This window comes from Bufo gargarizans, chromosome 1 (assembly GCF_014858855.1).
Source record: "Bufo gargarizans isolate SCDJY-AF-19 chromosome 1, ASM1485885v1, whole genome shotgun sequence".
NCBI lineage: Eukaryota > Metazoa > Chordata > Amphibia > Anura > Bufonidae > Bufo > Bufo gargarizans.
In genome coordinates this window covers 213,186,842-214,340,274 of record NC_058080.1, presented here as the reverse complement: position 1 = coordinate 214,340,274, position 1,153,433 = coordinate 213,186,842, and the positions used below count along the sequence as shown (strand labels likewise).

Sequence of the window (1,153,433 nt, the reverse complement as noted above, 5' to 3'; positions counted from 1 at the left end):
TCAGCTGATTCCACATAGATGTCTACAGAACCTGTTCTATTAAATGTTTAAACAAGTAGAGCCCCCCTGACAGAATAGCGAGGATGTCAGCAGTAAGTTTGTGTTGACTTTATTGATAATTGTGCCCTTCCTCTGATCCGTCAGAACAATAACCCACAAAAAATGGATCCTGTCTGTGGTGCATCCGCCTCTACTTGGTCAGCATTTGGTCAGTAATCCTTCAGTATTGCTAATGCCTCCAAAAAAACAGGAGTGGATCCAAAACAGAGATGACACTTGAACGGAATATTTGCAAGTCTTCTGTGTTTTGTACCCACTCCTGTTTTTGAAATACCGGAACGAAGTTTAAGAGTCGGTCCGGGTTTTGGCAGCACCTGGCTGTCCTTAACCAGCTCCGGACCGCCATACGCAGGATTGCGTCCTGCCGGCGGTCCTGCTCTTCTGGGTGGACGCATATACGCGACCTCCCGCGAGAGCCGAGATTTCCTGTGAACGCGCGCACGCAGGCGCGCGCGCTCACAGGAACGGAAGGTAAGAGAGTGGATCTCCAGCCTGCCAGCGGCGATCGTTCGCTGGCAGGCTGGAGATGTTTTTTTTTAAACCCCTAACAGTTATATTAGACGCTGTTTTTATAACAGCATCTAATATACCTGCTACCTGGTCCTCTGGTGGTCCCTTTTGTTTGGATCGACCACCAGAGGACACAGGTAGCTCAGTAAAGTAACACAAAACACTACACTACACCCCCCCGTCACTTATTAACCCTTTATGAACCACTGATCACCCCATACAGACTCCCTGATCACCCCCCTGTCATTGATCACCCCCCTGTCATTGATCACCCCCCTGTCAGGCTCCGTTCAGACGTCCGTATGCGTTTTGCGGATCCGATCCATGTATCCGTATATCTGTAAAAATCATACGGACGTCTGAATGGAGCCTTACAGGGGGGTGATCAATGACAAGGGGGTGATCACGCATATAGACTTCCTGATCATTTCCCTGTCATTGATCACCCCCCTGTCATTGATCACCCCCGTGATCACCCCCTTGTCATTGATCACCCCCCTGTAAGGCTCCATTCAGACGTCCGTATGATTTTTACGGATCCACGGATACATGGATCGGATCCGCAAAACACATACGGACGTCTGAATGGAGCCTTACAGGGGGGTGATCAATGACAAGGGGGTGATCATGCATATAGACTTCCTGATCACTTCCGTGTCATTGATCACCCCCCTGTCATTGATCACCCCCTGTAAGGCTCCATTCAGACGTCCGTATGATTTTTACGGATCCACGGATACATGGATCGGATCCGCAAAACACATATGGTCGTCTGAATGGAGCCTTACAGGGGGGTGATCAATGACAAGGGGGTGATCACGCATATAGACTTCCTGATCACTTCCCTGTCATTGATCACCCCCCTGTCATTGATCACCCCCCTGTAAGGCTCCATTCAGACGTCCGTATGCGTTTTGCGGATCCGATCCATGTATCCGTATATCTGTAAAAATCATACGGACGTCTGAATGGAGCCTTACAGGGGGGTGATCAATGACAGGGGAGTGATCAGGAAGTCTATATGGGTGATCACCCCCTTGTCATTGATCACCCACCTGTAAGGCTCCATTCAGACGTCCGTATGTGTTTTGCGGATCCGATCCGTGGATCCGTAAAAATCACATGGACGTCTAAATGGAGCCTTTCAGAGGGGTGATCAATGACAGAGGGGTGATCAGTGACAGGGGGGTGATCACCCCATATACACTCCCTGATCACCCCCCTGTCATTGATCACCCCCCTGTCATTGATCACCCCCCTGTAAGGCTCCATTCAGACATTTTTCTGGCCCAAGTTAGCGGAAATATTTTTTGTTTGTTTTTTTCTTACAAAGTCTCATATTCCACTAACTTGTGTCCAAAAAATAAAATCTCACATGAACTCACCATACCCCTCACGGAATCCAAATGCGTAACATTTTTTAGACATTTATATTCCAGACTTCTTCTCACGCTTTAGGGCCCCTAAAAAGCCAGGGCAGTATAAATACCCCACATGTGACCCTATTTCGGAAAGAAGACACCCCAAGGTATTCCGTGAGGGGCATATTGAGTCCATGAAAGATTGAATTTTTTGTCCCAAGTTAGCGGAAAGTGAGACTTTGAGAAAGAACAAAAAAAAAATCAATTTCCGCTAACTTATGCAACAAAAAAAAAATTTCTATGAACTCGCCATGCCCCTCATTGAATACCTTGGGGTGTCTTCTTTCCAAAGTGGGGTCACATGTGGGGTATTTATACTTCCCTGGCTTTTTAGGGGCCCTAAAGCGCGAGAAGAAGTCTGGGATCCAAATGTCTAAAAATGCCCTCCTAAAAATAATTTGGGCTGCTTTGCGCATCTAGGCTGCAAAAAAGTGTCACACATCTGGTATCGCCGTACTCAGGAGAAGTTGGGGAATGTGTTTTGGGGTGTCATTTTACATATACCCATGCTGGGTGAGAAAAATATCTTGGTCAAATGCCAACTTTGTATAAAAAAATTGGAAAAGTTGTCTTTTGCCAAGATATTTCTCTCACCCAGCATGGTTATATGTAAAATGACACCCCAAAACACATTCCCCAACTTCTCCTGAGTACGGCGATACCAGATGTGTGACACTTTTTTGCAGCCTAGGTGGGCAAAGGGACCCACATTCCAAAGTGCACCTTTCGGATTTCACCGGTCATTTTTTACAGATTTTGATTGCAAAGTACTTCTCACACATATGGGCCCCTAAATTGCCAGGGCAGTATAACTACGCCACAAGTGACCCCATTTTGGAAGGAAGATACCCCAAAGTATTCCGTAAGGGGCATGGCGAGTTCCTAGAATTTTTAATTTTTTGTCGCAAGTTAGTGGAATATGAGACTTTGTAAGGAAAAAAAATAAAATAAAAATCTACATTTTCCGCTAACTTGTGACAAAAAATAAAAAGTTCTATGAACTCACTATGCCCATCAGCGAATACCTTAGGGTGTCTACTTTCCGAAATGGGGTTATTTGTGGGGGTTTTCTACTGTTTGGGCATTGTAGAACCTCAGGAAACATGACAGGTGCTCAGAAAGTCAGAGCTGCTTCAAAAAGCGGAAATTCAAATTTTTGTACCATAGTGTGTAAACACTAACTTTTACCCAAACAATTTTTTTTTTGCCAAAACATTTTTTTTTTTTTATCAAAGACATGTAGAACTATAAATTTGGTGAAAAATTTATATATGGATGTCGTTTTTTTTGCATAATTTTACAGCTGAAAGTGAAAAATTTCATTTCTTTGCAAAAAAATCGTTACATTTTGATTAATAACAAAAAAAAGTAAAAATGTCAGCAGCAATAAAATACCACCAAATGAAAGCTCTATTAGTGAGAAGAAAAGGAGGTAAAATTCATTGGGGTGGTAAGTTGCATGACCGAGCGATAAACGGTGAAAGTAGTGTAGTGCAGAAGTGTAAAAAGTGGCCTGGTCATTAAGGGGGTTTTAGCTAGCGGGGTTGAAGTGGTTAAATAGGCAGCTGGGCTCAGCAGAGATGTCTCTGTTTCTTTAGATCTGAGGCTTTGTGCCGTACTGGAGGCCTGAGAGCCACATGCTGGGGAAACATGCCCCCTAAAGCCTGCTGTGGACTACTGGAGGCAGAATGGCCAGCAAGGTGGCTTGTGTTATATGAACTTTCCATTGTGTGTGAATTAACACCAAGACTGCAAAGTTCCGCACTGTTTTGTGCAATTGCCTCAAGTGTAAATAAACACTGAAGTTTTGAGTTAGGAATTTTGCCTCTGTACTGCGCCCGCTTACCATGTTTACCAGAGCGAAACCCCACAATATTTTTACACAAAAGGCTTTTCAGATAAGTACAACTATGAAAGGCAACTATAATTGTATTACTATGTAGATGATACCGTCGGCACTGCTGTAGGTGTGGGATTTAATTTGGTGCTGCACTGATCGATTGTGAGTAATGCTGGTGCTCAGCATGAAATATTTTGATTTCAATTTACCACTGTCATGAAGTACAGTATGTGGCGAGAAAACAATCTCGGAATGGCTTGAATAAGTAAAAGCGTTTTAGTCAGATTTGCAAAAATCAGTCTGATCCTTAAGGTGAAAAATGGCCCAGTCCTTTAAGAGGTTAAAGCCCTTTTTGCGTGTATTAGTGGAAAAAGGAAAAATATATTTTGCCGCTCAGCGGTGCAGTGAGATATTTTACAGCCCACTTTGCCGTGTATTAGTGGCGAAATACAAATAAATTTGTCGTTCATAGTTGTACTTATCTGTTGAAAAACCTTTTGTGTAAAAATAATTAGGGCCTAATTGCCGTTCAGCGGTCGAGTGAGATATTTTATAGCCCAGTTTACTGTGTATTACTGGCCAAATACAAATATATTCACCGTTCATAGTTGTACTTATCTGTTGAAAAGCCTTTTGTGCAAAAATGTAAAAATTGCCATTCAGCAGTACAGTGAGATATTTTACACTTTGCCGTGTATTAGTGACAAAATACAAATATATTTGCAACAAAGGAGAGAAAAAATAATAATGCGGCACTCACCAAAAAATACTCTTTGCAGCTTTATTCACATAAAAAGGTCAGCGTCATGTGGGCCAAGCACAGCTAGGAGACAACAGCCGTTTTGCGCTTGTTGCACTTTTTCAAGCTATCAGTGACTGAATCTGTGTGGTTCAAAAATAGTCCCACTCCTTCGTCACTGATTAAATGAATGACACAGGTATGAAGACCAATCAGAAGACAAGGCAAACAAAAAAACACACACACATAAACTACTAATACTATTAAAGCACTGCTAGATAGTTATTATCATTTAACCCCAGAGGGCCCATGGCTCCACTTTTTATAATCCAGGTTGCTTCTTTCTGGAGTAAAATATGACCTCTATCACCTCTAAGAGGCTGGACAACTTCAATCTCTGCACATTTTAACGCTACTATTACCTCCATGTATTTCATGGATGTGATCAATCAATCTAGTAGCCCCAATTCTTGTCACTATAGATCTCCTGTATTCTCTGAATCTGATATACAAGCATCTAATGGTGTCTCCTAAAAATGATCTAAATATTGCCAAATCTTCTTTCATCCTGAGCCCCCTTTAGAAGAAGGATTAGGAGAGGACGCCTGTCCAGGAACAAAACCAAAGGGGCGAATATAAGCGGAAACAAGTCACATGGAGATGAAAATTCCAAATCCAGCTGAGAATCTAGAAGCCAGGTGCAATGTGAAATTAATCTGACACAAGTAAAATTGAATAGTGACTGCCTTTCTGTTTTATCTAAGGGGCTAAATTATGGTCTGGTAAATAGTTTTGATGAAGTATCAGTTGAGGTCGATTTATTTAAATTTATTAGAAAACTGAATCTGTTTAGGCATTGTCAGGGTTTCAAAAGTAGTAACAAATCTGTATTAGAGGTGAGAAACCATGTACGGTAGGACCAATAGGTTTTAGACTTAATAAAGAGTACTACCCTATGGATAAACAGATTGTTGACACTCTATTGGAGCTGCTGGGGTGTGAACTGCAACAACCAGAGTAGGATAATAATGACCAATTTTTTTCCAAAGGTGTCGGCTCCACTTTCTCCCCACCCTTGCCGGCTGGCGGTAGTCTGGATTTATTCCAAAAACAAGCATTAAAAGAAGCTAAGGCTTTGGTATATCCTTCTAAAAAAGGGAATTTAAATGCTAAAGAAAAAAGAGCCCTACAGTGGCTTAGTAAGCAGAGTGACCTGACTGTCAAACCGGCTGCCAAGAGTAGGAACATCTTGGTTATGTACACTACTTCATATGTGAAAGAAGCAGAAAGCCAATTGAAAAATGTAAATGTACATGCGCCCCTAAAAATGGATCCCACATATGCATATCAGAAACAATGAAGGTCCCTATTGTGGAAATATGTTGATAAGGGAGTTCTCTCCACAGCTACCGCAGAGAGGCTGTTCCCTCCATTTACTGTTAAACCTGTGTTTAAGTCAGTGGTGGACCCACCTGGGCTCCCCATCATCACAGGAATTGGCTCAGTTACTGAACCTCTTTCCCAATATATTGATTGGCTTTTATGCCCATTATTGAAAGGAGATCCCTCATTTTGGAGGGACACTGGTGACTTTTTGGATGCAATAAAAGAACTAGAATGGCAGGATGGTTTTGCATTAGCATCCATCGATGTCGAACGTTTATATACTAGAATACCGCAGGAGTTGGTGGTACAGTGTGTCCGTGAAATTTTGGAATGAAATAATAAATCAGAGATTTTTGTGGAACTGGTTCATACAATGCTCAGGGACAGCGATGGGGGCCCCAGTGGCTTGCACTTTTGCTAATCTCTTCCTCTCGGTTTTTGAAGATAAATACATATTTACAGTTGATAACTCATTTGTATGTTACATCAAGACTTTTTTTCGATTCATTGATGATGTGTTCATCATATGGATGGGGACCGACGTGCAGTTTGATGAATTGTGGAGTACCTTAACACAAAAAAACAGATGAATATGAAATTCACAAGTAAGATTAATTGTGAGGATTTAGAATTTTTGGACATTAAAGTGGAAATCAAAGGTGGCATCATTCACACGAATATATATATATATATATATATATATATATATATATAGAAAACCGGCCTTCACAAATTTACTACTGCACTACGATTCCTTCCATCCACCTTATGTAAAGTCATCTGTACCATACGGCCAAGTCATCTGTACCATATGAGCAATACTAAAAAAAAGTATCTCTTGCAATGTTGCTATCCAAACAAGGTAATTGATAGAGCATATATAAATGCATCCAGTCCCCAAGAGGTTAATCCTAAGTCTGAAGCTAATAAGGATAGAGCAGTGTTCACATTTGACTATTCCCCTATTGCTGTCGCCATCAGGAGTGCTATTCTTAACAATTGCCAAATTTTAGCATAGGATAATGTCTTGAAAGAATAAACACAATGTACTCCTATTGTCAGCTTTAGGAGAAGCAAAACAATTAAGGATGTCATTTTGAGGAGTAATTTCCAAAAACCAGAATGAAATTGGTTAGAAAAATGCCCCCTAAAAGGTAACTTTGTATGCGGTCACTGCTCCATGTGTAAATACATGCATAGAAAGAGATTTTTCAAGTTAGGAGATACTGAGTGTGTGGTCAATCAATTTATCTCTTGCAAAACACAATTTGCAAAAGTAAAGGAATACCATATAGTTTTTGGAAGGCAGATTTTGATGGACAGTTTTTTGGACGCCATTTCCCATTTGAAGCCCTCCTGATGTACCCCTAGAGTAGAAACTCCAAAAAAGTGACCCCATTTTAGAAACTACACCCCTCAAGGTATTAAAAACTGATTTTACAAACTTTGTTAAACCTTTAGGTGTTTCACAAGAATTAATGAAAATTGGAGATGAAATTTCAGAATTTCACTTTTTGGGCAGATCATTTTTATAATTTTTTTCCGCTAACAAAGCAAGGGTTGACAGCCAAACAAAACTCAATATTTATTGCCCTGATTCTGTAGTTTACAGAAACACCATATATGTGATCATAAACTGCTGTACGGGCACACGGCAGGGCGCAGAAGGAAAGGAACACCATATGGTTTTTGAAGTTCAGAATTCACTGGGATAATTTTAACTTGCCATGTCACATTTGAAGACCCCCTGGTGCTCACCTAGAGTAGAAACTCCAAAAAAGTAACCCCATTTTGGAAACTATGGGATAAGGTGGCAGTTTTGTTGGTACTATTTTAGGGTACAGATGATTTTTGGTTGCTCTATATTACAATTTTGTGAAGCAAGGTAACAAAAACTAGCTGTTTTTGCCCAGTTTTTATTTTTTGTTAATTACAACGCTCATCTGACAGGTTAGATCAGGAGCTATTTTTATACAGCATGTTGTTACGGACGCGGCAATACAAAATATGACTTTTTTTGGTTGTTTGTTTCAGCTTTACATAATAAAGCATTTTGAAAAAAATTATTTTTTTAGTGTCTCATATTCTGAAAGCCATAGTTTTCAAAAATTTTTGGGTGACGGTCTTATGTAGGGGCTCATTTTTTTTCGGCATGATTAGTACTATTGTGGGGTGCATATGACTTTTTGATCGCTTGTCATTACACTTTTGTGATGTAAGATGACAAAAAAGGTTGTTACGGACGTGGCAATACCTATAAATAAATGACCTGCTCTCCATAATGACCTGCTCTCTAAAAATATCACAGGAACTAACCCCTCAGGTGAACACCGTAAAACATAAAAAATAAAAACGATGTCAACAAAGCAATTTTTTGTCACCTTACATCACAAAAAGTGTAATACCAAGCGATCAAAAAGTCATAAGCTCCCAACAATAGTACCAATAAAACCGTCATCTCATACCGAAAAAAAGAGCCCCTACAAGACAGTCGCCCAAAAAATAAAAAAAACTATTGCTTTCAGAATATGGAGACACTAAAAAATATTTTTTTTTCAAAAATTCTAAAATTTCATCTCCATTTGCCATGAACTGTTGAGGAACACCTAAAGGGTTAATAATGTTTGTAAAATCAGTTTTTAATATCTTGAGGGGTGTAGTTTCTTAGATGGGGTCACTTTTATGGAGTCTCTACAGTAGGGGTGCAAAAAAAGGCCATCAAAATCTGCTTCCAGAAACCATACGGCGTTCCTTTCCTTCTGCGCCCTGCCGTTTGGTCATACAGCACTTTACGACCACATATGGGGTGTTTCTGTAAACTGCAGAATCAGGGTAATAAATATTAAGTTTTGTTTGGCTGTTAACCCCTGCTTTGTTACTGGAAAAAAACTGATTAAAATGGAAAATTTTCAAAAAAATAGCTGTTTTGGCACTTTTTTTTTTATTTTTTTTTACAGTGTTCATCTGAGGGGTTAGGTCATGTGGTATTTTTATAGAGAAGATTATTACAGACCCGGCGATACCGAATATCTCTACTTTTTTAAATTTAATTAGGCTTTATCCTTTCATCGTCAGTTTTCTTTTAGATTTTAGCCAATTATCTTAGGTAGAGGCTCATTTTTTGCGGGATGAGGATGGTTTTATTGGCACTATTTTGGGGGGCATATCACTTTTTGATCACTTGCTATTACACTATTTGTGATGTAAGTTGACAAAAAAAATACCTATTTTTTTGACCGTGTTCATCTGAGGGGTTAGGTCATGGGTAGAGTTGAGCGAACACCTGGATGTTCGGGTTCGAGAAGTTCGGCCGAACATCCCGGAAATGTTCGGGTTCGGGATCCGAACCCGATCCGAACTTCGTCCCGAACCCGAACCCCATTGAAGTCAATGGGGACCCGAACTTTTCGGCACTAAAACGGCTGTAAAACAGCCCAGGAAAGGGCTAGAGGGCTGCAAAAGGCAGCAACATGTAGGTAAATCCCCTGCAAACAAATGTGGATAGGGAAATTAATTAAAATAAAAATTAAATAAATAAAAATTAACCAAAATCAATTGGAGAGAGGTTCCATAGCAGAGAATCTGGCTTCCCGTCACCCACCACTGGAACAGTCCATTCTCAGATATTTAGGCCCCGGCACCCAGGCAGAGGAGAGAGGTCCCGTAACAGAGAATCTGTCTTCATGTCAGCAGAGAATTAGTCTGCATGTCATAGCAGAGAATGAGGCTTCACGTCAGCCACCACTGCAACAGTCCATTGGCATATATTTAGGCCTAGCACACAGGCAGAGGAGAGAGGTCCCGTAACAGAGAATCTGGCTTCATGTCAGCAGAGAATCAGTCTGCATGTCATAGCAGAGAATGAGGCTTCACGTCAGCCACCACTGCAACAGTCCATTGGCATATATTTAGGCCCAGCACACACACAGGCAGAGGAGAGAGGTCCCGTAACAGAGAATCTGTCTTCATGTCAGCAGAGAATTAGTCTGCATGTCATAGCAGAGAATGAGGCTTCACGTCACCCACCACTGCAACAGTCCATTGGCATATATTTAGGCCTAGCACACAGGCAGAGCAGAGAGGTCCCGTAACAGACAATCTGGCTTCATGACAGCAGAGAATCAGTCTGCATGTCATAGCAGAGAATGAGGCTTCACGTCACCCACCACTGCAACAGTCCATTGGCATATATTTAGGCCTAGCACACAGGCAGAGGAGAGAGGTCCCGTAACAGAGAATCTGTCTTCATGTCAGCAGAGAATCAGTCTGCATGTCATAGCAGAGAATGAGGCTTCACGTCAGCCACCACTGCAACAGTCCATTGGCATATATTTAGGCCCAGCACCCAGGCAGAGGAGGGAGGTCCCGTAACAGAGAATCTGTCTTCATGTCAGCAGAGAATTAGTCTGCATGTCATAGCAGAGAATGAGGCTTCACGTCAGCCACCACTGCAACAGTCCATTGGCATATATTTAGGCCCAGCACACACACAGGCAGAGGAGAGAGGTCCCGTAACAGAGAATCTGGCTTCATGTCAGCAGAGAATCAGTCTGCATGTCATAGCAGAGAATGAGGCTTCACGTCAGCCACCACTGCAACAGTCCATTGGCATATATTTAGGCCCAGCACACACACAGGCAGAGGAGAGAGGTCCCGTAACAGAGAATCTGGCTTCATGTCAGCAGAGAATCAGTCTGCATGTCATAGCAGAGAATGAGGCTTCACGTCAGCCACCACTGCAACAGTCCATTGGCATATATTTAGGCCCAGCACCCAGGCAGAGGAGGGAGGTCCCGTAACAGAGAATCTGTCTTCATGTCAGCAGAGAATTAGTCTGCATGTCATAGCAGAGAATGAGGCTTCACGTCAGCCACCACTGCAACAGTCCATTGGCATATATTTAGGCCCAGCACACACACAGGCAGAGGAGAGAGGTCCCGTAACAGAGAATCTGGCTTCATGTCAGCAGAGAATCAGTCTGCATGTCATAGCAGAGAATGAGGCTTCACGTCAGCCACCACTGCAACAGTCCATTGGCATATATTTAGGCCCAGCACACACACAGGCAGAGGAGAGAGGTCCCGTAACAGAGAATCTGGCTTCATGTCAGCAGAGAATCAGTCTGCATGTCATAGCAGAGAATGAGGCTTCACGTCAGCCACCACTGCAACAGTCCATTGGCATATATTTAGGCCCAGCACACACACAGGCAGAGGAGAGAGGTCCCGTAACAGAGAATCTGGCTTCATGTCAGCAGAGAATCAGTCTGCATGTCATAGCAGAGAATGAGGCTTCACGTCAGCCACCACTGCAACAGTCCATTGGCATATATTTAGGCCCAGCACACACACAGGCAGAGGAGAGAGGTCCCGTAACAGAGAATCTGTCTTCATGTCAGCAGAGAATTAGTCTGCATGTCATAGCAGAGAATGAGGCTTCACGTCACCCACCACTGCAACAGTCCATTGGCATATATTTAGGCCTAGCACACAGGCAGAGCAGAGAGGTCCCGTAACAGACAATCTGGCTTCATGACAGCAGAGAATCAGTCTGCATGTCATAGCAGAGAATGAGGCTTCACGTCACCCACCACTGCAACAGTCCATTGGCATATATTTAGGCCTAGCACACAGGCAGAGCAGAGAGGTCCCGTAACAGACAATCTGGCTTCATGTCAGCAGAGAATCAGTCTGCATGTCATAGCAGAGAATGAGGCTTCACGTCACCCACCACTGCAACAGTCCATTGGCATATATTTAGGCCTAGCACACAGGCAGAGCAGAGAGGTCCCGTAACAGACAATCTGGCTTCATGTCAGCAGAGAATCAGTCTGCATGTCATAGCAGAGAATGAGGCTTCACGTCACCCACCACTGCAACAGTCCATTGGCATATATTTAGGCCTAGCACACAGGCAGAGCAGAGAGGTCCCGTAACAGACAATCTGGCTTCATGTCAGCAGAGAATCAGTCTGCATGTCATAGCAGAGAATGAGGCTTCACGTCACCCACCACTGCAACAGTCCATTGGCATATATTTAGGCCTAGCACACAGGCAGAGCAGAGAGGTCCCGTAACAGACGATCTGGCTTCATGTCAGCAGAGAATCAGTCTGCATGTCATAGCAGAGAATCAGGCTTCACGTCAGCCACCACTGCAACAGTCCATTGTCATAAATTTAGGCCCAGCACCCAGGCAGAGGAGAGAGGTCCCGTAACAGACAATCTGGCTTCATGTCAGCAGAGAATTAGTCTGCATGTCATAGCAGAGAATCAGGCTTCATGTCAGCCACCACTGCAACAGTCCATTGGCATATATTTAGGCCTAGCACACAGGCAGAGGAGAGGTTCATTCAACTTTGGGTAGCATCGCAATATAATGGTAAAATGAAAATAAAAATAGGATTGAATGAGGAAGTGCCCTGGAGTCCAATAATATATGGTTATGGGGAGGTAGTTAATGTCTAATCTGGACAAGGGACGGACAGGTCCTGTGGGATCCATGCCTGGTTCATTTTTATGAACGTCAGCTTGTCCACATTGGCTGTAGACAGGCGGCTGCGTTTGTCTGTAATGACGCCCCCTGCCGTGCTGAATACACGTTCAGACAAAACGCTGGCTGCCGGGCAGGCCAGCACCTCCAAGGCATAAAAGGCTAGCTCTGGCCACGTGGACAATTTAGAGACCCAGAAGTTGAATGGGGCCGAACCATCAGTCAGTACGTGGAGGGGTGTGCACACGTACTGTTCCACCATGTTAGTGAAATGTTGCCTCCTGCTAACACGTTGCGTATCAGGTGGTGGTGCAGTTAGCTGTGGCGTGTTGACAAAAGTTTTCCACATCTCTGCCATGCTAACCCTGCCCTCAGAGGAGCTGGCCGTGACACAGCTGCCTTGGCGACCTCTTGCTCCTCCTCTGCCTTGGCCTTGGGCTTCCACTTGTTCCCCTGTGACATTTGGGAATGCTCTCAGTAGCGCGTCTACCAACGTGCGCTTGTACTCGCGCATCTTCCTATCACGCTCCAGTGCAGGAAGTAAGGTGGGCACATTGTCTTTGTAGCGTGGATCCAGCAGGGTGGCAACCCAGTAGTCCGCACAGGTTAAAATGTGGGCAACTCTGCTGTCGTTGCGCAGGCACTGCAGCATGTAGTCGCTCATGTGTGCCAGGCTGCCCAGGGGTAAGGACAAGCTGTCCTCTGTGGGAGGCGTATCGTCATCGTCCTGCCTTTCCCCCCAGCCACGCACCAGTGATGGACCCGAGCTGCGTTGGGTGCCACCCCGCTGTGACCATGCTTCATCCTCATCCTCCTCCACCTCCTCCTCATCCTCGTCCTCCTCGTCCTCCAGTAGTGGGCCCTGGCTGGCCACATTTGTACCTGGCCTCTGCTGTTGCAAAAAACCTCCCTCTGAGTCACTTCGAAGAGACTGGCCTGAAAGTGCTAAAAATGACCCCTCTTCCTCATCCTCCTCCTCCTCCTCCTGGGCCACCTCCTGTTCCATCATCGCCCTAAGTGTTTTCTCAAGGAGACATAGAAGTGGTATTGTAACGCTGATAACGGTGTCATCGCCACTGGCCATGTTGGTGGAGTACTCGAAACAGCGCAACAGGGCACACAGGTCTCGCATGGAGGCCCAGTCATTGGTGGTGAAGTGGTGCTGTTCTGTAGTGCGACTGACCCGTGCGTGCTGCAGCTGAAACTCCACTATGGCCTGCTGCTGCTCGCACAGTCTGTCCAGCATGTGCAAGGTGGAGTTCCACCTGGTGGGCACGTCGCATATGAGGCGGTGAGCGGGAAGGCCGAAGTTACGCTGTAGCGCAGACAGGCGAGCAGCGGCAGGATGTGAACGCCGGAAGCGCGAACAGACGGCCCGCACTTTATGCAGCAGCTCTGACATGTCGGGGTAGTTGTGAATGAACTTCTGCACCACCAAATTCAGCACATGCGCCAAGCAAGGGATGTGCGTCAAATTGGCTAGTCCCAGAGCTGCAACGAGATTTCGCCCATTATCACACACCACCAGGCCGGGCTTGAGGCTCACCGGCAGCAACCACTCGTCGGTCTGTTGTTCAATACCCCGCCACAACTCCTGTGCGGTGTGGGGCCTGTCCCCCAAACATATGAGTTTCAGAATGGCCTGCTGACGTTTACCCCGGGCTGTGCTGAAGTTGGTGGTGAAGGTGTGTGGCTGACTGGATGAGCAGGTGGAAGAAGAGGAGGAGGAAGCCGAGAAGGAGGAGGTGGCAACAGGAGGCAAAGAATGTTGCCCTGCGATCCTTGGCGGCGGCAGGACGTGCGCCAAACAGCTCTCCGCCTGGGGCCCAGCTGCCACTACATTTACCCAGTGTGCAGTTAGGGAGATATAGCGTCCCTGGCCGTGCTTACTGGTCCACGTATCTGTGGTTAGGTGGACCTTGCTACAGATGGCGTTGCGCAGTGCACACTTGATTTTATCGGATACTTGGTTGTGCAGGGAAGGCACGGCTCTCTTGGAGAAGTAGTGCCGGCTGGGAACAACATACTGTGGGACAGCAAGCGACATGAGCTGTTTGAAGCTGTCTGTGTCCACCAGCCTAAATGACAGCATTTCATAGGCCAGTAGTTTAGAAATGCTGGCATTCAGGGCCAGGGATCGAGGGTGGCTAGGTGGGAATTTACGCTTTCTATCAAATGTTTGTGAGATGGAGAGCTGAACGCTGGCGTGTGACATGGTTGAGACGCTTGGTGACGGAGGTGGTGGTGGTGGTGTTGGTGGTACATCCCCTGTTTGCTGGGCGGCAGGTGCCAACGTTCCTCCAGAGGCGGAGGAAGAGGCCGAGGCGGCAGCAGCAGAATAGGCCGAGGCGGCAGCAGCAGAAGAGGTAGCAGGGGGAGCCTGAGTGACTTCCTTGGTTTTAAGGTGTTTACTCCACTGCAGTTCATGCTTTGCATGCAGGTGCCTGGTCATGCAGGTTGTGCTCAGGTTCAGAACGTTAATGCCTCGCTTCAGGCTCTGATGGCACAGCGTGCAAACCACTCGGGTCTTGTCGTCAGCACATTGTTTGAAGAAGTGCCATGCCAGGGAACTCCTTGAAGCTGCCTTTGGGGTGCTCGGTCCCAGATGGCGGCGGTCAGTAGCAGGCGGAGTCTCTTGGCGGCGGGTGTTCTGCTTTTGCCCACTGCTCCCTCTTTTGCTACGCTGTTGGCTCGGTCTCACCACTGCCTCTTCCTCCGAACTGTGAAAGTCAGTGGCACGACCTTCATTCCATGTGGGGTCTAGGACCTCATCGTCCCCTGCATCGTCTTCCACCCAGTCTTGATCCCTGACCTCCTGTTCAGTCTGCACACTGCAGAAAGACGCAGCAGTTGGCACCTGTGTTTCGTCATCATCAGAGACATGCTGAGGTGGTATTCCCATGTCCTCATCATCAGGAAACATAAGTGGTTGTGCGTCAGTGCATTCTATGTCTTTCACCGCTGGGGAAGGGCTAGGTGGATGCCCTTGGGAAACCCTGCCAGCGGAGTCTTCAAACAGCATAAGAGACTGCTGCATAACTTGAGGCTGAGACAGTTTCCCTGGTATGCATGGGGGTGATGTGACAGACTGATGGGGTTGGTTTTCAGGCGCCATCTGTGCGCTTTCTGCAGAAGACTGGGTGGGAGATAATGTGAACGTGCTGGATCCACTGTCGGCCACCCAATTGACTAATGCCTGTACCTGCTCAGGCCTTACCATCCTTAGAACGGCATTGGGCCCCACCATATATCGCTGTAAATTCTGGCGGCTACTGGGACCTGAGGTAGTTGGTACACTAGGACGTGTGGATGTGGCAGAACGGCCACGTCCTCTCCCAGCACCAGAGGGTCCACTAACACCACCACGACCATGTCCACGTCCGCGTCCCTTACTAGATGTTTTTCTCATTGTTATGGTTCACCACAACAACAAATATATTATTTGGCCCAATGTATTGTATTCAAATTCAGCGGGATATAAATTTGAGGCCTAGTATTTAGGCGCTGGGTGACCGGTATGGATTTAGTGACAGAATTAGACTTGGAAATGCACAGAAGCGTGTGTGTGAAGTTATTCTGAATGACCCAATGTGCACCTTGAATATTATATACCCTTTTTGGGATAGATTTCAAATAGCTCTGATATAGCAGGAACCACTAAATTATGAAATTGCTAAATTGGGAATTGTACTTCAACCCAGAACAAAAAATGTGCTTTGACGGGCACTAAATAACTTTCCCAGCTACAACAGTACAGCGGTAACGAGAGATTTAGAGGGATTTAAATTTGAGGCCTAGTATTTAGGCGCTGGGTGACAGGTATGGGTTTAGTGACAGAATTAGACTTGGAAATACACAGTAGCGGGTGTGTGTGAAGTTATTCTGAATGACCCAATGTGCACCTTCAATATTATATACCCTTTTTGGGATAGATTTCAAATAGCTCTGATATAGCAGGAACCACTAAATTATGAAATTGCTAAATTGGGAATTGTACTTCAACCCAGAACAAAAAATGTGCTTTGACGGACACTAAATATCTTGCCCAGCAACAACAGTACAGTGGTGGGTAACGAGAGATTTAGAGGGATTTAAATTTGAGGCCTAGTATTTAGGCGCTGGGTCACCGGTATGGATTTAGTGACAGAATTAGACTTGGAAATGCACAGAAGCGTGTGTGTGAAGTTATTCTGAATGACCCTATGTGCACCTTCAATATTATATACCCTTTTAGGGATAGATTTCAAATAGCTCTGATATAGCAGAAACCACTAAATTATGAAATTGCTAAATTGGGAATTGTACTTCAACCCAGAACAAAAAATGTGCTTTGACGGACACTAAATATCTTGCCCAGCAACAACAGTACAGCGGTGGGTAACGAGAGATTTAGAGGGATTTAAATTTGAGGCCTAGTATTTAGGCGCTGGGTGACAGGTATGGGTTTAGTGACAGAATTAGACTTGGAAATACACAGTAGCGGGTGTGTGTGAAGTTATTCTGAATGACCCAATGTGCACCTTCAATATTATATACCCTTTTTGGGATAGATTTCAAATAGCTCTGATATAGCAGGAACCACTAAATTATGAAATTGCTAAATTGGGAATTGTACTTCAACCCAGAACAAAAAATGTGCTTTGACGGACACTAAATATCTTGCCCAGCAACAACAGTACAGCGGTGGGTAACGAGAGATTTAGAGGGATTTAAATTTGAGGCCTAGTATTTAGGCGCTGGGTCACCGGTATGGATTTAGTGACAGAATTAGACTTGGAAATGCACAGAAGCGTGTGTGTGAAGTTATTCTGAATGACCCTATGTGCACCTTCAATATTATATACCCTTTTAGGGATAGATTTCAAATAGCTCTGATATAGCAGAAACCACTAAATTATGAAATTGCTAAATTGGGAATTGTACTTCAACCCAGAACAAAAAATGTGCTTTGACGGACACTAAATATCTTGCCCAGCAACAACAGTACAGCGGTGGGTAACGAGAGATTTAGAGGGATTTAAATTTGAGGCCTAGTATTTAGGCGCTGGGTCACCGGTATGGATTTAGTGACAGAATTAGACTTGGAAATGCACAGAAGCGTGTGTGTGAAGTTATTCTGAATGACCCTATGTGCACCTTCAATATTATATACCCTTTTAGGGATAGATTTCAAATAGCTCTGATATAGCAGAAACCACTAAATTATGAAATTGCTAAATTGGGAATTGTACTTCAACCCAGAACAAAAAATGTGCTTTGACGGACACTAAATATCTTGCCCAGCAACAACAGTACAGTGGTGGGTAACGAGAGATTTAGAGGGATTTAAATTTGAGGCCTAGTATTTAGGCGCTGGGTCACCGGTATGGATTTAGTGACAGAATTAGACTTGGAAATGCACAGAAGCGTGTGTGTGAAGTTATTCTGAATGACCCTATGTGCACCTTGAATATTATATACCCTTTTAGGGATAGATTTCAAATAGCTCTGATATAGCAGAAACCACTAAATTATGAAATTGCTAAATTGGGAATTGTACTTCAACCCAGAACAAAAAATGTGCTTTGACGGACACTAAATATCTTGCCCAGCAACAACAGTACAGCGGTGGGTAACGAGAGATTTAGAGGGATTTAAATTTGAGGCCTAGTATTTAGGCGCTGGGTGACAGGTATGGGTTTAGTGACAGAATTAGACTTGGAAATACACAGTAGCGGGTGTGTGTGAAGTTATTCTGAATGACCCAATGTGCACCTTCAATATTATATACCCTTTTTGGGATAGATTTCAAATAGCTCTGATATAGCAGGAACCACTAAATTATGAAATTGCTAAATTGGGAATTGTATTTCAACCCAGAACAAGAAATGTGCTTGAACGGACACTAAATAACTCGCCCAGCTACAGCACTAGGGACAGATTTAGCTGGATATAAATTTGAGGCCTAGTATTTAGGCGCTGGGTGACCGGTATGGATTTAGTGACAGAATTAGACTGGGATATGGCCAAAAAATTAACAGACTATTGCTGGTTAAATGCACTTGGTGTGACAGCTTCACCCTGATGTAGGCTTTAGCCAAAAAACAACCACACCATTGAGGGTTAAATGCACTTGGTGACAGGCGCAGCTTGCCCCTGATTTTGTATATGGCCAAAAAATGAACAGACTATTGCTGGTTAAATGCACTTGGTGTGACAGCTTCACCCTGATGTAGGCTTTAGCCAAAAAACAACCACACCATTGAGGGTTAAATGCACTTGGTGACAGGCGCAGCTTGCCCCTGATTTTGTATATGGCCAAAAAATGAACAGACTATTGCTGGTTAAATGCACTTGGTGTGACAGCTTCACCCTGATGTAGGCTTTAGCCAAAAAACAACCACACCATTGAGGGTTAAATGCACTTGGTGACAGGCGCAGCTTGCCCCTGATTTTGTATATGGCCAAAAAATGAACAGACTATTGCTGGTTAAATGCACTTGGTGTGACAGCTTCACCCTGATGTAGGCTTTAGCCAAAAAACAACCACACCATTGAGGGTTAAATGCACTTGGTCGCAGCTTGTGCTGGCGCACCACAAGACACAAAATGGCCGCCGATCACCCCAGAAAAATGAGACTGACAAACGGTCTGTGCAGCCTAAAAACAGTGAGCAATTGAGGATCAGCAGCTCAATGATCCACAGCTGCAGATCGATCAGTTAATCAAGTCCTTTGGAGGAGTTAATCTGCCTAATCTCGCCCTACTGTCGCAGCCGCAACCTCTCCCTACGCTAATCAGAGCAGAGTGACGGGCGGCGCTATGTGACTCCAGCTTAAATAGAGGCTGGGTCACATGGTGCTCTGGCCAATCACAGCCATGCCAATAGTAGGCATGGCTGTGATGGCCTCTTGGGGCAAGTAGTATGACGCTTGTTGATTGGCTGCTTTGCAGCCTTTCAAAAAGCGCCAAGAAAGCGTCACAAAAGCGCGAAGAAAGCGACGAACACCGAACCCGAACCCGGACTTCTACGAAAATGTCCGGGTTCGGGTCCGTGTCACGGACACCCCAAAATTCGGTACGAACCCGAACTATACAGTTCGAGTTCGCTCATCCCTAGTCATGGGGTATTTTTATAGAGCAGATTCTTACGGACATGGCAATATCAAATATGTCTATTTTTTTTGTTTTAGTTTTACAAAATAATATTTTTGAAAAAAAAATATTTGTTTTAGTGTTTTAAGTCTGAGAACCATAGTTTTTTTCCCGATTGTCAGTGGCTAAATGGAATTAAAATTGGGGAAGGGGATTATAAATTTAGTAGTGACACACTCTGCACCTTTTTGGGGTCCGTTCCTACTTTCCAGTATAGGGGAACACACCTGGAAAGTGTTGGCCAGGGACGATCTAGTTCCCGAGGTACTCTGGCCTGCTCTTTCCTGGTCAGAAAAGATCAGGGCCTTGAGGACTGCATCATAGAACTGGAGGAATTTCCCCGTGTTGCCAGTGGTCCGGGACAGCACAAAAGAGTTGTTCAAGGCAACCTGTACCAAGTAGACCGCAACGGTTTTGTGCATGGCATTATATGGCTTGAGGACTTGATCAGAGAGATCAACTCCTCCCATATACCGATTGTAGTTGACGATACAATCGGGCATGAGAACCGTTGCCGCGGTGCCTCACACAGGGACAGGGGTGATGCCATTACCGTGAATTTGAACAGTACAAGGACATTCCTCTTGTCCTTATATCTGACCAGCAACAGGTTTCCACTGGTAAGAGCACGGGTATCACCCCTGGGGATAGGTACCAGGAGAGGGTGGGTAAGGAGGAAGCGTTGATTTTTCTGCATAGTCCGACAAGCGGACGTGGATCTGGCGGCGAGGGACTGGAACAAGGGAATGCTAGTATAATAGTTATCCACGTACAGGTGGTAATCCTTATCTAGCAGTGGGTGCATAAGGTCCCACACAAGTTTCCCGCTAACAACCAGAGTGGGAGCACATTCTGGAGGTTGAATACAGGAATCTCGCCTCTCGTACACACAAAACTTGTAAGTGTACCCTGAGGTACTCTCACAAAGTTTGTACAGCTTCACGCCATACCTCGCCCGCTTAGAGGGAACATACTGGTGGAAAATTAGTCTCCCCTTGAAAGCAATGAGAGACTCATCAACCGCAAATTCCCTTCCAGGTGCATAGGCCTCCAAAAATTTGGCCCCAAAGTGATCGATGACTGGACAGATTTTGTACAGGCAGTCATAGGCAGGATCACCTTGGTGGGACATGCTGCATTATCTGCATAATGCAGGCATTTCCGGATGGCCTTAAACCGGTTACGTTTTATGGCCGTACTGTAAAGTGGGATCTGGTAGAGGATGTCCCCACTCCAGTAATGCCTGACACCGTTTTTTTTACTAGGCCCATGTGCAGCAAAACGTCCTCATCTCAACTGCACTGACCGGAGTCCAGCCACCGGCCCTGGCCAAAAAGGAGCCCGGGTGTTTAGCAATGAACTGTTGGGCGAAAACGTTAATTTGCTCCACGTTCGTTTGTACCTCAGGGTACACTTACAAAGTGGTCACTGAAAAAAATACTGAAATAGTCATATTCAGTGAAGCCCACTGTGGGAATCTGGATTCCTGATTGGCCAACAAAATCAGGAATCACAGGCTCAAAATGCTCTGCGGTACACCATGCAGGTTCACCGGTATGGGGCTCCAGTGGACTTAACTGGTGGGCCGGAAAACTAGTACGAGCCCCAGAGCTGCTTATACTAGTGTGGGCCACAGGGTCCCTGGCATGGCGGTCCACTTGCTCTGCCTGGAGGCGTCTACGCCACCTTGGGGGCTCATCATCATCGCTAGATGATGAGAAGGACGCGGATGACAAAAGGAAAGTGGGGTCATCCTCGTCCTCACTGGGACTCTCGGAGCTGTGCGTATGCCTCCTCGGCCGAGAACATCCGTCGGGCCGTACCGGTATGTCATGTGTCCTTAAGTACCGGGACATCATGACGTACTGGTACGTCATGTGTCCCCAACAGGTTAAGTTTTATACACTAATATAATTTTTGGGAAAAAACTAAGCTTTTTTTAGTGTCTCCATATTCTGAGAGCCATAGTTTTTTTTGGGGGTGATTGTCTTAGGTAGGTTATAATTTTTGCGGGATGAGATGACTGTTACAATTTTGGGGTGCGTATGACTTTTTGATCGCTTGCTATTACACGTTTTCTGATGTAAGGTGACACATTTTTTTTCTTTTACGGTGTTCATCTGAGGGGTTAGGTCATGTGGTATTTTTACAGAGCAGGTTGTCAGGGACGTGGCGATACCCAATATGTATACTTTTTTTCATTTTTTTTTTTTTTACATTTAACACAATAAAACCATTTGTTAACCAAAGAAAATCAGTTAGATTGGTACTATTTTGGGGGCCATAAGCCTTTTTGATCGCTTGGTGTTGAACTTTTAGTGATGTGAGGTGGCAAAAATGGCTTTTTTTTTTACCGTTTTTATTTTTATTTTGTTATGGTGTCTATTGGATGGGGTGGATCATGTGATATATTTATAGATCCGGCAATACCTAATATGTGTTTTTTTTTTTTTTCCTATTTTTTTTAATTTTAATTATAAAATCAGGGGAAAGTGGCGTGTTTTTTTTTTTTTTTTTTTGTTTTTTAATTAAAACTGGGACTTCAACTTTTAGGTCTGATCCCCTCTGCAATGCATTACAATACGTCTGCATTGTAATGCATTGCTTGTTAATGGATTACACTAAGTAATACACTAACAGGTTGCCTAGGAGACCCAGCCTGAGGCTGGATCTCCTGGGCACCCGTAGAAGGTAGATCCCCATGCCATGCAAGGCATTGGGCAGCCTCTGCATGGCATCGGGCTGTCTTTTCACACATCGGGTCCCACACCAAAGCAGCGCGGAGACCGGATGCACTCCTTCACCTGCCGCAAACCACTTCTATGTCGCGGTCTGACCGCAGCATAGAAGGGGTTAATTCACCAGCATTGCTGTAAACAGCGATGTCAGCGGATATACCAGGGACCCGGCTATCAGGGACTGCCAGACCCCTGCAGTGATCAGGTGGGCGCAACTCTTGCACCCACCCGATCAGCCCGCTGTGCATGTACGCCGGAATGCGTTGTGGCATGGCTTCCCCTGCCGTACATGCACGGCATTTTGAGTTAAGGGGTTAAAACAGATAACTATATTACTAGGCGGCAAATATATTTTTCCTTTTTCCACTAATACATGCAAAAAAGGGCTTTAAAACAGATAATAGCACCGTTAGGCGGCAAAGATATTTTTCTTTTTCCACTAATACACGCAAAAAGATCTTTAAAACAGATAACTGCACCGCTAGGCGGCAAAGATATTTTTTCCTTTTTACACTAATACAAGCAAAAAAGGGATTTAGAACATATAACTGCACCTCTGAGCGGCAAATATATTTTACTTTTGTTACTAATACACAAAAAAAAACTACTATCATTTTTGCACTTTACCACACAATGCTAATAAGCCCTTTTTCCCACTAATAAAAGACCAAAAAATGCTTTAGAACATATAACTGCACCACACTAGGGCAAATAAAACATATAAATATTTCCTTGTAATATACCCTGTTAATGGCTGTATCAAACAGCACTTGCACTCTAATAAGGATTGTTTTCCTGAATTACATTGCTGTATAACGGCAATTTGTATCGCCAGTAGTGTTGATCGTGAATATTCTAATTGTGAATTTATATCACGAATATTGGCATTTTGAGAATTCACTAAAAACTAGAATATAGTTCTATATATTCGTAATCGTGAATATTCTAGTTTTTTTCTTCTTTTATCAGTACTACTGCTTCTTGCTTGTGGGCCAATGAGAAGGCTGCAATGTCTTTGTCTGAGCTTAGCAACATCACTAGCAACCAATAGGAAAGTTGCCTACCCCTTTACTATATTAGAAACTCCCCAGCAGCCATTGTCTGCTGTTTTTTGCAGGTATGAGAGAGAGAGAGCAGTGACATTGCTGTACTCTGTGCTTTGCAGACTCATCTGGATACTTATTTAATTACATTACATAGTTAGTTAGATCATATATATAATACAGATAGTTAGTGGGAGATAGTCAGTGTAGGTTAGATAGTGATATAGTGTAGCTATTTCCTGTGCAGGGTGTTAGTTAGTGTGATAGGAATTACTGTTTCTCTGCTGTCCATACATACATGCTACAGATATAGTGCTATGCTGCTCATATTATCCAAACTGCTGAATATGTTTAAGGCAATAATATAACCTGTCTCTGTAATATAACATAATGGCCAGCGATGAAGGATCATGTGACACAACATGTTACACAGAATCCTCTATTTAGTACAATACACATACACTATTTTTCAAGACATCCAGGACATAGAAACATAGAAACATAGAAACATAGAATGTGTCGGCAGATAAGAACCATTTGGCCCATCTAGTCTGCCCAATATATCTGAATCCTATGAATAGCCCCGGCCCTATCTTATATGAAGGATGGCCTTATGCCTATCCCATGCATGCTTAAACTCCTTCACTGTATTTGCAGCTACCACTTCTGCAGGAAGGCTATTCCATGCATCCACTACCCTCTCAGTAAAGTAATACTTCCTTATATTACTTTTAAACCTTTGCCCCTCTAATTTAAAACTGTGTCCTCTTGTGGTAGTTTTTCTTCTTTTAAATATGCTCTCCTCCTTTACCGAGTTGATTCCCTTTATGTATTTAAAAGTTTCTATCATATCCCCTCGGTCTCTTCTTTCTTCCAAGCTATACATATTAAGGTCTTTAACCTTTCCTGGTAAGTTTTATCCTGCAATCCATGTACTAGTTTAGTAGCTCTTCTCTGAACTCTCTCTAGAGTATCTATATCCTTCTGGAGATATGGCCTCCAGTACTGCGCACAATACTCCAAGTGAGGTCTCACTAGTGATCTGTACAGCGGCATAAGCACTTCACTCTTTCTACTGCTTATACCTCTCCCTATACATCCAAGCATTCTGCTTGCATTTCGTGCTGCTTTATTACATTGTCTTCCCACCTTTAAGTCTTCTGAAATAATTACTCCTAAATCCCTTTCCTCAGATACTGAGGTCAGGACTGTGTCGAATATTCTATATTCTGCCCTTGGGTTTTTACGCCCCAGGTGCATTATCTTGCACTTATCCACATTAAATTTCAGTTGCCAGAGTTCTGACCATTCTTCTAGTTTTCCTAAGTCCTTTTCCATTTGGCGTTTCCCTCCAGGAACATCAACCCTGTTACATATCTTTGTGTCATCAGCAAAAAGACAAACCTTACCATCGAGGCCTTTTGCAATGTCACTTATGAAGATATTAAACAAAATTGGTCCCAGTACAGATCCCTGTGGAATCCCACTGGTAACATGACCTTGTTTTGAATGTTCTCCATTGACTACAACCCTCTGTTGTCTGTCACTCAGCCACTGCCTAATCCACTCAACAATATGGGAGTCCATGCTCAATGACTGCAGTTTATTGATAAGTCTTCTATGTGGGACAGTGTCAAAAGCCTTACTAAAATCTAGATATGCGATGTCTACTGCACCTCCACCGTCTATTATTTTAGTCACCCAGTCAAAAAAATCTATAAGATTTGTTTGACATGATCTCCCTGAAGTAAACCCATGCTGTTTTTCATCTTGCAATCCATGGGATTTTAGATGTTCCACAATCCTATCCTTTAATAGGGTTTCCATTAATTTGCCTACTATTGATGTCAGACTCACTGGTCTATAGTTGCTCGATTCCTCCCTACTACCTTTCTTGTGAATGGGCACGACATTTGCCAATTTCCAATCTTCCGGGACGACTCCTGTTACTAACGATTGGTTAAATAAATCTGTTAACGGTTTTGCCAGCTCACCACTAAGCTCTTTTAATAATTTTGGGTGTATCTCATCAGGCCCCTGTGACTTATTTGTCTTCACTTTAGACAGCAAACTTAGAACATCTTCCTCTGTAAAGACACATGCATCAAACGATTTAATAGTCATCCTTTCTAGTGGAGGTCCTTCTCCTTCTTTTTCTTTTGTAAAAACTGAACAGAAGTATTCATTAAGGCAGTCGGCTAGCCCTTTATTCTCTTCTACATACCTTCCGTCCTTTATTTTTAATTTAGTTATTCCTTGTTTTAATTTCCTTTTTTCATTTATATATCTGAAGAATGTCTTATCCCCTTTTTTCATAGACTGAGCTAGTTTTTCTTCTGCCTGCGCTTTAGAAGTTCTTATAACTTGCTTGGCCTCTTTCTGCCTAATCTTGTAGATTTCCTTATCTTCATTGCTCTGGGTTTTTTTATAATTACAAAATGCTAGCTTTTTATTTTTAACGATTTGGGCCACTTCTGCCGAGTACCACAGTGGTCTCTTCCTTTTTTTGCTTTTACTGACAAGTCTAATGCAATTTTCTGTTGCCTTCAATAATGCACCTTTTAAGTAGTCCCATTTCTCCTGGACTCCATGTAATTTGTTCCAGTCTGATAAGGACTCATTTTTGACTAATTTCATTTTTGAAAAGTCATGTTTTTCTAAAATCTAAAACTTTTGTTTTTGTGTGGTGGGACTCTTTCACAGTTCTTATATTAAACCACACTGACTGGTGATCACTAGATCCCAAGGTTTCGCCTACAATGACATCATATACCGAATCCCCATTTGTGAATATCAAATCCAAAATGGCCTCCCTCCGGGTTGGCTCCTCAACCATTTGTTGTAGGGATAACCCCAGTAGGGAATTTAGAATATCTGTACTCCTGGTAGAACTTGCTATTTTGGTTTTCCAGTTTATATCTGGAAGATTGAAATCTCCCATAATGATAACTTCTCCCTTCATTGTCATTTTAGCTATTTCTTCAACTAGTAGATCATCTAGTTCTTTAACTTGATCAGGTGGTCTATATATCACACCTACACGAGTTACTGCATGATTAGCAAACTGCAACGTAACCCAAACTGACTCTATGTTGGCCTCACCAACGTGTAGATAAAAGCTTGGTAGAGAAAGGAAAAAAATACTCCTATAAGTGTTATGCAAGTCTCAGATGTCCAGAAACTAGAGTATGTAAAGTGTTTGCCAGTGGAGGATGATAACTGCTGGTTGCCTCAAAAGCTGTCCATTTCATGACAGGATTAGTGGTGCTGTTGAGGAGAAGGCTTTACTAGCAAGGAGGCATGGTGTCGCACAGTGATAAAAGGGATTGTAAGAGTAATTTGTATATATTCATTTATCCCACACATTTGTAAAGGTTAGACATTAAAGGGGTTGTCCGGGTTCAGAGCTGAACCCGGAGATACCGATAATTTCACCCAGGCAGCCCCCTGACTTGAGCAATAGAGCAGTTCATGCTCCGATGCTCTCCTTTACCCTGCGCTAAATCGCGCAGGGCAAGAGCTCTTTTGTTTACAATCACACACTGCTGGGCGGAAGCTTCCGCCCGGCAGTGTGTTCGCTGACGTCACCTGCACTGATGGGCGTGCTTTAGCGCTGCCCTAGCCATTTTACTGGCTAGAGCAGCACTAAAGCCCGCCCATCAGTGCCGGTGACATCCCCGGCTTCCTAGCAGCCCCATGGAGAGCACGTTACGTCACTGAATTTCCCAAAAATGCCTTTGCTCTGCGCGATTTAGCGCAGGGCAAAGGAGAGCACCAGAGCATGAACTGCTCCAATGCTCAAGTCAGGGGGGCTGCCTGGGTGAAAATGGAGGTATGTTGTCTGGGTTCAGCTCTGAACCCAGACAACCACTTTAAGCGGCCAACCTTTTTAGGCATGATATCAGGAACAGGTTTTTTTATGCAGTTTTTGAACCCAAAGCACGTGAGTAGGTTCCAAAAGATGACTCATGGTAAGGTCTTGTCAAGATCTCTGCGCCATATTAGTGGTGCCAAAAAAACAATGTAATAAAGTACGGACGGCACTCCTCGTTCCAGAGGTCCCGGTGCTCGAGTCAGGGAAAGACAGCCCACTTGATTCGTAGAAAAGACCGGCACTCGGGTATAGTTGAAGAAACTGCTTTATTCAAGCATCAAAGGGTCAAAGCAGAGAACAAATAAGCGACACGTGTTTCGGCTCTATGAGCCTTTGTCAAGCATAATACATCATTGTAAACTGGAGATTTAAATAGTGCGCCGCACCTGACGCAAAAAACGTGGTGAGGTCATATTACCATGACTACCATTATCAACAAATCATTCTATGCAGGAATTCTTGTCATTGCTGCACATGGATCAGATTAAAGATTGATTACAATGTCATAACATAGTTGCAAAGAATTACCACATAAATAAATACTTTGTATATATAACTGTAGCCCCTTTATATGGGCATTATATATTAATGACAAAATCAAATATATCGATCCAATGGAATATCGATCCAATGGAATATATATTTCCATTGGATCGATATATTTGATTTTGTCATTAATATATAATGCCCATATAAAGGGGCTACAGTTATATATACAAAGTATTTATTTATGTGGTAATTCTTTGCAACTATGTTATGACATTGTAATCAATCTTTAATCTGATCCATGTGCAGCAATGACAAGAATTCCTGCATAGAATGATTTGTTGATAATGGTAGTCATGGTAATATGACCTCACCACGTTTTTTGCGTCAGGTGCGGCGCACTATTTAAATCTCCAGTTTACAATGATGTATTATGCTTGACAAAGGCTCATAGAGCCGAAACACGTGTCGCTTATTTGTTCTCTGCTTTGACCCTTTGATGCTTGAATAAAGCAGTTTCTTCAACTATACCCGAGTGCCGGTCTTTTCTACGAATAAAGTGGTGCCAAAAAGATGCATGCTTTTGTGCAAGTCCCGCTTTATGAAGAAATTTTGCTTTTATGAACCACTTGCAAACTTTGGAAAGAAAATGAGGAAGGGAGAGGGCCAATGCGGTCCAACATATTTATATTCACTTATGACAGTTTTTTTTTGCCACAAGTAAATGAAGAATAACTTCTAGCTGGTGTAGATTTCACATTCTGGTGTGGCCCTGCCAATATGCTCTAAAATTATTAAAAGGTGTGCCTCTTAATAAATTTTGCAAAACTCACTTCACAGCAACCTAGATCAAGACAAGAGTTAGAAATGCCAGTATGACCCAGGGGTGCATTGTTATTAGGCAATGTGAGGTGGTGGCCTCTATCAGCATTATTCTAGGAAAGCAGGGTGACATTAATTTAGCATCTAGCTCTGCATTCCTGCACAGCCCTGCCGACATCTTTGTGTGTATTTGGGGATTACATTGCGCAGATCAACAAACCATGAAGGACCTTTGCAGTATATTTATGGTAGACTAAAGGACCCTTGATGATGTCATGTCACAAGATCGCAGGTCCTTTAGCCTCCAAAAGATGCCAGAGGAGAAGGAGGAAAATTGAGAATCTGCAGTCTTTAAGTAAATAATTACGGTATCTGTACATGTGTGTATGCGTTTATCTGTGTGAGTGTGTGTGTATCTGTGTCAGCATCTGCTTATTCTGCACGTAGGCGATAGCAACAGTGTCCAAAATATCTGGATATGAGTAGTAGTGTATAAATAAAGAATAAGAGCTACACTACTGCTATCTACTATATATATATATATATATATATATAATGTATAGTGTAACAGCAAAGGGAATTATATGGGAAGGCAGGTATTTTCCTCCCAGTGTGTGCTGCTGGACTGATTAGGGGTCAAACACCAGACTGGGTCTCATGCTGCCTTTAAAAAGTCAGCTGGGTTCAGTAGAAAGGATCTCTGTATTGGGATCTGAGGCTTGTGCCGGGCTTGGAGGGATGAGACCTGTGTGAGGGGAAACAGGCCCCCTAAAGCCTGATCCTGGACTCTTTAAAGACAGAACTGCAAGCAGGGTGTGAACTAACACCAAAACCACAAGGTGATTTTTTGTGTTAAATGTGACTTTTTGTTTATGAACTTGCCAAGAGTGTGAATAAACACTGAACTGTTTAATTTAACCCCTTAAGGACCTTCACTGTACATGTATGGTGCAGATGTCCATGACTTAAGGACCAGCACCTCAAATGTACAGCGCTGTGATCGGGCAGGTGCAGGAGATGCACCCGCCCGATCCTCAGCAGGGGTCTGGCAGTGACTGATAGTGTCATGATCAGTGTGGGGGAAAAACTCCACACTAAACATAGGAGGGAAGGGGAAAAGTAACTGGGCATTGAAACTAGGGAAGGAACAGGTCACCTACTAAACAACCCTAATCCGTGCCCTTACTACCTATCAATATGAATAGACCTTGAAGGTAGGAATATTCATATGCTTTATACCTAGGCCCTTATATCCCTATAAGGCCCTGGAATGAGGTTAGGACCAGAGACAACCCATTCCTCCCCAGATGGATGAATGAAAGTCTCTGTCTCTGGCCCAGATACAAACAACAGGGAATATAACAAGCACAAAACAATAAGAAAAGACAAGACTTACCTGAAAGTAGGAAACTGGCAACTCTAGAAGCACCACAGAGTACAACCGACCAGCTAGTTAGAAGGCAGGAAGAAAATCTATAAACCGCACCTCCAAGAGTGAGAAGCGGCTACTTATGGGAAAAGTAAATAACCAATAACCCCTTGCTTCAGGTGTGCCATTGACCAAATCACAAACACAATAATATCCACAGTGAACTTGTCAATTTAACCCACGAGTTGCCAGTCTCTCCGATCTCCTGGTACCTGCCACGGGAACATCTGTGACAGATAGCCGGACCTCTGCTGCATGCGCCAGTATCGGTGAAATCACCCATGTTGGCGCATTAAACCTTGATATGCCACAGTCAGCGCTGACCACGGCACATGCGATGTGTGGAGGGAGGGAGAGAGCATCCATCAGGTCCCTGCGCTGCTGTGACAGGGACCCGATGGCAGGAAAGGCAGTACGATGCCTTCCTTAGGCATTATGGCTGCCTTCCGTGACAGCCTGTGAGATCCAGCCCCCTGGATCTCACAGGCAAACAGGCTGTAAGTGTATTGCAGCCAATGCATCACAATACAGAAGTTTTTATAATAGCAATTTGCATATACTCCAGAATGTTATGAAGAGTGATCAGATGAATTGCATAGTCCTTCTTTGCCATGAAAATGAACTTAATCCCAAAAAAAACTTTCCACTGCATTTCATTGCTGTCATTAAAGGACCTGCTGAGATCATTTCAGTAATCGTCTTGTTAACTCAGGTGAGAATGTTGACAAGCACAAGGCTGGAGATCATTATGTCAGGCTGATTGGGTTAAAATGGCAGACTTGACCTGTTAAAAGGAGGGTGATGCTTGAAATCATTGTTCTTCCATTGTTAACCATGGTGACCTGCAAAAAAACGCGTGCAGCCATAATTGCGTTGCATAAAAATGGCTTTACAGGCAAGGATATTGTGGCTACTAAGATTGCACCTCAATCAACAATTTATAGGATCATCAAGAACTTCAAGGAAAGAGGTTCAATTCTTGTTAAGAAGGCTTCAGGGCGTCCAAGAAAGTCCAGCAAACGCCAGGATCGTCTCCTAAAGAGGATTCAGCTGCGGGATCGGAGTGCCACCAGTGCAGAGCTTGCTCAGGAATGGCTGCAGGCAGGTGTGAGCGCATCTGCACGCACACTGAGGCGAAGACTTTTGGAAGATGGCCTGGTGTCAAGAAGGGCAGCAAAGAAGCCACTTCTCTCCAAAAAAAACATCAGGAACAGATTGATCTTCTGCAGAAAATATGGTGAATGGACTGCTGAGGACTGGGACAAAGTCATATTCTCCGATGTAGCCTCTTTCCGATTGTTTGGGGCATCAGGAAAAAGGCTTGTCCGGAGAAGAAAAGGTGAGCGCTACCATCAGTCCTGTGTCATGCCAACAGTAAAGCATCCTGAGACCATTCATGTGTGGGATTTCTTCTCATCCAAGGGAGTGGGCTCACTCACAATTTTGCCCAAAAACACAGCCATGAAAAAAGAATGGTACCAAAACACCCTCCAACAGCAACTTATTCCAACAATCCAACAACAGTTTGTTGAAGAACAGTGCATTTTCCAGCACGATGGAGCACCGTGCCATAAAGCAAAAGTGATAACTAAGTAGCTCGGGGACCAAAACGTTGACATTTTGGGTCCATGGCCTGGAAACTTCCCAGATCTTATTCCCATTAAGAACTTGTGGTCAATCCTCAAGAGGCGGGTGGATAAACAAAAAACAACTAATTCTGACAAACTCCAAGAAGTGATTATGAAAGAATGGGTTGCTATCAGTCAGGAATTGGCCCAGAAGTTGATTGAGAGCATGCCCAGTCGAATTGCAGATGTAAGACAAGTCAGACCTGGACATTTAACCCTTACTAGTGATGATGCTAGTGGCTTATGCAATAGTGCCACCTATGTATGAATCGGTAACAATAGTTAACCGACAATGATTATTTTTAACACTGGAAGGCTCTTCTACTAATAGGGGCACTCTTGGGAAGCATTATCACGGTTGGGGACACTGCAGGCAGCAGTATTACTAATGGCATTCTTGGGAAGCATTATCACTGTTGGGTCCAGTAGGGGGCAGTATTACTAATGAGGGCATACAAGAAGGGAATTACCGTTGGTGGGACTATTAGGAGAGCTATTACTCAGGATAGTATTTGGGGGTATTGGGGAGCACAGCGAGCAGCAGGATAACACTGTGGGGACTCCAGGTTGGGGGATGATGATATAAATGTGAGGAACTTGAGATGACTGTGTGTCACACTCTGCAGAGACAAGGCACAGCTGAAAGAGGTCTGGACCGAGTGGAGAAGATGATGACAGGGAAGATCTACATCGGAGGAGAGGTCACCTGGGAGGCACTGGATGTGACAGGTATGTTCTGCGGTATAGCAAGTACAGCAAAATGCGGTGTGTGAGGGGGGGGGGGGGTCGATTTATAGAACTGGGTCATATGTATTGGCGCTTGGGCCCCGGATATTTTGAGACCCTAGCAAGGCCCCTGGATTAAGTGCACCGATGCCCAACCACTTATGTTTCAAGATAAGTACAGTGGGATGCGAAAGTTTGGGCAACCTTGTTAATCATCGTTATTTTCCTGTATAAATCATTGGTTGTTACAATAAAAAAATGTCAGTTAAATATATCATATAGGAGACACACACAGTGATATTTGAGAAGTGAAATAAGGTTTATTGGATTTGCAGAAAGTGTGCTAAATTGTGTCGGATCGGGGGAGTCAGTTTGTGTCCAGGTTCTGGCGCGCCTTTTGCTCCCAGTTGGGGATTCATCTCTCTTTCTCCTCGGCCTACCACCCTCAGTCCAATGGGGCCGCAGAACGATCCAATCAGGCCTTGGAGCAATTCCTTCGTTGCTATGTCTCCGATCACCAAGACAATTGGGTTGACCTCCTGCCTTGGGCTGAGTTTGCCAGGAACACGGCGGTGAACTCTTCCTCTGGGACGTCTCCCTTCATGGCCAATTATGGGTTCCAACCTGCCGTGTTACCGGAGGTATTCTCTCCCCAGGATATTCCGGCTGTGGAGGATCACCTTTCTGTCCTACGTGCTTCTTGGGTACAGATCCAGAGGTCCCTTGAGGTCTCTGCGCAGCGCCAGAGATTCCAGGCTGATCGCAGACGAGCGCCCGCTCCTTCCTACCAGGTCGGAGACCGCGTATGGTTGTCCACCCGCAACCTCAACCTTCGAGTGCCCACTCCCAAGCTGGCGCCTCGCTTTGTTGGTCCCTTCCGAGTGCTTCGCAGGGTAAACCCGGTAGCCTATGCCCTTGCGCTTCCTCCTGGCATGCGGATCTCCAACGTGTTTCATGTCTCCCTGTTGAAGCCATTGGTGTGTAATCGTTTCACTTCCTCGGTTCCTCGGCCCCGTCCGGTCCAAGTGGGCAATCGTGAGGAATATGAGGTGAGCAATATCCTGGACTCACGCCTGGTCCGCGGTCGGTTGCAGTTTTTGGTCCATTGGCGTGGTTATGGTCCAGAGGAGCGTTCCTGGGTTCCCTCCGCAGATGTCCATGCTCCTGCTTTGCTCCGAGCCTTCCACGCACGCTTCCCTCAGAAACCGTTCCTTACTCCGCGGAGGAGGGGCCCTTGAGGGGGAGGTACTGTCATGGTCTTACCTTCTTGCTGTTCTCCTTCGTTTGACATGTGCTGGCGGCCATCTTGGTTTCTGGGTTTCTTGTAGCCTCCCACCCTGCGGCTTCTCCTTCCCACTGGGAGGAGCTGGATGCCTAGCTCATATATATAGGAGGTCTGTGGCTTCAGTTCCTTGCTTGGTCCTCCTGTGTTCACATGCTTCTAAGACTGCTGCTGCTTCTGGTTCCTGATCCTGGCCTTGTCTGACTACCCCGCTGGTTCCTGATCCTGGCTTCGTCTGACTACCCTGCTGGTTCCTGATCCAGGCTTCGTCTGACTACCCTTCTGGTTCCTGACCTCTGGCTACGCAAGACCCTGCTTCGGTTTAGCCATCCGTTTGGACTTTTGCTTACAGCTTGATTCTCAATAAAGCCTTCTTATTTCCACTTATCTCTTGTTGTACGTCTGGTTCATGGTTCCATGACAGAAGCATGTGAACACAGGAGGACCAAGCAAGGAACTGAAGCCACAGACCTCCTATATATATGAGCTAGGCATCCAGCTCCTCCCAGTGGGAAGGAGAAGCCGCAGGGTGGGAGGCTACAAGAAACCCAGAAACCAAGATGGCCGCCAGCACATGTCAAACGAAGGAGAACAGCAAGAAGGTAAGACCATGACATCTAGCCCTTTCCATTACTTTTTTTTACAGCCATTTTAGTGCTCAAAAGTTCGGGTCCTCATTGACTTCAATGGGGTTCAAGTTCAGGTCAAGTTCGAGTACCGAACTCAAACTTTTTTGTGAAGCGCTCAACTCTACCATTTAGCCTAATCAGGCGTGAGTGTGAGAAGGGAGGACATAGTATAAGATTAACTGGGCAGGGTGAGAGATTGGGAGGCGGAGCAGGAGGGGGATGCTATTGTTGAGGGAACGGAAAGTAGAGTAAATTCCTTTGGTCAACCCAGATATCATGATCTTGGGCACAGTCAGGCCCCATAGGCTAGCAAGTTGTTGGTCACCTAGTGCAGCCGGCTCAATATCCACTCCCACTCCCAGCCATGATGGAATGTTCATAGGATCTATGTGACGCAGTGGCCAAATAGAAGGTAAATCCTCTAGTGTTTTAATGGTGCATCGTTTGCCCTCTATGGAGAACCGTAATCCAAAAGGAAAGAGCCAGCGGTACATAATCTTCTGGGACCTCAGGTGGTCACAGATAGGTTTCAGTAGGCGCCGTTTTGCTAGCGTGGAGGGGGTGAGATCTTGATATAATACTTTAGGATGACCATCATAGTTCATCTCCCCATGCTCTTTTCCTCTTTTTAAAATTGCTGCAGTATCTACAGAGCTGAGGAGCCCACAGACAACATCCCTCGGCAGCTTTCCTTCTTTCAGTGATGGTCTCAGGGACCGGTGTACCCATTCTATAACAATAGATCTTGCCCTGTCCTCACCTAGAATATCTCCAAACATCTGTGTTATGGCCTCCCTCAGCTCCTCATGAATCACAGTTTCTGATAAGCTCTTAACTCGGACATTCTGGCGGCGGCTCCTATTTTCCTGATTCCTCAATCAGCATAAATGCTGTGGAGATAGCAGCATTCTGGTTAGCGATGTTAGCCGCTATGGCATCACTATCCGCCACTTGCATGGCTTGATTAGTTCCTAACACTTTCACTCTATGGCCAATTTGCCGTACATTGGTCTTTTATATCTGCTAATTCCCTCATGACAGGGGCCAGGGCCACAGCCAAGGCTTTTTTGAAGTATTTCATGGAGAAGGATAAGTTGCCGTCTGAGTTTACTTCATCTTCTAGGTCCATGGAGCTCTCCACGTCTGAGTCTGCATGTGTGTCGGTTCAATTTCAGATTGATTCTTCTTGGACCTGCCTGGTTCCAGGTGGTCCCTGATCCGATCCATGATGATTTCAACCATAGTGGCGTTCTTTAGGCTGCAGGATTAGGCTGGATGCTGGCCTGTGTGACGGGAGCTAAAGCTCAGGTGGCCATCTTGCTGCTCAGTTAGGCTCCGCCCCAAAATGCTCCTATTTCTGTGTCTCTGTTGGTAGGGAAGGATAGTCGCCAAATTAGGGGGGAGTGAGACCCCTAGTGTCCATAACTTTACAGCTTTTTTCCAGGTGGATGCTAAAATATTTATTAAATGAAATTATTTAGCAATGTGCTAGTTACACCATTCTCTATTAAGTGAAACATAATTGTGTGAAAGTACAGTGAATCTTTAAGCTCTGTGTAGCCATACACTTATGTTGCAGTCTTGGACTGTGTTGTGGCCTCTGGCATATGTGGTTGCTTATGTGAGACACCTAGAAGTATTAAATTAAAAACCCATTTACCCAAGGGTGCTGCCACACAGTGCAGTTGTGATGCAGCTAAAAAGTGCGTGCAGTTGACCTCATGCAGTTACTGCATCAACAAACACAGTTACAGAGTTTAGCACCTAATTGTTCGGCATAGGAGAAATCATTAAAGAAATTTATTAATTATAGATGGCTAAATTCACAGGATAGGTCCTCAATATCTTATTGGTGGGGGTCTGACTCCTGGCACCCCTGCCGATCAGCTCTTTGAAGAGGAGGTGGCTCTATTGCAAGCGCTACTTCTTCCTCAAGATTACACTGCACTTTCTCTCATAAGTCAAGATTCCATGCAGTGTAATCTTGAAGAGAAAGCAGTGTTTGCAGATCACCACGTCCTCTACAAACAGCTTATTGATGGGGATGCAAGGAGTCGGACCCCTACTGATCAGATATTGATGACCTATCGTATCAGTATGTACTAGCTGCACAGCCCCTTAAACTGCATTGTGAATGAATGTTTGTTGATGAAGTGACTGTGTCACAGCTACATCCTAACTGTGCTGTGTGGCAGCACCCTTAATCAAATGTAGGATATTTTTTTTTTTTTTTAAGGAATCTGTCACCAGTTTTTTTCTGCCCTAAGAGCAGTATAAAATGGTGACAGATTCACTTTTTTTAGTTGACCCAGCCATTTTACAAAATCTTGTAATGAACAACTCCAGGGATGGAACTGTTCAATACACGGTGTGAGATGATGAGCCCAAATATTCATTTGCCCTTCTCAATTCCAATACTTATTATAGGCTCATGCGCATGACTATGTATAGTCTTAAAAACCGGGCCGGGTGTTGGATGCATCTCCCCCACTGAACTGAACTCACTGATGTTTTGCCCCCCCTAAATCCAGGGGATCACTGGCCATAGACCCTCCAGAGAAATTAATTCTGCCCTTAGGGCTGTAAAAATGTGTGACATTTCTCTCAAGTAATATTACCCTTTCAGTGTATCATCCACAGTATTATGTACCTACAGACAGAGACTGTAGCAAACTCCAGCTTCTGCTAGGACCTCTGGGAAACAGATAGTGCAGGACTGCACTCACACAGCAACAAATCCTAAAAACATGCACCCGAAACACGTCAGAGAGAGGCCTGGTTTGTACCCACCGTTTTGAAACAGATTTTTAATGGAGAAAAAAATAAAACTGAATGGATTTTACCAACACCGGTAGCTGGAAATCGTTTACATTTGTTACAGACAGAGACAGGTACAAAAAAAATGGGAACGTGACCCTGGTAGGTGATCTTTACCTGCTCTGTCTCTACCTACTGTTCCACTTCCCTGTCTTCTTCCATCCCTCAGGGCCGGTGTTAGGGGGGACAAACTGGGCAATTGCCCAGGGCCCCGATCCTGTAAGGAGTCCCCTGCTTCAGTGCTGCTGAACGTCAGGGCAGACTTCAGGACTCTGCAGTGTTACTTACTCCACAGTGTTACTGTTCCCGACTTAGGAGTCCCTGATCTGCCTCCATTTATGACCACTAAGCTATATATTTCAATGTTAAACTGTTGCAGAAAAACCTCATAGTAGTTTCTTATGAATTATGTATTCACATACAGCAGAAGTATAATTTCATATTTTTTTTGTAATTGCAAAATAAATGGATGACACAAAATAAATATGTAATTACTAAAATATATATATATATATATATATATATATATATATATATATATATATATGATACTTCTGATATATATGAATGCATAATACATGGGAAACTACTACTGAGGTTTTTGGCAATAGTATATTTTCCACAGTTTAATATAGAGCTCCATAGCTCAGTGGTTAAGGTTCTTGCCTTTAATGTAGATGGTTGTGAGTTGAAATTGCAGCAGAATTTTTTTTTAAATATAGGCTAAATAAAAGTTAAATCCACAGGATGTCCCCAAAAGTGAAAATTTTTACTTTATTGAAAAAAAAATGGAGCATAACATAAAATATGATCAAACAACACCTGTATTAATCCACACCAACTTTTTTAACTTGTGTAAACTTGGGCAGTATTTTTTTATTGGGAAAGGTGGCAACCCTTACAGCAGCCACGCTCAGGACCTCTATAGGCCCGCTCACTGCAGCAAGCCCAGCCTCAGTCAGTGCTATAAACCTCAGGACTTACTTTGGAAAAAAAAATAAAAAATCTTTTCATCACCATATTCTGACCCCCATAACTTTTTCATAGTCATGTCTATGGAGATGTGTGGGGTTAATTTTTTTGTGGGACAATCTGTTGTTTTTTAACAATACCCTTTTGGGGTATGTATGACTTTGATCACTTTTTATTCAATTTCCTTGGGAGATAAAGTGATGAAAAAACATTGAATCAACCTTTTTTTATTTCACTTTATTCACCATATTGGCTAACGTTTTAAAAATATTTTAATAGTGCGGGGGTTTATGAATGCAGCGATGCCCATGATGTTATTATTATTTTATTATTTTGGGGAAAGGGGTGTGATTTGAATTTTTATATATTTTTTTATATTTTCAAAACTTTTACTTTACTTTTTGTTAGGTCCCCAAATGAACTACAAGTGTGATATACTAATAATGAGCCTGGAAGCCTAATTCAGGCTGCGGCTCATTTTTAGAACACTGTACTTTCCCCGATCTCCGCCAGGTTTCAACTCTCTCAGATGCCGTGGTGACATTTGACGACAGCAATTGAGAGTGGCTAAATTTCCAGGTCAGCATTACCACAGATTGTGGACAGTAGCTGCGAGTGCCTGCTGTATGAAACAGCAGGCACCAGGTTGCTATGGTGCCTGCTCTGCTCCAGAGCAGGCACCATCTTTAAAGACCCGACATGCGCCGTACACTTATGACCAAATGTGTATAGGACAGAGCTTTCTTTCTGCATGGACTCTGGAGCTTGCGGAGGTACTTTAACAGAGAGGGGTTGTAGATGCCTACAAGCGGCCAGGTGAGGGAGGGTCTAGTGGTGTGCTGTGCAGTCCTGAGGTACCTGCTGTATGACAACCCGCTCTATTGCTGTAGCTTTTTGTGAGGGAGTGGGCATGTGGCACATTTTGGGGTCATGAAGGTGCAGATCTGTGAGAGGAGCTTTAGGGGTTTAAATCTGTGAGGGAGAGCCGGAATCGACAGAATGTAACTGTGTTGTTAGGTTAGTACATTATTCCAAGATATGAGGCCCTACTTTTGATTCTGCCCAGGGCCACATTTTGTCTAAAATCGGCCTTGCCATTCCTCCTCCAACTGTATTTTTTTTAATTGGTGGCAATGCTCAATGTCTCTCCAGCAGCAACTAATTATTCTGTGAGCTAAAAGCTCAATGAGTAGGGATGAGCGAACTCGAACTGTATAGTTCGGGTTCGTACCGAATTTTGGGGTGTCCGTGACACGGACCCGAACCCGGACATTTTCGTAAAAGTCCGGGTTCGGGTTCGGTGTTCGTCGCTTTCTTCGCGCTTTTGTGACGCTTTCTTGGCGCTTTTTGAAAGGCTGCAAAGCAGCCAATCAACAAGCGTCATACTACTTGCCCCAAGAGGCCATCACAGCCATGCCTACTATTGGCATGGCTGTGATTGGCCAGAGCACCATGTGACCCAGCCTCTATTTAAGCTGGAGTCACATAGCGCCGCCCGTCACTCTGCTCTGATTAGCGTAGGGAGAGGTTGCGGCTGCGACAGTAGGGCGAGATTAGGCAGATTAACTCCTCCAAAGGACTTGATTAACTGATCGATCTGCAGCTGTGGATCATTGAGCTGCTGATCCTCAATTGCTCACTGTTTTTAGGCTGCACAGACCGTTTGTCAGTCTCATTTTTCTGGGGTGATCGGCGGCCATTTTGTGTCTTGTGGTGCGCCAGCACAAGCTGCGACCAAGTGCATTTAACCCTCAATGGTGTGGTTGTTTTTTGGCTAAAGCCTACATCAGGGTGAAGCTGTCACACCAAGTGCATTTAACCAGCAATAGTCTGTTCATTTTTTGGCCATATACAAAATCAGGGGCAAGCTGCGCCTGTCACCAAGTGCATTTAACCCTCAATGGTGTGGTTGTTTTTTGGCTAAAGCCTACATCAGGGTGAAGCTGTCACACCAAGTGCATTTAACCAGCAATAGTCTGTTCATTTTTTGGCCATATCCCAGTCTAATTCTGTCACTAAATCCATACCGGTCACCCAGCGCCTAAATACTAGGCCTCAAATTTATATCCAGCTAAATCTGTCCCTAGTGCTGTAGCTGGGCGAGTTATTTAGTGTCCGTTCAAGCACATTTCTTGTTCTGGGTTGAAATACAATTCCCAATTTAGCAATTTCATAATTTAGTGGTTCCTGCTATATCAGAGCTCTTTGAAATCTATCCCAAAAAGGGTATATAATATTGAAGGTGCACATAGGGTCATTCAGAGTAACTTCACACACACCCGCTACTGTGTATTTCCAAGTCTAATTCTGTCACTAAATCCATACCGGTGACCCAGCGCCTAAATACTAGGCCTCAAATTTAATTCCCTCTAAATCTCTCGTTACCCACCGCTGTACTGTTGTTGCTGGGCAAGATATTTAGTGTCCGTCAAAGCACATTTTTTGTTCTGGGTTGAAGTACAATTCCCAATTTAGCAATTTCATAATTTAGTGGTTTCTGCTATATCAGAGCTATTTGAAATCTATCCCAAAAAGGGTATATAATATTGAAGGTGCACATAGGGTCATTCAGAATAACTTCACACACACCCGCTACTGTGTATTTCCAAGTCTAATTCTGTCACTAAACCCATACCTGTCACCCAGCGCCTAAATACTAGGCCTCAAATTTAAATCCCTCTAAATCTCTCGTTACCGTTGTCCTGTTGTAGCTGGGAAAGTTATTTAGTGCCCGTCAAAGCACATTTTTTGTTCTGGGTTGAAGTACAATTCCCAATTTAGCAATTTCATAATTTAGTGGTTCCTGCTATATCAGAGCTATTTGAAATCTATCCCAAAAAGGGTATATAATATTGAAGGTGCACATAGGGTCATTCAGAATAACTTCACACACACCCGCTACTGTGTATTTCCAAGTCTAATTCTGTCACTAAATCCATACCGGTGACCCAGCGCCTAAATACTAGGCCTCAAATTTAATTCCCTCTAAATCTCTCGTTACCCACCGCTGTACTGTTGTTGCTGGGCAAGATATTTAGTGTCCGTCAAAGCACATTTTTTGTTCTGGGTTGAAGTACAATTCCCAATTTAGCAATTTCATAATTTAGTGGTTTCTGCTATATCAGAGCTATTTGAAATCTATCCCTAAAAGGGTATATAATATTGAAGGTGCACATAGGGTCATTCAGAATAACTTCACACACACCCGCTACTGTGTATTTCCAAGTCTAATTCTGTCACTAAACCCATACCTGTCACCCAGCGCCTAAATACTAGGCCTCAAATTTATATCCAGCTAAATCTGTCCCTAGTGCTGTAGCTGGGCGAGTTATTTAGTGTCCGTTCAAGCACATTTCTTGTTCTGGGTTGAAATACAATTCCCAATTTAGCAATTTCATAATTTAGTGGTTCCTGCTATATCAGAGCTCTTTGAAATCTATCCCAAAAAGGGTATATAATATTGAAGGTGCACATAGGGTCATTCAGAGTAACTTCACACACACCCGCTACTGTGTATTTCCAAGTCTAATTCTGTCACTAAATCCATACCGGTGACCCAGCGCCTAAATACTAGGCCTCAAATTTAATTCCCTCTAAATCTCTCGTTACCCACCGCTGTACTGTTGTTGCTGGGCAAGATATTTAGTGTCCGTCAAAGCACATTTTTTGTTCTGGGTTGAAGTACAATTCCCAATTTAGCAATTTCATAATTTAGTGGTTTCTGCTATATCAGAGCTATTTGAAATCTATCCCAAAAAGGGTATATAATATTGAAGGTGCACATAGGGTCATTCAGAATAACTTCACACACACCCGCTACTGTGTATTTCCAAGTCTAATTCTGTCACTAAACCCATACCTGTCACCCAGCGCCTAAATACTAGGCCTCAAATTTAAATCCCTCTAAATCTCTCGTTACCGTTGTCCTGTTGTAGCTGGGAAAGTTATTTAGTGCCCGTCAAAGCACATTTTTTGTTCTGGGTTGAAGTACAATTCCCAATTTAGCAATTTCATAATTTAGTGGTTCCTGCTATATCAGAGCTATTTGAAATCTATCCCAAAAAGGGTATATAATATTGAAGGTGCACATAGGGTCATTCAGAATAACTTCACACACACCCGCTACTGTGTATTTCCAAGTCTAATTCTGTCACTAAATCCATACCGGTGACCCAGCGCCTAAATACTAGGCCTCAAATTTAATTCCCTCTAAATCTCTCGTTACCCACCGGTGTACTGTTGTTGCTGGGCAAGATATTTAGTGTCCGTCAAAGCACATTTTTTGTTCTGGGTTGAAGTACAATTCCCAATTTAGCAATTTCATAATTTAGTGGTTTCTGCTATATCAGAGCTATTTGAAATCTATCCCTAAAAGGGTATATAATATTGAAGGTGCACATAGGGTCATTCAGAATAACTTCACACACACCCGCTACTGTGTATTTCCAAGTCTAATTCTGTCACTAAACCCATACCTGTCACCCAGCGCCTAAATACTAGGCCTCAAATTTATATCCAGCTAAATCTGTCCCTAGTGCTGTAGCTGGGCGAGTTATTTAGTGTCCGTTCAAGCACATTTCTTGTTCTGGGTTGAAATACAATTCCCAATTTAGCAATTTCATAATTTAGTGGTTCCTGCTATATCAGAGCTCTTTGAAATCTATCCCAAAAAGGGTATATAATATTGAAGGTGCACATAGGGTCATTCAGAGTAACTTCACACACACCCGCTACTGTGTATTTCCAAGTCTAATTCTGTCACTAAATCCATACCGGTGACCCAGCGCCTAAATACTAGGCCTCAAATTTAATTCCCTCTAAATCTCTCGTTACCCACCGCTGTACTGTTGTTGCTGGGCAAGATATTTAGTGTCCGTCAAAGCACATTTTTTGTTCTGGGTTGAAGTACAATTCCCAATTTAGCAATTTCATAATTTAGTGGTTTCTGCTATATCAGAGCTATTTGAAATCTATCCCAAAAAGGGTATATAATATTGAAGGTGCACATAGGGTCATTCAGAATAACTTCACACACACCCGCTACTGTGTATTTCCAAGTCTAATTCTGTCACTAAACCCATACCTGTCACCCAGCGCCTAAATACTAGGCCTCAAATTTAAATCCCTCTAAATCTCTCGTTACCGTTGTCCTGTTGTAGCTGGGAAAGTTATTTAGTGCCCGTCAAAGCACATTTTTTGTTCTGGGTTGAAGTACAATTCCCAATTTAGCAATTTCATAATTTAGTGGTTCCTGCTATATCAGAGCTATTTGAAATCTATCCCAAAAAGGGTATATAATATTGAAGGTGCACATAGGGTCATTCAGAATAACTTCACACACACCCGCTACTGTGTATTTCCAAGTCTAATTCTGTCACTAAATCCATACCGGTGACCCAGCGCCTAAATACTAGGCCTCAAATTTAATTCCCTCTAAATCTCTCGTTACCCACCGGTGTACTGTTGTTGCTGGGCAAGATATTTAGTGTCCGTCAAAGCACATTTTTTGTTCTGGGTTGAAGTACAATTCCCAATTTAGCAATTTCATAATTTAGTGGTTTCTGCTATATCAGAGCTATTTGAAATCTATCCCTAAAAGGGTATATAATATTGAAGGTGCACATAGGGTCATTCAGAATAACTTCACACACACCCGCTACTGTGTATTTCCAAGTCTAATTCTGTCACTAAACCCATACCTGTCACCCAGCGCCTAAATACTAGGCCTCAAATTTAAATCCCTCTAAATCTCTCGTTACCGTTGTCCTGTTGTAGCTGGGAAAGTTATTTAGTGCCCGTCAAAGCACATTTTTTGTTCTGGGTTGAAGTACAATTCCCAATTTAGCAATTTCATAATTTAGTGGTTCCTGCTATATCAGAGCTATTTGAAATCTATCCCAAAAAGGGTATATAATATTGAAGGTGCACATTGGGTCATTCAGAATAACTTCACACACACGCTTCTGTGCATTTCCAAGTCTAATTCTGTCACTAAATCCATACCGGTGACCCAGCGCCTAAATACTAGGCCTCAAATTTAATTCCCTCTAAATCTCTCGTTACCCACCGCTGTACTGTTGTTGCTGGGCAAGATATTTAGTGTCCGTCAAAGCACATTTTTTGTTCTGGGTTGAAGTACAATTCCCAATTTAGCAATTTCATAATTTAGTGGTTTCTGCTATATCAGAGCTATTTGAAATCTATCCCTAAAAGGGTATATAATATTGAAGGTGCACATAGGGTCATTCAGAATAACTTCACACACACCCGCTACTGTGTATTTCCAAGTCTAATTCTGTCACTAAATCCATACCGGTGACCCAGCGCCTAAATACTAGGCCTCAAATTTAATTCCCTCTAAATCTCTCGTTACCCACCGTTGTACTGTTGTTGCTGGGCAAGATATTTAGTGTCCGTCAAAGCACATTTTTTGTTCTGGGTTGAAGTACAATTCCCAATTTAGCAATTTCATAATTTAGTGGTTTCTGCTATATCAGAGCTATTTGAAATCTATCCCTAAAAGGGTATATAATATTCAAGGTGCACATTGGGTCATTCAGAATAACTTCACACACACACGCTTCTGTGCATTTCCAAGTCTAATTCTGTCACTAAATCCATACCGGTCACCCAGCGCCTAAATACTAGGCCTCAAATTTATATCCCGCTGAATTTGAATACAATACATTGGGCCAAATAATATATTTGTTGTTGTGGTGAACCATAACAATGAGAAAAACATCTAGTAAGGGACGCGGACGTGGACATGGTCGTGGTGGTGTTAGTGGACCCTCTGGTGCTGGGAGAGGACGTGGCCGTTCTGCCACATCCACACGTCCTAGTGTACCAACTACCTCAGGTCCCAGTAGCCGCCAGAATTTACAGCGATATATGGTGGGGCCCAATGCCGTTCTAAGGATGGTAAGGCCTGAGCAGGTACAGGCATTAGTCAATTGGGTGGCCGACAGTGGATCCAGCACGTTCACATTATCTCCCACCCAGTCTTCTGCAGAAAGCGCACAGATGGCGCCTGAAAACCAACCCCATCAGTCTGTCACATCACCCCCATGCATACCAGGGAAACTGTCTCAGCCTCAAGTTATGCAGCAGTCTCTTATGCTGTTTGAAGACTCCGCTGGCAGGGTTTCCCAAGGGCATCCACCTAGCCCTTCCCCAGCGGTGAAAGACATAGAATGCACTGACGCACAACCACTTATGTTTCCTGATGATGAGGACATGGGAATACCACCTCAGCATGTCTCTGATGATGACGAAACACAGGTGCCAACTGCTGCGTCTTTCTGCAGTGTGCAGACTGAACAGGAGGTCAGGGATCAAGACTGGGTGGAAGACGATGCAGGGGACGATGAGGTCCTAGACCCCACATGGAATGAAGGTCGTGCCACTGACTTTCACAGTTCGGAGGAAGAGGCAGTGGTGAGACCGAGCCAACAGCGTAGCAAAAGAGGGAGCAGTGGGCAAAAGCAGAACACCCGCCGCCAAGAGACTCCGCCTGCTACTGACCGCCGCCATCTGGGACCGAGCACCCCAAAGGCAGCTTCAAGGAGTTCCCTGGCATGGCACTTCTTCAAACAATGTGCTGACGACAAGACCCGAGTGGTTTGCACGCTGTGCCATCAGAGCCTGAAGCGAGGCATTAACGTTCTGAACCTGAGCACAACCTGCATGACCAGGCACCTGCATGCAAAGCATGAACTGCAGTGGAGTAAACACCTTAAAACCAAGGAAGTCACTCAGGCTCCCCCTGCTACCTCTTCTGCTGCTGCCGCCTCGGCCTATTCTGCTGCTGCCGCCTCGGCCTCTTCCTCCGCCTCTGGAGGAACGTTGGCACCTGCCGCCCAGCAAACAGGGGATGTACCACCAACACCACCACCACCACCTCCGTCACCAAGCGTCTCAACCATGTCACACGCCAGCGTTCAGCTCTCCATCTCACAAACATTTGATAGAAAGCGTAAATTCCCACCTAGCCACCCTCGATCCCTGGCCCTGAATGCCAGCATTTCTAAACTACTGGCCTATGAAATGCTGTCATTTAGGCTGGTGGACACAGACAGCTTCAAACAGCTCATGTCGCTTGCTGTCCCACAGTATGTTGTTCCCAGCCGGCACTACTTCTCCAAGAGAGCCGTGCCTTCCCTGCACAACCAAGTATCCGATAAAATCAAGTGTGCACTGCGCAACGCCATCTGTAGCAAGGTCCACCTAACCACAGATACGTGGACCAGTAAGCACGGCCAGGGACGCTATATCTCCCTAACTGCACACTGGGTAAATGTAGTGGCAGCTGGGCCCCAGGCGGAGAGCTGTTTGGCGCACGTCCTTCCGCCGCCAAGGATCGCAGGGCAACATTCTTTGCCTCCTGTTGCCACCTCCTCCTTCTCGGCTTCCTCCTCCTCTTCTTCCACCTGCTCATCCAGTCAGCCACACACCTTCACCACCAACTTCAGCACAGCCCGGGGTAAACGTCAGCAGGCCATTCTGAAACTCATATGTTTGGGGGACAGGCCCCACACCGCACAGGAGTTGTGGCGGGGTATAGAACAACAGACCGACGAGTGGTTGCTGCCGGTGAGCCTCAAGCCCGGCCTGGTGGTGTGTGATAATGGGCGAAATCTCGTTGCAGCTCTGGGACTAGCCAATTTGACGCACATCCCTTGCTTGGCGCATGTGCTGAATTTGGTGGTGCAGAAGTTCATTCACAACTACCCCGACATGTCAGAGCTGCTGCATAAAGTGCGGGCCGTCTGTTCGCGCTTCCGGCGTTCACATCCTGCTGCTGCTCGCCTGTCTGCGCTACAGCGTAACTTCGGCCTTCCCGCTCACCGCCTCATATGCGACGTGCCCACCAGGTGGAACTCCACCTTGCACATGCTGGACAGACTGTGCGAGCAGCAGCAGGCCATAGTGGAGTTTCAGCTGCAGCACGCACGGGTCAGTCGCACTACAGAACAGCACCACTTCACCACCAATGACTGGGCCTCCATGCGAGACCTGTGTGCCCTGTTGCGCTGTTTCGAGTACTCCACCAACATGGCCAGTGGCGATGACACCGTTATCAGCGTTACAATACCACTTCTATGTCTCCTTGAGAAAACACTTAGGGCGATGATGGAAGAGGAGGTGGCCCAGGAGGAGGAGGAGGAGGAGGAGGAAGAGGGGTCATTTTTAGCACTTTCAGGCCAGTCTCTTCGAAGTGACTCAGAGGGAGGTTTTTGGCAACAGCAGAGGCCAGGTACAAATGTGGCCAGCCAGGGCCCACTACTGGAGGACGAGGAGGACGAGGATGAGGAGGAGGTGGAGGAGGATGAGGATGAAGCATGGTCACAGCGGGGTGGCACCCAACGCAGCTCGGGTCCATCACTGGTGCGTGGCTGGGGGGAAAGGCAGGACGATGACGATACGCCTCCCACAGAGGACAGCTTGTCCTTATCCCTGGGCAGCCTGGCACACATGAGCGACTACATGCTGCAGTGCCTGCGCAACGACAGCAGAGTTGCCCACATTTTAACCTGTGCGGACTACTGGGTTGCCACCCTGCTGGATCCACGCTACAAAGACAATGTGCCCACCTTACTTCCTGCACTGGAGCGTGATAGGAAGATGCGCGAGTACAAGCGCACGTTGGTAGACACGCTACTGAGAGCATTCCCAAATGTCACAGGGGAACAAGTGGAAGCCCAAGGCCAAGGCAGAGGAGGAGCAAGAGGTCGCCAAGGCAGCTGTGTCACGGCCAGCTCCTCTGAGGGCAGGGTTAGCATGGCAGAGATGTGGAAAACTTTTGTCAACACGCCACAGCTAACTGCACCACCACCTGATACGCAACGTGTTAGCAGGAGGCAACATTTCACTAACATGGTGGAACAGTACGTGTGCACACCCCTCCACGTACTGACTGATGGTTCGGCCCCATTCAACTTCTGGGTCTCTAAATTGTCCACGTGGCCAGAGCTAGCCTTTTATGCCTTGGAGGTGCTGGCCTGCCCGGCAGCCAGCGTTTTGTCTGAACGTGTATTCAGCACGGCAGGGGGCGTCATTACAGACAAACGCAGCCGCCTGTCTACAGCCAATGTGGACAAGCTGACGTTCATAAAAATGAACCAGGCATGGATCCCACAGGACCTGTCCGTCCCTTGTCCAGATTAGACATTAACTACCTCCCCATAACCATATATTATTGGACTCCAGGGCACTTCCTCATTCAATCCTATTTTTATTTTCATTTTACCATTATATTGCGAGGCTACCCAAAGTTGAATGAACCTCTCCTCTGCCTGTGTGCTAGGCCTAAATATATGCCAATGGACTGTTGCAGTGGTGGGTGACGTGAAGCCTCATTCTCTGCTATGACATGCAGACTGATTCTCTGCTGACATGAAGCCAGATCCTCTGTTACGGGAGCTCTCTCCTCTGCCTGGGTGCTGGGCCTAAATTTATGACAATTGACTGTTGCAGTGGTGGGTGACGTGAAGCCTGATTCTCTGCTATGATATGAAGACTGATTCTCTGCTGACATGAAGCCAGATTGTCTGTTACGGGACCTTTCTCCTCTGCCTGGGTTCTGGGCCTAAATTTATGAAAATTGACTGTTGCAGTGGTGGGTGACGTGAAGCCTGATTCTCTGCTATGATATGAAGACTGATTCTCTGCTGACATGAAGCCAGATTGTCTGTTACGGGACCTTTCTCCTCTGCCTGGGTTCTGGGCCTAAATTTATGAAAATTGACTCTTACAGTGGTGGGTGACGTGAAGCCTGATTCTCTGCTATGATATGAAGACTGATTCTCTGCTGACATGAAGCCAGATTCTCTGTTACGGGACCTCTCTCCTCTGCCTGGGTGCTGGGCCTAAATTTATGACAATGGACTGTTGCAGTGGTGGCTGACGTGAAGCCTGATTCTCTGCTATGACATGCAGACTGATTCTCTGCTGTCATGAAGCCAGATTGTCTGTTACGGGACCTCTCTGCTCTGCCTGTGTGCTAGGCCTAAATATATGCCAATGGACTGTTGCAGTGGTGGGTGACGTGAAGCCTCATTCTCTGCTATGACATGCAGACTGATTCTCTGCTGACATGAAGCCAGATTGTCTGTTACGGGACCTCTCTGCTCTGCCTGTGTGCTAGGCCTAAATATATGCCAATGGACTGTTGCAGTGGTGGGTGACGTGAAGCCTCATTCTCTGCTATGACATGCAGACTGATTCTCTGCTGACATGAAGCCAGATTGTCTGTTACGGGACCTCTCTGCTCTGCCTGTGTGCTAGGCCTAAATATATGCCAATGGACTGTTGCAGTGGTGGGTGACGTGAAGCCTCATTCTCTGCTATGACATGCAGACTGATTCTCTGCTGACATGAAGCCAGATTGTCTGTTACGGGACCTCTCTGCTCTGCCTGTGTGCTAGGCCTAAATATATGCCAATGGACTGTTGCAGTGGTGGGTGACGTGAAGCCTCATTCTCTGCTATGACATGCAGACTGATTCTCTGCTGACATGAAGCCAGATTGTCTGTTACGGGACCTCTCTGCTCTGCCTGTGTGCTAGGCCTAAATATATGCCAATGGACTGTTGCAGTGGTGGGTGACGTGAAGCCTCATTCTCTGCTATGACATGCAGACTGATTCTCTGCTGACATGAAGCCAGATCCTCTGTTACGGGAGCTCTCTCCTCTGCCTGGGTGCTGGGCCTAAATTTATGACAATTGACTGTTGCAGTGGTGGGTGACGTGAAGCCTGATTCTCTGCTATGATATGAAGACTGATTCTCTGCTGACATGAAGCCAGATTGTCTGTTACGGGACCTTTCTCCTCTGCCTGGGTTCTGGGCCTAAATTTATGAAAATTGACTCTTACAGTGGTGGGTGACGTGAAGCCTGATTCTCTGCTATGATATGAAGACTGATTCTCTGCTGACATGAAGCCAGATTCTCTGTTACGGGACCTCTCTCCTCTGCCTGGGTGCTGGGTAGTGTTGAGCGCGAATATTCGAAAAGCAAATTTTTTTCGCGAATATCGCAACTTCGCGATTTCGCGAATATTTCGAATATAGTGCTATATATTCGTAAAAACGAATATTCGTTTTTTGTTTCCCCCCCCCCCCCCACAAAATTACAGTACACATATAATTGATTGTTTCCCAAAGGTCCAACAGCTCAGATCTTACTCACATTGCCTAGAAAGTGATTGAGGCGCGAATCTTCGTAAGGCGATTTTATTAGCGCACATGCGAATATCGGCACGTCCCAGAACAGAGGCAAAGGGCTTTGCATTCATACATTAGTGAATTGAGTTGCGAATCTTCGTAAGGCGATTTTATTAGCGCACATGCGAATATCTACACTTGTCCCAGAACAGAGGCAAAGGGCTTTGCATTCATACATTAGTGATTGAATTGAGCTGCGAATCTTCGTAAGGCGATTTTATTAACGCAAATGCAAATATCTACACTTGTCCCCAGAACAGAGAGGCAAAGGCCTGTGCATTCATATAGTATAGCACCATATTCGCGAATACGTAGAACTTCGTAAAAGTCGATTTACGAATATTCGTATTTTTTATTTTACTTTCCACCTTACAGATTACATTGATCTGTACTCTGTCAACTACTGTCATCACCCCCCACTGTATCTCGATTGATTCCCAAAAGTCTCACATTCCCTAGAAAGTGATTGAGGTGCGAATCTTCGTAAGGCGATTTTATTAGCGCACATGCGAATATCTACACTTGTCCCAGAACAGAGGCAAAGGGCATTGCATTCATACATTAGTGATTGAATTGAGTTGCGAATCTTCGTAAGGCGATTTCATTAGCGCACATGTGAATTTTGCATAGCATATGTATTATGCGATAATTCGAATTATCGCATATGCGAAATAATAACGAATTTGAATAATCGCGAATATTTTACGAATATTCTTTCGAATATTCACAAAATTTCGCGAATTCGAATATGGGACATGCCGCTCAACACTAGTGCTGGGCCTAAATTTATGACAATGGACTGTTGCAGTGGTGGGTGACGTGAAGCCTGATTCTCTGCTATGACATGCAGACTGATTCTCTGCTGACATGAAGCCAGATTGTCTGTTACGGGACCTCTCTCCTCTGCCTGGGTGCTGGGCCTAAATATATGCCAATGGACTGTTGCAGTGGTGGCTGACGTGAAGCCTCATTCTCTGCTATGACATGCAGACTAATTCTCTGCTGACATGAAGACAGATTCTCTGTTACGGGACCTCTCTCCTCTGCCTGGGTGCCGGGGCCTAAATATCTGAGAATGGACTGTTCCAGTGGTGGCTGACGTGAAGCCTCATTCTCTGCTATGACATGCAGACTAATTCTCTGCTGACATGAAGACAGATTCTCTGTTACGGGACCTCCCTCCTCTGCCTGGGTGCTGGGCCTAAATATATGCCAATGGACTGTTGCAGTGGTGGCTGACGTGAAGCCTCATTCTCTGCTATGACATGCAGACTAATTCTCTGCTGACATGAAGACAGATTCTCTGTTACGGGACCTCTCTCCTCTGCCTGGGTGCCGGGGCCTAAATATCTGAGAATGGACTGTTCCAGTGGTGGGTGACGGGAAGCCAGATTCTCTGCTATGGAACCTCTCTCCAATTGATTTTGGTTAATTTTTATTTATTTAATTTTTATTTTAATTCATTTCCCTATCCACATTTGTTTGCAGGGGATTTACCTACATGTTGCTGCCTTTTGCAGCCCTCTAGCTCTTTCCTGGGCTGTTTTACAGCCTTTTTAGTGCCGAAAAGTTCGGGTCCCCATTGACTTCAATGGGGTTCGGGTTCGGGACGAAGTTCGGATCGGGTTCGGATCCCGAACCCGAACATTTCCGGGATGTTCGGCCGAACTTCTCGAACCCGAACATCCAGGTGTTCGCTCAACTCTATCAATGAGGTGTTGCTGCACCAGGAGAAAAGGGAACTGCCCCCTTCCCTGTACTTATCCCGATATGACATCAGAAGTAGCACGGCTACGTGGCATTACATTTGCCCTCCAGGTTAGGGGCCCAGAAAGTGCACTAGTTGAGTACCCTTGATACTGATATACAGTAACTACATTCCAATATTTAGCCACCTTGCTTTTCTCATTTCCTGTATGAACTATGAAACTGGAGTCTAAAATCTTGAATCCCTCTTGACTTGATCACTGTTGTCACACACGCTCTTTATTTGATTTTGTAAATGTCAGCAGGAGTCGGTTTCAGAGCTGTTCATTTATTGCTCACTGCATATTTAATATTGCTGAAAATCTACACAGTCTGAATATATTTCTTTTTAACGCAATACAGAAATAGTGTAGGTCTGTGCAAGAATACCGAGTGTGCACTGAATGATGAATGCATTTCTGTGTGCAGTTATGTGTTTGTAGTGGTATTTGTGTATGGAGGTAGGAGAGCTTGTTTGTGTGTGGAGGAATGAATAAGTATACATTAAAATTGAGCTACCTTCTTGAGATTTGCGACGTGTTCGATTCAGATAATTTTTCGTAAAGTTTGGTTTGGATCCAAATTAATTTGTCATGAGCTGAAGTTGTTCCAATTACCTTGAAAATCGGTATATAGCACCCTCTAATCTCCTAGGACTTTTAATCTCTTGAATGCAATGATAGCAATAGTAAGTAATGTCAGAGTGACACTGACATATATCGCTATGGGTAAACGTATGTTTGACGTTGTTAACAGTGTGTTTAAACACAATAAAACATCACATGTGTTATGCTTTATCATGGTGCAGGGAGCAGATGGTTTGTTGGGACCAAGCATCCAAAAATTAAGTCTCAACAATGGCAGATCACAAACCCTGTTGATTCACACACACACACATGTGATCAAAGTGGTAATGGAAGTGGCAATAGGAAAACATGGGAGTAGCAGCAGGGAGCAGGCAGACAGCAGTAGTGGTGTGACAGTGGCAGCAGAGGCGGCAGGAGCAGGCATATGAAACAGAACATGATGGCAGGTAGACAATGGCAGTGGCATGAAGGCAGATGTAGTCATACGGTACAAAACATGATGTTAGGCATTCAGACAGCAGTAGTGGCATGATGGGGCACTGTGTACAAGGGGTGTGAAAATTAGTCAAGTGTGTCTATATGACATTGATGATACAGGGAGTGCAGAATTATTAGGCATGTATTTTTGAGGATTAATTTTATTATTGAACAACAACCATGTTCTCAATGAACCCAAAAAACTCATTAATATCAAAGCTGAATATTTTTGGAAGTAGTTTTTAGTTTGTTTTTAGTTTTAGCTATTTTAGGGGGATATCTGTGTGTGCAGGTGACTATTACTGTGCATAATTATTAGGCAACTTAACAAAAAACAAATATATACCCATTTCAATTATTTATTTTTACCAGTGAAACCAATATAACATCTCAACATTCACAAATATACATTTCTGACATTCAAAAACAAAACAAAAACAAATCAGCGACCAATATAGCCACCTTTCTTTGCAAGGACACTCAAAAGCCTGCCATCCATGGATTCTGTCAGTGTTTTGATCTGTTCACCATCAACATTGCGTGCAGCAGCAACCACAGCCTCCCAGACACTGTTCAGAGAGGTGTACTGTTTTCCCTCCTTGTAAATCTCACATTTGATGATGGACCACAGGTTCTCAATGGGGTTCAGATCAGGTGAACAAGGAGGCCATGTCATTAGATTTTCTTCTTTTATACCCTTTCTTGCCAGCCACGTTGTGGAGTACTTGGACGCGTGTGATGGAGCATTGTCCTGCATGAAAATCATGTTTTTCTTACCTTGCAGACTTCTTCCTGTACCACTGCTTGAAGAAGGTGTCTTCCAGAAACTGGCAGTAGGACTGGGAGTTGAGCTTGACTCCATCCTCAACCCAAAAAGGCCCCACAAGCTCATCTTTGATGATACCAGCCCAAACCAGTACTCCACCTCCACCTTGCTGGCGTCTGAGTCGGACTGGAGCTCTCTGCCCTTTACCAATCCAGCCATCTGGCCCATCAAGACTCACTCTCATTTCATCAGTCCATAAAACCTTAGAAAAATCAGTCTTGAGATATTTCTTGGCCCAGTCTTGACTTTTTAGCTTGTGTGTCTTGTTCAGTGGTGGTCGTCTTTCAGCCTTTCTTACCTTGGCCATGTCTCTGAGTATTGCACACCTTGTGCTTTTGGGCACTCCAGTGATGTTGCAGCTCTGAAATATGGCCAAACTGGTGGCAAGTAGCATCTTGGCAGCTGCACGCTTGACTTTTCTCAGTTCATGGGCAGTTATTTTGCTCCTTGGTTTTTCCACACTCTTCTTGCGACCCTGTTGACTATTTTGAATGAAACGCTTGATTGTTTGATGATCACGCTTCAGAAGCTTTGCAATTTTAAGAGTGCTGCATCCCTCTGCAAGATATCTCACTATTTTTGACTTTTCTGAGCCTGTCAAGTCCTTCTTTTGACCCATTTTGCCAAAGGAAAGGAAGTTGCCTAATAATTATGCACACCTGATATAGGGTGTTGATGTCATTAGACCACACCCCTTCTCATTACAGAGATGCACATCACCTAATATGCTTAATTGGTAGTAGGCTTTCGAGCCTATACAGCTTGGAGTAAGACAACATGCATAAAGAGGATGATGTGGTCAAAATACTCATTTGCCTAATAATTCTGCACGTAGTGTATATCCTAGCAATATGCCACCAATGTCTCAAATAGTACAGCCCCTTTAAACTTTGTTAGAAGGTACTTTTCCATTTGGCTCAATGATACAGTTACCCTTAAAGCAACTAGATACCAGTATATAATTTAAGAAGCTAAAAGGGTATCCCAGTTAGAACTGTGGTGCTTGGACCCTGAAACTGGTGGAGATAGCTGAAGGCTATTTTGAAACTCATAATTGGTGGTCATCTCAGCAGTGGGGCCGGCCCTCCAGTGGACAGGGTATAACTTGTTCTAACTGGAATACTCTTTAAATTTATATTAAGCTAATAATATAATTTATTCTCTTCAGCTTTGATATGGATGCTACCTCTTTTCAGTAGAGCTGTATTTGCAATTGTGTTGATTATATTAATAAAAACATATAAGATTAATAGTTAATATGGTATGCAGTTCAAAAGTGAGTTGCAGAGTGACATGACTGAAACAAACGGAGCATAACATTCCTTTAAGTGTATCCACCTAGCCTCAGAAAATTGGTTTAGATATCTGATCTCAGTTTATTTCATACTTATTTAAGGATCACTGCCACGGACATCTGATAAAGCAAACCAAGTCATTTCATTCAAAAATGGTCAAGGTCACCTGGTCATTATATAAGAGCAAGAAATGATTTTAGACTTTCTTCACACATATTATAGGGATCTTGTTTGCCTCTAAAAGACACCATGGATTTTCATTTTTGTTTTTAATGTCTCTTCTTTTTCTTCTTTTGTTCTATACTTGGCTTTTTATTTTTTGAGTCATTCTCTATAGGACTTAAGACGTGCCAGAAAAAAGCCATATGTACAGCATGTTATGTTAAATAAATAATATATATATATATATATATATATATAAATATGTCATGAAAAATCATCTTGAAATAATTTTGCCCAGATTTTCTAATGTATAATGCGGCAAAAATACATTAAAAAAGTCAAGTAAAATAGCACAAGTCAACACAATTTAGAGCGTCTAGGTAGAGATGAGCAAAATGTTAAAAAATTTGATTTGGTTTGAAAAGCGTTAAAAATCAGCTATTTCCCAGCTGCAGAGAGCCTATATTGGTGTACAACACTGTGCATAGCAGAAACATGTATAGCTAGTCCACTGTGGTAGTGAAACAGTTACTGTGCATCAGTATAACAGGCAGTTGACAGGCATCACTCTTAGAATCATTGCACACTTCGCTTATTTGGTCAGTTACAAGGCCAAAACTGACCAAATAACTCAAGTGAGAACTCAGCCTTACAGGTCAAAATTAGCGTCAGGTATACAGAACCATGCAGTGGCCCAAGATTGCACTCCTTTAATAATTTGTGATGTCAACAAGGCCCAACGGGGACGCTAGTCGCCTTGTCACAGAGTGGGGAGAGTGGCAACCACATGAGGAGTCAACATAGTGGCTCTGTCACAGAGTGGTGAGGATGGCAACTGCATGAGGAGTCAACATAGTGGCCCCATCACAGAGTGGGGAGGGTGGCAACCGCATGAGAAGTCTACATAGTGGTCAGTCACAGCATGAGGATTCAACACAATGGCCCAATCACAGAGTGGTGAGGCTGGCAACCGCATGAGGAGTCAATACTGTGGCCCAGTCAAAGAATGGGGAGGTGGGGGGAAACAGCAGTGGCAGTAACAGCAAAAGATGGGTGGTGCCAGTAGAAGAACAGGGCAGCAGAGGCTGCAGGTGTGTGGCATCAGGCGTGTGGCAGCATCAGAATAGTAGCTGAAGTAGGTGGCCAGAAGAAACTGGTCTTTTTTCACAAAGTTTTGGTGTGGCACCCTGGATGCTCTAGTCTGATGCATCAGGCACTGGTGTGTGGAAATCCGGGCTGATCCACACATGATTCATCTTTGCAAAGGTTAGTCTCTCAACATCTTGGGTGGAAATGTGAGTTCTCTTTGGGGTATAAAAGAATGTGAACACCCTAAAATCTGTAGTATCAGTTTCGCAGGCCGCAATTTCATCCTAATTAGACAATTAGGGTGGTGCCTAAGATACACCATTATGCACCAAAAGTTCTGGCAAAAAATCTGTAAGAGTGAGCCAATAAATAGTTGGTTTAAAGTCAGTGAAGAATGTCTATCCCTGCACCAGATTTATCCTCCAGCCTGAGCCCCTGTGATAAGTATGGTGCAGGTCTAGACAGCATTAAGCTTATGCCATCTACAGACTCATTGTCAAGAGGGGCCGGTGATGCGCTCATTCTCTGCAGCGCCGACGGCGCCCCGCCTCTGTGCAGGAGCGAGGATGCGTGCAGTGTCCTTGTCTACTAGGTGATGGGGGGACGGGACGGACCAGGCCGCGCAGGTCTCCTCAGCGTGGCCGGCGTCCTCGGTTTCCCCAGCAACCAGATTAAGCCTGAGCACCGAGCTGGGCACTCGGTGCTCAGTCATTTGCAGCAGGGTGAGTCATGTGACGCTGGCCACGTCACATGACCCCTGCTAGTCAGTATTTAAACAGGCAGCCTGCTGGCCACAGGTTGCCTGTTATTTAGGTTCCACCTGTGATTTTGTCTGACCTGGTGTACTTACCTTCTGCTGATTTCATGACGATCCTCTGCCTGCTACTTGTGTACTATGCTGCTCTCCTGGTATTCTGACCCTGGCTTCCTCCTGACGATCCTCTGCTGACTCCTTTGGTACTTCATGACTCTCCTGGTATTTTTGACCCCGGCTTCTCCTGACTATTCTCTGCTTGCTCCATTTGTACTTTGTTGCTCTCCTGGTATTGACTCGGTCCGTTCACGTTCTGTAGTTTGTATGGTATGTCCTCCCCCTGCACTTATTTCAAGCTAGGGATTGCCGTCCAGTTGCCCCTGTCATTAGGACTTGCGAGGCAAGTAGGCAGGGCCAGGGGTGAGGGTGGAGCACAGTGGTCACTTCCCTCCCCCCTCTGTTTGTGTGTGTACGCGACTGTTACAGAATAACAGGCCCTACCAAACCACTGTATCATGAATCCTCTAGTGACCCTGACAGATCACGTTTCTAACCTGACACAGATTGTGCAGGAGCTAGGGAAAAAACTCTATTCCTTTGAGTTAGGACAAGGCTCTTCCACTCCTCGTGCCTCAAGTCCACATATGGAGCCACAGATTAAGCTTCCTGACTAAAGTTGAGCGGACACCTGGATGTTCGGGTTCGAGAAGTTCGGCCGAACTTCCCAGAAATGTTCGGGATCCGAACCCGATCCGAACTTCAGTCCCGAACCCGAACCCCATTGAAGTAAATGGGGACCCGAACTTTTCGGCACTAAAAAGGCTGTAAAACAGCCCAGGAAAGAGCTAGAAGGCAGCAACATGTAGGTAAATCCCCTGCAAACAAATGTGGATAGGGAAATGAATAAAAATAAATAAATACAAATTAACCAATATCAATTGGAGAGAGGTCCCATAGCAGAGAATCAGGCTTCATGTCAGCCACCACTGCAACAGTCTATTGTCATATATTTAGGCCCAGCACCCAGGCAGAGGAGAGAGGTCCCGTAACAGAGAATCTGGCTTCACGTCAGCAGAGAATCAGTCTGCATGTCATAGCAGAGAATAGGGCTTCACGTCAGCCACCACTGTAACAGTCCATTGTCATATATTTAGGCCCAGCACCCAGGCAGAGGAGAGAGGTCCCGTAACAGAGAATCTGGCTTCATGTCAGCAGAGAATCAGTCTGCATGTCATAGAAGAGAATCAGGCTTCACGTCAGCCACCACTGCAACAGTCCATTGGCATATATTTAGGCCCAGGTACCCAGCCAGAGGAGAGAGGTCCCGTAACAGAGAATCTGGCTTCATGTCAGCAGAGAATCAGTCTGCATGTCATAGAAGAGAATCAGGCTTCACGTCAGCCACCGCTGCAACAGTCCATTGGCATATATTTAGGCCCAGGTACCCAGCCAGAGGAGAGAGGTCCCGTAACAGAGAATCTGGCTTCATGTCAGCAGAGAATCAGTCTGCATGTCATAGCAGAGAATCAGGCTTCACGTCAGCCACCACTGCAACAGTCAATTGTCATATATTTAGGCCCAGGCACCCAGCCAGAGGAGAGAGGTCCCGTAACAGAGAATCTGGCTTCATGTCAGCAGAGAATCAGTCTGCATGTCATAGCAGAGAATCAGGCTTCACGTCAGCCACCACTGCAACAGTCCATTGTCATATATTTAGGCCCAGGTACCCAGCCAGAGTAGAGAGGTCCCGTAACAGAGAATCTGGCTTCATGTCAGCAGAGAATCAGTCTGCATGTCATAGCAGAGAATCAGGCTTCACGTCAGCCACCACTGTAACAGTCCATTGTCATATATTTAGGCCCAGCACCCAGGCAGAGGAGAGAGGTCCCGTAACAGAGAATCTGGCTTCATGTCAGCAGAGAATCAGTCTGCATGTCATAGAAGAGAATCAGGCTTCACGTCAGCCACCACTGCAACAGTCCATTGGCATATATTTAGGCCCAGGTACCCAGCCAGAGGAGAGAGGTCCCGTAAGAGAGAATCTGGCTTCATGTCAGCAGAGAATCAGTCTGCATGTCATAGCAGAGAATCAGGCTTCACGTCAGCCACCACTGCAACAGTCCATTGTCATATATTTAGGCCCAGCACCCAGGCAGAGGAGAGAGGTCCCGTAACAGACAATCTGGCTTCATGTCAGCAGAGAATCAGTCTGCATGTCATAGCAGAGAATCAGGCTTCACGTCAGCCACCACTGCAACAGTCCATTGTCATATATTTAGGCCCAGGCACCCAGCCAGAGGAGAGAGGTCCTGTAACAGAGAATCTGGCTTCATGTCAGCAGAGAATCAGTCTGCATGTCATAGCAGAGAATCAGGCTTCACGTCAGCCACCACTGTAACAGTCCATTGTCATATATTTAGGCCCAGCACCCAGGCAGAGGAGAGAGGTCCCGTAACAGAGAATCTGGCTTCATGTCAGCAGAGAATCAGTCTGCATGTCATAGCAGAGAATCAGGCTTCACGTCAGCCAACATTGGAACAGTCCATTGGCATATATTTAGGCCCCGGCACCCAGACAGAGGAGATGTTCATTCAACTTTGGGTTGCCCCGCAATATAATGGTAAAAGGAAAATAAAAAGCGGATTGAATGAGGAAGTGCCCTGGAGTACAATAATATATGGTTAAGGGGAGGTAGTTAATGTCTAATCTGCACAAGGGATGGACAGGTCCTGTGGGATCCATGCCTGGTTCATTTTTATGAACGTCAGCTTGTCCACATTGGCTGTAGACAGGCGGCTGAGTTTGTCTGTAATGACGCCTCCTGCTGTGCTGAATACACGTTCAGACAAAAGGCTGGCCGCCGGGAAGGCCAGTACCTCCAAGGCATAAAAGGCTAGCTCTGGCCACGTGGACAATTTAGAGACCCAGAAGTTGAATGGGGCCGAACCATCAGTCAGTACGTGGAGGGGTGTGCACACGTACTGTTCCACCATCTTAGTGAAATGTTGCCTCCTGCTAACACGTTGTGTATCAGGTGGTGGTGCAGTTAGCTGTGGCGTGTTGACAAAACTTTTCCACATCTCTGCCATGCTAACCCTGCCCTCAGAGGAGCTGGCTGTGACACAGCTGCCTTGGCGACCTCTTGCTCCTCCTCTGCCTTGGGCTTCCACTTGTTCCCCTGTGACATTTGGGAATGCTCTCAGTAGCGCGTCTACCAACGTGCGCTTATACTCGCGCATCTTCCTATCACGCTCCAGTGCAGGAAGTAAGGTGGGCACATTGTCTTTGTACCGTGGATCCAGCAGGGTGGCAACCCAGTAGTCCGCGCACGTTAAAATGTGGGCAACTCTGCTGTCGTTGCGCAGGCACTGCAGCATGTAGTCGCTCATGTGTGCCAGGCTGCCCAGAGGTAAAGACAAGCTGTATCGTCATCGTCCTGCGTTTCCCCCCAGCCACGCACCAGTGATGGGCCCGAGCTGCAATGGGTGCCGCCCCGCTGTGACCATGCTTCATCCTCATCCTCCTCCACCTCCTCCTCGTCCTCCAGTAGTGGGCCCTGGCTGGCCATATTTGTACCTGGCCTCTGCTGTTGCAAAAAACCTCCCTCTGAGTCACTTCGAAGAGACTGGCCTGAAAATGCTAAAAATGACCCCTCTTCCTCCTCCTCCTCCTGGGCCACCTCTTCTTCCATCATCGCCCTAAGTGTTTTCTCAAGGAGACATAGAAGTGGTATTGTAACGCTGATAACGGCGTCATCGCCACTGGCCATGTTGGTGGAGTACTCGAAACAGCGCAACAGGGCACACAGGTCTCGCATGGAGGCCCAGTCATTGGTGGTGAAGTGGTGCTGTTCTGTAGTGCGACTGACCCGTGCGTGCTGCAGCTGAAACTCCACTATGGCCTGCTGCTGCTCGCACAGTCTGTCCAGCATGTGCAAGGTGGAGTTCCACCTGGTGGGCACGTCGCATATGAGGCCGGTGAGCGAGAAGGCCGAAGTTACGCTGTAGCGCAGACAGGCGAGCAGCAGCAGGATGTGAACGCCGGAAGCGCGAACAGACGGCCCGCACTTTATGCAGCAGCTCTGACATGTCGGGGTAGTTGTGAATGAACTTCTGCACCACCAAATTCAGCACATGCGCCAAGCAAGGGATGTGCGTCAAATTGGCTAGTCCCAGAGCTGCAACGAGATTTCGCCCATTATGACACACCACCAGGCCGGGCTTGAGGCTCACCGGCAGCAACCACTCGTCGGTCTGTTGTTCTATACCCCGCCACAACTCCTGTGCGGTGTGGGGCCTGTCCCCCAAACATATGAGTTTCAGAATGGCCTGCTGACGTTTACCCCGGGCTGTGCTGAAGTTGGTGGTGAAGGTGTGTGGCTGACTGGATGAGCAGGTGGAAGAAGAGGAGGAGGAAGCCGAGAAGGAGGAGGTGGCAACAGGAGGCAAAGAATGTTGCCCTGCGATCCTTTGCGGCGGAAGGACGTGCGCTAAACAGCTCTCCGCATGGGGCCTAGCTGCCACTACATTTACCCAGTGTGCAGTTAGGGAGATATAGCGTCCCTGGCCGTGCTTACTGGTCCACGTATCTGTGGTTAGGTGGACCTTGCTACAGATGGCGTTGCGCAGTGCACACTTGATTTTATCGGATACTTGGTTGTGCAGGGAAGGCACGGCTCTCTTGGAGAAGTAGTGGCGGCTGGGAACAACATACTGTGGGACAGCAAGCGACATGAGCTGTTTGAAGCTGTCTGTGTCCACCAGCCTAAATGACAGCATTTCATAGGCCAGTAGTTTAGAAATGCTGGCATTCAGGGCCAGGGATCGAGGGTGGCTAGGTGGGAATTTACGCTTTCTCTCAAATGTTTGTGAGATGGAGAGCTGAACGCTGCCGTGTGACATGGTTGAGACGCTTGGTGACGGAGGTGGTGGTGGTGTTGGTGGTACATCCCCTGTTTGCTGGGCGGCAGGTGCCAACGTTCCTCCAGAGGCGGAGGAAGAGGCCGAGGCGGCAGCAGCAGAAGAGGCCGAGGCGGCAGCAGCAGGAGAGGTAGCAGGGGGAGCCTGAGTGACTTCCTTGTTTTTAAGGTGTTTACTCCACTGCAGTTCATGCTTTGCATGCAGGTGCCTGGTCATGCAGGTTGTGCTAAGGTTCAGAACGTTAATGCCTCGCTTCAGGCTCTGATGGCACAGCGTGCAAACCACTCGGGTCTTGTCGTCAGCACATTGTTTGAAGAAGTGCCATGCCAGGGAACTCCTTGAAGCTGCCTTTGGGGTGCTCGGTCCCAGATGGCGGCAGTAGCAGGCGGAGTCTCTTGGCGGCGGGTGTTCTGCTTTTGCCCACTGCTCCCTCTTTTGCTACGCTGTTGGCTCTGTCTCACCACTGCCTCTTCCTCCGAACTGTGAAAGTCAGTGGCACGACCTTCATTCCATGTGGGGTCTAGGACCTCATCGTCCCCTGCATCGTCTTCCACCCAGTCTTGATCCCTGACCTCCTGTTCAGTCTGCACACTGCAGAAAGACGCAGCAGTTGGCACCTGTGTTTCGTCATCATCAGAGACGTGCTGAGGTGTTATTCCCATGTCCTCATCATCAGGAAACATAAGTGGTTGTGCGTCAGTGCATTCTATGTCTTCCACCGCTGGGGAACGGCTAGGTGGATGCCCTTGGGAAACCCTGCCAGCGGAGTCTTCAAACAGCATAAGAGACTGCTGCATAACTTGAGGCTGAGACAGTTTCCCTGGTATGCATGGGGGTGATGTGACAGACTGATGGGCTTGGTTTTCAGGCGCCATCTGTGCGCTTTCTGCAGAAGACTGGGTGGGAGATAATGTGAACGTGCTGGATCCACTGTCGGCCACCCAATTGACTAATGCCTGTACCTGCTCAGGCCTTACTATCCTTAGAACGGCATTGGGCCCCACCAAATATCGCTGTAAATTATGGCGGCTACTGGGACCTGAGGTAGTTGGTACACTAGGAAGTGTGGCTGTGGCAGAACGGCCACGTCCTCTCCCAGCACCAGAGGGTCCACTAACACCACCACGACCATGTCCGCGTCCGCGTCCCTTACTAGATGTTTTCCTCATTGTTATCGTTCACCACAATAAGAAAAATATTATTTGGCCCAATGTATTGAATTCAAATTCAGGCCTTTTTTTACAGACACCTAACACTATCTGGCTATCTATTTAGGTACCGTATTACACTAATAAGGGCACAGCAGTAAAGACAGATTTAGCTGAATATAAATTTGAGGCCTACTAAATTAGGAAATGGCAAAATTGGGAATTGTATTTCAACCCAGAACAAAAACTGTATACATTTACGGACAGAATTAGACTTGGAATTGCACAATAGCGTGTGTGTGAAGTTATTGAGAATAACCCTATCTGCACCGTGAATCTTATATACCCTTTTAGGGATAGATTTAAAGTAGATCTGATACAGCGGAAACCACTAAATTAGGAAATTGCAAAATTGGGAATTGTATTTCAACCCAGAACAAAAACTGTGCTTTGACGGACACTAAATAACTTGACCAGCTACAGCAATAATGACAGATTTGGATGAATATAAATTTGAGGCCTATTTTTTAGGCGCTGGGTGACAGGTATATTTTTACACACAGAAATAGACTTGGAATTGCACAGTAGCGTGTGTGTGAAGTTATTGAGAATGACCCTATCTGCACCTTGAATCTTATATACCCTTTTAATGAAAAGATTTAAAGTAGCCCTGATACAGCAGAAACCACTAATTTAGAAAATTGCTAAGTTTGGAATTGTATTTCAACCCTGAACAAAAATATATCCTTTGCCAGACAGCAGACAGTATTACAATTGGCTGGCCACAGCTGAAACACCAGATTTAAGGTACTGCTATTTTGGCAATTGTATTTCACCCCTCAATAAAATAGCAAGCACAGCCAAGCCCCTGATGTAGGATATAGCCAAAAAATAACCACACTATTGAGGGTTAAATGCACTTGGTGTCAGCTTGACCCTGATGTAGGCTATAGCCAAAAAATAACCACACTATTGATGGTTAAATGCACTTGGTGTGACAGCTTGAACCTGATGTAGGATATAGCCAAAAAATAACCACACTATTGATGGTTAAATGCACTTGGTGACAGCTTGACCCTGATGTGGGATATAGCCAAAAAACAACCACACTATTGAGGGTTAAATGCACTTGGTGACAGGCTCAGCTTGCCCCTGATGTAGTATATGGCCAAAAAATAACCACACTATTGATGGTTAAATGCACTTGGTGTGACAGCTTGACCCTGATGTAGGATATAGCCAAAAAACAACCACACTATTGAGGGTTAAATGCACTTGGTGACAGGCTCAGCTTGCCCCTGATGTAGTATATGGCCAAAAAATAACCACACTATTGATGGTTAAATGCACTTGGTGTGACAGCTTGACCCTGATGTAGGATATAGCCAAAAAACAACCACACTATTGAGGGTTAAATGCACTTGGTGACAGGTTCAGCTTGCCCCTGATGTAGTATATGGCCAAAAAATAACCACACTATTGATGGTTAAATGCACTTGGTGTGACAGCTTGACCCTGATGTAGGATATAGCCAAAAAATAACCACACTATTGATGGTTAAATGTACTTGGTGGCAGCTTGTGCTGGCGCACCACAAGACACAAAATGGCTGCCGATCACCCCAGAAAAAAGTGAATGAAAAACACTCTGGGCAGCCTAAAAACATTGAGCAATTGAATAGCAGCAGTTCAATGATCCACAGCTGCAGATCGATCACTGAATGAAGTCTTTTGGAGGAGTTAATCACTGCCTAATCTCGCCCAACGTCGCAGCTGCAACCTCTCCCTACACTGATCAGAGCAGAGTGACGTGCGGCGCTACGTGACTCCAGCTTAAATAGAGGCTGAGTCACATGCTGCACTGGCCAATCACAGCCATGCCAATAGTAGGCATGGCTGTGACGGCCTCTTGGGGCAAGTAGTATGACGCTTGTTGATTGGCTGCTGTGCAGCCTTTCAAAAAGCGCCAAGAAAGCGATGAACACCGAACCCGAACCCGGACTTTTACTAAAATGTTCGGGTCTGTGTCACGGACACCCCAAAATTCGGTACGAACCCGAACTATACAGGTCGGGTTCGCTCATCCCTACTTACGACAAACCCAAAAAAATCCCTCCCAGCTATCATATCTATACTAGACTTACTATATTTGGCTCACTCTCCAATTTTAAAGTCAACCCAGCTAAACCCCAACTTCTTCATAGGGGTTTCTCCTTGTCGGCTCTTAGATCTCTCCAATACCAATCTCCATTCAACTGGTCCACACAACAGCTAACATATCTAGGCGTAAAACTTTCCCCTAACTTTGCAGATTTAGATAAACTCAATAATATTCCACTCCTACACTCTATGGTTGCCCAACTGGACTCGTTGGACCTCCTGTACCTCTCCTGGTTTGGCAGGAAGAACATGGTATCTGCGATGGTTTTACCCAGACTGACCTATCTTATGCAATCCCTTCCAAGCAAAATTCCAAAATCCTTTTTTATTACTTTCAATAGAGCAATTTGCAAGTTCATCTGGAAAGGACAACATCCTAGAATCTCCTTCAACACTCTTACTAAACCTAAACGGCTGGGAGGAATTGGCCTTCCTGACACAAAAATGTATATGAGAGCTATATATCTAGCCAGAGTAGACTGGATCAGATCCCCTCCCCATAAAAGCAAACAAGAAAAAGGCCTCACTTACAGGTCCTTCTCAAAAAATTTGCATATTGTCATAAAGTTCATTATTTTCTGTAATGTACTGATAAACATTAGACTTTCATATATTTTAGATTCATTACACACAACTGAAGTAGTTCAAGCCTTTTATTGTTTTAATATTGATGATTTTGGCATACAGCTCATGAAAACCCCAAATTCCTATCTAAAAAAATTAGCATATTTCATCCGACCAATAAAAGAAAAGTGTTTTTAATACAAAAAAAGTCAACCTTCAAATAATTATGTTCAGTTATGCACTCAATAGTTGGTCGGGAATCCTTTTGCAGAAATGACTGCTTCAATGCGGCGTGGCATGGAGGCAATCAGCCTGTGGCACTGCTGAGGTGTTATGGAGGCCTTAAGCTCATCCAGAATGTTGGGTCTTGCGTCTCAACTTTCTCTTCCCAATATCCCACAGATTCTCTATGGGGTTCAGGTCAGGAGAGTTGGCAGGCCAATTGAGCACAGTAATACCATGGTCAGTAAACCATTTACCAGTGGTTTTGGCACTGTGAGCAGGTGCCAGGTCGTGCTGAAAAATGAAATCTTCATCTCCATAAAGCTTTTCAGCAGATGGAAGCATGAAGTGCTCCAAAATCTCCTGATAGCTAGCTGCATTGACCCTGCCCTTGATAAAACACAGTGGACCAACACCAGCAGCTGACATGGCACCCCAGACCATCACTGACTATGGGTACTTGACACTGGACTTCAGGCATTTTGGCATTTCCCTCTCCCCAGTCTTCCTCCAGACTCTGGCACCTTGATTTCCGAAATGACATGCAAAATTTGCTTTCATCCGAAAAAAGTACTTTGGACCACTGAGCAACAGTCCAATGCTGCTTCTCTGTAGCCCAGGTCAGGCGCTTCTGCCACTGTTTCTGGTTCAAAAGTGGCTTGACCTGGGGAATGCGGCACCTGTAGCCCATTTCCTACACACACGCCTGTACACGGTGGCTCTGGATGTTTCTACTCCAGACTCAGTCCACTGCTTCCGCAGGTCCCCCAAGGTCTGGAATCGGTCCTTCTCCACAATCTTCCTCAGGGTCCGGTCACCTCTTCTCGTTGTGCAGCGTTTTCTGCCACACTTTTTCCTTCCCACTGAGGTGCCTTGATACAGCACTCTGGGAACAGCCTATTCGTTCAGAAATTTCTTTGTCTTACCCTCTTGCTTGAGGGTGTCAATGATGGCCTTCTGGACAGCAGTCAGGTCGGCAGTCTTACCCATGATTGCGGTTTTGAGTAATGAACCAGGCTGGGAGTTTTTAAAAGCCTCAGGAATCTTTTGCAGGTGTTTACAGTTAATTAGTTGATTCAGATGATTAGGTTAATAGCTCGTTTAGAGAACCTTTTCATGATATGCTAATTTTTTTAGATAGGAATTTGGGGTTTTCATGAGCTGTATGCCAAAATCATCAATATTAAAACAATAAAAGGCTTGAACTACTTCAGTTGTGTGTAATGAATCTAAAATATATGAAAGTCTAATGTTTATCAGTACATTACAGAAAATAATGAACTTTATCACAATATGCTAATTTTTTTAGAAGGACCTATATAATGCCATAATTAAGGGCAAACAAGAAAAGCAACTATAAAAACCTAAAGTGTTGTCCAACAAATGAATGCCCAATGTAAAATATATATTATTTTATTTGCTCAAAATATACAATATATGATTCTTAGAATAATAGGAATAACAAGAAAAAGGTTTAGAGATGTCAGCAGAAAAAACCCTGGATGCTGCAGTCCCCCGGCCGGTATTTCTATAACCCACCAAAAGATGGAACACATGTCAAGTGTATATAGAATATGTAATATGATGAGTCACAAAAAAAAGAGGGAGTTATTTCGTATACAAACCCCAGGAAAATGATTCTGACTGTGATCATCACCTATATACAGTGGGATGCGAAAGTTTGGGCAACCTTGTTAATTGTCATGATTTTCCTGTATAAATCGTTGGTTGTTATCATAAAAAATGTCAGTTAAATATATCATATAGGAGACACACACAGTGATATTTGAGAAGTGAAATGAAGTTTATTGGATTTACAGAAAGTGTGCTATAATTGTTTAAATAAAATTAGGCAGGTGCATACATTTGGGCACCACCAAAAAAAAATGAAATCAATATTTAGTGGACCCTCCTTTTGCAGAAATTACAGCCTCTAAACGCTTCCTGTAGGTTCCAATGAGAGTCTGGATTCTGGTTGAAGGTATTTTGGACCATTCCTCTTTACAAAACATCTTTAGTTCATTCAGGTTTGATGACTTCCGAGCATGAACACCACAGATTTTCCATTATATTCAGGTCTGGGGACTGAGATGGCCATTCCAGAACGTTGTACTTGTTCCTCTGCATAAATTCCTTAGTGGATTTTGAGCAGTGTTTAGGGTCGTTGTCTTGTTGAAAGATCGAGCCCCGGCGCAGATTCATCTTTGTGATTCCTGGACATTGGTCTCCAGAATCTGCTGATACTGAGTGGAATCCATGCGTCCCTCAACTTTGACAAGATTCCCAGTCCCTGCACTGGCCACACAGCCCCACAGCATGATGGAACCACCACCATATTTTACTGTAGGTAGCAGGTGTTTTTCTTGGAATGCTGTTTTCTTTTTCCTCCATGCATAACGCCCCTTGTTATGGCCAAATAACTCAATTTTAGTTTCATCAGTCCACAGCACCTTATTCCAAAATGAAGCTGGCTTGTCCAAATGTTCTTTAGCCCATATCAAGGGGCACTTTTTGTGCTGTGGGCGGAGAAAAGGCTTCCTCTGCATCACTCTCGCATACAGCATCTCCTTGTTTAAAGTGCGCCGAATGGTTGAACGATGCACAGTGACTCCATCTGCAGCAAGATGATGTTGTAGGCCTTTGGTGCTGGTCTGTGGGTTGACTCTGACTGTTCTCACCATTCGTCGCTACTGTCTATCCGAGATTTTTCTTGAACTGAGCCTGCAGTCTTCCATTTCCTCAATATGTTCCTAACTGTGGAAACAGACAGCTGAAATCTCTGAGACCACTTTCGGTATCCTTCCCCTAAACCATGATGGTGAACAATCTTTGTCTTCAGGTCCTTTGAGAGTTGTTTTGAGACCCCCATGTTGCTACTCTTCAGAGAAAATTAAAAGAGGAGGGAGACTTACAATTGACCCCCTTAAATACTCTTTCTCATAATTGGATTCACCTGTGTATGTAGGTCAGGGGTCACTGAGCTTACCCAGCCAATTTGAGTTCCAATAATTAGTTCTAAAGGTTTTGGAATCAATAAAATGACAACAGTGCCCAAATTTATGCACCTGCCTAATTTTGTTTAAACAATTATAGTACACTTTCTGTAAATCCAATAAACTTCATTTCACTTCTCAAATATCACTGTGTGTGACTCCTATATGATATATTTAACTGACATTTTTTATCGTAACAACCAACGATTTATACCGGAAAATCATGACGATTAACAAGGTTGCCCAAACTTTCGCATCCCACTGTATATCCACAGGATGAGACTCAAGTGCTGGATCTAGATATACAAATAAGAGCATAGAAAAGATATAATGCCCCTATGGAATGTGAAACAGTTAGGTAAATGAGACCCCATGCACCAGACCCTCATGAGAGCTGTAAGCAAAAAACTTATCCGTGGTTAACTTAGTAAAAAGTCATAGCATACCATGAGACATGATGGAGGGCAGAGAAAGTAGGCACAAGACAGGCAAGAAGATCCTGACGCGCGTTTTGCCTCAGCTTCGTCAGGAGGTAATGTGAGTGTGGCCATAGACTCCTATTTATATCCCCCATGTGGCTTCAGGGCATAATATAATTAAATATAATGAAACAGCTGGTACTTACTACCAAGCGCTCCTGCTTGATGATGCACACTGAGTCAAACATGGCGACGCCGCATTCATCAGGAGGAGGGGTGGAACGCAAGCCATGCGTTCCAGCCCGCCTCCCAAGGAAACGTAGCAGCGTCCCTGCGTGACCCGGCACACAGCGCATCATAGCACAGCACTGTATCAGCCAAATGGAGCAAGTGAAGATCAAAATTAAAACGGTATTAGAGCCGCATTCAGTATACTAGATACTCTTATACACATAGAAAAAAAGCCCAGTATATAAAGTCCGCATAGGGGATATCATGAATAAGGAGCAATTGTAAAAAGCTGAATACATATATATTTTATTAACAGGAAGGTTTAGCAGCGAGTATGGGGCTTGGACATATTAAGGCACATTCCAAATAAACGACTTTCAGAAGGACATATACATCATCCCCATATATCACCCCCATACATCATATTGTCACGTGGTGGGGCACAGCGCATACCGCACATTATAATACACAAAAGTCTGCAACATCACCACCGCAGCACCATTACACATACTGCAGCTCCATAATATAAAAATCACACAATAGTGCATGTCATACACGCGTGCACCACCACATGACAATACAATCAGGATATACATTACAAGTATACATCATATATTACAAAAAGGGTACTCTTTTTTTAGTACACCACAACATGAACATATCTCGCAACAGGGTCATCATGCATGCAGAACAAATATCAAACATGATCACATAGATTATCCTACACACTCAATATCACATATGCCGAATACACTACATGATTGCCAGCACATTACAAAAAATCAATACAGTGCACAATTATAGTATCATCCTATAATCATCATGATCCCTAATAGTGTCCCACAGATATAAGTAAACTTCATAGTACTATCTGAATGACCATAAACCATCATTGAATGACAACACGTATACCCACATTATCAAAAGTGACATTAGCCATAAATCATTATTGATAGCAGAACGTGTACCTACATTATCAAGGGTGATACAACACATGTTTATATCCACCCAACATAATCAGGAACACCACCGCTTATTAAGTGCTCAATAAATACAAAAAATACTAAAAAATTCATATGATAATTGACAAACAGTAATTAAATCTTCAGCCAGTATGACCGAGGTACCCAAGCCTCCATATAATAGGTCAAACCAGCTGTCTAGTGATTACAGAGGCATAGACATCCAACTAACCAACAGAACTTAACACCAAAAATACATAGGTGTCATTCAGCATACAGTCATGTGAAAAAATTAGGACACCCTTTGAAAGCATGTGGTTTTTTGTAACATTTTTAATAAAAGGTTATTTCATCTCCGTTTCAACAATACAGAGAGATTAAAGTAATCCGACTAAACAAAGAAAACTGAAGAAAAGTCTTTTCAAGATCTTCTGTAAATGTCATTCTACAAAAATGCCTATTCTAACTGGGGAAAAAGATAGGACACCCTTGCCCCTAATAGCGAGTGTTACCTCCTTTGGCTGAAATAACTGCAGTGAGACGGTTCTTGTAGCCATCTACCAGTCTTCGACATCGGTCTGAGGAAATTTTACCCCACTCCTCAATGCAGAACTTTTTCAGCTGTGAGATGTTTGAGGGGTTTCTTGCACGTACAGCCCTTTTCAAGTCACCCCACAGCATCTCAATGGGATTCAAATCTGGACTTTGACTTGGCCATTCCAGGACTCTCCATTTCTTCTTTTTCAGCCAATCTTTGGTTGATTTACTAGTATGTTTTGGGTCATTGTCATGTTGCATGGTCCAGTTCCGCTTCAGCTTTAATTTTCTAACTGATGGTCTCACATGTTCTTCAAGCACCTTCTGATACACAGTAGAATTCATCGTGGATTCTATGATGGTGAGCTGACCAGGTCCTGCTGCAGCAAAGCAGCCCCAAACCATGACACTTCCACCTCCATGCTTCACAGTTGGTATGAGGTTCTTTTCTTGGAATGCTGTGTTTGGTTTACGCCAAACATGTCCTCTGCTGTTGTGTCCAAATAATTCAATTTTGGACTCATCTGTCCAAAGAACATTATTCCAGAAGTCCTGGTCTTTGTCAACTTTATCTCTGGCAAATGTCAGTCTGGCCTCGATGTTTCTCTTGGAAAGCAAAGGTTTCCTCCTTGCACACCTCCCATGCAAGTTAAACTTGTACAGTCTCTTTCTGATTGTAGAGGCATGTACTTCTACATCAACAGTAGCCAGAGCCTGCTGTAGTTCTCGAGATGACACTTTAGGGTTTTTGGAGACCTCTTTTAGCATCTTGCGGTCTGCTCTTGGGGTGAACTTGCTGGGGCGACCAGTCCTGGGCATGTTGGCAGTTGTTTTGAAAGCCCTCCACTTGTAGACTATCTTCCGGACAGTGGAATGGCTGATTTCAAAATCTTTTGAGATCTTTTTAAATCCCTTCCCAGACTCATAGGCTGCTACAATCTTTTTTCTGAAGTCCTCTGACAGCTCTTTTGCTCTCACCATGGTGCTCACTCTCACTTCAACAGTCAGGAGCACACCAAACTAAATGTCTGAGGTTTAAATAGGGCAAGCCTCATTCAACATGCAGAGTAACGATCTACTAATTATGTGCACCTGGTGTGATATACCTGTGTGAGATCTGAGCCAATTTAAGAGGGAATACATGTGAGGGTGTCCTATCTTTTTCCTCAGTTAGAATAGGCATTTTTGTTGAATGACATTTACAGAAGATCTTGAAAAGACTTTTCTTCAGTTTTCTTTGTTTAGTTGGATTACTTTAATCTCTCTGTATTGTTGAAACGGAGATGAAATAACCTTTTATTAAAAATGTTACAAAAAACCACATGCTTTCAAAGGGTGTCCTAATTTTTTCACATGACTGTATATGGTACAGATCCCACATGCAGGAGTCCATCCCAGTATTAGCGAAGTAGTCCAACTTCCACACTTGTGATGTGTCTTGTATCCAACCCTTCACTCGCAGCTTGTATAGATACCATCCCCCTCTGTTTCACAGGAGATATGATGTACAAATTGTGTACTCCTTCTCCCTACCTGTATTGGTAAATTTGTCTGTTCTTATCATATATTTGCATGCAGTGCAGTACCCACATGGGAAAAATCCCCACTGTGGACCTTTATCCCCAAATATTCCACCTTTATTGGGGGCTACATAGTGGCTCCTAGTCACAATATCTCTCAGATGTTGTGCTCTTTTCCAATTAACCAATGGTCTCTCAGAGATAACCTTCTTGAGATCCCTGTCTGTTCGAAGGACTTGCCAATGTCTCTGGAGAATATCCTGTAATTGTCTCCATTGGGCATTGAAGTTCGTAATTAATCTAGGGAAACCATAATTATTCTCTTTCTTATGGGGAGGGGGATTAAGTAGGTTAACTCTAAGGGAATTTTTGGCCCCTCCCCATAAAGCCTGTGTTCGCATGGAAAAAACTTTTCTCCCCTCCTCTCCTCGAGCGCTTCTGCTATCAGGTAACCCCCCACCACCACCACCACTACAGAAAATTCCAAATCTCTTGATTCAGAGCTCACTATTAGTCTGAGATTGGTTCTCCTCATATAACAAACTATTAACAACCACCTCACCCCTCCTCACCCTTGGAGACATAATTGATCTAGCTCCTAGTGCTCTAGTGCTCTGAAAGAGAGCTGCCCCCCCTCAATCAAACTTTCAACTACACCCTTACCTGACCTAGTAGATAATGAAGGCTGTGTTAGACCCCTGCAAGTCCTCATTGAAGGCTTGGGGAATTCTACAACTCTCACCTTCCTGCAAAGGTTCCTCAACTCCGAAATCATTTCTCTTCTTAAAAATTCCCCGCCACTGCCCCTGTCTTCCTGGTTTGACATGACACTGGGTACAAAGCAACCCATAAGAGAATCATTTAAAATATATATAGTCACTTGAAATCACCCATATCCCTTATTAAGCCAGCTATAATTGGAACCTGGGAGAAAGATTTGGGACACTTTCTATCCCCCACAGAGATTTCTACAGCACTTATGACCCCCCACAAAATATCTAGATGTATACGCATCCAAGAAAACGGCTATAAAATCCTGACGAGATGGTACAAGATTCCTGAATCGATCTCTTTCTACTCTCCAAACTGCTCTGACTTACTGTATGTTGGAAATGCCAGACCTCTAAAGGCTCTTTTTTCCACATATGGTGAAATAAATGGTGGCATATTATAGTTAAAAGTTGCAACCATATAAGCCAAACCACTCTTTCTTACTCCCCTGACCTAAACCTCCTCAACTTAGGCCTCAAGGGTTTAAACAAATGGTAAAGATCTTTATTCCTCATGTTACTAGCTGCTGCCAGACTTCTAATAGCATCCTCTTGGCTCTCCCCTGAAGTCCCTGATGTGGCTAAATAGATCTTAAAAGTAGACCAGATCTATAGGTTAGAAGAACTCTCTCATTGGGAGCTTCGCTCCCGATCCTCTTTCCTAGCTATCTGGTCTCCCTGGAAACAATATAGAGGTTTTCATTGAACCTTCCTCATTACATTTACATAACATCCTGTCTAATCATACACTCTCTATTCTAGGTCGTATATGTGGCTAAATGGCCTATACTACACTAATCATGCCCCTTTTGTTCATTATTTGTTCAGGGTAGAAAAATGTTGCATTGCACCCCCAAAACAAAAAACGCAGCTTATATAGAGGCTGGGTCACATGCTGCACTTGGCCAATCACAGCCATGCCATTAGTACACTAGGGCACACTAGTTAAACGTTTGTAGATTTGCTGCCCTGCAGCCTTTCAACAAGTGCCATTAAATTGCCGAACACCAAACTTGAACCCTAACTTTTACGAAAATGTTCAAGTCCGGGTACAAAAAACTAGAGATGGCCTTGCGGTTCGCCGGGTGGTTGTGTCGCGGCAAACTTTGCATGTTCGCGATTCGCCGAACATATGGAGAAATTTTTGCCCGCCATATTCTTTTCCATTGTGAAGAACTTTGACCCATGATGACACATCCATCAGGTGGTACAGGACAGCCACTGGATGTGCACTGGAACACCCCGGATTGTGGTAGGACATATGGTTTCTGATTTGGTGCCGCCGAGCACCTAATTTAGTGCCGCTGAGCACTTGTTATTGCCTACCACATCTATGCTTTTAGCTTAACTTTAATAATTTATTTTCATTTTGAGGGATATCTTTTTCATTCACACGTCCACAAAATGGGTCTGCATTCCGTTCAATGGGGCCGGAATGTGCTGTCCGCATCCGAATTTGCGGATCTGCACTTCCGAATCTGTGCTTCCGTTTCCGCAAAAAAATAGAACATGTCCTATTCTTGTCCGCAATTGCAGACAATATTAGGCATTTTCTATTATAGTGCCGGCGATGTGCGGTCCACAAATTGCGGAATGCACATTGCCGGTGTCTGTGTTTTGCGGATCCGCAAAACACTTACGGACGTGTGAATGGACCCTCATAGTAAAATTATTAAAGGTTACGTTTTATCTTCATGTACTGTATATTCTAATGGATTGCCTTACTTGTACAATGTTATAATATACTTTCTATGTTAGAAAGTATATTATAGTGCATTTGTATTGTGCGGCAGTTGTGTGCGGTTCTGCTGTGATACTGCAGGTATATAGAGGGACAAGCGTTATTGGAACAAATAATTTCTACTGGTGTGACATACCAGTCCCCCCCCCAAAAAAACTGATTGAAGCGGGGTGTTATATACCAAATATACTTTCTTTATAGTGCATTTGGGTACTGTATAGTGCATTTGCGCATGTGTGTACGCGAAAATTATGTTGCCGATAATTTGCATTGTAAAAATAATAATAAAGGAGATCGCAAATTCGAATAATACATCTGGTATGTCACTGTCCACGTTGTGGGACTATTTGTGCACTTCTAGTAATTATTTCTTGGCTGCAAATATGAGTTGAAGGTTTTTCAGGTTCGCCTGCCATTAAAATGAATGGGACCCACCGCAAACTTGTGGTTCGCGAACATTTGATCGCGTTTGCGCGATCGTGTTTGCAAACCGTCCCGGCACATGTTCGTCCATCACTACAAAAAAACCCTAAAGTTTGGTACAAACTCAAACTTTGCAATTCCGGTTAGCTTAACCCTACACCCTATAGTATACAGCACCCCACAGTATGCAGTAAAGCACCCTATAGTATACAGTACCCCACAGTATGTAATATATAGTATAGAACCCCACAGTATACAACACCCCAAAGTATTTAGTACCCCATAGTATGTAATACATAGTAAAACACCCCACAGTATGCAGTATAGCATCCTATAGAATAGAGTATAGCACCTCACAGTATACAGTAGAGCAGTATAGCATCCCACAGTATGCAGTATCCCACAGTATGCAGCACCCCTCACTATACAGCACCCCTCACTATACAGCACCCCACAGTATACAGCACCCAACACTATACAGCACCCCACAGTATACAGTAAAGCAGTATAGCACTCTACAATATACAGCACCCCACAGTATACAGTAGAGCAGTATAGAACCCCACAGTATACAGTAGAGCAGTATAGCACCCCACAATAAATAGTACCCACAGTATACAGTAGAGCAGTATAGCACCCCACAGTATACAGCACCCCACACTATACCGTATGCAGCACCCTACAGTATACAGCACCCCACAGTATACAGTAGAGCAGTATAGCACTCCACAATATACAGCACCCCACAGCATATAGCACCCCATAGTATACAGTAGAGCAGTATAGCACCTCACTATACAGCACCCCACTATGCAGTAGCTTACAGTTTATTAGCATAAGCCCCTGTCCCCTTTTCCTGATGTTATCTTCCCAAACAAAGCTCCACAATTATGGTAAACTTCTCCTGCAGGCTGCAGCAACACTCCTGGTAGAAAGAAAGGACCTTTGATTACCTCATAGCCATGTGGCCAGTAATATCTCTGTTACTGGTCACATGGTGATGATGTCATCTAAGGTCCTTTCTCCTAAGAGAGCCACAGCTCTCACTCTCTCATAGTTCGCTGCCTGGAGTGCCCACACACAGGCAGGCATGGCAGCACTCCCCTGTGTAGCTTACAGCATGACACCCGGAGCAGACCGCCCCCCCCCCCCCCCCAGGCAGGCCACTCGATATAATATAATTTTTGGGCAGTAGCCAGCAGGGCTCAGGAGGCAGCTGCCTTGGGCCTCCCAGGAGCAACTGGGCCCAGGCATTAAAGACGGCTTTCATTGTGCTCGGGTGCTCAGTAGAACACCTGAGCATCACAAAGTGTTCTACTCGAGCACACAAGCACTTTGGCGCTAGCTCAACACTACTCTATAAATGTTCATTCATAGATGTTACATAGGCTTTCTTTTTAGTCCGCTGTGATAGTTAGTAAGGGAAGCAGGGTCAGTAATCCAGTGGTTAAAAACACCTATAGAGTGTCTGGAATTAGTGATCAACCCCAGAATAGCCGCAGAAATAAATGTCCAGTCGGTGGTCTAACTGATTACATTGTATAGGTTCTTGTACAACAGTGCACAATCACAGAGTGTCGTATAGTAGTGCGGAAAGCTATCACCAATAATATCACAGAATTTAAAGCTATCCAGCTTAAAATTTAACTTTTACTAGATAATAATTAAAAGAGAATAATTCCAAATAATTAATGATATTATAACAAAAGCCAGACTGTAGGTAAGTCAAGACTAGGGATGAGCGAACTCGAACTGTATAGTTCGGGTTCGTACCGAATTTTGGGGTGTCCGTGACACGGACCCGAACCCGGACATTTTCGTAAAAGTCTGGGTTCGGGTTCGGTGTTCGTCGCTTTCTTGGCGCTTTTGTGACGCTTTCTTGGCGCTTTTTAAAAGGCTGCAAAGCAGCCAATCAACAAGCGTCATACTACTTGCCCCAAGAGGCCGTCACAGCCATGCCTACTATTGGCATGGCTGTGATTGGCCAGAGCACCATGTGACCCAGCCTCTATTTAAGCTGGAGTCACATAGCGCCGCCCGCCACTCTGCTCTGATTAGCATAGGGAGCGGTTGCGGCTGCGACAGTAGGGCGAGATTAGGCAGATTAACTCCTCCAAAGGACTTGATTAATCGATCGATCTGCAGCTGTGCATCATTGAGCTGCTGAAATTCAATTGCTCACTGTTTTTAGGCTGCCCAGACCGTTTGTCAGTCACTTTTTTCTGGGGTGATCGGCGGCCATTTTGTGTCTTGTGGTGCGCCAGCACAAGCTGCGACCAAGTGCATTTAACCCTCAATGGTGTGGTTGTTTTTTGGCTAAAGCCTACATCAGGGTGAAGCTGTCACACCAAGTGCATTTAACCAGCAATAGTCTGTTTATTTTTTGGCCATATACTACATCAGGGGCAAGCTGCGCCTGTCACCAAGTGCATTTAACCCTCAGTAGTGTGGTTGGTCAAGCTGTCACACCAAGTGCATTTTACCAGCAATAGTCTGTTCATTTTTTGGCCATATACTACATCAGGGGCAAGCTGCGCCTGTCACCAAGTGCATTTAACCCTCAATGGTGTGGTTGTTTTTTGGCTAAAGACTACATCAGGGTGAAGCTGTCACACCAAGTGCATTTAACCAGCAATAGTGTGGTTATTTTTTGGCCATATCCCAGTCTAATAATGTCAGTAAATCCATACCGGTCACCCAGCGCCTAAATACTAGGCCTCAAATTTATATCCCGCTAAATCTGTCGTTACCGCTGTACTGTTCTGGCTGGGCAAGTTATTTAGTGTCCGTCAAAGCACATTTTTTGTTCTGGGTTGAAATACAATTCCCAATTTAGCAATTTCATAATTTAGTGGTTTCTGCTATATCAGAGCTATTTGAAATCTATCCCTAAAAGGGTATATAATATTCAAGGTGCACATAGGGTCATTCAGAATAACTTCAAACACACGCTACTGTGCATTTCCAAGTTTAATTCTGTCAGTAAATCCATACCGGTCACCCAGCGCCTAAATACTAGGCCTCAAATTTATTTCCCGCTGGGGGACGGAGCCAGCGCCGGTCTGAGATGGCCGCACTGTTCTGAGCTCTGTGAGAAAGCCTAGGCACAGCCCGAGCTATCAGAAGCTACAGACCCTAAAATGGTCAAAATCGGCAACCCTAAAGCTGGGGAACACCTTAACGCTGCTAAGAACCTTGTTCCAGGAGGAGAAATGGACAAGTTTATAAGGAAAGCTGCCTCCTCGTTTGCTGCACGAGACTCCAAGATGGCGCTGACCCCTTCACAGAAGGCCGCTCCGCAAGACAAATCGGAGGATGACAGCGAACCAGAAGAGACACAAGTTAGGGGAGCGCTGCCGATTACCAGAAACTACTTGAAGAATACACTGAGCAAAGCCCTGGAGCCTCTCCTAAGTGAGTTCGCTGCACTGCGACAGGACATGAGGCAGGTGGGCGATCGGGTAGAGGCACTGGAGACGCATCAATCACAGATTCTGGATCATCAGAGGGCCGTCTCGTCCTCGCTCCAGAAGTGCAGCTCTTACCTGAATGAACTCCATATAGCCTTTGAAGATCAGGAGAACAGGGGGCGCCGGAACAACCTGCGCCTCAGAGGGATACCAGAGACTGTCTCACCAGGTGACATTCCGGCAGCAGTTATCTCCCTCTGCTCCATGCTGTTAGGCCCTGAATTCCCTCTGGAGATCATCATTGAAAGAGCTCACAGAGCTCTACGTCCGAAGCCCAAGCCAGAAGATCCCCCGAGGGATATAATTTGTAAGTTCCTGAACTTCCAAGTAAAGTCGGCCGTTCAAGAAGCTGCCAGGAACAGATCCGATATCATTTTTGAAGGGGCACAAGTGACCGTTTACCAGGACTTAGCCCCCTCCACATTAAGAAAGCGTAAATCGCTCAAGCCTCTCACAGAGTGGCTGCGCTCCAACAAAATCCTATATAAATGGAACTATCCCTTTGGCTTATCATTTTCTCAAGGAGGCCGCCGTTTCAACTATTACCACTTATGCAGACTTGGAAGCTGTCTATGAACACCTACAGATCACTCCTTTGCAAATTGATAATTGGGACTTATTCCAGGACCTCGCCTCTCTGCCTGAAGTTCCCGACGTCGCTGCCTTCACCATGTTGCATACCCCCAAGGTACACAAAGTTGGAAAGAGGAGCAGACACCTGACATCCAAGAGACTCCCTCAAGATTGAGGACCCCCCCAGGATCAGGTTTTCCATTTGTCTGTTTTCCCACCCAGGGTTATAGACTGCTTCACAGGCTCTTCCTATCATCTGTTTCTGTTTTAAATAATATAGTCATTATGGAGATAGGATCTGAAGTCTAGGTATAACCCATTTGCCTGCTCGCCCTAGACCTCTTCTATCCCCTCTACTTATTCTTCCTTTGCTCCTCACCTTTGCATCACTCGCTACCCTGCTGTCCTTATCATTATTTACATGATTTTCTCCCTATACTCTTTTTGCATCCCTTTCCTGGGTCTCGGATGTCTTTCCTGCTTTTCTGTTCCCCCTGGTTCTCAATTAAGCTTTCATTCAAGTTTTCATACATCTCTCTATGTGTCTAAACAGAGAGAACGACCTGATGTGTCTTACTTAGCCCTTACGGGTATTTATCTACAATGCTGATTGGCTTATTCTCTGGCCTATTGGCCAAACTACCCCCATGTCTCTTGGTATTGTGCCGAGAAACTCACAATACTATTTTTTGGTTATGTGTTTTACTCCCAGTTCCTCCCCTACCTCTTTGTTTTTGTTCTTGTCCAGGTACCAGACACGAAAGCCCGTAATAGCTGATACAGGTTTCCAGAACCCAGTGACCTTTGCTCTCCCCCCAGACGTGACCAGCTCATCTCAAACTGTAAGTGCCCTCTCCTGGAAGAGGAGCGCATCGCACCCTTATGCACTACATAACCCCTAGCCATGGTGGATATCAAAGTGGCATCGTATAATGTAAAGGGCTTTAACTCACCCTCCAAAAGAAGCCAAATATTCTCTATTTTGCGTAAAGAGGGTTCAGACGTGCTGCTCCTCCAGGAGACACATTTTAGGTTTAACCATTATCCTAACTTAGAATTCTCTCACTACCCGCTCTGGTTTCACTGCGGTGGTAATTCTGCTTTGTCTGGGGGAGTGAGCATTGGTTTTAAAAGAAGGGTTCCCTTCAAATATGTCACGCACCTACAGGACCCAGATGGGAGATATATTATGGTCAAGGGACATATTGGTTCTCAAACCTATACCATCATAAATCTCTATGCGCCTAACTCCAAACAGGTCTCTTGGCTATCATCTATTGTTCAGACAATTTCCTCCTTTAAGGAGGGTATAGTTATTATGGGAGGGGATCTCAATGTAGCCCTAAATCCCCAAATTGACTCATCCTCACATAAAACTTCTCACTCCAACCGTTCTCTGAAACATGCTAGAAGCATCTTGTGGGATCTACACTTAATAGACGTCTGGCGAACACTTTGCCCTAATACTTTGGACTATACATTCTACTCCCACGTCCATAACACATACCATCACATAGATTACCTTTTTGTTTCCAAAGAACACCTCCAGCTATGCTCCGAAGCAACAATAGGATCCATCCACATATCTGATCATGCCCCAATCTATCTTAAAATATCTTCTCCTGCACAGACACCTAAAAGTTTTAATTGGAGGTTAAATGAATCTATCCTGGGAAACACGGATTCTATAAAGAAAATAACCCTATCTCTGGAGGAATACTTCAAAATTAATGCACTCCCTGATCTTTCTCCTCAAATAATATGGGATGCCCACAAACCCTTCATTAGGGGTGAATTTATAAGCATTGGTTCACACTTGAAAAAAGGCTAGAGAGAAAAATAAAAATGAGCTCCTTCTGAAAATAAATAAATTAGAGTCAGATCATAAACGCGCCCAATCTGCATCCCAACTGCAGGACCTTTCCAGTGTTAGAGCAGAGCTGAAAGCCCTACTGCAAGCTAAATCAGCTAAATATTACCTCAATTCACAGTTTAAATACTTTGCCCATGGCGATAAAGCCACAAAATTTGTAACAAATAGAATCAAAAATAGAAGAGCGGACAATTATACAGGTCCTTCTCAAAAAATTAGCATATTGTGATAAAGTTCATTATTTTCTGTAATGTGCTGATAAACATTAGACTTTCATATATTTTAGATTCACTACACACCAACTGAAGTAGTTCAAGCCTTTTATTGTTTTAATATTGATGATTTTGGCATACAGCTCATGAAAACCTATCTCTAAAATTCCTATCTCTAAAAATTAGCATATCATGAAAAGGTTCTCTAAACGAGCTATTAACCTAATCATCTGAATCAACTAATTAACTCTAAACACCTGCAAAAGATTCCTGAGGCTTTTAAAAACTCCCAGCCTGGTTCATTACTCAAAACCGCAATCATGGGTAAGACTGCCGACCTGCCTGCTGTCCAGAAGGCCATCATTGACACCCTCAAGCAAGAGGGTAAGACACAGAAAGAAATTTCTGAACGAATAGGCTGTTCCCAGAGTACTGTATCAAGGCACCTCAGTGGGAAGTCTGTGGGAAGGAAAAAGTGTGGCAGAAAACGCTGCACAACGAGAAATGGTGACCGGACCCTGAGGAAGATTGTGGAGAAGGACCGATTCCAGACCTTGGGGGACCTGCGGAAGCAGTGGACTGAGTCTGGAGTAGAAACATCCAGAGCCACCGTGTACAGGCGTGTGCAGGAAATGGGCTACAGGTGCCGCATTCCCCAGGTTAAGCCACTTTTGAACCAGAAACTGCAGCAGAAGCGCCTGACCTGGGCTACAGAGAAGCAGCACTGGACTGTTGCATGTCATTCGGAAATCAAGGTGCCAAAGTCTGGAGGAAGACTGGGGAGAGGGAAATGCCAAAATGCCTGAAGTCCAGTGTCAAGTATCCACAGTCAGTGATGGTCTGGGGTGCAATGTCAGCTGCTGGTGTTGGTCCACTGTGTTTTATCAAGGGCAGGGTCAATGCAGCTAGCTATCAGGAGGTTTTGGAGCACTTCATGCTTCCATCTGCTGAAAAGCTTTATGGAGATGAAGATTTCATTTTTCAGCACGACCTGGCACCTGCTCACAGTGCCAAAACCACTGGTAAATGGTTTACTGACCATGGTATTACTGTGCTCAAGTGGCCTGCCAACTCTCCTGACCTGAACCCCATAGCAAATCTGTGAGATATTGGGAAGAGAAAGTTGAGAGACGCAAGACCCAACACTCTGGATGAGCTTAAGGCCGCTATCGAAGCATCCTGGGCCTCCATAACACCTCAGCAGTGCCACAGGCTGATTGCCTCCATGCCACGCCGCATTGAAGCAGTCATTTCTGCAAAAGGATTCCCGACCAAGTATTGAGTGCATAACTGAACATAATTATTTGAAGGTTGACTTTTTTTGTATTAAAAGCACTTTTCTTTTATTGGTCGGATGAAATATGCTAATTTTTTGAGATAGGAAATTTGGGTTTTCATGAGCTGTATGCCAAAATCATCAATATTAAAACAATAAAAGGCTTGAACTACTTCAGTTGGTGTGTAATGAATCTAAAATATATGAAAGTCTAATGTTTATCAGTACATTACAGAAAATAATGAACTTTATCACAATATGCTAATTTTTTGAGAAGGACCTGTATACACCAGTTATCCTCCTCTAAAGGAGATCCGATCTTTGCTTCGTGCAAAATTGCTAGGCAATTTAGAGATTTCTACGAAATTCTATATAATCTCCCCATCCCCCTAACACCAGATGTGCGCTCCCCCCTGATAGCGGAGTTCTTAGCTTCTGCATCTTGCCCTTCGCTTTCACTAGAACAGAAACAATCTTTGGAGGCCCCATTCACCATGGACGAACTCTCCTTAGCACTCTCCCAAATGCCCTTAGGTAAGAGTCCGGGACCAGACGGTCTACCTGCATCCTATTACAAAACATTTAGAAATCAACTACTCCCTCATCTTCTTTCTGTCTGTAACCAATCCCTCCTGGGATTCCCCCTTTCTAGAGATATGACGATGGCCCATATAGTAGTGATTCCTAAGGAGGGCAAAGACTCAAAATCTTGCGCGAATTATAGACCCATATCTCTTCTAAATTTGGATCTCAAACTTCTGGCTAAGTTGTTGGCCAATCGACTAGCAAAGCTCCTCCCTATTCTGGTACATATGGATCAGGTGGGCTTCGTCCGCAATAGAGAAGGTAGAGATAACACAGTAAGGGTTTTAAATGCTCTCTGTTATGCTAGACACACTTCTTCCCCGCTGCTGCTCCTAAGCACCGACGCTGAAAAAGCGTTCGATCGCATAGATTGGAACTACTTAAGCCTTGTTCTAGAGGGCTTCGGCCTACCTGATCCATATATCAAGGCAGTCTTTGCTATGTATAAACAGGCCACAGCTCGAGTCATGGTGAATGGGGACCTTTCCTCCCCTTTTCAAATCCATAATGGAACACGCCAGGGGTGCCCTCTTTCCCCCCTATTATTTATACTAGCTATGGAACCCCTACTATCCATAATACGCTCAGACGCTGGAATCAAAGGGTTGGAAATTGGGGGACACACCCATAAAATTGCGGCAATTGCCGATGATGTCATGATACTGACTACTAACCCCAAAACCTCCCTCCCTAAAATTCAGGAACACCTGAAGACCTATAGTGCACTTTCCAATTTTAAAATTAATGAAAATAAATCCATCATCCTATGCTCCGGTATTTCTCCTCAACTTTGTCATGGAACCATGAACCAGACGTACAACAAGAGATAAGTGGAAATAAGAAGGCTTTATTGAAAATCAAGCTGTAAGGCAAAAGTCCAAACGGATGGCTAAACCGAAGCAGGGTCTTGCGAAGCCAGAGGTCAGGAACCAGAAGGGTAGTCAGACGAAGCCTGGATCAGGAACCAGCAGGGTAGTCAGACGAAGCCTGGATCAGGAACCAGCAGGGTAGTCAGACGAAGCCAGGATCAGGAACCAGAAGCAGCAGCAGTCTTAGAAGCATGTGAACACAGGAGGACCAAGCAGGGAACTGAAGCCACAGACCTCCTATATATATGAGCTAGGCATCCAGCTCCTCCCAGTGGGAAGGAGAAGCCGCAGGGTGGGAGGCTACAAGAAACCCAGAAACCAAGATGGCCGCCAGCACATGTCAAACGAAGGAGAACAGCAAGAAGGTAAGACCATGACAGTACCACCCCCTCAAGGGCCCCTCCTCCGCGGAGTAAAGAACGGTTTCTGAGGGAAGCGTGCGTGGAAGGCTCGGAGCAAGGCAGGAGCATGGACATCTGCGGAGGGGACCCAGGAACGCTCCTCTGGACCATAACCACGCCAATGGACCAAAAACTGCACCCGACCGCGGACCAGGCGTGAGTCCAGGATATTGCTCACCTCATACTCCTCATGATTGCCCACTTGGACCGGACGAGGCCGAGGAACCGAGGAAGTGAAACGATTACACACCAGTGGCTTCAACAGGGAGACATGAAACACGTTGGAAATCCGCATGCCAGGAGGAAGCGCAAGGGCATAGGCTACCGGGTTTACCCTGCGAAGCACTCGGAAGGGACCAACAAAGCGAGGCGCCAGCTTGGGAGTGGGCACTCGAAGGTTGAGGTTGCGGGTGGACAACCATACGCGGTCTCCGACCTGGTAGGAAGGAGCGGGCGCTCGTCTGCGATCAGCCTGGAGTCTCTGGCGCTGCGCAGAGACCTCAAGGGACCTCTGGATCTGTACCCAAGAAGCACGTAGGACGGAAAGGTGATCCTCCACAGCCGGAATATCCTGGGGAGAGAATACCTCCGGTAACACGGCAGGTTGGAACCCATAATTGGCCATGAAGGGAGACGTCCCAGAGGAAGAGTTCACCACCGTGTTCCTGGCAAACTCAGCCCAAGGCAGGAGGTCAACCCAATTGTCTTGGTGATCGGAGACATAGCAACGAAGGAATTGCTCCAAGGCCTGATTGGATCGTTCTGCGGCCCCATTGGACTGAGGGTGGTAGGCCGAGGAGAAAGAGAGATGAATCCCCAACTTGGAGCAAAAGGCGCGCCAGAACCTGGACACAAACTGACTCCCCCGATCCGACACAATCTCCTTGGGCAAACCGTGCAACCGGAAGACCTCCCTGGTAAAAATCGAGGCCAACTCTTGTGCAGAGGGTAACTTCTTGAGAGGAACACAGTGGCACATTTTGGAAAACCGATCCACAATCATGAGAATGACCGTATGGCTTCGGGATGCAGGGGGGTCCACAATGAAATCCATCCCCAGGTGTGACCATGGACGCTCCCCGGTGGCTATGGGTTGCAAAAGGCCCAACGGAAGGTGCCGAGGGGACTTACTCTGGGCACAAACGGAGCATGCGCTACATATGCGGCGATGTCGGAACGTAGAGAAGGCCACCAGAACAGACGTGAAACAGCCCAGGACAGCTGATTCTTTCCAGGATGCCCCGCGGCCTTGGAGTTATGGTAGGTTCGCAACAACCGAGTGCGCAACTCCTCAGGCACAAAACATCTGTGAATGTGGGCCTCCATGGATTCAGAATATACCAAGATGTCATCCAAATAGACCACCACACACTGCTGCAACAGGTCACGGAAAACATCGTTGATGAATTCCTGGAAGACTGCGAGCGCATTGCACAACCCAAAGGACATAACCAAGGATTCATAATGACCGGTCCTGGTGTTAAACGCAGTCTTCCACTCATCGCCCGCCTTGATCCTTACCAGGTTATATGCCGCCCTCAGGTCGAGTTTGGTAAAGACCGTGGCCCCTTTGAGGCGATCGAACAGCTCGGAAATCAAGGGTATCGGGTAAGCATTCTTGATCGTGATGCGATTGAGACCCCTGTAATCGATGCAAGGCCTCAACTCACCGCCCTTCTTTTTCACAAAGAAAAATCCAGCCCCTGCCGGGGACGAGGATTTGCGAATGTGTCCACGTGAAAGCGCCTCCCTCACGTACTCCTCCATGGCCTCGTTCTCCGCTACCGACAGTGGATAGACTTTGCCACGAGGAGGAACGGCACCAGATTGTAACTCTATGGCACAATCGTATGGGCGGTGCGGAGGTAGGGCAACCGCACGCACCTTATCGAATACATCCCGGTACTCCTCGTATTCAGGAGGCAACAGAGAGTCCGAGGAAGTACACAGCAACTTGACAGGCCCATGGATGCAACTAGCCCCACACTGCGGTGACCACGAGAGGATCTCGGCCGATCTCCAATCGAAAGTCGGATTATGCTTCTGGAGCCAGGGGTACCCCAAGACCACCGAGTAGTGTGGAGACGAAATAACCTGGAGACAGACCGACTCTCTGTGAACGGCACCAATGGCCATCCCCACTGGAAGGGTCTCCTGAGTCACGTGTGGCGGCAGAAGGGGTCTGCCGTCTATCGCCTCAAGAGCCAGTGGGGAACCTCGAGGCTGCAGAGGAATGGAATTGGCGGCAGCGAACACACTATCAATGAACAAACCACCAGCACCAGAGTCCACCAACGCCTGGGTCGTCACCGAGCCCCCGACCCAGGAGAGGACAACAGTAATCAGTGGTTTGTCAACACGGGAAACCGGGGACGAGGAGACTCCACCCAAGATCTGCCCCCGACAGGATCTCAGGTGCGAGCGTTTCCCGGACAGTTCGGGCATGCCAACCGAAAATGCCCACCGAGACCACAGTACATGCATCGGCCCTCGCGTCTCCGGAGTACCCTCTCCCCCTCGGACAGGCGAGCAAACCCCAGCTGCATGGGTTCACCCCCAGACAAGTCATCCCCAGGAGGCGTGGGAGGAGAGGGAGGCACGGGTGGGACAGCAAACGTAGGCGCCAATCTGTTAGAAGACCTCCGCAGGCTCTCCTTAAAGGAAGGTCTCTCCCTGAGTCTGGTGTCAATCAAAATCAGGAAAGAAATAAGAGACTCGAGCTCCACTGGTAGGTCCTTAGCTGCAACCTCATCCTTCAAGGCATCCGAGAGACCATGAGAGAAAGCAGCGACCAGAGCCTCATTATTCCAGCCCACCTCTGCTGCCAGGGTACGAAACTCAATGGCGTATTCAGCTACGGATCGTGAACCCTGTCTGATGGACATAAGGAGCTTCGCAGCAGAGGCAGCACGAGCCGGCACATCGAATACCTTCCGAAGAGAAGCAACAAAACCGGAAAACTCGGCAACCACCGGATTGTTGTTCTCCCATAAAGGGCTGGCCCAGGCCAAGGCCTTGTCCGAGAGCAGCGAGATCAAGAAGCCCACCTTTGATCTCTCAGTAGGAAAGGCATGTGGCAGCAACTCGAAATAAATGCCCACCTGGTTAAGGAAACCTCGGCACTGAGTTGGCTCTCCCCCAAAGCGCTGTGGAAGGGGGGCAGAACCGGTCATACCCCGAAACACCGCAGGCGCAGCAACAGGTGTCGGGGTAGACTCTGGCGCAACAACCGGAGCGGCAGTAGGAGCGGGCCCAGGAGCGACAACCGACCCATCGGCAACGGAAGCTAAATGAGCCGTGCGTTCAAGCAGGGTTTGCAACGCCACAGCGAACCGACCCAACAGGTGATCCTGCTGATCAAGTCTGGCAACCAGCGTAGGTAGCGAGGATGGCCCTGTACCGTCAGAATTCATGGCTTGGTCCTAATGTCATGGAACCATGAACCAGACGTACAACAAGAGATAAGTGGAAATAAGAAGGCTTTATTGAAAATCAAGCTGTAAGGCAAAAGTCCAAACGGATGGCTAAACCGAAGCAGGGTCTTGCAAAGCCAGAGGTCAGGAACCAGAAGGGTAGTCAGACGAAGCCTGGATCAGGAACCAGCAGGGTAGTCAGACGAAGCCTGGATCAGGAACCAGCAGGGTAGTCAGACGAAGCCAGGATCAGGAACCAGAAGCAGCAGCAGTCTTAGAAGCATGTGAACACAGGAGGACCAAGCAGGGAACTGAAGCCACAGACCTCCTATATATATGAGCTAGGCATCCAGCTCCTCCCAGTGGGAAGGAGAAGCCGCAGGGTGGGAGGCTACAAGAAACCCAGAAACCAAGATGGCCGCCAGCACATGTCAAACGAAGGAGAACAGCAAGAAGGTAAGACCATGACAAACTTAAAGGGTTTCTACCACTTGCAGATCACATATTTGGTGATCAGACACTAGCGATCCGCTAGTGTCTGATGTAGCTTACAAGCTAATTATTACCTTAATCCGTTCGGCCCATACCTCAAAAAAAGCACTTATATCTTTATGCAAATGAGCCTCTAGGTGCTATGCAGGCGTTTTTCCAGCACCTAGAGGCTCCGTCTACCTTGCAGTTTGCCGCCCATCGCCTCGCTCCAGCACGCCCATCTCTTACCGTATTCGATCCTCCCCCTGCTTCAGCCTTCAGAAATCCCGCGCCTGCGCCGTTCGTCGCGGCATTCGGAGGCATTCGGCGCAGGCGCAGTCAATGTCTGACCGCTCCGTGCTCAGACATTTCCACTGCGCCGATGTCATCGGCGCAGGCGCAGTGGAAATGTCTGAGCACGGAGCGGTCAGACATTGACTGCGCCTGCGCCGAATGCCGCGACGAACGGCGCAGGCGCGAGATTTCGGAAGGCAGAAGCAGGGGGAGGATCGAATAGAGTTGAAGATGGGCGTGCTGGAGCGAGGCGCTGGGCGGCAAACTGCAAGGTAGACGGAGCCTCTAGGTGCTGGAAAAACGCCTGCATAGCACCTAGAGGCTCATTTGCATAAAGATATAAGTGCTTTTTTTGAGGTATGGGCCGAACGGATTAAGGTAATAATTAGCTTGTAAGCTACATCAGACACTAGCGGATCGCTAGTGTCTGATCACCAAATATGTGATCTGCAAGTGGTAGAAACCCTTTAAACTCTCTCTAAAAGTTAACTCTCCTTTTAACTGGTCTTCCCCTACTATAACGTATCTTGGAGTAAAGCTTAGTCCCAACATCCCAGATCTCTTCTCTTTAAACTACATCCCCTTAAGAACCTCAATGTTCAGCGCCATAGATAAAATTAACAAGGCGGTCCCAACACTGTCATGGTTCGGTAGGAAAAATCTCCTTACATCTCTTATTATCCCTCGCCTTACTTACCTCCAACAGGTCCTCCCCATCCCAATAGCTAAATCCTATTACGAGTCTCTTAGACAAAAATTTAGATCGTTCCTATGGAATGGGAAAAAAGCCAGACTCTCTTACTCCTTCTTGTCCAAATCCCGCCATGTAGGGGGCATAGGTCTCCCAGACCCAGAACTATATGGTAAGTCTGTCTTGCTCTCCAGAATTACGGATTGGCTCAGAGATTCAAAAAATAAATCGTGGGTAGTGCTTGAACAATGCATTTTAGGAATGCCAGCTAGAGCACTGTGCCTAGGTTACAGTATCCCGCCCAACATCAACCTGCATAACTTCCCAGTAATAAAAGCTACATTGGAAGCCTGGAAATGGCTGAACCGCTCTCACTCCTCAATCCCTTTCCCATCTCCCCTCGTTGCAGTAAGCGATTTACTAGGTTCATCTTCCACTGGATTACGCCATAACACCTCCAACCTATCTAGATTATCCAAAATTCAGATCTCTGGTCTCCTCGACTCTCAAGGTCTGCCTCCATCGATAGAAGCCCTGAAATCCTTTCTAAACCCAAGTACAAGTGACTTCACCCTTATTTACCTTATAAAAACTTTTATCCAAAAGAATAATACAAACGGTGAACTACTACGCCCATTAACATGGTATGAGGCCTTAATCTCTACTCCTCAACCCCCTAGAAAGCTTATTTCACAAATATATACCAAACTTAAAACTCCACCCCTGATTAGTAAACCTTCTTTTATCAGGAAGTGGGAAAAAGACACAGGGGTTGATATCCCGTTTTCACACCAACCTGCACTTTTAGAGACGTCCCATAAGTCTTCCACGTGCACACGGATTCAGGAGAACGGGTACAAAATTCTGTCTCAGTGGTATATCACTCCGATCAAATCCTCTCGCTACTCCTCATCTTCCTCAAAATTGTGTTGGCGATGCCAAGAGGAAGAAGGCTCATTTCTCCATATCTGGTGGCTCTGTTCCCCAATAAAAAAATGGTGGTCCGAGGTCTTCCAGATATCTAATTTCATCTGCTCTACGGCAATTAGCCCATCCCCTTATGGAGCTCTACTTTCTTACTATAGTGGGGACACTGTTCCCTCTCCTTCACCTCTCTTTAAACAACTAATAATGGCGGCACGCCTTCTGATTCCCAAATACTGGCTACAATCTAATGTACCTACGGTAGAACAGTGGAGACTAAAAGTCGACCAATTATATCGATTTGAAGAAATGGCATCATGGGAAGCTCGAAATCATCTGTCATTTATCAAAAGATGGGCCCCTTGGTCAAAGTATAGGTTCATCAAGACATAAACCCTAGCTGGCCCTGTGAGTTCGTCTCGCTTTTCCTCTGCCCTCTTTATGCCTACACGACGACATGAGTTAGAACCTACCAGGTGTGATATTTTGGATTGAGGCTTGAGAATTGAGTTTTAAGATTTGAGTCGTAAACCTGTCTATTGTTTTTTACCCAGTAAAATTATACCCCCTAAATATAATTTTTGGGGACTTACTCTAGGAAAACCCTGATTGTAGTTAGCTCCCCGCATGGGCTTGCGCGACTTTCTTCTCCCCATTTTCGAGAAACCATGAGTATAATGAAGGTTATAAACCTTGCTGTGTCACTCTATTTCTAGTACTATTGGCTGTGTTCAAGTACTTGTATCTACTGAATTATCAATGTTCATTCTTATTACCAAAGCCTTACCCAGTGGCCATATGTCTGATACCGACTGTTATACCGTTGTTGTTATGATCTGTATACTATGCATGTATCCATGCACCTTCACTAGTGTATTGCTTACATTGTATATTTTATGAACATGAAAATAAAAATTTATTATAAAAAAAAATATATATATTTCCCGCTAAATCTGTCGTTACCGCTGTACTGTTCTGGCTGGGCAAGTTATTTAGTGTCCGTCAAAGCACATTTTTTGTTTGTGGTTGAAATACAATTCCCAATTTAGCAATTTCATAATTTAGTGGTTTCTGCTGTATCAGAGCTATTTGAAATCTATCCCTAAAAGGGTATATAATATTCAAGGTGCACATAGGGTCATTCAGAATAACTTCACACACACGCTACTGTGCATTTCCAAGTTTAATTCTGTCAGTAAATCCATACCGGTCACCCAGCGCCTAAATACTAGGCCTCAAATTTATATCCCGCTAAATCTGTCGTTACCGCTGTACTGTTCTGGCTGGGCAAGTTATTTAGTGTCCGTCAAAGCACATTTTTTGTTCTGGGTTGAAATACAATTCCCAATTTAGCAATTTCATAATTTGAATACAATACATTGGGCCAAATAATATTTTTGTTGTTGTGGTGAACGATAACAATGAGGAAAACATCTAGTAAGGGACGCAGACGTGGACATGGTCGTGGTGGTGTTAGTGGACCCTCTGGTGCTGGGAGAGGACGTGGCCGTTCTGCCACATCCACACGTCCTAGTGTACCAACTACCTCAGGTCCCAGTAGCCGCCAGAATTTACAGCGATATATGGTGGGGCCCAATGCCGTTCTAAGGATGGTAAGGCCTGAGCAGGTACAGGCATTAGTCAATTGGGTGGCCGACAGTGGATCCAGCACGTTCACATTATCTCCCACCCAGTCTTCTGCATAAAGCGCACAGATGGCGCCTGAAAACCAACCCCATCAGTCTGTCACATCACCCCCATGCATACCAGGGAAACTGTCTCAGCCTCAAGTTATGCAGCAGTCTCTTATGCTGTTTGAAGACTCCGCTGGCAGGGTTTCCCAAGGGCATCCACCTAGCCCTTCCCCAGCGGTAAAAGACATAGAATGCACTGACGCACAACCACTTATGTTTCCTGATGATGAGGACATGGGAATACCACCTCAGCATGTCTCTGATGATGACCAAACACAGGTGCCAACTGCTGCGTCTTTCTGCAGTGTGCAGACTGAACAGGAGGTCAGGGATCAAGACTGGGTGGAAGAGGATGCAGGGGACGATGAGGTCTTAGACCCCACATGGAATGAAGGTCGTGCCACTAACTTTCACAGTTCGGAGGAAGAGACAGTGGTGAGACTGAGCCAACAGCGTAGCAAAAGAGGGAGCAGTGGGCAAAAGCAGAACACCCGCCGCCAAGACACTCCGCCTGCTACTGACCGCCGCCATCTGGGACCGAGCACCCCAAAGGCAGCTTCAAGGAGTTCCCTGGCATGGCACTTCTTCAAACAATGTGCTGACGACAAGACCCGAGTGGTTTGCACTCTGTGCCATCAGAGCCTGAAGCGAGGCATTAACGTTCTGAACCTGAGCACAACCTGCATGACCAGGCACCTGCATGCAAAGCATGAACTGCAGTGGAGTAAACACCTTAAAACCAAGGAAGTCACTCAGGCTCCCCCTGCTACCTCTTCTGCTGCTGCCGCCTCGGCCTCTTCTGCTGCTGCCGCCTCGGCCTCTTCCTCCGCCTCTGGAGGAACGTTGGCACCTGCCGCCCAGCAAACAGGGGATGTACCACCAACACCACCACCACCTCCGTCACCAAGCATCTCAACCATGTCACACGGCAGCGTTCAGCTCTCCATCTCACAAACATTTGAGAGAAAGCGTAAATTCCCACCTAGCCACCCTCGATCCCTGGCCATGAATGCCAGAATTTCTAAACTACTGGCCTATAAAATGCTGTCATTTAGGCTGGTGGACACAGACCGCTTCAAACAGCTCATGTTACTTGCTGTCCCACAGTATGTTGTTCCCAGCCGGCACTACTTCTTCAAGAGAGCCGTGCCTTCCCTGCACAACCAAGTATCCGATAAAATCAAGTGTGCACTGCGCAACGCCATCTGTGGCAAGGTCCACCTAACCACAGATACGTGGACCAGTAAGCACGGCCAGGGACGCTATATCTCCCTAACTGCACACTGGGTAAATGTAGTGGCAGCTGGGCCCCAGGCGGAGAGCTGTTTGGCGCACGTCCTTCCGCCGCCAAGGATCGCAGGGCAACATTCTTTGCCTCCTGTTGCCACCTCCTCCTTCTCGACTTCCTCCTCCTCTTCTTCCACCTGCTCATCTAGTCAGCCACACACCTTCACCACCAACTTCAACACAGCCCGGGGTAAACGTCAGCAGGCCATTCTGAAACTCATATGTTTGGGGGACAGGCCCCACACCGCACAGGAATTGTGGCAGGGTATAGAACAACAGACCGACGAGTGGTTGCTGCCGGTGAGCCTCAAGCCCGGCCTGGTGGTGTGTGATAATGGGCGAAATCTCGTTGCAGCTCTGGGACTAGCCAGTTTGACGCACATCCCTTGCATGGCGCATGTGCTGAATTTGGTGGTGCAGAAGTTCATTCACAACTACCCCGACATGTCAGAGCTGCTGCATAAAGTGCGGGCCGTCTGTTCGCGCTTCCGGCGTTCCCATCCTGCTGCTGCTCACCTGTCTGCGCTACAGCGTAACTTCGGCCTTCCCGCTCACGGCCTCATATGCGACGTGCCCACCAGGTGGAACTCCACCTTGCACATGCTGGACAGACTGTGCGAGCAGCAGCAGGCCATAGTGGAGTTTCAGCTGCAGCACGCACGGGTCAGTCACACTACAGAACAGCACCACTTCACCACCAATGACTGGGCCTCCATGCGAGACCTGTGTGCCCTGTTGCGCTGTTTCGAGTACTCCACCAACATGGCCAGTGGCGATGACGCCGTTATCAGCGTTACAATACCACTTCTATGTCTCCTTGAGAAAACACTTAGGGCGATGATGGAAGAGGAGGTGGCCCAGGAGGAGGAGGAGGAGAGGAAGAGGGGTCATTTTTAGCACTTTCAGGCCAGTCTCTTCGAAGTGACTTAGAGGGAGGTTTTTTGCAACAGCAGAGGCCAGGTACAAATGTGGCCAGCCAGGGCCCACTACTGGAGGACGAGAAGGACGAGGATGAGGAGGAGGTGGAGGAGGATGAGGATGAAGCATGGTCACAGCGGGGTGGCACCCAACGCAGCTCGGGTCCATCACTGGTGCGTGGCTGGGGGGAAAGGCAGGACGATGACGATACGCCTCCCACAGAGGACAGCTTGTCCTTACCCCTGGGCAGCCTGGCACACATGAGCGACTACATGCTGCAGTGCCTGCGCAACGACAGCAGAGTTGCCCACATTTTAACGTGTGCGGACTACTGGGTTGCCACCCTGCTGGATCCACGCTACAAAGACAATGTGCCCACCTTACTTCCTGCACTGGAGCGTGATAGGAAGATGCTCGAGTACAAGCGCACGTTGGTAGACGCGCTACTGAGAGAATTCCCAAATGTCACAGGGGAACAAGTGGAAGCCCAAGGCCAAGGCAGAGGAGGAGCAAGAGGTCGCCAAAGCAGCTGTGTCACGGCCAGCTCCTCTGAGGGCAGGGTTAGCATGGCAGAGATGTGGAAAAGTTTTGTCAACACGCCACAGCTAACTGCACCACCACCTGATACGCAACGTGTTAGCAGGAGGCAACATTTCACTAAGATGGTGGAACAGTACGTGTGCACACCCCTCCACGTACTGACTGATGGTTCGGCCCCATTCAACTACTGGGTCTCTAAATTGTCCACGTGGCCAGAGCTAGCCTTTTATGCCTTGGAGGTGCTGGCCTGCCCGGCGGCCAGCGTTTTGTCTGAACGTGTATTCAGCACGGCAGGGGGTGTCATTACAGACAAACGCAGCCGTCTGTCTACAGCCAATGTGGACAAGCTGACGTTCATAAAAATTACCAGGCATGGATCCCACAGGACCTGTCCGTCCCTTGTCCAGATTAGACATTAACTACCTCCCATTAACCATATATTATTGTACTCCAGGGCACTTCCTCATTCAATCCTATTTTTATTTTCATTTTACCATTATATTGCGAGGCTACCCAAATTTGAATGAACCTCTCCTCTGTCTGGGTGCCGGGGCCTAAATATATGCCAATGGACTGTTCCAATGTTGGGTGACGTGAAGCCTGATTCTCTGCTATGATATGAAGCCAGATTGTCTGTTACGGGACCTCTCTCCTCTGCCTGGGTGCTGGGCCTAAATTTATGACAATGGACTGTTGCAGTAGTGGCTGACGTGAAGCCTGATTCTCTGCTATGACATGAAGACTGATTCTCTGCTGACATGAAGCCAGATTCTCTGTTACAGGACCTCTCTCCTCTGCCTGGGTGCTGGGCCTAAATTTATGAAAATGGACTCTTACAGTGGTGGGTGACGTGAAGCCTGATTCTCTGCTATGACATGAAGACTGATTCTCTGCTGACATGAAGCCAGATTGTCTGTTACGGGACCTCTCTCCTCTGCCTGGGTGCTGGGCCTAAATTTATGACAATGGACTGTTGCAGTGGTGGCTGACGTGAAGCCTGATTCTCTGCTATGACATGCCGACTGATTCTCTGCTGACATGAAGCCAGATTCTCTGTTACAGGACCTCTCTCCTCTGCCTGGGTGCCGGGGCCTAAATATCTGAGAATGGACTGTTCCAGTGGTGGGTGACCTGAAGCCAGAATTTCTGCTATGGGACCTCTCTCCAATTGATTTTGGTTAATTTTTATTTATTTAATTTTTATTTTTATTCATTTCCCTATACACATTTGTTTGCAGGGGATTTGCCTACATGTTGCTGCCTTTTGCAGCCCTCTAGCCCTTTCCTGGGCTGTTTTACAGCCTTTTTAGTACCGAAAAGTTTGCGTCCCCATTGACTTCAATGGGGTTCGGGTTCGGGACGAAGTTCGGATCGGGTTCGGATCCCGAACCCGAACATTTCCGGGAAGTTCGGCCGAACTTCTCGAACCCGAACATCCAGGTGTTCGCTCAACTCTAGTCAAGACCCACCGTTAGCATCTAGGCAGTAGGTCACTTGTCGATATAAGGTAAGAGATATGTCACTTACAGTTTGATGATTCCCTTATATAGGTAGATATATTTCAGGTGAGGTCGGGAGGAAATATTATCCCTAATGATGCCCTACAGTGTCTACCCCTGCCTACAGGCAGAGCACCAGCCCCGAAAAGGGGCGACCTCACCTCTCGGTGGCTAAACCCTTTTCTTACCCTCTCGTGACCCTAAGATGCTTCCTCACAGTTGGCTAATAGACTTCCCGTTGGTTGTTAAGGACAGAGATAACTGTCCTAGATGATCAAAAGAAAGACTGTCCCGACGCGTTTCCCCAAGTGAAGATTCTTGGTTCATCAGGTGAGGAAGCATCTTAGGGTCACGTGAGGGTAAATAAAGCGTTTAGCCACTGAGAGGTGGGGTCGCCCCTAACTCCCCCCTAACTATCTGAATTATATATATATAAGTTAACTGTCTAATGTAATACAGCAAAGCACAGAGCTCAGCAATGACACTGCTGTCTCTTTCATAACTGCTATAAACTTTAGAAGATAGCTGCTGGGGAGGTTCTTATATAGTAAGGGGTAGGCAACTTTTCTATTGGTTGCTAAGGATGTTGCAAAGCTTTGACAAAGCCTTCTCATTGGCCCACAATCTAGAAGAAGGGAGGGATGATCATCTGATGTGTACTGTGTTAAAAAAAAAAAATAATAATCGTTAATTTCTAACGATAATTTGTTTTCCCTTAGTCCTAACAGCAGCACAGATGGGGTTAACTGCCCCCCGTGGACTGGTAGGACCGGCGGAATTTTAATGAGCCCAAAGATTAAACCAATAAAAGAACTCCAGCTCCCTTAAAGGGAGGGGTTCATCCCCCAGCCCACCGTGTATGTTACAAGAAAAAAAGTACTTTAGGGCGGGAAATTTGTGTGCTGCTGTTAGGACTAAGGGAAAACAAATTATCGTTAGAAATTAACGATTCCCTTACGTCCTACCAGCAGCACAGATGGGGAGATAGCAAGAAGAATCCCCTAGGGAGGGTCCTCATGCTCGGCAGAAGTAAGGACTGTCTGCCCAAAGGCCGAGAACTCCGATATCCTAGCATCGATCCTATAATGGGAGATGAAGGTAGACTCAGAGCTCCAGGAGGCTGCCTTACAGATCAACTCTAGGGGGAGAAGACTTCTTTCCGCAACAGAGGTAGCTACGGCCCTTGTAGAATGGGCCCTCACAAACTCCGGAGGATCTAAGGCTTGGGAAATAAAGGCTTCCCTAATGGCCTCCTTAACCCAGCGACTAATAGTCGTCTTAGACGCTTTCCGGCCTTTTGACTTACCGGCAAACAGGATAAAGAGATTTTCATCCAACCTGAATTCTTTAGATCTATCCACATAGATCTGAAGGCATCTAGCTATGTCCAGTGGATGTCGAACTGGAGCATCAGAGGAGGAGGCAGAGAGCAATACAGGTAGAGAGACTACCTGATTAATATTTTGGAAGGTAGAAACCTTAGGTCTAAAGTAAGGTAGAAATTTCAGAAGGACCCTGTCTTGTAGAAACATGGTATAAGGGTAAGATGCGGTAGAAAGCTTGAAGCTCCGAGACTCTTTTGGCCGAAGTTATGGCCAGAAGAAAAACCATCTTAAGAGTTAAAAGTTTAAAACTTGCCTCCTCCAAGGGTTCAAAGGGGGGGAGATGCTAGCCCCTTAAGAACAACTGACAAATCCCATTGAGGAACGGGTCTCAGTATTGTAGGCTTCAATCTTTCCGCTCCTTTAAGGAAGCGCTTGATGAGCGGGTCCCGAGAATATGGTCTGTTAAGACAGGCCGAGATGGCAAAAACTTGGACCTTCAGGGTAGAAGGGGAGAGACCTCTGTCTATCCCATCCTGGAGGAACTGTAAGATCGCTGGGAGGGGCGGATCTGCGGACGCCACCTGGTTGGAGCTACACCAAGAGGCGAAGATCCTCATAATCCGAGAGTAGGCCTTTCTGGTAGACTCTGCTCTGGAATGCGATAAAGTTCTCAGGACCGACTCAGAGAGCCCTTCCACTCTGGGAAGGGACTGGTCAACCTCCAGGCTGTCAGGTTGAATCTGTGCAGATCTGGGCAGAGATGCGTGTCCCACGACACCAGGGTCTGCTCCGGGGGGAGTCTCCAATATTGTCCCCGACTCATCTGAATGAGCTGGGTAAACCAGGATCTCCTGGGCCAGAACGGTATGATGGCTATTACCGAGGCCTGATCCTGACGGATTTTCATCAATACCCTCGGGATCATGGAAAAAGGAGGGAAGATGTACGCCAGCCTGAACCTCCACGGTATTGTCAGAGCATCTATCGCCAGGGGGTTGTCCACCCTGTAAAGGGAACAGAACCTCTGTACCTTGGCGTTGAACTTGGTTGCCATGAGATCCACCTCTGGCATCCCCCACCTGAGGATTAACTGTTTGAAGATCTCCGGATGTAATGACCATTCCATGGTCGGTAGGCCACGACTTAGGCGGTCCGCGATGACATTGAGGGAGCCTTTGATGTGAGTGGCGGATAGATGGGATAGGTTCAGCTCTGCCCACCGAAGAATTACCCCAATCTCTAAGAGAAGGGGTACGGATCTTGTGCCCCCTTGCTTGTTTATATAAAGCACGGCAGTCATGTTGTCTGACTGGACTTTCACTGCTTTGCCCCGAATTTGAGGGGCGAAGTGAAGGAGGGCTAGCCGGATAGCACGCATCTCGCGGAGATTTGAGGAAAGATGCCGCTCCTGAGGAGACCAGGACCCCCGAACTGGGGACCCGTCTAGATGAGCGCCCCAGCCTACAAGGGACGCTGTCCGTGGTCAATATGAGCCAAGCTGGTTGGGTCATAGACCTCCCTTCTGGTAGATGAAACCACCATCTGAGGGAATTCCGGGATTGATTGGATAGGGAGCACAGGGAATCTAGCCCCCTGGGGCTGCCGTTCCACTTGCTTAAGACCTCCGATTGAAGGGGTCGGAGGTGCCATAAAGCCCAAGGGACTGCATCCGCAGCCGCTGACATGAGCCCCACCATCTTCATGAGGGTCCGTATGGAGACTCGTCGTGGTACGTAAAGGAACCTTGCTAGGTCCTGAATCCGCATTCTTCTTTCTGGTGTCAACCGGAGGGACATCTGTAAAGAGTCGACTATGAATCCTAGATAGTGGCTAGAAGTCGAAGGGCTCACGTTCGACTTCGACCAGTTGACCATCCAGCCTAGGTGGAGCAGAAAGGATATTGCGACATGAAGTTGGTGGGAAAGTAGAGGGACTGAAGAGGCTAGAAGAAGCCAGTCGTCCAGGTAAGGGACAATGGTCAGACCTTGGAGTCTCAATGCTGCCACTACCGATACTACCACCTTGGTGAAGATCAGGGGGGCAGAAGAGATTCCGAAGGGAAGGGCGGCAAACTGGAAATGTTTGCACACACCTGATATCTGGACCGCGATCCTGAGAAACTTCCGGGAGGAAGGGTGGATCGGGATGTGGAGGTAAGCGTCTTTGAGGTCCAGAGTAGCCATCACATCCCCAGGGTTGAGGAGGTGGCTGACTGACCTTATGGTTTCCATGCGGAACCTGGTCCTTTTTATGAAACGATTGAGAAATCTCAAATCTATATCATCCGAAGATCTCCCGTTTTTTTGGGTACCAGAAATACCGGGGAATAAATCCCTGAACCCTTCTCCCCTGCCGGTACCTCCTCCAGGGCTCCCTTGGAAAGGTAGTCTTGGATATAGGCTTCCAAGACCCTCTGCCTGGTTGGCAAAAAACTGCGTGTAGCAATGAATCTTCCTGGGGGGGGAGAAATAAGGTCTATTAGATAGCCGGTGGTTACTATATTTTGGACCCAGGGGTCTCGAATTTCCTGGGCCCACACGTGACTGAAAAAGAAAAGACGCCCCCCCACAGGGAGGTGGGGGAGGGGAACGGGTTAATCGAGAGGCGTAACGGTAGGGACAGCAGGGTCTATCCAAGAGCCTCTGAGAGGCCCATAGTCAGGAGGGCTTTGCCTCCCTGGGTTTGCGGGAACGCCTGGAAAATTTTCTAGGCGGTCCCCCCCAATCCTTACGTCCCTGCTGTCCTGAGCGACCTCCGCGGGCTTGTCTTCCCCTGCCTCGAAAGGGCTGCTGGGGAAGGCTCTTCCCCTTCTTGTCTGATAGACCCTCCATAATAGTGTCTAGCTCAGACCCGAAAAGACGGCTAGGTTCAAAGGGGAGCCCACAGAGGTTATATTTGGATGCGTTATCCGCATTCCAAGGCTTGAGCCACAGAGGTCTCCTGGCGGCAGACACCAAAGCCATAGTCTTGGCCGCCAATTTTAATTGGAGTTGGGCTGTGTCACAGAGGAAATCCACCGCTAAGTTGACGGACTTGAAGGCAGCAAGAATATCGTCCCGAGAGACACTCTGGTCAACATCAGTCTGAATTTGGTTCAGCTTGGATCTGAGGAAGGAGGAGACCTCTGTGGCAGCAATAGAGGTCGAGGCCGAGGCTGCGGCCGCTGAATAACCTCTCCTGAGGGTGCACTCTGCCCTCCTGTCTAGAGGGTCCTGCAGGCTAGACCCATTGTCTGCAGGAACCAGAGTGCGCCTGGACAACTTGGCAATCGCCATGTCCACCTTAGGAATGGAACCCCATGATTCCACTAAGGGTATAGCCATAGGACTGGGCCTTTCTCAGGCTTTTTCCACTCCGTGCGCATCACGGAGAGAAGGGTCTCATCTGCCTTAAAGACCCGCTGGGTCCGGCAGGCGGGATCGGAAGACTCCCCGACGTCAACATCATGGTCCCCCGACCTGATGGACCTTAGAAGCTTCTGGGTCTTTTCCGGTGGAAAGAACCCCGAAGACGTCTCTTCCTCATCCGAGGAAGATGACCCCACAGAAAGGGGCATAGGCCTATCGGTGGGGAGGGGCACCTCCATTGGTGTTTGGGAGGGAACAGGTAGTCTCTCATTAAGGAGACTTACGACCCCTTTAATGGAGTCGTCGACATAAGTCTTAGCCCACTGGTACATGTCCTGCATGGAAGGCTCAGTAGCAGTGGCGGAACGACAGCTGTTGCATCTGGAAAATGGGCAGCTGTCCTCAAGAGGCGTTTTGCAGTCATAGCAAGCCAGGTGTTTCCTCTTGGTGGCTGATTTCCGAAGCTGATCGGGCTCTCTGGGAGAGGCCATAGCTAAAAGGGGAACAAAAAGGAGAGGAATTTAAAGCATCATTAAATGGAAAGTAAGAAAAAACCCCTCCAGTGTCCTGAGCACGAACCAGAGGAGAGAACAAAATAGCTGAGCAAAAGAGAAAGAGCAGTCTGAAGGCAATGTCTCACAAATCAGGAGACTCTGGAGCTAGCTTGTTAAAGCAGCGCAACCAGAGACCGACTGAGGGAATCAGGGAGCTTAAATAGGATAGCTCCGCCCAGGGGAGTGGTAAAGTCAAGGCTAAAAACCTCCCCCTAAGCACAGCTACAAACAAACTCCCTTTGGGAAGAAAAGGGGGGAATAAAAGGCATAAGCCTATAAGGAAATGTCCCCACATAACGCTCATCCCTGCTGCGCCAGAAAAAAGAAAAAGAACGGCCGGATAACCCCGGCCGGCCGACGCCGAGGAAACCGGAAGTGACGCCGAGGCAAGGGCCGCGTCACTTCCGGTCATGGCGGCGCCCAGCAACAGGAGCGCTGCCGGCTATCGCAGGGGAGTGGGAGGACCTGTGAGCACGGAAAACACATGCTACAAGGAGCGCAATATAAGCGCACCCAGATAAGTAAAAGAGGGACCGAGAACTAAGTCAGCATGGTCCCAAAACCCCTGTCTAATAAACCAGGGGGAAAAAAGAGAGAACTCGCCAGTCCACCTGTCCGCGAGGACAGAAAAAAACACGGTGGGCTGGGGGATGAACCCCTCCCTTTAAGGGAGCTGGAGTTCTTTTATTGGTTTAATCTTTGGGCTCATTAAAATTCCGCCGGTCCTACCAGTCCACGGGGGGCAGTTAACCCCATCTGTGCTGCTGGTAGGACGTAAGGGAATAATAATATTCTTCATTCCGAATATATCGCACTATATTCTAAATATAGATTTTGTCTATTCACATGTGTATTATGTACTTGTATGTTGTCCCTGATCTTTTGCTGATTTGTTGCAAATTTGTTGCACCTTCTTTGTTTGTATTTGTTGAACGTAACTCCTTCTGCTCAGATGCGGTCTGATTCGTCTGTTTTCATGACGTCGGCCCGCACCAGAGGTTAAAGGGAGTGCGGACTGCAGGCACGCATTGAAGCACAGCCTGATGAAGCGCAGATAGCGCGAAACGGCCGCCGCTATTGTTGCGTGCTTGATTTGTCCGCCCCCTGCCTAATTTCTTCTGAATAAAGCTGCTGTTTGATCGCACACCGGTGAGTGCCGCTGTTCATCTTTCCTACATGCCGGTATACTATAGTCTAAATATTTGCGAATTCTGAAAGTGCCGATATTCACGAAATTTGCTTTTCGAATATTCACGCTCAACACAGCTCAAAAGTAGCTTTTGAGAATATTTTTAAAGGGCAGCGGGTAAAGCATTTTTACATCTTGTAGAGCAAGACCCAGTGTCTAATAAGATAACACCTATAATAATTTACATATCTGAGACATAACTTACATATCTGAGACATAACATAGTGCCCAGTTTTGGAACTGTCTTACATTTTTATCTGGGTGCATTATTTTTATTTATTTTTTTTGTCAATGAATATACATTTAACAATTTCTTTGTCATTTTCTAGAGTTTTTCAGTGACCCTGAATATAAAATATATATATATATATATATATATATATATATATATATATATATATATTTATCTCTAAAGATAGTTTTTCTTTTTAATAGCTGAATGTTATAATGAAAAATGTTGTTTTAAAGTTCTGAGCAGGATATTGCAATATAGGTTAGGGTAATCTGTGTGTTCGAGCATGTTCAAAATATACATTTAATGCAGGAAAAATGTTACCTTGTTCAATTTCCCAACTTTAACGGAGAGCACATATTATCAGTACTAAAATCCAAACTCAAGGCTTTCCTTGTTAAATTCTGCAATCTACTCCAAGAGCAATGACTTTGCTCAGCAAAAAGATCCTGCAGCACTGCAACAGAAATGGATTTATAGAGAAATTACCTAAAAGTAATTTCACATGTCTTCTTCCTAATCTACAACTGATGAGAATCAAAGTTAAAAGGTAAAAATTATTTCTCCTAAGGAAAAACATAAGAGTAACCCAACTTCAAAAGAGTGCAGAACTGTAGGACAGTCACCTCTCCTAAGTGCAAACAATGCATCTTGCTATTCAGATATCTCCAGGACAGAAAAGCATAATTGTAAATAAGAGCAAATTTGTCACGGCCACGGTTATGGTCGTGACTCCTCAACCGCATGCGGTTGCCTGCGGCTTGGTTTTGGTGTTCAATCACAGGTGAGGGCCGCTGGTGTGTGGTCTTACTTGTGGTTGCCACAGGCAACTAGTTGTATGGTGTTGGTTTCAGCAGAGCAGCCTGAGCGGTGCTGGGCAGCTTGCTGCATGGCATGCGGTTGCACCTAACAACCTTCATGTTGGGTGTTGTGTTTGTTTGTCTGGTGTGCACTGCGTTTTGTGTTGTGTGTGCACTAAGACTCTTCCCTTCACTGTGGCTGCCCATGGCAACGTTTGGTTGGATGTGTACATGTGGTGGCAGTGTCCCGGCCTTCGGGCTGACTCCCAGGACATGGTTGCCACCCATGTCGTTGCCTGCGGCAACAGCCACAGTGTGATCTTGGTTTGGACACTTCCCCTTTAAGTGGTGTTTTCCCTTCCCTGGTGTTGGAAGGGTTAACTCCCTTTCTGTGTGTGTGAGACACTGGGTGTGTCTGTATGGATGTGGCCTCTTAGGCCTATAAAGCCTCAGTGTTTGGCATGTGTCAGTGGGTTGCTTCAGCCATGCTTAGCTGGAGCAGCCTCCTGTGTATATCATCTGCCAGTGGGGGCCACCCTTGTGGTCATAGGTTTATCTGTGAAGTTTATGTCTTGATGTTCAGTTGATGTTTTCCTTTGTCTCTGTTTATTTGCAACTATTGATGTCCTGGTTACCTGTGTGTTATGTATGCTGTGTCCTCTAGTTGTTCTGTGGACATTAGTAGTGCATGCATGGGTTCCAGTCAACGTGGCTGTGACAGGTACGTGTGGAACTAGTAGTTCGCCTGTCATATCTGTATGTTGTATGTGTTTCCCCATTCCTTGTAGCTTGGCCAGTGAGACCCCTGTTCCTCCGTGTCCAGAAGGAACAGGCCGTGTTACCTTGACTCCTGAGCATGGGCCCTCCTACCTTCAAGGTCGGCCCATGCAGCTAGGAGTTAGAGTCAGGTTAGGGACGCTTTAGGAGGTGACCTGCTCCCTAATCCTGTCGTCCTGGCCGAGCAGCCTAACATATTCTGGCATCGCACGGCTGAGGGTTTTCCCCATCCTCAGCCGTGACAAAATTCATCTGAATGAATTCAATAAATTCTGCTGTCAAACAAATCTACAGTAAAACTTTGTACGAATCATGGAAAATTGTGCCATTTTACTGTGACAATTGGAGAGAATCTGGGCAGGGAGGATGAAGACAGGGATCATATGACCTTCACAGGCTGACATAATGCAGCCTGGGAGCAAATCAGGGGCAGGATTTTGGCAGGTCCTTCAGGATCTGGACTAGCTCAGAAGCACAGATGCCATTCTTAGATTGTTACGTGAGAGGACATACATTTTGCTGTAAACACTGCTCAATTGCTCCCATCTTTTTTATATATAAAAATGTATTTCTGTCTGATCCCCCGTCTGTTGTCTGTATGTTCTTTAGGCACGGCCAAACAACTGGACCAATCTGCACCAAATTTGACAAAACAGTAAATCAGGTGCTTAGAGAGGTGCAATTCTTGAGATAATAAAAAATGCAAATATGGCACCATCACATGACCCATATTAGCCAATAGAAGCTTGCAGGTATTTCAGTCTATGCCAATTTTAGCAGGTTTCCATAACAGCTCAGCTATTTTTCTTCTCTGTCAACAATTTGCTACATACAAGATTTGCCATCAAAATTGGCTCTAGTCAGGGCTGTCCCTTTCCCCACTTTATTTTGCTTTAGTTATGGAAACCCTTAGGAAAGTTTTTAGACAATAGAAAAACATTAAGTGACTCCTTGTAATTGGTCAGGAATTCAAACACAACCTTCTAATCCTAAGCACAAACCCCCTCAAGTCCATGGCCATTATAATTTCCTTGCTTCAACAATTCAGTAGACTGTCTAATTTTAAAGTCAATCCAAAAAAATCCCAACTCCTTTACATTGGCCTATCCCTTTCCTACATTTTGGCTCTTCAACTTGAATCTCTGTTTAATTGGCAATCCCAACACTTGACCTAACCTATACCTAACCCTTTGGTGCAAAGTACTTTGAAGACCTGGTAGTGTTTCTCAACTTCTTATAAGGCTCTCAGACTCCCCTCCCCTCTTCTACAAATGTTTAGCTTTAGTCCATAGAGAACTTAAAGACAGCAGTCCAATCTCTCTTAGATCATCGAGCATTGCCATATTGAACAAGTTGGATAAAGATGGCTGTTTTCACCCAGACTCTTTATTGCAACTTAAACTTAACATACCCACCTCCAGTCGTATGCGTTTGCATTTACTTAAAAAAAAAAAAGGTTTTTTGCTTGGTTAATACCATGCCAAATCGAAACACTTGATGTCAAGCTGGCTATAATAGGTGTGTGGGAAAGGGACCTGGAGAAAAAGTTCTCACCTTATAAAATCCGCCAAATCTTATTTATACCTCATAAGCTCTCCAGATGCCCTCATATTCAAGAGAATGGATCTAAAGTTTTGATGAGATGGTATAGGACACCAGATAAAATATCCCTAAGCAGTCCCAATCTCTCTGATACTTGCTTGTGTTGCCATAAAGAAAGAGGCACCTTCTTCAATATTTGGTGAATGTGTCCAAAAATTACTGACTGGCAAGCAATATTATATGCCACACCTCATTCCCCTGCTCACTTGAGATGGCTTTATTAGCGTTTAGCGTCAAGGTGGTGGATGTTCATAAGGCTTCATTCTTCTCTTACTTGCTTTCAGCCGCTAGACTTTTGATCCCAACGAATTGGCTCTCGGTAGATTTTGCTAGTATTGATCAGTGGATCAATAAAATAGACAAACTCTATAGAAGAAATTTCCCACTGGGAATTATGTTCTAGACAAACTTTTCTTTGCATTTGGAACCCTTAGAAATCACACTTTTTTTGAGCACGCGCCAGGCCACCTTTAGAATATTTAGGTTTTCCTATAAGATATTTACTTGTTTCCATGCCCTCTGTTTTATGGAACTAATTATATACCATTTGTTTATTTGATGGTTATTCCACCATTATGACTATAGCTGTTTCGGATACACATCTCCGACTAAGCTACTATTTCTTTTAATATGTTATTTATGTAATGGCTGGTCCTTGAAGAACTATGTCGAATTGTGTATGAAAAATAAAAAGGGGGTTTGGTGCTGTGGAGGTTAGTCTTAAGGGAACAGGATGCTGTGAAAGACACTGTTAAGGGGTGGGGCCCTGTATAGGACACTGTTAAGCAGGCAAGGCACTATGGAGGTCACTGTTTAGAGGGTGGGGTGCTGTGGAGGTCACTGCTAAGGGGAAAGGGGCGTTCTGGAGGTCACTGTTAAAAGGCAAGGCACTGTAGAGGTTACTGTTAAGGGGGCAAGGCACTGTTGAGGTCACTAATAAGGAAGCGGGACATAATAGAAGTCACTGTTAAGGGGTGGGGAGCTGTGGAGTTCACTATTAAAGGAATGGAGTCTTGTGAAGGTCACTGTTAAGGGGGATGGGGCACTGTGGAGGTCTCTGTTAATGGGGAAAGGTGATGTGGAGGTCACTATTAAGGGGGATGTGGCACTGTGGAGGGCACTGTTAAGGGGTCGGGATGCTATGGAGGTCACTGTTAAGGAGGAGGGGTGCTCTGGAGGTCACTGTTGAGATGAAGGGTTCAATAGAGGTCACTGTTATTGGAGAAGGGTTCTGTAGAAATCTCTGTTTAGGAGACAGGGTGCTTTGGAGTTCACTGTTAAAGGGACGGGTTGATGTTGAGATCACTCTTAAGGGGGGGGTGCACTGTGGATATTTTTTTAATCACACAAACAAAACAGACAAAATAGACACATTCAAATCTGGATAATTCTAAAAATCTGTTGCAATTTTGCAACCATTTATAATTAAGAAAGTTTAGTTTATTTCAGCACATCAATACCAGTGTGTTAATAAAAGGGAATGTTTAATTGCGACTGAGATAATTACTGAGAAACTAGTTCTAATTTAGCTGCCATTTGCAGGGGTTAAAAAAATCTGTATTAAGACTTTTGTCTGAAAACCCCGTCTGGACTAGTGTTGAGCGTGAAAATTTGAATTGTGAATATTTATCGAATATAGCAACTTCAAGAATTTGCGAATATTTAGAATATAGTGCTATATATTTGTTTTTCAAATATTCGTTTTTTTTCTTGAAAAATCGACAATGTAATGATTGCGTAATATGCAAATATTATGCGATCAATACAGGCGTGGGTAAAAAAGGAATATATAGCACTATATTCAATATACTGCTATATATTCATTTTTTAGAATATTCGTCATTTTTTTTCCATCTGCTTAAATTGCTTGACAAGCAACTTAAGCAGAGAGGAATCATGACTTCAGATGGAAAAAAATGACGAATATTCTAAAAAAACAATATATAGCACTATATATTCAATATAGTGCTATATATTATTTTTTTAGAATATAAGTCATTTTTTTTTTCCATCTGAAGTCATGATTCCTCCATGCTTAAGTTGCTTGACAAATAACTTAAGCAGGGAGGAATCATAACTTCAGAAGGAAAAAAATGACAAATATTCGAAAAAAATCGAATATATATAATATTATATATTATCGAATATAGTGCTACAGTATATATTCCTTTTTAACACGCCTGTATTGATCGCGTAATATTTGCATATTACGCAATCGTTACATTGCTGATTTTGCGAGTAAAAAAAGTAGAATATAACGAATATTCGAATTTGCGAATATTCACTGAATATTCAGCAAAATATTTGTGAAATATGACCCCTGCCGCTCATCACTACTCTGGACTATAGTAAAATATCAAGAGATAAAAAAAATAAAAGAAAATCATGATAATACAAATCAATATATCCTGTCTATTTTATTGTTTTGGTACTTCACAGGTTTGATAACCGCAATGTTAAATGGACTGTATGAACTCTATTCAGAAATGTAGTTATGGGTCTGAATTTGGTCTGCCTAAAGAAAGAAAGCCACTTACCTAGTCACAAGTAACCTGTTCCAGCGCTGAGGGTCCTACTTCTGGTCCCCTAAGGACAGGAAGTGGGATGTCTCATCTATCGCCATGTGCACTGCTACAGCCATTCACTGGCCCCATCAGTGATGCGTCCCCAGGTGTCATGTGACAACAGATGGGTCTGCAGTGGACCAAAAACAGTCGGGCAAGAACATCTACTCTGGAATTGAATGCAAGGTTATTGGAAAGTACCTTCAGGCAGAGCACATCACACACAACTGCAACTGTGTACACACATCACTACAATTGTGGTGGGAGTCAAACAACCCCTTTAAATAGAAAAGTATTTTTACTGATGCATGCAGAAAATACGTTGAAAAATTAAAGTATGACATAGTGTATAGTATTGTTTTTGTGAAATTTTCTGAATTTATTTAAACATTTTTGCAGATCTCATTCTGTAATAAACATCACCAGAATGACACAGTGTTGGCAGGGTGATAGCATCTTGAACCATAATTAACATAGTGTGCATGTGTCAGGCAGTGACTGCCAAGGCATATCAGGTGTTAGCAATACTGACACAAGTAGGTTTTAAGAATGCGAATGAGTCCAAATTTTGTTGTATAATTTATAGCACAGAAGCTTATTTTATGTGCAGTTTTCACAATTATTTGTTCTTTATTCTACACTAAAGTTCAGAATAAATGTTCATTAACCCCTAACGCTGGGTTCAGACCTGAGCGTACTGAACGTACGCTCTGTATGCGCGATTGTACGGGCGTTTGCAATCGCGCATACAGAGACAAGCGAACGCCCATTGTCGCGCGTTCCTGCTGAAGTCTATATACAGGAACCCGCGACAAGACGCCCCAAAGAAGCTCCTGTACTACTTGGGGCGTCGGGCGTTTTACAGCGCGATCGTAGGCGCTGAAAAACACCCAGGTGAGAACTATGCCGATAGGGAAGCATTGGTTTCTCCTTGTTGAGCATTTTACAGTGCGTAGGAACGCGCTGTAAAACGCTCAGGTCTGAACCCAGCCTTAAGGCCTTATTCACACAGTCAGTGTTTGGTCAGTGATTTCCATCAGTGATTTTCAGTGCGGGTCCAAAACACAGAACAGGTGCAGATCTTTCCCTTCTACCTTATGTCTGTGGAGGATCCACTCCTGGTTTTGGCTCACAATCACTGATGAAAATCACTGACCAAACACTGACTGTGTGAATGAAGCCTAAGGACCCTGTCATTTTTCACCTTAAAGGACCAGGCCATTTTTTGCAAATCTGACATGTGCCACTTTATGTGGTGATAACTTTAAAAAGCTTTTATTTATCCAGGCCATTCTGAGATTGTTTTCTCATCACATATTGTACATTATGACAGTGGTAAATTTGAGTCAAAATATTTCATTTTTATTTATAAAAAAATACCAAATTTACAAATAATTTAGAAAAATTTGCAATTCTGTGATACCTAAAATGTATACTTTTTTTGTTTAATTAAGTTTTACACAATAACAGCATTTTTTTTAACAAAAATCATGTTTTAGTGTCTCCATAGTCTGAAAGCCATAGTATTTTTATTTTCTGGGCGATTATCTTAGGTAGGGTCTAATTTTTTGAAGGATGAGATGACGGGTTGAATAGTATGATTTTAGGTTGCATAAGATTTTTTAATCGCTTGCTATTATACTTTTTGTGATGTAAGGTGACAAAAAAAGGCATTTTTGACACAGTTTTTATTTTTTTATGGTGTTCATCTGAGGTCATGTGATATTTTTATAGAGAAGGTCCTTACAAATGTGGCGATACCTAATATGTATATTTTTTATTTATTTAAGTTTTACACAATAATATCATTTTTTAAACCCCAAAAAATCATATTTTAGTGTCTCCATAGTCTTAGAACCATATTTTTATTAATTTTTTGGGCAATTGTCTTAGGTAGGGTATCATTTTTGTGGGATGAGATTATGGTTTAATTTTCTATATTTTGGGGTGCATATAACTTTTTGATCGCTTGCTATTACAGTTTTTGTGATGTAAGGTGACAAAATAGACACCGTTTTTATTTTATCTTTTTTATGGTATTCACCCCTGCTGACTTAACAGTGAACTCCACAGCAGCTTCCCCTTTAATAGTGCCACCTACCCCCTTAACAGTGACCTCCATAGTGCCCACCCCTTTAACAGTGACTTCCACAGCGCCCTGCCCCCTTAACAGTAACATCCACAGTGAACGCCCCTTTAACAGTAACCTCCACAGTGCCCGCCCCTTTAACAGTGACCTCCACAACAGCTTCCCCTTTAACAGTGGCCCATGCCTCTTAACAGTGATCTCCCCTTTAAGGCTAGTGCTACAAGATGACATGTCACATGACATTTTGTTGTACTAATGTTGCGCAACAATTTTTATAATTGTCACTGAAGGGAGAGAAGAGTGCAGCCCTGAATTCCACCCGCACCTCTATCCCTACCTACTTGCACAACCTGTCCTAACTGACGGCGAACAACTTGGCGGCCGTCCCTAGCTTATATACGTACAGGGGCCTAAAGTAAATAAGAGGAAAACCGTGAACAGAGTCAGGAAACAAAAGGTCAAAGCCAGTAGGTCACGCAGGTACACAAGCAAAAACAGGACAACAAGGTCAATACAATCCAAAGTCAAAAGCCAAGATGTCACGTCAAATCCACGGAGGTCACAAGGTCAAGATCAAAAACAGAGCCGAGGTCAAATCACACAGAGTACACAATATGACAAAATGCTGGTGAGGGTGGCAAGACCAATCAGCAAGACGGGTGAGTCACGTGACCTGGCCAGCGCCACGTGACTCTCATTGCACACCACACAGCTGAGCGACGATTCATTCCCATCAGTGCTTAGGTCCCCTGTAGCTTGTTGTCTAGGGGATTTAAGACGCCGGCCATGCTGAGGAGGCGTGTATGGCCGGGTCCTCTACGACCCCTGGTCACCACGGAGACGAGCACCCCAACAGCGTCCTTGCTCCGCTATCTGCGCGGGGTGCCGGCAGCACTGCGAAGGGAGAGTGCTCCGCAGGCTCCCTGTGACAATAATGATAGGCTATAGTGTCACACTGCAACATGCAACATGCTGCGAATGCAACAGGACAGTTGCAAAAAATCCACCCAAGATGGATGCATGTAGCAGTGTAGTTGTGCCCTATGTGTCTTGCGACTTATTGTCACTATGTAATCCTACCCTAAAGCTGATATACAGCAGTGAAGAAAAATGGCTTAGTTGTTATGGAAACCTGGAGTAAAACAGTGTGTATGTGGAGACTAAGGACTTGTGAGCTTCTATTGGGACATGTGACCGTGTGTATGGCAGTTGGGATATGAAGATAAAAACTTGCAGGCTTGTATTGGCTTGTACAGGTCATTTTTGGGCAATATATCAGGAATGGTACGTCCTTGAGAGCTGGGACCCGGTCTAAAACCTTCCCGGATACCTTGTAGCTGGCCAGCTAAGACCTGTCCTAGGTTGCTAAAATACCTTATATGTTTATACAGCTAGACCTGCCAATAACCTTAATACAGTTCCTATGTTTGTGTGTTAAAATTTAAAAGCAGAGTTTTTTACAGTGACTTCATGTTGGGATGTAATATAACTGTTATATATATTGTGTTCACAGAAGCAGAAAAGATAGTATGCCTTTAAGATTCATTATATGGATGTAAGGTAAGCTCAATGACACAGCAGAAACAACAGAAAGCTTAGAGTTAAACTGTTGTTGCTGGGCAGGAGTCTAGACCAATCACAGCCAGCCTCACACACAGCAGTAGTGTTGAGCAAACTTGTGTTTTAAGTTCGGTTCAGGTTATCGAAGTATCCCGTTATGGATTCTAAATTCTGTTATGGTCCGTGGTAGCGGAATCCATAACGGGATACTTTAATAACCCAAACCCGAACTTTAGATGCCGAACTTAAAACACAAGTCTTGGCCAATCACAGCCAGCTTCACACACAGCCTGTGTGGGAAATTCCCTAGCAGGAGCTGCTAGAAATTATTATTCACCAGAGAGAGAAGCTGAACAGACATTCACTCCACTAAGAGCTGTTGTTTATGGAAGCAAAGAGGCCAAAATAGGTATTTAAAACAGTTATATAATGTTCCTACTGTTAATATAGTGATTGGAACTGTATACTGAACCAGTTATATGTGTGTTTACTTACAGTTCCACCAATTGCAAACTACAAAGTTCACAATTGCAAATTCTAATTTAATAATACCTGTCTCAAAACAGTTGTTTTCTTTAGAATACATGTTTAATGTATGCTAATTCAAGTTTACATCCAGAGGGATCACAAAGCAAGTAAAATATAACCTTGAAATAGCGTATTTAGCAGTAATTATAACTGGAATATCACACTGTTTACATGTAATTGTGGCTTCTTTGGATTGATTATTTTGTGTACATGGCCAAATAATATAGTAACAAAAGCAATGCAAAGAGAAAGGTATACAATACTTCTGAATGTTAATTTTTACTCCACTTGTTCTCATGTTGCAGTAAACAGTGACATTGAATTGCAATGACTGAAGGCTGGTAGTTATTATTTCAAGTCTATATATTTGTTTTCCTATTAAATGCGCTTAGCTGTTTAAGCTCTTAAATTGTATTACTATTAAACTGCAAGAACAGATGAATCTACGGATAGTAATAGTATCACCACTACTCCCTTTATCAGGTATAAAAAATGGTAATGGAAAAATCTATGAAAAAGTCATTGATTGCTCATAATCTCGCCCAGTGTAACAGCACTATTGATTTAATTGTGATATTGCTAGTCCTTTCATTCTAGGTAAATCAGGAAGAGAAGTAACCAGGACAGATTTTCTACCCAAATCACATACAAATGTTTTCATTAAGAGCTACTGCTCGTTGCTTAATTAAATATCTGCTTTAATCTAACAGGTAGTGTCCTCAGTTTTAGCTGATAATTGTTTTGTATGTTTTCTGCAGCTTTATTAAAAGTAGAATATATTTTATATAGAGGTGGGACGAATCCGAAAAGTTTCTAGAATATATTGGATCTTGCGAATCTCGAATCCTGTACATAAGAATTGTGTGAACGGTGTAAGAAACAAAGTGATCCAAACACTTATGGGGGATCTGTGGATGACACTGCTATGGGGGGATCTGTGGATGGCGCCGTTATGGGGGGGATCTGTGGATGGCACTGTTATGGGGGGATCTGCGGACAGTGACATTACCTGAGGTACATCTCCTGTGTAACATTTCCATATCTCAAATACCTGTGACATTCCCTGTAATTTTTTATTAGCCGCTGGTGACATCAGCAACATTACCTGCAGTATTTCTCCTGTGTAATGTTTCCACATCCAAAATACCTGTAACATTCCCTGTAATTTTACAGTATATTAGATGCTGCTGACATCAGCAACATTACCTGCAGTATTTCTCCTGTGTAATGTTTCCACATCCAAAATACCTGTAACATTCCCTGTAATTTTATATTAGCCGCTGCTGAAATCACCGACATTATCTGTGGTATTTCTCCTGTGTAACATTTCCACATCCAAAATACCTGTGACATTCCCTGTAATTTTATATTAGCCGCTGCTGACATAAGTGAAATCGTCTGCGGTATTTCTCCCGTGTAACGTTTCCACATCCCAAATACCTGTGACATTCTCTGTAATTTTTTTATTGGCCACTGGTGACAGCATTGTCATTATCTGCAGCAGGGCCGGCTCCAGGTTTATGTGGGCCCTTGGGCGATAAAGTCTCAGTGGGCTCCCTTACACAGTGATAACTCTCTGAGTACAGATAATACAGTAGATATCACCTGCAGTCTTATGTAACAGCATAGATAACTCAGTCATGGCTATCTGAGTACAGAAAATGTAGTAGTGTTACCTGCAGTCCTATGTAAAACCACAGATAACACTATTGTAGATCATGTGCTAGTGTTACCTGCGTCCTTAGTGTGCCTCCCTGTGCCTCTACCACAGACTCCATGCTGGCGGCGCTGCCTCCTCTTCCATCTTCATCCCGCGCAAAATGTCCTGATGCAGCTGCGTCAAGACAAAGGGAACACTGTGGGCATGGTGATGGTGACACACACGGGGACAGACACACACACACGGGGACACACACACACACGGGGACACACACACACACGGGGACAGACACACACACACGGGGACAGACACACACACACGGGGACAGACACACACACACAGGGACAGACACACACACACACAGGGACAGACACACACACACACATGGACAGACACACACACACACATGGACAGACACACACACACAGGGACAGACACACACACACACACACACACGGGGACAGACACACACACACAGGGACAGACACACACACACAGGGACAGACACACATTGGGACAGACACCTGTGCGATCATCAACCAACTTCTATCTAATGTGTGGCCACCTTTAGGGGACATTAAAAGGGAATTCCACCTTTAGTTATGCTCCAACCCTTTTTTACCTTCTAATATGACTCCCACTGATTCCCAGTACTGAGGGGACATGGACTGAGGTTCAAAAGGGAATTATCAACATGTACCAGAAGGTGGTCCAAACTGTAACCCATTAGGCACTGGCTAGACTTTGGGATAGAGTCTAAGCAATGCCTCATGCACACTGCCGTTATGCATCCTTTCCGTGCATTGGGGACCACAATTTGTGGTCCCCAATGCGCTGGCAACGTCCGTACGGCGGCCGGGACAGATTAAGACCCATTCAACCTGAATGGGTCCATGATCCGTCCGCACAAAAAAATAGAACATGTTCTATTTTTTTGCGGTGCGGAGGCATGGAAAGAAACACCATGGAAGCACTCCATAGTGCTTCCCATTGAACGATTGCGGACCCATTCAAGTGAATAGGTCTGCATCCGTGATGCCCACGGCCGGTGTGCATGAGGCCATAGACACAGAAAGGGGCACACACACAGGGACAGACACACACAGAGGGACAGACAGATAGACTGACACACACACACAGGGACAGACAGACTGACACACGCACACACAGGGACAGACTGACACACACACACAGGGACAGACTGACACACACACAGGGACAGACAGACTGACACACACACACACACAGGGACAGACAGACTGACACACACACACACACACACAGGGACAGACAGACTGACACACACACAGGGACAGACAGACTGACACACACACCCACACACAGGGACAGACAGACTGACACACACAGGGACAGACAGACTGACACACACACAGGGACAGACAGACACACATCATGGCCCTCAGAATACACCTGGATGTATGATAAACCCCCTTAATTGCACCAGATTCCATTCCACTTGAACCCCACTGCCCCTGAGTGCTCCACCTGCCCCCTCATATCTGAGCTCCATCTGCTTCTCCTCACTTAGTTCTATGTTCTACAGCAGCACCTCCTACCTCACTCTGCATCTTGCAGGCACACACACAGCCCCTCCTCCTTCCACAAGATGCTGATACCGTCAGGGTTTGTCATGTGACTATGAAGGAGCATGTGACCAGTGATGTCACAGACCTCCTTCTAACAACTACATTCCAGCATAGGATCGATCATCTACCGAAACAACTCCATCTACCCTGTTCTGAGTTCTGGGGCCGCTTACCCCAGCAGTGCACATGGCGAAAATTGTCTGCATTGCTGGGGTAAGCGGCCCTAGAATTCAGAACAGGCAGGACACAGCTGCAGGAGTGAGCGGGCACAGTGGCACTTGCCCGGGTTTGCGGGTGGTGGCGCCGGCCCTGATCTGCAGTATATCTCTTGTGTGACGTTTCCACATCCCAAATTCCTGTGACATTACCTGACATTTTTTATTATCCGCTGCTGACATCAGCGACATTATCTGCGGTATTTCTCCTGTGTAATGTTTCCACATCCCAAATACCTGTGACATTCCCTGTAATTTTATATTAACCGCTGCTGAAATCAGCAACATTATCTGCGGCATTTCTCCTGTGTAACATTTCCACATCCCAAATACCTGTGACATTCCCTGTAATTTTATATTAGCCGCTGCTGACATTAGCGACATTATCTGCGTATTTCTCCTGTGTAACGTTTCCACATCCCAAATACCTGTGAGATGCCCTGCAATTTTATATTAGCCGCTGCTGACATCAGCAACATTATCTGCAGTATTTCTCCTGTGTAGCATTTCCACATCCCAAATACCTGTGAGATGCCCTGCAATTTTATATTAGCCGCTGCTGACATCAGCGACATTATCTGCGGTATTTCTCCTGTGTAACATTTCCACATTCCAAATACCTGTGACATTCCCTGTAATTTTATATTAGCCGCTGCTAACATCAGTGACATTATCTGCAGTATTTCTCCTGTGTGACGTTTCCACATCCCAAATACCTTTTTTTATTTTTTTGTGCATACACTTACAAATCCTATGCTACTGTACGTGTGACATACTTTCAATACTATATAACATTTAATATAAGGAAGGCGAGCAGTAAGGGACAGGGAAGTAGCTGTGATGCTGATGGTGAACGCAGAGGCCGTGGCCGTGGGCACATTGTGCTTGCTGCCAGAGCACAAGAAAAACAATCATCCATGATTCCTAGCTTCATGTCCCAGTTTGCAGGGGGCGGCGCAGGACAACGCTCCCGAAGTCGACCAGTGTGACTAGGTGGTTTGTTGGATTGCAGCAGATAATGCTTCCAGTTGGTTAAAGGGGTTCCGCAGTTTTTTAAACTGATGATCGGTGGGGGTACGCCACCCGGGACCCCTGCCGATCAGCTTTTTGAGAAGGCAGCGGTGCTGGCAGTAGTGCTGCAGCCTTCTCACTGTTTACCGCAGGCTCAGTGACGTCACGACTAGTATCATTGGCCTGGGCGCGGCTAAGCTCCATTCAAGTGAACAGAGCCCGGGCCATTGATACTCGTCGTAACGTCACTGGGCCTGCGGTAAACAGCGAGAAGGCCACAGCATTACTGCCCGCGCAGCTGCCTTCTCAAACAGCTCATCGGCATGGGTCCCGGGTGTTGGACCCCTGCCAATCAGATGCTGATGATCTATTCAGAGGATAGCTCATCAGTTTAAAAAAGAAAATGCAGAACCCCTTTAAGCACCAGCCTTCCTTCCACATAGTCCAGTCTCAGTAGCCAAGAGTCTGGTCAACACAATACTCACCCTGATCCTCCTTCCTCCCACCATGGAGAGTCCTGCCAAACAAGTGATCCCACACTCGGATATTCTGAGGAGCTCCTTTTCAGCTCCATTCCTTCATTTGGGCATCTCAAAAAGCCCATTTGAAGTGGGGCATGAGATCTTGTGCCCTGATTCCCAAAATCTTGAGCATCCACAGTCACAAGAAGATGACGGGGAGTGGCAATTAGTGTTTTACAAGGTGGATGATGTTGATGAGACACAGTTGCCAATAAGTCAATGGCAATTAGTGTCTCAAGTGGTTGATGATAAGGATAACACACAGTTGTCAATAACTGAGGTTGTTAGGTCAACAAGTCAGGAGGATGAGCAGAGTGAGGAAGTGGAAGAGGAGGTGGTAGACGATAAAGTCACTGACCCAACCTGGAAAGGTGGCAAGCTGAGCAAGGACAGCAGTACAGAGGAGGGGGGTCCACAGCACAGCAACAGGCTAAAAGAGGCAGTTGGGTGGCAAAAGGAGAAGGCAGGCCACACCAAACAGGCCCGCAACTGTTCCCCGGATCACACCCTTGCGGAAATCTCTGTTGCCATGGGGTAGGTGTTCTGCAGTCTTGAGCTTTTTTGATGAAAGTGCAGACAACAAAAGAATTGTAATTTGCAACCTGTGCCATACAAAAATGAGCAGGGGCATGAACACTAGCAACCTCACCACCACCAGCATGATCCGCCACATGGCATCAAAGCACAGTAATAGGTGGGCCGAACGCCTGGGTCCACAATCTGTGTCTGCAGGTCACACCACTGCCTCCTCTTGCCCTGTGTTACGCGCTGGCCAATCCCCTGTCGAAGGCACAGGTCCAGATGACTCCCGCCTTGCACCTGGACCGTCGCAACACCATCAGCGACAACATCCACTATCGTGTCCCAGCGCAGCGTACAAATGTCCTTACCCCAGGTATTTTAATGCAAGCACAAATACCCAACCACCCACCCACAGGCCATAGCACTAAATGTGCAACTTTCCAAAATACTGGCCCTGTAAATGTTGTCATTTAGACTTGTGAACACTGAGGCCTTACGCAGCCTGATGTCGGCAGCTGTCCCTCGTTACGCAGACCCCAGCTGCCACTATTTTTCATGGTGTGACATGCCCGCCTTACACCAGCATGTCTACTATAACATCCCCCGTGACCTGACCAACGCAGTTACACATGGACAAGTGCTTTCGGCAATGGACGCTATATTTTCCTGACGGCACACTGGGTAAACGTTGTGGAGGCCGGGAGCGAGTCGTACCCTGGGATGGCACAGGTGCTACTGACACCAAGGATTGCGGGCCCTAATCCCATCAGGGTTTCCGCTACCACCTACGTTAGTGGCTCCAACCCCCACTTCTCCTCCTCTGCCTCCTCCTACACTTCCACCACAGAAATTTCCTCTTACAACACCAGGTAGCCATCAGTCGGTAGCTGGAAGCAGTGTAGCACTGCAGTGGGGAAGCGTCAACAGGCCGTGCTTAAGCTGATCTGCTTAGGTGACAAACAGCACACTGCTGCAGAGCTGTGACAGGGGATAAGAGACCAGACTGAGCTGTGGCTCTCGCCACTCAACCTAGAACCAGGCATGGTTGTGTCTGATAATGGCCGTAACTTGGTGGCAGCTTTGGAGCTCAGCAAGCTCACACACATCCCATGCCTTGCCCACGTCTTCAACTTAGTGGTTCAGCGGTTTCTCAAAACCTACCCCAATTTGCCTGAACTACTGGTGAAGGTGCGCCGCGTGTGTGCCCATTCCCACAAGCCATCGACAGCTTCCGCCGGTCTGTCAATTCTGCACCAGTGCTTACAATTGCCAGCTCACTGACTGTTGTGCAACGTGAGCACGTGCTGGAACTCCATGTTCCACATGTTGTCCAGGCTTTGTGAGCAGCAGAGGGCAGTAGTGTAATACCAGCTGCAACATGGTCGTCGCCTTTCCAGTCAGCTTCCACTCTTCACAAGCGAGGAGTTGGCATGGATGTCTGACCACTCTGAGGTTTTAAGAAACTTTGAGGAATCAATACAGATGGTGAGCAGCGATAACGCTATTAACAGCGTCACCATCAAACTTCTGTGTCTACTCAAACGATCGCAGCTTACAATTAAGGCGGACACTTTGCATGTGGAAGAGATGGAAATGGGGGAAGACACTGCACAGGGTGATAGCCAGACCACCCTCAGTTCGTCTTCTCAGCGCAAATTGGATGATGATGAGGAGGAGGAGCAGGAGATGGTTGCCTCCACCACAGAGGGTAGTACCCATGGAAGTTGAATTCCATTTGTTCAGCGTGGATGGGCAGAAGAAGAGGAAGATGATGAGCAGATTGAGAATCATCCTTCTGATGATGACAGTGAAGTCTTGTCTGTTGGTACTCTGGCACACATGGCTGACTTTATGTTAGGCTACATTTCCCGTGACCCAATCGTTTTACGCATTTTGAACAACACCGATTACTGGTTGTTTACCCTTCTCGACCCCCGCTACAAAGAGAACTTCTCATCTCTCATTCCTGTGGTAGAGAGGACAAGCAAAATGGTGCCATACCAGAAAGTCCTTGTGGAAAAATTGCTCCAAAAATTTACAGCTGACAATGCTGGCAGCAAAGTACGTAGTTTCTTGGGCAATCGAGGAGGGGAGATGAGGGGCACACACAGCAGTTCCAACAGAGGCAGGGCAGCACTCTCCAAAGCCTGGGACAGTTTCATGACATCCCACTAGCACCCTCACCCTGATGTGCAGCCTAGTGTCACAAGGTGGGAACAGTTTTGGAAGATGGTGAAGGAGTACATAGCAGATCGTGTCAGCGTCCTCAATGATCCCTCTGTGACTTACAACTACTGGGTCTCCAAGCTGGACACATGGCATGAACTGGCGTTCTATGCCTTGGAGGTGCTGGCCTATCCTGCCGCCAGCGTTTTGTCAGAATGGGTATTATGTGCTGCTGGGGCATATTAACTGATAAGCACACCCGCCTGTCAACTGAAAATGCTGACAGGTTTACTTTTATCAAAACAAACAAGGCCTGGATTGACCATGACTTCTCTACTCCACCAGAGGAAAGCAGCTGAACATAAAGGCAGATTAAATGTGGTTTTTTTTACCACAAAAAGGATATATGGTTCAATCTTCCTTTTCCCATCCTCCTCCTCTTCCATCATATCAACATGCTTATTAATCTGCCCTTGCTCCTAATGTTGTAGAGGGTCAGCTCACCTGCAGGCCCTCGCATATAATGTTTAAGAGGGTCAGCTCACCAGCAGGGCCTCACCTACAATCTTTTAGAGGGTCAGCTCACCTGCAGGCCCTCGCATATAATGTTTTAGAGGGTCAGCTCACCAGCAGGCCCTCACCTACAATCTTTTAGAGGGTCAGCTCACCTGTAGGCCCTCACATATAATGTTTTAGAGTGTCAGCTCGCCAGCAGGCCCTCTCCTACAATCTTTTAGAGGGTCAGCTCACCTGCAGGCCCTCGCATATAATGTTTTTGAGGGTCAGCTCATCAGCAGGCCCTCAACCATAATGTTTTACTGGGTGAGTTCACCATCAGGCCCTTGCCTACAATCTTTTAGTGGGTCAGCTCACCAGCAGGCCCTCGCATATAATGGTTTTGAGGGTCATCTCACCAGCAGGCCCTCAACCATAATGTTTTACAGGGTCAGCTCACCAGCAGGTCCTCACCTACAATCTTTTAGAGGGTCATTTCACTAGCAGGCCCTCGCATATAATGTTTTTGAGGATCATCTCACCAGCAGGCCCTTAACCATAATGTTTTACAGGGTCAGCTCACCAGCAGACCCTCGCCTATAATGTTTTCAATGGTTAGCTAAGTAGCAGGCACTCGCCCATAATTTTTTCAATGGTCAGCTCAAGCAGCAGGCACTCGCCCATACTTTTTTCGATGTTCAGATCAGCAGTAGGCACTTGCCCCTAATGTTTTAAAGAGTGAGCTCTGCAGCAGAGCCGTACCCCTAATGTTTTAGATGGTCAGCTCAGCAGTAGGCCCTCGCCCGTAATGTTTTTGAGGGTCACCGGCAGGCCAGCAGTCATAATTTTCCATGGGTGTATGATGCCCTCCTTTTATGTGTAATAAAGGGTGTATTATAGTGCCTGTTCCATGTAATTTTTGGAAGCCCTTTCACTTAGTGCATAGGCTTTGTGAGTGTAGGAGTCCCACTACCTGAACAATTGTACCACTATGTGAATGAGGCCCTCCATTATGTGATATACAGGTTGTATCGGAGAGCCTCTTCCTTGTAATTTTTGGCAGCACTTGCTTTTTATATAGAAGTAAATATACAGGAAAGAATGTCTCCTAAAAATTTTTCCTCTTAGATCGATTTTATCTTCGGATTTGTGAGTATTATTGTCAGTCTGTAAAAGTGGCGTACTACTCGGACAACATCGTTCCCAGCAGCGACCTGGGAGTCCAAGATGCATCCAGACATCCTCCCCATGCTGTTCCCGAACCATTTCAGCAGTGTTTCCATCAATTTCTGACCTTTTCCTATAAACCAGACATCCTCCCCTCTTTAGAGCAGGAGGTGCTTGGTTTAATTATCGGGGTTCTCCCATGACTTTGATTGTGCTCGGATGCTCGGTAGAGCACCCGAGCATCCCGAAGTGTTTGACCCGAACACCCGAGCACTTTGGTGCTCGATCAACACTACTAGATAGATAGATAGACACAAACACAGAAACATTTGTCACAACTTGAGTAGTGAGTACAATCCCTCTGGAATCCTAGGCCCAAGATCCACTAGATATCCACCATAAATTCAAAATAGAGGCACTACTCTGAAGTATGTGAAAATGGTGGTGGACCCACTTTATTCACCCATGCAACGTTTTAGCCCTAAACAATTGACTTGACAAAGGCTTCATTGTGTACGGCTGAAACATTGGATGGGTTACTAAAGCAGGTCGACCACCCTTTTTCACGTACTTCAGTGTGCTGCCTCTATTTTTATTTTATTGTACGTAGATAGGTAGTTTAGAGATATATAGATCATGTATAGTTATATAGATCATAATGCAACGCTATTCACAGCAGTTATATAACATCATTTTTTGTCTGCAACTCACCAGAAAATAACCATTAAACATAAGGCAAATGTGTATCATAAGGTGGACTTTTAGAAACTATCCCTTAGGCTCTGGCAAACTGTCAACTTGTTAGCATTTAGTGCAGTATTTAGTTGTGTGAGCTGAGAGAAGCAGGAAAGGCTCAGAGGAATGGAATTATAGGAAACTTTCCAGATGTCTCCATTAAGCATGGGCTAATTCTTGTTAGCTAACAAAACACTTCTGAATTCTCAGTTCTTTTACAATACATGTACATATGGGAACATGAGTTGCATACCTTTCTTGAAAATAAACATAAAAAAAATAGCAAATGGTTTAGTGTTTTTTTTTGCACTTGTAATCATACTGAAACAGGGAGTCATATTGTCCCATCTTTGACCTTGCTATGGCCATGTCTGAAGATATATACAACTGCTGTAGCACATACTGTATATAATAATGACAGTAATAATGCATAGATTCTTTAATATTACCATAGTGCTATAAATATTAGCATACTTACAATAAAACTACCATTGCGCAGTGATATGGTAACAGAAACAGGCATAATGCATAGTTGCAAAAAAATATCAACCCTAATTCATAGCTAGAGTGACTAAATCAGTTGCAGTGCCTAGATTCAGCAATTAAGCATATGATTACTATCTGAACTACAGTACAAGATATGGTAACAGTACCAATCTAAAAATGCAGCCTGATTATGCATATCCTCAACCCCTAATTTATACAGGTTCACAAGTAGAAGATGCAGATGGGACCTTACCTTACCTATCTCTCACAATGTAAAGATATTCCTGATTTAACGGCAAACCTTGTAGACACATAAAATAAGTTTCACTATCCTTCAAAGTGTAACTGTTGACCTTAATTACTTTGTAATATACTTTATTAGGAATATGTTTTTATTTTTACTAGAAAATTGCTTGTAGAGTGTCTCTTTACCAACAATCTACCTAAGACTTGCTAAGGAAAGCCCATCATTACAGTCTACTGAATGCTGAAGATGATTATGTGTAACATACAGTGGCAGGCTTCTTAGCCTGTCTCTTATCTCCCAACTGCAGTCCATGCCTCTCTATATGTGCCTTACAATATGTGTCATTGGCCCAGGCTATCTGATTGGCTGCTAGAGATGATTTATGTCAGCGCTGCACATTTCTGTCTTTCCTGCGCTGGAACTACAGCAATCAGTGCCAACTGTAAGTATACAGGAATATAATATACTGTCAGAGCTGTAGTCCCATTCTCTCTCTTCCCTGTACTACCTAACTATAGGAGAATCCCAGGGAAGAAAGACATGTCTATAGCTGCCAGTGGTCTGATTGTCAGCTAGCCAGTTAGGCAGGGACAGGTCAGAAATGTTGTAGAGTAGAAGCACAGGAAAGATAGTAATTAGTAGAGCTTCCAGCAGTCAGCACTGTCAGCCACCAGATAGGCTGGGATCAGATAGGTTGGGAGAGGCAGGAGCTGGGAGACAATAGGCAGACTGAGAAGCCTGCCTCTGTACTTTTACATTGTCCTTTTCAGTATACAGTAGGTGCTGAAGACAGTACCAGAGATGAGTTTTTAACTGTGGAGTAAAAGAGATCATGAGTTGATAACAAGGGTACAGACATGAAGCACAACAGCAAGAATACGGAAACACGATGATGGAGCATAGACATTGTACCGTAGAGACAGGAGCTGGATGTGGTCAAGAACATAGCCAAGGGCCATCACCAGGAAAGCAGGGACCAAATAAGCAACCAAGTGACAAAGCATGAATGTAGTCACATTCACCAAGTAGTCTGGTAGAACCACAAATACCAGGAATAACTTTAAATCCACAAGTGCAGGGGAATGGATGAGTATATCCAGGAATACACTTGTGAACTGCACACATTCTTCAGGTCTGGAATGAGAGAATTGGCTGGAGACTTGGGGTACGACCAGACAGCATGGCTGGCTACATGAGGCCAGAACACAGAAACATAGCAGAGGTGAATTAAAGCAAGGATAGCAGATTTGAATTCATAAAGTAGACCCAAGCAATTCATTCAAGTCATAAGGCATGCAGCAAGCATAGTAACAGTGGAGTATGTTACACTGCCTCTCTGGAATAACTACAGGTCACTAGTGTTGGGCACGAATATTTGAATGGCTAATATTAATCGTGAATATCTAAATATTTAGAATATAGTAATATATATTCGTAATTTAGAATATTTTAGATTTTCTTTCATCAGTAACCTCCCTTCTTGCGTGTGGGCCAATTAGAAGACTGCAATGTCTTTGTCAGAGCTTAGTAACATCCCTAGCAACCAGTAGGAAAGTTGCCTACCCCTTACTATATAAGAACCTCCCCAGCAGCCATTTTCTACAGTTTTTTTTTAAAGTTCTGAAAGAGACAACAGTGTCATTGCTGTGCTCTGTGCTTTCCACACTACATTAGATAGATAGTTGGATAGCTTAGATACAATGAGGAACAGAAGTATTTGAACACCCTGCGATTTTGCAAATTCTCCCACTTAGAAATCATTGAGGGGTTTGAAATTCACATTGTAGGTGCATTCCCACAATGAGAGACAGAATAAAAATAAAAATAAAATCAGGAAATCACATTGTATGATTTTTAAAGAATTTATTTGTCTTGCACTGCTGAACATAAGTATTTGAACACCTGAGAAAATCAGTGTTCTCATTTAGTACAGAAGCCATTGTTTGCAATTACAGAGGTCAAACGTTTCCAGTAGTTCTTGACCAGGTTTGCACACACTGCAACAGGGATATTGACCCACTCCTCCACACAGATCTCCTCTAGATCAGTCAGGTTTCGGGGCTGTCGCTGAGCAACACAGAGTTTCAGTTTTCTCCATAGATGTTCTATTGGATTTAGGTCTGGAGACTGGCTAGGCCAGTGATAGGCAAACTGCGGCTCTCCAGCTGTTGCAAAACTACAACTCCCACCATGCCCTGCTGTAGGCTGAAAGCTGTAGGCGGTCTTTGCATGCTGGGAGTTGTAGTTCTGCAAAAGCTGGAGAGCCGCAGTTTGCCTATCACTGGGCTAGGCCACTCCAGAACCTTGATATTCTTCTTACAGAGCCACTCCTTGGTTATCCTGGCTATGTGCTTCGGGTCGTTGTCATGTTAGAAGACCCAGCCACGACCCATCTTCAATGCTCTGACTGAGGGAAGAAAGTTGTTGCTCAAATTCTCACAATAAATGGCCCCATTCATCCTCTCCTTAATACAGTGCAGTTGTCCTGTCCCCTTCTCATAAAAGCACCCCCAAAGCATGATGTTGCCACTGCCATGCTTCACAATAGGGATGGTGTTCTTGGGATGCAACTCATCCTTGTTTTTCCTCCAAACACAACGAGTGAAGTTTAGACCAAAAAAAGTTCTACTTTGGTCTCATCTGACCACATGACTTTCTCCAATGCCTCCTCTGGATCATTCATATGGTCATTGGCAAACTTCAAATGGGCCTGGACATGTCATGACATGAGCAGGGGAACCTTCTGTGCAATGCATGATTTGAAACCATGACGGTGTAGTGTTCTACTGACCTTTGAAACTGTGGTCCCAGCTCTCTTCATGTCATTGATCAGCTCCTCCCTTGTAGTTCTGGGCTGATTCCTCACCTTTCTTATCATCAGTGATACCCCACGAGGTGAGATCTTGCATGGATGCATTGTGTGTTGGATAGTGTGATAGGTTCTGCTGTCCACACATACATTCAGACCTGCTAAAATGTGATGTTTCATGTATTGCTCCAAAATGTTTGCATCATTAGTGCCGATTAGCGCAATCACAAGTATATTGGAGCACTCTAACTGCATATAAAGCCATTTTTAATGTTCTGCCGTGCTAACAATTTTCTTCAATCTCAGGAAACTTCTAGCAGCTTGGAAAATGTAGCAAAAGTGACCCATGCCTGTATTTTGCGCGCATTGCGCGAATATGACATTGCCGATTTTTCGCAAACAAGAAATGATCTTGAATTTGCGAATATATGACAAATATTCATCCAAATATTCGTGAAATAATGTGAATTCGAATATAGCCCCTGCCGCTCATCACTACAGGTCACATGATGCCTTACCCATATGACATGAATGTATGCATCTGTATGCCATACAGTTGCATACATCTGTCAATGACTCCAGGTAATACAGGTTTTTAGTTTTTTTGTTGTAGGAGATATATGCCTTTGTGGTGAAAAGCATAGTTGAATTAGTTGTTCCACACAGTTAAATGCAAGTTATGCAGATTCATATTGTGTGAGCATATGCCAAAAAAATTATCTTTTGGTGCAGATCAGGTCCATAGAAGTCTATGAATACATTTGGCATGTACAGAAAATTCAGAATAAACAAAACCAAAACAAAAAAATCTGCCAAAACTGGAGTAGCATTTTTAACCCCAACATGGCTGCACGTTGGCTATGGAATGTGGCCTCACCCTGATTGATTTAGCTAATAAAACCAACACACCACTGGGTGTATTGAACGCATAAATATTCATTTTCAATTGTAGAATATTGACAATTACATTAGCACAAAATAATAAGCTGTGTTGTTGTTTATCTACTTTGGAACATCACGGTCACTCATGAAATCACACAATATAAACATACACAAACAGAACATTAATTTTAAGACTTCCCATTTGGCATTTGTGCCACTTACGTGCACAATTAACCCTGCTAAACTATTTCTTGGTGATTAGGTTGGCACAAGTTGCCTAGCAAAGCAAACCAAAAATGCAAATTTTCTTTAATGCTTGCTTACGGCATTTGCATCAAACTTGTTGACTTTGTGTTTGATAATAGCCAGAGGGTTTTAAGTCATCAAATTTGATGTTTTATTCATCAGTGAGAGAAATTACCACATTTTATGTTTATTATAAGCTATTTACACCAAGTCATTTACTTATATAACTTCACAATATCTAAAGGATTTATAGCTTGTAAAGGTAGAAAAAAAGGCATCGTTCTGGAAATCCTCTGAAGCACACTGCTAGGCCACTTCTAAAGTCGGGGCTATTACAACATAACAACCAAGCAGCTATAAAGCTGCACAACTCATTTCTTTTAGGTTAAATAAGAGTGATTTTGAAAATTGAACATGTCACCCCTACTATGCTACCCTACCTGAGGGCAGCATAGTATAGTGACAAACCAGCTGATTTCTGCAGCGCTGCGAGGGAGATAAGTCCAATGAGACTTGTGGCCCTATCCTCCCTACCTCTGGACCATGACTGGCAGGTTTCTTTCCTGTTAGGCATGGAAAATAAACCTGCCAGTCATGGGCAGGAAAAGTAAATGTAAGAAGAGTGCAATGGGCAGAACTGTAGGAATCAGTGCTGAGTGCTGGGAAATTGTGGGCTCACCTTATAGCATTGTGCTGAAGGCACAGCACTCTTGTGGGCATTTAGAGATGCCTCCAGGAACTGTGGCTGGCACTGTCTCTGGTCCCAGATCAGGGTTTGCTGTGGCGATGTCGAGTCATGGGCAGGAGGTGGGGAGGGCAGGGCCAGCAAATCTCATCATACTCATCTGACTGTACTGAGTGAAAAGTACTGAATCCTAGTCCAGAACTGAGAGCCTGCTGAAATCAGAATCAGCGGTTCAGTCCCTATGCTATGCTGCCGTCTGCATAGTGGAGGAAGCATCATGGTTTAAGGCTGTGTTGATTTATCAGGGCCTGGACATCCTGAGATCATCAAGGGAACAATATTCTACCGTATAAGGGCAGCCGTCCATGACCTTTGAGCTTAAAAAATACTAGGTGATGCAATAAGAACACGACCCTAAGCACAAATGTAAATCAATTAAAGAGTAGTTGAAAAATAAGATTTGGATTTTGGAAAGTCCGAGTCCTAACATTAATCATATTGAGATGCGGAGGGATGATATAAAGAGGGCAGTGCATGCAACACATCCCAGAAATGATGTGTAGCAACACATTTACAAGGAGGAATAGTTCAAAATTCCTTCTTGACATTGTGCATCTTAATTGCAGCTACAGAAAACATTTGAAGGACAAGATTTCTGCTAAAGAGGTGTCTATAGTCTATTAAATCCAATCAATGCAGAAAGCCAGGAGATTTAAACGGGTTCACTTACTTTTTCATTGTAAATGTGTAAAATACCACTGCAAGATCATGTTCATGTGCATTGTGCTTTACTGCATTTTTGTTCATACCTACTGAAAATCTGCAATGAATACCTCGAAACTTGGCCTAAATGAATGCTTCTCTATTTTCAAGATCTCTATTGGCTGGTAGTGAATGAGGATATTCTTGTTTATCTACAGAGGCTGAAAAATGGCACAGATATTTTCCTGTATTCAGTGTAAGAGATCATGTGTCAGCAAAACAGCCTTCACTCCAGGCTGATTCAGTGCAAGTATAGTGATATGTCAAACTGTCAGGGCAACTGGGACCCACACAAAATGAGAATGGTGGTCTCTGTCCACCATTTGATGAAGCAGTCAAGCACATTCACTGCCACTCTCAGGGGCGGATTGGCCAGAGACCCTACAGAGAGATTTACTGGTGGGCCAATGCCCCAGGGGGTCACCCATGTCCTCCCCTCTGCCGCTGACTGGGTACATAACAATCTCAACAGTAATTAAAGCTGTGAGAATCGGGTACTCATGTACCCTGCCAGTGACCGCACATATCCTCCTGAATTCAACTGCTGTGGCCTGCACCTCACCTCCTAAGCCCCCTGCTCCATATATTAATCAAAGACAACTGGAGGAAGAGGACAGAAAAATGCAGCTACTGGTGTCCACCACAGAGGGACAGCTTTTGGGGCAGTCTATTGTGTTATTTGGTTATGCTGGGATGGTATTTTGCACTATGGTATTGTTGTCTCCGCCTACTTGTGTTGCCCTGCCTTCTGTTAATTTGGACCTGCCTACAAAATGGGGTCATTTTTAGTTTTATTTTTTTTCCCCCCAAGGCCAGTCCGCCTGTGGCCACTCTGTTCAAACTGTAGGAGGACCAGAGAATTCTGAGCAGAGTATTGAGCTATCTCCTGCACGTCCATAGAGTTTTAATACTGCACCAGTGTGCATGCTCAACCCCTGCTCCGTGTAAATCGGGGACACAGGTTCCCGATCTCATCATAGGTCATAAGTGGTCATTCTGAGACAACCCCTTTAAGTACAATTATAATACATTAAAAATGTTTATATAGCAAAATGCATGCAGATACAAATATAATGTTACTTATCATACAAAATGACAATACAGGTACTTTATATCCGGAAAAATCTTTTAGTTTATAATACATCATGGAAAATATGCAGTTCACTTATTCACAATGTTGTACTCTGTAGATCTGTGTATTACAGCAGGGAAGCACTATGGAAGGGTTCTATGTCACCTGAGCAGATATCTTATCATTGAAAGCAGCCATCAGGTGTATTAATACTGTCTTCTGAACTGGTATAAAGCAACTTATGCTATTCATCTTTCACACATGAAATGTTCTCCCACTCATAGCTGCTCCTATTCACTGACTGTTAACACTAAACTAGACCTTCACCATAAGAACAAGTCTTCTTCTCTAGGCCCCCAGCCTTCTGGCAAGAACAGATTAGACACAAAAAAAGTGCTTGTCATGAGGTCTCAGCCAAACAGAGCTGCAGTATAGGAGCCAGCAAATCCCTTCCCCCTCTGCACGGACTCCTGACAGAAGGAGGAGAGAGCAGCAGAGGAGGAGAGGATGCTGGAGGTACCAGGGATGCTCTGAGATGTGCTCTAGCAGCTTGTCTCCTTCTTATAGCTGTGGAAGGCGCTGCTTTCTCCTTCACTTCTCCAGGATGGGCGTGATGGTTCCTGGCATGCAGTGATTGAGGAGAGGCATGTTGTCTCTTCCCCTCCCCACTCCTACTGGCAGGCGCTGACCCTGGTGCTGAACTGGAGAGCTGTCCCACAGAAGACTGGGGAAGACCCACACCACTTAACACATCATCAAGAGGAAGCCTGACATGTTGACCCAGGCAATTTCCAGGTATTAGCAACACTAGATCTCTCCTACATCAATCCTCTGCTAGCTTCATGCAAGAAAGTTTCCACTCACTTGTCTATGTTGCAAAGTGCAGTGTGTCATTTACGTAGAAGATTGCATATGGCATTATTAGTAAGTAAGGGCAATCATTGTATGTTCAGATTTGATAATGCATTCATTATTGGCATTAAACCTCCATCCATAATAAGATGTGTATGTAGTTGCATAGAATCTATTAATCTAGTCCATTTATAGTCCTTTTACAGTGTAAATGTATTTGCTTCAATGTATCAGATAAATACAATCCCATTTTATACTATGTGAATGTAACTTGTGTATACATTCCAGTGACACGGGCATGTCATATTTTAGAAATATGAAGATTTTTAACTATATTTTCCATAGTCCCCAAGGTCTGGATGAAATGAGCTCCTGCAGTCAATATATACAAACCAGGAACCATTTCCCTTGTGCCTTTTCTTGTTATTAGCCTTCTTTTGGCATGTTTTGTCTTACAGCGTCATGATTGAAACAGCCTATGCGAAGCATGGTTGCCCTCTTGTGTTTTATGATCCATATTATTTTGATTGATTTTCCCAGACAATTAATACAAAACTTCTATACCCCTCCTTTCCTGTGTGTGTGCAGACCTGAGAGTCCCAATATTGAGACATCAGGCTTAGGCTGTATGCGAGTTTCTTAAAGACTGCAAATAAATCAAGCAATTGATTTTCTAGCTTCATTTTCTATGGAGTGGTTGTATTGCTCTGAGTGAGACAGAATTTCGAATGGACAAAAATATGTCACTTGTCTTAAGAAGCCTTTCTTCGCTTGATAATTATAAGGAAGATTTATTGCAGGCTGAGTTCTGGCTGCTGTATTTTGGAGGCAATTTCACAGGAGACAAGATCATTCACCGGTATTAAGGATGATATTTCTGCCAGGGCTCCACATATCTGAGGAAATGAACACTTGAGGATCAATATAGCCTAGTAAGCTATAGTGTTCATCAGACAGCTATAGTGTTCATCAGATTTGGTAATTGTCAAAACAAGCTCCCCCCCCCCCCCCCCTTTTTTTTGTGGAGTTAATGTTTCCTTTGGTTATCAGACCTGTTGTGAAACAAAGATATAATGAACAAATTAACAACATAAAACTCTACAAGGCGCCTCACTTTAGCAGACATGCACTAAGTAGCTTAACGTTGTCTCCTTGCCAGAGAGGTTAAGCAGCTAGTTATGCTTTTCATCTGTGACATCCAACATTACAAAGCCACAAATGGTTGTTAGAAACCAATTTTGGATACAGAATACAGCAGTAAATAGGAGTGGGACTGCCTTGGGATCTTTCAGTGTTTCTTAGTGAGGAGGTTCTTATCAAAGAGGGGATTACAGACAAGGTGAGTTCATTGATGAACAAAAGTGACAATCTCCTTCCATATAGATTCCAGTGACTTGCATTCTTCCTGTTAAAAATACCATAGACATATATACCTGGCAGTAGACATAATGTCACAAGGATGACAGATAGATATATAGATATACAGTGACTAGATAGATAGATAAATATTGGATAGATAAATTAGATAGATAGATAGAGAGATATATACAGATAGATTATATATATATATATATATATATATATATATATATATATATGAGATAGATACACATAGATAGATAGGTAGATAGATACAGACAGATAGATAGATAGATAGATAGATAGATAAAGAGAGAGATAGATACAGATAGATTAGATATTATATATATATATATATATATATAGATAGATAGATAGATATTAGATAGATATGAGATAGATACACATAGATAGATATTAGATAGGTAGATACAGACAGATAGATAGACTATATATTTTCACTATTTTATAGGTACCATTAAAAGAAACACTAAGATTTTTTTTTTGGGGGGGGGGGGGAATATGTTCAAGCAATGTCCACATGGCATGGGCAAACATTCAAGTTCACAGATAATATTATATATTTTTTTTTACTCTATAAAAAAAAAGTACATTTAGTGTTGCATCAGACAGAAATGCTTAGGCCTCCTTTCCTTCACGTTCTGTATTCCCACCTATATTTACACGTTTTTGCACTTCATGAATATGAAGTGGATTATGTTTTTATCTGGAAATACACACGCTTTACGTGCCATGTCAAGTGGCTTTGTACATGATTTCTTTTCTTTTACAGGCTCTGTTTAGTGAAGAAGTAACACACATCAGTAATAATGGCCTATTTGTTGCTAAAGCTTGCATTTAGTAAATACATATATAACAGTAACACAAATAATGTGTTCCTAACATTACAAAACATTTATGAGGATTTGGAGAAAGGAAGGAAGACTAGGTGAACTATAGTGTTAGCCACTCAGGTTAAAGGGACACTGAGTAATCAGGAAACTTTTGGTGTGTCATAGAGACATATCAAAGGTTTGGGTCTAGGAGGGTCTGAGTGATGACACCCCCACCGATCCCTAGAATGAGGAGTTTGAAGCGCTCACATAGCACACACTAACCTCACTGGAGGAGACGGAATCGAGACAGGCCCATAAACTTTTTGTTGAGTCTGTGTCACTTCTGTCACCTGCAACAAGTAGAGAGAGCGATATACGAGCACTTCTCTCTCCTCATTCTAAAGATCGTGGGGGTCTCAGCACTCAAACACCGACATCAACATTTTTTATATGTCCCTATCAAAAATTTTCTGAAAACTCAGTCACCCTTCAACAGTCTTAGGAGGACATTTATCAAATGTGGTGTGCCTGTTTTTATGTGGAAATTTCTCACACATTTTGGGGCATGCTTCTTTTTGAGCTAGGATGCTTTTTGGTATCCTGCACCACTTTAAAAAGTGGTGTTGAATGTAGGTCATATTTGCTGTATAGAACCGTTTAAAGCGGTTATTCAGTTTCACAAACAGCCCCTTCATGGCCAGGCCCCTCAGAGGGAATATACTTACCCTTCTCCCCGCGCCACTCCTGGTTCCTGCACTGCCGCTTCTGCTTCTCCCTGCACAAGGAAGAAAATATCTGGTGTCGGGGGGGAGCAGCCAATGGCAGGTGGCGGTGGGAAAGAGCCTCCCTAGCGTCCCCGTGAGTAAGTATATTCCCTCTGAGGGGCCCGAAACATGGGGGGGGGGCTGTTTGCGAAATTGGATAACCCTTTTAACATCTAATATATATAGTGCAACAATTTTAAATGACGCAAAAATGTTGCACTGTAACTCCAGCCTTCTCCAGCCGTAATTCCATATGCCTAGCGCAACAATGTTTCATCAATCACCTTTTTAACTGCCAAAAAATGTAATTCCTTTGTGTCAGATCATAAATTTGGCGCATGAACGAGAACCGACTTAAAACTGACTCCAAAGATACGAAAAAAAAGATATATGCCCAGCTTAGTCTGTATAAATTGAGGTATAGTCTAAAGATGAACTAAATATTACCCACATCATCTAAACTTTTTGGAAAGCATTGTAGGTACAAACTTCTTAGGCAGTTAGTTCTTCCATGGGAAAGATATTAGCACTGAGTTCAAAATTATTTTCAAGAGAGTCTGTCACCAGCCATCTCCCTAGCCAAATATTTGCATAGACACATATCTGTGGTTCACCTGATTAAAATGCTATTCTTCTTTGAATGATCCAAGGCTCCGTTCCTGAGCTACTGTATGATCCTTTTTGTTTGTTGGGTGCAATAAGGGTGTCATCATTGCTCTTGTTGTGGTCAGCCCCTCCTTATTTTGACAGAGTAAGGCAGTGGTAAATCAGTGAGGGAGGGTGCTTCAAGAGCAATGGGGACTCAATGATTGCAGCATTATTGCCTAATTATTAGACAAAAGTGTCAGAACTACTTTACTACTTATTCCAATTCACAATAAGAGAGAAGAGTGATTGTAAGTGGGGATGCCATGTATTGGAATCCATGTGTTGGAACCCAGCAAGCTTATATTGATAATTTATCTTAAAGGGGTTGTCTTGGCTCAGAGCTGAACCTGGACATATCTCCATTTTCACCTAGGCAGCCCCCCTGATATCAGCGAATTGCGCAGGGCAAAAGCTTTTTATGGAGATCGGTGACGTACCGGGCTCTCCATAGGGACTGCCAGTTGGAGGCTTCCGCCCAGCAGTGAGCCCGGTGACATCACCAGCACCTGTAAAACCACAAGGGCAGCGCTAAAGCCCGCCCATCAGTGCAGATGATGTCACCAGCAACACTGCTAGGTGGAAACCTCCACCTAGCAGTGTGAAACTATAAACAAGGATAGGTTAAACTTGTAAGCATCAAAAAGTATACATCCCCTTTAAGGTAATACAGTCTATTGCTAATGTTTATCAAGTGAAATAGCTGAATGCTTAAAAGGGTTCTCCAAGTCTGAAAACATCCACTAAAATGCCACCATATTGACAATACTTACCTAGTTCCTGAAGCCGGTTTCCTTCCAGATCATTCCATCTTTACATCTTATTTGCTTGAAGAAAACAACATCCGTTGTTTTCTGGGGGTGCTGCCTATAGCAGGCCGCGTCGGACACCTGCCTCCTTACATTACATGTAGAGGGTCTTGGGATTGTGGGGGGGGGGGGTTGATTATTCAGTCTTGGACATTTGGACATTTATAGCATATCCAGAGGTAGGACCCACACCTGTTGTGAGAACAGGGGCCTGTCTCACAGCTGCTGTGAATGGCTGCACATGGACAGCTCTCTCCATTCCCTTCTATTGGAGTTTTGAAAATAGCAGAGCTCTCTTGCCTATTTTAGTGAAGTGAAAGGAGTCACGTAGGCATGGTAGATATGTCACCATCCTGTGGATATGCCATGAAAGAACAAATGGGAATAATCTTTTAATATTATCCACATTTTTAAAATAAAAAAATACTTTTAGTATTTCAAAATATAACAAATACAATCATGTTATGTAAATATAGATTTATGGGGGAGATTTATCAAACTGGTGTAAAGTAGAACTGACTCAGTTGCCCATAGCAGCTAATCAGATTCCACCTTTCATTTTCCAAAGGAGCTGAAAGATGGAATTTGATTGGTTCCTATGGGCAACTGATTCAGTTCTACTTTCCACTAGTTTGATTAATCTTCCCCATAATTTCAATTATTTTACTTAGTTTTGAAATGTAAAATTCTGTTAAAAGGTTTTCAATTTAAGAAAAAAGGTTCTACAGTGCCACTCTTGCTCATAAGCTGGTTCTGGTATTGCAGCTGAACCCCATACAATACACATCATATGTCACAATGAAGGTATGGACCCACTGTGTTACTAAGCAAAGCTGTCTTGAGCTACTTCTTAGAGTTTTGTGTAAGTAGCTTCCCTGGTCTTCACTCTTTAACCCTTGTATAGGGACCCGGATTCTGCTGCAGGTGAACCACCAGGCCACTACCTCATCAAGTAGTCTTGGAGTAACAACTGACCAGGTGGGTCAAGACACAATGGTGCATGGCGCCAAGTGGACAAACTATAGATTAGTCAGTGAATAGGCCAAAGTTAGGGTTTTTATTCAAGCTGATATTCAGGGAATAAGTCAGGACAGGTGGCACAAGGTCAATATGAGAGTAGAGCAGCAGTCAGATCAGAGAATTCTGGGTCAAATCTGGTAGACAAAGGTCGAATGTGAGAAATCAGAATGGAATAACAGCGTACCTTCATAGAACTAGACAGGCTAAGACCTATTTCTCAGGCATGCTCCATCAGGGAAACATACCTAAATTAGCCCAGGGTATGCAGTCATTGGCTGGGGACATATGGCCCTTTAAAAGCTGGAAAGAAAGCAACATACCCTAAGGAAGCAAGAACTAGCTGACAGTAGATACGGTGGGACCATTGGACACACATCAGGGGTGGCCACTGACTGCTGGCTAGACAGTGCTGCAAGTGAGGTGAGTAATCCGATGGCCATGGATTGCCAGCATTATATCATACACAATAAAAGAAATACTATACATATATCATGCATGTTATATTGTGCTGTCTACTGTAGGTGCTATAATTCTTTGTTTTATAAATTATGATAGAAGTAGGACAAGGTAATGATTTGTGCCATGTCAAAATATGGAATGTTAAAAGTTCCTTACTTATATTTAAGACAAGAAAGTGTAATACTTGCTAGCTTTTGTCATGAAAATTGTACTGTCAAATTACATTTAAATAGATGAAACTCATTTTCTAAGTAATCTGTAAGCTTGCATATTTAACATTCTGCAAAAAAAAGTGTACTCTTGTAACTGTGACTGCCTTCAATGTAAAATACTCTGAGAAAATCTATCCATCTATCTACCTATCTACTGTATCTAATCTATCTATCTATCTATCTATCTGTCTGTCTATCTTTCAGCTTTATTTGGCAGGGCTAAATACATTGTAGCATTTCCAAAGCAAGCAGGAAAAAATTAGTTAGGGTTGGGGGATGGGGACACACCCAGGGTGGGGATATAGGGTTGGTTTAGGGGATAAGGATGGGGACATATCCATGGTGGGGGGTATAGGAGTCTGTAACATATCAGGCTACTCTCAGTTTATGGCAGGCAGTAATATATTGTGCTTCTTTGGCAGCTGTGCTCTCCTCTTCCCCCAGCAGTATGGAGAGTTTCTCTTCCTCCTCCATGGAGGTGAAGTCTGGGCAGAGATCAGACAGTCTCCAGAAGTGAGCAACCCTCCCTGCTGAGTATTTAGGGCACCACAGCAGAAAGTTAACCTCATCCTCCATTTCCTCCTGGTCGTACTGCTGGCACAGTCTTCTCTCTCAGGGCATGTACCTCTGTCGCTGCCTCCTGGATTCAATGACAGGCTGTAGGCACTTACTCTGTACCAGCTCAGGATCTGTCAGTCTCTGGGGTTGGGGAGTTTCTCCAGATATTGGGGCCAGTTTGTACTCCCTCTGCAGGCTCTGGTATACTGTCAGCTTTTGTGATAATTTTATATCGTTCCTCGAGATGCTCAAATACTGTACTTCTCTTTGCTCTTGTGTATCATCCTCTGGATTTCCCCCTTTGTCAGGCAATATTGGTTAGTAGCTTGGTCAGGCTGGATTTGGGTGACTTGTTGTGGGGTGCTTCGTGTTTCTGGGGCTTCTTAGCGTAGCAAGGCTTTGTGATGGTAGGAGCTAGGACTGCTGCTATACAGATAGGCTCTAATGATAGTGCCTTCTTCTGGACAGCAAGGTACAATGGGAATCTGCCCAGCTCTATTTGATAAGCAATGTTAGAAGTGCTCCAGTGGACCAGCAGGTGTTTGCAGAATTCTAAGTTAATTATTTTTGTTGGCCCAGAGTCCCACTTTAACCAGTCTGGGTATGTGTTAGGCTCCAGATTTCATTGCCATACAGGAGGATTGGGGTGATGATGGTATCAAGGATTTTAAGCCAGATGGTCACTGTTACCTTGAAATGATACAGGCGCCTTCTGATGGCATAGAAGGTTTTGCATGCCTTGTATTTTAGTGTTCCTATGGGTTTCTTAAAACTCCCTGATTGGATCATGTCTAGGCCCAGGTAGGTGTAGCTGTCGTTATCTATCTATCATCTATCGATCTGTCTGTCTTTCTGTCTATCTAACTCTCGGTCTCTCTACATCTATCTTTGCATCACAATTATTTAACTTACCTATAAATAATATATTTTACTGAAATAATGTGGTTTATTTTTTCCCATATAAATAATCATTAATTTGTGTGCATGCCAAAGCATTATGATTTCTGCAGTGTGAGCAGAGTAGTTTAACCATTGGAAGTAGTCCTAAAGGACATACATGGGCTCCAAATGTGCAACAATATATGGATAACTCATTTCTTTTACAGGAACTAATTATTTTATTTATTTTTTGTAACCTAAAGATAACCTAGAACAAGAAAGAAATTCTAAGTGCATTATTTGGGCATATAAATAAAATATACTATGAATGATGATATCATAGAGGGGTTTCCAGTCTAGGAACCTGTATGAGCCATTGTCTACCATTTATTTGAATGGTTGACATGTAGTGCTAGATTTCTGCTGCAGAGGTAAAATCTTGCCAGCTTCCTAGCTATAAGAAATGATTGCTGGGATTGGAAAAGTAGGATTAATAGCTTCTTATTGAAAAGAGCATGACTTTAGGACACATGAAAGTGTCTTCATTGGACAGAAACATTTCTTGTACTTGGGGATACTAAATAAGTTTCATCATTACCGAAGTATTAGATAATTAGACTTCATATTTGCTTGATACTTGCGAGTGGTTCCGTAACACTGGCCTAATTCTGGTCATATAATAAATCTCTGTGAATTTTTTGCTGATGGGTAATTGTTCCATCTGAATCATTTTAAAGTGAGTCTGTCACCTCAAAATTTAGGTTTAAAGTAAGTATAGCACTATGCTTGAGAAAATTCAGGCCTATGATACTAAGAAATTATTCTTTTTATTTCTGTGAAAGTAAGGTTTTGGTGCACTGTGGCTGAGGATGCTCTGTATGGTCCACCTGGCTTTCCCTGTGTTATCACCACTGGCTCTGAAATCTCAGGATCTGTCAAGCGTTGAGGAGTATTACTAGTGGAACGATGGAGCAGCCGCACCCACTGTGCACCCAAAAATGTATTTGCATAAAAATAAAAATGTATCTGGATTAGAGGGCCCGATTTTCACAAGAAAGTTATGTATGGTTACCTAACCTACATGGTGGTAAGCTTACTTTGAAGCTGAATTTGGAAATGACAGACTTCCTTGAACCTTCACTATCATAGACATGTCTAATCTCCATCACTTTTAAAATGTAATTTAATGAGTATAGACAAAATGTTAAAGAATTTAGAAATACTTTATAGTAAGAAATGATATGTATAGAATTTCTAGACTGTTTAAAAGAAAAGAACCTGCAGTGATGATAGAGAACACTATGTATCCAATGAAAAGTGATCAAAACTGAATGTTCATAGTGTAAATGATCCTTCAAGAACTTCTTGCTTTGGCTATGACAGAGGCTGTGGTTGTAGAATTAAGTTTGATTTATAGCAGATCAGAGTGCAGTGGCGTGCCAAGGGGCAGCAGGAGGGTGGTCTACTTTAGGTGAAAGCTGTCAGGGGGTTGGCAGATGCAATGATAAGTGCTTTCATTAATACAGATGGAAGCACTCATTGCTAGAGTGCTGGGGAGCTGGAGGCTCTTTCACTTACTGACCGCTCTATTTTCCTACTGCAGGCACAGATCGCGCTGCCGGTCTGTGTAGCATGAGCCTAAAAGCCACGAATCTGTCTGTGCACTCCTCCCACAGTACTGCAGTGTGATCTGTGCCTGCAGGGGAGTGCACGATCTGAGCATCAGGAACAGGACATGGTGAGCATTTTATTTTCATTTTATTAACACTGAGGGGCACAATGTGAGCATCAATACTGTAAAGGGGGGCACAGAGAGATCATTACTAGTGTAAAGAGGGCACATAGAGGGTATTAATACTGTGAAGAGGGCACAGAGAGAGCATTATTACTATGAAGGGGGCACGAAGAGAGCATTACTGATTTGAAGTGGGCAGAAAAAAGGGCATTACTACTGTAAAGGAGCCACAGAGAAGGCACTACTGATGTGAGGTGGGCACAGAGAGGCCATTATTATTGTGAAGGGGGCACAAAGAGGTAATTGTTATTGTGAAAGGGCATAATTGTTATGGGAGCACAGAGAGGGCATATCTACTTTGAGGGGGGCACAATGAGGGCATAATTATTCTAAAGAGGGCACAGAGAGGGCATAACTACTATGAGTGGGCACAATGAGGGCATAAATACTTTGAGGGGGCACAGTAAGGGCATAACTACTCTGAATGGGACACAATGAAGAGATAACTACTGTGAGGGGGGAACAATGTGGGCATAACTACTGTTAGGGGTGCAGTGAGGGCATTACTACCATGAGGGGGCACAATGTGGGTATAACTACTGTGAGGGGGGCACAGTGTGGGCAGAACTACTGCGAGTGGGCACAATGTGTGCATAACTACTGTGAGGAGGATGGGGGGGTGCTGGAGAAGGGGCCTGCCCAGGTGCCAAACTAGGCATGCTACTGTCAGAGTGTATATTCTGGAGACTCATTTGCTCTTTTCTTCTTGTGGCAGTCATACATGTTATTTATTGTGTATATATAAATCTATCACCCTAATTGCCAGCCCTCCATAAACTCATGGAAAGTCCACAAAATGTTTTTATTTCTATACTGTCCAGCACAGAAAAACTGTGCCTGAGAATTTTTTTTGAAATGTCTTTAAAGTATGCAGTGTTCTAGCATCATCCAGCAGCATACTCAGTGCAAACAAGAGAACAACCCATGTCTGCCAGGCTACCTGGGAGAGAGGTAATCCAGTGGAGACAAGAAGGGGGTTCCATCCATCCCTAAGTAAATGAAACTTAATGCTCTTACCTCCTAGTTCACTCCTCAATGCTATTTGACACAATTACTGATTGCTGCCTGCTTTTGCTTATCTGAAATGTGCATAGGTCAAGCAGAACCTAGCAGATGCACTGTCTTCACACTCCTCATACTCTCAGGACTACAAACAGGATGGCATCCACAGCACAGCAGGAGGCATAGATTTTGTAGGGGGTACTGTCTGCAAAGATTCTTCTTGCCAGAAATATGTTGTTATTACTGTTTAAGTGGGCACTGTGGTTGTCATAGCTTATGTGGCTATTATGTTGCTGTTAGTCCTAGAGGTAGCTACTGTTAATGTTTATGGAGGCACCGTGGCTGTTACTGGTTATGGTAATATTGTAGAAATTATTTTTGTAACACAATGTCAAATGAAATTGGGGTCAGAAAGTTGCCCTGATTATACTCTGTCCACTCCTGGTAGTGCTATTAGTAATTGTGTATTAAATGACCATTAGATTAGTGGCACTAATTTTACTACTGTGCACTGTATTAGAACCATGAATGATTATGTTAAGCTTAATGGTGGTTGTTGCTAGTCCATTAAGTACTACTTAGTGTAGTGTATGTAATTTAATACTGTGTAATATAGAAGGTTGTTGCATAGAATGAGAATGCTCGGACTGGGAGAAAACGTCTGTATGTGGGTAAGTAACTGGCTCAGTGATAGAAAACAGAGGGTGGTTATTAATGGTACACACTCAGATTGGGTCACTGTCACTAGTGCAGTACCTCAGGGGTCAGTATTGGGCTATATTCTCTTTAATATATTTATTAACCCTTTCCCAACTGCCACCATAATAGAATGGAGGAAGTCTGGTCTTTAAAAATGGTGCCTGCTTGCCACCACAACAAGCACCATAGCCACCATTTTTTTGCTGTTTCATACAGCAGACACCAAGGGATATTGTCTGGGATTGGCAATAATGCCAGTCACAGGCATTTACCCCACTCAGATGCTGTGGTCAAATGTGACCATGTCACCTGACAGTACAAAACCAGGAAGCGGTGTGCCTCTGGGCCTGGAACTGCTCCCCCATGTGGATATCAGGGGAGCCGTTCATGGTCTGTGAAAGGCCAGAGCAGTTCGTAGGCCTGCAGGTAGTAGCACTACATTGGAATATACTGAATCCTCTATTTATCAATGGATTTATTTCCATTGATACAGTATATAGAAGAAGCAGTCTAAAGATTGCCCTTGGGAGCCTAAAAGACAGTAGAAAAAATAAAAATAAAGTTTTTAAAAATATAAAAGAAATTAAAAAAACATAAAAATTCAACTCCCCCCTTTCCCCCAGAATAAAAATCCAAATAAATAAACAATGAAGAAATAAACAAAACCGCTGTGTGCAAAAACACCCTTACTGTTAAAATCTAAAAATATTTATCCCACATGATGAAAGACGTAACAGAAAAAAAAAGGGCCGATTTTCAATTTTTTGTCACTTCCCCTCCCTAAATTTTTGTTATAAAAAGTGATCAAAAAGTCACACCCCAAAATGGTATAAATAAAAACTACATATCAACCCACAAAAATGAACCATCACACAGTTCTGTAGACATAACTATAAAAACATTGGAATTTTTTTCCAGCTTCCCACTGTGTTGTATGAAATAGTAAATGGTGCCCTATTCTACAAAAAGCAACCCTCCATCATCTATGTGAATGGAAAAGTTATGGCTCTGGGAAAGCAGGAATGTGAAAAACTAAAATGCAAAAATTGAAAATCGGTAGAAGTGGTTAATAATGTTGTAGAAGACTTGCACAGTAAAATATCAAGTTTTGGAGATGACACAGTATACTGCTACACATCGATCTTGATAGATTGGAGGCTTGGGCAGAGATGGGGCAGATGAGGTTTAACACTGATAAATGTAAGGTTATGCACATGGAAAAGGAAAATACAAGCCACCAGTACATGATGGGAAAACACAATAAGTAACTAACATAGAAAAGGACTTAAAGGGAACATGTCACAATGGATAAGGTGTCTGAGCTGAAGGCAGCATGTTATAGAGCAGGAGGAGCTGAGCAGATTGATATATAGCCTAATGGGAAAATACTTAGTATAACTTGTATTGTATACATTTTAATTCCTGCTCATTCTAGGCTTTGATGAGGAGGTGGTGTTATCAGTGACTGACAGCCTTCTCTCTATGGCTGTGCATACATAGACAGCTGTCAATCACTGATAGGACCGCCTCCTTGACCTCAAAGTCCAGAATGAGCAGGAATTAAAAGGTATAGAATACATGTTTTACTGAATCTCCTCACACACACAACTATATATCAATCTGCTCAGCTCCTTCTGCTCTATAACATCCTGCCTTCAGCTCAGACACCAGGTTCAATGTGACAAGGTCCTTTTAAATGGGGAATTCCAATCTCAGACACTGACAGCACATTGCTAGGATATGCTATCAATGTCAGATAGGTGTGGGTCCCTCCTTACAATAAAGAGATCTCTCCCATCACCTATTTATACACAGGACTGTGACTGTGACAAGGGGACATCCTCTGCATCTGGAGGAAAGAAGGTTTGTACACAAACATAGAAGAGGATTCTTTATGGTAACAGCAGTGAGACTATGGAACTCTCGTGCCTGAAGAGGTGGTGATGGCGAACTCACTAAATGTGTTCAAGAGGTGCCTGGATGTATTTCAGGAGTGTAATAATATTATAAGTTGTAGTTACTAGAATTCTGGAGAAGGGTCATTCATCCAGGGAGTTATTCAGATATCCGGATTGTAAGAAGGTACAAGGAATCATCGTGGATGATAGGTACGTGTCACCGAGGTTCCTGGCCTCAGTGGAGTAAGAGCCGGTTTTTATGTGTCAGCAGCAGTTGCTATTTGACACCTTAATACTTAGTATGGCTGTATAGCTGATCCAGGACGGCTCTTACTGGGAGTAGTCAAAGTGCTGGGTGAGTGACTATTCCCCATGTTCCAGGCTGGGTTTTGCCATGCCTAAAAATCAGCCAGCACTGCCAGGTGAGGAGGATCACCTCAGTCTGACAGTGGAGCTCAGGAGGTGTGTATGCTGGGATCTGAGGCTTGTGCCGTGCTGGAGGGCTGAGACCCGTCTGTAAGGGAAACGGGCCCCCTAAAAGCCTGCTATGGAGTGCTGGAGGCAGAAATGCCAACAAGGTCATTTTTGCTACTGTATGTGGACTTTCCATTGTGTGCGAACTAACACCAAGACTGCAAAGTGAGGTTTTGTTTTTGATTTATGTGCGAATAAACACGGAAGTTTGATTTAAGAACTGGTAATTTGCCTCTGTACTGCGTCCGCACTCCCTGTTTACTAGAGGAAATCCCCACAGGATGTAGAGTTGGGAAGGGAATATAATAGTTTTTTACCTCTTGAGGTTTTCTTTTTTTGCCTTCCTTTCAACGTAGCAGGATAATACAATGAACTTCTCCTTTTCAGACTTCAAACTATATTAGTATGCTACTATGTACCATTGTAGTAATTCTAATATTAATATTATTACTTTTACTATTGCTACAATTATGCTCAGCTTAATTGATGATATCCACACTGTTCTTGTGACAATAATACTGCAATTATTGCTACAATTGTATGAAAAAATGCTAATTCAGCATTATTAGTCATTTTACAATATCATTATGTAACAGTTATTGGCAATATTAAAGTGACCATGACAAATATTATCTTTTTTTTTTTTTTGCTAAAGTTGACAGGGAAAAAAAACTAATACTGAGGTTGGCTACCCTGCTGGTCCCTCTGTTACACACTAGAATTGTTTTCCTTTTTAAATTAACTACTAAATTAACTATTTAATATTAGCCAGAGTTGAGAGTGACTAGAAAGAGAATCTCTCCGCAGGTGACTGGACAGACCATTCATTTAATTTGGAACTGTGTAATACTTCATTTCCCTGGTATTGGTAATAAAGGAAAATGAACTCTTGCTGCCAGATTCCCTTACAATTTGCAGCTGATCACTGGCTTTTAAGCAGTTGGACAACATTTGAACAGCCTGTTATCAAAAAGAGGATGTCCGAACCAAAAAAAACACCCTTTAAGGTCAGAATATTAATGAAGAAAACTGTATGCTATAAACTTTCTCTGGCCTTTGGCAAACATTAACAATTAAAGCTTGCCAATTGTTCAGCCCACACTTTCAAAGATACTTTGGCTGAAAAAAAATCAGACAAAAGATTTGTCACAGTCCATGATTATATGCATTTTGTGAATCACACAACTTCATGTCACGCTGTTCCTGTTGAGAACGCTTGTTGCACTTTTGGCAGACAAATTAACGACTAACGCTTTAGCAGCTGTTTGCTCATATTTTGCCTCTGTGCATAAACTTTGAGTTCTAATATATAATATATTCTGCATTGTGCAGGAAGGAAAAGTACAGTATGATGGTGCAGCCTGTTTACCTTCTCTTTCCATAAAGATATTAACCAGCACCAGGATCTGAATACTTCTGGGTATAATTTCAAATTTAGTTATTCAATAAATTCTATCTGTGTAGTGCCATCTTCTGTTTGTTGTTTTCTTCATTTTTCTGTCCACCTAGCTAAGGTGGTCACACATGCTCAGCTTTGTCTTTCAATCGCTACCAGCCAGATCTACTGTTACAAGGATAGAGCTGAAGCAGAAAGCACATGCCCCCTGAGAAGGGACAGGTATCCTGAAATGCCAGCTTGAAATAATTTTAGCAGAGTAATTAGAACAATGAATGGGAGATCTCTGGATCCACGTGAGGTACAGGTCTGGCTCTAGCTTTGTTTGACATCTACTGCATGATGTACTTTTTTTTACGTAGGATCATGAGAGAACCCTTTTAATGGTTTTCAATCTCTGGCAATGTCAATAATTGTATAGAAACATAGAATGTGTCGGCAGATAAGAACCATTTGGCCCATCTAGTCTGCCCAATATATCTGAATTAGGGATGAGCGAACTCGAACTGTATAGTTCGGGTTCGTACCGAATTTTGGGGTGTCCGTGACACGGACCCGAACCCGGACATTTTCGTAAAAGTCCGGGTTCGGGTTCGGTGTTCGTCGCTTTCTTGGCGCTTTTGTGACGCTTTCTTGGCGCTTTTTGAAAGGCTGCAAAGCAGCCAATCAACAAGCGTCATACTACTTGCCCCAAGAGGCCATCACAGCCATGCCTACTATTGGCATGGCTGTGATTGGCCAGAGCACCATGTGACCCAGCCTCTATTTAAGCTGGAGTCACATAGCGCCGCCCGTCACTCTGCTCTGATTAGCGTAGGGAGAGGTTGCGGCTGCGACAGTAGGGCGAGATTAGGCAGATTAACTCCTCCAAAGGACTTGATTAACTGATCGATCTGCAGCTGTGGATCATTGAGCTGCTGATCCTCAATTGCTCACTGTTTTTAGGCTGCCCAGACCGTTTGTCAGTCACATTTTTCTGGGGTGATCGGCGGCCATTTTGTGTCTTGTGGTGCGCCAGCACAAGCTGCGACCAAGTGCATTTAACCCTCAATGGTGTGGTTGTTTTTTGGCTAAAGCCTACATCAGGGTGAAGCTGTCACACCAAGTGCATTTAACCAGCAATAGTCTGTTCATTTTTTGGCCATATACAAAATCAGGGGCAAGCTGCGCCTGTCACCAAGTGCATTTAACCCTCAATGGTGTGGTTGTTTTTTGGCTAAAGCCTACATCAGGGTGAAGCTGTCACACCAAGTGCATTTAACCAGCAATAGTCTGTTCATTTTTTGGCCATATACAAAATCAGGGGCAAGCTGCGCCTGTCACCAAGTGCATTTAACCCTCAATGGTGTGGTTGTTTTTTGGCTAAAGCCTACATCAGGGTGAAGCTGTCACACCAAGTGCATTTAACCAGCAATAGTCTGTTCATTTTTTGGCCATATACAAAATCAGGGGCAAGCTGCGCCTGTCACCAAGTGCATTTAACCCTCAATGGTGTGGTTGTTTTTTGGCTAAAGCCTACATCAGGGTGAAGCTGTCACACCAAGTGCATTTAACCAGCAATAGTCTGTTCATTTTTTGGCCATATACAAAATCAGGGGCAAGCTGCGCCTGTCACCAAGTGCATTTAACCCTCAATGGTGTGGTTGTTTTCTGGCTAAAGCCTACATCAGGGTGAAGCTGTCACACCAAGTGCATTTAACCAGCAATAGTCTGTTTATTTTTTGGCCATATACTACATCAGGGGCAAGCTGCGCCCGTCACCAAGTGCATTTAACCCTCAGTAGTGTGGTTGGTCAAGCTGTGACACCAAGTGCATTTAACCAGCAATAGTCTGTTCATTTTTTGGCCATATACTACATCAGGGGCAAGCTGCGCCCGTCACCAAGTGCATTTAACCAGCAATAGTGTGGTTATTTTTTGGCCATATCCCAGTCTAATTCTGTCACTAAATCCATACCGGTCACCCAGCGCCTAAATACTAGGCCTCAAATTTATATCCCGCTAAATCTCTCGTTACCGCTGTCCTGTTGTAGCTGGGAAAGTTATTTAGTGTCCGTCAAAGCACATTTTTTGTTCTGGGTTGAAGTACAATTCCCAATTTAGCAATTTCATAATTTAGTGGTTTCTGCTATATCAGAGCTATTTGAAATCTATCCCTAAAAGGGTATATAATATTCAAGTTGCACATTGGGTCATTCAGAATAACTTCACACACACCCGCTACTGTGTATTTTCAAGTCTAATTCTGTCACTAAACCCATACCTGTCACCCAGCGCCTAAATACTAGGCCTCAAATTTATATCCTGCTAAATCTCTCGTTACCGCTGTCCTGTTGTAGCTGGGAAAGTTATTTAGTGTCCGTCAAAGCACATTTTTTGTTCTGGGTTGAAGTACAATTCCCAATTTAGCAATTTCATAATTTAGTGGTTTCTGCTATATCAGAGCTATTTGAAATCTATCCCTAAAAGGGTATATAATATTCAAGGTGCACATTGGGTCATTCAGAATAACTTCACACACACCCGCTACTGTGTATTTCCAAGTCTAATTCTGTCACTAAACCCATACCTGTCACCCAGCGCCTAAATACTAGGCCTCAAATTTATATCCTGCTAAATCTCTCGTTACCGCTGTCCTGTTGTAGCTGGGAAAGTTATTTAGTGTCCGTCAAAGCACATTTTTTGTTCTGGGTTGAAGTACAATTCCCAATTTAGCAATTTCATAATTTAGTGGTTTCTGCTATATCAGAGCTATTTGAAATCTATCCCTAAAAGGGTATATAATATTCAAGGTGCACATTGGGTCATTCAGAATAACTTCACACACACCCGCTACTGTGTATTTCCAAGTCTAATTCTGTCACTAAACCCATACCTGTCACCCAGCGCCTAAATACTAGGCCTCAAATTTATATCCTGCTAAATCTCTCGTTACCGCTGTCCTGTTGTAGCTGGGAAAGTTATTTAGTGTCCGTCAAAGCACATTTTTTGTTCTGGGTTGAAGTACAATTCCCAATTTAGCAATTTCATAATTTAGTGGTTTCTGCTATATCAGAGCTATTTGAAATCTATCCCTAAAAGGGTATATAATATTCAAGGTGCACATTGGGTCATTCAGAATAACTTCACACACACCCGCTACTGTGTATTTCCAAGTCTAATTCTGTCACTAAACCCATACCTGTCACCCAGCGCCTAAATACTAGGCCTCAAATTTATATCCTGCTAAATCTCTCGTTACCGCTGTCCTGTTGTAGCTGGGAAAGTTATTTAGTGTCCGTCAAAGCACATTTTTTGTTCTGGGTTGAAATACAATTCCCAATTTAGCAATTTCATAATTTAGTGGTTTCTGCTATATCAGAGCTATTTGAAATCTATCCCTAAAAGGGTATATAATATTCAAGGTGCACATTGGGTCATTCAGAATAACTTCACACACACCCGCTACTGTGTATTTCCAAGTCTAATTCTGTCACTAAACCCATACCTGTCACCCAGCGCCTAAATACTAGGCCTCAAATTTATATCCTGCTAAATCTCTCGTTACCGCTGTACTGTTGTTGCTTGGAAAGATATTTAGTGTCCGTCAAAGCACATTTTTTGTTCTGGGTTGAAATACAATTCCCAATTTAGCAATTTCATAATTTAGTGGTTCCTGCTATATCAGAGCTATTTGAAATCTATCCCAAAAAGGGTATATAATATTCAAGGTGCACATAGGGTCATTCAGAATAACTTCACACACACGCTTCTGTGCATTTCCAAGTCTAATTCTGTCACTAAATCCATACCGGTCACCCAGCGCCTAAATACTAGGCCTCAAATTTATATCCCGCTGAATTTGAATACAATACATTGGGCCAAATAATATATTTGTTGTTGTGGTGAACCATAACAATGAGAAAAACATCTAGTAAGGGACGCGGACGTGGACATGGTCGTGGTGGTGTTAGTGGACCCTCTGGTGCTGGGAGAGGACGTGGCCGTTCTGCCACATCCACACGTCCTAGTGTACCAACTACCTCAGGTCCCAGTAGCCGCCAGAATTTACAGCGATATATGGTGGGGCCCAATGCCGTTCTAAGGATGGTAAGGCCTGAGCAGGTACAGGCATTAGTCAATTGGGTGGCCGACAGTGGATCCAGCACGTTCACATTATCTCCCACCCAGTCTTCTGCAGAAAGCGCACAGATGGCGCCTGAAAACCAACCCCATCAGTCTGTCACATCACCCCCATGCATACCAGGGAAACTGTCTCAGCCTCAAGTTATTCAGCAGTCTCTTATGCTGTTTGAAGACTCCGCTGGCAGGGTTTCCCAAGGGCATCCACCTAGCCCTTCCCCAGCGGTGAAAGACATAGAATGCACTGACGCACAACCACTTATGTTTCCTGATGATGAGGACATGGGAATACCACCTCAGCATGTCTCTGATGATGACGAAACACAGGTGCCAACTGCTGCGTCTTTCTGCAGTGTGCAGACTGAACAGGAGGTCAGGGATCAAGACTGGGTGGAAGACGATGCAGGGGACGATGAGGTCCTAGACCCCACATGGAATGAAGGTCGTGCCACTGACTTTCACAGTTCGGAGGAAGAGGCAGTGGTGAGACCGAGCCAACAGCGTAGCAAAAGAGGGAGCAGTGGGCAAAAGCAGAACACCCGCCGCCAAGAGACTCCGCCTGCTACTGACCGCCGCCATCTGGGACCGAGCACCCCAAAGGCAGCTTCAAGGAGTTCCCTGGCATGGCACTTCTTCAAACAATGTGCTGACGACAAGACCCGAGTGGTTTGCACGCTGTGCCATCAGAGCCTGAAGCGAGGCATTAACGTTCTGAACCTGAGCACAACCTGCATGACCAGGCACCTGCATGCAAAGCATGAACTGCAGTGGAGTAAACACCTTAAAACCAAGGAAGTCACTCAGGCTCCCCCTGCTACCTCTTCTGCTGCTGCCGCCTCGGCCTATTCTGCTGCTGCCGCCTCGGCCTCTTCCTCCGCCTCTGGAGGAACGTTGGCACCTGCCGCCCAGCAAACAGGGGATGTACCACCAACACCACCACCACCACCTCCGTCACCAAGCGTCTCAACCATGTCACACGCCAGCGTTCAGCTCTCCATCTCACAAACATTTGATAGAAAGCGTAAATTCCCACCTAGCCACCCTCGATCCCTGGCCCTGAATGCCAGCATTTCTAAACTACTGGCCTATGAAATGCTGTCATTTAGGCTGGTGGACACAGACAGCTTCAAACAGCTCATGTCGCTTGCTGTCCCACAGTATGTTGTTCCCAGCCGGCACTACTTCTCCAAGAGAGCCGTGCCTTCCCTGCACAACCAAGTATCCGATAAAATCAAGTGTGCACTGCGCAACGCCATCTGTAGCAAGGTCCACCTAACCACAGATACGTGGACCAGTAAGCACGGCCAGGGACGCTATATCTCCCTAACTGCACACTGGGTAAATGTAGTGGCAGCTGGGCCCCAGGCGGAGAGCTGTTTGGCGCACGTCCTTCCGCCGCCAAGGATCGCAGGGCAACATTCTTTGCCTCCTGTTGCCACCTCCTCCTTCTCGGCTTCCTCCTCCTCTTCTTCCACCTGCTCATCCAGTCAGCCACACACCTTCACCACCAACTTCAGCACAGCCCGGGGTAAACGTCAGCAGGCCATTCTGAAACTCATATGTTTGGGGGACAGGCCCCACACCGCACAGGAGTTGTGGCGGGGTATTGAACAACAGACCGACGAGTGGTTGCTGCCGGTGAGCCTCAAGCCCGGCCTGGTGGTGTGTGATAATGGGCGAAATCTCGTTGCAGCTCTGGGACTAGCCAATTTGACGCACATCCCTTGCTTGGCGCATGTGCTGAATTTGGTGGTGCAGAAGTTCATTCACAACTACCCCGACATGTCAGAGCTGCTGCATAAAGTGCGGGCCGTCTGTTCGCGCTTACGGCGTTCACATCCTGCCGCTGCTCGCCTGTCTGCGCTACAGCGTAACTTCGGCCTTCCCGCTCACCGCCTCATATGCGACGTGCCCACCAGGTGGAACTCCACCTTGCACATGCTGGACAGACTGTGCGAGCAGCAGCAGGCCATAGTGGAGTTTCAGCTGCAGCACGCACGGGTCAGTCGCACTACAGAACAGCACCACTTCACCACCAATGACTGGGCCTCCATGCGAGACCTGTGTGCCCTGTTGCGCTGTTTCGAGTACTCCACCAACATGGCCAGTGGCGATGACACCGTTATCAGCGTTACAATACCACTTCTATGTCTCCTTGAGAAAACACTTAGGGCGATGATGGAAGAGGAGGTGGCCCAGGAGGAGGAGGAGGAGGAGGAGGAAGAGGGGTCATTTTTAGCACTTTCAGGCCAGTCTCTTCGAAGTGACTCAGAGGGAGGTTTTTGGCAACAGCAGAGGCCAGGTACAAATGTGGCCAGCCAGGGCCCACTACTGGAGGACGAGGAGGACGAGGATGAGGAGGAGGTGGAGGAGGATGAGGATGAAGCATGGTCACAGCGGGGTGGCACCCAACGCAGCTCGGGTCCATCACTGGTGCGTGGCTGGGGGGAAAGGCAGGACGATGACGATACGCCTCCCACAGAGGACAGCTTGTCCTTACCCCTGGGCAGCCTGGCACACATGAGCGACTACATGCTGCAGTGCCTGCGCAACGACAGCAGAGTTGCCCACATTTTAACCTGTGCGGACTACTGGGTTGCCACCCTGCTGGATCCACGCTACAAAGACAATGTGCCCACCTTACTTCCTGCACTGGAGCGTGATAGGAAGATGCGCGAGTACAAGCGCACGTTGGTAGACGCGCTACTGAGAGCATTCCCAAATGTCACAGGGGAACAAGTGGAAGCCCAAGGCCAAGGCAGAGGAGGAGCAAGAGGTCGCCAAGGCAGCTGTGTCACGGCCAGCTCCTCTGAGGGCAGGGTTAGCATGGCAGAGATGTGGAAAACTTTTGTCAACACGCCACAGCTAACTGCACCACCACCTGATACGCAACGTGTTAGCAGGAGGCAACATTTCACTAACATGGTGGAACAGTACGTGTGCACACCCCTCCACGTACTGACTGATGGTTCGGCCCCATTCAACTTCTGGGTCTCTAAATTGTCCACGTGGCCAGAGCTAGCCTTTTATGCCTTGGAGGTGCTGGCCTGCCCGGCAGCCAGCGTTTTGTCTGAACGTGTATTCAGCACGGCAGGGGGCGTCATTACAGACAAACGCAGCCGCCTGTCTACAGCCAATGTGGACAAGCTGACGTTCATAAAAATGAACCAGGCATGGATCCCACAGGACCTGTCCGTCCCTTGTCCAGATTAGACATTAACTACCTCCCCATAACCATATATTATTGGACTCCAGGGCACTTCCTCATTCAATCCTATTTTTATTTTCATTTTACCATTATATTGCAAGGCTACCCAAAGTTGAATGAACCTCTCCTCTGCCTGTGTGCTAGGCCTAAATATATGCCAATGGATTGTTGCAGTGGTGGCTGACGTGAAGCCTCATTCTCTGCTATGACATGCAGACTGATTCTCTGGTGACATGAAGCCAGATTGTCTGTTACGGGACCTCTCTCCTCTGCCTGGGTGCTGGGCCTGAATTTATGACAATGGACTGTTGCAGTGGTGGCTGACGTGAAGCCTGATTCTCTGCTATGACATGCAGACTGATTCTCTGCTGACATGAAGCCAGATCCTCTGTTACGGGACCTCTCTCCTCTGCCTGGGTGCTGGGCCTAAATTTATGAAAATGGACTGTTGCAGTGGTGGGTGACGTGAAGCCTCATTCTCTGCTATGACATGCAGACTGATTCTCTGCTGACATGAAGCCAGATTGTCTGTTACGGGACCTCTCTCCTCTGCCTGGGTGCTGGGCCTAAATATCTGACAATGGACTGTTGCATTGGTGGCTGACGTGAAGCCTGATTCTCTGCTATGATATGAAGACTGATTCTCTGCTGACATGAAGCCAGATTGTCTGTTACGGGACCTCTCTCCTCTGCCTGTGTGCTAGGCCTAAATATATGCCAATGGATTGTTGCAGTGGTGGCTGACGTGAAGCCTGATTCTCTGCTATGACATGCAGACTGATTCTCTGGTGACATGAAGCCAGATCCTCTGTTACGGGACCTCTCTCCTCTGCCTGGGTGCTGGGCCTAAATTTATGAAAATGGACTGTTGCAGTGGTGGGTGACGTGAAGCCTGATTCTCTGCTATGACATGCAGACTGATTCTCTGGTGACATGAAGCCAGATCCTCTGTTACGGGACCTCTCTCCTCTGCCTGGGTGCTGGGCCTAAATTTATGAAAATGGACTGTTGCAGTGGTGGGTGACGTGAAGCCTCATTCTCTGCTATGACATGCAGACTGATTCTCTGCTGACATGAAGCCAGATCGTCTGTTACGGGACCTCTCTCCTCTGCCTGGGTGCTGGGCCTAAATTTATGAAAATGGACTCTTACAGTGGTGGGTGACGTGAAGCCTGATTCTCTGCTATGACATGAAGACTGATTCTCTGCTGACATGAAGCCAGATCCTCTGTTACGGGACCTCTCTCCTCTGCCTGGGTGCTGGGCCTAAATATCTGACAATGGACTGTTGCATTGGTGGCTGACGTGAAGCCTGATTCTCTGCTATGATATGAAGACTGATTCTCTGCTGACATGAAGCCAGATTGTCTGTTACGGGACCTCTCTCCTCTGCCTGTGTGCTAGGCCTAAATATATGCCAATGGATTGTTGCAGTGGTGGCTGACGTGAAGCCTGATTCTCTGCTATGACATGCAGACTGATTCTCTGGTGACATGAAGCCAGATCCTCTGTTACGGGACCTCTCTCCTCTGCCTGGGTGCTGGGCCTAAATTTATGAAAATGGACTGTTGCAGTGGTGGGTGACGTGAAGCCTGATTCTCTGCTATGACATGCAGACTGATTCTCTGGTGACATGAAGCCAGATCCTCTGTTACGGGACCTCTCTCCTCTGCCTGGGTGCTGGGCCTAAATTTATGAAAATGGACTGTTGCAGTGGTGGGTGACGTGAAGCCTCATTCTCTGCTATGACATGCAGACTGATTCTCTGCTGACATGAAGCCAGATTGTCTGTTACGGGACCTCTCTCCTCTGCCTGGGTGCTGGGCCTGAATTTATGACAATGGACTGTTGCAGTGGTGGCTGACGTGAAGCCTGATTCTCTGCTATGATATGAAGACTGATTCTCTGCTGACATGAAGCCAGATTGTCTGTTACGGGACCTCTCTCCTCTGCCTGGGTGCCGGGGCCTAAATATCTGAGAATGGACTGTTCCAGTGGTGGGTAACGGGAAGCCAGATTCTCTGCTATGATATGAAGACTGATTCTCTGCTGACATGAAGCCAGATTGTCTGTTACGGGACCTCTCTCCTCTGCCTGGGTGCTGGGCCTAAATTTATGAAAATGGACTCTTACAGTGGTGGGTGACATGAAGCCTGATTCTCTGCTATGACATGAAGACTGATTCTCTGCTGACATGAAGCCAGATTGTCTGTTACGGGACCTCTCTCCTCTGCCTGGGTGCCGGGGCCTAAATATCTGAGAATGGACTGTTCCAGTGGTGGGTGACGGGAAGCCAGATTCTCTGCTATGGAACCTCTCTCCAATTGATTTTGGTTAATTTTTATTTATTAAATTTTTATTTTAATTAATTTCCCTATCCACATTTGTTTGCAGGGGATTTACCTACATGTTGCTGCCTTTTGCAGCCCTCTAGCCCTTTCCTGGGCTGTTTTACAGCCGTTTTAGTGCCGAAAAGTTCGGGTCCCCATTGACTTCAATGGGGTTCGGGTTCGGGACGAAGTTCGGATCGGGTTCGGATCCCGAACCCGAACATTTCCGGGATGTTCGGCCGAACTTCTCGAACCCGAACATCCAGGTGTTCGCTCAACTCTAATCTGAATCCTATGAATAGTCCCTGGCCCTGTCTTATATGAAGGATAGCCTTATGCCTATCCCATGCATGCTTAAACTCATTCACTGTATTTGCAGCTACCACTTCTGCAGGAAGGCTATTCCATGCATCCACTACTCTCTCAGTAAAGTAATACTTCCTGATATTACTTTTAAACCTTTGCCCCTCTAATTTAAAACTGTGTCCTCTTGTGGTAGTTTTTCTTCTTTTAAATATGCTCTCCTCCTTTACCGAGTTGATTCCCTTTATGTATTTAAAAGTTTCTATCATATCCCCTCTGTCTCTTCTTTCTTCCAAGCTATACATATTAAGGTCCTTTAACCTTTCCTGGTAAGTTTTATCCTGCAATCCATGTACTAGTTTAGTAGCTCTTCTCCGAACTCTCTCTAGAGTATCAATATCCTTCTGGAGATATGGCCTCCAGTACTGCGCACAATACTCCAAGTGAGGTCTCACCAGTGTTCTGTACAGCGGCATAAGCACTTCACTCTTTCTACTGCTTATACCTCTCCCTATACATCCAAGCATTCTGCTGGCATTTCGTGCTGCTCTATTACATTGTCTTCCCACCTTTAAGTCTTCTGAAATAATTACTCCTAAATCCCTTTCCTCAGATACTGAGGTCAGGACTGTGTCAAATATTCTATATTCTGCCCTTGGGTTTTTACGCCCCAGGTGCATTATCTTGCACTTATCCACATTAAATTTCAGTTGCCAGAGTTCTGACCATTCTTCTAGTTTTCCTAAATCCTTTTCCATTTGGCGTTTCCCTCCAGGAACATCAACCCTGTTACATATCTTTGTGTCATCAGCAAAAAGACAAACCTTACCATCGAGGCCTTTTGCAATATCACTTATGAAGATATTAAACAAAATTGGTCCCAGTACAGATCCCTGTGGAACCCCACTGGTAATATGACCTTGTTTTGAATGTTCTCCATTGACTACAACCCTCTGTTGTCTGTCACTCAGCCACTGCCTAATCCACTCAACAATATGGGAGTCCATGCTCAATGACTGCAGTTTATTGATAAGTCTTCTATGTGGGACAGTGTCAAAAGCCTTACTAAAATCTAGATATGCGATGTCTACTGCACCTCCACCGTCTATTATTTTAGTCACCCAGTCAAAAAAATCTATAAGATTTGTTTGACATGATCTCCCTGAAGTAAACCCATGTTGTTTTTCATCTTGCAATCCATGGGATTTTAGATGTTCCACAATCCTATCCTTTAATAGGGTTTCCATTAATTTGCCTACTATTGATGTCAGACTCGCTGGTCTATAGTTGCTCGATTCCTCCCTACTACCTTTCTTGTGAATGGGCACGACATTTGCCAATTTCCAATCTTCCGGGACGACTCCTGTTACTAATGATTGGTTAAATAAATCTGTTAACGGTTTTGCCAGCTCACCACTAAGCTCTTTTAATAATTTTGGGTGTATCTCATCAGGCCCCTGTGACTTATTTGTCTTCACTTTAGACAGCAAACTTAGAACATCTTCCTCTGTAAAGATACATGCATCAAACGATTTATTAGTCATCCTTTCTAGTGGAGGTCCTTCTCCTTCTTTTTCTTTTGTAAAAACTGAACAGAAGTATTCATTAAGGCAGTCGGCTAGCCCTTTATTCTCTTCTACATACCTTCCGTCCTTTGTTTTTAATTTAGTTATTCCTTGTTTTAATTTCCTTTTTTCATTTATATATCTGAAGAATATCTTATCCCCTTTTTTCATAGACTGAGCTAGTTTTTCTTCTGCCTGCGCTTTAGAAGTTCTTATAACTTGCTTGGCCTCTTTCTGCCTAATCTTGTAGATTTCCTTATCTTCATTGCTCTGTGTTTTTTTTTATAATTACAAAATGCTAGCTTTTTATTTTTAATGATTTGGGCCACTTCTGCTGAGTACCACAGTGGTCTCTTCCTTTTTTTGCTTTTACTGACAAGTCTAATGCAATTTTCTGTTGCCTTCAATAATGCACCTTTTAAGTAGTCCCATTTCTCCTGGACTCCATGTAATTTGTTCCAGTCTGATAAGGACTCATTTTTGACTAATTTCATTTTTGAAAAGTCTGTTTTTCTAAAATCTAAAACTTTTGTTTTTGTGTGGTGGGACTCTTTCACGGTTCTTATATTAAACCACACTGACTGGTGATCACTAGATCCCAAGGTTTCGCCTACAATGACATCATATACCGAATCCCCATTTGTGAATACCAAATCCAAAATGTCCTTCCTCCGGGTTGGCTCCTCAACCATTTGTTGTAGGGATAACCCCAGTAGGGAATTTAGAATATCTGTACTCCTGGTAGAACTTGCTATTTTGGTTTTCCAGTTTATATCTGGAAGATTGAAATCTCCTATAATGATAACTTTTCCTTTCATTGTCATTTTAGCTATTTCTTCTAGTGTATACATCATTATACACTAGTAATAACACTAGTAATAATAATAATATAATCAGCACTACATGGCATAACCCTGTCTTTCTGACCTTAGACCTAACAAGATTCACTTACTCTAAATTACAAGAATCATAAAAAACTGTTATTTCTTTATATTTTCTTTCTTATTTAAAATACAGGAATAGAATACGTATTTTTCATTAGAATACATATAATTGTATTAAATTGTAGTGGAATCTGGTGCAAACTCCTGTATCATAAGCAGGTAGGACAAGAGCAAGTCCCTTTTTATTATAATATCTTAACAAGGTTGTGCACTGATGACCTATCCTCATGATAATTCATCAATATCAATATTGGGGAAAGGGAGATCCAACTCCTGGCACCTTCACCGATCAACTGGTTGAAGAGGCCACAACACTTGTGCAAGAACTGTGTCCTGTTTGAAGTTTTCATATGCGCTGTCTACTTTGTAGTGGAGGGTAATTAAAGCTGTTTGTCCCATTCAATGGAGACAGTGTAGAGTTTAAAAAGGTCCCAGTGCTCACGAGAGCTCCATGGCCTCTTCAACCAGCTGATCAATACGTCAGACCCCTGACAATCCTATATTGATGAATTATTCTAGGTCATCAGTATCAACCACTTTAAGTAACAGTTACAAAACTGATAACACTAAGCAATGGTGAGACATTTGTAGAGCACTTTCCAAGAGTTCCATTATTAATATCATATTAAGCTATGTCCCTTGAGCATGACACACTGTAATTATCTACCTTGCCTGTAGTAGTAATTATATCATATACTAGTTCAGACAGCATGACAACTGGGACTTGGCAGTATTAGATGTTTAAGAATGAAATGACACATTAGCAATCAACAACTAGAATCTTAAGATTTTGGGACAAGGGCAAAGTAACCTTAGTATGGTAATAGCAAACTAATACATTATTGACAGGGGGAAAAACATTTTTCATTCTAACCTTATTTATGAAAAAAGGTTAAAAAGATGTGACACTCATTATCAAAAGACAATTTAGAATCAATAATATGGCTTCAAATGGACATGCAAGGCATATCCAAAAGGCTATGCCATAACTGTCTGATAGTTGCTGGTTCTACCACTGAGACTTTCATATATGTGAAGTAGTGATGAGTTCTATATTATTGATGAACGGCAGGGGCAATATTCAAATTTGCGATATTTCGCAAATATTTGGGCGAATACAGGTCCTTCTCAGAAAATTAGCATATTGTGATAAAGTTCATTATTTTCTGTAATGTACTGATAAACATTAGACTTTCATATATTTTAGATTCATTACACACCAACTGAAGTAGTTCAAGCCTTTTATTGTTTTAATATTGATGATTTTGGCATACAGCTCATGAAAACCCAAATTTCCTTTCTCAAAAAATTAGCATATTTCATCCGACCAATAAAAGAAAAGTGTTTTTAATACAAAAAAGTCAACCTTCAAATAATTATGTTCAGTTATGCACTCAATACTTGGTCGGGAATCCTTTTGCAGAAATAACTGCTTCAATGCGGCGTGGCATGGAGGCAATCAGCCTGTGGCACTGCTGAGGTGTTATGGAGGCCCAGGATGCGGTCTTAAGCTCATCCAGAGTGGTCTTAAGCTCATCCAGAGTGTTGGGTCTTGCGTCTCTCAACTTTCTCTTCCCAATATCCCACAGATTCTCTATTGTGTTCAGGTCAGGAGAGTTGGCAGGCCAATTGAGCACAGTAATACCATGGTCAGTAAACCAGTTACCAGTGGTTTTGGCACTGTGAGCAGGTGCCAGGTCGTGCTGAAAAATGAAATCTTCATCTCCATAAAGCTTTTCAGCAGATGGAAGCAGGAAGTGCTCCAAAATCTCCTAATAGCTAGCTGCATTGACCCTGCCCTTGATAAAACACAGTGGACCAACACCAGCAGCTGACATGGCACCCCAGACCATCACTGACTGTGGGTACTTGACACTGGACTTCAGGCATTTTGGCATTTCCCTCTCCCCAGTCTTCCTCCAGACTCTGGCACCTTGATTTCCGAATGACATGCAACAGTCCAGTGCTGCTTCTCTGTAGCCCAGGTCAGGCGCTTCTGCCGCTGTTTCTGGTTCAAAAGTGGCTTGACCTGGGGAATGCGGCACCTGTAGCCCATTTCCTGCACACGCCTGTACACGGTGGCTCTGGATGTTTCTACTCCAGACTCAGTCCACTGCTTCCGCAGGTCCCCCAAGGTCTGGAATCGGTCCTTCTCCACAATCTTCCTCAGGGTCCGGTCACCTCTTCTCGTTGTGCAGCGTTTTCTGACACACTTTTTCCTTCCCACAGACTTCCCACTGAGGTGCCTTGATACAGCACTCTGGGAACAGCCTATTCGTTCAGAAATGTCTTTCTGTGTCTTACCCTCTTGCTTGAGGGTGTCAATGATGGCCTTCTGGACAGCAGTCAGGTCGGCAGTCTTACCGATGATTGCGGTTTTGAGTAATGAACCAGGCTGGGAGTTTTTAAAAGCCTCAGGAATCTTTTGCAGGTGTTTAGAGTTAATTAGTTGATTCAGATGATTAGGTTAATAGCTCGTTTAGAGAACCTTTTCATGATATGCTAATTTTTTTAGATAGGAATTTTGGGTTTTCATGAGCTGTATGCCAAAATCATCAATATTAAAACAATAAAAGGCTTGAACTACTTCAGTTGGTGTGTAATGAATCTAAAATATATGAAAGTCTAATGTTTATCAGTACATTACAGAAAATAATGAACACAATATGCTAATTTTTTTAGAAGGACCTGTATTTGTCATAAATTTTCGAATTCGCCGTTTTCTTGATTGTGAAAATTATCAATGTAATATACGCGTATTGCATGTGCAATACAGGTGTGGGTCACTTTTGCTACATTTTTCAAGCTGCTAGAAGTTTCCTGAGACTTCCTGAGAAATGTTTGGCACGGCAGAACATTACAAAAGCTTTATATGCAGATAGAGTGCTCTAATATATTTGCGGTTGCACAAAAAAGCAATTAATGATGCAAATATTTTTGTGCAATACGTGCAACTTCACATTTTAGCAGGTCTGACTACATACTGATTGGTGCATTAAGTATTGTTGTGAACTTGAGACATCACAACACTATGTATGTATGTATGTATGGACAGCAGAACCTACCAGCTACACTATATCACTATATAACATACACTGACTATCTCCACTAACTATCTGTATTATATATTTATAAGCTAACTAACTATATAATGTAATGACACAAGAAAGAAGAGAGCACAGTAATGACACTGCTGTCTCTCTCAGAACTGCAAAAAACTGTAGAAAATGGCTGCTGGGGAGGTTCTTATATAGTAACGGGTAGGTAACTTTCCTATTGGTTGCTAGGGATGTTGCAAAGCTCAGACAAAGACATTGCATCCTTCTCATTGGCCCACCAGCAAGAAGCAGGGAGGGATAATGGGTTCAGATGGAAAAAAATCTAGAATATTCACCAATACGAATATATAGCACTATATTCTAAATCTTCTAAATTGGCGATAATCGCGATTACAATTCGTGATTCGAATATTCGCGCCCAACACTAGTCGATAGAAGTGAAAGAAGAGAGACATGCACATGTGCACCTCTCCTATCATTATTCATCTAGATGTGGTTGCCGAGGGACATATTTTCGAATTTATGTGTATCCTGTTGATATCTATAGATATCCATGCATATTCATATGCCATCATAATGGGGGATATGTGTAATTAAAGAAAACCTGCCAAAAAAAGTTGAAACCTGATTTTAAGTGCATTGGATGTAGTTTTTTTTTATTTTATTGTAGGTTCAAACACTGAAGCTGTACTACTAAGAAATTCAGCTGTCATAAATTTCTGGTTTTGATTTCTAATACTCTGGATCAATAAGAACGTTCTAAATGATGATAGTCACAGTGAAATTAAACAGATGTGGATCCACTGTGTCACTTGAACAGATTTGACTTGGCGCTACTCCTACGGGCATTATCTAAGTATACCCCTGGTCTTCAGCCTTTAACCCTTGTACAGGGATCTGGAGTCTGTTGCAGACCGCTGCCTCTTGGAGTAGTCTATGAGACTTGTGACCCACCAGAGTCCAGATACACCAAGCATCAAGGAATAAGGATACACCATAGTCAGTGATTGGCCAGGGTCAGGGTAGGTAGAGTACAAGCAATCCAATAACAGACTGAAGTCAGAGAGGGGGGCATTGGGTCAGGACAGGCAGTAAAGGCTCAAATACAGATGTCAGGCAGAAGTTGTTACATGGAACAGGCAAACAAGCTAACAGCGCAATGTAAGAGACATTGCCAGCAGGAAGCAGGCATAAGCTTGCGTGGGAGGACAGAGTTACTCCAGTGGGTGGGACTGTCAAGCAGGGAGGGAAGCCAGCGGGACCTGACCACCAGAGCCCAGGAGGTACGTAGTGAGATAGCAAGGAGGCAACCCTGCCCCCCAGCAGGAGAGGAGTGGCTGTGCTTCCGGTCTGCTGCCATAACACACAAGAAATTGTATCATCAGGAAAAAAATGTTTTTTACAGATTAATGTGCAATCAGTAGGCTCTCTAGAACCTTTAACATTGACATTATCAATGAGGAGCTGATTATTTTTACATGCTTTGATAATTGGACATGCAATAGTAAAAAATAATAAGTGTGTGACACCTTTTGTGAATAGAATTTTGTCCTACCTCGTGTTAGTAAAGTTCTATTCCCAACTGCGTTGCACTGCAGGATATGATGCACGATGGATACCACTGGCACCTTTATGGATTATAATCATTATCATACATTGTGCTGTACATCAAGAGAGGGTTACACATACATAATATAAAAAATACAAATAAGATAAATATAAAATTATTAACAAATTGGGGGTAAGTACCCTTCCCTCAAGAGCTTACAATCTACAAGGGAAGGAAGGGGAAAGACACAGTAGGTGAAGGTACCGTAAAAGCTGCTCATGGTGGAAACATGCTCATTGTAGGTGGGAGGATTTCCTGAAGAGGTGGTAGGTTTCAGGTGAATTTTGAAGGTTTGGATGTTGTGGGAGAGTCTGATGTTCTGGGATACTGAGTTCCAGGGTATGGTGGATGCATGTGAGAAATGTTGTAGACGATTGTGTGAAAACAGACGAGAGGAGAACAGAGAAAAAGCTTTTGTGAAGATTGGAGATTACTTGTGGGAATGTATCAGGGAATAAAGGTGAGAGATATAAGGTGGGGACAGATTGCGGTTGGCCTTATATGTTTTTTTTTTACATCAGATCATTTTTATTGAGTTTTTATAACATACAAAAATGACAGTAGCAACCCGTGATAAAGCACAGTATTCCAGAATACAAGAGAATATCAAAAGTACAATATTTCACATTGATATGCCCCTAAACCTGCAGTAAATGAGAAAAAAGGGAATATCAATAGTCCCTATTATACTATAGAGGGTAAAATCTCTTTAGTAATTCCTAATACACTAAGATTGTGTGCTTACTATTCTAAGGGCAGACAATCCATAATATTCTATCCATGTGTGCCATTGATAAATATATATTTTTTGTGTTCCCCTTTTGATGAGAATTCCTTTTTCTAACTTGAGTAAACTCAAGATTATTTTTATGAGTGCGCAGAGAGTAGGGGCCTCTGGGTCTTTCCAGAGAGATGCTATTAGTTATTTAGCCTGGTATAACACCCTTGCTATTGCCATTTTATCACCGTCCTGCAGGGGTAGCTTACAGCTATTAGAGCATGCTGGGAGTTGTAGTTTTGCAACAGCTGGAGGGCCGCAGTTTGGACATGCCTGCTGTAGGCACAAGGCTTGTTTACTCATTAATTGTCTGTACACTGCAGAGATCAGCCCTTTGGTTGGCCTTATACGTAGTTAGTATTTTAAACTGAAATTGACGGCAATGGGCCAGTGCAGGGATTGGCAAAGGGGAGCAGCAGAGGAGAAATGAGGGGAGAGTTGGATTAAATGGGCAGCAAAGTGGAGGATAGATTGGAGGGGTGCGAGAGTGATAGATGGGAGGCCACAGAGTAGGATGGGGCATGGATCCTATTGACTTATTGTGAGGTTCATTGGGTTACACCAAGATGTCCATCCTTTCATTGAAATGAAGCCTGAAATGCAATGTTAGACAATCTACTGTTAGTAAATATCATGCTTGATTACAGTGTACATTTTGTCTCTGGATAGAGAGTATACAGCTGCCAATCTCTCCAAGGTCTCCATATTTAGTGGTTGGTTGGTTTAATCTAAAGACTGTCATCAGCAAATCTGATGAAGTGACAATCTAAAATGACTCTTCATCTCAATAAATTAGCACTGGAGGGGCTTCTGTATTACAGCAATAATATATATTATGTAAAATCCCCCTGCACATAACAAGCCGAAAATATACATAAAAAGTTCAGCTGAAAATATTAGCCAGAGTTTATTAAACCCACCATCATTTATTACTGAGGTGCTAGGCATGCTTAAGAAAGAAACCATCAAGTGTGCAATGATTTCTTTGTTGTAAAGTCACAGCAGAACAGGTTGTATAATATAATGATTAATTCTGCATCACGACAGCCAATTTATTGTGCGCTGCACATGTGCTGCTCCGGGCTCCGCTAGCGTTCTCAATCAGATTGTAGCTGGCTCAGTGAAAAGTATGACACATGTAAATAGGATTAACACATGACATAGCAGTAGTATTAGTACATGATAGATTTCATACAAGTTACAGCACATTTGGAACACTATGCTTTTCATTTTTAGCATTTTCTTTCTCAGGAGACATCATTGCAGACTGCAATGACTAATGACGCATTGCTCTGCAATTACCTATATTTAATGTTCTTTTTTTTTTTTTTTTACTATTAAATAAGAATTCACAAATATGAATACTGATGTAAGCACATAAAATTGTAGTATTTTATGTTACTGATGAGTGACTATGGGGATAGAGAGGATAATGATCCTGGCTGAGTACTAATCTGGCTGCCTGTCTAACCCCACATTCATGTTCCAGTGTGTCAGCCTGTGACAGAAGCACTGCCTGCTCTACTAAACTCTCCCCAGATTGCCAAGTTGGTGCCTCATAATTATATTTTTTTATAATAGCCTTTTATTAAGGGATACATTAATTAGTTTCAGGTAATACATGGCAAATCGCTAGCCCAGAGAAATGTCTTTCTAAGGCTACTTTCACACTTGCGTTCAGAGCGGATCCGTCTCAGACGGATCCGCTCATATAATCCAGACGATGGCTCCGTTCAGTACGGATCCGTCTGCATTAGATTGTTAAAATATTTCTAAGTGTGAAAATGGCCTCAGACGGATCCGTCCAGACTTTCAATGTAAAGTCAATGGGGGACGGATCCGTTTGAAGATTGAGCCATAGTGTGTCATCTTCAAACGGATCCGTCCCCATTGACTTACATTGTAAGTCTGGACGGATCCGCACGCCTCCGCACGGCCAGGCGGACACCCGAACGCTGCAAGCAGGGTTCAGCTGTCCGCCTGCTGAGCGGAGCGGAGGCCGAACGCTGCCAGACTGATGCATTCTGAGCGGATCCGCGTCCACTCAGAATGCATTAGTGCTGGACGGATGCGTTCGGGGCCGCTTGTGAGCCCCTTCAAACGGAACTCACAAGCGGACAACCGAACGCTAGTGTGAAAGTGGCCTAAAACAACTAATTTGATGTTTATACTAATAAGTTTAGATAAAAGCCAGGATTTTAGACAGCTGTAGTGTGGGTACCTCCTAGCGTCAAGATAGATTCTATCAGGGTGGCCATATTGAAGATACAGATGAAATTGAGATCCACCACAGATTGAAAATCCTTACCTACCTTGCTTCAGGCTACTGTATATAGCAGCAGCCAGGGTGGTGGCACAATTCCTTTACAGACAGAAAGATAGATTAGATCAGGGGTGGCCAACCTGTGGCTCTTGAGCCTCATGCGGCTCTTTGCTTCTTGAAGTGTGGCTCTAGCTGTGGAGCCGGGAAGCAGTCAGGCCGCTCACTCTCCACCCCAGGCTCAGATCTCTTTTCCTGATCGGGCACTGTTTCTACTTTGCAGCTCCAGCTCACTCCCCACTACGTCCTGATGCACACAGTGTGAGAACGTAGTACGTGGAGACACGCACCATGACCTGACATTGTGCTCATCGGGTCACAGTGTCAGACCTGCAGAGTAGCAGGTGCCCAAGCAGGAGAGGGAAGAGATTTTTTTAAATTATAGAACCAAGCTTGGGAGGTTCTGATCTGAACATGGGCGGTCCTGATCTGGGCAATGGGTGTCTGATCTGAGCATGAGGGGTTCTTGATCTGAGCATGGGGGAGGGTCTGAGTATAGGGGTTCAGATCTGAGCATGGGGTGTCTTGTTTGAGCATGGGTTTGTCAGGTCTGAGCATGGGGGGGTCAGATCTGAGAAAGGGGGAGATCTTAGCATTGGGGGAAATCTGTGCATGGGGGGGGGGGCAGATCTGAGCATGGGGGGGGGGGGGAATCTGAGCACTGAGGGTCTGTTACTGGGAGTCTGATTTGTGTTGTGTGATCCGAGCATGGGGGTCTTATTTTGGGGGTCTGATTTGGAGGTCAGATGAGGATTGGGGATCCGATTTAGGAGTCTGATGAAAAATATATATTTTATTTTTTTGTCTTATTTTTCTTTGTTAAAACCTAGGTGTATCTTGTAGGGTGAAAAGTACAGTGACTTGTGTGTAAGTGTGTAGCTTGTGGCTCCTCTTAGTCATAAGTTGTTTATTTTGGCTCTTTGTGTCTGTAAGGTTGGCCATCCCTGGATTAGATAGATAGATAGATAGATAGATAGATAGATAGGTGATGATACATGAGACAGTAGTCAGATGTCTATTTAGGCAAGTTGTGTAAGTGAATATCAGTAATTTGTCTACAATACATGGACCTCCAATGGTTCTACCGAACTTAAATCACAACAGAATTCTATGATGATCTAAATTTGGTTCAGTAGAACTACAACAGGTCCAGGCATTGCTGGCAAACTACATCTATCTAGAAAGTGTCATTCATTCCATGGTGCTGTAGATCAAGAGAGTTACACATACAGAATATAAAAATACAATACACATTAAACTATTAACAGGCTGGTACAAATGTGTTGAGGACCTTGCCCACAAGAGCTTACAATCTACAAGGGAAGGAAAGGGAAAAACACAGTAGGTGAAGGTAAATGCTGCTCATCTGGCTGTGTGGTGGCAGCATGCTCATTGTAATGTGGTAGACTTTCCTAAAGAGGTGAGTTTTCAGGTTAATTCCGAAGGTTTGGATGTTGGGGTAGTGAGATCCAGAGTAGGGGAGAGGCACGTGAGAAATCTTGTAGAAGATTGTGTGAAGAACAGATGAGAGAAGAACAAAGGAGGAGGTCCTGTGAGGATTGGAGATTATGTGAGAGGATGTATCGGGAATGCAGGTCAGAGATGTAAGGATAGGACAGGTTGTCAATGGCCTCATGTATTTGTAGGTATTTTAGAGGGAATATGTCACCCTGATTTTCGACTATTATGTACAGTAATACACAAGTAGTACTGCAGATCAAGGGAAATACACAGCTGTGCAATTCTATAATGAAGAGTACTCATGTGCATGCATGGCGGTACTAACAATTTATTTCAGTGCAGCTCTGAGCGCTGACAGTGAAAGAATAGAGGCAGTAGGTGAAAAAAAAGTACTACTCATGTTTTACTATAGGCCAAAATCATGGTGACAGATTTCCTTTAAACTAAATTCTCTGGGCAATGGGGAACCAGTGAAGAGATTGGGAGGAAGGAGACAGCAGAGTTGAAAATAGTTTGGAGAGTGCTCCATAGAGGAAAATGTTGTGGTAGTCCTGGTGGGAGATGAAAAGGGCATACACTAGTGTTTTAATTGACTCAAGGGTGAGGAAGGAGGGAATATGAGAGATGTTATTGAGTTTAAAGCGGCAAGTGAAGGTGAGGGTTTAAAGGGGTTGTCCGAGTTCAGAGCTGAACCCTGACATAGCTATATTTTCATCCAGACAGCCCCACTAACATGAGCATCGGAGCATTTCATGTTCCGATGCTCTCCCTTGCCCTGCGCTGGATCAAGCAGAGCAAGGGCTTGTTTGTTTACCTCCGCACACTGCTAGGCGAAGGCTTCTGCCCAGCATTGTGCTCGGTGTTGTCACCAGCTCTGATGGGCAGGCTTTAGCTAAAGCCCGCCCACCATGTAGCTTAAAGAACAGGACATAATCAAATATTATATTATGACTTGTGAGACTAGACAAAGCATTATGCTATTAACCGTAATTGATAGGTATTGTAGAGGGGCTGAGTGACAATGGGAATAGACGATGAATTCAGTTTTATCCATGTCAAATTTTAGGAAGCGGGAGGAAAAGAATGAAGATATAGCTGACAGACATGCTGGGATTCTGGTAAGCAGGGAAGTGACATCTGGGCCAGAGGAGTACTGTAGATTTTAATGTTGTCAGCATAGAGGTGGTATTGGAAGCCATGGGATTCTATCAGCTCTTTCAGTCCGAATATATAAATGAAGAAAAGTAGGGGACCTAGGAGAGAGCCTTGAGGGACACCAACAGAGAGGGGTGTGATGAGGAGGTGGTATGTGAATGAGGAATGTTGAAGGTTCTATTGGTGAAGTAGGAGGAGATCTATCTAGTTATCTATCTTTCAATGATTTTTTTAAGGAAATGTGCCACCAACCTGGCTGATACTATATACTATAGTCAAAAGCAAAGTAGGTAAGGATTATGAATATGTGGATGATTTAAATTTTATCTTCAATATGGCCTCCCTCACAGAATCTAGCTAGCAGTCATTTTTCTGGCAATAACGTTAGCTGATGGATCCATTAACAAAATTGAGTTCCACATCAAGACTCACCAGAGTAAAATATTAATACCATTGCATTCTCACTAGAGTACATTCAGCAGTGCAGTTCTCATCACTATCACTATATAATCAGATTTATAACTTTATCCTAATCATATAAACCTTCTCAAGCTCAGTGTTTTGACTACCACATACTAAAGATTATAATTAAGTGGCTTCTCATAGCTCTGGGCAAAAAAAAAATATGGCTAATGCATTCCTTATATGTTATCCTGATGGATTTTTGATCAGTTCCACCATTCTAAGAATCAATTACTTAGTACTGTAAATCATATTTCCTTACATGAAGATGTAGTGACTGAAATTACGTGTTCTGTATGATACATCTTTTTTAGGCATTTTGCTATTAAATAAAAAGAGTTTATACAGTATATAAATTTCTTATTATACATTTCATCATACCCGAACACATGTACATCATTATACTGTGGTGAACTATTTTAAGATACAGATGTATCTACCCTTATCCTTAGTTCTAATTTGGGTAAAGAGGACCGGTCACCTCTTCTTTTGGTAGTGTCATGCTACTCCATAGTCCTACGTTATTCTTACTAATTTATAAATAACTTGCCAACAGTTTGCAATCTGAGACAGTAAAAACAGTACCCCCCTCCCTTCCCTCCGGGCCCCTTTTTGAAGAGCTTGGCAAAGAAGAGAGAAGATGCCTGGCATGGATGTTTTTGAGCAAAGTAGAAGCAGTGGGTTTTCTTCCCCCTTGGAGGAAGCAAGAGCGAAACGTACATCGGGGAAGCGGAGGTGGTACACCAGCATTGCGGTCTGTTCTTCTTGTTACTTTTATTTCATGCTGTTGTCTCCTGCTCTATTGTTGATCTGTCACCTAATTATGCTGCAAATGCCAGAGACTTATGTACCTGTTTATCTTATGGATGGATGTTTGTCTGCCTAGATCTATGTATGAAGGTGGTTGGGTCTCTACTTGCTGTAGAGTGCTGGGTCTCAACCATACTATTGTCAGTGACTTGTGCAGCTATGTTGATGAGGATCTCATGAACAGGATGACAACTTATAATATTTGGTAACGTTTTGTCATAATTTTTCTTTACTTATTTGTTGAAACTGACTGGTGTTGCTGGTGACGACCTCCCGGTTGCCACATATGGGATCTATTTTAAATTAAATTTATATTGTGAGTTTTTGCTATATATGTTTTAATGAGACTTTAATAAAGATATTTATTACTAACATTGAGTGGAGGTGTGGCTTAGTGGTGTTGAGTAAGGATCATGAGAGTAGGAGGCAAGTTTTTTTAGGCGACATTGAGACTTTGGGCATTACAAAAGATGTGAGGATATCGTTCCATGGATTGTTTGGTTTGTTTAATTTGACCATTCATCTGTTGGTCGAAGGAAGAAGAAAAGTCCAGTGAAATCTGTAGCACTTTGCACAGGGCTCTGCAGAATTTGGAGACAGATTGAACTAAAATCTCTAAAATGTTAACAAAAGTAGACAGTAGTTCACACTACTCAATACGATGACTGTCCTAAAATTCAATGAATAAGCAAATACGAGCTTACTACAAATGTAGTTTTTCCATTTCCGCTGTTTTATATTTGCCCTCCACACGTCTGCAGCTTGCTGCTTCTTGTAGTTCCACAAGGTTGTAGGAGACTGCCTACTGAAAGCTCTCACTTACCCCATTCTGTCTCCCTTCCATCTCTATAAGCCTATAGCAGCAATCACATATAGTGTAGTATGCCAGTATCCCCTTTTATTACACTTACAACTTCAATGATTAAAACAGGCTTTTCATAGAATACAAATTCCATATGCTACAGCTGACCCAGGGTTTTGCCCTGATGACTTCGTCTGGAGCATACTTCTTAGGCTGAGTTCACATCACCATTTATCTTTCCATTCTTCTGATCTGTGAGAAGAAGTGGGAAAAATAACAGGATCCTTTGAGCTATTTCCATCTGTGATCAGTTTTTTTTATGGAAAAAAGTACTGAATACAGTACTTTTTTTCCATCTAAAAAACGGTTCTCAGACAGAAATGGCTCAAACGAATGCCAACTGATGCAACAAGATTTACAGGATCCTGTTTTTTTTCTTTTGTTCTGATGGATTAGAAAAACTGAAAGCTAAATAGTGATATGAGCTCAACCTAACTGAATCCTGGGATACTTCACTATCTGTGAATATGGGAAGGTAGGCTAGAGAAGCAAAAAATCACCTTAAAAATATTTCGCAAGCTGTGGGGTAGAAGGCAAGCCCAGAAAAGGGAGAAAGTGTACTAGCTTGAAGAATTGGTCCACTGCTACCCATACAGTAGTGCATCCTTGAGCAGTCGGTATCTTATGTACCCAAAGTCCATAAATATTTTAGAATGAGAAGCGGTTGTAGAGGTTTGAGAGGCTTGAACTGAGTACATTGGATACATGAGACAGCAAAGTCCTTAACTCCAGTTGATTATCAGAGAGTAACAATTAGTATACCCAAGATAATACTTCCTGGTAAAGTCTAAGGATTGTTCCTATGGAGGGCTCTCAGGAGATGTATGAAATGTAATCAAAATGCAACCTGGCTAAATGATGTGGATAGGAGTCTATTCTGAGACATCCAAAGGATTAGGAAAGTAAGTCAACTCTGCAGTTTTTCCCAGCAGGACGGTATTTGATAATTAATTTAAAATTAGAAAAGAAAAGTCCCCAGTGTGATTGGCAATTATTTAATCTGTGAGTTGTTTAAAGATATTCAGGATTTTTTGGCTTAATATTTATGGTTACTGGAAACTTCTTCCATGGGGAATAGTTGTTTTACTGATGGGGTGGACCGTTCTCTAGAGATGTATGAATTGCCATCACAATATAGCCTGGCTAAATGTTGTGGGAAATGGGAAAAGAAAATGGGAAAAGTGCTTATTGTGATTGGCGATGATTTAATCTGTGAGCTGATTAAAGATCTTCAAGATTTTTGGATCAATATTTATGGTTACTGTAAACTTCTTCCATGGTGAGTTTGACTGTGAGGGATTCTTGATCACCAATGGAATGTTGTTTATCTGCTGGGATGTACTGCTTAGAGAAGAAACTACAAGTGTGGTTCTTCACTTCATCAGACTGTTGTGAAAGCAAAACTCGAGCTCAAGAGAAGAGCAGTGATGCTCAAGCATCTCGATGTTCGGCACATGGCGGTATTCGAGTCTTCGCACCACATTTTTCTTGGTTTTCTACACAGCCAATAAACGTGCATGTCCGTACTGCCGCCGTAGCCATGTTGGCTGCTGGCATTATAGTGATTGGCTGATCGGTGCTATATAGCACCCGATGACACATATTCGGCTCATTCTTAGTCAGGGAGAGCTATGCTGAGGAAGGCACAGACAGTGTAGGGAGTGATTTAAGAATATTTTTAGCACCAAAAGTCCTTTTAAAGACTATTGTGTGTGGAAGCAGCAATATCTTTTTTTAGCGCAAACTACGCTAAATAGCTAAAACTTTACAGACCCAAAATTCCTTCTAAGGACTATTGTGTGTGACAGCAATATCTATTTTTAACGCATCCTGCGCTAAATAGCATACAATAGTTACTCCGCAGCAGACAAGGAAATTAGCTGTGCCACATATCCAGTGTAAAGTGTGCGCATAAAAAAAAAATCTGGACATCCAGTGTACTTTTTCCGTAGACAGTGTCCGCTGCGGACAGGGACATTAGCTGCGCCACATATCCAGTGTAAAGTGTGCGCATCCCAAAAATATCTGTGACATCCAGTTTACTTTTTCAATAGACGGTGTCTGCTGCAGACAGTGACATTAGCTGCGCCACATCTCCATTGTAAAGTGTGCGCATCCCAAAAATATCTGTGACATCCAGTGTACTTTTTCAATGGACAGTGTCCTCTGCAGACAGTGACATTAGCTGTGCCACATCTCCAGTGTAAAGTGTGCGCATAAAAAAAATCTGTGACATCAAGTGTACTTTTTCCGTAGACAGTGTCCGCTTCTGACAGTGACATTAGCTGCGCCACATCTCCATTGTAAAGTGTGCGCATCCCAAAAATATCTGTGACATCCAGTGTACTTTTTCAATAGACGGTGTCTGCTGCAGACAGTGACATTAGCTGCGCCACATCTCCAGAGTAAAGTGTGCGCATCCCAAAAATATCTGTGACATCCAGTGTACTTTTTTAATAGATGGTGTCCGCTGCAGACAGTGACAGCTGTGCTACATCTCCAATGTAAAGTGTGCGCATCCCAAAAATATTTGAGATATCTAGTGTACTTTTTCAATAGACAGTGTCCGCTGCACACAGTGACATTAGCAGTGCCACATCTCCAGTGTAACGTGTGCGCCAATTTTTTTTTATCTGTGACATACAGTGTACTTTTTACGTAGACGCTTTGGACAGTGACATTACCGGTGGTACCTCTTCCGTATAACGTTTCCTCATCCCAAATACCCATGACATTCCCTGACATTATCTGCGGGATATCTCCTGTGTCACATTTCCACATCCCAAATACCTTTTTACATTTTTTTACACATATACTTCCAAATCCTACGCTACTGTATGTGCGACATACTTTCAAGCATACAGGTCAAACTCGAAAAATTAGAATATCATGCCAAGTTCATTTATTTCAGTAATGGAACTTAAAGGGTGAAACTAATTTATTAGATAGACTCATTAGATGCAAAGCGAGATATTGCAAGCCTTTATTTGTTATAATTTTCATGATTATGGCTTACAGCTTATGAAAACTCCAAAGTCACAATCTCAGGTACCCTTTGCTCAGGGCCCGGGGTATGGATTAATTAGCTGACTAGAGTGTGACATTTTGAGCCTAGAATATTGAACCTTTTCACAATATTCTAATTTTAAGTTGCATTAATGCAACTCTTTTTAAGTTGCATTTCTGAAATAAATGAACTTTTGCACAATATTCTAATTTTTTGAGTTTCACGTGTATATAACATTTAATATGAAGAAGGCAAGCAGTAAGGGATGGGGAAGTGGCTGTGATGCTGATGGTGCATGCAGAGGCCGTGGCCCTGGGTGTATAGAAACTGTGCCTGCTGCCTGAGAACAAGAAAAAAAAAAATCTATGATACCTTGCTTCATGTCCCAGTTTGCAGGGCAGCGCAGGACACCACTCTTGAAGTCAGACGAATGCAACCAGGTCATCGTTTGGATTGCAGCAGATAATGCTTCCAGTCGCTTAAGCACCACCCTGTCTTCCACCAAGTCCAGTTTTGGTAGCCAAGAGTCTCCTCAACACAATCCTCACTTCCTCCCACCATGGAGAGTCTGGGCAAACAAGTGATCCCACATTTGGATATTCTGAGGAGCTATTTTCTGCACTATTCCTTGATTTGGCCCTCTAGCCAAGCACGCTTGAAGAGGGACAGATCTTGTGCCCTGATTCCCAAAATCTTGAGCATCCCCAGTCACAGGAATATGACGGTGGGGAACGGCACTGTTTAAAGAGGTGGATGATGATGAGACACAGTTGTCAATAAGTCAACGGCAATTACTTTCTCAAGAGGTTGATGAAGAGGATGAGACACAGTTGTCAATCAGAGGTTGTGGTTAGGTCAACAAGTCAGGAGATGATCAGAGTGAGGAAGTGGAGGTGGTGGACGATGAAGTCACTGAGCCAACCTGGGAAGGTGGAAAGTTGAGTGAGGACAGCAGTACAGAGAAAGAGGGTTCCGCTGCACCACAACATGCTGGAAGAGGCAGTGGGGTGGCAAAAGGGTGAAGGCGGGCCAAACCAAACAGGCCCACACTGTTCCACGGAGCCTCCCCGTGCATAAATCTCCCTTGCTAAGGGGTAGGTGTTCTGCAGTATGGCGCTTTTTGGAGGAAAGTGTGGCAGTTTGCAACCTGTGCCATACCAAAATGAGTCGGTGCGTGCACAATAGCAACGTCACCACCACCAGCTTGATCACCACATGGCATTCAAGCACCGTAATAAGTGGGCCGAATGCCTGGGTCCACAGTCTGCGTCTGCGGGTCACCACTGTCTCCTCTTCCCCTGTGTTACGTGCTGGCAAATCCCCTGTCAAAGGCACAGGCCCGGATGCCTCCTGCCCTGCACCTGGACCTTTGCAGGCACCATCAGCAACCACATCCAGTTCTGTGTCCCAGCGCAGTGTACAAATTTCCTTATCCCAGGCATTTGAACGCAAGTGCAACTAAATGCGCAACTTTCCAAATTACTGGCTCTAAAAATGTTACCATTTAGGCTTGTGAACACTGAGGCCTTCCGCAGCCTGATATTGGCGGCTGTCCCACATAACGCAGTCGCCATCCACCACTATTTTTCAAGGTGTGCCGTGCCCGCCTTTCACCAACACGTGTCCCGTAGCATCACACGTGCCCTGACCAACACAGTTACTGGAAAGGTCCAACACATTTACTGGAAAGGTCCACTTAACCATGGACACATGGAGAAGTACATTCAGCCAGGGACGCTACATTTCCCTGACCGCACACTGGGTAAACGTTGTGGAGGCTGGGAGCGAGTTGTACCCTGGGATGGCACATGCTACCAACACCAAGGATTGCGGGCCCTAATTCCATCAGGGTTTCTGCCACGGCCTACATTAGTGGCTCCAACCCCCACTTCTCCTCCTCCTCCACTTCCACCTCAGAATTATCCTCTTGCAGCACCAGTCAGCCATCAGTCGGTAGCTGGAAGCAGTGTAGCACTGCAGTGGGGAAGCGGCAACAAGCCGTGCTGAAGCTGATCTGCTTAGGTGACAAACAGCACACCGCTGCAAAGCTGTGGCAGGGAATAAGAGACCAGACTGAGCTGTGGCTCTCGCCACTCAACCTAGAACCAGGCATGGTTGTGTCTGATAATGGCCGTAACTTGGTGGTGGCTTTGGAGCTCGGCAAGCTCACACACATCCCATGCCCAGCCCACGTCTTAAACTTAGTGATTCAGTGGTTTCTCAAAACCTACCCCAATTTGCCTGAGTTACTGGTGAAGGTGCGCCGCGTGTGTGCTCATTTCCGCAAGTCATCTACAGCTTCCGCTGGTCTGTCAGCGCTGCAGCAGCTCACCGGCTGTTTTGCGACATGAGTATGTGCTGGAACTCGACATTTCACATGTTGGCCAGGCTTTGTGAGCAGCAGAGGGCAGTAGTGGAATACCAGCTGCAACATGGTCTTCACTTTTCCAGTCAGCTTCTGCTATTCACAAGCGAGGAGTCTGCATGGATGTCCAACCTCTGTGAGGTTTTAAGAAACTTTGAGGAATCAACACAGATGGTGAGCGGTGATAACGCTATTATCAGCATAACCATCCCACTACTGTGTCTACTCAAATGCTCGCTGCTTACAATTAAGGATGACGCTTTGTATGTGGATGAGGTGGAAATGGTGAAAGACATTACACAGGGTGAAAACCAGACCACTCTCAGTTCGTCTTCTCAGCGTGAATTGGACGATGAAGAGGAGGAGGAGCAGGAGACCGTTGCCTCTGCTACAGAGGGTAGTACCCATGGAATTTTAATTGTATCTGTTCTGCGTGGGTGGGCAGAAGAGGAGTAAGAGGATGAGAAGATTGAAAGTCATCCTCCTGATGACGACAGCGAAGTCTTGCCTGTTGGTACTCTGGCACAAATGTATAAGTTAAAAGAAGCAAGACAAGAAATAAAATCGCACATCCAGCTGCTATGCATTGATCTCATCCCTCCTACTTTTGCAGGAAACAGTGCTAGGTAGCACATGTGTACCGCCTCCTATGCTATATGCTAAATGAGGCACTAGTGTACATTTTGATCAAAAGGCATAAGACCACTCACCACGCCAAGGTTGCCTCTATGAGTGGGTCCTTCTCTAAAATTGGCATTGCACGGCGACCACCACGCTGTGGCGCTAATCTGGCAGGCAGCAGGACCCAGCAGTCAAACAGCACCCCTGCTGCCCGACCACGTCATACCTAGCACTGGGCCCCAACAACCCGCCAGAAAAACAGCACAGTGGCCCCCCGTGCAGCACCGCACCATGTGAACTGCTGTCAAAGCTCACCTTACCTGAAGATCACAGGAACTCCAACTGAGAGCATGGTAGGTTAATTTAACCCCTTCTGCAAAATACCTTGCTAATTAAAATCACCTGGCCGAATGGAAGGGTGCTGATTCAGGGACAGAATCTCTATGTATAAGTTAAAAGAGGAAAGACAAGAAATGAATCGCACATCCAGCTGCTATGCATTGATTTCATCCCTGCTACTTTTGCAGAAAACAGTGCTAGGTAGCGCATGTGTACCGCCGCCTATGCTATATGCTAAATGAGGCATTAGTGTACATTTTGTTCAAAAGGCATAAGCTCACTCACCACGCCAAGGTTGCCTCTATGAGTGGGTCTTACTTTAAAATTGGCGTTGCGCTGCACGGCGACCACCACGCTGTGGCGCCAATCCGGCAGGCGGCGGTACCCAGCAGTCAAACAGCACCCCTGCTGCCCGACCATGCCATACCTAGCACTGGGCCCCAGAAGGTCCTTGTTGAAAAATTGCTCCAAAAATTTCCATCTGACAATGCTGGGGGCAGAGTCTATAGTTCCTTGGGCAACCGAGGAGGGGAGACAAGGGGAACACACATCAGTTCCAACAGAGGCAGGGCAATACTCTCCAAAGCCTGGGACAGTTTCATGACATCCCGCAAGCACCCTTACCCTGATGCGCGGCGTACTGTGACAAGGAGGGAAACATTTTTGAAGACAGTGTCAGCGTCCTCAATGATCTCTCAGTGCTAGTGATGACCGAGAATGCTCGGCCGAAATACTGTTCAGCTCGAGCATCGCTATGCTCGGCAAATCTATGTGCTTGGCCAAATAATTCGGGTGTTCGAATACAATTTAATAAAATGGAAGTCCATGGGAGACAACCAGGCACCCCCTGTTCGGAAGAGAAGAGGGTGTCTGGTTCATAAAAAAAGGTTAGAAATGCATCTTAGACTCCTAAGAATATTTGTCTTGTCATAAGACTGTGAAACCAATAGAGGGCGCTGTTCATATTCATAACTCAATAGCGCCCTCTATTGGTTTCATAGTCTTCTGACAAGAATATTTGTCTTGTCATAAGACTGTGAAACCAATAGAGGGTGCTGTTCATAACTCAATAGCGCCATCCATTGGTTTTCATAGTCTTATGACAGCTGAAAAACAAGGCAGATTCTGCTCATTTGCATGTCTTGCCCATATTCCCATGTTTATGCAAATGAGTTTTTACATGGCAAAACTGCATAGAAAAGTTATTGAATATTATGTAAGTACAATCGGAATACATTTTTATCACCTTAATGATATTGATCTAGGTGTGCAGGTTTACCCAAGCCATCCAACAGATGCAAGAATAACTTTGAGGTTTACTGGTTTTCACTCAGATGAGAGCTGGTTTGGAACATCTCATAGTGCACAAGGCTGCCATTGCAATGAATGCTAAGTCTGTCATCTGTCTCATGGATAGATTGATGGCTTGCACATACCTGGCTTTTGGCATACAGCCTTTGTGTGGTTGTCTATTGTATGTCGTAGATAATAGGAGTCTAATACACATCCAGCTATTCTCTAAATGCTGTTTCCAAACCATTTTGATGGGGATTCCATCAATTTCTAACCTTTTTATATGGACCAGGCACCCTCCCCTCTTCCAAGCAGGGGGTGCCTGTTTGTCTCCTATTGACTTCCATTATTCTCGGGTGCTCGGTCGAGAACGCGGATATGGCAATGTGTTCGGGCCGAACACCCGAATCCCTTGGTGCTCGCTCATCCCTACTCAGTGCATTACAACTACTGGATGTCCAAGCTGGACACGTGGAGCGAACTGGCACTCTATGCCTTGGAGGTTCTGGCCTGCCCTGCTGCCAGCATTTTGTCTGAGCGGGTATTTAGTGCTGCTGGTGGCATTATAACAGATAAGCGTATCTGCCTGTCAACTGAAAATGCTGACAGGTTGACGCTTATAAAAATGAACAAGGCCTGGATTGATCATGACTTCTCGACTCCACCAGAAGAAAGCGGCTAAACATAAAGGCACCTTAAATGTGTTTATAATGTACTGAATACACTGTATTCCTATGCACCCCTTCCACCACAAACAAGGGTATATGTTTAAATCTTCCTTTTCTCATCCTCCTCCTCCTCTTCCATCATATCAACAGGCTTAATTGTTGCATATAATGCCCTCACATATATGCCCATCGCTCACCTGCAGGCCCTCGCATACAATCTTTCACAGGGTCAGCTCACCTGCAGGCCCTTGCATATAATTTTTTAGACTGTTAGCTCATCAGCAGGCCCTCACCTACAATCTTTTACAGGGTCAGCTCATCTGAAGGCCCTTGCATATAATGTTTTACAGGGACAGCTCACCAGCAAGCCCGCACCTAAAATCTTTTACAGGGTCAGCTCACCAGCAGGCCCACACCTAAAATCTTTTACAAGTTCAGCTCACCTGCAGGCCCTCGCATATAATTTTTTAGAGGGTCAGCTCACCAGAAGGCCATCAATCATAATTTTTCAAGGGTGTATGATGCCCTCCTTTATGTGTAATAAAGGGTTTATTGGAGCGCTGGTGTCTTTCAATTTTTGGCAGCCTTTTCACTTAGTGCATAGGCTTTATGAGTGTAGGAGTCCCACTACCTGAACAATTGTACCACAATGTGAATAAGGCCCTCCTTTATGTGATATACAGGTTGTATCGAATTTTTCGTATGAACCAGACACCCTCCCCTCTTCAGAGCAGGGGGTGCCTGGTTTAATGCTCGGATCCTCCCATTGACTTCCATTGTTCTTGGGTGCTCGGTAACGCACTCGAGCATCCAAAGGTGTTCGGCCTGAGCCTCCGAGCACTAAGGTGCTCGATCAACACTAGAGAAGAGATGTCAACCTCGCCAAAAAATGGCTTGTCAGTTATGTAGCACTAAGGAAGAGAAAGGGTGATGTTTGAGAAGAGTAAAGGCCTGCAGAATCCAGAAAATTATGTGAATTTGACACTTTACAGTTGAGAGCTGTTAGGGGGCTACCAACCAAATTAGTGGTGCTCAGCGCTGTATGTGGGACAGGTGAGTAACACTTATGAAACTCAGTACTGTACTGAAATTCAGCCCAATATCACAACATGCTTGCAGAACCCTTAACAAGCCGCAATACACAACCCAACCCCTAGGTGGCCACACAGTTTTCTTTAGCTTTTGAGCATTCTCAAGTGACAAAAGAATGATAAATTTTAACTAATACAACATAACAAGGTAGATTTTGTAAGAAACATGCATCACACCAGAACTATATGCATGACAATTGTTACTAGTGAAACTAAGGAAACTATCAAAGAAGTCTGAATAATATGACTAAAGGGACTTTTGGGCTCATTTAAATACATTGCACAAATGATATATAGCACATCGTTTCCAATATAATTACTAGCCCTGACACAAAAGAGCCTAAAAGAAAAAAACTTGCCTTGTTGCCCATGGTAACCAATCAGACCTTAAACCACTCAGCAAAATTGAAAGCTGCACTGTGATTTGCTGCTGTGGTCTTCAAAGGCAGATTTTCCTTTAGAGTCCCTTCACGCACAATTTTAGTCCTGGCATTTTTGGGCCCCAAAAAAATGCTTCAAAAACAATTGACTTGATCGTCATTTTGTGTAGTGCTTTTAGAGGCATTTTTGGAGGTTTTTTGCCCTTATAGTTAGAGATGAGCAAAGTTTTCAAAAATTCTACTTGGCTTCTTTGCTGAACTTTGACAAAAAAAATTGATTTGTTATGAAGTACTTCGTAACGAATTGCATTCCATTGTATGGAGCAGGTGCAATGACAGGAAATGGCATTCATGCTGTCCCCTGTCATTTAACCCCTCAGATGCCACATTCAACAGTGATCCCAGAATCTGAGAGTCACATTCAGCCTATCAAGGGGTTATTCAAGGGTGAAAATAAAAAATACATACTCAACTCATCCATTTGAATCCGTAGAGGCCATCCTGATTGAAAAAAACAAACAAATTCTCGTACACGCTGACTTGATGTCACCGCACCCACCCAGCGTGATGATGTGGTGACGGCTCGCACAAGAATTGGTGTGTTTTCTTCAGTGATGTTGGTCTTGACTAGTGATGAGCAGGAGGTGCCATATTCGATTTTGCAATATTTCGTCAATATTCGATAGAATATTCGTCTTATCTTAGTCGAAATCGAATATTCGTCATTATTCTATTTATCGCAAATAATATGCTGTTTAATTATTTGCATATTGCGAGTTTAACTGTATAAGGCAACTTTCCTATTGGTAGGCTATCTAGAATTAACGAAGATAACGAATATAGCTCTATATTCTCTATATTCGTTAATTCTAGCAAGCCGATAGGAAAGTTGCCTAAGGACAGCTCTAAGTTGGATTGGCAATACGAGAATATTAATTTGCTTATTTTTTGCAATAAATAGAATAATGACTTAGTATTTTATTTATTGCCAAAAATAGGCAAAGTAATATTCTTGCATTGCGAATCCAACTTAGAGCTGTCTATAGGCAACTTTCATATTGGATTGCTAGAATTACCGAATTTAGAGAATATAGCGCTATATTCGTTATCTTTGTTAATTCCATTAGAAACGTTGCCTATACACAGAACTAGGTTGGATGCGCAATGCGAGTAATTTAAGTAAGTTGACGTGTGGCAGACGGGCTCAAATAATTTTGTACAAAATGTATTTGCCAAGAATCTAAAATTTACAATTTATTTGGTTTGGTTTGCCTAAAAATCACAGCAAAAAACATTATTAATAGAGATGAGCGAATCGAAGCTGACAAAGTGGAATTCATTTAGAATTTGAGGAAAACTTTGATTCTTAACAAATGTGAATTTCCTTGCGGTAACGAATCACATTTTTCCTAAAATGGCGGCTACATATGTGAGGAATGAAGACATGGGGCAAGGAACTTTGGGAAGGCGGGATCACCCAGATTGACATGCCTGCATGCAACCAATCAGCAGCCAGCCCTGTGATGTCACACCCCTATAAATATGTCAGCCATCTTAGAGTCAGACATTTTCCAGTGTTCAGAGTGCAGGGACAGACATGTGAAGGCACTAGGGACAGCAATTGGAAAAATGATTGTGGAAAAAAAAGACAGAAAAAACGATTTATAAGTGCAGGGAAAGGATAGGGAGGAATCATTTCACAGCATGTTAGTGCAGGGAGAGACCTCAGAAGGCGCTAGTGACATTGATAGAAAAGCGATTGACAAGTGCAGGGAACGATTATTTGGAGATCCATATAGCCATTAGACAGCTCTGTCATTCCAGCTTTTTGTTATTGGGCTGCAAGTCTTATGTTGAAAAGCCTTTACTGGCTTTCATCTTATATCAGTACTACAAGAAAAATATTTTCTCAGTTCACTTCTGCAGTTATTTCTGGTGAAGGCGTATAGGGGCGTATTACCATAAAAAAAAAGGAAAAAATATATAGACACTGTACTGTTGCAGTTATTTCTGTTGAAAGCATTTAGGGGTGTATTACAGTGAAAAATGAAAAATATATATGCACTGCACTGTTGCAGTTATGTCAGGTGAAGCGCATAAGGGCGTATTACAGTAAAAAGAGGAAAATATATATGCACTGCACTGTTGCAGTTATTTCTGTTGAAAGTGTATAGTGGTGTATTTCAGTAAAAAAAGAAAAATATATACGCACTGCACTGTTGCAGTTTTTTCTGGTGAAAGCGTATAGGAGTGTATTACTGTAAAAAATAAAAATATATACACACTGCACTGTTGCAGTTATTTCAGGTGAAAGCGTATAGGGGCCTATTTAAGTAATACAAGAAAAATATATACGCACTTCACTCTTTAACCATTTCACATCCTGGCCATTTGCCCCCTTCCTGACCAGGCATAATTTAGCAAATCTGACATATCTTACTTTAAGTGGTAATAACTTTGGAATACTTTTACTTATCCAAGCCATTCACAGATTGTTTTATCGTGACACATTGTACTTCATGACAGTCATACATTTGAGTCAATATATTATACCATTTTTTTTTTAACATTCGCAATTTTCAAAATTTCTATTTCTCTGCTTTTAAAACAGAAAGTGATGCCTCATAAAATATTTATTACTTAACATTCCCCATAAGTCTACTTTATGTTGGCATAATTTTAGAAATGTAATTTTATTTTTTAGGACGTTGGAAGGCTTAGAATTTTAGACGCAATTCTTAAAATTCTTAAGAAAATTGCCAAAACCCACTTTTTAAGGACCAGTTCAGGTCTGAAGTCACTTTGCGGGGCTTACATAGTGGATACCCCCATAAATCACCCCATTGTAGAAACTACACCCCTCAAGTTACTTAAAACTGATTTTACAAACTTTATTAACCCTTTAGGCATTCCACAAGAATTAAAAGAAAAATGGAGATAACATTTTTAAATTTCACTTATTTTGGCAGATTTTCCATTTAAATCAATTTTTTTCTTTAACACATCAAGAATTAACAGCCAAACAAAATTCTATATTTATTACCCTGATTCTACAGAAACACCCCACATGTGGTCATAAACTGCTGTATGGGCACACGGCAGGGTGCAGAATAAAAGGAGCGCCACATGGTTTTTGGAAGGCAGATTTTGCTGAACTGGTTTTTGGATGCCATGTCCCACTTGAAGCCCCCCTGATGCACCCTTACAGTAGAAACTCCCAGAAAATGACACCATTTTGACAACTAGAGGATAAGGTGCCAGTTTTATTGGTACTGTTTTTTTGGATACATATGATTTTTTTGATCATTCATTATAATACTTTATGGGGCAAGGTGACAAAAAAAATTGGTTGTTTTAGCACAGTTTTTATTTATTTTTACAGCGTTCACCTGAGGGGTAAGGTCATGTGCCATTTTTATAGAGCAGGTTGTTACAGACGTGGTGATACCTAATATGTATACTTTTTCTTATTTAAGTTTTACACAATAATAGCATTTTTGAAACAAAAAAATGATGTTTTAATGTGTCCATGTTCTGAAAGCTATATTTTTTTTTTTATTTTGAGAGATTTTCTTATGTAGGGACTCATTTTTTGCAGAATGAGGTGACGGTTTTATTGGTACCATTTTGTAGGACAGACACCTTTTTGATCACTTGGTGTTGCACTTTTTGTGATGTAAGGTGACAAAAATAGCTTTTTTTGACACAGTTTTTATATACAAAATTTTTATGGTGTTTATCGGACTGGGTGGATCATGTGATATATTTATAGAGCTGACCGTCATGGAAACAGCAATACCAAATATGGCTATTTTATTTTATTTTTTCTATTTTGAAAAAAAAAATTATTCCTTACTTGGGTAATTTTTTTTTTTTTTTTTTTTTTTTTTACACTTTTCGTCCCCCATAAGGTCATACAAGACCTCTGGGGGACATTTAACTACACGTTTTTGTTTTTTCCACTATTGATTTCTCCTGTAACTGGGGCTGACATAGTAGCCCCAGTTACAGGAGAAATACACCCCCCAGAGATGCTGTACAGTGCAGGGCTAATCGAGGTCTGTGTGAGCGCTGTGTATACGGTGAGCGCTGTGTATACAGCGATCTAAAAGACAGGGACACCTGAGAACTGTCCCTGCCTTCTCTAAGGCCTCTTTCATACGAGCGTGTACGGATAAGGTCCGGAAGCGTTGCGGCAAACCCGCACAAGTAGGTACGCAATTGCAGTAAGTTTTTTTCAGTTTTTATCGCGTGGGTGCAATGCGTTTTGCACACGCGTGATAAAAAACTGAATGTTGTACCCTTCACAGAAGTTCAGGTTTGGGTTCAAGGTTGTGTAGATTGTATTATTTCCCCTTATAACATGGTTATAAGGGAAAATAATAGCATTCTGAATACAGAATGCATAGTACAATAGGCCTGGAGGGGTTAAAATTTTTATTTTTTTTATTTAACTCACCTTAATCCACTTGTTGATGTCACTGCAATCATCACATGGTCCGTCACATGATCCATGTGATGGACCATGTGATTAGCGCAGTGACGTCATCAAAGGTCCTATTCCTCAAAGAAGAAGACTGCGCGAACAAGTGGATTAAGGTGAGTTAAATTATGTTTTATTTATTTTTTAACCCCTCCAGCCCTATTGTACTAAGCATTCTGCGTTAAGAATGCTATTATTTTCCCTTATAATCATGTTATAAGGGAAAATAATAATGATTGGGTCCCCATCCCGATCGTCTCCTAGCAACCGTGCGTGAAAATCGCACCGCATCCACATTTGCTTGCAACCCCATTCACTTCTGCGTTGTGTGAAAAACGCACAAAATAGAGCTTCTGCGATTTTCACGCAACGCAGAAGTGATGCGTGAAAATCACCGCTCATGTGCACAGCCTCAAAGAAATGAATGGGTCCGGATTCAGTATGGGTGCAATGCGTTCACTTCACGCATTGCACCCGCGTGGAAAACTCGCCCATGTGAAAGGGGCCTAAGGGTTGCCCTGCTGTCATTGATCTGATTAGCGTGCAGTTGCAGTCTCTGAATGGACGTTCAGGAACATCCATTCAGAGATAGAGAACCACCTCCAGGACGTTATTAGTCTATGGGCGGACGGGAGGTGGTTACGGTTTTTCTGGTCAAAACGTATAGTCTATATAGTGTATAGTATATATTTCAGACCAACCAGAAAAATATATTCTCAGTTCACTTCTGCAGTTAATTGTGATGAAAGTGTTTAGTGGCCTATTTCATAAAAAAAATATATATATTTGTCACTTTTAGGGGTGTTTTAATTTCCGTTTAATTTGTTTAGTTCAGCTAAGTATGTTAGGCAAATAATTGCCAGGCCATGCACAGAGGAGAGGCACAGGCCTAAATGTTTCTGGCACAAGCAGAGGTCGCAGCAGATTAAGGGGGCGTGGCAGCAGGAGTCGCAGCGAGAGGTCTGAGCTCCCAGTGTCATCTAGCAATCGTGTCTTGACCAGCAACCTTGCGGTTCTTAATTGGTTAACTCGGTCATCCACGTCATCCCAAGTGACATCAGACACCTCCAGCCAATTGAGGGGTATTTGGTGGAAGAAGGTATATAGCAATAGCACCCCTCAATCAGTATTTTGTGGAAGAAGGTATATTGCACCCCTCAATCAGTATTTGGTGGAAACAGGTATATACCACCCCTCATTCAGTATTTTTTGGAAGCAGTTGTATCTTCCACAAAATACTGATTGAGGGGTGCCATATACCTGTGTCCGCCAAATACTGATTGAGGAGTGCTATATACCTATTTCCGCCAAATACTGTTTGAGGGGTGCCATATACCTTCTTCCACAAAATACTGATTGAGAGGTGCTATATACCTGTTTCTGCCAAATACTAATGAGGGGTATTTGGTGTAAGAAGGTATATAGCAATAGCACCCCTCAATCAGTATTTTGTGGAAGAAGGTATATGGCACCCCTCAATCAGTATTTTGGCGAAAACTGGTAAATAGCACCCCTTAAGGTCACAGCAAGTGGGGATAAGAGGAACACCAAGTAAACAAATAACAACAGGTAAACAGACAAGGCCCCAAAGCTCGGGAGGAGGGAATGGTAACTTCCTAACAATCCCTGAGCCTTTCCCTGACTGCTGACAGTATGAGCAAGTCAGGATGGTGAACAAACTTATACGCTGGAACCTAAGCCATGCTGACACTGTAGCAAACCATAACTTAGGGAGAGGGGAATGAGACAGCCTGTACCTTCCACCGTGAAGGGACCAGCATCTCCCTGAGACCTAACAGCAACACACGCACAATGGAGAAAGCAGGATGACTTAGCTTGAGACGAGCGGGAAGTAGTGTTGAGCGCGAGTATTCGAATTGCGAATATTAATCGCAAATATTTCAAATATAGTGCTATATATTCGCTATATTGAATATTCGTTATTTTTTAACATCTGAAAACATGATTCCTCCCTACTTCTTTCTTGTGGGTCAATGAGTCATTGGCCCACAAGCAACTTAAGCAGGAAGGAATCATGTTTTCATATGGAAAAAAAATGACGAATATTCAAAAAACAAATATATAGCAATATAGTGAATATATTTGTTATTTAGAATATTCACTTTTTTTCCAATCTGTACAGTTGTTCGCATTCTCTTCCCCGACAAGCGTCCCCGTCAACATGGGAATGCCTGTGGGTTAGAAAATACCATCGGATCTGAGTTTTCCCTGAGATGGTGAAAACTCAGATCCGATGGTATATTCTAACCCACAGGCGTTCCCATGGTGACGGGGATGCTTGTCGGGGAGCATTATGCCAAAGTAGAATAACAGTACACATTGTAAAAAAAAAAGACAAATATTCTAAATAACGAATATATTAGCTATATTGCTATAACTTAGTTTTTTTTAGAATATTCATCATATTCTAAAAAACTAAGTTATAGCAATCTAGCGAATATTCGTAAAATACACATATTAGCCATAACCATAGCCAACCAATAGGAAAGTTGCCTTATACAGTTAAAAGAAAATTGCAATATGCGAATAATTAAATCGCATATTATTCGCGATAAATAGAATAATGACGAATATTTGATTTCAACGAATATAAGACGAATATTCAATCGAATATTCGCGAAATATCGCAAAATCGAATATGAGAATCAACAAACAACTATTATAGAACTCCAAAAGGAAAATATCAACCGCAAAGTCAGCACAAAGAGGCGGACTTAAATAGAGCCTCTTAAACAGCTAACGAGCAGAACCTGTGGCGAGGTGGGATCCAGCCGACAACAACAAACAGAAAGGAAACACAGAAAGACCTGTCAGATAGACTCACATGCTGAAAGTCTATCCAATCTTCTCAGATCTCTCACAGGACAGCAAGTGACACTCAATCAGTATTTGTCGGAAACAGTTATATAGCACCCCTCAATCAGGATTTTGTGGAAGAAGGTATATGGCACCCCTCAATCAGTAATTGGCAGAAACAGGTATATGGCACCCCTCAATCAGTATTTTGTGGAAGCAGGTATATCACAGCTCTCAATCAGTATTTGGTGGAAGAAGGTATATAGCAATAGAACTCCTCAATCAGTATCTTGTGGAAGAAGGTATATGGCACCCCTCAATCAGTATTTGGTGGAAACTGGTATATAGCACCCCTCAATCAGTATTTGGCGGAAACAGGTATATAGCACCCCTCAATCAGGATTTTGTGGAAGAAGGTATATCGCAGCCCTGAAGCAGTTTTTTTGAGGTATATCACACCCGTTTCAATTAGTTACTCCAATAGCGTTTGTCCCTCTATCGTGCTGCGGTATCTCAGCAGAACCGCACACAACTGCTGCACAATACAAATACACTATAATATCATTTATATGTTAGAAAGTATATTATAAGTATATCACACTCTTCTATTTCACACCTATTGATAGCACAGCTATACCATCCTTAAAAGGACTTTTGTGACCCTATTAGCTAGCGTTTGGTGTCCCTAACTGTCCCTGCTCCAAAATGCAACCTCTCCCTACACTGGCAAAACACATAATGTAAAATGACTGCCAGATCGGGTTCTGTTATAGGGTTGGGGGTGTGTCCATGTGCTGAAACGTCTCAATTGGCTGTCCTGCCCCACCTGATGGATGTGTCATGGGTCATAGTTCGGCGCTATGCAAAAAAATATGGCGAGTGCGAATATCGCCATATGTTCGCATGTTCGGCGAATCGCTAACGAGCAAAGTTCGGCGTGAAACGACCGCCGTGCAAATGCAAGGCCATCTCTACAGGAGACATGGCACCTAGATCTCTTGGCTACATGAACCCTGTGGGGGAGGAACTGGAAGAGGAGGAGGAGGGGGGGAGGACATTGGAGCACAGGCAATGTGTATAGAAATGGGTACTTTTTCTACTTGGCTGACAGGACAGGAGGAGCAGAAGCAGCCAAAGGAGCTACATTGTTGGCTATGAAGACAGAGGACCCGGACACACCATGGCAATATGCAGTGGAGATGGAGGCAGGGAGTCTCTCCGAGTCACTTGCATAAATGGCCCTATGCATGCTCACTTGCATGCGTAGTGACTGCCGAATTGTCACCATTCAGCAGAGGGATGACTTCTGGCTCTCAACCTTGTTGGACCCTCGCTACCGTTCCAGAATGGGGGCCTTTTTTACACCCACCAAGAGGGAGGACAAACTGAACTACCACAGAGACATCCTATGTAGTCAGTTGGCCGCTGCCTATCTGCGCCATCATCAATCCTCCCGCAGGTTTGACCGGGGGGCCCTCTGCACTCACATTCCACTGCATGGCTGCTGTGGAGGGGTGACGTGGCAGGAGCAGTACCAGCTCCATCAGCAGCAGCCTGAGTCTACAGTCGCTGATGAGTAGCTTTCTTCACCCACTTAGTGAAGAATCTACTCATCAGCAGCAGCGGCAGCAGCAGGTAGACCTGGAGCAGGACCTGAACCAGCAGGTGGTGGCATACTTGGACAGCACCCTGCCACCCCACATTGAAGATCCGCTGGACTACTGGTTAGCCAAACTGGATTTGTGGCTGCAACTAGCAGAGTTTGCCCTTGAAAAGCTGTCCTGCCTGGCCAGTAGTGTGGCATCAGAGCGGGTGTGTAGTGCAGCGGGGGCAATAGTTACCCCAAGGAGATCTCACCTGTCCACCCAAAATGTGGAGAGACTGACCTTTGTCAAGATGAAATAGGCGTGGATCAGCCAGGATTTCCAACCACCAATTCCTGATGCATCAGACTAGATCATCCATGATGCCATACCAACACTTTGATTAAAGAGACCGGTTTCTTCTGACTAACTGTCTCAGCTACTACTTTGTTGCTGCCACCCGCCTGATGCCACACATCTGATGCCAAGTGCTCCTTCTTTCAGACACCTTCATTAGAGGGTACTGGTATTGCCACCCACTGCCCCACTCTGTTACCGGTTCACTTTGTCGTCTCCTGATGCTACTGCCATCTCCACACTATGTCACCTTGACACTCTGTGGTCTCCTGATGCTGCTGCTATATCCACACTATGTCACCTTGACACTCTGTGGTGTCCGCCCGCTGCTACTGCTGCTGCCATATCCACATTATGTCACCTTGCCACTCTGTGGTCTGATGATGCTGCTGCTGCCATCTCCAAACGTTGTCACCTTGACACTCTGTTGTCTCCTGCTGCTGCTGCTACTGCCATCTCCACACTATGTCACCTTGCCACTGTGTGGTGTCCTCCTGCTGCTACTGGTGCTTCCATATCCACATTATGTCACCTTTCCACTCTGTGGTATACTCCTTCTGCTACTGCTGCTATATCCACATTATGTCACCTTGCCACTCTGTGGCATCTTCCTGCTGCTGCTGCCATATCCACATTATGTCACCTTGCCACTCTGTTGTATCCTCCTGCTGCTACTGTAGGTGCCATAATCACATTATGTCACCTTGCCACTCTGTGGTATCTTCCTGTGGTCTCCTGATGCTGATGCTGCTATCTCCACACTATGTCACCTTGCCACTCTGTGGTATCCTGATGCTGCTACTACTGCCATCTCCACAATTTGTCACCTTGCCACTCTGTGGTATCTTGCTGCCGCTCTCCACAATCTGTCATTGGGCCACTCTGTGGTCTCCTCATGCTGCTGCCACATCACCACTATGTGATAGGTTCACTCTGCGGACTTCTCATGTTGTTCCCACCCTCCCCACTTCATGACTGGTCCACTATTTTGGCTTTCGGCCTGGCTGATGTCATCTCTTTTTTTACCTTTCTTCTGATCTGTTAGAAGAAAGGAAAAATGAGATGCACAACGGATCCTGTCTGTGTAGCAGCTGTAAGGCTAATGATTTGGTAGCCAAAAGCAGGAGTGGGTACAAAACACAGAAGACATGCAAATATTTCATTCACGTGTCATCTCTGTTTTAGATCCACTCCTGTTTTTTCGGGCATTAGCAATACTGATGGATTACTGAGAAAATGCTGACCGAGTGAAGGCGGATGCTTAACAGACAGGATCCGTTTTTTGTGGGTTATTCTTCTGATGGATCAGAGGAAAGGCAAATTAATCAGTGATGTCAACACAAACTTAATGCTGACACCCTCTCCACTCTGTCAGGGGGGCTCTACTTGTATAAGTGTTTAATAGAACAGGTTCTGTAGACATCTATGTGGAATCAGCTGTAAAAGGAGTGCACTTCTTGACGCTAACATCGACCTGTAAGGCTGAGTTGATACTGCCCAAATGAGTGAAGTATGCAGTGATTCTAAGACAACACCTGTGATCTGCGTGTCATACGGACTCACAGTATTATTTCACTACCAAAGCAGACTCTCTCTGTGTGTTACTACAAGGCACAGTGTTCTACACCACTGTAAAGGATCTCAGCAGCCAGGAAATAGCCTTTTTTGTAAATGTAATTCGCTGTAAATGTATTCAGATTGAAGCAAATTTTTCCGAAAAAAATTGGCGAACCAGCGAATCGAATTTTTGAAAAATTTGCTCATCTCTAATTATGAAAAAATCAATAAAGACCACAAAATGCCACAAAAATGCCAATAAAACTTATGTGTGAATCCATTCTTAGGCTACATGCACATGACCGTATGTTTTTTGCGGTCCGCAAATTGCAGATCCGCAAAAAAAACTGAAGACATCCGTATGCCATCCATTTTTTATTTTGTGGATCCATTGTAACAATGCCTAAAACTGACGAGACATTTTTTTCGCGGAACTACGGAACGGATATACCGATGCGGATAGCACACGAAGAAATGAATGGGTCCGCATCCTATCTGCAATAAAAACGGAACAGACACGTCAACAAAATACGTTTGTGTGCATGAGGCCTTAGTCTGATAAACTCCTGTATATTTTAATCTTTTAAAATGTGAATTATGATGATTAGTGCACATTGGTGTGCTTACTGCAACATCTGAAACAGTTTTTTTTTCTTTTTTGCATAAAAAATACAGCAAATATGCCAAAAAAAGCAAGAAAAAACTGCAAAATGCCTGAAAAATTTCAGAAAACCCTGTGTGCGAACCCGCAGGCTGATAAACTCCTGTATATTTCAATCTTTTATCAATATGAATTAGGATGATTGGTGCACATTTTTGCAAGAAAGAGACATTGCATTGATTTTTCTTGATCCATGATCATACCGAAGTTTCCTTAAATTTATCAATAAACCATTTATTCTTAAAAATTTATGGAGCTGTCAGTGCAGATTCTGTGTTGTGTGAGGTATGCCGCATTTCTCACTTTTGTATTTTTCCCTGTTTGTACCAATTTTTAATCTCCCATCTTCACTATTTCATGACATTCATGTGTAGATTCACCTTAAAAACTGAAAGGACACTCATCTATTAGCGAGAGCAGTGAGCAGCTACAAAATGTTTGTCATGCATTAGAGGACCTGTCATTTCCATTTGTTAAATGTACAACACATTGATTTCAATAGGCACTGTGCAATGCCACTACCATAATGACAGTGCCATCAACATTTTATACACCATAAATGAACATCACACATTACACTGATGAGTAGTGTTGAGCGCGAAGATTTGAATCGCAAATTTTAATTGCGAATATCGCCACTTCGAGAATTCGTGAATATTTAGAATATAGTGCTATATATTCGTATTCGTGAATAGTGTTGAATATTCTAATTGCGAATTTATCGCAAATTTATTGTGAATATATTACATTGCCGATTTTCGCAATCAAGTAAATAATGACTGGAGATCCTGAATTCTCGAATTTGCCAATTCGAATATTGCCTATGCCGCTCATCACTACTGATGAGTACAATGCTCTTCTGTGGACATCTTTATCTAGACCTATCTAGACTCGGTCAAAAAACTATAGTGTATACTGTATACTAATAGATAACATCTTCCTTTCAGAGAGGCAGTAAAATAGCTGTCACAGCTGCAGCCCACAGCTGTCGCTGCTCTGCTTATTTGTCCTCATTGCATGGACCTGCCTCCTTCTCCCCAATTCCTGGTGGGTCCAGCCACAGGTCTGTCCCTTCATGCAGGCAGGAGCCTGATTGCCTGCTAGACCTCTCCTCCTCTGACCATAAAGTGTGCATACTTAATCTAGCTCTTAATGGTGCCAGTGCGTGTCCTTGCTTATTCACACTAGCAAATGGCTTGTCACACTGGGGTACGTAAGACCCCTTCCATTTCCTAGAATGCTAGTAGCCTGCTAAGATGTGCTGTACTGTTGTCTGCCAGTCTACCGACTTTGTGCTCATTTCCTAGATTGTGACCCTCATCTGCCTGACCATACTTCAGACCACTTACAGTGCTGCACATACTCTGTCTTCCCTGTCCTTTGCCTCTCCCTGACTATGAATTTGTCTGACCCCTCGGTGTCCTGTATTGGTGTCCCTGACCCTTGTGGGTCAACTGACAATCATACAGAGACTACTCTAGGAGGGAGCAGCCTGGTGCGTCCCCTGCAGTGAAATCCTTATCTCTGTATAGGGTTGCAAGGGTGTATACCAGGTGACTCTGAGGATAATGTCCTTAGTAGTAGCCCAAAGCTTAATTTGTTGGTTGAGATAGTGGTTCCACACCCACTGCTGTAGCAATAATAATGGTATCCTTATCTATACAGTAGTTTCACCTCCCTAACAGTTACAGAAGAACAGTGTTTTGTTTTTAATTTTCAATGAATTGTTCTTCCAAAATAAAAAAAATAAAAACAATCAAAAATTCTTTAGAAAAATGTTTTCTATGAATATTTAATTTACAAATATAGGCTGACATTCCTCTATATTTGCAGTTGTTTTTGTGTCATTTTTTAAGTCTGTCTTTGCTTTTTGTGCCTGTGGCAAATTTATGAAATGGTGTACCTACCTTAATAATATATTTGTAGTGAGTGTAATAATCCAGGTCTAATATCACTTTTATCACTTAAACACTGACAACTTTGAAAAGAGGAGAGGAACACAAATTTTGTAAAAATTTGCCAAATGTTGCAGAAAATGGTGCAATCACCAGGACTTGCAATTTTATTAAGCCACAAAACTGACTAATAGCTAATTTGATAAATGTCCCCCATACTCCTTTCAGACAGAAGCGCCCCTTTAATTTCTCTTGTGATGACACTGCAGGTGAACACCTCCATCCAGATTGCCTAGCACAAGGGTAATCAATACCGGAACTCCTTCTGTTGTGAAATTACAACTCCAGCATGCTCCATTCACCCCTATGGGAGTTCCAAGAACAGCCAAGCCAGTGTGCATGCCTGGATTCATAGTTTCACCACAGATGGAGATCTAGAGGTTGGTGATCCCTGGCCTAGAAACACAGAAACATAGAATGTGTCGGCAGATAAGAACCATTTGGCCCATCTAGTCTGCCCAATATACTAAATACTATGGATAGCCCCTGGCCCTATCTTATATGAAGGATGGCCGTATGCCTATCCCATGCATGCTTAATCTCCTTCACTGAATTTGCAGCTACCACTTCTGCAGGAAGGCTATTCCATGCATCCACTACTCTCTCAGTAAAGTAATACTTCCTGATATTACTTTTAAACCTTTGCCCCTCTAATTTAAAACTATGTCCTCTTGTAGCAGTTTTTCTTCTTTTAAATATTCTCTCCTCTTTTACCTTGTTGATTCCCTAGATTACTGCTGATCATTGGAGGCCCAAGCAGTGGCATACACTATGAACTTTCTTATGACTAGGAGACCCTTCTAACAAAGTGGACAACCACTTTAAAATATTTCCAATTAAAGTCTGCTTAGACAATACATGGACAGTGTCAGGGTATCTGCTGAGTCGACCACATGGCTTCATTTACACAGACTGAAGGCATTTCTGAAATAAGCAAATTCTACCCCTATATACAAGTCCCAGTGTGTCTATTTAAGGATAAATAAGCCATACTTGAAGACAGAAAATTATTTTTCCTCTTACATTTATCACATCTGGGAGACATTAGGAACATATTATTACAGTGGATTTTACACTATACCTTGTAGCAAAATGCAGATTTGGCTTTTCTATATATTTATAGAGCTTATAAAATGGCTTCATGGTTTATGTTGGTGAATAATAAATATGAAGAGCTCATCCAGTCAATTAGCAGTTTTGTCTGTTAAGCAGATTTGATTTTATGCTAGGATGCACCAGGCCAATTTTTTTTTGGTAGTAGTAACTAATGGCCTAGTGCTAAATATAGAGACTGCTGAATTATCCATTCCTTCAATGGCTAGCATTCGTCTTTCAACATCTCAACATTTTCAGCCATTTACATGTTAATTATCAGTCATTTAGCCTGATCTAATTTATAATTTACAGTCTATAAATGCCAGATCAGCTGAATACTAGGAAACAGATTACATTCTATCTTCACGTATTGGAATTCCAATATTTTCTTTCTGCCATTGTTAAAATGATAAGAGCTAGTCTGCTCAGCAGTCATAAGAAAAGAGATTTGTTTCCTTAGGCAAAATATATTTTCTTTCCATATTTGTTATAGCTGACAGCTGAATCCCTTAAAGCAAATCTCTCAGCTCAATATCCTGCCCTATGTCATGACAGCAGATTACAGCTACAAGTCCTTAATACCCGTAGCTAAAATGGCACAATGGCCAGTAGGAGTGATGAAAGAATGGAGCACGTACAGTCTGGGGTATTCATGGGTAGTGTGCTCCGGACATGTACATAGCAGTCTTTAGGCTAGGGCTACACGGCGACAATACGTTGTACGACATATAGGTTGCAACTACACTGCAACATGTGTCGCGTGACATTCATGTCGCGCCAATGTCGCGCAACATATTTTATAATGGTAGTCTATGGTGTCGCCCTGTGGCATGCGAAATGCTGCAACTGCAGCATGACAGTCGCACAAAAATCCATCTGTTTTTTGCGACTGTCATGTCATAGTCGCATCATGTTGCATAGACTACCATTATAAAATATGTTGCGCGACATTAATGCGACAAATAGTCGTGCGACAAATGTCGTTGTGTAGCCCTATCTGTAGGGTGAGCGAAGGCAGGGAAGCTTTACCAATGTTTTTACATCACAATATTGGCATATAATGTCACAGATTATAGCGCACACCATACTGTATTTGTAAAGTGGCTCCATTTTTAGTAAATCTCCCCTATGTGCCCAGCATATTCTTTCAGCGCTCCTATTAGCCAAAAGACACAACATTTTAGTGCATGTTTGGCTACTAGTAACCCCGGACCCCCACCAATCAGATACTGACGACCTATCCAGGAAATAGGTCATCAGTAAAAATATCTCAGGGAAACCTTTAACACCTTAACACAACAAAATCATATTACTATAATACAACAAACCAATATAAAGGCTACATCTGTGTATGCAAGCACACCAATCAATGCGACACCACATAGTATACTCCAAATTACAAAATCCAACTAAAAACAGTACGCCATGATTGAAAAGGGGAAGTAAATGTATATCCACACAGAATAGAAGCTACAATGTGGCAATATGATCAGAAGCAAATCATCAAGGGCAATAAAAATGCACATACACCAACAATTAACATCACCCAAAAGGGAATATAAACTAGCATGTAAAATGTGCAATGTGCAAAGATTTTATGACCCTTTAACAAAGAACTATATGATTGGTCCTAAGATATTAACCTCTTTGTTTAATACATATTTGCCTTTGCATTACTGTTGGCCTTTGGGGGTATATAATGTGGACTCAGCAAACAAGAGGCCTGGAGGAAGCAACTACCAAATGACATTGGGGTCTCAGGAGCTATTGTGGTCAGTATACAGGTCCTTCTAACAAAAATTAGCATATTGTGATAAAGTTCATTATTTTCTGTAATGTACTGATAAACATTAGACTTTCATATATTTTAGATTCATTACACACAACTGAAGTAGTTCAAGCCTTTTATTGTTTTAATATTGATGATTTTGGCATACAGCTCATGAAAACCCAAATTTCCTATCTCAAAAAATTAGCATATTTCATCCGACCAATAAAAGTGTTTTTAATACAAAAAAAGTCAACCTTCAAATAATTATGTTCAGTTATGCACTCAATACTTGGTCGGGAATCCTTTTGCAGAAATGACTGCTTCAATGCGGCGTGGCATGGAGGCAATCAGCCTGTGGCACTGCTGAGGTGTTATGGAGGCCCAGGATGCTTCGATAGCGGCCTTAAGCTCATCCAGAGTGTTGGGTCTTGCGTCTCTCAACTTCGCTTCCCAATATCCAACAGATTCTCTATGGGGTTCACGTCAGGAGAGTTGGCAGGCCAATTGAGCACAGTAATACCATGGTCATTAAACCATTTACCAGTGGTTCTGGCACTGTGAGCAGGTGCCAGGTCGTGCTGAAAAATGAAATCTTCATCTCCATAAAGCTTTTCAGCAGATGGAAGCATGAAGTGCTCCAAAATCTCCTGATAGCTAGCTGCATTGACCCTGCCCTTGATAAAACACAGTGGACCAACACCAACAGCTGACATGGCACCCCAGACCATCACTGACTGTGGGTACTTGACACTGGACTTCAGGCATTTTGGCATTTCCCTCTCCCCATTCTTCCTCCAGACTCTGGCACCTTGATTTCCGAATGACATGCAAAATTTGCTTTCATCCGAAAAAAGTACTTTGGACAACTGAGCAACAGTCCAGTGCTGCTTCTCTGTAGCCCAGGTCAGGCGCTTCTGCCACTGTTTCTGGTTCAAAAGTGGCTTGACCTGGGGAATGCGGCACCTGTAGCCAATTTCCTGCACACGCCTGTACACGGTGGCTCTGGATGTTTCTACTCCAGACTCAGTCCACTGCTTCCGCAGGTCCCCCAAGGTCTGGAATCGGTCCTTCTCCACAATCTTCCTCAGGGTCCGGTCACCTCTTCTCGTTGTGCAGCGTTTTCTGACACACTTTTTCCTTCCCACAGACTTCCCACTGAGGTGCCTTGATACAGCACTCTGGGAACAGCCTATTCGTTCAGAAATTTCTTTCTGTGTCTTACCCTCTTGCTTGAGGGTGTCAATGATGGCCTTCTGGACAGCAGTCAGGTCGGCAGTCTTACCCATGATTGCGGTTTTGAGTAATGAACCAGGCTGGGAGTTTTTAAAAGCCTCAGGAATCTTTTGCAGGTGTTTAGAGTTAATTAGTTGATTCAGATGATTAGGCTAATAGCTCGTTTAGAGAACCTTTTCATGATATGCTAATTTTTTTAGATAGGAATTTGGGGTTTTCATGAGCTGTATGCCAAAATCATCAATATTAAAACAATAAAAGGCTTGAACTACTTCAGTTGTGTGTAATGAATCTAAAATATATGAAAGTCTAATGTTTATCAGTACATTACAGAAAATAATGAACTTTATCACAATATGCTAATTTTTTTAGAAGGACCTGTACTATACATTATTTGGGCTTTGTTCATTTTACATGTTAGTTCATATTTCCTTTTGGGTGATGTTAATTGTTGGTGTATGTGCGTATACAGTTATATTGTCCTTGATGATTTGCTTCTGATCATGTTGCCACATTGTGGCTTCTATTGTATGTGGTTATGGATTTTCTTCCCATTTTTAATGATGGCGTACAGTTTTTAGTTTCTTGATTTAAAATAAAGATTATGGATTTTGTAATGTGCAGTATACTGTGTGGTGTCGCATTGATTGGTGTGTTTAGTGGTTTAAACATGACAGCACTATTTTATGATTGGTGTACTAAGCCTATTGAGTTTAGGTGTAGTACATATGTGTATGGACAGGGGTTTTCCTGGATGTACAACACTTTTCAGGGTAAAAGGCAGTTAAGATGAATGTTATCACTCATGTAACATGCTGAAGATCATTCATAAACCCATATACTGTACCTGTGCTAAGGAAATATTGCTATTTTACCAGCAAGTTAAAGAGCGTCTGTCAGCATAATCAACCCTATTAAACCATTAATATTGCCTGGTAGTGTTGATCATGCTGAATACAATAATATAGTTCTTTCCTCTCTAAGGTTAATAAGTGCAGTCATATATTTATTTTCATACTTCTGTAGATTAGGTATTTGAAGCATCAGTGGTCTGGCGCAACACCCCCTTTGCTCCTTGCAATTTCCCCTCATGTTTGAGTAACAGAGCTGGACATCTTGTTCACCCTTGTGTTCTCGCGGCAGAACCGAGGGTCAGTGACTCAGTGCAGTGGATCTAATTAGCTCAGAAAGTAGAGCTAATCAGATCCACTGTGCAGGTGTCGAGTCGCTGAACTGTCTGTGTCTGCCTGAGAATCTGATAAGATTTTTTGAGATTAAATAATGTTTATCGAATTGCTCTTCATAATGGATGAGGAGCATCATGTTTACCTGGCGATGCTTTATTATTAGAGATGAGCGATGTTCATCAAAAATTCGATTTGGCTCCTTCGCTGAATTTCACAAATAAATTAGATTCATTACAAATAGTGTTGGGGAATTGAAGTCAGACAAATTGACTTCGATCCGAATTTCTGGAAAAATATGATCGCCACAAAGCCGAAATTTTTTTGCGCTTCATGGTAACGAATCTATTTTTCATTAAATGGCAGTAAAAAATAAAAATAAACATACTCACCTCATCCATTTGCTTGCAGAGAAAAAATCACATCCATCATGATTGAAGAAACAGTGTGAAATGTTGCGCGCAAAGTGTGATGTCACCTGCTAATGGAGAAGTAACTGTGCACGTGCCTCTACACTTCCATAATTGGCAAAACGTTTAGCCCTGTAAGTCAAGTGGGAGGGGGAGCCTCTTAAGCAGTGGGGACAGCACCTCACTATCCAAGAACTGTGTTTGATGAATAAATTGATTTGTACAAATTGATTAGCTCATATCTATTGCAGATATGTTTGTGACTGTACAATTCGTCTGAATGAGTCTTGCCGAAAAGCATGTGCTTGCTGCCAAAATTCCCTCATTCAGATAATGCTAATTACCTATCTACTGAAATTTAGGCAACAAATTTGTGCAACATGTGTGGCTGTACCCTAAGAGTTCTATGCTTTCTAAGATAGTGTACAAAAGATGAGCCACAGTTTAAATGATTTGTTCAAGATCCCAATAGTTCAGTTTATAAGAGGTATTAAAGTGATAAACATATTACTAGGCCCTGAGAATAAAGGGGCCACAGCAATGATCCAGCACTGCAGCCTCTTCTAACTTTTTCCTGCTCATCAGCAGTCCTGACCCCTGTCTATGCATGGAACTGTAGATCTTCCGAACTCACCAAAATGATGCTGTGCTGTAACTCTCTACAGCGTGAGCGGCCAGGGAAATAATGCAAAGAGGATGCCTCTTGATTCTAAAGATTGGTTTTGGAGGTCAGACCCCCACCAATTATATGGTCTGTCTCTAGGACAGGGATGCTCAACCTGCTGCTCTCCAGCTGTTGTAAAACTTCAACTCCCATCATGCTCTGCTGTAGGCTGATAGCTGTAGGTTGTTTCAGCATGCTGGGAGTTGTAGTTTTGCAACAGCTGGATGGCCGCAGGTTGGGCATCCCTGCTCTAGAATATAATAATAATTTGGGAAATATGGTTATAATATGAAAATACGCCTTTAAGTAGTTTACTGATAAATTGAACTAATACGTAGATAAATTAAAAAAATAAAATAAAATGACCTCATTGTGAGAAATTTAACACATTTTATTTTTTTTTTTAATGCCAAAAATTTGAAATCACTTCAATAATAGAATGTTTAGCCACTCAAGTATCTATGGAAACGGCACAGAAACAAATTGTATCTGGATAATATGTTCTTCTAATCTCTATCTGAATAATTATACATTTCCTTAGTGAATTGGCCATGCTGCAAAATACAGAATGTCACATAAATTGCTTTCAATTACCTTTTTTTTAAAAAAAAAAGTGCTCTGTACTGAACTGAATTGATCATATAATTAGGACACATTCACAGTAACACTGTACTGGGTGTATTTTGCATGTGTATGCTTTAATTGGAGATAATTGCAATAATTATAAAGATAGGGTATATTATTAATTGTAGTATGTATATTTATAGGTATATTTTAAAATATTTCCTACAATACCTAGATCAATAAAGGACAGATTCAGCATAGGATTCTTAGGTTTATATATTTGACCCCTTCTCTCTCCCCCATTATCCCACCCAGTATCTCAAATTACAGTTACAGACAGGACACGTATCTTTCTCTATCTGATACAGCACCCAGTAAATATTGCAGGCCCTCTTTCTTTCTTTGGAGAACATAGTGTTTCACCTCAAACATCTGTAGTTTATCACAGATCTAGAAAAGGGGTGCCAACTAGTGTGCTCGAGTAGAACACTTTGGGATGCTTGGGTGGTCGGCAGAGCACCCAAGCACAATGGAAGTCAATGGGAGAACCTGAGCATTAAACCAGAGGGGAAGAGGGGAAGGTGCCTGGTTCATAGGAAAAGGTCAGAAATTGATGGAAACACCATTGAAATGGTTCGGGAACAGTATGGGGAGGATATCTTAGTGCATTTTGGACTCCCAGGTCGCTGCTGGGAACGATGTTGTCTGAGTAGTACGCCACTTTTATAGACTGACAATAATACGCACCAAACCGAAGATAAAATCGATTTTAGAGGAAAAATTGTTAGGAAACACTCTTTCCTGTATATTTACTTGTATGTAAAGTGCAAGTGCTGCCAAAAATTATAAGGAAGAGGCACTCCGTCCAATACAACCTGCATATCACATAAAGGAGGGACTCACATTGTGGTACAATTGTTCAGGTAGTGGGACTCCTACACTCATAAAGCCTATGCACTAAGTGAAAGCATTTCCAAAATTACAAGGAAACGGCACTCTAATACACCCTTTATTACACATAAAGTAGGGGTGAGGGTCTGCTGGTAATCTGACCTTCTAAAACATTAGGGGGCGAGGGTCTGCTGCTGATCTGACCTTCTAAAACATTAGGGGTGAGGGTCTGCTGCTGATCTGACCTTCTAAAACATTAGGGGTGAGGGTCTGCTGCTGATTTGACCTTCTAAAACATTAGGGGTGAGGGTCTGCTGCTGATCTGACCTTCTAAAACATTAGGGGCGAGGGCCTGCTGCTTATCTGACCATCTAAAAACTTAGCGGTGAGGGTTTGCTACTGAGCTGATTATCTAATAAATTTAGGATGAGGGTCTGCTGCTGATCTGACTTTCTAAAACATTAGGAGCGAGGGCAGCCTAATAAGCATGTTGATTTGATGGAGGAGGAGGAGAAGGAGGATGGCGAGAAAAGAAAGATTGAACCATATACCCTTTTTTGTGGTGTAAGGGGGGAAATACAGTGTATTAAATACACCATAAAAGCCACATTTAAAGTTCCTTTATGTTCAGCCGCTTTCCTCTGGTGGAGTAGAGAAGTCAGGGGAAGAAATCCAGGCCTTGTTCATTTTGATAAGAATCAACCGCTCAGCATTTTCAGTTGACAGTCGGATGCACTTATCAGTTATTATGCCCCGAGCAGCACTAAATACCCGTTGTGACAAAATGCTGGCGGCAGGGCAGGCCAGCACCTTCAAGGCGTAGAGCGCCAGTTCATGCCACGTGTCCAGTTTGGACACCCAATAGTTGTAAGGCACAGAGGGATCATTGAGGACACTAAAACGGTCTGCTACGTACTCCTTCACCATCTTCCAAAACATTTCTCTCCTTGTGACACTAGGCCACGCATCAGGGTGAGGGTGCTGGCGGGGTGTCATGAAACTGTCCCAGGCCTTGGAGAGTGTTGCCTTGCCTCTGTTGGAACTGCTGTGTGTTCCCCTCGTCTCCCCTCCACGGTTGCCCAAGGAACTACATACTCTGCCGCCAGCATTGTCAGCTAGAAAGTTGTGGAACAATGTTTCCACAAGGTCCTTCTGGTATTGAACCATTTTGCTCGTACTCTCCACCACAGGAATGAGAGATAAGAAGTTCTCTTTGTAGTGGGGGTCAAGAAGGGTAAACAACCAGTAATCAGTGTTGGCCAAAATGCGTATAACACGAGAGTCATGGGAAAGGCAGCAAAACATAAAGCCAGTCATGTGTGCCAGAGTCCCAACACACAAGACTTCACTGTCCTCATCAGGAGGATGACTCTCAATCTCCTCATCCTCTTCCTCCTCTTCGGACCATCCACGCTGAACAGATGGAATAAACCTGCTATTGGTACTACTCTCTGTAGCGGAGGCAACCGTCTTATGCTCCTACTCATCATCCAATTTGCGCTGAGAAGACAAACGGAGGGTGCTCTGGCTATCACCCTGTGTACTGTTCTCCCCATTTCTACCTCTTCCACATGCAAAGCGTCCACCTTAATTGTGAGCAGAGAGCGTTTCAGTAGACACAGAAGTGGGATGGTTACACTGATTATATCGGCATCGTCGCTCACCATCTGCGTTGACTCCTTAAAGTTGCATAAAAACTCAGAGGTCAGACATCCATGCCCACTCGTCTCATCTGAAGAGTGGAAGTTGACTAGAAAGGCGACGACCATGTTGCAGCTGGTATTCCACTACTGCCCTCTGCTGTTCACAAAGCCTGGCCAACATATTGAACGTGGAGTTCCAGTGCATGCTCACATCGCACAACAGTCGCTGAGCTGGCAATTGCAAGTGCTGCTGCAGCAGTGCCAGACCAGCGGAAGCTGTAGATGACTTTTGGAAATGGGCACACACATGGCACACCTTCACCAGTAGCTCAAGCAAATTGGGGTAGGTTTTGAGAAACCGCCGAACCACTAAGTTGAACACGTGGGCTAGGCACAGGATGTGTGTGAGCTTGCTAAGCTCCAAAGCCGCCATCAAGTTACGGCCAGTAGGTTGAGTGGCGAAGGCCACAGCTCAGTCTGGTCCCTTATACCCTGCCACAGCTCTGCAGCGGTGTGCTGTTTGTCACCTAAGCCAAAAAACTTTCAGCACGGCCTGTTGCCGCTTCCCCACTGCAGTGCTAAACTGCTTACATCTACTGACTGGTGCTGCAAGATGAGAATTCCGACATGTAAGTGGAGGAGGAGGTGGAGCAGAAGGGGGTTGCAGCCACTAATGTAGGTGGTGGTGAATATCCTGATGTAAGTAGGGCCCGCAATCCTTGGCGTCAGTAGCACCAATGCCATCCCAGGGTACAACTTGTTCCCGGCCTCCACAACATTCACCCAGTGTGCCGTCGTAAATGTAGTGTCCCTGGCCTCAAGCACTTGTCCATGTGTCAGTCGTTAAGTGGACCTTCCCAATAACTGTGTTGGTCAAGGTTTAAGGCTGTGGCAGCACACCAGGAAAAATATTGGCGGCTGGGGACTGAGTAACGAGGGACAGCCACCACCATCAGGCTGCGGGACGCCTCGGTGTTCACAAGCCTAAATGGCAACATTTCCAGGGCCAACAATTAGGAAAGGTGCGCATTTAGTGCTATGGTCTGTGGGTGGGTGGCTGGGTATTTGCGCTTTTGTTCAAAGGCCTGGGGTATAGACATCTGTACGATGCACTGGGACACAGAAGTGGATGTGGTAGATGATGGTGCTTGCAAATGTGCAGGTGCAGGGGGGGAGGCATCCGGGCCTGCGTCTTGGACAGGGGATTTACCAGCACGTAACACATGGGAAGAGGAGGCAGTGGTGTGACCCGCAGACACTGATTGCGGACCCAGGAGTTCGGCCCACCTACTAGGGTGCTTTGATGCCATGTGGCGGATCATGCTGGTGGTGGTGAAGTTGCTAGTGTTCACGCCCCAGCTCATTTTGGTACGGCACGGGTTGCAAATGACAATTTATTTATCGTCCGCACTTTCCTCAAAAAAGCGCCAGACTTGGGGGAACAGTTGCAGGCCTGTTTGGTGTGACCCTCCTTCTCTCTTTTGCCACCCCACTGCCTCTTCCAGCCTGTTGCGGAGCTGCTGTTCCCTCAGCATCTGTACTGCTGTCCTCGCTCAGCTTGCCGCCTTCCCAGGTTGGGTCAGTGATTACATCATCTACCACCTCCTCTTCCACTTCCTCACTCTGATCATCCTCCTAACTTGTTGACCTAACAATAACCTCACTTATTGACAACTGTCTTATCCTCATCATGAACCTCTTGAGACACTAATTGTGGTTGACTTATTGGTAACTGTGTCTCATCATCATCATCATCCACCTCATGAAACACCAATTGCCGTTCCCCACTGTCATCTTTTTCTGACTGTGGATGCTCAAGAGTTTGGGAATCAGTGCACAAGATATCCTCATGTCACTCTTCAAGCGGGCTTGGTGAGAGAGTTGAATCAAGGAATGGTGATGAAAAGAGTTCCTCAGAATATCCGAGTGTGGGATCACTTGTTTACCAAGACTCTCCATGGGAGACGGAAGGAGGATCAGGGTGAGGATTCTGTTGACCAGACTCTTGGCTTCTGAGACTGGACTTTGTGGAAGACAGGGGGGTGCTTAACCGACTGGAAGCATTATCTGCTGCAATCCAACAGACCAACTGGTCGCACTGGTGTGACGTCAAGAGTGGTGTCCTGCTCCTCCCTGCAAACTGGGACAAGAAGCTAGGTATCGTGGATGAGTGTGTTTCTTGTGCTCTGGCAGCAGGCACAGTTTCACCGTGCACAGGCCCACGGCCTCTGCGTGCACCATCAGCAGCACGGGCACTTCGCCATCCCTTACTGCTCGCCTTCAGCATATTAAATGGTATATATGCTTGCAAGTATGTCACACGTACAGTGGCGCAGGTTTTGTAAGTGTATGCGCAAATAAATTAGACTGAATGTCAATGATATTTAGGATGGGAAAACGTTATACAGGAGATGTAGCACAGGTAATGTCGCTGCCACCAGCAACGAAAAAATTAGACTGAATGTCACTGATATTTAGGATGCGCTAACGTTATACAGGAGATGTAGCGCAGGTAATGTTGCTGTCACCAGCGGCAAAGAAATTACACTGAATGTCACAGATATTTCAAATGTGCTAACGTTATACTGGAGATATAACACGCAGGTAATGTCGCTGTCACCAGCGGCCAAACAATTGCGCTGAATTTCACAGTGCAAATGTAACACAACAGATGTAGCAGAGGTTGTGTCACTGTCAGCAGAGGCCAAACAATTGCACGCAATTTAGAGCAGGTTGCACTATTAATATGTATTGCAGCCAGATAAAACAATAGTCCTTAAAAGGACTTTTGGGTCTCTAAAACCTTTTACCAGTAAACCCTGCTTAACAAACAAACCAATTCCTGTCCCTACACTATCTGTCCCTTCTGCTGAAGCTCTCCCTGAATAAGACTAACCCAAACCATGTGTCATCGTGTGTTATGTAGCACCCGATGATGCGTCCCGGCCAGCCAATCACTGTAATGCAAGTAGCCAACATGGATACAGTGAGATATATACTGCTCCTGATGAAGGGGGTACTATGACCCCTGAAACGCGTTGAGCCTTATTTTAAACCATTAAAGAGGATTGATTACGTACCCTTGGATTTGTCTGCTGCTTTACCAACCAGGCTGTACACCCAGGTCGTAGACGTCAACCTCTAACAAACCTACACGCGATCCCGGCTTAGGGGGGTTACTTGCCACAGGTGCCTCAAGGTCATCCTGTTGGCAACCACCCCTGTGAAGTGAGTGGATTTTTAACATTGTTTTAATTTTATCTTTATTTTTACCATTATATGTTTTTAACGATTCTAAAGAATTCACTCAATTTTTATGCATGTATATGTGATTGATTTTCAGGTTTTTAAGAGTTTACCTAATACTACTGTTAAACGTCATCTTATTCCTGTACCTTTCACCTACCCACCACTGTGCGCTACCTATCAGCACACAGCACCTTAACTTGGGTGATTTTTTCGATACTAATAACTAGGGATGAGCGAACTCGAACTGTATAGTTCGGGTTCGTACCGAATTTTGGGGTGTCCGTGACACGGACCCGAACCCGGACATTTTCGTAAAAGTCCGGGTTCGGGTTCAGTGTTCGTCGCTTTCTTCGCGCTTTTGTGACGCTTTCTTGGCGCTTTTTGAAAGGCTGCAAAGCAGCCAATCAACAAGCGTCATACTACTTGCCCCAAGAGGCCATCACAGCCATGCCTACTATTGGCATGGCTGTGATTGGCCAGAGCACCATGTGACCCAGCCTCTATTTAAGCTGGAGTCACATAGCGCCGCCCGTCACTCTGCTCTGATTAGCGTAGGGAGAGGTTGCGGCTGCGACAGTAGGGCGAGATTAGGCAGATTAACTCCTCCAAAGGACTTGATTAACTGATCGATCTGCAGCTGTGGATCATTGAGCTGCTGATCCTCAATTGCTCACTGTTTTTAGGCTGCCCAGACCGTTTGTCAGTCACATTTTTCTGGGGTGATCGGCGGCCATTTTGTGTCTTGTGGTGCGCCAGCACAAGCTGCGACCAAGTGCATTTAACCCTCAATGGTGTGGTTGTTTTTTGGCTAAAGCCTACATCAGGGTGAAGCTGTCACACCAAGTGCATTTAACCAGCAATAGTCTGTTTATTTTTTGGCCATATACTACATCAGGGGCAAGCTGCGCCTGTCACCAAGTGCATTTAACCCTCAATGGTGCGTTTGTTTTTTGGCTAAAGCCTACATCAGGGTGAAGCTGTCACACCAAGTGCATTTAACCAGCAATAGTCTGTTTATTTTTTGGCCATATACTACATCAGGGGCAAGCTGCGCCCGTCACCAAGTGCATTTAACCCTCAGTAGTGTGGTTGGTCAAGCTATCACACCAAGTGCATTTAACCAGCAATAGTCTGTTCATTTTTTGGCCATATACTAAATCAGGGGCAAGCTGCGCCCGTCACCAAGTGCATTTAACCAGCAATAGTCTGTTCATTTTTTGGCCATATACTACATCAGGGGCAAGCTGCGCCCGTCACCAAGTGCATTTAACCCTCAGTAGTGTGGTTGGTCAAGCTGTGACACCAAGTGCATTTAACCAGCAATAGTCTGTTCATTTTTTGGCCATATACTACATCAGGGGCAAGCTGCGCCCATCACCAAGTGCATTTAACCAGCAATAGTGTGGTTATTTTTTGGCCATATCCCAGTCTAATTCTGTCACTAAATCCATACCGGTCACCCAGCGCCTAAATACTAGGCCTCAAATTTATATCCCGCTAAATCTCTCGTTACCGCTGTCCTGTTGTGGCTGGGAAAGTTATTTAGTGTCCGTCAAAGCACATTTTTTGTTCTGGGTTGAAATACAATTCCCAATTTAGCAATTTAAAAATTTTGTGGTTTCTGCTGTATCAGAGCTATTTGAAATCTATCCCTAAAAGGGTATATAATATTCAAGGTGCACATAGGGTCATTCAGAATAACTTCACACACCCGCTACTGTGCATTTCCAAGTCTAATTCTGTCACTAAACCCATACCTGTCACCCAGCGCCTAAATACTAGGCCTCAAATTCATATCCAGCTAAATCTGTCGTTAGTGCTGTAGCTGGGCGAGTTATTTAGTGTCCGTTCAAGCACATTTCTTGTTCTGGGTTGAAATACAATTCCCAATTTAGCAATTTCATAATTTAGTGGTTTCTGCTATATCAGAGCTATTTGAAATCTATCCCTAAAAGGGTAGATCATATTGAAGGTGCACATAGGGACATTCAGAATAACTTCACACACCCGCTACTGTGCATTTCCAAGTCTAATTCTGTCACTAAACCCATACCTGTCACCCAGCGCCTAAATACTAGGCCTCAAATTTATATCCAGCTAAATCTGTCCTTAGTGCTGTAGCTGGGCGAGTTATTTAGTGTCCGTTCAAGCACATTTCTTGTTCTGGGTTGAAATACAATTCCCAATTTAGCAATTTCATAATTTAGTGGTTTCTGCTATATCAGAGCTATTTGAAATCTATCCCTAAAAGGGTAGATCATATTGAAGGTGCACATAGGGACATTCAGAATAACTTCACACACCCGCTACTGTGCATTTCCAAGTCTAATTCTGTCACTAAACCCATACCTGTCACCCAGCGCCTAAATACTAGGCCTCAAATTTATATCCAGCTAAATCTGTCCTTAGTGCTGTAGCTGGGCGAGTTATTTAGTGTCCGTTCAAGCACATTTCTTGTTCTGGGTTGAAATACAATTCCCAATTTAGCAATTTCATAATTTAGTGGTTTCTGCTATATCAGAGCTATTTGAAATCTATCCCTAAAAGGGTATATAATATTCAAGGTGCACATTGGGTCATTCAGAATAACTTCACACACACCCGCTACTGTGTATTTCCAAGTCTAATTCTGTCACTAAACCCATACCTGTCACCCAGCGCCTAAATACTAGGCCTCAAATTTATATCCTGCTAAATCTCTCGTTAACGCTGTCCTGTTGTGGCTGGGAAAGTTATTTAGTGTCCGTCAAAGCACATTTTTTGTTCTGGGTTGAAATACAATTCCCAATTTAGCAATTTCATAATTTAGTGGTTTCTGCTATATCAGAGCTATTTGAAATCTATCCCTAAAAGGGTATATAATATTCAAGGTGCACATTGGGTCATTCAGAATAACTTCACACACACCCGCTACTGTGTATTTCTAAGTCTAATTCTGTCACTAAACCCATACCTGTCACCCAGCGCCTAAATACTAGGCCTCAAATTTATATCCTGCTAAATCTCTCGTTAACGCTGTCCTGTTGTGGCTGGGAAAGTTATTTAGTGTCCGTCAAAGCACATTTTTTGTTCTGGGTTGAAATACAATTCCCAATTTAGCAATTTCATAATTTAGTGGTTTCTGCTATATCAGAGCTATTTGAAATCTATCCCTAAAAGGGTATATAATATTCAAGGTGCACATTGGGTCATTCAGAATAACTTCACACACACCCGCTACTGTGTATTTCTAAGTCTAATTCTGTCACTAAACCCATACCTGTCACCCAGCGCCTAAATACTAGGCCTCAAATTTATATCCTGCTAAATCTCTCGTTAACGCTGTCCTGTTGTGGCTGGGAAAGTTATTTAGTGTCCGTCAAAGCACATTTTTGTTCTGGGTTGAAATACAATTCCCAATTTAGCAATTTCATAATTTAGTGGTTTCTGCTATATCAGAGCTATTTGAAATCTATCCCTAAAAGGGTATATAATATTCAAGGTGCACATTGGGTCATTCAGAATAACTTCACACACACCCGCTACTGTGTATTTCTAAGTCTAATTCTGTCACTAAACCCATACCTGTCACCCAGCGCCTAAATACTAGGCCTCAAATTTATATCCTGCTAAATCTCTCGTTAACGCTGTCCTGTTGTGGCTGGGAAAGTTATTTAGTGTCCGTCAAAGCACATTTTTTGTTCTGGGTTGAAATACAATTCCCAATTTAGCAATTTCATAATTTAGTGGTTTCTGCTATATCAGAGCTATTTGAAATCTATCCCTAAAAGGGTATATAATATTCAAGGTGCACATTGGGTCATTCAGAATAACTTCACACACACCCGCTACTGTGTATTTCTAAGTCTAATTCTGTCACTAAACCCATACCTGTCACCCAGCGCCTAAATACTAGGCCTCAAATTTATATCCTGCTAAATCTCTCGTTAACGCTGTCCTGTTGTGGCTGGGAAAGTTATTTAGTGTCCGTCAAAGCACATTTTTTGTTCTGGGTTGAAATACAATTCCCAATTTAGCAATTTCATAATTTAGTGGTTTCTGCTATATCAGAGCTATTTGAAATCTATCCCTAAAAGGGTATATAATATTCAAGGTGCACATTGGGTCATTCAGAATAACTTCACACACACCCGCTACTGTGTATTTCTAAGTCTAATTCTGTCACTAAACCCATACCTGTCACCCAGCGCCTAAATACTAGGCCTCAAATTTATATCCCGCTAAATCTCTCGTTAACGCTGTCCTGTTGTGGCTGGGAAAGTTATTTAGTGTCCGTCAAAGCACATTTTTTGTTCTGGGTTGAAATACAATTCCCAATTTAGCAATTTCATAATTTAGTGGTTTCTGCTATATCAGAGCTATTTGAAATCTATCCCTAAAAGGGTATTAATATTCAAGGTGCACATTGGGTCATTCAGAATAACTTCACACACACCCGCTACTGTGTATTTCTAAGTCTAATTCTGTCACTAAACCCATACCTGTCACCCAGCGCCTAAATACTAGGCCTCAAATTTATATCCTGCTAAATCTCTCGTTAACGCTGTCCTGTTGTGGCTGGGAAAGTTATTTAGTGTCCGTCAAAGCACATTTTTTGTTCTGGGTTGAAATACAATTCCCAATTTAGCAATTTCATAATTTAGTGGTTTCTGCTATATCAGAGCTATTTGAAATCTATCCCTAAAAGGGTATATAATATTCAAGGTGCACATTGGGTCATTCAGAATAACTTCACACACACACGCTTCTGTGCATTTCCAAGTCTAATTCTGTCACTAAATCCATACCGGTCACCCAGCGCCTAAATACTAGGCCTCAAATTTATATCCTGCTAAATCTCTCGTTAACGCTGTCCTGTTGTGGCTGGGAAAGTTATTTAGTGTCCGTCAAAGCACATTTTTTGTTCTGGGTTGAAATACAATTCCCAATTTAGCAATTTCATAATTTAGTGGTTTCTGCTATATCAGAGCTATTTGAAATCTATCCCTAAAAGGGTATATAATATTCAAGGTGCACATTGGGTCATTCAGAATAACTTCACACACACACGCTTCTGTGCATTTCCAAGTCTAATTCTGTCACTAAATCCATACCGGTCACCCAGCGCCTAAATACTAGGCCTCAAATTTATATCCTGCTAAATCTCTCGTTAACGCTGTCCTGTTGTGGCTGGGAAAGTTATTTAGTGTCCGTCAAAGCACATTTTTTGTTCTGGGTTGAAATACAATTCCCAATTTAGCAATTTCATAATTTAGTGGTTTCTGCTATATCAGAGCTATTTGAAATCTATCCCTAAAAGGGTATATAATATTCAAGGTGCACATTGGGTCATTCAGAATAACTTCACACACACACGCTTCTGTGCATTTCCAAGTCTAATTCTGTCACTAAATCCATACCGGTCACCCAGCGCCTAAATACTAGGCCTCAAATTTATATCCCGCTGAATTTGAATACAATACATTGGGCCAAATAATATATTTGTTGTTGTGGTGAACCATAACAATGAGAAAAACATCTAGTAAGGGACGCGGACGTGGACATGGTCGTGGTGGTGTTAGTGGACCCTCTGGTGCTGGGAGAGGACGTGGCCGTTCTGCCACATCCACACGTCCTAGTGTACCAACTACCTCAGGTCCCAGTAGCCGCCAGAATTTACAGCGATATATGGTGGGGCCCAATGCCGTTCTAAGGATGGTAAGGCCTGAGCAGGTACAGGCATTAGTCAATTGGGTGGCCGACAGTGGATCCAGCACGTTCACATTATCTCCCACCCAGTCTTCTGCAGAAAGCGCACAGATGGCGCCTGAAAACCAACCCCATCAGTCTGTCACATCACCCCCATGCATACCAGGGAAACTGTCTCAGCCTCAAGTTATGCAGCAGTCTCTTATGCTGTTTGAAGACTCCGCTGGCAGGGTTTCCCAAGGGCATCCACCTAGCCCTTCCCCAGCGGTGAAAGACATAGAATGCACTGACGCACAACCACTTATGTTTCCTGATGATGAGGACATGGGAATACCACCTCAGCATGTCTCTGATGATGACGAAACACAGGTGCCAACTGCTGCGTCTTTCTGCAGTGTGCAGACTGAACAGGAGGTCAGGGATCAAGACTGGGTGGAAGACGATGCAGGGGACGATGAGGTCCTAGACCCCACATGGAATGAAGGTCGTGCCACTGACTTTCACAGTTCGGAGGAAGAGGCAGTGGTGAGACCGAGCCAACAGCGTAGCAAAAGAGGGAGCAGTGGGCAAAAGCAGAACACCCGCCGCCAAGAGACTCCGCCTGCTACTGACCGCCGCCATCTGGGACCGAGCACCCCAAAGGCAGCTTCAAGGAGTTCCCTGGCATGGCACTTCTTCAAACAATGTGCTGACGACAAGACCCGAGTGGTTTGCACGCTGTGCCATCAGAGCCTGAAGCGAGGCATTAACGTTCTGAACCTGAGCACAACCTGCATGACCAGGCACCTGCATGCAAAGCATGAACTGCAGTGGAGTAAACACCTTAAAACCAAGGAAGTCACTCAGGCTCCCCCTGCTACCTCTTCTGCTGCTGCCGCCTCGGCCTATTCTGCTGCTGCCGCCTCGGCCTCTTCCTCCGCCTCTGGAGGAACGTTGGCACCTGCCGCCCAGCAAACAGGGGATGTACCACCAACACCACCACCACCACCTCCGTCACCAAGCGTCTCAACCATGTCACACGCCAGCGTTCAGCTCTCCATCTCACAAACATTTGATAGAAAGCGTAAATTCCCACCTAGCCACCCTCGATCCCTGGCCCTGAATGCCAGCATTTCTAAACTACTGGCCTATGAAATGCTGTCATTTAGGCTGGTGGACACAGACAGCTTCAAACAGCTCATGTCGCTTGCTGTCCCACAGTATGTTGTTCCCAGCCGGCACTACTTCTCCAAGAGAGCCGTGCCTTCCCTGCACAACCAAGTATCCGATAAAATCAAGTGTGCACTGCGCAACGCCATCTGTAGCAAGGTCCACCTAACCACAGATACGTGGACCAGTAAGCACGGCCAGGGACGCTATATCTCCCTAACTGCACACTGGGTAAATGTAGTGGCAGCTGGGCCCCAGGCGGAGAGCTGTTTGGCGCACGTCCTTCCGCCGCCAAGGATCGCAGGGCAACATTCTTTGCCTCCTGTTGCCACCTCCTCCTTCTCGGCTTCCTCCTCCTCTTCTTCCACCTGCTCATCCAGTCAGCCACACACCTTCACCACCAACTTCAGCACAGCCCGGGGTAAACGTCAGCAGGCCATTCTGAAACTCATATGTTTGGGGGACAGGCCCCACACCGCACAGGAGTTGTGGCGGGGTATTGAACAACAGACCGACGAGTGGTTGCTGCCGGTGAGCCTCAAGCCCGGCCTGGTGGTGTGTGATAATGGGCGAAATCTCGTTGCAGCTCTGGGACTAGCCAATTTGACGCACATCCCTTGCTTGGCGCATGTGCTGAATTTGGTGGTGCAGAAGTTCATTCACAACTACCCCGACATGTCAGAGCTGCTGCATAAAGTGCGGGCCGTCTGTTCGCGCTTCCGGCGTTCACATCCTGCTGCTGCTCGCCTGTCTGCGCTACAGCGTAACTTCGGCCTTCCCGCTCACCGCCTCATATGCGACGTGCCCACCAGGTGGAACTCCACCTTGCACATGCTGGACAGACTGTGCGAGCAGCAGCAGGCCATAGTGGAGTTTCAGCTGCAGCACGCACGGGTCAGTCGCACTACAGAACAGCACCACTTCACCACCAATGACTGGGCCTCCATGCGAGACCTGTGTGCCCTGTTGCGCTGTTTCGAGTACTCCACCAACATGGCCAGTGGCGATGACACCGTTATCAGCGTTACAATACCACTTCTATGTCTCCTTGAGAAAACACTTAGGGCGATGATGGAAGAGGAGGTGGCCCAGGAGGAGGAGGAGGAGGAGGAGGAAGAGGGGTCATTTTTAGCACTTTCAGGCCAGTCTCTTCGAAGTGACTCAGAGGGAGGTTTTTGGCAACAGCAGAGGCCAGGTACAAATGTGGCCAGCCAGGGCCCACTACTGGAGGACGAGGAGGACGAGGATGAGGAGGAGGTGGAGGAGGATGAGGATGAAGCATGGTCACAGCGGGGTGGCACCCAACGCAGCTCGGGTCCATCACTGGTGCGTGGCTGGGGGGAAAGGCAGGACGATGACGATACGCCTCCCACAGAGGACAGCTTGTCCTTACCCCTGGGCAGCCTGGCACACATGAGCGACTACATGCTGCAGTGCCTGCGCAACGACAGCAGAGTTGCCCACATTTTAACCTGTGCGGACTACTGGGTTGCCACCCTGCTGGATCCACGCTACAAAGACAATGTGCCCACCTTACTTCCTGCACTGGAGCGTGATAGGAAGATGCGCGAGTACAAGCGCACGTTGGTAGACGCGCTACTGAGAGCATTCCCAAATGTCACAGGGGAACAAGTGGAAGCCCAAGGCCAAGGCAGAGGAGGAGCAAGAGGTCGCCAAGGCAGCTGTGTCACGGCCAGCTCCTCTGAGGGCAGGGTTAGCATGGCAGAGATGTGGAAAACTTTTGTCAACACGCCACAGCTAACTGCACCACCACCTGATACGCAACGTGTTAGCAGGAGGCAACATTTCACTAACATGGTGGAACAGTACGTGTGCACACCCCTCCACGTACTGACTGATGGTTCGGCCCCATTCAACTTCTGGGTCTCTAAATTGTCCACGTGGCCAGAGCTAGCCTTTTATGCCTTGGAGGTGCTGGCCTGCCCGGCAGCCAGCGTTTTGTCTGAACGTGTATTCAGCACGGCAGGGGGCGTCATTACAGACAAACGCAGCCGCCTGTCTACAGCCAATGTGGACAAGCTGACGTTCATAAAAATGAACCAGGCATGGATCCCACAGGACCTGTCCGTCCCTTGTCCAGATTAGACATTAACTACCTCCCCATAACCATATATTATTGGACTCCAGGGCACTTCCTCATTCAATCCTATTTTTATTTTCATTTTACCATTATATTGCGAGGCTACCCAAAGTTGAATGAACCTCTCCTCTGCCTGTGTGCTAGGCCTAAATATATGCCAATGGACTGTTGCAGTGGTGGCTGACATGAAGCCTGATTCTCTGCTATGACATGCAGACTAATTCTCTGCTGACATGAAGCCAGATTGTCTGTTACGGGACCTCTCTCCTCTGCCTGGGTGCTGGGCCTAAATTTATGACAATGGACTGTTGCAGTGGTGGCTGACGTGAAGCCTGATTCTCTGCTATGACATGCAGACTGATTCTCTGCTGACATGAAGCCAGATCCTCTGTTACGGGACCTCTCTCCTCTGCCTGGGTGCTGGGCCTAAATTTATGACAATGGACTGTTGCAGTGGTGGCTGACGTGAAGCCTGATTCTCTGCTATGACATGCAGACTGATTCTCTGCTGTCATGAAGCCAGATTGTCTGTTACGGGACCTCTCTGCTCTGCCTGTGTGCTAGGCCTAAATATATGCCAATGGACTGTTGCAGTGGTGGCTGACGTGAAGCCTCATTCTCTGCTATGACATGCAGACTAATTCTCTGCTGACATGAAGCCAGATTGTCTGTTACGGGACCTCTCTCCTCTGCCTGGGTGCTGGGCCTAAATTTATGACAATGGACTGTTGCAGTGGTGGCTGACGTGAAGCCTGATTCTCTGCTATGACATGCAGACTGATTCTCTGCTGACATGAAGCCAGATCCTCTGTTACGGGACCTCTCTCCTCTGCCTGGGTGCTGGGCCTAAATTTATGACAATGGACTGTTGCAGTGGTGGCTGACGTGAAGCCTGATTCTCTGCTATGACATGCAGACTGATTCTCTGCTGTCATGAAGCCAGATTGTCTGTTACGGGACCTCTCTGCTCTGCCTGTGTGCTAGGCCTAAATATATGCCAATGGACTGTTGCAGTGGTGGGTGACGTGAAGCCTCATTCTCTGCTATGACATGCAGACTGATTCTCTGCTGACATGAAGCCAGATTGTCTGTTACGGGACCTCTCTCCTCTGCCTGTGTGCTAGGCCTAAATATATGCCAATGGACTGTTGCAGTGGTGGCTGACGTGAAGCCTCATTCTCTGCTATGACATGCAGACTAATTCTCTGCTGACATGAAGCCAGATTGTCTGTTACGGGACCTCTCTCCTCTGCCTGGGTGCTGGGCCTAAATTTATGACAATGGACTGTTGCAGTGGTGGCTGACGTGAAGCCTGATTCTCTGCTATGACATGCAGACTGATTCTCTGCTGACATGAAGCCAGATCCTCTGTTACGGGACCTCTCTCCTCTGCCTGTGTGTGCTGGGCCTAAATATATGCCAATGGACTGTTGCAGTGGTGGCTGACGTGAAGCCTCATTCTCTGCTATGACATGCAGACTGATTCTCTGCTGACATGAAGCCAGATTCTCTGTTACGGGACCTCTCTCCTCTGCCTGTGTGTGTGCTGGGCCTAAATATATGCCAATGGACTGTTGCAGTGGTGGCTGACGTGAAGCCTCATTCTCTGCTATGACATGCAGACTAATTCTCTGCTTACATGAAGACAGATTCTCTGTTACGGGACCTCCCTCCTCTGCCTGGGTGCTGGGCCTAAATATATGCCAATGGACTGTTGCAGTGGTGGCTGACGTGAAGCCTCATTCTCTGCTATGACATGCAGACTAATTCTCTGCTGACATGAAGACAGATTCTCTGTTACGGGACCTCCCTCCTCTGCCTGGGTGCTGGGCCTAAATATATGCCAATGGACTGTTGCAGTGGTGGCTGACGTGAAGCCTCATTCTCTGCTATGACATGCAGACTGATTCTCTGCTGACATGAAGACAGATTCTCTGTTACGGGACCTCTCTCCTCTGCCTGTGTGTGCTGGGCCTAAATATATGCCAATGGACTGTTGCAGTGGTGGCTGACGTGAAGCCTCATTCTCTGCTATGACATGCAGACTGATTCTCTGCTGACATGAAGCCAGATTCTCTGTTACGGGACCTCTCTCCTCTGCCTGTGTGTGTGCTGGGCCTAAATATATGCCAATGGACTGTTGCAGTGGTGGCTGACGTGAAGCCTCATTCTCTGCTATGACATGCAGACTGATTCTCTGCTGACATGAAGCCAGATTCTCTGTTACGGGACCTCTGTCCTCTGCCTGTGTGTGTGCTGGGCCTAAATATATGCCAATGGACTGTTGCAGTGGTGGCTGACGTGAAGCCTCATTCTCTGCTATGACATGCAGACTAATTCTCTGCTGACATGAAGACAGATTCTCTGTTACGGGACCTCTCTCCTCTGCCTGTGTGTGTGCTGGGCCTAAATATATGCCAATGGACTGTTGCAGTGGTGGCTGACGTGAAGCCTCATTCTCTGCTATGACATGCAGACTGATTCTCTGCTGACATGAAGCCAGATTCTCTGTTACGGGACCTCTCTCCTCTGCCTGTGTGTGTGCTGGGCCTAAATATATGCCAATGGACTGTTGCAGTGGTGGCTGACGTGAAGCCTCATTCTCTGCTATGACATGCAGACTGATTCTCTGCTGACATGAAGCCAGATTCTCTGTTACGGGACCTCTCTCCTCTGCCTGTGTGTGTGCTGGGCCTAAATATATGCCAATGGACTGTTGCAGTGGTGGCTGACGTGAAGCCTCATTCTCTGCTATGACATGCAGACTAATTCTCTGCTGACATGAAGACAGATTCTCTGTTACGGGACCTCCCTCCTCTGCCTGGGTGCTGGGCCTAAATATATGCCAATGGACTGTTGCAGTGGTGGCTGACGTGAAGCCTCATTCTCTGCTATGACATGCAGACTAATTCTCTGCTGACATGAAGACAGATTCTCTGTTACGGGACCTCTCTCCTCTGCCTGGGTGCCGGGGCCTAAATATCTGAGAATGGACTGTTCCAGTGGTGGGTGACGGGAAGCCAGATTCTCTGCTATGGAACCTCTCTCCAATTGATTTTGGTTAATTTTTATTTATTTAATTTTTATTTTAATTCATTTCCCTATCCACATTTGTTTGCAGGGGATTTACCTACATGTTGCTGCCTTTTGCAGCCCTCTAGCTCTTTCCTGGGCTGTTTTACAGCCTTTTTAGTGCCGAAAAGTTCGGGTCCCCATTGACTTCAATGGGGTTCGGGTTCGGGACGAAGTTCGGATCGGGTTCGGATCCCGAACCCGAACATTTCCGGGATGTTCGGCCGAACTTCTCGAAACCGAACATCCAGGTGTTCGCTCAACTCTACTAATAACGACTACCTGTACCACCACCCACCTACACCTTGTCATTTGGGAATTTGGCGCTCAACCGCATTTTTTATTTATTTATTTATTTATTTTTGATAGTGACCGGTGTGACACTGGGGGTACCTTGTTCCCCACCTATCACTGATTCATCCTGATTTCTTTGTGGTGTCTAGTTTTGTTTTCTACACCAGAGCTGCCTTCCCATCCTACTGTTTCCCTTCTTCCCAATCCCTCCATCATACAGTCCTGTTGGCGCCTTTTCTTTATCCTTCTCTTCAGGGACTAAGCACAGTCCCGTGTCGCTTTAGGATAACCTCCTTCTTTTTCTTCTCTTTTTTTCCACTTCTGCTCCATTACAGTGAGTGCCAGTACCTCCTTGTACCTCCTTGCGTAGCAGCCAATAAACGTGCGGGGAGGAGACTTAAGCATCACGCTCGAGCACACGCGGTGTTCGGCTGAACACAACGATTTGCCGAGAATCGCGATGCTCTAGCAAAAAAGTGTTCTGCTGAACATGCTCGCCCAACACTAGTGCCAACAAAACTCAAATTAAGGACAGAAGACGCAGAAAGATGTTCTCTGAATTACCTTCTTAAACAGCAGGTTGCATGAAAGCAGTTTTTCAGTAACGACTGCCTTTTATAGCGAAGTACAGTATGTAGCTTCCTGTCATTATAACACAGGGGACAAAAGGCTATTTTGGAAAATGAAGCAAGAATCTGTATTAAGATGTCAAGAAAGACAAGTTCCTATCAGCATTTTTGGGATGTGGAATTAAGCGATTATGACCGCGATGAGTGGCACAACCAATGATCGCTGAGTAGCAATGTAATCCTTGAACTAAACTGGTCACAGTATGACTGTCAAGTTGTTACGACTGTAGTGCTGACAACAACGTAAAGTTAAATGTGCAGCAATGCAACAATTGTCGTTTGCAAGATTGAATTGTAACTCCAGTTTTAAACTCGTATTATCTGCATTTATATTATGTGGTCAAAAGAATGGGGACAACTTTCCTAATTCACCCTTTTTAGCCACACCTATTATGAAAGATTTTCATAAAAGCAAGCAGACAGCCAAGTAATTCTCACTGTCAAACATTGGTAGTAGTACAGGTCAAACTGAAGAGCCCAGCGAGTTTAAAGTGGACGTTCCATGGGTCCAGACATTATCAAATAAGAAGGGCATAGTGCAGGGATGTAAGATCACTTACTAGTTTATCTGTGCGGTGCTCTGTTCCCCGCCTGTGCCCCCTTTTACTTTTCCTGCCTGGTATGTAAATGAATATCATCGGTTCAGGGAGGAGGAGACTGGCCTATTTCTCAATGGGCGTCTCCTTCTCCCTGGCTGTAGCACTGTCCAATCGCAGGGAGAAAAAAAAGCTCACCTTCTCTCCCTGGCTGTGACGCTTTCTGCAATTGGACAGTGCTACATCCAGGGAGAAGGAGACGCCCATTGAGAAATAGGCCAGTCTCCTTCTCCCTGTACTGATGATATTCATTTACATACCAGGCAGGAAAAGTAAAAGGGGAGCACAGCGGGGGAACAGAGCGCCATACAGATAAACTAGTAAGTGATCTTACATCCCTGCACTATGCCCTACACAACCCCCTACTTATTTGGTAATGTCTGGACCCATGAAAAGTCATCTTTAAACATGCGTTATTATGAGATGACACTTTAAGGCTACTTTTAGTGTTAGTTTGTCCAGCAGGCTGTTTCATATTTGTACTAACGCTTGCAAACGTGTGTTGCCGGAAGTCCGGCCCAGCCCCTTTCACTATAATGGGGACAGGCGGGAGATGCAGCCGCAGCACGGCAAGCATGTCGACAGGTGGCCGGACAAATATCGCAGCATGCCTGCTGGACAAACCTAACTCTAGTGTGAAAGTAACCTTAGTAAGTCAGTAGGTGCTGTTATTGTGGAGTGGAAGCATCTAGGAATAGTAAAATGTAAGTCGCCCAAGCACAAGGCTGCCAATTGATGAAGCATTAGTTTGTAAAAATTGCTTATCCTTTGTTCCAAACTGCTACATAACACACGATGACACATGGTTTGGGTTAGTCTTAGTCAGGGAGAGCTGCAGCAGAAGGGACAGATAGTGTAGGGACATGAATTGGTTTGTTTGTTAGGCAGGGTTTACTGGTAAAAGATTCTATAGACTCAAAAGTCCTTTTAAGGACTATTGTTTTATCTGGCTGCAATATATATTAATAGCGCAACCTGCTCTAAATTGTGTGCAATTGTTTGGCCTCTGCTGACAGTGACACAACCTCTGCTACATCTGTTGTGTTACATTTGCACTGTGAAATTCAGCGCAATTGTTTGGCCGCTGGTGACACCGACATTACCTGCGCTATATCTCCAGTATAACGTTAGCGCATTTGAAATATCAGTGACATTCAGTGTAATTTCTTTGCCGCTGGTGACAGCAACATTACCTGCGCTACATCTCCTGTATAACGTTAGCGCATCCTAAATATCAGTGACATTCAGTGTAATTTCTTTGCCGCTGGTGACAGCAACATTACCTGCGCTACATCTCCTGTATAACGTTAGCGCATCCTAAATATCATTGACATTCAGTCTAATTTATTTGATAATGCTGCAAGAAATTTGCAGCCAAATCTTCAGGAAATGGCTTTCCCAAACTCACATAGGCCCCTTTCACACGGGCGTTGCGGGAAAATGTGCGGGTGTGTTGCGGGAACACCCGCGATTTTTCTGTGCGAGTGCAAAATATTGTAATGCGTTTTGCACTCGCGTGAGAAAAATTGTGTGTGTTTGGTACCCAAACCCGAACTTCTTCACAGAAGTTCAGGTTTGGGATTGGTGTTCTGTAGATTGTATTATTGTCCCATATAACATGGTTATAAGGGAAAATAATAGCATTCTGAATACAGAATGCATAGTAAAATAGCGCTGGAGGGGTTAAAAATAAATAAAAAATAATTGAACTCACCTTAGTCCACTTGCTCGCGTAGCCGGCATCGCCTTCTGTCTTCATCTTAGGTTTGTGTAGCAACAAGGACCTGTGGTGACGTCACTCCGGTCATCACATGATCCATCACCATGGTAAAAGATTATGTGATGACTGTGACGTCACCAAAGGTCCTTGTTGCTACACAAAGATAAGATGAAGACAGAAGGAGATGCCGGCTACGTCAACAAGTGGACTAAGGTGAGATAAATTCTTTTTTATTTTTTTTAACCCCTCCAGCGCTATTTTACTATGCATTCTGTATTCAGAATGCTATTATTTTCCCTTATAACCATGTTATAAGGGAAAATAATAATGATCGGGTCTCCATCCCGATCATCTCCTAGCAACCGTGCGTGAAAAACGCACCGCATCCGCACTTGCTTGCGATTTTCACGCAACTCCATTCACTTCTATGGGGCCTGCGTTGCGTGGATTATTGCACCGCAACGCACAAAGAGGAGCATGCGGCAATTTTCACGCAAGGCATAAGTGATGCGTGAAAATCACCGCTCATGTGAACAGCCCCATAGAAATGAATAGGTCGGTGTATTCAGTGCGGGTGCAATGCATTCAACTCACGCATCGCATCCGCGCGGAATACTCGCCCATGTGAAAGGGGCCATACTGTAGTTGTGATTAGGGATGAGTGAAGTTATCAAAAATTTGATTTGGCTGCTTCGCTGAAATTCACAAAGATTACTTTGTCATGAATCACATTCCATTGTCTGTAGCAGGCACAAAGATTTGGAACGGCGATCTCAACACCCCCCCCCCCCCTTCTCATTGAATCCCTCAGATGCTGTGTTAAACATTGATCGCAACATATGACACATTGAGGCCTTCCATGTGTTAATCAGGGGTTGAAAAACACATACCGTACCTTATCCATTTGCTCGCGGAGAGGCCATCGTGACCATCTTGATTGAACACATCATATTTTACCATTGGTGCTGTTTTGACTTCATTTTTCACAGTCTGTGCATTGTACTAAAATTCCCTGTTTTGTTGATACATTTTATTGTTATACGTGTCCACCTCGTACTTTAGTGCATAAGGCTGTGACTGGTCAGTATCATTTTTTCATTAAGATTGGAGTATTCAAATCCAGTGCAAGCAATAGTTATTCATATGTGATGTATGGACTATGGTGACAGGTAATCCTGTAGAATAACATGGAGAATACTGAGATGAAGGGCATTTATTTCACTGTACATTTTAAATCACATGGGAAAAAAATGCTATATTTTCAAGAAACTGACCCAGCAGTAATATCTTAGTCATACAGTAGATCAGGGAAGCATGGGATTTTAAACTTACAATGTACTAATGGAACACTTTGCAAAATCACCCATCAATTTGAATACTCCCATATAATCAAGCAAATCAATCTATCATTTTTCCCTTGAGAGTAATTACAAGTAATATAACCATATTTCTCAGCTGTCTGTAGATGTTTTAATGGTGAATTCTCTATGGCTCGCAAGTTGAAAGTACATTTGTAACACGGCTCTGTATAATTGATGAAGCAAATGAACATGATTTTTCTGTATCATTCTAGGCCCAAGTTTACAGTCACAAATATATTTATTCATTAACTCTTTCACCTTAAATCCCAGGCCGTTTTTGCAAATCTGACATATGTCACATAATGTGGTAATAACTTTAAAACACTTTTACTTATCCAGGCCATTCTGAGATTGTTATCTAGTCACATATTGTACTTCAGTGGTAAAACTAAGTCAAAAAATGACTTTTAAATAAAAAATACCAAATTTACCAAACTGATTTTACAAACTTTGTTAAACCTTTGTTCACTTTTTTGGCAGATTTTCCATGTTCATCCATTTTTTCCAGTTACAAAGCAAGGGTTAACAGCCAAACAAAACTCAATATTTATGGCTTTGAATCTGTAGTTTAGAGAAACACCCAATATGTGGTCGTAAACTGCTGTACGGGCAGACGGCAGGGAGCAGAAGGAAAGGAACGCCATATGGTTTTTGGAAAGCAGATTTCACTGGGATAATTTTAAGCTGTCATGTCACATTTGAAGACTCCCTGATGCACCCTAGAGTAGAAATTCCAAAAAAAGACCCCATTTTGGAAACAACAGGATAAGGTGCCAGTTTTGTTGGTACTATTTTAGGGCACATATGATTTTTGGTTTCTATATATTATACTTTTTGTGAGGCAAGGTAACAAAAATATTTTTTGTTATTTACAATGTTCATCTGACAGGTTAGATCATGCACTATTTTTTTTAGAGCAGGTAGTTTCGGAACGTGACAATACCAAATATGACTACTTTTTTGGTTTTGTTTCAGTTTTACATAATAAAGCATTTTTGAAAAAAATGATTTTTTTGTGTCTCCATATTCTGAAACAAAATCACAGAAATATAGTGGCAAATATGGGGGACCTGCTCAAACCCCAAACACTGTAGCGTGTTTCTCATTGGGGGAGAAATCCCACCGCATGTGGACCGCAGCAAACGACCATCGCCATCAAAGATATGCGTACAATGGGGGATGCCGGCGCGGTCCACATGCACCACAAAGGCATCCTACACAAAACGGAGCATTGTGCGGATGAAAATATAATTATATAAATCACAGAAAAAAATGCACCAAACGGATATGCCACTGACTATACTAGCTAGTCATACAAGCAGATATTAAAAGCTAAGACTTTTGCCAATATATTCCTGTCAGGAACACATCGGAGCCCATCATGCACCACGTCACGATCTCTCAGCATGGAAAGGGTCCTACCACTACGCTAACTATGGTGTGAACACAGTCTGAAGGTGATGAAATCCAGCTCACAGCCAAGCTTCCACACAACCGCACAGCGGGACAACTAATGCAATGTGAATAAAGCAAGACTGTAAGCCACACCCATATCAGACCGTGTGATGGAGGTTACCAGGTGCAAAAGAATGTTTAAATGCCAGGTAAAGGCACATTCAATACATATAAAACAAAATCACAGAAATATAGTGGCAAATATGGGGGAACTGCTCAAACCCCAAACACTGTAGCGTGTTTCTCATTGGGGGAGCAGTCCCACCGCATGTGGACCGCAGCAAACGACCATCCCCAGCAAAAATATGTGTATAATGGAGGATGCCAGCGTGGTCCACATGCACCACAAAGGCATCCAACACAAAACGGAGCATTGTGCGGATGAAAAAATAATAATATAAATCACAGAAAAAAATGCACCAAACGGATATGCCACTGACTATACTAGCTAGTCATACAAGCAGATATTCTGAAAGCCATAGTTGTTTTTTTGTTTTTTATGGGCGCCTATCTTGTGTAGGGGCTAATTTTTTTGCGGGATGAGATGATGGTTTTATTTGTACTATTTTAGGGTGCATATGACTTTTTGATCACTTGCTATTGCACTTTTTTACACGATTTTTTTTTACGGTGTTCACCTGAGGGGTTAGGTCATGTGATATTTTTATATACAAACCGGATTCCCAAAAAGTTGGGACACTAAACAAATTGTGAATAAAAACTGAATGCAATGATGTGGAGATGGCAAATGTCAATATTTTATTTGTAATAGAACGTAGATGACAGATAAAACGTTTAATCTGAGTAAATGTATCATTTTAAAGGAAAAATACGTTGATTAAAATTTTCACGGTGTCAATAAATCCCAAAAAAGTTGGGACAAGTAGCAATAAGAGGCTGGAAAAAGTAAATTTGATAACGAAGAGCTGGAAGACCAATTAACACTAATTAGGTCAATTGGCAACATGATTGGTTATAAAAAGAGCTTCTCAGAGTGGCAGTGTCTCTCAGAAGCCAAGATGGGTAGAGGATCACCAATTCCCACAATGTTACGCAGAAAGATAGTGGAGCAATATCAGAAAGGTGTTACCCAGCGAAAAATTTGCATCTATCATCATCAACTGTGCATAACATCATCCGAAGATTCAGAGAATCTGGAACAATCTCTGTGGGTAAGGGTCAAGGCCGTAAAACCATACTGGATGCCCGTGATCTCCGGGCCCTTAAATGACACTGCACCACAAACAGGAATGCTACTGTAAAGGAAATCACAGAATGGGCTCAGGAATACTTCCAGAAACCATTGTCAGTGAACACAATCCACCGTGCCATCCGCCGTTGCCAGCTGAAACTCTACAGTGCAAAGAAGAAGCCATTTCTAAGCAAGATCCACAAGCTCAGGCGTTTTCACTGGGCCAGGGATCATTTAAAATGGAGTGTGGCGGCGGAGCTAGTGCCAGACTGTGATGGCAGCATAGTCAGGAGCGCTCCGTTTTAAACCCTGCACAGCACAAGCTACCTCCAGCAAACAGAAGTGACGATGGTCAAGATCGGACACCCAAGAGCTGGAGATTATCCCAGTACCCCTAAACCTTCGAATAATAGCGGAGAAATGGACAAATTTATAAAAAAAGCTGCCGCCACAGTAGCGGCCAGGGAACCCAAGATGGCGCCGGCCGCCTCACATAGAGCGCGCGAACGATCCGCTGACTTGTCTGAGGGAGAAAGTGATACTGAGGACTCACACTGTAAGACCGCACTCCCGATCACTCGTCGCTTTCTCAAACAATCCCTTAGCAAAGCTATGGAACCGGTGCTGACCGAATTATCGGCTCTCCGCCAAGATGTCCACCACATAGGGGACAGAGTCGGGGCCCTGGAATCGCAGCAAACGGCAGTCCTGGAACATCAATCTGCCACGGCCATCTCCCTGCAAAAATGCCGTTCTTACCTGAACGATCTTCATAGCGCAGTGGAGGACCAGGAAAATAGGGGACGCAGGAACAACCTGCGCTTCAGAGGAGTTCCTGAAACGATTGAAGCAACTGACATCCCTGCAGCAGTAACGGAGATCTGCGCCTCCATTTTGGGCCCAGACCAGCCTGCTGACATCATAATAGAAAGGGCGCATAGGGCGTTGCGCCCCAAGCCCAAACCCTCGGAACCACCGAGGGACATTATTTGCAGGTTCCTCAACTTTCAAACTAAAACAGCGATCCTAGAAGCTGCAAGAAATATCACCGACCTGACCTATGAAGGAGCTCCAATTGCAGTCTATCAAGACCTTGCTCCCTCCACGCTGAAGAAAAGAAGAAGCTTGAAGCCCCTGACGGATTGGCTCAGGGCCAAGAAAACGCCATACAGATGGACTTTCCCTTTCGGAATATCTTTCTTCTATGAGGGACGTCGCTTAACGGTTACAGCTTACACCGATTTGGCTGGCGTATACGATCACCTCCAGATATCTCCACTTCCGATTGAAAATTGGGAACTTTATCAAGATCTTACAGATTTACCTGAGATCCAGAAGATCGCTCCCTTTGAACCTCCGCGCACCCCAAGATCCCAGAAGAATAAGCGCAAGACTACCCAGCTGACACCATAACTTCTGGTTACCTTGCATTAATCTGAAAGCTAGATCTTTTCTTAATGCCTGTGTCCCCTTCCCTGACTTATTCTTAACTCTTTCCACCTTTGAGTTTTAATATGATTGGCATTTAGCTGATCTCATTCACGCTGCACGCCTCTTGCTCCTGTTCCCTTCTCTTTTACCTCCCCCCTCTCTTTCTCTTCTTTCCTTTCCTCCTCCATTTTGTCTCCACATAATGTGTACTGTCACTCTGTCATCGCACCTCATGATTGGGGCAACTACTAAGTGCTGTGAGGGTCACAACTGGGTTGACACACCATTTCCCCCCTTGCGATCCTTACCTCCCGTTCTCAAATGACCCAGGTAGATGGGCTTTGTTGCTTGATAGTTAAATTAATGTTTTTTTGTTCTGTTATTCACTTTTGTTTAAAGGTACTTATTCACAACATCTTCTCCTGCATGGCGATTCGGATGACTCCTCTGGCTCCTGACTCATTCCCCCAGATCAGCATAATCAACTACACCCATCTATGCTTACCTGGACAGGGGACCTGGCTTCCTCAAGGTACTCACCTATACAACAGACAATATGGCTGATCTCACATTTGCGTCCTTCAATGTCAAGGGCTTCAACTCCCCTTCTAAGAGGAGTCAGATCTTCACATTGCTACGCAAATCTGGGGCCAGTGTCCTTCTTCTCCAGGAAACCCACTTCAAATTTGATCACTATCCCAACCTTTCCTTCTCTAATTACCCAATGTGGTTCCATTGTGGGGGTAACTCTGCGGCTTCTGGGGGAGTGAGTATTGGATTCCAGAGGAAAATTCCTTTTAAATATATTTCCCATATTCAAGATCCAGAAGGGAGGTACATTTTAGTCAAGGGCTCTATTGGCCCCCAAACCTACACTGTCATTAATATTTATGCTCCTAACACAGGGCAACATACCTGGTTTGCAAAGGTTTTCCCGCTAATAGAATCCTACGCTGAGGGTCTGATTGTAGTCGGAGGAGATCTAAATGCCACTCTAAACCCTCTCCTGGACTCCTCTTCCAGCAGATCAGCCCTGTCTCTCAGATCCCTCCGCTTCATAAGATGGCTTTCGAAATCTTCACCTTTTAGATGCATGGCGGGTTTTCAACCCAGACATGAAAGATTATACGTTTTACTCTCACCCCCATAATTCCTATCATAGACTGGACTACCTATATGTATCCAAGGAACATTTACAACTATGTCGTGGTCCCAAAATAGGATCCATCCTTATTTCAGATCACGCCCCTATCTTCCTATCAATCTCAGCCCCTATACCGAACCCCAGTAAATTTAGATGGCGTCTTAATGAATCCCTTCTTGATAATCAGGATACTAGGGATAAGATCTCTGGGCTCCTTAAGGAATACTTCTCCCTCAATAACCTCCCTGAAGTTTCAGAACAGTCACTGTGGGATGCACACAAACCTTATATCAGAGGACATTTCATTAGCCTGGGGGCCTTCTTAAAAAAAGAAAGAAATAAGAAAGTAGACTCCCTAATCAGCAAGATATTCTCACTAGAAAAAATGCATAAGAGATCTCTCTCAGAGACACAATTTGCTGAACTTTCGGCGCTAAAAGCAGAATTGAAATCTCTTATGCACCAGTCTACTGCTAAATATTTCTTGAACTCGCAGCATAAATTTTTCGCACATGGAGACAAGGCGTCTAAATTTATGATGCGTAGAATAAGAGACAGGCGTTCTACAAACTATATACACCAGATGGAGTCCTCCCAGGGCGAACCCCTATACTCTTCAAAACTGATTGGCGCCCAATTCCGTGCTTTCTATGAGTCTCTTTATAATCTTCCCCCAACTCTGAGCCCAGATTCTCACTCAGACCTTCTTAAATCCTTTTTGGAATCAATCTCTCTTCCCAGGCTCTCCCCAGAACAAAAACTCAATTTAGCTTCCCAATTTACATTAGAAGAATTAACCTCGGCCCTAAAGCAATCTCCCCATGGCAAAAGCCCAGGCCCAGACGGGTTCCCAGTATACTACTATAAAACGTATCAACACATAGTCCTCCCTCATCTGCTCTCGGTCTGTAATTCAGCTCTAAAGGGGAAACAGCTTTCTAGAGATATGACGATGGCCCACATAACCCTGATCCCCAAAGAAGGGAAAAATCCTAAACACTGTGCAAGCTATAGACCCATATCACTCCTTAATATAGACCTTAAACTGCTTGCGAAAATGTTGGCAAATCGCCTTGCCTCCCTTCTTCCCACGCTTGTGCATGGGGACCAGGTGGGCTTTGTCAGAGGTAGGGAGGGTAGGGACAATACGACTAGGGTCCTGAATGCAATCTTTTATTCTGCCCACCACTCCAAGCCATTACTTCTCCTGAGCACAGACGCGGAGAAAGCGTTCGACCGAATTAGTTGGGCATACCTGAAGAAAGTACTGACTGGCTTTGACCTGCCTGGTCCCTTTGCACAAGCTACGTTTGCAATGTATGCCCAAGCGTCAGCGTCGGTCTTGATCAATGGAGACGTGACTGACTCTTTTAGGATAAAAAATGGTACCCGCCAGGGATGTCCTCTATCGCCCCTGTTGTTTGTATTAGCATTGGAGCCTCTCCTTATTAGACTGAGAGCAGATCAGGATATCCATGGAGTGACACTGGGAGGTCGTGATCATAAACTTGCGGCCTTTGCTGACGACATTATGATCATGACCTCTAACCCAAACACCTCACTTCCCATAATCCAAAAACATTTAGATACCTACAGCCTTTTATCTAATTTTAAGATAAATAAGCAAAAGTCCCTAGTTAAATGTATAAAGATATCACAACATAACCAGCTAAGTCTTAAAAAGCACTCTCCATTCGATTGGTCATCTCCCCACCTCACTTATTTGGGAATCAAAGTTAGCTCTAATCCCTCTGAACTTTTTGCTCTCAACTATCTTCCCCTACTACAATCTATAACTGCGGAAATAAATAGGCTAAACATCCCTACTATTTCCTGGTTTGGCCGTAAAAACCTCTTGGTTTCATTGATACTTCCTCGCCTTACCTACCTCCAGCAGGTCCTGCCTATTCCGGTCCCTAAATCATACTATGTTTCCCTTAGGAAACTTTTCAGTTCATTCGTTTGGAATCAGAAGAAACCAAGAATCTCCTACTCCCTTTTATCCCACCCCAAACATACAGGAGGCATAGCTTTTCCAGATCCTGAGCTTTATGGTAAAGCTATTCTGATGTCTAGAGCAGTAGAATGGCTTAGAACCTCTAACCGTAAACCCTGGGCAGATATGGAACAGGACCTAGTGAAACAACCCTTCCGCTCACTCCTGCTAGGAACTCCCGGAATAACCAGCATCCCTTCCTCCCCTTATCCACTAATTCAAGCTACCCTTCAGGCGTGGAAATACTTTCAATCCACACATTGTGGGATACCCTTTCCGTCACCACTTCTCTCATTAGGAGATGTGATAGGCGCCTCCCTTCCAGTGATAAGAGATTGTACCCCGTGTGCCATCAGGGAATCAACCACCTCTATCTTTACACTTCTTCAACATGATAATCTCCCTCCCACTATAGAGGCGATTCAAACAAATCTGAACCTCCCACACCAGTTTTCGCCATTCATAATGCACCTACATTCATTCATCTCACAGCATATCACGAGCAGCGTCCAGCACCGTCCTTTGGTTTGGGTGGAATCCCTCATCGCTCACCCCATCCCCCCTAAAAAGCTAATCTCACAGTTATATCACAAACTTAATACCCTCCCGTTGCTCGTCAAACCTGCTTTCATCTGCAGATGGGAAAAAGATCTAGCCGTAAACCTTTCAATAGCTGACTTGCCCAAACTACTATTGGCCCCACACAAGTCCTCCCGCTGTGTCCGTATACAGGAAAATGGGTACAAACTCTTAACAAGGTGGTACAAGACTCCGGATGTGACATCCCTTTATTCGAGCACAGCGTCAGATGAATGCTGGAGATGCCTGAAAGACAGGGGGTCATTCTTTCACATATGGTGGGCTTGTCCTATGATCAATAAATGGTGGAGGGATATCTTCAACCTTTGTAACCAGATTTGCCACACTAATATACAGCCATCCCCCTCTTTGGCTTTGCTAAACTTGAATACCCAAACAACCCCTCCCTATCCATCAGTGCTCTTTAGACAACTTTTGATTGCAGCCAGACTGTTGGTCCCTATCCTATGGCTATCGACCTCTATCCCTACACTTGAACAGTGGAAGTTAAAAGTTGACCAATTATATCGGTTCGAGGAGATTTCATCCTGGGAAACACGCACCCACTATAATTTCTGTAAACGCTGGAAAAGGTGGTCAGAGTATAGATACCCCAAATGAGAGACTGCTTTTTACTCATGTTAACCGTACTACACTAGTGCAAATGGTACTTCCACCATAACCCATGTACAATCTTAATGTGTACTTGTCTCATAGATGATTGTATCTGAATTGTGTGATATGCTTCTTATAACATTGAAATTTCTTCCAATGTACCAATATTCGTCATGCTTGACGTACAAGATGCCTACATATGTACCTTGTTATGTTTTACTTACATTGAAATAAAAAATTTATATAAAAAAATTTAAAAAAAAATGGAGTGTGGCAAAATGGAAGACTGTTCTGTGGTCAGACGAGTCACGATTCAAAGTTCTTTTTGGAAATCTGGGACGCCATGTCATCCGGACCAAAGAGGACAATGACAACCCAAGTTGTTATCAACGCTCAGTTCAGAAGCCTGCATCTCTGATGGTATGGGGTTGCATGAGTGCGTGTGGCATGGGCAGCTTGCATGTCTGGATAGGCACCATCAATGCAGAAAAATATATTCAGGCTCTAGAACAACATATGCTCCCATCCAGACGTCATCTCATTCAGGGAAGACCCTGCATTTTTCAACAAGATAATGCCAGACCACATTCTGCATCAATCACAACATCATGGCTGCGTAGGAGAAGGATCCGGGTACTGAAATGGCCAGTCTGCAGTCCAGATCTTTCACCTATAGAGAACATTTGGCGCATCATAAAGAGGAAGGTGCAACAAAGAAGGCCCAAGACGATTGAACAGTTAGATGCCTGTATTAGACAAGAATAGGAGAGCATTCCTATTTCTAAACTTGAGAAACTGGTCTCCTCGGTCCCCAGACGTCTGTTGAGTGTTGTAAGAAGAAGGGGAGATGCCACACAGTGGTGAAAATGGCCTTGTCCCAACTTTTTGGGGATTTGTTGACACCATGAAATTCTGATTCAACATATTTTTCCCTTAAAATGGTACATTTTCTAAGTTTAAACTTTTGTTCCGTGATTTATGTTCTATTCTGAATAAAATATTAGAAGTTGGCACCTCCACATCATTGCATTCAGTTTTTATTCACGATTTGTATAGTGTCCCAACTTTTTTTGGAATCCGGTTTGTACTTAATATGTCTACTTTTCTTTTTTTCCCTATTTTTCCCTATTTATTTTTTACTTTATTTTGGGAAAAGGACGCTTTTTTTACTTGAAACTTAAATTTTTCAACTTTTGGGTGTCTGATTCCCTTTACAATGCATTACAATACTTCTGTATTGTAATGCATTGGCTGTAAGTGTATTACACACTGTAATACGCTCACAGCCTGCTTGCATGTGAGATCCAGGGTGCTGGATCTCACAGGCTCTCCCGGAAGGCAGCCACGATGCCTAAGGAAGGCATCGGGCTGCCTTCCCTGCCATGGGGTCCCCGTCACAATAGCATGGGGATCCCATGGACACCGTGAGGATACCGCACGTGCCGCGGTAAGCGCTGACTGCGGCCGTGCAAGGGTTAATGGACCAACATCAGTGTTTTCACCAATGCCGGAGCATACAGCAGGGGTCTGGCTATCAGTGACAGCCAGACCCCTGCCTCTGATCGGGCGGGCGCAGCTCCTGCACCCGCCCAATCAGCGTGCCGTACCTGTACTGCGCTGGGACTTCTGTACGGCGCTGGTATCCTACGGGTTAAATTGAATAAATTCTAAGTGTATGTTAAAGAGGATATTAACTATTGATATTTATGCAAATCTCAATAATTAATATTCATAAATAGGCGTGAATCGTCTAGTGATGACTCCGCCTATTTATGCCTAAATCATATATAATACCTATTTAGCTATGTTAATTAGCTAACTACCTCTGTTACCTATACACTCCACTGAGCTACACTACGCACAACTTACTACTATACTACGGCGGCGACTACTAAAAACACTATACGCTGTATATGAACAATAAAGTATTTATTATACAATACAATAATACAAGTCTAATTATACGCTATATCTATATATATTTACAGATCAATGGTTATAAATATATATACATATAGACTCACACACCACAGTACAGCAATAACACAACACAAACCTAACTACACTAGACAATACACAGTTCCCAATTCCATCCCACACACGAGCTATCCTTACAATAATACATACACACAAATATCAGTAACCCACCCGACTGGCTACTCACTGTCCCTACGGGTTACAAGGGGTCAGGCCAAGGAACACAGGGTTGTGGGAATGGCAGGGCAAGGGGTAACCCATGAAAAGGTTAACACCTGGTATGGCAGGGGTTATCAGGGCAGCAGTAGCAGGGATCAGGCATTGAAGGGGTTAATGGTCAGGGCTCTGCAGGGACTTGCAGGGCAGACTGCAGTGAAGGGGTTAATGGTCAGGGACTTGCAGGGCAGACTGCAGGGGTGTCAGAGCAGAGCAGGGTACCAGGGCTGAGGTTCATGCTGCAGGAGTTCAGCAGCCAGGGTTAGGGGATAGCTGGTGGGGACAGGGCCTGCAGGGATAGGGATTGCAATGGGATGTGTTGGTGGCAGGGAAGGGGTTACTATTGTTGGGGATATAGGGGGTATGTGAGGGGTAGGTAGGGGCTAGACAGGTAGATACTTAGTCCTTCCAGGGTTACTAGGCCTTCTCCAGGTGCACGTCATGGAGCTGCTCTCTCCCATGTGTGTCTGTTTGCAGTCCAATTCCAAGAGGCCGCACCTTTGTCCTGCTTGGGCTAATATAGCCCAAAAGCAGCCCCCTCCTCCTTCAACAGGAGGGTGATGACATCATCGTGGGCGTGTGACGGAATGCTTGAACTGAAACAAAGGACTTCCTGCCCAAGCTGTAACTGAGAGCATTCCCCTAGCTGCTACACCATAACATCACACACTCCCACGTCATAACAGAACCAGGCTGATCAATATACACATATATATATATATATATATATATATACACACACACACATATACACACCACTCAACCTGGGGATCATATCAGTATATACCTATATATCCACCCAACCTGGGGGCACTTAGGTATACATGTATATACATACCATATACTGGGCCCACATTTAGGTATATACATCCATATAGATGTTTGGGGCACATCTACCTGCATGTATATATACACAATATAATTCTGGGGCATAAATGGGCAGTAATAAGCCCACCTGCATATGGATATATTATACATAGAGATGTATGCTGACAAGGGGGTATACATACATCTCCATGTATACACCCATACCACCTGGACAGGCCCATGCAAAAGGCCAATATATATGCATATATGAAAGGGCATATATACATATATATTTAAATCCAACACTTCCCTCAACAGTGTACGTTTGCAATTTTAAATAGTGGCTGAGTGATCAAACAAACATGATTATTCCAAGCCAAAAGACCTGCATACTGATGCATACAGTCTTGTTGGTACACCACAGAGCACCTAAGACACTAAAAATGGAAACAATTCTTTATTTTCAAGTACATAAGAGGAATATTTACCTGGTTCAAGAGCTGGATTATATTTGACAAAAGTGTTGGCAGATGTGATAAATTTTAGAAAGTGTAGCCTAAACCATCTAAAAATGTTCCAGTTTTATCATAGTGGCTTATACTGGATGATAAATCTGGTGCACTTTTAGAATGTCTAGTCTAAATTTATATCACCTATTAGTCGGTTTATTTTATGCCAAAATCATACACCACCCCCAGTTTTCTGTAGTTGACGCTCATTTCCTGTAAGCCATGCCCCCTCACTGGACAAGTTGAAAAAAAGTGTCTAAAACAAAATATATGTTGTTGTGGAGAAAATGATGTATGGCAGTTTTTTTAAGCAAATTTTGTCAGAAAATATTGATTCGTAATTTTTAATTGAGTTTACTTTTTAATTAAATGTTAGAAAACCAGTGGTGATGCTGCTTGAGAGTATGCTCTACGGTATGTATTAAGTCATTTGTTTTACTGTTTTCACCATAGATATAGTTTTTCTCCTGGTATAACCCTGAAAAGTGTCAGTTGTATACTAGAATCCTACTCCGTATTGATGAGGGACAAGCACCCCAAAACAGCTGTCTGTGGATGGGTATTTGGCTTGGAAATTTTATCTTATTATGTCTCAAGGCTTGGTAAAAATTTTGACTTTGACTCATAGGGAGCCACTTCCAGAAGGTGGGGCTAGTGAGATGGTTCTCTATCCTGATAGATACCTCTTTGCATATTACTTTGCCATATTGTCACTAAGTATTTGCCATATTGTCACTAAGTATCCATACACAGCTGGTCTCCTTAAGGAGACCCAGCACTAGTAGTTCATTAGAGAAAGCTCTAAATTGTTATGTCTTAACACCCTAGGTGAGCATGACTTGTTAATCCTAGTATAGATCTGATCCTGTTACAGGCATCTTGCCCTATAATGAGATGTTGTTTCTGTTTGCTCTTTAAAATAATATAGCATCTGTTTTAATAATGGTATTATTACTATCTTCACGTTTCTTTTAGGATCATTATAGTTTCCTGTTTTAAATTGTAATAGAATAGTTTCTCTTGATTTAGATACCGATTAGAACCGGTTAACACATCACAACTGTGAAACTGGCCAAGACAACATCTGCGTTATTTTCCCACTGCTTACCAATTTTTACCCTACTTATTTTCTCTTACAATCCAAAAACCAAACACGTCTTCCATTTGGCCTAGGGTGTTTTATATTTCATAGACTGAGAAGGAGAATGTGGAAATGTCATTGTTCAGACTCTAAAATCAGTGAATTGAATAAGGCTGAGCGAAGCGCACTTGGGATCATAGATCTGATTCTTCACGGAGACCAGTCGGTACCTCGGTACCAAAGCCGACTTCGGATTCCAGTTTTAAAATTGTTTTCAATTTGACCAATTGAAGTTATTCAACGAAGTATTGTGAGACTTCGGACATAACGAATCTCACTTCCGCAAGGCCTATACATTTGAATGCTGTATGGAGAGGGGTCTCCATACAGCATTCAAACAAAGTTTTGAACGAAGCGACTTTGGATCTATGATCTGAAGCACACCGCTCAACACTAGAATTGTGTGCAGGGTAGAGCACTTTAACACCAAATCATCCCTTCCTATATCTTTTTCCAACCATACCATGTAAATACAGGTCCTTCTCAAAAAATTAGCATATTGTGATAAAGTTCATTATTTTCTGTAATGTACTGATAAACATTAGACTTTCATATATTTTAGATTCATTACACACAACTGAAGTAGTTCAAGCCTTTTATTGTTTTAATATTGATGATTTTGGCATACAGCTCATGAAAACCCAAATTTCCTATCTAAAAAAATTAGCATATTTCATCCGACCAATAAAAGAAAAGTGTTTTTAATACAAAAAAAGTCAACCTTCAAATAATTATGTTCAGTTATGCACTCAATACTTGGTCGGGAATCCTTTTGCAGAAATGACTGCTTCAATGCGGCGTGGCATGGAGGCAATCAGCCTGTGGCACTGCTGAGGTGTTATGGAGGCCCAGGATGCTTCGATAGCGGCCTTAAGCTCATCCAGAGTGTTGGGTCTTGCGTCTCTCAACTTTCTCTTCCCAATATCCCACAGATTCTCTATGGGGTTCAGGTCAGGAGTAGGGATGAGCGAACTCGAACTGTATAGTTCGGGTTCGTACCGAATTTTGGGGTGTCCGTGACACGGACCCGAACCCGGACATTTTCGTAAAAGTCCGGGTTCGGGTTCGGTGTTCGTCGCTTTCTTCGCGCTTTTGTGACGCTTTCTTGGCGCTTTTTGAAAGGCTGCAAAGCAGCCAATCAACAAGCGTCATACTACTTGCCCCAAGAGGCCATCACAGCCATGCCTACTATTGGCATGGCTGTGATTGGCCAGAGCACCATGTGACCCAGCCTCTATTTAAGCTGGAGTCACATAGCGCCGCCCGTCACTCTGCTCTGATTAGCGTAGGGAGAGGTTGCGGCTGCGACAGTAGGGCGAGATTAGGCAGATTAACTCCTCCAAAGGACTTGATTAACTGATCGATCTGCAGCTGTGGATCATTGAGCTGCTGATCCTCAATTGCTCACTGTTTTTAGGCTGCACAGACCGTTTGTCAGTCTCATTTTTCTGGGGTGATCGGCGGCCATTTTGTGTCTTGTGGTGCGCCAGCACAAGCTGCGACCAAGTGCATTTAACCCTCAATGGTGTGGTTGTTTTTTGGCTAAAGCCTACATCAGGGTGAAGCTGTCACACCAAGTGCATTTAACCAGCAATAGTCTGTTCATTTTTTGGCCATATCCCAGTCTAATTCTGTCACTAAATCCATACCGGTCACCCAGCGCCTAAATACTAGGCCTCAAATTTATATCCAGCTAAATCTGTCCCTAGTGCTGTAGCTGGGCGAGTTATTTAGTGTCCGTTCAAGCACATTTCTTGTTCTGGGTTGAAATACAATTCCCAATTTAGCAATTTCATAATTTAGTGGTTCCTGCTATATCAGAGCTCTTTGAAATCTATCCCAAAAAGGGTATATAATATTGAAGGTGCACATAGGGTCATTCAGAGTAACTTCACACACACCCGCTACTGTGTATTTCCAAGTCTAATTCTGTCACTAAATCCATACCGGTGACCCAGCGCCTAAATACTAGGCCTCAAATTTAATTCCCTCTAAATCTCTCGTTACCCACCGCTGTACTGTTGTTGCTGGGCAAGATATTTAGTGTCCGTCAAAGCACATTTTTTGTTCTGGGTTGAAGTACAATTCCCAATTTAGCAATTTCATAATTTAGTGGTTTCTGCTATATCAGAGCTATTTGAAATCTATCCCAAAAAGGGTATATAATATTGAAGGTGCACATAGGGTCATTCAGAATAACTTCACACACACCCGCTACTGTGTATTTCCAAGTCTAATTCTGTCACTAAACCCATACCTGTCACCCAGCGCCTAAATACTAGGCCTCAAATTTAAATCCCTCTAAATCTCTCGTTACCGTTGTCCTGTTGTAGCTGGGAAAGTTATTTAGTGCCCGTCAAAGCACATTTTTTGTTCTGGGTTGAAGTACAATTCCCAATTTAGCAATTTCATAATTTAGTGGTTCCTGCTATATCAGAGCTATTTGAAATCTATCCCAAAAAGGGTATATAATATTGAAGGTGCACATAGGGTCATTCAGAATAACTTCACACACACCCGCTACTGTGTATTTCCAAGTCTAATTCTGTCACTAAATCCATACCGGTGACCCAGCGCCTAAATACTAGGCCTCAAATTTAATTCCCTCTAAATCTCTCGTTACCCACCGGTGTACTGTTGTTGCTGGGCAAGATATTTAGTGTCCGTCAAAGCACATTTTTTGTTCTGGGTTGAAGTACAATTCCCAATTTAGCAATTTCATAATTTAGTGGTTTCTGCTATATCAGAGCTATTTGAAATCTATCCCAAAAAGGGTATATAATATTGAAGGTGCACATAGGGTCATTCAGAATAACTTCACACACACCCGCTACTGTGTATTTCCAAGTCTAATTCTGTCACTAAACCCATACCTGTCACCCAGCGCCTAAATACTAGGCCTCAAATTTAAATCCCTCTAAATCTCTCGTTACCGTTGTCCTGTTGTAGCTGGGAAAGTTATTTAGTGCCCGTCAAAGCACATTTTTTGTTCTGGGTTGAAGTACAATTCCCAATTTAGCAATTTCATAATTTAGTGGTTCCTGCTATATCAGAGCTATTTGAAATCTATCCCAAAAAGGGTATATAATATTGAAGGTGCACATAGGGTCATTCAGAATAACTTCACACACACCCGCTACTGTGTATTTCCAAGTCTAATTCTGTCACTAAATCCATACCGGTGACCCAGCGCCTAAATACTAGGCCTCAAATTTAATTCCCTCTAAATCTCTCGTTACCCACCGCTGTACTGTTGTTGCTGGGCAAGATATTTAGTGTCCGTCAAAGCACATTTTTTGTTCTGGGTTGAAGTACAATTCCCAATTTAGCAATTTCATAATTTAGTGGTTTCTGCTATATCAGAGCTATTTGAAATCTATCCCTAAAAGGGTATATAATATTGAAGGTGCACATAGGGTCATTCAGAATAACTTCACACACACCCGCTACTGTGTATTTCCAAGTCTAATTCTGTCACTAAACCCATACCTGTCACCCAGCGCCTAAATACTAGGCCTCAAATTTATATCCAGCTAAATCTGTCCCTAGTGCTGTAGCTGGGCGAGTTATTTAGTGTCCGTTCAAGCACATTTCTTGTTCTGGGTTGAAATACAATTCCCAATTTAGCAATTTCATAATTTAGTGGTTCCTGCTATATCAGAGCTCTTTGAAATCTATCCCAAAAAGGGTATATAATATTGAAGGTGCACATAGGGTCATTCAGAGTAACTTCACACACACCCGCTACTGTGTATTTCCAAGTCTAATTCTGTCACTAAATCCATACCGGTGACCCAGCGCCTAAATACTAGGCCTCAAATTTAATTCCCTCTAAATCTCTCGTTACCCACCGCTGTACTGTTGTTGCTGGGCAAGATATTTAGTGTCCGTCAAAGCACATTTTTGTTCTGGGTTGAAGTACAATTCCCAATTTAGCAATTTCATAATTTAGTGGTTTCTGCTATATCAGAGCTATTTGAAATCTATCCCAAAAAGGGTATATAATATTGAAGGTGCACATAGGGTCATTCAGAATAACTTCACACACACCCGCTACTGTGTATTTCCAAGTCTAATTCTGTCACTAAACCCATACCTGTCACCCAGCGCCTAAATACTAGGCCTCAAATTTAAATCCCTCTAAATCTCTCGTTACCGTTGTCCTGTTGTAGCTGGGAAAGTTATTTAGTGCCCGTCAAAGCACATTTTTTGTTCTGGGTTGAAGTACAATTCCCAATTTAGCAATTTCATAATTTAGTGGTTCCTGCTATATCAGAGCTATTTGAAATCTATCCCAAAAAGGGTATATAATATTGAAGGTGCACATAGGGTCATTCAGAATAACTTCACACACACCCGCTACTGTGTATTTCCAAGTCTAATTCTGTCACTAAATCCATACCGGTGACCCAGCGCCTAAATACTAGGCCTCAAATTTAATTCCCTCTAAATCTCTCGTTACCCACCGGTGTACTGTTGTTGCTGGGCAAGATATTTAGTGTCCGTCAAAGCACATTTTTTGTTCTGGGTTGAAGTACAATTCCCAATTTAGCAATTTCATAATTTAGTGGTTTCTGCTATATCAGAGCTATTTGAAATCTATCCCTAAAAGGGTATATAATATTGAAGGTGCACATAGGGTCATTCAGAATAACTTCACACACACCCGCTACTGTGTATTTCCAAGTCTAATTCTGTCACTAAACCCATACCTGTCACCCAGCGCCTAAATACTAGGCCTCAAATTTAAATCCCTCTAAATCTCTCGTTACCGTTGTCCTGTTGTAGCTGGGAAAGTTATTTAGTGCCCGTCAAAGCACATTTTTTGTTCTGGGTTGAAGTACAATTCCCAATTTAGCAATTTCATAATTTAGTGGTTCCTGCTATATCAGAGCTATTTGAAATCTATCCCAAAAAGGGTATATAATATTGAAGGTGCACATTGGGTCATTCAGAATAACTTCACACACACGCTTCTGTGCATTTCCAAGTCTAATTCTGTCACTAAATCCATACCGGTGACCCAGCGCCTAAATACTAGGCCTCAAATTTAATTCCCTCTAAATCTCTCGTTACCCACCGCTGTACTGTTGTTGCTGGGCAAGATATTTAGTGTCCGTCAAAGCACATTTTTTGTTCTGGGTTGAAGTACAATTCCCAATTTAGCAATTTCATAATTTAGTGGTTTCTGCTATATCAGAGCTATTTGAAATCTATCCCTAAAAGGGTATATAATATTGAAGGTGCACATAGGGTCATTCAGAATAACTTCACACACACCCGCTACTGTGTATTTCCAAGTCTAATTCTGTCACTAAATCCATACCGGTGACCCAGCGCCTAAATACTAGGCCTCAAATTTAATTCCCTCTAAATCTCTCGTTACCCACCGTTGTACTGTTGTTGCTGGGCAAGATATTTAGTGTCCGTCAAAGCACATTTTTTGTTCTGGGTTGAAGTACAATTCCCAATTTAGCAATTTCATAATTTAGTGGTTCCTGCTATATCAGAGCTATTTGAAATCTATCCCAAAAAGGGTATATAATATTGAAGGTGCACATTGGGTCATTCAGAATAACTTCACACACACGCTTCTGTGCATTTCCAAGTCTAATTCTGTCACTAAATCCATACCGGTGACCCAGCGCCTAAATACTAGGCCTCAAATTTAATTCCCTCTAAATCTCTCGTTACCCACCGCTGTACTGTTGTTGCTGGGCAAGATATTTAGTGTCCGTCAAAGCACATTTTTTGTTCTGGGTTGAAGTACAATTCCCAATTTAGCAATTTCATAATTTAGTGGTTTCTGCTATATCAGAGCTATTTGAAATCTATCCCTAAAAGGGTATATAATATTGAAGGTGCACATAGGGTCATTCAGAATAACTTCACACACACCCGCTACTGTGTATTTCCAAGTCTAATTCTGTCACTAAATCCATACCGGTGACCCAGCGCCTAAATACTAGGCCTCAAATTTAATTCCCTCTAAATCTCTCGTTACCCACCGTTGTACTGTTGTTGCTGGGCAAGATATTTAGTGTCCGTCAAAGCACATTTTTTGTTCTGGGTTGAAGTACAATTCCCAATTTAGCAATTTCATAATTTAGTGGTTTCTGCTATATCAGAGCTATTTGAAATCTATCCCTAAAAGGGTATATAATATTCAAGGTGCACATTGGGTCATTCAGAATAACTTCACACACACACGCTTCTGTGCATTTCCAAGTCTAATTCTGTCACTAAATCCATACCGGTCACCCAGCGCCTAAATACTAGGCCTCAAATTTATATCCCGCTGAATTTGAATACAATACATTGGGCCAAATAATATATTTGTTGTTGTGGTGAACCATAACAATGAGAAAAACATCTAGTAAGGGACGCGGACGTGGACATGGTCGTGGTGGTGTTAGTGGACCCTCTGGTGCTGGGAGAGGACGTGGCCGTTCTGCCACATCCACACGTCCTAGTGTACCAACTACTTCAGGTCCCAGTAGCCGCCAGAATTTACAGCGATATATGGTGGGGCCCAATGCCGTTCTAAGGATGGTAAGGCCTGAGCAGGTACAGGCATTAGTCAATTGGGTGGCCGACAGTGGATCCAGCACGTTCACATTATCTCCCACCCAGTCTTCTGCAGAAAGCGCACAGATGGCGCCTGAAAACCAACCCCATCAGTCTGTCACATCACCCCCATGCATACCAGGGAAACTGTCTCAGCCTCAAGTTATGCAGCAGTCTCTTATGCTGTTTGAAGACTCCGCTGGCAGGGTTTCCCAAGGGCATCCACCTAGCCCTTCCCCAGCGGTGAAAGACATAGAATGCACTGACGCACAACCACTTATGTTTCCTGATGATGAGGACATGGGAATACCACCTCAGCATGTCTCTGATGATGACGAAACACAGGTGCCAACTGCTGCGTCTTTCTGCAGTGTGCAGACTGAACAGGAGGTCAGGGATCAAGACTGGGTGGAAGACGATGCAGGGGACGATGAGGTCCTAGACCCCACATGGAATGAAGGTCGTGCCACTGACTTTCACAGTTCGGAGGAAGAGGCAGTGGTGAGACCGAGCCAACAGCGTAGCAAAAGAGGGAGCAGTGGGCAAAAGCAGAACACCCGCCGCCAAGAGACTCCGCCTGCTACTGACCGCCGCCATCTGGGACCGAGCACCCCAAAGGCAGCTTCAAGGAGTTCCCTGGCATGGCACTTCTTCAAACAATGTGCTGACGACAAGACCCGAGTGGTTTGCACGCTGTGCCATCAGAGCCTGAAGCGAGGCATTAACGTTCTGAACCTGAGCACAACCTGCATGACCAGGCACCTGCATGCAAAGCATGAACTGCAGTGGAGTAAACACCTTAAAACCAAGGAAGTCACTCAGGCTCCCCCTGCTACCTCTTCTGCTGCTGCCGCCTCGGCCTATTCTGCTGCTGCCGCCTCGGCCTCTTCCTCCGCCTCTGGAGGAACGTTGGCACCTGCCGCCCAGCAAACAGGGGATGTACCACCAACACCACCACCACCACCTCCGTCACCAAGCGTCTCAACCATGTCACACGCCAGCGTTCAGCTCTCCATCTCACAAACATTTGATAGAAAGCGTAAATTCCCACCTAGCCACCCTCGATCCCTGGCCCTGAATGCCAGCATTTCTAAACTACTGGCCTATGAAATGCTGTCATTTAGGCTGGTGGACACAGACAGCTTCAAACAGCTCATGTCGCTTGCTGTCCCACAGTATGTTGTTCCCAGCCGGCACTACTTCTCCAAGAGAGCCGTGCCTTCCCTGCACAACCAAGTATCCGATAAAATCAAGTGTGCACTGCGCAACGCCATCTGTAGCAAGGTCCACCTAACCACAGATACGTGGACCAGTAAGCACGGCCAGGGACGCTATATCTCCCTAACTGCACACTGGGTAAATGTAGTGGCAGCTGGGCCCCAGGCGGAGAGCTGTTTGGCGCACGTCCTTCCGCCGCCAAGGATCGCAGGGCAACATTCTTTGCCTCCTGTTGCCACCTCCTCCTTCTCGGCTTCCTCCTCCTCTTCTTCCACCTGCTCATCCAGTCAGCCACACACCTTCACCACCAACTTCAGCACAGCCCGGGGTAAACGTCAGCAGGCCATTCTGAAACTCATATGTTTGGGGGACAGGCCCCACACCGCACAGGAGTTGTGGCGGGGTATAGAACAACAGACCGACGAGTGGTTGCTGCCGGTGAGCCTCAAGCCCGGCCTGGTGGTGTGTGATAATGGGCGAAATCTCGTTGCAGCTCTGGGACTAGCCAATTTGACGCACATCCCTTGCTTGGCGCATGTGCTGAATTTGGTGGTGCAGAAGTTCATTCACAACTACCCCGACATGTCAGAGCTGCTGCATAAAGTGCGGGCCGTCTGTTCGCGCTTCCGGCGTTCACATCCTGCTGCTGCTCGCCTGTCTGCGCTACAGCGTAACTTCGGCCTTCCCGCTCACCGCCTCATATGCGACGTGCCCACCAGGTGGAACTCCACCTTGCACATGCTGGACAGACTGTGCGAGCAGCAGCAGGCCATAGTGGAGTTTCAGCTGCAGCACGCACGGGTCAGTCGCACTACAGAACAGCACCACTTCACCACCAATGACTGGGCCTCCATGCGAGACCTGTGTGCCCTGTTGCGCTGTTTCGAGTACTCCACCAACATGGCCAGTGGCGATGACACCGTTATCAGCGTTACAATACCACTTCTATGTCTCCTTGAGAAAACACTTAGGGCGATGATGGAACAGGAGGTGGCCCAGGAGGAGGAGGAGGAGGATGAGGAAGAGGGGTCATTTTTAGCACTTTCAGGCCAGTCTCTTCGAAGTGACTCAGAGGGAGGTTTTTTGCAACAGCAGAGGCCAGGTACAAATGTGGCCAGCCAGGGCCCACTACTGGAGGACGAGGAGGACGAGGATGAGGAGGAGGTGGAGGAGGATGAGGATGAAGCATGGTCACAGCGGGGTGGCACCCAACGCAGCTCGGGTCCATCACTGGTGCGTGGCTGGGGGGAAAGGCAGGACGATGACGATACGCCTCCCACAGAGGACAGCTTGTCCTTACCCCTGGGCAGCCTGGCACACATGAGCGACTACATGCTGCAGTGCCTGCGCAACGACAGCAGAGTTGCCCACATTTTAACCTGTGCGGACTACTGGGTTGCCACCCTGCTGGATCCACGCTACAAAGACAATGTGCCCACCTTACTTCCTGCACTGGAGCGTGATAGGAAGATGCGCGAGTACAAGCGCACGTTGGTAGACGCGCTACTGAGAGCATTCCCAAATGTCACAGGGGAACAAGTGGAAGCCCAAGGCCAAGGCAGAGGAGGAGCAAGAGGTCGCCAAGGCAGCTGTGTCACGGCCAGCTCCTCTGAGGGCAGGGTTAGCATGGCAGAGATGTGGAAAACTTTTGTCAACACGCCACAGCTAACTGCACCACCACCTGATACGCAACGTGTTAGCAGGAGGCAACATTTTACTAACATGGTGGAACAGTACGTGTGCACACCCCTCCACGTACTGACTGATGGTTCGGCCCCATTCAACTTCTGGGTCTCTAAATTGTCCACGTGGCCAGAGCTAGCCTTTTATGCCTTGGAGGTGCTGGCCTGCCCGGCAGCCAGCGTTTTGTCTGAACGTGTATTCAGCACGGCAGGGGGCGTCATTACAGACAAACGCAGCCGCCTGTCTACAGCCAATGTGGACAAGCTGACGTTCATAAAAATGAACCAGGCATGGATCCCACAGGACCTGTCCGTCCCTTGTCCAGATTAGACATTAACTACCTCCCCATAACCATATATTATTGGACTCCAGGGCACTTCCTCATTCAATCCTATTTTTATTTTCATTTTACCATTATATTGCGATGCTACCCAAAGTTGAATGAACCTCTCCTCTGCCTGTGTGCTAGGCCTAAATATATGCCAATGGACTGTTGCAGTGGTGGCTGACATGAAGCCTGATTCTCTGCTATGACATGCAGACTAATTCTCTGCTGACATGAAGCCAGATTGTCTGTTACGGGACCTCTCTCCTCTGCCTGGGTGCTGGGCCTAAATTTATGACAATGGACTGTTGCAGTGGTGGCTGACGTGAAGCCTGATTCTCTGCTATGACATGCAGACTGATTCTCTGCTGTCATGAAGCCAGATTGTCTGTTACGGGACCTTTCTCCTCTACCTGGGTTCTGGGCCTAAATTTATGAAAATTGACTCTTACAGTGGTGGGTGACGTGAAGCCTGATTCTCTGCTATGATATGAAGACTGATTCTCTGCTGACATGAAGCCAGATTGTCTGTTACGGGACCTTTCTCCTCTGCCTGGGTTCTGGGCCTAAATTTATGAAAATTGACTCTTACAGTGGTGGGTGACGTGAAGCCTGATTCTCTGCTATGATATGAAGACTGATTCTCTGCTGACATGAAGCCAGATTGTCTGTTACGGGACCTTTCTCCTCTGCCTGGGTTCTGGGCCTAAATTTATGAAAATTGACTCTTACAGTGGTGGGTGACGTGAAGCCTGATTCTCTGCTATGATATGAAGACTGATTCTCTGCTGACATGAAGCCAGATTGTCTGTTACGGGACCTTTCTCCTCTGCCTGGGTTCTGGGCCTAAATTTATGAAAATTGACTCTTACAGTGGTGGGTGACGTGAAGCCTGATTCTCTGCTATGATATGAAGACTGATTCTCTGCTGACATGAAGCCAGATTGTCTGTTACGGGACCTTTCTCCTCTGCCTGGGTTCTGGGCCTAAATTTATGAAAATTGACTCTTACAGTGGTGGGTGACGTGAAGCCTGATTCTCTGCTATGATATGAAGACTGATTCTCTGCTGACATGAAGCCAGATTGTCTGTTACGGGACCTCTCTCCTCTGCCTGGGTGCTGGGCCTAAATATATGCCAATGGACTGTTGCAGTGGTGGCTGACGTGAAGCCTCATTCTCTGCTATGACATGCAGACTAATTCTCTGCTGACATGAAGACAGATTCTCTGTTACGGGACCTCCCTCCTCTGCCTGGGTGCTGGGCCTAAATATATGCCAATGGACTGTTGCAGTGGTGGCTGACGTGAAGCCTCATTCTCTGCTATGACATGCAGACTAATTCTCTGCTGACATGAAGACAGATTCTCTGTTACGGGACCTCTCTCCTCTGCCTGGGTGCCGGGGCCTAAATATCTGAGAATGGACTGTTCCAGTGGTGGGTGACGGGAAGCCAGATTCTCTGCTATGGAACCTCTCTCCAATTGATTTTGGTTAATTTTTATTTATTTAATTTTTATTTTAATTCATTTCCCTATCCACATTTGTTTGCAGGGGATTTACCTACATGTTGCTGCCTTTTGCAGCCCTCTAGCTCTTTCCTGGGCTGTTTTACAGCCTTTTTAGTGCCGAAAAGTTCGGGTCCCCATTGACTTCAATGGGGTTCGGGTTCGGGACGAAGTTCGGATCGGGTTCGGATCCCGAACCCGAACATTTCCGGGATGTTCGGCCGAACTTCTCGAACCCGAACATCCAGGTGTTCGCTCAACTCTAGTCAGGAGAGTTGGCAGACCAATTGAGCACAGTAATACCATGGTCAGTAAACCATTTACCAGTGGTTTTGGCACTGTGAGCAGGTGCCAGGTCGTGCTGAAAAATTAAATCTTCATCTCCATAAAGCTTTTCAGCAGATGGAAGCATGAAGTGCTCCAAAATCTCCTGATAGCTAGCTGCATTGACCCTGCCCTTGATAAAACACAGTGGACCAACACCAGCAGCTGACATGGCACCCCAGACCATCACTGACTGTGGGTACTTGACACTGGACTTCAGGCATTTTGGCATTTCCCTCTCCCCAGTCTTCCTCCAGACTCTGGCACCTTGATTTCCGAATGACATGCAACAGTCCAGTGCTGCTTCTCTGTAGCCCAGGTCAGGCGCTTCTGCCGCTGTTTCTGGTTCAAAAGTGGCTTGACCTGGGGAATGCGGCACCTGTAGCCAATTTCCTGCACACGCCTGTACACGGTGGCTCTGGATGTTTCTACTCCAGACTCAGTCCACTGCTTCCGCAGGTCCCCCAAGGTCTGGAATCGGTCCTTCTCCACAATCTTCCTCAGGGTCCGGTCACCTCTTCTCGTTGTGCAGCGTTTTCTGACACACTTTTTCCTTCCCACAGACTTCCCACTGAGGTGCCTTGATACAGCACTCTGGGAACAGCCTATTCGTTCAGAAATTTCTTTCTGTGTCTTACCCTCTTGCTTGAGGGTGTCAATGATGGCCTTCTGGACAGCAGTCAGGTCGGCAGTCTTACCCATGATTGCGGTTTTGAGTAATGAACCAGGCTGGGAGTTTTTAAAAGCCTCAGGAATCTTTTGCAGGTGTTTAGAGTTAATTAGTTGATTCAGATGATTAGGTTAATAGCTCGTTTAGAGAACCTTTTCATGATATGCTAATTTTTTGAGAGAGGAATTTTGGGTTTTCATGAGCTGTATGCCAAAATCATCAATATTAAAACAATAAAAGGCTTGAACTACTTCAGTTTGTGTGTAATGAATCTAAAATATATGAAAGTCTAATGTTTATCAGTACATTACAGAAAATAATGAACTTTATCACAATATGCTAATTTTTTGAGAATGACCTGTATATGTATCTAATAGATATGTAATAAAAATAAGAATTACATTCTTGAAATGCATCTGTAGATTAACATTTAAGTGGTTATTTCATCTTTACAGTAACACTTGCTGACTGGCTTTATGTAACAGTTAATTCTGCACTTTAACTGCCCAAGCGTAAGGTATGCTTGTTTTTCCTGACCTCAGGAATAAAGCTTTGAAAATTTTGATTCATGAGTCCACGATTTTCCATGTGAATCGTCATTGCTCTTTTAGTAGGCAGGTCATGTGGACCTGGCATACTGTAGCATTAAGGGTACAAGCGCATAACTTACATTTAGATCCCTCTCTGTTATTTTCCTCCTTCACCCTTCCCTTTCCTTCTTGCTCCACCGTCCCTCCCTCAGTCCAATGTTGTTTCTTCTTAAAGGGAACCTGTCACCTGTATTTTGTGTATAGAGCTAAGGACATGGGTGGCTAGATGGCCGCTAGAACATCTGCAATTCCCAGTCCCCATAGCTCTGTGTGTAAAAAAAACCTGATTTGATACATATGCAAATTAACCTGAGATGAGTCCTGTCCCTGACTCATCTCAGGGACAGGACTCATCTCAGGTTAATTTGCATATGTATCAAATCATTTTTTTTACACAATAAAATCTTTTTATGTACTAGTAAGGCACTGATATTGTATATTGTATAGAAGTGCATCATCAGTGCTTCAGGAGCAACTAAATATATGCCTAATTAGGGCATAGGGAAATCCCAAGGAGTGGTTCTCCTTTTTGAGGACCTGGCTTGTTCAGCCATTTCTTGGGCCAACTAGTCATTTTAATATCCTTTGTATAGAACATAATTTCTACTGCAGTGATTTCAGGACTTACTAGTGGCTTCTTACAGTAATAGCTAACCATGGAGGTCGCCATCTTTAGGGCATCTTTTCTTTGCTAAGTCGTTTTCCAAGCTATACAAACCCAATAACATAACTTTTCAACAAAGATTATTAAACTGCTCATTTAGTGCAAGAGTTTCAATGTTTCCATCAAGAAGTAGTATCCATAGTATGCATAGTATGCTATTGTGATGTGGGTGTTTTTGGGTGGGTTTGGGGTGTTCCCGAAATGTTGGTAAATATGGTTTTCCCTTCCCATGTGCATAACTTTACATTTTTCAAAGTTAAACCTCATCTGCCACTTCTGCCCAAGCCTCCAATCTATCCAGATCCATTTGTAGCTGTATAGTGTCCTCTTCAATGTTAATTACTTTACACAGTTTAGTGTCATCTGCAAAAATTAATATTTTACTGTGAAAGCCTTCCACAAGATCATGAATAAATATATTGAAGAGGATAGGGCCCAGTAATGACCCCTGAGGTACCCCACTAGTGACAGTGACCCAATCTGAGTGTGTACCACTAATAACCACCCTCCGTTTTCACTGATCCAGTTACTTACCCACATACAGACGTTTTCTCCCAGTCCGAGCATTCTCATTTTATATACTAACCTTTTATAGTATTAAATAGAAAGTATTCACAAACCAACAGCAAGGGTGTAGTATATTTTAGCATGCAAAGCAGCATTACACGATCTACTGTAGCATGCTTGTAATAGTGTTCATAGACTTCTTTGAGCCAGTCTTCAGAAGTGATGATCACAGCTAAAGGTGCATACAACTCAGTTGAGTGCTTCTTCCCCCTCATTTCAGGACCGCGACTCCCACTGATCAAAAGTCCTAACATGTCTCTATGACATGTCAAAATTTAAGGTAGGGAAGTTATTAAGTAACAAACCAGTATTTTCAGCTTTCCTGTCCTAGAAATAGGAAAATCTCCACATGCTCAGATGACTGGAGAAAGTGCCCAACAATATCAGAAATAAAAGGAGTCAAGCACTTGATTTAAATCCACGCTAAAATCTATTGCTTTATTCAGTCACAGGGTTCTGATGTGTTGATTGTTTTATCTTTTGATTGAATAAAGTGATGGATTTTTACTTGTATTTAACTCAAGTGCTGAACTCCTTTTATTCCAGTTACTGTTCAAACAATGTTTTTATAATGGAGCCTGCAAGGTGACTTGAGATCCACTAGTTTCATTTGATTCAGGACAACACAGCTGTCACAGCTTTACGACAGCATGCTCAATATGTAAAATCGAATGCATATTTTATAAACCTACAAACGGGCAAATATGTCAGGAAGTGAAGCTTTTTGTAAGCAACACATAAAACTGTACAAATAAAATGGTGCATATTTTTCTTTCTGTCTTGCAGTTTTCACGTTCTCTGAAGTGTTTTTGGAAGCGACAGATGTGCTGCAATGGTTACATAAATGATTTGACTGGACTGAAATGAGATACTAAATCCTGTTTGATCTCTGAAACTCTTTGCAACAATTAGCAAGATGAGTTATATCATGAAATTTCACAGACATTTTCAAAGGACAATCCTTCTGCTTGCCACTTTTTGCATGGTGAGCATTCTCATTTCTGCCTATTATTTATACACAGGATATAAGCAGGACAATGAAATTTCTGAAGCGACGATGGAAATAGAATGTGGAGATATCGAATCTCTGCCTTATAAACTCTTTGAACAGAGAATGGGAAAACCATCTTTTTCTTTTAAAATGGAACCTGTTATTTTGGTTTTTATAGAGAGTCAGTATTCTCAGCTAGGACAGGACATTATTAGTATTTTAGAATCCATTCGATTTAAGTTCCACGCTGAAATAGCTCCTGGAAAAGGTGATCTCCCACCACTTACAGAAAACCATGTTGGAAAATATGCACTTATCATATATGAAAATTTTATGAAGTACACAAACATGGACATATGGAATAAGGAACTACTGGATAAATACTGTCTTCAGTATGGCGTTAACATTATCGGTTTTCTCAAAGGCACAGAAAACAGCATTCAAAATTTTTATCCTAAGGGCTTCCCGTTTCTGATTCATAGTAATATGGCAGTCAAAAACTTTTGTATTAATCCAAGCACACCTTTACTTCATATAACAAAGCCTTCCAAAACAGCTAAAAGTCCTTTACTTGGAAACGAATGGACTCTCTTTGAGGTTAACAACTCATTATACCAACCCATTGTTTTTTCAAAAATAAAGATGCCTGTTGGTGCACCACCACAACTGTCCAAAATGTCCTTATTTGCCACAGTTATTCATGATTTGGGTCTTCATGATGGTATTCAAAGAGTTTTCTTTGGCAATAATTTGAACTTTTGGTTGCACAAGCTTATTTTTGTGGATGCTTTATCTTATCTTTCTGAGAAGAAATTAACCCTGTCCCTGGAGCGCTTTATTCTTGTGGACATAGATGACATTTTTGTAGGTAAAGAAGGAACCAGAATGAACAGCAATGATGTCAAGGTAAGTCTGAGGCCATATCTGGACATCTCGTACATGTAAATTTACATTATGTTACATTTTTATTTTCTATTGTAAAAAAGATGCATAGAATAGATAGGGCATTACATACTGCAGTCACAATATTTTATAAAATAATAATACAATAATCTAACTATGCCAATTCTGCTGAATTATGCAAATATCTGAATCAAAAACTGTATAATTTACTATATTAGGAATTTTCCAAACTCTTGCTTTAAAATGCAGTAAGTGATGCTGTTTCCATAGGTGATTAATTATAGTATTTGCAGACTGAAATATAATATTTAACATTGTGAAATATAAAAAGACAAATGTGTAAATGTGCCTTTTTGATTATTGCTTATTCGCCAGCCAACTTGCCCTATTTAACAAGGAGGAACAATAAAACATGGAACCATACTTTAGCCTTGGCTGGCTAACATCCAGTTTCCTAATAAGCTGATTTCTTCAGCCCTAGCTTACTTGTGGAATACATTTATATTTACTTGAAATGTAGCTAAACAAAAATAAGGAGTATGAACTGTAAATGTAAGTTATGTGCTGTATATATAAATATATATACACACATGAACAAAAGTAAGTCTACGGGAGCTTTTCTGACATCCCATTCAAAATCCATAGGTTCTATCCCATAAGACGCGTTTCTACAACATTTTGGAGTGTGCCTGTGGGATATTTACTCATTCCTCCAGAAGACCATTTGTGAGGTCAAACACTAATATAACACGAGAGAGCCTGACTTACAATCTTCATTCTAGTTCCTGCAGTCAGGCAGTTACATTCTCTTGGATTTGCCAAACCCAGACTCATCCATCAGACTTCCAGCTAGAGAAGTGGGAATCTTCACTCTACATAACATGTTTCCACTGATCCAAAGTCCAGGGTTGCTTTACACCACTCCATGTTACGATTGTGCCTGGTGATGCAAAGCTTTCCTGCAGCTGCTAGGCTATGGAAATTTATGCCATGAACCCCTATGGTGTACTGTTGTTAATGGCACAGGAGGCTTGGAACGCTGAAATTAGTGAGTTAGTGGAGAAGGGCCGACCAACCTGCGGCTCTCCAGCTGTTGTAAAACTACAATTCCCACCAGGCCCTGCTGTAGGTTGATACCTGTAAGCAGTCTGGACATGCTGGGAGTTGTAGTTTTACAACAGCTGGAGAGCCGCAGGTTGGCCATCCCTGCAGTAGAGCATAGTCGACTTTTATGCACTTTGTACCTTAGCACTTAGAAACTCCACTCTGTAACTTTGTGTGATCTGCCACTTAATGGCTGAGTTGCTGTGGTTCCTAAATGCTTCCATTTTACAATAATACCACTCAGTTAATTATAGAATATCTAGGAGAGCAGAAATGTCACAAACTAACATGTTACAATGGTGAATATTCGAATTGCAAGTTTTAATTGTGAATATCGCCACGTCGCAAATAGTGTTGAATATTCTAATCGCAAATTTATTGTGAACTTATCGCGAACATATTACATTGCCGATTTTCGCAATCAAGTAAACAATGACTGGAGATCACAAATTATCGAATTTGCAAATTTATGGCGAATATTCGGCCAAACATTCGCGAAATATTGGGAATTTGAATATTGCCTATGCCGCTCATCAATACTTATTACAGTACCATGCTAGAATTCACTGAGCTCTTTAGAACAACCCATTCTTTCCCACATGTTTATAAAGGCAGATTGCATAGCTAGGTGCTGGATTTTCTATACCTGTGGCAATGGGATTGAATGAAATACCTGAATTTAATGACTAAGAGCCGTGTCCCAATTCTTGTTTACAGTATTGACATACTGTATATAGTATAGTGCTTGCTTGGCTTCTGAATGCATGCTATGTTAGAAGGAACCTTATTTATTATTTCATATTTTAGTGCTTTATTTATGAATTTCTGGCAGTTAAAAGCCTTAGCCTTACAGACAAAAAAGTTAAAGTAAGGAGTATATAATCAATAGGATTTAAGTAAAACATCCTGGCCATATAAATTATATAAAAGTCAGATGAACATGCAGATTTTTTACACAATACGATGTGTACCGGAGGATCCTAATAGTCTCAAGATGTCTGCTGCAAGAAGTATTGGGCATGTTGGATTTTACTATGTCTGCTCCTTTTTTCCTAATAAAATACACATGTATACTCAGTTAAGAGTGCATATGTATAATGGAGTCAATGGAGGTGACTGTAAACTCAATGCCATCTCATGTATGGCCAGCTTAAGAGAGCAAGCGGCAATGGATCTTTGAGATCTTCAATTCATCTTAGAACAAGTTGCAGAAAGTAAAGCTGGCAGGCATATAAATAAGTTAGGTTAGGTCTATCCCGTAGGATAGCATCACCGCACATGTACGGTGTTGATATCAGGGTCTGAAATCCCAGCGCCGTACAGCTACGGCACTCTGATCTGGCGGGTGTAGGAGCTGCGCCTGCCCGATCATTGGCATGGATCCGGCAGTCACTGATAGCAGGACCCCTGCTGTAGGCGCCGGCATTGGTGAAAACACAGATCTGGCGCATTAACCCTAGATGTGCCGCGGTCAGAGTAGGAAAAAAAATAATTAAAGTTTCAAGTAAAAAAAAGTGTCCTTTTCCCAAAATAAATTAAAGAAAATTGTAAAAAATAGAGAAAAAAAGATAAGTAGACATATTAGGTATCACCGCATCTGTATAGACCAACATGACCTAACCCCTCAGGTGAACACCGTTAAAAAAATTAAAATAAAATAAAAAACCTTTTTTTGTCACCTTACGTCACTAAAAGTGCAACACCAAGCGATCAAAAAGGCGTATGCCCCACAAAATAGTACCAATCTAACTGGCACCTCATACCCACAAAAATTGAGCCCCTACCTAAGACAATTGCCCCAAAAATATAAAAAAACTATGGCTCCCAGACTATGGAGACACTAAAACATGATTTTTTTTTGTTTCATATATCGAGCACCCGAGTATAATAGAAGTCAATGGGAGAACCCGAGCATTAAACCAGGCACCCCATGCTCTGAAGAGGAGAGGGTGTCTGGTTCATAGGAAAAGGTCAGAAATTGATGGAAACACCACCAAAATGTTTCAGGAACAGCAAGAGGAGGATGTCTGGATGCATCTTGGACTCCCAGGTCGGTGCTGGGAACGATGTTGTCTGAGTAGCACGCCACTTTTACAGACTGACAATAACACACAAAACCGAAGATAAAATCGATTTTAGAGGAAAAATTGTTAGGAAACATTCTTTCCTGTATATTTACTTGTATATAAGGCCTCTTTCACACTACCGTTTTTTTTTTCGTTTTGCGGTCCGTTTTTTGCGTTCCGTATACGGTCCGTATACGGAACCATTCATTTCAATTGTTCTGCAAAAAAAAGGAATGTGTTCCGTATGCATTCCGTTTCCGTATTTCCATTTTTCTGTTCCGTTGAAAGATAGAACATGTCCTATTATTTCCCGCAAATCACGGTCCGTGGCTCCATTCAAGTCAATGGGTCCGCAAAAATTTTTTAACACATACGGAAATGCATCCGTATGTCTTCCGTTTCCATTCCGTTTTTTCTGAACCATCTATTGAAAATGTTATGCCCAGCCCAATTTTTTCTATGTAATTACTGTATATGCCATACGGAAGAACGGAACAACAGAACGGAAGCAAAAAAATGGAACAACGGATCCGTGAAAAACGGACCGCAAAACACTGAAATCGACATACTGTAATATGAAAGAGGCCTAAAGTTCAAGTGCTGCAAACAATTACAAGGAAGAGGCACTCCGATGCAACCTGTATATCACATAAAGGAGGGCCTCGTTCATATTGTGGTACAATTGTTAAGGTAGAGGACTCTTACACTCATAAAGCCTATGCACTTAGTCAAAGAGCTGCCAAAATTTACGAGGAACCGGCGCTCCAATACACCCTTTAATACACATAAAAAAGGGCATCATACACAGCCTTGAAAAATTGCGATTGATGGCCTGCTAGTGACTCTCCAAAACATTTGGAGCAAGATCTGACCATCTAAAACATTATGGGCGGTGGCCTGTTGCTGCTTTGGTGTCTCTAGATAAGCTGGGGCTGATTCGGATGTCTGACCTATCAACTATCGATGTTATTTTCAGCCAAAACCATGTAGACCATGGGTAACGGGGGAATCATGGTTAGATTCCGGAGAGGGAGCCTGAAAAACGGACACCATCTATGGAAAAATTACATTGTATGTGACAGATACATTTTCTAGCGCACACGTTGCACGCAGATGTGGCCCTGGTATAGTCACTGTCAGAAGCGGACACCGTCTAGGGAAAAATTACACTATATTTCACAGATACATTTTTGAAGCGCACACTTTACACTGCAGATGTGGCCCTGGTAAGGTAACTATCAGAAGCGGACACCGTCTACGGAAAAAGTACAATGCATGTCACAGAAATTTATTTGAAGTGCACACGTTACACTGCAGATGTTGCCCTGGTAAGATCACTGTCCGCAGCAGACACCGTCTATTGAAAAAGTACACTGGATGTCACAGATATTTTTTGAATGTGCACACTTTACACTGGAGATGTGGCGCAGCTAATCTCACTGTCCGCAGCAGACACCGTCTATTGAAAAAGTACAATGGATGTCACAGATATTTTTGGGATGTGCACACTTTACACAGGAGATGTGAAACAGATAATTTAACTGTCCGCAGCAGACACTGTCTATGGAAAAAGTACACTGGATGTCACTGATATGTTAGGGATGTGCACACTTTAAACAGTAAATGTGGCGCGGATAATTTAACTGTCCGCAGCGGCCTATTACACGATATTTAGCGCAGGATGTGTTTAAAATATTTATTGCTGCTGTCACACACAATAGTCCTTAAAAAGACTTTTGGGTCTCTGAAAAGTTTTTTGTATAAAATTTTCCTATTACACCCCCTACACTGTCTGTCCATTCCTATGCACAGCTTTCTCTAACACTTAGCAATTTAGCGCAGGTTGCACTACAAACATATATTGCTGCTGATACACACAATAGTCCTTACAAGGACTTTTGGGTCTCTGAAACTTTTGGGTTTTTGTACAAAAATAATATTCAATTACACTCCCTACACTCTCTGTCCCTTCCTATGCTCAGCTCTCCTTGACTACAAATGAGCCGAACATGCATCATCGGGTGCGATGATATATTCTGGCCAGCCAATCACTGTATTGCCAGTTGCCAACATGGCTACTGGCATTACAGTGAGGGCAGTACTTACCTGCACATTTATTGGCTGTGTAGCAGCTAAGAAACTTGCGGGGAGAAGACTCGGCCAAGTACCACCAAGTGCTGAGCACTGAGATGCTCGAGACAAACAGGTGTTCAGCCAAGCATGCTCAATCATCACTACACATGACCCAACCCCTTAGGTGAACACGTTAGAGATAAAAATAAAAACGGTGTCAAAAAAGCCATTTTTGGCACCTTACATCACAAAAAGTGTAATAGCAAGCGATAAAAAAGTCATATGCACCCCAAAATAATGCCACTCAAACCATCATCTCACCACACAAAAATGGTACCCTACTTAAGTCAATTGCCCAAAAAATAAAAAAGCAATGGCTCTCAGACTATGGAGACACTAAAACATGATATTTTTTTTTGTTTCAAAAATGATATTGTGTAAAACTTAAATAAATAAAAAAAGCATACAAGCAACAACCTTCTCTATAAAAATATCACATGATCTAACCTCTCAGGTAAACACCGCAAAAAAATTAAATGAAAATGGTGTCAAAAAAGCTATTTTTTTCACATTACATCACAAGAAATGTTATACCAAGCGATAAAAAGTCACACTCACCCCAAAATCAAATAAAAATGGTGTAAAAAAAGCTATACTTTTTTCACATTACATCACAATTTTTTTTATACCAAGCGATAAAAAGTCACACTCACCCCAAAATCATACCAATCAAACAATCATCTTATCCTGTAAAAAATAAGACCCTACCTAAGACAATCACCCAAAATAAAAAAATATATGGCTTTCAGAATATGGAGACACTAAACCATGATTTTTTTTTTATGGCTGTTATTGTGTAATAAATAATTTAAAAAGTATACATATTATATATCACCACGTCCGTAAGAACTAGCTCTATAAAAAATATCATATGACCTAACCCCTCAGATGAACACTGTAAAAAAATAAATAAAAAAAAGTGTGTCAAAAAAGCCATTTTTTGTCACCTTACATTACAAAAAGTGTGGTGCCAAGCAATTAAAAAGTCATATGCACCCGAAAATAGTGCCAATCAAACCGTCATCTCATACTGAAAAAATTACCTCCCTAAATAAGACAGTGGCCCAAAAAAATAAAAATAAAATATGGCTTTCAGAATATGGAGACACTAAAAAAATAATTCTTTTTTCAAAAATGCTTTATTATGTAAAACTGAAACAAACAACATCCATAACAAACTTCTCTTTAAAAATAGCACATGATCTAACCTGTCAGATAACCATTGTAAATAAAATTTAAAAAAATGGTGCCAAAACAGCTATTTTTTGTTGCCTTGCCTCCCAAAATGTGTAATATAGAGCAACCAAAAATCATATGTACACTAAAATAGTAAAATTCAGAAATTTCATCTATATTTTCCTTTATTTTTTGTGGAACAACAGAAGGGTTACCAAAGTTTGTAATATGTGTTTTAAACACCTTGAGGGGTGTATTTTACAAAATGGGGTGACTTTTAAGGAGTTTCTACTCTAAGGGTGCATCAGAGGTCTTCAAATGTGACATTGCAACTTAAAATTATCCCAGTGAAATCTGCCTTCCAAAAACCATATGGCGTTCCTTTCCTTCTGCACCCTTCCGTGTGCCCGTACAGCAGTTTACAACCACATATGAGGTGTTTCTGTAAACTACAGAATCAGGGCAATAAATATTGAGTTTTGTTTGGCTGTTAACCCTTGATTTGTTACTGGGAAAAATGGATCAAAATGGAATATCTGCCAAAAAAGTGAAATTTTTTAATTTCATCTACATATTCCTTTAAATCTTGTGGAACATCTAAAGGGTTAAGAAAGTTTGTAAAAATCAGTTTTAAATACCTTGAGGGGTGTAGTTTCTAAAATGGGGCCATTATGGGTTGTTTCTATTATATAAGCCTCACAAAGTGACTTCATACCTGAACTGGTCCTTAAAAAGTGGGTTTTGGAAATTTTCTGAAAATTTTAAGATTTGCTTCTCAACTTCTAAGCCTTCTAATGTGGGAAAAAAAATAAAATGTCATTTATAAAATAATCCAAACATGAAGTAGAAATTTAGAAAATTGCTATTTTTCTAAATGTTTGGTAAATTTGGTATTTTTTTATAAATAAAAATGAAATATTTTGACTCAAATTTATCACTGTCATGAAGTCCAATATGTGATGAGAAAACAATCTCAGAATGGTTTGGATAAGTAATATCTTTTTAAAGTTATCACCACATAAAGTGACACATGACATATTTGCAAAAATCGGCCTGGGATTTAAGGTGAAAACTGTCTCGGTACTGAAAAGGCTAGACAGGACATTTCATTTATGCAACACTGTCAGTGCATGCTGCCTAAATCAATTAGCCATTGATCTTCAGCTAAACATTGATTGAAGTGGTGCAAAGTAATAAAAAAGTATTCTATTCTTTTGTGCTCTAGTCTAGTTCACTTTATATTATTATGTTCCAAAATATATTATTTTATATCATATTGTATTATAACATAATAATTCTGTTTGTGTTTCAACTCTGTAGGTAACATGGATACAATAAAGATTGAGAGAACATCATTTATTGTTTCTTAAGTTAATTATTTGTCAAATTGCATTTTTTTCCTTTACATATGTCTAATGACCTTCTTTGCTAATCTTTACAGTTAGAAACATTTTCTACGTGTCTAATGGTATTTGCAGGCTGCACTTAAAATCCGTTTAATGCCAACAGAAATTTGTAATGCCAGTTGTAAAACAAAATATCCATATTTGTCACAGTAGCAGAACAAAATTCTGGCAATTGTAACTTTATGTTCTCTTTGAAAAAAGAATGATAAGTTCCGAACAATTTGCTGTCTGTAGAACCTCACAATAACATCTGACCTTACTCATAGACATACTGTGGAGAAAGTGAGAAAAGGAGAGAGCTAATAAAGTTACTCTAGGGTCAATGATTAGGGATGAGCGGAACCGCGGATGTTCGAGCGGGACCCGAACTTGACCCGAACTCGAACCCGAACCCCATTAAAGTCAATGGGGACCTTAACTTTGATGCAATAAAACGGCTGTAAAATTGTCATAGTAAGGGCTAGAGGGCTGCAAATGGAAGCAAAATGGGGGCAAGAGCAGGACAGTTGCCCTGCAAAACAAATGTGGATAGGGAAATGACTTAAAATAATATACACTTACCAAAAATATAAACGCAACTCTTTCAGTTTTGCTCCCATTTTTCATGAGCTAAACGATCTGAAACATTTTCTACATACACAAAAGACCCATTACTCTCGAATATTGTACACAAATCTGTTTAAATCTGAGTTAGTGAGCACTTTTCCTTTGCAGAGATAATCCATCCCACCTCACAAGTGTGTCATATCAAGGTGCTGATTAGACAGCATAAATATTGCACGCGTATGCCTTATGGTCAATTCACACGTCCGTATGTGTTTTGCGGATCCGCAATTTGTGAAATAGGACATGTTCTATTTTTTTGTGGAACGGAAGTGCGGATACGGATGTGTGGATCTGCAAATGCGGTTGCAGACAGCACTTTATAGCCCCATTGAAAATTAATGGGTCCGCACCTGTTCCGCAAAATTGCGGAATGGATGCGAATCCATTTTGCGGATGTGTGAATGGACCACAATAAAAGATACTCTAAAATGTGCACAGTTTTGCCTTACGGGCGGGGGGGTCAGAAAATCAGTCAGTATCTGGTGTGGCTATCATTTTTCTCACACAGTGCAACACATCTCCGTCGCATAGAGTTGATCAGGTTGTTGATTGTGGCCTGTGGAATGTTGGTCCACTCCTCTTCAATAGCTGTGTGAAGTTGCTGAATATCGGCAGGAACTGGAACACGCTGTCGTATACGCCGATCCAGAGCATCCCAAACATGCTCAATGGATGACATGTCTGGTGAGTATGCTGGCCATGCAAGAACTGGGATGTTTTCAGCTTCCAGGAATTGTATACAGATCCTTTCAATACGGGGCTGTGCATTATCATGCTGCAACATGAGGTGATGGTCGTGGATGAATGGCACAACAATGGGCCTCAGGATCTCATCACGGTATCTCTGTGCATTCAAAATGCCATTAATAAAATGCACCTGCCTATGTTGTCCATAACATACGCCTGCCCATACCATAACCTCACCGCCACCATGGGCCACTCAATCCATAACGTTGATGTCAGCAAACCACTCACCCACACGACGCCACACACGCTGTCTGCCATCTGCCCTGAAGAGTGAAAACCGGGACTCATCCGTGAACAGAACGCCTCCAACATGCCAGATGCCATTGATTGTGAGCATTTGCCCACTCAAGTTGGTTACGATGACGAACTAAAGTCAGGTCCAGACCCTGATGAGGATGACGAGCATGCAGATGAGCTTCCCTGAGATGGTTTCTGACAGTTGTGCAGAAATTCTTTGGCTATGCAAACCGATTGTTGCTGCAGCTGGCCGGGTGGCTGGTCTCAGACGATCATGGAGGTGAACATGCTGGATGTGGAGCCCAATTTGGAGACCCAGAAGTTGAATGGGACATATCCATCAGTCAGTATGTGTAGGCATGTGCACACGTGCTGCTCCACCATGTTGTTGAAATGATGCCGCCTGCTAAGACATTCTATATCAGCCGGTGGTGCTGGTTGTTGTGGTGTGTTGACAAAGCTTTTTCACATTTCGGCCATGCTAACCCTCCCTACTGAGGTGCTGGCGGTGCCCCAGCTGCATTTGCGACTTCTTCCTCCTTCTCCTCCTCTACCTTCCCCTTGTGCTTCCACTGAGCTCCTGCTGTCATGTCTGAATGCCATCAGCAGTGTGTCTACCAGCGTGCGCTTGTACTCACACATCATCCGATCACGCTCCAGTGACGGAATTAAGTACAGCATGTTGTCCTTGTGGCGGGGATCCAGAAGAATGGCCACCCAGTAATCAGCACTGGTTATCATGTGGGCAACTCGGCAGTCGTTGTGCAGGCACTGCAGCATGTAGTCGCTCATGTGTGCCAGGCTGCCCAGAGGCAACGACAAGCTGTCCTCTGTGGGAGGTGTATCGTCTGTGTCCTCTATATCCCCCCAGCCATGCTCCATTGATGCCCATAAGCAGTTTTAGGTGCCACCCTGCTGTGAGCACATTTCCTCCTCCTCCCCCTCTTAATACTCCTCATCCTGCAGAACTGTTCCCTGGCTGGAAAGTTGTGTACATGGCCTCTGTTGGTGCAAAAACCCACCCTCCGAACCACTTGTGAATGGCTGGCCTGATAAACGTGGAAATGATCCCTCTTCCTTCTTCTCTTTCTCCTGTGCCACATCCTCTCCCATCATCGCCCAAGTGTTTTTTGCGTAATCGGCACTGGCCATGTTGATGGAGTACTCAAAACAGTGCAACACGGCACACACATCCGGCATGGAGGCCCATTCGTCAGTGGTTAAGTGATGCTGTTCCTCAGATTTACTTACCCGTGCGTGCTGCAGCTGAAACTCCACTATTGCCTGCTGCTGCTTGCACAGTCTATCCAGCATGTGCAAGGTGGAGTTCCATTTTGTGGGTACGTCGCATATGAGGCAGTGAGCGGGAAGGTCAAAGTTATGCTGCAGTGCAGACAGGCGAGCAGCAGCATGGTGAGAATGCCGAAATGCCCTCTTTTGCTGTTAGGCTGGTGCTGTGTGACCACCACCTCTTCCTCCAAACTGCACACGTCACTCGCTTGACCTTGATTCCATGTGGGGTCTAGGACCTCATCATCCTCCACATCATCTTCCGACGTCTCTTCACCCCTACCCTCTTTGCCAGTCTGTACACGACAGAAAGCCGCAGCAGTTGGCACCTTTGTTTCATCATCATCATCATCAGATACGTGCTGCGGTGGTTCTACTATGTCCACATCCTGAAACATAAGTGGTTGGGCATCACTGCACTCAATATCTTCTGAGGCAGAGCTAAGTGGATGGCACATGTAAACACCACCAGCAGAGTCTTCAAAAAGCATGAGACTGCTGCACGACTTGGGGCTCATGACAGATGCCCATGGGCTGCAGGTGCCAACTCTGCGGTTTCAGCAGGGGACAGGGTGGGAGATAATGTGAATGAACTGGAGGCACTGTCAACCATCCAATCTACTACCGCCTCTACTTCTTCTGGCCTCACCATTCATACACCAGTATTCGGGCCTACAAAATGACGCTGAACGTCCTGTCGCCTACGTGCACCTGAGGAAGGGGTTTCATTTAGGTGTGTAGCTGGCACAGATCGAGCACGTCCTCTCAATGCAACAGGAGCTCCACCAGCACCAGCAGCACCACGACCAGGGCCATGTCCCTTATTTGATGCTCTCCTCATTCTTTGAGGTCACCCACAGATTAACTATATTAATTTCCCTGTCACATATGCAGTGCAGGTGTACCTCACACCAGATATGGGTATATGTCACCCACCGAACTAACAGACGGATTAACTATATTAATTTCCCTGTCACATATGCAGTGCACGTGTATCTCACACCACAAATGGGTATATGTCACCGGCTGTACTAACAGTCAGATTAACTATATTAATTTCCCTGTCACGTATGCAGTGCAGGTGTACCTCACACCAAAAATGGGTATTTGTCACCCACCGAACTAACAGACAGATTATCTATATTAATTTTCCTGTCACATATAAAGTGCATGTGTGTCTCACACCAAAAATGGGTATATGTCACCCATCAAACTAACACACACGGATTAACTATTATATGTTTGTGTCAGGGGTACAAAAATGGTGCATTGCACCCAGAAAAAAATCACTATAGGTCACCCCCAGAATTAACACCCAGATTAATTATTATATTTCTGTGTCAGGAGTACAAAGATGCTAACAATCATAACGACGGGGGGGGGGCCGTAGCCCCACAAGTGCTTTTAATAGCCAGTTGGCTCGGGCCTCTCTGTGCAATTTATTTTATGCCGACACTGCGGCCTACCAGCTGCGCTACCTGCTTAGTGCTCACATTAAATAACCCATACCCACCTACCTCTCTGGTGCTGCGCCACTAGCTGTGACAGCGTGAGACCCGGCGCTGAGGTCACAGGTCTTGCGGGATCAGGCAGCGCCGCCGAGGGTATGACAGGATTACAAGGGTCCTCGGTCCTGTTTGGAGGTTTACATCATAGAGTGAACACATTGATAACATATAGAAGTCGTTTTGTTGTTTATTTAGTACTACGGTATGTGTGTGTGGTAGGTTTTATGTTGGTAAGACCATACGTTGTCTATTTGAAAGGTTCCGTGAACACGTGGGATCAATCGCCTCAGGTAATGGAGTCTCACGATTAATAGAACATGTCCGCGCGGTACACGGTGGAGACAGTAGAGTTCTATGGTTTGCAGGTCTGGAGGCGGTCTCAGAGGGGAGTGGACAGGGATTGTGAACTTCTTAAAAGGTAAGGCAGGTGGATCCTACGGTCCAATGCTATGGGCCCACTTGGGCTAAATGAAAAAATAGATTTAATTGTATTTTTGTAATTATTTACTAGGGATTTGCTCAATGTTCATTTTTGATTTCAATATCACCTTATGTATGTCCTGATGTCTTTTATGTAAATTTACTGCTTGATCGCAGAGTGATGGGCGGATGGCACGGCAGGGGATCAAACCCACCAATACGCAGTGTATGGTGATTCGGTAAGTTAGCGATCGTGCCACCACTAAAGCACACACTTTCAATTGGATCGTGTGTGATGGAGGTGGGTGAGCGCGATCGCAACAGTGCCGTACACCTTAGCTGCGTTATGGACAGGAAGTGATGTAGTGGATGTACGCCCCTAGTGCATTTACCTATATAAGGTGATAGGTGTGCTTGACTTGTGAGCTGTGGCCAGAGGAAGCGCTTTGTGTGCGAAACGGCCGTCACCGCTTACTGTTTGTTTGGTTGCACTGTATCGTGTCTGCTCCTGACTGGTGGTAAATAAAGTAACTGAAAACATCGATTGGTGAGTGCCGCTGGATTATTTTCTTATGTTGCTCATATGACAGGATTGTACTGTCAGACGGCCGGAGGGGAGCAGAGTAGGTAAGTATTTTTATTTATATATGTATGCACACACACCGGCTTCATATATGGGGAGGTGAGGGCACCTGGCAGTGGTGGCAGTGTGGCACAGTGGCACACCATACTTGAATCCAGAAAGGGGAGCCCGTGCCAGCCATATGAGGGCAGGCCCACTTGCAGCAAATCCTTCATCATCATGAAATATATAAAGAAAGGGGCAAAATCATGAAATACAGTGCTGCCCATAATTATTCATCCCCCTGGAAAAAATTTTCTTAAAGTTACTTTTATTCAACCAGCAAGTAATTTTTTGACAGGAAATGACATAGGTGTCTTCCAAAAGATAATAAGACGATGTACAAGACGCATTATTGTGGAAAAAAAAACATTTCTCAGCTTTTATTTACATTTCAGCAAAAAATATAAGATGTTCTGCACTGTGGAAAATCTCAGAGGATGTGGTCGGAAGCCAAAAGTGACACCTGTGCTGGCCAGGAGGATAGTTAGAGAGGTGAAAAAGAATCCAAGGATCACCACCAAGGCCGTCCTGGTGAATCTGGGCTCTGCTGGTGCTAATGTCTCAAAGCAGACAATCCAACGGACACTGCACACTCACACTGCTGGGTTCCATGGATGCAGACCACTCTCACAAAAGATCGCTTGGCTTTTGCAAAAGCTCATCTGGACAAAAAAAGAAGACTTCTGGTCTTTTGTGTTATAGTCAGATGAAACAAAAATTTAATTGTTTGGTTATAATGATGTTTCCTTCATTTGGCGTAAAAAAAGGAGACTCCTTCAGCCCAAAAAACACCATCCCCACTGTCAAACATGGTGGTGGGAACCTAATGCTTTGGGGGTGTTTTTCAGCCAATGGACCAGGGAACCTAATCACAGGAAACGGCGCCATGCAAAAAGAGCAATGCATGAGGATTTTCAACATCAGGCAGTCTGCAGAGAAACTTGGCCTTGGGCACCAGTGGACATTTCAGCATGACAATGACCCAAAGCACACAGCAAAAGTGGTGAAGAAATGGTTAGCAGACAACAACATTAACGTTTTGGATTGGCCCAGCCAGAGTCCAGACTTGAATCCAATTGGGAATCTGTGGAGGAAGCTAAAGATCAGGGTGATGCCAAGAAGACCCTCCAACCTGAAAGATTTGGAGCTCATTGCTAAAGATGAATGGGAAAAATACCTGTGGAGACATGCAAAAAACTGGTCTGCAATTAAAGGAAGCATTTGATTGCTGTAATAGCCAATAAAGGCTTTTCTATTGATTATTTAGAAGGGTATGAATAATTTTGGACTGGACACTTTTTGCTTAAATGTAAATAAAAGCTGAGAAATGTTATTTTTTCCTACAATAATGCCTCTTGTACATTGTCTTATTATCTTTTGGGAGACACCTATGTCATTTCCCGTCAAAAAATTACTTGCTGGTTGAATAAAAGTAACTTTAAGTCAAAATTTGCCAGGGGTATGAATAATTATGGGCAGCACTGTATATACAAAGAGGGGCATAAAATGAAATATATACAGAGGGGGCAAAATCATGAAATATATACAGAGAGGGGCAAAATCATGAAATATATACAGAGAGGGCCAAAAAACACCTACCTCCTATATTTAATATTGTACTACAATGCATTCAAACTTATAGTAGGAAAGCCCAATTCAAAGTTTGCCTGGGGCCCATAGAACTCTAGTTACGCCACTGATTGCACCCACAAAAAATCGCTATAGGTCATTCACAGAATTAACAAATATTTCCTATGCCGCTCATCACTAAAAAACAACAAAAGAAATCACTGGTAAGCTCACACATATTTTGTATACACCTAAACCTCCAATAGCACCAATAGGGAATTGGAGCACACACAATATGTCCCAGATAATAACCTTTGTCCCAATGTTTTTCCCTGATCTGTTTAATAGACTCAGTTCATCAGGGGACCACATCAAACATAAATCACCTCAGCCTAAGGCTACTTTCACACTTGCATTCGGGGTTCCGCTTGTGAGTTCAGTTTGAAGGCTCTCACAAGCGGCCCCAAACGGATCCGCTCAGAATGCCTTAGTCTGGCACCGTTTGACCTCCTTTCCGCTCAGCAGGCGGACACCCAAATGCAGCTTACAGCATACGGGTGTCCGCCTGGCCGTGCGGAGCCAAACGGATCCATCCAGACTTATAATGTAAGTCAATGGGGACGGATCCGTTTGAAGTTGACACAATATGGCTCAATTTCAAACGGATCCGTCCCCCATTGACGTTCAATGTAAAATCTGGACGGATCCGTCTGACTAACTTTCAGATTTAGAATTTTTTCTGAAATATAATGCAGACGGATCCGTTCTGAATAGATCCCATCGTCTACATTATAGGAGCGGATCCGTCTGTGCAGAAACCAGATGGATCCACTCTGAACGCAAGCGTTAAAGTAGCCTTAGAAGTATAACTGGGGGATAGATATACAGTACAGACCAAAAGTTTGGACACACCTTCTCATTCAAAGAGTTTTCTTTATTTTCTTGACTATGGAAATTGTAGATTCACACTGAAGGCATCAAAACTATGAATTAACACATGTGGAATTACATACATAACAAAAAAGTGTGAAACAACTGAAAATATGTCATATTCTAGGTTCTTCAAAGTAGCCACCTTTTGCTTTGATTACTGCTTTGCACACTCTTGGCATTCTCTTGATGAGCTTCAAGAGGTAGTCCCATGAAATGGTCTTCCAACAGTCTTGAAGGAGTTCCCAGCGATGCTTAGCACTTGTTGGCCCTTTTGCCTTCACTCTGCGGTCCAGCTCACCCCAAACCATCTCGATTGGGTTCAGGTCCGGTGACTGTGGAGGCCAGGTCATCTGGCGCAGCACCCCATCACTCTCCTTCATGGTCAAATAGCCCTTACACAGCCTGGAGGTGTGTTTGGGTTCATTGTCCTGTTGAAAAATAAATGATGGTCCAACTAAACGCAAACCGGATAGAATAGCATGCCGCTGCAAGATGCTGTGGTAGCCATGCTGGTTCAGTATGCCTTAAATTTTGAATAAATCCCCAACAGTGTCACCAGCAAAGCACCCCCACACCATCACACCTCCTCCTCCATGCTTCACGTTGGAAACCAGGCATGTAGAGTCCATCCGTTCACCTTTTCTGCGTCGCACAAAGACACGGTGGTTGGAACCAAAGATCTCAAATTTGGACTCATCAGACCAAAGCACAGATTTCCACTGGTCTAATGTCCATTCCTTGTGTTCTTTAGTCCAAACAAGTCTCTTCTGCTTGTTGCCTGTCCTTAGCAGTGGTTTCCTAGCAGATATTCTACCATGAAGGCCTGATTCACACAGTCTCCTCTTAACAGTTGTTCTAGAGATGTGTCTGCTGCTAGAACTCTGTGTGGCATTGACCTGGTCTCTAATCTGAGCTGCTGTTAACCTGCGATTTCTGAGGCTGGTGACTCGGATTAACTTATCCTCCGCAGCAGAGGTGACTCTTATTCTTCCTTTCCTGGGCTGGTCCGCATGTGAGCCAGTTTCTTTGTAGCGCTTGATGGTTTTTGTGACTGCACTTTGGGACACTTTCAAAGTTTTCCCAATTTTTCGGACTGACTGACCTTCATTTCTTAAAGTAATGATGGCCACTCGTTTTTCTTTACTTAGCTGCTTTTTTCTTGCCATAATACAAATTCTAACAGTCTATTCAGTAGGACTATCAGCTGTGTATCCACCTGACTTCTCCACAACGCAACTGATGGTCCCAACCCCATTTATAAGGCAAGAAATCCCACTTATTAAACCTGACAGGGCACACCTGTGAAGTGAAAACCATTTCAGGTGACTACCTCTTGAAGCTCATCAAGAGAATGCCAAGAGTGTGCAAAGCAGTAATCAAAGCAAAAGGTGGCTACTTTGGAGAACCTAGAATATGACATATTTTCAGTTGTCTCACACTTTTTTGTTATGTATATAATTCCACATGTGTTAATTCATAGTTTTGATGCCTTCAGTGTGAATCTACAATTTTCATAGTCATGAAAATAAAGAAAACTCTTTGAATGAGAAGGTGTGTCCAAACTTTTGGTCTGTACTGTATGTGTGAAAATGTTTCAATAATTCCCAAAAATGATTATACCAGATTTTGGCCCACACGCCAACAACCCATTATCTGTATTCAGACCCATATGCAGGTTAAATACATAACGAATTATATAGATTTCAATAATGTTGATGAAAATTTGCATATAGACCAGCTATTGGTCAAAAAAGCATAGCTGTATAATATAACCAGGGAGAAAACATGCTTTTATATTTCCCTTGTAGCGTATATAGCAGGTCCAAGCCTAAACAGGGTCCAGTAATTGTCAAATATTAGGTCGCACTACTGTGTGGGGTGGCCTGGAATGGGTGCTCTCAGGCGACAAATTCACCCAATCTATAAGCTACAACAATATTTCAAAGAAAGGGCTGGGCACTCTCTATATCTAGAAAAAGATGTAGCTCGACCTCTGCTTGCGCTATACCTCCTGTTTGACATGTGCGCATCCTAAAAATATCTGTGACATTCTGTGTACTTTATTTGCTTATACACTTACAAAACCTGCGCTACTGTACGTGTGACATACTTGCAAGTATATGTACCATTTAATATGCGCAAGGCGAGTGGTAAGGGACTAGGAAGTGGCTGTGCTGCTGATGGTGCATGCAGAGGCCGTGGCCCTGGACGCAGTGAAACTGTGCCTGCTGCCAGAGCACAAGAAACACACTCATCCACGATACCTAGTTTCATGTCCCAGTTTGCAGGGCGGCGCAGGACACCACTCTCAAAGTCAGACCAGTGCGACCAGGTGGTCGGTTGGATTGCAGCAGATAATGCTTCTAGTCGGTTAAGCACCACCCTGTCTTCCACAAAGTCCAGTCTCTGTAGCCAAGAGTCTGGTCAACAGAAGTTTCACCCTGATACTCCTTCCACCCACCATGGAGAATCTTGGCAAACAAATGATCCCCCACTCGGATATTTAGAGGAGCTGTTTTCATCGCTATTCCTTAATTTGGGCCTCTTGCCAAGCCCGCTTGAAGAAGAACGTGAGGAGATCGTGTGCCCTGATTCCCAAACTCTGGATCATCCACAGTCAGAAGAAGATGATGGTAGGGAATGGCAATTAGTGTTTCAGAGGTGGATGATGATGATGAGACACCGTTGCCAATAAGTCAACCGCAATTAGTGTCTCAAGAGGTTCATGATGAGGATGAGACTCAGTTGTCAATAACTAAGGTTGTTGTTAGGTCAACAAGTCAGGAGGATGACCATAGTGAGGAAGTGAAAGAGGAGTTTCTGGACGATAAATTCACTGACCCAACCTGGTAAGGTGGCAAGCCGAGCAAGGACAGCATTACAGAGGGGGAGGGAACCGCAGCACCGCTACAGGCTGAAAGAGGCAATGGGGTGGCAAAAAGGAGAAGGCAGGCCACAGCAAACAGGCACGCAATTGTTCTCCGGAGCACCCCCCTGCGGCAATCTCCCTTTCCAAGGGTTAGGTGTTCCTCAGTCTGGCACTTTTTTGAGGAATGTGCGGACGATAAAAGAATTGTCATTTGCAACCTGTGCTGTACCAAAATGAGCAGGTTCATGAACACTAGCAACCTCACCAGCAAGATCCGCCACATGGCATCAAAGCACTCTAATAGGTGAGCCGAATGCCTGGGTCCACAACCAGTGTTTGCGGGTCACACCACTGCCTCCTCTTCCCCTGTGTTACATGCTGGCCAATCCCCTGTCCATGATGCAGGCCCGGAAACCTCCTGCAAGGCACCTGTACCTTTGCTAGCACCATCAGCTAACACATCCACTTCTGTGTCCCAGTGCAGCGTACAGATATACCCATGTGTCCCGTAAAATCATCCGTGCCCTGACCAACACAGTTATTGGGAAGGTCCACTTAACGATTGACACATGGACAAGTGCTTTTGGCCAGGGACGCTACATTTCCCTGACGGCACACTGGATGAATGTTGTGGAGGCTCTGAGTGAGTCGTACCCTGGGATGGCACAGGTGCTAGCGACGCCAAGGATTGCGGGCCCTAATTCCATCAGGGTTTCCGCCGCCACCTACTTTAGTGGCTGCAACCCCCCTTCTTCTCCTCCGCCTCCTCCACCACTTCCACCTCTGAATTATCATCTTGCAGGACCAGTCAGCCATCAGTCAGTAGCTAGAAGAAGTGTAGCACTGCAGTGGGGAAGCGGCAACAGACCGTGCTTAAACTGATCAGCTTAGGTGACAAACAGCACACCGCCGCAGAGCTGTGGCAGGGGATAAGGGACCAGACTGAGTTGTGGATCTCGCCACTCAACACACAACCAGGCATGCTTGTGTCTGATAATGGCCATAACTTGGTGGTGGCTTTGGAGCTCGGCAAGCTCACACACATGCCTAGCCCATATGTTCAACCTAGTGGTTCAGCGGTTTCTCAAAATCGACCCCAATTTGCCTGAGCTACTGGTGAAGGTGTGCAGCGTGTGTGCCCATTTCCGCAAGTCATCGACAGCTTTCGCTGGTCTGGCAACGCTGCAGAAGTGCTTGCAATTGCCAGCTCCCTGACCTTTGTGCGACGCAAGCATGCGCTGGAACTCGACGTTCCACATGCTGGCCGGGTTTTGTGAGGAGCAGAGGGCAGTAGTGGAATACCAGCTGTAACATTATTATCGCCTTTCCAGTTAGCTTCCGCTTTTCACAAGTGACGAGTGGGCATTGATGTCTGACCTCTGTGAAGTTTTAGGCAACTTTGAGGAATCAACACAGATGGTGAGCATTGATAACGATATTATCAGCGTAAACATCCCACTTCTGTGTCTACGCAAACGCTCGCTGCTCACAATTAAAACAGATGCTTTGCATGTGGAAGAGGTGGAAATGGGGGAAAGAAGTACACAGGGTGATAGCCAGACCACCCTCAGTTCGTCTTCTCAGCGCAAATTGGATGATGATGAGGAGGACAGGAGACGGTTGCCTCCACTACAGAGGGTAGTACCCATAGAAGGTTTATTCCATCTGTTCAGCGTGGATGGGTAGAAGAGGAGGAAGAGGATGAGGATATTGAGAGTCATCCTCCTGATGAGGACAGCAAAGTTTTGTCTTTTGGGATTCTGGTACACATGGCTGACTTTATGTTTCCCATGACCCTTGCGTCTTACACATTTTGGCCAACACTGATTACTGTTTGTTCACCCAGCTAGAAAGAGAACTTCTCATCTCTTTCCTGTGGTGGAGAGGACGAGCAAAATGGTGCAATACCAGAAGGTCCTTGTGGAAAAATTGCTCCAAAAATTTCCAGCTGACAACGCTGGCTGCAGAGTACGTAGTTCCTTGGCCAACCGAGGAGAGGAGATGAGGGGAACACACAGCAGTTCCAACAGAGGCAGGGCAACACTCTCTCCAAGGCCTGGGACAGTTTTATGACACACCCCCAGCACCCTCAACCTGATGGGCGGCCTAGTGTCATAAGGAGGGAAACATTTTGGAAGATGGTGAAGGAGTACTTAGCAGCCCATGTCAGCGTCCCTGACTTCTCTACTCCACCAGAGAAAAGCGGCTGAACATAAAGTTACTTTAAATGTGGCTTCTACAGTGTATTAAATACACTGTATTCCCATGCACCCATTCCACCACAAAAAAGCTTCAATCTTCCTTTTCTCGTCCTCCTCCATCATATCAATATGCTTATTAGGTTGCACTCGCTCCTAATGTTTTAGAGGGTCAGCTCAGCAGCAGGCCCTCATCCCAAAATTTTTCCATGGTCAGATCAGCAGCAGGCCCTCGCCCCTAATGTTTTAGAGAGTCGGCTCACCAGCAGGCCCTCAACCATAATTTTTTCGATGGTCAGCTCAGCAGCAGACCTTCACCCCTAATGTTTTAGATGGTAAGCTCAGCAGCAGACCCTCACCCCTAATGTTTTAGATGATCAGCTTGGCAGCAGCCCCTCACCCACAAAATTTTTTAGATGGTCAACTCGGCAGCAGGCCCTTGCCCACAAAATTTTTTAGATGGTCAACACGGCAGCAGGCCCTCGCCTACAACATTTTTTAGATGGTTGCCTCTGCATCATGCCCTCGTCCATAATGCTTTAGATGGTCAGCTCGGCAGCAGGCCCTCGCCCACAAACATTTTTAGATGATCAGCTCGGCAGCAGGCCCTTGCCCACAAAGTTTTTTAGATGGTCAACTCGGCAGCAGGCCCTCGCCCACAACATTTTTTAGATGGTCACCTCTGCATCATGCCCTTGTCCATAATGTTTCAGATTGTCAGCTCGGCAGCAGGCCCTCGCCCACAAACATTTTTAGATGATCAGCTCGGCAGCAGGCCCTTGCCCACAAAGTTTTTTAGATGGTCAACTCGGCAGCAGGCCCTCGCCCACAACATTTTTTAGATGGTCACCTCTGCATCATGCCCTTGTCCATAATGTTTCAGATTGTCAGCTCGGCAGCAGGCCCTCGCCCACAATTTTTTTTAGATGGTCAGCTCGGCAGCAGGCCCTCGCCCACAATTTTTTTTGGATGGTCAGCTCGGCAGCAGGCCCTCAACCCTAAAGTTTTAAATGGTCAGCACACCAGCAGACCCTCACCCCTAATGTTTTAGATGATCAGATGATTTTTTTTAGATGGTCAACTCGGCAGCAGGCCCTTGCCCACAAAATTTTTTAGATGGTCAACACGGCAGCAGGCCCTCGCCTACAACATTTTTTAGATGGTTGCCTCTGCATCATGCCCTCGTCCATAATGCTTTAGATGGTCAGCTCGGCAGCAGGCCCTCGCCCACAAACATTTTTAGATGATCAGCTCGGCAGCAGGCCCTCGCCCACAAATTTTTTTAGATGGTCAATTCGGCAGCAGGCCCTTGCCCACAAAGTTTTTTAGATGGTCAACTCGGCAGCAGGCCCTCGCCCACAACATTTTTTAGATGGTCACCTCTGCATCATTCCCTTGTCCATAATGTTTCAGATTGTCAGCTCGGCAGCAGGCCCTCGCCCACAATTTTTTTTAGATGGTCAGCTCGGCAGCAGGCCCTCGCCCACAATTTTTTTTGGATGGTCAGCTCGGCAGCAGGCCCTCAACCCTAAAGTTTTAAATGGTCAGCACACCAGCAGACCCTCACCCCTAATGTTTTAAATGGTCAGATCATCAGCCCTAATGTTTTAGAGGGTCACTAGCAGGCCCTTGCCTCTTATGCTTTTGAGGGTCACCAGCAGGCCATCAATCATTATTTTTCAAGGGTGTGTATATTGCCCTCCTTTATGTGTCATAAAGGGTGTACTGGAGTGCCGGTTCCTTGTCATTTTTGGCATCCCTTTCCCTTAGTGCATAGGCTTTATAAGTGTAGGAGTCCCACTACCTGAACAATTGTACCACAATGTGAATGAGGCCCTCCTTTATGTAATATACAGGTTGTATCGGAGTGCCTCTTCGTTGTAATTTTTGGCAGCACTTGCACTAAATATACAGGAAAGAATGGTTCCTAACAATTTTTCCTTTAAAATCGATTTTATCTTCGATTTGGTGCGTATTATTGTCAGTCTGTAAAAGTGGCGTACTACTCGGACAATCTCGTTCCTAGTAGTGACCCGGGAGTCCAAGATGCATCCAGACATCCTCCCCATGCTATTCCTGAACCATTTCAGTGGTGTTTTCATCAATTTCTGACCTTTTCCTATGAACAGTGGCGTAACTAGAGTGCTATGGGCCCCATGGCAAACTTTGGATTGGATCCGCCACGCAATGCCTGGTCGCACCCTCTGTGTCTGCAATTGTCACATCCCTGGTCCCTGATCGCCAAGTAATGCCCCCAGTAATGTCTCTCACTGCCCCCCAGTAGTGTCCCCCACTGCCCTCAGTAATGTCCCCAGTAGAGCCCACCACAGCCCCTAGTAGTGTTACCACTGCCCCAGTAGTGCCCCCCACAGCCACTAGTAGTGTCCCCCACAGCCCCCAGAAGTGTTCACCACTGCCCCCAGCAATGTCCCCAGTAATATCTCCCACTGCCCCAGTAATTTCCTGAGTAGTATCCCCGACTGCCCACGGTCTTCATGTAGTGGGGCCCAGCATTTTCACTGTACTTAATGCCAGTCCCCGTCGGAGCACTCATCTCACCTGCATTAAATGCACTTCTCCAGTCTTTAGGCCTCCAGCATCAGGCCCCGGCGCTGCCACACTAAAACTAGTCACGCATTAAGCAGTTGGGTGGAGCCTAACCTACATTAGTCAGGCTCCACCCACCTGCTTAATTTGTGACTAGCTTTAGTGTGGCAGATTCAGGGCCTCATACTGTAGGCCTAGAGACTGGAGAAGTGCATATAATGCAGGTGAGATGAGCACTGTGACGGAGCCCGGCATTAAGTACAGTGAAAATACCGGACCGCGTTACATGTGAGCGCAGTGGGCCTCTTCCCCCTACCAAGCCTAGTTGCAGTTGCACCGTCTGCGGCCACGATCGTTATACCCCTGTGAATATGTAAAATAATGTATTCAATGTCAAGATGGACACCCCAAAAACAGTAACATTAGAAAGCTTATTCAATCCAATTTAAGAATCAAGGCTAATAGAATTGCTTATCTATTTAGCAAAGTAGACACCCTAAAAACAGTTAAATTTTGCAGCTTATTCACTCCAATTTGAGAATCAAGGTGTAATGGAATTATTTGTTAAACAAGGTGGGCACCCAATAACAGTTAAATTAGACCGTTTTTTCACCACAATTTAAGAATCAAGGCCTAATGGAATTGTTTATCTATTAAACAATATGGACACTGTTCAATTAGATAACTATGCTCCCTACACAGGGATTGATGCAAAGTGGGCTGTCTCCTATGGATCTCTTCAAATTACAAAGCCTGCACTGTCCCTGCAGTCTTCCTATGCTATCCCTATACTCAATCTGCAGTGTGTGAAAACTATCCATATGATCTCCCTACGCTGTCCCTGCACAGTCCCTGCACTCTCCCTGTCCAGTGTTTCACAATTAAAGGTTCCTAAACACTGTCCCTAGCACTCATTGCATCTCTCTCTATTCACAGCTCACAGTGAAATGGTTGACACAGCACGGTATGAGGCTTTTATAGGGCTGTGACATCACAAGGGCTGGCTTTCTGCTGATTGTTTGCATGGCATTATGGGTGATCTTACATTTCCGGGCTTCTTACTTTCACTTTGTAACATGTGTAGCAGCCATTTTAGGAAAAATAGATTTGTTACCACAAAGTGCGAGGAAATTTGGATTTGCTAATCTAATTTTTCCTAAATTTTGGATCTTATTCCACTTTGGATGCTTTGCTCCATTCAACATTATTGGTAACCTCTAACACCATTTCCCTTCTCCCCAAATTGCATAGTTTGGTGGGGAGACAAACTAGGAAGAGTCCAGGTTGTTTTAAACTTCTTCTATGTAAGAATTACGGAGGCTACTGCTCTTGAAAAGTTTCAGTGCAGCAGAAATTTTTGTGTACCTTTCTCCAGATTTATGCCTCCTCACAATCCTGTTTCTGAACTCCACAGTTTTCTCAGCCTAATGGCTTGGTTTTTGCATTGATATGGGTAGTCAGCTGTGAGACCTTGTATAGTCAGGGGTGTATCTTTCCAAATCTTGTCCAATCAACTGAATTTACCTCAGATAGACTCCAATCAAGATGTAGAAACATCTCAGGTGATCAAGAGAGGCCCCAGAGCTAATTTTTAAGTGTCTTAGCAAAGGTTCTGAATAATTCTGTCCATGGAAAAATTCTGTTTTTACTTTCTCTTTATGAGGTATTGAGGGCAGATTGATGGAGAAATGTTTTTTTTATTTTTTATTTTAGCACAAGGCCGCAACTTAATAAAATGTGAAAAAAAGGTAAAGGATCTGAAGACTTTCCGAATGCACAGTATTTTTTTCTGCATTGATATCTGATAGCTAAGATTAATACAAGAGCAGGAAGCTATGTTCAGCAGCTGGAAATTGGCTGTGATATATGGTAGTTTGCATCAATTATAGAATACATCACTCTTTTGGGAATGTTTTAATGTCTACTTTGAATACTGGAAGAAAGCAGGACAATAAGGAAAGGACTAAAAGTGACTATTGGTTGAAGACGGAGGTCACTTCTGTGACTATATTGGAAAGTGAGGAGCCCTGTTGTTACCAATAGGGAAAAGGTGGGCACTGCTGTGAATTATAGGGAAAGGGGGCACTGCTGTGAACCCTGCGTGAAAAGAAACTGAATAAATATTGATGTAAAATTACTGTATGCAAATAATAACATAAAGAGGAACCTGTCATGTTGAACATGGTGTCTGAGCTGAAGGCACCATGTTATAGAGCAGGAGAAGCTGAGCAGATTGATATATAGTTTTATGAGAAACAATTCAGTATAACTTATAATTCATTCATTTAAATTCCTGCTCATTCTGGGCTTTGAAGTCAAAGAGTCGGTCCTATCAGTGATTGACAGCTCTCTGTATGCACATTCATAGAGGGAAGGCTGCCAGTCACTGATAGGACCACTTCCTTGACTTCAAAGGCCAGAATGAGCAGGAATTTTAGTGGATGAAATGCAAGTTTTACTGAATCTTTGCCCATAAAACAATATATTAATCTGCCCTTCTGCTCCTGCTCTATAACATACAGCTGGAAGATTACACTATATTTTCATGGTGACAGGTTCCCTTTAAACATTCAATAGATTCTTGGTTTTATGTTTTGATGCACTATGTTGACTGCTGTTTGAAACTGACTGTATGTTGTCCACAAAAAAATTATCTTAAGGTAGATTTATATTGTTTCAGTTTATACTGTGTTGACAGTGAGAAAATAAATTGTACAGCTTCCATTTAGTATAGTAGTCCTAACTTAATGTCAGTGAAGCATCAACTAATATTCAATTAATTGTATATTAGCATTCTGCTAACAAGACTCTAATCACGTAATAAAGTATTTTTACAGACCTTTACATGAAAACAAATTATGATTGACATTTACTACTGAATAATGGAGACTCGGGCAACAAAGTACATTTTTTAAAATGAGTTATCAGAAGTAAATAGAAAATGATATGCCTTAATGAAGCATTTAGACACAAGTCAAAGTCAAGAACAATGGGAGTGTTCAAGTGCCTGGCAAGTCAATTTTAATATAGAAAGAAGTTTGTAATGGTCTCATTATTTTATTTCTTACAAGCTATAACACAGCGTTCATGGAAGAACTGCTGGAGAATAGAAGCAATATCTCCCTTGTCAATTGCCCTTGCTCTTTGAAGCTGTATTCTTTCATTTAAATAATTACTTGTCATTCGTTGACTGTATATGCATTATAGTATTGCTAAATGACAGCTTTTTTTCCCATGAAAAGCAACACTCAATTTTAAAATTTATATAGCAATATATGTTTTAAATTACAGACATAACTTATCAGTAGAGATAAGAGAATTTCTTGAAATAAATTTTGAGTCTTATTTGAACAAAATGGTTGGCAGATTTGAAAAGTCATGTATGATACTCGGAGGTACCTTAGGACTGTATCCAACCCTTTTCAATCTGTTTAATGCCAAGACTGAATTAGTTAAGTCAAAGTAACAGTGAATTCTATGTCTAGGGGTAAAAAGATGGTAGTGGGTGGCAACAGTCTGTTTAAGGACACACCGCACTTTTAAAGTTAAAATAAGTTTAAAAAAATTCCCTTTTGGGGGAGTAGCAGAAGAGTTAATGCTATTTTAAATACAGTACATATCGTCCTTACAAGTGAAGAAGCAATGACTTTTACAAACGCTATAAAAAAATGATCCCTTTTGGAAGCAGTTTCAGGTTTGTTATTCAGTCCAGGTTAGGGTCCCCAGCAGCAGTACAGTATGGAACCTGATGGATAAGGCAGGAGATGTGCAGATGTGTAGGGGTAGTAAAAAATCCCCAGCACAGTATAGGACATAATGGACAAAGCAGATGTGTGGCTGTGTAGGGGTAGTGGTAGCAGCATAACAGCACAGTATGGAACATGATGGATCTGCAGCTGTGTATGAATAGTAATAGTGGTAAAAGCAGCACAGTATAAAACATGATGGATACATTTGCAGAATACTGTAGAATATTTTTGTTTCTGATTGTGAATTATGTGTAGTATATTTGGCTGATACACATTAAAAAAATGAGTACTCTAGCTTTAAATATTGCTGTGGATGTGTAGCACTGTCCGATCACTAGCAAAAACCACTCTTTATCAGTTATTTAAACTATTACCTTTTTTTCGCTTTATAAGAGGCAGTTTCTCCCCCCCCCCAAAAGTGGGGGGGAAATGGCAGCGTGTCTTATAAAGCGAATGGTGCAATTTTTACATTGCTAACACTGATACATTGTCAGCCGTTATGCTGCACAGCGTGGCCTGCAATGTATCAATTACAGTTCAACTCTATCACGTGGGGTGGAATTAGGGGCTGGAGGCTGGCAACTGCTGTTGCACTCGCGATGGGGCTCGGTGCAGTCACTGTACTCCATTACACCAGGCCCCACTCACAGCAGTCTTCATATGTAAAGTCTATTCATGTAATCCTCAACCAGTGGTTCTGCTTTGTTAAACTACTGTAATTATCTGTAGTAGTACTCACTATCAAACTAGCGGGAGGCCGGCAGCGTAATTATAATGCATATAAAAACGTAAGAAGACACGGAAGAAGCCTGTGTGGCGAAACGGCGTTCGGAGGAGGCGACTGCAGAGTCGGCGTGCTACAGATGGTACTGACATAAATTGATTATCTATTCTGCCCATATATAGGCACTTTAAATGACCCATATGTGGCCATTGCGCCCTGGGTGTTAGCAATGTTCTCTTCGGACATATTGTGATAGTGTTTTCATTGCGGGATTACACTCTGGGGCTGGCGGAATCTGCAGTTTCCTCTTTTCCCTCTCTTTGGGTTTCACTTGCTGCTATTCTATTAACATGTTTTTCTATGCATTATATGAATTAAATAAAGTATATATTTTTTTCTAATCTTTATGGAGGAACATTTTCTTTGGTGGGGATGTTAGGTAAACTTTGTTTCTTCCAGTTTATATACTTATTGGTGTCCTGGTTTATAATTTGGTGTAACTTTATTGTGTGTTTATTGTGTGTTCCTTTGCTGTCTCTTTGACAGATATCCTCTCACACCAATGTACAAGCTCAGAATACACATAAATTCTATAGTTGGAATCATATATAGTGCCAATGACACATGCCAGTATTATCCCTCCAGATTGGCTGAGGCTGACTGCAAGGTACTATGGGCAAGCATGCGGCCAAGGCATAACCCAGGGTCATGCAATCCTCTTTCTTAATCTTCCCTGACCTGTTGTGCTATTTTCTGATCTTTAAAATAGTGGACATTTCTGAACCAAATAATAAATGTTTTGTATTTGCTAGAAATCTTATTTTGTTGGAAATTCATCTTTGATTAATTTCTAATCTTTCACTTAATTTCTAATAAAACTTTCACTTTGTCATCCATAGTAATTTGTGAAACTTGCTGCTTGAAGTGATATCCCATTAAAGATTTTTTAATAAATCTATAAATGTGAAATGTTATTGTATTTATATTAATACAGTATATCTCCACCCTGAGTCTTCAGCACTGTATGTACCTGACTATGGTTGTGGAACAACTGGACTAAACATTAAATTTGGGTTAATCCTGAGGACATTGTCCTGCTGGTCCCTTGGTTTTCCCACTTCAGCCCCTGTTCAGTGTTCTGGTCTAAAAAAACGGAACTCTTGGAATTGTCCAGGTGTAATTGATAGCTTACCCACTAGGGTTAGAGACATCGGTGTAAAGCACCAAAATATCAGGCAATACACATAGTCAGAACTAGGCTGAAGTCCGGCAGGTAGAGTTCATGTGAATTTGAGAAAAAGTCCCAGGACCAGGGCAGATGGCACCGAATCCAGACAGCGGGCAGAAGAGGAACACAGGCAGACTAACAGATCAGGGTAACAAGCATAGGTCAGAGTCAGACAGCAGACAGACTCAGGTAGAACACAGTCCACTCAGTCAACAGTCCGCTCCTTCACAGGATCCAGTGAACTAAAAAGACCAGACAGAAGCTGTTGCTCAGGTAAAGGGTGGGACACACCACACAGCATATATAGTAGAGCTGATTAGCCCATTATTCATGGAGGTTTACACAGAAACCAAGGAACATTAATCCTTGTAGTGCTGCATCAGAATACAGAAATAAAGGAGGGATAAAACCTAGAAATGCTGCAGAAGGAGGGGCACAGGGATGAAGCAGGCACAGGCTGCCAATATAACAGTACTTCTTTCAAACTGACTCACAGAATCTTTCAATAAATATTGTTTTAATATTATAATTAGTAGGGTTTTAACAGAAGCACTAGATATTTGATTTGGGATTCACAAAGAAATGTAAACTATCTCTCTTGTAATAATGAGTTTTATATACAGGTAGTTAGTGATGGACGAATATTAGCCGGGACATTTCAAAAACACGCGTTCACAATCCAATGTTCGTGAAGTGACCAACACATCTTCAAACATCGCTCTTCTTGCCGGGGCGGTCTGTTTCGCTGTGGGTGGAAATTCCTCTGCCAGCGCCCGCAACAGAAGAATGCAGCATCTCTCGCAGCAAGGCCTGGAAATTCTGCATTCTTCCAGCCCTGATGCTGGTAACATGTCCACCAATTTGTGTTTGTAACGGGGGTCTTAGTGCATTGCCACCTAGTACTGGTCCTTGCCCTTTATGCTTTTTATGCAGAGGTCTCTCTTCAAACACTGGAGCATGAAGGCCCCCATTTGCACTAAATTGGAAGCAGTGGAGCACCCTGGCTCCTGCTCATCGCCCAGGAGAATGTCGTCCTCGGTCTCCCCCCCCCAGCCACGGACAACACCAAGGATCCCCGAAAAGTTTAAAGTCCCCCTCAAAGCCTGCTCTTCTTGCTCCTCCTCCTCTTCCTCCCACCAGCCACTATCCTCCTCTGACTCCTCTTCAGACTCCTGACTTGTCTCATATGGAGTAGCCCCCCCCCCCCCCGGAATTAATTCAGTATTGCGACTTCCTCATCTTCTAGCTCCTGCTCCTCGATGGGTGATCAATAGCATGATGCAATACACGCTCCATGATCAAATGGCCGCAGAAGTCTGCATGTGTCGTGCATGAACAGCCACTTGCGCAATGAAAAAAAAACAAGCTTCCCAGAACCTGTCCTTCCGTAGAGTTCGCACAGGTAGTCTTTAAAATCACATTGCTGCTGGAGCAGCTTATTAGGTATATGCAAGGTGGAGTTCCAGCGCATTGGGCTGTCGCAAATCAGACGTCCGACGGGCAGTTGGTGTCGCCGCTGAACGTCAGCAAAGCAAGCCATGGCCGTGTATGATCTTCTAAAATGGCCAGAGATTTTCCTGGGCTGACGCAAGATGTCCTGGACCCCAGGGTATTTGGCAATGAATCACTGCACGACTTAGTTGAGGACGTGTGCTATGAATGGCACGTGTGTCATTTTGCCCTGTTTCAGCGCGCTCAGCAGATTGGCACCGTTGTCGCACACCACTTAGCCACCTATCAAATTGAGTGGGGTTAGCCACTGATCAGTCTCTGACCGCAGAGCTGAAAGCAGTGCAGGACTGGTGTGGCTCTTGGCTTTCAGGCACAACAGCCGCAGCACAGGATGTGTGGAGGCCATTGCTACCTCCTCTTCCTCAACCAATGTCAAGAATGGCTGTGCATTGGTAAGGTCTGTGAATGGATGGGAAAATAAATCCTCTGACTCGAGTGGAGAGGCTATGGTGGTGGTGGTGGTGTATTTGGGGGTGCACACAGCAGATAGTGAGGAGGGTGCAGATACAGAGGATGAGGAGGGTGCAGAAGCAGAAGGCTGAATGAGCCACTCAACTAACTCTGGTGTATCCTTTGAAGTAATCACACGCGCCTTCTCCAACTTCCCACTTAGGCTCCGGCCTGGTGCACCTGCCTGACCCCTACCACCCCTTTGGAATGGCCTGCCTCTTCTTCTGCCTGTCTTTTTTAAAATGACCCTGTGCCTAAGTCCCTAGAGAAGAGCAGTATTTGTGGAAGCAGGTATATCGCAGGCCTCATCAATATTTGGTGGAAACAAGTATATCAAACCCCTCAATCAGTATTTTGTGGAAGCAGGTATATCGCAGGCCTCAATCAATATTTTGTGGAAGCAGGTATATCAAACCCCTTCATCAGTATTTTGTGGAAGCAGGTATATCGCAGGTCTCAATAAATATTTTGTGTCAGTAGGTATATCAATCCCCTTAATAAGTATTTTGTGGAAGCAGGTATCTCGCAGGATTCAATAAATATTTGGTGGAAGCAGGTATATCAATCCCCTTCTATCAGTATTTTGTGGAAGCAGGTATATCGCAGGCCTCAATCAATATTTGGTGGAAGCAGGTATATCAAACCCCTTAATCAGTATTTTGTGGAATCAGGTATATTGCACCGCTCAATCAATATTTTGTGGAAGCAGGTATATCAAACCCCTTAATCAGTATGTTGTGGAAGCAGGTATCTCTTAGGATTCAATCAATATTTGGTGGAAACAGGTATATCAATTCCCTTAATCAGTATTTTGTGGAAGCAGGTATATCGCAGCCCTCAATAAGTATTTTGTGGAAACTGGTATAGCACTTGGTTCTTGAAGATCTAGTGGGTCTGATGCCTCTACAATATACTCTATACTGTATAGTGTACTGCAGTTTATTGTCATTCACAGTAAGCCTGATCAGGCTCAGCTATACTATGGCAATCCGGATGCCTGTGAAGGCATGGAAGGCCGATGTTGGCCATTTCAAGCAGAGTGTCAGTTGTATGTTACAGCTAACATTCTGCGCTGCTGCACCTCTGAAAACTTTGACTTTGGGAGGGGGGGTGCGATGGGGGCTTGTTGCATCGCCTGCCATCCTGAAGGGATGGGGGGGCGGGGGGGCTTGTTGCGGCTCCGGCCATTCTGAAGGGGGGGGCGGGTTGGGGACTTGTTGCCAACAAGGATAGGGGGGTGATGATTTGTATGGAGGGCCACCCTACACAGCAGGGGAAGGGGGTAAGAGGGGCGGCATCGGGGCCACAGCAGAGAAGCAGTCTGATGGTTAGCCCCTTCTATACACCCTCCTATCCTAAGGACTATGTCATGGAAGGGGCTATGTCTGCAGTTTGAAGCAGACTGTCAGCTGTATGTTACAACTGACAGCAGCGGTTGTGCTAAATTTTTTCCAGAAGAGTAAAAATACTCCTCTTAACAATTTTGAGGAGGATTTTTAGCTGAGGAGGAGTACAAATTTTGAGGGAATTCATATATATAATGCATAGGTCCACATAAGATTATGAGGCTGATATTTATGCAGGGAAACCATTGCTAGTCTTCCATTCAGAAATAAATGTAGACAATTTTACATTTATCCAACATCATACACTAAACATAAGACCACTGCTGCCATACACAGCGCCCACCTGACGCTGCATTCACAGTACCCACCTGACACTGACATACACAGCACCCACCTGATGCTGCCATACACAGCACCCAATTGACTCTGCCATACACAACGCTCACCTGAAGCTGTCATACACAGCAACCACCTGACGCTGCCATACACAGCGCCCCCCTGACTGCCATACACAGCACCCACCTGACGCTGCCATACACTGTGCCCACCTGATGCTGCCATACACTGCGCCCACCTGATGCTGCCATACACAGTGCCCACCTGACACTGCCAAACACTGTGCCCACCTGATGTTGCCATACATAGCGGCCACCTGACACTGCCATACACAGCGCCCACCTGACGCTGCCATACACAGAGCCCACCTGACACTGCTATATACATATTACATACACAGCTCTACCACTTGCCCATTACACAGATAGCTTACTATATACACATTGCACACAGAGCTCTGCTACATGTCCATTACACAGATAGAACTACTATGTGCACATTACACACAGAAAACTGTACAATAGTTTGGTTACACTGACATAGCCCTGCTTTATACACACCTTCCATACATAAAGTACCTCTTCATTATCCACCAGCACAGTTCTACATGGGGCCTGTGTTCCCCTAACTCCTCCCACACACATGGCTGATCACATGACAGGGACATCAACACAGGTCCTGTAACCACAATGTAGTCTGGAGATGCTCCTAGTGAGAGAGATGGGGTGGGGATTCTCGGGATTCTCCGTGAGGGGTAGGGATTCTCAGGAGAGGGGTGGGGCTTCATGTGTACCGGATACAGCACTCCTGAGTCTACTGTACTTTCACACTTATGTTTTGGTTTTCCATTTGTCATATCCATTCAGGGCTCTCACAAGCGGTCCAAAATGGATCAGTTTGCATTCTAATGCATTTTGAATGGAAAAGGATCTGCTCAGAATGCATCAGTTCATTCCGCTTTGGAGACGGACATCAAAATGCTGCTTGCAGCGTTTTGGTGTCCGTCTGATGAAACTGAGCCAAATGGATCCATCCTGGCACACAATGTAAGTCAATAGGGACAGATCCATTTTCACTGACACAATCTGGCACAATAGAAAACGGATCCGTCCTCCATTGACTTTCAATGGTGTTCAATACGGATCCGTCTTGGCTATGTTAAAGATAATGCAAATGGTCAGTTCTGAACGGATTCAGACAGTTGTATTATCTGAACCGCACAAAACGCAAGTGTAAAAGTAGCCTGACTAAGAAAGTGGGGCGGTAGACAGTGCGCACTCCCATGTGGAGATAGGAGGAGTTACAGAAAATCAGTCCGATGAAGGATTCTCTGTAAACTCACTGAGAGCAGCCTGCTAGAAAAAAAAAAAAAAAAAAAAGATAGATAAATAGAACCAATTGGAGAAATGATATTCTCCACAAAATAAATTAGTGTAATTTTTTTTTTTTTTACAAAGGTGTCCATATCCTTTAATCAGTGACTGATTAAAGTTTTGTCTTCACTTGCTTGCCATATTCCTGTTTATGATGACCTTTGTATCCAAACACTTAACAGCAAAACAGATCCCACTAAGGCTACTTTCACACTAGTGTTTCTATTTTCCTGTATTGAGATCCATCATGGGGTCTCAATACCGGAGAAAAACGCTTCCATTTTGTCCCCATTCATTGTCAATGGGGACAAAACGTAACTGAACAGAATGGAATGCTCCAAAATGCATTCCATTCCGTTTGGTTGTGTTCCCATACCGAAGAGCAAACCGTAGCATGCTGCAGTTTTCTTTCCATCCTGGGATGCAGAGCAAGACGGATCCGTCATGACCCCCAATGCAAGTCAAGGGGAACGGTTCCATTTTTTCTGACACAATAGAAAACACATCCGTCCCCCATTGACTTTCAATGGAGTTTATGATGGATCCGTCTTGGCCATGTTAAATATAATACAACCGAATCCGTTCATAACAGATGCAGACGGTTGTATTATCAGTAACGGAAGCGTTTTTGCTGAGTCCTACCGAATTCAGCAAAATGCTAGTGTGAAAGTAGCCTTATTCTAAGGGAATCTTATTCCAAAATGTATCCAAACACCAGTAGACCAGAGATACTAAAAATAAATAAATAGCCATTATCATCTATTGTTACTTCAACATGGTAATTGGTGCAGTAGATAGAAAAGACATTTGCCAAAGGCTTATTCATTGCTATGAATTCATCTCATGTTTCCACTGATTACATTGTAAAAAAAAAGTAGAAAAGCTGACATCAATGAATTAATAGATTTTTCTACTTTCGGTTCAGTGTGACCAGAAATAATTGTGGTGCATAAAAAGTGTGGGGAACATTTCTCAAAAGTGGTGTGCCACTTTTGCAGCGTAAAAAATTGGTACATGTTTTGGGGCACGGTTTTAGTTGCAGAAAATTCTGCTAAGTTTGCCCAACTACTTTCAGAACTGGAGTTGTTTTAAGGTCAAATTTGCTGAGAAGATTGATTTTATGGCTTATTTATGTTTTGTGACTATTTTAAATGTTGCAAAAAAGTCACATCTCTAGGCCAGGCATCCTGGAGATGTACTTTTAGAGAAATAAGTGCAATCAGATTGTGCTGGTGTCAAATGTATTATTACTGTGCACCATTATAATAAATTTGGCGCATCCACAAAAACAGACTTAAAACTAACACCAAAAACAGGTATCTTAACTTAACCAAGATATTAGCTGGTCACACAAAAAATATAAATATGGCACCCAACTTGTAAATGGCAATAAATTGAATAATGGGAGAACCTTAAAACATTATTTTATTAGTCATATTAAAATAATAGGCCCAGGGGGGCGGAGCTTGCGCCAGACCGACATGGACGTCTGTGTCTGAGCTCTGTGAGGAAGACGCCACTTTACAACAGCTTACTTGAGACCCCAGACTAAAAAATGGGCAAGATCGGTCAGCAAAGGACCGGGGATTCGTCCCAGCACCAGAAGAACCCGGTAAATAGCGGAGACATGGACCGCTTTATCAAAAAAGCAGCCGCAACATACGTGGCCAAGGAGCCTAAGATGGCGCCGGTCCCCTGCAGAGAGGCCTGCTGAATTAGACCCGGACGCACAAGAGGATACAAGCGACACTGACGGTGCCAAAAGCCGCAAGCTTCTTCAGATTTCAAGGAAGTACCTAGACCTGGCCCTCCAGAAAGCAATGGACCCTCTGGTAGGTGAAATTTCTTCACTGAGGGAGGACATTAAACACGTGGGCGGCAGGGTCAAAGTGTTAGAAGAGACGCAAGCTGCCATGCTAGACTTTCAAACCGCTTCGTCCTCTAGCCTGCAGAAATGCCAGACACACCTTAATGCGGTTTACAATGCCTTAGAAGATCAAGAAAACCGCGGCAGGAGAAATAACCTCAGGTTCAGAGGTGTCCCTGAATCAGACTCCCTGCGCGAAGTCCCGGACATTATCAGATCCATTTGCTTGGACTTATTAGGCCCGGACTGCCCCGATCCTCTAATTATTGAAAGGGCTCACCGTGCTCTTCGTCCGAAACCGGACGCAAACAATCCCCCTAGGGACATCATATGCCGCTTCTTACATTTTCAAGACAAGGAAGCTGTCCTAAATAAAGCTCGTAGACCTGAAGGAGTGAAGTTCAATGGAGCGGTTGTTTCAGTTTTTCAAGACCTCGCACCTATCACCCTCCAGAAAAGGAAAGCACTAAAACCATTAAAAGAATGGCTTAGAAACCGTAAAATACTATATAGGTGGAACTTTCCGTTCAGCCTCTCTTTTGCATTCAACGGCAGAAGAATCACCATCAGAACCCACTTGGACTTGGGCCCATTATATGATCTGCTGGACATTTCTCCATTAGATATAGAAGATTGGGACATGGTTCGTGATTTAACCTTGCTGCCGGAGATACCCAAGTACACCTCCTTTGAAACCAAAGACACTCCAAAATCGCGCCGCCAAAAGAAAAGGAACCAATCTCTTACCCCTAGGCGCATTGCCTCAGAAGATCGCTGACCCTATTTTGTGGTCTCTTGGATCCTTTACATCCTCTGCTTCCTGCAGAATGCTCCTGTTTTAGTTTAAAGCAACCACGAAATGACCCGGCTTTTTACTGCAAAAGTCTTACCTGTGCAACGGCTCTACTCCTATTCCCAGGACTATACGCCAGAGGGTTGTTTATCTTTTCGGCACTAAATGCCCACACAGATCACAGTTGATCCCTTTACCCCCTTGGGGCGAAAGTAGGGCTTTGTATAATCCTTTCCTTTGCCCCTACTTAAGTTTTACCCTAGAAGGAATCTACCCATAGATCTCTAAATCCTTATCTCCCCTGTCATTGTCACTATTCCTTTTCCTTGGCTATCCTCTTCTCCCCATCTCTACCCCCCTACTCTCCCTCCCTCCCTACTTGTGTTCTTTTGCCCTTCCTTCTATATACGTGCTTATCTACTGACCCATTTTTAGGTCCAAGACCCTTAATTAAACACTCTTCACCTTATTACTTCTAGTAAAGTGGCTGTCATTTATTGGTGACAAACCTTTTCCCCCCTCAAGCCCTTCTCTGGCATCAACATGCTGCCTTTTCATTCCTGTTCTCAAATTACATTTGTTATTTCTGTTTTTCTCATGTTTTATTTTATATGGTCCTTTAACAGAATATCTGAGATCCATCTGAGGCGGAGGCTTTCTTCCATGCACCGGCGCGTTGAAAAAGATAAGTTCCAGCTAATTTTTTTCTTACACGCTTTTGTCATACAGGTGTTGATTCAGCGTCCCAGTACCTTTACATACCCTTATGATGGCCATCAAATTAGCTTCATTTAATGTAAGGGGATGTAACTCTCCTTCTAAGAGGAGCCACATTTTTGGGATTCTGAAAAAGGAAAATACAAACATCATTTTTCTTCAGGAGACCCACTTTAAACTGAATCACTTCCCCAATCTCTCCTTCTCTGTGTTCCCCTTGTGGTTCCACAGTGGCTCCCCCTCATCCAGCTCAAAGGGTGTTAGCATAGGGTTCCACAAAAAAAATCCCTTTCCTCCTAGTAGATCAAATCTGCGACCCAGAAGGTAGATTTATCATGATAAAAGGCACAATAGGTCAGCACCTATTTACTTTTATAAATATATATGCTCCTAACTCCAATCAAATACACTGGCTAATTGATATCTTGAAGAGATCAGAAGCTTTCAGAGAGGGAATTACTTTCCTCGGTGGGGACTTCAACTTAATTTTTAACCCATTCTTGGACTCCTCCTCAAAAAAATCAGCTCAATCTCAAAAAGCCCTTAGCTCTATCCTAAAAAATGTAGCCAGAAACCATCTAGTTGATGTTTGGCGCACTCTTCACCCAGATGTAAGGGACTACACTTTTTTCTCCCCGGTACATGGATCATATCAGCGCCTAGACCATTTATTTGTGTCTAGAGAGCACCTCCAGCACTGTTCCGAGGCGGAAATCGGGTCAATCACCATCTCAGACCATGCCCCAATATCACTAACCTTTTTGTCCCCACCGATCCGTCGCCCCATTAGAAATTGGCGCCTTAATGAAAAACTTTTAGGCCTTCCTGACTCCAAAGCTCGCTTGAAAACCCTTCTGGAGAATTACTTCAACACTAATTGCACCTCTGACGTTACACCGTATACAATTTGGGACGCCCATAAGGCTTTCATCAGAGGTCACTGCATAAGTATGGGAGCGCATATTAAAAAAGTTAGATCGAAACAGATAGATGACCTGCATGAGAAAATAAGAGCTCTTGAAAGCGCCCATAAAAATTCACTACTTCAAGCTCATTTAAATGAGCTTTCAACATGTAGGGCCTCTCTTAAAAATCTCTTAAATGACTCATCTGCAAAATATTTTTTGCACTCACAACAAAAAAATTTTGCACATGGTAACAAAGCATCTAGATTTATGATGCAAAGACTTAAATGTAGGAAACTTAACAACTTTGTTCATAAAATGAAAACCCCTGAAGGCTCCTTGACTTTTGATCCTGACCGAATAGCCTCCCTTTTTAGAGATTTCTATGAATCCCTCTATAACCTACACCCCTTGAACCAGACTAAAAAAGTCCCTGAGGCTGTCCCTGACCACATATCCTTCCTAAAAGGCCTAGATCTCCCGCAGTTAACGGACCCAGATAGACTTCATCTTTCTGCCCCCTTTACTACGGAAGAACTGCTAAAGGTCATCAGAGATTCCCCAAAGGGTAAATGCCCAGGCCCGGATGGGTTACCCATCCCTTACTACAACACTTTCCACGATATATTGATCCCTCATCTATTGCCTATTTTCAATGCAACTCTGCAGGGTGTCCCTTTAATCGGAGATATGACCAGAGCCAATATTACAGTGATCCCTAAAGAGGGCAAAGACCACACTCTCTGCCCCAATTTCAGGCCCATCTCCTTACTCAACATAGACCTGAAGCTTTTAGCAAAACTTCTTGCCAATAGACTAGCTAAATTCCTCCCAAACTTGATCCATAGAGACCAAGTACGTTTCATCAAAAACAGAGAAGGTAAAGATAATACAGCTAGGGTACTCAACATTCTTTACTTTGTTAAGAAACAGGCTCTACCCCTGGTCCTTCTCAGCACAGATGCTGAGAAGGCCTTTGATAGAGTTAGCTGGCCATTCATGTACTCAGTTCTTCATTCTATTAACTTCCCTCCCCACTTCATTCAAGCGGTACACGCTATGTACTTAAATGCTTCGGCCTCCATAACAGTTAACGAAACCTTGTCAGCTCCCTTCCGAATAGGTAACGGTACACGTCAAGGTTGCCCCCTGTCACCCCTCCTCTTTGTCTTAACCTTAGAGCCCTTATAATCTATTAGGTTAGACGCTGACATCCAGGTATAACCCTAGGAGACCAGCAACACAAAATAGCCGCATTCGCGGATGACATGCTAATAATGGTCCATAATCCATCTACGGCCCTCCCTAAGATTTATAAACATTTAGAAAACTTTAGCTTTCTGTCTAACCTTAAGATCAATCATAATAAATCATTCATAATCTCTACGGGTATTTCCAATACTTTAAAGAAGCAGTTAATCCAAACTTCGCCTTTTAACTGGTCCTCCCCTCACTTAACATTTTTAGGAGTCAAACTCGGCACAGACCCCGGACAATTTTTCAGTCTGAATTATCTCCCTCTCTTACAGAGAATCAAATCTGATCTAGGAGCTTTAGATATCCCTATCCTTTCCTGGTTTGGGAGAAAGAATATACTAATGTCTCTGATCATACCTAAATTGACATATCTTCAACAAACACTCCCAATGCCTATATCCTCTGCTTATTATGCCTCTCTCCGCTCTCTATTTAGAGCCTTCATTTGGTCCGGTAAGAGGGCTAGGATTTTTTATAGAGCTTTAACCTACTCAAAAGAGAAAGGGGGAATTTCACTACCGGATCCAGAACTATACGGTAGAGCTATCCTTCTGGCAAGAGTCGTAGATTGGGTGAAAAGCCCTCCCCACAAATCGTGGGTTGCAATGGAGCAATCTCTTCTTGGCTCAGCATTTACAGCCTTTTTACTGGGCAAATTATCCTCTATCCCTCCCTGCTCTGATTTATCTCCGGTTATGAAAGCTACTACTTTACAGGCTTGGAACGCTCTGCAGAGATCCCCTATTGGCATACCTCTCCCTTCCCCAACTCTGTCTGTGGGGGATGTATTTAACCTGGCCCCTCAAGAACTTTGAGACAGTATCCCACCCAAGATTAAACTCTCAAATGTGAAAATCATTGATCTATATCAAGAAGGCTCCTTAATCTCCACAAACGATATGCAAAAATTACTAGATGTAAGCCCCTCACGTTATAACTTAATATACTTTCTTAGATCATACATGACCCTACACGGTGGACTAAATAACCTTCTTAGACCCCTTACGTGGTTCGAGAGCATAATTTCCCAAACACAGCCTCCATTTAAAATTATTTCTCAACTTTATAAAAAACTAAGAGATCCCCCTTCCTCACTAGTTCTCGCCTTTATTCGCTTGTGGGAGAAGGATCTACATAGAACCCTCCAGGGAGATGAAATTCAGAAAATCTATTTCTCCCCTCATATTGCTTCCAGATGCGTTAAGATGCAAGAGAATAGTTACAAAATAATTTCAAGGTGGTACAAAACCCCTGATAAAACGTGCTTGTACTCTGCTTCGGCATCGGACGTGTGCTGGAGGAGTTCGTTAGATAGAGGTACATACATTCATATTTGGTGGAATTGCCCTAAAATTCTTCCCTAGTGGGAAAATATTTTCAGGCAAGGCAACCAGATCTGTGGAACCAAATACCCTGCTTCTACCGAAATTGCCCTTCTAAATCTCTTTCCCAAGGTCCTTCACACACCCAATTTAAAGCTATTCAAATACCTATTAAGTGCGGCCAAGCTTTTGATCCCAACAATGTGGCTCTCTCCGGAACTCCCATCCTGGGAACAATGGTTCCTCAAGATTGACCAGATTTATAGACTCGAGGAGATATCCTCCTGGGAAGAGCGTTCTCACCACAACTTTGAAAAAGCATGGAAGGAATGGAAGTCCTTCAGGGGATATAACCCCTAAAGCTCTTAAGGTACGCTTCCTCTTGCGAAGTCAGAGGGAGTACTCTGTGTGACACTTGACCTCACTAGCTTCCATTCTAGTTTTCTGACCTGCAGCTACTGGAGAAAATTTGCCTAACCCGCCTCAGATCATGATTCTAGCTTCAACACTCTAGATTCTAGCCTTATTGCTATAGATTAAATCATCTGTATGCTTTTGCCTCATATAGCTACAAACATGTGACCAGTTGTTTTTCCCCCACCCCCATTTATTGATGTAATGCTCACTGATGATACATTTGTATTACGCTGGACAGATGTATTATGTTGGAGATCTGTTGTCATCTCTATTTACATGATGCTATATTTCTGTATCTACGATATTACTCAATAAAAGAGTTAAAATAAAATAAAAAATTTAAATTAAAAAATAATAATAATAGGCCCTAAAGTTTGTAACAAAAAAACCTCCCTAAAAACCTGCCACCCAAAATGATATGGTGGAGAGTTTTAAAGCAGCCAGGAGGTGTGTTCACTGGCTCACTCAGAACATCCCTATGTCCTAACTATTAAAATGGCACCCCTCTCTGTCTGTCCCTAGGTGTCCCTTATAGACTATACGGGGACTGCCCAGCTTCGTCAGAAACAAAAGGACCAGTCACACCCTGGGGTAGACAGACAAATACAGATCAAAAACACCCCAAATGATAACTTGTCCCCTACGACTCTGAAGTTAGAATCCCAGAATGATCTGAGTTCAGTTCATAAGACTGGGAGGGGTTTCTGGGTGCTACAACCATAATACAGATGCTAAAATGTGGCTGAATTCCAGGTGTGTGAAACTATCTTTATAAATTATAGTAATATACTAGTTCACTGCTAGGTGATTACTGAGCATTCAGCAAGAAGTCGATGAAGTCCACCTCCACATTCAGAGTCTCAAAACAAACCCACAGTGTGATATTCTAGGACAAGTATTTGCATACCGTGATGCATTTTTTTATTGATGACCTTGTTTTTACTTCGACCTCGTGAGTAATAAAAAGAAAATTCTGCTTACCAAGTGTCGTTACTGTTTTGTGCTTTGTTAGGCTTCACTGTAATTCATGACACTAAAGCTCAATATTTAATTTCTGTGTGAAGTATTGTCTGGCACTTGCCCCCTCCATGGAAGGAACATCTCATCACCCTTGTGATATCGCATTGAGGAGTGTGATATTGGAAATCAACTTTAGGTGGAAGGAGAGTCAACACGCTATACAAATTAGATAGAAGTTGGTTAATGGTTGAACAGCAGATGAACAAACACCCAGTTGAACGTTTGTTTCTAAGAAATGGCTGTGTGCATTTTAGTACATATTAGCCTTTACAGTTGTTCAAGCTGCACATTAAAACTGGGCAATAGACAAAAGATCTTTTGTTCATGAACAATCTTTTTTTTTTTCTTTTTTTTAACGAAAGATCTTTAATCTGTCAGACAAAAATATTAAACACAGCCGATTTATCTTTAAACAATAATGGTCTGTCATTGGTCGGGTGAAAACATTAGTTTTCAACTGACAAATTTTCGTTTTGGTTAAGATTGTACTTTTTTATCAACTAGACCAGTGATAGCTAACCTCCGGCACTCCAGCTGTGGTGAAACTATGGCTCCCAGCATGCTCTATCATTTCTATGGAGTTCTGAGAACAGCTAAGCAAGTGTACATCTTGGGAGTTGTAGTTTTACCACAGAGGGAGTGCCGGAGGTTAGCCATCACAGAACTAGATGATCGAGATGGGGACCCGATCATTATTATTTCCCCTTATAACATGGTTATAAGGGAAAATAATAGCATTCTGAATACAGAATGCACAGTACAATAGGGCTGGAGGGGTTAAAAAAATAAAAATACAATTTTAACTCACCTTAATCCACTTGTTTGTGCAGCCAGCATCTCTTCTGTCTTCTTTTGTGAGGAATAGGACCTTCGATGACGTCACTACTCTCATCACATGGTCCGTCACATGATCTTTTACCATGGTGATGGATCATGTGACGGACCATGTGATGAACGTAGAGACATCATCAAAGGTCCTATTCCTCACAAAAGAAGACAGAAGAGATGCCGGCTGCGCGAACAAGTGGATTAAGGTGAGTTTAAAAAAAAATTAACCCCTCCAGCCCTATTGTACTATGCATTCTGTATTCAGAATGCTATTCTTTTCCCTTATAACCATGTTATAGGGGAAAATAATAATGATCGGTTACCCATCTTGATCGTCACCTAGCAACCATGCGTGAAAATCACACCACATCCGCACTTGCTTGCGGATGCTTGGGATTTTCACGCAACCTCATTCATTTCTATGGGGCCTGCGTTACGTGAAAAACACACAAAGAGGAGCATACTGTGATTTTCACGCAACGCACAAGTGATGCGTGAAAATCACTGCTCATGTGCACAGCCCCATAGAAATTAATGGGTCCGGATTTAGTGCGGATACAATGCTTTTACCTCACGCATTGCACCCACGCGGAAATCTCGCCTGTGTGAAAGGGGCCTAAAGAGAACATACTGTATATCTTTGGTGGACTTGTGTTTGTTTAGTGTCTGATGACAGCTCCATCTTCATATCTGGACATGCCTTTGGTACTGCTGTTATCTCTGTTGATTTGTGTTTATTAATGTTTTTCATCTACTCGAAAAAACTTTTGGCTAATAATTGCCAGCTAAGGCCAGCTTCACATATATCTGTCAATCCGGCTCAATTTGGAAACAGATCCCATAGTTTTCTATGGGATTATTCATATTCTTCCCCCACATCACTGATGATGCTGGATGTCAAATAACGCCTGGCAAAAAATAAACACTGTATGTAGTATTTTCCTGTCCAGTGCTATCAGCGACGCGTATAGATGCCAGATCTGTGCACTAAAGTGCTGTTCTGGTATATCAGTTGTGTCTGGCTCCCGGCCTGAAGTAGCTGACCGTACACAACTGACATATGTGAACTTGGCCTTAAACCATTGGTACCATTGTAAAAGGCAATTATTTTCCTATCTTATATTGAAATAATGAAACATTTTTCATTGTGGCAGGTTTTATGTGCAAGATCAGTATATATTGTGTATTTTGCCCAAGTATGAGTAATGATCTTACCTACTATACCTGTCTTACTAATAGGAACAATTCAAGTTTTGGATGCTATTTTAAAGCTTAGGTGGTGTGAATCTTTTAGTGTTTTTAAGTATTTCCCATCAATCTTTTTGTCTAGTGCACTTTTTAGGTTGACAGTTGTCAGCAATTCTTTTTTTATTTGTCCCTCTGAAAAAAATGCTTTTATTCAAAGCTCCCGAATTGTTAATGAGCAGATTTGTGCAGCTTTTTCGCTGTTCTATTAGCTTGCCAGTGTTCTAAACTTGGCCTGTTTACTGACTACTCTTTGCTTCCCTCATTACTACCATCTGGGATTCTTTCAGCAATTGATGCAGCTTCCAGGCAGCAACAGTATTTCTCTATGCTGATGAAGTTTGTTTGCTTGGCATATGTTGTCATAATGTTTGAGGGTTTTACACTAAATAATTTTGCACTTTTGTGGCTGATGAACCTACAATTAATCAGCCTCCTTAGAGCTCTGTTCATGATGTCAGCTTTGAATGTGCATATGTAAGTAATACGACAACCTTGCTGACACTGAACAGGGGATCAGCCTGTATACAGTGTAAACATGTGCTTCCAATTCAGCTTTTTTGCAGACCACTAAAAGGATATTCACGCACACAACTCGGTAATTTGAGATGAATGAATCGAATCCCTCAAAGTGGAATTCAATACGAATTTCAGGGTAAATTTGATTCTCCTTGAACCCGAATTTCCTTGTGCTTCGTGTAAGCGAATCAATTTAACCTAAAAAGTATAAAAAAAAACAAAAATTTTTTACCTCCTCCATTTGCTCGCGATGGGCCACCAGTCACCATCTTGATTGAAGATCTCTGCTGAAATCCCATGCGTGGTAGCGTATGATGTCATCACATCGTCGGGCGTGATGACGTAATCTCGCACTGTGAGAGATTTCGCGACAGATCTTCAAGCAAGATGGAGGTGTCTGAAGTAATTCATCACAAAGCTAGATTTTGGGTAAAATTCGGCAAATCTGCCGAATCGAACTTTTGAAAAATTTGCTCATCTCTATTGGTAATCTCCTGTGTTTCCTACTGCTACTGATATATTAGGGTAAGACCATATTGACATAACTGCTGCAGATACTCTGCAGCAAAATTGCATGTGACATGTCTGCAGCATTTATAGTACCAGCACATTGTGAACCAGCATAGAGGTGGTTCAGTAGACTGTAAGCTTGAGAACAGAATCATCCCTTATCTGTATGTGGGATGGGCACATTTACAGATCAGACATTGCTTCAGCGCTAGCGCTGTTAGATCTGCTATTTTTCAGATAGGTAATAATAGTTTTGATTAGCAGTTTGAAAATAAGGGGTTGTATTAGTGAGTGGTATGTGCAGAGCAAAGGCCCTCTTTAGAAGGCAACATTTTATTATGCCATGGTGCCTTAAAGAGTTAATGATGTAAATCCTACCAAAAATCTATGTAGTCAGTGATCTTTACTAGTGTTGAGCATGAATATTCGAAAAGCAAAATTTTATCTCTAATATCGCCACTTCGAGAATTTGTGAACATTTCGAATATAGTGCTATATATTCGTTATATCGAATATTCGTCATTTTTTTCCACCTGAAGTCATGATTCCTCTCTGCTTAAGTTGCTTGTGGGTCAATGACTCATTGGCCCACAAGCAAGAAGCAGGGAGGAATCATGTGTTCAGATGGAAAAAATGACGAATATTCTAAAAATGAATATATAGTACTATATTCCACGCCTGTATTGATCGCATAATATTCAAATATTACGCATTCATTACCTTGCCGATTTTCGAGTAAAAAAAAAGTAGAATATAACGAATATTTGGATTCGCGAATATTCTGCGATTCGAATATGACCCCAGCCGCTCATCACTAATCTTTACAGCTTTTCAGATACCAAAACATATAAAGCAAAAAATTATGCAAAAAATCTATTTAGTGGGAAGATTACTAACAAAATCAACAACAAAAGAGTTGTCTCTGCACAAAAGTGGGTCATTACAGTCTAATTGCTTCTTTTGTGATTTTTCCTTTTCTTTCTTTCAACTGAATATTGAGCAATTTCAATGCACTTACAGGAAAAACTCAGAGCATATAGGTCAAAAATACCAATGCATGTGAAGGTGTATAAGCTAGTCAGACATGTGATGGGAAAGAACTGCCCTTATTAAAGTACTCAACCGTTAGAATTCACATTTTCTGAATTATTCACTAGATTTTCTATTTTGTCTTAAAGGGAACCTGTCACCGGAATTTTGTGTATAGAGCTGAGGACATGGGTTGCTAGATCGCCGCTAGCACATCCGCAATACCCAGTCCTCATAGCTCTGTGTGCTTTTATTGTGTAAAAAATGTGATACATATGCTAATTAACCTGAGATAAGTCCTGTCCCTGACTCATCTCACATACAGGACTCATCTCAGGTTAATTTGCATATGTATCAAATCGTTTTTTTTTTTTGCACAATAAAAGCACAGAGAGCTATGGGGACTGGATATTGCGGATGTGCTAGCGGCCATCTGTAGTGTCCCACTAGGTAGGAGTGGGCACTACACAAGGGTTAATTGGGTCCAGTGATATAATGTTTAACTATGCATTTAATGTATTTTTCTATGTGTTATTACATGTGTTTGTTTCCCCTGTGACATGCATAGCAGGCCTATTTGGGTGTAGTTAGACATCCTAGACACTAGAGGGAGATAGGGAGCCCCTAGTATAAATGTCCAGGCCCAGACAGGGAGGAGGGAGGTCATAGTCAGGAGTCTGTGGAGACAGAAGTGAGAAGGCACCAGCCAGAGATATGCTGAGGGCCTCCTCTTGACATGCAGCTAGATAGTGGAGGTCACTGTTAAGGGGGCGGGATGCTGTGGAGGTCACTGTTAAAGTGGCAGGCACTGTGGAGGTCTCTGTTAATGGGACTGGGAACTGTAGAGGTCACAGTTAAGGGGACGGTCCACTATGGAGGTCAGTATTAAGGGGATGGGTGCTTTAGAGGTCACTGTTAAGGGGGCGGGGTGTTGTGAAGGTCACATTTTAGGGGAACAGAGCTCTGTAGTGGTCACTGTTAAGCGGGTGGGTTATTGTGAAAATCACTGTTAATGAGACAGGTACTGTGGAGGTGACTAATAAAGGGGCGGCCGCTGTGGAGGACACTGTTAAAGGGGAGGGTACTGTGGATACTACTGTTAAGGGGGCAGGCTGCAGTGGAGGTCACTGTTAGAGGGGAGGGGTACTGTAGATGTCACTGTTATAGTGGATACTGTCGATATCTGTTGAAGGACACACACAAACATTAAATGAAATAGATAAAATCTACCCGTGCAAAGCTGCGTCCTTCTGCTAGTATACACTAAAGAGAAATTACTTTGATGGACTTTAAAACCTCTCTGACTGAGCTCTATAAAGTGTGTACGTGTATTTTCATATTTTTTAAAATCAAATATCTGTTTTATTGGTTTTTCAAAATAAAAAAACAATATAAAAATAAAGCATTATAAATGCTTTCAAGTAAACACAAAGAAATGTATCAAATACATAACAAATGTATGCAGATTCTGGGCAAGCATATACATTGCTGAATATTCTGTATTTTAAAACTAGCATAAAAGAGCATAGTGTTATCTTGGCTAATGGGCCCATATTTGCCCATCTGTAATTTATGGTTGAAGTATTACAGTTACAGTTTAAACATATATAAACAATGGAAGAGTTACACAAACTCTTAAGGATTCAGAGGTTGTTCCCTGGTGTAGTATATTGTAGGACTGGTGAGAGATATTGTCTGGTGCTCGTTGAACATGGCTTTTTTAACTGTGAACCTGTACCATTGTGGTAGTATAGTAGTGAGATGGTTGAATATCTGGTAGATTAGTTAGTAGTTGAGTAAGTAAGTATGTAAGTAAGTAAGTCGGAGGCTTTTCAGGTTTTGTAAGATCAGAGAGTACTTGTGTTATGAAGGTGTGAAAGTATGAAAGTATGGGTACGTTCATTTCATCTCGTTTCATTTCTTCTATAGTTACCCCAAGGGCTCCATAAGCATATGAAATTGGAATGAGATCTATTAGCCCAGCTACTTAGTTCTACCATGAAATATAGCTGATCAACTTTCGTCTGCCATTGGGCTAAGGATGGGGAGGATAGGGTTAAGCCAGTGTAATGGAATGAGAGATCTGGCAGGCTGAACAAGCCACGTAAGGAGATCGAATGCTTTAGGGGTCCATCCTTCAAAAGGTAGCCAAAGTAGTACTGAGATAGGCGAAAGCTGAAGAGAGGTACCACATATTTAGTTTACTTTTGTTTCTATCTGGGTCCAGAAGTTGGTAATAATCGGGCATGACCAAAATATATGACCTAATGTGACTTCTGCTTGAGAGCATCTCCAGCATGCGTTTCTCTCTTTTAGGCCCATTTTGTGAAGTTTACTCGGTTCATTATACCATCTGGTTACGGTTTTATACGAGTGTTCCTGTATTCTTACACATCTAGAAAACCCGTGGGATCTTAGATGTATTTGATCAATATCTGCTACAGTGAAGTAATATTTAGTGCTTCTGACATAGAGTAATTAATTTTAAAATTAGACAGAAGCTCAAATTCCTCAAACAATTCCATGAGTGGAGGGAATGCTTGAGTAGGGTCTTGTGAGCAGGAGCAGGAGGTCGTCCGCTAAGGTGGCACATTTATGTTCTGTCTGATTGGTCTGGGGGCCTTTAATCAGTGGGTTGTCCCTAATTGCTTGTAATAGAGTCTCCATAGTAATGATTAAGAGAGTGGGAGACAACGGACAACCTTGGCGTGTACCATTGCTTATGTTAAATGCAGTGGATAACGTGCCGTTGACCCTCACTCTGGCTCTGGGGTGATGATAAAGGGACATAATTGCAGTGATGAAGGAAGTTGGTATTCCGAACCTGTGCAGAGCACGCTTCATATATATCCAGTTGACTCGATCAAACGCCTTCTCGGCATCTGTGCTAAGAAGAATGAGAGGTCGTTTTGTGTCTTTTGCCAACTTAACTGCATGCAATACTCTACAAGAATGGAAATTGCCCTCTCTTCCTGCCACAAACCCCGCTTGATCAGGGTGAATTATCTTTGGGATTATTCTATTTAATCTATTTGCCCAAATTTTTGCCCAGAATTTTACATCTAAGTTAAGAAGGGAAATTGGTCTATAACTGCTGCATTCTGTTCCATCTTTACCCTCTTTTGCTATTACAGTTATAGTGGCCTCCAGGGTCTGTTTTGGGAGGTGGGTACTTATCATTAATGCCTGACACCAAGTGGTGATGTGAGGGAGCAGTAAAGGCAATAGTTTTTTGTAGTATCCAGCAGGTAGCCCATCTGGGCCTGGGGCTTTTCCATTGGGTAGGCATTTAATAATCTCGGAGAGTTCATCTGTGGTAATAGGGGATAATAGAGAGGAGCTATCTTCTCTGGAGATGGTAGGCAATTTAAGTTTAGAAAGTAAATTGTCAATTTTTTGCTGGTCTACTTCTTTTGACGAGTGTGGTGAAATATTGTACAGCTGGCTATAAAAGTAGCTGAATTCAGCCGCTATAGTTTTAGTCTCATTGGTCATAGATCCTGTATGAGTCTTAATACTTTTAATGAACTGAGCATCCTTTCTTTTCTTGATTAAGTGGGTCATTAGCTTGCTGCCTTTATCCCCATGCGCATAGTGTCTAAACTTTGCATATTGATATGCTTTGGCACACTTAACATTAAGCAGTTCCTTTAGCTTGTGACGGAGGACAACCAAGTCATCTTGCATAACTTTCGCTTTGGATTGCTTCTGGATAGATTCCAGAGCTGCAATTTGAAACAATAGGGAGTTCAGTATTTTTTGTCTATCTCTTTTGACCTTAGTGCCCAACGCCACAAGCTCTCCTCTGATAAATGCTTTATTTGCCTGCCACACTATGGGAGGTTTCTGACAGGTTATTTTCCTGAAAGTATAGGGATAATTTATGTGATATGTTTTTTTAGGGTTTGGTCTGAGTCCAACAGGGTCTCATTTAACCTCCAAGTCCATTCTCTTACTGGTAGGGAGGGAAGAGATATAGATATTAATACTGGAGCATGATCTGAGATCGTTATTGATCCAATTATTGAGCGCTGGAGGATATCAAAATGATTATCTGAGATAAGTATATAGTCTAGTCTCTGGAAGGAGTGGTGTACTTGTGAATAGGAGGTGGAAGGTGGGTGGGGGGAGTAGGATATTTGCGGGACAGGAATGGATTATTATGCATGACAGAGTTGATTACTCTGAGTGAGAGTATACAGAACATAAGACCATAATAGCATAAGAACATAACACATGGTGAACATATCTTAGCACATGTAGAAACACCCGTAGGTTTGATGTTATAGACACTTATGGATTCTGCAGCCCGCGGATCCCGATTAATATTTAGTATTCACAGGGTGCAGCCATAACTCATCAGTCCAACACTGCAGGACCGTGTCTTAATAATGGTACGGTTGAAAGAAGTAAATGTATGGTATATAAGGGATCTATATGAAAAATGCACAGAAGGTAAGAGTGGGCAGAGGAAGAATAGATGGAAAAATAAAGGAGTGATGAAAAAAGAGGAGCAAGAAGACGGAAAATAAGTAGTAATATTTTAGCGTTGTAGAGGAGGAAGGGAGAGTTTGGGGACATATGTAGAAAGAGGATAACTTCACAGTGTTTGAAGCAGATGACGATTTATGTTGATGCTCAGAATCAATTGCATCTCCTTCTGAAGCTCAATGTCATCTTCTGTTGGATCTTGAAGGTTTGTTCTTTGTGGACACCTACCATGGTTCCAAGCTTGGTAATGGCGGTAGCTGCTTAGCGGAACTGTCTAAAGGCAGCCAGTAATCCACTGGTAGAGGGTCAGTTCCTAGTTGTTTCCAGGTTTTTAGCAGGTCCGATGGAACTCGGATCATGCAGCGTCTACCTTCCTTGCTGAAAGTGAGACCAAAAGGGAAGAGTCAACGATACATTATTTTTTGGTCTCTTGGATAGTCCATTAGGGGTTTCACAATTCTTCTTTTATTTAACGTGGAGGGAGCAATATCTTGGTACATATGGATCCTAGTACCCTCATAACGTAGCTCCTTTATCTCCCTCGTCGCTTGGAGTAGGGCTGCGGTATCTCTAAAACTGAGTAAGCCGCATATTACATCACGCGGTCGCTCACTCTTCTTTGGGACCTGGCACAGGGATCTGTGGATCCTTTCAATGATAATATTTTGCGCTTTGTCTTCTCCAAGGATGTCTGTGAAGGGATGTGAGCCAACAGTGTGTAAATCGTTTGATTCTATGATTTCAGGTAAACCTTTTAGCCTGACATTTTTTCTTCTGCTCCGGTTCTCCTGGTCTTCTATTAGAAGTAGAACGTTGTTAAGAGAACTCGTTTGGACTTCCAGGAGATCGGAAATCTGTTAGTAAGTTCTGGTTATTTTCCAGGGAATCTACCCCGTGACCTAGAGACCTCACATCTTCTCTCATGTCTCTCACCTCCTGCAGTAAAGGGGCTGGTGTTTGAGTAAGAGAGTCTTTAAGAAAGGATCTCTTGAGGATGGTATTATCTTCTTCAGGTTGTAGATCATCCCCCTCTTCTCTCCCGCCGCCAGCTCCGGTGTATTCTTGTCCATCCTCCTCCTCTGAGTCTGGCATCGAGGGCTGCGGTGCCATTTTGTTTAAGCGCGCTGGTCAAAGCGATAGCTTTTTTCTTATAAAAGGATCCATCTCTGCCTGTCCCTTCTTGTGTTTAAGGCTTGCCTGATGTTCTTTAGGCTTGTCCCTTCCAATCTTGACCATTTTTGTCTTGGTATGGGTGTCTTTTTATAAGAAGTCACAGTTCTGAGTAGCATGAGCTCTGTCTTAAACCTCCATCTCGCATAGTGGTCCGTCTCCGTCCCCCCCACCACCCCCGTATTTTCATATTTTAAACTCTTTCAAGACCAGACTCATTTTCATTTGCTCGTTTTCACTTTTTCCACCCCTTCCTCCAAGGGCCATTTTTGTTTACTTTTCCTTTTATATAGCCATATGAGGGCTTATTATTTGCTGGAAAAGTTCTATTTTTGAATGGCACTATTTGATTATTCTGTAGAAAGGTAATGAGAAGCAGATTTTATTTTATTTTTTAAATGCAGTGGAATAGTTTTATGGGTTTTGTATTTATAGTATTCATTGTGTGGTAAAAAAAAAAATTCTGTGGGTTAGTATAATTACAGCGATACCAAATTTATACTTTATGTTTCAAGGCTTTTAAAAAAAATAAAAAAATAAAAAAAAATATTTACATTGCCAGGTTTTTAAAAACTTTGTTCCTTTTCTAAACTTTATTTTTAGTCTCCTTGGGGAACTTAAATATGTGATTATTATATTGCCATTGCAGTCTATGGAAAAATCGCTGTGTCTCTTGAGTCCTAGGAATGTTGCTATGGCAGGTCTGGGAACATTTACAAGGTGCCCACCTGCCATAGCAACCAAACAGCTCCAGCAATCTTATCACAGAGGAGCAGTTTAGTCACTAAGAACATCTCGGTCTGAGTAACTGAACTCTCAGAAGCCATGGTTGCAACTGACAACGGCAACTCAAAGGGTAAAAGTCAGTTATCAAAGTCACAATCACCAGCCAGCTATGGCACCCACTCAGCTCCTGAGTCAGACTATGTTTAAAACTCTACCTTCTGCCATATATCACACAAAGGGGCTAAACAAAAATGTTGAAGGGACATGTGTAATGCTCGGAATGTAACCTATCGCACACAAATGGCTGAAATATTAGGTAAAAAAAAGTTAATGAGCTTTTGTTATAGTCAAATAGGAAATAATTTTAAGATTGTCTCCATACAATTGGGATGTTGCAAGCCCACCACATCTTCATTTAATTGTAGAGTTAAATATGTGTACATTTTCCAGTGAAGATAGAATGAAGGGAGTCTGTCACCTCTGAAATCAGTTTCAAAATAAGCAGCATTTTACAGTACCTTTCTTGAAAAAAATCAGTTTGTCTAAGGCCACATGCACACGACCGTATGTGTTTTGCAGTCCGCAAATTGCGGATCTGCCAAAAAAAACAAACGGATGACATCATTTTTTTTTCCGGATCCATTGTAACAATGCTTAAAAAGGGACAAGAATAGGACATGTTATATTTTTTTGCGGGGCTACGGAACGAACATACGGATGCTGATAGCACACGGTGTGCTGTTTCATTTTTGGCGAACCCATTGAAATAAATGGGTCTGCACCCTATCCGCAAAAAAAACGGAACGGACATGGAAACAAACAACGTTCGTGTGCATAAGGCCTAATTCTGAGAAAAACACTAGCTGTCCAAACTAAAAGTCACCACCTGTTTTTAACTAAGTAAATAGTTATGAGCCTCCTATTGGATAATTACTGCATGGGCGATTATCTTTCAGCTGGCAACAAGTCATTTAACCCCAACTGGTGCAATGAGTTGCTTCTCATTTCTTAAACAACCATGTCGTGGTTATGGAAAAGATGTTGGTCTGTTTGAGAAGGGTCAAATCATTGGCATGCTACAAGCAGAGAAAACATCTAAGGAGATTGCAGAAACTACTAAAATTGGGTTAAGAACTGTCCAACACATTATTAAAAACTGGAAGTATAGTGGGGACCCATCGTATTCGAGGAAGAAATGTGGCGGGAAAAAAATCCTGAATGATCGTGATTGGTGATCACTTAAATGTTTGGTGAAATCAAATCAAAGAAAAACAACAGTGGAACTCAGGGCTATGTTTAATAGTGAAAGTAAGAGCATTTCCACATGCACAATGTGAAGGGAACTCAAGGGATTGAGACTGAACAGCTGTGTAGCCGTAAGAAAACCATTATGTGTGCCATAATCAAAGCTAAAGGCGGTCCAACTAAATAATTTTGGTGGCGACTTTTTTTTGGGACAGGCAGTGTACTTATTCCAATGCAAGTAAGGTTTTTGGTGCACGGTGGACTGTGGGCAGGGTCGATCCATTCAGTGCACCTAGTTTGCTCCGCGTCATGATTACTAGTTCTGAAATCTCAGGAACTGACAATCAAACAAGAAGGGGAGGCGCTGGGAGGCATTACTGGCAGAGTAGTGTTGCACCAAAAACTTTTCATAAAAAAAATAATAATATTCTCATGCTTAGAGGACCATATTTACCAAGAAAGCTATGGCTATGTTTCACAGCAGATATCCTACATAGTGGGATGCTTTCTTTGAAACCAATTTTGGAGGTCATAGATTTAAATGGTATAATATCTGCTTTGCAGCTTAGACTGTGTGATGCTATCTCTGTGTCCCTTTTGTTCATATACTTGCTTATGTACAGTTGTATTTACTGTGACTGAGCATAAAGTGGGTGTATGTTGTCATTATTTAGTTTTTTGTCAATCTGCTCAATGAACCGATAACATCACATCATTTTGGCACACAGCGTTCGTATATACAGAAAGCGAGTTGTTTAAGCAGGTCATCACTCTACAGCCCAGTTTTGATCCTCGGATCTCATGCATATGGCTGTATTCAAGATCTGTATTAGGCTATATGCACACGACCGTATGTGTTTTGCGGTCTTCAAATTGCGTTCCGTATGGAATAGTTTTTTTTTGCGGATCCATTTTTTTTTTAACAAATCCATTGTAATAATGCCTATCCTTGTCCGCAATCTAGAAAAAATAGGACATGCACAATTATTTTTTTTGCGAAGCAACGGAACGGACATACTGATGCGGACAGCACACGTTTTTTTGCGGACCCATTGAAATAAATGGGTCCGCATCCTATCCGCAAAAAAAATGGAATGGACACTGAAACAAACAATGTTCATGTGCATGTAGCCTTGCAAGGATCCCAAATACAATATGATGGTGCTGATGCCTCCTCTGATTTTATACAGTAGTACACAAATCATTTTTAGCAAAGATTTACAAGGAAGCCATTTTGTAGCATACATCCTAAGTGATATAAATAAGATATTCTTTAGAAGCGCTGTGTGCATCTTTGTAGGTAGAATTTCACAGTCCTAATGTGAAGACCAGTACTCCGTATGGGTTAGGGGAGACAAAACAAGGGGTGTTATCCAATCTAAGGCAGACCCCTATGGGAGAGCCTGACCAGGATTAGTCAGGTTGGATTTTTACCTATACAATCATTTGTTTTTCCAGACATAAGCAGAGACTCAGACATCTGGTAGATGATTATATTTTTCATTTCATAAAAGAAACATGGCCGAGCCTAGTGGATATGGGCACAATAGTTGAGAATATAAATGGAAGAATCTAGCTGTTGTCCATAGAGTAGTAGGACAGATAGTCATCTTATGTCTATAGTCATCTTTAGACTTTTGCACTTGGGATTGTCTTTACAACCTTGAACAAATGTAACAGGCCCCATGTAGAACAGCATGTGGGGCACATTTCGTCTGCGATACATTTTGATGTGTGGTTCATCCTTGTAAATATACAGTATATGTATGAACAAATCCTGAATGTGTAAAAATCTCCACCTGATCTTTTATAGACGGGTTTATTTTCTGGTAATCAACAGTTCATTTGCACATTTTTCCCAGATAAACGGCTTTTAAGCTGATTCTCTAATAAGTCAGGCTACCTGCAGTACCAGTATGCTGAAAAGTTTGATTAATAGGTTTTAAAAAAAATCCTTGCTCAGTCTAAAAATGATGCAAATGTTCTGGGTGTTTTTTTTTTTCTAGTCAGCTTTATAATTGCTTTACAGGTTTGTGACCTGCAATTAAAGAATAAAAGGATGTGAACAAGTTTATCTTTACTAACAGCAGAATAATGAAATCACTCGGTTGAAATAATTGGGTTTTAAGCAAAGCAATGTTTTAACAACAGCTAATGATGCAGAGCCCCTAGTTTTAGCACACATGGTTTAAACTGCTAATTATATTACCTCGTTAGAAAACCAGCAATAAGACATGTATGTAAATCATTGGAATAAATTGGAAGAGCTACACTAATTAATACACTTGAATTCAGTTGCAGTTTTAAAGAGGTGTTTATTTTGGATGTAATTCTACAAACGCTAACATTTTTCATGAAAACACCGACTTCTCAGCAACATTTTGAAAGGCCAATCATTTCAAATAATGCAAGTAGAACAAGTCCAATTATCCTGTAATAAAAGATTACATAATTACATTTAATAAGACAGAATTAATGTAACAAAAGCACATTCCTAGCAAATATTTGGTAATATCAATAAGAATATTTAATTACAATTGAATACCATATATGTCACCAGACATAACCTTTAATATTGATAATAGTAGATTAGGAGGAGCAGGGAGAAAATACCCACATTTCGTATTGCTAATACAGGGGTCTGTGTCCTCTAATTAGAAATGCATGTCAACATCTAATGGCTGCACACATTCTTTTAATCCCTTAGGCCCAGGAGTGACTATTCCACGCGGGTGTAATGCGTGATGCAAACTCATTGCGGCCGCACAGAATCCGGACCCATTCATTTCAATGGGGCTGTATACATGTGCATTGGTTTTCACGCATCACTTGTGCGATACGTGAACATCGCAGCATGATCTCTATTCTGTGATTTTCACGCAACGCTGGCCCCATAGAAGTGAATGGAGCTGCGTGAAAATCGCATAGCATCCGTAAGCAAGTGCGGATGCAAAGCGTTTTTCACGGATGGTTGCTAAAAGATGTTGTTTGCAAAGATTCCGTTTATTATCAGGCGCGTGCAAAGCGCATTAAATCGTATTGCACCTGCGTGAAAAAAACAGAACAACTAAATGCGATCGCAAGCAAAACTGAATGAACTTGTTTGCGAAATCACACAGTTTTCACTGACCGCATCCGGAACTAATCCGGACACGCTCGTCTGCAAAGGGCCTTAGTGACCAGCCTGTTTTGGGCCTTACTGACAAAGTGTTTCTCTTCATTTTTTATAATCGCGTTCCAACTTTTTTATTTTTTCCGTCTATATAGCTTTATGAGGGCTTGTTTTTTGCAGGACAAGTTGTAGTTTTTAATAGTGCCATTTTGGGGTGCACATAACTTTCCGATTAACTTTTATTAACTCTTTCTGGGGGGGGAGAAGGGGAAAAACAGCAATACTGCCACTGCGTTTTTATGTTATAAATTTAACGGCGTTCATTTTTTGGTATAAATAACATAATATCTTTATTCTCTGGGTCAGTACAATTACAGAGATACCAAATACATATAGTTTTTATGTTTTACTAGTTTTTTGCAATAAAACCACTTTTTTTTTTTAAAGAAAAAAGTATGCTTTTGCATTGCCTCTTCCCAAGACCCATAACTTAAAAAAAATATATAATAATTATATTGAGTTATGTGAGGGATTTATTTTTGTGGGATGATTTGTACTTTTCATTGGTATCATTTTGGAGTAAATGGTGCTTTTTGATCATTTGTTATTTTAAAGTTTTTTTGCTGGCAACTAAGAATAAATTAGCAATTCTGTCTTTTGTTTTTATTTTTTTTTATTTTTTTATGGGATTTTTGCTTGCCGGATCACTCTGCCGCAAGTGTGAAAGTACCCTTAAATAGAAAAATTATGTAGGATCTCACTTGTCTGTAATATGATAATAGTTGTACTGACTGTGGACCTCAAACCAGATATAGAAATGGAAACATGCTGCCACCATATTAGAGAGTGACTGACAGCTATCTCTGTATACACAGTTACACAGAGAATTTGATCGATCACCGATAACACCTCCCCCATGTACAACTATGAGTGACTGACAGCTATCTATGTAACATAGTAACATAGTTTATAAGGCCAAAAAAAGACATTTGTCCATCCAGTTCAGCCTGTTATCCTGCAAGTTGATCCAGAGGAAGGCAAATTTCCCCTGTGAGGTAAAAGCCAATTTTCCCCACTTAAAGGGAACCTGTCACCAGTCTTATAGTGTCCTAACTAAGTGCAACATAAATAAGTGACTGATTCGCTTAGCAAAATGTTGGGTCACTTTCTTTAATTGACCCAGTCAATCTGCCAACATCTTGTATTGAAAAGCTCCAGCTGATAATGATGAGTCATGAATATTCATGAGCTCCTGACTCTCCCCGCCTACCTGCTGCTGAATGACAGTTTTTTCCATATGAATCAGCAGCAGGTGGGCATGGGGTAGCTCTGAATTAAGTATACACTGGACTCAATGACATCACGCCGGACTCGAATCAGCTCATGCGGCATGCAGCATCTTTGTGTGTATATTATGAGGTAACCATCTGTCACACCAGTAAGTGAATACATCTAAGGCACTTTTTAGTAGTTAATGATTGTATATAATTAGTTAGATTATAATAAAATATCCACATGACATGTTCCCTATAAGGGGAAAAATTCCTTCCCGACTCCAATCAGGCAATCAGAATAACTCCCTGGATCAACGACCCCTCTCTAGTAGCTATAGCCTGTAATATTATTACACTCCAGAAATACATCAAGGCCCCTCTCACCACTTCTCTGCCCAAGCCTCTAATCTATCCAGATCCATCTGTAGCAGTATATTGTCCTCTTAAGTGTTAATTACTTTACACAGTTTTGTATCATCTGCAAAAATTGATATTTTACTGTGCAAGCCTTCTACAAGATCATTAATAAATATATTGAAGAGAATAGGGCCCAACACTGACCCCTGAGGTACTCCACTAGTGACAGTGACCCAATCTGAGTATGTACCGTTAATAACCACCCTCTGCTTTCTATCATTGAGCCAGTTACTTACCCACTTACAGATGTTTTCTCCCAGTCCGAGCATTCTCATTTTATATACTAACCTTTTATGTGGTACAGTGTCAAATGCTTTGGAGAAGTCCAGATATACGACATCCATTGATTTGCCGCTGCCAAGTCTAGAACTTACCTCCTCATAGAAACTGATTAAATTAGTTTGACATAACTGATCTCTCATGAACCCATGCTGATATGGCGTTATTTGTTTATTTTCATTGAGGTACTCCAAGATAGCATCTCTTAGAAAACCTTCAAACTGTTTAACCACGAAAAATGTTAAACTTACCTGCCTATAGATTTCGGACTCTGTTTTTGGACCCTTTTTGAATATTGGCACTAAATTTTCTATGCGCCAATCCTATGGAACACTCCCTGTTAGTATAGATTCCTCAAATATCATAAATAAGTGTCTGACTATGACATTACTTAGTTCTCTTAGGATGCGGGGGTGTATGCCATCCGTTTCTGGTGATTTGTCTATATAAATCTTTTGAAGGCGCCGCAGTACTTCTTCCTGGGTCAGACAGGGGACTTTCAATGGGGAATTTACTTTTACATCTGTATTTAATCTGACAGTGGATAAAAAAAAAATTAACAGCTTTGCTTTCTCCTTATCGCTCTCTGCAACTACCCCCTCATTACTCTGTAAAGGGCCAACACCTTCAGATTTATACTTTTTACCATTTATATAATTGAAGAACATTTTAGGGTTAGTTTTGCTCTAGTTGGCAATTAATCTCTCAGTCTCTAGTTTGACAGCTTTTTTAGATTTTTACATATTTGATTTTTTTTCCTTATAGTTTTTCAGTGCTTCCTCGCTACCCTCCTGTTTTAGTGATTTAAATGCTTTCTTTTTGTAATTTATTGCTTTCTTTACATTTCTATTTATCCAAAAACAATAGACACATTTTCAGACTCCAGCACTCACTTTTTCTTGAAGTATCAAGTTCTCCGGCTTTATTTATCAAAAGTGCACAGGTATTACAAGGTTCAATTCTCTTAGGTGTAGGCTGTTGACGCGTTTCGAAAGTTCTTATTCGTAACAGTAGTGTGCATATGGTGTGCTCAGGTATATATAGGAAGGTCAGATGCGCACAAACCAAAAATTTGTAAACCCGCCTACCAGTGTTAGAGAAAACGTGGGGGGAGAGGGATTGACATTTGATAATGGTGGTTCCGCCTCTATGAGCAACACCTGACGCCCATAGATATCACCTGAGACACCAAGTTCAAATCACTTTGTTATTCTGCCTGCACAAATTTATACAAACGTGTTTTAAAACAAGCATGTTCCAATATAAAGTCATTGGCTTTTTCTAACATAATAATGCTATTCTTATCATGTAGCATGCAAATAAAAAACGTGAAAATAAAATAAAATACATAGCAGTATGAAAGAAAAACCCTGCTTATAAGCTGCTTTTTGGGTAGGTATCCATTCACATTGCTATTGCGTTACTCATATCGTTCACAAGAAAAACCACTGGCATTATATAGAGACATGTATTGTACTATTGCAGAACACATATATGAGTGGAAATATGTTATATAGGGTATATGGACCTCTTGGATAGGAGGAAACCCACAGATACAATTTTAAGAGGGCTGGCAGGTTAATCAATAGAAGTGCATGATTTCTTTTCGCATATTTAAGCCCTTAGGATATCTTGTTTCTAATTTGAAAATCCAATATGCTTCTCTTAGGTTAACTTGATGTTTTATGTCTCCTCCTCTTATGTGGGTTTTGACTTGCTCTATAGCATAAGTTTTCAAATATTTGGGGCTGCGGTTATGTTTTTCTATAAAATGTCTGGCCACATCGGAAATGTTGACATATGAGGGATTATCTATATAGTTTAAGTGTTCTAGTATTCGGGTTTTGAATTTTCTTATTGTGCATCCTATGTACATTTTATCACATTGTTCGCACCAAATTACATAGATTACTCCTTTTGAGTTGCAGTTAATATAAGATTTTATATTGTAAGTCTGTGTATGATTTGTATTGCAAAAGGTTTTTGTATTTTGTGCATAATTGCAGGTGCGGCACCGCTGACTGCCGCAGCGTGTGAACCCCTTGTATGTAAGCCAAGTGCCTGTGAATGGACAGGTCTCCTTTGTGAACATAGAAGGCGACAAAACATTTCCTATACTTTGAGGTTTTTTTGATACTATCCTGCAGCCCTCTTTTAACACTATATTAAGTATATTATCCTCATAGAGTACAGGGAGGTATTTTTTTATGATATTTTGAATTGTATTGTATTGTCGGCTATACGTCAGTACCAGCGTAGGTTTTGAATTTTTCTTTTGATCTTCCTTTGCACTTATTTTTTTGTTGTTGTTAGTGCTTTCTTGTTCAAATGGTTGTTGTAGTTCATTACGTATTTCTCAAAAGGAGTAATCTATGTAATTTGGTGCGAACAATGTGATAAAATGTACATAGGATGCACAATAAGAAAATTCAAAACCCGAATACTAGAACACTTAAACTATATAGATAATCCCTCATATGTCAACATTTCCAATGTGGCCAGACATTTTATAGAAAAACATAACCGCAGCCCCAAATATTTGAAAACTTATGCTATAGAGCAAGTCAAAACCCACATAAGAGGAGGAGACATAAAACATCAAGTTAACCTAAGAGAAGCATATTGGATTTTCAAATTAGAAACAAGATATCCTAAGGGCTTAAATATGCGAAAATAAATCATGCACTTCTATTGATTAACCTGCCAGCCCTCTTAAAATTGTATCTGTGGGTTTCCTTCTATCCAAGAGGTCCATATACCCTATATAACATATTTCCACTCATATATGTGTTCTGCAATAGTACAATACATGTCTCTATATAATGCCAGTGGTTTTTCTTGTGAACGATATGAGTAACACAATAGCAATGTGAATGGATACCTACCCAAAAAGCAGCTTATAAGCAGGGTTTTTCTTTCATACTGCTATGTATTTTATTTTATTTTCACGTTTTTTATTTGCATGCTACATGATAAGAATAGCATTATTATGTTAGAAAAAGCCAATGACTTTATATTGGAACAAGCTTGTTTTAAAACACGTTTGTATAAATTTGTGCAGGCAGAATAACAAAGTGATTTGAACTTGGTGTCTCAGGTGATATCTATGGGCGTCAGGTGTTGCGCATAGAGGCGGAACCACCATTATCAAATGTCAATCCCTCTCCCCCCACGTTTTCTCTAACACTGGTAGGCGGGTTTACAAATTTTTGGTTTGTGCGCATCTGACCTTCCTATATATACCTGAGCACACCATATGCACACTACTGTTACGAATAAGAACTTTCGAAACGCGTCAACAGCCTACACCTAAGAGAATTGAACCTTGTAATACCTGTGCACTTTTGATAAATAAAGCCGGAGAACTTGATACTTCAAGAAAAAGTGAGTGCTGGAGTCTGAAAATTTGTCTATTGTTTTTGTATACCTGCAAAGGAGTTTTGGAAAAAACTAAGACACCGGGCACGCGGATATAAATACCATTTACAGGAAAAATGAGCCGGTATTTCTACTTACATGTTTAATTTCTATTTATCCACACTTACACAGAGAATTCTACCAATAACTGATAACACCCAGTGAACAGTGAAGTCAGAAATATCAGAGATATACATGTCTAAATTATAAGTTTTACTGAATGTTTTTTCACAAAAGTGTATATAAATCTGCTCAGCTCCACCTGCTCTATAACATGCTGCCTTCAGAATGCACTGCATTATATGGTAGCAAATCATCTATATATCCCCCACCTGACTGGATGCCATGCCAGAAGTCTGATTTAATAAAACCGGCATTTTAGACACTGGTCCTAATAAAGCCTTAAGCTGGCGGTGGATCACCACGGTTATGAAGGTGACTATAGCGGATCCTCCACTAGTTCTAAATGTAAGGCAACTTCTGAGCTGTCTTACATTTAGACCTTTTTCTACGCCGAAAAAAGGCATAGCAAATGGTAAATGAGAAGGGCCTGCCGGCCTGTCCCCTTTCCTGCCTTGTCAGCCCAAAATGTTAAACCTAGTGTGAGCGGAGAGAAGTCACAGATTGTGGGACAACTAACAGTTGTGTTGCAATCTGCACCTAAAATACACCAAATTTAGGTATATTTAAGACCTAGTGTGAGTGGGGAGAAGTCGCAGATTGTGGCACAACTAACAGTTGTGCTGCAATCTGCGCCTGAAATACGCCAAATTTAGGCATATTTCAGAATGCTAAATGACCCTCATAGTGTCACACTCTAATCAGTTAATCAACACAAAACACCTACAAAAGGTTTTCTAATACCTTAAATGGTCCCTCAGTTTGGTTCTATAGACTACATAATCATCGGGAAAACCACTCACTTGACAGTTGTCCAGAAAACAGTTATTGACATGCTCCATAAGGAGGGTAAGCCACATGACAAGCTTTATAGATATGCTGATTTCATATCATTTGTACCTGCCCACAGTGCCAAAAGTACCAAATACCTGGTTTAATAACTACTATATCACTGTGCTTGATTAACCAACAAACTTGCCTGTCCTAAACCCCATAGAGAATCTATGGGGTATTGCCAAGAGGAAGATAAGAGACACCAGACCCAAATATCAAGACAAGCTGAAGGCCGGCTCTCACCAATAAGTTACCTCCCCCCACATACATCACCATGTATGTCATCTCTGTTGTCTACGATAGTAGATTTCTGGCTTACCTTATCTTCTATGAGGGGCCGATGTTAGTTTTAGTTCGTCATTTGTTACCCCCCCCCCCTGTCAGTCCAGGATTGGATGATAATGCTTTTTGTGTACCTCCTTCAATTCTCATATGGCTGAAGTCACGGTAGTGACGCTGAATGTGAATGGGTTGAACACGCCGCAAAAACGTAGCCAGGTATATCACATGCTCAGGAAGGAAAAAGCTGACATCACGTTTCTACAGGAAACACACTTTAGGCATTTACATGTACCTAATATGGTAAACAAGCATTTTAACAGTTGGCATCACGCTACTTATACGTCAGCAGCCAGGGGAGTTTCTAAAGGGATTAACAGCAACATTCGCTTGGTGGTGCTGGATAAAAGAGTAGATCCCGAGGGCAGGTATTTGTTCATTAAAGGGAGAGTCTTGAACTCCATTGTTACGCTCGCTACCTTGTATGCCTCCAATGTTAAACAGGTTTCGTGGGTGGTCCAGACATTAGAAGCCCTTAAGACATTTGCCGAGGGGACCCTCATTGTGGGAGGGGATCTTAACCTTGCTTTAGATTTTTCAAAAGATTCCACGTCCAAGCATGCTTCTGTCCCCACGAAACAGATACGTAGGATTCAAATTAGCCTAGCGGATTTGGGAATTTCTGACATATGGAGGGTACTCCACCCGAGTGATAATGATTATACTTATTTCTCCCAAGTCCACAGATCCTATCAACGATTGGACTATTTGTTTATATCTTATGCGGCCCTACTGTCTGTAACTAGTGCTTCGATTGGGAGTATAACTGTGTCGGACCATGCCCCTGTCAGTTTTTGTTTTAGGCTTCAGGACATTCCAATTAAAGCCTGGTCGTGGAGGCTGAATACCACGCTTATAGATGACATGGTTAATAGGGACCTCATTAAAGATAAAATACTAGAATATTTTAAAGTCAATGATATTCCTGAAACCTCAAAAACGATATTGTGGGAAGCCCATAAAACTGTTGTTAGAGGGGAATTGATCAGTATGGGAACCAGGGTAAAGAAATTAAGAGCAAAGAAAGTAGAAATGCTCTTACTACAAATCTCCGATTTGGAAAGAAAACACAAATCCAATATGTCAGAAGAAGCTCAAAATAATTTGAATCTACTACGTTCTCAATTAAAGGATGTGCTCAATGTTAAATCTGCCAGAGCTCTGCAAAAGTTAAGGTTTAAATATTATTCACATGGAGACAAGGGTTCTAAACTTGTGTCGGCTCTTTTGAAGGCCCAGAGAAATAAGACCTTTATTAGTGCGGTAAAGACTAAATCGGGTAATAGAATGACGACGACCCCTGCCCTTGCCGAGGAATTCTGTAAATTCTATACCTCGCTATACAACCTAGAGGACGCTTCTAGGAACGCCCCTCCCCACATGCAGGACCACATTGATACGTTCCTGCAATCCATAAAAATACCTACCCTCTCTGAAGCTGGGAAAGCCAGCCTATTAACGCCTTTCACTATCCAGGAGATAGAAACAACTCTCCACACTATCCCATCTGGCAAAAGTCTGGGACCTGATGGACTCCCGATTGCCTATTATAAAAAGTTCAAGGAGGTATTGTGTCCTCACTTCGCTAATTTATGTAACTCTCTGATGTCGGGTTCCTCTCTCACTCCCCAGGCCCAATTGGCTCACATAACTATTTTGCATAAAGAAGGGAAAGATCCGGAGGAATGCGGTAGTTATCGACCCATTTCCTTGCTCAATACGGATTTGAAGTGGTGGGCAAAGCTCTTGATCCAGCGCATTTTCAAATTGCTCCCAGATCTAATAGGAGAAGAACAAGTAGGTTTTGTGCCGGGGAGGGAGGACACAACATCAGTAGAGTACTACACTCCATATTCGTGGCTAAGGAAAGAAAGATCCCGCTATTGCTCCTAGGGACGGATGCTGAAAAGGCGTTCGACAGAGTTAATTGGCTTTTCATGAAAGCCTGCTTGGTTGCGTTTGGTTTTCCTTTGCAGGTCATTGATGCTATATTTTCATTATACTCAGCCCCTTCGGCCAAAGTGTTGGTTAATGGAACTCTGTCGGACGCCTTTCAGATTAAAAATGGAACTAGGCAGGGATGCCCACTTTCCCCAACCCTGTTTGTTTTGACTTTGGAGACCCTCTTATTGAAATTTAGACAGTCCCCCGTCATTGAAGGACTGAGAATTGAAGTTGTACATCATAAGATGGCGGCTTTTGCTGACGACCTTCTTTTGATGATCACGAACCCAGAGGAAGCCATGCCTCATGTCCTGGGAATTTTTGAACAGTTTGGAGGTGTCTCTAATTTCAAAATAAATATGGATAAATCTGAAGCTTTAGGATTCTCATTGGATCCTGCCAAAAAGAAGCAGTTAGAAGCTTTGACCCCCTTTAGAGGGCCCCCTGAAGCTATAAAATATCTAGGGATCATGGTACCGGCTAATCCAGCTCTCCTCTTCAGGCTTAATTATGCCCCCTTACTAAATAAAATAAAAGCTTTCCTCTCTAAACCCTCATTACCTAATCTTTCTTGGTTAGGGAGAAAAAATGTATTGACGACATATGTCCTTCCTCAGGTTGTGTACACATTTAGATCTCTTCCAATCACGGTCCCAAAGTCGTTCCTGAACAAACTGAAAACACTCATAGGTAGGTTTCTCTGGGCTGACAAAAGAGCCAGACTGTCTCATGCACTCTTAACCAGGCGCCGGAAACAAGGGGGTATATCCCTTCCGGACCTGTCTATGTACATTCAGGCTATTCACTTGGAGAGATGGTTGACCCTTTCTAGGACACAACCTCTCCCCCTACATATATCTCTAGAAAAGGCTCTTCTGGGAGAGAATCAGGAACACCTCATATGGAGACACAGTAGTAAGATCCCCAAAAGACAGGTAGTCTTAAGCGACATCACGAGGTGTACAATTGTGCACTGTAATGCTACCTCAGCTCTCAATATGGATCGGGACTGCCTTTCACCCATGGTGCCTCTTCAGCTACTTCCACAAATGCTCTCAACCACGTCGAGTAGACGACCCAAGATGTGGGGATTTGTTCAGGATCTCAGATTAGGGGACTTAGTGAAAATTGGCCCAAACTCTGACTATTACACTGCCCTAACTGGTAACCCTGTGGATGAGATAGATATGATTCAGAAATGGGACTTCGAAAGTACATGTGCCAGGTTCTTGAGATCTTCGCAACTGCCCCTTCCGGATCCTACCTGGTTGGAAAATGATGTCCTTCTCCCTTCCACTCCCCCAAAATGCCTCTCTCTGATATATAGACAACTACTGACTGGGAGAGATAAGCAGACCCCAGCTTATTTGAGGGAGTGGGAGAGAGAACTGAATATCACATTGGATGACATGGAAAAGGCATTTATTCTATCTCATTCCCATGGTTTCTCAAGGTGTGTGAGGGTCCAAGAGAACTCGGTCAAGATACTGACTAGGTGGTATCGTACGCCGGAATTTCTCCACAAGATTAACTTAATTCCTTCAAATGAATGCTGGAGATGCTCCAATGGGGTGGGTAGCATCTCGCACATTTGGTGGGCTTGCCAGTCACTGAGACATTTCTGGCATGAAATTGAGACTACTATTAACAAGGTATGCCATGCCAACATTGTCCTCACGGGCCCATTTGTCCTATTATGGCGCCAGAGAAAAACTTTAGACCAAATAAACCCTTGCTGGCCACTCATATGATCACAGCCGCAAAACTTCTTATCCCCATTAAGTGGAGGGAGGTAGACCCACCAACCTTGACAATGTGGTATGAGAAAATGAATCTAATTTGTAGGATGGAGGAGTTGGCGGGATGGGAAAATAATAACAGGAACTTGTTCCTTAAAACCTGGCAGCCTTGGCTTATGCATATGGAGGAGAAGTATGCTCAGGGCAAGGGCTAACGCCGTTCTCATTATTGTGGTATAGTTGATAATGCATGTTCCTTCCATTCACATCCTTTATATCTCAGAGGTTTAGGTACTGTGGTGATAGCCATAGGATTGAATACTTGACATCCTGACTGACCTGTATTTTTCCCCCCCTTTGTCCTTTTGTTCAATGGTTCTTATGTATTTCTCTTATACTGTCTTGAGCGGGTGGAGGCGATGACTGGGAGGGGGGTTGTCTCCCAGCCAATTCTATATCTCGGCCCCAGGATAAAGTAGCATGAATGGAAGAGTTAGTTGACTCTAGCCTTATAGGCTGATACATGACATCTCTTACTTGTGGCTGGAGAAGACTCGCCCAACTGGTTGACCCTCTCTCTGCTTTGTATGAAGGTCAAATTGATGCAATAATGTTGACTGTGCCGTATTTAATATCTGATGTACTAATTTGAACACTGTATGTCTTTATGCGGAAAAATGGTCATAAATAAAGATTTTCAAAAAAAGACAAGCTGAAGGCCATAAGGCCTCAGCAGTGCCATAGGCTGATTGTCTCCATGCTATGTCACATTGATGCAGAAATTCATGCAAAAGGAGCCCTGACCAAATATTGAGTGCATATACTGTACTTACTTTTCAGTAGGCCAATATTTCAGCATTAAAATTTTTTTTTTTAATTGGTCTTATATTTTTTTTATGAGATACTGACTTTGGGCTTTTCATTAGCTGTAAGCCACAATCATCAACATTAATACAAATACACGCTTGGAATAGATCACTCTGTGTGTAATGAATCTATATGTGAGTTTTGCTTTTAGAAATGAATTACCGTATTTTTCGCCCCATAAGACGCACTTTTTCTTCCCCCCAAATGGGGGAGAAATGCCCTTGCGTCTTATGGGGCGAATGCTTGCAGTTTTACATCGCAAGCTGCAATGCAGGAGCGAGCGGGGACTCGGGGAGGGACTGGGAGGAGGATCTGGGGGCTGGCAATAGCGGCGGGGCGGTGCAGTCAGTGTAGTATAGCCCCGCCCCGCCGCTCCGGTATTCTAATATAAGATGTCATATTCAATTAATAGTTATTAAACATGCCCCCTCACTCCTATTACTACCTTACATCCTAATCGCTTCTGTAGAATTCCAGCAGGCTGGGCGGGCGGCAGCGTAACTACTTTATGAATGAAGCAGGCGGCGCAGGCAAGTGACGTCAGCGAGAGACGCGCCAGCTGCCCGGCCTGCCTGCCTGAATTCTACAGAAGCGATTAGGATGTAAGGTAGTAATAGGAGTGAGGGGGCATGTTTAATAACTATTAATTGAATATGACATCTTATATTTGTATACTGGCGGCGATCTGTGGATGGCACAGTTATGGGCTGGGGGGTCTGTGGATGGCACTGTTATGGGCTGGGGGGTCTGTGAATGGCACATATATAACAGTGCCACCCACAGATCCCCCCCTCTAACAGTGCCATCCACAGAACCCCCCCCCTGTAACAGTGCCATCCACAGAACCCCCCCCTGTAACAGTGCCATCCACAGAACCCCCCCCCCTGTAACAGTGCCATCCACAGATCCCCCCTGTAACAGTGCCATCCACAGATCCCCCTGTAACAGTGCCAGCCACAGATCCCCTCCTGTAACAGTGCCAGCCACAGATCCCCCCTGTAACAGTGCCAGCCACAGATCCCCCCTGTAACAGTGCCAGCCACAGATCCCCCCTGTAACAGTGCCAGCCACAGATCCCCCCTGTAACAGTGCCAGCCACAGATCCCCCCTGTAACAGTGCCAGCCACAGATCCCCCCTGTAACAGTGCCAGCCACAGATCCCCCCTGTAACAGTGCCAGCCACAGATCCTCCTGTAACAGTGCAAGCCACAGATCCCCCTGTAACAGTGCAAGCCACAGATCCCCCCATAACAGTGTCCGTCATCCACAGATCCCCCATAACAGTGTCCGTCATCCACAGATCCCCCCCATAACAGTGTCCGTCATCCACAGATCCCCCCATAACAGTGTCAGTCATCCACAGATCCCCAGTAATAGTGCCATCCACAGACCACCATTAGTTCCAAACCCACCAAACACACAGCACACCTTTTGATTAAAAATATTTTTTTTCTTATTTTCCTCCCTAAAAACCTAGATGCGTCTTATGGGCCGGTGCGTCTTATAGGGCAAAAAATATAGTACTGAAATAAATAAACTTTTCAAAGCTATTCTAATTTATTGAGGTGCACCTGCATCGGTCTTAACTTTTCATTGTCACTTTCATTGTCCAATGGGAAAAAACCTTTACACAAAGATAATCAAGATGTATGGACTCCTTGGTGAAAATGATTGTTGGAGAAGCCAAGGTTTTGTAAAATCATGTTTTAATATTTTTAAAAAATCAGTTTAAGAACTTGCTTTTTTTATTTTTAGAATCAATTTTTGTCATCAATTATCAAGAACCGTAGAGATTTGAGAACTGAAGCATGTGTGAATTGCATAGCAAAATGTGTGAAACTGTAAAAAATTATACATGTAGAACATTATTTTTATATTTTATCAGTAAATTAGAAACTGCTAATTTAACTTAAGAGGTACTTTTAAAAGCATAAACATTTAATTACTAATATTATTATGATGCCAGATTAACATTGGAGCATAGTAGCTCAGTGGTTAGCTCGGCAATCATGCAGCACTTGAGTTTAAATTTGACCAAGGACAGAATTTGCATGTTTGTGTATTTTAGGTTTCATCTCCGATTTCCTCCCATATGTCAAAAACTACTAAGAAGTTAATTGGCTTCCTTAGAAATTGACCCTAGTAAGCACTGGGGGAAGAGTGCCTACCTGGCAGACACTGACTTTACTACGTGCTTTATACCAAGAATTTCAAAGCTTTGAGTCTCGTGTGTAAAAAGGGCATTACAAATGTCTCTTGTTGCCATGATTTGAAATTCATAAGAAATACGTATGAATCTATATATCTGAAAATAATAAATGCAGGTTTGCCTTTAATACAGTATATAAATCAGACAAAAATATGTCCCCTAATTACTGATTATTAATATATTTTCACTGTGATTAAGCATAATGAAATTTTACATAAAGACATTGAGAGCAAACACAATAAACGGCGTGTATTATTAGATTTACTTAAAGAGGACCTGTCACCCCAAAATGCAGTGCAATCTGAAGCCACCATGCTGTAGAGCAGGAGGATTGATATTATTTTTTTATTTTAAAAGATTCAGTAAAACCTGTAATTTATACATTTATATTGTTACTTTTTTTTTTTTTTTTAACTTCCTGTGAATACCCATTGGAACATGAGGGATTATCAGTGACTGATAGGACTGTATGTATCAGTGTGCATACAGAGCTAGCTGCCAGTCACTGATAACTCATCCTCCCTGTACCAATAGGTATTAGAAACAACAAAGATATAAATGTATAAATGACATGTTTTATTGAATCTTTTCCAACAGAACTATATATCATTCCATTCAGCTCCTCCTGCTCTATACCATGAAGCTTCCAGATTGCATTGCATTGTATCATGACTGGTCCTCTTTAATTAACTGCTCCACCCCCACCCTGCACCCTGTTTTGGTGGTCAACCTGCTAGGATGATTGATATATATTTATTGGCAGCTGCTCCCATAGATTAATGTTGTTGCATGCTAATTATCATTTTTATTAGCAATTTCATAATTACTTGTTAATTATTTTTTAATTAAAATTCCTGGATGGTTGGATATTGTTAATCACTGTTATCGCTATGATATAAGGAGCCTGGACCTGTTTCTACTAGTTTAATAAAATAACTCTACATGTGGACTGAATGACTAGCAATTTACCAAGTGAATATGGATGTATTATGATAGCGTGCATCTTTTCTGTATGCTTTTTGAAGCGTGGAATATGTGATTGGATGTTGGCTTGAGATGCTTAAACTATCCACATTTAAATATGCTGAGTGCCTCCAAATATGTTGCCAGAGACATTTTGTTAGCCAGAATCTCGGCTGTATGAATGAAATCTCTCTTATCAGTACATAATGCAGTGGTGGAGGTTAAATGTGGCTTCTGCTTGGGTAAGTGTTTTATCTTTTAAAGGGAGTCTGTCACCTACTGTACTTCACACATATTAACCCCTTAGTGACCACCCATACATGTTTTTACGGTGGTCACTAAGGGGCCTTAGGTTGGGCCGCCGCGTTTTTACGGGTGCCCAGTCTAAGCGCTGCACAGCTCCCCCGTGCAGCGGGGAGCAAGGACCCGGCTCTCACATCAGAGCCGGGGCCCTGCTCTAACAGCCCTGACCGGCAGAAGTGCCGATCTGGGCTGTTTAACCCTTTACATGCCGGGCGCAATGGCGCCCGCTGCATGTAAAGTGGTGACAGAGGGAGCGAACTCCCTCTGTCTCCCATCAGCACCCCGAAAATGCGATTGCGGGGTGCTGATGTGTTCGGAAGCTTACCTCGCTTCCGATCAGGGCCTCGAGCCTGTCTTCAGTTCTCTCCAGCAGGCTGTGCCTCTCTGGCGCAGCCTGCTGGTCAATCTTTGAATAGCATTGCTTTTGAAATGTAATGCATTATAGAGATAATGCATTACATTTTAAAAGCAATCAAAATGCTGTATATTATAGTCCCCTTGAGGGACTTTTAAGTAGTAAAAAAAAATGAAAAAAAATACACATTTATTAAATAAAAAAATCCATAAAATAAAAAATGTTTTTTTTTCCATTGAAAATACGCTTTTCAATGAAAAAAATAGCAAAAAAAAAATATCCCCCATATGTTTGGCATTGGCACGTCCGTAACGACTCGGACCACATAAATATTACATAAATTATCCCCTATGGTGAATTTCCAATTTATTCTTAGTTTCCACAGAAAAAAACGTAATAACAAGCGATCAAAAAGTGTTATTTACTCCAAAATGATACCAATGAAAAATATAAGTCGTCCCTCAAAAATCAAGCCCTCACACAACTCCATAGAAAAAGAAAAAAAAAGTTATGGGTCTTGTGAAGTGACAATGCAAAATCATTTTTTTGGTTAATAAAAGTTTTTTTTTTGGAAAAAAGTAGTAAAACTTAAAAAAAATTATTAATATTTAGTATCACTGTAATCATACTGACCCAGAGAATAAACATATTATGTTATTTGTACCGAAAAATGAACGCCGTAAAAATGAGAAAAAACGCAGTGGCAGTATTGCTATTTTTCCCCATCTCCCTCCCAGAAAGAGTTAATAAAAGTTAATCAGGAAAGTTATGTGTACCCCAAAATGGTGCCATTAAAACTACAACTTGTCCCGTAAAAAACAAGCCCTCATAAAGCTATATAGACGAAAAAATAAAAAAGTTATAGCTCTTGGAATGAGACCATGAAAAAAGGAAGAAAAACGCTTGGTCATAAAGGTCCAAACAGGCTTGGTCACTAAGGGGTTAAACTCATCATTGCCCTGTAGGTGATATAACAGTTAACAGATCCTACTTTTCAAATTGTTTTTGTGTATCTGACGTTGAAGTTTGATGATGATGCAAGTGCCCATGCCCTCCAGTGACTGACGTTGATTTCTCCGTCATGTCTCACTGTAAGGCTCCTTTCACACTTGCGCTCGTCGGTCCGCTCGTGAGCTCCGTTTGAAGGAGCTCACGAGCGGACCCGAACGCAGCCGTCCAGCCCTGATGCAGTCTGAATGGAGGCGGATCCGCTCAGACTGCATCAGTCTGGCGGCGTTCAGCCTCCGCTCCGCTCGCCTCCGCACGGACAGGCGGACAGCTGAACGCTGCTTGCAGCGTTCGGGTGTCCGCCTGGCCGTGCGGATCCGTGCGGATCCGTGCGGATCCGTCCAGACTTTCAATGTAAGTCAATGGGGACGGATCCGTTTGAAGATGCCACAATATGGCTCAATCTTCAAGCGGATCCGTCCCCCATTGACTTTACATTGAAAGTCTGGACGGATCCGTACTAGGCTATTTTCACACTTAGCTGTTCTATGCTAAAAATAATGCAGACGGATCCGTTCTGAACGGAGCCTCCGTCTGCATTATTATGAGCGGATCCGTTCAGAACGGATCCGCCCGAACGCTAGTGTGAAAGTAGCCTTAGACAGCCCAGTGTCCTTACAGATGCAGCAGAGTTAACAATCAAAGTCATAACGTGTTAGCTAGTTGTGATAACTCACCAAGTGTGTGTGTGTTCAGTTTGTTACCTCTGCTACATCCCGTACCTCACTGACTCTGCTCACTTCACTGCAGGACCCAGGTATGCGGCGTACACTGCCTACTGACAGCCTGCTCTAGCTGCTTCTCTACCAAGCCCAGGCATGCACAGTCAGTTCACTGATCCCCACAGTGGACAGTGTTAGTTTTTGGGCATCAGATACACAAAACAGAAAAGAAAGGTATGATCTGTTAACTGTTTATATCACCTACACGGCAATGATGAGAGTTTATTATGTGTAAAGTAGGTGACAGACTCCATTTAAGACATTTGTGGGACATTTATCATTTTTTTGTGTGTCATTTTTAAGTCTGTCTTTGCTTTGCTTGCCTGCGCTAAATTTAAGAAATAGTGCACCTTCATAATATATTAAAATGTTGTTTAACTTTACACCTATGTATAACAGTAGACTGGGGTGAGCCTGGCATAGGTTATGACTTTATTTGCGACATTTGAAATTATCTCAAATAATATACGCAGTTTTAAACAGGTGTAAACACATTCACTTGTGATAAACATAGAACGCTGTGAAAAGTGGCATCAAAAGACAAATTTTACTGCAAAAAATGAAGTGTTACATTTTACTAGGATAAATATACACCAAAAAAGAGCTGTAAATCTAGTAGTAAAAGTCCCCCCCATTGTCGTTATTATTTTTAATCGCCACAATGCAACATTTAAAGAGCTGCTTCTTTAATCTGTATTTGGTGTGTTTCTTTTTTTTTAACTTTATGTTATCGTCCATAAACTTAATTCCTGCTGATGTACTGATTTATTAGTAATCCCAACCACAAGTGCTATATGCCTCTACACAATTCATACAGTATATAATGTATATAATCTAGTCTGCATCAGTCCAAAAATATAAGGTTAAAATAATTATCAATGTGAAATATAGTTACTCATTAACCCCTTAAGGACCAGCACCTTACATGGCGCTGGTGGATGTGATTTAAAGGTAACCTGTCATCAACTTTATGCTGGCAGCATAAATTAGTGACAGAAATGCTGATCTCAGCGGTGTGTCACTCATGAGCTAAAAGTAAGTGGTTGCTGAGAACCAGCATCATAATCATTGCAGCCCGGGCCTTGAGAAGAATCAAATCTACCTGAGAAGAATCATGGTTATTTATGATCTCCTGCTCTCCCGCCCATCTGCTGATGATTGGCAGTTCTCTCCTAGAGAGATGGGGAGAAAACTAGGTAGAAGCCTGTCAATCAGCAGCAAGTGGGCAGGGAGAGCAGGAATTTATGAATAACCATGACTCTTCTTAGGTGGCCGTGACTCTTTTCCAAGCCTAGACTGCAATGATTGTGATGTTGGTCCTCAGCAACCACTTACTTTTAAATTTTATATGATAGACCGCTGAAATCAACTCACCTGTCTCTACTTTATGCTAAGTTGATGACGGGTTCCCTTTAAGCACTGATTGGGCGGGTGAAGGAGGAGTCACTGAAAGCCGGACCCCCGCTGTATGCCGGCACATTAACCCTCGCACTGCCGCAGTCAGAATTGACTGCAGCACATGCAGGATCCTGCCAGGTGCGGGGTGGCTGTAATGGGGACCCGATGGCAGGGAAGGCAGCCCGATGCCTTCCTTAGGTTTCGTGGCTGCCTTCCGTGGCAGCCTGTGATATCCAGCTCCCTGGATCTCACAGGCAACCAGGCTGAATTGTATTACAGTGTGTAATACACTTACAGCCAATGCATTACAATACAGAAGTATTGTCATGCTTTGAAAATGTGATCAGACCAGAGTGGGACAAAATATAAAGTGAAAAATGAAGTTTAAAAAATAAAGTTAAAGTCTTGAGCAAAAAAAACAAAACAGCATGCTTTTCCCAAACATAAATAAAAAAAATTGTAAAAAATAGGGAAAAAAAGAAAAGTAGACATATTAGGTATCGCCACCAATATTGACTGGCTTTATAAAGATATCAAATGACCTAACCCCGCAGATTAACACCATAAAAAAAAAGCACCAAGTGATCAAAAAGGCGTATGACCCCCAAAATAGTACCAATCTAACCTTCACCTCATACTGCAAAAAATGAGCCCCTATCTAAGACAATCACCCAAAAAATATAAATAAACTATGGCTCGCCGACTATTGAGACACTAAAACATAAAATAAATAAAAAGTAGACATATTAGGTATCACCGCATCCATAACAACCTGCACTATAAAAATACCACATGACATAACCCCTCAGGTAAACACCATAAAAAATATAAAATAAAAGCGGTGTAAAAAAGGCAATTTTTGGTCACTTTACATTACAAGTGTAATAGCAAGTGATCAAAAAGTCATATGCACCCCAAAATAGTGCCAATCGAACAGTCATATAATTCCGCAAAAATTATACCCTACCTATGGCAATCGCCCCAAAAATAAAAAAAAATATGGCTCTCAGACTAGGGAGACACTAAAACATGATTTTTTTTTTTTGTTTCAAAATGCTTTATTATGTAAAACTGAAACAAACAACCAAAAAAGAAGTCATATTTGGTATTGTCGTGTCCATAACAACCTTCTCTATAAAAATACCACATGATCTAACCTGTCAGATGAAAATTGTAAATAACAAAAAATAAAAACGGCTATAAACAGCTATTTTTTTGTTACATTGCCAAAAATCATATGTACCCTAAAATAGTATCAACAAAACTGCCACCTTATCCCATAGTTCCCAAAATGAGTTAATTGTTTAGAGTTTCTACTTTAGGGGTTTTCAAATGTAACATGGCAACTTAAATTTATTCCAGTGAAATCTTCCCTCCAAAAACCATATGCCGTTCATTTCCTTCTGTGCCCTGTCATGTGCCCGTACAGCAGTTTACAACCACATATGGGGTGTTTCTGTAAACTACAGAATCAGGGTAATAAATATAGAGTTTTTCTGGCTGTTAACCATTGCTTTGTTAAAGAAAAAAAAGGATTAAAATGGAAAATCTGCCCAAAAATTGAAATTCTGATAATTCATCTACATTTCCTTTTAATTTTTGTGGAACACCTAAAGGGTTAAGAAAGTTAGTAAAATCAGTTTTGAATACCTTGAGGGGTGGAGTTTCTAAAATGGGGGTCATTTATGTGTAGTTTTATTGTATAAGCCTCACAAATTGACTTCAGACTTGAACTGGTTCTTAAAAAAATGGGTTTTGGAAATTTGCTTCTAAATATCGAAGCCTTCTAACGTCCCAAAAAAAGAAAATGTCATTTACAAAATGGTCCAAACATGAAGTAGACATATGGGAAATGTAAAGTAATAACTATTTTTGGAGGTATCACTATCTGTTTTAAAAGCAAATAAATGTAAATTTTGAAAATTGTGAATTTTTCTAAATTTTTGGTAAATTTGGTATTTTTTTATAAATAAAAATGAAATATTTTGAGTCAAATTTACCACTGTCATCAAGTACAATATGTAATGAGAAAACATTTTCATAGTGGCTTGGATAAATAAAAGCGTTTTTAAAGTTATTACCACATAAAGTGAAACATTTCAGATCTGCAAAAAATTGCCTGGTCCTTAAGGTAAAAAATGGCAGGGTCCTTAAGGGGTTAATGAAAACACTTCCACCATAACAAAATAAAACGTAATTTATTTTTGACATTTTCAGTTCCATGCTGCAGATTTGGAAATGAACACCCAGTTGCACTGAAGACATACTAGCCATCTGCTGTAATATATCTTTAGTGAGACTCGACATCTTGTTGTGAGATCTTAAATGCTAAGTAAAATGTCAGGTCATGTAGAAAAATCACAGGTATTACATCCTAAATGTTAGCTCAGTTTGCATGAGAAAAAGGAAACAGATCTAAATTACAAGGCTTGACTGTAGTAAAGAAATGTAATATATCATTTTAACTATTTGGCTTCATATGTATCAGGCAAGATTGCTGACACAAATATCCTTAACCTCTGTAAATACATCGATGGGATATTGAAAACAACTGAATAACATCCAGGTGGTTACAGTGGGTATTTGTATATATGTGCCATCAAATATACACCAGGGTTGTTACAATAATTGTCACCTTTTCCAGCAATCAAACTACATGAACTACAGTTATATACTGACTGATTTTGAGATGTTGAAAAGATTAAATATAACAAATAATCTGAAAATAGTAGAAAAATATTGCTCATAAGTCCGTTGCATACCATGGTATTCTCTGGCTTCTATCTGCTGTTTCACATGTGTGGCATCTATGGTATATGTTATTGCACATATACCGAACAGGCCGCTGCCCAGATCCATGGCCAAGACCACTGATTGCAAGGCATTCGTACCCAGCATTACAACAATTCAAAGTGCTTTGGGTATCCGTTCATTGATTAGCCCCGTATCAACTGTTTTTGTACCTTCCCTGGCTTCTCTGTTCCCTCATAAGTCTAATAACTTTTTTTGGACAAAAATATGGTATGTCTGGAAGATAAACAAAGCTAGGGGTATTTAGGCTAGTATGATACACCAGTTGCCCTCTATGGCAACACAAAGGCAGTAAATACCTTTATTTGCACTACACTGTTTAAAAAGGAACCTACTGTATGAATAGGACATAAAAATACCAGTAGTAATTTTGGCCCAGAAATCATCACCTTGGACATGCAATATCATCACAGGTAAGTACATTCTATACTTACAACAGAGGATGGTGCATGAAAAAGTTATGAAGAGGCGCAGGCTTCCTTGCTGTCTTACATTTGGACCTTTTTCTACAACTAAACCAGGCTTAGAAAATAGTAAATGAGATGGTCCTGCCAGCCTCTCCCCTTCCTACCCTCACCATGCCCACAATTTTAGATCTGTCGTGAATGGGGAGAAGTCACAGATAGCGAGCAACTAACCATTGTGCGGCCATCCATGCCTGAAATTCACCTAATATAGGTGTATTTAAGTATAATTAATGACCCCCTATGTGTTTACCCGTACTGAACTTGACAGTATGTGGCTAGTGTTGTGTATTGATGACACTAGAGTTTACCAATTTCAATAATTAAAGAATTAAAATTTATATATTTTTTTAATTTCATACCTCATTTTCTATTCCCGTTATTCCCAATATTTACATACTCTAAATAAGTTGCCAAGCAGACCTACAATTGAGAGACATTTTGATGTTCTGTTGTAACAGCGGCTGCGGTGCGCCGCTGTTCCCCCGATTACCTCTGCAGTCCGGGACAATGTGTTTGTATAAGTGATATTGCTTCTGAGGATATTGCTTCTATTCAGCCCTGGACACAGCCTGAGTTCGGCTGTTACCCTGCTCTAGGGGCGGCACACATCCATCACTCCCTCGGCAGGCTTGGTTAGGTCAGGTGACCTCGCTGACCAATCCTGGCTCTCCTGCAGGTATTTAAGTGGTTTAGCCCTTCTCCTAGATCCCTGTGTTAAGGTCCTTGTCTTTTGATAAAAAAGACTGACAACCACTGGTGCTACTGACTTATACTTTGTTTCTGGACTTCACTTATCGCCTGATCCCTGCCTGTTTGATTAGTCTCTCCTGTTGTGCCGCCTGCCCTGATCCTCTGCCTGTCTGACTTCGTCTCTGCCTATCCTTTGGTCCTGCATCGTCGCTCCTGGTAGCATCTCTGCCATCTGACTACACTTGTACTTGCGGTACCTACCCAGGTATCCTCTGGTCTGCCTGGACCAGCTCCTACTGACTTGGTGGTTGCTCTGGAGTAGCCCCTGGCAACTACCCTAAACGGCTCAAGTCCATCCTCACCATCTGAGGCTCTAGTGAAGACCAGGTAGTTGCTTAGACACGTCCCTCCAGAGCATAGCCAGTCAGTGGCACAGTGGGTTCACATCTGCTGATCTGTGACATTTGTTTAGTTTGTTGGGTTTCTTTTGTTATTAAACCTCTTATATGTAAGACATTTTAGCAGCCAGGTATGATTTGCTTGCTGTTTTCGGGATCATAAGAGTATATTAGTACTTAGGCTACTTTCACACTGGCATTTCTGGGTCCGCTTGTGTGATCTGTTTCAGGGCTCCCACAAGCGGCCCAAAATGGATCAGTTCAGCCCCAATGCATTCTGAATGGATAAGGATCTGTTCAGAATACATCAATTTGGCTGCGTTTGGTCTCCGTTGCGTTTTTTAGATGGTCACTAAAACGCAGCTTGCAGCATTTTGGTGACCGTCTGACTGAGTATGCGGAGCCAAACAGATCCGTCTAGACTTACAATGTAAGTCAATGGGGACAGATCTGTTTTTCACTGACACAATATGGTGCAATTGAAAACGGATCCGTCCCCCACTGACTTTCAATGTAAGTCAAGACGGATCCGTTTTGACTTTGACTTTTTTTTTTTTATGAATAATGCAAATGGATCTGTTATTAACAGATACAAGTGTTTGCATTATTGGTGCGGATCTGTCTGTGCAGATACAAGACGGATCCACAGAAAATGCAAGTGTGAAAGTAGCCTTAGTAGTATCAAAAAACAGCTTTTAATTTATTGTTAGAGTTGAGTGGACACCTGGATGTTCAGGTTCGACCGAACTTCACAAAAAAGTTCGAGTTCGGGACCCGAACTTGAGCCGGAACCCCATTGAAGTCAATGGGGACCCAAACTTTGGAGCACTAAAATGGCTGTAAAAAAAGTAATGGAAAGGGCTAGAGGGCTGCAAATGGCTGCAAAATGTGGTTAAGAGCATGGCAAGTGCTATATTAACAAAACTGGATAGGGAAATGACTTGATCTAGGAGGATGGGGTCCACATGGAGTAGGAGGTTGAGAAGGAGGTGGATGTGGCGGTGTAGGTGAAAGCGGCAGTGGAGGAGGAGGAGGTAGCCTACACTGCTTTTTGTTTTTATTTTTATTTTTTATTAGGGTACACTCCAAAAGAGTGTGAAATATCAAAAATACAAGAATGAGCAATTGTGCTGCAGTATAACAATGGCTGGTTAAGGCCGGTATACATGTCTATTCTGCAAAAGGTACGGACAAGGCCTGTGGGATCCATGCCTGGTTCATTTTAATGACCGTGAGCTTGTCCACATTGGCTGTGGACAGGCGGCTGTGCTTGTCTGTGATGACGCCCCCTGCCGCGCTAAACACATGTTCAGATAATACCCTGGCTGCAGGGCAGGCCAGCACCTTCAAGGTGTAAAGGGCAAGCTCAGACCATGTGCCCAATTTAGAGACCCAGAAGTTGAAGGGGGCAGACCTGTCATTCAGTATGTGTAGGCAAGTGCACACATACTGCTCCACCATGTTGGTGAAATGCTGCCTCCTGTTAAGACTTCCCATATCAGCTGGTGGTGCTGTTTGTTGTGGTGTGCTGACAAAGCTTTTCCAAATTTCGGCCATGCTAACCCTGCCTTCTGAGGTGCTGGCGGTGCCCCAGCTGCGTTGGCAACCTCTTCCTCGTCCTTTGCCTTCGCCTTGTGCTTCCACTGTGCCCCCGCTGTCAGGTGGGAATGCCACCAGCAGCGCGTCTACACTTACACTCGCGCATCTTACGATCACGCTCCAGTGAGGGAGTTAAGGACGGTACGTTGTCCTTGTAACGGGAATCCGCCGGTCGTTGCGGAGACACTGCAGCATGTAATTGCTCATGTGTGCCAGGCTGCTCTGGGTGGACAATTGTGTACCTGGCGTTTGTGGGTGCAGGAATCCAACCTCGGAGCCACTTGTGAATGACTGGCCGGAAACCCTACGAAATGATCCCTCTTCCTCCTCCTGTGCCACATCCTCTTCCATCATCGCCAGCAGCGTTTTTTCAAGGAGGCATAGAAGTGTGATAGTTACGATGAGAACTGCGTTATCGGCACTGGCCATGTTGGTGGAGTACTCAAAACAGCGCGACAAGGAACACAGGTGTCGCATGGAGGCCCAGTCATTGGTGGTATAGTGGTGTTGTTCTGCAGAGCGACTCACCCGTGCGTGCTGCAGCTGAAACTCCACTATCGCCTGCTGCTGCTCGCACTGTCTGGCCAGCATGTGCAAGGTGGAGTTCCACCTTGTGGGCACGTCGCATATGAGGCGGTGAGCAGGAAGACCAAATTTATGCTGCAGCGCTGACAGGCGAGCAGCAGCAGGGTGAGAACGCCGAAAGCGCATACAGACGGCCCGCACTTTATGCAGCAGCTTTGACATATCGGGGTAATTTTTAAGGAATCTCTGCACCACCAAATTCAGCACATGCGCCAGGCAAGGGATGTGCATCAAACCGGCTAGTCCCAGAGCTGCTACGAGATTTTGCCCATTACCGCACACCACCAGGCTCGGCTTAAGGCTCACTGGCACCAACCACTCATCGGTCTGTTGTTCAAGGCCCGTCCACAGCTCCTGCGCGGTGTGGGGTTTGTCCCCCAAACAGATACGTTTTAAAACTGCCTGCTGTCGTTTACCCCTGGCTGTGCCGAAGTTGGTGGTGAAGGTGTTACGCTGACCGGATGAGGAGGTGGTAGAGGATGAGGAAGCAGAGTAGGAGGAGGAAGCAACAGGAGGCAAACTGAAGCACCCTGCAATCCTCTGTGGTGGAAGGACATGCGCCAAACTGCTGTCTGCCTCAGGCCCAGTCACCACTGCATTTACCCAGTGTGCTGTTATGGAGATATAACGTCCCTGACCGTGTTTACTGGTCTACGTATCCGTAGTGAGGTGCACCTTGCCACAGATGGCGTTGCGCAGTGCACACCTGATTTTGTCCCCCACTTGGTTGTGCAGGGAAGGGATGGCACGCCTGGAAAAGTTCTGGGGGCTGGGATCAACGTACTGTGGGACAGCCTCCGCCATAAGGCATTTAAAACTATCCGTTTCCACCAGACGGAATGACAGCATTTCAAAGGCCAGTAATTTAGAAATGCTGACATTCAGGGCTAGGGATCATGGGTGGGTAGGAGGGTATTTCCTCTTCCTTTCCAGTGCAGTGGCGTTGTTAGGGCTGGTGTCACCCGGTACGGTAGAAAATGGAGTCACCCCCCCCCCCCCTTCGAAGCAATAATTTTTTTGCCATATATGGGGGCTATGGTGGTGCTACTGCCATAGGGGGGGCATCCATTAGCTCAGCAGGGACCCCCCTAGCAGTCAGAGCCTGGTCTCGGGAGCGGCACTTCCAGATCATTTTCTGTCCGCCGCCACAAAACAATGGTGCTTATAGAACAGACTACACAGTGTAGCGGTATACTGTATATTGTGTGCCACAGTGTATGCTATATGTGTATAGCAAACATATTTCACAGGAAAACATACAATTACTTGGCTTGGCCCTTGGGGATCTCGGACAGCACTTCAACACTTGGCTGGGGGGCTCGGCGGAGCTGATGTTGTGTTTTATCCTAATGAGAAATATTTCATAATAAGGATTTGGAGAAGGGGCAGAGGGGTCGCAGAGCAGGGAGAGGCTGGTGCTGCTACTAGGGGGCCATACCATGGGGGAGTAATAAAGCCCACCATAATGCCCTCCCCCCGTAGAAATAATTCTCCTTTTAATGTGACAGTGCAAAAATACCCCCTTGTAATGCCCCCAATTCAGCTAATGTCCCCATAGTGCCCCCATAATGCCCCAGTATAAAATACCCCTATATAGTGCCCCCAGTAAATTGACCCATAGCACTCCTCTCCCCCCTTCCTGCTAGTGCCCCTCATAATGTACCAGTATAAAATGCTCCAGTAGATGCCGTGAGTCTCCGGCCTCTGATAGGCTGCCGGTCTAGTGTCCCCCATAATGCCCCCCAATAATGTGCCAGTAAGTGTCCCCATAGATGCCCCCCCATCATGTGCAAGTATCAAGTGCCTCTCCCCCCCCCACATGTCCCAGTATCATAGTGCCATCTCCCCCCCCAATGTGCCAGTATCAAGTGCCTCTCTCCTCCCCCCCATGTGCCAGTATCATAGTGCCAACCCCCCATGTGCCAGTATCAAGTGCCTCTCTGCTTCCCCCCATGTGCCAGTATCAGTGCCAACCCCCCCCCATGTGCCAGTATCAGGTGCCAACCCCTCCATGTACCAGTATCAAGTGCCTCCTGCTCCCCCCATGTGGCAGTAACAGTCGGGTATAAAAAAAACATACTTACCTTCATGACAGCGATGCGATGCAGCCTCTTCCTGTGTCCCGCGCTGTATGTCCATATATGGAGTCAGTGCATGTGTATTTCAGAAAACTTTCTGCTCAAACCCACGACCTTCTGTATCAGAGGCAAAGCACTTAACCACACAGCCATAAGAGCTGCATAGCCACTGACTGAAAAAATATGAGACTTCTACTGTAGACTCTGTCATAGCTGGCTAAGTGTACATCTATACACATGACAGCTGCCTCAACACACCCAGCACTGCTATATTTCTATATGACAGCTGTCCCAGCACACCCAGCTCTGCTACATCTATACACATGACAGCTGCCCCTGCACACTCAGCTCTGCCATCTTTATATCTCTAAGTATTACTATACAGTAGATAGCTATATAGATCTATAGCAGAACTGAGTGTGCAGGGGCAGCTGTCATGTGTATAGATATAGCAGAGCTGGGTGTGCTGGGGCAGCTATCATATATAGAGATATAGCAGAGCTGAGTGTGCTGGGACAGCTGTCATATAAAGATATAGCAGTGCTGGGTGTGTTGGGGCAGCTGTCATGTGTATAGATGTACACTTAGCCAGCTATAACAGAGTCTACAGTAGAAGTCTCATATTTTTTCAGTCAGTGGCTATGCAGCTCTTATGGCTGTGTGGTTAAGTGCTTTGCCTCTCATTCAGAAGGTTGTGGGTTTGAATCCCCGACACATCTCTCTCTCTCCTGAGAATGGCAATACAGATGGCTATGCCTGGGATTCGTAAATGAGAAGCGTGCAAGTTGTGTCCCGCAATGCCATTGGCTGTCATGTACTATAAGATGTATGATTTTCATTTCTTACATTAGTCATGGGATAACCCCTTTAAGTAAGTGCCTAAATGGACAAGGTCTTTAATTTTGAGATTTGAGTTTATTTTGGTGGCATGATTGCACAACTTGGTTGCCTTGTGTTCTGCTGGATGCTAAATTAACTGAAGCATACTTTTAAAACTGCTGAGTTAAATGAAGACTGTCACCGGCCCTGATCACACATGCAGATCCCTAGACTAGTAAAGTACCTGTTGCACTGTTGACCTAAAAAAACATTTTTTTTGTTGTCATACTCTACTTTTCTGACTATGATTCTGTCCTTCAATTCCGACATAACTGTGACCAGCCTACACTGCTTTTTGTTTTTATTTTTATTTTTTATTAGGGTACACTCCAAAAGAGTGTGAAATATCAAAAATACAAGAATGAGCAATTGTGCTGCAGTATAACAATGGCTGGTTAAGGCCGGTATACATGTCTATTCTGCAAAAGGTACGGACAAGGCCTGTGGGATCCATGCCTGGTTCATTTTAATGACCGTGAGCTTGTCCACATTGGCTGTGGACAGGCGGCTGTGCTTGTCTGTGATGACGCCCCCTGCCGCGCTAAACACATGTTCAGATAATACCCTGGCTGCAGGGCAGGCCAGCACCTTCAAGGTGTAAAGGGCAAGCTCAGACCATGTGCCCAATTTAGAGACCCAGAAGTTGAAGGGGGCAGACCTGTCATTCAGTATGTGTAGGCAAGTGCACACATACTGCTCCACCATGTTGGTGAAATGCTGCCTCCTGTTAAGACTTCCCATATCAGCTGGTGGTGCTGTTTGTTGTGGTGTGCTGACAAAGCTTTTCCAAATTTCGGCCATGCTAACCCTGCCTTCTGAGGTGCTGGCGGTGCCCCAGCTGCGTTGGCAACCTCTTCCTCGTCCTTTGCCTTCGCCTTGTGCTTCCACTGTGCCCCCGCTGTCAGGTGGGAATGCCACCAGCAGCGCGTCTACACTTACACTCGCGCATCTTACGATCACGCTCCAGTGAGGGAGTTAAGGACGGTACGTTGTCCTTGTAACGGGAATCCGCCGGTCGTTGCGGAGACACTGCAGCATGTAATTGCTCATGTGTGCCAGGCTGCTCTGGGTGGACAATTGTGTACCTGGCGTTTGTGGGTGCAGGAATCCAACCTCGGAGCCACTTGTGAATGACTGGCCGGAAACCCTACGAAATGATCCCTCTTCCTCCTCCTGTGCCACATCCTCTTCCATCATCGCCAGCAGCGTTTTTTCAAGGAGGCATAGAAGTGTGATAGTTACGATGAGAACTGCGTTATCGGCACTGGCCATGTTGGTGGAGTACTCAAAACAGCGCGACAAGGAACACAGGTGTCGCATGGAGGCCCAGTCATTGGTGGTATAGTGGTGTTGTTCTGCAGAGCGACTCACCCGTGCGTGCTGCAGCTGAAACTCCACTATCGCCTGCTGCTGCTCGCACTGTCTGGCCAGCATGTGCAAGGTGGAGTTCCACCTTGTGGGCACGTCGCATATGAGGCGGTGAGCAGGAAGACCAAATTTATGCTGCAGCGCTGACAGGCGAGCAGCAGCAGGGTGAGAACGCCGAAAGCGCATACAGACGGCCCGCACTTTATGCAGCAGCTTTGACATATCGGGGTAATTTTTAAGGAATCTCTGCACCACCAAATTCAGCACATGCGCCAGGCAAGGGATGTGCATCAAACCGGCTAGTCCCAGAGCTGCTACGAGATTTTGCCCATTACCGCACACCACCAGGCTCGGCTTAAGGCTCACTGGCACCAACCACTCATCGGTCTGTTGTTCAAGGCCCGTCCACAGCTCCTGCGCGGTGTGGGGTTTGTCCCCCAAACAGATACGTTTTAAAACTGCCTGCTGTCGTTTACCCCTGGCTGTGCCGAAGTTGGTGGTGAAGGTGTTACGCTGACCGGATGAGGAGGTGGTAGAGGATGAGGAAGCAGAGTAGGAGGAGGAAGCAACAGGAGGCAAACTGAAGCACCCTGCAATCCTCTGTGGTGGAAGGACATGCGCCAAACTGCTGTCTGCCTCAGGCCCAGTCACCACTGCATTTACCCAGTGTGCTGTTATGGAGATATAACGTCCCTGACCGTGTTTACTGGTCTACGTATCCGTAGTGAGGTGCACCTTGCCACAGATGGCGTTGCGCAGTGCACACCTGATTTTGTCCCCCACTTGGTTGTGCAGGGAAGGGATGGCACGCCTGGAAAAGTTCTGGGGGCTGGGATCAACGTACTGTGGGACAGCCTCCGCCATAAGGCATTTAAAACTATCCGTTTCCACCAGACGGAATGACAGCATTTCAAAGGCCAGTAATTTAGAAATGCTGACATTCAGGGCTAGGGATCATGGGTGGGTAGGAGGGTATTTCCTCTTCCTTTCCAGTGCAGTGGCGTTGTTAGGGCTGGTGTCACCCGGTACGGTAGAAAATGGAGTCACCCCCCCCCCCCCTTCGAAGCAATAATTTTTTTGCCATATATGGGGGCTATGGTGGTGCTACTGCCATAGGGGGGGCATCCATTAGCTCAGCAGGGACCCCCCTAGCAGTCAGAGCCTGGTCTCGGGAGCGGCACTTCCAGATCATTTTCTGTCCGCCGCCACAAAACAATGGTGCTTATAGAACAGACTACACAGTGTAGCGGTATACTGTATATTGTGTGCCACAGTGTATGCTATATGTGTATAGCAAACATATTTCACAGGAAAACATACAATTACTTGGCTTGGCCCTTGGGGATCTCGGACAGCACTTCAACACTTGGCTGGGGGGCTCGGCGGAGCTGATGTTGTGTTTTATCCTAATGAGAAATATTTCATAATAAGGATTTGGAGAAGGGGCAGAGGGGTCGCAGAGCAGGGAGAGGCTGGTGCTGCTACTAGGGGGCCATACCATGGGGGAGTAATAAAGCCCACCATAATGCCCTCCCCCCGTAGAAATAATTCTCCTTTTAATGTGACAGTGCAAAAATACCCCCTTGTAATGCCCCCAATTCAGCTAATGTCCCCATAGTGCCCCCATAATGCCCCAGTATAAAATACCCCTATATAGTGCCCCCAGTAAATTGACCCATAGCACTCCTCTCCCCCCTTCCTGCTAGTGCCCCTCATAATGTACCAGTATAAAATGCTCCAGTAGATGCCGTGAGTCTCCGGCCTCTGATAGGCTGCCGGTCTAGTGTCCCCCATAATGCCCCCCAATAATGTGCCAGTAAGTGTCCCCATAGATGCCCCCCCATCATGTGCAAGTATCAAGTGCCTCTCCCCCCCCCACATGTCCCAGTATCATAGTGCCATCTCCCCCCCCAATGTGCCAGTATCAAGTGCCTCTCTCCTCCCCCCCATGTGCCAGTATCATAGTGCCAACCCCCCATGTGCCAGTATCAAGTGCCTCTCTGCTTCCCCCCATGTGCCAGTATCAGTGCCAACCCCCCCCCATGTGCCAGTATCAGGTGCCAACCCCTCCATGTACCAGTATCAAGTGCCTCCTGCTCCCCCCATGTGGCAGTAACAGTCGGGTATAAAAAAAACATACTTACCTTCATGACAGCGATGCGATGCAGCCTCTTCCTGTGTCCCGCGCTGTATGTCCATATATGGAGTCAGTGCATGTGTATTTCAGAAAACTTTCTGCTCAAACCCACGACCTTCTGTATCAGAGGCAAAGCACTTAACCACACAGCCATAAGAGCTGCATAGCCACTGACTGAAAAAATATGAGACTTCTACTGTAGACTCTGTCATAGCTGGCTAAGTGTACATCTATACACATGACAGCTGCCTCAACACACCCAGCACTGCTATATTTCTATATGACAGCTGTCCCAGCACACCCAGCTCTGCTACATCTATACACATGACAGCTGCCCCTGCACACTCAGCTCTGCCATCTTTATATCTCTAAGTATTACTATACAGTAGATAGCTATATAGATCTATAGCAGAACTGAGTGTGCAGGGGCAGCTGTCATGTGTATAGATATAGCAGAGCTGGGTGTGCTGGGGCAGCTATCATATATAGAGATATAGCAGAGCTGAGTGTGCTGGGACAGCTGTCATATAAAGATATAGCAGTGCTGGGTGTGTTGGGGCAGCTGTCATGTGTATAGATGTACACTTAGCCAGCTATAACAGAGTCTACAGTAGAAGTCTCATATTTTTTCAGTCAGTGGCTATGCAGCTCTTATGGCTGTGTGGTTAAGTGCTTTGCCTCTCATTCAGAAGGTTGTGGGTTTGAATCCCCGACACATCTCTCTCTCTCCTGAGAATGGCAATACAGATGGCTATGCCTGGGATTCGTAAATGAGAAGCGTGCAAGTTGTGTCCCGCAATGCCATTGGCTGTCATGTACTATAAGATGTATGATTTTCATTTCTTACATTAGTCATGGGATAACCCCTTTAAGTAAGTGCCTAAATGGACAAGGTCTTTAATTTTGAGATTTGAGTTTATTTTGGTGGCATGATTGCACAACTTGGTTGCCTTGTGTTCTGCTGGATGCTAAATTAACTGAAGCATACTTTTAAAACTGCTGAGTTAAATGAAGACTGTCACCGGCCCTGATCACACATGCAGATCCCTAGACTAGTAAAGTACCTGTTGCACTGTTGACCTAAAAAAACATTTTTTTTGTTGTCATACTCTACTTTTCTGACTATGATTCTGTCCTTCAATTCCGACATAACTGTGACCACAGGTTAAGCCACCATAAACCACCTGTTCCAGTGAGTGTTGTATTGCCTTGGTGTCCCCCTAGTTTATTCATATAATTAATCCCTGCGAAACAATCTCACACTAAAATCCTTCAGTGCCGTGTTCTCCGTTTGATTTTTCAATTGCTGTGCTTTGAGCTCCAAAGCTTTCTGCATGCACTCTGGGGCCTTCCAAATTTTCAATTGCTGTCTTGTGATATTACAATGGATACAATGGGTATTAGCCCTGGAGCTGATCATCAAGGCTAGATGATCAGCCTGAGTGCTACTGAGAAAGCAAATGGAAAACATAGCACCAACATCCTTATGGGTGAGATGCACTATTGTAATATTTAAGAAATTAATATATTGTATAAATGTATGAATACAGTGAGACTGAGATTAATTATTCATATTTACTCAGAAGATGACACTCTGTGGGCAAAGAACTGGAATTGCTGGCACTAGTAGTTTGCTAATTCATGCAATATTCATCATATAAAAACACAAAATGCAATCGCACACTGCAACCAGCACTCTGCCCTGCCTTTATGCTGGATGTTGAATAAGGCATTGGTGTACATTTTGGCCAAAGCGTAATAAGCCATTCACCGCGTCAAGGTTGCCTTCATGAGTGGTCCCTAACACTAGTTCCTACCTTTTATGGGCCATGACAGCCACATAAATACATCCAGCATAAAGGCAGGGCAGAGTGCTGGTTGCAGTGTGCGATTGCATTTTGTGTTTTTACATTTATATCTCTATTTCGCCATAGCAATCTGCACCTGCTAGGGGTTGTGCGGGCTGAAATTTTCCATATTTTTCTCTTTGTAGTACGTATTGGAGGCGTGGCGTTCTCCAAGCAGTCAAGCACACCTGTCCAGTTAATCTGCCCCCTGGAGGCTGGTTTTAAAGTCAGTATAAAACTGAGTCTGCTTATACAGCACCTACCAGTAGCCATTAGGCTCCAGGAGAAGTATAAAGTGGGCTCAGCATGCATGTGAGTACTTGAATCCCTGGATCCGATGAAAGCTGTAATGGCACCGGACGGGGTTAAAAGCAGAGTGTGCTTGGCATGCATGCTGTACCTGCGCTCCCTGGACTTTATGTGGCTGTCATGGCCCATAAAAGGTAGGAACTAGTGTTAGGGACCACTCATGAAGGCAACCTTGACGCGGTGAGTGGCTTATTACGCTTTGGCCAAAATGTACACCAATGTCTTATTCAACATCCAGCATAAAGGCAGGGCAGAGTGCTGGTTGCAGTGTGCGATTGCATTTTGTGTTTTTACATTTATATCTCTATTTCGCCATAGCAATCTGCACCTGCTAGGGGTTGTGCGGGCTGAAATTTTCAATATTCATCATATCACAGAACTTTAAAGAAAGTGCTCCAATGCGCTCCCTTACCCTGCGCTAGATCACGCAGGGTACGGGCTCTATTGTTTACAATAACACACTGCCGGATGGAAGCTTCCACCCGGCAGTGTGTTCGGTGACGTCACCGGCTCTGATGGGCATGCCTTAGCGCTGCCCTAGCCGTTTTACTTGCTAGGGCAGTGCTAAAGTCTGCCCATCAGTGCCGGAGACGTCACCGGGCTCCCTGGCAGCCCATGGAGAGCCCGGTATGTCACCGGAGCTCTTGAAAATGTCTTTGCCCTGTGCGATTAAGCGCAGGGCAAAGGAGAGCATCGGAGCATGAACTGCTCCGATGCTCAAGTCAGGGGGGCTGCCTGGGGGAAAATGGAGGTATGTCCGGGTTCAGCTCTGAACCCAGACAACCCCTTTAATAAACAATATCTGCCTAAAAGATCAAATATGTTGAAATGACAACATGGAACTTTGAGGACTTTTGGAGTTATGTGGATAGTGGCTAGCTGTGCTGTATTATGGGACTACAATTGTCTACTTTTTAATCATATAAATATCAAAATAATAATATAAATTCAGCTCAACATTTATATATGGTATTCAAAAACTGGGGGTAGATATAAGGTGGGATACCAAGATCTATAACTACCACTATGGCCCAGCGGCTAGTTTTCCTGTAAATATTCTTGGCATTTGATTGACTATGGCACATAACTGGTTTTATTTGAAGATTTACATGAAGTTTTTTGCATATTTTTATTAGAGATGGGCGAATCAAAGTTGACAAAGTGGAATTCATTCTGAATTTAAGTAAAAATTTGATTTGCACCGAATCCGAATTTCCTCGCGCTTCGTGGTAACGAATCACATTTTTTCCTAAAATGGCTGCTGCACGTGTTAGGACATGGAGCAAGGAACTCTGGGAACGAGGAATCACCCACAATGCCATGCATGCAGCCAATCAGCAGCCAGCCAGCCCTGTGATGTCACAGCCCTATAAATAGTGGCAGCAATCTTGGATTTTGCCATTTTCCAGTGTACTTAGTGCAGGGAGAGACGTCAGCAGGCACTAGGGACAGTGGTAGAAAATACTTTAAAACGTTTATTTTGATGTATAGAAGTTCAGGTAAAGGATAGGGAGGAATCATTCCACAGTATTATAGCAGAACAGGGTTCAGTAGGGGAGTTTACAGCCTTGGTAGTAGGAACAATCCTTTTACACCTTGCTGCACTGATCCAATTTGTCATTATACAGCTCTGTAATTCCAGCAAACCATTCTTGATATTGGGGTGCAAGTGCTGTTTGATACAGCCATTAACAGGGTTTATTAAAAGTAAATATTTTTACGTCTTAATTGCCCTTATGCAGTTATATGTTCTAAAGTATTTTTTTAGTTTGTATTAGTGTAAAAAAAAAAAAAGGGGCTTATTAGCCATTGTGTGGTGAAGTTAGAAAATTACAGCAGTGCAGTTATATGTTCTAAAGCCCTTTTTGGCATGTATTAGTGGCAAAAACATATATATTATTTGCCCTTCAGCGGTGCAGTTATATGTTCTAAAGCCTTTTGTGGTGTGTATAAGTGGAAAAAATAGGCGCCAATTTGCAGTTCAGCGGCGCTGTCATGCTTCAGTGTGGGATGGAAACCAGCACTGAATGTAGCAGGGAAAGGGGTGAGGGGAAAAGGCCTGGAATCTTGGGAAAGGAGCAGGTCACCTCCTAATCCAAGTCCTGACTGAATGCAAGTATGAAATGAACCCGAAGGTAGAAAAGAGACAACCTGTTCCTTTAAATGGTAGGATGAACGGGAGTCTCTCTCAGGCCTAAACACAAATGACAGGGAAGAGAGCAACACAAGCAAACCTACACAATAAACAAAAGGGGAATGGAAGCACAAATGGCTATGGAAGCACAGGAACTCTGCCTAGATCCAAACACCAGCAATCCACAACAAGACTGAAGCTATAAACCACACAGCATGCTGGGAGAAGCCACAAAAAATAGGGAAGGTAAAATGACCACATAAGCAACACCTGAAGCAAGCGGTGTGGCCATTAACAGAAACAACACAGACTCAAATTAATCCACAAGAAACCTGTCAGATCAAACCACGTGTTGCCAGTTTTACTGATCTCCTGGCACCTGTCACGGGAACGTCAGTGACTGTACCCCCCCCCCCCCCCTTACAGGTGACCTCCGGGCATCCAGGACCGACCTTATCCGGGTGTGACCTGTGAAAAGCTTTTACTAAATGACTGTCATTCACGTCGAATGGTGGTACCCGCATCCTTTCCTCTGGTCCATAACCCTTCCAGTGAACAAGATACTGAGATCTACGGAGAACTTGAGAGTCAAATATCTTGGCAATCTGAAATTCCAAACTACTGTCCACCATGACAGGAGTGGGTGGCAAGAAAGACAGTTCCAAAGGATCAACATATATCTTCAAAGATTTATGGAACACATTATGAATTTTCAGAGCCTGAGGAAGTTCAAGACGAACAGCTACCGGATTAATAATGGCAGTGATCTTATATAGACCAATAAACCTTGGATCCAACTTCCAAGAAGGTACCTTCAACTTAATGTCTCTTGTGGACAGCCACACAGAATCACCCACTCTTAGGTCCATTCATATGTTTCCTGTCAGCCATACGTTTATACTTGTTGCCCATATTCCTCAAGTTATTTTGAATTTTCCGCCATATAGATGACAATGATGACGAAAAACTTTCCTCCTTAGGAATACCAGTAGTATCAGAACCAGAAAATGTGCCAAACTGCGGGTGAAACCCATATACCCCAAAAAACTGTGACTTTTCAGTGGACTCCTGTCTGCGATTGTTTATGGCAAACTCTGCTAAAGACAAAAATGAAGACCACTCCTCTTGCTTCTCAGATACAAAACATCTCAAGTAAGTCTCCAGATTCTGATTAGTGCGTTCTGTCTGTCCGTTCGATTGAGGAGGAAAAGCCGAAGAAAAGGACAGTTGTACCCCCAGTTTAGTACAGAATGTCTTCCAGAATTTGGAAACAAACTGAGTCCCACGATCTGAGACCACATCAGAGGGAATGCCATGTAGTTTCACAATGTTATCAACAAACACTTGTGTAAAAGTTTTAGCATTAGTTAGGCCAGGCAATGCTATAAAGTGCACCATTTTACTAAACGGATCAACTACGACCAGAATCACTGTCTTTCCTGCAGAATTAGGTAGACCAGTGATAAAATCCATGGATAAGTGAGTCCATGGTCTGGACGGGATGGGCAATGGAAGTAGAGATCTGGAAGTATGTGTCACCTTAGCTCGTGCACAAGTGCTACAGGCTGACATATAGTCCTCAACACACTTACGCAACCTCGTAAGAACCGTACAGTGATGTTCCTCAAACACCCTGTGATGCAATTCAGATGGAACAAACAATTTCCCAGATGGACAAAAATCTGGCGGCTCTCCTTGAGCCTCTAACACCTTCACCTTTAGGTCAGGGTATAGAGCGGATATCACCACCCCCTCCTAGAGTATTGGACTTGGATTTTCAAAATCACCACCTCCGTGAAAATTAAGTGACAAGGCATCTGCTTTGACGTTCTTAACCCCAGGTTGAATCTGGTGAAAAACAAAGACCATCTGGCCTGCCTCAGGTTTAGTCGTTTATCCGATTCCAGATAAGCCAGATTTTTGTGATCTGTGAACACCGTGATCAGATAAATCACCCCTTTCAACCAATGACGCCACTCCTCAAAAGCCAACTTTATGGCCAGCAACTCTCTGTTACCAGCATCGTAACTTCTCTCTGCCGCAGAGTTTTTAGAGAAAAATGCACATGGGCGCGCCATTTACCAGGTGATGGGCCCTGCGATAAGACTACTTCTACCCCCACCTCAGATGTGTCATACTCCACAATGAAAGGCTGTGACACATCTGGCTGCACCAATATAGGGGCAGAAGCGCAACACTCCTTAACCACAGAAAAGGCTCGCAATGCCGAATTGGACCACACTGAGACATCCGTCCCTTTGTTAGTCATGTCAGTTAAGGGTCTCACCGCTGTTGAATAGTACTTAATACATTTTCGGTAATAGTTGGTGAACCCCAAAAACCGCATAAGAGCCTTTAGATTTTCTGGTTGATCCCAGTCCAATACAGCACGGACTTTCTCTGGATCCATTCAAAAACCCGAAGATGACAACAGGTAGCCCAAGAACTGCACCTCGTGTACATCAAAAACACACTTTTTGAATGCAATTTATTATCTCTTAGGATCTGTAACACCTGTCTAATGTGATCCTGATGAGTCTCCACATCTGGAGAATAAATTTGTATGTCGTACAAATACACGACAACAAACCATCCCCAAGGTGATGAAAAATGTAATTCACAAAATGCTGAAAAACCACAGGACCATTGGTCAACTCAAACAGCATGACCAGGTTCTCGAAGAGACCCTCTGGAGTATCAAAAGCCATCTTCCATTCTTCCCCTTCCTTGATCCTGACAAGATTATATGCCTCCCTTAAGTCCAACTTGGAGAACACCTTGGCACCAATAATCTGGTTAAGCAAATCAGGAATCAAAGGAAGGAGGTAAGGATAAGTGTTGTGCGAGAATATTCGAATAGTGAATTTTTTATTGCGAATATCGCCACTTCGAGAATTCGTGAATATTTAGAATATAGTGCTATGTATTTGTTATATTGAATATTCATCATTTTTTTCCATCTGAACACACGATTCCTCTCTGCTTCTTGCTTGTGGGTCAATGAGAAGGAAGCAATGTCAAGTTCACAACAATACTTAGTGCACCAATCAGTAATCTGTAGTCAGACCTGCTAAAATGTGAAGTTGCATGCAGTGCAAAAAAATATTCTAATCACTGCCTATTAGTGCAATTGTGAATATATTGGAGCACTTGACTCTATATGCATATAAAGCTATTGTAATGTTCTGCCATGCCAACCAATTTCTCCAGTCTCAGGAGAAACTCATGAAACTTCTAGCAGCTTGAAAAATGGAGCCAAACTGACCCACTCCTGTATTTTGCGTTACAAATTCCCATGACATAATTCCCTTCTAGAGAAACCCTAATCAAAGTCCTGACTGACTGCAAGTATGAACTGACCCCGAAGGTAGGTAAGTTCATACACAGGAACCTAACGTCCTAACTCACCCTCTTGGACCCTGGTACTAATGTCAGGACAAGAGACAACCTGTTCCTCCAGATGGTAGGACGAACTAGAGTCTCCCTCAGGCCTAAACACAAATGACAGGGAAAAGAGTAACACAAGTAAACCCACACAATAAACAAAAGGGGAAGAAGGTACTTAACTTCAAATGGCTATGGAAGCGCAGGAACTCCGCCTAGATCCAAACACCGAAATCCACAAGACTGAAGCTATAAAGTGCACAGCATGGTGGGAGAAGCCACAATAAATAAGGAAGGTAAAATGACCACATAGGCAACACCTAAAGCAAGGGGTGCGTCCATTACCAAAAACAACACAAACACAAATTGATCCACAAGAAACCGGTCAGATCAAACCACGTGTTGCCAGTCTCACTGATCTCCTGGGACCTGTCACAGGAACATTCATGACAGGAGCAGTCATATGCTCTAAAGCCCATTTAGGCATGTATTAGTGGCAAATAAATATTTATTATTTGTTGCTCAGTGGTGCAGTTATATGTTCTAAAGCCCTTTTGTCATGTATTAGTGGCAAAAATATATATATTTGCCGTTCAGCGGTGCAGTTATATGTTCTAAAGCCTTTTGTGGCATGTATTAGTGGCACAAAAAGTATTTGCTGTTGTGTGGTGAAGCGAGAAAATGACAGCCCTTTTTGGCGTGTATTAGTGGCAAAAAAATATATATTTGCCATTCAGCAGCGCAGTTAAATGTTCTAAAGCCCTTTTTAGCGCGTATGTATTAGTGGCAAAAATATATATATTATTTGACGTTCAGCGGTGTAGTTATATGTTCTAAAGCCTTTTGTGGTGTGTGTAAGTGGAAAAAAACAAGGGCCTATTTGCCGTTCAGTTGTGCAGTTATATGTTTTAAAGCCCATTTTAGTGTGTATTAGTGGCAAAAAAATATATATTATTTGCCGTTCAGCGTTGAAGTTATATGTTTTTAAGCCTTTTGTGGTGTGTATTAGTGGGACAAAAAAAAGTATTTGCCATTTTGTGGTGAAGTGAGAAAATTACAGCCTTATTTGGCATGTATTAGTGGCAAAAAAATATGTATTTTCCATTCAGCGGTGCAGTAGTATGTTCTAAAGCCTTTTTTGACATGTATTAGTGGCACACAAAAAAGTATTTGTGTTGTGTGGTGAAGTGAGAAAATAAAGAAAATGACAGCCCTTTTTGACTTGTATTAGTGGCCAAAAAATATATTTTCTGTTCAACCGCTGCATCACCCAGTAGCACGCACCCGATTTCAGGCAGTCAAGGCTCCACCACCTCAGCCGAAGAGAGCTGTCTGTCCTTCCCATCATTTGCTGGTCCTGATGCTCCTGCTCCTCCTTCTACTCCTCATCAATCATTCCATCAGCAATTAATCACAGAAGCAATTACCAAGAAACAACAGTTTGCATGCCCTCATCCAATGGCACAGAAACTGAATGTGCTCCTTGCCATGTTGCTGGTGCTGCAGTCCCTCCCTTTCCAAGTGGTGGACTCTGCACCGTTCAGAAAAATGATGGCTTGTGCCGAACCGAGGTGGAGAGTATTAAGCCGCAATTTCTTTGCCAAAAAGGCAGTACTAGCCCTGCACATGTATGTAGAACAGAAGGTGGGCCCAGTCCTTCAGCCTGTCGGTTTCTGCCAAAGTGCACGGCAGCGCCGACGCGTGGAGCTGTAATTATAGTCAGGGACAATTCATGTCCTTTACGGCTCACTGGGTGAATGTGTTTCCTGCATAGCCACACCACCAGCTTGGCCAGGTGATGCAGCTTTCGCCTCCATGTTCTCACGCCGTTGGTCCTGCGACAATGTCCGCCTCTGCTTCCTCATCCTCCACTGTGTCCTCAGTCTCCACTACAGTGACAATTTATAGTGCTCCTCCAGCAAACCACATGTGCAGGGCACGGCGGTGTCACAAATTGTCACCATTCAGCAGAGGGATGACTTCTGGTTCTCCACCTTGTTGGACCCTCGCTACCGGCCCAAAATGGGGGCCTTTTTTTGCACCCGCTGAGAGGGAGGACAAACTGAACTACTATAGAAACATTCTATGTAGTCAGTTGTCCACTGTCTATCTGTGCCATTGTCCATTCTTTTGCAGGTCTGACTGAGGGGGCCCTCTGCGCTCACGTTCCTCTGCCATGGCTTCTGTGGCAGGGTGGGGGGGGGTAGAAGCAGTTCCAGCTCCATCAGCGGAAACTTGATTCTAGAGTCGCTGATGAGCAGCTTTCTTCACCCGCCTAGTAAAGCAACTAATCACCATCAGCAGTAGCAGCTAGACCTGGAGCAGGACCTGAACCAGCAGGTGGTGGCATACTTGGACAGCACTCTTCCACCCCACATTGGTGATCCGCTGGACTACTGGGCAGCCAAACTGGATTTGTGGCCACAACTGGCAGAGTCTGCTCTTTAAAAGCTGTCTTGCCCGGCCAGTAGTGTGGCATCAGAGCGGGTCTTTAGTGCGGCAGGGGCCATAGTTACCCCAAGAAGCACTCACCTGTCCACCCAAAATGTGGAGAGCCTGACCTTTTGTGAAGATAAATCAGATCAGAAGTGGATCAGCCAGGATTATCACCCACCAATGCCTGATGCATCAGACTAGATCATCCATGGTGACACACCAACACTTTGACAAAAGAGACCAATTTTCTTCTAGCTACCTGCTTCAGCTACTATTCTGATGCTGCCACCCGCCTGATGCCACACATCTGATGCCAAGTGCTCTTTCTTTAACCTACCATCTTCAGCTGGTACTGGTATGGCCACCTACCTCCCCACTCTGTGGTCTACTGATGCTGCTGCCTGCCACACTATGTCAGCTTGCCTTTCTGTAGTCTCCTGATGCTACCACCTCTTCAATATGTCACCTTGCCACTCTATGGTCTCCTGGTGTTGCTGCTACCTCAACACTGTCACCTTGCCACTGATGATGCTGCTGCCACCTCCACACTCTGTCATTGTGCCACCCTGTGGCCTCCTCCTGATGGTGCTGTTGCTGCCACCTCCACACTCTGTCATTGTGCCACTCTGTGGCCTCCTCCTGATGCAGCTGCTGCTGCCACCGCCACACTGTCATTATGCCACCCTGTGGCCTCCTCCTGATGCTGCCGCCACCTCTAAACTCGGTCATTGTGCCACTCTATGGCCTCCTAATGCTGCTGCCACCTCCACACTACATCATAGGGCCACTCTGTGAACTGCTTAGCTTATGCTGTTCTCATCCTACCCACTTCATGACTGGGCCACTATTTTGCCTTTCGGCCTGACTGACATCCTAATTTATTTCACCGTTCTTTTTGATCTGTCAGAAGGAAGAAAAAATGAGCCGCACAAAGGATCCTGTCTATTTAACAGCTGTAAGGCTTACATGACGTGGCCCCTATTTTGCATCAGAATTGGCTTATGATTTGGTAGCCAAAAGCAGGAGTGGGTACAAAACACAGAAGACATGCAAATTTTCCATTCACGTATCATCTCTGTTTTGGATCGACTCCTGCAATACTGATGGAATAATGACCAAATGCTGACTGAGTGAAGGCGGATGTTCCACAGACAGGATCTGTTTTTTGGGGGTTATTGTTCTGATGGATCAGAGGGCAAAATAATTAGCGACATCATCACAAACTTACTGATAACACCCTCTCCACTCTGTCAGGGGGCTCTACTTGTATAAGCGTTTAATAGAACAGGATCTGTAGACATCTATGTGGATTCAGCTGTTGACGGTGTAAAAGGAGTGCGCTTCTTCTTGACACTAACATTGGCCTGTAAGACTGAGTTATTTGGTCAGTTTTGGCCCCGTAACTCCCCAAATAAGTGAAGTGTGCAGTGATTCTAAGAGGTACGCCTGTTATCTGCATGTTACTGCAAAGCACAGTGTTCTATACCACTATAAAGGCTCTCTGCAGCCAGGAAATAGTCATTTTTAATGTGATTCGGAGCAATTATTTTTGAAAAATGTAATCAAATTTTTGAGATATTCGCTAATTTCTTATTTTTATTTTCACTTAAATTTTTGTTTATTCTGTATATTTTTGGTGTTTATTAAACATATCATATATGTTGCTTAACTGTGTGACCTTCAGAGCGAATCACGTTTGTTAAATTCAATTCATCTTTAGTGTTGGGCATGAATATTCGAATCAAGAATTTTAATCGTGAATATCGCCACTTCGAGAATTTGCTAATATTTATAATATAGTGATATATATTTGTATTCTCGAATATTCTAGATTTGTTTTCATCAGTAACCTCCCTTCTTGCTTGTGGGCCAATGATAAGGCTGGAATGTCTTTGTCTCAGCTTAACAACATCCCTAGCAACCAATAGGAAAGTTGCCTACCCCTTAGTATATAAGCAGGCGAGCGTCCTTCACTCACTGTGCCTGTGCCTAATACTAAAATGGACGGCGCAGGCGTGGGATTTGCGGAGCACGGAGGAGACCGAGTATGTCAATCGCCTTTACAACGGCGTGCCAAATGGTGAGAGAACAGAGCCTCTAGGTGCTGCAGCAATGCCCCACTAGCACATAGAGGCTCATTTGTATTTTGTAAAAGTCATTATTTAGCGCGAATGGCGACAGGCAGGGAGATATAAGTCATACAGTTATATTCTGCCTACATTAGCACATCATTTTGAAGCCTCCCTGATTAAATTGCATGATGAATATCTGTTTGCATTTCTCAACATTGAGGACACAGTAAAATCTGATTCCTGACCAAATCCCCAACTTCATTTGCTGAAATTCAGCCTATTCTTTCAAGGAACCCCCACCGTACCTATAGACACTCTGTATTGTATCACTCTCCAGTCCTATGATGAACAAACTGCCTTGTGTTACAGCCAAAAACTGTATTGAAAATTTTGACTCATTAGTCCAGAGCACTGAATGCCATTTTTCTGCATTTCAGTTCCTATGTTTTCATGTCTAGTCGAGTCACTTGGCTTTTTGCTTTGGCTCTAATTCTTACATGAAGACAACTTGTCAGATTTGTCCAACTAGTAGATGAGTGCACCTGGGCTCCGCTGGTTTCTGCCAGTTCTGAGCTAATGGCAATGCTGGACATCTGCTTTAAAAGAGAAGTAAGCATTTAATTTATTTACTTTATGCACTTATATAGCGCTACTATTTTCCGCAGTGCTTTACAGACATTACCATCCTACTGTCCCCAATGGGTCTCACAATCTAAGTTCCCTATCAGTATGTCTTTGAAGTGAGGGAGGAAACCGGAGTCCCCGGAGGAAACGCACGTATACATAGGGAGAACATACAAACTCGAAACTGCAGATGTTGTCCTTGGCTGGATTCGAACCTAGGACCCCAGCACTGCAATGCATTATGTGTCTTACACCTGCTGCACTGTTTCCACTGTGTCTGCGGTCCTTAATGTTGCCCGTTTCTTTGTGCCTCTTCAAAAGAGCTTGAAAAGTCCATCTTGATACCTCAGTCTGCTTATGAAATCTTTGCGCAAAATAGACCTTGCTGATACTCAGTCTTGTTTCTGTGCTCAGCCTTGCCGTGGTGTTTGACTTGTGACATGAAATTGTCTTCCACAACCTCACCTTTGTAGCAGAGTTTGGCTGTTCCTCACCCAGTTTTAAGCCTGTTGTTTCCATTTCAGTTAATGACTGTGTTTCAACCTACATATGAAAATAAAAATAATTATCACTTGTTTCGTATAGTGGCTTAATCATACACCTGACTATAATCCTACAAAATCCCAGACTTTGTAAGTGTACCTAGAATAATTGATGGTCACACAAAAAAAATGTATTTGATTTAGATATCTGATGTGTTTATTCAACTCACAGTTTTTTAAATGTGAATAAAATATGAATGCTTCTATTTTTTAAAGCATTCTTACTTCTCAGTGTTCTTTCCAAACCTGCCTACAACTTTTGCACTGTACTGTATAGAGTTGTGTGTGAAAAGATCCAACAAAACCCGTAATTTGTACTTTTAAACCTTTTCTTTTTCTGAACTAAAGACCACATCATCATGTGCAATTATCATTGACTGACCGCTATCTTTCTTTACACATTTACACAGGGAATGTATAATCACTGATAAGAGGGTCCCCGTATACAATGAAGTAAAAAAAAAGAAATTAGATTTAAATGAATAAATAAATGTCACGAAACTTTTCCTCCAATATATCACTCTAACTCAGCTTCTCCTGCTTTGTACTGCCTGCAGATTGCACTACATGTTGTGGTGACAGGTTCTCTTTAACTACTGTAATTGGGACACAGTTTGCACTGTGAAGAAACATATAGATTTTCTTTTCCATTGATACTGCTGCAGTTTAAAGAACTGGAGCTGCTGACGATTTTAATTACTATTGAGCGACAATAAAATGACTATATTTATTGTATATTATTGTGTTCGCTGCATTGCTTTTCTTTTTTTCCACTAGAGACTAGAATCTAAGGGTCATGTCACTCTAGCACTCTGTGTTTATTTAATTTATTATTTAGAGCTATCTGTGAAGGTTCCCAGTCTTCCAGGTCATGGAATATCAATAGTAATAAGCATGAGAAAGTAGACTTGTATTTTCTATTGAAGACATTTCAGTAGTCATTTAACTGGCTTTCTCAATGACAGAAAACCAGTCAGATGACTAGAGCAACGTCTTCAAGAGAAATTATACGCCCAGTTGCTCTGACTTTTTACTATAGATCATAATTATTAAGAGGATATGAGGATATGAACTGTACTGAGATGGGGTGGAGAGAGAGAGAGAGGTAACTTTATTTTTTATTTATATAGTTATATATTTTATTTTTTTAGCATAGCTAGACTGGCATTGATTCATTTTATACAGAATATAAAAAAAAATGATGAGATAACTTAACTAATAAAATGTATTTAATAGGGTTGAGCAAAAAGTTTGGGTTTGTATCGAACTTTAGGTTTTTCGAACCCAAACTTTTCAGTAAAAGGTTTGGGTTTGGTGTTCGACGAGTTAATGGCGCTTTTTAAAAAGGCTGCAGTGCAGCCAATCAACAAGCGTTTAACTCGTGTGCCCTTAGAAGCCATCACAGCCATGCCTACTAATGGCATGGCTGTGATTGGCCAGTGCAGCATGTGACCCAGCCTCTATATAAGCTGGAGTCACGTAGCGCTGCATGTCATTTTGCTCTAATTAGTGTAGGGATAGGATGCTGCTGCTGTGAGGGAGAGAATATGACAGAATCTTTCATCTGAAGTGCTTGTTAACTGTTTTGTGGGAGCAAAGCACAATCTTTTTACCCTGCCCTGAGCCCAGTGACCCAGAAAAATAACTTTTATGCGTCTGTTAGTTAGGTGGGCGGCGGCAACCATTTTATGCAAGTTCTGTGCACCAGCACAGCAAAAATTACACATTTGGGACCAATGCAGCATTAGTCAGTGTGCAATTTAAGCTTGAAATACTGCAATCATTTTCTGGGTTTTAAAAAACACCCTTGTTGGGCAAAAGAATACATTTTAAAGCCCTTGTTGCATCTGTCAGTGTGAAATACAAGCGCTAGTCATACTCTGTTATTAAAAAACACCCATTTAGGGCAAAATACAAAATGTGTGGCCTTGGCTGCATCTGTCATTGTTAAATACAAGCTTGAAATACAGCAATTATTTTTCTGGGTTTAAAAAAGTACCCCTTTTTGGCAATACCTTCCATCTGGGGCCTATGTAGGTTTTGTCAGTGTGTAATATAAGCTTGAAATACTTCAATAATTTTCTGGGTTTAAAAAAGCACCTATTTTTAGCAATACCCTCCATCTGGGGCCTATGTAGCATTAGTTAGTGTAAAGTTTATGCTTGAAATACTGCAATAATTTTCTGGGTTTTAAAAAACACCCTTTTTGGGCAAAATACTAATACAGTCCTTGTTGCATCTCTCAGTGTTAAATACAAGTGTTAGATACTGCTATCATATTCTGTTATTAAAAAAAACACCCATTTTGGGCCAAATACTAAATTTGCGGCCTAGGTTGCATCTGTCAGTGAGTGATACAAGCTTAAAATACAGCAATAATATTCTGGGTTTAAAAAAACACCTATTTTGGGCCAAATACCAAATTTGCAGACTTTGCTGCATCTGTCAGTATGAAATACACGCATTAGATACTGTTGTTCTATTCTGTTATTAAAAAAACACCCATTTTGGGCAAGATCCTAAATTTGAGAAATATGAGGAGAGCGTCAAATAAGGGACGTGGCCCCGGTCGTGGTGCTGCTGGTGGAGCTCCTGTTGCAGGGAGAGGACGTGGTCGATCTGTGCCAGCTACACGCACAAGTAAAACACCTTCCTCAAGTGCGAGTAGGTGACAGAACCTTCAGCGGTATTTGGTCGGGCCTAAAGCGGCTCTGCGAATGGTGATGCCAGAACAAGTACAGGCGATAGTAGATTAGGTTGCTGACAGTAGCTCCAGTTCCTTTACATTGTCTCCCACCCAGTCTCCTGCTGAAAGATCAGAGTTGGCATCTGCAGCCGATGTCCATCAGTCTTTCGCCTCACCCCCTTGCAAATCAGCCAAGCAGTCTTAGCCCCAAGTCATGCAGCAGTCTCTTCTGATTTTTGTTGACTCTGCTTGCAGGCTTTACCAGGGCCATCCACCTAGCCCTGCTCCAGAAGTGCCCAACCACTTATGTTTCAAGATGAGTACATGGGAGGACTACGGCAGCACGTCTCGGATGATGACGAAACACAGGCGCCAACTGCTGTGGCTTTTGGAAGTGTGCAGACCGACAAGGAGGGCAGGGGTGAAGACTGGGTGGAAGAGGATGTGGAGGACTATAAGGTCCTCGACCCCACATGGAAGCAAGATCATGCGAGTGACCTGTATAGTTCGACCACCACCTCTTCCTCCGCACAGAGCCACCAGCACAGCAGAAGAGGGAGCAGGTTGCAAAAGCGGAGCGGCCGTCCCCTAGACAGTATGCCTGCTACTGCCCACCGCAGTAAGTGATCGAGCACACCAAAGCCAGCTCCAAGGAGTTCTTCAGACAATGTGCTGACGACAAGACATGAGTGGTTTGCATGCTGTGCAATCAGAGCCTGAAGTGAGGCATAAACGTTCTCAATCTGAGCACAACCTGCATTACCAGGCATCTAATTGCAAAGCACGAGCTGCAGTGGAGTAGACACCTCAAAAACCAAGAAAGGTCTCTGGCTCCTCCTGCTTCCTCTTCTGCTGCAGTTTCGGCCTCTTCATCCACCTCTGGAGTGACAGTGCCACCTGCCACCCTGCAAACAGAGGATCTGCCAGCAACACCACCACCTGGGTCACCAAGCATCTCCACAATGTCCCACTGAAGCATTTAGCTCTACATATCCCAAACACTTGAGTGGAAGAGGAAGTACCCCCCTACCTACCCGCGATCCCTGGCCCTGAATGCCAGCATTTCAAAATTACTGGCCTTTGAAATGCTGTCATTCCGTCTGGTGGAGACAGAGAGTTTTAAAAGCCTTATGGTGGTGGCTGTCCCACAGTTCGTCGTGCCCAGCCGCCACTACTTTTCCAGGCGTGCCATCCCTTCCCTGCACAACCAAGTGGGGACAAAATCAGGAGTGCACTGCCCAACACCATCGGTGGCAAGGTCCACCTAACTATGGATACGTGGATCAGTAAGCAAGGTCAGGGATGTTATATCTCCATAACAGCACACTGGGTAAATGTAGTGGCGGCTGGGCCTGAGGCAGATAGAAGTTTGTCTTTCCAACACCGAGGATTGCAGAGCGCTTCAGTTTGCCTCCTGTTGCTTCCTCCTCCTACTCCGCTTCCTCATCCTCTGCCGGCTCCTCATCCGGTCAGCGTAACACCTTCACCACCAACTTCAGCACAGCCAGGGGTAAACGACAGCAGGCAATTTTAAAATGTATCTGTTTGGGGGACAAACCCCACACCGCGCAGGAGTTGTGGAACAACAGACCGATAAGTGGTGGGTGCCAGTGAGCCTCAAGGCCGGCCTGGTGGTGTGCAATAATGGGCAAAATCTCATAGCAGCTCTGGGACTAGCCGGTTTGACGCACATCCCTTGCCTGGCTCATGTGCTGAATTTGGTGGTGCAGAGGTTCATTAAAAATTACCCCGATATGTCAGAGCTGCTGCATAAAGTGCGGGCCGTCTGTGCTCGCTTTCGGCATTCCCACCCTGCTGCTGCTCGCCTGTCATCGCTGCAGCGTAACTTCGGCCATCCCGCTCACCACCTCATATGCAACGTGCCCACAAGGTGGAACTCTACCTTGCACATGCTGGCAGTGTGAGCAGCAGCAGGCTATAGTGGAGTTTCAGCTGCAGCACGCACGGGTGAGTCACTCTGCAAAACAGCACCACTTCAACACCAATGACTGGGCCTCCATGGGAGACCTGTGTTCCTTGTTGCGCTGTTTCGAGGAACTCCACCAACATGGCCAGTGCCGATAACGTTGTTCTCAGCGTTACTATCCCACTTCTATGCCTCCTTAAAAAAAAAAAACTCTGCTGGCGATGATGGAAGAGGATGTGGCACAGGAGGAGGAGGAGGAGGAGGAGGAAGAGGGATCATTTAATAAGGTTTCCGGCCAGTCATTCACAAGTGGCTCCGAGGGTTCCTGCACCCAAAAACGCCAGGTACACAATTGTCCAGCCAGGGCACAGTTCTGGAGCATCACAAGGGCCTGTCACAAATGAGCGATTACATGCTGCAGTGTCTCCGCAATGAGCGACGAGTTGCCCACATTCTAACTTGTGCTGATTACTGGGTGGACACGCTGCTGGATCCCTGTTTCAAGGACAACGTACCATCATTATTACGTCACTGGAGCATGATCGTAAGATGCACGACTACAAGCGTGCGCTGGTAGACGCACTGCTGGTGGCATTCCCACCAGACAGCTGGGGCATAGTGGAATTACAAGTCGAAGGTAGAGGAGGAGGAAGAGGTGGCCAACGCAGCTGGGGCACCACCAGCACCTCAGAAGGCAGTGTTAGCATGGGCAAAATTTGGAAAAGCTTTGTCAGTACGCCACAACAACCAGCATCACCAGCTGATATGGAACGTCTTAGCAGGAGGCAGCCTTTCAGCAACATGATGGAGCAGTATGTGTGCACACTCCTACACGTACTGAATGATGGGTCTGCCCCCTTCAACTTCTGGGTCTCCAAATTGGGCACATGGCCTGAGCTTGCCATTTTTGCCTTGGAGGTGCTGGCCTGCCCTGTAGCCAGATTACTGTCTGAACGTGTGTTTAGCACGGCAGGGGGCGTTATCACAGACAAGCACAGCCGCCTGTCCACAGCCAATGTGGACAAGCTCACGTTCATTAAATTGAACCAGGCATGGATCCCACAGGACCTTGTGCAGAATAGACATGTACACCGGCCTTACCCAGCCATTTTTAAACTACAGCGCAATTGCTCATTTTTGTATTTTGGATATTTCCCACTCTTTTGGAGTGTACCCTAATAAAAAATATAATAATTAAAAAAATGTAAACCAGAGACCAGTGTTGGCTACCTTGTCCTCCTCCACCGCAGCTTCCACCTACACCGTTACATCCATCGCCTCCTCAAACTCCTACTCCATATGGACCTCCACCTCATAAATCAATTTTATTTGTATTTTATTTGTACATATTTTACTTTGTCATTTCACTAAATTGTCTGTTACATATTCGGGTGAAATTAACCCATTTTCGGGTGTGATGTCCCCCTGCTGTACCTAGTAGACAGGTAAAAACAAAAAACAAATTTGTCTTACATTTTCTGGTGATATAACACTGGTATACCTAGTAGACAGGTAACATTTCACTAATTTGTCTGTTACATATTTGGGTGAAATTCACCAATTTTTGACTGTGGTATACCCCTGCTGTACCTTGTAGACAGTTAAACAAATTTCACTAATTTGTCTGTTACATTCTCAGGGTAAATTCACAAATTTTTGGTGTGATATACCCCTGCTATACCTAGTAGACAGGTAAAAACATGTCACTAATTACATTCTTTGGTGGCATTTGACAATTTTTGCCGTGATTAAACCCCTGCTCTGCATAGGTGATAGGGACATTAATTTTAAAAAAATCGTCTGTTACATTGTCAGGTAACATTTGACCAATTTTGCCGTATAAAAATCCCTGCTCTGCATAGCTGACAGGGAATAACATTTAAAAAATTTACTTCTTTACTTGTAAGCTTCGTCTTCAATAATTTTTTTCCACTTTTCTGCTCGATCAACATTTAATTTCATCTATTGCCCTCTCTTGGATGTGGTATCTCCTTCTCCTGCTCCCTCTCCGGCGTGGAATCCTGATTTGCCGATGACCGTGATCAACATGGTAGGCTCAGAAAAGAACATCAAAAGTTAATAGAGAAGATATCCAAATGGTTTGTAGACATCACGGGGATGTGCGATCAGGAAGAAGTTATCTAGAGTCAACAAAGCGGCAGCAGGGCCTCTCCTGTCTAACGTTTTCAAATCCAAAATACCCCAGTGTATTGTCTAAACGTGTGTTTAGCACGACTGGAGGGGGTTATCACAGGCTATATTTCCCAATGTTTTGTGGTATACCCTAATTTAAAAAAATATAAATAATTAAAACCAAAAACCAGTGTAGGCTACCTCCTCCTCCACCGCTGCTTTCACCTACACTGCCACATCCACTGCCTCCTCAACTTCCTACTCCAAATGGACCTCGTCCTCCTAGATCAAGATTATAATTTTTTATTTTTATGTATTTTATGTTATTTAAACTCATTTTCCTATCCAGTTTTGTTTGCAGAGCACTTGCCCTGCTCCTAACCACATTTTGATGGCATTTGCAGCCCTCTAGCCCTTTCCAAAAGTTTGGGTCCCCATTGACTTCAATGGGGTTCGGGTTCAGGGTCAAGTTCGGGTCCCGAACTCGAACTTTTTTGTATTGTTTAGCCGAACCCATCGAACCCAAACATCCAGGTGTCTGCTCAACTCTAGTATTTAATAACCATGGCTTTGGGAAAAATGCACAGATGCTTAGGAGATAAACTGCTCACCTATACTAATTTAGTAATTGTAATAATGGGTTGCTTTTTCACTTTGCTCATTTAATTTATATAAGCCAGACATTAGGCAGAGTCAAACAATATAATTTTAAAGGGTTAATAATACGCTAAGGATCTCCTGAGCTTATGTTAAGTTGCAAATGCTGTCTAGCGGCAGCAGATCGCTATTAGACTGCACGATCTGCAAGAAATCACTAACCAGTGTTCATGCGAACGCTCGTCAGCAATTATTCCCAAAATATTGGTCAGTGTAATACAGCCTTTAGACTAGACAGTCTAAATATGACCTAGATTTATAAAAGCGGCTCATTCTGAATGATACATTTAAGGCATCCTAGTTTACTTTGCAACAGAATTTTGCACCTTAACTTTGGTGCAATTTTGGCCCATTTTGATACATCTCAAAGCATGCCACCTGGTTAAAAAAAAAAGTGTCTAAACATATAACAGGTGTAATGGAAAATATATATGAATGTTTTTCCCCAAAGAAGCCAGAATTCTGATGTATTAAACTTCGTATATCTTCCCCACTATTTTTGTTTAGTCATCACCTTGTATCCTGAATTTGAAGTGTGCAAACACAAAAAGAGTTGCACCAGCTCTTGTATATGAACCATAAACTTTAGCTTTTTCTATGCTATGTGTATTTAGCTGCTTCTATACTATGTCCATGACTTTGAAAGATGAACAATAATGAAAATAGATTTTTCAGGTTTGGTTTTATTTATCCATTTGATGCTCTTAATGTATACATATTACATTTTTATTAATGTGACATTTCTGTCATCTTAATGTGCATTTCTGTTTAGATTGTTTGTCGAAAATTCTTATTTCCCTTTTAAAAAGAAAACTCACTTTCCTTGGCTTGATGAACCTTCCCTTTCAATAAAACAGGTTGTTTTATTTTCATTAGAAATAATTTTGTTGGGCTTAACAATGGTTTTCTCTAAAAAGTTTTCGTTTTCTGACAGCGTAATTGTACACGTTAGTAAGGAAAACAACTCAAAGTTAATTATGCCATTACACATGACAAGGTGTCATTCTAAACTTTCTAAGCAAACATTTCCTTTAATTCTGCTTTGTTATTTAAATTGCTTGTCTGGTTTAGAAAACCCGTTTTCTAATAATCTATTAGGACGTTCTTCATCTCTGAGAACAAAAGAATCAGTGTGGTGGGTTTGGATGACATACATCTAATGTATTTTGCCAGCTTACACTAGTTGTCTAAGCAATATTAAACTTTAAAACATGCCAGTACACTATGTTAAATAAAAATGAACTTCATACTTACCAGTTTTTCTACTGTGCCGACACAATTCCTCCTTCTATTCTTTTTATAAAGGACTGAAGCTGTGATGTCAAGATATATGGACTGACCGCTGCAGCCAACTAATGACTTTGACGGTTTATGGCACAAGTTGCAGAGGCAAGTGATTAGATGAGCGGTCATGTGCTGTTCACATCAACATCACCTCTGCAGTCTTGCATACAAAGATTACAAAGATTAGGAGAAGGACTAGAGATGTGATGCTGAGAACTGTGCAGGAAAAACAGGTGAGTATAGGATTAATTTTTATTGAATATGTTGTACTGGCATTGAGCTAAATTTAATATAATTCAGACAGTCCAATAAACCCTACAGCAGTGTGGTCATTTGTGACACGTACAGTATTCTACTTTTCATTTAGCAACAATGTTTTGGGAGTTTGTACAAGGTAAAGTACAAATCCTTGGATATTTTTCTTCTTAAAGGATAACTCATATTTTCATAAAAAAAATCTATTTTAGCATATGTTACTGCTGCAGCAGCATTATGCATAAAGCAATCTTTAGTTTCTTCACTTATTACTGTTTTCCTTGAGTTTTCCCCTTAGTTACGGCTGTTTGAATCCTACATTATGTGGATCTTCTCAAGATGGCTCCTCTGCCAGTTCTCTGAGGCCCAAACTGCATTCCCTCAGGTCACATACACACTTGCTGTAGCCAGCAGCTTCCTGCCAGCCAATCGGATTGGATTACTGAGAGACACGCCTCCTCACTCTGAAGCCTAATGCAGGCATGCAGTGTGAAGGACCGCCCCTCTGTCTTCCTAGCCCGAGACAGATGAGCCATAGCAACTGTCTTTTAAGGGAGCAGTGGAAAGGGACAGGAGAAATTAATGAAAGCTATTATTATAAAGTAATTACAGATCTTTTGGCAATCATTGACAGACTTACTCAGGTATACATGCCTAGCTCTAATAAACTAGCAAATAAAATAAAATCTAACAGTTATCCTTTAATTAACTTGGAAGTAGTTAGGGTTCAGGCAGCTCCCTGGGCATTGGCCCACCGGTAAGCTTTTCTGTAGGGTCTGTAGCCATTCCAACTCTGATCATGGAATATCCAGAAGGGAACAAACTTCATGAACTGACTTCATACATGCAAGTTCTGTAGAACGGTTCATTCTTTCACAAATGTCTGTAAAAGCATACTGCATTGCTAGGTGCTGGATTTTATACACATGTGGCAATGGGACTAAATGAAATAACTGAATTCAATGATTAAGGGTACTTTCACACTAGCAGCAGGACGGATCAGACAGGCTGTTCACCCTGTCGGATCTGCCGCTATTTCGCCGTGCCGCCGGACTGACGCTCCATCCCTATTGACTATAATGGGGACGGCGGTGGAGCAGCGGCGCAGCACGGCAGTGCACGGCGAAAGGCCGCCAGACTAAAAGTACTGCATGTCCGACTTTTTTGTATGCTTCGTTTACATTGTGTAGCTTTATGGAAACTTACATTTGAAAAAAAAAGCTATGTGAAAATGCTAAATGAATAACAACGTAGCAAATATATTGATAGTAGAAGACTACTGCATTCAGATGATCTACTATAGGGAAGACTCAAATCGCCTCTGCAAGTACAAAATATTTATCCTATGGTACACTCTCAACATTTTATACTTAATTTAGTACTTGTAAAAAGCATACACATCATGGCAGCATTGTCAAAACAAACTTAAGCTGCCAATTTTGACTAAGGCTGCACTTTTTCTTTAACTAGGATTTTGCTTTCAATAATTGGATGGCAAACTTTGATTTCCAAAATAATAATAAAAAAAAAAGTTAAGAAGATTTAGATTGATTTAAATTTCTTGCTTGGAAAGGAAACATAAATTAAATGGCTGCATACAAAACAGCTAAGAGCTGCTAAAGATAGACATGTGTTCAGCAGCGATAAAATAAATGATATGCATATTTAGTCTTACCTGAAGCACCAGATCTTGCTGCACAAGGAAAGAGGCAGAACATTTAAAATGGGATTATGCTTCTTAGAATAAGATAGAATTAAATCTTATCAGGTTTTCTATTTTTGCAATGTGATCATTTTAATTTGAAATCTGCAAAATACAATTCAGGTCAGCTTTTGGATCATCCTCCTGAGATCTTCTTTTTGAAGCAACAGGGACTGCATCACCAACTGTGAACATCATATAGTTTTTTTTTGTTTTTAGGTGCAGAAAAAGACGATAGAGATCCAAGAGCATATAGAGTCCAAGTCCAGATGTGTGTTCACAATTTGCAAATAGTTCCACACCAAAGTCCAGGATTTAGTTGACTTGTCCTCCCCAGACAGGTCACAGACATTCATCCAGGCACAAGCCTCATACAGAGCCCCCTACTGCCATCCAGCTGGCTTTCTTTAAAACAGTCAGGTATAGGCAAAGCCCATACCGGCATCTGAGATCCAGTCCGGTGCTTGACTTTACATAGCTGTCAATCAGTCCAAGCGAGGAAAATACCCTCCTCTCCACACTAGATCTTTTACTTTGTCACTATATATATATATATATATATATATATATATACAGTACAGGCCAAAAGTTTGGACACACCTTCTCATTCAAAGAGTTTTCTTTATTTTCATGACTATGAAAATTGTAGATTCACACTGAAGGCATCAAAACTATGAATTAACACATGTGGAATTATATACATAACAAAAAAGTGTGAAACAACTGAAAATGTCATATTCTAGGTTCTTCAAAGTAGCCACCTTTTGCTTTGATTACTGGTTTGCACACTCTTGGCATTCTCTTGATGAGCTTCAAGTGGTAGTCACCTGAAATGGTTTTCACTTCACAGGTGTGCCCTGTCAGGTTTAATAAGTGGAATTTCTTGACTTATATATGGGGTTGGGACCATCAGTTGCGTTGTGGAGAAGTCAGGTGGATACACAGCTGATAGTCCTACTGAATAGACTGTTAGAATTTGTATTATGGCAAGAAAAAAGCAGCTAAGTAAAGAAAAACGAGTGGCCATCATTACTTTAAGAAATGAAGGTCAGTCAGTCCGAAAAATTGGGAAAACTTTGAAAGTGTCCCCAAGTGCAGTCACAAAAACCATCAAGCGCTACAAAGAAACTGGCTCACATGCGGACCGCCCCAGGAGAGGAAGACCAAGAGTCACCTCTGCTGCGGAGGATAAGTTCATCCGAGTCACCAGCCTCAGAAATCTCAGGTTAACAGCAGCTCAGATTAGAGACCAGGTCAATGCCACACAGAGTTCTAGCAGCAGACACATCTCTAGAACAACTGTTAAGAGGAGACTGTGTGAACCAGGCCTTCATGGTAGAATATCTGCTAGGAAACCACTGCTAAGGACAGGCAACAAGCAGAAGAGACTTGTTTGGGCTAAAGAACACAAGGAATGGACATTAGACCAGTTGAAATCTGTGCTTTGGTCTGATGAGTCCAAATTTGAGATCTTTGGTTCCAACCACCGTGTCTTTGTGCAATGCAGAAAAGGTTAACGGATGGACTCTACATGCCTGGTTCCCACCGTGAAGCATGGAAGAGGAGGTGTGATGGTGTGGGGGTGCTTTGCTGGTGACACTGTTGGGGATTTATTCAAAATTGAAGGCATACTGAACCAGCATGGCTACCACAGCATCTTGCAGCGGAATGCTATTCCATCCGGTTTGCGTTTAGTTGGACCATCATTTATTTTTCAACAGGACAATGACCCCAAACACACCTCCAGGCTGTGTAAGGGCTATTTGACCATGAAGGAGAGTGATGGGGTGCTGCACCAGATGACCTGGCCTCCACAGTCACCGGACCTGAACCCAATCGAGATGGTTTGGGGTGAGCTGGACCGCAGAGTGAAGGCAAAAGGGCCAACAAGTGCTAAGCATCTCTGGGAACTCCTTCAAGACTGTTGGAAGACCATTTCAGGTGACTACCTCTAGAAGCTCAATGCCAAGAGTGTGCAAAGCAGTAATCAAAGCAAAAGGTGGCTACTTTTAAGAACCTAGAATATTACATATTTTCAGTTGTTTCACACTTTTTTGTTGTGTATATAATTCCATGTGTGTTTGTGTTAATTCATAGTTTTGATGCCTTTAGTGTGAATCTACAATTTTCATAGTCATGAAAATAAAGAAAACTCTTTGAATGAGAAGGTGTGTCCAAACTTTTGGTCTGTACTGTATATATATATAAGAAACCACTGGCAGCACCACCCTAAAAAAGTATAAGGGAAAAAAACAGGTGCAATATCCAAGTATGGTAACAGGTGCTTACCCACTTATGGAAAGGTAAAAAAAATCGGACTGCACTCCAAGCGTATCTTCTCAAAATATGTTTTTATCACCCATGTGGTGGCAAAAGCGACGTTTTGGCTCAAGCATGAGCCTTTTTCAAGCCACTGTATACATATATATATATATTTTTTTTAACAAATTTCTGTTACACACCCATAGTTACATAGCTAGTACATATAGCATGTTCCCCAAGTTCACCCAAGAAATAGGAGAGCATCTGGGTGAAGGGGTAATGTCACAACCAGACAGCTGAGAAGCTCTGACAGAGGCCTTTCAGAACCTCCTCCTTGAATTTCTGTGTTGTGGTATTCAGCTCCTCCTCTCGTCAGCCTCTCTCAGCTGTCATGTCTTAATTGCTTCCCTTTAAATGCCTCCTCAGAATGCTTTTCTGGGCGGCTTATATTTCCTCCTGGAGTGTGTGTGCACGCTGATCTGTCCTCCTGTTTGCTTCAAAGCTAAGTGTACTTTTATATGTTTATATCTGTTTGCTGGATCCCAGATGACCCTGACTCCCTCCGTGTCTTGTGTAGGGAGCCGGTGGTCGTGTCCCCTCACTATAGTAGGGTGCTCAGGGCTTTATAGTCAAGGTTCGTGGATATGCAAACCTCCACCATTAGGATCTTTGCATAGGCTGAGCAGCCAGGGAAAGTGCCAGGTCTTCTGCAGGGGTCTCCCTTGGTTCCTTAGTTTTTGGATCCAGCGAGTCGTTTATACATGTTGCTTTGCCTTGTTACCTGTACACATTCCGTGACATTATAAGCCGCCAAAACCGTCTTAAGCATGGATCCGGTTTCACTTTTGGCTGAACGCTTCCAGGGTCTTTCATTGGAGGTAGCTGACCTCCGTAAGACTTTGTCTCAGCTTCAAGTGACCGGTTCAGCTTGCGTTCATGGAGCTTGTTCTGAGCCTAAGATCTCGCTCCCGGATACGTTCTCCGGGGGTAGTGAGAATTTTGTGCGTTTTAGAGAGGCTTGCAAACTCCATTTTCGCCTTCTTCCCCATTCTTCTGGTGATGAGGAACGGAGGGTGGGGATCATTATATCGCTGCTCAGGGGTAATGCTCAGTCCTGGGCCTTTTCGCTGCCGGAGGGGGCACGGCCCCTCCGTTCAGTGGATGAATTCTTTTTAGCCCTGGGTCAGATATATGATGATCCGGATCGTATTGCTCTGGCGGAGTCTAGACTACGTCTCCTATGCCAGGGTAAACAATCCGCAGAAATATACTGCTCAGAATTTCGGAGTTGGGCAGCTGATACTGGTTGGAATGATGCTGCACTCCGAAGTCAATTTTGCCATGGTCTTTCAGAGGGATTGAAAGATGCATTTGCCTTTCATGAAAGGCCTATTTCTTTGGACTCTGCTATGTCTCAGGCCGTTCGTATTGACAGGCGTCTTAGAGAGAGAGGAGAGATCTCTCTTTCCTGTCATACTCGGTCCCAGGACTGTGCAGCGGTCCCATTCTCTGCGCAGGGGTCTCAGTCGCTGTCAGCCCCTTCTGAGCAGGAGCCCATGCAGCTGGGGTTGATTGCTTCTGACAATAGAAGATTCAGCCCGCATGAGAGGGTTTGTTTTTGTTGTGGAGGTATTAATCATTTGGCAAATATTTGTCCCTCTAGGAGATTCAGGCAGTTCTCTGGGTATAATAAAGAAACAAAGAGGAAAAAATCTTTGAAAAATGTTCCGTCTGTTACTATTGGCAGGATTGAGGCGGAAATTGAAGATTTTCCGTTTGCTTGTAGTTCCCGTTTTGTCCTGCCGGCTAGGGTGGCGCTAGAGAGCAAGAACATTTTTTGTGAGATTTTTGTGGATAGTGGAGCAGCGGTTAATCTCATTGATAATCACTTTGCGATAACTCATGGTTTCCAGGTGTGCGCTTTGAGAAAGGATATTCCTGTGTTTTCTATCGATTCCGCTCCACTTTCTCAGAAGTCATTAAAGGGCATAGTTCACAATATCCGTTTAATTGTGAGTGATGCTCATGTTGAGGATGTGTCATGTTTCGTCCTTAGCGGTTTGCCGACTCCTCTAGTGTTGGGGCTACCCTGGCTCACTAAACATAACCCCACCATTGATTGGCAAGCAAGGCAAATAAATGGTTGGAGTGACTTTTGCAGAGAGAATTGCCTCACGACATCTGTTTCTGAGGTTGCTACTAAGACTGTACCATCTTTTCTCTCTGAATTTTCGGATGTCTTCTCTGAGAGTGGAGTTCAGGATTTGCCCCCGCACAGGGAGTACGATTGCCCTATTAATCTCATCCCAGACGCCAAGCTGCCTAAATCTCGTTTATACAATCTTTCCCAACCTGAGAGGATCGCTATGCGTACTTATATCTCTGAGAGTCTGAGAAAGGGACACATACGACCCTCAAAGTCACCTGTTGCCGCTGGTTTTTTCTTTGTTAAGAAAAAAGATGGTTCTTTAAGACCTTGTCTGGATTTCAGGGAGCTGAACAATATCACAATTCGTGACCCTTATCCGCTTCCTCTGATCCCGGACCTGTTTAACCAGGTTGTTGGGGCTAAAGTATTTTCCAAATTAGATTTAAGAGGGGCATACAACCTGGTCAGGGTCAGAGAAGGGGACGAATGGAAGACGGCCTTCAATACCCCTGAGGGCCATTTTGAGAATTTGGTTATGCCTTTTGGGTTGATGAATGCCCCAGCCGTTTTTCAGCATTTCGTGAACAGCATTTTTTATCATTTGATGGGAAAATTTGTATTGGTGTATTTGGATGACATTTTGATTTTTTCTCCCGATTTCAAAACTCATAAGGAACATTTACGTCAGGTCTTGCTCATCCTGCGGGAGAATAAACTATATGCGAAACTGGAAAAATGTGTGTTTGCGGTTCCAGAAATTCAATTTCTGGGGTTTCTTCTCTCCGCTTCTGGTTTTCGCATGGACCCCGAGAAGGTCCGCGCTGTGCTTGAGTGGGAGCTTCCTGAGAATCAAAAGGCGCTGATGCGTTTTTTGGGCTTTGCCAATTATTACAGGAAGTTCATTTTGAATTATTCTTCTATTGTTAAACCACTCACTGATATGACCAGAAAGGGGGTAGATTTTTCTTCTTGGTCAGTAGAGGCGCGTAAGGCCTTTTCTGATATCAAGGAGAGTTTTGCTTCCGCTCCCATCTTGGTGCAACCTGATGTTTCATTACCCTTCATAGTTGAGGTTGATGCTTCTGAGGTGGGTGTGGGGGCGGTCTTGTCTCAGGGTTCCTCTCCTGCCAATTGGCGACCGTGTGCCTTTTTCTCAAGAAAACTCTCCTCCGCAGAGAGAAATTACGATGTGGGAGATAGGGAATTGTTGGCCATCAAGTTGGCTTTTGAGGAATGGCGCCATTGGCTAGAGGGGGCCAGACACCCTATTACCGTATTTACTGACCATAAAAATCTGGCCTACTTGGAGTCAGCCAAGCGTCTGAACCCGAGACAGGCCAGATGGTCGTTGTTCTTTTCTAGGTTTAATTTTGTTGTCACGTTCCGCCCTGGAGTTAAGAATGTGAAGGCAGATGCCCTGTCACGTTGTTTTCCGGGAGGCGGGAATTTTGAAGACCCGGGTCCCATTTTGGCTGAAGGTGTGGTGGTCTCTGCTCTTTTTCCTGAATTGGAGGCAGAGGTGCAGGCAGCCCAGTCAGAGGCTCCTGATCTTTGTCCTCCTGGGAGGTTGTTTGTGCCTCTCGCTTTAAGACACAAGATTTTTAAAGAACACCACGATACAGTCCTTGCTGGGCACCCGGGGGTAAGAGCCACACTGGATCTCATCGCTCGGAGATTCTGGTGGCCTGCGCTTCGTAAGTCGGTTGAGGGTTTTGTGGCAGCCTGCGAGACTTGCGCTCGTGCCAAGGTCCCTCATTCACGGCCATCAGGTCCTCTCCTTCCCTTACCCATTCCTTCCCGTCCTTGGACACATCTGTCCATGGACTTTATCACGGACCTGCCTCGTTCCTCGGGGAAGACTGTGATTCTGGTGGTGGTGGACCGTTTTAGCAAAATGGTGCATTTCATCCCTTTTCCTGGTTTGCCCAATGCTAAGACGCTGGCGCAGGCATTTGTTGATCACATTGTCAAGTTGCACGGTATTCCTTCAGACATAGTCTCTGATAGGGGCACGCAGTTTGTTTCCAGATTCTGGAAGGCTTTCTGTTCTCGCTTGGGGGTTCGGTTGTCATTCTCTTCTGCTTTCCACCCGCAGTCGAATGGCCAGACAGAGCGCGTCAATCAGAATCTGGAGACATATCTGCGTTGTTTTGTGGCGGAGAATCAAGAGGATTGGTGTTCTTTTTTGTCCCTTGCTGAGTTTGCTTTAAATAACCGTCGTCAGGAGTCCTCTGATAAGTCACCATTTTTTGGTGCATATGGGTTTCATCCACAGTTTGGGACTTTCTCGGGAGAGGGGTCTTCTGGTTTACCTGATGAGGACAGATTCTCCTCGTCTTTGTCATCTATTTGGCAAAAGATTCAAGATAATCTAAAGAGCATGAGTGAGAGATATAAGCGTGTGGCTGATAAGAGACGTGTGCTTGGTCCGGACCTGAATGTTGGTGATCTGGTGTGGTTGTCTACCAAGAATATCAAATTGAAGGTTCCCTCCTGGAAGTTGGGTCCTAGGTTTATTGGGCCTTACAAAATCCTGTCTGTCATCAATCCTGTTGCATACCGTCTTGATCTTCCTCAGACTTGGAAGATCCATAATGTTTTTCATAAGTCCTTATTGAAACCTTATGTTCAACCCATTGTACCCTCGCCTTTGCCTCCTCCTCCGATTATGGTTGATGGGAATCTTGAATTCCAGGTCTCTAGGATTGTGGATTCTCGTCTTGTCCGCGGTTCTCTTCAGTACCTTGTTCAGTGGGAGGGGTATGGTCCTGAGGAGAGGATGTGGGTCCCAGTGACGGACATTAAGGCCTCTCGTCTCATCAGGGCATTCCATAGGTCCCATCCTGAGAAGGTGGGCTCTGAGTGTCCGGAGTCCACTCGTAGAGGGAGGGGTACTGTCACAACCAGACAGCTGAGAAGCTCTGACAGAGGCCTTTCAGAACCTCCTCCTTGAATTTCTGTGTTGTGGTATTCAGCTCCTCCTCTCGTCAGCCTCTCTCAGCTGTCATGTCTTAATTGCTTCCCTTTAAATGCCTCCTCAGAATGCTTTTCTGGGCGGCTTATATTTCCTCCTGGAGTGTGTGTGCACGCTGATCTGTCCTCCTGTTTGCTTCAAAGCTAAGTGTACTTTTATATGTTTATATCTGTTTGCTGGATCCCAGATGACCCTGACTCCCTCCGTGTCTTGTGTAGGGAGCCGGTGGTCGTGTCCCCTCACTATAGTAGGGTGCTCAGGGCTTTATAGTCAAGGTTCGTGGATATGCAAACCTCCACCATTAGGATCTTTGCATAGGCTGAGCAGCCAGGGAAAGTGCCAGGTCTTCTGCAGGGGTCTCCCTTGGTTCCTTAGTTTTTGGATCCAGCGAGTCGTTTATACATGTTGCTTTGCCTTGTTACCTGTACACATTCCGTGACAGGTAAACTTTAGAACTGTGAATTTCGGTCCGAATTTTAGGAAAAAAATTAAGAAAAGCAAAACTGAATTTCCTTGCGCTTCATGGTAACAAATTATTTTTTCTAAAATGGCAGCTGGAGTTGAAAGAACAGAAAAAAAAATACTCACTTCATCCATTTGCTCATGCAGAGGTAGTCCGCTCCACTCCTGATCACTGATGACATCACTGGGATCATCATGCTCAGCGCAGGTCCTTCAGCAGGTCTTCTTCAATCAAGAAAGGAGCGAAACTGCCTCTGCGCGAGCAAATTTTAAATTTTTAGCGGGCGTTAAACGGGTGCACTTCTTTTAAGTGGCTGTTAAAAACAGTCCCAATGATTAATAGGCTGAATGGGGTTTTAACATAACGACTCGTGACAAATTAATTTGTAACAAATCAAATTTCTTGTCAAACTATGCCCTAAAAAGTAAAGATTTCCCTACTAGTCCTAAGTGACAACAATATTCAGAACAAGAATTTAATTAGGGGATTTAGTCATGAGGGGAAAGCAGTTTTGCTTTGAGTCTGCATTAGTGTAACTTGTTATTCATGTCCCTCCTTTCCCCAGATGTTTCTTCTGAAGACTAAATGCATTTATTTATTTTCATCTTTACTTATAACTAAGACCCCTGATGCCCCTTATCTGTTTAGTTACTCATCTTAGAATATTTTCCAACTCCAAAGCTCTGGTTTAAAGATGCTTTGTACTTTCAAAGGTATACTATATTTGTGTGACTTCTGCAGGGCCAATAGTTGGGGCTCCCACCTATCATGAACATATAGTTTAACAAGGCTTAGCAACATTCTTGACCGTGCTCTTGATATATTAATACTGTCATCATGTTAACAGAATATAACTATACTAGACAGACAACAACTGCATGAAATATATCATAATGGTGCTCACTGCATGATACATTTAGCATCTTAGACAATTGTTTTTTCTTCCTAACATTACAGCTACAGATGAGTGAATCAGTTCTAAGCAATTCAAATTCTTTATGAATTTCACACAAATTCGACGTTTTCGCGATTAACTTCAAATTTGCTCAAAATGGTTCCTACCATTTTACATTTTAAATTAAGAACATTAGTAAGGGAAATTGGGCAGGGAGGATGAAGACAGAGAACTTATGTGACCCTGGGCACAGCCCCAGCTGTCAGGCTTGCCAACAATGCTTTTTGTAGTCAGCCTGACAGCGAATCAGGAGGGAGGATATTGTCTGGTCTTCCAGGCTCTATGCTAACTCTGAAGCACAAATGCCATTGTGAGCTCAGCCCCTGATGTGAAAGGTTGTGTGTGTCCTATCTACAATAGACACACAAAAAGATATTGGATGTTCAAGACAATATACTTAGGTAGATTGAATTGCTAGGTAGATAGTCAAATATTATTAGTGACATCATAGGGGCAATTAGGATACTGTGTCTCTTCAGGGTAGCTAGAGCTGTTAATAACTATATATGTGCACTGCACAAGACAAGACATATGAGCTTTAAAAGAGACAGCACTTTTTTCTGTGCAAGACTTCTACAGTTCAAGTGATGGAAAAGGCACATTTACCAGCATCACCAGCAGCATACATTTCACTGCGTAATTGTGCTTTTTTTTCTTTCCATTTCTCTACTAAGTATAAGTAAAAAAAAAAAATCTTATTTTATTATTTGCAGTGTATAGTTTGTTTGCAGCCAGGGGATTAAAACCTGTATTTAAGAGCACAATTAAGTGTATTTAAGTGTATCAATAGCAGTATAGTTTGGTGGCAGACAGGAGACTTCTAATTGGCCTGTATTTTTTTCCAAAATATTTTTATAGGCCTTTACCATTGTTTAAAAAGGCTTCGTAATAAAATGTCTGGTAAACTCCAGGGTGGAAATTAAAAAAAACATGCATTGTCATCTGGGAGTGAGAATGTGGGTAGCTGTAGTAGTGCAAATAGCAGTAGCAGCACAGTCGTCACCATCTGGCCAGAAGTAGTCGCAGCAGGCCACAGTTCTCCCTTGCTTCCGGCAGGAGGGATTACCTAGGGATCATGCAACAAGCTCTAAGGAGGGTAGACAATGCTGTTGCACCTATGTGAACCCAGAGATGCCTCTCATTTATATACTATCTGTCTTCATTGCCCAGTTCTAGTGGGATGCCTTCTTTTTTCCTATAAAGAGGCATCACTATGGATGTGATATGGAAGATACTCAAGATAGTCTTCCTGTTGTGTGACAACAGTCAGTTTTTGGACTGCCATGAATAGAATGTTCAGACAGATACTGGGGACCTGAAGACTCAAATGCATAGCTGTATTGGTGGTAGCAATTGTAGTGGTACTTGTAGCCATGGTGGTAGCAGTAGGGGAACTGGTAGCAGTGGTGACAATGGCAATTGGTACAAATACAGAACCGGAAATCATGAAGGGCAAGGATGTTCATGATGACATATCATTGTCTGGTAAAATTGTCAGGGACGGTGAGGACTATGACTTGTGACAATACCTGGGAACTGGATCAGGGTGCTGAGGAGGAGGTGATATCAGAGGAGGAGGAAGGGGACTGCAGCAGTAATAAAGAGCAGAGGCTAAACACAGTCCAAGCATAAAAAAAACAAACTAAAAAAGCTAATTTCAGATCTCCTTCTATTGTGATCAGCTCAGGAATATTGATGCTGCTGATACTAGTAAACACCAATCGTAAGTAACTCACAGAGTGAGTATGCGTACTAGGCCATATATCAAGTATCAACACCAAAGGAGAGAACAGGCACAGCATGACTGACAAAATATGTAAACTTTATTATAATACCCAAAAGGGAGAAATACAATAAAAACAAAGACAGACAATACAGAACAATGGTGGATGACACACAGGATGAAGGGATCACAAATGGACAAAATATCGCAATAAACCAATGTTGGAAAAGGCTAAAGAGGTACTAAATGAGGAATAAGTACCCTAGTGGGGAACATATATGCATGACCTCGCCAACCTGGACGAAATATAGAAGCCCAATACAGTACATACTTAATAAAGTGCAAAGTGCAAAAAGTACCATGTACATGGACAATAAATAGTAAATTAAATAAATAATGCCATAAATAGATACCTAATGGTGATCCAATAAGCCCCAACGCACGTTTCGCGTAAGCTTCCTCGGGGGGGGGATGTATGTGCACATACATCCCCCCCCCCTGAGGAAGCTTACTCGAAACGTGCGTTGGGGCTTATTGGATCACCATTAGGTATCTATTTATGGCATTATTTATTTAATTTACTATTTATTGTCCATGTACATGGTACTTTTTGCACTTTATTAAGTATGTACTGTATTGGGCTTCTATATTTCGTCCAGGTTGGCGAGGTCATGCATATATGTTCCCCACTAGGGTACTTATTCCTCATTTAGTACCTCTTTAGCCTTTTCCAACATTGGTTTAATGCGATATTTTGTCCATTTGTGATCCCTTCATCCTGTGTGTCATCCACCATTGTTCTGTATTGTCTGTCATTGTTTTTATTGTATTTCTCCCTTTTGGGTATTATAATAAAGTTTACATATGTTGTCAGTGGTGCTGTGCCTGTTCTCTCCTTTGGCTGCTGATACTAGTGTTGAGAAAATTGAAACATTTGAAGTGGAATTCGAACTGAACTTTAGGAAAAATTTGCAATAAATCCGAGTTTTCTAGCGCTTTAATGAATAATTTTTCTCCCTAAAATGGTGGCTTAAGATGTTACAAAGTGAAAGGAAGAAGCCCGGGAATGCAAGATCATCCACATTTGCCATGTGGACAGCCAATTAGCAGCTAGCCAGCCCCTGTGATGTCATAGCCCTTTAAAAGCCTCATCCTGAGTGTTCTCCGCCATTTCACTGTGAGATGAGCATAGAGAGAGAGACGTGAGAAGCGATAGGGACAGTGTTGCTAAAAGCTTTTAATTGTGTAATATTTGATAGAGAGAATGCAGAGACAGTGCAGGGACAGTGTAGGGAGCTCATATGGGGAGTATTAACACTCTGTAGATAAAGCATATGGAGACTGCTGGTACAGTGCAGGAACTGTAATCTGAAGCTGAAGGGATCCATAGGAGACAGTAGAGTTTGCATCAATCCCTGTGTAGAGCACAAAGCTATCTAATTGTACAGTGTCCTCCTTGTTTAACAGATAGCAATTCAATTAGGTGCTGATTCTCAAATTGGGGCGAATAAGCTTTCTAATTTTACTGTTATTGGGATGTTAACCTTGTTTAATGGATAAGCAATCTAATTAGGCTTTGATTCTCAAATTGTGGTGAATGAGGTATCTTGTTCTACTGTTATTGGAGTGTCCATATTGACATTGAATAACTTATTTTACATATGCAGTTAGTGTTACATTACAGTTTGTCCAACAGACAGTTGCCAGGGCCCTCCAAAGGAATGGGCAGTAGTAAAAAATTTTTTAGAGCCGGCAGGTGTGGTAGCAGCAGCCGAAGCAACAGGCCAGAGCTGCCACTGTCATCCAGCAGTCATGTTTTGGTGACAAATCCCGCTGCCCTGGAATGGTTGTCTTGGTCATCAACATCATCTCAACTAACATCAGACACCCATAGTCAGGAGTCGGTGGGTTCCTCAGACACCACACTTAGTTGGCATGGCCCAGGAACAAGCTCTGTTCCCTCACCTTTTCTGAACCTGCCTCTTTCCTTTGCTGCTCCTTCTGCCAGGCAAGTAATGTATGCTCCGCTTTTCAGAGATGAGGATAGTCATCAACTACTGGCCAGCCCAGATTTGATGGAGAGGTCCACTGCTGCCGCCTATAGGTGTGCAAGTAGCAATGATGAGAGTTGCCTGGGAGCAGGTGTTGCAATTGGTCAGGGACGCAGCCATGAGACTGGTGAAGGTGACATAAGTGAGGAGTAGACAGTAGTGGATGATGATGTAGCTGATCACAAGTGGGAGCCGGTTGAAGAGTGGGCTTGATCATCATCATCATCCGAGGGTGAGGGTGGCAGGTTGCCTGTGAGACAGGTGGCAGCGTGCTGCTGAGCTAGCAGCGTGCAATGTAGCCGTGAGCCAGCAGGATGCCAGTAGTGTGAGATCTGGAGCCAAATGTTGTTGGGATAGGCCATGTGCTACTCAGTAGCCTACCTTTTCGGTAACAACTAGAAGTGCACAGCTTCATAGAGGCAGCGACAGGCAGTCAGTACTGAGTGGTGGGAGTAAAATGCCTTACTCGCAGGTGTGGCAATTTTTCATCAAGTTGCTTGATCATTGTGGTCATATGAAGGATCTGTGGGCAGAAGGTGAAGGGTGGCCAGGGTGCCAATGTTGGCACTACGACCATGCATCAATACATGGAGTTGCCAAGGAAAACAGTGGCTCTATCTCAGTGGTATAGCCTTACACATCTCCCAGCAGCTCGCATCCCTTGTCCAGCAGTCGAGGCTCCACAACCTCAGCAAAAGGGAGCAGTGTTTCTTTCCCAACTACTAGTCCTGATGCTCCTCCTTAGTTGTCACACATTTCGCCAGCAATCGATTACCAAGGCAATTGCAAAGAAACAATAGTATAAATGCACTCATCCAATGGCTCAGAAGATGAATGTGCCCCTGGCCAAGTTGCTGGCACTATAGTCCCTCCCTTTCCATGTGGTTGACTCTGCACATTTCATAGAACTGATGGCTTGTGCCGAGCCAAGATGGGGAGTTCCAAGCCATAACTACTACTCTAAAAGCGCTCTACCAGCCCTGCATAGATACATACAGCAGAAGGTGGGCCAATACTTGGGCCTGTGGGTGTCTGGAACAGTTCATGGCAGTGCCGATGTGTGGAGCTGTAACTATGGTCAAGGACAATATACAGTATGTCCTTATTGGCCCACTGGGTAAATGTGGTTTCTGCCCAGGCACATCAGAAACTTGGCCAGGTGATGGCAATGTCTCCTCCGCATTCTCATGCTGTGATTCCAGCGCTAATGTCCTCCTCTGCCTCCTCATCCACCTTGTCCTCAGACTCCACTGTAGGCACAGTTCTGAGTGGTCTTCCAGGATATCACCTATCTAGAGCATAGTGGTGTTACGCTTAGAGATGAGTGATTTTCTAAAGAATTTTATTCGGTTGGTTCGCCAAATTTTCTAAAAATATTCAATTTGATCCAAATTAGTTTGTGGAAAATCGCATTAAAAAGCTGCTATTTACTGGCTACAGAAAGCCTGTATAGAGATGTAGAACACTGTGCCTTGCAGCAACACGCATAGTGAGTCTGCTGTGGTAGTGAAACAATACTGTGAGTCAGTATGACACTCATATTCCAGGCGTCACTCTTAGAATCACTGCACATTTCACTTATTTGGGCAGTTATGGGGCCAAAACTGACCAAATAACTTAAGTGTGAACTCCTCCTTACAGGTCGATGTTAGCGTCGGGTATAAAGAACCATGCAAAGGCCCAAGATCCTACTGTTCTTTTACACCCTTGTCAGCTGATTCCACATAGATGTCTACAGAACCTGTTCTATTAAACGCTTATACAGGTAGAGCCCCCCTGACAGAGTGGAGAGGGTGTCAGCAGTAAGTTTGTGTTGACATCAATGATTATTTTTCCCTTCCTCTGATCAATCAGAACAATAACCCCCAAGAAAATGGATCCTGTCTGTTGAGCATCCGCCTTCACTCGGTCAGCATTTGGTCAGTAATCCATCAGTATTGCTAATGCCAAAAAGAAACAGGAGTGGATCCAAAACAGAGATGACATGTGAATGGAATATTTGAATGTCTACTGTGTTTTGTACCCACTCCTGCTTTTGGCTACCAAAATATGGGACCATACAGGCCTTACAGCTGCTACACAGACAGGATCTGTTGTGTGTCTCATTTTTCCTTCCTTCTGACAGATCAGAAGAAGGGTTAAATAAATTATGATGTCAACCATGCCAAAAGGGCAAAATAGTGGCCCAGTCATGAAGTAGGAAGGGTGGGAACAGCATGATAAGTCCTCAGATTGGCCTAATGACATAGTGTGGAGGTGGCAGCAACATCAGGAGACCACATAGTGGCAAGGTGACATGGTGTGGAGGTAGCAGCAGCATCAGGAGACCACAGAGTGGCACAATGACAGAATGTGGAGGTGTCAGCAGCAGCATGAGGAGCCCACAGCGTGGCAAGGTGACATAGTGTTGTGACATAGTGTTGAGGTAGCAGCAGCATCAGGAGACCACAGGGTGGCAAGGTGACATAGTGTGGAGGTGGCAGCACCATCATCAGTAGATCACAGAGTGGCATAGTGACATAGTGTGGAGGTGGCAGCAGCATCAGGAGACCAGAGTGGCAAGGTGACATAGTGTGGAGGTTGCAGCAGCATCAGGAGACCACAGAATGGCAAGGTGACTGTCACGAGAGTGACAAGAGCCACGTCTGACTCCATTATACCCGGGGTCAGGAAGTCGCAGCGGGTGGCTGCGCGCTCTGTCTAAAGATCAAGCTGTTTCTTAATGATAGTTTTCTGTGTTTGCCTTGCAATCCTTTTTGTCTCACTCAGGGATCCGTAGCTTCTTCTCCTCAGCTGTTTCTTGTCTGTCACTCCCAACCTCCTTATATATATACCCTCCGGATCCCTGTTGGGCTTTTGTTGTCCACTGTTGTTCCCCACCTGAGATTATATGTTTTGTCTGTATTGTCTGTCCTCTCCTTGGTGTTTTCCTTTAGTGTTAGTGGTGCGGACTAGTGCTCCCACCGCCCTAATCACTACCTAGGGCTCATCTTAGGGAAAGCCAGGGTTTTAGGCACGTGATCGGCGTACGGGTGAGGAACCCGTCTAGGGACGTCAGGGCAGTCAAGAGCCTCAAGGCGAGTTAGGGGTCACCACCGTTCCCTCTCCCTTGGACAGGGCCTTCCCTTTTCCCTCCCTTTGTGTCACGTATGTGATCGGCACGCCGGTCATTACATAATATCTGGCCATTATTTTTTGTAGGTAGGAAAAAAAAAATATTTTTTTTCTTTCTCTCTTTCTGCCTATTAAGAATCCAGCATGGATCCTATTGCTGCTTTGGCAAAACAACTTCAAGGCCTGTCTTTGGAGGTGGTAGGATTGAAGGCGTCGGTCCTCCAGCAACAGCAGCAATTGCAGCAGACCGCAAGCCTATTGGTTGCTATGGGTAACCAGGTTGCTGCGGAACCCAAGGTTGTTCTTCCGGACAGATTTTCTGGGGAAGGGACAAATTTGTGACGTTCCGTGAGGCCTGTAAGTTATATTTTAAGCTGCGCCCTTACTCCTCTGGTAATGAAGAACAGCTGGTGGGGATTGTTATTTCCCTGCTTCAGGGGGACCCGCAATCCTGGGCGTTCTCTTTACCCACTGATTCCCAGGCTCTCCAGTCTGTGGATGCATTTTTTGGGGCCTTGGGTCTCATATATGATGACCCTGACCGAGTCGCCCTGGCTGAGTCGAAGTTACGGAGACTCCTACAGGGAGATCGGCCAGCAGAGGAATATTGCTCAGAGTTCCGTAGGTGGGCTACGGATACTCAGTGGAATGACCCGGCTCTCAGGAGTCAGTTCTGCTCTGGGTTATCCGAAAGGGTTAAGGATGCGCTTGCGCTGTATGAGACTCCCCTTTCCCTTGATGCTGTTATGTCCCTCTCTATCAGAATAGATAGACGTCTTAGGGAGAGATTGAAAATTCCTGAGCAATTGGTAACCCCTCCCAAGCAGCAGTTAGTCTGTATGGACCTAGAAGAGCCTATGCAGCTAGGAGGAACTACTCGTCAGGTCCGTCCTCCTGAGGCTCGCCGTAGGCGTGGGGCTTGTTTTTTTCTGTGGGGGAGGGGTCATTTCATTAATGTCTGTGCTTCCTTTCTCAAAAACAAACGACCGTCGGAACTACTAACCCCAGACTGTGTGGAGGATATCAGTATACGTTTCCTCCATACGAACATCACAATTTGTGTTGCCAGCGGTTATTGTTTTTGGTGTTAAGACAGAGACTATTTCTTTCTTTCTAGACAGTGGAGCAGGGGTAAATTTGATAGATGCCCATTTTGCCCGCACTATGGGTTTGTCTCTCTGTACGCTACAGAGACCTATTTCCATATTCGCTATTGATTCTGCTCCTCTGTCTCAGAGAAACCTCACTCACATTGTCCATAACTTACACCTTCGGGTAGGGGACCACCATAATGAGTGTCTTTCATGTTACCTTCTGGAGGGCCTTCCCTCTCCTGTGGTATTGGGTCTTCCCTGGTTGGTAGCGCACAATCCAGTGGTAGATTGGCAGGCCAGGGAGATATTGGAGTGGAGTGAACATTGCAGAGAAATTGCTTAAATAGCAATTTCTTAGTCGCCTCCATAGCTACCCTACCTACATTTGTTTCGGACTTTGAGGACGTTTTTTCTGAAAAGGGTTGTCAGAAGTTACCACCTCACCGTCCTTTAACCTGATTCCCGGTGCAAAATTACCCAAGACCAGGTTATATAATCTTTCGGGTCCCGAGAAACAAGCCATGAAAGATTATATCTCCGAGAGTCTGGCTAAGGGACACATCGGACCCTCTTCTTCACCCGTGGCTGCAGGGTTTTTCTTTGTTAAAAAGAAAGATGGGGGCCTGCGTACTTGCCTAGATTTCCGCGAACTAAACCGGATAACCATCCGAGACCCATACCCTCTTCCTCTCATTCCTGACCTGTTTAATCAGATTGCGGGTGCTAGGTGGTTCTCCAAACTTGATCTTAGGGGGGCCTACAATCTGATTAGTATCAAGGAAGGGGATGAGTGGAAGACAGCTTTTAACACCCCTGAGGGGCATTATGAAAATCTAGTCATGCTTTTCGGTCTGACCAATGCTCCTGCTGTCTTCCAACATTTCGTTAATTATATTTTTAGTCATCTTATCGGCAGGTTTGTGGTGATATACCTAGATCATATCTTAATTTATTCGGCTGATCTGAAAACACATGAAGTACATGTCAGACAGGTACTACAGGTCCTACGGACGAATAAATTATATGCAAAAATTGAAAAGTGTGTCTTCGCCGTTCAGGAAATACAGTTCCTGGGATATCTATTATCTGCTTCAGGTTTCCGTATGGATCCTAGGAAGGTCCAGGCAATTTTAGATTGGGATCTTCCTGAGAACCTTAAAGCACTGCAACGGTTCTTGGGGTTCGCAAATTTCTATAGGAAGTTCATTAAAAATTATTTGGTGATTGTCAAACCCCTTACTGACATGACTAGGAAGGGGACAGATTTTTCTAAATGGTCTGACGCCGCTAAAATTGCATTTTCCTCCCTAAAAGAGAGGTTTACCTCGGCACCTGTTCTAATTCAACCTGATGTCTCCCAGCCTTTTATTGTTGAAGTAGATGCGTCAGAGGTGGGAGTGGGGGCTGTATTGTCTCAGGGTCCATCTCCTGGCAAATGGCGTCCTTGCGCTTTCTTTTCCAAAAAATTATCTGCAGCTGAGAAGAACTATGATATTGGAAATAGGGAACTATTAGCTATTAAACTAGCGTTTGAAGAATGGAGTCACTACTAAGAGGGGGCAATCCACCCCGCCACGGTGATTACGGACCACAAAAACCTTCTGTACCTCGAATCGGCTAAGCGTCTCACCCCTAGACAAGCTAGGTGGTCGCTATTCTTTACCAGATTTAACTTTTTCATCACCTATCGTCCTGGAGCAAAAAATACCAAGGCAGACGCATTATCTCGTAGTTTCCCTGGAGGGGGTAATGTTAGTGATCCGGTACCCATTTTACAAAGAGGAGTGGTTGTCTCTGCTGCACAATCTGTTCTGGAGGAGAAGGTGTTAGAGGCCCAGGGGGATGCCCCGGCCTCTTGCCCCTGAGAGAAATTTTTTGTACCGTTAAACCTGCGTCTCGAATTATTAAAGGAACATCATAATTCGGCACTTGCTGGGCACCCGGGTAGTAAAGCAACCTTGGAGCTATTGTCTCGTCGTTTTTGGTGGCCAAGGTTGCGTCAGGATGTAATGGATTTTGTCTCTACCTGTTCTACTTGTGCACACGCGAAAGTCTCTCATATACGTCCAGCAGGGTCTTTATTGCCACTTGTCATTCCCAATAGGCCTTGGACACATCTATCAATGGATTTCATCACTGACTTACCTTTGTCTGTGGGTAAAACAGTTATCTTGGTAGTAGTAGACAGGTTTAACAAAATGGTACACTTTATTGCATTACCCGCACTACCTAATGCTAAGACTCTTGCTCAGGTGTTTATCAGTGAAATCGTGAAGCTTCACGGGGTCCCTTCCGATGTGGTTTCGGATCGGGGAACCCAGTTTATTTCAAAGTTTTGGAAAGCTTTTTGTTCCCCTTTGGGGGTACACTTGTCCTTTTCCTCGGCTTTCCATCCTCAGTCAAATAGACAGACTGAGCGTACCAACCAAAACCTTGAGGCATATCTAAGGTGTTTTGTGTCTAAAAACCAAGAGGTGTGGTCATCATATTTACCGTTAGCTGAGGTTGCTATAAATAATCGCCATCAGGAATCCACTGGCAAGTCACCATTTCTCGGTGCATATGGTTTTCATCCCCAATTTTGTACTTTTAAAGAAGGGGTTCCCGAAGAGGAGCGGTTTTCATCATCTCTGCAGAAGGTGCAAGCTAACTTGAGAAGTATGGGAGGTAAATACAAATGCATGGCTGATAAGAGACGGTCGCCAGGTCCAGACCTAGGAGTGAATGACTATGTGTGGTTGTCTACTAGGAATATTAAATTAAAGGTTCCCTCTTGGAAACTGGGTCCTAGGTTCATTGGTCCTTACAAAATAGTAGCCATCATTAACCACGTGGCTTTTCGCCTGGAGCTACCTCAGACTTTTAAAATCCATAACGTCTTCCATAAGTCGTTACTCAAAAAATATGTTCCACCTCTAGAACCATCACCGCTCCCACCTCCCCCTGTTATTGTTGATGGTAATCTGGAGTTTCAAATATCCAAAATTGTTGATTCTCGTCTGGTCTGCCGCGCTCTTCAATATCTGGTGCATTGGATGGGTTCCGGTCCCGAGGAAAGAATGTGGGTTCCAGCGTCAGAGGTAAACGCCAACAGGTTAGTCCAGGCTTTCCATGCCTCTCATCCTGAGAGACCTGGTCCTGAGTGTCCGGAGGCCCCTCGTGGAAAGGGGGGGTACTGTCACGAGGGTGACAAGAGCCACGTCTGACTCCGTTATACCCGGGGTCAGGAAGTCGCAGCGGGTGGCTACACGCTCTATGTCTAAAGATCAAGCTGTTTCTTAATGATAGTTTTCTGTGTTTGCCTTGCAATCCTTTTTGTCTCACTCAGGGATCCGTAGCTTCTTCTCCTCAGCTGTTTCTTGTCTGTCACTCCCAACCACCTTATATTCTCCTCTCCCACTTCTCTGGTTGCCAGATATAGAGCTTCCTGCCTGGACTTCTATACTGACCCACTGGAGCTGTGTAGCTGTGATTCCTGGTTGTTGTTCCAGAGCGTTACCCTCCGGATCCCTGTTGGGATTTTGTTGTCCACTGTTGTTCCCCATCTGGGATTATGTTTTGTCTGTATTGTCTGTCCTCTCCTTGGTGTTTTCCTTTAGTGTTAGTGGTGCGGACTAGTGCTCCCACCGCCCTATTCACTACCTAGGGCTCATCTTAGGGAAAGCCATGGTTTTAGGCATGTGATCGGCATACGGGTGAGGAACCCGTCTAGGGACGTCAGGGCAGTCAGGTGCCAGCCTCAAGGTGCGTTAGGGGTCACCACCTTTCCCTCTCCCTTGGACAGGGCCTTCCCTTTTCCCTCCCTTTGTGTCACGTATGTGATCGGCACGCCGGACATGACAGTGACATAGTGTGAAGGTGGCAGCAGCATCAGGAGAACACAGAGTGACCCAATGAAAGAGTGGGGAGGTGGGTGGCACTAACAGTAACCGCTGACGATGGTGGGTGTAAGAAGGAGCACTTGGCTGATGTGTGGCAGAATAGTAGCTGATCACGAACCCGAAGCAAGCATTTCCACAAATCCTAAGTACCTTTGAGGTATTTGGTGAATTGTCTAAATTTAAGGTTAATTACACCAAATCCGAGGCTATGGGTCTCTCCTTAACTGAGGGATTGGCTAGGTGGCTGGAAACTTAATTTCCCTTCAAATGGAATCAAAACTCACTCCCATACTTGGGTATTGCGTTAACAAGTAACCCAGAAAAGCTTTACAGTTCTAATTGCCTCCCACTAATAAATAAAATTAAGACACAGCTATAATCCCTTATTATCCCATGGGTGTCCTAGTTGGGAAGAAAGAATCTACTGCAGACCTACATTGTCCCTAAGATAACATACCTTCTACAGATGGTCCTCCCACAAACTTTCTTCAAGCAAATCAGGCAAAAACTGAGACTAGCATACAACAGATTAATGCTGAGTCGTGGGGACGGTGTATTCAGGCTAATGGACATACATACCTACTATAGAGCCATTCAACTCAAAAGGTGGTTGCAACTCTGTATTCGTAGATACAGACCCTTAGGAGCAGACATAGAACTAGCATTATTAACAGATAACCAATTAGCAGGGCTATGGGGCTCAGGCCATCAGTCGCACGCACCAGGGGGTTTCACTAAAGGAGTCTTCTTGACCACGCGCTCTATACACGCCAAGACGCCCCTATTCTCCATCCCGCCAAAACTTCTGACTGCTGATCTCATTCCATACCTAATGCAAATACCAAAAAAAAACATACCCCAATTTTGGAGACGCTTAAGCCACATACCAACTTCAACAGTAATAGAACTTTACAGAGAACAGGGTAGGTTACCCTAAATATGTACCCGAGCTGCTGGGGAAGTAAACTTTCTAGCTACGATAGAATGAACACGCAGCTGCAAACTATTAGCCAACACATACACCACCACTTCACCCCTTCATGGTTCGAGAAATTAGATATGGGAGAAAAAATCCCACGACATATTACGTCACTCCTGTATAAATCCCTAAACTCCACCCCTGGGGAAGTCCCCCCGGCTTATATTAAGGAATGGGAGCGAGCTCTTGGGGAATCTTTCTCCTCGAGTGACATAAGACAAATCCACCAAAAGTCCCATGGGTTTTTGAGGTGTATAAAGATCCAAGAGCATTCTTCTAATACTATGACTAGGTGGTACAATGACCCTAGGAAACTCTTCAAAAAAGGGTTACTTGAATCTGACACATGTTGGAGATGCAAACAACACAGTGGTACGTTAATCCATATCATGTGGTCATGTCCCGGGCTTCACACATTTTGGAATCAGGTAGAACAGAAGGTCAATGAGATCTGTAAAACCTCTATCAAACTATCACCTTGGTCGGTGCTCTTATGGCTCTCTTCTGAAGGTTGGCATCCTTCATCTGCAGATCTGCCCACTCTGCTTATCCAAGCAGCCAGATGATTAATTCCACTTCAGTGGTTGAGCAAGTGCTAAGAACATGCTAAGTATGTTAGGCTGTGGAATCCTTGGAAAGCTTTTAGACAACTTCACTAGCTTAGCTCCACCATAATATGTGGCAGCCTGTGTCTTTTTGGATTGCTTCTGCCTTTGCCTTTGCATCCTCATTTGCCTTCGTCGTGGAATCTTACCTTTCCTGAGATCTGTGCCTTTGTCCAGGCCTTAATGAAGATATGTCACCTCATTTTCGGCTATGTATCAGCTGCAACTAGAAAATTAGAAAATGTCCATGATTGTTTATCCCTGCCCCCCCCCCCCCCCTTGTTCATTGTGTATGTTTACCCTCTCCTCTCCCAATATGCTTCTACTCATTCCCCGGATACATTGAACTTTTATTGTTTGACATGAAGTGAACGTTGCATCTTTGTATTACTTTGCTCGTTTGTCAAGACAGAAAATCTTAATAAAAAGAGATTTGATAAAAAAAAAGAATAGTAGCTGAGGCAGGAAGCCAGAAGAAACCGGTCTCTTGTCAAGTTTTGGGTGAGGCAGCATGGATGATCTAATCTGATGCATCAGGCATTGGTGGGTGGAAATCCTGGTTGATCCACACCTGATTCATCTGGCCGGGCAGGACAGCTTTTCCAGGGCAAACTCGGACAGTTGCGGCCACAAATCCAGTTTGGCTGCCCAGTAGTCCAGCAGATCTTCAATGATGGCTAGAAGGGTGCACTGCAAGTATGCCACCACCTGCTAGTTCAAGTTCTCCTCTATGTCTAGCTGCTGATGAGTAGTTTATTCACCATGCGGGTGAAGAAAGCTGCTCATCAACGGCTCTAGACTCAGGCTGCTGCTGATGGAGCTGGTACTGCTCCTGCCACCTCACCCCTCCCTAGCAGCCATGGCAGTGGAGCGTGAATGCAGAGGCCTCCCCGGTCAGAACTACGAGAGCATGGACGATGGCGCAGATAAGCAGTGGCCAACTGACTAAATAGGATGCCTCTATAGTAGTTCAGTTTGTCCTCCCTCTCAGTGGATGTAAAAAAAGCCCCCAATTTGGACCAGTAGCGAGGGTCTAACATGGTGGAGAGCCAGTAGTCATTCCTCTGCCGAATGGTGACAATTCGGCTGTCACTATGCAAGCAAGTAAGCATGCATCGGACAATTTGCGCAAGTAACTTGGAGGGACTCTGTGCCTCAATCTCCACTGCATACTGCCACGGTGTGTCTTAGTCATCTGCCTCGTCTTCCTCATCTCCCTCTTGCTCCTCCGCCTATTTCTCCTCTCCTGTCACCTTTGTAGAAAAATCACACATTTCGCTACACATTGCTTGTGCTCCAATGTCCTCCTCTTCCTCCAGTTCAGCCCCCACAGGGCTCATGTGGCCGAGAGATGTAGACGCCACATCTCCAATCCCCTGACCAGACAGATTTACCAGCATCTTTTCCAGGATATGAATCAGTGGAATGACATTGTTCATCCCGTAGTTGACTGACAAATAAAATGGCCTCCTTAAAGGGCACAAGCAAACGGCAGGTGTCACGCATGAGCTGCCACTGGCTAACATCAAATTTACACAGGGAAGTACCTCTGTCCGCCTTTATCATCAAGAAATCGTTAATGGCCTTTCTCTAGTCGTACGGTTAGTCCAACATATGGAGGGTGGAATTCCAACGGGTGAAAACGTTGCATATTAGACTATGTTGGGGGATGCCGTTCTGCCGCTGTAGCTTGAGGAGGGTATGCTTGGCAGTGTACGAGTGGCCGAAGTGCATGCAAAGTTTCCTGGCCATTTTTAGGATGTCTTGCAGATGGGTGGAAGACTTGACAACCAGATTGAACATGTGCACCATACAGGGTGCACGGCTCAGCCCTCCTTGATGCAGCGGGGACACCATGTTCTTCCTGTTGTCGGTCACCATCGTTCCGATTTTGAGTTGTCACGGAGAAAGCCAGAATTAAAACTGACCCAAAATTTTATTTTTTGTCAACTCCAAGCGATCAAAAAGACATATGTACCCCAAAATAGTACCAATCAAACCGTCATCTCTTTCCGCAAAAAATTTGATCCTACCAAAGACAATTTCCCAAAAGGTAAAAAAAATATGGCTTTCAGAAAATGGAGACACTAAAACATATTTTTTTTCCTTCAAAGATTATTTTATAGTGTAAAACTGAAATAAATTTTTAAAAAGTATACATATTAGCTATTTCCACGTCCATAATGACCTGCTCTATCAAAATATCACATGACCTAACCCCTCAGGTGAACAAAAAAAAAAAAAAGCTGTGTAAAAACCTTTTTTGTCACCTTACATCACAAAAAGTGTAATACCAAGTGATCAAAAAGTCATACGCAACCCAAAAGCATACAAATCAAACCGTCATCTAATTTCCCAAAAAATGAGAACCTACCTAAGACAATTGTGTAAAAAATAAAAAACAATGGCTCTCAGAATATGAAGACACTAAAACATGATTTTTTTTTGTTTCAAGAATGCTTTTATTGTGTAAAACTTAAAATAAAAAAATATACATATTAGGCATCACCATGTCCATAAGAACCTGCTGTGTAAAAATAACCTTACCACTCAAATATACAGCTTACAAAAATAAAAATAAAGTGTGTCAAAAAAGCAATTTTTTTGTCACCTTACATTACAAAAAGTGTAATACCAAGCGATCAAAAAGTCATATGCACCCTAAATTAGTACCAATCAAACTGTCATCTCATATAAAAAATAAAAATGAGCCCCTACGTAAGACAGTCGCCCCCCCAAAAAAAAAAAACCAAAAGCAGTAGTCATATTTGGTATTGTCGCGTCCGTAACAACCTGCTCTATAAAAATGCCACATGATCTATCCTGTCAGATGAACATTGTAAATAGCAAAAAAAAAAGTGCCAAAACAGCTATTTTTTGTTACCTTGCCTCACAAAAAGTGTCATATAAAGCAACCAAAAATCATATGTACCTTAAAATAGTAGCAACAAATTTGCCACCTTATAACATAGTTTACATAATGTTATTTTTTTTTGGGGGGGGGGGAGTTTCTACACTAGGAGTGCATCAGGGGGTCTTCAAATGTGACGTGGCAACTTAAAGTTATCCCAGTAAAATCTGCCTTCCAAAAACCATATGGCGTTCCTTTCCTTCTGCGCCCTGCCGTGTGCCCGTACAGCAGTACGACCAGTGCATGTCAATATACTATATGAGATCTACCTGTTATACTGATGCACAGTAACTTTAAAACTTTGCTAATTTCTAGCTGATACCATTGGCTTAGGCTCAAAACATGCCAGACCTAGGCCAGGCTCAACTGCTGCTGCCTGCAGACGAAACCACTGCCATGGGCAGATCTGCAAGATGTAAATAAACATTGGGTATTCAAACAAAAACATAGGCACCATGACACTTGCAGCATATGAGGTGGCATTACCAGACCTGGTGGGAGTTTGGAAATGACTGCCAATCTAATCAAGACTGTACTCCTTCTCATGGTTTTCTTTGCAGCAGCCAATCCACATTCTCAAGCAGTACAGTATCATCATCAGTTTCTGCTTCTTCTAGCCAAGTTTCTGGCAGTGCTGTTGCTGCCAGAGAACTTAGTGGATTTCACTGCCTATAGAAAACTAATAATATGGACTCAGCCTCGATGGAAGATACCAAGCTACCATAATTTCAACAAAAATGTCATCCCTGACTTATACTCTGATTTTGTGGAGAAAATAGGCTGCTTCTATGGACTGTCTCTGTGTGGCAAGTTGCATGCCACCATAAATATATGGAGCAGCAATTATGGTCAGGGACAGTACATGTTTTTCACAGTCTAAAAGGTGAAGCAGCAATGAGGCTAGAACTTATTGACGCCTTCTTGTATCAGTCTTGTTCCAACAACAGGTGCTTATCCACCTCCTCCACTTCCTCCTCAATAGACTTCCTCTTGTCTCCAACAGAAAGAGAGCAGAGAATTGTTTTTCCACTTCCCTCCTTTCATATGTGTAAACTGAAACATTTCTAGGCTGTGTTAGAACTGTTGAGCATCATGCTACTGTCACTGTTTTCTTTCCATCAAGTTCCATATTGAATTGTTGCTGCTGCTGATGTTACAGCTGATAATTAGAGTTGAGCGAACACCTGGATGTTCGGGTTCGAGAAGTTCGGCCGAACATCCCGGAAATGTTCGGGTTCGGGATCCGAACCCGATCCGAACTTCGTCCCGAACCCGAACCCCATTGAAGTCAATGGGGACCCGAACTTTTCGGCACTAAAAAGGCTGTAAAACAGCCCAGGAAAGAGCTAGAGGGCTGCAAAAGGCAGCAACATGTAGGTAAATCCCCTGCAAACAAATGTGGATAGGGAAATGAATTAAAATAAAAATTAAATAAATAAAAATTAACCAAAATCAATTGGAGAGAGGTTCCATAGCAGAGAATCTGGCTTCCCGTCACCCACCACTGGAACAGTCCATTCTCAGATATTTAGGCCCCGGCACCCAGGCAGAGGAGAGAGGTCCCGTAACAGAGAATCTGTCTTCATGTCAGCAGAGAATTAGTCTGCATGTCATAGCAGAGAATGAGGCTTCACGTCAGCCACCACTGCAACAGTCCATTGGCATATATTTAGGCCCAGCACACACACAGGCAGAGGAGAGAGGTCCCGTAACAGACAATCTGGCTTCATGTCAGCAGAGAATCAGTCTGCATGTCATAGCAGAGAATCAGGCTTCACGTCAGCCACCACTGCAACAGTCCATTGGCATATATTTAGGCCCAGCACACACACAGGCAGAGGAGAGAGGTCCCGTAACAGAGAATCTGGCTTCATGTCAGCAGAGAATCAGTCTGCATGTCATAGCAGAGAATGAGGCTTCACGTCACCCACCACTGCAACAGTCCATTGGCATATATTTAGGCCTAGCACACAGGCAGAGCAGAGAGGTCCCGTAACAGAGAATCTGGCTTCATGTCAGCAGAGAATCAGTCTGCATGTCATAGCAGAGAATGAGGCTTCACGTCAGCCACCACTGCAACAGTCCATTGGCATATATTTAGGCCTAGCACACAGGCAGAGCAGAGAGGTCCCGTAACAGACAATCTGGCTTCATGTCAGCAGAGAATCAGTCTGCATGTCATAGCAGAGAATCAGGCTTCACGTCAGCCACCACTGCAACAGTCCATTGTCATAAATTTAGGCCCAGCACCCAGGCAGAGGAGAGAGGTCCCGTAACAGACAATCTGGCTTCATGTCAGCAGAGAATTAGTCTGCATGTCATAGCAGAGAATCAGGCTTCATGTCAGCCACCACTGCAACAGTCCATTGGCATATATTTAGGCCCAGCACCCAGGCAGAGGAGGGAGGTCCCGTAACAGAGAATCTGTCTTCATGTCAGCAGAGAATCAGTCTGCATGTCATAGCAGAGAATGAGGCTTCACGTCACCCACCACTGCAACAGTCCATTGGCATATATTTAGGCCTAGCACACAGGCAGAGCAGAGAGGTCCCGTAACAGACAATCTGGCTTCATGTCAGCAGAGAATCAGTCTGCATGTCATAGCAGAGAATCAGGCTTCACGTCAGCCACCACTGCAACAGTCCATTGGCATATATTTAGGCCTAGCACACAGGCAGAGCAGAGAGGTCCCGTAACAGACAATCTGGCTTCATGTCAGCAGAGAATCAGTCTGCATGTCATAGCAGAGAATGAGGCTTCACGTCAGCCACCACTGCAACAGTCCATTGGCATATATTTAGGCCTAGCACACAGGCAGAGCAGAGAGGTCCCGTAACAGACAATCTGGCTTCATGTCAGCAGAGAATCAGTCTGCATGTCATAGCAGAGAATCAGGCTTCACGTCAGCCACCACTGCAACAGTCCATTGTCATAAATTTAGGCCCAGCACCCAGGCAGAGGAGAGAGGTCCCGTAACAGACAATCTGGCTTCATGTCAGCAGAGAATTAGTCTGCATGTCATAGCAGAGAATCAGGCTTCATGTCAGCCACCACTGCAACAGTCCATTGGCATATATTTAGGCCCAGCACCCAGGCAGAGGAGGGATGTCCCGTAACAGAGAATCTGTCTTCATGTCAGCAGAGAATCAGTCTGCATGTCATAGCAGAGAATGAGGCTTCACGTCAGCCACCACTGCAACAGTCCATTGGCATATATTTAGGCCTAGCACACAGGCAGAGGAGAGGTTCATTCAACTTTGGGTAGCCTCGCAATATAATGGTAAAATGAAAATAAAAATAGGATTGAATGAGGAAGTGCCCTGGAGTCCAATAATATATGGTTATGGGGAGGTAGTTAATGTCTAATCTGGACAAGGGACGGACAGGTCCTGTGGGATCCATGCCTGGTTCATTTTTATGAACGTCAGCTTGTCCACATTGGCTGTAGACAGGCGGCTGCGTTTGTCTGTAATGACGCCCCCTGCCGTGCTGAATACACGTTCAGACAAAACGCTGGCTGCCGGGCAGGCCAGCACCTCCAAGGCATAAAAGGCTAGCTCTGGCCACGTGGACAATTTAGAGACCCAGAAGTTGAATGGGGCCGAACCATCAGTCAGTACGTGGAGGGGTGTGCACACGTACTGTTCCACCATGTTAGTGAAATGTTGCCTCCTGCTAACACGTTGCGTATCAGGTGGTGGTGCAGTTAGCTGTGGCGTGTTGACAAAAGTTTTCCACATCTCTGCCATGCTAACCCTGCCCTCAGAGGAGCTGGCCGTGACACAGCTGCCTTGGCGACCTCTTGCTCCTCCTCTGCCTTGGCCTTGGGCTTCCACTTGTTCCCCTGTGACATTTGGGAATGCTCTCAGTAGCGCGTCTACCAACGTGCGCTTGTACTCGCGCATCTTCCTATCACGCTCCAGTGCAGGAAGTAAGGTGGGCACATTGTCTTTGTAGCGTGGATCCAGCAGGGTGGCAACCCAGTAGTCCGCACAGGTTAAAATGTGGGCAACTCTGCTGTCGTTGCGCAGGCACTGCAGCATGTAGTCGCTCATGTGTGCCAGGCTGCCCAGGGGTAAGGACAAGCTGTCCTCTGTGGGAGGCGTATCGTCATCGTCCTGCCTTTCCCCCCAGCCACGCACCAGTGATGGACCCGAGCTGCGTTGGGTGCCACCCCGCTGTGACCATGCTTCATCCTCATCCTCCTCCACCTCCTCCTCATCCTCGTCCTCCTCGTCCTCCAGTAGTGGGCCCTGGCTGGCCACATTTGTACCTGGCCTCTGCTGTTGCCAAAAACCTCCCTCTGAGTCACTTCGAAGAGACTGGCCTGAAAGTGCTAAAAATGACCCCTCTTCCTCCTCCTCCTCCTCCTCCTCCTGGGCCACCTCCTCTTCCATCATCGCCCTAAGTGTTTTCTCAAGGAGACATAGAAGTGGTATTGTAACGCTGATAACGGTGTCATCGCCACTGGCCATGTTGGTGGAGTACTCGAAACAGCGCAACAGGGCACACAGGTCTCGCATGGAGGCCCAGTCATTGGTGGTGAAGTGGTGCTGTTCTGTAGTGCGACTGACCCGTGCGTGCTGCAGCTGAAACTCCACTATGGCCTGCTGCTGCTCGCACAGTCTGTCCAGCATGTGCAAGGTGGAGTTCCACCTGGTGGGCACGTCGCATATGAGGCGGTGAGCGGGAAGGCCGAAGTTACGCTGTAGCGCAGACAGGCGAGCAGCAGCAGGATGTGAACGCCGGAAGCGCGAACAGACGGCCCGCACTTTATGCAGCAGCTCTGACATGTCGGGGTAGTTGTGAATGAACTTCTGCACCACCAAATTCAGCACATGCGCCAAGCAAGGGATGTGCGTCAAATTGGCTAGTCCCAGAGCTGCAACGAGATTTCGCCCATTATCACACACCACCAGGCCGGGCTTGAGGCTCACCGGCAGCAACCACTCGTCGGTCTGTTGTTCTATACCCCGCCACAACTCCTGTGCGGTGTGGGGCCTGTCCCCCAAACATATGAGTTTCAGAATGGCCTGCTGACGTTTACCCCGGGCTGTGCTGAAGTTGGTGGTGAAGGTGTGTGGCTGACTGGATGAGCAGGTGGAAGAAGAGGAGGAGGAAGCCGAGAAGGAGGAGGTGGCAACAGGAGGCAAAGAATGTTGCCCTGCGATCCTTGGCGGCGGAAGGACGTGCGCCAAACAGCTCTCCGCCTGGGGCCCAGCTGCCACTACATTTACCCAGTGTGCAGTTAGGGAGATATAGCGTCCCTGGCCGTGCTTACTGGTCCACGTATCTGTGGTTAGGTGGACCTTGCCACAGATGGCGTTGCGCAGTGCACACTTGATTTTATCGGATACTTGGTTGTGCAGGGAAGGCACGGCTCTCTTGGAGAAGTAGTGCCGGCTGGGAACAACATACTGTGGGACAGCAAGCGACATGAGCTGTTTGAAGCTGTCTGTGTCCACCAGCCTAAATGACAGCATTTCATAGGCCAGTAGTTTAGAAATGCTGGCATTCAGGGCCAGGGATCGAGGGTGGCTAGGTGGGAATTTACGCTTTCTATCAAATGTTTGTGAGATGGAGAGCTGAACGCTGGCGTGTGACATGGTTGAGACGCTTGGTGACGGAGGTGGTGGTGGTGGTGTTGGTGGTACATCCCCTGTTTGCTGGGCGGCAGGTGCCAACGTTCCTCCAGAGGCGGAGGAAGAGGCCGAGGCGGCAGCAGCAGAATAGGCCGAGGCGGCAGCAGCAGAAGAGGTAGCAGGGGGAGCCTGAGTGACTTCCTTGGTTTTAAGGTGTTTACTCCACTGCAGTTCATGCTTTGCATGCAGGTGCCTGGTCATGCAGGTTGTGCTCAGGTTCAGAACGTTAATGCCTCGCTTCAGGCTCTGATGGCACAGCGTGCAAACCACTCGGGTCTTGTCGTCAGCACATTGTTTGAAGAAGTGCCATGCCAGGGAACTCCTTGAAGCTGCCTTTGGGGTGCTCGGTCCCAGATGGCGGCGGTCAGTAGCAGGCGGAGTCTCTTGGCGGCGGGTGTTCTGCTTTTGCCCACTGCTCCCTCTTTTGCTACGCTGTTGGCTCGGTCTCACCACTGCCTCTTCCTCCGAACTGTGAAAGTCAGTGGCACGACCTTCATTCCATGTGGGGTCTAGGACCTCATCGTCCCCTGCATCGTCTTCCACCCAGTCTTGATCCCTGACCTCCTGTTCAGTCTGCACACTGCAGAAAGACGCAGCAGTTGGCACCTGTGTTTCGTCATCATCAGAGACATGCTGAGGTGGTATTCCCATGTCCTCATCATCAGGAAACATAAGTGGTTGTGCGTCAGTACATTCTATGTCTTTCACCGCTGGGGAAGGGCTAGGTGGATGCCCTTGGGAAACCCTGCCAGCGGAGTCTTCAAACAGCATAAGAGACTGCTGCATAACTTGAGGCTGAGACAGTTTCCCTGGTATGCATGGGGGTGATGTGACAGACTGATGGGGTTGGTTTTCAGGCGCCATCTGTGCGCTTTCTGCAGAAGACTGGGTGGGAGATAATGTGAACGTGCTGGATCCACTGTCGGCCACCCAATTGACTAATGCCTGTACCTGCTCAGGCCTTACCATCCTTAGAACGGCATTGGGCCCCACCATATATCGCTGTAAATTCTGGCGGCTACTGGGACCTGAGGTAGTTGGTACACTAGGACGTGTGGATGTGGCAGAACGGCCACGTCCTCTCCCAGCACCAGATGGTCCACTAACACCACCACGACCATGTCCACGTCCGCGTCCCTTACTAGATGTTTTTCTCATTGTTATGGTTCACCACAACAACAAATATATTATTTGGCCCAATGTATTGTATTCAAATTCAGCGGGATATAAATTTGAGGCCTAGTATTTAGGCGCTGGGTGACCGGTATGGATTTAGTGACAGAATTAGACTTGGAAATGCACAGAAGCGTGTGTGTGAAGTTATTCTGAATGACCCTATGTGCACCTTCAATATGATCTACCCTTTTAGGGATAGATTTCAAATAGCTCTGATATAGCAGAAACGACTAAATTATGAAATTGCTAAATTGGGAATTGTATTTCAACCCAGAACAAAAAATGTGCTTTGACGGACACTAAATAACTTTCCCAGCCACAACAGGACAGCGGTAACGAGAGATTTAGCGGGATATAAATTTGAGGCCTAGTATTTAGGCGCTGGGTGACAGGTATGGGTTTAGTGACAGAATTAGATTTGGAAATGCACAGTAGCGGGTGTGTGAAGTTATTCTGAATGACCCTATGTGCACCTTGAATATTATATACCCTTTTAGGGATAGATTTCAAATAGCTCTGATATAGCAGAAACCACTAAATTATGAAATTGCTAAATTGGGAATTGTATTTCAACCCAGAACAAGAAATGTGCTTGAACGGACACTAAATAACTCGCCCAGCTACAGCACTAGGGACAGATTTAGCGGGATATAAATTTGAGGCCTAGTATTTAGGCGCTGGGTGACAGGTATGGGTTTAGTGCCAGAATTAGACTTGGAAATACACAGTAGCGGGTGTGTGTGAAGTTATTCTGAATGACCCAATGTGCACCTTGAATATTATATACCCTTTTAGGGATAGATTTCAAATAGCTCTGATATAGCAGAAACCACTAAATTATGAAATTGCTAAATTGGGAATTGTATTTCAACCCAGAACAAGAAATGTGCTTGAACGGACACTAAATAACTCGCCCAGCTACAGCACTAAGGACAGATTTAGCGGGATATAAATTTGAGGCCTAGTATTTAGGCGCTGGGTGACAGGTATGGGTTTAGTGCCAGAATTAGACTTGGAAATACACAGTAGCGGGTGTGTGTGAAGTTATTCTGAATGACCCAATGTGCACCTTGAATATTATATACCCTTTTAGGGATAGATTTCAAATAGCTCTGATATAGCAGAAACCACTAAATTATGAAATTGCTAAATTGGGAATTGTATTTCAACCCAGAACAAGAAATGTGCTTGAACGGACACTAAATAACTCGCCCAGCTACAGCACTAGGGACAGATTTAGCTGGATATAAATTTGAGGCCTAGTATTTAGGCGCTGGGTGACAGGTATGGGTTTAGTGCCAGAATTAGACTTGGAAATACACAGTAGCGGGTGTGTGTGAAGTTATTCTGAATGACCCAATGTGCACCTTGAATATTATATACCCTTTTAGGGATAGATTTCAAATAGCTCTGATATAGCAGAAACCACTAAATTATGAAATTGCTAAATTGGGAATTGTATTTCAACCCAGAACAAGAAATGTGCTTGAACGGACACTAAATAACTCGCCCAGCTACAGCACTAAGGACAGATTTAGCGGGATATAAATTTGAGGCCTAGTATTTAGGCGCTGGGTGACAGGTATGGGTTTAGTGCCAGAATTAGACTTGGAAATACACAGTAGCGGGTGTGTGTGAAGTTATTCTGAATGACCCAATGTGCACCTTGAATATTATATACCCTTTTAGGGATAGATTTCAAATAGCTCTGATATAGCAGAAACCACTAAATTATGAAATTGCTAAATTGGGAATTGTATTTCAACCCAGAACAAGAAATGTGCTTGAACGGACACTAAATAACTCGCCCAGCTACAGCACTAAGGACAGATTTAGCGGGATATAAATTTGAGGCCTAGTATTTAGGCGCTGGGTGACAGGTATGGGTTTAGTGCCAGAATTAGACTTGGAAATACACAGTAGCGGGTGTGTGTGAAGTTATTCTGAATGACCCAATGTGCACCTTGAATATTGTATACCCTTTTAGGGATAGATTTCAAATAGCTCTGATATAGCAGAAACCACTAAATTATGAAATTGCTAAATTGGGAATTGTATTTCAACCCAGAACAAGAAATGTGCTTGAACGGACACTAAATAACTCGCCCAGCTACAGCACTAAGGACAGATTTAGCGGGATATAAATTTGAGGCCTAGTATTTAGGCGCTGGGTGACCGGTATGGATTTAGTGACAGAATTAGACTGGGATATGGCCAAAAAATAAACAGACTATTGCTGGTTAAATGCACTTGGTGTGACAGCTTCACCCTGATGTAGGCTTTAGCCAAAAAACAACCACACCATTGAGGGTTAAATGCACTTGGTGACAGGCGCAGCTTGCCCCTGATTTAGTATATGGCCAAAAAATGAACAGACTATTGCTGGTTAAATGCACTTGGTGTGACAGCTTCACCCTGATGTAGGCTTTAGCCAAAAAACAACCACACCATTGAGGGTTAAATGCACTTGGTGACAGGCGCAGCTTGCCCCTGATTTTGTATATGGCCAAAAAATGAACAGACTATTGCTGGTTAAATGCACTTGGTGTGACAGCTTCACCCTGATGTAGGCTTTAGCCAAAAAACAACCACACCATTGAGGGTTAAATGCACTTGGTCGCAGCTTGTGCTGGCGCACCACAAGACACAAAATGGCCGCCGATCACCCCAGAAAAATGTGACTGACAAACGGTCTGGGCAGCCTAAAAACAGTGAGCAATTGAGGATCAGCAGCTCAATGATCCACAGCTGCAGATCGATCAGTTAATCAAGTCCTTTGGAGGAGTTAATCTGCCTAATCTCGCCCTACTGTCGCAGCCGCAACCTCTCCCTACGCTAATCAGAGCAGAGTGACGGGCGGCGCTATGTGACTCCAGCTTAAATAGAGGCTGGGTCACATGGTGCTCTGGCCAATCACAGCCATGCCAATAGTAGGCATGGCTGTGATGGCCTCTTGGGGCAAGTAGTATGACGCTTGTTGATTGGCTGCTTTGCAGCCTTTCAAAAAGCGCCAAGAAAGCGTCACAAAAGCGCGAAGAAAGCGACGAACACCGAACCCGAACCCGGACTTTTACGAAAATGTCCGGGTTCGGGTCCGTGTCACGGACACCCCAAAATTCGGTACGAACCCGAACTATACAGTTCGAGTTCGCTCATCCCTACTGATAATCCCCAAACTGTCACTACTATTACTCCTACACAGCCTTATCTTCCGCCATTTGTTTTAGGATCCATGCAATGCTGCTACTGCGTCCAATTAAATTGCTGCTTCTATTATCCCTATACAACCACACATCTGCCTTGTATGTGAGGTTCTATACACACACCGACTGCTGCTGTTTCCAAAAAAAGAATTTTAGATCCTTGTTCAGAACATGCTACTGCTTCTTCTGATGCTAGTTTGTGTGTGTATAAACCTGAGCAGGCATCTGCCACTGTTAAGGCATACTTTTATGGTGCTTGTTCACAACAAATTCCTACTTCAAATTCCTACTTCTTCCAATACTCCAATTCTAATATTTGTATAAACATGGTTAAGCATCTGCCCCTGTTATGCCATGATTGTTGGATGCATGTTCACAACAAGCCACTCTTTTGTCTGATACTACAGTTTCTGTGTACAAACCTGGGTAGCCATCTTCCCCGATTTAAGGAATAATTATTGTCCACTTACTCAGAACAAGCCACTGTTTTTTCCAATATCACCATATGTATTTAAACAGTAGCAGGCATCGATTCTAAATAAGGGACAATTTGTGGAGTGTTTTTTCTTTTTTTTTCTAAAATGCATAAATCTGTTGCAGTGTGAAATTTTTAACACAATCAACTATTTATTAATTTATAACTAATATATATATATATATATATATATATATATATATATATATCAGAGTCACCCAGACGTTTTTACTATTGCTGTCTTTGCTAAAAGGTTTGTGGAGGTAGAATTTTTTTTTTATAAATAAAGAAAAATAAATAGAAAGAAATAAAGAAAGACAAAAGTTAAAAAATATGAATGTCATACACAAATTTTAAGGCCAACTGGAGCACTTTTGATTCATGACAGAATGGCTATGTGAGTTTGGTGTGGAACAACTTGACTGGCCTGCACAGAGCTCTGAACTCAACCTCTACAGACAACTTTGGGATGAACTAGAACAGAGGTTGCACAAATACTCTTCTGGATAAATGCGCCAATATTCCCACAGGGACCTGCACGATCCCCTGAAGACGCTGGGTGACCAGCGCAACATGTCAGGATGTAGGGTTTATGAGTGTCTAAGTTTTTAGGCTCAGTAGTAGTGAGGGAGCTCTGTAACAGGAGTAAATTTACAGCTAATATAGGCGATAATAAGAAGATAGTTACAAGCCAAACATAGGCTGTAACCAACACTGACACTAAGCACTTGCTGTGAAATGACAGCAATAACACTGTCATATAGAAAAAGACGGAGCGACACACACCACTGATAGTTTTAATCTGTATATGTACTGTTAGAACCAATCTATAAGGGATTTTAAAAGGAATAATAAATAAATGTAAAGTTTTAGGTATATATAACAGCACATGATAAAAGACGTATATGGGTCCGGTTGGACCACCAGTTAGTTTGCTAAATTGGTAAACGTCGACATGTGCTGTGAGGTCATTAATATATGTAGTTGCTGAATATTCCCACAGGCACGCTCCAAAATCTTGTAGAAAGCCTTAATTCTGTAGCAGATCAACAACCCCAATAATATAGTTAAAGAGCATATGTCAGCATGATAAACCTTATTAAACCAGGCATATTGTCTAGTAGGGTTCATGATGCTAACTCAACTGATACATTTCTTTTGCACCTAGGGTTAATATTTACTGATTTATAATTTTTTTATTTATTTATGAAAATGACTTATTTGGAGAACCAATGGGCTGTCAATAGTTCGAGAAGCATCACTAGTGCAACACCCCTGCACTCTTGTCACGATCAGTGTTGGGGGGGAAACTCTACACTGAACACAGGAGGGAAGGGGAACAGTAACTGGGCCTGGAAACTATGGAAGAAACAGGTGACCTCCTCCTAGACAACCCTAACTCGGGCCCTGACTACCTATCAATATGAATAGACCTTGAAGGTAGGAATATTCATAAGAAGTATACCTAGACCCTGATTTCCCTATAAGGCCCTGGAATAAGTATAGGACCAGAGACAACCCATACCTTCCCAGATGGAAGTCTCTGTCTCTGGCCCAGATACAACAACAGGGAATATAACAAATACAAAAAAATGCAACACTTAACTTCTGTAGAGATGAAAGAACAGGAACACCAGAGAGGATCTCACACCAGCTCAGCCAAACCCCAAAAAAGCTATCAACCGCATAGTCAGAAGGGTGGGGTGAGACTATAAAGGGTAGAAGTGATGACCACTGGGCAACAGCTGAGAAATGGGAAGTGGTCATTAACCCTATCAACACTGAATCAAGAGAAATCAAGGAGGCTGTTAGATTCCTCCACGCTCAGCCAATCTCCATGATTTCCTGACATCAGTCACCTGAGGGATAGTGACAACTCTATGTACTCCTTCGTCCCCTTTGATTGACAGGACTAGACGGCTGATCTAGCCCTATGTCCTTGCACCAGCACCGAGTTGGCTTGGTCACTTGGCGCCTGCTAAGTGGATCTGATGAGTGCTACTTCAGGAGATTACTGAGCTTATTCAGCACTCGTGTGAGAACACAGGGCTAGACAAGATGTCTACCCCTGTTGATCAAAGGAGAGGTTGGAGTATACAGGGCTCAGGGACATTGCACTAGTAGTGTTTCCAGTGCTGCGGACAGCCCCTTGTTTATCCAAATAGGTAATTTGCATAACTATAAAAGGACAATACATTTGCAAATATTAACCCTAGAGACAAAAGAAATGTAAGATTTTAGTTACCATGATTAACCCTATAAGGCAATATGTGTGGTTTAATAGGGTTTATCTTGATAACAGATGCTTTTTAAAAACTATATTCAGTGTACAAAGGAACAAGGAGTCCTGTAAGTGATGATATGGCCCGCACTGAGCCCTAATCTCAACATTATTATGTTTGTATGGGATTACATGAAGAGAGAGAAGGATTTGAGCAAGCCTACATTCACAGTAGATTTATGGTTAGTTCTCCAAGATGTTTAAAAAACAACCTCCTTATAGAGGTCCTTAAAAAAACAATTTGGAAGTGTACCTGGAAGAATGGATGTTGTTTTAAAGATAAAGGGTGGTCACACTAAATATTGATTTAATTTATATTTCTGTTCATTCACTTAGCATTTTGTTAATTAATAAAATAAACTATTAACACTTCTTTTTTCCAGAGTAGAAGGAAACATGTCTGAAGTGGTATGTTCTAGTTTTGTGTTAGTTTCCAAGTCTTCTGCAGACTTCCTGAAAACAGAAAGAGTCTCTGTTGTGATTATGATTATGGAGTTGCATCTGGCACACTAACAGTTCCATTAAGTCTAATTTGTGTCCTGAGATTTGTATCCTAAATTTTGTATTTTGCAGGCTCTTCTTGACACGCAGCGGTTACTTCGGACACAAATTACTAATTTTACATTTAACTTGGGATTTTCTGGAAAGTTCTACCATACAGGTAAGCAGTCTTTCTGAAGATGTAGCAACGCAGACTTTATTTGAAACAACTTTATGTGATATCCCAATGTCAATGTGTTCTCTGTCATCTTCCACATGGCTTTTGACAAAACCACTTGAGAATGAGCTCTGTACATCTATAATACTAGCATAATATCACACTTCAGCAAGTGGCATTTATCATGTAGACAAAGTTAATAAAAGGCACTTACTAATGTTTTGTGATTGACCATATTGCCTCCTTTGATTCATTTTTCCATTGCATTATAACACTGCTCATTTTCAGAGGTTACGACTACCACTGCAGCACATATATGAGGGTGTCTATGCACCTCACACCATCCTGGCCACCGGAGAGGCCAGAACTTTTTCCTATAGTGTGCAAGCATGGCCACAACTGCAAATGAGCTGTAACCCCTGGAAACAAGCAGTGCACAATGAGATGGAAAAACCAATCAACCCAACAATATGGACTATCATAATACATTAGATTAGTAATTGCTTTGTATTAACTTTTTCTACATGATAAATGTCATTTTCTAAAGTGAGACAACATTTTTAAAGGCATTTTCCCATCCCCTAACTATCACTACAACAATGACAACCAATTTGTATACTGCCTTATTCAAGATCCATGGGACATATGGAAACATTAAGTGGCCTTTACACTTATTGTCCCATACAAACAAGTTATCTATATCAGGTCTCTAAATAAAAATGGGAACATTTCTATGAAGAGCTGTTCCATCATGCCTAATGTTAAATCTCTGCTACCCTATACCTTTAACCATCTTATGGAATATTCCTGAAATTATAAATGACTATAATTATACTGCAAGATTCAGAATTTTTCAAAGCAGGTATCAACATAGCAGTCTGCATTTACAGTAAATATAGAAAACATCTATAAAACATCAGCAGTGGTTAAGGGGGACAAAACAGTAATGGACATTCCATTTTCTGTGGCATTTTGTTGCTGTGTAAAATGAATGATATTATTATTCATTAGGTTGTATCACTTCAGTCTGTGATGTAATCAAACAGGGACATTGCAAAAGTGAGGGGTTACAAGTGTAAAACCTCCCCTTCTGTTTTTACTTTTGGCTCGCTCTCTTTTTCCAGTTCATGTACAGTTAAAGTCTGTATGTAATGCAGTCTACCCACTGCTGGGAGCATATATATACATATATATATATATATATATATATATATATATATAGAAAAAGAAAGTCCAGCGGGAGCACCAGCCTGAAGAGTGGGTGCAAAATCCAAGGGGGATAACGGCAGTCCCCAATAGTATAATCGAAGAAATAGGACTGCACTCCGGATTTTGATGAAAAAATCAAGTGGTTTTATTCACCCATATTTATGGCATATCTTGCGACGTTTCAGCTCTTGCGAGCCTTTCTCAAGGCTTGAGAAAGGCTCGCAAGAGCTGAAACGTCGCAAGATATGCCATAAATATGGGTGAATAAAACCACTTGATTTTTTCATCAAAATCCGGAGTGCAGTCCTATTTCTTCGATTATATATATATATATATATATATATATATATATCTACTAGCAGAAGAGTAACCCCCTATAACAGTGAACTCTACAGTGGCCACCACTTTAACATTGACCTCCACAGTGGCCGTCCCTTTAACATTGACCTCCACAGTGCCTGCCCCTTTAACAATGATCGCATCTTTAACAGTGACCTGCACAGTGCCTGCTCCTTTAAGTGACCGCCCTTTTAACAGTGACCTCCACAGTGCCCATCCCTTTAACAGTGACCTCCACAGTGTTTACCCCCTTAATAGTGACCTCCACATTGCTTGCCCCTTTAACATTGCCCGCTCCTTTAAAAGTGACCTCCACAGTGCCCACCCCTTTAACATTGACCACCCATTCAACAATGACCTTCATAGTGGCTGCCCCTTTAACAGTGACCTTCACAATTCCCGCCCCTTTAACAGTGACTTCCACAGTGCCTGTCCCTTTAACAGTGACCTCCACAGTGCCTGCCCCTTTAATAGTGACCTCCACAGTGCCCGTCCCTTTAATAGTGCCACCGCTTTAACAGTGACCTCCACAATGCTCGCCCTTTTAAAATTGACCTCCACAGTGCCCGCCCCTTTAACATTGACCACCCATTTAACAATGACCTTCATAGTGGCTGCCCCTTTAACAGTGACCTTCACAATGCCCGCCCCTTTAACAGTGACTTCCACAGTGCCCTCCCCTTTAACAGAGACCTCCACAGTGCCCGCCCCTTTAACAGTGACGTCCACGATGCCCTCCCCTTTACCAGTGAACTCCACATCGCCCATCCATTTAATAGTGACCCCTGCCCCCCAAAATTGAAATGCTTGCTGGCTTCTTTTGGCTAATGCAGGTCATTGTTTGGGAATATCTCAGAAACGGTACAGCCTAGAGAGCTGAGACCCAGTCTAAAACACTTGATGTACCTGTGTGCAAAATTTGGTGAAGATTGGTCCAGTCATTTGGTCGTGCATAAAGAACATCTAGACTTCTAGACAGACAGAAACTCATATATATACTGCTTTGCACACTCTTGGCATTCTCTTGATGAGCTGCCAGTGGTTTAGACATTAATGGCTGTGTGTTGAGTTATTTTAAGGGCACACCATGCTAACCCTCCCTTCTGAGGTAGTGGCAGTGCCCCAGCTGCATTGGTGACATCCTCCTCTTCCATTCTTCCACTGAGCCCATCCGTCAGGTGGGAACATCGTCAGTAGTGTGTCTATCAGAGTGTGCTTGTATTCACGGATCTTCCGATCATGCTCCAGTGACGGAAGTAAAGAAGACACATTGTCATTGTAGTGGGTATCTAGCATGGTGGCCACCCAATAATCAGCACTGGTAAAAATCAGGGCAACTCGGCGTTTCTTGCACAGGCACTGCAGCATGTACTCGCTCATGTGTGCCAGGCTGCTCAGAGGCAACGACAAGGCAACGGAGGTGTATTGTCTGTGTCCTCTGTATTCCCCTAGCCAGGCTCCAATGATGCATGTGAGCTGCTTTCCAATCTGCTGTGAACGCAGTTCTTCCTCATTATCCTCCTCATCCTCCAAAACTGTGCCCTTGCTGAACAGTTGTGTACCTGGCTGCTGTTGGTGCAGAAACCCACCCTCCGAGCCACTTGTGGAAGACTGGCCTTATAACTATGTTAATTAACCCCTTTTCCTCCTCCTCTTTCTCTGTGCTACCACCTCATCCATCATTGCCTGAAGAATTTTTCAAGGGGGCATAGAAGTGTGATTGTAACGATGTTGGTGGCGTACTCAAAACTGCGCAACACAGCACACATGTCCTGCATGGAAGCCCACTCATTGGTGGTAAGATGGTGCTATTCCGCAGAGCGACCCATGGATGCTGCAGCTAAAACTCTACTATCGCTGCTGCTTGCTCAGTCTCTCCAGCATGTGCAAGGTGGAGTTCCACCTTATGGGTACGTCACATATGAGGCGGTGAGCGGGAAAGCAGAATTTCTGCTGCAGCGCAGACAGGCGAGGAGCAGCAGGGTGAGAACACCGAAAGTGCGCACAGATGGTCCGCACTTTCTGCAACAGCTTTGACATCTTGGGGTAATTTGTCTGGAACCTCTGCACCACCAAATTCAGCACATGCCCCAGGCAAGTTATGTGCTTGAAACCAGCTAGGCCCAGAGCTGATACAAGATTTCGCCCGTTATCACACACCACTAAGCTGGTCTTGAGGCTCAGCGGCACCAACCACTCAACAGTCTGTTCTTTAATGCCTGCCCCAAACAGATGAGTTTCAAAACAGCTGCTGTCATTTCCCCCTGGCTGTGCTAAAAGTTGGTGGTGCAGATGGAGATGGTGGTTTTACGCTGACCAGATGAGGCAGAAGCGGAATAGTAGGAGGAGACAACAGGAGGCAACGAGAAACATTCAGCAATCCTCGGTGGCGGAAGGACATGTGCCAAAACACTTTCCGCCTCAGGCCCAGCCGCCACTACATTTACCCAGTGGGAGGTTAGGGAGATATAACGTCCCTGTCCATGCTTACTGCTCCACGTATTGGTGGTTATGTGAACTTTGCCACTGATGGCATTGTGAAGCGCACACCTGATTTTTTTCCACCACTTTCGTGGGCAGCTGGGAACCACATATTGCGGGACAGCCAGTGTCATTAGGTTTTAAACTGTCCATCTCCACCAGATGTAATGGTAGCATATCAAAGGCCAGGAATTTTGAAATATTGGAATTCCAGGCCAAGGCTCGCGGGTGGGTAGGAGGGTACTTTTTCTGCAGTGTTTTGGAGAAAGACAGCTGAATGCTTCCATGGGCAGTGTGGAGATGCTCTGTGACAATGCTGGTGGAGGCAGTTCTGTCACATCCTCTCTTTGTGGGGAGCCAGGTGGCCTTGTTGCTCTATAAGGGAAGGAAGAGGCTGAGTTCACAGCAAAAGAGGGAGCAGAAGGAGCATCAGATATTTCATGGTTTGTCAGGTGTCTAATCCACTGCAGCTTCTCCTTTGCATTTAGATGCCTCTCCTTTGCATTTAGATGCCTGGTCATGCAGGTGGTGCTCAGGTTTAGAACATTTTTTGCCTCGTTTCAGGCTCTGACTGCACAACGTGCAAACCACCCATCTTGTCGTTAGCACATTGCCTAAAGTACTGCCATGCCAGATGAACTTCTTTGGTATGCTCAGTCCCTCGGCAGTGTGGGCAGTAGCAGGCGTACTGATTAGGGGCCAGTTACTGTTCTTTTGCCCCCTGCTCCCTCTTTTGTTGTGACCACCACCTCTTCCTCCGAACTGCACACATCACCCAGATGCCCTTGATTCCATGTGGGGTCTAGGATCTCATCATCCTCCTCAACCCTGCTCTCCTTGCTGGGCTGCACACTGCAGAAAGCCGCAGCAGTTGACACCTGTGTTTCGTCATCATCATCAGAGACGTGCTGTGGTGGTCCTCCCTATCCTTATCCATAAGTGGTTGGGCATCAGTGCACTCAATCTCTTCCACTTCTGGGGCAGGACTAGGTGGATGGCACAACATCCAGCACCACCATCTGATACGGACCGTATTAGCAGGAGACAACGTTTCAGCAGCTTGGTGGAAGAGTACATGTCCACATGTCTGCACGTACTGACTGATGAGTCTGCCCCATTTAACATATGGGTCTCCAAATGGGACACATGGCCTGTGTTTTCCCTTTTATGCCTTGGAGGTTCTGGCCTGCCCTGCGGCAAGTGAATTGTCCAGACTTGTGTTTAGCACTAGAGTTGAGCGAACCCGAACTGTAAAGTTTGGGTTCGTTCCGAACTTTAGGGTTTTCGGCACCCGGACCCGAACATTTACGTAAAAGTTTGGGTTCGGTGTTCGGCGATTTACATGGCGCTTTTTAAAAAGCTGCAAAGCAGCCAATCAACAAGCGTCATACTACTTGCCCCAAAAGGCCATCACAGCCATGCCTTCTATTGGCATGGCTGTGATTGGCCAACTGCAGCATGTGACGCAACCTCTATTTAAGCTGGAGTCACGTAGCGCCGCCCGTCACTCTGCTCGGATTAGTGTAGGGAGAGGCTGCAGCTGCTGTGAGGGAGAGATCAGGGAGAAATCTTATGAAGATTCAGAACTGCTTCTTTACTCAGCGATCTACAGCAAATGTGTTTGGTTGGTGCAGTACACAATTTTTTTAAGCCTGCCCTGAGCCAACTACTACTGAAAACAAACTTTTTTTTTCTTCAGTTAGTCAATATCAATACATAATCGGCAGCCATTTTATGCAACGATAGTGCACAAGCACAGGCTATCTGCATGTCTGCAAGTCCATAAATACAGCTTTTTGTTTACGGGGGTGAAAAAAATACATCTGTTTCATATAGTGCACATCTGGGATTAGACGTGCAAAAGTGATTGTCACATTTAGGCCAGAAATACGGCTTTGGCATACTGGGGTGAAAAAAGTCTCTGATATACTGCACATCTGGGATTAGACAAGCATAAGTGAGTGTCACATTTAGGACAGAAATACGGCTTTGGAATACTGGGGTTAAAAAAGCCTCTGATATACTGCACATCTGGGATTAGACGTGCATAAGTGACTGTCACATTTAGGCCAGAAATACAGCTTTTTAGTTACTGGGGTGAAAAAACCCTCTAATATACTGCAAATCTGGGATTAGACGTGCATAAGTGACTGTCACATTTAGGCAGAAATACAGCTTTTTGGTTACTGGGGTGAAAAACCCCTCAAATATAGTGCACATCTGGGATTAGACATGCATAAGTGACTGTCACATTTAGGCCAGAAATACAGCTTTTTGGTTACTAGAGTGAAAAAAACTCTAATATACTGCACATCTGGGATTAGACATGCATGGTCGTGGTGGTGGCTGATATACTGCACATCTGGGATTAGACATGCATGGTCGTGGTGGTGGTGTTGATGGAGCCTCTGGTGCAGGGAGAGGACGTGGCCGTTCAGTTACAGCTACACGTCCTACTGAACCTACTTACTCAGGTCCCAGTAGCTGCCAGAATCTACAGCGATATTTGGTCGGGCCTAATGCCGTTCTAAGGATGGTAAGTACAGGCGCTAGTCAATTGGGTGGCCGACAGTGAATCCAGCACGTTCACATTATCTCCCACCCAGTCTTCTGCAAAAAGCACACAGGTGGTGCCTGAAACCCATGCCCATCAGTCTGTCACATCACCCCTGTGCATATCGGGGAACCTGTCTGAGCCTCAAGTCATGCAGCAGTCTCTTATGCTGTCTGAAGACTCTGCTGGCAGGGTTTCCCAAGGGCATCCACCTAGCCCTTCCCCAGGGGTGGAAGACATAGAATGCACTGATGCACAACCACTGATGTTTCCTGATGAGGACATGGGAATACCACCTCAGCACGTCTCTGATGATGACGAAACACAGGTGCCAACTGCTGCGTCTTTCTGTAGTGTGCAGACCGAAAAGGAGGTCATGGAGGAAGACTGGGTGGAAGACAATGCATGGGACGATGAGGTCCTAGACCCCACATGGAATGAAGGTCGTGCCACTGACTTTCAGAGTTCGGAGGAAGAGGCAGTGGTGACACCGAGCCAACAGCGTAGTAAAAGCGGGAGCAGGGAGCAAAAGCAGAGCAGCCATCGCCAAAACAGTTCGCCTGCTACTGGCCACCGTCACCAGGGACCGAGCACACCAAAGGCAGCTTCAAGGAGTTCCCTGGCATGGCACTTCTTCACACAATGTGCTGACGACAAGACCTGAGTGGTTTGCACGCTGTGCCATCAGAGCCTGAAGCGAGGCATTAACGTTCTGAACCTTAGCACAACCTGCATGACCAGGCATCTACATGTGAGACACGTGCTGCAGTGGAGTAAGCATCTTCAAAACCAAGAAAGGGCTCAGGCCCCTCCTGCTCCCTCTTCTGCTGCTGCTGCGGCCTCTTCCTCAGCCTCTGGAGGAATGTTGGCACCTGCCGCCCAGCAAACAGAGGATGTGCCACCAACAACTCCACCTCCATCACCAAGCATCTCCACCATGTCACACGGAAGCGTTCAGCTCTCCATCTCACAAACCTTTGAGAGAGAGCGTAAATTCCCACCTAGCCACCATCGATCCCTGGCCCTGAATACCAGCATTTCTAAACTGCTGGCCTTTGAAATGCTGTCATTCAGGCTGGTGGAGACGGACAGCTTCAAACAGCTCATGTCGCTTGCTGTCCCACAGTACGTCGTTCCCAGCCGCCACTACTTCTACAGGAGAGCCGTGCCCTCCCTGCACAACCAAGTATCGGATAAAATCGAGTGTGCACTGCGCAACGCCATCTGTGTCAAGGTCCACCTAACCACAGATACGTGGACCAGTAAGCATGGCCAGGGACGCTATATCTCCCTAACTCCCTAACTGCACACTGGGTAAATATAGTGGCGGCTGGGCCCCAGGCGGAGAGCTGTTTGGTTCACGTCCTTCCGCTGCCAAGGATCGCCGGGCATCATTCTTTGCCTCCTGTTGCCTCCTCTTCCTACTCGGCTTCCTCCTCATCTTCTTCCACCTCCTCATCCGGTCAGCGACAGACCTTCACCACCAACTTCAGCACAGCCAGGGGTAAATTTCAGCAGGCCGTTCTGAAACTGATGTGTTTGGGGGACAGGCCCCACACCGCGCAGGAGTTGTAGCGGGGTATAGAACAACAAACCGACGAGTGGTTGCTGCCAGTGGGCCTCAAGCCCGGCCTGGTGGTATGCGATAATGGCCGAAATCTCGTTGCAGCTCTGGGACTAGCTGGTTTGACGCACATCCCTTGCCTGGCGCATGTGCTGAATTTGGTGGTGCAGAAATTCATTCACAACTACCCCGACATGTCAGAGCTGCTGCATAAAGTGCGGGCCATCTGTGCGCGCTTCCGGCGTTCTCATCCTGCCGTCGCTCGGCTGTCTGGTCTACAGCGTAACTTCAGCCTTCCCGCTCACCGCCTCATATGCGACGTGCCCACCAGGTGGAACTCCACCTTGCACATGCTGGAGATACTGTACGAGCAGCAGCAGGCCATAGTGGAGTTTTAGCTGCAGCACGCACAGGTGAGTCGCACTGCGGAACAGCACCACTTTACCACCATGTGAAACCTGTGTGCCCTGTTGCGCTTTTTCGAGTACTCCACCAACATGGCCAGTGGCGATGACGCCGTTATCAGCGTTACAATACCACTTCTATGTCTCCTTGAGAAAACATCAGAACCCGAGCATTAAACCAGGCACCCCCTGCTCTGAAGAGGGAAGGGTGCCTGGTTCATAGGAAAAGGTCAGAAAATGATGGAAACACCACCTAAATGGTTCGGGAACAGCATGGGGAGGATGTCTGGATGCATGTTGGACTCCCAGGTCGCTGCTAGGAATGGTGTTGCCCGAATAGTACGCCACTTTTACAGACTGACAATAATACTCACTAAACCGAAGATAATACAGATTTTAGAGGAAAAATTGTTAGGAAGCATTTTTTCCTATATATTTACTTGTATATACAGTGCAAGTGCTGCCAAAAATTACAAGGAAGAGGCAACCTGTATATCACATAAAGGAGGGCCTCATTCACATTGTGGTACAATTAAGTGGGACTCTTACTCTCATAAAGCCTATGCACTAAGTGAAAAGGTTGCCAAAAATTACAAGGATCCGGCACTCCAATACACTCTTTGTTACACATAAAGGAGGGCATCATACACAGCCTTGTAAAATTATGATTGATGGCCTGCTGGTGACCCTCAAAAACATTTGGAGCAAGGGCCTGCTGATCTGACCGTCTAAAATATTATGGGTAAGGACCTGCTGCCACTTTCGTGACTCCTGGGGCCGATCTCACGTCTCCGTGACAGCGACGATCCATTAGGATGTCTGCCCTATCAACTTTCGATGTTATTTCAATCCATGTAGACCATGGGTAATGGGGGCATCATGGTTCGATTCCGGAGAGGGAGCCTGAGAAACAGCTACGGCTACCACATTCAAGCAAGGCTGCATGCGCACAAATTACCTATTAGGTATAATTAGGTTAGGGCCTGCAGGTGAGCTGACCCTGTAAGAAATTGTAGGTGAAGTCCTGCTGGTGACCCTCAAAAACATTTGGAGCAAGGGCCTTCTGATCTAGAACATTATGGGTGAGGGCCTGCTGCCGCTTTGGTTACTCTAGATAACCTGTGGCCGATTGCACGTCCCCATGACGGCGACAATCTATTCGGATGTCTGCTCTATTAACTTTCGATGTTATTTTCAGTGCAAACCATGGTGACCATGGGTAACGGGGGAATCATGGTTCGATTCTGAAGAGGGAGCCTGAGAAACAGCTACGGCTACCAAATACAAGCAAGGCAGCATGCGTGCAAATTACCTATTAGGTATAATTATGTGAGGGCCTACAGGTGAGCTGACCCTGTAAAAGATTGTAGGTGAAGCCCTCCTGGTAAGCTGATGCTGTAAATAATTATATGCAAGGGCCTGCTGGTGAGCTGACCCTTTAAAAAATTATATTCGAGGGCCTGCTGTGAACTGACCCTCTAAAAGGTTGTAGGTGAGGGACTGCAGGTGAGTTGACCCTCTAAAACATTATATGCGAGGGCCTTCAGGTGAGCTGACCCTGTAAAAGATTTGAGGTGCCTGCTGCCGCATTAGTGATTCTAGATAACCTGTGGCCGAACGCACGTCCCCGTGATGGTGATGATCCATTTGGATGTCTGCTATATCAACTTTCGATGTTATTTTCAGCGGCAAACCATGGTGACCACGGGTAACAGGGGAATCATGGTTCGATTCCGGATAGGGAGCCTGAGAAACGGCTATGGCTACCACATCCAAGCAAGGCAGCATGCATGCAAATTACCTATTAGGTATAATTAGGTGAGAGCCTGTAGGTGAGCTGACCATGTAAAAGATTGTAGGTGAAGGCCTTCTGGTGAGCTGACCCTGTAAAAAATTATATGCGAGGGCCTGCTGGTGAGCTGACTCTGTAAAAAATTACATGCGAGGGCCTGCTGTTGAACTGACCCTGTAAAAGATTTTAGGTGCGGGCTTGCTGGTGAGCTGACCCTCTAAAAGGTTGTAGGTGAGGGCCTGCAGGTGAGCTGACCCTCTAAAACATTATATGTGAAGGCCATCAGGTGAGCTGACCTTGTAAAAGATTTGAGGTGCGGGCCTGCTGGTGAGCTGATCCTGTAAAAGATTTTAGGTCTGGGCCTGCTGGTGAGCTGATCCTCTAAAAGGTTGTAGGTGCGGGCCAGCAGGTGAGCTGACCCTCTAAAACATTATATTCGAGGGCCTTCAGGTGAGCTGACCCTGTAAAAGATTGTAGGTGAAGGCCTACTGGTGAGCTAACCCTGTAAAACATTATATGCGTGGGCCTGCTGGTGAGCTAACCCTCTAAAAAATGATATGCGAGGGCTGGCTGGTGAGCTGACCCTGTAAAGTATGTGAGGGCCTGCTGGTGAGCTTACCCTCTAAAAAATGATATGCAAGGACCTGCTGGTGAGCTGACCCTGTAAAATATTATATGTGAGGGCCTGCTGGTCAGCTGACCCTGTAAAACATTGTAGATGAAAGTCTGCTGGTAAGATGATCCTGTAAAACATTATATGCGAAGGGCATATATGTGAGGGCATTATATGCAACGAATAAGCATGTGTTGATATGATGGAAGAGGAGAAGGAGGATGAGAAAAGGAAGATTCAGCCATTTACCCTTGTTTGTGGTGGAAGGGATGCATAGGAATACAGTGTATTCAGTACATTATAAACAACACATTTAAAGTGCCTATATGTTCATCAGATTTCCTCTGGTAGAGTTAAGAAGTCATAGTCAATCCAGGTATTGTTCATTTTTATAAGAGTCAACCTGTCAGCATTTTCAGTTGACAGGCGGATACGCTTATCTGTTATAATGCCACCAGCAGCACTAAATACCCGCTCAGACAAAATGCTGGTGAAAGGGCAGGCCAGCACCTCCAAGGCTTAGGGCGCCAGTTCGTGCCACGTGTCCAGCTTGGACACCCAGTAGTTGTAAGGCACTGAGGAATCATTGAGGACGCTGACACGGTCTGCTATGTACTCCTTCACCATCTTCCAAAATGTTTCCCTCCTTGTGACACTAAGCCGCGCATTGGGGTGAGGGTGCTGGCGGGGTGTCATGAAACTGTCCCAGGCTTTGGAGAGTGTTATCCTGCCTCTGTTGGAACTGCTGTGTGTTCCCCTTGTCGTTTCCCCTCCTTGGTTGACCAAGGAACTATTGACTCTGCCGCTAGAGTTGTCAGTAAGAAATTTTTCAACAAGGATCTTCTGGTATTGCACCTTTTTGCTCGTCCTCTCCGCCAGAGGAATGAGAGATGAGAAGTTCTTTTTGTAGCGGGGGTCGAGAAGGATAAACCAGTAAACCATGTTGTTTAAAATGCGTATAACGCATGGGTCGCGGGAAAGGCAGCCTAAGGCCTCATGCACACGGCCGTGTGTATTACTGTACAGCAGCGGCTGCATGAAGAGCACGGCGTCATAGCAACCAATGACACCGTGCGCTCATGCTGTCAGCAGGAATCCCGGCCGGGTTTCCACGGTCCGCTCTTGGCCGCGGAACACGGCCGTGTGCATGAGGCCTAACATGAAGTCAGAGATGTGTGAGTACCAACAGGCAAGACTTCGATGTCGTCATGAGGATATCAGGAGGATCACTTTCAATCTCCTCATCCTCTTCCTTCTCTTCTGCCCACCCATGCTGAACAGATTGAACAGATGGAATTAAACTTCCATGGGTACTACCCTCTGTAGCGGAGGCAACCGTCTCCTGCTCCTCCTCTTCATATTCCAATTCGCACTGAGAAGACGAACTGAGGGTGGTCTGGCTATCACCCAGTGTAATGTCTTCCCCCATTTCCACCTCTTGCACATGCAAAGTGTCGTCCTTAATTGTGAGCAGCGAGCGTTTGAGTAAACACATAAGTTGGATGGTTACGCTGATAATAGCGTTATCGCTGCTCACCATGTGTGTTGATTCCTCAAAGTTTCTAAAAAACCTCACAGAGGTCAGACATCCATGCCCACTCCTCGCTTGTGAATAGCGGAAGCTTACTGGAAAGGTGACGACCATGTTGCAGCTGGTATTCCACTACTGGCCTCTGCTGCTCACACAGCCTAGCCAACACGTGGAACTTGGAGTTCCAGCGCGTGCTCACGTCGCACAACAGCCAGTGAGCTGGCAATTTCAAGCGCTGCTGCAACGTTGACAGACCGGCTGAAGCTGTCGATGACTTGCGGAAATGTGCACACACACGGTGCACCTTCACCAGTAGCTCAGGCAAATTGGTTTAACACGTGGGCTAGGCATGGGATGTGTTTCAGCTTGCCGAGCTCCAAAGCAGCCACCAAGTTACGGCCATTATCAGACACAACCATGCCTGATTGTAGGTTGAGTGGCGAGAGCCACAGCTCAGTATGGTCTCTTATCCCCTGCCATAGCTCTGCAGCAGTATGCTGTTTGTGCCCTAAGCAGATCAGCTTCCCCACTGCAGTGCTACACTGTTTCCAGCTACCGACTGATGACTGACTGGTGCTTCACGTGGAAAATTCAGAGGTGGAAGTGGAGGAGGAGGCTGAGGAGGAGAAGTGGGGTTTGGAGCCACTAACGTAGGTGCTGGCGGAAACCCTGATCAACGTAGGGCCTGCAATCCTTGGCATCGGTAGCACCTGTGCCATCCCAGGGTACGACTTACTCCCGGCCTCTACAACATTCACCCAGTGTGCCGTCAGGGAACTGTAGCGTCCCTGGTCAAATGCACTTGTCCATGTGTCCGTGGTTAAGTGGACCTTCCCAGTAACTGCGTTGATCAGGGTACGCGTGATGTTACGGAACACATGTTAGTGTAAGGCGGGGACAGCACACCTTGAAAAATAGTGAAGGCCGGGAACTGCGTAACACGGGACGGCTGCCGACATCAGGCTGCGGAAGGCCTCAGCGTCCACAAGCCTAAATGGCAACGTTTTCAGGGCCAGTAATTTGGAAAGTTGCACATTTAGTGCTATGGCCTGTGGGTGGGTGGCTAGGTATTTTTGCTTGCTTTCAAAGGCCTGGGGTAAGGACATTTGTACGCTGCATTGGGACACGGAAGTGGATGTGGTTGCTGATGGTGCTTGCAAAGTTCCAGGTGCATGGCAGGAGGCATCGGGCCTGCGCCTTCAACAGGGTATTTGTCAGCACAAAACATAGGAGAAGAGGAGGCAGTGGTGTGACCCGCAGACACAAATTTTGTGAACCCAGGCGTTCGTCCCACCTATTACGGTGCTTTGATGCCATGTGGCATATCATGCTGGTGGTGAGGTTGCTAGTGTTCACGCCCCGGCTCATTTTCGTATGGCACAGGTTGCAAACTACTATTCTTTTGTCGTCCGCACTTTCCTCAAAAAGCGCCATACTGCATAACATCTACCCCTTGGCAAGGAAGATTTCCACAAGGGCGTGCTCCATGAAACAGTTGCGGGCCTGTTTGATGTGGCCCACCTTCTCCCCTTTGCCACCCCACTGCCTCTTCCAGCCTGTTGCGGTGCTGCAGATTCCTCCCCCTCTGTACTGCTGTCCTCGCTCGGCTTTCCTTTACACCTTCCCAGGTTGGGTCAGTGGCCTCATCGTCCACCACCTCCTCTTTCACTTCCTCACTCTGATCATCCTCCAAATTTGTTGACCTAACCACAACCTCAGTGATTGACAACTGTTTCTCATCTTCTTCATAAACCTCTTGAGACAGTAATTGTGGTTGACTCATTGGCAACTGTGTCTCATCACCATCCACCTAATTAAACACTTCATGCCATTCCCCACCGTCATGTTCTTGTGACTGTGGATGCTCAAGAGGTTGGGAATCAGGGCACAAGATCTCATGTCCCTCTTCAAGCGTGCTTGGCGAGAGGGCCAAATCAAGTAATGGCGATAAAAAGAGGTCCTCGGAATATCCGAGTGTGGGATCACTTGTTTGGCCAGACTGTACATGGTGGGAGGAAGGAGGATCAGGGTGAGTATTGTGTTGACTAAACTAATGGCTACTGAGACTGGACTTGGTGGAAGACAGGGTGGTGCTTAACCAACTTGAAGCATTATCTAATCCAACCGACCACCTGCTTGTATTGGTCTGACTTCACGAGCATTGTCCTACATCGCCCTGCAAACTGGGACATGAAGCTAGGTATCGTGGGTGATTGTTTTTCTTTTTCTATTGTGGGTGAACTGAGAATGTATTTTTCTGTTTGTACTGAAATAGGCCACTAAACGCTTTCAACACATAACCGCCACGGACGTGAACTGAGAATGCATTTCACAGACATATTTCTGTGGAAAATAAATGTATTCAGCGTTAAGAGCTGCACTGATATGCGGTAAAATCTTTTGTGACTTATTTCGGTGGAAAAAAATTGTATTAGGTGTTAAGCACTGCACTTATATGCGGTAAAATCTTTTGTGAATTATTTAAGTGGAAAAACATATTTCATGCAGCGTTCAGCGCTGCAGTTATATGCGGTAAAATCTTTTGTGAATTATTTTAGTGGAAAAACAAATTTCAACCTCCTCCATTGACTTTCTACTCTCTTCATTTACATCCTCAACACACACACTGACTAGACACCCCCCAGCTATATATATATATAAGTGGTGCCAACACCACCTAGGGGCGAATAAAGGCAAATTACACTGCCAGCCTGTTAAAGGAAATTACAGCATGATACCACAATACATTTGAAATGACATTTAGCAACAGTTTAAAGTGCCCACATATAGCACATAGTAGAACACTGCATCAAGATGAATCAGGTGTGGATCAGCCAGGATTTCCACACACCAATGCCTGATGCATCAGACTAGATCATCCATGGTGCCACACCAACAATTTGACAAAAGAGACCGGTTTCTTCTGGCTACCTACCTCAGATACTATTCTGATGCTGTTACCCGCCTGATGCCACACATCTGTAGCCAAGCGCTCCTTCCTTCACCCACCATCTTCAGTAGGTACTGGTATTGCCACTAACCTCCACAGTATGTCACCTTGCCACTCTGTGATCTCCTGATGCTGCCGCCACCTCCAGACTCTGTCATTGTCACGAGGGTGTCAAGAACCACGCCTGACTCCGTTATACCCGGGGTCAGGAAGTCGCAGCGGTTGACTGCGCGCTCTATGTTAGATAGGGCTGTTTCCTTATGGTAGCTTTCTGGGTTTGCTTTGCAACCCTTTTTGGCTCACTCAGGGATCCGTAGCTCCTTCTCCTCAGCTGTTCCTTGTCCAGCACTCCCAACCTCCTTATATTCCCCTCTCACATTTCTCTGGTTGCCAGATATAGCGCTTCCTGCCTGGACTTCTATACTGACCCACTGGAGCTGTATTGCTGTGTTCTCTGGTTGTTGGTCCAGAACGTTTCCCTCCGGATCCCTGTTGGACCTTTGTAGTCTGCTGTGGTCGCCCACCTGGGTTTATGTGTTTGTTTGTATTGTCTGTCCTCTCCCTGGTGTTTCCCTCTTAGTGTCAGTGGTGCGGACTAGCGATCCCACCAGCCCGTTCACTATCTAGGGCTCATTTTAGGGAAAGCCAGGGTTTAGGCACGTGATCGCCGCACGGGTGAGGAACCCGTCTAGGGACGTCAGGGCAGTCAGGTGCCAGCCGCAAGGTGAGTCAGGGGTCACCACCTTTCCCTCTCCCTTGGGCAGGGCTTTCCCTTTTCCCTCCCTGTCCGTGACGCCGGTCACTACATTATATCTGGCCCTTATTTTGTGTAGGTAAAAAATAAAATAAAAATGTACCTACTTAGAATCCAGTATGGATCCCATTGCTGCTCTAGTCCAAACAATTTCATGGCCTGTCTTTGGAGGTGGCAGGATTGAAGGTGTCGGTCCTCCAGCAAAAGCAGCAATTACAACTGACCGCAAGCCCAGCGGTTGCTACTGGTAACCAGGTTGTTGCAGAACCCAAGGTCCCTCTCCCTGACAGATTTTCTGGGGGAAGGGACAAGTTTTTGACATTCCGTGAGGCCTGTAAATTATATTTTAAACTGCGCCCTTACTCCTCTGGTCCAGCGGGTGAGGGTTGTTATTTCCCTGCTGCAGGGGGACCCGCAATTCTGGGCGTTCTCTTTACCCACTGATTCCCAGGCTATTCGGTCAGTGGGTGAGTTTTTCGGGGCCTTGGGTCCCATACATGACGACCCTGACCGAGTCGCACTGGCTGAATCAAGATTACGGAGACTCCTACAAGGAGAGCGGCCGGTAGAGGAGTATTGCTCTGACTTCTGTAGGTGAGCTACTGATACCCAATGGAACGACCCGGCTCTCAGGAGTCAGTTCTGCTCTGGGGTATCCGAAAGGGTTAAGGATAGGCTTGCGTTATATGAGACCCCCTTTTCCCTTGATGCGGTTATGTCCTTTTCTATCCGAATAGATAGATGCCTTAGGGACAGGTTGAAAAAAACTGAGCAATTGGTAACCCCTCCCAAGCAGCAGTTAGTATGTATGGACTTAGACGAGCCTATGCAGCTAGGAGGAACCACTCGTCAGGTCCGTCCTCCTGAGGCTCGCCGTAGGCGTGGGGTTTGTTTTTTTTGTGGGGAGAGGGGTCATTTCATTAATGTCTGTCCTTCTTTCCTCAGAAACAAGACCGTTGGAAAACTACTAACCCCAGGCTGTGTGGAGGATGTCAGCCGGGGGGTATATGTTTCCTACATGCGAACATCGCAATTTGTGCTGCCAGCGGTTTTTGTTTTTGGTGTTAAGACGGAGACTATTTCTTTCTTTCTAGACAGTGGAGCAGGGGTAAATTTGACAGATGCCCATTTTGCCCGCACTATGGGTTTGTCTCTCTGTACACTACAGAGACTTATTCCCATATTCGCTATTGATTCTGCTCCTCTGTCTAAGAGAAACCTCACCCACATTGTTCATAATTTACATCTTCGGGTAGGGGACCACCATAATGAGATGCTTTCATGTTATGTTTTGGAGGGGCTTCCCACTCCGGTAGTGCTGGGCCTTCCCTGGTTGGAAGCGCACAATCCAGTGGTGGATTGGCAGGCCAGGGAGATATCGGAGTGGAGTGAGCATTGCAGAGAAAATTGCTTAAATAGCAATTGCTTAGTCGCCTCCATAACTACCCTACCTACATTTATTTCGGATTTTGAGGACATTTTTTCTGAAAAGGGTTGTCAGAAGTTACCACCTCACCGTCCTTATGATTGCCCGGTTAACCTTATTCCCGGCGCAAAATTACCCAAGACCAGGTTATATAATCTTTCGGGTCCAGAGAGACAAGGCATGAAAGATTATATCTCCGAGAGCTTGGCTAAGGGACACATCAGACCCTCTTCTTCACCCGTGGCTGCAGGGTTTTTCTTCGTTAAAAAGAAAGATGGGGGTCTGCGTCCTTGCCTAGATTTTCGCGAATTAAACCGGATAACCATTCGAGACCCATACCCTCTTCCTCTCATTCCTGACCTGTTTAACCAGATTGCGGGTGCTAGGTGGTTCTCCAAACTTGATCTTAGGGGGGCCTACAATCTGATTCGTATCAAGGAGGGGGATGAGTGGAAGACAGCTTTTAACACCCCTGAGGGGCATTATGAAAATCTAGTTATGCCTTTCGGTCTGACCAATGCTCCTGCCGTCTTTCAAAATTTCGTTAATGACATTTTTAGTCATCTAATCGGCAGGTTTGTGGTAATATACCTAGATGATATTTTAATTTATTCGTCTGATCTGAGAACACATGAGGTGCATGTCAGACAAGTACTGCAGGTCCTACGGACGAATAAATTATATGCTAAAATTGCTAAAATTGAAAAATGTGTCTTCGCTGTTCAGGAGATACAACTCCTAGGTTATTCAGGCTTCAGGTTTCCGTATGGATCCTAGGAAGGTCCAGGCAATTTTAGATTGGGATCTTCCTGAGAACCTCAAAGCACTGCAACGGTTCTTGGGCTTCGCGAATTTCTATAGGAAATTCATAAAAAATTATTCAGTTATTGTAAAACCCCTTACTGACATGACTAGGAAGGACTAGGAAGGGGACTGATTTTTCTAAATGGTCTGACGCCGCTAAAGTTGCTTTTTCCTCTCTAAAAGAGAGGTTTACCTCGGTACCTGTACTAGTCCAACCTGATGTCTCTCAGCCTTTTTTTGTTGAAGTCGATGCGTCAGAGGTGGGAGTGGGGACGGTGCTGTCTCAGGGTCCGTCTCCTGGCAAATGGCGTCCTTGTGCTTTCTTTTCTAAAAAACTATCTGCAGCAGAAAAGAACTACGATATTGGCAATAGGGAACTATTAGCTATTAAACTAGCGTTTGAAGAATGGCGTCACTTTTTAGAGGGGGCAGTATACCCCGTCACTGTGATTACGGACCACAAAAATCTTCTGTACCTCGAATCAGCTAAGCGTCTCACTCCTAGACAAGCTAGGTGGTCGCTATTTTTTACCAGGTTTAACTTTGTTATTACTTATCGTCCTGGGGCAAAAGATACCAAGGCTGATGCACTATCTCGTTGTTTCCCTGGAGGGGGTAATGTGAGTGATCCGGTACCCATTCTTCAAAGAGGAGTGGTTGTTTCTGCGGTACACTCTGCTCTGGAGGGGAAGGTGTTAGAGGCCCAGGGGGTCGCCCCGGTCTCTTGCGCCTCAGAGAAATTGTTTGTACCGTTAAACCTGCGTTTCAAATTATTAAAGGAACATCATAATTCGGCACTTGCTGGGCACCCGGGTAGTAAAGCAACCTTGGAGCTATTGTCTCGTCGTTTTTGGTGGCCAAGGTTGCGTCAGGATGTATTGGATTTTGTGTCTTCTTGTTCTACCTGTGCGCGCGCAAAAGTTTTGCATACACGTCCTGCAGGGTCTCTATTACCACTCGTCATTCCCAATAGACCTGTCACGGCCACGGTTATGGCCGTGACTCCTGGGGAGCCGCATACAGTTGCCCACGGTTTGGGTTGTTGTGTGTATGCACTTTTGGTATGTCTGTGTGCATGGTGTTTTGTGGTGTGCACTGACATCCTTCCCAGCACTGTGGTTGCCCGTGGCAATGTTTGTTGTAGTCTGTACATGTGGTGGCACTGTCTCGGCCTTCGGGCTGACTCCCTGGACATGGTTGCCACCCATGTCGTTGCCAGCGGCAATAGCCACAGTGTGTGAGGCAGTTGGACACTTTCCCCTATATGTGTGTTTTCCCTTCTGTGGTGCTGGAAGGGTTAACTACCTTCCCATGTGTGTGTGTGATGTCACTGGGTGTGTCCGACTGTGGGGTGTGGCTTCTTGGCCTATATAGCCTGAGTGTCTGTCATGGCTCAGTAGGTTGCTTCAGTCATCCATGGCTGGAGCACCCGCCTGTGCTTATGACCTGCCAGTGAGAGCCACCCCTGTGGTCATAAAATTATTGTTCTTGTTGATGTCTTTATGTTGGTGAGGTTGTATGTTCTTCTGTTGGGAGCTTTCTATGTTTTGGTGCAGCTAATGGTTCTGGATTCCTGTCTCTTGAGGGATCCAGTCAGCAAGGCTGTGGCAGGTTGGTAGAACTACCTAGTTCGCCTGCCATTTCCATTAGTCTGTTAGTGTTCCCCTTTTCCCAACAGCTTGGCCATTGAGACTCCTGCTCCTCTGTGCCAAGGAGGAGTAGGTCGTTTACCCAGCTCCTAGCGCAGGGATCTGCGGAGGGTAAGATAGGGCTCCGAGGTTCCTGCGCATGGGCCCTCCTACCTTAAAGGTCGGCCCATGCTGGTTAGGAGTTAGGGTCAGGTTAGGGATGCTTTGAGGAGGTGACCTGCTCCCTATCCTGTGCTCATGGCCGAGTAGCCACTACAACACCTGGCATCGCACGGCTGAGGGTTTCCCCCATCCTCAGCCGTGACAGTATGACCACAGCAGCATCTCATGTCGCAAATCCCTCGAAAGAGGGTAAAACATGCACCGCCGTCTGCGGAAGGGGTGCATGCGCGCTCTTCGGAGGGAGAGCGTTCTGGGGGTCTCGCCTCTGACAGCGCGGTGAGTGGCGTTTCCCCGCCTTCCCTTCACCGTTGCCTCGCTTGGCGTCCCCCTGATTTCTTGCACGTGGTGTTGTTTGGTGTGCGGTGTGCACACCTTCGAAAGAGGGTGCAGCATGCAGGGCCAGCCTCTTGTGGCCTGCATGCGCGTTCTCCGGAGGGAGAGCGTCCCGGGGGGATCACCGTTAACGGCACAGTTGGTGGCTTTTTCCCCGCCACCGTACCTTCCGTGTCCGTGTTGGTGGTCCCTTGTCCCTCTCCATGTTCCCATCTCTGGTCGTTTGCTGGCAGCACTCCGTAAGTGGTCCGGCTGCGTGCTGGTTAGGAGTGTCTGCTGGCAGCGACTGGAGTGGGGACGTTAGTGGAGAGTCCCCTCGTCCACTCTCTGTGGTTCCATCCCTTGTCGCTGGTGCGGGCTGCAGGCCTCGTCGGACTGGCTAGTGTGAGCTGGGAGAGGATGCAGCTGACAGTGACCTCCTGGGAACCATGTCCTGAGAGTGGACGTCTCCTTCTCCCATCCCCTTGTGTGAGTTCCTCACCAGTTTCGTTGTTTTTTTTTGGTGGGGGGGGCTTTGAGGGGTGGGAGTGTCACGGCCACGGTTATGGCCGTGACTCCTGGGGAGCCGCATACAGTTGCCCGCGGTTTGGGTTGTTGTGTCAACCGCAGCTGAGGCATAATGTAGTTAGCCTCAGTGCGGTTGCCGCGGACAACAGCATTGTGTGCGGTTCCCTGGGAGTTGTGTGCATGTGTGTATGCACTTTTGGTATGTCTGTGTGCACGGTGTTTTGTGGTGTGCACTGACATCCTTCCCCGCACTGTGGTTGCCCGTGGCAACGTTTGTTGTAGTCTGTACATGTGGTGGCACTGTCTCGGCCTTCGGGCTGACTCCCTGGACATGGTTGCCACCCATGTCATTGCCAGCGGCAATAGCCACAGTGTGTGAGGCAGTTGGACACTTTCCCCTATATGTGTGTTTTCCCTTCTGTGGTGCTGGAAGGGTTAACTCCCTTCCCAGTGTGTGTGTGATGTCACTGGGTGTGTCCGACTGTGGGGTGTGGCTTCTTGGCCTATATAGCCTGAGTGTCTGGCATGGCTCAGTAGGTTGCTTCAGTCATCCATGGCTGGAGCAGCCTCCTGTGCTTATGACCTGCCAGTGAGAGCCACCCCTGTGGTCATAAAATTATTGTTCTTGTTGATGTCTTTATGTTGGTGAGGTTGTATGTTCTTCTGTTGGGAGCTTTCTATGTTTTGGTGCAGCTAATGGTTCTGGATTCCTGTCTCTTGAGGGATCCAGTCAGCAAGGCTGTGGCAGGTTGGTAGAACTACCTAGTTCGCCTGCCATTTCCATTAGTCTGTTAGTGTTCCCCTTTTCCCAACAGCTTGGCCATTGAGACTCCTGCTCCTCCGTGCCAAGGAGGAGTAGGTCGTCTACCCAGCTCCTAGCGCAGGGATCTGCGGAGGGTAAGATAGGGCTCCGAGGTTCCTGCGCATGGGCCCTCCTACCTTAAAGGTCGGCCCATGCTGGTTAGGAGTTAGGGTCAGGTTAGGGATGCTTTGAGGAGGTGACCTGCTCCCTATCCTGTGCTCATGGCCGAGTAGCCACTACAACACCTGGCATCGCACGGCTGAGGGTTTCCCCCATCCTCAGCCGTGACAAGACCATGGACACATCTGTCAATGGATTTTATCACTGACTTACCTTTGTCTGCGGGTAAAACAGTTATTTTGGTAGTAGTGGACAGGTTTAGCAAAATGGTACACTTCATTGCGTTACCCGCACTACCTAATGCTAAGACTCTTGCTCAGGTATTCATCAGTGAAATCGTGAAGCTTCACGGGGTCCCTTCCGATGTTGTTTCGGATCGGGGTACCCAGTTTATTTCTAAATTTTGGAAAGCTTTTTGTTCCCGTTTGGGGGTACATTTGTCGTTTTCCTCAGCTTTCCATCCTCAGTCGAATGGACAGACTGAGCGTACCAACCAAAACCTTGAGACATATCTAAGATGTTTTGTGTCTGAAAACCAAGAGTTGTGGTAATAATATTTACCGTTAGCTGAGTTTGCCATAAATAATCGTCGTCAGGAATCCACTGGCAAGTCACCATTTCTTGGTGCATATGGTTTTCATCCCCAATTCTGTACTTTCAAAGAGGGGGGGGGGTCTTCTGGGGTTCCCGAAGAGGAACGGTTTTCGTCATCTCTTTCATCGGTATGGCAGAAGGTGCAAGCTAACTTGAAAAATATGGGAGGTAAATACAAATGCATGGCTGATAAGAGACGGTTGCCAGGTCCGGACCTAGGAGTGAATGACTATGTGTGGTTCAGTGGCGGATTACAATAGGGACGTTCGGGTCGGCAGCCCCGGGCCCAGCACCGCTGGGGGGCCCAACGCTGACCCGAATGCCCACATACTGCGGCGGGGCACGGGAGCGCATAGCTCCCTGTCCCATCGCCGATCACCGGCATTCACCGCATAGGCCTCAGGCCCTGTAGGCCTGAGGCCTATGCGGTAGTGAAATCCCGGCGCAGGCGTGCGTGATGACGTCATTGCGCGCCTGTGCCGGGAAGCAGCACTGTGACGCGCCTGACTCATCCCGCCCGCCTTCCTCTGCGAGCAAGCGCCTGGCCATGGACATAGGTGAGTATTTATTTTTTCATTTTTTGTTCATTTTTTAGTTTTTTATTTAATTTGCCTACTTGGGGGGGGGGGCACAGGAGGACCTATTAGGGAAGATAAATCGATTACATGGCGGGGAATGTGGGGGCTGTATGGGGCCAAATTATTATGGGAGGGAATACTATGTGGGGGCAAATTACTAGATGGGGCAGTGTGGGGGCAAATTATTATGAGGGAATACTATGTGGGGGCAAATTACTATGTGGGGGCAAATTCTTATGAGAGGGACTACTATGTGGGGGCAAATTGCTAGATGGGGCAGTGTGGGGGAAACTATTGTGTGGGGGCAAATTGCTGTGTGGGGGCAAATTATTATGGGAGGGACTACTATGTGGGGGCAAATTTCTATCTGGGGATAGTGTGGGGGAAACTATTGTGTGGGGGTAATTGCTATGTGGGGACTATGTGGGGGCAAATTACTATGTGGGGGAAACTATTGTGTGGGGGCAGTGTGGGGGAAATTGCCATGTTGGGACAGTGTGGGGTGATTGCTATGTGGGGACAGTGTGGGGTAATTTCTATGTGGGGACAGTGTGGGCAAATTGCTATGTGGGGGCAAATTACTATGTGGGGGCAGTGTGGGGAAAACTATTGTGTGGGGGCAAATTATTATGAGAGGGAATACTATGTTGGGACAAATTACTATGCGGGGGCAAATTATTATGAGAGGGACTACTATGTGGGGGCAAATTACTAGATGGGGCAGTGTGGGGGCAAATTGCTATGTGGGGGCAGTGTGGGGGCAAATTACTATGTGGGGGAAACTATTGTGTGGGGGAAATTGCAATGTGGGGACAGTGTGGGGTAATTTCCGTGTGGGGTAATTTCTATGTGGGGACAGTGTGGGGTAATTGCTATGTGGGAAAATTGCTATGTGGGGGCAAAATACTATGTGGGGGCAGTGTGGAGGAAATTACTATGTGGGGGCAGTGTGGAGGAAATTACTATGTGGGGGCAGTGTGGAGGAAATTACTATGTGGGGGCAGTGTGGAGGAAATTACTATGTGGGGGCAGTGTGGAGGAAATTACTATGTGGGGGCAGTGTTGGGCAAATTACTATGTGGGGGCAGTGTGGGGCAAATTACTATGTGGGGGCAGTGTGGGGCAACTTACTATGTGGGGGCAGTGTGGGGCAAATTACTATGTGGGGGCAGTGTGGGGCAAATTACTGTGTGGGGGCAAACTACTATATGGGGGCAGTGTGGGGCAAATTACTGTGTGGGGGCAAACTACTATATGGGGGCAGTTTGGGGGAAATTACTGTGTGGGGGCAAATTACTATGGGGGGATTACTATGTGGGGGCAGTGTGGTGGAAATTACTATATGGGGGTGTTGCTATTGGGGAGGCACCATAGGGGCAATTCTATTATTTCTGGGGACACTATACAGGCATTATTGCCTGGAGCACAATAGAGGGTGGTATTATTACTGGGGGTCTCTAGGGGACATTATAGCTGCTGTGGACACTATAGGGACATTTGGGGTAATTTATCAAACTGGTGTAAAGCAGAACTGGCTTAGTTGCCCATAGCAGCCAATCAGATTCCACCTTTCATATTTGACAGCTCTTTTGGAAATCCAGTTCTACTTTACACCAGTTTGATAAATTACCCCAATTATATCTGTCAGGGTCACTATTATTTCAGCAGTATAGTTCCTGGGGCATTGACGAGCACAACAGGCACAGTATTGGGGGTGGCAGGATGACACTGTGGGGACACCAGGATGAGGAGGTTGATGGAAAAATTGAGAAATCTAACGTGTCTGTGTTACAAACTGTAGAGACGAGATGCGGCTAAAAGAATTTGCCATGGTGGTCTGGGTCAAATGGAGGAGAAGAGGAAATAGAAGGTCTACATGACAGGAGATGTCACTGGATGTAACAGGTATGTGGTGCTGTATTCTCCTCCATGTCTTTTTTTATTTTATTACAATTATATGTATTTTAAATTTGACGACCAAATTTTTCAGTTTAGGACCCAATTTGTTTTTTTGTTTTCTTTTTTGTCTGAAGATGTCATATGGCGTAAGAAGAGACTGTGGCGCTCATGAAGCACCGCAGCCTCTTCATACAAAAAAAAACTAAACTAAACTAAAATGGAGGGGGGGGGCCCAAGTTGGGTAAACAGCCCCGGGCCTATCATGCACTTAATCCGCCCCTGGTGTGGTTGTCTACTAGGAATATTAAATTAAAGGTTCCCTCTTGGAAACTGGGTCCTAGGTTCATTGGCCCTTACAAAATTGTAGCCGTCATCAACCCCGTGGCTTTTCGCCTGGAGCTACCTCAGACTTTTAAAATCCATAACGTCTTTCATAAGTCGTTACTCAAAAAATATGTTCCACCTCTAGAACCGTAACCGTTGCCACCCCCTCCTGTTGTTGTGGATGGTAATCTAGAGTTTCAGATATCCAAAACTGTTAATTCTCGTCGGGTCCGCCACTCTCTTCAATATCTGGTGCATTGGAGAGGTTACGGTCCCGAGGAAAGAATGTGGGTTCCTGCGTCTGAGGTAAACGCCGACAGGCTAGTTCGGGCTTTTCATGCCTCTCATCCTAAGAGACCTGGTCCTGAGTGTCCAGAGGCCCCTCATAGAGAGGCGGGTACTGTCACGAGGGTGTCAAGAACCACGCCTGACTCCGTTATACCCGGGGTCAGGAAGTCGCAGCGGTTGACTGTGCGCTCTATGTAAGATAGGGCTGTTTCCTTATGGTAGCTTTCTGGGTTTGCTTTGCAACCCTTTTTGGCTCACTCAGGGATCCATAGCTCCTTCTCCTCAGCTGTTCCTTGTCCAGCACTCCCAACCTCCTTATATTCCCCTCTCACTTTTCTCTGGTTGCCAGATATAGAGCTTCCTGCCTGGACTTCTATACTGACCCACTGGAGCTGTATTGCTGCGTTCTCTGGTTGTTGATCCAGAACGTTTCCCTCCGGATCCCTGTTGGACCTTTGTGGTCTGCTGTGGTCGCCCACCTGGGTTTATATGTTTGTCTGTATTGTCTGTCCTCCTCTGGTGTTTCCCTCTTAGTGTCAGTGGTGCGGACTAGCGATCCTACCGGCCCGTTCACTATCTAGGGCTCATTTTAGGGAAAGCCAGGGTTTTGGCACGTGATCGCCGCATGGGTGAGGAACCCGTCTAGGGACATCAGGGCAGTCAGGTGCCAGCCGCAAGGTGAGTCAGGGGTCACCACCTTTCCCTCTCCCTTGGGCAGGGCTTTCCCTTTTCCCTCCCTGTCCGTGACGCCGGTCATTACAGTCATTGTGCCACTCTCTGGCCTCCTCCTGATGCTGATGCTGATGCTGCTGCCGCCACCTCCAAACTCTGTCATTGTGCCATTCTGTGGTCTACTCATACTGCCGCCATCTCCAGACTCTGTCATTGGGCCACTCGGTGGCCTCCTCATACTGCCACCGCCTCTAGACTCTGTCATTGTGCTACTTGGTGACCTCCTCATACTGCTGCCACCTCCAGACCCTGTCATTGGGCCACTCTGTGGTCTCCTCATGCCGTTCCCACCCTCCCCACTTCATGAATTGGACACTATTTTGGCTTTCGGCCTGGCTGACATCATCATTTATTTGACCCTTCTTCTGATCTGTAAGAAGGAAGGAAAAATTAGATGCACAACGGATCCTGCCTGTGTAGCAGCTGTATGGCCCTTATGGTCCCATCTGAATTGGCTTATGATTTGGTAGCCAAAAGCAGGAGTAGCTACAAAACACAGAAGACATGCAAATATTCCAATCATCTCTGTTTCAGATCAACTCCTGTTTTTTTTGTTTTGTTTTGGCTTTAGCAATACTAATGGATTATTGAGCAAATGCTTACCGAGTGAAGGCAGATGCTCAACAGACAGGATCGTTTTTTTGTGGGTTATTGTTCTGATGGATCAGAGGATGGGCTAATTAATCAGTGACGTCAACAACAAAAAATTACTACTGACACCATCTCCACTCTGTCAGGGGGGTTCTACTTGCATGCGCGTTTAATAGTTTCTTTGTGCTAACATTGACCTGTAAGGGCTGAGTTCATACTTGAGTTATTTGGTCGGTTTTGACTGTGACCAAGTGAAGTGTGAAATGTGAAGTGTGAAGTGATTCTAAGAGTAACGCCTGTCATCTGCATGTCATACAGACTCACAGTATTATCTCACTACCAAAGCAGACTTTCTATGCGTGTTACTTCAAGGCAGTGTTCTACACCACTATAAATCCTGTCAGCTGCCAGGAAATAGCTGTTTTTTTATGTAATTCGCCGTGAATATTTTCGGATTGAATTCAATTTTTCCCGAAAAATTCAGCAACCGGCGAATCAAATTTTTGAAAAATTCGCTCATCTCTAACCACTATCAATGAGCTGGATGATGCGGTTTATCTTTTTTTGGGAAATATTCTTCATGCCTTCTCCTCCATTCAAACCAGCGACCTTTTGCCTGGGAATCAACCTAATAACACACTGAGCTATTAGGGAATGTGAGAACAGGTTGTAATTTGTAGTATACAAGAAGAACTGTAACAATGCAGTTAAATTACAAGAATCTGCATAACTAATCATATGCTAAATAGTTGCAAGTCCAAATTATGTATGACATAGCCAAGATGATTGTCTATAAAATGATGGTAGTCTCACGTTGGAAACTGTAGTGGATGGTGAGATATGGAGCCTGAGAGCCTGAAAGTTAAAAGTTCCATTTTTTTTTTTTACCCTTTTGCTCATCATTGTTTGTGTATGTATGTATATACGTATGTGTGTATGTATATATACAGACGTGGACAAAATTGTTGGTACCCTTTGGTCAATGAAAGAAAAAGTCACAATGGTCACAGAAATAACTTTAATCTGACAAAAGTAATAATAAATTAAAATTCTATAAATGTTAACCAATGAAAGTCAGACATTGTTTTTCAACCATGCTTCAACAGAATTATGTAAAAAAATAAACTCATGAAACAGGCATGGACAAAAATGATGGTACACCTAACTTAATATTTTGTTGCGCAACCTTTTGAGGCAATCACTGCAATCAAACGCTTCCTGTAACTGTCAATGAGACATCTGCACCTCTCAGCAGGTATTTTGGCCCACTCCTCATGAGCAAACTGCTCCAGTTGTGTCCGGTTTGAAGGGTGCCTTTTCCAGACTGCATGTTTCAGCTCCTTCCAAAGATGCTCAATAGGATTGAGGTCAGGGCTCATAGAAGGCCACTTTAGAATAGTCCAATTTTTTCCTCTTAGCCATTCTTGGGTGTTTTTAGCGGTGTGTTTTGGGTCATTGTCCTGTTGCAAGACCCATGACCTGCGACTGAGACCAAGCTTTCTGACACTGGCTAGTACATTTCTCTCTAGAATTCCTTGATAGTCTTGAGATTTCATTGTACCCTGCACAGATTCAAGACACCCTGTGCCAGACGCAGCAAAGCAGCCCCAGAACATAACAGAGCCTCCTCCATGTTTCACAGTAGGGACAGTGTTCTTTTCTTGATATGCTTCATTTTTTCGTCTGTGAACATACAGCTGATGTGCCTTGGCAAAAACTTCGATTTTTGTCTCATCTGTCCACAGGACATTCTCCCAGAAGCTTTGTGGCTTGTCAACATGTAGTTTGGCATATTCCAGTCTTGCTTTTTTATGATTCGTTTTCAACAATGGTGTCCTCCTTGGTCGTCTCCCATGTAGTCCACTTTGGCTCAAACAACGACGGATGGTGCGATCTGACACTGATGTTCCTTGAGCATGAAGTTCACCTTGAATCTCTTTAGAAGTCTTTCTAGGCTCTTTTGTTACCATTCGGATTATCCGTCTCTTAGATTTGTCATCAATTTTCCTCCTGCGGCCACGTCCAGGGAGGTTGGCTACAGTCCCATGGATCTTAAACTTATGAATAATATGTGCAACTGTACTCACAGGAACATCTAGTTGCTTGGAGATGGTCTTATAGCCTTTACCTTTAACATGCTTGTCTATAATTTTCTTTCTGATCTCTTGAGACAGCTCTTTCCTTTGCTTCCTCTGGTCCATGTCGAGTGTGGTACACACCATATCACCAAACAACACAGTGATTACCTGGAGCCATATATATAGGCCCAATGGCTGATTACAAGGTTGTAGACACCTGTGATGCTAATTAGTGGACACACCTTGAATTAACATGTCCCTTTGGTCACATTATGTTCTGTGTTTTCTAGGGGTACCATCATTTTTGTCCATGCCTGTTTCATGAGTTTATTTTTTTACATAATTCTGTTGAAGCATGGTTGAAAAACAATGTCTGACTTTCATTGGTTAACATTTATAGAATTTTAATTTATTATTACTTTTGTCAGATTAAAGTTATTTCTGTGACCATTGTGACTTTTTCTTTCATTGACCAAAGGGTACCAACAATTTTGTCCACGTCTGTATATATATATATATATATATATATACTATAATAAATGGCAGCACCAACCTTAGAATATTGGAAATAGGGTGCAAGCTCCAGTGGGAATAGCCTCCCAGGATAATATCAGTAAAAAAACAGAGCAGGCCTCCAGTATGGTGAAAAAAATAAAGCTATTTATTCACCTAGTGGTGACGCGACGTTTCGGCTCAAACATTGGCTTGAGAAAGGCTTCATGTTGGAGCCGAAACGTTGCGTCACCACTGGGTGAATAAACAGCTTTCCTTTTTTCACCATACTGGAGGGCTGCTCTGTTTTTACTGATATATATATATACACTCACCTAAAGAATTATTAGGAACACCTGTTCTATTTCTCATTAATGCGATTATCTAGTCAACCAATAACATGGCAGTTTCTTCAATGCATGTAGGGTTGTGGTCCTGGTCAAGACAATCTCCTGAACTCCAAACTGAATGTCAGAATGGGAAAGAAAGGTGGGCTACAACAGCAGAAGACACCACCGGATACCACTCATCTCCACTACAAATAGGAAAAAGAGGCTACAATTTGCACGAGCTAAACCAAAATTGGACTGTTGAAGACTGGAAAAATGTTGCCTAGTCTGATGAGTCTCGATTTCTGTTGAGACATTCAAATGGTAGAGTCCGAATTTGGCGTAAACAGAATGAGAACATGTATCCATCATGCCTTGTTACCACTGTGCAGGCTGGTGGTGGTGGTGTAATGGTGTGAGGGATGCTTTCTGGGCACACTTTAGGCCCCTTAGTGCCAATTGGCCATCGTTTAAATGCCACGGGCTACCTGAGCATTGTTTCTGACCATGTCCATCCCTTCATGACCACCATGTACCCATCTCCTGATGGCTACTTCCAGCAGGATAATGCACCATGTCACAAAGCTAGAATCATTTCAAATTGGTTTCTTGAACATGACAATGAGTTCACTCTACTAAAATGGCCCCCACAGTCAGCAGATCTCAACCCAATAGAGCATCTTTGGGCTGTGGGGGAACAGGAGCTTTGTGCCCTGGATGTGCATCCCTCAAATCTCCATCAACTGCAAGATGCTATCCTATCAATATGGGCCAACATTTCTAAAGAATGCTATCAGCACCTTGTTGAATCAATGCCACGTAGAATTAAGGCAGTTCTGAAGGCAAAAGGGGGTCCAACACCGTATTAGTATGGTGTTCCTAATAATTCTTTAGGTGAATGTATATGTACAGAGAGAGAGAGAGAGAGAGAGAGAAAGAGAGAAAGATAAGCATTCAGGGGGTCATATTTACTAATCTGAAATACGCCTAAATTAGGCATACTTCAGGTGCAGATGGCGGTGCAATGGTTAGGTGCGTCGTTATCTTAGACTTTTCCCTGCTCACGCCATGTCTAAAATTCTGGGCATGTTGTGGGCAGGGGATGGGCCGGAACATCCATCTCATTCACCGTTTTCTACACCTGTTTTAGGTATAGAAAAGGGTTTAAATGTAATACAGCTCGGAAACTGTCTTACATTTAGAACTGGCGCTGGATGAGTTGAAGTTATGAATAGGCCTCTGCCAGCTATGGGGCTTTATTAAGACCAGTGTCTAAAACACTTGACTTAAGAAATGTGCTCCTCAGCATTTAGACAAACTTTTCCATGATGACTGTGGTAAAAAGATGAATAGTTAAGAGCCAAATAACCTAAGCAAAAAAATACCACAGGGATTATATAAAGCAGAATTCCTGATAATGAAGCAGAATTTCTGAAATGAGGAGATGAAAGACACTTTAGCAAAACATTAATTACAGCTAACTAGCACAACACTAATTTATATCTCATGCCTTTCTTCTAGGTACTGAGAAGGAGGACAGAGGCGATGACCTCTTGCTGGGCTCAGTGGATGAGTTTTGGTGGTTTCCACATATGTGGAGCCATATGCAACCTCATCTTTTTCATAATGAGTCTTCACTTGTGGAGCAGATGATTCTCAACAAAAAATTTGCTCTGGTAAGTATAGTTGTCTCTCAATAGCTTCATCTTCATATTAAAATTAGCCTGTGATCTCCAACCAGGAGCTAAGGACCCATAGCTGTATTACATTGTAGGAACCATGAGTTATGACCATGTGCACTGGCTACAATAAGACCTTCACATTAACTATTGCAGGCTTATCCTAACCTAGAGACAAATAAATTGTAGATGTTAATTATTATGTACAATGTAAGACCAGTGTAGTAAAGTACAGTATAACTTGTACCACTGATTGCACTTTAGTCTCTAAATCAGTAGATAGCAACTGACTGTCTGAGGCCCCCTTGGTTTGACTGTGCTGAGTGTAAAATTTGACATTAACAATTTTACCTGCAAAAGTTTATGATTTAATGTTTTACACCATACACCACATATTCATCATGGCTCTACACAATTTATTGAGGTTTCTATTTCTAACCATCATTTCAGGTGGCTCACAAGTTTCAGAAGGTTGAGGTTAGTATCACTTCTAGTGCACTAAACATGTGAGAGGGAGATAAATGCATAGCATATGAACATACAACATTCAAATAATATGGTTGACATCACAAGAATAATTAAGTTTGTGCAAACATTTCAACATTCATTGATTAGTTCCTCACTCTGCAGGGCCATACATGACTACTGCCAAAGAGGGGAACCAAAATATAAACAAACAAATACTATTTCCAAACATGAAAAATAACATTTTAATAGCCAGATTCCTTTAAACTTCGTTTCTCACAAGAATTTGGTTAATTTTGGAAGATTTTCAAATGCATAACTGTTATCTTTCCATGATCTCTGTAGATCTGTAAATTTGTTCACTGGAGCAGCTAACACATTAGATGGAAACCGTTTTTCTTATCTATTCCCCTGTTCTTCTTCAAGTTTGCTAATCCCTTGACCCATGAATTGATCGTCCCTGTAAATGGAAAGCTCATAGTGAACCTAACGAAACAAGGGTCATCTGTACTCAAGAGATCTTTCACATTGACCAATAGATCACACAGTGGAACATTACAAATGGCCAGATCTTACATCAGGAGATATAAATTCAGTAAAATACTTTAGTCTGCAAACTAATAGCCCAGTTCTATACACAGGTCTAAAAGAATGCTTTGCTTTACTGTACCGCATACAGTGTTATGAAGTACATAAGACGCAAGAAAATCTGAACTTTAGTATATACCATTGTGAAAGTTAATAGAAGTGTACCCTGTCAATTCCCCTTTAGCCTAATGATATATGAGGGTCGTTAAAAAAGTTCATTTTCTCACGTATCAGATACAGACATTTAGTCACAGGTCTCAGTTCATTTTTCAACATTGTTCCTTTGCCTTTTGGTTTCAGTATAAAAATGATGTACCCAAGTTTTACCCACAGTAACAATTCAAGAGGTTTCCAGATCATCATTTATGGAAGCCAATTGCTAATGTGGCACCACCGATGTCAACCCATTACTGTTGCAATCAACTCGGCTGACAGTCAGGGAGCAAGGACACTGGAGCAATCAATATCAGTGCTATCATTATGTGCTTTTGGGATGTTGGATTGAGATAGGTTCAGGACAGGTGAGAGCACAGAGCTTGTTCCTGGGGCATGCCATCTAAATGTGGTGTCAGAGGAACCCACAGACTCCTAGCTGTGGGTGTCTGATGTCAGTTGAGATGATGTTGAAGACAGAGTCAACCATTCCAGCGCATCAGGATTGGTCTTCAAAACACGACCGCTGGATGACACTTGTTGCTGCGGCTCTTGCTACCACAACCCTTTCTATAATGGTTATATTACACTATTTATTCACTCCAATATGAGAATCAAGGCATAATGTAATTGGTTATCTATGAAATCGAGTGGACACTACAAAAACGGTTATATTACTAAGGTTATTTACCAGTGTTGCGCGAGCACCAAAGTGCTCATAGAAGTCAATGGGAAAACCCCAGGCACCCCCTGCTCGGAAAAGAAGAGGGTGTCTGGTTCCTAAATAAAAGGTTAGAAATTGATGGAAACTCCATCAAAATGGTTTGGTAACAGCATTAAGAGGATAGCTGGATGCGTCTTAGACTCCTATTATGTATGCATACAATAGACAACCACACAAAGGCTCTATGCCAAAAGCCAGGTATGTGCAAGCCATCAATCTATCCATGAGACAGATAACAGCCAGCATACCATACAATGGCAGCCTTATGCACTATGAGCTATTCCAAACCAGCTCTCAACTGACAGAACCAGTAAACCTCAAAGTTATTTTGTTGGATTTCTTGGGTGGACCTGCCCACCTAGATCAATATCATTATGGCGACAAAATGTTTTCTGATTTGTCCTAACATAATATTCAATAACCTTTCTATACAGTTTTGTTATGTAAAAACTAATTTGCATAAACATGGACATATAGGAAAGACATGCAAATGAGCAGAATCTGCCTTGTTTTTCAGATGTCATAAGACTATGAAAACCAATAGATGGCGCTATTGAGTTATGAACAGCGCCATCTATTGGTTTCACAGTCCTTTGACAAGAGTAGACTGATAGTTTTGTCAGAAGACTATAAAACCAATAGATGGCGCTGTTCATAACTCAATAGCTCCATATTTTGGTTTCAGTCTTCTGTCAAGAATATTAGAACTGGGCTATTAGTTTGCAGACTAAAGTATTTTACTGAATTTATATCTCCTGATGTAAGATCTGGCCATTTGTAATGTTCCACTGTGTGATCTATTGGTCAATGTGAAAGATCTCTTGAGTACAGATGACCCTTGTTTCGTTAGGTTCACTATGAGCTTTCCATTTACAGGGACGATCAATTCATGGGTCAAGGGATTAGCAAACTTGAAGAAGAACAGGGGAATAGATAAGAAAAACGGTTTCCATCTAATGTGTTAGCTGCTCCAGTGAACAAATTTACAGATCTACAGAGATCATGGAAAGATAACAGTTATGCATTTGAAAATCTTCCAAAATTAACCAAATTCTTGTGAGAAACGAAGTTTAAAGGAATCTGGCTATTAAAATGTTATTTTTCATGTTTGGAAATAGTATTTGTTTGTTCATATTTTGGTTCCTTCTTTGGCAGTAGTCATGTATGGCCCTGCAGAGTGAGGAACTAATCAATGAATGTTAAAATGTTTGCACAAACTTAATTATTCTTGTGATGTCAACCATATTATTTGAATGTTGTATGTTCATCATATGCTATGCAATGATCTCCCTCTCTCTCACATGTTTAGTGCACTAGAAGTGATACTAACCTCAACCTTCTGAAACTTGTGAGCCACCTGCAATGATGGTTAGAAATAGAAACCTCAATAAATTGTGTAGAGCCATGATGAATATGTGGTGTATGGTGTAAAACATTAAATCATAAACTTTTACAGGTAAAATTGTTAATGTCAAATTTTACACTCAGCACAGTCAAACCAAGGGGGCCTCAGACAGTCAGTTGCTATCTACTGATTTAGAGACTAAAGTGCAATCAGTGGTACAAGTGATACTGTACTTTACTACACTGGTCTTACAGTGTACATAATAATTAACATCTACAATTTATTTGTTTCTAGGTTAGGATAAGCTTTCCCAGTGTCAGATATCATCACTGAGTTATTACCCAGCTTTTCCAGTGTCAGATATCTTCACTGACTTACTACCCAGCTTTCCCAGGTCAGATATCATCACTAAGTTATTACCCACCTTTCCCAGTGTCAGATATCATCACTGAGTTATTACCCAACTTTCCCAGTGTCTGATATCATCACTGAATTATTAATCAGCTTTTCCAGTGTCAGATATATTCACTGAGTTACTACCCAGCTTTCCCAGTGTCAGATTTTGTCACTGAGTTATTACCTAACTTTCCCAGTGTCAGATATCATCCTAGTGTAGATCACGAATATTCTAATTGCAAAATTTTATTATGAATTTTCCATGCAAAAGGCTACACTAGAAGGCTTGTCATAAGACTCTTAGTCTAATATTCCTGTCAGAAGACTATGAAACCAGTAGATGCCGCTATTGAGTTATGAACAGCGCCATCTATTGGTTTTCGTAGTCTTATGACAGCTAAAAACAAGGCAGATTCTGCTCATTTGCATGTCTTTCCTATATGTCCATGTTTATGCAAATGTTTTTACATGACAAAACTGTATAGAAAGGTTATTGAATATTATGTTAGGACAATCAGAAAACTTTTTGTCGCCATAATGATATTGATCTAGGTGTGCAGGTCCACCCAAGCCATCAAAGAGATGCAAAATAGCTTTGAGGTTTACTGGTTCTCAGTCAGATGACAGTTGGTTTGGAATATTTCATAGTGCACAAGGCTGCCATTGTAAGGTATGCTGGCTGTTATCTGTCTCATGGATAGATTGATGGCTTGCCCATACCTGGCTTTTGGCATATAGCCTTTGTGTGGTAGTCTATTATATGTCGTACATAATAGGACTCTAAGGGTCCATTCACACATCCGTTGTTTCTTTCCTGATCTGTTCCGTTTTTTGCTGAACAGATCTGGACCCATTTATTTTCAATGGGTCCTGAAAAAAATCGGACAGCACAATGTCTGATTTTTTTTTTTTTCAGGACCCATTGAAAATGAATGGGTCCAGATCTGTTCAGCAAAAAACGGAACAGATCAGGAAAGAAACAATGGAAGTGTGAATAGACCCTAAGATGCAGTTTCCAAACCATTTTGATGGGGTTTCCATAAATTTCTAACCTTTTTATTTGTAAACCAGATACCCTCTTTTCTTTAGAGCAGGGGGTGCCTGGTTTGATGCTCGGGTCTCCGATTGACTATTATTGTATTAAATTGCACTCGAGCACTCAAAGTATTTGGCCAAGCATAGCGATGCTTGAGGCAAACAGCAGTTCAGCAGAGCATGCTCGCTCAACACTATTATTTACCCCAATTTGAGAATCAAGGCATAATGGAATTTCTTATCCATTAAATAAGGTGGGCAATAGTGTTGATTGAGCACCATAGTGCTTGGGGTCTCGGGCAGAACACATCGGGATGCTCGGGTGCTCTACCGAGCACAATGGAAGTCAATGGGAGAACCTGAGCATTAAACCAGACACCCCCTGCTTTAAAGAGGGGAGGGTGCCTGGTTCATAGGAAAAGGTCAGAAATTGATGGAAACACCACCAAAATGGTTCGAGAACAGCATGAGGAGGATGTCTGGATGCATCTTGGACTCCCAGGTTGCTGCTGGGAACGATGTTGTCCGAGTAGTACGCCACTTTTACAGACTGACAATAATACGCACAAAACCGAAGATAAAATAGATTTTAGAGGAAAAATTGTTAGGAAACATTCTTTCCTGTATATTTGTTTGTGTATAAAGTGCAAGTGCTGCCAAAAATTACAAGGAAGAGGCACTACAATACACCCTTCGCTACACATAAAGGAAGGCATCATACACAGCCTTGAAAAATTATGATTGATGGACTGCTGGTGACCCTCAAAAACATTTGGAGCAAGGGCCTGCTGATCTGACCATCTAAAACAGGCATCCTCAAACTATGGCCCTCCAGCTGTTGTAAAACTACAACTCCCACAATGCCCTGCTGTAGGCTGATACCTGTAGGCTGTTCGGGCATGCTGGGAGTTGTAGTTTTGCAACAGATGGAGGGCCGCAGTTTGAGGATGCCTGATCTAAAACATTATGGACGAGGGCCTGCTGCCGTTTTGGTGACTCTAGATAACCTAAGCCCGATCGTACGTCCCTGTGACGGCAATGATCCATTCGGATGTCTGCCCTATCAACTTTCAATGTTATTTTCAGAGCGAACCACGGTGACCATGGGTAATGGGGAATCAGGTTTTGATTCTGGAGATGGAGTCTGAGAAACAGCTATGGCTATGACTTCCAAGCAAGGCAGTATGCTTGCAAATTACCTATTAGGTATAATTAGGTGAGGGCCTGCAGGTGAGCTGACCCTCTAAAATATTTTAGGTGAGGGCCTGGAGGTGAGCAGACCCCCTAAAACATTATATGCAAGGGCCTTGACTCAAAACGGGAAACCTCACCCGACCCTGAAAGGATTGACAAATTGATAGCTCTTTCTCGATTCTGTGGGTGGTGGTGCATGGACGTTCTTAGTTGGTGTAGCAATTTGTCTGGTTAATTCATATAACGGACGAGACTCCTCCGTGATAGCTAGTTACATGACCCCCGAAGTGAGGCTTGTGTTGATCAGACTCTTGGATAGTGAGACTGGACTTGTAGGTGAGGGCCTGCTTGTGATCTGACCCTGTAAAACATATGCGAGGAAAGGTGCTGGGCCGACACAAGCTGAATCCAAGATGGTGCCGGAGCGAGATGCCTCTGAGCAAGGAGAGCACTCGGTCAACTCTGATGGAGGTAGGGACAGTGAAGCCTACTCCAGACGTCCCAGAGATAACCTCCCAGTGTCCAGGGACTTTATTACACAAGCTCTAGGAGCGGCGTTAGCTCCATTGAAGCAGGATCTACAGGACATTGCTTGACTCACCGGAGCATGTTCAGAAGGCTACGGAATGGCTGGAAGAATACTTTCAGCTCAATACAACCCCGGACGTATCACAAGGTATAGTCTTTGAAGCACATAAATCTGTAATAAGAGGTCATTTTATTAGTTTGGGTTCCTTCCTAAAAAAACAAAGGGAAGAACAAGTGGCATCCCTCATGAAAAAGATACAATCTTTAGAAACTTCCCATGAAAAGAATCGATCTGAGGAGGTGCTAGAACAGTTAAATCGATTGCGCTCCTCCCTTAAAAATATTCTGAACCAAAGAACAGCAAAGCTGTTCCTTTCTGCGCGTTTTAAATATTACGCGCATGGGGATAAAGCTTCAAAGTTTTTACTAGTAACAGATTAAAAAGCAGAAAGCTAAATCGTATATACAAATGATCCGCACAACAATGTCCTCATTAGCCAGAAATACGGGGGAGATAACGCTGCGGTTCAAAGAATTTATGAATCCCTATATAACATACGCTCGACTGACACATCACAAGAAAGTGAAAAAAGATCTAAGAGGATTGATGACTGTTAGCTACTCTGAACCTTCCCACACTTAGGGACCCACAGGTTGCCTCTCTATTGCAACCATTTACACTACAGGAATTGACAGATGTGTTAAATAAACCCTGATGCATAAAGGTCTGGGCCCTGATGGCCTTCCAATGGTCTATTACCGTAAGTTTCAGACAGTCCGACTCCCCCAATTTTTAGCGTTATGTAATGATATGCTCAAAGGGAAACCTCTGCCGGAACAGATGTTGATGGCTCACATTACTATAATTCCTAAAGAAGGAAAAGATGACACGGTTTGTGCCAGCTATAGGCCTCTCTCACTCCTAAACAACGATCTGAAAATGTTTGCCAAACTTTTGGCACACCGGCTGAAGCCGCTATTGCCAAATATTTTCTGCAGCGAACAAGTTGGGTTTGTAGCGGGGAGAGAGGGGAAAATGAGCACCACTCGTCTTATAAACATCATTCAATACGCACGTAGCCATTCTGTGCCTTAAGTATTGCTGGGTACAGACGCCGAAAAAGCTTTCGACCACATTGAATGGCTGCTTATGCAAAAGGCTTTGACAAAATTTGGAATTCCTGCAGATTTCGTCACTGCTATCATGGCTATGTATTCTAAGCCCTCTGCTAAAGTGGTGGTCAATGGCACACTCTCTCCCTCCCTGCAGATCTCCAATGGGACAAGACAGGGGTGCCCTTTGTTGCCCTTGCTCTTTGTCCTGACGGTTGAATGTCTTTTTCAGGCTATAAGACAGGACGATAGAATACGGGGTGTTGAACTACAGGGGGTTCACCACCAGTTAGCAGCGTTTGTGTCATGGAACCATGAACCAGACGTACAACAAGAGATGAGTGGAAATAAGAAGGCTTTATTGAAAATAAAGCTGTAAGGCAAAAGTCCAAACGGATGGCTAAACCGAAGCAGGGTCTTGCGAAACCAGGGATCAGGAACCAGAAGGGTAGTCAGACGAAGCCAGGATCAGGAATCAGCAGGGTAGTCAGACGAAGCCAGGATCAGGAATCAGCAGGGTAGTCAGACGAAGCCAGGATCAGGAACCAGAAGCAGCAGCAGTCTTAGAAGCATGTGAGCACAGGAGGACCAAGCAAGGAACTGAAGCCACAGACCTCCTATATATATGAGCTAGGCATCCAGCTCCTCCCAGTGGGAAGGAGGAGCCGCAGGGTGGGAGGCTACAAGAAACCCAGAAACCAAGATGGCCGCCAGCACATGTCAAACGAAGGAGGACAGCAAGGAGGTAAGACCATGACAGTACCTCCCCCTCAAGGGCCCCTCCTCCGCGGAGTAAGGAACGGTTTCTGAGGGAAGCGTGCGTGGAAGGCTCGGAGCAAGGCAGGAGCATGGACATCTGCGGAGGGAACCCAGGAACGCTCCTCTGGACCATAACCACGCCAATGGACCAAAAACTGCACCCGGCCGCGGACCAGGCGTGAGTCCAGGATATTGCTCACCTCATACTCCTCACGATTGCCCACTTGGACCGGACGAGGCCGAGGAATCGAGGAAGTGAAACGATTACACACCAGTGGCTTCAACAGGGAGACATGAAACACGTTGGAGATCCGCATGCCAGGAGGAAGCGCAAGGGCATAGGCTACCGGGTTTACCCTGCAAAGCACTCGGAAGGGACCAACAAAGCGAGGCGCCAGCTTGGGAGTGGGCACTCGAAGGTTGAGGTTGCGGGTGGACAACCATACGCGGTCTCCGACCTGGTAGGAAGGAGCGGGCGCTCGTCTGCGATCAGCCTGGAGTCTCTGGCGCTGCGCAGAGACCTCAAGGGACCTCTGGATCTGTACCCAAGAAGCACGTAGGACGGAAAGGTGATCCTCCACAGCCGGAATATCCTGGGGAGAGAATACCTCCGGTAACACGGCAGGTTGGAACCCATAATTGGCCATGAAGGGAGACGTCCCAGAGGAAGAGTTCACCGCCGTGTTCCTGGCAAACTCAGCCCAAGGCAGGAGGTCAACCCAATTGTCTTGGTGATCGGAGACATAGCAACGAAGGAATTGCTCCAAGGCCTGATTGGATCGTTCTGCGGCCCCATTGGACTGAGGGTGGTAGGCCGAGGAGAAAGAGAGATGAATCCCCAACTGGGAGCAAAAGGCGCGCCAGAACCTGGACACAAACTGACTCCCCCGATCCGACACAATCTCCTTGGGCAAACCGTGCAACCGGAAGATCTCCCTGGCAAAAATCGAGGCCAACTCTTGTGCAGAGGGTAACTTCTTAAGAGGAACACAGTGGCACATTTTGGAAAACCGATCCACTATCATGAGAATGACCGTATGGCCTCGGGATGCAGGGAGGTCCACAATGAAATCCATCCCCAGGTGTGACCATGGACGCTCCCCGGTGGCTATGGGTTGCAAAAGGCCCAACGGAAGGTGCCGAGGGGACTTACTCTGGGCACAAACGGAGCATGCCGCTACATATGCGGCGATGTCGGAACGTAGAGAAGGCCACCAGAACAGACGTGAAACAGCCCAGGACAGCTGATTCTTTCCAGGATGCCCCGCGGCCTTGGAGTTATGGTAGGTTCGCAACAACCGAGTGCGCAACTCCTCAGGCACAAAACACCTGCCGTTGGGTCTCCCAGAGGGAGCACCAGATTGAGCCGCCAAAATCTGCTCACCCAGGGGAGAGGTCAGGCTGGTGCGAATGGCGGCCAGGATCTGATTCGGAGGTATGACCGAAGTCGGAATCGACTCCTCCCCGGACAGCTCGGAGTACTGCCGTGATAAGGCATCCGCTCTGATGTTCTTGGAACCGGGTAGGTAGGAGACCACGTAATTAAAACGTGACAAGAACAGAGCCCATCTGGCCTGACGTGGTGTCAATCTCTTGGCCTCAGAGAGGTAGGTCAGATTCTTGTGGTCCGTCAGGATGAGAACCGGAACCACCGAGCCCTCGAGCAAGTGCCTCCATTCTTTAAGGGCCTGCACGATGGCCAATAACTCCCTGTCACCAATCTGGTAGTTGCACTCCGCGGAAGACAGTTTCCGGGAGTAAAACCCACAAGGAAGCAGAGGACCCTCTGGTGTTCTACGCTGAGACAGGAGGGCGCCTACTCCCGTCTCAGACGCGTCCACCTCGAGGACAAACGGCAACCCAGGGTTGGGATGAGACAGAATCGGAGCCGACACAAAGGCGGACTTTAGAGCCTCAAAAGCTCGGATGGCCTCGGGCGGCCAGACCTGGGGATTACTGCCCTTCTTGGTCAGATCCGTGAGAGGCTTGGCTAGCATGGAAAAGTCCCTGATGAACTTCCGATAATAATTGGCGAAGCCCAAAAAGCGCTGCAGGGCACGAAGACCACTGGGCTGGGGCCACTGTAAGACAGCCGAAACCTTCTCAGGATCCATGGAGAACCCCTCAGCGGAAATGATGTAACCTAAGAAGGTTACCTGGGATCGGTGAAATTCGCATTTCTCAAGCTTACCGAACAGCTTGTTCTCTCGTAACCGTTGCAACACTCGTCTGACATCCAGAATGTGGGCCTCCATGGATTCAGAATATACCAAGATGTCATCCAAATAGACCACCACACACTGCTGCAACAGGTCACGGAAAACATCGTTGATGAATTCCTGGAAGACTGCGGGCGCATTGCACAACCCAAAGGGCATAACCAAGGATTCATAATGACCGGTCCTGGTGTTAAACGCGGTCTTCCACTCATCGCCCGCCTTGATCCTTACCAGGTTATATGCCGCCCTCAGGTCGAGTTTGGTAAAGACTGTGGCCCCTTTGAGGCGATCGAACAGCTCGGAAATCAAGGGTATCGGGTAAGCGTTCTTGATCGTGATGCGATTGAGACCCCTGTAATCGATGCAAGGCCTCAACTCACCGCCCTTCTTTTTCACAAAGAAAAATCCAGCCCCTGCCGGGGACGAGGATTTGCGAATGTGTCCGCGTGAAAGCGCCTCCCTCACGTACTCCTCCATGGCCTCATTCTCCGCTACCGACAGTGGATAGACTTTGCCACGAGGCGGAACGGCACCAGATTGTAACTCTATGGCACAATCGTATGGGCGGTGCGGAGGTAGGGCAACCGCACGCACCTTATCGAATACATCCCGGTACTCCTCGTATTCAGGAGGCAACAGAGAGTCCGAGGAAGTACACAGCAACTTGACAGGCCCATGGATGCAACTAGCCCCACACTGCGGTGACCACGAGAGGATCTCGGCCGATTTCCAATCGAAAGTCGGATTATGCTTCTGGAGCCAGGGGTACCCCAAGACCACCGAGTAGTGTGGAGACGAAATAACCTGGAGACAGACCGACTCTCTGTGAACGGCACCAATGGCCATCCCCACTGGAAGGGTCTCATGAGTCACGTGTGGCGGCAGAAGGGGTCTGCCGTCTATCGCCTCAAGAGCCAGTGGGGAACCTCGAGGCTGCAGAGGAATGGAATTGGCGGCAGCGAACACACTATCAATGAACAAACCACCAGCACCAGAGTCCACCAACGCCTGGGTCGTCACCGAGCCCCCGACCCAGGAGAGGACAACAGTAATCAGTGGTTTGTCAACACGGGAAACCGGGGACGAGGAGACTCCACCCAAGATCTGCCCCCGACAGGATCTCAGGTGCGAGCGTTTCCCGGACGGTTCGGGCATGCCAACCGAAAATGCCCACCGAGACCACAGTACATGCATCGGCCCTCGCGTCTCCGGAGTACCCTCTCCCCTCGGACAGGCGAGCAAACCCCAGCTGCATGGGTTCACCCCCAGACAAGTCATCCCCAGGAGGCGTGGGAGGAGAGGGAGGCACGGGTGGGACAGCAAACGTAGGCGCCAATCTGTTAGAAGGCCTCCGCAGGCTCTCCTTAAAGGAAGGTCTCTCCCTGAGTCTGGTGTCAATCAAAATCAGGAAAGAAATAAGAGACTCGAGCTCCACTGGTAGGTCCTTAGCTGCAACCTCATCCTTCAAGGCATCCGAGAGACCATGAGAGAAAGCAGCGACCAGAGCCTCATTATTCCAGCCCACCTCTGCTGCCAGGGTACGAAACTCAATGGCGTATTCAGCTACGGATCGTGAACCCTGTCTGATGGACATAAGGAGCTTCGCAGCAGAGGCAGCACGAGCCGGCACATCGAATACCTTCCGAAGAGAAGCAACAAAACCAGAAAACTCGGCAACCACCGGATTGTTGTTCTCCCATAAAGGGCTGGCCCAGGCCAAGGCCTTGTCCGAGAGCAGCGAGATCAAGAAGCCCACCTTTGATCTCTCAGTAGGAAAGGCATGTGGCAGCAACTCGAAGTAAATGCCCACCTGGTTAAGGAAACCTCGGCACTGAGTTGGCTCTCCCCCAAAGCGCTGTGGAAGGGGGGCAGAACCGGTCATACCCCGAAACACCGCAGGCGCAGCAACAGGTGTCGGGGTAGACTCTGGCGCAACAACCGGAGCGGCAGTAGGAGCGGGCCCAGGAGCGACAACCGACCCATCGGCAACGGAAGCTAAATGAGCCGTGCGTTCAAGCAGGGTTTGCAACGCCACAGCGAACCGACCCAACAGGTGATCCTGCTGATCAAGTCTGGCAACCAGCGTAGGTAGCGAGGATGGCCCTGTACCGTCAGAATTCATGGCTTGGTCCTAATGTCATGGAACCATGAACCAGACGTACAACAAGAGATGAGTGGAAATAAGAAGGCTTTATTGAAAATAAAGCTGTAAGGCAAAAGTCCAAACGGATGGCTAAACCGAAGCAGGGTCTTGCGAAACCAGGGATCAGGAACCAGAAGGGTAGTCAGACGAAGCCAGGATCAGGAATCAGCAGGGTAGTCAGACGAAGCCAGGATCAGGAATCAGCAGGGTAGTCAGACGAAGCCAGGATCAGGAACCAGAAGCAGCAGCAGTCTTAGAAGCATGTGAGCACAGGAGGACCAAGCAAGGAACTGAAGCCACAGACCTCCTATATATATGAGCTAGGCATCCAGCTCCTCCCAGTGGGAAGGAGGAGCCGCAGGGTGGGAGGCTACAAGAAACCCAGAAACCAAGATGGCCGCCAGCACATGTCAAACGAAGGAGGACAGCAAGGAGGTAAGACCATGACAGTTTGCTGACGACTTGTTGGTATTAATCACAAATCCAGACATAGCTTTCCTGGCTATACAGTCCATATTTGATCTCTTTGGGGATTTATCTAACTTCCTGGTTAACCCTACCAAGTCTGAAGTCTTAAACGTGACACTGGACATTTAGTGGCAGAAGAGACTGGAACTCAATACCCCGTATTAGTGGTCTGCTTCAAACCTGAAGTTTTTGGGCATTAAGCTGACATCTGATCCTACCCGGATATACAAAGAGAATTTTCAAGGCTTACCTGACGACATCAGACGTTTATTAGACTCATGGGATATACCATTCACATCCTGGTTCGGCAGACATTCCTTAATTAAAACCATTATATTACCCAAGATTCTGTACTACCTCTAAACCCTCTCTATTCATCTTCCTCATCCTTTTTTCGCTAAGTTAGAGCCAATGCTTTCATAAGTTTTTATGGAACAAGTAGAAACCTAGACTTACTAAACAGTACACTACCTTACCCGTCAGTCAAGGAAGTATGGGGGTACAAGATTTTTAGGGATACTATCTAGCGGTCCATGGGATGAGATGTTTAGAGTGGCTGTGCTACAAGGGAGATAGACTTGATATTCAATCTGAGATGGCTATTAGTCACTCCACAGTGCGACCATTACTTCTACAAGGAAAATGTGTCACCGGAGCGTCTATTGGGAACCCCATTACTCAAACTACGATCCAATTATGGAAACAAAAACTGAGTACTCCCCTACTCACTACTACAATCTCCCCTCTGACTCAACTCAGAGATATTCTACACGCATGCACCCCTGCAATTTATACAGACACTTCCTGAGAGGGTGAACACATATACTTCGCCAGTGGTGGACTTATTAGACATGTAGTGTGCACTGAGCATCGAGTGGGATAAAGGAGATAATATATCCTCTTTGTCATTTTTACATCGGTCATATATTATATTTATCTAAAACCGGTTTTACCAATAAATAAAACAGACCCAACAAGGTTTGAAAAAATGGTTCTCCAGAGGAAGGAACCTGATAAAAAGATCTCTACACATTACTCTGATACTAACACATTAGAGCCCGAAAATCAATCCTTATAATCCAATATAAAAAGATGGGAATCGGATCTACAATTAGATCTGAAGCAAAACTCCCTGCATAAATGTCTCTCACTCACCCCGAAAATCTCGACTTGCGTGAGATTACAAGAAAATTACTTTAAAATACTCACCAGGTGGTATTACACGCCAGATGTTCTTCATAAAATGTACCCTGAGGTTAGTGAAATATGTTGGAGATGCAAAAAGGAAAAGGCACTTTTTTACACATCTGGTGGCAGTGTGATCTAATTACAAAATATTGGGAACAGATATGTTCGGCCATCACGGAGGTCTGCAAGAATGAGGTTCTGCCCTCTCCAAAGGTATGTCTACTGAATTTACTAGACCAGATAAGGTGCTCTGTTTTCACAAAACGACCCATTACACACCTTCTGGCAGCTGCACGTATTTTAGTTGCTGTTCAGTGGCGAAAAAATACCCCTCCTTCAATGGAACAATGGGAACTCAGATGTGCTGACATATACAGGATGGAGCAGATTGCAGGATGGGAGAATAGATGTACCCCTGTGTTCCAAAAAGTCTGGGGCCTTTGGGAGGCTCATAGAGGTTTTCATATCTCTCAGTGAATTTCTTCCCTCTTTCCCCTCTCAGGGCTTAAGAGAACGAAAAGATTATTACTTGTAATATGTTGAAACGGTGGTTGCAATACCCCCCCTCATCCCTTCTCATCCCTACCTCCCCCATTACCCCCCTACTATGTCATGATAACGCTTCTACATTTCTATATGCAAGTGTCGAATCTAACGAAAGAAAGCTATATATCATGTCACTCTCATTTACATTGACAATTGCAACAAATCTTTGTTACGTGCTTGCATGTATGAGCTATTTCTGAATAAAAAAATAGTTTGAACATAAAAAATTATATGCGAGGGCCTGCTGGTGAGCTGACCCTGTAAAACATTATATGCCAGGGCCTTCTGGTGAGCTGACTCTGTAAAAAATTATATGCGAGAGCCTGCTGGTGAGCTGACCCTGTAAAACATTATATACAAGGGCCTATTGCAGCTGGTATTCCACTACTGCCCTCTGTTGCTCACAAAGCCTGGAGAACGTCTGGAACGTGGAGATCCAGCGCGTGCTCACATCGCACAACAGCCAGTGAGCTGGCAATTTGAAGCACTGATGCAGTGTTGACAGACAGGCTGAAGCTGTCGATGACTTGTGGAAATGTGCACCCGGCCTCCACAACATTCAGCCAGAGTGACGTCAGGGAAATGTAGCATCCCTGATGGAATGCACTTGTCTATGTGTCCGTGTTTAAGTGGACCTTCCCAGTAACTGCACTGGTCAGGGCACGTGTGATATTACGGGACACATGTTGGTGTAAGGCGGGCACGGCACACCTTGAAAAATAGTGGCGGCTGGGAACTGCATAAACCCGGACAGCCGCCGACATCAGGCTGCGGAAGGCCTCAGTGTCGACAAGCCTAAATGGCAACATTTCCAGGGCCAGTAATTTGGAAAGCTGCTTATTTAGTGCTATGGCCTGTGGGTGGGTGGCTAGGTATTTTTCCTTGCGTTCAAAGGCCTGGGGTAAGGAAATTTGTACGCTGCGCTGGGACACAGAAGTGGATATGGTCGCTGATGGTGCTTGCGAAGGTCCAGGTGCAGGGCATCCCAGCCTGCGCCTTCGACAGTGGATTGGCCAGCACATGACACAGGGGAAGAGGAGGCAGTGGTGTGACCCGCAGACACAGATTGTGGACCCAGGCGTTTGGCCCACCTATTACGGTGCTTTGATGCCATGTGGCGGATCATGCTGGTGGTAGTGAGGTTACTAGAGTTCACGCCCCTGCTCATTTTTGTATGGCACAGGTTACAAATTACAATTCTTTTGTCGTTCGCATTTTTCTCACAAAAGCACCAGACTATGGAACACCTATCCCTTGGCAAGGGGGATTTCCGCAAGGGAGTGCTCCAGGGAACAGTTGCGGGGCTGTTTAGTGTGGCCCCCCTTCTTCGTTTTGCCACCCCACTGCCTCTTCCAGCCTGTTGATGTGCAGCAGATCTGTACTACTGTCCTCGCTCGGCTTTGCACCTTCCCAGGTTGGGTCAGTGACTTGATCGTCCACCACCTCCTCTTCTACTTCCTCACTCTGCTCATCCTCCTGATTTGTTGACCTAACCACTACCTCAGTGATTGACAACAGTGTCTCACTCTCTTCATCAACCTCTTGAGACAATAATTGCCATTGAGTTATTGGAAACTGTGTCTCATCATCAACCATCTCATTAAAGAGTAATTGCCGTTCCCCACCGTCATCTTGTTGTGTTTGAGAATAAGGGCACAAGATCTGTCCCTCTCCAAGTGTACTTGGCGAGAGGGCCAAATCAAGGAATGGCGCTGAAAAGAGCTCCTCAGTATTTCCGAGTGTGGGATCACTTGTTTGGCCAGAATGTACATGATGAGAGGAAGGAAGATCAGGGTGATGATTTGGTTGAGCAGACTCTGGGCTACTGAGACTGGACTTGATGGAAGGCATGGTGCTACTTAACCGACTGGAAGCATTATCTGCTGCAATCCAAGCCACCACCTGGTCGCACTGGTCTGACTTCAAGAGTAGTGTCCTGCACCGCCCTGCAAACTGGGATATGAAGCTAGGTATCGTGGATGATTGTTTTTCTTGTGCTCTTGCAGCAGGCACAGTTTCACCGCGCCAAGGGCCATCAGCATCACAGCCACTGCCCCGTCCCTTACTGCTCGCCTTCTTCATATTGAATGTTATATATTATTGAAAGTCTGTTACACGTGCAGTAGTGTAGGATTTGGAAGTGTATGCGCAAACAAATTTAAAAAGGTATTTGGGATGTGGAAATGTCACACAGGAGATATCCCGCAGTAATGTCAATGCTGTCACCAGCGGCTAATGAAAAGTTACAGGGAATGTCACAGGTATTTGGGTGCAACAGGATGGCTTCAAATAGGACATGGTGTCAAAAAAACTGTCCAGCAAAATCTGCCTTTCAAAAACCGGATGGCATTCCTTTTCTTCTGCGCCCTGTTGTGTGCCTGTACAGCAGTTTACAACCAAATATGGGGTGTTTCTGTAAACTACAGAATCGGGGCCATTAATATTGAGTTTTGTTTGGCTGTTAACCCTTGCTTTGTAACTAGAAAAAATTGATTCAAATGGAAAATCCTGTCAAAAAAGTGAAATTTTGAAATGTTATCTCTATTTTCCATTAATTCTTGTGGAACACCTAAAGGGTTAACAAAGTTTGTAAAATCAGTTTAAAATACTTCGAGGGGTATAGTTTGTATAATGGGGTCATTTTTGGGTGGTTTCTATTATATAAGCCTCACAAAGTGACTTTAGACCTGAACTGGTCCTGAAAAAGTGGGTTTTAAAATAATCCAAACATGAAGTAGACATATGGGGAATTTAAATTAAGAACTATTTTTGGAGGTATTACTATCTATTATAAAAGTAGAGAAATTTAAATTTGGAAATGTTTTCCAAATTTTTGGTAAATTGGGATTTTTTTATAAATAAAAAAGATTTTTATTTTTATTTTTATAAATTTTACCACTGTCATGAAGTACAGTATGTGACAAGAGAACAATCTCAGAATGGCCTGGATAAGTAAAAGCGTTTTAAAGTTATCACCACATAAAGTGACACTGGTCAGATTTGCAAAAAATGGCCTGTTCCTTAAGGTGAAAAATGGCAGGGTCCTGAAGGGGTTAGGAGTGCAGGTGCTGAGTCTGATTTTGTGGGAGTGATTGCAAATACAGGGAGTGCAGAATTATTAGGCAAGTTGTATTTTTGAGGATAAATTTTAACAACAACCATGTTCTCAATGAACCCAAAAAACTAATTAATATCAAAGCTGAATATTTTTGGAAGTAGTTTTTAGTTTGTTTTTAGTTTTAGCTATTTTAGGGGGATATCTGTGTGTGCAGGTGACTATTACTGTGCATAATGATTAGGCAACTTAACAAAAAACAAATATATACCCATTTCAATTATTTATTTTTACCAGTGAAACCAATATAACATCTCAACATTCACAAATATACATTTCTGACATTCAAAAACAAAACAAAAACAACTCAGTGACCAATATAGCCACCTTTCTTTGCAAGGACACTCAAAAGCCTGCCATCCATGGATTCTGTCAGTGTTTTGATCTGTTCACCATCAACATTGCGTGCAGCAGCAACCACAGCCTCCCAGACACTGTTCAGAGAGGTGTACTGTTTTCCCTCCTTGTAAATCTCACATTTGATGATGGACCACAGGTTCTCAATGGGGTTCAGATCAGGTGAACAAGGAGGCCATGTCATTAGATTTTCTTCTTTTATACCCTTTCTTGCCAGCCACGCTGTGGAGTACTTGGACGCGTGTGATGGAGCATTGTCCTGCATGAAAATCATGTTTTTCTTGAAGGATGCAGACTTCTTCCTGTACCACTGCTTGAAGAAGGTGTCTTCCAGAAACTGGCAGTAGGACTGGGAGTTGAGCTTGACTCCATCCTCAACCCGAAAAGGCCCCACAAGCTCATCTTTGATGATACCAGCACAAACCAGTACTCCACCTCCACCTTGCTGGCGTCTGAGTCGGACTGGAGCTCTCTGCCCTTTACCAATCCAGCCACGGGCCCATCCATCTGGCCCATCAAGACTCACTCTCATTTCATCAGTCCATAAAACCTTAGAAAAATCAGTCTTGAGATATTTCTTGGCCCAGTCTTGACGTTTCAGCTTGTGTGTCTTGTTCAGTGGTGGTCGTCTTTCAGCCTTTCTTACCTTGGCCATGTCTCTGAGTATTGCACACCTTGTGCTTTTGTGCACTCCAGTGATGTTGCAGCTCTGAAATATGGCCAAACTGGTGGCAAGTGGCATCTTGGCAGCTGCACGCTTGACTTTTCTCAGTTCATGGGCAGTTATTTTGCGCCTTGGTTTTTCCACACGCTTCTTGCGACCCTGTTGACTATTTTGAATGAAACGCTTGATTGTTCGATGATCACGCTTCAGAAGCTTTGCAATTTTAAGAGTGCTGCATCCCTCTGCAAGATATCTCACTATTTTTGACTTTTCTGAGCCTGTCAAGTCCTTCTTTTGACCCATTTTGCCAAAGGAAAGGAAGTTGCCTAATAATTATGCACACCTGATATAGGGTGTTGATGTCATTAGACCACACCCCTTCTCATTACAGAGATGCACATCACCTAATATGCTTAATTGGTAGTAGGCTTTCGAGCCTATACAGCTTGGAGTAAGACAACATGCATAAAGAGGATGATGTGGTCAAAATACTCATTTGTCTAATAATTCTGCACTCCCTGTAGTTGCATATAGTTTATAACAAAGGTCTTTGTGAGTTAAGTGCTTGCATTTTGGTACTGATATTGTTTCAAACCATTTTTTTTCTCTGCTGTGTACATGGTTAAGGGGAGTGGTTTGTGCTCCCAGGTGCTATTAATTGCACTGCTCATTCTGAGCGTGCTCTTGCTGGGCTTACTGTACTAAATGGGCTTCTGATTAAGTGGAGTTTTGATAGATTTTCCTTGTGTGTTGTTTGCTTGATTCTAGCAAGTTCTCAAATTACAGCAGACAGGGGTCTAAATCTAAACTCATATTTACTGTTTTCCTTCTTTACTGTTCATCCTCATTTAAACATGTGCTACATGGACTATGCTACTAAGTTTGTGTCTTGTGCAATGTATACATGCCTTGAAGAGCCATTTTGAGGGTGAATAAATTTGCACTGGATGAAAGAATGTTGAATATTTGGAAGTCCAGATCTTGGATTTAAATAGGCATCTTACAATACTTAGGGGCCTTGTAGACCTGCAGAGAGGCTGTGACCTTATTGTGCAGGCACTAGCTGGGGTCAAAGAAATGGAGGTGGGTGGAGGAGGGCAAGATCGAGACTATCAGGTCAGTAGTTAGGTTAAAAAAGGAAGAAAGGGTAGAGGGAAAATTGCCAGGGAGGCTAGTCCTGAGCTGGAATGCCCTAGTAAATATGCCTGTTTGGGTGATATTATGGATGAAAGCCCAGGACCAGCAACACTGAAGTAGGGTGTTTCTCCTAGCAACTAGAAAGATTACTGCTGTAGGAAGGATGGAAAAAGGAGTGCAGCAAAGGTCAGATAGATGCTGGTGGTAGGGGACTATTATTAGGAGGACAGACAAGGTCATCTGTCACTGAGACCATGAATGCCAAACAGTGTGTTGTCGTCCAGGTGATCGTGTTTGGCATATTGTGGATCGGATTAACAGATTGCTGGGTGGGGCTTGGGAAGACCCGGCCGTGATGGCACACATTGGCACCAATGCCAAAGTCAGGGGGAGATAGAAGGTCCTTAAAAATGATTTCAAGGAACTAGGAGAGAAGCTCCAGGACCTCCTAGGTAGTGTTTTCAGAAATACTATCAGTGCCACAAGCATCACTACAGAGACATCAGGAGCTTAGGGAGTTAAAAAAGTTAAATAAGTGGCTCAGAAGCTGGTGCAGGAACTGGGCTGTCAATTACAAGCTCTACAGTAGGGGCAGGCTACAACTTAATGGGGAGGGTGCAGCTGCTTGGGGGGAAAGAATGGTTAGACGGCTGAAGGAGCTTTTAAACTAGGATGTGAAGGGAGGGATGGGGTCATACTAAGGTAGATGGGGGGTAGATAGTATAGCTAGAGAGTTGGATTTAGGAGGGGACAGTGGGGATTTAGTGGGGATTTAGTGGGGGGTGGGGTTAGTGAGGAAAGTATGGAGAAGACTGGGCAGAACTGTACACCAATGAAAAATAGAGCTGCTGATAACATGGACCTGTAAGGATCCGCTCATAATAATGCAGACGGAGGCTCCGTTCAGAACGGATCCGTCTGCATTATTTTTAGCATAGAACAGCTAAGTGTGAAAATAGCCTAGTACGGATCCGTCCAGACTTTCAATGTAAAGTCAATGGGGGACGGATCCGCTTGAAGATTGAGCCACATTGTGGCATCTTCAAACGGATCCGTCCCCATTGACTTACATTGAAAGTCTGGACGGATCCGCACGGATCCGCACGCCTCCGCACGGCCAGGCGGACACCCGAACGCTGCAAGCAGCGTTCAGCTGTCCGCCTGGCCGTGCGGAGGCGAGCGGAGCGGAGGCTGAACGCCGCCAGACTGATGCAGTCTGAGCGGATCCGCCTCCATTCAGACTGCATCAGGGCTGGACGGCTGCGTTCGGGTCCGCTCGTGAGGTCCTTCAAACGGAGCTCACGAGCGGACCAGCGAACGCTAGTGTGAAAGCAGCCTTACTCACAAACATCAAACAAGGTAACCCAAAAATACCAGATATTCACTTTATAGATAATAGCAATTCAAAATGTATTTTCACAAATGCGAAAAGTCTAGCTAGCAAAATGGGGGAGCTGGAGGCTATAGTACTAGAAGAATACATAGATGTACAGTAGTTGGTGTGGCTGAGACATGGTTGGATTCTTCGCATGACTGGGCTGTTAATATTAAGGTTTTACACTATTTGAGAATGACAAGGTCAAAAGAAAAGGTAGTGGTGTGTACCTGTATGTAAGGCGTGATATGAAGGTGAGTATGAAAGAGGCAATTGTGGGTAAGGATTGTGATGATGTTGAAACCTTATGGGTAGAATTACAAAGGTATATAAACACTGAAAAAATAATACTTGATGTAATCTATAGATCCCCTAACATCATAAAGAAAATAGAAGTTCAACTTTATAACAAAATAGAGCGGGCTGGTACAGTGGTCATAATGGGAGATTTTAACTTCCCAGACATTGACTATGGTTATGCCTCAACTGCAAAGGGGAGAAGATTCCTCAACTTGCTGCAGGACCACTTTATGGGCCAGTTTGTAGAAGATCACACTAGGGGCAATGCTCTGTTGGATCTCCATACAGGATTTCCGTACAGCATTATAACAAATATTTTAGCAAAGCGTCTTCGGTTGTAGCATCCGAAGCTCACTTCACTCCTCTCTAGTGATACCCAACATGGGTTTACCAAAGACAGAAGTTGTCAGACTAACCTGATTTGTTTTTATGAGGAAGTAAGTAGAAGCCTGGACAGAGGAGCAGCTGTGGATGTAGTGTTTCTGGATTTTGCACAGGTTTTTGAGACTGTTCCTCATAGAAGTTTAATTGGTAAAATAAGGTCTATAGGCTTGCAAAGTATAGTTTGCACTTGGATTGAAAACTGGCTGAAGAGCATGTCCAGAGAGTAGTGATGGACAAACATCGACCGGGATGATTCGCGTTTGCGCGTTTCGCGAACCGCTTATTCGTAGTGGGCCCCAATCACTTTAATGGCAGGCGAACATGAAAAACCTTCAGGTCAAATTTGCAGCCAGCAAACACTTACTTCTAGAGCACAAATAGTCCCACAACATGGACAGTGATACCAGAGGGGGATCATTAGTAAAAATTCCCACAAAAAATATGTATTTTAATCAGGGGCCAATTTTATGCGTCTAAAGGGAAACACAAAAAAATGTGCCCTGCTCGAGCCTAGAAATTTTATTTCCTATCGGTTTGATGTATACAAATGTGCAGCACTCCACGTTTTTGTATCTTGCAAAGTCCATTAAAAAATGCATACGTTAACGTAATCTTTTTTTTCTACCATGGAACTGTATGGTGAACGGACGCCACTGTAGGGCATCAGTCTGAGGCATTGTATATATTATTGGTATGCATTAAATGGATGGCAAATATAGGATGTGAACCCAGCCCTGGTGTCAAAATAAGCACCTGTACTGTACACAGCGGAGCAGCGTGGTGGAGAGGGGAGACCGCCATGGACAGAGCACTACCTGGTCCTGGTGGTCAGGGATGAGGACTGTGCTTCCTAAGGATCATTTTCTACTGTGAAATACAGGGCACAGTATAATACACTAGAATCTATATAATATAAAGATATTATACCTACCCCGAACAATAATACAATTAGGTGGTCATTTATTATATATAAATACTTCTATGTTATGCGTATTTCTGACACAGATTGTGGCGCAAAGGTCCTTAGCACTGCAATCTGCATATTTTTTACGCTCATGCCAGGTCTAAAAAAGGATGGCATGGGCTGGGAAAGGGATACAGTTATGGACATCCAGTTATTGGATACCACCGCCATACATTGACCGGATAACACCTCTGTACAGTGACCGGATAACACCACCATACCGTGACTGGATAAACGGGTATAAGAGGGCACAGTACAGGGAATGACTAGGCGCACTGTACAGAGTGTGGTAAGAGGGCACAATGCAGGGTATAAGGGGCCACAGTATGGGGTGAAGGGCACAGTAACATGACCCTGGGACATTAGAAGGTTCTTATGGCGAATGCGGTTCATACGGCACCATAATGAGAGGCAGAGGAGTGAGACAGGGGTGTGATTATGTGGCTAGAGAAAATGTAACTGTTGGCCAGTACAGGCCCCAAAAATTAGGCAATAGTCATTCACCTGACAGCAAAGAACTTTGGATTCTGTGGCTGGAGGTACATTAGGCGGTCACAGGAAAAATATGTAACTGTCGGCTAGTATAGGCCCCAAAAATTAGGCATTCAACTGAGATAAAAGGCCTTTTATGTGGCTGTATATACATAAGATAAGGTTCATTCTTTGTTCTGGGTGGTGGTGGATATGTGCAGGCTGGCATGAGGAAATTCAATTACACGTGGTCATCACAGGTGTTGAATTCCTCCAAGATCCATGCCTCATTAATTTTTAAAAATGTGAGGTAGTGCAAACTGTTGTGAGCTAGGATACTGCGCTTATTGGTTACGATTAGAGTGGAGGACGAATATTCGAAAAGCAAATTTTTATTGCGAATATCGCCACTTTGAGAATTCACAAATATTTAGAATATACAGGTCCTTCAAAAAAAAATTGCATATTGTGATAAAGTTCATTATTTTCTGTAATGTACTGATAAACATTAGACTTTCATATATTTTAGATTCATTACACACCAACTGAAGTAGTTCAAGCCTTTTATTGTTTTAATATTGATGATTTTGGCATACAGCTCAGGAAAACCCCAAATTCCTATCTAAAAAAATTAGCATATCATGAAAAGGTTCTCTAAACAAGCTATTAACCTAATCACCTGAATCAACTAATTAACTCTAAACACCTGCAAAAGATTCCTGAGGCTTTTAAAAACTCCCAGCCTGGTTCATTACTCAAAACCGCTATCATGGGTAAGACTGCCGACCTGACTGCTGTCCAGAAGGCCATCATTGACACCCTCAAGCAAGAGGGTAAGACACAGAAAGAACGAATAGGCTGTTCCCAGAGTGCTGTATCAAGGCACCTCAGTGGGAAGTCTGTGGGAAGGAAAAAGTGCGGCAGAAAACGCTGCACAACGAGAAGAGGTGACCAGACCCTGAGGAAGATTGTGGAGAAGGACCGATTCCAGACCTTGGGGGACCTGCGGAAGCAGTGGACTGAGTCTGGAGTAGAAACATCCAGAGCCACCGCGTACAGGCGTGTGCAGGAAATGGGCTACAGGTGCCGCATTCCCCAGGTCAAGCCACTTTTGAACCAGAAACAGCGGCAGAAGCGCCTGACCTGGGCTACAGAGAAGCAGCACTGGACTGTTGCTCAGTGGTCCAAAGTACTTTTTTCAGATGAAAGCAAATTTTGCATGTCATTCGTAAATCAAGGTGCCAGAGTCTGGAGGAAGACTGGGGAGAGGGAAATGCCAAAATGCCTGAAGTCCAGTGTCAAGTACCCACAGTCAGTGATGGTCTGGGGTGCCATGTCAGCTGCTGGTGTTGGTCCACTGTGTTTTATCAAGGGCAGGGTCAATGCAGCTAGCTATCAGGAGATTTTGGAGCACTTCATGCTTCCATCTGCTGAAAAGCTTTATGGAGATGAAGATTTCATTTTTCAGCACGACCTAGCACCTGCTCACAGTGCCAAAACCACTGGTAAATGGTTAACTGACCATGGTATTACTGTGCTCAATTGGCCTGCCAACTCTCCTGACCTGAACCCCATAGAGAATCTGTGGGATATTGGGAAGAGAAAGTTGAGAGACGCAAGACCCAACACTCTGGATGAGCTTAAGGCCGCTATCGAAGCATTCTTGGCCCACAAGCAACTTAAGCAGGGAGGAAACTTCAGAAGGAAAAAAATGATGAATATTCAAAAAATGAATATATAGGACTATATTCAATACAGTGCTATATATATTCGTTTTTTAGAATATTCGTAATTTTTTATCCATCTGAAGTCATAATTCCTCCCCGCTTAACCACTTTACGTCCGCCCATAGGACATAAACGTCCTATGGGTGGACCGCTATTTCTGAAAGCACGTTTTAAAGCATCCTTTTAGAAACAGCAGCTGCACGCTAATCGTGCAGCTGCTGATAGCGTTGCCCGCTGTCAGTGACAGCAGGGCAACCCAGAGATATGGCAGGGACAGTTCCCAGGTTTCCCTGCCTTCTAGATCGCTGCATACACAGCGCTCACCGAGCGCTGTGTGTGCAGAGCAGGAAGCGCTGTGCGCTTCCTGTTCCGGCCCGGCGGTCATGTGACCGCCGGGACCGGAGCGTGCAGGAGCTGTGTGAGGTCTCTCACAGACCTCGATCAGCCCTGCACTGAAGCTGTACAGCGCTGTATTGCGCTGTACAGCCTCTCTGGGGGGTGCATTTCTTCTGTAACTGGGGCTACTTTGTCAGCCCCAGTTACAGGAGAAATCAACAGTGAAAAAAAAAAGAAAAAGTGAAGCAAATGTTCCCCAGAGGTCTTGTATGACCTTATGGGGGACGAAAAGTGTAGTATAAAATAAATAAAAAAAAGGGTTGAAAAAATAAAATAAAAAAAAGTTTCACATGTAAAAAAAGGTCCTCAAGTAAGGAATAAAAAAAAAATTAAAAATAGAAAAAATAAAATAAAATAGACATATTTGGTATTGCCGCATCCGTAAAAACCAGCTCTATAAAAATATCACATGACCTAACCCCTCGGGTGAACACCGTAAAAAAAAATAAAAAAAAAAATGTGTCAAAACAAGCAATTTTTGTCACCTTGCATCACAAAAGGTGCAACACCAAGTGATCAAAAATGCGTATGTCCCACAAAATGGTACCAATAAAACCGTAACCTATCCCTCAAAAAATGAGCCCCTACATAGGAAAATCTCTCAAAAAATAAAAAAAACTATAGCTCTTAGAACATGGAGACACTAAAACATCATTTTTTGGTTTCAAAAATGCTATTATTGTGTTAAAGTGAAACAAATAAAAAAAGTATACATATTAGGTATTGCCGCGTCCGTAAAAACCAGCTCTATAAAAATATCACATGAGCTAACCCCTCAGATGAACACCGTAAAAAAAAAAATATGAAAACTGTGTCAAAACAAGCAATTTTTGTCACCTTGCATCACAAAAGGTGCAACACCAAGTGATCAAAAACGCGTATGTCCCACAAAATGGTACCAATAAAACCGTCACCTCATCCCGCAAAAAATTTGCCCCTACATAAGAAAATCTCTCAAAAAAATAAAAAAAACTATAGCTCTCAGAACATGGACACATTAAAACATAATTTTTTTGTTTCAAAAATGCTATTATTGTGTAAAACTTTAATAAATGAGAAAAAGTATACATATTAGGTATCGCCACGTCCGTAACAATCTGCTCTATAAAAATGTCACTTGACTGAACCCCTCAGGTGAACGCTGTAAAAATAAATAAATAGAAACTGTGCTAAAACAACCAATTTTTTGATTTTGGTCACCTTGCCCCATAAAGTGTTATAATGAATGATCAAAAAATCATATGTACCCAAAAATAGTACTAATAAAACTGGCACCTTATCCCCTAGTTTCCAAAATGGGGTCACTTCTTGGGAGTTTTTACTGTAAGGGTGCATCAGGGGGCTTTAAATGGAGCATGGCATCTAAAAACCATGTGGAGTTCCTTTTCTTCTGCGCCCTGCCGTGTGCCCATACAGCAGTTTATGACCACATGTGGGGTGTTTCTGTAATCTGGGAATCTGGGTAATAAATATTGAGTTTTGTTTGGCTGTTAACCATCGATGTGTTAAAGAAAAAATTGGATTAAAATGGAAAATCTGCCCAAAAAAGTGCAATTTAAAAATTTGATCTCCATTTTCCTTTAATTCTTGTGGAACGCATAAATGGTTAACAAAGTTTGTCAAATCGGTTTTGAATACCTTGAGGGGTGTAGTTTCTACAATGGGGTCATTTATGGGGGTATCCACTATGTAGGCCCCACAAAGTGACTTCAGACCTGAACTGGTCCTTATAAAGTGGGTTTTGGCAATTTTCTTAAAAATTTGAAGAATTTCTTCTAAACTTCTAAGCTTTCTAACGTCCTAAAAAAATAAAATGACATTTCCAAAATGATGCCAACATAAACTAGACATATGGGGAATGTTAAGTAATAAATATTTTATGAGGTATCACTTTCTGTTTTAAAAGCAGAGAAATTGAAATTGAGAAAATTGCGAATTGTTCAAATTTTTGGGTAAATTTGGGATTTTTTCATAAATAAAGGTGAAATATTTTGACTCAAATTTATGACTATCATGAAGTACAATGTGTCACGAGTAAACAATCTCTGAATGACTTGGATAAATAAAGGCGTTCCAAAGTTATTACCACATAAAGTGAGATATGTCAGTTTTGCTAAATTAGGCCTGGTCAGGAAGGGGGCAAATGGCCCAGATGGGAAGTGGTTAAGTTGCTTGTGGGCCAATGACTCATTGGCCCACAAGAAAGAAGCAGGGAGGAATCATGTGTTCAGATGGAAAAAATGATGAATATTTTAAAAACAAGTGATGTATGTGACGCACAGTCTTCACTAGAACCAAATAGAGGTGCTCTCAGATAAGAGGACTCACCCTATCCTCTAAGGGTCAAATACGTGTAACAAAAGGAAAATCTGGGCCATATATCACTTGAAAACGCATCAGCACCTATGCGGTACTGATGCGGTTCCGTTGCGTTTTTCCATAACTTTACTTTAAACTCATTTGATATTATAGTAGGTAGTAAATTGACATTAGCAATTTTGAAAGTATTGTGTACAACAAATGGTACCAATTATTCAGGATACCTCCAATTCACTACCTACTATAATATCAAATGAGTTTAAAGTAAAGGTATGGAAAAACTCAACGGAACCGCATCGGTGCCGCATCGGTGCCGATGCGTCTTTGAGTGATATGGAGGTAATGGATATGGATAAACATTTGTATGGGAGGTTTTTTATGCAGAATGTTGTGATGAGGCTTTTTTTAGGAGACGTATGTATATGAATGTCATGAGGTGGATTGGTAAAGGTTTACTATGTAACTACTTATCATGTGGTGAGGACTCCCTTTTTCATAAATACCAAAGATCGTGAAGTGCAAAAATAAGCAGAAATATGATTTTCTTGCCAAAAATCCATGTCAGGTTTTGAAAGAGCCCATGGATTATAAAAGAGAGGACTATTCTAGGTGTCCGATAGCTACTGAGGAAGGGGTGACTAGATACCCCGAAACGCGTTTAGCCGGGACACCAGAGACCGTGCCTGCTGCTGATTGCAATACCGCCTGCTGCACGAATAGGAAGGTGAATCACACAGCGCAAGACTAACCATATCAGCTGAAGTCTAGCTGTACGTGGCTAAACGAACCACCATTGCGAGAGAACGGAGACAGGAGACGCTCGTGTTGTGAGTATTGGTCTGACAAACACAGGACCACTGAACCGAGCACCCTTGGGGACACTCACCTACGTGGTAAGATCACAGTGATTCTTCTGGCAGGCAGTCATAAGGAGCACAACAAAGTTTCTTTCCCCAGTGGGACGCCACTGGTAATAGTTTATAGCGGGACGCTGCTAGCTCTCTGAGTGCATATATACACTATTTGCAATTGACTTACAGGATCCAGTTGGTGATACCACACCAGGAACATTCATTGATCCCTAGCAGATTTTGTCAATATCGATTATATTTGGGACTATATATCAAGTGCGATTATTAAGTGTGATACATCTACCTCATTGACAGTGCTGCTTTCTACTTTACAGCGATACTTTGTGGCTCATGGACACTTGTATATTTATTCATTTATACTTACATTTTAGGGATCCGTGTTGGCATGTATATTTTATCCTTAGGAACGTTTTATTAGGATGTGCATAAGTAGCGAAGTTTTATGAACTATTAATCTGTATTTTATTTATTTGTGTAGTAATAAATGTTCTTTGGTCTGATATCTTGAGAATGCCCAGATTTTCCTTTTGTTACTCGTATTCTAAAAACAAATATATAGTACTATATTCTATAGTGCTATATATTCGTTTTTGTGCCACAGCTGTATTGAGCACTCAAAATTTGCACATTATGCGATCATTAACTTGCCGATTTTCGCGTAAAAAAAAAAGTAGCTTATGATGAATATAAAAATTTGCATATACATGATAAAAATTCTACAAAATATTCGTGAAATATCGCAAATTTAAAAATTACCCCTGCCGCTCATCACTAGTCACAATCTCCCCTTCTGCGCTGAACCTCCTTTCGGACAGGACACTTGACAAGGGGCAAGCCAAGAGTTCCATGGCAAATAGTGCCAGCTCTGGCCACAGGTCAAGCCTGCACACCCAGTTGTTAAGGGATTCTTTGATTCTCAGAGCATCCACATAGGCTGTTAACCTGATGTAGTTGGAGACCTGTCGCTCTAGGCGTTCCCTGAGGCTGGATCTGGAGGGCAGCTGTTGATGGGTTGGCTGCAAGAATGATTTCATATCCGAAGTGATCAACATATCTTCAAAACCGCCCTCTTTTTGCAGGCACGGTGGGATTGGTACCCGCACCTGTTTCGCTGTGGGTGGAAATTCCTATGCCAGTGCCCGCAGCAGCAGAATGCATTCTGCCAGCCTTCTGTGATGCTGGTAATATGTCCAACATTTTGTGTTTGTACTGGGGGTTTTACTGCCACAGAGTACAGGTCCTTGACCTTTATGTTTATATACGTGGGTCCCTCTTCAAATACTGGAGCATGAAGGCCCCCATTTGCACTAAATTGGAAGTGGTGGAGCGCCCTGGCTCCTGCTCATCGCCGAGAAAAATGTCATCCTCGGTCTCCTCCTCCAGCCATGGACAACACCAGGGATCCCAGAAAAGTTTAAAGCCTGCTCTTTTTGCTCCTCCTCCTCCTCCCACCAGCCACCATCCTCCTCTGACTCCTGTTCAGACTCCTGCTGAATTATCTCAAATGGAACAGCCCCCCCTGGGAATTCATTCAGCATTGCAACTTTCTCATCTTCTAGATACTGCTACTCAACAGCTTAATCAATGACAATGCAATGCACACTCCAGAAAGAGGGCGTAAGGTACGATATTTCGCAAATTTTTGGCCGAATATTCGCCATAAATTCGCAAATCCGAGAATTCGTTCTCCAGAGAATTTGCTCTAAATCTCAATAGGGGGTGTGTCCATGTGCTGAAACGTCTCAATTGGTTGTCCTGTCCCACCTGATGGATGTGTCATGGGTCAAAGTTCGGTGCTATGCAAAAAAATATGGCACGTGCGAATATCGCCATATGTTCACATGTTCGGCAAATCGCAAGCGAGCAGAGTTCGCCTCGAAATGACCGCCGGGCAAACTGCAAGGCCATCTCTACCAGATAGTTGTGGTCATTGATTCCAGGGGCGTACATACAGGGGTCGCATGGGGTCGCATTGCGACCGGGCCCGGCACTCCAGGGGGCCCGGCCGCCTGTGGACCCCTGGCCCCGCCCTGCAGTAGTGCTGTGCCTGCCTGTATAAACCAGGCGGCCGACCTGGGGCCCGCCTCCCAGTGTTACGTGTTACGAGCCAGCCCTACCCTCTTTCAGTCTCCTCCCCGTGGGTGCGGCGGTGCGGCGTGCCTCGTCATTTCCTGTTGGGCGGCCGCACCGGACATGACGTTTCCCAAGGCTGCGCAGACGCACAACAACGCCGAGACGCAGCAGGGAGAAGGCGCCGGAAAAGCTCGCGAAGATGCCGGTGCCGGTCCGGAATGAAGATAAGATTAGAGTTCAGAATAGACTCAGAGTATGGTCTGCTGGGGGCTGGCAGGGGCTGGCTTTATAACTAGCTCTCCTATATTTCTGTAGCCTGCAACCTCTGACTGCCCAGTTGGGCTGAAACTACTACACCCAACATGCTCTGGCAGTAACAGTAAATGGATATTGGTGCAATTCTGAGCTACTAGTCTATATAATACATATGTATTATATATTATATACGTATTATATATTATGTATATTATATATATATTATATATGTATTATATATTATGTATTATATAGACTAGTAGCTCAGAATAACACCAATATCCATTTTACTGCCAGAACATGTTGGGTGTAGTAGTTTCAGTCCAACTGGGCAGTCAGAGGTTGCAGGCTACAGAAATATAGCAGAGTTAGGCTACTTTCACACCTGCGTTAGGTGCGGATCCGTCTGGTATCTGCAGAGACGGATCCGCACCTATAATGCAAACGCTTGTATCCGTTCAGAACGGATCCGTTTGGCTGCAAGCAGCGTTTTGTCCGCCTCCAGAGCGGAATGGAGGCTGAACGGAGCAAAACTGATGCATTCTCAACGGATCCTTATCCATTCAGAATGCATTGGGGCTAAACTGATCCGTTTTGGGCCGCTTGTGAGAACCCTGAAACGGATCTCACAGGCGGACCCAGAAACGCCAGTGTGAAAGTAGCCTTAGGCCTCTTTCACACGGGCGTCAGTTTTTTTGCCCGGATAAGAGGCGGGTGCGTTGCGGGAAAATGTGCGATTTTTCAGCGCGAGTGCAAAACATTGTAATCAAGAGAAAAATCGCGCATGTTTGGTACCCAAACCCAAACTTCTTCACAGAAGTTCGGGCTTGGGATTGATGTTCTGAAGATGGTTATAAGGGAAAATAATAGCATTCTGAATACAGAATGCATAGTATAATAGTGCTGGAGGGGTTAAAAAAAATTAAAAAGTTAACTCACCTTATCCTCTTGATCGTGTAGTTCCCGGTCTCTTCTTTACTAGCTGTGGCCTAAATGACCTGTGGTGACGTCAGATCACATGCTCCAATCACATGGTCCATCACCGTGGTGATGGAGCATGTGATCTGACGTCATCAAAGGTCCTTCACCTGTATTTAATGCTCACCACAGGTCCTGCTCAACAAAGGATACAGAAGGAGATGCCGGGCTTCGTGATCAAGTGGACTAAGGTGAGTTAAATTATTATTAATTTTTTTTAACCCCTATTGTACTATGCATTCTGTATTCAGAATGCTATTATTTTCCCTTATAACCATGTTATAAGGGAAATAATAATGATCGGGTCTCCATCCCGATCGTTTCCTAGCAACTGTGCGTGAAAATCACACCGCATCCGCACTTGCTTGCGGATGCTATGCAATTTTAATGCACCCCATTCACTTCTATGGGGCCAGCGTCGCGTGAAAATCGCACAATATAGAGCATGCTGCGATTTTCACTCAACGCACAAGTGATCGCGTAGTTCCCGGACTCTTTACTTCTTGAATGATGAGCTGTGGGCTAAATGACCTGTGGTGACGTCAGATCACATGCTCCAATCACATGGTCCATCACCGTGGTGATGGAGCATGTGATCTGACGTCACCATAGGTCCTTTAGCCCACAGCTCATTCAAGAAGTAAAGAGTCCGGGAACTACGCGATCAAGAGGAGAAGGTGAGTTAACTTTTTTTTTTTTTTTTTTTTTTTTTAACCCTTCCAGCACTATTATACTCTGCATTCTGTATTCAGAATGCTATTATTTTCCCTTATAACCATGTTATAAGGGAAAAAAATACAGAGAATAGACTGTCATCTAGCAACCATGAGTGAAAATCGCATAGCATCCGCACTTGCTTGCGGATGCTATGCGATTTTCACGCACCCCATTCACTTCTATGGGGCCTGCGTCGCGTGAAAATCGCACAATATAGAGCATGCTGCGATTTTCACTCAACGCACAAGTGATGCGTGAAAATTAGGGATGAGCGAACTCGAACTGTATAGTTCGGGTTCGTACCGAATTTTGGGGTGTCCGTGACACGGACCCGAACATTTTCGTAAAAGTCCGGGTTCGGGTTCGGTGTTCGTCGCTTTCTTCGCGCTTTTGTGACGCTTTCTTGGCGCTTTTTGAAAGGCTGCAAAGCAGCCAATCAACAAGCGTCATACTACTTGCCCCAAGAGGCCATCACAGCCATGCCTACTATTGGCATGGCTGTGATTGGCCAGAGCACCATGTGACCCAGCCTCTATTTAAGCTGGAGTCACATAGCGCCGCCCGTCACTCTGCTCTGATTAGCGTAGGGAGAGGTTGCGGCTGCGACAGTAGGGCGAGATTAGGCAGATTAACTCCTCCAAAGGACTTGATTAACTGATCGATCTGCAGCTGTGGATCATTGAGCTGCTGATCCTCAATTGCTCACTGTTTTTAGGCTGCACAGACCGTTTGTCAGTCTCATTTTTCTGGGGTGATCGGCGGCCATTTTGTGTCTTGTGGTGCGCCAGCACAAGCTGCGACCAAGTGCATTTAACCCTCAATGGTGTGGTTGTTTTTTGGCTAAAGCCTACATCAGGGTGAAGCTGTCACACCAAGTGCATTTATCCAGCAATAGTCTGTTCATTTTTTGGCCATATACAAAATCAGGGGCAAGCTGCGCCTGTCACCAAGTGCATTTAACCCTCAATGGTGTGGTTGTTTTTTGGCTAAAGCCTACATCAGGGTGAAGCTGTGACACCAAGTGCATTTAACCAGCAATAGTCTGTTCATTTTTTGGCCATATACAAAATCAGGGGCAAGCTGCGCCTGTCACCAAGTGCATTTAACCCTCAATGGTGTGGTTGTTTTTTGGCTAAAGCCTACATCAGGGTGAAGCTGTCACACCAAGTGCATTTAACCAGCAATAGTCTGTTCATTTTTTGGCCATATACAAAATCAGGGGCAAGCTGCGCCTGTCACCAAGTGCATTTAACCCTCAATGGTGTGGTTGTTTTTTGGCTAAAGCCTACATCAGGGTGAAGCTGTCACACCAAGTGCATTTAACCAGCAATAGTCTGTTTATTTTTTGGCCATATCCCAGTCTAATTCTGTCACTAAATCCATACCGGTCACCCAGCGCCTAAATACTAGGCCTCAAATTTATATCCAGCTAAATCTGTCCCTAGTGCTGTAGCTGGGCGAGTTATTTAGTGTCCGTTCAAGCACATTTCTTGTTCTGGGTTGAAATACAATTCCCAATTTAGCAATTTCATAATTTAGTGGTTCCTGCTATATCAGAGCTATTTGAAATCTATCCCAAAAAGGGTATATAATATTGAAGGTGCACATTGGGTCATTCAGAATAACTTCACACACACCCGCTACTGTGTATTTCCAAGTCTAATTCTGTCACTAAACCCATACCTGTCACCCAGCGCCTAAATACTAGGCCTCAAATTTAAATCCCTCTAAATCTCTCGTTACCCACCGCTGTACTGTTGTTGCTGGGCAAGATATTTAGTGTCCGTCAAAGCACATTTTTTGTTCTGGGTTGAAGTACAATTCCCAATTTAGCAATTTCATAATTTAGTGGTTTCTGCTATATCAGAGCTATTTGAAATCTATCCCTAAAAGGGTATATAATATTGAAGGTGCACATAGGGTCATTCAGAATAACTTCACACACACGCTTCTGTGCATTTCCAAGTCTAATTCTGTCACTAAATCCATACCGGTGACCCAGCGCCTAAATACTAGGCCTCAAATTTAAATCCCTCTAAATCTCTCGTTACCCACCGCTGTACTGTTGTTGCTGGGCAAGATATTTAGTGTCCGTCAAAGCACATTTTTTGTTCTGGGTTGAAGTACAATTCCCAATTTAGCAATTTCATAATTTAGTGGTTTCTGCTATATCAGAGCTATTTGAAATCTATCCCTAAAAGGGTATATAATATTGAAGGTGCACATTGGGTCATTCAGAATAACTTCACACACACCCGCTACTGTGTATTTCCAAGTCTAATTCTGTCACTAAACCCATACCTGTCACCCAGCGCCTAAATACTAGGCCTCAAATTTAAATCCCTCTAAATCTCTCGTTACCCACCGCTGTACTGTTGTTGCTGGGCAAGATATTTAGTGTCCGTCAAAGCACATTTTTTGTTCTGGGTTGAAGTACAATTCCCAATTTAGCAATTTCATAATTTAGTGGTTTCTGCTATATCAGAGCTATTTGAAATCTATCCCTAAAAGGGTATATAATATTGAAGGTGCACATAGGGTCATTCAGAATAACTTCACACACACGCTTCTGTGCATTTCCAAGTCTAATTCTGTCACTAAATCCATACCGGTGACCCAGCGCCTAAATACTAGGCCTCAAATTTAAATCCCTCTAAATCTCTCGTTACCCACCGCTGTACTGTTGTTGCTGGGCAAGATATTTAGTGTCCGTCAAAGCACATTTTTTGTTCTGGGTTGAAGTACAATTCCCAATTTAGCAATTTCATAATTTAGTGGTTTCTGCTATATCAGAGCTATTTGAAATCTATCCCTAAAAGGGTATATAATATTGAAGGTGCACATTGGGTCATTCAGAATAACTTCACACACACCCGCTACTGTGTATTTCCAAGTCTAATTCTGTCACTAAACCCATACCTGTCACCCAGCGCCTAAATACTAGGCCTCAAATTTAAATCCCTCTAAATCTCTCGTTACCCACCGCTGTACTGTTGTTGCTGGGCAAGATATTTAGTGTCCGTCAAAGCACATTTTTTGTTCTGGGTTGAAGTACAATTCCCAATTTAGCAATTTCATAATTTAGTGGTTTCTGCTATATCAGAGCTATTTGAAATCTATCCCTAAAAGGGTATATAATATTGAAGGTGCACATTGGGTCATTCAGAATAACTTCACACACACCCGCTACTGTGTATTTCCAAGTCTAATTCTGTCACTAAACCCATACCTGTCACCCAGCGCCTAAATACTAGGCCTCAAATTTAAATCCCTCTAAATCTCTCGTTACCCACCGCTGTACTGTTGTTGCTGGGCAAGATATTTAGTGTCCGTCAAAGCACATTTTTTGTTCTGGGTTGAAGTACAATTCCCAATTTAGCAATTTCATAATTTAGTGGTTTCTGCTATATCAGAGCTATTTGAAATCTATCCCTAAAAGGGTATATAATATTCAAGGTGCACATTGGGTCATTCAGAATAACTTCACACACACACGCTTCTGTGCATTTCCAAGTCTAATTCTGTCACTAAATCCATACCGGTCACCCAGCGCCTAAATACTAGGCCTCAAATTTATATCCTGCTAAATCTCTCGTTAACGCTGTCCTGTTGTGGCTGGGAAAGTTATTTAGTGTCCGTCAAAGCACATTTTTTGTTCTGGGTTGAAATACAATTCCCAATTTAGCAATTTCATAATTTAGTGGTTTCTGCTATATCAGAGCTATTTGAAATCTATCCCTAAAAGGGTATATAATATTCAAGGTGCACATTGGGTCATTCAGAATAACTTCACACACACACGCTTCTGTGCATTTCCAAGTCTAATTCTGTCACTAAATCCATACCGGTCACCCAGCGCCTAAATACTAGGCCTCAAATTTATATCCCGCTGAATTTGAATACAATACATTGGGCCAAATAATATATTTGTTGTTGTGGTGAACCATAACAATGAGAAAAACATCTAGTAAGGGACGCGGACGTGGACATGGTCGTGGTGGTGTTAGTGGACCCTCTGGTGCTGGGAGAGGACGTGGCCGTTCTGCCACATCCACACGTCCTAGTGTACCAACTACCTCAGGTCCCAGTAGCCGCCAGAATTTACAGCGATATATGGTGGGGCCCAATGCCGTTCTAAGGATGGTAAGGCCTGAGCAGGTACAGGCATTAGTCAATTGGGTGGCCGACAGTGGATCCAGCACGTTCACATTATCTCCCACCCAGTCTTCTGCAGAAAGCGCACAGATGGCGCCTGAAAACCAACCCCATCAGTCTGTCACATCACCCCCATGCATACCAGGGAAACTGTCTCAGCCTCAAGTTATGCAGCAGTCTCTTATGCTGTTTGAAGACTCCGCTGGCAGGGTTTCCCAAGGGCATCCACCTAGCCCTTCCCCAGCGGTGAAAGACATAGAATGCACTGACGCACAACCACTTATGTTTCCTGATGATGAGGACATGGGAATACCACCTCAGCATGTCTCTGATGATGACGAAACACAGGTGCCAACTGCTGCGTCTTTCTGCAGTGTGCAGACTGAACAGGAGGTCAGGGATCAAGACTGGGTGGAAGACGATGCAGGGGACGATGAGGTCCTAGACCCCACATGGAATGAAGGTCGTGCCACTGACTTTCACAGTTCGGAGGAAGAGGCAGTGGTGAGACCGAGCCAACAGCGTAGCAAAAGAGGGAGCAGTGGGCAAAAGCAGAACACCCGCCGCCAAGAGACTCCGCCTGCTACTGACCGCCGCCATCTGGGACCGAGCACCCCAAAGGCAGCTTCAAGGAGTTCCCTGGCATGGCACTTCTTCAAACAATGTGCTGACGACAAGACCCGAGTGGTTTGCACGCTGTGCCATCAGAGCCTGAAGCGAGGCATTAACGTTCTGAACCTGAGCACAACCTGCATGACCAGGCACCTGCATGCAAAGCATGAACTGCAGTGGAGTAAACACCTTAAAACCAAGGAAGTCACTCAGGCTCCCCCTGCTACCTCTTCTGCTGCTGCCGCCTCGGCCTATTCTGCTGCTGCCGCCTCGGCCTCTTCCTCCGCCTCTGGAGGAACGTTGGCACCTGCCGCCCAGCAAACAGGGGATGTACCACCAACACCACCACCACCACCTCCGTCACCAAGCGTCTCAACCATGTCACACGCCAGCGTTCAGCTCTCCATCTCACAAACATTTGATAGAAAGCGTAAATTCCCACCTAGCCACCCTCGATCCCTGGCCCTGAATGCCAGCATTTCTAAACTACTGGCCTATGAAATGCTGTCATTTAGGCTGGTGGACACAGACAGCTTCAAACAGCTCATGTCGCTTGCTGTCCCACAGTATGTTGTTCCCAGCCGGCACTACTTCTCCAAGAGAGCCGTGCCTTCCCTGCACAACCAAGTATCCGATAAAATCAAGTGTGCACTGCGCAACGCCATCTGTGGCAAGGTCCACCTAACCACAGATACGTGGACCAGTAAGCACGGCCAGGGACGCTATATCTCCCTAACTGCACACTGGGTAAATGTAGTGGCAGCTGGGCCCCAGGCGGAGAGCTGTTTGGCGCACGTCCTTCCGCCGCCAAGGATCGCAGGGCAACATTCTTTGCCTCCTGTTGCCACCTCCTCCTTCTCGGCTTCCTCCTCCTCTTCTTCCACCTGCTCATCCAGTCAGCCACACACCTTCACCACCAACTTCAGCACAGCCCGGGGTAAACGTCAGCAGGCCATTCTGAAACTCATATGTTTGGGGGACAGGCCCCACACCGCACAGGAGTTGTGGCGGGGTATAGAACAACAGACCGACGAGTGGTTGCTGCCGGTGAGCCTCAAGCCCGGCCTGGTGGTGTGTGATAATGGGCGAAATCTCGTTGCAGCTCTGGGACTAGCCAATTTGACGCACATCCCTTGCTTGGCGCATGTGCTGAATTTGGTGGTGCAGAAGTTCATTCACAACTACCCCGACATGTCAGAGCTGCTGCATAAAGTGCGGGCCGTCTGTTCGCGCTTCCGGCGTTCACATCCTGCCGCTGCTCGCCTGTCTGCGCTACAGCGTAACTTCGGCCTTCCCGCTCACCGCCTCATATGCGACGTGCCCACCAGGTGGAACTCCACCTTGCACATGCTGGACAGACTGTGCGAGCAGCAGCAGGCCATAGTGGAGTTTCAGCTGCAGCACGCACGGGTCAGTCGCACTACAGAACAGCACCACTTCACCACCAATGACTGGGCCTCCATGCGAGACCTGTGTGCCCTGTTGCGCTGTTTCGAGTACTCCACCAACATGGCCAGTGGCGATGACACCGTTATCAGCGTTACAATACCACTTCTATGTCTCCTTGAGAAAACACTTAGGGCGATGATGGAACAGGAGGTGGCCCAGGAGGAGGAGGAGGAGGATGAGGAAGAGGGGTCATTTTTAGCACTTTCAGGCCAGTCTCTTCGAAGTGACTCAGAGGGAGGTTTTTTGCAACAGCAGAGGCCAGGTACAAATGTGGCCAGCCAGGGCCCACTACTGGAGGACGAGGAGGACGAGGATGAGGAGGAGGTGGAGGAGGATGAGGATGAAGCATGGTCACAGCGGGGTGGCACCCAACGCAGCTCGGGTCCATCACTGGTGCGTGGCTGGGGGGAAAGGCAGGACGATGACGATACGCCTCCCACAGAGGACAGCTTGTCCTTACCCCTGGGCAGCCTGGCACACATGAGCGACTACATGCTGCAGTGCCTGCGCAACGACAGCAGAGTTGCCCACATTTTAACCTGTGCGGACTACTGGGTTGCCACCCTGCTGGATCCACGCTACAAAGACAATGTGCCCACCTTACTTCCTGCACTGGAGCGTGATAGGAAGATGCGCGAGTACAAGCGCACGTTGGTAGACGCGCTACTGAGAGCATTCCCAAATGTCACAGGGGAACAAGTGGAAGCCCAAGGCCAAGGCAGAGGAGGAGCAAGAGGTCGCCAAGGCAGCTGTGTCACGGCCAGCTCCTCTGAGGGCAGGGTTAGCATGGCAGAGATGTGGAAAACTTTTGTCAACACGCCACAGCTAACTGCACCACCACCTGATACGCAACGTGTTAGCAGGAGGCAACATTTCACTAACATGGAGGAACAGTACGTGTGCACACCCCTCCACGTACTGACTGATGGTTCGGCCCCATTCAACTTCTGGGTCTCTAAATTGTCCACGTGGCCAGAGCTAGCCTTTTATGCCTTGGAGGTGCTGGCCTGCCCGGCAGCCAGCGTTTTGTCTGAACGTGTATTCAGCACGGCAGGGGGCGTCATTACAGACAAACGCAGCCGCCTGTCTACAGCCAATGTGGACAAGCTGACGTTCATAAAAATGAACCAGGCATGGATCCCACAGGACCTGTCCGTCCCTTGTCCAGATTAGACATTAACTACCTCCCCATAACCATATATTATTGGACTCCAGGGCACTTCCTCATTCAATCCTATTTTTATTTTCATTTTACCATTATATTGCGATGCTACCCAAAGTTGAATGAACCTCTCCTCTGCCTGTGTGCTAGGCCTAAATATATGCCAATGGACTGTTGCAGTGGTGGCTGACATGAAGCCTGATTCTCTGCTATGACATGCAGACTAATTCTCTGCTGACATGAAGCCAGATTGTCTGTTACGGGACCTCTCTCCTCTGCCTGGGTGCTGGGCCTAAATTTATGACAATGGACTGTTGCAGTGGTGGCTGACGTGAAGCCTGATTCTCTGCTATGACATGCAGACTGATTCTCTGCTGACATGAAGCCAGATCCTCTGTTACGGGACCTCTCTCCTCTGCCTGGGTGCTGGGCCTAAATTTATGACAATGGACTGTTGCAGTGGTGGCTGACGTGAAGCCTGATTCTCTGCTATGACATGCAGACTGATTCTCTGCTGACATGAAGCCAGATCCTCTGTTACGGGACCTCTCTCCTCTGCCTGGGTGCTGGGCCTGAATATATGCCAATGGACTGTTGCAGTGGTGGGTGACGTGAAGCCTCATTCTCTGCTATGACATGCAGACTAATTCTCTGCTGACATGAAGCCAGATTGTCTGTTACGGGACCTTTCTCCTCTGCCTGGGTTCTGGGCCTAAATTTATGAAAATTGACTCTTACAGTGGTGGGTGACGTGAAGCCTGATTCTCTGCTATGATATGAAGACTGATTCTCTGCTGACATGAAGCCAGATTGTCTGTTACGGGACCTTTCTCCTCTGCCTGGGTTCTGGGCCTAAATTTATGAAAATTGACTCTTACAGTGGTGGGTGACGTGAAGCCTGATTCTCTGCTATGATATGAAGACTGATTCTCTGCTGACATGAAGCCAGATTGTCTGTTACGGGACCTTTCTCCTCTGCCTGGGTTCTGGGCCTAAATTTATGAAAATTGACTCTTACAGTGGTGGGTGACGTGAAGCCTGATTCTCTGCTATGATATGAAGACTGATTCTCTGCTGACATGAAGCCAGATTGTCTGTTACGGGACCTTTCTCCTCTGCCTGGGTTCTGGGCCTAAATTTATGAAAATTGACTCTTACAGTGGTGGGTGACGTGAAGCCTGATTCTCTGCTATGATATGAAGACTGATTCTCTGCTGACATGAAGCCAGATTGTCTGTTACGGGACCTTTCTCCTCTGCCTGGGTTCTGGGCCTAAATTTATGAAAATTGACTCTTACAGTGGTGGGTGACGTGAAGCCTGATTCTCTGCTATGATATGAAGACTGATTCTCTGCTGACATGAAGCCAGATTGTCTGTTACGGGACCTTTCTCCTCTGCCTGGGTTCTGGGCCTAAATTTATGAAAATTGACTCTTACAGTGGTGGGTGACGTGAAGCCTGATTCTCTGCTATGATATGAAGACTGATTCTCTGCTGACATGAAGCCAGATTGTCTGTTACGGGACCTTTCTCCTCTGCCTGGGTTCTGGGCCTAAATTTATGAAAATTGACTCTTACAGTGGTGGGTGACGTGAAGCCTGATTCTCTGCTATGATATGAAGACTGATTCTCTGCTGACATGAAGACAGATTCTCTGTTACGGGACCTCTCTCCTCTGCCTGTGTGTGTGCTGGGCCTAAATATATGCCAATGGACTGTTGCAGTGGTGGCTGACGTGAAGCCTCATTCTCTGCTATGACATGCAGACTAATTCTCTGCTGACATGAAGACAGATTCTCTGTTACGGGACCTCTCTCCTCTGCCTGTGTGTGTGCTGGGCCTAAATATATGCCAATGGACTGTTGCAGTGGTGGCTGACGTGAAGCCTCATTCTCTGCTATGACATGCAGACTAATTCTCTGCTGACATGAAGCCAGATTGTCTGTTACGGGACCTCTCTCCTCTGCCTGTGTGTGTGCTGGGCCTAAATATATGCCAATGGACTGTTGCAGTGGTGGCTGACGTGAAGCCTCATTCTCTGCTATGACATGCAGACTAATTCTCTGCTGACATGAAGACAGATTCTCTGTTACGGGACCTCCCTCCTCTGCCTGGGTGCTGGGCCTAAATATATGCCAATGGACTGTTGCAGTGGTGGCTGACGTGAAGCCTCATTCTCTGCTATGACATGCAGACTAATTCTCTGCTGACATGAAGACAGATTCTCTGTTACGGGACCTCTCTCCTCTGCCTGGGTGCCGGGGCCTAAATATCTGAGAATGGACTGTTCCAGTGGTGGGTGACGGGAAGCCAGATTCTCTGCTATGGAACCTCTCTCCAATTGATTTTGGTTAATTTTTATTTATTTAATTTTTATTTTAATTCATTTCCCTATCCACATTTGTTTGCAGGGGATTTACCTACATGTTGCTGCCTTTTGCAGCCCTCTAGCTCTTTCCTGGGCTGTTTTACAGCCTTTTTAGTGCCGAAAAGTTCGGGTCCCCATTGACTTCAATGGGGTTCGGGTTCGGGACGAAGTTCGGATCGGGTTCGGATCCCGAACCCGAACATTTCCGGGATGTTCGGCCGAACTTCTCGAACCCGAACATCCAGGTGTTCGCTCAACTCTAGTGAAAATCAACGCTCATGTGCACAGCCCCATAGAAATGAATGGGTCAGGATTCAGTGCGGGTGCAATACGTTCACCGCACGCATCGCACCCGCACGGAAAACTCGCCCGTGTGAAAGGGGCCTAACTCTGCTGCTGGTGGAGGGAGGTTGGGGGGGGGGGCCGCGACGGGGAGGGGGGCCCCATGGTTCAGTTTTGCACCAGGGTCCCATGGATTGTGTGTACGCCACTGATTGATTCCTTTTCAGAATGGTACCCCAAAGTTCAGTGCTGGGTCCTCTATTTAATTTTTTTACAAATGATATTGAGGATGGGATTAATAGCACAATTTCTATTTTTGCAGATTACATTAATCTATGTAGTACTGTACAGTCTATGGAAGATTTCCATAAACTACAAGCTGACTTGAACACTCTGAGTGATTGGGCATCAACTTGGCAAATTGGGTTAATTGTGGATAAATGTAAAGTTATGCATCTTGGTAGTAATAATCTCCGTGCTTCATATGTCCTAGGGGAAGTAACACTGGGAGAGTCACTTATAGAGAAGGATTTGGGTGTTCTTGTAGATGGTAGATTAATAACAGCACACAATGTCAATCAGCTGCTTCTAAGGCCACCAGGATATTGTCATTCATTAAATGAGGCATGGACTCGGGGGGCAGGGATGTAATATTACCACTTTATAAAAAAAAATTGACAAACCCAAACCGAACCAAATCTTGAGTGGTTTGCTCATCTCTAAGGCTAGGTCTACACGACTACATTTGTCGTGCGACATTTTGTTGCACCAATGTCGCGCGACAATTTTTATAATGGCAGTCTATGGTGTCGCACTGCAACATGCGACATGCTGCGACTGCGACACGACAGTCGCAGAAAAAATCCATTCAAGATGGATTTTTCTGCGACTGTCGCGTCGCAGTTGCAACATGTCGCATGTTGCAGTGCGACACCATAGACTGCCATTATAAAAATTGTCGCGCGACATTAGTGCAACAAAATGTCGCGCGACAACTGTTGCGCCCTATCTGTCGCGCGACAAATGTCGTCGTGTAGACCTAGCCTAACACGTCTGCCACATTTAGAATCCAGTTTTGGCACATGACCAGCACAAGGTGCTAGTGTTTACTAAATGAACCTCGTTTACAGGATAGAACTTAAAAAAAAAACTCTTTACAGGTTTAAATGTTGCAGATATTTTTGTGAATAAACACACAATTTTCTTAATTTGGCGCACTACAATTCTAAGTATAATATATGTCCATAGAGCAGAATCTTTGCTGCAATGCACCACCTTTTCTGTTATTGTATAAATGTTTGGACATAGTGCTGATGTGACATACTTTAACCAAATATCTGTCATTTTAAATTTTCTAATATTTTGGTAGTTTTACATTTACCATATTTTTCCATTTATAAGACATATCATATGATCATAAGATGCAACTAGGTTTTAAAGGGAGGAAAATAAGAATTGGGCAGACCTGACAAACCTCAGATCAGACCCTCAATCTTCATCAATCCTCAGATCAGACCCCTAATCTTCATCAGACCCCAATCTTTATCATACCTCAAATAATTCCACCTAATAAAACCCCCAATCTTCATAAGACCTCAGACCAGGCAATTAAAAAAATAAAACAACTTGCCTCTCCTGCTGCAGAATGTACCGCCACTCTGCAGATCCAGCCCGATCTTCCTGAACTCTCTGCTTCCGAAGCAGCATCAGGTCATAGTGTGTGTACAGGTGCACTACATACTAATGCTATATGCAGTCAGGGCAAAGCACAGCACAGCGCCCAGAAGAAGACCAGGGAGAGTAAAGCCAGTACTAGCAGTGCTCATTAGCGGATGCGGGGGCAATGGGGCAATTGCCCTCCCCCTCTGAGAATATAGTGAGACCCAAGGGCGGACTGACCATTCCAGCGGCGGTGGCAGCGGCAGGGAGAGATGAGCGCTTCCATTGTGGAAACGTTCATCTCTATATTCATCTGATGAACAGTGCGGGGCAGGGGAGAGGCGTCTCCCTTGCCCATTCCTCTGATAGGCTGCAGGCCTAGTGTCTGTAGCCTATCAGAGACTGGTGCAGGCAGCGCAATGATGTAATTGCGCCCCCTCAGCCGTACAGAGCGGGAAACAGGCCGGAAAAGGCCTGCATCACATCGCAGTGTCATGGAGGTAAGTATAAGTGTTTATTGTTTTAATTATTTGTAGTACAGTATGGCAAGAATGGAGTTGGGGCCCTATATACTGGCACATTATGGGGAGGAGCACTATGAAAAAAGGGGGTAAGGAGCACTATAGGGGCATCTAATGGGGGCCCCGTATACTGGCACATTATGGGGGGGGGGCAATATGGAGAAGGGGAAAAAGAACACCAAGGGGGCATTGTATAGGGGCATTTAATACTGGCACCCATTTTGGTGCCACTATGGGGAGGCATTATGGGGGCATCTATCCATTTAAAAGATGATCGCGCTGCCTTCCACGGACTCCAGCCTCTAAGTGTAGAAATGGATAGTAACAGCTCTTTTCCTGCAGCCCCAACATAGAACTCCAATAAAAAAGAACATCTCAACCACGGATATTCCTTCTGCGAATTAAAAGGTTTCAGGGCACATAGTGAAGCTCCACCAGTTAACGTATAAATGTTTTCCTTTTATTATACTCACAAGGGGAATAGAATAACAGGCATCAAAAACAAATGTCTGCAAAATTCTGCAACACCGCCCGACCCGGGTTTCACCAAACAAGCTTCGTCAGGGGCAAATGCTCCACCCTTTTTTGGGCATCTTCTTATGCAGATAAAAAACAAGAAAAAAAACCTCTGTCCTTGCCTCTAGTTTCATTTCCACATATTTTTACATATTAAAATTTCTCCTACATACTAAAATAAACAATATATAGTAAAATATAAATATCCCACTTCACATATCCTTCATATATCGCAATCCGTAATAGACCTCTAGAATTTTTCCATTTGTTTCATTCAGTACCTTTCACCGTATATAGAGACACCGTTTTCCCACTATTCTTTCTCAACCAGAGAAAGTTTTTCCATATGCTTAAAACCGCACAATACATACAACACTGCTTCCTCCCTTTCTATTCAATTAAACAGGGCTTCAGGTCAAAGTCCACATTTAAACCGCTGAGCTGCAGAAAATCCATCCTGTATTTCCACTCCACCTCCCTTCGGTTTATATTCGCTACTGGGTCCCCCCCTCGCCAGTTGGTTGTCACCTTCTCCAAACCACCAAACCAAAGTCCCTTTGGATCCTTCCCATGACATTTCTTAAAGTACACTGGAACACTGTGCTTTTCCATGCCCTTTTTTATATTGTTGATATGTTCCTGTTAGTGATGAGCGGGAGGTGCCATATTCGATTTCGCGATATTTCGCGAATATTCGAATGAATATTCGTGTTATATTCGTCGAAATCGAATATTCGTAATTATTCCAATTATCGCGAATAATATATGAATAAAAATTTTCGCGTATTGCGATTATTTATCTTGATAGTATAAGGCAACGTTCCTATGCTAATTGACAATGGCTAGGCTAATATGTGCATTTTACGAAATTTCGTAATATTGCTCTAACTTCGTCTTTTCGAAATTTCGTAATATTGCTCTAACTTCGTCTTTTAGAATATTCGTAATATTCTAATAGACGAAGTTAGAGCAATATTAAGAACATTTGCAAAAGCCGAAATTGCGATGCGAGTAATATAATACGAAATAATCGCATGAAGATTTCAATTTAGCACTGCTATATTCCATATTCTAGCCTAATATGGAATATAGCTGTGCTAAGTTAGCACTGCTACATTCCATACTAGGCTAGAATATGGAATATAGCAGTGCTAAAGTTGAAATCTTCATGCGATTATTTCGTATTATATTATTCGCATCGCAATTTCGACTTATTCAAATGTTCTTATTATTGCTCTAACTTCGTCTTTTCGAAATTTCGTAATATTCTGAAAGACGAAGTTAAAGCAATATTACGAATATTCTAAAAGACGAAGTTAGAGCAATATTACGAAATTTCGTAAAATACACATATAGATTGTAATTTAGCTTATATAGTGCTATAATCCCTTTTTTTTCCTCTAAGTTTTTTTTTGCCTCTTCTGAACTTAAGTTTTGTAAAATATGTACACTATTAAAAAATATTACTATAGCAGTATATTAGCTTAAATACAATCTATGTGTATTTTACGAAATTTCGTAATATTGCTCTAACTTCGTCTTTTCGAAATTTCGTAATATTGCTTTAACTTCGTCTTTCAGAATATTACGAAATTTCGAAAAGACGAAGTTAGAGCAATAATAAGAACATTTGAATAAGTCGAAATTGCGATGCGAATAATATAATACGAAATAATCGCATGAAGATTTCAACTTTAGCACTGCTATATTCCATATTCTAGCCTAGTATGGAATGTAGCAGTGCTAACTTAGCACAGCTATATTCCATATTAGGCTAGAATATGGAATATAGCAGTGCTAAATTGAAATCTTCATGCGATTATTTCGTATTATATTACTCGCATCGCAATTTCGGCTTTTGCGAAATTTCGTAAAATACACATATAGATTAGATTGTAATTTAGCTAATATTGAATATAGCAGTAAGTTGAAAACGCCACTGACTGGAGCAGCCAGGAAGCCAGGAATCCAAAGGACAGGTAAGAACAACTTTAGGGAAGTGGGAAAGGAAAAAATTATAATAATAAAAAAAAAAAAAAAAAAAAGACGAATATTCGAATTCGCGAATATATAGAACGATATTCTAAATATTCGCGAAATCTCGAAATTGCGATATTCGAGAAAAAAATTCGCGATTCGAATATTCGCGCTCAACACTAGTTCCTGTATCTGTGTTTTAAATTTTCGCAAGGTTCTTCCAACATACATAGAACTGCACAGACATCTCAACAGGTAAATGACCCCCATTTGGTCACAATTTATTTCTCCTTTGTTATATTCTACCCCACTTTTTGCAACAATTTTCTGTATGTTTCTCTGTTTCTTATCATCTTTGGAGCGGTTCCTGCATGCAATGCAGAAACGGCACCATGTGAACTGGTTCTTTTCTTCTTTTTTCTTTTTTATGGGGATATGGCTATGAACCAACTTGTCACGTAAATTGGGTGCTTTTCTATACAGAATCTCCAAGAAGGAAAGGATAAGTCCCCTATTACAGCAAAAACAGAAAGGAGGGAGACTCACCTTATGGAAAAGGTTCATTGATTATTGTTTGATGATATAGGAAAAGGGGGAAGAACAAGGGCTGAGGAATTTTATTGATGGTTTGAATAGTAACAAGTGGAATTTGGCCTTCACTAGTGAGATTAGCTCAGTAGAGATTAATTTTTTGGACCTTACAATATTAGTGGATGGGAGTAATTTGAGAACTAAGACGTTTTTTAAAACTACTGATGTGAATGGGTACATAGGTACAACCAGCTGTCACTATGGACCCTGGTTGGAAAATATACCAAAAGGACAGCTAAAGAGGATATATAGAAACTGCACAGATAACAAAGATTTTGAGGCGCAAAGTCAGATAATTAAAGAACGGTTTGAGGAAAAAAAGTATATAATAAGGAGAAACTACAAATAAAATACACCAAGAGATAGAAAGTGGAGGGGAGAATAAGGGCAATACGAAAGGAAGGGGAGAAGAAAAAGATTTTAGGTTCAATTTTTTTAATGCAATATAAAGAGGACCTTTCACCAGAATTAAACTTAAGTAAGTATACAGGCATGTAGAGCGGCGCCCAGGGACCCCCCTGCACTTACTGTTATACCTGGGCGCCGCTCCGTTCTCCCGTAATTGCCTCCGGTATCTTTACATTTAGGCTCCACCCAGGGGAACCTGCCGGAGTCTCCTTCTCCCATGCTCCAGCGCTGGCCAATCACCACGCTCAGCTCATAGCCTGAGAGAGAAAAAAGCCTCTCGGGCTATGAGCTGAGCGCTGCGATTGGCCAGCGCTGCAGCATGGGAGAAGGAGGCGCCGGCAGGTTCCCCTGGGTGGAGCCTAACTGTAAAGATACCGGAGGCAATTACGGGAGAACGGAGCGGCGCCCAGGTGTAACAGTAAGTGCAGGGGGGTCCCTGGGCGCCGCTCTGCATGCATGTATAGTTACTTTAGAAGTTTAATTCTGGTGAAAGGTCCTCTTTAATGCCATCACGGGTCCCATTAAGAACATAATAAGGAAAAATTGGTCAGTGTTACAGAATGATCCTATTTTGGGGGGTGTCATTCCGGGAAAACTGGAGATTCTGTATAGAAAAGCACCCAATTTATGTGACAAGTTGGTTCATAGCCATATCCTCATAAAAAAGAAAAAAGAAGAAAAGAACCAGTTCACATGGTGCCGTTTCTGCATTGCATGCAGGAACCGCTCCAAAGATGATAAGAAACAGAGAAACATACAGAAAATTGTTGCAAAAAATGAGGTAGAATATAACAAAGGAGAAATAAGTTGTGACCAAATGGGGGTCATTTACCTGTTGAGATGTCCGTGTGGTTCCATGTACGTTGGAAGAACCTTGCGAAAATTAAAAACACGGATACAGGAACATATCAACAATATAAAAAAGGGCATGGAAACGCACAGTGTTCCAGTAAACTTTAAGAAGTGTGATGGGAAGGATCCAAAGGGACTCTGGTTTGCTGGTTTGGAGAAGGTGACAACCAACTAGCGAGGGGGGGACCCAGTAGCGAATATAAACCGAAGGGAGGTGGAGTGGAAATACAGGATGGATTCTCTGCAGCTCAGCGGTTTAAATGTGGACTTTGACCTGAAGCCCTGTTTAATTAAATAGAAAGGGAGGAAGCAGTGCAGTATTGTGCGGTTTTAAGTATACAGAAGAACTTTCTCTGGTTGGGAAAGAATAGTGGAAAAACTGTGTCTATAATTATGGTGAAAGATACTGGATGAAACAAATGGAAGAATTCTAGTGGTCTATTACGGATTGTGATTAGGGATGAGCGAACCCGAACTGTATAGTTCGGGTTCGTACCGAATTTTGGGGTGTCCGTGACACGGACCCGAACCCGAACATTTTCGTAAAAGTCCGGGTTCGGTGTTCGTCGCAAAGCAGCCAATCAACAGGCCAGTCATACTACTTTCCCCAAGAGGCCGTCACAGCCATGCCTACTATTGGCATGGTTGTGATTGGCCAGTGCAGCATGTGACCCAGCCTCTATTTAAGCTGGAGTCACATAGCGCCGCCGTCACTCTGCTCTGATAAGTGTAGGGAGAGGTTGCAGCTGCGACTGCTAGGGCGAGATTAGGCAGTGATTAACTCCTCAAAAACACTTAATTCAGTGATCGATCTACAGCTGTGGATCATTGAACTGCTGCTATTTAATTGCTCACTGTTTTTAGGCTGCCCAGAGCGTTTTTCAGTCACTTTTTTATGGGGTGATCGGCGGCCATTTTGTGTCTTGTGGTGCGCCAGCACAAGCTGCCACCAATTCCATTTAACCATCAATAGTGTGGTTATTTTTTTGCTATATTGAGGGGTTAAATACAATTGCCAAAATAGCCGTTCCCTAAATCTGGTGTTTCAGCTGTGGCCAGCCAATTGTAATACTGTCTGCTGTCTGGCAAAGGATATATTTTTGTTCTGGGTTGAAATACAATTCCCAACTTAGCAATTCCCTAAATCAGTGGTTTCTGCTGTATCAGGCCAAGTTTAAATCTATCCAAAAAAGGGTATATTAGATTGAAGGTGCGGATAGGGTCCTCCTCAATAACTTCACACGCTACCGTGCATTTCCAAGTCTAATTCTGTCTGTAAACTTATACCTGTCACCCAGCGCCTAAATAATAGACCTAAAATTTATATTCAGCTAAATCTGTGTTTATTGCTGAGGCTGATCAATTCATTTAGTGTCCGCCAAAGCACAGTTTTTGTTCTGGGTTGAAATACAATTCCCAACTCAGCAATTCCCTAAATCAGTGGTTTCTGCTGTATCCGGCCTCCTTTAAATCTATCCATAAAAGGGTATATTAGATTGAAGGTGCGGATAGTGTCATCCTCAATAACTTCACACGCTACCGGGCATTTCCAAGTTTAATTCTATTCCTAAACGTATACCTGTCACCCAGTGCCTAAATAATAGTCCTAAAATTTATATTCAGCTAAATCTGTGTTTATTGCTGAGGCTGGTCAATTCATTTAGTGTCCGCCAAAGCACAGTTTTTGTTCTGGGTTGAAATACAATTCCCAACTTAGCAATTCCCTAAATCAGTAGTTTCTGCTGCATCAGACCTACTTTAAATCTATCCATAAAAGGGTATATTAGATTGAAGGTGCGGATAGGGTCATTCTCAATAACTTCACACACACGCTACTGTGCATTTCCAAGTCTAATTCTGTCCGTAAACGTATACCTGTCATCCAGGGCCTAAATACTAGGCCTACAATTTATATTCAGCTAAATCTGTCATTACTGCTGTGCCTGTATTAGTGTAATACGGTACCTAAATAGATAGCCAGATAGTGTTAGGTGTCTGTGAAAAAAGGCCTGAATTTGAATTCAATACATTGGGCCAAATAATTTTTTTCTTATTGTGGTGAACAGTAACAATGAGGAAAACATCTAGTAAGGGGCGCGGACGCAGACATGGTCGTGGTGGTGTTAGTGGACCCTCTGGTGCTGGGAGAGGACGTGGCCGTTCTGCCACAGCCACATGTCGTAGTGAACCAACTACCTCAGGTCCCAGTAGCCGCCAGAATTTACAGCGATATTTGGTGGGGCCCAATGCCGTTCTAAGGATGGTAAGGCCTGAGCAGGTACAGGCATTAGTCAATTGGGTGGTCGACAGTGGATCCAGCACGTTCACATTATCTCCCACCCAGTCTTCTGCAGAAAGAGCACAGATGGCGCCTGAAAACCAAGCCCATCAGTCTGTCACATCACCCCCATGCATATCAGGGAAACTGTCTGAGCCTCAAGTTATGCAGCAGTCTCTTATGCTGTTTAACCACCTCCGGACCACCTAACGCAGATCTGCGGTCCGGAGGCGGCAGCTCTGCGCAGAGTGATGCATATACGCGTCATCTCGCAAGAGCCGTGATTTCCTGTGAACGCGCGCACACAGGCGGAAGGTAAGAGACAGGATCTCCAGCCTGCCAGCGGCGATCGTTCGCTGGCAGGCTGGAGAAGTGATTTTTTTAACCCCTAACAGGTATATTAGACGCTGTTTTGATAACAGCGTCTAATATACCTGCTACCTGGTCCTCTGGTGGTCCCTTTTGCTTGGATCGACCACCAGAGGACACAGGTAGCTCAGTAAAGTAGCACCAAACACCACTACACTACACTACACCCCCCCGTCACTTATTAACCCCTTATGAACCACTGATCGCCCCTGATCACCCCATATAGACTCATTGATCACCTCCCTGTCATTGATCACCCCCCTGTCATTGATCACCCCCCTGTAAGGCTCCATTCAGACATTTTTTTGGCCCAAGTTAGTTTTTTTTTTTTTTGTTTTTTTCTTTTCTTACAAAGTCTCATATTCCACTAACTTGTGTCAAAAAATAAAATCTCACATGAACTCACCATACCCCTCACGGAATCCAAATGCGTAAAATTTTTCAGACATTTATATTCCAGACTTCTTCTCACGCTTTAGGGCCCCTTAAATGCCAGGGCAGTATAAATACCCCACATGTGACCCCATTTCGGAAAGAAGACACCCCAAGGTATTCCATGAGGGGCATATTGAGTCCATGAAAGATTTAAATTTTTGTCCCAAGTTAGAGGAAAGGGAGACTTTGTGAGAAAATAAAAAAAAATCAATTTCCACTAACTTGTGCCAAAAAAAAATAATTCTATGAACTCGCCATGCACCTCATTGAATACCTTGGGGTGTCTTCTTTCCAAAATGGGGTCACATGTGGGGTATTTATACTGCCCTGGCATTTTAGGGGCCCGAAAGCATGAGAAGAAGTCTGGGATCCAAATGTCTAAAAATGCTCTCCTAAAAGGAATTTGGGCCGCTTTGCGCATCTAGGCTGCAAAAAAGTGTCACACATCTGGTATCGCCGTACTCAGAAGAAGTTGGGGAATGTGTTTTGAGTTGTCTTTTGCCAAGATATTTCTCTCACCCAGCATGGGTATATGTAAAATGACACCCCAAAACACATTCCCCAACTTCTCCTGAGTACGGCGATACCAGATGTGTGACACTTTTTTGCAGCCTAGGTGGGCAAAGGGGCACACATTCCAAAGAGCACCTTTAGGATTTCACAAGTCATTTTTTACACATTTTGATTTCAAACTACTTACCACACATTAGGGCCCTTAGAATGCCAGGGCAGTATAACTACCCCACAAGTGACCCCATTTTGGAAAGAAGACACCCCAAGGTATTCCGTGAGGGGCATGGCGAGTTCCTAGAATTTATTTTTTGTCACAAGTTAGCGGAAAATGATGATTTTTTTTTATTACAAAGTCTCATATTCCACTAACTTGTGACAAAAAATAAAAAATTCTAGGAACTCGCCATGCCCCTCACGGAATACCCTGGGGTGTCTTCTTTCCAAAATGGGTTCACTTGTGGGGTAGTTATACTGCCCTGGCATTTTAGGGGCCCATATGCGTGAGAAGTAGTTTGCAATCAAAATCTGTAAAAAATGACCGGTGAAATCCGAAAGGTGCTCTTTGGAATGTGTGCCCCTCTGCCCACCTAGGCTGCAAAAAAGTGTCACACATCTGGTATCGCCGTACTCAGGAGAAGTTGGGGAATGTGTTTTGGGGTGTCATTTTACATATACCCATGCTGGGTGAGAGAAGTTTGGGTCCCCAAGTTTGGGTCCCCATTGACTTCAATGGGGTTCGGGTTCGAGTTTAGGACGAAGTTCGGGTCGGGTACGGATCCCGAACATTTCCGGGAAGTTCGGCCGAACTTCTCGAACCCGAACATCCAGGTGTTCGCTCAACTCTAATTGTGATATATGAAGGATATGTGAAGTTTTATGTAGGCTTTTTATATTTTACTATTTATTGTATATTTTATATTTAATATTTTAGTACGTAGGAGAAATTTGTAAAATGTAAAAATATGTGGAAATGAAACTAAAGGAAAGGAGGGAGCGGTGTGCCTCTTGTTTTCTTGTTTTATTTTCTTGTTTTTTATTTGTATAAGAAGACGCCCAAGGAAGGGTGGAGCATTCGCCCCTGACTAAGTTTGCTTGGTGAAACCCGGGTCGGGCGGTGTTGCAGACTTTTGCAGACATTTGTATTTGATGCCTGTTATTCTATTCCCCTTATAAGTATAATAAAAGGAAAACAATTATATGTAAACTGGTGGAACTTCAGTATGTGCCCGAAACCTTTTAATCCGCAGAAGGAATATCCGCGGAGTTCTGTGTTGGGGCTGCAGGAAAAGAGCCGTTACCATCCATTTCTACACTTAGAGGCTGGAGTCCATGGAAGTCAGCGCAATCACTTTTTAAATGGATTGTGAATCTTTGTGAAATTAACCCACTTCGCACTGTGGATCAACGACGCTAAAACAAAAATCTACATAAACAGTGGTGACTTTTATACAATTTATTTATTTTAGTTTGTATATTATTTTTTTTATGGGGGCATCTGTTGGGCAGTATATAGGGGCATTTTATACTGCCACAATATGAATGTCACCATTGGGATGGGGGAGGAGCACTATGGGGGCATCTTCTGGGGGCACTATATAAGACGGGGAGAAGCACTATGGGGGCATCTTCTGGGGGCACTATGTAGAATGGGCAGGAGCACTGTGGGGGCATCTTCTGGGGGCACTATATAGGATGGGGAGGAGCACTATGGGGGCATCTTCTGGGGGCACTATATAGGAGTATTATACTGGCACAAATTATAGGGGCACTATGGGCACCTTAGCTCAACTGGGGCACTAAGTTTTTTTTGTAGTGGCACACAGTAAGGATCATTGGATCACATGAGGGCACTCTGGGGACATTGACTCTACTGGGGGCACTAAGATTTTTATTTTTCTGCCACACAATGGAGCATTTTTTGTACTGGCGCACATTATAAGGGGGCTTTATTACAGCTGGGGGACTATGGGAGCATTATTATTTCTGGGACACAATTACTGTTGGGGGCACTGTAGAATTACTATTACTACTAAGTGCACTCTGGCACAGAATTATTACTATTGTTGGGATTTTGGGGATCACTACTACTCTGGGGGTGCCCTGGCACAGTATCAGCTTAGTACAGTTATTTTTGGGGGACATTATGGTTACCCTATTAGTGTCAGGGGCACTATTTTCTGGGTGCAGTTATTTTTTTAGAGCATTGTGTTCCAATAATTATTGAAGGGGGAGCTATCTGTGTGTAACTAATATTTTCAGGGGGTTCATCTGTTTCTACAATATAGTTTTGGGGGTCACAGTGTCTCAGTATTGAGGGGGAATGATGGGATGTTGAGAAGGTGGGAGGAAAAGTAGGAAACTAAGATGTCTGTCTGTCTGTCTGAGATGAGAGATGGCTAAAAGAAATCATCATGGTGGTCTGGTCTGAATTGAGAAAATGAGAAAAAGAACATCTACATCAAAGGAGACGTCACTGAATGTAAGAGTTATAGGCGCGATATATGGGTGGGGCTGTGTGTGGGTGTGGCTTGAGGGTGGGCAAGGACCCAGGGGCCCCATAATCCCCTATTGCTCGGGGAAGTCCGTAATGAAATTGCCCATTAGTAATAGCATTACAAGATTTACTGCTATTTTTCCGACACTTTTAGGGGGGGAAAGTGTCTAATAAAGCAAAAAAGATGGTAGTTTACAACATCACATAGGACTACGGTTAAAAATAGGCCATGGTAAAAATGTTAAGAAATCTCTGACTTGCAATGCAGGCATCCACATATGCATCATAACTTCTTTCTTAAGTGTGGCAAGTCAAGTAAAAGATCATGCTTCATTTCCCCTCAACCTATTTAAATGAATTTCTTCTCTTACTATTATTGTCTTGGACACATCCGTTCAGCTGTGTGATCAAAAGAAAAAAAGATCTGGAAGAACAAGAACAGTCAAAATGTTTCATTCTTCTAAGTTTTCAATGTGAGAAAATGTAGAATAAATGTTATTTTTTTGTGTCGCATACGTTAACGGCTCACTGAAGTAAAATATTGGAAAGGCAATGGGTAAAACATAAATCAGTGATGGAAAAAAAACATAAAGCGAGGAGAAATATCAAACTGGGAGCCATATCTTTGAACAACATATATATTTTTAAATTACATCCATTCGCATTCTGAACCTGATGTTTTATAGAATACGGCAGGCACGAAATAGATTTTGTATTGCTTCAATTACTACCCACAGATAGTTTTTTTATTTTTTTTTCACTTCATGTATTCCGTTTTTCACAGCTCTTTCTCATCCGTCTGATGTTCCCTTAAGCTTTATAGCCACCCACACTTCTATTTAGTTGAATGTTCATACTATACTGTCAGTGACTGTCCTGGCACCTTGCCATGTTTCTTGCTTCTTAGTGAAAGTCACTGTTGAACTCTCTGTAAAAGCATGTCTTTATGATTTAAAAACTGTGGAATATCCCTGCCTCAGATTTCGAAAAGATAATCTATGTTTTATTTTTATATTTTTTGAGAATACAAAAATTCTTATAAAATATAAATAGGAGTGTACTTAACCCAGTTAAACACTATTTGAAAGCTTTTAACATTATGCTTTTATATCCTGTGCATAGGCACCAAAGTGCCAAAAGAAACCCATTAGATTGAAGTATTTATCCTATTTTTCCCTTTGTTTAAATCAAAGCATTGAATGGACGGTACACTTTGGTTTCCTAGAAGCTGTGGAACCACAATTTAACCCCTTAGTGACCACCCATACGCCTTTCTACAGCGGTCACTAAGGAGCCTTAAGCTAGGCTGCGACTTTTTACTGTGGCACGATCTAAGGGCTGCACGGGCCCCCCATACAGTGGGGGAAGGAGTGTCGATCCGGGCTGTTTAAGCCTTTATATGCCACAGGCAATGGCACCCCCAACATGTGAGCGGTGACAGAGGGAGCCTACTGCCTCTGTGTTCCTTCTGCACTCTTCAAATGTGATCACAGGGTGCTAATGCGTGTAATCAGGCTGGGACCTGGTGTAGGCCCCAAGCATGCATCAAGTGTTTTCCAGCAGACTGTGCCTCTCTGGCGCAGCCTTCTAGTCGATAATAGCACTGGCATTAAAATGCAATGTACTATAGGGATAGTGCATTGCATTTTAGAAGCAATCAAAAGATTGCCTGCAATAGGTTACAAAAAGTAAAAAAAAATGTATTAAATAAATAAATTACAATTAAAAATATGCTTTTTTATTGAAAATACACATTTCAATGAAAAAATTGCAAAAATAAAATCTCCCCCACATGTTTGGTATTGCCACTTCCGTAACAACACACACTACAAAAATATCATTTAAATTATCCCCTACGGTGAACGCTGTAAAGAAAAATGACAGAATTGCTCATTTATTCTTAGTTGCCACTGAAAAAAAACTAATAACAAGCAATCAAAAAGTGTTATTATGCCAAAATGATACCAATGAGAACTATAAGTCATCCCACAAAAATCAAGCCATCACACAACTCCATAGAAAGAAAAAGAAAAAAGTTATGAGTCTTGAGATGAAGCGTTGCAAAAAGATTTTCTTTTTAATAAAAGGGGTTTATTGCAAAAAAGTTGTAAAAAGTAAAAAAAAAACGTAATTAGACTAACCGGTAATTCTGTTTCCTTGAGTCCACCATGACGGCTCTACAATGAGATTGACCCTTGACCTCTGTAGGGGCAGGAACACACAGAGTTTAAAAGGCCACCACCCACTCTCACCCTCAGTGCTTTCCAAATTACCAAGTGGGTGTAACCTTAACCTAGGCAATATATATATATATATATATATATATACACCTTTTTTTTTTGTATTAATTCATTTTCAACCCCTCCTTAAATCTCAGGGGGGAATCTGGGCCGTCATGGTGGACTCAAGGAAACAGAATTACCGGTAAGTCTAATTACGGTTTTTCCATTTCGTCCACCATGACGGCTCTACTATGAGAACTACCAGATTATTAGATAGGGTGGGTAACTGCTTGCAGAACCTTCTGACTGAAGGTTAAGTCCGCAGAAGCCGATACATTAATTTGGTAATGTTTGATAAAGGTACTTATATTCGACCAGGTGGCTGCTCTACAGATTTTGTCTAGGGAGACACCTCCTCTTTCTGCCCATGAAGACGCCATAGCTCTTGTAGAGTGAGCTTTTATATTCGTGGGGCTGTCTAGACCCGACTTCTGATAGCAGCAAATAATAGTAGATCTGATCCATCTTCCAATCGTGGCTTTGGATGCCTTTTTCCCCCTGTTTGGACCTGCATACTGAATGAAAAGGTTATCATCTTTCCTAAATTCTTTTGTTGAATCTAGGTATTGTATGATAGTATCCCGAACATCCAGGAGCTGGAACTGATCTTCTAATGGACAGTCCTTGGGAAAGGATGGAAGAATGATCTCTTGGTCTCTGTGAAAGTCCGACACCACTTTCGGGAGAAAACCCGGATCCAAACGTAAAACTATTCTGTCCGGGAAGATAGTAAGGTATGGTTCCCTGCAGGACAGCGCCTTGATTTCGCCCAGTCATCTGGCTGAAGTAATTGCCACTAGGAAGGCTGCTTTTAAAGATAGGTGTTTGAGTGATATATCCTGTATAGGAGAAAAAGGCGAATTTGTAAGATTTCTTAGGACCGAGTTTAGATCCCATTGAGGCGTCCTAGGGGTTAGGGAAGGTCTCAATCTTGAGGCAGCTCTTATGAACCTCCTTATCCACCTATGACTGGCCAGGTCCGTATCATAACAATCCCCCAAAGCTGAGACCTGTACTTTGAGAGTACTTGGTCTAAGGCCCTGATCTAACCCTCGTTGGAGAAAGTCTAGCACTTTTTCAATATTTGGGGAAGAGTTTACTGGAGGAGTCTGGCCTAGCCAACTACAATATTTTTTCCATATCTTAAGATATATTGCAGAGGTAACTTCTTTCCTGCTAGATTTTAGGGTATTTATGATCTTCTCTGATAGCCCTCTGCTTTTTAGGACTTCGCGTTCAGGATCCAGGCTGATAGTTTGAATAGACCTGGATTCTGGTGAAGAATTGGACCCTAAGAAATAATGTTCTCCTGTGGGGGGATTATCCAGGGTTCTTCCAGAGCTAGCTCTTTTAACACTTGGACCTTTGTGTTTTTTCTTGATGCAAACAGTTCTATCTTGGGGGTCCCCCACCTCCTGGTAATCTGATCGAATACAACTGAGCTTAGGGCCCATTCCCCCGGATCTATGGTTACTCTGCTGAGAAAATCCGCCTGTATGTTTTCCGTACCCTTTAGATGGATAGCTGTGATGGAGAGAAAAAAAATTTCGGCCGAAGAAAATATTTTTTCTGCCAATTCTTTTAAGCTTGTTGATCGTGTGCCCCTCTGATGTTTCAGGTATGCCACGGCTGTTACATTGTCCGAAAGGATTTTTAGGTGTTTTCCGGAGACGTTGTCCTGTGACACCCTCAGTTCTCTGTGATTTGACGAACATCTTCTCATGGCGTCTGACCAAGTGCCCTGGTAATTTAGCAAGCCTATTTTTGCTCCCCATCCTGTACCACTTGCATCCGTGTTTATTTGAATCTCCGGATCTTTTACCCAGGGTACACCTTTTTGCAGGTTTCTCTCTTTCATCCACCATTTTAAATCTGATATTACCTGATTCGGAATGGGGATTCTTTTCTCTAGAGAGCACTGTCTCTTGTCCCAAATTCTCAGGATCCAAGATTGGAGAATCCTGGTGTGGGCCTGAGACCAAGACACCGCTGTTATGCAGGAAGTCATTGCACCTAGGAGGCTCATGGCATTGCGAATGGAGCACTGGGATTGACTTCAGAATTTTTTTGTTTTGTCCATAAACGACGTGATTTTTTCCTGAGGGAGGGATGTAACCTGGGAGACTGAATCCAGGATCACTCCCAGAAATTTCATTTTGGTTGTAGGGATTAAACTTGATTTTTTTCAGGTTTATTACCCAACCCAGGTCTGAAAATCTGCGCATAAGGTCTCTGGTAATGCTGGTTGTTTCCTGCTCCGAGGATCCTAGGGCCAGAAAATAGCATGGGAAAATGTTTATCCCTTCTGCTCTCAGGGGGGATATCATTTCTACTGCGAGTTTTGTGAATACCCTTGGTGCAGATAAGATTCCAAAGGGTAACACGGTGAACTGGAAGTGTTTTACATCTCCTGAGCTGTCCACTAGGGCGAACCTGAGGAATTTTTGCGATTATTTGTTTATGGGGACGTGATAGTATGCGTCTTTTAAGTCTATGGACGTCATGAAGTCTCCTGTTCTGATCAGGGGAATGATGGATGTTACGGATTCCATCCTGAATTTCCTGTATGCGACTGCTTTGTTTAATCCTTTTAAATTTATAATAGTGCGGAAGGTACCATCTGGTTTTTGTACCAGAAATAAACTGGAATAATAACCCCTTCCTTTTTCTGTACCTGGGACTTCTGTCACAACGCCTGAGTCCATAAGCTGCAGGATACCCTGCCAGATCTTTTCTATAATTTTTGGGCTGTGTGAGGTTATTTTGAACCTCTTTGGAGGGGTTGAGGAAAATTCTATCCGGTAGCCATCCTGAATTATGTTTAAGGCCCATGGATTTTTTGTAATGGACTCCCACCGGGACAGAAAATTCTGCAGTCTTCCCCCTACTCTGGCGTTATTGTTTATCTGACTGTTTATTTTGGGGGTTAAGAAGGAAACCTCTGCCTTTTGCCCCTTTCTGGTAACTCCACCTACCCCCCTTCCCTTTGCCCCTATAGGGTCTAACTAAGTTAAATAGGTGATGTTTACGTACTATCCAAAAATATATATTTACTGCCTAAATAAAGTACGCTAAAAACAGTAAGGGTCTAGTTTGGGAAGTGGAGGAACGAAAGGGCTTCTTTTTGGTCTCTTCTGGAAAACCCTTCTTTTTATCTGCAGCCTTTTCCAGGATGGAGTCTAATACTGGTCCAAAGACGTATTCCCCAGAAAACGCTATGGAGCATAGCTTGGCTTTTGATGCTCTATCCCCTCCCCAGGCTTTCATCCACAATGCCCTTCTTGCAGAATTGGTGAGGGCCGTATCCTTAGCGGCGAACCTCACTGATTCTGCCGAGGCATCCGCCAAGAAGGCCATGGCAGATCTGAGGAGTGGGATAGAGATCAATATTTCCTCTCTAGAGGTCTTGTTTTTGATATGCTCTTCTAATTCGTTAAGCCAAAAACACATAGATCTTGCGACCAATGTTGTGGCTATGTTGGTTTTGACCCCAAACATAGCTGCCTCCCAGGATTTTTTTAGGAGAGAGTCGGCCTTCCTTTCAATTGGGTCTTGTAGTTGTAAAGAGTCCTCAAATGGGAGGGAAGTCTTCTTAACTACTTTCGCTACTTGGATGTCAATTCTGGGGGTTTCGTTAAATAATTTGACGTCCACTGGATCAAACAACAACCTGTTTCTGAATTCACGGGATACCCCCAGTCTTCTCTCGGGGTCAGTCCATTTGTCTAGAATCATGTCCTTTAAATTTTCATTCATTGTGAAAACTTTTAATTTTTTAGCTCTGAGTCCCCCGGACATCTCGTCTAAGACGGACCTTGGTTTTTTCACCTCCTCAATCCCCATGGTTGCTCTAACAGCTCCCAATAGCTCCTCCATATCCTCGGAAGAAAAGAAGTATTTCTTACTATCTTCCATTATTTCACCCTCTGATAGAACGTCAAGATCCACATTCTGTCTAGAGGTGGAGGCCTCCTCGTCCATGATCTCCGAAACAGAGGAGGATGGGGAGGATAATCTAGTTTTTTTTGCCAGAGGTGTAGACGGGATTGATCTGAGGGAGGCCAGAGAGGACTTAATTTCATTTTGAATAAGCGATTTGACCTCAGACAAAATTGACGGTTGCTCCTCTTTTATAAGATCTTTTATGCAACCCTGGCAGAGCTTCTTTTTATAATTCTCAGGAAGCCTCTTGCTACAAGTTGCACATCTCTGAACTTTAGACCTTGTTCTGGGCTCTTTAACTCCCTATAAGAGAGGAGCAGCCAGGTATCAATAGACAAACAGGCAAGTAAGTCAAAAAATGATACATCATTTTGTCCTTTGCCCACAGGGGAACTCACTGTTGGAGTAGCCGAGGGTGTTTCAGAGTCCATCTTGGCTGTAGAGGCGCCCGGGGCTTCAGGAGCAGACATCTGTGCTGTATGCACCAGGAGGAAGATCGGTGCCACTGCCTGTTTGAAACTGCCGCCACAAGTAGTCAGCACAGCGTCTGACGTCACCGCCGTGCGCCCAATCCAAGCTCCGCCCCTTCCGCCTCCAGCCGCCGGAAGCAGAGTGTAATGGTGAGGCTTCCCCCAGAGTCGGCGTGCAGCATGCTCCTGCTTCCCTGCGGTCAGCTTCCTCAATATAGGGAAGGAGGACCGCACTGTGGGGAGGGATACAGGCTCCTGAGGCAGGAACGAGATCGGCTCCATATGGATCCCCTGCCCAGCTTTCAACCAGACCGCAGGAGGGCAGGGGAAGAGGACAGAATCCTCAGGTATTTTTAAAATAATAAAAAATGTCTTCACCTCCACCAGGAGGGCTCTCTGTGTGGTTGACCCCGTAGGGACAAGAAATACTGAGGGTGAGAGTGGGTGGTGGCCTTTTAAACTCTGTGTGTTCCTGCCCCTACAGAGATTAATCTCATAGTAGAGCCGTCATAGTGGCCTAAATGGAAAAAAAAACAATATCTATTTGGTATCACTGTAATCATACTGACCCAGAGATATTATGTTATTTATGTCAAAAAATGAACCCTGCAAAATGTATAACATAAAAACTCAGATGGCAGTTTTTTCCTATCTCCCTCCCAGAAAGAGTTAAAAAAGTTAATAAAAACATGTTATGTATCTGAAAATAGCAGCATTAAAGACTTCAACTTGTCTCTAAAAAAAACACAAGCTACATAGACGAAAAAGTAAAAAAGTTATAGCGCTTTGAAGGCAATAATGAAATAGGAAGAAAAATAGGCTGGTCACTAAGGGGTTAAAAGCCTTTTTCATATTAGAAAAATGGGTCTGCTGAGTTTCTACAAACAGCACCAATCCTGTCCATGTGCTATGATTTATGTTGAAGTTCATCATATTTAAGTGAATGGGACTAAGCCTGTAATACCAGCAAAAGCTGCTGGATAAGAGCTGTTTCTAGGAGGAAAAAACTAGTCCCCATTTTCTATTTCTGCATCATATCCTGAGGGAATGTCTCATAAAACAACCTCCTGTCCATACACCTTATTAAAGCATATGGACATCCAAAAGGAGAGTCCCTCACTCACCATACACTCTATAAGTTGTAATTAAAATCCTCTTTGTGATAAGGAAATTCACTTCCTGTCATTTGACATACATGGCAGAATAGGAGTAGAGCAGGATCAGTAGCTAAGCTGGCTCCATACACAGTGGGGAAGCTTCCCTCGGTTGTCCAATTTGCTTCACTGTGGCAATATTGTGGGGTGCTGATCTGCTATCATGGCATCCTAAGGCCTTGTAAAGGCTCCCAGTCTGTGGCAGGAATTAATAGGAAGATTTAATAATCAACATAAACTGCAATAGTAAGGTATTGCAGTGTATGGTATAAGCAAATGACAACATGTTAAATTCCACTAGGGGGGGGGGGGGCTTAAAAAAAAAGTTAAAAAAAAGTTAACAATGAAAAAAAAAACAACCAATCAGATTCCAGCTTTCATTTTTCAAAACTCCTTTGAAAAATGAAAAGTGAAATCTGATTGATAATATATTCTAGAGAAGCTCCACCAGCAAACTACTGGAACCCAGCCTGTCAGTTACCAGCTGATCAAGGCAAAATAAATCAATAATAAATCAGTCTGGCTCACAGTATTTTTGCATACACAAAATTTATTATCCCAATAAAAATATCATTAAAATGTTAAAATGTTGAAACATAACCTTATTCCATATCAGCATATATACTTATAGATAAATATAATGCGGAGCTCACACATACATCTATATAACTGGAGTACTCCAATAAATGTGACCTCTTTGCTTTCAAATATTATTAATTTTCACCTATCTGCAAAAAAATTGACTACTAAAAATAATCGTATAGCTTTGTGCGATTTTATCAGTAGTTGGAACCTAGATGGTTCGAAGGAATTTCTTTGTTGCGATTTTAAATGGTGTAAATTCGCATTCAAACAGCGCTTCCAGATGGTGGATACCTCGCTTTTGGCCCGTGCTTGTTCACTGCCGCCTCGTCACAGTGATCCCTCGTGTCGATCTACGTGGCGTCCCACATGATTAGCCAGGGAAAGGATTTGCTGATCGAAATAGGAAGACGTAACCGATATAGCAGAATCCGATTGGTTTAATCGATAGAACAGAAGCCAATGAAGCAGAGTTCGATTTTATACCAATCGTTTATACCAATCGAACTTCTGCTTCATCGGCTTCCATTATATCGATTAAACCAATCTGCTTAGTGATGATCAGCATGGGCAATATGAGATTTTTAGCCAAATATTCGCTATACATTTGCAAATTCTAGAATTCATGATCTCCAGTCATTATTTTCTTGATTGCAAAAATCGGCAATGTAATATGGGCGTATTGCACGCTCAATACAGGCGTGGCTCACTTTTGCTACATTTTTCAAGCTGTTATAAGTTTCCTGAGACTGGAGAAAATGCACAGTTATAACCAAATAGACAATAAAGGACAATATTCCTTGTCATGGGTAAACGTCACTATAACATATAGATACAATGGCACAGAATAGTGATAATTTGTTGTATTAAAACATAACCTTTACTAATGTTATTAAAAAATAGGCCATAAATGTGAAAATCATACAAAATGGTAAGATCAAAGAGCGGCGGTAGTGAAAACCAATGTGCACGGCGGCACCCAAACAATTGATTGTAAAGTAAAGGTGCACGGCGGCACCTGGGATTGATAACCGTACTCCAGGGTGCAGTCTGCGTCCTGATGACACCGGAGTTATTGACTCCAATCTGGACAATCGGCTGCTGGAGGCTGCGGGTCAGAACAAACCCTAATATGACCCTGTGGAGTAATCTTGAGCTTGCCCTGATAACTAAATTCAAGTAGCAGCCTCACCGCGGGGCACTCTTCCTTAAAAGGGCGACTCCGTCAGGAACCTCTCTCTGTGAACTGGCCCTGTTTGGCCCTAATCTAGTCCCGCTCCCTACATGCATGTTTCATGTTTCAGAAATCATCAGGGGAAATTTAACTAGGACTTATAAAACAGAGACGATCGGGTGATACCAGTTATAACACACCCTTATGATCGTCTGTAAAATCTATGGACTATGGCCCGCGGCTAGTCAGATGCCCGTACATGTGGTTGAGGAGCTATATCCAGCACTCCTTCTTCCACTAGTCCATAGATTTTACAGACGATCATACGTGTGTTCTAACTGGCATCACCCGATTGTCTCTGTTTTTTAAGTCCTAGTTAAATTTCCCCTGAGGATTTCTGAGACATGAAACGTGCATATAGGGAGTGGGAATAGAGTAGGACCAAACAGGGCCAGTTCACAGGGAGAGGTTCCTGACGGAGTGGCTATTTTAAGGACGAGTGCCCTGTGGTGAGGCTGCTACTTGAATTTAGTTATATGGGCAAGCTCAATATTATACCACAGGGTCATATTAGGGTTTGTTCTGACCCCGTCGCCTCCAGCAGCCGATTGTCCAGATCGGAGAAAATACATAGTACAGTAATTCCTATCACACTACCTAACACCCTGCACCTATCAGCTACACTATATCACTATCTAACCTACACTGACTATCTCCCACTATCTGTATTATAAATATGAGCTAACTATGTAATGTAATTGAATAAGGATCCAGATGACTCAGCAAAGAACACACCACAGCAATGTCACTGCTCTCTCTTGCAGAACTGCAAACAACTGCAGAAAATGGCTGCTGGGGAGTTTTCTATATAGTAAGGGGTTGGCAAATTTCCTAGTGGTTGCTAGGGATGTTGCTAAGCTCAGACAAACATATTGCAGCCTTCTCATTGGCCCACAAGCAAGAAGCAGGAAGGGTTCTGATGAAAAAAATCTTGAATATTTGCAATTACGAAGATATAGCACTATATTTTAGATATTTGCGATAAAAATTTGCTATTAGAATATTCGCGATCAACACTAGTTCTGCTGAGAAACCTTGGATCTTGGCATTCAAATGTTACTTTTGTTGCCTATCAAATACACCTCTTCTTGACAGTAGTATTCCTTCCCTAATGGCAGTGGCCTCTTTCTGCAGGAAAATGTGCCCATTAGTGTTCCACACTGCAAAGTTGTTCAATGTGTTAACTTGTGTGTATTGTTGAAAAAAAGGAAGGTAAAGGGCTAAAATCATATTGATGTTGAAATTATAAATTGCTAAAAGCCCAGAGAAACCCTTGATTTGAATACTTGGCATGTTTTAAGCAAAAAATGCATAAAAAATATGACTTTGGCTGCGACATTGTATCACTTTGCAAATTCACTGAATATTTTATATATCAATTTTTCTTAAAACACTGATAGCTCTCTGCTTGGTAAAATGCAAAGTCTGCAAATAATACCTTGATAGCTTTTGCAAATCCATATACAATTAAGGTCATTTCAATACTTACCAAAGTGCAAAGGAGCCGAAGACTTGAACAAACAACTTACACGCCTCTAATCAGTTCTGCTGTATTGTATGCGTATGCTGAACATTGGCAGGGAAACACTTGCAACGTATACCACCAACATAGGCACCCATTGACAATTGCCTTATTTTACCTGCCGGACAGGATATGGATGTTTATTATAAAAGATATAGCATATATCAAGAGATAGCTGTCTGCATATAACATAATGAAAAAAGACAATGCCAGTCATTATTTTTCCTTGTAGGCCTCATTCACACGTTTGTGTTCATGATGGCATCCATGAAAAGATGGTCAGTGGTTCATCCATGAAGCTGTGTGTGAAGAATCCATGTTTTGCCCATGTGTCTATTTTTTTACCCTCCATGTATCCGTATTTCATGGACACTGCTAAACTGAAAATTAATTTTAAGACCATTTCATAACAATAGTCCTTGAAAACAACGGACCAAACACAGATTGCATCTGTGTTCTGTCCATTGTTCAGATGGACACAAACTATACTTGTGTGTGAGGGTTCTGTAATAACTGACCCACTTTCTGTGGAAAACCACTGATGTGTGAATACACACATTAAAGCCAAGAGGTACTGTATGTGTGCTGTTCGTGATTCACTAATGTGTGAAAGAAGCCTGAAAAAAAAATGTTTTATGTGGTTTTCTGCACTACATCTACAAATCAGAAAAAGACAGTTTTTGCTTTGTTACTCAGTGACAACCTCTCATGCCAAAATCTATTACAGGAGCATGGTATTCCAACAGACATGGGTTATGCAGTGGCTCCCCATCATTCGGGTGTCTATCCAGTACACATACAGCTTTATGATGCTTGGAAAAAAAATTGGAACATTAAAGTCACAAGTACAGAAGAATATCCACATTTGAAACCAGCGCGTTACAGACAGGGATTTGTTCACAAAAATATTATGGTAAGTTATGCATGCCTTAAAATGAGAAGATATTCATGGTATGTCAAACCATTGGAGGTGAATAGATAGATAGTTAGTTAGATAATCAATGAATGATAAAATGCATATGACTTTGTTTATACAATTTAAAGTTGCAAAGAACATTTACTATGTTGGCAATTTTTGCTAATTCCACTCTCTATGCCAAAGCAGGTAGTTTTGACACAAGTAATTCAAGTGGTTATCCCATAAACAGCTTATATCACCTCTCCACATGGTTCAGATCTTCAGCTTAGCTGCCATTTAAAAACTGATTGCTTCTAGGATAAGCTTCATGTATGACGAGGTTAAGAGCATAGATTGGTTGCCCCTCTATTGACTCAAATGAAAAGAAGAAGCCCTTAAACCCAAATCCTATTGTAGGTTATGATGTGTAGACTTTTATTAAAAGTTGCACCGGCTAAACATGACTGATGGTATGGGATCTCGAGTTGCAAATTTAACAGCGAGAGCGAGTGATGAGAGATTGTGTTCCTTATCACAAATAACAGAGTTGAGAGACTCATAGAGACTAACCAAGAGTAAAGAGACTTTGTCCATTTCTTCACTCCAGGGGGACTAACTATTTGTGGAGGTTTCTTTCTTCTCTTGCAGTGGATTAGAATTTTTTAACTCTCCTGATACCATGGTTCTTAGAGTCCAAACACTATAATAGGGAATACTTAAAACACCTTCTGTGTTGGCATACAGCGAAAGTGGTTTTGATCTCCAACCCCAAATCTATGCCAGTATAACTAAAATGTCTTGTCCTTTCCAAGGGAGTGGAGCATTGTGAGATAATAGCATGACCCTAAGTGTGACAGGAGTGAAAGGTTTTATTGTAAATGCCAAGAGGCAAATCTTTTTTAGCTTTAGTAATAAGGCAGGGAGGATGATGGTGAGATAAGTAAAGTCTTCTTTCCTATTGTCCCATGTGCTGAAGATTTTGGATACCCAGGGAAAGGTACATTCTTTACCCATGAAGATCCCGTAAGTCTTTCATGAGTTTTATAAATGATTAGAACAATAATCAACGCCTGACCAAGGATCCTCTGTTTATCCTATGAACAAATATCAAATGCCCAAATCACCACAGAAGATGTTATTAAAGCATAAACCTGTCACCATTAAAATGCAGACCAATCTGCAGTCATAGTGGTATAGAGCAGGAGGAGCTGAGCAGATTACTATACAGATTGTGGGAAAATATTATGTAAAACTTGTATTTTATTTATCTAAATCTCTGCTCATTTTCAGCTAAAGAGTCAATGTAACAGTGACTGACCCATGTGTGTGCATACATGTATAGCTTTCTGTCACTGATTAGGCGGGCAGCATAACTTCTTAGCTCACAATGAGAAGAGATTTAGATGAAAAAGAATTAACAGAATCTATTCCCATAAAACTGCAGTATATATAAATCTGCTCAACTCTTCCTCTTTGTAACTTGCTGCCTGCAGATTTTCCTGCATTTTCATGGTGCAAGTCTGCTTTAAATTGTGCCACGTAAACTTATGTTGCCAAAAAAAAATGGTTGGGGGCATAAATCTATCAAATATCAAAGGATACACGCTAGGTAGTATCCTCAGACATCGCTTGACTGGATTCACAAATTCAGCCATTACTTTAATCACAACTGGCAAACCGCTGGCCACTTAACTCGATAATTCAAATCCGATACTCTATGTTACCATGTCATTTTAAACATTTACTATTCCTAGAAGGCTTCTGGCTTGTCCTTTCACCTATCCAAATATATGAATTTTTGGTGGAATTCCCATGTTCTTGCAAAGGAGGTCAAATTGTCTTTTTGCTGAGTGGGCTGGGGACTTTTAAAGATGTCCTCGGTGATACAGAGTATCAATTACTTTTCAAGAATTGAGTGGTAAGCTTAACCTTCCATTGTCTCAGTATCTCCAATATTGCCAGCTAATCACTTTTGTAAACAAAAGCTTAAAAAGTTTTTTTTCTGGAAATCTTCACTATTTAGTTACATTTTTGGAACAGATTTGTATTTTTGTAATGGGTAATATATAGAGATGAGCGAATTTCTAAAAAAATTAGATTCCGTCTGTTTGCCGAATTTTTCCAAAACATTTGATTCAATCCAAATTTACTTGTGGCAATTCTTGTTAAAAAACTGCTATGTTCTGGCTGCAGAGAGCCTGAATAGTGGTGTAAAACACTGTGCCTCACAGAAACACGCATAGGGAGTGAAACAATACTTTGAGTCAGTATGACACGCAGATGACAGGTGTCGCTCTTAGAATCACTGCACAATTCACTTATAAAACACAAATAACTGAAGTGTGAACTCAGCCTTACAGGTCAATGTTAGCGCCAGGTATAAAGAACTGTGCAGAGGCCCAAGATCCTACTATAGCATGAAGAAGCACACTCCTTTTACATAGTTGTCAGCTGATTCCACATAGATTTCTACAGAAGCTGTTCTATTAAATGCTGATACAAGTAGAGCTCCCCTGACAGAGTGGAGAGGGTGCTAGCAGTAAGTTTGTGTTGACGTCAATGATTATTCCTCTTCCTCTGATCCGTCAGAATAATAACTCCCAAAAATTGGATCCTGTCTGCTGAGCATCCGCCTTCACTCGGTCAGAATTTGGTCAGTAATCCATCAGTATTGCAAAAGCCAAAAAACAAAACAGGAGTGGATCCAAAACAGAGATGACATGTGAACTGAATATTTTATATGGTCTTCTGTGTTTTGCACCCACTCCTGTTTTTGGCTACCAAATCATAAGCCAATTCTGATGCAAAATAGAGACCATGTCATATAGGCCTTACAGCTGCTACATAGACAGGATCCATTGTGTGTCTCATTTTTCCTTCCTTCTGACAGATCAGAGGAAGGGTCAAATAAATTATTATGTCAACCAGGCCAAAAAGGCAAAATACTGGCCTAGTCATGGAGTGGTGAGGTAGCAGCATGAAGAGACTACAGAGTGTTGAGATGGCAGCAATATGAAGAGACCACAGATTGGTGAGGTGGCAGCAGCATGAGGAGACCACAGAGAGGTCAAGTGACAAAGTGGCGAGGTGGCTGCAGCATGAGGAGAGCACAGAGTGGCCTAGTGAAAAAGTGGTGAGCTGGCAGCAGCATGAAGAGATCACAGAGTGGCCCAGTGACAAAGTGGTGAACTGGCAGCAGCACGAAGAGATCACAGAGTGGCCCAGTGACAGAGTGGTGAGCTGGCAGCAGCATGAGGAGACCACAGAGTGACCAAGTGACAAAGTGGTGAGGTGGAAGCAGCATGAGGAGATCACAGAGTGGCCCAGTGACAGTGTGGTGAGCTGTCAGCAGCATGAGAAGACCACAGAGTGGCCAAGTGACAAAGTGGTGAGGTGGCAGCAGCATGAGGAGACCACAGAGTGGCCAAGTGACAAAGTGGTGAGGTGTCAGCAGCATGAGGAGATCACAGAGTGGCCCAGTGACAAAGTGGTAAGGTGGCAGCAGCATGAGGAGAGCACAGAGTGGCCCAGTGACATAGTGTTGAGTTGGCAGGAGCATGAGGAGACCACAGAGTGATGAGGTGACAGCAGCATTAGGAGACCACAGAGTGGCCAATTGATAAAGTGGTGAGGTGGCAGCAGCATGAGGAGATCACAGAGTGGCCCAGTGACAGAGTGGTAAGGTGACAGCAGCATGAGGAGAGCACAGAGTGGCCCATTGACATAGTGTTGAGTTGGGAGCAGCATGAGGAGACCACAGAGTGGTGAGTTGGCAGCAGCATGAGGAGACCACTGAGTGGTGAGGTGGCAGCGGCATTAGGAGACCACAGAGGGGCCCAGTGACATAGTGTTGAGTTGGAAGCAGCATAAGGAGACCACAGAGTGGTGAGGTGGCAGCAGCATGAGGAGACCACAGAGTGGCCCTGTAACAGAGTGTTGAGTTGGCAGCAGCATGAGTAGACCACAGAGTGGCCCAGTGACATAGTGGTGAGGTGGGGGGCAATACCAGTACCAGCTGAAGATGGTGGGTGGCAGTAAGAGCACCTGGCAGCAGGTTTCTGGCATCAGGCGGGTGGCAGCATCAGAAAAGTAGCTGAAGCAGGTAGCCAGTAGAAACAAGACTCTTCTGACAAAGTTTAGGTGTGGCGCCATGGATGATCTAATCTGATGCATCAGGCACTGGTGTGTGGAAATCCTGGCTGATCCACGCCTGATTAATCTTCACAAAGGTCAGTTTCTACACATTTCTGGGTTGACAAATGACTTCTCCTTGGGGTAACTATGACCCCCGCCGCACTAAACGGCCGCTCTGATGCCACACTGCTGGCAGGAAATCTTGTCCAGGGCAATCTCGGCCAGTTGCGGCCACAAATCGAGTTTGGCTGCCCCAGTAATCCAGGGGATCTTTGATGTGGAGTGGCAGGGTGCACTCCAAGTATGCCACAACCTGCTGGTTTAGGTTCTGCTCTCTGTCTAGCTGCTGCTGATGAGTAGTTTATTCAGTAGCCGCGTGAAGAAAACTGCTCATCAGTGACTCTAAACTTAAGTTGCTGCTGATGGAGCTGGTACTTCTCCTGCCCACCCCCAGTGTGGAACGTGAGCACAGAGGTCCCCCCCCCCCCCCCCCCCGGTCAGACCTGCGTGAGGATCTTTGATGGCGCACATAGGCTCCGGCCAACTGACTACATAGGATGTCTTCATAGTGATTCAGTTTGTCCTGCCACTCAGTGGGTGGAGAAAAGGCCCCCATTTTGGACTGGTAGTGAGGCTTGTAGTCATTTTTGACACTAAACTGTGTAAAGTAATTGACATGGAAGAGGACAGTATACTGCTACAGATGATTCTGGATAAATTGGAGGCTTAGGCAGAGAAGTGGCAGATGAGGTTTAACACTGACAAATGTAAGGTTATGCATATAGGAAGGAATAATGCAAGTCACCAATACATACTAAATAGTAAAACACTGGGTAACATGGACAAAGGACCTAGGAATTTAAGTGAACAGTAAACTAAGCTGTAGGAACCAGTGTGAGGCTACTGCTGCCAAGGCCAATAAAATAATATGTTGCATTAAAAGGGGTATAGATGCCCTTGATGAGAACATAGTCTTGCCACTTTATAAATACCTAGTTAGACCACACATGGAGTACTGTGTACAGTTCTTGGCTCCTGTGAATATGGCAGACATAGCAGAGCTGGAGAGGGTTTAGAGGAGGGCAACTTTTCAGGATGTTTTGCAGATGGGGTGTAGACTTCAGGAATCAGTTTACAACCAGATTGAACACATGCGCCATGCAGGGCGCATGGCTCAGCCCTTCTTGACGCAGCGCCGACACCATGTTCTTCCCGTTGTGGTTCCGATTTTGAGTTGTCAAGGAGAAAGCCAGGATTCAATTTCTTAATTTCTTATACACCCCAATAAAATGTATAACAATGTAACTTCACAGCAGAATGGCTAATAGGATGTACGTATATTTCGTAATAATACACCCTGTAATTGGCTGTAGTACCATGTAAATTCACAGCAGAACGGCAATTAAGACATTTTGTTTCCTATTAATACACCCCCCAAAAATGTATAACAATGTAAATTTTTTGCAGAATGGCTATTAGGGCAGACAAATATTTCCTATTAATACACCCCGTAAATGGCTGTAGTACAATTTAATTTCACTGCAGAATGGCAAATAAGACATATTCTTTTTTTCCTATTAACACACCCCCCAAAAAAAGGTATAACAATGCAAAATCACTGCAGAACGGCTAATAGGACGTACATATATTTCCTATTAATACATCCCGTAAATGACTGTATCACATAGCACTTGCAAGGTTTGCTGGAATTGCTGAGCTATCATATAGTGAAACCTAAAAGCAGCAGTATAACAGCAATTTGGATCCCCAGTTAGTGCAGCAAGGTGCAAAAGAATCGCTCCTATTGCCCAGACTGTACACTCCCCTATTAGACCCTGTTCTCCTTTTATAATGTGGATAATGCCTCCCTATCCTTTCCCTACACTACGAATAATCTTTCCCTGAACTTCTAAATTGTTTCTTCAGCACAATAAAGTCTTTCCTAGCACTGTCCCTAGCACCTGCTTACATTTCCCCCTGCATGAAGTACACTGGAAAATGTCTGAATCCAAGGGGCTGGCTGCTGATTGTCTGCATGCATGGCATCGTGGGTGATCCCTCGTTCTCAGAGTTCTTTGCTCCATGTCCTAACATGTTCATCAGCCATTTTAAAAATGTGATTAGTTACCATGAAGCTTGAGGAAATTCGACTTCGGTGCGAATCAAATTTTTCCTGAAATTCTGATCGAATTCCACTTCGTCAACTTCGATTCGCTCATCTCTAGATATAGTTTAAATGTTCCAAGATATGGATTTTAAGCTGCTTAGAGGTGCATCTAATGCAGACAGAATTATCAGTATTTTCGAGGGTGGCTTGACTTTTGCATGATTCTTTCTATGAGCCAGCAATCCAGGGTACAAGAACCATCAACTTCTTCCAGAGTGCCGACTAATGATTTCTACTACTGATTCTTTCTATGAAGCAATTATCAGTCATATCTCTGTCACATTTGATGTTTTTAATAGTATGTCTTACTGTGTATTCACCCTTGTCACTAAAGATGAGTGTTAATCCATGGGCCCATTAATAGGTGCTAATGATTACACTTTTATCATTGGACGGGTACTATACTACTTAAGGAAAGGTTACACCATTGCATTCATGTAATGATTAAGGTCACTTGATGATTAGTGTTGAGCGCGAATATTCGAATTGTGAATTTTTTTCTCGAATATTGCAATTTCGAGATTTCGCGAATATTTAGAATATTGTTCTATATATTCGCGAAATCGAATATTCGTTTTTTTTTAGTTTTTTTTTATTGTTATATTTTTTTCTTTCCCACTTCCCTAAAGTTGTTCTTACCTGTCCTTTGGATTCCTGGCTTCCTGGCTGCTCCAGTCAGTGCCCGTTGCCGCTTCTGTCGACTTCCGTGCTCATGGAGTGTCCCCATCACCATAGAAACGTCTCCATATACTAGAATGTACTGTCGGATTTGAGAATTTCATTGAAATCGCAATTCGATTAATTCAAGTTATAATAATCGAATTGCGATTTCAACTTAACACTGCTATATTCCATATTAGCTAAATTACAATCTATATGGGTATTTTACGAAATTTCGTAATATTGCTCTAACTTCGTCTTTTAGAATATTCGTAATATTGCTCTAACTTCTTCTTTTAGAATATTCGTAATATTCTAAAAGACGAAGTTACAGCAATCTTAAGAATATACGTAAAAAGTAGAAATCGCGATGCGATTACTTCGAGTTATTACGTATATTCGTAATATTGCTCTAACTTCGTCTTTTAGAATATTACAAATATTCGCGATTTCAACTTTTAACGTATATTCTTAATATTGCTCTAACTTCGTCTTTTTGAATATTACGAATATTCTAAAAGACGAAGTTAGCGCAATATTACGAATATTCTAAAAGACGAAGTTAGAGCAATATTACGAATATTCTAAAAGACGAAGTTGGAGCAATATTACGAAATTTCGTAAAATACCCATATAGATTGTAATTTAGCTAATGTACTGCTATAGTAATTTTTTTTAAAGTGTACATATTTTACAAAATATAAGTTCAGAAGAGGCAAAAAAAATTGAGAAAAAAAAAAGGATTATAGCACTATATTAGCTAAATTACAATCTATATGTGTATTTTACGAATATTTGTAATATTCTAAAAGACGAAGTTAGAGCAATATTAAGAAATTTCACAAAATACACATATTAGCCTAGCCATAGTCAATTAGTCATAGGAACGTTGCCTTATACTATCAAAGGAAAAATCGCAATACGCGATTAATTAAATCGCATATTATTCGCGATCATTGGAATAATTACGAATATTCGATTTCGACGAATATAACACGAATATTCAATTGAATATTCGCGAAATATTGCGAAATCGAATATGGCACCTCCCACTCATCACTATTGATGATCGAAACATGTTAAGTGTCTTGTAATACACAACTGTCTGTGAGGTTCCAAGGTTCCACATCCAGACTGTGCTGCTGCTCCAAAAAAAGGAATAATTTTTTGGGCCTTGTTCAGAGCAAGTCACTGTTTCTTCCAGTACTAGCATGTGTGTGTATAAACATGGGCAGGCATTGCTGCCATTCATTTTTTGATGCTTACCTACAGCTAGAGATGTCACTCTGACATTAATTTCTATATCTGTATTTGTGTTAAAGTGTCTGGAAGGGGGAAAAGAGAGAGAGAGAAACAATTAAATGACAAGAGAGAAAAAATAGGTCCTAGGAGACCTCAGAGTGTCACACAATTTTTCAGACCAATTGGAGCAGTTTTGACTTGAGTAGAATCAATTTTTTTTTACTGATTCGTTGGGACTGAATTTTGCTTATCTCTAGTGGACCGACAGGCATCCTACCATTTCATTAAAAGGGAATTTGGGAATCCCCACTGTCAGAATCATTGGGGTTCCAGCAATCGTGTATTTATCACTTATACTATAGATGCTATTTGAGAGATTGCAATAAGGCATTGACCTTATATAGGGCAACTTTTAACCCCTTAATGACCAGGCACATTTTTGTTTTTGCTTTTTTTATGTTTCCTCCCTACACTCCAAGAGTCATTAAAATTTTCCATGCTCATAACCATATGAGTGCTTGTTTTTTGCAGGACAGGATGTATTTTGCAATGGTAACATTTAATTTATCTTGTCTTGTCTTGTATTGGAAAATGGGGGGGGGGGGGGAATTGTGGTGTAAAATTGAAACAAAAAACATAATTCTACCAAGGTTTCTTTGGTTTTGATATTACAACGATCACTATGCTCTAAAAATGACACGAAATCCTTATGCTGCAAGTCAATATGATTGCAGCGATACAAATTTTTTTTTTGCATCACCAATTTCTGTAAACCCTAACTTTTTGACATTTCTGTCTACAGAGTTGTATGAGGGTTAGTTTTTTGCGGGATGAACTTTAGTTTTTATGCGTACCATTTTTGGGGTACGTATGACTTTTTGATCACTATTATTCAATTTTTGTGGGTGACAAGGTCAGTGAAAAATGGCAAAATGGCAAATTGTGCAAATTATGTTTTTTTTTATTGCTTATCTATTATTTTATGTAAAATTGGGAATGCGGATGATTTGAATTTAAATATTTTTTTTTCATTTTTTTAAATGTTTTTTATTACTTTTTACTTAATAACCTTAAGCTTTCTGATAGGGGTTTAACCTGTGATCTTCTGATGACTTGTTCTATAGACCATAATAAAAATTAGTACACCAAAACCTGAAGCAGGAAATAAGAGACATTAAAATAATTTCTAAATTACTGTATAAAATAGGTATTTGTTGCATCAAACTCACTATAATACATTGAGCCATGCCTCTACTTTTTGTCTCTGGATTTTCTTGAGGCCCATTGTAGTACCATGTAAAATATTTTTTAGCCAAATCTATTGAGGGGGAAAAAAAAAGTTTTTTCAAATACTGTATTTAGTGACAAAAGGAAAAAAAATGTTGAATTTCAAACAATAGAGATGAGGATAATAATGATATTATTGATGAGCATAAGGCTGTCACTGACCATTTTAATATCTACTTTTGCTCAGTTTTTTCAGAAGGTAGCATTGATAATCATGTGCTTAGGCAGAGCAGTCCCTCCAGTTGTAAGGGTTCTGCGCTTGTGTTTTTGGAGGCAGATATTTTTGATAATCTAGCACAATTCATGTTAATTAAGGCAATGAATCTAAATAACATCCACCCTAGAGTTCTTTAAGAACTTCAATCTGTGATTGCTGCACCTCTCTTTGGTCTGTTTAACCAATCACTTCTAGCAGGTGATGTAACTAGATTCCCTGGATAGTTCAGTGGATTTGAAGTTGGCTGAAGGATAGATATCATAGTGTGAAAGTTACTAGTGTGCTTTCTGAAGAGAGACTGGTGACTGGTGGTGACTACAAGGGTTTTATCTAGGCCCTATTCAGGACTGGAGAGGGACTGAAATTCAGGCCAACTTGTTGAGTAGTGAATGTGAAATACTTTTGCGCAACTCCCACCCAACCCAGCACTAATGTTATATTTGGCTGGACATTACATTCGCCACTGCTAAACTTCTGGAAGAATACAGAACCACAAACCTATTACTTCAAGTGACGTCTCTGTTAATGTAAATGTTCTCCTTCATTATCTTCTTAATTGGGAGCAGAGCATAATGACATCTTTAAGCCATGTCTAGCTTCTGCAGAGTTTATAACACAGACATCTTAATTATATCATTCTTTTCAACATCCTTCCTCTCCTGGTGCCCCAACAGTGCTATCCTGCTCAACCTCCAATGCTGCAATGCTGTGCTCTCCATTGCCTTCAAATACTATGTATAGAACCCTTTACAGCGCCCCCAGTAGTTCATATTGGCCCATTTTACATTGCCCCTAGTAGTTTTAGTGTCCCCAGAATTGACAGAAAACAAAATAAAAAAAAATACCAGCCCGAGTCTTATTCCTTGCATCAATCTGTGAAGCAGGCTACAGGCCTCTTTCAGTCTGCAGCCTGTATTTCAGATTCCCGCTGCAGGCGGATGCAATGATGTCATCACTTTGCGACCACCTGCTCTTCCTTATAGGTTTCAGGTGCCCCTTAAAGCATAAATGACAGGAAGTTGCAGGCCCACACCCCTATGGGACACCAGCATGGGATGGAGCATGGAGACAGTGTCACCAGAGGACGTGTCTGGCAGGCACGTTTCTGCCACATCTGGTGGAGACAGAAGCAGTCAGCGGGGCAGAAGATGCTGGGGATATGATGAGACAGTGGGAGGTATGGCAGAAGGCCCAGGCCTAATAGCCAGATAGCAAGTCATCGATGATGAATATTCATGTTTGCTACCTAAATACCCAATACTGCCATTTTTTTGCAGTCTACCGAAAATACACAAGGGGGGTCTCCCCTTAGAAAGGGAGTACCAATCGTATCTGTTATCGGTAGCCTGACAGAAAAGATTAGCCTGTATGTGGACAGAATTTTGAGATCGTTTGTAGTCAGAATTTCGTCTTATGTACGAGAGACTATGGATGTGCTAAGGCGCCTCAATGATATACACCTTGATGAAGGCATATTACTAACCAGTTTAGATGTTGAGGCTCTTTATAGCTCAATCCCTCATGATAAGGGATGTGAGGCAATTAGAGCATTCCTGGTGGAAAGAGGTGCACATTTAACGATGCACAATGAGTTTGTGACGGAACTGCTACAATTTCTCCTGAGGCATCTTCTCCTTTGATCAGGATATCTACCACCAGCTCACGGGCGTGGCAATGGGGAGCCTATGTGCCCCGACTTATGCCAACTTATTCCTAGGCTGGTGGGAGAAGGAGATCATCTTTGGTGACATGATGGATCGATGGCCCTAGTCCATTGAATTATGGATGAGGTTCATTGACGATGTATTCATTTTGTGGAGGGGCACCGTGACTGAATTTGAAGGATTTGTCTCCTCGCTCAATGTGAATGAGCTGGGGTTGTATTTTACTTATGAAATCAGTGATACCCACCTCACATTCCTGGACCTCTCCATTAGTATCAGTCAATCCAGAAAAATAGTCACCAAGATGTTTCGGAAATTCACAGCTACTAACTCCCTCTTGCAATGAGATAGTGGACATCCGATCCCACTCAAACGTGGCATTCCTAAAGGCCAATATTTAGGGGCCCAATAAATTGCTCCGAGTGGGCAGACTTTAAGATAGCAGCGAGCGATCTCCAAAGAAGGTTCACACAAAGGGGTTACCCTCTTTCCTCCCTAAAGACGGCCTATCAGCATGCTGTCAGCTGTAACAGGGAGAGTTTACTGTACCCTAAAAAAAGAGACACGGATGATGATCAATTGAGGATTATTGGCACATTCGATCTAGTGCACAAAGAAGTACGGGTGATTCTCCAGGAATCCTGGGGTATTCTCAAATCCAACCCAGTTGTAGGAGATCTGGTGGCTGACTTTCCACAGATCACATACCGGAGAGGTGGCAACTTGAGGGATAGATTGGTCCACAGCATCTTCAGGACTCCCGTAAATGAGACGTGACTTTCAAACAAACCACGTGGTATTTTTAAATGTGGTGGCTGTGTCGCGTGCCAAGCCATCAAAAAAGGCAATACAGTGACTAGCTCGGTGACAAGACGCATTTATAACATTAGATCATTTATTAACTGCAAAACTGTCAGCGTAGTGTATGTGGCCACATGCATATGTCAGAAACAATATGTGGGCAAAACCAAAAGAGAGTTTAGGAGACAGATGGGGGAGCATCTATCCAACATTACCAAACAGGATGATACACCCATAGTGCAACATGTGAAGAAGATATAACTGCATAAGTTTTCAGGGAATCTAACACATTAAACCATCACCCAGAGGAGGCGACATCAACAACCTCCTTCTACGCAAAGAAGCTGAGTGGACATTTAGACTCCATACTGTTAAATCTAATGGACTAAATGATTATATATTATACACCTGCTTCATTTGAATAGTGTGTCCGGGCACAGTTAGAAGGTGGCGCAGGCATTCTTGTCCCTATTTATGTCAGTATCCATGTGGTGTCAATAATTCCCCTCCCCCCTTCCCTCTAGAGGTTTACTAGGTGTGCAAGCATACATGTGCTGACATCCTATTTTCGTCCATGTCCCTGACAATGTCCGTATCTACAGAGTGTGAATCATCTTCCCTTTATCTTGGTTAGAGGTTTATTATGTATATATTGCAGTCATTGTATTCCAGTGACAAATGTACTACCTGTACTACTTCTGTCACAGTATCTATTAATCCCTCCCTTCATTATGGAAGGTTTATCACCATCTAACCTATTTGTGTAAAATACTTCTTTATGCTAGCGATCAGGAAAATTCTGATTAGGACCACCAGGATTGTCCTGCAGGATATGCTGCTTTGTCCCCAGAGCATTATTTATGGCTGCGGTTTAATCACTGCATACTTTGTATATATCATTCTCACCCTCGTGCATGTCTACCCACAGGAGTGGTGGTACACACCTCCTTGCTTCATTGGACACGCTGCAGTGGGGCTCTGCCTCAAAGGGGAGGGGCTACCTGCTGTTAAGGAGCGCGCTGTGGTGACCAGGCTGCGGCCGTCATAGTGCCGAGGGCTTCTTGCTGCCACATCAGTGGCATGCAGCTAATATTGCTTATTTGGTATTTTTCTTCAAACTGGCTTAAGTACATGTGCCTATACTCTTGATGAAAAAAGATGGTAGTATCCAGCAGGGAAATGCGTCAAGTGAGACGCTTGTTAGCAAGCTAGTTATATATGTAGCCGATCTAAGTGAGGGCTATTTACATAGGGATTATACGCAGGGCAACACCGCGTTTAGCTTAATCTATGCTATTAATGATCTAGCTGAGCACAAGATTAGCTCAGGGCATCCTTTTTGCTAGACACTTTATTAGTGTGACTGATACACATGGCAACACTGTGTCTGGCAAACTCTACATTGCTAATGATATAATTGAGCACCAGGTTAGCTCAGTGGATCATATTGCTACACACTACATCAGTGTGCCAAAACATCCCTTCCCTCACACCAGTCTGAACCACAGACACTAATATTATCAACCCACACCTAATGAGATGAAGGTGTGTTGAAGGGTTGGAACACAGTGTTTGGTTCATTATTTTACATGATCAGAGGCAGATAGCCATTCATTTAGATTTTAACATGAATATAAATAAAGTTTTGTTATTTTAATTTGAGCCCTATCTTACATATAGTGAATAACAGATAGCAAGTCCAGCCCAAGTCCTATTCTTTTTATTATGTTTGTCAGTGACATAGCAGGATGTTTGGAAGGTTTTCCCATTTGCCAATGACACAAAAGTAGGCAATAAGGTTGATATTCCTGAGATGTTTGTTACACACAGAGAAATTAGTATCAAAGGAAACAATAGTTGGTTCTGAACAAGCATCCAAAAATTCTGCCTTTTTTGAGAGCAACAGTACATTGTGGATGTGGAACTTCATGGACAAGGCAGTAGATGTGCGGCTGTGATGGGATAGTAGTAGTGGTGGAAAGGCAATAGATATGTGGCTATGTAGGGATAATGGTAGTCATAGTAGAGGGGGGAGCAGCTGCGGTGGCATCAGCAGACAAACAGTATGGAACATGATGGCAGGCAGACAGCAGCAGTGGAATGATTGGGCCACTAATAAATAGCCAGGTCAGCAAAGGCAGATTTATTCATTGGCACTGATTTGCACACTTACAAAACAATTAGCAAATTTGTTTGCTAATAAATACTGGAGCAATTAAATGTCTCTATTGACATAAATATGCTATGAATATACTTGAACACTGCTACTGATGCACTAAAATACACACTTATAAATGGTAGCATAATTAAAACAGTTTTTTTTTAAAGAAAGCACAACTATGTAGCTCATGCAGTGAAATATATGCTGCTGGTGATGCTGGAAATATGCCTATAAACACTCCAAATGAAGTATAGATGTATTGTAAAAGTTGTTTTGAAGAAGACTGACTCATGTACAGAAAAAATAATAATTTGCAAAGGATCTTTGTGCAGTCAGTGCAATACATGAATGGCTCCAGTAGCTGCTCTTACTGTAAGACACTGAGTCTCAGTACACACACTTCCTCTATGCTCTCGCTTCTAACAAAACATGACTTTCTGTTTAATAATTCAATCTACCTAACAATATATCCCTAAATTGTCCCTGCAAAACCTTCAGATGACTTGCTTCTGTCTGTTACTGGTGTATGTGACCTCCTCTCACATCAGTGGCTGAACTCACTGGTGTCTGTGCTCCGCAGACCTCACTGACCATCCAATATCCTGCATAATGATTGGCTGCCAGGCAGCCTGCAAAGTATTCTGTCTTCATCTTTCCTGCCCTGTTTCCTTTGCATTTTAAAAGTAAAATGGAAGGTGCCATTTTGTGCGATTCGCTCAATGCTATTCGTTTGGCAGAAGAATCTATTTGCTCTATTCTATTTAGTATGCCTTGCAATGTATTGCATTTAAACCACTGCTGTTTTAATGCCTATGACTCATGTGGGCAGTGTCACTCAAAGACTATCAGTCACTTTGCAGTACCACAAACTTAACTCCTAATCATAGAACAGCAGAGATTTTAATGTATAAGTTACCAGTTATATTGAATAGTGTTGAGAGAGCATGCTTGGCCGAACTGCTGTTCAGCTCAAGCATCGCTATGCTCGGCACATCCAAGTGCTCAGCCGAATACTGCGGGTGCTCGAGTACAATTTAATACAATGAAATTCAGAGGGAGACCCGAGCATCAAACCAGGCACCCCCTGCTTTGAAGAAGAGAGGGTGTCTGGTTCACAAAAAAAGGTTAGAAATTGATGGAAACCCCTATAAAAATGGTTTGGAAACAGCATTAAGAGGATAGCTGGATGTGTCTTGGACTCCTATTATCTACAGCATGGATGTCAAACTCATGGACCTCCAGATGTTGCAAAACTACAACTCCCATCATTCCCTGATAGCTGTAGTATGCCCAGGCATGATGGGAGTTGTAGTTTTGCAACAGCTGGAGGGCCACGAGTTTGACATCCCTGATCTATAACATACAATAGACAACCACACAATGGCTATACACCAAAAGCCAGGTATATGCAAGCCATCAATCTATCCATGAGACAGATGACAGGCTTAGTCAACATATCTTACAATGGCGGCTTTGTGAGACATTCCAAACCAGCTCTCATCTGACTGCGAGCCAGTAAGCCTCAAAGTTTCATCAGATCTGTTGGATGGCTTGGGTGGACCTGCACACCTAGATCAATATCATTGGGGAGACAAAAAGTTTTCTGATTGTCCTAACATAATATTCAATAACCTTTCTATACTGTTTTGTCATGTAAAAACTCATTTTAAGAAACATGGGCACAAGGGAAAGACATGCAAAATTTGCGATCTACACTGCTCATGAACAGCGCCATCTATTGGTTTCACGGTCTTATGACAAGAGTAATCGTCTTGTCATAAGACTATGACATCAATAGATGGTGCTGTTCATGAGTCATAAACGGCGATATTTATTGTTTTTATAGTCTTATGACAAGACGATTACTCTTGTCATAAGACTATGAAACCAATAGATGGCGCTGTTCATGAGTCATTACAAGCAGGGCAATAGTCCTCAGATACACCCTAGCAAGCTTATATTACCGCAGATAAAGTGCTAGAAGATGTGTGAATGATAGCAGCAATCCGATATACACCTCAGTGTTAGTGCAGGCTATTATAGGCTGAGTGCTACACGGTGTGTGGACTCTGTTGAGCAGTTACTAGTGCCCCAACAAGATGAACAGCGCCATCTATTGGATTCATAGTCTTTTGACAAGAGTAATCATCTTGGCATAAGACTATGAAACCAATAGATGGAGCTGTTCATGACTCATGAACAGCACCATCTATTGGTTTCATAGTCTTATGACAAGACAATTACTCTTGTCATAAGACTATAAAACCAATAGATAGCGCTCCTCATGAGTAGTGTAGATCACTAATTTTCCATGCAAATGGTTTAACAGCTGAAAAACAAGGCAGATTCTGCTCATTTGCATGTTTTTCCCATATGCCCATGTTTATGCAAATTAGTTTCTACATGACAAAACTGTATAGAAAGGTTATTGAATATTTTTGTTACTACAATCAGAAAACTTTTTGTCTCCCTAATGATATTGATCTAAGTGCGCAGGTCCACCCAAGCCATCCAACAGATCTCAAGTAACTTTCAGGCTTACTGGCTCTTAGTCAGATGAGAGCTGGTTTGGAATGTCTCATAGTGCACAAGGCTGCCATTGTAAGGTATGCTGACTAAGCCTGTTATTTGTCTCATGGATAGATTGATGGCTTGCACATACCTGCCTTTTGACATATAGCTTTGTGTGTTTGTCTATTGTATGTCGTAGATAATAGGAGGCCAAGACGCATCCAGCTATCCTCTTAATGCTGTTTAAAAAACATTTTGATGGGGTTTCCATCAATTTCTAACCTTCCCAGCAGGGGGTGCCTGGGGTTCTCCGATTGACTTCCATTGTGCTCGGTAGAGCACATGAGTATACCGATGTGTTCGGTCAGAGCACACGAGCACTTTGGTGCTCAATCAACACTAATATTGAATTGTTTTCCCCCCCAAAAAAATATATATAAACATCTGCATAACAGACGTCAGACAGTATTGTGCTAAACTACAAATAAAAAAAAAGAGTAAAAAGTTATAAAAGTATTCAATGTGCCAAGGACAATCAGTCTGTCACAACATACAACAATTACGGTGCATGGGACAGTCTAAAACCTGTCACCCTGAGAGGTCACCACTGAGAATTCAGCAAACGGCCATCATAGGGAGTGTCATTGTCCATTTAGCACTAAAGTACAGTGTAATCCAAATCTTTAAGAGATCAAACATCCAGCTCCAATCCCCCAACAGTTAAAGAACTCATATTTTTTAATAAAATGATGGAAAGAAAACATAAAACATTCCAAATTATATGTTTATACAGTTTATACAGCTTTTTAACTTCCTCTTATCCATTCTATAAGGATTTTGTGTTGTGTTTTTCAATTATAATTAATCATGGGTATATTATGATTATTTAGTAAATGCACATATATTATTATATATTTTTTTAACAAGTGAATTATGCTCATTGAATTTTATACACACAGTGGTGTTATGAATTTTTCTTATATTCAAATCATGTATTTAATTTGATTTATGTATCGATAGTTCTTGATTATTAATTTACTGTGGGGGTGGATATATACCTGTCCTGGGCACCATTGTATCTTTGTCATTGCTTGAGAAAGGTCCCATCGAGAGGACTGAAACATTGCTTTCTGTTGAATAAACGCACAATTTTTGGGGGAAGTGCCGTGGAGTTTATCTTTTTATTTTTTATTAAGTTGGTGGATCGCTTCTTCAGCTGCTGGGACTCCATATTATATATATAAAGAAGAAAAAAGGGAATTTACCTTTTTATACTGTGATAAACTGGTTACACCTATACTGTATACCCTACCAAAGATCCACAAGTCATTGACCTCCCCTCCAGGGCATCCAAAAGTCTCGGGTAGAGACTCGTTATTTTGTAATGCAGCCATTTTCCTTGATAAAAATGTTGCGCCCATTTGCCATGTCTGCCAGATCCTTCATCAGAGATACTAATGATTTTCTGACTAAGATTGATAATTTGTGTATCCCCACAGGGGCCCTATTAGTTTCTTTCAATGTGGTAAGTTTATATACTTCCATAGAACATGAATTGGGCATACGGGTAATTCAGGAGAACCTACAGAAGACACAATACAGCACTGACTGTCAACAATTTTTGATTACTTTGTTGAGGTTCATACTCACTCGCAATATTTTTTTGTTTCAAGATGTTTTTTTTTGCAATTACGGGGGACCACGATGGGGTCCAATGTGGCGCGGACCTATGCAAATCTCTACATGACACATATTGAGGAGTATGCTGTCTGTGAGCCACCACTTCAGCCAATATCGATGACATTTTCCTGATTCGAGTCGGCGCCGCAGAGGACCTCATATTGTTTCACCAGTTTTTGAACACTATTGATCCCAGTGTCAAATTTACTTTGACGTATTCTGAGGGGACTATACAGTTTTTGGATACTCAGGTCAGCATTTGCCAGGATAGGTTAGTTATGGATTTATATGTGAAACCCACAGACAAAAACACTTTATTACGCTTTGAGAGTCATCACCCTAGACCTATGATTAGATCACTTCCATTTAGTGAACTGCTCAGGGTCAAGAAGATTGTTCAATATCCCATTCTGGTAGACTCCAGGCTACAAGAAATGGGTTCTAAATTCCAGACACGGGAATACCCATAAAAACTGATTCAAGAACATTTAGTCAGAATTAAGCCTCTTACTAATGATACCATTAGAAAGGGGCTAGGTGATACCACACATCCAAAGGCCCAGATTCCTTTTGTGTCAGAGTTCAGTACCAATAGTGATAATATTGCAGCCATTTTAAAAAAACACTGGAGAATATTGACAAGTAATTTTGAGAATGTTGAAGAATTCAAATCCCTGCCTTTATGCTCATATCGGAGAAATCGTAATTTTGGTAACAGACTTGTCAAATCTGATATAGGTTCATCTAAGGGAACTTGTGAGACATATTTTGGATCCACCGCAAGGGTTGTTTCCCATGCTATAACTGTGTTAACTGTACCCTCATGTTACGGGGTGACTCGTTTGTGCACCCCGTTTTGGGTAGAATTATCAAAATTAAACAATATTTAACATGTGATTCGTCCCATGTTATTTATTTATTGACCTGCCCTTGCCACCTCTTATATATAGGTGAAACTACATTGGACTTAAAAACCTGACTCAATCAACATAGATATTCCATTAGGAAACAAACAATGGACCTTCCAGTATCAAAACACTTCACTGAGGCCAAACATTCAGAAAGGGATTTACGGTTTAGAATTTTGGAACAGATACCCTCTCTAGGACAAGGTGGTGATAGGACCAAATTACTGAAGAGAAGAGAACTTTTTTGGATTTACACACTAGAAACTCTGAAGCCACAGGGTTTAAATGTAGAATTCAGGGTAATTTAGTCATCTCCACCATTTATGCATGTGTTTTTTTTCTTGTGCTTTTTTGTGTGGAAAATAACATGTGCTATATGTCTAATTGTGTTCCTCTTTTTTGTAAGACAGCAATCATTGATTCTTTTGTTAGGAATGGTCACGTTTGGTGAAGACTGGAGGGACCATGCAGGCGATCCCTTATTGTAGTAGAATGCAGTATAAATTTGTGTTGGATTACCACTTTTATGGGAACTATGATCATGGACACCCTTGTTTCTGACTCTGTACCTCCCTTGCCCCCCATTGGGGCCTGGGTGACACAGACTCGTGACGGGTTGGTTTGTGCATAAGTTAAAAAAGTATACTATGTACTGCTCTGATTCAGTCTATCCGTGACTTTCCCTTGTCTTGGGAGGGATCTGGGGTCACATCACTGTGACACCCTTATGTCCCTTCCCTATTGTTGTTGGGAGTATGCTCCGAGTTTCACTTGGATGCTCCCTTTTCAACCTTGGGATTATGACACGGAGCAGATATGCTGACACGTCTGGAAACGGAGGTATGTGCGGTTTGACATTCCGTGATACCCCCCGGGTACAGACATTCCGGCACGGAGACTGGTGGTCGCTCGTTAGTCTTCCATTTGCGGATAAGCTTTTTTCTGTTTAAACTGTGGAGCTTTGAACACATTCAGTGTGGCTTTGCAATTTTATATAAGGGACTTGCCGGCCTGTATGGGCATGAGCATGCAGCCTGTACGATAGATAGTCAGCGGCCATTTTTGTTGTGGTTCCCACATCTTCATGCATTGTCTCGTGTCTCGCATACGCAGACCGCTCTTTCGGACGCCAAGCAGATTCCACTATGTCTCCACGATTTAACATGACTGATTCGAAGTTTTTTAAGGTTTTAATCAATTTGATATCCACTGTTCACTTTTATATATTTATTGATAATTATGTATTCACAATATACTACTGTGTTTACCACGCTATGCACTTTATTTGATGACATCACATTCAATTCTGCTATGACTATGGTCACAGAGGAATTATGTTTTTAATGATGTAACACTTTGATGCATTTGCACTTTATTACTTAATTATGGATTTTTGATTCTGTAAATTGCTTGCACTATATATGTATGTCACTATGCACATGTTACTCAGCTAGACAAAGGCTGTTGCTAGATGGGTGATTAAACCATCCACTTTTTCATCACTAATCTGGAGTGCTGCCTTTTTTCTTCTTTATGTATTTGGGACTTTGGTCTCAGGCCCCCATAAGGAATTGCACCTGCGTTTAACGTGTGCTGCTTTTTTCTTTTCTTTTTCTATATATATATATATATATATATATATATATACAAAAAAATCAAACAGCAGCACTAGTCCAATAAACCATGGGTGCAAAATCCTCAAAACTGCAGGCTTAGCAGTCAGTATAGGGGAATATGTATCAAAAAATGAGGCAGCACTCCAGAGTAAAGTGAAGATGGTGGACCCTTTATTGACCCCTCTGCAATGTTTCAACCGCTCAATGTTGTCTTTATCAAGCATGATAAAGACTGCATTGAGTGGTTGAAATGTTGCAGAGAGGGTCAATAAAGAGTCCATCATCTTCACTTTACTCTGGAGTGCTGCCTCATTTTTGTATATATATATATATATATATATATATATATATATATATATATATATATACATACAGTGGATATAAAAAGTCTACACCCCCCTGTTAAAATGTCAAAATGAGAGAAAGATAAAAAGATAAATAATTTCAGAACTTTTTCCATCTTTAATGTGACCTATAAACTGTACCACTCAATTGAAAAACAAGCTGAAATCTTTTGGGTGGAGGGAAGAAACAAAAAAAACTGGGGATGTACAGTACAGACCAAAAGTTTGGACACACCTTCTCATTCAAAGAGTTTTCTTTATTTTCATGACTATGAAAATTGTAGATTTACACTGAAGGCATCAAAACTATGAATTAACACATGTGGAATTATATACATAACAAAAAAGTGTGAAACAACTGAAAATATGTCATATTCTAGGTTCTTCAAAGTAGCCACCTTTTGCTTTGATTACTGCTTTGCACACTCTTGGCATTCTCTTGATGAGCTTCAAGAGGTAGTCACCTGAAATGGTCTTCCAACAGTCTTGAAGGAGTTCCCAGAGATGCTTAGCACTTGTTGGCCCTTTTGCCTTCACTCTGCGGTCCAGCTCACCCCAAACCATCTCGATTGGGTTCAGGTCCGGTGACTGTGGAGGCCAGGTCATCTGGCGCAGCACCCCATCACTCTCCTTCATGGTCAAATAGCCCTTACACAGCCTGGAGGTGTGTTTGGGGTCATTGTCCTGTTGAAAAATAAATGATGGTCCAACTAAACACAAACCGGATGGAATAGCATGCCGCTGCAAGATGCTGTGGTAGCCATGCTGGTTCAGTATGCCTTCAATTTTGAATAAATCCCCAACAGTGTCATCAGCAAAGCACCCCCGCACCATCACACCTCCTCCTCCATGCTTCACGGTGGGAACCAGGCATGTAGAGTCTATCCGTTCACCTTTTCTGCGTCGCACAAAGACACTGTGGTTGGAACCAAAGATCTCAAATTTGGACTCATCAGACCAAAGCACAGATTTCCACTGGTCTAATGTCCATTCCTTGTGTTCTTTAGCCCAAACAAGTCTCTTCTGCTTGTTGCCTGTCCTTAGCAGTGGTTTCCTAGCAGATATTCTACCATGAAGGCCTGATTCACACAGTTGTTCAAGAGATGTGTCTGCTGCTAGAACTCTGTGTGGCATTGACCTGGTCTCTAATCTGAGCTGCTGTTAACCTGCGATTTCTGAGGCTGGTGACTCGGATGAACTTATCCTCCGCAGCAGAGGTGACTCTTGGTCTTTCTTTCCTGGGGCAGTCTGCATGTGAGCCAGTTTCTTTGTAGCGCTTGATGGTTTTCGTGACTGCACTTGGAAACACTTTCAAAGTTTCCCCAATTTTTCAGACTGACTGACCTTCATTTCTTAAAGTAATGATGGCCACTCGTTTTTCTTTACTTAGCTGCTTTTTTCTTGCCATAATACAAATTCTAACAGTCTATTCAGTAGGACTATCAGCTGTGTATCCACCGGACTTCTCCACAACGCAACTGATGGTCCCAACCCCATTTATAAAGCAAGAAATCCCACTTATTAAACCTGACAGGGCACACCTGTGAAGTGAAAACCATTTCAGGTGACTACCTCTTGAAGCTCATCAAGAGAATGCCAAGAGTGTGCAAAGCAGTAATTAAAGCAAAAGGTGGCTACTTTGAAGAACCTAGAATATGACATATTTTCAGTTGTTTCACACTTTTTTGTTATGTATATAATTCCTGACATCATTTAAAATGCCTCTAAATAACCCTAAATAAAGTTCAACTGCTCTAGTTGGCCTTTCCTGAAGTTTTCTTAGTCGCATCCCACAGCAAAAGCCATGGTCCACAGAGAGCTTCCAAAGCATCAGAGGGATCTCATTGTTAAAAGGTATCAGTCAGGAGAAGGGTACAAAATAATCTCCAAGGCATTAGATATACCATAGAACACAGTGAAGACAGTCATCATCAAGTGGAGAAAATATGGCACAACAGTGACATTACCAAGAACTGGACGTCCCTCCAAAATTGATGAAAAGATGAGAAGAAAACTGGTCTGGGAGGAATAAGTTGCTGCAGGAATATTTGGCAAGTACTGGCTGTGTGGTACTGTATTCTTCATATGTCTGGGCTACGGGGTAGAGTGGCAAGACGAAAGCCTTTTCTTACGAAGAAAAACAACCAAGCCAGGCTACATTTTTCAAAAACACATCTGAAGTCTCCCAAAAACATGTGGGAAAAGGTTTTATGGTCTGATGAAACCAAGGTTAAACGTTTTGGCCATAATTCCAAAAGATATGTTTGGCGGGGACTGATGGGATACTCTCAAATCTATTAAAAGAGCTTAGCGGTGAACTAGCAAAACCATTAACAGATTTATTTAACCAATCACTGGTAACAGGAGTCGTCCCAAAAGATTGGAAATGAGCAAATGTTGTGCCCATTCACAAGAAAGGTAATAGGGAGGAATCGGGAAACTATAGGCCAGTAAGCCTGATCACGGAACAAAGGAACCCCGTTTTGCGGACCGTGAAAAAATACTGTTGTGTGCATGAGGCCTTAAGGAGAGGATTGTGGAACATCTAAAATCCCATGAATTGAAAGATGAAAAACAGCATGGGTTTACTTCAGAGAGATTATGTCAAACTAATCTTATTGATTTTTTTGATTGGGTGACTAAAATAATAGATGGCGGAGGTGCAGTAGACATCGCTTTAGACTTTAGACTCTAGACTTTAGTAAGGCTTTTGATACTGTCCCACATAGAAGGCTTATCAATAAATTACAGTCTTTGTGCTTGGACTCCCATATTGTTGAATGCATTAGGCAGTGGGTGAGGGACAGACAACAGAGGGTTGTAGTCAATGGAGTATATTCAGACCATGGTCTTGTTACCGGTGGGGTAACTCAGGGATCTGTTCTGAGACCCATATTGTTTAATATCTTTATCAGCGAAATTGCAGAAGGCCTCAATGGTAAGATATGTTTTTTTGCTGATGACACAAAGATTTGTAACAGGGTTGATGTTCCTGGAGGGATACACAAAATGGAAAAGGATTTAGGAAAACTAGAGGAATGGTCAAAAATCTGGCAACTAAAATGTAATGTTGATAAGTGCAAGATAATACACCTTGGGCGTAAAAACCCCAGAGCAGAATATAAAATCAGTGATACAGTCCGAACCTCAGTATCTGAGGAAAGGGATTTAGGGGTCATTATTTCAGAAGACTTAAATGTAGGTAGACAATGTCATAGAGCAGCAGTAAATGGAACAGAAATGGAATGGAACAGCCAGAGCCCAGACCAGAATCCGATTGAAAATCTGTGGGGTGATCTGAAGAGGGCTGTGCACAGGAGATGCCCTCGCAATCTGACAGATTTGGAGTGTTTTTGCAAAGAAGAGTAGGCAAATCTTACCAAGTCAAAATGTGCCATGCTAATAGACTCATACCTAAAATGAGCGCTGTAATAAAATCAAAAGGTGCTTCAACAAAGTATTAGTTTAAGGGTGTGCACACTTATGCAACCATATTATTTTATTTTTATATTTTTTCTTCCCTCTGCCTAAAAGATTTCAGTTTGTTTTTCAATTGAGTTGTACAGTTTATAGGTCACATTAAAGGTGGAAAAAGTTCTGAAATGATTTATCTTTGTCTCATTTTTTTTACATCACAGAAACCTGACATTTTATATCCACTGCATATTCAGCTCCTTCTTCTGCTCTATAACATGCTGCCTGCATATTGCACTGCATTTTCTTTCTTCAAAAGTACTATGTACGTATGTACCAGATCTCTGAATAGTAGTAAATGGATATTGAACATATATCTGTCACATTTTTGTAAGTCTAGTAAAGGAAAACATTACCAATATGGGCCATCACTAACTCTTTTGTTTGCTTTGCTGCTTCTCTTATAAGAACCTGTTCAGATATATATATATATATATATATATATATATATAAATCCGGAAAAACGAGCGGCACTCCAATGGATAAAAGTAAGTGAACCTTTATTCACCCAGGTGGTGCACCACCTGGGTGAATAAAGGTTCACTTACTTTTATCCATTGGAGTGCCGCTCGTTTTTCCGGATTTGTACATTGGGGTAAGAAGCCTATTCCCCTTAGGACGTGCACCCAAATTTTGTATTCATCTGTACCAGTGCCGCCATTTTTCTTGAACTACAAACCGGATTCCAAAAAAGTTGGGACACTATACAAATCGTGAATAAAAAATGAATGCAATGATGTGGAGGTGCCAACTTCTAATATTTTATTCAGAATAGAACATAAATCACAAAACAAAAGTTTAAACTGAGAAAATGTACCATTTTAAGGGAAAAATATGTTGAATCAGAATTTCATGGTGTCAACAAATCCCCAAAAAGTTGGGACAAGGCCATTTTTACCACTGTGTGGCATCTCCCCTTCTTCTTACAACACTCAACAGACGTCTGGGGACCGAGGAGACCAGTTTCTCAAGTTTAGAAATAGGAATGCTCTCCCATTCTTGTCTAATACAGGCCTCTAACTGTTCAATCGTCTTGGGCCTTCTTTGTTGCACCTTCCTCTTTATGATGCTCCAAATGTTCTCTATAGGTGAAATATCTGGACTGCAGACTGGCCATTTCAGTACCCGGATCCTTCTCCTACGCAGCCATGATGTTGTGATTGATGCAGAATGTAGTCTGGCATTATCTTGTTGAAAAATGCAGGGTCTTCCCTGAAAGAGATGACGTCTGGATGGGAGCATATTTTTTTCTAGAACCTGAATATATTTTTCTGCATTGATGGTGCCTTTCCAGACATGCAAGCTGCCCATGCCACACGCACTAATGCAACCCCATACCATCAGAGATGCAGGCTTCTGAACTGAGCGTTGATAACAACTTGGGTTGTCATTGTCCTCTTTGGTCCGGATGACATGGCGTCCCAGATTTCCAAAAATAACTTTGAATCATGACTCGTCTGACCACAGAACAGTCTTCCATTTTGCCACACTCCATTTTAAATGATCCCTGCTCCAGTGAAAACGCCTGAGCTTGTGGATCTTGCTTAGAAATGGCTTCTTCTTTGCACTGTAGAGTTTCAGCTGGCAACGGCGGATGGCATGGTGGATTGTGTTCACTGACAATGGTTTCTGGAAGTATTCCTGTGCCCATTCTGTGATTTCCTTTACAGTAGCATTCCTGTTTGTGGTGCAGTGTCGTTTAAGGACCCGGAGATCATGGGCATCCAGTATGGTTTTACGGCCTTGACCCTTACACACAGAGATTGTTCCAGATTCTCTGAATCTTCGGATGATGTTATGCACAGTTGATGATGATAGATGCAAAGTCTTTGCAATTTTTCGCTGGGTAACACCTTCCTGATATTGCTCCACTATCTTTCTGTGCAACATTGTGGGAATTGGTGATCATCTACCCATCTTGGCTTCTGAGAGACACTGCCACTCTGAGAAGCTCTTTTTATACCCAATCATGTTGCCAATTGCCCTAATTAGTGTTACTTGGTCTTCCAGCTCTTCCTTATGCTCAAATTTACTTTTTAGAGCCTCTTATTGCTACTTGTCCCAACTTTTTTGGGATTTGTTGACACCGTGAAAATTTGAATAAACGTATTTTTCCTTTAAAATGATACATTTACTCGGATTAAATGTTTGATCTGTCATCTACGTTCTATTACAAATAAAATATTGACATTTGCCATCTCCACATCATTGCATTCAGTTTTTATTCACAATTTGTTTAGTTCTCCCAACTTTTTGGGAATCCGGTTTGTATATATATATATATATATATATATATATATATATATGGATACAGTTCTATAAAAAAATATCTAAAATTTGCTCTAACTCATTCATGTGTATAGTGCTATGAAGTCATTTAAGGCTGACAATCTATAATCCAAAAGTTTAGTGAAAGGACAACCAAAAAAGAAATGGTACTGTATCTCATCTAAGCCCTTTTTTGCACTGTTATGCCGTGATTAAAACTTGAAGGTTTCACAAAACAGACATTCTCTTTCTCTGAGAGATGCATAGAGGTTATTATCCATCAGATAGCTTCTCTTCAACTCATTGTTCTGATTCCGGGATAGCTGATTAAATACTAGTGCATTTATATTTCAAAGGCACAGAGGGCAGTAGTAAAGGAAGGGAATCTTTCCAGTAACACTTACATAATGAATTTATTATAAGCTAGTTTCCACAACTCTGAGCTGCAAAAAATGAAAGCCTTTTCCAATGAAGATTTGGTAACCTAGGATTTCAAAGATAGAAGGTCTTAAAAATGCTTTTCCTTAAATTGGTTTCAGACACTTCTGTCCTATATCTCGGAGCTTATGATAAACCTTGCAAAATGCATGGCTCCAAAAGATGTATTTTACTGAAATTATAAAAGGAATATTTTACAGTCAACCTTATTAGAATTCAGCCCATTCTTTGAGAATGTTTGAAAATCCATTGCTTTAGTAATTGCAAACAATACCAGAAAGTGTTGAGCTACTTTGATCTATGCCCAGTAAAGGGAAAAGGATTCAGTATGCAAATCCCCCTGGCTACTGCTTAACCTAAACCTTCTCTCCACGTGTATAGGAAAATCCATTCGATATTCCTTATATGGTCATTTTAATAATCAAATTACTATGTTACAAATTCAAAATTTGTTTAACCCTTTTCCAACTGCCGTTGACTATAAATATATATATATATATATATATATATATATATCTGTATATGCCTGGGCAGTCATCTTTCATCTCTGCATGGACATTTTAAAACATCCTTACAATGATCTGGAAGCTGCTAATTTTTTTAAATCATCCCTGCATTCTCCATAGTTCTATAAACAAGCGCTGTTATTAAAGGGAACCTGTAACCAGTTTTATGGTGTCCTAAGTAAGGGCAACATAAATAAGTGACTGATTCTCTTAGCAATATGCTGGGTCACTTTCTTTAATTGACCCAGTCAATCTGCCAACATCTTGTATTGAAAAGCTCCAGCTGATAATGATGAGTCATGAATATTCATGAGCTCCTGACTCTCCCCGCCCACCTGCTGCTGAATGACAGTTTTTTTCCATATGAATCAGCAGCAGGTGGGCAGGGGAGTGGCTATAGCTCTGAATTTAATATACGCTGGACTCAATGACATCATGCTGGACTCAAATCAGCTCATTAGCATGCGGCGTGCGGCATCTTTGCGTGTATATTATGAGATAACCTTCTGTCACACCAATAAGTGAATACATCTAAGGCACTTTTTAGTAGTTAATGATTGTATATAATTAATTAGATTATAATCAAATATCCACATGACAGGTTCCCTTTAAAGATCAGGAAGCAGGGATGATGTTTTCTACTCCAGTCTCAGTGGTCATGTAATTACCGGGACCTGAGAGTTTGCGCAAGCTGCTTGGTCTTAGCAGACCCAGATTGGTGCTCCAGTCAGGATGTAACGCCCCGTACAATCTCTCAGGAGGTTACAGTTATAGGAGAAAGCATTAAAAATACAAATGCAAAGTTAAATGTCAACCATAGGTCTTGTATGATCTCATGGGGAGCATAAATTATAAATTAAAAAAGAAAAGTAAAGACAAGAAATGAAATGAAATGAAAAAAAAGAATAAAAAAAAAAAGAAAACAAACCATCACACCCCACACCATAGCTTCTAGCCCCACCCATACATCTCATATATTTAAACAATCATTTTAAAGAGGACCTTTCATCACTCCTGGCATTCCTGTTTTAATAGCTTCATGCATTCCCCACCTACTAACAATTCTGGAACAGCTATTCTTATGACTGTATGTTGTCCCATTCCTCTATTATTTCTACTAGAAGTTAAGAATGAATTGCATTAGCATTCAGTAAGGGTACAGAGGGGAGGTAACACGTTGGGGGGGTGTACCTGCATAGTCTGAAAATGGAAGCACCCCCAGCTTGTTAACTCCCCACTGTACCCTTACTGAAAGATAATGCAATTCATTCATAATTTCTAGTAGAAATAACAGAAGATTGGCACAACTTAGAAGAATGGATGCTCCAGAATTGTTATTACATGGGAAATGCATTTAGCTATTAAAACAGACATGTCAGGAGCGGTGAAAGGTCCTCTTTTAAAAATATTTTAAAAATATAAAAAACCGACTATTTTACCTTTTTTGTACATTTCTCCTTTTGATAAAACCAATACTAAAATAATAACGTGACAATAAAGCCCCATGTATCACAGAAAAACAGGTGCAAAATTATTTACATAACTGAATAAAAAAAGTTATGGATTTCAAAGATTAATGTATTTAAAAAATAAATAAAAATGCACCTGATCAGGAAGGTGGGTAAATGGCCCAATCTAATTTAAAGTAATGCAATATTATTTTACAACAAATTATTAATTGTCACTCATGTGAATAGTAATGTAATAAAACCATGCTTGTCCATTCCGGGCTCTGAAGTCCTACAGAGATTGATGTTATCACTTCAGTCCTTTTTCTCTCTTGTTTCTTTGTATAGGCTCCATTTTCTGAATTTATGACACCTTTTTCAGTCTTTATGTCACAATATCACCTTTGTACTTCCTCCCAGTAGTGTATAGCAGACTCTAAGATTCTCTTCAGAGCTCATGTTTCCCAGTACATACTAAGCCAAGACTGATTGTTTAAAAAGTAATAAATATTTCCTGCAGTCCGCTGGCCTTCCAACTATTGAATTTTGCATATCTGACCTAAATTAAACCATTTCCACTTCTGGATTATATCAGCACTTTATGATTTTGAAATTAATGTTAAAAATTGATCAAGTTTATTATGAGAACATTCTTAAAACCATAAAGATTGAATGGTATTTTAAGATTCCCACTGTCCTGCAGAATACATGTTTATATTTACGGCAGGCTACAATCTTTCAGTAAACAGAAGTAGAGTGCTGTAAATTAACCTGTTTATATCACTCTTTTGCTGGGAAAGCCTGGGGAAGCTTACATAATTCCACAGCACGGAAGATCAGGGATGTGTGAATCGAGCTTCGTATCCAAGATCCAAAATCAATTCGCTCAGAACTAAGTTTTAATGCTGTATGGAGATCGGTCTCCGTGCAGCATTAAAATGTATGGGCTCCAACGAGGGAAATTCGTTATCACCAAAGTCTCACAGGACTTTGGTGAATAACTTTACAGTTTGATTTTTCAACTTGAAAACTATTTTAAAACTTGGTTCCGAAGTCGGCTTCAGTACCAAGGCACCGGCCAGTACTAAAGCCGACCTACAGATTCCAGTTTTAAATTGATTTTCAATTTTAAAAACCGAATGCTGAAGTTATTCACTGAAGTCTTTCGAGACTTCGGTGATAACTCATTTCAACTCACCAGAGCCCATACATTTGAATAAGTTTTGAGGGAAGCGACTTCAGATCTAGGATCCGAAGCTTGCTTCACTCATCACTTTTGAAGATTATTATGGCAATAATCATGTTAGGGCTCATACACACATGTGTCAAAACAGTTTACAGAAATCATGTAGCTAGGGCCCATTCAGATGAATGATGTTCATGTCTGTGTGCTGTCTGAGCATGGATCAGACAGCACATGGACTCAGCACTGACACATTATAGTCAATTAACCACTTCACATGTTCCGTTTTCTTCAAGGACCATTAGCCCATGGAGGAAAAAATGACGGCAGAAAATACTACATGGGTTACCTCTTAGGATACATATACGTTTGTCCCAGACATTTTTACATTCACTTATGGCTGATTCCCCAATAGTGTTGAGCGCGAATATTCTAATCGCAAATTCTTATCACAAATATTGGCACTTCGAGAATTTGCAAAGATTTTTTTTCTTCTTATCCTTATTATGCTATTTATTATCCATAACCTTTTTTATAGTTATTATTTTACCTATCATTAATACATTTTTATTATAAGTATTTTCCTACCTATTATTAATTAATTTTTATAGATGGTATGCTATTTTATTTTTAAAATAAATCATTACCTATAACAAACAATAGATAACATATAGCAGACAATCACACAAAAGCTGTATGCCAAAAGCCAGGTAGGTGCAAGCCAACAACCTATCCATGAGACAGGTACAGTCAGCATACCTTACATTGGCAGCCTACTGTGCAATGAGTCAGTCAATATATTGCAAATGTGAATATTGCCTATGCCACTCATCACCATTCCCCAACCATATTTGCTGGAGGTTTTTTCCGTAAAATAATATTTTCTAACATTTCTCCTGATCTTCCCCTTAACTTACTTCAGATTTTACCCTCTTGTACACATACTCATTTTCTTAATAAAAATACTTATTGAAAGAGGACCTTTCATCTGTTTAGCCCTAGTCTAATTAGGGTCTTACTTTATAGGGCGGCCCCAACTGATGTCATTGCACTTTTTTTTTCTTCAAAGTTCGTCCGCTCTTGTCCCCCGTTGATTTTGGTGCCTTATATTCTATTTAGCTGACTTGGTTATACTAAGTGGAGACTGGAGCAGTTCTCTTCTCCCTGGCTGTGAGCGCATCCAATCTTTGAAAAAAAAAATGTGATGACATCAGTGGGGGCCACCCTATAAGGTAAGACCCTAATTAGACTATGGTTAAACAGATGAAAGGTCCTCTTTAACCATTTAATATATTTTACTGTATGTTTCACCCTACATTTTCCCCGAAAGGGGAAAATGCTACTGCATCTTATGGGGCAAATACTAATGAGTGCTTCCATAATGGAAGCAGTCATTAATACAGGAGGACTGGGAAGCGATGAATGCAGCGCTCCCCTGGCTCTGTTCTCACCACTTCCTGGTCCTCCTTGGCAACTTGGTGTGCTGTGACTGCACACAGCGTGAGGACGTCGGTGATCTGTGACCTCACGCTGTACGCATCGGGTTAAAGCAGAACAATAAAGACAGTAGCTGGGTCTCAGGAGTGGCAGCACCCAGAGCAGGAGAAGTAAGTTGATGTTTTTTTTTGGTCTGCTCTGAGCATGTGGATCTGAATGGGGTCATTCACATTGGAGCGCTGATCTGACATCTGATTGGGGGTTATTCATGTTGGGGTTCTGACCTGAGGTCTGCATGGGGGTCTTGTTTACATTGGGTCTCCGATCTGAGGTCATATTGGGGGTCATTCACATTGGGGTCTGATTTGAGGTCTGATTGGGGGCCATTCACATTGGTGTCTGATCTGAGGTCTAAATGGGGGTCTTCACATTGGGGTCTGATCTGAGGTCTGACTGGGGGTCTTATGAGCATTGGGCATCTGATATGAGGTCTGATTGGGGTCTTATTAATATTGGGGGTCTGAACTGAGGTCTAATTGGTTTTTTTATTAACATTAGAGGTCTAATTGGCGCTCTGAGCTGAAGTCTGATTAACATCGGAGGTGTGATTGGTGGTCTGATCTGAGGTAAAAAAATATATATATTATGTTCCTCCTCTAAAACCTAGGTGCGTCTTATGGGCAGGTACATCTTATAGGGCAAAAAAATAGGTATATAGGTGATTTGTAGATCTGGATGAAAAAAAATACTATTTTGATATAATACGAAGTTAACTATCATAGAATGTTGGCCCTAAATACAACATGGTTATATAGCTTGCTCGCTCACGAATGCTCAGTTCTAGCACAAGGAGTTATACAATATGTAACTGAGAACTAATGTGAAAGGCTGAGCCGTGAGGGAGCACAATATGAACTGCACAAGAGGATGGAGACAAGGGAGTCATGGAAACAGATGCCAGCAATGCAAGATAGGAACTATATACCAGTAGCCAGATGGGCTACCACTAAAGCCCAGTCCATTCTTGCCACATCAAGGAATAGCCTAGGGAGTAACAGTGTGACAAAAAAGTAATTCCACATGTTTAGTGTATAGTTTCAGTGTTGTTCTGTTACCCTTCAGCCTCCTTTCAAGCTTTTTGTCTGAACATCGGAATGCCACTTTAAATTGAGAAAAATGAAAAAAATAAAAATAAATGAAGCATAGCCCATCACAAATTTGGGACAAATAATAATAGTCACACCTTCATACATGTACACAAAGTTTCAGTAAAACGTAAAAAGAAAATTATAAGCAATGTAAAAAAAATATCTAATCATCATATTGTCATTTGGAGATGATACTAGTATATGAAGCCGTACATGCTGACAACTTTAGTTCTGCAAATGTAGATTGACACATTTCTGCAGCATGTCCCAGATGCTTGGGAAAGTGGAACAAATCCAAAAAAGGCTAAAGGTTATGATAATCTATAACTCAATAGGAAGACAATTCATTTTCTCAGACAGAGCATGACTGGAGATTTCTTTGATGCATCTTGCTCAGTGAACTTCGATATTCCAGAGAAAGCATCTCCATTCTACCTTTTTTAAATGCAATGTTCAGTGGAACTTAATATTGACCCACTTCAGTCAAACTGGCAGGAATGATTGTAGCATTCAAGATATAATCATTATCAGAAACAAATGAAATGCTGATCATCATCCTCAGCATCATTACTCTCATCATTCTGTTGCTTAGATACATTCTTGTTTAGTTATTGTTTGGTAATAAATGTAATTCAACACGTATGAACACATGATAAAATAGTGACTAGAGATGAGCAAATTGAAGTTGACGAAGTGGAATTCGATCCGAATTTCAGGAAAAATTTGATTCAGACCGAATTCGTATTTCCTCATGCTTTGTGGTAACGAATCCCAATTTTTCTAAAATGGCTGTTACACGTGTTAGGACATGGAGCAAGGAACTCTGGGAACGAGGGATCACCCACAATGCCATGCATGCAGCCAATCAGCAGCCAGCCAGCCCTGTGATGTCACAGCCCTATCAATAGAAATGGCCTTGCGGTTCGCCCGGCGGTCATTTCACGGCAAACTTTGCTTGTTCGCGATTCGCCGAACATGCAAACATATGGCAATATTCGCATGCGCCATATTTTTGGGCATAGCGCCGAACTTTGACCCATGGCACATCCATCAGGTGGGACAGAACAGCCAATTGTGATGTTTAAGCACATGGACACCCCCCAACCTTATAACAGAACCCGATCTGGCAGCCATTTTACAGTATGTGTTTTGCCAGTGTAGGGAGAGGGTGCATTTTGGAGCAGGGACAGTTAGGGACACCAAACGCTAGTGAATAGGGCCACAAAAGCCCATTTAAGGACTGGTATAGGTGTGCTATTGATAGGTGTGATAAACAGGGGTGTGATATACCTATAATATACTTTCTAACATAGAAATTATATTATAGTGTATTTGTATTGTGCAGCAGTTGTGTGCTATTCTGCTGCGATACCGCAGCTAGATAGAGGGACAAACGCTATTGGAGTAACTAATTGCAACGGGTGTGATATACCTGTTGCCCCCCATAAAACTGCTTGAGGGCTGCGATATACCTTCTTCCACAAAATCCTGATGAGGGGTGCTATATACCTGTTTCCGCCAAATACTGATTGAGGGGTGCCATATACCTTCTTCCACCAAATACTGATTGAGGGCTGCGATACAACTGCTTCCACAAAATACTGATTGAGTGGTGCCATATACCTGTTTCCGCAGAATACTGATTGAGGGGTGCTATATACCTGTTTCTGCCAAATACTGATTGAGGGGTGCTATATACCGTCTTCCACAAAATATTGATTGAGGGGTGCTATTGCTATATACCATTTTCCACCAAATACTGATTGAGGGCTGCGATATACCTTCTTCCAGAAATACTGCTCTTCTCTACGGACTTAGGCAGAGGGTCATTTAGAAAATGACAGGCAGAGGAAGAGGCAGACCGTTCAGCAGAGATGGTAGGGGTCGGGCAGGTGCACCAGGCCGGAGCCTAAGTGGGAAGTTGGAGAAGGCGTGTGCGATAAATTCAAAGGGCGCACCAGAGTTGGTTGAGTGACTCACTGATTCGGATGAGGAAGAGGAGGTAGCAATGGCCACCACCCAGCGGTCTGAAGACAGTATCCAATTCAGCCCAAGGAGGGTGATCCCAGCTGTTGCTGCCTACTCAGAGATCTCTAATGTCAGTGGTGGTGAAGGTAAAGATGATGACGTGTCAATGGACATCATGTAGGTGCCCACAAGAGAGGAAAAGGAGTGGCGTTCAGAGGGAGAGATGGAGCAGCAGATAGCGAGGAGAAGGAGGAGAAGCAGGCAGAACTCGCAGTGCACAGGAGGCAAAAAGCAGACTGCAAATGTATCTGGAGCGAGCCATCCACCATGCACGGTCATATCTTGCGCTCCCAGGATGCCGGACACATGGCTTCGCAGTGTGGGCTTTTTTTTAACGTGTCAGCTGCTGATAATAGTGTTGCCTCTGCTGTCAACGCATAAGTGGCGGTAAGCCCAACACTCACCTAGGGATGACTGCCTTAAGAAGGCACCTTTCCTTTAATCACCGAGCCCAGTGGGAGCAATGCCATCAAAACCCAAAAAGTCACACTCCCGTTGCTCCACGTCCTGCTCTTCTCCTTCTCTCTCCTCCCATTTGTCCTGCACTCCACCTTCCACCGTGCCGTTGTCGCGTTAATCTGGAAGAAGGCAGGCTTCGGTGGCCCAAATGTTCGAGTGTTAAAAAATTATGACGCTGGATAATCCTCTTGACCAACGGCTGACTGCAGGCTTGTCGGAACTGCTAGCCCACCAACTACTGCCATATAAATTGGTGGACGCGGAGGTCTTTAAATAATTTGTCACCATTGAACACCGCAATGGAAGGTCCCCGGAAGGAAATATTTCTCCCAGAAGGGCATCCCTGAACTATATGGCTACGTTCAGAAGCAAGTTATTATATCTCTGGCACACAGTGTCGGTGCCAAGATACATCTCACCACAGACACGTGGTCCAGCAAACATAGGCAGGGAAGGTACATAACTTATACTGCCCACCGGGTGAACCTTCTGACAGCCATCAAGCATGTAACCCGTGGCACCCGTGTGGATTTGGTGTTACCACCACGGATTGCATGCAGGCCTGCCTCTTCTTCTCCTCCTCCTACTCCATCCTCCGTCTCCTCCTCGGCTGACTCCTCCTTTTCCACTGCTACCGCCTCTTCCGCTGCACCCCCAAGCTCCCCAGAACCTATTCGACGTGCCAGGTGAGACGTTGCCATGCTGTGCTGCGGCTGTTGTGCCTGGAAGCCAAGAGCCACACCGGTCCTGCACTCCTTACAGCTCTGTAGTCACAGGCCAATCAGTGGCTAACTACGCTCAATTTGACAGTTGGTAAAGTGGTGTACGACAACATTGAAACAGGGCAAAATGACACATGTGCCGTGCATGGCACACGTCCTTAACTTAGTCGTGCAGCGATTTGTTGCCAAATACGGCAGGAGAAGAAAATCTCTGGCCATTTTAGAAGATCTTACATGGCCATGGCTCACCTTGCTGATGTTCAGTGGCGACACCACTTGTCCGATGTGTGATTTGTGACTGCCCGACGCCCCAGGGAACGCTTAGACGGACAAGTGTCAGACTATATCGGGTTAATGGCCGATGTGGACGCTCTGAGAAGCGATGAACCCCTGGACTACTGGGTGTGCTGGTTTGACCTGTGGCCAGAGCTGGCGCAATGTGCCATGAAACTCTTGGCTTGCCCCTCATCGAGTGTCCTCTCCGAAAGGACGTTCAGCGCAACAGGGGGGATTGTGACCGATAACAGTGTGGACTACCTCACAATTTAAAAAATGAATGAGGCATAGATCTCTGAGAAATTCCACACCTCTGATGACCACGTGTAATTGAATTTCCTCATGCCAGCTCACACATATCTGCCACAACCCAGAACAAAGAATGGTCCTTGCCTTATGTATATGCAATGGCATAAAAGGCCTTTTATGTCAGATGAATGCCTAATTTTTGGGGCCTGTACAGTTACATATTTATCCTGCGACTGCCTAATGCACCTCCAGCCACAGAATCCAAAGGTCTATGCTGTCAGGCACATGCCTATTGGCTAATTTTTTGGGGCTGTACTGGCCGAAAGTTACATATTTTTCCTGTGACCGCCTACTGTACCTCCAGCCACAGAATTCAAAGTTCTTTGCTGTCAGGTGAATGCCTATAATTTTTGGGGCCTGTACTGGCCGACAGTTACATATTTATCCTGTAACCACCTGATGTACCTCCAGCCACAGATTCCAAAGTTCTTTGCTGTTAGGTGAATGCCTATTGGCTGATATTTGGGGCCTGTACTGGCTGATAGTAATTTTTTTTATCTCTAGCCACAAAATCATACCCCTGTCTCACTCCTCTGCCTCTAATTATGGTGGCGTATGAACCACTTTCACCATAAGGACCTTCTAATGTCACAGCTTCATGTGACTGTGCCCCCCACCGCGTACTATGCCCCTTTATAGCCTGCATTTTTGCCATCGATTTAATGCATACCAAAAATGCATGCGTTAACAGATGCCTCAGACTGATGGCGTACAGTGGCGTCCGTTCACCATACAGTTCCATGGTAGAGAAAAAAAAATTCATTAACGTATGTATTTTTTTAATGGACTCTGCAGGATACAAAAACGTGGAGTGCTGCACATTTGTATACATCAAACTGATAGGAAATAACATTTTTCTAGGCTCCAGGGCACATTTTTGACAGTTTCCCTTTAAGACGCATAAAAATGGCCCCTGATTAAAATACGTATTTTTTGTGGGAATTTTTGCCAATGATCCCCCTCTGGTATATCACTGTCCATGCTGTGTGACTATTTGTGTACTTCTAGTAAGTGTTTGCTGGCTGCAACTATGACCTGAAGGTTTTTCAGTTTTTCCTGCCAGTAAAGTGAATGGGGCCCGCCGCGACCGCGTGGTTCGTGAACATTTGATCGCAAATGCGCATTCGCAAGTTGTCCCGGACGATATTCGGCCATCACTACCTGTATATAGCCTCATCCATCTCAGATTCTGACATTTACCAGTGTACTTAGTGCAGGGAGAGACGTCAGCAGGCGCTAGGGACTGTGGTAAAAACAGACTTTAGGACTTTTATTTTGCTGTACAGAAGTTCAGGGAAAGGATAGGGAGAAATCATTACACAGTATTGAAGCAGAACAGGGTTGAGTAGGGGAGTTTACAGCCTGGATAATAGAAACAATCCTATTACACCTTGCTGCACTGACTGGGGATACAGCCATTAACAGGGTTTATTACAATAAAATATTTTTTTATATGAAATATGTCTTATTTGCCCTTGTGCAGTGCAGTAATAAAGCATAAATAAATAAAGTTCTAAAGCATTTTTTGGCTTGTATTAGTGGGAAAAAAGGGCTTATTAGCCATTGTGTGGTGAAGTGGGAAAATTACAGCCCTTTTTGGCGTGAATTAGTGGCAAAAAAATATATATTATTTGCCGTTCAGTTGTGCAATTATATGTTCTAAAGCCCCTTTTAGTGTGTATTAGTAGCAAAAAAATATATATTATTTGCCGTTCAGCGGTGCAGTTATATGTTCTAAAACCTTTTATGGACTGTATAAGTGGAAAAAGTAAGGGCCCAGAAAGTAGTGCTGCAGAGGTTCACATAAGCAGCGGCATTGGCAGTCAGTCCGTGCGGAGTGTTGGGGGTAAAATCACCTACTCGGCGGTGTGGCCATTTGTCGAATCTGTGGGCGGAAGGTGAAGCATGGCTAGGGTAACAATGTTGGCACCACTGCCCTGCCTCAACATATGCAGCATCACCATAAAGTGGCCTGGGAGTACCGTGGCTCTGATGTGGTTTTCCAGCCTGCCATAGCAACCGCTGCATCAACCAGTGGCACGCACCCGATTTCAGGCAGACAAGGCTCCACCACCTCAGCCAAAGGGAGCTATCTTTCCTTTTCATCATCTGCTGGTCCTGATGCTCCTGCTCCTCCGCCTACTTCTTGTCGATCATCAAAGCGATTGCCAAGAGACAACAGTATGCGTGCACTCATCCAACTTCGCAGAAGCTGTATGTGCTCCTGGCCAAGTTGCTGGTGCTGCAGTCCCGCCCTTTCCAAGTCGGGGACTCTGCACCTTTCAGAGAACTGATGGCTTGTGCCAAGCTAAGGTGGAGAGTCCCAAGCCATCATTTATTTGCCAAAAAGGCAGTACCAGCCCTGCACACGTATGCAGAACAGAAGGTGGGCCAGTCCTTGAGCCTGTCGGCGTGTGCCAAAGTGCACAGCAGTGCCGACGTGTGGAGCTGTACCTACGCTCAGGGACAATACATGTCCTTTATGGCCCACTATGTTAATGTGGTTCCTGCACAGCCACACCAGCAACTTGGTCAGGTGACGCCGCTTCTGCCTCCACGTTCTCATGCCACTGGTCCTGCGACAATGTCCACTTCTGCATCCTGATCCTCCAACGTGTCCTCAGCCTCCACTGCAGGGGCAATTCACAGTGCCCCTCCAGCATACCACATGTGCAGGGCATGGCAGTGTCACGCTGTTCTGCACCTCGTTTGCCTGGGCGAACGGAGTCACACAGGGGAGGAACTGCTCTGTGTCCTTCATCAAGAAATTGAATCCTAGCTTTCTCTGCGACAACTCAAAATCGGAAACATGGTAACCGACAATGGGAAGAACATGGTGTTGGCTCTGCGTCAAGGATGGCTGAGCCATGCGCCCTGCATGGCACATGTGTTCAATCTAGTTGTCAAGCGGTTCCTGAAGTCTTCCACCCTTCTGCAAGACATCCTAAAAATGGCCAGGAAACTTTGTATGCACTTCAGCCACTCGTAAACTGCAAAACACACCCAGCTTGGGCTGCAGCAGCAGAACGACATCCCCCAACATAGGCTGATATGTGACGTTTCCACCCTCCATATGTTGGACCGACTATACGAACAGAGAAAGGCCATAAACGATTTCTTGATGATCCAAGCGGACAGGAGTACGTTTGCTCAGGTCCTTTGAGGAGGCCATGTTATTTGTCAGTCGCCAGGACTACGGGATGAACAACGTCATTCCACTGCTTCAAGTCCTGGAACAGATGCTGGTAAATTTGGCTGGTCAGCGCCTAGACCTCATGGCCATATGATCCCTGTTGGGGCCGAACTGGAGGAGGAGGAAGAGCAGGAGAACATTGTAGCACAAGCAATTTGTAGCAAAATAGGTGGTTTTTCTACACAGGTGACAGGAGAGGAGGAGTAGCCAGAGGAACTACAGGGCAATGAGGAAGACGAGGCAGAGGACCCAGATACACCGTGGCAGTATGCAGTGGATATGGAGGCAGGGAGTCCCTCCAAGTCACCTGCACAAAAGGCCCGATGCATGTTAACTTGCTTGCGTAGTGACAGCTGAATTGTCAGCTTTCGGCAGAGGGATGACTTCTGGCTCTCCACCTTGCTGGACCCTTGTTATCGGTCCAAAATGGGAGCCTTTTTTACACCTGCTGAGAGGGAGGACAAACTGAACTACTATAGAGACATCCTATGTAGTCAGTTGGCTGCTGCCTATCTGCCCCATCGTCCATCCTCTCGCAGGTCCGACCGGGGAGACCCTCTGTGCTCACATTTTTCTGCCATGGCTGCTGTGGCAGGGTGGGGGGTAGGAGCAGTTCCAGCTCCTTCAGCAGCATGTTCAGTCTAGAGTCACTGATGAGCAGCTTTCTTCACCCACCTAGTGAAGAAACTACTCACCTTCAGCAGCAGCAGCTAGACCTGGAGCAACCCCTTAATCATCAAGTGGTGGCATACTTAGACAGCACCCTGTCACCCCACATTGGATATCTGCTGGACTACTGGGCAGCCAAACTGAATTTCTGGCTGCAACTGGCAGAGTTTGACTTGGAAAAAGCTTTCCTGCTCAGCCAGTAGTCTGGCATCAGAGTGGGTGTTTAGTGCGGTGGGGGCGCTCACCTGTCCACCCAAAATGTGGAGAGACTGTCCTTTGTCAAGACGAATCAGGCGTGGATCAGCTAGGATTTCCACCCACCAATGAATGATGCCACCTTTACACTATGTCATCTTGCCACTCTGTGGTCTCCTGCTAATGCTGCCACCTCCACACTATGTCACCTTGCCACTATGTGGTCTCCTGATGCTGCTACTACCTCAACACTATGTCACCTCTCCACTCTGTGGCTTCCTGATGCTGCTGCTGCCACCTCCACATTGCCATTGTGCCACCCTGTGGCCTCCTCCTGATGCTGCTGCTGCCACCTACACACTGTCATTGTGCCACCCTGTGGCCTCCTTCTGATGATGCTGCTATCGCCACCCCTACACTTTGTCATAGTGCCACTCGTGGCCTCGTGATGATGCTGCTGCCATCTCCACACTCTGTCAATGTGTCACCCTGTGGCCTCCTCCTGATGCTGCTTTTGCTGCCACCTCCACACTTTGTCATTGTGTCACTCTGTGGCTTTTTGATGCTGCCACCTACATAATGTCATTGTGCCACCCTGTGGCCTCCTTCTGATGCTGCTGCTGCCACCTACACACTGTCATTGTGCCACCCTGTGGCCTCCTTCTGATGATGCTGCTATCGCCACCCCTACACTTTGTCATAGTGCCACTCATGGCCTCGTGATGATGCTGCTGCCATCTCCACACTCTGTCAATGTGTCACCCTGTGGCCTCCTCCTGATGCTGCTTTTGCTGCCACCTCCACACTTTGTCATTGTGTCACTCTGTGGCTTTTTGATGCTGCCACCTACATAATGTCATTGTGCCACCCTGTGGCCTCCTCCTGATGCTGCTGCAACCTCCAGACTCCATCAGTGTGCCACTCTGTGGCCTCCTGATGCTGCTTCTACCTCCTCCACACTGTCATTGTGCCACTCTATGGCCTCTTCCTGATGCTGCTGTCGCCACCTCCACACTCTATCATTGTGTCACCCTTTGGCCTCCTCCTGATGCTGCTTTTGTTGCCACCTCCACACTGTCATTGTGCCACTCTGTGGCCTCCTCCTGATGCCACCTACTGCCACCTCCAGACTCTGTCATTGGGCCACTCTGTGGTCTCTTCATGCTTCTTCCACCTCAACACTATGTCATAAGGCCATTATGTGGACTTCTCATTCTCTTACCATACTCCCCACTTCATGACTGGCCCACTATTTTGCTTTTCGGCCTGGCTGAGATCAATTATGTGACCCTTCTTCTGATCTTTTAGAAGGAAGGAAAAATGGGAACCACAACGGATCCTGTAAATGTAACAGCTATAAAGCCTGCATGACGTGGTTCCTATTTTGCATCAAAATTGGCTTACAATTTGGTAGCCAAAAGCAGGAGTGGGTACAAACCACAGAAGATATGCAAATATTCCATTTACAGGTCATCTCTGTTTTGGATCCACTCCTGTTTTTTTTTGGGCTTTAGCAATACTGATGGATTACTGACCAAATGCTGACCGAGTGAAGGGGGATGCTCAAAAGACAGGATCTGCTTTTTGGGGGTTATTGTTCTGACGGATCAGAGGAAGGGCAAAATAATCAGTGACGTGAACTAGTGATGGACGAACATCGGCTGGGACTGTTCGCGAACGCGCATTTGCGATCAAATGTTCGCGATCCGCGCGTTCGCGGAGGGCACTATTGACTTTAATGGCAGGCAAACCTGAAAAATCTTGAGGTCATATTTGCAGCCACCAAATACCTACTAGAAGTGCACAAATAATCCCACAACATTAACGGTGACATACCAAATAGGGATCATTAACAAAAATATCCACAAAAAATATGTATTTTAATCGGGACATTTTTATGCGTCTTAAAAGGAAACTCTCAAAAATGTGCCCTGCTGGAGCCTAGAAAAATTTTACTGTGGCCACTGGAGTGCAGGCCCCAAAAATTATGCATTCACCTGACAGAAAAGAACTTGTGATGATGTGGCTGGAGGTACATTAGGCAGTCAATGGATAAACAATTTACTGTAGTCCAGTACAGGCCCCAAAAATTAGGCATTCACCTGACAGAAAAGAACTTGTGATGATGTGGCTGGAGGTACATTAGGCATTCACTGGATAAAATTTTTACTGTAGGCCACTGGAGTACAGGCCCCAAAAATTAGGCATTCACCTGACAGAAAAGGCCTTTTATGCCACTGTATATACATAAGACAAGGACCATTCTTTATTCTGCGTTGTGAAGGATATGTGTGGGCTGGCATGAGTAAATTCAATTACATGTTGTCGTCACAGGTGTTGAATTCCTCCGAGATCCAAGACTCATTTATTTTTACAAATATGAGGTAGTCCACACTGTCGTGAGCTAGGCGAGTGCGATTATCCCCCTTCTGCGCTGAACGTCCTTTTGGACAGGACACTTAATTAGGGGCAAGCTCAGAGTTCCATGGCAAATTATGCCAGCTTTGGCCACAAGTCAAGCCTGCAGATCCAGTAGTCCAGGGGTTCCTTGCTTCTCAGAATGCCCACATCGGCCGTTAAACCAATGTAGTCGGACACCTGTCGGTCTAGGCATTCCCTGAGGCTGAATCCGGAGGGCGGCTGTCGATGGGTTGGCTGCAAGAATGATCTCATATCCGAAGTGACCAACACATGTTCAAACTGACCTATTCTTGCAGGCGCGGTAGGATTGATACCCTCACCTGTTTCGCTCTGGGTGGAAATCCCTCTACCAGCGCCCGCAACAGCAGAATGCAGCATCTCTCACAGCAAGGCCTGGAAACGCTGAATTCTGAAAGCCCTCTGTGATGCTGGTAACATGTCCACCATTTTGTGTTTGTACGGGGGTCTAAGTACATTGCCTTGCAGTACTGGCCCTTGCCCTTTATGCTTTTTATACTGGGGTCCCCTTTCAAACACTGGAGCATGAAGACCCCATTTGAACTAAATTGGAAGCAGAGGAGCGCCCTGGCTCCTGCTCATCATCCAGCAGAATATTGTCCTTGGTCTCTTTTCCCCCAGCCACGGATAACACCAGGGATCCCCAAAAAGTTTAAAGTCCCCCTCAAAGCCTGCTCTTCTTGCTCCTCCTCCTTCTTCTCCCCCCAGCCACCATCCTCCTCTGACTCTTCTTCAGACTGCTGCTAACTTGTCTCAGATGGATTAGCCCCCCATGGTAATTCATTCAGCATTGTTTTTGTTTGTTTTAAGGTATTATGTCACTGATGGCTCCCTGGATGCGACTGACCAATTTGGTGATCTCATCAAATGGCCTCAGAAGTCTGCATGCGTCGCACATGAGCAGCCATTGGCTCAATGAAAAGAAACCAAGCTCCCCAGAACCTGTCCCGCTGCAGAGTTTGTACAGGTAGTCGTTAAAGGCACGCTGCTGCTGGAGGAGCCTATGAAGCATATACGAGGTGGAGTTCCAGCGTGTCGGGCTGTCATAAATCAGACGACTGACGGGCAAATGGTGTCGCCGCTGAACGTCAGCAAGGCGAGCCATGGCCGTGTAAGATCTTCTAAAATGGCCAGAGATTTCCCTGGCCTGCCGCAAGACATTATGGACACCGGGGTATTTGGCAACGAATCGCTGGACGACTAAGTTAAGGACGTGTGGGCGTCAAATAGGTTCTGGGGAGCTTGGGGGGCGCAGCAGAAGAGGCGGTAGCAGTGGAAAAGGAGGAGCAAGCCGAGGAGGATATGAAGGATGAGGAGAAGAAGAGGCAGGCCTGCATGCAATCCGTGGCGGTAACACAAAATCCTCATGGGAGCCAGGGGTAACATGCTTGACGGCCGTCAGAAGGTTCAACCAGTGGGCAGTAAATGTACCTTCCCTGCCGTGTTTGCTAGAACACATGTCTGTGGTTAGATGTATCTTGGCACCGACAATGTGTGCCAGAAATATATTCATTTGCCACTTGCTATAGCTCTGGGATGCCCTTCTGGGAGAAATATTTCCTTCCGGGGACCTTACATTGCAGTGTGGCAATGGGCAAATTTTTTTTAATGGCCTCTGAGTCCGCCAGTTTATATGGCAGTAGTTGCCGGGCTAGCAGTTCCGACAAGTCAGCAGTCAGCCTTTGGGAAGGGGATTATTCAGCATCATCAACTTTTTACACTCGAACATTTGGGCCACGCAAGCCTGCCTTCTGCCAGATTAACGTGATGACGGCACAGTGGAAGGTGGAGTGAAGGACAAATGGGAGGAGAGAGGAGAAGAGGCAGGACGTGGAGCGCCAGAAGTGTGGGTTTGTGGGTTCTGACGGCATTGCTCTTACTGCGCTCAGTGATGGGAGGTTAGGTGACTTCTTAAGCCGGTTGTCCCTAGGTGATTGTTGGGCTTACTGCGACTTATGCGTTGACAGCACAGGCTGCAGAACTTTTGTCAGCACTCAGCTGACACGTTAAAAAAAGCCCACACTGCGGAGCCATATGCTGATGTCCTAGGAGCACCAGAAGTGACTGTTCATGGTAGATGGCTTGCTCCATATACATTTGCCATCTGCTTTTTCCTTACTGTGCACTGTGAGCTCTGCCTGCTTCTCCTCTTTCTCTTCCCTCTCTGCTACTCCATTTCTCCCTCTGAACTCCACTCCTCTTCCTCTCTTATGGGCACCCACGTGATGTCCATTGACGCGTCATCATCGTCACCTTCATTACCACTGACATTAGAGATCTCTAATTATGCAGCAACAGCGGGGACTTCCCTCCTTAGGCTGATCTGGGTACTGTTGTATAACCGCTGGGTCGCAGCCGTTGCTACCTCCTCTTCCTCATCCGATGTCAAGAATGGCTGTGCATCGGTAAGGTCTAGGAATGGATGGGAAAATAATTACTCTGACTTGAGTGGAGGGGCTATGGTGGTGGTGTCTTTGGGGGTGCACACAACAGAGAGTGAGGAGTGTGCAAATACAGAGGATGAGGATGGTGCAAAAACTGTAGTGAGCTCTTTGAAGTAATCGCACGTGCCTTCTTCAACTTTTCACTTAGGCTCATGCCTGGTGCACCTGCACGACCCCTACCACCCCTGCGGAATGGACTGCCTCTTTCTCTGCCTGTAATTTTCTAAATGAACTTGTAGAGAGGAGCAGTATTTGTGAAAGCAGGTATATTGCTGGCCTGAATCAATATTTGGTGGAAACTGGTATATCGAATCCAATAATCAGTATTTTGTGGAAGCAGGTATATCACAGGCTTCAATCAATATTTGGTGGAAACAGGTATATCGAACCCCTTAATCAGAATTTTGTGGAAGCAGGAATATCTCAGGCCTCAATCATATTTTGTGGAAGCAGGTATATCACAGGCTTCAATCAATATTTGGTGGAAACAGGTATATCGAACCCCTTAATCAGTATTTTGTGGAAGCAGGTATATTGCAGGCCTCAATTTTTGGTGGAAGCAAATATATCAAACCCCTTAATCAGCATTTTGTGGAAGCAGGAATATCTCAGGCCTCAATCATTATTTTGTGGAAGCAGTTATATCAAACCCTTTAATCAGTATTTTCTGGAAGCAGGTATATAGCACCCCTTAATCAATTTTGGTGAAAACAGGTATATTGAAGCCCTTAATCAGTATTTTGTGGAAGCAGATATATCGCAGCCCTCAATCAGTATTTGGTGGAAACAGGTATATCGAATCCCTTAATCAGTATTTTGTGGTAGCAGGTATATCACAGCCCTCAATCGGTATTTATTGGAAACAGGTATATCGAATACCTTAATCAGTATTTTGTGGAAGCAGGTATATCACAGGCCTCAATCAATATTTGGTGGAAGCAGGTATATTGAACTTCTTGATCAGAATTTTGTGGTAGCAGGTATATCGCAGCCCTCAATCGGTATTTTGTGGAAACAGGTATATCAAACCACTAATCAGTATTTTATGGAGGCAGGTATATTGCAGGCCTTAATCACTACTTGGTAGAAACAGGTATATTGAACCCCTTAATCAGTATTTTATGGAAGCAGGAATATCGCAGCCCTCAATCAGTATTTTGTGGAAGCAGGTATATCGCAGCCCTTAATCAGTATTTGGTGGAAACAGGTACAGTCATGTGAAAAAATTAGGACACCCTTTGAAAGCATGTGGTTTTTTGTAACATTTTTAATAAAAGGTTATTTCATCTCCGTTTCAACAATACAGAGAGATTAAAGTAATCCAACTAAACAAAGAAAACTGAAGAAAAGTCTTTTCAAGATCTTCTGTAAATGTCATTCTACAAAAATGCCTATTCTAACTGAGGAAAAAGATAGGACACCCTCACATGTATTCCCTCTTAAATTGGCTCAGATCTCACACAGGTATATCACACCAGGTGCACATAATTAGTAGATCGTTACTCTGCATGTTGAATGAGGCTTGCCCTATTTAAACCTCAGACATTTAGTTTGGTGTGCTCCTGACTGTTGAAGTGAGAGTGAGCACCATGGTGAGAGCAAAAGAGCTGTCAGAGGACTTCAGAAAAAAGATTGTAGCAGCCTATGAGTCTGGGAAGGGATTTAAAAAGATCTCAAAAGATTTTGAAATCAGCCATTCCACTGTCCGGAAGATAGTCTACAAGTGGAGGGCTTTCAAAACAACTGCCAACATGCCCAGGACTGGTCGCCCCAGCAAGTTCACCCCAAGAGCAGACCGCAAGATGCTAAAAGAGGTCTCCAAAAACCCTAAAGTGTCATCTCGAGAACTACAGCAGGCTCTGGCTACTGTTGATGTAGAAGTACATGCCTCTACAATCAGAAAGAGACTGTACAAGTTTAACTTGCATGGGAGGTGTGCAAGGAGGAAACCTTTGCTTTCCAAGAGAAACATCGAGGCCAGACTGACATTTGCCAGAGATAAAGTTGACAAAGACCAGGACTTCTGGAATAATGTTCTTTGGACAGATGAGTCCAAAATTGAATTATTTGGACACAACAGCAGAGGACATGTTTGGCGTAAACCAAACACAGCATTCCAAGAAAAGAACCTCATACCAACTGTGAAGCATGGAGGTGGAAGTGTCATGGTTTGGGGCTGCTTTGCTGCAGCAGGACCTGGTCAGCTCACCATCATAGAATCCACGATGAATTCTACTGTGTATCAGAAGGTGCTTGAAGAACATGTGAGACCATCAGTTAGAAAATTAAAGCTGAAGCGGAACTGGACCATGCAACATGACAATGACCCAAAACATACTAGTAAATCAACCAAAGATTGGCTGAAAAAGAAGAAATGGAGAGTCCTGGAATGGCCAAGTCAAAGTCCAGATTTGAATCACATTGAGATGCTGTGGGGTGACTTGAAAAGGGCTGTACGTGCAAGAAACCCCTCAAACATCTCACAGCTGAAAAAGTTCTGCATTGAGGAGTGGGGTAAAATTTCCTCAGACCGATGTCGAAGACTGGTAGATGGCTACAAGAACCGTCTCACTGCAGTTATTTCAGCCAAAGGAGGTAACACTCGCTATTAGGGGCAAGGGTGTCCTATCTTTTTCCTCAGTTAGAATAGGCATTTTTGTAGAATGACATTTACAGAAGATCTTGAAAAGACTTTTCTTCAGTTTTCTTTGTTTAGTTGGATTACTTTAAACTCTCTGTATTGTTGAAACGGAGATGAAATAACCTTTTATTAAAAATGTTACAAAAAACCACATGCTTTCAAAGGGTGTCCTAATTTTTTCACATGACTGTATATCAAACCCCTTAATCAGAATTTTGTGGTACCAGGTATATCGCAGGCCTCAATGAATATTTGGTGGAAACAGGTATATTGATTCCCTTAATCATAATTTTGTGGAAGCTGGTATATCGCAGGCCTCTATCAATATTTGGAAAAAACAGGTTTATCGAACACATTAATCAGTATTTTGTGGAAGCCTGTATATCGCAGGCCTCAATCAATATTTTATGAAAGCAGGTATATAGCACCCCTCAATCAATTTTGGTGGAGACAGGAATATAGAACCACTTAATCAGTATTTTGTGAAAGCAGAAATATAGCAGCCCTCAATCAGTATCTTATTGAAGCAGGTATATCAAACCCCTTAATCAGTATTTTATAGAAGCAGGTATATCACAGGCCTCAATCAATATTTGGTAGAAACAGTTATATCGAACCCCTTAATCAGTTTTTTGTGGAAGCAGGTATATTGCAGCCCTCAATCGGTATTTTGTGGAAGTGGGTATATCAAACCACTAATCAGTACTTTATGGAAGCAGGTATATCGTAGGGCCCAATCACTACTTGGTAGAAACAGGTATATCAAACCCCTTAATCTGTATTTTGCGGAAGCAGGAATATCGCAGCCCTCAATCAGTATTTTGTGGAATCAGGTATATCAAACCCCTTAATCAGTATTTTGTGGAAGCAGATATATCGCAGGCCTCAGTCAATATTTGGTGGAAACAGGTATATCGAAAACCTTTATCAGTATTTTGTGGAAGCAATTATATCGCAGGCCTCAATCAATATTTGGTAGAAACAGGTATATCAAACCCCTTAATCATTTTCTTGTGGAAGCAGGTATATCGCAGGCCTCAATCAATATTTCGTGGAAGCAGGTATGTCAAACCCCTTAATCAGTATTTTCTGGAAGCAGATATATATCGCACCCCTAAATCCATTTTTGGTGGAAACAGGTATATCAAGGCCCTTAATAAGTATTTTGTGGAAGCAGGTATATCGCAGGCCTCAATCAATATTTCGTGGAAGCAGGTATATCAAACCCCTTAATCAGTATTTTCTGGAAGCAGATATATCGCACCCCTAAATGCATTTTTGGTGGAAACAGGTATATCGAAGCCCTTAATTGGTATTTTGTGGAAGCCTGTATATCGCAGGCCTCAATCAGTATTTTGTGGAAGCTGGTATATCAAACCCCTTGATTAGTATTTTGTGATAACGGGTATATTGCAGGCCTCAATCAATATTTGGTGGCAACAGGTATATCGAATACCTTAATCAGTATTTTGTGGAAGCAGGTATATTGCAGTCCTCAATCAATATTTGGTGGAAACATGTATATAAAACCCCTTAATCAGTATTTTGTGGAAGCAGGTATATCGCACCACTCAATCAATATTTGGTGGAAGCAGGTATATCGAACCCCTTAATCAGTATTTTTTGGAAGCAGGTATATCACACCTCTCAATTATTTTTTTGCCACAACATTTATATCACACCACCCTATTTATTTAGTGCAACAGGTGTTTCTTCGCCCTGAATCAGTATTTTGTGAAATAAGGTATATCACACCCCTCAATCATTTTTTGGGGGGCAACAGGTATATCACACCTTTTGCAATTAGTTGTTGGAATAGCGTTTGTCCCTCTATATAGCTGCGATATCGCAGCAGAACTGCACACAACTGCTGCACAATACAAATGCACTATAGAATACTTTCTATGTTACACCTCTCAGTATATCACACCTATCGATAGCACACCTATACCAGTCCTTAAAAGGACTTTTGTGGCCCTATTATCTAGCATATAGTTTCCCTAACAGCCTGTCCCTGCTCAACAAAGCAACCTTTCCCTACACTGGCAAAACACAGAATGTAAAATGGCTGCCAGATTGGGTTCTTTTATAGGTTGGGGGTGTCTCCATGTGCTGAAACATTTCAATTGGCTGTCCTGTCCACCTGATGGATGTGTCATGGGTCAAAGTTTGGCGCATTGCAAAAGAATATGACCCCGGCAGATATTGCCATATGTTTGCATGTTCGACGAATCACGATTCGCCGCAAAATGACCGCCGGGTGAACCGCAAGGCCATCTCTAACGTCAATTTAAACTTACTGCTGACACCCACTCCACTCTGTCGGGGGGGCTCTACTTGTATAATCGTTTAATAGAACAGGTTCTGTAGACATCTATGTGGAATTAGCTGACGACGGTGTAAAAGGAGTGTGCTTCTTCTTGACGCTAACATTGACCTGTAAGGATGAGTTCACACTTGAGTTATTTGGTCAGTTTTGGCCCCGTAATTGCCCAAATAAGTGAAATGTGCATTGATTCTAAGAGCGACGCCTGTCATCTACATGTCATACTGACTCACAGTATTGTTTCACAACCACAGCAGACTCCCTATGCGTGTTACTGCAAGGCACAGTGTTGTATATCACCATAAAGGCTCTCTGTAGCCAGGGAATAGCCGATTTTTTATGTGATTCGCCACAAATAAATTCAGATCGAACCAAATTTCTGGGGAAAATTCTGCTAACCGGCCGAATCAAATTTTTTTGAAATTCGCGCATCTCTACTAGTGACATTAGATTATTTTTCTTGATATTTTAACACTGGAAGAAAAATTAAAGTGAAACATGAAGACACCTAACCACACCACCACACAGTGACCTTATAATCGCATCTTGACACAGGCAGTATTTTAATTAAACGCTTTCTGACTGCCATAGACTATAAAAATCCAGATGGTTGGTATATAACTCTACAAGGATGCTCCTGAATGTCCTTGTATATTTAGCAGCTACATGCTGAACATGCAGCTGTAAGAGGGGTAAACCTGCTGTCACTGTCAGCTGAGCTCCCCAAAAGGAGGCAGAGACAATTTCGTACCATCACTGTCTTGTCCAGCACTGTATACAAAGTACTCAATGAGCAATGCTCATACAGAACAGGAAGTAGAAATGCCACTTCCTACGCTGATCCCATTCAGTCGCCAGTGGCTGAGTTACTGCAGTAATGCCAGGTCTTAGAAGACCCAGATCAGCTCAACAGTGAGGCTGGATAGCCTTGTACATCCACTCTAGGGTCTTCATTACCCCTGTAATTTTGATTAACATGTCAGCACTAATATGTCAGAAGAAACCATCAAAACATATAATGTTAAATGTACCCCAAAGGCTTTGAAAAGCATTACCACACCGCAGCATCTATCCCCTCTTCGCCCAACAACCATATCCCCTACATCCCCTATTTAAAAAAAAAAAAAACATTACAGAAAAGGGAAATAATTTAAAGAAGTATTTTACTTGCACTTTGTGCTATTAAAAAAGAAATAACCTTTTTTTAACTTTATTATTGTTTCAAATTTTTGCTGGTAAAAAAAAAATATATACTAAAATAAAAGTGGCATAAAAATAAAGGTGCAAAATTATTTACATAACTGAATGGAAACATAGTTATGGCTTTGAAAGACACTTGTACTAAGAAAACTAAAATGTGCCTGGTCAGGATATGCAGTAAATCGCCTGGGTCCTATACCTTTATGGACAATAGACTCTTAAGTTGAAATTACCTATACAGGGAGTGCAGAATTATTAGGCAAGTTGTATTTTTGAGGATTAATTTTATTATTGAACAACAACCATGTTCTCAATGAACCCAAAAAACTCATTAATATCAAAGCTGAATATTTTTGGAAGTAGTTTTTAGTTTGTTTTTAGTTTTAGCTATTTTAGGGGGATATCTGTGTGTGCAGGTGACTATTACTGTGCATAATTATTAGGCAACTTAACAAAAAAACAAATATATACCCATTTCAATGATTTATTTTTACCAGTGAAACCAATATAACATCTCAACATTCACAAATATACATTTCTGACATTCAAAAACAAAACAAAAACAAATCAGTGACCAATATAGCCACCTTTCTTTGCAAGGACACTCAAAAGCCTGCCATCCATGGATTCTGTCAGTGTTTTGATCTGTTCACCATCAACATTGCGTGCAGCAGCAACCACAGCCTCCCAGACACTGTTCAGAGAGGTGTACTGTTTTCCCTCCTTGTAAATCTCACATTTGATGATGGACCACAGGTTCTTAATGGGGTTCAGATCAGGTGAACAAGGAGGCCATGTCATTAGATTTTCTTCTTTTATACCCTTTCTTGCCAGCCACGCTGTGGAGTACTTGGACGCGTGTGATGGAGCATTGTCCTGCATGAAAATCATGTTTTTCTTGAAGGATGCAGACTTCTTCCTGTACCACTGCTTAAAGAAGGTGTCTTCCAGAAACTGGCAGTAGGACTGGGAGTTGAGCTTGACTCCATCCTCAACCCGAAAAGGCCCCACAAGCTCATCTTTGATGATACCAGCCCAAACCAGTACTCCACCTCCACCTTTCTGGCGTCTGAGTCGGACTGGAGCTCTCTGCCCTTTACCAATCCAGCCACGGGCCCATCCATCTGGCCCATCAAGACTCACTCTCATTTCATCAGTCCATAAAACCTTAGAAAAATCAGTCTTGAGATATTTTTTGGCCCAGTCTTGACGTTTCAGCTTGTGTGTCTTGTTCAGTGGTGGTCGTCTTTCAGCCTTTCTTACCTTGGCCATGTCTCTGAGTATTGCACACCTTGTGCTTTTGGGCACTCCAGTGATGTTGTAGCTCTGAAATATGGCCAAACTGGTGGCAAGTGGCATCTTGGCAGCTGCACGCTTGACTTTTCTCAGTTCATGGGCAGTTATTTTGCACCTTGGTTTTTCCACACGCTTCTTGCGACCCTGTTGACTATTTTGAATGAAACGCTTGATTGTTCGATGATTACGCTTCAGAAGCTTTGCAATTTTAAGAGTGCTGCATCCCTCTGCAAGATATCTCACTATTTTTGACTTTTCTGAGCCTGTCAAGTCCTTCTTTTGACCCATTTTGCCAAAGGAAAGGAAGTTGCCTAATAATTATGCACACCTGATATAGGGTGTTGATGTCATTAGACCACACCCCTTCTCATTACAGAGATGCACATCACCTAATATGCTTAATTGGTAGTAGGCTTTCGAGCCTATACAGCTTGGAGTAAGACAACATGCATAAAGAGGATGATGTGGTCAAAATACTCATTTGCCTAATAATTCTGCACTCCCTGTAGTTAAAAATATCAGTAATTCTCTATACCAGTAGTTCCCAATATCAACTTAAATTACGAATGCTGATGTGAACCCAGCCTTATTTCTCAATCTGAGAGTATGATATACTGTGTGGCCGTATATGCCACAGCGTGCTCTAATTAAACTAATGAGGCCCACACTGTTTAGTCAATTTGCATTGACAATGCATCCGTGGCATCAGCAATACCATGCGGCTTTTAAGAATACAGACCGTCTAAACAGTGTGATTCTCATTAGTTTATTCAGCGCCTGTTGTGACCTATACAGCCATGTGGTGCTTGAAAGTGACATAACTACGCTGTGGTTGCACCTGAACAGCCCTACACTTACGTCAGTTTCTACAGAATTTTGCCAACAAGGCGAACATTAAAAAAGCACCCCCCCCCCTCCACCCAACATCAAATAACACTGACTTTGGCCTCATGCACACGAACGTGGTGTGTTTTGCGGTCCCCAAATCGCAGATTAACACGGATGGGGTCCGTGCACGTTCCGCAATTTGCGTAACGGCACGGACAGCCTTTAATATAAATGCCTATTCTTGTCCGCATAGCGCGGACAAGAATAGGATATGTTATATTTTTCTAGCTGGACCACAGAACGGAGCAACAGATGCAGACAGCACATGGAGTGCTGTCCGCATCTTTTGCAGCCCCATTGAGGTGTATGGGTCCGCATCCGAGCCGCCAAAACAACGGATGTGGACCAAAACAACGGCCGTGTGCATGAGGCATTTAACAATGTTGCATAGTAGCCACCACTATGAACAATGTTATATGAAAACATTACAAGTGATTGTCTAGGATTAGAATGAAGCATATGCTTTTTCCCAGAAAAGGTTTTGTCTGTCCATGGGCTGTGCCTAGTATTGCAGCTTGGCTCTTTTCTGTTGAATGGAACTGAGCTGTGTGAAGGATTGATTTTTACGTGATGATATGTGGTTTCCATCAGTATTATTTTGGGGTACATAACACTTTTTGATAATTTTGTATTCTTTTTTTTTGGTGGCAAATAAGCAAGAAGCGGCTTTTCTAGCACTTTTTTTTTTTTTTTTTTTCACACCGTTGCTCTGCTCTACGTTGTGAACTTCAGCAGTAACCCGGCTGGCTGCTCCTGCATTAGTGCTGGATGTTGGCCAGACAAAAAATGCTGCAGCATGCATTTTTGTCTCGCTGAACACCGGCATTTATGCCAGAAAGCAGCCACATGATAGTCTATGGGTCCAGCGGTTCTCTCTATGGGTGAACGGTCCTATCCAGCAATGCCAGATCCAGTGAAATCTGACAAGCTATTCCTTGGTACAATGCCGATGTGAACCCAGCCTTAGACTGCTGCGGGTTTATAAGCCCCTGGCTTGCACTGGCTAGCATTAGGCTACCTGCATACAATGTGAGTAGCATCAGTTTTTTCTCCATTGATTCTTGTGTGGAAAAACCACAGCTTAATACAATACAAGCAATGCCTATGTTGGGACTGTATGTTGGAGGGGCTGAAGAGAGGGAGGAGAAACGTGATTTACATGGGGCTGCATTGGAGGGGCTGATGTTATTTACATGGCACTGTAATATAGATAGATAGATATGAGATAGATAGATCTCCATAGCCAACATTTAATTTTTTGTTTTAATATGTATTAGTAGTATTATGTAACAGGTGAGGTTATGTCACCGTGGGCAGTGGGGGAAACTACCCACCGTACAATGTCTGAAATTAAAGAAAGCCACTAGGCCTGGAAGCCAGGATAAGGGACAAGGTTACCTCCTATCGCCACCCTCATCCTATCCCTGACCTCCTAACTGCATGAAAAAACCCAGATAGTAGGAGGGCTCATGCACCGGAACCTGGGCCTTACTGACCCTATTGGTCCTTGCAATATGGAAGTCAGGAATAAGAGACGTCTGATTCATCCATGACATGGATAAATCGGAGTCTCCAACAGGCCTAGTAACAATGAGGAGACAGCAAGCAACAACAGAACGGCAGGTAAGTGTCCTGTGGCCAGATGACCACAGACAACAGAACGATAAGATCACTTTCCGGAAGCCACAGCTTGCTGTCTTGTAGTTCCCCTTCCGGGAAACCCCAGGGATCCCCTTCCGGAGGTACAACAAACAGGACATGTCTAGCAACCATGCAGGATCATCCACACCATAGACAAACCACACATTGAACAAACAACTAGACAAACATCAACCCATAAGTGCAGCACCACACATAACAACAATGAGGAAGGGTAGACATAGGCAAGGACCTCGATGTCCCACAAGGTGGCCCTCAAGGACTGGGCAGCTGGAAATGCCCAGCAAGGAGCATTACATCCAGCTCCAATAAAGGCTCAGGCTCTCAGCACCAAGTCTATAAGAGCCAAGAGGCCACACCCAGCTCCGCCTAGCACACACCTTAACCATGTGCTCGCCAGAAGGGAAGAGAAACAGCCTTAAAGGGAAAGTGCATAAACAGCAACACGTTGCCACTAGAGATGTCGCAAACATAAAATTTTCCGTTCGCGAACGGAGAATGCGAATTTCTGCAAATATTCGCGAACGGGCAAAACGGGGGCGAACCGCCATTGACTTCAATAGGCAGGCAAATTTTAAAACCCACAGGGACTCTTTCTAGTCACAGTAGTGATGGAAAAGTTGTTTCAAGGGGACTAACACCTGGACTGTGGCATGCCGGAGGGGGATCCATGGCAAAACTCCCATGGAAAATTACATAGTTGACGCAGAGTTGGATTTTAATCCATAAAGGGTATAAATCACCTAACAATCCTAAATTTTTTTGAACAACGTGGTTTAAAACATCCAGTGTGTGTATATGATCAGGTATGATGTTGTATCGATCAGGTAGTGTAAGGGTTACGCCCGCTTCGCAGACATTGACAGACCAAACTCCCCTTTTAATGCACCGCAAACAACCGCAAACAGTCCATTTGCCCAACAGCAAACTTCCCATTTGCACAAGGTTGGATACCAAGCTAGCCATGTCCCGTTGATGTCATTGAAGGTTTCTTCCTCCACCCAGCCACGTACAACACCAAGGGTCCCCGAAAGGTGAATTGAATTGATTTTTCGAATGGGGAGATGGTTAAAAAAACGCTGTCTCCCTCCCCTTTGTTTGAATCCACGCCACGGTCACTGCGTCTGCGCCGTGCAATTTACTGTCACACCCGATATGAGTGGTATTTTCTGTAGTACTATTCTTATCAGTTTAATCCCTGTTACGTAACGTCCCCAATCTGGGGTCGATTTATTAAATAGATTTTCCGAACGGGGAGATGGTTAAGAAAACGCTGTCTCCCTCCCCTTTGTTTGAATCCACACCACGGTCACTGCGTCTGCGCCGTGCAATTTACTTTCACACCCGATATGAGTGGTATTTTCTGTAGTACTATTCTCATCAGTTTAATCCCTGTGTGTCGAATTGATTAATCATTGTCGAATTAACGACATCCTAAAATAATTATGTTCTGAGCTCTGTACTTGCTTTGTATTGGAATTGATGGGGATTTTTTTAAATTGTCTCCATTATTTCTAATAAACTATTAAGAGACTTTATTATGATTTTTTTATTTTATGTATTAAAAACCCATACAACTTAAAAAAAGAATAATTAAAAATAATAATGTTTGTTTTATGAAAAATTATCCAGCCGATCGCTTTTAGTCTGATCATAGTGAAGCAACGGCCTTGTCTGGGGTGTGGCAACATTGCCAACACACTCATAGAGGTGATGATCGCTTCATTGTGATACGCAATACCTGTCGGTCGAGTCGTTCTCTAAGGCTGGATCCCGAAGGGCTGTGGCGATTTGTAGGACTGAAAAAGCTCTGCATGTCCTCCATCAAAAACACATCTGTAAAGCGTCCTGTCCTTGCCGCCGTGGTCATGGTAGGAGGAGGATTACTTTCCCCTCTTCCCCTGTTAGATTCCCGTTGTGCTGTGACATCCCCCTTATAAGCTGTGTAAAGCATATTTTTTAGTTTGGTTTTGAACTGCTGCATCCTTTCTGACTTCCGGTAATTTGGTAACATTTCCGCCACTTTCTGCTTATACCGGGGGTCTAGTAGCGTGGCCACCCAGTACAGGTCGTTCTCCTTCATCCTTTTTATACGAGGGTCCCTCAACAGACATGACAGCATGAAAGACCCCATTTGCACAAGGTCGGATGCCGAGCTACTCATTTTCCGTTCCTCCTCACTGATGTCATTGACGGTCTGTTCTTCCCCCCAGCCACGTACAACACCACGTGTCCCAGATAGGTGACAACAACGAGCACCCTGGGATGCCTGCTGTGGTTGGTCTTCCTCCTCCTCAAAGCCACATTCCTCCTCTGACTCCTCTTCCTCATACTCCTCTTGCAGCGATGCCACAGGTCCGGCAAGCGATGATGACAAGGCTGTTTCTGGTGGTGATGGTGACCACAACTCTTCCTCTTCACACTCATCTACAGCCTGATCCAGCACTCTTCACAGGGCACGCTCCAGGAAGAAAACAAATGGGATGAGGTCGCTGGTGGTGCCTTCGGTGCGACTGACTAGGTTTGTCACCTCCTCAAAAGGACGCATGAGCTTACAGGCATTGCGCATGAGCGTCCAATAACGTGGCAAAAAAATTCCCAGCTCCGCAGAGGCTGTCCTAGCACCCCGGTCATACAAATACTCATTGACGGCTTTTTCTTGTTGGAGCAGGCGGTCGAACATTAGGAGTGTTAAATTCCAACGTGTCGGGCTGTTGCAAATCAAGCGCCTCACTGGCATGTTGTTTCAGCGCTGAATGTCTGAAAAGTGCGCCATGGCCGTGTAGGAACGCCTGTAATGGCCATACACCTTCCTGGCCTGCTGGAGGACGTCCTGTAAGCCTGGGTACTTAGACACAAAGCGTTGTACGATGAGAATCAACACATGTGTTGCCCAAATTCAATGCCGCCAACAAATTGCTTCCATTGTCACACACTACTTTCCCGATCTCCAGTTGGTGCGGGGTCAGCCACTGATCCACCTGTGCATTCAGGGCGGACAGGAGTGCTGGTCCGGTGTGGCTCTCTGCTTTCAGGCAAGTCAACCCCAAGACAGTGTGACACTGTCGTATCCGGGATGTGGAATAGCCCCTGGGGAGCTGGGGGGATTCAGTTGATGTGCAGCCAGACGCCGCAGCAGAAGAGGACTTGCCGAGGAGGTTATGGAAGAGGATGGAGTAGGAGGAGTAGAGGAGGTGGCAGTAGGCCTGCCTGCAAGTCGTGGCGGTGTCATCAACTCCGCTGCAGAGCCACGCATTCCATGCTTGGCAGCCGTCAGCAGGTTGACACAATGCGCAGTGTAGGTGATATACCTGCCCTGACTGTGCTTTGCAGACCAGGTATCAGTGGTCAGATGGACTCTTGCCCCAAAACTGTATGCCAGAGATGCCATGACTTCCTTTTCAATAACTGAGTAGAGGTTTGGGATTGCCTTATTAGAAAAAAAAAATCGTCCGGGTACCTTCCAATGTGGTGTCCCAATAGCGACAAATTTTTTGAAGGCCTCAGACGCCACCAGCTGGTATGGTAAAAGCTGGCAGGCTAAGAGTTCTGTCAAGCCAGCTGTCAGACGCGGGGCAAAGGGGTGACTCTGTGACATTGGCTTCTTACGCTCAAACATTTCCTTTACAGACACCTGACTGTGGGCAGATGAGATGGAACTGCTGAAGGTGAGAGGCGGAGTGGCAGGTGGTTGAGAGGGGGCAAGGAGGACAGCGGTGGTTGACGTGGCTGAAGATGCTGGACCAGGAGGAGGATGGTGGCTTTGAGCTTGTGGGCTGCTTCTACTCGTCATCATGTGTTGATCCCATAGGTGTTTGTGATGTGCGATCATGTCATGTGCCTTCGCAAAGCAGTTGTACCTCGGTGGGTTGGATTTCCCACGACTCAGTTTCTTTTGGCACAGGTTGCAAATGGCATCGCTGTTGTCAGAGGCAGACACACACAAAAAATGCCACACTGCTGAGCTTTGCAATGACGGCATTCTTGTGGTGGCAACAGCATGCGTTGATTGGCGTGCTATCTAGCTGACCCCGGGTGCCGATACATGATGTCTGACTGTGCCACTAGCTCCTTTCAACGACCTCCCCCTGCTTCCAACTCGTCTCCTCCTTCTCTCTGTCTCCCCTTCTGAACTTTCCCCTTCTTCTTCTTCTCTTCGAGCAGGCACCCACGTGGCATCCACGGACACATCGTCATCATCAACCACTTCACTTGTATCTGACACCTCAGCAAAGGAAGCAGCAGCGGGTACAACATCATCATCATCATCACACTGTACGTCCATGTGTGTAATGCTGCCTGACTGAGACATATCCCTGTTATCTACATCCCCTGGCAATAATGGTTGCGCATCACTAATTTCATACAACTGATGTGTAAATAACTCCTCTGAGGGATCAAGTGAAGCGGCTGTGGTGGTAATTGTGGTGGTGGCGGTGGGCGGGAGAGTGGTAACTTGAGAGCAGTTGACCAAAGCTGAGCTGAAGGAGGATGGTGCGTCAAGGTTCTTAGCGGAAGCTGTTGAAGATTGGGTGTCCTGTGTAAGCCAGTCAACTATTTTCTCTGAATTTTTTGGGTTCAGGGTATGTGGCTTCTGAACACTGGGCATTATTCCAGGGCCAGTGGAAATCACAGCACCACGACCACGACGGCCCCTGCGGGGTCGCCTGCCTCTGCCTGTCATTTTTTTTTTAATGTGAAGTGGTACTATGCGTGCAAGGTACTGTGCCAACCTATATAAGTGGTGGGCAGTGGGCACAGTACAGTCTGTGTGGGCCTGACACACACGGGCTTGCAAATGTGATTATATCACAGAAAAATTTTAAATATAATTTTTTTTTATCTGCAAGGTATTTGAGTGAATGACACCCTGTAACGGTATTAGTGGAGGCTTAGCCACTAGCCACTAGCCAGTATACAGTATGTGTGGGCCTGACACACACAGGCTTGCAAATGTGATTATATCATAGAAAAGTTTTAAATATATATTTTTTTTATCTGCAAGGTATTTGAGTGAATGACACCCTGTAACGGTATGAGTGCAGGCCTAGCAAATATATAGTATGTGTGGGCCTGACACACACGGGCTTGCAAATGTGATTATATCACAGAAACATTTTAAATAGAATTTTTTTTTATCTGCAAGGTATTTGAGTGAATGACACCCTGTAACGGTATGAGTGGAGGCCTAGCCACTATACAGTATGTGTGGGCCTGACACACACGGGCTTGCAATTGTGATTATGTCACAGAAAAATATTAAATATAATTTTTTTTTATCTGCAAGGTATTTTCTGTCACACCCTGTATGAATGGTGTGCAGTGCACACAGTGCTGTCTATGACTGAGCCTGCAGCCTCTCACACACAGGCAGCCAGGCAACTGCAATATATATATATATATATATATATATATGTATATATATATATAAAAATAAAAGCACACTGATGTACCAGCCCTGAAAAGGGCTTTTCGGGGTGATGTCAGGACGCTGTCCTTACAGCAGATGAGTCTGTGGACACAGAACAATGCCCTAGCTAACGCTTTCCCTATTGAATCAGCAGCAGCTACACTCTCCCTCCTCTCACTGTGAATGCAGCTTCCGAATGAATCTAAAATGGATGTTGTCTAGGAGGTGGGAGGGTCTGGGACGGAGGGTCTGCTGCTGATTGGCTGCTGACTGTGAGGTACAGGGTCAAAGTTTACTCAATGATGATGTATAGGGGGCGGACCGAACATCGCATATGTTCGCCCGCAGCGGCGAACGCGAACAGGCTATGTTCGCCGGGAACTATTCGCCGGCGAATAGTTTGAGACATCACTAGTTGCCACCAGCAACCAGCATGCACGGCGAAAGTGTCACGGCAAACAACCCCCAAGCTGTGACAGGTTACCCGTATTCTAATTTTCTTCAACTACTGTTGTTAGCATACAGCAGCCAATTATCTGAATGCATTGGAAAAAAGTTGAAAAAAACTAAAGACTGTTAATAGAACATCACTCTAGCAATTCCATTTTAGTGTTGGGCGCGACTATTCGAATAGTTAATATTAATTGCGAATATCGGCATTTCGAGAATTTGCAAATATTTAGAATATAGTGATATATAGTCGTAATTTTTAATATTATATATATATATATATATATATATATATTTTAGTAACCTCCTCTCTTGCTTGTGGGCAAATGAGAAGGATGCAATGTCTTTGTCTGGGCTTAGCAACATCCCTAGCAATCCATAGGAAAGTTGTTGCCTACCCCTTGCTATATAAGAACCTCCTAAGCAGCCCTTGTATGCAGTATTTTGCATATCTGAGAGAGACAGCAGTGTTATTACTGTGCTCTCTGCTTTCCTGTGTCATTACATTAGATAGTTAGCTTATCTATTTATCTATCTATCTATATATATATATATATATATATATATATAATACAGATAGTCAGTGGGAGATAGTCAGTGTAGGTTAGATGGTGATATAGTGTTGCTGATAGGTTCTGCTGTCCATACATGCATGCTACATACATAGTGCTATATGTATATACAGTGGGATGTGAAAGTTTGGGCAACCTTGTTATTCGTCATGATTTTCCTGTATAAATCGTTGGTTGTTACGATAGAAAATGTCAGTAAAATATATCATATAGGAGATACACACAGTGATATTTGAGAAGTGAAATGAAGTTTATTGGATTTACAGAAAGTGTGCTATAATTGTTTAAACAAAATTAGGCAGGTGCATAAATTTGGGCACCACAAAAAAGAAATGAAATCAATATTTAGTAGATCCTCCTTTTGCAGAAATCACAGCCTCTAAACGCTTCCTGTAGGTTCCATTGAGAGTCTGGATTCTGGTTGAAGGTATTTTGGACCATTCCTCTTTACGAAACATCTTTAGTTCATTCAGGTTTGATGACTTCCGAGCATCGACAGCTCTCTTTAAATCACACCACAGATTTTCAATTATATTTAGGTCTGGGGACTGAGATGGCCATTCCAGAACGTTGTACTTGTTCCTCTGCATAAATGCTTTAGTGGATTTTGAGCAGTGTTTAGGGTCGTTGTCTTGTTGAAAGATCCAGCCCCGGCGCAGCTTCAGCTTTGTCACTGATTCCTGGACATTGGTCTCCAGAATCTGCTGATACTGAGTGGAATCCCTACGTCCCTCAACTTTGACAAGGTTCCCAGTCCCTGCACTGGCCACACAGCCCCACAGCATGATGGAACCACCACCATATTTTACTGTAGGTAGCAGGTGTTTTTCTTGGAATGCTATGTTCTTTTTCCTCCATGCATAATGCCCCTTGTTATGGCCAAATAACTCAATTTTAGCTTCATCAGTCCACAGCACCTTATTCCAAAATGAAGCTGGCTTGTCCAAATGTGCTTTAGACCACCTCAAGCGGCACTTTTTGTGCTGTGGGCAGAGAAAAGCTTCTTCTACATCCCTCTTGCATACAGCATCTCCTTGTGTAAAGTGTGCCGAATGGTTGAATGATGCACAGTGACTCCATCTGCAGCAAGATGATGTTGTAGGTCTTTGGTGCTGGTCTGTGGGTTGACTCTGACTGTTCTCACCATTCGTCGCTTCTGTCTATCCGAGATTTTTCTTGGTCTGCCACTTCGAGCCTTAACTTGAACTGAGCCTGTGGTCTTCCATTTCCTCAATATGTTCCTAACTGTGGAAACAGACAGCTGAAATCTCTGAGACAGCTTTCTGTATCCTTCCCCTAAACCATGATGGTGAACAATCTTTGTCTTCAGGTCATTTGAGAGTTGTTTTGAGACCCCCATGTTGCTACTCTTCAGAAGAGGAGGGAAACTTACAATTGACCCCCTTAAAAACTCTCTCATAATTGGATTCACCTGTGTATGTAGGTCAGGGGTCACTGAGCTTACCAAGCCAATTTGAGTTCCAATAATTAGTGCTAAAGGTTTTGGAATCAATAAAATGACAACAGTGCCCAAATTTATGCACCAGCCTAATTTTGTTTAAACAATTATAGCATACTTTCTGTAAATCCAATAAACTTCATTTTACTTCTCAAATATCACTGTGTGTGTCTCCTATATGATAGATTTAACTGACATTTTTTATCGTAACAACTAACGATTTATACAGGAAAATCATGACGATTAACAAGGTTGCCCAAACTTTCGCATCCCACTGTATATATATATATGCTACATACATACATACAAAGTGCTGTCATGTCACAAGTTCACAACAATACTTAGTGCACCAATCACTAATAAGTAGTCGGACCTGTTAAAATGTGAAGTTGCACGTATTACTCCAAAATATTCGAACAATTAGTGCCGATTTTGCAATTGCGAATATATTCAAGCACTCTATCGGCATATAAAGCTATTGTAATGTTCTGCCGTGCCAACCATTTTCTCCAGTCTCAGGAAACTTCTAGCAGCTTGAATAATGTAGCTATAGTGACCCACACCTGTATTTCGCGAATATTACATTGCCAATTTTTCATGATCAAGAAAATACCAAATATTCACGAAATATTGCAAATTCCCTAATAATCACTATTCCATTTTGGTTATTAGAAATGTTGCTTCATTCTTCAGAGTTTTTTTTTTCCCTCAAAACAATCATTCAGACATAAGCGCTATTATTTTTATTTTGTTAAGGAAAAGTGCTCACATCATTAATAGTATGCAAATCTACAATCTATGAATATTGCTCTGATACTATAAAAGCAGTAGTGTTTGCATATTTCACTTTCTCTATGTAATATACAGAAATATGCATCTACCTGTGTCTTAATGGAAATAAAAAGGATGAAGAGAGACCTGTGCCTTTATAGTGAAGTATTTTACACATAAAAGAAATACAAATATAGTGATTGCACTTATAGAATGCAGAATAGAAACAGACTAATAAAAGTAAGGGTTATTTGGGAGCCTTGTTGACTCTTTTTCAAATGAGATGTTCATGGATTTCAAAATGAAATTCCCAACTTCTCTATTGTTTCATAATTTTGTTTTCTTCAGTTACACCTATTCAACATAAAAAGATGCATAAAACAAGCAGAAATATAATGAATCCTCTCCTCATGAGATAAAAAGTAAATGTACTTGTGGCCATTTTAAAAGGGGGATGCAGGAATCATATGTACATTGGTACAATTAGTTAATTTAGTTTAAAACTGAATTAACCCTTTATTTTGGGCAATAAAATCATATCTAGGCAGTTGTCATTATAATACAGTGGTCCCTTAAGTTACAATATTAATTGGTTCCAGGACGACCATTGTATGTTGAAACCATTGTAACTTGAATAATCAGCTCCATAGCCCCAAAATGTCATCCAAGATAAAATAAAATGAAGATTTAAGAAAAATAAGCAGATAACTAAGTCAGATAAAACAAGTTCTTATATATAACAGCCAGGAATAGCTGCTAACTAGTAACTAATATAACTATTTTACCAGAGAAGTGGATAAGATTGGTTGTATATGAGTCTGAGACATTGTATGTTGAGTCTAGTCTCAACTTACGATGGGTCAGAAAAGACCATTGTATGTTGAAAATATTGTATCCTGGGGCCATTGTATCCTAAGGGATCACTGTACATAAAAATAAGCACATGTAAAGAGCAAACAGTGTTTCGTATAGTCTCGACAAGGTTGCTTATTGAATATAGACAGATGTTTTAAAAAATTTGAATTATTGTACCTTTAAATATTGATAAGCGGCAGGGGTCATATTCTAATTTGTGATATTTCGCAAATATTTTGTCGAATATTCGTTGAATATTCGCGAATTCGAATATTCGTTATATTCTACATACTTTGTTTTGCTTGAAAATTGACAAGGTCATGATTGCGTAATATGCGAATATTACGCAATCAATACAGGCGTGGGTCAAAAACAAATATATAGCACTATAGAATATAGTGCTATATATTAGTTTCTAGAATATCTGAACACATGATTCCTCCCTGCTTCTTGCTTGTGGGCCAATGAGTCATTTGCCCACAAGCAACTTAAGCAGGGAGGAATCATGTGTTCAGATATTCGATATAACGAATATATAGCACTTTATTCTAAATATTCACGAATTTTCGAAGTGGCGATATTCGAGATAATAATTAGCTTTTCGAATATTCGTGCTCAACATTACCTTTAAATATTGGTACATAAAATGAAAATGCTGAAAGTAACTGTGTGTAAGTAGAAAAGTAACTGGATGAAAGCTAGTATTGACTGGTACTGGCTTTGGGCTATTTCAATGTGTTATTCTAGTTTAGCATGTCAATTTAGGGAGAGAGAACACTTCTGATTAATGCAACTTTATAAAAAAAAACATGTGTTTTGGTATTTTATTGATATCTGATATTAGGCCTATTTTCAATGTAATGTTCAACAAGTGATAACATTGAAAAAAATGTATGTAAAGTAAATGAAAAGAATACATACACATTAATACAAAAATTGGGACTATAAAGAATTATTAGTACCTCTGTTGTTATCTTTTGTTACTATTAGAGCCAAAGTTGTCAATATTGTGCTGTTATTTGACAATTTGTATATTTTTTATTATGATTTCTCAATAGGTTCTTCCTCGGCAAACTTGTGGTCTGTTCACACATACTATTTTCTATAAAGAGTACCCTGGAGGTCCACTTGAGCTAGATAGAAGCATACAAGGAGGGGAACTTTTTTTTACACTTGTCCTGAATCCAGTAAGTACATATACTTTAATATTCATCATTAATAAAACATAGATGATAGCCTGTTATACCATATAGCATACTAAATAAGGTCCGGCATGTCGAGAAGGAATCAATAAAAAATTCTGCTTGAATTACAATGTAACCTTAACATTTTAGCTATGATTAAAGGGGTTGTCTCAACTTGCCGTTACTACTGCCATTGCTGCTACAGTAGCTTTCATTGCCTTGCATGAGAGCTGCTGAAACAACGTAGCACAGCAAGCTATGCTGGGTCCCTAACTCAGAAATAACATAGCTTGTTGTGCTATACTGTTTCTGTATCTCTCATGCGCAGCAATGAGAGCTACTGAAACAGCAGAGCGCCTTTCGGGAGGTGGTGGTGGATTGTGTCTCATCTTGCCTTAATAACGGTTAGACAAGATAACCACTTTAAGTATTATTTTAATCAAAAACATGTAAACTATTCAGATTATATTGTGACACAAGCTGGAGTTTTTAACCTTGGATAATAAAGACTGAATTTTTATTTGGATCCTTCTTGACATGCTTGACCCTATTTGACATTGAGTTTGTCCAGTTGTCTCCAGGCCTTTTGTGCTCCCAGAGTATTCATTGCCATGTGAAGGTGAGATGGGATCTCTTGTACCACAACAGTGAGGAACGGAAGTATTTTGCAAATTCTCCCACTTAGAATTCATGTAGGAGGTCTAAAATTCACATTGTAGGCGCATTCCCACTCTGAGAGACATAATAATAAATAAATAAAAAATCGGGAAATCACATTGTATAATTTTTAAAGAATTTATTTGTCTTGCATGCTGAACATAAGTACAGTTGCAAAAAAAAGTATGTGAACCCTTTGGAATGATATGGATTTCTGCACAAATTGGTCATAAAATGTGATCTGATCTTCATCTAAGTCACAACAATAGACAATCACAGTCTGCTTAAACTAATAACACACAAAGAATTAAATGTTACCATGTTTTTATTGAACACACCATGTAAACATTCACAGTGCAGGTGGAAAAAGTATGTGAAACTTCGGATATAATAACTGGTTGAACCTCCTTTGGCAGCAATAACTACAACCAAACGTTTCCTGTAGTTGCAGATCAGACGTGCACAATGGTAATTCTTGACCATTCCTCTTTACAGAACTGTTTCAGTTCAGCAATATTCTTGGGATGTCTGGTGTGAATCGCTTTCTTGAGGTCATGCCACAGCATCTCAATCAGGATGAGGTCAGGACTCTGACTGGGCCACTCCAGAAGGCGTACTTTCTTCTGTTTAAGCCATTCTGCTGTTGATTTTCTTCTATGCTTTGGGTCGTTGTCCTGTTGCAACATCCATCTTCTGTTGAGCTTCAGCTGGTGGACAGATGGCCTTAAGTTCTCCTGCAAAATAACTTGATAAACTTGGGAATTAATTTTTCCTTCGATGATAGCAATCCATCCAGGCAGCAAAGCAGCCCCAAACCATGATGCCCCCACCATCATACTTAACATTTGGGATAAGGTTTTGATGTTGGTGTGCTGTGCCTCTTTTTCTCCACACATAGTGTTGTGTGTTTCTTCCAAACAACTCAACTTTGGTTTCATCTGTCCACAAAATATTTTGCCAGTACTGCTGTGGAACATCCAGGTGCTCTTGTGCAAACTGTAAACGTGCAGCAATGTTTTATTTGGACAGCAGTGGCTTCCTCTGTGATATCCTCCCATGAAATCCATTCTTGTTTAGTGTTTTACATATCGTAGATTCGCTAACATGGATGTTAGCATATGCCAGAGACTTGTGTAAGTCTTTAGCTGACACTCTAGGATTCTTCTTCCCCTCATTGAGCAGTCTTCACTGTGGTCTTGCAGTCATCTTTACAGGACGGCCACTCCTTTACAACGTTTACATGGTGTGTTCAATAAAAACATGGTAACATTTACCGTATTTTTCGCCCTATAGGACGCACCGGCCCATAAGACGCACCTAGGTTTTTGGGGAGGAAAATAAGAAAAAAATTATTTTTAACCAAAAGGTGTGCTTTTGGTGGGTTTGGAACTAATGGTGGTCTGTGGGTGGCACTATTACTGGGGATCTGTGAAGGACACTGTTATGGGGGGATCTGTGGATGACAGACACTGTTATGGGGGGATCTGTGGATGACGGACACTGTTATGGGGGGATCTGTGGATGACGGACACTGTTATGGGGGGGATCTGTGGATGACGGACACTGTTATGGGGGGATCTGTGGATGACGGACACTGTTATGGGGGATCTGTGGATGACGGACACTGTTATGGGGGGATCTGTGGATGACAGACACTGTTATGGGGGGATCTGTGGATGACGGACACTGTTATGGGGGGATCTGTGGAAGACGGACACTGTTATGGGGGGATCTGTGGAAGACGGACACTGTTATGGGGGGATCTGTGGATGACGGACACTGTTATGGGGGGATCTGTGGATGACGGACACTGTTATGGGGGGGGATCTGTGGATGACTGACACACTGTTATGGGGGGGGATCTGTGGATGGCACTGTTACAGGGGGGGGGATCTGTGGATAGCACTGTTACAGGGGGGATCTGTGGGTGGCACTGTTACATATGTGCCATCCACAGACCCCCCACCCCATAACAGTGCCATCCACAGCCCCCCAGCCCATAACAGTGCCATCCACAGCCCCCCAGCCCATAACAGTGGCATCCACGGATCAGCTCGATCATCCAATAGCCGACGCCCCCCCCCCGCCGCCGCCGACGCCTGTATACTAATATTAAATGTCTTATTCAATTAAATTGTATTAGATATGCCCCCTCACTCCTATATTGCTAATCAAACCTTAAATCCTTTTCCTAGGTGCTGTAATGCAGGCCGGGCGGCCGGCGCGTCACTCGCTGACGTCACTTGCCTGCGCCGCCTGCTTCATTCATAAAGTAGGCGGCGCAGGCACATGACATCAAGGAGTTACGCTGCCGCCCGCCCAGCCTGCATTACAGCACCTAGGAATAGGATTTAAGGTATGATTAGCAATATAGGAGTGAGGGGGCATATATAATACATTTTAATCGAATAAGACATTTAATATTAGTATATCGGAGCGGTGGGGCGGGGCTATAGTACATTGATTGCACCGCCCCGCCGCTATTCCCGGCCCCCAGCTCCTCCTCCCAGTCCCTCCCCCGGCCCCAGCTCACGCTACATCGCATCCAGCGATGTTAAATTGTCAGCATTCGCCCCATAAGACGCAGGGGCATTTCCCCCCGATTTTTTTGGGGAAAAAATTGCGTCTTATGGGGCGAAAAATACGGTAATTATTTGTGTGTTATTAGTTTAAGTAGACTGTGATTGTCTATTGCTGTGACTTAGATGAAGATCAGATCACATTTTATGACCAATTTGTGCAGAAATCCATATTATTCTAAAGGGTTCACATACTTTTTCTTGCAACTATATTTAAACACCTGTGAAAATCAGTGTTAATATTTGGTACAGAAGCCATTGTTTGCAATTACAGAGGTCAAACGTTTCCTGTAGTTCTTGACAAGGTTTGCACACACTGCAACAGGGATTTTGGCCCACTCCTCCACACAGATCTCCTCTAGATCTGTCAGGTTTCGGGGCTGTCGCTGAGCAACACAGAGTTTCAGCTCCCTCCAAAGATGTTCTATTGGATTTAGGTCTGGAGACTGGCTAGGCCACTCCAGAACCGTTATATATGCTTCTTACGGAGCCACTCCTTGGTTATCCTGGCTGTGTGCTTCGGGTCGTTGTCATGTTGGAAGACCCAGCCACGACCCATGTTCAATGCTCTGACTGAGGGAAGGAGGTTGTTGCTCAAAATCTCACAATAAATGGCTTCATTCATCCTCTCTTTAATACACTGCAGTCGTCCTGTCCCCTTCACAGAAAATAACTCCCAAAGCATGATGCTACCACCCCCATGCTTCACAGTAGGGATGGTGTTCTTGGGATGCAAATCATCCTTCTTTTTCCTCCAAACATGGCACGAGTGAAGTTTAGACCAAAAAGTTCTACTTTGGTCTCATCTAACCACATGACTTTCTCCCATGCCTCCTCTGGATCATCTAGATGGTCATTGGCAAACTTCATACGGGCCTGGACATGTGATGACTTGAGCAGGGGAATCTTCAGTGGAATCCATGATTTGAAACCATGACAGCGTAGTGTTCTACCGACAGTGACCTTTGAAACTGTGGTCCCAGCTCACTTCATGTCATTGACCAGCTCCTCCCTTGTAGTTCTGGGTTGATTCCTCACCTTTCTTATCATCAGTGATACCCGAGGTGAGATCTTGCATGGAGCCTCAGTCTGAGGGAGACTTACAGTCGTCTTTAGCTGCTTCCATTTTCTAACAATTGCTCCAACAGTTGATCTATTTTCACCAAGCTGCATGGCAATTGCCCCGTAGCCCTTTCCAGCCTTGTGGAGGTCCACAATTTTGTCTCTGGTGTCTTTTGACAGCTCTTTGGTCTTGCCCATGGTAGTAGTTGGCGCCTGACTCACTGTGGGATGGACAGGGGTCTTTAAAGAGCTCAGACAGGTGCTACTAAGATTAATGAGTGGAGTAGAGGTGGACTTTTTAAAGGCACAGTAACAGGTCTTTGAGAGCCAGAAGTCTTGCTGTTTCTCGATGTTCAAATACTTATGTTCAGCAGTGCAAGACAAATAAATTCTTTAGAAATCATACAATGTGATTTCCTGATTTTTTATTTATTTTTTATTCTGTGAATGCACCTACAATGTGAATTTCAGACCCCTCTATGATTTCTAAGTGGGAGAACTTGAAAAATCCCAGGGTGTTCAAATACTTCTGTTCCTCACTTTATATGGCATACTAAAACATACTATAGAATGGTTTTTAAATAAAGGAAATGTGTCAGCTAGTGTATTCACCTAGTGTCACCTAGTGTGTCATACATATTTTTTTTCTAATGTGTTTGGGGCATGGGGCAGTCATTTTGCCTGAGGTGCTCTTAACAGCACCTAGAGATATGCTTTACAGCAACCACATGGGCCATAGACACAACAGACTGGAGGGGACTCTATGGGTGAGTGGCATGCTGTGGTGGAGTAGATGTGCTGAAACCATCACCTATTCTGAATAGAGAATCACAATACAGAGCTATTATCTGTCATTGTATCCCTGCCCATGATGATACTTCTGATAAGTGATCTCTATAGAACAGGATGTCTCAACGCATTGTTAGGCTTAGTGTCTTGAGCGACTACTGCAGGATTATTTTTTTTTAAATAGTGACTTAAAATGTAAAAAATAAATCACCAAAAATGTTTTAAAAAGGAGAAAAAATGTAATTGCTGATGAAACATTCCCTTTTATTCATATCAGTATTAAGGCTTGTTCAAACTTTTGAGTTTATTAACAGAATTTATTGACACGTACCTTTGGATTGCATCTCTTATAATGGTCCTGAATTACAATTTAGAATGTGGTCCATAGCTGTATTCACAATTCTGCAGGCTTCCAAGCTGAAATGTCTGTACAGAGCTTGTTTTAGGCATTTGGAAACTGCAGAACATAATCCTTACATGATAGGATTACAGATGAAACTGCATAGGTTCTAATAGTTCTGAACAGACTCTAGTGAATGTTATGTTATTTTGCTTTTCATCACACATACTGTAGCTGTTAAGCAGTAGATGCTACATATTCTAATAAATATTCTTTTAAAAACAAGCTTTATGTCATTGAAGGTTTTATGTTTAGTTTGTATACTGCTATTAGAGCTGCTTCTACAGTTGCAAGAAAAAGTATGTGAACCCTTTGGAATGATATGGATTTCTGCACAAATTGGTCAAAAAATGTGATCTGATCTTCATCTAAGTCACAACAATAGACAATCACATATAAATATAGAGTTCGGACCGCGCATGTCATCAAGGCCAGTATACAAACGTTTTTTTCTTTCTTCCTTCTCCTTTTTGAAAGAGAACCGGGGGCTGCAAATATCCTTTATATGGATATCCTGCAACTAATAAAAGTTAAGATAGTGTAAGTCCGTACGGCTATTTAACCTGCACTGCACAGATTATACTTACACAGCGCTATGTAAGCCAAGACGTGTATGTGATATCCTCCGTAGCTGGTTGAATTTGTTCTGAAGGAAATCCACGTTCACATGCAGTCACGCACGTCTTAATCACTGCCCGACCCGGGTTTCACTCCTTGAGCTTCGTCAGGGGCACACTTCATCTTTCCCTCCCCCTTCTTTTTATTTGGTAGGCTAGAGTTAATCAAGCATCTGATGTGCTACTCCAAACCACTTCTCTTATCACTACTTTAACCCTATACTTGTATCACCTAATCCTCAGGGGAAAAAAACGGCTGCTATTAGGTCCTAATTCACATGGAAATAATTGTTTCACTCCTTGAGCTTCGTCAGGGGCACACTTCATCTTTCCCTCCCCCTTCTTTTTATTTGGTAGGCTAGAGTTAATCAAGCATCTGATGTGCTACTCCAAACCACTTCTCTTATCACTACTTTAACCCTATACTTGTATCACCTAATCCTCAGGGGAAAAAAACGGCTGCTATTAGGTCCTAATTCACATGGAAATAATTGTTCTATCAGTTTCATGTTCTAATTTAACACGGCTTGCAGGTCAAAGTCTACATTCAGGCCCCCTGGTTGTAACGTGCATAATTCATATATCCACTTGCTTTCTTTTTTATTAATTTTTTCTAGAAAACTTCCTCCCCTCCAATGATTTTGTACTGATTCCACCCCCATAAATTGGTTAAATATGGAGGAGACAAAGGCATACTTAATAAAAAGGAAATAGAATATTTGAACATAAAGGAACCTATGACCCCAATTATCTATATACTGCCGAAAATTCACAAAAGTGATACAAATCCCCCCGATAGACCCATAGTGTCAGGGATTAATTCCCTCACCAGCAGAACTACGGAGTATATAGATAATTTTTTTGCAAAAATATGTACCACTAGCACCTTCTTATTTGAAGGATAGTGGCAGTGTGGTTAAAATGATAAAAGAATTGCAGGTGGTTGGGGAGAACACGTGGATGGCTACCATCGACGTGTCCTCCCTGTATACTATCATACCAAAAAAATTAGGATTACAAGCAATACAAGAAACCCTGTACAATGACCCTGATATGACCAATACACAAGCAGACTTTATAGTACGCTGTGTGGAATTCTGTTTAGAACATAATTACTTCTGGTTCAAGGACCACTATTATTTACAGAAGGTTGGAACGGCGATGGGGGCGAAATTCGCCCCCAGTTTTGCAAACATTTTTATGACCATGTGGGAAAAACAATATATTGACCCCGAGATGAACCAATTCAAAAAAAGTGGGACTTTAAAAACCTGGAAAAGGTATATAGACGACTGGTTGGTGATATGGGAGGGAGAAAAAAATCAGCTGGAGGCCTTCATTGCAGGATTAGAGAATAAAGAATGGAACCTAAGTTTCACCAGCACTGTCAGTGCGGTTTCGGTGGATTTTTTGGACCTGACCATATATGTGGAAGAGGGACAGCTCAAAACTAAGACCTTTTTTAAACCCACAGATGTCAATGGGTATATAGATCTAACGAGCTGCCATTATGCCCCTTGGCTGCATAATATACCGAAGGGACAGGTCCAGAGAATCCACCGCAACTGCACTGATACAGCTATTTTTAAAAGGCAGAGTAACATAATAAAAGAACGGTTCTTGGAAAAGGGATATGAGAATGATAACTTAGACAGATGTATAGAAGATATAACAAAACAACGAGAGGGAACCCCGAATAAACCAAAAACATCAAAAAAGACCATTGATTTCTGTTTTTCGTTCATAACCCAGTTCACACAATGTTCTGGGGAACTAAAAAACGCAATTAAAAAAAATTGGTCGATCCTGAAAAATTACCCAGTACTCGGACCTGTGATTCCTGAACAACCGCTAGTCATCTACAAAAAAGCACCCAATCTACAAAATAAACTAGTACATAGTGCTAGACCAGAAGATAAAAAATAAAAATAAAAAAATAAAAAACTGTTTTAATTGGTGTGGTTTTTGCATTGCCTGCAAAAATAGAAAAAGAACAGAAAGATCACAAAATAGCAATATAATCAAGAGCACTGTAAAAGGCAAACAGTTGGAATTAGTGGGTGAGATGACATGCCATAGTAAAGGGGTTGTATATGTACTGGAGTGCCCTTGTGGCCTCCAGTATGTAGGACGGACCATTAGACTCCTTAAGGTCCGTGTGCAGGAGCACATAAGAAATATTAAAAAAGGACTTGAAAGTCATGGTGTATCGGCTCATTATAAAAAATGCCACCCAAAAAATCCAGAAGGTCTAAAATTTATGGGGGTGGAATCAGTACAAAATTATTGGAGGGGAGGAAGTTTTCTAGAAATTAATAAAAAAGAAAGCAAGTGGATATATGAATTATGCACGTTACAACCAGGGGGCCTGAATATAGACTTTGACCTGCAAGCCGTGTTAAATTAGAACATGAAACTGATAGAACAATTATTTCCATGTGAATTAGGACCAAATAGCAGCCGTTTTTTTCCCCTGAGGATTAGGTGATGCAAGTATAGGGTTAAAGTAGTGATAAGAGAAGTGGTTTGGAGTAGCACATCAGATGCTTGATTAACTCTAGCCTACCAAATAAAAAGAAGGGGGAGGGAAAGATGAAGTGTGCCCCTCACGAAGAGTGAAACCCGGATCGGGCAGTGATTAAGACGCTGGGATTTTAAATGCAAATTTTAAGAGCATGTTTGTGAGTATGTGCCAATAAATTTTTAAATCAAAAACTATCGGAGCTTCACTATTGTAGGAGCTACTTGTATTCACAGAAACCTCTAAGAAAAGAAAATAACCGTATATTTACCTGGGGTATATCTGAATTAAGTCCATGGTTAGACCCTGCGTGACTGCATGTGAACGTGGATCTCCGTCAGAACAAATTCAACCAGCTACGGAGGATATCACATACACGCCTTGGCTTACATAGCGCTGTGTAAGTATAATCTGTGCAGTGCAGGTTAAATAGCCGTACGGACTTACACTATCTTAACTTTTATTAGTTGCAGGATATCCATATAAAGGATATTTGCAGCCCCCGGTTCTCTTTCAAAAAGGAGAAGGAAGAAAGAAAAAAACGTTTGTATACTGGCCTTGATGACATGCGCGGTCCGAACTCTATATTTATATCTGCTTAAAGCGTGATTGACCCCACAACACTTCTCGGACCTGCAGCACAGCATTTTTGCGGACTGGTGATGAATTTCTTTTTACATAATAGACAATCACAGTCTGCTTAAACTAATAACACACAAAGAATTACATGTTACCATGTTTTTATTGAACACACCATGTAAACATTCACAGTGCAGGTGGAAAAAGTATGTGAACCCTTGGATTTAATAACTGGTTGAACCTCCTTTGGCAGCAATAACTTCAACCAAACGTTTCCTGTAGTTGCAGATCAGACGTGCACAACAGTCAGGAGTAATTCTTGACCATTCCTCTTTACAGAACTGTTTCAGTTCAGCCATATTCTTGGGATGTCTGGTGTGAATAGCTTTCTTGAGGTCATGCCACAGCATCCCAATCGGGTTGAGCTCAGGACTATGACTGGGCCACTCCAGAAGTTGTATTTTCTTCTGTTTAAGCCATTCTGTTTTCCTTTGATTATAGCAATCCGTCCAGGCCCTAAAGCAGGAAAGCAGCCCCAAACCATGATGCCCCCACCACCATACTTCACAGTTGGGATGAGGTTTTGATGTTGGTCTGCTGTGCCTCTTTTTCTCCACACATAGTGTTGTGTGTTTCTTCCAAACAACTCAACTTTGGTTTCATCTGTCCATAGAATATTTTGCCAGTACTGCTGTGGAACATACAGGTGCTCTTGTGAAAACTGTAAACATACAGCAATGTTTTTTTTGGACAGCAGTGGCTTCCTCTGTGGTATCCTGCCATGAAATCCATTCTTGTTTAGTGTTTTACGTATCGTAGATTCACTAACAGGGATGTTAGCATATGCCAGAGACTTTTGTAAGTCTTGAGCTGACACTCTAGGATTCTTCTTCACCTCATTGAGCAGTCTGCGCTGTGCTCTTGCAGTCATCTTTACAGGACGGACACTCCTAGGGAGAATAGCAGCAGAGCTGAACTGTCTCCATTTATAGACAATTTGTCTTACTGTGGACTGATGAACAGCAAGGCTTTTGGAGATACTTTATACTTTATAACCCTTTCCAGCTTTATGCAAGTCAACAATTCTTAATCGTAGGTCTTCTAAGAGCCCTTTTGTGTGAGGCATCATTCACATCAGAAAATCTTAAAAATTGTCAGACCACTATCCGGCGCTGCAGGCATAGAATTCAATCCTTTAGATGAATAAGATTCTTTTTATTTAAAGTCAACCCGTTTCAAGGGCGAAGTGCCCTCTTCGTCAGGACAATATACAGAATGAAGATTCACTTGTGATGGGGATATTTAAAACGCTATTTTGGCGGGTTAAACTGGGGGAGGTTCAAGGGTGGGATGGGCGTGTTTAGTATAATGAGGCTAATTGCCGGTATCTTTCAGTGATCAGTGGTAAATGGTGTTAGATGTCTGACACTTTCTATGATGTGCAGACTGGGTAACGCAGGGTCAAGCGCTTCATAGCATGATTACATACATTGTTTCAACAGTAAATTTCATAATACACATAATGATACATTTAATGATACATTTCATGATGCTTATAGTAATATGTTTGGTGTTACAGCGGCGCTTCCATTCTCACTAAGGGTCAGTACTGCAGTGAACGTTATTCTTCTGCAGAGAGCTGAGAGTATACCCAGCTCCCAGCTTTTACTATGCAGCGATTCGCTGTCAGTTACTCTTGCAGGATCTCCCCGCTCCTCCTGCATACTGTGAAGCTCAGCACTGCCCGATCTCTCAGACTAAGGTCCTCACAGTCCACAGATCGGTATGATGTAGCGCTGGTGTTTATATTTGCTATGCTCTCAATGTTAGTTTATTCAGTAGCTTCTTGGGGGTTCTGAATCCTTATTCCCAGGGGAGGTGGCATGATTTTAATATATATAAAAGACATCGTTAGTTTTGAATGGGGCCAAGCTATGATATGCAATTACAGTCATGTACCGGTTAGTTATATATTGTGTGGGAGAGTAAAAATCGTGCTGTTTAAAATTCTTGTGACCAGCTGTGGTCTTATTGGGGAAATAGATAAAAAAATAAATTAAAATGATAAAAGAGCTATTATATAATACAGGGTATATTTATAAAAACCTGTATAAAGCTAAAATGGAAACATCTATTAGTGTTCCACTCATGCTGTGGTTGTGGTCTTATACCTGTCTTTATGTTATTGTAATTGGGATACGATAGGTGGATGGACCACGGGTCTCAGACTGATCTCTTTTGTTTGATATGGACGTATTAGATATGCTCCAATGGGGTAGGGTTGTATGGAAAGATATGCTCCAATGAAGTAGGGTTGTATGGCAAGGATTTTTTTGACACATATATATCAAGATACATTCAGAACAGGTATATATATATACAAACCGGATTCCAAAAAAGTTGGGACACTATACAAATCGTGAATAAAAACTGAATGCAATGATGTGGAGGTGCCAACTTCTAATATTTTATTCAGAATAAAACATAAATCACAGAGCAAAAGTTTAAACTGAGAAAATGTACAATTTTAAGTGAAAAATATGTTGAATTTAGAATTTCATGGTGTCAACAAATCCCTAAAAAGTTGGGACAAGGCCATTTTCACCATTGTGTGGCATCTCCCCTTCTTCTTACAACACTCAACAGACGTCTGGGGACCAAGGAGACCAGTTTTATCAAGTTTAGAAATTGGAATGCTCTCCCATTCTTGTCTAATACAGGCCTCTAACTGTTCAATCGTCTTGGCCCTTCTTTGTTGCACCTTCCTCTTTATGATGCGCCAAATGTTCTCTATAGGTGAAAGATCTGGACTGCAGACTGGCCATTTCAGTACCCGGATCCTTCTCGTACGCAGCCATGATGTTGTGATTGATGCAGAATGTGGTCTGGCATTATCTTGTTGAAAAATACAGGGTCTTCCCTGAAAGAGATGACGTCTGGATGGGAGCATATGTTGTTCTAGAACCTGAATATATTTTTCTGCATTGATGGTGCCTTTCCAGACATACAAGCTGCAAATGCCACACGCACTCATGCAACCCCATACCATCAGAGATGCAGGCTTCTGAACTGAGCGTTGATAACAACTTGGGTTGTCCTTGTCCTCTTTGGTCCGGATGACATGGTGTCCCAGATTTCCAAAAAGAACTTCAAATCGTGACTCGTCTGACCACAGAAAAGTCTTCCATTTTGCCACACTCCATTTTAAATGATCCCTGGCCCAGTGAAAATGCCTGAGCTTGTGGATCTTGCTTAGAAATGGCTTCTTCTTTGCACTGTAGAGTTTCAGCTGGCAACGGCGGATGGCACGGTGGATTGTGTTCACTGACAATGGTTTCTGGAAGTATTCCTGAGCCCATTCTGTGATTTCCTTTACAGTAGCATTCCTGTTTGTGGTGCAGTGTCGTTTAAGGGCCCGGATATCACGGGCATCCAGTATGGTTTTACGGCCTTGACCCTTACGCACAGAGATTGTTGCAGATTCTCTGAATCTTTTGATAATGTTATGCACAGTTGATGATGATAGATGCAAAGTCTTTTCAATTTTTCGCTGGGTAAAACCTTTCTGATATTGCTCCACTATCTTTCTGCGCAACATTATGGGAATTGGTGATCCTCTACCCATCTTGGCTTCTGAGAAACACTGCCACTCTGAGAAGCTCTTTTTATACCCAATCATGTTGCCCATTGACCTAATTAGTGTTAATTGGTCTTTCAGCTCTTTGTTATGCTCAAATTTACTTTTTCCAGCCTCTTATTGCTACTTATGGGAGAGGCTTAACTGTGATGAGTGGGTGAAGCGCTTCCCCTGACCTAGCTGGCTGTGTTGTGCCGGAAGCCAGGAGCGAGGGTAAGCCTAGTAGTGGGCAAAAATAAACGAGGAGAGCAGAGTAGTGACGAAAGCCTTTAATGCCACTCAGAGAACAAGGTTACAAAATGCCTGGGAAATCTCAACATGCGGGTTCAGGATGTATCTCGTGAAGCAAGAAGAGCGCCACCTACCCATGCATTTAATCACGTGCGCCGGGACCCCGTTTTTCGATGCGGAGGACGCTGCTCCGATGCGGAGCGAGTGTCCTGTGAAGGCCAGCGGGTTATAACCGAGACCTGAGGCCAGCGTTCTAATGTGGGACACAAACTGGATTGACGTCAGGGGCCCCCCACGCCAAGGAAGCAGCGGGGCCTCTGGGGAGGCATCCTGCAACAGGGCTAGCAGTTGACGGAGGACCATGACTGGGCACCAATCGTTGGAGGTTTTAAAGAACCTAACCTCCGAGGGTGGTCCATGCTGATTGGCCTTCGTGGAAGGGAGCCAGAGGACAAAATGGTCATGGGCCCAGGGCAACTGTCGCACCTGCAACCCCTGGGGGGAGGTGCTGGTGAACTCACCTGGCCTGAGGAACCCGTAAAACACGAGATACATGGCTGCCTTAATGATCAAACTAGGGGAGTGGCCAAAAGGAAGTCCATCCAGCGCGGACGAGAGTCGCCTGAACATCTCGCCGGAGACAGGCTGCCTACGGGCGGGAGGGACGACCTCGCACTTCTGGATCCCCCTAAGGGCAGCTTTTACTGCTTGCACTGAAAAGATGGAGCCTCCATTTGAGTTATGAAGCATAGCGCAGTGCTGTATCCCCGCTAGGTATAGCTTGATGGTGTTGAATGACAGCCTGAGGTTGCGGTGACAGTGGGCTATGAACGCCAGGGTGTAGGAGACATCGTCTAAGCCACCTTGCGGGTGAGACCTGGCGAAACCTTCGTAAACCTTGACACCGGCTCGGTAGTTCCTGACGGTATTGGAGGAGAGGGAGTGCTGAACCAGGTTCCTGGCGTGGGCAAAGAGGGACTCTAGTCCATCACTAGGGACTGGAAGACCGGAAGGGGGAACCCCGAGGGGTCCGCTCCTGGCAGCACCTGAAAAAAGAGGGGGAAATTAAATCGGGACAGGGCATCTGCCGCCACGTTCTCGACCCCCGGGATATGACTGCAGAACACATGGAAATTATAAGTGAGGGAGAGCCAAACTACTCTGCGCAGGAGGGACATGATCCTGGGGGATTTAGCCCGACCTTTTGTGATGATGTCCACCAACGCTTGGTTATCGGTGATGAACATCACCGGTGTGTTCGCCCAGCGGTGACCCCATACCTGGGCTGCCGCCACGATGGGGTAGAGCTCCAGGAGGGAAGATGAATTCTGATTTTCGGCGACTGACCAGATTTCTACGGGCCACTGGCCAGCCATCCAATGGGACCCAAAAATAGCGGCATACCCCCGGGACGCAGTGGCGTCCGAGAAAACGGTGGGGTATGACGGTGCCCATGATGGTACAAAAAGGGAGATCCCGTTCCAGGAGGATAGAAACAGGGACCACATGGCCAAGTCCGCCCTGGCGGTGAAAGCCCTGCCCTGGGGCATAATTCTGGAGGCGAAGTTGAAACGCCCCAGCAGGGACTGGAGCTCCACCCTAGACAGATAGCCCACGGACATGGCGTGGGAAATTGCCGCACGGCAACTCGCCAGTTTTTCCTCCGGGAGGCTGGCCTCCATCCGGATGGAATCCAGGGTGATGCCGAGGAACGTCACCCTATGGGCGGGGCCCTCAGTCTTTGCATGGGCTATCCGGACCTGCAGGCAGGAAAAAATCTGGAGAAGAGTAGCCAGGTTGCCCGACCCGCCTTGTGGACCCTCGATGATCAGGAAGTCATCAAGGTAGTGGATGACCGTTAGTAATCCGCCATGGTGAATGAGGATCCAGTGCAGGGCCTTGGCAAATTGGTCGAACAACCAAGGGCTACTCTTCGACCCAAACGTGAGCCTGTTTGCAAAATAATAGCGATTGGCCCATTGAAGCCTGTAGTAACCCCATAAGTACGGTTTGACGGGGAGGAGCTTGAAAGCGTCTGAGATGTCCGCTTTTGCCAACCAGGAGCCCCTGCCGGAGTTTACTATATCTTTGATCGCTTCGTCTATAGAGGAATATTTGATGGAGAACTCCTCGGATGGGATGAGCGAGTTGAGACTGGGGACGGCAGAGACATGAGGCGCGGACAGGTCGTATATTAACCTTTTTTTATTTGTATTTTTTTTTTGGACACCAGACCAATGGGGTTGATGCGCCAGGAAGGAAACGGTATCGACTCAAGCGGACCAATTAGGAACCCTTTGTCAACTTCTACTTGGAGCAACTCCTCAACCGCTGCTGGGTCTTCAGAAGCCGACCTCAGGTTGCCGCCCTCCCAAGACGTCTGCGGCAGGGCGATGAGGCCCGTGTGAAATCCCTCTGTGAAACCGGACAGCAAGAATTTCACAAACCCCCTGTCGGGGTGGTCCTGCAGAAGAATTCCAAGGAGGTCGAGGTCAATGTCGGCTAGTCATAGCTGCTTCGCCGACCTCTTGGGACAGGCGGAACGTGGGTGAGCCCTGAAACACTGGGAGCAGATATGGAGGGCCCTACAACTGTTGAAACCGCAACCGTTCATGTTGTAATTATTGCAGACCTGGCTCTCGCCCAGGTACACAATGGGCCTGCCCAGTTTGTCCACTCCGGGGGTGCCCAGTTGGAGACCTGAGGGACCAGGCAGGGACCTATCCTGGACAGGGTTGACCGCGTTCGGACACCAGTCCATGGAATGGAAGATGGACTGGCACCCTGAGCAGGACGGGGCCCTGAGACCCGCAAAGTGGCGACAGAACAATTCCATGTCTATATTCGCCCAATTGGTGACGAACTGGAATTGAGCCAGGGCAGCCGCAGCCTTCGCAGAGAAGGAGCGGTGATAGTTATAGAATGACGCGCCACCGTACTTACCCCAGATCGGTGACCAGATAGAGGTAGGAATCTAGTTCCTCCCTTCTTGTGGGCTGGGCCGAGCACACAATATCCCTGAACAGGCTGAACGCCAAAACAAATTCCGGGATGGTGAGCTTTCGGTTCAGCCTTGCGTCCTTGGCCCTCAGGACAAGGGAGACGTCACCACAGTTGATGACCCTGTTCTCAGGGAGGTCCTGTGAGGCGATAAGGATGGACGCCAAGTTCACGTCTTTTCCCGCCAGAATATCCTTCTTAATGCCGTCCGGGATGAAATGAGCCGGGGCCACCCTGGGAGTGAAAATGGCCGTACCTACGGAGGCCGTCTGAGGAACCACGGACTCGGCCGGAGGGTGGGGAGCCTGCGGGGGAGGGGTCGGGGCCCGGGACTCCAGTACCGAAACCCTGGACTGGGCATCAGTCACCATGCCGACCAAGGAGTCAATGGTGGCTTGCAGATGCCTCAAAGACTGTTGGGTGTCCGTGGTGCCCGGCTGGACGCCCGACGGACCCGGGGTGGTCATCAACCGCTTGTATAACTCTGCTTTGCGGGTAGAGGCCGGGTGAGGAATGCCCCGTCTATTGAGTTCCGCGATGAGCCTGGGAACCGTCCAGCTTCTCAGGGACGTGTTGCCCGGCTGGCCTGAGACGGACGTTCCAGGGAGAGACATGGTGTCCTCCATGTCAGAAGCATGTGACATGCTTAAACCTGTAAAGAAAGAAATGGTCCCGAATAACTATATGTTATCAGAACGTAGAACGACTGGTGCCTACGAGAAGGCTTGAGTCGGTCTGGGCAACGTACCTGGCTTAGAGGCTACTACCTGAACTGATGTGTTGGGTCACCTGACCTTGATCCAAATGTCGCACAAGTGAACGATCAGGACACGTTCCTGAGAGGCAAATCGTAAGGTTCGGAAGGAAAAAGAGAACATAACTGAGGAGGGTGACGGGACTGGGTGACCAGGAGATAGAGGTAGGTATGAGCCTGGGCGATCCAGGAGACAGCAGTAGGTATGAGCCTGGGTGATCCAGGAGACAGAGGCAGGTGCGTGCCTGGGCGATCCAGGAGGCAGAGGTAGGTATGAGCCTGGCGAACCAGGAGACAGAGGTAGGTTTGAGCCTGACGATCCAGGAGGTAGAGGTAGGTGTGAGCCTGGACGAACCAGGAGACAGAGGTAGGTGCGTGCCTGGGCGATCCAGGAGGCAGAGGTAGGTGCGTGCCTGGGCGATCCAGGAGGCAGAGGTAGGTGCGTGCCTGGGCAATCCAGGAGGCAGAGGTAGGTGCGTGCCTGGGCGATCCAGGAGGCAGAGGTAGGTGCGTGCCTGGGCGATCCAGGAGGCAGAGGTAGGTGCGTGCCTGGGCGATCCAGGAGGCAGTGGTAGGTATGAGCCTGGGCGATCCAGGAGACAGAAGTAGGTATGAGCCTGGGCGATCCAGGAGACAGAAGTAGGTGTGAGCCTGGGTGATCCAGGAGATAGAAGTAGGTAGTAGATGAGACAGCAGTATATAACGTGAAGTACATACATATAACATATGGCACTGTCGCCCCCATAGAGTAGATGACTGCAGTGAGCGTTTGGTGACCGCTGAATGGGTATGGCGTGCAATGATGGCCTGGCCTACTTGTGGTGAGACCCCCGTTTTTTTTTTTTGTTTTTTTTTTTTGTTTTTTTTTTGTTTTTTTTGAACACCGTGCTGACCTAGGTCCCTTCCAGCCCAGCGGGGACCCCGGGGCCCTCCCCCTGAATGAGGAACCGAGGATGACTTGCCTTGCTCCCGCTGCCGCACGGCGGGAGTGCGTATGAAATGGCTGGTGATTGGAACCTACCGATTAATTTGTATATATATATATTTTTTATTTATTTATATGTTTTTTTTTTTTTTAAATTTAATTTATATATATTTTTTGTTTTTTTGAGGGCATGGGCCGTCGTTGCCCGGGGGCTAGATACCCCTGCTTGCCGCGTGTGGCCTGTTTGAAGGGGGAGCCAGCCTGGGGGCAGTAGACCTAATGGGAACACTAAATACATTAAAATATATTCTCCAGGATTCAGATTTCAGCAGCATGGACACAAGCTTCTGTGTCGTAGAACAAAGTGAAATCATTCTACACTGTGAATTTATATACATTAACAAACATCTGCTAATAGCCTGTGTCTATCATGAGGAAGAATCCACAGGAAAATGAGACCCAATAGATTTGTGCTTTATTCTCTTGAGCAATGTGTCATGGTGCATAGTGATTTTTCTTGACAGAGTTTCTAATGTACTTTTATGGGCTCAGGCCTGACGGAAGCACTCCGGCGTGTGCTCCAAGCTGGAACGCACGCCGAACACGTGACCAGGCCCAGGCCTGGCCGAGGGATTCCGGCGTGCGCTCCAAGCTGGAACGCACGCCGAACACGTGACCAGGCCCAGGCCTGGCCGAGGGATTCCGGCGTGCGCTCCAAGCTGGAACGCACGCCGGCCTGCAGCGGAGCCTGAGGTGAGGACGGGGGGGGGCCGTGTGGAGAGGGGGACCCGCGGGCCAGACCCTGCCCCCCCTGCTGTCTCGGGGGGGAGTTGGAGGGGAACACAGGAGGGAACCAAGGAAAGAGAGACAAGAAACAATTTGGGGCAGAAATGTGTATCGGCATGCGTTCCACGCTGGAATGCATGCCGACTCAGGGAGCCGGGGGTATGTGACCGTGGCTGATGGAGCCCTTGTGGCGCATTGTTTGCACAGAATTACCTCTCCTGAAGACGTGACGGCAGTGTATGACAACGAAACGAAATGAACCAGATGAAAGCTACTCACGACGTGCATGGATGCAGTACTAGAGCAAGCGACTCCTCATCCAGAATGTGAACAGAAGCGCCCTGAGGAGCTGGGGGCTGGAGCTTAAAAAGGTAAGATGCCCCTCCCACAAATTCAGGCTGACTTTTCAGCCTTCCACTTGTCCCAACTTTTTTGGGATTTGTTGACACCGTGAAAATTTGAATCAATGTATATTTCCTTTGAAATGATACATTTACTTGGATTAAACGTTTGATCTGTCATCTACGTTCTATTACAAATAAAATATTGACATTTGCCATCTCCACATCATTGCATTCAGTTTTTATTCACAATTTGTTTAGTGTCCCAACTTTTTGGGAATACGGTTTGTATTATAATATGGAATCCAATATGTAAATTCATAAAATAATAGCTAGTAGGGGAACGATAATAGTAATGGTGAATAGATAATAAATATAAATAGTGCATAAATGTCTAGGTATGCATGTAGGTGTATTGTATAGGTATTTTTGGTATATACAAAATACTTTGATCACTATACTATTGGCCCTAGTTCTCTGAGATATTGTACAGATATAGATATATATCTCTCTAAACCTATATGTATATATACACACATACAAATACGGTCGTATACCAGTTCCTGTTAGTAAACCTAGATAACATTGCGATTTATATTGATGTACATCATCCAATCATTAACCTATATATGTGTATTGTTATCATAGAATGGTCTCACTGATTTCGTTCAGGCCTCGTGGGCTCAGTGTGTCCAATTGGTACATCTAATATACTTCCCTTTTCTGTAGTCTTTCAAAGCGATTAAAGAGATTCTCTGGTATCCAATCGATTAGAGTGATTTTAATCTCGTGTTTCTCTTTTTCCGGTGTGGATGCACAATGTCTGGACACCCCATGTTTCAAGTACTGTTTATGGATATTATACCTATGTTGGTTCACCCAGCAGTGAAGGGCTTGGGTAGTGCGGCCCACATATTGCAGGCCGCATCCGCATTCGATGAGATAAATGACGTAGGTGGAATGCAAGTGAGGCGATATTTTATTGGAAATGACGTGCTGTTGCAGTTGGAAGTAAAATAGGTTTGTCTGTGTTTAATAATTTTACAACACAGACAATTTTTAGCTCCGCACCTATAGCTCCCTTTTTCTTTTTCTTTCCCTTTTTCCCGGCTCTGTTCGCCTTCCCCTATCATTTGGGTATGTTGTTTGGGTTTGCTTGGGGCTAATATATTCTTTATATCTGGTAGATGCATTCTTCTCTCTCCCCATTGAAAACACATAAATGATCAACCAAAATGAGGATATGCAGTATTTGTTTGAGGGGACAGAAGAACTCATTCTGTATTGTATATCTGTGTGATATAAGTCTAAACAATACAGAAAAACTATAAGCAGGCCAAGGTGCACAAAATGGGGGACTGGTGAGGGGTCAGAAGGTAGGATATGTTTCTAAAGTGCTGCAGGCAACAAGTAGCTTTTCTCAGGTAACTAGAAAGGAAAGCAGTTAGCTAGTGTTAGGTCATCCTTAGCAGAGTTTTCTTTCCCCCGGACAGTGCTCTGCCCCTGTAGTAATTCAGGGTTCAGATGTAGTTGTCTTTTCTTAGTTGGCATACCCATGCATATTCTGCATCCTCACCCTTTACTTCTAATATAAGAGAGCTTCCCCTAGCTGTTGTTGAATCCAACATTGTAAATAACATTTTATTTTAAGGATATTACAAGGCTTAGAATTTTAGAAGTAAGAAAGTTTCCAAAACCCATTTTATTAAGGTCCGTTTCAGTTAATAAGTGACTTTGTGAGGATTACATAGTATAAACCACCCATAAATTACATGAATGAGTTATTCAAAACAGATGTTATGCACTTTGTTAACCGTTTAGACGTTTCACAAGAATTAAAGGAAAATATAGGTGTGATTTTAATATTTCACTTTTATTTTGCAGATTTTCAATTTGAATCCATTTTTCCTGTAACACAGCAAGGGTTAAAAGCCAAACAAAACTCAGTATTTATTACCCTGATTCTGAAGTTTACAGAAACACCCTATATGTGGTTTTAAACTGTTGTATGGGCACCATGCAGGGCTCAGAAGGGAAAGAGCACCATATGGTTTTTGGAGAGCAGATTTCCCTGGGATAATTTTAAGTTGCTATGTCGCATCTGAAGACCACCCCTAAAGTAGAAACTCCCAAAAGTAACCTTATTTTGGATACTACAGGATATTGGTACTATTTTGGGGTATATATGATTTTTGATCACTCAATATTACTCTTTTTGTGAGGCAAGGTAACCAAAAATGGCTGTTTTGGCATAGTTTTTATTTTTAGTTTAGCTTAGTTTTATTCAACTGACAGGATATATCATGTGTTATTTTTATAGAAAAGGTTGTTATTGACAATATGTCATTTTTTTATTTATTTGTCTCAGTGTTACCTTTTTCTGAAAGCTCTTTTTTTAATTTTTCAGGTGCTTGTCTTATGTAGTGGCTTGTTTTTTGCAGGATGAAGTGATGATTTCATTGGTAAAATTTTGGGGTACATACAACTTTTTGATTGGTATTACAGTTTTTGTGAGACAAGGTGATCAACAATCGTGATGTCATTCCAGCCATCAGGTCCCTGTCTGTTCCATACATGGGGACCCAATGGGGGGTGGAGGGTTCCCACACATGCTGTGGTCAGTGTTGAATGCAGCATACAAAGCGTTAATACACGAGCCTCGGAGAATTCACCGATGCTGGCATATTCAGTAGGTGCTCCTGCACCCGCCTGATCAGAGCACCATGCATGTACGGCACTGGGACTTAAGTCGCATCCTGCATCGCTGTACATGTCCGACGCTGGTATTCCATGGATAAAAAATTGAATACAAATGGCCTACCAGAATCTATAAATGATATATCCTATGTGCAGTTTTGGATGGAGTTAAAAGTAGAAGTGCACGTGTTCTGTATCCCTGGAAGATAGACCCTGAATAAATTTCTCCAGTGGGTCCAATGTACCCCACTTTGACATTGAGCTGATTAATATTTTAATGTCTTTGGCAGATGAAACTAGGTCTATTGTTTTAAAACTATTGCTCACTATTGCTAAAACTGGCATATAACAGGGATATAACAGAAACCAGCTGTAAAAAATAAGCATATGCAAGATCAATGTTTGACCTCTAAGATTGAAAGCAGAACAGATTGGAAGAATAGGATTGGGATTGTTTTATTTTCTATCTGACAGAATAAAGGTCAGGAACTACAATTTTGTAAAAGTTCCTACACGTATCAGAAAGATGTACACATTTCTTTACAAAGGATAAGGTTGCAGATGAGAACACAAGGTTAATGACTCAGTCCATAAACTGATGTTGGAGAACTATTCACATTAGTAGTAAGGGGTAAGTAATGTAAAGTAAGGGATCATTGGCATTTGTATTGTCTTGTATAATGAAAGTTTTATGAAGACAATCCCAATCTATATGGGTGGTTCACCCCTTAAAATCTGTATGTTAAAACAGAGACACGTTTTAAAGGGTATTCACAATTTACACATTTATGCCATTTCCATGGTATATGTCTGTCTCCAGAATAGTGTTTCCCTGATACCCCTCCTACCTGGTGAGGCAGTCAAATGCTATCAAGACTAAGCAGAGAATAAATGCAGTGGTGGCCGCGCATATCCACAAAAATGCAAATACACAAATACAGTCACTAGTAAGAAGATTCCTACAGATGAGTGAAGTTTTGAAAAATATGATTCGGTAGCGGTGCCGAAATTTGACAATACATTTGATTCGTTACGAATCAATTAGTCACAAATTGCTATAAATCAGGTATACCCAGGCCAATCATCCTAAAAGTAACAGTGGTCTGTAATAATTATACACACAGTAACTCTACAGCTAACAGAACGGATTAACTATGAATATTGGTGCACTGCATACTTATGTACAGTGCAATAAATTAGACCTATGTGTAATAATGATGGCACAGTAACTTTTCAAATAACTGAATGGATTATCTATGACTTTTGGTGCACTGCACAATTGTGTACACGGTGATTAAATGTAGCAGAGTGTGAAGTTCAGTAGTCTCCTACACTCAGGGACGTACATTCAATCATAGCAAAACTCAGCATTGGCCCCTCCCTGCACAAATATAAATTACAATTTATGTGAAAAAAAATAATAGTTAAAAAATAAAAAATAAATACATATATATATCCAGCAGGCTGAATTTAAGCCTGCGTTTGTGGGAGGGGCGTAGGGGGCTTCTTAAGCCCCGCTGCCCAGCACACATGGTGCTCGTCCTTTCTCGCCTTGCGTTTCAGGGTAGGAGGAGTCGCACCTTTCATTCTCACTTCCGGCCCAAAAGCTGCCTGCACGTGCGGCGATTCTGTGCGCCAGAACCCGCCGCTTTCAAGGTAAGTCCGCCTCTCCCTCCAGTGTCTTATTCAACCCCCCTCCAGCTCCTGTCCTATCCGCCCCGCAATCAGTACCTCTGCAGCTCGCCCTGTCTGCCTCTCCTGCCGCTTCCGTCTCACCGTCATGCGCTCCAGCGTGGAGCGCATCAAGTGACCGCCGCGCGGCGAGCCGGAAGTCGGCGGCATTCGCCTCCACTGTCTCCGGGTGTACTTCCTGTACCTTGGGAGTTTAGGCACAGTTCATCAGTTCCCGGTGTCGCCAGTGTTGTCACCACAGATCCCCCATCCAGACACGGGTCCCCCGCGCCATGCAGCTCCGCCCTCCATGTGCGAGACCCCGGCTCCTGCCCGTGTTCATGCAGCCGAGCGGTGCGTCGGGCTGCGCAGCTGGGGTGATGATGCTGGGGGGGCACCCTCCAATGTAGCAGAGCTGGGTGTTCCACACACTCAGCTCTGCTATGTCCAGCAGCTTAACCTATTTAGCTGCATCAGCATGACAGTTGCCTTTCAGGAGGCCATTAACCGTGCTGTCCCGTCATTTGATTCTGCTCACCGGCTGTATACATTTATGGTGCCCCATCTGCCGGGTTGTCCGGGGTCATGGGTGCCGGCGGCTCCTCGGGGGGGGGCCCACGCTCGTCCATAACTCACAGCTGTTCTGCAGCCGCACGCCGGTACGGCATGCGACCCGTGGACGGGCGGGGCGCTGTTTGAGGGGGGCGCCTGTCTTCATGGTCCATGAGAACCCCTTTTTGTGCGACGTTTGTTCCAGTGGTTGGTAGTTGCGCCAGGATCGTGGGTGCTATACAGTGTGTCTGACTGCCTTAATAAACAGTTGTATTCCATCCCATTTACCCCGCTGCCAGGCGCAGGTCAGAGTTGTCTCATCCTCACATCAACTCTGGATCTTGCCCGGCCATCCGCTGTCACAGCAAGCGCCCGCATGGCTGCTATCACTCATTTCGGTTAAGTGGTGGCCGCCATGTATTTGTGACAGAGGGAAGTCTCTAGCGGCTTAAAGGTTCCGCTGCAGCCGCGACAAGATTTCCGCTCTCTCGCAAAACCGGTACAGCAGTCCTGCCAAGTGCTCTGCATCATATAATTTCCTTACGGAATGATCATGCGCAGGATGCCTGCCATGAACATTCTTGTCCCAGCCTCGCCAGCGCAGCTGATTAGCAGCTTCCAACCTCGTGTTGATTCCAGCATAGCAGACCTCTCCAAAAAAATAACTGATACGCTCAGGTTTCCAATACGTCCATCTTTCATATTCTCCTGTCCGCAGTAACGCCCTGCCTTCTTCACACTACTTTCCTCTCTCTTCCTTGTATGTTGAATCCCACCCACCTGCATCACTCAGGTTCCACCCCCCCCGCCCCATTTGTCAGGGGTCTTTCCCTCGTCTCACCACAGGTACGCCCTGTATTCCCTCCTTTCCATATGTCGTTTCTATTTTTCCTGTGTCCTATCCCTCTTTCTTTGTCTTCTCCACGCATTCTCACACCAACCTCCTGGCTTGTACGCCCAGGCCCCACGTTTCCCAACAGTCATCCTTACCAGGTAAGCCCTGGACCGTTCCTTGCCCTTGTTCACATGTATCCGGCTCTGGCCACCAGGATCGCCCTGGTACACGTTTTACTCATCAGACCCCTTGTTGCTAGTCTTTTCATCAGTCAATGGTTCATGGTCCATGCTCCATTACCCCCTCCATGCTGCTGGTTCCGCTCATTCCGCGCATCCCCCACGCCGTGCCCGCCTCCGCAGCAGTCACACGTTTAGTTTCTGGCACCAGTACTGTCATATCCCATGAACATCTGGTCGCGTCCCAGCCACGGTTCATGAAGTCAACATGTACGGTCTTGTTCTTTTAGGTGCTATGCTAACCCGTGGGTACCCGTTAGAATTTATTAGTCTTTTTCCAGGTAAGTAGAAAGCACGATTCGTTATTTCGGCCTCCCGGCATAGCCAATCGTGGCAACATATGCCGTTCATTTCAGGTGAAGTCCCTTTAAATCTCGGTGAATTAAGTTAAGTTGACAATCACGCCAAGCAAGAGGACTACGCGTCCTCAGGTCACCAGCCAGATGTAAGACCCCCCACCTTGCTACACGAGCATTCTCCGGCAGCACCGCCCGCTCCCATCCCACAATTATCCCCCTCCAGCTTCCGTCATGTCCCTTTTTGTTTTTTCAGCTCAAAACATGTCTCACGTTTCCGACCTCGAGGACGCTCTGTCAACCGTAGAGTCCGCTGTGTCGGAGCGAGCAAGCCGTTCATCCTACCGGACTTGGACAATCCCCAAGATACGCGATTCGGCTACAGCCCGTAAGGCCGAACTGTATCGCCTTTTGTTTCTGGAGCCATCCACGGCGTCCACGGAGCAAGTCTCCATGTTGACCATCCAGTTGTCCCTAACGCAACTGCATGCCACAAACAACAACCTGTCCAGTTCCATCGGCGACATAAATACCAGACTCCAGTCAGTCGAAAGTAGGGACGCGCCACCTTCCGCTCCCAGCAATCCCTCCCCAGGTCCTTCCACTTCCCGGCCATCTTCCCCAGGTAGGTTTTCCGGGGCCCCTGAGATTGCTCCTTCCTTTTTTGTTCCCGAAAACTTGCACAGAGATATACTTGCAGGCAAGGATGTCAATTTGGCGGCGGTCCTCATTTCTACTCATGATACCGTGGAAAACAGGACCATCGCGTGCGGCAATGTGTCTGTGGTACTGAAGGCCAAAGACACTCGCCTTAACAAAAAACTCTCAATCCCAGAGTTTGTGCTTGCGTTCAGCCTGTATCGGGACATCATCTGCTCGGCGCAGCCAGCCAGAGGAGAGGAGCTTGACGCATACCTATACAGGGTCACGGAGCTCGGGTACAAATACAGAGGATTCGCCTACTACAACTACCATAGGTCATTCTCGGCGAAGGCAGCCGCAACCCTCGCCCAGTTTCAACATGTCACCAATTGGGCATCCTTAGATATGGAGCTTTTCTGTAGACATTTTGCCGGTCCCAGGTACCCGTATTGCTCCAACTGCCAGTCAGTACTGCACGCGTCCGATTGGTGCCCAAACTCACACGTCACCTCCCAGCCCAAACAGCAGCCCAGCACTTCAGCTTCCCAAAAGCCAGGTCCACTCCTGGAAAAATTAGGCCGCCCCATAATATTCCTAGGAAAAAATCAATTGTGCAACAATTAAAACGCTACCTTCTGCAATTACAACAAGTGTAAGGTGCTCCACATCTGTTCCACCTGCTTTCGGGCCCATCCTAAATCCTCCTGCTCCCAGCGCGCTGCAAAAAGCTGACTAGCTGACATCAATGTCCCCCTTCTTGTCTCCCTCCTCAAAACCCACCACAACCCCGGCTTCGTCAAATTCCTGCAGTCTGGGTTTTCCGTAGGCTTCCACACCGGTCTCGTCACCTTGCCCCGGGGGTTCATGGGAAGCACCCAACCTCGTGTCAGCCATGGAGGACCCGGCCTCCATGGATTATCTTCTGCAGGCCGAGTTGTAGAAGGGATTCATCATAGGCCCCTTTTCCCAACCTCCTTTCCGGGTCTATAGGGTAAGCCCCATTGTACTGGTCAGCAAAAGAAACACCAATAAAAAGCGTTTGATTTACGATTTGTCAGTGCCTCATGCATCCAGTGTTCCAAGTCTCAACTCTTTGATCCCGTTTGAAGAACATTCGATGCATTACTCTTCCCTGGATGAAGCCATACAACTGATCTTACAAGTGGGGGCGGGCGCTTGGCTTTCGAAGGCGGACATCTCGGACGCCTTCAAGCTGTTGCCAGTCCAAACTCACCTTTGGAGGCTTCACGGAATCAAATGGAGGGACCAGTACTATTTCGCCACCCGCCTCACGTTCGGGTCAAAGAGCAGCCCCTGGCTCTTTGATCAGTTCGCCCAGGCCCTCCATTGGATTCTGGTAAACCATGGCAACTGTCCCAGAGTAATCCATTACTTGGACGACTTCTTACTGGTCGAGAACCCCAACCATGTGCCCGACAGGTTAGAAAGTCTCCTCAGCATTTTTGCGGCTTTACGGGTCCCAGTGGCGTCAGCAAAGGTCGATGGCCCTTCCACGTTCATCACTTTCTTAGGCATCTCTTTAGACACCCTCAGAATGGAGGCCAGACTCCCAAAGGACAAATTAGTCAGGCTCCATTTCCACTCACGTGGGATCCAGGACCATGTCAAAGGGCGACCTACAGTCGTTGCTGGGCTCTCTCAATTTCAACACCCGTATCATGCCACAGGGTCGATCCTTCACGTCAAGACTCCTCCAATTGTTGCCTACAGCCACAACGCAAGACTCACTGATTCAGCTGGACCGAGAGTCTTCCTATTAGAATGGAATGGCATCTCCCTGTTCGTCCCGCACTGGAGTCCCACCTGTCCGACCTTGTATTCCGATGCAGCCGCATCCGTCGGGTTCGGTGCCTTATTTGGCCACCAATGGTTCGCGGACTCCTGGCCTTCCCAAATCCACTCGGACCCTCAGGCCATTCAGTCCTCCCCTCTCCTAGAATTATATCCCATCATGGCGGCCGCGCAAGTCTGGGGCAAAGAATGGAGCAACATGCCGGTAAACTTCATCACTGACAACCACACGGTAGTTGACATCCTCACCAAAGGCAGGTCCAGCTCGCCCAAGGTTATGCGCTTCCTACGCAAACTCACTTGGCTAGCTCTAAAATACAATTTCCACATCTCTTGTGCCCACATCCAGGGCATCAAGAACGTTGCAGCAGATGCCTTGTCTCACCTAAATCTAAACCTTTTTTTCCAGGTCATGCCACAAGCCGAAAGAGTCGGGATAACCCCCCCAGATTTTGTCTCCCTGATCTTGGACTAGACAGGCACATATCAGTGGATCAGTCTCTCATCCGCAAGTCCCTGTCCGAAAACTCCACCAGGAACTACCAGTCAGGTTGGAAGGCATTTACGTTTTTTTCTCACCTTCATCCTAGGGGCAACACGAGCGAAGTCACGTTCATCATGGCTTTCCTGGCATACTGCCACAAAGACCTACACCTTACGTACAGTACCATCAGGTTATATTTGTCGGGGGTCCAGCATCACCTCATGATCTGTCATCCGGACAGCAACTCCATTTTTTCCTCCCATGTCATCAAAGCCACATTGCGGGGCATTCAGAAGAGCTCAAACAAGTCCGAACCCACCAGGCAAACCATCTCAGGGGACTTGTTCAGGAAAATCTCATCCTCCCTAAACGGCAGTCCTTTTGGCCCATTCAGAAGCAGCATTCTCAAAGCTGCCCTCTATTTAAGTTTCTACAGCTTTCTCCAGCCAGGGGAATTCACCAGCACCTCTCCTCACAATGCTGGCCCCGTACTAAGCCAACTAACCCGCAGACACGAGAATTTCGTCTTCACCTTACCCATTTCCAAAACCTCGCAAATAGGGCCCCCTGTATGCATTGAATATTTCCCTACTACCAACCCTTGGTGCCCTGTGACCGTCCTCAACAGTTTATTAACTAACCTGGGTGACCGAGCTCCAGCCAGCCCTCTCCTTTCTTTTCCCTTCACGGCTACTTTCGTCCTCGCAGTTCATTAAACACTTGCGCAGCCTCGCATCAGGTTTAGGGTTCAACCCCCCGGCCATCTCGGGCCATTCATTCCGGATCGGAGCCGCCTCCGCCGCATCCAAACACGGGGTCCCGGCTCACATCATATGCAAAATGGGTAGATGGAAGTCATCTTGTTTCTAACAGTACATCCCGCATCCAAAAGCTGAGATCGCCAGAGTTTTCTCCGACTTGGTACTGTAATGCTACCATCAACAATAAAAGGGTTGTATCATAAACCATTTCTTACTCGCATTTTTTGCCCCCTTTATTTGGCCTACCCTCGTTAAGGGCACACCACTAGCCACCTAGTTAGATTAGGTTCAGACTCGCATACCAGGCTTCGCGCCGTAGCCAGGACCACAAATCCAGTAGGCTGAATTTCAGCCTGCTTTTGTGGGAGGGACGTAGGGGGCTTCTTAAGCCCCGCCGCCCAGCACACATGGTGCTCGTCCTTTCTCGCCCCACCCTCCCGGCCCTACTTCATACATCTCCTTCAGGGTATGCCCCCTTTATTTGGCCTACCCTCTTCACGTGGCTAAGGGCACACCACTAGCCACCTACTTAGATTAGGTTCAGACTCGCATACCAGGCTTCCCGCTGTAGCCAGGACCACAAATATATATAGGTTCTTGCTTTCTCTGCAGAGTTCAGCACACAGACATCTAAGGCTACTTTCACACCAGCGTTTTCCCTTTCCGGTATTGAGATCCATCATAGGGTTTCAATAGTAGTGATGAGCTGCAGGGGCTATATTCAAATTCGCAATATTCACGAATATTTGGGCGAATATTCGGCATATATTTGCAAATTCACGAATGTGCCATCTTTGCTCAATTTTTTTTCAATGCAAAAATCGTAATGTAAAATTTGCTTACTGAGCATGCGAAAAGGGGCGTGTCCCAGTTTTCAAACTACCCAAAGTTTGAGGAGATTGGAAAACATGGTTGGCAGCAATTTTCGCGACAGTGAGGAAGAACTCCTGATCACTGTAAGTAATTTGATATGACATCACTGTATTTGATTACATGTCAAATGCATGTCAGAACAATCGCTTTATATGCAGATAAATTATTTGTGATTGCGAAAATCGCCACTTATGATGCGAATGTTTTTTCACAATACATACAACTTCACATTTTATCATGTCTAAGTAGATATTACTGATTGGTGCACTAAGTATTGCTGTGACATTTCAGCAATATGTCTGTAGCATCAGGGCCATCTTTAACAAGGAGCAAAAGGGGCAGATGCCCAGGGCCCAGTTGCTCCTGGGGGGCCCAAGGCAGCTGCTTCTTGAGCCCTGCTAGCCACTGCCCCGGGTGTCAGGCTGTCAGCTACACAGGGGGTGCTGCCATGCCTTGCCTGCCGGCACTCCAGGCAGCGTTCTGTGAGAGCTCTGATTCTATAGGACCTTAGATGACATCATCACCATGTGACCAGTAACCTAGCAATATTACTGGTCACATGGCTATGAGGTCATCAAGGTCCTTTCTACCAGGAGTGTTGCTGTAGAAGTTTGCCTTATTTGTGGAGCTTTTTTTGTGAAGATTACATCATAAAAACAGGGGCTGTTATTCTAATATACTGTAAACTACTGTATAGTGGGGTGCTATATAGTGTGGGGGCCTGTATACTGTGGGGTCATGAATACTGTGGGGGACTGTATAATGTGGGTGCTGTATATTGTGGAGTGCTATACTGCTGTACTGTACAGTGTGGGGGCTGTATATTGTATACTGTGGGTGCTGTATATTGTGGAGTGCTATACTGCTGTACTGTATACTGTGGGGGGCTGTATACTGTATACTGTGGGTGCTGTATATTGTGGAGTGCTATACTGCTGTACTGTATACTGTGGGGGCCTGTATACTGTGGGGTGCTGTATCGTGTATAGTTTGGGGTGCTGTATACGGTGAGGTGCTATACTGCTCTACAGTATACTGTGAGGTGTTGTATACTGTGGACTGCTATACTGCTCTACTATATACTGTGGGGTACTGTATAGTGTGGGGTGCTAGACTGCATACTGTGTGGTGCTGTATACTATAGGGTGCTATACTGCATACTGTGGGTTGCTGTATACTATAGGGTGCTATACTGCATACTGTGGGGTGCTGGGGTGCACTGTAACGCTAGGGTGAGCCGAGCCCTGGTCTCCTTCCTGCAGAGCAGTGCCCACTTCCAGCCTGAGCCCAGCTGCCCAGAGCACTGATCCTGAGCCGCTGGAGTCTTCAGAACTGGAAGTATTTACAGTCATTCACTGTACTCTACCAGATGTGTGGATTTTTTGTGTGTGTGTTGTGGTGCTGCTAAGGTGTGGGAAGGCGGGATCCAGGGGGCCCAAGTAAATTTTTGCCCAGGGTCCGATCAATATTAAAGACGGCCCTGTGTAGCATGTATGTATGGACAGCATAGAAATATTTCTCACATGATCATTGCACATTCATTTTCCTGCCGTGTACTATATACCCCACACACACACAAACACATTCTAAAGATTAGAGTTTGTCTTACCGCCAGTATTTGCTGGTTCATTTAGAGTTACCCAGGGTGCACCATGGGGAGGCGAACCAGTTTTACACCCCATACAGTACCGTCACTTCACTAGACAGATACATCTATGCTTAGCTGGCCAATATCCTCAGGTGATTATTTAATGAAAACTATTAATAATTGAATTATGATTAATATATTTAATTAGTATTGTGTCTAAAAAAAAAATCCTGTTTAAAAAAAAATTGCCATAATATACAAGTATACATACTGTGAAGAGATTAATATCTTCATGTGAATTCATAATACGTGCTTAATTCATCAAAATAACATTTAAAAAAAATGATGTCCAAAACCAATTGTGTCATTACAATATCGGGTGTACCGATTAAAAACATAATGGAAGGTGCCAAGAATGAACCAGCATGGATCCAATATAGCGTCCCATTTCTTTAACAGTGCATGTCGGCTCATTGCTTCCGCATTACATAAAGAAACGTGATCGCATCAAAGGAGGAACACACACCACATGATAACAGACCACGCGTTCGCACCTGAAATTGAACGCAAACTGAGCCACAAACGCATCCTGTCTATGGGCTCACATGATAACAACCATGGAAATGAGAAGAATAACTCCCAAAATGGTGACATGGCTTCAAGAATATTATATATACCACAGTTTATATTGCAAAGTGAAAAGCTGTGATTATATAAAAATCGCATGTGCAAATTATCATTACGTAGTTGTCAAGAAGTCATATAAAATGTAAATGTATATATAGATACAGTCCTGATCAAAAGTTTAAGACCACTTGAAAAATGACAAAAAATCATATTTAGCATGGCTGGATCTTAACAAGGTTCCAAGTAGAGCTTCAACATGCAACAAGAAAAAATGGGAGTGACAAAACATTTTTTGAGTATTCAATTTAATGAAAACAACGAATAAACTGAAACAGGCTGTTTTTCAGCTGATCAAAAGTTTAGGACCACACCTCCAAAAAAAAATAAACCCCCCAAAACAGAAATCCAATTTCCAAACATTAACTCAGTAATGAGTAGCTCCGCCGTTATTGTTTATCACTTAAAAAATTTGTTTCGGCATGCTTGATGCAAGCGTTTCCATGAGGTGAGTGGAAACATTTCTCCAAGCGGTGAAGACGGCCTCACGAAGGCCATCTACTGTCTGGAACTGTTGTCCATTTTTGTAAACTTCCCTTACCATCCATCCCCAAAGGTTCTCAATTGGATTTAGATCAGGGGAACACGCAGGATGGGCCAAAAGAGTGATGTTATTCTCCTGGAAGAAGTCCCTTGTCCTGCATTGTGTACTGTAGCATTGTCCTGTTGAAAACCCCAGTCGTTACCACACAGACGAGGGCCCTCAGTCATGAGGAATACTCTCTCTAACATCTGGACATAGCCAGTGGCTGTTTGATGCCCCTGCACTTCCCGAAGCTCCATTGTTCCACTGAAGGAAAAAGCACCCTAGACCATTATGGCACCCCCTTCACTGTGGCTCATAGAAAACATCTCAGGTGGGATCTGCGTGTCATGCCAGTAACGTTGGAAACCATAAGGAGCATCAAGGTGAATTTTTTTCTCATCAGAGAATAAAACTTTCTTCCACCTTTGAATGTCCCATCTTTGGTGCTCTCTTGCAAAGTCCAAACGAGTAGTTCTGTGGCATTCAAGGAGACGAGGTCTTTGAAGACGTTTTTTGTTTTTGAAGCCCTTCAGTCTCAGATGCCGTCTGATGGTTATGGGGCTGCAGTCAGCACCAGTAAGGGCCTTAATTTGGGTCGAGGATCGTCCAGTGTGTTGACGGACAGCCAATTGGATCCTCCGGCTCAGTGCTGATGAAATTTTTTGGGGTCTTCCACTTGACTTTTTTGTTCCATAACCCTCAGGATCATTTAAGAAATTCCAAATGACTGTCTTACTGCGTCCCACCTCAGCAGCGATGGCGCGCTGTGAGAGACCCAGCTTATGCAGTTCAACAACCCGACCACGTTCAAAAAGGGAGAGTTTTTTTGCCTTTGCCATCACAACGTGTGACTACCTGACAGACAATGACAATGAATCCACATCTTTATACAGATTTGGCCTTTTAAAGGCATGTGGTCCTAAAATTTCGATCAGCTGAAAAACAGCCTGTTTCAGTTTAATCGTTATTTTCAATTAATTGAATGCTCCAAAAATGTTTTGTCTCACTCAATTAGGAAATAATTATCTTTTTTTTTTTTTACCAAAGCAGACCCCCCTCCCCGCAATGAGCTCTGCTTGCTTCTGATGCTTAGTGTGCAGCAGGCAGAGTAAATGGGGAGGGGGGATTCTGCCTAGGGCACAATGCCCTGTATATAAACAGCAGCAAGTAGAGTTCAAAGGAAGGGGGACCCCTGCCATGAACTCTGCTACTGATGCTTATATAAAGAAGTGTCCTCCCCCTCCCAAAAAAATGCATTATGAGTGATCTTGCTTTCCTGGCCTTGTCTCCTCTACTCTTTTACACTTTCACTGTCTAACACGTGCAGCCGCCATTTTAGGAAACCTGATTACTTACCAAAAAGTGTGAGGACATTTGAATTAGTTTAGAACAAATGTTTTCCTAAACTATGGACCGAATTCCACTTCGGATACTTCACTCAAAACTAAAAATTACCTTCACTACAGTTTACATCATGTACTTTTATAACCGGTCAGAGAATAAAAAAAAATTGTGGGAGTGCTACTTTATATGTACTGGCCACTTATCCTTAAATTTGCTTTGAAATCATCAAAACATTATTACAGTAAAACTGACTAGTTAAAACGGGCCTTTATGACAAAAGGCAGATGCTATCCTCAGACAGCTCCTGTGCAAGACCTTTTTATGGGTCCATGATTTCCAGCTACTAATTTAGGCCTCTTTCACACTACCGTATGGCTATTTCAGTTTTTTGCGGTCCGTTTTTCACTGATCCGTTGTTCCTTTTTTGGTTTCCGTTGTGTTTCAGTTTCCGTTCTGTTTTTCCATATGGCATATACACTCACCTAAAGAATTATTAGGAACACCATACTAATACGGTGTTGGACCCCCTTCTGCCTTCAGAACTGCCTTAATTCTACGTGGCATTGATTCAACAAGGTGCTGATAGCACTCTTTAGAAATGTTGGCCCATATTGATAGGATAGCATCTTGCAGTTGATGGAGATTTGAGGGATGCACATCCAGGGCACGAAGCTCCCGTTCCACCACATCCCAAAGATGCTCTATTGGGTTGAGATATGGTGAAACTGGGGACCATTTTAGTACAGTGAACTCATTGTAATGTTCAAGAAACCATTTTTCCAGTCTTCAACAGTCCAATTTTGGTGAGCTTGTACAAACTGTAGCCTCTTTTTCCTATTTGTAGTGGAGATGAGTGGTACCCGATGGGGTCTTCTGCTGTTGTAACCGATCCGCCTCAAGGTTGTGCGTGTTGTGGCTTCACAAATGCTTTGCTGCATATCTCGGTTGTAACGAGTGGTTATTTAAGTCAACGTAGCTCTTCTATCAGCTTGAATTAGTCGGCCCATTCTCCTCTGACCTCTAGCATCAACAAGGCATTTTCGCCCACAGGACTGCCGCATACTGGATGTTTTTCCTTTTTCACACCATTCTTTGTAAACCCTAGAAATGGTTGTGCGTGAAAATCCCAGTAACTGAGCAGATTGTGAAATACTCAGACCGGCCCGTCTGGCACCAACAACCATGCCACGCTCAAAATTGCTTAAATCACCTTTCTTTCCCATTCCAACATTCAGTTTGGAGTTCAGGAGATTGTCTTGACCAGGACCACAACCCTACATGCATTGAAGCAACTGCCATGTGATTGGTTGACTAGATAATCGCATTAATGAGAAATAGAACAGGTGTTCCTAATAATTCTTTAGGTGAGTATACAGTATACAGTAATTACATAGAAAAATTGGGTTGGGCATAACATTTTCAATAGATGGTTCCGCAAAATCGGAACGGATACGGAAGACATACGGATGCATTTCCGTATGTGTTCAGTTTTTTTTGCGGACCCATGAAGCCACGGAACATGATTTGCGGGCAATAATAGGACATGTTCTATTTTTTAACGGAACGGAAAAATGGAAACGGAATGCATACGGAGTACATTCAGTTTTTTTGCAGAACTATTTAAATGAATGGTTGCGTATACGGACTGTATACGGATCGCCAAAAAACAGACCGCAAAACTAATTTGTATGTCACTGCTGTCTACCTTCTGATGTCACAGATGCTAATGGCTGATTGACTAAAACCTACTTGTGATGTAACAATAACTTACCTATAACATCCAATATTCCCAAAACACAAATAATTGAATATGAGCGAATATATACAATAACTCACCAAATATTTGAAGACACACATGTCATGTAACTTCATCCTTTATTGATAAAATGTCATACAACACATAACATCTGACATAATTTATAGACTAGCAGCAATACAGGACAATGCTGAGACAGAAATGATTCCCCCCCCCCCCCCCCCCCCCCAGCCAGAACCGGTCGGCTTATTCAAGTCTCAAAGGAGTGTGCAACATATATAACGCTTGACACTAAGGGGTCAATATATTTGGAACTACACATAATTTTGCCTCGCTTCCTCTTGGGGGGCCTTGAGAGGAATTGAGGCTAAACGCGCGTCGGTGTTGGTGTGCCCCCTTTGCTCCTGGTCTGTATATATCTCTCCTTTTTATGCTATTTTGTAAAATTGTTTGCAACCCTTGTATTGCCTTGTCTTGCTTGGACTATGTATTATTATTTATTTTAAGCTTACTTCTCAACTCTTTTCTGCTGAGATTCTTTGCAATGACTGACAGGCATTAAGTTTGTGGGATTGTGCAATACTGTTTGTAGCAATATGGAGGATTATGTGTAGTTCCAAATATCTTGACCCCTTAGTGTCAAGCGCTATATATGTTGCACACTCCTTTGAGACTTGAATAAGCCGACCGGTTCTGGCTGGGGGGGATCATTTCTGTCTCAGCATTGTCCTGTATTGCTGCTAGTCTATAAATTATGTCAGATGTTATGTGTTGTATCACATTTTATCAATAAAGGATGAAGTTACATTACATGTGTGTCTTCAAATATTTGGTGAATTAATAACTTACCTATCTCAACAACTTTCATGACAAGACGTATTTGTGATATCACAGCAGCTCCCTTCACTTGAACTTACCTGGGATGTTATAGCAGCCTACACATTTCTGATGTCACATTATCTTACAGAAGGACATTTATGATGTCACAGTTGCTTACCTGACAGAAACACACCTTTGATGTCACAGCAGCACACCTAATGAAAACATACTTGTCAGTTCACAAAACCTCAACTGACTGAAACACAGTTGTGATGTCACAGCAGAGTACCTGATAAAAATACTAATATGTAATATCCCTGTCACGACCTCAATCATAGCTCTCCAGAAAGTCCCTCAATGCTGTGCTAATCCACCAGTAATTATGAGACATAGATAGGAAGGAGCCTTACATGTGAAGGAACCACCATTTCTTTAAAAGGTGACAGTGAACATCTATGCCTGCAGGGTTAGGGTGCAACTAAACAGATACTGTGGTACTGTAGGTCCACTACTTACAGAACCAATTCAGATACCCTTTTTTGAGTCATTCAGAAATCATGAGTAGTGATGACCAGAGCTGTACATAAACTATTCTTAAAGCCCCCAAACACAAATTACTGCCTGCTGACAATCTAATATGAATACGGAGCCCCCAACTCTCCTTTGACAGATCAGGCAATGTCGAATTTAAACGCCTGATCCTTTTGTTCTGCCAGGTGATAAGCCACCACATCTCCCTATAGAAAATAAATCCACACTGGACCAAAAACGTATGAGGGATTGGGGACAGATAGCGCTCAGTATGTTACAGTACATGCCTCGTGAAGGTGTGTTGGTAAAGCAATACATATTAGATAGAACATTAGATGGATATGCTGGTATTAGTGGGATTTGCAAATGATCTGATATGTATGACGGCAGTCCGATATTTTTTTACTGCAAGACCTGAAGGTGGCCATACATAATAGGTAGAAGTACAGTAGTTCATGGAATGAACAACCATGGAATTAGTGATCATCTGGTGATCAATTGTTTCACAGATGTTGCCACATTTTCTTCTATATTGGCCATTGCAGTCATTCGAACTCGCCATACGTTTTCATTGTGACTGGGCAAAGGGCAAACAATATTTCAGGGAATGTTCTTTCTTGTTCCTTTTTTTTGTTTTAGAAAATTATCAGACGAAAATGTCAACATAATTTCAAAATGAATGATTTTGGGTACTCAGGAAAAGCAGCTTGTGGCCAATAGCTCTCTTGTGCATGGTAAGGTTAGCCAAAAACATTAGATAACTGTCTGTTAATATTACTGTCAATCTAGTGCATTATTTTTATGTGTAAAGGGGTAGTCCTACTGTTCTCTGGAATCTGTTTACCATGAATTTCACTATGCTCAATCCTTTGTCCCCCAGAGATAAGCGGCACCAGAGATGATAAAGTTCTGGCAGATTTTACAATTTTTGTCTGATGTGTCAAACTAATTATTCTCTACATTGTAAAGATTTAAAGACAGTCATCCTCTAATAAAATCCCTGTGTGCGTGCGCGTCCGTGTGTGCCGATTAGTGAAGTGCACATGCACGATGCGCTGGCCAATTAACACATGGCGCTCTGCATGCACCACCCACGCCTGCGCACCAGCCTGCTGCTGTGCCCAGCTATGTCATGCTTCCTCCTCCGCTCCGGCTTCCTCTACAGCCGACTCAGACCTTGAGATCCGGGCCCTGCAACCACCGCCTGCCACAGCGTATCCTTCACCGGACACCCTTACACACCTGCGCACCAGGCAGAGAGTGGCCCCGTACCTGCCGCAGCATCGCATCCTGGAGTTCATAGAACTCCCAAAGAGCCTGGGATGACAAAGCTAGGAGCACTGGGAACCTCTGGCTGTACAGGGGGCACATGTTAGTCTCAGCCGTCAGTGCCACTAGTCACAGTGCCAGCAGTCTCATCCACCAGTCAATGCCAGCCGTCTCAGTCATCAGTCAGTGCTACCAGCCACCAGTCACAGTGCCAGCAGTCTCAGCCACCAGTCAGTGCCACCAGCCACAGGCACCAGTCACAGTACCAGCAGTCTCAGCCAACAGTCAGTGCAAGCTGTCTCAGCCATCAGTCAGTGCAACCAGTCACAGTGCCAGCAGTCTTAGCCACCAGTCAGTGCCAGCCATCTCATCCATCACTCAGTGCCACCAGCCACAGCCACCAGTCACAGTGCCAGCAGTCTCCGCAATCAGTCAGCGCCACAAGCCACAGCAACCAGTCATAGTGCCAGCATTCTCAGCCACCATTCAGTGCCACCAGCCACAGGCACCAGTCACGGTACCAGAAGTCTCAGCCAACAGTCAGTGCAAGCTGTCTCAGCCATCAGTCAGTGCCACTGGTCTTAGTGCCAGCATTCTTAGCCACCAGTCAGTGCCAGCCATCTCAGCGATCAGTCAGTGCCACCAAACACCAGTCACAGTGCTACAGTCTCAGCCACCAGTCGCTGCCAGCAGTCTCAGCACCACCAGTCAGTGCCAACCATCTCAGCCATCAGTCAGTGCCACCAGCCACCAGTCACAGTGCCAGCAGCCTCAGCCACAGCCAACAGTCTTGTCACCAGCCACAGCCACCAGTATCAGCCACCAGTCAGTGCCAGTGCAATTAAATATAGACTGTTCCTACTAATGTTTATACTCTAATATTCTAGTGCCTGTTATTGTAACGGACTTAATTTCTAGTATCTTTAGAAGATTCTACTTTTAGGCTTCAGGCACATGACCGTATCCATGTGCATACCCATTGACTTCAATCGGTCCATGGTCCAGATTTTGAGGAGCAAAATCGGGCACGCACTATGCAGTGGCGGATCCAGGGGGGGCAACGGGGCAATTGCCCCCCCCCCCCCCTGAGCTGGCGGCGGCGGCAGCGGGGCACAGGGAGATGAGCGCTTCCATTGTGGAAGTGCTCATCTCCAGGCATCTGTATCGATGTCCTCAGGACAGCGATACAGATGCCTGCCTGTGCTGCGGCAGGGAAGAGAGAGGCGTGTCCCTTTCCCTTCCTCTGATAGGCTGCTGGCCTAGTGCCTGCAGCCTATCAGAGGCCGGCGCAGGCAGCGCAATGACGTAATCGCGCCGCCTGAGCCATACAGCGTGGGACACAGGCCAGAAGAGGCCTGCATCGCATCGCTGACATGGAGGTAAGTATGTGTGTTTTATTTTTTTTTCATTATATACAATACTTTACCTGGGGGCGGTTATTACTGGCAAAGGGGGGCTATTACTGGCAAAGGGGGGGCTATTACTGGCAAAGAGGGGCTATTACTGGCAAAGGGGGGGGCTATTACTGGCAAAGGGGGGCTATTACTGGCAAAGGGGGGGCTATTACTGGCAAAGGGGGGCTATTACTGGCAAAGGGGGGGCTATTACTGGCAAAGGGGGGGCTCTAATTTCTGGCAAAGGGGGGGCTCTAATTTCTGGCAAAGGGGGGGCTCTTATTTCTGGCAAAGGGGGTCTCTTATTACTGGCAAAGGGGGGGCTGTTATTACTGGCAAAAGGGGGCTGTTATTACTAGCAAAGGGGGGCTCTTATTACTGGGGGCTGTTATTACTGGAGGCTCTTATTACTGGCTCAGAGGGGCTGTTATTACTGGCACAGAGGGGCTCTTGTTACTGGGGGCTGTTATTACTGGCACAGAGGGGCTGTTATTACTGGGGGCTGTTATTACTGGCACAGAGGGGCTCTTATTACTGGGGGCTGTTATTACTGGCACAGAGGGGCTCTTATTACTGGGGGCTGTTATTACTGGCTCAGAGGGGCTCTTATTACTGGGGGCTGTTATTACTGGCACAGAGGGGCTCTTATTACTGGGGGCTGTTATTACTGGCTCAGAGGGGCTGTTATTACTGGCACAGGGGGCTGCTATTACTGGCACAGGGGGGCTGCTATTACTGGCACAGGGGGGCTATTATTACTGGCACATGATTGGGGGCACTATAGGGGCATCTACTGAGGCCACAAAGAAGGAGTATTTTATATGGGCTCTCTGTACAGTACAATTTTATACTGGGACACATTATGGTGGGTACTATGGGGAAGGGGGGAGAGGAGTACTATGGGGTCATCTACGGGGGGCACTAAGAAGGGGTATTTTATACTTGCAAATTATGGGGGACACTGAGGGCATCTACTGGAGCATTTTATACTGGTACATTATGGGGGGCACTAGGAGGAAGGAGGGTGTGGAGGACTATGGGGTCATTTACTAGGGGCACTATATAGGGGTATTTTATACTGGCACATTATGGGGGCACTATGGGGACATTAGCTCAACTGGGGGCATTACAAGGGGGTATTTTTTGCACTGTCACATTATAAGGAGAACTATTTCTACTGGGGGGGGCATTATGGTGGGCTTTATTACTCCCCCATGGTATGGCCCCCTAGTAGCAGCACCAGCCTCTCCCTGCTCTGCTATCCCTCTGCCCCTTCTCCAAATACTTATTATGAAATCTTTCTCATTAGGATAAAACACATCAGCTCCGCCGAGCCCCCGGTCAAAGTGTGGAAGTTGCGTCCGAGATCCCCAAGGGCCAAGCCAAGTAACTGTGAGTGTTCATGTGAAATATGTTTGTTATACACATATAGCCTACACTGTGTAGTCTGTTCTATAAGCACCATTGTTTTGTGGCGGCTGACAGAAAATAATCTGAAAGTGCCCCTCCCGAGACCAGGCTCTGGATCCGCCACTGGCACTATGTTTTGCAGCATGGACATTCAGATGCAGAAAGACTACAGAAAAAATTGACAGACATTGAAGTCAATTAGTCTAAAATAAATACAGATCACACACGAACCCAGGATCGTCTCCAGGTTCATGTGGGCCCTTGGGCGATAAATCTCAGTGGGCATGCTTGTGGCATTTGTCAAATGTCACCACGGTATCTGAGAAGCTTCCTGCTCAGATGCACCTTCCCCCAGCAGAGATCAGGGAAAGCACCCTGTTCTAAAAATGAGCTGCAGCCTGTACTTGGCTTCCAGGCTCATTGTTAGTATATCCCAGTTCAGGCCACTAGGTGGCAGCACTAAACTGTGATATAGTGATTTCTATAGAGAATCTATTTATATAGAGAATAATGGAGCAATAAAGTTGCAATCTGATGAAAATCACACCACTTTCCCCAAAAATTAACAAAAAAAGAATTACATTATGGGCATCGTCACATGAAAAAGCAATCATAATATTAAAATATAAAAAAAGTTAGCCCATATGGTGAAGGATGTAACAGAAAAAAATATAAAAAAAGGCAGATTTGTCATTTTTTCATCACTTTATCTCCCAAGAAAATTTTATAAAAAGTGATCAATTCATACACACCCCAAAATGGTATTGTAAAAAAAGACAGATTTCCCTCAAATGAGCCCCCACACATCTCTGTAGACATAGCTATAAATAAAGTTATGAGGATTCAAACTCATAGCCTTTCACATTAAAGTCAAGAACCATAACCACTGGGCTATAAAGCTTAATGTTAACCTGTGGTACATACAGTGCTGCCCATAATTATTTTATACCCCTGGCAAATTTCAACTTAAATTTACTTGTATTCAACCAGCAAGTCATTTTTTAACTGGAAATGACATGGGTGTCTCCCAAAAGATAATGTGACGATGTACAAGAGGCATTATTGTGAGAGAAAAAAAAAAAACTTGAGCAAAAAGTGTCCAGTCCAAAATTATTCATACCCTTCACAAACTGTCACAGTCTGTGGGAAAATCAAAAGTTCTATTCCATTCCAAATAGTCCAAGCTGTTTGTTCTAAAGCATCCTAATTACCCTGATTAATTGGGAACAGCTGTTTTAATCAACTCAACAGGTGAAAACCAGCAGCTCTCTGCAGTTGGTTTGTGGACAGTCATGGCTAAGACAAAGGAGTGAGGACCTGCGGCTGCGCATTGTGGCTGCTTACAAGTCAGGAAAGGGCTACATTTCTAAATGTTTTCAAGTTCCAGTGGCTACAGTGAAAAGTATTATTAAAAAATACAAGATGGTCCGCACTGTGGAAAATCTCAGAGGACGTGGTTGGAAGCCAAAAGTGACACCTGTGCTGGCCAGGAGGATAGTTAGAGAGGTGAAAAAGAATCCAAGGATCACCACCAATGCCATCCTGGTGAATCTGGGCTCTTCTGGTGGCAATGTCTCAAGGTAGACTGTCCAACGAACAATGCACACTGCTGGGTTCCACGGATGCAGAACAAGGAGGATGCCACTTCTCCAGATAAGGCACACAAAAGCTTGCTTGGCCTTTGCAAAAGCTCATCTGGACAAAGAAGAAGACTTCTGGTCTTCTGTGTTATGGTCAGATGAAACAAAAATATAATTGTTTGGTCACAATGATGTTTCCTTCATTTGGCGTAAAAAAGGAGAAGCCTTCAACCCAAAGAACACCATCCCCACTGTCAAACATGGTGGTGGGAACCTAATGCTTTGGGGGTGTTTTTCATGCAATAGAGCAGGGAACCTAATCACAAGTAAACGGCACCATGAAAAAAGAGCAATACATGAGGATTCTCAATGACAACATCAGGCAGTCTGCAGAGAAACTTGGCATTGGGCACCAGTGGACATTTCAGCATGACAATGACCCAAAACACACAGCAAAAGTGGTGAAGAAATGGTTAGCAGACAACAACATTAGCGTTTTGGAGTGGCCCAGCCAGAGTCCAGACTTGAATCCAATTGAGAATCTGTGGAGGGAGCTAAAGATCAGGGTGATGGCAAGAAGACCCTCCAACCTGAAAGATTTGGAGCTCATTGCTAAAGATGAATGGGCAAAAATACCTGTGGAGATATAAAAAAAAACTGGTCTGCAATTATAGGAAGTGTTTGAGTGCTGTAATAGCCAATAAAGGCTTTTCTAATGATTATTGAGAAGGGTATGAATCATTTTGGACTGGACACTTTTTGCTCAAATGTAATCAAAAGCTGAAAAATGTTTTTTTTTTCCAAAATAATGCCTCTTGTACATCGTCTTATTATCTTTTGGGAGACGCCTATGTCATTTTCCATCAAAAAATTACTTGCTGGTTATATAAAAGTAACTTTTAGTCAAAATTTGCCAGGGGTATGAATAATTATGGACAGCACTGTATATTATGGCTAAAATCCTCAGTAATATGGTAGTTTCCTACATAGTATGCATTCATATATATCAGAAGTATAAAAATATATAAAATTATACTTCTGCTGTATAAGAAAACCTAATACATAAGAAACTACTATGAGGTTTTTCTAGCACAGTTTAGCATTGAGCTTCATAGCTCAGTGGTTAAGGTTCTTTCCTCTAATGTAGAAAGTTGTGAGTTTAAATCCCGGCAGAAACATTTCAGAAATAGAGGCTAAAATAGACTTAAATACACTGGGTGTCCCCAAGCATACTGATAATGCTTGGGGATACCCCCTTCATGTTCATAGCACTGACTCCATATATGGACATAGCCTTATATGGAGTCAGAGCAGGGAACTCGAGTCCTGACTGTTCAGTAACACAGGAATATTCCCTGTACAGCAATCTTCATCATAGACCTCAGTGGGCCCCGGCACTTGCCCGAGTTTGCCTGCACGGACCGCACCCATATTCTGCAGACCCCAAAATGGTTACAGTTGTCTGCATGAAATCTTATAGATTATGTAAACATATATAAATTTTCTTGCCTTGTTGTAGGCACGGCTGCTAAAAAAAAAGGTTAGTACTAGAAAAATAAACCCTTGAGGACATTATAAGCAAGACGTTATTAAATTTGCACATATAGTGAATGCAAAGGAAAATTAATTGGAAAATTGCTGGCTAGGGACTTCAGTTTACTCTAGTGACCTGTAAACGTTTGAGCAAGCTACTGTAAAATTGTGGAGCAATGAAAAGGGCCAGCCATATGTAATGTCTTTTAACCTCCAAGAGGAGTTACAATGAATCAGTGCTCATCAGTTATTCATTTGGAAGAAAAATAATAGTAAATACAAACCGTACACATATTATCCAGAAGGAAATCTTAAAAGAAAGACAAACATTTAACCACCTCATAGCAAGGTCCCGTAGTACAAGAGGAGCCTATGGCATTTGGCAATAAGGAAGTCACCGCTCATAATGTTTGTGTTTTACTCGAGTAGGATGTGAACACTGGTTCTGTAATTTGTCTCATTCTGCAGATCTGATAGCTCAGCATAGCAATATTAAAATTAAGTGGCAGAATGTATTTGCTTCTGTTCAGATCTAATTTGGTTCCTGCTCCAAAATGTTAAGGGGCGATAAAATTTCCTGCTCTTGACAGATGTGTCCTGGGAGGCTATTCAAATGTGTACAATCCAGACAGAAAAAAGAGAAGAAAATGTACCCTTGGGCATATACCCTCATCATCAGCTCTCCAAAGACATTACATTAATCATCTCTATTCACTGGTTGGGTGACTGCGAGCAGTATTCAGTTCTGTTCATGGAAAAAAAGTTGTTTTTGTAAAAGAATGAATATTAACTATCTTTTCGTATGGATTGTAAATGCTTCAGGAAATAAACCCATTTTACTGTAGATACAAAACATGCAACAAAACGCTTTCTTCGAGTCCCTAGTTTTATTATAATAGGCTTAATTAATGTATGTGATGTTACAGTGACATTAAAATTCATTCTCATTATTATGAATAATGGAAGAAGACGTGCATTACAGATCATTTCTCAGATACATGGCTCATAATGCAGATGAAATGAAAAGATATTCAGCTATTTTTATAGCTTTTTTTTTTTTTTTTTGCTACAGCTTTGAAAACTAGAAAACGTTGACCAGAAAAATCTGAAGAATTAGTTCTTTCCAAATATTTTGACTAAAAACCTTGTGCAAAAGGAGCTTTTCAGGGGAAAAATAAAGAAAAAAAATTGCTTTGAGTCACAGAGGGATTTTATTGCTGTTTCTTATATTAGACATGTTACTAGAGCTAGATCAGTATTGGAATAAATAGCCCCCAATGTCAGCCTGGAATCAGGGAAATAACTGAATCATTCTCAGCCCAGTAGGAAAAAATACTAGATAAATATATTTCCTGTAATAAGAGATGAGTGAAGTATTCAGAAATTCGATTTTGCTGCTTTGCCGAATTTTGCAAAAAAATTTGGTTGAATTACTTGGTCACAAAGCGCATTTCTTTCTAAGTAGCGAATGCATGGCAGGGAGCGGCGATTGAGCTGCTCCCCATCTTTGTACCTGTAAGATACCGCGTTCATACATGATTGCATCATCTGATAGCAATAATTGGGTGTAAAATAAAAATATATTTAGCTGATGGCATCAGCTGTCGCCATCTTCATTGACGATTGACCATTGATCTAGCGCGAAGTGTTGCGCGGCCCATCATGACATCATCAAGTCGGCCAGTGTGGTGATGTCATATGTCACCGCGTATAGGATTTTGTGTGAGATGTTGGCAGCCGGCTCGTTGCGTTCAAATGGATGAGGTAAGTATGATTTATTTCATTTTTACTCTATATCAGGGAAAATCGATTTGTTACCATGAAACATAAGGAAATTTATGTTGAATCGACATTTCCCTGCAATTTGGGTCAAAATCAATTGAGATGAGCAAATTTTTTAAAAATTTGTATCACCGAATTTTGGGTCAAAATTATTTTTGATCCAAATTCATTTGTGGCAAATAGCGTTAAAAAATGCCTATTTCCTGGCTGCAGAAAGCATTTATAGCGGTGTAGAACACTGTGCCTTGTAGTAACATGCATAGGTAGTCTGCTTTGGTAGTGAAATAATACTGTGCGTCCGTATTACATGCAGATGACAGGCATCACTCTTAGAATCACTGCACACTTATTTGGACATTCGCGGGGCCAAAACTGACCAAATAACTCTAGTATGAGCTCAGCCTTACAGGTTCATGTTAGCGCCAAGAATAAGAGCACTCCTTTTACACTTTCGTCAACTGATTCCACATAGATGTCTACAGAACCTGTTCTGTTACACACTTATACAAGTAGAGCCCCCGGACAGAGTGGAGAGGGTGTCAGCAGTAAGTTTGTGTTGACGTCACTGATTATTTTGCCCTTCCTCTGATCCGTCAGAACAATAACCCACAAAAAACTGATCCTGTCTGTTGAGCATCTGCATCAACTCGGTCAGCATTTGGTCAGTAATCCATCAGTTTTGCTAATGCCAAGAAAAACTGGAGTGGATCCAAAACAGAGATGACATGTGAACAGAATATTTGCAAGTCTTCTGTGTTTTGTACCCACTTCTGCTTTTGGCTACCAAATCATAAGCCAATTCTGATGGGACAATACAGGCCTTACAGCTGCTACACAGAGACAATCCATTGTGTGTTTCCTTTTACCTTCCTTCTGACAGATCAGAAGAAAGGTCAAATAAATGATAATGTCAGCCAAGCCAAAAAGGCTAAATAGTGGCCCAGTCATGAAGTGGGGAGAGTGGGAAGAGCATGAGAAGTCCACAGAGTGGCCCTATGACATAGTGTGGAGGTGGCAGTAGCATCAGGAGGACACAGAGTGGCACAATTGGCTAACTGTAGGTCCAAGACAAGTTAAATAGGGTAAATGCGAACAAGGATCAAGGTCCTTCACAGGTAATTATAGACCAGTTAGTTTAACTTCTGTTGTGGGAAAAGGACTCTAAAGGGACTATATACAGGAGTATGTGACTGTAAATAATATTATAAGTGATAACCAACATGGGTTTATCAAGGACAGAAGTAGTCAGACTAACTTTTTTTGAGGAAGAGACTAGTAGCCTGGACAGAGGGGCAACTTTGGATGTAGTGTTTCTGGATTTTGCAAAGGCTTTTAATACTGTCCCTTATAGATGTTTAATAGGTAAAGTTAGGTCTATAGAGACATAAGAGCAATAAAAAATATTTTTTTTCAAATCATTGGGAAGGTGGACATACTGTAGCCTTTAAAGGGGCTATCCAGGAATGGATTATGATGACCTATCCTCAGGATAGGTCAGTCATAAATATCACATAGGCACGGGTCCGAGTTTTGGCACCCCTGACGAAAAGCTGTTTCAGGGAGCCGCTGCAGCTCCTGAGAAACATAGTTCAAACTTATAGGCTATAAATATCTGTTATTTTTACAATAGATTTACTAATGCGTTGAATAAGAGCAGTAGGCAGTAGTATAAAAATGAGTGTTGAGCGAATCGAACTTTAGATCCAAGATCTGAAGTCGATTCGCTCAAAACTTTGTTCTAATGCTGTACAGAGATCCATCTCCATACTGCATTAAAATGTATGGCTCCTGCTAAGCGAAATTCCTTATCACCGAAGTCTCATGGGACTTAGGTGAATAACTTTAGCCATCGATTTTTAAACTTAAAAACAATTTTAAAACTTGGATCCAAAATCAGCTTTGGTACCAGCTGGTGTTTTTAGTGATTTTCTCCCTAGTGACAGCTGCAGAAACCCAGAATTTTATTTGACTGTGCAAAGAGAAGTAGGGTATTTGGAATTTTTTTATACAAAAATTGAGAAAAACAAATCGATATGTGTACCTTTTTAGGCTAGTTTCATACTAGTACCAGTTCTTTCGGGATACAACATTGCCAGAAGCCACTGCTTTCCCATCTGGCCCCATGCAACGATTTTCTTCCGGCCAATTCTCTGCATATTTGCCGAGTTGTGGCCCGATCTATGCCAGTCCCCATTATAGTTTGATGGGGCTAGACGGAAATGCAATGCCAGATTCAGAGAGACCCAGCAGGCTGTTCCCTGCTGGAACAGCTTAGTGGGTCTCATAATGCTCATGTGAAACTAGCCTAAAGCACACATGATTCTGGCATACATAGAGTAGAACATAGTGGGGAATTTATCATTAGTGATGAGCGGCAGGGGCAATATTCAAATTTGCGATATTTCGCAAATATTTGGTAGAATATTCGTCATATATTCATGAATGCAAGGTTATTTTCTTGATAGCGAAAAATCGGCAATGTAATATTCACGTATACAGTGGGATGGGAAAGTTTGGGCAACCTTGTTAATCGTCATGATTTTCCTGTATAAATCGTTGGTTGTTACGATAAAAAATGTCAGTTAAATATATCATATAGGAGACACACACAGTGATGTTTGAGAAGTGAAATGAAGTTTATTGGATTTACAGAAAGTGTGCTATAATTGTTTAAACAAAATTAGGCAGGTGCATAAATTTGGGCACTGTTGTCATTTTATTGATTCCAAAACCTTTAGAACTAATTATTGGAACTCAAATTGGCTTGTTAAGCTCAGTGACCCCTGAACTACATACACAGGTGAATCCAATTATAAGAAAGAGTATTTAAGGGGGTCAATTGTAAGTTTCCCTCCTCTTTTAATTTTCTCTGAAGAGTAGCAACATGGGGGTCTCAAAACAACTCTCAAATGACCTGAAGACAAAGATTGTTCACCATCATGGTTTAGGGGAAGAATACAGAAAGCTGTCTCAGATATTTCAGCTGTCTGTTTTTCACAGTTAGGAACATATTGAGATAATGGAAGGCCACAGGATCAGTTCAAGTTAAGGCTTGAAGTGGCAGACCAAGAAAAATCTCGGATAGACAGAAGCGACGAATGGTGAGAACAGTCAGAGTCAACCCACAGACCAGCACCAAAGACCTACAACATCATCTTGCTGCAGATGGAGTCACTGTGCATCGTTCAACCATTCGGCGCACTTTACACAAGGAGATGCTGTATGCGAGAGTGATGCAGAGGAAGCCTTTTCTCCGCCCACAGCACATAAAGTGCCGCTTGAGGTGGGCTAAAGCACATTTGGACAAGCCAGCTTCATTTTGGAATAAGGTGCTGTGGACTGATGAAACTAAAATTGAGTTATTTGGCTATAACAACGGGCATTATGCATGGAGGAAAAAGAACACAGCATTCCAAGAAAAACACCTGCTACCTACAGTAAAATATGGTGGTGGTTCCATCATGCTGTGGGGCTGTGTGGCAAGTGCAGAAACTGGGAATCTTGTCAAAGTTGAGGGACGCATGTATTCCACTCAGTATGAGCAGATTCTGGAGACCAATGTCCAGGAATCAGTGACAAAGCTGAAGCTGCGCCAGGGCTGGATCTTTCAACAAGACAACGACCCTAAACACTGCTCAAAATCCACTAAGGCATTTATGCAGAGGAACAAGTACAAAGTTCTGGAATGGCCATCTCAGTCCCCAGACCTAAATATAATTGAAAATCTGTGGTGTGACTTAACCTCCTCAGGACCGCCGTACACAGGATTGCGTCTTGGCAGCGGCCCTGTTGTTCCTCCTGGACGCGCCGATGCGTCCTCTCGCGAGACGCGAGATTTCGAGCAGAGCCGGCCCGCACATGCGCAGTGCGGGCTGGGAATCGTTACATCAGAAGTTCGTCACCAGCCTGCCAGCCAATGATCATCACTGGCAGTTTGGTGACTTTTAAAAAAATCGAATCAGAAGCCATTTAACACCTTATATTTATAAATATAAGGTGTTAAATGGCTTCTGTGCTCCTCTGCTGGTCCTTTTCGTCGGTTGGTCCCAGCAGAGGAGCACACATCACTGTGAGTACACCAAACACTACACTTAGCCCCAGATCACCCCCATCACCCAATTAACTCCTTGATCAGGCCTGTCAATCACTTCGCTAGCCTCCCATTTGTAAGACAGGCTTGCTTTTTTTCTTGGGTAGTCTCAGAAAATACCCCCTAAATTTAGTTGACCAAATGGAAAGTAAGGGATATTCTTCTGAAGAGGCCTACAGGCTTCTGACCCAGTTGGATGAGGAATGGGAACCCTTATCTGACGAATCCAGCGGGTCAGAATACGAACCTGTAGAAAGCAGTGACAGTCTGACCCAAAGTTCAGACGATGAGGTTGAGGTCCCTGATACCACCAGGCGTACCCAGCCCCGTGTTGCTAGACCACAGGTTGCACAGGATCCGCTTCAAGGGCAGCAGAGTTGGGCTGGCGCTGTCGGATTACGTGGTGATGCATACACCAGCAGCGCAGTGAGCACCAGAAGGGCAGTTGAAGCTGGTACGGTGGCACGTGCATTAGTTCCCCTTTCCCAGCCACCACAGACAGGCCTGTAGAGCCCCTAGAGTCCCTGAGGTGCTGGCAAACCCTGATTGGCAGCCCCAACTTCAGCCGCACCAGTAGTTCCCCCTTTCACCGCCAAGTCTGGAGTTCGGGTTGAGACAGCTCAGATCGGATCGGCACAGTTTTTTTTTTTAGCTGTTCTTGACTGCGGAGCTCTTGGACTTAGTCGTGGCAGAAACAAACCGGTATGCCACTCAATTTATAGCTGCCAACCCGGGAAGCTTTTATGCCCAGTCTTTCCGGTGGAAACCCGTCCAAGTTTCCGAATTTAAAACTTTTCTGGGCCTTCTCCTCAACATGGGCCTGACAAGAAAGCATGAATTGCGGTCATATTGGTCCATGAACCCAATTCATCACATGCCCATGTTCTCTGCTGCCATGTCCAGGACACGATTTGAGACCATCCTGCGTTTACTGCACTTTACTGACAACAGCACCTATCGTCCCAGAGGCCACCCAGCTTTTGACCGGCTCCACAAAATTCGGCCCCTCATAGACCACTTTAACACCAAATTTGCAGATTTGTAAACCCCTGAGCAAAACATCTGCATAGACGAGTCCCTAATACATTTTACCGGGCGCCTTGGCTTCAAACAAAACATCCCAAGCAAGCACGCCCGGTATGGGGTCAAATTGTATAAGCTCTGTGAAAGGGCCAAAGGCTATACGCACAAATTTTGAGTCTATGAGGGTAAAGATCAGACCCTGGAGCCGGTCGGTTGCCCTGACGACCTGGGGAGCAGTGGGAAGACAGTCTGGGACTTGGTGTCACCCTTATTTGGCAAGGGGTACCATCTTTATGTGGACAATTTCTACACAAGTGTGCCCCTTTTCAGGCATTTGTTTTTAGAACAGATTGGCTGCTGTGGCACCGCGCGTCCTAGTCGCCGGGGCTTCCCCCAATGGCTCGTTACCACCCGTCTTGCAAGGGGGGAGAGGGCTGCCTTGTGTAACGAAGAACTGCTTGCGGTGAAATGGAGAGACAAGCGTGATGTTTACATGCTCTTCTCCATTCACGCATACACGACAATGGAAATTGAGCGAGCAACTGGAGTCATTGAAAAGCTCCTCCGTGTCCACAACTATAATTCACTCATGGGAGGGGTGGACTTCAATGACCAGATGTTGGCTCCTTATTTACTTTCCCGCAGGACCAGACGCTGGTATAAGAAGGTGTCTGTATATTTAATTCAATTGGCAATGTACAATAGTTTTGTTCTCTACAGTAAGGCTGGGAGAACAAGATCCTTCCTCAAATTTCAGGAAGAGATCATCGAGAACCTTGTGTATCCAGGTGGTTCCGTGGCCCCAACCACCAGTGTAGTGAGCCGTCTACACGAGCGACATTTCCCCAATGTCGTTGCTGGTACTTCAAACCAAGCGCCACCCCGAATAAAATGTTGTGTCTGTAGCAGGAGTGGAATAAGGCGTGACACCCGCTATTTCTGTCCTGACTGCCCTGACCACTCTTCCCTATGCTTAGGGGAGTGTTTCTGGAAGTACCACACACAGGTACACTATTAGTATAGGGATTGCGTCACACAGGACAGGCACACAGGGCTCTTCGGGCCCTTTCACTCACAGCTGCTGCAAACCTCTCCTTTCACCTGGGACAAAGTGCATAATGTACTTCACCACATCTCTGGGCGATTTGCGCTTTGCACATTGTCCCATGGGGAAGGAGAGGTTTGTCCTATAAAGGTAAAAAAACAAAACCAAAAAAAATCACAGGTAAGCAAAAAAGTTAATGTTTCAAAAGTTCAATAAAGTTTTTCAAAGTTAATGTTCTGTTTCAAATGTTATCTAAAGTTAATGTTAATAAATTTATTCCGTTGCGGCCTGTTTTTTTTTTTTTAACCTTCTAGGTGGACCAACCGATCGACCAGCTGCAGCACTGATGTGCATTCTGACAGAAGAATTGCGCTGCTGTCAGATTACACAAAAGTCGGTGTATGCGGCGCTGCAACACGAGATTTCTCCTCTGCAGTAAAAAAGATACGTTTGCCTAGGCTTATGAGCTGAGGGGCGGTGTTCATATGCTTTGGCAAACACTTTGTATATAAAAAAATAATTCTGGCAATGATTTATTCATCCACATCGATTGATGTGAATGGAGAAATCGGGTTTTCCAGGGCATACGAGCTGAGTGGGTTTGGATGTTGGGCAGAGCTCCTATGTCCTGGCAGACGCCTTTCCCCTCCTTTTTTTTCCCACATTTTTGTGGCAGAGATTTTTTCATCCACATTGATCGATGCGAATGAAGAAATCTGTGCCTTTCATTTTTTCTTTCAGCCCAGAGGCTGAACAGAAAAAAAAATATCTCATTACTCGTATGCTCAATATAAGGAGAATAGCAGAAACTCCTAATGCTGGCCATACATGTAATTATTGCGGAGACCCTCAAATGCCAGGGCAGTACAAACACCCCACAAATGACCCCACTTTGGAAAGAATACACCCCAAGGTATTCGCTGAGGGCATATTGAGTCCATGAAAGATTGAACTTTAGCGGAAAGGGAGACTTTGTGAGAAAAAGCAAACAAAAATCAATTTTCACTAACTTGTGCCAAAAAAAAAAATCTTCTATGGACTCGCCATGCCCCTCACGGAATACATTGGGGTGTCTTCTTTCCAAAATGGGGTCACATGTTGGGGATTTATACTGCCCTGGCATTTTAGGGGCCCTAAAGCGCGAGAAGAAGTCTGGAATCCAAATGTCTAAAAATGCCCTCCTAAAAGGTACTCATTGGAATTTGGGCTCCTTTGCGCACCTAGGCTGCAAAAAAGTGGCACACATGTGGTATCACCGTACTCAGGAGAAGTAGGGCAATGTGTTTTGGGGTGTCTTTTTACATATACCCATGCTGGGTGAGATAAATATTTCTGTCAAATGACAACTTTGTATAAAAAAATTGGAAAAGTTGACTTTTACAGAGATATTTCTCTCACCCAGTATGGGTATATGTAAAAATACACCCCAAAACACATTGCTCTACTTCTTCTGAGTACGGCGATACCACATGTGTGACACTTTTTTGCAGCCTAGGTGCGCAAAGGGGCCCAAATTCTAAAGAGCACCTTTTGGATTTCACAGGGCATTTTTTACGCATTTGGATTTCAAACTACTTCTCACGCTTTAGGTACACATATAACCGCAGCGCTGATCGCTGAATAAATGTTGTTTTTCGACCGAAATACTTCAATAAAGATTTTACCACATCTAACTGCAGCGCTGACCACTGAATTAATTTAGTTTTTCGATCGAAATACTTCAATAAAGATTTACCACATATAACTGCAGCACTAAACGCTGAATAAAATGTGTTTTTCGACCGAAATATGCCAATAAAGATTTTACTACATATAACTGCAGCGCTGAACACTGAATAATATTAGTTTTTCGACCGAAATATGTCAAAAAAGACTTTACCACATATAACTGCAGCACTAAACGCTGAATAAAGTTTGTTTTTCGACCGAAATATGTCAATAAAGATTTTACCACATATAACTGCAGCACTGAAAGCTGAATAAAATTTGTTTTTCGACCAAAATATGTCAATAAAGATTTTACCACATATAACAGCAGAGCTGAATGCTGAATAACATTTGTTTTTCGACCGAAATACGTAAACAAAGGTTTTACCACATATAACTGCAGCGCTGAATGCTGAATAAACTTTTTTTGCTACCGAAAAACGTCACTAAAGGCTTGGGACTCTCCACCTCGGCTCGCCACAAGCCATAATTTCTCTGAAAGTTACAGAGTCTACCACTTGGAAAGGGAGGGACTGCAGCACCAGCAACTTGGATAGAAGCACGTTCAAAGCAACTTGGATAGAAGCACGTTAAAAAAACTGCCACATCGCAGAGTAGGTGATTTTATCGACAACACTAAGCACTGACTGACTGTTACCGCCGCTGCTTCTGTGAACCCATGGACCCCTCCTTAACCACTTCAACCCCCCTAGCTGAAACACCCTTAATGACCAGGCCACTTTTTACACTTCTGCACTACACTACTTTCACCGTTTATTGCTCGGTCATGCAACTTACCACCCAAATAAATTTTACCTCCTTTTCTTCTCTTTAATAGAGCTTTCATTTGGTAGTATTTCATTGCTGCTGACATTATAATAATAATTTACTTTTTTTGTTATTAATTGAAATGTAACGAAATTTTTTTAAAAAAAAATGAAATTTTTCACTTTCAGTTGTAAATTTTTTTTTAAAAAAAGACATCCATATATAAATTTTTCGCTAATTTTATTGTTCTACATGTCTTTGATAAAAAAAAAATGTTTGGGTAAAAAAAAAAAATGGTTTGGATAAAAGTTATAGCATTTACAAACCATGGTACAAAAATGTAAATTTCCGCTTTTTGAAGCAGCTCTGACTTTCTGAGCACCTGTCATGTTTCCTGAGGTTCTACAATGCCCAGACAGTAGAAAAAACCCACAAATGACCCCATTTCGGAAAGTAGACACCCTAAGGTATTCGCTGATGGGCATAGTGAGTTCATAGAACTTTTTATTTTTTGTCACAAGTTAGCGGAAAATGATGATTTTATATATATTTTTTTTCCTTACAAAGTCTCATATTCCACTAACTTGTGACAAAAAATAAAAACTTCCATGAACTTACTATGCCCATCATGAAATACCTTGGGGTGTCTTCTTTCCAAAATGGGGTCACTTGTGGGGTAATTATACTGCCCTGGCATTTTAGGGGCCCAAATGCGTGCAAAGTAGTTTGAAATCAAAATCTGTAAAAAATGGCCTGTGAAATCCAAAAGGTGCTCTTTAGAATGTGGGCCCTTTGCCCGCCTAGGCTGCAAAAAAGTGTCACACATCTGGTATTGCCGTACTCATAAGAAGTAGGGCAATGTGTTTTGGGGTGTCTTTTTACATATATCCATGCTGGGTAGGAGAAATATTTCGGCAAAAGACAACTTTTCCCATTTTTTTATACAACGTTGGCATTTGACCAAGATATTTATCTCACCCAGCATGGGTATATGTAAAAAGACACCCCAAAACACATTCCCCAACTTCTCCTGAGTACGGCGATTCCACATTTGTGACACTTTTTTGCAGCCTAGGTGGGCAAAGGGGCCCACATTCCAAAGAGCAACTTTCGGATTTCACAGGCCATTTTTTACACATTTTGATTGCAAACTACTTTGCACTCATTTGGGCCCCTAAAATGCCAGGGCAGTATAACTACCCCACAAGTGACCCCATTTTGGAAAGAAGACACCCCAAGGTATTTCATGATGGGCATAGTGAGTTCATGGAAGTTTTTATTTTTTGTCACAAGTTAGTGGAATATGAGACTTTGTAATAAAAAAATAAAAATCATCATTCTCCGCTAACTTGTGACAAAAAATAAAACATTCTAGGAACTCGCCATGCCCCTCACGGAATACCTTGGGGTGTCTTCTTTCCAAAATGGGGTCACTTGTGGGGTAGTTATACTTCCCTGGAATTTTAGGGGCCCATATGCGTGAGAAGTAGTTTGAAATCAAAATCTGTAAAAAATGCCCTGTGAAATCCGAAAGGTGCTCTTTGGAATGTGGGCCCCTTTTCCCACCTAGGCGGCAAAAAAGTGTCACACATGTGATATCGCCGTACTCAGGAGAAGTTGGGGAATGTGTTTTGGGGTGTCATTTTACATATACCCATGCTGGGTGAGATAAATATCTCAGCAAAAGACAACTTTTCAAATTTTTTTATACAAAGGTGGCATTTGACCAAGATATTTATCTCACCCAGCATGGGTATATGTAAAATGACACCCCAAAACACATTCCCCAACTTCTCCTGAGTACGGCGATACCACATGTGTGACACTTTTTTGCAGCCTAGATGCGCAAAGGTGCCCAAATTCCTTTTAGGAGGGCATTTTTAGACATTTGGATCCCAGACTTCTTCTCACGCTTTAGGGCCCCTAAAAAGCCAGGGTAGTATAAATACCCCACATGTGACCCCATTTTGGAAAGAATACACCCCAAGGTATTCAATGAGGGGCCTGGCGAGTTCGAAGATTTATTTTTTTGGCATAAGTTAGCGGAAATCGATTTTTTTCTTGTTTTTTCTCACAAAGTCTCACTTTCCGCTAACTTGGGACAAAAATTTCAATTTTTCATGGACTCAATATGCCCCTCAGCGAATACCTTGGGGTGTCTTCTTTCCAAAATGGGGTCATTTGTGGGGTGTTTGTACTGCCCTGGCATTTGAGGGTCTCCGCAATCATTACATGTATGGCCAGCATTAGGAGTTTCTGCTTTTCTCCTTATATTGAGCATACAGGTAATAAGATATATTTTTTTTCCGTTCAGCCTCTGGGCTGAAAGAAAAAAATGAACAGCACAGATTTCTTCATTTGCATCAATCAATGTGGATGAAAAAATCTCTGCCCAAAAAAAAAGGAGGGGAAAGGCGTCTACCAGGACATAGGAGCTCCGCCAAACATCCATACCCACTTAGCTCGTATGCCCTGGCAAACCCGATTTCTCCATTTACATCAATCGATGTGGATAAATAAATCATTGCCGGGATTTATTTATTTATTTTATATACAAAGTGTTTGCCAAAGCATATGAACACCGCCACCTCCTCAGCTCATATGCCTTGGCAAACGTATCTTTTACTGCAGAGGAGAAATCTCGTCTTGCAGCGCCGCATGCACCGACTTTTGTGGAATTTGACAGCAGCGCAATGCTTCTGTCAGAATGCACATCAGTGCTGCAGCTAGTCGATCGGTTGGTCCACCTGGAAGGTAAAAAAAACAAAACAAAAAAGAAAAAACCAGGCCGCAACGCAATAATTTTATTAACTTTATAATAACCTTTGAACAGAACATATAAACTTTATTTAACTTTTGGAACTGAACGTTAACTTTTTTGCTTACTGGTGTTTTTTTTTTGTTGTTTTTTTTTTACCTTTATAGGACAAACCTTTCCTTCCCCATGGGACAATGTGCAAAGCGCAAATCGCCCAAAGATGTGGCAAAGTGCATTATGCACTTTGTCCCAGGTGAAAGGAGAGGTTTGCAGCAGGTGTGTGTGAATGGGCCCTAATAGCCCTGTGTACCTGTCCTGTGAGATGTGATCCCTATGCTAAGTGTACCTGTGTGTGGTACTTCCGGAAACACTCCCCTAAGCATAGGGCAGGGTGGTCAGGGCAGTCAGGACAGAAATAGCGGATGTCACGCCCTTATTCCACTCCTGCTACAGACACAACATCTTTTTCGGGGTGACGGTTGGGTTGAGGTACCAGCAACGACATTGGGAAAATGTCGCTCGTGTAGACGGCTAACTACACTGGTGGATGGGGCCACGGAATCTCCTGGATACAGGAGGTTCTCGATGATCTCTTCCTGAAATTTGAGGAAGGATCCTGTTCTCCCAGCCTTACTGTAGAGAACAAAACTATTATACAGAGCCAATTGAATTAAATATACAGACACCTTCTTATACCAGCGTCTGGTGCGTCGGGAAACTAAATACGGAGACAACATCTGGTCATTGAAGTCCACCCCTCCCATGTGAAGGTTATAGTCGTGGACTGAGAGGGGCTTTTCAATGACACTGGTTGCTCGCTCAATTTGGATTGTCGTGTCTGCGTGAATGGAGGAGAGCATGTAAACGTCATGCTTGTCTCTCTATTTCACCGCAAGCAGTTCTTCGTTACACAAGGCAGCCCTCTCCCCCCTTGCAAGACGGGTGGTAACGAGCCGTTGGGGGAAGCCCGCGTGACTAGTTTGTGCGGTGCCACAGCAGCCAATCTGTTCTAGAAACAAATGCCTGAAGAGGGCCACACTTGTGTAGAAATTGTCCACATAAAGATGGTACCTCTTGCCAAATAAGGGTAACACCAAGTCCCAGACTGTCTTCCCACTGCTCCCCAGGTAGTCAGGGCAACCGACCGGCTACAGGGTCTGATCTTTTCCCTCATAGATCCGAAATTTGTGGGTATAGCCTGTGGCCCTTTCACAGAGCTTATACAATTTGACCCCATACCGGGTGCGCTTGCTTGGGATGTATTGTTTGAAGCCAAGGCGCCCGGTAAAATGTATTAGGGACTTGTCTACGCAGATGTTTTGCTCAGGGGTATACAAATCTGAAAATTTCTGGTTGAAGTGGTCTATGATGGGCCGAATTTTGTGGAGCCGGTCAAAAGCTGGGTGGCCTCTGGGACGGGAGGTAGTGTTGTCGCTAAAGTGCAGGAAACGCAGGATGGCCTCAAATCGTGCCCTGGACATGGCAGCAGAGAACATGGGCATGTGATGAATTGGGTTCGTGGACCAATATGACCGCAATTCATGCTTTTTGGTTAGACCCATGTTGAGGAGAAGGCACAGAAAAGTTTTAATTTCGGAAACTTGGACTGGTTTCCACCGGAAAGGCTGGGCATAATGGCTTCCCGGGTTGGCGGTTATAAATTGTGTGGCATACCGGTTTGTTTCTGCCATGACTATGTCCAAGAGCTCAGCAGTCAAGAACAGCTCAAAAAATCCCAGGGCCGAACCGATCTGAGCTGTCTCAACCCGAACTCCAGACTGGGCGGTGAAAGGGGGAACTAATGGTGCGGCTGAAGTTGGGGACTGCCAATCTGGATTTGCCAGCACCTCAGGGATTCTAGGGGCTCTACGGGCCTGTCTGTGCGGTGGCTGCGACGGGGTAACTACTGCACGTGCCACCGTACCAGCTTCAACTGCCCTTCTGGTGCTCGCCACTTCACCAGGTTGTACGGCAGTGCTGGTACTAGGTCCAGGGAGGGCTGCGCTGCTGGTGTATGCCTCACCACGTAATCCGACAGCGCCAGCCCAACTCTGCTGCCCTTGAAGCGGATCCTGGGCAACCTGTGGTCTAGCGACACGGGGCCGGGTACGCCTGGTGGTATCAGGGACCTCAAACTCCTCGTCCAAACTTTGTGTCAGACTGCCACTACTTTCTACAGGTTCATATTCTGACCCGCTAGATTCATCAGATGAGGGTTCCCATTCCTCATCCTACTGGGTCAGAAGCCTGTAGGCCTCTTCAGAAGAATACCCCCTGTTTGACATTTGGGCTACTAAATTTAGGGGTATTCCCTGAGACTACCCAAGAAAAAAAGCAAGCCTGTCTTACAAATGGGAGGCTAGCGAAGTACCGGAGGCCGCTGCGGTTGATAAAAAAATATCAAAACTGATTTTTTTTTTTTTTTATCGCCACAGCGTTTGTAAAGTGATTGTGCAGTGATAAAAATAAAATAAAAATTTTGTCACTGCGGCGGGGCGGGCGTGGGTGAACGCACGTGTGGGCGACCGATCAGGCCTGATTGGGTAAACACTGCGTTTTGGGTGGAGGGCAAACTAAGGTGACACTAACACTATTATAGATCTGACTGTGATCAGTTCTGATCACTTTCAGATACTATAAAAGTACAAATGCTGATTAGCGATATGCTAATCAGCGAATAAGTGACTGCGGTGCGGTGGGCTGGGCGCTAAACGATCGCTAACTACCTAACCAAGGGGCTTAAACTATCCCTAAAACCTAACAGTCAATACCAGTGAAAAAAAAAAGTGATCACTTTTTTCCTTTCACTAGGTGATTGACCGGGGTGATCAAGGGGTGATCAAGGGGTTAATTGGGGTGCAGGGGGGTGATCTGGGGCTAAGTGTGTGGTGTTTGGTGCTACTCACTGTGATGCCTGCTCCTCTGCTGAGACCAACCGACCAAAAGGACCAGCAGAGGAGCAGGGAAGCCATTTAACACATTATATTTACAAATATAATGTGTTAGATGGCTTGTGATTGGATTTTTAAAAAATCATCAGCTTGCCAGCCACGATCATTTGCTGGCAAGCTGATGACGTGACCCCCCTCGAACAAATGAGATGACGCACCGCTGCGTGACTCTGCATGGAGCTGCCGCCTCCGGACCGCGATCCTGGGTTAGGAGGTCTGGAGGCGGTTAATAAGGATAAATACATTTTTCGTTTTCTACTGAAATACGCAACTAAAGGGTTTACCACTTATAACTGCGGCGCTGAACGCAGAATAAATGTATTGTTTTCTACCGAAATACGTCACTAAAGGTTTTACCACAAATATTACTGCAGCTGAACGCTAAATATATTTTGTTTTTCGACTGAAATACATCATTAAAGGTTCTGCCACATATAACTGCAACAGTGAACGATGAATATATTTAGTTTTTCTACCGAAATACATCACAAAAAGTTTTACCACATATAACTGCAAAAGTGAATATATTTTGTTTCTTTTTGTACTGAAATAATAACTGCAGAAATAGGCCAGAAATTTTGTACTGAAATAGGCCACCAAAGTGCGTTATTTTTTCCTTTTTGTACTGAAATACGACACTGAGCGCTTTCACCAAATATAACTGCAGAAGTGAAATGCGTATATATTTTTCCTTTTTGTACTGAAACAGGCAACTAAACTCTTTCACCACAAATAAATGCAACAGTGAAGTGAGTATATTTTTTTCCTTTTTGTACTGAAATAGGACACTGAACGCTTTAACCACATATAACTGCAGAAGAGAAAAGCGTATATATTTTTCCTTTTTGTACTGAAATAGGCCACTAAACTCTTTCACCACATACAAATGCAACATTGAAGTGCGTATATATTTTTTCCATTTTGTACTGAATTAGGACACTGAACGCTTTAACCACATATAACTGCAGAAGTAAACTGAGAATATATTTTTCTTTTTGTACTGGAATAGGCCAGTAAACACTTTTAGCAGAAATAAATGCACCAGTGAAGTGCTTATATTTTTTTCTTTCTGTACTGAAATAGGCCACTAAACGCTTTTGCCAGAAATAACTGCACCAGTGAAGTGCGTATATATTTTTCTTTCTGTACTGAAATAGGCCACTAAACGCTTTCAACACATATAACTGTAGAAATGAACTGAGAATATATTTTTCTTTCGTACTGAAATAGGCCACTAAATGCTTTTGCCACAAATAAATGCACCAGTGCAGTACGTATAGTTTTCTTTATGTACTGAAATAGGCCAGTAAATGCTTTTAGCAGAAATAAATGCACCAGTGAAGTGCATATATATATATATATATTTTTTTTTTTCTTTCTGTACTGAAATAGGCCAATAAACGCTTTCAACACATATAACTGCAGAAGTGAACTGAGAATATATTTTTCTTTTTGTACTGAAATAGGCCACTAAACACAGTGAAGTTTGTATATTTTTTTCTTTCTGTACTGAAATAGGCCAGTAAATGCTCTTAGCAGAAATAAATGCACCAGTGAAGTGAATATATATTTTACTTTCTGTACTGAAATAGGCCACTAAACTCTTTCACCACAAATAAATGCAACAGTGAAGTGTGTATATTTGTTTTCCTTTTTCGTACTGAAATAGAACACTGAACGCTTTAGGGCATATAAAGCAGAAGTGAACTAATATATTTTTCTTTTTGTACTGAAATAGGCCAGTAAACTCTTTTAGCAGAAATAAATGCACCAGTGAAAGTACTTATATATTTTTTTCTTTCTGTACTAAAATCGGCCACTAAACGCTTTAGCCAGAAATAAATGCACCAGTGAAGTGCGGATTTTTTTTCTTTCTGTACTGAAATAGGACACTGAACGCTTTCACCACCTATAAATGCAGAAATAAAATGTGTATATAGTTTTCCTTTTTGTACTGAAACAGGCCATTAAACTCTTTCACTACAAATAAATGCAACAGTGAAGTGCGTATATTTTTTTCCTTTTTGTACTGAAATAGGACACTGATTGCTTTCACCACATATAACTGCAGAAGTGAAATGGGTATATATTTTTTCTTTTTGCACTGAAATAGGCCACTAAACTCTTTCAACACAAATAACTGCAGAAGTAAAATGCATATATAGGCTTTTCAACATAGCATTTGCAGCCCAATAACAAGAACAAATTGCTGGAATGCCAGAGCTGTATAATGGCTATTTGGATCCCCAAATAATGTTTCTCTGCACTTGTAAATCACATTTTTTTTTTTCACAATGAGGTTTTTCTAGCACTGTCCCTAATGACTTTAGACGTCTCTCCCTGCAATAAGATGCTGTGAAATGATTCCTCCCTATCCTTTCCCTACACTTTTAAATCACTTTTCTGGCACTGTCCCTAGTGCCTTCTGGGGTCTCTCCCTGCAGTAAGATACTGTGAAATGATTCCTTACTATCTTTTCACTGCCCTTATAAATCATTTTTTTCAGTTTTTTTTTTTTTCAAAATGAGGTTTTTCCTATTGCTGTCCCTATTGCCTTCTAACGTATGTCCCTGCAGTCAGAACACTGGAAAATATCTGATTCTAAGATGGCCACAGTATTTATAGGGCTGTGACATCACAGGGTTGGCTGGCTGCTGATTAGCTGCATGCATGGCATTATGGGTCTGCCTGCCTTCCTAGAGTTCCTTGCCCCATGTCATCACACGTGTAGCCGCCATTGTAGCTGCCATTTTAGGAAAAATTGTGATTCGCTACCACGAACTGCCAGGAAATTTGCATTCGTTGCAAATCAAATTTTTCCTGAACTTCCGATCAAATTCCACTTCGTCTAATTCGATTCGCTCATCTCTACTCATTCACATAGTTAACCATGCCCATTTCTCCACCCATATTTAAAAAATGGAGTGGTAAAAATGTAAAAATAAAATAAAAATTGTGCAAATTAAGTTTCAGTTCTGAATAGAATAGCAGTTTATGACTGTGCTACACAGGAAGGGTTTTTCTGTATTTGTAAACCTCATTATAATATTAGTTGGAGACCTACTCTAGTCCTTCCTGATCCCTTTTCCTATGCTTCCTTTTACATTCATTGGATGCATGTTCTGCTCATATGCCTGGAACGAGAGGAAACCTAGAATATTTAATTATATACAGGTCCTTCTAAAAAAATTAGCATATTGTGATAAAGTTCATTATTTTCTGTAATGTACTGATAAACATTAGACTTTCATATATTTTAGATTCATTACACAACAACTGAAGTAGTTCAAGCCTTTTATTGTTTTAATATTGATGATTTTGGCATACAGCTCATGAAAACCCAAATTTCCTATCTAAAAAAATTAGCATATTTCATCCGACCAATAAAAGAAAAGTGTTTTTAATACAAAAAAAGTCAACCTTCAAATAATTATGTTCAGTTATGCACTCAATACTTGGTCGGGAATCCTTTTGCAGAAATGACTGCTTCAATGCGGCGTGGCATGGAGGCAATCAGCCTGTGGCACTGCTGAGGTGTTATGGAGGCCCAGGATGCTTTGATAGCGGCCTTAAGCTCATCCAGAGTCTTGGGTCTTGCGTCTCTCAACTTCGCTTCCCAATATCCCACAGATTCTCTATGGGGTTCAGGTCAGGAGAGTTGGCAGGCCAATTGAGCACAGTAATACTGTGAGCAGGTGCCAGGTCGTGCTGAAAAATTAAATCTTCATCTCCATAAAGCTTTTCAGCAGATGGAAGCATGAAGTGCTCCAAAATCTCCTGATAGCTAGCTGCATTGAACCTGCCCTTGATAAAACACAGTGGACCAACACCAGCAGCTGACATGGCACCCCAGACCATCACTGACTGTGGGTACTTGACACTGGACTTCAGGCATTTTGGCATTTCCCTCTTCCCAGTCTTCCTCCAGACTCTGGCACCTTGATTTCCGAATGACATGCAAAATTTGCTTTCATCCGAAAAAAGTACTTTGGACCACTGAGCAACAGTCCAGTGCTGCTTCCCTGTAGCCCAGGTCAGGCGCTTCTGCCGCTGTTTCTGGTTCAAAAGTGGCTTGACCTGGGGAATGCGGCACCTGTAGCCCATTTCCTGCACACGCCTGTACACGGTGGCTCTGGATGTTTCTACTCCAGACTCAGTCCACTGCTTCCGCAGGTCCCCAAGGTCTGGAATCGGTCCTTCTCCACAATCTTCCTCAGGGTCCGGTCACCTCTTCTCGTTGTGCAGCGTTTTCTGCCACACTTTTTCCTTCCCACTGAGGTGCCTTGATACAGCACTCTGGGAACAGCCTATTCGTTCAGAAATTTCTTTCTGTGTCTTACCCTCTTGCTTGAGGGTGTCAATGATGGCCTTCTGGACAGCAGTCAGGTCGGCACTCTTACCCATGATTGCGGTTTTGAGTAATGAACCAGGCTGGGAGTTTTTGAAAGCCTCAGGAATCTTTTGCAGGTGTTTAGAGTTAATTAGTTGATTCAGATGATTAGGTTAATAGCTCGTTTAGAGAACCTTTTCATGATATGCTAATTTTTTGAGACAGGAATTTGGGGTTTTCATGAGCTGTATGCCAAAATCATCAATATTAAAACAATAAAAGGCTTGAACTACTTCAGTTGGTGTGTAATGAATCTAAAATATATGAAAGTCTAATGTTTATCAGTACATTACAGAAAATAATGAACTTTATCACAATATGCTAATTTTTTTAGAAGAACCTGTATTGGTCATCTCCAAAAAATCAGGTGGGACAGGTTTTCCAAATGTTCAACCTTATTATTAGATTAATTTCACACTTGGTTGTTTGGGTTGATGTATCATATCATAGACAGAACTGAACTATGCGTCTCCGTTAAGCTCTTTACTTTGTATACAATAAAAGCAAGCTAGGCCCTTCCTTGAAAGCATCTTCCTTCAAGCCTCCATTAAAAAATGGCATTAGGCACACTCGCCTCTTAACCTTGATTATTCTCCCTTTCCAAGGAGTTTGATAATTTCCAGGGTATTTTTGGGGTTTGTATTTGTGGGCACAGTTGTATGTCGTACATCAAACCAGTGGTATTACAACCGGTACCCCATGACAAAATGGAGGCTGTTGGGAAGGCCCTCGTAGAAGCTAATCTACAGCAGAGAGAGACCAATCTGCCCCAACGGGAGGCTAATAAGCAGCAACAAGAGACCAACCAGTTGCTGCTACAACATGTGAGTGTGTTGCAGACAGCAGTAGCAACCCCAAGCATCCACGATGCCCGGAAAGCAGTCCGTGCAGCGATCCCTAACATGACACCCGCAGACAACATCGAAACCTACCTGGGGATTTACGATAAAGTGGCCACCAGGGAAAATCTGCCTCAAGACCAGTGGACTGAGGTCATTGCTCATTTGCTGGCATCACAGTCCCAGCGCGTATATTTCGACTTGCCTTACGATCAAGCGGCCGACTACCCGAAGGTAAAGGGTGAGATTTTGGCAAGACTGGGGGTAAATGTGTTGGTCCGGGCCCAGCAGGTACATCAGTGGGGATTTAAGCTGGCTGAACCCGCGAGACCCCAGTATTATGACTTACTACACCTTTACCAAAAGTGGCTACAGCCTGATGTGCTGAGTCCCATGGCTATGCTGGATAGACTATTGGCTGACATATTCTGGAGGGCACTGCCACCCCCTCTACAGCTCTGGATCGGCCAGGTGTCTCCTGGAAATGGTGGACCTGGTGGAACGCTATGAGGTCACTAAGAATCTTAAAGGGTGTTCTTTCAGGAGGCGGGCAGGTAAACCCCAGAACTCCCCACCCCAGGCCCAACGGTATGAGCCAGTGAAATCCACCTGGGAGGTTCCCACTATGGGCCGGACCCAGATAATCTGCTGGCGGTGTCAAGAACCTGGCTATATAAGGGCTGAGTGTCCCCATCGGGTTGAGCCCAAGGACACTAATTGTGGTTACCGTCAATCACTGTATGCTATGAAAAATGTGTGCCACAGGTACCCCGGAGGCTCTAGACCAATTGTGCCAGGTGGAAGTGGGAGACACTCAAGCTAAGGCGCTGCTGGACTGAGGGAGCTTGGTGACCCTAGTAAGGGCTACCCTAGTGCGGTCTGCTGAGTATACTGAGCGGAAAGTTGGAGTGATTTGCATTGACGGAGTCAAAAAAGACTACCCCACAGCTCTGGTGACTCACTAACCACAGTAGCCGGCAGGTTGACCCATGAAGTGGCAGTCGATGCAAACTTGCACTATGAACTCATAATAAGGAGAGACTTTCTGGGTTTCCCGCCCCTATGGCCGGTTGTGAGAGTGACTGGTACCCCTGAGTCAGGAGATTGGCCTTGTTCAGGAGGATGGCCAGAACCCTGGGAACCTGAGGCCGAAGGGCCAGCAGTAGGGGTGACCGCCACCTCGGTGGAAGAGGGGGTGACAACCCTGCATAGGGTAATGGTGGGAGACATGGGGGAAATGCCACTGGTACCTCAACGTCACAGGGGAGAATTTCGGTACAGCCCAAATCCGAGACCCAACCCTATCCCGGGATTGGAAGAATGTGGCAATAGTTGATGGGGTACTCCAACCACCTTGGGCTACTCCAACAACCTTGGGCCAATACAATGTTTCCCTGTTTTGTGGTCAACCAGAATATGCTATATCTGTTAAACCAGCTGCGGGGTGAACCCATTGAACAGTTTGTGGTGCCCCGGGCTTATCGAAAACTTGTGTTAGAGTTAGCCCACCAACATGTTCTCGGGGGTCATCTGGGACGCAGAAAACACAGGACCGGATACTACAACGGTTTTACTGGCCCAGTGTGTTTACAGAGGTGGATGACTTTTGTAAGTCTTGCCCGACCTGCCAAACAACTAGCCTCCACAACCTTTTCCGCAGTCCCTTTGTGCCTCTCCCGATTATCGAGACTGCATTTGAAAGAATCACTATGGATCTCGTAGGCCCAGTACAAAAGTCCGCTAGAGGGCACCAACATGTCTTGGTAGTCCTAGACTACGCCACTCGGTACCCGGAGGAGGTGCCACAGCAACATACATCGGCCAAACTCATAGCAAAGGAGTTAATGGAGATGTTCTCCAGAGTGGGGCTACCAAAAGAGGTTCTGACTGACCAGAAGACCTCTTTTATGTCCAAGGTCATGCGGGAACTCTGTAAGTTGCTGAACATCAAGCAGATACGGACATCCGTCTATCACCCGCAAACGCACAGCCTAGTAGAAAGGTTTAATAAAATATTAAAAACCATGTTAAAATGAGTAGTGTCTAAGGATGGAAAGGACTGGGACCTCCTTCTGCCCTATCTTATGTTTGCAGTGCTATAAGTGCCGCAGGCCTCTACTGGGTTCTTTCCTTTTGAACTTCTATATGGCAGACATCCACGTGATCTGTTGAATATAGCCAAAGAGGCATGGGAGCAACAACCATATAAAAGCGTTATTGAATATGTTACCCTGATGTAGGAACGTATGAAAACCATGTTGCCACTGCTAAAGGAACAAATGGAGGCAGCTGAGCGAACTCAAAGTCAGGTGTATAATCGGCAGGCTCGGGTCCGGATCTTTAACCTGAGAGATTGGGTTTTGGTTCTGGTACCGAAAGTGGACAGTAGTTTACTGGCTATGTGGCAGGGACCCTACGAGATACTCAAAGTTTGGAGAAGTAAGCTATAAGGTACACCAGCCAGGGCGGCGGAAGCCGAAGCAGGTGTACCATGTGAATTTGCTCAAACCTTGGAAAGATATGGAGACCAGTACTGATGATAGCCCGCGGCCACGTTTTCTAGGAGGAGAGGTTACGGACCCTCAGTCTGTTGTAAAGGAAGCGTTTGCCACAGTGAAGATTGCTGACAGCCTCTCCTCTAAATAGACTCCGGAGGCCAGGGAGTTTGTCAGCAGGAACACGGACGTGTTCTCAGACCTCCCTGGATGCACTTCCATAATCCAGCATGACATTGTCACTGAGCCTCAGGCCAAAATCCAGTTGGAAACCATACCGGGTACTTGAGGCTCGGCAACAAGCCATCTCGGAGGAAGTGCAGCTAATGCTGCAACTAAATATCATTGAGGAGTCCAAAAGTGAGTGGGCTAGTCCAATAGTGTTAATACCAAAGCCAGATGGGTCGTTACGATTCTGTAACGATTTCCGGAAAAAAAGCAAAATCTCCAAGTTCTATGCATATCCCATGCCCCGGGTAGACAAGCCCGGTATTTTTCTGTTTTGGACCTCACCAAAATGTACTGGCAAGTACCCTTAACGGAGGCTGCCAAAGAGAAAACGGCCTTCATCACACTAGAGGGGCTATACCAGTATAAGGTGTTACCCTTTGGTCTGCATGGGGCCCCCTGCCACTTTCCAAAGGCTAATGTACATTGTGCTGCGACCACATGCACGTTTCAGCTTACCTGGACGATATTGTCATCCACAGTACCGACTAGGAAAGTCACCTGCCCAAAGTGTAGGCTGTAGTAGGCTCCCTTTGAAAAGCTGGACTAACCGCTAACCCAAAAAAAGGCACGAAAGGGTTATAGGAGACAAAATACCTATGGAATGTCATTGGGATCGGAGTGATCAAACCCCAAGTAAACAAAATAGAGGCGATAAGAAATTGGCCTCAACCTGTCACCACTAAACAAGTAAAGTAATTCCTAGGAATGATAGCCTATTACATGAAATTTATTCCCCACTCTGCTACTGTAGCCACGCTATTTACAGGGTTATTGAAGGGACGCAAGTGAGTGATTGTTCACTGAAATGACAGGGCGGAAGAGGCTTTCTCCGCTTTGAAGTTGGCCCTGTGTGAGTCCCTGGTTTTAGTGACGCCCGACTTCAAGTGGAAATTCATAGTACAGACAGACGCCTCCGAAGTAGGCCTCAGTGCTGTACTGTCTCAGGAAGTCAACGGGGAGGAGCATCCCATTGTCTTCCTAAGCCACAAGCTAACCCCAGCCAAGACCAGGTATATTATAGTGCCTGGCTATCAAGTGGGCACTCGAGTCTCTCTGCTATTATTTGTTGGGAAGAACATTCCGCCTGGTGACTGACCAATCCCCTCTCAAGTGGATGAGCCAGGCCAAAGAGAGAAATGCCCGAGTCACCAGGTGGTTCCTGTCCTTACAAAACTTTAAGTTCTCCGTAGAACACAGAGCAGGCCGGTTACAGGGAAAAGTGGATGCCCTGTCCCGAGTATACTGTATGACGTATAGAGGCAAGTTGTTTACTGTATAAACAGAGAAACAGGGCGCACCATAGGGTAAAAACGTTTGTAAATATGAAATTTACTCCAATATAGGAGGCTCACCTTTTTGTGTTGTGCAATGATAGGCACAACACTAATTTGGACGTGTCGGAGATGAGTTTAATCCCCAATGTGAAGGTAGGTATGCAGCCACGGATGCAGGTGTCCTCAGATAGGCGTGCCTAGGCCCACACGGAGGATTGGAATGAAGTAAAAAGGAAAGAGTATACTGTATGACACGTGTTCACTCCCTCAGGATTGAACAAAGGGGGGAGGTATGTCATTTTCTAAAAGAGTTGGCTAGAATTGAAGAGATGTCCCATTGGAGCTTGGCACCTATTGTAAATATAAGCAGATCTGGAGAACCTGGTTCTTGTTTTGCTGTGATTCTTTTTTGCTGTAATAAAGTACAAGGAATCATCATGGATGATAGGTATGTGTCACCAAGGTTCCTGGCCTCGGTCGAGTAAGAGCCTGTTTTTATGTGTCAGCAGCAGTTGCTGTTTGACACCTTGATACTTAGTATGGCTGTAATAGCTAATCCGGGACAGCTCTTACTGGGAGTAGTCAAAGTGCTGGTTGGGTGACTACTTCCCATGTTCTAGGCCTGGTTTTGCCAGGCATAAAAACCAGACAGCACTGCTAGGTGAGCAGGATTACCTCCGCCTGACAGTGAAGCTCAGGAGGTCTGTGTGCTGTGATCTGAGGGATGTGTTGGGATCCTCGGCTTGAGCCGGGCTGGAGGGCTCAGACCCCTGTAAGGGTGAACAGGCCGCCTAACACCTGCCTGTGGACTTGACAAGGCAGAACTTCCAACAGGGTGAGAAGTAACACCCAGGAGAAAAGGAGACTGTTTTATATATGAACTTTTCATCTGTGTGAACAATCACCAAGCAACTTGCGTGTTTGTTTTGCATTCACGTGTGAATAAACACTGATGTTTGAACCAAGAACTTACACTTTGCCTCTGTGCTGCACCCGCTTATTCTAACTACCAGAGCGAATCCCTACATTTGTGGACAGAGTCTCATATTTACTTATTGCGCAATATGCCTGGAACTGGATTTTTGTTATTGTTAATATGCCTAATTCAATTTTTGTCTGTTCATAGGCTACTTTCACACTTGCGGCAGGACGGATCCCACAGGCTGTTCACCATGTCGGATCCGTCCTGCCACTATTTCGCCGTGCTGCCAGACCGCCGCTCGGTCCCCATTGACTATAATGGAGACGGGTGCGGAGCTCCGGCGCAGCACTGCGAAAGCCGCCAGACTAAAAAGTCCTGCATGTCCGACTTTTTACTCTGGCGGCTTTCGCCGTGCACCGCCGTGCTGCGCAGGATCTCCGCCCCCGTCCCCATTATAGCCAATGGGGACGGAGCGGCAGTCCGGCGGCATGGCGAAAAAGCGGCAGGACGGATCCGACATGGTGAACAGCCTGTCGGATCCGTCCTGCCGCAAGTGTGAAAGTACCCTTAAAGGCCTTTAGTGATTTAAACATCTGCTTTTAGCTCCTGGCATGCAATTGTAATAATGGTGGACATTTACCAATAATGGAGTAATTTGCGCCCAAAAAAAGACTTTGCAAAACAGTGATTTGTTTCACCTCATATATAAAAAGGTGCGCTCCACTTTTGAAATGTGACTTTTTAAAAATGTAAATGTGATTATCCGCATATCTCTCTCAGTTTGCAACATTTTTGTGCCATTTTTGTGACTTTTTTAAACCAAAATTTTCTGCCAGACCACACCTGCGACTTTTGAAGCATATCTGTGACAATTCCAGTGGTAAATTGGGACTTTTGTCTCAGACTCTGCATTTTTGTTATTTTTTTCTGGTGAATGTCAGTTTACTGACAGAACCTTGTTGTTTAGCTCATTTATATTAGATAAAAATAATTGCATCCTGTTTTAATACTTACCGATCACTTGTTCCCACTTGCCCCGCCCACTTTGACATTTATAACTCATTTCTGACGTGATGCATATTTTTGGGTGAAAATTCTGTTTGGCGAAAATCAAAACTCCATTCTGTTTGGCGCATTTTACGCCATAATTCTGGTGTAACATGCTTTGTAAATGTTCCCCAATGTGTTAATGTGACATGTAAACATTTCATGGAAGTGAAAATGTTACTTATTGGTGTTTTCTCCTTCACGATCTTTGCTTCTTTTTTCCATGTATATTTTCGAAAATCCCATTCCAGGATTTATATAACAAGCTGCAATAGGAAGGATGTCAATCAATTAATCAATGATGACCATGAATGATTTTTATTTATGACTAAGATTGAGTAGGAATGATATGAGCAAAATTGCAGAATTGCACTGCAGCTTAGTGGTTTGTTGTAAGATCTAATGATGTGGTCTTACTGCATTTACACCAGTCTTTATTATTTTTTTTAGATTACTCCATCTTATACTGTAACTGGTCAGTTTTACAATGATGTGGGTTACAATGAGCTTAATAATATGAGTATCATGCTTTAGGAAAGAGGTTTGAACCCATCACCACAAGATCATATTGTTTGCAGACTTATGTAGCTCAGGATGAGAGTGAGTTTGTACAATTCTCCTTATGGTGGTTAGAGGCCACCTCTTGCTTTTATTGTACAGCTAATTTACCTAGGAAATAAACAGCTAATAAATGTTTCTTGACAGTCCCTCTATGGTTGCAAACAATGACAGATCAATATCTGCTGCACAGGGTTACAGTTCAGGTGATAAAGATCTGCTCCTAAATCTTATTTTCTTTTCGGCAGAGAGCTCTTATAAGTCTATCAAGCCGAAAAAAGCAAGAATATTATTTCTTCTGTCCTATGCTTTTAAAGTACTGCACTGCTGACCTCTCCAAAGTTATTGAGTCTTTATAAGTACGGGCAGTCTCTTACATGTTTCACTTGGGAACGAAGCTGAACTCCTTGCAGAAAACCAGGCTCAGTGCACAGACAATGTACAACTGTTTGACTTCAATTCAAAAGTGGATAGTTGCACAATACTGAGTTACCGAGTGACACTTATTTATTTCACAAGGTGTATTTGTATTCCAAAAAAAGGTGGTAAATGTACAATAATGATTAAAATAAAATAATGTGAAGAATGGCACTTTCATAGGATAACCACCAAATATATAGAAATACACACTATGCTAAAATAATGTAACACGAGAAATACAATACATATTTATTATTACACAAAGTACATATAAAACCTCTTAAAAAGCTAACGTGTACCCATGCCTGTCCAATATATACAAGAGGAAGATAAATATCACAGTAAAGTATAAAACAATATTGTGGGTACACAACCAAAAATAAATAAACAAACAATAAGGGTGCTAAACAACCATACTAAATATAATATAAAGCAAAAAAGGGAGAAAGTAGCATGGCAATTAGAGATGAACAAATTTCATGTTATGAAATTCGTTCAACCTTCGTTCGGTGGTAAAAGCAGACGGAATGCATGAGGGAATGCATAACGGAATGCCTTTAGAGGCATTCCGTTATTCATTCCGTCATAATAGAAGTCTATGGCTTGCATAACGGATCTGTCCCGTTTCCGTTATGCAGCCCATAGACTTCTATTATGACGGAATAATAACGGAATGGCTCAAAGGCATTCCGTTATGCATTCTGTCATAGAATTGCGTTATGGTCCGTGATAACGGAATCCATAACGCAATTCGCCTTTTACCACCAAATGAAGAGTGAAAGATTTTCAAAATCTGAAATTCGTTCATCTCTAATGGCAATATAAGGGAGCACACCTACCGAGTAATGTACAATAATCCTTAATCGAATGACAAGAAACAAACCATGTACCAAAAACATAAAATCATTTAAAAACATGCTAAACACACAGAAGGGCTGTCATGTAAGGCACCCATCCATACGCCACCCCCCTGAAAATAGCACCACCACTATACAGCAACAGAGAATGAGTAAAGTGCAAGTATCAAACATGTAAAGCACATTAAGCAAATAATAATGATAATACTACAATACAAAACCTCTGTGGCAAAAAATGTGTGCATTGGTGGTACATCATTACATAGCTGAGTGAGTGGAGTTTCACTTTAACACAGATTTTTCTTTTATAGCAATGTATATAAATGTATATAATTTTTGGATAGCTGAACATTTCTTTACCTACAATTATAATTATTTTAAGATGACATTTCTTTATTTTTTTGTGCTCTTTTGATATACAGTTTTCTTTGGTGCAAGCAGTGTATGGGGTAAGCAAAAAGGTGTTCATACTAGGTTGTGCTTATGGTAAAAAGCTTAAAAGAAGATGTTAACTGGCACTGTAATAAACATTAAAACGTTTGTAATGGCCTAATACGTTTTACAGTCATTACACTTATAGGTAATTTAAGCTGTTCTGAAGATATGTAGAGCAATAAAAGATATGTAAAAATAGAATCGAAGTGAGTTTTTCAAAATGAAAAATGCACAGCATGACTGTCCCCTGGTGGCATTACAATTAACTGCAAGATTTTGTCTTTCTAATTTTGTATTGCAGATTAGTATCTTTATGACCCATTTGTCCAACTACGGCAATGACAGACTTGGTTTATATACTTTTATTAATCTTGCCAAATTTGTGCAAACCTGGACTCATTTAAAGTTGCAAACTCTTCCTCCAGTTCAACTGGCTCACAAATACTTCCAGCTCTTCCGTGAGCAGAGGGATCCTGTCTGGCAGGTGAGTGTGCACATTAAATCAAGTATGCTGTGTACTGTCTAAATGCAAATACCTATAAGCCTAGATTTTTCTCCAATTACGCTCTGGTGTGTTTTCTCTGCAAATAGTATCTTATACAAAATGTATTCCAATTTCTCTTAATACAGCTCACATAACAATAAAATGAAGCCTCCTGTTCTTGGGCGAGATAGATGGGGAATACTGACATGTTTCAATGTGAATTTTATTCAGTCAGCTACTGAAATAGTGGAATACAGCAATCTCAGTAGATGTAATAGCACAGCACCTTACACAAAAAAATGCAATAGGAAAACATTATATTTCTATATTAGTCACTAACAATGATATACATATATACAGCTGAAACTCAAAAAATTAGCATATCGTGCAAAAGTCCATTTATTTCAGTAATGCAAATTATAAGGCATTGCATTAATGCAGCTTAAAATTAGAATTTTGTGAAAAGGTTCAATATTCTAGGCTCAAAGTGTCACACTCTAATCAGCTAGTAATTAATCCATACTCCCTGAGCAAAGGGTACCTCAAAATTGTGACTTTGGGGTTTCATATAAGCTGTAAGCCATAATCATCCAAATTATAACAAATAAATGCTTGAAATATCTCACTTTGCATGTCATGAGTCTATCTTATATATTAGTGTCACCTTTTAAGTTGCATTACTGAAATAAATGAACTTTGCAGATATTCTAATTTTTCGAGTTTCACCTGTGTATATATATATATATATATATATATATAGATATATATAGATATAGTACAGACCAAAAGTTTGGACACACCTTCTCATTCAAAGAGTTTTCTTTATTTTCATGACTATGAAAATTGGAGATTCACACTGAAGGCATCAAAACTATGAATTAACACATGTGGAATTATATACATAACAAAAAAGTGTGAAACAACTGAAAATATGTCATATTCTAGGTTCTTCAAAGTAGCCACCTTTTGCATTGCTTACTGCTTTGCACACTCTTGGCATTCTCTTGATGAGCTTCAAGAGGTAGTCACCTGAAATGGTTTTCACTTCACAGGTGTGCCCTGTCAGGTTTAATAAGTGGGATTTCTTGCCTTATAAATGGGGTTAGGACCATCAGTTGCGTTGTGGAGAAGTCAGGTGGATACACAGCTGATAGTCCTACTGAAAAGACTGTTAGAATTTGTATTATGGCAAGAAAAAAGCAGCTAAGTAAAGAAAAACTAGTGGCCATCATTACTTTAAGAAATGAAGGTCAGTCAGTCCAAAAAATTGGGAAAAATTTGAAAGTGTCCCCAAATGCAGTCACAAAAACTCTCAAGCGCTACAAAGAAACTGGCTCACATGCGGACCGCCCCAGGAAAGGAAGACCAAGAGTCACCTCTGCTGCGGAGGATAAGTTCATCCGAGTCACCAGCCTCAGAAATCGCAGGTTAACAGCAGCTCAGATTAGAGACCAGGTCAATGCAACACAGAGTTCTAGCAGCAGACACATCTCTAGAACAACTGTTAAGAGGAGACTGTGTGAATCAGGCCTTCATGGTAGAATATCTGCTAGGAAACCACTGCTAAGGACAGGCAACAAGCAGAAGAGACTTGTTTGGGCTAAAGAACACAAGGAATGGACATTAGACCAGTGGAAATCTGTGCTTTGGTCTGATGAGTCCAAATTTGAGATCTTTGGTTCCAATCACCTCGTCTTTGTGCGGCGCAGAAAAGGTGAATGGATGGACTCTACATGCCTGGTTCCCACAGTGAAGCATGGAGGAGGAGGTGTGATGGTGTGGGGTGCTTTGCTGGTGACACTGTTGGGGATTTATTCAAAATTGAAGGCATACTGAACCAGCATGGCTACCACAGCATCTTGCAGCGGCATGCTATTCCATCTGGTTTGCGTTTAGTTGGACCATCATTTATTTTTCAACAGGACAATGACCCCAAACACACCTCCAGGCTGTGTAAGGGCTATTTGACCATGAAGGAGAGTGATGGAGTGCTGCGCCAGATGACCTAGCCTTCACAGTCACGGGACCTGAACCCAATCAAGATGGTTTGGGGTGAGCTGGACCGCAGAGTGAAGGCAAAAGGGCCAACAAGTGCTAAGCATCTCTGGGAACTCCTTTGAGACTGTTGGAAGACCATTTCAGGTGACTACCTCTTGAAGGTCATCAAGAGAATGCCAAGAGTGTGCAGAGCAGTAATCAAAGCAAAAGGTGGCTACTTTGAAGAACCTAGAATATGACATATTTTCAGTTGTTTCACACTTTTTTGTTATGTATATAATTCCACATGTGTTAATTCATAGTTTTGATGCCTTCAGTGTGAATCTACAATTTTCATAGTCATGAAAATAAAGAAAACTCTTTGAATGAGAAGGTGTGTCCAAACTTGTGGTCTGTACTGTATATATATATATATATATATATATATATATTTTAATTATTATTATTAATGATGATCGAATCAAAGTTGACGAAGTGAAGTTCGATCCGAATTTCAGGAAAAATTTGATTTGCACCGAATCCAAATTTCCTCACGCTTTGTGGTAACTAATCAAATTTTTTCCTAAAATGGCTGCTGCAAATGATAGGACGTGGAGCAAAGAACTCTGGGAACTAGGGATCACTCACAATGCCATGCATGCAGACAGCCAGCCCCTGTGATGTCACAGCCCTATAAATAGCCTCAGTCATCTTGGATTCAGCCATTTTCCAGTGTATTTAGTGCAGGGAGAGATGTCAGCAGACGCTAGTGAAAGTGCTAGGAAAGACTTTCTGTTACGGTCGCGTACACACACACACAGGGGGGAGGGAAGTGACCACTGCGCTCTACCCTCACCCCTGGCCCTGCCTACTTGCCTCGCAAGTCCTAATGACAGAGGACAGCTGGACGGCAGTCCCTAACTTGCAATAAGGGCAGGGAGGACAGACCAGACAGACAACAGAACGTGAATGGACCGAGTAAAATACCAGGAGAACAACGAAGTACAAATGGAGCAAGCAGAGAATAGTCAGAAGAAGCTGGGGTCAGAAATACCAGGAGAGTAGAAAAGTAACAAAGGAGTCAGCAGAGGATCGTCAGGAGGAAGCCGGGGTCAGAATACCAGGAGCGCAGCAAAAGTACACAAGGATCGTCTTATATCAGCAGGAGGTAAGTACGCCAGGTCAGACACAATTGCAGGTGGAACCTAAATAACAGGCAACCTGTGGCCAGCCTGTTAATTACCGACTAGCAGGGGCCACGTCACATGACTAACCCTGCTGCATACAGCTGAGCACCGAGTGCCCAGCTCGGTGCTCAGACTTATTCTGGTTGCTGGGGGAACCGAGGATGCCAGCCACGCTGAGGAGACATGCGCGGCCGGGTCTATCACCTAGGAGACGAGGACGCTCCTGCACAGAGGCGGGGCACCGACGGCTCTGTGGAGAGTGAGCGCATTGTTGGCGTGACACTTTCTAGCTTTGAAAAAATTTAACACCAGATCGATTATTCCGGATGATTCTGAAAAGACGGACCCGGTATTTCAATGAATAAGTCTAACGAATCTGGATCCAGAAAAAAAATATATCCATTTGCATATGGATTTCCGGATCCGGCAGGCAGTTCCGGCAATGGAACTGCCTGCCAGATTCTAATAACGCTAGTGTGAAAGTACCCTCAGAAGTGTATAGAAAGGATAGGGAGGAATTATTCCACAGTATTGAAGCAGAACAGAGTTCAATAGGGGAGTTTACAGCCTGGGTAATAGAAACAATCCTATTACACCTTGCTGCACTAGGGATCCAAATTGCCATTATAATGCTGCTTTTAGGTTTGCAACAGATGATACCTCTGTAATTCAAGCAAACCGTATTGGGGTGCAAATGCTGTATGATACAGCCATTAACAGTGTATTACTAGAAATGTTTTCTACATTTATTAGCCCTTTGTGCGGTGCAGTTATATGTTCTAAAGCCTTTTTTTGGTGTGTGTATAAGTGGGGAAAAAAGGGCTTATTTGCCGTTCAGCGGTGCAGTTATATGCTCTAAAGCCTTTTTTGTCGTGTATTAGTGGCAAAAAAGTATTATTTGCCGATCAGCGGTGCAGTTTTATGCTCTAAAGCCTTTTTTGGTGTGAATTAGAGTCAAAGAAAAAATATTATTTGCCGTTGTGTGGTGAAGTGACAAAATTAGAGCCTTTTTTGGGGTGTATTAATTTCCTTTTTATTTACTTATTTGTTCTGGCAGTATGGTGGACACTGAACCTTTCAGAGAACCAATGTGTTGTGCCGAGTGGAGGTGGAGAGTCCCAAGCCGTCATTTCTTTGCCAAAAAGGCAGTACCAGCCCTGCACAAATATATAGAACAGAAGGTGGGCCAGTCCTTTAACCTGTCGGTGTCTGCCAAAGTGCATGGCAACATTGACGATGCTGCCGTGTGGAGCTGTAACTATGGTCAAGGACAATATATGTCCTTTACAGCCCACTGGGTGAATGTGGTTCCTGCCCAGCCAAATCAGCAACTTAGCCAGGTGACGCCACTTCCTCCTTCAGGTTCTCACGCCATTGGTCCTGCGACAATGTCCGCCTCTGCCTCCTCATCCTCCACAGTGTCCTCAGCCTTCACTGCAGGGACAATTCACAATGCTCCTCCAGCATACCACATGGGCAGGGCATGGCGGTGTTCCGCTGTTCTACACCTCGTTTGCCTGGGTGAACGGAGTCACACAAGGGAGCAACTGCTCTGTGTCAATCAAGAAATCGAATCCTGGCTTTCTCTACGACAACTGAAAATCTGAACCATGGTGATCGATAACGGGAAGAACATGGTGTCGGCGCTGCATCAAGGATGGCTGAGCCATGCACCCTGTGTTATTTGTCAGTTGCTAGGACTACAGGATGAACAACGTCATTCCACTGCTTCATATCCTGGAACAGGTGCTGATACATCTGGCTGGTCAGGGGACTGGAGACGTGGTGCCTACATCTCACGGTGACATGAGTCCTGTGGGGGCTGAACTGGAGGAGGAGGAGGACATTGGAGCACAAACAATGATTAGCAAAATGGGTGGTTTTTCTACACAAGTGACAGGAGAGGAGGAGCAGGAGCAGACTGATTAGCAAGAGGGAGATGAGGAAGATGAGGCAGATGACCCAGGCACACAAAGGCAATATGCAGTGGAGATGGAGGCAGGGAGTCCCTCCGAGTCACTTACACAAATGTCTCGCTGCATGATCTGGCTTGCAATGAGGTTTCAAATGTGAAAGAAGCTTTTCACACACTTGGAAAGGATATACGGGAGGTTGCATCAACTGTTTCATTCTCTGCAGTTTTGCCTGTGCATAACCTTCAGCATGACAGGAAGATGCCCATTAAGGTATTCAATGTATGGCTTAGTGAATGATGTCTGAACCAAGGGTTTGGCTTTGTGTCTCATGTTAGCTCTTGTTGGAATGGAAAAGAACTGTACAAGAAAGATGGTTTGCATCTTTCTCTCAAGGGAACAAATATCCTCGGTGAACAGTTACAAGTATTTGCTAAGGAGCATTTAAACTAGGAAAGGGGGGCAAAAGAGTGATAATCCAGCAGTCCGACTGCCCCCCAGAACAATGCCAGAAGAGGCCAGTAGCACAAAGGTTAAGAAATGACAAGCTCAGAGTCTTGTCTACAAATGCTCGCAGCCTAGGGAATAAGATCAATGAACTTGAGGCTATAATGGCATCTGAGAATGTAGTGTCTGTTACTGAGAAATGGTTCAAGGGGAGTAATGACTGGGATATAACAATACCAGGGTTCTCTCTATACAGGAAAGACAGAGAAGGCAAGAAGGGGGAGGGGTGGCCCTGTATGTGAAAGATAGCATAAAATCTAATTTGATACAAGTTAGCGAGAACAATTTAGAGTCAGTTTGGGTTACCTTGCAGCTTGATAATCATAAGGTAACTCGTGTAGGTGTGATATATAGACCGCCTAGCCAAGTCAAAGAATTAGATGATCTACTAGTTGAGGAAATAGCTAAAATGACATTGAAGGGGGAAGTTATCATTATGGGAGACTTCAATCTTCCTGATGTAAACTGGAAAACCAAAATAGCTAGTTCTGCCAGGAGTACAGATATTTTAAATTCCCTACTGGGATTATCTCTACAGCAAGTAGTTGAGGAGCCAACCTGGAAGGAGGCCATTTTAGATTTTGTATTCACAAATGGGAATTTGGTATATGATATTACTGTAGGGGAAAGCTTGGGATCTAGTGATCACCAGTCAGTATGGTTTACTATAAGTACAGTGACTGACTCACACCACACAAAAACAAAAGTTTTAGATTTTAGAAAAACTGACTTTTCTAAAATTGGATTAGTGGTATACGAGTCCCTATCAGATTGGAACAGTTTTATTGGAGTCCAGGAGAAATGGGACTACTTAAAAGTGGCACTATTGAAGGCAACAGAAAATTGCATTAGGCTTGTCAGTGAAAGCAAAAAAAGGAAGAGACCATTGTGGTACTCAGCAGAAGTGGCCAAAATCATTAAAAACTAAAAGATAGCATTTAGGAATTATAAAAAAAGAAAAAAAAAACGAGGATGACAGACAAATTTATAAGATTAGGCAGAGAGAAGCCAAACAAGTTATAAGAGCTTCTAAAGCAAAGGCAGAACAGAAATTAGCTCAGTCAGGGGAAAAAGGCCATAAGACATTCTTCAGATACATAAATGAAAAAAAGGAAACTAAAACAAGGAATTACCAAATTAAAAATAAAAGGAAGGCATATGGAAGAAGATAAAGAACTAGCTGACTGCCTCAATGAATACTTCTGTTCAGTTTTTACCAAGGAAAATGAAGGAAAAGGACCTCAGTTAGGAAAGAAGACTAATGAATCTTTTGATGCATGTGTCTTTACAGAGGAAGAGGTTCTAAGTCAGCTGTTTAAAATTAATGCAAATAAGTCACAGGGGCCTGATGGGATACACCCAAAGCTATTAAAAGAGCTCAGCGGTGAAGTAGCAAAACCATTAACAAATTTATTTAACCAATCACTGGCAACAGGAGTCGTCCCAGAAGATTGGAAATGAGCAAATGTTGTGCCCATTCACAAGAAAGGTAGTAGGGAGGAATCGGGCAACTATAGGCCAGTAAGCCTAACATCAATAGTGGGGAAATTAATGGAAACCATACTAAGGCCTCATGCACACGACCGTTGTGTGCATCCTTGTCCGTTGTTCCGTGATTTTCTGCGGACCTATTGACTTTCAATAGATCAGTTGAAAACTCAGAAAATGCACCATTGTTCATCCGCGTCCGTGATCCGTGTTTCCTGTCCGTCAAAAAAATATGACCTGTCCTATTTTTTTGACGGACAACGGTTCACGGACCCATTCAAGTCAATGGGTCCGTAAAAAAACACGGATGTACACAAGATTGTCATCCGCGTCAGTGATCCGTGTCCGTAGGCTACTTTCATACAGACGGATCCGAAGATCCGTCTGCATAAAAGATTTTTCAGAGCATATCCGACAGTATATTCTAACACAGAGGCGTTCCCATAGTGATGGGGACGCTTCAAGTTAGAATATACTACAAACTGTGTACATGACTGCCCCCTGCTGCCTGGTAGGATCCGATCTCTTACAGGGGGATGTGATCCGCACAATTAACCCCTCAAGAGATCAGGGGTTGCCAGGCAGCAGTGGTCAGACCCCCCTCTCTCCCCAGTTTTAAATTCATTGGTGGCCAGTGCGGCCCCCCTCCCTCCCTCTACTGTATTAATTTTATTGGTGGCCAGTGCGGTCCCCTCCTCCCTCTACTGTATTAATTGCATTGGTGGCCAGTGTGGCTCCCCCCCAGCCCCCCCTCCCTCCCTCTACTGTATTAATTAATTGTGCGGCCCCCTCCCTCCCCCTACTGTATTAATTTCATTGGTGGCCAGTGCAGCCCCCCCCCCGGCCCCCCTACCTCCCTCTACTGTATTAATTTCATTGGTGGCCAGTGTGGCACCCCTCCGGCCCCCCTCCCTCCCTCTACTGTATTAATTTCATTGGTGGCCAGTGCGGCCTTAGCAATATTAGAAGCATTATACTTACCTGCTGCGCTGTCTGTGACCGGCCAGGCGCTCCTTCTACAGGTAAGTGACAGATCTGTGTTTTAAGCAATGCACCGCACAGACCTGTCACTTACCAGTAGGAGGAGCACCTGGCTGGTCACAGACAGCGCAGCAGGTAAGTATAATGCTTCTAATATTGTTAAGTAACCATGGCAGCCAGGACTGCAGTAGCGTCCTGGTTACCATGGTTACCATCGGAGCCCCAGCGATTAAACTGGGTCTCTGATCGGAACTCTCTGCTGCCACCAATGATGGGGGGGGGGGAGGCCGCACTGGCCACCAATTAAATTAATACAGTAGAGGGAGGGAGGGGAGGCCCAGGGGGGTCCGCACTGGCCACCAATGAAATTAATACAGTAGAGGGAGGGGGGGCGGGGGGGCCGCACTGGCCACCAATGAAATTAATACAGTATAGGGAGGGAGAGGCCGCACTGGCCACCAATGAAATTAATACAGTAGAGGGAGGGAAGGGGGGCCGGGGGGCCGCACTGGCCACCAATGAAATGAATACAGTAGAGGGAGGGAGGGGGGCCGGGGGGGCCGCACTGGCCACCAATGAAATTAATACAGTAGAGGGAGGGAGGGGGGCCCCACTGGCCACCAATGAATTTAAAACTGGGGAGGGAGGGGGGTCTGCACCCTTCTGCCTGGCAGCCCCTGATCTCTTACAGGGGGCTATGATACGCTCAATTAACCCCTCAGGTGCTACATCTGAGGGGTTAATTGTGCGGATCACAGCCCCCTGTAAGAGATCGGATGCTGCCAGGCAGCAGGGGGCAGTCATGTACACAGTTCTTAGTATATTCTAACTTGAAGCGTCCCCATCACCATGGGAACGCTTCTGTGTTAGAAAATACTGTCAGATCTGAGTTTTCACGATGTAACTCAAATCCGATGGTATATTCTAACATAGAGGCGTTCCTATGGTGATGGGGACGATTCAAGTTAAAATATACCATCGGATTGGAGAAAACTCCGGTAGGGACTCCTGACTTTACATTGAAAATCAATGGGGGATGGATCCGTTTGCAATTGCACCATATTGTGTCAACGTCAAACGGATCCGTCTCCATTGACTTGCATTGTAAGTCAGGATGGATCCGTTTGGCTCCGCACGGCCAGGCGGACACCAAAATGACTTTTTTATTTACTTTGCTTCATGTTTGGTGATCACGGAAGACACACAGAAGAAAAAACGGACACGGATCATGGAACATCAGAACCCCATTTTGCGGACCGTGAAAAAATACTGTTGTGTGCATGAGGCCTTAAGGAGAGGATTGTGGAACATCTAAAATCCCATGGATTGAAAGATGAAAAACAGCTGATGAAGGGATAGACTCCCGAAACGCGATTAAGAAGCTGAGGATTACCGGAATATTCACTACTCGCAACAGAGTAGGAGAAACACTGTTAACGCGCTTGAAAGAAAGTTCGCCATCACGTGACCGCTTACGTCACTCTCCAGACGCACGAACCACGCCCCCGGCGTCCTTGGCAACACGAGGCACGCCACCGACTCCTGAGAATCGGACTGGATCGCAACAGCCTCCTAGGAACAGTAGACTACCATCAGAGGACCCAAGAGAACAAGTGTCGGGAAGGGTAAGTGATCTCTGTAGCCAGAGACAGTGCGGGACGCCGCACCTAAGGCACAGAGCACCCCTTTCCTCCACAGCTCAATATATAGAAAATAACTACTAACAGCCATAAATTGTCACATTTGCAAACTACATTTTGAAAAGGCGCACCATTGATCCTCTGCTGAGCGGCAATTTGTTATCTACACTATATCCCATAAACGGAGCTACAATTGCACAAAGGGGCAATATTGGACAAAAATCCTCTTTATAGCGATTATGAAAGACTATTCCATACATCCTCTACTTGATTTTATCTTCTGATTAGTGGCAACTATATGCAAACTGTTTATGAAAGATTTTATGAATATTTTTTTCTAGGTATTTTTATCTGTTTTTGAAAGACTCTATGAATATTCTTTTTCCAAGGATTTTTATCTAGATATTTTTACCGTTCATCTAGGCATTCTATATATTTTATATTTTTTATCCACCAATTTTCCTAGAACATTTTTTCCAGGACATCCATCACCTCTCACCCAGTGGTGATCATTTATCACTCCAGAATTTCTTCATTTTTACATTTATAAAAAGGGACTACTTTTATACACTTTTTACATCTATCTACCAGACCTCACAAACACTAGAATATAAATAAATCATTACCTTGTACCCAAATAAGAGTGTGCCTGCTTATCCTTTATCCTTTTGTAATCTTATGCCTCTGACTGGGTGAGTCAGATCAAGCAGCTTTGCACCTCTACCATTTACCTGAGCAGTAGAGCCGTCTATTCCACTTCTTTACTCAGATGAAAAACAGCATGGGTTTACTTCAGGTCATGATCATGTCAAACTAATCTTATTGATTTTTTTGATTGGGTGACTAAAATAATAGATGGAGGAGGTGCAGTAGACATAGCTTATCTAGACTTTAGTAAGGCTTTTGATACTGTCCCACATAGAAGGCTTATCAATAAATTGCAGTCTTTGGGCTTGGACTCCCATATTGTTGAATGGATAAGGCAGTAGCTGAGGGACATGCAACAGAGGGTTGTAGTCAATGGAGTATACTCAGACCAAGGTCTTGTTAGCAGTGGGGTTCCTCAGGGATCTGTTCTGGGACCCATATTGTTTAATATCTTTATCAGCGAAATTGCAGAAGGCCTCGATGGTAAGGTGTGTCTTTTTGCTGATGACACAAGATTTGTAACAGGGTTGATGTTCCTGGAGGGATACACCAAATGGAAAAGGATTTAGGAAAACTAAAGGAATGGTCAAAAATCTGGCAACTAAAATTTAATGTTGATAAGTGCAAGATAATGCACCTGGGACGTAAAAACCCAAGAGCAGAATATAAAATCAGTGATACAGTCCTAACCTCAGTATCTGAGGAAAGGGATTTAGGGATCACTATTTCAGAAGACTTAAAGGTAGGCAGACAGTGTCATAGAGCAGCAGGAAATGCTAGCAGAACGCTTGGGTGTATAGGGAGAGGAATTACCAGTAGAAAGAGGTGGGTGCTCATGCCGCTCTACAGAGAACTAGTGAGACCTCATTTGGAGTATTGTGCTCGGTACTGGAGACCATATCTCGAGAAGGATATTGATACTTTGGAGAGAGTTCAGAGAAGAGCTACTAAACTGGTACATGGATTGCAGGATAGAACTTACCAGGAAAGATTAAAGGACCTTAACATGTATAGCTTGGAAGAAAGACGAGACAGAGGGGATATGATAGAAACATTTAAATACATAAAGGGAATCAACAAGGTAAAAGAGGAGAGAATATTTAAAAGAATAAAAACTGATGCAAGAGGACACAGTTTTAAATTAGAGGGGCAAAGGTTTAAAAGTAATATCAGGAAGTATTACTTTACTGAGAGAGTAGTGGATGCATGGAATAGCCTTCCTGCAGAAGTGGTAGCTGCAAATACAGTGAAGGAGTTTAAGCATGCATGGGATAAGTATAAGGCCATCCTTCATATAAGATAAAGCCAGGGACTATCCATAGTATTCAGTATATTGGCAGACTAGATGGGCCAAATGGTTCTTATCTGCCGACACATTCTATGTTTCTATGTTCACTAGTGATGTCGCGAACATAACATTTTCCGTTCGCGAACGGCAAACACGAATTTCTGCAAATATTCGCGAATGTGCGAACCGGGCGAACTGCAATAGACTTCAATAGGAAGGCGAATTTGAAAACCCACAGGTACTCTTTGTGGCCACAATAGTGATGGAAAAGTTGTTTCAAGGGGACTAACACCTGGACTGTGGCATGCCGGAGGGGGATCCATGGAAAATTACGTAGTTGACGCAGAGTGAGGTAAGTTGAAATCGCAATGCGATTTATAGAACTTGAATTAATCGCATTGCGATTTCAACTTTCTCAAATCCGACAGTACATTCTAGCATGGAGCCGTTCCCATGGTGATGGGGACGCTCCATGAGCACGCAAGTCGGCAGAAGTTCTAAGTTGAAATCGCAATGCGATTTATAGAACTTGAATTAATCGCATTGCGATTTCAACTTAGAGCTTCTGCCGACTTCCGTGCTCAAGGAGCGTCCCCATCACCATGGGAACGGCTCCATGCTAGAATGTACTGTCGGATTTGAGAGAGTTGTAATCGCAATGCGATTAATGCAGGTTATATTAATCGCATTGTGATTGCAACTTAGAGCTGCTGGGTTCCTAATGGTTGTATTTCTAGTATATAACGAAGATTGAGAATATAGTGCTATATTCGTTATATTCGTCAATTCTAGCAATACAACCATTAGGAACTTAGCTCTAAGTTGAATTTGCAATGCGATTAATATAACCTGCATTATTCACATTGCGATTACAACTTAGATTTGAGTTCCTAATGGTTGTATTGCTAGAATTGACAACGAATATAGCACTATATTCTCAATCTTCATTATATTCTATCAATATAACCATTAGTAACCCAGCTCTAAGTTGTAATCGCAATGCAATTAATATAACCTGTATTAATCGCATTGCAATTACAACTTTGTGACACTGCAGCTTCAGAATTAATCTAAGATGGATGCTGTCCTTGCTTTTTAATAGGCGGTGGGAGGGTCTGGGAGGGAGGGCATGCTGATTGGCTGGAATGTGTCTGCTGACTGTGAGGTACAGGGTCAAAGTTTGCTCAATGATGACGTATAGGAGGCGTATGTTCGCCCGCCGCGGCGAACGCGAACAAGCTATGTTCGCCGGGAACTATTCACCGGCGAATAGTTCGGGACATCACTAATGTTCACTTGCTTAGGTAGTGACGGACAAATTGTCACTATTCGGCAGAAGGATGACTTTCTCTCACTACCGGTCCAACATGGGGGCATTTTTTACACCTGCTGAGAGGGAGGACAAACTGAACTACTATAGAGACATCCTATGTAGTCAGTTGGCCGCTGCCTATCTGTGTCATCGTCCATCCTCTCGCAGGTCTGTTCGGGGGGGCTTTGGATCAGCCAGAATTTCCACCCACCAATGCCTGATGCATCAGATTAGATCATCTATGCTGCCTCACCCACACCTTGTGAAAAAAGACCAGCTTCTTATGGCTACCTTCCTCAGCTACTATTCCGATGCTTCCACCCACCTGATTTAACACATCTGATGCCAAGTGCACCCACCACCATCAGCGGGTACTGTTATCGCCACCCACCTCCCCACCCTATTACCGGGTTATTCTGTGGTCTCCTGATGCTGCTGCCACCTTACCACTCAGATCTCCTCATGCTGCTGCTGCCACCTCCACACTATGCTACCTTGCCACTCTGTGGTCTCCTAATGCTGCTGCCAACTAAAAAATCTGTCTCTGTGACACTATGTGGCCTCCTCATGCTGCTACTATCTCCACACTCTTTCATTGTGCCACTCTGTGGCCTCCTCATGCTGCTGCCACCTCCACACTATGTCACCTTGTCACTCTGTGGCCCCCTTATGTCGCTGCTAAATCAACACTATGTCATTGCCCATATATAAGTAACATGATTGTGTAGTGCTGGTTGTTACAGACAGGGGATAACAAATATGTATTAAGATTTTTTCCATGTGAAAGCTTAATTTAATTTTTCAATAAAAAAAATAGCATTTTTTAATTTGGAGATTTTTCTTTCTTTTAACCATTTACTAGTCCCACAAGGGGGACTTTAAGAATGCCCTCTCATTCTGCGGATTTAGTTGCAGAATTTTCCACAAAAATCAGTTCCTTTCACCTGAATGAGGCTTGTAAAAATCCATGTGCTTGCCATCCAACTCAAGCTAATTGAATTGATTTTTAGTCTGGAAATTTCTGGAAAAAATTACACAGCGCGTGAAGGAACCCTAACAGGTGATCTTTTGAATGCTTATGCAATACAGAGTATTACACAGTCAGTGCCATACTGACAGGCACTAGAGAGGTGCAACCTGCTGGGAATACACTGCAGGAAAGCCTGGGGTTTTCATTAGGCCCCAGGTTTCCATGTGAATATATTGGCACCCCACAATGTCATTCATGGGATGATGATGGAAGATGGTTGCTATTGCCATTACTGCTATTGATGGCAGCATCCAAAGGGTTAAACAGCTTGGATTGACACTTTGACAATCTGAGTCATTAGAGCAGGAGTCTGGCTCACATGTGAGAGCTGAGCCCCTGCTGCATTGGAGACCCATGCAGTGCTTAGACTAGGCAGCCATACACAGGTGGCGGCCTAGCCGAAGGCCCCTTATCAGCTACTGTAAAAAGGTGTATGGTGGTCAATAATGGGTTAAAGAATTATAGATCTCAATAAAATATTCAATTGCAATAATATACAGTTCTTTACTGTACATAGATCAGGCATGGCCATCCTGTGGCACTCCAGCTGTTGTAAAACTACAACTCCCACCATGCCCTGCTGTACTGTGATAGCTGTAGGCAGTCTGAGCATGCTGGAAGTTGTAGTTTTGCAACAGCTGGAGAGCCTCAGGTTGGCCTTCCCTGCCATCGATAATATATTTCATGCCAGCAACTAACCAAACATACCATAGTAGCCTTGCAAAGGTATTTTTCGTGTTTGTGAATGCACAAACAAGAAAAGTATAGATGTAACATCATTAGTTTTTACCATTTAAACCAATTTAAAAAAAATCTGATTCAATTAAAATTTTAGTCACCCAGTGACTGAATGTACCAAGTTTGAAGACCCTGCCATTAAAAGTGTAAGAATGGCAGCAATTTAAATATTCCTATTGAATAGCAATAGGTAATATTTGATTGGCTGTTTTAAGCTCCACCCAGTTTTCCAAATTTTTACCCCAGTCACCCAGTCATGGTCTGTGCCAAGTTGGGGGGCCTCTGGCTTTAAAACTTTGAGAATGGCAGTCTTGGAAAGTTTTACATTGAAGTCAATAGGTGAAATCTGATTGGCTGTTTTAGGCCCCACCCACTTTTTGTAAATTTTGACCGAAGTCACCCAGTGAGTAATTGTGCTAAGTTTGGGACACTTGGCATTAAAACTGTGATAATAGCAGCAGTTTATATTTTTTCCTTAAGGTCAATGGCTGAAATCTGATTAGCTGTTGTTGCCCCACCCTTTTTTTTTCCTAATTATGAACCACAGTCACCTAGGGACTAACACTTTAAAGTTTGGGAAGTATGACATTTAACGTGTAAAAATGGCAGTAGTTTTATTTTTTTCGATTGAAAGTCAATAACTGAAATTTGATTGGTTGTTCGTGGCTCCACCCACTTTTTCTAACCTTGAGGTGGAAACACCCAATGACCACATTTTTTATATTTGAGGTCCATGATATCAATAATGTGAGAATGGCAGCATTTTAAATTTTTCCCATTTAAATCAATCAAAGAAATCTGATTGGTTGTTTTTGGTCCTGCCCACTTTTCAGAATTTTAATCCCAGTCCTCCAATGACCAACTGTGCCAATTTCGGGGACCCTGCCAATAACAGTCTAAGAGCAGCGGCAGTTTTGTATTTTCCAATTTAAAATATGGCTGAAATTTGATTGGCCGTTGTAGACCCTGCCCACTTTATTATAAATTTTAACCCCAGTCACCCAGTGACCCACAGTGCCAATTTTCCCTGTCAAAGTCAATGGTGAAAAAGGGGTCTTTGGTGGTCTGCTGCAAAGGATCGCTTATTAAAACACAAGCAATTTACTTCGCTATTAGTGTTGAGCGCGAATATTCGAAAAGCTAATTTCTATCAGCAGTTCGAGAATTTGCAAATATTTAGAATATAGTGCTATATATTCGTAATGAAGAAAATTATATTTTTTTTTGCATTTTTTTTTTAACACAGTACACATCAGGTGATCATCCCTCCCTTCTTCTAGCTTGTGAGCCAATGAGAAGGCTTTGTCACAGCTTAGCAACATCCCTAGCAACCAATAGAAAAGTTGCCTACCCTTTACTATACAAGTTGCACGTATTTCGAAAAAATATGTGCATCATTAATTGCCAAAAATGCGCAAGCGCAAATATATTGGAGTGCTCTATCTGCATATAAATCTTTTCTAATGTTTTGCTGTGCCAACCATTTTCTCCAGTCTCAGGAAACGTATACCAGATTGAAAAATTTAGCATAAGTGACCCATGCCGATATTTTGCGCGCATTACGCGAATAATACATTGCTGATTTTCGCAATCAAGAATATAATCTAGAATACTCGAATTTGCAAATATGCGACAAATATTTTACTAAATATTCGCGAAATATCTCAAATTCGAATATTGCCCCTGCCGCTCATCACTATTCGCTATAGGTCGAAGAAGTCTGGAAAGTTTGGCATATGCACCCCCAAAACTGTAGGAGGAGTAGCGTATAGAAAAAGGGGGGGTGGAAAATAATGATCGATCACATGGCTGTATTTGGCAGAATACCGCATGTACTCAAGCGCAATGCTCGAATCTCCGCCCCGCTCATTTCTTGGCTGCTACGCAGCCAATAAACGTGCAGATAAGTAATGCCCTCACTGTAATGCCAGTAGCCATGTTGGCTGCTGGCATTACAGTGATTGGCTGGCCAGAACGCGTCATCGGGTGCTATACAGCACCCGATGACGCATGTTCGGCTCATTCTTAGTCAGGGAGAGCAGTGCTGAGGAAGGGACAGACATTGTAGGAAGTGATTTAAGAATTATTTTACCACCACAACTTTTCAGAGACCCAAAAGCCTTTTAAGGACTATTGTGTGTGGCAGCAATCTATATTTTTAGCGCAACCTGCGCTAAATTTCTAAAGGTTTACAGACCCAAAAGTCCTTCTAAGGACTATTGTGTGTGGCAGCATCCTGCACTAAATAGCGTACAATAGATAGGCCGCTGCAGTGTAAAGTGTGTGCATACAAAAAATATCTGTGACATCTAGTGTGCTTTTTACGTAGATGGTGTCTGCTGCGGAAAGTGACATTACCTGCACCACATCTCCTGTGTAAATTGTGCGCATCCAAAAAATATCTGTGACATACAGTGTACTTTGTCAATAGACAGTGTCTGCTTCTGACACTAACAGTGACATTAACTAGGGCCACATCTGCAGTGTAATTTGGCGTAGACGCTGCGGACAGTGACATTACCACCATTGTTACCTCTCCTATATAACGTTTCCTTATCCCAAATACCTGTGACATTTCCTGTAATTTTTCATTAGCCGCTGGTGATAGCATTGACAACACCTGTGTGACGTTTCCACATCCCAAATACCTTTTAAAATTTGTTTCACATACACTTGCAAATCCTACGCTACTGTACGTGTGACATACTTTCAATTATATATAACATTTAATATGAAGAAGGCGAGCAGTAAGGGATGGGGCAGTAGCCGTGATGCTGATGGTGCACGCAGAGGACGTGGCCCTGGGTGTGGTGAAACTGTGCCTGCTGCCAGAGCACAAGAAAAACAATCATCCATAATACCTAGCTTTATGGGCCAGTTTGCAGGGTGGCCAAGGACACCACTCTTGAAGTCAGACCAGTGCGACCAGGTGGTCAGTTGGATTGCAGCAGATAATGCTTCCAGTAGCCAAGTCTGCTCAACCCAATCCTCACCCTGATTTCCTACCTCCCGCCGTGAAGAGTCTGGGCAAACAAGTGTTCCCACACTCGTATATTGTGAGGAGCTTGTTTCAGCGCCATTCCTTGATTTGGCCCTCTTGTTAAGCACAATTGAAGAGGGACAGATCTTGTAACCTGATTCCAAAACTCTTGAGCATCCACAATCACAAGAAGATGACGGTGGGGAACGGCAATTGGTGTTTAATGAGGTGGATGATGATTAGACACAGTTGCCAATGAGTCAACTGCAATTACTGTCTCAAGAGGTTGATGAAGAGGACGAGACACAGTTATCAATCACTGAGGTAGTAGTTAGGTCAACAAGTCAGGAGGATGAGCAGAGTGAGGAAGTGGAAGAGGAGGTGGTGGACGATAAAGTCACTGACCCAACCTGGGAAGGAGAAAAGCCGAGAGAGGACAGCAGTAAAGAGGGGGAGGGATCTGCTACACCGCAACAGGCTGGAAGAGGAAGTGGGTGGCAAAAGGGAGAAGGTGGGCCAGACCAAACAGGCCCGCAACTGTTCCACGGAGCAACCCCTTGCGGAAATATCCCTTGCCAAGGGGTAGGTGTTCCTCAGTATAGCGCTTTTATGAGGAAAGTGCGGACGACAAAAGAATAGTAGTTTGCAACCTGTGCTGTACCAAAATGAGTCGGGGCATGAAAACTAGCAACCTCACCACCACCAGCATGATATCCGCCACATGGCATCCAAACACCGTAATAAGTGGGACAAACGCCTGGGTCCACAATCTGTGTCTGTGGGTCACACCACTGCCTCCTCTTCCCCTGTGTTACATGCTGGCCAATCCCCTGTCGAAGGCGCCGGCCCGGATGCCTCCCACCCTGCACCTGGACTTTCGCAAGCACCATCAGTGACCACATCCACTTCTGTGTCCCAGCGCAGGGTCCAAATATCCTTATTCCAGGCATTTGAACGCAAGCGCAAATACCCAGCCATCCACCCACAGGCCACTAAATGCGCAGCTTTCCAAATGACTAACCCTGGAAATGTTGCCATTTAGGCTTGTGGACACTGAGGCCTTCCGCAGCCTGATGTCAGCAGCCATCCCGCATTATGCAGTCCCCAGCCGCCACTATTTTTCAAGGTGTGCCATGCCCGCCTTACACCAACATGTGTCCCGTAACATCACACGTGCCCTGACCAACGCAGTTGCTGGGAAGGTCCACTTTACCACGGACACATGGACAAGTGCATTCGGCCAGGGACGCTACATTTCCCTGACGGTGCACTGGGTGAATGTTGTGGAGGCCGGGAGTGAGTCATACACTGGGATGGCACAGATGCTCCCGACGCCAAAGATTGCGCACCCTAATTCCATCAGAGTTTCTGCCACCAACTACGTTAGTGGCTCCAACCCCCACTTCTCCTCCGCATCCTCATCCACTTCCACCTCTGAGTTATCCATGTGCAGCACCAGTTAGTCATTAGTCAGTAGTAGTGATGAGCAGCAGGTGCCATATTCGATTTCGACGAAATTAGCGAATATTCAATAGAATATTCGTTTTATATTCGTCGAAATCAAATATTCGTCATTATTCTTGTTATCGCGATTAATATGCGATTTAAATAATCGCGTATTGCGATTGTAACTTAAAGGCTACTCTCCTATTGAAATAGCAATGCGATTAATTCAAGTTATAAAAATCGAATTTCGATTTTAACTTAGCACTGCTATATTCCATATTCGTTAATTCTAGCTTAATATGGAATATAGCAGTGCTAAGTTAAAATCGAAATTCGATTATTATAACTTGAATTAATCGAATTGCGATTTTAACTTGGACCTGGTTTACTATGGTTGGCTTGGTAGAATTAGCGAATATGACGAATCGCGTGGCGATCTCCAAGCAGTCAAGCACACCTGTCCAGTTAATCTGCCCCCTGGAGGCTGGTTTTAAAGTCAGTATAAAACTGAGTCTGCTTATACAGCACCTACCAGTAGCCATTAGGCTCCAGGAGAAGTATATAGTGGGCTCAGCATGCATGTGAGTACTTGCATCCCTGGATCCGATGAAAGCTGTAATGGCACCGGACGGGGTTAAAAGCAGAGTGTGCTTGGCGTGCATGCTGTGCCTGCGCTCCCTGGACTTTATGTGGCTGTCATGGCCCATAAAAGGTAGGAACTAGTGTTAGGGACCACTCATGAAGGCGACCTTGACGTGGTGAGTGGCTTATTACGCTTTGGCCAAAATGTACACCAATGCCTTATTCAACATCCAGCATAAAGGCAGGGCAGAGTGCTGGTTGCAGTGTGCGATTGCATTTTGTGTTTTTACATGACGAATATATTCGTTATATTCCACAAAAGGAAGATAACGAAGTATTCTGCATCTTCGTTTTAGCTACCTATTCATCAACTTCGCTAATTCTAGCAATCATATAGGAAAGTTTACTATAGAGACAGCTAAGTTTAATTCGCTATGCGATTATATGACTGCTTTTTTTTAATAAATAGAATAATTATAATAATTATCAGGTATTATAATTATTCTATTTATTAAAAAAAAAAGCAGTCATATAATCACATAGCGAATTAAACTTAGCTGTCTCTATAGTCAACTTTCCTATATGATTGCTAGAATTAGCGAAGTTGATGAATAGGTAGCTAAAACGAAGATGCAGAATACTTCGTTATCTTCCTTTTGTGGAATATAACGAATATATTCGTCATATTCACTAATTCTACCAAGCCAACCATAGTAAACCAGGTCCAAGTTGAAATCGCAATTCGATTAATTCAAGTTATAATAATCGAATTTCGATTTTAACTTAGCACTGCTATATTCCATATTAGGCTAGAATTAACGAATATGGAATATAGCAGTACTAAGTTAAAATCGAAATTCGATTTTTATAACTTGAATTAATCGCATTGCTATTTCAATAGGAGAGTAGCCTTTAAGTTAAAATCGAAATTCGATTATTATAACTTGAAATAATCGAATTGCGATTTCAACGTAATTCTCAAATCCGACAGTACATTCTAGTATATGGAGACGTTCCCATGGTGATGCGGACGCTCCATGAGCATGGAAGTCGGCAGAAGCGGCAACGGGCACTGACTGGAGCAGCCAGGAAGCCAAAGGACAGGTAAGAACAACTTTAGGGAAGTGGGAAAGAAAAAAATATAACAATAAAAAAAAAAAAAAAAAAAAAAAAGAATATTCGAAATATCGAATTTATATCACTATATTCGAAATATTCGCGAATTAGCGAAGTGCCGATATTCGCGAAAAAAATTTGATATTCAAATATTCGCGCTCAACACTAGTCAGTAGCTGGAAGTAGTGTAGCACTGCAGTTGGGAAGCATCAACAGGCCGTGCTGAAGCTGATCTGCTTAGGTGACAAACAGCACACCGCTGTAGAGCTGTGGCAGGGGATAAGAGACCAGACTGAGCTGTGGCTCTTGCCACTCAACCTAGAACCAGGCATTGTTGTGTATGATAATGGCCCACTTCTTAAACTTAGTGGTTCAGCGGTTTCTCAAAACCTACCCCAATTTGCCTGAGCTACTGGTGAAGGTGCGCCGTGTGTGTGCACATTTTCTAAAGTCATCGACAGCTTCAGCCGGTCTTTCAACGCTGCAGCAGCGCTTGAAATTGCCATCTCACCGGCTGTTGTGTGACGTGAGCACGCTCTGAAACTCTACATTCCACATGTTGACCAGGTTTTGTGAGCAGCAGAGGGCGGTAGTGGAATACCAGCTGCAACATTGTCATCGCCTTTCCAGTCAGCGTCCGCTATTCACAAGAGAGGAGTGGGCATGGATGTCTGACCTCTGTGAGGTTTTAAGAAACTTTGAGAAATTAAAACAGATGGTGAGCGGTGATAACGCTATTATCAGCGTAACCATCCCACTTCTGTGTCTACTCAAATGCTCGCTGCTCACAATTAAGGATGACGCTTTGCATGTGGAAGAGGTGGAATTGAGGGAAGACATTACAGGGTGATAGCCAGACCACCCTCAGTTCGTCTTCTCAGCGCAAATTGGACGATGACGAGGAGGAGGAGGAGGAGCAGAAGACTGTTGCCTCCCCTACAGAGGGTAGTACCCATGAAAGTTTAATTCCACCTGTTCTGCGTGGGTGGAAAGAAGAGGAGGAAGAGGATGAGGAGATTAAGAGTGATCCTCCTAATGGCGAAAGCGAAGTATTTCCGGTTAGCACACATGGCTGACTTCATGTTAGGCTACTTTTCCTGTGATCCATGCGTTATACGCATTTTAGACAACACGGATTACTGGTTGTTCACCCTTCTCGACGCCCGCTACAAAGAGAACATCTTATCTCTGATTCCTCTGGTGGATAGGATGAGCAAAATGGGGCAATACCAGAAGATCCTTGTTGAAAAATTGCTCCAAAAATTTCCATCTGACAATGCTGGCGGTAGAGTCCGTAGTTCCTTTGGCCAACCGAGGAGGGGAGATAAGGGGAGCACACAGCAGTTCCAACAGAGGCAGGACAACACTCTCCAAAGCCTGGGACAGTTTCATGACACCCCACCAGCACCCTCACCCTGACGCACGTCCTAGTGTCACAAGGAGGGATACATTTTGGAAGATGGTGAAGGAGTACATAGAAGACCGTGTCAGCATCCTCAATGATCCCTTATTGCCTTACAACTACTGGGTGTCCAAGCTGGCGCTCTACACCTTGGAGGTGCTGGCCTGCCTATCACCAGCGGGTAATTAGTGCTGCTGGTGGCATTATAACTGATAAGTGTATCCGCCTGTCAACTGAAAATGCTGACAGGTTGACTCTTATAAAAATGATCAAGGTCTGGATTGACCATGACTTCTCGACTCCACCAGAGGAAAGCTGATGAACATAAAGTCACTTTAAAAGTTTTGTACTGAATGCACTGTATTCCCATGCACCCCTTTCACCACAAACAAGGGTATATGGTTGAACCTTCCTTTTCTCATCCTCCTTCTCCTCTTCCATCATATCAACATGCATATTTGTCGCATATAATGCCCTTGCATATATGCCCTTCACATACAATGTTTTACAGGGTCAGCTTAGCTGCATGCCCTCTTATATCATTTTTTAGAGGGTCAGCTCACCAGCAGGCCCTCACCTACAATCTTTTACAGAGTCGGCTCACCAGCAGGCCCTCACCTACAATGCTTTAGAGGGTCAGCTCACCAGCAGGCCCTTGCATATAATGTTTGACAGGGTCAGTTCACCAGCAGGCCTTCGCATACAATTTTTTAGGAGGTCAGCTCACCGGCAGGCCCTCTCCTACAATATTTTACAGGGTCGGCTCATCAGCAGGCCCTCACCTTCAATGCTTTAGAGGGTCAGCTCACCAGCAGGCCCTTGCATATAATGTTTGACAGGGTTAGTTCACCAGCAGACCTTTGCATATAATTTTTTGGGGGGTCAGCTCACCAGCAGGCCTTCACCTACAATCTTTTACAAGCTCAGGTCACCTGAAGGCCCTCGCATATAATATTTTAGAGGGTCAGCTCACCTGCAGGCCCTCACCTACAACCTTTTAGAGGGTCAGCTTACCAGCGGCCCGCACCTAAACTCTTTTACAGGGTCAACTCACCATCAGGCCCGCACCTCAAATCTTCTACAGGGTCAGCTCACCAGCAGGCCTTCACCTACAATCTTTTATAGGTTCAACTCATCTGCAGGCCCTGGCATATAATGTTTTAAAGGGTCAGCTCACCAGCAGGCCCTCAACTACAACTTTTTAGAGGGCCAGCTCACCAGCAGGCCCTCACCTAAAATCTTTTACAGGGTCAGCTCATCAGCAGGCCTGCACCTAATATCTTTTACAGGGTCAGCTTACCTGCAGGCTTACACCTAAAATCTTTTATAGGGTCAGCTCACCTGTAGGTCCGCACCTAAAATATTTTACATGGTCAGCTCACCAGCAGGCCTGCACCTAAAATATTTTACAGGGTCAGCTCATCTGCAGGCCTTCACCTAATTATACCTAATAGGTAATTTGCACGCATGCTGCCTTGCTTGGATGTGGTAGCCGTAGCCGTTTCTCAGGCTCCATCTCTGGAATCAAACCCTGATTCCCTGTTACACATGGTCACCATGGTTGGTGCTGAAAATAACATCGAAAGTTGATAGGGCAGACATCCAAATGGATCGTCGTCGTCACGGGGACGTGCGATCGGCCCCAGGTTATCTAGAGTCACCAAAGTGGCAGCAAGCCCTCGCCCATAATGTTTTAGATGGTCAGGTCATCGGGCCCTTGCTCCAAATGTTTTTGAGGGTCACCAGCAGGCCATCAATCATAATTTTTCAAACCTGTGCATGATGTGCAACAAAGGGTGTATTGGAGTGCCGGTCCCTTGTAACTTTTGGCAGCCCTTTCCCTTAGTGCATAGGCTTTATGAGTGTAGGAGTCCCATTACCTGAACAATTGTACAACAATGTGAATGAGGCCCTCCATTATGTGATATACATGTTGTATCAGAGTGATTCTTCCTTGTAATTTTTGGCAGCACTTGCACTTTATATAACAGTAAATATACAGGAAAGAATGTTTCCTAACAATTTTTCCTCTAAAATTGATTTTATCTTCAGTTTTGTGCGTATTATTGTCAGTCTGCAAAAGTCGCGTAGTACTCGGACAACATGGTTCCCAGCAGCGACCTGGGACTCCAATATAGGGAGACATACTCCCTATTCTGTTCCCGAAACATTTTTTTTGTGGTGTTTCCATCAATTTCTGACCTTTTCCTATAAACCAGGCACCCTCCCCTCTTCAGAGCAGGGGGTGCCTGGTTTGATGCTCGGGTTCTCCCATTGACTTCCATCCTTTTACACACTTGTTTTCGGACAGAGCACCCGACCACTTTGGTGCGCGATCAACACTAATAATAAGATAAAATAAACAAAAAATCAAAGAACAATATGTTGGCCTTATTAGCCAACATAATAAGGTGAAATAAACAAAAAATTTGAAGAACAATATGTTGGCCTTTCAAGCCAACATAAATATTCATGTCACTCCAGCATTAAAAGACTTTCAGAATCTTTTCTACAAGCATGATAAAGGACCAATGCACATTATGGGAGCAAATAACACCTAAAGATTGGGGGGGCTTATAATTGAATTGTCATAAATGCAAAGTACAAACAAATCTTAACACATGTTTTATTCTGGATATCATACTGGATATCATACTCATCTAACAAAGATGCTGTTATCAGTGCTTGGATCAGAGCCCAGGGTTTTATTTATCTTTTTATTTACTTATATAGCACTGACATATTCTGCAGAGCTTTACAGACATTAGCATCACTTGCTGTCCGCAGTGCAGCTCACAATCTAAGTTCCCAATCTGTATGTCTTTGGAGTGTGTGAGGTATCAGAAATCCACACAAACACCGGGAGAACATACAAACTCCATGCCGATGTTGTCCTTGTGTCAGATTTTAAACAAAGGCTACTAGATGGCAACATCATTGTGTCTTAGACTTTTTGGATAGTGTGAAACAGAAAATACCCAAAATTTTTAAAACGGAACTTTTTAAATGTTTATCAGATGCAATGAAAAGTATCCTTGCAGAGATCCTTGCATCCTTGATCCCTGACATTACAGTCCAAAATGACCAAATACTATAACAACGCTTACTGTAAAGTGCTAAAATGGATTTTCTGCCACATCATAATGTAAAATTGCCATACAGTAGTAAATCCGACATTAAATCAATAGGCAAATATATTAACTTTTTTACTGTTTTGTTGTGGTAGCCATATTGGGAAAAGTGATAACAGACATATTGTTTAAAACTTTTAATGAGCATTTCAGAAACTGATAGTTACACTGTCATTTTGTTATTGACAGTCATTTTCTGAAAAAATATTTTAGAAAAAGTGGTGTTTTTTTACATTGATATACTTAAAATAATGGTGTGCATTACTACAGAGTTTTCCCTTCTGTTAAAGTCATGGGATAATCGCTTTAATGGCCAAAACTATATTTTCGTCTTGTACTTTTAGTTTACATGACTTGTTATTTAAAATGCATTGCAATAAGCAATCATTTGAAAGTTTTTATTTTTTTATTGTTTTTTTAATTCCGTATTCAAAATTTCTTATATCATGTTACAGAATCCCTGTGATGACAAACGTCATCGAGACATTTGGTCAAAGGAAAAAACCTGTGATCGACTGCCAAAATTTCTCATTGTGGGACCACAGAAAACTGGTGAGGATTTGTTATTTTTGTTTAGATATAAAATGCCATATGTGTATTATTTACATCCTTTTCCAGTCTTAGGCCCCTTTCACACAAGCTAGTTTTCCGCCGGGTGCAATGTGTGATGAGAACGCATAGCACCTGCACTGAATCCTGACCCATTCATTTCAATAGGTCTGCGTCTGCGTTTTTCACGTAGCCCTGGCCCCATAGAAGTGAATGGGGCTTCAGTGAAAAACGCATTGCATCCGGAAGCAAGTGCGGATGCAATGTGTTTTTCACTGATGGTTGCTAGGAGATGTTGTTTGTAAGGCTACTTTCACACACTTGTTTTGGCTTTCCGTTTGTGAGATCCGTCATGGGCTCTCACAAGCGGTCTAAAACGGATCAGTTTTGCCCTAATACATTTTAAATGCAAAAGGTCCTGCTCAGAATGCATCAGTTTGCCTCCGATCAGCCTCCATTCTGCTCTGGAAGCGGACACCAAAACACTGCCTGCAGCGTTTTGCTGTCCGCTTGACCAAACTGAGCCAAACGGTTCCATCCTGGCACACAATGTAAGTCATGGGGGAGGTATCTGTTTTCTCTGACACAATCTGTCACAATAGAAAACTAATCAGTCTCCCATTGTCTTTTAATGGAGTTCATGACAGATCCGTCTTGGCTATGTTACAGATAATACAAACGGATCAGTTCATGATGGATGCATGCGGTTGTATTATTGTAATGGATTAGTTTTTGCAGATCCATGACGGATTTACCCAAAACGCGAGTTTGAAAGTAGCCTAAACCTTAAGTTTATTTTATCACGCGCATGAAAAACGCATAAAAACGCATTGCACTCTTGCGGAAAAAACTGAACGCAAATGCAGACAAAACTGACTGAACTTGATTGCAAAATGGTGCGAGTTTCACTGAACGCACCCTGAACGCATTCGGACCTAATCCGTCACGCTCATGTGAAAGGGGCCTTAAAGGTAATTATAACTTCTCCAGAGGAAGAGTAGACAGTGAGTAATAAATTTAGAAGTTTAAATAAATTAGAGTTTTTTGTTGTTGTTGTTTGCTTACAATGCAGGGGCCAAATATTTGCTGTAAGCTGATGATTAAATTTAGAATACACTACATACAATGTTTTTAAGTGTGTTTTTTAGTTCATGGGTTATGGGTTTTAAGGAAAATGTTTTAGCTGGCCATAGCAACCAATCACAGCACATCTTTCATTTCTAACAGTGCTGTTGAAAAATGAAAACTGCATTGTGATTGGTTACTATTAGAGATGATCGAAGTATTCAATTTGGCTGCATTACTTTGTAGTAATGGGTGCAATGACAGGGAGTTGCGATTGCGCCCAACCCCCGCCGCCCCTTCATTGTACAACTCAGATGCCGAGTTCATAAAAAAAAAAAAGTTCATACTTTCCTCCTCCATTTAATCACGAAGAGCCAACCTCTGCCATCTTGATTGAAGATCTAGTGTGAAATCTTGCACAGCCCGTGTATTTATCACGTCTGCCGGAGTGGTGACATCATACTTCACCAATAACGCATCTATGGTCTATTCAGACCCTAAATTCCCTGTAGGGGTCCCTAACTGAAAATACAAATATTTCTTTATTAGTTATTATTTTAAAATAGATGAACCAAACAACTATAGAATTCCACTTAGTGGCGCTCGATCGCTCAACACTAGTTACTATTGTGGCAGGCGCAGTACTATGAAGTGCCTTTTGCGCTGTGGCATTAGAATAATTTTGATATCTCTAACGTTTGGTCCAACCAGATTGTCTGTTTCTCTGTAATTCTTTTAGCGCAGTTCTATGGAAACAGTAGGTTTAAAGAGCACACCAAATTCTTGAAATAACTTCTTTATTAACTTCAACTTTTCTTCATATATAACACTGCTGCCTCTGCAGCAGATAGTCCATGTACAAAACACGTGTTGAATAAAGTATCACAAAATGGCGGTATGCATAAGATGGTGGTTCAACTATTCAATCATTCAACATAAAATGGTGAATATATTTCTCTCTTCAGTATCTGTACTCTCACTTTAAGTTATTTAAGCACTTTATGATCTCTCTGAGAGGTATATCTGAGGTTTAACCAATAGTTCTACTTGCTCAACTTGGTTTGCAGTTTGCTCTATACAATTGCTTTGAGCAGTTTGCTTTTATGGCTCAGTAAGATCTGATATGAGCAGTTCGTAATTTGGATTGCAATATGGAATTTTAATTTGGATTGTGAACTTTGTAGTTTGCAACTGAATTTGGTGGAACTGTAAATAAACACACATAACTAGTTCAGTATACAGTTCTAATCGCTATATTAACAGTAGGAACATTATCACTGTTTTAAATACCTATTTTGGCCTCTCTGCTTCCATAAAACACAGTTCTTGGTGGAGTGAATGTCTGTTCAGCTTCTCTCTCTGGTGAATAATAATTCCTAGCAGTTCCTGCTAGGGAATTTCCCACATAGGCTGTGTGTGAGGCTGGCTGTGATTGGCCAAGACTCCTGCTGTGTGTGAGGCTAGAGCTGCTGTGTGTGAGGCTGTGTTCGGTCTAGACTCCTGCCCATTAACAACAGTTTAACTCTCTGCTTTCTGTTGTTTCCGCTGTGTCATTGAGCTTACCTCACATTATATAATGAATCTTAAAGGCATACTATCTTTTCTGCTTCTGTGAACACAAAATATAACAGTTATATGACATCCAAACATGAAGTCACTGTAAATAACTCTGCTTTTGTCTTTAACACACAAACATAGGAACAATATTAAGGTTATTGACAGGTCTAGCTGTATAAACATACAAGCTATGTTAGCAAACTAGGACAGGTCATAGCTGGCCAGCTACACTCTCACCAAAATTACCTATCATTCTATGTTCTCAGTAGTAGGACTTAAAAATGAATTTGAGTAATTTTCCATCATGTTCTAAACTTCCAAGTGTCTTTTATCACTCTCGAGTAGAACAACTAACTTCTGTATAGGACGTTCCAACTTGAGTGGAGTAGTGAGACGTTTTCCTTTTTTGTCAAGTTTTGAGTCTCCTATATGTAACAACACTCTTCTTACTAGTTTGTCTTCATCCTTTTGAACTTCTAGAACTTTGGCCAATTTCCATTGACTTCTAGGTAAATCTTCTTCTTTCACTAACACTATGTCACCAACTTGGACATTTCTTCAGGGTGTTTGCTATTTACTTCTTAGTATAAGTTTGGCTAAGTACTCTTTTCTTCATCTATTCCAAAACTGTTCTGAAAGATATTGAACTCTTCACCATCTTCTTTTAGCATAAAAATCCTCTTTGGTGAACTTGCCAGGTGGTGGCTGTATATAATCATATCTAGAAGAATATAGCGTGCCCATAAAACAATACCTTTATTATACATTATTGGGTAAATGGAGCAGAAAGCTGCTCATATAGTGATCAAGACTTAGCACTGTTTGGTTTTAAGTCTTTTTTACAAAAAAACTCCTACTCAGATTAGGATGCCACAACACTATTAAGTAACCTGATAGAGGGAAATCTACAGTCAACCAGGTATTAGATCCATGGACAGGAAATGAGGGGTATCAGACGGGAGGGGATTCCCTCTCCCTAGATTTCCCTGACAACCTAGGCCCTCAGCCCAGGGATATCCCCAGAAGGTAGAGATACCCTGTCCCCGTACCTATGACTGTAGTTAACCTAAAAGGACCCTACCTATATAGATAATAACAGGTTGGAAAAATAAATATTAATGAAACGGACCCGGGTCCGTAAATCTGTACAAGATTTACGGTTGGTAAATCTTGTACAGATATTCAATGACACAATCCTGTCACCTGTCTTGAGTTTGTGATCTGCTGTTTTCCTCCAACAACACCCCATCCTAGATCAGTTTGAACATCGTAGAGTTCACCCTTTCCTCCTGTGATTACCTTTCGTGGTACCAAGGCTTCAGGACAATTGTAGCCTATAAACAGTCCTACACCAAACTCCTTCAGGGAGAGATTTAATGAGATATGAGAGATAGGTGTTTCACAGGTAGGTATGCAATCTCGATCTAGAGGTATATCATCTTTTGGATAAGCTGGAGGTAGATCTAATGTGAACTCTCAGTCCTTTGATCCTTTGACTGTTCACTACTGTGTCTCTCCCTGTCATTGTGGTGAGATTGAGCTTCACTGGTTCTGTAGCCACTTGTAATATCTTGCAGATATCTTGATCAATGAGGTGACGTCACTCTGGGCATCCAGTAGCGCATAGGCGTATACCTTTTTGTTAGGATTTGAAATGCACACTGGTACAACCATTGATGTGCTGTTGCTTTCTCCTTCCCTCACTCTGCAAGAGAATACCGATACTTTCTTTCCTTCCTCAATATCTTTAGGTATTGAGGATTTATCTATCTTTGGACGTTTTTCATGTAGTGGTATAGGATGGTGTCCTTTGCCAATGCTGCATGTGGCCTTTTTCTTACACTCCTTATTAACATGGCCTTTTCTTAGACATCTGAAACACAGTTGGTTCTTAAGTACAAACCTTTTCTTTTCATCTGGGGGCTTCTCCTTCAATTGTTGGCACTTGTGTATGGAGTGGTCCTCTCTACAGAACATACATTTAAAGGTAGTCTGAAGATTTGTCGGTTCTGTCTCTCTACTGATCCCAGTAGTGACTTTGAACTTGCTCTCGGAGGTATCTGGACCTTTAGCTGGTGCATTGGTTGCAAAGCTAGTTGCTCTTGCGCATCTTATCTCTCTTGTAGGCCTTTCTTCTAAGGATTTTAAGATGTAAGATGATGTTACTGGATTACATGCTATTCATGCTTCCTTATTGATGAACTCAGAGAACTCTTTAAAACTTGGGAAGTTCTTGCCTAGATCTAACTGTTCAGTCACATAGCGATTCCATCTAGAAGCCACTTCTTCAGGTAGCTTGGATAGCATCCTGAGGTTTTCTAGATAGTCGTTTAGTAGTTCTAGACATTGAACATGTGGGATGGCATTGCTGAATGCTTGCAGGAAATCACAATACTCTTGGAGTCTGAAGTGTTCTTTAGGACCTATTTTAGGCCAGTTATTCAATTTCTCGCTAAAAGCTCTTTGTACTAAGAAAGGATGACCATATCTTGCATTTAATTTTTCCCAAGCTTGCTTGTAGGCTTCTTCATCTTTTCTATAGAAGTTACCTTTCTTTGCTTCCCCACCAACATATCTCTGAAGGTAGAATAACTTGTCAACTGGACTAAAGCAATGATGCTCAACAATCATTTCAAAGCTTGCCTTCCACTCTATGATTTTCAGTATATCTCCTGAAAATACAGTAGGTCCTGGAACAGGAAGTCTAGCTAGGACTGTTCTTTTTTGTCTTGCTGGGACAATAGTTGTAACACGCTCCTGAGCATTGCCGTGACATCTAGAAATAGAATCATTCTGTTCTATTTTCTCACTTAGTTCTGAATTAGGCGAGTCCCTTTCTTTATTTTTTCTGGTAGAGATAGAGGGTATATTCATACACCTTTTTCCTGACACTGGACTGGGCCTCTGTTTGTCTTTCTGAGCAGGGATGGAAGGATAATGACTTATTTCTTCACTACATGCTGGAGATTTCCTTTCATTCTTTTGAGCGTATAAAGGAAAATAGGAGTATTTTTCTTCACTTAGTACAGATTTGAACCTATGACTACTCTGACTCATATCCCCCTCATGTACTGGCTTCTATGATCTTAACGTCTTTCTGCCTTTACAGACTTTTCATCTGCTGGTGCCGTGCTTCCATTTCAGCTTCCATTTGATGGTGGTGTGCCTCTATTTCAGCTTCCATCTGATGGCGTTGTGCATCCATTTCAGCATGTATTTGATGGAGCTGTGCTTCCATTTGACAGCGCTGTGCCTTGATGGCAGCTCCCATTTCCATTTCTGCTCTCTTGACAGCAAGTTTTTCAGCTAATTCCTTTCTTTTGGCTGAAGTATTTGAGGACTCTGATATATGGGTGGCACTTCTGCTAACGAAGGAAGTCACACTTGAGATTGTGGTTCCCCTTAAGGACCTAGCATAGTATCTCATAAAAAGCTAATTAATTCTACTTCTTGCTTTAACTTCATCATAATTAGCTGCAGATGAAAGTTCTCTCATGAGCTTTACTAATTCTTTAGTGACTGCAGTACATGTCTCCATGTTCGTTACAATATCCTGGGAAGGTGTCTTAAACGACTGCAGGTTGACATATGCTGCCATAAGCTCTGATTCAGATTCTTCTACCGTCTCTACCATATCACTCAAGTTTTTTTTTATACTTTCTTGCTTTAGCTTTCTACAAATGTCTTTAATGTATGATTTCCATCTATCATACATCCGAGCGAACTTTTTCTCTTTTAATTCTGCTTCTTGCTCCAAAATTTTCAGCATCTTTGAGGTCAGTTTTCTGGCACACAATGAACGTCTTAGTTCATCTGTTTGGGCTATATTTGTTTTGTCTTTGTATTCTCTAATAGTGGCATGGTAATACTAGGCTCAGACATTTTACTTTCAATGCTATCACAATCAATACAAATAATAAGATGCCTTTCACTTGTGTGCAGTGTGTAGACTTGCAATGCTCTGTGCAGACTTGCAATGCTTGCGATGCGTTGGCTTGGATACGCTGCTGCAAACCTTGGGCCTAGTGACGGGAAACTAGCTGGCTGCAGTACGTGGCCTCTTTGTGGATAGCTGTGCGGGAACTGTAACTCTGGACTTCAGCCTCCCACAATGCATCTCTTTATCTCTCTAGGGATCGCAGGAGGGTTGGCGCTCTTTCTCTGACTATTTTGCCTTTGCCATTCTACCAATTTAAGAGTCAGCTGCAGTTTGACTAATGCACACGTACTATGGCCTCTATGTTTAACCAATAGTTCTACTTGCTCAACTTGGTTTGCAGTTTGATTTATACAATTACTTTGAGCAGCTTGCTTTTATGGCTCAGTATGATCTGGTATGAGCAGTTTGTAATTTGGATTGCAATATGGAATAAGAATTTGGATTGTGAACTTTGTAGTTTGCAATTGAATTTGGTAGAACTGTAAGTAAACATACATATAACCAGTTCAGTATACAGTTCTAATCATTATATACATTACAACTGTTTTAAATACCTATTTGTGCCTCTCTGCTTCCATAAAACACAGCTCTTAGTGGAGTAAATGTCCGTTCAGCTTCTCTCTCTGGTGAATAATAATTTCTTGCAGCTCCTGCTAGGGAATTTCTCACACAGGCTGTGTGTGATGCTGGCTGTGATTGGCCAAGACTCCTGCTGTGTGTGAGGTTGGCTGTGATTGGTCTAGACTCCTGCCCAGCAAAAACAGTTTAACTCTCTGCTTTCTGTTGTTTCTGCTGTATCATTGAGCTTACCTCACATTATATAAGGAATCTTAAAGGCACACTCTCTTTTCTGCTTCTGTGAAAACAAAATATAACAGTTATATGACATCCAAACATGAAGTCACTGTAAATAACTCTGCTTTTGTCTTTAACACACAAACATAGGAACTGTATTAAGGTTATTGGCAGGTCTAGCTGTATAAACATATAAGCTATGTAAGCAACCCAGGACAGGTCTTAGCTGGCCAGCTACAACTATGACATTGTTTCTGTTAGTTTCATAAATCTGTCACTGTATGCTAAAGGTGTGGTGTTTTGTTAGGTGGTTTCCAATAGGCTTTCAATAAGATTTTAAAAATGTTTAAAAAAATAAAAGATAAACACTGAAAAAGGCACCTAAAAACTGTGTGAAGGAAGCCAAAGATGACGACATGCTTACCAACACTCTTGATTTTGCCAGGACAATCCCATGAACCAGGATGTGAAGGACACAGGGATTGAAGTGGGCATTTTATGTGTGTTCCAGACATTTAGGCGGAGCTTCCAGCCAATCCAAGTTTCAATTAATTGATTTAATATTGAAATACACAGTAGAAAATTACCTATCCAATTTTAACAAATTAAGGTTTTACGAGTGCATACGAGTGTGGATTAAAAAAAAAACTAAAAAAAATATATGATTTTTGTGTGGATTTCTGTACCTTACAATACCATATCCACACCAAAAACATCATGTATTACTTGCAGTTTTTGGGCACAACCAATTGACATGTTGCAGATTTCTAAATCCTGACTGCAGGTCAGTTTCCACAAGGAAAGAAAACAAACACTTTGCTAATATTGAATTATGTCTCAAGCACAAGACTGTATGTATTTCGGATCCGCTAAAAATACGGATGACGTCCGCGTATACATTCCGTATTTTGTGGAATGGAACAGCTGGCCTCTAATAGAACAGTACTATCCTTGTCCGTAACGCAGATACTAATAGGACATGTTCTATTTTTTGTGGAACGGACATATGGAAATGGAATGCGCATGGAGTAACTTCCGTTTTTTTGGGGGGACCCATTGAAATAAATGGTTCTGCAACGGACATGGAAATAAAATACGTTTGTGTGAAAGAGCCCTTATAGTGCGTTTTTTCCATGTAAATCCACACAAAAAAACATGCATAATGTGCATCATGGTGGCACTTTTCTGAACTTTTACACTTTTAGTGGTGTTTATTGCACGTGCATTTTTCAGTGTTTTGTGGTAAAAACTCCAGGATGAAGTCTTTTCTTGCTCTTGGCACTTTTGGTAATTAGGTGGCTTTTTGTTGTTGCTGTTTTTTTAAGGAAAAAAAAAGCACAGCATGCTGTAGCTCTTGCCATTTTTTTCATAGGAGAAAACACCATGAAAAAATTGATAATTTCCATCTGCAATGTTTAGCAGGTGGAACTGCATTTTATTGTCCTCTATTATCTTTTATTGATACTAAACCAATAAAAACTATTGAAACAGAAAAAATTGATAATGGTGAAGCACACTGTTTGCAAAGAAAAATGGCAGAATAAAAAATGCCAAAAAAAACAAACAATGCCAAGTTTTTGTGTGTAGAAACCCTTATAATGTCTGCATTTTTCATTGCACTTAGACATCATGCCATGTCATCAACATGAATTTTTGGGGGGAATTATTAATGTTTTTTTAATTGCCAAAATGGGTTAAAATAAAAGTAAACAACATTAATGCTTATAAAAATGTGTAGAATTCTGAGTCTCACTTCCTTCTGGGATTCGCATCGCAACCTATCCCTTGGTTGAACTTGATAGGCTTATGTCTTTTTTCAACCGTATCAACTATATAACTATGTAACTATGTAAAAAATATAAAATAAGCTATACTCACCCTCACCGATCTCTCGCCTCAGCTTTTCCTTTACTGCTTCAGTTCCCACTGCTCTTCACGTATTAGTCCTGGCTCACCACATTGGAAATGCCAGGAAAGGCCTGCTGAGTGAAACATGTGGTGGCCTTGAAGTCTATAGAAAAATGTATCCTTTTGGACTGCTATATTGGTGGTATGGGGTATTTACTGTATGTTTGGAGCGTTCATTCCACGTGACAAGAACATAACATCCAAATGTGTGAGCATCTGATGGTCATGCAAAAAACATCCATGTCATGCTCAAAGGGTTTATCCCATGATTAATGTAAAAAATTAACATCATACATTATCTAGTACATGACAACCTCTTTCTAACCAAGCTAGAGCCAGCCCTGTACCTCACATGGATCCAGAGATCCTCCCATTCATTGCTCCAATTGCTCTTGCTCTTATTTCGAGCTGTCCTTTCTTCTGCAGCTGGTGGCAGTTAAAGGATGAAACTGAGCATGTGCTTCCATCTCAGAGAGCAGGACAGAGAACTTAGAAAAAGAGGAAACAGCAGGTGGCGCTATACAGGTATATTTTATTGAATAACTCAGTAGCTATAATAAAGTTTTAATGACATGCAATTACAAAAGTATTCAGATCCAGGTGTTGGTACAAAAAGTGGAGAATATTTGTCAAGGGGGGGGACAACCGCTTTAATATTTGAAATTGTGCACATGGGTTTAGAGAGGTATACAGTTTGCATGGTGAAGGGGCTTTTTATTTATTTTTTCTTTTAGTTTTTCAATGTTTTTATTATTTGTTTGTAATTAATTTTATTTTATTTTTTCTTTTACATATTATTATAATTATTAACAGCCCTCGGGAGCCCTCACCAAGCTAAGTTGGTTGAGGTTCTAATAAGAGCACCCAACCAGAGAAAGTTATCTACTGAACTCTGCTGGGCTGCTGGAACCCAGTGACTGCAGCATTCCTGCATGAGTGTGTTCAGGTCTATGAGCCTCTGGTCCAGGTTCAGTCAGGTGCCAATCATGGCCGGTGCAAGGGTTTTTGCACACACAAGCAAAGCTACATTTTGGCGCCCCCCCCCCCCCACAACTCGGTGGGGGTGATGTAAAAAGGAGGGCGTGATGTGACATGGAGGGGGATTAGAAATGTGACATGGAGGGAGGAGAAATGTGACATGGAGGGGGATGAGAAATGTAACATGGAGGGGGATGAGAAATGTGACATGGGGGGGTGATGTGAAATGGAGGGGAGAAATGTGACATGGAGGGGGATGAGAAATGTAACAAGGAGGGGGATGAGAAATGTAACATGGAGGGGGATGAGAAATGTGACATGGGGGGGTGATGTGACATGGAGGGGAGAAATGTGACATTTCTCCCCCTCCGTGTGACATCACCCCCTGCTTTTTACATCACCCCCTTTGTGTCACATTTCTCCCCCCCATGTCACATTTCAACCCCCTCCATGTCAAATTTCTCCCCCTCCATGGCACATTTTCCCCCTCTATTAATGTTGTGTAAAAATAAACATTATGCTCCTCACCTGGCCCTGGTCGTCTGCAGCAGCTCCCCTTCTCCTCTGTGTGGTCCTGGTATCTTCTCTCTGGGCTCCCGACAAGACTTTGAGGACCTTTCCCACTCAGCCAATCAGTGGCTGCAGCTGTGTCAGACCAGTGATTGGCTCAGCGGGAAATTACTGACACGTGACAAAGCTGCGGCCACTGATTGGGAAAGGTGCTCAAGCAACTTGTCAGGACTCAGGAACCCAGAGAGAAAATATGAGGACCACCACACAGAGGAGAACAGCCACATGAGACCGGCGGCATGCAAGTGATAAATGAAAAAATAAAAAAAGGTTTCATTTTTCCGGCCCTTCTTCTCAGCGCCCTAAGGCGGCCGCTTGGTCTGCCTTATGATAGCACCGGGCCTGGTGCCAATGGAAGCACTAAGATCAGACACTGTAACAGTCAGACCTGGACAATGCTGTGCTAGATTCCAGCAGTCACTACTGTCTGGGTGCCTTATGGGGACCTGAATTAATCAGGTCTCGTTCGTGGCACCCAATCTAGAGGCTGTTAGTTACAGCCATATGAGGACAGCCTCGAAGGAAAGAAACCCTTTGACTTCCAGTGAAAGAGGACCATAGATATATGCCGTACAGCAATCTGCCATGTACAGTATTTGCATGAAGTGGTTAGGAAAGCGTTAAAGAAAATTATGTGTATGTTTATTGCATGTTACACGTATGTTTATTGGCTATATTAGCTGCATCATAATAATTTATTTAATGTCCACCCTAAAACTATCATGTTTATACACCTAGACATTATTGCATTACAAAATGACTAATTTGAGGTAAATTAGAAATGACATACATATCACGAGTTAATTTAAAACCAGCTGCTACCAAATTTAAAGGTTCACTACATTTGTGATCTAATTTAATGGAGTATTAAGAGGCAACTTGTAAACGTCAGGGTAATAGGCATTTAATGCCAATTAAAGTTATCCATGAGACATTAATATGTATTAAAGCTTGTGTTATTGATAAAGTAACATACAATACTTGGATATCCCAGGCATTTCTGTGCCACTAAGTTTGATTGTGGTGTAAATGCCATAATCATTCGCATCTTTGGAAAGCTGACAAATGTTAGAGTAGAATTTACATGTTTTGCATCTGTGTACCAAGAGAAGGGAAGATCAAAAATGTCTGGACGTTTACCATGACATAAGTTAGAACTTAGCGCCGGTCACTATGTCGGCCAGAAAAAGGGACCCTGCGTAGCCCCGAAACGTTGGTTGTTTGACACATGTGACGATTGAATAAAAAGTGCTTTAATTCTTGCACATATCATCGAGTGCTGGTGACTTCTATTGTGGACTGTATCTGACACGGCGCCATCCATGTTGTCACTTCAAGCACCAACCTCTTACTCAAGCTTTGTACGCTGTATGGAGTGCAGGTGATTTCGGATTATTAGCTGCTTGTCGTTCCCAATTACCATTTGTTAAGCGTAGGTAGCAAAGGTTTTAGCTTGAGATAATCTACTTTTTTATGCACTTCCCATGGACACGTGCAGTTAATGAAGACTGAAAAAGTCGGAACTTAATATAATTAGCTCTGTTTTGGTTTATTTGTTCTTCATTTGTCATTGATTTTCATGAAAACTTTATGATCTACAGTTTATAAAATGATTTGTAGAATAAAAATGTTTAAGACACATTTTACTATTCTACTTCTTGATAGTATTTATTTTTTAGCTGTAGCTATAATAATTCTTACCTCAAGTGATGTCAGTCCACATTAACTTCTCTTACTACCTGTGTAAAGTCAGTATGCTTCAGCCCTGTTAATGGAGTTCATAAAATTAAGCAGCACAAATGCAGCACTAACCAACTGGTGATGTCATCATCTAAAAAAATTAAATAATTTTTTTTTTGCTATTATCTTACAAATAAAAGCAGCACAAATGTACATTTTTACAGCACAAACGTATCACTAACCAACCAGCCCGGTTTCATGTCTTTTGGCTGTGGTGGGGGGCTGGGTGACCTTTGGTGACCTTAATAAATGGTTAATAACTTGACAATGAAAGGAGATAGAATGAAGATTTAAACGGCACAAACCAGCACAAATGTAGCACTAACCATCTAGCAAGTTTCATGTCTTTTTGCTGTTGCAGGGGGGCTGATGATGTCATCATCTTGAAACAAACAATTGTTATTATCTTTAAAATAAAAGCAGCACAAACGTAGCACTAAAGAAACACACTGGAGATTTTGTCTGTGCCGATTGAAGGGGGGCCAGCTTTGCCCAGTTCTGACATGCCCCCACTTCATCTCATCCACCTTAGAAGTCTGTTACCAGGGACCGATCTTGGCAGACAACAGGCAGTGGACTGCAACTAAGGTGCAAATGAGACCCCTAGTGGCCATAACTTTAGAGCTTTATTTTTAAGGTAGATGCAGGCATATTTTTTAAATGAAGTGATTTTGAAATTTACCTGTTACACCATTCTCTATTAAATGAACTGAAATGTGTGAAAGTAGTGTCTCTTTAAAGCCTCATGCACACGACTGTATTTATTTTGCAGTCCATAAAACGCAGATTACGTCCATTTGACATGCATGTTGCATGTTTTTTTTTGGGGACCCATTGACTTCAAGAATGGCCAAGAATAGGCATGTTCTAACTTTTGCAGAACTGGCATGTGGATGCAGGAAGCACACCCCATACTTGATCGCAAAATACGGTTCGCAGGCCCATTGTCAAAGTCAATAAGTCCAGAAAAAAACTGATGCAACGTAAATGTCACACGGACATCATCTGTATTTTGCAGATCTGATCAGAAAACCAGTCAGTATCTGGTGTGGCTACTATTTGCCTCACGCAGTACAACACATCTCCGTCGCAAAGAGTTGATCAGGTTCTTGATTGTGGCCTATGGAATGTTGGTCCACTGCAACATGAGGTGATGGTCGTGGATGAATGGCACAACAATGGGCCTCAGGATCTCGTCACAGTATCTTTGTGCATTCAAAATGCCATCAATAAAATGCACCTGTGTTTGTTGTCCATAACATACGCCTGCCCATACCATAACCCAGCCGCCACCATGGGCCACTCAATCCACAATGTTGACGTCAGCAAACCACTCACCCACACGATGCCACACACGCTGTCTGCCATCTGCCCTTAACAGTGAAAACCGGGACTCATCCATGAACAGAACGCCTCTACAACGTGCCAGACGCCATTGAATGTGAGCATTTGCCAACTCAAATCGGTTACGGCGACGAACTGCAGTCAGGTCCAGACCCCGATGAGGATGATGAGCATGCGGATGAGCTTCCATGAGACGGTTTCTGACAGTTTGTGCAGAAATTCTTTGGTTATGATAACCGATTGTTGCTACAGCTGTCAGGGTGGCTGGTCTAAGACGATCATGGAGGTGAACATGCTGGATGTGGAGGTTCTGGGCTGGTGTGGTTACACGTGTTCTGCGGTTGTGAGGCTGGTTGGATGTACTGCCAAATTCTCTGAGACGCCTTTGGAGACACTTATGGAAGACAAATGAACATTCATTGCACGGGCAACAGCTCTGGTAGACATTCCTGCTGTCAGCATGCCAATTGCACTCTGCCTTAAACGTTAGAACATCTGTGGCTTTGTGCTGTGTGATCAAACTGCCCATTTCAGAGTGGGCTTTTATTGTGGGCAGTCTAAGGTACACCTGTCCAATATTCATGCTGTCTAATCAGCACCTTGATATGCCACACCTGTGAGGTGGGATGGATTATCTCGGCAAAGGAGAAGTGCTCACTAACACAGATTTAGACTGATTTGTGAACAATATTTGAGAGTAATGGGTATTTTGTGTATGTAGAAAATGTTTCAGATCTTTGACTTCAGCTCATACAAAATGGGAGCAAAACCAAAGTGTTGCATTTATATTTTTGTTCAGTGTATGTAGCATGTATCTATGGAGAGCAGATCCTATCAGCTACACTATATCACTCTCTAACCTACACTGACTATCTCCCACTAACTATCTGTATTATATATATATATATATATATATATATATATATACTAACTACTGTAACTAACTATTTAATGTAATGAAACAGGAAAACAGAGAGCACAGCAATAACACTGTTGTCTCTCTCAGATCTGCAAAATACTACATACAAGGGCTGCTGGGGAGGTTCTTATATAGAAAGGGGTAAGCAACTTTCCAATTGGTTTCTAGGGATGTTGCTAAGCTCAGACAAAGACATTGCAGCCTTCTCATTGGCCCACAAGCAAGAAGGGGGGTTACTGATGAAAAAAATCTAGAATATTCAAAATTGCGAATTTATATCACTTTATTCTAAATATTCGTGAATTCACAAAGTGCCGATATTCACGATTAATGTTCGCTATTCAAATATTCGCTCCCAACACTATCCATCAGTATTGCTAATGCAAAAAAACAAAAACAGGAGTGGATCTAAAGCAGAGATGACACGTGAATCGAATATTTGCATGTCTTCTGTGTTTTGTACCCACTCCTGCTTTTGGCTTCCAAATCATAAGCCAGTTCGGATGGGACCATACAGGCCCTACAGCTGCTACACAGACAGAATCCATTGTTAATCAAATTTTTCATTCCTTCTGACAGATCAGAAGAAAGGTCAAATAAATTATGATGTCAGCCAGGCCGAAAGGCAAAATAGTGGCCCAGTCATGAAGTGGGGAGGGCGGGAATAGCATGAGAAGTCCACAGAGTGGACCTATGACATATTGATGAGGTGGAAGCAGCACGAGGAGACCGCAGAGTGGCCCAATGGCAGAGTGTGGAGGTGGCAGCAGCATCAGGAGGAGGCCACAGAGTGGCACAATAACAGGGTCTGGAGGTGGCAACAGCAGCAGCATCAGGAGGATACCACAGAGTGGCAAGGTACCAAAGAGTGGCAAAGTGACATAGTGTAGAGATGGCAGTAGAATCAGCATCAGGATACCACAGAATGGCAAGGCGACATAGTGTGGATATGGTAGCAGCATCAGGAGACCACAGAGTGGCAAGGTGACCTAGTGTGGAGATGGCAGCAGAAGCAAGAGGAAACCACAGAGTGGCAAGGTTACATAGTGTGGATATGGCAGCAGAAGGAGGATACCACAGAGTGGCAAAGTGACATTGTGTGGATATGGCAGCAGCATCAGGAGGATACAACAGAGTAGCAAGGTGACATAGTGTGAAGATGGCAGCAGCAGGAGGATAACACAGAGTGGCAAGGTGACATAGTGTGGCTATGGCAGTAGCAGCAGGAGAATACCACAGAGTAGCAAGGTGACATAGTATTGATATGGCAGCAGCAGCAGAAGGATACCACAGAGTGGCAAGGTGACATAGTGTGGCTATGGCAGAAGCAGCAGGAGGATACCACAGAGTGGCAAGGAGACATAGTGTGGAGATGGCAGCAGCAGCAGGAGGATACTACAGAGTGGCAAGGGGACATAGTGTGGAGATGGCAGTAGCAGCAGCAGCAGGAGACCACAGAATAGCAAGGCGACATAGTGTGGAGATGGCAGCAGCATCAGGAGACCACAGAGTGGCCAGGTGACATAGTGTGGATATGGCAGCAGCATCAGGAGGATACCACAGAGTAGCAAGGTGACATAGTGTGAAGATGGCAGCAGCAGGAGAATAACACAGAGTGGCAAGGTGACATAGTGTGGCTATGGCAGTAGCAGCAGGAGAATACCACAGAGTAGCAAGGTGACAATGTATTGATATGGCAGCAGCAGGAAGATACCACAGAGTGGCAAGGTGACATAGTGTGGATATGGCAGAAACAGCAGGAGGATACCACAGAGTGGCAAGGGGACATAGTGTGGAGATGGCAGCAGCAGCAGGAGGATACCACAGAGTGGCAAGGGGACATAGTGTGGAGATGGCAGTAGCATCAGCAGCAGCAGGAGACCACAGAATAGCAAGGTGACATAGTGTGGAGATGGCAGCAGCAGCAGGAGACCACAGAGTGGCCAGGTTACATAGTGTGGAAATGGCAGCAGCAGGAGGATACCACAGAGTTGCAAGGTGACACAGTGTGGATATGGCAGCAGCAGCAGCAGCAGCAGGAGGATACCACAGAGTGGCAAGATGATATAGGGTGGAGATGGCGGCAGCAGCAGCATCATGAGACCACAGAATGGCAAGGTGACATAGTGTGAGATGGCAGCAGCAGCTGCATCAGTAACCACAAAGTGACCTGGTAAGAGAGTGGGGCGGTGGGTGGCAATACCAGTCACTGCTGACGAAGGTGGGTGAAAGAAGGAGCACTTGGCATCAGATGTGTGGCCTCAGGCGGGTTGCAGCATCAGAGAAGTAGCTGAGGCAGGTAGTAAGAAGAAATCGGTCTTTTTTTTAATCAAAGTGTTGGTGTGGCACCATGGATGATCTAGTCTGATGCATCAGGCATTGGTGTGTGGAAATCCTGGCTGATCCACGCCTGATTCATCTTGACAAAGGTCAGTCTCTCCACATTTTGGGTGGAAAGGCGAGTTCTCCTTCGGGTAACTATGGCCCCCGCTGCACTAAACACCCGCTCTGATGCCACACTACTGGCCGGGCAGGACAGCTTTTCCAGGGAAAACTCTGCTAGTTGCAGCCACAAATCCAGTTAAGGCTGCCCAGTAGTCCAGCGGATCTTAAATGTGGGTTGTCAGGCTACTGTCCAAGAATGCCACCACCTGCTGGTTTAGGTCCTGCTCCAGGTCTACCTGCTGCTTTTTAGTAGTTTATTTACTATGCGGGTGAAGAAAGCTACTCATCAGCGACTGTAGACTCAGGCTGCTGCTGATGGATAAGGTACTTCTCCTGCCACCCCACTCCTCCCCAGCATCCATGGCAGTGGAACGTGAGTGTAGAGGGCCCCCCAGTCAGACCTGCGAGAGGCTGGACAATGGCGCAGATAAGCAGTGGCCAACTGACTACATAGGATGTCTCTGTAGTAGTTCAGTTTGTCCTCTCTCTCAGTAGGTCTAAAAAATCCCCCATTATGGACTGATAGCGAAGGTCCAACCAGGTAAAGAGCCAGAAGTCATCCCTCTGACGAATGTGGTTACCATCCTGCTGTCACTAACCAAGCAAGTGAGCATGAAGCGGGCCATTTGCGCAAGTGACTTGTAGGGACTCCCTGCCTCCATCTCCACTGCATACTGCCACGGTGTCTGGATCATCTGTCTCGTCTTCCTCATCACCCTGGATCTCTCCTGGCTGCTCCTGCTCCTCCTCTCCTGTCACCTGAGTAGAAAAAACATCCATTTGGCTACACATTGCCTGTGCTCCAGTGTCCACATCCCCCTCCTCCTCCTCTTCCAGTCCAGCCCCCACAGGGCTCATGTGGCCGTGAGATCTAGGTGCCACGTCTCCAGTACCCTGACCAGCCATTGTTACCAGCATCTGTTCCAGGACATGAAGCAGTGGAATGGCATCATTCAGCCCGCAGTCCTAAGGACTGACAAATAATGTGGCGTTCTCAAAGGGCCTGAGCAAACAACAGGTGTCACGCATGAGCTGCCACTGGCTGACATCGAAGTTACACAGGGAAGTACTCCTATCCGCTTGCATCATCAAGAAATCGTTGATGGCCTTTCTCTGTTCGTATATAGTCAGTCCAACATATGGAGGGTGGAATTCCAATGGGTGGAAACGTCGCCTATCAGCCTATGTTGGGGGATGCCGTTCTGCCGCTGCAGCTCAAGGAGGGTGTGCTTTGAGGTGTACGAGTGGCTAAAGTGCATGCAAAGTTTCCTGGCCATTTTTAGGATGTCTTGCAGATGGGTGGAAGACTTCGGGAACCAGGAACCGCTTGACAACCAGATTGAACACATGTGCAATGCAGGGTGAATGGCTCAGCCTTCCTTGACGCATCGTCGACACAATGTTCTTCCCGTTGTGACATATACTGTCCTGCATCCGAAAACAGTGTCTGTATTGCAAATTCCAATAATCTGGGCCTAATATAGTGTCCATAATCTGTGGTGTTCTGTAACCAATACTGTACTACTTAAAAAAACAGTGTCTGCATTGCAAATTCCAATAATCTGGGCCTAATATAGTGTCCATAATCTGTGGTATTCTGTAACCAATACTGTACTGCATCAGAAAACAGTGTCTGTAATGCAAATTCCAATAATCTGGGCCTAATATAGTGTCCATAATTTCTGGTGTTCTGTAACCAATACTGTACTACATCAGAAAACTGTGTATGTATTGCAAATTACAATAATCTGGGCCTAATATAGTGTCCATAATCTGTGGTGTTCTGTGACATATACTGTCCTGCATACGAAAACTGTCTGTATTGCAAATTCCAATAATCTGGGCCTAATATAGTGTCCATATTCTGTGGGTTTCTGTGACATATACTGTCCTACATCCGAAAACTGTGTCTTTAGCAGACAGTAAAACAATCTGTGCCACATCTAGTGACAAAACCATCAATATGAAGAAGGCAAGATCTAAGGGACAGGGAAGTGGGCGTGATGCTGATGATGCAAGCAGAGTCCGTGGCCCTGCGTGCAATAAAACTGTGCCTGCTACTAGTGCACCAGAAAAACAACCACCATACCCAACTTCATGTCCAACTTAGCTGGGCGGCGCATGACAACACTGTCCAAGTCGGACCATTGCAAACAGTTGGTCGGTTGGATTGCTGAAGATAATGCTTCCAGTCGGTTGAGCACCACCCCCTCTTCCACCAAGTCCAGTCTCTGTAGCCAAGAGTCTCATCAACCGAAGCCTCACTCTGATGAGACACAGTTGTCAATCACTGAGGTTGTGGTTAGGTCAAGTCAGGAGGATGAGCAGAGTGAGGAAGTGGAAGATGAGGTTGTGGACGATGAGGTCACTGACCCAACATGGGAAGGTGAAAAGCCAAATGAAGACAGCAGTACAGAGGGAGAGGGATCCACAGCACCTCAACAGGCTAAAAGTGTGGTTGCAACAGGGAGAAGTCGGCCCACACTACACAGGCCCGCAACCGTTACACGGAGCACCCCCATGCGCAAATCTAAATTGCCAAGGGGTAGGTGTTTCGCAATGGCGCTTTTTTGAGGAAAGTGCAGGCGAAAAAAGAGTGGTAGTTTGCAACCTGTGCCCTACCAAAATTGGCTGGGGCGTGAACACTAGCAACCTCACCAGCATGATCCACCACATGGCATCCAAGCACCCTAATAAGTGGGCCGAACGCCTGGGTCCAATTAACCACGGACACATGGACAAGTTCATTTGGCCAGGGATGCTACATTTCCCTGACGGCACACTGGGTGAACATTGTGGACGGCGGGATCGAGTCGTACCCTGGGATGGCACAGGTGCTACCGACAGCGAGGTTTGCAGGCCCTAATTCCATCAGGGTTTCTGCCTGCACCTACATTAGTGGCTCCAACCCCCACTTCTCCTCCTCCTCCACTTCTGCCTCCGAATTATCTGCCTGCAGCACCAGTCAGCCATCAGCTGGTAGCTTGAAGCAGTGTAACACTGCAGTGGGGAAGCGTCAACAGGCCGTGCTGAAGCTGATATACTTAGGGGACAAACAGCACACCACCGCAGAGCTGTTGCTCTCGCCACTCAACCTACAACCAGGCATGGTTGTGTGTGATAATGGCCGTAAATTGGTGGCGACTTTGGAGCTTGGCAAGCTCTGACACATCCCATGCCTAGCCCACGTCTTAAACTTAGTGGTTCAGGGGTTTCTGAAAACCTACCCCAATTTGCCTGAGCTACTGGTGAAGGTGCGTACATTTCCACAAGTCATCGACAGCTTCAGTCGGTCTGTCAATGCTGCAGCAACGCTTTAACTTGCCAGCTCACCGGCTGTTGTGCTATGTCAGCACACGCTAGAACTCCACGTTCCACATGTTGGCCAGGCTTTGTGAGCAGCAGAGGGCAGTAGTGGAATACCAGCTGCAACATGGTTGTCGCCTTTCCAGTCAGCTTCCACCAATCAGAAGTGAGGAGTGGGCATGGATGTCTGACCTCTGAGAGGTTTTAAGAAACTTTGAGGAATCAACACAGATGGTGAGCCGCGATAACACTATTATCAGAGTAACCATCCCACTTCTGTGTCTACTCAAACGCTTGCTGCTCACAATTAAGGACGATGCTTTGCATGTGGTAGAGGTGGAAATAGGGGAAGAAGGCATTACACAGGGTGATAGACAGACCACCCTCCGTCCATCTTCTTGACGCAATTTGGACGATGAAGAGGAGGAGGAAGAGCAGGAGACAGTTGTCTCCGCTACAAAGGGTAGTACCCATGGAAGTTTAATTCCATCTGGTCAGCGTGCGTGGGCAGAAGAGAAGGAAGAGGATGAGGAGATTGAGAGTGATCTTTCTGATGACGACAGTGAAGTCTTGACTGTTGGTACTCTGGCACACATGACTGACTTCATGTTAGGCTGCCTTTCTCATGAACGGCTCGTTATACGCATTTTAGACAGCAAGGATTACTAGGTGTTCACCCTTCTCCACCGCCGCTACAAAGAGAACTTCTCATCTCTCATTCCTCTGGTGGAGAGGACAAGCAAAACTGTGCTATACCAGAAGGTCCTTGTTGAAAAATCGCTCCACAATTGATAGGGCAGATCGTCGCCATCACGGGCACGTGCGATCACCTAGAAGTTATCTAGAGTCAACAAAGCGGCAGCAGGACCTCACCTACAAGTCCAATCTCAGTGTCCAAGAGCCTGGTCAACACAATCCTCACCCTGATGGCACACTGGGTGAACGTTGTGAAGGCCGGGAGCAAGTTGGCTGCTGGCACCAGACTTGCCCTCCAATAGATCTTAGTTAACGGAAAGTGCACTCATTCCAATATCAATGCTGCTTAGGAGTGCTTTATTGTTATTTTGTCACTACCTCCCCGAGTCGAGAGTGCGTAATTGCCGCACGCCTGCCACCTTCCTTCGATTCTTGCGCTTTAATAACTTTACCCACCCTCTCTGGGTGGTTCACAATTATAAAAAAAAGGGGCAAGGCAACAACAGCCAATCAGATTTTAACCATTGACCTCCCTTGGATGTGGTAGCCCTTTCTCAGGCTCCCTCTCCGACAGCGAACCCTGATTCCCCGGTACCCGCGATCAACATGTTAGGTGCAGAAAAGAACATCTAAATTTGATGGGGCAGACATCCAAATGGATCGTCGCCGTCACAGAGACGTGCAATCGCCCAGAGGTTATCTAGAGTCACCAATGTGGCAGCAGGCCCTCGCCCCTAATGTTTTAGATGGTCAGATCAGCAGGCCCTTGCTCCAAATGTTTTTGAAGGTCACCAGCAGGCCAACAATCATAATTTTTTAAGGGTGTGTATGATGGCCTCCTTTATGTGTAACAAAGGGTGTTTTGGAGTGCTGGTTCTTTGCAATTTTTGGCAGCACCTTCACTTAGTGCATAGGCTTTATGGGAGTCCCACTACCTGAACAATTGTACCACAATGTGAATGAGGCCCTCCTTTATGTGATATACAGGCTGTTTCGGAGTACCTCTTGCTTGTAATTGTTTGCAGCACTTGCACCATATATACAATTGAATATACAGGAAAAAATGTTTCCTAACAATTTTTCCTGTAAAATTGATTTTTGGGGGGAATTTTGTGCGTATTTTTGTCAGTCTGTAAAATTGGCGTACAACTCGGACAACATGGTTCCCATCAGCGACCTGGGAGTCCAAGATGCATCCAGACATCGTCCCCATGCTGTTCCCGATCCATTTCTGTGGTGTTTCTGTCACTTTCTGACCTTTTCCAATGGACCAGGCACCCTCCTCTCTTCAGAGCTTCAGAGTGACTCACTAAGTCACGCGCCTGCGCCACCTGCCTTATTCAAAAAGTGGGAGAAGCAGGCGTGTGATATAGTCAGTTACGCTGCTGCCTCCCGCCCGTCCGGCCTCTTGCCTGCTACGGAAGTTTATAGTAAGTACTACAGACTGGATTGGAGAGGAATTCTACAGTTTAACATTGTCTATATGCAGGGTGAATGGCTCAGCCTTCTTTGACGCATCATCGACACAATGTTCTTCCCGTTGTTGGTCACCATGGTCCCAATTTTGAGTAGTCGGGAAGAAAGCCAGGATTCAGTGTTTTTCTTTCTGTACTGAAATAGGCCAGTAAACACTTTCAACATATCTAACTGCAGAAGTGAACTGATAATATATTTTTCCTTTAAATGCATCCGTGAAGTGCGTATATTTTTTCCTTTTTGTACTGAAATAGGCCACTAAACTCTTTCACAAATAAATTCAACAGTGAAGTGCGTATATTTTTTTTCCTTTTTGTACTGAAATAGGCAACTACACATTTTCTCAAATGAATGCAACATTGAAGTGCGCATATTTTTTTCCTTTCTGTACTGAAATATGACACTGAATGCTTTCACCACATATAAATGCAGAAGTGAAATGTGCATATATTTTTCATTGTTGTACTGAAATAGGCCACTATTTTTCCTTTTTGTACTAAAATAGGCCACTAAACTCTTTCTAAATAAATGACTGCGAATCAAATTTTTCCTGAAATTCAGATCGAATTCCACTACGTCTTATTCGATTCGCTCATCTCTAGTGGTAATGTTACATCCTTGTCCCACGTGTCCATGCCTCGCTTAATGCATGACAATATTCTGGTAGCATTAGAAGCAGCTGATTGACATTGTATTTAATCTATGATCTACAAGGACACCCAAATCCTTCTCTACAAGTGACTCCCCCAGTGTTACATCCCCTATGACATATGAAGTACAGAGATTATTAGTACCAAGATGCATAAATTGAATACTGCCCTATCACCATACTGACGATGGTGATACAGTTGAATTCAGGAAAGAACTTGCGGCTCTTGGCCAGGTGCATAAGTACCTTTTACTCCTACATTAATTAATACTGAGAGCATCAGATTGTTATGTACCTGGCCAGAGGCCATGAGGAGGGCTTGAGTGCTTCCCTGGTTTTCTGTTGGCACCATGCAGGATGTGAGAGACTCAGACCTAAGATATTACAGATTTGAGTAACTATGTCTCTGCACCAGCAACACATAACTGAGAAGAGCCCCACACTATGAGACGCACTAATGGATTTGGAAAACATTTCAGTGCCATGGTATGCCACTCACTGCAACTGGTGGAGGTCCCTTCTTTGTGTCTATTGGTGGGGACCCCAAGGTGCACACCCTGTGCTCTCCCTTTAATCCAGTCATACCCTAATAGAAATGATGCAAACCTTGCTTTGGCTGTTCAGACATATGAGTGAGCATGCGTCTTCCATGATTCTTCCAGTTTTTGATTGTACTACAGTAGCTTTCATACTGTAGGTGAGCAATGGACTGTTAGAACAGCATGGTTATTTGTACACTGTACAGCAGTATTATTTTAGAATTGTTTGATACTATTATTTGCAGTATTGTTTTTATACTCTGTGACAATTATTTTTATTCATAATGAAGAGGTAGTTTTGGTTGTGGCGTGTGTGTAAGTCTGGGCTGAAAAATGTGCAAATAATATGGAAGCTCTGTGGTGATAGCATTAATTAATGCAGCAAGGGCAGGGCCAAAGAGTAACGAACCTGGATGTCTCTAAAATGTCCATAACTCCATGACAAATTTGTCCGTGGAAGTTTTTTTTTTATGCATATTGGTAACTATTTATATGTTTGCAAGCATTTTAATGATCATTTGTTGCTATTCTTTTTTACTCTTGTGCTACATTTTTGCTATTTTGTTCCATGACATTTCAGTAATAGTTTCTACAGTATAGTATAGTGTAGTATCTTTACTGTTTACTTTTAGTTTATTACTGTACTTTATATGTGGTTCATAGCCTCAACTATATAAAAATGAGTGTGTAAGAAGAGCCAAAAATAAATAAAAGCAATTTACAGATTAGTAGGAAATACAATCTTATATGTTCAGCCTTGCCAATCAGGTTATAACAGGTAACAACACCCTTATGACTTGTGAAATTGCATCCCTATATCTTAAACTTGTTTTCAGTATAGAATTCATACTGAAGTAATAAAGTTAAGCTGGAAGTGTAAAGGTGACTCACCTTTTCTCAATGAGTTTTGAAAGAACATTTAAGTCATCAATGAAATAAAAATATGACAACTAAACTTTCTGTCTCACTATAACATGGATAGAAATGCTAAATGCATAGCACTACTAACATTAATATTCTGCATAGAAATTTGGATAGGAGATTTTTGATCACACGTGTAATGACATATTTTTATATACTCTGAGAAAATAAAACAGAATATGAACACATTATTTCCGAGATTTTCAGAAAATTGGTATCTAGGCAATGTGATGACAACAATTGGGCTTGATTTCAGGGGAAATCCTAAGGGAAATTAATGCAACAGCTTTTTCTGCCAACCTAAAAAAAAAAAGTGAAATAAATGTATTTTTAATCATTCAGAATCCAGTGTCAGTATTGTAATTATTTTTTTCTAGTAAAAAAAATAGACAAAAATAAAACTATAACAATGGTATATACATGGATCTGCAACCAACAAAAGTTATCGTGAAACTTATTTCTGAAAAAATATAATAAAATATATTATTTTCATTTTCCCCTACAGAGAGGGTGCATCATAGATCCATATGGATACAATTTTGATGTATCTGGAAGAATAGTTCATGACCCTCCTTTCCCCAACTTTATATTCAAACAAGCCAAGCGTGTCCAACACATAACTTTCAGCTGCACTGCTAATGTTTCCTTTAAGTCTTTATAGCTAGCGAGTAGGACATTTTTGTGACCTGGACATTATTTTCTGTAAGCCTGGCAATACAGAATAGCAAATACTGCAACCTAATAATAACCAGTAGCCAGTAAACCATATGGTCTAGGGCTTTAAATATGGTTAATGGAAGTTTCTATGGTGGTCTAGGACATCAAAAGGGCTAATGTTAATATTCCTGATGTGGGGTACTGGAAGTGTTAATGCTCCATACTTGCGGTCCAGTGGTTATCCACACCTCCAGGCACCAGCATTGCCCTGGCTGTAACTTTCTTTTTCTTTCCAACAGGAATCTCATCATAGAGATATATTCAGGAAGGATATGAACAGTACTGTGTAGCTGTACATGTAAGGCTGCACAATTCTCTCTGGGATTCATATTGATGCAGAAAGGATCTGCCTGATCATTGATAGTGCCTGTGGATCATCTACCTTAGGGGCCCAGTCACAATCACCACCACTGCAACTCTTATAGCTATGCCACTAGATGTGTCTTTATATTATCCTATATTTTATAGTACAGGTTTGACAATGAAAAATGGAACCATGTTTCGCGTGTACAGGATAATGTTTATCTGGCCTCATTCAAAATTATATACAGTAAAGCTGTCTTTGTTTCCCATAGAAATCAGCTTGTCACCCATGTTAAATATTGGTGAAAAAGACAACATATCAGGACTGCCAAATGAGAACTTTACTGTTCGCTTCATAGAGGCTTAATGCTTAGTGGTTACAAGTCTCTCAAGAAGTACAATACTTTCTTCACCTTTACAAGGAATGGGATGACTGTTGCTCATCCATGTAATTTGCAGCCATCTTGGCTACTTTATTCTACCATGGCTGGCTGCTCTCAATCCAATTCACTTGGTGTCCTTGGTGGACTTCTCGGCACAGTCCCTTAACTGTAACAGTATTCCAGAACAAGGTAAAATATAATTAAAAACAAATTATTTTCCTGCTACCCAACCTCCAAGCAGTCCATCCTGTATTGGAAAGAACACACCAATGTCTAAACATATTGACCTTCTAAGCACAAGTCAAAACACAACATTATCTTATAAGGTGGGTGCTGCCAACCAATTACTGGAGCAGTTTAAGAAATGAATGAGGCTTATCATACCCTTCCCTGACAGTTGATGGGTATTCTTGGTGGAGGGCAGTAACATTGTGTGTGAGTGTGTCTAACATGCCATATTCAATTCAACAAAGATTTGTGATAATGGATGCCTTTGTGTGCACAGGCTAATTCAAAGAAAGGCAGGAGTATGTTGTTGATCAGTTTCCAGACCTTTACATTACACCAAAATAGCAGTATACATGGTTTAGTCTGGAAGTGGTTATAACACAGGACCTGTGGCCAACGGCAAAATAATAGACAACCATGTGTTCAGACACCTGCCAATGTTGCAGACATCCTTGAGAATATTATGAGATGCCTGAAGAACAATAATGCAAAAATTATCCCCGCAGAACAACATGTCAAAATGTACTAAAAGCGCTTCACATGAAGCCATACCAAGTTTAACTAAAGCAAGAGTTAAAGTAGAAGTATAAAATTTGTGGCATATTACACTTGGCTACTGGATGTAATTAAAGATGACATTTGGACCCATTGCAAGACATCAGAAGAAGCTTGGTTATATCTAATCCAGTGAGCTAATTCATGGAACAGTAGGTACTGGCACACAGAAAATTCACATGAGCTGCACCAACACTTCCTCCGTGATCCAGAAATCGGCATCTGGTGTGCAGCTATGGGTATGCAGATTTTGGGTCCAATATTCTTTGATAAAAATGTGAACACACTTTGATGAAAATGAGCCATGGACATAGACATCTTCAAGAAATTCTATGCACAATTTCTTTCAGCAACTTGTCATACTGTATGTCACACAAGTCCCAAGGCCGAATAAATTCACAGAAAAAACTACAGTGAGCAAAGAGTTGTGGGCCGTGTGAATTTTACTATCTGTGAGGTTACCTGCAGAGTAGGGTTTATGAAAAAAATCCCAGACAGTGCCTGAACCAAAACAGCAAATTGAAATTCATGTTTGGAATACGGAATGCGTAGTGTTGCAGAAGGAGGTCCTGAACATATAATGGGCACAATTTTGCATAGTCGCTGCCTGAAAAACACTTCCAGCATCTGTAAGGCCTCTTACACACGGGCGTAGCGTGTGAGGGCCATCGTGGAAAAATGCACGATTTTTCTGTGCGAGTGTAAGGCATTTCAATGAGTTTTGCACATGCATGAGAAAAATCGGCATGTCTGGTACCCAGACCCAAACCCGGACTTCTTCACAGAAGTTCGGGTTTGGGTTAGGTGCTATGTAGATTTTATTATTTTCCCTTATAACATGGTTATAAAGGAAAATAATAGCATTCTTAATACAGAATGTAGTACAATAGGGATGGAGGGGTTAAAAAATAAATAAAAAACAATTAAACTCACCTCATCCACTGTTCGCGCATATTTTCTTTCTTCTTCTTTGATGACCTGGGAGGAAAAGGACCTTTGGTGACGTTACTGCGCTCCTCACATGGTCCATCTCACGACCCATCACCTCCTAGCAACCATGCGTGAAAATCGCACCACATCCGCACTTGCTTGCGGCTGCTTGCGATTTTCACGCAGCCCCATTCACTTCTATGGGGCCTGTGAAAAAAGGCACAATATAGACCATGCTGCGATTTTCACGCAACGCGCAAGTGATGCGTGAAAATCACTGCTCATGTGCACAGCCCCATAGAAATGAATGGGTCCGGATTCAGTGCGGGTGCAATGCGTTCACCTCACGCATTGCATCCACGTGGAAAACTCGCCCGTGTGAAAGAGGCCTAATGGTTAAGTACGTCAGTGTTCCATTATCCATTATCCTGTACAAGGTGGCTTTAGGATCCCACTCATACAATATACTGGATGAGCTGCAATAACAGCCATCAAAATCAGCATTTAGTGATTGAGTTTTAATTGGGGGCTGGGTATATACAACATTTTTACAACTCTTTACATATGGTATAGCAAGGAAATAATGGCATAATTGTTTTTCTGTGACTGGGAAAAAATAAAATACATACTTTTAAAACTGATATAATAAAGCCTTTTTATGAGTCAAAATAATCTATCACAGTTTGTCAGGATGTTAACAACGGACCTGTCAACTGTTCTGGCTTCATTTACAGTTGTGAAAGTAATGTTAATTAACAGATTATCTGATGATTATCTAATAATATTTCTTTAAACAGTTTTTTTTCTTTGTTGGCAGGTACTACAGCTTTATACTTATTTCTGGTTATGCATCCTGCAATATTTAGCAACTCGCCAAACCCAAAAACATTTGAAGAGATGCAATTCTTCAATGGAAAAAACTACCACAAAGGCTTGGATTGGTAAGTATCAGACAGAATGTTTATTACTTTTTTCTTTTTGTAAAGGCCATGTAAGAGTGATTAAAATAAGCTAATTAAAAAAAAAATGACCATAGCTAGAATGTTTGTAATCAGTAGGGAAATGTGACAGTTAGACCTCTTGCACATGACCGTATGCCCTCTGCGACATACGGTCCGTGAGTGGGCCATATGTCCCAGAGCGGCATTGATCGTGCGTACGGGAGCGCACAGCATCTCAGATTTCAATGATGCTGTGCATGTCGGGCCGCCCGCGGGGTTATTGTCCCGACATGCACAAGCATCATTGTAATCTATGATGCTATATACTCCTGTGCGCACAATCAATGCCGCTCCAGGACACATGGCCCGCTCACGGACCGTATGTCTCAGAGGGCATACGGTCATGTGCAAGAGACCTTAGAGTAAAACCACATGGTCAGGTTTTCTTTTCAATTCTCTTTTTATTAACTTTCAGAAATAAGGGAACATGACAACAATTGGTACAGTAATTAGATCCAATAGGTATGAAGACTAATAGTGGTAAACACTAAAGACTAAAGACATCAATGTAGCTAAACACCACAGTGTTATTTAAATAAGAGGATAAGAAGGGGGGGTTGGGGGGAATGGGTGGATTGGGTGGCGGATGAGCTTTGAATTGCTGGAATAGTGCAAGGTTATCAGTTGTCATTGGGGGCATTGTTAAGAAAAGGTACAGTTTTTTGCGGAAAAAAACAACAATCTGCCCAAGTCTTTTGAAAACTAGCGTGTTTCCTGGATACCCAGGCTGAGAGTTCTCCATGTGGTAAATATGGTTCACCTTATGTAACCATTGAGACAATGTGGGTTTAATTTGTTGGTTCCAGTATTGTGGTATTAGAGATTTTGCTGCTGAGGTCAGGTGTTAGAAAAGTCTTATAGTGTGGGGTATATCCTAAAGCCTGATGTTTAGTAGTACAGAGATTGGGGATGGGGTTTTGTTTAAGGTCACAGGTTTTTAATCAGTTCCAGTATCTCAGACCAGAAAGGCTGTATCACTGGGCATGTCCACCACATATGTAGGTATGAGCCCCATGTCTGTGAGCATCTCCAACAATTATCAGAGCTAAGGCAGTTCATTTTTTTGAGCCGAACCGGAGTGAGATACCATCTGGTAATTAATTTAAATAAGTTTTTCTGACGGCGCTTACAGAGGAACCCCAGACATATACGCATTGAAGATGTCTGTCAGCTGAGTGATGAGGACAGAGGAGAAGGACCTGTAGAAGGAGCAGGGAAAGCCATCTGGGCCTGGGGCTTTACCTTTCAGACATTTAAACAGGGCTGACTTGACTTCTCTGAGGAGTTGAGTTGATAGGTGTAGAACACAATAAATTCTTGTTTGATCGCTGTCGGGTCAGATGTGAGACAGCCTGCTTTCGTTCGGATTTCTGAAATGTGTGTGCGAAGTTTGCGTCTTCAATGAGGGACATCATTAGTTTTGATGCTTTATCTCCGTGAGCATAGAAGGAGTGTTTGACCAACATGTAGATCTTGGCAGAGTTTTTGTTTAATAGGTCACGTTGTTGTAAACGTGCAGTTGTGAGTTGTTGTAGATGGGAGGCTGCTAGGGACTGTTTATGTAGTTTTTCTAGGTTGTCAATCTCTAGCTGCAGGTCCTGAATTTGCAGGTCTGTTTTTTTTTCCTATGGAAATGAATTTTCCTCTAATTGTGGCTTCATGTGCCTCTCAAACCATTGGAGTGGACACGCCAGTGTTCAGGTTTTGTTGAAAGAATTTTAGAGTGACTCAAACTCCACAGGGGAAAGGTCTGAGTGAATACTTGAACCTATAGTGGACATCTGCAGTTTACTGAGAGATGACTGTTGGAGGAAGAGGTAATCTAGTCTGTGATAGGAGTTGTGTGGGGCGGAGAATAGTGTATAGTCTTTATCAGAATGGTGCATGAAGCGCCAGGTATCCTTGAGGGACAGAAGTAGAAGGGATTTTTTTAATATGCCTGATTTACCAGATGTGTTATCAAGTAGAGATCTAAGGCTACGTTAAAGTCGCCTCCAACGATCAATTCCCCTGTTTTGTGGTGTCAGAGTAGTGAGAATCCAGGGTGCTTGTTGCGTATTGGGGGCATAAATATTAGTCAATGTGATCAGTGAGCAGTTTTACTTCCCTGAGAGAAAAAGTGTCCTGCCATCTGGGTCTGAATGTATGTCCAGGGGTTCGAATGAAGTGTGCTTGGCAAAGGCAATGGATATGTCTTTGGAATTTTTGGTGGGTTTATAAGGATGGAACCATTCATTAAAATAATGTTTTTGAAAATAAGGTATTTTAGTCTCTAGAAAGTGGGTTTCTTGGAGGAGGAGAACGTCCGCCCATGCTTTTTTGAAGGTTTGGAGGATTTGGCTATGTTTTATTGTACGAGTTAAGTACTCTTGCATTAAATGAAATCAGTTTAGGAGTAGTCATTGTAACACTGGGAGACCATTCTTCCAAACACTAATTTGGACGAAGTGATGTAAGCTGTAAGTGAGGTGCACTGTCCGTAAAGCACAGGGTAAGGGGAGAGGGGGAAGGGAGGGTAGTATGGAAATTCGAAATGTTACAGAAAAAAGTCTTAAGTATTGCTTAAGAAAAAAAACAACATGAGAAACATAGTGCTATTAATCAGTAAGCCAGCTTAGGAACCAGCTCTAATTCTGGTACAACAAAAAAACTTAAAGAGGAGGGCTTGGGTCGATCAGACCCTATTATGCGAGAGGGTTTAACCAAATCCTCTGTTATGAGGAGTGTAAGTGGGCTGAGGACGCAATCAGGTTTTCTAATACAGTTTTAAAGCAAAATTCTGTTTTGAATTAAAAAGTCATATCTGTCCTGTATAATTTATATCCTTTTATGATCCAGTCTTGATGTTGGCTTCCAGAAACCTGATCATGTGTAAAATTTTCCTGCAGCACCCCCACAGCGAAAGTTAGGCATTACACAGGGCCAATTCAAATAAATGGGTTTTCTGTGTAAATCAGAACAGTAAAGTTGCCCTTTGTAACTGCTCTTCACCCTTATGAGGTTGAAGATACTGGAGAGAAGACCCCCTCCATTACTAGAGTAAATGAAAATGTTTTTTCAAAATTCAACCTCTTTTTAATAAAAAAAAATCATGAACTGTCTTGAACACTGTATACTGAGGTAGGAATATCGTACATCTAAGCCCCATGCAGAATTGGTCTTTTTTACTCTCCTAAAAGAAAAAAAGAAAACATTTAAAGATGCAGTCACAAAGAACTTCTTGATCACAAGTCCAGCAATTTTTTTCTGACACAGAAGAACCAGTGTTGAGCAGGGCAAAGTTCGCACTGTGTAATGACTGCAATCTGTCAGAGTTTTATTAAAAACAAAACGGTATAGATCTTATTGGCTTAGTTGCCATTACAAGTGTTTGAAGCAGCACCCCATCCAATTTAGGATTAGTTAAGTAACATCAATCTTCCTGTCAAAAGGCAGAAAACCCAGATGGGCAATCATTGTTCTTTCCTGCGTAAAATGATAGATAGAAGTATGTAAAAGTTTGTGGTATTCAACACATTTTGTTTACTTTTTCAAAACCTGTTTACTTTTTCAAATAAGTATTATTTAGAATTAACCCCTTAATGACCAATGATGTACTGTGTACATCATGATGGGGTTTTAGTTACCGCATCACAAGTACAAGTATACTTGTGGTGATATCGGCATCAAATCGGCGCAGTCCCTGCCTTTATATCTCTGTGATTGGTCAGTCAGATTTGACTGACCAATCAGAACATTGAGCAATGAGTTAATTCAGGATGGCGAGCGGGACCCCCAAATATGGCTTTCAGAAAAAAATCTAAATAAAATAAGAAAAATAGACATAATCGTGGCGTCCATAATAACCTGTTCTATAAATATCACATGATTTACCCTCTAAGCCAATTTTTGTCATCTTACAAAAAACATTTTCAGCACAGACTAGCAACTGCAACCATGTGACAGAAAGTGGACAGGCATGGGTATGCATCATAGAGCAACAAACAGGCTACTTTGGACCTTGGACTTTTTGTTTCTTCATCCTTGCATTTGAAGCGATATCGGTGGGATTTTAGCATAGACTGGTGTTTTACTTCATTCTATGAAATCCCCTCCATTTCTTAAAGGATGCGTCTAACTTATGATGAGACACAGGCCTTGTCATAAATTGGATGCATCATTCTGCAGATCATACCTCTAATCTGGAATAAACTGGCATAAATTTCAGTCTTCTTTTACACCAGAGAAAGAAGATAGCTGCCCCAGGCCCACTGGCCTCACCCCCTCCCTGCCCTCACCAGAACTCCTTTTTTGAAAAGCGGTGAGGGCACCATAGAAATGCCACTTGCACCTAGGTCTAGCAACAGTGGTATTTTAAAAAGTTTGAAACGCGAGGTTTGTGACTTTTTTATGCCAGAAAACTTTTGTGGGTGGAATGATAAATTCCACTCATCATTTTTTTGTACCTAGGCATATGTACATGGCATATGGAAAGATCAGTTGTTAGGTCCTTGGGTGGTATAGAAAGCATCAGCACTCCATAGTTATGTTGCAGGGAAGGAGGTTATTGAGTGAAGGAGGAAATATTCATGACAAAAATATTGATTGCACATCCACATATATTTTCAATCAAAACGCATAAGCCCACTCACCACATCAAGGTGGCCTCTTTCGAGTGGATCAGTGCCACATGGTGACCACAGCTGCTAGAACAGAGCACTTGTAAGCAGGGAGACCTAGCAGCCAAACAACACCGCTCCTATCAGGCTAAGGCCCCTTGGCACTGGGCCACACCAACCCGCGGGCACAGCAACAATGGACACCATGCAGCACTGCCCTGTAAGCAGATCTCAAAAGCTCACCTTTCTATATGAAGCTGAACTTAGACCAAGTAGGCATTAACCCTTAATCAGTCTCCGGCTAATTAAAAACACCTGGGTCAAATGGAAGAAGTGCTGATACCATGAAAAAAGAAAGGCACTAATGCAGTATTCAAAGAGAAAACATTGTGCATGCCCCCTGATGAAGCTAGGATACCTGGCAGTACGTATCGGGTGTTTTACCCCCCTGTCTGGGCCACAGAGGTTTTGCATTAATATTATTATGTTGGCTTGAAAAAGCCTGTAACATACTGTTCTTCTGTAACATCCTGTTCTTCTGTAACATACTGTTATTCGATTGTTTCAGCGTATTATTCAGTTTTATTATTCATCTCCGCCCCCCCTTTTTCTATACGCTACTCCTCCTACAGTTTTTTTGCCATTGACTTTGACAGGGGAAATTTTCAAATCGCTCCCACTTGCACAGTTTTGAAGCTACACTCCCCAAACTCGGACCACATATTGTTGGTGTCAACCCGAATAAAAGGGTACATTTTGAGGGGACATCCCAAAGTGGGAGGAACTTATTAACGGCCAATGAAAATTTTGCTATTTTCTATATGCTTTTCCTATATTTTCTATACACTAAAACTTAACATGGATAAAACAGAATTCATCATCTTTTCCCCCATCTTGCTCAACCCTCCCAACAGGCATATCTATCACGATCAATAGCTGCACACTATTCCCGGTCAACCAAGTCCGCTGCCTTGGAGTGACCTTGGATTCTGTCCTTTCCTTCCGACCGCACATCCAAGCCCTTTCCACCACCTGCCGCCTCCAACTTAAAAACATCTCCCGCATATGCGCTTTCCTTAACTTAAAATCTGCGAAAATGCTTGTACATGCCCTCATCATCTCCCGCCTAGACTACTGCAACAATCTCCTCTGTGGCCTTCCATCTAGCACTCTCGCACCCCTCTTAATCAGGGGCGTAACTATAGGGGAAGCAGGGGAAGCGGCTGCTTTGGGGCCCTGACCCAGAAGGGGGCCCATACAGGAAGAGGAGGACTAAAAGATTTTGTCAGGGCCCCCTCGACCGTATTACACAATGAAATTATATACAGCGACAGTATATACAGTGTAGAAAACAGCTGCCAGGCCTGGTCTGAGAGAGCGATCTATACTAGCTACAGGAATGGGGGCGGCATGAAAGGAAGGGGTTGAGAAAAAATTACTGGGGGAGGGAGGCCCCATTCAAATATTTGCTGTGGGGCCAAGTCATTTCTAGCTACGCCACTGCCTCCAATCTATCCTCAACTCTGCTTCCCAACTAATTCACCTCTCAACCTATTACTCCCCTGCCTCTCCCCTCTTCCAATCCCTTTACTGGCTCCCTTTTGCCAAGCGAATTCACTTCAAAGTACATACAAGGCCGTCCATAACCTGTCCCCTCCCTACATCTCTGAGCTACTTTCCCGATACACCCCCACACGCACTCTCCGATCATCACAAGACCTCCTTCTCTCCTCTCCTCTTATCACCTCTTCCCACAATCATCTCCAAGATTTTTCCCGTGCATCCCCCATACTCTGTAACTCGCTACCCCAACATATCAGACTCTCATCTACAGTGGAATCCTTCAAATGAAACCTGAAAACCCACCTCTTCAGACAAGCCTACAACCCGTGACCCTGCTGCCTCTATACCGCTATGACCAACTTCACCCGCACCTACTGTGTCCTTCTCCCATATCATGTAGATTGTAAGCCCTCACGGGCAGGGCCCTCTCTCCTTCTGTACCAGTTTGTAACTCATTTTGTTTAGGATTAGTGCAATTGTCTGTATTATGTATGTGCACCCCTTATCATATGTACAGCGCTATGGAATGAATGGCGCTTTAATAATAAATAATAATAATAATGATAGTACGCTACTCCTCCCACAGTTTTAGGAGTACAATTACCAAACTTTGCACACTTGTTTGGCACATACCAGAATAGGTTGCTTGTGCTTTGCTAACCGATCCCACCCTCCAGGCCTCTGGGGCGGCCCCCCGAAGACCCCACTTTTTGTCATTGGAAAATTCAAAACTTTAGCCACTCGTACAGCTTTGAAGTTAAACTCACCAAACTTGGGTCACTTAGTCATGGGGTCAACTTGAACATTTCTGTCACATTTTGAGGACTCAGATTTCCCCTATTGACTTCAATGAGAAAATGTAAATTGCTGTCATTCTCACAGTATTTAGCCAGAATACCCAAACTTGGCACCGTGGTTCACTGGGTGACTGAGGTTAAAATGTATTTTAAAAAGTGGGCGGAGTCTACAACAGCCAATAGAATTTCAGTCATTTGTTTAACTGGGAAAGTTTAAAACTGCCACTGCTCTTGGACTGTTAATGGCAGGGTCCTCAAACTTGACACAGTTGAAAAGTGGATGGGGTCAAAAACAACCAATCAGATTTATTTGATTGATTTAAATGGGAAAAACTAAAAATGCTGCCATTCTCACATTATTGATGTCATGGACCTCAAATATCGCAAATCTGGTCATTGGGTGTTTGCACTTCAAAGTTAGAAAAAGTGGGTGGAGCCACCAACAACCAATCAAATTTCACTAGAAAACAATAAAAACTGCTGCCATTTTGACACGTTAAATGCCATAATTCCCAAACCTTAAAGTGTTAGTCACTGGATGATTGTGGTTCACAGTTAGGAAAAAAAGGGGTGGGGCAATAACAGCCAATCAGATTTCAGCCTTTGATTTTAATGAAAAGCAGATAAACTGCTGCTATTATCACAGTTTAAATGCCAAGTGTCCCAAACTTAGCACAATTACTTAATTGGTGACTGTGGTCAAAATGCAGGAAAAGTGGGTGGGGCCTAAAACATCCAATCAGATTTCACCTATTGACTTCAATGTAAAACTTTCAAATACTGCCATTCCCAAAGTTTTAAAGGATAACTGTCACATTTAGACCCGAATTTCAATTTTCATATATGTAGTTACTAATAATATGATATTTCAGAATCAGTTACTATTAGACTGACTTACCCCATATTCAATAAGATTCAGCCCTTAGCAACCAGTCTGCATAAAACTGCAATTTCACTATTCAGTTAAGATGGCCGCCACTGCCCTCACCCTGAGGCTAACCCCGCCTGCCCTCACTAGCCAGTAACAATAGCCCCCCAAAAGTGTCAGTAACCAGAGCCCTCCCCCTAAAGGGTTATTCTCCTGCAGCACAAAGGGGTCCTCTTACCACATGTTGCTTTCATTTATACACTGAGCAGATAGCAGATCTCCCTTCCCTGCTCTGCACTGCTTCGGCTCTGCATTGTCTCAGTCTGCTGAGTGAGGGAGCGTCTGCCAAGCGCAGGGACAGGGAGAAGTGCACACAGCCCAGGCACTGTTATCAGCTGCTGGGGAGGACCTGGCTTTAATCATTTACTTACAGTCCCTGGCTGTCAGTAATGTGACCTTGCATGCAGCGTGCTTCTGTGTCCTCCGTCCTTCAACACATAGACGGACCATGCCGAGCAACCCTGTTTTAAGCACTGGTAAAAATAGGCAGTACAGGGAACAAAATGTGGAATTAAGGGGTAATTGAATACACAGTGAAAAGTTGAAATAGGGCCAGCAAGGAGATATCACCACAATCTAATACTCCCAAAAAAAATATATATGACAGTTATCCTTTAAAGCCAGAGGCCCCAATCTTGGCACAGACACCATAGGTTACTGGATGAGTGTGGTTAGAATTTAGGAAAAGTGGGTGGAGCTTTTAACAGCCAATCACATTTCAGCCATTCAATTTCTATGGGAAAATTTAAATTACTGCCGCTCTTTGACTGTTAATGGCATGGTTCTCAAATTTAGCACAATCAGTCATTTGGTGACTTGGGTTCAAATTTTAAAAAGTGGGTGGAGCCACAAACATCCAATCAGATTTCAAGCCAACATCCTGTGGTTTCTTCAGAAACGACACCATCTAGTTATTATTATTATTACTAGTTAATTGTGCGTTACTAGTATGGTATTTCTTCCTTATTTCTTGATATAGTATTGTGCCATTATCTCTTTACCGGGAGGATGGTGTATAGATGGGTGCCTCACATGGCAGCCCATCTGTGTGTTTAGCATGTTTTTAAATGATTTTATGCTTCCGGTACATGTTTTTTTTTTTTTTTTTTTGTGATTCAATAAAGTATTATTGTATATTAATTGGTAGGTGTGCTTCCTTATATTGACATACCCCTTTTTTTGCTCCCCATAATACATAGTTGTCATAGCTCTGGAAAGTGTTAAAATGGATAGATATACACAAATCTATAGGTTGTGTGTGTCTAAGAGTGTGAGCATTTAAGAGCTAAGGAAGACTGAACATTAGAGATGAGCAAATCAATTCTAAACAAATTGAATTTGAGAGCTAAGGAAGAGTAAACATTAGAGATGAGCAAATCAATTCTAAACAAATTTAATTTCCCAAAAATTAAGCTTCCAAGCTACTCCAAAGTTTTGCAGATTCAATTTAGGTGAATTGTGCAGAATGATGATTTTTCATATGATAGTAGTGAGCACAGTAATGCAGGGAATATGAAGACAGAGGATCACATGCCCCCAGGCAGGGCTCTGGCCAGCAGGCTTGCCCACTATGTAAGGTCCTGGCAGAGATGCCATTCTTAGCTTGTGTACTGATATGCCAGGGCACAAGACATCTCTGTCAGAGACTCAGCAATTTAGACATACGGTATAATACAGCACATTTAGGATCTTAAAGAGACAGGGATTGGAAAGATATATTTACTGTAGTTAGGTAGGTTGAATTAATTGATCGAAAAAACTGCTTTAGCACTAGGGACAGGATTGTGGATCTGTTACAGGACTTGAGCTGTTCACATATAGTTACTGAATCTCCACTGAGCATCAGTATTTAAAGAGTAACTAAACATTTTTACAACTTTCTTTCAAATTGTGCTAAATAGCCCAAAAATTATTTTCCTAATGTACTTTATTAATCAATAATGTACTCAAAAAAGGACCCAAAGTCCTGAATTTTACAGCTTCTTAAAATCATCATTCTTGTTCAGCGCTGTACTGGTGTACAGATTTAACTGGCTGTTGCAGCAAACACTGCACGGGAGCCTTCTCTGCTCAGCTAAATCTTGGTATAGCACATTGGTACATGGAACAGGGTACCGATGTGCTGGGCTAGATCAAAGCCAAGCTTGAGGAGGGCACAGGCAAAAGCAGTGTCTGCCCTGGCCTGTGTAACGTTAGCTGCGGCAGCCAGTTACATCCGTACACCAGGTTTAGTTACTATTTAACCCTTTGGATATCAGAGTTTTTTTTTTGTTTTCATTTTTCTTCCCTTTCTTCCTGGAGCCATAGCTTTTTTATTTTGCTGTTCACTTATCCATACGAGGATAAACGCAATTCCTCCACTGTTTTACGGGTTTTGTCCCTACAGCGTTCTCTTTGTGGCAAAAATGACCTGTGCCCTTCATTTTCTGGGTCAGTACAATTGCAATGGTACCACAAATACCAATGGTATTACAAATACTGTAAAAATAAATTAAAACTTTGAAAGAATTTTATTTTTTTTACATCACCATATTCTGACTCCTATCACTTTTTTTTATAGTTATGTCTACTGAGCAAATGTTTTTGCAGGACAAACTGTAGTTTTGATTTATACCATTTTGAAGTGTGTGTGACTTTTTGACCACATTTTATTACTTTTTTTGGTAAGAGAAGTGATGAATAAATGGCGAAATTGCCATGTTGGAAAAATTTTTTTTTATTTTAATTGTATAGGGGTTTTTGGATGCAGTAATGCCAATGATGTTTATTTATATTTTTTTTATCCTACAGAAAGGGGGCTGATTTATATATTTTTTTAATATTTTTTTTTACATTTTTTTAAAACATTTTTATGTTTTTGCAGCCAGTGTTTGAGGCTACAACACTAAGGCCTCTTGCACACGAGCGTCACGGATTAGGTCCGGATGCGTTGCGGATGCGTTCAGTGAAAACTGCGCGATTTCGCAAACAAAGCCATTCAGTTTTGTTTGCGATCGCGTTCAGTTGTTAATTTTTTATCGCGTGTGTGCAATGCTTGTGGATGCGATGCAATTTTCACGCAGCTCCATTTACTTCTATGGGGCCAGCGTTGCGTGAAAATCGCAGAATATAGAACATGCTGCGATTTTCATGCAACGCAAAAGTGATGCATGAAAACCACCGTTCATGTACACAGACCCATTGAAATGAATGGGTCCGGATTCTGTGCGGGCACAATGCATTCGCATCACGCATTACAGTGAAAGGGGCCTAACAATTTTTTTTTCTTAAATATTACCATGTTCCATACAAAAGCATAGTAATATGTGAATTTTTCATTTCTTAGGTTGGCCTGCCACCTACCCATTGCTCCAGTGCTGTACATGAACGGCACTGGTAGCAAAAGGGTTAAATACACAGTACTTATTTTTATGTGCAGGAACCAACCAGCAGCCCAATTAATAAGAAAATGTAAATCTACTGATTGATGATGTTTTAAGCATCATAGTTGCACTGGACAATTGTGCATTTTTTCCCCAAAAAATTGTTGCAAAGTTTCTACAATTGTTAAGTGTACAATAAGCATATTTTCCAGCATCAACTGTGCTATATATTTTGCTCACAGACGTGGTGCAATTGCTCTATTTTTTCCCAAAAACAGTTTTCTACAATTTCTACAATTAATAAATACACAATAAGCTGGTATCACGAGGGTGTCAAGAGCCACGTCTGACTCCGTTATACCCGGGGTCAGGAAGTCGCAGCGGGTGGCTGCGCACTCTATGTCTAAAGATCACGCTGTTTCTTAATGATAGTTTTCTGTATTTGCCTTGCAATCCTTTTTGTCTTACTCAGGGATCCGTAGTTTCTCCTCAGCTGTTTCTTGTCTGTCACTCCCAACCTCCTTATATTCTCCTCTCACACTTCTCTAGATGCCAGATATAGAGCTTCCTGCCTGGACTTCTATACTGACCCACTGGAGCTGTGAATCCTGGTTGTTGTTCCAGAGTGTTATCCTCCGGATCCCTGTTGGGCTTTTTGTTGTCTTCTGTTGTCGCCCACCTGGGATTATATGTTTAGTCTGTATTGTCTGTTCTCCCTTGGTGTTTTCCTTTAGAGCTAGTGGTGCGGACTAGTGTTCCCACCGCCCTATTCAAAATCTAGGGCTCATCTTAGGGAAAGCCAGGGTTTTAGGCACGTGATCGGCGTACGGGTGAGGAACCCGTCTAGGGACGTCAGGGCAGTCAGGTGCCAGCCTCAAGGTGAGATAGGGGTCACCACCTTTCCCTCTCCCTTGGACAGGGCCTTCCTCTTTCCCTCCCTCTGTGTCACGTATGTGATAGGCACGCCGGTCTTGATATTATATCTGGCCCTTATTTTTTGGGAAGGGGGAAAAAAAAAAATTTTTTTTTTTCCTTTTTCTCTCTCTATTTAGAATCCAGTATGGATCCTATTGCTGCTTTGGCAAAACAACTTCAAGGCCTGTCTTTGGAGGTGGCAGGATTGAAGGCGTCGGTCCTCCAGCAACAGCAGCAAATGCAGCAGACCGCAAGCCCAGCGGTTGCTATGGGTAACCAGGATGTTGCAGAACCCAAGGTTGTTCTTCCTGACAGATTTTCTGGGGGAAGGGACAAATTTGTGACGTTCCGTGAGGCCTGTAAATTATATTTTAAGCTGCGCCCTTACTCCTCTGGTAATGAAGAACAGCGGGTGGGGATTGTTATTTCCCTGCTTCAGGGGGACCCGCAATCCTGGGCGTTCTCTTTACCCCCTGGTTCCCAGGCTCTCCGGTCAGTGGAGGAATTTTTTGGGGCCTTGGGTCTCATATATGATGACCCTGACCAAGTCGCCCTGGCTGAGTCGAAGTTACGGAGACTCCTACAGGGAGATCGGCCAGCAGAGGAATATTGCTCAGAGTTCCGTAGGTGGGCTACAGATACTCAGTGGAACGACCCGGCTCTCAGGAGTCAGTTCTGCTCTGGGTTATCCGAAAGGGTTAAGGATGCGCTTGCGCTATATGAGACCCCCCTTTCCCTTGATGCTGTTATGTCCCTCTCTATCAGAATAGATAGACGTCTTAGGAAGAGATTGAAAATTCCTGAGCAATTGGTAACCCCTCCCAAGCAGCAGTTAGTCTGTACGGACCTAGAAGAGCCTATGCAGCTAGGAGGAACTACTCGTCAGGTCCGTCCTCCTGAGGCTCGCCGTAGGCGTGGGGCTTGTTTTTTCTGTGGGGGGAGGGGTCATTTCATTAATGTCTGTCCTTCCTTTCTCAAAAACAAAAGACCGTCGGAACCACTAACCCCAGGCTGTGTGGAGGATGTCAGCCGGGGGGTATACGTCTCCTCCATACGAACATCTCAATTTGTGTTGCCTGCGGTTATTGTTTTTGGTGTTAAGACGGAGACTATTTCTTTCTTTCTAGACAGTGGAGCAGGGGTAAATTTGATAGATGCCCATTTTGCCCGCACTATGGGTTTGTCTCTCTGTACGCTGCAGAGACCTATTCCCATATTCGCTATTGATTCTGCTCCTCTGTCTCAGAGAAACCTCACTCACATTGTCCCTAACTTACACCTTCGGGTAGGGGACCACCATAATGAGTGTCTTTCATGTTTCGTTCTGGAGGGCCTTCCCTCTCCTGTGGTATTGGGTCTTCCCTGGTTGGTAGCGCACAATCCAATGGTGGATTGGCAGGCCAGGGAGATATTGGAGTGGAGTGAGCATTGCAGAGAGAGGCTACGGTATCCACAGAGGTGACGTCACCGAAGCGGTTTCCAGGACGACCGTAACAACAAGCTCCCTCGCACCACGCTTGCTTCCGGCCGGGGCAGCGTCCATGCTAGCAGGTGAGCCAGGAGGACGCATTTACTCCAAGACACTTACAGGATAAAGAAATACAGAACAAAGAACCGGTAAAAACATAGGAAAGGAAAAGGATGCATCAATGAATTTAGTAAAGCAGGAACTTACCAGGTATAGATTATACTTTATATCGTACACCGAAGATTTGTGCTTATACCGATTGTGCTCGCATTTTTAACATACCTTCTTAGCACAGATAGCGATCGCTACAGACTGCCCATTAATGGTCTCGATTTACAGTCTTTTGCATCCTCTCTTTCCCTTCTAACACTCACTCACACATTAAAGAAATAGAGGGAGATAGCGGTCGGGTTTGCTACTTCAGCGCTTGTGTCTCACGTCACCTACGGGTGATAGATTAGCTACTTATATCACAATTTTAAGGAGGACAACAGCTCCTTTTAAGACACTTAGCAGCGGAATCAGCCAGGACTGGCTGATTTTTGCAAACTTAAATGCCGGGAGCGCAAGGAGGTCCACTTTTTATTATAGACAGTATTAGAATGTATTGGCTCCTATTAGCCGAAGTTATTACTTTACAAAGTCTCACTAAACTTTGCATAATAACTTCATAAATTAATTTCGGTTCCAAGGTACTCATCCCTAATCACGATGTTCACTGTGCGCCAAAATTATATGAAATCCTTATTCTGCAGTTCAATACAAATCCAGCGATACCAAACTTGTATAGGTTTGTTTTTTTTGTTTTACTACTGTACTTTTCAAACTTTTCTTTGTATTGCTTTTTTCTGACAGACAACATTTCTTTAGAGAGCTGTATGAGGGCTTGTTTTTGTGCAAAAAACTGTAGATTTTAATGGTACCGTTTGTGTGGTACATACAACTTTTTGATTACTGTTATTCAATTTTTTTTGGGGGGGAGAAGGTCACAAAAAAAATGGCGAATCACATTTTATTTTTTTCCGTTAAAGTTTTCACTGGACATAATTAAAGAAATATATATTTTAATACCTCAGACTTTTTCCGGCGCGGCGATACCTAATATGTTTGCTTTTTAGTGTTAAATTTGTTTATTGTTGCAACATCCCTCTGCCTTCACTTACAGGTGCCACGATCAATGTTCGGGGCGGTGCAATCGCCAATCCCCATCAGTGCGGCCAGGTGCTGGCTGTATGAAACAGCCAGCACCCACCACGTATGGAGCATGCCTGCTGCAGAGGCCCTCTCCATACATCCCCTGCACCACTCTCTTGTCTTATTAATTCCTTTATTCCATCAAATCCATGCGACGTTTCGACCTGGACGGTCTTTTTCAAGCAACTGACAATGCATCATTACCAGGCTTAAATATCCTCCTTCTAGGAGGAGCTAACACACATGTCATCATAAATCAAAAACAAATCAAGAACAATCTTAAAACAGCAAGGCATGGCATCTTTCAAAGATTTGCAATTACATAAATCAGCACTTACTTTGGTACACCTGGTGGAGTACTGGTGGGGGGATGGGTGGGATATGATTATCATATTCTGGGCGGCGTGTCAGTGTCCCCTTCGTTCCTATGTGAATGCGCAGGCGTGCTGTGGCTGGACGCGCGCCAAAACACTTTGAGTAGCGGCATCTCCTGGTTCTCTGTGCGCCTGCGCGTCCGGACGGAGCTCGAGCCTGCGCAGAGGCGCATTTGATGTGCGCAGGCGCACCGGGTCACAGAGCCACGCAGGCGCACTGGTGAGCTGCTGTTTATAGTCCTGTTGCGCAAGCGCTTGTACCGGAGCTTGCACATGCGTAGTACTGCACTGTTGGCTTGCGCAATATAAGGCATAACAGTACTTCTGTCTTGTCCTGAGGAGTATTCAGTGGGCAGGACATATAGCATCGCATAATGGCACAAAGTCTGGAGTATCGGCAGTGGTTTGTCTTCTCAAACATATGCCAGTTTGCAAAAATAGGTACCAGCAAAATATATTATTACCATACAGCCCTCTCTGGCAGTCTGGCAAGTTAAAGGAGAAAGCTCCAATGTAGGAATTATATTTGTGTATAACTACAGAAGGGGGATGGGCAAAAGACATGTACATGGACAGTGGTAGTTCCACACAGTGATATGTGGCTACCCCATAGTCCTTAAACATTCACCGCTTAAGGCCACAGTGCAAAGGGGTCAAGCCGGGTAAACAGGAGGAGACCCCTTCACACAAATGTGCCCGCCATTGCGTATGGTAAACGTCAAACCCATCTTTTTGTAGGGGGATGCGGTTTACCATGTACATCTGACCTTGGAGGGGATACAGGAGACCCATCCCTGGGTCCCTCATTCCCTCAGGGGGTTACCATTCACACCAGCCCTAGACCCCTCTACTATAGTGAGAACACATACTACTCAAAAAATATGGTGCAAAAGACTGTGTTGAGGAATGTATGTTCGCTGATACCTAAATTCAAACTAGGCTATGTGCTAAAGGGAGTTTATTCAAAAAGGGGTCTGCTTAAACTCATTCTATATTATAGGCAGCTCCAAACTTTGTGCGACCATGCGTGGAGAGATAGTATCTACAATAGTGTTTAACTTGTTATCATAATAGTCCCAAGAGACTGTATATAGTCCCAACTCATGTAATTATAATCCAATTATGTGGTCATATTATAGCTACCAACGTCCAACCGGTCGTTTGAAAGGGGGGTTCTGTCACTGTGGCCCTGCCCACCAGACGTCTACTCGGGGTATAATCTGTTAAAAAAAGACATATATTAGTCTCTGAAATCATAACCAAATGGTTAGGTACAACACTTAAATGACATTGCGTAATACTAGTATGAAGAACACAATATTCCTTCTGGATTAGAAAAGAGCGCCAATCCTGAAATCCCTATTTAAACCATTCGGTTCGAACGTTTGGAGTTCAAAAATCCATTTTAACTCAAGTCTCTTAAGTTTCTTTTCCCTGTCTCCTCCCCTTCTCTGTGGAGGTATACCGTCTATGATACAGAAGCGTAGTTGTGCAACATTGTGTTTGAATTTTAGAAAATGTTCCGGTACCGGTGGTTCAATTTTTAGTGGTTCTTCATTCTTTTTCCCAGCGAGCAATTTACATATCTGGTAACGGTGTTGGTTTAGTCTATTTCTCATTTCCTGTATTGTTTCACCCACATAGAGTAGCACACATGGGCACTGCAGAGTGTATATAACGTATTCTGACTTACAGGTGTAGAACCCTCTAATTAGGAACCTTTTTCCAGTTCTTGGATGTGTGAAACTGTCCCACTTAAGCATACTGTTACAGTTACAACAGCTCCGGCATGGATAGCCACCTTTCTTTTTGATCACAGGTTCCTCATAACTTTTAGTATCAGCCCTTATTAGTCTATCCCCTAGATTCCGTGATCTCCTATAGGACAAAAGTGGTGCTGATTGGAATTTTGCTATATCCGGGAACGTCTCTTTGAGTATGTGCCAGTTAGATTTGAGGACTTGAACAATTCGTCTACTTTGGGTGGTATGTGTAGAGACGAAAGGTATACTCTTTTTCTTATCAAGTGCACGTTTTGTGCCCAATAACTCCCTCCTTTGGCATTTTTGTACCCGTTCTTTATGTCTATTGACCAAGCTTCTGGGATACCCTCTCTCGTAGAATTTGTGGCACATTTCATCTAGGCGGTGCTCTAATGTGTCCTTATCAGTGACAATGCATTTCACCCTTAAGAGCTGGCTGTACGGTAAAGACTCCTTCATGAAATCTGGATGATTACTCTGAAATAAGAGCATGTTATTTCTGTCTGTGGGTTTAACAAACAGGTCAGTTTTTAACTGGTTCCCAGCACTGTAAATTGTCGTCTCCAGAAATTGTAGCTGTGTCTGTGAGGATACCAGGGTAAACTGTAGTTCCTCATGGATGGAGTAGATGTATTTTTATGAAGTCCATCAATTCCTCCAATGTACCCTTCCAAAGGAAAAAAATGTCATCTATATACCTCAGACAGCCTACCACATGTGTATAGTGGCTGGATGGGTATATAATCTCTTCTTCAAATCTGCTCATAAAGATGTTTGCATACGTCGGGCCACATTGGACCCCATAGCGGTCCCACGCTTTTGGATGTAATAAGCATCTTCAAATAAGAAATAATTACATGTCAGGACTACCTCTAACAGTGCTAGTATGAAGTGTGACTTTTCGTCCTCAATTTTGTTCCTGGTCAGGGCCCATTCAATGGCTACTAACCCTTTAGTGATCAATGCTTGATCACACTAAAACGTTGCATGGATTTGATGGAATAAAGGAATTAATGAGACAAGAGAGTGCTGCGGTTCTACTATTTTATGGTCGACTACTTGGAGGGACGCTACGGACTGTGGTTCAACACTGCGTGCACCACCACAATAAGGCCAGCATACCCTTTAGTGCTGCTACACCTTCTTTACCTATGATGTCCCCTGCACCACTGTGAGATACCAGCACATAGTGGTTGAAGAGGCTAAGGCATAATTTTTGGTCCGATTGCCAAGCCAATGCCTCTACTTCTAAACATGGGCAGATATCTCCCCCAATAAAGGGTCATTTTTGGACTGCTTATTTAGAACAAACTATTGCTTCACCCAATACTACCATAATGTGTATAAATCCAGCAGACATCTTCCCCCAATTAACTTTTAGATATTGTTTAAATTTTTTTAAACATAAACAATGTGTTTTTAAATAGACTGTTTGCTACCATCAGTAAGCATGTGTTTACTCATAGATATATATGTTGCTGTCACTTTTGCTGTCTTGGTGTTATTGAGATTAAAAGTAGTTGCATATAATCTTAGGAGACCCTATAATGTCATACACAACTATTTAGGGCAGTCTGAGCATTTTCAGTCTGAGCGATTTGTTAGAATCGGATCCAAATTTCAAGAAATTTGCTCATCTCTACTAATGAAGCCATGGTTTTCAAAAAGTCTCTGGCGTGAGCCAGCATGCTACATTTATATGTTTTTATTTATTTATAAAGTTTTTTCTGTGGAAGAATAGCATTTTCTCTCTTTGCTCTCTTGTCACTGAGAGATCATAAAGTAACCAAGGCCAACTCGCTTTTGCTTGCGGTGTGCTTCTGAGAAATTATTTAATAAGTGAACAGCTAGATAGTAGTAGTGTTGACTGTGAATATTCTAATCGCTAATTTTTAATCGCGAATATCGGCACTTCGAGAATGCTTGAATATGTAGAATATAGTGCTATACAGGTCCTTCTAAAAAAATTAGCATATTGTGATAAAGTTCATTATTTTCTGTAATGTGCTGATAAACATTAGACTTTCATATATTTTAGATTCACTACACACCAACTGAAGTAGTTCAAGCCTTTTATTGTTTTAATATTGATGATTTTGGCATACAGCTCATGAAAACCCAAAATTCCTATCTCTAAAAATTAGCATATCATGAAAAGGTTCTCTAAACGAGCTATTAACCTAATCATCTGAATCAACTAATTAACTCTAAACACCTGCAAAAGATTCCTGAGGCTTTTAAAAACTCCCAGCCTGGTTCATTACTCAAAACCGCAATCATGGGTAAGACTGCCGACCTGCCTGCTGTCCAGAAGGCCATCATTGACACCCTCAAGCAAGAGGGTAAGACACAGAAAGAAATTTCTGAACGAATAGGCTGTTCCCAGAGTACTGTATCAAGGCACCTCAGTGGGAAGTCTGTGGGAAGGAAAAAGTGTGGCAGAAAACGCTGCACAACGAGAAATGGTGACCGGACCCTGAGGAAGATTGTGGAGAAGGACCGATTCCAGACCTTGGGGGACCTGCGGAAGCAGTGGACTGAGTCTGGAGTAGAAACATCCAGAGCCACCGTGTACAGGCGTGTGCAGGAAATGGGCTACAGGTGCCGCATTCCCCAGGTTAAGCCACTTTTGAACCAGAAACTGCAGCAGAAGCGCCTGACCTGGGCTACAGAGAAGCAGCACTGGACTGTTGCATGTCATTCGGAAATCAAGGTGCCAAAGTCTGGAGGAAGACTGGGGAGAGGGAAATGCCAAAATGCCTGAAGTCCAGTGTCGAGTATCCACAGTCAGTGATGGTCTGGGGTGCAATGTCAGCTGCTGGTGTTGGTCCACTGTGTTTTATCAAGGGCAGGGTCAATGCAGCTAGCTATCAGGAGGTTTTGGAGCACTTCATGCTTCCATCTGCTGAAAAGCTTTATGGAGATGAAGATTTCATTTTTCAGCACGACCTGGCACCTGCTCACAGTGCCAAAACCACTGGTAAATGGTTTACTGACCATGGTATTACTGTGCTCAAGTGGCCTGCCAACTCTCCTGACCTGAACCCCATAGCGAATCTGTGAGATATTGGGAAGAGAAAGTTGAGAGACGCAAGACCCAACACTCTGGATGAGCTTAAGGCCGCTATCGAAGCATCCTGGGCCTCCATAACACCTCAGCAGTGCCACAGGCTGATTGCCTCCATGCCACGCCGCATTGAAGCAGTCATTTCTGCAAAAGGATTCCCGACCAAGTATTGAGTGCATAACTGAACATAATTATTTGAAGGTTGACTTTTTTTGTATTAAAAGCACTTTTCTTTTATTGGTCGGATGAAATATGCTAATTTTTTGAGATAGGAAATTTGGGTTTTCATGAGCTGTATGCCAAAATCATCAATATTAAAACAATAAAAGGCTTGAACTACTTCAGTTGGTGTGTAATGAATCTAAAATATATGAAAGTCTAATGTTTATCAGTACATTACAGAAAATAATGAACTTTATCACAATATGCTAATTTTTTGAGAAGGACCTGTATATTCGTAATCGCGAATTTTCAACTTTTTTTTTTTTTCACCCGTAACCTCCCTTATTGCTTGTGGACCAATGAGAAGACTGCAATATCTTTATCAGAGCTTAGCAACATCCCTAGCAACCAATAGGAAAGTTGCCTACCATTTACTATATAAGAATCTCCGCAGCAGCCATTTTCAGCTTTTTTTTGCAGTTCTGAGAGAGAGAGAGAGCAGTGACATTGCTGTGCTCTGTGCTTTCATCTGGATCCTCTTCCTTATCCAATTACATTAGATAGTTAGTTAGCTCATATATACAGCCAGGTCCATAAATATTGGGACATGGGCACAATTGTAAAATTTTTGGCTGTATACACCACCATAATGGATTTGAAATGAAACAAACAAGATGTGCTTTAACTGCAGACTGTCAACTTTAATTTGATGGTATTTACATCCAAATCAGGCGAACGGTGTAGGAATTACAACAGTTTGCATATGTGCCTCCCACTTGTTAAGGAACCAAAAGTAATGGGACAATTGGCTTCTCAGCTGTTCCATGGCCAGGTGTGTGTTATTCCCTCATTATCCCAATTACAATGAGCAGATAAAAGGTCCAGAGTTAATTTCAAGTTTGCTATTTGAATTTGGAATCTGTTGCTGTCAACTCTCAAGATGAGATCCAAAGAGCTGTCACTATCAGTGAAGCAAGCCAACATTAGGCTGAAAAAACAAAACAAACCCATCAGCGAGATAGCAAAAACATTAGGCGTGGCCAAAACAGCTGTTTGGAACATTCTTAAAAAGAATGAACACACCGGTGAGCTCAGCAACACCAAAAGACCCAAAAGACCACGGAAAACAACTGTGGTGGATGACTGAAAAATTATTTCCCTGGTGAAGAAAACACCCTTCACAACAGTTGGCCAGATCAAGAACACTCTCCAGGAGGTAGGTGTATGTGTGTCAAAGTCAACAATCAAGAGAAGACTTTACCAGAGTGAATACAGAGGGTTCACCACAAGATGTAAACCATTGGTGAGCCTCAAAAACAGGAAGGTCAGATTAGAGTTTGCCAAACGACATCTAAAAAATCCTTCACAGTTCTGAAACAACATACTATGGACAGATAAGACCAAGATCAACTTGTACCAGAGTGATGGGATGAGAAGATTATGGAGAAGGAAAGGAACTGCTCATGATCCTAAGCATACCACCCCATCAGTGAAGCATGGTGGTGGTAGTGTCATGGTGTGGGTATGTATGGCTGCCAATGGAACTGGTTCTCTTGTATTTATTGATGATGTGACTGCTGACAAAAGCAGCAGGTTGAATTCTGAAGTGTTTCGGGCAATATTATCTGCTCATATTCAGCCAAATGCTTCAGAACTCATTGGACGGCGCTTCACAGTGCAGATGGACAATGACCCAAAGCATACTATAAAAGCAACCAAAGAGTCTTTTAAGGGAAAGAAGTGGAATGTTATGCAATGGCCAAGTCAATCACCTGACCTGAATCCGATTGAGCATGCATTTCTTTTTTTTTTTATTCAGTATTTCTTTGTTGATTTTCTCAAAGTCAAAACAGTATACAAATATATATGAAAAGGGGGGAGCATAATGCGTATACATATTACATCTTCAAGTGTGTAATCTTGATAATATACATACTAATTGAATTCCAACGTGGCACATTGGCCTGCCGGTCAAACCAGCGTATAAAGGAGAAAACAAAACACCCAAAGGATAGCGGACCCAGAATGGGTACTCATCTCCCTCCTTCCATAACAAACAGTTCCAACCCTACCTCTTCCCCCCATTCCCTACCTCCCAGGCCAGGCCACGGCTGTCACGGGTGCAGCGGGCGACTCCCACCACCATTCCTGGTTGTTTCCTACTATCACGTAACACGCTATAAGGCGTACCATTCTCACCATATGTACGATAGTGCTTCCACCCGGGGTTACCCTGTGTTATTAGTTCTCAGTTCCACTCCAGTCGCACGCCCTCCACTCATGCCCGCTCTTTCTCCCCCTTTGTTTTTAATATGCTCAAATTCCTTTACTCTGTGCATTAGTCTTTCCCACTCTGGTAACGTGGGGGCCCTATCCATTACCCAATTCCTCAAAATTAATACCTTGGCCACCAGAAATCCCTTCAACCAACGTCTCTGAGCATTTTTGGATGCTTTAGATTTAAACTCCGGGGGGGTTATCCCAAGTATGGCAAATTCAATGGTTAGAGGGGGGCTATTCTCAGCTATTGATTCCATGCTCTGAAGTATACTTTGCCAGAAGGTTTTTAAAACCAGGCAGTTCCACAACATATGAACATATCCGGCTGCAGGATATTTGCATTTCAGACAACAGAATTATTTTTCTTTTTTTCCATACATTTTGGAAAGAAGGCCCGGTGTGAGGAATAACCGATGTACTATTTTAAATTGTGTCAACCGGTGCTGGCGCGAGAAAGAGGCCTTTTTAATATTTTGGTATACCTCTCGCCACTGTAGTGGATTACCTACCCCTAAATCCGCTTCCTATTTACCAACACTCTTAAATTTGAGGACATTGCTTAATTCTTTTCTAAATCTAGAATAAATTTGTGAAACCCTAACTTTTTTCCCATAGGAAGTGTAGCAAAAGCCTAACAGTGCCTGCGTGCCAGGTGTTTGAGAAATTTTACTTCGCATATATGTGCATGCATGTTTAAGTTGAGCGTATCTATAATGGCATAAAGCCGTAATTGGTGTCTCGTGAAATATTTCCCCTATAGGTTTTAATTTACCAAAAGTGCAAATATGTGACAACATCGTGATTCCTCTCCGGGTCCAATAATTATTGTCATTTAAAGCTGCAAATTCATTTAGGAAAGGGTTATCCCATAGCAGGGTAAAATCCTGGGCATACGTTACCCACAGAATAGATTTAGTCTTGTTCCATACTTTCTGTAGCATTGAACTTATAGGGCAGGTGTTTTCACTGCGACCTAGAAGTCCAGTCTCTAATATACTAAATATGTTCAATATAGGGCGCTTCTGTTGTTTAGTGAGGTAGGATGTCAGCATACCGTCCCCCACATTAATACACCATTGTAATTGGGAAGATAAATAATAGCCTTGAAAGTATGGAAGACCAAGACCGCCCTCAACTTCGGCCAAGCACAGATATCGTAGCTTGATGCGAACCCTGTTTCTGCCCCATATCAGATCGTTAATTAATCTATCAATCCAATTGAAAAGACCATCCTCGATCCATATGGGACAGGGGCCGATCACATATAATATCCAGGGCAACAGGACTATTTTAATCAGTGCAATTCTGTTGATCTGCGAGAGAGGGAGTTTCTGCCAGACCCAAACCCTCTCTTTTACTTTATTTACCAGAGGAATGATGTTTAGTTTATTATAGTCCATTACTGAGCTGCTAATCTTTATCCCTAGGTATTCCAAATGGTCCAGTGGGGGTATTACTTTTACCTTTAGCGCATTTTGTGGGGGAGCGCGGCTCAGAAGAAAAAGGACAGATTTGGACCAGTTAATCTCATACCCGGCCACCCGACCAAACTCGTCTATAATTTGCATGACACGTGGAACCGCTCTCCACCCGTCATTCAAATAAAGCAATACGTCATCCGCATATAAACTGATCTTATCCCCCACCCCCCCTTCCTCCGAATCCCACAATTCCCTCATCAGCCCTAAACCTACAAGCCAGGGGTTCCATAAAGATTGCAAAGAGTAGCGGGGAGAGTGGGCAGCCCTGCCGAGTTCCCCGCTGCAAGCAGATCGCAGGAGAGATCATTCCATTTATGTTGATTCTAGCCACTGGGGCATTATATACAGTCATGTGAAAAAATTAGGACACCCTTTGAAAGCATGTGGTTTTTTGTAACATTTTTAATAAAAGGTTATTTCATCTCCGTTTCAACAATACAGAGAGATTAAAGTAATCCAACTAAACAAAGAAAACTGAAGAAAAGTCTTTTCAAGATCTTCTGTAAATGTCATTCTACAAAAATGCCTATTCTAACTGAGGAAAAAGATAGGACACCCTCACATGTATTCCCTCTTAAATTGGCTCAGATCTCACACAGGTATATCACACCAGGTGCACATAATTAGTAGATCGTTACTCTGCATGTTGAATGAGGCTTGCCCTATTTAAACCTCAGACATTTAGTTTGGTGTGCTCCTGACTGTTGAAGTGAGAGTGAGCACCATGGTGAGAGCAAAAGAGCTGTCAGAGGACTTCAGAAAAAAGATTGTAGCAGCCTATGAGTCTGGGAAGGGATTTAAAAAGATCTCAAAAGATTTTGAAATCAGCCATTCCACTGTCCGGAAGATAGTCTACAAGTGGAGGGCTTTCAAAACAACTGCCAACATGCCCAGGACTGGTCGCCCCAGCAAGTTCACCCCAAGAGCAGACCGCAAGATGCTAAAAGAGGTCTCCAAAAACCCTAAAGTGTCATCTCGAGAACTACAGCAGGCTCTGGCTACTGTTGATGTAGAAGTACATGCCTCTACAATCAGAAAGAGACTGTACAAGTTTAACTTGCATGGGAGGTGTGCAAGGAGGAAACCTTTGCTTTCCAAGAGAAACATCGAGGCCAGACTGACATTTGCCAGAGATAAAGTTGACAAAGACCAGGACTTCTGGAATAATGTTCTTTGGACAGATGAGTCCAAAATTGAATTATTTGGACACAACAGCAGAGGACATGTTTGGCGTAAACCAAACACAGCATTCCAAGAAAAGAACCTCATACCAACTGTGAAGCATGGAGGTGGAAGTGTCATGGTTTGGGGCTGCTTTGCTGCAGCAGGACCTGGTCAGCTCACCATCATAGAATCCACGATGAATTCTACTGTGTATCAGAAGGTGCTTGAAGAACATGTGAGACCATCAGTTAGAAAATTAAAGCTGAAGCGGAACTGGACCATGCAACATGACAATGACCCAAAACATACTAGTAAATCAACCAAAGATTGGCTGAAAAAGAAGAAATGGAGAGTCCTGGAATGGCCAAGTCAAAGTCCAGATTTGAATCCCATTGAGATGCTGTGGGGTGACTTGAAAAGGGCTGTACGTGCAAGAAACCCCTCAAACATCTCACAGCTGAAAAAGTTCTGCATTGAGGAGTGGGGTAAAATTTCCTCAGACCGATGTCGAAGACTGGTAGATGGCTACAAGAACCGTCTCACTGCAGTTATTTCAGCCAAAGGAGGTAACACTCGCTATTAGGGGCAAGGGTGTCCTATCTTTTTCCTCAGTTAGAATAGGCATTTTTGTAGAATGACATTTACAGAAGATCTTGAAAAGACTTTTCTTCAGTTTTCTTTGTTTAGTTGGATTACTTTAATCTCTCTGTATTGTTGAAACGGAGATGAAATAACCTTTTATTAAAAATGTTACAAAAAACCACATGCTTTCAAAGGGTGTCCTAATTTTTTCACATGACTGTAACATTCTGACCCATCCAATAAATTTTTCTCCCAAGTTCATCTTGGACATGGTCTGCCAGAGAAAGGACCACTCCACCCTGTCGAAGGCCTTGGCGGCATCTAAAGACAGAATGGAGCGGTCCGTCCCCCCCGTCCCCCCCCCGTCTGCACGTTCAAAAAGGTCAGTCGTATATTTGTCTGAATTTGTCTCCCGGGGATGAATCCCGTCTGATCTATATTTATTAGCCCTGTTATTACCTTTTTTTAATCTGTTTGCAAGGACTTTAGCAATTATCTTATAATCTGAGTTAAGTAATGATAAAGGTCGGTAGGCCTCTACTTTATTTCCGTCCTTCCCTTTCTTCAAAATGAGTGTAATAGTTGCCTCCATTAAGGACGGAGGCAATTTCCCGATGGTACAGGATTCATTCAGTACCTCCAGTAGCCCAGGTAGCAGGATCTCCGCTTGGCTTTTATATATGCCAAACGGAAGCCCGTCCGAACCAGGGACCGGGGACCCCCGAATTCCCGATATAACCTCCTGCAGCTCCCGTAAAAGAATAGGGGAGTTCAGGAGAACCGAGTCCGGTTCAGACAATGCTGGGATCCTGATTTGATTCAGAAAATCTTCTATGTGGGTCTCTGTGTCATATGACTCAGAGCAATATAGGTTATTGAAATGTTTTACGAATTCGCCCTCAATTTCCACTGCTTGATCTAATTTACGACCATCACAAGTTTGAATTTGTCTAATCTTTGGACAGGCCTTTTGGTTAGATACAATAGAAGCTAGGAGTTTTCCAGGGGTTCCTGCCTCACAGAAATGATCGTATCCTTGAAAGAACAATTTATTCTGTGCTTTTTTCGTCATATAATTTATGTAGTGGTCATTAGCTGTTTTGAGATTAGCCCGCATATTCGCGTCGTTATTTGTTCTGATCATAGCTTCTAAACGTTTTACATTTTCTTCCAATCTTTTTTCCTCTTTAAAAAAACTCAGTTCTTTTGGAGTTAATTATACCATAATATAACCCGCGGAGATATGCCTTCATCGCGTCCCACACGAAATGGATATGCGTTGTTCCAATATTTTCTCTCCAAAATTGGACTAACTCTTTATTTATCCTCTCTTGATCTTTTATAATGGTTAGCCAATGTGCGTTCAATCTGAAAGGTTTGACAGTGGCAGGATGTCCCCCTATCTTAATAGCTAATAATATAGGTGAGTGGTCTGAAATTCCGTGGATTTCGTATTTCATTTTTAAAACTAAAGCTAGCATCTCGCTATTGGCCAAAGCAATGTCTATTCTGTACATGGCGCTGTATGTCTTGCTAAAGCAAGAGAACGCCTGTTTATTACCATACAGCGCCCGCCAGATATCCATTAGCCCTGTTTCCTCACAAAACCCACGGAGTAGTAATTGTTTTCCCTGGTTGTATTTTGCGGCATTAGATATTCTGTCCAATTCTGGGTCTAGCACACAATTAAAGTCCCCGCATAATAACACCGGACACTGCTCTCTACCATAAACGAACGTGGCCAAGTGATTCAAGACTGTCATAGCAAACGGGGGGGGGGGGATATACAGTACAGACCAAAAGTTTGGACACACCTTCTCATTCAAAGATTTTTCTTTATTTTCATGACTATGAAAATTGTAGATTCACACTGAAGGCATCAAAACTATGAATTAACACATGTGGAATTATATACATAACACAAAAGTGTGAAACAACTGAAAATATGTCATATTCTAGGTTCTTCAAAGTAGCCACCTTTTGCTTTGATTACTGCTTTGCATACTCTTGGCATTCTCTTGATGAGCTTCAAGAGGTAGTCACCTGAAATGGTTTTCACTTCACAGGTGTGCCCTGTCAGGTTTAATAAGTGGGATTTCTTGCCTTATAAATGGGGTTGGGACCATCAGTTGCGTTGTGGAGAAGTCAGGTGGATACACAGCTGATAGTCCTACTGAATAGACTGTTAGAATTTGTATTATAGCAAGAAAAAAGCAGCTAAGTAAAGAAAAACGAGTGGCCATCATTACTTTAAGAAATGAAGGTCAGTCAGTCCGAAAAATTGGGAAAACTTTGAAAGTGTCCCCAAGTGCAGTCACAAAAACCATCAAGCGCTACAAAGAAACTGGCTCACATGCGGACCGCCCCAGGAAAGGAAGACCAAGAGTCCCCTCTGCTGCGGAGGATAAGTTCATCCGAGTCACCAGCCTCAGAAATCGCAGGTTAACAGCAGCTCAGATTAGAGACCAGGTCAATGCCACACAGTTCTAGCAGCAGACACATCTCTAGAACAACTGTTAAGAGGAGACTGTGTGAATCAGGCCTTCATGGTAGAATATCTGCTAGGAAACCACTGCTAAGGACAGTCAACAAGCAGAAGAGACTTGTTTGGGCTAAAGAACACAAGGAATGGACATTAGACCAGTGGAAATCTGTGCTTTGGTCTGATGAGTCCAAATTTGAGATCTTTGGTTCCAACCACCGTGTCTTTGTGCGACGCAGAAAAGGTGAATGGACTCTACATGCCTGGTTCCCACCGTGAAGCATGGAGGAGGAGGTGTGATGGTGCGGGGGTGCTTTACTGGTGACAATGTTAGGGATTTATTCAAAATTGAAGGCATACTGAACAGCATGGCTACCACAGCATCTTGCAGCGGCATGCTATTCCATCCGGTTTGCGTTTAGTTGGACCATCTTTTATTTTTCAACAGGACAATGACCCCAAACACACCTCCAGGCTGTGTAAGGGCTATTTGACCATGAAGGAGAGTGATGGGGTGCTGCACCAGATGACCTGGCCTCCACAGTCACCGGACCTGAACCCAATCGAGATGGTTTGGGGTGAGCTAGACCGCAGAGTGAAGGCAAAAGGGCCAACAAGTGCTAAGCATCTCTGGGAACTCCTTCAAGACTGTTGGAAGACCATTTCAGGTGACTACCTCTTGAAGCTCATCAAGAGAATGCCAAGAGTGTGCAAAGCAGTAATCAAAGCAAAAGGTGGCTACTTTGAGGAACCTAGAATATGACATATTTTTAGTTGTTTCACACTTTTTTGTTATGTACTGTATATAATTCCACATGTGTTAATTCATAGTTGTGATGCCTTCAGTGTGAATCTACAATTTTCATAGTCATGAAAATAAAGAAAACTCTTTGAATGAGAAGGTGTGTCCAAACTTTTGGTCTGTACTGTACACAAAGGCCAATATGCAGATTCGTCCATTCCATCGACCATAAAGAAAGATGTATCTCCCATCTGCGTCTATCCGATGTTCCAAAGGAACATAATCAACATTTTTGTGAACATATACGCTAATCCCACGGGAATATGACGAGAAACTGGAGTTAAAACTGATGCCCCGCCCATTTTTTGGTTAAATAAACGGGGATCTCTGGCGCTGCGTGTGTTTCCAATAATGCTACTATTGCGGGAAGATGACGAGAAATCAAGTCAAAAACTATAACCCGTTTTTTTTTTGTCCCCAAGCCCACGTACATTCCATGTTAAGACTTTGTCGTTCATTACGATTCAAGACTATAGTAGAGTCGTCTGCCGCCACCAAGTGGCAACCGTGGCCGTGCCCGAGCCCAACTCCTCTCACCCCTTACCAAATCCACCCCCCCCCCACCTCATTCCCCCTAACTGGTTCACTGATGATAAACATCCTGTCAACCTCTTACATAACACCCACCCGCCGCTGGGCACACCCTGCGCTTGTTTTGGGTATCCCTAGAGAAGTCGGGGTATATCTGTATCATGTGTCCGTTATATTCAATTTCCTGCAGCTCCCTCTTTTGCCGGAGCGCCCAATATCTGTCACTTGAGCGTAGTATTTTAATCAAGAAGGGGCGAGGGGGGCCACCAGCTGGAGGCTTTTTAAAGGGAATTCTGTGGGCTCGCTCCACGCAAAGCGTGGGTGAGTTCCCTCCAGTTCCCAATGCCTGTATTAGCCATTTTTGTATAAATTCACCAGGGTTTTCCCCCTCTACGCCTTCAGGGAAACCCACTATTCTCAAGTTGTTCCTGCGCGCTCTGTCCTCCAGATCTGTCAGCTTCATATTGAACCGCTTATTTTCCCTATCTAAGTCATCTATCCTCTTCGCCATTTGTCTCTGTTCTGTTTGCACCTTCACCAGTCCTGACTCTAATTGTTTAATGCTCGCCCTTATTTTGTTCATATCATCTCTAATTAAAGTGATGTCGATCTGTAATGTCTTTACAGTGGTGGAAATGTCTATCACCGATTGATTCGTGGTCTGGACTACCCCCAATATGTCTACCAGCTTACTGTCTATAGTATCTAATCTGTCTGGGTCGAGTCCCCTCAATTTATGAGTTGGCAGTTCCGCCTGCAGTGGCGGGTCCGCCAAACTCTCTGCTGGCTCCGTCATTTTTTTTTTCCCCTCTGGGCTTGGATATGGGTGATTTCAGATATTTTTCCATTCTAGCCTGTGGGCTGTTTCCAGCCCCAGCTTTGGGTGATCCAGAACCCTCTGATTTCCTATTGTATTTGGGCGGCATATTGTTAGCTACTTTGCCCTAATGGCGGGTGGTATCTCAGAGTCACGGAGTTGATAGGGACCGCGAGAATATCCCCAAGATATATTGCCGCTCAATCACTCAGCCCGGGGTGCTGCAAGCAAATAAACACATAGGGGAACCCACGTGCCACCAGCCACATGGGTTACACAATATGTGAAGACAATTATTCACGAAAATGTCCAATACAGATGATTGCTGCAGTAACGATGATTATACCAATCCCCTCCACCTTTCCAACCATACCCATACAGCTGTATATAGTCCGCAGATTTCAATTGGTTGGTGGGTTGATTGTTTTGGGAATTGATTTCCTGGTTCGTCCGAGCAATCAATCCGGGAGGTCAGTGTGTGTGTGAGCAAACGGATATGGAATATGGAAAAAGCCCCACAACACCTCTCCCCCAGTTAAACCGGAAAACCCAGACGTCAGAACATTCAATGCATGCATTTCACTTGCTGCAGACAAAACTGAAGGGAAAATGCCCCAAGAACAAGCAGGAACTGAAGACAGTTGCAGTAGAGGCCTGGCAGATCATCACCAGCGATGAAACCCAGTGTCTGGTGATGTCTATGCATTTCAGACTTCAGTCTGTAATTGACTGCAAAAGGATTTGCAACCAAGTATTAAAAATTGAAAGTTTGATTTATGATTATTATTCTGTCCCATTACTTTTGGTCCCTTAACAAGTGGGAGGCACATATGCAAACTGTTGTAATTCCTACACCGTTCACCTGATTTGGATGTAAATACCCTCAAACTAAAGCTGACAGTCTGCAGTTAAAGCACATCCTGTTTGTTTAATTTCAAATTCATTGTGGTGGTGTATAGAGATCACGAATTCTAGAATTCGTGAATTTATTGTGAATATTATGTGGAAAAATCCACGAAATATCGCAAAAACGAATATTGCCTATGCCACTCATCACTAGATAGTAACCATTGTATCTGAGCCCCGAATGGTATAGATTTCTCATATTTACCATGGCTTTTTATAGATCATTTTCAGCAACTTTCACAAGTCTGAACTTTATTCCATGAAGTCAATTTATTCTACTTCTGTTGACCATTGATTACTCTGTACCTCTATAAAACTTAACTTTCACTAACCATGGGAAGTAAAATGAGTGCAAGACACTGCTGGCTTGTGCTGAATTACAAGCAGGACTTTAATCATTACCTCAGCTTTTCTTAGTTGACATCTAATAACTTGCTTCTCCCCAGTCAGCTTTTTGGATGTGAAGTAGTGAAGTTAAATTACAGCACTGGAAAGATCCAAAGAATATTTTTATATTCAAAGAAAAAAATGTGTATGTATATATATATATATATATATATATATATATATATATGTATACATACAGTGCTGCCCATAATTATTCATACCCCTGGCAAATTTTGACTTAAAGTCACTTTTATTCAACCAGCAAGTAATTTTTTGACGGGAAATGACATAGGTGTCTCCCAAAAGATAATAAGACTATGTACAAGAGGCATTATTGTGGAAAAAATAAAACATTTCTCAGCTTTTGATTACATTTGAGCAAAAAGTGTCCAGTCCCAAATTATTCATACCCTTCTCAATAATCAATAGAAAAGCCTTTATTGGCTATTACAGCAATCAAACGCTTCCTATAATTGCAGACCAGCTTTTTGTATGTCTCCACAGGTATTTTTGCCCTTTCATCTTTAGCAATGAGCTCCAAATCTTTCAGGTTGGAGGGTCTTCTTGCAATCACCCTGATATTTAGCTCCCTCCACAGATTCTCAATTGGTTTCAAGTCTGGACTCTGGCTGGGCCACTCCAAAACGTTAATGTTGTTGTCTGCTAACCATTTCTTAACCACTTTTGCTGTGTGTTTTGGGTCATTGTCATGCTGAAATGTCCACTGGTGCCCAAGGCCAAGTTTCTCTGCAGACTGCTTCATGTTGTCGTTGAGCATCCTCATGTATTGATCTTTTTTCATGGTGCCGTTTACTATGATTAGGTTCCCTGGTCCATTGGCTGAAAAACACCCCCAAAGCATAAGGTTCCCACCACCATGATTGGCAGTGGAGATGGTGTTCTTTGGGTTGAAGGCTTCTCCTTTCTTACGCCAAATGAAGGAAACATCATTGTGACCAAACAATTCAATTTTGGTTTAATCTGACCATAACACAGAAGACCAGAAGTCTTCTTCTTTGTCCAGATGAGCTTTTGCAAAGGCCAAGCGGGCTTTTGTGTGCCTTATTACTTGCTGGTTGAATAAAAGTAACTTTAAGTCAAAATTTGCCAGGGGTATGAATACTTATGGGCAGCACTGTATATAAAGCTAATTTTCCTAATTTCTTCCTGACTCCAATCAGGCAATCATAATAACTCTCTGGATCAACGACATCTCCAAAAACTTCCATCACCACCTCCTCAGGCAAAGAATTCCATAGTATAGAATCCTCTTCTATGTTTGTGTACAAACATTTTTTCCTCCAGACGCAGTGGATGTCCCCTTGTCACAGTCACAGTCCAGGGGATAGATAGATGATGGGAGAAATCTGTGGGGTACCTCAGGGATCTGTTCTGGGACCCATATTGTTTAATATCTTTATCAGCGAAATTGCAGAAGGCCTCGATGGTAAGGTGTGTCTTTTTGCTGATGACGCAAAGATTTGTAACAGGGTTGATGTTCCTGGAGGGATACACCAAATGGAAAAGGATTTAGGAAAACTAGAGGAATGGTCAAAAATCTGGCAACTAAAATGTAATGTTGATAAGTGCAAGATAATGCACCTAGGGCGTAAAAACCCAAGAGTAGAATATAAAATCAGTGATACAGTCCTAACCTCAGTATCTGAGAAAAGGGATTTAGGGGTCATTATTTCAGAAGACTTAAAGGTAGGCAGACAATGTCATAGAGCAGTAGGAAATGCTAGCATAATGCTTGGGTGTATAGGGAGAGGCATTAACAGTTGAAAGAGGGGGGTCTCAATTCCCCAATTGGGACCGAGGAGGTGGAGGCGGTGATTGCATCTCTCCCGAAAGACAAGGCGCCTGGCCCTGACGGCTTTGCTAGCCACTATTATAAGCAGTTTAAACAGATCATCAGCCCTTACCTAATGGACTTCTGCCAAATAGCTATGTCCCAAGGTTCCCTGCCAGTTGAAAATCTACAGGCTCTAATAATAACACTCCCTAAAACGGGCAAAGACCCAGACAGGCCCCAAAATTGTAGGCCCATATCCCTGCTAAACCAGAATGTGAAAATTTATGCGAAACTATTGGCCACCCGTCTAGTGAAAATTCTCCCTTCTATTATACATGTGGACCAAGCGGGATTCGTCCCAACCCGGCAGACTTATTATAATCCAAGATGCATCCTAGGTATCCTACACCGTGTCCAACAGAATAGAACCCCCACATTTGCCCTAGCATTGGATGCTGAAAAGGGACAGGCTCCGTTGGGCCTTTGCCTTTTCAGTACTTGAAAGAATGGGAATTACAGGGCATATACTCACAGCCATTAGGGCACTTTATAGAAACCCCACGGCCAGAACATATGTGAACGGAGCCTTGTCAGAGTTATTCGAGCTTACAAACGGAACTCGACAAGGGTGTCCCTCTCTCACCCCTCATATTTATAATAGCCATGGAACCACTGGCCCAGGTGATCAGACAGGACTCCCGTATAGTAGGGGTTAATATAGGTGGAAGCTCTCACTTCATATCCTTATATGCGGATGACGTATGTCTGACCCTAACCAATCCAATGGAATCCTTAAAGGAGGTTATGGCCCAGATGTCCATCTATGGTGACCTATCATTCTACCATCTAAATGCCTCAAAGATGCAAGCCCTACCTATTCACATGCCAGAGCAACAGGTGGTGAACCTTCGCAACACATGGAAGTTTGACTGGCGGCTTGATAGCATCAAATACCTAGGAGTAAATATGTCCTCTTCCCAAAATCTGCTATACACTCATAATTATGACGCCTTACTACTGTCCACAGAAAAGGAACTCTCAGATTTTGCCAAACTTGACACCTCGTGGATGGGGAGGATTGCTACATTTAAAATGTTCATTCTTCCTAAGTTTTTATATTTGTATCGCACTCTGCCAATATCCATCCCAGAAAGGTTTTTTTCCAGAGCACATTCACTCCTCTCTAGATATGTATGGGACAAAAAACACCCCAGGATAGCCTGAGACATTATGACCAGGGAACGCCGCATGGGAGGCCTAGCGTTGCCGGATTTAAAATTGTACTATATAACATCCTTGGTTTCCATGTTGAAGGGTTGGACACAGCCCTCCCGGGATCTGCCCTGGGTCCAGCTTGAAACCTCTCAAGCTGCCCCATACTCTTTAGAGGGGCTGTTAAGCTTGCCCCACTCCCAAAAACTTTGGCCCGACGGTGTTGGCATCACTGAAAGCGTGGTCCAGGTATCATGTATTAGCAGACACGGACACTCCCCCCACAATCGCCTCCCTCCCCTTTTCAATGCTCGGACACTACTTCTCCAAACAGATTTGTCACAGATTTATAACAAAAGTTATAGCGTTTACAAACTATGGTACAAAAATGTGAATTTCCGCTTTTTGAAGCAGCTCTGACTTTCTGAGCACCTGTCATGTTTCCTGAGGTTCTACAATGCCCAGACAGTAGAAACACCCCACAAATAACCCCATTTCGGAAAGTAGACCCCCTAAGGTATTCGCTGATGGGCATAGTGAGTTCATAGAACTTTTTATTTTTTGTCACAAGTTAGCGGAAAATGATGATTTTTTTTTAATTTTTTTTCCTTACAAAGTCTCATATTCCACTAACTTGTGACAAAAAATAAAAACTTCCATGAACTCACTATGCCCATCAAGAAATACCTTTCGGTGTCTTCCTTCCAAAATGGGATCATTTGTGGGGTAGTTATACTGACCTGGCATTTTAGGGGCCCAAATGCGTGCAAAGTAGTTTGAAATCAAAATCTGTAAAAAATGGCCGGTGAAATCCAAAAGGTGCTCTTTGGAATGTGGGCCCCTTTGCCCACCTAGGCTGCAAAAAAGTGTCACACATGTGGTATCGCCGTACTCAGGAGAAGTTGGGGAATGTGTTTTGGGTAGGGATGAGCGAACTCGAACTGTATAGTTCGGGTTCGTACCGAATTTTGGGGTGTCCGTGACACGGACCCGAACCCGGACATTTTCGTAAAAGTCCGGGTTCGGGTTCGGTGTTCGTCGCTTTCTTGGCGCTTTTGTGACGCTTTCTTGGCGCTTTTTGAAAGGCTGCAAAGCAGCCAATCAACAAGCGTCATACTACTTGCCCCAAGAGGCCGTCACAGCCATGCCTACTATTGGCATGGCTGTGATTGGCCAGAGCACCATGTGACCCAGCCTCTATTTAAGCTGGAGTCACATAGCGCCGCCCGTCACTCTGCTCTGATTAGCGTAGGGAGAGGTTGCGGATGCGACAGTAGGGCGAGATTAGGCAGATTAACTCCTCCAAAGGACTTCACTTGATTAATCGATCGATCTGCAGCTGTGCATCATTGAGCTGCTGAAATTCAAATGCTCACTCACTGTTTTTAGGCTGCCCAGACCGTTTGTCAGTCACTTTTTTCTGGGGTGATCGGCGGCCATTTTGTGTCTTGTGCGGTGCTGCGACCAAGTGCATCCAAGCTGCGACCAAGTGCATTTAACCCTCAATGGTGTGGTTGTTTTTTGGCTAAAGCCTACATCAGGGTGAAGCTGTCACACCAAGTGCATTTAACCAGCAATAGTCTGTTCATTTTTTTGGCCATATACTAAATCAGGGGCAAGCTGCGCCTGTCACCAAGTGCATTTAACCCTCAATGGTGTGGTTGTTTTTTGGCTAAAGCCTACATCAGGGTGAAGCTGTCACACCAAGTGCATTTAACCAGCAATAGTCTGTTCATTTTTTGGCCATATACTACATCAGGGGCAAGCTGCGCCCGTCACCAAGTGCATTTAACCCTCAGTAGTGTGGTGCGTCAAGCTGTGACACCAAGTGCATTTAACCAGCAATAGTCTGTTCATTTTTTGGCCATATACTAAATCAGGGGCAAGCTGCGCCCGTCACCAAGTGCATTTAACCAGCAATAGTGTGGTTATTTTTTGGCCATATCCCAGTCTAATTCTGTCACTAAATCCATACCGGTCACCCAGCGCCTAAATACTAGGCCTCAAATTTATATCCCGCTAAATCTCTCGTTACCGCTGTCCTGTTGTGGCTGGGAAAGTTATTTAGTGTCCGTCAAAGCACATTTTTTGTTCTGGGTTTAAATACAATTCCCAATTTAACAATTTCATAATTTAGTGGTTCTGCTATATCAGAGCTATTTGAAATCTATCCCTAAAAGGGTATATAATATTCAAGGTGCACATTGGGTCATTCAGAATAACTTCACACACACCCGCTACTGTGTATTTCCAAGTCTAATTCTGTCACTAAACCCATACCTGTCACCCAGCACCTAAATACTAGGCCTCAAATTTATATCCTGCTAAATCTCTCGTTACCGCTGTCCTGTTGTGGCTGGGAAAGTTATTTAGTGTCCGTCAAAGCACATTTTTTGTTCTGGGTTGAAATACAATTCCCAATTTAGCAGTTTCATAATTTAGTGGTTTCTGCTATATCAGAGCTATTTGAAATCTATCCCTAAAAGGGTATATAATATTCAAGGTGCACATTGGGTCATTCAGAATAACTTCACACACACACGCTTCTGTGCATTTCCAAGTCTAATTCTGTCACTAAATCCATACCGGTCACCCAGCGCCTAAATACTAGGCCTCAAATTTATATCCCGCTGAATTTGAATACAATACATTGGGCCAAATAATATATTTGTTGTTGTGGTGAACCATAACAATGAGAAAAACATCTAGTAAGGGACGCGGACGTGGACATGGTCGTGGACATGGTCGGACATGGTGGGTGACGTGAAGCTTCATTCTCTGCTATGACATGCAGACTGATTCTCTGCTGTCATGAAGCCAGATTGTCTGTTACGGGACCTCTCTGCTCTGCCTGTGTGCTAGGCCTAAATATATGCCAATGGACTGTTGCAGTGGTGGGTGACGTGAAGCCTCATTCTCTGCTATGACATGCAGACTGATTCTCTGCTGTCATGAAGCCAGATTGTCTGTTACGGGACCTCTCTGCTCTGCCTGTGTGCTAGGCCTAAATATATGCCAATGGACTGTTGCAGTGGTGGGTGACGTGAAGCCTCATTCTCTGCTATGACATGCAGACTGATTCTCTGCTGACATGAAGCCAGATTGTCTGTTACGGGACCTCTCTCCTCTGCCTGTGTGCTAGGCCTAAATATATGCCAATGGACTGTTGCAGTGGTGGCTGACGTGAAGCCTCATTCTCTGCTATGACATGCAGACTAATTCTCTGCTGACATGAAGCCAGATTGTCTGTTACGGGACCTCTCTCCTCTGCCTGGGTGCTGGGCCTAAATTTATGACAATGGACTGTTGCAGTGGTGGCTGACGTGAAGCCTGATTCTCTGCTATGACATGCAGACTGATTCTCTGCTGACATGAAGCCAGATCCTCTGTTACGGGACCTCTCTCCTCTGCCTGGGTGCTGGGCCTAAATTTATGACAATGGACTGTTGCAGTGGTGGCTGACGTGAAGCCTGATTCTCTGCTATGACATGCAGACTGATTCTCTGCTGACATGAAGCCAGATCCTCTGTTACGGGACCTCTCTCCTCTGCCTGGGTGCTGGGCCTAAATTTATGAAAATGGACTCTTACAGTGGTGGGTGACGTGAAGCCTGATTCTCTGCTATGACATGAAGACTGATTCTCTGCTGACATGAAGCCAGATTGTCTGTTACGGGACCTCTCTCCTCTGCCTGGGTGCCGGGGCCTAAATATCTGAGAATGGACTGTTCCAGTGGTGGGTGACGGGAAGCCAGATTCTCTGCTATGGAACCTCTCTCCAATTGATTTTGGTTAATTTTTATTTATTTAATTTTTATTTTAATTAATTTCCCTATCCACATTTGTTTGCAGGGGATTTACCTACATGTTGCTGCCTTTTGCAGCCCTCTAGCCCTTTCCTGGGCTGTTTTACAGCCGTTTTAGTGCCGAAAAGTTCGGGTCCCCATTGACTTCAATGGGGTTCGGGTTCGGGACGAAGTTCGGATCGGGTTCGGATTCCGAACCCGAACATTTCCGGGATGTTCGGCCGAACTTCTCGAACCCGAACATCCAGGTGTTCGCTCAACTCTAGTTTTGGGGTGTCATTTTACATACACCCATGCTGGGTGAGATAAATATCTTGGTCAAATGCCAACTTTGTATAAAAAAATGGGAAAAGTAGTCTTTTTCCGAGATACAGGGGGGGTGATCAGGGAGTGTATATGGGGTGATCACCCCCCTGTCAGGCTCCATTCAGACGTCCGTATGTGTTTTGCGGATCCATGGATCGGATCCGCAAAACACATACGGACGTCTGAATGGAGCCTTACAGGGGGGTGATCAGGGAGTGTATATGGGGTGATCACCCACCTGTAAGGCTCCATTCAGACGTCCGTATGTGTTTTGCGGATCCGATCCATGGATGCGTGGATCCGTAAAACACATACGGACGTCCGAATGGAGCCTTACAGGGGGGTGATCATCCCATATAGACTCCCTAATCACCCCCCTGTAAGGCTCCATTCAGACGTCCGTATGTGTTTTGCGGATTCGATCCATGGATGCGTGGATCCGTAAAACACATACGGGCGTCTGAATGGAGCCTTACAGGGGGGTGATCAATGACAGGGGGTGATCAGGGAGTGTATATGGGGTGATCACCCCCCTTTCATTGATCACCCCCCTGTAAGGCTCCATTCAGACGTCCGTATATGTTTTGCGGATCCGATCCATGGATGCGTGGATCCGTAAAACACATACGGGCGACTGAATGGAGCCTTACAGGGGGGTGATCAATGACAGGGGGTGATCAAGGAGTGTATATGGGGTGATCACCCCCCTGTCATTGATGACCCCCCTGGTAAGGCTCCATTCAGACGTCCGTATGTGTTTTGCGGATCTGATCCATGGATGCATGGATCCGTAAAACACATACGGACATCTGAATGGAGCCTTACAGGGGGGTGATCAATGACAGGGGGGTGATCAATGACAGGGGGGTGAAGAGGGAGTCTATATGGGGTGATCAGGGGTTCATAAGGGGTTAATAAGTGACAGGGGGGGTGTAGTGTAGTGTAGTGGTGGTTGGTGCTACTTTACAGAGCTACCTGTGTCCTCTGGTGGCCGATTAAGATGGTATTATACGCAGGATAAACTGGCACTTATGTATGACTCAGTATCTGATAGATGTTGGAGAGGATGCAGATGTAGAGGTACCCTGTTTCATATATTATGGCAATGTCCTAAGATACAAATGTACTGGTCTGACTGTAAGGAATTATTGGCCAAAATTGTACCTTTTGGGATGACATGGTCACCACAAATGGTCCTGTTACTGATAGAAGTTGATGCCCTACCTGTCCGCCTGAGGGCCATACACTGTATCTTCTGTGTGACAGCGAAACTATTACTGTTGCAAAAGTGGAAAACCCAAGATACAGTCATGTGAAAAAATTAGGACACCCTTTGAAAGCATGTGGTTTTTTGTAACATTTTTAATAAAAGGTTATTTCATCTCCGTTTCAACAATACAGAGAGATTAAAGTAATCCAACTAAACAAAGAAAACTGAAGAAAAGTATTTTCAAGATCTTCTGTAAATGTCATTCTACAAAAATGCCTATTCTAACTGAGGAAAAAGATAGGACACCCTCACATGTATTCCCTCTTAAATTGGCTCAGATCTCACACAGGTATATCACACCAGGTGCACATAATTAGTAGATCGTTACTCTGCATGTTGAATGAGGCTTGCCCTATTTAAACCTCAGACATTTAGTTTGGTGTGCTCCTGACTGTTGAAGTGAGAGTGAGCACCATGGTGAGAGCAAAAGAGCTGTCAGAGGACTTCAGAAAAAAGATTGTAGCAGCCTATGAGTCTGGGAAGGGATTTAAAAAGATCTCAAAAGATTTTGAAATCAGCCATTCCACTGTCCGGAAGATAGTCTACAAGTGGAGGGCTTTCAAAACAACTGCCAACATGCCCAGGACTGGTCGCCCCAGCAAGTTCACCCCAAGAGCAGACCGCAAGATGCTAAAAGAGGTCTCCAAAACCCTAAAGTGTCATCTCGAGAACTACAGCAGGCTCTGGCTACTGTTGATGTAGAAGTACATGCCTCTACAATCAGAAAGAGACTGTACAAGTTTAACTTGCATGGGAGGTGTGCAAGGAGGAAACCTTTGCTTTCCAAGAGAAACATCGAGGCCAGACTGACATTTGCCAGAGATAAAGTTGACAAAGACCAGGACTTCTGGAATAATGTTCTTTGGACAGATGAGTCCAAAATTGAATTATTTGGACACAACAGCAGAGGACATGTTTGGCGTAAACCAAACACAGCATTCCAAGAAAAGAACCTCATACCAACTGTGAAGCATGGAGGTGGAAGTGTCATGGTTTGGGGCTGCTTTGCTGCAGCAGGACCTGGTCAGCTCACCATCATAGAATCCACGATGAATTCTACTGTGTATCAGAAGGTGCTTGAAGAACATGTGAGACCATCAGTTAGAAAATTAAAGCTGAAGCGGAACTGGACCATGCAACATGACAATGACCCAAAACATACTAGTAAATCAACCAAAGATTGGCTGAAAAAGAAGAAATGGAGAGTCCTGGAATGGCCAAGTCAAAGTCCAGATTTGAATCCCATTGAGATGCTGTGGGGTGACTTGAAAAGGGCTGTACGTGCAAGAAACCCCTCAAACATCTCACAGCTGAAAAAGTTCTGCATTGAGGAGTGGGGTAAAATTTCCTCAGACCGATGTCGAAGACTGGTAGATGGCTACAAGAACCGTCTCACTGCAGTTATTTCAGCCAAAGGAGATAACACTCGCTATTAGGGGCAAGGGTGTCCTATCTTTTTCCTCAGTTAGAATAGGCATTTTTGTAGAATGACATTTACAGAAGATCTTGAAAAGACTTTTCTTCAGTTTTCTTTGTTTAGTTGGATTACTTTAATCTCTCTGTATTGTTGAAACGGAGATGAAATAACCTTTTATTAAAAATGTTACAAAAAACCACATGCTTTCAAAGGGTGTCCTAATTTTTTCACATGACTGTATACCGGACATCTCTGAATTGATAGGTACACTTAATATCACATACTCATATGAGAGAATTATAGCTTTGGGGGGGGGAGGGTATGATAGGTTCCTCCAAAATTGGAAGCCATGGTCGTGTTCCCCATATAGTACCCAATTTTAGAAACTCTATAGTCGTGACAAGTAAAAACATCCTGGTCTGCGGTGTAGACATTCAGACAATTGGCCATTGGTTTTGAGTTTAAGACATAGGTAGCCACTTATCTCAACTCAATAATATTTTTGCTGATAGCAGGCATTTATAGTATTCGTAATGCATACTGGTTTCTTCGTACGGAAGAACGTTTTTGTGTTATTCATTATTGTTTACCAATCGGGAATGCCCGAGGCTTTATGTTCTTTTTTTTCTATATTGATAAACTCAATAAAAACTATTGAAACAAAAAAAACTGTAGAAAGAGGGAGGTGCTCATGCCGCTCTACAGAGCACTAGTGAGACCTCATTTGGAGTATTGTGCTCAGTACTGGAGACCATATCTCCAGAAGGATATTGATACTTTGGAGAGAGTTCAGAGAAGAGCTACTAAACTGGTACATGAATTGCAGGATAAAACTTACCAGGAAAGATTAAAGGAACTTAACATGTATAGCTTGGAAGAAAGACGAGACAGAGGGGATATGATAGAAACTTTTAAATACATAAAGGGAATCAACAAGGTAAAAAAGGAGAGAATATTTAAAAGAAGAAAAACTGCTACAAGAGGACATAGTTTTAAATTAGATGGGCAAAGGTTTAAAAGTAATATCAGAAAGTATTACTTTACTGAGAGAGTAGTGGATGCATGGAATAGCCTTCCTGTAGAAGTGGTAGCTGCAAATACAGTGTTGGAGTTTTAGCATGCATGGGATAGGCATAAGGCCATCCTTCATATAAGATGGGGCCAGGGGCTATCCATAGTATTTAGTATATTGGGCAGACTAGATGGGCCAAATGGTTCTTATCTGCCGACACATTCTATGTTTCTATGTTTCTATCTCTGTACTGACCCCTGATATATTTATACATAGTTATTCGATCTCCCCTTAGAAGTCTTTTTTCTAAGCTGAATAACCCTAATTTTAATAATCTTTCAGGGTATTGTAGTCTACCCATTCCAGGTATCACTTTAGTTGCCCTCATCTGAACCCTCTCCAGCTCTGCTATGTCTGCCTTGTTCACAGGAGCCCAGAACTGTACACAGTACTCCATGTGTGGTCTGACTTGAGATTTGTAAAGTGGCAGGACTATGTTCTCATCATGTGCATCTATTGATGCAAAACATTATCTTATTGGCCCTGGCAGCAGATGTCTGACACTGGTTTCTACAGTTTAGTTTTCTGTGCACTAAAAGTCCTTTTCCATGTCAGTGTTACCCAGTATTTTACCATTTAGTATGTATGGGTAACTTGTATTATTCCTTCCCATGTGCATAACCTTACATTTATCAGTGTTAAACCTAATTTGACAGTTCTCTGCTCAAGCCCCCAATCTATCCAGATCCATCTGTAGTGGTGATGAGTGAAGCAAGCTTCAGATCCTAGATCCGAAGTCGCTTCGCCCAAAACTTTGTATTAATGCTGTACAGAGATCCATACAGCAATAAAACGTATGGCCTCTGATGAGTTAGTTATTCGCAAAGTGTTGTGAGACTTCGTTGAATAACTTCAGTAAAAGTAGAATACCCCTTTAAAACTTGGATCTGAACTCAGCTTTCAGAAAAGAAGAGCATTTTGAGGATATTGATATTGAGCATATTGAGCAGCTACTACCCAGCCAACATTTTGAGGAGAGATCTGGTGCTTCCTCTTGTAGGTAGGCAAGTAGAGACAATGAGAGTCACATGGGAGCAGGTGTTGCGAGCGGTCAGGCACGCAGCCCTGAGACTAGTGAGGGTGATATCATTGACTTGCATCATCATTATCAGGAGAAGAGGCTGGCAGCTTGCACATGAGACAGAGGCTGAGCCAGCAGGGTGCTAGCATAGCAATGAGTCAGCAGGGTGGCAGTAGTGTGAGATTTGGAGCCAAATGTGCCCGAGGTAGAATGTCTGCTACTCAGTAGCCTACCTGTATGGAAACATCTAGCAGTGCATGGGTCCATAGAAGCAGCAGCAGCAGGCAGTCAGTATGCAGTGGTGGGGGGGAAATGCCATACTCACTGGTGTGGGAATTTTTCATCAAGTTGCTGGAGGATGTCAGGGTGGCCATGTGTAGAATCTGTGGGCAGAAGGTGAAGTGTGTCCAGGGTGCCAATGTTCGCACAATGGCCCTACATCAACACATGCAGCAACAAAATAAAGTGGCCTTGAAAAACCGTAGTGCTAATTTTGTTGTCTCCTAGCGGGCCGCAACACTTTTTCAGCAGTCAAGGCACTCCCAACTCAGAAGAACGGAGCTGTGTTTCCTTTCCATCACCTACTGGTGCTGATGCTCCTCCTCCTACTCCTAACTCATTTAACCAGTAATCAATCACTGAGGTGATTGCAAAAAGACAACAGTATGCGTGCACTCATCCAACGGCGCAGAAGCTGAACGTGCTCCTGGCCAAGTTGCTGGTGCTACAGTCCCTCTCTTTCCATTTGGTTGAATTTGTACCTTTCAGAGAACTGATGGCTTATGCCGAGCCAAGGTGGAGAGTCCCCAGCCATCATTACTTCTACAAAAAGACTGTACCAGCTCTGCACACGTATGTTGTGCAGAAGGTGGGCCAGTCCTTGAGCCTGTCGGTGTCTGCTAAAGTTCATGGCAGTGCCAACATAGGGAGCTGTAGCTATGGTCAAGGACAATACATGTCCTTTACCGCCCACTGAGTAAATGTGGTTCTTGGTCAGCTGGAATTCCGTCCATAAAGGATTGGCAAGAACACTCACAGATCTCAATTCTATTGAGCTGTTGTATACGTTTGACCATATGGTACAAAACACGACCATCAAGTTAATCCAGCCCGTTGGAGTAGTTTTAGGAAATAGAGGATGCAATGTCTGCTAATGACCTCAACAAAGTGACAGAATGCCATGGACAATTTTTTTGATGAAGGCAAAGTTTTTTACAGCATGGGAAAGTTTCAGAGTAATTCTAAATGGTAGTATCAAAAAGAAAATATATACTGTATATGTATATTTTATGATACATTCTGCATTTGGGATTTTTTCGAGATTCAATTTTTTATGGCAGAGAAATTATTTGATTTCTAAAACAAAATATAGAATACATGAAAAGTATCTTAATCTGTAATTGTTAGGATTATAGTTTTTACTGTCTTTTCTTAGGTACATGGATTTTTTTCCAATCCCATCAAATGTGACCAGTGATTTCCTGTTTGAGAAAAGTGCCAACTATTTTCATTCTGAAGAAGCTCCTAAACGTGCTGGTGCTTTAATCCCAAAGGCAAAAATTATTACGATTCTTATTGATCCCTCAGATCGAGCATATTCATGGTACCAGGTAAGAATTTTCTGTATACACCTAAGATAATATCAGCTAATAACCATTGTTATGGTCTACCTATATCCAGGGGCTGTCTTGACATTTCTAAGCCCTAATCAAAACAGCCAGCCAGGAATTGCCATTCCCAGCATAGGTTCCCTGTTTGTCCACCATTGTATCTACATCCTTAGTAAAAATTTAAATTAAGTCTCCCCCCCATGCCAAATTCTCAATCCAACCCATCCTTACTGTTTAAGACATATTTGAATTGGACATTACATATAGCGCTATATACTGTTCATGTGTAAGATGTCTCCTCTGATGCAGAAGTTCTCTCTCCTCATTTTGTCCATTCATACCAGACCATCATGAGAAATTATTTCAGCTATGTCTCATCTCTGCAGAGTTAGGCACACAGAGATCTTAGTTTTTTTTTTCTTTCATTTTTCCAACAGCCTCCCCTCCTGGTGCACCAATAGTTTTATCTTGCTGCCCCCAATGTAGTACCCACTGTGTTACCCATTACCCCTATATACTATATTTATGAAATAACAGTGCGCTATAGATATTCCCCCAAATGCTCCTAAAAGTCCCACTAATATAAATAATTATTTCCTAGAGTACCCTCATTAGCAATTGTGCCCCCTACAGTGATAATGCTCCCCAAAAGCACCTCTATTAGTAATAGTGCCCTCCATATTGTGCTAAATAATAATGCTCCCACAGAACCCCCCAGTATAAATAGTGCAGTTATAATGCCCCCAGTATTTATATATATATATATATATATATATATATACATATAGTGATATGGAGCATGCTGGTATAACTTGGACATCTCCTGCATATAATTATATATGCAAAGCTGATATAACATTATAAACTGGGCATCTTCTGTATATAATTATAGATTTACAGTATATATATATATATACATACACACTGTAAATCTATAATTATATACTATAATTATATACAAAAGATGCCCAGGTTATATCAGCTTTACATATATAATTATATGCATGAAGTTATACCAGCATGCTCCATATCACTATATGTATATATAATACTGGGGGCATTATAATATAATATATATATATTAGTGAGGGGTAGCTCTCTTTCACTGGGGTCAGGCTCACAGCTATCTTCACAGACAAGGGATTTTCATGTTCAAACAGTGCTTTATTGAGGCAAAAGCACAAACAGAAACAGTACAAACTAAAAGCCTGCCCATCTGGGCACTAACTAAAACATAAGACGTGTCTCTCTGACTCACCTACAGTATACATCACAGTTCACACACTGTTTCAGGTGCAGCCTTCTCAGGCCAATAGTCCACCAATCCCCAGGCTGCAGCACGGTCAGAATATCTCCCAGCCTCGTGGTCTCTCAGCCTTGCCCAGCTGAGACCACACTCACAGATCCTCACCAGGCCTCTGTTTGCACACTCCCCCCTTACTGACACCCTGGGAGGTGCTTTGTGCCAGCCTGAATACCTCCAGCTGGTTTCACATGTGGTGGAAATAGGGGTGTGGGCCGAGTTATCCACCCCTTCCTTGCCTCTAACCTGTGTTAGATCTGTCACTGTCTCAATATATATATATATATATATATATATATATATAAAAATTTCTTACATCCAGTGACATGGATCATGCTGTTATACCCTAGGCAATTGCGTGGTTTGCATGGTAGTAAATACCGCCACTACCTGTCTTCCTCTCTGTCAGTCATACATTTTGCTTTCTTATGTCTCCCATTCCAACACTTTTATCTCTTATGTACAGACACAACTCAAATGGGTTGATAAATTTGCAATTCCTTCCTTCCTTCATTCCTTCCTTTCACCACTAGAAAGCAGAGACAAAACAATAATCTGTCTGTGCCTTCCTAACTCACAGACAGAACCACATATACTGTATGAATTCAGGTAATTCCCTAGGAAACAGTTGCCAATATACAGTGGCATGAAAAAGTCAAACCCTGGTAAAAATTACTGTTACTATGAACAGGTAAGCAAGTTAAAGATGAAATGATCTCCAAAAGGAATAAAGTTAAAGCTGAAACACACTTTTTAACATTTTAAGCAATATTAGTGTGTTATTTTGGTTCGGGTTATTTGGGTTTAATAGCAGCCGTGGGTTCTTCAAAACAGCTATTTAAACTCTGAAAATGAAAATGATTGAGGCCCACAAAGCAGAAGAAGGCTATAAGAAGATAGCGAAGAGTTTTCTGGTTGCCATTTCCTCAGTTTGAAGTGTAGTTATGAAATAGCAATTAACAGGATCAGTGGAGGTCAAAAGAATTGCAAAACCAGTACAGCTGCTTGTAGGATTGCTAGGAAGGCAAATCAGAACCCCGCTTGACTGCAAAAGACCTTTGGCAAATATGGCCTTCATGGAAGAGTCATCAGAAGAACATCAGTTTGCAAAAGAATATCTAAACAAGCCTGGGGGTGGATCAATCATGCTTTGGGGTTGTGGTGCAGTCAATGGCACAGGGAACATTTCACGGGTAGAGGGAAGAATGGATTCTATTAAATTCAAGCAAATTCTGGAAGCAAACATAACACCAACTGTAAAGAAAAAAGCTGAAGTTGAAAAGAAGATGGCTTCTACAAATGAATAATAATCCTAAACTCACCTAAAAATTCACAATAGACTACCTCAAAGTGCAAGGTGGAGATTTTACAATGGCCCTCACAGTCCCCTGATCTGAATATCATTGAAGATTTATAGATGCACCTCAAAAGAGCAGTGTAAGCAAGGCGGACTAGGAATCTCACAGAACCAGAAGGCTTTTGCAAGGAAGAATGGATGAAAATCCCTCAGACACAAATTGAAAGCCTCTTGGCTGGCTATGGAAAGCATTTACAAGATGTGATACTTGCCAAAGGGGGTGCTACTGTGTACTAACCATGCAGGGTGCCCAAAGTTTTGCTTCAGACCCATTTCCTTTTTAGTTATTTTGAAAATAAAAAAGATGAAAATAAAAAAATTATGTTATTTCTTAAAATACTAAATAAATGTGTCACCTTTAACTTTTTGCCTTTTGGGGATCATTTCCTCTTCAACTTACTTAACTGTTCATAGTAACAGTAATTTTGACCAGGTGTGCCCAAACTTTTGCATGCCACTATATATGACCTATTCTGCCAATCTGTGGCCAAATCTTCCAAGACAATTAACCCCTTCATGACTGCCCACTGTGTATATACATCCTATATGCACATGCACGTGTATATACACGTGCAGGCAGCGCTTTAAAGCTCCTACTCCTGCAATCTAGCAGCAGCAGGTCGGGTCCTGGCTGACAGACACAGCAGGGACCCTGAGTAGAAGACAGGAGCGGTTTATTAACACTTCTGCCTTCTCCTGTACCATCAGGAGAGCACTGAATAAGTGCATGTTGCAGGGAGCAAGAAGCAGCAGGGCCACGTGACCACCAAGGGTGTCTGGGGCAGAAGCAGAGCTGCAGAGTCTAAGGAGACCCTGATCAGCTCTGCCTATGTGTTATTCTCCCTCAGGGGGCTGTTTTCCCCTGTAACTGGGGCTCCTGTGGATGCCCCAGTTACAGTGGAAACAGTAAAAAAAAAAAAAAAAATTTTTTTAAAATATGAGTAAAAAAAATAATTAAAAAAATGCAGTCGCTAAAAAAAAACGTCACCATAGTCACCCCGTTCTTTCAAACCTATACATGTTATATATAAAAATGATCGTTACAATATACGGAACCCATTGCAATTATTAATTTTTGTCTCAGTTTTAATACTTAAGAAATAAAAAGCTATAATTAAAAAAATATATACTTTTTAATAATAATTTGCAGTTTTCTTCCAAATTAAACCTAAAAAAAATAAAAAAAAACTCAAATAAAACCATTCTAATAAAAAGTTCTAAGTGTCAAGTAAAAAATTGCAAAAATTTGGTAGTCAAACAAATAAAAAAGCTACGGTCACTAAACCACCACGTGCACAAAATCACAAAAAGTTGCCTGTACGTTCAGGCCTTTTTGGGCCCGGTCATGAAAGGGTTAAACAGTACATTTGGATGGAAAATATCACTGTATGGTAGGTGAATCAATGTGATTCAAAACATCTCCTTGTCACAAACTTACCTGTCTGGGCTTCAGTGGTGAGATCTCCAGCTTCAGCTCGACTGTAACAGGAGATATGCGCTGCTAAGCCACGCCCCCTGTGACATGACAGCATCCTTAGCAACCGGATGCAGCGCTCTTTATCCCCACAGCGGACGTGTGCTGGAGCAGACTAGCAGTGGGCTGATTGCTCAGCTGCTCTATTCCTGTGTTCTGACTAATGGAGTGCCGAGTCATGACCTTTCATTCAGGTTCTGATCCTGGGACTCGGTGCTCTATTTAAACCCCTTCCTGGCCATATACCTGTGTGCACTAGCTAGATTTCTGGTTCTTGGATCCATTTGAATTTGTTAGTGCTTTTTACCTCGGCTTGTCCGCCATACTGTGCAAAACATAATTGGAAGAGATGGCAATATTGTTCTAAGATGTATCAATTAACAAGATGGTGAATATTGAGAAATAACAGCCAATTAATTCAAATGGAGATCACAGTTCAATATATTCGGTGAGTTATAATAAAAACTTGCAAGTTATACTAGTTGCTTTGGTTCTCCTTATGGTATATCATAGCTGCATACTTTTACCCAATATTTTGTGCCCTATGCACCCTATTGTGATTTTCAGGCACAGCCACAATAGAATGACTAATCATGCACTAATATAAATCAAACAAATAAATCTAATAATCTTAAAAATGACATCATAATAAATTCTGTGATATCACTCAATTCTGCCATTAAATAGCAAAAGTATTTTTTTCAATCAGGATACTTTCACATGTTACTCATTCCATATATGAAAGCCAATGCATGGAAGGAATTCACTACCTGGATAATTTGAGTTTGAGTGTACTTAGGATGAACTGTTGTGTGGTATCATTTTATAAAGTGCCTAGAACATCCAGAACACTGAGCTAGTCCAAAACAGTGGGGAAAATATATAATCAACTCAAGTGCTACAGACAGCAAGGAAGAGAAAATTCAGATTGCAAAAGCAATTTCTAGGAAATAAACACGATATAGCAGTGTAATACAAAGTCTGAACAGCAAAGACCGAGAATGAATCATAGCCCTCAGTATGAATTGTGTTTTATAGTATCTGCTGTCGTACTGTCCTATTTCCAGCCTTACACAAAATGTATTACATGCCTTGAATCATATAATTCAGAAACAAATACAATAGAATATATGGGGGTATTTTATTGCACTTATATTTGTGTTCAGATATTTTCCACAGTTGTTATGGTTGCTAAAACATCTAAAATTGAATCAGCAATAAACAGTGGTCCACATTTATTAACCCCTAAATCCAACACAATATGCATGTACCGCATGTCATGGAATGCTTTGTCTAAAGCAGGGATGCCCAGCCGACGGCCCTCCAGCTGTTGTAAAACTACAACTCCCATGATGACCTTCTGAAGGATGATAGCTGTAGGCCATGGATGTCAAACTCATGGCCCTCCAGATGTTGCAAAACTACAACTCCCATCATTCCCTGATATCTGTAGTATGCCCAGGCATGATGGGAGTTGTAGTTTTGCAACAGCTGGAGGGACACGAGTTTGACATCTCTGCTGTAGGCTGTCAGGGAATGATGGGAGTTGTAGTTTTGCAACAGCTGGAGGGCCGCAGGTTGAGCATGCCTGGTCTAAAGCCTTTTATGTGTAGATGTACTGTACGTCATGGTATTTCTCTGGCACGGAAGCTGTACCTGTGGGATTAACTGTGCCAGCTCAATGGTAATTGGTAATGATCAATAGCGACCACATTGTCTAAAGTGTATGACAGAATGACACATCTTCTAAAGGGTATGAGGAAGGAGGTGCAAGTCCATTGGCATCTCACAAGACGTTAGTCATGAGTTGCTCCACCAGTAAGAAAAGTATACCAGTGGCACAACGCAAGCATGCAGGAGCCCATATTTAGAGCTAAGAAATATGGCTGTTGCTTACAGGTGGTACTCGCATATAATGCAGATAGATTCCAAACAATTTAGAGTTTTCAGAAACATTTCGTAAAACTCCCTCCAACCTATTCCATAACTGGTAAGAGCAACGGCAGGCACATTGGCGGTATAGCTACATTTCTAGTAGCTGACAGTTTTACTTGCCACAGTCATGAGGCACAATGGCAGCCGTGGACCTAAAGGCCTGTAGGCTTGTCATAAGTATCTGGCAGAAGGTCATCTCTGTATCATGAGGTATCATGAACTGTCTTCTGAGTTTCTATTAACAGGGACAGATCTTGCCTGACAACAGGGAGTGGACTGCAAATCAGGTGGAAGTAAGCCCCCAAGTGCCCATGACTTTACAGCTTTTTCAGGCGTTTGCAGGCATATTTTTAAAATTAAGTGATTTGTAAATTTGTTAATTACACCATTCTCTATTAAATTAAATTAAAATAAATTGTGCCGAAGTACAGTGACTCTTTAAAGGGAATTTGTGATCAGAAAATGAACAATTGTTTAAATCACGTTTTGACGTTTAACATATTTTTAAAGAATTTTTGATGATGTTATTTTTAATTTTATTTTCCATGTCAGTATCTTTATTTAAACAAAAACTATAAAATCCTGCAGTTTTCGCACTGCCCACTAAGCCTAATAATAGGTACCACTTCTTGGTCTATACAAATCCCTTTACTGCAGTTATATATTGTTTTAGTCCTGACTGTAATGATAAGGAGATATCACCTCACAATAGGTAATTGTCAGAGCATATCTATTATTTCCTTGTACTGTGACAGATCACAGCACATGCCTAGAAAACTCTTCCATGTAAGTCAATAGGGTCCTCTCCGGACCATTGTGTCTATGGGTCCTGGGGATGCCATAAAGTAATTTTTTAATGCTGTCTAAATGCTGTTAAGAACAGCTCAGGCAAGATGGCAGCCTCTATAATCATGTTAGGAAATAGAATTGAAAAAAACAGCAATCAGAAAATAAATAGAGATTAAATAAAAATGAGATGTGTTACTATCTGTTTTTTGGCAGATAAAATAGTAACACATTTCCTTTAAAGTACTCCTGGCACGCTGGGTTATCTGCCATTACTTTTGCTATCATTGTGATCAATGTTTATTCTGTTAAATACAGGAATCATAGAATAAACTGCTGTAAATGAATAGAGTTTTTTATAAGACATTAGGCAGCTCTGTATAAATTAAATTCATAGTACATGAAAATATATACCATATTTTTCGCTTTATAAGATGCACCCAATTATAAGACACACTGCAGGAAAATAAGAAAAACTATATTTTTCATCAGATCCTCAGATCAGACCCCTATAAATATCAGGCCATCAGATCAGACCCCCATAAATATTATGACATCAGATCAGGCCCCCATATCAGGACATCACATCTGACCCCCTTATCAGGATATCACATCAGCCCTTCATGTCAGAACCCCATCAAACCTTATATCATCCTATAGTAAGACCCCCATCAGACCTCAAATCAGCCTACATAGTGAGACCCCATCAGACCTTATATTAGTCTATAGTGAGACCCCCATCAGACCTCAGATCAGCCCACATAGTGAGACCCCCATCAGACCTTATATCAGCCTATATTTAGAACCCCATTAGACCTCATATTAGTCCACATAGTGAGACCCCCATCAGACCTTATATAAGCCCTTAGTGAGACCCCCATCATACCTCAGATCAGATTAAAATAAAAAACTTTATTACCTGTCCTGCGCCGTGGCTCCTCTCCACCTCCGGCAGAAATCCCGCTCCCGTTTTCCCAGCTGGCGCTGCTCTGTCACCTGACTGTGTGCAGCATCAGGTCATAGTGCGCGCACTGCTTCCTGATGCTGTACGCGGTCAGGACAGTGCAGTGCCGGCCAGGAAGACAGGGGAGGAATGACAGGGAAGGAATGAAGACCGGTAGGGTGAGTATTAAAACGCTTGCAGCGCTTCACTCCCTACTCCCCAAACCTAAAGCATACTAGTGAGCGCTTCCATAATGAAAGCACTCACTAGTATTCACCTTATAAGACGCACAGCCATTTCCCCCCACTTTTGGGAGGAAAAAGTGCATCTTATAAAGCAAAAAATATGGTACTTGCTATGACACCAATGTCAATGAAATAGACTCTTATGGGAAGCAATTTTTTGACTAATTCCTGATTAAACTTAGCCTGGCTAGACTAAATGAATGTGAGATATCACAAAGATGGTTCACGCATATATTTCCAAATTATTGAGCTTCTTGGCACAGTAGCTCATGAACAAAAAAATCACACTCTGCGTTGAAACCACAAGAGGTATCTGAATAAAACAATAGGGCTGTTTTCTGAAGAAGACCTTTTAATGTGAAATTTTCAAGAATGAATTGCTTAAGATTGCTTAGCAAGTGGATCTAAATCACTGTGCTGTCCTACAATGCTTGGCTTAGCACAAAATTGAAAATGTATATTACTTTTTCACAACACAGTACATAATGAGGTTTTATATGTCTCTAGCATTCCATAGACAGATTTATACCTTCTCATTAAACTCAACTTGAGAGCTTGACCTGCATTTCTGACATTAATGTTCATAAATCTTGCAATGTAATGTAGAGCATTCTTCCTGGTAAACAAGATATTGGGATTCAAAGCAGGAGCATCATATTTAATCTTAAGGCACTTCCATTTTAGTATTATTTTAATAGGAACATGCACCACAAATATTTCAGAGCCTTTAATACTTACCTTCCACTGTTTAAATGACTAATACCAATAGCCCTTAGTGGTAAAGAGGTCAGAGAAGGGTCATAACATGTTTAATGATATTCAGATATAATTATTGATATACTAACTAAACCGCTATTGTTATATGTTGTGCTTTACACAAGACACACCAAATAAGGTCTTACACTTTTTTATATTAAATATATAGTTCTATGGATCATTTAATTAAAAGCAATTTTTTTTAGGACTGTGTTTCTACAATAAAACACCTTTTCATCATTTTTTTTTTTTTTTGCTTTCATATAACCCTCTTGCTGCTGCTAATCTATGCTGCTGGGTAAAGGCTCTGTACAGAATCAATCTCCTTCTCCTTCTGGCAGCTGACAAAAGAGTCAGACAGACTCTGCTCAGCTATACTGAAGAGGCTCTGCTCCTTCCCAGATGAGAGAAATGTGATGCTCTGCAGTGAACATAGAATCAATATGCAGGGAACTGATTGTGGGGAGAGTAAATTAGAAAGCCTATCCACTAGCATTCAGCTCAGTAGGTGGACATACATGCTGTATACTTAGAACATCATGTTATACCATGGTAAATAAATATCATAACTTGCTGGACCATTTTTTATCAGCATGGCAATGGTAAATATTTTAAACCTTTATGATCTAAAAAGTAAATATGATATTTATGGTGCCATAATATGCTGCGCAAAGTAATGTATAGGGTTACACTGTACTGTACCTACATATGTCTTCACTAGAGATGAGCGAATCGAAGTTGACGGAAGTGGAATTCAATCCACATTTCAGGAAAAATTTGATTCGCACTGAAGCCGAATTTCCTCGCGCTTCATGGTAACGAATCAAATTTTTTCCTAAAATGGCTGCTGCACATGTGAGGACATGGAGCAAGGAACTCTGGGAAGGCAGGATCACACACAATGCCATGCATGCAGCCAATCAGCAGCCAGCTAGTCCTGTGATGTCACAGCCCTATAAATAGCCTCAGCCATCTTAGATTCTGCCATTTTCCAGCGTACTTAGTGCAGGGAGAGATGTCAGCAGGCGCTAGGGACAGTGCTAGGAAAGATTTAATTGTGCAAAAAAAAAGATTTACAAGTTCAGGGAAAGATTATTTAAGGTGTAGGGAAAGTATAGGGAGGAATCATTCCACAGCATTTATGTTGAACAGAGTTAAAATATATTTGTGATTCAGCAGTGCAGTTATCTGTTCTAAAGACCTTTTTGTAGTGTAATAGTGGCAAAATAAAAATATATTTGCCGTTCAGCGGTGCAGTTATATATTCTAAAGCCTTCTGTGGCGTGTATAAGTGGAAAAAATAAGGGTCTATTTGCTGTTCAGCGGTGCAGTTATATATTCTAAAGCCTTCTGTGGCGTGTATAAATGGAAAAAAATAAGGGCCTATTTGCTGTTCAGCGGTGCAGTTATATGTTCTAAAGCCCTTTTTGTCATGTATTAGTGCCAAAATAAAAAGCGATTTGCAGTTTAGCGGTGCAGTTAGATGTTCTAAAGCCCTTTTTGTTGTGTATTAGTGGCAAAATAAAAATATATTTGCCGTTCAGCGGTGCAATTATATGTTCTAAAGCCTTCTGTGGCGTGTATAAGTGGAAAAAATAAGGGTCTATTTGCCGTTCAGCAGTGCAGTTATATGTACTAAAGCCCTTTTTGTAGTGTATTAGTGGCAAAATAAAAATCTATTTGCCATTTCGTAGTTCAGTTATATGTTCTAAAGCCCATTTTGGCATGTATTATTGGCAAAATAAAAATCTATTTGCCGCTCAACAGTGCAGTTATATGTTCTAAAGACCTTTTTGTGTGTATTAGTGTGGGGAAAAAAAGGGCTTATTAGCCGTTGTGTGGTGAAGGGAGAAAATTATAGACTTTTTTGGGGTGTTTTAATTTTTATTGATTTATTTGATCTAACAGTATGTCAGACAGAGAAGTGGCAGAGGCCTAAATGTTTCTGGCGCAGACACAGGTCACAGCAGAGTAAGGGGGCGTGGCAGCATGAGTCGCAGCGAGAGGCCTGAGCTCCCGGTGTCATCTAGCAGTCGTGTCTTGACCAGCAACCCAGCGGTTCTTGAATACTTGACTCGGTCATCTCTGTTTTGGATCCACTCCTGTTTTTTTGGGCATTAGCAATACTGATGGATTACTGACCAAATGCTGACCGAGTGAAGGCGGATGCTCAACAGACAGGATCCGTTTTTTGGAGGTTTATTGTTCTGACGGATCTGAAGAACAGCAAAATAATCAGTGACGTCAACACAAACTTACTGCTGACATCCTCTCCACTCTGTTGGGGTCTCTACTTGTATAAGTGTTTAATAGAACAGGTTCTGTAGACATCTATGTGGAATCAACTGACAACGGTGTAAAAGGAGTGCTCTTATTCTTGGGGCTAACATCGACCTGTAAGGCTGAGTTGATACTTGAGTTATTTGGCCCCGTGACTGCCCAAATAAGTGAAGTGTGCAGTGATTCTAAGAGTGACGCCTGTCATCTGCGTGTCATACTGACTCACAGTATTATTTCACTACCACAGCAGACTCTCTATGCGTGTTACTGCAAGGCACAGTGTTCAAAACCACTATACAGGCTCTCTGCAGTCAGGAAATAGCCGCTTTTTAGCGCAATTTACCGCAAATAAATTCGGATCAAAGCAATTTTTTTTTTTTTCAGCGAACCAGCTGAATCAAATTTTTTAGATATTCGCTCATCTCTAGTCTTCGCCTTTACCTGACCTTTAGTCAGACACAGAGAGTGGGTAAAATGAACGTCAACCCTTATATTGACAACCCTTTGTGAAAATCAATGATGCATTGGATTGTTTCATTATCTTCAGAACTTTTAGAATTATATTAAGCCACAGGTTCTGGCTCATGTATTTTAACATTAATAGTTATTTGGAGGACAATTATCAAGACTGGCATTTAATACACCAACCTTGATCTAGTTCGTGCTAGAGTGAGATACACCAAATTTATTAAGAGGCGTAGGGATCTTAGAAAATTATGACTTATGAGTTGTTGTAGATTTGAATTATTATTTAAAGGCAGTCTCTGATCTAAATTATAGTAAAATTGCCAGGCTTTGGGAGGCCACGCTCCCTTTTACCAACTAAACCACACCCACAACTTGGTCACATTTAATTGCTGAACCTGATACTGCACATCTTTTTTTATTCTTTATTTTTATAAAATAATAGTACAAGCAATATGTATATATATATATATATATATATATATATATATATATGTGTGTGTGTTTAGAAGCCTCTTTTCCCCCACCCCATGCACTGGTCACCAACCCTCGAGAGACCAGACAAACTCAAGTCTGTCTAGCTCACTAAGAACTTTAATTACATGCTGGTCATAGAAGCCTATAGTCTATGGAGAGGGGAAGGGGAGAAAGCTGCTACAGAGTGAAAGAGAGGCAGAGACACACAATCAGACATGGCTGCAGTTTCAAGTACAGTAAGTTTCTATCTTACCCCTGTGTTGGATTTGCAGTTTCAAGTACAGTAAGTTTCTATCTCACCCCTGTGTTGTATTCACAGCTACACTGCTCATTACTGCTGTCTAATGTCCTCCATCTGCTGCTGCTCATATGAGTGTAATACAGAGAGATAGGATGTCATCATAGTATCTATTCTCCACCAGCTCATGGTAAAATAGAGAGAGAGAGAGCCTTCGGAGGGGAAATTATAGTAAATGCAGTATGCAAGTCATATAGACCAGATATAGTGTAATTCTTCATGTGTATACACATGACAGCTTATTCTGAGTATTCACTTGAAATGACAGGTATGCATTAAACTTAATATAGATATAGCTGGGACACACCTTTAAAATACAAGAAAGGGCACATGATATTTATACATTTAAATACCTTATTTTCTGTATAGCATATCATAATTACAATATAAAAATGTAATAAGTAATATATGACTACTTTTGTCTTCAGCACCAGCGTGCTCACCAGGACCCAGTAGCTCTAAAATTCAGCTTTTATGAGGTCATTACAGCTGGCAGCAAATCTTCTTCAGACCTACAATCACTCCAAAAGAAGTGCCTGATGCCTGGATGGTATTCTACACACATAGAACGGTGGCTGCAGCACTTCACTCCTGCTCAGGTAATACATGTTATAATATAATTATCTGCATTGATACTGTCAATAATTCTCAATGGAAAATACATTGCAAAAGTTTAATTGACTGAGGTTCATGGGTTAGGTTCAGGTGTCAACAAAAACAGCAATGATTTGGAAAGGAAAATACCTTTTGAAACCTCTCCTTTGGAAAGCTGACCTTCTTTGGACCTGTTTCCATTTTTAAATAAAACAGAGGAAATAAACAGATCCCAATTAGGAAAATATCTACATAGCACAAGTCTGACTTGAGACTGTGCATGTTCCTTACAGTGACATTTACAATAATTATTAATTAATAGATTAAAACAACCCTCAGTAAATTAAACTACATATATATATATATATATATATATATATATATATATATAGTTCACGTTTTACACACATGTTAACACATGCCCTGAGAACAGTCACTTGGTCACTTGATTAATTATTTTCAGAGCAGCAAATACAAATACCTAAGAAAGCATTGTTTCCTCAATGAGAGGGATGGACAAAATACCTTACTTGGGATCTTTTGGGCCATTGAGTAGTGAACATGGCTCCTAATTCAATGATGGTGAGGAATCAGGTGGACACAATAAAAACTTGGAACAGTGGTTTTCACGGTGGACAACAAGTTTGGCGATTACACAAGTCTCACAAGAGGTAACAGGCTTATTGGTTAAAAAAGAGTCTATTTAAAGGCAACAGGCTTGATGGTTTAAAACTCTCTGATGATAATAACGGACTTACCTTTCTCCTTTGGCATTGTACCCAACACTGCCCAGGTTTTCCTCTCACTTACAGGTGCTAGGGCTAAGAAGTACTATTGTCAGCTGCCCCGGCTCAGTGTTCCCTTCTGCTTTGGGTGTCATTGTTCTGTCCTCTAACTAGGTCCCTAGCGCAGTGTGCCAGTTTGCAACAATCACTCCCCTCTACTTGCTAGCTAACCACCATGCAGCATGGCTAGTCCTCTCTGTAGGAGTGGCGATAGCATTCTCTATATACTGAACAGTTTATCAACCACATGAGCATGCTATACCGTGAGGGGCATGTGCTTGTTGTTACTCCCTATGCTGACGTCATACAGTCTATTTTATGTCAATTACAGTTGCATATACACAGTGTGCTGACAGGAGCTTTAGAAGTCCAGGACAGTACTCTGCACTCTGTACACCAGGGCACTGTTACTGTTACCTTTCCTAGCCAGGTTGTATAACCGCTTAGATGTCATGGCCAATAGCGTCCATGGCATCTAAGTGGTTAGACAGAGGGGAGCTTCCTCTGTCACTTTATTGTCCCAGTAATGAGATTGTAAGGTTCTTATTGTTGTGATGGCAACTGGGCACCTAACAATGGCCCTAGGTCTGCCATGTAAATATGCACAGGGTCTAACAGGCTGCCTGTCAGTATAATGCTGACATACATAATAAACTGCGATGCAGAACTACTGTAGTGTAATTAATGAGCAAACAAAGTAACTGCAGTTCATGTCCACAAGTTGGACTAAAATAAGAATTAAAAAAGAAATAAATAAAAAGTTACATATTAAAAAGAAAAAAAAAAGTATTCAATTAAAAGTTTAAATAGTATACATAATTGAAATTGCTGTGATTAGGGATGAGCGAATCCACTTCGGATGACAGTATTAGAATGTATTGTCTCAGATGAGCCAAAGTTATTACTTTGCTTAGTCTCGCGAGACTTTTCATAATAACTTAATTAATTACTTTCTACTGTAAAAAAACATTTCCCGAACTCAGGTTCGGTTCCAAGTTGTAACTTCCAAGTCAGTTCCAAGTAATAACTTCGGCTCATCGGAGCCAATACATTCTAATACTGTACAGAGCGCTCGCTCCGAAGTCGATTTGCTCATCCCTAGCTGTGACTGAAGAACAGTTAGTGTTATCCTATTATTTTAGGCTGAATGACCAGTGTGAAAATGTTTGGAATTAGCTTTAAATATAAACAATTACATGGATAATTAAAAAAACACCAAAAATATGATTTAAAAGGCCATTCCCTTATCATATTTTCCTTTTAACAAAGTCCTGATCCTGCTCCAAGGTCCTACAACTCGTCCTGCAAAAAAAGACAAAAAAATCCAAGGAGGCACATTTCTTAAGACTGGTGTTTTAGACGCCGGTCTTAATAAAGCCCTAAACTGGCGGTGGGTCAGCCAAAGTTATGAAGAGGAGCTGGTCTCTCCATAACATTGGCACTTCCGAACTATCACAGGTTAGTTGTGCTGCTATCTGATCCTGAAATATGCCTAATTTAGGCATATTTCAGTATAGTAAATGACCCCCAAGGTCTCACATAGCTCTATTGACCTAAAAATAAAAGTAATATAAGGCAAAATAATAAAAAATATTTGTATCCTCAAGGCCAAAAATAACCTTGAAGAGTTCACAGACTAAATGCTCTACACATACTTACTGTGGCTAACCTGTTTTAGAGCTACCAGCAGAAGTCTGTCATGCCATGGTCGACAATGTCAGATTTTTCACAACTTTTTTCTCTTTTGAGAAATATTGAGGTTGTGCCGTCATTTTTCCACAACTCGCATGCAATAGCATGGAGCTGTAGCCTTAGGCTACATGCACGCGACCGTTGTATGTTTTGCGGTCCGCAAATTGCGGATCCGCAAAACACGGAAGTCGCCCGTGTGCCTTCCACAATTTGCGGAACGGACCAGGCGGCCCATTGTAGAAATGCCTATTCTTTTCTGCAAAACGGACAAGAATAGGATACCAAAACAACGGTCGTGTGCATGAGGCCTTGTGCATCTAAATGCAAAGGGAATTAAGCATAACTTTCTGTGCATGGTTAAGAGTCACATTTTGTGATTTTCACTCTGATTCATTCTACCTACACTTTTCACTATCAAAAATATAGCTGTAAACTGTTAATTATTAGTATAAATATTTTATTAAGCTACATTTCCTGTGATTCTGTCATTTTACAGAAATATACTGAACTTTTTCTAACAATATTCTATTTTTTTTGGTGTGATTATTACTGTATATCTGCATTGCGCTAAAAAAAAAACATGCTGTGTGTCATCTTAATTAAAAGGGTTATAGCATATGACAGAATGGATTACTGTGGAGCATTCTATATTTTCTTAAGCTGTTGTCACTCCAGCCTATCACAATATATGGATCGTGCCGTAAATATGAAAAGCTCAAATAAGCATGGTGTCTTCCATTGCTGAGAAATTTATAGATATTTCAAAATAATAAGACAAAAAAGCATAAAAATATCTAGTACTTGTCAGATGAATGTCAGAAACAACACTGAGAGGCAATACATCATCTTCATTGTTAGACACTTCTGGGGACAGATGGTAAAGTCAACAAGACAGCTCTATCCTGTGATGGCATATCTGTTTAATCACTTAGGTGATACTTTCATGCGAATCACACCATGCTGCTGTCACCTCCAAAAATGGGGAAAAAAATACAAAAAAAATTGCTAATCATTGTTTGTGTATATCTGTAAACTACAGACTTGACTGTTTGGTATGTACATAACCTAGTTTTGTTTGCTCTGTTCATGTATAACAACTATCTCCATACATTTCATAATGTTTAGTGGAAAGATAGATAGATTGCACTTCTTGGGCAACCTGTCATACAGATCTACAGTCAGTGATTGCTATTCTATAAGAAAAAGGTATTTGGGAGATTGCAAAAATCTTCAACATCTAGCAATTCATGTATGAAAAATAAAATGATTTCCTGAGTTATAAGCGACTGATAAGAAAAAAAAATTTGAATTAAGGCTACTTTCACACTGGCGTTTTAGCTTTCAGTTTGTGAGATCCGTTCAGGGCTCTCACAAGCGGTCCAAAACGGATCAGTTCTGCCCTAATGCATTCTGAATGGAAAAGGATCCGCTCAGAATGCATCAGTTTGGCTCCATTGCGCCTCCATTCCATGACTTTCAATGGTGTTCAAGACGGATCCGTCTTGGCTATGTTAAAGATAATACAAACTGATCAGTTCCGAATGGATGCAGATGGTTGCATTATCTGAACAGATGCGTCTGTGCAGATCCATGATGGATCCGCACCAAACGCGAGTGTAAAAGTAGCCTAACATTGTCACAATTACTAATTATTATAATTGGTTATTAATCTGATTAAACTGTAAAATTAAACATTATTTTGGTGTATAAAACTTATGCTCAAAGGGGTTAATATTACAGAGCCTGATCCTGAGGATGACATGCAGAGATATAACTTGGATCTTCAGTCACCCGAAGTGTCTTCTTTATGTGGTTGAGAGGCCTTTGGGCTGCCAAGTGTGACTGCTACTTCTGCATCTCCTATAGTTATACCCATGGTGCTGTGGATCTCATTAATAGGTGTCCCTGTTTAGCTGCCCTACTTCTTATGGATTGACATACATTTTTACCACTACCACTTTATTCTAGCAGCCTAAAATTAGTATCTCCCCATTGTCCTAAAAAGATTGAATCAGAATTCCTAGGCTTGCAGGATTCTCCTGGCCTGGGAAGGCACAACATGGTAGTATGAACTAGCTAGCTCTAGGAGGAGGCCACCATTTTATAGGGGTTGTCTCATCTCAGACAATGGGACCTTTTTCTAGGGTGCAAAAGTGAATGGGAGCAGTGGCCAGTCATGCACTGAGTCCTCCAGCCACCACTTTGCGGGGCTCCATTTAGAAGATAGGTGCGGATCCCAGTGGTGTGACTCGCACCTATAAGACAATGAGGACATATCCAAAAGATATGCCCCTATTGTCTAAGATGAGACAACACACAAGGTTGCTCAAGGTACTTTCCTGCTTTTTTTTTTAATCCATTGCAATAGCAAAATATTTTGCACTGCAGATGTTTATACAGTCATGTGAAAAAATTAGGACACCCTTTGAAAGCATGTGGTTTTTTGTAACATTTTTAATAAAAGGTTATTTCATCTCCGTTTCAACAATACAGAGAGATTAAAGTAATCCAACTAAACAAAGAAAACTGAAGAAAAGTCTTTTCAAGATCTTCTGTAAATGTCATTCTACAAAAATGCCTATTCTAACTGAGGAAAAAGATAGGACACCCTCACATGTATTCCCTCTTAAATTGGCTCAGATCTCACACAGGTATATCACACCAGGTGCACATAATTAGTAGATCGTTACTCTGCATGTTGAATGAGGCTTGCCCTATTTAAACCTCAGACATTTAGTTTGGTGTGCTCCTGACTGTTGAAGTGAGAGTGAGCACCATGGTGAGAGCAAAAGAGCTGTCAGAGGACTTCAGAAAAAAGATTGTAGCAGCCTATGAGTCTGGGAAGGGATTTAAAAAGATCTCAAAAGATTTTGAAATCAGCCATTCCACTGTCCGGAAGATAGTCTACAAGTGGAGGGCTTTCAAAACAACTGCCAACATGCCCAGGACTGGTCGCCCCAGCAAGTTCACCCCAAGAGCAGACCGCAAGATGCTAAAAGAGGTCTCCAAAAACCCTAAAGTGTCATCTCGAGAACTACAGCAGGCTCTGGCTACTGTTGATGTAGAAGTACATGCCTCTACAATCAGAAAGAGACTGTACAAGTTTAACTTGCATGGGAGGTGTGCAAGGAGGAAACCTTTGCTTTCCAAGAGAAACATTGAGGCCAGACTGACATTTGCCAGAGATAAAGTTGACAAAGACCAGGACTTCTGGAATAATGTTCTTTGGACAGATGAGTCCAAAATTGAATTATTTGGACACAACAGCAGAGGACATGTTTGGCGTAAACCAAACACAGCATTCCAAGAAAAGAACCTCATACCAACTGTGAAGCATGGAGGTGGAAGTGTCATGGTTTGGGGCTGCTTTGCTGCAGCAGGACCTGGTCAGCTCACCATCATAGAATCCACGATGAATTCTACTGTGTATCAGAAGGTGCTTGAAGAACATGTGAGACCATCAGTTAGAAAATTAAAGCTGAAGCGGAACTGGACCATGCAACATGACAATGACCCAAAACATACTAGTAAATCAACCAAAGATTGGCTGAAAAAGAAGAAATGGAGAGTCCTGGAATGGCCAAGTCAAAGTCCAGATTTGAATCCCATTGAGATGCTGTGGGGTGACTTGAAAAGGGCTGTACGTGCAAGAAACCCCTCAAACATCTCACAGCTGAAAAAGTTCTGCATTGAGGAGTGGGGTAAAATTTCCTCAGACCGATGTCGAAGACTGGTAGATGGCTACAAGAACCGTCTCACTGCAGTTATTTCAGCCAAAGGAGGTAACACTCGCTATTAGGGGCAAGGGTGTCCTATCTTTTTCCTCAGTTAGAATAGGCATTTTTGTAGAATGACATTTACAGAAGATCTTGAAAAGACTTTTCTTCAGTTTTCTTTGTTTAGTCGGATTACTTTAATCTCTCTGTATTGTTGAAACGGAGATGAAATAACCTTTTATTAAAAATGTTACAAAAAACCACATGCTTTCAAAGGGTGTCCTAATTTTTTCACATGACTGTATAGAAATAGGAAGTTTCGAAACCCATTTGTACCATTATGTAGTGCCAACATATTCTAAAGTTCTGTACAGAAAATACATTGGAGGACATAAAATATCTAGGGATGAGCAAATTTCGCAAAAATTTTATTCGGTTGGCTCGTTGAATTTCCGAAAAGATTTGATTTGATCCGAAATTATTTGTGGTGAATCGTGTTATTTCCTGGCTGCAGAGAGCTTTTATAGTGGTGTAGAACACTGTGCCTTGCAGTAACACGCATAGGGAGTCTGCTGTGGTACTGTGAGTCAGTATGACACGTATATGACAAGCTTCACTCTTAGAATCACTGCACACTTCACTTATTTGGGCAGTTACGGGGCCAAAACTGACCAAATAACTGAAGTGTTAACTCTGCCTTACAGGGCGATGTGAGCATCAAGAAGAAGCGCACTCCTTTTATACCGTCGTCACCTGATTCCACATAGATGTCTATAACAGAACCTGTTCTAATAAACACAGCCCCCCTGACAAAATGGAGAGGGTGTATGTAGAAAAAATGGCACCGGCAGCATCTCACATCTTCCAAACTTTTATTGCGACCCCCCAGACAAGTAAAAACAGCAACGTTTCGGCTGAATCCCAGCCTTTGTCAGGCTTGACAAAGGCTGGGATTCAGCCGAAATGTTGCTGTTTTTACTTGTCTGGGGGTCGCAATAAAAGTTTGGAAGATGTGAGATGCTGCCGGTGCCATTTTTTCTACATTTACTTCATGGCCTGTTGAATCAAGGGTTAACAGTGAGGCTGTTGCATCCCTTCACACATCGACGAAGGATCGCATAGTGCTGCTTCTATTTACAATTTGTGCAAAATGGAGAGGGTGTCAGCAGTAAGTTTGTGTTGGCGTCACTGATTATTTTGCCCATCCTCTGAACCGTCAGAACAATAACCCCCAAAAAAGGATCCTGTCTGTTGAGAATCCACCTTCACTTAGTCAGCATTTTGTCAGTTATCCATCAGTATTGCTTAAGCCAAATAAAAAAACAGGAGTAGATCCAAAACAGAGATGACACATAAATATATTATTCTGTGTTTTGTACCCACTCCTGCTTTTGGCTACCAAATCATAAGCCAATTCTGATGGGACGATACAGGCCTTACAGCTGCTACATACACAGGATCCATTGTATGTCTCATTTTTCCTTCCTTCTGACAGATCAGAAGAAGGGTCAAATAAATGATAATGTCAACCAGGCCAAAAAGGCAAAATAGTGGCCCAGTAATTAAGTGGTGAGGTGGCAGCAGCATGAGGAGGCCACAGAGTGGTGAAGTGGCAGCAGCATGAGGAGACCAGAGACATAGTGTTGAGGTGGCAGCAGCATGAGGAGACCACGGTGTAGTGAAGTGGCAGCAGCATAAGGAGACTACAGAGTGGCCAAGTGACATAGTGGTGATGTGGCAGGAGCATGAGGAGACCACAGAGTGGTGATGTGGCAGCCGCATGAGGAGACCACAGAGTGGCCCAGTGACATAGTGGTGAGCTGGTAGCAGCATGAGAAGACCACAGAGTGGCCCAGTGACATAGTTAAGATGTGGCAGCAGCATATGGAGACCACAGAGTTGTGATGTGGCAGCAACAAAAGGAGACCACAGAGTGGTGATACGGCAGCAGCATGAGGAGACCACAGAGTAGCCCAGAGACATAGTGTTGAGGTGGCAGCAACATGAGGAGACCATAGAGTGGCTCAGTGACATAGTGTTAAGGTGGCAGCAGAATGAGTAGATCACAGAGTAGTAATGTGGCAACAGCATGAGGAGACATAGTGTTGAGGTGGCAGCAGCATGAGGAGACCAGACAGTGGCTCAGAGACAGAGTGGTGAGGTGACAGCAGCATGAGTAGACCACAGAGCGGCCCAGTGACATAGTGGGTAGGTGGGGGGCAATACCAGATTCATTTTGACAAAGGTCAGTCTCTCCACATTTTGGGTGGACAGGTGAGTTCTTCTTGGGGTAACTATGGCCCCTGCTGCACTAATCACCCGCTCTGATGCCACACTACTGGCCGGGCAGGACAGCTTTTCCAGGGCAAACTCGGCTAGTTGTGGTCACAAATCCAGTTTGGCTGCCCAGTAGTCCAGCGGATCTTCAATGTGGCATGGCAGGGTGTTGTCCAAGTATTCCACCACCTGCTGGTTCAGGTCCTGCTACTGCTGGTGAGTAGTTTCTTCATTTTGCAGTTGAAAGCTACTAATCAGCGACTGTAGACTCAAGTTGCTGCTGATGGAGCTGGAACTAATCCTACCCCCCCATCCCTCCCCAGCAGCCATGGCAGAGGAAAGTGAGCGCAGAGGGCCCCCCGGTCAGACCTGCGAGAGGATGAACAATGGCACAGATAGGCAGCGGCCAACTGACTACATGGGATGGTACGAGTGGCTGAAGTGCATGCAAAGTTTCTTGACCATTTTTAGGATGTCTTGCAGATTGAACACGTGTGCCATGCAGGGCTCATAGGTCAGCCCTCCTTGATGCTTTGCCGACTCCATGTTCTTCCCATTGTTGGTCACCATGGTTCCGATTTTGAGTTTTCAAGGAGAAAGCCAGTATTCGATTTCTTGATGAAGGACACTGAGCAATTCCTCCCCTGTGTGACTCCATTCGCCCAGGCAAACGATGTGCCCTGCACATGTGGTATGCTGGAGGGGCACTGTGAATTGTCCCTGCAGTGGAGGCTGAGGACACGGTGAAGGAGGAGGCACAGGCGGACATTGTCGCAGGACCAAAGACATAAGAAAGTGGAGGCAGAAGCGGCGTCACCTGGCCAAGTTGCTGGTGTTGCTGTGCAGAAACCAAATTCACCCAGTCAGCCATAAAGGACATGTATTGTAACTGCACCACTGAACTGGAAATAATATATATTTTTGTGCCACTAGTACACGCCAAAAATTGCTTTAAAACAAATAACTGCACCGCTGAAAGAGAAATAATATATATTTTTGTGCCACTAATACATGCCAAAAAGGGCTGTAATTTTCTCACTTCACCGCACAATGGCTAATAAGCCCTTTTTCCCACTAATACAAGCCAAAACATGCTTCAGAACATATAACTAAACCGCACAAGGGCAAATAAGAGGTAGAAATATCTCCTTGTAATAAACCCTGTTAATGGCTGTGTCAAACAGCACTTGCACCCCAATAACAAGAACGGTTTGCTGGAATTACAGAGCTGTATAATGGCAATTTGGATCCGCAGTCAGTGCAGCAAGATGTAATAGGATTGTTCCTTTTAACCAGGCTGTAAACTCCTAATGAACCCTGTTCTGCTTCAATACTGTGGAATGATTCCTCCCTATCCTTTCCCTGAACTTCTATACAGCAAAATAAAAGTTTTAAAGTCTTTTCTACCACGTTCCCTAGCGCCTGCTGACGTCTCTCCCTGCACTAAGTACACTGGAAAATTGCTGAATCCAAGATGGATGAGGCTATTTTTAGGGCTGTGACATCACAGGGCTGACTGGCTGCTGATTGGCTGCTTGCATGGCATTGTGGGTGATCCCTCGTTCTCAGAGTTCCTTGCTCCATGTTCTAACACGTGCAGCAGCCACGAAGCATGAGGAAATTCGAATTTGGTGCGAATGGATTTTTTTTTCAGAAATTCGGATCAAATTCCACTTTGTAAACTTCTATTCGCTCATCTCTAACAATATTCATACATCAAGCACTTTCATGTAACTAGCATCTTTCATAGAGATAACAACTATTGGGGTCATTTATCAAACTGGTGTAAAGTAGAACTGGCTTAGTTGCCCATAGCAACCAATCAGATTCCACCTTTCATTTTTCATAGCTTCTTTGGAAAATGAAAGGTGGAATCTGATTAGTTGCTATGGGAAATTAAGCCAGTTCTACTTTACACCAGTTTGATAAATGATCCCATATGTTGCTAATTTGTGACATGGAATAACATTGTATAGTTTCCTTAAGGCCCCATGCACACGGCCGTGTTTCACGGCCGTGTGCGGGCCGTGGAACCGCGGCCTGGATCCCTCCTGAGAGCAGGAGCGCACGGCGTCACTGGTTGCTATGACGCCGTGCGCTCCCTGCTGCCGCCGCAATACAGTAATACACTGGTATGATCTATACCAGTGTATTACTGTACTGTGCCGGCAGCAGGGAGCGCACGGCGTCATAGCAACCAGTGACGCCGTGCGCTCCTGCTCTCAGGAGGGATCCAGGCCGCGGTTCCACGGCCCGTACACGGCCGTGAACAACGGCCGTGTGCATGGGGCCTTAGTGTGTAGTATGCACCATTTTTTACTGAGAGCTATGTTTGTCTATCTTATAGCTTCTTATTGTTGATGGACAACAGTTACGAACAGACCCAGCTAACGTGATGGATGAAGTACAGAGGTTTCTGGGAGTTTCTCCACATTACAATTACTCAGAAGCACTAACGTAAGTAGAAAGACTGAAGGTTGTTGTTATGCAATATTTATTTCATATACGTGCTACCTGTTTCATTTTTCTATATATAATTCTAGTCACATGATATACAGTCAGGTCCATAAATATTGAGACATCGACACAATTCTAACATTTTTGGCTCTATACACCACCACAATGGATTTAAAATGAAACAAACAAGATGTGCTTTAACTGCAGACTGTCAGCTTTAATTTGAGGGTATTTACATCCAAATCAGGTGAACGGTGTGGTGCATATGTAGTACCAACTTTAATATACTGACTTGTTCCATGTACCTCACTGTTCCATCTACTCCTTCCAGATCTCCACTGACTAACATTACAGGGGAACCTTCAGAAATATGATGTTCAGTACAAATGTCATTCTTTTTCAATGACTATTGTGCCAAAAAGTGGAGTAAATTTAAAGGGGTTGTCCGGGTTCAGAGCTGAACCCGGGCATACCCATAATTTCACCCAGGCAGCTCTCCTGAAGTTAGCATCGGAGCATTTCATGCTCCGATGCTCTCCTTTGCCCTGCACTGGATCGTGCAGGGCAAAGGCTCTTTTATTTAAAATAACACACTGCCGGGCGGAGGCTTTCGCCCAGCAATGTGTTCGGTGACGTCATCGTCTCTGATTGGCAGGCTTTACCGCTGCCCTAGCCGTACTGCCCTACAGGCTAGGGCAGAGCTAAAGCCCACCTATCAGTGCCGGTGATGTCACCGGGCTCACTACTGGGTGGAAGCCTCCACCTGGCAGCCCTAAGAGGAGCCCCTTTCGTCACCGGAACTCCAGAAAATGCCTTTGTCCTGCGAGATTTAGTGCTGGGCAAAGGAGAGCATCAGAGCATGTACTGCTCCGATGCCTAAGTCAGGGGGACTGCCTGGGTGAAAATGGGGATATGTCTGGGTTCAGCTCTGAACCTGGACATCCCCTTTAATATTATATTTTGTATCACAACTTGCTTTCCAACCAGGAAACTTTTTTTTCATGTATAGAAATAGATATTTTGTCGTGGTTAAAGTCCAAACAGTTGGAGTGCTTTAGCGGGAGTTAGATAATCGGTCCACTTGCTCCAGATTTTCTCAAATTTTGTGATGTAACTCTCATACTTGTAATCTTAAAACTTCACAAAAAATAAAAAAAGAATTTACAAGAAATAGATATTTTGTCACATTGAACAGAAGAGATTGTTGCTCTGAAAATAGTAGTATTGTGGTGTCACAATGTAACCTGTGCAAGTGACTAAGGGTGGGTTCAGATCAGCATAATGTATTTCGTTATGGCATTCCGTTATAACATGGTCACATACTGTAGCTACATAATTACATAGTTAATACAGTTGAAAAAAGACATACGTCCATCAAGTTCAACCAAGGCATAGGTGGAGATGTGAATCCCAAAAGGAATTGAGACTCAGATTTCTACACGTTTTCAGAAGCGTTATAACTAGGGTTGAGTGAACCAGAACTTTAAAGTTCGGGTTCGTACCAAACTTTAAGATTTTTGGACGATGAACCCGAACTTGTTAGTAAAAGTTCAGGTTCGAGTTTGGTGTTCGGCGAGTTAATGGTGCTTTTTGACAGGCTGCAGAGCAGCCAATCAACAAGCGTTTAACTCATGTGCCCTTACAAGCCATCACAGCCATGCCTACTAATGGCATGGCTGTGATTGGCCAGTGCAGCATGTGACCCAGACTCTATATAAGCTGGAGTCATGTAGCGCTGCACGTCACTCTGCTCTTAGTAGTGTAGGGACAGGATGCTGCTGCTGTGAGGGACAGAATAGGAAATAATCTGTTATCAGAAGTGCTTGTTAACTCAGCTATCTACAGGGATTTTGTTTTGTGGGTGCAGTGCACCATTTTTTTTACCCTGCCCTGAGCCCAGTGACAGAGAAAAATAACTTTTATCTGTCTGTTAGTAAGTTGGGCATCAGCGGCCATTTTGTGCAAGTTCAGTGCACCAGCACAGCATATGTGCATTTGTGACAGTCAAATACAAGGTTTAAATACTGCAGTTATATTCAGTGTTTAATAAAACACCCATTTTTTGCAAGACACTACATCTAGGGCCTTTGCTGCATTTGTCACAGTGAAATACAAGCTTTAAATACTGCAATTATATTTTAGGTTTAAAAAAACACCAATTTTTGGCAAGACCCTACATTTACGGCCTTTGCTGCATTTCTGACAGAGAAATACAAGCTTTAAATACTGTAATTATTTACCGGATTTAAAAAAACACCCATTTTGGGCAAGATAATAAATTTGCGGCCTTTGCAGCATTTCTGGCAGTCCAATACAAGTGTTCGATACTGCTGTTATATTCTGGGTTTAAAAAAACACCAATTTTTGCAATACCCTACATCTGGGACCTTTGCTGCATTTTTTACAGTGAAATACAAGCTTTAAATACTGCAATTATATACTGGGTTTAAAAAAACACCCATTTTTTACAAGATAATGCATTTTGGGTTATTTGCTGAATTTGTGACAGTAAAATACAAACTTTAAATACTGCAGTTATATTCTGGGTTTAAAAAAACACCCATTTTTGGCAAGACCCTACATCTGGGGCCTTTGCTGCATTTCTGACAGTGAAATACAAGCTTTACAAACTGAAATTATATACTGGGTTTGAAAAAACACCCATTTTGGGCAAGGTAATAAATTTGCGGCCTATGCTGCATTTCTTGCAGTCCAATACAAGTGTTAGATACTGCTGTATAAAAAAAACACCCATTTTGGGCAAAATAATACATTTGCGGCCTTTGGTGCATTTCTGACAGTCCAATGCAAGCGTTAGAGACTGCTGTTATATTCTGGTTTAAAGAAAAACATTCATTTTGAGCAAGATAATACATTTTCTGCCTTTGCTTCATTTCTGACAGTCCAATACAAGCGGTAAATACTTTTGTTAAATTCTGGTATTAAAAAAACACCCATTTTGGGCAAGATAATACATTTGCGGCCTTTGTTGCATACTAGCGTTAGATACTGCTGTTATATTCTAGGTTTAAAAAAACACCAATTATTTGCAAGACTCTACATCTGGGGCCTTTGGTGCATTTCTGACAGTCAAATACAATCAGTCAATACTGCAGTTACATTGTTGGTTGACAAATGAAAAATTTTTGGGAATAAAATTCACCTGTCACACTGTTGTGTGACCTCAAGAATTTTTTCCTCTTTATGACACTGGCACTGCATTATTCTCAGTGAACTTAATTGTTGACTATTAGCTGTTACATTGTCGCCGGACATAAACCATCTGTTAGTTTGGTGGGTAAACGCAAAGAATGACGAATCATCAAATACGGGACGTGGCCTCGGTCGTGGTGCTGCTGGTGGAGCTCCTGTTGCAGGGAGAGGACGTGGTCAATCTGTGCCAGCTACACGCACAAGTGAAACACCTTCCTCAGGTGCGAGTAGGCGACAGAACCTTTAACGTCATTTGGTAGGGCTGAATGCGGCTCTAGGAATGGTGAGGCCAGAACAAGTAGAAGTGATAGTAGATTGAGTGGCTGACAGTGCCTCCAGTTCCTTCACATTGTCACCCACCCAGTCTCCTGCTGAAAGATCAGAGTTGGCACCTGCAGCCCATGGCCATCAGTCTTTCAGCTCACCCCCTTGCAAATCAGCCAAGCAGTCTGAGCCCCAAGTCATGGAGTAATCTCTTCTGCTTGTTAATGACTCTGCTAGCAGGGTTTTCCAGGGCCATCCACATAGCCCTGCCCCAGAAGTGGAAGAGTGCACCGATGCCCAACCACTTATGTTTCAGGATGAGTACATGGGAGAACCACCGCAGCACGTCTCGGATGATGACGAAACACAGGTGCCAACTGCTGTAGCTTTCTGCAGTGTGCAGACCGACAAGGAGGGCAGGGGTGAAGACTGGGTGGAAGATGATGTGGATGACGATCAGGTCCTTGACCCCACATGGATCCAAGTTCATGCGAGTGACCTGTGTAGTTTGGAGGAAGAGGCAGTGGTGGCACAGAGCCACCAGCACAGCAGAAGGAGCAGGGTGCAAAAGCGGAGCGGCCGTCCCCTAGACAGTACGCCTGCTACTGCCTACCGCACCAAGGAACCGAGCACACAAAGCCAGCTCCAAGGAGTTGCCTGAACAGTTCTTCAGACAATGTGCTGACGACAAGACACGAGTGGCTTGCATGCTGTGCAATCAGAGCCTGAAGCAAGGTATAAATGATCTCAACCTAAGCACAACCTGCATAACCAGGCATTTAAGTGCTAAGCACGAGCTGCAGTGAAGTGGACACCTCAAAAACAAAGATAGGTCTCTGGCTCCTCCTGCTTCCTTTTCTGCTGCAGTCTAGGCATCTTCATCCACCTCTGGAGTGACAGTGCCACCTGCCACCCCGAAAACAGAGGATCTGCCAGCAACGCCACCACCTGGGTCACCAATGTCCCATGGAAGTGTTCAACTCTCTATCTCCCAAACACTGGAGCGAAAGAGGAAGTACCCCCCTATCCAACCGCGATCCCTGGCCCTGAATGACAGCATTTCAAAATTACTTGGCTTTGACATGCTGTCATTCCGTCTGCTGGAGACGGAGAGTTTTAAAGGCCTCATGGCGGTGGCTGTCGCACAGTACGGCGTGCCCAGCCGCCACTACTTTTCAAGGCAAGCCATCACTTCCCTGCACAACCAAGTGGGGGACAAAATCAGGTGTGCACTGCGCAGCGCCATGTGTGGCAAGGTCCACCTAACTACAGATATGTGGACCAGTAAGCAAGGTCAGGGATGTTATATCTCCCTAACAGCACACTGGGTAAATGCAGTGGCGGCTGTGCCTGAAGCGGATAGCAGTTTGGCGCATGTCCTTCCACCACCGAGGATTGCAGGGCGCTTCTCTTTACCTCCTGTTGCTTCCTATTCTGCTTCCTCATCCTCTACCGCCTCCTCATCCGGTCAGCATAACACCTTCACCACCAACTTCAGCACAGCCAGAGGTAAACGACAGCAGGCAGTTTTAAAACGTATCTGTTTGAGGGACAAACCCCACACGGCGCAGGAGCTGTGAACGGGCATGGAACAACAGACCAATGAGTGGTTGGTGCCAGTGAGCCTCAAGCCCGGCCAGGTGATGTGCGATAATAGGCAAAATCTCGTAGCAGCTCTGGGACTAGCCAGTTTGACGCACATCCCTTGCCTGGCGCATGTGCTGAATTTGGTGGTGCAGAGGTTCCTTAAAAATTACCCCGATATATCAGAACTGCTGCAGAAATTGTGGGCCATCTGCGCGCGCTTTCGGCGTCCTTACCCTGCTGCTGCTCGCCTGTCATCGCCGGAACTCCACCTTGCACATGCTGGCCAGACAGTGCGAGCAGCAGCAGCAGGCAATAGTGGAGTTTCAGCTGCAGCATGCACTGGTGAGTCGCTCTGCGGAACAGCACCACTTCACCACCAATGAGTGGGCCTCCATGTGAGACCTGTGTGCCTTGTTGCGCTGTTTCGTGTACTCCACCAACATGGCCAGTGCCGATAACACAGTTATGTTACTAACCCACTTCTATGCCTCCTTAAAAAAACACTGCTGGCGATGATGGAAGAGGATGTGGCACAGGAGGAGGAGGAGGAAGATGAATAATTTCCAAGGGTTTCAGGCCAATCCTCCACAAGTGGCTCCTAGGGTGGGTTCCTGCACCCACAAATGCCAGATACACAATTGTCCAGCAAGGGTAAAGTTCTGGAGGATGACAAGGTGGAGGAGGAGGAGGAGGAGATGGAGGAGGAGGAACCATGTCCACAGCAGGGTGGCACCCAAACCAGCTCATGGTCATCACTGGTGTGTAGCTGGAGGGATACAGAGGATACAGACGATACATTTCCCACAAAGGACAGTTTGTCGTGGACTCTGGGCAGCCTGGCACACATGACTGATTACATGCTGCAATGTCTCCGCAACGACCGCCATGGGTGGCCATGCTGCTGGATCCCCGTTACAAGGACAAAGAACCGTCCTTAATTCCGTCACTGGAGCATGATCGTAAGATGCGCGAGTACAAGCGCACGCTGGTAGACACGCTGCTAGTGGTATTCCCACCTGACAGCGGGGGCACAGTGGAAGTACAAGGCGAAGGCAGAGGAGGAGGAAGAGGTCTCAACGCAGCTGGGGCACCACCAGCACCTCAGAAGGCAGGGTTAGCATGGCCGAAATGTGGAAAAGCTTTGTCAGCACACCACAACAACCAGCACCACCAGCTGATATGGAACGTCTTAGCCCGAGACAGCATTTCACAAACATGGTGGAGCAGTATGTGTGCTCACGCCTACACGTACTGAATGATGGGTCTGCCCCCTTCAACCTCTGGGTCTCCAAATTGGGCACATTGCCTGAGCTTGCCCTTTACGCCTTTGAGGTGCTGGCCTGCCCTGCAGCCAGTGTATTGTCTGAACGTGTGTTTAGCACGGCAGGGGGTGTTATCAAAGACAAGCACAGCTGCCTGTCCACAGCCAATGTGGACAAGCTCAGGTTTATTAAAATGAACCAGGCATGGATCCCACCTTGTGCAGAATAGACATGTATACCAGCCTTACCCAGCCATTGTTATACTACAGCACAATTGCTCATTTTTGTATTTTTGATATTTCCCACTCCTTTGGGTGTACCCTAATTTAAACAAAAAATAAAATAAAGCAAAAATCCAGTGTTGGCTACCTTGCCCTCCTCTACCGCCGCTTCTACCTACACCGCTACGTCTGCCGTCTCCTCAACCTCCTACTCCGTATGGAGTCAAGATTATTATTTTTATTTTTACGTATTTTATTTTATTTTAAGTCATTCCACTAATTTGTCTGATACATTGTTGGGTTACATATCCCAAATTTTTGGCTGTGATATACCCCTGCTCTACCTAGTAGACAGGTAAATAAATATAACTAATTTGTCTGTTACATTGTCGGGTGAAATTCACCAATTTTTGGCTGTGATATACCCCTGCTCTACCGAGTGGACAAGGAAATACATTTCACTAATTCGTCTGTTACATTGTTGGGTGACAAATGCTCATCTTTTGCAAGCAGTCTGAGCCCCAAGTCATGCAGCAGTCTCTTATGCTATTTGATCGCTCTGCTGGCAGGGTTTCCGTGGGCCATCCACATAGCCCTGCACCAGAAGTGGAAGAGATTGAGTGCACTGATGCCCAACCACTTATGTTTCAGGATGAGGACATTGGAAGACCACCGCAGCACGTCTCTGATGATGACAAAACACAGGTGCCAACTGCTGCGGCTTTCTGCAGTCTGCAGACCGACAAGGAGGGCAGGGGTAAAGAGTGGGTGGAATATGATGTGAATGATGATGAGATACTAGACCCCAATGGAATCAAGGTCATGCGAGTGACCTGTCTAGTTCAGAGGAAGAGGCAGTGGTCGCACCGAGGCACCAGCACAGCAAAAGAGGGAGCAGGGTGCAAAAGCATCTGTTATATTCTTGGGTGCCATTTTACCATTTTTGCCGTAAATAAATCCCTGCTCTGTATAGGTGACAGGGACCTAAATTTAAAAAAATCGTCTTTTACATTGTCAGGTAACATTTTACCAATTTTGCCGTATACAAACCCCTGCTCTGCATAGGAGATGGGGACTTAATTTTTGTAAAATCGTCTGTTTAATTTGTGTGTGACATGAACACAGTTTTGCCGTGAGTAAACCTCTGCTCTGCATAGTTTACAGGGAATTTTTTTTAAATGGTCTGTTCCATTGGTGGGTAACATTAACCAATTTTTGCAGATATAAAAAACCCTGCTCTGCATTTGTAACAGGGACTTACATTTCTAAAATCCATCTTTAATTGACACGCGCCCCCTCCTTTCATTCAATCCTTCCTCTTTAACAACTTGCCCCACATTTCCGCTCAATCACATTTCAGCCATTGACCTCCTTTGGATGTGTTATCCCTTTCTCACGCTCCCTCTCCGGCGTGGAACCCTGATTCACCGCTAACCGTGATCAACATGGTAGACGCAGAAAAGAACATCGAAAGTTGATAGAGAAGATATCCAAATGGATCATGGACGTCACGGGGATGTGCGATCAGGCAGAAGTTATCTAGAGTCAACAAAGCGGCAGCAGGGCCTCTCCTGTCTAACTTTACCAAATCCAAAATACCACAGTGACATTCCCTATAATTTATTAATCATTCCAATAACAGGGCATCTTAAGAGTCCTGTATTGTTATTTATCGTCACTACCTCCCTGAGTTGGGAGTGGGTAATTGCCTGCGCGCCCCCTCCTTTACTTGGAAGCTTCTGCTTCAATAATTTGTCCCACATTTCTGCTCAATCACATTTAATTTCATACATTGACCTCCCTTGGATGTGGTATCCTTTTCTCATCCTCTCCGGCGTGGAACCCTGATTCACCAATAACCGTGATCAGCATGGTAGGCACAGAAAAGAACACCGAAACTTGATAGAGAAGATATCCAATTGGATCGTGGACATCACGGGGACGTGCGACATGGTGGAGCAGTATGTGTGCACACGTCTACACGTACTGACTAATGGGTCTGCCCCCTTAAACTTCTGGGTCTCCAAATTGGGCACATGGCCTGAGCTTGCCCTTTACGCCTTGGAGGTGCTGGCCTGCCCTGCAGCCAGTGTATTGTCTAAACGTTTGTTTAGCACGGCTGGAGGGGGTTATCACAGGTTATATTTCCCAATGTTTTGGGGTCTACCCAAATTTAAACAATAATAAATAAATAATAATAAAAAAACTGTGTTGGCTACTTTCTCCTCCTCCACCGCCGCTTCCACCTACACCGCCACATCCGCCACCTCCTACTCCATATGGGCCTCCTCCTCCTAGATCAAGATTATAATTTTTTATTTTTATGTATTTTATGTTATTTTAAGTCATTTCCCTATCCACATTTGTTTGAAGAGCACTCACCATGATTTTAACCACATTTTGCTGCCATTTGCAGCCCTCTAGCCCTTTCCATGACTTTTTTAGAGCCATTTTAGTGCTCAAAAGTTCGGGCCCTATTGACTTAATTGGGGTTCGGGGTCAAGTTTGGGTCCCGAACTCAAACTTGTTTGTGAAGTTCGACCAAACCCGTCGAACCCGAACATCCAGGTGTCCGCTCAACTCTAGTTATAACATAAAATGTTCAGAATCTCTAAGACGGAAGTCAAAACGGAAGCATTTAAGAGGTATTCCATTTTGATCTGTCATAATAGAAATCTATGGGAATCATAACAGATCCGTCTGGTTCCCGTTATGCAAGACGGAAAACAAAGTCCTTTTGACTGGACTTTTTTGTCCTTTCTGCATAATGGGAACCAGACGGATCAGTTATGTTTCCCATAGACTTATATTATGACGGAAAGCAAAACAGAATGCGTTTTAAAGGCTTCCATTTTGCATTTCGTCATAATACAAGTCTATGGGCAGCATAACTGATCCATCCAGATTTTCGTTATACAGGACTGGACTCCTGCATAATGGATCCGTTCTGCTGCCCATAGACTTGTATTATGAAGGATCAAAACGGAATGCCTCTTAAAGGCTTCCGTTTTGACTTCCGTCTTATGGATTCTGTTATTTTCCATTATAACCATATTATAACTGAAAGCCATAACAATACATAATGCTGATGTGAACCCACCCTAACTTGACATTAATCAGTTAATTTACAAAGCTGCAAATTAACTCAGTGTAAATGAATTCAGCTGACTGAGAAATACTATGGGTGGCTTTACATTTCCTAAATATGTGCTGTTATCAATTAACAAAACTATGGAATTCATTCACAAAGCAACACTTTCAATTACTCAATCATTTAATTCTTTAACAATGTTGGATTGCTATCATCTTCTTCGTAACCTCTTCTATAGAGAAATGAACATCATTATACATAGTCTAGTCACATTATTATGACCACCAGCTAATATCCAGAGTAACCGCTGTGTGCAAAACAGCAGCTAGGTGAGCTAGGCTGACTGCAATGCATCCCACAGCTGCTGAAGAGTGCGTGAGAGAAGATCCATAAAGTGAACACGATGATCAAGGTGGTTCTACAGATGATCAATTGAGTTCAAGTCTGGGAAATTAGGGGGCCAGTTGTGCTTGGAAGTCTTGGTCATGCTCTTCCAATTAATGTCGAACATTTCTATCCATGTGACATGTCACATTCTCTTGCTGGAACATCTTATCCGCCCCAGGGAAGACAATCAGCATATATGGGTGTATGTAATCTGCAAGGATGAATTCATATCCAAAGTGGTTGAGGGTGCCTTCCACATGGATAAGTGTGCCCAGAGAATACCATTGTCACGGCTGGCGGTGGGGGAAACCCCCAGCCATGCGGTGCCAGGAGATGGTAGGGTTAACCCTTGGCCGGGACCACAGAGTTAGGGAGCAGGTCACCTCCTATTGCGTCCCTAACGCTGACCCTGTCTCCTATCTGTATGAGCCGACCTTGGTGGTAGGAGGACTCATACGCCGGAACCTTAAAGTCCCTACGAGCCCTCAAGTCGGCCCTGTACTAGGGGACAGAGTGAGACAACCTGCTCCTCCTAGGCACGGGGGAGCAGGAGTCTCAACGGCCAAGCAACACAGGGGAATACAATAACAGACTTATGGCAGTGACAGGCAAATGGGACCAACACATCACTCACCTGCCACAGACAACAAACCCTGGATCCCATGTGCCGGTGCTGCAGTTCAGACACCAACGAACACAGCACACACCAGACATCCCACAGGAACCCAGGACCACAAGCTGCACTAACATATAACCCCACACACACCTAAATAACACAGTGAAACATAGAAATTCCCAACAGAGGTTTTATGACCAGAAGGATGGTCCCCACTGGTAGATGGTGGAAACAGGAGGCTGCTCCAGCCAGCATGGCTGAGAGCAACCTACTGAACCAAGCCAGGAACTGAGGCTTTATAGGCCAAGTGGCCCCACCCACCGGTCAGACACACCCAGTGACTCACAGACACACTGGGAAGGGAATTAACCCTTCCAACACCACAGAAGGGAAGGGAAGACAGCAACTAAAAGGAACAGTGTCCACACACAACAAACACACTGTGCCCACCAATAAAAGGCACACCTAAAGGAGAGGTTGCCAGGTGCAACCGCATGCCTACCGCAGCAAGCTGCCTAACACCGCTCAGGCAGCGCTGCTGCCACATATCCAATGTTGCCAGCGGCAACCACACCTAGACCGCAGGCAACTGCATGCGGTCACAAGAAGTCACGACCATGACCAAAGGTCGTGACAACCATAAAAACATTCTTTAGACCATAACAATGCCACCACCAGCTTGTGTTCTTTCAGCAATGGTTACTGAGACGCCAATGTCCATCCATTCAAGAAAGCAGAAAACGTGACTTATTTTAGAAGGCTAATCTACGGAGGTTCAATTCTGATACTGCTGTGAAAATTGAAGCTTTTTCTGCCAATGCAACTTTGTTAGCAGAGGTGCAGTGACAATCTGTCTACTTCAGAGCCCTATATGCAGTAGGGTTCAGTGAACTGATGTTTTAGACATCTGGTAGTCCACTGGTTGGCAGTGAACTGCTCCACTGTAGAGTTTCGGTCCACCCTCACACACTTTTACCTCTCATATCAATGGCAAGTGGCTCTCCGCAGTTTCCACATTGCCTACAGTAATTGCAATGGTGCCACTTTCACTACAGCAGCAAGTGAATAGTTCACAAACTGCAAAGTTTCAGAAATACTGCCACCCTTTGCCCAAAAGTCACCCCTTTTACCCATGAGGGATAAGTCTGCAGACAGCCTATCGCTCGCCTTATATACCCACCAAGCCATCTCATGACAAGTGACTTCATTCATGAGGTACGAGCTGTCAAAAGTCAGAGGTTGTCAAAATAATGTGACTTGACCGCGTACCTTTGTCTGTGTATGCCAATGGTGCATATATGGGATTTCAAGTATTTTTTTAATAGTTCATTCTGTGGAAAGTAGTTAATTGTAAGCAAAATATTTTCAGGTTTTATTATATGTTGCAGTTTGGTTTCTTAGCCATAATTGTTGGTGACCATTGGTACAGTTGAATATTATTGTATAACCAATACCAAAAAACAAACATTAGAAAGAGGTACTATATATAATATTTTCTGTTTTACAACCCCCCAAACAATTGTTTAATACTTTTAACTTCATACTCTATCCCCCCAGTGGGCCCTCAAAAAACACCTAATCTCAACATATTACTTTGCCTCGTATTTTAAAAAATTACAACATTAAAAAAACACCCAACAGTCCCTGAAGAACCTCTGAACAGCTACACAGTGTTCTTCACACATAACCTGCTTCACTACTATTACTAAGGAAAACTTACAACCATAATCTCCAAATAACAAATTACCACCTCTATCTGTGACTAAATTCCATCCTGTCTCATACCTAACCTTACCATGATGCTTATCTTATACCTAACCCATCTTTTAAACCCATCTTTTTAATCTATAACTTATCACTAGTGTCATTTCTTCCTCTTTTAAACATAACACTATGACATCCATGCTCAAGAAGCCTTCCCACGATCTTCCCTCTTCACCCCATCTTACATCTCACATACACATCAAACTCCTTGAATTGTCCTCCCATCTCTCATCCCACTTACTTTTTGACCAACTATACTTCAGCTTCCAGCCTCATCACGCCACCAAAATTATAACCAAAGTCAACAATAATCTACTAGCTGCCAAAGCTAGGCATCAGAGACTTGTCTTTTTCTTGGATCACTTCATACCTCACCAACTGAGCATTCAGTCTCTCCCATTCACATACCACCACCTCATTCTGCTCTCCCTATCAGTGTCCCTGAAGAATTTATCCTGAGACCCATACTCTTCTCCATCTATACCTTTTTGGCATTGGACATCTCACAGAGTACCATGACTGTCAGTAACACCTCTTTGGTGATAACTCTCAAATTTACCTCTCTGGCCCGGAGTCAGCAAAAATGCTACATTGTGCCCTTATCATCTCTTGACTGGATTACTGTGGCTTCCAGTATAATACTTTTGCACCCCTCCAATCTATTGTCAACTATACTGCCTGCTAAATCCACCTCTCACCTTGTTTCTCCTCCACCTTTCCCCTTTTCCAATCACTTCACTGACTTCCCATTGCCCAGCGAATTCAGTTCAAAATAAAAACAATGACGTATAAGGCCATCCACAATCTGTCTCCTCCTTACATCTCTGACTATCTCCTGATACATCCTCATTCATAATGTCTGATCTCTCATCTCTTCCATTTTAGGTTCGACTCACATAAAGGATTTTGGTGCCAGCTCTTGGAAGAGGGGAAAACAAAGTGTCTGGGCAAAAGCAAAGGTAGAAAATACCCTGCAATGGATACAGAAGTGAGTCTACTGCTTCAATGCAAATAGGACTGTTACTTACATAGCTCATAGCAAAAAATGATATAAAAAAATATACTTTGCCTTCTTTGTGATCCTGTGGTAAATGTGTTTCGTCTCAATTTATAGATTATTTATTTTATTTATCATTTTCTAGAATCATGGAATATCATGCATGTAGTGTTTCCTTAAATAAATGTTAAATGTTGTTTATTAAACCTTTAAGGACCATTTTTTGTTTTTCCAAGAGCCATAACTTTTTAAATTTTCCATAGCCATATAAGGACTTATTTATTTATTTGATTTATCATGTCTTGTATTGAAAAACAGGACTAAAATTCTTTGTGGGGTGAAACTGGAAAAACAACAAAGTTCCACCTAATATTTTGGGGTTTTGATATTACGGTGTTCATTGTACACTAAAAATTACATTATTATTATTACATAGTTCTTATTCTGCTGGTCAATATGATTATGGTGATACCAAATATGTCTAGTTTTTATTTTGTTTTACTACTTTTATAAGAGAAAATCCTTTTCTGACAGCTCTAACTTTTATATATTTCTGTCTACAGAGATATATGAGGGCTAGTTTATTGCTAGCCTTATTGCTAGCCTATTTGAGGAATACTTTATTGATCTCCTTAAGTCTATTTTTTGGGGGGCGGCAAAGTGACCACAAAAAGGTGAATCGTGGATTTTTCCCATTGCAGCATTAACTAAACCGGAGAAATATATTTATACAGTATTTTAATAGTTCTGGCATTTTGGAATCTGGCAATACCTATTATATTTCTTATTTTTTTTGTTTCTTTTTTTGTACTTTTTACACAGTAACTTTTAGTCTCCTTAGGGGACTTGAATATGCAATCTTCTATTGTCCCTTATACCACAATAGAATACTATTGCTGTCTATAGAATTCTGAGACACTGAGTCATGCCTTGTGCGATTTGCTTAACCCCTTAGATGCTGTGGTCTCTATTGGAGGGGAGGAGCTGTGAAACTGGTCAAGACAGAGAATGATTTACTCGAAAATAATGCTTCCTGGAATAAAAGTTCATATGCATGCTACTCCTTGTCCACAAAGGCATGCTTGTCCTGCTCTCCGCAACACTGTCTAGCAATGTCAGCAGTTTTGCATGGTTAGAACCACTGACAGACTCCCTTTACAGCCAAATAAAATAAATTTAAATAAAAAAAAAAGATGCCAGCTTTATGAGCATTCAGGAGAGCAGAGAGAGGGGATACAAAATAAGTAATTGGTTAGCTGATGTAACCAATTTCACACTGAACAGAGCTGGACTAATGACAACACATGCAAGCTGCAAAAGAAACACTGTTCAAAAATGTTTAATAAAACCCAATTACAAGAATGATTTGTAGCCAAAATGTAAGCATTTCAGTAAGCAGTGCCCCCAAATGTGTCAGTTGTCCTTATTGTGTTATTCCAAGGTGACTCATTTAAATTAAAATGGTTGGAGTGGGATACAAAAAAAACCCTAACCTTACTGATCTCATGCCATTCCTGTTTCACTGATGTTCTTGTCCCCAAGCTTCAGCAATTCCTGGTCTCAGGCTTGATGAGCCAAAAATGACTTAAACCACCCCCTAAGCCAATTATTGGCCAGTAATTAGCCGAGCGAGCAGTCCAAACCATTTCCAGTGTTACAAGGTCAAAACCATTAGGTGGACAGGAACAGGGGCCGTAGCAGCAGGAGGTTAGTAAGGTAAGTAAAGATTATTTATTTTCCCCACTCTGACCTTATTCTTATTTAAAATTATGTCTTCTGGATGCTCTGTTAAGGTTAGGCTACTTTCACACTCGCGTTTTGGTTTCCGTTTGTGAGATCCGTTCAGGGCTCTCACAAGCGGTCCAAAATGGATCAGTTTTGCCCTTAATGCATTCTGAATGGATAAGGATCCGCTCAGAATACATCAGTTTGGCTCCGTTCCAACGCCATTCCGCTCTGGAGGCAGACACCAAAACACTGCTTGCAGCTATTTTGGCAGTTTTTATTTTTATATTTTTACGGCATTTACCTGAGGGGTAGATAATGTCAATTTTTTTTAGAGCAGGTTCTTATGAATGCAGCGCTACCAAATATGTCTATGTTTTCTGTGTTGCCGTTTTCTGAAAGCCATTTGTTTTTTTATTTTTCTGCAGATTTTTCTTGTGTGGGGGCTTGTCTTTTATCAGAAGAGTTGACAGTATTAGTTTTGATCGCTTGATATGACATGCTCTTGGGGCAAGGTGACCGAAAAATTGCTGTTTTGGCACAATTTTTTTATTTTATTTTTTTGCAGCGTTCACCTGAGGAAATAGATCATGTAATAATTTTATAGAGCAGGTTGTTGTGGACACAGCGATACCTAATATGTGTAATTTCTTGTTTCATTTTTACATCTAAAAGCATTTTTAAAACAAAATCATGTTTTGTGTCTTTATTTTCTGAAAGTCATATTGTTTTTATTTTTCTGCTGATCGTCTTGTGTGGGGCTAATTTTTTGCACAAGAGTTGATGCTATTGGTACCATTTTAGGATATATACAACACCACGCAACAAAAAAAACAACTTTTTGTCTGCTACTGGGCAAAAACCATTTGTCCCATACTAAATCGAGTGCATGGATTACAAATCCGAAGTCAGAATTGTTGTAACACGTCACGAAATTTTGCTATGCATAAGTATGCCTAAATGAATTAAGCACTTGGAAAGCATTGAATAATTTTGAACAGAACAAGTTTTACTCCAACAATTACCTGATCTACATCAAAGTTTGCGTACTAAACAGTGTATGAAAATGTAATGGAATAACAAAATTTCAAAAAGTCTTGTTTTTTCAGTTTAAAAGTCTTACTTGAGCAAGGCCCAGTACTGTTAAAAGTGCTTCAGGCATCTGCTTTTGCCTTTGTGAACGGTCATATTTTCCTGTTGCAAAAACCAGCAGTAGTCCCCCATCATGTTGGGATTCCAACGACCTTGATACGTGATCTCCATTGTAGAAATATCTTTATGGAACCGCTCTCCATGTTCGTCACTTACGGGTGGGAAAAAGTCAAGCTGGGAATGTAAGAAATGCACTTTCAATGACATTCGGCAGCCAAGTTGTTCATATGCTGTAAGCATGTTGTCTACTAATTCATCATAGTTTGCAGCTTGTCTGTTCCCAAGGAAGTTCTGCACTACTAGCGCAAATGCATCCCAAGATGCAAGACGCACTCACTTCAGATTCTTGCACTGATCATAAGTAGTATATTTGCCACATATGTAGCAGAAATTGTCTGGATCGTTAACACATTTGCGTTTATCCATCTTAAGTTTCAAAACTGACAGCACTATAACAGATCACTTTATGAAAATCTGTCCAGCTTATCTTATCTTCTTACTGTTGACATCACTCTGAGTGTGTCCGAACAGGTCTGGACATGTCCATTGGAATATCTACAATATAATGCATTAATATTATAACTGAATAGGCTTTGCATGTATAACTTAACCCTTCAAGAACCTCCGCCGTACATGCATGGCGGAAGTCCGGTCCCCAAACATGGTGCCCTCTCTCACGTGCAGCAGGCGCCATAGCCGCCAGGTTTCTGCTATTTTAAATAGCAGAGACCAGCGGCACATGTATGCGATCAGCCATTAGGCTGATCGCATACATTTTCCCTTTCAGATGCCGTGGTCAAATGTGACCACGGCATCTGTGCAGTCCGGAATCAGAAGTTGCGCACTTCCGCTCCGGTAAAAGAGTTCCCTGGCTGAGATCGGGGAACCTGTTACATTGATATAATAGGTTGAAGCCCCAAGCAAGCTTTGTTGCCTATTAGATAACTATATCAATACAGGCCACTAGGTGGCAGCATTGCGTTGGTATAGTGCAAATGAAGTGTTCAATGGTGTCTATATAGACATCAATGAACACAATAGGCAATCTAATGACTTAAAAAAGTAAAATAAAAAAAGTTTTTGCAAATATAAAAAATTATAAAAATCCTTAAAATAAAATACTAAAAAAATCAACATCATGGGCATCGCCGTGTGCAAAAATGCCCATACTATTAAAATATAACAATACTATTGGCATACAGCAAATGGTGTAACGGGGAAAAAAAAAAAAAGCTAATTTGCAATTTTTTGCATTTTTTGTCACTTCAACTACCCAATATTTTTTTTATAAAAAATGATCAAGAAGTTGCACACACTTCAAATTAGCCCTCGCACAGCCCCATACACATAACTACAAAAAATGTATAGGGGTCAGAATATGGTTATATAAAAAAAACACAGTATTAAAACGCAAGATAAATTATACAAGAGTGGTAACGTTGTAACCGTACTGACCTGGAGAATGAAGATAACAGGTAAATTTTACTGCATAGTATACAGTGTAAAAAAAAAAAAAAAAAAAGATAAACTTTATCAGAATTGCATTTTTCCCCAATTCTACCACATTTGGATATTTTTTCCCGCTTCCTACTACGTGGTATGCAACCATAAATGGTGCAATTGGAAAGTGCAACTAGTCCCACAAAAAATAAGCCCTCATAACTAAGGCTATTTGAATGGAAAAATAATGAGAAGGCGAGGATTGAAAAACTAAAATGCAAAAATTGAAAATCCCAGGGTCCTTAAGGGCTTAAATTCTAGACGTTTCAGGCAAATTCTGAGTTCATATTTGGAATCAGCACGCTCATTTTAGTATAAATCACATGTTTTTCTCTCAGTAGCAAAATCATTGTTGTGCGGTGTAATTTTTTTGATCGCTCAATATTACACTTTTTGGGTCAAGGTGACAAAAAATTGCAGTTTTGGCAGTTTTTTTTTTGTTTTACAGCGTTCAACTGAGGGGGTAGAACATGTGATATTTTCAGAGAATGCCTTATGGATGCAACAATACCAAATATGTCTATTTTTATTTTTTGGTTTCAGTTTACAAAATAAAACCATTTTTGGGAAAAAAAAGTCATATTTTTGTGCTTGTAGTTTTCTGAAAGCCATGTTGTTTTTATTTTTCTACTGATCGTCTTGTGCGGGGGGCTCATTTTTGTGGGAAGAGTTGCTTTTTTGTTGGTAGTACTTTGGGGTACATATGATTTCTTGATAGCATGATATTACCCTTTTTTGGACCCAGGTGACCCCAAAAATTTAAATTTTGGCACATTTTCTCATTTTTTTTTATGGAATTCGCCTGAGGAAGTAGATCATGTGATATTTTTTTATAGAGCCAGTGATTAAGGAAACAGTGTTACCAAACGCCTTTTTTTTTTGGGGGGGGGGGGGTATTATTTTTTTTATCAAAAATGGCTTGCTTAAGGGAAAGGGGAACTTTTTTTTTACTTTGTATTTTTGTCCCAGTAAGGGATTTCACCTTTTGAGTCTCTGATGCTGTATTGTACTACATTGAAACTGTCAGTTTCACACTGACAGTGTGCCTATGAGACCCAGTCTGTGGGCTGGGCCTCATAGGCTTCCGTATACTTTTATTATGTATCAAATCAATAAACATAATTTTTTATAACTTTTAGGTGCATGTGGGCTAATTTCCCTGTAGGCTTCAATACATGGCAGACCCCAAGGCCTTTGCGAAGCCTGGGGTTGCCATGGCTGCCATTGGTTCCCTGTCACCACAGCACGGGGGCGATCAAGAGGCAAAGGGAGCCCCCTCCCTGTGCGATCCTTGTATATGCTGTGGTCAGTATTGATTGTTGGATTTAAGGGGCTAATCCACTGGTATTTGCGTTTATAGTGATGCCTTTGGATAAAGCAGGGTTCCAGCTGTCAGTCACAGCCTGAGCCTGCCCTGATCAGGCACGCACAGCTCTGATGCCCACATGATCAGCATGACGTACTAGTAGGTCAATTTGCGGGAAGTGACTTCCTGCTGTAACGTATTAGTGCATCAAATGTCGGGAAAAAGAGTAAAGTAGCAGCCTCCAATGGTAAGGAGTAGAAGTGCAGCACAAATTCTTCAAAATATGAAACAGCAGCCACTAGTGGTCAAATCTTAGACAAAAAACTGAATCCTTACTTTGTTGAGCATGAAAGTAGCCAATCCTAATACACTAATATGGAAGCCAGCGGCCTGGTGCGTTCACATTCCTTGTGGATTCCCTGCCTTATTAGCAAACAACACATGTTGATAACAGGCCGAACTGGATGGACAAATGTATTTTTTCGGCCTTATGTACTATGTTACTATGTTACTATGTTACATATATTAACAAAGACAAATGTTTGAAAGTGTTCTCCTGGATTACACTGAAAGATGCATGCTGTATATTTGTCCACAAGAGCCACAACCATATAGCTATCACTAGAAATGAAAACTTTTTTTTGCATTATCACCTTATCTACAGTATATATTTTTAATGTGACAGTAGCAGCCATTAACACCCTGAAATCACAGAGGATTGCATTCGCAAATACACACTAGAAGCACTACATTTGGAACATAAATTGGAAAAAAGAAGCAGGTCACACTGTCCTAGGGAATATGAGTCAGCTTGGAAGTTGCAGTCTTATAAGTGTTAATTTAAAAAATACAGTTTGATCAATACTGTACAGGAGTTGTTTATAAGAGTCGTCACACAAAATTGAACTGAAAATTGCAATACTTATATTTTTGCCAGTGTGAGGCACACAACAGTTTCTACTATAGTTTGTGACCTTACGTTTATACTTTGCAATAAATATTACTCTTACTGATGGAAAATAGGCAAATAAGCAACAACCACACAAGGTGTGTAGAACTAGTGATGGATGAACATCGTCCAGGACGATTCAGGAACGCGAGTTTGCGATCAAATATCCGCAAACCGCGCGTTCGCATTGCGCACATTGACTTTAATAGCAGGCGAACCTGAAAAACCTTCAGGTCATATTTGCAGCCACCAAATACTTACTAGAAGTGCACAAATAGTCCCACAACATGGACAGTGATATACCAGAGGGGGATCATTGGCAAAAATTCCTACTAAAAAATATGTATTTTAATCAGGGGCCATTTTTTTGAGTCTTAATGGGAATCTAAAAAATTTGCCCTGCTGGAACCTAGAAAAATGTTATTTCCTATCGGTTTGATGTATACAGATGTGCAGCACTCCACGTTTTTGTATCCTGCAGAATCCATTTAAAAAATGCATACGTTAACGTCAATTTCTTTTCTACCATGGAACTGGTCTAATGCATCTGTTAATGCATAAATTTTTGGATGGCAAAAATAGGATGTGAACCCAGCCCTAGTGTCAGAATAATCACCAGTACACAGCGGAGCAGCGTGACAGAAAGGAAGGCCGCCATGTACTGACAGAGCTCTACCTGGTCCTGGGGGTCAGGGATGAGGACTGTGTTTCCCAAGGATCATTTTCTACTGGGAAATACAGGGCACAGTATAATACACTGGAATTTATATAATATAAAGATATTAGCCCGACCCCGGAATAATAATACAATTAGGGGGTCATTTATTATATAGAAATACATCTATGTTAGGCATATTTCTGATACAGATTGGGGCGCAAAGGTCCTTCGCACCGCAATCTGCATATTTTTCACGCTCATGCCAGGTCTAAAAAAGGATGGCGTGGGCAGGGAAAGGGATACAGTTATGGCCATGCAGTTATTGGATACCACCGTCATACACTGACCAGATAACACCGCCATACACTGACCAGATAAAAGGGAATAAGAGGGCACACAGTACAGGGAATGACTAGGGCCATGCACAGGGTGTGGTAAGAGGGCACAATGCATGGTATAAGGGGGCACAGTAAGGGGTGAAGGGCACAGTACGGAGTGGGGGGCACAGTCACATGACCCTGTGACATTAGAAGGTCCTTATGGTAAATGCGGTTCATACGCCACCATAATGAGAGGCAGAAGAGTGAGACAAGGGCGTGATTTTGTGGCTAGAGATAAAAGAATTTAACTGTCGGCCACTACAGGCCCCAAAAATTAGGCAATAGGCATTCACCTGACAGCAAAGAACTTTGGATTCTGTGGCTGAAGGTACATTGGGCGGTCACAGGATAAATATGTAACTGTCGGCCAGTACAGGCCCCAAAAATAAGCCAATAGACATTCACCTGACAGCAAAGAACTTTGGATTCTGTGGCTGGAGGTACATTAGGCGGTCACAGAATAAATATGTAACTTTCGGCCAGTACAGGCCCCAAAAATTAGGCATTTGCCTGACATAAAAGGCCTTTTATGCCGCTGTATATACATAAGGCAAGGACCATTCTTTGTTCTGGCGGATATATGTGGGCTGGCATGAGGAAATGTAATTACACGAGGTCATCACAGGTGTTGAATTCCTCTGAAATCCATGCCTCATTCATTTTTAAAAATGTGAGGTAGTGCACACTGTCGTGAGCTAGGCGAGTGCGCTTATCGGTCACGATTTCCCCTGCTGCGCTGAATGTCCATTCGGACAGGAAACTCGACGAGGGGCAAGCCAAGAGTTCCATGGAAAATTGTGCCAGCTCTGGCTACAGGTCAAGCCTGCACACCCAGTAGTCAAGGGGTTCCTCGCTTCTCAGAACGTCCACATCGGCCGTTAACCCGATGTAGTCGGACACCTGTAGGTCTAGGCGTTCCCTGAGGCTGGATCCAGAGGGCGGCTGACGATAGGTTGGCTGCAAGAATGATCTCATATCCAAAGTGACCAACACGTCTTTAAACCGCCCTCTTTTTGCAGCCGCAGTAGGATTGGTACCTGTTTCGCTATGAGTGGAAATTTCTCTGCCAGTGCCCGCAACAGCAGAATGCAACATCTCTCGCAGCAAGGCCTGGAAATGCTGCATTCTGACAGCCCTCTATGATGCTGGTAACATGTCCGCCATTTTGTGCTTGTACCGGGGGTCTTAGTATGTTGCCACCCAGTACAGGTCCTTGACCTTTATGCTTTTTATACAGGGGTCCCTCTTCAAACACTGGAGCATGAAGGCCCCCATTTGCACTAAATTGGAAGCGGTGGAGCGTCCTGGCTCCTGCTCATCGCCCAGGATAATGTCGTCCTCGGTCTCGGTCTCCTCCCCCCAGCCACGGACAACACCAGGGATCCCTGAAAGTTCAAAGCCTGCTCTTCTTGCTCCTCCTCCTCCTCCCCCCAGCCAACATCCTTCCCTGACTCCACTTCAGACTCCTGCTGACTTGTCTCAGATGGAGTAGCCCCCCTGGGAATTCATTCAGCATTGCGACTTCCTCATCTTCCAGCTCCTGCTCCTCGATGGCTTGATTAATGACACAACGCAATGCACACTCCAGAAAGAAGGTGTAAGGTATGATGTCACTGATGGCACCCTGGCTGAGACTGACCAGTTTGGTGATCTCATCAAATGGCCGCAGAAGTCTGCATGCATCGAGCATGAGCAGCCACTGGAACTGTGAAAAGAAACCAAGTTCCCCAGAACCTGTCCTGCCGCAGAGTTCGTACAGGTAGTCATTGCTGGCACATTTCTGCTGGTGCAGCCTATCAAGCATATACAAGGTGGAGTTCCAGCGTGTTGGGCTGTCACAAATCAGACGTCTGATGGGCAGGTGGTGTCGCTGCTGAATGACAGCAAGGCGAGCCATGGCTGTGTAAGATCTTCTAAAATGGCCAGAGATTTTCCTGGTCTGCCGCTAGACATCCTGGACCCCTGGGTATTTGGCAATGAATCTCTGCACGACTAAGATCAGGATATGTGCCATGCACGGCTTTACCACCACTTTACCAACTGTGAAATTGAGCGTGGTTAGCCACTAATCGGCCTGTGAGCACAGAGCTGAAAGCAGTGCAGGACCGCTGTGGCTCTCGGCTTCCAGGCACAACAGCCGCAGCACAGCATGCGTCTGGCACGTTGTATAGATTCTAGGGAGTTTGGGGGGTGTAGCGGAAGAGGCGGTGGCAGTGTAAAAGGAGGAGTCAGCCAAGGAGGAGACGGAGGATGGAGTAGGAGGAGAAGAAGAAGAAGAGCCAGGCCTGCATGCAATCCGTGGCAGTAACACCAAATTCAACATGGGTGCCATGGGTTGCATGCTTGACAGCCGTCAGAAAGTTGGGCAGTAAAAGTGGGCAGTAAAAGTTATGTACCTTCCCTGCCCGTGTTTGCTAGACCACATTTGTGGTAAGATGTATCTTTGCACCAACACTGTGTGCCAGAGATACATTCACTTCCATTGCGGTGTGCCAATGCCACAAATTGTCTAAAGGCCTCCAAGTCCACCAGTTTATATGAGAGTAGTTGGAGGGCTAGCAGTTCCAACAAGCTAGCGGTCAGCCATTGAGCAAGAGGGTTGTCCGGTGTCATCAACTTTTTACGTTCGAACATTTGGGACACGGAAGCCTGCCTGTTGCCAGATGAACGCGATGACGGCACGGTGGAAGGTGGAGTGGAGGAAAAATGGGAGGAGGAAGGAGAAGAGGCAGGACGTGGAGTGCCGGGAGTGTGACTTTGTGGGTTCTAACGGTGTTGTCCCCACTGGGCTCGGTGATGGAAGGCCAGGTGCCTTCTTAAGGCGGTCGTCCCTAGATGAGTGTTGAGCTTACCACGACTTATGCGTTGACAGCACAGGCTGCAGATAATAACACTATTGTCATCAGCTGACATGTTAAAAAAAGCCCACACTGCGGAGCCATGTGCCGGTGTCCTGGAAGCGCAAGATGTGACCATGCATGGTGGATGGCTTGCTCCAGATACATTTGCAGTCTGCTTTTTGCCTCCTGTGCACTGCGAGTTCTGCCTGCTTTTCCTCCTTCTGCCCCCTATCTGCTGCTCTGTCTGTCCCTCTGAACTCCCCTCCTTTTCCTCTCTTGTGGGCACCCATATGACATCCATTGACACGTCATCATCGACACTCTCACCACCACTGACATTAGAGATCTCAAGAGTAGGCAACAACAGCGGGGACCTCCGTCTTTGGGCTGATCTGGGTACTGTTGTCAGACCGCTGGGTGGCGGCCGTTGCTACCTCCTCTTCCTGATCCGATGCCAAAAATGGCTGCGCATCGGTAAAGTCTGGGAATTGATGGGAAAATAATTCCTCTGACTCGAGTGGAGGGGCTATGGTGGTGGTGGTGGTGTCTTTGGGGGTTCACAGAGCAGAGAGTGAGGAGGGTGCAGATACAAAGGATGAGGAGAGTGCAGAAGCGTAAGGCTGAGTGAGTTACTCAACCATCTCTGCTGCATCCTTTGACGTAATTGCACGCACCTTCTCCAACTTCCCACTTAGGCTCTGGCCTGGTGCACCTGCCAACCCGTACCACCCCTGCTGAATGGCCTGCCTATTCCTCTGCCTGTCATTTTCAAAATGACCCTGTGACAAAGTCCCTGTAGAAGAGCAGTATTTGTGGAAGCAGGTATATTGCAGGCCTCAATCAATATTTGGTGGAATCCGAAGTATCGCAGGCCTCAATCAATATTTGGTGGAAGATGGTATATCAAACCCCTCTATCAGTATTTTGTGGAAACAGGTATATAGAACCCCTTAATGAGTATTTCCTGGAAGCCGGTATATAAAACCCTTTAATTAATATTTGGTGGAAGCTGGTGTATCGCAGGCCTCAATCAATATTTGGTGAAAGTCGGTATATCAATCCCCTCTATCAGTATTTTGTGGAAATAGGTATATAGAACCCCTTAATGAGTATTTGCTGAAAGCTGGTAAATCAAACCCCTTAATCAATATTTGGTGGAAGTCGGTGTATCGCAGGCCTCAATAAATATTTGGTGGAAGCTGGTATATCAAACCCCTCTATCAGTATTTTGTGGAAACAGGTATATTGAACCCCTTAATGAGTATTTGCTAGAAGCAGGTATAACAAACCCATTAATCAATATTTGGTGGAAGCCGGTGTATCGCAGTCCTCAATCAATATTTTGTGAAAGCCGGGGTATCACACCCCTCAATGAATATTTTGTGGAAGCTGGTGTATCACACCCCTCAATCAGTATTTTGTGAAAGCAGGTATATCAAACCCCTTAATCAGTATTTTGTGGAAGCAGGTATAGCACACCCCTTAATCAGTTTTTTTGGGGGGCAACAGGTATATCACACCAGTCGCAATTAGTTATTCCAATAGCGTTTGTCCCTCTATCTAGCTGCGGTATCTCAGCAGAACCGCACACAACTGCTGCACAATACAAATGCACTATAATATACTTTCTATGTTAGAAGGTATATTATAGGTATATCACACCCCTCGTTCATTTTTTTTTTGGGGGGGGGGGGGCAACCGGTATATTACACCAGTTACAGTTAGTTATTCCAATACCGTTTGTTCCTTTATCTAGCTGCAGTATCTCAGCAGAATTGCACACAACTGCTGCACAATACAAATGCACTATAATAAACTTTCTATGCTAGAAGGTATATTATAGGTATATCAAACCCCTTAATCATTTTTTTTTGGGCAACAGGTATATAACACCACTTGCAAATAGTTATTCCAATAGCATTTGCCCCTTTATCTAGCTACGGTATCTCAGCAGAACCGCACACAACTGCTGCACAATACAAATTCACTATAATATACTTTCCATGTCAGAAGGTATATCATAGGTATATCACACCCCTCAATAAGTTTTTTTTGGGGGGTTAACAGGTATATCACACCAGTTGTAATTGTTTTTTCCAATAGCGTTTGTCCCTCTATCTAGCTGCGGTATATCAGCAGAACCGCACACAACTGCTGCACAATACAAATGCGCTATATACTTTCTATGTTACAATGTATATTATAGGTATATCACACCCCTCAATCAGGTTTTTTGGGGGGAGCAACAGATATATCACACCAGTTGCAATTAGTTATTCCAAAAGCGTTTTCCCCTCTATATAGCTGCTGTATCGCAGCAGAACCGTACACAACTGCTGCACAATACAAATGCACTATAATATACTTTCTATGTTAGAAAGTATATTATAAGTATATCACACCCCTCAGTATGTCACACCTATCGATAGCACCTATACCAGTCCTTAAAATGACTTTTGGGCCCTATTAGCTAGCGTTTGGTGTCTCTAACAGTCTGTCCCTGGTCCACACAGCAACCTCTCCCTAAACTGGCAAAAAACAAAATGTAAAATAGCTGCCAGATCGGGTTTATTTATAGGGTAGGGGGTGTGTCCATGTGCTGAAACGTCTCAATTAGCTGTCCTGTCCCACCTGATGGGTGTGTCATGGGTCAATGTTCAGCACAATGCAAAAGAATATGGCACAGGTGGACATCGCCATATGTTCACTTGTTCGGCTAACCGCGAACAAGCAAAGTTCGCCGCAAAAAGACCGCCGAGCGAACCGCAAGGCCATCGCTAATCAGATGTATCTTGGCACCGACACTGTGTGCCAGAGATATATTAACTTGCCACTGAATTTGGCCATATAGTTCAGGGATGCCCTTCTGGGAGAAATATTTCCTTCCAGGGACCTTCCATTGCGGTGTGCCAATGGCCACAAATTTTCTAAAGGCCTACGAGTCCACCAATTTATATTTATTATAGTTGGCGGGCTAGCAGTTCTGACAAGCTAGCAGTCAGCCGTTGGGCAAGAGGATAAGCCGGCGTTATCATTTTTATAGACATGGAGCGCCGGGAGTGTGGCTTTGTGGGGTCTGATGGTGTTGCTCCCACTTAGCTCGGTGATGGAAGGCCAGGTGCCTTCTTAAGGCTATCGTCCCTAGGTGAGTATTGGGCGGAAGGCTGAGTGAGCCACTCAACCAACTGTGGTGCGTCCTTTGACATAATCGCAAGCACCTTCTCCAACTTCCCACTTAAGCTCTGGCCTGGTGCTCCTGCCCGACCCCTACCACCCCTGCGGAACGGCCTGCCTCTTTCTCTGCCTGTCATTTTCAAAATTACCTTGTGCCAAAGTTCCTAGAGAAGAGCAGTATTTATGGAAGCTGATATATTGCAGAACTCAATCAGTTGTTAGTTGAAGCAGGTATATCAAAACCCGCAATCTGTATTTTGTCGACGCAGGTATATGGAAAACTTCTACCACTATTTTGTGGAAGCTGCTATGTGGCAGGACTCAATCAGTATTTTATGGAAGCATACAAATGCACTATAATATAATTTCTATGTTAGAAAGTACTTTATAAGTATATCACACCTATCGCCATATGTTCGCATGTTCGGCGAATTGCAAACGCGCAAAGTTCGCCACAAAACGACCGCCGGGCAAATCTCTATGTAGAACAAGCCCAGTATTCTTTCACTTAAATGGGTTGTGTAGGTCATCAATATCTGACTGGCGGGGGTCCTACACTGCCAATTAGCTGTTGGAAGAGGAGGTGGCATCTCATGTGAGCGCTCCTACCTCTTCATTACACTATGCATCATCTTCCCTGTAGCGGTGGCATAGTGTAATGTCAATGCTTGTTCCATTCAAGTGAATGGAGCGAGTACTTGTAATAACACTGCACTTCCGAGACAACAGGCAGTGTAACGAATAGGAATCAAAGCTTGCATGGAGTGCTGCCTACTCTTCAAACAGATGATCAGAGTGGGTCCTGGGTGTTGCGCTGCCATCAATCATATTTTGATGACCTACCCTCTTTAGTATATAATTGTTGCCTTTGTCTTTTTGGCTAAAGTATATATCTTTAGATTTATCCTGATAAAATTTTATTTGCCATTTCTCTGTCCAAATGTCAAGCATCCTCAAATCCCTCTGTAATATCATACTGTATTACTCTCCATAAAATTAAGTATTATCTTACCCTTGCAGCACCCCACTGATAAAAAAAAAGTACTATGATAATACAACCTGCTGAATGCAACACTGTGTATCTCTGAGAGGAACAATAATAGCAGGAGAAATCTCACCATAATTAGCAAGAAACAGAGCAACTTTGTTAGCAGCATGGTGTTACAATAATGGTCTTGTTCTGTCTTATTTTCTCCATGGGTGTTAAAAATCTAGACATTTCTATAATTACATCAGTGTATTATATATAATGCTATCATGACAATTACCTGCCTTACACAAGCCTTTAGGTAATTTGAGACAGCTAAATTTTTAATGAAGTGCTCTGCAATAAAAAATGTGTTCTCTCTGCACACTACTAATGTTACAGATAGTTTTCATTTCATTAGATGAAACATTGATCTTTAGCATGAAATGATTGAGCTGTTGGTTTATGGATCTGATTTCTAAAGTTAATCATCTGCTTAATCTACACATTATCGTAATTAGAGATGTTCGTCATGTACTCATAATAGGAGAATGCTATCTCTACACCATAAGACTAGATGAAATCCCAAAGTGATAAGCTTGTTACGAGGTGCAGTACTGTCACTGACAGAGGTGACGTGCATTTCTCAGGTGAGGGGGCTGTGACTTAAAATCTTAAGCATTATCTGGTTTGCCACATTATATATCTTTTGCAGACATTTTCTGCATATATTACATTGCCAGGTTCACAGCATTGGATCTTGATGTATTAACAAGCCATGCCATTCTCTGCTTTAAAGAGAACCTGTCACTTGTTTTTGGTGTTGTTTATTATCAAACTGCAAAGAATGATTATTGCATATTGATTATGCCAGATATTTGTGTGATACAATGTTTGTGGATACATATAGTAATTAGATGATTTCAGACTAAATCTGCCTATACAAATATGCGGGAAAGTCAGCAGAATTGTGTCACGGCTGAGGATGGGGAAAACCCTCAGCCGTGCGGTGCCAGGAGATGGAAGGGTTGTCACTTGGCCAGAACCACAGAATTAGGGAGCAGGTCACCTCCTAGCGCTTCCCTAATCTGACCCTGACTTCTAGCTGCATGGGCCGCCCTTAAAGGTAGGAGGGCCCATACTCAGGAACCTCGGATCCCTACTGACCCTCCGTCGTTCCCTGAGCTAGGAGCTGGGTAGACAGCCCGTTCCTCCAAGACACAGAGAAACAGGAGTCTAATGAGGCCAAGCTACAAAGGAAACAGAAACACCTTATGGCAGTGACAGGCAAACGCAATCAACACAACACTCACCTGCCACAGACAACACAACCAGGAACCCATGTGCAGGTGCTGTTTGTTCAGAACACCAACGAACACAGCACACACCAGACATCACACAGGAACCCAGGACCATAAGCTGCAAAAATACATAAACCCCCACACACACCTAGGTAACACCGTGTAACAAAGTTTTATGACCAGAAGGGAGGCCCCCACTGGTAGATGGTAAAGTAACCAGGAGGATGTCTCCAGCAAGCATGGCTGAAGCACCCTCTCTGACTACTGCCTTACACTGAGGCTTTATAGGCCTAAGAGGCCACACCCAATGGTCAGACACACCCAGTGACTCACACACACACTGGGAAGGGAGTTAACCCTTCCAGCACTAGGGAAGGGAAAACACCACTTAAAGGGGAAATGCACACAATACATAAAACCAAGTACACACATACACAGATATCACACACAACCACATGCACAGCATAGCAAGCTGCCAAGACACAGCTCAGACTGCTATGCTGCCACATCCATACTGTTGCCAGCGGCAACCACAGGTGAGGCTAATACCACAGCCCTCACCTGTGATTGACAACCAAACCAAAGACCGCTGACAACCGCATGCGGTTCAGGAGTCACGACCATACCTATGGCCGTGACAAATTGTCCATTAAGGCTCCATTCAAACGTCCGCAATTTCGTTCTGCATTTTGCGGAACGGAATAGCGAACTCATTCATGTCTATGGGGCAGCACATCCTGCTGCCCGGACATGGAATTGTGGACCCGCACTTCCGGATCCGCACTTCCTTTCCGCCAAAAAATAGAACATGTCCTATCTTGTCCGCAATTGCGGACAAGAACAGGCATATTCTATTAGTGCCGGCAATGTGCAGTCCGCAAAATTCGGAACGCACATTGCTGCTTTCTGTGTTTTGAAGATCTGCAGCTCCGTGGTTCCGCAAAACACGTTGTGGACGTGTGAATGGAGCCTAACGGTGCAATTATCTCTCAATCTCATGTGTATGAAGGGTTGCCCACTGTCCCAAAAGTCAGATGTTAGAGTGAAGAGGGGTCTTTCATTACCATGACAGATAAGCTCCTGTTAGATGTATGGAGGTGCTGAGCAAAATATTCAGCATAATTTCATTCACTCAAATTCCTGCCTCTTTTGGACTTTGAAGTCAAGGTGGCGGTCCTATCAGTGATTGACATCCTTCCCTCTATGACTGTGTATACAGAGATAGCTGTCAATAAATGATAGGACCACTTTATTGACTTCATAAGCAGGAATTTAAATGAGTCTTTTCCAATAAGACTATATATCAATATGCTCATCTCCTCCTGCTCTATAACATAATGCCTGCAGCTCAAATACCATGTTCATCGTGACAAGTTCCTTATAAGTATGCATACTAACGCCATCGGAGAGAGGAGACCCCTCTTTCCCCTAACATCTGACTTTTGGGACAGTGGGAAAGCCTCCATACACATGAGATTGAGAGATAATTGCACTTTAAATGGACGTTCGACTCCAATCAGGAAATCAGAATAACTCCCTGGATCAACAACCCCTCTCTAGAAGCTATAGCCTGTAATATTATTACGCTCCATAAATACATCCAGGCCCCTCTTGAATTCCTTTATTGTACTCACCATCACCACCTCCTCAGGCAGAGAGTTTCATAATCTCACTGCTCTTACCGTAAAAAATCCTCTTCTATGTTTGTGTACAAACCTTCTTTCCTCCAGATGCAGAGGGTGTCCCCTCATCACAGTCACAGTCCTGGGGATAAATAGATGATAGGAGAGATCTCTGTACTGTCCCCTGATATATTTATGCATATTAATTAGATCTCCCCTCAGTTGTCTTTTTTATAAGTGAATAGCCCTAATTTTGATAATCTTTCAGGGTACTGTAGTTGCCCCATTCCAGTTATTACTTTCATTGCCCTCTTCTGGACCTTCTCCAGCTCTGCTATGTCTGCCTTGTTCACAGGAGCCCAGAACTGTACACAGTACTCCATGTGTGGTCTGACTAGCGATTTGTAAAGTGGTAGGACTATGTTCTCATCACGGGCATTTATTCCCCTTCTGATGCAATCCATTATCTTATTGGCCTTGGCAGCAGCTGCCTGACACTGGTTTTTGCAGCTTAGTTTGCTGTTTATTAAAATTCCTAGATCCTTTTCCATGTCAGTGTTACCGAGTGTTTTACTATTTAGTATGTACGGGTGACTTGCATTATTCCTTCCCATGTGCATAACTTTACATTTGTCAGTGTTAAACCTCATCTGCCACTTATCTGCCCAAGCCTCCAATCTATCCAGATCCCTCTGTAGTAGTATACTGTCCTCATCAGTGTAAATTACTTTACACAGTTTAGTGTCATCTGCGAAAATTGATATTTTACTATGCAAGCCTTCTACAAGATCATTAATAAATATATTGAAGAGAATAGGGCCCAATACTGACCCCTGAGGTACCCCACTAGTGACAGTGATCCAATCTGAGTGTGTACCGTTAATAACCACCCTCTGTTTTCTATCTTTGAGCCAGTTACTTACCCACATACAGACGTTTTCTCCCAGTCCGAGCATTCTCATTTTATATACTAACCTTTTATGTGGTACAGTGTCAAATGCTTTGGAGAAGTCCAGATATACGACATCCATTGATTCGCCTCTGTCAAGTCTAGAACTTACCTCCTCATAGAAACTTATTAAATTAGTTTGGCATGACCGATCCCTCACAAAGCCATGCAGATATGGCGTTATTTGCTTATTTCCATTGAGATGCTCTTAGATAGCATCTCTCAGAAAACCTTCAAAAAGTTTACCCACAACAGATGTTAAACTTACCGGCCTATAGTTTCCAGGCTCTGTTTTTGGACCCTTTTTGAATATTGGCGTGCTCCAATCCTGTGGGACATTCCCTGTCAGTATAGAGTCTGAAAATATCAGAAATAAGGGTCTGGCCTATGACATTACTTAATTCCCTTAGGATACGGGGGTGTATGCCATCCGGTCCTGGCGATTTGTCTATTTTAATCTTTTTAAGTCGCTGATGTACTTCTTCCTGGGTCAGACAGGACACTTGTAATAGGGAATTTATTTCAACATTCTGCATGTCATCTGACAGTTTATTTCCCTCAGTGAATACATTGAAGAAGTCTTTATTACTTACAGGAGGCACAAAACTTGAAAGTTCTCACAGTAGAGGTTCAGACACTAACCAAATATACAGTTTGTTTTACCACTTGTAGTGTCCTATGGAGAGTTCAAATGTGTTCACAGGGGCAGAAAACAGTATTCATCCAATATGTCCCACCAGTCACCACTGGTCACAGCCACTAAGTATCAGTATAACTCTTGCAGAGAGATCCCTTCTTTACCTGGATCAGGTCTATAGGCCTCCTTGTGGTAGAGCTCTCTCTTGGAGTTATCTCAGGGGTTTACCCCTACTCCAGTGGCCAGCATAGTCTGCTATAGCACAGAGTACTGAACTTAAACCTGTCTCTATAGCTATCACTTTCTCTCTCTCAGCTTGTTCTGGCTCTTTCATTCTACGTCCAGCACTCCTCTCCTTTCAGAGATGGCAGGTGCACACTATTCCTGAAGCTGTGGGAGCTCCTGTTAGAGGAGGCAGGGACTGTTTTTAACCTTCTCTGCTCCACAGTATACACGCACCCAATGATAGCTGTGCATACAAATCACAAAGTAACAACACCGATTCCTGCTCCAGTCCTAGCGATCATGTAATCGCTGAGAGCTAGGTATCTGCAGGAACTGCTGGCTCTACAGTGAGGTTTTACAGCCATGTAGTTAGAGGAGAAATCAACAATAAAAAATTGTAATGTTGTTAATTGCTTCACAAAGGTTTTGAATGATCTTATCAAGGTACAAAGTGTAAAATGAAAAAAATAAAAAAAATTTAAACAAATGCTTCTAAATGCCCCACTCCTGATGACCAAAAGCTGCATATCCACTATATCAAAAAGACTGTTATGCCCCATAACTTAAAAAGTATTTTAGTTGCACATTGTGCTATTAACAAAAGAAAAAATGAAGTAAAATTCAAAAACTGACTACAGGTTCCATTTTGTTTTACATTTTCCAGCAGTATAAAAAAAATATAATAAACATAAAAATGGCATAAAAAAGCCTCATATCACCAGAAAATGGGCAAAAACTATTTTTATAACCAGATGCAGATATTTTTTTTTTTTTACCTTTATATATACAAAAAAAAAAAATGAAAATGTGCCTGGCTAGGAAGTGGTTAAATGGCTGGGCTTGAACAGGTAAAGTATATTTCATAATGACTGATATCTGTATATTCTTTCTTTTTAGTGCAGAGCCTTCTTGTCAAGTTATTACCAAGATCACAATGTGGAATTATCAAAACTTTTACACAGACTTGGCCAACCTCTACCTTCATGGTTGAGACAAGAACTGCAAAAAATCAGATAGCACAGAAGCCAGTGGACCTCTCCTTTATCATTCCCCAACTTATGAAGTTGAATACCAGACAACCCCTGTTCTCCATATGCTGGCATGTGGATTGCATCACTTTCTTATGGAGGACAATGGCAGATGATAGCCTTCACCCTTAGCCTAGTGTGAAGTCTGTGATGGATTTTGACTGGTTGCATAATGTGAAATTGTATTTCAGTGGTGATATCTAACCATTTTAGACTGAATAAGACATTTGATCATTGAATTTTACAATAAATATTTTCTTATGTTACTGAAAAATTATGTCAGATATTGATGTTTAACTAGTTTTTTTTCTATAAGATACATGATATAACTACATAATCAAGCATGTTGTATGCTGCTAATTCATTTGTCATGCCAAAACTGGTTTACTTTACTAAGTGTGTCTACTGCCAGTATTATGCAAAACAATTCAATTTTTGTCCTATGTCTATTATATTGTTTTAACAGGTGATTTCTATTGATTATTATACCATCATAGAAATTGTTTTGTATCAGGTTTGCACACTAGACACTCTTAAAATTAAATCTTCCGTCCATATTTCCCTGAGATGGTGACTCAAAATTCTTTATTTCTCCATATGTACACAAAATATTTGATTATGATACTGACATGGATTTAAAAAAAATATACTAAAAATGTTTTCTTAATATGTTTCTGCATTTGCCATGATGCTTTATTAATTTATTCAATAGTTTTTCCACTTTACCAATTATTTTTGCTTAGAAGGGGTTCAGTTCCCCTGAAGCACAGAAATTATTATACAGTGGTCATTGAATTCAAAAGGGTAACTGAAAATTTGTAAACTAGACTACCCCTTTACAGAAAGTAAACAAATATGATCACAAAATAGTTTCTCTAGAAGGCTTTTTAGTATCCAATTTTCATGAATTCTACAGGCCATGACAGGTTTCACTTAAAGCACTGATGCCTGATATTGCTGTATGTCTGCTGCATACTACAAATGGTATGAGGATAGTGGATTACTTAAAAACGTGGTGCATGCATGAATTATTACTAAAATCATTAGATTAGATATTCTCGAATGAGACACTGTTGTATCATGGTCTTTTTTAATATGTTTAGGAATGGATTTAGTCTTACTGGTTATTTTACACTTTAATTACTCCCTAGCAGCTAACAAGCACTTTATCTCCCTCTCTATTTACTTCTTGCTGTTTCCGAACGAGAGTTTCGAATTTATAAACATATCTAAGATTATGGCCTAAATCTTAATTATGTACAGGGAGTTTATTGCGACTGGTATGTGCTTGTTTACCCTAGGTTCACATGTTTATGTCTAAGTGATGTGGATAATCATCTAGAGATGAAAATTGAAAGTTGATTTGAAGTTGCCGATAAATAAAAGCCATATATCAGGGCTTATTATGCAGCTACTATTTGTAAGCATTGTATCCTATTTCTAAATCTGTTACTCTTATGGATTTCATTTGCTATGCTTACTACTGAGCATAATACAAATCTTATGGGTTTTCACTACAGATGAGCGAATCTTTCAAAAATCCGATTCGCTGATTCGCCAAATCTTTCCGGAAATTTTTTGTTCAATCCGAATATATCTGTGGCTATTTCCGGGCTGCAGAGAGCTTTTGTAGTGGTGTAGAACACTGTGCCTTGTAGTAACAAGCATAGGGAGTCTGCTGTGGTAGTGAAATAATACTGTGAGTCCGTATGACATGCAGATGACAGGCGTCGCTCTTAGAATCACTGCACACGTCACTTATTTGGGCAGTCACAGGGCCAAAACTGACCAAATAACTCAAGTATGAACTTAACCTTACAGGTCGATGTTAGCATGAAGAAGACACACACTCCTTTTACACCAATGCCAGCTGATTCCACACAGATGTATACAGAACCTGCTCTATTAAATGTGTATACAAGTAGAGCCACCCAGGAAAGAGTGGAGAGGGTGTCAAATGTAACATTGTGTTGACTTCACTGATTAATTTGCCTTTCCTCTGATCCGTCAGAACAATAACCCACAAAAAACAGATCCTAGCTGTGGAGCATACGCCTTTACTCGGTCAGCATTTGCTCAATAATTCATCAGTATTGCTAATGCCCCAAAAAAACAGGAGTGTATGTAAAACAGAGATGACACATGAATCAAATGTTTGCATGTCTTCTGTATTTTGTACCCACTCCTGCTTTTGGCTACCAAATCATAAGCCAATTCTGATGGGTTCATACAGGCCTTACAGCTGCTACCCTGGCAGGATCTGTGGTGCGTCTCATGTTTTCTTCCTTCTGACAGATTAGAAGAAAGTTCAAATAAATCATGATGTCAGCCAAGCCTAAAGGCAAAATAGTGTCCCAGTCATGAAGTTGGGAGGGTGGAACAGCATGAGAAGTCCACAGAGTGGACCAATGACATATTGATGAGGTGGAAGCAGCATGAGGAGACCGCAGAGTGGCCTAATGACAGAGTGTGGAGGTGGCGGCAACAGCAGCAGTATCAGGAGGAGGCCACAGAGTGGCAAGGTGACCAAGTGTGGAGATGGCAGTAGCAGCAGCAGCAGGAGGAGGATACCAAAGAGTGGCAAGGTGACATAGTGTGGAGATGGCGGTAGAAGCAGCATCAAGAGACAACAGAGTGACAAGGTGGCAAAGTGTGGAGATGGCGCCAGCAGCAGCAGCATCAGGATACCACAGCGTGGCAAGTTGACATAGTGTGGAGATGGCAGTAGCAGCAGGAGAAGACCACTGAATAACAAGGTGACATAGTGTAGAGTTGGCAGTAGCAGAAGCAGCATTAGGAGACCACAGAGTGGCAAGGTGACATAGTATGGAGATGGCAGCAGCAGGAGACAGCAAAGTGGCAAGGTGACATAGAGTGTATGTGGCAGCAGCATCAGAATACCACAGAGTGGCAAGGTGACATAGTGTGGAGATGGTAGCAGCAGCATAAAGAGACCAAAGAGTGGCAAGGGGGCATAGTGTGGAGATGGCAGCAGCAGCATCAGGATACCACAGAGTGGAAAGGTGACATATTGTGGAGATGGCAGCAGCATCAGGATACCACAGAGTGGCAAGGTGACATAGTGTGGATATGGCAGAAGCAGCAATAGCAGATGGATACCAGAGAGTGGCAAGGTGACATAGTGTGGAGATGGCAGTAGCAGCAGCAGCATCAGGAGACCACAGAGTGGCAAGGTGACATAGTGCATATATGGCAGCAGCAGGAGGATACCACAGAGTGGCAAGGTGACATAGTGTGGAGATGGCAGTAGCAGCAGGAGACCACCAAATGGCAAGGTAACATAGTGTACAGATGGCAGTAGCAGCAGCAGCATCAGGATACCACAGAGTGGCAAGGTGACATAGTATGGAGATGACAGCAGCAGGAGACCACAGAGTGGCAAGGTGACATAGAGTGTATATGGCAGCAGCAGCAGCATAAGGATACCACAGAGTGGCAAGGCAATATAGTGTGGATATGGCAGCAGCAGGAGGATACCACAGAATGGCAAGGTGACATAGTGTAAAGATAGCAGCAGCAGCAACAGGATACCACAGAGTGGCAAGTTGACATAGTGTGGACGGCAGTAGCAGCAGCAGCATCAAGAGACTACAGAGTTGCAAGGTGACATAGTGTGGATATGTCAGCAGCAGCAGAAGGAGGATACCACAGAGTGGCAAGGTGACATAGTATGGATATGGCAGCAGTAGCAGAATGATACCAGAGAGTGGCAAGGTGACATAGTGTGGAGATGGCCGTAGCAGAAGCAGCATCAGGATACAACAAAGTGGCAAGGTAACATAGTGTGGAGATGGCAGTAGCAGCAGCATCAGGAGACCACATTAGTGGCAGGGTGACATAGTATGCATATGTGTCATGGAAGGTGTACAGGAAACAAGACAATGCAAAATGAATATATGACTCACTGGATCCAAAACTAAGGAACAAAAGGGAGACCCCTGCATAAGACCTGGCACTCTCCCTGACTGCTCAGCCTATGCGAACACCCCAATGGTGGATGATCACATATCCTCGTACCTCGACTATATAATACCTGAACACCCTACAATAGTGAGGGGACACGACCACCGGCTCCCTACACTAGACACGGAGGGAGTCAGGGTCACCTGGGATCCAGCAAACATAAAATCACTAATGAATGTACAACACTTATCTTGTAGAAGACTGGGAAATAGGATCAGCATGCACACACACTCCAGGAAGTTGTATAAACCGCACACTAATGCATTATGGGGAGGAATTTAAAGGGATGCAATCAGTCCAACTACAAGACAGCTGAGAGAGGCTAACGAGATGAGGAACTGAAAACCAAAACAAAGAAAGCTCAAGGAGGAGGTTCTGAAAGGCATCTGTCAGAGCGTCTCAGATCTCTGGTTGTGACAGTACCCCTCCCTCTACGAGTGGACTCCGGACACTCAGAGCCCACCTTCTCAGGATGGGACCTATGGAAAGCCCTGATGAGACAAGTGGCCTTAATGTCCGTCACTGGGACCCACATCCTCTCCTCAGGACCATAACCCTCCCAATGAACGAGGTACTGGAGAGAACCGCAGACAACACGAGAATCCACAATCCTAGAGACCTGAAATTCAAGATTACCATCAACCATAATCGGAGGAGGAGGCAAAGGCGAGGGTACAATGGGTTGAACATAAGGTTTTAATAAGGACTTATGAAAAACATTATGGATCTTCCAAGTCTGAGGAAGATCAAGACGGTAGGCAACAGAATTGATGACAGACAGGATTTTGTAAGGCCCAATAAACTTAGGACCCAACTTCCAGGAGGGAACCTTCAATTTGATATTCTTGGTAGACAACCACACCAGATCACCAACATTCAGGTCCGGACCAGGCACACGTCTCTTATCTGCCACACGCTTATATCTCTCACTCATGCTCTTTAGATTATCCTGAATCTTTTGCCAAATCGATGACAAAGATGAGGAGAATCTGTCCTTGTCAGGTAAACCAGAAGACCCCTCTCCCGAGAATGTCCCAAACTGCAGATGAAACCCATATGCACCAAAAAATGGTGACTTATCAGAGGACTCCTGACGACGGTTATTTAAAGCAAACTCAGCAAGGGACAAAAAAGAACACCAATCCTCCTGATTCTCCGCCACAAAACAGCGCAGATATGTCTCCAGATTCTGATTGACGCGTTCTATCTGGCCATTCGACTGCGGGTGGAAAGCAGAAGAGAATGACAACCGAACCCCCAAGCGAGAACAGAAAGCCTTCCAGAATCTGGAAACAAACGGCGCGCCCCTATCAGAGACTATGTCTGAAGGAATACCATGCAATTTGACAATGTGATCAATAAATGCCTGCGCCAGCGTCTTAGCATTGGGCAAACCAGGAAAAGGGATGAAATGCTGAAAAACGGCTGGGGCATTCATCAAACCAAAAGGCATAACCAAATTCTCAAAATGGCCCTCAGGGGTATTGAAGGCCGTCTTCCATTCGTCTCCTTCTCTGACCCTGACCAGGTTGTATGCCCCTCTTAGATCTAATTTGGAAAAGATTTTAGCCCCAACAATCTGGTTAAACAGGTCCGGGATCAGAGGAAGCGGATAAGGGTCACGAATAGTGATACTGTTCAGCTCCCTGAAATCCAGACAAGGTCTTAAAAAAACATCTTTTTTCTTAACAAAGAAAAAACCAGCGGCAACAGGTGACTTCGAGGGTCGTATTGTGTTCTTTTCTCAGACTCTCAGAGATATAAGCACGCATAGCGACCCTTTCAGGTTGGGAAAGATTGTACAAACGAGATTTAGGCAGCTTGGCGCCTGAGATGAGATTAATAGGGCAATCGGACTCCCTGTGCGGGGGCAAATCCTGAACTCCACTCTCAGAGAAGACATCCGAAAATTCAGAGAGAAAAGGTGGTACAGTCTTAGTAGAAACCTCAGAAACAGATGTCGTGAGGCAATTCTCTCTGCAAAAGTCACTCCAACCATTTATTTGCCTCGCTTGCCAATCAATGGTGGGGTTATGTTTAGTGAGCCAGGGTAGCCCCAACACAAGAGGAGTAGATAATCCGCTAAGGACGAAACATGACACATCCTCAACATGAGCATCACTCACAATTAAACGAATATTGTGAACTATGCCCTTTAATGATTTCTGAGAAAGTGGAGCGGAATCAATAGCAAAAACAGGAATATCCTTTCCCGAAGTGCATACCTGGAAACCATGAGTTATCGCAAAATGATTATCAATGAGATTGACCGCTGCTCCACTATCTACAAAAATCTCACAAAAAATGTTCTTGCTCTCTAGCGCCACCCTGGCAGGCAGGACAAAACGGGAACTACAAGCAAACGGAAAACCTTCAATTTCCGCCTCAACCCTGCCAATAGTAACAGATAGAACATTTTTAAAAGATTTTTTCCTTTTTGTTTCTTTATTACTTCCAGAAAACTGCCTGAATCTCCTAGAGGAACAAACATTTGCCAAATGATTTATACCTCCACAACAAAAACAAACCTTCCCATGCGGGCTGAATCTTCTATTGTCAGAGGCAATCAACCCCAGCTGCATGGGCTCCTGCTCAGAAGGGGCTGACAGCGACTGAGACCCCTGCGCACAGAATGAGACCGCTGCACTGTCCTGGGACTGAGTATGACAGGAAGGAGAGATCTCTCCTCTCTCTCTAAGACACCTGTCAATACGAACGGCTTGAGACATAGCAGAGTCCAAGGAGATGGGCCTCTCATGAAAGGCAAATGCATCTTTCAATCCCTCTGAAAGACCATGGCAAAATTGACTTTTGAGTGTAGCATCATTTCAACCAGTATCAGCTGCCCATCTCCGAAATTCTGAGCAGTATATCTCTGCGGATTGTTTACCCTGGCATAACAGACGTAGTCTAGCCAAAGCAACACGATCCTGAATGGGGAAGAAGGCGAAAATGGAGTTTGCAAGCCTCTCTGAAACGCACAAAATTCTCACTACCCCCGGAGAACGTATCCGGAAGCGAGATCTTAGGCTCAGAACAAACTCCATGAACGCAAGCTGAACCGGTCACTAGAAACTGAGAAAGAGTCTTACGGAGATCAGCTACCTCCAATGAAAGACCCTGGAAGTGTTCAGTCAAAAGTGAAACCGGATCCAAGCTTGAGACGGTTTCGGCGTTTTATAATGTCACGGAAGGTGTACAGGAAACAAGACAATGCAAAATGAATATATGACTCACTGGATCCAAAACTAAGGAACAAAAGGGAGACCCCTGCATAAGACCTGGCACTCTCCCTGACTGCTCAGCCTATGCGAACACCCCAATGGTGGATGATCGCATAGACTAGTACCTCGACTATATAATACCGGAACACCCTACAATAGTGAGGGGACACGACCACCGGCTCCCTACACTAGACACGGAGGGAGTCAGGGTCACCTGGGATCCAGCAAACATAAAATCACAAATGAATGTACAACACTTATCTTGTAGAAGACTGGGAAATAGGATCAGCATGCACACACACTCCAGGAAGTTGTATAAACCGCACACTAATGCATTATGGGGAGGAATTTAAAGGGATGCAATCAGTCCAACTACAAGACAACTGAGAGAGGTTAACGAGATGAGGAACTTAAAACCAAAACAAAGAAAGATCAAGGAGGAGGTTCTGAAAGGCATCTGTCAGAGCTTCTCAGATGTCTGGTTGTGACAATATGGCAGCAGCAGGAGGATACCACAGAGTGGCAAGGTGACATAGTGTGGAGATGACAGAAGCAGCATCAGAATAACACAGAGTGGCAAGTTGACATAGTGTGGAGATGGCAGTAGCAGCAGGAGGAGACCACCAAATGGCAAGGTGACATAGTGTAGAGATGGCAGTAGCAGCAGCAGCATCAGGAGACCACAGAGTGGCAAGGCGACAGTGTGGATATGGCAGCAGCAGGAGGATACCACAGAGTGGCAAGGTGACATACTGTGGAGATAGCAGCAACAGGATACTACAGAGTGGCAAGGTGACATAGTGTGGAGATAGCAGTAGCAGCAGCAGCATCAAGAGACCACAGAGTGGCAAGGTGACATAGAATGAAGATGGCAGCAGCAGCATCAGGATACCACAGAGTGGCAAAGTGACATAGTGTGGAGATGGCAGCAGCAGCATCAGGATACCACAGAGTGGCAAGGTGACATAGTGTGGATATGGCAGAAGCAGCAATAGCAGAAGGATACCAGAGAGTGGCAAGGTGAAATAGTGTGGAGATGGCAGTAGCAGCATAAGGATACAACAGAGTGGCAAGGTAACATAGCGTGGAGATGGCAGCAGCAGCAGGAGGATACCAGAGAGTGGCAAGGTGACAGTGTGGAGATGGCAGTAGCAGCAGCAGCATCAGGAGACCACAGAGTGGCAAGGTGACATAGTGCGTATATAGCAGCAACAGCAGGAGGATACCACAGAGTGGCAAGGTGACTTGATGTGGAGATAACAGCAGCAGCATCAGGACACCACAGAGTGGCAAGGTGACATAGCATGGAGATGGCAGCAGAAGCAGCATCAGGATACCACAGAGTGACAAGGTGACATAGTGTGGGTATGGCAGCAGCAGAATCAGGAGTCCACAGAGTGGTGGGTGACGGATTGTAGAGATGGCTTCAGCCGCAGCAGCATCAGGATACCACAGAGTGGAAAGGTGACATAATGTGGAGATGGCAGTAGCAGCAGCAGCATCAGGAGACCACAGAGTGGCAAGGTGACATAATGTTGACATGTGTCACGGATGGTGTAACAGAAAACAAGAAGTTACAAATAAGGATCCGACTGGCTTGTTCCAAAACTAAGGAACAAAAGGGTGACCCCTATTAAAGCCCTGAAGCTCTCCCTGTCTTCTCCGCCCATGCAAAGATCTCAGTGATAGAAAGTTGCATGTCCACGTACCTAGACTAAATGACACCTGCAAACCCTATAATAGTGAGGGGACACGACCACCAGCTCCCTGCACTTAATACGGAGGGAATCAGGGTCACCTAGAACCAAGCCAACAGGAAAACAAATACAGAAATAGACTTATCTGAAAACTCAGCTGTAGCAACTTCTAGCAGAGAACACAATCCAGGATGTAATATAAACCGCAAGGAGAGACAGTATGGGGAGGAGATATATAGGGAGGCAATAACTGCTAATAGATGACAGCTAGGAGAGGGAGGAGAGATGTCAAAACGAAAGCAAAACAAAAGAAGATCATGCAGGAGGTACTGAAGAACGTCTATCAGAACTTCTCAAAGATCTGGTGGTGACAAGATGGCAGCAGCATCAGGAGACCACAGAGTGGCAAGGTGACATAGTGTGGAGATGGCAGCAGCAGGAGACAACAGAGTGGCAAGGTGACATAGAGTGTATGTGGCAGCAGCAGCATCAGGTTACCGCAGAGTGGCAAGGTGACATAGTGTGGATATGGCAGCAGCAGCAACAGGATACCACAGAGTGGAAAGGTGATATCGTGTGGATATGGAAGTAGCAGAAGTAGCATCAGGAGGCCACAGAGTGGCAAGGTGGCATAGTGTGGACATGGCAGCAGCATCAGGATACCACAGAGTGGCAAGTTGCTATAGTGTGGAGATGTTAGTAGCAGCAGGAGGAGACCACAGAGTGGCAAGGTAACATAGTGTAGAGATGGCGGTAGCAGCAGCAGCATTAGGAGACCACAGAGTAGCAAGGTGACTTAATGTGGAGATGGCAGAGGCAGCATCAGGATACCACAGAGTTGCAAGGTGAATTACTGTGGGTATGGCAGCAGCAGCAGAAGGAGGATACCACAGAGTGGCAATGTGACATAGTGTGGATATGGCAGCAGCAGCAGTAGCAGAATTATACCAGAGAGTGGCAAGGTAACATAGTGTGGAGATGGCAGCAGCAGCAGGAGGATACCAGAGTGTGGCAAGGTGACATAGTGTGGAGATGGCAGTAGCAGCAGCAGCATCAGGAGACCACATTAGTGGCAAGGTGACATAGTATGTATATGGCAGCAGCAGGAGGATACCAGATAGTGGCAAGGTGACATAGTGTGGAGATGGCAGTAGCAGAAGCAGCATCAGGATACAACAGAGTGGCAAGGTAACATAGTGTGGAGATGGCAGCAGCTGCAGGAGGATATCAGAGAGTGGCAAGGTGACATAGTGTGGAGATGGCAGTAGCAGCAGCAGCAGCATCAGGAGACCACATTAGTGGCAAGGTGACATAGTATGTATATGGCAGCAGCAGCAGGAGGATACCAGAGAGTGGCAAGGTGACATAGTGTGGAGATGGCAGTAGCAGCAGCATCAGGATACCACAGAGTGGCAAGGTGACATAGTGTGGGTACGGCAGCAGCAGCATCAGGACACCACAGAGTGGCAAAGTGAAATAGTGTTTAAATGGCAGTAGCAGCAGCATCAGCATACCACAGAGTGGCAACGTGACATAATGTGAAGATGGAAGTAGCAGCATCAGGATACCATAGAGTGGCAAGGTGACATAGTGTGGAGATGGCAGTAGCAGCAGCAGTATCAGAATACCACAGAGTGATAAGGTGACATAATGTTGAGATGGCAGCAGCAGCATCAGGATACCACAAAATGGCAAGGTGACATAGTGTGGAGATGGCAGCAGCAGGAGGATACCACAGAGTGGCAAGGCGATATAGTGTGGAAATGGCAGTAGCAGCAGCAGTATAGGAGACCACAGAGTGGCAAGGTGACATAGTGTGGAGATAGCAGCAGCAGCAGGAGGATACCACAGAGTAGTGATGTCCCGAACTATTCGCCGGCGAATAGTTCCCGGCGATCATAGCTTGTTCGAGTTCGCCGCTGTGGGCGAACATATGCGATATTCGGTCCGCCCCCTATACATCATCATTGAGTAAACTTTGACCCTGTACCTCACAGTCAGCAGACACATTCCAGCCAATCAGCAGCAGACCCTCTCTCCCAGACCCTCCCACCTCCTGGACAGCATCCATTTTAGATTCATTCGGAAACTGCATTCACAGTGTAGCTGCTGCTGATTCAATAGGGAAAGCGTTAGCTAGGGCATTGTTCTGTGTCCACAGACTCATCTGCTGTAAGGACAGCGTCCTGACAGCACCCCAAAAAGCCCTTTTCAGGGCTGGTACATCAGTCTGCTTTTTTTTTTTTTTTATACATATATATTGCAGTTGCCTGGCTGCCCGTGTGTGAGAGGCTGCAGGCTCAGTCACAGACCGCACAGTGCACACCATTCATACAAGGTGTGACAGAAAATACCTCGCAGATACAAAAAAAATTATATTTAACATTTTTCTGTGATCTAATCACATTTGCAAGCCTGTGTGCGTCAGGCCCACACATACTGTATTGTGCCCACTGGCTAGTGGCTAGGCCTGCACTCATACCATTACAGGGTGTCATTCACTCAAATACCTTACCTTGTTGTGGTGAAGGGGCTTGCGTATCACAATGAAGCGATCATCACCTCTATGAGTGTGTTGGCAATGTTGCCACAGCCCAGATGATAAGGCCGTTGCTTCATTATGATCAGACCAAAAGCGATCGGGACGGCTGAATGTTTTTTCATAGAAAAAAATATATTTATTTTATTTATTTTTTTAAGTTGAATGGGTGGGTTTTTAATACATAAAATTAAAAAAATCATAATAAAGTCTCTTAATAGTTTATTAGAAATAATGCAGACAATGTAAAAAATCCCCATCAATTCCAATACAAATCAAGTACAAAGCTCAGAACTAAATTATTTCAGGATGTCGTAATGGTTCGTTAATTCGAAAATGGTTAATCAATTCGACACACGTCCCCGGATAGGGGACGTTACAGGGATTAAACTGATAGGAATAGTACTAGTTAAGACACCACTCATATAGGGTGTCACAGCACATTGCTCCGTGCACGCGCAGTGCCCCAACTTGGGAGTAAGAGGACCGACCAAGCTGCTTTTTCCATCTCCCGGTTCCTAAAATCAATTCAGTTTGGTGTATCAGAGTTTGGTCTGTCACTGTGAAGGCAGTCGAAGGTACCCAGCCTAAATTTTTTTTAAAAAAAGGCAATCCCACCCTGATATGGGACGTAACAGGGATTAAACTGATGAGAATAGTACTACAGAAAATAGCACTCATATCGGGTGTGACAGTAAATTGCACGGCGCAGACACAGTGACCGTGGCGTGGATTCAAACAAAGGGGAGGGAGCCAGCGTTTTTTTTTAACCGTCTCCCTGTTCAAAAAATCAATTTAATAAATGGACCCCAGATTGGGGATGTCACGTAACAGGGATTAAAATGATGAGAATAGTACTACAGAAAATAGCACTCATATCAGGGTGTGACAGTAAATTGCACGGCGCAGACGCAGTGACCGTGATGTGGATTCAAACAAAGGGAGGGAGCCAGCAATTTTTTAACCATCTCCCCGTTCAAAAAATCTATTTAATAAATTGACCCCAGATTGGGGACATAACAGGGATTAAACTGATGAGAAGAGAGAACTACAGGAAATACTACTCATATCGGGTGGGACAGTAAATTGCATGGCGCAGACGCAGTGACCGTGTCGTGGATTCAAACAAAGGGGAGGGAGCCAGCAATTTTTTAACCATCTCCCCGTTCGAAAAATCCATTTAATAAATGGACCCCAGATTGGGGACGTAACAGGGATTAAACTGATGAGAAGAGAGAACTATAGAAAATAGCACTCATATCGGATGGGACAGTAAATTGCACGGCACAGACGCAGTGACTGTGGATTCAAACAAAGGGGAGGGAGACAGATTTTTTTTTAACTATCTCCCCATTCAAAAAATCAATTCAATTCACCTTTCGGGGACCCTTGGTGTTGTACGTGGCTGGGTGGAGGAAGAAACCTTCAATGACATCAACGGGACATGGCTAGCTTGGTATCCAACCTTGTGCAAATGGGAAGTTTGCGGTTGGGCAAATGGACTGTTTGCAGTTGTTTGCGGTGCATTAAAAGGGGAGTTTGGTCTGTCAATGTCTGTGAAGCGGGCGTAACCCTTACACTACCGGATCGATACAACATCATACCTGATCGTATACACACACTGGATGTTTTAAACCACGTTGTTTAAAAAAAATGGATTGTTAGGTGATTTATGCCCTTTATGGATTAAAATCCAACTCTGCGTCAACTATGTAATTTTCCATGGGAGTTTTGCCATGGATCCCCCTCCGGCATGCCACAGTCCAGGTGTTAGTCCCCTTGAAACAACTTTTCCATCACTATTGTGGTCAGAAAGAGTCCCTATGGGTTTTAGAATTCACCTGCCTATAGAAGTCAATGGCGGTTTGCCCCGTTCGCACGTTCGCGAACATTTGTAGAAATTCGCGTTCGACGTTCGCGAACGGAAAATTTTATGTTTGCGACATCTCTACCACAGAGTGGCCAGGTAACATAGCGTGGAGATGGCAGTAGCAGCAGCAGCAGCATCAGGAGACCACACAGTGACAAGTTGACATAGTGTGGAGATGGCAGCAGCAGAAGGATATCACAGAGTTTCAAGTTGATATAGTGTAGAGATGTCAGTAGCAGTAGGAGGAGACCACAGAGTGGCAAGGTGACATAGTGTAGAGATGGCAGTAGCAGCAGCAGCATTAGGAGACCACAGAGTGGCAAGGTGACAGAGTGTGAAGCTGGCAAAGGCAGCATCAGGATACCACAGAGTTACAAGGTGACATAGTGTGGGTATGGCAGCAGCAGCAGAAGGAGGATACCACAGAGTGGCAAGGTGACATAGTGTGGATATTGCAGCAGCAGCAGTAGCAGAAGGATACCAGAGAGTGGCAAGGTGACATAGGGTAGAGATGGCAGCAGCAGCAGGAGGATACCAGAGAATGGCAAGGTGACGTAGTGTGGAGATGGCAGCAGCAGCAGTAGCAGAAGGATACCACAGAGTGGCAAGGTGACATAGTGTGGAGATGGCAGCAGCAGGAGGATACCAGAGAGTGGCAAGGTGACATAGTGTGGAGATGGCAGTAGCAGCAGCAGCAGCAGCAGGAGACAACATTAGTGGCAAGGTGACATAGTATGTACAAACCGGATTCCAAAAAAGTTGGGACACTATGCAAATCTTACAAGAAGTGACGCACAGGATTGGCGCAAACAATGAAGAAGGTGCTCTCAGTAAAAAAGGAATCACCCTTCCTTTTAAAAGAATAAGAATATATAAGTAAAATACTGGGCACTCTTCAAATATATGTACCTCACAATTTATTAAATGACATAGCATGGGCAGACAATTCATAAAACACACTTATTATTACATATATAAAAACTGTGTAAAAAACTGTATAAAATCTGGGTAGGTTGTGAAAAATAAAGAGCCTTAATATATAATAGCCTCCAAACTATGTAAGTGGGAAAGACTTAATGTGGATGTCCGTTCAGCTTTAGTTGGAATGCAGTCTATATTGCAGGTATATAGAACCCACAGTAGATGTATCCTCCAAGCAAAAAGACGATAGTACAGCTGGTGAATTACAGTGATTAACTCATGCGGCGTCCCGCTGTTACTCACTGTTAGATTGCAGTGCAAGGTTCCGCTGTTATACCGATGCCTTTAGGGATTGTATTTCAGATCGGTGTTTAATTCGATCCTTTCCCCTCCTGTCTTTCAAGCTCTGCTCAGTATATATGAGCTCCGGCGCTTGTTGTATTTGCCGGTTCCCTTTGCAGCGCTGGATTGTAAGTTCAGATGAGCGTCATGCGCCCCTTTAGTACATCTGTATCAAAGCGCCTCAGGTTTCCGGTTTAGACAGAAATGGCTTGGGGTATAAGAAATCCTTTTAGTTGGCAAAAGCGATGTCCATAGGGGGATTCTTTGCACCAAACGCGTTTCGGGGTCCTTTGTCACCCCTTCCTCAGTGGTGTCACACTGAGGAAGGGGTGACAAAGGACCCCGAAACACGTTTGGTGCAAAGAATCCCCCTATGGCATGGGTGTCAAACATGCGGCCCGCAATGAATATCTTTGCGGCCCGGCAGTCTAGTATCTCTGAACATGAGCGCGCTGCTATCGGCGCGCTCATGTTCTCTCAGCAGCACGGGGAGAAGGAAGCTGTCCTCCCTCCCCCTGTGCTGCTGCCGCTGCCACCAATGAGAAGAGAGGGGGGGGGGGCGGGCGCACTGCGCCACCAATGAGGAGAGAGGGGCGGAGGAGGGGCGGGCGCACTGAGCCACCAATGATAGGACTATTCCCATTTCCCACACAGAGCAGCACCCAGCGATGTCTCAGCACTCACCATTAGTCCTGGGCGCCGCTCCGTTCGCCCGCAGTGCCCCATTACTGTCTCCTCTCCTGCTCCACATGCTGCTGATTACTATCGGAGCGATGGGAGGAGACATCAGCTTCACTAGTGGGTGTTCCTTCTCCCTGCGCTGCGATTGGACAGCGCTACAGCCAGGAAGAAGGAACGCCCACTAGTGAAGCTGATGTCTCCTCCCATCGCTCCGATAGTAATCAGCAGCATGTGGAGCAGGAGAGGAGACAGTAATGGAGCACTGCAGGCGAACGGAGCGGCGCCCAGGACTAATGGTGAGTGCTGAGACATCGCTGGGCGCCGCTCTGTGTGGCCTGATAGTGAAAGTCAGTCTTTAACACAATACAGGAGGCGGGTGCCGGCAGCAGAATCGCATTGCTGGCACCCTGCCGCTGACAGGGAGCTGCGATCAGAGGCAGTTAACCCCTTAGGTGCCGCACCTGAGGGGTTAACTGCTGATCTGCCAGTACCAGCCTCCTGTATAAAGGGGTAATTTATCATTGGTGGTGCAGTGTGCCCCCCCCCCTCAACCCCCCATCACATTAAAATCATTGGTGGCACAGTGCGCCAGCCCCTCTCAACCCCCCCAGTATTAAAATCATTGGTGGCAGTGGCCACAGGGACCTCTTCCCTCCCCCTCATTGGTGGTGCAGTGGCAGCTTCTGATCGGAGCCCCAGCTGTGTAAGCCTGGGGCTCCGATCAGTTACCATGGCAGCCAGGACGCTACAGAAGCCCTGGTTGCCATGGTAACATCCCTGATGCTGTGTGCACAACGCACAGAGCAGCAGGGACAGTGTGAAGTCCTATTCACCCTGATAGAGCTGAATAGGACAAGGGATGAAAGATCCCAGGTTCTCGCCCCTAAGGCTACTTTCACACTTGCGTTCAGAGCGGATCCGTCTGAGACAGATCCGCTCATATAATGCAGACGGTGGATCCGTTCAGAACGGATCCGTCTGCATTATATTGTAAAAATATATTATTTTTTTTTGATGCGGCCCACATTAACTTAAATTTTGTTTTTTTGGCCCATGTTAGCCTTTGAGTTTGACATGCTTGCCCTATGGACATCGCTTTTGCCAACTAAAAGGATTTCTTATACCCCAAGCCATTTCTGTCTAAACCGGAGACCTGAGGCGCTTTGATACAGATGTACTAAAGGGGCGAATGACGCTCATCTGAACTTACAATCCAGCGCTGCAAAGGGAACGGGCAAATACAACAAGCGCCGGAGCTCATATATACTGAGCGGAGCTTGAAAGACAGGAGGGGAAAGGATCGAATTAAACACTGATCTGAAATACAATCCCTAAAGGCATCGGTATAACAGCGGAACCTTGCACTGCAATCTAACAGTGAGTAACAGCGGGACGCCGCATGAGTTAATCACTGTAATTCACCAGCTGTACTATCGTCTTTTTGCTTGGAGGATACATCTACTGTGGGTTCTATATACCTGCAATATAGACTGCATTCCAACTAAAGCTGAACGGACATCCACATTAAGTCTTTCCCACTTACATAGTTTGGAGGCTATTATATATTAAGGCTCTTTATTTTTCACAACCTACCCAGATTTTATACAGTTTTTTACACAGTTTTTATATATGTAATAATAAGTGTGTTTTATGAATTGTCTGCCCATGCTATGTCATTTAATAAATTGTGAGGTACATATATTTGAAGAGTGCCCAGTATTTTACTTATATACACTATACAAATCGTGAATAAATACTGAATGCAATGATGTGGAGGTGCCAACTTCTAATATTTTTTCAGAATAGAACATAAATCACGGAACAAAAGTTTAAACTGAGAAAATGTACCATTTTAAGGGAAAAATATGTTGAATCAGAATTTCATGGTGTCAACAAATCCCCAAAAAGTTGGGACAAGGCTATTTTTACCACTGTGTGGCATCTCCCCTTCTTCTTACAACACTCAACAGACGTCTGGGGACCGAGGAGACCAGTTTCTCAAGTTTAGAAATAGGAATGCTCTCCCATTCTTGTCTAATACAGGCCTCTAACTGTTCAATCGTCTTGGGTCTTCTTTCTTGCACCTTCCTCTTTATGATGCGCCAAATGGTCTCTATAGGTGAAAGATCTGGACTGCAGACTGGCCATTTCAGTACCCGGATCCTTCTCCAACGCAGCCATGATGTTGTGATTGATGCAGAATGTGGTCTGGCATTATCTTATTGAAAAATGCAGGGTCTTCCCTGAAAGAGATGACGTCTGGATGGGAGCATATGTTGTTCTAGAACCTGAATATATTTTTCTGCATTGATGGTGCCTTTCCAGACATGCAAGCTGCCCATGCCACACGCACTCATGCAACCCCATACCATCAGAGATGCAGGCTTCTGAACTGAGCGTTGATAACAACTTGGGTTGTCCTTGTCCTCTTTGGTCCGGATGACATGGCGTCCCAGATTTCCAAAAAGAACTTTGAATCGTGACTCGTCTGACCACAGAACAGTCTTCCATTTTGCCACACTCCATTTTAAATGATCCTTGGCCCAGTGAAAACGCCTGAGCTTGTGGATCTTGCTTAGAAATGGCTTCTTCTTTGCACTGTAGAGTTTCAGCTGGCAACGGCGGATGGCACGGTGGATTGTGTTCACTGACAATGGTTTCTGGAAGTATTCCTGAGCCCATTCTGTGATTTCCTTTACAGTAGCATTCCTGTTTGTGGTGCAGTGTCGTTTAAGGGCCCGGAGATCACGGGCATCCAGTATGGTTTTACGGCCTTGACCCTTACGCACAGAGATTGTTCCAGATTCTCTGAATCTTCGGATGATGTTATGCACAGTTGATGATGATAGATGCAAAGTCTTTGCAATTTTTCGCTGGGTAACACCTTACTGATATTGCTCCACTATCTTTCTGTGCAACATTGTGGGAATTGGTGATCCTCTACCCATCTTGGCTTCTGAGAGACACTGCCACTCTGAGAAGCTCTTTTTATACCCTATCATGTTGCCAATTGACCTAATTAGTGTTAATTGGTCTTCCAGCTCTTCGTTATGCTCAAATTTACTTTTTGCTACTTGTCCCAACTTTTTTGGAATTTGTTGACACCATGAAATTTTGAATCAACGTATTTTTCCTTTAAAATTATACATTTACTTGGATTAAACGTTTGATCTGTCATCTACGTTCTATTACAAATAAAATATTGACATTTGCCATCTCCACATCATTGCATTCAGTTTTTATTCACGATTTGTATAGTGTCCCAACTTTTTGGGAATCCGGTTTGTATATGGCAGCAGGAGGATACCACAGAGTGGCAAGGTGACATAGTGTGGAGATGGCAGCAGCAGGAGGATACCGCAGAGTGGCAAGGTGACATAGTGTGGAGATAACAGCAGCAGCATCAGGATACCACAGAGTGGCAAAGTGACATAGTGTGGAGATGGCAGTAGCAGCAGCAGTATCAGGAGACCACAGAGTGGCAAGGTGACATAGTGTGGAGATAGCAGCAGCAGGAGGATACCACAGAGTGGCAAGGTGACATAGTGTGGAGATGGCAGTAATAGCAGCAGCATCAGGAAACTACACAGTGACAAGGTGACATAGTGTGGATATGGTAGCAGCAGCAGGAGGATACCCTAGAGTGGCAAGGTGACTTAGTATAGAGATGGCAGCAGCAGATGGATCAGAAGACCACAAAGTGACCCGGTAACAAAATGTGGCGGTGGGTGGCAATACCAGTACCCGCTGATTAAGGTGGGTGAAAGAAGGAGCACCTGGCATCAGATGTGTGGAATCCGGGAGGTTGCAGCATCAGAGTAGTAGCTGAGGTAGGTAGTCAGAAAAAAACGTTCTCTTTTATCAAAGTGTTGGTGTGGCACCATGGATGATCTAGTCTGATGCATCAGGAATTGGTGTATGGAAATCCTGGCTGATCCACACCTGATTCATCTTGACAAAGGTTAGTCTCTCCACATTTTTGGGTGGCCAGGTGAGTTCTTCTTGGGGTAACTATGGCCCCCGCTGCACTAAACACCCACTCTGATGCCACACTACTGGCCGGGCAGGAGAGCTTTTCCAGGGCAAACTCTGCTAGTTGCGTCCACAAATCCAGTTTGGCTGCCAAGTAGTCCAGTGGACCTTCAATGTGGCTTGGCAGGGTGCTGTCCAAGTATGCCACCACCTGCTGGTTCAGGTCCTTCTCTAGGTCTACCTGCTGCTGCTGGTAAGTAATTTCTTCAATATGTGGGTGAAGAAAGCTACTCATCAGCGACTGTAGACTCAGGCTGCATCTGATGGAGCTGGTAGTGCTCCTGCCACCCCACTCCTCCCCAGCAGCCATGGCAGTGGAATGTTAGCGCAGAAGGCCCCCCTGGTCATACCTGCAAGAGGATGGATGATAGCGCAGATTGACAGCGGCCAACTGACTACATAGGATGTCTCTGTAGTAGTTCAGTTTGTTCTGCCTTTAAGTGGGTGTAAAAAAGGCCCTCATTCTGGACTGGTAGCTAGGGTCCAACAAGGCGGAGAGCCAGAAATCATCCCCCTGCCGAATGGTGACAATTCGACTGTCCCTACGCAAGCAAGTGAGCATGCATCGGGCCATTTGCGCAAGTGACTCAGAGGGACTCCCTGCCTCCATCTCTACTGCATACTGCCACAGTGTGTCTGGGTCCTCTGTCTCGTCTTCTTCATTGCCCTGGAGCTCCTCTGGCTGCTCCTGCTCCTCCTTTCCTGTCACCTGAGTAGAAAAAACACTCATTTGGCTACTGTTTGCCTGTGCTCCAATATCCTCCTCCCTCCTCTTCCAGTTCACCCCCCACAGGGCTCGTGTGACCGTGAGATCTAGGCGCCATGTCTCCAATCTCCTGACCAGCCATTGTTACCAGCATCTGTTCCAGGACATGAAGCAGTATAATGACATCCTTTCAGCCCGTACTCCTGATGACTGACAAATAACGTGGCATCCTCAAAGAGCCTGAGTAAACGGCAGGTGTCACGCATGAGCTGCCACTGGCTGACATCGAAGTTACACAGAGGAGTACTCCTATCCGCTTGCATCATCAAGAAATCGTTGATGGTCTTTCTCTGTTCGTATAGTCATTCCAACATATGGAGGGTGGAATTCCAATTGGTGGAAACGTCGCATATCAGCCTAAGTTTAAAGAGACAGGGGGCACACCAAATGCTTAAAGGAGTGCAAGGGGTGGTAAAACTACATGTGACAAATAGTCTAACCCAAGAGAGAGTCAAAAGAGCCACCCCATGAATGCACATCCAACCATTGAAGGATAAAAAATATATATATGAAGTTTATTGGACACAACAACACACACGCATTAAAAAATTGTATACAATGTAGAACAAAGTGCAGTATGCAATAAATATATGTAACCGACACACACAGGTCCACTGAATTATCACATGAAAATGTATGCGTTATCAACCAGCATATAAAGCAATACAATAAATCACATATAGCAAATGTAAGGTAAGGTAAGACCACTAGAATTAAAGGTACAATAAGACCGACATAGGGTCAAATATCAAGAGCCAAACCTACATAGCCAGCTGGTACAGTGGACCTGGAAACATAGCAAGCGCCCAACGCGTGTCGCCGGAGCAATCCGGCTTCCTCAGGGCATATCAGCCTATGTTGGGGGATGCCTTTCTGCCGCTGCAGCTCAAGGAGGGTGTGCTTTGCGGTGGTACGAGTGGCTGAAGTGCATGCAAAGTTTCCTGGCCATTTTTAGGATGTCTTGCAGATGGGTGGAAGACTTCAGGAACTGCCTGACAACCAGATTAAACACGTGTGCCATGCAGGATGCATGGCTGCGCCGACACCATGTTCTTCCCATTGTCGTTCACCATGGTTCAGATTTTGAGTTGTCGAGGAGAAAGCCAGGATTTAATTTCTTGATGTAGGACACAAAGCAGTACCTCCCCTGTGTGACTCAGTTCGCCCAGTGAATCGAGGTACAGAATAGCGTGACACTGTCGTGCCCTGCACATGTGGTATGCTGGAGGGGCACTGTGACTTGTCCCTGCAGTGGAGGCTGAGGACATGGTGGAGGATGAGGAGGCAGAGGCGGACTTTGTCGCAGGACCAACGGCGTGACAACGTGGAGGCAGAAGTGGCATGACCTGGCCAAGCTGCTGGTGTGGCTGTGCAGGAACCACATTCACCCAGTGGGCTGTAAAGGACATGTACTGTCCATGATCGTAGTTACAGCTCCACACATCGGCGCTGCCATGCACTTTGGCAGACACCGACAGGCTCAAGGACTGGCCCAAGTTCGGTTCTGCATACGTGTGCAGGGTTGGTACTGCCTTTTTGGCAAAGAAATGACGGCTTGAGACTCTCCACCTTGGCTCGGCACAAACCATCAGTTCACTGAAAGGTGCAAAGTCAACCACTTGGAAACATGCTCAAGGGTAATACTTTCGTCCACCCATACAGTAGTATAAAGTACGTGTACATGTCGTCTACATGATTCAATGTCCCTGTAGCTTAGTCTACGTAGGAGAAACAACTAGGGAAACCAGGGAACGCAGTAACAAACACAAGAGCACAATAAGGAAAAAACTCATGGACAAACCAGTGGCAAAGCATTTCAATGATTGTGGTCACTCTGTCAACCAGCTGAGATTCCGGGTCATAGATTCAGTTGACATTCCTAGAAGGAGTGGTGATAGAGAACGCATGCTGAGAAAGAAAGTGTTCAAATGGATTTTCACATTGCAATCTTTACAACCCCATGCGCTTAATATCGAATTCAATGTGAAATGTATAGATACAGTTGCAAGAAACAGTATGTGAACCCTTTGGAATAATATGAATTTCTGCACAAATTGGTCATAAAATGTGATCTGATCTTCATCTAAGTCACAACAATAGACAATCACAGTCTGCTTAAACTAATAACACACAAAGAATTAAATGTTACCATGTTTTTATTGAACACACCATGTAAACATTCACAGTGCAGGTGGAAAAAGTATGTGAACCCTTGGATTTAATAACTGGTTGAACCTCCTTTGGCAGCAATAACTTCAACCAAACGTTTCCTGTAGTTGCAGATCAGACGTGCACAACGGTCAGGAGTAATTGTTGACCATTCCTCTTTACAGAACTTTTTCCATTCAGCAATATTCTTGGGATGTCTGGTGTGAATCGCTTTCTTGAGGTCATGCCACAGCATCTCAATCGGGTGGAGGTCAGGAGTCTGACTGGGCCATTCCGAAAGGCGTATTTTCTTCTGTTTAAGCCATTCTGTTGTTGATTTACTTCTTTGCTTTGGGACGTTGTCCTGTTGCAACATCCATCTTCTGTTGTGCTTCAGCTGGTGGACAGATGGCCTTAAGTTCTCCTGCAAAATGTCTTGATAAACTTGGGAATTCATTTTTCCTTCGATGATAGCAATCTGTCCAGGCCCTGATGCACCCACCACCATTCTTCACAGTTGGTATGAGGTTTTGATGTTGTTGTGCTGTGCCTCTTTTTCTCCACACATAGTGTTGTGTGTTTCTTCCAAATAACTCAACTTTTGTTTCATCTGTCCACAGAATATTTTGCCAGTACTGCTGTGGAACATCCAGGTGCTCTTGTGCAAACTGTAAACGTGCAGCAATGGGGTTTTTTGGACAGCAGTGGCTTCTCCTGTGGTATCCTCCCATGAAATCCATTCTTGTTTAGTGTTTTATGTATCGTAGATTCACTATCAGGGATGTTAGCATATGCCAGAGACTTTTGTAAGTCTTTAGCTGACACTCTAGGATTCTTCTTCACCTCATTGCGCAGTCTGCGCTGTGCTCTTGCAGTCATCTTTACAGGACGGCCACTCCTAGGGAGAGTAGCAGCAGTGCTCAACTTTCTCCATTTATAGACATTTTGCCTTACCATGGACTGATGAACAGCAAGGCTTTTGGAGATACTTTTATAACCCTTTCCAGCTTTATGCAAGTCAACAATTCTTAATCATAGGTCTTCTGAGAGCTCTTTTGTGCGAGGCATCATTCATATCAGGCAATGCTTCTTGTGAAAAGCAAACCCAGAACTGGTGTGCGGTTTTTATATTGCAGGGCAGCTGTAACCAACACCTCCAATCTCATCTCATTGATTGGACTCCAGTTGGCTGACACCTCATTCCAATTAGCTCTTGGAGGTGTCATTAGTCTAGGGGGTTCACATACTTTTTCCACCTGCACTGTGAATGTTTACATGGTGTGTTCAATAAAAACATGGTAACATTTATTTCTTTGTGTGTTATTAGTTTAAGCAGACTGTGATTGTCTATTGTTGTGACTTAGATGAAGATCAGATCACATTTTATGACCAATTTGTGCAGAAATCCATATCATTCCAAAGGGTTCACATACTTTTTCTTGCAACTGTAGGTAGGAATATTTCATGAGCTTTTTGTCCAATTCAGTATGATGCAGATTTTACATGTTTTTTTATGCCGAGTATTTATTTAATTGTTATTCACTTCTCACATTCACCCCTCACACTTGATATTTCTGCCATTCTGGAGTCTGGCTGTGGTACTGTGCTCCCTATTGGGGCCTATTTAGATGATAGGAAGTACATTTTTCCCCTTTTTTATGATGTATCATGTGATGTGGATGGGCATTATGGTGGATTTGAATGGGGCCCAATAGTGCACTATTATGTGAGAGACATGGTTTTGTCCTTTTGTCCGGATATGGTGCATATCCGGTCCCTTGGTGAACCCTGTATCTACTTTGCATGATTTATCGTGGAGTTAAATCCGCATGACATCTGCATGACTTCTTTGTTATGATGCGATGGTCATGTGTTTCGGGACTAGGTTCTATGATACACACTATGTGCGCCCTCTGTGATGCTGTAGGCATGTATATGCCGATCACTTGGGCATTCAGCAGGAGGTGTGTGCGCATTCATCTGATGTCTGACGTTGCAATGGCAACGCGGTGATGCTATGGACATGCACGCTGCGACGGCTGATGTCATGGACATGCGCAATAAACCTGGCTAGATGCCAATATCGAGTACAGACACACTCGAGACTGCCAGATGGCGTTCACTATATATAAGGTACACATTTGTATTAATTGGGCACAGACAGTCTGATTAGACATTGGGCTGCTTTTTAATTACACAGATGTGACTAGTGGGTTGGGGCCTTTAGATGATTGGCTCCACCATGTGGTAGGAGTGGGTATTTTTGAGTATTTATGGCTGCTATTTTCATTTTATACATGCTTGATAAAGGCTACTATGTAGCTGAAACATTGTACTCTGCTTTTGTATGCACTCAAGGCTTCAATAAAAGACACACTGGACATGCTGCTGTAATCTTCCTTTTTCCACTTGGAAAGGGAGGGACTGCAGCACCAGAAACTTGGACAGGAGCACGTTTAGCTTCTGTGCCGCTGGATGCGTGCACGCATTCTGCTGTCTATTGGCGATGGCTTCGGTGATCGATTGCTGACGGAATGACTGACGAGAAGTAGGAGCAGGAGCATCTGGACCAGCAGAATATGGAAATGACAGACAGCTCCCTTCAACTGAGGTGGGGGAGCCTTGACTGGCTGAAATCGGGTGTGTGCCACTGGGTGATGCAGCGGTAGCTGCGGCAGGCTGGACCACCACATCAGAGCCACGGTTCTCCCAGGACACTTTATGGTGACGCTGCATATGTTGACGCAGGGTCGTAGTGACCACATTGGCTCCCTAGCCACGCTTCACCTTCTGCCCACATATTCTACATATGGCCATGTTAATCTCTTCTGACAGCTTAATAAAAAATTGCCACACCGCCGAGTAGGTGATTTTTCCCCCCAACAGTCTGCACTGACCGACTGCTACCGCAGCTGCCTCCGTAAACCCCTGCACCACTTGTTCCAGGGCAAGTAGGCTGCTGCGAAGCAGGTGATCTTCCCCGGGCACATTTGGATTCCCGACCTGCAACTGCAGCGACCCTGCTGACTCCCAGCCATGCTACCACCTTGCTGGCTCAGCCACTGCCTCACAGGCAAGCTGCCACTCTCTCCTCCTGATGATGATGATGCTTCTTTGTGTATTCTTCCCAACCCTCTATCTTTCCCATTAAATTACTATCTGTACTAGTGTTAAGCAAATTGAAGCATCCGAAGCTGAATTCGATCTGCTGTTTAAGAAAAATTCAATTCGCCGGGAAGCTGAATTCCTCAGACTTCATGGTAACGAATCATAATTTAAAATGGCTGCTGCACGTGTTACAAAGTGAAAGTAAGAAGCTCAGGAACGCGATATGACCCATAATGCCATGCAGCCAGACAATCAGCAGGTAGCCATCTCCTGTGGTGTCACAGCTCTATAAAAAGCCTCATCCTGCGTGCTCTCTGCCATTTCAGTTTGAGCTGAGTTCAGGGAAAGATGTGACAAGCATTTATGTGCTAGGGACAGTATTACAGAAAGCTTTTAATTACAGAATACTGGATAGGGAGAGTGCAGGTACAGTGCAGGGACAGTGTAGGGAGAGTTTTTAGACACTGTAGAGAGAGCATAGGGAGATTATAGGAATACTTCAGGGACAGTGCAGGTTGAGTGTAATCATCTTGTGCATCTTGTTCAACTGCTGCTACAATCCCATTGAATCAGTTAGTTTATATATATAGAATTACTGTGCCTCAGTATTAAAGGGCATACAGTACAGACCAAAAGTTTGGACACACCTTCTCATTCAAAGAGTTTTCTTTATTTTCATGACTATGAAAATTGTAGATTCACACTGAAGGCATCAACACTATGAATTAACCCATGTGGAATGAGGGTGAACCAACTGAAAATATGTCATATTCTAGGTTCTTCAAAGTAGCCACCTTTTGCTTTGATTACTGTTTTGCACACTCTTGGCATTCTCTTGATGAGCTTCAAGAGGTAGTCACCTGAAATGGTTTTCACTTCACAGGTGTGCCCTGTCAGGTTTAATAAGTGGGATTTCTTGCCTTATAAATGAAGTTGGGACCATCAGTTGTGTTGTGGAGAAGTCAGGTGGATACACAGCTGATAGTCCTACTGAATAGACTGTTAGAATTTGTATTATGGCAAGAAAAAAGCAGCTAAGTAAAGAAAAACGAGTGGCCATCATTACTTTAAGAAATAAAGGTCAGTCAGTCTAAAAATTGGGAAAACTTTGAAAGTGTCCCCAAGTGCAGTCACAAAAACCATCAAGCGCTACAAAGAAACTGGCTCACATACGGACCACCCCTAGGAAAGGAAGACCAAGAGTCACCTCTGCTGCGGAGGATAAGTTCATCCGAGTCACCAGCTTCAGAAATCGCAGGTTAACAGCAGCTCAGATTAGAGACCAGGTCAATGCCACACAGAGTTCTAGCAGCAGACACTTCTCTAGAACAACTGTTAAGACGAGACTGTGTGAATCAGGCCTTCATGGTAGAATATCTGCTAGGAAACCACTGCTAAGTACAGGCAACAAGCAGAAGAGACTTGTTTGGGCTAAAGAACACAAGGAATGGACATTAGACCAGTGGAAATCTGTGCTTTGGTCTGATGAGTCCAAATTTGAGATCTTTGGTTCCAACCACCGTGTCTTTGTGCAACGCAGGAAAGGTGAACGGATGGACTCTACATGCCTGGTTCCCACTGTGAAGCATGGAGGAGGAGGTGTGATGGTGTGGGGGTGCTTTGCTGGTGACACTGTTGGGGATTTATTCTAAATTGAAGGCATACTGAACTAGCATGGCTACCACAGCATCTTGAAGCGGCATGCTACTCCATCTGGTTTGCGTTTAGTTGGACCATCATTTATTTTTCAACAGGACAATGAGCCCAAACACACCTCCAGGCTGTGTAAGGGCTATTTTACCATGAAGGAGAGTGATGGGGTGCTGCGCCAGATGACCTGGCCTCCACAGTCACCGGACCTGAACCCAATCGAGATGGTTTGGGGTGAGCTGGACCGCAGAGTGAAGGCAAAAGGGCCAACAAGTGCTAAGCATCTCTGGGAACTCCTTCAAGACTTTTGGAAGACTATTTCGGGTGAATACCTCTTGAAGCTCATCAAGAGAATGCCAAGAGTGTGCAAAGCAGTAATCAAAGGAAAAGGTGGCTACTTTGAAGAACCTAGAATATTACATATTTTCAGTTGTTTCACACTTTTTTGTTATGTATATAATTCCACATGTGTTAATTAATAGTTTTGATGCCTTCAGTGTGAATCTGCAATTTTCATAGTCATGAAAATAAAGAAAACTCTTTGAATGAGAAGGTGTGTCCAAACTTTTGGTCTGTACTTTATATCATGGGGATAAAAACAGAACTGGATCGCACATCCACAATGCTATGCTTAGATCTAATTAAATTCGCTTCTCAGTGCAATATTAAAGTGTACAGCCCCCTATACTGCATGCTGTACAAGAGGCATTAGTATACATTATGATCAAAAGGCATAAGCCCACTCACTACGCCAAGGTTGCCTCTTTGAGTGGGACCTACTCTGACAAAAAGGCGCAGCACAATGCGGTGACAAAGCGGCACTGCCCTAGTAGGCGGCAGGACCCAGTGGGCTTCATGCCTTTTGATCAAAACGTACACTAATGCATCTTGTACATCATGTATGGGGGGCTGTACACTTTAATATGGTGCTGAGAAGCGAGTTTAATTAGATCAAAGCATAGCATTGTGGATGTGCGATCCAGTTCTATTTTTCTCCCCTTGATATCAGTATTAAAGGGCGGTCTAATATATCGCTGCATGCATCTTGTTCAACTGCTGACACAATCCCCATTAATGTGTTAGTTTATATATAGAATTACTGTGCCTCAGTATTAAAGGACGGTCTAATATATCACCATCTACTTCTTGTTCAACTGCTGGTACATTTGCAGTAAATCTGTTAGTTTATATATAGAATTACTGTGCCTCAGTATTAAAGGGCAGTCTAATATATCGCCTGGTGCATCTTGTTCAACTGCTGCGACATTCATAGTTAATCTGTTACACTATTGGTACAGCTAATGTACACTATGGCCAACAGACAGTTGCCTGGGCCCTCCAAAGGAATGGGCTGTGGCAAAAATGTTGTTTTAGCAGGGACAAGTAGCAGAAGAAGACCATCCAGCGGTCGTGTTTTGACCAACAATCAAGCTGTATTGGAATGGTTGACTTGCCCTTAACATCATCCCAAGTGATAACAGATACACACAACCAAGAATCAGTGGGTTCCTCTGACACTACGCTTAGTTGGCATGGTCCAGGAACTGCCTCAGTGCCCTCACCTGACCTGAACCTGCCTCTTGTTTTTGCTGCTAGCCAAGTAATGTATGGTGCTGGATCTGCTCCACTTTTCAGCAAGAATGAGCTTTTATTCAGCAGAGGGATAACTACTGGCTATCCAAGTTGTTAGACCCTCGCTGCCAGTAAAAATGGGTGCATTTTTTAGAACTTGAGAAGGATGCAAAAATGGACTACTATTAAGACATACTGTGTAGTCACTTGGTCGCTGCCTACAAGTGTCATCGCCCGTCCTCAGTTAAGTATGATTGGGGGGACCCTCTGTGCTCACTCTCCACTGCCAAGATTGGTGGGTTGGGGGCAGGAGCAGCACCAGCTCCATATGCAGCAACTTCAGTCTGGAGTCTATGATGAGCAGTTTCCTTCAGCTGCCTACTGAAAAAAACACCCAGCAGCAGCAGGACATGCAGCAAAACTTCAACTAGCAGGTGGTGGTATACCTGTACTGCACCCTGTCACCCATGATCCAAGATCCCCTGGACTACTAGGCAGGCAAATTTGAAGTGTGGCCGCAACTGGCTGAGTTTGCCATGGACATGCTTTCCTGCACAGCAGCCAGTAGTGTGCATCAGAGCAGGTGTTCAGTGCAGTGGGGGGCATAGTTAACCCTAAGAGAACTTTCCTTTCCTCACAAAATGTTGAGCGACTAACCTTCATAGATGAATCAGGCATGGATCAACCCGGATTTCCAGACGCCGGTGCCTGATACAACAGAATAAATAATCCTGCCACTAATGATCATGTATTGTGCTTGCACACCAGAATATTTTATAAAATGGGCCATGCCCATTACTTCTGGCCTTGTCCTGCCACCATTTTGATGTGACCACCTGTTTGATTCCTTTACTGCCATTCCTGCTGTGGGGCTTCTTGGCCTATTAATATGTACATGTTAATTTTTTTAAAGGATTTGCATGCCACTGGGCCTTGCGAACACAGTGCTACTTTTGAGTTCTGCCACTATTGTGATCCGCTACAATCTTGTTCTGTATGCCCCTGCTGCTGCCCCCCCCCTCCCCACTCTATCATGGGGTGACTACTTCCTTGTTACTGCTACTGCTGTTGGCCCCTACCCCACTCTGTTATGGGGCCACTATTGTCCCTGTTTATCTGTGTTGACATCACCATTTATTTTTCTGTTCTTCTGGTCCGTCAGAAGAACAGAAAAAAAAAGGGATCCTGTATTTTGAGCATTTGTAAGGCCTCCTTCACACGGTCAGTATTTGGTCAGTATTTGATCAGTATTTGTAAGCCAAAAGCAGGAGTGGACCCACTCCTGTTTTTTGCTTACCAATACTGATAAATTTCCACATGCAGGACATTTTTTCCTTGTTAATAAAACTGATTTCAAATTTAAATGGACAATATGGATACAAATTGAGCATAAGGCCTCTTTCACAAGGTCAGTATTTAGCATCAGTATTTGATTAGTATTTGTAAGCCAAAAGCAGGGGTGGGTCCAAAACACAGAAGAGATGCACATATTTCTATTACATTTTATCTCTTTTTTGGACCCACTCCTGATTTTGGCTTAGTACCACTGATCAAATATTGATCATCTGAAAGAGGCTTTATGAATGCTCAAAATACAGGTTTCATTTTCTGTTCTTATGATGGCTCAAAAGAACAAAAAAATAAACAGTGATGTGAACACAGCCTTACTGCCACTGCTGCCACCCTTCCCTCTCTGTCATGGGGCTACTATTGTCACTGTTACTGCTGCCACCCTCCCCACTCTGTCATGGGGCCACTATTGTCAATGTTACTGCTGCTGCTACCCTCCTGCTCTGTCATGGGTTCACTATTGTCACTGTTACTGCCACTGCTGCTGCCACCTTCCCCACTCTGTCATGGGGCCACTACTTGAATATTGGGGAACTGCCTTCAATTCTTTGTTTCACTAAGGAGCCATTGCACTGCAGTGGTGCACACAGATTTTTGCTTTACTGAAAGGTGTATGCTTTTCTTTTTGTTTAACGGAAGAGATTAGCTATAAATTTTGGTGCACTGCACAGTGTTGTAGACAGGGATAAATAACACCTGTAATACTAATGGTACAGGTACCTACAGAACAGATTAAGACTAGTTTCACTCTAGCGGCAAGGTACTTCAGCAGGCTATTCCGGCGGGTAAACAGTCTGTCAGATCCGTGCTGCCACTAGTGCACACGTGCCCCCGGACTACTGATCGGGAGTTCCGGCGGCAGCGCGGCAAACATGCCGAGAGGCGGTCGGAATAAAAGTACGACATGTCGGAGTTCTTTGCCGTTAGTGTGAAAGTACCCTAACTATGAATGTTTGTGCCCTAGAACGTAATGAACACAGCCATACACTCTCCTTGCACTCTCCCTGCAGTATAACTTCAAAGCCGTCACACTGAGATTGGGCCACCAAGTGGGATGAATATGATTAGGCTGAGTGCCCTGTAACAAATGAAATTTCTTGTTGAAGTTAGGAGAATCAGCCAAATCGAATTTTTCTAAACTTCACTCATCTCTAATCTGAACCTGGGATGCACTCTTTGTAATCTTATAAAACATGGGAAGTGTATGAAACTTGCAGATAATTCTTCTGGGAGCAAGAGAGGAAATTGTAAAATGATAGTAAACCAAAATCTATGTTCCAATTAAACTTGTATAAACACAACAGAAGCAGAATATTGAATGCACTAGGTATTTTCAGAATCTTGTCTAACTTACTCAACTCTACTACTAAAAAGCGTAATTTTCCAAAATGTTTGATTTATGACATACTGTATTTCAATATATCTTGTTGTATTTTGAGAAAAACGATAAGACAAACCATAAACATTTAATGCAAAAATGATAGGCTTCCTTCGCACATTTTTTTTCTTGTGCATTTCTTTATTTTTTTCTAGTATAAATCACCATGTGTTTTTAAAATTTTTAGCTTTTTTCCTTGCTGCATTTTTTATTATTATTCTTTTTTTTTTTGGGGGGGGGGGAATGTTTAGATCTCCTATACATAGACTTATTGGAAAAATGCCAGAAAAATGGCATGACCAGAGCATGTTGTGCTTAAACTAATACCTTAGTATGTAGTCCGCCTGCTGCAGATGCTATTTCTTTTTCTAGATAGTCCCCTCTGTTCTGCCACTATGCCCCACCCCGTGTGTTCTGGTGCCAAATATGCCATTTAGTACCATTGGTAAATGGAGGAGGAGATCTCAGTTCTCCTCATGGGTGTCTCCTTCTTTCTGGCTGCGATGCTGTCCAATTGGAGGGAACCACTTTACAGCTAGGGAGAAACAAGCTGTTCTCATGAGAATTGGTAAATCTCACAAGAACAGTCTATGTAAGCAAGTACAGCAAGTACTATACTCATTTAAATAGCCTGTTCCCTTGAGATTTACCAAATTCCAGCAGACTGGGAAGGGGACGCCCACTAAGGAGAACTAAGGTCTCTTCTTCCCGGTCCCAATGGTACTAATTAACATATTTGTTGCCAGAACACACAGGGGGCATAGTGGCGCAACTGAGGAGGTCTATCTAAAAAAAAAAAAAAAAGCAATAGCATCTGCCGCAGAAGAACTACTTACTAAAATATGTGTTTAAAAAAATCCCATGAAAGGCGCTCTATAAACTAACATCTGCATTTAAAATAAGGTTAAAAAAAAACAAAAATGATGAAAATATGGCGGAAATGCTCATAAACTACCATGTGTGAAACCACCCAAGGTTAGTGTGACACATAGGTACAATCTGGTTGTTCTGCTCCAGCACAGGGAGATTTATTTCAGATCACGTCTATTTTATTTCTAATTTATTCTGCTACAGTTCTTGTATTTCTGTAGTGATTAGTTTGGTAATAGCACCATCTAGCGGTCTTAAAAATGTACTACACTTTGTTATTCTGTTAATAAAGATTATTGTATTGTGGGAGGTGCCAAGCATTGTGGGACTGTAATGCATCCTGGGAAGAAGAAGCCCAGTCTCCCGTCTTCATGTTCCAGGACATCAGCAGTGCTGTCTCCTACATGTCTCCTTTTCAAATCCCACAATCCTTGTACAAGCATATCTTGTAAGAATTCTACCTCTGTCTCAGGGATATTGTGCTGTTTAGCTAGGTATAACTGTTACTTAGGGAAATAGGTTGTAACTGTTAGATTCTAGACATGCAATCCATATGTAGGACATTTTGGACATATGCCCAGTGTTAATGTAATGTTATAATACATGCTGTTCTATGCCTTTTGCTGATACATGTTATGCTTTATACTTATATGTGTTATTTTAATTCTTATAGTTTTACCGCACAATTTATTGATCATATCAAATACTTCTGTTTTGCCAATAAACAAGTTAAACTACAGAAACAGTCCTCTTATTTGGAAGACAGGAATAGTTTATACTAAATGTCAGACTGCACACTGTGTGAATGTGTATGAAGACAGAACACTGGTGTTTTGCAGTTTGGTTCCTTTTTTTGCCCTTTTTGGTGGGCGTTAGTCAAAATATGTCAGCTTCAGATACTACTTGGAAGTTTATTAGAAGTATTAAAGGCAGAACAAACAAGCATTTTGTGTAGTAGCATCATTTCACCCTTGAGGCCCTTTTTTGAGTCAATGGCATTCTTTTTGTTTATTTTTTAATTGCAGCATGCTCTGAATCTGGTGTTTTTCTCAATCAGACATCCATTGTTTTTATTTTGTAGAGTTATAAATGCAATGTGTGTTGGCATTTTTTAATGATGTTTTTGCATGGCCTTTTTTGGACCAATGTATTTTCCCTGTACTGTTCTACAGAATGACAGGTGCATACTTTCCTATTAAAAAAAAAATGTTAGGCATCCAAAAAAACACCATAAAAATTTGGCAGCTGCCAAAACATATGTTCAAAAATACAAAAAAAAATGCTCAAATGCTCACCAAGTCAGGCTTATTTTAGACTTTTGATGGCCCCAATAAATAAGCATTAAAAAACATTATGTGGCAGCACCCTTAGGGTGGCTGTACACTGTGCAGATTGGTGTTTAACTTTACCATAGACAGCCTTTTCTCCCCATCTGCCTTCCAGCTTCTATCTTTATTAGACAACTTTCATACTCTCAGACAAATAAAGATGGTAACACACTTGCCGGGTATTTTTCTGGCTCCGCTCCATTTCCAAATTTACAAGCTCTCCTCTCCCGCCCTCTGATCACAACCTTCTCTCCTTCACTGTCAGGGACATAGCGAGGGGGGACCGCTTAGGTGCGCACCCAGGCAGTTCACTGATTGACATGGAGCCATTCACTTCCTGCTTTATCCTTCTGCCGAGCTCTGTGCTCCCCAGCAGACCACACTTCATGCAGCTGGCTGTGTGTGAAAGCTCGGAAACCAACATCCTTTACAGACAGCAGCGTGATGTGTGTGTAACCAGTTGCTTCTTTCATTTATCGCCAGGTGTATTGGTACCTCCGTGAATCCTATAACTGATTTTATCAGGTGAGTGGGACTGGGTGAGTATAGTTATGCAATGGGCGGAGTCAGAGGCATGGCCCTAGTATAAAAAATATTATGCACGAAGGTAGCTGAAGGTAGCAAGTACATGGGGTCAAGGGGGTCACTATTCTAAATCCTTGCCCCAGGTTCTGAAAATCCTAGCTTCCCCTCTTTTCACTGTCACAAGTCCTCATCCATCTCAGCACACGCATACTTATCACGCATTAAGAAATCTACATGCCATTGACAGTAAGAAACTTACAGACTCTCTAAAGTCATCACTTTCCCAAATCTTTCCTGTCCTGATCTGGCTGCAAAACACTATAATCACTCAATCAGAAGTGCCCTGGACGAAGTAGCGCCCCCTACACTCATAACCTCCAAACAGAGATAATAGCCATCCTGGCTTACACCTCAAACTCGTTTCCTCCAGCGCAGCTCCAGAAGTGTCAAAGGCCTATGGATAAAAACCCACACACTACAACATTTGTTCCATTACAAATTTATGCTGGCAACTTGTAAGTCTGCCCTTCACCTCACCAAACAGAACTATTTTACACCGTTGATCTCCTCACATTCCAATAATCCCCCAAAACATTTTGACACTTTTTTCTCCCTCCTCAGTCCAAAAGTGCAGGCATCTAGTACAGACTTCTGTGCTGAAGATGTAGTCATCTACTTCAAAGAGAAAATAGAAAATATCTTGCAGGAAATCAGCTCCCAGCCTTTTATTGTCATTGATTCCTTTCTTACTGTACTGTATCTCCTCTGGCTTACTCTCCAAATCTGACCCAGTCACAGAAGAAGAAGTCTCTAGGTACCTCTCTTTTTCTCGTCCTACCACATGTACTACTGACTAGAGTTGAGCGAACACCTGGATGTTCGGGTTCGAGAAGTTCGGCACTAAAACGGCTGTAAAACAGCCCAGGAAAGGGCTAGAGGGCTGCAAAAGGCAGCAACATGTAGGTAAATCCCCTGCAAACAAATGTGGATAGGGAAATGAATTAAAATAAAAATTAAATAAATAAAAATTAACCAAAATCAATTGGAGAGAGGTCCCATAGCAGAGAATATGGCTTCCCGTCACCCACCACTGGAACAGTCCATTCTCAGATATTTAGGCCCCGGCACCCAGGCAGAGGAGAGAGGTCCCGTAACAGACAATCTGGCTTCATGTCAGCAGAGAATCAGTCTTCATATCATAGCAGAGAATCAGGCTTCACGTCACCCACCACTGCAACAGTCCATTTTCATAAATTTAGGCCCAGCACCCAGGCAGAGGAGAGAGGTCCCGTAACAGAGGATCTGGCTTCATGTCAACAGAGAATCAGTCTGCATGTCATAGCAGAGAATCAGGCTTCACGTCAGCCACCACTGCAACAGTCCATTGTCATAAATTTAGGCCCAGCACCCAGGCAGAGGAGAGAGGTCCCGTAACAGACAATCTGGCTTCATGTCAGCAGAGAATTAGTCTGCATGTCATAGCAGAGAATCAGGCTTCACGTCAGCCACCAATGCAACAGTCCATTGTCAGATATTTAGGCCCAGCACCCAGGCAGAGGAGAGAGGTCCCGTCACAGAGGATCTGGCTTCATGTCAGCAGAGAATCAGTCTGCATGTCATAGCAGAGAATCAGTCTTGATGTCATAGCAGAGAATCAGGCTTCACGTCACCCACCACTGTAAGAGTCCATTTTCATAAATTTAGGCCCAGCACCCAGGCAGAGGAGAGAGGTCCCGTAACAGACAATCTGGCTTCATGTCAGCAGAGAATCAGTCTTCATGTCATAGCAGAGAATCAGGCTTCACGTCACCCACCACTGTAAGAGTCCATTTTCATAAATTTAGGCCCAGCACCCAGGCAGAGGAGAGAGGTCCCGTAACAGACAATCTGGCTTCATGTCAGCAGAGAATTAGTCTGCATGTCATAGCAGAGAATGAGGCTTCACGTCAGCCACCACTGCAACAGTCCATTGGCATATATTTAGGCCCAGCACCCAGGCAGAGGAGAGAGGTCCCGTAACAGACAATCTGGCTTCATGTCAGCAGAGAATCAGTCTTCATGTCATAGCAGAGAATCAGGCTTCGCGTCACCCACCACTGTAAGAGTCAATTTTCATAAATTTAGGCCCAGCACCCAGGCAGAGGAGAGAGGTCCCGTAACAGACAATCTGGCTTCATGTCAGCAGAGAATTAGTCTGCATGTCATAGCAGAGAATGAGGCTTCACGTCAGCCACCACTGCAACAGTCCATTGGCATATATTTAGGCCCAGCACCCAGGCAGAGGAGAGAGGTCCCGTAACAGACAATCTGGCTTTATGTCAGCAGAGAATTAGTCTGCATGTCATAGCAGAGAATCAGGCTTCACGTCAGCCACCACTGCAACAGTCCATTTTCATAAATTTAGGCCCAGCACCCAGGCAGAGGAGAGAGGTCCCGTAACAGAGGATCTGGCTTCATGTCAGCAGAGAATCAGTCTTCATATCATAGCAGAGAATCAGGCTTCACGTCACCCACCACTGCAACAGTCCATTTTCATAAATTTAGGCCCAGCACCCAGGCAGAGGAGAGAGGTCCCGTAACAGAGGATCCGGCTTCATGTCAGCAGAGAATCAGTCTGCATGTCATAGCAGAGAATCAGGCTTCACGTCAGCCACCAATGAAACAGTCCATTGTCAGATATTTAGGCCCAGCACCCAGGCAGAGGAGAGAGGTCCCGTAACAGAGGATCTGGCTTCATGTCAGCAGAGAATCAGTCTTCATATCGTAGCAGAGAATCAGGCTTCACGTCACCCATCACTGCAACAGTCCATTTTCATAAATTTAGGCCCAGCACCCAGGCAGAGGAGAGAGGTCCCGTAACAGAGGATCTGGCTTCATGTCAGCAGAGAATCAGTCTTCATATCATAGCAGAGAATCAGGCTTCACGTCACCCAGCATTGCAACAGTCCATTTTCATAAATTTAGGCCCAGCACCCAGGCAGAGGAGAGAGGTCCCGTAACAGAGGATCTGGCTTCATGTCAGCAGAGAATCAGTCTTCATATCATAGCAGAGAATCAGGCTTCACGTCACCCACCACTGCAACAGTCCATTTTCATAAATTTAGGCCCAGCACCCAGGCAGAGGAGAGAGGTCCCGTAACAGAGGATCTGGCTTCATGTCAGCAGAGAATCAGTCTTCATATCATAGCAGAGAATCAGGCTTCACATCACCCACCACTGCAACAGTCCATTTTCATAAATTTAGGCCCAGCACCCAGGCAGAGGAGAGAGGTCCCGTAACAGACAATCTGGCTTCATGTCAGCAGAGAATCAGTCTGCATGTCATAGCAGAGAATCAGGCTTCACGTCAGCCACCAATGCAACAGTCCATTGTCAGATATTTAGGCCCAGCACCCAGGCAGAGGAGAGAGGTCCCGTAACAGAGGATCTGGCTTCATGTCAGCAGAGAATCAGTCTTCATATCATAGCAGAGAATCAGGCTTCACGTCACCCACCACTGCAACAGTCCATTTTCATAAATTTAGGCCCAGCACCCAGGCAGAGGAGAGAGGTCCCGTAACAGAGGATCTGGCTTCATGTCAGCAGAGAATCAGTCTTCATATCATAGCAGAGAATCAGGCTTCACGTCACCCACCACTGCAACAGTCCATTTTCATAAATCTAGGCCCAGCACCCAGGCAGAGGAGAGAGGTCCCGTAACAGAGGATCTGGCTTCATGTCAGCAGAGAATCAGTCTTCATATCATAGCAGAGAATCAGGCTTCACGTCACCCACCACTGCAACAGTCCATTTTCATAAATTTAGGCCCAGCACCCAGGCAGAGGAGAGAGGTCCCGTAACAGACAATCTGGCTTCATGTCAGCAGAGAATTAGTCTGCATGTCATAGCAGAGAATGAGGCTTCACGTCAGCCACCACTGCAACAGTCCATTGGCATATATTTAGGCCCAGCACACAGGCAGAGGAGAGAGGTCCCGTAACAGAGGATCTGGCTTCATGTCAGCAGAGAATCAGTCTGCATGTCATAGCAGAAAATCAGGTTTCACGTCAGCCACCACTGCAACAGTCCATTGTCAGATATTTAGGCCCAGCACCCAGGCAGAGGAGAGAGGTCCCGTAACAGAGAATCTGTCTTCATGTCAGCAGAGAATTAGTCTGCATGTCATAGCAGAGAATCAGGCTTCACGTCACCCAACATTGGAACAGTCCATTGGCATATATTTAGGCCCCGGCACCCAGACAGAGGAGAGGTTCATTCAACTTTGGGTAGCCTCGCAATATAATGGTAAAATGAAAATAAAAATAGGATTGAATGAGGAAGTGCCCTGGAGTCCAATAATATATGGTTAAGGGGAGGTAGTTAATGTCTAATCTGGACAAGGGACGGACAGGTCCTGTGGGATCCATGCCTGGTTCATTTTTATGAACGTCAGCTTGTCCACATTGGCTGTAGACAGGCGGCTGCGTTTGTCTGTAATGACGCCCCCTGCCGTGCTGAATACACGTTCAGACAAAACGCTGGCCGCCGGGCAGGCCAGCACCTCCAAGGCATAAAAGGCTAGCTCTGGCCACGTGGACAATTTAGAGACCCAGAAGTTGAATGGGGCCGAACCATCAGTCAGTACGTGGAGGGGTGTGCACACGTACTGTTCCACCATGTTAGTGAAATGTTGCCTCCTGCTAACACGTTCAGGTGGTGGTGCAGTTAGCTGTGGCGTGTTGACAAAAGTTTTCCACATCTCTGCCATGCTAACCCTGCCCTCAGAGGAGCTGGCCGTGACACAGCTGCCTTGGCGACCTCTTGCTCCTCCTCTGCCTTCGCCTTGGGCTTCCACTTGTTCCCCTGTGACATTTGGGAATGCTCTCAGTAGCGCGTCTACCAACGTGCGCTTGTACTCGCGCATCTTCCTATCACGCTCCAGTGCAGGAAGTAAGGTGGGCACATTGTCTTTGTAGCGTGGATCCAGCAGGGTGGCAACCCAGTAGTCCGCACAGGTTAAAATGTGGGTAACTCTGCTGTCGTTGCGCAGGCACTGCAGCATGTAGTCGCTCATGTGTGCCAGGCTGCCCAGGGGTAAGGACAAGCTGTCCTCTGTGGGAGGCGTATCGTCATTGTCCTGCCTTTCCCCCCAGCCACGCACCAGTGATGGACCCGAGCTGCGTTGGGTGCCACCCCGCTGTGACCATGCTTCATCCTCATCCTCCTCCACCTCCTCCTCGTCCTCCTCGTCCTCCAGTAGTGGGCCCTGGCTGGCCACATTTGTACCTGGCCTCTGCTGTTGCCAAAAACCTCCCTCTGAGTCACTTCGAAGAGACTGGCCTGAAAGTGCTAAAAATGACCCCTCTTCCTCCTCCTCCTCCTCCTCCTCCTAGGCCACCTCCTCTTCCATCATCGCCCTAAGTGTTTTCTCAAGGAGACATAGAAGTGGTGTTGTAACTCTGATAACGGCGTCATCGCCACTGGCCATGTTGGTGGAGTACTCGAAACAGCGCAACAGGGAACACAGGTCTCGCATGGAGGCCCAGTCATTGGTGGTGAAGTGGTGCTGTTCTGTAGTGCGACTGACCCGTGCGTGCTGCAGCTGAAACTCCACTATGGCCTGCTGCTGCTCGCACAGTCTGTCCAGCATGTGCAAGGTGGAGTTCCACCTGGTGGGCACGTCGCATATGAGGCGGTGAGCGGGAAGGCCGAAGTTACGCTGTAGCGCAGACAGGCGAGCAGCAGCAGGATGTGAACGCCGGAAGCGCGAACAGACGGCCCGCACTTTATGCAGCAGCTCTGACATGTCGGGGTAGTTGTGAATGAACTTCTGCACCACCAAATTCAGCACATGCGCCAAGCAAGGGATGTGCGTCAAATTGGCTAGTCCCAGAGCTGCAACGAGATTTCGCCCATTATCACACACCAGGCCGGGCTTGAGGCTCACCAGCAGCAACCACTCGTCGGTCTGTTGTTCTATACCACGCCTCAACTCCTGTGCGGTGTGGGGCCTGTCCCCCAAACATATGAGTTTCAGAATGGCCTGCTGACGTTTACTCCGGGCTGTGCTGAAGTTGGTGGTGAAGGTGTGTGGCTGACTGGATGAGCAGGTGGAAGAAGAGGAGGAGGAAGCCGAGAAGGAGGTGGTGGCAACAGGAGGCAAAGAATGTTGCCCTGCGATCCTTGGCGGCGGAAGGACGCGCGCTAAACAGCTCTCCGCCTGGGGCCCAGCTGCCACTACATTTACCCAGTGTGCAGTTAGGGAGATATAGCGTCCCTGGCCGTGCTTACTGGTCCACGTATCTGTGGTTAGGTGGACCTTGCTACAGATGGCGTTGCGCAGTGCACACTTGATTTTATCGGATACTTGGTTGTGCAGGGAAGGCACGGCTCTCTTGGAGAAGTAGTGGCGGCTGGGAACAACATACTGTGGGACAGCAAGCGACATGAGCTGTTTGAAGCTGTCTGTGTCCACCAGCCTAAATGACAGCATTTCATAGGCCAGTAGTTTAGAAATGCTGGCATTCAGGGCCAGGGATCGAGGGTGGCTAGGTGGGAATTTACGCTTTCTCTCAAATGTTTGTGAGATGGAGAGCTGAACGCTGCCGTGTGACATGGTTGAGACGCTTGGTGACGGAGGTGGTGGTGGTGTTGGTGGTACATCCCCTGTTTGCTGGGCGGCAGGTGCCAACGTTCCTCCAGAGGCAGAGGAAGAGGCCGAGGCGGCAGCAGCAGAAGAGGTAGCAGGGGGAGCCTGAGTGACTTCCTTGGTTTTAAGGTGTTTACTCCACTGCAGTTCATGCTTTGCATGCAGGTGCCTGGTCATGCAGGTTGTGCTCAGGTTCAGAACGTTAATGCCTCGCTTCAGGCTCTGATGGCACAGCGTGCAAACCACTCGGGTCTTGTCGTCAGCACATTGTTTGAAGAAGTGCCATGCCAGGGAACTCCTTGAAGCTGCCTTTGGGGTGCTCGGTCCCAGATGGCGGCGGTCAGTAGCAGGCGGAGTCTCTTGGCGGCGGGTGTTCTGCTTTTGCCCACTGCTCCCTCTTTTGCTACGCTGTTGGCTCGGTCTCACCACTGCCTCTTCCTCCGAACTGTGAAAGTCAGTGGCACGACCTTCATTCCATGTGGGGTCTAGGACCTCATCGTCCCCTGCATCGTCTTCCACCCAGTCTTGATCCCTGACCTCCTGTTCAGTCTGCACACTGCAGAAAGACGCAGCAGTTGGCACCTGTGTTTCGTCATCATCAGAGACATGCTGAGGTGGTATTCCCATGTCCTCATCATCAGGAAACATAAGTGGTTGTGCGTCAGTGCATTCTATGTCTTTCACCGCTGGGGAAGGGCTAGGTGGATGCCCTTGGGAAACCCTGCCAGCGGAGTCTTCAAACAGCATAAGAGACTGCTGCATAACTTGAGGCTGAGACAGTTTCCCTGGTATGCATGGGGGTGATGTGACAGACTGATGGGGTTGGTTTTCAGGCGCCATCTGTGCGCTTTCTGCAGAAGACTGGGTGGGAGATAATGTGAACGTGCTGGATCCACTGTCGGCCACCCAATTGACTAATGCCTGTACCTGCTCAGGCCTTACCATCCTTAGAACGGCATTGGGCCCCACCATATATCGCTGTAAATTCTGGCGGCTACTGGGACCTGAGGTAGTTGGTACACTAGGACGTGTGGATGTGGCAGAACGGCCACGTCCTCTCCCAGCACCAGAGGGTCCACTAACACCACCACGACCATGTCCACGTCCGCGTCCCTTACTAGATGTTTTCCTCATTGTTATGGTTCACCACAACAACAAAAATATTATTTGGCCCAATGTATTGTATTCAAATTCAGCGGGATATAAATTTGAGGCCTAGTATTTAGGCGCTGGGTGACCGGTATGGATTTAGTGACAGAATTAGACTTGGAAATGCACAGTAGCGTGTGTGTGAAGTTATTCTGAATGACCCTATGTGCACCTTGAATATTATATACCCTTTTAGGGATAGATTTCAAATAGCTCTGATATAGCAGAAACCACTAAATTATGAAATTGCTAAATTGGGAATTGTATTTCAACCCAGAACAAAAAATGTGCTTTGATGGACACTAAATAACTTGCCCATCCACAACAGGACAGCGGTAACGACAGATTTAGCGGGATATAAATTTGAGGCCTACTATTTAGGCGCTGGGTGACCGGTATGGATTTAGTGACAGAATTAGACTTGGAAATGCACAGTAGCGTGTGTGTGAAGTTATTCTGAATGACCCTATGTGCACCTTGAATATTATATACCCTTTTAGGGATAGATTTCAAATAGCTCTGATATAGCAGAAACCACTAAATTATGAAATTGCTAAATTGGGAATTGTATTTTAACCCAGAACAAAAAATGTGCTTTGGCGGACACTAAATAACTTGCCCATCCACAACAGGACAGCGGTAATGACAGATTTAGCGGGATATAAATTTGAGGCCTACTATTTAGGCGCTGGGTGACCGGTATGGATTTAGTGACAGAATTAGACTTGGAAATGCACAGTAGCGTGTGTGTGAAGTTATTCTGAATGACCCTATGTGCACCTTGAATATTATATACCCTTTTAGGGATAGATTTCAAATAGCTCTGATATAGCAGAAACCACTAAATTATGAAATTGCTAAATTGGGAATTGTATTTCAACCCAGAACAAAAAATGTGCTTTGGCGGACACTAAATAACTTGCCCATCCACAACAGGACAGCGGTAACGACAGATTTAGCGGGATATAAATTTGAGGCCTACTATTTAGGCGCTGGGTGACAGGTATGGATTTAGTGACAGAATTAGACTTGGAAATGCACAGTAGCGTGTGTGTGAAGTTATTCTGAATGACTCTATGTGCACCTTGAATATTATATACCCTTTTAGGGATAGATTTCAAATAGCTCTGATATAGCATTAACCACTAAATTATGAAATTGCTAAATTGGGAATTGTATTTCAACCCAGAACAAAAAATGTGCTTTGACGGACACTAAATAACTTGCCCAGCCACAACAGGACAGCGGTAACGACAGATGTAGCGGGATATAAATTTGAGGCCTAGTATTTAGGCGCTGGGTGACCGGTATGGATTTACTAACAGAATTAGACTTGGAAATGCACAGTAGCGTGTGTGTGAAGTTATTCTGAATGACCCTATGTGCACCTTGAATATTATATACCCTTTTAGGGATAGATTTCAAATAGCTCTGATATAGCAGAAACCACTAAATTATGAAATTGCTAAATTGGGAATTGTATTTCAACCCAGAACAAAAAATGTGCTTTGGCGGACACTAAATAACTTGCCCATCCACAACAGGACAGCGGTAACGACAGATTTAGCGGGATATAAATTTGAGGCCTAGTATTTAGGCGCTGGGTGACCGGTATGGATTTAGTGACAGAATTAGACTTGGAAATGCACAGTAGCGTGTGTGTGAAGTTATTCTGAATGACCCTATGTGCACCTTGAATATTATATACCCTTTTAGGGATAGATTTCAAATAGCTCTGATATAGCAGAAACCACTAAATTATGAAATTGCTAAATTGGGAATTGTATTTCAACCCTGAACAGAAAATGTGCTTTGACGGACACTAAATAACTTGCCCAGCCACAACAGTACAGCGGTAACGACAGATTTAGCGGGATATAAATTTGAGGCCTAGTATTTAGGCGCTGGGTGACCGGTATGGATTTAGTGACAGAATTAGACTGGGATATGGCCAAAAAATAACCACACTATTGCTGGTTAAATGCACTTGGTGTGACAGCTTGACCAACCACACTACTGAGGGTTAAATGCACTTGGTGACGGGCGCAGCTTGCCCCTGATGTAGTATATGGCCAAAAAATGAACAGACTATTGCTGGTTAAATGCACTTGGTGTGACAGCTTCACCCTGATGTAGGCTTTAGCCAAAAAACAACCACACCATTGAGGATTAAATGCACTTGGTGACAGGCGCAGCTTGCCCCTGATGTAGTATATGGCCAAAAAATGAACAGACTATTGCTGGTTAAATGCACTTGGTGTGACAGCTTGACCAACCACACTACTGAGGGTTAAATGCACTTGGTGACGGTCGCAGCTTGCCCCTGATGTAGTATATGGCCAAAAAATGAACAGACTATTGCTGGTTAAATGCACTTGGTGTGACAGCTTCACCCTGATGTAGGCTTTAGCCAAAAAACAACCACACCATTGAGGGTTAAATGCACTTGGTGACAGGCGCAGCTTGCCCCTGATGTAGCATATGGCCAAAAAATGAACAGACTATTGCTGGTTAAATGCACTTGGTGTGACAGCTTGACCAACCACACTACTGAGGGTTAAATGCACTTGGTGACGGGCGCAGCTTGCCCCTGATGTAGTATATGGCCAAAAAATTAACAGACTATTGCTGGTTAAATGCACTTGGTGTGACAGCTTCACCCTGATGTAGGCTTTAGCCAAAAAACAACCACACCATTGAGGGTTAAATGCACTTGGTGACAGGCGCAGCTTGCCCCTGATGCAGTATATGGCCAAAAAATGAACAGACTATTGCTGGTTAAATGCACTTGGTGTGACAGCTTGACCAACCACACTACTGAGGGTTAAATGCACTTGGTGACGGGCGCAGCTTGCCCCTGATGTAGTATATGGCCAAAAAATGAACAGACTATTGCTGGTTAAATGCACTTGGTGTGACAGCTTGACCAACCACACTACTGAGGGTTAAATGCACTTGGTGACGGTCGCAGCTTGCCCCTGATGTAGTATATGGCCAAAAAATGAACAGACTATTGCTGGTTAAATGCACTTGGTGTGACAGCTTCACCCTGATGTAGGCTTTAGCCAAAAAACAACCACACCATTGAGGGTTAAATGCACTTGGTGACAGGCGCAGCTTGCCCCTGATGTAGCATATGGCCAAAAAATGAACAGACTATTGCTGGTTAAATGCACTTGGTGTGACAGCTTGACCAACCACACTACTGAGGGTTAAATGCACTTGGTGACGGGCGCAGCTTGCCCCTGATGTAGTATATGGCCAAAAAATTAACAGACTATTGCTGGTTAAATGCACTTGGTGTGACAGCTTCACCCTGATGTAGGCTTTAGCCAAAAAACAACCACACCATTGAGGGTTAAATGCACTTGGTGACAGGCGCAGCTTGCCCCTGATGCAGTATATGGCCAAAAAATGAACAGACTATTGCTGGTTAAATGCACTTGGTGTGACAGCTTGACCAACCACACTACTGAGGGTTAAATGCACTTGGTGACGGGCGCAGCTTGCCCCTGATGTAGTATATGGCCAAAAAATGAACAGACTATTGCTGGTTAAATGCACTTGGTGTGACAGCTTGACCAACCACACTACTGAGGGTTAAATGCACTTGGTGACGGGCGCAGCTTGCCCCTGATGTAGTATATGGCCAAAAAATTAACAGACTATTGCTGGTTAAATGCACTTGGTGACGGGCGCAGCTTGCCCCTGATTTAGTATATGGCCAAAAAATTAACAGACTATTGCTGGTTAAATGCACTTGGTGTGACAGCTTCACCCTGATGTAGGCTTTAGCCAAAAAACATCCACACCATTGAGGGTTAAATGCACTTGGTGACAGGCGCAGCTTGCCCCTGATGTAGTATATGGCCAAAAAATAAATAGACTATTGCTGGTTAAATGCACTTGGTGTGACAGCTTCACCCTGATGTAGGCTTTAGCCAAAAAACAACCACACCATTGAGGGTTAAATGCACTTGGTCGCAGCTTGGATGCACTTGGTCGCAGCACCGCACAAGACACAAAATGGCCGCCGATCACCCCAGAAAAAAGTGACTGACAAACGGTCTGGGCAGCCTAAAAACAGTGAGCAATTGAGGATCAGCAGCTCAATGATCCACAGCTGAAGATCGATCAGTTAATCAAGTCCTTTGGAGGAGTTAATCTGCCTAATCTCGCCCTACTGTCGCAGCCGCAACCTCTCCCTACGCTAATCAGAGCAGAGTGACGGGCGGCGCTATGTGACTCCAGCTTAAATAGAGGCTGGGTCACATGGTGCTCTGGCCAATCACAGCCATGCCAATAGTAGGCATGGCTGTGACGGCCTCTTGGGGCAAGTAGTATGACGCTTGTTGATTGGCTGCTTTGCAGCCTTTCAAAAAGCGCCAAGAAAGCGTCACAAAAGCGCCAAGAAAGCGACGAACACCGAACCCGAACCCGGACTTTTACGAAAATGTCCGGGTTCGGGTCCGTGTCACGGACACCCCAAAATTCGGTACGAACCCGAACTATACAGTTCGAGTTCGCTTATCCCTACTACTGACCCTATTCCCTCATACTTCCTCCAGTCTCTCTCCCTGGCTTTCACTAGTCACCTAATTACACTGAATAAAAATACAAATGCAATACTTTTGGTTTTGCTCCCATTTTGCATGAGCTGAACTCAAAGATCATTTTCTACATACACAAAAGACCAATTACTCCCAAATATTGTTCACAAATCTGTCTAAATCTGTGTTAGTGAGCACTTCTCCTTTGCCGAGATAATCCATCCCACCTCACAGGTGTGGCATATCAAGGTGCTTTATTGTGGCCAGTCTAGAATGAAGTCTTGGAGTGCCAACTAATTGTTAGCATAGACCACAGTTATTCCCATCAGCACCTCCTTCAGTGTGCATCACGCATGTCTCTGAGATCACTCAGGAATGTGTTCTTATCAGCACAATGGGGGATGGGTACTACACTACAAGGCATATCATTACATAGAATGGTAATAATAAAAGGGAAAAGAATTAAAGGGACAGTACTTACAAAATTCCTTTACAATACAATAATCTACTCCAGGAAACTGACCTAGAACAGTTTGCTTTCTTGCTGGTCTAGATACCCGCTTTGTTGCACGGACCTGCAAAGATGTGCTGCAAATATTAAGAGGTATGCACTTCTTACTAACTGTGGTGCATCTAAAGTAAGCAGGGGAGAGATTAAAGGGAACCTGTCAGCGGCAAAACCCATCCCAAACCGCCAGCAGTACCTTCAAGTAGCCGGCAGTGAGTTTCAAATGGTTTAGGATGGGTTTTGCCGCTGACAGGTTCCCTTTAACACAGGCTTACCAAATACCGGTCTTGATAATTGTCCCCCTTAATTTGTATATAAACCTCCATCCAATGCAGCTCATTATCCAAAAACCACCCATTAGATATGAAGATATATCGGAATTGGGTAGTGATGAGCGGCAGGGGTCATATTCGAATTCGCAATATTTCGAGAACATTTTGTAGAATATTTGTTGAATATTCTCAAATTCGAATATTCGTTATATTCTGCAAATTTTTTACTTGAAAAATCGGCAAGATAATGATCGTGTAATATGCAAAAATGCAAATTTTCGTAATGGGAATTTTTATCACAAATTTTTCAATTGCTGAGTAAAAACATGATTCCTACCTGCTTCTTGCTTGTGGGCCAATGAGTCATTGGCCCACGAGCAACATAAGCAGGGAGGAATCATGACTTTAGATGGGAAAAATTACGAATATTCTAAAAAACTAATATATAGCACTATATCGAATATATTAGTTTTTTGAATATTTGTAATATTCTAAAACAAGAATATATAGCAATATATCGAATATTCGAAAAAAAAACTATGTAGAGCAATTTAGCTAATATAGTGCTATAATCTTTTTTTAATAGTTGTTATTTTTTTTTCTAATCTTAACTTCAGATGAGAAAAAAATTACAACTATTAGACAAAGAAGATTATAGCACTATATTAGCTAAATTGCTCTATATTAGTTTTTTTTTTTTTTCGAATATTCGCTATATTGCTATATATTCTTGTTTTAGAATATTTCGAACATTTGAAAAATGAATATATTAGTTTTTTCTAATATTTGTAATATTCTAAAACAAGAATATATAGCAATATAGTGAATATTCGGGAAAAAAAAAGAATGTAGAGCAATCTAGCTAATATAGTACTATAATCTTTTTTTGAATAGTTGTAAGTTTTTTCCAATCTGAACTTCAGATGAGAAAAACATTACAACTATTAGGAGATTATAGCACTATATTAGCTAAATTGCTCTATATTCGTTTTTTGTTTTTTTTTGAATATTCGCTATATTGCTAAATATTCTTGTTTTAGAATATTACGAATATTCGAAAAACAAATATATTCGATATAGTGCTATATATTCGTTTTTTAGAATATTCGTCATTTTTCCTATCTAAAGTCATAATTCCTCCCTGCTTAAGTTGCTTGTGGGCCAATGACTCATTGGTCCACAAGCAAGAATCAGGGAGGAATCATGTATTTACTCGGCAATTGAAAATTTGCATTATGCAACTTCGAAATCAACAATACTCCTAAAGTCAAAGATACTGCAGCCTTCTCATTGGACCACAAGCTAGAAGCAGGGAGGGATCATGTGTACTGATTTAAAAAAAAAAGTAGAATATTCGAAATTACGAATATATATCACTATATTCAAAATATACGCAAATTCTCAAAGTACCTATATTCACGATAAAAATTAGCAATTCGAATATTCCTGATCAACACCAGAATTGGGCATGCAAATAGACCCCACCCGATTATTAGGTATTTTTGATAGAAGATTTTATATGAGCGAACAATGTTATATATTCCCCCTGTTTTTAACTAGTATCAATAAAGTATATTAGTTTTAGCTTTCCAATTTTCCGTGATATTTAAAATAATTCTCTTTATAGGAAAAAATCCTTCCCAACTTGAAATCTTTCAATCAGAACAACTCCCTGGTTAAATGATCCTTCTCCAAAATTCTAATTTACTCAAACTTGTATTATTGTTACATTCAAGAAATGCATCACAGTCCCATAATCTCATTGCTCTTACTATGATGAATCCCCTGCTATGTTGATGGAGAAACGTTCTTTCCTGTAGATAAGAGATTAGTGAATTTCTTGAGATTCAATTTGTGTCTGATTTGGAGAATCTTTAAAAAAAAAAGTTTTGTACTGACCCAAATCGAATCATCACAAATTGTAGTTGCTCAGATTGCACTGAAAATTGGCACCCTCTAGTCTCCTAGGATTTTTTAATGAACAGATATCTCTTTTTGTAAATTTTTTAGAAATTTTTGCTTTTTTACTCATCCCCCTTTTTAAGCTCTTGAATACAATGATAGCAATAGCAAGAAATGTCAGGGTAACAGTGACATGCATAGCTATGGGTAAACACATGTTTGTGTTAATATACAGCATGTTTAAAAACACAATGCACTGACGCATGTATTATGCTTTTTCATATTAGAATGTTTTCAAATATTGCTACTTATTGGTACGGGTGGTGTTGAAACCAAAATGTATGCCTCAATGAGGCAGATCCCTGTCCTTTTTATACACATGTTAATGTCAGAAGAAAGAGTTGCTTGTTCTGGACAAGCATCCAAAATGATGCTTTAACACACATTTTGATACACACATAAGTGTTAATGGTCAGAAGAAAGAGTGGCTTGTTCTGAATCAGCTGGAAACATTATTTCAATTTTGAGCAGCAGCAGTACAGTGTGACATGGGTAAGGTAATAGTGGCATGTGGTTGCAGTATTATTGGCAGCAGTAGCAGCACAGCATGGGACAGAAACAGCAGTAGATGCATGTGCAGCTGTTTAAGGGTAGTAGTAGTAGTTGTTGTGACTGTGCAGTGGGAGTAGGGGTAATGAAACTGGCAGCAGGGGATTAGCAGCAGGGAGTAGCAGCTGCAGTAGAGACAATTATGGTAGACAAGCAGACAGCAGCAGTTGCATGATGGCAGCAGTGGTGGCAGCAGCAGCCATACAGTACAGAACATGATAGCAGGCAGAGAGTAGCAGTGGCATGATGGTGGCAGCAGCCACACGGTATGGCACATGATGATAGGTAGGCAGACAGTGGCATGATGGTGTCAGCAGTAGTCATTTGTTATAAAATATGATGGTAGGCAGACAGTGGCTGTTACAGGGCTGAGATTCAGTCATGTTTTGATATTTAAATTAGACACATGGTTGAGTGAGTAACTTCACACTGCCATGTAGTTACACATTCCCTTTCAATGCTTACATCACAGGTACAATGAACTTGGGGTAGGCAGGAGTTAATATAGTAGCAATACAGCTAGCTACTGGGGCATTCCTTACCCAGACCAGCTTCCTGTGAAGTCTTATATGGAAGAAGTGGGACCAACTTACATTCTAAGTCTAAGTATCTGTTGTCTATATTGTTAGACTATAGGCCAGTTATATAGTGCATGTATACTGAAATGACCATGATATTGAACGTATTTGTATATGTTGCAGTACACTGTAGTTAAGTAAAGGTATCTTTCATGCTACATCTGCAAGAGTTGTGTGTTATTCCTGGTAATACCAAGGCAACATACTGTAGCTGTGGTATAAGCTGAGAACAATCCCATGATTTAGGGGGAAAAGGGGAATGTCGACCATTATCATCTGATAATTGGTAATATTTCACCCTTTTTACAGCAGTAACTTTACATATTGATAACAATTCTTTATATTAATAATCAATTTTTCTCCTTTTTCAGTGGCAGTAGCATGATAGCAGCAGCAGCCATGCGGTATGGCACATGATCGTAGGCAGGCAGACAACAGTATTGACATGAAGGCGGCAGCAGCAACCATAGGGTACAGAACATGATGGTAGGCAGACAGTGGCACGATGGCAGCAGCCATACAGAATGGAACATGAGGGTAGCCAAGCAGACAATGGCAGTGGCATTATGGGGCACCATGAGCAAGGACAGATCTATTCATTGGCCACAGCCAGGAGAGTGTGAAAATTCTCACAGATCCATGCCTCGTTCATTTTGACAAAAGTGATTATATTCTGGCAGAGGAAAACTTGGTCCGTTTTGATGTCACAATGCCCCTAGCTATGTAAAAAAAGATGACATTGGAGGTTGGGCAAGAGAGAACAGAAAGCATACTGGGCCAATTCAGGACTGTTCTAGTCTGCCTGCTTATTGGGGTCAGGGAAGACAATATGCACCAGAGAAATGCCAGAGTCCTGAGTAAGTAGAAGGAGGTGTTGGGGCGTTATGTTTCTGTTTGCTTATTTTCTGTTTGCTTATGTTCCATCATGTTGAGGATACTGAACTGGCTGCTGCTGGGGCTTATGCTGTTTGTGGTAGTGGAGATGGTAGGAGGTGGGTGACTCTGCAGGGAGGGGGCAGAGAGGGGCCTCAGACATGTGGGCGGCAGGCGTCTGCAAGCCAAGAGCTGCGGCAAGCTGTGTACACAGTGTTTCATGGTGATAAAGTAATTTAGCCTCCCTTCTGAGGAAAATATTCCCCCATTTTGCTTTAATAGTAAAGGTCTAAATGCGTAGCTAGTCAGTGATCCCCAGACTGCTAGATTTGAATGATACGGCTGTCATTATGTAAGCAAGCAAGGATACAGCTTGCCATATTGGACAGCATGCAGGAATACACAGTTTTTTCTGGGTTCTTCCCCCACTGAGATGATTGGTCATCATGGCTGGTGTCTTCTTCATCATCATTATAATAATCCTGCTCCTGAGACGGAGATGGTCGCATAGTTCACTGCTCTCCCAGGAGGTTCGTTCCTAACACCAGCTTTCTTCAGCACATTCGGGCGAGAATGGTGAAAATTTGAAACCCGAAGCAAGGAGAACACTTTGCCACCCCTAAGGGCCAGATTCCCCCTGGGGATATGGAGAAATTTCTCAAGAAAGCGGCTGCAACGGTCGCAACAAGAGAAACTAAGATGGCGCCGACGCCACAACCTAAAGCACTGAAGCGTGCTCCCGTCCTCTCTGAGAGAGAAAGCGACGTGGAAGACATTCTGGTCAGTTCCAATTTACCCCTGACCAGATAATACTTAGACCGAGCCCTGAACAGGGTCATGGAACCTATACTTACTGAACTCTCGGCGTTCAGACAGGAGATACGGCACATTGGGGAAAGGGTCGAGACCCTGGAATCGCACCAAGCGGCATCCCTAAACCACCATACCGCAGTGTCGGTCTCTCTCCGCCGATGCACAGCTCACCTTAATGAGCTTCACAATGTGCTTGAAGATCAGGAAAACAGAGGGCGCCAAAATAATTTAAGGTTCCGTGGGATACCAGAAGCGGTATTGCCTGGTGATATACCTGCGGCCGTCCTTGCTATATGCGGCTCATTGCTGGGTCCCGATTTTCCACAAGATGTTGTTATCGAACGGGCACATAGAGCCCTCCGCCCTAAACCCAAACCATCCGAACCACCCAGAGATGTCATTTGTAAGTTTTTAAACTTCCCAGTAAAGTCCGCCATCCTGGAAGCCGCACGCAATCACGCTGATTTGTCCTATGAGGACTCTAAACTGGAAATTTACCAAGATTTAGCCCCCTCTACTCTGAAGAAACGCAGAGCGCTCAAACCTTTGACCGACTGGCTCCGGACCAATAAAGTCCTGTACCGGTGGTCCTACCCCTTTGGACTTGCATTCTCCTTTGCTGGAAAAAAGGTTCTCATCACATCTTTTTCGGATTTAACAGCCACCTTTGTTCTTCTGAAAGTCGACCCTATGCCGATTGAGAACTGGGAACTCTACCAAGATCTAAGCGACCTCCCAGAACTCCCTAAAGTGGTCCCTTTTAAAATATTGCGTACCCCGAAGTCTTCCAGATCCAGGAAAAGAGGACTCCAGCTCACTCCCAGAAACCTCTCTCAAGACTAGGGATGAGCGAACTCGAACTGTATAGTTCGGGTTCGTACCGAATTTTGGGGTGTCCGTGACACGGACCCGAACCCGGACATTTTCGTAAAAGTCCGGGTTCGGGTTCGGTGTTCGTCGCTTTCTTGGCGCTTTTGTGACGCTTTCTTGGCGCTTTTTGAAAGGCTGCAAAGCAGCCAATCAACAAGCGTCATACTACTTGCCCCAAGAGGCCATCACAGCCATGCCTACTATTGGCATGGCTGTGATTGGCCAGAGCACCATGTGACCCAGCCTCTATTTAAGCTGGAGTCACATAGCGCCGCCCGTCACTCTGCTCTGATTAGCGTAGGGAGAGGTTGCGGCTGCGACAGTAGGGCGAGATTAGGCAGATTAACTCCTCCAAAGGACTTGATTAACTGATCGATCTGCAGCTGTGGATCATTGAGCTGCTGATCCTCAATTGCTCACTGTTTTTAGGCTGCACAGACCGTTTGTCAGTCTCATTTTTCTGGGGTGATCGGCGGCCATTTTGTGTCTTGTGGTGCGCCAGCACAAGCTGCGACCAAGTGCATTTAACCCTCAATGGTGTGGTTGTTTTTTGGCTAAAGCCTACATCAGGGTGAAGCTGTCACACCAAGTGCATTTAACCAGCAATAGTCTGTTCATTTTTTGGCCATATACAAAATCAGGGGCAAGCTGCGCCTGTCACCAAGTGCATTTAACCCTCAATGGTGTGGTTGTTTTTTGGCTAAAGCCTACATCAGGGTGAAGCTGTCACACCAAGTGCATTTAACCAGCAATAGTCTGTTCATTTTTTGGCCATATACAAAATCAGGGGCAAGCTGCGCCTGTCACCAAGTGCATTTAACCCTCAATGGTGTGGTTGTTTTTTGGCTAAAGCCTACATCAGGGTGAAGCTGTCACACCAAGTGCATTTAACCAGCAATAGTCTGTTCATTTTTTGGCCATATACAAAATCAGGGGCAAGCTGCGCCTGTCACCAAGTGCATTTAACCCTCAATGGTGTGGTTGTTTTTTGGCTAAAGCCTACATCAGGGTGAAGCTGTCACACCAAGTGCATTTAACCAGCAATAGTCTGTTCATTTTTTGGCCATATCCCAGTCTAATTCTGTCACTAAATCCATACCGGTCACCCAGCGCCTAAATACTAGGCCTCAAATTTATATCCAGCTAAATCTGTCCCTAGTGCTGTAGCTGGGCGAGTTATTTAGTGTCCGTTCAAGCACATTTCTTGTTCTGGGTTGAAATACAATTCCCAATTTAGCAATTTCATAATTTAGTGGTTCCTGCTATATCAGAGCTCTTTGAAATCTATCCCAAAAAGGGTATATAATATTGAAGGTGCACATAGGGTCATTCAGAGTAACTTCACACACACCCGCTACTGTGTATTTCCAAGTCTAATTCTGTCACTAAATCCATACCGGTGACCCAGCGCCTAAATACTAGGCCTCAAATTTAATTCCCTCTAAATCTCTCGTTACCCACCGCTGTACTGTTGTTGCTGGGCAAGATATTTAGTGTCCGTCAAAGCACATTTTTTGTTCTGGGTTGAAGTACAATTCCCAATTTAGCAATTTCATAATTTAGTGGTTTCTGCTATATCAGAGCTATTTGAAATCTATCCCAAAAAGGGTATATAATATTGAAGGTGCACATAGGGTCATTCAGAATAACTTCACACACACCCGCTACTGTGTATTTCCAAGTCTAATTCTGTCACTAAACCCATACCTGTCACCCAGCGCCTAAATACTAGGCCTCAAATTTAAATCCCTCTAAATCTCTCGTTACCGTTGTCCTGTTGTAGCTGGGAAAGTTATTTAGTGCCCGTCAAAGCACATTTTTTGTTCTGGGTTGAAGTACAATTCCCAATTTAGCAATTTCATAATTTAGTGGTTCCTGCTATATCAGAGCTATTTGAAATCTATCCCAAAAAGGGTATATAATATTGAAGGTGCACATAGGGTCATTCAGAATAACTTCACACACACCCGCTACTGTGTATTTCCAAGTCTAATTCTGTCACTAAATCCATACCGGTGACCCAGCGCCTAAATACTAGGCCTCAAATTTAATTCCCTCTAAATCTCTCGTTACCCACCGCTGTACTGTTGTTGCTGGGCAAGATATTTAGTGTCCGTCAAAGCACATTTTTTGTTCTGGGTTGAAGTACAATTCCCAATTTAGCAATTTCATAATTTAGTGGTTTCTGCTATATCAGAGCTATTTGAAATCTATCCCTAAAGGGTATATAATATTGAAGGTGCACATAGGGTCATTCAGAATAACTTCACACACACCCGCTACTGTGTATTTCCAAGTCTAATTCTGTCACTAAATCCATACCGGTGACCCAGCGCCTAAATACTAGGCCTCAAATTTAATTCCCTCTAAATCTCTCGTTACCCACCGGTGTACTGTTGTTGCTGGGCAAGATATTTAGTGTCCATCAAAGCACATTTTTTGTTCTGGGTTGAAGTACAATTCGCAATTTAGCAATTTCATAATTTAGTGGTTTCTGCTATATCAGAGCTATTTGAAATCTATCCCTAAAAGGGTATATAATATTGAAGGTGCACATAGGGTCATTCAGAATAACTTCACACACACGCTTCTGTGCATTTCCAAGTCTAATTCTGTCACTAAATCCATACCGGTGACCCAGCGCCTAAATACTAGGCCTCAAATTTAATTCCCTCTAAATCTCTCGTTACCCACCGGTGTACTGTTGTTGCTGGGCAAGATATTTAGTGTCCGTCAAAGCACATTTTTTGTTCTGGGTTGAAGTACAATTCCCAATTTAGCAATTTCATAATTTAGTGGTTTCTGCTATATCAGAGCTATTTGAAATCTATCCCTAAAAGGGTATATAATATTGAAGGTGCACATAGGGTCATTCAGAATAACTTCACACACACGCTTCTGTGCATTTCCAAGTCTAATTCTGTCACTAAATCCATACCGGTGACCCAGCGCCTAAATACTAGGCCTCAAATTTAATTCCCTCTAAATCTCTCGTTACCCACCGGTGTACTGTTGTTGCTGGGCAAGATATTTAGTGTCCGTCAAAGCACATTTTTTGTTCTGGGTTGAAGTACAATTCCCAATTTAGCAATTTCATAATTTAGTGGTTTCTGCTATATCAGAGCTATTTGAAATCTATCCCTAAAAGGGTATATAATATTGAAGGTGCACATAGGGTCATTCAGAATAACTTCACACACACGCTTCTGTGCATTTCCAAGTCTAATTCTGTCACTAAATCCATACCGGTGACCCAGCGCCTAAATACTAGGCCTCAAATTTAATTCCCTCTAAATCTCTCGTTACCCACCGGTGTACTGTTGTTGCTGGGCAAGATATTTAGTGTCCGTCAAAGCACATTTTTTGTTCTGGGTTGAAGTACAATTCCCAATTTAGCAATTTCATAATTTAGTGGTTTCTGCTATATCAGAGCTATTTGAAATCTATCCCTAAAAGGGTATATAATATTGAAGGTGCACATAGGGTCATTCAGAATAACTTCACACACACGCTTCTGTGCATTTCCAAGTCTAATTCTGTCACTAAATCCATACCGGTGACCCAGCGCCTAAATACTAGGCCTCAAATTTAATTCCCTCTAAATCTCTCGTTACCCACCGGTGTACTGTTGTTGCTGGGCAAGATATTTAGTGTCCGTCAAAGCACATTTTTTGTTCTGGGTTGAAGTACAATTCCCAATTTAGCAATTTCATAATTTAGTGGTTTCTGCTATATCAGAGCTATTTGAAATCTATCCCTAAAAGGGTATATAATATTGAAGGTGCACATAGGGTCATTCAGAATAACTTCACACACACGCTTCTGTGCATTTCCAAGTCTAATTCTGTCACTAAATCCATACCGGTGACCCAGCGCCTAAATACTAGGCCTCAAATTTAAATCCCTCTAAATCTCTCGTTACCCACCGCTGTACTGTTGTTGCTGGGCAAGATATTTAGTGTCCGTCAAAGCACATTTTTTGTTCTGGGTTGAAGTACAATTCCCAATTTAGCAATTTCATAATTTAGTGGTTTCTGCTATATCAGAGCTATTTGAAATCTATCCCTAAAAGGGTATATAATATTGAAGGTGCACATAGGGTCATTCAGAATAACTTCACACACACGCTTCTGTGCATTTCCAAGTCTAATTCTGTCACTAAATCCATACCGGTCACCCAGCGCCTAAATACTAGGCCTCAAATTTATATCCCGCTGAATTTGAATACAATACATTGGGCCAAATAATATATTTGTTGTTGTGGTGAACCATAACAATGAGAAAAACATCTAGTAAGGGACGCGGACGTGGACATGGTCGTGGTGGTGTTAGTGGACCCTCTGGTGCTGGGAGAGGACGTGGCCGTTCTGCCACATCCACACGTCCTAGTGTACCAACTACCTCAGGTCCCAGTAGCCGCCAGAATTTACAGCGATATATGGTGGGGCCCAATGCCGTTCTAAGGATGGTAAGGCCTGAGCAGGTACAGGCATTAGTCAATTGGGTGGCCGACAGTGGATCCAGCACGTTCACATTATCTCCCACCCAGTCTTCTGCAGAAAGCGCACAGATGGCGCCTGAAAACCAACCCCATCAGTCTGTCACATCACCCCCATGCATACCAGGGAAACTGTCTCAGCCTCAAGTTATGCAGCAGTCTCTTATGCTGTTTGAAGACTCCGCTGGCAGGGTTTCCCAAGGGCATCCACCTAGCCCTTCCCCAGCGGTGAAAGACATAGAATGCACTGACGCACAACCACTTATGTTTCCTGATGATGAGGACATGGGAATACCACCTCAGCATGTCTCTGATGATGACGAAACACAGGTGCCAACTGCTGCGTCTTTCTGCAGTGTGCAGACTGAACAGGAGGTCAGGGATCAAGACTGGGTGGAAGACGATGCAGGGGACGATGAGGTCCTAGACCCCACATGGAATGAAGGTCGTGCCACTGACTTTCACAGTTCGGAGGAAGAGGCAGTGGTGAGACCGAGCCAACAGCGTAGCAAAAGAGGGAGCAGTGGGCAAAAGCAGAACACCCGCCGCCAAGAGACTCCGCCTGCTACTGACCGCCGCCATCTGGGACCGAGCACCCCAAAGGCAGCTTCAAGGAGTTCCCTGGCATGGCACTTCTTCAAACAATGTGCTGACGACAAGACCCGAGTGGTTTGCACGCTGTGCCATCAGAGCCTGAAGCGAGGCATTAACGTTCTGAACCTGAGCACAACCTGCATGACCAGGCACCTGCATGCAAAGCATGAACTGCAGTGGAGTAAACACCTTAAAACCAAGGAAGTCACTCAGGCTCCCCCTGCTACCTCTTCTGCTGCTGCCGCCTCGGCCTATTCTGCTGCTGCCGCCTCGGCCTCTTCCTCCGCCTCTGGAGGAACGTTGGCACCTGCCGCCCAGCAAACAGGGGATGTACCACCAACACCACCACCACCACCTCCGTCACCAAGCGTCTCAACCATGTCACACGCCAGCGTTCAGCTCTCCATCTCACAAACATTTGATAGAAAGCGTAAATTCCCACCTAGCCACCCTCGATCCCTGGCCCTGAATGCCAGCATTTCTAAACTACTGGCCTATGAAATGCTGTCATTTAGGCTGGTGGACACAGACAGCTTCAAACAGCTCATGTCGCTTGCTGTCCCACAGTATGTTGTTCCCAGCCGGCACTACTTCTCCAAGAGAGCCGTGCCTTCCCTGCACAACCAAGTATCCGATAAAATCAAGTGTGCACTGCGCAACGCCATCTGTAGCAAGGTCCACCTAACCACAGATACGTGGACCAGTAAGCACGGCCAGGGACGCTATATCTCCCTAACTGCACACTGGGTAAATGTAGTGGCAGCTGGGCCCCAGGCGGAGAGCTGTTTGGCGCACGTCCTGCCGCCGCCAAGGATCGCAGGGCAACATTCTTTGCCTCCTGTTGCCACCTCCTCCTTCTCGGCTTCCTCCTCCTCTTCTTCCACCTGCTCATCCAGTCAGCCACACACCTTCACCACCAACTTCAGCACAGCCCGGGGTAAACGTCAGCAGGCCATTCTGAAACTCATATGTTTGGGGGACAGGCCCCACACCGCACAGGAGTTGTGGCGGGGTATTGAACAACAGACCGACGAGTGGTTGCTGCCGGTGAGCCTCAAGCCCGGCCTGGTGGTGTGTGATAATGGGCGAAATCTCGTTGCAGCTCTGGGACTAGCCAATTTGACGCACATCCCTTGCTTGGCGCATGTGCTGAATTTGGTGGTGCAGAAGTTCATTCACAACTACCCCGACATGTCAGAGCTGCTGCATAAAGTGCGGGCCGTCTGTTCGCGCTTCCGGCGTTCACATCCTGCCGCTGCTCGCCTGTCTGCGCTACAGCGTAACTTCGGCCTTCCCGCTCACCGCCTCATATGCGACGTGCCCACCAGGTGGAACTCCACCTTGCACATGCTGGACAGACTGTGCGAGCAGCAGCAGGCCATAGTGGAGTTTCAGCTGCAGCACGCACGGGTCAGTCGCACTACAGAACAGCACCACTTCACCACCAATGACTGGGCCTCCATGCGAGACCTGTGTGCCCTGTTGCGCTGTTTCGAGTACTCCACCAACATGGCCAGTGGCGATGACACCGTTATCAGCGTTACAATACCACTTCTATGTCTCCTTGAGAAAACACTTAGGGCGATGATGGAACAGGAGGTGGCCCAGGAGGAGGAGGAGGAGGATGAGGAAGAGGGGTCATTTTTAGCACTTTCAGGCCAGTCTCTTCGAAGTGACTCAGAGGGAGGTTTTTTGCAACAGCAGAGGCCAGGTACAAATGTGGCCAGCCAGGGCCCACTACTGGAGGACGAGGAGGACGAGGATGAGGAGGAGGTGGAGGAGGATGAGGATGAAGCATGGTCACAGCGGGGTGGCACCCAACGCAGCTCGGGTCCATCACTGGTGCGTGGCTGGGGGGAAAGGCAGGACGATGACGATACGCCTCCCACAGAGGACAGCTTGTCCTTACCCCTGGGCAGCCTGGCACACATGAGCGACTACATGCTGCAGTGCCTGCGCAACGACAGCAGAGTTGCCCACATTTTAACCTGTGCGGACTACTGGGTTGCCACCCTGCTGGATCCACGCTACAAAGACAATGTGCCCACCTTACTTCCTGCACTGGAGCGTGATAGGAAGATGCGCGAGTACAAGCGCACGTTGGTAGACGCGCTACTGAGAGCATTCCCAAATGTCACAGGGGAACAAGTGGAAGCCCAAGGCCAAGGCAGAGGAGGAGCAAGAGGTCGCCAAGGCAGCTGTGTCACGGCCAGCTCCTCTGAGGGCAGGGTTAGCATGGCAGAGATGTGGAAAACTTTTGTCAACACGCCACAGCTAACTGCACCACCACCTGATACGCAACGTGTTAGCAGGAGGCAACATTTCACTAACATGGTGGAACAGTACGTGTGCACACCCCTCCACGTACTGACTGATGGTTCGGCCCCATTCAACTTCTGGGTCTCTAAATTGTCCACGTGGCCAGAGCTAGCCTTTTATGCCTTGGAGGTGCTGGCCTGCCCGGCAGCCAGCGTTTTGTCTGAACGTGTATTCAGCACGGCAGGGGGCGTCATTACAGACAAACGCAGCCGCCTGTCTACAGCCAATGTGGACAAGCTGACGTTCATAAAAATGAACCAGGCATGGATCCCACAGGACCTGTCCGTCCCTTGTCCAGATTAGACATTAACTACCTCCCCATAACCATATATTATTGGACTCCAGGGCACTTCCTCATTCAATCCTATTTTTATTTTCATTTTACCATTATATTGCGAGGCTACCCAAAGTTGAATGAACCTCTCCTCTGCCTGTGTGCTAGGCCTAAATATATGCCAATGGACTGTTGCAGTGGTGGGTGACGTGAAGCCTCATTCTCTGCTATGACATGCAGACTGATTCTCTGCTGACATGAAGCCAGATCCTCTGTTACGGGAGCTCTCTCCTCTGCCTGGGTGCTGGGCCTAAATTTATGACAATTGACTGTTGCAGTGGTGGGTGACGTGAAGCCTGATTCTCTGCTATGACATGCAGACTGATTCTCTGCTGACATGAAGCCAGATCCTCTGTTACGGGACCTCTCTCCTCTGCCTGGGTGCTGGGCCTAAATTTATGAAAATTGACTGTTGCAGTGGTGGGTGACGTGAAGCCTGATTCTCTGCTATGATATGAAGACTGATTCTCTGCTGACATGAAGCCAGATTGTCTGTTACGGGACCTTTCTCCTCTGCCTGGGTTCTGGGCCTAAATTTATGAAAATTGACTGTTGCAGTGGTGGGTGACGTGAAGCCTGATTCTCTGCTATGATATGAAGACTGATTCTCTGCTGACATGAAGCCAGATTGTCTGTTACGGGACCTTTCTCCTCTGCCTGGGTTCTGGGCCTAAATTTATGAAAATTGACTGTTGCAGTGGTGGGTGACGTGAAGCCTGATTCTCTGCTATGATATGAAGACTGATTCTCTGCTGACATGAAGCCAGATTGTCTGTTACGGGACCTTTCTCCTCTGCCTGGGTTCTGGGCCTAAATTTATGAAAATTGACTCTTACAGTGGTGGGTGACGTGAAGCCTGATTCTCTGCTATGATATGAAGACTGATTCTCTGCTGACATGAAGCCAGATTCTCTGTTACGGGACCTCTCTCCTCTGCCTGGGTGCTGGGCCTAAATTTATGACAATGGACTGTTGCAGTGGTGGCTGACGTGAAGCCTGATTCTCTGCTATGACATGCAGACTGATTCTCTGCTGTCATGAAGCCAGATTGTCTGTTACGGGACCTCTCTGCTCTGCCTGTGTGCTAGGCCTAAATATATGCCAATGGACTGTTGCAGTGGTGGCTGACGTGAAGCCTCATTCTCTGCTATGACATGCAGACTAATTCTCTGCTGACATGAAGCCAGATTGTCTGTTACGGGACCTCTCTCCTCTGCCTGGGTGCTGGGCCTAAATTTATGACAATGGACTGTTGCAGTGGTGGCTGACGTGAAGCCTGATTCTCTGCTATGACATGCAGACTGATTCTCTGCTGTCATGAAGCCAGATTGTCTGTTACGGGACCTCTCTGCTCTGCCTGTGTGCTAGGCCTAAATATATGCCAATGGACTGTTGCAGTGGTGGCTGACGTGAAGCCTCATTCTCTGCTATGACATGCAGACTAATTCTCTGCTGACATGAAGCCAGATTGTCTGTTACGGGACCTCTCTCCTCTGCCTGGGTGCTGGGCCTAAATTTATGACAATGGACTGTTGCAGTGGTGGCTGACGTGAAGCCTGATTCTCTGCTATGACATGCAGACTAATTCTCTGCTGACATGAAGCCAGATTGTCTGTTACGGGACCTCTCTCCTCTGCCTGGGTGCTGGGCCTAAATATATGCCAATGGACTGTTGCAGTGGTGGCTGACGTGAAGCCTCATTCTCTGCTATGACATGCAGACTAATTCTCTGCTGTCATGAAGCCAGATTGTCTGTTACGGGACCTCTCTGCTCTGCCTGTGTGCTAGGCCTAAATATATGCCAATGGACTGTTGCAGTGGTGGGTGACGTGAAGCCTCATTCTCTGCTATGACATGCAGACTGATTCTCTGCTGACATGAAGCCAGATTGTCTGTTACGGGACCTCTCTGCTCTGCCTGTGTGCTAGGCCTAAATATATGCCAATGGACTGTTGCAGTGGTGGGTGACGTGAAGCCTCATTCTCTGCTATGACATGCAGACTGATTCTCTGCTGACATGAAGCCAGATTGTCTGTTACGGGACCTCTCTGCTCTGCCTGTGTGCTAGGCCTAAATATATGCCAATGGACTGTTGCAGTGGTGGGTGACGTGAAGCCTCATTCTCTGCTATGACATGCAGACTAATTCTCTGCTGACATGAAGCCAGATTGTCTGTTACGGGACCTCTCTGCTCTGCCTGTGTGCTAGGCCTAAATATATGCCAATGGACTGTTGCAGTGGTGGGTGACGTGAAGCCTCATTCTCTGCTATGACATGCAGACTGATTCTCTGCTGACATGAAGCCAGATCCTCTGTTACGGGAGCTCTCTCCTCTGCCTGGGTGCTGGGCCTAAATTTATGACAATTGACTGTTGCAGTGGTGGGTGACGTGAAGCCTCATTCTCTGCTATGACATGCAGACTGATTCTCTGCTGACATGAAGCCAGATCCTCTGTTACGGGAGCTCTCTCCTCTGCCTGGGTGCTGGGCCTAAATTTATGACAATTGACTGTTGCAGTGGTGGGTGACGTGAAGCCTGATTCTCTGCTATGATATGAAGACTGATTCTCTGCTGACATGAAGCCAGATTGTCTGTTACGGGACCTTTCTCCTCTGCCTGGGTTCTGGGCCTAAATTTATGAAAATTGACTCTTACAGTGGTGGGTGACGTGAAGCCTGATTCTCTGCTATGATATGAAGACTGATTCTCTGCTGACATGAAGCCAGATTCTCTGTTACGGGACCTCTCTCCTCTGCCTGGGTGCTGGGTAGTGTTGAGCGCGAATATTCGAAAAGCAAATTTTTTTCGCGAATATCGCAACTTCGCGATTTCGCGAATATTTCGAATATAGTGCTATATATTCGTAAAAACGAATATTCGTTTTTTGTTTCCCCCCCCCCCCCCACAAAATTACAGTACACATATAATTGATTGTTTCCCAAAGGTCCAACAGCTCAGATCTTACTCACATTGCCTAGAAAGTGATTGAGGCGCGAATCTTCGTAAGGCGATTTTATTAGCGCACATGCGAATATCGGCACGTCCCAGAACAGAGGCAAAGGGCTTTGCATTCATACATTAGTGAATTGAGTTGCGAATCTTCGTAAGGCGATTTTATTAGCGCACATGCGAATATCTACACTTGTCCCAGAACAGAGGCAAAGGGCATTGCATTCATACATTAGTGATTGAATTGAGTTGCGAATCTTCGTAAGGCGATTTCATTAGCGCACATGTGAATTTTGCATAGCATATGTATTATGCGATAATTCGAATTATCGCATATGCGAAATAATAACGAATTTGAATAATCGCGAATATTTTACGAATATTCTTTCGAATATTCACAAAATTTCGCGAATTCGAATATGGGACATGCCGCTCAACACTAGTGCTGGGCCTAAATTTATGACAATGGACTGTTGCAGTGGTGGGTGACGTGAAGCCTGATTCTCTGCTATGACATGCAGACTGATTCTCTGCTGACATGAAGCCAGATTGTCTGTTACGGGACCTCTCTCCTCTGCCTGGGTGCCGGGGCCTAAATATCTGAGAATGGACTGTTCCAGTGGTGGGTGACGGGAAGCCAGATTCTCTGCTATGGAACCTCTCTCCAATTGATTTTGGTTAATTTTTATTTATTTAATTTTTATTTTAATTCATTTCCCTATCCACATTTGTTTGCAGGGGATTTACCTACATGTTGCTGCCTTTTGCAGCCCTCTAGCTCTTTCCTGGGCTGTTTTACAGCCTTTTTAGTGCCGAAAAGTTCGGGTCCCCATTGACTTCAATGGGGTTCGGGTTCGGGACGAAGTTCGGATCGGGTTCGGATCCCGAACCCGAACATTTCCGGGATGTTCGGCCGAACTTCTCGAACCCGAACATCCAGGTGTTCGCTCAACTCTACTCAAGACCACTAATCTGGACTGCACTGGTTCCTGATTATATTGGTTGTGCTTTCGTTTTACCGTATTACCTTTGCAGATTTTTGGCTGTTGTGTCTATTAGTAGGTTTAATAACAGACATAATGTTGGCGTTTACATGCCTGCTCTACCTTACAGTTAGATTCACCCTCGCTGATAATCCAATAGCCCCATCTGAGGTGTTATACGACCTCCTTATCGGTCACTAGACCACACTTCCCCCATATGTATGATGCATATATGTATATGCTTGTTCTATTTTCTTACCCTGTCTTTTTCCCAAGGTATGAGACACTCTCCCTAGCCATATGCAATCTTCGCTGCAATTCGGTTCTGATTACTCACCTAGAGACAAGAACTCATAATACTCTCACTCATCTTTTGGAGGATACACCACCAGCTTAGAGGTAATCCCACCTACACCTTATTAAATGGCTGATCTACACATTGCTTTTTACAATGTTACGGGCTTTCACTCCCCTTCTAAAAGGAGTCAAGTCTTTACCATTTTAAGGAAAGCCAAAGTTGAAGTGGTGTTCCTCCAAGAGACACACTACCTGCTTCAACCACTATCCCAGAATGCAGTTTTCCTACTACTCTAACTGGTACCACTGTGGGGGCAATTCATCTACATCATGTGGGGTCAGTATAGGTTTTCAAAGGAAGATTCCATTTAAACTCATTGACCAAGTATTGGACCCAGACGGAAGGTATATATTGATAAAGGGCTCCATAGGCCAACAAACATACACTTTTATCAATATATATGTTCCTAATTCAAACCAGTCTCAACGGATAGCTAATATGGTCCCAATTATTAGCCCTTTTAAGGAAGGAATAGTGATAATGGGAGGGGACTTGAATGTTGCCCTATTCCCGCAACTAGATGTATCCTCGCACAAATCGACCCATTCTAACAAATCCCTCAAAACCATCAGGAACAATCTATGGAACCTTCATATGGTAGATGCCTGGCGCTCCCACCATCCCAATACCCTAGACTATACCTTTTATTCTTCAGTTCACGGCACATATCACCGTCTAGATTACTTGTTCATCTCTAAGGAACATCTTCATCTGTGCAGTATTGCCTCGATAGGCTCCATACACTTGTCAGACCACTCTCCTATATTCATTCAGATATTAGCTCCCACTAAAAATCCCTCATGTTTTAACTGGCGACTAAATGAGACTCTCCTAGGCTCCCAAGACTCAGTAGATCGAATCTCTAAGCATATATCGGAATACTTCTCCTTAAATAAACGCTCAGATATCTCCATTAACACCCTTTGGGACGCCCATAAGCCTGTTATTAGGGGTCACTTTATCAACATTGGGTCCTACCAAAAAAGATTAAAAGAGAAAGTCATGGATGAAGTGCTCAAAAAAATACAGAGTCTCGAATCTTGTCATAAAACAATCCCCTCTGACTCTCACCTAAAAGAACTTTCAGAATATAGAGCGAAACTTAAATCCCTCCTATCATCCAAAGCAGCTAAGTACTTTATGAGTACTCAACACAAGTTTTTCGCCCACGGGGATAAGGCCACAAAATTTATAATGAATAGGATTAAGGGGAGGAGGTCTACAAACTATGTTCACCAATTATCCTCGCCTGATGGTAACCAATCTTCTCTGTTAACCGGATTGCTGCACAATTCCGCTCCTACTATAACAACCTTTACAACCTTTCCCCCCCTGTGTCCCCAGACAGGCGGACCTCTGCCATAGGAAGCTTTCTAGACTCTTCTAAAATTCCCTCTCTCTCCAGTGATCAGAAACTAAAACTGGAAGCCCCTTTCACTATAATGGAACTCAAGACTGCAATGCTACAAATGCCTGCAGGAAAGAGTCCCGGCCCAGACGGCCTCCCAATCTCATATTACAAAACTTTCCAGGAACTCCTTCTCCCCCATCTCTTAGACGTCTGCAACCGGACTCTACTCGGTTGCCCACTCTCTAGAGACATGACCGTAGCGCACATTTCACTAATACCTAAAGAAGGGAAAGATCCCAAACACTGCTCCAACTACAGGCCCATATCCCTCCTAAACATAGACCTCAAGCTCCTGGCCAAAATGTTAGCCAAAAGACTAGCTGCCCTTCTTCCTCTCCTTGTACATGGGGATCAGGTTGGCTTTATCCGTGCCAGAGAAGGCAAGGACAATACTGCCAGAGTGATAAATACCCTCTGCCATGCCAAAAGACTTTCTTCTCCTCTGCTCCTTCTTAGTACAGATGCGGAGAAAGCATTTGATAGGGTGAACTGGCAATATCTAAAATATACTTTACAAAGATTCGGCCTTCCTGACCCCTTTGTGCAAGCAACTTTTGCCATGTATGAACAGGCGACAGCAAGGGTACAAGTTAATGGAAGTCTCTCTGTCCCTTTCCCGATAAGTAACGGGACTAGACAAGGCTGCCCCCTCTCTCCCCTTCTATTTATCTTAGCACTAGAACCCTTTCTCGCTAATATAAGACACGATGAGGAGATTTCAGGTCTATGTTTGGGAGGCAGGGAACAGAAAGTTGCAGCATTTGCGGACGATGTCCTAATGATGACGATTAACCCTAAAGTTTCCTTGCCACGTATTCATAATCACCTAAACAGCTTTAGTTTAGCCTCAGACTTTAAAATGAATGCCAGCAAATCCTTGGTCCTCTGTTTGGGTATACCCCAATTCACAAAGAACCAATTGATGGTGGATTCACTATTTAACTGGTCCTCCTCTACAATCACGTATTTAGGAGTTAAAATAAGTCCCAATATAAATGACCTTTTCTCACTTAATTACATCCCCCTAAGAACATCAATTTTTAGTGCTATTGACAATTTGGCGCAATCCAATCCAACACTATCCTGGTTTGGCCGCAAAAACCTCCTTGCTTTATTAATCCTTCTTCGCCTCACTTACTTACAACAAGTACTACCTATCCCGGTTCCCAAACACTATTATGACCTACTCATTAAAAAGTTCAGAACTTTCATCTGGAGTGGCAAGAAGGCGAGACTGTCGTTCTCCCTACTCACTAAACCCAGACATGCAGGGGGGATCGGTTTACCAAATCCCGAACTCTATGGCAGGGCTATCCTCCTTTCCCGAGCTATTGCATGGCTGCTTCCCTCTCCGCCTTCCCACACAGTGGAAACCGAAGTGGATATATTAAAGAAATCTCCTAGAGCATTGCTCCTGGGTTCTCAACTGGTCTTCCCAGGCCAATTTACCCACTACCCAATAATAAAAGCTACTCTAGAGGCTTGGAAGTGGTTTTCATCCTCACATTGTTCTATCCCTTTCCCCTCCCCTCTTCTGACAGTGAAGGACATAATCGACACAGCCCCCCCCCCCCCCCCATAAAAACTTCGACCTCCCAAGGGCTTAAGTCCTCCTTAACTTACATTAACTCCCTGGCTCTTCCCTCAGGCGAGTGGATGGATCCTCAAGCAAAAAATACTCTATTAAACCCCCATCCGTGCGATATTTTTACTATTGCATATCTTAGAGCCTACTTGAAACAACATATTAGAATAGGTGACTTGACTCGTCCAATAGTTTGGTTTGAATCGCTCATTTTCCACCACTCCACACCTAAGAAACTCATTTCGCAGATATATAGCAAGTTGCGTTTACCGCCCATGCTAGCCAAACCGTCCTTTGTGAGTTGCTGGGAGAAGGACCTCAATGTTGTTGTCCCGTTCAATAGCCTACCCAGACTTCTAGGTTCCCCCCATGGGATCTCCCGCTGCGTCCGAATTCAGGAAAATAGTTATAAGATTCTCACCAGATGGTATAATACGCCTGATAAGACATCATTATACTCTGAATCTGCTTCGGACACATGCTGGAGGTGCCGTGGGGAGAAAGGGACTTTCTTTCACATTTGGTGGACTTGCCCCCTCATCCACAAGTGGTGGAACGAGATTTTTGCTTATTCTAATAAGATTTGTGAGACCTCTATATTACCGTCCCCACAGCTTGCTCTTTTATCGCTCTTTTTAGATGAGCATAAGGTGAAACCGCCATTTGTTTTTACTCAAATGCTAATGGCTGCTCGCCTCCTGCTTCCCAAGTATTGGCTACAAACCCAAGTTCCAACCATGGAAGAGTGGATCTAAAAAATGGATCAAATTCATAGGTTTGAAGAACTCTCTTCTTGGGAAATGCGAGCTCACAGGACTTTTCTCAAAAAGTGGCTCCCCTGGTCAAGGTTCAGAACCCCCCAAAGCATGTTGGACTCTCAATCACTCTCCACTGGCTCCTAACTCAGTAGTAGTAACTCCTTTATAGCCTGGCGCCTTTTATCAACCCTCCCCCCTGTCTGCCTCTAAAGATGGGATGGCAATTATGGCAAGAGAGAAAAGGGAGAGGCGCTCATAGGGTAGTAAGCGATGATAAGCAGATAAACGTGATGGATTGAATGTGCTCACCTTTGGGTGTTGTGCAGGTGTAAACGCACAACAGGTTAGACAAACCAAAGGTTGGGAGGGTGAGGGAGGTCCATGCTGCCGGTACCCGTTCAGTCCCTTTGGATGGAGTTGCCAAAAACTCCTAGGGAATGTTAGGTGCGAGAAGAGTGATTTGTGTCCGAAAACACACGATAAGGTACCTCTTTGGCACACAGGGACGACCACAGTTTCAAGGTTTTTTGGTATAAATACTATTTATTGTTCGGTTGACATCGCGTTTCGGAGTTTATAACTCCTTTTTCAAGTCTTGGGGGCGCCAACAGCAAGGGGCAACAGGCAAAAGGTGGCCGGGTGGCTGATGTGTGCTGCTGCTGTGTCTGGCGTCACTCCTGAGTGACGCCAGGAGTGACGCCAGACACAGCAGCAGCACACATCAGCCACCCGGCCACCTTTTGCCTGTTGCCCCTTGCTGTTGGCGCCCCAAGACTTGAAAAAGGAGTTATAAACTCCGAAACGCAATGTCAACCGAACAATAAATAGTATTTATACCAAAAAACCTTGAAACTGTGGTCGTCTAAAGATGGGATAGGACTTTGAGTACCAAACTTTCATACACAGAGTGGTAGACCCACATCCTTTCCATTCTGCATCTTGACCAGGGGCTTGCCCTAACTCATGCCTCCATATATGTTAGCTATTATTCTAAGATGCATTGACTATGGACCACTACCATACTCTTGTACCTTCCTTAATTAATGAGTATCGAACCTATATTGTACCTTTTGCTTACTCGCTATGTACCTATTTTTGTCCTCAGTCAGGCCTGCGTGCCTATGCCTTGGTACCTTGTTACCCCTTGTTTAATGTTGGAAATTCCAATAAAATATAAATTTATAATAATCCTGCTCCTCCTTCAGTGGCAGCTCCTCATCCTTCTTCTCCATGGGACTTTCTGCTTGTGAATCCCCAACAGCTGAAGGGTGGCCAGCAAGATCTGTAAGCTGCTTTATTTCCACCATTCTCTCTTCAATCAGCATAAATATCAAGGAGATTACATTGTTTATGTCACAGTTGTCCCTACTGACAAATTTTGTGGCTTCTTCTAAGGGCTTCAATACATGAAAGATGTCTCTGATGAGCTGCCACTGCCTGACCTCAAAGCAACACATGCTCCCTGCTAGCACCCTCTGCAGGCCAGTCTACTTTTCCAAATTGATCATGTGCACCATGCAGGGAACATGTGTTATCCTCAAATGCAACATGGTCACAATGTTTCTGCCATTGTCACTGACCACCTTGCACAGTTGGCCGGGACACAGCCATCGGGATGTTTGCTGCTTGATGCAATCTCTCTTAGGTTGATCTGCCCTAACACTGCATGGCAACATATCAATTTATACATATGAAAGGAGGGAGAGTGTCTGCTGCCATTGGGGATGGTAGTATGTCCAAGGAGGAGGAGGAAGAGGCAGTGGGAACAAGACCAATACAAATGTGAAGGCATCAATAGGACCTGGTCTTCATGCTAAAGTGCTGCCTTGCTGCAAAAAACATTGATCCAGTGGACCACAAAGGACATGTAGTGTTCATGCCCATAACAGCTACTCCAGGTGTCCACCATGGCATGCACATTGCCACATAGCAAGAATTGCAAGGAAGGCTTTTTGGGAGCAATGATGCCAGCTAGTTATCTTCCAGCAAGGCTGAATGCTTGTAATGAGCTCCCTAAAGGCAGCATAATCCACAAAGTGGTATGGCAGAGACTGCACGGCCTACAATATGGCCAGGTGGCGTTAAGCTTGTGCACCATTGGCTTGCTGAGCATGTAGGGTTTTTTTGTCCTGACCATGAATTCAGTTATCGATGGCTGACAATTAAGCAGAGTAGGAGGAAGCAGTAAGTGACAAGGACACTGTACATCATGTGGATCTGGTCTGGCAGCTACAAAGGAGACTGGGAGAAGGATGGCACTCTTATTACGCTAGCTGGTGGCCACTTCTTTTTTCCCACAGTAACTGGTGATGCCACTTCATGTGGTTCAATAGAGCCATGGTGCCTATGTTTGTGTTTGGATGCCCACTGTTTATTTTAATCCCTCAGATCTTGCACATAGCAATGCTTTTGTCTTATGGCACTATGAAGAGAAACTGTTAGAATGCTCCCCACTAGAAAGGGGCAGTGAAGACAGAGGATGCAACTGAAAATGAAAGGCTTCTCAGGGGTTGCAAAGAGTAGCAGCAGGAGCACAGTGTCAGACCCAGAGGGAACCTCCAAGCCATATAGTCCATAATCCCATCCTCTTTGTCCTGTATAATAATGTTGCACCTTTCGGAAGCCAGGTAGAACTGTGGCCTACAACTACTACTGGCCAGATAGCTGGAAGACATGAGTCTTCCATTTTGCACTCTTCCATTTTCCTAGACATTTTATTATGAGGCCTATGAATGAAGAGTCACTGGTTTGGTACACATATTATTAAACAAAATTGCTAGTGTTTTTTTTCTGTAATTTAATCTGTAATCTTCTTATACTGTATTTATCAGTGGCTTATGTCTGCAATTGCTTTTTGCCAGACAAAGCAAAAGAACATCATAATTTCAAGTCGCAAGTACAATGCAAAATGGTGCTCTGTGACATTGTCTTTAACAGGAACTTTCTGAATTCTGCCCCTGACAGGCTGATTTGGCTGTATGTCAACCTCTGAGCCAATCAGGGCAAACCATTCCCCCACTTCCTCTCAGTGTGACCATCCTTCTTCTTCCCTCTTGGTTTTGTCCGCCAACAAAGTGCGGTGTGCAATTAATATAACCGACACATACAGATAAGGTAAGACCATTAAAGGTACAAACAAACCAAAGTAAAGTCTGAATAAAAAATGTCAAACCTAAATAGACCGCTGGTGTAGTGGACCTGTAACAATAAGGTTTGACATTTTTTTTTCAGACTTTACTTTGGTTTGTTTGTACCTTTAATGGTCTTACCTTATCTTATATTTGCTTCATGCTTGATATTGTACATCTACGTGCTGGTTTATAATATATATGCTTATTGGTGGCATTTTAGTGGACCTGTATGTGTCGGTTATATTAATTGTACACCGCACTTTGTTCAAATTGTATACAATTTTTAATCTGTATTTGTTGGTGTGTCTAATAAACGTTATATTTTTGATAATCTTGGATTGTCGGATGTGCATATATGGGGTGGTGCTTATGACTCTCCCTTGGGTCAGTTGATATTGTCCTATGTTTCTTTTACCACCCTTTGCACTCCGTACTTCATTAGGTGTGCCCCCTGATCTGTGTATCCCTTTACAATCTTAGTTATCCATGTTTTAGCAGCTTCCTAACCCATTTTTTCGTATAAGATTTGTACCTCTCTTTTAAACATTTTCCATTTAGTGCCAGCAAATTTGCTCTCTTTCCAGAAAGAAAAGAAAGCTGTATATCTAATGTCACCACATGTGAGGTAGCTATCCTAGAAGTCAATGTTCGACCTTTTGACATATAGGATAGCTACCTTTTATCTGGTGAAATTAGAAGATCATCTTTCTTTTCTTTTTGGAAAGAGAGCTCATTTGCATATATTTTTCAAAGAGGAGCATTGCCTGAATTATAAGACCCCTTGTGTCTACTAATCACTCTCCATAAAGAGAAATACCCCCCCCCCCCCACCACAAATCCATTTAGTTCCTGTAATGCTTCATTGGATTACATTTTAGGAGGCTATTCTTCGATGGAAATGGTGCTGCAGGGACTAAACTTGCCTCAAAACTGATTTCATGCACATAGCTCTTCTGTGTTCATCAGGAATGTCTTATAATTAATTTACCTAATAAGATGAAGTCTTGAAGAGGATTGCCTTATTCTAGACATTTTTTTATTTCAAATGAATGTAAGAAATGGCTCCACAAAATTATGCCACCATTTTAGCTACTGGATTTGTAAAGCACATCTCACTAAAGTATAAAAATAAACAACAGCATAAAAAAATATATTCATTTGGATAGAATAACCTTTATTTTAAACATGATTTTGTTCTTCAGTTCCTTCTCATTCCAAATGTAATAAACTAAATGAACTGTAAAGATCATTGTGAAATATTATGTTCTCCATCAAAACTTAATTGCTGAGTCAAATATTCTCTTTACAAATTAAATAAATGGTTTACTTACTGCAGAAGTTATTTTCTTGCCATATTCAAAAAAAGGTTTAATTTCTGTTCAAATTAGATTACATAAAAAATAATTTTGTGTACTTTGAAGAATTTCCTTTGTACGACCATAGTAAGTTAAATTCAATAGAACATTTTCTAGCTTAATTATAACTTAATTATATCTTCTAGGGAACAACAAATGTGCTTCATGGACAGAAAAGCGCCAAACAATATGGCCTGAAACACCTTAGTTCAGCATAAATGTAACAAGCAAGCATATCATTCACGGTGGCTCTCAAGCTATTACCATGAGCCATTGGCAATTTTGTTGTGTACAGTAAAAGCTATTGGAATTTTAGTAATTGCAATATCAATATCAACCTTAATGGGTTAATCTTCAAAAGCCATGCCTCATTGCACCATGTCAAGATAATGATTGCAATATTCACACAGGTACATTGAGCTTATATTTTTACCCTGTTTTATTAACTATGTTACAACTGATATGCTCAATGGCTAATGCTAGAATTTGTATTACAGTATCTACAGTATATCTCAGACTGTTATTTTAATGTGTGTGTGTGTGCATATATATATATATATATATAGATATATATAATCGTAGTAGGTCTGTGTGAAAAAGGGGTCGGCCAAAGGGTGGCATTCAAGTTAAACGATCACTTGAGTGGATCCACAGCACCAAACAGAACCTATACAACAAAGCAATTGCCCTTGCCCATCTGAGCACTTACTAAACAGAATATTTTCCTCAGCTATGCTCTCAGTAACACAATAGATCAGGCTCCAGGCACTGACCCAGAATAAGGTTCTCAGCTGTGTCTTTATTCCCACAGTAATAAGCCCAGCAGCTTTAGTCTGCCTCTGGCTAGGGAAAAAATGTTGTAATGAAAGGGAGAGAATGGTAGATCCCTCTACAACCTACCAATCATTCCATAAAAATCCAGGTCCATGAAATACTCTAAAGAAAAATGCCTCAGCAAACTACACTTTGCTGAAACCACCCAGCTTTCCTGGATTCTTTTTACATCCCCGATCTGAGCAATCTGGATGAAATATACACCCCCTCCAGTACTTTACCATAAACAGTGTATATACCGTTGCAAGAAAAAATGATGTGAACCCTTTGGAATTATATGGACTTCTGCACAAATTGGTCATAAAATCTGATCTTCATTTAAGTCACAACAATAGACAATCACAATCTGCTTAAACTAATAACACACAAATAATTAAATGTTACCATGTTTTTATTGAACACACCATGTAAACATTCACAGTGCAGGTGGAAAAAGTATGTGAACCCTTGGATTTAATAACTGGTTGAACCTCCTTTGGCAGCAATAACCTCAACCAAACATTTCCTGTAGTTGCAGATCAGACGTGCACAACGGTCAGGAGTAATTCTTGACCATTCCTCTTTACAGAACTGTTTCAGTTCAGCAATATTCTTGGGATCTCTGGTGTGAATCACTTTCTTGAGGTCATGTCACAGCATCTCAATCGGTTTGAGGTCAGGACTCTGACTGGGCCACTCCAGAAGGCGTTTATTCTTCTGTTTAAGCCATTCTGATGTTGATTTACTTCTATGCTTTGGGTCGTTGCCCTATTGCAACACCCATCTTCTGTTGAGCTTCAGCTGGTGGGCAGATGGCCTTAAGTTCTCTTGCAAAATGTCTTGATAAACTTGGGAATTCATTTTTCCTTTGATGATAGCAATCCGTCCAGGCCCTGATGCAGCAAAGCAGCCCCAAACCATGATGCCCCCTCCACCATACTTCACAGTTGGGATGAGGTTTTGATGTTGGTGTGCTGTGCCTCTTTTTCTCCACATATAGTGTTGTGTGTTTCTTCCAGACAACTCAACTTTGGTTTCATCTGTCCACAGAATATTTTGCCAGTACTGCTGTGGAATATCCAGGTGCTCTTGTGCAAACTGTAAATGCAAGCAGCAATGTTTTTTTTGGACAGCAGTGGCTTCCTCTGAGGTATCCTCCCATGAAATCCATTCTTGTTTAGTGTTTTACGTATCGTAGATTCGCTAACAGGGATGTTAGCATATGCCAGAGACTTTTGTAAGTCTTTAGCTGACACTCTAGGATTCTTCTTCACCTCATTGAGCAGTGTGCGCTGTGCTCTTGCAGTCATTTTTACAGGATGGCCACTCCTAGGAAGAGTAGCAGCAGTGCTCAACTTTCTCCATTTATAGACATTTTGTCTTACCGTGAACCGATGAACAGCAAGGCTTTTGAAGATACTTTTATAACCCTTTCCAGCTTTATGCAAGTCAACAATTCTTAATCGTAGGTCTTCTGAGAGATCTTTTGTGTGAGGCATAATTCACATCAGGCAATGCTTCTTGTGAAAAGCAAACCCAGAACTGGTGTGTTTATAGGGCAGGGCAGCTGTAACCAACACCTCCAATCTCATCTCATTGATTGGACTCCAGTTGGCTGACACCTCACTCCAAGTAGTTCTTGGAGATGGCATTAGTCTAGCGGTTCACATCCGTTTTCCACCTGCACTGTGAACGTTTACATGGTGTGTTCAATAAAAACATGTTAACATTAAATTTTTTGTGTGTTATTAGTTTAAGAAGACTCTGATTGTCTATTGTTGTGACTTAGATGAAGATCAGATCACATTTTATGACCAATTTGTGCAGAAATCCATATCATTCCAAAGGGTTCACATACTTTTTATTGCAACTGTATATATATATATATATATATATATATATATATATATATATACAGTATGTATACAGTACTGCCAAAAGTTATAGATGTGGATAAATTCCGCAAAGTAAACACACCAAAACACATGGAGATCTTCTCATCTTTCCCATTTTTTATGCTTGTGGTTTTAAAGACCACACCACAAAAGTGTGACCTGTGCATTCTGAGTCCAGAATTACCATTTAAAATGGGCAGAATGAAAAAAAACAATCAAATACACGTCAAAAACGCACCAGAAAAAAAATCTTGTGTGAACATACCCTGTTTTGTTTATTTTTATCTATTAACAAAATGCAAAGTGAGTGAACATAAGAGAAATTTAAAGCAAATCAATATTTGATGTGATCACCCTTTGCCTTCAAAACAGCATCAATTCTTCTAGGTACAATTGCACACAGTATATGGAGGAGCTCAGCAGGGAGGTTGTTACAAACATCTTGGACAACTATGAATGTAGGCTAGTTCTAAAACTAGACCTCAATTTATAGATAAATGGGAGCGGGAACACAACACAGATTTTTTTTTAAGTGCCAAGTGTACAATAAAAGACGTGGGAATTTATGGTTTCATAGCTACATTACCTAGCTTTTATATAATGACAACTGTCTTACTTTTATAATTCATTGCCATTTTGTTTGCTGTAAAAGGGGGGTTTCCAGTCATAATGTACTAATAGCAATGCTTCACTTTAAAGTTTTTTTTCCAGTATTATGACATTTACAAATGTGTTCAAAATAATAGCAGTCAGACATCACTAACCTGATCAATCACAGTTTTTGGTAGAAATGATATTTCTACATGATAAATAATTTACTAGCAGGTGTAGTAGAGTAATAGAAATCCAATCCAACAGACCCAAATGTCATGACATGCATGCTGCTGATTCTCTGTAATCCAATCACGTATTGAAAGCGGCATGTTCTAAATAATAGCAGTGTGGAATTCAATGAGTGAGGTCATTTATTCTTTGAAAAAAAGGTGGCAATTATTGTCCTTATTTAAGGAAGGAAGGCAGCAAATGTTGTACATGCTGGTTATAGTGTATTTTTCTCTGAAATTCTGAGGAAAATGGTTGTTCTAGACATTGTTCAGAAGAACAGCGCACCTTTATTAAAAAGTTGATTGGAGAGGGGAAAACATATAAAGAAGTGCAGAAAATGATAGGCTGCTCATCTAAAATGTTTGCAAATGCTTTAAAATGGTAATCAAAACCTTAAAGACTTGTAAGAAAGCAAAAAACTACCATTCAAATGGATAGAAGACTAGCCCAAATGGCAAGGACTCAGCCAACAATCAGCTCCAGGAAGATCAAAGAAGGTCTAAAGTTACCTGTGAGTACTGTTACAATTAGAAGACGCATATGTGAAGACAAGCTATCTGCAAGAAGCCCCCGCAAAGTCCCACATGTGAGGAAGAGGTTACAATTTGCCAAAGAGCACATTGACTGGCCTAAAGGGACATTTTGTGGACTGATGAAAGTAAGATTGTTCTTTTTGGGTCTAGCTTGTCAGACGACCCCCAAACACTGCATTCAAGCCACAGTACACTGTGAAGACAGTTTTTAGTGAATGTTTGAGTTTGTAAAGAAGAATACAAACACTGCTATTTTTTTGAACAGTCTAATACTCACTTTTATTCATTTTTTTTAGAGGAACAACACAAATTTTATATATTTTTCTTTATTTTGAGATTTAGAATAGAATGTGTAGTGTTCCCAATGCATTTGTGTGTATGTAAATAAAAGCTATTAGAAGGATGTAGAGCTTTATTCACTTTTTTAAACACACTGCGTCTGCTATTATTTTGAACACAACTGTATGGACTATCCTCAGGATAGGCCATCAATATCAGATTAGTAGACATCAAACATACTGCACCCCTGCTGTTCAGCTGTTTGGGAATCAGCTCTGGTCGGGAAGTACTGTAGAATAAAGTAAATGGGAGAAGTAGTGCAATGACCAGCTCCATTGACTACACAATATACAGAGCTTTGTTGCTTCGGTGCCTGCTTCCAACACTGGGACTACTCCTGAACAGGCAGGGGTGCCGGGTGTCAGAACCCTGCCGACCTTATGTTGATAGTCTATCTTGAGGGCAGGGCTTCAATATCAAAATACTGGAAATGCCATTAAGGCCACATTTACATCACCCTTATGCATCCTGTTATTGTTATCTGTCATAACATGGTTATAACTGAAAATAACGCAATCCATAAGACGGAAATCAAAACAGAAACCGTTTTGATCTGTCATGATAGAAGTCTATGGGAAAGCATAAGGGATCCGTCTGTTTTTTGTCATGCAGGACGGAAAAAAAAAAAAAAAAAGTCCTGTTGACAGTACATGGAAAAACTACTCCATCATGTTGAGGAGACTGAAATGGCTTCTGCTTATCCCTCCCGGAGGCGGGAGGGAGGGTGACTCTGTGGGGGGCGGATGGGGGCCTCTGTTTCAGACACTCTGGTGGTAGGCATCTGCTTCATTAATATGCAACAAACTGCATACACAGTGTTTCCTGGTAGTAATGTAATTTGTCCTCCCTGTGCCATGGTAGCCATTTCCCCATTTTGCCTTGGTAGCGAAGGTCTAAAAGCATGGCTATCCTGTAATCATCAGACTGCTTGATATCAACTATACGCCTGTCACTGCATAAGCAAGCGGGCATACAGGTCACTATTCTAGCCAGCATGCATGAGGAGCCAATTCTTTTAACCTCCAGCCCCCACTGAGACAATTGGATGTCTTTGCCGATGCCATCATCATCATCATCATCATCCTTTTGCTCCTCCATTTCTGACTCCTTCTCCTCATCTTCCTCATTCTCATCTTCATCCTCATCTTCATCCTCCTCCGCCTCCATGGCATATTCCCTTTGTGAGTCTCCAACAGCTATAAAGCAGACAGCAAGAGGCATTATCTGCTCTTTTTTCGTTGTGCTCTCCTGCTGCATGAGTGTCAGCGTCTGTTCTAAGATAAATCTGAGAGAGATGACATTGTTCATGCCACAGTTTTCCCTGCTGATAAACTTTGTGGCCTCTTCGAAGGTCTTCAGCACCCGACAGGCCTCAAAGCAACACATGCTCCCTGCTGCTAAGGCTGTCTGGTGCATGACAAAATCATTCAAAGCTTTCTGCTGCTAGTATAGACACTCAAGCTTGTGCAGTGTCGAATTGCAGGGAGTTGGCTTATTGCTGATTAGGCGGTGTAGCGGCAGGCCATTTCGTCTCTGCAGCTCAAGAGAGCATTCCTCAGCATGTAATAGTGGCTGAAGTGCTAGAATAGTGTCCTGGACTTTGCCAGCACCTTGTGCGTGCCAGTGTACTTGTTTAAAAAAACATTTCACTACTAGGTTGATGACGTATGCTATGCAGGGAGCATGTGTTATTTTGCCCAGGTTCTGGCCTCGTTGCTTGGGTGCTGCCTTGCTATTGCCAGAAATAACATTGACTCAGTGGGCCATGAAAGACATGTACTGTCTCTGCCCATAATAGCTGCTCCAGGTGTCCACTGTTGCAAGAACCTTGCCACACAGCGAGAATCACAGGGAGCAGCCCATGTTGTCTGCCACTAGGCTAGGAATCTTCCAGAGAGTGCACGCCACTTGCTCCCTAAAGGCAGCATCCTTGACTAAATGGTACGGCAGCAACTGCAATGCCAGCAACTTGGTCAGGTGGGAATTAAGCTTGTGGACCATCGGATTGTTGGGGGAGTAGAGTTATTTCCTGGCCACGCATTCTGTTATCGATGGCTGATGATGGAGTGGAGGAGGAGGAGTCTGAGCAAACAATGAGGATGTGAAAGACACTGTATTGCCTGTGGATATGGCCTGGCTGCCACAAGGGGGGACAGGAGAAGGGGGGTACTCGTAGTGTGGTGGCTAGCTGCCACCTCTTGTATAGCTTGCACAAGGCAATGCTTTTGTCTTCCAGCAGCATAGAGAAAAACTGCCAGAAGGGAGATACTTGCACAGCACAGGTAGAGGCAGCCAAGCTCGGCTTAGCTATGGCATGTTTTGGGCCCAAACAACCCACAGCGCCAGTGGCATCACCAGATCCTGAAGCAGATGTGGTCCTGGCTGTTCTTTGGGAGGTACATGGCCCATGCTCTTTATTTCTGCCACCATCACCCTCCTCCTCTGATGTTACCTCCTCCTCACTACCTTGAACTTGCTCCCAGGTCCTGTCCAGCACACAATCATCATCAGAGTCCTCACCTTCCTTTCCACTTTTATCAGATGTGGGGGATTAGCTCTCATCCAGGGTTCCAGGGTTATATGACCACGATGGTAATGCATATTGATCATGAAATGTATTGGGTTATGGCTGATAACTGGAGGACAGTCCAGCAAACAAGCTGACTCCAGCTCATTGCTTGACGAGCTGGGTTGCTGATAAGTGGATTCTAAAGTATCTGAAGAAATGCGAGTAAAGACATTGGAATAAATTGTCCACTTCCTCCAACGTGACCTCGTCCTTTGATTTATGAATATAATTCCATAAAGTCTTGAAGTCCTCTGTGTGGATGGCATAAGAAATGTCCATGCGAGGTTCGATGGGCACAGAGAAAACAAGCTCTGTGGCCGACACTGATCCAGACACGTCATACCCGGTCCACATCACGTAAGGTACTGAGAACTGATCACCAGCTTACTAAAACAACAGTCAACAGTCTTTGGAACCTCGTCCCCACGATAGCTATGAGCACCTTGAGTCGTTATACAGGAAGAGCGGGAGACAAGTAAATGTCTTTGGTAACACCTCCAATAGATCCAATAGATCATCCTCTGTGTACGTCCCGCAGAACCAACTTGTCCACACAATCCGGTCCTCTTTGCTTGCCTTGGTGAGTGGAGACTTGGATGAAATCTGTATGAGCACAGCCAGTAAATCTCCATCCTTTCCTTTGAGTCCAGGTAAACAGGAAAATTTGGCTTTTAGGTTCAGCTCTGAGCCCACTTTAATGGCAAGACCCTTCTGCTTCTCGGCAGCTATGTGGGCAGACAGGTGCTTGGAATACTCTTTCAGTCTGGTGTATAAAAAATTATACATCGGTGTAATGCTGTACCGAGCAAAGCAGCCTGTGCTGGATCAAGAGTTTCCTAAAAAGGGGTGCACTGTGGGATTTTTATTTTAGATAAGCTTTGCAATGCAGACCGTCGACGTGCAGAGGTCAAGATACCTCGAGTATACCTCGGGCTGTGAAAATGACAGCTCCTTCGTGCCGATGACCTACTTCTGGGGGTTAACACCCCATTGGTTGGTGTTTATATATCTTGCGATAAATGATGTTCCCGTTCACTGACTTTAAGCAGAGATATTGACAAACAAATGTGTCAATCTCTGCCGCCATCTTTCTAGGCGTCACGTCTCCAGTCCCCTGACCAGCCAGATTTACCAGCATCTGTTCCAGGACATGAAGCAGTGGAATGACATCGTTCATCCCCTAGTCCTTGCGAGTGACAAATAACGTGGCCTCCTCAAAGGGCCCGAGCAAACGGCAGGTGTCAGGCATGAGCTGCCACTGGCTGACATTGACGTTACACACAGGACTACTCCTGTCTGCTTGGATCATCATGAAATCGTTGATGGCCTTTCTCTGTATGTGTTTGGTGTAAATCGCGCAAGGGGCATAGTTGGAGACATTGACTTCAAAAGAGATACAGAGCAGCGGAGTTTGCTTTGAAATAAAAAGAATTCACCACTGCGTAATTCGGTACATACAGCAAAAGGAGGTGTACAATCACCCATAAATTTCCCGAAAAAAAGCCAGTGTCACATGAAGAATTTCACCACTAAGTCATTCAGTCCATAGAGCAATAGGAGGTGTACAATCACCATTAAATTTTCCTGAAAAAATCCTGTGTCGCATACAAAATTTCACTGCAAAAAGGGCTTTACCAGTTATAACTGCACCGCTGGACGGCAAATAGGCCCTTATTTTTTTCAACTTTTACACTACACAAGGCTTTTCAACATAAAAGTGCAACTCTGAACGACAAATACATTTTTCTTTTGCCTGCGGAGTCCTTTTGTTATGGGTTTGCACAGGGAGCAAGACAGTTACGTACAATTCTGATGGAACTCCTGATCTTAAGAAACTGGACTTGTGCTCCAAAGCAGAGGCTCTCTTGTCATGTCTTGTGTGCTGTGGAGATCGAATGCAGATGGAGCAGATAAAAAGACATGAATGTTTTCAACTTACTGAAGCTGCTTGATTTAATTGTGAATAGATGGCAATGGCAAAGTCTGCTGGTTTGTTGTCATCAGCGTCTTCATTATGTTTACTGCAGGACCCACGACAACATAATTCTGTAATTCTCTTTATACAGCAAAAGGAGGACAACAATCACCCATCAATTTCCCCCAAAAAGCCTGTTTCACATAAAAAATTTCACCACTACATAATTTGGTCCATACAGAAAAAGGACGTCTACAATCACCCATCAACTTTCCCGAAAAAAAACATGTTTGAAATACAAAATTTCACCAATGAAAGGATAATGGAATTTGGTTCATACAGAACAAAGTCTACAATTACGTATCAATTTTTCCCCCAAAAAGCCTGTTTCACATAAAAAAGTTTCACCACTACATAATTCGGTCCATACAGCAAAATACACGGCAAACAGGGCTGTAGAATATATCACTGCACCGCTGAACGGCAATTAGGGCCTGATTTTTTTTAAATTTTGCTAAACACAAAAGGCTTTTCAACTGATAAGTGCAACGCTGGACGGCGAATATATTTTTCTTTTGCCACCAATACACGGCAAACAGGGCTGTAGAATATATCACTGCACCACTGAACGCCAATTAGGCCCTAATTTTTTTCTACTTTTACACAAAACAAAAGGCTTTTCAACAGATAAGTGCAGTGCCAGACGGCGAATATATTTTTATTTCGACACTAATACACGGCCAACAGGGCTGTAGAATATATCACTGCACTATTGAACGGCAATTAGGCCCTCATTTTTTTCTACTTTTACACAACACAAAAGGCTTTTCAACAGATAAGTGCAACGCTGAACGGCGAATATATTTTTCTTTTGCCACTAATACACGGCAAAAGGGGCTTTACAACATATAACTGCACCGCACACAAGCAAATAAGACGTACTGTAGAAATATTTCCTAGTACTAAACTCTGTTAATGGCTGTATCAAACAGCACTTGCACCCCAGTAACAAGAAGGTTTGCTGGAATGACAGAGCTGTATAATGGAAATTTGGATCTCCAAATTCCGTTCCAGTTTCAGTCAGTGCAGCAAGGAGTAACAGAATTGTTCCTATTACCCAATCTACTTTCCCTACTGAACCCTGTTCTACACTAGCGCCTGCAGATGTCTCTCCTTGCACTAAGTACACTAGTAAATGGCAGAATCTAAGATGGCTGCCCCTATTTATAGGGCTGTGACATCACAGGGCTGGCTGGCTGCTGATTGGCTGCATGCATGGCATTAATGGTAATCCCACCTTCCCAGAGTTCCTTTCTCCATGTCTTCACACATGCAGCAGCCATTTTAGGAATCAATGTGATTCGTTACCACGAATCGCGAGGAAATTCGGCTTCCATGCGAATCAAATTTTTCCTAAAATTCAGATAGAATTCCACTTTGTCATCTACGATTCGGTCATCTCTATTTAGAACATATAACTGCACCGCTAAAAGGCAAATAATATATATTTTTTGCCACTAATACACGGCAAAAGGTGCTTTAGAACATATATCTGCACCACTGAACAGCAAATATGTATTTTTTTGCCACTAATACACGCCAAAAAGGGGTGTAATTTTCTCACTTCACCACACAACGGCAAATACTTTATTTTGTGCCACTAATAGACGGCAGAAAGGGCTTTAGAACATATAAATGCACCACTGAACAGCAAATAGGCCCTTTTTTCCCACTTATACACTTCACAAAAGGCTTTAGAACATATAACTGTACTGCTGAACAGCAAATAATATTTTTTTTTTGCCACTAATATACGCCAAAAAGGGCTGTAATTTTCTCACTTCACCACACAATGGCGAATCTGCCTTTTTTTCCCACTAATGCAAGCTAAAAAATGCTTTAGAACACATAATTGCACCGCACAAGGGCAAATAAGACATATAAATATTTCATTGTAATTAAACCTTTTAATGGCTGTATCAAACAGCACTTGCATCCCAATGACAAGAACGGTTTGCCGGAATTACAGAGCTGTATAATGGCAATTTGGATGCCCAGTCAGTGCAGCAAGGTGTAATAGGATTGTTCCTATTACTCAGGCTGTAACCTCCCCTACTGATCCCTGTTTTGCTTCAGTACTGTGGAATGATTCATCCCTATCCTTTCCCTGAACTTCTATACAGCAAAATAAAACTTTTAAAGTATTTTCTACCACTGTCCCTGGCGCCTGCTAACATCTCTCCCTGCACTAAGTACACTGTAAAATGGCTGAATCCTAGATGGCTGAGGGTATTTATAGGGCTGTGACATCACAGGACTAGCTGGCTGCTGATTGGCTGCATGCATGCATGGTATTGTGGGTGATCCCTCATTCCCAGAGTTCCTTGCGCCATGTCCTAACAAGTGCAGCAGCCATTTTAGAAAAATTGTGATTCGTTACCACGAAGCATGAGGAAATTCGGATTCGGTGTGAATCAAATGTTTCCTGAAAATCGGATCGAACACAGCATGAGGGATTAAATGTCCATGATCGGCTATACCGCCGGTCATGGACATTACCACTGGGTGTCTGCTGTTTAAAATAGCAGAAACTCAAAGCTATGGCACCCCCTAAGCTTCTGTACACACACGATGTTTGAAACCCTGGACTTCCGCCATTTATGTATGGTGGTGAATGGGTCATCCTTAAGAGATTAATGGAGGTGGTCGAGGATACACAGCAGCTAACTCACCATCAGGGATCAGACATATTTCTGTGTTCCAGCAATGGTAGAAAGAGCAAAAGGTAAGGCAGCACTGCCGGACATCACAAGTATATGTACCCGATCCTCAACTACCTGTCCCTTTCCAAAACACATACGGTGGTGCCCGACGAAGCACAAGTTAGCAAGAAACGGCATTTTGAAGCATAATGGATAGCCGGTTGCAAGGTGCCAAAGGAGATGCTTACAAGCTACATTGCCTTGACAATGATATTTAAATAAAGGACACATTGAAACGTTAACCCTGGAGATTAAAGCCTGGAGAGTCACCAGTGCCACATATGGTTGGCAGTTGGAATTGTCAGAAAATTCTGTAGCTGAGTATCTGTTTTACCGAAGCAGAAAGAATGAAGTAGTACACAATAATGTACTATTAGACAATAATATTAATGTAGTGATGGACATACGGATGTTCCGGCGACAGTGAGTGGCAGGATATCTGTGAGACTGGCAACACGTGGTTTGAACTGACAGGTTTTCCTTGTGGATCAATAGGCTTCTGTGTTGCTTCTGGTAATATGACCAAACCCATTGCCTCCAGGTGTTGCTTATGTGGTCATTTAACCTTCCTTATTTATAGTTGCTTCTCCCACTATGCTGTGCGGTTTATAGCTTCTGTGCCTATGGATTGTGTGCGGTTGGATCTCGGCTGAGTTCCCGGTGCTTCCATAGCCTCTTTGAAGTCAAATCTTTCCTTTCCCTTTTGTATTTTGTTAGGGTTATGTGTGTTTTCCCTATTGTTTGTATTTGGCCTGGAGTAGACTGCTGTTCGTCCTTCCTTTTGGAGGAACAGGTAGTCTCGTCCCTGCCATTAGTACCAGGGTCCTATAGGGCTAGATAGGACTCTAGGTATTCCTGCGTGTGAACTCACCTACCTTTGGGGTCTGTTCATACTGGTAGTCAGTCAGAATTTTGGTTAGGGTTTTCACTAGGAGGTGTCCATCTTCCTTCACTAGTTCTCAGGCCTGATTCCCTGTTCTCCCCTTCCCTCCTATGCTTGGTGTGGAGTTTCCCTCGCACACCGAAGCGTGACATATAGAGATCTATCTATCTGGTCTAAATCTATCTCCTTAATTGTCAGTAGATTTGTGTTTCTTTTCACTATATTTGGTCTTATATACACCTGTAATATTGCAGTATCCATGTTTTATGATATGAATCCGACTAAACTGAGCATGTATGCCACAATGGGAGTAACCATATTTCACATTTTATAGGAGAGCATTGGAAAAGTAATAAAAGCAGCTCAATGTTTTTAATGTGTATGTCATATGGATATTGTACTTCTATATATGGTTTATGGCTCGTTTTTATGCTAATGTTTTTTTTTTTATCTCTGAACCATAAAGCATTTATTTATATGATGCAATTACTGAGAGAGACTGTTTTATCAATACTTCATTAAAATTTCTGCAAACATTCATACAGAACGGATGAAATTAACTACTTAATTTCTATGAGATAGCACAATTACAAGCGCTTTTAGAAGCGGTATTCTCTTAAAGAGCTGTAAGTATAATTGCTCCATTTTTCTATGTTAGGTATATTACTACACAGAGATTTGGCATCATAAAATTACTGGAGCATTTATTTCCCTGCATGGAGCTCTTTGTAAAGATTATGGTTTACTAAAATAAAAGAGAACATTTAATCTAAGCCAATTATTTATTTCTTGTTTTACCTCTGTAAAAAGAGTTGTTAGCTAGTTCAATAGTTTTTATATTGTTTTTATTGTTTTATTTTAGCTCTTGGGAGATGGCTTCAGGTTAAAAACATAAGTAGAATAAACCTCTGTATCAGGCTGCTTGATATATGCTCCACATATAGTAATTATTTCACAAGCTACCATAAACCCAGAACCCTATTTTCTACCTATAAAAATCTGAATACCTCAAGGCACTACTACCGTACATCGTTTTTTTTTTTTTTTAATCTGAAATCTATGACTATTGATGGGTCAGCTGCATGGTCAGAATAAATATTTCAAGGCAATTGTATACTATATGGACAAAAGTATTGGGACACATCTCTTAATCATTGAATTCAAGAGTCTCATTCAGTCACTTTGTCACAGGTGTATAAAATCCAGCACCTTGCCATGTAATCTGCCTTTACAGGCATTTGTAAAAGAATGGTTGACTTAAGGGTGACCTTACAGAATTACAGCATGGTACTTTAATAGGATGCCGTCATTGCAAGTCAGTTCGTAAAATTTCTTCTCTCCAAGATATTCCAACTAAGAGTGAGTATTGCCGAGTGACAAAATTTAGGAATCACAGCAACTCAGCCTCAAGTGACAAACCCCATCAAGGTGGTCTTTCTTGAGTGGCCTCTCATTCCATGACAACCCCTGAGGAATTGTCTTTTCTTCTCACAACTGTCATTCTAGCACTGAAACATTGATTTATTTTTTCACTTTTTAACACAAAACACTGTACATTTTTAAACCTACACAATAACTTGCATTTTCCACTTAGAAAGTGGTTTTTGACTTTGGAACTGAGAAAATTATCTGCTGTAGGCTTATTCTTATTTTTTCAATACAGTTACACCAATTCTGTTTTTGAACTGAGCAATTTAAATGGGAAATTTTAAAGACCTATTCTTAATAATTACCTGGTCATCATTACTAGTGTTGAGTGAATCAAAGCCCACAAAGTGGATTTGGTGCTTCGTGGTATTGAATAAATTTTCTCTGAATATCGGTAAAAAAAAACAACTACTTACCTCATCCATTTGATCGCAACGAGCCAGCAACTACCATCTTGTTTGAAGAGCTCGCACAAAATCCCATCCACGGTGACGTATGACGTCACCACGCCTGTTGACATGATGATGTCATCAGAAGCGGCGCGAGATTTTGCACTAGATCTTCAATCAAGATGGTGGCAGCCAGCTTGTCATGATCAAATGGATGAGGTAAGTGTGATTTTTATTTTTTTGGTATTCTACACTGTGTTATTACTGTCAGATGCCGCAAACAGCTATTAACGCGGCATCTGAGGGATAAAATGATGGGGAGCAGCGCAATCACCGCTCCCTGTCATTGCACCAACTACTTACAAATAAATGCCCTTCGTGATTAAGTAATTTGGCACAAAGTGAACTTTATTTTGTAAAATTCTGCAGACCAGCCAAATCGAATTTTCAAAAACTTTGCTCATCACTGTTAATTACTTCCTTCCAGGTTGCTGGTATAATACCAGCATACAGACCTTCACTTTGTGTGTGCCTAGAGAAGGGGAAATACCTCCTCAAAATTATGTCACACATATATATTTTTATATATTTTGATATATGTTTTAATATGTTATTTCCCTTTATTAGTAGTGCTCCTGTTCACCTGCCTTTTATTTCCAACCTCTGCTATTGTATTTAGGGAGTGTGTCAGGATCCCATGACAGAAGGGAGCAACTGATTACAACTGATAAGCATTTTTCATCTCCATATTCTGACCTCCATAACTTTTTTATATTTATGTCTATAGACATTTTTTTCTTTGTGGGACGATCTGTACTTTGTATTGATACCATTTAAAGGTTGGTGTGACTTTTCATCACATTTTATTATTTTTTTAAGGTGACACAATAAAAAAAGAGTGATTTGGCCATTTTGATTTTTTTTTACTCTGTGGACTATACACGTTAAATATTTTATATTTTTATTTTAATAGTTTTGACGTTTTGGCATGCGGTGGTGTTTTTGCTGTTTTATTATGGTGGAGGGGGTTGATTTATTTTTATTTTATATATTATTTTATATTTAATTTTTTCCTTTTTTATATAAAAAAAATGTATTTCCATTTATTTTAGGTGGGGGACTTTAACATGCGATCGTCTGATCGCTTCTCTGATATACTGTAATTATTTAACACGGCAGGCTATGGGAGGTGTGTATTACTATAGAACCCTGAATATAAAAGGAAACCGCGGCACTCCAATTTCTTCAATGTTTTCTTACGTTTATTCCATCAAAGTCACAACGTTTCGACCTACTGGTTTTTATCAAGCTCAGTCTTATACAGCATATGTACACATACATATAGTCTTTAGAGTGCTATCATTGGTTCATACTAGCTCCTCCTATTATCTTTAGTGCCTCCCCCTTTATTTAAAAACATCCTATATCTAATAATCACCATCCCCATATGCAATTCAAGTATTGAATTCTGCTTTTTACCCCATTCACAGGCATAGGGATCCGTCCATTGAGCATACCTCGCACATTTTTTCATCTTGTGTTTCTGGCGTCTTCATTACCACAATGCGCATGCGTTGTGACGTCATTCGTGACGTCTTCTCTCCCATGTGATCTGTCATTTTCTTTTTCCTTTGTCTTAACTCTTTTAGGACCTGCGGATCACATGACTAGGTCACATGACCTGACCCAAAGGGGGCGTTATCCCGATGCGCTTCTGCTCTTCTTCTGCTTTCCCCGATCATGTGTATATGCCAATCACATGATCTGAGGTTTCAGCAAACATCTTATAATTAGTAAAAACGTAGATTAGTCGGACCCTACTTAAAAGACAACAAATCTATTGATACGATCTATGGCAAATATAATTCATATCTTTATGAAGGATTCCATTATTCAATATTATCATAGACAAATCCCATGGGTGCTGTATTACTCCCAGGCTGGAAAATAGATTGTATATATTACACCCCGCAATTAAGCCGAGTCTTTTTTAACTCGGCGGTTCCCATTAAAGGGACTTTTCTACCGGTTATGCTGCCTCCATCTCTTTTCTCGGACTTATTATGAAGGAGCCCTGATGAATCTTGGACTCCAGGTAGGCTGCTGCATACTGATTGACCTCAAGTTCTGGTGAGTGCGATTCCAGCATATATTTTTTATCATTCTATCATCAGCTGAAACCTAATCTTATTCAGGCCAATTAAATGATCTTTATACACATTCTATTTCTGTAGGGGGTCAATAAGACCTGGGTGACCCACCCCCCTTCTTTTGAGGTACTCTTTTATATGCCATATTAGGTTGTAGGTCACCTTCCAGTTAATAATGCCACCCATAGAACCAATTTTAGCCCTGTATCTCTAAGACTCCAGTTGTTGAATCACACCCCTAGCTCGTTTATTTTTTAGGACAAAATATATAGATATGCATCTCTGAATGATTTTAAGGTCTCTATTGAACAATTTTTTTTTTAGGAATACATTGTATGTCTATAATCCGTCAAAACCTGGGGTATACTGTACCTGTGTGATTGCCACGCCATACATCATTTTAGTTTAGCGTCCCTCTTTCCTCTGGATGTTAAGCGTGAGGTATGCTCAGTTTTAATCTTGGGACCTGATCCCAACTGCCTGTTCGTGGAGCATTCTAATTTATTCTGTGGGTAGAGAATAGGATATAAATATACTTTAAAAAATAATAGCATATTAACATATACATAACGGCTATGCCGGGCACTTTAACTTCATTGTTTTACAATATTATATCCTACTGGTAGTTAGAACAGAGTGCCTACTTTAAACTCCCTATAGAACCCTGCCACAGGCAGAACCTTCACTATGGCCGGTCTTTGAGCCTTCAGAACACCCAAGGCTGCCATAACAAGAAAACAGCATTCTCGATATTGGCATAGCAGAGCCATTCGGGCCCACATTTGACCACTCAGATGCCAGTGTCACAATTGACCACTAGTGATGAGCGTCAGGGGCAATATTCAAATTCGCGATATATCACACATATTTTGCAGAATATTTGTGATATATTCGTGAATTCGAATATTCATTATATTTGACTTCCCGATTTTTACTCGAAAATCGGGAGCATAAGGATCGAGTGAGTACGCGAGCACATGATGTAATTTACGCCTGCCCAATAAGAATAAATGGTGCGCAACTACTTTGAGAAATCTGAGGAAGAAGTCATGATAACTGTAAGTAATATTATATTACAGCACTATTTTTTTTTAACATATTGCATGCATGGCAGAACAATTTTTATATGTAGATCGAGTCTTTCCAAATATATGAATATTAGCGATATTCATACAAAAAATTTTTTTTTTCGTAATACAAACAACACTGTTTATCTGGTAAGAGTAGTTTTTACTGATTGGTGCACTAAGTATTCTTGTTACTTCACAGCACTGTCTGTAGCATGTATGTATGGACAACAGATAAATATCTCTCGCATGCACATAGCACATCCATTTTCCTGCCACTCAATATATACCACACACTATATACCATACACCTAGACACAATATATATTATAACTTAAAAAGTTGCCCTAGAGGCCTTTTTTCCAAATTATGTTAATAAATAGTTTTTGAAGTATTGTAACGCGTGCTTTCTTTTTTTTAATGTTATGTTATGGTGTAATTTTAACTGATAACTTAGTTGTAAGGCCCCTTTAGTCCAGGGTCAAACTTATCTGGATCAGGACAGACAGCAGTAGGTACATGATAACACTGTCCAATAGGGCCCACACATAACTCAGCAGTGTCAGGACATACAGCAGCAGGTATTTGTAACGGTGAAGTATAAAGCCCACACATAATTCATCAGGGTCAGGACAGACAGCAGCAGCAGCAGGTAGATGGTAACGGTCGAGTATAAGGCCTACACATAGCTCGGCATAACTCAGCAGGACAGGCAAGCAGCAGCAGGTTCTAAGAATGCACTCTGCAGCAGGAATGTGTTCCCAGGAATGGGCCCCCATCAGACCAGGGCAAAACCATAAATAAACTAAGACACCTCTGACAGCAGCATGTTGTAAGTGTGCAGCAGGAATGCATTAACCTTTCCCCAAAAAAAGCACTACTTTACATTGTAACATTTTTCTTTACATTATTTTTTCTTATTGAAACCACAATAAAAATTTGTACTAAATTACCTAGAAACACCGCTTGCATCGATCTGCTATCAGTTTCCATATATGGCACATTGAGTCTGTGGCAGAACCCTACGGTAGGGCAGACAACCTCACTGTGTGCTGATTCCTCGAAGCCAGGTGGCAGTGTTTTGCAGCGGCTCTATCATCCACCGCTCTTCCCACCCATACATGATCAGCACCGCACACACATTGTGCTCCGGACAATGGCAGGACTCATCTGTCCTGTGCCCGTCTGAGCACAGAAGGCAGTAATGAGCCAGCTTGCCTCAGCCATGGTGTGGAAGTGTCCCCTGCTCAGCCACCGGGATTAGTTCACCTTCCCATCGGTGAAGATTCAGCCGCGGTCCCTGGCTACTGGTGGGGTCCTCGGCGGCTGCCTCCAGTGTGCAGCCCAGATTATCGATTGCAGTTCATGTTGCAGAATAAGCCTTTAAATGTGAGGCTTGTATTCATTCGGGGAAAGTAGTGTCACACAGCCTGGGAAGGGTCTGACAGGCAAAGTGGAGCACCTACACTTTCATTCTGCAGAGTGTAGTTTGGAGTCTGTTCTGAAGGCACCATGTGTTCTGGAGTTACATAGAACTGCCTTTAAAATGTCCCCACATAACGAATGCAGTTGTGCTTCATTTTGTTTGACTTGAAATATAATTTATTTTTATTTTTACAAAGAACACATCATTGTGTGTAAAAAAAAAAGTGGCATTAAAGTGTAATAGTGGCATTACGAATATATGCCACTATATTCAATGAAAATAGTGCTATATATTTGTATAGAGATGTCCCGAACTATTCGCCAGTGAACAGTTCCCGGCGAATATCGCATGTTCGCATTCGCCGCGGCGGGCGAATATATGCGATGTTTGGTCCGCCTCCTATACGTCATCATTGAGCAAACCTTGACCCTGTACCTCACAGTCAGCAGACACATTCCAGCCAATCAGCATACCCTCCCTCCCAGACCCTCCCACCGCCTATTAAAAAGCAAGGACAGCATCTATTTTAGAATAATTCTGAAGCTGCAGTGTCACAAACTTGTAATCGCAATGCGATTAATACAGGTTATATTAATCGCATTGCGATTACAACTTAGAGCTGGGTTTCAATAAAATATAACGAAGGTTGAGAATAAAGTGCTATATTCGTTGTCAGTTCTAGCAATACAACCATTAGGAACTCAGATCTAAGTTGTAAACGCAATACGAATAATGCAGGTTATATGAATTGCGAATTCAACTTAGAGCTGCTGGGTTCCTAATGGTTGTATTGCTAGTATATAATGAAGATTGAGAATATAGTGCTATATTCGTTATATTCGTCAATTCTAGCAATACAACCATTAGGAACTTAGCTCTAAGTTGAATTCGCAATGCGATTAATATAACCTGCATTATTCGTATTGCGATTACAACTTAGATCTGAGTTCCTAATGGTTGTATTGCTAGAACTGACAACGAATATAGCACTATATTCTCAATCTTCGTTATATTCTAGCAATACAACCATTAGGAACCCAGCAGCTCTAAGTTAAATTCGCAATTCATATAACCTGCATTAATCGCATTGCGATTACAACTTTCTCAAATCCAACAGTACATTCTAGCATGGAGCCGTTCCCATGGTGATGGGGACGCTCCATGAGCACGGAAGTTGGCAGAAGCTCTAAGTTGAAATCGCAATGCGATTAATTCAAGTTCTATAAATCGCATTGCGATTTCAACTTACCACACTCTGCGTCAACTACGTAATTTTCCATGGGAGTTTTGCCATAGATCCCCCTCTGGCATGCCACAGTCCAGGTGTTAGTCCCCTTGAAACTTTTCCATCACTATTGTGGCCACAAAGAGTCCCTGTGGGTTTTCAAATTCGCCTTCCTATTGAAGTCTATTGCGGTTCGTGGAAATTCGCATTCGCCGTTTGCGAACGGAAAATTTTATGTTTGCGACATCTCTATATTTGTAATGATGAATCTTCCTTTTTTTTCTTTTTTAACAGTACACAACATTATGGTTGATCTGTGGTTGTTTATCTTTATTGTGCAACTGTTGGAGGAGGGAGGCTTGACTTTGCTCAGTCAATCACTGTCCACAGCGCTAAACTGCTTTAGCCAGCGAGTAGCTGAACCAGCATTTCCAGCCTTTTGCTGTGTTTCAAGCCAGCCCAGGACCATGACTGCAGAGCATTATTGAGCAGAAGAATATCAGTATGGCAGGGGAGGGGGGAACTATTTGGTGAGTAATACTTATATTTTTATTTTTAACTCATCCTGACTATTAAAAAATATGTATTTCCCCAGAACAATCCCTTTAATACTTCATTCTTTCTTTTTTCCACAATAATATAGAGATAGCATAATATATGTATATGTATATGTATATATATATATATATATATATAGTAAAAAAGTCCAGCGGGAGCACCAACCAAGGACCGGGTGCAATTTCCACAAGGGTAGCGGCAATACCCCAATAGTACAACTTTGAGAAAATAGGACTGCACTCCAGAATAAAAGTGAAAATAGTGAGCTTTTATTCACCCATAATATGGCAACCTTGTGACGTTTCGGCTCACAAGAGCCTTCTTCCAGCATAGAAACAGTGAAAATGAGAACATATAAAGGCATATCTCAAGTGACTGACCAATCACAGTTTGATTACAATCATGATTAGATTGAATACATCTGATACATATACAAAAAATAAACAAAGTGCATGTGCATAAAGTGACATGTGCTAAGAGATCAACAATACAAGATCGAAGTCCCTGTTCATTGATCACATAAATATATGATATAAGTCATTTCCAAATACATATATAACATCCTTAATAAAGTGAATAAGTGTGTCAGAATGAGATCATAGAAATCGCACCTCTCGAAGTTATATATATATATATATATATATATATATATATATATATATTCCAAGGAAATCCACTGCACTTCCTTAAGTAAAAGCGTGTAGTTTATTCACAAAATAGCAACGTTTCGGTTCGCACACTGGAACCTTTTTCAAGCAGATAGCATATATATAGCATGTTCCATATTCATTAATCAATAACATGATTGAGTACAAAAAGTTCTAAAATTCATAAAAATATGTCTCAAAATCAAAGTATACATAATTCAAAGACAAGTGAAACCCATATTCAACATATAAGTGACCTGAACATATATATCCGCAATAGTGTATATACCTAAAAGACTATAAGTCATATTTCTTGAAAATTAAGACATTCATCGACACCCAGGTGATCTAACAACTAACATGATTAAAAGCAATAGTTGAACGCTTGTAACCTGATTCAGACCCGAGTGACACATGGAGATCTGGCGTGGTGTAGGAACAACTGCGCCTACCCGACGCTGCTTCAGCAATCATCCTGGTGTAGGCAGTCTTCTATGAGCAAATGTATCACCTGATCTACAAGTCAGCTGATCGGAGGGTCAGGTGACCGGAGTGCTGAGATCACATGCAGCCTATTTGTAAACGTTGCTACGGCAAGCATCACATGACTAAGGGCCTGCATTTTCTAGACAAAACTATTGCAGGATCTGTGTCTCTATTTACTTTATAGGAAGATAAAGCCAACTCCAAAAGAGAATAAAGCTAACTAGTTCAGACTCGTTGGATTCATTGCTATATATATATATATATATATATATACAGTCATACCGTATTTTTCGCCCTATAAGAGTTTTAGTTTGTGGGCGAATATGTAGAAGATAGTATATTCTACATATTCGCCCACAAGCTAAAAGTAGGGATGGACCAGTGTCCGGCACTATATTACTATATATTAGTTTTTTAGAATATTCGCTATATTCTAAAAAAAATATATACCAATATAGCAAATATCCCCCAAAAAATTAATATAAAGCAATATAGCTAATATAGTGCTATAATTTTTTTTTAGAATATTCGTAATATTCTAAAAAAATAATACATACCAATATAGCGAATATTCAAAAATATAGAGCAGGGGTGCCCAACCTTTTCTGGTTGGGGGCCACATTGTCAGCCTGAACCAATTCCAAGGGCCGAAAATAAAACTTAAAGGAGATATTACCAACTGAAATACTGTATTTTTGGCATATTAAACATACAGTATATATCATTAATGTCTGGTTACACTTCTGGTACTCCCATCTAATGGGAAAATACATGAAAGATACATGTGAGCAGACACTAGACATAGGCATACAAATCTGTTACCAGATGGTTGGGGGCCGCAAAGAATGGTATCGAGGGCCGCATGTGGCCCCCGGGCCGCAGGTTGTGCACCCCTGATATAGAGCAATATAGCTAATATAGTGCTATTTTCTTTTTAAATTAGTCGTATTTTTTTTTCCATCTAAACATGATTGATTTCTCCCAGCTTCTTGCTTGTGGATCAATGAGTCATTGGCCCACAGGCAAGAAGCAGGGAGGAATCATGTTTAGAGTTGAGTGGACGCCTGGATGTTCGGGTTTTACGGGTTCGGCCGAACTTTACAAAAAAGTTTGATTTCGGGACGAACTTGACCCCTAACCCCATTGAAGTCAATAGGGACCCGAACTTTTGAGCGCTAAAATGGCTGTAAAAATGGCATGGAAAGGGCTAGAGGGCTGCAAATGCCAGTAAAATGTGGGTAAAAGCATGGCAAGTGCTCTGCAAACAAATATGGATAGGGAAATGACTTTAAATACATAAAATACGTAAAAATAATATATAAATATGTAAAAATACGTAAAAATGTAAAATAATAATCTTGATCTAGGAGAATGAGGTCCATATGGAGTAGGAGGTTGAGGAGGCGTGGATGTGTCGGTGTAGATGGAAGCGGCGGTGAAGGAGGAGGAGGAGGTAGCCTACACTGCTTTTTGGCTTTAAATTTTTTTTTATTTTTTTACCTTGGGGTACATCCCAAAACATTGGGAAATATAACCTGTGATAACCCTCTCCAGTCATGCTAAACACACCTTCAGACAATACAGGCCAGCACCTCCAAGGCGTAAAGGGCAAGCTCAGGCCATGTGCCCAATTTGGAGACCCAGAAGTTGCATGGGGCAGAACCATCAGTCAGTACGTCTAGGCGTGTGCAAACATACTGCCCGACCATGTCGCACGTCCTCGTGATGTTCATGATCCAATTGTATATCTGCTCTATTAACTTTCGATGTTCTTTTCTTTTTTTTTTTTTCTTTTTTTTTTTTTTAAGTTTTTATTTTACTTTCGATAAAACATACATTGTAACAGTACACCAACAGTGGCGTAAATCGGTACCATACACATTATCATAGAAGCACAATATAGTACATAACGGAATTAGGATAGAAATCTTTACAGAAAATGTAAGAGGTACTCCATAAATGCAGCTTGTATTCTGTAGGTTAGTGCATATAGGACAGTATCAAGGCATGGCTGCTCAGAAGGAGTGTCGATGCAGCTAGAGAGAGAAACACAATATAGTCTAACACAACTTAGTGACCTCATACCCACTCTATATTTGTATGAGTCATATATGGCTTGCACCCGGGAGAGGACAGGCATCTCCAACTACCAGTAAGTTATTAAGCAGAATTGGTCAAAATCTAAATTGCTAGTCATACTCGCATAGCTAATAGGACAGGGTCGAGAAGGAGGTTATGGGTTGGTGTTAGGTAGACTAGTGCTGAGAAAATCTGTACTTTGCCCAGGGGGCCCACTTTTTCAAGAAAATTGGGTGTGACCGTGACTCCCAGGAGGCCATTTCCTCAAAACGGTAGATTTGATCTACTTTAAGTCTCCATTGCTCCATCGAGGGTAAGCTAGCTTGTAGCCAATGTTTAGGAACCAGAAGACGGGCTGCCAATAAGAGTTGCTTGAAGAGGAACGTGGGTGGGGGCGACTTTTTATCAGTAAAAAGAGAGAGCAAGGCACCATAAGGGGATAGAGCTATATTTGAGGAGCAGATTAGGTTACTGATCTGGAAAATTTCCGCCCACCATTTGTTAATGCCAGAGCACGACCACCATATGTGTAAGAAAGTACCTTTCTCCCCTTGACATCTCCAGCATGTTGTAGACGCAGATCTGGAGAAATGAGAGGATTTAACCGGGGTGATGTACCATTGTGAGAGGATTTTGTATCCATTCTCCTGTGCTCTAACACATCTAGAAGACTTATGTGGGGTCTCAAATAGTGTAGGTAAAGTTTGAAGAGGGAGATCCACGCCCGTCTCCAGTTCCCAGGATCGAATGAAAGCTGGCTTAATAATTAGGGGGGGAGATCTTAGTTTGTTATATATAAGAGAGATAGGTTTTTTAGGGGGATTGGGGTTAGTTATTAAAGCCTCAAACCATGTAAGGGGGCGAAGGAGTTCACCATTCATGTTGTTTTTATTAACAAATGATTTGATAAGTGGGATGAGGTTGAAATCACATGGTTGTGGGTTGAGAAGAGTTTTAATGGTATCATTTGTTGGGACTAAGCCCTGGGGTTCCAGGAGAAGGGATAATGGCATAGAGGAAAGACCAATTAATTTAGAGGAGGAACTTCTAGGCCCGCCCGTGGATGAACCTAGAATATCACTAATCGTAACCAGGGGGGATGGGAAGGGAATTGAGCAGTGAGAGAGATTCCACCATTTCCATGCTTCCACTGTGGCCCTGATAATTGGGAAGGGTTGCAAGTTAACTTGGGGGGGTACGTGATGACCCAAACATAGGGCTCGAGTTGGTTGACCCATAATGCTCTGTTCCATGGCCACCCAGGACTTGCTATCAGTGTTTCTCAGCCAATCAATGATTCGGGACATAAGGATAGCCTTCCCATATAGTTCCGGGTCTGGCAGTCCTATACCACCCGATGAACGTGACCTAGATAAAAATGAGTAGGATATTCTCGCTCTCCTGCCATTCCATACGAACATTCTGAACCTTTGTTTCAGGGCTGAGTAATAAGACTTTGGGATGGGAATTGGGAGCACTTGTTGGAGGTATGTGAGACGTGGGATAATAAGAGCAGAAAGGATGTTTTTCCTTCCAAACCAGGATAGGGTTGGTGCTGTTTTAGTGAGTTTTTCAAGGGCTAAGAATAAGGCAGCCTTTAAAGGGACATAATTGAGCTTGAAAAGGTCTGAGATGGTAGGGCTAATTTTCACTTCTAGGTAAGTAATAGTTGGAGAGGACCAATTGAAGTGAGAATCTTTCATTAAGGAGAGTTTGAGTTGTGGTGAAACGCCCGTGCAAATGATGGTGGATTTGCTCTCGTTGATCTTAAAGTCTGAAACTACACTGTAGTTCTTTAAATGTTCCTGAATTAGGGGGAGGGAGGTCTTAGGGTTTGATGTCATAATCATGACATCGTCTGCAAATGCCGCGATCTTGTGGGTCCTACCTCCTAGAAACAAACCTTTAATCTCAGTATCCATTCTAAGCCTAGACAGAAGGGGCTCCATGGCTAGGATGAATAATAGGGGGGATAGGGGGCAACCCTGACGAGTTCCGTTTTGGATTTGAAAGGGAGACGATAGGTCACCGTTGACCATCACACGGGCGGTAGCCTGGTTATACATGGCAAATACAGCCTTGATATATGGATCAGGTAGGCCGAAGAAGGTTAGAACGTGTCGTAAATAATTCCAATTTATGCGGTCAAACGCTTTTTCAGCGTCGGTGCTAAGAAGTAAAAGGGGAGTGGAAGTATGTCTGGCATAGCAGAGAGCGTTGATGACTCTAGTTGTATTATCTCTACCTTCCCTATTACGCACAAAGCCCACCTGATCCATATGTACCAGCAGAGGGAGAAGGACTGCAAGGCGGTTGGCCAGTAGTTTCGCGAGTATTTTAAGATCAATATTCAGGAGAGAAATTGGCCTATAGTTTGCACATTGCTTGGAGTCCTTCCCCTCCTTTGGAATCAAGGCTACATGAGCAGATGCCATGTCCCTAGACAAAGGAACACCCTGTAGGGACTGGTTGCAGACCGTAAGTAGATGCGGCAGGAGCTGTTTTTTGAATGTTTTGTAGTAAAATGCCGGTAGGCCGTCTGGGCCTGGGCTTTTCCCCTGGGGCATTTGGGCCAGAGCAAGAGAGATCTCTTCCATGGTAAATGGAGCTTCAAGCGATTGCTTTTGGTCTGCCGATAGCGTTGGGCAGGTAGTAGACTTAAGATAAGCCTCCACTAATGTGGAGTGAGATGTTGGGAGTACGGTGGGAGGGAGGTTGTACAGGGCTTCATAGAAGTCCCTAAATTGTTTGGCAATCTTGAAGGAGTCAAATACTGGGTCTCCCTTAGGAGAGGACAGTTGGTGAATGTAATTGTCTGCTCTTCTAGATTTAATTCTATTCATCAGGAATTTTGTGGCCTTATCCCCGTGAGCAAAAAACTTGTACTGGGAGTTGAGATAGTATTTAGCTGAATTGTTGTTTAACAGAGCTTTTAATTCGGCTCTTGCTTTGGAGAGCTCTTGAAGTTGGGATTTAGAGGAGGTAGTCTTATGAGTAGATTCTAATTTGTTAACCTTAGAGAGGAGATTATTAATATTACTTTCCCTGGTTTTCTTTAGATGCGAACCTAGGCTGATGAACTCACCTCTGATAAAAGGTTTATGAGCATCCCAGACGGTTTGGTGCGAGATTTCTGGCAAAGAGTTCAGTTTAAAGTATTTGTCTAGTAGTGACGCAATTTTCTTTATGGAATCTGGGTTCCCAAGGATAAATTCATTTAGTCTCCAATTAAAGTTCTTCGGTTTGCGAGTGGGGGAGGAAATCTTTATAAAAATTGGGGCATGATCAGATAGATGTATGGACCCAATTTTGGCCATTGAGCATAGCTGGAGGTGCTCTTTTGAAGTAAAAAGGTAGTCTATGCGGTGGTAATTATTATGAACATGGGAATAAAAGGTATAGTCTAGAGTGTTAGGGTTATGAGTGCGCCAAACGTCTATTAAGTGGAGATCCCAGAGAGTGTTTTTAATAAGCTTCAAGGAGCTTTTTGAGTGGGAGGTTTTCCTTGCTGATGAGTCCATCTGGGGATTCAAAGCTATGTTGAGATCCCCACCCAGTATCACAATTCCTTCCTTGAAAGACTTAATAATTGGGGATATGGATGACAGCCAACCAGCTTGTTTGGTGTTAGGGGCGTATAAGTTTATAAAGGTATACTTTTGGATCCCTATATTCCCTTTAAGCATAATAAACCTGCCCTCAGGGTCTTGTATATGGTTAATGTATTTGAAAGGCACTTTCCTCTTGAATCCTATACTCACTCCCCCAGATGAAGCAGAACACCCCCCACAATGGAACCAGAGTGGATAATGAGAGAATTCCAGATTGGGATAATGATTAAACCTGAAATGCGTCTCCTGGAGAAGCAGCACATCCGAGCCCTCTTTACGTAGGATAGTAAAGATCTGACTTCTCTTGGAGGGTGAGTTAAAGCCCTTCACATTATAGGAAGCTACATGAATGTCAGTCATGAGTTAAGTTTGTTGTGTTCGGGAAGGTGCAAAGTGTGCTAGTCCTCCAGGAGAGGACACTCACGATTTTAGGTGATACTACCCCATCCAGGAGAGGAGCCGGATCCGTCAGCACTGGATTATCCCTCAGGGGATTCAGATAATTGTGTGTCAGGTACCTAGAACTGAACAAAGGGAAAGGGGAAAAGGGAAAAACAAAACATAAAACCATGAAAAAAACAGGTCTGTGGGGTGACCCACCAGTGTAAAGCATGGGGGAAAGAATTGGTCAATGACCGGTTAACAAACCGTTCTGCACATAAAATTGCAGCTTGAAAATGATCCTATGTTAGACTAAGCTACCATCGGGAATTCAACAGACAGGAGGAACTAGCCCTGATCTCCTAGGAAAACTAAAAAGGGAAAGTAAAGGTTAAGGGAGGGGGGAGGAGAGGGATTAAGGCATCAGAAATATGACTTATTAGTTACAGAGGCAATACGCTATTAGGCTGGACTCATTCCTGGATCTACGAGCAGAGATTAGAGCTAGCTACACATATTATTGCAGAAGTCCCATAAAAGGAAGAAGCAAATTATCTGGATAGATCTCAGTGAGTCCAGAAGAAGAAAAAGAAAAAGGAAGTGTTATGCCTCTGAGTAAGAGACTTGTGACAGGATGAATCATGAGATTAATCTTGAGACAGTCTCTTCGGTGTTAACTGCCGACTTCTCTTCCCCGCTTTGTGATTCTTTGGGGTGTGTTGTAAGGTGAAGGCCTCCACCGCAGGAATTTCAGGCAGAGCACCCAGATCTTGGAATAAGTCCCAGTTCTCGATCTGCATGGGCGGAATTTGTAGGTGATCATAAACCGCCTCAAGGTCAGCAAAAGTGGAAATATTCATGCGACGACCTCCTTGGAGAAAGGAAAGTCCAAAAGGAAAGTTCCATTTATAAAGGATCCTGTTCGCCCTTAGCCATTCTGTCAGCGGCTTGAGACATTTGCGTTTCCTTAAGGTGGAGGGAGCCAAATCCTGATAGATTGAGATTTGTGAGCCTTCAAATAGTATATCTTGTCTGTTTCTAGCAGCATCTTGAACAGCAGATTTCACTTAAAAGTTCAGGAACTTACAAATAACATCTCTTGGGAGAGCTTCTGCTTTGGGTTTAGGACGCAATGCCCTGTGTGCCCTTTCCAGCACTATCTCCAGAGCGAACTCAGGGCCCAGGAGTGAAGAGCAGAGGGAGACGACTGCAGCCGGGATGTCGCCAGAAAGCACGGTCTCAGGAATCCCTCTGATGCGCAAGTTGTTTCTGCGGCCTCTATTCTCTTGATCTTCAAGGGCATTCTGCATCTGGTTCAGGTAAGACCCGCACTTCTGGAATGCATTTGAGGTGGCCCTCTGGTGATCCATTATCTGGGCCTGCTGACTCTCCAGGGTCTCAACCCTGTCCCCTATATGGCGCATATCCTGGCGCATGGCGGCAAACTCGCTCAGGAGGGGTTCGAGGGCTTTACCCAGCGTGTTCTTTAGGTACTGCCTGGTAATCGGGAGGGCTCCCCTACCTTGCGGCTCCTCGCCATCGCTCTCTTCCTCCGATCTTGCCCTCTGGGACTGAGCGGACGCCATTTTGGAATCGCGGGCCACATATGAAGCGGCCGCTTTCTTCAGGAATTTATCCATATCTCTTCCTGCCACTTGACTTTTGTTAGTACTGGGGTGCTCCCTGGCTTTAGGGTTCCCGATCTTGACCATATTTCAAGCGGTATGCTTAAGATAGCTAGTGCAGCAACGGTTTGTAGTGCAGAGCTCAGACACAAGCGGCCATCACAGACCGGCGCTAGCTCCGCCCCCCACTATGATCTTTAATGTATATTAAAATTGCATTTTTTATTCAAGTAGTGGTATTACTCATATGTGGGATCTGTTTCTTTATTATATGATCGCCGGGGCAAACTCCAGCCCCACTGAGGTGCCCTTGAGCTCTTAGACTGCGCTCTCTGCTGTGTGCACTTATATTTAGTCCTGTGTCAGGAGACTGGCGCGGCAGGATCTATAAGCCCCAGCCACTCGTGTGCAGCTCAGCGCTCCTCACCGACGGTAGCTCCGGCCGGAACTACTTTTGCCCGTACCAGGAACGGCCCCGCTCCGGTAATGTGTCTCACCCACCTCAGTAGCGCTGACACGGTCCACCGGTGCTGGTATCGGCTGTTTTCCCCCTTCTTTCTTCCTTAGCACGTGGGGTCTTGCAGGTCTGCAGGGGCCGGACTACTTTTCCTAAATCGGCTCGCGGTCTTTCTGGGAGCGCTGACTTCAGTGTCCGTTATGGACCGGCTGGGCTTCTCAGCTTTGATGTCTTCCCACTTTATAAATCTTCGGCTCAAAGAGCCCTGTGTCTTGTCTGTAAAGGGTTGTTCGTCTCCCCTCGGCTTCAGCACCACACAGGGAGCGCAGCTTCCGGCACCTGCAGGGGAACAGGCCCAAGTCTGCGAACGAAAGTATCGTCCTCTATAAGGCACGGATATCCAATTAAGGCAGCCGGATCTTCTATCTTTCTTGCCAGTGCCCTCAGAGCCACTTGGTATGGAGATTAATGTCCATAAAATGATGGAAATTAGCTGAAAAAGCAGGAGCTCACTCCACGTGCGACCTTCCTGCTTCACAGCTGGCTCCGCCCCCCTCGATGTTCTTTTCTGTGCCTACCATGTTGATCACGGTTAGTGGCGAATCAGGGTTCCACGCCGAAGAGGGCGCGTGAGAAAGAGAGACCACATCCAAGGGAGATCAATGGATGAAATTTAATTGTGATTGTGCGGAAATGTGGGAGAAGCTATTAAAACGGAAGAATTGAAGGAAAGGGGGGGCGCGCGGCAATTACCCACTCCCGACTCGGGGAGGTAGTGACGATAAATAACAATACAGGACTCTTAAGATGCCCTGTTTTTGGAATGATTAATAAAAAATTATAGGGAATGTCACTGGGGTATTTTGGATTTGGAAACGTTAGCCAGGAGAGGGCCTGCTGTCGCTTTGTTGACTGTGACGTCCACCATCCATTTGGAGCGTGAGAAAGGGAGACCTCATCCAAGGGAGGTCAATGGCTGCAATGGTATGAAGCGGAAATGTGGGACAAGTTACTAAAGCAGAAGGATCGAATGAAAGGGCCAATTAAAGACAATTTTTTTAGAAATTTAAGTCCCTGTCACCTATGCAGAGCAGGGGTTTTTCATTGCCAGAAATGGGTTAATGTCACCCACCAATGGAACAGATTATTTTAAAAAATTTCGGTCCCTGTCACCTATGCAGAGCAGGGGTTTATTCACGGCAAAAATTTTAAAATGTCACCCAAGAATGTAACAGAAACATTAGTGAAATTTATTAACCTGTCTACTTGGTAGAGCAGGGGTCTATCACAGCCAAAAATGGTTGAATATCACACGAAAATGTTACAGACAAATTAGTGAATTTTTTTACCTGTCTACTAGGTAGAGCAGTGGTGAATCACATTCAAAAATTTGTGAATTTCACCTGAAAATGTAACAGACAAATTAGTGATTTTTTTATATCTGTCTACAAGGTATAGCAGTGGTATATCACACACAAAAATTGCAGAAATTCACCCAAAAATGTAACAGACAAATTAGTGATTTTTTTTTTTACATGTCTACTAGGTATAGCAGTGGTATATCACACCCAAAAATTGGTGAATTTCACCCGAAAATTCAACAGACAAAGTAGTGAAATGACATAAAATAAAATACATACAAAAATAAAAATAAAAAATTGATTTATGAGGTGGAGATCCATATGGAGTAGGAGTTTGAGGAGGCGGTGGACGTAGCAGTGTAGGTGGAAGCAGCGGTGGAGGAGGACGAGGTAGCCAACACGTTTTTTTTGTTTTAATTTTGTTTTTTTTGTTTTTTTAATTAGAGTACACTCCAAATATGCAAAATACAAGAATGAGCAATTGTGCTGTAGTATAACAATGGCTGGTTAAGGCCGGTATACATGTCTATTCTGCACAAGGTATAGACAAGTCCTGTGGGGACAATGCCTGGTTCATTTTAATGAACGTCAGCTTGTCCACATTGGCTGTGGACAGGCGGTTGCGCTTGTCTGTGATAACGCCCCCTGCCATGCTAAACACACGTTCAGATAATACACTGGCTGCAGGGCAGGCCAGCACCTCCAAGGCGTAAAAGGGTAAGCTCAGGCCATGTGCCCAATTCGGAGACCCAGAAGTTGAAGGGGGCAGACCCGTCATTCAGTACGTGTAGGCGTGTGCACACATGCCGCTCCACCATGTTGGTGAAATGCTGCCTCCTGCTAAGATGTTCCATATCAGGCTGGTGGTGCTAGTTGTTGTGGCGTGCTGACAAAGCTTTTCCACATTTCGGCCATGCTAACCCTGCCTTGTGAGGTGCTGGTGGTGCCACAGCTGCGTTGGTGACTTCTTCCTCCTCCTCTGCCTTCGCCTTGTGCTTCCAGGTGGGAATGCCACCAGCAGCGCGTCTACCAGCCTGCACTTGTACTCACACATCTTACGATCATGCTCCAGTGAGGGAATTAAGGACGGTATGTTGTCCTTGTAACAGAGATCCAGCAGCGTGGCCACCCAGTAATCAGCACAAGTTGGAATGTTTCAAGGGGGTGAGGTGAAAGACATGGACATCGGCTGCAGGTGCCAACTCTGATCTTTCAGCAGGAGACTGGGAGGGAGACAATGTGAAGGAACTGGAGGCACTGTCAGCAACCCAATCTACTATCGCCTGTACTTGTTCTGGCCTCACCATTCGTAGATCCGTATTAGGCCCGACCAAATACCGCTGCAGGTTCTGTCGCCTACTCGCACCTGAGGAAGGTGTTTCACTTGTGCGTGTAGCGGGCAAAGATCGACCACGTCCTCTCTCTGCAACAGGAGCTCCACCAGCAGCACCACGACCGGGGCCATGTCCCTTATTTGACGCTCTCCTCATATTTCTCAAATTTAGGATCTTGCCCTAAATGGGTGTTTTTTTAATAGGAGAATAGAACCACAGTATCTAAAGGGTGTATCTCACACGTACAGATGCAGATTAGGCCGCAATTAAAAACATCCTATTTAGTCAGTTGGCCGCTGCCTATGTGCACCATTGCCCATCCTTATGCAGGTCTGCCCAGGGGGGGCCCTCTGCGCTCACGTTCCACTGCCATGGTGGCTGGAGAGGGGGGAGGCCAGAGCCATACCAGCTCCATCAGCAGCAACTTAAGTCTAGAGTTGCTGATGAGTAGTTTTCTTCATCCTCCTACTGAAAAAACTATTAACCAGCAACAGCAGCTAGACATAGACCATAATCTGAACCAGCAGGTTGTGGCATATTTGGAGTGCACCCTGCCAGAAGCTACAAATGTGGAGAGAAAATGTGCATGTGTTGTTCCTATATGCGACCGGGTAAGGAGGTTTTCTCCCATGCCATGAATCAGTGTTTCTTTATCAAACAAGGAGTGGCTTGTAGTTAGTGCGCCCACCTGTTTCACAGGGGAGGCGCTATATATCTAACTCTCTCTTTAGTCTGTGTATTGTCATGAGTAAGGATTGCTATTGTCTCTGATCCGAAACGCGTAGACTGGACTGTAACTGGCTCTTAATCTCACTGAAAAATATAGGTAATATTTTTAAACCAAGCTGGACCTCTTTCTTCCTATTTTCAAGTAACGCTGTGGTTCTCGGCGTGGTCCGTGCTCGGTGTGGCAGGGTTGAGCACACCTATACTCAATTTCTGCTTACCTGTGCAGAAACAGAACTACACAAAAGTACAATACAATGTCCAGATCTTATCAAGATCTTTATTGAGAATTTCTCAACTGATGAAAACGATAGGTGGAAGTGCAAACTAAGCAATTGTTTGTGTAAGCCACCTGAACCCAATCTGTCTTCCACAAAGATTTCCGGATGTTTTATTGTGAACCCTGTATGGCCAAATATTTAAATGGTTTAGTATCAAAATAAAAATATGCTACATAACAGAAAATATACTGCATATATTGCAATTTCACAATAAAAAATAAAAAAAGGAATTATAGAAGGTGAACAAAACAAAGGTTAGTTTTTGAAACAAAATTTGTAGCTTTTGTTTCCTGAAGATATATAGTTCAGTAACTCAAAAAGATGGGTACAAAAACTACAAGAAAATATATTGATGTTCTATCCTGAAACAAAAGTTCAATTGGTAATTTAAAGAAAGATAAACCCACTAGTGTTGATCACGAATATTCGAATTTAGGTACTTCTAAAATTTGCGAATATTTCGAATATATATATATTCGTAATTTCGAATATTCCAATTTGTTTTTTTGTTTTTTTTGTAATTAGTACACCTGATCCCTCTGGGCCAATAAAAAGGCTGCAATATACTTGACTTTCGGAGTAGTAGGGTTTGCGAATTTTGCTCTATATTAATTTTTTTTTTTGAATATTCGCTATATTGCTATATAATCTTGTTTTAGAATATTACGAATATTCGAAAAAATGAAGTTATAGCAATATAGTGAATATTCAAAAAAAATCGAATATAGCGCAATTTAGCTAATATAGTGCTATAATCTTCTTTGTCTAATAGGTGTAAGTTGAAAAATTTGCAATGAAAAATTTGAATACAAAAATTCTAATTACGAAAATTTGCACATTACACAATCATTACCTTGCCGATTTTTCGAGTAAAAAATTCGTAGAATATAACGAATATTCGAATTTGCAAATATACGATGAATATTCTGCAAAATATTCGCAAAATATCGCGAATTTGAATATGACCCCTGCCGCTCATCACTAAAACCCACAGTCTTGTTTTCTGTACTTCTGACGAATCAGAAGAATGGAAAACAAAACGGTGATGTGAATCCACCTTTTTGTTGCACAACCTTTTGAGGCAATCATTGCAATCAAGCAATTTCTGCAATCGGGTATTTTGGCCCACTCCTTGTGAACAAACTGCTCCATCTGTCCCAGGTTGGAAGGGTGCCTTCTCCAGACTGAGTGTTTCAGCTCCTTCCACAGATGTTCAATAGGATTTAGATTTGGGCTCATAGAAGGCAACTTCAGAGTCCAGTGCTTTACTCTTACCCGTTCTTGGATGTTTTTAGCTATGTGTTTTGGGTCATTATCCTGTTGGAGGACCAATGTCCTGCGACTGAGATCAAGCTTTCCGACACTGGGCAACACATTTCGTCTCAGAATGCCTTGATACTCTTGAGAGTTCATTGTATCCTGCACAGATGCAGCAAAGCAGCTCCAAAACAAAACTTGGCCTCCTTTATATTTTACAGTAGGCACAATGTTCTTTTATTTGCATGCTTCATTTTTCTCATTCTCTGAACATTGAGCTGATATGACTTTGCCAAAAAGGTCCTGTTTTGTCTCATCTGTCCAAAGGACATTCACCCAGAATCTTTGTGGTTTGTCAATATGCATTTTGGCAAATTACAGTCTTGCCTTTATATGATTTTCTTTCACCAGTGGTTTCCTCCTCGGTTGACTTCCATTAAGTGCATTTTGGCTAAGACAGTGACGGATGAGCAATTTGACACTGATGTTGGAGTTTACCTCTAAGCTCTTTGGAAGTTGTTCTGGGTTCTTTGGTTACCATCTGTAGTATCCATCTCTTCGATCTGTTATCAATTTTCTTTTTGCAGCCACATCCAGGTAGACCTTACATTTCTGAATAATATGTGCAACTATAGTAACAGGAACATCAAGCTGTTTGGAGATGGTCTTATAACCTTTACATATTTCTAAAATTTTCTTTCTTATCTCCTGAGACAAATCTCTCCTTAGCTTTCATTCATTGGTCTATGTTCAGTGTGGCACCCATCATGATATAAAAAAACACAGCAACTACTTTTGACCCTTTAAATAGGCAGACTGATTGCAAGTTTAAACACCTGTGATGCTAATTACAGGAAATACCTTAGTTTAACATGCCCCTATAGTCAAATTATTTTCATTTTCATTATCTTTTCTACTGGTAGCATCATTAGTGTTAATTGTTATCTATGGTACTCAAAATGATTAATTCTGAACAATGGAAATCTACTTCATTTCTTTGAACACCTTTTGTTTATACTTTATATTTTTCAGTAGTTACTGGTATCATTTAGGATGTGTTCACATCAAGATTTTTCCCCACATTTAAAGGGAATCTATTACCAGTTTTATGGTGTCCTTACTAAGGGCTATATAAACATGAGCTCCTAGCTTTCCCCACCGACCTGCTGCTGATTCATATGGTAAAAACTGTAAGTCAGAGACAGGTGGGCGGGGAGAACCATGAGCTCATAAATATGGGGACTCATTGGCAAGTGCTGGTGCTATTAGGATTTAAAAGTAAGAGGAGCAGAAAACTGGTGACATATTCTATTTAACATATACATTACGGGAAAAAGGATACTAAAGCATAGTATACTACGGGCAATGTACAATACTACCAAAGATATATATGGTTTTCCATGGGAAAACACTCTTTTTAATGCCACTAGTGACAAGTAAAAAAGTATACATCTCTTAACCGTGCACAGTCTATCAGTAGTGTAAATTTTTAGTGGTATCAAGACCAATGTGCAAATTTGTTCTTCAGCAGTGATTCTCTAAAATATGTCAAGCTATTTTTCAAGCCGCCAAGTTTTTTCTTTTTTTCCAGTAGGAGACATTTCTTTACTAGAGGTGAGAGCTATTTTTCTTTGGATTGAAGAAACAACTTTGTATCACTTGTAAAGCTTTCAAAATGGAAAAATCACTAGAGAGTTATTTGTACTTTCTCTGTGAATTGTATCCCTTGAGCTGCAGCAGTAGCAAAAGTCAGCACAAAAAAGTCCCTGCTATATCATTCTACTTTATAGATAAATAACTTTTTATCCGGGGATATTGTTAATGATAATACAAAATGCAAAAAATGTTCTTGCCACTTCTAGAGGGCTGAACAATATCTTATGACACTAAAAAGCTCTAAAATCGGTCTAAATGTCATACATGAATGCATTACTTACAGTATTTTGTAACAATACTGGATACTATAAATCAAAACTTTTACTGCTAGAAAAGGTACAATAGAATCAGAACAAATAACTGTTTGAACTGTAATATAATAAAAAAAAAGTTTTTTTTTTTACATGCATAAGGGTTTGTCTGCTGTACCATAGCAGCCACAGGAAAAGAAATTATTTTCCTGTTGCTAGCCAGGTCTTATATGAGACTACTGCTACTTATACAGAATATGTTAGTACTGACTGCAGAAGTTAGCTCAGGGCAAATACCCGATCCTGTTGGCAACTCTTATTAACCCGGTAAGGACTATTCTATGTAAATAGATGTTGTCTACTCTTGGGAAAACATATTCTTGGTTTTCACATACAACAGGGCTGCTAATAATCCTATTGGTGGTGACTTGAGTGATCATATGATTATTGGGAAGCTACTTGCAAGATGGATTTGCCAGGTCTAACAGCGGCAGTTGTGCAAATTTACAATGTAACTTATGCTCTGTTCAATGTTCTCATTTTTTGCATAAAAACAGTAGTTAAAAAAATAAAATAAAAATAAACCCCTCTCTTTCAGAGGGAAAACAAGCTAAAAAATTGTGTGGATACTCTTAAAAATGCGCTAATGAGCAAAAGGCTCCATATCTCACCATCTACTACAGATTCAAATTTGAAACTACTATCATTTTATAGACAATCCTCTTGGACATGCCACTATTTAGCATATGATTACATTCTTGCCAGATTCATGTGTCACAGATGATGTTTCAGATAACTGGAAGTTAAGAATAAACATCCGACTGGCTTGATCCCAAACGAAGGAACATATAGGTGACCCCTATAAAACCCCTATTGCTCTCCCTGACTGCTAAGCACATACAAGGATCTCAAAGGTAGACGATTGTATGCCCACGTACCTAAGACTGTGCAACACCTGAAACCCCTATAATAGTGAGGGGACATGACCACAGGCTCCCTGCACTTAATACGGAGGGAGTCAGGGTCACCTAGAATCAAGCCAGCAAGGAGACACAATACACAAAAGGACTTATCTGAAAAAACAGCAGCAGCAGCCTCCAGCAGTGAACACTAAATCCAGGAAGTAATATAAACCGCAAAGTGAGGCAGTATGGGAGGGAATATAAAGGAAGAGGATTAGTCTAAATAGGTGACACCTGGGAGAAGGAAAAGAGATGAGAAAGTGAAACCAAAACAAAGAACATTATGCAAGAGGTAGAGAAGTACGTCTGCCAGACCTTCTGACAGAACTGGCGGTGACATCATGTAACTGCATTGTTGCTCCTAAAATTTTTATTTGAATTATTTTGTAAATATACTTTTGGCTTTCAACACTGCCTGACTCCTTCTGAGCATGCTCTTGATCAGATTCAAGCATGTCCTAACCAAAATCTGTTCCCAGATCTCTTCTACACGTTCCTAATGTGTGGTGCATACTGGTCGACTCACTTGGGTATGAGTATAGATTTTTCTTCATCTCTACCCACAAGTGTTAGATTGGTTTGAGGTCTGGGGACTGTGGGCACCAATCTAGCACCTCTACTTCATTGTCATTGAACCATTTCTTCAGCAATCTTGACATATGCTTTGGGTCATTGTTCTGCTGGAACACTTTGTTGTCTTTTTCATACCCATAGTACTCGCGTGTATGAACTAACTCATCTTGTAGGATAATCACATATAGGTTAGCATTGAGACCACCATCTACCCCAAAGCATCAGGCTTCCTACACCAAACTTGACAGTTTCTTCAATTTCTTGATTCATCATCCCCCTTTTCCCTTGTTTCTTCCAGACCCATTTGCACCCATCAGAGGCAAATATATTGACTTTCGTCTTAGCACTCAAAATCACCCGTCAAGGCTTCTTCACATTTTTCCGGGCACCATTCCAGACTTGGGTAATGCATGTTGCACGGTGCTTGCATGGACGTCTATGATCTCACTATTATGAAGCATACAAGCCACGTCCAGAACTGATAGACCTTGTAATGAGCCGACTTGTTGACTCCGATACTTTACCTGGATGTCCACCTTTTGGCTTTGGAATGGATGGACAGACTTCATTTCATATTCTTCCAACTCTCATGGCACTCATATGATGCAGATAGGCAATTTTCTTGGCCGAGATACCACTATCAATGAGCTGGATAAGGCTGTTTCTGTTTTCCTGGGAAATCTTCTTAATAGCTGCTCCTGGATTTTAACCAGTGACCTTTCGCTTGGGAATCAACCTTATAATACACTGAGCTATTATGGAATATGAGAACAGGTTGTAATTTGTAATATATAAGAAGAAAAATATTTTTCCACCACCCTGAGCAAAACAGTAACAATGCAGTTACATGACAAGAATCTACATAATTAATCTTACAGTATGCTAAATAGTTGCAAGTTCAATTTATGTATGAGACAACAGGCATTATCTCCTGGCCTGTGGGATTTTGTGCTTAGCCCAGAGGGCGATGATGATGTCCCTTTATTGCTGGGTAGAGCAGGATGAGTACCATTACTAACAGAACAGCTTCTCTATTATGAGGGGGGAATTCTACTATGTGTGGGGGCACAAATGGGAATTTTGCTATGTGGGGGGCACAATGGGACATTGTACTCTTTGTGGGGCACAATGGGGAATTCTGCTGAATGTAGGAGTAATGGGGCATTCTACTGTATGAGGGGGCACAGTGGGACATTCTACTGTGTGTAGGGGCACAATGGTAAATTGTACACTGTATGGGGGCACAGTGAGGCATTCTGTTGTATGTGGGGTCACAATGGGACATTCTACTCTGTGGGGGGCACACAGGCTTAAGGTTACAAAGGGGCATTCTGCTATGTTTCAGAGCACTGTAGGGCATTCTACTGTTTGGTGAGGGGGCACAAAAGGGCATTGTACTCTGTGTGGGGGCACAAAGGGCATTCTACTCTGTATGGGGAATTATGGGGCATAACTACTGTATGGGACACTAAAGTGGCATATCTTCCGTGTGGGTGCACTAAGGGGATAACTAATATGTGTGGTAGTAGGGGACATAACCACTGTGTGGGGGTAAAATAGGGACTGTGTATAGATAGGAAATGGGCAGAGTTAAATGCATGATTTACTGTCAAATAAATTAGTTATGTCCCTCCTTGGCCTTTTTGAAAGTTGGGAGGTAAGCAACAGTGCAAGATACTTAGTCATCATGTCATATATTTAATGGAAGGAAGATTAAAGATGATGCAAAAAACATCAGCTGCTCATAAAATGTTGAAAAAATACAATTATGTTTATTAGGTCTTTTGTGTAAAAAATGTATTGCAAATATTTTATTACATTAGATTATTTAATATGGGATCTGGAATGTAACTGATCTTTCTATAAGTAACTAGAGTTGAGCGAACACCTGGATGTTCGGGTTCGAGAAGTTCGGCCGAACATCCCGGAAATGTTCGGGTTCGGGATCCGAACCCGATCCGAACTTCGTCCCGAACCCGAACCCCATTGAAGTCAATGGGGACCCGAACTTTTCGGCACTAAAACGGCTGTAAAACAGCCCAGGAAAGGGCTAGAGGGCTGCAAAAGGCAGCAACATGTAGGTAAATCCCCTGCAAACAAATGTGGATAGGGAAATTAATTAAAATAAAAATTAAATAAATAAAAATTAACCAAAATCAATTGGAGAGAGGTTCCATAGCAGAGAATCTGGCTTCCCGTCACCCACCACTGGAACAGTCCATTCTCAGATATTTAGGCCCCGGCACCCAGGCAGAGGAGAGAGGTCCCGTAACAGACAATCTGGCTTCATGTCAGCAGAGAATCAGTCTTCATGTCATAGCAGAGAATCAGGCTTCACGTCACCCACCACTGTAAGAGTCAATTTTCATAAATTTAGGCCCAGAACCCAGGCAGAGGAGAGAGGTCCCGTAACAGACAATCTGGCTTCATGTCAGCAGAGAATCAGTCTTCATATCATAGCAGAGAATCAGGCTTCACGTCAGCCACCAATGCAACAGTCCATTGTCAGATATTTAGGCCCAGCACCCAGGCAGAGGAGAGAGGTCCCGTAACAGAGGATCTGGCTTCATGTCAGCAGAGAATCAGTCTTCATGTCATAGCAGAGAATCAGGCTTCACGTCACCCACCACTGTAAGAGTCCATTTTCATAAATTTAGGCCCAGCACCCAGGCAGAGGAGAGAGGTCCCGTAACAGACGATCTGGCTTCATGTCAGCAGAGAATCAGTCTGCATGTCATAGCAGAGAATGAGGCTTCACGTCACCCACCACTGCAACAGTCCATTTTCATAAATTTAGGCCCAGCACCCAGGCAGAGGAGAGAGGTCCCGTAACAGAGGATCTGGCTTCATGTCACCAGAGAATCAGTCTGCATGTCATAGCAGAGAATCAGGCTTCACGTCACCCACCACTGCAACAGTCCATTTTCATAAATTTAGGCCCAGCACCCAGGCAGAGGAGAGAGGTCCCGTAACAGAGGATCTGGCTTCATGTCACCAGAGAATCAGTCTGCATGTCATAGCAGAGAATCAGGCTTCACGTCAGCCACCACTGCAACAATCCATTGGCATATATTTAGGCCTAGCACACAGGCAGAGGAGAGAGGTCCCGTAACAGACAATCTGGCTTCATGTCAGCAGAGAATCAGTCTTCATATCATAGCAGAGAATCAGGCTTCACGTCACCCACCACTGCAACAGTCCATTTTCATAAATTTAGGCCCAGCACCCAGGCAGAGGAGAGAGGTCCCGTAACAGAGGATCTGGCTTCATGTCACCAGAGAATCAGTCTGCATGTCATAGCAGAGAATCAGGCTTCACGTCAGCCACCACTGCAACAATCCATTGGCATATATTTAGGCCTAGCACACAGGCAGAGGAGAGAGGTCCCGTAACAGACAATCTGGCTTCATGTCAGCAGAGAATCAGTCTTCATATCATAGCAGAGAATCAGGCTTCACGTCAGCCACCAATGCAACAGTCCATTGTCAGATATTTAGGCCCAGCACCCAGGCAGAGGAGAGAGGTCCCGTAACAGAGGATCTGGCTTCATGTCAGCAGAGAATCAGTCTTCATGTCATAGCAGAGAATCAGGCTTCACGTCACCCACCACTGTAAGAGTCCATTTTCATAAATTTAGGCCCAGCACCCAGGCAGAGGAGAGAGGTCCCGTAACAGACAATCTGGCTTCATGTCAGCAGAGAATTAGTCTGCATGTCATAGCAGAGAATCAGGCTTCACGTCAGCCACCACTGCAACAGTCCATTGTCATAAATTCAGGCCCAGCACCCAGGCAGAGGAGAGAGGTCCCGTAACAGACAATCTGGCTTCATGTCAGCAGAGAATCAGTCTGCATGTCATAGCAGAGAATGAGGCTTCACGTCACCCACCACTGCAACAGTCCATTTTCATAAATTTAGGCCCAGCACCCAGGCAGAGGAGAGAGGTCCCGTAACAGAGGATCTGGCTTCATGTCAGCAGAGAATCAGTCTGCATGTCATAGCAGAGAATCAGGCTTCACGTCAGCCACCACTGCAACAGTCCATTGTCATAAATTTAGGCCCAGCACCCAGGCAGAGGAGAGAGGTCCCGTAACAGACAATCTGGCTTCATGTCAGCAGAGAATTAGTCTGCATGTCATAGCAGAGAATCAGGCTTCACGTCAGCCACCACTGCAACAATCCATTGGCATATATTTAGGCCTAGCACACAGGCAGAGGAGAGAGGTCCCGTAACAGACAATCTGGCTTCATGTCAGCAGAGAATCAGTCTTCATATCATAGCAGAGAATCAGGCTTCACGTCAGCCACCAATGCAACAGTCCATTGTCAGATATTTAGGCCCAGCACCCAGGCAGAGGAGAGAGGTCCCGTAACAGACAATCTGGCTTCATGTCAGCAGAGAATCAGTCTGCATGTCATAGCAGAGAATGAGGCTTCACGTCACCCACCACTGCAACAGTCCATTTTCATAAATTTAGGCCCAGCACCCAGGCAGAGGAGAGAGGTCCCGCAACAGAGGATCTGGCTTCATGTCAGCAGAGAATCAGTCTGCATGTCATAGCAGAGAATCAGGCTTCACGTCAGCCACCACTGCAACAGTCCATTGTCATAAATTCAGGCCCAGCACCCAGGCAGAGGAGAGAGGTCCCGTAACAGACAATCTGGCTTCATGTCACCAGAGAATCAGTCTGCATGTCATAGCAGAGAATGAGGCTTCACGTCAGCCACCACTGCAACAATCCATTGGCATATATTTAGGCCTAGCACACAGGCAGAGGAGAGGTTCATTCAACTTTGGGTAGCCTTGCAATATAATGGTAAAATGAAAATAAAAATAGGATTGAATGAGGAAGTGCCCTGGAGTCCAATAATATATGGTTATGGGGAGGTAGTTAATGTCTAATCTGGACAAGGGACGGACAGGTCCTGTGGGATCCATGCCTGGTTCATTTTTATGAACGTCAGCTTGTCCACATTGGCTGTAGACAGGCGGCTGCGTTTGTCTGTAATGACGCCCCCTGCCGTGCTGAATACACGTTCAGACAAAACGCTGGCTGCCGGGCAGGCCAGCACCTCCAAGGCATAAAAGGCTAGCTCTGGCCACGTGGACAATTTAGAGACCCAGAAGTTGAATGGGGCCGAACCATCAGTCAGTACGTGGAGGGGTGTGCACACGTACTGTTCCACCATGTTAGTGAAATGTTGCCTCCTGCTAACACGTTGCGTATCAGGTGGTGGTGCAGTTAGCTGTGGCGTGTTGACAAAAGTTTTCCACATCTCTGCCATGCTAACCCTGCCCTCAGAGGAGCTGGCCGTGACACAGCTGCCTTGGCGACCTCTTGCTCCTCCTCTGCCTTGGCCTTGGGCTTCCACTTGTTCCCCTGTGACATTTGGGAATGCTCTCAGTAGCGCGTCTACCAACGTGCGCTTGTACTCGCGCATCTTCCTATCACGCTCCAGTGCAGGAAGTAAGGTGGGCACATTGTCTTTGTAGCGTGGATCCAGCAGGGTGGCAACCCAGTAGTCCGCACAGGTTAAAATGTGGGCAACTCTGCTGTCGTTGCGCAGGCACTGCAGCATGTAGTCGCTCATGTGTGCCAGGCTGCCCAGGGGTAAGGACAAGCTGTCCTCTGTGGGAGGCGTATCGTCATCGTCCTGCCTTTCCCCCCAGCCACGCACCAGTGATGGACCCGAGCTGCGTTGGGTGCCACCCCGCTGTGACCATGCTTCATCCTCATCCTCCTCCACCTCCTCCTCATCCTCGTCCTCCTCGTCCTCCAGTAGTGGGCCCTGGCTGGCCACATTTGTACCTGGCCTCTGCTGTTGCCAAAAACCTCCCTCTGAGTCACTTCGAAGAGACTGGCCTGAAAGTGCTAAAAATGACCCCTCTTCCTCCTCCTCCTCCTCCTCCTCCTGGGCCACCTCCTCTTCCATCATCGCCCTAAGTGTTTTCTCAAGGAGACATAGAAGTGGTATTGTAACGCTGATAACGGTGTCATCGCCACTGGCCATGTTGGTGGAGTACTCGAAACAGCGCAACAGGGCACACAGGTCTCGCATGGAGGCCCAGTCATTGGTGGTGAAGTGGTGCTGTTCTGTAGTGCGACTGACCCGTGCGTGCTGCAGCTGAAACTCCACTATGGCCTGCTGCTGCTCGCACAGTCTGTCCAGCATGTGCAAGGTGGAGTTCCACCTGGTGGGCACGTCGCATATGAGGCGGTGAGCGGGAAGGCCGAAGTTACGCTGTAGCGCAGACAGGCGAGCAGCGGCAGGATGTGAACGCCGGAAGCGCGAACAGACGGCCCGCACTTTATGCAGCAGCTCTGACATGTCGGGGTAGTTGTGAATGAACTTCTGCACCACCAAATTCAGCACATGCGCCAAGCAAGGGATGTGCGTCAAATTGGCTAGTCCCAGAGCTGCAACGAGATTTCGCCCATTATCACACACCACCAGGCCGGGCTTGAGGCTCACCGGCAGCAACCACTCGTCGGTCTGTTGTTCAATACCCCGCCACAACTCCTGTGCGGTGTGGGGCCTGTCCCCCAAACATATGAGTTTCAGAATGGCCTGCTGACGTTTACCCCGGGCTGTGCTGAAGTTGGTGGTGAAGGTGTGTGGCTGACTGGATGAGCAGGTGGAAGAAGAGGAGGAGGAAGCCGAGAAGGAGGAGGTGGCAACAGGAGGCAAAGAATGTTGCCCTGCGATCCTTGGCGGCGGAAGGACGTGCGCCAAACAGCTCTCCGCCTGGGGCCCAGCTGCCACTACATTTACCCAGTGTGCAGTTAGGGAGATATAGCGTCCCTGGCCGTGCTTACTGGTCCACGTATCTGTGGTTAGGTGGACCTTGCTACAGATGGCGTTGCGCAGTGCACACTTGATTTTATCGGATACTTGGTTGTGCAGGGAAGGCACGGCTCTCTTGGAGAAGTAGTGCCGGCTGGGAACAACATACTGTGGGACAGCAAGCGACATGAGCTGTTTGAAGCTGTCTGTGTCCACCAGCCTAAATGACAGCATTTCATAGGCCAGTAGTTTAGAAATGCTGGCATTCAGGGCCAGGGATCGAGGGTGGCTAGGTGGGAATTTACGCTTTCTATCAAATGTTTGTGAGATGGAGAGCTGAACGCTGGCGTGTGACATGGTTGAGACGCTTGGTGACGGAGGTGGTGGTGGTGGTGTTGGTGGTACATCCCCTGTTTGCTGGGCGGCAGGTGCCAACGTTCCTCCAGAGGCGGAGGAAGAGGCCGAGGCGGCAGCAGCAGAATAGGCCGAGGCGGCAGCAGCAGAAGAGGTAGCAGGGGGAGCCTGAGTGACTTCCTTGGTTTTAAGGTGTTTACTCCACTGCAGTTCATGCTTTGCATGCAGGTGCCTGGTCATGCAGGTTGTGCTCAGGTTCAGAACGTTAATGCCTCGCTTCAGGCTCTGATGGCACAGCGTGCAAACCACTCGGGTCTTGTCGTCAGCACATTGTTTGAAGAAGTGCCATGCCAGGGAACTCCTTGAAGCTGCCTTTGGGGTGCTCGGTCCCAGATGGCGGCGGTCAGTAGCAGGCGGAGTCTCTTGGCGGCGGGTGTTCTGCTTTTGCCCACTGCTCCCTCTTTTGCTACGCTGTTGGCTCGGTCTCACCACTGCCTCTTCCTCCGAACTGTGAAAGTCAGTGGCACGACCTTCATTCCATGTGGGGTCTAGGACCTCATCGTCCCCTGCATCGTCTTCCACCCAGTCTTGATCCCTGACCTCCTGTTCAGTCTGCACACTGCAGAAAGACGCAGCAGTTGGCACCTGTGTTTCGTCATCATCAGAGACATGCTGAGGTGGTATTCCCATGTCCTCATCATCAGGAAACATAAGTGGTTGTGCGTCAGTGCATTCTATGTCTTTCACCGCTGGGGAAGGGCTAGGTGGATGCCCTTGGGAAACCCTGCCAGCGGAGTCTTCAAACAGCATAAGAGACTGCTGCATAACTTGAGGCTGAGACAGTTTCCCTGGTATGCATGGGGGTGATGTGACAGACTGATGGGGTTGGTTTTCAGGCGCCATCTGTGCGCTTTCTGCAGAAGACTGGGTGGGAGATAATGTGAACGTGCTGGATCCACTGTCGGCCACCCAATTGACTAATGCCTGTACCTGCTCAGGCCTTACCATCCTTAGAACGGCATTGGGCCCCACCATATATCGCTGTAAATTCTGGCGGCTACTGGGACCTGAGGTAGTTGGTACACTAGGACGTGTGGATGTGGCAGAACGGCCACGTCCTCTCCCAGCACCAGAGGGTCCACTAACACCACCACGACCATGTCCACGTCCGCGTCCCTTACTAGATGTTTTTCTCATTGTTATGGTTCACCACAACAACAAATATATTATTTGGCCCAATGTATTGTATTCAAATTCAGCGGGATATAAATTTGAGGCCTAGTATTTAGGCGCTGGGTGACCGGTATGGATTTAGTGACAGAATTAGACTTGGAAATGCACAGAAGCGTGTGTGTGAAGTTATTCTGAATGACCCTATGTGCACCTTGAATATTATATACCCTTTTTGGGATAGATTTCAAATAGCTCTGATATAGCAGGAACCACTAAATTATGAAATTGCTAAATTGGGAATTGTATTTCAACCCAGAACAAAAAATGTGCTTTGACGGACACTAAATATCTTGCCCAGCAACAACAGTACAGCGGTAACGAGAGATTTAGCAGGATATAAATTTGAGGCCTAGTATTTAGGCGCTGGGTGACAGGTATGGGTTTAGTGACAGAATTAGACTTGGAAATACACAGTAGCGGGTGTGTGTGAAGTTATTCTGAATGACCCAATGTGCACCTTGAATATTATATACCCTTTTAGGGATAGATTTCAAATAGCTCTGATATAGCAGAAACCACTAAATTATGAAATTGCTAAATTGGGAATTGTATTTCAACCCAGAACAAAAAATGTGCTTTGACGGACACTAAATATCTTGCCCAGCAACAACAGTACAGCGGTAACGAGAGATTTAGCAGGATATAAATTTGAGGCCTAGTATTTAGGCGCTGGGTGACAGGTATGGGTTTAGTGACAGAATTAGACTTGGAAATACACAGTAGCGGGTGTGTGTGAAGTTATTCTGAATGACCCAATGTGCACCTTGAATATTATATACCCTTTTAGGGATAGATTTCAAATAGCTCTGATATAGCAGAAACCACTAAATTATGAAATTGCTAAATTGGGAATTGTATTTCAACCCAGAACAAAAAATGTGCTTTGACGGACACTAAATATCTTGCCCAGCAACAACAGTACAGCGGTAACGAGAGATTTAGCAGGATATAAATTTGAGGCCTAGTATTTAGGCGCTGGGTGACAGGTATGGGTTTAGTGACAGAATTAGACTTGGAAATACACAGTAGCGGGTGTGTGTGAAGTTATTCTGAATGACCCAATGTGCACCTTGAATATTATATACCCTTTTAGGGATAGATTTCAAATAGCTCTGATATAGCAGAAACCACTAAATTATGAAATTGCTAAATTGGGAATTGTACTTCAACCCAGAACAAAAAATGTGCTTTGACGGACACTAAATATCTTTCCAAGCAACAACAGTACAGCGGTAACGAGAGATTTAGCAGGATATAAATTTGAGGCCTAGTATTTAGGCGCTGGGTGACAGGTATGGGTTTAGTGACAGAATTAGACTTGGAAATACACAGTAGCGGGTGTGTGTGAAGTTATTCTGAATGACCCAATGTGCACCTTGAATATTATATACCCTTTTAGGGATAGATTTCAAATAGCTCTGATATAGCAGAAACCACTAAATTATGAAATTGCTAAATTGGGAATTGTATTTCAACCCAGAACAAAAAATGTGCTTTGACGGACACTAAATATGTTGCCCAGCAACAACAGTACAGCGGTAACGAGAGATTTAGCAGGATATAAATTTGAGGCCTAGTATTTAGGCGCTGGGTGACAGGTATGGGTTTAGTGACAGAATTAGACTTGGAAATACACAGTAGCGGGTGTGTGTGAAGTTATTCTGAATGACCCAATGTGCACCTTGAATATTATATACCCTTTTAGGGATAGATTTCAAATAGCTCTGATATAGCAGAAACCACTAAATTATGAAATTGCTAAATTGGGAATTGTACTTCAACCCAGAACAAAAAATGTGCTTTGACGGACACTAAATAACTTTCCCAGCTACAACAGGACAGCGGTAACGAGAGATTTAGCGGGATATAAATTTGAGGCCTAGTATTTAGGCGCTGGGTGACAGGTATGGGTTTAGTGACAGAATTAGACTTGGAAATACACAGTAGCGGGTGTGTGTGAAGTTATTCTGAATGACCCTATGTGCACCTTCAATATGATCTACCCTTTTAGGGATAGATTTCAAATAGCTCTGATATAGCAGAAACCACTAAATTATGAAATTGCTAAATTGGGAATTGTATTTCAACCCAGAAGAAAAAATGTGCTTTGACGGACACTAAATAACTTTCCCAGCTACAACAGGACAGCGGTAACGAGAGATTTAGCAGGATATAAATTTGAGGCCTAGTATTTAGGCGCTGGGTGACAGGTATGGGTTTAGTGACAGAATTAGACTTGAAAATACACAGTAGCGGGTGTGTGTGAAGTTATTCTGAATGACCCAATGTGCACCTTGAATATTATATACCCTTTTAGGGATAGATTTCAAATAGCTCTGATATAGCAGAAACCACTAAATTATGAAATTGCTAAATTGGGAATTGTACTTCAACCCAGAACAAAAAATGTGCTTTGACGGACACTAAATATCTTTCCAAGCAACAACAGTACAGCGGTAACGAGAGATTTAGCAGGATATAAATTTGAGGCCTAGTATTTAGGCGCTGGGTGACAGGTATGGGTTTAGTGACAGAATTAGACTTGGAAATACACAGTAGCGGGTGTGTGTGAAGTTATTCTGAATGACCCAATGTGCACCTTGAATATTATATACCCTTTTAGGGATAGATTTCAAATAGCTCTGATATAGCAGAAACCACTAAATTATGAAATTGCTAAATTGGGAATTGTACTTCAACCCAGAACAAAAAATGTGCTTTGACGGACACTAAATAACTTTCCCAGCTACAACAGGACAGCGGTAACGAGAGATTTAGCGGGATATAAATTTGAGGCCTAGTATTTAGGCGCTGGGTGACAGGTATGGGTTTAGTGACAGAATTAGACTTGGAAATACACAGTAGCGGGTGTGTGTGAAGTTATTCTGAATGACCCTATGTGCACCTTCAATATGATCTACCCTTTTAGGGATAGATTTCAAATAGCTCTGATATAGCAGAAACCACTAAATTATGAAATTGCTAAATTGGGAATTGTATTTCAACCCAGAACAAAAAATGTGCTTTGACGGACACTAAATAACTTTCCCAGCTACAACAGGACAGCGGTAACGAGAGATTTAGCAGGATATAAATTTGAGGCCTAGTATTTAGGCGCTGGGTGACAGGTATGGGTTTAGTGACAGAATTAGACTTGAAAATACACAGTAGCGGGTGTGTGTGAAGTTATTCTGAATGACCCAATGTGCACCTTGAATATTATATACCCTTTTAGGGATAGATTTCAAATAGCTCTGATATAGCAGAAACCACTAAATTATGAAATTGCTAAATTGGGAATTGTACTTCAACCCAGAACAAAAAATGTGCTTTGACGGACACTAAATAACTTTCCCAGCTACAACAGGACAGCGGTAACGAGAGATTTAGCAGGATATAAATTTGAGGCCTAGTATTTAGGCGCTGGGTGACAGGTATGGGTTTAGTGACAGAATTAGACTTGAAAATACACAGTAGCGGGTGTGTGTGAAGTTATTCTGAATGACCCAATGTGCACCTTGAATATTATATACCCTTTTAGGGATAGATTTCAAATAGCTCTGATATAGCAGAAACCACTAAATTATGAAATTGCTAAATTGGGAATTGTACTTCAACCCAGAACAAAAAATGTGCTTTGACGGACACTAAATAACTTTCCCAGCTACAACAGGACAGCGGTAACGAGAGATTTAGCGGGATATAAATTTGAGGCCTAGTATTTAGGCGCTGGGTGACCGGTATGGATTTAGTGACAGAATTAGACTGGGATATGGCCAAAAAATAACCACACTATTGCTGGTTAAATGCACTTGGTGACGGGCGCAGCTTGCCCCTGATGTAGTATATGGCCAAAAAATGAACAGACTATTGCTGGTTAAATGCACTTGGTGTCACAGCTTGACCAACCACACTACTGAGGGTTAAATGCACTTGGTGACGGGCGCAGCTTGCCCCTGATGTAGTATATGGCCAAAAAATAAACAGACTATTGCTGGTTAAATGCACTTGGTGTGACAGCTTCACCCTGATGTAGGCTTTAGCCAGAAAACAACCACACCATTGAGGGTTAAATGCACTTGGTGACAGGCGCAGCTTGCCCCTGATTTTGTATATGGCCAAAAAATGAACAGACTATTGCTGGTTAAATGCACTTGGTGTGACAGCTTCACCCTGATGTAGGCTTTAGCCAAAAAACAACCACACCATTGAGGGTTAAATGCACTTGGTGACAGGCGCAGCTTGCCCCTGATTTTGTATATGGCCAAAAAATGAACAGACTATTGCTGGTTAAATGCACTTGGTGTGACAGCTTCACCCTGATGTAGGCTTTAGCCAAAAAACAACCACACCATTGAGGGTTAAATGCACTTGGTGACAGGCGCAGCTTGCCCCTGATTTTGTATATGGCCAAAAAATGAACAGACTATTGCTGGTTAAATGCACTTGGTGTGACAGCTTCACCCTGATGTAGGCTTTAGCCAAAAAACAACCACACCATTGAGGGTTAAATGCACTTGGTCGCAGCTTGTGCTGGCGCACCACAAGACACAAAATGGCCGCCGATCACCCCAGAAAAATGTGACTGACAAACGGTCTGGGCAGCCTAAAAACAGTGAGCAATTGAGGATCAGCAGCTCAATGATCCACAGCTGCAGATCGATCAGTTAATCAAGTCCTTTGGAGGAGTTAATCTGCCTAATCTCGCCCTACTGTCGCAGCCGCAACCTCTCCCTACGCTAATCAGAGCAGAGTGACGGGCGGCGCTATGTGACTCCAGCTTAAATAGAGGCTGGGTCACATGGTGCTCTGGCCAATCACAGCCATGCCAATAGTAGGCATGGCTGTGATGGCCTCTTGGGGCAAGTAGTATGACGCTTGTTGATTGGCTGCTTTGCAGCCTTTCAAAAAGCGCCAAGAAAGCGTCACAAAAGCGCCAAGAAAGCGACGAACACCGAACCCGAACCCGGACTTTTACGAAAATGTCCGGGTTCGGGTCCGTGTCACGGACACCCCAAAATTCGGTACGAACCCGAACTATACAGTTCGAGTTCGCTCATCCCTATAAGTAACCCTTTTCCATTTTTTTTAATAAAGAAGCCATAGCTGCAGGAAACAAAAGGCACACAGTGATAGTCTGACTTATCAAGGTCACCACAGACTATAAATCATGTCACATTCGAGCACCACAAGACATTATGTGCCACAATATCAAGGTGAAATTACGTGACAGCTTTGTAAATTACACTAAATGTGATCTTTCTTAGCTTTACAAGATGTTCTAAATGTTCTCAACCAGCAATTCCACAAAAATAATAACCATGAAATGGTTACCAGAATATATTTTAATTTTTAAATCTGTACTATAAATTCAGATGTGTATTTAACAGCAATATTTAGCAAAGGTGCATTTTTTTGTATCAGTAACCCCGTTCCCAACTTCCACTGTATACAGTGCTGCCCATAATTATTCATACCCCTGGCAAATTTTGACTTAAAGTTACTTTTATTCAACCAGCAAGTAATTTTTTGACCTTTGCAAAAGCTCATCTGGACAGAGAAGACAAAGAAGAAGACTTCTGGTCTTCTGTGTTATGGTAAGATGAAACAAAAATTTATTTGTTTGGTCACAATGATGTTTCCTTCATTTGGCGTAAAATAGGAGAAGCCTTCAACCCAAAGAACACCATCCCCACTGTCAAACATGGTGGTGGGAACCTAATGCTTTGGGGGTGTTTTTCAGCCAATGGACCAGGGAACCTAATCACAGTAAACGGCACCATGAAAAAAGAGTGATACATGAGGATTCTCAATGACAACATCAGGCAGTCTGCAGAGAAACTTGGCCTTGGGCACCAGTGGACATTTCAGCATGACAATGGCCCAAAACACACAGCAAAAGTGGTGAAGAAATGGTAAGCAGACAACAACATTAATGTTTTGGAGTGGCCCAGCCAGAGTCCAGACTTAAATCCAATTGAGAATCTGTGGAGGGAGCTAAAGATCAGGGTGATGGCAAGAAGACCCTCCAACCTGAAAGATTTGAAGCTTATTGCTAAAGATGAATGGGCAAAAATACCTGTGGAGACATGCAAAAAGCTGGTCTGCAATTATAGGAAGTGTTTGATTCCTGTAATAGCCAATAAAGGCTTTTCTATTGATTATTGAGAAGGGTATGAATAATTTTGGACTGGACACTTTTTGCTCAAATGTAAATAAAAGCTGAGAAATGTTTTTTTCCCACAATAATGCCTCTTGTACATCGTCTTATTATCTTTTGGGAGACACCTATGTCATTTCCCATCAAAAAATGACTTGCTGGTTAAATAAAAGTAACTTTAAGTCAAAATTTGCCAGGGGTATGAATAATTATGGGCAGCACTGTATATACAGAAGAATTTAGAAGGGCAATTATAAATTGGGCTCAGGAACTCAGAAAGCTCTGTGTGGGTTCCTGTCATGTTATACATCTGACACTTTCTTGCAATGGCTAGGATTGAAGATACCTCCCATTCTTGGATATTTACTCTACGTGTATGGTGATGTGTGGTTCTTTAAAGATCGTACCCTCTCGCAAGCCAGCAGGCACTATAGCCACTGGGGCATGTTGTTTTAAACAGCAGACACCTTGCACTAATAACTGCGATCGATGATGAGGTAGAATGCAGACATTTAACTCCTCGGATGCCAAGGTCAAATTTGACCATGGCATCTGGAAGCTCAAAAACTCAGATGTGCGTGCTCCTGGGCCTGCAACGGTTCTCCCTAGTGGGGATTGGGATGTGCTGGATAGTGTGCAGTATCTTCGATCCTCCTGAATCATCCGAGGCTGCCGCAGGGCTCCATAGGAACATAATGTAATTCTCATAGACTCCAAAGGTAGTGCACTCCCCTTTCCTCAAAATCTAAATAGATAAACAATAAAAAAAACCGTCATGGGCATCGCCACATGTGAAAAGGCCTGTACTATTAAAATCTAAAAATATTTATCCCATATGGTATGGAACAGCCATGGAAAAATAAATCAAAATGGCTGATTTGACATTTTTTGGTCACTACTCCTCACCAAAAAATTGAATAGAAAGTGATAAAAAATTCATACACACCTCAACATGGTAGCAATGGAAAGTACAGATCGCCCTGAAAAAAAGGAGCCCTCACACAGCTCCGTACACATAATTACAAAAAAGTTCTAGGAGTCAGATTATGGTGATGAATATGGTGATTAGAGATGAGCGAATTTCTTCAAACTTTGATCCGACTGCTCCGCCGAATAAAAAAAAAATACCCCAGGTAACGTCACCGTCCGCAGCAGTCACCCTCTACGGAAAAAGTACACTGGATGTCAGATATTTTTGGGATGTGCACACGTTACACTGCAGATGTGGCGCAGCTAATGTCACTGTCCGCAGCGGACACCGTCTACGGAAAAAGTACACTGGATGTCACAGATATTTTTGGGGTGCGCACACATTACACAGGAGATGTAGCTCAGATAATGTCGCTGATGTCAGCAGCAGCTAATATAAAAGTATAGGGAATGTCACAGGTATTTTGGATGTGGAAATGTTACACAGGAGATGTACCCCAGGTAATGTCACTGTCTGCAGCGGACACCGTCTATAGAAAAAGTACACTGGATGTCACTGATATTTTTTAGCTATGCACACGTTACACAGTAGATGTAGCGCAGCTAATGTCACTGTCTGCATCGGACACCATCTACCGAAAAAGTACACTTGATGTCACAGATATTTTTGGGATGCGCACACGTTACACAGGAGATGTAGCGCAGATAATGTCGCTGTCTGCAGTGGCCTAATTATTGCACGCTATTTAGAGCAGGGTCCTTAAAGTTTTGGCCATTTAGCTCAGGTTGCACAAAAATATATATTGCTGCTGCCACACACAACAATAGTCCTTAAAAGTACTTTTGGGTCTCTGACAAGTTTTTCTAATGAAAAAAAGAAAATTTCAATCCCTACACTATCTTTCCCTTCTTCAGCACAGCTCTCCCTGACTAACACTGAGCCGAACACGTGTCATTGGGTGCTTTCTAGCACCTGATGACGCGTTACGGCCAGCCAATCACTGTAATGTCAGTAACCAACATGGCTACAGCATTACAGTGAAGAGCAGTACTTACCTGCACGTTTATTGGCTGCATAGCAGCCAACAAATGTGCGGGGAGGCGAATACCGTCATGTGCCGAGCATCAAGATGCTCGAGCCGAGCATGCTAAATCAACACTACAGCTTATGTCCTAGGGGAAGCAAAGCTGGGAGAGTCACTGGTTGAGAAGGATCTGGGTGTATTAGATCATAGACTAAATAACAGCATGCATTGCCAGTCAGCTGTTTCTACGGCCAACAAAATTTTGTCTTGTATTAAAAAGAGATATGGACTTGCGGGAAAGGGACGTAATATTGCCACTAAACAAAGTATTGGTATAGCCTCATCTGGAATACATAGTTCAGTTCTAGGCAACAGTCCATAAAAAGGATGCCCTGGAGTTAGAAAAAGTGCAAAGGAGAGCTAACTAACCTCATAAATTGCCTGGAAGATCTTGGCTATGAACAAACATTAAACAAAGTGAATTTGTTTAGCCTTGAGAAAAGACGTCTAAGGAGGGACATGATTAACCCCTTCACGACTGCCCACTGTGTATATACATCCTATCTGCACATGCCACATGCAGATACATGCCACATGTAATAAAGCAGCACGAAATGCAAGCAGAATGCTTGGATGTATAGGGAGAGGTATAAGCAGTAGAAAGAGTGAAGTGCTTATGCCGCTGTACAGATCACTAGTGAGACCTCACTTGGAGTATTGTGCGCAGTACTGGAGGCCATATCTCCAGAAGGATATAGATACTCTAGAGAGAGTTCAGAGAAGAGCTACTAAACTAGTACATGGATTGCAGGATAAAACTTACCAGGAAAGGTTAAAAGACCTTAATATGTATAGCTTGGAAGAAAGAAGAGACCGAGGGGATATGATAGAAACTTTTAAATACATAAAGGGAATCAACTCGGTAAAGGAGGAGAGCATATTTAAAAGAAGAAAAACTACCACAAGAGGACACAGTTTTAAATTAGAGGGGCAAAGGTTTAAAAGTAATATAAGGAAGTATTACTTTACTGAGAGGGTAGTGGATGCATGGAATAGCCTTCCTGCAGAAGTGGTAGCTGCAAATACAGTGAAGGAGTTTAAGCATGCATGGGATAGGCATAAGGCCATCCTTCATATAAGATAGGGCCGGGGCTATTCATAGGATTCAGATATATTGGGCAGACTAGATGGGCCAAATGGTTCTTATCTGCCGACACATTCTATGTTTCTATGTTTCTATATACACGTGCAGGCAGCACTTTAATCCCAGCGCTAATCAGATTAAATTAATCTATAGCAGGAGCAGGTCGGGTCCCAGCTGACAGACACAGCAGGGACCCTGAGGAGAAGATGGCAGAGCCGCTTCCTCTGTAAGGTACAGCAGTGGGTGTCTGGGGCAGGAGCAGAGCTTCAGGGTCTAATGAGACCCTGATCAGCTCTGCCTGTGTGTCATGCCCCCACAGGAGGCTGTTTTCATCTGTAACTGGGACTCCTGTGGATGTCCCAGTTACAGTGAAAAAAGTTTAAAAAAAAAAGTTAAAAATAAAGTCAGTGTCCTCCAGAGGTCTTTTAATGACTTCCCGGGGGACATATTATGTGCCAAAAAGAAAATAAATCAAAATATAAGCAAAAAAATAAATAAATAATACAAATAACATTTTTAAAAATAAAATAAAAAATGCAGTCGCTAATAGAAACCGTCACCATAGTCGACCGTTCTCTCAAACCTATACATGTTATATAAATGTAAACGATCGTCACAAAATAGGGAACCCATTGCAATAATAAATTTTTGTGTCAGTTTTAATATTTAAGAAATAAAAAGATATAATTAAAAAATAATAATAATTAGCAGTTTTCTTCCAAATTAAACCTAAAAAAAGAAAAAAAAACATCTAAAAACATTTAAATAAAAAGTCCTAAGTATCAAGTAAAAAAAATTGCTAAAATTATTTTGGTAGTCATACAAATAAAAAAGCTACGGTCACTAAACCACCTCGTGCACAAAATCACAAAAAGTTGCTTTTTTGGGCTCGGTCATAAAAGGGTTAACCTGTACAAATGTATAAACGGACCATACAAAAAATATTGAGGAAAGCTATACTTTACAAATCGCTAGTCAGACCACACATGGAGTACTGTGTACAGTTCTGGGCTCCAGTGAACAAAGCAGACATAGCAGAGCTGGAGAGGGTCCAGAGGAGGGCAACTAAAGTAATAACTGGAATGGGGCAACTACAGTACCCTGAAAGATTATTAAAATTAGGATTATTCACTCTAGAAAAAAGACGACTGAGAGGAGATCCAATTAATATGTATAAATATATCAGGGGTCAGTACAGAGATCTATCCCATCATCTATTCATTCCCAGGACGGTGACTGTGACGAGGGGACACCCTCTGCGTCTGGAGGAAAGAAGGTTTGTACACAAACATAGAAGAGGATTCTTTACGGTAAGAGCAGTGAGACTATGGAACTCTCTGCCTGAGGAGGTGGTGATGGTGAGGTCACTAAAAGAGCTCAAGAGGGGCCTGGATGTATTTCTGGAGCGTAATAATATTACAGGCTATAGCTACTAGAGAGGGGTCATTGATCCAGGGAGTTATTCTGATTGCCTGATTGGAGTCGGGAAGGAATTTTTTATTCCCCTAAAGTGAGGAAATTTGGCTTCTACCTCACATTTTTTTGCCTTCCTCTGGATCAACTTGCGGGATAACAGGCCGAACTGGATGGACAAATGTCTTTTTTCGGCCTTATGTACTATGTTACTATGTTACTATGTATTCTGTGTTAAATCCCCACAAAAATCAAGGGGCCACTCCATACGCCTGGAGAAAAAAAGATTCAGTAATAAGAGGTTACAAGCATTCTTTACAGTAAGATCTGTGAATCTCTGCAATAGCCTGCCACGGCAGCTGGTCACAACAAATGCAGTAGATGGCTTCAAAAAAGGTTTAGATGGCTTTTTAATTCAAAATAACATTGAGGCTTATGACAATGTATAGAAATCTTGTTCCACACACACATTCCCTTTGGCCCAACCCCTTTTTAAAAGGAAGATGGACATTGAACCAGGGACTTGTTCCGTGGATCAATATAGCAGGATTACAGGTTGGACTTGATGGACTATTGTCTTTTTACAACCTTAACAACTATGTAACAGTATTGCTTATCTATTTAACAAGGTGGACAGGACACCTGAACCTCTTTAACTATTTGAGTTATTAATGGAGGCCATATTGCAACATTATTAGGCATATAGCCCCTGGTATTACATCATTGCATATACGCATGTATGACAATTATCATAAATTAATGTAATTCTATATATACTATATAGTATACTTTTCTTATATATTTACGAATTGACATTGAAAAATATAAATCTATTACTGGCCAGCATATATTTTATGTCTTGGTATATATATATATATATATATATATATATTCTATATACTGTTAGTAGCTTTGTCCATGTTTTTAATTGATTTTATGGGTTATTGGTTTTGCATTCATACATTAATAAAGATGATTATATTTTTTTTATAATATGGGTTTTCTTCACTTTTATGAGACAAGGAAGTTTTATAGGTGTTTGCTAATTTAATTAATCTGCTTTCGGTTATTTAGGGGGACACCTATTATATAGGAGCTAATTACACAATGGACGAAGCTTCCAGTTGTGACTTTGATGATTGGTGGGGTTGCAAGCTTTTGAATCCCTATAGATCAGATATTGATGGACTATCCTGAGGATAGTCCATCAATATCTGGATTTTCAGTTGTTTACTGTATGCGCTAGGTTAGGATGCAACATAATGTCAGGCTCAGTAGTGTAGCCAACATGGAATGTAGGAGTTCCATCACACTCACACCCCTAAGCCTTGGAGAGCCCACAGGGACCTGCGCCACAGGACAGGGTTGCTATAAATGGAGCTTGCAGAAATACAATTATGTGATATTAATATGGTTGTTTCATGAAGAAACTACATTTTTGAAAGGAAGCTAATCAGCTATTACTCAGTGCCATGCATTTCCTCTGGGCCCCCTCCATGAGATCCATATGTCTTAGAATGGCATATAGACAAGCTAGTGTACTGAGAAAACAGTTTAATTGTAAAATATCCTTGCACTGTGCATTAGCCTGCAGAATGAAATGGCTTTAGTGTAGATTGATGATAGATATAGCTACATATTTTGCCCTGGAACTCAGGCGTTTGAAGCTGTACAGCATTCGGAGCAGCTTTGGTAAGATTAGAAGCTATCTCGCTCTTATGGTGTTATCAGACCTGTAATGACACCTGACAGTTGTTATTGAACAGGTCTAGAAATGTCCAGAATCTTTCTTCACTCTTACAGCTTCATTTACAATATCTACAGCTTTGACATATATGCTTTCAGGGTTGTAAATGAAGGCAGGCTCAATTTTGCTGGCAACTATTGCACTTTTCTCTGTAATGGTCCTAAATGAAGATACTTACTGTAAGTGCAAATCCTTCGGTGAATCTTGAGAAATAAACCATGATTTATACACATGTTCACGGGTTCTACAAATCTTATTTAGGATTTCTGTCTTTTAATAATTACAATATGGAGAACAAATGGTTGACTGAAATCTTCACAACACATGTTTCTTACGGTAATGAGATTCTACAGCTAAATAGGTGACTTATATGTTTTGCTATGTTGGTGTTTTGTCTGGTTGAAATAATTTTTTCAGACTCCGTTAAAGGGTTTCTGTCATGAGAAATAACGTTATGTAGCTGACTGAGATTAGCGATGTGCTAATGTCTGCAGTCCTTAACCCTTTCATGACCAAGGGTCATTGATGCCCCAGTGTCCAGGTCAAAATTTACAAATCTGACATGCGTCACTTTATGTGGTAATAGCTTTGGAACACTTTTACTTATCCACGCCATTCTGAGATTGTTTTCTCGTGACACATTGTACTTCATGATAGTCATATATTTGAGTCAATATATTTCACCTTTATTTATGAAAAAATCCCAAATTTACCAAAAATTTGGAAAAATTCACAATTTTCCAAATTTCAATTTCTCTGCGTCTAAAACAGAAAGTGATACCTAATAAAATATTTATTACTTAACATTCCCCATATGTCTACTTTATGTTGGCATCATTTTGGAAATGTCATTTTATTTTTTTAGGGCGTTAGAAGACTTAGAAGTTTAGAAGCAATTCTTACAATTTTTAAGAAAATTTCCAAAACCCACTTTTTAAGGACCAGTTCAGGTCTGAAGTCACTTTGTGGGGCTTACATAGTGGAAACCCCCATAAATGACCCCATTGTAGAAACTACACCCCTCAAGTTACTCAAAACTGATTTTACAAACTTTATTAACCCTTTAGGCGTTCCACAAGAATTAAGGGAAAATGGAGATGAAATTTAAAAATTTCACTTTTTTGGCAGATTTTCCATTTTATATATTTTTTTTCTTTAACACATTGAGGGTTAACAGCCAAACAAAACTCAATATTTATTACCCTGATTCCGCGGTTTACAGAAACACCCCACATGTGGTCGTAAACTGCTGTACGGGCACACGGCAGGGCGAAGAAGGAAAGGAATGCCATACGGTTTTTGGAAGGCAGATTGTGCTGGATTGGTTTTCTGAACGCCATATGTTTTTTATTTTTCTGCCGATCGTCTTGTGCAGGGGCTCGTTTTTTGCAGAAAGTGTTGAGGTTTTTATTGGTACCATTTTTGGGTACATAGGATTTTTTGATCATTCATTATTACACTTTATAGGGCAAGGTGACCCAAAAATTGGCTGTTTTGGAACAGTTTTCATTTATTTATTTTTACAGAGTTCATCTGAGGAGTTAGGTCATGTGATAGTTTTATAGAGAAGATCGTTACGGACGTGGCAATACCTAATATGTATACTTTTTCTTATTTATTTAAGTTTTACACAATAATAGTATTTCTGAAACCAAAAAAATTATGTTTTAGTGTCTCTATAGTCTGAGAGCCATAGCTTTTTTATTTTTTGGGCGATTGTCTTAAATAGGGTATCATTTTTTGCGGGACGAAGTGACGGTTTGATTGGTACTATTTTGGGGGTCATAAGCCTTTTTGATCGCTTGCTGTTGCACTTTTTGTGATGTAAGGTGACAAAAATAGCTTTTTTGGCACTGTTTTTTTTATTTTATTTTTATGGTGTTTATCGGACGGGGTCCATCACGTGATATATTTATAGAGACGGTCGTTACGGACGCGGTGACACCTAATATGTGTATTTTATTTTTTCATTTTTTTTTTATAGGAAAAGGCAGTCTTTTTTTATTTACATTTTTATTTATTTATTGATTTATTTTTACTTTTATTATTTTCACTTTTTTTTTATCAGTTCCCTCTTGGATCTTGAAGATCCAGTGGGGCTGATAGTTGTACTATACTTTGCAATGCTCTTGCATTGCAAAGTATAATACTTCCAGACTGCCTGTAGGTGGCAGCACTGGACGCCTTTGCCATGGCAACCGGACGCTTTTGCAAAGCGTCCGGTTGCCATGGCAACCACCGGGCGCTGCGATCACAGCGCTGCAGCCCCGATGGTGGAGAGAGGGAGCCCCCTCCCTCTGTTAACCCGATGGATGCCGCAACCGCAGCATCTATCGGGTTACAGGAGAGTGTCAGCATAGAGCTGACACTCTGCTGATGGCGGCGGCTCAGGAATGGAGCCGCCGCCATCACACACACAGAATGGGGAATCGGGGGGTAGGGACAATATTGAGGGAGGCTGGGGCAGGAGGGGCGGCCAGAAAATTAATGCAGGGGGCGGGGAGGGGGCGGACCGCATGCCAATCAGGGCAGGAGGAAGGACATGAGCGCCGGCTGGGAACAGATTAGCGAGGCACAGATCGGGGTAGGGGGGACCACAGAGGGGCACCAAAGGCTTGGAGGATCGGGGGGCATGAGGAACACTATCGGCTTTCAGGCTCTGATCTGCAGAGCGCAGATCAGAGCCTTAAACCGGCATTTTTTCACTGCCGCGATCCGATTGGTTAGTCTGCACAGACTAACCAATCGGATCGATTGCCGGCAAGGGGCCACTCCGATTGGTCCCTTGCCGGCATTACTGCACTGTATGCTGTCCGTGACAGCATACAGGGCAGGGGCAGAAGCTTTAATCCAAGCGCTTTGCAGTGCTTGGATTAAAGAGCTGCCAGAACGTATATATACGTGGTAGCTGCACGGGGTATGTGCAGCTATCACGTATATATACAGATTGCGGTCGTGAAAGGGTTAAGATTGTGCTTTATAACTTCCTGCCTGACGCCGTTCTCTTAAAATAAAGACTTTTAGAATATGCTAATGAGCCTCTAGGTCCTACTGGGGCGTTGCTTCAGCACCTAGAGGCTCGGTCTACTCACCCTTTGGCACGCCCAGGCCGAGGTCACTGCGCCAAAGGAAGGAAGCCGGCACCAGGAGCACGTCCTTCACTCACTGCGCCTGCGCCGAATACTAAACGGGACGGCGCGGACTTACGTGACGATGAGGAGAACTCAACAGTCAATCAACGGGACCTGGGCGTGCCAAAGGGTAAGTAGAACGAGCCTCTAGGTGCTGAAGCAACGCCCTAATAGCACCTAGAGGCTCATTAGCATATTCTTAAAATTCTTTATTTTAAGAGAACGGCGGCAGGCAGGTAGGTATAAAGCATACTGTTATGTACTGCCGACATTAGCACTTCGCTAATGTCAGTCAGCTACATAATGTTATTTCTCATGACAGAAACCCTTTAAGCATAATGTCTCAGCTTCCACCGATGGCTTAAGTAAAGGTACGTTTAGATGCTGCAAGGAACAGATGATTGTCGAGAAGGAAGTGTTTCTTCCTGACAATCGGCCGCTGGTTCAGTGGAGGAGACTTCTGTATTTACATGAAGTGATCACCTCCACAGTATGAGGATGAGCAATCACTGCTGCTATCACTCATCCCCATACAAAATCACTGTTCCTGAGCAGTCGAGCGCTGTTTAGACAGCACAATATGCTGCTGGAGCGATGATTGAGGTGTCCGTACCTCAGATCATTTTATCCGATGAATGAATGTTTTGATTGTTCATCAAGTAATTTACGGCACCTTTAGACAGGCAGATTATCAGGAATGAGATGATCTTTCATATTAAAGTTTGTTACGGATAACTGGCCTGAACATCAGACCGTGTAAATCCAGCTTAAGTTTATGTTGTAGTTTTCTTATGCCTTAAGTAGATCCAATGTTGTTTTCTGCATTGAGATTAGAGATGAGCGAAGTTATAAAAAATAAAATTTGGCTGCTTTTCCAAAGTTCACAATGAAATTTGATTTGTTATGCATTACTTCGTCGCAAATTGCATTTGTATGTAGTGGCCGCAATAATTGGGAGCGGCATTGAACCCCTCAGATACTGCTGATAGTGGCATCTGACAGTCACATTGAGGCCTTTCAGGGGTTAAAAACAAAAAAATACATACCTCATCCATTTGCTTGCAGAGAGGCCATCGCGGCTATCTTGATTGAAGAAAACGCAACAAATATCTTGCACGCTGATAATGTCATCAAGCTGGGCGGACTCGAATTTTACCTGAAATTTGGATCGGAGTAAATTTGTTTAGCTTCAATTCGCTCAACACTAATTGAGATGAAAGGCTGAAGGTATCTATGATATATGCCATGGACAGGAAGGTGGCAGCTGGGGCACAGTGCTATAGGGAAATATAAGTTCTCCTGCGAGAGTTTACATAAATTTATAGTTTTCTATAGACGTAAAGCAATTAACACATTTCATGTTTCTACTCCACATTTTATTTTTTCCATACTATCTAGGCTCACATGCTGTGATCCATAGGTCCATCATATTCTGTAGGCTATCTTACATTCTAAAGACAACCCTTAAACATTTTACATTAACATTCTCCACACACTGCAACAGTATCGACTAAGATGGTAGATGTATTATGGTAGTGAACAGAAAATACACTCAAATCAAAGAGAAAACAGAAATTGTTGGCGGGCTCCAACCTGTCTTTAAGCTCCTTTTCCACAAACAATCATAACATTTTACATTAGGAGGACATAAAAAGTGTTAAATGCCCCCAACATTTTGTGAAAGGGACAGTTCCATAAAATAAGGGCATTTGTTTAACTCATTCGTCATAGGAAACATTTTTGAAGAACTTTTTTGGAGTCATTTATTATACTGAAATACATCTTTTGCAACTATTCCCCTCTAAAATTGTGGGCGTGGCGTGGGCAGGGAAGGGGATGAGCCAGCAGGCCCATCACATTCATCATTGTTGGTCTGTTCAGTTTCTACGCCTGTTGGTCTAAATGTAAGACAGCTCGGACAGCTTAGACTGGCGCTGGATGTGCCAAAGTTATGGAGAGGCCTGCGCCTATTCATAACTTCAGCGGCCATGGGGCTTTATTAAGACTTTGTTTTTCCTATTTTTCATTTCGCTGTACTACACCATTAAAATCAAATAAAAATTATTGTCTATAGCAGTCAACACAAATGCAAATATTGTATATATAGATAAGTAATCCGATGTCAGTTTACTGCTGCTGTGAGGGGAAGGTGTTATCTGGAAGGTAATCCTCGTGGTGTGGTAATAAAAGGTATAGAATTAGGATAACCTTATGACAGCTCTATTGTTCTCTTGATACTGTAGGCATAGATAAAGATGCCAACACAAGAGCACTGCACTGATTAGGGTAATGTGTGATACTCTATATGAGTAACTACGGGGGGGGGGGGGGGGGGGGAGAGAGCTCTTTCTGGCTGTAATAAATGGTTTGAACCAGAAAGTCAAACAAGTTCAAACACAGGAAGAAGTTAAAGAACCAAGACAAGAAATAGAATAGATGGCGTAACTTAAAAAAATTCTATCCAGAAAACCTTCCATGCATTTTTTGCAAAAAAATAAAAAAAATACTAAATGCACAGAATATTTACATATAGGTTGTTAGTATGTGCTAACCATTTTTCTAAGAAAGGATCCCTTTAAAGGTTTATTGCACTGCACACCACCTTGCATCACAGAATAGGATTGCTTGCTGGCTTTCCTATTTGCTTGCCTAAAGAAGAGCACTGTGTTCTTTGGACCATTAACTGTGGTGAAACAATCTCACTGCCTGCATGGAAGCGGGATCAACCAACTGCAACTTAGCCTATGGATCCCACCTTCATTGGCCTATAGGAGTGTTTGTGACTAACAAGATATATATTAAGATATATATTAAAAAATGTACAAGAGTGTCCTATCATATCCAAAAGTCCACTGTAAAAACAATGGGCGACTTATGGCACTGTATGTCAGAGACTTCCATTGGAGGTAGACACGTCGGAGACTTCCTTTGGAGGTAAACATTGTTGGGGTCATTTCTGAAACTGGCGTAAACTAGAACTGGCTTAGTTGCCCATAGTAACCAATCAGATTCCACCTTTCATTTTCCAAAGGAGCTGTTAAAAATGAAAGGTGGAATCTGATTGGTTGCTATGGGCAACTAAGCCAGTTCTGCTTTACACCAGTTTGATAAATGACCCCATGTAAGTGTGTAACTCTGACAGAAGGCTTCAACACTGTGTATAGAGAGCCTTATATTGACAATTAGTGAGCACTGAGCACCATTAAGAACACAATAGTAAGTATTAGAAGTTCTAGAAGTTATAAAGTTTTACAGGGTGAACACTTCTGCATTGGCCCAACACTGCAATAATTTGACCACATAACATTTAATATTATTCTGATTTTAGAAGTTCAGACTTTTTGCCATTTTTCAACATCTTGGGTTGTGCGTTGGGGGAGGAGGTGGTCATCAGGCTGTACCTCTGCAACCTGACATATTTTACAAAATTGCTAAAAAGTCTGTTAATAATTCTGGTGTACCATACATTAATTAGCTCTACTGGTTAGACTAACATCAGAAACACCAAAAAGGTTAGTATATAAAATGAGAATGCTCGGACTGGGAGAAAACGTCTGTATGTGGGTAAGTAACTGGCTCAATGATAGAAAACAGAGGGTGGTTATTAACGGTACACACTCAGATTGGGTCACTGTCACTAGTGGGGTACCTCAGGGGTCAGTATTGGGCCCTATTCTCTTCAATATATTTATTAATGATCTTGTAGAAGGCTTGCATAGTAAAGTATCAATTTTCGCAGATGACACTAAACTGTTTAAAGTAATTAACACTGAAGAGGACAGTATACTACTACAGAGGGATCTGGATAGATTGGAGGCTTGGGCAGAGAAGTGGCAGATGAGGTTTAACACTGACAAATGTAAAGTTATGCACATGGGAAGGAATAATGTAAGTCACCAGTACATACTAAATGGTAAAACACTCGGTAACACTGACATGTAAAAGGATCTAGGAATTTTAATAAACAGCAAACTAAGCTGCAAAAACCAGTGTCAGGCAGCTGCTGCCAAGGCCAATAAGATAATGGGTTAGATCAAAAGTAATGATGAGCAGGAGGTGCCATATTCGATTTCGCGATATTTCGCGAATATTCGATTGAATATTTGTCTTATATTCGTCGAAATCCAATCTTCGTCATTTTTCTATTTATCGCAAATAATATGCGATTTAATTATTCGCGTATTGTGATTTTCTTTTAACTGTATAAGGAAGCTTTCCTATTGTTTGGCTATTTAGAATATTTTCTTTTCCAATCTGTGCAGTTGTTCGCATACTCCTCCCTCACAAGCGTCCCCGTCACCATGGGAACACCTGTGGATTAGAAAATACCATCGGATCTGAGTTTTCTCTGAGATCGTGAAAACTCAGATCCCATGGTATATTCTAACCCACAGGCGTTCCCATGGTGACGGGAGGAGTATGTGAATGACCGTACAGATTGGAAAAAAAAAAAAGGACGAATATTCTAAATAACGAATATTCGCTATATTGCTATAACTTAGTTTTTTAGTATATTCGTCATATTCGTCATATTCTAAAACACAAAGTTATAGCAATATAACGAATATTCGTGAAATACACATATAGACTGCAATTTAGCTAATATAGTGCTATAGTATTTTTTTTTCTAGTGTAAATTTTTTCCAAATCTGAACTTCAGAAGAGAAAAAAAAATGGGATTATAAAAAAAGATTATAGCACTATATTAGCTAAATTGCAGTCTATATGTGTATTTTCCGAATATTCGCTATATTGCTATAACTTTGTTTTTTAGAATATTCGTAATATTCTAAAACAAGAATATAGCAATATAGGGAATATTTGTAAAATACACATTTAGCTAATATGGTGCTATAGTCTTTTTTTATAGTCCAATTTTTTTTGTCTCTTCTGAAGCTCAGATTTGGAAAAAATGTACACTATTAAAAAAAAATACTATAGCACTATATTAGCTAAATTGCAGTCTATATGTGTATTTCATGAATATTCGCTACATTGCTATAACTTTGTGTTTTAGAATATGACGAATATGACGAATATTCAAAAAACAAAGTTATAGCAATATAACGAATATTCGTTATAAAGAATATACATATTTTTTTTTCCAATCTGTACGGTCGTTTGCATACTCCTCCCCGACAAGCGTCCCCGTCACCATGGGAACGCCTGTGGGTTAGAATATACCATCGGATCTGAGTTTTCACGAAAGACGACTGAGTCAGTACAGAGATCTATCCCATCGTCTATTTATCCCCAGGACTGTGACTGCGATAAGGGGACATCCTTTGCGTCTGGAGGAAAGAAGGTTTGTACACAAACATAGAAGAGGATTCTTTACGGTAAGAGCAGTGAGACTATGAAACTCTCTGCTTAAAGGGCTTCTGTCACCCCACTAAACCGTTTTTTTTTTTGTTTACTTATAATGCCTATAGTGCGATTTCTGCATACATAAGCTAAATAATCATTTCGGCTTAGTAGAATTTGTTAAAAATGTAATATGCAAATTACCTTGCTACCAGCAAGTAGGGCGGCTACTTGCTGGTAGCAGCAGCATCCTCCGATCCTAAAGACCCCCCCTCCACATGTTGATTGACAGGGCCAGGGAACGGGATCGTCCTCTGCTGGCCCTGTCTGCTATCAAGATCTCGTGCCTGCGCCGTAACGGTATTCAGTCGGCGCAGGCGTACTGAGAGGCGGCCGCTCGCTCAGCCGCTCCATCCTCAATGCGCCTGCGCCGGTGACGTCACATCTACACCCGGCGCAGGCGCATTGAGGATGGAGCGGCCGAGCGAGCGGCCACCTCTCAGTGCACCTGCGCCGATTGAAGACAGGTACGGCGCAGGCGCGAGATTTTGAATTCAAACAGGGCCAGCAGAGAATGATCGGAGAGGGCGTCTTTAGGATCGGAGGATGCGGCTGCTACCAGCAAGTAGCCACCCTACTTGCTGGTAGCAAGGTAATTTGCATATTTTAAAATTATGTTTTTAACTAATTCTACTGAACCGAAATGATTATTTAGCTTATGTATGCAGAAATCGCACTATAGGGATTATAAGTAAACCAAAAAAAAGAAAAAGGTTTAGTGGGGCGACAGAAGCCCTTTAAGGAGGTAGTGATGGTGAGTACAATAAAGGAATTCAAGAGGGGACTAGATGTATTTCTGGAGTGTAATAATATTACAGGCTATAGCTACTAGAGAGGGGTCGTTGATCCAGGGAGTTATTCTGATTGACTGATTGGAGTCAGGAAGGAATTTTTTATTCCCCTAACGTGGGGAAAATTGGCTTCTACCTCACTTTTTTTTTTTTTGCCTTCCTCTGGATCAACTTGCAGGATGACAGGCCGAACTGGATGGACAAATGTCTTTTTTTAGCCTTATGTACTATGTTACCAGTCTTAAAGGGGTTGTCCGGGTTCAGAGCTGAACCTGGACATAGCTCCATTGTCACCCATGCAGCCCCCCTGATGTTGGCATCAGAGCATCTCATGCTCTGATGTGCTCCCTTGCCCTGTGCTATATTTCGCACAGGGCAAGGGCTCTTTTGTTTACAACAACACACTGCCGGGCGGAAGCTTCCGCCCGGTAGTGTGTTCAGTGACGTCACCGGCTCTGATGGGCGGGAATTTAGCGCTGCCCTACCCATTTTACTGACTAGGGCAGCGCTAAAGCCCACCCATCAGTGCTGGTGACGTCACTGGGCTTCCTGGCAGCCCCATGGAGAGCCCAGTTCATCACCAAAACTCGTGAAAACGCCTTTGCCCTGCGTGATTTAGCTCAGGGCAAAGGAGAGCATCGGAGCATGAACTGCTCCGATGCTCAAGTCAGGGGGGGCTGCCTGGGTGAAAATGGAAGTATGTCCGGGTTCAGTTCTGATCCCGAACAACCCCTTTAAAGAGGACCTTTCACTTGTATAAACTATGTGAACTGAGTATGCTGCCATATAGAGCGGCACCCGGGGATATCACTGCACTTACTATTATCCCCGGGCGCCGCTCCGTTCTCCCGTTTATAGGCTCCGGTACCTTTGCTCCTTAAGTTATAGTAGGCAGGTCTTCCCTTGTCCTGTGGGCGTCTCCTTCTCCTAGGCTGCAGCGCTGGCCAATCTCAGCGCATAGCTCACAGCCTGGGAGAACAAAACCTCCCAGGCTGTGAGCTGTGCGCTGCCATTGGCCAGCGCTGCAGCCTAGGAGAAGGAGATGCCCACAGGACAAGGGAAGACCCGCCTACTATAACTTAAGGAGCAAAGGTACCGGAGCCTATAACGGGAGAACGGAGCGGCACCCGGGGATAATAGTAAGTGCAGTGAGATCCCCGGGCGCCGCTCTATATGGCAGCATACTCTTTAATATAATCCCATATGTGCTGACTAAGCATTGCAAACATTGAAAAAAAACATTAATGTAAAGAACATAGCTAGATTATTTCAATATAATGGATAACTCAATAAGAAATGTCTTGTAGTGTTGATCGAGCACTTTGGTGCTCGGGTGCTCTGGCCGAGCACATTGGTAGAGCACCCGAGTATAATGGAAGTCAATGGGAGAACCCGAACATTAAACCAAACACCCCCTGCTCTGAAGAGGAGAGGGTGTCTGGTTCACAGAAAAAGGTTAGAAATTGATGGAAACACCACCAAAATAGTTTGGAAATAGCATAGGGAGGACATCCGGATGCTTCTTGGACTCCTATTGCATACAATAGACAACCACACAAAGGCTATATGCCAAAAGCCGGGTATGTGCAAGCCAACAATCTATCCATGAGACAGATACAGTCATCATACCTTACAATGGCAACCTTGTGCACTATGAGACATTCCAAAGCAGCTCTCATCTGACTGAGAGCCAATAAGCCTCAAAGTTGCTTCATATCTGTTGGATGGCTTGGGTGGACCTGTGCATCTAGATCAATATCATTAGGGTGACAAAAAGTTTTCTAATTGTCCTAACATAATATTCAATAACCTTTTTATACAGTTTTCTCATGTAAACTCATTTGCATAAATATGGACATATGGGAAAGACATGCAAATGAGCAGAATCTGCCTTGTTTTTCAGCTGAAAAACCATTTGCATGGAAAATTAGCGATAAAAATTAGCGATTAGAATATTCGCAATCTACACTACTCATGAACAGCGCCATCTATTGGATTCATAGTCTTGTCATAAGACTATGAAATCAATAGATGGCGCTATTCATGTGTCATGAACAGCGCCATCTCTTGGATTCATAGTCTTGTCATAAGACTATGAAACCAATAGATGGCGCTGTTCATGACTCATGAACAGCGCCATTTATTGGTTTTATAGTCTTTTTATGATTTATTGGATTCATAATCTTCATAGTCTTTAAATACATTTTATTAGGTTTTGATATAATTTGCACATTTACATTTAAAGTTACATATTGGAACAAATTACAGGTCATATTCCTTTTTTACAGATATGTGCAGTAAAAACAAAGATAAAACACATATAAACAGTGCAATAGTCCTTTTCCTAAACATTTCCCTTCCCCCCTTCTACAGAGGTGATGTGGTTTAAAGTTTTCTTTTTATTATAGGTATTTCTGGAGGTGTACAGTGTCTCATTTCGGAGTTCATGTGGATTTATTGTCGTGTAGTCTCATGGTAGTGCAACTTTATGTAAGGATTGATTATGCTTTATATGTTATTGGTTTTTATAGTCTAATGACAAGACTATGAATCCAATAGATGTCACTGGTCAAGACTCATAAACAGCGCCATCTATTGGTTTCATAGTCTTATGACAAGACTATGAATCCAATAGATGGCACTGTCCATGACTCATGAATAGCTCCGTCTATTTATTTTATAGTCTTATGAGAAGACTATAAAACCAATAGATGGTGCTGAAGAAAGTTGAAAAAATTGCTCCAGCACCGCAATGTATGGTATGAAAATCCCGGTCTTTATTGACACCATAAAATCCAGGTGAATACAGCAATAAATGACAAACACTAGTGATCCCAGGAGCCCCGGATCTACGCGTTTCGAACCGTTAGGTTCTTAGTCATGATCCAGTCAATAGATGGTGCTGTTCATGAGTAGTGTAGATTGCGAATATTCTAATCGCAAATTTTTATCTAAATTTTTCCATGCAAATGGTTTTGCAACTGAAAATCAGAAAACTTTTTGTCACCCTAATGATATTGATCTAGGTGTACAGGTCCATCCAAGCCATACAACAGATATGAAGCAACTTTGAGGCTTACTGGCTTTCAGTCAGATGAGAGCTGGTTTTGAATGTCTCATAGTGCACAAGGTTGCCATTGTAAGGTAAGCTGACTGTATCTGTCTCATGGATAGATTGTTGGCTTGCACATACCCGGCTTTTGGCATATTCTTTGTGTGGTTGTCTATTGTATGTAATAGGAGTCCAAGATGCATCCAGATATCCTCCCTGTGCTATTTCCAAACTAGTTTGGTTTTGTTTCCATCAATTTCTAACCTTTTTCTGTGAACCAGACACCCTCTCCTCTTTAGAGCAGTGGGTGCCTGGTTTAATGCTCGGGTATCCCAATGATTTTTATTGTTTTCAATTGTGCTTCAGCAATAAATAGTATTCGGCCGAACACTGCGATGTGCCAAGCATGCTCGTTCAACACTAATGTCTTGTTCACTATCACTGATTATATTTTTCTGGGTTCTTAGGTATTTCACACCAAAAAGAATTGCATAGGCACTCAAATATATGGAGGCAATGACTATGGCCCTGTAGTAGAACAAATATTCTATGATTCATTAGGAAAAATAGAAACCTAAAATTGACTGCTCTCTTAGAACCCACAATTAATAAGCTGAACACTAACTATCCTGTCTTTAAAGCTATCAACAATGATATCACCTGTCTAAACTATAACAGTTTAAGGAGAGTGTACTGCAAATGACATACGGTATATGTAGCATTGTGACGCACTGTTGAAAATTTTTATGCAATTGATATGTGATGATGAACACTGAACGGTGTTTCTTAACTTCAAAGAAAAAAACTTCCAGCATGTAGTAGGTAGGAAAATTGCATCCTCTTTATTTCATAAAAGACATCGTCACTAGGGTACAATGGACAAACCTCCCAGCACCTCCCGTCAGATCGACATGTTTCAAACCAGCCGTTTTTTACTCATGATCTCATTTTTTGGGGTTTATGGTGTTCCTTGATGCCATCTTGTAGGAGGAGGAGATGTCAGTCAGAGAGGGCAATACTTGGTGCATTGCACTGACTTGAAGCGTTGACTCAAGAGAGTTAGAGAGAGTCGCAGAGGTTGGTGAGTCCAAGAAATTGTTGCAAGGGACCCAGTGGCTGCATATTGTCCCACATCATGTGCTTCCCAGCTGCTCTTCTCTGCAGTGAGTGACTACTGTGGCTGTTTTTTGGTTGGACTCTACATCAGAGCAGAGGGGAGAGGTGTTGAAAAAGTTAATTGCAGAGAACAGAGAGCACTTCACAGGAACTGTATTCTGGGCACTTGTAGGAAAGGCGCCTGTAAAGTAACAATAATAAAACCTACTGTAAACATTTGATTGCCCATCTCACCCAGGTCCCTATCTACCGTTGCTCTGTCAGTAGATCTGCAGGGTCAAAACTGCTAAGAGTCTTCCTTAAGGCTCAGCAAGTTTAGCGTGGTGCTATGACTGGTTGCCCCATGACCTGGACATAAAATTAACTAGACAGTATAAGAGATCATGCTCTGAATGGAGGATGCAAAATAATGCAACTACAGGTGAGAGACGTATACAGAATAAGTGTCTGTAAAAAAGCTTTCTCCTGCAAGTAGAGACACAAGGCATCGAGAGTCAAGTGGTTTATAGGAAAGTTACTGTCAAATTATATTGTGTGCTGCAGTAACCCTGTTTATGGACTGTGTGAACTGTGGACTTGAACTGTACCAATCGGACCAACTGTTATTGGTGTGCATGCTACATAGTGGAGGCTAGTATTTATGAATCTGGAAAAATAGTAGTAATTTACTCAATACAGAAACCCCTGGAGGTGTCAGGGCTCCATAAACAAGAGAATGGTGCAACCCCAGTTTGATGGTGTTCTCACTATGGGCAGCATAAACAAGTAATCCTCTTAGCAAAATGCTGGGTCACTTTCTTTCACTGTCCCAGCCAGAATTTTGTACTGAACAGCTCTGGCACATGACAATGAGTAATGATATTCATGAGCTTATTTTCTTCCCTACCTCCTGAAGCTGCTTTAAGTTGGAAAAAAACACTGTCAATCAGCGGCATGGGGCGTGGGAAGAGATGGGAGCTCATGAATATCAGGACTCTTTGGCATACACTAGAACTGTTGGGATTTACTTTTTAAGGCAGCATAAAACTAGTGATGCATTTCCTTCAAGTGACTGTGCCCACCGTGTGTACATTTCATAAAGAATGTCACCATAAATTTGTGAACCAATAAATATGATAGTAGCACTAAAAGCATTGTGCCTCTACATTAAAAAACAAAGTTCCTGTTTGGACCAAAAAGGGGTCTACAACATTCCAGCATGGTATTTGGAAGAGTACCCCTATAGTAAAAAAAAGTGTACAAAGTAAATACAGATGTCACTTTAATCACATACATATTAACAAGATAAAACTTTTAATTAAGAAAACAATAAAAAATTAATAAAATGCCATACATTTATTTTAATATTTTTTTTTTTTACTTTAGATTCAAAACTTTCTGCCCAAGACAGTATCATTATAATAGTCCAATTGTTTGGCTGCTACTTGTCATTGCCTTCCTAAAGTCCCCTTAAGGTAATTTCATCCACATGATGCAGCTAATACTATTTGTACACAGGTAGAAACGTTATGTCATACTAGCTCCTCAGTGCCTTGTTGTCAATATAACATACATGAGAATTTGGTCTAGCTTCTTTGGAAAATTTTGAAGTCTTCTGGGTTCTATAAATTGGTCAAACTCTTTATCCATGGTATAAAAGAAGCCACTTTTGTGTATACTCCAGGAGAGTCCTTCATCCCACATCCATAGCCCCAAGAAGTAACTCCAAAGACTACCCAGCTGCCTCCATTACGTTCACAGACCAATGGGCCACCACTGTCCCCTTGACAACTGTCTACATGCTTCTGTTCTGGAGGACTTCCTGCACAAAGCATTCTTCCTGTAAACCGACTTCTGTAGCGCTCTTCACAGATTCGCTTGGGTAGCAATGTCACTCCAGCTTGTTGTAAAGTCCTTGAATATGCCCGACCTAAAAGTGCATACAAATGATAATGCTTATGGTTTGATAAATGTTTTTTTCATCTATCACATTCTATACAAGTGGTAATCTGACTTTAGTATAGCTGTTATTCCAGGGATTTGAGTCCCTGCAGGAGGTAAAAAAAGATAGTTTAGAAAAGCATTAGACAGAGCAGACCTGTCAGTGACTGATGCACTTCCTGAACAGGCATGACTTCAGAAAACACTACTGTGATTGACAGGTCTGCTTCTAGGGATATTTTATGGTATTTAATGTCAGTCTTGGAGATGTACAATGAGGATTACTTATTAATGCATTTTACTTAAAAATGTTCAGATAACAAAACGTAGAGTGTAACATCCATTGACGACTTGTCATCTAGGTCTCAAAATGCCATCCTGACATACACCTCTCAAATGTTATCGATCGATCAATGTTTCAAGGTTGATGTGATAGTTTTATATGTGACAGGATGGGATCACAATGCATCTTAATTCACTTTCATGTGCCTGCTTCTGCATAGTCTTATAATCATATTCACCATATATACGTAAGCAACATAAATTAATATATTATGCTTGCCCCTAAATTGAAAATTGTGTGAAAATTTTATTCAACATAAGTTTCTATTCTTAAATTTTTATATTCACCTAGCAAGTAAATATTTGATGTAGTGTGGGAAAGATATTTAATGAATAATAAAAAAATGGCTTCATATGTCAACCGGATAATACACTACCGGAAAATGAAAAAAGAACACCTAGAAGGAGTTCAGATAGTAAGCCTAGTTTATAATATGGCAATACTAGTTGGAGTTACATGTAGTGTTCAAAGTACCAAGATTCTTTCTTTACATATAGATGCTCCACAGAATTCTTTTGTCTGGCATCACTGTTGTGTTTTTGTCAGACAGCACTGTTTTTCATCCTCTCTCTCTTACAGGGCTGTTGATTGGATTTTGTTGAAGTGTTACTTTGCTAGACAGGCGTGCATCATTTGTGCAATTAAGGGACTTTAAAAAGGGTAGAACAGTGAGAGCTCAAGAAACTGGATGGTCCATCAGTCAATTCTAAATCTCAGAAAGAGTTGGATGAGAAGTTTCTGTGGTGCATTGGTGGTGTTGAGAGTACAGAGAGGAGGGCTCCAACACTCATAGAGTAGGTTCTGAATGATCAAGACTGACAGATGCATGCCAAGCTTGCCATATAGGAGAAACTGCTATAGCTTAAAGGAGAGCCATTGCATCACAAATCTGTTCTGTAGTAGCCCCTGCAGCAACTACCCGGACTGTAAGAAAGCATCTATTTGAACAGGTCTTCATTCTAACAACCCACTAGCTCATTTGCCACTGAGAGCCCATTGGAGGCATGAATGGCAAACAATAATGTTCTCTGATGAAAGCAGGTTCTGCCTTGATAGTAATGATGGCTGCATTAGAGTTTGCAGGGGGGCTGGAGAGAGCCTACTGCCATTCTGCATAGTGCAGAGACACACAGGACCACCACCAGCTGCCATGGAGTAGGGCGTCATTAGCTACAATGGCATTGCCACCTAGTATTCTTGGTGGGAACATTTACTAGTCTTCAGTTTGTCCAGGACCTCAAAGAACCAGTACTGATGTCTGTTTTGACTCAGGAGACATGGTGTTTCAACAAGATAATGCCAGCAGTTGCCATAGCCAACTCAATCACCAGATCTCTCCCTTATCAACAATGCCTGGGACTGGATTAGGCGATGGATCTTCCATGCAGAGAAGCCAACAACCAGCTTGGCTGAACTACGAGTCCAAGTTGAAAGAGCTTGGAATGTCATACCGCAGGAGGATATCCAGCATCTGTATAACTGTTATCAAGCCAGTGTGGCAACCTTTATTGCAGCATGAAGAGATGCCACCCAGTATTAATCTGATACTGCCTCAACATATACCCTGCTGCAGAACCCAAAATTAAGTATGAACCACCTTAGTTGTGTGATCATTGACCAAGCACTATTAGCAGATAATACTTTGTCAATCTCAGCTCTAACATACTGTTTTCCAGGTATTCTTTTCTCATTTACTTATACTGTAAAATCATTGTAACCAATAACAAACACACATGAACATGAAATGCAAATATTTTATTAATATGTCACATAAGGAACGACACAAATACAATCGATAATAAATATAATATATAAGGTGCAGTAATGTGGTGGCGCTACAGAACAACGCCCCACTATGGATACACAAGGAACGTTATATATGCCCAAAGCCCCTGTCTCTAATCAGCCCAATATTAACAAGATAAATGATCTCAGCATAGGCTCAAAGGAGACATGGGCTATAATCAAAGTGCAGGTGCTGGCATGCTTGTAAAAGAATGTGAGTCAAATGGTAGGAGCAGTGTGTAAGTCCCACATCCACTAAGGATGTCATGATATATAACCTGCATCCACCTTGTATCACATCAACACAAGCTAAGCCAGCACATATAAATAACACATGACAAATAATACTGGGAAACAGACCTTCGATCCCTGGTGAGCGGACCCCTAACGCGCGTTTCGCCAAGCTTTTTCGAAGGGGCGTGTCTATCCTGTCAAATACTCAGCCTTAAATCTAGCCCCAGATGAGAGAGAACCAATCCGCTGCCTCGCTAACTTAAAGAAACTCCACCCCTTACTCAACTCCGGATGTCAAATCCTGCCCTCACTTCCGCCCACATCCTCCCCTGCACCATGTGAGCACAACGCACACCTCACTTCCGCCCACACCGCAACTAGAGGATCAAAGCGTCACGTCACTTCCGCCTCTGACGTGGGCAAAACACATCCTCCCTGGTGAGTCCTGTCATACTACGTGATCCAGCTGTGTCATGCTGGATCACATACGAACAATGTTAACAAGGTACCGGCATCTATCCACAATCTCGGCAACTCCAATGTCCGTCACTAAGGATAAAGGCAGTTGCGAGGCAGCGGATTGGTTCTCTCTCATCTGGGGCTAGATTTAAGGCTGAGTATTTGACAGGATAGACACGCCCCTTCGAAAAAGCTTGGCGAAACGCGCATCAGGGGTCCGCTCACCAGGGATCGAAGGTCTGTTTCCCAGTATTATTTGTCATGTGTGCTGGCTTAGCTTGTGTTGATGTGATACAAGGTGGATGCAGGTTATATATCATGACATCCTTAGTGGATGTGGGACTTACACACTGCTCCTACCATTTGACTCACATTCTTTTACAAGCATGCCAGCACCTGCACTTTGATTATAGCCCATGTCTCCTTTGAGCCTATGCTGAGATTATTTATCTTGTTAATATTGGGCTGATTAGAGACAGGGGCTTTGGGCATATATAACGTTCCTTGTGTATCCATGGTGGGGCGCTGTTCTGTAGCGCCACCACATTACTGCACCTTATATATTATATTTATTATCGATTGTATTTGTGACATATTAATAAAATATTTGCATTTCATGTTCATGTGTGTTTGTTATTGGTTACAATGAGTTTGACTCACATATGACTTCTCATTTATTGAGGATTTGTTCGGTTATTATACTGTAAAATGTTTTACCTTATTATCTGCTGTTATGACAGCAGGCACATGGACTTCTGCGATTGGCCCACTGAGATGAATGGGGACCAGTGTAGAAATCTCTTCAACAAGAACGATGTTAAATTTAGATATATGAAATATGTTTACACCTATGCAAAGTTTTTATACCTAGCAAAAACATGAGTTTTCATCAGGCAATCATTTTTATTCATCTAGTGAGTTATTATGGCACATAATGCGAGAAAGCTTTTTAATGAATGCTACTACAATGGCTACTACTATATGACAACTGGATAATATGATGTCTTACCTGTATCGCCCCATCCTGTGATATAACAGTTTGATGCTGATTTTTGAGGTCTTTCTCGTCGCATTGGTAAACAGGCTGGTAAGACATGGGTGCTGAATGGTACACACTGTTCAGAAGGTCCATATAGTCTTATGAGAGCAATGTCATAGTCACTTCCATCAGGTCTGTAATCTTTGTGTATTATGATCTGTTGGATTCCCATGTCCTCCTCATACTCCTCAGGAACAAGTGTGTGATAATCTCCCACTCTTATCACATAATTGCGAGTATTGTTACCATACCTAGGAAATGACACAGTGAGATATTTTACTTACAGGTCACTCACCATCAAGGGACTGTTCTGGATTTGCATGTTTGTCATAAAGAAAGAGAACATTTTTATTGTAAACAAAAAATGAATTAGCTTTTAGTGGCAGAAAAAGGGGGACAAACTGTAAGGTCACTTTACGATGCCAGAAATTTCTGCAACTAAAAATAAGTTCTATACTTCTGAATGGGGTTGGTTTGATGGCAAGCACAAAGGGGGTCATTTATCATGCTAAAATACGCCTAAATTTTGCGTAAATCAGGTGCATATTGTGGCACAATGGTTAGTTGCACCGCAATCTGTGACTTCTCCCCACTCACCTTGGGGTGGTGTGGGCAGGGAAGGGGACAGGTCGGCAGGCCAGTTCCAGTTACCATTTTCTAGGAAGATGTCTTACATTTAGGCTGCTTTCACACTAGCGTTCGGGTTTCCGTTCGTGAGCTCCGTTTGAAGGAGCTCACGAGCGGACCCGAACGCAGCCGTCCAGCCCTGATGCAGTCTGAATGGAGGCGGATCCGCTCAGACTGCATCAGTCTGGCGGCGTTCAGCCTCCGCTCCGCTCGCCTCCGCACGGACAGGCGGACAGCTGAACGCTGCTTGCAGCGTTCGGGTGTCCGCCTGGCCGTGCGGAGGCGTGCGGATCCGTCCAGACTTACAATGTAAGTCAATGGGGACGGATCCGTTTGAAGATGCCACAATGTGGCTCAATCTTCAAGCGGATCCGTCCCCCATTGACTTTACATTGAAAGTCTGGACGGATCCGTCCCAGGCTATTTTCACACTTAGCTTTTTTTAGCTAATATAATGCAGACGGATCCGTTCTGAACGGAGCCTCCGTCTGCATTATTATGGGCGGATCCGTTCAGAACGGATCCGCCCGAACGCTAGTGTGAAAGTAGCCTTAGACCGGCGCCTCTTCATAACTTCGGCGATCCACCTCCAGCGATGGGGCTTTATTAACACCGGGATCTAAAACTCCTGTCTTATTAAATGTGCCCCGTAGATTATTGGAATTGTTGCCAAAATACTCCATTCTTGGTTTTGGCTAACAAATACTGATACAAAATACTGACTATGTGAAAGAAAGTGACCTTAGCAGCTTTTTTTTACATATATGCTGATAATTTTAACTTGTGACATAGATAAGTGGAAATAGCAGGAACTCAGCATAAGCTGGTGCCAACAAAGAACCAGTACAGTAAGGACTATAAACTGAAATGTATCCTTCTTTAATTATTATTTCTATAACGAAAAGTTAGAACATTTTACAATATACCCTCCGCATTAATTCCTTATGATTTTAAAGATATCTGTTCTGGCCATCAGACCCATCTTAAATGGCATAAATAAAAAAAAACTGATCCATGACATGTACTTGACATTCTAATTGTCTTTTATATATGCTGGTCATATGACGGACACACTGACGTTCAGCCCATTACAAGACACAGCTGTGATATCTGTGCTGTAACTGTCCTGAACCTGCATGTCCATCACTTGACTTGAACAGGTTTTTATTCCCTAGGAGTAACCAACAAATTCCTGCAAGGAGAGATCTTTATAAGGCCTCATGCACACGACCGTTCTGTTTTTTGCTGTCAGCAAATTGCAGATCCGCAAAACAATTTGCGGAACGGAACAGGCAGCCCATTGTAGAAATACCTACTCTTGTCCGCAAAAACGGACAAGAATAGGACAGGTTATATTTTTTTTTGCGGGGCCACAGCACAGGGCAACGGATGCGGCCCCATTAAAGTGAATAGGTCCGCACCCGAGCTGCAAAAATTGCGGCTCAGATGCAGACCAGAACAACAGTCGTGTGCATGAGGCCTAACAATGAGGAATTAAATTATAATGTATTAGCAAAGAGTGTACAATATTTTTATCTGCATATACTATAAATTATTGACGCTAAAACAAACTTGATAGGCCTTCAATATCAGATTGATGGGGATCTGACTCTTAGCATCCTGGATGATCAGCTGTTTGTAAGCACAGTGGTCGTCAGGCAAGAGTAGTGAATCAATTAAGAGAAAAAAAATATCTGGTCAGCATAAAATAACATTTTTGCATTGTTACATGATCCCTTTAGGTTGCAGCCATTTTCATTCAAGAATACGTTGTCTCCTCAGAGATAACCCTTTTCTATTTGAAGCTGATTTTGCCAAGGGAAGTCAGACTTTGTGGCCTTCCAGATTAATTGCCTGGCCACAAATATAATATATGGTCTAGCTGAGTTTTCCAGAACAAGACTTACATTCTTTAACATAGAGGCGGTCTATGGGTCCTCGGTGATGGCCATGTGCCCCAATAGGGCATATTGACTGGAGTTGTTTTCATGAGACAACAATTTTAGGGGAGTGAACATCTTTTTCATTTTCTGCTCTTTGCATTTAATCAAATGAGGTGAGTTGCCTTTTATTATGGTAATGTGTTCATTACTAAAGGACAGTTCCCCAGATAAGCCCCTCTTTTTTTCATAATACTCTTACTGTTGATTGGCTAAATGGCTAAAATCAGCATTTTCTCTTTTTTCGACTGTAGGTGACCACATTATCACTGGCTTGGTTTTTCACCACTTTGCTCAGACTGGCCCAAAGGTGAACAGGTGAATTCCTTGATGGGCTCCAGAGCAACCATGGGCCTCCAGTCCCTAGCCCCTGCAGAAGTCATACATGGTACAATACATTGACTAGGTATATTATTTGACAAACTGCCCAGTTTATCATTGTAGATGCATAAGGTGGCTGAGGTGACGTCTACATACAGAGGCTGACCAGCAAATATTCTCTTTCCTCAGAGATGTGCACTCTCAAAGTCACTGCAGAGACCACCATAATTAATCATCTCAAGCATCATACCTCTGTCTGCTGCTGTGTGAGCAGGTAATATTTGCATGTAGCTGTACAATGGGCCCCTAGAATAAATTTTACATGTGGGCCCTAGGCACCCTAGTTGAACACTGCCACTTTAAGCCACTTTGAGTGGCACTGCTATAGAATCTATCTGTGTAACTTTAAGTAGGGACCTAGACCACACTCCATAATCACAGTTTGTTTGCAATAACTGGAATAGCTCTGTAATTATATTTGTTAGCGTTAAAGGTGATATGTTTGCAATTAAATTAAGCTGATTTGAATGTTATCACAATCCTTCAACCCTATAAATAAACTGATAATTAGGATGTATCTTTGACCGAAGACATAACCTACAGTACAAGTAAGCTTCGAGAAGGTTGCAAGTTTAGACAGTGTCCTCAATGCATTAGTAACACATCCTCCAACATTATATTCAAGAAAATAATCTAAGCCATGGAATGCTAACTTCTTCCTATCACTGAAGAATGCCTTACTATCAAGTAATGCCCTGCCAGGGTTCCATTACACTGTGGGTGGTTTACATATGTGAGGACGGATGGTTTAAGAGAAGAAAGAGATGGGAGGCAGTGACTCATGTGTGATGCTGTTTGAAATTGAAATAGTGATAAAATAGTTGCGCTTCCCCTCTGCCGTTGTGAGGAGTCACAACAGTTATATTTCACTTTGCTGGTATTATCCGACCAGAATACAAAGTATGAAGCGGTCAGTGAGAGGGATAAAAGAAAAGTTGGAACTTCTGTATGGGCGCTGTCAGCAGGAATGCAGTACCAGGTAAGTATTGTTAAAGGCAGATAATTATTTATTTTTGGTCAACGCATTTCAAGGGCGAACAGCCCCCTTTCTCAGGATTAATACATTTAAAAGAACACATGCTGCATTTTTAAAAGACCAGGTTTTTGAAGCGCGAACCATAGTTGGGGGAGGAGAGAAGGATGTGCAGTTTTTTTTCTTAGTTTTTTTTTGTTTTGTGAATGGCATAGTGAAAGGAGTCCTTAGTTGCAGTGGATTTCAAATGTCCATTACCATATTTCAGCCCCTACTGCCATATTTCAGCCCCCACTTACCTCTTCTGCTCCGGACGCCGCCTTTCCTCTCCTCCAGCACAATCCTCTTCCTCCTGCCGTCGTCACAGAGCACCCTCATGCTGTGCACAGCCACAGCACAGCCGACAGCCGAGGTACAGAGCTTTCACCGCTTCCTGGTCCTCCAATACTAATAAACACTTCCATAATTCACCCCATAAGACGCAGGGGCAAAATGCGTCTTATTGGGCGAAAAATATGTTATGTAATTTTTACATGTAAAATAAGTCATTGTAATTATCACAAAAATAAAATTTTATAAAAAAAAAACATTTTCTGTTTTCTCTAATAATCATCTCTAAAGAAAATACAAATATATACATTTTCCATTTTCTCTGGCACCACTGTACAGAATAATGTTTTTTATAGGGGTAAGAATGCTGTAAAACAGTTCTGCTAGACAGGGGCACACCTAGCCTTTCTGCTGCCTGAGGCAAAAACTGAAACAATGCCCCCTACAATGCCAATTTCTTAACCTAACCCCTTTGCCACAATGAAAGCTCTCATTGCCCATGGTCCATCCGCTGCCCCCCTCTTGCCCCTACCTGGTTCTCCCTGAGGCAATCGCCTCACCTGGCCTCATTGGTGGTGCACCCCTGCTGATGGAGATTAGATAGAATAAAATAAATACAAATAGCAGATAGGACAATATAAAATCACATTTTAGACCATACTTGCTAACTTTTCCAGCTCGGTTTTCAGGAAATTGCATAGTGAGGTGCACACACCGCTTTTATCAGGCTCAGCTCCCTTTCATATGGACCCCACATATTTTTGTGCAGGGACCTGTCCCCTTTATGGATAGTAGTCCACCCCCTCTATGACCCCTCAAGTGACACCTGAGAAAGCCACTGGGATCGGTGATACATGTGGGACAATTATTTATGCAAGCCCCAAACTGCCCAATAGTTGCTAGTGCATGGCAAGTCTGGAAGAACACAAAGGCCTATCATTCTTATATGAAATAAGTTCAGAACCATCAGGACTGATTCCTGGAGCCCACCCCAAACCCAATTTGAGCAATCGGGGAAGAACCAACAGTAAGGTTGCCAAGAGGAGGCAAGAAAACATTCCATGTGGATATCCATTTTTCCAGCATTCTCCAATCAGGCCTTGATTATTGAAGTTGCCAGATGAATGCCAATCCTCAATAAAAATGTATATGAGAAACTGCTTGGAGTATGTCAAAAAGAAACTAAAGCACTCTTAGTTCACAAGATTTTGAGAGTTGGGTGCCAACTGGACCGCCATAAGCATTGTGTTCCTTTGAGGTAATTCCTTTTTTGTTCAGTATATTCACACCTGTAAATTGTTATTACAAAATGCAGCTTACGGTATCTTAGAAAATCTTGCCCCAGAGGAAGCTACTGCTTAGTGGCGATACATAGGGGCTCTGTCCACAAACCCCCCTTTTGGTTGGATCCCAGTTCATAATAATATATTTTTTCTTATTGGGAATTCCTTCTTTTCTGTGCATGACATTTTTAAAATTTGCTTAGGTAAAATTGTGCAGACTTTCATGGAGTCTCCTTCTATTTTATACTGTCATGGGTTATTTGGTGGGATGCAAGAGTTTGGGGTTTATCAGTGTCTCCACTGATGTTTTGGATGAACCATGTGTGCTTTTTTCATTATTCTAGAAGTTTAGATTACATATTTTGAATATTGTTGGTGAGTACTGGAAGTACTAAATACACACTTCTCTTACGCTACAGGAAACCGGGCACCACTCAAATGACCAATACTATGCCTATCAAGACAAGAATTGGAAGCAGCTTCTTTTTCAGCTGGTGAACTAGGCAGGATTGAGGAAAAGATAAACAGAGCAGATAGATCCTTGATGATTTGGACCTCAGACTCTGTGCTTAACGACACATGAAAAACTTCATAACAAGTGTGTGTAAATGTGCTTGTGTGGCACAGCCCAGATTTGAACCTGATCTCTGGCGAGTCATGAAACTAGCTGTGCATTGATCCTCGTCTATCCCGACAGAGCTCCAGAGGATCTACAGAGAAGGAAGGGAGGAAAAAAGGCTAAAAACAAGTGTGCCAAGCTTATACCCTGCCAGATCCAGGCAGATGTAATCACGGTTAATGTGTAATATGATACTAAAGGCAAAATGTATGTGTTACTCATCTGTTCACTATGCTCCATTGTTCCTGTTCCTGAAGCCTTGTCTTGTACCTGCCTATCACTGCCTAGTGTATCTGGGTTCCAGAAGTCATCGTCATGTCTGCTTCCTATTTATGGTATATTTGGATTAAGAAGATATTTTCATGTGTGCACTGGTCCCTGCAGTTGTTACAGTTTAGGCTGGTTGCATCTGTTTGTCTGAGTTCCAGAAGACGTGACCGAAGTCTGAACTAGCTCCAAGTCCATGCATGGGTTCCAGAACTCTTCACCCAAATCTGAACAAGTTCCAAGTCCATGTTTCTGTAAGGGTTCATGCACATGAACTTTTTTGCGTTCAGTATACTGGCCATTTTTTTAGTTCAGTATGCGTTACTTATACTGAACCATTTATTTCAATGGGTCAGCAAAAAAAAACCGGAAGTGTTTCCATGTGCATTCCGTTTCTGTATTTCCGTTCCATTCAAAGATAAAACATGTCCTATTATTGCCCGCAAATCACATTCCGTGGCTCCTTTCAAGTCAATAGGTCAGCAAACAAAACGGAACACATATGGAATGTACTCCGTGTGTCTTCCGTATCTGTTCCATTTTTGCGGAACCATCTATTGGAAATTTTATGCCCAGCCCAATTTTTTCTATGTAATTACTGTATATGCCATAAGGAAAAACGGAATGGAACCAGAAACACTTCTGAGACAAAAAAATGAAAAACTGATCCGTTAAAAACGGCCTGCAAAACACTGAAAAAGCCAGACGGTCGTGTGCATGAGCTCTAGTCTGGGTTCCTGAAGTCTTGATCCAAGTCTGAGCAAGTTCCAAGTCCATATCTCTGTATGTCTGGTTTGCTGAAGTTCTTATCCAAGTCTGAATGGGTTCCTAGTCCATGTCTTTGTATTTCTGGGTTCCTGACATTACTATTCCAAGTCTGGGACAGTGGTTCCACTAAATATGTATCTCTGTTAAAGATCTCTGTTAAAGATGGTAGTTGCACAGCAGCTGGACATATGCAATTTTGGATTATTTTCCAGCTAAATTCTTATTAGTTTTTGAGTAGCTTACTTTAGATAAGTAACTTTATTAAATGTCCTCTTTGGGAAATTAATTAAAGGCTGTACACCAGCTTTTGAACAAAAGGTGGGCAGGTCTTAGCAGGAGAAACTTACACCAGAAATGTACATAAATTAAAGCGCCAATCCACACCAGCTCATAGCTAGCATAGATTATCTTTTGTAATGCACAGACTGCCATAAGACCAGCAAGAATCACTTAGACTTAGTGGCTTATTTGGGATTTTACCGAGGTTTTACAGCAGTCTGATTCTAATTTTGAGATAGCTCTTCAGCCTTCTGGCACTCTGCTTTTATTGGCACAACACAGCGATCCAGATCTGAAAAGTGATGTAATCATTTTGAAACAGTGTGTTCCAGGAATGAAGAGTTAGAGAGGCTAGATGCTATCTCTAACTGAAAATTGCTTTGTCCTATCATCATATACCCAACTAGAAGCATTTCTTTTATTTTTGCTGTGGATAAAGTCAAACTTTATATATAAATACCTAGTGCTGATAAAATAAACCATAACTCATGGAGTAACTTGGAATTTAAAAATGATATTTATGTCCTGGACAAAAATATGTTGAAGCTCAGGATGTGTTGGCATCACTGCACAGCATAAAACAAAAGAAAATCAATCAGTCTAAAACTGGCATTGAAGAGGAGGGCAAAATAGACAAAACACACCAGAATAATTATTCTCGGAGAGCTGCTACCCATGAAAAATTGCTGCTGTCATCAGGTAATAGCAACCAGTCCTGAAAATATTAATTTCACGTAATCACTATCTGGATGGTAGCCAGGTTTAAGTCATGGCAAGGAAGAAAGAGGGAAACTAAGTCCAATGTGCAGAAATAATTAAGATTCTGTGTGCACATGGGATCAGACCTTGTGTCCTCACTGAATGTTAAAACAGTTGGAATCAGGTTTTCTGACCATGGCCCAAAAATTTTAAGGTTCTATAATTTATTTTTTTCTGGAGGACCTCACTTTTACAACCTTCCATAAAGCTTGCAGGGTTAACATTTTCAAATAGGAATTATTTTTTCTGAGTTAATAGTATTTATTCTTTAACACGTATAAGTCAAAAACACAGATATTAGACAGGGCCCTCCTAAACATTCTGGGGCTCTTACACTATCATCACAATACTATTTCTAGATTTATTGTTGATATGCTGTCATAGTAAGATTTTACTGCTTTAGTGATATTATTTTAAATATTCTAGAGCAGAAACAATTAGGAATATGGCCAAACATGATGTAAGAGTACTTTACCAGAGAAATAAGGTGCTTGATCATATTGATAAATCAGCATTGAAGGATACAAATTGGAGGAATCTCTAAGAGAAACATAATGTGGATGACGTAATGTCTCTGAAAAGAGACAGCAAAGGTTAAACGTTTAAAACGTTTTATATGCATGGACTGCAGTGTGGCTCCATGTAGCAGTACGGACCACCACATCAATGATTCTAAGGTATGAGCCCCTCTGTAATATTACGTGCAATTTAATATTTGGCAGGCTCTGGGCGTCTGTGTGTATAAAATCAGGTACAACAGGTACAGTATGGGCCAATATTGTTGAAAAGGGAATGGCCAGCATGAGGTATTAAGAGAGTCAGAGACCAGGCCAAATTAAATTTAAAGGGAACCTGTCATGTGGAGTTTTTGATTATAATCTAACTAATTATATACAATCATTAACTACTAAAAAGTGCCTTAGATGTATTCACTTACTGGTGTGACAGATGGTTACCTCATAATATACACACAAAGATGCCGCATGCTAATGAGCTGATTTGAGTCCAGTGAGATGTCAGTGAGTCCAGCGTTTTTTTTAATTCAGAGCAATAGCCACTCCCCTGCCCACCTGCTGCTGATTCATTTGGAAAATAACTGTCAATCAGCAGCAGGTAGGCGGGGAGAGTCAGGAGCTCATGAATATTCAGGACTCATCATTATGAGCTGGAGCTTTTCAATACAAGATGTTGGCAGATTGGCTGGGTCAATTAAAGAAAGTGACCCAGCATTTTGCTAAGAGAATCAGTCACTTATTTATGTTGCCCTTAGTTAGGACACCATAAAACTGGTGACAGGTTCCCTTTAACTTAGTTGTAGTACATCCAGAAGTAGTTTGTATACAGTGCAAAGTCCCAGATGCCCCAGCATGAGCTAAGCAGATGAATACAACATTGGCCCTGGCTAAAATATCTGCTAAAGGGATCTTTGTCTAGTAGCTGTGCTTTGGCAACCAAGGCTCTAGTGTCTACTATTTTGGGGGTGCATATGAAGTCTTAACTTGTTTTCCCTCTACAGCAGGGTCTCGATCGCATTAAACTGGGTTATTTTGATGTCTCTCTCTCTCGCTCAAGCCATGCAAATCTTCCTGCTTTATTTAGTTCTTGCTTGCTAAACTGGAGCTCATGGAGGTGACAGAGCCTCCAGGGCTTTAAACTGGAGTATATGGAAGAAGAGCACATGGAGACTGCTCCTTCTTTCTCCCTCTCTACAGCTACTCTGACTAACTAGAATCTTCTGAACCTAGGAGGTGGAGCGAGCCCACACTCTAACCTCCAGAGGGGGCTGGGCCTGGATTGTTGACTCTGGCCTTGTCTGGCTCATACTGGAACAACTGAGTGTGCAGTACATAGCATTACAAAACATTGCATTACAATATACAAACCAAACAGTGCAGATACCCCCAGTTCTGGGATACCGCATAGATATTATCGGATTAAAGAGCTTGTGCAGGATACCCTCTCCATAGGAAGTGCATTGTTTGCAAATAATAAATTGGGTAATTGGCCCAAGGGCCTAGAGGGAGAGCTCTATATTATATGGCAAAACCCAGTGCCATAAAGAGGGATCATTTTTTATTGTTTCTATGGGTCCCCTTTCATCTAAGTACTGTACACCAATTTACAACCTTAAACTTGTTCAGATGAAGTTTTCATCAGCCTACAGAAATTAATGGCATCATTGGTACAGTATTTTACCATATTCAGTTTTTCCAGCAACTACACTTCTAAAACCAGCCAAGAAATCAGAATCAGTACAAAAAGAAAAGTCTGCATCAACAAATTAAATTATTTCTCCATTAGTAATGAATTCCTAACAAACTTAGTGGCGAGGCTGCTGTCCTACTGTTCACCTTGAAGTGGAGAAAGGCTTAGAAAGATTCCCTGTACGGTAGAAGAGGAAGGATACAATTAAAGCTAAAGCAATTGAAAAGCAAGTATGTAATTGCAGAATGTCTTACTGTTTAACTGGAAGCTATCAGAATGTCTCTACCACTAGCAGATGTGGCCTTGATCCTATAATGTTCTTGACAAAAGTTTGGAATTTGTTCAAAGAAGCAATGGCGATCTTCATTTTGTTTACGAACACTTCTCTTAGAACAAAACAGAATTGTATTAGACTGCAGTGTAAGTACTGGAATGTAAATGGCTGTATTATACCAACTGAGTGCAGTATGCATGGAAGATGACTCCTTGGGATAGAGAGTTTTATTTTCCACCCAAAACAACACATCTGTTTCATATTCACCTTATAACAAGTCAGCCAAGTATCTTTTGCAGGAATGCTAAAAGAATTTCCTGTATTTCAAGTTGAAGTTGGAATTTAATGCAGATATTTTCATTCCTATATTAGACATGGTGATGACCCATATGAAGTGTATGGATTAGCATTGCTGTATATGACAATATGAATATATTATAATTCATCGGGTCATACCCTTATGTACCGTATATGTATTCAAGTGACAAACACAATCTGTTCACTCCATATACAGTGCCTTGCAAAAGTATTCACCCCCATTGACTTTTTTTGTATTTTGTTACATTACAGCCTTAAGTTCAATGTTTTGGTAATCTGAATTTTATGTGATGGATCAGAACACAATAGTCTAAGTTGGTGAAGTAAATTGAGAAAAATTTATAAATAAAACTATTGTTCAGAAATAGAAAACCAAAAACTTGGCATTTTTGTTAGAAAGCCCATAAAAAGCTCTGGTGCAACCAATTACCTTCAGAAGTCACATAATTAGTGAAATTATGTCCACCTGTGTGCAATCTAAGTATCACATGATCTGTTATTACATATACACACCTTTTTTGAAAGGCCCCAGAGGCTGCAGCACCTAAGCAAGAGGCATCACTAACCAAACACTGCCATGAAGACCAAGGAACTCTCCAAACAAGTCAGTGACAATGTTGTTGAGAAGTACAAGTGTGTTGTGGTAGTCTTTTAAGTTTCCATGGATGCACATCACCCCGACTTTCCAGCCAGTATACTCAGTGGACCGCACTAGGGTAGCCCTTACTAGAGTCACCAGGCTCCCTGAGTCCAGCAGTGCCTCCGCTTGAGTGTCTCCCACTTTCACCTGGCACAAGTGGTCTAGAGATTCCGGGGTACTTGTTGCACATAGTTTCCTGGCATATAGCGACTGACAGTAACCACAATTAGTGTCCATGGGCTCAACCCGATGAGGACAGTCAGCCCTTACATGGCCAGGCACCTGATACTGCCAGCAGACTAACGGAGCCAGGCCCATAGTGGGTATATCCTAGGTGGGTCTTATCGGCTCAAATCTCCAGGCCTGGGAGATTTCCAGGGTTTAACTTCCCCCCTCCCAAAAGTACCCCCCTGTAGATCCTTAGTAGCCTCATAGAGTTTCACCAGGTGCACCATCTCCAGGGCATTGCCAGGAGACACCTGGTCGATCCAGTGCTGGAGAGGGGGTGGCAAAGCCCTCCACAACATATCAGCTAATAGTAGATCCAGCATAGCCATGGGACTCAGCACATCAGGTTGTAGCCACTTTTGCAAGAGGTGAAATAAGTCATAATACTAGGGTCTCGCGCGCTCAGCCGGGTTAAACCCCCACTGATGTACCCGCTGGGCCTGGACCAACACATTCACCCCCAGTCTTGCGAGAATCTCACCCTTTACTTTCTGGTAGTCGGCCGCTTGATTGTACAGGAAATCAAAATACACCCGTTAAGAATCGGATGCCAGGAACGGAGCTACAACCTTAGCCCACTGGTCATTGCAAGACATACAACCATGCCAGGAGCAAAAATGAAAAAAAACAATACTTCGGCGATCATGCCTGCCTCACTGCGCTTGCGCGCATCCTCCACCATTTGTGGGGTTTCTCTCTGGTACATAGGGTAAGCGGATGCAGTACAAGGGCAAAAGACAAGTTCTTAACGCAAAACTTAAGTGTTTATTCACACTTGAGGCAAATGCACAAAATAATGCGTTACTTTACAGTCTTGGTGTTTACTTTTTTTTACTTCAGACACAATGTACATCTTGGTGTTACTTCACACAAATTGGAAAGTTCATATAAGACAAGTCACCTTGATGTCAGTTCTGCCTCCAGCAGTCCAAGGCAGGCTTTAGGGGGCCTGTTTCCTTGGCCCATGGGTTTCAGCCCTCCAACCTGACACCAAGCTTCAGATCCCAACACAGAGATCCTGCTGCTGAGCCCAGCTGCCTATTTAAGGACAGCCAGGTGCTGCCAAAAAAACCCGGATCGGCAATTAAAATCCAGTCTGGTATTTGACCCCACCTGGCTGCAAATCAGCCCAGCAGCACACGCTGGGAGGAAAATACGTGTTTTCCCAGACCATTCCCCTTACTGTGTCCCCTCACAAAATATATAAATCACCCCTACAAATATATGGTGAAAAGCTGTTCCATGTAAGATCCCCACAAAAGACAAGCGGGCCCTGCCTCCATCTGGAGAAGAAAAAGTTCAGTGTCCAGAGGGGTCAAGGTTTCTTCATCATAAGAGCTGTAAATCTGTGGAATAGTCTACCTCAGAACGTGGCCACAACAAGAATAACTCATGATTTAAAAAAATATTAAATATCTGCCTGAGGAGGTGGTGATGGTGAGTACAATAAAGGAATTCAAGAGGGGCCTGGATGTATTTCTGGAGTGTAATAATATTACAGGCTATAGCTACTAGAGAGGGGTCGTTGATCCAGGGAGTTATTCTGATTGCCTGATTGGAGTCGGGAAGGAATTTTTTATTCCCCTAAAGTGAGGAAAATTGGCTTCTACCTCACAGTTTTTTTTTTTGCCTTCCTCTGGATCAACTTGCAGGATGACAGGCCGAACTGGATGGACAAGTGTATTTTTTCGGCCTTATGTACTATGTTACTATGTTAACATTATTGCTTATGGAAATGGGTAGACTTCTTTTTTCCCACTCCCTTAACCCACATTCCCTCCCATCCCTTCATTGAAAGTTTGCCTATACTGGTCATGATTACACTGCTAATTCCACTGTCACATTCCATGTTTCTGATCATCTTATGCCTTTTCTGTTTTACTTATAAAGCCTTGGCTGGTCAGCCTCATGCATCCTGTACTGAAGATTTGACTCTTTTACTAAACTGTATGCATTCTTTCTCTCATCTTTTTAAATTCCTTATTAAGTTTCACAAATAGTTGACATCTATAAGAAAAGTGATTACTAGACCGGCAGATCATTACGCTAAATTCACCCCAATGTGCCTTGCATTTGTCTGCACTGACCTAATTGCTGTTGCCAACTTACCTCTTAAAACAATGAGCAGCAGTGAGCACCCAGCAGCTGCTAATGAGTGTGGCTCCACATAACAACCTTCCATCACTGTGAGAAGATTTCAGCCGCAGAGCAACCTGCCAGGGCCAGCCACCCCTATGTGGAAAAAAATAACGGTCTCTTATTAAACTGGATGAACATACTATTCTGGAAAATACAGGCTGCTAGTGAGATTCTATATAATCAACAGTGTGCAGGCAGCTGGAAAACCATTCATTTGTGCAGAGATGTCGCACTGGATAACATACTGTACATATTTTGTACAGCGAATCTTTCAACTTTCATCTATAATTTACTCTTATCTGCGTTTTACATAATTTATCTATATAGAATTGTTATACTAGAAAACAAAGGCAGAATTACCAAATCTGGCTAAGACAGTGTAAATAATGCAGAAGATTTATCACAGAGGCTGATGTAGGATGACGTTAAAACCAACTATTAGATGGCTTACTTTGTGCTAGAAGAGTGATGGGCAAACTGCGGCTTTCCAACTGTTGTAAACCTACAAATCCCATCATGCCCTGCTGTAGGCTGATAGCTGTAGGCAGACTGGGCATACTGGGACTTGTAGTTTTACAACAGCTGGAGAGCCCTAGTTTGCCCATCCCTGTGATAGAAGGTTGCAACAGAATTTTGACACATTGAAAAAGAAAAGTTTTTGCTGTCTCTACAGCAGTTTGAAAACACAAAAAAAAAATATATAGTAAATGGGGTGTTTGTCTCAGGAGATCAACCATTTTCCACCCTCTTCTTTTTAAAGCTGCATCTTGGTGCAAGAAAACTGTCTAAAAAAGGGTTCTCTCCCGCCACCTTGTCAAGATGGGAGACCAAGTACAATACTGTAAGTCCCACTCTTTATCTAAAAAAACATCCTTAGCCCCCTGACAAAAAAAGAAGAATTTAGGAGAACATTAACCAGTGTGTTTTCTGTCAGATTTCTTCAAGGCTGTTTGCTTCAAGACGATGAAAAAATTCCACCAGACTGACAGTGTCTACTTTTGTCATTGACTTCTAGTTACTCTAAAGGAAATGTAGCATTAGCATTGTCTTACGGTGTATTAGCGAAAAATTCTATGTTTTGTTCTTTTTTAGACCATATGTTTTTTGTATCAGCTGTCTAATCTGTCTTCTGCTGAGTTTAATGTAAAAAGAAAACATAAGGTAATGCATATGGTTTCATGTGGAGAGACATGCGATTCCATCGACACATAAAAGCAGAGAATCTAAAAGAAATACTAATATGAACTCATCCTTCCTTACTGGGTCCAGGCGTACACTGAGGACGAAGGACAAATGGACCCTTCCTTCCCAGTGCAGGCTATTTGTTCAATGCACCAGTTATTGGAACCAACCTCTACTTCCCATGTGTATGTTCCTGGCCAGCCACACATTTTTATTTTGACAGCCAGTGCAGACCCTTCCTCATTCTTATCTGCCATGCTTATGTTAACACAATGCATTATTTTGTTTGGTAATGTCAACCTAAAAGAAAGTCCACTTACCGTAAAGAATTCCTCCCACCGATAATACGTTTGGGACGACGATGTAATAACCGCACCCCACATACAGCGGTGGATTCTGTAAAATATTAACCACTGCCAATTAATTGGTGATTTCAGGTAAATTAACAGATGCTTTTTTTTTATTTATTTTTATTTCTACTCTAATTGTAGACAAGAATGTTTCCATCTGTGAAAAGCAGAGAACTTGAAAATTGTATAGAACTAATAAAATATATGGGAAAGCTGCAGAACTTTTCATATAAGAAAAATGCTGAACTTTTCATTTCACAGTGATTCACCTTTACAATAATTCACGCTGATCAAACTTGACTATAAAGTAAGCAAGTATAAAAACGTTCACTAAGTGTAGAGAGAACATAAAAATATTATAATCCCCTTTTTTGCCATAACATTGTGCAGCCATTGACTGACTGTCCAGGCTTGGCAGCCGTGTGGTCTTACCCTACGTAACACTGGTACATGGTATAATTACATACAAAGTGAAAAATTATTAGAAATAATGTGATCAATTATTTTCCATTTTACCTTATCTGTAGGGCATGTGAATAAATGTACTGCAGTATAGTCAAAAAGAGTAAATGTCGACCTCTAGGCAGCTCTCTATTTGCATTACATGTACAAACATATTTGAAATGCAACCTTAAAAGCAGACTATAAGACTGCTGTTATACTGTGGACGTGAAATGAAGCCCTGGTTGGCAATTTTCCGCATGTGGTATAAGAGATTTTTTGTAAACACATTTGTACTTCCCATCTCTATTTCGGTTCGGTAATAATACCCAGCGCACAAGCAAACCTGCTCTCAACAGCCTTATATTATTCATTTTAATAGCACTTTCCATCTGCAGAATGAGACGTCCATGTATGTAATTACCAAATAAAGCAGGAAACCTGCTGGCTTTGTTAAAATTGCTATGATATTGTACATATTCATTCCCGGATAGGCCTTAATAAACAATTTAAAACAGAAAACAAAAGAAACAATTTAACAGCAGTCCTGGGGGGTTTCATTTACACAATTCCTGACCCCCTTAAAAGTAAGGTCTTTTATGGACTATAAAACACATATTTCAATTTAACTGCTTTGTTAAACTTGCAGATGTAGCAAAAACATTAATAATAATGGAGGTTGTGAGTTGTAGCTCTTGTTCCATCACATTGGGTTTGTATGGAACTGGCATGTACAGTTTAAAGTGGCCTGCCTGTTATTAAAGGGAATATGTCACTAGATTTTTTCTGCCAGTCTAACTTCGATAGTGACACATATTCTTTCTTTCTAAACTATATTATTTTAGGATAAGATTTTTTTTTTAATCCTATTTCCTGAGCATAATGATTGAGGCTGCCATCTTGCCTGAGCTGTTGTTACCACCTTTACAGCAGCATAGACACAATGGACAGGAGGGGACCTCATGGACTTCTATAGGAGAGTTTACTAGGCATGTTCTCTGACCTGTGCAAAGGTCAGGAGGAAGTAGACAAGCTGTGATATCATGTATTGTGAATGGTGGATCCTGTGTTATCTGTATAGGTGGTATCTGTCCTTTTAATCCTGCCTGTGATGGTAATAAAATGACTGCTGAAAGCTGATTTGTAAAGACCAAGAAGTTGTGCCTATTGATAGGCTTAGTGGCCAATATGAAAACTGCTTGAATAAATATATTTTATTTTATATATAGATAGGGAAATGGAAAATTTAAAATAACAACCAAAATTCTTAAAAAATATTTAACATAAACATTTTAATTAAGCAATAGGTCATTTTTGGATGACATGTCATAGTATGTGAGAGTGGTTATGGTTATAAAGTAAAGAAATAGTAAGGTTGAAAAAAGACAGTGTGGCAGATTTACTAAGGCTGGCTGCAAAATGAATTAAGATACATGGACCTCTTAAAAAATGTGGTGCATCTTCTGGGTGTCCATGTGGCCAGACCTGAAAATTGCACTTGTAGATATCTGCTATAATTCACTTCAGTTTCTGGAATAAATTATAGTGAATCTACTTTTTGGCCACATTCTGTGACTGTTTAAATCACTTTGTGGCATATATTCCACCACAAACAAGACCTCGTTCAGCTACATCAATGGATTGCTTAAAGGAGTTCTCTGGGAATATTGCTGTAACCAGTGAAAATGAAAACAGTATTACTAATATACTTACCAAGCAAAGTGCTTCCGATTCACTTTTCTCTTCTTTTGGTGTTGTGTTGTTCCATTCTCCCTGCTCTTCTCGTGTCGCCTGATTAAAGTACAGGCATCATGCCATATACATTGTAGGTCTGAAGACTCCATGAAGAAGTAACGCATCTTTGGTGCATGCGTAGGTACAGCTATGATATGTGTCCTGGCTCTGGCTAGAATTTTTTTTAACATTCAAGCTATGTGATACTGGTAATGCAGGAAAGTGAACTGCAAAAAAGGTATGTGGGCAATATGTAGGACCTATAGAGTGAAAGTGTGCAGCTTAAAAAAATTGTACATGGGTCCTGGAGAACCCCTTCAAGAGATCAAAGACAAACAATACCTATGCATTGCAATATATCTAGTTCAGGGACTGAAGAACAAGAAGATGAGAATCAAAGAACACCAAAAAGCATCCCTGTGTCAAGAATTCCCTCCCCCCTCATGTCTTGGGTCAACATAATTCATCATTTATATTGCATAGATTGTTCTTTTAGTCTAATTATTACAAACTCCTGTGTCAGAGACTTCATTAGCATCATTGACTTCAATCTCCTTCTATAATAATGGTGAAGGATTTTTCCTCATTGTGGATGCCTTTCCCAATTGTGCTGCACTTTGATATTTTTATAAATGTTCACTGTGCAATGTCCGGCAAATGTCCATTCCGTAGCTTTAGCTTGATGCTTATAGATAATTAATAGAAATAACATCTGAAAAGGTAAAACTGTATGCCTCATGACAAGTCCTTTTCTAACCTTTTTTTGTAAATCCTTTATATACAATTTTTCATATAAGGCTAGTTTTACACTAGCTCTTAGTATCTGGCAGGCTGTTCCAGCAGAAAACATCCTGACGAATCTCTCTGCACACTGGATTTCTCTACATACCTGGAAGCTTAAATATTGACAATCCAGCCCCTTTAACTATAATGGGGCCTCGTGGCGATCTGGCCGCAACTGGGCAAATATGCAGAGAATCGTCAGGGAGAAAATCGCTGTGCGTGGCCTGTCGGATGCTAAGCACTAGTGTAAAACTAGCCTAACAGATAATAGAACTTCTGATGAGGTTGATGAGCACAAGAGCAACCCTGCGTCTATTTGCCAGGTTTGGAGTTTTGAATTGTATCATTTCCAGAGTGCACAGCTTAGAGAGAGTAGTGGTAGGGTATTGGTATAGTTAGCAATGGTCGTAAGGATGAATGAATCGATTCAAAGCAAACTAGATGTTACAAATTTCACCAAAATTCAACCAAAAAAAGGATTTAAAGATTTTTTAGTTCCTTTCAGATAAATCAATTTTACTGTCTATGTTGGTGGGCAAAACCTCGAGGGAGGAAAAAGAAGGGTGGTCTGGTCACATGACACAGGGAGGAAGAGGGGAGGGGTTGTCTTGATTGGCTTAGAGGTGGACAGACAGCCTGGATCGGCCAATCAGGGAGGCAGAAGGCAGGGAAGTGCCTGTGCAGAACAAGGCAAAGAACAAGGGCCCCATGAAAAAGTAGCCACCTCCAGTGATAGTATGAAAAGATGAACGAGCAAGTGGATTTTTTTTTTTAATTACCAATACCCACAAGTCACAAAAGATACTGAAACTGGTCCCTGTTCACATCTATGCATCTTTGGGCACGTTGGCTAATACTGCTTGCAGCTCTTCAACAGTGATGTTACAGATAGTCTTTGTGATGTGTTCCTTCAGTTCATCCAGGGTATGGAGATTGTTAACGGATACTTTCTGTTATAAATTTCCCCACAGATAAGGACATGTGGGAACATGGTGGTCATAACCCCTTGCTCATAATTTGCTCCTCCGTAAACAATTCATTAACCCGTGCCAGTGAGTTCCCTGAAGTGTGGTATGTTGCCCTATCTTGTTAAAAAAGCAGGACATTTTTTCTTCTGGTGTTGTAAAACTGTTCAAAGATGTCCAGGTAAATTTTTGTATTCACAGTTGATTTGAAGAAAAATTGGGCCCACTATTCGTGTTCCTGACACTGCACACAGACGCCAATTTTCTGGTCGTGGGGATTTTCAGCAGAACAGGACCTCAAATTCTGGGAATTTATGTTACCTGATAAATGAAACCAAGCTTTGCCCATCATGAAGTATAGCAATGGGTCCAAATGTCTGTCACAATCATAGTCATCACCAAGTCCAGTAATTTAGGTGTTTAGCTTTGTCAGACTCTTTCAGTTCCTGCACACACATTATTCAGTCAGTGCGGTTTCAGGTTCAGAGATTTCATCACTCGCTGACACGTCGTTCATGATACATCAACTTGCTAAGATAGTCTTTGAGTTGTTTTTTGGGGATTACTTGCAATCCGCTACTCAATTGCATGCACAACTTTAGCTGTCCTGATCGATGGAGGCCTCGGTTTTTTCATGTTTGCAACGGAGCCAGTTTGATGCCATTTCCGAACCAGGCTCTAAATACAACGTTTAGCTGGTGGTTTGGTTCCTGGGTACTTGTCAGCAAAAGTCTCTTGCATTTCCTTAATCGATCTGCTTTGCACATAGCCTTCCACAATGAGCATTCGCTGTTCCAGGGAGAACACTATTGTTCTGAAACAATAGGCCACTTTTATCAAACTGAATAATAAATCAGCCTTAGGGTGGGTTCACACTACCGGTATGCCATTCCGTTATAGGTTCGATTTACAACGGAATATAATGGAATGGCCAGATGGAAGTGTAACAGGGAGCCGAAGGCGCACCCGGTCTCCCATCAGCCGCAGACCTGCTGCTTAGCTTCGGGAGCGAGGATCTGTGTTCGGCCTCATTCCCAGGGCGGCTTTGCTAGCTGGCAGGCTCCCTGCTCCTAGGTCTGCCTTGAGCGCCGAGCTGATCACTCGGTGCTCGACTTGTCTGTCTGTCAGTCATGTGATGCTGGCCATGTCACATAACCCTCACTCCCCACTATAAATACAGGCAACCTGCTGGCCACAGGTTGCCTGTGATACTGGTCCATTGGTGCTTCCTTGTTCCTTGGTTCTAGTCTGCGGCTGCTTGTTTTGATTGACCTCCTGACCTTGTGACCTCAGCTTGTTCTTTGACCTCCACTTCGTCTCATCCTTTGTACGTATTTGCTCTCCTGGATTGACCTCGGCTCTGTCTGTTGACCTTACATTTGCCCGCTCCATTTGTACTCCCGCTTCTCCTAGTTCTGACCCTTGGCTTGTTGACCTTCCGTATCTTTCCTCTGTGCACTTACGTAAGTAAGGGACCATCGCCCAGTTACGCCCTATCGCCTAGGTCGGGTAGTGTAAGTAGGCAGGGACAGGGGTTGAGGGTGGAGTCAGAGCGCACCCTCTGTCCTTCCTCTCTGACCCCTGACAGGAAGCCTTTAAGAGGCATTCCTTTTTGCTCCGTCCTAATGGAAGTCTATGGGCAAGTATAAGGGACCTGTTTGGTTTCCGTTAAGCAGGACGGAAACAAAGTCATGTCGACCAGAATGACAGCAATATGTTTAGTACAGGGGAACATATCACCGAGAGAAATCGGGATGCAGTGAATGAAGCTGAAAGTAAAAGCAGTTTTTACCAGCAATTATTCTTGATTTCTAACAGTGATTTATTCTCTTTTGCTTGGACTTTAGCTGTCAAACAAGACCAGTAGCATGTTTCTAGCTGCTACCCTTCAGGAGATAGCAGCATGTAAAGCAGCCCTCCACTTTCTGCCCGAGCCAGCTCCCAGGGCTGAGCGCCTCCTCCCAGTGCTCTCCAGTCTCTTGTTTAGAGGAGACGGTCTGCACATGACAACGCTATGAGAAGAGGCTGCTCAATGTGAAAGTGACAAGCATTTCTGGGTGTTATTATGAGGTGAAACTGAAAAAGATTAAATTATGAAGCACAAAATTACTTATAAAGCAGGGTGTGCTATCTATTTATATATATAAAGAAGGACGTATATATGTGTGTATGTATGTTCCACAATCTTTTAAAAACGCAACCAACTTGGTATACACATTCCTTGCTACCTGGAAATAAATCTTGTGGGGGTCTCAGCATTCTAGTTCCTGAGATATTCCCAAAAAATGACCTGCCAATACAAGCCTGCAAGTCTTTCTCTTCAAATCCCAACTGTCATACACACGGTCACATGTCCCTTATCAGCCAATAGAAGCTCGCAGGCCCTTAGTCTCCACATATACACAGTTTTACTCCAGGTTTCCATAACAACCCAGCCATTTTTCTTCACTGCTGTAGGTCAGCTTTAGGCTAGGGCTACATGACGACACGTGTCACGTGACAATAAATCGCACGACACATAGGGCACAACTACACTGCCACATGTGTCGAGCGACATTAATGTTGCAACAATGTTGCGCGACTATTTTTATAGTCTATTGTGTTGCACTGCGACATGTGACATGGACACAGAAACATCCATGTTGGATGGATTTTTTGCAACTGTCGTGTTACAGTCGCAGCATGTCACATGTCGCAGTACGACATTATAGCCTATCATAAAAATTGTTGAGACAAAATGTAGCCATAGCATTAAAGGGGCAGGGTGCTGTGGTCACTTTTAAAGGGGCGGGCACTGTGGAGGTCACTATTTAAGAAGCATTCACTGGGGATGTTACTGTTAAGGAGGAAGACCACTGTGGAGGTCACTTTTAAAGGGGCAAACACTGTGGAGGTCACTGTTAAGGGGGCAGAGTCCACTATTAAAGGGGCAACTGCTGTGGAGGTCACTGTTAAGGCAGCAGGGTACCTTGAAGTCACTGCTAAGGCAGCAGGGTACTGTGGAGGTTGTCACTGTTAAGGGGGTGGGTCCCTGAGGAGGTCACTGTCAATGGAATGGGGTGCTGTGAAACTCACTGTCAAGGGGCGGGCTGCTGTGAAGGTCAAAGTTAAGGAGATGGGCTGCTGTGGAGGTCCCATTTTAAAGTGGTGGGGAACTGTGGGGGGTCAGTGTTACGGGGTGGGGCACTGTGGAGTTCACTGTTAAAGGGCCAGGGTGCTGTAGATGTCACTGTTATGGGAGATACTTTCAACATCTTTTAAAGACACACAAACACTAAATGAAATAGATGAAATATACCCGTGCGAAGCCGGGTCCTTCTGCTAGTTAGGTTATAAAAAATGAAATGGCAGTGGATAGGATACAGTAGCAAAAGCATTTCACATTAGTAACGCAAATCATAACCATGTTACTGAAGGCATTTGTCATGGGTCACCTGGCCGCTGCTGCTTCCATGCAGCAGCATCCAGTTGCAGGGGGAAGCAGGGCTACAAGGTGGCTCTTTCTGACGTCGGTGCTCTGAGCCAATAAGTAGGTGCACAGGTACAAAATAAAAGACCCATGCCTCAACCTCCCAGAATCTGTATGTGGGTAGTAGCGGCAATAGCAGCACCAGCCATCCGACCAGTAGTAGGAGGCAGTAAACCACAGTTCACCCGGGCTTCCGAAAGGCAAACATTTTTATGGAGGACAAAGAGGATGAGATTGTGGACTGGATAGCTCAACTCTTCCTTACAGCCACAGCAGGATGATGTGGAGGTCACCTCTGAGTCTGCCCTGGGCTAGGGGTCACAGCATTCCTCCAGATCCTCCTCCTTGCAAACCCAAAGTCTTTCAGTTGCATCCTCTCTGTTTTCACTGCCCCTTCTTAGTGGGCTGCCTTCTTTGAAGATACTCAAGAGAGAGTCTCCCTGTTGATGATGTGTGTGAGAGCATTCAGGGTTTGGATTCAGCGTTTGGAATTCCATGATGAGGTGGTTAAGGGGAGGTGGGTGACCCCATGCATAGATGTGTTGGTGATAGTTGTAGTGGCACTTGTAGCCCTAGTGGTGGAACCAGGGGCAGTGCTAGCGACAGTGGCATTAGGGGCAAATATGGAAGGAAAGCTGAGATGATGACAGTATATCACAGTCTGATAAAAGTGGTGAGGAGGGTGAGGAATATGATGATAATTGTATGTTGAACACGACCTGGGTGCTGAGGAGGAGGTAACTTCAGAAGAGGAGGGTGGTAGCAATAGCAGCAATAAAGAGTAGAGGCAATGTACACTCAGAACCTCCCAAAACTGCCAGGGCCAGATCTGCTTCTATTATGATCAGCTCAGAAACTGGTGATGCTGCTGATAATGAGAATGTAGGCTCAAAATAAGCTAAACCTAACCCTGCTAGCTCTGTGCAGGGTGTGCAAATATCTCCTAAAGGCATGTGCAGGATCTACACAATTAAAATAAGCCCCGGGGGTGTTCAAACTCAAATGTAGGCACCACAGCTCTATTGCAGCACATGCATCACCTGATCTAGTGGGAAAATACAGGGAGTGCAGAATTATTAGGCAAATGTATTTTTGAGGATTAATTTTATTATTGAACAACAACCATGTTCTCATTGAACCCAAAAAACTCATTAATATCAAAGCTGAATATTTTTGGAAGTCGTTTTTAGTTTGTTTTTAGTTTTAGCTATTTTAGGGGGATATCTGTGTGTGCAGGTGACTATTACTGTGCATAATTATTAGGCAACTTAACAAAAAACAAATATATACCCATTTCAATTATTTATTTTTACCAGTGAAACCAATATAACATCTCAACATTCACAAATATACATTTCTGACATTCAAAAACAAAACAAAAACTAATCAGTGACCAATATAGCCACCTTTCTTTGCAAGGACACTCAAAAGCCTGCCATCCATGGATTCTGTCAGTGTTTTGATCTGTTCACCATCAACATTGCGTGCAGCAGCAACCACAGCCTCCCAGACACTGTTCAGAGAGGTGTACTGTTTTCCCTCCTTGTAAATCTCACATTTGATGATGGACCACAGGTTCTCAATGGGGTTCAGATCAGGTGAACAAGGAGGCCATGTCATTAGTTTTTCTTCTTTTATACCCTTTCTTGCCAGCCACGCTGTGGAGTACTTGGACGCGTGTGATGGAGCATTGTCCTGCATGAAAATCATGTTTTTCTTGAAGGATGCAGACTTCTTCCTGTACCACTGCTTGAAGAAGGTGTCTTCCATAAACTGGCAGTAGGACTGGGAGTTGAGCTTGACTCCATCCTCAACCCGAAAAGGCCCCACAAGCTCATCTTTGATGATACCAGCCCAAACCAGTACTCCACCTCCACCTTGCTGGCGTCTGAGTCGGACTGGAGCTCTCTGCCCTTTACCAATCCAGCCACGGGCCCATCCATCTGGCCCATCAAGACTCACTCTCATTTCATCAGTCCATAAAACCTTAGAAAAATCAGTCTTGAGATATTTCTTGGCCCAGTCTTGACGTTTCAGCTTGTGTGTCTTGTTCAGTGGTGGTCGTCTTTCAGCCTTTCTTACCTTGGCCATGTCTCTGAGTATTGCACACCTTGTGCTTTTGGGCACTCCAGTGATTTTGCAGCTCTGAAATATGGCCAAACTGGTGGCAAGTGGCATCTTGGCAGCTGCACGCTTGACTTTTCTCAGTTCATGGGCAGTTATTTTGCGCCTTGGTTTTTCCACACGCTTCTTGCGACCCTGTTGACTATTTTGAATGAAACGCTTGATTGTTCGATGATCACGCTTTAGAAGCTTTGCAATTTTAAGAGTGCTGTATCCCTCTGCAAGATATCTCCCTATTTTTGACTTTTCTGAGCCTGTCAAGTCCTTCTTTTGACCCATTTTGCCAAAGGTAAGGAAGTTGCCTAATAATTATGCACACCTGATATAGGGTGTTGATGTCATTAGACCACACCCCTTCTCATTACAGAGATGCACATCACCTAATATGCTTAATTGGTAGTAGGCTTTCGAGCCTATACAGCTTGGAGTAAGACAACATGCATAAAGTGGATGATGTGGTCAAAATACTCATTTGCCTAATAATTCTGCACTCCCTGTAGAAGTGACTGCCAGCTGGCGCAAGAAGAAGATTGTCCTTCTCCCTTCCTCCTTTGTGGCAGCCAGGCTGCATATAGGTGCAGTAAAGTATTCTTTTTATCATGATTGTCACTTACTGCAACTCCCGCTCAGACTTATCCTACTCTGTCGTCAGCTATTGATAACGCAATGTGTGGCCAAGAAACAACCTTACACTCCTTGCAATCCACTAGTGCACAAACGTAACTCCCACTTGACCAAGTTGTAGCATTTACTGAATTCTGCTTCCTTTAGGGAGCTGATGGTGTGAATTCAGCCTCACTGGAAGATACCTAGCAGATATTATTGGTGATCAGCGAAAATAGCCGCAACATTGTGACAGAGCAGCATTTGGGGGAAATAACAAATGCTCCCTGCATGGCATAGGTGATAAATCTAGTCGCACAACTTTATGAAGAAGTGCTCAGGATTGCAGAAGGGTGATGGCAATGTCCAGAGACTGTCCTCGCATTTCAGCCATTTTCATGTGGCAAGCAATGCCCTCCTGGATTTACAGTGACAGAACGGTCTGCTGTTACAGTGCTTCATTTGCAATGTTCCAACTCGCTGGAATTCCACTTTGCAGATGCTAGTGCATGTGTACTAGCAGCGTAAAGCCATGAACGATTTTGTAATGCACCAGACTACCTCCAACAGGGAGCATCAAAGATGAATGTTGCATAATGAAGTCCTTTAAAGAGTCCACAAAATTTGTTAGTAGGGACAACTGCGTCATAAATTATGTAATCCCCCTGATATTTATGCTCAAGCTTATGCAACAAGAGACAACGGTGGAAGAAGAACATCTTACACATCTTGTTGACCACCCTGTATCTGCAGAAACTGCCATGGATGAGGAGGAGGATGAAGACCTAGAGGAGGAGAAGGGGAGTTGGTGTTACAGGAAGAGCAGGATGATAATGATGATGATCTCAACACCCAGTCATCTCAGTGGGGGAGGGGGGGGGGGCAGAGCTGGAAATGACTAGGTACTCTGACACGCTGGCTGTATGCTTGATTGCTTGCTTATGTAATGGCAGCCATATCATTCATATGAAGAAGACTGATGATACTCAATAGTCATGCTTTTAGACCCTTGCTATCAAAGCAAAATGGGGGAATAGTTTGCTTCTGCTGAAAGAGAGACCAAATTACTTTATTACCACAAAATACTGCAGCTTGCCACAGCCACTTTTTCTTCTAACAATTAACACTTGGGCGTGTATAAATATGGGCAAGCATTCTTTCCCTGTTAAGACTTAATTTTTGGATGCTTGTGCAGAACAAGCCAATCTTTCTTCTGACATTATCATGTGTGAGTGTCTGTATAAACAGGGGCAGGGATCTTTTTTCCTATAACACCATGTGTCTTTCCAATTTTTTGAAGATTTCTAATATAAAAGCGAATAACACATGACTGCGCAGTGTGATTTTAAACATGCTGTTTAACACGAGTTTACCGATAGCCATATATGTCAGTCTCACATAATTTGTTATTGCTGTCATTGCCTTTAAGAGCATGGGGACGAGGGAGCGAAAGAGCAAAAATGTGCAAAAAATTTATAATAAAAAAAACATTTTTATAAAATAGAAAATCTGAGTTTGAAGTCAATGGGGACCCAAACTTTTCGGCACTAAAAAGGCTGTAAAACAGCCCAGGAAAGGGCTAGAGGGCTGCAAAAGGCAGCAACATGTAGGTAAATCCCCTGCAAACAAATGTGGATAGGGAAATGAATAAAAATAAAAATTAAATAAATAAAAATGAACCAAAATCTATTGGAGAGAGGTCCCATAGCAGAGAATCTGGCTTCCCGTCACCCACCACTGGAACAGTCCATTCTCAGATATTTAGGCCCCGGAACCCAGGCAGAGGAGAGAGGTCCCGTAACAGAGAATCTGTCTTCATGTCAGCAGAGAATTAGTCTGCATGTCATAGCAGAGAATGAGGCTTCACGTCAGCCACCACTGCAACAGTCCATTGGCATATATTTAGGCCCAGCACCCAGGCAGAGGAGAGAGGTCCCGTAACAGACAATCTGGCTTCATGTCAGCAGAGAATCAGTCTGCATGTCATAGCAGAGAATCAGGCTTCACGTCACCCACCACTGCAACAGTCCATTGTCATAAATTTAGGCCCAGCACTAGTGTTGAGCGGCATGTCCCATATTCGAATTCGCGAAATTTTGTGAATATTCGAAAGAATATTCGTAAAATATTCGCGATTATTCAAATTCGTTATTATTTCGCATATGCGATAATTCGAATTTTCGCATCGCATAATACATATGCTATGCAAAATTCACATGTGCGCTAATGAAATCGCCTTACGAAGATTCGCAACTCAATTCAATCACTAATGTATGAATGCAATGCCCTTTGCCTCTGTTCTGGGACAAGTGTAGATATTCGCATGTGCGCTAATAAAATCGCCTTACGAAGATTCGCACCTCAATCACTTTCTAGGGAATGTGAGACTTTTAGGAATCAATCGAGATACAGTGGGGGGTGATGACAGTAGTTGACAGAGTACAGATCAATGTAATCTGTAAGGTGGAAAGTAAAATAAAAAATACGAATATTCGTAAATCGAATTTTACGAAGTTCTACGTATTCGCGAATATGGTGCTATACTATATGAATGCACAGGCCTTTGCCTCTCTGTTCTGGGGACAAGTGTAGATATTTGCATTTGCGTTAATAAAATCGCCTTACGAAGATTCGCAGCTCAATTCAATCACTAATGTATGAATGCAAAGCCCTTTGCCTCTGTTCTGGGACAAGTGTAGATATTCGCATGTGCGCTAATAAAATCGCCTTATGAAGATTCGCAACTCAATTCACTAATGTATGAATGCAAAGCCCTTTGCCTCTGTTCTGGGACGTGCCGATATTCGCATGTGCGCTAATAAAATCGCCTTACGAAGATTCGCGCCTCAATCACTTTCTAGGCAATGTGAGTAAGATCTGAGCTGTTGGACCTTTGGGAAACAATCAATTATATGTGTACTGTAATTTTGTGGGGGGGGGGGAAAAAACAAAAAACTAATATTCGTTTTTACGAATATATAGCACTATATTCGAAATATTCGCGAAATCGCGAAGTTGCGATATTCGCGCAAAAAATTTGCTTTTCGAATATTCGCGCTCAACACTACCCAGCACCCAGGCAGAGGAGAGAGGTCCCGTAACAGACAATCTGGCTTCATGTCAGCAGAGAATCAGTCTGCATGTCATAGCAGAGAATGAGGCTTCACGTCAGCCACCACTGCAACAGTCCATTGGCATATATTTAGGCCCAGCACCCAGGCAGAGGAGAGAGGTCCCGTAACAGACAATCTGGCTTCATGTCAGCAGAGAATCAGTCTTCATATCATAGCAGAGAATCAGGCTTCACGTCACCCACCACTGTAAGAGTCCATTTTCATAAATTTAGGCCCAGCACACAGGCAGAGGAGAGAGGTCCCGTAACAGAGGATCTGGCTTCATGTCAGCAGAGAATCAGTCTGCATGTCATAGCAGAGAATCAGGCTTCACGTCACCCAACATTGGAACAGTCCATTGGCATATATTTAGGCCCCGGCACCCAGACAGAGGAGAGGTTCATTCAACTTTGGGTAGCCTCGCAATATAATGGTAAAATGAAAATAAAAATAGGATTGAATGAGGAAGTGCCCTGGAGTCCAATAATATATGGTTAAGGGGAGGTAGTTAATGTCTAATCTGGACAAGGGACGGACAGATCCTGTGGGATCCATGCCTGGTTCATTTTTATGAACGTCAGCTTGTCCACATTGGCTGTAGACAGGCGGCTGCGTTTGTCTGTAATGACGCCCCCTGCCGTGCTGAATATACGTTCAGACAAAACGCTGGCCGCCGGGCAGGCCAGCACCTCCAAGGCATAAAAGGCTAGCTCTGGCCACGTGGACAATTTAGAGACCCAGAAGTTGAATGGGGCCGAACCATCAGTCAGTACGTGGAGGGGTGTGCACATGTACTGTTCCACCATGTTAGTGAAATGTTGCCTCCTGCTAACACGTTGCGTATCAGGTGGTGGTGCAGTTAGCTGTGGCGTGTTGACAAAAGTTTTCCACATCTCTGCCATGCTAACCCTGCCCTCAGAGGAGCTGGCCGTGACACAGCTGCCTTGGCGACCTCTTGCTCCTCCTCTGCCTTGGCCTTGGGCTTCCACTTGTTCCCCTGTGACATTTGGGAATGCTCTCAGTAGCGCGTCTACCAACGTGCGCTTGTACTCGCGCATCTTCCTATCACGCTCCAGTGCAGGAAGTAAGGTGGGCACATTGTCTTTGTAGCGTGGATCCAGCAGGGTGGCAACCCAGTAGTCCGCACAGGTTAAAATGTGGGCAACTCTGCTGTCGTTGCGCAGGCACTGCAGCATGTAGTCGCTCATGTGTGCCAGGCTGCCCAGGGGTAAGGACAAGCTGTCCTCTGTGGGAGGCGTATCGTCATCGTCCTGCCTTTCCCCCCAGCCACGCACCAGTGATGGACCCGAGCTGCGTTGGGTGCCACCCCGCTGTGACCATGCTTCATCCTCATCCTCCTCCACCTCCTCCTCATCCTCGTCCTCCTCGTCCTCCAGTAGTGGGCCCTGGCTGGCCACATTTGTACCTGGCCTCTGCTGTTGCCAAAAACCTCCCTCTGAGTCACTTCGAAGAGACTGGCCTGAAAGTGCTAAAAATGACCCCTCTTCCTCCTCCTCCTCCTCCTCCTCCTGGGCCACCTCCTCTTCCATCATCGCCCTAAGTGTTTTCTCAAGGAGACATAGAAGTGGTATTGTAATGCTGATAACGGTGTCATCGCCACTGGCCATGTTGGTGGAGTACTCGAAACAGCGCAACAGGGCACACAGGTCTCGCATGGAGGCCCAGTCATTGGTGGTGAAGTGGTGCTGTTCTGTAGTGCGACTGACCCGTGCGTGCTGCAGCTGAAACTCCACTATGGCCTGCTGCTGCTCGCACAGTCTGTCCAGCATGTGCAAGGTGGAGTTCCACCTGGTGGGCACGTCGCATATGAGGCGGTGAGCGGGAAGGCCGAAGTTACGCTGTAGCGCAGACAGGCGAGCAGCAGCAGGATGTGAACGCCGGAAGCGCGAACAGACGGCCCGCACTTTATGCAGCAGCTCTGACATGTCGGGGTAGTTGTGAATGAACTTCTGCACCACCAAATTCAGCACATGCGCCAAGCAAGGGATGTGCGTCAAATTGGCTAGTCCCAGAGCTGCAACGAGATTTCGCCCATTATCACACACCACCAGGCCGGGCTTGAGGCTCACCGGCAGCAACCACTCGTCGGTCTGTTGTTCTATACCCCGCCACAACTCCTGTGCGGTGTGGGGCCTGTCCCCCAAACATATGAGTTTCAGAATGGCCTGCTGACGTTTACCCCGGGCTGTGCTGAAGTTGGTGGTGAAGGTGTGTGGCTGACTGGATGAGCAGGTGGAAGAAGAGGAGGAGGAAGCCGAGAAGGAGGAGGTGGCAACAGGAGGCAAAGAATGTTGCCCTGCGATCCTTGGCGGCGGAAGGACGTGCGCCAAACAGCTCTCCGCCTGGGGCCCAGCTGCCACTACATTTACCCAGTGTGCAGTTAGGGAGATATAGCGTCCCTGGCCGTGCTTACTGGTCCACGTATCTGTGGTTAGGTGGACCTTGCCACAGATGGCGTTGCGCAGTGCACACTTGATTTTATCGGATACTTGGTTGTGCAGGGAAGGCACGGCTCTCTTGGAGAAGTAGTGCCGGCTGGGAACAACATACTGTGGGACAGCAAGCGACATGAGCTGTTTGAAGCTGTCTGTGTCCACCAGCCTAAATGACAGCATTTCATAGGCCAGTAGTTTAGAAATGCTGGCATTCAGGGCCAGGGATCGAGGGTGGCTAGGTGGGAATTTACGCTTTCTATCAAATGTTTGTGAGATGGAGAGCTGAACGCTGGCGTGTGACATGGTTGAGACGCTTGGTGACGGAGGTGGTGGTGGTGGTGTTGGTGGTACATCCCCTGTTTGCTGGGCGGCAGGTGCCAACGTTCCTCCAGAGGCGGAGGAAGAGGCCGAGGCGGCAGCAGCAGAATAGGCCGAGGCGGCAGCAGCAGAAGAGGTAGCAGGGGGAGCCTGAGTGACTTCCTTGGTTTTAAGGTGTTTACTCCACTGCAGTTCATGCTTTGCATGCAGGTGCCTGGTCATGCAGGTTGTGCTCAGGTTCAGAACGTTAATGCCTCGCTTCAGGCTCTGATGGCACAGCGTGCAAACCACTCGGGTCTTGTCGTCAGCACATTGTTTGAAGAAGTGCCATGCCAGGGAACTCCTTGAAGCTGCCTTTGGGGTGCTCGGTCCAAGATGGCGGCGGTCAGTAGCAGGCGGAGTCTCTTGGCGGCGGGTGTTCTGCTTTTGCCCACTGCTCCCTCTTTTGCTACGCTGTTGGCTCGGTCTCACCACTGCCTCTTCCTCCGAACTGTGAAAGTCAGTGGCACGACCTTCATTCCATGTGGGGTCTAGGACCTCATCGTCCCCTGCATCGTCTTCCACCCAGTCTTGATCCCTGACCTCCTGTTCAGTCTGCACACTGCAGAAAGACGCAGCAGTTGGCACCTGTGTTTCGTCATCATCAGAGACATGCTGAGGTGGTATTCCCATGTCCTCATCATCAGGAAACATAAGTGGTTGTGCGTCAGTGCATTCTATGTCTTTCACCGCTGGGGAAGGGCTAGGTGGATGCCCTTGGGAAACCCTGCCAGCGGAGTCTTCAAACAGCATAAGAGACTGCTGCATAACTTGAGGCTGAGACAGTTTCCCTGGTATGCATGGGGGTGATGTGACAGACTGATGGGGTTGGTTTTCAGGCGCCATCTGTGCGCTTTCTGCAGAAGACTGGGTGGGAGATAATGTGAACGTGCTGGATCCACTGTCGGCCACCCAATTGACTAATGCCTGTACCTGCTCAGGCCTTACCATCCTTAGAACGGCATTGGGCCCCACCATATATCGCTGTAAATTCTGGCGGCTACTGGGACCTGAGGTAGTTGGTACACTAGGACGTGTGGATGTGGCAGAACGGCCACGTCCTCTCCCAGCACCAGAGGGTCCACTAACACCACCACGACCATGTCCACGTCCGCGTCCCTTACTAGATGTTTTTCTCATTGTTATGGTTCACCACAACAACAAATATATTATTTGGCCCAATGTATTGTATTCAAATTCAGCGGGATATAAATTTGAGGCCTAGTATTTAGGCGCTGGGTGACCGGTATGGATTTAGTGACAGAATTAGACTTGGAAATGCACAGAAGCGTGTGTGTGAAGTTATTCTGAATGACCCTATGTGCACCTTGAATATTATATACCCTTTTAGGGATAGATTTCAAATAGCTCTGATATAGCAGAAACCACTAAATTATGAAATTGCTAAATTGGGAATTGTATTTCAACCCAGAACAAGAAATGTGCTTGAACGGACACTAAATAACTCGCCCAGCTACAGCACTAAGGACAGATTTAGCTGGATATAAATTTGAGGCCTAGTATTTAGGCGCTGGGTGACAGGTATGGATTTAGTGACAGAATTAGACTTGGAAATGCACAGTAGCGGGTGTGTGAAGTTATTCTGAATGTCCCTATGTGCACCTTGAATATTATATACCCTTTTAGGGATAGATTTCAAATAGCTCTGATATAGCAGAAACCACTAAATTATGAAATTGCTAAATTGGGAATTGTATTTCAACCCAGAACAAGAAATGTGCTTGAACGGACACTAAATAACTCGCCCAGCTACAGCACTAAGGACAGATTTAGCTGGATATAAATTTGAGGCCTAGTATTTAGGCGCTGGGTGACAGGTATGGATTTAGTGACAGAATTAGACTTGGAAATGCACAGTAGCGGGTGTGTGAAGTTATTCTGAATGTCCCTATGTGCACCTTGAATATTATATACCCTTTTAGGGATAGATTTCAAATAGCTCTGATACAGCAGAAACCACTAAATTATGAAATTGCTAAATTGGGAATTGTATTTCAACCCAGAACAAGAAATGTGCTTGAACGGACACTAAATAACTCGCCCAGCTACAGCACTAAGGACAGATTTAGCTGGATATAAATTTGAGGCCTAGTATTTAGGCGCTGGGTGACAGGTATGGGTTTAGTGACAGAATTAGACTTGGAAATACACAGTAGCGGGTGTGTGTGAAGTTATTCTGAATGACCCTATGTGCACCTTCAATATGATCTACCCTTTTAGGGATAGATTTCAAATAGCTCTGATACAGCAGAAACCACTAAATTTTTAAATTGCTAAATTGGGAATTGTATTTCAACCCAGAACAAGAAATGTGCTTGAACGGACACTAAATAACTCGCCCAGCTACAGCACTAAGGACAGATTTAGCTGGATATAAATTTGAGGCCTAGTATTTAGGCGCTGGGTGACAGGTATGGATTTAGTGACAGAATTAGACTTGGAAATGCACAGTAGCGGGTGTGTGAAGTTATTCTGAATGTCCCTATGTGCACCTTGAATATTATATACCCTTTTAGGGATAGATTTCAAATAGCTCTGATATAGCAGAAACCACTAAATTATGAAATTGCTAAATTGGGAATTGTATTTCAACCCAGAACAAGAAATGTGCTTGAACGGACACTAAATAACTCGCCCAGCTACAGCACTAAGGACAGATTTAGCTGGATATAAATTTGAGGCCTAGTATTTAGGCGCTGGGTGACAGGTATGGATTTAGTGACAGAATTAGACTTGGAAATGCACAGTAGCGGGTGTGTGAAGTTATTCTGAATGTCCCTATGTGCACCTTGAATATTATATACCCTTTTAGGGATAGATTTCAAATAGCTCTGATATAGCAGAAACCACTAAATTATGAAATTGCTAAATTGGGAATTGTATTTCAACCCAGAACAAGAAATGTGCTTGAACGGACACTAAATAACTCGCCCAGCTACAGCACTAAGGACAGATTTAGCTGGATATGAATTTGAGGCCTAGTATTTAGGCGCTGGGTGACAGGTATGGGTTTAGTGACAGAATTAGACTTGGAAATGCACAGTAGCGGGTGTGTGAAGTTATTCTGAATGTCCCTATGTGCACCTTCAATATGATCTACCCTTTTAGGGATAGATTTCAAATAGCTCTGATACAGCAGAAACCACTAAATTTTTAAATTGCTAAATTGGGAATTGTATTTCAACCCAGAACAAAAAATGTGCTTTGACGGACACTAAATAACTTTCCCAGCCACAACAGGACAGCGGTAACGAGAGATTTAGCGGGATATAAATTTGAGGCCTAGTATTTAGGCGCTGGGTGACCGGTATGGATTTAGTGACAGAATTAGACTGGGATATGGCCAAAAAATAACCACACTATTGCTGGTTAAATGCACTTGGTGATGGGCGCAGCTTGCCCCTGATGTAGTATATGGCCAAAAAATGAACAGACTATTGCTGGTTAAATGCACTTGGTGTCACAGCTTGACCAACCACACTACTGAGGGTTAAATGCACTTGGTGACGGGCGCAGCTTGCCCCTGATGTAGTATATGGCCAAAAAATGAACAGACTATTGCTGGTTAAATGCACTTGGTGACGGGCGCAGCTTGCCCCTGATTTAGTATATGGCCAAAAAATGAACAGACTATTGCTGGTTAAATGCACTTGGTGTGATAGCTTGACCAACCACACTACTGAGGGTTAAATGCACTTGGTGACGGGCGCAGCTTGCCCCTGATGTAGTATATGGCCAAAAAATAAACAGACTATTGCTGGTTAAATGCACTTGGTGTGACAGCTTCACCCTGATGTAGGCTTTAGCCAAAAAACAACCACACCATTGAGGGTTAAATGCACTTGGTCGCAGCTTGTGCTGGCGCACCACAAGACACAAAATGGCCGCCGATCACCCCAGAAAAATGTGACTGACAAACGGTCTGGGCAGCCTAAAAACAGTGAGCAATTGAGGATCAGCAGCTCAATGATCCACAGCTGCAGATCGATCAGTTAATCAAGTCCTTTGGAGGAGTTAATCTGCCTAATCTCGCCCTACTGTCGCAGCCGCAACCTCTCCCTACACTAATCAGAGCAGAGTGACGGGCGGCGCTATGTGACTCCAGCTTAAATAGAGGCTGGGTCACATGGTGCTCTGGCCAATCACAGCCATGCCAATAGTAGGCATGGCTGTGATGGCCTCTTGGGGCAAGTAGTATGACGCTTGTTGATTGGCTGCTTTGCAGCCTTTCAAAAAGCGCCAAGAAAGCGTCACAAAAGCGCGAAGAAAGCGACGAACACCGAACCCGAACCCGGACTTTTACGAAAATGTCCGGGTTCGGGTCCGTGTCACGGACACCCCAAAATTCGGTACGAACCCGAACTATACAGTTCGAGTTCGCTCATCCCTAAATCTGAGCACTAGAAGACTAGAGGGTGTTATATACCAATATTCAGGGCAATTGGAGAAACTTTGATTCATGCAGAGTCTATTCTGACACAAATCAACTTATTTTTATAAAATTCAGACACAAAACTAACTTCAATAAATTCACTCATCTTTAAGTGGTAGTTAACTATCCTAATGCACCAGGAGGTAATATCCGAAAAAGAGAGAGACTGGGCATCCAGGGTACATTAGTGACAATCTAATACATCTACTGTCAAATAGCATGGTTGGCCAACTGAAAATCCAGAAAGAAAGCATGCTAACTAGGACGTAAAGGATGACAGAGGACCATGTAAGGGAACACTGATCAGCATTAGGGTCATACATATTGGACATAAGGTCCATAGTTCTGGATAAATTGTGTGCCTTTATTGTGATAGAAATCTTTCCCATGACAATTAAATTGGTTTCTCCAACTTTCTACACGTTACGACTAACTGTGAAATTGTAAAGTCTGATAATTATTTATGCTGTGAACTGAATGGCTTCTTCTGTCCTCGGAGTTCTATTGTTTGCAGAAATCTATGATCTGCAAAACTTCATTTCTCCTAAGAAAATAGGATCATTGCTTAGCAACGGCACCCATAGCATCCCCCAAGTCTTAATTGGTACTGTAACTTGGCAGTTGCCTACTTGTCTCTGATTGAGGCTGTTAATAATATATCTTCTTGTTTCTTCACTCCACAGGCTTCAGCAGAACAGCTGTGGCTGTGACTAAGGAGAATGTCAAGTAAATGAATTTTCTGACCTTCCTCTAGACACAGTGAACTCATTTGCCTGTGGACTTCTTATGGGCACAGAGAGAAAAGACAGGGCCATTTTTAATAAAAAAACATTTCCATTTGGTTGACAGATGTAGGAAGGCGCTTTTGCTCTCATCAAAAATAGAAGGTACATTTATAATACTTTGCTCTGATGTTAATGAGCTTTTCTCCTATCTTCTTGCATGCCACAAAAATCAAATGGACCATGCTATTTTCCTATTGTTTCTGGAATATGTATATTCATTTTGTATGGTTGTACGTAATAACACAAGATTTAGATTGTGTTTGAACTTTTTTTTTACTTTTTGTACTTGTTTTTAGGTATTACTTTATTCATATAGGATTGAGTACTGTACTTTTATCCTTAATGGGGTTGTCTCACTTCAGCAAATACCATTTATCATGTACACAAAGTTAATACAAGATACTAAAGTATTGTGAATGTCCATATTGCTTCCTTTGTGGCAGGATTTATTTTTTCATCACATTATACATTGCCTGTTTCCATGGTTATGACCCCCCTGCAAACCAGCAGCTGCGGCAGAACTTGCACATTATAGGAAAAAGCACCTGCCTAAACGCACCCCTGCGGTCACGTCCACCAGAGAGGCCGGCGCTTTTTTCCATAGGGTGCAAGCACGACCACCACTGATAGATTGTAGAGTGGTTGTAACCATGTAAACGAGCAGTGTATAATGTGAAGGAAAAATGCATCCAGCCAGCACCAGAAGCAATATGGACAATCACAATACATTAGTAAGAGCCTTGTATTAACTTTGTCTACATGATAAATGCAATTTGCTGAAGTGAGACTACCCCTTTAAGGATCAGATCTTTGAGTGGAGTAGGTCTCGTTTCATACATCCCATACCAGGTCCCAAGAAAGGTCTAACATTAAGAAGAACCCACCTTTAAGTCCTACAGCTGTGGTTTTCTTGCTTAAATAATCACAGATCACTCCGGCATCTTCACTATGACGACAGTTGTGCTTTCCAATATCTTCCTTGATACAGTCTGCCAAGGATCTTTCATTTCCGGTACATTTAACATTATCCACATGAATCGGCCCTTTACCTTCTCCAAAATAAGCCATGTTCCTGGCCTTTGCAGGACCTCTGAAATATTAATAGTGTTCATTATCAGGGATTACAGATACTGTATATAATGGAGTGGTAATTCCAATATATTCATTGCTTTACTTACAGTAGAAGGAATACACGTTAGAAATGATTTCAGCTAAGATGCTAACCATAGGTCCTTATGATGCTGTATATTAGTTCACATGTGAGTGCTCATATTACTCTTGAGTGAAACTGGCCTTCCATTGCCATTCAACTCAATGAATGACATGTATTAGATGGAGGAGAAGGGTCCATTTGGCTCAGAGTGCAGGATAATACTTCTATGACATTCATATAACCCCATTTCGGAAAGTAGACACCCTAAGGTATTCGCTGATGGGCATAGTGAGTTCATAGAACTTTTTATTTTTTGTCACAAGTTAGCGGAAAATGATGATTTTTATTTATTTTTTTTCTTACAAAGTCTCATATTCTTGGCAAAGAAATGTTTTGGCAATTCTTGGCAAGAAATATCTTGGCAAAAGACAACTTTTCCAATTTTTTTATACAAAGTTGGCATTTGACCAAGATATTTATCTCACCCAGCATGGGTATATGTAAAATGACACCCCAAAACACATTCCCCAACTCCTCCTGAGTACGGCGATACCAGATGTGTGACACTTTTTTGCAGCCAAGGTGGGCAAAGGGGCACATATTCCAAAGTGCACCTTTCGGATTTCGCAGGCCATTTTTTACACATTTTTAATGGCAAAGTACTTCTCACACATTTGGGCCCCTAAATTGCCAGGGCAGTATAACTACGCCACAAGTGACCCCATTTTGGAAAGAAGACACCCCAAGGTATTCCGTGAGGGGCATGGCGAGTTCCTAGAATTTTTTATTTTTTGTCACAAGTTAGCGGAAAATGATGATTTTTTATTTTTATTTTTTTCTTACAAAGTGTCATATTCAACTAAATTGCGACAAAAAATAAAAAATTCTAGGAACTCGCCATGCCCCTCACGGAATACCTTGGGGTGTCTTCTTTCCAAAATGGGGTCACTTGTGGCATAGTTATACTGCCCTGGCAATTTAGGGGCCCATATGTGTGAGAAGTACTTTGCAATCAAAATGTGTAAAAAATGGCCTGCAAAATCCGAAAGGTGCTCTTTGGAATGTGTGCCCCTTTGCCCACCTAGGCTGCAATAAAGTGTCACACATCTGGTATCGCCGTACTCAGGAGAAGTTGGGGAAAGTGTTTTGGGGTGTCATTTTACATATACCCATGCTGGGTGAGAGAAATATCTTGGCAAAAGACAACTTTTCCATTTTTTTTTTTACAAAGTTGGCATTTGACCAAGATATTTATCTCACCCAGCATGGGTATATGTAAAATGACACCCCAAAACACATTCCCCAACTTCTCCTGAGTACGGCGATACCACATGTGTGACACTTTTTTGCAGCCTAGATGCGCAAAGGTGCCCAAATTCCTTTTAGGAGGGCATTTTTAGACATTTGGATCCCAGACTTCTTCTCACGCTTTAGGGCCTCTAAAAAGTCAGGGCAGTATAAATACCCAACATGTGACCCCACTTTGGAAAGAAGACACACCAAGGTATTCAATGAGGGGCCTGGCGAGTTCATAGAAATTTTTTTGGGCATAAGTTAGCGGAAATTGATTTTTTAAAAAAAAATTTATCACAAAGTCTCACTTTCCGCTAACTTGGGACAAAAATTTTAATTTTTCATGGACTCAATATGCCCCTCAGCGAATACCTTGGGGTGTCTTCTTTCCAAAATGGGGTCAGTTGTGGGGTGTTTGTACTGCCCTGGCATTTGAGGGTCTCCGCAATCATTACATGTATGGCCAGCATTAGGAGTTTCTGCTATTCTCCTTATATTGAGCATACGGGTAATGAGATTTTTTTTTTCCGTTCAGCCTCTGGGCTTAAAGAAAAAAATGAACGGCACAGATTTCTTCATTCGCATCGATCAATGTGGATGGAAAAATCTCTGCCAAAAAAAAAAGGAGGGGAAAGGCGTCTGCCAGGACATAGGAGCTCCGCCCAACATCCATACCCCCTTAGCTCGTATGCCCTGGCAAACCAGATTTCTCCATTCACATCAATCGATGTGGATGAATAAATCATTGCCGGGATTTATATATTTATTTTTTATATACAAAGTGTTTGCCAAAGCATAGGAACGCCCCCTCCTCCTCAGCTCGTATGCCTTGGCAAACGTATCTTTTACTGCAGAGTAGAAATCTCATCTTGAAGCGCCGCATACACCGACTTGCGTGTCATCTGACAGCAGCGCAATGCTTCTGTCAGAATGCACATCAGTGCTGCAGCTAGTCGATCGGTTGGTCCACCTGGAAGGTAAAAAAAAAAAAAAAAAAAAAAAAAAACAGGCCGCAACGCAATAATTTTATTAACTTTGGAACAGAACATATAAACTTTTTTTTGCTTACTGGTGTTTTTAACCTTTATAGAACAAACCTCTCCTTCCCCATGGGTCAATGTGCAAAGCGCAAATCGCCCAAAGATGTGGCGAAGTGCGTTATGCACTTTGTCCCAGGTGAAAGGAGACGTTTTCAGCAGCTGTATGTGAATGGGCCCTAACAGCCCTGTGTGCCTGTCCTGGTGAGATGTGATCCCTATGCTAGGTGTACCTGTGTGTGGTTGGGTTGAGGTACCAGGAACGACATTGGGGAAATGTCGCTCGTGTAGACGGCTAACTACACGTGTGGATGGGGCCACGGAACCTCCTGGGTACAGGAGGTTCTCGATGATCTCTTCCTGAAATTTGAGGAAGGATCCAGTTCTCCCAGCTTTATTGTAGAGAACAAAACTATTATACAGAGCCAATTGAATTAGGTATACAGACACCTTCTTATACCAGTGTCTGGTTCTGCGGGAAACTAAATACGGAGACAATATCTGGTCATTGAAGTCCACCCCTCCCATGTGAAGGTTATAGTCATGGACTGAGAGGGGCTTTTCAATGACACGGGTTGCTCGCTCAATTTGTATTGTCGTGTCTGCGTGAATGGAGGAGAGCATGTAAACCTCATGCTTGTCTCTCCATTTCACCGCGAGCAGTTCTTCGTTACATAATGCAGCCCTCTGCCCCCTTGCAAGACGGGTGGTAACGAGCCGTTGGGGGAAGCCCGCGCGACTAGTTCACGCGGTGCCACAGGCGCCAATCTGTTATAGAAACAAATGCCTAAAGAGGGCCACACTTGTGTAGAAATTGTCCACATAAAGATGGTACCCCTTGCCGAATAAGGGTGACACCAAGTCCCAGACTGTCTTCCCACTGCTCCCCAGGTAGTCAGGGCAACCGACCGGCTCCAGGGTCTGATCTTTTCCCTCATAGATCCGAAATTTGTGGGTATAGCCTGTGGCCCTTTCACAGAGCTTATACAATTTGACCCTATACCGGGCGCGCTTGCTTGGGATGTATTGTTTGAAGCCAAGGCGCCTGGTAAAATGTATTAGGGACTCGTCTACGCAGATGTTTTGCTCTGGGGTATACAAATCTGCAAATTTCTGGTTGAAATGGTCTATGAGGGGCCGAATTTTGTGGAGCCGGTCAAAAGCTGGGTGGCCTCTGGGACGGGAGGCGGTGTTGTCGCTAAAGTGCAGGAAACGCAGGATGGCCTCAAAACGTGCCCTGGACATAGCAGCAGAGAACACGGGCATGTGATGAATTGGGTTCGTGGACCAATATGACCTCAATTCATGCTTTTTAGTTAGACCCATGTTGAGGAGAAGGCCCAGAAAAGTTTTAATTTCGGAAACTTGGACTGGTTTCCACCGGAAAGGCTGGGCATAATAGCTTCCCGGGTTGGCGGTTATAAATTGTGTGGCATACCTGTTTGTTTTGGCCACAACTAAGTCTAAGAGCTCCGCAGTCAAGAACAGCTCAAAAAATCCTAGGGCTGAACCGATCTGAGCTGTCTCAACCCGAACTCCAGACTGGGCGGTGAAAGGGGGAACTACAGGTGCAGCTGAAGTTGGGGACTGCCAATCAGGGTTTGCCAGCACCTCAGTGATTCTAGGGGCTCTACGGGCCCGTCTTTGCGGTGGCTGCGACGGGGTCACTACTGCTCGTGCCACCGTACCAGCTTCAACTGCCCTTCTGGTGCTCGCCACTTCACCATGTTCTACGGCAGTGCTGGTACTAGGTCCAGGGAGGGCTGCGCTGCTGGTGTATGCCTCACCACGTAATCCGACAGCGCCAGCCCCACTCTGCTGCTCTTGAAGCGGATCCTGCGCAACCTGCGGTCTAGCGACATGGGGCCGGGTACGCCTGGTGCTATCAGGGACCTCAACCTCCTCGTCCGAACTTTGGGTCAGAGAGCCACTGCTTTCTACAGGTTCGTATTCTGACCCGCTAGATTCATCAGATGAGGGTTCCCATTCCTCATCCGACTGGGTCAGAAGCCTGTAGGCCTCTTCAGAAGAATACCCCCTGTTTGACATTTGGGCAACTGAATTTAGGGGTATTCCCTGAGACTACCCAAGAAAAAAAAGCAAGCCTGTCTTACAAATGGGAGGCTAGCGAAGTACCGGAGGCCGCTGCGGTTGATAAAAAATATCAAAACTGATTTTTTTATCGCCGCAGCGCGTGTAAAGTGAATGTGCAGTGATCAAAAAATAATAATTTTTGGTCACTGCGGTGGGGCGGGTGGGGGCGATCAGGCCTGATCGGGCAAACACTGCGTTTTGGGTGGAGGGCGAACTAAAGTGACACTAATACTATTATTGATCACTTCCAGATACTATAAAAGTACAAATGCTGATTAGCGATAAGCTAATCAACGAATCAGTGACTGCGGTGCGGTGGGCTGGGCGCTAACTGATCCCTAAACTACCTAACCAAGGGGCCTAAACTAACCTAAAACCTAACCGTCAATACCAGTGAAAAAAAAAAGTGACAGTTTGCACTGATCACTTTTTTCCTTTCACTAGTGATTGACAGGGGCGATCAAAGGGGTGATCAAAGGGTTATTGGGGTGCAGGGGGTGATCTGGGGCTAAAGTGTGGTGTTGGTGCTACTCACTGTGAAGCCTGCTCCTCTGCTGGATCCAACCGACGAAAAGGACCAGCAGAGGAGCAGGGCAGCCATATAACAGATCATATTTACTAATATGATCTGCTATGTGGCTTCTGATTGGATTTTTTAAAAATCATCAGCTTGCCAGCCGTGATCATTGGCTGGCAAGCTGATGACGCGACCCCCCTTGACGAAATGCCGGCCCGAAATGCGCATGCGGGGGCCGGCAAAGCGCGTCATCTCGCGTCTCGCGAGATGACGCATATATGCGTGACTCTGCACAGCGCTGCCACCTCCGGACCGCAGATCTGCGTTAGGCGGTCCGGAGGTGGTTAAAGGGGTTGTCCGGGTTCAGAGCTGAACCCGGACATACCCTTATTTTCACCCAGGCAGCCCCCTTGAGGCTAGCATCAGAGCATCTCATGCTTCGAAGCGGTCCCTTGCCCTGCGCTAAATCGTTCTTTTGTTTATCATAACACACTGTCGGGCGGAAACTTACGACGGGCAGTGTGTTCGGTGACGTCACCGGCTCTGATGGGCAGGCTTTAGCGCTGCCCTAGCCGTTTTACTGGCTAGGGCAGCGCAAAATCCCACCCATCAGTGCCGGTGACATCACCGGGCTTCCTGGCAGCCCCATGGAGAGCCCCGGTCTGTCACTGGAGCTACCAAAAATGCCTTTGCCCTGCGCTAAATGAACTGCTCCAATGCTCAAGTCAGGGGGGCTGCGGGGGTGAAAATAAAGGTATGCCCGGGTTCAACTCCGAACCTGGACAACCCCTTTAATTACAACACACCAATTAATGAACACATTTGGGTCTTATGCTTTTTTATCCTCTAGTAGAACTTTCCAAGCAATTACCTTTTTCAGAGCCAATGGCAGAAATGCATTCAATTTATAAATTACATTTTAAAGGACACCTGTGCATTTGCCAACCTTACCATTGCTGTTTATCGATCCTAGTGGAAGATATTGTAAATATAGATTTAAATTCTAGGGAGAAAAAGAATTAGAGTTGCATTGACGTTGATGCTTGTCTCTACATACTGATCTCAAAAAGGCCATAACCCTGGGTTCAGACCTGAGCGTTCTGAAACGAGCGCTCTGTATGCGCGATTGTACCAGCGTTTACAATCGCGCATACAGAGACAAGCGAACACACATTGTCGCGCGTTCCCGCTGAAGTCTATGTACGCCCAAAAAAAAGCTCAAGAACTTGTTTGAGCGTCGGGCGTTTTACAGCGCGATCGTACGCGCTGTAAAACGCTCAGGTGTGAACTTAGGGTTAAGCAAAAAGGTTGGCACAAGATGAATAAGAAGGGAAAAGTAGAGAAGTGGACAGTGCCATTGAGAGACAATGACAGAAGGCAACTTGTGTGACCAGAATTCATCAATCTTTACCAGACATCTGGTCTATAATCACCCTTAACCGCTTAATGACCAGCCTGTTTTAGGCCTTAGAGACCAAGCATTTTTTTTTTCATTACTTCATCGGCAAATTCCAATACAGCAAACAGCTAAGTTTGATGGCACCATCTTGGTGTACACATACAGTACTTATTTATTGACTTTTATAAACTCGTTTATGGGGGATGGGAAAAAACAGCAATACTGCCAGAGAGTTTTTACATTATAAATTTTGCAGCATTAATTTTTTCAGCATAAATAACCTGATTATTTTACTCTCTGGGTGAATATGATTACAGCGATACCAAATGCATATAGTTGTTTTTACATATCACTACTTTTGCACAAAAAAAACAATAAATTAATTTAAAAAAAAATATATAAAGACCCATAACTTTTTTATTTTTCATTCTATAGAGCTATGCGAGGGCTTGATTTTTGCAGAATGACTTTTTAATTTGTTTTTATGGCTTTCATTGTACAGGATAAATGGCATGGTAATTGTGTAGTGCAGGTCGGATACAGCAATACCAAATATGTGTTGGGGATTTTATTTCTGCTTTTCTCTCCATTGAATTTTTTATTTTATTTTTATGAAAAAGGTGTATTTTTATTTAGTTTTTTATTTAATACAACTTTATTTTACTCTTTTTAACCTTTTACTAGTGCCAAAAGTGGACTCTGAAAGGCGATGTTTTGATTGCTTCTATAATGCACTGTACTGCTTATGTGCAGCCTGATATAAATATACAGCAGGTAGGCCAGGGGCCTTCATTAGGCACCAGGCTGCCATGCAAATGTATCAGCACCCCGCGATCACATTCACATTCTTAACTGCGGTATCTAAGAGGTTAAATGGCCCAGATAGTGCTTCTGCCAATCTGGGCCATTAGAGCAGTTGCCTGGCTCTCATTTAAAAGCTGTGACCCCACTCTCTGCTGCCTGAGAGATAGATGCAGGGCCAAAAAAGATGGCCTAGCCTAAGGCCCATTAGTGACCACTGCATACTGGCAGTTAGTGTTAAATGAATTGAAGTCTACAAAGTGGACTTCGATCTGAATTTCAGGGGAAATTCGATTCAAAAAGCCAGTTTTCCGTGTGCTTCATGGTAACGAATCAATTTTCCCTGAAATGGGTTAAAAAAAACAAAAAACATACCTCATCCGTTTGAACACGAAGAGCCGACTGCCACCATCTTAATTGAAGATCCCATGCATAATCCTATGTGCCACCACAGCGGCCAACGTGATAACATCATCACAGGCCGCGCAAGATTTAAGTAAGTATGATTTATTTATTTTTTTATTATATACTTTAATACAGGCATCAGCAACCTCTGGCACGCTAGCTGAACTGAAACTACAACTCTAAGGCCCCTTTCACACGGGCGAGATTTCCGCGCGGGTGCGATGCGTGAGTTGAACGCATTGCACCCGCACTGAATCCTGACCCATTCATTTCTATGGGGCTGTTCACATGAGCGGTGATTTTCACGCATCACTTATGCGTTGCGTGAAAATCGCAGCATGTTCTATATTCAGCGTTTTTCACGTAACGCAGGCCCCATAGAAATGAATGGGGTTGCGTGAAAATCGCAAGCATCCGCAAGCAAGTGCGGATGCGGTGCGATTTCCACGCATGGGTTCTAGGTGACAGTCTATTCACTGTATTATTTTCCCTTATAACATGGTTATAAGGGAAAATAATAGCATTCTGACTACAGAATGCTTAGTATAATAGTGCTGGGAGGGTTAAAAAAAAATAAAAAAGTTAACTCACCTTATCCCCATGATCGCCTAGTTCCCGGTCGGTCTGTTCTTTAGCTGTGGCTAAAGGACCTGTGGTGATGTCAGATCACATGCTCCATCACCATGGTGATGGACCATGTGATTGGAGTATGTGATCTGACATCACCAAAGGTCATTCAGCAGACAGCTAAAGAACAGACCGGGATCTACACGATCATGGGGATAAGGTGAGTTAACTTTTTTATTTTTTTTAACCCTTCCAGCGCTATTATACTAAGCATTCTGTATTCAGAATGCTATTATTTTCCCTTATAACCATGTTATAAGGGAAAATAATACAATCTTCAGAACCTCAATCCCAAGCCCGAACTTCTGTGAAGAAGTTCGGGTTTGGGTACCAAACATGCGCGATTTTTCTCACGCGAGTGCAAAACGCATTACAATGTTTTGCACTCGCGCGGAAAAATCGCGGGTGTTTCCGCAACGCACCCGCACATTTTTCCGCAACGCCCGTGTGAAACCAGCCTAAGAATCCTCCTTTCACAGAATCCTCCTTTCACTTTTATAAGGAGATTAAAGAAGTGTGAATGCTGGGAGTTGTAGTTTCACAGCAGCTGGAAAGCCGAAGGTTGCTGATCCCTGCTTTAATATTAAACTTGCGTGCCTGAATAAGGCATTTGAAGGTTACAATGATGGGGATTGGTGCAATCGCTGCTCACTGTCATTGCACCCACTACCTACAGAGAAATGCAGTTTGTGACAAATTAATTCGTCACAAAGCGATTTATTTTTGTTAAATTTGGGGAGCAGCCGAATCGAATTTTACAAAACTTTGCTGATCACAACTGGCAGCCACTGGCAGACGGGTTAAAGCAGTGTACCCTAGCTGCATGCTGTCTGTCAAATATTGTAACGACTATGACATAATTATACAAGCAAGCACACAGTCTCTGTGTGACAAGGTGGAAATATTTTTCAGCTCCTCTCCTACTGCTAAAACTGCTGTCTTTAGCAGTAGGATGCCTTCTGAATTGTAAAATTCTTCCAATAAATTGTACAGTACAAGTCAGGTGATTAACCTTCTTATTGGGGGACAGAATGGTGTTATTATGTGCCCCCACACAATCTGGCGCTGTCGCCACTGATTGGACAGTGTCAGAGTATGTGGTACACACCCTTTCATTTGATAACACCTAGTTGTTAATGTATTTAAAACTATCTTAGCGGAATAACAGAGAACTGCACAACAAGAAGAAAATATTCTCCCGGCATACTATTTCATGAAGAATACAAATGTTTACGAAAGAAGACATGTGAAGGAGCTGACATTTCTTCTTTAAATAATTTGGCTAGGCGGCCCACCCGCCAGCTGACAAGTATGTCCTTGCTACAGATGGAGGAAGAGGTGCAAGGCTGAAGGCATCTGCTCCATCCTGACAAGCACTGATGCTCTCCCACTCCCTCTTTCCATTCCACGTTGTCCTTCTTCTTAGTCCCCTCTGCTATAAGCTGTTTCCACTCGTCTCATGGTAATTTACTACTTATACTCTGTTTGTGGAGCTTGAGTGAATTCCACTCCTCCAAATTTATTCAGTCAGCTAAAGAAAGAGGATGCAATTTGGACTGAAAAGTTTGCTGTTTGATGATTGATGGACAGTTGCCTATAAACCATCACTGCCTCATAATGGTACGTTCAAGAAAATGTACCTGTCTGATACTGAAAACCTGCCATGACTGTGAAGACATTAATATAATCCCTGTAAAAGGGCACTAGAGTTAAAGGAGTATTGCCACAAATGGCAGGATAGCTGATACAGTCTGATTGCTGGAGCACCCACTGCTGGGGCCCTCATCAGTCACTAGAATGGGAGTTTTAACCTTTTCCACCTGCAGCCATTTTCAGTTTTTTGCATTTTCATCTTTTAATCCCTGCCTTTCAAAAGCCATAACTTTTTTATTTTTCAATTCATCTACCCATATAAGGACTTTTTAATTTTTTAGGACATGCTGTACATTCTATTGACACCTTTTAATATTACATACATTGTAATAGAATCTGGAAAAAATGGGTTTCATTTTTATGGCATTTACTGTGCAGTAATAATAACACATTACCTTTATTTTGCTGACACCAATATTTTTTTTATATTTCTGCCTATGAGACTGGGTGAGGGCTCCATTTTTGCAATGCGAGCTGCAGTCTTTTATTGATAACATTTTTGGGGTATGTAAGACCTTTTGATCAATCATAAATCATTTTGAGAGGGTTTGTTTAAAGTATATTAATTAGTAAAATGAGGAAAGGGGGTAATTTGGGTGATTTGAAGTATTGCTTTTTGATTTTTTTTATATTTTGAACATTTTTTAACTTTATTTTTCATTTAAATGTAGTACTCCCTCTGCCCAGGAATTGCACATCCTGGATTACTTATACAATATATATAGTATATAGTACGGTATAGTATACTATAGTATAGTGTATAATATTGTAATATATGGTATATATGGTAAAACCGCTATGTTTCTTATAAGCCCTGCCTGAGACATAGCTTAATGGGAACTTTACTATGGCAGGTCTAGGAGGCCTAAGGCTGCCATAGAAACCAGAAAACAGCTTACGTGATCTGCCTCCCTGTAAATGACCAATCAGGTACCATGGTACAATGGCCATAATTGACCACAACATCTGGGGGATTAAATGTTCATCATTGGAGTTGTATCCGACACTATAGGAACCCACCGGCTAGTGCCATCTTTAAAGACTTAACATCCACTGTACATGTACAGCAGATGTCAGGAAGAGGTTGACTGCAGTGGAGATTGGGGAAAACTGAACTTCTGCACCAGGACCAATAAGTCTTTAGCTACAGTTCTGGGGTATGAACAGGGATGGACTAGCCATAGATTCTACAGGAAAAATTATCTGTGGAACGATGTCCAGGTGGCATTCTGAGCAGTCGTCACTGCCGCTGGCCATGTACTTAAAGTGTTAAAGAGGTTGTGCAGTTAATGCATATTAATGACATTTACTCAGAATAGGTCATCAATAGCTGATCGATGGAGGTCTGACTCCCGTCACCCCTGCCAATCAGCTGTTTAAAGAGGAGGCATGTCATGTCGCTTGCAGCGTCAGCACAGTGTAATTACAAGTGCTCGTCCCATTCAAGTGAACAGAACAAGCACTTGTATAGAACAGCACATAGTGCAACAGCACTCTACAAACCAAATAAAGTACAAAGGTATATTATATTGCAAATGCAGTGAACAGAACAAGCACTTGAAATTACACTGTGTGGCCCAGAAGACTTCTGACACAATGCATAGTGTAATCTTAAAGTGGAAGTAGCGCTCGCACGAGCTCCGCCTTCTCTTCAAACAGCTGATCAGCAGTGGTGCTGAGAGTAAGATACCCACCAATCAGTTATTAATGACCTCTCCTGAGGATCAGTCATCAATATGTACAGGTTGCATAACCCCTTTAATTAATCCTGGGAGCCTGTGGTACATTTGTACCTGGCCGGCGGCCACAGAAGCCCTCCTGAATTAAATTTTATCACCGTCCTTGGGATGGGTGATAAAATTTAATACTGCAGCAGGTCACGGGAGTCCATAGCTCTCTGCCCCTCTGTTCACTCTTTTAGGCCACAGGTTCTTATATAAAGCAGTCTACAAAAATGGAGCTCGGATGCAGGAGTCTAAGGCTCCAGGCTAGAATATGCATATGGCCTGCACCACAGACGGCACCGTGTAGTAGGTATTTTTTTCTCTGGATTTTTAGGGAGAAAATTATTGGGGTCATTACTAGGGGAACTCCAGGCAGCATGCTGATGGTAGGGCAGGCTTGTTGCTGTGGCTCTCATCTCTCATCCTAAGCCCCCTGCTCGAGTTCTTAATTAGAAACAACTGGAGGAGGAAGATGACAGAACAAGGCAGCACTGGCCATCTCAGAAGGGCATCTGAGGCAGTATTTTGTGTTGCACTGTGGTATTTGGTTCTTCTGAGGCAGTATTTTGTGTTGCACTGTGGTATCTGTTTCTTCTGAGGCAGTATTTTGTGTTGCACTGTAGTATTTGGTTCTTCTGAGGCAGTGTTTTGTGTTGCACTGTGGTATTTGGTTCTTCTGAGGCAGTATTTTGTGTTGCACTGTGGTATTTGGTTCTTCTGAGGCAGTGTTTTGTGTTGCACTGTGGTATTTGGTTCTTCTGAGGCAGTATTTTGTGTTGCACTGTGGTATTTGGTTCTTCTGAGGCAGTATTTTGTTCTGCACTGTGGTATTTGGTTCTTCTGAGGCAGTATTTTGTTCTGCACTGTGGTATTTGGTTCTTCTGAGGCAGTATTTTGTGTTGCACTGTGGTATTTGGTTCTTCTGAGGCAGTGTTTTGTGTTGCACTGTGGTATTTGGTTCTTCTGAGGCAGTGTTTTGTGTTGCACTGTGGTATTTAGTTCTTCTGAGGCAGTATTTTGTGTTGCACTGTGGTATTTGGTTCTTCTGAGGCAGTATTTTGTGCTGCACTGTGGTATTTGGTTCTTCTGAGGCAGTATTTTGTGTTGCACTGTGGTATTTGGTTCATCTGAGGCAGTGTTTTGTGTTGCACTGTGGTATTTGGTTCTTCTGAGGCAGTGTTTTGTGTTGCACTGTGGTATTTAGTTCTTCTGAGGCAGTATTTTGTGTTGCACTGTGGTATTTGGTTCTTCTGAGGCAGTATTTTGTGCTGCACTGTGGTATTTGGTTCTTCTGAGGCAGTATTTTGTGTTGCACTGTGGTATTTGGTTCTTCTGAGGCAGTATTTTGTGTTGCACTGTGGTATTTAGTTCTTCTGAGGCAGTATTTTGTGTTGCACTGTGGTATTTGGTTCTTCTGAGGCAGTATTTTGTGCTGCACTGTGGTATTTGGTTCTTCTGAGGCAGTATTTTGTGTTGCACTGTGGTATTTGGTTCTTCTGAGGCAGTGTTTTGTGTTGCACTGTGGTATTTGGTTCTTCTGAGGCAGTGTTTTGTGTTGCACTGTGGTATTTAGTTCTTCTGAGGCAGCATTTTGTGTTGCACTGTGGTATTTGGTTCTTCTGAAGCAGTATTTTGTGTTGCACTGTGGTATTTGGTTCTTCTGAGGCAGTGTTTTGTGTTGCACTGTGGTATTTAGTTCTTCTGAAGCAGTATTTTGTGTTGCACTGTGGTATTGTCACAACCAGACAGCTGAGAAGCTCTGACAGAGGCCTTTCAGAACCTCCTCTTTGAGTTTCTGTGTTGTGGTATTCAGCTCCTCCTCTCCTTAGCCTCTCTCAGCTGTCATGTGTTGGACTAATTGCTTCCCTTTAAATTCTTCCCCAGAAGGCTTTTCTGGGCGGCTTATATTTCTTCCTGGAGTATGTGTGCATGCCCATCTGGTTCTCCTCTCCTCTACAAAGTTAAGTGTTAACTGTTATCTGTTATTTTCTGTTTGCTGGATCCCAGGTGACCCTGACTCCCTCCGTGTCTGGTGTAGGGAGCCGGTGGTCGTGTCCCCTCACTATTGTAGGGTGCTCAGGGGTTATATAGTCAAGGTACGTGGATATGCATACCTCCACCATTCGGATCTATGCATAGGCTAAGCAGCCAGGGAAAGTGCCAGGTCTTCTACAGGGGTCTCCCTTTTGTTCCTTAGCTGTTGGATCCAGTGAGTCATATATGCATGTTGTTTTGCCTTGTTACCTGTACACATTCCGTGACAGGTATTTGGTTCTTCTGAGGCAGTATTTTGTGTTGCACTGTGGTATTTGGTTCTTCTGAGGCAGTATTTTGTGTTGCACTGTGGTATTTAGTTCTTCTGAAGCAGTATTTTGTGTTGCACTGTGGCATTTGGTTCTTCTGAGGCAGTATTTTGTGTTGCACTGTGGTATTTGGTTCTTCTGAGGCAGTATTTTGTGCTGCACTGTGGTATTTGGTTCTTCTGAGGCAGTATTTTGTGCTGCACTGTGGTATTTGATTCTTCTGAGGCAGTATTTTGTGCTGCACTGTGGTATTTGGTTCTTTTGCGGCAGTATTTTGTTCTGCACTGTGGTATTTGGTTCTTCTGAGGCAGTATTTTGTGCTGCACTGTGGTATTTGGTTCTTCTGAGGCAGTATTTTGTGCTGCACTGTGGTATTTGGTTCTTCTGAGGCAGTATTTTGTGTTGCACTGTGGTATTTGGTTCTGCTGGGGCAGTATTTGGTTCTGCACTGTGGTATTTGGTTCTTCTGAGGCAGTATTTTGTGCTGCACTGTGGTATTTGGTTCTTCTGAGGCAGTATTTTGTGTTGCACTATGATACTTATGACCCCGCCTACTTGTGTAGGCCCCATCTAACTGTGTTTCCCTTCCTTCTATCAATATTAACCCACCTACAACATGGGGGCCACTTTTAGTTTTTTTTTTTTCCAGGGTCACTTCAAGTTCCCAGTCCACCCCTGGGTATGAAGGTGTACCTTTATTGGCCTGGTTAAATATAGTATTGTATTGTAATTAACAGCTGCAGAAGCACATTGTCAGCTTTGAAGAGACAGAATTATCAGCCTTTTAGCAGAAATCAGACTACTGATTTTAATGGAGAAACGAAACATGTTAAAAGAAGGTTGACCTATAAAACAGTTGACATTGCATTCCTTCCACCAAGTACAGTTCAAATTCACAGTCATGTAATTTTCTTACTAGTCTGTAACTTGACTTAAAGTCTTTTTCTCCACTGTTCTCCGTGAGCCGTGTCTGCTATTGCAGTTCCTTCATTTAGAAGAACAGATGTTTGCAAATATTTTTTATCATTCTCATTAAATTTACAACAAACAATGAAGAAACTTTGCAAATAGTCCAAATAAAAAATCAATTTGCAGTTGTGTCTACAGCTCCTACGCAGACCTATTTGTCTCCATGGCAACATACTACAAACTCTGTGTACTCCAATCCTACATAGATCTGTCCTCTACCTCATACTAATACCCATTTAGTAGGTAAGGAAGACTTTTGGGACAGAGAGATTGCAATATGAATGGTGGGTTCATTTTCAGTCTGTTAGCATATGGCCACCAGTGTTGAGCGAATCGAGCTTTGGATCCAAGATTCGAAGTCGATTCGCTCAAAACGTCACTTTAATGCTGTGCGGAGATCTGTCTCCATAAAGCATTTAAATGCATGGGCTCCAGCGAGAGAAATTCATTATAACTTCGACATTCGATTGAAAAACATTTTAATGGTCCATTCACACGTCCGTAGTGTATTACAGACTTGCAAATTGCGGATCCGCAATACTCCCGGCCGGCCCCCCCATAGAACTGCCTATTCTTGTCCGCAATTGCCGAAAGATCGGCGGCGCGCTCCGGAAATGCGGATGCAAAGAGCACATAGTGTGCTCTCCACTTCCATTCTGTCGCCATAGAGAATGAATGGGTCAGCAACCATTCTGCACAATTGCGGAACAGATGCGGACCACAATTGCGGACGTATGAATGGACCCTAAAACAGGAATCCGAAGCCTACTTTCGATAGAGGTTATAAACTGTTTGCAAGAGATTTCAGTGAAAACGAATTTCCCTCTCCGGAGCCCATACATTGAATGCTGCACAGAGACGAATCTCCATACAGCATTCAAACGAAGTTTTGAGGGAATCGACTTTGAATCTTTGACCACTGCAGCCAATCAATGTATTCAGCAGTCCAATGATGAGGACAGTGATTGACTTCAGCAGTCACACGTACAGTCTACCAGCACATCACCAATGCAGTTTTCCATTAGATAAAATTTTGGGATATGTGAAAACATTAGATACATTTTTAACAAACTTTTTTGGGGCGAAGTTGTGTGACCAATAAAACCCAATAATTCTGGCACTGAGGATTATTTACGGTGTTCATTTTGCAGGTTAAATAATAGGATAACCTAATAAATCAGATTGTTACAAATAAGATTATGCCAATTTTGTATATACTGTAGAGAGAAAAATACTTTTATATATTTTTTAAGAAACATTATTCATGTGTTTTTCATATGCTTTAGTCCCATGGGAGCAGGGGCGTAGCTATAGGGGAAGCGGCTGCTTTGGGGCCCTGACCCAGAAGGGGCCCATCCAGGAGGAGGAGGACTAAAAGATTGTGTCAGGGCCCTCAACAGTATTACACAATGAAATTATATACAGTGACAGTATAGACAGTGTATAAAACTGATGGAACAGCTGCCGGGCCTGGTCTGAGAGAGCGATCTTTACTAGACACAGGAATGGGGGCGGCATGAAAGGAAGGGGTTGAGAAAGGGGGGCCCCATTCAAAAATTTGCTGTGGGGCCCAGTCATTTCTAGCTACGCCACTTCATGGGAGACTTATACACTGAAGTACTGCATTACACTACATAGAGTGTAACAGCAGCCAGGACATGGCAGGCCTGGAGGCTTTCAGAAGGCCACCATCTAACATTCACTGGGTGCCTTTCAGAGCACAGAGGGAGCTTTCTTCCTTTAATTTCTCAGATCCCGACGGGAACAGCCAAGTACCAGGTGTATAACACAGCCGGCAACAGCAAGTGATGGTGCAGACCCAGCTCCTGAGCTTGTGCCATCACCATGACATACTAAGAACGGCACTGAGCATGAACTATCTACACTCGGTGAGGTAATAGTATGTCACTGAGCGGGGAGGGGTTAAATACTGTATATGAATTTGCACAGCACAAACGACATAATATTAGATCACAAAGCTAGAATAAATCCATATGGGAGGCCAAATATCAATGGTGATGGTACTTTTAGTTGTACTATAAATAGGCCAAATGTATAAATAATGCTTATTATTATTCGAATTTTAGCATAAACTGTAAGTAACATTTCATAAGTAAACATATGCACAGTGAAATTATTGAAGCCTCTGTAAACCACTGTAGTGTGGCAGAATTAGATTTATTGCATTTTCCCATACAATAGCCCTTTGACATCTATTGCATTCAGTGTCTACCAAGTCAACATCTTATCATCTCCGGATTTCACTCATGCCTTCAACTGTCTAAATATTGTCATATCATGTAGCCAGTCTCCAGACATGATGTAATACATCAGATAATGTGTATGAGCTCACGTAATGCCTGGCCGCACTGAAATATCTTGATATATTTAGCGTCTTAATGGGTCTTTTCTAATTTGTAAGACAGTCCTTTAATGTGATTTAGGCCATTCACGTCCTCTCAGTTACATATAATGACATTGTTGGCTGCAGGAAACAAGCTTCAGTCTGCAGTAACCCTTCTCAAGGTTGGATGGAGGGGGATATCCTTTTATTAATATAGTTTCCATCCTGCAGCAATTGATTGCAGTCCAGAAAATTTTTGTGCACGTCTGACTTAACAATGCTTATTTGCAGTAATAACCCAAAGTGCGTGTATGGAAAGAGTATTGAAATGCACAGTGCTGTCTGGGGAGGGCTGTATTCCCTTTAAGTATGAAGCATCTATGAATAAAATCCCTGATGCCTGTGTTTTCTATCAGCTATGAAGTGGGAAGAAAAGCTATATTTTCACACTTCATTATTCACATTTTTAGGAGACAAACAGAGAATACAACTTTGTAAGATGTAAAAAGTTCGGTTTTATAGCTATATAATTGAAGTGAAGCACAATGGACCAAGACAATGTAATTGACAGAATGCTTCACAACTGATCTGGCGAAGATGATTCAGGGGTCAAAACTTTCTCTGTGTAGCAAAGCAATGGATCTTCTCCATCATTTCTTGTAAAATGGAAAGTTGTAAAAAAAATTCAAGATATAGATCTTTGCTTGTTGTCAGTAAAAAATAATTTAAAAAAATTACTCACCTCATTCATTTGATCACGCAGTTGTTATTGTCTTCTTTCTTCTTCTTGCAGGGCCTGCAAAAAGACCTGCGCTGACGTCACTGCGCTCAACACTTCTTTCTTCTTCTTGCAGGACCTGAAAAAGGACCTGCGCTGATGTCACCGCGCTCACCACGTGGTGAGCGCGATAACGTCAGTACAGGTCCTTTTGCAGGTCCTGCAAGAAGAAGAAAGAAGGCGATAACGGCTGCGCGATCAAGTGAATGAGGTGAGTAATTTTTTTTATTATTTTTTAACCTCAAGGGACATTTTAGTAAGCATTCTGTATTAAGAATGCTATGATTTTCCATTATAACCATGTTATAATGGAAAATAATAAAATCTACAGAACACCGAACCTAAACCCTAACTTCAGTGAAGAAGTCCGGGTTCGGGTCTGGGTACCACATTCAGTTTTTTATCACACACATGCAAAACGCATTAAAACGCTTCGCACTCAAGCGGAAAAAGAATGAACGCAATGCAATCGCAGCCAAAACTGACTGAAATTGCATGCGCACTCTCGCCGGTTTCCCGCGGCGCATCCGTACCAAATCCGTGATGCCGGTGTGTAATGGGCCTTAAGCTTTAGAAGCTTTGCACATAATGTTTAATTCCCATCCAGTCTATTTATATAGCTGACCAATACGACATCCTAATCCCTTACCTTCAAAACCAGTCCACATGCCTCCCTTCACCTCATAGGGAGTAGGAAGGGCTAGCAGCATAGGCACGTGGACAGGGGGTCTCCACCATCAGGAGCCTTCCCTGGGCAAAGGGCTTTAGGACAGGGGTAGATTTAGGGACAGCGATTTCCCCTTACCCCAAATAACGATATATCTTCTTTGGATGTGGTTTATGGTCACTTTTTGTATGTATGTCCTATAGTTTATAAGTGAATCCCTTAGGGATTTTTAACGTATACCAAATAAAATATTATTTTAGGGGTCTAATTAATAACATGCTGGATATATATATACAATACAGTTACCCCCTTATATCAATGTTTACTGATTTTTGCTGGATTTATATGATTTAATAGTGTAATGGCTAACTTCCTGACGGGTACATTCTTCACGGAAGCACTTATCAGTGAGGCAAAAGAAATCTTTTCAGATAGGGACGTTCCGGGCCTGTCCGCATCCACCTCATGTAAACAGGTATTCCATGAACTTTATGACAAATACAAGGATAACATCAAATCCTGGTGGGAAATCAAATCCATTGAGAGCTACTTGGAACTCAAAATAGTTCCTCGAGGCCTCCGTCACCAGGTGAAACCAGCTGACCGTATTACATCTGTAGAACTGCTAGTGAAATGGGAGGAAGAACTCACTCGTAGTTCGCTTAATTTGATGAATATCCTCTTAGAGGAAGAGAAATTATTATTCGAGCGTACCTCTGTTAAACTACAGGAACAAATTGAACTTGCCCTCAAATTAAAAGGGGACCCTGACTTCGATAGGCGCGAATCGTCTCTACAGACTCTAGTGGAGAGGTTTCAGCGCCTATTGAAGGACAGGAAACATAGGCAATTTGTACGCGATCTCACAGAATTCAGGGAAAATAGGGCATATAAACAACCCACTCCCATAGAACCCCCCATTGTGTCAGATATCTCTTCCTCTGAGGTCGAATCATCTGATACCGAACTCCAACATCAGAACTACGGCAGAGGAAGATTCTCGGGCAACAGGAGACGTGGAAAGAGATGGCCACGGGGAGGGGGTGGGAGACGAGGGGCATCACGAGGGTCTCAATACCCAACTGGGCCTCCGCCTCAATACTTATCTCCCTCTTCTCGTTCGCCATCCTCCTCTCAATCTGGACCCTCTTTTTTAGAGCAGGCCCAGGCTCCCTACAATCTACGGGGACGGTTACTAACAGACAAAACATAGTGGATGGTCTACAAATCATTAATCTCACGTCTCGTGATTTATCGGTTGTTGAGACTCAGGTACTGAAAAAAGGTTTGTCATTTGTTCCAACCGCGAACTTCTGCCTCTTCAGTTGGACCAAGGACCTACACTTATTTGCCAGGCGACTCAAGTGGCAGAAGTTCTTCAAACAATCCAATAAACAAACATGCGACAGTCTGGGTCTGGATATATCCGATTACGCGGACTTCCAGATATTGATGGACCTTGGGGAGGAGAATAGAAGAAACCCGGGACATGGACCATATACGGACCTCAAGCTAAAAAGTAAAAAGATGCCGCCCCCTCATAACTATGAATGCATAGATATCTTCTTACAGATGGTAATATCAGATCTAGAGAAAATCGAGAAGATACGACCCAGGGAATATAATCTATCACGGGAGGAAATGTCTGCATTACAGTCGCTGGAACGAGATAAATCTATCATCATAAAGCCCTCTGACAAAGGGGGAAATTTAGTGATCCTGGACCAGCCCCTGTATGTGCAGATGTGTATGGACCTCCTCAAAGATAGAGGGGGATATGGTACTCTAACATCTAATCCTACTATACGCTTTAGGATGGAATTAAAAAATATACTGGATGAAGGTATTTGCAATAAAGTAATATCACCCACGGAATATGACTTTCTCTTACCAATGTTCCCAAGTACAGCGACCTTCTATGGCCTCCCCAAGGTCCATAAGGGTACGAATCCACTAAAAGGTAGACCAATTATCTCAGGGGTGGATTCACTCACTCAAAACAGTGGAATCTACATTGATCGTGTCCTGAGTCAGTTCGTCGTGTCCCTACCGGCATACACTAGGGACACGATGGACTTCCTCAATAAAATTGACACCATCAATTTGGACCCGGGATGCCTACTTGCCAGTATTGACGTGGAGTCCCTATATAGCTCAATACCTCATGATAGAGGACTCCACGCCGTGGAATACTTCCTAGCGACTAGGGGGATATTCTGTAGGGAACATAATGCCTTTGTACTCAGGCTGCTTGAGTTTGTTCTGACCCACAACTATTTTCTATTTAATGGGCGGTTCTTCCACCAGCTCAGGGGGACGGCAATGGGGAGTCCCTGTGCCCCCTCATATGCCAATCTCTTCCTGGGCTGGTGGGAGGACACCCATATCTTTCCAGACCAGGACATGTGGTGGACAGACAAGATATTGGTCTGGACACGATATATCGATGACGTGTTCCTGGTCTGGAGGGGTGGATCGGATGAATTCAATAGGTTCATCACTGACATTAATGTTAATAATGTGGGCCTCCATTTTACATCAGAAATTGACTCTAAATCAATTGCCTTCCTGGATGTACGTATCACAATTGAGGGTGATAGGCTTACTGCAAACATGTTTAGGAAGACGACCGCAACCAATTCCCTCTTGCACTGGGATAGTCACCACCCGGTTCCCCTTAAACGAGGGATACCGAGGGGACAATATCTCCGTGCAAGGAGGAATTGTTCGGATAATCAAGCCTTCTTCAACGAAGCCAGGAAATTACAATCCAGGTTCAGAGAAAGAGGCTACCCACAGCAACCGTTGAACCTGGCATTTAAACATGCAGTATCCCAGGATCGTAGTAAATTATTAGTCCCAAAATTAAGAGATGGAGATACCGTGCAACCACCCCGTATTGTTTCCACCTATGACTCTGCGAATCAGGAGGTGAGGAGAATACTTGACAGATACTGGCCCATTTTACGGATGGACCAGGACCTGTCGGACGTCCTAACCCAAAAACCGGGTGTCTGTTACAGGCGGGGCAAAAGCCTTAAAGATCGCCTGGTGCATAGTCACTACGTTCCACCTGCCAGGGAGGGTACTTGGCTGGAACGTAAACCCCTTGGGATGTTCAGATGTGGCGCATGTAAAGCCTGCCAGTATATATCTACGGCTAAGGCTATAACTTGCAGTGCCACAGGACTGACAATTGACATCAGGGACTTCTGCAACTGTCGCAGTAAAGGGGCTATCTATATCTGCCAATGCCCCTGCCCGAAAGACTACATAGGGAAAACGATACGGGAACTACGCAGGAGGGTCTGTGAACACATAAATGATGTCAATAATAAAAAAATCACTCCAGTGGCTTCTCATGTTAATGATGTACATGGAGGGGACCCTCTCTGTCTAAAATTCTCCGTTCTGGAGCTCATACCACCTTCACCCAGAGGCGGTAATTGGGATAAGAAAATCCTGCAGAAGGAATGTGTGTGGATACACAGATTTCATTCTCAGGCACCCACCGGCATCAATGAAAGGTTGACATTTTCCTGTTTTCTATAAGATATGACAGTGCCCGTAATTTCCCTATTTCTGTTCTTTAAAAAGCCTAGCTTCATGTGAAGATAAGGAATGTACCGAAGATTAGACCACATGCGTGAAGCATGAAAATAACATATCAGATTGGACATTAGTGACGCAATATCGGGTCACTGTCCATAGGTTAACCACGCACTCTGGTTGCCTCTATATAGGATGCACATATAAAATCTATTTTACCATATGCCGGAATACATACTTTTCAGTGTTTAAATCATGTGCTCCATACTGTTAAGAGGTATCATTTGATTTGGGTGCCCAAAATTTGCACCTTCCCCGATATGATTGACAGTCTCTATATGCTGGGGTCATATACCATGGCCAAGTGTATGTTAATGACAGCAGTATATACCTGCCAAGTCCCATCAGAGCCATGATGGGGTAATTAGTCATATATTTGAACATGATTAAAAACTAGGTGGGACTGAGCCATCAGGGATTGAATATCATATGATAAATAGTTTATCTTGCTTGATCACATACCCATCCATTTTTAAAGAAACTGTAGGGAATTAGATCGCAAGATTGTAGGACCGGAAGTAGCCCCGTGGAACGCACGTGCGCTCCACCATCCAGGAAGGAGCTGCTGGCTGAGCTTGAGTCAATCAGCCCATAGGAGCGAGCACTTCCGGTGTTTGGGACGCATGTGCGTTCCACCATCCAGGAAGGAGCTGCTAGCTGAGTTTGAGTTAATCAGCCCATAGGAGCGAGCACTTCCGGTGCTTGGAACGCACGTGCGTTCCATAAGCAGGAAATGGAGCAGAGCCTGCGTCCACTTAGCTATTAGTGACGTGATGTGGCGGCTCTTTTAAATACAGCCGATGCACCAGTGGAAATTCGCCTACCAGGGGGGACATGGATCACAGCAGAGACTCCACAATGTAAGTAGGATATACTTGAAACTAGAGGACTCACGAACTCCATATATATTCTGTGAGCACTGGCAACAATGCCCACCATTAATGATGCACTTTATCTATAGTGTATGCCTTGCCAAGCTACCATGACAAGAGACCAACAGAGGTCATTTATACCCACCAAACCGTGAGTTTACACTTATCAGTGAATGCGCTTATATCTAGATATGTATACATTGATTTTGACTGTGGAATACATCTGTTTCCTGTCCCTTACAGGATGTGGATATAGATGTGGATCACACGTGACGGAGTCCTAAACAGGCATAAGTATCATTATTGATATATCTTTATGTCCCCACCCCTGGTAGAGCGTCTTTTCTTCTTTGGTGCACTCAGGCCTCTAAACCGGCATTTGGTTTTGAGCACCGATTTCATGTGACCCAGCCCTATACTGGCAACTTTTGAGTCACATACAATGGCTTGCACATGTAATATGTAATATATAATTACACCTCCTGATGATCCCACAATCTACACGTGGGTGAAACGCGTCGAGGCAAGCGAGGAGTTTGACTACCACGTCAACCCTAGATAGTATATGGCTATAACACCAATACTAAATAAGTGTATGTTCGTATATTCGTGTTTCTTTTGTGTCTGTCCGTATCACCAGTGTGTCTTTAATTGTTTAATTCCCATCCAGTCTATTTATATAGCTGACCAATACGACATCCTAATCCCTTACCTTCAAAACCAGTCCACATGCCTCCCTTCACCTCATAGGGAGTAGGAAGGGCTAGCAGCATAGGCACGTGGACAGGGGGTCTCCACCATCAGGAGCCTTCCCTGGGCAAAGGGCTTTAGGACAGGGGTAGATTTAGGGACAGCGATTTCCCCTTACCCCAAATAACGATATATCTTCTTTGGATGTGGTTTATGGTCACTTTTTGTATGTATGTCCTATAGTTTATAAGTGAATCCCTTAGGGATTTTTAACGTATACCAAATAAAATATTATTTTAGGGGTCTAATTAATAACATGCTGGATATATATTTGCACATAATTAAACTAAGTTAGTGAGATAAGCTAGTGGGATAACGTATCAGGTTTGACTTTAATGCTGGCTACAACTGTGTCCTTTTTTTCTAATCTGATTTTATTATCTGATTACAGATTTTTTATTCTATTTACTGAACATGATTATGGGGGCTGCCATCTTGCCTGAGCTGTTCTAAGCATTTAGAATGCATTAAGAAAATTGCTTAACGGCAGCCCTATAGGCCAAAGACACAATGGTCAGGATGGGACCTCATGGGAGAGTTTTCCAGGCATGTTCTGTGTCCTGTGCAGAGGTCATTGTACAAGGAAAGAATAGTTAAGACTTTAAAATTATCTACTGTGAATGATGTATCCTGTCTTATCTATACATAGAGGGGATATCATTACAGGCAGGATTAGAATGACAGATAAGCAGATAACAGCAGTAAAGTAATCTGTACAGACCAAGAAGTGGCTCCTATTATTAAGCTTAGTGTCCAGTGCGAAAATTGAAGGATTTTATGGTTTTAGTTTAAATATAAATATTTACATGGAAAATTTAAAAAAACAATCAAAATTCTTTAACAATATGTTAGACATAAAAACATGATTTAAACAATAAGCTTTGGCATTTTAAGGTCTCAGTTGCATTGACACTGGTTTCTACAAATCTATTTCCACATGTATAGTAATTTATGATTATTACTAGGAATGAGCTAATAGACTTTAAATGAAACGTCCAAAGTCGATTTGCATAAAACGTGCTTTGAATACTGTACGGAGCATAAATTGATTTCTAGTGTGAAAAAACATTTCCCGAATATATAAATATTTTTTTACAGTAGAAATCAATCTATGTAGTTATTATCCCAAGTCTCGCGAGACTTCGCAAAGTTATAAAACTTCGGCTCATAGGAGCCAATACATTCTAATACTGTACGCTGTGCTTGATCCATACAGTATTCAAAAGACGTTTTATGCTAATCGACTTTGGATGTTTCATCCGAAGTTGATTCGCTCATCCCTAATTATTACTGTACAAATTCCAGAATTACAAATATAATGAAAAGGGACGCTAAAATGGAGCAAAATAATAAATATTTAATGTGCTCATGTAGGGAGGGAGTGAAACCTATATAAATCAGTTAGGACCAAAACCATCTATCCTAATATAACAAGCCTCATACAAGGAAAGTATCACTACCCAATAGGAGGACTTGTTATAAATATCATGTGGGGGATAGACAGACTAATAATCTAAAATCCACCGCACTAGTACAAGGATCAGGTATTTCCGAAGGCAAAAAATAGCCTATTGAATTATAGTGCTAGCGGAGATAGATGCGGTGTGAATGAACCCAGTGAGGATTAACAATGTGTGGAGATCCCACATAAATCACAGGGATTAACACCCAACGCAAACACTGAACTGACCAATGACCTGCAAGTCACTGAGCAGCGGCGGTGAGTAATAGGAGCGGCCGTGCACTATGCCGACTCTTAAACTGTCACCACCATAGGTGAGTGAACCACATAGACGCTTGCTGATACTGGCAATAACACTGCAACAACCAGCTGGTCTAAGAGCTAGGGCTCTACGCGTTTCTGTGCAGTTGATATATGCACGTCATCAGGAGCCAAGTAGCACCTACACCTAGACTGCCTAACGCTACACAGTGTAGCTACACAGTGTAATTAACAAGATGCACCGAGACCTAGTGTGAGAGACGGTGTACTGTTTGTTGTAAACATAGTCTCGGCTCTGTAATGGCCGCGAGCGGCCAAGTAGACGCCGTGATTTAAAGAGACACACCACGCCCCCAAAGAAACACGCCTCCAGCCGGCAGCCAATCCACCAGATGATACAGCCATACTGGGCTGGTCAACTGACGGCTGTGAAAGAACATGGATGTGTTCAGGGGGTCAGCGCAACAGCACTGAACAATAACAAAGTATCAGGGAAACATCAGCGGTATATTAAATGACAGGCAACAGTATTATAAGAACAAAATCGGAAAACCCTGAAGGTAGGCAATTTTTTATCCATCCCAATTAAATGCATGTAAACGCATATAAACTAGTGACAGATAGAGTGAAGAGAGGGAGGTACTATGATACCATTAAATAAATGGAACATAGGAGATGGCATCATTAAGACCATTAGGCTAGATGGTACCTAGCCTAAAAGTCCATCGCGCCTCCTTTTGTAGGAGGATGCGGTCCAAATCACCTCCACGTGATGTCCTCTTCACAACGTCAATACCCTGAAATTTAATGACGGACGCATTGCCACTGTGGCATTCAACCACATGGCGGGCAATAGGTGTGTCCTGACATTTGTTAATGTCAGATACATGTTCCCCAATACGTCGTCTTAGTTCGCGTATCGTTTTACCGACATACTTCAGGCTACATATACACGTCATTAAATAGACCACACCGGTGGTTTTGCAATTCACAAATGGTCTAATAAAGAACGTTCTGTCAGATGTATAGCCAGAAAATGTTTTGTTCTTATTGATGTAGCCACAGAACTTGCAAGAGCCACAGGGAAAAGTTCCCGAAACGGGATTATGTAACCAGGTGTATTGTCTAGGACTCTGGTACATACTGTGGACCAAGATATCACGCAAGTTCTGGCTACGACGGAAACATGAAAACCTCCCGCTGCAATATATTGTCTGTTAAGGAAGTACTCCATTTTCTGTACTGGACTTACTTGTAGCCAAGTTGCCGACACACAACAGACGCATCCTTATCGGTCCATCCATCATCACAGATTGTCCCCCACTGACCATTGAGATAAATCTCCACACGCCCCTCTTTCTTTGTTTCACCATCCATCAACCTCAGAGGAGGACCTGGAAGAAAGGCAATAGTGAGATAAAGACAAAGGGACACAGACTGAGACTATGCAGTTCATTACAAGAACTACTACATTTCATATGCACTAGAACTGATTTATTCCCTTGCATATTCTCATCTTATTACAGAAGTATATAAGGAAAATCAAAATCTTTCATGAAGCAGAGAAAGAAAGGATTCTGTATAGAATCAACAAATACCCAGTAAACTCAGACTAAAATTACCTTGGGCTGTGAGACATGAGTGTTCCAGAAATAAAATAGTACTAAATTATTCAAGGGAAACTCCAATGTAATTATTTATCACAGAAACTTTCAGACAACATTTCTATTCAAGATATCTGCCAAGCAGTTACTCAATGTCTAGGCTGTGGCACAACAAACAAACAGAATCTTTGGTGGCAACGCAAACCATACATGACTGGACCGGTGGCTGAGAGAGCATAGCCTATAAGCAGGTTTTGCGGGACTTTACAACTTTAGCAGGTCTTAGGTAGACTCTACATAAACATGACATTTTTGTCACTAGTCACCTGGGGGCATGTGCCTAGGGCAGCAGAATTTAGGAGGCAGGACTACAGGACTATGACAGATGAATATCTCATTTTTTTATTCAAATTAGTTGTTACCATCTGTCCATTATGTTGCCATTGCATTGCAAGTATGTACGGCTGAATCTAGTGAGTGTTCATATGCACACTGAACGTGTACAAATGTATGCAGTAAATATGTGTGTGGTGCCATCTGCTATTTTTATTTTCCTTATTTCTCTGTCCACCTTGCAGAGGTGGACACACATGCTCAGTTCCGTCCTTCAAATGCTACCAGCCCTATCTTTTTTTTAGAAGCTGTGATGGTTACAGGGAGAGAGCTGTAGCAGAAAGGACAGGTCACCTGAAAAAAGACACACTCCGTATAAATGGACATGCCTCTCCTGAGCTGCTAGCCTGAAGAGAATCTGGATATGTACTGTATGTACTATATGATGTATGATTTTCTTTTTCTTTTTTACATTATTTATGGGATAATTTGATTAGGAAATGTGGCAGCCAATTTAATAGGGGCATACTAAATGCCTTCCTAGGGCAGCCTGAAACAGCCCTGTACACAGCGTCGGACTGAAGTCCAGTGGGCCCACCAGAGGGCCCATCCTCTGTGCATACAGGACCTTTAGGACCCTGCTTTTGTTAAGGCTTCATTATTGTCAGAGCTTGGGCCCACCAGAGGAATCTCTAGTACTCTGATGGGCCAGTCCAGTCCTGCCTGTAGATACCCCTAAAGAAGGGAAGAATCACACATTTTGCATCTGTACCACATGAAAACTATCATTGCTGTCTTACAAATTGGACTGTATGATATTCATGGACTGTGCCTGTCTTAAAGAGACGATTGTTTGTCTCCTAAATTAGCCAGATGGTTTCTATCACAGAAGAACCCATTTTTAAGTTGCAAATTGGTCAGTAAACTTGATTGTTTTGCTGCACCAAATGATATTAGTGTCAAATTTCCTAAACTCTGACTCCAGGAGCCGAACCTATGTGGGATGTTACCTGTGACCCTAACTACGACTATACTCCTATGCAAAGGGGGAAAGAGATGTGAAAACAACAGCTAGCAACTTAACCCATGATGGACCCACACTGCATTTTTTATCTGTTCTGATTCTACTCTCACTTGGAATAGGTCATGCCATTCGATAGCCATGTTATCCCACAAAATAACATTTCTATTTTCCAATGTGAACTCCTGTTGGTTTAGTTCTAATCAGATGGCATCTGATGTCTATGGGGCCTAGCAGGCCAGATTTCATCTGTGGAACATTTTTATTTCCCCTAAAGACAACAGTCACCAGACATGTAGCTGGTAGCCTGTCAGAGGGCTAAAAACAGCCTTATCCCTCTTAAAAAGAAAATGTTCCCTTTTCAGAGTTGCCTTGCTATGGGTTACTTTTGACCTTGTTGCAGTGGTGATGCTGTATAGTTTGAGCACATAAAGTGTTAAAGTGTTGTCCCATGGAAAATATTCTACATTTTTCGAACCAGCACCTGGATCTGAATATTTTGGTAATTGCATTAATACAGTGTAAAACTTTTTTTTAATAATTGGGAAAAAATTCCAATTTTGCCACCCACCCATTTAATTATGCAATCTAAATTATGGGAATAACATACTATACAACTTGGTCTATGATAATAACCAACCATAAAACTGATGAGTGTTCAAAAGACCTGCTCAAGTTATTGTTTTTAATTTTTCTTTTCCCCTATTCTTATATTTCTAAATTACTGTTTGAATAAGTTCCCTAATGTGTTTATTAGATACAGCACATATATTTTACTATCATTACTTCATACATCCATAGAATAAAATTTATACATGGACCTTGTATCTAGTAGTCTCTATGGAGAGCCCGGTATGTCACCCGATCTCCTAAAAATGCCTTTGCCCTGCGCGATTCAGCGCAGGGCAAAGGAGAGCATTGGAATATGAAATGCTATGATGCTCATATCAGGGGGGCTGGAGGGCTGAAGATAGGAATATGTCTGGGTTCAGCTCTGGACTCGGACAACCCCTTTAATCTGTTCTTTTATAGATAAACACATTGATTAATCGGTAAGCAATTCTATTGGCCCTGATTCACAAATTTGGGTGATATACCTGTCTCATTCTACTGTTTGTGGTGTGTCCACATTGATTAATAGATAAGCAATTCTATTAGGCCCTGATTTACAAATTGTGGTGATACGCCATTCTCATTCTACTGTTTGTGGCGTATCTACATTGATTAATAGATAAGCAATTCTATTAGGCCTTGATTCAGAAATTGGGGCGATACACCTGTCTCATTCTACTGTTTGTGGCGTGTCTACATTGATATTTAACCACTTCTGTTAGCAAAACAGTTACTGTGATTTAGTGTTACAGAGCGGTCTTATTTAACCCCCTGTGAGCAGTGCAAATAAATTGATTCTTCGCACAGCAGAGTTGCCCACGAGTTGATATTAGGTAAAAATCAGATGGTCTGAACTTTCTGGATGGATCAAACCTGGCAGCTGGACTATTGCCATAAGGGAGGAATGTCGTTGGTTATTGGAATAAACCACACAATTAACCCAAATTCAATATAGCTAATACATTCTTTTAGCGAAAAAATTAGTCTGCGTCATTATTTCAATTGTATGACGGTATTACCAGGCAAATTACTCCAGCAACTCGACCCTAATTTCTCGCTACCATGTTCTGTTATGGAAAATTTTAAACAAATTCTATGTCACTGTGCAGTGAAATGAATTATCCCAATAATAACCACCATAGTGAAGACCGAATTGTCATTTTTAGTCACCTCATCTCCCCCAAAAAATTCAATAAAAATTAAATAAAGAAGTTGCATGAAAATGGTATCAATGAAAACCATAGCTCATATCAAAAAATTGACACAGCGCCATCAGCAGAAAAATAATAATAATTATATATATATATATATATATATATTAGGCATCAGAATATGGCAACATAAAGCAATAAAGAAAAAGCTTTTTTAATATTTTAAAAGTAGTAAAACATAAAAAACATGTACACTTGGTATCAACATAATCATACTGACCAATAGAATAAATTTAACATGCAATTTTTACCGCTTAGTAAACACTGTAAAAACGAACCCTTAAAACAAACCGCAGAATTGCATTGTTTTTTCACACTGTCGCCCCCAAAATTTTGTCAATACATTAGAGGTACCCCAAAACAGTGACATTAAAAATATAAGTAGTTTCAGCCATTTACTGGCCTCAATGGTGACGTCCCCAAGTGACACATAACCCAGCAGTGACAAGGAGCTTTAAGTGTGTACTGCAGTGGTGCATGGGACATTCAGGGGTGTAGTTGAAAGTAATTAAAGTTGGACAAACCTTTTAAGCATCAAATTAAACTGCATCCTTAAAGGGATAAAAGACTGAAACCACTAAGCTTGTTGCCTTATGTAAGACTGTTATACTAGCCAAGCATGCTGTTACACAAAAGACTGGTACATTTTGTTATTGCAACCTTCTATCTTTGTCCTACTGTATTCTTTCCTCTATCCTACAGTTAGGAGCCAGTCATCACCCCTGGGGATGGTTTCAACAGATCGCCCAGCGTGGCTGGACCCGCTGTGGTTATCATACTTACCTGATCCCTACCTCTTCCTTCTGGCTACATCGCAGCAACTCCAGCTTTGCAGGTTCCAGGTCTCCCCATGTCAACATCCGTTTTGACACAGGTCACATCCCTAGCAGCGACAGGTCACCCACAGCCATTACATTTTCTGGAATAGCACACTGGCTATACTAAATGTTATATTACATGTAATTACAAAAGTATTCAGATCCAGATGCTGGTTTGAAAAATGTAGAATGTGTTTCATGACACAACACTTTCAAAGTAAAGGTTGCTTGAAGTCTCACTTGACTTCACATCTGCGTTGTAGTTTCCGTTATAGGTGCTGTCTGACATTTTGATGGGAAGATTAGTGCTCCATGGAATCTGCAATGGGGGCTATGACAAAGAGGAGAGCATAGCCTTATTTAGGCTCACTACGTAAAATGAAGACTGTCGCTGTATCTATAGTTATTCATAGCAGACGACCCCTTTAATAATGACAGTAAAGTAAAAAAGAACTAATTTGGGAAATATCAGTCTTGATTTTGAATGACCTGCAATGAACCATGTATAATTGCAATAGTCTGTTTGTTCAGTCAGCACAGATGGTTCTTGTCATCACAGACAGATAGCATATTTTTGTTTCGGTGATGTTTTAAGGTTACGTAGACCTAAGCCAAGTTTATTTATCAAGGTCACAGTTAATTATTGCCCTTGGTATTTCCCAAGAAAGAAAAGTCATTCATACTATTGCCAAGCCAGTGGTGGTGTTCACGTGGAATAACTAACATCTGCAATTCCTATCTGTAAAAAGGGATGTACTGAAAAAACATTTCATTTTCCAAAACCAGCTGCAAGGTTCTGCATGATATGAATCAATCACATCACCAGCAGATGCTCTTGAAGGGGATGACACCTTGTCTTCTCTTCTATAAGGGAACATCATTTGTAACAGAATATCGGGAGCATTGCTAAGCACACGATTTAACACTAATGTATGTGAGCTGTGGACATTAATTTCAGAGTACACGTTATTACATATAGTCCATATTGGATTCTTGAGGAAATATTTATTGAGCTGTCTATGATTACAGTATAGACAAGGTCCCATTTGGTGGCAGTTTTGGAGCATATTTTACTTGACGTAATTGGAGGGATACAATAAATCGCCGGTCAGGCAGAAAATTGGCCGCTTGTAAATCTCCTGGGTCTGATGACTGAGTGTCAATCATTTCTGGACCAGCTGTCCTATTTCCATGTGCCTTTTAGTCCCTTAACTAACGGAAAATCTATTTCTAAACCGCTCATGCAGGGATTTAAGCTCTTTCTATTTAGAAATCACCCAACATGACTTCTAAATATTAGAGATTATTATAATATCTTCTAGATGTTATGATTTAGGTTTGTGATTTTAGTTAAAACGTGTTTTATAGAGCACTACTCTAAATCCAGAGAATCGTGGTCATGACATCCCTGCTTTGAGCTATTTTATTCTCACGGTTGGCTGAGACATTCAGAATAACATTTCTCAAGCTGCACAAAAATGTCAATGTATTGAACTGATTACTTTTTAATGTGAAGTTATGATTACTAGTAGATTGAGTACCTCTAATTACAGAATATATGTAGCGCCCTGATTTCCGGACTCCATCAAATCTAAGCGTTACATATATCATTGCAAAAAAGGCAGATTCATCACTCAGGAGTCTGGCTAAGCAAAGAGACGAATGCAGTGGAAACAGTAATGTCAGCCATTCTGGTTGTCACTTGGCTTCGAATGAATCCCTTAGGGATCAGCCTATGTTGGACCCTAATGACCAAGACATTTTTATGCTTTTCTCATTGTCACATTTTAAGAGCCATCATTTTTTATTTTTGTCAACATCGAGCGCTTGTTTTTTGCAGGACAATTTATATTTTTTTAAATGGCACCATTACTTTTTTGGGGGTACGGAAAAAAACTGAAGTTCTGCCTTTTTTTTAGGTTTTACTTTTGCAGAGTATGATTGCAGCGATACCAAATTTAAAGGTAAATCATTTTAAATTATAATCTTTGTGTCTCTGCTTTCAAAGTCCTGTAACATTTTTATTTTTCCATCAACTGTAGGGCTCGTCTTCTGCAAAACAAGCTGTTGCTTTTGTTTGTATTGGTGCAGTTTTGGGCTTGATGCACTTTTTTTTATAGTGTTAACTGTGCAGTATAAATAGCATGATAACTTTATTTGGTAGATCACCAAGATTAGGGTGATACCAGTTGTAACTCCACAGAAAAACACTATGAAAATTTTATGTCACCATATTCTGAGGACCATTTTTATTTTTATGTACACAAAGGTGTTTCAGGGCTTAATCTTTTGAGACAAGTAGTAGTCTTCAGTGATACTATTTAGAGGTGTATATGCCTTTTTATTGCTTTTATTCTGTTTCTTGGGAGGCAGTAGAACAAAAAACAGCAATTCTAGGATTGTTCTTTTCCTACCATTTATGGTATGTTGCTTGGTAGTTTCAGTCATTTTTATATTAAAAAAATAAAAATAAGGATTCTTTCAAATTTGGGCTTTCTAGATTACTTTTTTTGGAAATTTTTCCACATTTTTTTTGTACTCCAAGGGATTTGAACACTCGATCTTTTGATCTGTCACATAATATACTGTACAACTTGTAGTGCAGTGTATCATGCTTGTCATTTTACACTGACATGCAGCCTGTTAGGCCCTGCATTATAGACTTTTGTACATGTCAGATCTGCAGGCCATTGTTAGGTTCCCAACTTCCATAGCAACCATTGGCACACAGTCAGGGGTGGACTGGCCATAAACCCTACAGGGATATTAGCCCTCTTCATGGCTGCCAGTTGGATTCATAATTATATCATACTTTCAGTCAGTAGTAATTAATGCTAGGAGCATCAGGTACTTCTGCACTTGTCTGGCAGCTGCAGGTGCACTCCTGAATTCAGCTGTATTGTCATCCTCAGGACTGTGATACAGTAGAATACTGAAGGGGAGTGGAAGTATTTTCTGCTGCACTGTGGTACTTGGTTCTACTGGTTTGGTATTTTCTGCTGTACTATGGTAATACTGGTCCCATCTACTTGTGTTGTCCTCGCGTACTTGTGTATCCCCGCGTTCTGTCAATTTGCACCTGCCTACAGCATGGGGCCTCTTTTTCAGTGCACTTTAAGTTCCCAGTCTGCCCCTGCACCCAGTGATGAAATCGCATGGGGGGGTTTGGGTGATGACAGAGCTCCCCCCCTCCCTCTGAAGCCACTTACGTACTGCAGTGGTTGTTGCCACTGAATTTAAAGAGTTAAAAATCTGGGATGAGAGGTTTTTCAGATCCCTGCTATTACAGCAGGAGCCTGCTCCTTCAAATACAAGATATCCGTGCAACACTTAGACAGGTTGTCGTAAAAGAATGGAAGTCTAGCCTAAGGTCCATTAGTGAATGCTTTAGAAAGATATATGGGTGATTAATAAGGGTTAAAGAGTAGAAGAGAACATCACACTCATGAATATCAAGAAAGCTGAGATATAACAGTTTTTGGTAGTGTCATCACACTGCATAGTTGCTCCAGCTGTCTCTCCTCATGACATGGTTAATAACATGCGTGTCAGTAGACTTATGAATTGTGTTTGCATCCTACACTTCAATTTGGAGTGCACATATTTACAAAGCCTGTGGGCCCCTTTGGCTTTGCATACTACAGTATTTCACTAATGTCTCAATGGTCAGTCTACCCCTGATTACCAGTGATTTTCCTTCAGGATTATTCTGTCTGCTCATATCATAGACAAGCACATGGACTAGTAAAGCAGTTGTAGAGTGTCACAACACCTACTCCCACCACCAAATGTCAGCTTCCTAGATCTATGTGAGTTTCACAAGGCAGGGAATTGCCCACACAAAGAGTACAAGCATAAATGAATTTGAGGACTTTTCCAAATACCTATACATCATCTATTATATTCGATGTCCTAATTATGTCTTATGTTCTTTTTCCAAGTTTTAATGATTTATTACATTAAATAAATAGTAAAGATTACATTATCAAGACTTACAGATCATGAGGTTACCTGAGAAATGTTACATAACCATGAAATATGAAACATCTTCAAACAATCACACCTATGGAATCTCATATTTACACATATGGATACTTGTTAATGGAAAGTTACAAATTCATTATCTAACTGAATGTGTGAACTATATGCTACATACAGTGCCTTGAAAAAGTACCTGCCGGTACTTGAACACCCACAGTCTTAAATGTATTTTATTGAGATTGTATCTTGATAGACCAACACAAATTGGCAAGTATGTGTAAAGAGAAAAAAATGTATACATGGTTTTCAAAATGTTTAATAAATCTGAAAAATGTTGCGTGCATTTGTATTCAGTCCCTGTACTTTGATACCCCTAAATAAAATCCAGTGTGACCAAGAAGTCACACAATAGAGTCTACCTGTGTGTAGTTTAGTCTAAGTATAACTACACCTGTTCTGTGAAGGCCTTTGTTAGTAAACATTAGTGATCAAACAGCATCATGAAAACCAAGGAACACACCAGACAGGTCAAGGATATAGTTGTGAAGAAGTGTAAAGCAGGTTTAAGTTATAAAAAATACGCCAAGCTCTGAACATCTCACGGAGCAGTGTTCAATCCAACATGGCACAACTGCAAACCTATTAAGACATGGATGTCCCAAAAGTCCCATGGTCACTGTGGAGGAGCTACAGAGATCCCCAGTTCAGGTGGAAGAATCTGTTCACAGGACAACTATTAGTCGTGTACTCCACAAATCTTGCCTTTATGGAAGAGTGGAAAGAAGAAAGCCATTTCTGAAAGCAAGCCATAAGAAGTTCTGTTTGCAGTTTGCCAGTGCCACAAGCCATGTAGGGGACACAGAAAACATGTAGGTGCTCCGGTCAGATGAGACCAAAGTTGAATAGTTTGCTAAATGCAAAACGATATGTGTGGCAGAAAACTAACACTGCACATCACCCTGAACCCAAATGTGAAACATTAGGGTGGCAGCATCATGCTATGAGGATGCTTTTCTTCAACAGGGACAGGGAAGCTGGCAGGCTCGGACTGGCCCACAGGGGTACAGGTGAATCCCCTGGTGGGCCTCTGAGCAAAGTGGGCTCCTAGTCTCCCACCCCCTGTACAAGTGGCACATATCACAGTAGATTTACTTCACTACATATATATATATATTCAATGTACAGCACCTCAACCAGCCTAAGTTCATATAAGAAACTTGATAGATTATTAAAGGCGTTGTGTCAATTCAGCAAGTGGCATTTATCATATAGAGAAAGTTAATACAAGGCACTTACTAATGTATTGTGATTATCCATATTGTGTCCTTTGCTGGCTGGATTCATGTTTCCATCACATCATACACTGCTCATTTCCATGGTTACAGCCACCCTGTAATCAAGGAGTGGTGGTCGTGCTTGCACACTGTAAGAAAAAGTGCCAGCCTCTCTGGTGACTGGGGGGATGCACATAGGCCGGTGCTTTTTTCGATCCTGTGCAAGCACAACCACTGCTGCTGGATTGCAGGGTGGTCATAACCACGGAAAAGAGCAGTGTATAATGCAATGGGAAATGAATCAAGCCAGGAAAGGAAGCAATATGGACAATCACAATACATTATCAAGTGCCTTATATTAACTTTCTCTACACAATAAATGCTATTTGCTGAAGTGATGCAACCCCTTTAAAGAAACTCCCCAGTTTATTATTATAGACATGGTCAGAGCTGAGATGACTTCTCGGTATAGAGGAAAGCTAGCCATCCTCTTCTCCCCAGGACCTACCTTCACAAAGTTGCTGCAGGGACCCCCATATTTAACCATCTGGTAGCATCTTGCTGCTGTATGTTTGAATGTATCTGTACGGTGGGCCCCCAAAATAAATTTCACTGGTGGGCCCTAGGCCCCCCAGTCTGACACTGGAAGCTGGTCAGAGTTGCTGAGAAGATGGATGGAACTAAATACAGGGCAATTCTGGAGGAAAACCTGTTAGAGGCTGCAAAATACCTGAGAATGGGGCAGAGGTTCACCTTCCAGCAGGACAATGACCCTAAAATACAGCCAGAGATGGAATAGTTTAGGCCAGGGATGCCCAACCTGCGGCCCTCCAGCTGTTGCAAAACTACAACTCCCAGCATGCCTGGACAGCCTACAGCTATCGGTCTACAGCAGGGCATTGTGGGAGTTGTAGTTTTACAACAGCTGGAGGGCCGCAGGTTGGGCATCCCTGGTTTAGGCCAAAGCATATTCATGTGTTAGAATGGCCCAGTCAAAGTCCAGACCTAAATCCCATTGAGAATCTGTGGCAAGACTTGAGAATAGCTGATCACAGACGTTCTCCATCCAATCTGACTGAGCTTGAGCTATTTTCCAAAGAAGAATGGGCAAGAATTTCAGCCTCTAGATGCTCACACATACTTGCTACCTTGGGTTGGTCTATGGCATAAAATCCCCCAAAAAAAACATTTAAGTAAAAACGTGGAAACGCTCAAGGGAGATGAACACTTTTTCAAGGCACTGTATGTCTGTTACTGAACTTCATATAATGAACCTGCTGGTTTCACATTTTACACTATTAAAGGAAGAAGAGACTTGGGATTTGTTAAAATGGGAAGATAAAATGAAATGATTCTTTGAGTCAGCACTAGAGACAAAATTACCTTGTGTCTTTAGTCTTCGCACTAAATCATCAAATCACAAAGGATGTGTGTGAAATATGTGCTTACAATGAAGCAAGGCTAATTACCTTTTCTCTAATTAATTACTGCATTTTTAAATCCTGCTTCCAGATACAGTATATCCCCTTATACACAAGATCGGGTCTGTTATTAGGATTGTACACGTCATTAGTTGTAAGAGGCTTTCATTAATAATAGGTACGAGCTCATTAGATATGTTTCTTTTTCTATGGAATGCATATTGCTATCTACTGCAGTAAAGAATAGTCTTTTTCCTCACTTCTATGCCTTGTTTTCTGCTTGCTTCACTTTCTTTCTGTTCAAACTCATATAAAATCACAGTGGCTGCTACTTAAATTTCTTTTACAGTGTAAGGAGGCATCCAGCCAGAAGCACAATGAATGGCAGCATTAAAATGTCACCTCTAATACTCCTAGGCTCACCAGAAACGAATATATGACAATTTATAATCACCCTGTCCCAGATGGTAAAAGAGAAATAATTCAGAATCTGCAAGCTTATGCACTAGGCAAAAGGAGCTAAACCTTTTTATCTGTCATATACTGCAAGCTATTGTTTAGCTTCTTGTTATTACCTATCTGTCTATTATCTACCTGTCTAAGGGTCCTTTTACAATGAGGATCTATTATCTATCTATTATCTATCTATTATCTATCTATCCATCTATAATCTATCTATCTATCATCTAATATATCTATCTATCCATCTATTATCTAATATATCTATCTATCTATCTATCTATCATCTAATCTATCTATCTATCTATCCATCTATTATCTAATCTATTCTCTATCTATTATCTATCTATCCAATATCTACCCATCTAAAGGTCCCTTTACATGTTGATGTACAAGCAGATTGTCGGGAAGGAGCATTCCTTCCCAACAATCTGCGGATTGCTAGCGGAGGAGACCAGTGCATTTACACCTCCAGAGTATGGGGAAGAGCCAACGCTAATGCCATCACTCTTCCCCATACTGTCTCATTGTTTATCCTAGTATCTACCTATGATATCTTATTTATCGATGTATGTATGTTTATCTATCTATCTATCTATTGTAGGAAGGTGCAAGGGACCGTCGTTCACGGAAGGTATGTGTCACCGAGGTTCCTGGCCTCTGTGGAGTAAGAACCAGTTTTCATGTGTCAACAGCAGTTGCTGTTTGACACCTTGCTATTTAGTATAGCTGTAATAGCTGATCCGGGATGGCTCTTACTGGGAGTAGTCAAAGTACTGGGTGGGTGACTACTCCCCCCCCGTTCCAGTTCGGGTCTTGACTGGCCTATATAAAAAACCCAGCCAGCAGTGTCAGCTGGTGGTAATTACCTCTCTCTCTGACAGAGGAGCTCTGGAAATCGCTGGATTGGGATCTGAGCCGTGTGCTACCCTGGAGGCCTGAGTTTGGAAGGTCTGCTCTGTCCTGAGCAATGCCGACCTGGTGTGAACTAACACCTAGAATAACAGGTGACTTTTGCTGTATGAACTGTCTAGGTGTGAACAAACACCAAAACTGCAAATGGACTGTCGTACTGTTTTGTTGCCATAAGTGTGAATAAAACACTGCAGTTTTTGAATTACAAACTGGTCTTTGCCTCTATACTGCATCCACTTGTCCTGTCTACCAGAGCGAATCCCCACACTATCTATCTATCATCAATCTAATATCTGCCCATCTAAGGGTCCTTTTACAGTGAGGATCTGGACAATTATTACAAACTAACCTCTGTATAACTGTATGTTGATGTTAGTACGACTGATCACCCAATAAAAGCGCAAAACGGGTGATCGCGTCTTTCGTGCAGCACCTTAAATTGACATTTGTCTGCAGTATATCCCCATGTGCCAACAGGTGATATTCTGCTGACAATATTGAAAGTGAATGGGGGACAAATAATTATGATAAAATAATTTGCCCCCTTTAACTTTGCATCAGGCAAAGGCACTTTAAATTAGTTGTATATAGAAGTAAAAGAAGGCGGCACCCACCACTGTAGAATATACGTTCCTTTATTCTTCCACATATTAAAACATTGGGGCTGAAGCAACATGCATAGTTTCACAGCAAGTGAAGCAGCGACGGCCGCTTCGCACTGGTTTGCGCTTCCTCTGGCACTTTAAACTAGTGTAAATTATTGCCTTGGCACCTAATATCATATCTACCTATTTTTTACGTATATATTTATCCATCTATTCATCCACTGGGGCATAACTATAGTGGATGCAGAAGTTGTAGTAGTCCCACACGGTCCCTAGTGCCTGAGGGACACTATAACCATACCATTATACCATAGGTGCAAAGATGTCTCCCAGTTCCAATGACTATACTTTTGTAGTTATCACTTTGGTTTATATAAGAGATTTTATTAGTTGAGTTAATGTTCAGATCGTAGCATTTTACAGCATTTATCACCTACTTGGGCTTATCAGACCGATATATCAAAAACTGTGCTCCAAATAGGTTGTATCAGCCAAAACCTCTCTTGCCTACTTAGGCTATTAAAGAACCTGTCATTACAATATGATGCCTTCAGATTACAGGTGAGTGAATCAGTCCGGATTTGTTTTGGGTCTGGTTTGCAAATTTTCAAAATGTTTCGAATAGATTTGGGCCGTACCAAAGTTACTCCAATTGCCCTGAAAGTTGGTATATAACCTCCTCTAGCATCATAGGACTCCAAATTTTTAGGAAGACTTTTCTTTATTTTTTATTTAAAAAAATTCCCTCCAACATCCCCCCTCCCTAAGCTGTGGAACGCAATGACAGCAATAGTAAATGATGTCTGATTGACATTGACATACATAGCTAATTTGACATGCTTTTTAATCCTTTCTACCAGTTTTCACCCTCCTGATAGGGCCATTTTTTGCAAATCTGACATGTTTCACTTTATATGGTAATAACTTTGCAACACTCTGATACTGTTTTCTTGTGACACCTTGCACTTCATGATAGTCATAAATTTGAGTCAATATATTTTACCTTTATTTATAAAAAAAATACCAAATTTAACAAAAATTTTGAAAAATTAGCAATTTTAAAAGTTTCAATCTCTCCGCTTTTAAAATAGAAAGTGATACCTCATAAAATATTTATTACTTAATCCATATGTCTACTTATGTGGCATCATAACACATTTTATTTTTTTAGGACGTTAGAAGGCTTAGAATTTTAGAAGCAATTCTTAAAATTTTTAAAAACATTTCCAAAACCCACATTTTAAAGACCAGTTAAGGTCTGAAGTCACTTTGTGGGGCTTACATAGTGGAAACCCCCCATAAATGACCCAATTGTAGAAACTACACCACTCAAGTTACTCAAAACTGATTTTACAAACTTTGTTAACCCTTTAGGTGTTCCACAAGAATTAAAGGAAAATGGATATGAAATTTCTAAATTTCACTTTTGGGCAGATTTTCCATTTTAATAAAAAAATTTCTTTAACACATCAAGGGTTAAAAGCCAAACAAAACTCAATATTTATCACCCTGATTCTGCGGTTTACATAAACACCCCACATGTGGTCGCAAACTGATGTAAGGGCACACGGTAGGGCGCAGAAGAAAAGGAGCGCCATATGGTTTTTGAAAGGCAGATTTTGCTGGACTGGTTTTTAGATGCCGTGTCCCATTTGAAGCCCCCTTGATGCACCCTTACAGTAGAAACTCCAAAAAGGTGACCTCATTTTGGAAACTAGGGGATACGGTGCCAGTTTTATTGGTACTATTTTGGGGTATATATGATTTTTAATTGCTCCATATTATGTTTTTGTGAGGCAAGGTAACCCAAAAATTTCTGTTTTGGCACCGTTTTTATTTTTTTTATTTTTTACAACATTCATCTGACAGGGTAGACCATGTGCTATTTTATATAGAAGGTTGTTACGGACACAATGATATCAAATATGTCTACTTTATTTGTTTGTTTCAGTTTTTTTTTTAGTTTTTAACAATAATAGCATTTTTAAAACCAAAAAAATGATGTTCTAGTGTCTCCATAGTCTGAGAGCCATAGCTTTTTTATTTTTTGACCGAATGTCTTAGGTAGGGTCTCATTTTTGTGGAATGAGGTAACAGTTTGAATAGTACTATTTTGGGGGGCATACGCCTTTTTGATCGCTTGGTGTTGCACTTTATGTGATGCTAGGTGAAAAAAATATAGCTTTTTTGGCAGTATTTATTTTTTGCTTTTTACAGTGTTCACCTGAGCGGTTAGGACATGTGATATTTTTATAGAGCAGGTTGTTATGGATGGAAATACCTAATATGTCTACTTTTTTTTATTTATTTCACTTTAACACAATAATAGCAGTTCTGAAGCAAAAAAATAACATATTTTAGTGTCTCCATTGTCTAAGAGTCATAGTTTTTTTTATTTTTTGACCGATTGTCTTAGGTAGAGTCTAATTTTTTGCAGGATGAGGTGATGCTTAGGTTAGTACTAGTTTGGGAGGCATACGCCTTTTTGATCGCTTGGTGTTGCAATTTTTGTGATGTAAGGTGACAAAAAATGGCTTTTTTGGCACATAATTATTTTTTTTTTACGGTGTTCAGCTGAGGGTTAGGTCATGTGATATTTTTTATAGAGCTGGTTGTTACGGATGCGACGATACCTAATATGTATACTTTTTTTATTTATTTAACTTTAACACAATTATAGCATTTTTTAAACAAAAAAAATTATCTTTTAATGTCTCATGTTCTGAGAGCTAGTTTTTTATTTATTTTTAGCAATTTTCTTATGTAGGGGCTAATTTTTTGTGGGGTGAGGTGACTGTTTTATTTGTACCATTTTGTGGGACATATGCCTTTTTGATCACTTGGTGTTGCAGTTTTTGTGATGTAAGGTGACAAAAATGGCTTTTTTTGACACAGTTTTTATATTTATTTTTATGGTGTTTATCGGATGGGGTGGATCATGTGAAATAGTTATAGAATCGGTCGTTACGGACACGGTGATACCTAATATGTGTGTTTTTTTCTTTTTTTTCAATTTTTTATTATAAAATCAGGGGAAAGGGGTGTTTCTTACTTGAAGTGTTATTTTTTTATTAAAAACACTTTTTTTTGCTTTTTTTTAATTTTATTTCTGTCCCACTCTGGGACTTCAACTTTTGAGGGTCTGATCCTCTCTGCAATGCATTATAATACATCAATATTGTAATGCATTGCCTGTTAGTGTATTACACTGAGTAATACACTAACAGGTTGCCTAGGAGATGAGCCTGGGGTTGGATCTCCTCGGCCCCCGTAGAAGGCAGGTCCCGATGCCGTGCAAGGCATCGGGCTGTCTTCTCACCCTATCAGGTCCCCGCCACAGCTGCGCAGGGACCCGATGGGCTCCCTCACCTGTTGCATCACCTGCCGCATGCACCTTCTATGCCAAGGTCAGCGTCGAACGCAGCATAGAAGGGGTTAATCCACGGCACCAGATTTTACAGTGATGCCGGCGGATACAGCAGGGGCCCGGCTACCAGGGACCACTCCGGTGACAGCCCGATCACCATGACGTTATAGTATGTCAAAATGCGGCAAGTCACTTGCCGCCATGATGTACTATTACGTCATATGTCGGGAAGGGGTTAATAGTCCAAAGTTTCCAAAAATTGTCCTTTATCAGGGGCAGATGATGTTTAAATACACACTGTGTTTTTAGAGAAAAAAAAAGTGTCTTGGGGGAACGAGACGGTTGGAAAGTAGCATTAGTGGCATGATGCAGGCTGCAGCAGCAGCTGGACACAACGTGATTGTAGGTAGGCAGACAGTAAGGCCTCTTTCACACGGGTGAGATTTCCGCGCGGGTGCAATACGTGAGGTGAACTTATTGCACCGCACTGAATCCGGACCCATTCATTTCTATGGGGCTGTGCACATAAGCAGTGATTTTCACGCATCACTTGTGCGTTGCGTGAAAATCGCAGCATGCTCTATATTGTGCCTTTTTCACGCAACGCAGGCCCCATAGCAGTGAATGGGGCTTGGTGAAAATTGCAAGCATCCGCAAACAAGTGCGGATGCGGTGCGATTTTCACGCATGGTTGCTAGGAGATTATCGGGATGGGGACCCGATCATTATTATTTTCCCTTATAACATGGTTATAAGGGAAAATAATAGCATTCTTAAAGGGAACCTGTCACCTGGATTTTGGGTATAGAGCTGAGGACATGGGTTGCTAGATGGCCGCTAGCACATCCGCAATACCCAGTCACCATAGCTCTGTGTGCTTTTATTGTGTAAAAAAAACTATTTGATACATATGCAAATTAACATAAAAGAGTCATATCTTACTTGTGTGATCAGAGAAGAGTCATATTTTCAAGCTCTGACTCATCTCAGGTTAATTTGCATATGTATCAAATCGGTTTTTATACACAATAAAAGCACACAGAGCTGTGGGGACTGGGTATTGCGGATGTGCTAGCGGCCATCTAGCAACCCATGTCCTCAGCTCTATACACAAAATCCCGGTGACAGGTTCCCTTTAATACAGAATGCTTAGTAAAATAGGGATGGAGGGGTTAAAAAAAAAATAATAATAATTTAACTCACCTCATCCACTTGTTCGCGCAGCCCGGCTGCTCTTCTGTCTTCTTCTTTGATGACCAGGAAGAAAAGGACCTGTGGTGACGTCACTGCGCTCATCACATGGGCCGTCATATGATCCATCACCATGGATCATTCATGTTATAAGGGAAAATAATAAAATCTACACAACACCTAACCCAAACCCGAACTTCTGTGAAGAAGTCCGGGTTCCGGTTTGGGTACCAAACATGCCGATTTTTCTCATGCACATGCAAAACGCATTAAAACGCTTTGCACTCGCACAGAAAAATCTTGCATTTTCCCGCGACGCACCACATCTTATCCGGCCCTCACATGCGACGCCCATGTGAAAGAGACCTAAGAGTAGCAAGATGGAGCACCGGCAGCAAGGAGTGGTCTATTGATCGCATTCAGCCTGCCTGGACTGTGAGAAAATTTCTGTTTAATACAGTAATCACGTAAATATGCTGCCTCATAAAATTTAAGTCCCACCCCACCAAAAAATGTAAACATTTCAACTGTGTTAACCACCCCGACAAAATTTTTTAACATTTCAACAGTGTAAATCCACCTACTTTTTTACAATTTCAACCGTGTGGAGTACATGGAAACTGACCATCAGGTATTAGTGGCATGATCCAGGTCCCAGCATTCTGCGCCTTAAAGAAATTTAACCACCCCTAAAATGTATTTATTTTTATTTATTTTTTTTTAACTGTGAGCAATAACATTTGACCATGTGGAAACTGAATGCTGGCTGTAGCAGCACCTGTACAGTACGTGATAATAGACAGCAACAATGACAAGATGGGGCACTGCCAGCAAGGCGAGGTGGGCAAGGTCTATAGATCGGAATCAGCATTAGAAGTTTGAAAATCCCCCTGAATCCAGGCTTAGTTCATTTTCACAAAAGTGATATTTTGGACACTGCCGGAGGACAACTTGGTCCGTTTGGGTGTCACCATGCCCCCCATGAAAAACACTCTCCGACACCGGAGGCTGGACAAGAAAGAAGATAGAAAGCATGATGTGCCAGTTCAGGCCACTGTTCCAGTCTGCCTGCCCACAAATCCATGGGGTCAGGGAACTGGGTATGCAACAGAGACTGGCCATAGTTTAGATAGGCCTGAACCTGGGCATTGCGGTGGAAGCTGTCAGCTTGCTGACTGGCCTCAGTCGGGCATGGCATGTGGAAAAACTGCTCCATCATGTTGAGGAGACTGAAATGGCTGCTGCTCGTTTTGGCAGAGGGGAACCTCCCTTTCAGACACGCTTGCAGCAGGCGTCTGCTCGTCGAAAAGCTGCGTGCACAGTGTTTCCTGGTAGTAACGTAATTTGTCCTCCCTTTCTGCCAGAAGAAAACATTGGTAGTGAGGGTCTAAAAGCATGGCTATCCAGAAGTAACCACCAGAAGTAACACCTGTCGTACTGCCGTGCCTTTCCTGAGAAACTACAAGCGAACCTGGCTGAGGAGGCTAAGTCTATTGGTGTCTTTAGCTTTATCCCATAGACCTCCTCCTTAGTGAAGTGAGTCAACCAATTATTCCTTCAGTCTTTTATTTGCATTTCATCACAATTATGGACTAGTTTCCATTCAGGTAAGAATCTCAAAGTTTACAGATTTATTGTCTCACGACTCCAAAATACTCAATATATCCACCCTGTTCCCTGTCAATACTTGACAGTGACGTTCTGGAATCTCGTGCCTTTTTGGTGGTTGTTCTTTTTCTTCTTTTCTGTATCCAGTAACCAACAGACTGCTTGCTGTCAACAATACGCCAGTCACTGCGTACGCAAGCAAGCATACAGATGTCCAATCTGGCCGTCGTGCCCGAGGAGCCACTTCTCTCCAGTTCCACCCCCCACTGAGACGACTGGGTGTCTTGCTGCCATCCTCATCATTGTCCTCTTGCCCCTTCACCTCCAACTCCTTCTTCATTATCATCCTCCTCCATGCCAGATTCCCTTTGTGCGTCCCTAACAGCTATAGAGTGGACTGTAAGGGCTTCAGCTGCTCTTCTTCTGCCATGGTCCCCTACTGCATGAGCGTCATTGTCTGTTCTAAGATAAATATGAGAGGGATGACATTGTTCATACCGCAGTTGTCCCTGCTGACAAACTTTGTGGCCTCTTCGAAGGGCTTCAGCACCTGACAGGCGTCTCGGATGAGCTGCCACTGTCTGACCTCGGAGCAACACATACTCCATGCTGCTGAGGCTGTCTGGTGCATGATAGTGATTAGCGTCAGGGGTCATATTCGAATTCGCGAGATTTCGCGAATATTTTGTAAAATATTCGTCGAATATTCACAAATTCGAATATTCGTTATATTCTATGATTTTTTTACTCGAAAAATCGGCAAGGTAATGATTGTGTAATATGCGAATTTTCATAATTTTTTATTACGAATTTTTCAACTTACAACTATTAGACAAAGATTATAGCACTATATTAGCTAAATTGCTCTATATTCGATTTTTTTTAATATTTGCTATATTGCTATAACTTAGTTTTTTCGAATATTCGTAATATTCTAAAACAAGAATATACAGCAATATAGCGAATATTCGAAAAAAAACAAATATAGAGCAATTTAGCTAATATAGTGCTATAATCTTTTTGTTTTATAGTTGTAATTTTTTTCCAATCTGAACTTCAGATGAGAAAAAATTACAACTATTAGACAAAGAAGATTATAGCACTATATTAGCTAAATTGCTCTATATTTGTTTTTTTCGAATATTCGCTATATTGCTCTAACTTAGTTTTTTCGAATATTTGTAATATTCTAAAACAAGAATATATAGCAATATAACGAATATTCGAAAAAAACGAATATAGAGCAAAATTCGCAAACACTACTACTCCTAAAGTCAAGTATATTGCAGCCTTCTTATTGGCCCACAAGCTAGAAGCAGGGAGGGATCATGTGTACTGATAAAATAAAATCGAATTAAAAAAAAGGAAAAAAAATTAGAATATTCGAAATTACGAATATATATAACTATATTCTGAATATTCGCGAACTTTCGAAGTACCTATATTCGCGATAAAAATTTGAAATTCGAATATTCGTGATGAACACTAGTGCATGACAAAATCATTAACGGTTTTCAGCTGCTCGTACAGATGCTTGAGCATGTGCAATGTCAAAGTACAGAGAGTTGGCAAGTCTTGGATTAAGCGGTGTAGTGTCAGGCCGTTCTGTCACTGCAGGTCCAGGAGAGGGTTCCTTGCCACACAATAGTGGCTAAATTGCTTGGACAGTCTCCTGGACTTTGCCAGCACCTTGCACAAGCCAGTGTACTTATTTAGAAAGTGCTGCACCTCTAGGTTGATGACGTGCATCATACAGGGAGCATGTGTTTTCGCCCAGGTTCAGGGCTGCCATGATGTTGCACCCATTGTCACTCACCACCTTGCCCAGTTGGAGTCAGCGGGGTGACAGCCAGCGGGATGTTTACTGCTTGATGTACTTGAGCAACAGTGTGGGTACTCTGTCCCAGGCTGATCAGCTCCAACAAGGCGTGGCAATGCTTGAACTGACATGATAGGAAGGAGGGGTAGTGCGAGTGACCCTGTGCCCTGCTGCTTTTGGGGACGGGATCAGGTCCATGACGGAGGAGGTGGAGGAGGCAGATAAGTGCCTTCTGTGGGAGCCAGCCCTATTATATGGTGGTAGGTGGTCAAAAGGACCTGGCCATGTTGCTGGGGTGTTGCTCCTCTACTGCCAGAAAAAACTTTGATCCAGTGGGCTGTGAAAGACATGTACTACCCTTGCCCATAACAGCTGCTCCAGGTATCCACCATGGAGTGCAGTTTGATACACAGAGAATACAAGGCTCTACTACAATGGCAGTACAGTGACTGCTTCACCAGCAACATGGCCAGGTGGGGGTTCAGCTTGTAGACAAGCTAATTGCTGGTGAAGAAAAGTTTTTTCATGGCTATTACAGAAGTGTCACGATGGAGCCTAGGACAAGGAGTAGTCTTAGCAGGAGAAGAAGATGATGCTGATGATGACAACAGCAAGCTCTGTACACAGTGTTTCCTGGTAGTAATGTAATTTGTCCTCCCTTTCTGCCAGAGGAAAACATTCCCCCATTTTGCCTTGGCAGTGAGGGTCTAAAAGCATGGCTATCCAGTAACCATCAGACTGCTTGATGTCAACAATAGGCCAGTCACTAGTAAGCAAGCAAGCAAGCATACAAATTTCCATTCTGGCCGGCGTGCCCAAGAAGCCATATTTTTGGGCCTCTCATAGAATGTTGTGCTCTACCTCGGGTATTGGTGTAGTAAACACATATATATATGCTGCTAGTTTGAATATAATAAACAACCCCCCCCCCCAAAAAAAAATAGATTAAAAACGTGTGAAATAGGAAAACTGATTTGTGCCTCAATTCATTATCATTCCCAGATACTTTTATGTGCAACCCTGTCTATTGGTGTAGTAATCAATTAGAAAAACAAAAAAGACCAAGGGTGTCCAGATGGATGATGGAAAACAGTGTCCACCTAATATAGCCACAGAGGGCACCCGTAGTTGTAACTCGGTACTAGCTCCCGAGTGAAATAAGCGAAAAGACAAGAAAACGGAGCTCATAGTACCAAAAAGTTAAAATATATTTTATTTAGTTATAACATGATTAAAAGATATACATGTAAAGAAATAAGTAAATGATATGTCATTGAAAAGTGAATGGGAGCAGAAAAAGAGTGCCACCCTGGGATAGCACACGTATCAATTGTAAAGGATATGTGTGTTGATCAATGGAATATACATGGTGCAATGACCGACTAATGACCAAAGAAAAGTGTGATAAATTTAATACACAGGTGAGTCAGCAGTCAAAAATTAACCCATATGGCAAGAAAGCAGGGTTTGTATTGCAAGTGCAGCATAGAAATAGACAACAAACTACAATGAAGGCCAGGTATAAGGTATAACCTGTATCAAATGCCATGTGGGTAAAAAAGAGGACAGGGACTCACCTGAAAGAGACCGTGTGCTATAGAACCATGTATATTCCATTGATTAACACACATATCCTTTACAATTGATAAGTGTGGTATCCCAGGGTGGCGCTCCTTTTCTGCTCCCATGTACTTTTTAATGGCATATCATTTACTTCTTTCTTTACATGTATATCTTTTAATCATGTTATAGCTAAATAAAATATATTTTTACTTTTTGGTACTATGAGCTCCGTTTTCTTGTCTTTTCACTTGATGTAGTAATCAAGTATATTCTGTAGTTTCAATATAATGAGTCCCCAATAAAAAATAAATAAATTGATTGAAAAAGTGTTTGTGAACACAGAAATAAAGGGAAACTGGTTTAGGCCTAAATTAGTTATCCCTGTGTACTGGTGTTGATCACCTATATACTGGTTTAATTAAATAGAAAAATTCCCCAAAACATTTACATTTTAACCATGTGGAAATAGAATTCACGGAAATAGACAATTGAGGCCTGAGGCTCAATTTCTCGTTATCAGCAACAGGTGCTCTACCTTGTGTCTTGTAGTAATCAAATATATATGCTGATTTAATTACATTTACAATCCCCCCCAAAACTTTTTATAAAATTGCGACCGTTTGGATACGTAAATGGACTACTGAGGCTTGATGCTCGAGTTCAACTTAACACACACAGGTAGATCGCTGGTACACCATGGGTATTGCTACAGTAGTCACTTATATATGTTGCTTCGTTAAATTAAAAGACCCCCCCCAAAAAAATTACATTGCAACCGCGTGGAAACTGAAAATACGTAAACAGACGATTGAGGCTTGATGCTCAATTTCAACTTAACACACACACGTAGATTGTAATCACATATATATATACAGTATATGTATTGAACCCCACAAAAAAAAAACAATTTCTGTGAAAATGAGGAAAAAGAATGAATGTATTTTCTTGCAGGTAGCTGCTTTTGAGGTGCACCTGCAGTTCTGATAGCAGGCACAGCCAACCATAACAGGTCCTGTCTCCTCTTACCCTGTCTGTCAGATGCCCTTCTTCTCTCTATTGTACATAACACACACAATTCGTCTTTGGAATCCTAGCCATTCCCTTCACTTTCCCTGGCAATAAGCTTGATTGATTGATTTCTGGCTGTCCCTGCTTGATTATTCACTGTCCCTAATTCCCTCATTTTCCTGGCAGACACTGTAACACCCAACCACCCTCTTTCACAGCCCAGCACAGAATGGCATTCTGCTTGTTCTGCTAAGGCACCTCCTTGACTGCTGCAGGACTGATTGGCTCATCCAGGATGTCAGCCTGGGAGCCAATTAGGTCAAGCCCCCCCCCCCCCCCCACACTTCCTCTCAGGGTCATGTGAGAACCCTTCTTATTTTAGTTGGTTCATCCAAAACTAACTCAAAAAGATTTAGGTTCATCTGCCATACAAAAAATGGCAAAGTTGGGACCGAACTTGATTGTTCATTGTTATTTTAGATGAAAACAAGTGCAATCTAAGTGCATAAATGGACTATCAGAGTGGACATGCCATATGTTCAGCCAGAGGCCCTACAGTAGAAGGTCCCACCACACCGCAAAAAGAAATGCAGCTCATATTACATTTTATAGACTAGTGTTTCCCAACCAGTGTGCCTTCAGCTGTTGCAAAACTACAACTCCCAGCATGCCCGGACAGCCTTTGGCTGTGCAGGCATGCTGGGAGTTATAGTTTTGCAACAGCTGGAGGCACACTGGTTGGGAAACACTGTTATAGACTATGTATACTTGTGAAATATATATTACAGAACCAAGAGATAGTAAGAACAGTATCAATCAACTGTTAACGGGGCTATAATGTATTCTTGCCCTTTTCTGTATATGTCCAAAAAGTTAAGCTGGAAGCAGCCCCAGCAATCTCATATATGAAAAGAAACAACAGTCTTTCCTTATAAGTCAGTAGAAATATCCAAAAAATAGGCACATCCCTCACTGCAGAGGAAGATCACTTATAAGTAATCAATAACAGATAAGAAGAAAGTGAGGGAAGAAAGTTACAGATTACTTACCAGATAATGTCCTGTGCTGGTCAATATCTGGATAACACACTATGTGGACGTCTTCCTGGTGACTGCAGTCATTCTTGCCCCAGTCATTCTTTCTACACTGGGTGAGTGTGGGCTCTTTGCCTGTACAGGTGACATCATCCAGCCAGATGACACTACTGCTCTCTTCTAAATCATTATCCAGTAAAATCTTCCCATGTCTAAGAAAGCAAACACATATAACACAGATGCACTATGGGGCAGATTTACTAATACTGTCTAAAAGTAAAACATTGTAAACTTAGACATTCAAGCAGTAAGGGCTTGTTTTTTGCTGGATAAGTTGTACTTTCTAATGGCACCATTTATTGTTGCATATTCAGTGTGGTGGGAAGCTGTAAAAATATTCCAAATGAGGTGGAATTGGAAAAAAAATATTCAATTTCGCCATAGTTTTATGGGTTTGGTCTTTACAGCGTTCCCTATGTAGTAAAACTGATGTGTGCCCTTTTTTGGGGGGTCAGTCGGATTACAGTGAAATTCCATTTGTATAGTTTTTGTATAGTTTTTCATACTGAAAAAAATGAAAAACTTTGGACAAAATATTTTTTTCTTTTTATAACCATTATCACTAGAGATGTTTTTAAAAATTTGACTGCAACTTCGTCAAACTTCGTCAAAGAATTATATTTGTTCCAAATTAATTTGTCACAAATATCTATAAATCGGGTATACCCAGGCCATTCTGCCTTAGGGTACGGCCACATGGAGTTGCCATGCTGTGGGCACGTTGCCCGCAGCTGCCTTTACTTTAATAATGAAGACCGCACTGTATAGTTGGTCTTCATTGTTAATGGTTGCGCAGCATCTTTAATGCTCCTTTAAACGAGGGCTGTTACTGTATGGGGTTTGGCTGGTTAGTTTGGGGGCACAATATGGAAATTATTGCTGTTCTTGCCCGCTGTTCTCTCCTGAAGGTTATTTGACAGCAAACACTGAATATTTATCAGCTTTGGCATACCCACTTGTCAAACTCCAGCACTCTCCTGTGTGGAAAAAGAGGAAAAGCAGATGGCAGAAGAAGGGAGCCCTTCTTCTGCCATCTGCTTTTCCTCTTTTTCCACATCATCTTCCTCTCTCTGCATCTTGCTGACATTTCTAGGACATGGAGACTTTGAAGGATGATTTGGAAGAAGTAAAGCCAGCAAAAGATGAGGATGGTCATCATTAAGGCCTGGCCACACTAAGGGCTGCAGACTGGATGGTATTGGTTGCTACCGTAATAATAAAGGCTTCGGTCTTATTGGTATTGAATTATCTTAGTTTACGACTATGGTAGGAATAAGTAAATGTAGTAAAAAATAAAACCGATGCAGAATAAGCCTCCCTGCACTATCTCTGCAGTCGCCCTGCACTCTCCAATATTCTTCTATTAATCGTTTTCAGCAACACCGTCCCTAGAGCATGAGTGCTTGCCACGTCTTTGCCTTTGCTCAGCTCACAGGACAATGGCGGAGACCGCACGGGATGAGGGTTTTATAGCACTGTGACATCATATGGGATGGCTATGTGCGGATTGGCTGGCTGCATGGCATTATGGGTGATCTTGCCTTCTCGGGCTTGTCTCCTCTACACTTGGTTTCTCTTTGTAATAGGTGCAACCACAATTTAAGAAAACCTGATTCGTCCTTGATTCGGCCTAATTCCGCATCAAATGCGTCACTTAGCTCAACACTAATTATCTCCATTAATTTTATCATAAGTCTGCAGAGCTGTGTGAGGGCTTATTTTTTGTGGAGCAATCTGTCGTTTTTATTGATACCATTCTGGTATGTGTATGACTTTTTGATCACTTTTGATTAAGTTTTTTTGGGAAGTGACACAATGGAAAATAGCCATTTTGATTATTTTTTTCCATTATGCTATTCGCCAAAGTTCAGTATACTATATTTTAATGCAGTGCTGCCACCTAGAGGCCCACATTGGAATATACCAGTAATAGGCCTGGAAGCCTTATACAGGCTTAGGTCTATTATCACAAAGGTCCCTTTCACACGAGCAAGTTTTCTGTGCGGGTGCAATGCGTGACGTGAATGCACAGCACCTGCACTGAATCCTGACCCATTCATTTCAATAGGTCTGTGTACATGAGCGTTTTTTCATGCATCAGTTCTGCAATGCGTGAAAAACGCAGCATGTTCTATATTCTGTGTTTTTCAAGCAGCCCTGGCCCCATAGAAATAAATGGGGCTTCAGTTAAAAGTGCATTGCATCCGCAAGCAGGTGCGGATGCAATGCGTTTTTCACTGATGGTTGCTAAGAGATGTTGTTTGTAAACCTTCAGTTTTTTATCACGCGCGTGAAAAACGCTTTAAAATGCATTGCACCCGTGCGGAAAAAACTGAACAACTAAACGCAATCGCTGACAAAACTGACTGAACTTGCTTGCAAAATGGTGCGAGTTTCACTGAACGCATCCGGACCTAATCTGTCACTCTCGTGTGAAAGAGGTCATCCTCCCGCTAATGTCAGCATCATTAAGTAATGACTCTTCCTTTTGTTTCATGGCCTGTAAAAGAATTGCTCTCCGTGTCATATGTGACATTTTGGGTTACAACATGAGATGTCTTAGGGTACTTTCACACTAGCGTTTTTCTTTTCCGGCGCTGAGTTCCGTCCTAGGGGCTCAAATCCGGAAAAGAACTGATCAGTTTTATCCTAATGCATTCTGAATGGAGAGTCAGTCCTTCAGGATGCATCAGGATGTCTTCTGTTCGGTCTTTTTGACTGATCAGGCTTTTCAGAAAAACGTAGCATGCAGTATTTTTACCTCCGGCCAAAAAGCCTGAACACTTTGACTGAACGCCTGATCAGGCTTTTTTCCCATTGACTTGCATTAACGCCGGATCCGGCCCCGTGTGTTCAGTCAAAACGGATCCGGCTTTTGCATGTTAAACCCGAAAAATGTGAAAAAAAAGTTAAAGTCCATAAATGGCGGATCCGTTTTTTCCAATGCATTTTTCCATTGTGATCGAAAGCCTGATCAGGATTCAAATGTAATCCGTTTTTACACGTTTTTCCGGATCCGGCGGGCAGTTCCTGTGTCGGAATTGAACGCCGGATTAAAACAACGCTAGTGTGAAAGTAGCCTTATCTTACTCTAAGGCTAGGTCTACACGACGACATTTGTCGCGCAACATTTTGTTGCACCAATGTTGCGCGACAATTTTTATAATGGCAGTCTATGGTGTCGCACTGCAACATGCAACATGCTGCGACTGCGAAGCGACAGTCGCAGAAAATCCATTCAAGATGGATTTTTCTGCGACTGTCGCGTCGCAGTCACAACATGTCGCATGTTGCAGTGCGACACCATAGACTGTCATTATAAAAATTGTCGCGCGACATTAGTGCAACAAAATGTCGCGCGACAACTGTTGCGCCCTATCTGTCGCGCGACTTTTTGTTGCGCGACAAATGTCGTCGTGTAGACCTAGCCTTAAACAACAAATGTTTCAGCATAACTACTAACTCATTTTTGCTGCAGAAGTGATGTAATAAACTGTCCTCTGACATGTTCAATCTTTGGCTTGGTTTTGGAAATAGGACAAGGAATTCATTTCACCAATAGAAAACTGATTATGAAGAAGTAGTACCAGGATTTACAGCATTTTGCCCTTAGGAACAGTCTTGCTGTCTTTTTTTTACCTCCTTATTAGGCTACCTGCACATGTTGCGGATTACGCTCGTTTTTTCCACATGGATTCTCGTGTAGAAAAATGCAGCATAAGACTACATTCACACGACCATATGAATGAGTCCGCACCCGTTCCGCAATTTTGCGGAATGGGTGCGGACCTATTCATTTCTATGGGGTTGCAAAAGATGCGTACAGCACACGTGGTGCTGTCTGAATCTGTTGCTCCGTGCTGCGGCCCTGCAAGTAAAATAGAACATGTCCTATTCTTGTCCGCAATTGCGGACAAGAATAGGCATTTTCTATGATAGCGGCAGAACGCACATGGGCCGGTATCTGTGTTTTGCGGATCCGCAATTTGAAGATCCGCAAAACACCATGATTGTGTGAATGTAGCCTAATACAGTACCAAAGTGTTTCAACTAGACAAATCTCATGTACATTTTGCTTTTTTTGTTCTATGTGGATATTGACCTGCCCTGCTGATTTTGAAATCGGTATTATGTGGTTCCTTTGTGCGTATTTTACCCTTTTCACTGAGATCTGCGGCAAAACAACAACAAATCCACTACAAAAACTGCAAAATACACATGTTGATTTGGTGCGGAAAAATGCACAGAAATCTACTGGAAAAGTTGTGCAGGTGGCCTTAAAAAGCATGAACTGCAAAAAATGTAATATCCATAAAGTGAGATGTTCCAGATCAGGGTTTACCAGAATGTAGTACACTGTTCCAGATCAGGATATACCAGTATATGGTAAAGGGTATGTTCACAGGGTTATCTGAGCACAATAAAAATGTAGGAGTGGAATCTGCATAAAAATTCCTCTTTAAATTGTTTCAAATTCAATAGAATCCAAATTTTGGGGGCAATTTTGTGACAAATTTTATGGGTTTACAATCGATTCACTCATCTCTACTACTTTTACTATCTCCGGCTTCTAGGCTTGCTCCTAAAGGGTTGTAAAGCTCTACAATATTCCAATATAATTTCTGGATAAAATCCTCACGGTTTTCAAGTTCTCTGTTCTGATTGAAATGGGAACTTTGTCACAGCAAATAGGGATCTTGAAAACCTCGCAGATTTGATACCAAAAGTATACAGGAATATTCACAATCTGCAATGATTAGGAAAAAAAGGTTGCTTTATTCTAGAAACCAGTCCACAGTCGGTGCGTGGTATCGCAGTTCAGCCCCATTTACATTAGCTGCAATGCAACCATTGGACAGGTGTTTAGGTTTTTCAAGAAACGGCCATAGTTTTCCTAATCTTATAGAACCCTTCTACACGCGTTTTTATGCGCGTTTTTTGTAATAGTAAACGCGCGTTTGACGCGCGTTTGTGTCATTGACTGCAGTGTCCTATGGCCACAAACGCGCGTCAAAACGCCCCAAAGAAGCTCAAGTACTTGATTATGCGTCGGGCGTTTTACAGCGCGATCATACGCGATGTAAAACGCCCAGGTGAGAACCATTCCCATAGGGAAGCATTGGTTTTCATGTGTTGAGCGTTTTACAGCGCGTTTGAACGCGCTGTAAAACGCTCAGGTGTGAACTTAGGGTAAAGCTTATATAGTGACATGTTATTGGCCTTCAATTGGGGGCAAACATCTAGGTCCCCTATGAACAATGGATCCATTACCCTAAGTTCACACCTGAGCGTTTTACAGCGCGTTCAAACGCGCTGTAAAACGCTCAACACATGAAAACCAATGCTTCCCTATGGGAACGGTTCTCACCTGGGCGTTTTACAGCGCGTACGATCGCGCTGTAAAACGCCCGACGCATAATCAAGTACTTGAGCTTCTTTGGGGCGTTTTGACGCGCGTTTGTGGCCATAGGACACTGCAGTCAATCACACAAACGCGCGTAAAACGCGCGTTTACTATTACAAAAAACGCGCATAAAAACGCGCGTTTGAGTAACGCTCAGGTGTGAAAGCAGGGTTAGAGGCAAGGCCATGATGACCAGATGGATACTCGTTTAGTACCAGTTATCCTATAGCTGCCGTGCAGGTGTTCATCTAAGAGACCTCATTTCCACAGATGCAGTGGAGGTACAACTGGTGCTAACATTATGTTATCTTCAGTATGTTATGCCCTATGCATATATTGTATAATAGGGTTCAGCAAATTTAAATGTGTTGGGTTACTGCTGCAGTTGAACATGTTCTTAGACGTGTATAAGAAATGTATTTCACACAGGTAACAGTGTTCTCTGTGACTAGTCTACGTCATTTGTCACTGATGTGTAGTGGTCTGACAGGGCTAACAGTGATAAATGCACAAAGGTCCTCTGTGTGTCCCCTGTCCTCCTGTGATTTTATGATGTGTGTAGGACTGAGTGAGTCCTAACTATAGCTTGCTGTATTACTGTTAGAAACAATGGCGTGAGACAGTTCAGTCTGACATATGCTAGCATTTGTGTGCATACACATGAGATACAGTAGCTGTCCGTCTGACACCTATCTCTTCCAATACTCCCATAGTAAATGAGGAGAGGGGAGAAAATCACTGCCAGGCTCCTGAATGGAAGTACAACATTCTTTTTGGATACTGTCACTTTAAGTGATACATAAGAGTAGCGGTTACAGTCTCTGATGGCTTCTCTCACACTTGATGGGCAGAGTATTTTAAAGGCTATTGAAGGCAATTTATTTTTATGAATGCATGTTACTCATTTTTGGCAAAAAATATATTTTTTTCAATTGAAAATATTGAGCTATTCTGTCACAAAGGGTTAACAGTTTTTCTAGCTGTGTGACTGGTACTTTCGCTTTGTGCTGGTCATCTAATAAACCTTATCTGTAAACTACTGAGAGGTCACTTAAGCCACATTCTTATCAGTAAGATAAGAACTGAGCTATAATTAGTGTTTAATGTCAGAGAGCATAAGGAATCCGTCTGCTCCTGATCTGACGGGAAAGACAGAAAATCCAAAGGGTGCTACTAGAGCATGTCATCTCTGTGCAGAAAAAAGGATGCCAAATCTTTAATAAACACCAATTTCAAAAAATATTTTTTAGCTCAAAATGAGTACAATGCAATAATAAAAAGAAATTGCCCCCAAATGTGTACACAGCCTTTAAACAGCAGGGTAAGGCTCCATTCACACGTCCGTAGAATGTGTCCGCATCCGTTCCGCAATTTTGCGGAATGGGTGCGGACCTATTCATTCTCTATGGGGACGGAATGGATGCGGACAGCACACAGTGTGCTGTCTGCATCCGCAATTGCGGAGCGCGTCCCCGATCTTCGGGTCCGCAGCTCCGCAAAAGATAGAACATGTCCTATTCTTGTCCGCAGCTTGAAGACAAGAATAGGCATTTCTATGGGGGTGCCGGGCTGGTGTGTTGCGGACCCGCAATTTGCAGGTCCGCAACACATCACGGACGTGTGAATGGAGCCTTAGGCTGGGTTCACATCACGTTTTTTTCCATACGTTTAACGTATACAAAAAATGTATACGTTAAACGGATGCCTCAGACTGATGCCATACAGTGGCATCCGTTTATCATAGAGTTCCACTTATGAAAAAACATACTTTTTTTTTACCATTGTAAAAAAGTATACTTTTACAGGGGGTTCAGACCTGAGCGTTCTGAAACGAGCGCTCTGTATGCGCGATTGTACGGGCGTTTACAATCGCGCATACAGAGACAGGCGTGCACACATTGTCGCGCGTTCCCGAATATCTATGTGCGGGAACGCGCGACAAACGCCCCAAAAAAAGCTCAAGAACTTGTTTGAGCGTCGGGCGTTTTACAGCGCGATCGTACGCGCTGTAAAACGCCCAGGTGAGAACCATTCCTATAGGGAATCATTGGTTTCTCCGTGTTGAGCGTTTTACAGCGCGTAGGAACGCGCTGTAAAACGCTCAGGTCTGAACTTAGGGTTAACCAGACTGTTCTGGATACAAGAACGTGGTGTGCATTGTTTTGTATCCTTTTTTTCTAACGTATACGTCAAACGGAGGCATAAAACGTGACGTGAACCCACCTTTACTGCTTGACTGTCTCTGCTGAGGCCTAGTGGACATGTTGTGTCAAAGATGGCTGACAACTATAGCCCAATCCTTTCATGCTGCTATGGGTTAAATAGAGGCGGCTGCTGACCACTAGTAATGATCGAGCATGCTCGGCCGAACACCTGTTCGGCTCAAGCATCTCGAGGCTCGGCACATGCCGATATTCAGCTGAGTACCGCATGTGCTCGTGCACAATTCTTGAGTCTCCTCCCCGCATGTTTCTTGGCTGCTACACAGCCAGTAAACATGCAGGGAGGTGCTGGCACGCATTGTAATGCCGTAGCCATGTTGGCTACTGGCATTACAGTGATTGGCTGGCCGGAACGCGTCATCGGGGGCTATAAAGCTCCCGATGACACGTGTTCGGCTCAGTCTTAGTCAGGGAGAGCTGAGCATAGGAAGGGAAAGACAGTGTAGGGAGAGTTATTGGAAGATTTGTATTACAAAAACTTTTCAGAGACCCAAAAGTCCTTTTAAGGACTATTGTGTGTGACAGCAGCAATATATATTTTTAGCGCATCCTGCTCTAAATAGCGTCTAATAGGCCGTTGCAAACAGTTAAATTATCCGCGCCACATCTCCTGTGTAAAGTGTGCGCATCCCTAAAATATCAGTGACATCCAGTGTACTTTTTCCGTAGACAGTATCCGCTGCGGACAGTTAAATTATCCGCGCCACATCTCCTGTTTAAAGTGTGTGCATCCAAAAAATATCTGTGACATCCAGTGTACTTTTTCCGTAGACGGTGTCCGCTGCGGACAGTTAAATTATCTGTGCCACATCTCCTGTGTAAAGTGTGCGCATCCCTAAAATATTTGTGACATTACCTGTCATTTTTTTATTAGCCGCTGGTGACAGCATTGACATAATTGACATTATCTGCGGGATATCTCCTGTGTGACGTTTCCACATCCCAAATATATTTTTAAAATTTTTCACGCATACACTTCCAAATCCTACGCTACTGTACATGTGACAGACTTTCAAGCATATATCACATTTAAAATGAAGAAGGCGAGCAGAAAGGGTCGGGGAAGTGGCCGTGATGCTGATGGTGCATGCAGAAGTTGTGGCCCTGGAAACTGTGCCTGCTGCCAGAGCACAAGAAAAACAGTCATCCACGATACCTAGCTTCATGTCCCAGTTTGCAGGTGTCACGGCTATGATCATGGTCGTGACTCCTGTGTCCGCATGCTGTTGCCTGCGGTTTGGTGTTGTTGTTCAGCCACAGGTGAGGGCCGCTAGTATGTTGCCTCACTTGTGGTTGCCGCTGGCAACATGTGATTGTACTTGGCAGTATAGCAGCCTGAGCTGGTGCTAGGTAGCTTGCTGTCAATTGCATGCGGTTACACCTGGTTGTGTGTGTGTATGGTATGCACTTTGTATGTCTGGTGTGCACTAGGTGTTATGTTAGATGTGCACTGTGACACTTCCCTTCACTGTGGCTGCCCGTGGCAAAGTTTGGTATGGTGTACATGTGGTGGCAGTGTCTCGGCCTTCTGGCTGACTCCCAGGACCTGGTTGCCACGCATGTCGTTGCCTGCGGTAACAGCTGCAGTGTGATGTTCATTTGGACACTTCCCCTTTAAGTGGTTTCACTTCCCTGGTTAGTGTTGGAAGGGTTAATTCCCTCTCCTGTGTGTGTCTGTGTGGGTGTGGCCACTTTGGGCTATAAAGCCTCTTTGGAGATCTGAAGCTGAGGGGTTCTTCAGCCATGCTTTGCTGGAGACATCCTCCTGGTAATTCCATCTGCCAGTGGGGGCCACCCTTGTGGTCATAAATTGTTATAAATTGTTATATATTATTATACACGATGTTATGAGGATGTGTTTGTGTGTCATGTCTATTTATTGCAGCGTATGGTTTCCTGGCGTCCTGTGTGGTGTGTGTGCTCTGTCTATTGTGTTTTTGTGGACAGCAGCACTTATACTTGGGTCCCAGGCTCTGTGTCTGTGGCAGGTAGGTGTTAGTACTAGTTGCACTTACCTGCCATTGCCATATGACTGTTCCTGTTCCCCTTTCTTTATAGTTTGGCCATTTTTAGACTCCTATTTCTCCATGTCCAGGAGGAACAGGTAGTCTACCCAGCTCCTAGCTTAGGGACCTGCGGGGGGTTAGTAGGGACCCGAGGTTCCAGAGCATGAGTCCTCCTACCTTCAAGGTCGGCTCATGTCGCTAGGAGTTAGGGTCAGATTAGGGAAGCAATAGGAGGTGACCTGCTCCCTAATTCTGTCTTTCTGGCCGAGTCATGACTACCATCTTCTGTCATCGCACGGCTGAGGGTTTTCCCCATCCTCAGCCGTGACAGCAGGGTGGCGCAGGACACCACTCTTGAAGTCAGACCAGTGCGACCAGGTGGTCGGTTGGATTGCAGCAGATAATGCTTCCAGTCGGTTAAGCACCACCCTGTCTTCCACCAAGTCTTCCACCAAGTCCAGTCTTGATACTCCTTCCTCTTACCATGGAGAGTCTGGCCAAACAAGAAATCCCACACTCGGATATTCCGAGGACCTCTTTTCCTCGCCATTCCTCGATTTGGCCCTCTCGCCAAGCACGCTTGAAGAGGAACACATCTTGTGCCCTGATTCACAAATTCTTGAGCATCCACAGTTACAAGTCAAGTCAGGAGGATGAGCAGAGTGAGAAAGTGGAAGAGGAGGTGGTGGACGATGAAGTCACTGACCCCAACCTGGGAAGGTGGAAAGCCGAGCGAGGAAAGCAGTACAGAGGGGGAGGGATCTGCAGCACCGCAATAGGCTGGAAGAGGCAGTGGGGAGAAGGCGGACCACATCAAACAGCCATACCAATTGTAGTCGACGATACAATCGGGCTTGAGGACCGTTGACGCGGTACCTCGCACAGGGACAGGGGTAATGCCGTTACTGTGAATTGTGAACAGTACAAGGACATCCCTCTTGTCCTTATATCTGACCAGCAACAGGTTTCCACTGGTAAGGGCACGGGTCTCACCCCTGGGGAAAGGTACCTGGAGGGGGTGGATAGGGAAGCCGCATTGATTTTTCCGCATGGTCCCACAAGCGGACGTGGATCTGGCGGCGAGGGACTGGAACAAGGGGATACTAGTGTAAAAGTCATCCACGTACAGATGGTAACCTTTATCTAGCAGTGGGTGCATAAGGTCCCACACAAGTTTCCCGCTAAATTTTTGGAGGCCAATGTACCTGGAAGGGAGGTCGCGGTTGATGAGTCTCTCATTGCTTTCAAGGGGAGACTCATTTTCCGCCAGTATGTTCCCTCTAAGCAGTCGAGGTAGGGCGTGAAGCTGTACAAACTTTGTGAGAGTACCTCAAGGTACACATGAAACTTGCAAGTGTACCTTGAGGTACTCTCACAAGTGTTTGTACAGTTTCACGCCCTACCTCGCCTGCTTAGAGGGAACATACTGGCGGAAAATGAGTCTCCCCTTGAAAGCAATGAGAGACTCATCAACCGTCCAGGTACATAGGCCTCCAAAAATTTGGCCCCAAAATGATCGTGTACAGGCAGTCATAGGCAGGATCACCTTAGGGGTGACATGCTGCATTATCTGCATAATGCAGGCATTTCCGGATGGCCTCCAACCGGGTACGTGTCATGGTCGTACTGTAAAGTGGGGTCTGGTAGAAGACGTCCCCACTCCAGTTATGCCTGACACTAGGCTTTTTGACTAGGCCCATGTGCAGCACGAGGCCCCAAAACGTCCTCATCTCGGCTGCACTTACCGGAGTCCAGCCACCGGCCCTAGCCAAAAAGGAGCCCGGGTGTTGAGCAATGAACTGTTGGGCGAACAGGTTCGTTTGCTCCACCATCAGATTCACAAAGTGGTCACTGAAAAAAAGACTAAAATAGTCATATTCAGTGAAGCCCACTGTGGGAATCTGGATTCCTGGTTGACCAACAAAATCAGGAATCGCAGGCTCAAAATCCTCTGGGGTACACCATGCAAGTTCACCGGTAGGGGGCTCCGGTGGACTTAACTGGTGGGCTGGAAAACTAGTATGAGCCCCAGAGCTACTCGCACTAGTGTGGGCCACAGGGTTCCTAGCATGGCGGTCCCCTTGCACCTTGTCTACCTTGGGGCTCATCATCATCGCTAGATGATGAGGAGTAAGCGGATGACAAAAGGAAAGTGGGGTCATCCTCATCCTGACTGGAGCTCTCGGAGTCGGATGCAAGCTGGTCATATGCCTCCTCGGCCGAGAACATCCGACGGGCCATAGGGGAGTGTGTGTGCGCGTTTGTGTCTGCGTGCGTGGAAATCTTTATTTAGTGTGCGTGTGGGTGGGGGCACGGGTGTTTGCCGACTTTACCCTAAAACTAACAGAAAAAAAAGAAAAAAAAAACTAAATAAGAAAAGGCCAAAAAACTCGCTGATCAGCCATCCGAAGCTGATCAGCGTTGGGGTGTGCGATGCGCTAACAGTGGCCAGACGCTAAGAGTGCCGGCCACAGTCAGGGTACGCAGGAAAAAAAATGCGCCCCAAAAAGGGGCGGGGGGGGGGCAAGCTGCAGCACCCCTGGGAGGTCTAAGGTCACACAGTTGTGCTGTGGACCCCAGACACCCGATTAGGGTGATGCAACAAAAAACTTATTTTTTTTCCACTAAACTTTCCCTGAATATCCCTGCCTAACCTAACCTTTCCCTAACCTTTCCCTAAATACCTTTTAGTGCCAGATGGCACTGTGGAGGGTCAGAAGGGAGTGCTGGGGACAGATGGGGGTGCTGGTTCTGGAGATCGATGCTCCTCTCTCCTCGGCTCCTGGACACAGAAAGGAGGAGGAGAGGAGCGCTGCAATAATTTAAAGCGCCCGCCCGCACTGCAGCCAATCTGAGCCGATCCTGAGAGGTTATGTCACCATCACCTCTCAGGATCGCAGGATGGTGATTGGTGGTGTAAAGGTACGCCCTGTGTCCTTAAGTACCAGGACATCAGGGGGTACCTGTATGCCCTGTGTCCTTAAGAGGTTAAGGACGACGCTTTGCATGTGGAAGAGGTGGAAATGGGAGAAGACATTACACAGGGTGATAGCCAGACCACCCTCAGTTCGTCTTCTCAACGCGAATTGGACGATGAAGAGGAGGAGGAGGGGGGAGCACAAGACGGTTGCCTCCGCTACAGACTGTAGTACCCATGGAAGTTTAATTCCATCTGTTTAGCGTGGGTGGGCAGAAGAGGAGGAAGAGGATGAGAAGATTGAGAGTCATCCTCCTGATGATGACAGCGAAGTCTTGTCTGTTGGTACTCTGGCACACATGGCTGACTTCATGTTAGGCTGCCTTTGCACTGACCCAGAGTTTATACGCATTTTAGACAAAGTGGATTACTGGTTGTTCACCTTCTGGACCCCCGCTACAAAGAGAACTTCTAATCTATCATTCCTCTGGTGGAGAGGACGAGCAAAACGGTGCAATACCAGAAGATCCTTGTTGAAAAATTGCTCCAAAAATTACCATCTGACAACGCTGGCGGCAGAGTCCTTAGTTTCTTGGCCAACCGAGGAGGGGAGACAAGGGGAACCCACAGCAGTTCCAACAGAGGCAGGGCAACACTCTCCAAAGCCTGGGACAGTTTCATGACACCCCGCCAGCACCCTCACCCTGATGCGCGGCCTAGTGTCACAAGGAGGGAAACATTTTGGAAGATGGTGAAGGAGTACATAGCAGACCGTGTCACCGTCCTCAATGATCCCTCAGTGCCTTACAACTACTGGGTGTCCAAGCTGGACATGTGGCATGAACTGGCGCTCTACGCCTTGGAGGTGCTGGCCTGCCCTGCCGCCAGCGTTTTGTCTGAGCGGTTATTCAGTGCTGCTGGTGGCATTATAACAGATAAGCATATCGGCCTGTCAACTGAAAATGCTGACAGATTGACTCATAAAAATGAACAAGACCTGGATTGACCATGACTTCTCGACTTCACCAGAGGAAACACGATGAACATAAAGGCACTTTAAATGTGTTGTTTATAATGTACATATAATGTTTTACAGGGTCAGCTCACCAGCAGGGCCTCGCATATAATTTTTTTTATAGAGGGTCAGCTCACCAGCAGGCCCTCGCATATAATGTTCTACAGGGGCAGCTCATCACCAGCAGGCCCGCACCTAAAATCTTTTACAGGGTCAGCTCACCAGCAGGCCCTCGCATATAATTTTTTAGATGGTCAGCTCACCTGCAGGCCCGCACATAAAATCTTTTACAGGGTCACCTCACCAGCAGGCCCTCATATATAATTTTTTTTACAGGTTCAGCTCACCAGCAGGCCTTCACCTACAATCTTTTACAGGGTCAGCTCACCTGAAGGCCCTCGCATATAATTTTTTAGAGGGTCAGCTCACCTGCAGGCCCTCACCTACAACCTTTTACACAGTCAGCTTACCAGTAGGCTCTCACCTACAATCTTTTACAGGGTCAGCTCACCAGCAGGCCCTTGCATATAATGTTTTACAGGGACAGCTCACCATCAGGCCCTCGCATATAATTTTTTTACAGGTTCAGCTCACCAGCAGGCCCGCACTGAAAATCTTTTACAAGGTCAGCTCACCTGCAGACCAGCACCTAATTATACCTAATAGGTCATTTGCGCGCATGCGGCCTTGCTTGGATGTGGTAGCTGTAGCTGTTTCTCAGGCTCCCTGTCCGGAATCGAACACTGATTCCCCCTTACCCGGTTGTCACGCGGTAGGAGCTGAAAATAACATCGAAAGTTGATAGGGCAGACATCCGAATGGATCGTCGCCGTCATGGGGACGTGCGATCGGCCCAGGTTATCTAGAGTCACCAAAGTGGCAGCAGGCCCTCGCCCATAATGTTTTAGATGGTCAGATCAGCAGGCCCTTGCTCCAAATGTTCTTGAGGGTCACCAGCAGGCCATCAATTATAATTTTTCAAGGCTGTGTATGATGCCCTCCTTTATGTGTAACAAAGAGTGTATTGGAGTGCCAGTTCCTTGTAATTTTTGGCAGCCCTTTCACTTAGTGCATAGGCTTTATAAGTGTAGGAGTCCCACTACATGAAGAATTGTACCACAATGTGAATGAGGCCCTCCTTTATGTGATATACAGGTTGTATCGGATGCCTCTTCTTTGTAATTTTTGGCAGCACTTGCACTTTATATACAAGTAAATATACAGGAAAGAATGTTTCCTAACAATTTTTCATCGAAAATCGATTTTATCTTTGGTTTTGTGCTTTTTATTGTCAATCTGTAAAAGTGGCGTACTACTCGGACAACATTGTTCCCAGCAGCGACCTGGGAGTCCAAGATACATCCAAGCATCCTCCAACTGCTGTTCCCGAATTATTTCGGTGGTGTTTTCATCAATTTCTGACCTTTTCCTATGAACCAGGCACCCTCACATCTTCAGAGCAGGGGGTGCCTGGTTTAATGCTCGGGTTCTCCCATTGATTTCCATTTTGCTCATGTGCTTGGTAGAGCACCCTAACATCCCGATGTGTTTGGCCCGAGCCCCCGAGCACTATGGTGCTCGATCAACACTACTGATCACAGCATAACCCTCCACCCATTACTTGGGGGCCTGCACTAGCCACTTGTATATAATATCCCAGCACCTCCAGGGGTGTCTGACCATTACATTACCCATTTCCAGGATCATCTTGACAAACCTCCACTTGCAGCTCAGCTTTGCAGAGCACCAGTCTGCAGAGGAAGGCGCTAGGGCAATGGATAGAAGGGAGGATGGGAATGGTGGCTGCGGTGATGAGGATGGTTGTGGTGGCAATGAGGGTGGTTGTAGTTCTTATGGTGGCTAACCTCAGGCCTGATGTACAAAGGCTGGAGGGGCACAAGCCTTTAAACCCTGGACTTTGGCGTCTCCTGTCTGGTGGATGCTGGGGTGCTCTTGACGTCAAATTAATAGGTAGTGGGGAGTAAAGGGGGAGAGCAGGTGACCGGATTAGATGTGGAGACAAATGACTAGGCCGGTTTAGTTATAGTAAAATATAGTCTGTCTTTTACTGAATAGATGATGGGTGTGACAGGGTAAATACAAGCAGTATGCACAGTTATCAAGTATTTCACAGAGTAGGCTTTTCCAAAAAGCTGTGTATAAGAATGATTATAGTGGTGGTCCGCCCTGTGTCTCTTTCTGTAGGTACATGCAACCTTCCTAAATAAACAAAGATGTTCAATCACTCTCAATATTTTTCTGCAATGCCCAACTGCAATATCCAGTCCTAGATAGGATGGCCAGTCAGTCTCAGTAGCGTGGCAGGTGCCAGAAGCAATATAACCCAAACCATATGCAGTAAAATCTAAAGCCATAGGCATGCTTACCTTTAATGTCTTCCTCCAAATACTGCCCCTTTATGGTTCTCAAGCTCTTGGAATAATTTGATGCTTCTTTCCTCCAGAGGCTGGTTTTTAGCAAACTTGCTTTTTTGGCCACCTTCACTCACAGGGATGGTGCTTCACATTACCTTGCTTTCCCTCACTCACAGCAGACTCATTCTCCAAATATCTTTACTTCTTGGGGTTATCAATCCTAGTATGGTGCTCAACTTGTTGGGCACTTGAACAACAGCTCCAGCACGTGTGACACTTGCTCCAGACAATAAGTAGCCACTGGTTATTTTTCAGCAGTCTCTCATACTAACCAGCTTCTGCAACTCTCTCACAATTTCCAAGTTACCCCTCTGAAAACTTGCAGCTCTAGAACCTGTCTCACGCTACCTCCTACTCCACCTTTACATGGTGGTTCCACAGGCTCTACACCTCCTCAGTCTCCCAGTGAATCATTTGGCTTTTTTCTCTCCCACAGCCCACCAGCGCCTCAGTGGGTCTCTAGAACCAGATCTCCAACCATTTTCGCAGCAGCTCTCACTGTCATTCATGCACATGCTGCACACATTTCACCCCAACTACAGACACTCCAGTATCAAGAACCACAAGGTCTGCCATTAACTCAGCGCACGGCACCATATAATTACCATTAGATGTCTGAAGACTGACATACTTGAACATTTACATGATATTTCTAATCCAAAATAATGCAATATTTCTAATGCATCTTTCTATTTTAATTCAGTACATGCAGGCAATGTTGATACTTTCAGGGTTATGGGTATTAAAAAAGTAAACAGATCAGTACAGTGTGGCGACCATAAGAAAGCCTTAATGTTGCATGAAGCGTTTTGGAATTTGTAGTGTGGATCTTGGGTGTCCACGAGTCTCAATTTACAATGGGAGATTACATTACTGACACAATTTTCTTTGTTTTTCTTTGTCAGTGTTCACAGTGTAGTCACATCTTTAGTGTGCTTTGATGCATTGCTGTGCGTTTTTCTTCTTTGTCAGTATTCACACTGTAGTTGTGTTTTTTGTGTGTCTTTTGTCTTTCTCAGTGTTCACTCTGTAGTGTTTTTGTAGCATTTTTGTGTGTCTTTTGTATTTGTCAGCGTTCACACTGTAGTTGTGCTTTATGTGTGTTTTTGTTTTTTGTATATTTGTCAGTGTTCACACTGTACTTCCATTTTTTGTGTGTTTTTGGTGCATTGTTGTGTTTTTTTGTCTTTGTCAGTGTTCAAATTGCAATTTTTGCGCATTTTTGGTTTTTTTTTATTATTATTTCAGGTAGCTTTCAAATGTCAGTATTTGGACATTAGTGCCATGAAATATATTACCTTGGGTATGTTGAATGGTATATTTCTTGACTGGTGAATCTTATTTGGTCTGATCATTTGTACAATTTAATTATGTAAAGAATGTTTTGTACAAAGGTTGTTTTTATTATATTTGATATTGTAATATAGATCACACCATAATATGGATAATTGGGTCCTACTGTAGAAAAAAGGCTGGTTTAAAGTTGATCATGTTATTGGCTCTTAGAGTCTTTTTAACCATCTTCACAGCCACAATGCTATGACTCCAATTCTAAACACGTAAGCATTGGTGCTCTCCTCTTGCCACTGGATTATTTCAAACCTTATGTGATTTAATAAAGTATTGGAGATTTTACCTGCCTGTGGAGCTAGACATTCTTGGATTGGATCCTGTGCTGCTTTTCTGGAGGGGTGGTCCACTTGTAAACTGGTTGTTCTTTTTAGTACTACACCATATAATGACCCTATCTAACTGGCACCTCATCCTCTTGCAGTATGGCATGCAGGAATGCCAACTCTTTTGTCATCAACTAACACAGTAATGTTGACACTGTTGAGACAAAGACCCACCAGCTCTGTGGGCCGGGGGAGTGACCAGACTCTAAGGGTACTTGACGGTAACAATAAAGTACATATTTAGGCAACATGCACACAACCGTATGTGTTTTGCGGTATGCCATCTTTTTTTTTTTTTCGGATCCATTGTAACAATGCCTAAAACGAACAAGAATAGGACATGTTCTATTTTTTTTGTGGGGCTACGGAACAGACATACTGATGTGGACTGCACACAGTGTGCTGTCCGCATTTTTTGGGGACCCATTGAAATAAATGTGTCCACATCCTATCCGCAAAAAAAAACTGAGCGGACACGGAAACAAACAACGTTCGTGTGCATGTAGTCTTATATGTATATTTGTTATGGCTGTGTTCTAGTTGATAGTATACATTAAATGATTCTTACTTATATCCCAGTTGATGGCATACAACTTGTGTATTCAGCTCTGTCCACCCATCATCACATATCGTCCCCCACTGTGAATTGTGGAACACTTCCAGGCGTCCTTCAAAGTTCCCTTTACCCCCTGCTAGTCTAATGGCGCCATCTGTATGAAAAACATATAGACAGGCAGTATTATTCTCAGGACATTGTACACACGCCATAGAACCTAAAACAATACACTAACTATCCAATTCTGTACGTTGTAATTTAGTTCAATGACAATCAGGAGAATTATAGCAATAGCAATTTTCCCAACAACTCCAGGTCTTCTAAAACAACTTGAGCAGACTAGGTGCATTGTTTCATGGTGTCTTCATGTCCTAGAAGGCAGTGCACAAGCTAGAAATTCCATATTGCCTTTGAACTCTTTGTGAGATGTGACAGTTGTTTTGTAAGGTCTGTAGCCTGAAAGATATATGAAGAAAAGCATAGCCAATATATTTGATACCTGCAATTGGTGTACAGGAAACGCCTGCGTCTTCCTTGTGTCCACAGTTGTGCTCCCCCCATGAACTTCGTTGACACTCCTCTATAGACAGCTCATTTCCCGTGCACTGTACCTCATCCAGAAGAATTTGACCTGTTCCTTCTCCAAAATGAGCCTGACTCCAGGCTTTAGCAAAACCCCTGTATATAACATTCAAAGTAAAAGTTATTTATTATCAGTGGCAAACAGTAAAAATTAAAAAAAAAATTAGCAAATAATGTTCACCTGATACATAGCATGGTTACCAAGACATTTTTATTCAGTTACCTGGCATAGCAGCTACTATAGGGCCCAATAACCAAAGGGGCCCATCTCAACTCAGAATTCAGTACAGTTAGTGATATACAGTTGCAAGAAGAAGTATGTGAACCCTTTGGAGTGATATGGATTTCTGCACAAATTTGTCATAAAATGTGATCTGATCTTTATCTAAGTCACAACAATAGACAATCACAGTCTGCTTAACTAATAACACACAAAGAATTAAGTGTTACCATGTTTTTATTTAAAACATTCACAGTGCAGGTGGAAAAAGTATGTGAACCCTTGGATTTAATAACTGGTTGAACCTCCTTTGGCAGCAATAACTTCAACCAAACGTTTCCTGTAGTCGCAGACCAGACGTGCACAACAGTCAGGAGTAATTCTTGACCATTCCTTTTTACAGAACTGTTTCAGTTCAGCAATATTCTTGGGATGTCTGGTGTGAATCGCTTTCTTGAGGTCATGCCACAGCATCTCAATCAGGTTGAGGTCAGGACTCTGACTGGGCCACTTCATAAGGCGTATTTTCTTCTGTTTAGGCCATTCTGTTGTTGATTTACTTCTATGCTTTGGGTCGTTGTCCTGTTGCAACATCCATATTCTGTTGAGCTTCAGCTGGTGGACAGATGGCCTTAAGTTCTCCTGCAAAATGTCTTGATAAAACTTGGGAATTCATTTTTCCTTTGATGATAGCAATCCGTCCAGGCCCTGACGCAGCAAAGCAGCCCCAAACCATGATGCCCCCACAACCATACTTCACAGTTGGGATGAGGTTTTGATGTTGGTGTGCTGTGCCTCTTTTTCTCCACACATAGTGTCAACTTTGGTTTCAGCTGTCCACAGAATAATTTGCCAGTACTGCTGTGGAACATCCGAGTGCTCTTGTGCAAACTGTAAACATGCAGAAATGTTTTTTTTTTGTATAGCAGTGGCTTCCTCTGTGGTATCCTCCCATGAAATCCATTCTTGTTTAGTGTTTTACATATCATAGATTCTCTAACAGGGATGTTAGCATATGCCAGAGACTTTTGTAAGTCTTTAGCTGACACTCTAGGATTCTTCTTCACCTCATTGAGCAGTCTGCGCTGTGCTCTGCTCTTGCAGTCATTTTTACAGGACAGCTACTCTTAGGGAGAGTAGAAGCAGTGCTGAACTTTCTCCATTTATAGACAATTTGTCTTACCGTGGACTGATGAACAGCAAGGCTTTTGGAGATAATTTTATAACCCTTTCCAGCTTTATGCAAGTCAACAATTCTTAATCGTCGGTCTTCTTAAAGCTCTTTTGTGCGAGGCATCATTCACATCAGGCAATGCTTCTTGTGAAAAGCAAACCCAGAACTGGTGTGTGTTTTTTGTAGGGCAGCTGTAACCAACACCTCCAATCTCATCTCATTGATTGGACTCCAGTTGGCTAACACCTCACTCCAATTAGCTCTTGGAGATGTCATTAGTCTAGGGGGTCGCATACTTTTTCCACCTGCACTGTGAATGTTTACATGGTGTGTTCAATAAAAACATGGTAACGTTTAATTATTTGTGTATTATTAGTTTAAGCAGACTGTGATTGTCTATTGTTGTGACTTAGATGAAGATCAGATCACATTTTATGACCAATTTGTTCAGAAATCTATATCATTCCAAAGGGTTCACATACTTTTTCTTGCAACTGTATATAGACACTGCAAGATTGCATTTCTGTTTACATTATTTATGTGCTGTGACATCACTGATTTATTTTTTGTACATTGCCATTAGGGATGAGCGATTCGACTTCGGATGAAACATCCAAAGTCGATTCGCATAAAACTTCGGTCCAATAGTGTACGGAGAGAGCGCCGCGTACAGTATTAGAATGTATTGGCTCAGATGAGCCAAAGTTATTACTTTGCGAAGTCTCGCGTGACTTCGCGTAATAACTTCATAGATTACTTTTTACTGTAAAAAAAACATTTCCCGAACTCGGGAACCGAACCCGAGTTCAGGAAGTGTTTTTTTACAGTAAAAATTAATCTATGAAGTTATTACGCAAAGTCACGAGAGACTTCACGAAGTAATAACTTCGGCTCCGTACAGTATTGGACCGAAGTTTTATGCGAATTGACTTCGGATGTTTCATCCGAAGTCGATTCGCTCATCCCTAATTGTCATGTGTTTTATAATACTGTTGTAATATCACTGTGGGCCTTATTGCCGTACTGTGACATCACTGTGCACATATTGCCCACTTTGTGCATTATCCCTGTGTAATCTGGCTATCAACATAATCATAAGGTTCTCGTGTTCTGAACTTTGTTTGAAGGTGTTCATGGTGGAGTGCGGCCCTATTTCAAGTCTTGATATGCGGCCCCAGGGGTCCTAGTTATGCTCCTGTGTATACTGCAGTTACGTTATCTAACTTTTTTTATTTATTTATCATTTTAGCTGTTTACTATTATTTAACTAGTTTTGGTAAGTAAATCTCAATTATACAAATTTGTACTGTATGTGATCTATATAACACAAAATATGAATAGACATGACTTTACCAGTACTATGTAGGAAAAACGGTGTAATTTTCAGATAAACCATCTTTTCTTCTCGATTTTTGTCCCCTAATGTATTTATCTAAATCGACGTCCTGTGCTATATGCAAATTTGCCCACCTGTTGCAGCACAGACCCATCAGTCACACATCATCATGAGCAAAACAGCAACAGATGGACTCAACTTCAGTCTATTATGCTACTGCCTAGTCCTGTATGTAAATGATAAAGTTCATTATCTCATAATCATAGTTCATTTTCTCACCGACAATATTTTTGTGACAAATAGTTAAGAAAAGGATGTCATATGTTCTTCATTAAGCTCTGTCAAAATTGCAACAAAGCAGCAGCATAAATTCGAGAACACTTTGAACAATGTGGCTTTTCCAAAACTGGTGTAAGGTCACACATGGGGCAAACATCAAAATTTTGAAAGAATCATAATAATAATTTGTTTTAATGTGATTGGATCTTCTTATATGATTTTCTGATTAGATGCAATAAAAATGTTGTATTTATGTTGTATTTATGTCATAGTTTTATTTCGGCCGCCTCTCGGCATGTTTGCCGTGCTGCCGCCGGAACTCCGGCCTGCCCTCATTATAGCCAATGGGGCCGGAGCGGACCTCCGGCGGCACGCGTGCACTTGCGGCAGTACGGATCCGGCAGGCTGTTCACCCACCGGAACAGCCTGCCGGAGAATGCTGCCGCTAGTGTGGAGTTAGCCTTATTCAGCTATGTGTAGCATCTGCACAATGGGGAAGATCAGCTAGTTGTGTTGGTGAATTATCCACATTATTTCATGTTTTCCATAGTATGGGTTCAATTTCTGTAAATGCTGCTTTATGCATGTGTTGCCTTACATGTCTAATACAAATCATTGAACAGTATTATCTCCTATTAAGCATTCCATGAATTCATGTCATTGCTTTGGTACCAGTATGTGAACTGCCCATGTATGCTGTGTATAAGTATTTTTGGATAGGGCTGAGCTGCAATACTATGAAAAGTCCAATGTTTCTATAACACATGGCGACCCTTTCAGCCTTGCTAACCTCCTCAAAGGGGTTGTCTCACTTCAACAAATGTCATTTATCATGTAGAGACAGTTAATTCAAGGCACTTCCTAATGTATTGTGATTGTCCATATTGCTTCCTTTGCTGGCTAGACTCATTTTACCATCACATTATACACTTCCCCTTTCCATGGTTGACCACCCTTCAATCAAGCAGCGGTACCCATGCTTGCACACTATAGGAAAAAGGACTAGCCTATGTGTGATCCTATGGTCCCAGCCACCGGAGGGGCCAGTGATTTTTTCTATAGTGTGAAAGCAAGGCCACCGCTGCTGGATTGCAGGGTGGTCGTAACCATGTGCAGTGACCAGGATACGGGTACGCTGATGCCACTTATGCAGTGGGCCAGGATACAGATGGATAATAGTCTGTATTTGTTTGTGACGCCAATTGCAGCGTGCACAGGGAACTACCCCAGGGCCCCTCCAAGGTGTTACAATGCAAGTCCCAGATTAGGAATGCCAGAGTGGTGTAATGGCCTATAATGTCTCTATAGGGTGGTGATAATTGTGTCAACAGTGTCTCCTACCTGGGTACGGATAGACTCCTGGCTCCTGGCTCACTAGCAATAAATTTGAGTGTAGTGATAGTAGGAGTAATAGTGGAATTTGGCAGCAGAAAATGATGTCCAGACCTTTAGTTGAAGTTCAAACGTTTCTTTACTAAAGATATCTTGTATCCAAACAGTATACAGCTTTGGTCTCTGGTCCCAGCAGGTTTTAGCAATCATTGGCAGGAATAAATACTTCTTTACTTTAAATGTGAGCTTGCAGGATAAGTTTTTTGCTTGGTAGCTCTGTAATTGTGGCAGGAACTAATCTTCTGCGCTTTTCTGTACTTCTGCTGTATGGGGACAGACTAGTTGAGGAGGAATGGCTTCTCCTAGGTCTCTGGACTTAACTCACAGATGATTTGCAGGGGATGCTTTCTTCATGGAACTCTGGAGGTTGTAGTTAGTATTCTGCTTCTTAATCCAGCTGAGGCTGATGATGCTCAGACTGGGGATGTTATCAGGTCTCAGCCAAGACAAGATGCTTGCTGTCTTCCCTATGTAGGGGATCTCCTACACACACACACGCTACCCCTAACAGGGGGTGGGCTACACTACTTTTAACTTCCTTCTCCACCCATGCTGCAGGATGTGGAAACAGCCCACTCTCTTACAGAGGGGGAGCTAAGCTGGAATAATCCATTCCAGCTTAGCTATACTAAACTAGGACTAGTACCTTGCCAATGGAGTTGCTGCCACCTACTGGTAACCAGGCAAATTACAATAACAATTGTGTTTAACATGGTTTTATATGCACATTAGTGAAGACATAATATAAACTACATCAGATGGCAATATAAAAGCTCTTAGAAGATAGTAGCAGGGTAGAGGCGTGTAATAACACAACTCTGGGGTGTTACACATGGAAACGGGAAGTGTATAATGTGATGGAAACATTTGTCTAGCCAACAAAGGAAGCAATGGGAATAATAACAATACATTTGTAAATGCCTTGGATTAATTTTCTCTACATGATAAATGCCATTTGCTGAAGTGAGACAACCCCTTTAAATAAGGTTGTCTCACCATAGACAATAGGGGCATATCGCTAGTATATTGTCATGCCCGGCTCTGACTATGTGCGGAGGTCGGCCAGAATAGCAGCACGTCTTTAGTGTTTGTTTTGGAGTCGTGCTGGATCCGCCTCCAATCAGGTGCACTGGGTGGGGTCATTACTTTAAATGGCTCTCATTTCCAGTGCTCTGAGCGGGTTATAGAAATCAGTCTGGCCTAGGAAGCAAGCAAGCAAGGAAGGTTTTCTGTCCCAGCTCTGTTAAGATAAGTGTGGTTTCTGTTCTTGTTGTTTGCTGTTTTAGTTGTGTTGATATCTTCTCTCCCATCTAGGTTCTGTGCGAGCAGGCTGCTCCTATTTCCCCTTTTCACCATCTCAGGGAAGTTAGGGTGTATTAGCCTAGGCACAAGGACACAGCATTCCTACCACCAAGGTCTGCTTGTGGGCTGAGCAGTGCAGGGAGAGAGGTCAGGGATTAGCTAGGAGGTGACCCTTCCCCTGCTTCTCGCTCAGAGCCTGGTTGTTGGTTTTTCTGTGTGTCTGAGTGCTTGTCCACCGTGACATATATGTCCTCATTGTCTTATAGGTGTTAGTCCCACTGCTGGGACCTGCACCTATATCGAGAATGGAGCCCCGCAAGATTGTTGCCACTGAGGAAGGGGTAAGAGGTCCCCGAAACGCGTCTGGCGTGAACAGCTTATAACTCCCACCGGACTTAAGAAAGAGGCCTCGATAAGGACGATCATAAAAATCTGAAAATAATTTTCGAATAATTGGAGCGCTCCAAAGAGAATACTGATTTCTGCATCCAATCTTCGGCACAAGTTACCGCGATATTTCTGCTGTGAATTACAAGCTGGAACCCCGTTACAGATCACGTGACTTGCCGGCGTCTGTCTGAATGAGCGGGGGATATCAAACACAGCAGTGACTGTATCACCGGGTATGTAAAGCCGTTATTTTGGATATATTACGCCGCCACCTACTAAGGAGAAGGTAAGACCTGTTTGTTTCATATAGTGCATACCGCACTCTATTTGCTACTACTTACAATAATCAGGTCCGGACATTTAACAGCATATGAAACACAAGACTACTTACCCCCATTGAAGTCTGTTTGTTTGGTAGCAGGCCAGTTACAAACACAATACTATTCATTTATTTAAACCAAGCGCACCTCATCTTGATTACAGGAACAATATACTCCACTGTCTAAGAAAGACATCCCCCCTTTTATTTGTTTCAAAAAGAACTTGGATCATTGTTGCGTTCTGATCGCCTGTTTCAAATCACAGACCCTCATTTATTATTATTTTTCATTCTTTATCATTAGGCTTTATAATATGTTATATATATTTGCCTTTTATGTGATTTTATTGTGATTTTACATTGTGCTTTTTATTTTATTTTACTGTTCGGGTTATTAAATAGTTTTTATTTTACTGTCTGGGTTATTTACATTGTATACACGTTTGATTTGTATCCACACATACAGAGTGCCAGTCCATACCATCTTTTTTTATTTCCAATGTGGCTGGAGGACTCTGGTCCTGCCACCACCAAGCCAGCTCCCCATAGAAGTGAATGGGAGCATACCGCACATGCGCAGCCCCCGCTCCCATTAATTTCTATGGGGCTGACGGAAATAGCCGAGCCAGCTATTTTCGCTGGCCCCATAGAAAATGAATGGAGGGCAGCTGCGCATGTGCAGTGCGCCCTCCTTCACTTGCAGGACTCCGTTCTCGATATAGGTGGGGGTCCCAGCGGCCTCACCTATAAGACAATGGGGGCATATCCTAGCGATATGCGCCCATTGTCCATGATGAGACAACCCCTTTAAGCTTGACTGATAGATGCACTGCATTGTGTTGTTTATTTAAAGAGGACCTCTGCCATCAATCCAAAAAGCTGATATATTTATATACTCTAGTTGGCCATGCTCCCCTGAGCATGTCATACTTTCACTTATAAATATGGACCCAGCAAATGGATCTGAATATTTTTGAAACTGCATGTAAATAAAAACGTAGTTTGATCACTGAGTTATTCAATAAAATGTATATGTATATATTTCTCTATCCATTTTGCTAAGGTGCAATCACACGCTTAGTTTCATTATTCATCTGCCACCAGCTGGATATTCTATTAGAAGCTGTGACAGTTATAGGGAGAGAGCTGCAGCAGAAAGAAACCCAGAGCTGTAATAAGGAGAGAGCTGCAGCAAAAGGACACACCCCTGAGCTGCCAGCATGAACCACCAGAGCAATGAATGGGGGGACCTCTGGATCCATATGCGGTACAGGACTGGTTCTAGATTTGTTAGAAAGACATTGTCACATGCTATAGGAGGTATGATTTTCATTTTTTACATTAGTCATGGGACAAGCTCTTTAAATATTTTATATACTTTGCTGTAAATATTAGTTTTTTCTTTTTATATACTTTTGTTGTCTGCTACATGTGAACATGGGCACTTTCCACTGTGTTCTACATGTGAACACATTATTAACTTAACATTTACTAGGTGTTTGCAACACTAAGGCCCTTTTCACACGGGCGAGAATTCCGGACGGGTGCAATGCGTGAGGTGAACCTGGACCCATTAACTTCAATGGGGCTGTGCAGATGAGCAGTGATTTTCATGCATCACTTGTGCATTGTGTGAAAATCGCAGCATGTTCTATATTCTGTGTTTTTCACGCATAGAAGTGAATGGGGCTGCGTGAAAATCGCACAGCATCCACAAGTAAGTGCGGATGCAATGCGATTTTCACACATGGTTGCTAGGAGATGATGTTAGTAAATTGTATAAAGTCAATTTACTGTATTATTTTCCCTTATAACATGGTTATAAAGGAAAATAATAGAATTCTTAATACAGAATGCTTACTAAAATGTTGCTTGAGGGTTTAAAAAATAAAAAATATTAACTCATCTCCTCCACTTGAACGCGCAGCCGGAAACGTCTTCTTTCTTCTTCGATGAGGACCTGCAAAAGGAACATTGATGACGTAATCAGCAGGACCTGTGCTGACGTCACCGTGCTCACTACCACCAAAGAAGAAGAAAGAAGATGATGCCAGCTGCGCGATCAAGTGGATGAGGTGAGTTAATAATTTTTTTAACCCCTCAAGCAACATTTTACTAAGCATTCAGTATTAAGAATGCTATTATTTTCCTTTATAACCATGTTATAAGGGAAAATAATAAAATCTACATAACACCTAACCCAAACACGAACTTCAGTGAAGAAGTTCGGGTCTGGGTACCACAGCCAGTTTTTTATCACACGCATGCAAAACGCATTGCATCCGCGCGATAAAAACTGAACAACGCAACGCAATCGCAGTCAAAACTGACTGAAATTGTGTGCGCACTCGCGTAGGTTTCCCGCAATGCACCCGGGACGCATGCGGAGCAAATCCGGGACGCCCGTCTGAAAGAGGCCTAACTGTGATCAAAGCACTTAGGATAAAAGCAAAAATATATGAGGGGCAGCACAAGGACACTGGTAACTGGTAGCACTTGACAGAGCAGAACGTACCCTATTCCTGGTAATTATACAATCATTATTATTGCTGGTATTGGTACAATATGTCACTTTGTTGACCTATGTAGGTCATCCACGGTTAAGCACAATTCACTGTAAAATACCTGCATTTTATTTAACACACGTTTACCACACTGTTATTTTCTGTGAGGCCTTTATTCCAGAAAATATTGTTCGTTTTCAAACCATTATGTTCTAGTGTGATGAATCAGCACACTTGAGCTATGCTTGAATAATGACCTTTATTCTGCTAGCTCATCCTTCATGTTTAGGTTAGTTATTCATATTCTGTAGAGGTGAAATACTATGACAATGTTTGATGCTTTGTAATATTTTCACCATGAACATTTTCTGCAAAATTATCAAAATGTTATATACACTTTATAATAAATTAAGTCATTTAAAGGAAAAAATATGTCAGCATATTTTTAAGCTCCCACGTTTGACTGTAATGAGTAGAACACTATAGATCTCGGTCTTAATTCCTGAGGGGGTGGCTACCTAAATTGGATGAAGAAGTTTAGCTTTAGTAAGATTAGGATATAGCTGCCTTAACATTGGGGCTCACTCTTGCATTTTTCTCAAAAACATAACCTCTTTTTAAAATGAAGTCAGGCCATCAGCCATGGCAGCCAATTTCTGTCCATGTAATCTATGGACAGGCCAGGTCTGTGAGATTGCAGGTATCTAATAAATAGTGGCTCTGCATTGTGGCATATAGAGGGGCAGGCAGGCTATAAACAGGTGATGATTATACAAACTATCCTAGTCTATCAACTGTTCCCAGAAGACAAGACAAAAAGAGAACATAAAGATTCTACCTACCCAAGTCCCAGCTGTCTGCAGACCACCTCAGCATCTGCATCATCCCACTGGTCATCACATACCGTGCCCCATTGGCCAGAATGATAGACTTCTATCCTTCCTTCAAAAGGAGAGTTCCCCCCCACCAGTCGAGTGGGTATGAAAGAGTCTGTAGCTAAAATAAATGATAAACAATGAGACAGTAGTTTCAATAATAAAATACGTTAAATATCAATGTCAGTACAAGTTTAATTGTATATGTTATATAATAGACAATGGCAATTGAGCTGAGATTGACAAAGTATAAACTGCTAGTGGTCAATGATCACAAAACCATGCTGGTGCACTCTTTATTTTGGGTTCTGAGGTAGGGATAATGGGTACATATACCATTCGGAACCGAACCCGAATTCGGTTTTAACTTTTAAAGTGGTTTTCCACTTTAAAAATCAATAACCGAAGTTATTCAACTAAGTCACGCACGACTTCGCCAATAACTAACTTTGGCTCATCGAAGCCCGTACATTCTAATACTGTATGGAGATGGATCGCCGTACAGCATTAATCCAAAGTTAGGAACGAATCGACTTCAGATGCAACATCCCAAGCTCGCTTCGCTCATCTCTGTTTCTAATGACGGCCACATCAGAGTTTGCATGAGGGCTGGAGAGCTCCTGACTGTTATCTCCAAGTCAGCCATTTGTTAAATACATTTTCCTACATAGATATCAATTGCTTGGATTAGAAGATTTAGCAAATATCATACTGCATTATGTGACCTATAAATTATTTTTTTTATAAATATATATATATATATATATAAAAATACATATAGTGAGAAGGGTATGGTTTAGGATATCTGCCATGGAAACAGTTAAACTGTGTGTGGTAATCCTTGGTTGTGTCCCTGGGAACCGAGAGGTTAACCCAGACACAACATAAGGCTGAGTTCACATCAGCGTTTAGGCTTTCCGTTCTCCTGCTCCGTTATAGGAGCAGGAGAACGGAAAGGACGGATTCGGCACATAACTGAACAGAACGGAGCCTACGGACCCCATAGACTATAATGGGGTCCGTTAGGTTTATGCTCAGAAGATGATTTTGGAGCGGAGACTAAAGTAGTACATGCAGGACTTTTGTCTCCGCTCCAAAATCATCTTCTGAGCGTAAACCTAACGGACCCCATTATAGTTTACGGAGTCCGTAGGCTCCGTTCAGCTCAGTTATGTGCCTAATCCGTTCTTTCCGTTCTCCTGCTCTTCCCCTATAACAGAGCAGGAGAACGGAAAGGCTGAACGCTGATGTGAACTCATCCTAAGCAGGGTTGATAGTCTGTTTTGTCTATGTTAGCCATAGCTAACATAGACAGATTGTAAAATACCTACTGGGACCTGCTTATACTGGAGTGAGAAGTTGGGAGTGAGATGGTCACTCTACCCGGGCTTCGGTCCTGGGCTTCCATAGCCCACATGGGTCGTCAGGGCCTCAAAGCTGAGTAGGGTGGCCATACCTGGAGAGCTAACTGCTGAACTACAGAAGGTATTGCATGTGCCACCCAATACTTGCCATTTGTACCCGTGGGCCGGGTAGCCAGTCCCACGTATAGTCAGGGATTGTCTTTTATATTAGGTGCTTGCTCAGCCGAGCAGGGTTTGTTTGTTTAAGACTATTTGTTAGGGCTATGCTTACATTTAAATACATAAGTGGTAAATAAAAACTTTATCCTGTCTGTGTCTCTGCTTCCTGCACAACTACCGAGTGTCTACCAGAGCGACCCCCCACAATATATATATATATATATTGTGAGGCAGTGACAGGTCTCATATATGAAGGTATGTGTCCCCTAGAATTGTGCAGGAAACCTATTGGAGGAGATCATGGTTTGCTGTGCTACCAAGGTGCCCGGCCTTGGTGGAGTGAAAGCCAATATCTAGTGTGTCCACTAGGATAGATGGTGGACGCTGTTATCTGGAGGCCATTCCTCTCCGACATACAGCGAAAAAATGTATGGCAGGGAGCTATTTGCTATATTTTGTTACGGATGAAGGAACTCCTTTTATGTCCAAAGTAACAAAGGAGTTGGGCAAACTGCTCCGAATCAAGCAGTTACGCACCTCAGCGTACCAGCCACAAACAGATGGGCTGGTGGAAATATTTTCTAAAACCCTAACAAATATGTTAAAAAGGGTAGTATCCCAAGATGAGAAGGACTGGGATATATTGCTGTCATATTTGATGTTCGCCATCTGAGAAGTACCACAGTCCTCAACGGGCTTTTCCCCGTTCTAACTGTTATATGGCAGACATCCCTGAGGCCTGCTGGACATTGCCAAAGAGACATGGGAGCAGGGGCCTACTCCCCATAAGAGTGTAATAGAAAGGCAAAAGGTTTGGCACCCTTGGTATGCAGATATGCAGGAGTGGATTGCATCAGTGATGCCTATTGTGAGAGAACATCTAGCAGAGGCTCAGGCAGTTCAGAGCCATGGGTATAATAGAAAACCCACAGTAAGGACCTTTTCCCCCTGAGATAGAGTACTCGTACTCATACCTACTGCTGAGGGTAAGTTTCTGGCCAAGTGGCAAGGGCCCTATGAAGTTTGGGAAAAAGTTGGAGAAGTTAACTATAAAATATATCAGCCCGGGCAGAGAAAACCAGAACAAATATATCATGTGAACTTGCTAAAGGCGTGGGAGGACAGAGAATCCCTGTGGGCCACGGAGGCGCTGGTCGGGAATATTGTAGACCCTCCAATATTAGTCCCGACAGAGGTCGGAGTAAAAATAGCAGAATCCCTGTCAAAACAACAAAAACGGGAGGTCAAGAAGTTATGATGCTAATTAAATGTCCTTGATTAACTGATCACCAGCAAATGTGACCGCCTCTATAAAACCAGAAGTTTTGGCAGTTTGCTGGTTTGGAGCATTCAGGCGTGTGCTAACACAATGCCAAGGAGGAGAGACATGAGCAATGATCTCACAGAAGCAACTGTTGCCTCCTATTAATCTGGGAAGGGTTATTACGACCATTTCCTAACAATTTGAAATCCATCATTCTACAGTGAGAAATGATGTACCCAGCCAGATACCACAGATGCCCTCCTGAATTAAACTGTATCACCATTAGGCAATGATATAGTTTAATACTGTGGCGGCACAGGAGCCTATGGCTTCCTGCCTTGCCATTCACCTTCATAGGAAACAGGCTACTAGACTTGAAGCCGATGAGGCAGTGTACAAACATCACAGGAACCCAGGTATCTCAGGCTCCAGGCTGGAAGAGGCCTGTGGCCTCCACTGCATATGGCATAGCTGAGCCCGCCCACTTGTGTTGCTCCCACCTTGTGTCAATTTGGATGGGTCACTTTTCTTTTCTTTTTTCCAGGGCCAGTTTAGGTTGCCAGTCCACCCATGGTTACAATACATGTTCTCGTTCATGAAAGTACAAATATAAAAAATAATGAACAATTATGGTTTGTTTGTAAGGGTTGGCAGGAGAAAACAGAATGCAGCAGTTGCCTCTAAACAAGGCGTACGACTTCGGGAACAATGGTGGTCATTTACAATGCCCTTGTACACCAGAATCTGGAGCAAAAAAAGTTGTAAACTGCACATTTAGACACAGGTGGTGTTTTTATGCTGTTCTCACCACTTTCTGAAAAGAAGGAATGGCAGGGTCAGAGAGTGGTGTAGGTGAGGCCATCGGGCAGTTAACTTGTGTAAATGAAAACTGAAATCTACTCCAGCTACCTGCTGGAGTAGATATCAATTTAGGCACATGGACGTCTGGAGAATGCACTTAATTTATAACAAGGCACATGTCTCATTAAAAATTAAGTGCAGCCTCTAGTTTTGCAGGGGATATTAAAGACTGGTGTATAAGGTCAGTGTCTTATAAATTATCCCCAATATTCTTTGGACAAACAAGTCCAAAATGGACATGTTTGGCCATAATTCACAGTGCCATGTTTGGCAAAAACCGAACACAGATTATCAGCAATCTCTCCTCATACCAACTGTCAGGCAAGATGGTAAGAGGGGTAATGATTTGGTTTTATTTTGTAGCCATAGAACCTGGCCACCATGCAGTGATTTAGTCGACTATAAACATCTCTGTATACCAAAGTATTCTAGAGTCAAATGTGACACCCTCTGTCCAATAGCTAAAGCTTGGCCTAAACTGGGACATGCAATAGGACAATGATCCCAAGCATACCAGCATCAAGTTTTTTTAATGGTTCAGACAAAATCCAGACTTTAACCAAACGGAAATGCTGTGGCAGGACCTTAAGAGATCTGTCTATAAACAAATTCCCACAGAATTAAATCTATGCCAGCTCTTACGCCAGAGAACTGGTGTAAATGACGATAAATATGCCAGGGCCAATGGCCCTGCCCAAACCACAAACCACTATACCCTCTTTTCAGGAAAGTTGTAAGGGCATGGTAAAACATCATTTGTGATTTTTTATTTTTTTTGCACAAATGGCATTTGCAACTTTTTAATGTAAGTTTTTTGGTATATGGGATGTTAAATGTTCCCTATTAAATCTGTAGATGGACAAACAATCATAGTAGCGATTGTTCATCCTCTTACAGAGGGGATGATTGCTACATGTAAATGCAGCTCACATAGGCAGGCAATAATCAGAAATTAACAGATAATTCCAACTCATTAAGCTACGACTGAGTGGTTTTTACCACTCGAAAACGCGTCAGCCATGTTTTTACTCTTTTTCTTGTGTCTATAAATCAATAAAGGCTGGATTTTATTAGAGTGTTGAACAATTACCTATATGGATTCCCAATTATGACCTTGTGCATCGGCCCATGTAAATGGGCCCCTGAGAAGCAGAAGTCTCTGACTGACAGCCACAGGCTCCTATGTTTGTACGTATGTGAGTTAAAAGCAGGTTGAACACATCCTGAAAGGACTGCAGCCTTCAGACACCTTGAAAACCTATACAACTGCGATATTGCATGTTATGGAACTGAAACATGGCTTTTCGTTACCCTGTGTAATGACAATAAATTTGAATCAAATCAAATCACAAAAATCAAAATGAGCCATTCTTTGCGGGAATGATACATGGATAAATCCTCCAGCAAGAAACGTGCACCACATCCCTCTCAATCCTGTTACCGTTTAACGGAACAAAGACTTTGAGTCGGCAGACGTGAGAGGTGAACAGCAGGGAGTTGCTGGGGCACTCCTTGTAATGATTCCATTTGATTCTACAAAAGGCACAGCATCAGACCTTAAGGATAAGAACTCTTTAGTCTTCTTTTGATCTGTTACTTAATGGTACAAACCTGCCGCTCTGGTTTTAACGTACAGATCTTGAATTATAAATGATCTCACTGCTGCAGCCCTTGTAATGGACGCAGCTGCATCCCCTCTCTAGGCTTAATTGATCTGTTTGATGCAGAGGAATATCGCCTACTGGGACAGAATGTCTTTCTTAGCCCTTTGACAGGATTGTGTCATCCTTTTTGACTGTTTAGCTGCATTGTATATTTAAACGTAGTGGCTAGAAAGTAAGCAGAGACAAAAAAGAAGACTATACCGAACTTTAAGGGCCAATAAAAGCCCCTTTAACTATGAAAGGGATAATGCTGTACGCATAATTAAAATTATTTTTTTATCTAAATTCAAATTAAAACAAAAGGGCTTGTCGAACTTCAGCAAATGGCATTTATCATGTAGAGAAAGTTAGTACAAGGCACTTACTCATGTATTGTGATTGTCCATATTGCTTCCTTTGCTGGCCAGATTCATTTTTCCATCTCATTATACACTGCTCGTTTCCAATTGTTATGACCACCCTGCAATCCAGCAGTGGTGGTCGTGCTTGGACACTATAGGAAAAAGCACTGGCCTTTCGGGAGGGGTGGATCGTGGAAGTGCACATAGGCATGCATGCACAGCAGCTCCTGTCCCGGCCACCTCAGATCTGCGCTGCAGCCATGGCCATAAGCCCTGGAACCAAGCAGTGTATAGTGCGATGGAAAAATGAGTCTAGCCAGCAAAGGAAGCAATATGGACAATCACAATACATTAGTAAGTGTCTTGTATTAACTTTCTCTACATGATAAATGCCACTTGCTGAAGTGTGACAACCCCTTTAAGTACTAAACGCATTCTACTAGTTCTTATATAGCTAAAGTTTAATCACAATGTCTACGATTTCAAGCCTACCATAGTCACAGCAGCCAATTGTAAAGACTGAACCTATTGTCCCTTGAGAACAAAAGGATGAGGAATCTTGAAGTTTCATCATGCTTTTCTTACTTTTTGTTGTCAGGTAGAGTTGGGACTCCACCGTACACAATGGGTAGTCATCCATCTAATGAGAGAGAGTACACGCCAAAGAGCTGTTTGAAGAGGCCGCCATGCTCTGGTGAACAAACGCATCCTCTTTCTAGGCCAGCGACATCACATTAATTGGTTACATGGCCTAAGTACAGCTCCCTCTGTAACTGAAATAGTGCCCATGACATGTAAAGGGTTACACAGCCCAGACTGGCATGTCAAAGCCAAGCTCTCACTCTTTGCTTCACCGGAGACCCATTCAGTTCTTAGACTTGGCCGCCATAAAAGGGTGAGGGCACTGCCTAAGGCCCCTTAGTGACCGCCGTAAAAAGGCGTAAGTGGAATAGCAAAACAATCTTCACTTTATCGACATAAACAAAATACAGGCAGATGGGACCCGTTTCAGCTAAACAGCCTTTCTTAAACGAGCATGCTGTTCCACTTCTTTTACTTGGATGTATGGGCCTACAAACCAGGATACCAGCACCACCACCTTCTGGAGGGATCATCTCACTGGTTAGCACTGGTGCCTTCCAGCACTAGAATCCAACCAGTGACAACATCAGCATGGAGTTTGTTTGTTCTCTCCGTGTTTGCGTTGCTTCCCTCTGGCTGCTCCAGTTTCCTCCCATATATACAAATTGGCTTCCTATGATATTGACTTTAGTGTGTGTTCGGGGGGCGAGCGCTTATATGGCAGCCAATGACTTCCCAGGGAGTCGCCCCAGCCACATAACCATCCCTGTGAGAAAGAACATTACAAATGTTTGTTATGCAATCTGTAGTAATGGTCAGGGGAGTAGTTATAGGGGGTGCAGAAGTGGCAGTCGCTACCAGGCCCAGGAGCCTGAGGGGGCCCAAAGACCCTTGCGCCGCATAAGAAGACACTGGTATTATAGAAAGTGCATGGTAGTCAGTTATACCTCTGACTGGACAGAAGGGCTTAGGTCAAGAATTTTGAATTTTTGCCTTGCACCAGGGCCCATGAGCCTTTAGCTACTCCCATGTAATGGTAGCAATGTACCGGATAATAAAACACAGTATGTCCTAATGATTAGGGACAGAGGCGTAACTATAATTCATAGGGCCCCATAGCAAAATAAGATGGGACTCCTGCCACCTAGTGTAAAAAAATTAAAACAGCAGTATAAGTATCAGTAATTAAAGTTATGTATAATACCATTGTATATCACAAAACCCACATTATAGCAAAAAGTCAGCATATTGTTATTCCCCACAAAAAAGTACAATGTTTTTGCACGTGACCCCTCCAACCTCTAGGCCCCATACAAGTGCTATAGCTGCTATGGCTATAGTTACGCCCATGATTAGGGATTATATACTATATTTATTTACCGTGTGTAAGACTACATGTAACTGCAGCTGCTAGGTCCTGTGGACACGTTCCACCCTGCCAGATGTTTTTTTCACAAAGAAGTATATTTTCTTCATCACCGCGGCAACGTACATCATTCCAAAAAGATGGAATCACCCCAGATAATGGTATCTTCTTTGCTTCCCCTTTATTGCTATGAAGAAAATACAGTGAAATGTATGGTTTTTATTACTTGTTTAATAATGCATACGGAACCATCAGAAACGATATTACTCGTGGCTAAAAAACAGACACAATAGCGAAATAGGACGTATTGTCAGAAGGTAGATGTTATGTCTGGAAACATATTAGGTACACAGGGGGAGGCGATCTGCACAGACTAAGAAGAGGTGGCTATTATTAGGCCTAATGACCAACGTGAAAACTGCAGGATTTTAGGATTTGTTAAATATAGTGACATGGAAAATTAAAAATAACCACCAAAAATGTAAGTAATTACATTAAATTCATTTAATAAAAATTAAAAATATGTTTAAAAGAAAAGCTTGATTTAAACAATATTATTGTCTGCTGACACATTCTCTTTAATTGTTGTCTCTACCTGCTAAAAGGGGTATTCCGTTTGGTTATTCAGATCAGTGGTGGTCCAACCACTGGGACCCCTACCAATCATGAGAACAGGGATCCCCTTAAGCTCCCCTGAAATGAACGGAGCGTCTGGTTGCACATGTGTGTGGCTGCTCCATACAGCTATCCCCTAGTCATTTCAGGGTTTTCTGCCGGGGGTTCGAGGCCCCCATTCTCATGATTGGTGGGGGTCCCAGCGGTAGGACCCCCACCGATCTGATAGTTATCCCGTATCTACAACTTTAACCAACCGGAATACCCCTTTAATGACATAGAAATCCTATAGATGAAATACTGTTTTTGGGTCCCTCCTGAAGGATCAGAATATCTTCAGTGGTGTGAAACTCTAATGTCCAGCAGAAATCTCTCCTTTCAAGTTCACCAGGAATAAAATATTTACAACATTAAAACAAGTTATATTCATTTTCACTGTAGGATGCTTTACGGTTAAAGGAGTTGTCCACTTTCTGTTTCCCTTAATCACTAACAGATCTCTGATCTCTGGAGGTTGAACTCCCAGCACTATTCGTTCACTGTAGGGGAAATTAAGTACCCATTAAAGTCAACAGGCATCCATGCAATAGATAAAGATGCCAAAGTCTGCCACAGTAAGAGAAATTCGTTATAGTGCTTTCCACTCTGACTAATAAAGAGGGGTCGCAAGGGAATTACCTCAGTCTTTGGAAATGGGCAGTTCAAAGAAGACAGTCTCATTAACTGTCTCAGGTCTTCAGTTTTAGCATGTGCTAGTTTTGCAGATATAACTTTTTTACCTGTTTGACTATCAACATGATTTTTGTAGCGTTTTTCGCAAACAATGCAGGTTTTTGTTTTTATCATCATTTTTTTATGAAGTTGAATTTCTGGTAGTCACATAATGTTACCCTAATATTATACTTTTTGTTTTTATCATTGTATATCAATAAATTTGATATATAATTATGTAGATACAGTTGCAAGAAAAAGTATGTGAACCCTTGGAATGATATGGATTTCTGCACAAATCGGTCATAAAATGTGATCTGATCTTCATCTAAGTCACAACAATAGACAATCACAGTCTGCTTAAACTAATAACACACAAAGAATTAAATGTTACCATGTTTTTATTGAACACACCATGTAAACATTCACAGTGCAGGTGGAAAAGGCATGTGAACCCCAAGACTAATGACATCTCCAAGAGCTAATTGGAGTGAGGTGTCAGCCAACTGGAGTCCAATCAATTAGATGAGATTGGAGGTGTTGGTTACAGCTGCCCTGCCCTATAAAAAACACACACCAGTTCTGGGTTTGCTTTTCACAAGAAGCATTGCCTGATGTGAATGATGCCTCGCACAAAAGAGCTCTCAGAAGACTTACAATTAAGAATTGTTGACTTGCATAAAGCTGGAAAGGGTTATAAAAGTATCTCCAAAAGCCTTGCTGTTCATCAGTCCACGGCAAGACAAATTGTCTAAAAATGGAGAAAGTTCAGCACTGCTGATACTCTCCCTAGGAGTGTCCGCCCTGTAAAGATGACTCCAAGTGCACAGCGCAGACTGCTCAATGAGGTGAAGAAGAATCCTAAAGTGTCAGCTAAAGACTTACAAAAGTCTCTGGCATATGCTAACATCCCTGATAGTAAATCTACGAGACATAAAACACTAAACAAGAATGGATTTCATGGGAGGATACCACAGAGGAAGCCACTGCTGTCCAAAAAAAACATTGCTGCACGTTTACAGTTTGCACAAGAGCACTTGGATGTTCCACAGCAGTACTGGCAAAATAGTATGTGGACAGATGAAACCAAAGTTGAATTGTTTAGAAGAAACACATAACACTATGTGTGGAGAAAAAGAGGCACAGCACACCAACATCAAAACCTCATCCCAACTGTGAAGTATGGTGGTGGGGGCATCATGGTTTGGTGCTGCTTTGCTGCATAAGGGGCTGGACGGATTACTATCATCGAAGGAAAAATGAATTCCCAAGTTTATCAAGACATTTTGCAGGAGAACTTAAGGCCATCTGTCCACCAGCTGAAGCTCAACAGAAGATGGGTTTTGCAACAGGACAACGACCCAAAGCATAGAAGTAAATCAACAACAGAATGGCTTAAACAGAAGAAAATACTCCTTCTGGAGTGGCCCAGTCAGAGTCCTGACCTCAACCCGATTGAGATGCTGTGGCATGACCTCAAGAAAACGATTCACACCAGACATCCCAAGAATATTGCTGAACTGAAACAGTTCTGTAAAGAGGAATGGTCAGGAATTACTCCTGACCATTGTGCACGTCTGATCTGCAACTACAGGAAACATTTGGTTGAAGTTATTGCTGCCAAAGGAGGTTCAACCAGTTATTAAATCCAAGGGTTCACATACTTTTTCCACCTACACTGTGAATGTTTACATGGTGTGTTCAATAAAAACATGGTAACATTTAATTATTTGTGTGTTATTAGTTTAAGCAGACTGTGATTGTCTATTGTTGTGACTTAGATGAAGATCAGATAACATTTTATGACCAATTTTTGCAGAAATCCATATCACTCCAAAGGGTTCACATACTTTTTCTTGCAACTGTATGTGATCTGCACTCCAATATGGTCTGGGTGCTCATGAGAGAAAAGTATTCTGAGAGTAGGAATATCCACGGCACTTCAGTCAAGGTACGGTATATACAATTATCTTTAATGACTAAAAGAAGTGTTCACATCACTTGTTATTCCATATCCAGGATAGCGCTTTCCCTCTTGCCACCAATGAGATCCCGCTGATAAAGGTCTAATTCAGACCTAAACGTCCGGGGATAATAATTTGGCTAATACTTTTTTTTCTACTCCTGATGTGTATAATACTGTATGGAATAACAAGTGATGTGAACACTTCTGGTCATTAAAGAGAATTGCATATACCTTGACTAAATTTGATATATATCAGCGTCAGGTCGTGAATAGCATTACTACAATGATAAATGGGGGGAGGGTAAATATATATAATTTTTTTCTACTATAACTGGGGCTGCACAGTACCCAAGGTACAGTGGAAATCTGCCCTGTTGCAGTAACAATTGCTCCTGTTAGGGCTGCACTGCACCAGCAGTCTCCTAATAGTAGCATCCAGCAATCATCTGACCAGATTCTATTCCCTACATCACAATTGGAAAAAATGGCACTTTTTTATTTTAGAGGTTGAATTTATGTTGCAAGTAAATATAGTTGGTGACTTAAAGGGAACCTGTCACCATGAAAATGCGAATTAACCTGTACGCAGCATGCTATACTGAACAAATTGATACAGTATATAGTTTTATGGGGAAAGAGTCAACATAACCTGTATTTCATTCATTTACATTCCTGATCATTCTGGGCTGTGAAGTCAAGGAGTCGGTCCTATCCTCTATGACTTCAAAGCCCAGAATGAGCAGGAATTTTAGTGGATGAAATACAAGTTTTACTGAATCTTTTCCCACAAAACTATATGTCAATCTGCTCAGCTCCTCCTGCTCTATAACACGCTGCCTGCAGCTCAGACACCAGGCTCAGTGTGGCAGGTTCCCTTTAGTAATTTTAGCCTTAAAGACTGGTAACATTTTTCCCTCTCTGTGTTCCATCGGCCATATCTTTTAAAAATTTTATTGAATTTAGCTGTATGAGACCTTGAATTTTGCAGGATGACTTGTAGTTTTTATAGGAAGTTGAAACTATTTTGGGGTACATACCATGTATTACATAAATCTTAGAATCTCAGATTTAAAATATGACCAGAATTGTGGCTGTAGCCAATTACAGCCTAAGAAATGGTACTTAGAAGTACCCCCACACAAGTACTACAACCACACAGCCCTGAATAGTGTTCAGTCTAAACAGTATTGTCCTTTCCTGCCCGCATCAACACTGTTCAGGATAATCAGTAGGCGGGTTAAAGGGGTTGTCCAGGATTTTTGATATTGATGGCCCGCCCGCTTCAGTGGGAACAGCGCTGCAGTTACCAACTCTGTCCACTATACAATGGATGGAGGTGAGTAGTACTGGTGCAGGAGCTACAAGGTAACAGCTGAACAGTGAGTGTGCAGGGAGCCGGACCCTTCCCGATCTGGTAGGCCATCAGAATAAAAATCCTGGACAACCACTTTCTGCACTATTTGAGACCGCTTCCATTTTCTCTCCCTATATACGTTTATATAGCTTGGGCTTTAAAGTAAAACTAATAACCAATATCAGGGTTGTCGATATCAATGTGTTCAGCGTAATCTGAGTGAATGGTTGGGGGGGCATACTGATGTTGTGCACTGAGGCTGGATGACAGTGACAGTTCTAAGGCAGGGATGGCTGGTGATTTACTAATTTTGTACCTTTTTAGGAATAGGAAAAATATTATTATTAGTTCAGTGCTTTCAATGCAAAAAGGCTAACAAGAATGACATATTCCCTGTCATTTTGTCAAGGCAGTCCAGTCTGGTGTTATCACAAAGGATGGTCAATTGTAGACACTTTGTGTTCATTAAGCTTCGTGCATTAGGACATGGTTATAAATCAGCAGCTGAACTGCAAATTATTTTAGGTCTCATTGTATCAATAAAGTGATTTCTCTAAAAGGGTCATTGCAAGTAGGAAACAGAACAAAAAGTCACTGTGTGGTTTATAGCCAATTGAACTCATATACTTGCTTTATTTATTGATATAAAGCTTTCTGCTATTCTCCAGAGCTCCAGAGCTAGGTTTTCTGTCTGGCAGTGGTCCAAAAATCTGGATCAGTTGTAATCATAGGCTGAACATATAAGCAAATCACACTTTGAAGATGTGCCATAATACTATAGACCATTTCAGAATGTGATGGTGATTTACTTACAGTTAATTACACTACATTATTTTCTGTTTATTTTTAAGGGTTAGCTTTAAGGAGCCTGCAAACCAGTCTGTACAATAAAGGAGGTTCAGGAAGAGTGTAATGTAATACAGCATGTCATCAAGGCCATCCATAGTGCTTCCAAGTGTTGTGACTGCACAATAATATCATGAATTGTTTTCTCAAAACAAGCAATGCTTCCAACTCCCCTATCCATGTGGTTTATTGTTTTACTTGCGTGACAGAAGGAACTATAGAAAATTGTAACTTAAAGGGAACCTGTCACTGGGATTTTGTGTATAGAGCTGAGGACATGAGTTGCTAGATGGCTGCTAGCACATCCGCAATACCCCATAGCTCTGTGTGCTTTTATTGTGTAAAAAAAACCGATTTAATACATATGCAAATTAACCTGAGATGAGTCCAGCGTGAAGGAGCCCAGCGATGAGCGTGCTAGCGCATGTTCATTGTCGTAATAGTGTTCCTTCCCTGTGCTGGCATTAGCCTCAGGGAACGAACTGCGCATGCGCTAGTGCGCGCATCGCGAGGTTATGGCGCTCTAGCTTTCTGACGTCGGGGAGCAAGGAGGAGATTCTGAGGATGCGTATGTATCATTTGCATATGTATCAAATCGTTTTTTTTACACAATAAAAGCACACAGAGCTATGGGGACTGGGTATTGCGGATGTGCTAGCACCTTCTAGCAACCCATGTCCTCAGCTCTACACACAAAATCCCGGTGACAGGTTCCCTTTAAAGGGGTTGTCTGGGCTTTTACTATTGATGACCTATCCTCAGGATAAGTCATCAATATCAGATTGGCGGGGGTCCGATACCTGGCACCCCGCAGCTGATCAACTGTATGAGGAGACGGTGCGCAGTAGGCACAGTCAGCAGCAGCGGACAGGAAGATAGAATAGAGACGGCGCGTGCAGCTGATCGGCGGGGGACCCTCGCCTATCTGATATTGATGACCTAGCCTGAGGATAGGTCATCAATAATAAAAGCCTGTAAAACCCCTGTAAGGATGTATGGAATAAATGATGATATTTTAACTGCACAACCAACACCTGAGGCACACATCCTGAGTGAATGCAGTTGTGATCTTATTCATTCCCTATATAGGTCATCTGCTAGAGTTAGACAAGAGCATGAGTTGTCATTTTCCACCCACTCCATAAAAATTCTCTATGTTTCTGTGAATGTTTTTGGACAACCATTATAGCTACAAATTGTAGCTCCCACATGGGTTTAGATCGCTGTTGTAAATTATCCCATCAACGGCTTTTATCCAATCAATTGCAAAAACAAGTGTTTGATTCACAAACTATATTTGACCTTCGTTAACCATAAAGTAAAGAAAACAACATTCATCTTTCTAAAGTGGTCTAAAACTCTGAACTGCTAGATTTCTCATCATATAGTTATAGCAGTACAATTCTTCACATAGAAATATTTCATTGACACATTTAAAGAGTATTTGCACTTTACATAAATATGACCGGTGAGTTAAAAGTGCCCACTGAGCAATGTCTGTCCTCCTGTTAAAGACGGAAGTGAAGACGAAAGAGAAAGTGAATGAGGCTTCAGCAGTAAGGAGAGACAGTGCTCAAAGAGTGCTTCCAACTCTTCATTTTAGTGATTGGCGGGGGTCTCAGCACTTGGACCCCCAATAATCAAAATCTTGTATTTGGCAGCAGCTACCACTAGGGGACACTTCAGAGTTTTTTTAATGTTATTTATACATAGAGCCCAGTAATTACATTATCTGGTTTAAAAAAAAAAAACAGGAATGAATGCTTTAAAATAGCAAAAAATACAAAACTTTTTATTCCCAAACAGCCTGGTACAGATGCTCCGTCAGTCCCTCTCGTCTTAAGCTGGCCATACACATTAGGGTGGGTTTACAGCATGTTTTTGCCATCCATTTAATGTATATGTTGGGGGGAAAAGGAAAGAAAAGCATGGCGCATCCCGTTTTTCAAGAGTCCGGTAACGTATACATTTTTTTTTTTACAATGGAACTCTATGGTCTATGGTGAATAGATACCACTTTATGGCATTTGTCTGAGGCGTTTGTTTAACATATACATTTTTGTATACGTTAAACTGACGGAAAAAACATGATGCTGACTCCAGCCTTATACTTCTATCGGCCAAACCCACCGAGAATGGTAGGTTCAGCCAACACCCTAATGAGTGGGGAGCTCCTGACTCTCCCCGACAAATTATATTGGATAGGCAAAGATTGGGCAAAATTAATATTTTTGCTAGAACCTTTTGTTCTCCAGTGAGACACGCAGCCGCCAGAAGTGTCTGGCAACGGCTTTCTCTGCTCTAACCATAGCATACACAGACAGCTCTGCCGAACGTGTATGCATATTGTGATGCCAGAAGGGAGACAGGAGAGATAGCTGAAAGTTTGTTCTGCCAACACCTACTGAATGTGTATGCCCAGCTTTAGTTTGCAAGCGGCAGCATATCAGCAATTAGTGGCCTCAGCAGTCACGTGCCGTACTACTAGCATCATGGCTCTCATCACTATCCATTGATGCCAGTCTTTTAGGTACAGCGCAGTACTGACCAAATATGAAACATTGCCAAAAGCTGGAATACTCCTTTAAAGGGGTTGACAAACAATAAGTATTCTACAGTTTTCAAACCAGCACCTGGATCTGAATACTTTTGTAATTGCATGTAATTAAAAATTTTGCATAGCCACTGAGTTATTCAATAAAGTGTATCTGTATAGCGCCACCTGCTGTTAGTTTTTTCTTATTTCTTTGACCTGCTCAGTGAGAAGGCCGCACATGCTCAGTTTCATCCTTCAACTGCCTCCTGAGCTGTGATAGGGAGAGCTGAGACACGCCCCCTTAGCTGCAGTGGAAAAGACACTCCCCTTGAGCTGTCAGCTTGATATCAATCTAGCAGAACAATGAATGGGGAGATCTGTGGATCCATGTGAGGTACAGGGCTGGTTCTAGCTTTGTTAGAAATAGATTATCATGTACTATATGATGTCTGATTTTCATTATTTACATTAGTCATGGGATAAACCCCTTTAAGTCTTGGATGACATATAAACTAAATAACAACAATGAACCAAGTTCCTGTTTGGGAAACTTACCTAAGTTCAAGCTGACGACATATGACTGATGCATCATTATCATCCCACTGGTTGCTGCAGATCGTTCCCCAGGCACCATTCATATAGACTTCTACTATACTTCCCTCTGACTCACTTTTCTGGCTCCCCCGCAGACGCACTGACCCTGTTAATTGTTGAAAATGCATTTAGATGATGTAGTAGAGCTACACAAAAAGGCATCCTGCTGTGTGCGGAGATGTATTTATTCCCCAGATAGGGACACTCTGCTTCAGGGCAAATAGTTTTTTGTTTCACAATTACCTTGAAGGGGAAAGCTATAAATTGTAAGGTCATGAAAAGGATTTTGGAAGGAATGTTAACTGAACATGTACTCAATGGATAACATTGAGCAGTTAACCTTAATCTGAGTTTCAACTTTAAAATTCAGAATTTATGCAAACTTTACCGATTTTTTTAGACTGAGAGCATGAAATAGTTTCCTAGGCATCCAATAAAAATCAACTCAAAATTTGCACGTTGATTTTGGGCGTTATCAATTTTGTCCTGAATATATTTCCTGCCATATTATTATAATAGTTGTTGTGTATCACAGGCATGCACATTTTGGATCAATAAGTCATCCAAAAATGCCCTCGGAAATCTGGCAACACTTCATTTAGATATTTTTAAAATGTATTAGGAAATGAATAAAGTTCTAAAACTGGCATCAAAACCCATGATATGAAAGCTTATTGATTAACACTTCTTTTATAGCAGGCTATTGTAGATAGCACAAGTTTCTTTTATATCAATACATCAATCAGGAATGCATTCAGGCTGCAGAATAATGTCTCTATGTGTTGATTTTTAAACAATATATATAATCCCCAACCAGCAGGCATCCGATGTCTTAGTACCTTGAAAAGGAACAGAATGGCATTCTATTAAATTGTCAATGCCTTCCATGTTAGAATCAACTCATTGAACTTGATAGATAACACATAAACCAATTTGTAGACTGTCATAAATATCATCGTATAATAAATAATATGTTTGGGAGCAGGGGCACATTTCAAGTTTTGTGCACTTAAACAATAAAACAACAAAGTAAAACTCCAGATCAATCCATATTTTCCTATCAGTTAATCACTCCTCCTCCATTCACCCACCCATATAGTTGGCAGTGTTGTAAAATACAATACATACATAGCCAAAAGCATGTGGACACAGGAATATCACTTCTATATAACCACGGGCATTCATATGGAATTAAATCACAATAAACACCAAAACTATAAACATTTTCATCTATTATACTATTACTGCCTAAGGGTACTTTCACACTTGCGTTTTTCATTTCCGGCACTGAGTTCCGTCACAGGTGCTCTATACCGGAAAAGAACTGATCAGTTTTATCCCCATGCATTCTGAATGGAGAGAAATCCATTCAGTTTGCATCAGGATGTCTTCAGTTCAGTCGTTTTGACTGATCAGGCAAAAGAGAAAACCGCAGCATGCTACGGTTTTCTCTCCGGCAAAAAAACTGAAGACTTGCCTGAACGCCGTTCAGAATACTGGAATGCCGGATCCATGCGCAGATCGGTAAAAATGAGAAAAAATGTACAGGACGGATCCGTCGGTCCGCATGACAAGCGGAGAGACGGATCCGTCCTTGCAATGCATTTGTGAGACGGATCCGCATCCGGATCCGTCTCACAAATGCTTTCAGTCAGCGGCAGATCGGGGGATCCGGCGGCCAGTTCCGACGACGGAACTGCCCGCCGGATCACACTGCCGCAAGTGTGAAAGCAGCCTAATAAAACATTAAAAAGCAAAAAAAAAGTTTATTAGGTTATAACCGATTAATAAACAAACCACTAAGCAGCATGGGGACGAATGATGGCATAGCGAACGCTCCTCCCCATGCTGTGGAGGAGATCGCTGCATGTAATAGTAATGTAATGTAATAGTGGTCTCCTCCACTAACGAGCAGGCAATTGCCAGGAACGAAAGCTTCCCTCCCGACAATCGTCTACCACATCGGGCTGTGTTATACAGCTTAAATGTTTGGCACTTAGCACGCCTCTTGTTTGGATGCTCAGCTGATACCAAGACTAGTGCCACACACCATCTAAATGGGTTGATCATTAGACCATGGAAAAAAAAAGTCTAGTCTTTTATGTATTTGCACTCATCTGGAGCTAATGGCAATCACCTCTGATGGTGGGTGACAGTAGATCATGACCGTAATACAGCTGCAAGAATACAGACTATTTAACAAATAAGCGCACCTAATGCCGGAGTCAATGGGCAGGAGGTGGGTGACAAACACCACTTAAGTGCCCTCCTCCCAGATAGGTAACTGTTACGATTTCTGTTCATTTGTTCCATTGTATGCCATGCGGGCTGTGGTGATGTGTACCTAGGGCCAAGGATCAGTGTGGCAGTGCACTGTTGCTTCTATCTTGTGCGTACTTTGTGTTGAGAACATGATTTTTGTATATGTCTCTCCTCTCTGTTCTGTCCAGCAAGGGGTTAATTGCTCTTGCTTGCTGTGTGTTCTGTGTTCCATGTAGAGGTTAATCCCACTTTCTAGTTGTGTGCACCTGCAGTTGTTTTGAGCTAATGAGCTCAGCTATACTGTATGTTCTGTATGTTCCAGAGACCTGCGTTTTAGGCCTCATGCACACGACCGTTGTTGTGGTCTGCATCCAAGCCACATTTTTTCTTCAATGTGGCCGCAAAAGATGCAGACAGCACTCTGTGCGCTGTCCGCATCCGTTGCTCCGTTCCATGGCCCCGCCCAAAAAAATATAACGTGTCCTATTCTTGTCCGTTTTGCAGACAAGAATAGGCATGTCTACAATGGGCTGCCCGTTACGTTACACAAATTGCAGAAGGCACAGGGCCGGCTTCCGTTTTTTGCAGATCTGCGGTTTGCGGACCACAAAAAAACTGAACGGTCGTGTGCATGAGGCCTAACTCTTAGGCCTCTTTCACACAAGCGTGGCGTGTGAGGGCCCGATAAGATGCGGGTGCATTGCCGTAAAATGTGCTATTTTTCCGCACAAGTGCAAAGCGTTTTAATGCGTTTTGCACAAGCGTGAGAAAAATTGCCATGTTTGGTACCCAGACCCAAACCTGGACTTCATCACTGAAGTTCGGGTTTGGGTTAGGTGTTGCGTAGATTTTATTATTTTCCTTATAACATGGTTATAAGGGAAAATAATAGCATTCTTAATACAGAATGCAAAGTAAATTAAGGGGTTAAAAAAAATAAAAGTTAACTTACCTGCTCCATAGCTGCCGGTCTCTGTTCTATTTTTAGGACCTGGTAAAAGACCTGTGGTGACAGCATTGTTCTCATCACATGGTCCAATCACATGGTTCATCACCATGGGGAGGGACCATGTGATTGGACCATGTGATGTGACGTCACAACAGGTCCTTAGCCGGCAGCTCAACATTACAGAAGAAGACAGAGATCCGCAACTACGCGATCAAGTGAACTCGGTGAGTTAATTTTTTTACTTTTAACCCCTCCATCACAATTTTACTTTGCATTCTGTATTCAGAATGTAATTATTTTCCCTTTTAACCATGTTATAAGGGAAAATAATACGTATCGGGTCCCCAGCCCGATCGTTACCTAGCAACCATGTGTGAAAATCGCACCGCATCCGCACTTGCTTGCGGATGCTTGCGATTTTCACGCGGCCCCATTCACTTCTATGGGGCCTGCGTTGCGTGAAAAACGCAGAATATAGAGCATGCTGCGATTTTCACGCAACGCACAAATGATGCGTGAAAATCATCGCTCATGTGCACAGCCCCATAGAAATGAATAGGTCCGGATTCAGTGCGGGTGCAATGCGTTCACGTCACGCATTGCACCCGAGCGGAATACTTACCCGTGTGAAAGGGGCCTTAGTGTGCCTGTAGTTTTGTGTGTTTTCTGATCCTGCCTGTGTTTCAAGTCCTAGAGGCAGCTGCCAAGTACACTAGAACCATCCCAGCAAGTAGCTGTTTGGTCGCTAAACAGCAACAAAGTCCACAACCCTGTATAAGCGCCAGAATAACGCTCTTGGGGTCCGGCTTAACGTAAAACCGATTACTTGGCATGGCACAGAGGTTCCACACTACCACTGATCCGTCTTGATCCATAATCAGTGGATCCATAACAGTAACACTTCTGTGGTTGCTACAGACAATGCCCAGTGACTTCATATATAACTAACGTCATAGGATCTCAATAGCAGGGGAAAACACTTCAATTTTGTCCCCATTTATTGTCAATGGGGACAAAACTGAAGGTAACGGAGTGCACCAGAATTCCGTTCTGTTTCATTGCGTTCCCATGACGCACACAAAATCGCTGCAAGCTGTGTTTTTGAGTGCGTCCTGGGATGAGGAGCAAGACGGCTATTTTAGAGATAATACAACAGGATCCGTTCAGAACGAATGCAGACGGTTGTATCATCATGACGGAAGCGTTTTTGCCGATCGATGATAAGATCCAGCAAAAACACAGATGTGAAAGTAGCCTTATAATCTACAAGAAAATAAGGGTGCCGCAAGAGGTAAAAGTGCTTCATCCGTACTATCATCCTGCCAAAATGTATTTCAAATTGGGAAAGTCAACCAGGAAACCCCCTTAGTTTTGAACATGACTTTAGGGCAGAAGTCAGCAACCTCCAACTCGCCAGCTGGGGTGACCAACTACTAAACTCCCGGCATACTTTTTTCATTTCTGTGGAAGTTCTGAGAATAACCGAGAAAGTGTGCATGCATGCCGAAAGGTGTAGTTTCACAACATCTGGGGTGCCAGGGGTTTATTTTGGCCATAGGGTTATTGTAATAATGAAACAGGGGAGGTACTTCCTCAAACTGCAGCTACAATCTTAGATGCACACAGGTCTTTAGAATGTCAATTGACCACTCCGGTGAAAATGGAAAAATCAGCCATCATACTGTATTTATATGTATTCCCTGTTTTTACATTGTTCAGGCTTTCTGCTCCCTTTTATTTCCTGTTACTATGTATTTTCCATATTGCAGCATCAAGTGGCTGCTTATCCATGACTCCATGACCCCAGGGGCAGTAACAGAGTCAGCTGCAGGGGCGGGCGTAGCTATAGGGGGTGCAGAAGTAGTCCCAAAGAACCTTGAGGTGCATACGAAGACACCAGTACTATAGAAACTGCATGCTGGTCAAGTTACACCTCTGGCTGGAGGGAAGGGGGTGCCCTTTCAATTTTTGCATCAGGCAGCACGAACCCTATGTGCCTCCCTGCCCCTTGCCACAAAGCACTGAGGGAAGGGGCCCCAAGCTGAACTCTTGCACCAGGGCCCATGAGCCCTTAGCTACAAACGCCCTTGGTCAGCTGTATAGCAATTACCTCTCTGTACATACATGTAATAGGGCAGGTGCACAAAACTGAGCCTCTCCTACAGAGGTGAAAAGTAAACTGACACCATGTGTCAAGGAGACTGATGGCAATATACACATCTTAACTTTATCCAAGCCTCATCGTCCCTGGTGTCCTAGTCATCATTGTAACATTTTGTGGAAAGGAGGGGCGCTATGGATTCAGGCAAGTATGCTTTATTTACCAACTCCAAATTCCTTACTGTAGAGAATGCATTTCTACTTATCTTGAGTCTAACGACAATGTGATATACAAAACTCGATCATCTAAATCGGTGTTTCCCAACCAGTGTGCCTCCAGCTGTTGCAAAAATACAACTCCCAGCATGCCTGGACAGCCTTTAGCTGTGCGGGAATGCTGGGAGTTGTAGTTTTGCAACAGCTGGAGGCACACTGGTTGGGAAACACTGATCTAAATAACATATCCCTTGTTCTCAGACTAGTTTCTTTGTCGAAACCCAATCCAAGAAGCTGCTGGGGACAGGCAAGATAGGAACTTAGTACTGAATATTGCCACTGGGGAATGAATATTTTATACCAGGGGTACTCATCTAGTTTTATAATGGTTTGCTTACATCGGTCTTATGTCAAGATGTATCATTTTAGTGTGAAAATCAGACCAGTCCACTAAATTAATTAAGATCAGACATCAAAATGAATTAAGACCCCAGACCAGTATACTAATTCAGACTGCAGATCACACCCTCTTAACTCACTGAGACCCAAAACCAGACCCAGAAAATGAATTTGGGGAGTTTTGCCCAGAATCTGCATAGGACACTTCAACACAGGTTTGGTGAGTGCACTTGGCCCTTGACCCCTGATAAAGCCATGCACACGGCAAAACATGTCGGGGAAGGGGGGGGGGGTGCAGAATACACACTGCTTTTAAGTGCTGGTTAAGCATCTGTCCTCAGTATGAATGGACTGCAGCCGTTCCAGCACCCTATCTGGAATTACACTATAAACGCAACGCTCAATGTTAGGCGGACCAGTGGGTGCTTAACTAGCTCCTCAGTGGACTCTTATGAGCCTTACAGATAGGCAGTTTTTGGTACATTAAACATCAGTGGAGTAATGTGAGGAGCCAATAGTCAGGCAGAGAGATCTCCAACATATATATGTTGGCTGATCAATTTGAGGTGGAGTGGCGGCATTATTAAATATAATCCCTTCAGAGTTCACTATAGACAGGCAGCCCTTCTCTATTATAGTTCCAGTGTTACCCCCAGGGGTTAACTCTACATCTCTGCTGTTTGCTTGATGTTACAAAGATCTATGATAGTTATACAGCTCCTTATAGGGGAAATGATAATATCTCATCATTATAACATCAGTGGGGGTTCAAGTCCTGGCACCCCCATCGATTAGCTGTTTCAGGGAGCGGCTCAACTAAGTTCTGGTAAGCGATGCATGCTCCCGGAAGCTTTTCAAGGATAGCACCGTACATCTATAGTGGCAGCGCTTGGTGCTGCAGCTCAGCCCCATTGAATTGAATGGTCTAATGACCTATCCTAGTGTTAGGTACTGATCTGCAAAAGCCACCTTGACGCCGGTAGATGGGCCAGACACATTTAATCAAAAATGTGAGCGAACATCTTCCATTTTTTATGTATAGTAGGTATTGTACCACTTTAATCCAGAATAATCCCTAATCCTTAGTTCTATTGTTTGCATGTGTAATGGTGTGCTGCCCTACGTTTTTGTTTGCTGTCTGCTTGCTAGCTTGATGTGCACCTGTGACTATGGATGTGCTAGTCTAAATTTTCTTTCAGTATCCTGAGGATGTCATAAATATCTCTTCCAGGATAACCCCCTCTGAGGTCAATGTAGGTCTATACCTTGCACAGACAGCAAGATACTTTGTGTCCTTAACAACATTGTCACTCAAGCGGAACTTAGTGCTCTTCTTCTTGTGTTAACCATTTTAACACTCCAAGGTTTCCGTTGAGTAGCTAATGTTCCCGTTGAAGGTGAGAACATATTAGATATCCTGGTACTAAATAGCTTCAGTATATTACACTACAATTAAAGATTATATTTTAGTAACTACTAGATATCAGCCTGTCGCTAGAGGTCATTCATTGATATCTCTTATGGGTTGGAGATATACACTGCCTGTTTGGTTTAATAAAACCACTACTGCTAGTTGGTGGTATTGGTGATAAATATCTAACAAATACACTGCCTACTGTCTAAATAATACAGATAACAATACAGAGACAACAACACTCTATCTTATGCTTCAGCAGTTTTAAAGTGCACTGGGTGTGTGAGGAATATGCCCATTCCCCAGTTCAATGAAGATTATCAGACATCACGGCACCGGCGGTTCATAAGGAACTATGAATCGCCCATCCATCACAGGCATAAACCAGATACATATTTGGGTCCCTGTGGCCACGATGAACAGGCCTGTGGTCATAGTTTGGTGGTGGGATGCCAGGGAGCGGAGATATACATATCTCCCCACAGAAACCAAATAATGATACCATGCTTGGACTCTACTGGTAGCCAGAACCCAGGCAGACCCATTGGTCCCAGAACAATCTCCCTGTGACCTTCTGGTTTGGTGCTATGAACCCTAAAGGGTTTTGTGGGTCATTTGCTGCCAGCCCAGAAGAGGGGGAGTGGACCCCTTCCAGAGACCGGGAGGGGAGGGGCCGGCTACAGGTTAAAAGGCTTGTGCCAGCAAGCGGGGGCGTGTCTTTCTCTAAAAGTTGGTCGCATCGTGCCATGTGTCTAGAGGGACCTGCAGCCAGCTGACATCACTGCTTCCTATGTTACCACAGCTAAGACCTCATCACAGTCCAAAGGACTTCTATACCTGGTAAACTAACTTTGGTTCTGCTTAACCCTGTTTGTACCACGCCATCTGTATTTGTAACCTCAGACCACTGTATATATTATTTGTGTGTATAGTGTTAGTTCTAATGAGCCCTTAAGGCGATTAAATATAATTGAATCTTGTGCTGTCTTGTATCTCGATCCCGAATCCCCACGTCTGTGTTTCGGCCTAGTAATATGCTACCACAGGTTGGTTTCTTACCCTATATAATCCCGTTAGTGGGGGCAGTCTTCCCGGGCTGAGAACGCACAGTGAAAAGGTTCTCTCAGCTTGTTGCCTCACTGTGCCTGTGTGGACAGGAGGAGTCTGTGAAAACTGTACCAAGACTGACCTTACCCACTCCTCCAGGAGGGCGTAACGTCACGCCTTGGTAACCAGTGACCATACCGGGTCTCGTGACGTCAAGCGGGCACAAGGTGTGGTATTCGTCACAGGGTGTGTCCTCTCATCCTCCATATACACTTTTTCTTCACCATTTTTATCTATTTTTCTTGATAATAATTTCTTAATCAGTTCTCTAATAAAAGTAAAGTTTTACCAGTGTGTAAAATTTACCAGTGTGATAAACGGGATTAATCTTGCCACTTTGGCATTCGTGTTTATGAAACTTATGCATCTCCAATCATATTGGTGGGTGGATCGGAGTGTAGAATAATAATAAGCTTTGCACTAGAGCAATGCTGACATCCATAGTCTTAGGACAGCATCATTTGTGGAGATGCATGGTAAGTGATGTGTGGAGTCAAGTAGTTGGGCTGGGGAGGAGAGGATGCAGACTCTGGACAGCTGGCATCCCAGTTCTGGATTAGAACTACAGTCCTGCAGTTGAGTACCTCTGTTTTATACAATTTTATTCTAGCCTTTATGTCTTTGCAATGGAGCAGAAGGGAGAGTTGTCAGCATGGCTGAGAGCAACAAGGAACCCCTAGGTGAGTCTTGCCTTTTTGCCTCTATTACCAAGAAGGTACAAGAAGAATGAAGGATACAATAGTTAGTGGTGTATTGGCTATGGTGAACCATAGGTGCAGTGCAATTCCCACTACAAAGTGTGCACTTTTGCACTAGGCTTATCGGCAGAACAGATTGTGGCAGGGGGTAATCCCTCTGACGACTCACAACAACACCAATAGGACAGGCTATGAACACTATTGTCACTTTGGAGCAGCCTGATTTTGTGGAAACTCCTTCAGGGGTTGAGATCCTTGACCTGGTTCAAAGGCGGCTCTATTTGGTTGTGTCACAAACTGTGTTTTATTGTCATCTGTGTTTTATTGGAAAACTCCTCCTACCATATCCCAGATGAGTTGTTCTTTACTTCTAGACAGTTGCCCAAAACAGCACTGAGTCCACTAGGGCACACCTAGGAGGTACAAATAAGTCTATGCTCGGTTGTACTAATTAGTGTTGATCGAATCGAGCTTCAGATCATTGATCCAAAGTCGATTCAATCAGATACTTTGATTTTAATGCTGTCTCCGTACAGCATTAAAATCTACTGGCTCTGTGGAGCCAAAATTCGTTTCACCCGAAGTTGCACAAGACTTCAGTGAATTAATTCGGTATTCATTTCTGCATCTTTAAAAACATTTAAAATTAGGAATCCGAAGTCGGATTTGGTACTGGCTGGTACCTCGGTCACAAACCCGACTTCAGATTCCTAATTGTAAATGTTTTTAAAGATGCAGAAATGAATACTGAATTAATTCACCAAAGTCTTGCGCGACTTCAGGTGAAATGAAGTTTGGCTCCACAGAGTCAATACATCTTAAAGGTGTATTGAGACAGCATTTAAAGTCGAAGTGTTTGACCGAATCGACTTCGGAACGATTCGCACAAGACTAGTGTTCATCATCAACAATTAGTATGCCAAATCATCCTATTTAGAAAAAAAAGTCCATAGAATTTTACCCATATAAAAAGTTTTAAAAGTATACTAACCCTCATGATATATCTAAAATTCTTTATAGGCATTAGATGCAAGTTACTTCAATCATTATTCTTAAGTTGGGGAAGCAGGCTACTGGAAATGGCTATGTGATATCTATACATATTTTCACTTCTTTTCTCCCTTAGGATAAAAATTAAATATTACCTTCAGTAACAACCAACATGATTATTTCCTATGGGTGCAACTTAAAGCGGTGGCAGCGAAATATCTTGATTCATGTTACAGTACACATGCAAGCTTAACACAGACATGTAAAGCGAGCAAAAGCTCACAAAAAAGTATTTTACCTTCACTGGTTATTTATTACATTTATTTATGGAGAGTACATATAAATCACGTTCCATAATATGTTACAATTAGCTTATTACATAGTGTGTAATACAATGATTTCTATTATATATGATATTCAGTTACATCACTGTGCAATGTGTCACATAATACAAATAAGTCAGTTCATAGTTTAGAATATGGTAGATTATGTACTGTGGGAGCCAGAAACATAGTAAAAATGTCATATCCATTCCCAGAGCCTATGACCAAGTCTATCAATCACTGTTGCTACTATGCCAACTGTATGGCAGATTAGAAGCTTAATTTTTCAACTTGGCACTAGATGAAAAACATGAACAATTTGTACAGTCTATAAATTGAAAAGGATACAAGATTTTTTCCAAGGATCATTTGCTAGAAACCGATAGACCTCATCATCAAATGAAATGTCAATAAATACACAATATTTTCCATTTATTTTCAAGTTTAAAGGGAGCCTGTCACCAGGAAATTCACAGTTAAACCAGGCAGAGTGTCTTGTAGGGCTAGCTCAGGTGACTGTAATAATATGATTCACTTCATGATATGTTGCTTCATTCTGGAGAAAAAAACACTTTTAATGCATTAATTATGCTGTAAGAGGTAGAAGGTACATATTTTAGTATCATGCTGCACGTCCATTGTCAGACTGGCTGACCAGTGGAACAATACCAGGGTCCAACCTAAAGCTACATGGAAACATTGCCTGTTCCTTTTTCAGCATCATGCCCATGTGCAACAACACTCCTCTGTTAGGAAGAACTAGGGTCATGGTCTGGACCATAACAGAATACACAGTAAATGCAGTATACAAGAGGTTAATCCAGAAGCAGGCCAAAGTCCATTACCAGGAGAGTCAATATAAGCCACAAGCTAAATACAAAAACCAGCTAGAAATCAGTTCACCCGAAAAGTATATTGCACAGTATAGAGCTAGAACAAACAAAATCACAGGCAAGTGAATTAGGAATCGTCATTCTTAAATGTCAACCTATCTAGGATTGGACACAAAGTCAGAAGCCTGATTGGCTTGACTTCCAGCCCCACTGGCAAGTCAAGAAGTCGGGATCTGGTTGGTCAGCATAGCAACCCTCCCAGGAAAGCAATGCATAGTTTCGCTGGATGAATTCAGGCATTGACATTGCACCAGCACCAACCCAATTACTCTACATTGTACATGTAATATATCAAAATGAAAAGTAAGCAATGGCAAATAAAAATATAGCCATTAATGCTGCTGTATAATGAACATTTTGAGTTCAGATACCAGTTTTACACCAGCAGTTCACAAAGTATGATCTCAAGTCACTTTAGACTATAAAAGAGAGCACAGTACCAATCACAAGCAGAATACAAACTATAAATCTGTTTCACACTAGCGTTAGACATCTCCAGCAGGCTGCTCCCTGCCACAGATATCTGGATCTGGCACTGCCAGCTACTACCACCTGATAGCCACAAGCCCCATTAAAGGATAACTGTCACATTTAGACCCTAATTTCAATTTTCATATATGTAGATACTAATAACATGATATTCCAGAATCAGTTACTATTAGACTGACTTACCCCATATTTAATAAGATTCAGCCCTTAGCAACCAGTCTCCATAAAACTGCAATTTCACTATTCAGTTAAGATGGCCGCCACTGCCCTCACCCTGAGGCTAATCCCGCCTGCCCTCACTAGCCAGTAACCATAGCCCCCCAAAAGTGTCAGTAACCAGAGCTCTCCCCCCTAAAGGGTTAATCTCCTGCAGCACAAAGGGGTCCTCTTACCACATGTTGCTTTCATTTATACACTGAGCAGATGCTTCAACTCTGCATTGTCCCAGTCTGCTGAGTGAGGGAGCATCTGCCAAGTGCAGGGACAGGGAGAAGTGCACACAGCCCAGGCACTGTTATCAGCTGCTGGGGAGGACCTGGCTTTATTCATTTACTTACAGTCCCTGGCTATCAGTAATGTGACCCTGCACACTGCGTGCTCCGTCTATCAACAGATAGACAGACCATGCCTTCGTGCGGCCGTCTTCACCACTTGGAGAAATGTTCCCACTCACCTCATGGAAACGCTTGCATCAAGCATGCCGAAACAAATTTTGGAAGTGATAAACAATAACGGCGGAGCTACTCATTACTGAGTTCATGTTTGGAAGTTGGATTTCTGTTTTGGGGGGGTTAGTTTTTTTTTTTTGGAGGTGTGGTCCTAAACTTTTGATCAGCTGAAAAACGGCCCGATTCAGTTTATTTGTTGTTTTCATTAAATTGAATGCTCAAAAATGTTTTGTCTCACTCCCATTTCTTCTTGTTGCATGTTGAAGCTCTACTTGGAACCTTGTTAAGATCCAGCCATGCTAAATATGATTTTTTTGCCATGTTTCAAGTGGTCTTAAACTTTTGATCAGGACTATATCACACCACAAAGTCACTTCTGCTCTAGCAGAGAAGAGAACAGGGCACTGGAGCAGGAGCAAAAATGACAGGACTGCGGACAGATGAGCCATGTTTTCTGTAATTTGGGTACAGGATCTGGCCATTGGGTTTCTCAGCTACTAGGCCAAACAACCCCTTCAATATCAGACTTTTATAAACTGAAGGAAATACATCAGCAATTATCTTAGAGAAGCAACTGTTGCTGTTCATCAACTTGGGAAGAGTTATAAGGCAATTTGGAGTTAATCATTCTACAGTCAGAACGATTATTCACAAGAGGAAAGCTTTCAATACAGTTGACAATCTTCCCAAAAGTGGACATCCCAGCAAAATCACTACAAGGTTAGATCATGCCCAAGTGCTAGATCTAAGACTCCACAGGCCTCACTTAACATGTTAAAAGCTCATATTCATGACATTACAATGAAGATAAGACTGAACAAGTATGGCTTGTCTGGAAGACCTGCCAGGAAAAAAACTCTTCTTTATTAAAAGAACATGGCAGCACAGCTTAAGTTTGCAAAGTTGCATCTGAACAAATCACAAGACTTCTGGAACAATGTTCTCTGGGCAAACTAAAACCAAAGAACAGATGTTTGACCATAATGCATAGTGCCACGTTTACCAAACACAGCATATCAACACAAACACCCCAAACCAACAGCTTAAGCTTGGTGGAAACTGGGCCATGCAGCAGGACAACATATCTATAACAGAATGGCTGAAAAAGAATCAAGGTGTTGCAATGGCCCAGTCAAAGTCCAGACCTCAATCCAACTGAAATGCTTTGGCGGGACCTTAAGAGAGCTGTGCATGTATGAATTTCCTCAACTGAAGCAAAACTATAAAGAAGAATGGCCCACTATTTATCCAGAATGATGTGAGAGACTGATAACAGAAAAAGATCACCTCAAGTTACTGCTACTAAAGGTGGTTCTACAAGCTATTGAGTCATGGTGTGTACTTAGTATTTCACAAATGGCTTTCCAACATTGGCTTCATTTTTGCTGATTAAAATAAATAATGACACGGTGGAGTCTGTTGTCTGTCGTGGTTCATCCGAGGTTGTATTTACATAATTTAAGACCTTCTAAGAACCAGATGTCTTTTATATCCTTATATCTAAAACTATAAAATTCAAAGAGGGTGTACTTTGTTTTTCTTATGCCTGCATATTTGCAGTTTCCTAAACACACAAACTAATCAGTTATTGTAATTCAGGAACTTTCAGCAGTTTTCTTAGTAAAAGTCATTTTTTGTAGATGATCATATTTAGATACCCTGGATATGATCTCTCATTTGCTATGCTAATGTTTCTACAATTACACTTTTGTCAAACAAACAGAAAACATGATTTACTCTGTTTTGTGTTTTAATTCTCATGGTATGAAAAAAAAACTAATTTGTCATAGGAATTAACATATCACATCAACTTTCATATGTGTTTGGCTTATTTAAAAAAAATAAAAAATAAAAGCTGAATATTAATGAATCCTAACTACACAAACTGCTTTCTTAGAAAAGAATAGAGAAAGACTCCTGAAAACCACTTGTATGCTTTAATTGCAGTACTTTATTGCATAGGCTGTTTTCCAGTTCACAAAACGTTTTTCGGCATATAGCCTTCCTCAGAACACTGGAATAGGTATACAAAACAAAGCAATAAATTAGTGACAGTGCAATATTAACAGCATACATAGTGATGTGAATATTATATAAGACTTGAATTGGCAGGTGGTCATCCTATTCAGGTGAATCCCGGGCGGTCATGTGCTAGGTGTGACGGACACCTACACAGATTGTCCGTATACTTTAGAGGATATCCATGATATATCCGAATGGTATTTATTTGCCGAAGTACATAAATGACGTATGTTAAGGGAAGAGGCATTCTTTTATCTCGGTAAGAGCAGACTATCCTAGTAAACACATCAGACTATCTTATTGGAGACAGCAGGATATTACATGCAGTAATAAGAGTTCATGCAGACATAAAGCATAAAGTATATTCAGAGAACAAGGGTGAGCACGTGGTACAGGCAGTTGTGAAGACATATAAAACTTGAGTATGCAGATATTGGTGGCTTCAAAACTGATAGGGAGATAAACATGTCTATGGAGATGTAGGTATCCTTACCTGGATGAGCCGATTGTGCTGGTATAGTAATATGGACTAAGGTCCGAGGTATGGAGGCTCAATGGCCTGGAGTGCGCTTGTGAGATGTAGGCTGCTGCCCTGTATTTTGGCGCCATGTTGGGAGATGTGTTCTGGATCCATCAATTCCAGACGCTGGACCGAAGGGTCTCAACCACGAATTTGAACAGTTGAGGTACTAACCCCCTTGCCTGTGATGAAGCCGCACTCTGTATCCTTTTATAGTCATTCTCCACCCATTCAGTCAATCACATAATAAACCTTCTCTTGAAGCTACAGGGAGTGCAGAATTATTAGGCAAGTTGTATTTTTGAGGATTAATGTTATTATTGAACAACAACCATGTTCTCAATGAACCCAAAAAACTCATTAATATCAAAGCTGAATATTTTTGGAAGTAGTTTTTAGTTTGTTTTTAGTTTTAGCTATTTTAGGGGGATATCTGTGTGTGCAGGTGACTATTACTGTGCATAATTATTAGGCAACTTAACAAAAAACAAATATATACCCATTTCAATTATTTATTTTTACCAGTGAAACTAATATAACATCTCAACATTCACAAATATACATTTCTGACATTGAAAAACAAAACAAAAACAAATCAGTGACCAATATAGCCACCTTTCTTTGCAAGGACACTCAAAAGCCTGCCATCCATGGATTCTGTCAGTGTTTTGATCTGTTCACCATCAACATTGCGTGCAGCAGCAACCACAGCCTCCCAGACACTGTTCAGAGAGGTGTAGTGTTTTCCCTCCTTGTAAATCTCACATTTGATGATGGACCACAGGTTCTCAATGGGGTTTAGATCAGGTGAACAAGGAGGCCATGTCATTAGATTTTCTTCTTTTATACCCTTTCTTGCCAGCCACGCTGTGGAGTACTTGAACGCGTGTGATGGAGCATTGTCCTGCATGAAAATCATGTTTTTCTTGAAGGATGCAGACTTCTTCCTGTACCACTGCTTGAAGAAGGTGTCTTCCAGAAACTGGCAGTAGGACTGGGAGTTGAGCTTGACTCCATCCTCAACCCGAAAAGGCCCCACAAGCTCATCTTTGATGATACAAGCCCAAACCAGTACTCCACCTCCACCTTGATGGCGTCTGAGTCGGACTGGAGCTCTCTGCCCTTTACCAATCCAGCCTCGGGCCCATCCATCTGACCCATCAAGACTCACTCTCATTTCATCAGTCCATAAAACCTTAGAAAAATCAGTCTTGAGATATTTCTTGGCCCAGTCTTGACGTTTTAGCTTGTGTGTCTTGTTCAGTGGTGGTCGTCTTTCAGCCTTTCTTACCTTGGCCATGTCTCTGAGTATTGCACACCTTGTGCTTTTGGGCACTCCAGTGATGTTGCAGCTCTGAAATATGGCCAAACTGGTGGCAAGTGGCATCTTGGCAGCTGCACGCTTGACTTTTCTCAGTTCATGAGCAGTTATTTTGCGCCTTGGTTTTTCCACACGCTTCTTGCGACCCTGTTGACTATTTTGAATGAAACGCTTGATTGTTCGATGATCACGCTTCAGAAGCTTTGCAATTTTAAGAGTGCTGCATCCCTCTGCAAGATATCTCACTATTTTTGACTTTTCTGAGCCTGTCAAGTCCTTCTTTTGACCCATTTTTCCAAAGGAAAGGAAGTTGCCTAATAATTATGCACACCTGATATAGGGTGTTGATGTCATTAGACCACACCCCTTCTCATTACAGAGATGCACATCACCTAATATGCTTAATTGGTAGTAGGCTTTCGAGCCTATACAGCTTGGTGTAAGACAACATGCATAAAGAGGATGATGTGGTCAAAATACTCATTTGCCTAATAATTCTGCACTCCCTGTATGATCATAATTCCCATGTACATCACTAGAGTTTTGAGCCATGATTATAACCCCTCCGAGCCAGGATTTTACTCCCCCTGAGCCACGCTTACACTCCCTTTGAGCCCTGATTATACCTCCTCTACATAACACTAGAGCTCCCCAGCCTCCGCTCCTACTTCTCTAGCACATGCGCAATAGGAGACATCTTTGAATTTCCTATGCCCAAGCCTCCCGCACTCCGGCGCATACGCAACACCGGTGCAACGTCACTTCCCCTACCTCTGCCTCTCTCCCTGGCATACGGCTCCACCCCATAACATAGTGCAGACCTCTCTTGGTATGCTATCACTGTAATGAGGAGGCAGCAGGCCAGCTGTCTCCACTCGACTCAGACACGCCCCCAAACTCCTTCTTAAAGATGCGCGCCACATCTCCCAACATGGCGCCAAAATACAGGGCAGCAGCCTACATCTCACAAGCGCACTCCAGGCCACTAAGCCTCCAAACCTCGTACCTTAGTCCATATTACTATACCAGCACAAGCGGCTCATCCAGGTAAGGATACCTACATCTCCATAGACATGTTTATCTCCCTGTCAGTTTTGAAGCCACCAATAGCTGCATACTCAAGTTTTATATGTCTTCACAACTGCTTATACCACGTGCTCACCCTTATTCTCTGTATATACTCTATGCTTTATGTCTGCAAGAACTCTTATTACTGCATGTAATATCCTGCTGTCTCCAATAAGATAGTGTGCTCTTACCAAGATATAAGAATGCCTCTTCCCTTAACATACGTCACCTATGTACTTCGGCAAATAAATACCATTCGGATATATCATGGATATCCTCTAAAGTGTACGGACAATCTGTGTAGGTGTCCATCACACCTAGCACATGACCGCCCGGGATTCACCTGAATAGGATGACCACCCGCCAATTCAAGTCCTATATAATATTCACATCACTATGTATACTGTTAATATTGTCACTAATTTATTGCTTTGTTTTGTATAACTATTCCAGTGTTCTGAGGAAGGCTATATGCCGAAAAACGTTTTGTGAACTGGAAAACAGCCTATGCAATAAAGTACTGCAATTAAAGCATACAAGTGGTTTTCAGGAGTCTTTCTCTATACTGCAACTCGGCCTAGGAACTGTCTCCTGACGCCCACAAAAATTGCCCCACCTAGAGTGTGATCCAATAACTGACTATTTCTTAGAAAAGAAAACATATTTTAAACCTGAAATTTGAATTTTTAATGTTTAATTCCTTAAATACAAATTCTTCCTAGATCAATATTGGAAAATTCCCCAAATGATAAGATCACATGAAACTCTGCAGAGAGCAGTTTTTGGCAAAGAAATATAAAATTCAATATCCCTTGATGTTAGTATATCCATGTAACAAATGATGTAACTTCTCATTTGGAAATAAGTTGTAAAAAATCTCAAAGTCATTTAAAATGGTAAGTAATAAGTCTCTTTAAGTAAGTGTCTATATATTGGCTGATTATTAAATCTATTCGTTGTAATCCAGACTCATGTAACAACTTCCATTGTGTTCATACTGTGACTACCCACGAAATGCCTTCATGTTTACAGGCTTACTTATGAGGCATCTTTATCTCATTCTCTCTTCCTAGAATGATGTTTTAAAAATAGATCAATATCTAACAGCAATCGGCAAACCTCATTGCAAGGGAAAACTCAAGTGTCTCGCAGTATGATACAAGTGAGAAGGTTTATTTTAGAGAGTACTAACAAGGTTGACTATAAAATGAACATAATTCTTCTACATTTAAAGGAGAATGATGAGACAAAACAGAAAGACAGTTCTGTTGTTCTTCAATCTTCTCCTACATATACATTTGGAGAGACCAAATTTTTTAGGCAGTGTGCAACCAGTGCTAAAATGAAGCCTGATATAGATCAAACAATAAATCCATATACCTTCACTTGTTGGCTTGAAATTTTCATGAAAGGTGGTATTGGATACAGGCTTGATACCTAAGGGGTGACTCTTTTACGAGAAGGTTCATTATATACTGAGGGTTTTGATTCTACTGGGCAGCTAAGGCCTCTTGCACTTGACCTCCACCCCTATGTTTGCGGGCTGAACCTATATTCCCACCTTGAGAACCTATATTCTTCCCGAGACTGTTAAATTCTTTAACCATTTAATTAAGGGAAGGTTTGTCACTCTTTATCACCAGCCTTTTTTTGTTTTTGAGTGGCAGCATTCAGAGCATCATAACATTTAGAGTGATATATCAATGTAGCTATAAAAGGGCTTGCTTTGTTGCAGGCTTGTATATTAGGCTATTTTCATATCTGCGCTCATAGGATCTCAATACCGGGGGAAACGTTTTAGTAATGAACTGAAGGGAACACAGTGCACCAGAAGGCATTCCGTTCTGTTTCATTGCATTCCCATGACGCACATAAAAGCGTTGCAAGCAGCTTTTTGAGTGCGTCCTGGGATGCGGAGTAAGATGGATCCGTCATTACTTTTTTTGAAATAATACAACTGACACAAAAGAAAATGGTTTTAGAGACGAAATTAGTTTTCGGTTTGTGTTGTGGTATTCACTGAATTGTGTTATGAATTCCATTACCACGGACCATAACGCAATTCCATAACGGAATGCATAACAGAATGCCTTTAGAGGCATTCCAGTATTCATTCCGTCATAATTATATATATATTTTAATAGAAGTCCATGGCCTGCATAACGGATCCGTCTGGTTTACATTATGCAGGAGAGAACTCCAGCATAACGTAAACCAGATGGATCCGTTATGCAGGCCATGGACTTCTATTATGACGGAATGAATAAAGGAATGCCTCTAAAGGCATTCTGTTATGCATTCCGTCATGGAATTGCGTTATGGTCCGTGGTAACGGAATCCATAACGCAATTCAATAAATACCACTGATCCACTGATCCATGATGGATGCAGCAAAAATGCAGATGTGAAAGTAGCCTTACTATGGCACCATTTAGGGGGGTATATATAACTTACAGATTAGGCTACTTTCACACTCGCGTTTGGTGCGGATCCGACAGATCCGTTCAGATAATACAACCGCCTGCATCCGTCCAGAACGGATCCGTTTGTATTATCTTTAACATAGCCAAGACGGATCCGTCTTGAATACCATTGAAAGTCAATGGAGGACAGATCCATTTTCTATTGCGCCAAATTGTGTCATAGAAAACGTTTGGCTCAGTTTCATCAGACGGACACCAAAACGCTGCTAGCAGCATTTTGGTGTCCGCCTCCAAAGCGGAATGGAGACAGAACAGAGGCAAACAGATGCATTCTGGGCGGACCCTTTTCCATTCAGAATGCATTAGGGCAAAACTGCTCAGTTTTGGACCGCTTGTGAGAGCCCTGAACGGATCTCAGAAACGGAAAGCCAAAACACCAGTGTGAAAGTAGCCTTAGCTTTTATAAGCTTTTTTAAGAGGGAATAAAAAAATATGAATTCCACCATAGCTTTTTTCTGTTCACCATGAAACGTAAATAATGTTACCGTTATTCCAAGTATCTGTACTACGGTGATACCAAATATGTGGGCTTTGTTTTATATTATACTACTTTATATTTTACTACAATAATTGCATATTTCATGGAATAAAAATAATTTTCTGTTGCTGCATTCTAAGGGCCACTACTCTTTATTTTTCTGCCAATGTAGCCATGTGTGGGCTTGTTTTTTGTGGGATGAGTTATGTTTTATCATAGAAAACTAAGGCTCTGATGCCACCAGATGTTACAGATCAATCTATTAAGACAACGCTTATACTTTTAAACATAATTTAGATTACACCTCATTAGTGCACAGCAGAGAGAAATGGCATAGCTAGGTGAGAGACCTTGGTAGGGATCTGGGGGCACTATTTCTCCTTATGGAGAGCAGCTGAGCACCTACTAGACATGAGGAGTCATATAGGCCAGGCAATGCTCCTCTGGGTTTCTGGGAAAAAGATATGCAAATTAGCTTTCCATCCTAAAGGAGAAGAAAGCTAAGGGTGGATTTCTATACAGGCTACATTCTCAGTTGAAATGAATGGAGACAGCTTCAGAAAATCCGCAACAAACCATTATTTATGCTGTGGATTGTTAATTTCACAGCGGAACACAGCGTAGGGGACAATTTTCAGAGTAGTGTTGCCTTACCACAACATAAAGACTTCCCCATGTTATCTTATCTGGCTGAACATTTTCAATCCCTGTGCTGTATTTTGCGACAGAAATCCAGAAGAGAAATAGTACGCCCCAGAACCTGACCCAGGCCGTTCATCTAGCTAAACCAGTTCTCATTGCACTGATAAGGGGAAATGTAAGTTATTCTTCAAAGACTGCTTCAAAGGCTAAGCACTGATTTACTGGATTAATCCCCAACATCTGGTGGCAACAGAGGCGTATCTTTCTGTTCCTTTTGGAATGAAAGCCAGTCTGGATACCCAGAGAAGGCTTGTCTGGCCTGTAAGATTCCTCAAACAGTGAGTCTCTCTCTCTTAGGCCTAGTTCACACGAACGTATGGCTTTTATAGTTTTTTGCGGTCCGTTTTTCACGGATCAGTTGTTCCGTTTTTGAGTTCCGTTTCCTTTCCGTTTTTCCGTTCCATTTTTCCGTATGCCATGTACAGTATACAGTAATTACATAGAAAAAATTGGGCTGGGCATAACATTTTCAATAGATGGTTCAGAAAAACGGAACGGATACGGAAGACATACGGATGCATTTCCGTATGTGTTCTGTTTTTTTTGCGGACCCATTGACTTGAATGGAGCCACGGAATGTGATTAGCGGCCAAATATAGGACATGTTCTATCTTTCAACGGAACGGAAAAACGGAAACACGGAAACGGAATGCATACAGAGTACATTCCGGTTTTTTTTGCGGAACCATTGAAATGCATGGTTCTGTATACGGACCGTATACGGAACACAAAAAAACGGCCCGTACACTTGCAAAAAAAACGTTTGTGTGAACTAGGCCTTAAACTGTGCCAACTTTTTTTTTTGTCCCAATAGGGGATGTTGAAATGTTTAAGAAGCTGGCAGGCAATCTGTAAGGTTCTGCCTGGCTCTTTGTTTAATAGGAAAAACACGGTCATGGAAGGCCTGGGTGTCTTTGTTAGGAATCCAGATGCAATTACAATTTATCAGCACTCCATGATTGAGTTGGGAGTTAATGAAGTAGCAATACTGTAGCACTGCTTAACAGTCTTCGAGGTATAGTAACAGTATGGTCGAAGGAGTCCAGAGTAGTTGGATAAAGCCAACAGCCTACCACCTTGATGTACATGCAATAGTTATGCACTGGTAGTGAAGCAGTTAATTGATTTACTGTATATGTGCTTTACTGAGTACTAATGCAGTATATACCATAGTATTAATTTGTTACCACTATATAGCTCCATAGATGAAATGGTATATAAGGAGGAAGTATTATAAGAGCAGTCTGTGGTTAGAACCATATGTAGTACATCGGGAGAATATTCAACTCACCTTTTAGGTTGAAGTACCTGGTGAACAGACTCAAGGAATTCTAGTCAGGGCCTGCTGAGATGTTTGGCACCAATAGAGAGAGTAGTCCTCATGTGGTGCCTACTCGATCAGCTATAGCCCTGTGAAATAGTGCAGCCTGTTCTACCTGGGATGACTGTTATGTGTTGAAAGCAGGTTCAGCCTTAGACATAATGGATAGTGGTGGACTGGAGGCTAGAAGAGGTTTAACCATTTAAAAAATGGGTTGGTAAGTTGGAGGACTGGAGACATGAGAGAAGTAAGAAATTCAAACTTTAAACCCATGTGAATACAGAGAGATTGGAGAATGCACAGTAACTCAGTGTTACATAGTTACATAGTTGTTAAGGTTGGAAAAGACAAAAGTCCATCAAGTCCAACCTGTAATCCTGCCATATTGATCCACGGAACAAATTCCTGGATCAATGTCCATCTTACTTTTAAAAAGAGGTTGGGCCAAAGGCAAAGGGTGAGTAGAACAAGATTTCTATACATTGTCATAAGCCTCAATGTTATTTTGAATTAAACAGTCATCTAAACCTTTTTTGAAGACATCTACTGTATTTGCTGTGACCAGCTCCTGTGGCAGGCTATTCCAGAGATTCACAGATCTTACTGTAAAGAATGCTTGTTGCCTCTTATGACTTAATCTTGTGGCCCCTTACTTTTTGAGGAGATTTAACACAGAATAGATTACCTTAATATTTTTTGTGTGGTCCATTTAAATATTTGTACAGATTAATCATGTCCCCCCTTAGATGTCTTTTTTCAAGGCTAAACAAATTCAGTTTATTTAATCTTTGCTCATAACTAAGATCTTCAGGCCCTTTATGAGTTTAGTTGATCTCCTCTGTACTTTTCTAACTCCAGGGCATCCTTTTTATGGACTGGTGCCCGGAACTGAACTGTATATTACAGTTGAGGCCGCCCCAACGCTTTGTATAGTGGCAATATTACATCCCTGCCCGGCAAGTCAATAACTCTTTTAATACAAGACAATATTCGGTTGGCCTTAGAGGCAGCTGACTATCATTGCATGCTGTTATTTAGTCTATGATCTACTAATACACCCAGTGACTCTTTCAACAAGTGACTCTCCCAGTTTTACTCCCCCTAGGACATATGCTGCATGCAGATTATTAGCCCCCAAGTGCATAACTTTACATTGATTTATATTAAACTTCATTTGCCAAGTGGAGGCCCAAACAGTACGTTTGTCCAAGTCAGCTTGTAACTTATTAACATCTTTCATAGACTGGACCGTATTATAAACTTTGGGGTCATCTGAAAAATAGAAATATTAATCCGATCCTCTATGTCATTAATGAATAAGTTAAATAATAGCCGACCTAGAACAGAACCTTGAGGTACACCACTTATAATCGTCGACCATTCAGAGTAGGAATCATTGACCACAACTCTTTGGATACGATCATGAAGCCAATTTTCAATCCAATTACAAATTTTTATAAACCAATAGACCTCAATTTACCCATTAGTCATCCATGTCGGACAGTACCAAATGCCTTTGCAAAGTCCAAAACGCAATATCGATAGCCTTCCCTCTGTCCAGGCTTCTACTCACCTCCTCATAAAAACAAATCAGGTTAGTTTGACAGCTTTTGTTCTTAGTAAAACCATGTTGGCTATCACTTATATTATTGACAGTTACATAATCCTGTATGTAGTGCCGTAGAAGGCCCCCTAGTAACAAATGAACCACTGTGCAACATATAATGTCCTGATAAAGGTTGCACTGTCATAAAAATATTTTATAATTATGTGGTACTGATACTCTATATTTTATCAGTGTTAAAGGGGTTTTCCAGAAGTTCAATACTGATGAAGAGGTTGTGGTTCTTTGGTGAGTGCTGCAGCCTTCTCACAATATACCAAGCACAATGTCACACATTGCATGGCGGATGTGCGTCATAGTGCAGCCCAGATCTATTAATTTGAATGGCATTGAGCTGCACATAGGTCATGTGACCAAAGAACGTGACATCACTGGCCTAGAAAATGGCCACAGAGCTCACCAGTGCGCCACAGCCTCTTCAAACAGCTGATTGGTGGGGTGCTAGCGGTCGTAACTCCACTGATCAGATATTGATGACCTATCCTGAAGATCATCGATATTGAACTCCCAGAAACCCAGACAATGACTGGAAATAAAATGTTATATGAGATAGTTCCTTTAAGTGAGGGATCTCTCTGTTAAAAAAAATACCACGTATGTGGCAGCGAGTCTATCAGACCAGTCAACGGTTCAAGGTTTACCGACCCTCAGAGATAAGAATGTTTTATATATAACATAAAGCATTTCAGAAATAACAGCTATAATTTCAGTTCTGCCCGTAAATGCTGGCCTTTTATTTCATGACGGCTCTGTTATGACTCATAGCTCCCATACTAGTCCTATGGGAGATGATATGTTCAATGAATGACAACAGCAACATTGAACTTGGAGATAATTCAGAAAATGATGAGTATTTCAAAACTACCCAAAGAATACTACAAATTCAACACAATTTTTTTTAAATATAAAATCAAAATCAGTCTACGCTTGTCATTATATTCTATGCATGCACAAATCTGTATATCATTTAATATAGCCTTTTCCCCTAATACAAAGCTAAAAAATACTTAACATGCCATATAAATAGTTCGATTGCAACAGCCTGTGGCAGTCATTGCTGCCAGCATTTGCATACACAGTCTTTTTCATCGCTGTCACAATCTTTACTGACAGCAAAGCCGTTCAAACAAGCCCTATGCTTATACTATTCAGGAGACAGCACCTCAGGGAAACCTCCACTGGGAGATATCAGTTTATGAGACACACACTGGGTTATCATCTGTTTTACTGTATATATATGACTGCACACATCCCCTTGGTATCATGGAAAGTGTGCGCCACTGCCTTTATTCAACAATCACTGCAAAGACGACTTTCACCAGGATGCTCGTCTCTCACCGGAGTTTACTTCAATGTGGACTTTATTTATAGTATATCCACTGAAGTCTACATCACTTTTGGGATAAGGTACCTTGAGACAGATCGTTGTTTGACTCTGCAGTAATAAGCTCCCTATTGTGCACAGTGTGCTGGAAACTTGCAGAGTTCAAGACAGACAGAAGACAAGACAGATTAGCATTGTGAGAGACAGGTTGTCACCAGCTGAGACAAGGTAGTTTAGACTGAGTTAATGTCTACTTTCCACCATGGCCTTCTTTCACCAGCTTCTGCACAGTGTGTTGATCTCTAGTGGTTTATGGATTAGAGTTTTAAGACTCACGACATTAGAGACTTTATTCTGAAAAAGAATGCAGATGACTGCTATAATCTGAGGTCATCATGGGCAACATACTGTCTTGCCTAGCCAAACCCAGTATCTAGGAAACCCAGCAATAAAGGTCATGTTGTAACCCCTTCAACCCCGGGCCTGTTTTCACCTTCCTGCCCAGGCCATTTTTTGCAAATCTGACATGTGTCACTTTATGTGGTGATAACTTTAAAACGCTTTTACTTATATAGGCCATTCTGAGATTGTTTTCTCGTCACATATTGTACTTCATGACAGTGGTAAAAATAAGTAAAAAAAATAAAACTTTTTTATTTATAAAAAAATACAAAATTTGGAAAAAATTTCCAAATTTCAATTTCTCAACTTTTATAATAGATAGTAATACCTTCAAAAATAGTAATTACTTTACATTCCCCATATGTCTACCTTACGTTTGGATCATTTTGAAAATGACATTTTATTTTTTGGGGATGTTAGAAGGCTTAGAAGTATGGAAGCAAATCTTCCAATTTTTGGGAAAATTTCCAAAACCCACTTTTCAAGGACCAGTTCAGGTCTGAAAGCACAAATTGTAAATAGAAGCAGCACTATACGATCCTTCGTCGATGTGTAAAAGGATGCAGCAGCCTCACCATTGGCCCTTGATCCAACAGGCCATGAAATAAATGTGGAAAAAAATGGCACCGGCAGCATCTCACATCTTCCAAACTTTTATTGCGACCCCCAGACAAGTAAAAACAGCAACGTTTCGTCTGAATCCCAGCCTTTGTCAAGCCTAATGACATCACATCGTTACCTACATATATACCCCACATATAAGAACACACCCCCTCTAGCTACCAATAACATTCATTGTTCATATCATCTACTGATCACTATTGAACTATTAAATAGACACGTGTTCAATAGTGATCAGTAGATGAGATGAACAATGAATGTTATTGGTAGCTAGAGGGGGTGTGTTCTTATATGTGGGGTATATATGTAGGTAACGATGTGATGTCATTAGGCTTGACAAAGGCTGGGATTCAGCCGAAACGTTGCTGTTTTTACTTGTCTGGGGGTCGCAATAAAAGTTTGGAAGATGTGAGATGCTGCCGGTGCCATTTTTTTCCACATTCAGTTCAGGTCTGAAGTCACTTTGTCAGGCTTACATAATAGAACCCACCCAAAAATTACCCCATTTTAGAAACTAGACTCCTCAAGGTATACAAAACGGATTTTACAAACTTTGTTAACCCTTTAGGTGCTCCACAAGAATTGATGGAAAATGGAGATGAAATTTCAGAATTTCACTTTTTGGGCAGATTTTACATTTTAATACATTTTTTCCAGTAGCAAAGCAAGGGTTAACAGCCAAATAAAACTCAATATTTATTACCCTGATTCTGCAGTTTACAGAAACACCCCACATGTGATCGTAAACTGCTGTACGGGCAGGGCGCAGAAGGAAAGGAACACATTATGGTCTTTGGAAGGCAAATTTAGCTGAACTGGTTTTTAGATGCCATGTCCCATTTCAAGCCCCCCCAATGCACCCCTACAGTAGAAACTCAAAAAAGTTACCACATTTTGGAAACTACGGGATAATGTAGCAGTTTTGTTGGTACTATTTTGGGGTACATATGATTTTTTTATTGCTCTATATTATGTTTTTTGTGAGGCAAGGTAACAAAAAAATTGATGTTTTGGCACCATTTTTATTTTTACAGCGTTTACCTGAGGAATTAGGTCATGTGACTTTTTTATAGAGCATATCGTTACGCACGTGGCAATACCTAATATGTCTACTTTTTCTTATTTATTTAAGTTTTACACAATAATAGCATTTTTGAAACCGAAATAATGATATTTTAGTGTCTCATAGTCTGAGAGCCATAGCTTTTTAATTTTTTACCGATTCTCTTATGTAGGGTCTCATTTTTTGTGGGATGAGGTGACGGTATGATTGGTACTATTTTGGGGGGCATACACCTTTTTGATCACTTGCTGTTGCAATTTTTGTGATGTAATGTGACAAAAATTTAATTTTTTTTACACAGGTTTTTTTTTTTAGGTGGTTAGGTCATGTAATATTTTTATAGAGCTGGCTGTTACAGACGTGGCAATACCTAATATGTATATTTTTTTTATGTATTTCACTTTAGCACAATAATAGCAGTTTAGAAACAAAAAAAATGATGTTTTAGTGTCTCCATGTTCTGAGAGCTATAGTTTTTTTTATTTTTTTGGGCGATTGTCTTAGGTAGGGGCTCATTTTTTCCGGGATGAGGTGACGGTTTTATTCATACCATTTTGGGGGGCATACGCCTTTTTGATCGCTTGGTGTTGCACTTTTTGTGATGTAAGGTGACAAATGGCTTTTTTTATACAGTTTTTATTTATATTTTTTTATGGTGTTTATCAGACAGGGTGGATCATGTGATATATTTATAGAGCCGGTCATTACGGACGCGGTGATACCTAATATGTGTGTTGTTTTATTCGTTTTTTTATTATAAAATAAGGGGAAAGGGCGTTTTTTTTTCTTTTTTACTTTATTAATTGTATTACTTTATTAATTTTATTAAAAACACTTTTTTTTACTTTTTTTTTTACTTTACTTTATTTATGAAATTCACTTTTGGGGGTCTGATCCCCTCAGCAATGCATTACAATCCATCTGTATTGTAATGCATTGCCTGTTAGTGTATTGCACTGAGTCATACACTAACAGGTTGCCTAGGAGACCCAGCGTGAGGCTGGATCTCCTCGCTTTTACAGCAATGCCGGCGGATACAGCAGGGGCCCGGCTACCACGGACTGCCGGGCCCCTGCAGTGATTGCGTGCGCATCGCTCCAGTGCCCGTGCGATCACTATGACGTACTATTACGTCAAATTACGGGAACTCAGTGGTTCCCATGATGTAACAGTACGTCAAAGGTCGGGAAGAGGTTAAGGCTTCTTTAGACTGCCCAATGTTTGGGCAAATTATCGCTGAATGCTCGTTAGTGATTATCTGCCGGTGTAAAGTTGCCTGATGAACAAGCGAAACGCAGTAACGGGTAATAGGATCACTGAAATCATTGTAACGGGTAATAGGATCGCCTAAATCATTGTTTGCCGGCAGCAGATCGTGTCATCTAAACAACAGTCTGGTATCGGTAAACAATGATTCTGTATGAGGATGAGTGATGGCATTAGCGAACTCTCCTCCCTACACTGTGGCAGGGGTCACTGCAAGTAAATACAGTGGTCTCTTCCACTGATGAGCAGGTGATTGTTAAGAAGGAATGCCTCCTTCCTGACAATCGCCTGCTCCGTTAAGCATTGATAATAATCACATGGAGGCACATGGAGTTTGCACAAGGACACATGGAATCTCTTCAGATGGGTCTCAGTAGTCTACAGAAGAAGACCTGGGCAGTGTTTCTGATGAAAGTAAATTTGTCCTGGACCAGAAGTGTAGCAGATAGTTGTTGGCACTATGTGAGAGTTATTCAGCTGGAGTCTGCGGTTAGAGAGTACTCACTGGTGCTGATCAAGAGCAGTACTGCTGCCATTGGCGGACTTAAAATGGCCTTGCAGAGGACCTGGAGTAGCACATCCTGAGCAACCAAGTTTCCCCGTGGCAGTTAGGATCATCACAAGGCCGTAAGAGGTGTAGCAGAGACAAAACTGAGCAGTGCAGTGGACCTGCCCCAAAGAAGGAGAGCACCTGTTCTGAATTGACACTGAGTGTAAGACAAGAGGTAGGAAGATTTCCTGAATGTACTTGGCTATCTCTGGCAGTCCATTAGGGAATGACTGGGACAGCACCACGCATGCTCAACCTCCTCTCCATTCAATCTTTCGTGGAACTCGGAACCCCCATTCTCATGCTCAGTGAGTGAGAGCTTGAGAGGTCAGACCCCCACGCTTCTCCCGTATTTATATCTTAGTACAAATGACCTTTTGGGAACTTTCTTCTGCTTTCCGAGGGGGCGGGCCTTCTTTTTCTATTGCAGACTAGTGATTTCTGGTGATTTCGACTTGGCAGATTTCCTATAAGTTTTATGTTCCCCCTACATAGCTTTGCTGTCATTGGATAGGACAAGACTGTAAAGACATCAGTTGATAAGACAACCTGCATGATGGATCCAGCATAAAAGGTCAGTGTACATGAGTGCATATGTGTGTGTATATATATTATATATATGTGTATATATATTAATATATATATTAGGCATGGTATGGTATAATTCCTATATTTTATGCTTCAGTTATATAATATGCCTCCAGAGGATCAGGCTACTTCTGAAATTAGAGGTACACAGGAAAATGAGGCCACATATATAAAAATCTTAATAATGATTAGGTGTTGCAGGATTTATATATTTCTACATATAAGAATAATCTTTTATTGTATAGCGGTAATATATTCCGCAAATCTTTATAATGTAGCAGTCTGCACAGGCTCCTGCCCTGGGAGGACCGTACAATCTAATTCTCTTAGCTCAGGCACATATGCTACATTGAAAATGATTTCCGTGCTTAACAGATACAGCAAGGGTTTTAGACACAAAATCAATTCTGTTTTTACGCTACTCGCTGACAAACTACTGCACACACTATTTATCGGTATAAGGCTTGTTATTTTATATTAAATATTGCTATTGGCTATTTTTTCACTTGTTACTGAAATGCTATGAGTTCAGACAAGTTTTCTTATTCTAGAAATGGTAAAACTTTATTGTCAGTGAGCGCAATAGCCAAAATATGCAAAACACATTAGTACTAAAAACTTTTCAACTGAAATTACATTCACCATGTAATGTGATTTAGGCCTCATGTACATTGCAAATCCCTATGCATGGAACCTGTATGGAGAGACGTTTTTACTGCTCTGTTCTAAGGATCTAAGGCACTTTGGATGCCACCATATGGTCCCTCTCTGGGCTGCAAATATTGATGAATTATCCAGAGGACAGATCATCAATACCATATCAGTGGGGGTCTGACACCTGAAAACCCCACCGATCAGCTGTTTCGGGCCCCAAAAGCTAACAGTGTACAGAGCAGCAGCAGAAGGCCCTGACACTGTGTCGGTGCTGGTGTACTGAAGCTCATCTGCCATTGACTTGAATGGGAGTTGAGCTGCAGTACCCCAACACGGCCACTACACAGTATACGGCGCTGTCTGCTTCCAGCTCTGTACACTGTATAGTTTCTGGTGCCACAGCAGCACCAGACAGGTGATCGGTGGGGTTGTCAGTTATCAGGCCCCTACTAATCTGATATTGATGACCTATCCTAAGGATAGCTTATCACAATATATGTGGCCTGAAGAACCCCTTTAATTGTATGACATAGTAGCATTTTTTTAAAATCACACAAGTAAGGCTTCAATTATGTTTTATGTCTTATGTAAAACTCATTTCAGTAGGTAAAAAACCTTGGGTCCCCCTATTTTGTCCAGTTATTCAGGGAAAACTGGGTGACAACCATCATGGGTGCCATTATTGTTACACCTGAAGAGAAAACCTATCAAATATATAGCAGCTGGGGCATGTCATTCTGCAGCATTCGAAGAAACCCAGGTGTTCATCAAGCAAACTTGAAGTAAAGTAAAACTTAGGGCTCATGCACACAAACATATTTTGCGTTCCGTATACGGGTCGTATTCTGATTCCGTATGGGTCCGCAAAAGATGCGGACAGCACTCTGTGTGCTGTCCGCATACGTTGCTCTGTTCCGTGGCCCCGCAAAAATTATGAGGCATGTCCTATTCTTGTCCGTTTTGCGGACAATAGGCATTTCTATATTGGGCTTCCTGTTCCGTTCCGCAAATTGCGGAAGGCAGACAGACGGCATCCGTTGTTTTTTTGCGGATCTACAATTTGTGGACTGCAAAAAAAGCCACGGTTGCGTGCATGAGCCCTTACAAAGATTCAATTATGTCTTTAGATGTTGTAAAACTCAGTTCAGTAGGTAAAAACATTGAGTTGCTCTATTATGTCAAGTTGTTCAGCTATTTGACTTTCTGGGAAAGCTGGGTGACAACCATCACAGCTGCCATTATTGCTATAGAGCTTATTCAAACCGCTGAACAGTAAACCTATCTAATGTGTGGCAGCTGGCGGCACATCATTCTGTAAATGAGTTAAGTCAGTTTTACCCGTTCTGTAGTATGGGAAAGGTGGGTGACAAGTAGTATAGAAACTGTAATGACTAAGATATTGGTTATTACCGGGATCCTCAGGAGTAGAAAGACTGATAAAAAGCTGAATCAAAATAAATTAAAAAAAAAAGTGACTTCTGCAAGGACACATGTCCACAGTATCTGAGAAATGTTGTTCTTGACGGTATGGTCACCATTATTGTCCTCACATGGGCTATCACTACATTTACCAATCTCTTGAACAGTAAATCCTTTAGGTTACACTGCAATACTGTACCATAGGATAAATAATTGCACAACTTACCATTCAGGAATCTGGGAAAGCTGGGTAACACCTGTAGGAGCTATAATAATAACTATAGGAAGACTGGTTGGCTTTGCCAGAAACGGATATAACTCACAACCTACTAAATTGACTTTTAACAACACTTGTGCATTACAACACTGGTGCATGCTTTACATGTGCCTAATGCTTATATTTCAAACTCTTTCTATAATTGACCTCTCATGCATGGATATAAAAGATTACAAGAGGTCATTTCTGGTGTCCATGAATTCAAAAAGTTTCACTTTGAAAGTTTGCTTGTTGTAGGCCTGGGTAACATGTAAAAAAGCACTATGCTGCCCACACAAGAAGCAATGCCAGCGACGGGCTCATAAAATGAGGCAATATTTGTCCTCATACATAATATATAGGTCAGTCTTTCAGTTAGATAATATTGTCTTAGGCAAGCGAAAATTTTATTGTTGACAGAGAGAAACGCCACACAATCCCGGTTATTGTCAGTTTTATGCCATCTCGGTCTCTTCTACAATATATCTTTTCACAATTCATTAACACTTGCAGTTCCATGATTCCTGTGAAGTTCTGAGTTATAAGCGTATTGTGCTTATGCTTTCATGCATTTTTTAAGTGTATGTTATACTTTGACTTTTGCTAAAAGCCTATATAAATATATATATATTTCACGCTGACAAGGGTGAGCACTATATAACTTCGTGTTAAAGCCAGGTCATGTTTCATTTTAAAATAAATCAGATGTTCCCAACATTTCACGCATTCCATGGTAGACGTGAAGGCACACATTGCCTAGAGAGTATGAAAAACCGCAAAGTTACTCACCTTGTTTGCAGTCACAGTATCCCCAGTCAACTCTGCCATGGTTGTTCCTGAAGAAGCACCAAGGCTTACTCCTCCCATCTGGGTTCCTGCAGAAGTTGTGATCACCTAGTCCTTTCCCAGGTGTCCTCTCCAAGAAAGTAGGAATTTCAACCCAGTTTAAACAATCTGCACCAAACTCAGTTACATTGATATAGTCACCTATAGAGCCCTCTTTGCCTTTGTATTTTGGACAGCCTGTGTGATGGTGATGAACTGGCAGGTGGGGTTGAGGTTGCTGGCCAGGTTGAAGAGCCTTGCGAAGTGACTGATGATGTTGAAAAAGGTGATATATGGATGAGGTGGAAGACTTATCAAAGCAGTCCACTATAGGGATGCTCCCTAAAATTAGAGCAACAGCAAAGCTGGTTATTGTCATGCTGCCAGCACTGTCTGTTTTGTTCCATCTCCACCACTAACCTAGTCCTGAAACTGATGGGGGAGGTGGAGCTGCCACTTCCCCCTAATCCCATCCAGCCCATTTCATATTCAAGCAGGAAGAAACACAGGTCTTCATAGTACAACTCTGCAGAGTAAAACAGGGCTGACAAAAGAGAGATCAATCCTCAGTTAAGGAAAGGGAGAAACCGAGGAAAGGAGGAGGGATAGGAATATGTGGGCTAGGTTATGGTATGAGAAACAAGTTCTGTGGGATGGACAAAACAATTTCAGATTCCTAACAAGGCACGAAAAGCTCAGTGCTTGCACGTGTTTCTACTCAAACCATATCAGCTTCCATACATGTCTTTGCCAAGTTGTATGTTGGCATTTAATTAAAGATGACTAGAAACTTAGCCAGCCAATCCACAGCTTGTGATGGGTACAGGCATCTAAATCCATGCAGTTCCTGGGTGTACAGAACTGAAGCTGAATTAGAGACAGATGGTTCAAATATGTTTTCTTTCTCCCCTTTTCCAGCAGTGGACTCACAAACTTATAAAAAGTTGAAGATATCAATCATAAACGATACATGGTAGTAAGGCATATACGTTCTCTCTTATACTATAAACTTTCAGAATGACTAAGTGAAGCAGACACACATAAAACCAAACGACACACAGTAGGATAACGCTTTCCAAATTCCTAAAATCCCAGACAGGAATGTAGTAAATAGGGAAAACAAATAGTCCTGGAACAACAAGAGAGTTTCCCAAGATTCTCTTTCATCGTGGTCCATTTCAGTGGTTTATACTTTTAAAAGAAGACCTTTAAGAAGCAAGTAAGTTATGAAGAATACTTATTGATGTCTTTCTCTTCTGCAGGCTTCCAGCAGTTGGGTGATCTCTGCGCGGAGCAATAGCTGCAGGTGAGCTGATCTGCCAAGATGTTTCAGTTATGCCAGCAGGCTGGTGGAGATGTAACTTTGTGTCCTGTTAAAGAGCTCATTATGCTTCCAACAGTGCTTTCTTCTCCTGCTGTTCGCTCGGCCATTCCCAAAGAACTTGCATTGCCCGGATTTATTGATTGAAAGGCTCTTAGTTCACTTACTGGAATAAAAGCAGTGGGTTGTGTCTCATGTAGGAGTCTGTTCTCTCCAGCTGTTTTAAAGAGCATGCATTCAGGCAAAGTGCAGCTAGTCAGCTGGTCAGATGATCCTGCTCCTAGCAATGCAGATAGTATTTCAGCCATCTCCTTAATGTGCTGCAAGTGACAGAAATAAAGATCAGCCTTAACTCTGCCCTAGTGTTTTGTTCCTTGAAGCAAATCTAGTTGTGCAGTCATTTAGATGTCAGTTGTTTCCGGGCGGTTGGAGTGTAATTACATAAAAGTGTTATCACTTACATAAAGGTAATAATAATACTAATAGTAGTAATAAAGTAAAAAAATAAAATATACAAAATCAACACAATCTTATTTAAAGAGTACAGTACCTATCCCATTGAAATTGCATTCCTTTCTATTGGCCGCATGTTATAGGGCAGGAGAAGTTAGGCAGATTGATATAGTTTTGTGGGAGAAGATTAAGTATAAAAAATAATAAATACAGCCACCACACGAGCTGTTGCCACTCATAGGTCAAAGATACCGTCCTAAAAGGCTACCACCATATGCAAAAAAACAAAATCTAAAAGGGCAGTAGTAAAATATAACTTTTAATAATGAATCTAAAAAGTCAAATTGCCCAAATTGTAACCATGAGGCCACATTAATCAAGCAATAAGCATCACAAAGTCCATGTCGGACACATGTATATGGATAGGTATACTGTAATGTATATATACCGCTTACCCAAATGGATGTGTAGGTGGAGGTAGACGAAACCAGCATCCACACCAAATAAATCTCATCCTCACACACAGATGATTTCAGTTCTAGTTGTATTCAAACCACTGACAACATTTTTTCACTCTATCTGAGCACCTTTAATTAGGTTTCTTTAGCCCCCTTTTAATCAGATGGTTAGGGGTCTATCTTACACACTATCAAAATAGATGATTAGGGGGCGACGTGTTTGTGGTTTGAATACAACTGGAACCGAAATCATCTGTGTGTGAGGACGAGATTTATTTGGTGTGGATGCTGGTTTCGTCTACCTCCACCTACACATCCATTTGGGTAAGCGGTATATATACATTACAGTATACCTATCCATATACATGTGTCCGACATGGACTTTGTGATGCTTATTGATTGATTAATGTGGTCTCATGGTTACAATATGGGCTATTTGACTTTTTAGATTCATTATTAAAAGTTATATTTTACTACTGCCCTTTTAGATTTTAGAAGATTAAGTGTAACTTGTAATTTATTCTAACATTAAGCTGATTAGTCATGTGGGTGGGTATACTCTGTGATTGACAGCTCACATACAGATTAAGACCACCCACTGGATCTATGCTGGATCTTTTCTTTACTATACCAAACTGCTCAGCTCCTCCTGCTCTATAACATGCTGATTGTGCAGTGACCAGGATATGGGGTACGCTGTCGCCACTTATGCAGTGGGCCAGGATACGGGTGGATATTAGCCTGCATTTGTTTGTGACGCCAATTGCAGCATGCACAGGGTACTATCTCAGGGCCCTTCCAAGGTGTTATAAAGCACGTTCCAGATTAGGAATGCCAAAGTGGTGTAATGGCCTATAATGCCTCTATAAGGTGGTGATAATTGTGTCAACAGTGTCTACTACCTGGCTATGGCTGGGACTCCTGTCTCATTTGCAATAAAGTTGAGTGTAGTGATAGTAGGAGTAATAGAGGAAATTTGCAGCATAAATAATGTCCAGACCTTTAGATGAAGTTCAAAAGTTTCTTTATTGAAGATAACTTGTATCCAAGCAGGTTTTGGCAATCATTGGCAGGAATAAATGCCTCTGCTTGATATGTGGGGAGCTTGCAGGACAGGACGTCTGCTTGATAGCTCTGCAACTGTGGCAGGAAGTAATCTTCTGCACTTTTCTGTACTTCTGCTTTGTGGGGACAGACTAGCTGAGAAGGAATGTCTTCTCCTAGGTCTCTGGACATAACTCTCAGATGATTTCTCAGGGGATGCTTTCCTCCTGGAACTCTGGAGGTCGTCTGCTTTCTTCTCATCCAGCTGAGGCTGCAGGTGCTCAGTCTGGGGATATGATCAATGTATCAGCTGAGACAAGATCCTTTCTGTCTTCCCTATGCAGGGGATCTCCTGGAGGCTATCACACAGCCTTCCCCTAGCAGGGGGGGAGGCTACACTGACTCTAACTTCCTTCTCCACCCATACTGCAGGATGTGGGAACAGTCCACACCTCCACAGAGGGGGAGCTAAGCTGGAATAATCCATTTCAGCCTAGATTCACTAAACTGGGACTAGTTCCTTACAAATGCATTGCTCCCACCTGCTGGTGGACCTGTAAAATTACAATAACAGTTATGTTGAAAATGGTTTTACATGCACGTTTGTGAAGACATGAGCAAAATCATATCATTATGTTTGAGAAAGGCTCATAGTAGCCGAAACACGTCACTTGCCTCCTGTATGTGACCATTAAAATTACTACCATAGCGAGTGCCGGTCCTCTCTGTGCAAGTTTGTGTGGATTCTCCCTAGATGCGCGCACCGCATCACTGATACACAGAGTGCCGACTGTATCTTCTCTGGATCTATTCGCTTTCTACAGTGCGAGCACCCGCAACTTCAATCTGATGAATCCCAATATTTTCGCATACACTGAAGAACGGGCATGAGAAATAGTGTCCGGCATTACCGCGAATGCAGATTTTTTAAAAGGTACCATCAACTGAGTACAAGGGCCGAGAGTGGGAGAAGGAAGCAAGAAAACAGACAGCTTGGGAGCTGCACACTACCACGCTAGCTGAGTATTGCAGACTTCAACGCATCCCACGAGGACTCAGTGAACCTCAGACCGACGTTCTTTTGTGAGAACATCAACTATTGCACTCAGTTTGCGAACTATCGAGTACCTAAGACAGGCATTAGCTGAAAGCAGAGATAAAATAGCCTCTATTGAATCGCAACTGAAAGATACCCTCTCTGCTGATGAATTAGCTGCTATCAAGTCTAAAGTCGACAAGGTCTGTGGTGACCTAAGAAAGGACATTGAAACTACCAAGCGCAATAAATTCATCAGAGACTTCGAAGACTATCAGTCTAAAAGGGTCTATAGATGGCAGGATTTATCCGGAACAGCTACTCCACTTTCAAGAAACACAGCACGCCGGTGGGACTCCCAGTCTTCTGGATCTGGAAGCGATTATACTCCTGGTGCCCGCTGTCCTCCTTTTTTAGGGAGAAAGAAACCGCAAGCAGCAAAAAGAACACCAGAAGGGTAGGACGCCATCATAGGAGGACTCGACGCGCCGAGGACCACGCGCTCACAGGTACAGACACTTCCTTAGTTATGAAGATTTCATCAAAAATACTGAGTCCACTTCAATTGCAAGTGCTGCAGAAGGGTTTATCCTTCAGCCCCACTGGACATTTAGACACATTTGAACTTGAAATGGACTGCCAACGTTTTTTTCGAAATCTTCGCCTTTTAAGGCACACTTCGCAACTGATGATAGATCACCATGTACCAGTGAGACTGTGGATGTTTCTAAATTATCTTTGCAACAGTTTGGTTTAAGGACTAAGGCCTCATGCACACGACCGTATTTTTTAACGTCCCGCAAAACATGGTTCCGTTGTACCGTGATCCGTGCTCGTTTTTTCTTCCGTGGGTCTGCCGTGATTTTTGGAGGATCCACGGACATGAAAGATGAAAAAAAAATCTAAGTCAAGTTTGCCATTGAAATGATAGGAAAAAACGGACACGGATCACGGACACGGATCACGGACACGGATGACAATCTTGTGTGCATCCGTGATTTTCACGGACCCATTGACTTGAATGGGCCCGTGAACCGTTGGCCGTGAAAAAAAATAGGACAGGTTATATTTTTTTCATGGCCTCGAAACACGGGTCACGGGCGCGGTGTAAAAACGGTGCACAAGCCAAGTTTTTAACGGCCCCATTAAAAGTCAATGGAGCCGCAGAAAAAAACGGCTAACGGCACAACGGCCACGGGTGCACACAACGGTCGTGTGCATGAGGCCTAAGAGTAAATTTCAGCCCCCGAAAACGTATCATCCTATTGAAATATTTATATCTCTGGTACAACGTGATATTTTCCAAAACATGCAAAGTTTCCGTACTGGGAACTATCATATGTCACAAAATTTGTTGCGTCTGGAAAGAGATGCTCTCAGACAACTATTAGAGCATAAGTCCTTGATTGTGAAGCCTGCAGACAAAGGGGGAGCCCTGGTTGTGTTGGATAGGGAATACTATGTGGGTGAGATTCTACAACAATTGTCTAATATTGATACGTATCAACCCTTGACAACAGAACCCGTGTATACTATTAAAACTGAATTACAGGAAATCACTAATGAATATAATAAACAATACCATTGATATTAAAATGGGGGAGTATATTATACACCCACATCCCACAACACATGTATTCTATACATTACCAAGGGTACACAAATCCCTCACCAGTCCCCCAGGACGCCCAATTGTTGCACTCACTGATTCTATACTGTCAGCCCCAGCCATCATCCTTGAAAGGGCTCTTACTCCACTAACTAAAAAGGCATCATCATATCTCCTCGATACTAATGATATCTTGAGACAAATACGTGATCTAGAGCTAAGGGATAGCGACATACTGGCTACATTTGATGTATGTAGCCTATATACATCTATAGAACATCAGAAGGGCATTCGAGCTGTAGAATAGCTATTGGCATCATCTGCATATAATGAAAATGAGAGAATTTTTTTCCTGAATCTACTCACTACCATACTGTACGAGAATTATTTCCTATTTCAGGACACCTTTTACCGTCAGCAGCAGGGTACCGCGATGGGTTCGAATGCCACACCGCCTTACGCTAATTGTTATATGTCATGGTTTGAGAAAGAATACATCTATGAAAATAATTTATACAAAACTCATTGCATTTTTGGGCGACGTTTCATCGATGACATATTCTGCGTGTGGCGGGGCGACATTCGAACCCTCGAACAATTCATGCAATATATGAACTCTATTTGGGAAGAATTGCAATTTACTGTACATTCAGATGTGGACAAAATTAATTTTCTGGACACATGGGTCATGAAGGATGAGAAGGGTCAGATACATACAGACCTATATACTAAGAGCACAGACCGTAACAGTTTGTTACACTTTACAAGCAATCATCCACCTGCGGTCAAAAAATCATTACCCTATTCTCAACTTCAGAGGGTTACTAGGACAGTGTCTGACACTGACATCAGGACAATACGTGAAGAAGAAATGTTAGGAAAGTTTCGCAGCAGAGGCTATCCAAATGACCTACTAAATTCGCAACAGGCAAAACAATCAAGCGGAACTGCTACCGTTAGCAACAAACAACCGCAAGTTCCTTTTGTGGTGAAATATCACCCTTGGGTAAATAAATGCAGAACCGTCATTAACAAATATTGCAATATCATCAGCAGATCCTACCTTCATATTGCAGAATTCCAGTCTCCTCCTATGTTGTGTTATAAAAGATCCAAAAATATTTGTGACATTCTGGTTAGAGCTGATGTAGGTAGTGACAGATTAAACCTTCGCCAGGCTACTCTCTCCACACCTAAAAATGGAACGTATTCATGCCTTCAGTGCATACATTGCTCTAGTGCCATCGAAGGGGAATATTTCACTCACCCGTATACAGGGGAAACATTTAAAATAAATGGCTTCGTCACATGCAATAGTAACTTCGTGGTCTATATCTTGAAATGTCCCTGTGGACTTGTGTATGTCGGTGAGACTTCCACCAGGATGAAAGATCGCTTCTGTAAGCACAAATCTACAATTAGAAAGAAAAATGTGTTACTTCCCATCCCATATCATTTTGAGAAACACCGACATGCCATTTCCCAGCTGCGCTTCCAGATAATAGAGCACGTACCTTTACCTAGGAGAGGTGGAGACAGGATCAAAATGCTTAAAATAAGAGAAGCCTACTGGATTCATCGTCTACAAACCCTAGAACCTAAGGGGTTAAACCGTGATTATGACCTGAATTGTTTTCTTTAACATATCCCTTTTAGTTTTGCAGTCACTCTTTCAACATGCTCCTTTTTCTTTCTTCCACAGAGAACTTGATGCACATAAAAAACCTACGTCATTTATTGCCTGATCAGGGCGTACGGCAAGTTCATAATTTAGCATACAGCATTAAGTATTATGTACTAATCATTACAATATTGAGTTCAATATATCATTGAACAGTTTTTGTTTTGTGAACCGGTAACATTATTTTGCAAGTTTGAAATTCCTGCATTATTGTGCCCTTTGTTTATGACGTTGCCATGGTAACCAACGTCACTTCCGGCCCCATCGTGGGCTATTTAAATGTGTTTATTTTTTGTAATCATTATGTTTGAGAAAGGCTCATAGTAGCCGAAACGCGTCACTTGCCTCCTGTATGTGACCATTAAAATACTTCAAAATTACTACCATAGCGAGTGCCGGTCCTCTCTGTGCAAAATCATATCAGATGACAATGTAAAGGCTCTTAGGAGATAGTAGCTGGGTAGAGGCCTGTAGTAACACAACTCTGGGGTGTTACATTCCCCCTTACCTTGAGTTAAGCCACCCTCGGCTTATGCTTAGGTTAAGAGAAACAAGCTCTGGGGTACCCAATTTAATACAAAGTGCTGCATGTAATACACAAAAAGACATACAAAGACAAACACATAACGGCTACCCTGAGGTTCCTGTCCGCATGAGTAGGGTGTCCTAAGTAACAGTTTCCCTCTCGGTATACCCAGTGAACCAATGGTCTGCACTAAGCAATCACTACTGACTGACTTTGAAGTATTTTTGATCCTAATACCAAAAAAGGCATGAGGGTGTCTTTACTCTGTAATCACACCATTGTGTAATGAAATTCCCGCAAATGGAAGGGTGGCTTTATCCTGTATGCCCTTCCCTGTACCAAAGTCAAAATATAAGGATTATAGCACGATCACTATGGTGACTATAGGTAGCAAAATTGGCTCAGGCACAGAATGAGAGGTATTAGCTTCTCTATGCGCTTCTGGCAATGTCACAGGAGGAGGGTATAATAATCCCATGAAACTCCTGGAAGACACCTTAGGATGGGAGCAATGCTGAACAAATAACAAACGGGAAGGAGGGTCAAAAACTCCTCTTACCATTCCCAAAGCAGCAAGGTTACCCGTGTAGTTACTGGATCTGCCAGGACTTAGCACTTGGTCCTACCCTGGGTAGCTATGGGCATATAACACCGGGTGTAGGCCATTAGTATTAAGCGTCTAGATAGACAGTTCGTATAAAGGGGCAATATAACAAAATAATAGCAAAGACAGGTGCACTCTGCGGTCTTACTAAACCCTCAAACTGATTTTAAAATTGAGAGATTAGCCAACATGTCCTACGGTGTAGGACATGTCTGAGCCCGAGCACCGCGCCAAGGTTTCTCAAGTAGCTCATATAAAGGGGGAAAAGACAAGAGCTGTAAAGCAAGGCACACAAGAGTAAGGTGCTACTGATCTGGCTAAGTGCAAAGGTTAAGTGCAGTTTCACAATAAGTGCATGAAGGTCACATTGCAGCACCTAGAAAAGAATACACACAATGGACATATGATACTTGAACGTTGCTTAACCTGTAAACATTAGTGCAAAAACATAGTGCAATAATATTAGTGCAATCAATACTCAATAATGCGCTCAAATATGACTTGAGTCCTTTTACTTTGAAGTGCTTTATGTAGAATCCTCTGGAAACAAATAAAAGTCACTGGTAATCAACGGAAACAATAGGGTTAATTGTAATCCAAGGGATGGTATAAAATGTCATATAAAATACATATAATAGCAGCAAAAATGAGAACCATACTTCAATGAGGCTCTCAAGTAACCTGAGAAAGGGGATAAAACAATGTAAAACTTGGATGTAAAAGTCATTGAAGATGGGATGAGTCCTTACAAGAGTGGCCATCCAGCTGAGGCTGTAACTAGCCGGAACGGATACAACAAAACTGGCCAACAGTCCCTCAGATTTCAAGACCAGTCCACATTGTGGCTCCCAATAGTTCTTTATTTTAAGCTTAATGGGGTTCTGCAGTTTGTTTTAACTGATGATTGATCCTCTCGATAGATCATCAGCTTCTGATCGGCGGGGTCCGACACCCGGGACCCCCGCCGATCAGCTGTTTGAGAAGGCAGAGGCGCTCCAGCAGCGCCGCGGCCTTCTCACTGTTTACCGCAGGCCCAGTGACGTCACGACTAGTATCACTGGCCTGGGCGCAGCAATACAGATGCCTGTGCTGTGGGGCAGGAGAGGGAGAGGCGTTTTCCTTCCCTGTTCCTCTGATAGGCTGCCGACACAAGGCCCGCAGCCTGAGCCGTACAGTGCAGGACACAGGCCGGAAGAGGCCTGCAGCGCATTGCTGTGTGATGGAGATAAGTATAAGTGTTTTGTTTGTTTTTTAATACTGACTTTTATGACCACATGGCGGAGCGCGAGGCACTTGATACTGGCACATGGGGGTTGGGGGGTTTGGCACTTGATACTGGCACATGGGGGGAGCGGGAGGCACTTTATACTGGCACATGGAGGGAGCGGGAGGCACTTGATACTGGCACATAGGGGTGGGGAGGGGTTTGGCACTTGATACTGGCACATGGGGGTTGGCACTTAATACTGGCACATGGGGGGGTTTGGAACTTGATACTGGCACATGGGGGGAGGCACTTGATACTGGCACATGGGGGGGAAGAGAGGCATTTGTTACTGGCACATGGGGGGGTTGGCACTTGTTACTGGCACATGGAGGGCATGGAGAGGCACTTGTTACTGGCACATTGGGGGGCATGGAGAAGCACTTGTTACTGGCACATGGGGGGTGGAAGAGAGGCATTTGATACTGGCACATTATTATGGGGCACTATGGGGGCTTCTACTGAGGCCACAAAGAAGTGGTATTTTATATGGGTGGCTCTGTGTGGTACTAGTATTATCAGGGTTATTATCTGTTTCTGCAGTATAGTATTGGGAAGCACAGCAGCACAGTATTGGGGGTAGTAGGATGATTTTTCCAGAAGATGGGAGGATGATGGAAAAGTTGTAAACTAAGATTTTTTTTTTTGTTGTCAAACTGCAGAGACGCAAAATGGCTCAAAAATGGTGGTCTGGTCTGAAGATCTGAAAGCAGAAGACGAGGACAGAGAACATCTACATCAAAGGAGAGACGTCACTGGATGTAAGAGATATGGGGCGCTGTATTTCTGTAGTGATGGGGGGGACGTTAAAGTCAGCAAGTGTCATGTGGGGGGGGCCTTATTGTTTTTCGCCCCAGGGCCCTATTTCACCTAGGACCGGCCCTGCTTTTGGAGACATCTGACCCTCCCTGCAGAGCCTGGGTCTTCCTGCCAGGTCTCTGGGTTAAATGCAGGGGATAATGGTTTGGCCACTCCATGCGGCAAAGGGGCCTTGAAGGGACTGCATTGGGGTATATTCCACATACAGGTTGTGGCGGGCCTGAGGCAGGTAAGTGTGCTTAACAGAGCGGCGGCCCACAAATAGTTCCTCCCCACTATAATTGTCCTGCAGGAATCCGACACCTCTTTCTACAGAGAACCACAGGACAGTGCCGGTGCGTCTGGTAAGCTTGGGGTCGCCGGGCCGAGGGTCATCCAGGACCTGCTTCCACTGTGGTCTTGTACTCCCATGGGCTTTGGGCATGCCCGGTTTTCTCAAGTGGGACCTTGGGGTTAAGGTGGTTTGGGCTGGTGCTGTCTTTCCTAGGTGGCAGAGTGGAAATTCCTGCCGTCTCCACAGCACCAGCGAGTGTGCGGAGCAGAGCCTGTTCGAGTCCACCAGAAGTGTCGGGAACCACCGGGCGCGGTCCAGGGGCAACTACAGGCTGGACCGGGGCCTCAGGGAGAGGGACTGCTTCTACCTGATGTTGCGGCCGGGTGGCCGGCTCCGGTGCCTCCTGCTGGTGCACGGGGACCTCTGTGGTAAGTGACGTCGTCGCGGCTGTCTCCGAAGCTGAAGTCGACTCTGCAGGGGTTGTGGCTTGCTTCTGGGCCGGGACACTGGTCGCTGGCGATGGGGCACTTGGCAGCGCAGACACTTCCATCGCGGCAAAGACTGAGGGGCCACTTTTGCTCACCAGCAGGGAGACTTTGATCTCTGGCGGGTGGTCCTCATATACTGGCTCGCCTCCAATAGCCATCTGGTCCCATCTTGGCTTTTTGGGCTGCGCCATCTTCTTTGCTTCCTCTGTCGCAATCAGTGCAGGAAATGAAGGTGGAGCCCAGAGGGAGGAGTCTTCACTCCCTTGTCTCACATTGCAAAGTTCTTGGTGGGCAATCTTTAGTTTTCCCGCTTCTAGTGGGGCGTAGTCATCATTTTCGTGCTCCTGAGAGGGCATTCTTGTGTTTTCCCGCTTCCCATGAAGTAGCGGCGTGATTACAGAAATATGGCGAATTAACCCCTGAAGTGCTGGTGCTTACGGTTTAGCGCTGTCTGGCACCGCAATAAAGGCAATAAATGGCAATTTTCTGGGTTTTGGTACAGTCTGTAGGCCTTGTAGCAATGATAGGCACACAATTCGATCCTGTTATAGCAGTGATAGTCACACAATCCGATCCTGTTATAGCAGTGATAGGCACACAATCCGATCCTGTTTGTGACGCCACTAATGTAGTGAGCAGGATACGGGTACACTGACACCACTTATGCAGTGGGCTAGGATACGGGTGGATAATAGTCTGTATTTGTTTGTGACGCCAATTGCAGGGTGCGCAGGGTACTATCCCAGGGCCCTTCCAAGGTGTTATAACTAACGTCCCAGATTAGGAATGCCAGATTGGTGTAATGGCCTATAATCTCTCTATAAGGTGGTGGTAATTGTGTCAACAGTGTCTCCTACCTAGGTATGGCTGAACTCCTGGCTCCTGGCTCACTTGCAATACATTTTTAGTGTAGTGATAGTAGGAGTAATAGAGGAATTTTGCAGCAGAAGTGATGTCCAGACCTTTAGATGAAGTTCAAACATTTCTTTACTGAAGATAACTTGTATCCAAGCAGTATACAGCTTTGGTCTCTGGTCCCAGCAGGTTTTGCCAATCATTGCCAGGAATAAATGCTTCTGCTTGATATGTGGGGAGCTTGCAGGACAGGACGTCTGCTTGATAGCTCTGTAACTGTGGCAGGAAGTAATCTTCTGCACTTTTCTGTACTTCTGCTTTGTGGGGACAGACTAGCTGAGGAGGAATGTCTTCTCCTAGGTCTCTGGACTTAACTCTCAAATGATTTCTCAGGGGATGCTTTCTTCCTGAAACTCTAGAGGTCATCTGCTTTCTTCTCATCCAGCTGAGGCTGCATGGGCTCAGTCTGGGGATATGATCAATGTCTCAGCTGAGACAAGATCCTTGCTGTCTTCCCTATGCAGGGGATCTCCTAAAGGATATCACACAGCCTTCCCCTAGCAGGGGGGGGGGGCTACATTGACTCTAGCTTCCTTCTCCACTCATGCTGCAGGATGTGGGAACAGTCCACACCTCCACAGAGGGGGAGCTAAGCTGGAATAATCAATTCCAGCCTAGATTCACTAAACTGGGACTAGTTCCTTAGCAATGCATTGCTGCCACCTGCTGGTGGACCTGTAAAATTACAATAGCAATTGTGTTTAACATGGTTTTACATGCACGTTTGTGAAGACATGAGCAAAATCATATCAGATGTAAAGGCTCTTAGGAGATAGTAGCAGGGTAGAGGCATGTAGTAACACAACTCTGAGGTGTTATAATTGCACTGCATTTGCATGGTGACAGGTTCCCTTTGAAGGGTATTTTGATGTGATCAAATTTCAATTTGTGGATATAATTTTTGTTCATGTTGATAACATACATGCAACCAGTTTTTAAGATTAGATTACCGTTGGCCAAACATATTGAGTGCTGCAGGGCCAGATGACTATATTATGTACTTGGGGGCCTATTGACTACCCTCCTCCCCAGAAGAAAAGAAATAACAGGCAAGCTAACTTTCATTGATAAATTTTATTGTCAGGGCCCCTTTTCCTTTTCTTATATTTACAGGTGGACTCACAAAAGGCTTGTGAGGATTCTGCCTGCAGCACAAAATCCAGAGGAGAAGATCCTGTTGGGTCTTGGCATATTTCAGTGGGAAGCGACCGGCATTAAATAGCACTGCTTCCCCATAACGGTTTAGCAGCACACCATCCTTCCTCCCAAATCACTATTGTTTATTCGTGGGGTCTAGTCACCAGTCTGAGATTGGGTGGACGAGTACTGTGTAGGAGTTTTGTTTATTTTGGATGGGAAATGGGGTTATCTGAGAATTAATATTGATGACCTAGACGCTCATGGTTTTAGCATCACAAACTGTATCAAAAAACCTAAACATGTAGCCATACCATAACACAGGGTAATAATCAGGAACAAGTATTTCTACAAACACAGATCACCAATAATGATCCTGATGATTGCTTGTGTAAATGGACCTTCAGGTGCAGTAAACAGTATGACACAACAAATTCTGGTATTTTGACTTATAGAAATGTGGACCTGTCTTCATACTACCCAGAGTAGCGTTTCTCTATCCATTCCACACAATCTAGGGCCTGCTTCTTGCTTTTCAGTGTCCCTTTCTGTACATAGAGCATGCACGTGTGCACTATCCAGCCAGCACCTCAAGTGTCCCCTGTCTATGGCTGTCTACTCCAGGGTAATTAAAGGTGTTGTCTCACAGCAAATGGCATTTATCATCTAGACAAAGTTACTACAAGGCACTTACTAATGTATTGTGATTGCCTCCTTTGCTGGCTTGGTTTATTTTGTTTCAGGGGTTATGACAACCACTGCAATTCAGCAGTGGTGGCCATACTTGAACAATATAGGAAAAATCGCCAGCCTCTCTGGTGGCAAGGACAGTAGGAGCGTACATAGCAGCTCCCATCCCGGTCACCTTGTATCTGCATTACAGTAGTTTACAGTATAATGAAATTGAAGAATATATCAAGTCAGTAAAGGAGACAATATGGACAGTCACAATACATTAGTAAGTGCCTTGTATTGACTTTCACTACATAATAAATGCCATTTTTTGAAGTGAGACAACCCCTTTCCCTGTGGAAAAGAGCCAGAGGAATTGGTTACCTAGCTTGCTAGACCCTGCAAAGGTGTGCTCAGCTCTTGCCTGATTACCAGATTTGACCCACCACTGCCTGACCTGACTTCTGCCTGATTCCTGGGTTTGATGGTATAATACCTGCCCTGATGTTTGGCCTGCTACCAGATTGTACAAACTCTGCCTGTTCTGACCTTGGACATAGTAAGGACATTGTATTTTTATTCTACTTCTTTTATTTACCATCAACATTTTTCTAAAAATACATTTATTTATTCAGCTCTTCTCTTTTGAATCTAATCCCAGTTTTGGCGCTTGGAAACAAAAAAAGATTTGGGTGACGAAAGTGCCACTCCTGAATTGGTATTTGTGACCCTGGCCTTATAGTGACACTTGTCTTAATGAGATCCATGTTAAGTTCAATCATCTCTTTAAAGTCTTTTCTCTACAGTTTATACATTTAAGAAATGACCTTGAATAACTTATAGTGAGTATAACTACAAATAAGTCTCTTGAAAAGTTATGTTTTCTCCAGGTTAATACACTGGAATGTGTATTAGCATATAAATTGCTGCCCCTGCTTTATGTTTTATCTACTTTGGCCTCTGGGTGTTTCTAGTATCCAAGAGAACAGGACAATGTCAGGCATGCTTGTTATTTTTTAACTCCTTCCAGTTTATACAACATTTAAAAAGAAATAAGCTTCTTTAGAAGAAAAAGAGGATTTTGTGTTTTATTAGACAGTAGGTTTGTGAGCTAATGAATAAAAATATGATATATAATAATCTATTTTTCTAATACTTTAACTTTTTTTTAAAGAACAAATTACCCATATGAAATACCTAAGCATTGTCTTTGGCAACTGGAAGTAGAAGTGGACTTGGGTTAGTCCACACCTTTTCGAGATACACTATATCGACAAAAGTATTGGGACACACCTCTTAATTAGTGATGAGCGGCAGTGGCAATATTCAAATTCACAATATTTCACGAATATTTGGTAGAATATTCATCATATATTCGCAAATTCTAGATTATTTTCTTGATCGCGAAAAATCAGCAATGTAATATTCGCGTAATGCACGCAAAATACAGGTGTGGGTCACTATAGCTACATTTTTCAAGCTGCTAGAAGTTTCCTGAGACTGGAGAAAATGGTTGGCACAGCAGAACATTACAATAGCTTTATATGCAGATAGAGTGCTCCAATATATTCGCGATTGCGAAAATCTGCACTAATGATGTGAATATTTTGGCGCAATATGTGCAACTTCACATTTTAACAGGTCTGATACTTATTAGTAATTGGTGCACTAAGTATTGTTGTGAACTTGTGACATCACAGCACTATGTATGTATGTAGCATACATACATACATACATACAGCACTATGTCTGGAGCATGCATGTATGGACAGCAGAACCTATCAGCAACACTATATCAGGATATAACCTACACTGACTATCTCCACTAACTATCTGTATTATATATATATATATATATATATATATATATATATATAAAGAAATAAGCACACCGCAGCACATCCATCAGGTGAAAAAACAGTGGGATCCTTTATTCACCCAAGTAGCGACGTTTCGGTCCGCTTACTGGGACCATTTTCAAGCAATGCATGCAATACAAATGTGGGTTTTTATGTGGTCATCACAATTAACATATATAATTGATACTTAAACAAAAATAATAAAAATAAAATACAGTGCATATTTAGTAAATGCTTCCGAACGTCATATCGGAAGGACAGTGCAATCGGATACATAAATACAATATATATATATAACTCAGATATAAATATTCATAGCACTAAAGTGATAATCAAAATTGAATATATATATATATATATATATATATATAAGCTAACTAACTATCTAATGTAATGACACAATAACACTGCTGTCTCTCTCAGATCTGCAAAATACTGCATACAAGGGCTGCTGGGGAGGTTCTTATATAGTAACGGGTAGACAACTTTTCTATTGGTTGCTAGGGATGTTGCTAAGCTGTGACAAAGACATTGCAGCCTTCTCATTGGCCCACAAGCAAGAAGGGAGGTTACTGATGAAAAAAAATCTAGAATGTTCGAAATTACGAATATATATCACTATATTCTAAATATTTGCGAATTCTCAAAGTGCCGATATTTGCGATTAATATTTGCTATTCGAATATTGGCACCCAACACTACTCTTAATCAGATTAATTTAGATGTGTATGCAGTGGCTGGGTTGGAGGTGCACTTCAATGCTACACTGGATCCCCCGGACAGCGTTGAGGCATCACCACGTGTTGCTGCTCTCTGGAGGGGATGGTAAGGCATGGTGCACCCAGTGGCGTACCGCCAATATAGGCAGACAACAAAGCTGCTATGGGTCCTGTGGCAGGGGGGGGCCAGAGCACATGGAAGGCCCTGCCCCATACATCTGTATTATGTACTATGATCGCTGCCTACTACTAGTTATATCGGGCATTGAGGCGGCCCACTCGTCTTCCGTCCCAGACTCTGCTTTCCCTCTGCTCAGTGCCCCCCTCCCCCATTGTCTGGACAGCATGCGCCAATGTCCCTCCCTGTCTAACCAGTGACATCAAGGCTCCTGTGCTTTCTCTTCTGTCTGCTGGGCACTGCTGCACACTGGCCAATCAGCATTTAGCAGCGCAAAATTCCTGCTGCTGATTGGCCAGTGTATCGCTTGCAGCCCTACAGGAGCAACACAGCAGGCTCTGGAAACAACTGTGCAGGCGGGTGCGGCACTGGTATACCACGCTCATGCCCGTGCTGCCTCAGTCAGCCACTCAGTCACCAGACCGGAGAATGGACTATCTGAACAGTACACAGCCCCAGGTTCCATCATCGCCGCTGCTGGCCCAGCAACACTTGCACACCTGTTGTGTGCCACCTGACTACAACCACAGTCAGAGCAAGGCAGCAGGGAGTGATAGACTGTTAAGAAAAAGTTCATGGGGGATTATTGATGGGGGGAGACAGAGGGCAGCAGCAAGCAGAGTTTTTTTGCAGGGTTGGGGGGACACTGTTCTATATATAAGGCTCAAAGAAGACTCAGGATAGTGTGCTCCAGCCCCCAATGAACTCTGCTTTCTGATGAATTGCTCATATAGAGGACAAGTGTGCACAGCAGCCTCATACAGGTAAGGTTACTTTCACACTAGCGTTTTTGCTGGATCCAGCAGGGCTCAGCAAAAACGCTTCCGTTACTGATAATACAACCATCTGCATCCGTTATGAGCGGATCTGGTTGTATTATATCTAACATAGCCAAGATGGATCCGTCATGAACTCCATTGAAAGTCAATGGGGGACGGATCTGTTGACTGACATTGGGGCTCATGACAGATCCGTCTTGCTCCGCATCCCATGACGGAAAGAAAACTGCAGCATGCTGCAGTTTGCTCTCCGGTATGAGAATGCAACCAAATGGAACAGAATGCATTTTGGAGCATTCTGTTCTGTTCTGTTTAGGTACTTTTTGTCCCCATTGACAAAACTGAAGCGTTTTTTTTTTTCTGGTATTGAGACCCCAGGACGGATCTCAATACCGGAAAATAGAAACGCAAGTGTAAAAGTAGCCTAATACGTACCCTAGGGTCTGTGGCTTTGCTGTCTGTCTGGCTCCCTAGTCAAAGGGTTAGTGATCCAGGGTCTGGGGCAGTGTATAAGAGACTTTTTCTAGTCAATTGTGTAGTCTGGCAGAGTCTCTCCTAAGAAAACTGGTCCCCATTTAAAGACAGCTAGGGGCTTTGACAGTTCTACTTTTACATAGTTTCTAAGTAATCTAGAGCCTTCTAGTGGGAAGGGGGGAAGCCAGGGAATCACAGCCTAACAGAAACTATGTTGCATTTCAAGGATACCATAGACTTGTATTGGGCCTCAATACAAGTCAGTGGGAATGACTAAGCAATTTTCAGTGGTAAACAACAGTCTGACAGAGCTAAACCAGACATCTGACAGAGCTAAACCAGATAGTCAGAAGTTCCCTTTGACTAGCTTTTGCCTCCAAAACTCAGCTCTGTATAGTCCCTTATGGCAGAAGTGGAAAATTATTAGCTTCTCAGTGCACAGGCTGGAATTTCCTCAAGTCTCTAAAAGTGAACTGGCTGTGCATTAACCCTTTCCATAACTCAGTGCAGTTACAATGCAACAACCACGCAAATCAACAGGATATATCATATAAAAGGCAATTCAAATGTATAAAACAGTGCAAACAGCAGTATAAATCACTGTGTAAGTCAGTAGTGCAAGTATCAACATGATGGCTTTGCATAGCAGCAATAGGGGAAAATACCAAAAGACGTCCAGACTACACAGCACTTTCTCCAGGACACTACATGTAAAATCAAGCACCTAGCCATGCATTCTGCCTTTATAAACATTTAAGGAATGGGCCATTCTATAGAGCTCACTGATTTTAAGTGTATTGCTGTAATAGGATGCCACCATTGGAACAAGTCAGTTCATGAAACTTCTTCCCTGCAAGATATTCCACGATCAACTGTGAGTGGTATTATTGTTAAGTGGAAGTGTTTAGGAACTACAGCAACTCAGCCAAGTGGCCAAACACATGAAGAGCAGGGTTGTCGAGTGCTGAGGCACAGAGTGCCAAAAAGTTCTCAACGCTCTACTTAATCAATAACTACAGAGTTCCAAAGCTCGTCTGACATTAACATTAGCACAAAAACTGTTCACCAGTAGCTTCATGGTATGGTTTTCCATTGCTGAGCAACTGTATGCAAGCCTTACATGACCAAGCGCAAGGCCAAGCATAGGATGGAGTGGTGTAAAGCATGACACCACTGGACTTTTCAGCAATAAAAACATGTTCTGGAGAGGGATGAATCACACGTCTCTATCTGACACTGAAAAATGAGTCTGGGCTTGGCGAATGCCCGGAGAACATTAGCTGCCTAACTGCATTGTGCCAACTGTCAATTTTGTGAAGAAGGGATAGTTCTATCTGGTGTTTTTCAGACGTTGGCTAGGCCCCTCAGTTTCAGTGAATGAAAATCTTAAAGAGGTTTTTCAAGAAATTTGATACTGATTACCTACATTCTAGATAAGTCATCGGTATCTGCCGGACCTCCGCCGATCAGTTGTTCGAGAAGGCTCTTGAGCTCCAGTGAGCGCTGCGGCCTTCTCCGTGCTTACCAAGCACTGCGCCATACATCGTAGAGCGGCTGTGCTTGGTATCGCGCTCAGCCTTATTGAAGTGAATTGGGCTGAGCGTGATACCAAACACAGCCACTATACAATGTACGGTGCTGTGTAGGCAAGCTGGGAGAAGGCCGCTGCGCTCATAGAAGCGCCAGTGCCTCAAACAGCTTATCGGTAGAGGTCCCGCCAAGGATAGGTCATTAGTATCAAAACCTCGAAAAACCCCTTTAATGTTCAGCATACCAAGACATTATGGACAATTGTGTGCTTCCAGTGTCATGGGAACAATTTGAAGAAGGATCTTTTCTGTTCCAGCATTATTGTGCCGCAGTGCACGAAACAAAGTCCATAAAGACATGGTTGGGTGAGTTTAGTGTATAAGATCTTGACTGGCCTGCACACAGCCCTGACCTCAAAAATGTAGAAAAAAGTGTTCCTATAAGAGTGGAAGCTGTTTTAGTTGGAGAAGGGGGATTAATTTTATATAAATTCCTATGGAATTAGAATGAAATATCATAAAAACTCCTGTAGATGTAATGTCCCAATTATTTTGTCCACACAGTGTATGTCCAGTTTCTTTGCATATTGTTAAGGCTACTTTCACACTAGCGGAACGCACTTTCGGCAGTCTGTTCTGTCGGGTGAACAGCCTGTCGGATCCGTCCTGCAGCTAGTGACTGTGTGCCTCCAGACTGCCGCTCTGTCCCTATTGACTATAATTGGGGGGGGGGGGGCGGAGTTCCGGCGAGGCACGGCAGTGCACAGTCAATGGGGACGGAGCGGCAGTCCGTAGGCACACGGTCACTAGCGGCAGGACGGATCCGACAGGCTGTTCACCCAACGGAACAGCCTGCCGAAGGTCCGTGCCGCTAGTGTGAAAGTAGCCTAAATGGAATAGTCTTTATCTCTCAGAACAACAGACAGATACATTTTGGCAGAAAGCAATTTTTTTGTTGCCATATTGAGAAAATAATTGAGCTCACAAATGCTGATGCACTCAGATCTCACCAATGGCGTAGCGTGGGGGGGGGGACGTTCCCCCGGAGGAGGGGGCGCCAGCCAATTAGGCAAAGTGAGGCGATTGCCCCAGGCGGCGCGGCCCTGCTCACTCCTCATCCCCATAGTCATCTGTATCGCCGTCCCCAGGACAGCAATACAGATGGATGCTGCGGGGCAGGGGAGAGGCGTCTCCCTTCCTCGTTCCTCTAATAGGCTGCAGGCACTAGGCCTGCAACCTATCAGAGACCGATGCAGGCGGCGCGATGTCGTCAGCACGGGACACAGGCCGGAAGAGGCCTGCACCGCTTCATTGAGTGTGCCATGGAGGTAAGTATAAGTGTTTATTTTTTATATGGTACAATACTTGTTACTGGCACATGATTGGGGGGCACTTGTTACTGGCACATGATTGGGGGGCCATCTATGGGAGGCACTTGTTACTGGCACATGATTGGGGGCCATCTATGGGGGGCACTTCTTACTGGCACATGATTAGGGGGCATCTATGGGGCACTTCTTACTGACGCATTATTGGGGGGCATCTATGGGGCACTTCTTACTGGGCACTTTTTACTGGCACATTATTAGGTGGTACTTCTTACTGGCACATTATTGGGTGCACTTCTTACTGGCACATTACTGTGGGGTCACTTTGGCACAGTATCAGCTTACCACAATTATTTTTGGGGGACGTTATGCTTACACTATTAGTGTATGGGGCACTATTTGCTGGGTGCAGTTATTTTAGGGCACCGTGTGCCAATAATTATTGAAGGGCACATTCTGCATGGTGCTAGTATTATCAGGGGGGTTATCTGTTTCTGCAGTATATTGGGGAGCACAGCAGCACAGTATTGGGGGTGGTAGGATGATTTGTCCAGAAGATGGGAGGATGATGGAAAAGTAGTAAACTAAGATTTTTTTTGTCAAACTGCAGAGACGAGAAATGGCTGAAAAATGGTGGTCTGGTCTGAGAGGAGAAGATGAGAAAAGAGAACATCTACATCAAAGGAGACTTCACTGGATGTAAGGGGAGGTGTATTAGCCTGTATGTTCTGTAGTGATGGCACGGTGGATATAGAATTTGGCCCACCCTGCCGCATCCTGGCCCCAGACTTCAGGTCACACTGTGCATGTTCTGAATTCTGGCGGCTCACACCCATCTACTACATTATCTGTACTCAGAGAGTTATCACTGTGTCATCTGTGGTGTTACATATGACTGCAAGTGATATCTACTACATTAGCTGTAAAAAGGGGCATGTTGACAGGTTGGTGGGGGAGCAATACTTGGCTTGCCCCGGGTGCTGGCAACGCACGCTACGCCACTGGATCTCACGCAACCCAAAGATAGCTATATTTTTCACAACTTAAAAGGGAGTGTAGCATTACCATTTTTTTGTATAACATATTAACTGCTTGTATGTGAATTTTCTATGTATTCATTTTTTACAAAAAAACTGGCTGATGGTTTTCTGGATATAATTATTTGAAGTCTTTCTAATTCCTGCCCTGGCTCTTTTAACTGTTCTGGATCAGGGAGCTAAACAGGAGAAAAAGAAGTGGTCCAAACTTCCTAAAATATCAAATGATACATATACTCCTGTAGCAATCAACTCTAATCCAAAGGTTAAACTTTTCCAGGACTCACCATTAATGCAGTTCACACTATGCAGAAAAACAGGTTTGTGCAGGTCCACACAGCTTCTTCTCTTCCCTAAATAAAGTAGCAGTCCTCAACAGCTTTTCCTGATGGCTCACACCACATAAATCCTTTCAGTGACCACCATGCTGTCTTAAGGCCCATGGACATGGCCATCTGGCCGTGGTGCCCGTATTTCCGACCGCAAATAGTGGGTCTGCAATATACAGGCATCGCCCATGTGCACTCTGTATCAGGGATGTGGACCGATTTACTTGAATAGGTCTGCAATCTGCAAGATACGGAGGAAGCCCACGGAAGCACTATGAATCGCTTCCATGGGATTTTGGTTCTGTGCCTCCGCACGTCAAAAAATAGAACATGTTCTATTTTTTTGTGGCGCTTAACATATATTGCAGATTGCAGTCCCATTCAAGTGGGTCCGCAGCACAGACACAGGGCACACCAGCTCGTGTGCATGAGCCCTTGGCTGCAGATTGCCAAACTGTAAAAACCATGCAAAAATAGTGTAGACCGCTTTCCAAAATAATGTATTATAATCACATATAGTGTAAAAGATTTGTGCTTGTAACAAACATTAAAATCAACACATCATTCCATCCGACCTAGGTTTCCCCCCATCTGGACTACTTCTGAGGGCAATTACAGCACCACACTTTACACTGACAAGAGCAATCCTCTTCTGTGGCACCTATATGAGGATTTTACCTTTCTGTGCTGACTGTTACAGAGGGACAAGATTTTGTATTTCATTCTTTAAAAAAATAAGTTTTATATGAATATTGGGTTTTACAAAATACCCTCTTTCTGACAGAAGTGTCCCTTTAAATATTAAAATGAATGTCAGCAGTGCTTACACAATTGCATTGCGTAGAGCAGTGAGGAGGATGAGGCAGCTCTTTAGCTCAGTGTTCTGAAGTAAATTGTCCTGTTGTGTGATTAGGACAGGTTTTATGTGCACTAATAGGATGATTGCTCCCCAGACAAAATGAGCCATTATAACTAATAAAAGGTATTTTGGAATATATTTATAATAAAGTACCATATTTTTAGCCCTATTAGACGCCCCAGCCTATAAGACACACCTATTTTTCATTAGACCTCAGGTCAGACCACCAATCAGACTCCCAATGTTAATTAGACCTCACCTGACAGCCCCAATCAGACCCTCAATCCTAATAAGACTTCAGATCAGACCCCCAATCAAGTGTAAGCTCAGACCCTAATGTGAATGACCCCAATCAGACCTCAGATAAAAACGCCATGCCTCTTATCAGCCCCCATATGCCTCCTATCAGCCTTAATGCCTCTCATCAGCCCCCATGCCTCTCATCAGCCCCCATTGCCTCATATCAGCCCCCATGCCTCTCATCAATGTTCATTGCCTCATATCAGCCCCCTTGCCATACATCAGCCCCCATTGACTGACATCAGCCCCCATGCCTCTCATCAGCCCCGATGCCTCTCATCAGACCCCATATCAGCCCCCCTGCCTGTCATCAACCCCCATATCAGCCTGTATGCCTCTCATCAGCCCCCATATCAGCCCCCATGCTGCTCATCACTCCCAGTCACAGAGTACATAAAATAAAAAAACACTTATCTCTCCTGATCTTCTTCCTCCTGCTATCGGCTGTACTGTTACCTGACGCGCACAGCGTGAGGTCACAGAGCGCCCTCACGCTGTGCGCAGCAACAGCACAGCCGACAGCCGAGGACCAGGAAGTGGTGAGTACAGAGCCTTTACCGCTTCCCAGTTCTCCGGTCCTAATGAGCGCTTCCATAATAGAAGTGCTCATTAGCATTTACCCCATAAGATGCAGGAACATTTCCCCTTACTTTTGGTAATATTTAAGTATCTTCATTTTCTTAATTGCTGGAGAACCCCTTTAAGCCATCTATTCATCGTCCCAAAAAGTGGAGGTAGCACAACAAAAACAACTGCACATTCAAGGGAGAGGCTGCACCCATTTTATGAACATAAAGATTCAGCAAATGTATACGCCAGAAGATCAGGTATAATAAGTTGTGCATTCGTTCATTTGTAAGAACAATACCTTCCACACCAAAACATGCCAGACTGAAATAATGGTCATCAATTATCGCACAAATTTTGGACAAAATGGTCAGTTGAGGAAAAACATATCTTCATACTCTGAAGCTGGCCATACATAGCTGAACATGAACCTGAACCAACCATCTACAGTATGACCAACTCTGGCAGTTGAGTGTCAGGGAGAAATGCTGCCCCAGAGGTGTTTGGCAATGGCTTTATCTCTACACCCCCAGTTTGGACTATGCTCCCCTTAACATAGCATACTTTCCTTTATGAATATGGGTCCACACGTTGTGGAGTTATGTGGCCCCAAGAATGTGGCATATGTGAATCCAGAGTAACTAGCCAGTCACTCCTCTTCTTTTTTGTTGATCTCTATCACGGAGAAGACTTCTTGTAAGACCACTTTGATTCATAACTCTGACAAGTCAGCTGTCCAAGCTACTGAGAATAGTCCAGCTATAATGCAGATTGGTCTCGCAAGCACTCCTAGTCATTAGGCTGCAATTGGATTCTCTGCGACAAAGATCGTGGGGAGGAACTTCCCCTCGCAAAGAAGTGGAGTGACTGGCCACACCTCTGTGGCTAGTTACTCTGGACTTACATATTTGGCACTAAAATTCTTAGGAGAAATAAGTCCACACCCAGGGAACCATATTCATAAAAGTAAGTATACCATGCTCAAGGGAGCTGTCACAGGTTAAGGGGAAGGGAAAACACCAAATACACACCACAACGAATAGACAACAATCTAGGCCTCAAAAGCTAAGGAAAGGGGATGGTGACCTCCTAATAATCCTTAGGCCTTTCCCTAACTCCTGCCAGTATGAGCAGATCCTAATGGTGGAAATACTCATACACCGGATACCTTAAGCCCTGCTAAAACTGACGAGCCCTAGGATAGGTAGCAGGGGATGAGACAACTGGTTCCTTCTAGAATGAAGGAACCTGCGTCTCCCTGAGGCCTAGAAACAACACACACAAGATAATAAGAAACAGCAAAGGCAACAAGTACTTAGCTTAGAGATGTATGGAGAAGCAGGAGATCCAAGACATACCAGCACTAGCAACTCCAAGCAGAAACTATCAACCGCATGGTCAGCAGTGTGAGGCGGATCTAAATAGAGCCTCATCACTGATAACGAGCGGCACCTGAGGAGAGGTGAGATCCTGCCAAACAACAGCATGCATAGAGGAAAAAGGAGAGACCTGTCAGATACCCTCACGTGCAGCAAGTCTATCCGATCTTCTCACCTCACTCACAGGAGGAACCGTGACAGGAGCATGGCCAATAGTAGTATATACAGTACAGACCAAAAGTTTGGACACACCTTCTCATTCAAAGAGTTTTCTTTATTTTCATGACTATGAAAATTGTAGATTCACACTGAAGGCATCAAAACTATGAATTAACAGATGTGGAATTATATACATAACAAAAAAGTGTGAAACAACTGAAAATATGTAATATTCTAGGTTCTTAAAAGTAGCCATCCTTTGCTTTGATTACTGCTTTGCACACTCTTGGCATTCTCTTGATGAGCTTCAAGAGGTAGTCACCTGAAATGGTTTTCACTTCACAGGTGTGCCCTGTCAGGTTTAATAAGTGGGATTTTTTGCCTTATAAATGGCGTTGGGACCATCAGTTGCGTTGTGGAGAAGTCAGGTGGATACACAGCTGATAGTCCTACTGAATAGACTGTTAGAATTTGTATTATGGCAAGAAAAAAGCAGCTAAGTAAAGAAAAACGAGTGGCCATCATTACTTTAAGAAATGAAGGTCAGTCAGTCCGAAAAATTGGGAAAACTTTGAAAGTGTCCCCAAGTGCAGTCACAAAAACCATCAAGTGCTACAAAGAAACTGGCTCACATGCGGACCGCCCCAGGAAAGGAAGACAAAGAGTCACCTCTGCTGTGGAGGATAAGTTCATCCGAGTCACCAGCCTCAGAAATCGCAGGTTAACAGCAGCTCAGATTAGAAACCAGGTCAATGCCACACAGAGTTCTAGCAGCAGACACATCTCTAGAACAACTGTTAAGAGGAGACTGTGTGAATCAGGCCTTCATGGTAGAATATCTGCTAGGAAACCACTGCTAAGGACAGGCAACAAGCAGAAGAGACTTGTTTGGGCTAAAGAACACAAGAAATGGACATTAGACCAGTGGAAATCTGTGCTTTGGTCTGATGAGTCCAAATTTGAGATCTTTGGTTGCAACCACCATGTCTTTGTGCGACCCAGAAAAGGTGAACGGATGGACTCTACATGCCTAGTTCCCACCGTGAAGCATGGAGGAGGAGGTGTGATGGTGTGGGGGTGCTTTGCTGGTAACACTGTTGGGGATTTATTCAAAATTGAAGGCATACTGAACCAGCATGGCTACCACAGCATCTTGCAGCGGCATGCTATTCCATCCGGTTTGCGTTTAGTTGGACCATCATTTATTTTTCAACAGGACAATGACCCCAAACACACCTCCAGGCTGTGTAAGGGCTATTTGACCATGAAGAAGAGTGATGGGGTGCTGCGCCAGATGACCTGGCCTCCACAGTCACCGGACCTGAACCCAATCGAGATGGTTTGGGGTGAGCTGGACAACAAGTGCTAAGCATCTCTGGGAACTCCTTCAAGACTGTTGGAAGACCATTTCAGGTGACTACCTCTTGAAGCTCATCAAGAGAATGCAAAGAGTGTGCAAAGCAGTAATCAAAGCAAAAGGTGGCTGCTTTGAAGAACCTAAAATATGACATATTTTCAGTTGTTTCACACTTTTTTGTTATGTATAAAATTCCACATGTGTTAATTCATAGTTTTGATGCCTTCGGTGTAAATCTACAATTTTCATAGTCATGAAAATAAAGAAAACTCTTTGAATGAGAAGGTGTGTCCAAACTTTTGGTCTGTACTGTATGTATCTCACATTTATTGATTTGGTGACAGATCCTTTTTAAAGAGGTTGCCCGGCCTTCGAGCCAACAATCCTTATCGCCTGAACCTGTGCCCCAGGACATAAAAATACAAACCTACCTGCCCATGGTCCCTCTGCTGCTCCATTTCTGGGATCAGCAAGCGGTTGGGTCCCGTGACCGCTGAGGCCAATCACAGGCCTCAGCAGTTACACTGGCTTGAACCTTATCTTACAGCTGTGAGGCACCATTCAAGCCTATAATATCTCTGAGGGCTGAGATTGGCATCAGCAGTCACGGTACCCAGCCACTTCCTGTATCCTTGGGGACCAGAAGTGGCCAAGAATGGAGCAGCGCGGGACCACGGGCAGGTGAGTTTGCTTTTTTATATTCATGGGCACAAGTCCAGATGATAGGACAACCCCTTTAGCCTTCCCCTTTCTGCTAGCAATCTATTTTTATTAAACTCATTTTACTTTGTGTTTGCCATTAGTTCTTCATTCGTTTCAATCCTCCATAGCAAACTAGACACATATTTGAACCAGTCCTACTACTTTTAAGGGCTGTATTACGGGATGTATTACATTGGTGATGAGGCAGACAACTGTCGGGAAGGAATTGTTCCTTCCCGGCAATCACCTGCTCGTCACCACTGCTCTTACATGCAGCAATCTCCTCCACAGTATAAGTAGAAGCGATCACTAATGTCATCGTTCTTCCCCATACTAAATTATTATTTGCCGGCAGCAGACTGTATTTAGACAGCATGATCTGCCGCCGGCAAACAATGATTTTTAAACCTGCTGAAAGATTGCGATTGCCCAATGAAAAAATGTTTGCTGGTTCATTGAGCAATTGACGACAGTATTACACAGGCAGATTATTGCTAACAAGTGTTCCTACGAACGCTTGTCAGCGATGATCGGTCTAACAATGGCCTGGTATAATACAGGCTTAAGTGTGGGTACTATTTGTAGACAGAGATCGGGAGGAGATCTTCATTGTGTTAAGTAATCGGTTTTATAAGAACTATCCTAGCGAGGATATTGTCTAATTGGAGCATGGAAGAGGAATGTAAGAAGCTTATCATAACTGATCTTACCGATTATACTTACCGAGAAAGAACAATATTTTTTTCTATATTTTTTATATGGTGAGCTGAATTCCTAACAGTAATAAAGGATACAATGCTAGAGTAGGCTTACTTTAGTCACATTTCCCAGAAAAGATTTCTAATGCTAAACAATTCATGGCACACGCTGCTGCTATAAATACAAAATATAGTGAGCTCTCCGAACTGTGTGTCTAAGAGAGCCTACTGATATATTGTATATATATGACTGTTAATAGAACTATTATAGATAATAGACTATTATAGATAAAGTGACCTCTACTTAGCCTTCACGCGTGACAAAAATTAAATATAATTCACATTTAAACATTATTTGGCATTGGTTTTATGTGAAGACAGCTGGCTGGCAAGTAAAATGATAAAGAATACATATTTATTAGGGTGCCATAACATACTACAGCAGAGGACGATTTTAATGGTCCAACAAGTATGGTCTTACAAGATGTTCTCATAAATAAGCTTTCAAGAATGATGAAGTGGTCCATTAAAAGGCATCATTAAACAGTATTGTGCGTTATCTCATCTTTTTCCTTCCAAAATCAATACTCCTGCACACGCAAATTTTTCTGCACGAGACAGAGGCAAAATATTGGTGCTGAAATGCATCTCTTATTCCCTACATAGATTCACTGAATTTCTATCAGCTGCCACTAGGGGGAGCTCATTGCAAATAGTTTATTTACAGCTTCCATTGAAATTAATGGTAATTGTATACATTCCTATGCACTGAGCTCCCCCTAGGGGTGGCTGCAGGCAGCTAGTATTATAATAGGAAGTATGATGGAAAGCAGATTTATCAGTGTTCTGATTCCAGTTTTCAGATATAAAAACATTGAGAAATATGCTGTTCAGAATGAGCACCATACTAATGATTTGGGTAATGTTGGTGTTGTGGACAGAGACTTTTTATTTATTACAATTTTTTTGTATTCAAAATTTCTTCTGCTTAATAAAAATTATACTTTACTGGGCAGTTAAGTCTGTCACTGAGGAATCTTATTAGTTGCAATGGTAATGTGCCTTAGCCAGGCACGTGAACGCTGTCACGGCAAGTGGGGATAAGAGGAACACCAAGAAAACAAACAGCAACAGGTAAACAGACTAGGCCCCAAAGCTAGGGAGGAGGGAATGGTAACCTCCTGACAATCCCTGAGACTCTCCCTGACTGCTGACAGTATGAGCAAGTCTTGATGGTGAACAAACTCATACGCTGGAACTGTCATGGTCTTACCTTCTTGCTGTTCTCCTTCGTTTGACATGTGCTGGCGGCCATCTTGGTTTCTGGGTTTCTTGTAGCCTCCCACCCTGCGGCTTCTCCTTCCCACTGGGAGGAGCTGGATGCCTAGCTCATATATATAGGAGGTCTGTGGCTTCAGTTCCTTGCTTGGTCCTCCTGTGTTCACATGCTTCTAAGACTGCTGCTGCTTCTGGTTCCTGATCCTGGCTTCGTCTGACTACCCTGCTGGTTCCTGATCCAGGCTTCGTCTGACTACCCTGCTGGTTCCTGATCCAGGCTTCGTCTGACTACCCTTCTGGTTCCTGACCTCTGGCTTCGCAAGACCCTGCTTCGGTTTAGCCATCCGTTTGGACTTTTGCCTTACAGCTTGATTTTCAATAAAGCCTTCTTATTTCCACTTATCTCTTGTTGTACGTCTGGTTCATGGTTCCATGACAGGAACCTAAGCCCTGCTGACACTGTAGCAAACCCTAACTTAGGGAGAGGGGAATGAGACAGCCGATACCTTCCACCGTGAAGAGACCAGCGTCTCCCTCAAACCTAGCAGCAACACACGCAACAAAGGAGAAAACAAGAGGACTTAGTTTAAGACGAGCGGGAAGTGGAGGATCCACAAACAACTAGTATAGAAATCCATAAGGAAAATATTAACCGCAAAGTCAGCAGTAAGAGGCGGACTTAAATAGAGCCTCTTAAACAGCTAACGAGCAGAACCTGTGGAGAGGTGGGATCCAGCCCACAACAACAAACAGAAAGGAAACACAGAAAGACCTGTGAGATATACTCACATGCTGCAAGTCTATCTGATCTTCTCAGATTTCTCACAGGGCAGGCAGTGACAGTACCCCGCCTTCTATGGGTGACCTCCGGGCACCCAAGACCGACCTTATCCAGGTGCGCCTGTGAAAAGCCTTCAGAAGGTGACTAGCACTGACAGTCGCCGGAACCCACATTCTTTCTTTTAGTCCGTAACCCTTCCAATGTACAAGGTACTGAAGGGAACCACGAACAATACGCAAGTTAATTATTCTAGAGATCTGAAACTCCAGATTATCATCTACCAAGACAGGAGGAGGTGGCAAGGGAGATGGTTCAGCAGGTTCCACATAGTTTTTCAACAAAAACCTGTGAAACACATGATGGATCTTCCAAGCCTGCGGAAGTTCGAGACGAAACACAACCGGATTAATAATGGCAGAGATCTTGTAAGGACCAATAAATGTTGGGCCCAACTTCCAAGAGGGTACCTTCAACTTAATGTTCTTAGTGGACAACCACAGCAAATCACCCACACACAGGACCGGAGTCGGACCAGCAATACGTCTCTTGTCAGCCATACGTTTATATCTTTTGGCCATTTTTTTCAAATTGATTTAAATCCTCCGCCAGATAGATGACAATGAGGAACAGAATCTTTCCTCTTCAGGTATACCAGAGGACTCAGTCCCAGAAAAGGTACTAAACTGAGGGTGAAACCCATATGCACCAAAAATTGTGACTTATCAGTGGACTCCTGTCTACGGTTATTTAAGGCAAACTCAGCCAAAGACAAAAATGAAGACCACTCTTCCTGATTCTCGGAGACAAAACACCTCAAATAAATTTCCAGATTCTGGTTAGTGCGCTCAGTTTGTCTGTTCGACTGAGGGTGGAATGCCGAAGAGAAGGACAACTGAACTCCCAGACGAGTACAGAATGCCCTCCAGAACCTGGAAACAAATTGCGTCCCCCTATGAGACACCATTAGGGATGAGCGAACTCGAACTGTATAGTTCGGGTTCGTACCGAATTTTGGGGTGTCCGTGACACGGACCCGAACCCGGACATTTTCGTAAAAGTCCGGGTTCGGGTTCGGTGTTCGTCGCTTTCTTGGCGCTTTTGTGACGCTTTCTTGGCGCTTTTTGAAAGGCTGCAAAGCAGCCAATCAACAAGCGTCATACTACTTGCCCCAAGAGGCCATCACAGCCATGCCTACTATTGGCATGGCTGTGATTGGCCAGAGCACCATGTGACCCAGCCTCTATTTAAGCTGGAGTCACATAGCGCCGCCCGTCACTCTGCTCTGATTAGCGTAGGGAGAGGTTGCGGCTGCGACAGTAGGGCGAGATTAGGCAGATTAACTCCTCCAAAGGACTTGATTAACTGATCGATCTGCAGCTGTGGATCATTGAGCTGCTGATCCTCAATTGCTCACTGTTTTTAGGCTGCCCAGACCGTTTGTCAGTCACATTTTTCTGGGGTGATCGGCGGCCATTTTGTGTCTTGTGGTGCGCCAGCACAAGCTGCGACCAAGTGCATTTAACCCTCAATGGTGTGGTTGTTTTTTGGCTAAAGCCTACATCAGGGTGAAGCTGTCACACCAAGTGCATTTAACCAGCAATAGTCTGTTCATTTTTTGGCCATATACAAAATCAGGGGCAAGCTGCGCCTGTCACCAAGTGCATTTAACCCTCAATGGTGTGGTTGTTTTTTGGCTAAAGCCTACATCAGGGTGAAGCTGTCACACCAAGTGCATTTAACCAGCAATAGTCTGTTCATTTTTTGGCCATATACAAAATCAGGGGCAAGCTGCGCCTGTCACCAAGTGCATTTAACCCTCAATGGTGTGGTTGTTTTTTGGCTAAAGCCTACATCAGGGTGAAGCTGTCACACCAAGTGCATTTAACCAGCAATAGTCTGTTCATTTTTTGGCCATATACAAAATCAGGGGCAAGCTGCGCCTGTCACCAAGTGCATTTAACCCTCAATGGTGTGGTTGTTTTTTGGCTAAAGCCTACATCAGGGTGAAGCTGTCACACCAAGTGCATTTAACCAGCAATAGTCTGTTCATTTTTTGGCCATATACAAAATCAGGGGCAAGCTGCGCCTGTCACCAAGTGCATTTAACCCTCAATGGTGTGGTTGT

At 43.3% G+C, this 1,153,433-nt stretch overlaps 2 protein-coding genes and 1 long non-coding RNA gene across 4 annotated transcripts; 2 read left to right on the top strand and 1 right to left on the bottom strand.

Annotated features, from left to right (window-relative positions):
- The first annotated feature begins 251,867 nt into the window (after positions 1-251,867).
- On the top strand, positions 251,868-801,873 carry LOC122945932 (bifunctional heparan sulfate N-deacetylase/N-sulfotransferase 3-like). Its single transcript, XM_044305192.1, has 13 exons — positions 251,868-252,848; positions 403,874-403,961; positions 435,379-435,533; positions 503,059-503,244; positions 569,843-569,971; positions 644,036-644,218; positions 670,040-670,136; positions 698,915-699,038; positions 744,055-744,229; positions 756,977-757,147; positions 767,960-768,069; positions 781,360-781,462; positions 801,754-801,873. The coding sequence occupies exons 1-13, from the start codon at positions 251,868-251,870 to the stop codon at positions 801,871-801,873; spliced, it is 2,622 nt and encodes an 873-aa protein (XP_044161127.1).
- Positions 801,874-895,524: 93,651 nt separating this feature from the next.
- On the top strand, positions 895,525-960,110 carry LOC122943483. Its single transcript, XR_006390871.1, has 4 exons — positions 895,525-895,646; positions 956,208-956,359; positions 956,464-956,548; positions 959,340-960,110. It is a non-coding gene; the product is annotated as an uncharacterized LOC122943483 (long non-coding RNA).
- On the bottom strand, positions 948,872-1,121,575 carry PRSS12 (serine protease 12). 2 transcript variants are annotated; one of them, XM_044301239.1, is made up of 13 exons: positions 1,120,660-1,121,573; positions 1,087,642-1,087,786; positions 1,079,073-1,079,245; positions 1,071,425-1,071,578; positions 1,061,584-1,061,762; positions 1,061,097-1,061,238; positions 1,042,809-1,043,005; positions 1,018,202-1,018,343; positions 991,116-991,321; positions 968,919-968,994; positions 967,387-967,509; positions 953,357-953,637; positions 948,872-949,515 (listed from the first exon to the last, which is right to left on the bottom strand). In XM_044301239.1, the coding sequence occupies exons 1-13, from the start codon at positions 1,121,072-1,121,074 to the stop codon at positions 949,208-949,210; spliced, it is 2,541 nt and encodes an 846-aa protein (XP_044157174.1). In that variant the 5' UTR covers positions 1,121,075-1,121,573; the 3' UTR covers positions 948,872-949,207. The 2 variants fall into 2 exon arrangements, with proteins under 2 accessions (XP_044157174.1, XP_044157182.1); XM_044301247.1 differs by lacking the exons at positions 1,079,073-1,079,245; positions 1,087,642-1,087,786 and having other exon boundaries at positions 1,120,660-1,121,575.
- Between the last annotated feature and the right edge of the window lie 31,858 nt (positions 1,121,576-1,153,433).

Coding starts and splice junctions, on each gene's coding strand:
- LOC122945932 (XM_044305192.1), top strand. CDS start 251,868: ATGAGTTATATCATGAAATTTCACAGACATTTTCAAAGGACAATCCTT. Junction 403,962..435,378: donor TGGAAAGTTCTACCATACAG/GTAAGCAGTCTT, acceptor CCTTTCTTCTAG/GTACTGAGAAGGAGGACAGA. Junction 744,230..756,976: donor GAGCATATTCATGGTACCAG/GTAAGAATTTTC, acceptor TTTTGTCTTCAG/CACCAGCGTGCTCACCAGGA.
- PRSS12 (XM_044301239.1), bottom strand. CDS start 1,121,074: ATGACAATAACCAGCTTTGCTGTTGCTCTAATTTTAGGGAGCATCCCT. Junction 1,079,246..1,087,641: donor TGTCGTCAGCTTGAACTTAG/GTAAGTTTCCCA, acceptor TTTTCTTCATAG/CAATAAAGGGGAAGCAAAGA. Junction 949,516..953,356: donor CACAGGATGGGGCGATACAG/GTAAGACATCAT, acceptor ATGCACTTTTAG/GTCGGGCATATTCAAGGACT.